Source organism: Pseudopipra pipra, chromosome 3 (assembly GCF_036250125.1).
Source record: "Pseudopipra pipra isolate bDixPip1 chromosome 3, bDixPip1.hap1, whole genome shotgun sequence".
NCBI lineage: Eukaryota > Metazoa > Chordata > Aves > Passeriformes > Pipridae > Pseudopipra > Pseudopipra pipra.
The window spans coordinates 89,005,315-90,158,747 of record NC_087551.1 but is presented as its reverse complement, the minus strand read 5'-3'; the positions used below and the strand labels follow the sequence as shown (position 1 = coordinate 90,158,747).

At 36.5% G+C, this 1,153,433-nt stretch overlaps 5 protein-coding genes and 4 long non-coding RNA genes across 19 annotated transcripts; 6 read left to right on the top strand and 3 right to left on the bottom strand.

The window, feature by feature from the left end:
- Window positions 1-106,979: 106,979 nt before the first annotated feature.
- On the bottom strand, window positions 106,980-163,216 carry LGSN (lengsin, lens protein with glutamine synthetase domain). 3 transcript variants are annotated; one of them, XM_064650244.1, is made up of 8 exons: window positions 163,104-163,216; window positions 140,695-140,793; window positions 129,568-129,636; window positions 123,748-123,807; window positions 123,146-123,193; window positions 121,768-122,764; window positions 111,829-112,007; window positions 106,980-109,638 (listed from the first exon to the last, which is right to left on the bottom strand). In XM_064650244.1, exons 3-8 carry the CDS (start codon window positions 129,595-129,597, stop codon window positions 108,439-108,441), a joined length of 2,514 nt encoding a protein of 837 aa, XP_064506314.1. In that variant the 5' UTR covers window positions 129,598-129,636; window positions 140,695-140,793; window positions 163,104-163,216; the 3' UTR covers window positions 106,980-108,438. The 3 variants fall into 3 exon arrangements, with proteins under 3 accessions (XP_064506314.1, XP_064506312.1, XP_064506315.1); XM_064650242.1 differs by lacking the exon at window positions 140,695-140,793; XM_064650245.1 differs by lacking the exons at window positions 123,146-123,193; window positions 140,695-140,793.
- A 36,329-nt stretch (window positions 163,217-199,545) lies between these two features.
- On the top strand, window positions 199,546-206,484 carry LOC135411977 (uncharacterized). Its single transcript, XM_064650247.1, has 2 exons — window positions 199,546-199,679; window positions 206,345-206,484. The coding sequence occupies exons 1-2, from the start codon at window positions 199,641-199,643 to the stop codon at window positions 206,438-206,440; spliced, it is 135 nt and encodes a 44-aa protein (XP_064506317.1). The 5' UTR covers window positions 199,546-199,640; the 3' UTR covers window positions 206,441-206,484.
- On the top strand, window positions 206,353-213,057 carry PTP4A1 (protein tyrosine phosphatase 4A1). The gene is made up of 5 exons (XM_064650246.1): window positions 206,353-206,894; window positions 208,373-208,465; window positions 208,844-208,974; window positions 210,535-210,609; window positions 211,440-213,057. The coding sequence occupies exons 1-5, from the start codon at window positions 206,790-206,792 to the stop codon at window positions 211,555-211,557; spliced, it is 522 nt and encodes a 173-aa protein (XP_064506316.1). The 5' UTR covers window positions 206,353-206,789; the 3' UTR covers window positions 211,558-213,057.
- Window positions 213,058-219,746: 6,689 nt separating this feature from the next.
- LOC135411979 (uncharacterized) lies at window positions 219,747-222,233 on the bottom strand. Its single transcript, XR_010429414.1, has 2 exons — window positions 221,963-222,233; window positions 219,747-221,833 (listed from the first exon to the last, which is right to left on the bottom strand). It is a non-coding gene; the product is annotated as an uncharacterized LOC135411979 (long non-coding RNA).
- Window positions 221,632-272,259, top strand: PHF3 (PHD finger protein 3). Of its 9 annotated transcripts, none has more exons than XM_064650233.1 (16): window positions 221,632-221,788; window positions 231,578-231,846; window positions 241,333-241,494; window positions 242,645-244,466; window positions 254,222-254,546; window positions 255,583-255,760; window positions 258,026-258,176; window positions 258,298-258,454; window positions 259,485-259,601; window positions 261,896-262,027; window positions 262,491-262,623; window positions 263,116-263,308; window positions 264,898-265,045; window positions 266,150-266,239; window positions 267,534-267,729; window positions 268,888-272,259. In XM_064650233.1, the coding sequence occupies exons 2-16, from the start codon at window positions 231,603-231,605 to the stop codon at window positions 271,056-271,058; spliced, it is 6,219 nt and encodes a 2,072-aa protein (XP_064506303.1). In that variant the 5' UTR covers window positions 221,632-221,788; window positions 231,578-231,602; the 3' UTR covers window positions 271,059-272,259. The 9 variants fall into 9 exon arrangements, with proteins under 9 accessions (XP_064506303.1, XP_064506309.1, XP_064506306.1 ...); XM_064650236.1 differs by lacking the exon at window positions 231,578-231,846 and adding an exon at window positions 241,011-241,086 and having other exon boundaries at window positions 221,685-221,788; XM_064650240.1 differs by lacking the exon at window positions 221,632-221,788 and adding an exon at window positions 222,292-222,425.
- On the bottom strand, window positions 270,580-1,134,210 carry EYS (eyes shut homolog). The gene is made up of 49 exons (XM_064650232.1): window positions 1,134,080-1,134,210; window positions 1,040,332-1,041,189; window positions 1,038,090-1,038,203; window positions 994,357-994,550; window positions 991,333-991,460; window positions 986,987-987,101; window positions 973,160-973,319; window positions 957,671-957,775; window positions 957,267-957,406; window positions 949,736-949,902; window positions 942,498-942,751; window positions 932,902-933,006; window positions 849,369-849,482; window positions 846,993-847,115; window positions 835,867-835,971; window positions 820,226-820,348; window positions 818,378-818,491; window positions 817,123-817,236; window positions 816,560-816,673; window positions 800,039-800,236; window positions 797,954-798,075; window positions 764,118-764,239; window positions 739,700-739,959; window positions 730,417-730,513; window positions 728,477-728,584; window positions 727,677-727,822; window positions 704,066-704,237; window positions 703,465-703,543; window positions 691,651-691,850; window positions 620,843-620,967; window positions 617,288-617,412; window positions 610,642-610,894; window positions 543,793-543,980; window positions 542,001-542,092; window positions 528,162-528,312; window positions 503,322-503,434; window positions 475,487-475,716; window positions 428,350-428,514; window positions 420,819-420,972; window positions 388,114-388,222; window positions 385,074-385,294; window positions 326,568-326,740; window positions 313,486-313,668; window positions 307,988-308,154; window positions 307,667-307,811; window positions 302,281-302,455; window positions 296,490-296,662; window positions 285,068-285,229; window positions 270,580-276,324 (listed from the first exon to the last, which is right to left on the bottom strand). The coding sequence occupies exons 2-49, from the start codon at window positions 1,041,086-1,041,088 to the stop codon at window positions 275,126-275,128; spliced, it is 8,853 nt and encodes a 2,950-aa protein (XP_064506302.1). The 5' UTR covers window positions 1,041,089-1,041,189; window positions 1,134,080-1,134,210; the 3' UTR covers window positions 270,580-275,125.
- On the top strand, window positions 300,146-327,828 carry LOC135411981 (uncharacterized). Its single transcript, XR_010429416.1, has 2 exons — window positions 300,146-300,270; window positions 326,516-327,828. It is a non-coding gene; the product is annotated as an uncharacterized LOC135411981 (long non-coding RNA).
- On the top strand, window positions 379,817-391,024 carry LOC135411978 (uncharacterized). The gene is made up of 3 exons (XR_010429413.1): window positions 379,817-380,674; window positions 388,108-388,393; window positions 390,199-391,024. It is a non-coding gene; the product is annotated as an uncharacterized LOC135411978 (long non-coding RNA).
- On the top strand, window positions 559,952-572,011 carry LOC135411980 (uncharacterized). The gene is made up of 3 exons (XR_010429415.1): window positions 559,952-560,096; window positions 565,064-565,154; window positions 571,338-572,011. It is a non-coding gene; the product is annotated as an uncharacterized LOC135411980 (long non-coding RNA).
- Window positions 1,134,211-1,153,433: the final 19,223 nt, after the last annotated feature.

The following is a 1,153,433-nucleotide window of genomic DNA, read 5'->3' as shown; positions in this document are numbered from 1 at the left end:
AGTCAAATCATACAACAGGGAGTCCAGAATTTTTGTTATAAAAATCTTGATTTTATGACCAATATGTGTTGAACAAAAATGTTTCTGTTCCAGATGTTTCACAACAATCACCTATCTCAAAAGGATTTTTTTTCTTCTGAAAGTCTGAAGGTTTTTTTGAAGTAAAAATTTGAGGTATTTAAAATTGAAAAAGTTCTATTTGGTTACAGAAAAATCTAATATTGTGATTTCATGTTTTTAAATTAGTTTATTGTAGTCAGTCTTCCAATTTAATTTATTCCTTAGTCTTCCATATACTGTCGCCTTAAGGTTTTTTGATTTTTTTAATTCTTCCAATTTCTATAAGTTTTAGAAGTAGTTTTATAGCAAATGTAGATTTTAGAAGCTGCTGCATTCATTCCCTCACCTGTAGCACAGTAGCTACACAGATCCCCAACCCTCTTACCCCATCTCATGTTCCCCATATCAGTTCCTCCTTAAATTCCATTTAGCATATTTAGTCTTCTTTCAAAGTAGCCTTCCTTGCTACTCTAAAACATTGTCACAGACAACAGCCATATCCTGCTCATCGAATTGCTTCAGAGTGAAGTTTCCCTGGACTCTCTGATTATCCAGATCCTGGTAGTCAGCTATGGTGAATCTAAAGTTTCTTAGTTTTCTCAGGAAGCAACGTTCTATGGTGAAGTCTCATAGACAACTTAAGTCATTGTAACTGGTAGAACCGACATACACCCACCCACCACAGCCAAGTTTCCCTGCAATAGGTCTATTCATCAAATAATCCTCCCAAGAAAGTAATATATGTGTTGTCAGATGTCATAGCACCTTACATGTCCATCATTATTTCTGTAGTCTATGACAATAGATATACAGGAAAGACATTATTCAGGGAATGTAACCGCAAAAAAATTAAAATTGCACATGGGCAGCTGAAGCAGCAATGGATCAATACCTCCTCAATCAGTTATATCTTTGTTATATACTGTTACTACATATCACACAGTTTGCTCTTTGGTCTATTATTGTCAACAAACTGGCTTTTCTGGAATCTTCCCCTTAACAACTTGATTTAATGAGAAAATCTCATGGGTTCAGAACAAAGTGTATGCACAATTGTAACACACACTTGTCTGGGGTCAGGACAGAATACAAACCTATTCTGGATGTCCCCAACACTTGTGGTGAGCAGGATGCCTGGCAGACTACTGTTTACGAGAACAGACACAGAAGAAGAAACAGCAATAACATTATTTCAGGAAAGTTGTTTTTACTATAAATACATCTAAGAGTTCTTGGTTACCCCTCAGACACAGATCCAAATACTGATATTTAATTAGCTACTATGAGGCAGAAACACCAACAACAGCAATTTTAGAGGAGAAATTAAATTTTAGGCAGACCATCCTTTTGTTTGGTCAAAATTCAGCCTCTCTGCCTATCATTTTCTCTCTGTGATAACTCAGAAAAAAACCTTTGAGGAAGTTAAATCCCAATTATTTTTCTAAATGGCAAAGCATTATAATGTAAGCTATATTATCACTAATACAACTTCTGGCAATGTTTAATCATTTCAAAAGTTTTTGCATCACAAATGTTTTGAACATTCTGATGCAATGGCCTGGAAATGTAAAGACCGTTTCTGTGAGACAGTTTGCAGGAAATTTCTTGATGAAAAATATTGCTTTACTAATCATAAATACCTTATAGACCATGAACATCTAGGAAAAATCTTTATAATCTGCAGCATAAATTGAAGTTATGCATACTGCCTTAATGACAAGAAAACAGTTGACCTGTGATAACACTTCAATCAAAATGGCATAAAATCTAATGGTGCTCTTAAAATACAGTATGGTTCTCTTAATGGATGTTCCACCCCAGTTGCGAATTTTGGTTAAATTACCTTTCTGATTGGAAACAACTGAATTCTTGAAACCAAATGTCAGTATTTAAGTTTTTACTCAGTAAACAATCCACCATCAGCTACAAGGCAATGGAACACCTGTCTTCAGAGCCCATGAGTTCACTCTAGCTATCATTTACTGTCTCAGAAATTCAGGTGACAAAGTACTTACTCTCATTTCAGTTGACACTCTCAGAGGCTTTGAGGCTTCTTAATCCTTAGAAAGCTCCTTCTGCTTATGTGAGATAAAGTAGTGATCCCTCAAGACTAAAAACTTTGTCTCTTTGTCTATCTTTATAAGAGGATGGATAGTCATTTCATACATTTCCGTCATTAAAATTTCTTGGCACTTACCTCAAGGTCCATATTTAACAGTCTTAGCCATAAACCAAGGTTTTTTGCATGGCAGAAAATTTTATTTCAGAGAATGAAGTTCAAAACAAGCTTAATCTTTTTTAGCTAACACATTGAAAAAGAATATAGAGAGGTCTCTCCACATTTGTTGACCTGACAGTAATATTTGGCACCGCTGGCAGGATTTTTACTTTAGGATCGACTGCTTAGACAATTTCATTCTGAGGTTTAGACAATGTCATGGCAGAATGAAGACAGGATTGGAGCAAGTCAGAATGGTTTCAATTCACTTCCTCCAGTAACACAAGTTTGTGTCATCTCACCAACACTTCTTAGTACATATTTTGTCATGCTGCTCTAAGTTGATTTCTACATGCTTCAGGTGTCCAGATTGGATTCAGAGCTTGATGGAGGGCTGTAAATTGCCATTGCTGTGAGCAACAAGACTGTCTGATCTGTCTGCTGACAAGTATACCATGGGTGTTCATTCCCAGAAATCTATGAAATTAACAGTGAATTGACTTTCCTCTGCATGTTCACCTTTTGGAATGATTAATGACCTTAAAATATCACTTTTCCTGGTAAGCCACCAACCATTAGCTATAACAAAGAGGGCACATGCTTCCAGTTTTAGAGGAATCCCAGAATACCACAGTAGTGGGAACAGATAAAATTTTAAGCAAACCACATATGCCCAGAGCAGCCTTCAGAAAATAACAAAGATATCTTTTTGACAAGAAGAGAGCTATTTTTCAGATAAATTAAAATCTGAAAGGTGTGTGTCTGGGAGCAGCAAGAGCAGATTACTCCCCTGGGAATATGAGCTGAGAGCCAGCATGACAGCAAGGTGACAGGGCACTGTCCTCACCAGCAAGGGGACAGTCCCACAGGGTCAGAACAAGGAGAACAGGGCAGGTCTGGTGATGCTAATAGGGTCAGGCACAGCCCAGAGATCCCCATGCAAATTCCCGGTGATGAGGTAGGTCTGAGTTCCAAACTGGGAAGTGAATCATTGAATCAGGGTCTATATATCTGAGTTTACTACACCCAGTACATTTTACAAATCTTTTATGCTTTCCTTTTGTTCTCCTTGCTGCCCCTAAAACTGATTTTTTCCAGACCTAGGTTTGTTTTCCTTTAAATTTTCTTTAAATAGTTAGACTCTGGTACCAACCTGTTTCCCCTTCTCAAGGTCATCATTGTCATTGTCTCTTTTTCTCTACACTGTTTTGTCATGTTAGAGCCATAAATGTGTTAAAGCCACAAATGTATTCCTACATAGAATAATTACTTGTAACTACCATCTGTATAAAACTATGGCTATATCATATGAAGATAAGGAAAAGTGAAAGAAATTAGGCATAGCTACCTATCATCAGCAAAACTGCTGTTGCAGCTAAACCAAGCAAAAATAAAGCTCTACACAGGTCAAAATAAGTTCAGATCAAGCAAGCTGGAGAAGCCTCATCCTGAGGCCTTGTAAACACAATGCAAAGACTGTGTATTGTTTCTATCAATGACAAAAAGTATTTGTTGACCAAAGGTCACAATACAGCAGCCTTGTTGCAGAAAAAAAAAAAAAAGGAAAAAAGAGATATTGCTGCATTAGAAACTATTGCACATTCTTGCTGAAGAATCAATTGTTATCTTGATTTTGGAAGTAATTTTATTAATATGTAAAGTTAAATAAAATATATGTTTTGGAAAGACTAGAGATACATTGCATACAAATAGAGACTTGGGAGTGCTACTAAGAAATATATCTGTTGTAGTAACATTCAGGTTAACGATCATGGCATCTATGAAGTAACTTAGTTCTAAAATTCATTAATAGATTCAGAAAGTTACACTTATAGGGCTGCAAACTGAAGAGGAGGTTTCTTATTTGGAAAAATCTTTGTTTAGTGTGCCACATCTAATGTTAATATTGGCATGCTGTTGTTGTGGTTTAGCCCCAGCCAGCAATTAAATACTGTGTAGCCACTTGCTTACAACCTCCTCTACCCTGGGATGAGGAGGAGAATAGGAAATAATAAGTTTAAATCTGTGGGCTGAGATAAGAACAGCTTAACAAGTGAAATAAAAGTTAAAAATATTATAATAAGAGTTCTAAGGAAAAAGGAGATAACAAAAAGCAAGATAGAAATAAAACCCAAGAGGAAGAAGTTGTGCACAATGCAATTGCTCACCATCTGCTGACTGAGCCCAGCTCACTCCTGAGCTGCGATCAGTGACTCATGGCCAAATTCCCTGAATTTATGTACTAAGTATGATGTTCTGTGGTATGGAATATTCCTTTGGCCTCTTTGGGCCAGCTATTCCAGCTATGCTACCTCCAACCTTTTTGTGCAGCTTCTTACTAGCAGAGCATGAGACACTGAGAAGTCCTTGATTTAGAGTAAGCACTAATTAGCAACAACCAAAACTTCAGTGTGATCTGAATATTATCGTCATGCTAAATCCAAAACATAACACTCTACCAGCTACTAGGAATAAAAGTAACTGTCCAAGCTGAAACCAGGACAGCTGTTTTTGTAATTTGTTAAGTGGCTGAAGATAAGAATGTAGAATTTAGCACATCTGCCCCTGTATGGTTCTGACAAGAATTTAATAACAGCTTCTAAAAGAGTTGATGGATTTGGGCTGGGAATAAATCATCAATCATTTCTATAAATGGTAGTAAACAAAGACACAAATATGCTTATGAGCACTTACTGCATAGTACTAAGACAAGGCTATGTGTTCCTCTCTGACCTTCCATAAGCTTCAAGAGAGAGCTGGTACAGGAACTGCAATATTCTTCATCAAATTTATAGCTTAATATTTGTTAAGTCACAAGGAGCCTGAGTTCAGCTAAGTTATAGAAAACAAGTTCAAAGTGGAAGTTTTTAGAGGAAATGAACTATTGATGGACACATTTGAAAGTCTTCTGTTCTGTGAAGAAAAAAATTCAGTCTGGATATATACTCATCCAAGCTCTCTCACTTCGAGAGAAACAGACCGGAGATCTTATTCTTTTTTTGAATATTTTAGCATTCTTATTCCGAAACAGATGTTGAGTTAGAGACACTCCAATGGAAATTCACAAATATTCTAAAGTTAAATAAAATGTTGCAAAACTCAGAAGTTTCACCTCTGTCTTGAGCTAACACTTCATAAATTTAGGACCTTACCCTAAATCAGAAAAGCGTTTTTACAACAGTAAGAATATTTTTTTACTTCAGTAAGTCACTCTTAACAGCAGAAAAAGGGTGTAGGAATATTTTAATACTGAGTAAAGGATTTTTACTCAATTTAATATTGAGTAAAAGGATTTTTATCTCACCTGCTTAGAAGTAGTTGGAGTTGGAAACCCTGATTTCTTAGACCTTCCTGAAATAAGATACGATATTGCTTTTAGCTAAACCAGGGCTTACTTTTCCTAGAAATATACACAGATCATACGACTTTGACTGTCGTGATGACAGAAAACTCTTTTTCCTCTATATACCCCTGCATTAGATACACAAATAACAGATTTCATTTTCCTGTGAGGTGTCTAGGCAGGGCATGGTGATCCAAAAATGACTTATCAAAAAACATTTTCGTGAGCATAACAAACCAAACTCACTGCAGATTTCTACTTAAGAAGAATATTAATGGAAAACACAAATAATGAATTTCAAAAGAAACCTAATAAACACAAATATATTAAGACAGAAAGGACTTAGGATATGTGGGACTCTACATTAAACATTGCTGAAAGGTACATACAAATCCCAGAAAAGTTACATGTATATAACTCTGTTGTGACTACAATTTTAATGATTCAACCACTTCTGAGTGTAACGTTACCTAGAATATTGTGTGGGTGAGACCTCTATATAAGCAAAAGCAATAAGGACAACAAATTAATTAAGAGAACAAATAACAGCCTTAAAAATGCAAATATGTTTTAAGAGTATGCATTTTGCGTACCTCATGATAATCATTGACCACCATGGTTAACTGTCCTGCTCACACGGTTCAGTATTCAGCCTTATCATTTGTGCTTTGTTGGACTGGCCATAAATGAAACAGCTGTCTATTTTCCTAACAGAAAGGTAAAGAAAAGAAATTTAAAACCATAGAGAATGTTATTCTTATATGGCAATAATTATCTTTAAGAGGCACAAAATTATGTTACTAAAATCAATACAATGAAATTTGTAGAACAAAAATAGTGGTTATACCTTAGATAAAAATATTTTCACTTTGAGATCTGCCAGTCTCTGAAATCATGTATTAACTGTGGTCCTACTTCAAGGAAGAAGAGGAAATTCTCATCTCTTTCGCTGCTTCCTGTGGCTGATAAAATCAGATTGAAAAAAGCCTTTAGAGAAAGTGCACTTGAGTTTTCAGCTCATTTTTTTTGTTATAATCTCTTCCTACACCCTTTTTCTGCTGTTAAGAGTGACTTACTGAAGTAAAAAAATATTCTTACTGTTGTAAAAATGCTTCCTAGGAAAAGAGGTAAAGGCAGATAAATGCAACTGCAAAGGCATTTGGCAAATGTGTTTCTGTTTCTAATATTAACCTGACATTACAAGGATAATGGAATATGTCCAAAGTGTCACGGAACCTCTCTTCTTGATAATGTAACTCTGAACAAGTTTGTAGATAATGGGCCCTCCAAAATAGCTTCTTACATGAATGCCTCTAAACACCTTTCACATATTCCTAAAAATGTGTAACGGAGATCTAACTGGTTCAAAGATAGACATCTATGCCTATCTAATATTGAAGACATTCAGCCAGACACATTTGGGAATTATATTAAATTTTTCTACACGCTAACTAAAAAAAAATTGCTTTTAGAACAGAAGAAAGTAATAAAAACTTAAATGGATATTTAATTAATTTTCATGTATAAAAAAAGAAAAGCATTGAAAATGGTCTTAATTAAGGAGCTGTGAGTTTCATTGGGAATGTAAATATGGGATATTTGTTTTCTAAACCAACCAATGGTTGAGGACTTTGTTCATTTGATCTTTCACTAAGAGTATTTGCATTTAATTATCTCACAAGTATTAGTGGCAATATGGGTTTCAATCTGACATTGAAATTAAAATATTTCTTACTAAATACTAGATATGATACTGTAATTAGCAGAGGTAAATTAAATATTGCATATAAGTCAAATTAAATCCTATACTATGAAAAATCAGTAAAAATTTAATCATTAATTTCAATATTGCTAGTGTTTCTCTATTGAACATAAATTCGTATGCAATAGAAATCTAAGAACTAATGTTGCATTTGAAATCATGTCTTGAAAAGTGCATACTATAGCTTATGTAGAATATACTTGATCAATTAACAGCACATTGTATGTATAGACAAAGCTCTTCATATTAATTTAATTCAGTAGTATAAATGTGAAACACAACTTGGATTTATCTACTAAGAAAAACCAATATATAGAATTGCAAAACAAGGTTAATAGTATCTATTAAAATAAAAGCAAAAATTCTTTTTAGTTAGTAATTTATGATGTAGTTGATGGGCATTGATAAAAATATTTATACTCTCCATAAATTCCTATGATGAAAACACAGTGATTTTAAAATTCTTCAGCAATTCTTTGGTTTTATAGCCCATTTCACAGCCATTCTCATTGATACCAGTGAGAATGGTTTAAAATAGTAGCCTCAAAATTTTAGAGGCAGGTCCACCGGATTATTTATTCTGACAGAGTTCACAGCTCTAAAAAGAAAATGTGATATCTCTTCAGACCATTTTTCTGTGTAGTCCTGGGAAGAGAATTTTCAGTTCAGTTTTGCAGAGTGTAGTGTTCTCTCTACTGACTTTCAAAGTCATCTTTGGATTAGATATAAATAAAAGGGACAAAACATTTAGCTGTGCAAAGAGATCAAAAGGTTAGATTGGACAGGATGACTATGAAGAACCTGAGGTGAAAAAAATTGAAAGTGGTCGGTCATTGAATGACAACTCAGAGCAAGCAGCTAATATCATTAATGTTAGACCTCTACATGGACCAGTCATCATAGTGCTGTACACTCATGCTCCACTTTTTGGGAGCAATGATGTACATCATTAATGGATGACAGTAGGTATAGGGATGGGATTCCCCTACCTCTTTGCCCTTCAGAGTCATCAAGACTATCTCCCTGTATCAAGGACATGTAAGTATCCTCTCACTTGAAATTCAGGCTGAGAAAAATTCAAAACAGTCCAAACCCATCCAAGTCACTTTTTCAGTGGAAGTACAAGCATCACTGATCTCCACACTCTGGACTTCCTCAGAAAAACCAAAGTCTCCTTCAAACCTCCACAGGTCCAGTTTATATCAGAAGCATGCTAGTATATTGTATCTAGTCCAGGACCAAGGCACCATTGTGGGCACTCAGCGAACACAGAAGGGAAAACTAATTAAACCATAAATATTTCCATAAACCAAGGGGGTATATGCTCTAATGTACAATGATAGGCCCACTGATCGAATATTACAGGTAAGACACCAAATAGTCGTGCTCCTATCACATCAGTAGGGGAATCCTCAGTTTCTCAGTACACAGCCAATTTCCTTATCTTTCCCAAATGGCGATGGAAAGAAAGAAAACTTACATTGTTTTCTGATCCAGTAGAGAAGTCAGTTTTGCTTAGATCTTTAGATGTCTATGGGAATAAAGCTGAGTTCTTGATTTACTTTGAGGACTTAAGTATACTCCTGTTTCTTCCAAATGTTTTATTTTCTTTTCTCCATCTTGAGACTCCCTCCTATTATTCTTATCTTGCTTTAAGTATCTGTTATGGTTTAAACTCACTGCTTATATTTCACAATACCCTTTACAATACTATCTGCAAATGCAATTATGTTCCACGTTACATTTATCTGGGAGAAAGGGATCCTGTAGGTTGCTCCTGAAGCTTCATCTTTTTCTTCTAATTGACAGACAAGGAAACTACCACCAGAAGATACTGCCTTGTTTGTTATGAAGGCTAGAAATGGAAGGAAGAATACTTTACTTAGGTCTACAAGCCACTATCCTCTTGCTTAAGCAACTAAGTTAAGAAGTTTGATATTCTTACACTGTGCAGTAGTGTAAGAATAGACTCTTAACTGTTCAAAACTAAACCAATAGAAATGTCTCTGTATGAACTTGTGAAACTGGAATTTTCTCTCAAAGTCAGACACAACATTTGCTATGAAACTCCATTTATTATGGAATACCTGTGTATTGTTGATATTCTTGTCTTTAAAAACTATGACTACCCAATGCTTCAAATTTATTTGCAGGAACTGTAATGGCAAACTGGATTTTCTCCTTCTCTTAGAAGACTCTTATCTGAGCTTGAACTGGCACAGAAGGCTGATATTTTATAATTTATAGTAGATAAATTCTCTAGAATGTCACAGAGAAAATGCAATTGAAGATATCTCCTAGCTATACTGCTTTACTTCTTGTTATTGACATGTTTTCAGCCTATTCAATGTTCTTTGAACACATCTTAGCAGCGTTAATTTTAAAAGCAAATTGAATATTTTTTAAATTCTGTTTGAGTAGCCAATTAGATGCAGAAATTTTGCTTATGAATTCTTCAAGAATCTCCATAAGGTGTTCCTATGTTAATACCTTCCCACATTGATTGTGTAACGCAATATGACACTCTGTGTTAATAGGCTTTTCTTAAGCTGGATTCAGAGGTTGCATCCCTTGGAGATTAAAGAAGTTGCATAACGTAGTTTTCTCAATTCACTGATGTTAGAAAGAATATGGTGATCTAGTTGGGAAAAGTAATAACTGTCACCCATTTCCCAGCAGGCACTTATTTTTCATAATTTTTCACTCTTGTCAGACCCGAAGCACACAGATGTGTTTCAATAAAATCAGCAACCCATATATTTAGTTGTTGTTTCAATAGTCAATGTTTTCATTCCATTTCATTCTATTCATTAAAAGCTGGCTATAAAATTAACTCATTCAAACATATCAACTGCAGTATTTAACATGATATACGTTAGGATATTCATTGAACAGTGCTCAAATCAACTTTCTGGTTCACATTTCCTAAGTATAACTGTTCTAATCTATATCCAGTGGATTACTTTGGGCTTTAGCATAATGGTCTTAGCTATGGTACAGAGAAAAAAGGCTTCATTTCCCAGGGCAGCAACTGGAACTCTGCACCGGGCATCTAAGGTCAAAGTGTTACCTGCAGAGTAGAAAGAAAAGGCTAACAAACCAGACAGTCAATTATCACTGAAGTACAATTCATTGACCCATTACAGTGCCTAGGAAGAGTTGGGTCCTTCCAAAAACTGAGCTACTTGATACTCTGAATTGATTGACATCACAGAAGGAGCTCTGCATAGCTAGCCAATAAAGTAAGACAGTCTTCCAACTTACTTACTCTTCAAGGACTTGGAACTACATGGAGGTGATTTTGGTTATATGGGATACACAACCTGGAAGCCCCTCCTGAGGATAGCTGTTATTTTATGGATACCAAACAATTATTTACCAGTTAGCACAGAGGTTAGCTGACATGTTTCACACCTTGCCAAATCACACATTCAATGACTGACTGTATCTGACACAAAGAAACTTTACTTTCAAAGTTTTAATAATTAGGAACCTTAAGGGAATGGAAGGAAATAGGAAAATGTTATATGTACCTTTTCTACCTGCTGTCTTTTGACTTTTCTCTGGGATAATAACGTACAATTGATGATTTATTAGAAAACTTGGTTTCTTCTCTCAGTGAAATTTACATCTAAAGGAATTAATTTTTTATAGAGGACATGTCATTAGTAGAACAACCTGAAGATTTGGTAAATATATTCTGTGGGATGCTAAAGGGGAGGGTCCTCCAAAACCAGACTACTTTAGTGTCTTTATAGCCATAGGGATGTGTCAACAGAAAAAGGATGTAATTTTGAGACTTTGATTTCTAGAAGTCTGGTGCCAAACCCTCTGCCTTCCTACCCCATCTAGTTTATTTAACACTTTTTAAGCTGATGAGAGTTTAACTGTGTCAACATGAGGCACTTATGCTCTTTCCTTTGAAGTCAGGCAAGGTCTGTGGGGAGGAATAATACCTGTTATTAGACAGTCTGATATTGCTGGGAAGAAAGCAGACAAGTTTGCTGAAGCACAAACCCTTATTCAGACCCGACAAAAACAAGCATCTTTCCAAATTAAACACAGACTGAAAACCTTGAGTCCAAACTGCCTGAAAGAAAAGTCGACTGTTATCTGAGAGAATATTAGCTGAGGGATAGTTGATAGGTGATCGTTTGTGAGAAACAGAAAACAGGATGGCAATTTATTGCCTGTGGAACAAGAAGGGGCAAACCTGGAAGGCAGAGAAAATTACGGAATGTCATAAAGCCATATCTCTGTTGAGTCCATTGGTTTTTGCATCCAATATTGTGTAGCTAAATTTAGGTATCAAACCAGCACTGTTCCTGCTCCCTGAATTACTTCACTCCTTTGCCTAAGGAACTTCAGTCTTTCATTTCCCAAGAAATTGAATTCCTTAGACTTTCGTGTCTCCCACTGCCTTGTTTAGGCTGGATGCAATCACTTTTATTCTGTTCTACTAGTTAAAGCTATATTACTGCACAAAACAGAATGAAACATTCACCTACACAGACAGATGCCATGGTAGAGCTGTCCTAAACTAGTGGGAACTTTTTTATAGTCTATCAGTACTGTATGTACTACCTAATTTTACTTAATGCAAAATATAAATTCAATTCTTGAATCTGCAGATAGTTTACAGTGGTGATTTCTGTCTTTCAAGTGGTAATTACCATATGGTGTTCTGTATCAGCAAGGATGTTCTCAGAGAGTTTCCAATTTACATGGTTAAAGCTGTTTAGGTATCAGCCTGGGAGGGATGAAGATATCCTTTCCTGTCAAGAACAGCCCAGAAGAGCTTAGGAAAAAAAATGCTATGCCCACATGCTGAGATAAGAGGGGACAGATTTTGACTTAATAAACACGGTCATATGCATACTTAGCCCATTCACTTGAATCCACTAAGCACACAGGTCCAAACTTCCTTCTTTAACAATCCCCAATCAACCACAGTGAAAGACAGATTCCAGCCAAATCTTCAAACTAGACTCAAATACCACTCCATAAATTCCACAGATACCTCTCCTGAAACACTTTGGCACCATATTAAAAACAGCATCCAGCAGTCCTCTGAAGAATCCTTAGGGTTCTCCTTCAAAAACAACAAGGACTGGTTTGATGAAAACAATCAAGAGATCCAGGAATTGTTGAGGGCGAATAGAACCGCCCACCAAGCACACCTTGCACTGCCATCCCGTCACGTAAGAAAAAAAGCCTTTTGTCTTGCATGCAGCAAGCTCCAACAGAAACTCCGTGACATCCAGAACAAGTGGTGGATCGATCTAGCTGAAAAAACGCAAATATGCGCAGATACAGGTGATCACAGAGAATTCTATGAGGCCTTGAAAACAGCATATGGGCCTACATACCAGGTACAAAGCCCTCTGCTCAGCACTGATGGTCAAATGCTTCTGACAGATAAAACCTCCATTCTGAATCGATGGTCTGAACACTTTCAGACTCTTTTCAGTACCAACCGTGTAGTCCAAGACTCAACAATTCAGTCCATCACACAACAACCGGTGAAGTACGAATTGGATACTGCCCCCACTTTGGGAGAAACCCTTAAGGCCACACAGCAGGTGAAAATTGGCAAGGCAGCTGGGGTTGATGGAATTCCACCTGAAGTCTGGAAACATGGGGGCCTTGCACTCCATGCTAAATTTCATGAGTTTGTGGTGCGCTGTTGGGAACTAGGTGAACTACCATCAGACCTTCGTGATGCAGTCATTATCACTTTGTTTAAGAAGAAAGGAATTAAATCAGACTGCTCAAATTACCATGGTATTACTCTGCTCTCCATTGCTGGCAAAATCCTGGCAAGAATACTCTTGAACAGACTAATACCTGCTATAGCAGAAGGAATTCTACCTGAAAGCCAATGTGATTTCAGAGCCAACAGGAGTACCGCAGACATGGTGTTTGTCCTCAGACAACTGCAAGAGAAGTGTAGGGAACAGAACAAAGGTCTCTATGTAACCTTTGTCGACCTCACCAAGGCTTTTGATACTGTGAGCAGAAAAGGTCTATGGCAGATTTTGGAACGTTTAGGATGTCACCCCAAGTTCCTTAAAATTATCATCTCACTTCATGAGGATCAGCACGGCCAAGTCAGATATGGTGATGCACTTTCTGAGCCCTTTCTAATTACCAGTGGTGTGAAACCAGGCTGTGTTCTCACACCAACCCTATTCACAATCTTTTTCAGCATGATGCTCCAAAGGCCACGGCAGACCTCGATGATCAGGACAGTATCTACATTCAATATTGTACTGATGGAAGCCTTTCCAACCTAAGACGATTGAAGGCCCACACTCAGACCTTAAACCATCTTGTCTGGGAGCTGCTTTATGCTGATGACGCCGCCCTTGTTGCCCACACAGAAGCAGCTCTGCAGCGTTTAACATCCTGCTTTGCAGATGCTGCTGAGCTCTTTGGACTGGAAGTCAGTTTAAAGAAGACAGAAGTTCTCTATCAACCAGCTCCTCAGGAAGTCTTCCATCATCCCCATATCACCACTGGTGAATCAGATGAGGCTTACCTAGGTAGCCTCATCTCCTCGGACGGTAAGATTGACAGAGAGATAGACAACAGGTTAGCAAAGGCATATAGTGCCTTCAGAAAACTTCATAAAAGAGTTTGGCAAAATAAACACTTGAAGAAAAGTACAAAGATCAATGTTTACAGAGCCATAGTGCTGTCTACTCTTTTATATGCATCTGAATCATGGTCATCTACCACCACCACCTGCGATTCCTAGAATGCTTCCATCAACACTGCCTCCAAACAATCCTAAACATCCACTGGTCAGATTATGTGACCAATACGTCTGTTCTAGAACAAGCAGCAGTCACAAGTATTGAGGCCATGTTGCTGAGAACGTGTGTCCTGCGTTGGGCAGGGCACGTCTCAAGGATGAAGGACCACTGCTTCCCTAAGATCTTGCTTTATGGTGCACTTGCCACTGGCTGCTGCGTGAGAGGAGCCCCAAAGAAAATATACAAGGACTCCCTGAAACAACTTCTCAGCCTTGGCCATATTGATCACCATAACTGGTCTACTCTGGCCTCCAATCGGGAGGCCTGGAGACACACCATCTATAACGCTGATGACGCTTTTGAGAACGCACACAGGATCACATTTGAGCAGAAAAGGCAACGCAGTAAGTATCGTGCCTTGCAGAATTTACCACCCAAAGATTCCTGCTGTACCTTTTGCAACCAGACATGTCTATCTCGTATTGACCTTTTTAGCCACCAACGTGCTTGTAACAAACATGGGTAGAGCCCTTCCCAAATCTTAATTCGCGAAGCCTAGCCATGATTAGTGCAAACACAAAATTTTTTCAGATTTTAACTCAGAACCTTGCAAAGATATTCCTATAAAGGAATATAGAAGAAGAAAAGAAAATGTAAATCAGATAACTACAAAAAACAAAACCACATGCAATCTGCATTACATTTAATCTGGTTTATGGTAACTAATTTTATGAGCTTTCAAATGAGTAATTAATCTTAGGATATTTTGTTTTACTAATAAAAATATTTTCTTCCACTTTCATAACAATAAGGATGATAATATGAAAATATTAACCCCTCACTCTCCAGTAGGAATTTAAAATTTAATTATAATGGGTTATTTTATTCTTTGTAGCAGCCCTAAAAAACAAGCCTTGCACCTCTCAACCTTCATTAGAAAGGATTATTAGGATTTTTTAGAACATTGGTTCCCCCAGTTAAGAACATGTATCTGATTTTGGTTCTCCCAGTGATCAAAAATAATTCCAATAACTAATTCCAATATTTGTAATCTTATTAAAATCCCTCTCTGTCTTTTCTTTTCTAAGAAGGAGAAATGATGGTGGTGTGACCCAATCTAAATTTGAAAGGTAAGTGTAAGATGCCAAACACCTGTTTGGCAAACTGTTACATTTTGTGCTAATCCTTTACCTGTTAAGTGATGGACACCTGCTCAATAACATAACACTTCAATAAGAAATATTTTTGAGAAGTTCAGGTCCATTCCCATCTGGAACAATGCCTTGACACTGGTCAAGAGACTATCCATAGGGTCAGGGACCACACAGCCCAATCATGTTTTGTCTCTGAAAAGTTCACCCCTGCTTTGTTCAGTAAAACAAAACCTCTTTGTCTGTTGAAAAATGCTAAAGATGAAGGTAGGTGAGGGAATGACCACATGAGCAATTGCTAGAAACTCCTCTGTTGTGGAAAATGAATGCCGGGCCATGTCTGGCCCCTCACCAGGCTGGATTCATGAATGGGCTGACATCTCAGCTGGGCCTTGGTGCCACTCTGACCCAAAGTAAAATGCTAATAAACACCCCCACACACCCGCTGCTCCTCTGGGTTAGGGTAAATGGAGATCTGCAATGAGAGTGTTGGACTGTAGTCACAACAATCCCAGCGGTATTCCAAAGAGCTGCTCTGCACTGAGTGCACACCCCTCAGCTTATTTAGTGTCTCAGAGAAAAAGATGGTATTTGTATTGCTCAAGCCATTTCAGAACTACACTGGACAAATCCAAACTAATGAATTTTACACTAGAGAATGAGTCCAATAAAAAAATGAGTAACTGAAAGAATAAGGAGCTATAAAAATTATAATAGGTCTTTCTCATGTATAATTTCTGCAATTATATTTACATAAAAGTCTTTTAATTAAAAAAAGGAGGAAAAACAACCATTCAAAATATTAAATTTTAAAAAATCCATATTGTACAAATAATACACATTGAGAAAATTATCATCAAAGGCTGATAACAACTGCCTGTGGATTGCTAGAAGCTAAAGAGAAATACATTGCTATAACCCAAGGATCCAAGACTATTTAAATTTTGTTTATGTTGACAGTTTCATTAATTTTTTGAGCTGAATGTACACATTTTGATTGAAATTTCTATTGAACAGGAATTTTAATTTACCCATATTGATTTTTCTGATTAATAAAAAGTCCTTAAGAAAGAACTCATTGTGTTCTTTCATTTCACATCTTTGTCTGGTTTTGCTGAGTTCTGATAACCACATTATAAGCAAACAAATAGAAAAACTTCAAGCAAATCAATACCACCATGCATATCTTTCCTCTTTTTATTTCTTTAGAACTGAAAATTTGCTGTTTTGCCTTGAAAAAATGTTGCAATTATGCTGTCATTAAATACTCTGAAACAACTATACATGAAATTAAAATTATATTCACACAAGGAATTGAATATGTACTTTCATTGCTGCTTTTCACATAAAATTGACCAAAAAAGAAAACAATTTTCACACAACGGAGGCACAAGGCTGAATAAAACAGGAAGCATAAAATCAGTCAGATTCAATTTTTATGTACACTGATCTTTGTTCATATTGTCAGATATGTGACATTGCCAAGCTTAAAATTATATGTTTTAGGAAGAATAGAAATAGAGAGAAAAGAAGCTGTCTAAATTATTTATCATGCAGCATTATCTTACAAGATTTATAATTTAGGGATACCAGGGATTTCTTTTAGCAGGGAGAGGGGGCTAACTTAAAATATTAATGAGTAAATGGCATTTCTTTCATTTCAAGATTGAAAGAAAGCATTCAATATTTTTATTATCTATAGATTTTAGGTTAAATCAGCTTCGAGGTTTTCTGAGTCTTACTATTTTCTAATGGAACTTGAAAATTCAATGACACTTGAATTTTGTCAGTCCTACTCTGTCTGCAACTGGGAAACAAAACTCGATATCGATGAGATGATGGCTCCACTTGGAAAGAGACAACGGTCCCATTTCTTGTACTAAAATCCTATTCCAGGGCCAACAATGCTAAAATTCATTTTAAAACTTCATTTTGACTTAGTATCTAAGATAGCAATCCACCAGGTTTTATTCTCTGCATAATTGATTGAATGCCTCCTCAAGTCAATGGTTAACTTAAGCTTGAAGCAAGACAGGACCTGGGTCTTCAACCTATGGATCTGATGTTCCTCCTCCTTACCCTTGGGCAAATCAAGAATTATTCTTGCCAATAGAAGCAACTTACTGTGAGCAAGCAGTGGATCAAACTCCAGACTACTCAATCCCAGAAATAAGTAAACCAATTGTGTTGTAAAATATCTACCTGACCTTGAAACTTGAAAAAAAAAATCAAATCTGAATGCCAATCTATTATATACTAACATTTTGAAGGACTGTTTTCCTGTCAGGGTGGCTGGAATAAATTACTCAAATATAGTACAATGAAAAACTTTTGTAAACTTTGCACTGAAAAGAAGTATGCTCTTATATGCTAATCTATCAAGTGAGATTAAGAGATCAAGAAATATTAAAGGGCACTGAAGTTCTCTTTAGATGCTCCTGCACAGTTAATGGCATTGCCCTGAGAATTTTTTATTACAAGAACTGTCACATATAATGTGTGATGGACCTAAGCTCTGCAGATATTCACCCTTTTCAAATCTGAGCTTGAAAAGGAAGGCTGAACTGAACTTTTCCATACACATACTCCCTTCTTTTTCACTCTACTGGGTCCCAATGCTACAGAGGTGCAGTATCCGTGTTTTTATTTATTATGTACTGTTTATATTATGACAGTGACAGCTTGACAGGTTTTTCATTGGTGACCTTCCTCCCCTCTGAGAGATACCATGCAGGAGCAAGGTGCCTTTCCAGCAACTATTTGGGCTTAGATGTGGTACAGCGCTGGGCCACTTACTGGTATGCTGTCCTAATTAGGACAGCTGAGACCAGTTCATCATGGTATGGGTGTAACCCAAAACTGTGTATTCTATAGCCTTCCATGCCATTTCCCAGAAACTGTTAGCAGTAGAGGCCTGTAGATGTTCCTGTCCTCATACCCTTTTATGGAATTCCCCACTCTGAGGAGAGGACTGAGCATTCCTGCCTGAACTGGAGAATATATAAACTTGGAGTTTTGGAACCTTTTTACCACTCATGGGAGCCAGAGGAAGACTGCAGCTCACCGCTCTCAACCGGACTACAGCTCACAGCTCTCCCAGACTGCAACAGCTCTCCCACCAGCAGGTTTTTTCCCCTCTCCCTTTACTTTGGACTCGGGGGAGGGGCCAAGGAACACCATTTTGTTCATGCCCCAGGGTGCTGGGTTATACATTTGGGTTTTGTGGGTTAAGACCAATTGTTTGTTTGTATAACTGTACTTATTGTATTATTTTATTAAATTGTTATTCTGACTTATAATCTCTCTTTTGAGTTAAGTTCATTTCCCCTGCTGGTTAACTTTTAAACCAGTACATATGCACACTATCTGACTGCAGCATGGGACAGAGGTAAGACTGATAAAAGGCTGGATGGGGACAGACCCCAGTATCTCCAGTGCAGGAACTGTCTCTGCATTGAGCCAGCCGTTGGGCATCTCACACAGAGCTGTGTCCTCATTGGTCACAGGGTAATTCAGGTGCAGTGTGCTTGTGGGCAAAACAGAAACAAGGGCAGGAGAATTTCGATAGTGAAAAATCCCATGGAGCAAAAAGTGCAACTGCATTGGTAAGATATGCTTTTACCATAAGGTATTGGAAAACTCAATCTGAGGAAAGGAAAGAAGTATTTTTCTACTCTGTAGTATGTCAGGAATTGTAGTAGGTGAATAGACCACTCAGTTCCTAACTCTTTGTTCCTTCTATCCCAAATACAGGGCATAGGGGTTAACAATTCTGTGGAAGAAGCCATGACTAATCCTCTGTGAGTGTCCTGAGATCCAAGGGAAAGGAGCAGAGATGAAGTCCAATGAAGAACATATTATCCGGAATGTCAAAGGTGAGTGTAGCTTTAATATTACCATGTTCCTGTGTTTTATAATAAGAATCTTGTATTTTTATGACACCTTCTCTGACAAGGGAAAAATAACAAGACAGTTATCTAACTTTTTAATAACAGAAATTTGGTCTGCTTTACAGCTATATCCATCTGCAAGGACTGTTTTGACTAATGCAATATATTTTAGGCTGTATCACAAAATTTTAATTTATACTGTGTTCTTTTTTCTAGTCTCATCAGATCATCTCTCATTACTTTCTGGAACAATAAAGCTTTGACATATTTTTTAAGTGAAGTCCTTTTTAGGAAGGCAATTAAATGTGCATTTTGGTAACTGGTCTGTTGGACAATGATGTAAGTTTTAGAATTGAACAGATAATGCACAGGTTTGGGGCATTTAGTTTGTTTATTTTTTTTTTAAATATCTAGTTTATTTCTTATCATAGAGGCACCATGAAGAAAACCTAACAAGGAGCTAGACAACTATCCTTGTTTGATGTTGAATACTGTCTCTTTTGACTGAATTAAACAGCTGTTGTGTTTTAGCACTTAAACTCACAATATTTTGTTGCTGATAGTATAAGACCATTTTTCAGTTACTTTTCTTACTCTGCTAACAAGTAAATCTGTTTTTTTACTGACACAGAATCTTTTAGTTTTTAATTAAAATTATAACAAAGCATATATAAGTGACTAAACAATTTTAAACAAGTTCAAAATATTTAAGCATTCGAAAATAGCCAAATGGATAATGGAGAAAGAATCAAAGTTCTAAAATCCGCAAAAGAAGAAATTAAAAATACTTCTAATTTATTCCTATTAATTTTAATTCCATTTGACCTTGTGAGTTATTTCTTAGTTATACACCTGTAAGTAGTTTTGCTGATACCAGAAACAATGTCAGCTGTTGAGGACTGTGCAAAGAAAGTGGGTTAATGCCATGCAAAGATCTGGAAACTCCACACAATCATGCAAATCATTGTTTCTACAGGGTTAGTTATTCTAAAATATATGGTGAATGCAAATAAGAAGCAGATTGTCCGTTACCTAAAAAACGTCTTCTAAGCTATTTTTAATTTGTGCCTCTCAAGTGAAATACAAAGGACAAGGATTTGTTCATATAATGTTCCATAAAAGTTTATTTTATTGTGTCTGTTTTTTCAGTTTAAAGTGATTGAGAAAATTTCTACCTGAAAGTGACTTTTGACATTAAATATTTTTCATCTGCTGTAAATATTTCAGCTACAAAGAGGTCACTCAAACCAGTCAACTACCTTGGAAAGGAACAACGTTCTTAAGAGGAATAATGTTCTTTTGGTGCAAATTCATCATAATAAAAAGTCAGCCACAATACTAGTGAACTCTGGTTTCTGGATACCAAAATCAGCTATTACAAACAGAGAGTTAGAATGGAAATAGGGTACTGAAGTGTTGGCTGTGTGTTGTTCTCATCCCTATAACAATAGAATAAATTTTGTCTCCTTTAAAGAGTGATCAGCAGTGTTTGTAAGAATCCCCTTGCAGTTCTCAGAGATCATTAGACCAATGCTTGTTTGTCCTTTTCTTATTGTTATTTGTCTCCATTGGTAACACAATGCATAGCTGATCATTCTAATGTCTTTTGCCCATTTTTTTCCAGCAGTTGTTTATAGTGTTGATAATTGGGGAATACATATTTCACTGATTTTCTTTTATGAAGTATTGTTCCCATTAGTTTCTTTCATCTTTCCAAGTGTTTTATGAGTAACATTGTCCATCACACCTGTTTAAAGCCATGTTTATGCAGCTCAGAATGCTGACTGGTAATTAGTATTGCCAGAAAAAAATTTCTGATACTGTGTTTTTTCCACAGAATATGTCAATTTGTCAACATCAAAGTGTACTGTGAGAAAGGGACAGTGCCAGCAGTGGTCTGAGGAGCTTTCTCTGCCAAGAGGGATTTTGGATTGTTCACTGTCCAGCTGCTGATTAATGTGCTGCTAAGAAGCCCTACTCCAGTGGCAATTAGGTCCTCAGTCTCCTGACTGATCTACCAGCCAGGATCCTGGAATCCCAAGGAGCCTGATCTCAGATTCTGGTTATATTTGGAAAATAAACCATTATGGAGCTGGGACTTGAAAACTAGGAAAGTCAAAAATCTTCCTTAGGTGAAATGGGCACAAGGATTGGGAAAGTTGCATTCGCAGTAATTCAGCTTCTTGAGAAACTTGGCAGGTATTTTGCTGTATGCTGAATGATACTGTTCATGGAAAAAGCCCCAAATCTCTAAAGCTTCCCATTACAATCTAATTTTGATAATATTTCCTTTTTTTTTTTTTTTTTTTAGATTTTGTATTCTCTGGATATTTAAAAATTTCTATAGCACATCAAATAAGTTCATTGCTAAAAATACAGTCACGCAACTTTTGATATTTTTTGAGAAATAAGTTTCTGTCATTTTTTCATCCTTTCAAATTGCTTATGCACTTTCTTCTCTTGCCCTCTCATTAGAAGAAGCCATCTTCTTAATCTCAAATTATAAGAAGTAGCACTGTCACATTTTCCTTCTTTCATACTCTCATTTTTTAAAATTGTGTCTTGTGTCTAATGATATACTTATTTTACAATTCTGGGAATTAATTTTGTCCTTTCTGGGCTCTCTGCATGTTTCACAGCAGTCTCCAAATTCTAGTGTTAGCTGATGAATTCATAATGGTGTTTTCATATTAGCAGAATTTCTCTTTGTCTGGTGATTGAAGGGTGATCTTCAGCTTACGCATCACTTTTTTTTTTTTTTGTGTAACAGTTTGCACTTTTTTTCCTCTGGACAGCTCTGTGCTTGTGTTCCAAGGTTTCTTATCTCAAGCATTTCACTGCTTCGTGATCAAAGGTTTAGCTGCATAAAACATAAATATCTCATTTTTAGGCTGTTATCAGTAATGCATTATATAAAATGGAGATTAGTCTACTGCCTTCAGTATTAGACCACCATCTTCAGTATTTGTGCTTTGTAGTAGAAGGTAGAAGTCTAAAAGATGAAACTAACCTTAGGGACAGCTGTGTGTATATAAAACAATCTCACCTTATGACACCTTGAAGATTGAATCCTTTGATGCCACAAATCAGACCAGCGCCAGAGAAAGAAAGGAAGCTAAAAAGGCATTGAAGAAATTTAGAGATGAATTAAAGATATGTCTTTGAACTGAAAACCTAGTGTTTGCATCTCTTTCATAATATTTAAAATAGACTTTGTTAGATACTACTTACAAGCTTTACAGAATTAGTGAATTGTTGTTGCTGCTCTTTTAGAGCGAAAAAAAATGTATCAATGTACATGTTTACAAATCCAGGAGAACAGAGTAACTGTAATGATAGTCTTAAGTTTGTTTTCAGTATTTTAGAGAGTGGGGAAAACTCACATAGCATGAGCAAATGAAGCTCTGAAAAGTCTTTTATTTACTTTCCTCAGTGGAAATGCTCTTCATTTTTACTTTTGTATATGGAACAGGCTGTGAAACACACTTTTGATAGGAACCTTCTCTCCCTATCAAAAAGAACTTCTCTGCTGCTGTTTCTTGTAATTTTCCAGAAGGGAACGGAGTGTGTTAGGAGGAATGGGTTAAAAGACTGTCAAGGTAGAATGTAAAACATTGAAGTGACCTTGCAGCTGGGAATAACTCTTGCCAAGGCTGTGTGAATAGCAGGCCAGTGATCTTCTAGCAGGGACTGAATGTAATGGGGCCTGCATCTCTATCGTGTACCTCTGCTCGGGTGTTGCTTCAGGGATCCCTTGGTTAGAGACCTAATGGAAATAAATTTACTCTTTGCATTCTAGCCAGAGTCTGTAGTTGTTCCAGCCTGTGTTGACTCACACATTTGAAGTAGTCACCAGGATATGGGAACAACCATGCCACAGCTAGTGAAAAAGTTGGGGACTGGGGAGGCTGTGACAGAGAACACTTGGTTCTCTTGGGGTTCCTCCTCACCCACTTTTTATTTTTGAGAAATACGATAAGAAACAACAAACAAACAATTGTCAGATATATGGCTTTGCTCTTGCAGTGGGCAAATTAGTTCCTCTGGTTTCTTCCAGCTGTTGCTGCCAGAGCAAATAAGCATAACTTTTTTAAAGTCTTGAACTTATATTCATAGCAACTAAACATCTGCCTTCCGTGTCCTACTTGATTTCTGAGGTAAGAACAGTCTCATGTTTTGTAAGAACATGTCCTGTCTTTAAAGCTATGTCCTTTCTTTATGTCAGGATGAGAACTCACCTCTTCGTTCTCTTCATCCTCAACATCTGACCACCCACAAGTCCTGGACAAAATATATGTACAATCAAATGCACATCCCTGCAGCATGGACTCAGCCTCTATGTGGTCTGTTGCCTTGATCCCATGCTGAAGTACCCTAGTATGCCTCAGTATGGTTACCCCTTTGGAATTACATAAACATTTTCATGAAGTGCAAGTTTGTCTTCCAGAAGGCATATGGTTATGTATAGATATATATAGATATATATATATATATATGTATATATATATATATGGTTTCAGAAGAATTCTGCCTGGTTTTCTCCCCCTCTACCTCACTTTTTCCCTTCTATCTCATTAGATTGTATGGTTTTTGTTACCTTGCATATTTGCTGGCAACTGCATTTAGAATAACAGATTAATTTTTTAAAAAACAGATAAAACCATATTGATGCTAACACATAATTTTCTTCCAGATAAGTCCTTTCAGTTGCTATTACCACCAAGAATTACAGTTTCTGTCTCATATTTGATACAATGACGTACATGTCTTCTGCCCTGTCTGTAGTCTTAAATACTGGGTTCAAGTGCTGAAGGGCTGAAAGGAGCTGTATATGTCAGACTGGTGGCTGGGGGTAATGCTCGGATGTGGTGAACAAGGCCTCCTACATAAGTAAAAGACAGAAATGAGAAGATGTTACTGGGATCAAGTCACACAGTGTAACATGGCAGCTTCAACCAAGGTTGAAGGCGTGCCTGGAAGCCTGCAACAGACACCATGGCTTTTTCACTGCAGAGTATGATGAAACACTCCTGGATTAAAGGGGTACAAAGACATTTCCCAGACAGATTTACATCGCACTTCTCAAACATGTAGCACAGAGTACCACAGCAGTAGCTAAATTCCGTGTCCAGTAATGTGATTGTAACTGATTGAAAAATTTACACTAGATTTACAGCCCTTAAGACCTTACAGGTAAGTCTCTATCGGCCAATAAATCTACCTGTGGCAGGAGGACTATAAGTCCCCAAATAGGACATCTACAGCGTGTTCATGTTGCCTCCCAAAGTAATTATTCTGCAGGGATGAGAAAGAACAGGTTCCCTGAGGCTGCAGCTTCCCTGCAACGGCAAGGATAGGGCTGGCACAGGTGAACCAGCACCGCAAGAGAGGTGATTTGTATTTATTACAAGGTTTGTACAGACTCATCTCCCTAGAACAAGAAATAGACTGAGAAAGTCTTTGCTTTTTTTTCAAGCCTGTCTTTAATGGAGAAGATCTATCATTCTTTGCTCATGCTGAAATTCAAGTCAGCTTTCTGCTACACTGCTAGATACTGAAGATAATGATAACAAACGATCATCAGTGAATTTATTTTATTCTTGAAAACAGAGGGGCAACTTATATGTCTGTTATTGTCCATCATAGCCTTTAAAGTTTCAGGAAAAAACAAAATAAAGCCGTTATCACCAATAACGATGACCCTAAACAAAACAGAAAGCTTTATTACTTTAACAGCTCCAAGTTCACATTAACTATGGGATGATTTAATTTTACAGTATTTAGAATTTAGAATAATCAAGTTACCTGTAATAACAAGCCTCTATAAGCCTTTCAATTTTAAACATAAATGTATAAAAATATAATACTTCCTGCTTTACCGAGCTAGGCATTCCACAATAGGCTTTATATGTTTTAGCACATCTTCCAGGTCCCAGATAAGAAGTTGTATTCAAGTATGCCAAGGTCTTGCCCTCAACTGCATGTCCTTTATGCAGTGTCCCAAAAAATATCTCAGAAAGCACGAGGTGGAGAGACTATTACAAAAATCATTTGTCCATGACAAGCGGGAAATGAAACAACCTCTGTCTTAACATATGTCAAGTCATTTAGTCTTGCTTCTGACACGACTCTATCCAAGGTGGCTCTACAGCGTGTCAAGTGAAAAGGGATAAAGGGAAATATTATCTGTCACCAGAGTTCAAGAGAAGTATTAGCTTGTATTAGATTTTATTTTGTGACTCTCTTTTTTAAATTATTAATCTTATTTGCAAAGATTCTTGCTTTATAAAACCAAGAGTTAAAATAGAGTTTTGTAAAATATTGTGTTGCAAGAAAGGCTAATAAACAATTATTTCATTGGAGGTATAAAGCTACAGCAAGAACACATCCTAGAAAAAACACCATTGCACAGAATTCTTCCTTTGCTTACTAACAGCTAGCACACGGTGTTGAGAATAAAAGGAAATAACTTTTAAAAGTTAGTAGCCATTCTGATAACTGTGATATCAAAGACTAAAGCAGTATGTTGAAAAGTATATGACAGCTTAGAATCATAGAATCATAGAATCATAGAATCGATTGGGTTGGAAAAGACCTCCGAGATCATCGAGTCCAACCCTTGGTCCAAATCCAGTCCATTTACTAGATCATGGCACTCAGTGCCACGTCCAATCTGCGTTTAAAAATCTCCAGGGATGGTGAATCCACCACCTCTCTGGGCAGCCCATTCCAATGCCTGATCACTCTCTGTGTAAAGAATTTTCTCCTGATATCCAACTTAAATTTCCCCTGGCGGAGCTTAAGCCCGTGCCCCCTTGTCCTATTGCTGAGTGCCTGAGAGAAGAGACCAACCCCCACCTGGCTAGAACTTCCCTTCAGGTAGTTATAGACGGTGATGAGGTCACCTCTGAGCCTCCTCTTCTCCAGGCTTCAGTGATTCTGATAAAATTTCAGACTTTTCAACAAATTTATACTTAGCACATTGATCTCAACATTTATATTACTATGCTATATGATTATATGGAGTGCTTCAAATGGGACTCCAACTATAGCATTACGGACAGTCTGAACCCTTCTTGCTTTCAGACCTCCTCTTTCCATTTGCTGTATCTCACACTTTGAGTTCCAGAAGATAATACCAACATATACTAGCCCTATTTCACCTCTGTTCATAGTTTTTCCTTCTAAGCCTACAAATTTACTTCTGCACTACAAAATGCTGAGAGGTAAGGTTCTGCCTGGCAAACTCTGGAGCAGTGTGTTGAGATTACCAGAGTATTAAATCTAGACCTGCATGTTTTGCTCTACCACTAAGCAGATCTAGAAGTACCTCAGCCTAGGTGAGTGTTTTGTTGCTGGATTTAAGAAGACAGGATTTCAACCCCAACCCAAATGTTCCCCCAGTTTATAATGGTCCCAAGGTGAAAGGGTTATCTTACCCCTGGCTGTCAGCAGAATAATGTAGTGTCAACTGTAACACGAGATTGAGATAGAAAGGACCAATTTAATTCCAATTACTTCTCCTCGATCTGTCTGTGACCATCCTTGACCACCAAGATTCCTTCAAAAGTTCAAGGCATTATTAAGTAGAAATAAAAAGCTAAAAGTCAGGAACAAACATGCATCTTAAATATATAATTCTACTAGACACCATCAACTGATTTATCACCTTGCTATAATCAAAACTAAGTGATCCTACTCCTAACTCTTCTTCCTCCCTTAGGGGAAGAATGGGAGAGATGAGATGTAAAAAGGAAGGAAGGATGAGAATATCCTTCAGCAGAGGAAACAATCTGATCAAGTCAGCTGCTCAGGCAACTGCAGCCCTAGAAATCACATCATTGAAGGAAATTGTCTTTAAATGTCCTTCTATAATCCAACCTATTTTATCCACCTATTTATTTAAAGTTATCAACATATATACATATATATATGTATATACATATATATATGTGTATATATATATATATCAACATAAACCTCTTAATAAATCATTTCCTTTACATTACTTCTCATAAAAAGCATTATTGGTGTTGTCATGACCTTAGAAATACTTTACAAAAATCTTTGATTTCAAAAAAGGTTAACCTTATACATCTGGTAAATATTAAAATATGCTGATTGTCACTGATCAACAGCTGATCCTCAGCTGTTCTAAACACCTTCTAGCCCAGCAAATTACTTCATCACCTAGTTCCCTTGCCCTACTACTCTCTTAAAAAACAAATGCATTCTTCTCTACCAAATAAATTTCTAGTTTTATCTCTGTTAAGTCAAAGATTCAAAGACTGAAGAGGTTCTGGCTTTTTTTTTTTTAGAAAAAGATGAAATGTGGAAATAACATTATTTAAGTTATTGATCATTGGAAAAATTGTGATAAGTGCATTCTAGTTTTAGCTGTGTTCTGTAAATACTCAGCTTCATCATAGACCAGTTTGTCAACTATTGTAAATTTTTACACATCCATTTAAACCATTTTGTGTTCCCTAGGGATCTGTCCCAAAAGATGTATCTGAGAACTAATGCAATTCTAATACATGGCCTGTCTTCAGTGAAAAGAATTATGGAAAGTATCTTGTCATGACAATTTTTTGAGTTTTCCTTTTATCCTGAAAAAGAAAACCTACAACTTAAAATCTTCAAACCAAACAGCTACTCTCCTTTAAATTAATCTAATAACAACAGCAGAAAAGTGCTATTTGCAAATTCAAGTGAATGAACAAAATTGAAGAAATATCTGGTAATTGTTTTTTTTGAATTAAAAGACTGTTCTTTGTATTTGAATGAGAAGCAGAAAATTGCAAACATTGTTTTCAGAATAGAAGCTATTCCCTTTATTGTTGAGAGAGTGCCCATCAGAGAGCAATAAATTTCACTCACAGGGATCTCTTAGTACTCATGTAAAAAAAAAGAAAACCAAAAACGAAACCAAACAAAGAATCAAACAAAAACCTAATTAGAAAATAGGCTTCTTTTCTATAGCTAAATTATCACCAGTTTTGAGGCTTCGTGTATGTTTGCTGCATTCTGAAAACAAAAATAAAAGCAAATAACAAAAAAAGCTCTGTAAATAACATTAAAACCCCCACAATTAAATGTATACACTGCTGAAAGTCTAGAGATTACAAAAACTGTTCTGTAAAACTGTCAAAGTATTCTATGGAAAGTAATCAATCATGAAGTTGATTAGTTTTACCTTTACAATCATTATATTCAAGTAAAGAAATCTGGAACTTAATGAGCTTATGAAACTAGACTTTTGTCCCCGCTTAATTTCTGTTAACTTCAATAGAGCTGTCCCTTACCAGGAAGAGTCTGTCATCTCTAAAATTGTTATGTACTTGAAGACAGTAATAGGATTTCCTGTCAGCGTGTTCTTCTTTAAGTTGCACAAACCCAACTCTTTCAGTCTCTTCTCTCATCGCGCACACCAGTCCTACAGTCACTGTGGTTGACTCTGTCCAGTTTATCTAAGCCCTTCTTGCACAAGGGAGCCTCAAACTGGCCACAGCTCTCCTGCTGTCTTTCACAAGTACTCGGCAGAGGCAAATAATTGTTTTTCTCAGCCTGATGACTACACTTCTACTAATACAGCTCAGAATGTGGGCAACCTACATAACCACAAGGACACATGGCTGACTCATATTCAACCTTTTCAGAAGAGCAGCTTGCCAGGCACTTGACCCCACAGCCTGTACAGCTGCATAGGGTTATACCATCACAGGTGCAGGATTTCATTTTTCACAGATTCACTGAATATGTCAAGATGGAAGGGACCCACAACTACCATTGAGTCCAACTCCTGGCCCTGCACAGGACCATTCCCAAGAATCACACACTGTCCCCTGAGAGTATCATCCAAACACTTCTTGAACTCTGGTGGGATTGGTGTTGTGACCACTTCCCTGGGGAGCCTGTTCCAGTGCCCAACCACCCTTTGGGTGAAGAGCCTTTTTTCCAATATCCAGTCTGAACCTCCCTGACACAACTTCAGGCCATGCTCTCAGGTCCTGTCACTGGTCACCACAGAGAAGAGATCAGAGCCTACCCCTCTTCTTCCCCTCACAAGGAAGTTGTAGACTGCAATGAAATCTCCCCTCAGTCTCCTCTTCTCCAGACTGAACAGACTAAGTGACCTCAGCCACTCCTCATACATCTTCCCCTCAAGGCCCTTCACCATCTTTGTTGCCCTCCTTTGGACACTCTCTAATAGCTTAATATCTTTCTGATGTTGTAGTGACCAAAACTGCACATGATATTCAAGGTGAGGCCACACCAGTGCAGAGCAGAGTGGGTCAATCACTTCCCTCAACCGGCTGCCATTGCTTTCTCTTCATAGATCTTCATGAGGTTTCCTTCTCTCCCTTTCTTAAGCCTAGTTCCAACTGCCTGGAAACCATGCTATGCAGCATGTCAGCTGCTTATTCTAATTTTGTGCATTCTTCCAACTCACCAAAGGAGTGATCCATGCCATTGTCCAAGTCCTTGCAAAAATAACAACACCAGGACCCAGCTATTCAAGCCACCCCTGATGATAATCTGCCTATACCGTGCAGCTAGGCTAAAGACCTACTACCATTGAACTCATGTCTTCCTGGAGATATCACTCATGTTATTTCACTCCTGGAAGAGTTTATCTGTGAACCAAAGGATCCAGCCAGAGTCTGTGGGGAAGGTGCCTGCATTGTACCAGGATAAAAAAGTTTAACTTTCATATATTTAATTTGATTTTTCCTAGAGTAATTTATTTTTTAGGTCAAAAGTTTTTTGTGTGCATTTACAATAAAATGAGATTATCTAGCACCTTGTCCAGTCACATCTGCTAACCCTTGAAAATGAAACTAGACCAAAAGAAAACTGGCCTTTCACGCTTAGGAGCAAGTGTCAGTTTTCACGTGAGTTCACAAACAAGGCTGTGATTTATTCACTCTCAGGCTTTTTCTTACATTTCCAGCATTGAAACTCTATAGACAGTAAAGTAGGAGATCACAATCTTTTAAATAAAACCTTGAGGATTCACAGACAAAAGGGGAACACTTCATCTGGCAGCTTTACCAGACAAAGGGTAATGTTGTCTCACTTGAACTTTCTTTTGGATGTGTTCTCAAGCACATATGAAATGCAGAGAAGTGAAGTGTAGGAAATTAATTTAAATATATTGTTAGCAGGTAGTTTTAAGTTGTCATAATTTTAAAGGGAAAATATGAATTGAAAAATCATCAGCTTTCTGCTTTCAACTTCCAAAAGGAGTTTCATAATCATCCTGTTTCCATTTCACATCCATGGATAAGTACAATGTTTTAATTTTAACCTGGGCAGACAACTTGCAGAAATGTGATTTGATTGAACTCTGTTGTGACTGAAGATTTCTTTTGAAGATCCAGATTACTGAGAATATTGAACTCAAGTGAATAAATAATACACGAACATCAATAAGGATGAGGAAACTCAAAGTTAAATAAAATAAGATGTTATAAGACGACCACAGGGTATTTAAATGTGCAACACAGATTTTATAGTGGAAAAAAAAAGAATTATGATTAATTTAAAACTGCAGAAGCTGCAGATTTTTGCAGGAGGCAGAAGGAAAATTAGTTGCCTGTTTTAAAAAAGTTTTGTGGCCATGACCACAGATAGGATAAAATGGTGCTGTGATACAACTCTCATCCTGATTTGTATGACAGGAGGATCTGCTGTAATGTTTTGTAATGTTTACAATTTATATCCCACATAATTACATTTGACTGTATGTCAAGAGGCCAACTGAGAGGTAACATTATTTGTTAGACCACACAATGTAGTTGGAAAAAAATGGACTTGCTTTCAGGTCCATGAAATCATCCTCAGACCTTCTAAGAAAATTGTTTCCCACTGAACTTGCATATCAAAATGCAAGGGATTCAGCCATTTTAGTTATATTTCTGGATTAGAAAAAGGTCATATTTTGGTTAGGTCTGCTGCCTTTGTCCATGTGGAGCACAGAGCTTTCTTTCCTCCCTCTTTCATTTGTTTTTGTGATATGAAACGTGCGAGTTCCTGTTGTTCTCTACAGGATAAATCTGTGCAACCGACACAAATTTTTACAGCTGGATCTTGCTGTCTTACAGGCACTTCAGAAATCACTTCTGTTTCATTTTCCATTGTACAAATTGTTATTTACAGTGTATTGATAACAACCATAAAATATGAACATAACTAGAAATAACTAAGAACCTTTCACACACCCATAAATTATGACCCTCATCCCTTTGGATGAACAACAAAAGCTGTTTTCTGTGCTTCACAGGGAATGAGCTTCTACATGGAGAAAGAACTAAATTAGTAACCACAACTGACTAACAATTTTTTTCTTTTACTAATCTAATTTATTCTAAAATATGGAGCAATGACTATCACTGATATTTTATCATTGTAATTGTGATTGAGAACTTTAAAAAATATATATACCAAATATCTAGTCAGTCTAATAAATGCAAAAATATTTATGGCTGCCTGCTCCACTCTAGCAATGAACAATGCCTGATGGAGCTGACATTTTGGTGTAAAATTTTGGAGATCCTCACTGAGAATTACTTACAGTGAAACTGCCACTGGAAGTCTCAAAAAGATTTAGTAGATGCAAAGGCTACAATCAAAATAATAAAACAATGACCTGCAAAGGATACCCAACACCATATTTACGTTAGAAGCACCTTTAGTGCCAGAGAGTGGATTTAGGACCGTAACACAGCTGCTGGATAGGACTTTTGAGCATATCAGGTGTTCCAAGAGAAAAAAAAAATACTGAAATTGAGTGCACTTCTAATTGTCCATATAAAATATTTTAACACTTTATCATAATACAGCCACAAATATTATCTGAAATGTCAAGTTTCATCTGCCTACAAGACACATACTCATCCATGAGCTATGGAGACCTTTTGGCTGCATTTCACAGCACTTGTTTCAACATACATAAAATTTTTGAAAATTGCCTTGAGACAGTTGACCTGACTTAGGGAATTGTTTTGACAGAGAAGTGTTGCTAAAACATGATGACATGCCAGGGATATGTCAGAAACTGGAGGCATATCTGAATTGCATAGCACAGGACTTGGCTAAGGATCAGCTGGGGGGCAAACCTTTGTAAGGTTGACTGAAGTGCAGTCAGTGTAGGCAACCCTCAATGTGCTCTGAACTTAAACCAAGGACCAGGCTAGTTCGCAGTGCAATGAGAGAGATGAAGGAAGATTTTCATGTTAATAATTTTAGCATCAAGGTAAATTTTCCAAGATGGGATTCTCCAGTCCTCTAACACTTAAACATCAACAGCATGAGTCTCCAGAGAGTGTTTAGAAATCCTAAGCAACACACTCACTATACCCCGAACACAGAACTTCCTGTGGATGCACCCAGCTTGGATTTAATAGTACGATAAGTCTAAGGATCCAAATCATGTCTAAAGTCAGATAGGATGAATGCTCCCTAAAGTTGCTTTCTTTTAAATTTCTGTTTGGACTCAGAAAGGACAAGGAATACTGCTGAGGATTGGGGAGGAGGTTTATAAAGCAAGTTGATTTTTTACAGCTTCCCCACTGCTTAGATTCCACCCCCCCCCCCCTTAATTCCCAGGTTTTATTTATCCATGCTCATCCCTGATTAAAAAAAAAAAGTATGTCGATTGTCCTTTTTGCCTTTGTAGTGAAAACTAGGTCTGTAGATTTTTACACTAGGGTAAAACCCTTGGGCAAGCAAAAGTGAACCTGACGTTGTCAACCTCAGGTAATAGTAAACTCAACTTTACAAAAGACATTGCAGAAGCTTTTTACTTTCACAGTTTTTTGCAAACAACCCTAACAACTCTCTTGAGAGCAAGAGCTGTCTAATACTGATCTTTTTAATCTGTTCATCCAGTAACAACAAATGAACATTATCTTGACATTCTAGGCATTGTTCTAGTTATTTTCAGTTGTTGTTATTGTCACCTGCTTTAAGGCATCATGCTGAACACAATTTCAATTTTTAAAGCACCTGAAGCTACTGCCATTATTGAGGAATCATGCCAAACTTGCCATCAAGTATACTGCGAAGAAAGATGATGCAAAGCTGAGCTGCAAAATTAGGCATCTTCCAAAATGTTTGACACAAAGTAATGCAGCTGTAGGGACTTAACCAAAGTAAACCTACTGTAGCAGTCACAGTGAAAATAGAAAAGTACATTCTGATTGTGATCAGAGACTAGATTTTTTTTTTTATACAATTCCTTCCTGGAAAATATTTACGATTTCATTGTATGAAGGCTGACACTAAAGACAGTGGCAAACCTAGAGGCTGCTTAAGGTATGTTTTGCATCAAAAAATTCAATGAAATATATACATCCTCCACCCCAGGAATATCAGTGTTTCCCTCCATAATGTTTGCTATCTAAGAGAAAAGGTGTGATATTTCGCTAAATTTGCACTGAAAATAATAAACTCTTGCTAGTCAAATTTTCATGTATTAACAAGACCCTAAAGAAACATCACTGAAGTTTTTCAATTCAATTTGAGGCTAATGCAGATCTCCAGTAGAACTTTTTTACATTCTTGGGCTTGCATGGATTTTAGTATCAGGAACTGTAGTGACAGGACAAGGAGTAATGGGTACAAATTGAAAGAGGGGAAATTTAGGTAAGATATTAGGAAGAAATTTTTTACTGTGAGGGTGATGAGACACAGGAACAGGTTGCCCAGGGAGGTTGTGGATTCCCCAACATTGGCAGCGTTTGAGGTCAGATTGAATAAGGCCTTTACCAGCCTAGTGGGAGGTGTCCCTGCCAGGGGTAGGATGGATTGGAACTAGATGATCTTTATGGTCCCTTCCAACCTCTTAACATTCTATGATTCCATGATATATATCAGACATTATGTGTACAATAGTTTAGAGTAAGACAGCATCAGCAACTATAATTCTGCCACTTTCTAACAATTGAAATTTTGAGTTCGCAGCCTTCAAAAGTATTTGCTTGAATCATTTGTCTGTTAAGTGTATATGCACACAGCAAAATGACTACTTGGACCAGTCTGAACTGGTATCAAATATGCTTTTTGTTTATAAGTTCCATTAAAATTTAGTACCATTATAGCAGTAATTTTTCTACTTTGTTTTCTTTTAAATAGGTTTGCAACACAAACCTTATTTCGACCAAAAAGAATATCCATATAAAGTAACTTCTTGTTCCAACCTGTATATAGAGAAGATGCCTGCATTTCTGTGACAGATCCTTGTTTCATATGTTTCATATTCTAAGTGCAGTAAGAAGACAGATGTTGGAAAATACATTGATCTTACAAACTGTGAAAGTATAGAGACAATAATTCAGGAATCCTTTTTGTGTCGACATGGTTTCTCAACACTTCAACAAATCCATTCTGCCTTCTGCCTATCCCTGTGTTTTGCTCTGACTTGCTAAATAAAAGCCTTTCCCTTAGTGACCAAAATGACCACTTTGTATGCCACATGAGTAATGTTTTTTAATTTCTCTCTGCTATTTGGACATGTATTAGAAAACAAATGGTCATAACTGTGCACTTATGGAAGCATAAATAAGAGTGCCACCTACACCAGGAATATCCACAGTGAATAGCATTTAGTAAATGCAGGAGGGGCTTTTGACCTTGGAAGCAACTACTGTACTGTGTAAGATAACACATGGGAAACAATTGTAAAAGCAAACTATTTAAAAGCTGCTCTCTCTGTTTTGTTGGGTTTTTTTTGCTTATGCCAGCAGAAATGCAGGTACAATAAAGAAAGGTGTATGATTTAATGGCTTTGTTGTCTTATCTTGACTCCAACAAAAATCAACATGCTGTCTTTATTAAAGACTATTGTTACACATATTGAACTACAAACATAAAATATTGTTGTTTTATTTTTTATTACCTTTATTAAGGTTACAATTTTTTTAGGGCAGATGGAATATGCAAGTGTCTCAGGCACTCCCAGACATTTCCTTGGGAATGGTCAAAAGTAGCCAAATTATGTACCAGAAAGCAAGAGCCAAAGTACTCCTTCAGTCGTACATGTAGCTCCAGTATGAAACACTTTGCTTCTGTTTCTTAAGTCTTCCTAGTTGTCTTGATGAATGTGGAAGAATGCGGTCTGAAAAATGAAGTTTTATTTTAATATATTTGACTAAATTCTACATCAAATAGTAACATCAGAGAGTTACATCTTGCTGTTAGGTTTGATGAAGACAGATTTTGGATTATTGTACTGAGTATCGTTGGTTTTGATATCCCACTTGCAGCCCTGACAGGTAAGTAAAAATCACCAGGGCCCAAAATTTCAAAGTTGTTTAGGATCTGTGGCCAATTGAAGTTGGTGGAACAGAACTGATGTCTGGAGGAATTAACAAATAAGTCATATTTTGTATTTCAGGTATTAATATACTGTTCAGTTACAATATACTGCTAATGATTAGTAGATAGTTCCATTTTTCTAGTATATAATTCTCCGTTCATTTTTCCCCCTTTTATTTTTAATGAAAAAGGGTTGGTAACCCACCATGTTCCAGTGCATCAAGGCACACATATAATTTAGTGGAGCTGTCAACACACATTAGTGGGAAAATACACCATGTTTTTCTTCATTTTCTAGTCATGTACCCAAAGTGGAAAGAACTAATATTGGCACAATAGAAACAGAGGAACCCAGCAGAACTGTTTTATAAATTTTATCACCAGAAGGCAGCTCAACAGTGACTATGTAGTACTTCTGCCTTTAAATTGCTTTAACACATCTTTCATTGTGTGGTGGGATATTTAATGTACCCAGAATGGATATCCCCATGAAATGAATGTTTTGGGCACATCAAATGTCACTGAAATGTATATATGTGCAAGAAAATACAACAAAGATTTTCACAGATGCTTGAAGATAAACACTTACATTGTAATTATTATATTTTCCTATTTTCCAGCTTTATCTTCTGCTTTCTAATTCCATATTTCTTTTTTTCTTTGACTAATGTACTTAAGATATCAGATTCAACAACAAAATAATGAGTAAGAGTCCATTTTCTTGGGACTTTTTTGTTCTTTTTTTTCCTCTTGTATTACCTCTATATGTTTTTAATACATCATGTCCTATTCATTATGCATATAACTAATTCGAAAGATTTCTGAGAAAGGTTTTTTTCAAGTTGGTTAACTGGACTCACTTCTGACATATACCTATCCATGAACTAGGAACTGCAATATGAAAATTTCACCAATATCTTCCATGAAAAAGCAGATTGTCTATTTGCTCCTCGCCCTAGTTCTAAGCTATGCTCTGTTGGATCTAGTTGAGATATTTTGTTACAGTTTCCAATTGTGATTGCAAGCAGGAGAAACAACTATGGAAAATTTTCACACAGTTAAGGATTTTGGACTGAAAATATTCAATTATTTGACATGCTTTCAAACAGTGTTATAGAAAAATGAGGAAAGCTAATTGTGAATTTCAATTGTTGTGCCACAAAATCACAAATTTCCATTTTATGGAAACACATATAGTCTAATTCAATTTGTTTGATATTATTTTTCAGTGTGATTGAAAAAATAGCTCCATAAATGTTTATAGTCTGATTTGTGTTAAGCAGTGTGACTTACTAACAGATTACATTTCATTTTTAAAAGTGATTACTACAGCATATCATTAGAGCATGCTTTCAGTGCTTTGTGGAAACCAGTGACCAACCAGATCTCAAAACACATTAGTTCATGTGAAATTATCAAAGAATTTCATGATAGAAAAAAATACAGTCTTGCAAAGGAATCCTCTTAGCTCCAGCATTTTTCAACACCTTCCACCTGATAGAGCAGTGTCTCTTCATCAAAAGGCTGACTGCCATTCACATCTGAGTCCATTGACGTAAGGTAGAACCTTGCAATAATTGGCTTTTTCCATGAGTGTGCAGCCCCATGTAAGAGTATCAGTACCAGCCTTCAGTTCCTGCTACTCGCTGCACCCAGAGTATGAAACTTTAGCTGCATAATTGTCTCTTCTCCTGTCTTCTTCCTCTTTTCCCTCCACCATCCCTTCTTCCTTGAATTGTGTTGTTCTTTGGATCTCCATACTGGGGAGCAACGCGCTAATGTAGAAGTCATTCCAAATTTTGGACAAAGCTCTTTGAGAAGTCTTCTGTCATCATGACTCAGTATTTTAAAAAATATTTCACTGAGTTAATTCTGAAGTCTCTATCCACAGAAAGAAAGAGGTGCCTCAGTTTCTCATCCAACCTTCTTTAAAAATAACCTTACTCAAAAGAGTTTTAGCTTGTTAAATAGTATTATATTGTCTGAATTTCTCTCTCTCCAGCTGGTAAATCTTTCCAGGGGTTCTTTGGTTAGGCTTCTGAAACTTAGGATGACTCTGAGGAGAGATTTAGTTACTTAACAGTCTTCTGGGGCTCTGGGACTACAGCCTGGTAGTGCAACATAAGCACTTTGCTGCATTTTAATGCATTGTACAGTGACTACCCTCTCTTCTCAGTATTGCTGCCAATAAAGTGCATCTGCCAGTTTTCAAGGCTGAATGACAAAGGTATAAAATGGACTTCTTTCTATCTTGTCTTGCACTTTTCTATCTTGTCTAGTATGCATTGCTAGTTTGTCCATAAAGTGAGGATTTATTTGAGCATAAGCATGTACAGATAAGTATCATCTTTCTCATAACAAATAAATGTAGAAGAGAAGCTTTGAAGACTTTACTTTCAAATGCTCAAGTAGATATAATATATACATTATTGACTGAAACATATTCCATTTCCTAAGAACAAAAATGTGGTGGCAAATCCATCCACCACATAACAAAATTTACGTCAACAACAAAAGAGAAAAATTATTTTAAATAAAACATATGAAAAAAATATTCAGTTTTATACTGCACCATTTATAATAGAAATCTAAAAATATTTTTTAAATAAAATCATACAATTTGAAAAGAAATTACTCTTTGTATTCAGGAGCATCAATTTGTTGTAAAATATGATCCAGAATCAATGTTCACTTCTTTACATTTATTGCCAGCATACAATACTGAAAAGACATCCATTCCTTCAAGTGAACCCTTAGGCTATTATCTATTACTGACAAGGTAAGTACCAGTATTTTTCAACAACATATATCCAACAGATATATTAAGGAGAACAAAGACAGCCATATAAACCATAACCTGCATGTTCAGATTACCAATGTTTTAGTTTAAATCATACATATCTGCAATTAAGGTACACAAAATGTATCTATGATCAAGTCTGACTAGGCTGAATTTTTCCATGTAGGAACAGCTTCATTCAAAACATCTAATTGCTCCATGAATACAAGTATCCAATCAAACTGTCATTACTGTCCCTAATTCTAGAGTTAAGTCCTACTTAGATAGAAAAGAAGGTTGAAAGACAGACCACAGTCAGAAAAGAAATAAATGTTCTTCAGAGATATGTTTACAGTCAAGAGAAACCAACAACTTTCAATGATAAAAGCAAGAGGTTCTAAAAAGCAAGATGGGAAAACCAGCTAACAGCTAGAAGTTTGAATAGTTCTACATGACACAATGATGATGGAAAACATTTCTTATGCTATTCAAGGATGTAATTTTACAATATAAAAAATTTAAAACAATTAAAAATCTGTAATCTTACTTTCCTTGTAAAAAAAATTAAAATTAAATTCTTCCCCACAGATGTCTTCTAGATCTATTTCCTCTTCTTTAGAAACTTTTTCCTACATTTTGTTCAATTAACATTTCTTATTTTCAATTCCTTATTAATTAAATCCATATTAGTGTTCAGCAATGTCAATCATTATTGTTCAATTTTTTATGTTCTCCAGATAAATCTAACTACTCAACCAGATGAAAAAAAATTGCAAGGATTCAGAAGTATTTTTCTTTGTTTCTTTAGTAATAATTCCATGGGATTCCATAGATTGTTACAGGGAGGGAGCACTTCTGCTACGAGGAAAGGCTAAGGGAATTAAGATTTTTCAGCCTGGAAGAGAGAAGGCTCTGGGTTGACCTAATTGAATCCTTCCAATAGCTGAAGGGGGCCTGCAAGATGGAGAGAAACATTTTACAAATGCATGTAGTGATAGGACAAGGTAGAATGGCTTCAAATTGAGAGTAGGTTTAGATTAGATATTATGAAAAAATTCTTTACTGTGAGGATGGTGAGACTCCGGAACACATTGCCCTAAGAAGCTGTGGATGCCCCATCCCTGGAAGTGTTCAGGGTCAGGTTGAATGGGGCCTTGAGCAACCTGTTCTAGAGGAAGGTGTCCCTGCCTGTGGCAAGGCAAGGGGAACAAGATGATCTCTGAGCTCCTTTCCAACCCAAGCCATTGTGAGCCTTTGTAGAGATACTTTCTGACATACAATTAATTTCTATTCTAATGCAGTAAAACTGATAATGACACCTGTTAAAAACAAAAATAAAAAACTCTGTAGCTCATAATCAATGACAACACTGTGATTTCCTCATGGAGACTAAAATTTTGCTGGGATTCTGATCTGGGCTTTACTTATTGCTGTTACTATTGCCAATAAAAATCTTACTAATCATTCATCAATAGATTCTGTAGCAGACAAGGATAAGAAAAAAAAAATATAAAATTCACTTTTGTCATTAACAATACTGTTGCATGATTATTTCCTACAATAAAAAAAATCAAAGAAAAAGTATTTTAGGGGTCATTTGGGAAACATTTTAGCACCTTAATAGAATTTCATTAATTTTATTACTTTATCTAGTCAATAGAAAAATACATATTATTGGATTCTGTTACAGGCCTTGATCATCTAGTCTGTCTGCCAACAAAACATAGGCTACAGAAACCCTTGAGTTAATTCCTGTTTGATCTCAAGCATATTGTTTAATAAAATATCCAATATAGATTTATAAATATTCTCTTGAGATGAAGAATCCATTAGCTGAATGCTTACTATAGGCAATTACTTTCCCTCTTTGGTAGTTCTCCACTAATAGATTTCTATTCACAGGAAATTATTTATCGATTATGCTGGGGTCACCCCCACAGACTTGTCTTTTATTAGACAAATTGTTTGAGCTATATATTTCAGTGAGTGTCATGTTTTTCCATCCCTTCATCATTCTCAAGGTTCTTCTCTGAATTTGCTCCAATTTCTCAACATCCTTCCTGCACTATAGATGCTGTACTCTGTCTCTCTTCCAGCACAAAATCACTCCACTCTCAGTATATAATACATTCACTTGACATTTCTTTAGAATGGCACTTCCTTTATATCCAAAAGGGGGTTTGTCTCAAGCTTATTAAGTAGTTCAAATCTGTACTTCCAATCCACTGATCAAAAAAAAAAAAAAAGTGTGAACTGGGATTCCGTATAAAGCACATCTCAATGTAGACCTTGCTACCTGCCTTGCAGAAGTATAAGACATATTTAGCAAATAAATTACATTTTTTCAGTCACCTTTTGAATAGTTGGAAGCTTGTTTTTCAGATAACAATTCTATTTCCTTATACTCCTGTTAATCAGTGTTTATTTCATTAGCCTACTTTGAGTGCTAATTAATCCAACCCCATCTCAGCTCAGACTCAGTGTCATGCCAATATAGTTTACAATTAGCACAGTAATATTTTCCTTCTTTTTTGGATATTGTCACAATGTTGCCTTTCTTTTACTTTTGTGGTACTTTAAAAATCTTTTGAAAGTCAATCACAAAGTTCCAAGGAGTTCCCTCTAGGAGGCATAAAACTTCCACTGGTTGTATCTTATAATTTTTTATTTCTTCTATTAATTAAAATTTGGAGATCACTCTCAAAATCACATCTACTCACTCCCAAGAGGGCTAAACCAACATCACCTGCTGGGTGGATGGGTAGAGATCATTTAAACAGATTAATCAGATAGCGTTGGTCTCAGACAGAAGAGACAGAAAACTTACAGTGTGGATAGTGTCTTAAACCAGACTGAGCTCCTTCTTCAAGTTTTCCTACTTTTGGATCAGACTGCTGAAAAAGGATACAAGAAATGAGTAGCAAATGAGTGAGTTTGCAACCTTTTTAATGTATGTTCCACTTTTTGCTAATAGAAATGGATTCCCATCATTTGAAGCATTGGCTAAATGAGGCAGTCGTCTATAGTATTGACTTCCCATCTTTCCTATGTCAGTCATTTTATAACACTTTTTATTATCAAGATGGCTTACACACAGTTCAATTTAAACATCTTAAGATTATATCCACTCCAAAGTCAAGTGAGTTCATTGAAAAAGGTTCAGAATTTGGCCTTGGTATAAATTCTGCTAACAGAACCTGAAAGAGCAAACCTTAATTCCAAGGAATCATATGTCCTAACAAAGCTGTGAAACATCAAGGCTCACATCAAAAACCCAGCCTCTGTCACTGTCATAAGCTCATCCATCCTATTCAATGTTTCACATCAAAGCCTGAAGAATGTTTTGGCTGGAAAGAGACCAAGAGAAGTAAATGCGGCATTTTGTGTACTTTCTTGAAAAGGTCAGTCTTCAGTCTCAAATGATCTGCCTAATAGCATTAAATACAAATCATATAGACTATAATATTAGACAGAAATGTTTACTGAGGCAGGAATGGAGCTCAGCCTGCTTTCCATGTGCATGTCTTGGCCAGTGATGAACCACTGCATCAGAAATACATGTGGCTCTTTTACCCTGAGGGGACCCTTTGCAATATGTGCCTCGAGTCGGGAGCCTGGAGCTTTATTTCTCCTCAAAAATAAAAGGAATTCTTTACCTCCTGGGTGACTGCTTTATCCAATGAACTGTTGTGTAGTAGAAAGTGAATGGGACCACTTGACCTCCAATAAAAATGATTCCCTGGGACTGAATTATATTATTTACACATAACAAAACCTTACTAGATCTCTTTTTAGACCAAGTAGTAAAAAACCAAAAGGAAATTTGAGACTCCTCTGCCAATGTTGGTTGAAGTGCTCTGCAAAAAATTGTACTTGTTAAAATGTTCCTAATTCATTTGATTAAGTTTCTTGTGTGAAAACAGTTTTGTGATTTCTCTTGGAAGAAATTGTTACAAAAAGAATTTAATATTAGCAGTAAAAGAGAATTTTTAATTAAACATTCTAACCTGCTCAGCTAGCTAGCAATACAATCTTTTTGTGTTCAGACATTTCCAGACATTGAAAAAACATAACCTTTCCTAAATCTAATTATATCTACAAAGCCGGTAACAAAACTTGTCTTGGCTGCATTTTTCATTAGTATGGATATTAAAAATCATCTTAAACTTTCAAATATTTTTTTTAAAACTACTAAAATCAGCTCAGACTTTTCTATATCTGCTCTTAATACTCTTAGGGATTTTTATTGCTATTCTATTTCCTGTATAATTTCTCCAGACTCACTTAGCTCCAATTGGCAGTTGTGGAAGAATTTGTTTCTGCTCAGGATAACTTCTAGCTGTACACAATAATGACATGTATCCATCAAATTATCTTTTATAACATTTTATGCATACTGCAGATCAAAGCTGAACTGAAGCCAATAGCTGGCAATAGTTGCCATCCACATTCTTTTGTAAGAGCCAGATGCAGGATAGCTGCTAGTGTTTTGTATTAAATAAAGTTTTTGATGTTTCGCTTCACTTCCAAAACTGGGAAGTGTAGGATGCATAATGAGGGAAATGACAGACAAGAAAAACCCCAGTCAGATAAGTTTCAAAAGCCTGACTGGACCTCAAAAATTGTTGGACCTCAAAAATTGTTGCTGTTCACTCCATTACCAAGAAGTTCTGTGAATCCAGTGCAGAAAGTGTGCTTCCTCCCTTTCCAGTGAGTTCTCCATGTGACACAGATTCAGCACAGTCTCTACTCATGCCATGGGATCATCTAGTTGAAATTCTTGCCATTGGACCAAACACATAGCCTGCTGCTGAAATGTGCATGGGTTTGTATAGTTCATATGAAGAAATATCCAACCTACTCCAATGGACCCCGTCACAGGGCATGACTGAGCCCCTTGGGCAAGGTAAGGCCCCCTCAGACCTCTGGGAAATCATATGTAAGTGTAGTGGGTTGACCCTGGCTGAATGCCAGGTACCCACTTAAGCCACTCTCTCACTCCCTTCTGTAACTGGACAGAGGAGAGAAAAAAACCAGCAAAGGATTCATGAGTTGAGATAAAAGCTGGGAGAGGTCAGTTACTGATTACAGTCACAGGCAGAACAGACTCAAAGTGGGGGTATTAATTGAATTTATTACTAACGTGGTCAGAGCAAAAGAGTGAGAATAAAATAATCTTAAAAACACCTTCCCCCCACCCCTTCTTCCTTCCATGTTCTCCCTCCTCCCCCCAGCGATGCAGGGGGACAGGAATGGGGGTTACAGTCAGTTGTTGTTTCTGTCGTTGCTCAGGGAGAGGAGTCCTTCCCCTGCTCCCATGGGGTCCCTCCCACGGGAGATAGTCTATGATAGACCTCTGCAACCTGAGTCCATCCCTCAGAAAATAGTTCTTCCCAAACTGCTGTCCCATGGGTCACTCCTCCATGGGCTGCAGTCCTCCACAGATGAGCTGTACCGACGTGAGTCTCCCACAGGGGCCACAAGTCCTACCTGGGAAAAACCTGTTCCAGTGTGGGCTCTGCTCTCCATGGGCTGCAGGTCTCTGCTAGAACCCTGCTCCATCTTGGGCCTCCCACGGGGTCACAGCCTCCTTCATGCATCCACCTGCTCCAGCATGGGTTCCTCCATGGGCTGCAGGTGGGTCTCTGCACCCCGATGGTCCTCCACGGGCTGCAGGGGCACAGCTGCTCCACCATGGTCTGCACCACGGGCTGCAGGGCCTCAGCTCCAGCACCTGGAGCATCTTCTCCCCCTCCTTCTGCACTGACCTTGGTGTTTGCATTGTTGTTCCCATCTTCTCCACTCTTCTCTGGCTGGAATTCTTTCTGCGCAATACCTTTCCGTTCTTAAGTATGTTATCACATACATCTGTTTATAATTCTGTTATTCTTAAATATTTATATAGTATTCATATCCTTAATTTGCTACTGTGTCAGAACAAATGTATTAGAGGATTTTTGCAGTAAATTCTCCGCTTCTGTAATAGAACAAATGCTCCTTTGACAGTAAAATTATTGAAAGAGAACTCTAGCTGTTTACAAAATTTCAGATATTTGGAATGTAAATGCATGTCCTGCAGACAGATAATGAGATTGTCAAATGTAGTTTAACATGTCTGATTCTTAGAGATAACTTCAGCATGTTATCGCTACGTCTGTATTTATCTGTTTGAAAGTGATCAACTAAGTGTGACTCTGAGCCATCAAAAAATACTTGCAGTAAGAATGTGTTAGAAATTCAGGTCTAACACTTCAGAGGTTATTCTGTTTAATCCTATTGATGCCTTAGAATTTTTAGGATTTTTAGCTTTTTGTAGATGTAAATGTAACTGGAGTTTTCTTTCAGTTTAGACCATTACTTTCTCACAGTTTCTATGTCAGATTCCTGAAGCTTTGGTTTAAATGTCTTTTAACCGTCCTTTCAAAGCGATAGATTTTTAGCAAGAACATTCCATTGGGATGTGCACTGGACAGGAATAACAAGAGATAAGGTAGACAAAATAAGATAGAAGGCTCAAGGCACTTGGAGGGACTCCAGTGGGGCAGTTCTGAGGGTGGTACCGGGGCAAAAGGGGTCCTAGGATTGGATGTCCCCATTAGATATGATAATTAGTAAAAGACATAAAAGTGTAAGAATTCTATATGTAAGTGCACGCCTTTGTACTCTTTGCCCCAGAAGGCCTTCAATAAAGACCTGCTCCATATCTTATCTATACTAAATTTGCCTGGTGAGTTTTTTTCTCCCAGTCTTTTGGCAACACTATCTTTTGGCGAAAGGAGCCTTTCTGCTGTAATTAATTTTAACACTGTCACCAATCAGTTCTAAAGTGACTGTCACTCCAGACTCTTTTTGTCTCAGCCTCACTGGCTATCTTGTAGCTAGTCATCATTAGCTCTTGCACCAAACTGTAATTTAGCTCCAAGTTCTTTTTTCCCCCACATTCTGAGTCTGGGGGGTTTGGAGGTTTTTTTGGATGAGACTAGAATAAAATTTCTTCTGAAGACAACAGGCCTAATTTCCCTCATTTCCATTAATACATCAGCATTACAACAGGATAGACAATGCTTTCCTTTAGTTGTAAAATTGGTAAAAGAACCAGAAGACTCAAGGGTGCTATCAGTAAAAGTCACCATTTCTCAAAATCAAGATGTAATTACCAGTATGTTTGCACAGCAGATTCAGAGTCACCTATTTACAGCAGGATCCTGTGTAGTGTCAGGATTTAAATGAATGCACTTTATGAGTATGCATAGACTGAGAGGGTTGTCAGGTGTAAAAACATTTCTGAAACTTCCAAAATATCCTTTCCAGGTATGTCAAGACAAGTCTTTTAGTCAGTCTGGGGGTTCACGTACAAGACTCTCAATTCTTTAGTAATCCATGCAACAGCATATGAGTACTAAATTCAGTTATTCTATTTTAAAACCAAGTCTTTCTGATATTGCACATTTTAATCTCCTGTATCTCAGTCTGTGAAAGGTTAGCCACCCCTGCCATTAGAAGCATCTTCTTACACCAGAATGACAGGAGAAAAACAGTAGAACCCAGTCAGACAAATGGTCACTTTTATTTCTTTGTTTCTGTTAAGTGAAGGTTTGAGAATTATTATTTAGTCTCCTCTTATTGGAATAACATTAATATCTTGAATAATTGCTATGATATATCCTAAATGTGTAGAACAGTACAACAGATTTTTATGAACAAATATACATATAAATTAAAGGAGTGATAAGAACTGACTACTATAATCGTAAAGTGAGAAGGAACTTGAAGCTGGGATGCAGTTCACGAACAATAACTTCTTCCAACCTCTCATTCAGTATTTGTCATTTATGATTCATTCCCCTAATAGAAAGCTTAATTTTCCCAATGAGAGTTGACAGTTTTCTTGAACTAGTTTCACAGATGATATATCTGCCATGAGTATAGATTGATGTGTCTCGGGTGGCATTACAGATACCATTTTCTGTTGATCTGAGAAGGAAAGATAGTAAAAAAATCACAACTTTATGAAAAGTGCATAGATTTTTTTTTTGTAGAAAATGAAAGAAATTTCAAACTGACCTTTGAGGAGAAAAGAGACAACACTTTAGAGCATTTAGCCCAGTAAACAAACTGACACTTTTGCAAAAGCATATACTGTGTAGATTGAAAGATTGCTTGATGTTTAAATTGATCATCTAACAATAGTATGTCAAGATGTTATTCATAAGCATGCAGTTCATTCTGTCCAAGAATTTTCTTAAGAATATCTAAGAATTTTAAGTCAAACCTGTAATAAGTAGATGCTTACTGTGCTTGAATATTAAACCTTTGGACTGTCACAAATATCTGATCACCATTTAGAGATCAGATGTAAGTTGCTCAAAAAAAAAAAAACAAACAAGGAAAAGCAAAATCATATTATTAAAGTTAATATCAAGAAAAAAAATGTTTATTTTGTGTTGAATATGCTTGCTTCATAATGTTAATAGGGCTTTTTTCCTGCAAAAAAAAATATGCAAGTACATATTACAATGTAAGAAATGAAAGATATAAATGAAGAACCTTTTCCTAACATTTAATATCTAATACCTAAATCTCCCCTGACACAAGTTCAAGCCTCGGGTTCTGTCACTAGTCACCACAGAGAAGAGATCAGTGCCTGCCTGTCCTCTTCCCCTCACAGGGAAGTTACAGACTGCAATGAGGTCTCCCCTCAGTCTCCTCCAGGCTGAACAGACCAAGTGATCTCAGCCTCTCCTCACACGGCTTCCCCTCAAGGCCCTTCACTGTCTTTGTTGCCCTCCTTTGGACACTCTCTAACAGCTTAATATCTTTCCTATATTGCAGTGCCCAAACTTGCACACAATATTCAAGGTGAGGCAGCCCCAGTGCAAAGCAGAGCGGGACAATCCCCTCCCTGGACCACTGGAGATGTTTTCCTGCTGACTCCCAGGACATGGTTGGCCCTCCTGGCTGCCAGGGCACTGCTGACTCAGATTCAATTTGCCATTGACCATTTTTAATGCTGGGCACCTAACTAAGCCTGTGCTAAAACATTTATCTTAAAGATTCCTTTGAGTGAGATATTTTAAAATTTATTTCTTTACAAGGAGGGAGAATTATTGCAAATCTATATGAAAAATAATATAGATACTATGCAGATATATAAATAATCAGACTTTCATATGCAAAATTTAACTTAAATTTTCCAGTTCTATGCAGTACATTCCTTCAGCTGAATCAGTTCCATTGTATTGTAGAGGCTGAATGTATTCAAGATGTTTTAATTTCAGATGATGAATTGATTACAAATACAGAAAAATGTGCTCATTCTAAAAAAAGAACCATGTTTGTCTTCCCCAGTAAAGCAAGCAGTTCTGGATGTTATCACTCATGAAAACCAGAAGGATAAACTCAACCAGGAAACAATATGTAATGATCACCTTGTCTATGCACGGCCTGTGAGCTGAAATGGGAGCTTACCTCAATGATTAGCTGCTAAGTTTTTATCTAGAGAGTCTTAAGTAAGAACGTGCTGCCATATTTCTTTTCTTTTGAAGCACTGCATTCAGCACGAAAGCCACATTTTAAATCAGACATTTTCAAACAGCAGAAGGGTTAGATGAGAACACTAAAAAAGCTAAAAAAACTAGGACCTGTAGACCAGGACTGTTCATTCTGTTAAAAAGCACATAGAGACAGAACTGTTTACAATTGTATGAGGTGATATAATGAAATGAACTGGAATCAATTATCTCCCTAGAATGGAAAGAAAAGAATAATAGTAAATTTAGTTTATAGAAAGGACATCCAGATTAAATAGAACTTTTGATCAAGTATGGCAATTGCAAAGCATTCCAAGTGTGGTTTCACCATCTCCACAGATATGGGGTCTAGGAAAGATGTTATTCTTTTCAGATTTATTTAGAAATATCTAAACTAATCCTATCATGTTTTGCTCCCTGTCAGGGAGTGAAAGAGTGCTTCTGCAACCCAAACCAATTTATGGTTGCTGAATTGTAAACTACATTATTGCTGAAACAATTCTTGTATGTTAATAACATATCTGCGTTATGACATCAGATAGCTTTGCCACTGAATGCTTGAAGGTACTCCTTAATTTTACTGGCGTTAGAATAAAATAAAACCTTTTTTTCTGGAACAGATGCACTTCATTTGGTTTTTATAGCTTAAAAAATACTTACATGTAACTGTGATTTCCCAAGTTTTTATAGCTGCGAGCAGGACATTAAAATGTATAAATCTGACTAGCCTTTCAAATAGATTTGACCTCTTTACCTTACTATTCATGCATTTCTAAAGTGTGCTCAGGATACATTAATTATCTTACCCATCTGAGATTTATGTACTTTAGATAAAGCCTTTAATTTCCTATGAGAAAACAGTAGCAAAATCAATAACTACTTCTAGTTCCTGCGCTTACGTGGAAAGAACCATTACTTAATAAAAAGAAAAAATACCCCAGCATTTTGGTCTGTGATAAAATGATAAATCTCTGTCATATATCTTTTGGAGACTATTCACATCTTCAAATGAAACTAATATAAATTCACAGCAAAGACAAAGTTTCTGGCAAAACAGATGTACACAAGATTTGTTGTTTTCTTTTCATTTAGCTCCATAACACTGTAAGCTAACTGCCAACAAGTTCTAGGAATTTAAATTTGCATCCTTGTGTGTGGTCTTTTTGTTTTCTGGATGTCAGTAAGATATTCTGATTTGTTCTGCTTTGTCTAAGCACAAGTTAAGTAGCAATTGAGAATCAAAAAATATGTAATAAATATTAAAGAGTATTAAACTTTCTGAGATCATGTCACAAAAACCTGTTTTTTTCTTTCATTTTGTATATTTTTTCCATTGATTAATTTTCTATTAATGCCAAATTTAAGATGATTCATTTTAAGCATTATTGTCTGTAGTTATCCTTTTGAATATTTTCTACTAGATAATAAAAAAAATAAACCTTCTGAATATAATCTCTATTTTCCTATCTGAAAAATTTATTAGAATTTGGTAGAAATTAAAGTTTACTCAAATTATTGATTTTTGGTGGTTTGGTTTGGTTTTGGGGTTTTTTGCTGCAAAATTAGAGCCTAATTTTGGATTCTTTAAATCTGTGGAAATCAGAGATGCAGAATTTTAGTGGTCAAAAAAACAGAAATGTCCATTTGAACCTATGATATGTGAAATACAACCACAAGGTTATGAAAGGTTCAGCCACAAAGTCATGATTTCACTTGAAAACTGATTTTAATGTTTGAGGTTTTCTTTCATTTTGTGTGGAGAAATTTGAAATATAAATATTATCCCACCGCTGATATTTACTAGTTTGGTACTTGTATATTCTGTATTATCCAAGCCATGTTCCAGATATATATGTTTTTTGTCACTTTATTGTATAGTAGGCTCCGAGACTATGGATTAATCAGTATGATAAAGCCACAATGTTTTTGTGTTTCAGTGATGTGTGTATTATAATTTTTGTGGCTTAGTAAAAAGAGAGACAAATGTGAGGGTGCATGAGCTGTAAAAAAGAAAGAACAAATACAAGCATACCTTAAAGGAAATCTTTAGAAGGCTTTGGAAAGATTATTTGTACTAATGACACTTGAAATATATGCTTTAATATATGAAACTAAAAGAATGAACATGATTGGAACCCACTGCTTATGAGAATATGTACTACCTGTCATGGTATTAGCTTGGTTTTGATTAAATAAAAAATCTGTTTGAAGTCAGGACCTACCTTAATGAGGACTTCCAAAACTAAATGGTGAAATACTAAACTAATAGCTCTGAAACATTTCTAAGTGTCAGAAATAAAGAAAAAAAAGACAGTAAATGAGTACATGAAAGCAATGTGCTATTGCGTCTAGCATCACTGATATAGCAAAAGCTTGACATATTCTTAAAATTATTTGTCATCAGGTATTACACTTCTAAGAATGCTTTTTTGAAAAAATGTATATTAAAAGATTTTTTGAATATTTATTGAATTCACTGTATACAGCTCTGTAAAGATTCAGATAATGCAACACTCATTTTCTGTATACTTTTTAGCTGTCATTATAATGAGTTTTTACTGTAAGGCAACAGAGTACCCCACACAGCTATTTCCAGTCAGGCTTTTGAAACTTATCTGACTGGGGTTTTTCTTGTCTGTCATTTCCCTCATTATGCATCCTACACTTCCCAGTTTTGGAAGTGAAGCGAAACATCAAAAACTTCAACTATTTAATACAAAACACTAGCAGCTATCCTGCATCTGGCTCTTACAAAAGAATGTGGATGGCAACCATTGCCAGCCACTCCTCACAGGACTTGTGCTTGAGTCCCTTCACCAGCCTCGTTGCTCTTCTCTGGACCTGCTCCAGCACCTCAATATCCTTTCTGAACTGAGGGGCCCAGAACTGAACACAGTACTCCAGGTGTGGCCTCACCAGTGCTGAGTACAGGGGAAGAATCACTTCCCTGGTCCTGTTGGCCACACTGTTCCTGATCCAGGCCAGGATGCCACTGGCCTTCTTGGCCACCTGGGCACACTGCTGGCTCATGTTCAGCTTCCTGTCAATCCAAACTCCCAGGGCCCTTTCTGCCTGGTTGCTCTCCATCCACTCTGTGCCCAGCCTGTAGCACTGCAGGGTGGTGCTGTGGCCAAAGTGGAGGACCCGGGACTTGGCCTTGTTGAATCTCAAGCCATTGGAATCAGCCCAACTCTCCAGCCTGTCCAGGTCCCTCTGCAGAGCCCTCCTGCCTTCCAGCTGATCCCCCCCCAGCTTAGTGTCTTCTGCAAATGAGGGATAAAAATATCAAGAATTCTAAGTTTTTTCAAACCTACCATTCCCACCATATTTCACACAACAAAAAGTTTCCCTGAAAGCTCAAAAGGTTTATTGGTTTCAAGGGCAACATTTTACCATTAGATTAACACTGAATCTAATTAATATCAACTAAATTTGCTGTAGCTGTATAGAGATTTCCTCCTAATATGCTGAGCAGTTCCTCAGTAATGTTGTGAAATAACTCTACTCCTGACCTACCCCAAAACAGTCAATATCTAGCAAGACATAATCTTGGGGGGGGGGGGGGGGGCTAGGGATGGGGGTAGGAGGGAGGAGGTGGTGTGCCAAGCACTTTGAAAAAGTGTTATGGCCAAATCATGCAAAGTGCAAACTGGCATAAATTCTCCTGTCAGATGAGACACATTCAAATCAATGTGTAAATAAGATGGCTATTTGAAGTATTTGGGGTTTAGCAGTATGTATACTGTCCAGAGTAACCACCTTGCAACACCTCAGCTGAACCACATTTCAAGACAGATTATACATCCTGATGTGGTATTTTTTAAGCTAAATAAACATATACAAGTTTTAGAGAAAATGGGAAGATTCATAAAATAAGAGCAGTTTAAAAACATTTTGGAATTCAAAATTCTGTTCTCCATTGCATCACTACTACTTCCATTCACCTTAGTAAGAGTCCTGAACCAAGTTGCCACAGTCTCTCCCTCAACTTCTTATCATCCATGCTTATATATATACATATGCAGGATAACTACTCATCCCAAAAAGGTACTCTGCATGCAACAGCAAAAAAGCAAAAATCTATTCCTGGGCTTTTAATTTCCACTGATGGAAACAAATGGTTCACCTTGCGGTTCTCTTTGGGCACTTGCACTGCTGTTTTGGCTAACAATTGCTGATCTTGTAGTTTTGCACTCAGTAAACCATGTCTCATACGTTAATGTTTGGTCCACATAGACCTTCAAAGGCCTGTGTACTTTCTCAGGTCTCTGGATGATTGCAGATACCGTATCTGGGAAAGAGGAGAGATGATTAACAAAATCTTAGATAAAAGAGACCTGTGGTTTCATCCAGAAAACATCCAGAGACGAGAAAAGGTATGGGATGTAAAAAAGATAAAACCCCCACACTTAGCCTTTTTTTGAGAAGAACTTAGACAGTAATGTTTAAGAAAACAGATAAAAAATGAGAACTTGTGCATTACAAACTGGTCCATAGACTGTCTGGAAGAGAGAAGGACAAATCCCTTCACCTAAAACAGGTTTTGAAGGGAAGTGGGGAATTTCTAGCAAGGGTTTGGATTTTTATAATACTACAGGCTTCTCTAGAGAGCATCCCGGGCACAGCCAGGGTGCAAGAGGTAGCCTGGCATTTGGTGACAACTGAATCACAGAATCATGAAATCACAGAATGGAAGGGACCACCAGTAGGGTCATCTGGTCCAACCTCCCTGCTCAAGGGTCTTCCTAGAGCACATTGCATGTTCTATCATAGAACCATAGAATTATTAAGGTTGGAAAAGACCTCCGAGATCATCAAGTCCAACCTTTGCCTGAATGCCACCATGCCCACTAAACCATATCATGAAGTGCCATGGCTATAATTTTTTTAACATTTTTTGAACATCTATGCCCACTGTGTAGAGATTTGAATTTCTTACAAACTGTTTGTAGTAGGAGCAGATGTCACAAAAGAACAATTAACTCGGAATTTAATGATGAAAGAAGTGAATGCAAAATGTGAACCAAGAGGGTTGCCATATAATAAAGTCATGGATGGAGAAGCAAATCCACCAGCAAAAACATAAGAGATACTTAAAGTAAGGGCTTGGATAATATCAGAAAGAATATAGAATAGAATAGAATAGAATAGAATAGAATAGAATAGAATAGAATAGAATAGAATAGAACAGAACAGAACAGAACAGAACAGAACAGAACAGAATAGAATAGAATAGAATAGAATAGAATAGAATAGAATAGAATAGAATAGAATAGAATAGAATAGAATAGAATAGAATAGAATAATGAAGTTGGAAATGACCTACAATGATCACCGAGGCAATTGCCTGTCCATTCCAGGGATGACCAAAACTTAAAACACATTATTATGGGCATTGTCAACATGACTCTTAAACACTGACAGGCTTGAGGCATTGGTCACCTCTGTAGGACTACCCTTTTGATATAGAAATGATTCCTAATATCTGGTCTAAACCTCCCATGATGCAACTTTGAACCATTCCTGTGCATCCTGATGCTGGTTACCAGGGAGAAGAGATCAGCACCTCCCTCTCCACATCCCCTCCTAAGGAAGTTGTAGAGAGCAATGAGGTCACTCCTCCTCTTACTTTTCTCCACATTAGACAAACCCCTAGACAAAATGGCCTAGGGCTTTTCAGCTTGGAAACAGACAAACAAGGGGCAATATTATAAAAGAATACAAAATCATGAAGTTCATAGATAAATTACTAGGGAAATATTTTCACTTATCATAACCCAAGATTAAATGGGGAGAGATAGATTTACAATGTGAAAAAAATTACTGTTTTTATACAATGTGTCTTTAAATTATGAAACTCAAAGCTACTAGATGTTACTGATGTCAAAGGGATAAGATGAATCTGTCAATTGCTATTAAACACAAATGTGTAGATGCAATGTCTGACTTGGGAATCTCTAGGCTGGAGATCAGAAGACAGAAATCAGAGGTTGGGCCTGCATTTTTATTTCACCCCCTTGAAATATCAAGTGTCTGTTGCAGAAGATGAGATATTTGGATGACTGGCTTGTGACCTGACATGAATTTTCAAGATCCTGAAAAAAGAGTCTCAAATGTGTTAAAACCGAGGAAGTATTTGATGTTAGTTTGAATTAAAGGAGTCTTAAAGTAAAACTATAATCATTATTGGGAAAGCCAGGCAGGAAATACAGGTAGAACATTCAAACCCTTATCTCAAAAAAAGGAAAATTAATTATGTGTACCATTCAAATGAAAGGAATACAAAACAGAGAACTTCCATCATGCTGTATGTCCCATTATATTTCTATTCAGTTCCAAGTACAATACATTCTGTCCTTTTGCTACATCTTTATCTATAATTGTTTTTCTATTTCAAGGGATTTGTAGGGGGTTTTTTTTCTCTGTCTGATGATTCCCTTACTTCACATTCAGCTTCTTTTACATTGCTTTATCCTTCTTTTACTCTGCTTTTTTTCTCTCCTCATTTAAATAATCCATCATACACTGGTATTATATGTGACAGCATTTTTAAGCATGATCTGAAATGTTTTTGTCTGATTTTAGCTCATGCAGATGCAGTTACTTTTACACAGTTATTTGACCCACTTGCTTTCTTACAAATACTGTAAGAGATCCATTTTTCTTATCTTGCTGTGTTTAGGTTTTTTTCTCAAATCCGTCATTTAGTCTTCTAAATAATCTGGGGAAAAAATGAATAAATATGTGGATTATTATGCATAAAAAATTTTTATATTGAAACTTAGAAGAGATTTTTCAAAAACATAATTTTGTACCTACAGATTCCTATTAAGCTGGATTAATTTCCCTGGGTTTATCTACCCTGTCAATGTATTCAAGGGACGTAAAGCTAGACTGGTTTTTTCAGTAGAAGTGATTTTTGACAGTTCCTTTTGGGGAGCAGTAGGAAAGAAAACAACATGAGTTAGTGCAACGTGTGAGCTGTTTTGCTCAAACTATTCCCCAAGATACAATAGAAACAAGTTAGCTTGCATGACAAAGCTCAGGACAAGCCCCTGAAACTCAAAATGATTGATAAATCATTCATCTTAAGAAAGGAAGGAGAATTTGTGAATTACTGCTAAAAGGTTCATTTTATTGATGTTCTTTGTTCCAAAGGCTCTGAAGTATGCATAGTGCATGTTGACCATCTGCTGAAATCTCATACCTAGTTAAAGAGTAAGATTAGACCAATGAGTCCTTTTATGTCTCAATTATATGGAGACACAAGTTTCATCCATCAATTCCATAATAGATAGTAATAACAAAGAAAGTGCCTTGGAGCCTGTAAGCTATGAGATAATCATCAAAGTGTATGACTGCACAAATCAGAAAATCAAAGTAGAATTTAGCATGAGAACTAGTCCGAAAATCAGCAGGGTGACTCCAGATTTACAAACAAATGCACAAACTTTCCATGGAATAGATTTAGCCTGGTCTAATTATTGCACATTCCTTAGGTGGGGAAAAGAATGATAAATAATAGTGATTACAAAGTTGGTATCTACTATGATTAAAGTAGCCTTTGATTTTGTACAACTCAATGCTTGCATCTGCAGTTGTAACACCTGGAGGCCCTAAGGAGGTGATATTGTGCTTGATTTTTATATGCTGTGGATGACCCGGAGAATTAATAATCTATGCATTTTTCAATCTGGAAGAAAAATGATGTTGTAAAGTGATAAATTCCTACCAAGAGGTATTTTTTAATGTGCTATCCCAACATTTAAGTAACAAACCCCATAAACAGCCACTCACATAAAAGTGGTCCTGGATCTTAGTATCTCAGCAGAGAGTAAAAGTTTTAATGATAAAATGAAAAAGGCAGGCTTGGGTTGTATAAACTATCAGAAAGAGGAATATTTAGATAGTTGGGATCTGTAATATCAGCTGTTAATGTACTCAAGATTGATACATAACTAAGAGTTTCCAGATCCAGGAGAATTCAAAGTGAATTATTCCCATACTGCATTTCTGAGAAGCATGTGGGAAATCTAAGGTATTACTTTCAAATACTTTCCACATGTTGATTTATCAAACAATTTTATCTTATCATGTAGCATAAGGCTAGCTCAGAATATGCTAAGTAAAGACTACTAGGTCTATTGTAAATTGATCTATCTTCATTCTTATTTTTATCCTTTGTCATGAATAACCAAACTTCAATCCTTAACAGACAGAAATCAAGCCAGGTCTATCACAGTATTTTGGAAGATCTTATATCCAAAGATAGTTATAACAGAGAAGTCAATCAGAAATGAAACCATAGCAAAGAAAGAGGATTGACATAGATATTTCGATATCTTAATGACAGAGAAGGAAGAACTTCTAACAAGGGAATACTCCAAGATACAGCTGATAAAGCTTATTCTATGAAGGGGGTTCCAGGGTTCAATAGTAAAGCTGAATAAAGATAGAGAGGCTGAATCTGTGGAAGTCCTTGGAAGGAAGCAGAATCCTCCAAGCACTCTATCTTTACCAGCCAAAGACAGAATCTGATGGTTTAAAGTAAACTGTCAAAATTTATCAGTAAAGGATTAAGAGAAAATATCCATACATAGATACATGTATATCCTATAAACTTTGAGCTAAACAAAAATGTTTTCTTCTCAAGAGTGTAATCCAGCCATTGACAATACTTGGAAGGAAAAAGATGCAAGTGCCAAATTATGTTAATCATGTAACTTAGGTCTGAGAGTATCATTACACCTTTGAGAAAGGAGCTACTTGGCCATGGGCTGTTGTGTTTGAACTGAATCTGAGTGATGCAAAGATTTCAGGAGATACTTACAGCTCATGCTCACCCTATATCCATGACATTGTTTCCTGATCCTTTCTGGACCAGGATAGATCTTTCAATATTTTTTTTTTTTTAGATGCAATACTTGGATTCATTTTGGGAGCCTTGAACTATTTGGTTTGCATATGAGGTCTAGTTATTTTGGGGGGCTTGCAGTACATACATGCAGTATGAAATAGAAATACTGGATGAAAACGTGGAATGTAAGAACAAACTTTATTCTAAATTGTCAGAAAAGTTCAAAAAGTGTTGCCTTAGAGTAACAACTATGAAATCCTTTCTGTCATTTATAAAACTGGTCCAGCTCTCTGAAAATCCCTTGAGTTTAAGGATAACTTTTTGTACTGAATTAGTTTGCATATTGCTAGTTATAAAACTGGAAACCATATTATCAACCGTGAAACTATATAATTAGTTTCTTTATGGACCTGCAGTTTTTGCTAGATAAAATAAAAATTGTCTCCAAATGCAGATGCCATTATGAATATGACAGGTCATTTATGGAAAAAAGGTTATGTAAAATAACATCTGATAATTTGTTGGAAACATTAGCATATAGATGGCTATGGGATGTGTGAAATATTACCAGAAGAATTCTAATCTAAATTGTTGCAATGTCCAAATAGGATTTAATGTTTTGTTACTCTAATGTTCATAGCAATTCAGACTTAAACAATTTATAGACCTAGCACTGAGCTGTGAATAGAAGCATGCATTCTTTCTCCCTGTTAAAATATTGAGAACTGTCGAGTTGAGAGCATAGATTATTGTTATTATACAAAGATATGTAATCAAAAGTGACTAATAACCCTGAGGAAAAATTATGATTTTTTTGCTCCAGGTATTTATATAGCAGAGGAAACTTTTTTTGTAATCATATTTTACTAAAACTAGTGAGAGTGCTTTTATAGCTCCTGCATGCAAAAGATTAGGTAAATACTTCCTGAAAAGGAAGAGTTTTCCTGTAACTGTGCTCCACTAGGAATTATGTTAGAAAGAAACAAAACCCCTACGTATCTGCAGAGCCACTGTCTGTGAGGGTAACAAAAAACCAACAGATTATACCACTTCATGTGTAAATGAAGTGATTTTAGGCAGGCCACCCTGACCTATGGACTAAGGTGGTTCACTGAAATGGGGACCAGAAATTTCCTGAGGCTGAAATCCAAGATTGCCACCACCCCAAGAAAGTAATGAGATGGTACGAAAGTTGGAATTCTTTTCCTGGCTGCTCAGAGAACACACTACTGAACACACTTCATGTCCTCCACTGCCTGCATGGGCTGTGTAGTTCTCAGCTTTGAACTCAGTGCTAGGAGTCATGTCAGATCAAAGATTACAACTATTTTTCATAAAGATGCTTGACATTCTCCCTAAGAACTTCTACAAGAGCATTTGTAGTAAAACCAATATTCTAACAGCTTCACACGTATATACTACTTCAATATCTTTGCTCTAAAACTCAATATGGGAAGATAAATTCTTTTGTCAAAATGTAAATGTCTCTTGCCAAATAGTAAACTTGAAAAATCCCATGGAAGCTATAAAAATTATCAGCTTCACTTCTGCCTGCTAAACAGGTTGCTCTATCTCCTCCAAATTTATGCCTTCTAGTTGAAATTTCTCTCCATGTGTTTCTTTGGGTTCTATGGGCCTTATATTCAATACTAAGTAGTTTACATTCCTTGATTTTTAAGTAAACACACATTCTTTCCAAGGTCTGCAAAGATATAGGGAATACAAGTTAAGCATATCTTAAAAGAGCTGCACACTAAATCTAAAGAAACAGATTTCTTCCAGCTTTTTTAAGACATGTCTTTCAGTAATGGGAAATAAGGATTAGTTCTTCAACAAATGAAGTAATTTTGCATATCTGTATGTGGGTCAGGAAAAAAATTTAATTTTATCATGGGCAGGACCTAGTTCTTAGCTGACTGGGGGAAAAATTAAGTTTTTTTATTATTAATGTAATTTACAGTGACAAAATATAAGCTTCTGATTTTTTTCTAGATTAAAAATAATTGAAACCTTCTAAACTTTTTTCCTGTTACTTCCCTTATTTAGGATAGGAAAATTATTTTTGTGAAAGAGTGATGAAGGATATGTGCTGATTAGATTTTTTTCTTGTTTTTAAGAAGCTGGCTAATTACTAAACTAGGTCTTACATAAGAAAGAAATACTATAATCAAACACCTTGTCGTGCATCTCAATTATAGTCCATATTTGTGTTCCTGGAAAAATGCATACCTACACTACAGCTGGAAGAGCTTTCAGATCATTAAAAATACAAAACTATTTAAGGACACTTCCATGATTACTTAGGGCTCAAAGATGGACCATTCTGAAATTACTGGGCCCCACTGCCTGGATCTATCTGTTTGACTGCACATTATCGATATCTCAAACAAAGTAACACCATGCAGACTTGAAAAAGCAAGAATCTTCTCTAGAAGTGCAGTTGTCTTCCCTGCAGCAGCTGCAATGTCAAACTGTGTGTCCTTCTCTACCAGGTAACCTACGGGAACAGAAGATAAAAAAGCCATGTAAAACTGCTACTATTTTGAACGGTATTGCACGCTTTCCTAGTTCCAGACATCTAATGAAGAACCTGTATTATATTGGGAATAGGGGGGAAAAGTAGCTAGATACATGGAATTGCAAAGTTGAGGCCATAAAGGGGACTATTCAATTGGTGCTCTTTCCTAAGATGAAACAAGACACTGTTGCATGTTCTGTCCACAAAGCAAGCATACAAATAAAACAGGAACCTTTTCTTTCCTCTCTGACTCGGTTGACTAATCAGACCAGTTAATTACTTGGTCGACAGCAAGCTGAATATTAGTCAACAGTGCCCTGGCAGCCAGGAGGGCCAACCGTGTCCTGAGGGGCATCACAAAACAGTCAAGAGAGGGGATTGTCCTGTTCTACTCTGCACTGGTGTGGCCTCACTTTGAATATTGTATGCAGTTTTGGGCACTGAGGAGCAGCTGAGGTCACTTGGTCTGTTCAGCCTGGAGAAGAGGAGACCTCATTGCAATTACAACTTCCTCATGAGGGGAAGAGGAGGGGTAGGCACTGATCTCTTCTCTATTGTGACCAGTGACAGGACCCGAGGGAATGGCCTGAAGTTGTGTCAGGGGAGGTTTAAGTTGAATATTAGAAAAAGGTTCTTCACCCAGAGGTGAACAGGCTCCCCAGGGATTCAGTCACAGTACCAAGCCTGGCAGAGTTCAAGAAATATTTGGATGATACTATGAGGCACATGGTGTGACGCTTGGGGATGGTCCTGTGCAGGGCTAGGGGTTGGACTCGATGATCCTTGTAGGTTCCTTCCAACTCAGCATATTCTCTGATTTTGTAATTCCGTGAATTGTTAAAATGAGTGACTTCTCTTTCAAATTTTCTAATGCAAGAGTAACACACAGTAATTTGGCTTGATTATCTGCTGTATTAATTGGTGGTTTGTTCATTTGAATGTGCTGATTTATTGATTCAATTTAAATTGTGATTTTGATTGTCATGGTTATGAGCATTACCCTGTGCCATTTTTAATTAGTTCACTGAAACTGTAGTGTATAAGATTGAGAATGTGTTTGTTTAGTTTTATTAGAAGGATGAACAAGCAAATATAAAACCCATAAAAAGCACATGAGTTTGTATTTCCTCCACCAAATTGCCACATGGGTCATGTACTCAAGGGCAAAAACAGCATTAATGTACTTGGAAACTACTTGCCTCACCTTCTAAATAAATATAAAGTCACTCATATTTGACTTGGTCAATAGAAATGGCAGTGGAATACATTTCTTTAAAAATTAGATCATGCAGATGAAATATTAGGTATGCAGATTATTAGGTATGCAGATGTGTTCTTCAGACTATTTTAAAGGAGGCTGGGTTTGGATCAAAATATTTTTTTAAATAAAATTAACATTTTAATATTTTTCTCTTTTTTCTGATCAAGTGGAAACTAAAATTAAGTTACCTTTGGGCAAAAACTCTGAAATCTCCCCAAAACTTGGAGCTTGCATCTATGAAATTGTTTTATTAGCTCCTATTTTGAAAATCATCATTTTGACAATGAGTTTCTCTCAGAAAGTAATTCACTCGCTGATCTAATGAATCTCAGGGAACAGAACCTAGAATTTCAGGCCCATCCAAAACAGCATTTTAATCCATTATTATTGCTCTTCTACTTTGGCCTCATCATTACTAAGAAGGATGTTATGTCTTCACAGAGCATGGCCATGATCCTCGGGGAAGAGTCCAAGTTCACTCTAATTATTACTATTAAGAAAAGAATCTTTCTAAGTAGGAAATTTCACAAATGTGAATAATCTTCTGGGTTTGGGTGCCAGAGGTGATGCTGGGAGGAGTACCTACTCTGTTTCCTTCCCCTGTTGCTTTTTTGAGATATGAGGGTCATGTGAGGAACAGGAAACCAAGGCCTCCCAGAGCCTTTTGTGTTTGCATCCTGATCTCATGCAAGAGCACACTAAGTACAACCTTAGCAGACTTCTTCATTTATTTTTTTACTTGCTTAAATATTTGTTTAAAACTACATAGCTTCAACAGATAAAATAGTAGATCTTATTTCAAAATGTCCTGTATTCTTGCAGCTTGAACACTCTCATGGAAATGGGGGACCTGCCTTTAAAATTTAGCCAGGGTGAGAAGTCCTAAATCCAGGTCTCCAGACAATAAAACCTGACCTTTTTTTGACAGAAATTAATGCTTTATTATCATTTTTTACCTCACTGACAAATTGACTTTGGCACATTCATAGTACAAGTATTAGAGCAGGCAACATAAACAATAAAACAAGCAGGACTCGGAGAAGAGTACTTACCTTGTGTTTGTCATGAAGCTCAAATCTGAAACTGGTGCCAGGTAAGTTAACCATCAAAGCCCCCAGCTTTTGCAGAGCTCAACAAATAGGTACCAGTATCTAATGAATTTCAATGATTGAAATTTCGTTATACAGAAAGTGTCCTGAATAGATGAGGGGTTCATGACATTCACGTGGGGTAGCCCAGCAGCACAGTGGGCTGACACCAATACTTTTCTGTGAAGCAAATACAAGACCAATAAGACACTGACTTATTTGCAGCCTCACAGAGACCCAACTGTGTAGGGAACTGGGAACTGGGCAGCTTGTCCTCTCCCTGTGCTCTCCCCTCAACAACTGAGATGTGCAAGGACTGGGAACAGGCTGAGAACCCCTCACATGCTACCAAAGAGCACTTTGTGGTGACCACCTCCCACTACTCCTCCCACCCTGTAAGGTGGTGTGAGGAAACATCTGAGGATGTATTTCTGCCTCTTCATCCATCACTGAAATATGTGTCAGCTGCAAATGATGATGTGCCAGGGTCAATTTCTAACAGGCACCACAAGATTTATCACTTGTCAAGGTACAACAGCACTGCTATTTATCCAAAGAACCCTGATATTTTGCCTACTTGTTAAATAAGACACTGCATCGTTGTAGCATTATTATGGCTTTTGGCTGGATTTCAGGCTCAAGACAAAAGGAAAACACTGTTTCTGAAGACGTTAGCGAGACTATTGATCTATTTCTCCTTTTTTCCCATTCATTTATATTATTAGATTATGCAGTGTTAAAGCACCAATTAACTCACAGAAAACTGCCAGGTCCTCATGATTATTAATCTCTGGTTTTCAAAGAGCTAACTGAGTTACTGCTGTGAAAACCCAGAGCATTATTCATGAGGCTCTGGCTGTAGCAGCATTTCTTTCAGTCTTCAACAAGATCAACCATATCCTTAATGAATAAGAGCAAATGGGAAACAAATTCAATAGAGGATTTTGATATTGAATTTGAAAAGACTACAGTCTATCAATCTTGGCAAAAGAATTGCATAGAAAAGGGAGAAATATCATTTGAATTATGCATGCTGAAAAGAAAGACGGAATTGTGTCCTGGTTGCACGAAAATATTAGGAATGTTGTGATCAACTTTTGTATAAGCCTCAAAAATATCATTAGATACACCATTTATGCTTCAAAGTATATCATATCAGAAAAGTATAACTGATTATTGTGACTTCAAAAATCTTTAAATTTCCAGGAAACCTTGTTTTGTATCCTCAAATAAAATCTGACTGATTTTTTTTTGTTTTCCCTTGGATCTTCTAGTATGCAACAAATCTGAGATTGAAGATTAAAATAAAAAATTATTTCTCTACTGTTAAAGAGAAAAAATTAGGTATATTTTTTCATTACATTCTTTCTATTAAGCCAGTCTCTGCTGGGAGATGGTGTAATTCATGATTTAATAGGAAAATCTGCTTTTTCTCAAATTCCTTTTTGTTGTAAAAGTTAATTTGTCTCCATGATGACCATGTCTGCAGCATATGCACCATATCATAACACTAGACTAACTCACTGTTGTTGGTACCCACCAGTAAAAAGACAGCAGGCTTTTGCTTCAAGTAGCAGACAGGTCATGAGGGTCAGTGGCATTCAGTGCTACACTTCCACCCAATATGCAGTCAGAGGTAGGTCCTTGCCACTGATGTCAGACTTTCATATGAAAGCTGGGGAGGGATAGGGTACTCCTGCAGGGCTGCAGGAGAGGGTTCTGTCCCCCTCACTCTGATAGATAAGTTCTTCTTCTGGAGACCTGCAGACTCATGTTGTATCCGCACTGGCTCTATGGGATTTTTCTGTACTTCCATGAGGACTTTACCACTGACAACCTGATCTTAAGGCAGAAATTATCCCCCACATAAAGAAAACTTGACCATATCCTTCAGTTCCTTAAGTTCCTTTTTTACCACACTATTAATCAACAGCAGCTAGCTATTCTGCGCTCCACTCAAAAGATATTTTTATTCACCTACATTAACACCCCAATCACTTCTGTTAATCAGGTTTTCTCTGTACTGCTGCAATCAGAAAGCACTTCAATCAGTGTTGCTGAGTCTGCACCTTTCACAGGAAAATAAATTTTGGGGCAAAATTTTCTATTTTTTCTATTTTCTATTTTTTCTATTGGTGAAGAGTTACGCTGGCCATAGACATGAAAACACAAGACATTCTTGTATGTCACTCAGATTTGTCACCTAGAGCACAAAAATCATTCATAGCTGCTTTGGCAAACTACCAATGAAGGCTTAACCTCAGACAGGAGCAGTGATTTTATGTAAAGAAAATAATTAAATAGATGTGAACTAAATCAGGAAACAACATAAATGCAGAGCTGTCACCTACTAGATTCACCCTGTGTCTTTCCCAGCTTCCTAAGAGGTTTGGTTTTTAATGGTCTTTGCCTTTATATCTAGGTAGGGTATACTACTAAGACATTCTACTAAGAAGAGAAAGAAAGAGAAAAATCCTGTATTGGGGAATTTAGTTCCAGCTAATTTGTGTAATATTGCTACATCATTTGTACCCAATTCAGTGACAAGCTCGTAAGGGGACTTTATTGCACTCTGTGCCTTCAACCAATTAAAGGAAAAACAACCTTTGTTCAGCTGATCATCTGAGTGCTATCAAAATGATCCTTCTGGGTCCTATTTAGAAGTCTAAATACCTCTGGCAGTTAAAGTGTAGTGCATGTAAATAATTGAAATTACAAATATCTCTAAACAAATGAAATTGCTACTGATCTGGTAGCTTGCCAATAAACTTTTGCTCAATGAATTCACAGAGTTGAGAACAACAAAGAAGATGCTGTAATTGGACAGCATATGGCGAAGTTATGTTTAAAGTTACCAAGTAGTGTTTTTTTACTGACTCATTTTTAGTTGGTGTGCTGTGGAAACAGAGGGTATACAACTCAGCTTATGGTAAAAGACAGATGTTCCAGGCAACAAGAAATTAAAGTCTACTTCAGTCTTTCTTTGCATTTTTATGTCCCAAACTTAGTACTACAGATGCTAAATGTAGGACTTTCAATAATTTACTGATAGAAGTCATTTTACACTCTCTAGTAGAACACACCGCTTGTTTAAAATAATTCAAGGAACTTAATGAATTAAACATTTTGCAACTGCAAGCTCTCAATTTTTGTTTACTCATACTATAAGTAGTAATAATATCGTTATATGCAGTAATATATGATGTACAAATATATCTGTTTATTGGAATAGCCAGAACTGAATTAAAATCAGACAGGCAAGGAAAGCACTTTGCAAAACATTTATGAGATTGTCATTTAGTCTGGAGTGATGGTTTACAGGTCCAAAAATTTATTTCCATGCACAGTTTGGAAACATCTGTAGATTTTGGTATTCAAAGATTGGAAAATTCACTTCCACTTGAAATGCTTTACTTTTCAGGTGCTTGAGCAGCACCTTAAATAATTCATTTCTTTTTATACTTGAATAGATTTTTTCCAAAAAGTCATCTGCCTATGAAATGTAAATATACACACTACTAGTCTTAGAGAAAAAAGAAAACTTGACTGCATTCACATATCATTTCCATTTTGTGAAATTGTGATTACGAATAATGTTTCCAGAAACAAGATTAACAGCATTACATCAAATCCTGGTCACCTACAAATGACTATACTGGATGAGATAAATGACCCCTCATTGACTTATCCCCAGCTGTAGCCATGAGCACGAGTCAAGGGAAAAACAAAAACAGAACAAGCAAACATTTTTGATATCTCCCCCTCAGCCTTCGCATGTTGTATGCTCAGGAGGTTTAGTGAAACTGATGTGGATTTTTATTTAATTCTCCCCACCTGACCTCTCTTCCAAGAACTTTTTCAGTAACCTGTGAATCCATATAAATTTTTAACTTCCACAAAATCCTTTGCAAAGGACTTCCATGGGAGCAATACCCTTTGCACTGCCCTTGATCTTCTACTGAAAGAGGTAATGAACAGCTTCTAACCATGCTTTCTGTGTCTCCCACCATTCTACTGGTCTATCTCATATCCCCTTTGTATCAGCTCTGTCTGGGCTACATCAGACTCATTGAGTGAGTCCTGCCTCACATAGAAACTGTTTCCTACTTCTGATCATTCCCATTAGCTTTCCCTGAATCTTTTAATGTGGAATGAAGGGATCAAAACTGCACACCATGGGCCTGAGGAGAGTGGAGAAGTAAATAAATTAATTCCAGCGGCATAAATGAGCTTGTTATTTTCCAGAACTAGAGGATGGTACCTCAGATATCCCTCCTGAGTGCTAACAGCCATCTCAAACACATTTTGACCAAATACATTATTTTGCATAAAACTAGATTCCATCTCTTATTTGACTGCCTAATCATAATATTTCATAAAGTCCTTTGTAATTCTTCACGACCTGTCCTTTACCCTGAATAATTACAAATTACCAATAAACTTTTCTCACTTTACACTCTGCTTTATAGATCACTAAAATGCAACATCATTTCCTAGACCCATCCAGGCTTCCTCTACCCAAGGTGGTATGACATGTTAGGACGGAGTAGGTTCCTAAGCCAGTGCTTTTCCAAGTAGCTTCCTAGCAACACACTCTCCCATCACCATTTGCTGTCTTTTCTTATAGTTATTTTTGTTTGTTTCTGGATAAAATCAGCACATGAGAAGCAAATATATTTAGCAGACTGCTTGAGAGGAACCTTCATCCCAGCTTCTGGTGATGAATGACCTTACAATTGCGAGTTCTTGCAAATGTATTTGATACATTATAGCCACACTTACAAGTCTGAGAATGTTAGAAACGAATTAACAAAATGAAAGAAAAGTTTGCCTTTATAATTGAATTAGAACAATTGTGACTTCTATTATTGTGGAGAGGGTAGTTAGTTACATTAAATCTTTTAAGCCTTGGACAAATTTTGGTGCCATTGGTTGAGACAAAGTGGTATTTCTTGAAAACCTCTAAACAAATATGTGCTGGAAGAGCTGTTATTCACCACTATTAACTGTGTGTCCCATATTATTCTAGTCAACATTCATATACATTTCTTTGCTTCACAGGATTCTTCAGGCAGCTGACTAGATTGCTTCTCTTGTCTCTTTGCATGCCAGTGTGACCAGACAATGTTATTCTTTTTGCTGCTTCTGTGCTACTTCTATAAATGAGTTGTTTTCTGTCTCATCTGTTGTTTTTGACAAATTTCCCCATAACGGCCAAATTCAGTATTTTTTGTTTCTTTTTAAATAGAGACTATCATAGTTGTTTACATATCTTTTTATTATAGAATTAGATATAAAATTTTCATCAAACTGCAATTAAAATAGATACTGGAAAAAAATAAGGTAAAGAGCTTTACAGATTTAGCCTTTCAGAAGAACTTTGCAGAGTTTCTGACATTGGTTCTGCTACAGTTCTTACTGTTGTTGCAGTGTCATGATACATTTTTAGTTACTGATTTTTTTCACCCTGTGAAAATACAATATGCAAATGGTCAGGAATATGATAAAGAAATAGCACAATATTCAAAAAAACCTTAAAAAATCTTGGTGAAACACTACCCTTTTGACATTTTGGCACAGGAGGACGACACTGATTCTATCTGTCATGAAATAATAACTCCAGAGGTCACATCAGATGTGACTGAATATAAAAGAGTTCAGTGTGACTTGTTCCTTCAGAAGCTGAACAAATCCACAGGTCAAGGTTTTCAAAGAAGAGTTACAGAGGTCTTGTTCTGAGATTATATATATATATATATGCATGTTGAATAAAGGTCTTAGACCTTGTGTCCTAACTCCTACAATCCCATGAAGTCACTGAACTGAGGCAGAGTTTCCAAGCAGTCCATACACAGAAGTGGAGTCTCACTGAGCTGCTTTTCAGAAGACTGACTATTCAGAAGTTCCCACTGAAACCAACAGAGCTTGCTGAAAATTTGGCACTTCTGGCACTACTACTTTCTATAAGTCCAGCTACAAGTCAGGAGTTGAGTGAAAGATCTGATAACACATTCTCAATATGCTAGGAGAGGGTGTTGAAACTGATGATTGCATTTAAAACATCTTTACAGATGTTTCAGAATTATTCATCCAACTTTCATTTAGTATGTTAACTCTTAAAACTAGATTACTCTCTTCATTTCCGCAAAACACTGTTTTCATTCTCCTAATCTAAATTGAACTGTGTGATGTAGCAAAGTACATTTCCTCAATCATAACTGTGGACTTACATAATTTCCTCACATCCCAAAGTTTAATGTGAGGGATGCAGCATGAAGCTCATAGATGGGAAAGTAAAATTAAGATTAAAATGTCATTACTTTACTTCTGGAAAAAATGTAATTGCAAGGCTTAAAATTGATTTGAATATTATTTGAGAAACTGGATGACTGTGTGCAGAGCTCTGCAGGACAAGGAAAATATACTTGTAACTCTCTCCCCTCTGAAAGATCAAAGGTAAAAGATGCCTGAAAGTGGAAGGCATCTGGGGTTCATTTACATTATTTTTATTTCATTCTCCACCTGAGTGTGAAGACAACAAATGTTTTTTCCCTGGAAAAATTCCTACTTTAAGTTTCATATGAAAAGGAACCTTTAATAAAGATGTTCGAGACATAAATTAACAGGAATTTAAGTAGTCAAGGGATAGAAAGCTTCAAGAGCCACAGTTCAGTTGCTGACCTACCTGTTTAGACAATGTCCTTATTAAGCTTTCATAACTATAATCTCAAAAAAAAATCAAAACTGTAATATACTGATCTTATATGTACGTGTCAGTGAAAAATGAATGTAATTCTCCATATTAAGCAAGTAAGGAACTGAGTTATGGAGAGATTAAAGTGACCTTCCTAAGGTCATACAGGATTAGGGACTTTCTCATGGCCCTTCTGTTTTTTACTGTTTAGGCTACAGTTTCTTGGGATTTGTCATTCTTTTTTTTTTTTTTTCTGAATCATACATACGGTCTGACATAATGTGACCTTAGTGCATGTCTGCACTACATGCAAGTCTGCGTGGTGTTGACATGGTGAAATCCTAAATAGTGTAATTGGTCAGAAAATGAGAGATAAAGTACCAGGGAGGAAAATAAGAAGTCTTAACTTAATTTTAAATGTTTCACCTTTCAATTACACAAAAGAAAAATCAATTTAGACAATTCCACATTTCATTTGCTTAAAATATTTCAGTCTTCCATTGCCTCCTGCCACTTCTTCCCACCTCTCAGTCATTCTCACCTGTTCCCTTTACTTTGCCAGAAAACAGTTTGTAAGGTCAGGCTGCATACCAGGTCCTGGGCCAGAGGCACACCAAGATGTTAGCATGATACAAACATGAGACCAAGGAAGACACTTTGTGCTGTGAAACTAATATATTAGTTATTGTAAGTAAGTGTTCATCTTTTTTGTCCACTCAAATAACATTTACCCTTACACAAGGTATCTTAAGTCTACTCTTTATAGACACTGGAAAGAAACCGGCACTCCTAGAGGACAATAGGTTTCATTCTGAATCGACTGTCCTAGAATAGATGAATAACTCTTTCAAGACCCATATTTTTCTTTAAAAAAGGTTATATATAATTGTATAAAGTAGATGTGATCATTTCCATCTCCCACATCATTCTTGAATTTAAAGTTTTGATATATATATATATAACACCATACACATGTGAAGTATATGCATAATCTCAAATGAGTAGGCAATTATCTAGGAAAAAAGAAGACCCAGTCCCTGGTTTAGGAATATCCTAAGGAGATGACATATAGGTAAGAAAAAGAAGAAATAAAGCTGACTAACTAGTCAAGTCAAAAATAGCTTTCATGCTGGTGATCCAGGCTTTTCTGAGCTGAAATTAACTTGACATGTTTAAATATTGAGAGTTTGGAGCCTATATATCTGACATGCAGGCCATTACCCCAATTAAGCACCCTGTCCCTGTACTGCTACAGGAAGTAGTTACTGCATTTCACCCTATAATTTCTGTACTGTTATAACTTCTGTTAGGAAGTGAACATAACTGCCCAGCTTTCTATGATTTTACCCTCAGTCATCTTCCACAACATAAGACCGTCATAATGTTAGACATGGTATAGAGACATGGAAATACAGTTCTTCCTCTCAGAACATGATTCTAACATTCTCTTTCTTCTTAGCCTAGCAAGCAAACTAAATACTTGCCTTCCAAGATATATTTGAATACAGAAAACAATTCATCTGTAAAAGCAAACAAATTATTCTGCCAACGTGATCTGTGGAAAGGAGAGCCGGAAAAAAATCAAAAGAAGAAGTGGTCCCAGATTTCAAACACCTTTGAATTCCAGAATATTTCAATGAACATAATGTAAAAGCACACATCAGCTGCAAAATTCACATTTCCTATAGACAGCAAAAGTGAATAGTTGGTTTCAGATCAGGTGTGAATGGGTGGCAGATTTTTTTCTTTACAATATATTTAACAAAATCCACACTGACATTTTATAGTATTATCATGCCAGCACATGGCATTATGAGTAGAAGATTAAAAAACATTTAAGGCATTTAACTGACCTAATTTCAGCAAATGCCCTTTGCTGACATCACTTAAATTCTGTTTTGCAAAGAAAAAAAAAAAGTGGCTTCTATTGTTTGCACCCTGTCAGCTTCTCAAATTACTTCAGGAACAAATTTGATTTTTCAGAAACCTGGTACGTTTCCCACTGGCCTGGATAGGGGACTCTTGAACTATCTCAGGCACTGAAGTAGTTAAAGGTGATGGTGATAATGCTTTGGGAACACACTTAGCAAAAAGGTTTTCTCCACAGGCTGAATGCACTGCTGTCCTCTAGGTAAGCTGAAACTTCAACACATTGCTAAATTTTTTCATCAGAAACCAAACTACTCAGTCTTTCCTTTAATTATTTTTGGTCTAATAACACTGCTTGACATTTGAGGTGTTTGTCCCAAATTATGCAACAACACTACAGCAGGCTCAAACTTCTGAGCTCCTTCTCCTCGAATATTCTACCGAGAAAAAACATAAGTGTAATTTATTCTAGCATTTTAAATGCAAACATAATAAATAAGCACAATTTTAATGGTCGGTGGTGAGGTAATATACAGTTATTTAGACTAAAAATCAAAAGAATCCTCCCTCTTTTCTTTTTTTTATTCAGAATATCAAATTTTTAAATAAATTCTTAAAAATGGAAAATGGTGGAATGGGTACTATATAAACTAACTTTATGTGAAGATTTAAAAGGCTGAGTTTCCTATTGTATCTTTAGTATGAAAAATTGTGTTTATTCAGTTTGTTATAAAATTATGCTTACATTTATTTCCACATTTATATGGGGTTTCATTTCTTTCCTCCTACTTACTGTAACTACTTCCATTTCCTTACTTCCATATGCTTTCAACAAAAAAGCATCATGAATAAATATCAATCCAGTTTCTCCTGGCATCCTTCTGCTCCTTTCACTTGTGGTAAAAAAAACCTTAAAGAAACCCTTTTTGCAGTTCATACATCTGTATTTTCTTCCGACAAATACTTAAAATACATTTTTAAGCTTTAATTCTAGTCTATGTCGATTAACCTTTCAAACTTTCATTAGAATTTTTGTGTCTCAAATCTTACTGAAAATTAATATTTTTCTAAACTTGAACATTTGTGTCTGCAAGGATCAACCAAGTCGAGACCCACAGCATCAACCAGCATTTGTAATACCTGCACAGGTCATTAGACATCCTGTTTAACAACAATGATTTATGTGCATGATCTTCTTTTTCATTATCCTTGTCCATCTCCATAAGCTGTTATGTCTTGCTAGAGAACTGCCATCTTCAGTAAAATTTTCTTGAATAAAACTAAAGAGATTTCAGTGTATCATACTACTTAAAAAAAGGATTTGCGCATATAGAAAGATGTAACTCTTCCAAGGAAAATTAAAGACAATCAAAGGTATGATGATGGGCTGTCTCCCTGCTAGTCTTTTGCTAGGATCTTCAGCTAAAGCAACACCAGTAACATGGAGGTCTAACATTTCATTGTAACTTTAGAAGGGTTTATTTGGGCTTGCTTCTCATTTTTCTTTAAAATTTAAGTGAGAAATTAGAGTTTGTTAATTTAAAAAGATAATTTAAATGAGACACCTCATTTTTAATTTAAGCGAGAGGCCTGGTCTGGTGGATGTGTATCAGCAAAATGGAAGTTCCTTTGTATTGATAACAACTAGATGAAAATGCAGTGATTACTGATTGTGTGCTTTAGGTTTGTTAAATGCTGCATAGCAGTGCAGCATTAATAGCTGTTCTACCTGGTAGCTTTGTCTGTGTTAAGGTACAGTTAATGTTAAAAATAGTGATTTTTCAACCTTATGGCAACTTGAAGTGTGTGTTAGTACCAGGACATGCATCCTCTTTTAAAATCTATGTGGGATCTCTCTACCTGCTGTGCCTAATTTCAAAGTCCAATGCTATTATTAGCACAAGAGAGCTGTTCCCTCTTTTGCCTGTGTGCTTTATTTCACATCAATTTCATCAAAAACTTTCCAAAATTCTTGCTATAAATTGTTCCTGTGTAGCCCTGCCTGACCTTCTATTGACCTAACTCTGCATATCTGATTAAACAAGATTTCAGTGGGAGTCCTCCTGGAATTATAATACTGTAGTCATGCCCACTTTCTCTGCAAAGTCAAAATGACATCACGGATTACTAAACATGCCCACTCCCATATCAGTGGATCCATGCAATATTTGCTCTTATATTTGCTTTGAGAATGTCACAGTAAGACAGATTGTGCAACGAGGTGGTTGGCTTTGATAAGTTGCACCTTCTTTTACGACCTTAGAACATAATGTCTCTGGCTATTTATTTCTTTTAATACATTTTCAACTGGTGGAAAAGTACTTCTTGTTGTTTGCATTGGAGTCCTTCTATGGCAGCAAAGTGTCTTTACAGGAGTATAGAACCACTTTGTTTATTTACTTGCACTAATGGGACCATATGACTTTTACTGTCAGCTGGAAAATGACGCCACACTCCAATGTGTTAAACAATATTGCATTTTGCACTCAACTGCTTTTTCTCAGTGAACTCAAGGAAAGCTTGCAATGACAAATGTTCTGGCTAGTAATGACAACCTACCTTTTTAAATTAAAATAGAACATGTTTTATAAAGGAGTTAAGGGAAATAAATGATAAAATGTTCTAAGTGCTTCAGCTAAATTAAAGCTCTTGTTTCCAGGTGAAGCACCTTGATTTATTTCCGTAGACTACAAGGACTTTTTGACTACCTTCTGCCATCAGCTAAGAAAAAGGAGCTTTCAATTTTCACGGTAACACTCCAAGCTTTCCCAGACCTCTGAAGTGAGTGATCCAGATGCTAAAGGACACAGCAGGTCTCAAAGGGTTTTGAAAAAGACTGGTAAGTAGGTAAGGTCATGGCTCAAACCAAAGAGAAATGATAAGTCTGTCCAAGATTGAGAAGACTTAGGAGTTCCCATAACTAGCGGAAATGTTGTCAGCCCTGAATAACCTGAGAATGAGCCTTTGTTCCAAGGAAAACCCTCACATTTGGTGCAACTACTGAAAGTAAATGTCTCATGGAGATCCTACTAAAATTTCCTTCCATTTAGATAGCTAATAAGTAATCAGAAGCATTTCCTTAGTGCTGGGTCTTTTGCCCAAAGTAGAAAATTTTACTGTATCAGTCAAAAGACTTTTCTAATCACATCTGAGCCTTCCCCAGAATTCTGGGAAATATTCATTAGAGTCTATTAAAATCTAAAATATAAATTAGAGTTAAAATAACAATTGGAATAATTGCATATGTGATTTTTTAACACAGTTAGCATGAAACACATTTAATTCTAACAATTAGTTAAATTAGCTGATTTTTCTACAACTGAATTAGTAACAAAGATCACTTTTTCAACTATTCATTTGTCAATATATTAAAAAATTAGGAGGGAGACTCTCAATGAAATTATATAGCCTTTTGTCTTTCCAGTCTTTTCCTCCAGTTCTTCAAATGCAAAAATCTTTCAAAAACTTTTGTATTGCTTGAAAATTATACAGAACACACAGAGTCACCTAATTTCCATTTTGCAGAAACATATGCAGCATGTGTTCAGATTTCTACCCAAGTGCTTCATAGATGTGTCTCACCTCCAACACATCCAACTTTGATAGTTGCAGCAGGGGATGATAGGGAAGTGTAATTTGTTTAAAATGCAGAGAAAAAGAAGTGTCTCATGTCCAGCTGGCAGCAAAGCTGGACATGCAGAACATGAAAACCTCTGTTCTTCCTTTTTCTTTTACACCTGCCTCCACAAACACACAGAGAGATCAACAACTTATTTCTCAGCTTGTTCTCAGACCAGCTGAGTGGTCATTCAAGACCAATTGTATGCTTTCTTTTAGTTTACCTTACATCTTAATATCTTTTCATAGGAGAATCATGCCTATTCACTGTTTCTCAGAATCAGCATCCACAAAACACACTGCACAAGGAAGTCCAAATCCACAGAAAATTAAATATATATCAAGTTATGGACTCAAAAGTAAAGGCACAAGGGAAGTATGTTCAGGCCTCACCTCTTAATACAAAACTTTGTAAACCAACAGTTTAAAAATATGTTCTCTATGTGTGTGTGATATACATGTATGATTCCTTTATATATAATTTCTACAGTCTTTATAAATGACGAGCCAATTAGCACGTCCAGGCAAGTGGACACCAGTAATTTTCCCCACAATCTGAACTGCAGATGTATTTGTTTTTCCAAAATTTTTTAAAATATCCAAGATTTTTTTAATTTTCCAAAATTTTTTAAAATATCCAAGAAACTCAGAGAAGATATAAATGGCCATGCATGTCAGAAACAAATGTGTCTAATAGTTATTGGACAAACATGTGACCAAAACACTTGCTCTCCTCGACAGGACAGGGTGAGGAAGTAAGAAGAAAAAGCTCCTGGGGGAGGTAAAGACAGGGAGGTCGCTAAGCAGTCCCTCTGCTACCAACACCTTGGCCCTTACACTCAACACAGTATGTGAGTGTGGATCCACGTGTGTGATGGGACAGCCGAACCTCCCTGGGAGAGCCTTTGCCTCAAACTGATAACACTAAGGAGGAACTCCAGGACAACCATTGATTAGATTGAACAGTAACCATGAAACTAGGAAGAGACTATTTAAATTGCCTGACAAGAAGTGTAAAAGAAATGGCAACTTCTATAATGTGTTGGGAGAGGTCTTGGAGCTGGAAAACCCTGCTGGCAAAGCCATCACCCCACAGCATCCCCATTCCTGGGCCAGGCTCAGCAGGTCTCCATGGGGTGGAGGAGCAGCCTGCCCCTGCCAGGGACCCACAGCACAGGTGGTGTGGGGTCACTCCTGCTCAGCATGCATGTAGGACCATGTGGGGCACCTGTCCCAGGGCCCAAGCAGGGCACCTGCAACCACCCAGAGGGGAGGGAAGTTGCCTGAAATGCCAGAGGGTGCAAGGGTGCATGTAAGAGCAGCTACAGAAGGGGATTTGGAAATCTGTAGGGTTATATTAACATATTTCAAGGATCTGGGACAGTGGTTTATCTGTTCTGTCACCAATATTGATCCTGAACGTATAGTTCACTGATTGTCAGTTTACTGTGTCATTAATTAATCAATAGACCACTTTGATCCCTATTTGATTTAAACCATGACTTGAGCAGTTTTTTTCCATGACATACATGGGATCTATGTCTACTGATTCAGAGGCTGAATCCCACAGAGCAGGATACAGGACCCTGTTTACATCCATAAACAAATAAAGACTTGTCGCTCAAATGGTCCAGCAGTGGCAAGGTTAAAAATAGTGGAATATGTACAGTATTAAGCTCTAAGAAACAGAGCCTCTTGTTATAACACCATTGATGGGGAGAGCAATTTGAGAAAATTATACTGTATGTTTTTCAAACAAGAAGACTCCATATGTTAAGTAGTTACCATTTTTTCAATTTATTGAAATACCACAATTTCCAGCTGATATTTGCTGTTGATTTATAAAGAATCTAAAAGGTTTGTGACTGTTATGGCTTCTGCAAGGACAGAATGGGTTTCAGATACTAGTTTTGAATGTCAGTGCTTTGTTGCTGAGTGTGATTTCAAACTGGCAAGTTTGATTATCCAATGCAACATGAATATGCAATGGTAACCACCATGTAGAACAAACAGGTTCCACCACAGAGAGGGTATTACAGTAAAATCTTCAGCATATCCTAGGGACAAGCCAGTCCTACAACAATGCAGAGAGTCAGCCCAACAGAGATATTAGGTAGAAGGAAAATCTGAAACATGCTTCTCACTTGGAAATTGAATGTTTATGAAAAATTGTCAGAATATTTATAAGGCCAGAGAATCAAAAAGACAAGTAAGATAACTAAATTTTAGAAAATTAAATACTTAAGAAGGATCGAAATCTATACAGAAAACGTCTGCCTTAAATCATCCCTAATGGAACAAACTTTCATGTGAACAGAATTTCCCAGTGCTTTCAGAGCACAGAAACAAAGAGATTCCTATTGACATCCCAGATCCTAAATAAGGTTTGCAGGGAATTTTGGTAGTTAATAGATAATTAGATCTTGTCTCCTACAGTAGGCTTTACGAGAAATGCTTGGATGAAAAACAAGTATTTCCTGTCATTCCCTTGTCATACAAAAAAAGTGAAACCAGAATTTAGACTGTCTCTGCAAGGTTATTAATACTTAATACTGTACCTATTGTACATATGCACATCTTGCACATATTCCACTATTTTTAACCTTGCCACTGCTGGACTGTTTGAGCAACAAGTCTTTATTTGGTAATACTTTAAACCTAGAGAGACCAAACCCAACCATGCATTAGGTTTTCTTCTTATGTACATATCTCCTAGTAATTGCAACCCAGAGTATTCTACATGAATATAAGAATATAAGGCATTTCAATCTAGAAATTATTTAATTTCACAAATTTGATCCTTAATAAATGAAAAATAAACATTCAAACTTCAGATTTTTTTTAAGCAATAGCACCTAACATTCCTATTAAATAATTTATAAGAATATTTGCTTTTATTTTGGACACAGTCTGGTTTTGATAGTCAGTCATATGGCAAAAATATATCTGTAATTAAGATTTTCTTTCTTACCAGTTTAATTCTGCTGCACTTCAACCTTAAATAAAAGACCTATTCATTGCCTGATGTGCTGAAAATCTCAGTTATAAATGCTATCCTCCCCTACAATCTAAAATTTTATAATTAATTAATTAATAATAGAGCAAGATAAAAAGTTTTTGTATTCTGGTTACATTCAGATGAGAAAAGAGCTGAGTGTTTATTTATGCTTTGACTTATAAATTCAAACAACTGGAAAATGCACGACAAGACAAAATTCTTCTGTAAAGAGGGCTTCTGCATGTAATTATAATACTTATGGCTAGTGGTTGAGGTAAATAACCAGTTCTGTTGGACTTTGACATCTGAATTCTACAATAATGCTTTCTACAGAATGAGAATTGTAGAATTACTGGCATTAATACATATAAGAGATATTCATAGTTTCACGCCTCCACCTGAAATTTGTATTCAGATTACAGCAGGGAAAAAAAAGTAAAAAAATAAAATGACATTTCAATGCCAAATTTATTATTGTTCTTTAAACACATAAGAACTGCTGATGAATTTTAATATAGCTCCCACTCAAAGAAAGAAAGCTGAGTAACTGCCAGTGCTATTGGAACTATGATCAGTATCCTCTGTGGCATATCAGGCACTCTGGTATATTCAGTACTAAAAATGCTACAAACTAATTCAGCACATTGTAGCAAAAGAAAGGTGAAAATAAAGTGTTAGAATAATAATGAGGTACTATGTCTAAAAAATTTGTCCCTTTAAGATCAGCTGGCTGTTTTGCAGAAGTCTTAGACTAGTTTAAGCCAACTTATTCTCACTTTATTCTTGGCTGTGAGTTCCCAGACTTTTTCTTGTGTACAAGCCCTTATGCAACCAGGCCCACAGCTACATCCTACTGGTCCTGCTAAAAAAATTATTTTCTGCATTAGTTTTTAGCAGAATTAATGGTCTGAGTTGGCTGGCTGGAAAGCTATGCAAGTCATGCTGGCAGAAGTGCACGACAAAAACGCACCATGGAGAGTATGATGAGGAAAGTCCATTGTGAAATCCCAGCCAATCAGACCAACTGGAACAAACTCTGTTTTTTAAATAAGCTCTTTTCTGAACTATATAGACTGTCATATCATCCATAACACATAAGTCCTGTGATAGTGTGATAAATAATATGGACAAGTAGAATAAATGTATTGTGTCCTCTCATGCTCTGCATAAGAACTGAACAGTGTGTACAATATCAAATTAGGTCTGGAAAGGCAGAGGTTTATTTTCTGTTGTAAAAAGAGTTGCTTTCAAAAACAGTTGATGAAAAATATTCCAATACAACTTAGATTAGCACTAACCTTGTTAAGAAAGGAACTTTGCAGCAGGATGAAATTTTGTTTTTTTCATTTTTCTAGTGTCACTGACACACGTATCTACTTTTAAGGATCATAGGATGGAACAAGCTCTCCTTAATTATTTCATTCAGTTCCTCAACATTGCAGACACCTATGTTACATAATTACTTTCAGAGTTTATCAGGCTCAAATTTTTCAATAAATTTTTTTTTTGTCCCCAGTGCTTCTATAAGGAGAGTTTTAACCCAGATTTCAGCGCTAGCTAGTAGTAGACAAAACAACTGAATACCGCCACAGAGTTCTCAAGTATTATTTTTAAATGTCAGAAAAAGAATCCTCATCTCCTCTTCCAAATCATGGTAAGATCTCTCATGCTCCCATTCTCATTCTTCCCTACATGTTCTGTAGGTTAAAATAGCTATTTGGTGTTTCTGTTTCTTGAACAAGCTACGTTTCGCTCATAATTTATTCAAACTCTTCCAGAATCTCAACTTCAGTGTTTTTTCATAACATCAAACTGGAATTCATTAAGTATGTAATGTTCGTAATATATACTGACTTTACTCTTCCATCAAATAAGAATATGGCATCGGGTTATGCTCAACAATGGCTTTGCAAATTATAGTTTTAGAAGCGGATTTAGAAGATTTTCAAAGACATCTTCTCTTAACTTTCTCGACCCTGATATGCATTTCAATATGAGAAAAATAAAGAACTGTGCAAGTGCCTTTTCTTGAAGTCAACAGGAAGTATGGCTTAATCAAAATTTATTATCATTTTGATTATCCTTTCACTGATTGTATTTCAATATCAACAGAAATAGTAGTACATAATATTAAATAATTTGATCTATTTTGTTATTTAATCAATCATATAATCAATTATTTAAATAAAACATAACAATTTATTCTCTGAAACCTTTAAACTGCTTGGAAGTCTGGCACAGATGGGTTTACAAAAGAGGGAAAAGGAAAATAACGAAATTCATGTATGCTATACATCACTATACGCATGCAAAATGTTTCGAGTTGTCTGTTATTATACTGAAAAGTCCTTAATTATCAGCAAATAGAAAAAATTTTAAAACAGCCCTGAACTATACAAAAGTCAACAAAACCCATCCCTCACTAGAATTATCACTGTAGCAAATAAAAGACACATACACCAAAAAAAATTCTTAAAATTTTCAAAAATATAACTAGTAATCTCATTTTAATAGAACAGAAATTATTTACAAAGTAAATGCTACTTTAATATAATATTGTGTAATAGTGGCATTGCTGCTACATAGTGCAATAGCCTCTGCTACTCTGTAAAGTGTATATTTGGAAACCAATGTCCCAGAATTACTCAGGAATAGAAGGTAAAAACTGTACACATTAAATGAGAAATAGTCTTTGTCAGGAGAAAAAATGGATGTTAATTTTCCTGGATCCTACACCTCTCTCTTCTATTTGCAATCAAGCGAGCCACTAAAGTGAGTTCTTCTAAGGCTTTTGATTCATTATTCATAGTACTAGCTGTTGTTGGCTCACCCAAAACACAGTACAGCTCATGTCTCACTTTGCAGCTTCTTGGAACAAAAAACCCAGAGAAAGTGAAAAGAGAAAATATTTTCATGGTATTTTAAAAGAATGAGTTTTATGTACTTTCTTCTGAGGCCACAGAACGATTTACAGATGAGTTTCATAGTTCTGAGCCACTCTGTATTTCCATATTTGGAAGCAGAGCATTGCACCTTTGCAAGACATCATTTTCAAAGCACTTTCTCATTGTCTTAATAAATGTGGACAGTTAATTTACCATCCATTTTATGACAATGATGTTTGAACACTTGGAAGCACAAATCCTAGTTCGCGTTGGCCTCAGCCTATCCTTTGAACCATCTACCTTCCTCATCCTTGCTTCACCCAAGCACAACAGAATGCCAGCTTCTGAAAGTTCACTTGTTTGAATTTAAAAATTGCAATGAATCCTGAGAGAACAAACAAAACAGGTCATCTCTATGAAGTCTACATTTCAGTCATCTTAAAAAAAAAAACCCTTCAAAACCTGTAATACACCTATCATATCTGTGAGAGAAACATTATACTCATGCTTCATGGGTGAAATATTGAATATTTATAATGATTCATTAAGCCATACTCAAGAATTCTGGAGTGACGGGGTAACTGGATTACTTTTTTCCCCAGCAATTAAGAAAAACAGAGCTGAAACATGATGAGTACATATTGTGGCAGTTTTAACAGGAAATTCAAAACAGCAACTTGCATATTGCATGGTTATTTGGATACCTCTGTGAGGTTTTGTTTTAAAGAAAAAAAGGTTGAATTCCACACTAGATTTTGGCAGTTTGCTTCATGTTCTAGACATTTAAAAGTAAATACAGACCTTTAAATCTGTGTTTATCAGTGTAGGAAGTATTTGCCAGAGGCTGAAATGATTAATGGCTTAAACATTGTTAAGATCACCAAAACACTTTTGTCCACTGTAGCAAATTGCAAAGAAACAGCTGCTCACCTACTGATGCCCACCCCTCCCTGAATATGCCTACTAATTTGGACTGCAAAAGGACCTTGAGATAAGCTAGTACCATTGTCCAACTACCCCAGGTCAAAGGAGAAGGATGTATCCACCACGTAAGAGATTGAACTGCTAACATTTGACCACCTGCAGTAACTGTCAGGTGCTGTAAGAGACTGGTGCTGATGACTCACACACTGGATGGCTGCTTTGCTGATGATGCACAGAGTGACCTCACAGGTGCAGAAGTGTAGGGGCGGGCCAAAGGTGGCACAGAGGATGTGCCAGGTACAGAGCCCAAGGAGCATGCCCCAGAGTTAGTAAACTGGTTGGTTAAGAAAGTCACATGATCTGTAAGGATAAAAGGGCGCGCGAGTTTGAATTAAAGCTTTTTGTCTCACCACCGCACGAGGAGCATCACTTATTCCTTGTTATACAAGGGTCACATGCTACATATGGCGCTCGAACGGGACAATTTTAGCTTATATTAAGCGAGATATTTCATCCTGAATCAGGAGATTAGCCGGTGACTCCGGGATCGTCTCGATTTTTCGGAGATGGGAGTCTTTACCGCAAAAAAACCTTGACGTCAGTAAACCCCGTAGTCTTAGTGGCATCTAAGAGACGGATAGTTAGTTAGCGAGCTCAAAAAAGATTACGTAGTGCACAGAAGAAGAGAAGAAAGAGTTAAGGAAGAAGCCGAGAGGTCAGAGCAGGCAGCCGGAGAGTGCGGAGAGGGTCCATGCAACATCAAAGCCGGTGAGTCTGTCTGGAGCGAACCCGCATGTCTAAGACTGATCCCTGGGCGAGACGTGGCTGCAGCTCGGAGCCCCGAGCTGCGGAGCACCTTAAGATCGTCAGGGAAAAGCCTGTTGATTCCCTAAGTGTCGGTCGTTTGGTAAAAGCGGTATTCCGCTACCGACTGCTGCTGGATCACGTGCGAGAAGCTTTCGCTGCCGCCCATACCATCCCAGCCCCACCGCGCGACCCCCGCATTGCCTTTCTGCCCAGCGGAAAGCGCAGAACTCCGTGCCGCTGCACCGCCGGCCCGGCACCTAGTGCCTGTTGCCTAGCAACTACTAAACCCGTAGTTTGAAAGTACCCGAGAAGCGGCCGAGCCAAGCACGTGTGCTGGCCGCCCCCTGCGCGTCTTGCGCACCGGAGGAGACTTGGCCAAACTCCTGCCGGCCCCTGCCTGTTAGTGACGATAGTGTAGACCCTTCAAGTTGAGGAAAAACCTTTCAGAAACCGCGGAAACCCCAAAAGAACTTTCTGCCGCTTTTCGCCGCCAACCCGGCGCCTCGCGGCGCCCGCCGAGCCGCGCGCGCCGGGGACGCCCCGCGTCTGCGGACGCCGCCCCGCGCGGCCCCGGCCCGGGCGCTAGGACCGCGCGGCCCCGAGCACGCCGCCGGAGCCGCCCCCGCGGGTCCTGGCCCCCCCGCCGCCGCCGCCGCCGCCGCTGTCCCGAGCTTGCAGCCTGCGCCGGGACACCAGCCGCCAGCGCCGGAGCCCCACAGCCTGCCATCGCCGAACCAGCATCTGCCGAGCCTGCCCCCGCGCCGGGACCTGCCCCGAGCTGCAGCCGCCTCCAGCCGCGCGCAGAACCGCCCACGCCGCCGGAGCAGCACCCCCCTCGCCGCAGCCGACACAGCCGGACCTCCCAAAAGCTGCAGAAAAAAGACTGCAGATAGCCCCAACTGCTACAAAAGGACTCAAAACGTGTGCTCCCAGCCGCTAGAAATAAGGAGATGCAAAATACCTCGATGAAGTATCAGACAGCCATAATACATCATTATGCAGAAGACACAGTAATAACCAATGCCACGAGAAATGAACTGCTAATTGTTCCTGCTGTTTTAACCAAAACTGCCCAAGGTGCAGATCTTCAGTTTGTTTCAGGAAGGATCCAACGACCACAATTCTGGACTTGCCATGGACAAGACAACACAGCAAAAAAGCTCTACACAGGTGACACAGCTCGAGGTAAAAAACATTTATATTTACACGAGTTGCAAAAACCTCAGAAGGCTACCAGTTGCTTAAAACCGGTTTTAGCCATAAACAGAGGGGACCTACAACCTCTCTTTGTGTTGCTAGGGGAGAACTCCAACTTAAAGTCTGACAAATTGCTAACTACAGAGGCAAACCAAATGTTAGAGAATTATACCAAGGTAACAAAGAGCAAACAAAACAGGGGAGATCCTGAAAAGCAAATCTGCCTAGTTTTTGTTTCCAGCAGGTATGAAGCATTGCAGCTTTGTTTCAGTGGGATCAAACTGAGAGAAGCCGCTGTTAGTTCTAAAACAGCTCTTTCAGTCATACCCCACCACCTAAATCTGTGTAAGTTGCTATTGAGTTTGTAAGCTTGTCATTTAGGGCAGAGCACGACTGAGGATCTGGACGGAAGAAATCCTGCCTTTACCAACATTCCAGCCTTGAAAGGACAATTTGGATAGGATGACAGCTGAGGACGCTGGATTTCAAGATGCCCTGGCAAGTTTTAGTGGTAATATTTTAATCCATCTCCTTAAGCACAGATTGTGGCAGAATTCAACAGTTTACCTTTAAAGGCCACACCAGATGCAATACTGAACCAATGAAAGGCCTCAGGGCCTTCACATATGCATCTAGGAAAACACAATATGCTGCAATAGACTTAAAATAAATCCTGCCACGGAACAGTGAGAAAACTACAAGCCATGAACTAAGCTTCTGTATAGTTCTGGACTGGTTGTCATTACCTTGGAAAAATTTAAAACAATCCTTTGATGTTATAATTGTGCTTATTATGCTATGAAGTTGATAATCTGTTTTGAAAGTTAATTTCCTTGAGATATTGTTAACCCTTACCTGTTTTTTGAAATGCGTTCTGGTTGGTTCCTGTGAGTTACAAAAGGTATGACTGGTACACAAATGCACGCAAAATCACATCCTGACCTGCCACAGCCAATGACTGACAGAAACTAGAAAGCTGCTAAGCAGCAATGTTTAACACTATACCCAGAGTTTAAAGCAAGCAATTGCTTCATTCATTCTCCATCAGAATACAGGTTCTCTAAGAGACCATTCAAATAACAATCAATAAAGCTACATCATCAAAGTATGCCACACTGTCAGGAAACCACCCTAGAGAGTTAATAGCAAATGAGGCTTGGCGATCAGAGATATACATTTTGAATTGGACACATTGAAATTGTACATGCAAATAGATATACATTCACAAAACATAACTGCCACTACATTCACTAGACAAAACACAAAAGTGTAAAACACATGAGTTAGTTGCTTAGCAAACCTTTGGTACTCTAAAATGGATTAACATTAAAATTAAGCAGTTACTTCCTATGAAATAGGAAAATTCTCATGTCAAGCATTTCACACTGATCCATAAAACAGTAAAAACACATATTGAAAAACGTGCTAAGTTTAAACAAAAGGGGGGAGAACTGGTGTAACCTGTAAGAACATCTGTATAAAGCCATGTATGTTATCAATTTTTGAGTTGTGACAGTGCTGAAAGAAGCAGGTCTGAAAAGCAGCACGCACCTCAGGCGTTTGTTTCTCCCAAGTTGCTAATCATAGTAAGATTTGATTTCAGAACGATGGATGAGATACCTAGGTTTGTGACATGGAGAGAAAGCTATGCCTAAAAGTTATAGAAAAGAACTCAAGCAAGTTTCTTCCAGGTGTGTAAAACCCTATTTAATTATGTGACCACAGCAGCAGGAACCAGAGCAACACAGAAGTTTGGAAAAGAGTTATGTTATGTTTTCAAGTTTACATTAGGAAATGACCAATGTGGTGAAAAGCAATCTCTGGAATGTGTGTGTGTGTGTGTTCATGTGTGTGTTCAGTACGGTGGCCACCGATGTATGAGATGAGTGTGTGAATGAAAATGGTTGTGTGATTGGTCAAATAATAAAAACCAAACACCTCACAAATAACATTACCTCAGCCACAGGTCGCTTTTGAGAAATTGTAGTTTGCTAAGATTACCCTGTTCTTAAATAAAGTTTGAAATCCCCAGTTATAAAAAACCTCAGATTAAAAAGTTATAAGTTTATAGACAGTTAAGATAAACCCCAAGTTAATAAAGTAATTATCCAAGTTGCACTACCCTATAGGAATATAAGAAGGTTTTAAAAGGTTTACATTAGAGTTAAGCAACTGAGCAAGCAATGTGCCGGATCACTGCGAAGCTTAGTAGTTTTATAATGTTTTGATTGTTAAAATTGTTGTTTGCATTGTTGTTTGCATTTTTGTTCATACTGTTTTTGTGACTTCTTAATATAATTAAAAGAGGGGATGTGTAGGGGCGGGCCAAAGGTGGCACAGAGGATGTGCCAGGTACAGAGCCCAAGGAGCATGCCCCAGAGTTAGTAAACTGGTTGGTTAAGAAAGTCACATGATCTGTAAGGATAAAAGGGCGCGCGAGTTTGAATTAAAGCTTTTTGTCTCACCACCGCACGAGGAGCATCACTTATTCCTTGTTATACAAGGGTCACATGCTACACAGAAGGGTGTGCATAAACTGCAGCTACAAACTGGACTTCTGTTGGATTCCAAATTTTAGATATGAAAAAAGAAACTGCTAGGTTTAAACAGAAAACCTCGAGTCACAGAAGCTGGGGAAAAATGTCTGTTTGAGGGACAGACCAGATGTCACTTGTTTGGAATGCTCTGCCAAGGAACAGGGAGACGGTGCTCTGATGTTATCAGACCTCTGCATAAACCCATTGTGTTCTCCCCTTCTGCATGTGTATACTCCGTAACCTGTTGCATATGTATATCCAATACTTAATCTCCCTGTAAAATCCCCCAAGATAAAATAGGGTTTTTCCGTATGATGTAAGTGCTAAGACCCAAAGTTTGTACTTTAGGATTTCCCCTTTACCTCATCCCTGGAAAGTCCTCAATTGTAATAGAATGAATATGCAAGTCCCCTGTTAAATATGTAAACCCCAAACCCTTTAAATATGAAGTTGTGAACCCAATAAAGCATTCCAGTTCCTGCCTCCAAACTGGGATCGTGATAGCTTATTGACCTTCCCAGACTTCAAGATAAGAGAAGAGGCTCGTAAGAGGCAAATTCTGCAAGGTGAGATAGTCCTTCTTATCATGCCAATGTCCTCCTTTCCATGATGATTTAGCTGTGAAAATCTCTCTGGTGAGCACTGAAGACATTCACATGTAGCCTGAGCTGTACATCTGGGATGATGGACCATAAGAGGCCTTGTCTGATTCAACTACATTGACCTAAGTGACAGCTGAAACATCTTAGAAGGTGCCAAAGGCTCGTGAAATGTCCCATGATCCAGTATTACATCATCCAGGGGAGGTACAGGGGCTGTTTCCATGTAGCCTCCACACTATAAAAACCCCATGAAATGGGAGTTTTGTGGACTCTTTCCCCCCACCACTTGGCAGCTACAGCCTGCAACCACTGAGAATACCAGAACAAGAGGATCAATCAAACGTTGGAATCTAGAGTGGTGACATCTTTTTTCTGCTTAATCTGTTCCTCTGACATTCTCTCTCCCTGCCCAACCCCCTTTCCCCTATCTGTCTCTCCTTCCTTGAACCCCTCTTAAATAAAATCAGTACTATTGCCTTTAGGACATGGTCTTGTTTACACCTTAATTTGGGCAAAGGCGTTTCTCTAATAATTTTAATAGTAGAATCATAACAGTATTAACAAAAATTAAAAGAAATGTGGTGGAAGATAAAAATACTTCTTTCACATTTTTTCTACACAGTAACTTTTTCACTTTCTGCAAAAGCCTAGATTAACTACCATAGAAAAGACACACATAAGCAAAACAAAGCGCTCTTTGCTGAAGATCAATCAATTGTATGATGTTGCAAATCATTATAAATATTAAGAATAAGGAGAAAAGTGCCATGGAGCGCCTTTTGTAGTTGAAAATCTGAGTATTTGGAAAACAGGGTGATTTTGAGCCTTATTGTTTTGTTAATGTCTTGTCTGACATTTTTCCAGCAATGTTCAGTAGAGGATAATTTAACAGGACATGTATAATCTAAAAAGAAACACACTTTTTATTTGAATTGCCATTATTGATCACAATATCAGGTCTCCAGTCTGAATATATTTGGCTTCATAAGGAAAGTCGTGGTATCTGACATGTGTACTGGATAATTCAGTAATGAACAAGTGCTAAATAGAATTCTCTGGAGCTAAAATAGTACTGGCTGAGTTTTTACATACTGGTTTCAGCAATTGACTGTAATGGCATTATTCTTGTCATGCCCACATAAAATATACAGGTAGATTAGATGAGCAGAATTAATCTGTCCAAATGAAGATGCCTACAGTATGAACATCTGAATGTCAGCTAGACCTTGTGGGATCTCTTTATGTTGAAAGGAGAGAAAATAGGTGCACTAGAGTACAATTCATTTAATGCTGAACTTGAAATCAGAAGGTTCAAAGCAGGTCAGATGTATGAAAATCAAGGACTAGGAACCAGGACAACTAGGTTAGAGATAAACATGCACACTGTGTACATCTAAGATGAGATGACTGATGTCCACTTCATACTGGAAGGACCAAGATTGATATAGTCCAGCCACATGTCTCAGCTTCAGTGAAGCTGATGCCCAACAGAACTAGTTCAATGGAGAAAAGAAATTACTCAAACTAGCTCAGTCTGAATTCTGGGAGTTATTGATTCCCATAATACTCTTTTCATTGTTGCTTTCTTCCACGGATACACAAGAATATCATCTGAGTTACACAGTTTAATCAACTGGGATTATACTGATCTGTGAATTAGAAAATTGGAAAAACATGGAAAAATGTCTGAAGGCATCTTGGAACATTTACGAAAAAAATATAGAAGAAAGTAAAATTTCCAGTGTGTCTATATAATGGTAAGCCTGACAGGATATAGAAACCCCTTTTCTCATTTAGATCTAATGAGCAAAGTCTTTTATGTCTGGCTAGACATGGAGAAATTGTGACAGTGGAAAGAGCTCCTGTGTTCAGCAGAGTCACTGAGGCTTACTAGGATAGGTAGCATCAAGTTCTGGGCTAAGTCTATGAAAAAGCTGGATGGAAATGATACAAATAAATACTGAACTCATTCACTGAAAAGGGCATCTCTATCTCAGCCACTGAGGAGGGGCATGAATGTCTGATCTTGGCAGTAGCAATTCAGTTTGCAGTTAGCACATTCATGAAATATTGAGGACCAAAATACAGGTAAATACACTTTGGCTCCTAGGAGGGTATGTTATGTCAATAAATTGACACAGGAAACCATTGCCAATCTCACACGAGAAAGATATGTGTTAGCAGAAGATTTGATGTAAATTTCCTTAGGCAGAAATCCTACACCACTGTTCTACTTGCTAATCTAAAGGTTAGTGACTGAAATTCTTAACAGTGTTAAATACTATGCTTTTTGGTTCAAGCAGTTTCTGTTATGTGTCAGAAGTTAACGCGTGTGTGTGTTTGTACACGTGGTTATTTCAAGAGAACTATTTTGCTAAGAAAGCTGTAAAGGAAATTTTTGCTGACAAACCCTCTGGAGGAATGTGAGGGGGTAAGCGTTTATATAACACTAATTAGTTCCATTCCTGTGCTGGGGTTTGTGGGTGTACTGTAGTGAATGAAGTCATTGATAAAGTGCTCCATAAAGCACTTTATGTTGTGCTGGATTGAAAGCATAATGTGATATCACCAGGAACAGAAGTATATATGAGATTCAACTTTTCTGACACACTCATTAGTGTGATTATTGCAAAAACTTGAATATGATAGACGCTGACCTGAGAATAAAAACTTTAGCAGCCATTTGTTGTTATCTTGCTCGATCTCCCAGTTAACCACATGCAAGCAGTGAGACTGTACAGGAAAACACTTTAAAAACATGCTCTTTTCATGAAACAGCACAATTAAGCTCTCTTCTTTTATCAGCAAGAGACTACACTTCTACTACATGGCAGCCACATATAGATTTTCTTTTATGATAATCAAAAATAGTGTACAATGTGCAGAACCTATCATAGGAAACATGAAATGTTCATTCCCCTTTTTCACTGAAGAGATGGGAAAGAGGTGGAAATCCATCCTAATTTAGAATCTGCTTTTGTCTTCCTCAACATTTTGCACTCTGTGTGCTCTAACTCTTGCTTTAAAGCCTGTCAAGCTTGTTTACAGAAGCATCGTCCCCAGAGCAAACGAGATAGCCAAAGCCAGCCAGTTCCAAAGACAAGGAAGAAAAAACCCTCAAATGTACGATGATGCTGTTCTGTGGAGAGAACTTGGATTCCTTAATCACTCAGTATTGTTTCTCAGGGGGAAAGTTTCTCATCTGTCCCTTTTTTCCCCCCTCTTCTTACCCACAGATAAAGGGTTTAGCTCCCCTGCCTTCTCATGCCTACCCTTTCCATCCTCCCCCAAGCAGGCAGTTCTGTAAAACACAAGAAATAAAGGAGGGGGGGGGAAAGAAACATAGTTACATAGGAACATTCCATTTTTCCCAAGCATTCCACTAATCATTTTCCCGCAAATGCCTGCGTTTTGTTCCTTGTCCCTAGTTGCTTTCATGGCCCTGTTGCAAGCTTTATAAGTTGGAGCCAAAGAGCAGACCAGCTGACCAGGCAGAGCCTCATCTCCATCTGCCTCCTGCAGCCTCAGTCCTCCCTAAGAGAGATGGATCACAATTATATTGTGCCAGCTTTTTCCTTTGCAAGTGTAGTATCTTTTGGGAAAGAGACAATTACAACTTTAAAATAGAGCTGTTTGAAGCATTCTATTTAATTCAATAAAATGTAATGGCAAATGGTATTTTAAAATAACCTTCTTAAGATGGTATAAAAAAATCAATGAAAATCTATTTCCCTACCTCAGTTGCATCATTAGAGAAGTTACACTTCTTGCATTCATATCTATGGGGCTTTATTGGTTTGATCCTAATTCAATCTTATACTATTCTTTCTTAAGGCAAGCAAGAACACTGACAAGGGGAAAAAAAAGACAAACCATTGCTATAAGGTCCCATGATCACATTTTATAAAAATATAGAGTCTCAGAACATAATATTTAGTTTCAAATTTTTGTAAAATACTAGCTCACTGCCAAAGCAATAAACTCTAATAATGAGAGAGGTCAAATTTCAAAAGGTATATTTTTCAATGGTTAAATTACTTTTTTTCTTAGTTGTTTTGTCAGGTAAGACAAGAAGGTATATCAGATGTAAGATTTGAGCTGGAAATACCCTTATTTATATGAAGAAAGCTAACACATATAAGCTGTATCCTACCAAAAAAAAAAATAAATTAAAAGGATAAAAAAAAACTACCACTTTTTGTTTCCCTGTCCCCAACATGGTATTCAACATATGACACAAAATGAAGTTTCAAACAGCATAACCCTCCCAGGTCTGAATTTGTGTTTGTTTACATTTTTGCACTAGTGTAGAGGAGCACCAGGTCCCCTGGCAGATATGACAGGTGTGTCATGCCAAGAGCTCTGCCGATACCCAAAGTCCCCTAGCTCTATCTAGTGGATGGAAAGGAGCATCTTGCTTTCCACATAAGAGCTGCTTAGTACTTTTTTTTACGTATTTGACTGCAATATAAATACCTTCCCTTTTCATTTTGAATGCAGTTACACCTTCTGTAAATTGACTCAGGAAACAGCAAAACTAGCTGTATTATTTTAGAATACTTCTGTTTTGCTCCCCCTGTAAAAATAATAGTGAGATGGGTGTATAGAGAGAAATAGTATTTTTGTAAGTAACTGATATTATTGGATAAACACAGGACTTTTTTTTAGTCACACAAGTTCTTCCATGGAGTTATACAAGAATTTTTTATGTTTTGGATGAAACTAAATCTTCACCCAAAAATATTTTTTTCTCCATTTTTCCCCTCTTTTTTCCTTGCATTACTAGTTATGGTTATGACTCTTTTGTTGTCAAAGATACTGTTTGCCTCCTCTTTACTCAGTCTTGCATAACTATCATAATGACAATAACACCAATATAATAAATAATATTTTTTAAATTTTCTTATGACAACTTAATATGGCTTTTTCATAATTTTTATATATTATACCTATTAAAACAAAGTTAAATGCAGTGGGAGAGGAAAATGTTTGCAGATGTCTATTAACTAATAACAGCGTTTCCTCTTGAAACTTTTCTGTAACTCCAGCCCAGGCTTCCACCTACTCCTGCAAAGCCTTGTACAAGGAAGAAGACCTGCGTGTGGATTGCCAAGTTGGGAGCACGGCAAAGTTGGGCAGCACAGCATAGCCCTCACTCTGGGCTCAACAGATGGCCAAAGGTCTGGCATAGGGTAAGGGGGAAAGACTTTGGTAAAGATAAGGAATCCCTTCAAACCCCAAGAGAAAAAAATCACCTTTTTCATTAAATTTAAGAAAGAGGTTAAAATCATGTCCCCTCACAAAAGCAAGAGGAGTTCAATGAGATTTCAGGTGAGGTCCCTCTATACCGCCCTGAGCAATACACTCACTCATTTCTTAAGATACCTGTCAGAGTGAAGGATGTGAAGGGGTATTGTTGAGGTTTCTTTACCATTTCTTTGTTATTGTCACACATTGCACAAGTTTAATGCATATTTAAGGTCTCCAAAATTAACTGATATTTGCCACATGAGCTATTTTTTAAGGCCTACAGGAAATCTATACTTGTGTTGAATGTAGCTGGTAACTTGTTTACTGAAGTGAGAAATAAGTCTTTGTCTTCCAAGAACTCTCGTTTAACTCTGCACAAAGTTTGGCTTTTACTTTTGATCAGTAAATCCCTCTATAGTTCAAACTTTCTCCACTACCACAGCATTGATCTGCTGAAACAGTTTAAATAACTTCCTTTAACTTCTCCGCAGAAATTCTTCCAATCTAGAAAAGGTTTGTTTGAGAAGCCATCAACTTCTTGATGTATTGTCATTTCAGCAAAGGACCAGGGCTATAAAAGTCTTGGAAGCATAACTACTCAAATCTAAATAAATTGGGATGATCTCAGGAAAGGAAAAGAGTAGTGAAAGGAAATGAAAGATCATTGCTCTAAATGGATCAGAAAAGGATATATTTTACAGCTGTAAGAAGAGACATTCCTAAGCTACATACATTTTTAGGTTGTGTAACATATCCATCTTCACTCCAACAAACTAAAATGCACCAGTAAAAATCTTTTTTCCCCGTTATAATTGTATTTACACTAATATTTACAACAACAAATATTGTAGAAAACTGTACTGCTAAGTATTGTGATTTTTTTAGTTAATATAGTAATTTTTTAGGTGAACTGACATAGCTTTACAAAACTAGGCAAGCTTTATGTATTAAAAATATATATCATCTTTTTTAACATAAAAGCTTTTCTAACAAAGATACTCCTTCTCCTCCCAGGCTTCATACTCTCACAACCTGCAACTAGTGTCACCATAACACAAAAAGATTCTAGCATGGACCTAGCCTTAAATCAGTACCTTTTAAATCTTTTTTTCCTAGCATTTTTCAAAGTATAGACACCTTGAAAGGTCTTCTGGTAGAGATAATGGTTCCACTAAAGCAAATTTTACCTTAATATCCTTAATCAGCTTTAGCAGATCTTGGATTAGACCAAGGATCTTAAGAGTCCCATGGAACAGCATATTTTGATTAAATTAATTTATTTCGAAACAGTAGACATATGCATCACAGTTTTCATAACATGTAATTCTACTTACAATCAATCTGAATAATTGCTGAAGATCGGAGATGAAACAACTGTCAAAGATGAGAAGAGGCAATTTGGTTTAGTGTTTAGCTGTACACCACCTGAGTCTTATCACTAATTACTGGTTTTGCCTGAAGCTGAAGAGAATGTTAGAGTAAGTCTGGTGAGAGCACAGTACTGTCTTGGGAGAGAATGCTTAGAAAAAAATGTACTATATGCAGATGTTATTATGCTGGGGGTAGGAACATCTCTGTTTTCTCTGGTGCAAGACAGTGATCCATCAGAATCATATCAATTCCAACATATAGTAATATTTTAATAAATTCTAATATTGATCTCTCCTATTAATATTGTACATGTATTCAGATGTTGTTGATTTAGCTTGTTGCCTAAATCAAAAAAATATACCCATTTACACAGTTGATATTATATAAGCAACTAGTTAATTTTAAAAGCCAGAATGAAAATAGGAATATTATCAGCATTTTGCAATTAAATAATTTCACAGTCAAAACTCTACAAAATGAGGAAGGATTGTGAAACTGGACACCTTAGAAACCTACTTTGATGAAAATTTTCAAAATTTCCAAGACTTTTTGTCCTTTGGTGAAATTCTGCAGAAAATCTAAAAACTCATAAATAGATAACAGTAATTTATTTTTCACAGAATGCCACTTAATTGAATCGTAACTTGTATAGTTGCAGCTCCACCATTGAAAATGATGAATGAACCCATCAGATTATTTCTTCATTAGGAAAAAAAAAAGAGCCTAAAAGCCTCTACAAATTCTGAGTCTTTTTGTTGACAACATGAAGTAGCTGTGCATAATGCATAGATATGATTAGGCATTTATTTGATATACTGAAACATTGCTACTTAACAGTTTGCAGTGCATCAGCCTCCTGAATAGAGGCTCAAATATGATGTGTCCTTATAGACAAATTTTATTTGCACATTGTGAAAATACTGACTGGAAAACTCTCAGGGAAGTGAAATGCTTCCAGTCTTTGGCCAAAGTGTTTTCAGCATTTATTTCTTGGACCTTTATGTGACTATTCTTTATATCGCTGAAGGGATATCATTTCACTCCCACCATGTTAAATTATATAAATAGCTACATAGATTGTAAACCATATATTTCTGCCTCTAAGTGCTATCTCTATTGTGCCTTGCCTATTAGGATTTAGTCATTACTAGAGATCATGAGCCTCATTTCCAAATTGTTTGTGACTGCAGCTTCTCTTGCTTGCCTCCAGACACACAACTGCAGATACAGTAAAAAAACAACTGCATTTCTATACAACACTCCCTTATATCTCTTACTATCACTCTGCTTGCAGTTGTAATTCCTGATTTGTAGACTACTGCTACAGGGAGTCCGTCAATGCAAGTAATGAGTCATGCAGAGCAGTACAAAGTGCCGAGGCAAACAGGGGAAATCAGTTACACGCTCAAGAGTGCTGCAGCCAGGAAGGCAATATGTAGACTCTAGACAGTGGCCATATATCTGAGGCATAGCTGAAGACATAAGCCTTTTCTCTCTCATTTAGTCATAGCACAGCTGGCAAAGATAGAATTCGTGATGGGAGCCCAGGTCATCCCAAGAGGGCTGTAACAACAAATCAGCAAGAACAGACTGCCAAAGGGAGATCAGGCAAGGGGTCCCCGTTTAAAATATGCTAAATGAAGGGAGCAAGTGCATGGTAGGGACTGAATCTCTTGCATTCAAAAAGAAACAATTCCAAAGCAAGAAGGGAAAAGAAAGAAAGAAACTCTCTTTTTAAGGCTCAGTATACACATGGAAGTTGATATATTGTATTGGCACACTTTTGAGGTGCAATTTATATGGAAAAACTAGTACGTTTGATTCCTCCCTCTCCTTAAGACAGATGAATGTGATAGTGAAGGAACGGCTACCAGTGTGCCTCAGACATAGACATGGTCTTCAGGAATATGTCTAAACTGGTAATTGCAAGAGATCTTCTAGCCACCGGTACCTAGGCCACACCCTGTGTTGTCCTTTACTGGGATGAATACTGATCATAGATTAGTTTGGGTTGGAAGGGACCTTTAAAGGTCATCTAGTCAAACCCCCCTGCAATGACCAGCAACATCTGCAACTAGATCAGGTTGCTCAGAGCCCTGTCCAACCTGATCTTGAATGTCTGTAGGGATGGGGCATCTACAACCACTCTTGGCAACCTGTTCCAATGTTTCGCCACCCTCATTGTAATAAACTTCTTCCTTATATCTAATCTAAATCAACCCTTCTTCAGTTTTAAACCATTACCATTACATTGATGTACACCAGCTTCCCCTCCTCCTGCTTCGTCTTAGTTTCCGTGAGATGGAAACCTGGGCATCCTCTGCCAGAAATGAGCCAAAGCACATAATAATCTTTTCCCATTCTGGATGATCAGGGAACAAGACTCTTTTCCTCTTAATTCTTGTAAACACAAACATATAGATGAGTTGTGGCTCATATTCACTTACCTTTTAACAGGAAAATATAATCTACTCTGCCAGTAAGCAGAAAAATCACTCCTCATCACACCTCTGATGGCATCACTGTGTCAATAATGCAAAGATTACAGATGGTATTTGTTCCATGCTATTTTTGGAGACATCGGCTTCCCCTCAGTGGTGAACAGCATAAAAGACAAGAGTCTATACCACAAAGGGTGAGTATGACAAAGTCTGTCCTTCCTGAGAGTCATCAGTTTCAGTAGACTCATCTGATTGTGTATCCTGTTTGCTGTGCAGAGGAGAACAACTAAGTAGATCACATATGAAGATCAAATTAAGGGCTGAACTGTTAGGTTAAAATTTGTTATCACCTGTACTTACAGAGCAGCTCTACTTGTTGGTGGATTTAAGATGACATAAAATAAGTCTCCAAACACTAAAGAGTCTTCCCACTCCCTAGGATAGTGTTATGTAAAATGAAGGCATTCAATAGAGGATTTTGAAAAGAAAGAGTCTGAAAAAAAGAGTGCCTTTAGATTTTCACAGTATAAGGTCCAACATGGAAAAGCTGACATTGTAGCCTACTGTGTCAGGAATCACGTTTAAAGCATCAGATGAGCTAAAATAAATCTTATTAAAGCTAATAGTTTCTTTCTTTGTTACTATTTACTCAGCAAAATAATGTATCAATTTTGAAAAAGCAGAATGAGAGGGGTTTTTTCCACTTCTATCTTTAAAAATGTAAAATCTTACAGGACAACAGTTTAAAGAGGTTAAAAGGTATCTGGTAACTGAATACTGTGATTATTTGGGGTCATTGCACTAATATAAATAAGATTACAGATATCTCACTGAATGTAAGATTTGGTTTCTGTAAGAATCTTATTTTTTTTCTTTTCTCCATGTTTAAATTCTTAATCTTAGTGTCTGTTCAAATTGGATTTAGAATTAAATACACATAGATTATGTCTACACTATAACAGGTGAAAGAAATGGTGGTGTTTTTTAACAAAACCGCATTTGTGTCAGAGAGAACTAAAAGATATCTTTGTCTACGTGCTGTAGAGAGAAATGGCTATGTAGTAACTCATCCAAAATCCTGAACAAAGATAAAAAATGTAGTCAATTATTATGCACTTAGTTGGCAGAACAGCTCTTAGCAGAAGAAATGATGCACAAGAGTGATGAAAAAAGGATATTTCAAAACTTTTTAATTTTACATAACCCATAACAGAATAATTAATTATAATTGTGATAATTAATAGCTCTGATTTTAACTGGTGTAAGAGAATACATAAATATTAAAAAGTTCTATTCTTGCATGGGAGAAATAAAGCATGTTTACAACACAGTGATTCACAGATAGAAGACTAAGAAAATACTAATTTTATTTTTCTTCTTTCCAAGACAAGCATACAGCAAAACAGAAGGAAATTAATGAGAATAAAAATAATCTTGAAGTTTTTTTCTGTCTTAGGAGGTGGCAATTAAATTTTATGATTTTTTTTGGCTTGGTGCTATGCTGTTTAATTATCCATTTCTTCATGTTCCCATCTCCACTCATAACATTGCTGTAGGAAAAAATATTTTTATGGTTCTGTTCCAAACAGTCTCACTTGAATAATTTGGTCTTACTGAAAAAAAAGGACATAGATATTAGTAGTATTTTAAGTTTTGCAAGTCAGCAAGAAACACTGCAAAGTTAAACCTCAGACTAATTTCTTCTATTAACCAAGAATATTTAAAATGAAAGTCTTGTCTGTGTTCAAGACTCTTGGAAGTATACTCATAGCCATCAGAAAAACTAAGCTGGATACAAATGTGAATGCCATCAAATATGTGAGTCTTCTCTCTTAACCTCTGAAATATGGCCAGTAAAACCAGCAAAATACTCAACTATATTGTCTTTCTATTAGATCTCTCAACTAAGAAATAAATTTCATGGGAACTTTTGGAAAACAGTTGCTTCAGACATTGTATGCTCTATTCTGAAATTTGGTAGATGAGCATCTTAGCACAATGTCAGGTTGCACAGAACTGATGGGATAGTCATCTACTTAATGAGACAAAATTAAGATGATGCCCATGTTTTACTGTCAACTTGGATGTGTGTGTTTTGGAGTTTCCTAGTCAAATTTAAATTTGATTATCTAAATATTTTTGCCCTGTAAATAAGATGTGATGTGGCAGAAGCAAACTATGTGGACTTTACGTCCATTTATTTTACTCTGAGTTTATGGGCATTTATCCTGTGTATGGCTCTGTCCAACCTCATTTTTAATATAAATTATGATGTATGGGGAATCTACACTATGCTGGATCCAGCAGCCCAAGAGAGGCAAGGCTGTCACAGCTTCATGCCATAAGTCCAACATGCACACAGAACACACATATACACCTCATAGGTACTCCTGAAACAGTCCTGAGAGGGGCCCAGTCAGAGCGTTCCTTCCTCCGAGTCCTTAATTTGTGTTCCCACATGCTGAGGGGCTCTTTTCTTCTCTGGGGTTGTGGAGATAGGTTCATGGTAAACTGATGGATCCTGGGATTACCCAGAACAGGGTATTATTTGGGGTTCCTGCTATGTACTATTACTTCTCTGTGTTTCTTTGTGTACAGACAACCTTTTGTGACATAACATACAGATGCTGGTGCTCACACAAACTAATTTTGTGTCTAGTAGTTGATCAGCTTCAGGAAATGCCACACTGAGGATGTGTGAAAAGGCAGAAAATGTTAGAAGACTTTGCCTTTGGGATTATCTTTGACAAAGCTGATGTTTCAATACCTCTTTCCATTTTGTTTCCATAAGGTTATGATTTTATGAAGCAACAGGTTTCCAGCTCACACAGTGCACCCAGAGAGACACAGCACCCTCTACTATCACAGAAGAGCAATAGTTGACCTCTACCTTTTCCAAAGATTTGTGGTTTCAAAGAGCAGGTAAAATGTAAGGCAGATATTGTGTGAATAATCAACTGGTTTCGACAACACAAAAAAGATTTTGCTTTATGTGCTGCCATTTTTGAAGGTGCCCAATGCAGTGCATAAATGGAGAGTATATCTCACACACGTGGTATGAGCTGCATGGTCGGTGCTGACAGGATCAATGTTGCCCTGCTATCAGGATAAGCAGGGTAAGCAGCCAGTAATAACATCCACTTCTCTTCATTAAAGCACCAAGGTGGGTACTTTCAACCATATGCTTCCTTCTGAGCAAGTAACCCAGATCCACAAAAGCAACCCACTAATACTTTGTGACATCTCAAGACTTAACTAAAATGATACCAGATGACATTGGTATTTCCTCTGTCATTCCACACAGCTCCTTCTGAAATCAGCACTGAGCATTTGGTTTGAGTGGTACAACAGGAAAAATGACAGAGATGTTGCTGGCATCCAAAATTCTGGGCATACCGAAGACTACCCAGAGGCTCCAAGAAATAGCCTGTATGGTTTCTAGATTTTAACAATATATTAATCCCTTTTATTCCTACATGAGAAAGAACTAAACTAAACAACCTATAGATCCATTGATGCTGCAAGTGACTTTTGCTGAGCCCTGATCCAAATGACAGGCTACACTGTCTTTTCTGGAGTCAAGCACAGAGGCAGGGGGATTACAGCAGCATTTCAACTGCAGGGCAACACCCATGGGACAGAGCAAGGATCTTTGGACTTCTCAGATCCATCAGGATGCAGTTGAAGCCGCAGCTGGGCAGATGGAAAACTGCCATCTGCCAGATGCCATTGTAAGACCAGCCTCTTTTGGTTTTTTGATGAGTTAAGATAGATTATACATTGGTCCTATAGCATGCAGTGACTCTTCCAGGGCATAGAGTCAAACCTTTTTTCAAATGACAGGTTAATTCATCACTTAAGCCTACAGTAACTCCAGAGAAGCCAACAATTAGACTGAGTGACCACTGGTCTATATGTGGCTTCTATAACTAGTATTCTATGTCTCAGTGCAATGATATCATTTGACACTGTTGGTCACGTGTACTTCAAGGCCAAAAACATTCTCTGAGTGGGGAAGCTCCATCAACATGCTGACCTTCCCAAAGCTTTGTAAGTTATCTCCAAAATAACTTCTACTTGGAAACTGCCTCTGGAGACATCCTTCATAACCATTTCTTCATGGTGGTTCATGTGCCAGGTATTCAGTTGGGTGAAGGATGAAGCCCTTTGCCTGAAGCAGCCATATGATCTCTTTGTTTACTCTTGCTTTCCCCTGATGAACAACAGCTTTTCTTTCATGTTCTTCTGGGTTTATTGATGTCTGTACATCTGCATGAATGTTCCTTTTCCCCTTCTAACCCTCAGCACATCATATGTAGAGTGCAAACAGTTCTGTATGCATACAACCTTAAGAGCACTCACCACAGTTTTCAGTGAAAATATTACAAAAGGAAAATGCCACTGTGATCTGAAGCTACTCATCCAAACAAAACTAAAGTAAGTTTTAAATGGATGGTTTCGCTGAGTTTCCTCTTAATGCTATTTTGTTTAGTGTCTACTGAAGACTACACTGAAAGGGAAAGTATCCCCAAAAGAGAAGTGAAAGTTACTTTCAGCTATTTACTTAATGAATGCATATGCTGCTAAGGCAACATACAGAGCCTCGGGATTAGTTCATCCTCACTGTCAAGCAAGGTCAGTAGGTCAGCAGTGATGAAGCGATGTGCAGAATACCTACGCTAAAGAGACCACCTCACTGCCTTTTGACGTTTAAAATTCTTTTGTTAATATGTCCCTGTGTGTTGCAAAGCTACCAGGTTTCCAGGAAGAATTGTGAGCATCCCAAAGGAAGCACAAATTTGAATCAGCAAAACATGCCCATGTTCCTTGTACATCCTCAAAGTCAAATTGATTTACCATTTTCCTTAACTTTACCAGTCAATGACAGATACCCCCATATCACTACAGCAATAATAATGATAGCCCAAATAAAGCAAGGTGCTTGATGGGCCTTGCTATAACTTAGTGATTTATTGTATATTACATGGGAGCTTAAAGGTGAACCCTATTATGAATCTCCATGATTTAGCACATATTACAGAGAAGCTTAGCATGTAATTCAGTTGTAAATTTATATTGATCTGCTGTACAATATACAGAACCTTATGGCGTAGCTTCATTGTGAGATTTTTCTTTCTCACTTCCAGTATCGTGCAGTGTGACTGTAGCTCCAGTGTGAAATGCTCTGATTTACGGGGGGCACAGGCGACCTCACTGTGCGACTCTGCTGTGAACCTTTCATGATGTGCTCACTGAGTCTTGCTGGAGCATAGGTTGGATTTTAACAACCCACTGATGTTGCCACGTGCCAAAGTATGTTCAGCCAATGAAATATCTAAATATAAAAAACAGTTTCCAGAGCACAGAATCTGGGTTAAAGCACATTTGCTTCTAATCCAGCCACTATGACACCCTATAGGTGTCATACAGAAAAGATAATTTTCTCCAAGACATTTAATGCCCAGGCATAATCAGTATGCTATGTGTGCCTCATATCCTCCAGTTCCCAAAACTCTCAGACTTGTCCACCTTTTCCACAAAATTCCTAGTATCACCAACACTAGACATCATTAGTTCCCCCTCCAAAAACTCCAGGATTTTTAGCTTATTCACTGTCTTTCACCTAGGTTTGTCTTGGGCCAGGAACATAAGTATTCAAATAGCAGTTTGTGGTGGGTTGTCTGTGGTCAGCAACCAAGTACCCCACAGCCACTCACTCACCAACCCTTCCATCAGGATGGTGGAGAGAATTGGAAGAGCAAACACAAAAAAACCTCATGAGTAGAGATAAAGACAGTTTAACAAGTGAAGGAAAGAGGAAATAAACCTCCAGGTGATGTAAAGACAATCACTCATCAACTCCCACAAGCAGATCCATGTACAGCCAATCTCCGAGCAATCTCTACTTTGAAAGAGTACCTCCCAGATTTATTGCTGAGCACAACATCATATTGTATTGTACATGATATTGCTTTGATCAATTTAGGCCACCTGTTGCAGCTCTGTCTGCTCCCAATTTCTTGCTCGCCTCAGCCAACTTGGTGGAGACACAGAGTGAGAAACAGAGAAAACTGATGCTGTGTATGTCCTGCTTAGCAATAGCTAAAACACTGGTGAGTTACCAACACCGTTTTATTCACAAATCCAAAACACAGCACTGTATGGGCTTCTGTGAAGAAAATCAACTCCATCCCAACTGTTCAACTGTGTCTAAGAAAGCAGGTTTCAGTAAGGTTGTCTTTAGCCTTAACTTCGAGAACTTAAACAATACAGTATAGAAAAGAATGTAATCTTTTATTTGCTCTTTGGAGACTTTTATCTCTTGCCGCTGAGCAACCAGTGGTGCTGTAGGAGCTAAGATCCTAACTGGGGTGTCCCACTTAATGCCTAAAATTCAGTGGGGTGAGTCTGTGCCCAATAGCTTTGAATTCAATTTAATATTTTATATAAAAATCTACACACTCTACACCATGTAGAGTGTGCATGGAAAAGACACAAAAAAGCATAATGTATTAACTGCAATTCTGTAAGTGGTGGCAGGTTACATCTCAAGTATACTGTAAGCCAAACAAAAACCCAAACCAAACCAAAACAAAAATAAGAGGGAAAAACTAAGGACATAACATTTACCACGAGGGAATATCATAGCCAGTGTGAGACGGTATAAGGCTCTATTTGTGGATGTTGTTATGATGAGAGCTTAGTGTCAGCAAAGAAATCAAAAAGCACTCTGAAATTACAGATTAAATTGAGCAATTGTTATTGTATACCTTCAATCAAAAAAAATTGCTTTGTAGTTGCAAACTCATCCAAGTGATTTCTCACTTTCAACCAGTCATTCTTCATCCAGGATCTGGTCTGTTTTTTCTCAGGTGATGAATTAGAGCTTGCACAAAGCGCTCTCACTTGGTCAGCCCTCTTCACATCTTTCTTCCATTACTCAGTATTAATGCACATGTTTAGTGGAATTCCTTACAAATAGTTCCTGTCCTCTACTTCATTTACTGCCATGCCCTGAGACCACATTTGTATGTTTTCCACAGATGGTGTTATTAAAATCTGTCAAAACAGCAGAGTTCCAGAGGAGCTAAATTAATGCTCTTTAACAACCTTGCATGAACAACTTTATTTCAGGCATTTGAAGAATTTTAACATATTTAAGCCTTTTAGTTAAAAAAACAAACAAACAAACAAACAACAACAACAACAACAAAAACCCTCCATGAGGATGTTGCAAAGAAAGGGTTGGAGGACAAGGATTGTTAAGACTCGAATATTGCAACTTTGGGAAGAAATTCAGTGTGAGAAAAATGTGAGTTGTGGTAGAAGACTTGCAGGGCAAAGCCATATAGATATATGTAATCAGAATCACTGAAAAATGGCTATCCCATGTGCTGACTGATATTTAGAAGGTGTATCTAAGTTCCATTAATTCAAAGTCTGGGTAAAGTTATGTTTCTGCTCAGAAATAAAAAGGTGGTTGGAATAGGTGTGTCTAGGGTGTGTTTATTCACTATGTATTTATGATTTTCTTTCAGCAGATATGAAAAAAAATGACATGGTAGTATAGGTGAAATAGGAATCCCTATAAGCAAGCAGACTTCCCAAAGTACTTAAATAAGATGGAAATATGAAAAATATTTTAGTAATGGCCTACATTAAATTACAAAAACTGAATACTTCCATTAAATGATTTGTGCTTTTGTTGAAACGTTATTTGAGAATACATAAAGATGATACACATACACACTAATATAGATATAAGCCTTTTACTACATTAAGATTTAGATGGTGTTAGCAAAAATGAAAACAATATTTTGAGTCTTACACTGCATCCTTTACCTGAAAAGGCCATGCAAATGTAACAGTTAATTAAGCTTAACTAAGCAAATGACAAAGATGTGCATCAAATTTCAGCTGCCACACTCTCTTTTTTAAAAAATATTGTAAGTACATATATAAAATGCATGGGTATATTTTAATGGGGTGTTTTTCAGTACAACATGAGAGCTTGAGATCCCAGAGGAGCATTGCACAGTGCACTGCTGCCCTCTGGCTGGAGCCTGAAAGAAGAGAATCTGAATATTCACTTGTGTGTGTAGTATCAGCAGCTTGACATGCTGGAGAAATGTTAATTAATAAATCAAATTCTGTTTTCATATCTCTCAAAACCTGAAGCCTGATTAGGAGAATGATGTTTCCAAACTGAAAATAAGCTATTATATGGAGGGCTCTGTAGCCTTTGTTTAATTTTTATCATCCCATATCACTAAATAGATCAAGAAGTGAACAAGGAGTGTGAGGTACTGTTCGCTGCATACATTCAACATCAAATTTACCTGAGCAATGATAGTAAAGTGTTTCAATACCTTTTCGCTTTTTCATTACATGATGTGACTAACTGTAGCTGTAAGCCAGCTTTTCTGATGGCTTTGCTATTCTGTATCTTCTGGTCTGTCTTCTTCCTGGACACAGTCACTATTGATGGATTTCTCCCGTTAAAAATAGTGTGATTTGGCTGTTTTTTTATCTTCCAAAATAGAAAAAGTATTTTCTTTTCCTACAAACTCATGAGCAAAGTCTAGCACTTTGTTTCACGATCACACAGAAACATGAGACCTCAGCAAACATGGAAAATTAGCCACCCTATTATACCTGTTAACATCATGCAGGTACCAATCAGGATGGACTGTCTTGGTATATCATAAAATACACTTTGGAGTCTCCTACCAAAATGCTGCCACTTCCCTAAGACATCTACCTGATGTAGGTACTGGTTTCATTCTCCTTAACACTATGAAGTAGTTCAGACTGTCTTATCTCACCTTCCTTAATAAAAACCTTCTGTTCTGTTCTAACTGCAATGGATAGGAAGAAAAGATAATATTCTGCTCCTTAGCTACATCTTTTACATGCCTGAAAACCATTTACTGATCTGCCTCTTCTTAGAAGTTGCTGAGCTAGTGAAATGTACTCAACCCAGATGCCTCTCTGAACAAGCATGTACTGAGGCAATTCACATCCTTATGTTAATGTATTATCTTGCACTTACTCTTGTTCAAGTACATATTTTTTCCAGAACATTTCTGAAAGTTGTTAACACCATTTTTTTCTTTGTATCTTGTTCTCTGACATAAGTAGTGAAAACAACAACGACCACCACCCCTCAAGTCAGGTGTTTTCAAGGACAGTATTCTTTTCTAGAAAAAAAGTTATTTCACTATTTTGAGGGAATGTTTATTTAATGATTATTAATGGTATTGATCAAAAACCTTAGCTAGCCTAGCAACTGTTTACTTACCTGCATATATTGAATTGTGAACTTCCATAATGCCTTTAACATGCTGGCACTGCAAAAGGTTCCTTCCAGAATGTTAAATGGCTTATGAGTTTATAGAAATGCTCCTTGTAATTCTTCTGTGTTATAGAACTGAAAAACGTGTAGAAAAAGCAGTCCTGGTGTAGTTCAATGTCAAAAGTAGTACCTGTTTGTCAACAAAGATATAAATATCACAGGATCACAAGATCTTTTAGGTTGGAAAAGACCTCTGAGATCAGCAAGTCCAACCTTTGACTAGTCACTAGATCAGAGAACTGAGGGCCACTTCCAGTTGTTATATATATATATATATGTTTAAAGCTGAAAAGATTAAAGGATGCTTTATTAATATCAGAAAGTTCTTATATAAAGCTTTTCAACATCTGACTGTAATATACAACCAGTAAGTCTGCTTCATAGGGGACCCTACTTAAATGTCTCTGTGCAAATGTGCACAGCCTGGGCAATAAACAAGAGGAGTTAGGGTTGTGCATATGCCTGTAGGGCTATGACTTTACTGGTATCACAGAGATATGGTAGGATGGTTCCTATGACTTTTATAACAGAAATACTATGATTGGTATGGGCTTAATTACATACAAAAACCTTTGTGTGCAAAAGCATCACAAGAAGGACTTGGAGCTGTTTGCTGAAGAGAAGCTCAACATGACCCTACACTTGCAGTGCAGAAAGCCAACTGCATCCTGAGCTGCATCAAAAGAAGCGTGGCCAGTGGTCAAGGGAGGTGATTCTCTCCCTCTATTTAGCTTTCATGAGACCCCACCTGGAGTGTTGTGTCCAGCTCTGGGGCCTCCAAAGTAAGAAAGGCATGTGTGGGAACAAGCTGAATCAGCCTCACACCTGCATTTAGCTGATGAGAACCAAAAAAAGGGGATCAACCTTGACTGGTGTTTTGACAAAAGAGAGTGCTGTGTTCTCAGAGCTGAACACTGCTTAAAAGTCAGCATGGTCTGCATGGTTTTCTCATGGCTGAAAACAGTCACAACATGATATAAGACTGAATGTGTGGGATCAAAACACCAGTTTAGAAAGATCTTCGGAATTCTGGTTAACTAAAAGACACCACTAGGTGCTGTTTAAAAAGAACATGAATAAAAGGGAAATGCAGAAAGAGATCTGGGGAGAATATCGAAAACAAAATCATGGTGTGTGCAGCCTCATTTCTTCATTGCCCATAGGCATGGATCTCTTAGAGCAAGTCCAGAAGAGGCCATGAAGATGATCAGAGGGGTGGAGTGCCTCTCCTATGCAGACAGGCTGAGAGAGTTGGGACTGTTCAGCCTGGAGAAGAGAAGGCTCTGGGCTGACCTTATAGCCCCTTCCACTACCTGAACGGGGCTTACAAGAAGGCTGGAGAGGGACCTTTTACAAGGGCACGGTGGAATGGCATCACACTGAGAGAGGTTAGAGTAGATATTATGAAGAAATTCTTTTCTGTGAGGGTGGTGAGGCACTGGAATAGGTTGCTCAGAGAAATGTGAATGCTCCGTCCTTGGAAGTGTTCAAGGTCAGGTTGGATAGGGCTCCAAGAAAATCCGGTCTAGTGGAAGGTACCTCTGCCCATAGCAAGAGGTTTGGAATTAGATGATGGTTAAGATCCCTTTCAACTCAAACCATTCTATGGTTCTATGATTCTATGATCCCAGAAAATCATCAGGATCTTATGAAAAAGTACAGATCTGAAATGTCTTTTTTTTTTTAAATTTATGACACTGCACGTGTTTACATTATCTAATTAGCAATGCTCTAGACACCGATCTCAGACCTGCAGAACAGTGAAAAGTATTTTCAGACAACACTTGAGTTTTCAGACAACACTTGAGGATGAAATGTTAGTGATACAACAGTCAACAGCAATTAACTTCAGTAGAGCAATATCAAGTAGTTGTCTTTTTCTTGTTGCCTTTCTAAGGAATATGTATAAAAATTTGGTTGGAGATGCATGCAACTTTAAAATTTCATAACTGCTTATATTGAAAGTAATGGGTTTTTGTTTATCCACAGAGTTGGAGTTAATTTATTTTTATTATATAGAATATATTTAGGAAACAGTATTGAACAACATATTGACCAAAATTTGGGACACACCAGCTTCAAGCTGCATTTGTGAACTTTCTAGTTAAAAAAAAAAAAAAAAGGTATCTTTTTTCCAGAAACATGAAATGGTTCCATTTAATAGTATAGTCATTGTCTTTTCAGAGTCTGTGTCATTGAGTACAACTCAAAAAATACATGTACACTTATCTTATTGATTTACCTTATCTTGCTATAAAATAACATGTTAAAATCCGGTCTAGAGAGCTGGATTTTTTTTGTTTACAAATAATGGCTTTCTATGAATCTAATCAGGTAGTTGGACGTATACAGCAAGAGGTTTAGGTCTGATGTTATTTCTTCAATGCTGTGATAAGAAAACAATATGGATAATACATGTAGTGTATGTAATAAATTTCATGTTAATTAAATTCAGTTATAGAAGTTCATTATATATTATCTCTTTAAAAGTGACTATACACACTGACAGATAATTATAAATCCATGACAAATGACAAAATGTCTTATAAACTCAAAACAAGGAATAGCTATTAATCTGTGTGACTGCTGGGACTAAATAATGAATATGGTAAGTAAGCTGTCTGAGCAAGGAAATAATTTTTATGTTTGTCTTCTGCCAAAAGTTTGTGAAAATGAAAGTGGGAAATAAACAGAATGAGAAGACAGAAAACAGATTTCCAAAGCCCCTGAAGAAGTGTCAATGCTGCAAAAGAAAAGCATTTTTTTCAGAATGGGAAGTTCTGTTTGACTAGACCTGGACAATGCAAATCAGCATGTATCAAACAAAAACAGTCCCAATCTGTGGCATGCAGAAAAAGTGTCAGGTAAGAGAGAGAATCAAATCCACACACCAAAATTTATTCATCGTGTTTCCTTAAATTCTTTATTTCCTCTTGCTACCTGAGTATAAAATGAGTTCTTTGGAATCTCACAAAAAGCTTTAGCATACCCCGTGCTACATTTCAAGTACAATACTATGTAGGGGAAAAGTGGAAGATCCATCAGTAGGCAACTAGCACATTTCTGTTCAGACTTTCCTAGTTCTGCAAATTGACAGAGGCATTGACTGAATCTTTTTTTCATTCCATTGATGACCAAACCTTTTTACTCACAAATTCCTACACATAGATCAAAATACTGTGACAAGATAAAGAACATCAGAAATCACTGTTAATGTGGAAGTGGGGTATGAAACAAGGTTTATCTTTAATAATAAAGGAAGACAACAGCAGCAGTAACAAAAACAAAGATGAAATTTAAATCCCACCTCTTGCCATTCCAAATAAATTATTTTTCTCTACACCAGCTGTCATTTCTAATTTTAGGGTGGGTCTTCTCTTCCTCTGTTTTAACCGCAGTTTGTCAGTCTCTGAATATGCATCTTCTCTCTTTCTTTCTGGTTTTAACCTTTTTCTGTTCCATTCTTCACAGTCATCTTCTTTATGCCTGATAAAATCAAGTTTTCCAATAAAGCACAGTTTAAGCTCTAAATTCTCTACTTTCTCTGCCCTTTTTTTCCTCATTTGCCATTCAACTCTGAATTAACTCATTAACTATCAAAACAAACAAAATACCAGCTCATTTTTTATTGCACAGTGGCGTGACACTGCTGCCTTTCCATGAATTATTCCCTCTCCAAGTCACCACTTGATTTCTTTTGGTATCTTTATTAACTATAATTCTTGTGAATTTCATTCAGCAGCAGAATTCATGATGTATAGATTATTTTATAATCCTTCGTGCCTTTTTTATTTATGCCCACTAAGATACTGATTACTGGCTCTCAGGTTCTGCAGTTTCAGTTCTTTGCCCTTCTCTCTACTATGTTCATTGTTCTAGCCTATGTTTTAAATGAAACTCATATTCTTCTGATTTAACAACCTATCAGCTACTGAACAAGCTGGGATAAATCCCACAACCATGCTGAACGAGAAATTCCCCTCCTTCCTCAGTTATAAACCTCACTTCCTTCGCTATCTCCGTTACTTCTCCTTTTCTGCACATTATGGAGTGTTACAGTTGGATAGTTGCTATTCTCCATTTCACCTTCTCTTTTCTTTTTTCCAACAGCAGGTCTGTTCGAAAAAACCACCTGTTTTTTAAAAGCCTGATATATTATTTCATTAATATATCAGCTTTGCACTGCCATGAATGTACAAGGACAATAAAGTGTAATCACCATGTAATATACAAAGGAGGGGGAAAAAAATACCAAATCATTAACCCCCCCATTTTTAAATATATTTACTAATTTCAGGAATCTTAGCCATTCACTGTATGCATTTACACAGCACCACTACAAAAGAATGCTCCTTCTAAATAAAATACCCCAGGCATTTATTCCTTTCACTATCCATTTCTTCAGTTTCTAACTCATAATGTTTCATGGCAACAAAGTATCGGATAAAAGTTTCACCTAATGCTTCCTTAATGCAGGAATCTTTCTCGAGTGCAACAAGAGCATCTTCTAGTTTCAGAGGGACTGAGGAATGTTTCAGATCACCAGTGTGATTTTCTTCTTCGAGCATATCATCATACCTAAGTCCCCTCTTTACTCCATCTAGACCCGCAGCAATAGTAGCAGCAAGGACCAGGTACGGGTTTGCTGCAGCAGAACTTAATTTATTCTCTATGTGAGTGCCTTTTCCACCATGACATTTGACATTAAAGGCACAACTGTTATCATTATATGCCCATTTTGCATTTACAGTCTCTTTTGATTCTTTACTGTACTTGGAATAAGGCTTACGGCAACTGGTGGTAGGAGCCATCAAGCAGCTGATAGCTGCTGTGTGTGCCAAGAGACCTGATAACCAATTTTTTCCAAGCTCTGTTAGCTCCTCAACTCCATAACCAGCAGAAAACAAATTCTTCTGGCCGTTCAAATCCCATAGGCTATGTGACAGAGCCCCTGAATTGTAGAATCCTGATTCTGAGAAAAAGCTAGCTACATAGTTATACTTCTTAGCCACCTCTTTAATGCCTGTTCTAAATGTGAAGGCACTGTCAGCAGCATCTATGCCAAACGCTGGATGAAAAGTGATCTCCATTTGCCCAGGCCCACTGGAAGAAGAAAAGCTTTCAATGTTGGCACCAGCATAATACATTCCTTCAATGAGCTCCTGAATGAAAGTCTGGTCATGGTTATTTAGTATTGTAGCTGCAGGAAAGGATATTGTCTTTGAATTTACAACCTCAGTAATGCCATAAATACAAAATTCATAAGTGAATGCAGACTGCAGAGAAAAACCATTGTCCTGAAGCTGGCTCAGCTGTTTCTTGGCAATGTGCCTCGGTGAGGTCATTAGCGGGTTGCCCAGCACAGTGAAGGAATCACATATCACTCTTGCAGTCTGCTCAGTCCAGGGTAGTATTCGAAACGTTGATAAATCAGGATTCAGAATTATGTCACAGTTAAAATTGGTTGCATTTATGTAATCTAATTCATTATCTTTAGGATTCAGCGTCAGCTCAAGATAACTTCTGGGCATGGCAACACCATGAATTGCTTTTTCCTAAACACAGAGCAGAATGACATATTACCAAAAGAGCTCAGTGGTATTTTTATACATGTAAAATATGTAAAACTCAGACTCTCAGCAAGAACAACAGTCTTTTTCTTAAAAGAACACTAAAATGCAGCGATGACTAAAGTGGAAGGTAAGAGCCAGTTACTACATCATTATAAAGCAGAACAAGTTTCTGTAAGATTGGTACGAAAACTCTGGCATCAATTACCCTAATGATAATTTTTTAAATTTCCATAAAGTACTAAAACATTAGTTTTAGTTAAACTAAAGTTAAACACCTATCTTGCATAGTCTTTATGTAATTATGGGCTTCACCACTTAGGTGCAAATTTTGCAAGTCAAACTTCTATCTATAGTTAGTCTATTTTGCTTCTACATCCTCTGAGCATTTTCTTCACGTAGACCCAAGTCACTACACAAGATTCATGGCGATATGAATTCAGACAGTAACTTCTCTTTAAATGCCATAACATGTACCTCAGCATTTTCCAGCTGCAACATTTAACAGGAAAATATTACTTTCTGGACTTTAAAAGTTTGGCATAAAATGCAAAGAAAGCACTTCCGAGTGAGAAAAACTCATAATGATATTTTCTTCTCCATTGGAACAGAAAGCTTCAACTGATGCAAATGAAATGCAGATAGAACCCCAACAAAGGTTTGTCTATTTTCAAACAAACACCTTTACAACTTACCTTACATTCAAATATTTATCTGATGAAAAAGTTATGTCAAGTTCTATCAAGCGAAATTTGGCTCATGTTTACATCCTACCTTTATTCTTCTAAGCAAAAGGATTCCTATTTGAGTGAGCAGATGAGAATAAACGTAGAAAGGGGCAAGCTCAGAACTTGCCTATCATTTTGCCTCACATTTTGCCTATCCAGATGGAAAATTGTTGAAATAGTTCTAACTGCATATGGTAGCTTCTTTTAGTATTACTGAATGATTGAATGAAGTCTGTCATCTCTTAAGTAGGTGGCAGTCAACAGTACCAATTCTCCCTGTGGGACACCCACAACCAAAACTGCACACTCTGGTGAATTCTGCTCCAAGATGTCTAAGCTGTCCATTTGGCAGTGAAAATGTTTTGAAGCTGATTACCCTGTAGTAGCACCTCTCCCTGCTTCAAACACCTCCTTGATACCCCAAAAATTGCTCTTTACATATGCATATGTGTGCATGTGTGTACACATACACACTTTTTTAGTGTAAAAAAATTTACATAGTCACAGCTCTAATTTGTTCAGACCATAAGTAAGGTCAACACAAAAGCTGTCTTTGAACAAGCTGCTCTAGACATTTGCATTTTGACATAGCAACTGAAAGAGAAGCAGCAATTAATGTACAACCCTTCACAAGAACTAAAATGGCTGAGAAAAAGTTTATTTTGATAAAATCCAAATTGCATCAGAGAGAGCAAATGATATGTAGATGACACAATTGCAGTTTGGTAATATCTAAAAGGGAAATAATGAAAACGCAGCTTAGGCTTCAGAAGGAACTTGAAACAAGAGTGTTCTTCATCTCTTCCTGTTCATATTTTTTTTACAATCACTCGGTAAAGTTTAAAATATTCATAGTGATATGTGAGTGAAAGTATAATGCAGTTATGCACATGAAGTACCACAGAAGCAATATACTGAAAAGCCTGATCGATCAAGGATACACTTGGTGAGGATTGCTTCCTAATTTGATTTTTATTTCCTGAATCATTACTATGGCAAATATTGCTGCTAAGTCATCATGCAACTCAGTGCTATTTTCGTATGTTCATGACAGCTATAAAATTTCTCATACATGAGAATGATTTTCATTCAGTCATTTTCTTTCTTTCAGTGTTTACTTCTTTCTTTTTGCAATTTACTGATGTTCAGTAAACCAAACCTTTTATAATGCATTGAACCTGAGATGATAATTCTGAGGGAAGAGATTATTAGAACTCCAAAGAACTGAAATTACCAGCCTTATTTAATTATATTACTATTTGGTGGAACAGAGGAATAGATTATTGTAATGATGAAAGAAATCTAGATCCTTTGGGAACATGAGCAAGTGGAGGGAACAGATAATTTGTTCTAAGTTTGAGCTGCTGCCTGCACTATGGAAAAAATATAATTAAAGCATGAGGGTATGAAAACACAAAAATGTACAGTGAGAAACCAAAAAACTTACATGAAAAAATCGAGAAGGAACATTCTTTGATCTTGACACACCGTGGAGGTCTATTGATTCAAATCTGACAAACTGCACGTTGTCCCTGGCCATCTGCTGCTTAATAAATTCAATATGAGAGAACAGGTGAAGGAGAGTTGAACTTCCGAGGCCGTTTACATCAGGGTCTCTGTTGAATGCTATAAGTGAAGAGGAATGTTCACATCAAACAAAATAATGAACACTGGGATACAGGCTGTTCTCCTAAAAATAGTGGGAAATTGTGGCATTGAGTGTAAAATCAAAAACTAGAAAAAACTATGGATGATGAAACAGTTTTGTAAATAAACACATATTTTTCCCGGACAACCTGTATAAAATCCCTTATTTTTTTGAATGGTCTGTAACTTGAATTTTTCTTCAAGTTGAGAAGAGAACGTGGTAAAGCCAGGAATTTCTGAGGGATACCTCAACTGGTTTGTTGAGTGTTTTTAGGAGCGCAAATAGCAACTGGATACCTATTTCCTACTGAAAACTGACAGAATACAGATGCTATGTCTCTTCAATGACTTTGTAAACTGTATGGTTACAAAAGCATGGTAAAAAGGGCACCTGTCTTCTACTAAACCCTTCTCGAGACCTCCTGAGGAGGACCGTAGTCTCCTTCACTGCAGGCAGCAATTTTTAAGGGAAGTTTATGCATTTATGAATTTTCTAGTATGGAGTTGTCTTCTTAACTGCATTACAGCAGCTGTAGGACCATATAAACTTCTTGACATGAAAGTCTGAGTATAACTTCCATAATGGAACAGAGAACTGGGCACTGTAACTTCCTTTCACCAACCTCTCTATTTCTCAGCCTGCTTCTCTTTTGAGTATCTGTGTATTGTTATTACTCAAGTTAAACTCCATAAGGTATTAATTTTCACTCGATACAATAAACTAAACAGACCAAGTGTAAAATTTTACATAAGACATAAAAAAATGTAAAAAAAATATTTCTTTCTACATTTCTGGGAGAAAAGTCCTCCATTCTTCCTGAGGATTTGATCAGAAGAATTTTTGCAGATCTTTCAAATCCACAGTGGAAGATCACCATCAGCAGTCATTCATCACCACCCTTCAAGCAGAAGTTTAAGGCTTCATGCTGAGGCACTCTGAAGGTTGGTGGGAGCAATCCTAATCTCTCCAGTAGAAAATTACCTGAACTAGAGAAAATCTCCTTTAGCACTGGCCAGCAGGCACAATCACATCTTTTTGACCTCTCCTTTGGGGCAAGTGGGACTGACAGCTGTGTGCCTGTAAGAAGGCTCCCTAGCTGGCCCAAAACAAGGCTGTCAGATTATTCCCCGAGAAGGCAGTAAACTCATCCACAGTCATAGACTTCTCAGACTTTGAATATTACTGGAGCATCCTCCAGCTTCAGATGGCAAGGAGGATGCTTTAGGTCAGTAAAGAAAGAAGAGGTTAAGTAAGAAGAGTGCTCCCTGACAAATGGCAGGTGAAAGCACAGAACAAATTTTTAAGTAAATAGGAAAACAGAGTAAAAGTTGAATAGGTAAAAGCAAGGAAAGAATTTTGTCACATCCATTTCTCTTTGTGACATCTTTCACTTTGGAAAGATTTACTAGATTTGACCTCTTTATGAACATGATCATTATCTCGAAGTTTATTAACAGCTAATAAACTGTGGCTGTTTAATAGATTAACAGAATTTTTAAAGATTCTGAAAATCTTTCTACAGTTTATATCAAGGGGAATTTTCTAGAACTCCAGAGACAGAAATCTGAGGCTCTTGCCTTTGGAAAAGCAGTGCTCAATCCCTTATTCTATATATGTTTAATTTCCTCTGTAAAGATGGTAGACATTTTCTGCCTACCACCTGTCACACTGAGATTTTTATGTTTTTGTATTATTCAAAATAAAGTTTGGCTGGCAATACTTGAAGTCAGTCAATTTTTGATGTAAATTTTGGAAGTATTTCCTAAAATATCTTTAAATGTTGCCTGTTAAATTTCCATCTACTGAACAAATATTTTTCAAGTAAAAACACATAAATCATGAAAAACAGCAACTTAAATTTTGATCCAATTAATTATTTAAATCAATATTCCTAAGACATATAAATTATATAAATCAGTATTCAAGAGAAACATAAATGTGATGTGAGTTCATATTAATGATGTATACATTTATTTAAAAAATAAAGCTACAAATGTACTTAATTTAAACATCTACTGATTGTAGGTGATTTTCCAAATTTTATATATATATGTTTTCCTCAGACTAAAGTTATTTGACTAAATACATAAATACATAAATACATAATTACATTATATGAACTAACAGAAATTAACAGAAAATTCCTATAAAGTAATGTTTTTAAAGAATGTGAAGAAAGCAAAAATTATTAACTGAAGAAGCAAGAATTTGTCTTCTTCAGTTGGACTCATTATGATTACAGATGTATCTTTTTAAATAACGAGTCTAAATTGTATATATTGGTCTAGTATTAGTCTAAAATAAGTCTGTACACACGTCTAGACCCCCCACTAGTCAAAAGAGAGATGCTTATTCATTTACAAGAGCCTTTATCCAAAATCTTTTAGAATCAATGGAAACAGTCATGCATGCTTCACATACTTTTTAGAGTTCATCTTTTATATTATTTGCAGATTACCTTTCCCATTGAAATAATAAGTTTCTGTAAATTGTAAGATAGCTAAAAATATCATCGTGACTTAATATCTCTGATTGATTTTGGAAATATGAAAGGGGATTTGTTTCTTAAGTAATAATTAGTGAATAATTACTGACTATTTACTTTTCTCCAGCACAGGACCCAAAATTTTTTGGTACCCACTAAATAAACCGCTGTCAAACTACATCCATGAAGCCAATTATTATTAAAGTTTGGAAAGGTATAGTAGGGAACTGAGTACTCCGTCTTTATCCAGTTCATATAATTATTATCCAGTAGTTACTGGTAGATAAGGTAGCTAATAAGCAAGTATTTGGCAGGCCTAGTTGATTTAGAATCACAGTCTTGAAGTCTTATATTGTTATGAGTGATAATTTTCTTCATAAGTAGAACTGTTTCCCTAGCTTTCTGAACCTCTAGAAATAATGGTACTTTCCTTTTAATTTCAGAAAATCTACTTACGGAAACATTTAATTCAACAAGATGCTCAGATTTTTGTTCAAATTTTCATTTTAAAAATCAAATAAAAATCCAGACAGACCATCTTTCTTTAAGCAGATCCTTAGATATCTACACCAAATCATCAGGACACAGAAAAAAACTTGATGTTTGTTTGTCTATGGTTCTATCTGCATTTCCATTTAGGTTACCACTGAGAAATAATTAGTATTATTCCTGCTTCTATTGTAATTAGTACAAAATATCTACAAATGCAAACAACATATCTTCACTTATTTAAAACATATTAATAACACAAAACTAAAAATATTACCAAAAATTCTAAAAATATAAAAATTATTATTATTTCTAGCAGAGGAATGGTGCCATTCTTATATTATTAATGTTAAAATCACTCAGATTGCTGACAGCAGCTGACATGAGAGTAGGGCAAATAGTTGACATAGCGTTCCCTTCTCAGCAACATAAAAATGCCACAATAGAAGAAAGTGCGCATCCCAGATCAACCCCTTATTTTCTCTTTGTACAAAGGAATCCTTTCCCATGGTCCCTTATTAAATCACACCACAACAAAACCAAACAATTTCTCAGCTCTAGAAGAGGTGACTGTGTCAAAGTGAAAATGAAATAAAAAGAACATGATGCACGTTGCCAGGGGACTGGACAACCACAGGCACAGGCCGTCCTAACAAATGTAGTGATACTGTAAACTCTTCACTGAGAAACAAGACCACCAAAGGAACATAAGGCAATAACAGCAGATACCAGCAAGTAGACTCCAGATACAAATCATGTGTTGGTGAAGGAGACGTTTCTGTCAGTTCTCCCCCAGTCTCTTCCTCCTGCTGCCTCTCTAGCAGCACCAGTTGTGCCAGATCTGCTTCCTCCTGATACAACTCTGCTGCAGCCACGCAGCTGCTTTTCAGCCTTCTCCTGCCCCATGACACAGCTGGGGCACGCCAGAGTCCTACACAGTGTCAGAGTGTCCTCCCTGTGCTCTGTGGCACTTTGTGGCACCTGTTACTGTCTCAGAGAGGCAGGGAAACAGAAACATTTGCAAGTGTTGAAATTGCTATGCCAGTCAAGGCAGGGTTTCATCATTCTAGAGCTGACTTTGGCACCAGCTAAAGGCACCAGTTAGCAGGAAAGGCACAGTATTCTTTGCAAAATAATCTGCCTAAAGAAAATGAGGTTTGCAGTTCCTTACTAAAAAAATGGTCTTGTGGTTAGAAGCAGGAGGTTTAATACCTAAATTTGTTTTAATTTCTTCTCCATTCTCAGAAATCTAACACAGGGTGCTCTGATGATCTGTATTGAACCCCTTTATAAAAATAGACATGATGATATTCATTCATGATATACTGCATGATACTCACTAGCAATGAGTCCCACAGGGTAATCACATATCTACACTCTTCTAAATTCTATGGAAATTCCTGCCAGAACTAATTTAAATACATCTGCTCTTCCTTATAGAACTCTGGTTTGTATTTTTAAGAATAGCCAGTTTTCTTGGTTCGTACAGCATGTTACTTACTGTTCTCCCATTTGTCTTCAAACATTAACTACTTCTATATCTCAAACCTTATATGACAGCTTTTCCTATACTAGGTATCTTTCTTACTGCTACTTTTCTATTCCCATCTGTTTTTTGACATGACAAGTAGACACGAGTCCTGGGTTGCATTTGAATGCACTATTGATGTGAACAGCGATCAGAAGCATTCTCAGCTGAAAACATGCAATTTATATTTCTTTTTCACCTAAAAAAAGTTTCACTGAAAATATTTACTGATTTGATTTCTGTAGTAAAGTACATAAAAAATTGTTTCCTACCTTGTATTTTACTCCCCTAAAAGACCCTTAACATGGAAATAAATACATAAGCATACCAGAAATTCCCAAAGCATGGGAGACACTAAAAATGTTTTCCCGATCCCTTTTAAGTGATACTTTCAATGTTTTTTCCATCTGTTTCTTTGTCTCATGAGTCTGCTTTCTTTTTTAAACTTAACTGCAAAGCAGAGTTTTTACTCATTTGACCATGGAGAAGGTTACGTTTTTCCTGAGTTTTATAGCTAATTTAGAGACCAACATACAGCTTCAATCATCCATGAATTATTCTTTCCAGTCTGAATGACAACAAAATGACTTAGCATCTCAGAGGGGATACATTGTCAAGAATCAAATGCAAAGTAAGTTTTTACTTCTCAATAGATGAAAGATAAAATAAATAACCTACATTTTTTTACATTCCAGGGTCTTTTGTAGAAACGGCTCTTCTGTACTGAATAAAGAAATCATCATAGTTTTATAGAAAAGTTAGAAAATATTTTACTTAGGCAGGATTAGTTGAAAGCAAAATGTGCAGGCGGAAGAAAATTAAAGTAATACCCAATGGAACTACCTAACTAATAATCCTGAATATGACGAATCTACACTGGCATATCTGTCTTCAAACTCAAACAGAAATTTTGGATTTCAGGAAGGAATCATTGAGCAAAATTGCGTGAACTGAGGTATAAAATAATGCAAACTAGGAAACCCCCTTTGGCCTAAGAATAGTTGACCTAGTTTAAACAAATCGAGTGAGAAATATAGAATCACAGAATAGTTTGGGTTGAAAGGAACCTTAAAGATCATTTAGTTCCAATTTCCCTTCCATGGGCAGGAACACATTCCACTAGAGCAGGATACTCAAAGCCCCATCTCACCTGGCTTTAAACACTTCCAGAATGAAAGAGAAAAATTTGCTGAATGTGAAGTAAGGTTATTTACGGGAGATATTTTGCACAGTATTGAAAGTAAGAACTAAACTCTTTTTGAATATGTTGTAAAAGGAGAAGCAGATGGCAGAGAAATCAAGCAGAAAATGCATTTCACTTACATTAGGTCTAATCTAACTGGTTTTGTAACCTTTCACTATTACTATAAAGAAAGTAAGCATCTCCAAAGGGTGGGAAGAATTACTGTCTGAATAAACTTTTCTCACAAAGAATCATGGGATGATAAGCTTACTCCAGGTACCAGAGATAGATGAGTTGAATCTCACCTGAAAGGAGACAAAATAGATCAGAAAGTTTGGATAGAAGTCCTATTTGAGCATTTTTGCTCTGTATGCGTTAAGAGGACAAATGGAAAACCATACGGAGTCAGAGAACAGGAAGATTTCAGCTGTTGGTATGGAAGATAAAGGACTTAAGAGTTTTGGTTTGCTTTAAAGAAAAAGAGCTGCTCTAAGAGCTTGTAGGACTAATGAAATCCACTCTTAAGTATGAAATACAGCCCGTGTCTTCTTGATATGCTTTTCTTTAAAAAGACAAGTTAACAAAGAAACTTAGTGTTCGGTGTCAGCAACCACATAACACTTAATGTGATTCTTGAAGCATTCAAACCTTCTTTTACTGTTCACTTGAAATTTCAACAGTCACTAGGTAGCTACTGGTGCCTGCAGCCATAGCTAAGACGTATCTTCTTTCTTCAGAAATTTCCCTCTCTCTCAAACAGTTTCTGATCCCATGTTGGTCATATTTTCTCCTCAGCCTGTGTGATGATACCAGGCTCTGTAGGTCACTCTGAGCATACCCAGTGCATGTGGTTGCCAAAACCATCTGCAGTCCCTGGCTGTGGAAACCCATATATCACTGTGACAGAGGGGAATGACACACCAAGAGTATGGTGTATCGTGATCCTTGGATGCTTCACATTGTTCGAATAGTTATTTCCTTTTGCCTCCTCTCTAGCTACCATGGTATTAATATTCTAATTTAGTAGCATGCAGAGCAGCATGCAATAGGATCTGAGTTCAGAGAGGTCAATATACAGTTACCTTATGTGCTATATATGGTATACATATAGCACATGCATACATTCATGTCCATGTGCATGTAGTTACTATGAAGTGTTATATATTATATTAATGAAATTTCATATTATTCTATACTGTTTGGAATCCTTCCTCTTTGTCTCCCAAGAATGCAAACACAGAACAGCTTAAGAAGCACCTGGTCATTAATTACTATGTACCAATTTGCAGAAGTGCATATCATTATCAGATATAGACACTTAGGCAAATAAAATTCCTAAATCCATGTTAGGGCAGTTAGTATAATCACCTAATTAGCTACATGTGTTAGCTACTATGTTTCCATGGAAAACAGCTTTAGATTAAAAGAATTTTAGCTTCAGTTCCAATTTCTCTGACACTGCCTAAGTAATATTTTTCATACTGACCCAAATATCTGACCCATCTGCCTCTTTTCTAATATTTTTCCCACATCCATGCACTTATTTTACAAAAGAGCTGACAAGAAATGAACAAAATGCACATGCAGCAATATTTCCACATCTTTCAATTAGAATTTTAGGAAAAATGTAGGGATTTATTATTTTAGAGAGATGTTAACTCTGTAACTAGCATGGCTGTATATCAATTCTCTGAAGTACTCTCAGTCATTGACACTCAGCTAGGTTTCAACCTCTCTGCTGCTGATCTCTAGAGATTGTCCTTAGCTGTGTACTTTTACAACCATAGTATATTCCTGTTTTGGCCATATCTCAACACTGAGTGGGTCTCAAATACAACCTCTTGTAATTTTTCCAAACATTTTGGATTAAGCCTTCTGATTTGAGCAAGTTCAAATATTCGAAAACTTGAAAATTATAAGAGGCTGTATTTCAGATCTACTCAGTGTTAAGATATCTTTAGATTCAAGACTTCAGGCACTTTGGTAACTGAAATATTTAACATAATGTTTTAGTTATAAAAATAAAATATTTAGGATTTGATCTTATCAATCTTAATAAATTATCACTGGCAGCAATGAAATACTGTTTATGCAAAGGCTAATTAAAGAGTGCAAAATTTTATCTAAAACTTTCTTCTCTTCAATTAAGTTACTGAATCTATTCAATGAAAATTAAATTTTGAACACATACATTTCTTATTAAGTAAGAAACTATTTCTGTGCATTCCATTTATGAGTGGAAAAGGCACAGTGAGCCCTACAGCTTGTTGGTCAAAGTCAAATGGAACCCAAGCCTCATGAGAATCCACAACTTTTTTATTTTTAATGCGCTTTTGATGAGAAAAATAGTTTTTTCCCATTTCCCTTCATATTTAGTTCTCATCTATAGTTCCCTTACAGTCATTGCTGCCACCAGTGATACAGAGTAGGATTAACCCCAGGTAGCTTTAGGCATCTCAGAGTTAAACAAACCATTTTAATTAATCATCACAGGACTTCTTTCCCTGGGTGGAAAGATACCCCCACCTCCAGAGGTCAATTTCTCATCAACTTCTAGTACATCTTTGAAGACGTATTTTACTGACTAGGTGATAAATTTGGATTAGCTACTTCATGTTAAGTGGCTAAAGCTGGGTTGAAATCTCCCAGTGGAAACTACAATTAATCTCATCAGCTCCCTGTATCTTGTAAATGATGCTATGACAGAGAATTCCTATGTATTGAAATATATTTGCTGGTTTTGCAGACAATGAGAAAACAGTCATAATCTAAATGTGACAATGCATTTTGCTAACCTTTCAGCAATGTGAAAACCAATGTAGTGTGGAAAGGGAACAGCATCAAGTGTAGGTTGAACAGTAATCCTCTAACCTCTTTATTCTAATAGATATGAATAGAGAGTGGTTCAAGTGTGAAATATTTTTTCAAAGCTTTATATTTCTCATGCAGTGACCTGAGTTACAACTAATAATGTTCATGTGTATCTTATTTAGCCTTGTTCAAACTGGGTAACACAGAATGTCTACTGAGAAATTCTGCTGTAGCAAGAACAATTGGTATGTTCAAATTGTCTTTTTTCAGAGTATGTACAGCAATGTTTCTACCCATCTGACAGGGGACTTGAGAAAAATCAGAATAAATTAATATCATTGTAAACATTTAATTTCTACTATTATCTTTTATTACATAGTTAATGATGGATGAAGTATTTTATCAATGAAGAGATTAGTATTTCTTGTATTAGTGAGATAAGTCAGAAGGTAAGATATCTGTTCTGGAAAGATGATAGTATGACCTTAAGATTGATGCTTATGGAAATGTATTCATCTGATATCTATTCAACTAGCAAACTGTTTTTTGTGAGCTTCCTGGAAACAGAACAACAAACTGCTCAAGCCCATTACAGCTAATAATAGCTTTCAGTTTGCTGATCCAGCTAGCCCAGAAGTATAGCTTTTACACTTTCAAAGAAATCACAGCTTATTAGTAGCAATTGTCTCTATAAACACTTCCAAAATGAACTTATTGAACCACATGAAAATAAGGGGGAGTTCTCTGTCTCATTTGCTTTTCTTCCCCTATAATTTATATGAGATGATTTTGCACTCCAGTTCTCTAACAGGACAAATAATTGAAAACATCATCCCTATAAGGGAGCAATTTCTGCTGCTGGAAATGTTAACAAAAAAAGAAATTTTAAGAAGCTCAGATGCCATCAGAGTTTTGCAGTGTCTAGCAGACTTTTGGGAAATTCTGCCTGCACTCAGTTTAAATGAGGAAATATTTCAGTTTTAATGAAAAAAATACACGACCACTTCTGCATGGCAGTTTTTGGCAGGCAGCTGGGCTTTATAAATACTTTGCTTTAAAAAAAAAAAAAAAGCATCACAGATGTAGAGCACAACGTCCAATCCATCCTGATCACACAGAAACCACAGGTGTCAGTTCTCTCATGTACTAGCTCTGACTCAAGTTTGCAGATTAACAAAACACCACAAAACAACAGGAGCATTTTCTTTAGCAGGAGAGTAGGTGATGTTTAAATATCCTTACCAGCATTGCCTGTGGAGGAGTCAAACTGAATCTCAGGTGTTGAGTTTTCTGCAGGTGTAGAAGCTGCCGGTAGTCCCAGAATAAGTTGATCCACGTTGCTTCCCACTGGTTGCTGCTGATCAGAGCCGGCAGAGCTGAGGATCAGGAGACTTTTGCTCTGCTGCCCCACTCCCTGCTTGTGGAAGCTGTAATACTTTTGCTTGTCCTCTCCAAAATGGGGACTAAAAGTCTCAAAGGGTTGGCCCTGCTTGTCAACTGCTTTCTCCCAGGGTTTCAAATTTTTCTGAGCAAAAGTGCCACCTGCCTTGCCACAGAAATAAGGTCCATGAGAAGGCAGAGGACCTTCACTCAGTAGGTTTTTCAATTCTTGTAGACTTTGTTTAGAAATGCCAGGTGCCCCTGTGAAGGACTCAGCAATACTGTTCCCTTGTGTGGATACAGCACCACCCAGGGAGCCCATCTTTGTCACATGAAACTTTAAAATTTTTTCTTCCATACCACCCTGTTCTTCTGGCTTAGCCCCCACCTGCTCACTGCCCTTTTCCCTCTGCACTGCCTCTGTGCAGCCACCTTTCCCCGCACTCCTTGCAGGCTGTATGCCCGTGGGCTGCTTCATTTGAGCTGCTCTATCTATTTCCTCCTGCATTTTTCCCACTATTTTTTTCCCAGTGTCAGCATTTTCTTGGGTTTCTTGTGTTTCTCCAGATGTGTCTTCTTTCATAGCACTGCCAGAATTGGAACTGTCATCACTCCCTCTGTCCTTTTGCACTGGAGGAAAGGTAGTGGGGTTTTGGAGAGACTGGTCTGATGGTGGTTCTGAGCAACCAGTGGTTCCTTTAAGGGGACAAGGATCTGGGATTTTTGAGGTGCGAGACAGCTCCATCTTCTCATTTTCTAAAGGAGGAACATACTTTGTAGGACCTTTGATTCCCTTTTTCTTTCTGAAACCACATATATTGTTGCCATCAACTTCATCACTGTCACTTTCAGATGTGTTCTGTAACCAGCAATAAAATATACAACCAAATAATATGCATGAATGAAACATGGTAATGGAGCACTACCACCAGCTACATTAAACTTGTAGCACTTCCATTAGTACTTGCTGGTGCAGGTCTCTGTGGGCACTTATTTTGATTCTTAAAAGTTCTCACAGAATTCTTTTTCTTACATTTTAGAAAAAAATCAGTGAAAATGCTTTCATAATATAGTTTTTAGGCAGATTTAGTAGACTGTAATATAAGACATAGTACACTGTGTGACATTAGTTGCCAAACCTATGCCCTTTAAATGTGAAAAAAATGTATTTTAGTAATTACATTTAAGTATATTCCTGTTCATATTAAAAGTGTTTGTATTTATAAAGGAAATTTATTACCCTGAAACACAGAATACAGGCAATCCTTATAATTGTGAAGATTGAAACCTGAAAATAAATGGCGTTTAAATTAATTTCAGAATCAAATTTGGACAAATAACTGAACTTGCAGAGCAGTGGCCAAGAAGAAAATCTTATAATTGGATGTATAAACAGGAAAGAACCTGAAGATGATGTTTACCTTTATATATGACATCAATATAGTTTCTATTGTGGTGGTGAGAGCAGATTTTAAAATGGGTCAAAAAATCAAACCCAAAAAAATCAAACCCAGACACATTCGAATTAAAAAAAATACCACACATTTTAATATTGTGGGTGCCTAATTATTTCACACACTGTCAAAGCAGAGATTGAATTCTCCACCTCATATCTTAAAAGAAGACTCCCTAACACAGTTTAACCAAAATATAAATCACCCAATAGCCAATCACAAACTGTTATATTGTTTATGAATCTACTCAACTGTAGACTCATTGTCTATGCATCTACTCAAGCATGCATTTAAGACATATTAACAGTCCTTGGTTTGCTTGGAATGGGCTGGAATTAACACCTGTAAGGAAATCAAGGGATATCCTCTGAATGAGGTTATTCTTTACCTTTTCCACAAAGGAATAATCTGTACTCTCTCCAATTTCTGAATTTCCAGAAGAAGGGATCTGCACAAAAGCAAAGTGAATGGCAGTCTGGGTAAAGCAAAAGAGATTCCTGTTGGCAGACAAAAGCACGTAGAAGAAATGGCAGCAGCAGCTAATGTGCATGTGGAAGGAAACAGTTACATGGCCCCCACTGAGGTAATTAACAATTCCCTTTCTCTACATTATTTCTCCCTATTTTCACTATTTTCCCATTATGCTATTTTCCATCATTATCTATTCAAAAAGTCTTATGACTTCTCTCCTAACACAGAATCACAGAAATATTTCCTTCCTCTCTCCCCTTGCCCCAGTTTTCCATGACATGCTGTATGTGCACCTTCTCTGGGAGCTTGCCAGGACACTGCTGGTAGCGTGGAAGGCAGTTGGCCACCAGCTCTGTAGGGAAGATGAGCCACTCTGTGCCTGTAACTCCCAGGCACATATCTTGGCATGTGATGTGCCCATGATGCCCACTTGAAATCAAAAACAGCTATTGACACATTCACAACAGAAATCCATGTTTACCCCAGTTTTAGCACTCAGTTTTTGATGAACCCATTTCTTCATCCAAGAGCTTTTGTTTATTTCCATAACAAACTCCATGACAACCCACAAAATTATTCTGGGTGTTTGCCGATACCCCTACACATTCACTCATGCAGAATAGATCTAATTCCTACAGCTCTGCATCATTATAGAATAGAAATATAATAAAAGAACTCTTCTGAACAGCAAACCAGACAAAAACTGATTATTATTCTGAATTATAATGAAGAATCTTAATACCTCTCAGTAATACAAGAAAGGGAATGAAGCTCGGGAAGAAAAAGTAGGAATGGAGGATCAGTCTCTGCTAAATGGAAAAACACAAATAATCTTAAAATAATCATCATATTAAATTTCTAGATATATACATTTTTTGAGATAACTTAGATAAGATTTCCAGCTATAAAAGTTATCGTCATAACAATATTTTGTCTTGCAATTAATTTATGAAAAATATTTATTTAAATATCTTTTGTGGTAGAGGCTGCCATCACTAATATATATTGATTTACAACTTATGAAGTTTTCAGAATTCTTTTGTTTTCTTTGAATAACTTGAAACTAATAAGATAACCATAACACTATATGCATTTCTGCTTTGTAATGTATTTCTGCTCTCTGTCCTCATAACCACCAAAAATTTTAAAGTTAGATGAAGTTTTTGCCTGTTGTCCCTATGGTGTATCTTTGAAAAATGCTCAGTAAAATGACTGAAGAAAAGTTAAGCACATCCTTTTTTTTCACACCTGTGTACTGAAGTCAGATAAAAGATCATGTATCTAAAGCAAAATGTCAGAAACCTGTCTATTCACATAATTAGCCATTCTAAAGGATTTAGTGAACACAAGGTAGCATTCCCACATTATAATCCTTACCAAAATAAATTCCTTCCGAATAGAGATGAGCAGGATAAGGACTGATCACCGGTAAGTTTGTTAATTCATTCGAAACAGATCTCTAACAACTGATGTAACTGTAGTAGTTTGCAAAGAGTTTCTTTTCCATGAAGACATAAACTATGGTACTTCATTTTGATTATAGACCCAAAGATATACTGTGGCAATTGCTCTTAAACAAAAACAGTGATAATTTTTACCTTCAAATAAACAAAACTCTTGCAATTATACAGAGAACAACCTATGCATTTCTTAAGGTCCTCAGCACAAGGCACACTGTAACTTTGTGCAGGAAAATGACTCTTTGTTTCTAAACAAACTCAGACATTTATGGACTTTCATTTAGAAATCATTCTCCATGTTTTCTGCAGTGAAATAAACAGGCCTGTTTATTTCAGTTTGTTGCAAGGTATCAATACAGCATCTCTTCATATTAAGACAGTCATATGCACAAGCTATGACACAGCCTTACTTGTCTAGTAGGTTACGCGGCGTCTACCATCAGAAAAGGCTTACTACTTGGGCACAGAGGGGAGACCACCCAGGAACAGGACTTATGAATTATCTATTTAATTTTTTATTTCTTGAAAAGTTTTTTTTAATACAGAAGACAGGGGTGGTTAAGTGAAATAGCACCTTGAGAGAGATACAATGCAAGAGAGCTGGATACAAATCATTACTTAATTTTATTGAACCCTGGGTCCTGCTAAGATGAAAGGAAAGAAAAGCAGTCATGGCTTTAATATGACAAAAGTTCTGACTACTTTCAATTTCCTGCCTGAATGTTCCTACATTTTTGTTACTCTTTGGCAACAGTACCAGGAGATACCCAGGCTACTTGAAAGTTATTTTACCCACATTTGTTTCATCAGTATTCAATTTTTGTGTGCTTATTTTCAAATATTTACTGGCACCTTAAGTCAGAGGTCTTAAGTTTTGCAATTTGCTTCTCTGTCTTAGCAAGTGAACGTTTGGGCAGTGACTCAAATATTCCTGCCAGAAGAATTAGGTCCAAAATATAAACAGTTTGGGCCACATTATGCAACAAATCTGAGATTTAGATTTTTCTTTCTAAAGTTTTATCTGACGTTATTTGCCTTTGATAGGGTTTGTTACTCCCTCAAGGTCTGATTTCTATTAGGACTACTTGTCCCAGTGCCGCTACTTGTGTTTGCACGTCGATCCCCTCTGCACTGGGGAGGGGATCTTTGCGCCTGGCAGGATCTTAGGTAGAGGTGGACCAGCTGAAGTCCTGCAAGAGGCAGGAAAAGTGGTGGTGGATCATTTCCCTTTATGGATAATCTCAACTCACACAAATAACAGCTTTGCTAGTCACTGCGTACCTGCTGTGTCACTTTGAATATACAAGATGTCTGGACATCTCTGACTATCAACAGAGCATAAGGGCTACACTTGTGCATTACAGCAACATATTAAGGCACCATGCAGGTAGGAAGAAGAGAGAATAAAGGAAAATAGCAGCAAGCAAATATTTCTGCACTGTGCAGATGGAATTGCTTGTTCTACTTAATTACATACCACTTCTGACATGCGATCAGGATTCTACATTTGAGGGATATTTTATACCTTGTGGTAACACAGAAAACAAAAATCTAAAGCAATTTTTCTTAATTAGTTTGTGCTCACTTTTAGGCTTTGTACAGCTCTGGAGTGGAGCATTAACTATACCATGAAATATGGTACTGCCAAAAGGCAGTTCGTCTGTAAACCTGCCAATCCACAAGTTGAGAGTATTGGAAATGTAAAGTGTTGCCTTTGGGAGGAATAACAAATGCTAAGGTTTTTGGGGTGTGAAGCAGAGGTGAAAATCCAGGACAATTCTTGAACTTTTGCCTTAAAAAGATTTTACAGGTGACTGAAAATATATCTATGGTGTTCTATGAGGCAAATTCAGAGGCTGCAGATGAGACCATCTATTTTCCTACTTTTTGTTTGCGTCATGACTTCAGGCAACACTGCAAACACTATTGTGGTTTACAAACCTCTCTCAAAAACATACTGATAAAAAGAGACAGGGAAATGAGAAAAAGAAACCCACAGTAAAGCTTTTGAAAGGGGAAAAAAGAGAGAAAGGGAGTTAGTTTAAAAGATGCTCTGAGTAACTGTAGACAAATAGCTGCAGGAGGATTTCTATCACAGGAAAAGGTGAGAGACAAGGTGCAACTCTTTCAGGAGCTTTAGTATATCTAATCAACAAAATAACCAAATGTTCCTGCTACTGGCTACCCAATAAAGTGAAGCAAGCATTCAATAAAATGCACTGGGGTCTCAGTCACATTCTTGTTTTTTGTTTCAGATCATTAACTGATTTTAGCCATTATTTTAACTGACCAATAAGAGGTCAAATTGTGATGATCATCCTGAGCTGGTGCTATAGATTTTTCAAGAACACTTTGCAAAGAACATCAAAATGTCAAAATTTGGTATAACTAAGAAGTAAGAAAGCGTGGGAAACTAAAACAAACAAAAAAAAATTCGAAATATATAAGGTGTGGTTGGCTAAATTTTTGTTTATGAAAAGTTAACTGTTTCACTTCGGTTTGATTTTTTTCTATCATATAAAACACTGTTGAAAAACTGAAATTAAATGTTTCCAGTCTAAAAAAAACCTAAAACTATTGTTCAAGTAATGCTGACATGATATTATTCACATTGTTTGAACTTTTTTCCAGTTCTAATTCAAAAGTCACAGTTTTCCAAAGTATTGCAAATGCTGTGAAACTCTAAATGCTGAAGAACCTTTTCTGTCCCACTCTGGCTGTTACTGGATTACCCTTTACAGCTCCCCCAGGTTGGTACATCAAATTTATTTAAACTTTATATGTAGTAATGAATTTCAAAAACTTGAAGCCAAGTCAGCAGGAGATGCTGTTTAAGACCTCACACAACAGAACCCATAAAGCAAGTAGCCCCATGTCCAAGTGCTTTCCCTGCCCCTTCCCCTGGCATGTGGAAAGCATTGCTCAGCTGCTCCCCTAGCAACCACGGAGCAAAGGAGCAAAGGATGCAGAAACAAATTATGTACTTGTGAGAATTAATGCAGCTCCACTGGAGTCACCGGAGCCACAAAGATTTAAACCAGGAGAGAATTTGGCCATGGAGTTGTACCAAGGACAATACAGATATTTACACAAGGATTATCTCCAGGTACAGAGAGGGATTTTGGCTCTTGGGCACAATGCTAAAAGAATGCATGTGATGATAAACAGACACTGGTGGCTTGTAAGCTAGAAACATGAGGATCACAGCACGTTGTCAAGATATTGCTGTGACTAATTTCTTCCTCAGTGACCTTGTTGGATGAAGTGGCTCTTTGAGAGTGATTTACTGCTATGAAAACCTCCAAGTGAAGGACCTGAAAGTTGCATAAATGTTAGATACATCTGATTATTTTTGCAGTTGGAGAAGCTGAAGCACAAATTTTCCATAGGTCAAGGGAGATGTGTGGCAAGGTGAGGAGCAGAAGAAAAGTCTCCTTCCTTCTTTAAAACTTTTAAATATAGTCAAGAGTATTAACATCCTTCATGTGAAAATGGATGGAGTGAGATTAGTTCACAATATTGTGCTACTTATTTGCAAATCCAACATTTGCCTTTATCCACTACACCCACTCAAAGCCTTCACACTACATAGGCCATTTTCAGATGAGCTTCCCAAGGTCATTGATTCTCTTGCTGTCTCAAAGCAGCAGAGTTGTCCTTGTGACAAGATTATTTGCAATTACTTTCCCTTGGACTACGCCACCTGCACTGTGTTTAAAAAAAAATCCCTCAAGTAAGGCAGAGCCTTAAAATGCATAAGCTTATCCTGCCTTCACAGTGATTTGGGACCACAGAAGTACAAATTCCAGACTAGAATCTGTTTTAAAATAAAGTCATAGAAACTGAGCATCTCCACTTAAGTAGCCTAACTCAGGAGTGTCACTTTCTAATCTATGTCAGATCCTGGTCCACAAATTGTAGTGCTTTCATTTACATTAATGAAGTCAAAGCCAATCTGTTTTCCCAGTAATATTAATAGGATCAGATTTTGGACATCTATTTCTGTTACTCTTGATAAAGTTAGAAATTAAATCAATAGGAACTAAAAATGTGTTAGAGTTGCTTCCTAAAGAAAATGGGTTTTTTTCAGCTTTAACAAGAAGCCTTTCTTTGACTTGCATTTCCTTCAGAATTAAATCATGCTCAACATACATGCATGAAGAACCTCCTGCATAATTCACAATTAAGTATGCACTCACTTGGAATCTTGAGATGCATGGCAGAAGTATTTTATATCAGTATATCTGCTCGGAAATCATTCATGATCAGTCTCTTACCTGCTGAGTAAGGTCTTCCTTTTTGTTCATGTCCACTTCATTCTAGTTCAGGTCACCATCAGAAATGGCCTAGTAAAAATATAGTAGAAAGACATCCCATATTTATAGGTACAGATACAATAAAGGTTAGTTCAAACAGAATTGCTGTAAAGTTCTTTTCCCAGAAGGCCATGCAGATAACGAGCTATGAAGAGCAACCCCAACATGTCATGATCAAGAGCACTGCTTTCTGGAACAGAGTTAAAGTAGTACACTGACAAACACACATTATTAGCTGCCTGCCTGCCTGGAAACAAAGACAACTGAGTATAAAACCGTTTTGCTCAACTCTTCTCCTCACAAAAGGCTTTTGTCCTGTAACAAGCCATTTCTGTTCTGGAATAGAAGCTATTGTTAGGCTCCTTAGAGGTAAAACCTATACTGGGCATTATAACAGCAGTATGTTTTTGAGGCACATGAACAGGGATTTGAAAGGCACAGCACACTGCAAGAACAGCATGCAGCACCAGCCTGTTTTTCTAGATGCTTGCATATTGCTAATTAATATTGGTGCATCTGGTTGTATTATAACAGGGGAGGGGTCTTTTTTGAATTAGATCTCTAAAAATATTTCAAAGATTAGACAGTGAAGCTTGTCTTTCTGAAGTTTTTTTTATTTATCAGGTTTAATATGAATTCAAAAAACTGTGTTTAACTATCATTTCATTCATTCAAGTTCCTTCAGCTGACATAACATTACAGGATGACCATATTGTGTGTTCTTACAGCAACCCTTCTTGACAACCCATCACTCAATAAATCAAGTAAATATGAAATTCAGATTGGCTTTTATCTATGTGAAAACTTGGGTTTGGCATTTTTTAATAATTTCAAAACAATAAAATTAAAAAATAAAAATAAAAAAAAGTTTGTTAAAATATCAAAATAAAAATAATGACTATGCATTAGGAACTATAATTCACAAAAATCTTAGGCATCGACAGTCAAATGCATAAGTATAATTTCTCCAGCCCCAAACTGTGATTCTGAAAATCCTTCCTTTTTCTGGAGATACTGAAAGGTCGGAATTCTGACATTTGTGACTCTATCTGTGCAATTTCTGTAACTACCCCATTCTGAACTGCTCCACTTGTCACAGAGAAGAGCAGGTAACAACTGAAAGTTTATTAGCATTCAAGAAACAGGCTACCTCATAAGACTTGATATTTTGTCAACCAGACATTAAAAAAATCAACACCCATCACTCAATAAGACCAGGCTCCTGCAAGATAGATGGGATGGAAGTCAGCATTTTGCTTTCAGAATACTTTTTCCAAAAATGTTGGCCTCAGACTGTCATCATACAACAGCACAATTGCACAGTTCCTTTCAATCCTAATATTAGCATAAATGTGCTAAAAAATGGGGTTGTTTTCCAGTTTATGCTGGCTTAAAAGCTGGATTTAACATCACTATTAGTAAACACTAATAGTTCCTGAAGCATGTATCATGTAGACTAATATTTTCATAGCAATATGTTCTTTGTGGCATCACAGGAAAGGGAGCCTCAGAAAAACAGCCCAGAACAGTGTTTTCTAGAGAAGAAACAGAGATTTACATGAAATGATCCCCTTATTTTAGAGTGTGCATAATTATTTAATTTAAATATGCTGGGTTCCAACCACGATTTATCAAACACTGATCTAAAAATACAGAAACTTCAAAAATATCACACAGAACAAACATCACAAAAGCGATTACTTAATTCTTAAACTACAGATACTTTGTATGCACTATGATGAATAAGTGGTAATGAGAAAGTGAAAACTGCTTGTTATCCCATTAGTGGCCCTTCATCAGCTACAACAGAGACAGCTTGTCTGAGGACAAGCGCCTGGCTTGTGAGCTGAGGGCAACCTTCAGGCACACAACTTCACCATTATCATGGCTTAGAACTACTTCTGATTCCAGCTACTGGTGTTAGGGTGTGTTTTTTCACTGCTTGTACTCTCCTCCCATTCAATCTGGTTCTTCCAAGGGGGAAATTTCTATATACTCTGAATTAACATCATTTTAAGCAGGAAAGAATCAGGCTTCAGGGTACCCACTAGGAATTTTTTTTTCCTAACTAGTTACCTTTAGCTGCGAAATCAAAAAATGTTTCTTCCACATTCAGAAACCTTCAAAATTAGAGGCCTTTTAAAGTCTTATAGTATTCTTATAACATGTGGAGATTTCCAAACTGGTGCCAGCTGGCTGGTGACAACTAACATCCACACTGTACAGTACTGCATGGATATACAAAATGGGTTTTGCCCAGACCTATCTCAAGAGCTTTTGAGAACAAAGACTTTTGAGCTCCCCAGTTCCAAGACTGGCAATTACATGGCCAAAAAAAGATGTTCACTAAGTCTTCCCCACACCATCATAAACCTATAAAATTCTGTACTAACACCTAAAGGTATCTTTTTCAGGTAACATCTGGAATCCAAAAACAAGTCTGGAGGATATTATCTTTATCTTTGGAACAATTTTCAGCATTCTGCAGCTGAAAAGGAATTCTGTACTGGGCGTTTATGCTTACTTTAAACTTTAGTACTTCTGAGGATTAAAATTTGACCCAAGCTTTATTAGCCTAATTACCTAGATCTTTTGATGTATTTGTGCTACTGCACCATAACTCTAGTATCCTTTATTTTTATCTCCTCAGTAAATCTGTCCACTCTGAAAGTAAATTCTTCATGTTATCTGCATGCAGAGAACACTCTGTTTTACTTGTATTCATATGTGTTTATTCCTTTTCCTTTGGCAGATTATTCGTCTTGTTCTTTTACTCTTCTTTCATTCAATAAAGTATACTTATCTAGGGTACAGTAGATATATGGTTTAAAATCTACCTGTGCCTGAATGGATTTAAATATGTAATTCTACCCTCTATACTGACTCCCTTAATGATTCAAAGCTGCATTAGGAGAGGTTCAAACTCAAAAGTAGGAAACGTTTCTTTACAGATCAAGCACTGGACAGGCTTCCTAGAGAGGTGTCAATGCCCCAAGCCTGAAAGCGTTTGAGAGGCATGTGGGCAATGCCCTTAACAATATGCTTTAACTCTTAGTCAGTCCTGAAGGGGTCAGGCAGTTGGACTAGTTGGACTGTACATCCCTTCCAGCTAGAACTATCCTGTCCTGTCCTGTCCTGTCCTGTCCTGTCCCTGTCCTGTCCCGTCCCTGTCCTGTCCCGTCCCTGTCCTGTCCCGTCCCGTCCTGTCCCGTCCTGTCCCATCCTGTCCTGTCCTGTCCTAAATCATTCTATTCTAAATCTAACATTTAGCTGTTGCTAAATGAATAGGTGAAAAAACTGCTAAATCTTCCTTGTTAAAATTGTTCTGCTTGATGTAAACTGACCAAAAAATTATTGTGTCAGTTAAAGAGAAGAAATAAAAGCTTAAATCTATATCACTAGACAGATTCTTCTAGATGGAGCAACAGGTTTAATCTCTGCCTTGATCAAAATAATATATTTTATGTAGAGGTTTTTTTCTATCTAGTTTTTCTGCCAGTTAGGTTTTGGATTCTATTAGCATAGAATAGATGTGGTGGGGTCCCTTCCCTTTGGATGATACTCTTTCAATCCAAGGGGTTTACATCATGATCTCATTCACACCCAAGGGAACCCAACAACAGCTACAGGATTTCACCAAAATTATTGGGATGACATTAGTAACTATATCCCAAACCCAACATTTCACTATCTTAAACACTTATGTGAAAGAGGTGCATCAAGGGCCTTTCTCTTCTAGTCCTCATAAGCTCTGGGCTGTCAGAAGTAAAGGGAAAAGCAAAAAGTCATCCTATCAGTTTTACTTTGACTGAAATTGTCTTCAAATGCTCTCTTAATTACTAGCAAGAAATGTAAACCAATCATAAGAAATTGGCAAACTGATCACAGTTGTAAAAATGTAAGCCTAATTATATGAGTTTAACCAAAATTAACCTCAACAATCCATTTGGTTTTCCTAGGGATCACAGGAATCAGAATACAGTTCTGATTAAATTATAAAGAATCAATAGTATGAAGAAATTGTCATGTTTTCCTGAATTCCCATAGGGAACAGCATAAAGACATATTATGAACAGCACTCAAGAATATTATGATAACTGTCATAAAAGCTTTTGCATTTTCTTGGAGCCCCAGTGTGCCTGGAAAAGACAACTTAAGAATCTCTGCTTTCATTCAAAATATATATTTCTACCATATTTTCAAGGAAACCTTGAAAGCTAGCCAGTGCCAGAGGAAACAGAAGGGATAAAAGAGTACTAAATTCCTAAGCTTTCATTTCAGTCTCAGCTGGTAATTTAACAACGTCAAACAGAAAATAGTTGCCATGTTCTCTAGTTACGTTAGGTGGCACCATCCTCACAGATTTATTGCTTAGGTAAAAAAAGCTGCAAAAGATTCACTCTGAGATCGAATATGAAATACCTTGATAAAAGTAAGTGCTTGATCTGCAACTAATAGGAACATCCTACATTTTTTAGACAAGAGAGCGTACTCAGATTCAGTGTAAAAGATATCTTCATTGCTAAAGAAAACTGCAAGGAGTAGCTAGCAGGAAAGTAGAAATGCCAAGGGATTTACTAGTAAACCTTTCTCAGTAATAGGTTTATTATGAAACCTGCAATGCACTCTCCATCTCTAAACAAGTTCTGTTCTCAGAAAAATAATAGCTAAAACCCACTTATAATTCAATTTATTTAGCTGAGTTATGATAGTTTGCCATGACCCTTTTATTCTTCTCTTATTAATGGAGGAATTTCTCAAAAAAACAGACTGAGGTTGCAAATTCCATTTTGCAGCATTTATCACTATTTCACAGTGTGGTTCTTGTGTTAAAATGAAGTTAGAACTTTTTTAATACTTTTAGAAACGGAATGAAGGGGTGTGGGAGGTGAGTGGTGAGAGCAACCAACATCAATTCAGATCAGCCTCTTCTCAAATCATCTACATGTCAGGTATGGACTTAGGCATGGATGTTCAGTGTCTCTAGGTGGTGCCCAAAACCCAATGGAAATACGTAAGAAGATTTCCTGTCTCTGAAGGGAAAAAAAACCCTTCATATATCTTAAGCACATTTCTGCTAAATGTCTTCACTCTGATGTACTTCAGTCCTTTGTAATGGTGTTCCAGCTGCCTGTAGTCCTGTTTCCATGTGGTTAATTTGCCATCACCATTGAAAATCTCATTAGAAAGAAATTCTTACAAGACTCATGACACTAGTACTTCTGGTCTTGATGAGAACTCTTGGAAGAGCTAATCTTGAAAGCTCAGTGTTTAGTTTTACTAGATTTGGAAAATTACATACAGTCAAACAGATAGGAATAGATGAATGGGAACTATCTAAATATTTCAGGACCCCAAAAAAGATGTGTATTTCTTTTTCACTGCTCCATCTCTAGTTTAAAACACTAGGAGCTCATTAAATCAGTTTCAGTAACCTCTTTGTCATGGCCTGTGTAGTTAGGTCAAATTTTTAAAGACAAGTAGATGCTATTTGACATTTCTATCATGGTGTCTTACAGCTCTTATTGCTGGTGATCCTCCAATACCAAATTTCACCTCAGTGTGACCCCTTTGCCAATGCTCACAGAGACATGAGACCCAAACAGCCTGTGACTCAAATGGGAGTTAGATAAAAAAGTTGAGGTTTTTTAAATCTTCTGTGAACCAAACATGCAATTTCAGATACCAGATAAAAAAAGCCTCTGAATCCTATTACAAATGGTGCTGGTTGGTGATAGAGAGCTTTTCGTAAACTTAAGATTAGACCCAGTAATGATAAATATCCTTCCACTCTGTTTACATCAATATAAAAAATCTATGACAATTCAAAGTTATGACTCAGGGTAGGTGGTTTAGGTAAAAAGTATGTTAAAGTATGGAAGGCCCTAAATACCTAGCCCTAATTGTGTTTTTGGATGACATTATGGAATAAGCCACACATGTAGTATTAAACACAGCATAGTATTTCAGTACCAAGCAAGACTGGACTGATTACAGGACATGCACACTTTTCTTGCTCTTATTGCTGCTTCAGAGCTGAATTAAGGATGACTGATCTAGTTATTAGGAAAAAAAAAAAAAACAACAAAAAACCAAAAACTTGTCTCAAATAACAGCAACAAAAGTTGGAAAACATTGCAAAGGAACTGAATATGCTTTTTATATTGCTCTCAAGGAAACTACATTGGTTACAGTGTTTTCAAAGATGTGTAGCAAAATCTTGCTCAAAATACTTTTAGACAGCAAGGGTTATCAGGTCACTCTCAAAGTGCCTTTCTGAGTTCCTTCCTACTGTCTGTAAGAGCCTTTATAGAGCAGATATATTGAGATTTTCAGTCAATTGGAGAATGAAAACACATAGCTGTCTAATGCATGGTATTTATAAAAGTTACAAGTAGTCTGGGTATGTTTTCAATAGAGCAAACCATAGTAGTCTTGGAAAACAGATTTACCCCTACACACTTGTGTATATCTTAAATACTTATGCAGGTAATAGTACTGTCCATACCTAGAAGGCAAAGGAAAGAATTAGAGGCTTGTTCTCTAGTGTATGTTACTGGGACTATATCTGCAACTGTGAAAAAAAGGCTTGGCTATAAAAAGACAGTCATATCACTTAAAAGTAGTTAATATGTACAGCAGCACATATTGCAGTACAGAATATAGTGAATATTTCTTCTTGCTGCAGTTTTGCACATTTACTTGAGCCAGGAAAGAACAGTGGATTTCACAAATGTCATTTATCATTTGTCACAGTGCTTCAAGCAAACATCCTGGAGGTTGAGCCACTTAATTAAATACTCATTATCTATAGGAGGAAAGGAACTGGACAAAGTGAAGCTAAGTGTGCTGCCTCTGATGCCTTCTAATATACATAATTAGTGTTTCTACCCTAACCACTGAAAGACCACTGGGTCAAGGCTATACAGATAGATTTATATATTGTCATTACTATTTCTTTAATCCATGAGGATAATTTAAACCATGACAGATGTTCTGACAACGGTATGGAAACTTCCATGTGCAAAACAGATCAATGGATTGAAGCACATAGGAGGCTATCAAATGTGTGGCTCCTTTGATCTCTGCCATGACCCTTTGAAAGAATTCAGTTGCCAGATCATTTCCTGCAACTCTGATAAGAGCAGTGAGGGACTCACCGCTCTGTGCCATAGTCCGGAGGTCATCAGTTAGCACACTTTCAATCCCTGTAAGCTTTATTTTAATAAGCTGAACAACATTGACATAGACTGGTAAATAAAGGCATTGTGGAGATTTAATTTCTGACTGACCTTCCTCACTGCCTTATCAGGTCAGTTCACACCTAACATGTTTCTCTCTTCCCCAAGCTGATTAGTTATAGTGTCATAGGCAAGCTCTTCTTTCCCATATCCAGTCCAGAGGTCCAAACTTCCACTCACAGTAGCTACCCTGTAGCTATTTTTAATGATGAATGAATACTTTTTGTAGACACACCTTCAACAAGTACCTGATCATCCTTCCAAATATAATGCAGAAAGGTTATGAGGAAAGACTCCCTACCTGCTTAGATGAAGAGGTACCAAATCCCCACTTCTTTGCTACTGATCCGGTGTAATTCAGAAGAAAAGGGGTTTTTCGCGTTGATCTAGTCAAGCATAAGAACTCTAGATGTAGGAGCCCAAGGCAAAAGTCATTACAAAAAGAGCAAAGAGGAACCTGACCCGCATTTCAGCGAAGACTAAGGCAAACTGCATGAATAGAAGTGCTCTGCAATTCTTTCTTTTGTCAGCCAAGTACTATTCTATGTTGCTTCCCCTTCTAGGTAGAGAAAGCAAATATAGGGTTAGAAGTGTTCTGGGACATAGAAAAATTTTCTGAGTTCCCCCAAAGTCAGTGACAGAAGCATATTTACTCTGTGAGAAAAGTACACATAATACACGTGGCCAGCTGAAAGTAAAGCAACAGCTTAAAGTAACAATGAAGTTTGCAATGATCTGTAGTTTCTGTAGAAGATATCTAAAAAGTCTAAAGCCACAGCTTTCTCACAACTGTCCTGAATCTGTATGAATTGCAGTTGGCATAATTATTAAAATTGGGACAATTTTCACAGGCATAAAGGAAGCCTTATTTTTTACATGAGAGCTATACCTCTAACAAACTTAAAACACCTGCAGGCTTGTGATGGGGAATTTTATGGAATAGACCTCAAAGTATTAATGTGAGCAAAGTGGCACTTTGTTCCTAGGTTCATTTACTGAAGGAGCTGAATTATTTGGCTGAAATATTATGGAATTCAGCCAGGGGCACAGGCAAGATATGAAACAGTTTGGCTTAAACTTGGTGCTTCAAAAATGTATAAACAATTAAAATCAGTATTGTATAATCGGAACAGAGGCTGTTTTCCCTGGTGTCTTCAGTGGTGCATAATAAATGGTGCTGCTTGCACCATGTGTAACAGACACACAGAGTTCTTACCCTACAACTTCTCATTCCATTATTGCAGCAGGGAAAATGATCTTTTAATAGAAATAGCAAAACAGTTTAAAAGGTCATTAATGACTCATTCTATACAATATACATTTATTCTCCACCTAGCATTCCATTTTAATTAGGAGCTCAAGAAGCAACCAAGAAATAAACATCATCTGAGGGTATTCCTATCATTATTCTCTAGACATCTAGAACATCTCCAAAGTAGAACACAGTCCTCCCAACCCCTGAGAGACAAGAAAAGATTTGAGGAGTTAGAGATGCATATCAGTCCTTCCTGTATGCCAGCTGAAGCTAAGATGTACATGCCACTATGATTCAGCAACAACAAACCTGCAATTTCCTGCAGGCTTTGGGCATTTGACATTAGAATGACTCATTGTCCATATGGAGAGTCGAGTAGTCATTTGCACAACTGCACCAGAGCATCTTTAAAAGAATTTAGGATAAATAACTGTAGTTTCCAAGGTATCCTTTTTCTTTAACTTTTTTAGTTATTGCAGTAACCTCTCTGTGATTGTTTCAACAATGAGATGCAGCTGCAGTTATGACTCCACAACTCTTACAAGACAGCATTTCATCTCATCTTAGAGGTTCTTATGGCACCATTTTTCCACTAAATCTTCGATATTTGGCAACACTAAAATAACTAATACACAAATATTGTAATGGAGAGGTCATCACTGAATTGTGGTGAAAGAAAGCTGAGCCATATCCTACAGGCCTGGGCATTTTACATGCCTGCAGATCAAGAAGAAAATCACACTTCACCCAGTGAACAGCCTGCCTTCAGCACTTGAGCAACCCCACACTTCCTAGCCCAACCACACAGTGGGCTCAAGGACCTCCTTGCTCTGAGTGAGGAGTTGAAATTAAAAACACATGCTAAAATGCACTAGATCTCTTCACCCCTGCTTTGAAAGGAGGCCACAGCTACCCATCTTCAGCCAAGAAGTCCCACATAGAGCACAAATTCATTCCATAGAGGAATCAATGTCAGTTATTCTTTCTCCTTCATAAGGGCATCTAAGAACTAGCACATGGACTAATATTGCCACAAAAAATAACAGACCCTCATTGTCCAAAGGTCACCTACATTAAGCTTTGACATCAGTGATGTGAAAAACAAATGCAGGTTCAAATCTGATGATGGAGGTTCCTAAGCTGTTACATAACAAAAGGTTTCAGTCACCTTTTCAAAACAACAGATAAAGAACTAACTTCAAAACTAATGTTTGAAAATAATATTACTTAAGTTGCAAGTTCTTTTGCTGTCATTTACTATTTCAGACATTCAACTATGGGACTGCAGCTGGTATGTGACTTTCCATTAGGAAATGCAGGTTGAAGAACTGAGGTCTGACACTGGAAGTTAGGAAATATCAGATAAATTATTTCCTGGTGACCTTTACTCTGTTCCTTGCACAACTGCATTTCAGTAGTCTTTAATTATGTAATCATATCCTATTCTTCCCTTTTTTTTTTTTTGCCTCTAACATTTATGTAGAAAATTAATTCCATGGTAGTTAAATTAAAGTCTGAGGCAACTACTGTTTGTGGTGATCCCCAACTTCTGTGCAGCCTGATCTTTCATTTTAAACTATATTTTTGGCATAGATTTTTTTTAATATGTGATTTTATATAAGGAGATAACATCAAAGTTATCTGGTTTTGAGTGTCTTTTTTGAGTTCCTATTTTGAGTGTCTTTTACCACAGCGTTGCAGGTGGCTGGCAGAGGCACTCTGCTTTTTGTGCATCACAGGTTGGAACAACAATATGCAATGCCATGTGAAAAGTTTCAGTGCTTGATTGATTTGTTTCCAGAAGAAATTTTTTTCTACTAAACACTAACATGCGATAATTTTTTATGTGGGATGTTGCATTTTTACTGAAAATCATGAAAAAAAATGAGATATGAGCAGCTCAGCTTCAGCTCCCACAAGGCACGAGAGTAGCATTCCACATAAAACCCCCAGAGTTTTAAACATAAAAGTTTGAGGTTGAAAATTGATGAGGTCAAGGTCACACCTGCAGCATTCAGTTTTTCACTGAAAAGCCAATACTTTCTTCAAGGGAAGAAAATCAATTCTCCTACTAATTCTGCTTCCAAGTGGTAGCCTGCTTTATTTGCAAATGGTATTAGGCAATGGCAGAACAGCAGAGAACAAATGAAACAAAAATCTCTTTTCAGTGTACTTTAACTTCCATATGAATTCTAAGAGAAGAAACTGTTTCTAATTTTGCTTACTTAGCCTGTATCAGCTCCTTTCTTTATAGTTATAATGAACTTTTAGAGGCGGGATGACCTCCCTGAAGAACACTGTGTTTCTGTCCCTACCAGTCAATGGCTCCAACTACTGAAAACACATCTTTCTTTTTTCTCTTGGCAATGCAAGAAACTTTGATATTTGCTGTTTATGTTTAATACCTATTCAAAAGCATCTTTTCCAACATGTCACTGATCATACCTGAAAGCTTTTTTGCATTGTCCTGAGGAAGTTAATTCATTCTGGTTTAATCTACAGATAACTAATACAAACCAGATCTCAGTTTTGCACTTTATTGAACTGTGTAGCTCAGCTGTCATGGCTACTTCTATTCTGGTCTGTCCATACCTTCAGCCTGTGTTTCTGGGTTTGTCTACAGTGTGTGGTTGGCTGCATTCAGGAGGATGTTCTTCATTTTGGCTTCTCTTTTCAGTCTCATAACTAAGCCTAAAGCAAAAACATAAAAGAAACAAAATACTTGAGGATTGTGATGAAAAACACAGCTTTCTTAGAGGTCATTAACCTGTGAACCTCTTTAATCAGTCAAAAAGAGTCGATGCTACCATGGAACATGGGAAATATTTTAGACTTATAAAGTTTTATTATGATATAAACTTTTGGCTGATGGCCTTTTTTATGAAATTCTTTTATGAATATTTAGGAGAACAGATTTTTCACTGTACAGCTCTGAGACTTTGTTATGGCTTGCACCAGACATCCTGTGCCTGGAGCTAATAAATAGCTGCAACAGCAAAATTTAAAAAGCAATACTGTAGATTCCTATGGGAGACTTCCTTTCCAAACCCCCTTCATGCTACTGAAAAGCCTTTTGCTCCACTAAAATCAGAAGTTTTACCAGAAGTGGCTTGTTATCTATACTATCTCAGTGCTGTATTAGTTTATGGGATAGGGAACCCACAGCACACAAGAGGTACCTCTAACTAAGCTGTTCAAGAAATGGCAATTAATAGTTGTTTTGCTCATCTGAATCAAATCTGCTACTGTGCACCAAAATGACTCTTTCAGACAATCTCTGTTGCTTTGTGGAAAAATTTCTTGAGAAAAACATTCTTTTTTTATGGTGTAGTTAACAGGATTATTTTGGTTTTATTATGGCTCTCATTTTTATTTTTATGAAAATAAACATATGCACGAAAACGGGATTTTTATTCTTTGAGAATTATTCATAATTCTGCCAGGTTTTTGCATTAATTTAATGATTTTTATATTTGAAGGGCAATCTGTTATTTACTACTAACTAGTTACTATCTACCGTAATACTACAGAACAAATGACTTGTTTCTCCATGAACATCATAGAGATATATGTGATGCTGCAGTAGACTGTCATGAAAAATACTATTGTCACACTCATGTTTATGATATTTTTATATGGGAGATAAATGAGTGTTAGCAGTTGAACTTCACACAACTGTTTCTAATAAAACTGAGGAAAAACCAGCACACCACAAAAACTTACTGACCTTTGCTGCTTTTGGACTATTGTTGTTTCCTACAGTCCTGCTTTGGAGTTTAATGTCCTGTGTAAGTGAATTTAGGGTGCAGAAACAGGGATACTGCTCATAGAAGAAACCAAAGGAAAAAAAATATTTTACTGACTTGTTTTCATTTTGTTGCACAAGTCAGTGCAGCCATTGCAAAACTGCCATAAAGAAAGAAGCATTTTTAGAAATTAATTTTCTATGAGAATAAATCATATTGTTGGTTTTTAGTAAGCAAAATAACATAATGAAAATGCCTCTATCTTTGACATTTTTGTGCCTAATGAAGCTTCAGACACTTAATATTAATTTACAGAGGCATAATATTGTAATCAAAGCTACCGCCCCTTTAATCTTCATTTTCTCATAATCAAGGTCTTGAACCCAGTATTTAATTTTCAAGTACAGTCTTTTCTTTTTATTAATACAGACTAACTGCTGTTAAGGATATAAGAGGAAGTAGGGCCATATCATATGTCCTCAGTATGATGTTTACTATCTCTCAGCACAGGTATAACTTAATCACCTTAAAAAAAACCCCAATTATAGATGCTTGAAATCCACAGGAAAAATGGATCATATGTTACAAAATAATATTTTCTTTACATTTATCAGTACATCCCCTTACATATAAAGCAAATATTTCATCATTCATGGTCTTTCCTTTTTCTTTACTAAGGCAGGATTTACATTTGAAGAATTTCCACATGATTTAAAATATCTTTCAGACTTTTCAAACAATTCCTCAAAAGCTTACCAAACTCCACATCCACAAGTCTAGTTTCAGAGATATCAAAAGGATCTTCCAGTTAGTTCTTCCTTCCCCAAAATGCTTCTATGGGCTTGAAAAACTAAAATCCTTTTTCTAAAAAGCTACAACTTCTTTTTGTACTGGCCTTCTGAAATTCACCTGCCTAACAATTCTGCCTGTCAGTTCTGAAGATAGAGGATAAAATTACTGCAGAAAAACAGTTCTTTTTCATAGAAAAAAAAAAACAAAAACAAAACCAACCAAAAAACCAAAACCAAACCCATATTTAGTCCTATGGGAATGTTAAAATTTTGGAGCACTGAAGTGTCTGCTTCTGAATGTTTTTATTGTCATGTAAATTAAATCTTCTTGGCCTATCTCTGATCAATGCACCTTCTCTAGAAAGTCTCCTGCTGCTGGTGTTTTGTAAAGGTAATTTGCCTACCAAGTTTGAAGGTCGTAGGCAAGTCACCAAATTGTGTTTTCTGGCTGTTTAAGCTGTGGGATAGTTTCCAGTGGGCAGGTCTGAAAGCACCCTATCTAAATCTTTATCCAGTTGAAACCTGGGAATACCTCAGCTCCCACCAGCCTCCACCTGAAGGTAACCTGGGCACCTGGTCCAGAACATGGTCCCTCTGGACACCTGCAGCACCCCAACTTGTGCTGTGGGTCCTCCCAGGGAGTGCTTCTACCCCCTTTATCAGACATAGCTGAATCCTATGCATACATATGAAGAAGGAATTTTGTTAAAATAGCTTTTCATGGCAAACACAATTTCTGCAAAATCTGCGTGTTCCATGAAAAAATTATCTTTTAATGAAAAACACTGAAACATGACATTTCCTTTATAGTAAACATAAAGTTGTTCTTTGCTTCATAATGAACCCTAACGATGTCTTCAGGAGCCTTGTGATCTAGAAGCTCTTATTCCCCCTTGTCTCCTACGAAGCTTCCTGGATAGGCTCCATTTCCCATGACTACTGGAGACATCCTTTCCTAGAATGAAGAATGGCAGTTCTTTATCAGAACAAAGATTTCATCTGATGAGTTTTTAATTCTATTCCTCTTTTCTCTCCTTATTAAACCATATTTCTGACATAGGGGACTGAGACATCCAGGGCTGAAATTCATGCAGACTTTGTGAAGTCTTCAGGCATTGCTGGGACTTGAGAGCCACGAGTTGCAGATCCGTGTACCTTTCCTACAGCGAATTTACAGCATCAATTGAGTACCCAGTCAGCTTTAAAGACCCAAGTCCTGTCTTAACCCTAAAGCCTGGATATAAATTAGAAAGCATACAACACATTTTCTGTGCCTTCAGCTTTCAGCACACCATCCATCGGGAAGTCCTGGATCCGCTTACAGATGTGGTGGTTGGAGGACATCTGGGGCACAGTGACCATGAAATAATAGAGTTTTCCATACTCAAGAATGCAAAGAGGGCCATCAATAAAACTTCTACCCTGGACTTCTGCAGGGCAGATTTCAGCCTACTCAGAAGTCTGGTTCAGAAGGTACCTTGGGAAACAGTCCTTGAAAACAAAGGGGTCCAGGAGGACGGACATGCTTCAAGAAGCATGTCTTGAATGCACAGGAGCAGGCTGTCCCAGTGAGTGGAAAGGCGAGCCAGTGGGGAAGACATCCAGCCTGGCTAAACAGGGAGATTTTGAAGGAAATTAGGGGGAAAAAAGAGAGCTTACCGACTATGGAAAAAAGGACTGGCTACTTACGAAGAGTTTAGGAATATAGTTAGGTCATGTAGAAAGAAAATTAGAGAGACAAAGGCACACTTTGAACTCAATCTAGCCACTTCTGTAAGGGATAACAAGAAGTGCTTCTACAAATATATCAATAGCAAAAGGAAGGGCAAGGAAAACCTCCATTCTTTGTTGGACATGGTGGGGGGACATAGTCATGAAAGACGAGGAAAAGGCCGAGGTACTTAACACCTTCTTTGCCTCAGTTTTCAACAGTAAGACAGGTTGTCCTCAGGACAACTGGCCTCCGGAGTAGAGAGAGACAGGAAGGAAACAATTAGTGACCTGCTGAGCCACTGGGATCCTTATAAGTCTATGGGACCAGATGGGATCCATCCTAGCGGGATGAGGGAGTTGGCAGAAGTGTTTGCCAAGCCACTCTCCATCATCTACCAACAGTCCTGCCTCACTGGGGAGGTCCCAGATGATTGGAAGTTGGTGAATGTCACACCCATCCACAAAAAGGGCTGCAAGGAGGACCCAGGAAACTACAGACCCGTCAGCCTGACCTCAGTGCCTGGTGAAGTTATGGAGCAGATCATCCTAAGTGCAATCACACAACAGCTACAGGATGGACAAGGGATCAGACCCAGTCAGCACGGCTTTAGGAAGGGTAGGTCCTGTCTGACCAACCTGATCGCCTTTTATGACCAGGTGACCTGCCAGGTGGATGAGGGGAAGGCTGTGGATGTGGTCTATCTGGACTTCAGCAAAGCCTTTAACACTGTCTCCCACAGCATACTCCTGAAAAAGTATGCAGCCCACGGCTTGGACAAGGGCACCCTGTGCTGGGTTAGGAACTGGCTGGAGGGCCAGTGAACATCTGTTCAGTTTTGGGCCCCTCAATTCAGGAAGGAGAATGATGTTCTGGAGCGTGTCCAGAGAAGGGCAATGAAGCTGGAGAAGGGTCTGGAGCACAAGTCTGATGGGGCATGTCTGAGGGAGCTGGGATTGTTTAGCCTGGAGAAAAGGAGGCTCGGGGGAGACCTTGTCACTCTCTACAGCTACCTGAAAGGAGGCTGTAGCCAGGTGGGGATTGGCCTCTTCTTCCAGGAAACTAGCAGCAGGACAAAATAACCTAGTCTCAAGCTCCACCAGGGGAGGCTCAGGTTGGACATCAGGAGGAATTTCTTCAGAAATTCAGAAAAAACCAGAAAGGGTTGTTAAACAATGGAATGGGCTGCCCAGGGAGGTGGTGGAGTCACCATCCTTGGAAGTGTTCAAGGAATGACTGGACGTGGCACTTAGTGCCATATTGTAGTTGACGTGATGATGTTTGGTCAAAGGTTGGACTTGATGATCTTGGAGGTCTTTTCAACCTTATTGATTCTGTGAAATGCAACTCTTTTCACTCTTTAGTCTAACTAATCATTAGTTCAGTAATATTCAGTAATATCCATGGTGATTGGTATCCATGGCTGAAGTGCCAAGTATTTCAGTCTGACTCATCACTGTTTAAGTTCTGAATTGTTCTGTCTCACAGTTTTTGCAGCAACGCTACTAGTCTTTGCTTACTCACATTAATAGCTTTGCCATGGCCTCATGTCTCCCTCCTCAGTACCTTCCCAGCAACTGTGGGCAAAAGCCAATGTTTTCTGTCTGAAGCAGGCTGGAAGACTTACTGCCTCTTCCATGAAAGAGGAATTCTTGCTCCTCTGGAAAAGCCAGTCACAGCTTTATCACTCCTTGCTGCTGAGCATACACTCAACTGATCTAAAAAAGCGTTGGAAGGTTCTTGAGAATTGGAGCTGCTGGCAAGGCAAAGAAGTGGCAGTCGCTCCCCGCTGCCTCCAAGAATTCACATTCTGCAATGAGGATTTTCCTCTCATTTAAGCCTTAAAACATTCCTGAGAGGAACAGTTTGTCCTCAAGTTGGCACAATGTTGCATTAAACATTTGCCACTTACTGTTCTGCAAGCTGTTAAGCTTCCTGTGAAAGCAGTAAGATACCACAGAAGCACTCTTTTGTAAACAGAGTCCTACATCATTTTATTTAAGTACTGTGGCAATACTTTCTGGAACAAAACAAGGGGAAGTTGCATCACTATGTGGTCTGCAAATGAGGCAAGAGGAACTATTAGCCTAAATTAACACTGAAAAACAAATTATATTCAACCAGGAAGTCTTTTACAAGGAAGAGCATGTAGTAAGGAAAAAATACAACTTTAATTCTAAGCATAGGAGATAGGATATACAGATAAAAAGAGAGGAAGGGTGTCATTTGAGAGTAGTCCTGACACACAATTACAATGGAAAATAAGGAGAAGAAAACCAATGAAAATTGCAATACACTCTGAAAAAAAGCATAGAAAGAAAGGAGAAATGTACTTATTACGAAGATTCTGGACAACATTCCAAGTGAGCAAGAAGTCCCTTCTTCTCTAACTCTACAAGGACACCAGCATCATACTTGGTAACAAGGGTCCCTTGCTTTGCTAAGGCCATTGCTATAGCCTTACTCACTGAACTGTAGAGCTCATTTGACGTCTTGAATCATAACCCTATTTTCTATTTGCTTTTCGAGCCCCTATTGCTAACAATCCAGTTACAACACAAGAATTAACAGATAAACACAGATGAACATCATTCAGTGAATCTAGGTGGTCCTTTCTAGGCTAGCATCTCCATAAAAACGGGAAAACACCCTGAAACTTTCTTGTTTGCCATAATAGACACTGTTTGAAAAACACCTGCATCCTAACCACCACCATCTGCACCCTAAATGCAGTTTTTGCCAGTTTCTGTTTTTCTGCGTGGATCTCAGTAAATGTAGCAGAATGAGAGTCCTGTACTTATCTGTATCTCTGCAAAAAGTGATCAGGCTGAACCTGCTCTAGAGGTGCCAAGTAAACAACTTGCTAGAATAAGCCAGTTAAAGTACTACACTACTTTAAAGAAGATTAAACATTCCCAGAACTTCTCTGATACTGAAACTGGCTAGACCAGAATGTCCTAGAATTCACCAGAATGTCCAGAATGTCAGCACTAGTGATCACTCTTTCTCTCCAAAGCATGGTAGACTGCTTTCAAACCACCTAGAGGGAACAGCGTCTGTACTAACTCCCAAGTAGTGTCCAAGAACTGCTGGGAGGAGTCTGAGCTTATCCAGCCTAAACCTGGGACAAAGTTAATGATCTAGCACTGTAGATGACTGAGTTTATTGCTTTGGAAGATCTAGTGTAAGAGACACCTTCTGTGGCACTAACCACAGAGAAGTCATGAGCAAGAATTAACCAGAGAACAATAGTGCTTTCAAGGATTTACTGCAAAAGCACATTAATTGGACTGCATCCTTGTAGTACCCAAGGCAGGAAACAGATCAATACGTCAGAAAGCAACCTCCTGAAGGAACTCTTGTTCAGCAGAACACTGCTTGGATGGGCCGACTCAGGACTGTAAGCACAGAAATTATCTTCTTTTGTCTGTTTCTACAGCAAGGCAGTTGAGTGCTGCAAGGGGGAAGGCTGAGGAGGAAGACAAGGGCATCCCTATTAACAGACAAGATTCCACCAGAAGTGTCTGACTTACATAAAAAATTTGTTCTCTTGTTCCTGTAAGCAATCTAGCTAGACCACAAATACCATCCTGAGTGCTCATGTGAAAAGTACTTGCAAGTCATCATTCTGAGAATATGCTCTGAAAAGCAGAGCCCAAGGCTGTGACATCAACCACAGATCTCAGTATACCAGGACTGGATGCTGGTGAGTCATGGCATGCATAAAGCAGCAGCATTTGAGAAGCCCTTCATAACCAATCCAGTAAAATTTATTGTTCTTAATTTGCAATTAACTCAGCCTAAATTGACATAATAGGGAGAGTCTGACTCTTAGCCTATTTATAATTGTATTTTTAAATCTTATTTATCAAATAAATGCCTCTTCTGTTTCTGAAATGACATAAATGAGTATTACTTTTTTCTTAAATGAAGCAATGCTTCATTTCATCCAGTAAAGGAACCAAACCCTAGTTTGTTAGTACTTGGTCTGTGTCTGAGAGAGAAACAAATTGACACCCTTAAATCTTGCCCCAAATGAACTTTAGTGCAAAGTTGTGTCTTACAGCACAACTGAGGATTTACATCAACACACTGACTCAGATCCTGCCTGAAACCACAACTGAGTTTATGTTGCTGTGCGAGAGACCAGAGTTTGGCCCCCTCCCTCTTTCTTTTTTTCTTATAAAAACATCAACTCTAATTCTAATCTGATCTGTGGGATAACTGCAAAACAACTTCTCCTATGTCAAGGTAGCTGGCCTGGGGTGGCATCTGTATGGGGCTGCACTGCGGAGATCGGCAGGCAGGAGCAGGAGCACTCAGCAGCGTAAGGAGGTGTCGCTAGGCAACGAAGGTAACCATGGATACCTGCATCCTCGGCAGCCCTTGGGTTTCTGAGATTAGTCATTCATCTGGAAAAACACTTTAAAAAAATAAATAAAAATTAATGTGTTACAATACAACACTGTCTCTGCATAAATGTTGTTGTAATGACGAGGTGCAATTTAATAGACCTTACTTTACTGGGACCTGTTTGCTCCACCTCAAGACTTGGAGAACTCTAGGTGATAGAATAATAGAATCACAGAATATTTTGGATTAGAAGAGACCTTAAGGATCATCTAATTCCATGACTCCTGCCATGAGAACCTTCCACTGGACCAGGTTACTCAAAGACCCATCCAACCTGGCCTTAAGCACTTCCAGAGATGGGGTGTGGTTGTTCATTTTCAAATATTTCAAGCTGCAGCATTAGTGACACAACCAGACCTTTGGCCAAGAGTCACATGTTTTAAAGCCCTTCATTAGGGAAATACCACGGAGTTTTAAATGCTGCAAAAAAAAGCAGTAGAGTTCCTTTACATATAAAGTGCCCAGTGAGATTGACTGTCCCTTCCCCAGAAAGGTGACATTGGTGTTCAGTTGGTATGTATAATTGCTTGTTGATTAACACCAAAGTTGCCTGTAATTATATGCCCACAACTAATGCTCTCCCACATGTCATCTTTCATGTGTTGGAGATTTCCAATTAGCAAAGGCAGCTCAGAGGAAACAGCATCCTGGAGGCTACAGCAGGAGGGTCAAAGAGAAACCAAGGTAACCAGCACCTTTCATTCAGCTCTTGCAGGAATGTGACTGTGTAAATACACATGCATGATTTTAACAAAGCCAGAAAACCTCCAAAATCATTGGCAGTCCATGGCCACTATGCCCTGAGCAAAATTTCCTCCTAATTCCAAGCCTGGGAACCCATTACACCCTACACTTACATGTCTCACTGCACACATCATCTGAGATACTGGTATTACCAGTCTCTTTCCTACCACTTTTTTCACCTAATACTAAATAGTTGAGTCAATAAAATCAATTTGTAGTTAGTATAGGCATTCACAGGACCATGGATTTGCCCTCACACAAATGGTATAATCAAAGTGATTAGCTCAGTCATTCCCTGTAGGGTCTTGTAAACAAATTATTGATTCTTGGGTGTTTGAGGGATGTTGATTAGAATTAGAGTTTACAGCAACAGCTCTACTTACTTGATCAGAAGAAACTGTAGAAACATATCAAGGAGCTCAGCTGGTAATTAAAAAGTAATCTTTCTTATCATCTGTGATATGCTGGCTACTTTAAATATGAATATAAAGAAATAAGTAAATGAAGTAATGATAATACACAAGCTGTATATATTACCTATCTTGCCTTAATTAAAGTAGTTTACTTTGTTTACCATTGGAATGAGGCAGGCCCTGTGACTTACTTTAATCTGCTTATTCAAATTCTTTATTAAAATCATGCTTTTCAGCTGTGATCGCTAAGCCAAATAATACACAGTGTGAGCAAAAAGCTTATGAAAATCTGTATAAACTATTTTGATCAGTCTTAACCAAAAGCTGAATTTGCCTTCAAACAAGGAGCCTTTTTTTCCACGAAGCCCTTTAGGAAATCTCACTGCAAATATTCTTAAGCTTAAAAGGTAGCTACTGAGGATACCATTTGCTTGCTAGAAACATTAAATTTGATTTACTGTGCATTTCAGAAAAACCGAGAATGGAGAAAAAAATTGTTTCACTCAGTCATACATTTGCAATACTGGCACAATCATAAACTACACTTTGATCAATCTTATAGCTGGGCTTCAGTGATGTTGACTTCCTTGGACTAAAGAATTTGGAAATAACTCAATAATTTAATAGATTTTGTTTCATGAAGCCTAAACGCATATGCACATCTATACAGTGTCCTTGCACCTTCACACATAGTTGCACAGTTAGCAGAGATTCTGATTTAGCAATCAGGAAAAGGTTTTTCCTCAATCAGAGATGTAAAGAAGGAACAAAGCGGTTGAAGCCCCAGCCATGGGGGCTTTCATTGTAAATGATGAATCATAGAAAGAGAAAAGTCTTAGACTAGATAATTAGAATCAATAGATCTTATGCTAAAGTGACAGCCATCTGAAAACAACTCGAAGAAAGACTGGAACAAGACACACTATAATGGATGCATATTATCAAAACCCATTTGATTTAGTAGCTAGCCTGTAAATCTCATCACAAATTTATTTACAGATGACTGCCCAGACTTTCTGCTTTAGACTGGCTCAGAAATGCCTTGGCCTTTCTCACAGTATTGCTACATTTCTGCTCACAAACCCAGCCAAAGGCAGAAGTACCTCAGACTAAAAAAATGAAGGAATAAATTATTTATTAAGTAAAACAATTATATTCTGAACATTAAAGCTGATAAAGCTTAGTTTCCTTATAAATCTCTCCTTGTACTTGATTGACTTTGGCCAGACATGGACACATGCAACTGCTTTTCACAAACTGTGTTGCCCAAATGAAGTTTTTCATTCCAGGCTCCAGGCTTCTTTGTCATGCACATTCTAATAGACTATACATTTCTAGTGTAGGCTTTAATTAACAGACTTCCTCTCATCTAACTGCTCATTTATTTGCAGAAATCTTGGAGCTTAATTATTTTTGAAATCTCTACCATTTTGCTAAACGTAGTAGAAATCAGACAGAACTTTCCAGTTATTAGGGAGGATTCAGAAAATCACCATACATGCGGAATTACCTCAGCACATGCAGTTGTATAAACCTCATTTCTGTTTGACAAACAAACAAACAAAAAGGCCCAAACCAAAAAGAAATAATTTAAAATACTGATTCCAAGAGGGGTTTGACTTCATTAACCTGAAGGTTGCTAAATTAGACTGTGTCTGCACTGTAAAAGATGCAGAACTGGATTTAAAATGCGAGGGTTCCTGCACCTTAGGACCTGGAGATGCTCATAGGAATCTACAAAATTTTTATTTAAATCTGGCTTTGACTTCTTTATGTCATTGTCACCTGGAAAGTTTTTAAAGACTGATTCTTGGTTCAGATTCCCCAGTGACTGCTATTAATCTCTTCATATATAAACTATCTATCTCCCATTTTCTCTTCATTATTATCTATTCACTGAAGTGTTGGAGTTGGTTCTGAATGCTAATGAGGGGCACCTCTTAGCTTGCTAATGAGGACAAACACAACATTAATACAACTGTGACTAGCTTTAGAAGAATTTTCTGAGGTGATAAAATCAGTTCTTTAAACAAAGGGGTGGTGAATTTTCCCAGAGGATAAAAGGTTGTGTATGTGTTTCTTGTACAGCTCTGCAATATTTATTTTTGAACACAATGTTGGAGCGTATTGTTCATACAATGTGATCAAGTATGAGTGCTTTTACATTTCGAACTGCATTAAATGGATCGTATTTCACCGTTGCTGAGCTTGTGGTTGAGCATAAAACAGATTTCTCCCCAAGACAATGCCTGCAATTGTCTGTTTTTCTTAATAATTTATTTCACCACTTAATATCCTACAATTTAATAGGCCCCTATCTGTAATAAACTACTTTATTAACATCTGTTTTCACAACATTTTCCCCATGGGCTTCAATGAAGTCCAACACTATTACACATAGCTTGTGAAATGCAACATTTCATGGACAAATTCAAGCAGACTGGAGTCATAGTGGCCAAATTGATCCCACCTACCTACGGTCTGGATTTGGAGGCTGAATGTGACTAGACTAGAAGCGACCTCTCATGCTGCTGAGATTCCCTCACCTGAAAGCAATTTTGTTGCTGCTGGACTTGAACAGGACCCTTAGGCCTTATCTATACCAAGTTTGCCCACATTTGATGCCTTACAGTGTGCACTAGCCAGAGAGGGCAAACAAGACGGCACATCTGTCTACAACCTTTTTGAGACAGTGTTATCCTGGATCCTGATCTGAGCTCTGCCATACCAATTTAAGAGACATGGGATTAAAAGTACAAACAGTATTGGGAATACATATTTCCTCATTTCACATGAGTTTTTCTCTTCCTGGTTCCAAGACTTTGCAGTCTTTTTGGCACAGTGGCCCAGCTTCATCCGCACTGTCGATTATGGAGCAGCCTGATGCTTCCCCAGACTCTGAGACAAGGAAGATGCGGTTTCAGCATCTCCCAGAACAAGGGTGATGGCCAAGGTCTTGCATTTCTTGGGCAAGTACATTAATTCCCAGGCTGTTGAACAAAGGCAGGTATTCCTTCAAAGGGAACTCAGGGCTGGGAAACTGCCAGGAGATGTACCTGCCTACATTGAGTCCCTCTATGTCAGAGTTTCAGCCATGAACAACCAGTGTCCATCTTCCTGAAAATACTTTTTTGAATCTTAGGAAACCTCTGCCTTTCTTTCAGAGGTCAAAAGCATCTCTGGCTCACATAACAAACACAATGGAAAATTGCCAGAACTTTGCTCCTCAGTGACAGGCCTGCTACAGCAGCAAAGTAAAAACCTCCCACCTAAGATATTTAGAAATAGTAAGATGTGGCAACAAATCAAGAGTGGTCTTTTCTGACCATTGCAAAATATTCTAGAACACCAATCAATTCTAAATCAGATAACAGGGAAAAAAATTGGTCTTCTTTGTTGATTGATTGGAGTTTTGTAGCTAATTTTTTGAGGCTTAATTTGTGTAGGTTGCTGACTGGCAGGAATGTGAATGGCATCTTGTAGGATGTGCCACCTGACTTACTTAGCTCTAAAAAGAACTTTTCTTTCTATGTGAAATACCAAACAAACCCAATAAATAAGTCCAAATAGACCCTTATGCGAATTCACTGCATTTAGCTAACTTTCTGAAATTCTTTTTCTCTGTGTAATTCATTTTGAACTTCTATAGTAACTAAAAATAATACTACTGCATCATCACAAATGTTATCTACTCATGGTAGCACATGCCATCTTTGATATCTGTAAGACTGCACACTAAATTGTTGTATGATAGTTTCTGTCAACATAAAGTGTTAATCTAACTTAACTGAAGAATTTTTAAGAGATCATAGAATCTTAAAATCATAGAATCAAAGACCTCCAAGATCATTAATACAACCTTTGATCAAACACCACCACATCAGCTAAGCCATAGTCCTAATTGCCATGTCCAGTCATTTCTTGAACACACCCAGGGATGGTGCCCACCTCTCATTCCAATGACTAAACACCCTCAGCAAAGACATTCTTCCTGATGTCCTACTTGAACTTCTCCTGGCATACCTTGAAGCCATTTCCTCTTGTCCTGTCGCTAGTTGCCTAGGAGAAGAGAGTGACCCCCAAACGGCTACAACCTCCTTTCAGGTAGTTGTAGGGAGTGATAAGGTCTCCCCTGAGCTTTCTTTTCTCCAGGCTAAACAACCCCAGCTTCCTCAGAGGCTCCTCAGAAGATTTGTGCTCCAAGTCCTTCACCAGCTGCATTGCCTTTCTCTGGACACACCCCAGCACCTCAATGTCTTCCTTGAAGTGAGGGGCCCAAAACCAGACAGAGGATTTGAGGTGTAGCCTCACCAGTGCTGAGTACAGAGGGACGGTCACTTCCCTGCTCCTGCTGGTCACACTATTTCTGATACAGCCCAGGATGCCTTTGGCCTTGGCCACCCACACACACTGCTGGCTTGTGTTCAGCTGCTGCTGACCAGCACACCCAGGTCCTTTTCTGCTGGGCAGTTTTTTGGCCACTCTGCCCCCAGCCTGTAGGACTGTCTGGGGTTGTTGTGACCAAAAGTGCAGGACCCAGCACTTGGCCTTAATGAACCTCATACTGTTGGCTTCAGTTCATTGATGCAGCCTATGCAGATCCCTCTGTAGAGCCTTCCTACCCTCCAGCAGGTGATAAATCAGATTAAATTTTCACTAGTATTTCAGTGAAATGTATAGAAGATTTGATATCTGTCCTGATATTTTATTCTTTATAAACATGAGTGACACACAGAGACAAGCAAATAGTCCACTTTTGTACATAAAAGCATCTGATATGTATTTATACATATCAAATATTCATATAAACATAAGGAAAAAAGAGATTAAAAAATGCCTGTTCTCTCAATCTAGCCATCCTAAATTAGGAGACAGCCTCATATATTTTAATGCAGATGTGACATTGAGAAATCTGGAGGATGAGCAATTGGCAGTTGAAATTTATTTAAATCAAATTGCAAGATAATTATTGTTTAATATTCCACTTTGACGTAGCTTATTTTCTGCTTAACACATCTGTTAAGCTGTAAATTCAGAACTGTTCTCAGTTCTGAGAATCTGAAAGCAGAGATTACTCATCACCACCTAATTTGTTAGTGCCCACGAACACTGAGAAGCTAAAACAGGGAAAGTACATTTGATTTCCACTATATTTGTACTGTAACTGAAACAAACATCTTGTAGCTTAGGTCACAAAGTACACAAAAATGAAAAGGTAACATTACAAATCTAAAAAAATTAGGCAGTGGTAAACTTTTGTTAGATGAGTGAAAATATTGGCAGTCCCAGGTTGGTTATCTGTCTGTAGGAGGCCACTGGTGAAACCTGTGAGCAATCCCCAATTGATTTCAGGCAAAGGTGTTTGGGCCGGTTCACCTCTGTAACTGACTATCTTGTCAATCTTGCCTGAAAAAAAGTTAGAAATTGAGAGCACAAGCATTCTGGCAGCCAAGTCACGTTTAAGGCCATTAATGGCTTCAGCTGAGACAGGCAGATTCAGAAGGGATGTCTTCCCATAGCCTGATTGATTCCTTTCATGTAGTTTATGTTCCTCATCCAAAGAGTCTGTCTTCTGCAGACAAAAGATTTGTATTGGAATGTGTTTTGAGTACCTTTCTGAGGTCAGTAAAAAAAACCAGGTTTTTTGCTAAACAATCATCTCCCTTTCCTGTAAGCTTTCTAAATATTTTTTCTTGTTTTATTAAAGCAAAAAGGAGCACACGTGGTCACATTCATATGACAGTACATGATACAATGAGCTTCCTTTCCAGGAATTAAATGGTGCAAAGTTGGGGTATCATTTTCTAAGTCACCTGCACACACATAGATGACAACATTAGGCACAGTGCATTCCAGGATTTATGGCAGAACAAAGCAGCCGGCATTACTGATGCAGAAACAGATTGCAAAAAGCAAAACAACGTGCTAAAGAAACACCACTTGTTCTAGTGGTCAAAGAAACTACTTTAGAGCAGCTTTCCTCATTGTCCAGACCTGAATATTGAATTGTTCATAAACGCTTCTGCCACAGCCACATCCCTGGACAGCCCATACTGAACTCTGCAGGAAACACTACTTGACACATTTTAATTCTATTTCCTTTCAGATAGAAATATCTCCTTTTTGCATCTAATGTTTCAACATGACAGTATTAGGTTATGCAAAGTAAACAATTAGTCAATAAAAAGTGGCACTTAAGCTTTCTGTGAATAAAATATGCTTCTTTTTTTAACTACCAGAAAACTATCATGTCTTCAAGGCTGGAGTTTTATTTTGCAATTCTGGCAAATATTTGCCCTTGAAATTACCAGTTCTAACTATAAACAGAGACAAAACCTATGTTCAGGTTTATTGAGAGGCAGCCAACACAGAAAGGTGAACTGGGAGCCAAGGGTGATCCCAATGTAGGTAGCATCCCATCAGTAGGACACAGCCCCATGGGAGCTGGTAGCAGGGTTCCCCAACAGACACAGACACAGCAAGAGATGTACCAGGTTCAGGGTCCATCCAGAGTACTCAGCTGGGAGTGAAGGAGACAGGCTCAGACACACATCTGAGGGATCCATCCAGAAGACCAGCCACCTGCAGCAGAGGTCTAAGGTCCATACAAAACACAGGCACACCAACACCACAGCTCAGGCTTCAGCAGAGAAATGAAGGACAAGAAGCCCTGGGGCAAAGGGTGGGGGTCCCAGCTGAGGGTGGTCAGAGCCATTAAGGTCAGCTGGTGCTCTCAGGGTCCTGACACATCTCACCATGAAGGAGCAGCAATATTTATTACAAGTCTTTCTTTGTTATAGCTTTCCTACATGAACAAAACATTTCAGTCCAAGGGTTATACCAGTATCAGTGGTATCAAAAACATTTCTTACAGGTCTGACAGCAGAAAGTTTTAACCGATGTTATATTTCTTTTATCTATCTTGAAAATCTTCTAAAGGACTATTAGTCTTGGTACCAGATATATGGATCAACACTGGGCATAATTTCTTATCTTGCCATGTATTAAACCATTACTATTTATTTCTTATAGGTGTGTCAGTTAACCTTTACTTTGCAGCTGCTGTACAAGTATAAAATAAAACACCAGATTTTCCCTCAGCTGAAGTCCAAATGCTTTATTTCCAAAAAGAGCGTGAGCAGAATGACTTGTTGCTTATCCCCACTGGGCTGAAAGCAGGCTGCAGCGGAACAGGTAGGAATTATGCTTTTCTGCAATTTACACATCTTTTAGACATAGTATAGCATCAGCCCTACAATAACTGGAAAGGTAATAATAATAACAAATACCATTTATTACCATGAAATATGAAATAAAGCCATTCTGACTATTTTTGTTGGGACCTCTACTTACTTTATGTTTTTGTGCTCCTGTATGTGTTTGCCTTATGCCCCACATCATCCACATGCTTAGTTGGTCTGATCCATCCATAGTAGCTGTACCCAACTGAAGGGCAGGGAGCTTACTGCACTGCCTCTCACAGCAGGGGAAAAATCCCAGGCAAAAGCAAGGTTTTTTTGACCCTTAATACCTTAGGCTCTATTATATTTACTTTTGGCAGGAGGAAGATAAAGCACAGTTTAAATCTTGGGACTGAATACCAGTCCCAGAAATAAATATAAGTAGGTCAAAGGAGTAGTACTACAGAGTCCAGGCTAGCACAATCATGGATGCCAGATGACATTGCAGAAACCAGGTATCCCTAAAGTCAGTTTATATTCTCCAGAACACCAATAACAAGTACAAGGACAAAAGTGACTCAGTTTTAGATTCAAATTATTGCAGACTGAACTGCTGAGCTGTTTGAGCATGTAATTGGGTTAGAAAACATTCCACTGTATAAACTTCTGGAATCGTGTATGCTTTTCTGAGGGAAAAATATATTTGTTTACTTACAGGTCTCCAAAGTTGTTTCCTGCTATGAATCAAGCATACATTTTTTCCCTAGTTGGTTCTGAATGCAATATACACACCTATTTGCTGCCTCTCCAAAAATTGTGCAAGGCAGCCTGTGGTAAATGAGAAGCAAACAAGCTATGGTGCATGGCTAGTGACTTAAGCCTTTCTTAAATGAACATGGCTTATTTCAATTGTGGCTGAGTTCTTTTATATCAGCTAACCCTTTCAGAAACTGCATTGAAAGTCAAGAAATGAAACTGAGTTAATTATACCTTGGTCTAGCTTTTCTCAAATAAATAGCTCTTCTTCATAATGCTCATGCAAATAATAATACAAGGCAAAGCTGCAAGGTAGAACAATAATTGCTTCTAATAGGAGGTTCAGCTGGTTTTCTAAATGTGGGATTCTACATATGAGCTCAAGAATCTGTGCCTGACATACCAGGAAGCTTTCAGCAAATCATGTCATTTCCTAGTGTTTCTTTATCATCTTACTTACTTTTTCCTTCTTCTTCTTTCTTTCCTCTCATTTCAGGAAGAGCCAGATGTACACGCAGTGTTTAATAACATGGAATCTATATTTTTCCTCTTTTTGTATTGCTCTTCACACATATGCAAAGGACTACAGATTGCTAAATCAAAAAACTTGTGAATTCTGAAAGTTTAATAAATTTTAGATTGAATTATGATTAAAGTTTTACTGAGAGTATATAATTTAGTCTTTCACTGTACTCTTCATGTCTTCCAACCAGACAGCAGAAACAATATCTCATGACTGCAACCTCTACACATTCTCATCTATACTGATAGAAAAAGTAGGATTCTGTGCTTATTGGCCAGGGCTGTTAAGGGAAAAAGGCAAAATTGGGAATTGCTCCAAATACTGGTTGAATAACAAACTGGTAGGATTTCCAACTGGTAATTTTCTGGTTGCCAAACACAGTGCCTAGAAAAATACTGGATGCAGCATCAAAGAGAGCAGTTTAGCTTACATATTATTTTTTGGCATTATTTGCAAAATATAGGAACCTTAAATATGTTTGGATAAATTAGTATTACTCTAGCAACAGGAACAGACTACATTTTGTCAGAGACTTTATTTAACAAGGATATTACTCCGTCAGCAAGTCCTTATCTGAGGAAAAAGCTAACGAATGTGCCTCATTAATTTTTATTTTATTTTTCTAATCTCGAAATTCAGTGTTGAAGCCAACAATTCCACTCTATTCCTGTAATGAATTTCTATCTTGTGTAGTGCCTTTGAATCGTATATGTCCAAGTTTAGGTGCATAACTGAAGTCCAAAAGGTGAAACACCACCATAGTGAGGCTCCAGAGGTTCAATAGAGTCAATGAGGAATAAATATCTAGACTTGTTAATGTTTCTTTTGTGTTGGTAGCTTAAGAAGCAGTAGCTTAAGAAGCAGTACGGCTTTACCACATATTGTCTTCTATAAATCATATTGAATTTCAGCCCCTTGAAATTCTCCTTTTTTATTTATGTACATATATTATATATATTTGTGTATATTTTAGCAGACTTTAAGAAAATCCCAGTTATGGATACTTAAAACTGCTTTGTACTTCTAAGACATAATTTCTCATGGATCAATCTCCAATTCCCATTCCCCATCTAAACCTTCCTTGAGTTTGGTATTTTTCACCCAAGCATAAAAATTTCTTCTCATAACCAGCTGATATTTGACAGACATCATGTGCAATATTCTGGCATCTTTTCCTAGACAAAGATAATTCAGTTTCCACAACAAAGATGGGTCATAGCAAATTTTGTCTACTGCTCAGAGATTAAATTCTGTCTTATTTCCAATTAGGAATGGCTATCAGCCAGTAAAATGGCAAAGAAAAATACTGGAAGGTTTGGCAAAATTGCATCTGCCTCTCTGATTAAATTTAGATTTTCCTTGACTTCACACAGTGAAGCCAAGATAAAATTGGTAACTATTTCCTGCAGTTGTGACCATATACATTCACATTTTGTGACATCTCTGCTCTCTGTTATCCCACAATCCCAAATGGATCACTGTTATCAATATATACTAGTATGTCTAGCCTATAAGGTTAAAGAGAAATAAAAGAAACCAAAAGAGGTCTGCAGGAGAAGAAATATCTCTGTTGGGTAAACACAACATCTTGTGGAGACAAGAATATAAAATATGAAACCTGTAGTTTTGATGTCCAAGAAAATGGGAAGAGATTCATCAGAATCTCATTCAGCCCAGCTTCCCGTAAGTTTGCTGAGACCATTATAGGGCTATTGAATCTTCCATGAAGCTATTCAATTCTAGGAAACTACTTCTGTCTTCATAATCAAGACATATTATTGAAGATTTGCAGTGAAATTCATACTGAGATTTATCTCTGGTTACAGTGATATGCAAGTCCTCTAAATTGGTAGTTACTATCAATCTCTAGACACTAGCCATCTGAATCACGACTTTACAAAACATAGCTCCCATTTTTCATCCTCCTATGTCAATCACCTACATGCTTGCTTAGCCCACTGAACCACAGAAAGGTGACCAACTGAAAACATTGCTTGGAGTTACTAAAAACCAGCTTTCTGGTACTTCCTTGAGCTTTTCCTCATGACAGATTAGAGACTGGCAGGTGTCAAGTCTGGACTTTTCAGCAGCGTAAGCATGGCTGAATTCTACTCCCTGATCTAGAACTATAAATTATTTCTATTATAATGAATGATAATTATCTTAAGGAATTATTATTTAATCTCCTCAATGAATTTCGATTTTCAAGAAGCTTTTGAAAAGATTCTGTCACAAAGGCTCTTTTAAAAGAGTTCGGTGTCGAGAGAGGAAGAAGGAAATTCCTCTCATGGATTAGCAACTGATCAAAGAACAATCAAGTAATACTAGAAACAAATGGTAGATTTTTCTCACAGAAGGAAGGCACCAGCAGAATCCCTCAGATATCTGCATTTAGACATATGATACTAAACATACTCTTAAATTATCTGATTAAGAGGTAATTAGCGAGGAAAAAAATCTCCAAATGGTACAAGATGAATTACAAGAGTCAGCACTGGAAATGATAAGGACAAGTTGCAGAATGGTCTTATGATATAGAATATCTGAATGATAGAGGGGCAAATTAAATTTGTCATTCATTAAAGCAAATTCATATCTATCATTGTGAAGGAGAACAAACCATAACATGACAAACTTACAAACTTTTAAATACTAAATTTCAAATGACCATGAGGAAGGTAGGTCTTATGGAAAGTTCTCTGAAAAAATATTTTCAATGTTAAGAAGTGATCAAAGTAGAAAATAGATTAGCAAGAACTATTATGAAAACAGTAAAGAATGAAATGGAAATAAGGTACTGTGATTCTACCCCAAAGAGACACAGTAAAATCAGAAAATAGGTATAACTGGAGATTTGGAATTAAATAAACTAAGATTCTTCAGTATGGAAAAAAAATTACGGGGAAATTGGAGAGAAGTATTCAGAAACTATGAAAACCATAGAGAGGGTGAACACTGTTTCCCATAACACAAGGACAAGGTGCAACACAGTGAAATTCCAAGGCAGCTGGTTTAGAACAAACAAAAGCAAGTATCTTTTCATGTGACACATAATAAAACTGTAGCACTCTGCTGTAGGACATTGTAGATGCCAAAAGTATAAATGGGCTCAAAAAGCAATTAGACAAAATTAATGGAAGAATAAATGCAAGATCTCCATTCTGAAAGTTCCAAAGCCTCAGATTGCTAAAATTTATAATGTTATAACCATGGGAAAAAATAATTCTGTGCTTGCCTTTCCCAAAATATCTACTAGTAGCCACTGTCAGAGACAGATCAGCGAGCTAGACAGATCCATCAAAGTTGTCCTTACACTTTGACAAAAGAATTCAACTGTTTTTTGGTTTTGTTTTTTTGGAGTCTTTTTGGAAGTATGAACTTTACTCCTATTCTAAAATGAGCATATTTTAAAACAAAAGTCATGGTTGAACTTTTTATTAGTAGTTGAATAGTGGTTGCAAGCTAGTGATGAAATTACTGGTTTGATGCTGGCAATGAGTAGAAGCTTTTGTTATTTGATGGCTGATTTGTATGATGGGGTCAGTCTGATTCCCAGAGATTAGATGATTGCATCCTAAAACCATACTCACAAATGAAACTCCAAATGAAAAGCCCCTTAGTTCAGCCCTCTTCATTAGAAAGGCACATTGTTTGGGATACATCACAATGCTCGCACTGACAACGAATTATTGTGTGCAAGATCTTATGATGTGCTTCTGTAAACCCTTCGTAATGTAACTGGAGAGTAATTTTCCAAACATTATTGATACTATTCAAGATTACTCCCTGCTCCGAAGAGTTTTCAGGACCAGGGCCTTTGTCTAATTTTAAGTAGTCTAGGGAATGAAAATTTCTACTTTCAGAATCCATGGAAGAGCTCCAATTTACAACATAGCAAGTGACAAGACAGGTATTAGTGTAGAGAGTATCAATGGAGCTCATGTTACGCAACTTCATTACTTTCAGTGGTGAAGCTGAACTGGAGTTTTGCCCATTCATTTAACATGTGTTTTCCTAATAGAAAAGGAGGCATTGTGCTGTTGAATAGCCAAGGGAAAGTGATGGTGTAGGCAGCAAAAGGAAAAAAAACCCAGAAGCAGAGATTCTTTCATATCTTTATTACTAATGCTTCAGTTTATACAATGCCTCCTTAACATAGAGGAGGATTTATTGAAAACTTATAATTAGTTCAGAAAACACAATATGACTCAGGTTCTTCTTCCTTGACTACTACGAGGAATTTAAACACTAGTAATTATTTTGTGGAATAAACTTGGTTTTCATCAGTGTTAAATAGTGTTCCTTAGAAGCCAGAATGCAGGCAGAATGCAGGACATGTGGACTCTGAGGCGTATTGTGCTCTACAGAGACAATCACTACAGGATCAGATACCACAGATGATAAACCAGATACAGGCATGCATGGGATTTAGATCCCTGACATAAAAAGACATAGATCAAGCTTAAATGGTTAGAATACTGACAAATCCATAACTACGAGGTTCCATGAAAACAGAACAAGGCTGCTTACTCATAGTTTAATAAGTTTTAGTTGCTAAATATATGAGGAAGAGACAATTTTAGATAGCTGCTAAAATTGTAGATGGTCTGAGATATGATTATGCTTTCTGCCAGTTTGGTTTAGTCAGATTACCAAACAGCATCATTTTAATACAGGTACCAGACAGTTGTAAATTTGCCAACCATGTCAAATCTTTACTTACTGCTGAAATGAGGCTATGAAATCTGAGGTCAAGAAGAATAGGCAGCAGTGGGAGGGTGGCAGGAATTGCTTGCACAGACATAGCACAGGGATTACACTTCATGGTGATCAGCATCTAAAAGATATCAGCAAGCAGCTAATTGTCTATAAATTACTGTATTTACCAATTCAGCAGGGCAAATTCTAACCTAATGATATTTAAATTTAATATGCCTGCTACACAGTCAGACAGATTATAAATTAATTCTTTTTCAATTACAGTTTTCTCACAACAAAAGCAAACAAATAAATGAGAGAAAATAGTGTTTTCATTTGCTCTTTCAGTGCTAAGTTCGTCATTTGTAGTGTTTGCACATTGGTGGATTTCTGAGGTGTATATTCACTCAAATGCCACCAAACAATACTGCACTTGAACAGAAAAGAACAGATTTAGCTGAAATCTAGTAAGAGGTTTTCACTACAGCTATCCATTTCTGCCCTCTCAGGAGATAACTGCTGACTTTGCACAAAATTGCAAGACCAGCATACCTCTAAACATTTTGATCATATTTTCTTAATGCACTTATTTTTCTGGTTTTACTTTTACTTGTAACTTAGAACTGAAGCATATCTGCAAAATGGGTCAATTCTGTTCTGCAAATTTTTGCAATGCAGATACATCTATAAAATATGAAGTAATATGTTTATATTCTATTTCTCATTCTCTGTCTAAGGGTATGAACACGTCACATTCCATCATGCTGCTGCCTTGAACCTTCCCCATTGGTCTGAAACAAGCTTGTTCTCCAGTTTGTATTTCTATCCTGCTATGTCTTCTATACCTTCAGAGGCACAAAAATAAACCATTTAATCCTGTAAATACAATAGAAGTATTTCTGATTATTCTTTGGTTATGCTTTATTGTCTCTGCCACGTGATAATTGCTGATTCAAACTCTTTTCAACCCTGTTTCCGAGCCCCTAAGCAAAGAAGTAAGGCAACCACCTTTCCTCCCATTTTTTTTCTATTAGGTTATTAACACTGAGTTGTTTGCAATCACAACCTGTTGGCAACACATCTTGGTAGAACTTATAAGACATGAAATACTTCACTGACAAGGCAGGTCTACACTATACATTCTGATAAACTGCTAATAAATGCATTCTGACAAATGTAATAATACATTCTGAGAAGATAGTAAATACAGTAAGATATAGCTGCACGTTGGTGTCTTTCAGATGCTGGTACCTCCTTCAGAACACCTTCCTCTAAACAAGTTCTTAGCTGATGCACAACTGGATTAGGGAAATTGCAGCTGTTCCCTGATAACCGAATAGCATAAGCTCTGAGATACAGTGTTGGTCTAATAGAATTTTACACATCTGCTGATGCCTTTTATCTGCATCCCCTGTGAGATATTAAAGATATATTCAGAATAGTAACCCAGTGCTCTTAAGTCTCATACCCTGAGTGCAGAGGAGGATTAAATGAATGTTTGACTTTAGCTGTTTGCCTCACTCCTTCTCTGAAGGATCACTATGGATACCTGAGGGACTTCAGAAAAGAAAGTGCATTTTCAAGGTCTGCAGGAAACCCTATGAAATCTTTCAGATTATGTGAAGATGGTTTCATCCTTTCTGGGGATAATGACCTTGTTTCTGGATCTGTTAATGGCTTTTCTGAAGGGTGCACAAGCATCCCCTAATGTGTAAGGCTATTTGCTACAGCAGAGACCAAGGAAAATTAGCTTCAGTGTCCATAGGGAACTCTACAGCTAGCTCAGCTGGGAAGTACTGCTGTTCCTCCTCCAAGAGGAGTTGCATTCTAACTGTTATCCATTTTATGGGCACACAACCAGGCTCTGGGTGTTCTGCAAAGAGGGGCATCTTATAGGTTGGACTTAAATCCCATTCTGTTTCTAGAAATATAGTTCTGAAGTTGTAGCAATGAAGTCCAGACCAGAATCCTATCCCCGGCTCCATTTCATCTCTGAAGCTGTGGCCTGTTTGTGCAAAGCTCATATATATCCCATATATCTATGCCCCTTTCACATTACAGCCACTCAAGGACTGATTTCACAAACTGAATGCAGTCTTTCCTTCATGTGGAGGCACCAAGCTTTTTCAAGCACCTCTGTAAATTTCTCTCCCCAAGCAGAATCAGTTAATCTCCAGGGAAAAATAACCCCCTCCTTGCAAAAGGATATCAAGCAGACAAAAACATATTACAAATGGTATGCACATTTTGCAAAACTTTGCTTTTCCAGTAACACACACATGATAATATTTCTTGCCTGGCTGCTTGTCTGTCCCTGCAGAACCATGTTTTGATATACTACTAGACATATTAATCCACTCTTCTCTTGGATTAAGCAAATAGGTGTTTTCATATCCTTGCCTGAAACAGACCATTTGCCTCCCTTGCTGTGCTAGGGTTGACCATGGTCTTAAGTACTACAGAATATCAAGGAGAAAGACTCTTCTCAGCTCACAGCAGAGCACAGCAGGAAATAAAACCAATTCTCCAGGACCTAGGCTCAAGTAAAGAACTGCTAGCAGTCACTCATTTCTCCTTAGCATGTGATACATGGAAATGTCACTGTCCCCATTTTAAACTTCTGCATCCATTCACAGTCATTACAGCATAATTGTCTTCTAACATTCATATTTCTCTTTAAAAACTCAGAAATTGAGTGGAATGAGGATGGAACCAACAGAGATGGTGAGGAAGTTAACAGGTCCCAACCAGCCAGTCAGCCTGGACTGCACAATTTCCATGCTGTAAGTGTCCCACTGAGCTCAGCAGTGATTCAGAGGCTGGGGACACATCAGTACTCACCTGCAAAAGTCCTTCCAGTGCAGTGTTTATGTTCTCACTCCAGCCCAGGTGGGAAGTCAAATAGAAGCAGTGGCTACATCTGGCAGACTCAGCTTCCAGTGCTGCTGCCTCCTGGGGCAGTAGCTGAGCTCTAAAGCAAAAAGGATACAGAGAAGTGCTGGATATGGCAGATTTGTGGAAAGTAAAGGGAAGATTAATGTGTTGGTTTTGACTGGTACAGACCTAGACACAAGACAACAAAGATCACATGAAGTACACAAGGTAAACTAGCACAAAATCATAATAATTGATTTTTCCAATGCAGGCAGTCACCATTCATGACCTGACCTTGCAAGTACATGTTGAATAGGTCCTAATCTGCGCTACCAGATAATCTGGCTCTGCACAATATAGCATAACTGCTTTATCATTAGACTTCATAACTACGTCTAAAATCAAACAAACCCTATGTTCTCAAACCAGCAAGTTTTATAAATTCATATTTAAATTTCACCAGACAGAAAATAAAAGACTGTCGTGTGCTAATAGAATGTAAGATTAATTTTTGTCATGACCTATTGAAAAGTATAATATGAGAAAGAGCTTTTGCTTTCATATCTATTTTAAAACAACAACTTCCGAGCTTTTTCACTGACTAGCAAACTGTGTGTTGATTATCAAACTGCATTGCTCAGAAAGGTGGGTAACGCAGAGCTCAGAGCCCCATTCAGTCTGCCCCTGAACACTTCCCCATCCCTGGAAGTGTCCAAGGGCAGACTAGACAGGGCTCTGAGAAACCTGATCTAGTTAAATGTGTCCCTGCTCATTGCAGGGGGGTTGGACTATATGGCCTTTAAAGGTCTCTTCCAACCCAAACTATTCTATGATTCCATAAGAAACAATAAAGCAAGAGCTAAAAGAATGGCTTGTGTTGACGGCAAAAGACAAAACTGACAGCAACTAAACTGGCAAACACTGAGGAATGTGAATTTGTCAAGATCAGAGGACCTGTGGTCTGATAACAAAAGGATGGCAATAAAGATAACACCATGTATATATCACTCCTATTCCTCTTATCCTAATAGGAAAGCAGACTTTAATCTTAAAAGTACCTCAAACAAGGAAATATATACAATGGGTAACCCATTGTCTAAGATTCATGAAAAGAGAAATTAAATTCTGAAACAGAAGAATCACTCTGAAATAACGTTTGATTTCCAAATGGTATTGAACAGCAGTCCAAAAACCCATTTATTATCCCCAGTGAGTAGGAAGGCAAGAGACACAGGGAGGAATCAACAACCATATCCTTTTCCATTGTCATACCACACAGATGATCCTAGTCAGACCACTCAGACAAACACATCTCTGTGCTTGTAAGTGGGTATGAGCGACTGAAAATCTAGGGTTGACTGAAATCAGGGTTTTTAAAATAATTTTCTCTAAGTTCTCACAGTAAGTTTTTCTCCATAAATTTCCCACAAAGCTGAGGAGAAAAAGGATGTGACTGCACTATGACATTAAACATCTAAATTAAAGTGTTATAGGTATCTAAGCTGTGAAGCTGTTATATTTGCTAATAAGATCATAGCTTTAATGTCTGCTCTAAGGTGAACTAAATTCTGAACTGAACTCTTTTGACTCCAACCGTGTTGATTAGACTTCCATCAACTATAATGCGGCCATAGGCATGTCTGTATGCATCTACATATTTAAAAAAAATAAATTGAAGGGTTTTAATGTCTAGCCCAGTATCACTGTCCTGCATACATCTTGCTCTAGATGCTATCTGTCTTTCTTTGTATGTGCTTCTAAATCATATTTCTGCAATTTTTTTTTATTTAAGCCCCTCTGTTTTTCATTATAGACATGTTTAATGTGACCAATTTGTATTTTTTCTGACTTTGTTCCAATAACAGCATTAAATATTCTTAATTCATGCTTAAATTACATATTTCTTGAATTCATGTTTCATTTCATGTAGTAGAACTGCTAAAAATTGGCATATTCATAACTGCTCTAGTTGTTTGGTGTTATTTATACTTAGTGCAAGACAGTTAATGCATTCTGGGTTAATTCTTCCTGAAAGTTTAACAATGGACAGATTATGTAATGTGAAATTCAGTACACCTGGAGCAATTACTTACTGTTTAGCTCACATAAATTTTCCATTTTTCAGAGATAATGGGGCATGGAAAAATGTTTAGATATTTCCATTGAAACAGATCAGATTGCATTTTACTTTTTATAGTGAGAGTAAACTCTTGTTCTTGAAAGTCCTGACAACGATATCTGAAATCTCTTGTTTAGTCACATAGCAACATTCATATCTAATGATAAAGTAAATTCTCTCTGCATTTGGCTGATGATAGTTTCACTGCTGAACTAAATACTCTCAGTTTCCAAAGAATGAGATTAAATATCTCCTTTTTTCATGCTATTCTTGCTTGTAAGCTCATTATGACTATACAGTTGCAGGAGTACAAGTAGAAATCAAGACTTTGGGGCTTCATTAGCTATTTTTTGCTGACTGTTTAGACTTGTGTGGTACCTTAACTTTCATTTCTGTGTTTCTTTGTGCATAGTGTTCATCACATAGTCCAGAATGTCATAGAATTCAGTATGCAAACAAATTTTAACAAGTCTTGTAATTTGTAAAATGTTGCTTTTAAAATCTATTTTACTCATCTTAATCACCAGCTGATTTTTGAATGAAGTCAAAATCACAGAATCACAGAATGGATAAGGTTAGAAGGGACCACAGTGAATCATCTGGTCCATCCTCCCTGCTCAAGCAGGATCATCCCAGAGCAAATCGCACAAGGTTCTGTCCAGGTGGTCCTTGAATATCTCCAGTGAGTCTCCACAACCTCTCTGGCCAATCTGTCCCAGTGCTCAGTCACCCGCACAGAGAAGAAGTTGTTCCTCATATTCAGCTGGAACTTCCTGTGCATCAGTTTCTGCCCATCTCCTCTTGTGCTATTGCTTGGCACCACTGAGAAGAGCCTGGCTCCATCCTCTTGACACCCTCCCTTCAGATATTCATAGACACTGATGAGGTCCCCTTACAGTCATCTTTTCTTGAAGCTGAACAGGCTCAACTCCTTCAGCTTGTCCTTGTAAGAAGATGCTCCAGTCCCTGATTTTTTAAATATGTGATTTTTTTTTTTTTTAAATTGTAGATTTTATCCTCCATAAATTGATTTTAGTGTCTTGCTCCATTTTGCCAAGCTCAAAGGCTTACTTTTCAAAGTTATAAGATATACTCATATTTTCAAATATAAGATATACTAAACCTGAAACCTAAGCCTGACTCTTTTATATCCCAGTTTAAAACCGCTATGTTGTCTTTTCTCTCTGTACAAATAAATAATTACTTCATAAAACTGAAACTGTTCCAGTTTGTATTTTTCTCTTCTTACCCTAACCCATATTTTGTTGATTAAGGTGTTCTCACATAAAAGTGGAAGAGTGCTCCAGATTCTTATATATTAGAATGAAAATCTGAATATACGTTTTTTTGCCTCCCATGAGTGAAAAAAAAAAAAAAAAAGGCAACATTGCTTTTTTGGAAAGAACAAATATATCCACTACCACACAGATTGTAAAAGTCTTCATATCATTAATTGGAAATGGTATGAGAGCATCTTCTAAATTGGTCCCCTAAGAAAAGATAACTGACAAGATGTCTGGTTTGGCAATCCTGTGGGAGATTTTAGTATTTAGTGTAGGTCCCCAAGAAATGCAGTGACATCCAGTGTAAGGTGGCAGAAGCAGGGCAGTGGCAGAAGTTCACACAGTACATGAATTGCAGGATTATGTCTCTGCAAAGTTGAAGAAGTTGGCACTACCTGAGTGAAGACTTTTGCATTAAGCATCTTTTGGTCTTAGACATTAGTGACTCAGATAATGGAGAGAACTGTTATCTCCCCACCTGGCAGGGATTTTGGGGAAAATGCATGCCTGAAAAATTTCAAGGCTCTGAGACCAACAGACAAATAGTTGTTCATGTAGCTTTCTAGGGTAACACACTGTGTTCAGGACCTATGAGAAAATGCTAAGTTTAAACAGATGAACAATGAAAAATAGGGGTGGAAAACTTACAGATGGCACAGAAATATTCTGAGGAATGAAGCCAATATTTTCAAGCGTAAATTCTCAGAAACCATGCACACAGTGAAAGAAGCACCTTGTTTGAAAGAAGTTGCTCAGAAGTGTTGGCTCCATCAACATGGACTGCCCCTGATTATTTATTTCAGGTTTAATTTTAGTTTTAGGAGTTAAGTGAGCATTCAAGCTTGAAAATGTTTGTCTGTTTCTCACTCTAATGCTCCAAACCAGGAGTAAGGTAGGTCAAGCAAGTCATATCACGAAATATTCGCATACAGCTACTCATAGAGCCTGACTCCTAGGTATCACAATCACTTTTCATTATCTAAAGAAGCATTAGAGCATCCAGCACTTGTTATCGATGGGCATAAACTGATCACTTTGGACAAAGATTTGTTCCAGGAAAATAGCAAACATGACAGTCTGTGTTAAAATAGGAAAGACTTTACAGCAAGATTCTCTTTTGCTTCCTTTTGTTCTCTTATTTTACTCTACTTAGTTTATCTTTTCCATTTTGCTCATTCTATTTTTTATCTCATTTAACTCCCTCCTGAAATTCCCAAGCAAGCCTCCTATTTCTCTAAACTTCACTCAGTAACTCCTACAGTGGTGTAAATAAGGGTTTGGAATCAGTGTACTGAAATCCTCCTGTGATTGACAAGTCATTGGATCAACAGTACTCACATTTCTGAAGGTGGTATTTCCTATCTCTGACTGATATCACGAGTTCAGGACAGATGATATTAACTTCCTCTCATTTTTTTCTTCTTGTAACCTAGCCTAGATCTTTATTTTTACTCAATGCCTTATAAGACTAAAATTTCTCATTACTCTCCCTTTCTTCTTCCTGTCCTCTTTCCCCAGTCATGTCTTCACAACCTTATCTCTTAGCTCTGCTTTTTCTTTTCTTCTATAAAAAAAGATCAAATTAACTTACACTATTTCTTCACTCTTTGTAGTCATATTTAAGAAATAAAGCACTCTGAAGATACAAGGAAGAACTTTTTAAAAATTTAACACATTCATACATTTTTAGAAATTGATGACAAAAAAATCATACAGTATTTCACTACCTTAGTTTATGTAGTTCACAAAAAAACGTTATACAGTTCACAATATGTACCAAAACATTATGTACATGGTTATATGTACACTATACATAAACATACACACGTGGAAGGATGGGCAGGTTGAAACAACTCTTTAAATTTCAAGAAATCAAGTATGATTACTAGTAGTAATTAGAGTACCCTGCCAGAGATCCATCATAATATTAAAATCTGCTGAAGATTCATGAAAATGGACACATCTGAGAAATATTCCACCCATGGCAAACCTGGATATTTCAACATCTTTCTATTTTAATGAAAGTAGTTCTTGTAATTATGTAGAAAAGTAAGTCCTGTCCTGCAACAGTGTAACTAACTTATTAGTGTTACTAATCTTTTTGAGCCTAATCAGGCTGAACACCTAAGTCAGGACCTTGTTCCCTAGTCAACAGGAAAAGATAAACACCTCAAGGATGTCAGGTCACCCATCTAAAGAGAATTTCACAACAGTTCGTCCCATAATGGTTGAATTTAAACAAGCCATTTCTCTCCCTCTCAGCTGTTCACTTCTGTTTGTGTGTTACCTGCATTGTTCTGTTCCTTCATTATTTTGTGTGGCCAAGAACAAATCAGATTGAGAAGCTGACATAAATTAAAAATAAACCAAGGAAAAACAGATGAGTATTTTAACACAGTTATTTGTTTGATCCACTTCATCAGCTCCAGAAATTAAAGAAAATTTGCTTTTTTTAAAATTTCTGTCAGGATGTGTCTGCATTCTGGGACACTTGAAGTGAACCCAGGATAGATAGCGTAGTGGTTTAACGCCAGCCAACAACTTAGCCCTACACAGATGCTTGCTCACTCCCCCACCGTGGGATGGGAGAGAGAATCAGAAGACTAAACCTGAGGAAACCCACAGGTTGAGATAAAGACAATTCAACATGTAAAGCAAAAGCCACACATGAGAACAAAACAAAACACTCACTATTTCCCATGGGCAGGTGTTCAGCAATCCCTAGGAAAGCAGGGCTTCATCACATGTAATGGTGACTTGGGAAGACAAACACTCTCACTCCAAATGTCCTCCCCTTTCTCCTCCTTCCCTCCACTTTGTATACATCATGTCGTATGGTCTGGAACACCCCTTAGGTCAGTTGGGATCAACTGTCCCAGCTGTGTCCCCTCCCAACTCCTTGTGCATCCCCAGCCTTCTCGCTGGTGGGGTGGGGTGAAGAGCAGAAAAGGCCTTGATGCTGTGGAATCCCTGCTCAGCAGTAAAGCAAAACACTGATGTTTTATCAGCATTGGTTTCAGCACAAATCCCAAACAGAGCCCCATGTTAGCTACTGTGGAGAAACTTAGCCCTATCCCAGCCAAAACCAGCACAGCCATACAGTAGCATGTATCACTTCTCAATATTCTACCAACATTATTTCATGAAGTGACTATGCTATTTCAAAACATTAACTGGTTTTAGATGAATATATATGGATGAGGCAGAAGGGGAGCTAAGGCTTCTTATATTTATATATTCCTTCATAAAAAGAAGCAAGCTCCACCAAAGTCTCAGAGTTCACAGTTCACAGAAGCCTTGACAAATTACTTGACAGTAATACCTGCAAAGCCAAGCATTTCACCATATGCCTAAGATTTTTACCAGTTCCTGAAATGACTAATTTCACAAGAATAGAATATCATATCTTTTCTGTGCACTTTTCCTATTATTAAAGTAACAGGATTTTAAAATAATACATATAATTATTGCATGAGACTTGAAGTGGACTAACAAGGTTATTAGCAAAGAAAAGAGACCGGATTTTTCTGTGAGAAACTAATAAGTCACAATTAAAAGAAAGATTATAGGAAAAGTAAGACACCTCTGATGAAAAGCCGCCTCAGTGTATGGTGTGACTCTTGGGGGCTAAGGGTTGGACTCAATGATCCTTATGGGTCCCTTCCAACTCAGCATATTCTATTATTCTGTGATTCTATGAAAGATGCAACTTAGCTCCAGATACATACAAAGTCCAACATGCCATTCGAGACTTTTACTTTCCAGATTAGTGAGAAAATAAAGGCAACAAAACAATAAGAGTTATCCTAGTCTTGGTAAGACATTGTCGTGCTTGCTGCAGTAAGCAGAAGTAAGGCAAAAGTCAGATTTCTGACTATAATTTCTCATCAAAATAGATTTTTCTGGACAATGGAATTTTCATTACAGAGATAAGACACAAATAGACAATTAGCTTCTTTAGTGTGCAAAAGGCAAAAAGAAAGAGGAAAGATATGCTTAGTTTATCATAATTCATATATTTTTTTGAGTTCAAACTCATGACTGTTCTTTTTTTTTTGACATACACTTAAGTATTATCTTCTTATCTGACATACAGTTGAAAATACAAATAGAAACTGTCTAACAGTGTTCATTCCATGCAAATTCATTAAAATTATTTCACTTCTCTGAATTGCTCCAGTTTCAAAACTAGGTATTTTCTTCTATGTCAGTGAAATAACTCATGATCTACACAAAAAAGTGCAAGAGATCTCTCATCCTTTGGCATAGGATTTCATTCTAGAAGATATATAGGCACTTCTCCATGTGCTTTAGCTGAGGTCTTGATTTCATTTTGGAAAATAAAAAAGACTTGATGTAAATTAAATTGCTTATCTGAGACTTCTTTTTGTGAGGATGCAGATAACTGAAAACAAGTTGGAAAACAAACTAGGCTTTCTCCTAGAAAAACTTCCAGAGTGTGTCTGGAAAAGCAACAGGACTTAGAAATATTTGTTAAATACTTAATGAGGCAAAAAAGCTATACTTTATTACCTCATTTTTAGCTGTTCAGCATTCATTACATTTATATTAGGCACCATGTGTTTCTTATCTAAGTAAATTATATAATTTTTTTCTTATATGATATTATTTTTATTATCTTATATCACTTTTACACCGATGTTACTTCTTTTACAAAAAATGAAAATATTTTGGTCTTGTACTGGTGTAATTTAGAGCAAAATGAGGCCCTTAGAATTACTGGAAGGGCAGGTGGCTGAGATAACCATAGCCAATACTTTCCAGTAAAAGTTGGATCAGTTATTTTAAATATGCCCAACAACAGTTGTTTAAGATGGCAGTTTCCATACTGGAAATCTGGCTGAGCCTGGAAACTTTTAGAAAATATTAGCAATAACACTTTGGTTATTTATGAGAATAGAATAAGGAAAACTAGGTTGTTTTCTACATATTAAAAAAAATCTGAGATCTTTTTTCAGTAATATTTTATATCCCTCTCACTCTTCCCCGGTCTTCCACTTCTTACTTTGGGCCACAGTTTTGAACTTGAGCAAGATATAGATGTTTTAAGGATGAACCTGCCATTGTCCCTGTGAAATATCATCTTATATGGCCACATTTTAAAGCTTTAAAGTGCCACTTACACCTAGCCTGAGAGGCCCATGAAAGACAATCAAAATCCTTAGAAATTCTGTACTCACTTAACACATTAAAGCTTTACAGGACTTATAGTGATGAGTAACCTGTTTCTGCACCATTTCCATAAAGTGAATGACTGAGCTTATAGCTGAGTTTAGGAATTTTTTTCCCTTTCCTGGCTGTCCCAGCTGCTCTGCCTGGGACAAGAAGTGAAAACTGCAACCACATAATCTGTTTTCTGAAGTATTAAGCTCTCGGACTGTAACTGTTGTCAGAGGAATCTCTGCTCTAGTCATACAGCTTACTAAAAATACTACCTTATTTGAAAAATGAGGCCTCAGTCTTCTCAGTTAGATATATGAAATTAATGGATCCCTTTGACCTTAACCTCTCCATACTTCAGCTTCCTACAAATCAGATAGGGATAAAATATTCCATTGTTTCACATGGCATAGAGTAATAAATCAATGAATTTTTGTGGTGATTCCAGATACAAGTGATATGTTTCATAGCAAAATCTGTGAGAAAGGCAATGATTCAGAAAAGACTTTCAATAGTGTGCACTGTCAGCTGTAATGAATTATACCTATTTTATATATGCGCTTCTATGTCATATGTTCATTCTGGCACTTACAAACTTTTTAGTGCTTGGTTCCTCAACCTTACATTTTTATGTTTGTGCATATGTCTGCAGTCTTTAAAGCAGTGAATTTGCTGCAGAAGTACTTTAAGTCTGTAGTTGATGGCAAATTCTACAGACTGAAAAGGCCTTATTTCTGACTACCACAATTGTAATTGTTATTAATCACTACAGACAGTAGTTTGCATTTACAGTCTTTTCTCACTGTATGACCTGCCTTGCATGTTTGCAACCCTTGAGTGAGCTGAAGAATCACTGAAGAGACAATGTCCCTCACTGTTTTGCAACTTGCTCACTGCTGTGTAGTTGTGCTACCTGAGCACAAGGCTCTTAATCTTTCAGTTGCTGACCATAAGGAAAAATAAATTATCAATACACTGATGGAGAAAGGATTCACTCCCAGATTTTTGCCTACAGGTTATGAAATCACAAAAATGAACAGCAGAACAGATAACAATTTATCATTTCTTGCCCTGTTTCACCTCTAAGGGACATTTTTCTGCCCAGTTTGTTTTAGTATCACTTCATGTCCATACACTTTATAAGATTTTTAACTGTTGCCAGCTAAAAATGGCCATATAAAAATGTCCTTGAGGTTAAATCTAGGATATTAATGGGTTTATCAGGAATATATTTTCAACTTTGTTTTGTCAATGTCTTACTTTTACAGGGGGGGCTCTCAATTAATAAAGGAATAAATTTACTTCGTAATAAAGTGCCATATGTACATAAATAATGTCCAAGGAAAGTCACACCTTGATGTTTTAATTAGAATCTGAATAAACTGGAAATTGTAGTATTCAATAGCTTAGAGTTTATAGAAAAGAAAACCATACATTCACTTCAATATCGTAGCTAAAGCCAATATAGAAAGACACCAAAATAACAGATGCTGTGGCAAATTCTGCATAGATGACCTGAACTGTTGTTTTATTTGTATGCTGTTCAAGCAAGCAGATTTCTAGAAACAGCCTATTAAAAAGAGCATAGCCAAAAAGACTGTCTGGACAATGTTACAGCCAAGTAGGTCACCAAGAAAACAGCAACACAACTAATGTAAACCAGAAATAATCCTGAGGATGAAAACTACGCACGAAAAAAACCCTCAGGGATATAGCTGAAACAATCATTTAAATCCTAATGAAAAAAAAACAACAACAGGTTATACAAAATAATTTCTCTAAGAGAGGTCACTATAAATCCAGATCAACAAAGATTAAAACAGCAGCAGGAGAAGTTCATCATAGCAAATCAATTTTACAAAGCAAAAGTCCTTTATCTCAGTGTTAAATTAGAGACAAACTAAAAACATGCAGGAGAAAATGATACAAAGAATAACTGCAACTTTTTGTGCAATATATCAAAGTTAAGCCTGGAATATCATTATATTTTAGTAACTTTACAGATCACAAACATAAAGAGAACATAAAACTTCTGATGAATCCTGAATGTTAGAAATGTTCCCAAATGCCAGATAGAAACAGAGTCCCATGCACAAAAAAAATTATTCTAAGCAATGCAGTATGAACAAGATACAGCCTGAACTTGTTTTATTTACTGGAACTTTTCCAAGACAAAAATGATGGGTTTTTTTCAACAGATTTGTTTTCCTGTTGCAAATTTATCCATAATGAAGGTCATATAAATTATGAGTGTTATGATAGCATTCAAATACATGCGTAAGCATTAATTAGACATAGCAAGCTGCTAGAGACAGAATACAACATCACAATAAAAGAACACCTTTTAAACATTACAGCCTAAACTTAAGAGATGTTAAAATTCAGTTAACTGTGTGCTGCATTGTGGTTCCCATGTAATATCAATAATGGCAATGTTGTAAGCTTTCCTGCAAAATACATAGAGACCAATCTGTATTATAGTTAGAAGAGAGTTTGAATCCAACATTACCAGCATCATAAAAAAATTGTTCTATCTTCTAAGTGCTTCATCAGAACTTCCAAAAGATAAAAGGAGCTTTAAAAATATATTTACAAATAGCAGAACCATGACATCAGCATCATTCTCTATAAATTCCCTGTAAAGACCAACCAGCTAGATGTGCTGTTGCAGATCTGACTTGATCTTATTTCTAGTCTGTCTATACAAACCTTCCTACAGAGATACAAACTGTTTCATTTTGCCAGAATATTACCCAAAACCCGTTCCTCCTGTATGTTTTTCTATTTGATATCTGAATCAGATAATGATTGTGACTCCATCAAGTAATAATGTTTGCAACTCCAAATAACTGCCATCTTATGACTTTAATTAATGAGAAGGTAACTAAATGTAGTACAGAACTAACAGTAAGATAAAGTGAAAATTATTGTAAAGATGGACCAACTCAGCTCATGGACTAACAAATACTTGTAGGATCTGGTTCTAACGCAAACTTCAGAAACAGATTTCCTAAGATGTTCCTGCCCCATTCTTCTCTTTTTTTTATAATCATTTTCTATTTACATCTTACTAACTGAAATACCAAGGTCCTGACTCAGTAAGCTCTGACCACAAGAGAAAACCTTCACTGCACAAAGTCTCCTCTGCATCTTCAAAATTAGTTCAGAGACATAACATTGGTAGTCTACTCTTTCAGTTACTCAACAATTTATTAAAATTATGCTGGTCTTAAAATATGTCAATATTTTCTTCTCTCTCAAAATACAAATGATTCAGCCTTGTCCAGAAGCATAAAGACCTTACTTAGGAGTAAGGAAGAGAAATATAACACATGTACAAGCACTGGTACATGAAAGCAATGCTTAAGCTAACTTGGGCAAGAAGTTCATAAGCTGTCAGCACTTCACTTCAGTGCTCCTGAAGGCCAGTAGTAGGACTTGCATTTGATCATGGACATAGCGTTAAAAGAGCAGCTATAGGCAAATTCTAGGCTTTTCCAGCCACTAACAAAGGTTTAGGAAGTCTTTGTTACAGATTGCTGACCTACATTAGCATTTAAGCAGGTAAAGAGCTACATGCAAAAAAATTGCTCAGCTTTTAGAATACTTTTTGTATTTGTAGCTTCAGAATGTTAAATAAGGGGCTTAATTTCCTTTTATCAAAGAAGAAAGACAGTCAGTTTCAACAAGGCATTTTTACACACACAAACAGTTGTTTCTTCTCGTACAACCACAGTGACTTAAAAAAATCTCGATATGAAACTTTGCTAACTTTCTAATTAATCTAGCACTTTCCACTATTAATGAAATATTAAAACTATTAACAAATAAAAATATTTCTTTAAATACTTACTGGAACAAAACCAGCTCTCTGTGAATATCAACATTTGTAAATTTGTATAACTTACTTGCAATTATCAGATAGTAACACCATTGATTTTTGTTTTGTAATTTTATGAGTACAAGTTTACTTAATCCTCACATATATCAAAAAGGAAATTTACTCACTTTTCCTTTGTCTTCAGGTCTTTGTTCTACATTTCTTTTCTAATTATTTTTGTTGACAATCTGGACAGCTAAATTGAGTATCTCTCTTTGCCTTTCTCATCTCAGATCTCCAACTCACTAGACAGTGACAAAAGGCAATGGGCAATTATTAACTGGGAGTTGTCTGTACTTGATTTATATTTTACAAGTGTTGTATAAGTTACATTATTCTTAAATGGCATTTTGTAGAAATTGAGAAGCTATCCTTTTCTGAGCTATGCTTTCCTAGTCATAATCATGAAGAGTTAAAACCAGTAATTACTCTGGTGCTGACTCACTCATCATTGCCTCTGAAGACAATTGTGTTGAATGAGTACGAATAGTAGGTTTAAAATGTATTTTCACCATGAACTGAGCATAATGCATTGATTTTAATTCCAGTTCAAGAAGACTGCAAATCAAAACTGCAAACTCCTTTTCCATAATTTTAAGAAGAGAATCAGACATGTTGTACTGTTATTTTGTTGCTATGTTGAAAGGAGAAGCAAGTATCTTGCCAAATTTGAATAAGAGTTTTGACAGATTCAAACTATTTCTTTAGAAAACTTAAAAGTATGTCTTTTAGTATATGGTTCTGTAACATCTATTTAGCAAATGCAGGTGGTGCACTGGATTGCAGTTGCCTGTTCTAGTAATAGAATCTAATAGTTTGGTAGGAGCTCAAACTGATGCTAAGTCAATCTGCTTCTAGCTGGTATTTCTACAGTATTTTATCCCAGTGTATCCAAAGTTTTGGAATATCTCCCTTTAAAAAGAGCAAGACAGACCGGAAATTTTAGGTTCACCACTCCCTTGTGCAGTGTCTTCTTTAAATCTAGAACAAAACAAAGAAGAAACAGAAAAATAATGTCCAAGATGCTCATTTGCAGGCACAGGCAGACTTGCTAGAACTATTCTGAATTTTCTACCATTGCATGGTTTTTGGAAGACATGTTTTTTCCCTTAATGCATCTACCTGTCTTACCCACACCCCTAACTGTATTTTCTGGTCTGATTAATTTAATATAGCTAAAATTAGAGGCCAAAAAGCTTTACTCATCTTTGCTTTACTCAAACAAAAAAAAAAAGCAGCAGTTTTTTAACATAACTGTTTTTATTTTTATATATAAGAAGAGATAAATTACACGAAGCTGAGCCCATATCTGTGAGATTTCAGTCCCCAGAATACCAGTAGTATTACAATCATAAAAACAGGACTCTGTAAAAGCCATCCCAATTTAGCTATACTATTGCTCTCCTGACACTGTCATCCCATGAACACAAAGCTCTTCCTATTCTCAGCTCCCACTTGCAGTTTATAAATAGCTGTGGTGCTCTGTGCAAAAACAGGTTGCAAACAAGTTGAAAGGAACCAGTAGGGGGAAACAATCTGCCTTTTTGCTGGGGTCTAATTACTGTTTGTACTGCTGCAGTGACCAGAGTCAAAGCACTTCAGTGTCCTGTGTGCTTTATAAATGAACCATGCCCTTTTCCTCTTCTTCAGAATTTTGTGCAAATGATTCATAAAACAACATTAAATTGGCATCCAGTAATGGTAGGTTGATCAAAAGAGCAGTTGAGATTAAAAATAATTTTTCTTATTTTTTTTCTGCACTATCACTCCATATTTCTTCAGGCAACAATTCTGCCTGGCACAAAGGTGGGAAGTGAAAGTTTGGTGGGATGAGGGCAAAGGAGTATCTAATGTCACTATAACAATTAGGAGGTATCCAATGCCCCCAATGGCAGCAGTAGTACAAAGAGGACCAACCAGTTACAGGGGCTGGCCCACAGCCCATGTCATTTGGCCTGTCTGAGGAAAGGCACTATCAAACTAGACTTTGTCTGGACAAGATCTGTGGGACAAAGAGCAATTTGTGCAGGGAGCAATAATCTTAAAAATCACAATAGAAAATTGCTGAACTTCTGCCAAACAGTATATTGGGAGTGTTGGGAGCTTCTAAAGACATAAGTTTCTCCTTGCAAGGGAATTGCCCTACACATGTACTCCTTGACATTTATGTTTTACAAAGAAGCTATTAACCCTGTAAAAATCCAGTAAGCCTATAGTCAGACAGTTCTTCCCTCAGAAAGCTCAACATAGTGTCTATCAGTTCTGCTCCCAAGACTGAATAGCACCTGTTTTTCCAATAGTTTGCTCTTGTGCCCTCCCTGCCTCTTGTATTTTCAGCTGGAAACCCTTAGCCTAAAATCACATTGCATCCTCTATTCCAAGAATATCTGACAAGAGAACAAACAGAAATATTCAAACAGTTGGCCCCAGAAGTATCTTTCCAAACCAAGGATTTGGCATCCATATGACATATATAGCACATAGCAGAATGTAAGTGACTTAGAATGACAACACAGAAATGTGATACCCTGCTGCCCAGGCAATAAAAAATCCTAGGATAGTGACATGTCTGAAAGCCATCCTCTCCAGAAATGTTACATATCATGCCAGACAACATGCCAGACAGGCATTCCTGTCTCCCTGTGGTCCAGAGTCATGAATTTTTTCTTGAGAGGAGGCTGGATCTAGATTTATTCCTTTCCTTCAAGATGCAATAAAATGGTTTCTGCATAACTGTCTTGAGGTTAACACACTGCTAAGGGAGGGAATGTCTTAGGTTTAAAATTTGTCTTAAGTCTCAAATCCAAGTTTTCTGTTTTCTAATTCTCATGCTAATTGTAGGTGGTAAATAAGGTTCCAGAAAGAATTCTAACACCTTTTAAAAGGAGGTATAGAGGGAATTAGGAACTTACAAACCAGTCAGCCAACTGCAGTTCTCAGAAAAGTACTGCAATAAACAAGCAGATCATTTGAAGGTCTTTAAGGGATAGCCTAAAAGTTTTGTAAGGAATACCTGGCATTAAACCAATTTCATCTCCTTCTAAACCAGGCAATAGGCCTTGTGGATAGAAGTGGAAAAGAACATATGTATTAATTTAAAAAAAGTTTTTGATACTTGCATGAGACTTTATTACAAGCAATCAAATAAAAATATCTTGATGAAACTAAAGGAAGATGGGTGCAAAAGCACTTGGGAAAACATTTTAACTATTAAGTATCTTTTTAAAAAATTAAAATTAATAGTTCATTGTCCAAAAGGAGGCATGATTGAGTATAGAACCATGGAAATTTTCTTTATACCTGGTACTACTCAATAATGTGAATCATTAGATTCACATTAAATTAGATTATCAAATAAAAGAGCAATTTATTACAATTGTACTGAATATTAGGCTTTGGAGGGTACATGAGAAGATTAAATGGCAGAATTAGAACAAACTGGAGAATAGATCAATGCAATAAAAGAATTTAAAAAAGAAGAGAAGTGCAAAGTAGTATTCTGTTTAGGGTTTACCAAAAGTACAACTTCAAGAGGACTTTGCAAAATTTCTTCAAAACAGAACCTGCCAGTCACTGTGGTTTACAAGCCAAAGTGAAGCAGTGGCTGTCTTACCATGGTGAAAAATAAGTCATAATGAGATGCACAACAGTACTGCAGATGCTAAATATAAAGTAGAATTTCTACTCCTACAGACATGGATGGGTGCTTGAATTGGCTACTGGGTTTCAAGAAAGGAGCCAGGGTAAGAGGCAAAATACATTCTCTGGAGCAAAAGACTGAAGGAACCAGGTTTGCTTAATTTCAGAAGAAACATACACCTATAGAACGCCAGCAATTATTTACGCAGATGGTCCATTAGTTGCTCCATAAAATGACCAAAGATGTGTCTGAAGTGCTGTGAAGTATTAGGTTCCTTCCACTGTGCTTATTCTGAGTGAGAAAACCCAAATTAAAAAGATTTGGTTTGGGGGGACCATGTCATCCATACCTAGGACTGGAAGAAAATTATTGCTATTGGGTTTTTTTTTCCCTATCTACAATATCTGGCTTACTTTCATAAACAGCCCCATTATTAGCAATGCAAAGTCATCACAAAATACACAGGAGAACATAGGGCTGAAGCAGACATCCCAGACCTCAAAACAGCAAATGTGAAAATGAAAACAGACCTGGAAAAAAAATGTAGTACATTTAAAACTAAATGCAAACTGGGGAAAAAAATACCAAGAGTCACACCATGTGCCCGAGAGTATTGTCTAAACACTTATTGAACTCATATTTAAAATATTTAATTATATTGGTAAATATATTTTAAAAGATCAGTTTTAGCCTTTGTAAGTTAGTGGAATATTTACTGAAAACCAAGTCACTTAATGCAGTATGTCTCTGTTTTTAAACAGATGGCTAACTGCTACCAGCAGGAAGCAGGGCATTAGCAAAGTCTTCCTTACACTGTTACTTCAGCAGAAAATTTTGACAAAAAGTCATTAAAAGCAATTATTTAACTATTAATCCTCAATTTAAACTTTTTAAAAATTATATTTCAAATTTAGAAAAGGATTAATACAGAGAATAGAAATTACCACATATTTTGTCTAGTGAGCAGCAAAACTGTTTACTTAAACAAAGCAAACTTTATTTTGGATTATTGGACTTCCCTCCCAAATTACAGGGAGATGTCAGACATTACTAATCGACAAACACAATCTATAACAGGCATCAAAATGTGTGGGAAATGGTGCTTCCTAAGGTCTGTATTTAGTGTCAAAAGGCATGACAAATATAAACTTGTTGTTCAAAATCACACCTGAAATCTTTTATTTCAACACCATGTATAGTTGAAACCGTATTTTTAAAGGCGTGTTTAAAGACTGAGCTATTGAACATTTTAGATAAAGTGGAAGAGAAGGATTCGCTTTAGCTGATTGCCTCCACCAGAATCCAAATTTCTCTTTTTGTATCACACTAACTAAAGTTATGTCCATAGCTCAGGTCAAGTATATTCACAGCACAGAGCTTCATTAACCCTACAGTCTAGGGATTTCTCCCTTCTAAATTGACATTAATCTTATTTCCAGTCTTTTAGTGTTCAGTCTTGTATTTGAAACATATTTTATGGAATCCAGCATAATATATTAGACCTCCTTGTCCTTTCAAATCCTGCAATACAAAATAAATTACTAGTTGTTAATGCACTTTCCTGGAATGTTTGAGACCTCTGTTTAAATCCTTATCCACAAACAAATAGACCTAACTTAAAATCCTGTTTCTTTAATCACTGTTCTATCCTGGACCACACTGGACCACCAATGATACTGTTTCATTATGAATATAAAGCACAAATAATCAATGAGTCAGAGACCAAAAAATAAGAAGGTAGACACTTTAATAGGTACAGTACATGTGTTTCAGCTAAGGTTTTTATATTTTGTTAGAGAGGCAATAGTCACTCATTATATCCTGAAGATGTGGTACAATCTGAGGATTAAGAGAATCTTCTGAGAGATGCAGACTCAAATCCCAGAAGACAGAAGGTCTTAATTCTAAATAAAATTAAATTTAAGGTCTTGCAGTCCTAACAAGTGCCCTGACCCTGCAGTATTTGGGTGACATGGTTGTATTTGAAAACCATGTGAAGCCCTTATTTTCAAACACATATTTAATGCTGTAAAAATGAAATTATGATGGATTCTGTTCTTTATGGTTTCTAAGAGTTCTCAAGGTAAGGATAACAAAGAACTACACCAGATCTCTAAGAGATTGTAGCATCCCAAACACAGGGCAGATTAGAAAAGCAACTGTGAGGAGTGGCATGTACTGATTTGTAACTCTCTGGGACAGGAAAATGGGCTAAGTGACTTCCTGAGCTTCTTAGCTAGGATCAGTTTTTTGTGATCTTCTGTCCTTCAGAAGGGATCAGACTGGGTTTAACCTTAGAAAAAGCAGAAATTTCTCCCACAACTTGAAGACTGAAAGTTCATTTAAAATACAAGAAATTTAGATTCCATCGCATAATTTGACATATGAACATATGTTCTTAGGGCTTGCAAGTACTTCACCTGTGATTTTTAACTTGACATCCTAAATACAGTATCACTGTTCAACTTCAGGGTGAAGAATTAAGAGAATGTATTGAAATCTTGCAGAAGAAAGGTAGAAAATCATGTCTTGTGGAATCGTAGATGCCTTGTTTCAACTGGCTGAATATATTGATCAATAGTAATATTTGATTTTGCTGCAATTCTGTTGGTTTTCACAACCCAGGGGATTAAGGTCTACTTGGTATGTAGGACAACTTAAAACATCAGGCAGAGTATGCGAATAGATACTGTTCAGACCTAAGCTGGACACCTAGCATGGTTTTAGATACTTATGGGGTAATTTTTTTAGATGAGTGATATACTAGAGCCACTGGTAAGGAGAGTCCGTGTCACTCTAGATTGGTAAGGTTCATGTTACCTCATGTGACCAGTCTGAAATACAGGTGCTTACTCTAATTGTTCATTCTTTCTCTGCAGTCATAAGAAATACTGCTGAAAAGCCGTTTATCCCATCTTTAACACTTATTTCAAAACTGGATTTATCACCCTCTGAAAGGACTTTCTCTCTCTTTCTCTCTCTCTCTCTCTTTCTGAATTATAAAGGAAGCCTAGACCACTATCTCACATTGGACACCTAACTCATGGTGGTAAAAGCTAAGTGTGATGTATCATATCGCAGTAGGTTTCTACATGGTGTGAAGCCATGTTAGAACTAAATAACCATGTTAGTTAGGTGTCTCTTTTTCCACTTGAATGGAAATGATTCTGATTTAGCTTGAGTTAAACGTCTGATTTTGTGTGAATACCAATTCATAAATTCACCTTTGATTGGGGTGTTCTGTGTTTATCATTTTGTTTCCTGTTTTACATTATATCTTATATAACTGTGTCAGTTTGAAGAGATTGGAACGTTTGCTAAAGAGGATGAGTTATGAGATAGACCAAACTTCTCTCTCTCAGCAATTGTAAATTCAAAATTAAGGGGCTTTAATCGAGGAAGTGTGGAAAAACAGAAAAAATAACAACCCTTTATTAAAAGATATATGTATGTTGGCAAAAACAGTAACAGAACACAAAAAAACCCCTAGACAATAGTCCTGTACCCAAAAGTCCCCTTCAAACAAAACAAAAAAGGTCTGAATACTTCTCTGTCTTTAGTTCAGTTCTAATCACAGTTGGCAGGGGGTGCTGTTGGATCGCTGGAGGTGCAGGGCCTGCAGTGCTCTGTGTTGGCCTGCAGGGGCCGCTGTTGGATCGCTGGAGGTCACCATGTGGAGAGGGGGGTCTGGGAGGTGGTCTCAGATCGCGAGAGAAGTTGAAAAGAGAATGGGGACCCTTCCCCCAATGGAAGAAGGGGAAAAGGAAAACAGTCCACCCCCACGGAACTCACTGTTGTCCTCAGATGACGGTGTCTCAAGGCTCCTCCTTTCTTCTCCCAGTAAGCACAAAAACTCTCCGATGAAAACGCAGCAGGTCCGGGCTGGAGACAAAGACAGCCTGCCTGCAAGTTGAGGCCAGCAGTCAGGGCTGACTAGGGCGAGAAGCCAGAAAGACCGGCCTCCAGCCTTCTCTCCAAAAGCATGCACGCAAGACCCCCGTCTCCATCCCAGAGTGAGAGCTCAGCAAAAAACTGCCCTCTCCCTTCTGAGAAGAGCCAGCAAACCCCTCCCCCAAAACTCCTCCCCTCTCCCCCCAGCCTCTGATGGGCCATCCGTTAGGAATGCGGTTCGGCCAGCTAGGTTCTTTTGTAAAGCTAATAACTCCCCCTTTCCATTCAAACTCGGTCTTTCTTACAGTGGGGGCAGGGGGAAGAAAAATTCCCCCCCTCGGATTTCTAATCTATAACAAAAATGCAACTTTAGATTAACGAGTTTCCTTGTAATTCGGTCTCTTAAAGCAATGACAGTTATTTTGAAGACAACATTTTACACCATTTTTTGCCATATAATAACATGGCAGAAGACAAAACATAAGGAACTGACAGCTCAGGTCAGGGGAACTTGATAAAGACAAAATAAGGGAAATAAAGAGTATAAGGGAAAGGAAAGCCAACTGATCCCCAAGACTAAAAGTAAAACTGCATTCCTGAACATTCAGCAGGGGAAAATAGAGTAATAAATTTTCAACTTTGCTTCTGAGGTTGAAAACTGCAATCCTCAAAGAATGTTCTAAAAGAAGACTGAGGTAGCTTCATGCACAAGATGCAGGATCGAGATCACAGGAATAAATAAAAAATAAATATGTAGTCTTGTGGTAAATAAGATGAAGAAAACTATATTCTTGGTCCCTATAATGCCAGCAGAGAAAAAGCAGAAGGAAGGGTTGTCAAACAAGGGAAGTGAAAATCTTAAAAATAAATAACTTGTGCTGCAAGTAGAGAAAACAGTACACAAAAGCAGTTGACTCATAATTGTAATAATGAAGAATGCATGCTGATTTACTTTCTGGAGAATTGATGGATTTGAGTGAAGCAGTGTGTGAACAAGAAAATTGTAAGTAGGAATCTTCAGTGTGGGTGAATGGCAGGATTACGAGACGTGGAAAGAACAGCTTTAGAAACGGGCCCATTACAGCGGCAGCTTCCCGGGACCGAGTGAAGCAGAAAAACAACTACTTGTGTTTTCATTGTACGGGTTTTCCCTGAGTTATGTACTTCCCCCGGTCCACACGGCCCCCCCACTCAGAACCACGTTGTCTCCCCTCCCTGATTGCGGACTCCTGTTGCACCCGCCTCTCCCCAAATCCCTGTCTCAGTTACTGGAACGCGGTCCTCCTGTATCTCCCATTGGTCAGTGAGCTCTCAAGCCACTCCCTTCCCCCAGTACCTCAACCCAATCACAGCCCTCTTTCTTGCCCTCCCCCCGAACCCATAGAAACCACGTGAGTTTAAGATTAAAGGTCTTTTCGCCACAGAACACCCAGGGAAGCTTGATCTCTCTCTCCTCCTGCCAAAGGGGGACAGCGCGGCCGAGCTCCTCCAGGAAAACCAGTGGAGAGTCTGCACTCAGATCCGTTACTTTAGAAACATTCTTTTTTCTTTTCATGACTATGATGGATAAGGAGATAATTTAAGACATTAATTTGTTTCAAGCAGTATTATCCTGATGATGTTGCACATGCTGAAATGTATTTATGAATTAACTGGAGGAGTTATTTACTTGGCTGACAATTTTCTTCACCTGCAGGCTATGATGATACCTCTTCCTTTTTTGTAATTATTCAGCATTTTAGTAATTTTTTCTTAGAAACCATAGTATGTTTTTACAATGTTTCTCTTTTTAAAAAATATTAATGTCATGGTTATGTTCAATAACCCCCATGTTTGCCTATTTTCTTCCTTCCTTTTGATTGCTTCCTGACTAAAGAAAGTCAGCTTAATTCCCCAAGACTTGTCTGAGTTAATTTAAGTTTTATTCCTCTATGGTTTTTGTCTGCTATGTGAGCCGTGCTGACTCCTACTGATTCTGTTTTTAGTCTCCTAATCTTTCTCATGTTTTGAACAGGAATCTGTAACATCTAATTAAGGGTGTGAATTCCCTCATGATGGAACTGTCTAAAGCTGGGCATCCCCAAGTGACTATTGCCTTGACTTATGCTCTGAGATAATCTAGATGCTTTTGAAAAGTAATCTTTTAAACTAGAGGGCAACTTCCAAAGGCAAAATTTACCTTTTGTTCAGCTCTTTGATCACAGATGAAGTCATATTTATTTGTTTCTGAAATTGATTTCATATGTGAGAATGTGCCTGAATAAAACAGAGTAAAATCTAACTAAAGACCTTAGGTTATTTTCTGAAAGAAGACTAAAATAGCATTTTTTCCTCCCTAAATAAGGATAGTTAAAAGTTGGAAAACAGTATAGTAAAAAGCCCCAAAATATGAGCAGTGGAAAAGTATTTATGGCCAGTTGTATTCACAATGGTACCCTCGAAAAAAAGTAAGGATTCCTGCATTACCTTACAATGTATTTTATTCAAATTGGAGAGAGGTTAGTAGCCTTTATCTTGTACAAGCAATGCTTGGTTATGAAAGCTTCTGTTTAAGTCCAGGCTTACAAACTCACTAACAAGATTAGAGGCTTCAGAAAATGTATGGATCAGAGCTGTCTTATGAGCCTAACATTAAAGACAGCAGAGCATCCACTGAGTAGCATATTGTGCTTGTTTCCAGAGGTTGTCTCTAAAGTTTGTAGTCTTAATCCTTAGGAACGGTGTCTGCAGAGTTCATTGCCGAGACATTTGAAAATGTCTCCAGACTGTTTCTTGCTTGCTTGCAAATTATTAAATTAGATCTTGAAATGTACCTTAGAATTTTATTAGGTTTTCTACAATGGAGCTTATTTAAATACTGGGATTTCTAACAAAATTACAAGCTACAAAAAAGACATCAGTAAATTTTGGAATCTCGTTTATATTTTTAAATATTATTTAAATATTATAAAGTATATTTAAATTATACTTTATGTAGAGAAAATATGAGAGTCTGCTTCTAAGCTTTCTCAGTAATCCTAAATTCCTGCAGAAAAAAATTATCAGTTTTTCAATTATCTTGTCTGTATCCTAAGAATTTTCTTCTAATAAATAGGAGGTCTTTGCATCAAGTTTCTTTTGTTATACTGAAATCTTTCTGTATCTGACAGATAGTCTGCAGGAAATAGTGGCTCTACGGACATCTTGGAGAGCTACTTTACTTTTTTCTGTCATTGCAAATATTATTAGACTGAAATACTTGTGACATATTTAGTAAGACTAAGCACTTAGCTCCATATCTTTCTCCTCCTTTTCCCTCCCTTCCAAAGGTTTAGCTTCAAGGACATTAGTTTCACTATGCACAATTATCTACAGTGGGTGTGTCACAAGACAGTATTTTCATATCTACTCAGGCAACCTTAAACCAAACTATCACCAATTATCTACAATTCCATAAACCAAGTACATACTGAATATACACGGATGCACTTGCTTACTCCAATGGCTCTGGTGGTATTTCCCAGTTTACATATTGCCCTTCTGAGTGGTGTGTCTCTAGGAAGAAAGCAGTGAGATTACTTTTCCTTTATGACTCTAGGGCAGTAGTTATTTTAGCTTGCTACCACATACACCTGGGGTACTTCTGGCCCCTATAACTTCACTTGCATCACAGACACATTAAATATGCTGCCCCAATTCTATTTTTATGTTATGATGGAGACACCCATGTGATGTTTCATGCCTTTTGGACAATACTGGAATGTGAGAAGATGCTGAAAATCAAAGAAATTACTACCATAATATTTTCACGACAAACTGGACAGCCATGGAAACTGCTGGAATTGCTACTCTATCCCCAAGTACACAGTAGTGTTTCAGGCAGGAATTGTGCAATTCTATAATGGGAACATTTAGATAGAGAGAGGCAACGGTTGCAGAGGCTCCAGATTTTAGCATCTAAGCAGATGTAGAAACAAATCTGTCCCATGCTTCTTGGTGAGGAGATGCTAACTCTCATTATTAAAAAAAGTTACCTATGCAGTATCAGAAATATGTTGAAGTAATAGTTTCAGAGAACAAGATTATTGCTGAAATGTATATGCCTACAGCTGCAGTGCTGAGAGCACATACACGTATGTGAAGTGCAGGAATATTACACCCTCTGGTTTTGGGGTTGATGGTAGGTTCAGTAATATTAGTTTTAAGAATTTAAAAAGGTGCACAGCTCTAGTGGTACAAAGGAGACTGTTCTGCATAAAGAAATTTGAGCAAGCATATGGCAATGTATTGAGTCACATTCTCAGTGGGATACAGAGCCGTACCATTAATTTAGTATGTATTATTTTTGGACAACATTCTGACTGCTGACCAAAGTAATACTCAGGGAAAAGGCAACTTAATTACACACATAACAAAGGCTGGTGCAGAGTTCATGTGGCAGACCGAAAGCAAAATAGCTGAAGACCTAGAATACCATTTGAATGTCATTTATATGCAAAAAGTACATATTTATTGACAGCTTGATACAGTCTATGCTGTAAGACCAACAAAAGTCCTTTTTTATAACAAAGACTTAGCATATTTTTGTTTTGCTGGACCAGTTTACTCAAGTAAAAGACAAAAGAAATTAGGGATCCAAAAGAATACCAGCACCAGGTCATGGAGGCCAACAGTTCTCATATGCTTTCTTGTTGAAGTCCAAATAGAAAAGACACTACATTTTCTTTAGGACATGTACAGAATTACTAATCTTTTCCCTGGAAGCTTAGAGCTTCCATCTTGATTTTTAAATATATGTGATTTTCTCCATTTAGACTAATCCTAGTTAAACTCCCTGTGTTTGTGAGATTACACATATTTTGGCTTCCAAGTGATTTGTTTTTCCTTTTAAATTGAATACAGGTATCTCTTTCCTAACACACTGACAATTATAGCACTATGTAGGGGGCATGTTTTAGGGATGCTGGAAGGGGCATCCTGGGAGACGAAGTCCCAAATGTACTCCTGCACACATGGGCATTGGGGTACCACATGGTGATTGGTTAAGAGACTCATGTGTTGTTTTAAAGTGCATATAAAAGGTGCTGTTTGCTTCCAATAAACAGATTTGGTTGTTTGAACCCTCAACCAACTGGGTCGTGTGGGCTTATTATTTATTATATTAATAAAGGCCACTGTACTATACAAAAGAGAAATGTTCACTAATCAAAGAAACAAAAAAAGGACAAAAGGTATATGCCTTCCAGGAAAATATAATAATTTATACTTTCTATGTTATGTTCTAAATTTCCTTCTTGCATAATAATTTTGTAATTTAATTTAAGGTCATATTTGAGCATGGAATAGAACTGCTTCTATTACCAACTTTAGTGTCTGTTTTTCAGTTTTTAATTCAAATCTCAGAAATAAGATGAAAGGCGACGATTTTTAACAATAATGGAATTCCACTAGTAAATGACAAGACAAACTTTGAGTCTAGTGACAGTACAGCATATCAGCTGACAAAAAAAATATAGTGAGTTATACAAGTGGACATGCAAAGTTTTCCTATCTCAATAAATTGTTATTTTGCTGCACAAAACAAAACAACAGCAACAAAAAAACCACAGAAAAATCAATGAACATTCCTGCCTAGCAACAGAGGGAAAAAAATCAGGAGCAGTGTGAAGAGGATGCTGAACAGGCAGTAAGTGAGTGATAGCTGCAGTAATCTGAACAGACTGAGCAAAGAGATTACTGTTTAGTTTCGGCTGCAGCACTAATAGTACAAGGCAATAAAATCTGTGGTTTTCATTTTAGAAAAAAAAAAAAATTCACACTCATCCAAAAAAACTTTTCAAAAAGGAAAAGCTATGAGTCCTTGCAATTGCTGTATGTTCTTGTGATTGCCATTAAAGTGTCTGATGTTACTATTAAGAGTACCAGTTTATGAGTCTTCATGGGTAGCATTGTTGAAAAACAGTAACACAAAAAAATATTGCAGTATTTAAACAGCAGCTGTATAGGATCTTTATGCAAAAATTTCCTAAAAAATCATAGCAAATATGGAAAGCACTATCAGCACCAAAGACCCTGTTTGTTGTCCCTATGGCCTCTAGCACATCTTGAGAAAATACTTCCAGGCTGTCAGCTCAAACAGCTTGCTCAGATAAACACTGTGATACATCCAGAATGTCAGAGCATTGGACTGTTCCAAAAAGTGTTCAGAGAAAATCCAACTTAAATGAAATCAGAAAGGTCCAGCTTCCCTAATGTAGAGGCTTAACTTATTTCAATAGGAATAAATTAGCAGACGTTGTAAAAGAGCCAAACGACAGAAAACTTACTTGTGAGCAATATTGTGCAAATATTTTCTAAAGCTATTGGTTTTTATAATTACTCCTGTAATATTTAAATACCATCAACTTGGATTATATGTTGCCTAAGGGTCAATTATGAATGTTAAACCTGCCAAGTGACAATTCCAGCATGTGCCTGTAAAAGATCACCACTTCTTCAGTCATGAAAAATCCTTCTTCAGCATATCTTTGAAGTTTTAACACCAACTGGGCATAAAGTCCATTATATGGACAATTCTTTTATTGAACAGACAAAAGCAACATGGGGAATGCACTGAGTTTTCCCAATAAACAACTGAAAAAGGGCTTCACAATGGCTGTATTTGTCAATTATCAGTAGTAGTTCTCTACTCCCTCTAATCAGTCCATGGTACTATCAGGGTTTCAGAAAGAAACTAAAATGACCTCTTCAAAAATCAGAAGCCGCTTTTGGAGCTGAAAATGGAAAATATCTCTCATTATCATGAAAGAATATGGACAAGATCTAGCCCAAGATCATGATGCTACACCAGAAACGTTTAGCACACCACACCTTGTATGTGAAGTGCCTGTTTATATTAATGGGTGAAAAGGCCTGTGCTAAATCCTCATAATGAATTCAGAGTATTTTTTTTATAAATATGCATGGCTAAGGAAACCAAACAAATATGAAGAACCCACTGCAAACTCTTTCAGTTTTGATAATGTGCTAGAGCACAACTTGTAGATTTCCTACAATAAGCTTAATTCTGTATCCCTCTTCAACCACTTCATTCTACTCAAACTCACAAATACATCAAATGCGTCTCCAGCACATCAGCACAGAAATTTCCATAGCAGAAAGGTGCCCCTGTAGCACAGGTCTGTCCCATCAATCTCTGTTCCTCAGGCTCTATAGACCAGCAGCTGAGGGCTGGAATGTGTGCTGTGACTATGCAGACTCAGGCCGTGGAAACAGAACCAGCTTCCTGGTTGCACTATTGAGTGAGACTAGGACATAAGAGAGAAATGAAATGATGTTTAACAATCGTGAGACTTTTTAAATAATTGAAGAAAAGGAAGAAGCTTGAAAACAGATTTTGACTGAAGGCATCCATCAAAGAATAAAGAGGAAAATATGCTAGAGGGGAGAATAAATGAGACCAAGATGCAGAAATGAAGCTGACATAGTGAAAACTGACAAGAATAAAAAACTAAGTAATTTAGAGGGTTTTCATAAACACAATGAAATTCTCATCAGTGGAAAAATAAAAAGAAGCACTCAGTTAAATTGTTAATATTAATGAACTTTAGAAATATTAAAAACAGAATTCCCAGGTGTCATGGTTTGAGATAGTCCCCAAATCCAATTCCCTAGTTCCATCCCCCCTCCCACATCTCAACCTAATGTGAGATGGGCTTTTCCAGACAAAACACACCAGACTCAAAGTGGGGGAAAGGGAATATATTACAATGACTGTACAAATAAATACCATATCACATTATACACATGATCACAAACTATCTCTACCATGACATATAGTATTTACAATGATCAGATCTCTTCTCCCCTCCAAATAAAAGTCCAGGAGGGAAAGAAGGACAGATCCCTTCCAGTATTTAAGCAGCAGCATCTTCTGAGGCAGCAGTCTGTCTGTCTTCTCCACATGCAGCAGCTGATAGCTGGCTTTCTGCCAGCACTCAACGAGGGAGGTATCAAACTCCCCCGGCCCCATCGCCTCACAACCGAGGGGTCTTCCGTGGGCTTCGTAACCCCAGACAAGGTCGTATCACCACGTCATATCACGAAGACACAGGGGGGTCTTCGTGACTGTCTGGTATCTCTTGCAGGAGACTCAGCTCCTTCTTGCAGGGCTTCTGTGCCACTGCCTCTCAGGCTGCCACCATGGCAGCAGTGCAAGGGGGGGAGCCAAGGTCAACTCCCCCTGCATTCCATCTGGTCGTCCCGGTCCAGCTCCGGGACGTCTCTTGAGCTTCTCAGCTCCTCTCTCTCTCCGGTGCTGCTGTACTCCAAGGCTCCTCTAAAATAGGAGTCCATGTCCCTCTTCTCCAAGAGGGTCTCCAAGGGAGTTTTGGGGAATCTGGTATCAGTCTTACCCCAAACTCTGTCTCTCAGCTGCTGGCTCTCTTTCTCCTGGCTCTGTCTTCCAGGAGTCTTCTCTGTGGTGCTGCATGTTTCTGTTGCTCCTTCAGTTCAGGTCCTTATCAGTCCTGACTCTCTGCCACCGTTTCTCTGGTCAGTCCCGGCTGCTGTTCTGTGCCCATGGAGAAAACATTCTCCCAGCATAACTACAGGCACCTAGCCCAGCTTTATGCTGTTCCAGGTCCCTGCAGCCCCCCAGCCAGGGGCTGGGAGGGGGCCAGAGGCCCCAAGGGGCACAGAGCCCCTTCCTCGTGGCTCACAACATGGCCACTCCTTCTACAACAACCAAAAACTACAACTCTTCTCTTCCGGTGAGTTTGTGAGATGTTGACATTTCTGCAGGAGTGCCCATTGGGTAGAATTTCAAAACTTCTAGGGGTTTCCACCCCTTGGGGTCTACCACTTCTCTTAGCCTCTGGGGGAAAACAAGATTCAAACCACGACACCAGGTAAGACACAATTTAAGAAATCTTACAGCTCCATTGAGACAAAAATACTATAAGGAGTTTGAACTAACTAAAAAAACTCAAATAAAGGATCTTCTAAAAGCCTTCTTTTCCGGCTAAATTCTCAAGATATGAAAATCTGTATTTTACAGTATATGACCTCCTACACGTCACAGCATATGAAATTTTACCCAGCAATTCCTGTACCGAAGCCAGTAACTTGTATTTGTCAGAGCAAGTGAATTTGTCACGTATTTATGAACCAACCTACCTTACTCTTCAAATTAAAAAACCTTTAGAGGCCTATATTTTCACCGTGTGAGATATCACTGCATCTACTTTTTGAGTTAAATACGAAGAGTCCTTTATATGTCTCACTGTTTCCAGTCTTTGAACATTTCCTTCATCTTTGCATTCCCATCAGTACATCACTCTCTCTTCTATGACACAGCTGTGGACCTACCACTCTCAAACACAAATTTTACAGAAACAATTGATGCTGTCCTGTAGTCCTTTCCACTCCACTATTCTGTTCACCAGAAGATCACAGAATCTGAGAGATACCATGGCACTGAGTCTGAGAGAGAAAAAAAGGGCTAAGAGGTGGGGCAGTAAGTGTAGATGAAGCAGTAGGTAATAAGGCACATGAAAAATGCCATATACAGGCTCCCTACACCTTGACTGGGTTTCCTTATGTATCAGAAAATCAGGTAACTTGGAAGGTCCATGGTCAACAGAGCTGCACACGGTAATTCAATAGTTAGTACTGATGCTATTTCAAAAAAAAAAATCCCTCTACTCACAATTTCACATTAGATATCTAAGGATCACATAAGGATCATTTTTACTCTAACCACAGCACTGGCCTGGGAGTTCCTACTGTCTTACTTGCCTGTTAAAATCTCTTTTTAAACAGTACTTTAAAAACTCTTTTTAAAGTAACAAAAGCATTCTTGAAAACTTATAAATCTTGCTTGTATTCCTGGTTCTAGCTGTATGACTTCACAATTGCCTGTACACATTTTTGAGTGAATACAAGTTACTAAATAATCTAGATTACTCTTCAGAACTATGTTGGCATCATTGCTGCTTGCTACTCATCAGTTTTGCATCAGTCACACTTGTTTTTTAGAGTGATTTTTAATTACACTCCTTTGATAAAACTTTGAAAACATGAACATTTAGCATTACAACAATGCAGTTACTTTTATGTCAATCTTGTAATCTTATCAAAGCATTAAATCAGCTTTCTTTACAACAGCTGTTTTCCCTAGAACTACATTGATTTGCATTAATTATATTCCTATCCGTTAATTATTTTTTGCTTTAATCACCTTAGTCATGTATAAGTTTCCTATTAGATGACAGTCTAACCCAGTCATAGCCAACTCACTTGGTGTTTTTACATATTGGCATGACATGGCCATTAACACAGCCTTCAGGCTACATTTAGTATCAGCAGATCAAAGATCCAACCAGCAAAGCCTTAAGTGTGTATGATAATTCCATCCATACACACTAGTAACAGCATGACATTGATAGCTATACAAAATCCCCAATTCCATTCAAATTTAAAATAGGACTAGTCCACATAGATGCTACATCCGATTGATACTTTAACCAATTTAGACTCTGACATTTCTTTCCAGTATATGATTGTCTGAGGTTTTTTGCCCTTATGTTATGATACATAAGACCCCCCACAAATGTCAGGGACAACTGACTGATTTCTGCCTAGAGGGACTAAGGAAGTTAAGTGTCTGCAAAAGACAAGCATATTGGTAACAACTATTTTTATTTAGTCTTTGAGTACTATTTATATTAGTTGTTACAAAAGGTATGTATTTCAAACATAAGAGTAATATTTTAAAGTTTAATTTTCTTGAATCCCATAGAAGTAGCATTCTCAAACCAGCACCCGTGTACTTGCAAGAAATTAATATAAACCACTTCAAAGTGATACATGGAACTGTGTGACTGCATGTTGAAAACTAGTCCCTGTTCTGGTCCCTGTGGCTAAAAAATAATATAATGGTATTTTTATACGTACAGGAAGGTTGACAAAGATGATCAGAGGTAAAAAACTGCTTCCTCATCATATTACGATTCTTCTTCTTGACAAATATGGCTAACAAAGGATATCAAGTATTTACACTTTTACATAAAAAAAGTTAATCAGGATTTTTTTTCACTATTGTACTTGGGGCAAAGAAAGTATTTATAAGGTAGAACTCACCATTTTGATTTTTGAAACTTCAGTATCTCGAAATTGCCTGTTTTAATGCATAACTGTCTATTAAAACTATTAATAATAGTCAACTAGGTAAGAACTGGACATTCAGGCCATGCCCACATTTTATTTTTTACTCCCACTTCTTCAAAAATATATTCAAACTTTGTCCTATTATAGCCTCTTATCATAAAAGTTGTATTAATCTTCCTAATACTGCAACAATGGTGATACTAGTAGTATCAGTCTCTTCTGAATATACCCCACGGATTTCTCTTTTCAAACATTTACTTTTTTTCTTATTTTTTAAGTTCTTTAGGAGTCTCATCTCTTTCTGTTTCCTCAATCCACTTTTTTAATAAGTTCCCTAGTTGGCACCTTGTAACTATGCACTTTTCTCTCTCTCCCCTATAAATATTTCTTACTCTGCTCTATGTTATATGAAATAAGAGACCTTTGGAATCTACCTGTCTGTAATACTCCCAAGTATCTCTTGTCATCTCAGACCATGAAATACAGGAACTGCATCTTAAGTGACAACTAGTACGACATAATTAATCACTAAGGGGGCCAGATAGGGACTATCATAACAAAAATTAATATTAAACAGTTAAAATTACACTAAGAGTCTTTCCTCAAAAAGAAAAAAATCCTTTTAGATTAGGTTTCCTGAGCTAAATTATTTTTTCTTACATCATTTCAAAGAAACTGCCACTGACTTATTTTCAGTGTAAACTACTGTGCTACGGAACTGCAAGGATGTTGCAGCACAAAGTAACTGATCTTAAAATCCTGATCAGTTTAATGTGCAATGAAACAGTAAACAAATGCATGTATTGTTGGAGGGAAAAAACCCAAACAACACAAACACAAAAACAAAACAGTGTGGCTTAAAGCACATAAAGAGCTGTTTAATCTCAGAACTCTATCCAGAGCAAATTCCTCAAGCTTTATTAATGAGAGATGTGTTGACTTTATTTCTTTTTTCCTCAAAACCTTCCTAACATTGCAACAAATAAACAATTTTCCAAGCGGCCATTAACCTTGGGATCATCTTCTTGTTTTATAGCATTCGGAGCACATTTTCAAGAAGTTTTATATGGAGAAGTAGAAACAGCTGCAAGTTCACCCCAGACACGTGTCCTAAGTCAGTAAACACAAACCGCAATGTAAATAAATATAGCCCAGATCTATTTATAGCCCAGAAAAGCTGAGTACATTATGCGAGCACAGACATGGTCTTATAGCCACGTGAAGCCAGGTGGAGTGAAAGGTAATATAGTCATGTTCTGAGTAACAGACCTCACCAGTCAGTGACCATGAACACCTCTGGTTTGTAGAGACTAGATAAAACCAGGCCATTTGGGCGAAACCACAAAACAGCATACCTTTGTACAAGCCAATACTCACTGACGAGACTCACAATTGTTCATTTTTTACATTAAAAAACAACTTCTGCAGGCTCTTGTAATCTGTAACAATAACATGCAGTTGAAAGACTTAACTAGTTAAATACTAAAACAGTTTCAGACAAACTGATTCTAAAAATAGGCTGCTATTTCACAAAGCTGGCGCTGACCCACATTGAGGTGTTTCCCAGGTTGCCCGTGTCCAGCCGGCTGACGTGCCTGTGTCCCTTGGGCATAGCAGTGACACTGTCGGTGCTTCCCAACGCTGGGCTCCAACTCCTGATCACGCTTTTCAGAAACCCCTGTGCTGTTCCCTAGGAGGGAGAGGGAACACAAGGGTGAGAGAGCCCCTGTTGTTTCCCACACCACTTCTGGCCTACTGGGCTGATCTCCTATGTGTAACACCAGAAATCACCGTTTTTATCCCGACTTAAAGAACACAGGGTAATCCGCGGGCAAAACGCGCTAAGAGTTTCCTGCCAGCATTAAACTCGCCAAAGCGGTTTTGCGGCCCGCGGGCGAAGGGCCCGAGGGATTAAACCCGCCCGGGGGCCGCGCTGCGCCATCCTGCGTCCTACGGCCCCCGCGGGAGCGGCTGTCCCGCCTCGCCCCGCCGCGGCGGGCAGCAGGGACTGCGCGGCAGAACGCAAGACTCGCCGCCCAACGGGATCCCGAGCTCGCCGCAGGCGCTCCCAGCGCAGCCGCCGGCATCGGCCCCGACGGGTGGGGCCACGCGGGGCGGCCCAGCCCGGCCCCCGGCGGCGCCCCCGCCCCGGCCCCATTCACGAACCGGTTCCCGCCGGCCGCCTCCGCCGCTCGCACCGCCCGCACCCGGCGCCACCCCGCCCCACGAGGCCTCGCGCCCGCCCCGGACGCGCCGACGGCGGCTCTGATTGGGCGGGAGCGACGCCCGTCAGTGACGCGCGCGGGCGAGGGGCGGGGCCGGGGCGCTCGTGGGGGAGGCGGCGCCGAGTGTCGCTCCTGGTGCAGCCGCGTCCGCCCGGCGCTGCCCGCAGAGCCGTCCGCCCGCCGCAGCCGCTGTATGGTCCTGCCCCGCGCCGCCGCCGCCGAACCCCCGCCGGCAGCTCCGCGGCCTCCAGCGCCTCCGCCTCCTCCCCCTCCTGGTTCTGCTCCTCCTGCCCCCGGCTGTGGCGCCCGCACCCCGGCTGTATGATCAGGCTACAGTCTTCAATGAGTAACCATATTCCTGTGAGTGCCGCCCGCCCGCGCCCTCCGGCCCCCCGCCCCGCGGGCCGCCCGACCGTGCCCGGCTCCCCGCGCTTCTCCCCCTGCTCCTCCATGTTATCCCTTTGTTCTCTCGCCCGGCTGCAGGCGGCTTCTCGAAGCGCTGGGCTGCGGCTCCCCTCGGGCGGGCCGCTGGAGCGCCGAGCCCGCCGGGCTGCGGCAGGACTCGGCCTCTCTGCCGCCCCCGGCGCCCCTCTCTCCTCTTCCGCCGGGAAAGGAGGAGACGGCGACCTCTCCGCGGCTCCCGGGCGGCCCGGCCCGGGCACAAAGCCGCTTTGTGAACCCAGCTGCCGCCTGCCCCGCCCGCCGGCCCGGCCTTCCCCCCGCCAGGGTCTGTGTCTGCCGGGCCGGGTCTCCCGCCGGGAAGGGCAGCGCCCCCGGGGCCGGGGCTCCGCGCCCAGGGCCGTGCCAGGAGCCTCTTGCCGGGGGGAGGCCGAGCCGGGCGGCGGCTCCGGGGGACAAGATGGCTCCGCGTCGGGAGCCTGATCGAGGCGTGATGCGAACCCGTGACCGCCGCACCGGGACACGGCCCGGCCCGCGCGGCGCTGCCGCGGCCCGGACACCGTCACCTCGCCGGGGACAGAGGGACGGGCGGAGCGGGAGCCCGGCACCCCGCGGCTGGGGGCGGCCGGGGCCCGGCGCTGTCCGGGCAAGCCGGGGCTTGCCCGCGGGCGGTTGGCGGCCCGGCCCGGTGCCAGGCGCGGCTGCCGCGGCTGGCGCTCGCCCCCCGCCGCGGCCCCACGTGCGCGGTCGAGGCGAAGGCGGCCCGGCGGCGGCTTTGTCTCCGCCGTGCTCGGGCGGGGAGGCAGCGCCGGCTGCGAGCGAGGACGTGAGTCCTTTCCAAAATGAGCCCTATGCAGTAGAGGTGGGGTATGCCCGAACTCGGTTGTGCAGCCTGTCTTGTTCGGCAGGAAAAGTCCGCAGAGAAGTATTAAGTACACGTTGAAGCAGATATTTCTCTAACAATCTGCCTCGAACCTCAGAAGCTGACGACTGTAGTCAAATACCTTAATTTTGACCGAACCTGCTTTTAAGACCTTGCCATCTGGCTTTTCAAGGAAGGCATTTCCTTCTGGAGGTGGATCACAGTTCACCATTGGAAGATTTTGCTTTCCTCATATGCTTGCCGGTTTTTTTGTGGGGTTTTTTTTTTTTTTACCCCCTCTAGTAATCTCGGTGCCTGTGCTGCCTAACATCTGTGACCACAGAGCGCTCTGTATATTTAAGCACAATCAATCAAATAACACATGGCTTGCTGGTGGTAGCATGCCTTCCAGAAGCAGGGAAACAAGAAAGACAAAAAACTAACAAAATCAAGGAACCTACAGTAACAGAAGCAGGATTGTTTGCTCTCTGGTAGGCAGCTATGCGCATGGCAAGTATTATGAGCTGACAGTTGTACAGTTTTTTGGCATGAGGTTCCTGTGATTCTGGTGTTTCCTATTTCTGCTGGAAACAACTTTCCAGTATGTCTACCTGCATCTGCTGAGTCTTTCAAAAGCAGTGACTCAGAAGTATGAACCCTGTCTCTTTGTAATCTCATAAAACTGCCAAACCAAGAAAACTGAAGATTACACTTAAATGTCAGCTCATATTATTCTAGTGATGGAACAGCGAAATTGAAATTGTCTTGCCAGGAACAGAGTTGTTTTGGGGAAAAATGTGGAAGAAGCAATATAGAAATTGCAGAGCCATGAGAAGAAATATGAGAGAGAAAGGAAAATGAGTGACAGATACAGCAGGAGCCAAGGGAGAAGGTTGTCATTGTCTTACTGAAACTAAATGTGTCAGTAAGGCGGTAAATAAATAGAATTTAGCCTTATCTAATAACTTTCGTCAAGTGAAACTTCCCTTTTCTGGCAGAATATGTGCCACATAAGAATGCCGGATCTATCCCGGTGTGTAGGCTGACTGTAAGTGATGACTTTTAAACATTAACCTGAGCGCCCAGATAAGAGTATTACTGAATTGTAAACTAGCAGCAGATATTCACCTTCTTTAAAAAATTAAAACTTGCTTTATCGGATCAATAGAAGAGATATTTCTGTATTAAATGCAAGTCAGTAACTCCTTACCACATTCTTCTGTAAGTCCTTACAGAAGTCAGTAATTCCTTACCACAGCAACTTCCTGTTAGGTGTTAATGACTTTATTAAACTTGATGAAATACAGCAATAACTCTCTTTCTGTGTATGTGCTAAATTTCTCACGTTATTGCTTAAAACATAATTGAATAATACTTTAGTAGAATGGTGGGATTTAAATAGTTTGCTGTTGAAATGGCATTGTTAAGTCATTTAGACAAGGGAATGAAATGGGTTTTTTGGTGTCTTATTTTCCGCAATATCTGCTAAGGCTTCTTAGCGTGTTGTTTCTGTGGTCCACACAGAAGAACTCTGAACGCAGTCACATGGCCTCAGTTTCATCATCTTTGGAAGTTGCATTGACTTGTTATACAGGAAGTTTTGAGATAATTTTTTCTTCCCCCTTCACTGCATGTTTGAACCACGAGAACATCCTTCCGGCAGAGAGCATGTCGCAACAAATTTATGATAAACCTTTCCCTTCCTGTCAGTGAGATCTGAGTGTATCTTCTTAGGCAATGGGTTGCTGTCTGTGGCTAAAATGGACAATGTTATCACTGTGGATATTACAGTACGGGCCCAGTAGATAGGAGATACATCTTGTCAACAGCACCTTACAAAGGTGTGCCTCTGTCTTGCCTTATGGCTTCACAGTTTGTACCCCTTACCCTCCCACTCTTCCCTGACTGCTCTGGCAGTTGCTGTTTAAGCCCTGAGTAGTAAGAGGAAGTCAGGGGTATCTGTCATTCAGTAACTTTTTGTCAGGTAGTAAGTTAGAGCAATGAACTTCCTTGCAGGTGTTCTCAAATTGTCATGAAATGTAGCTTATTTTAGTTCTCTAGTTCTTATCCTGTGGTTTTAGTAGGTGAGTGCGTGTCAGGTCTTGACTTCAGAGGATGGAAGACCACATAGTTGGTTCTGTATATAAATGTTTTCAGTCTATGAGGTGGTGGATTGAGCAACTGCGAATCATCTTGCTCATCTTCTGAAGGTAAAGTGTCATGTAACTGCATAAGCAAGTGCTTTTGTTTGCATGTTTTTCAAGATGCCACCGAGTTCTGGATAAGGACGTCAGCAGCATGGGATAACCTTACACCTCTTTGCTTTCCCCATATCAGTAACGATTTAACAGATTACTTTCATAAGCCGTTTTTGTCAGACACAAGTGATTGTTTCAAACCATGTATTAACATACGTGTGAGTCTGTTGGTCAGTGAAGACGGATACTTTAGCATTCTGTCTCAAAGAAGGGCATGAATTAAAGCCTTTCCTTCTACTTGAATAGACTGTTCTCTGACTTTTGCTAGCATGAATTATAGTAGGTGGTACAATCATAACTAACACAGCTGTAACCTATAATGGACAGGTTGCCTTCTCTTAATATGTGGCCCTGGCATATTAACCTTAGTTTTGTTTTCTAAGTTTATTTTGATGGCTCTAATGGTCTAAATGTTGTTTGGCTTTCTGTCATGATGGAAGCTGCTACTTTTTCCAAAATCCTTCAGTGTTAATTTTCCTCAAGGAAAACTTATATGTAAATTGAAAAGAATATACTGGAGTACCCAACTTAATGGTAAAAGCAATGAGTTGGTGTTGCTCTGTTAAAGAACCTTCTGCATACAACACTATGCATTTGAGTTTCACTTAGGCAACTTCATGCTTACCTGCCAAAACTGTATGAGACAATGTAGTAATTCTAAAGCCCTGTTTCCAAGCCTCTTGAAAGTTCCTGACATCATTTGAGTTCCCTCAAAGCCTGAGATTGTCTTAATTACTGCAACAGTATTTTTATAGCTGATTTCTCATCTTCCAGGTCTTTTTACTGAGGGTGGATGAAGCCTTGTACTGTAACTTAATGCCATAACACAAACAGCATGCCCATGTACTACTTTTCTTTAATTTTCATTTGATTCCCAGAACAGGACTAAACTAGACTGGCAGAGCTGTCTTAGTGTAGTACAGTGTGTTGCTGTCTAAAGGAGTTGGTCTGCATGTGAAGCTTTCCTGCTAGCATTGGTAAGAAGTGATGGCATTCACATCAAAGGAAAATATGAACTTTGCTCCTTTATAATATGGCAGCAGCAGTTGCCAAGGCAAACAGTGAGGCTTAAATACATTCTTGGTTAGGTCTTTAGCTGTGTGAATTATTAAGGTGCTGATGTGTGTAATACTAAGTCAGTAATTAACAAAATGAATTCCTTTGTAAGGGTTAATAACACATAGAACTCAAATGTAACATTGCATAATCTACTTGCTTCAGCTTTGTATAAGAATTTGAACTGTGCACCCAGTTTCTAGATATGATTAGCAATTTGCATTAAAATGAATGATTTTTTTACTTAACTAATACTTTGCTGCCTGCTGTTTTCCTTATCCCCACGATGAGTTTGTCTGGTATCTTGAGAACTCCTAGTTGCATGCTAAGGGCAGCCTGCCTAGCATGCTGGATGAATTCTCATTATTTCTTTCTCCCTACCTGTCCTAGTATGGAGACATGTTAACTGCTTCCCATTACACTGTGTTCTTTTTCCCCCCATTCTGTGTCCTCAAGCTCACTTTCATGCATTTCTGTTTCCGACAGCCTCCACTCCCTCATCCTCTACCAGGGAAAAGGACTGTCTGTGATTCTTCTTAGGAAGAGATAAACATGAGATCTGCCAGTGCATGCAAAAAGTAGCACAAGACCTTGTGCAGCTGTATCTGCTTAAAGCTGTCCTGTCCCTTTTTGCTGTTCTGCTTCTTAAACTAATTGAAAGCGACTTTAAATAAGTTATCTTCAGTTCTTTTTTTTCAGTTGCTATTTTAGCTGTTTCCTAGGTCTGGTCCTAGGAGGCTTTTAAAAGCACACCTGCCACCTTCTGCTAGGACATGGCTGGTGAGTCAGATGATGATTCTTGGAGTTCTTCCGAGTCTGAATTCTCCTGGTTCCTGTTACTCTGTTGGCCTTTGACTTCAGAGGACCCTTCTTACTCCTTTTTCATGCCTATTATAGAGTTCTTGCTGTCTCTCAAGTTGTCAAAAATAAAAACTGAAATAGGTTTTTTGCAACTGGCAAACTTAATCCTATAGTCTTTGCTACCAGCTGATGGTAGTATCTCTGGATTGGCAGCAAAATGCATGTGAAATTGTTATCTTAGTTTCTTTCTGTTAACTTAATTCTCATATCTGTTAGCAAGTTGGGGGTTTTTTGTGTGGTTTGGTTTGTTTGTTTGTTTTGTTTGTTTGTTTGTTTCAAGTCATGCCTGCAATTAACACCTTAAAACTCTTATCAGGAAGCTGTCTGAAAATGAAAATGAGTTGCCTGACTAACATAAATAACTTTTTTCTGCTAAACATTTGTGGGATCAATTATGTTTCTCTCTGGTACCTAAGTATATTTGGTGGGCACGTGGTTCAACTTGTACCTCTCTTTTGGGAAACAGAACTCCTCTTGTTTTCCCTTCTGTTCCCTACGCAGGTGTCCTCAGCAGGACTGGTACTGTGGCTGGGTACAAAACTAACTCCTCAGCTGGAAGGGTTCCACAGTGCATAAAAGCATATCTTGGTGCTTCATTTACAACATCTGCAAATGAATACCCAACTTGGAGCAGTTCATTTGCTATCTTAATTCCTAGTTGCGTCTTGTAGTAATTATATATATAAATTTAACCATAGCTAAACAGCATACCACTGGACAGGAATAACCTGTTCAATAAACTTGCTTATGTATGGTTTTAGCTAGACTATTACTGCTATCTTGGTATAAATAAAGTCCTGGTGTGAAAAGACAGTTAAAAGCATATGAAGGTTGCTATGGGTCCTCAGCCTTTAGTATGTGAAATGTTCCTTAGTTAGAAATCTGTGTGCCTTGAAAGTCTCAAAGTGTTCGAAAGCTCACATTTTGTTGTTAGACCACAAAGACTGCATTTGCTTTCATGGCCTCCTATTTAAGTCAGGTGGATTTATGTGCTTTTTTTTTTCTACTGGCTGTTCTGCATGTGAATTAATGATGCTTACAAGCAAAGTAAGTTTTTTAGCCGTTAAGACAAGTGATTCTACTTTTAAGTAGAGACTGATAGTTTTGTTCAGACACTAAAAATTGTCCACTGCTGAACTTGAATATTCAAGGAATCTCATCCTTGCTTTCATGAGACTACTTAAAGTCACTGTCACTTTAGTAGATGTTGTGATATCTCTCAATTCAGAATGGAAAAGGAAGTTGTATGGGTATCCTGGAAAAAGTATGCTTTATATAAATACTGGGGTTCTTAAAACTTGTTGCTATGTTTAGCACATCCGAATTGGTGTTTTAAAACATTTCAGCATTTGGTGTTGAAATAACCCTATATGGAAACTTTGTATTAAGTAAATGTATTTTCAAATAATCCTTGCTAAGAAAGGTGACAGGATTCTTACAGAAACCTAATTCTTGGAATAAAAAATAAACTTCATGAAACTGCTTAGTTGCTGTGTTTTTATTTTTTCATTTGATAATGCTTGATGTCTTAAAAATAACCTTGTTTCACCTGTCCTCATTATGCTTTTTTTTCCCCCCTCTCTTTACAGCAGTTCTGTGGTGTTCTTGGTCACACATTTATGGAGTTTCTGAAGGGCAGTGGAGACTACTGCCAGGCACAGCACGACCTCTATGCAGACAAGTGAACTGTAGAAATTCATTACTACTCCACCAAGAAGCCCCCCTAAGAGTGGTTGACCAGGATAAGAAGTTTTGAATTGAAATTGGCAGAGCATTTAACAACAGAATTCAGACCTGGATGGGGTAAACCTCAGTGCACTGCCTTTCTTTTGCCTCAGTATTACTGGATTGAAGAATTGCTGCTTCTTGTTAGGAGGTTCATTTCATTTCCCATTGCTCCCAACTTCATACTTCCAAGCACTGAGAATTTCACGTGGAGTATAGTGAAGTAGACTTCAGTTTCTCTGCATCACTTCTGTATTAGAATTTTTTTTAACCCTTTCATAATCTTGTTGCATGTTTAACTAAATCAATATGGCCCGAATGAACCGCCCTGCTCCTGTGGAAATCACCTACAAGAACATGAGATTCCTGATCACACACAATCCAACCAATGCAACCTTAAACAAATTTATAGAGGTAAGGCCAGGACACAATTCTTACTGATGTGGTTTTTTAATGCCTGAGCAACGTGCTGTATTTACAATTTCCTTCTTTACTAGTTGCTAATGGCTGTGAAAGCCATGAGGAAGTACTGAAATTGTTTGTATATTGACTTTTTTCAAATACTGATGCTGTGCTTCAAAGAGCTACAGACAAATCTATTCAGATATACTTTGGCCTTCACAAATGTAATTCTGATAGTGAAGCCAAATAATAGTTATACCATAATGGTACATTAAGTATGTTGTTTAGGTCTGAAAACAGGAATTATTTGGCAGAGTTATGTGTAGAACAAAACAAATATCTGCTAGTGATAGGAACTTGAATTCAGATTGGGCTAAAGTGGTGTAACATTTCCTTGCAGTTACTGCATAGTGATTAAAAAGATAATAATTCACTATATGTCGTGGATCAGAACCTTAGGAACAAATAACAGGCTTGCAATATGCTTTCACTGCCTAGCTTCCTCCAGTGTTAGCAGATTATGGTTTTAATGTAGCTTAAGAGGATCGTCTGTGTCATGGTGTCTACTTGAGTGAAATTTGTGGCAGTAGGCTTACTCTGCATCCAGAGGTGCTGAAGTTACTTTTAAGTGTTTTGGTACGTGCTGAAATCGTTTACTGCCAGGTAGCTTGGCATATGTTGCTAATACTGCTGGTATCGAATTTATCATCAAAAACTTGTATCCAGTGTGTTGGAACTGTAAAGTGTGCTGGTATATAAAGTGTATGCTAGTTCTTGCAAAGTTACTTCCTGGTAAGGTCTGAGTTTGCAAAGTCCCTCATTAGCAAGATTTTAGGTGTATTATAGCTCAATTTTGCATTTGGAGTGGTATAATTTATGGGAAACAGTAGAATAACATTTGCTTGACTTTATACTACCACACGTAGATAAAGTGTGCTTAGGCTATGCTTCAGGCAGTTCAGTTCAGACAATGTGAATGATGGGTCGTTGCAGGAATAATAAAGAGTGAGTGCTTTTTTGGAAAGCTAAATTTTGTTATTCACTAGTTAGGACAACTCATAGTTCTTAACAATAAGTGGTCTTACAGACCTATTTTGAGCAGAGAGAGAAGGGGAAGATTTAAACCTCGCTCAGAGGGGTTTACTGAAGTATGTAGCTTTGCAAACTGGGAAACTTCCTGTTCCTTTAAAAGGAATGATCTTTTGGAGATGGACTACTTGATTAATTAATATTTAGCTGGATCTGATTTTAGATTAAAAAAAGTTTGATCCAACATAACAAAACTTAATCTGCACGTAAAACTATGTTTGCAGCAGAACTTAAGGGTATCTGGCATGAGCACATAGACTTCTAGTTATTTCAGCTTTCTCTGTTCTTCACAGGGTGGCAAGCATTTGTATGAGGTTACTTACTGAGTAAACTTACTGAGAAAATTAAATGGTTAAGTGCAACTAGTTTGCTCTCACAGCAACTTTTTTTTCACTCCCTAGGAACTTAAGAAATATGGTGTTACCACAGTGGTAAGAGTGTGTGAAGCTACTTATGACACTGCTCCGGTGGAAAAAGAAGGCATTCAGGTTTTGGTAAGTAGTGTAAAAGCAGAGTTTAAAACCAACCCATTCCCCACCCCACCCCTTCCAAAAAAAATAATTCTTTCGATACCACCTTATTAACTCTATGAGTATGTTCAAGCAGCTGATGGAGGAAAAAGCTGTGCAGTCATTCTTTCTTGTCAGGAAAAAATTTCAGTTTTGATCAAAATCATATGCTCAATGAAAACTGATTGAAAGGAATGTATTCCTAATATTGCTGTAGTTATACTGCTAGAAAATCGTAGGTTTAAATGGTTTCCTTAGCTGTCAGCACTTTGTCCATTGTATCCCCTCCTTTTTTTTGCCTACACACACATCTTACAAGCAAAAAGAGTTCCATCTTTGTATATTTGTCATCCTGTATTCTAGGATTGGCCCTTTGATGACGGTGCTCCACCATCCAACCAGATTGTTGATGATTGGCTAAACCTCCTTAAAGTTAAATTTCGTGAAGAACCTGGTTGTTGTATTGCTGTACACTGCGTTGCTGGTCTTGGAAGGTGAGCGAAGCTTTATAAAGATCTGTTGAATTCCTGGTCAGACTTGTTCAGCCAGATCTAGTACAGAAGTTTGAGGTAAATGTAATATAGTCACATATCCCGTATTGGAATGACCTCACACTTAAAAATAGTGAAGATGGCAGGAAACTGTTGTATACATCTGTTAAGGCCTTTTGGTCAACAGATGATGCTACAATCACAGCTCTCACAAAATCTACTGCATTAAGGAAACAAGTATATTCTTGTACCAAGCATATTGATAAATGTCCCATTGGTATTTCTGTTTTGCTAAGTCTTCTTTTTTTTTTTAATGCTTTTGTTTTTATTGACTTGCCTGCTTCCTCTTCATCTCCATTTCAGTATTATTGTCAGTCTCCTTGTACCACGGGTATTGTAACCATTATCCACAAACAAGTGGCTGATTCTGGCACATCAAGACCAAAGTCTCAAACATCTATTTGTCTCACATCTAAGTGACCTCAAAATTATTAGTGATAATGCTAAATATTCTCCTCTTAGCCTGGCTCCCTCTGTCTGCTGCCACTGTCTTAAATACAGTTCCAACAGTTGGGACACATAATGATGTTTCTGTTATTGTTCTAGACTACCTGGGAACTAGATCTGTTCTAAAAGCAGTTGCTATATTATAGCTATGGATTTCAGTATGTCCAATTTAAAATGGAAGTTTCTGATCTTGCTGTCCATAAGCCTGGCTTATCCACTCCGTTATGGCTTCACATGTAACAAAGTTGACTGTAATGATAAATGTTGCCAAAACCGAAGTCTTTTTCTGCTGCTTAGAGTGCTACCTGTTGGGTTTTCTTCAAAATTGGGCAGCTAATTAGTTGAAAAGAATATTCTAGCATTCTATCATGTATGTTTTCTCTTAAATCCCTGAACATACAAAATCACTTAAGCTTGCTACTAGATGCACAACTCTGTTGCTCATGTGTGGCATGATTTTTTTTTTTTGAGCCATAAATTGCTAATGTATTTGGGCTTGATTTCTGTCAAGCTTTTCTAACTGAAAACTGTATTCTGTCAGATGAAGAATACTGTGGCAAGCAAGGAAATCCTCAGGGGAGTGCAGCAGCCTGTGGATTTCATCTGTTCCTAAAACTTGTTACACTACTTGTACATTTTGTCAGTTTTTATTGAACCTGACACTCCTCTTCTGTTTTCTGCTTTGGCGGTTCAGACTGCTTCTAGGGATGCTTCGTTGTGAAGGATAGAAACCCATATGCAACCCTTCCCCAGAATCAATTGCTTTGAAACAAATGGCTGAAGATTACTTTCATTTTATTCCAGTTGTACTCTCCTATACCTAAAGTCAAAAGCTAAGGTTGACCAGAGTTAATTTAAACCCTTATCTTAATGAGAATGAGTAACTCAAAAACAAGTGGTATAATAGCTCAATTAATATAGAAATGCCTTCTGCCTTTTTTGCCTTCCCAGAGAGGAAGCATCAGATACATAGGACAAAAGAGAGAACTGGGTAAAGGTTTTTCTGAGTATGCATTGACAAAAGCTAAACTGAATATAATTTCTTTTTTGAACTAGAGCTCCAGTCTTAGTTGCTCTTGCACTGATAGAATGTGGAATGAAGTATGAAGATGCAGTGCAGTTCATAAGACAGTAAGTATGAAGCTAATATGTAGCTGTTTCCAAGATTTAACGTGTTGGTACATCCTTGGGCACTAAAGGAAATTTTACATATGAGAGGCAGAATACCTTTAGAATTTAAGTTCTGTCTCCTAGCTAAAAGTAACACTCATTCACATTCGTGGATCCTTTCGTCTGTATTAGACAAAAGTGTGCTAAAATGTTCTTCCTAGTCTTTCCTGGTGGTCTACTGAAAACAAATATTTCCTTGGATTTTTTAAATAAGTGTAAGTTGGATGAGAAGAATTTTAGTCGCAATGTCTTAATTTTCAGGTTTCAGCTATATTTAAAAGAAGCTGCAGCTATTATAAACAATACCATAATACTTCTTGCATAATTGCTAAGTCTTTGAAGAGTTAAATTCAGCTTGTAGTGGTTCTATATAAAATGAGGAACAGGAAGACTGGTATTCCAAACAGTCAATCAACATGTACCTTTTTTTCACGTACTTAATGATTTGAGAAAACAAAGTTCAATTTCTGTTTGGCTTCTTATTATGGGGACTTAAAATATTTATGTACTTTCTTAATACTGTAAGATTTCTGGATTTTGTACATCAGAGGTAGAACACTGTCTTAAATGCTATGGACTCTTTTGAGCATGTGGTCCAATGAAGTATTTGTGAAAGGAAGCTACCACCCTCTTTCTTGGCACTGAACTTTCAATTATCCCTATTTTGGTTATAGCCTTGACTTAAAGGTGGCTTTTTTAAGTGACCTAAAAATATTTTTCTCTGGTTGGTGATATTATTTCACTGGGCAGGAGATTGATGTTCTGTTTAAAATATGTTTTCCTCCATCTAGGAAGCGGCGTGGAGCTTTCAACAGCAAGCAACTTCTGTACTTGGAGAAATACCGCCCCAAGATGCGTCTGCGCTTTAAAGACTCCAATGGTCACCGAAATAATTGTTGTATTCAGTAAAGCTTAACAGCCTATAGTACTTCCTTGGGAATAAAGGACGGAAACTAGAATTAAGCAGACTGCATGCCAGAGACATCAGTCTGGTATTTTTTAGTAGTAAAGGAAGCTTCCTTAGGAGTATTTAATAGGCTAAAGGCTAAGTAGAAATGCAACTTCTATGTTTAAGTAAATATCCGTTTGGAGACCCAGTAAATGTTTTTGCTGTACCCTGTTTCTGAGCTGTCTCCTTGTTTATTGATTACCAGATCAAATATCCTTGAATCATGCCGTTGAGTCTTACCCACCTAGTTTCAACTACTAAAAATTGGGGTACTAAAATAAATGAATCTGTAGAGAGATTAGGTGCCAAAACACCCAGCATATCAGCTATATGTTTTTCCTTAAAATGAGCATAGTTCTGATGATGTGAGAACTACCAGCTTATCTGGACCTTACTATCTTTTTTTCTACAGTCATTTCAATATTGAAGAATACGGCCTCTAAAGTAGTCTTGCCTGCTCACTGTATGTTTTGTCTCCCACAATCGCACTAGAATTATCAGGATTTGCACAGTCTGTTTTTTTAATACTATTAATTACAGCAACTTTTTACCCTTGCATCTGTACTTTTCTGTTACTTGCAGACCTCTCCATTTTACAAGTCATTACTCTCTGGTTATTCATGTAGAAGATCTTTTAAATTGTACAGAAGCACACAAGTCTTTAATGTCTCCAGACAAAAAGCCTTACAGTAAAATTATTGTTGGCACTTCATGTGCAACTTAACAGAGGGCCTGAAAAGGTTGGGAGGGGCTATTTAATATTTCTAGTAAAATGTTGCCTTTGTCTTGTGCAGGAAGTATAGAATATGCCCTTTACTTTAGTAAATATTTTTTTAAAACTTAGAAATGCTTTGTTATTGTAGCTAAAAATTCTTAATCAGAAAATTTCTGAAAAATCTTGTAGTTTTCTTTTACTGTACCTATTGACAGTTGTTTACCAACTATCGCTTTGTTGAAAGTGTGATTTTTTTTTTTTCTTCTTTTCGTTTTTCCTCCTTGAGTTTCTGCTGTGACTTGGGCAGATCTCTGTAATATTTTGTATGCCTTTCAAGCTGCGTAACTTAATATTTGGATACTTGATAATTTGTTTTATTATGTAATTGATAAAATGGTGATGTGTATTAATGTTAGTTCAACCATATATTTATACTGTCTTGGGAATGTGTGGTTATAGTTCTGTGGGAGAAATACTTTTGCCAGTGTTCACCAGCTTGTAAAATCTAGTGCGAGAGCTTAAAACATCTAAATAAATACTGAAATGCACTTAAAAGTTTGCTGAAATGCTCATCACTTTCACTTATTTTTGTGTACTTTGTCAGCAGTTTTGAGGTGCCTAAATTCAGAATCTAATCAGGCATCTGTTTTCTTTTTCTTTTTTTTTTTAATCTGGGTCTGAATGTCCCCTTTGTTGTAATGTTTGCTGTTTCTTTTACTCATAAATAAATGTGGACAAAAATTAATGATAGAAAGTACAGTATTTCTTTATGTAGCTTACTTGTGACTTGCCGTACTAAAATAGGTTACTTCCTTAGTGTTCTTGAAGCTGTTTTTGCAGCAAAGGCAGAAGAGTATATGCATCAGTAAAGCTTTGTTTAAAGGGTATTTTGTTTAATGGAATACAGCTTCATTTGACTGAGGAAATATTATCTTTTCTTTTGGAATGATGTCCAAAGACATCAATGTTTCTATTGTCAAGATGAACTAGATAATAGGAACAAGGGCAAAGACAAAATCTACAAAACTTCTGTAACTCAGTAGTACAGCAGGCTGATGTAAATACTGGTTTAACACAGATTAGTGTCCAAATCAAGTTAAAAATAATGATTTGGTCAGTCATGAAACTAGGACGAATCTGTAAAACAGCTACCAGTAAAATGCCTCGAATTTTTTTACTTACTTAAAATTATTAATGCAATTTCTATACATAGATCAGATTTTGCTCTGTCTCTACAGAATTCACATGGATAAGAAGGGTTGTGTTTAGGTTAAGAGCTCTTAACCAAGATCCCATCACTAACATGTTCTTTAGAACTTTAAACTTGAGACTAGGCTTGACTTCAGTTGATTTTAGTAAACAGGTTTCTGAAGAGGAAAAATCTGCATAACAAATGTCTGTTTAAAGCAAAGATCAAGTCAACTTTTGAACTGTTTCCATGTTTGGTCATGACTCTCTAAGGAGCAGAAAATGTCTCTTCCTCTTTTGTCTAACAATTCCAGTACACTTTAGGGACTAAAATGGTAACAACACTCAAAATGTGAAGATAAGATAGCAGATGGAAATACATAAAGCACGTTGAATAAAATCTATGTAATAGATATGAATTTACAAATTCAAGGAAGAAAATAATTACTGTATCCTTAGGCAAAAGCCTGGCATGGAAAACAGGCTTTAATGTCACATCTAATTTTTGATGTGTAGGATGACTATATAACTGCTTTGTCTCTTCAAGAGTTATGTTGTAGCAGTATCTAATCATATGGTAGCACATTCTTGTCATCTGCTAGACTGTTTTGTGCTGTGGACTTAATGGCTTGTGTAATTTGGTTTGTAAATGGTGGTTGTATTTACAGAATTCCTTAGCATGTAGGAGAAATATATATGGGAAATGGGGTAAGAGGGGGAGAGTATGATCTTGCAATTACTTCAGCAGAAAACTGCATATTGTTCTGTCATGCAGTCCCTAAATAATGCTGAGGAAAGATAGTCAAATGAGGTACTGTTAACTGGTTACCCAAAATCAAGTATAAAATTAAATTTGATTTTCTTGAATCTGATTCTCAAATGCTGAACAGCCTGTTTCAACTTAAGTCTATAAATACTTAAATATATATGAAATTATGTAGAACTACATGTTTCTGAACAGTCCTGAACAATTTCAGATTGAGTACTCAAAACTAGTTAATAGTTCTGATTGTTAATCTCCCTGGTGTTCAGTTCTCCTTGCATAAAAATCCATTCCAGTCCTCACAAGTGGGGCTGTTGTGGAGATAAGCAATAATTTCTGAAGTAATCAGACCCATCTGCAGTATTGCAGAAGGAACAGTGAGAACATGTGTAATTCTGTATTAAGGATGAATTCTGGTTTAGTCTTAAGATCTTTGGCCATAAGAAAAGTAGTAAAGCACTGCTCATTCATGTGAGCATTGTTTATCCTTACAAGTGAGATGGGATAAAAAATCTTGTGTAATTAAATAAATTTATTTGAGAGAACAGACTGAGGGTTCATAGATGACCTTACCTTTATTGTTTTAAAACTTCTGAGTACTTGACTGCAGCACTAATTATGCTTCTTTTTTTTTTTTTATTAAATATGTGCAACATGACTTAAAGTTACTGAGAGATAGTATTCAAAACAGTATTTTAGATTTGCAGGGATTTTGCTGTATCATTAAGCAAGTATTTTCTGTCAGCATAGGGAAAGTTGTCAAACCAGAGATAATAGTAATCTACTTGGAATAACATTTTTTTTTTTGCATGTATTTGTGTAATCCCACTGTAACAAAAAACCCAATAGTTTGCAAGTTGAATTCAGATCTCAAAATCAGGCTATGTTGGGTTTTATTAATAGCTGGGATGGAGTTATCTAAACAAATACAGATTTTTACATGTGAGTAAAGGCTTCCCTCACACTTAGTGAAAGGAGTTTTGGACTTCTCAGGTGTATGTCTCATATCTCATATGCTAAGGGAGATTCCTAAATTGGTTAGATGAAGACCTCTCTAAATGTGAAAGTGTAGTCTGTAAAGCATGGGACAGCAAATTCAGTTCACAGTGTTGGTATCTACAGGTAGATTAAATGTCTCAACTTCTTTGTGCAATAGTTCAAAATATCAGGTAAAGTATTTCTCTTAATGTACCCTGCTCTTAATGTGTAATAAACATTGACAACTGTAACCTGATTTTTTTTATATATGGATTTATGCTACAGGTAGCCACAGCAAGTCTTATTAGGCATTATTTTCCTCTTGATGATCACCAGCATGAATGCTGTTAATTTTGATGCATATTGTTCTAATGCATTGATAATTATCTCAATAACAACACAAGTTCCTTATCGGTGGAAAGGCTCTGCGAAGTAATAGTGGTTAAACAGTGGTCTGACAAGAAACGATAAGGACAGTGCCAGGAGATCAAGTTGCCTCCTTCAATTCCTGATTCAAATGAGAACTCTTAAAGTGTAGCTGAAGAAAACCAGATACCACAGTGTTTAGATACATAAGAATCCTCAAGGCAGAAATACTCAAATAGTAGAAGACATACAGTCTCAAACACTACATGTAACCTGTGTCAGTGTAACAAAACCTAAATGTGTGAAAAGGGTATTTTTAGTGGACTGGAGCTTAATTCCACGTTATTGGTGGAGTAACATCAGTAACAGATCCTTACCCTTCATATAAATTTGCACATGACAATACTATATCATCAAGTTTCACTGATGCTTGTTCTGAAGAAGAACTTGAATTACGTTTAGGCTTTGGAGGAGAAAGAACTGAAGGTGGTAAACTCTTCTTCCTAATCCATAGGACCATAGTTATGATATTGATCTGAATAGGACAGTGCCACTTCAGCATTGTCATGCACTTCATTGGTACTAGTAGGAAGCTACATGCATCTTAGTTTGTCTTCCATTCCCCAGTAAATCTGTGTGTCATTAGGTAGGGCATGCAAATCCTGGACTTGCCTTTAAAATTTCAATTTATAGCAACTTTCAGTTCATCATAATAAAAGCACATGAAGACAATGGGGACATAGCAGATGTGCAAAATCATGGAGTTCCCTCAAACTGCAAGTACAATCATCCCTTTATGCTTGATACGTAAGGTTTTCCACAGTAACACACCCCCTGCCTATCTCAGGGATGGGCTACCCTTCTCTCCACAACTTTGTATGGCAGAATTCTTAATTCTCCCTTCCTTCTAACTCGAGTTCCTTGTAGGATGCTATGGAGAATGGGTACCAAGAGTTATGTAGCCTTGATGCTCTGTCCAGAAATTCTTGGTTGTTTCTGTTTCACTTGTCTACTTCTCAAAACTCCCTTCTGGACTTCTTAATTGGTACCTGTTTATATTTCACTGGAAAAAAAGTACTAGTATTCAATGGCCCTTGATGTTTACATTCCTGTCTCAATTGCCTTCCACCACCACCAAGTATTTATGCTACTATGAACTTATGTCTCAAAAAGTTCTATTAAATGGCAAGCCCTTCCCCTTGGAAGTGGTTCTGAGCCAGGTCCAGGAAGGGAATTAGAATTATATATTATTGGGTTGAGGCATTAGGATGTTTTTGAAGGAAACCCCCTGATTGTGCCGTTTAGAACACAGAGTAATTTAGACAAAATCATTAAGAGATGATCTAGTCCAACCCCATGCTCAACACAGGGATAACTTCACAATTATATCAGATTATTTAGGAGCCTGTATTGTCAAGTTTTTAATATCTTCAAGGATGGAGATAACAGATTCTTCCAAATCTCTGCCCTGCAGGTGACTACTCTTCCCTTGGGAGCTAGTGAGAATTTTCTTGGATGCAATTTCCTTTTTTCTCACATTTTTCACTGTGACCTCCAAGAGAGTCTGTCTCTTCCTCTCTATGTCCACCTGCTAGGCAGCTGAAACAGCAGGAAATTTACTGCCTCAGCCTCATCAGGGTGAAGAAGCACAGTTTGGTATAAGTTCCAAGCCTCTAATAATCTTGGTGACCATCCACCAGGGTCCATTCCAGTTTGTCAATATCTTCATGTACTAGGGAATTTAAAATCAGACACAGTACTCCAGATGTGGTCTGCAGTCACTTCCCTTGACTTGTTTGCTTGCTCTCTTTCTCACACAATCTTTGGGTTCAATTTGTCCATCAGGTCCTTTCTGCAAAGCCTCTTTCTTGCCAATTGAGCCCCAGCCTGTACCCGTGCATGGGCTATTACATCCCAAATGCAAGATTTAACAACATAAATGACATCTGTTGCTCTCCATTCCCTGAAGCCATCATCTCCTCTTGTGCTATCAGATTGGTCAGATATAGCTTGACCTTGGTAAATCCAAGTTGGCTTATACGCAGTCCCTTCTTTTTCATGTCCTTCTAGGCTTCCAGAAGGATTTGCTGCATAACCTTCCCAGGAAAGGAAGTGAGGCTGACGGGTCTGTATTTCCCTGGATACTCTTCCTTGCGTTTCTTGAAGGTGTGCAGGTCTCTCCTGTCCTCTCCTCTTTTCTGTTCTACTTGTGTACCATGGCAACATCAGAGGCACACACCCAGTGACATAGTTTTTGTGTCTAGCTAAGGCTGGGATTGAGCCATGCGACTGCAGTTGTCCCTCTGCATACCCATCCTCAGCCTGAGGAGACATGGGAGCAGAGCGCTGCCAGTGTCAGCAGGACACTAAGGCTGAGAACGAATATACTGCAGAGCTGAGTGGTGCACAGCTGGGTCACTACGAGTGCTCCCACATCATATAATGTTAGTGATGCATAGCTGTGGACATTCCCCCTCATTCAGCCTGCGAACACAGTACTGTATAGCTGGAGGTTTGCCAGTTCAGTACCTCTGCACAAGAACAGGGAAAAAAGGAGAAGGGCAGCTTTGGGCCTGTGACAATAACAAATTCTTAGGGGGGAAAAAAATAGGTGGAATAAAATGCAGAATGGATTTCCCAGAGGTTATTGTGCCACACTAAGATTACTAGTTAAACTGGAGGAGGAGACTTAGTAAAATAGTTTTAAGGTAGAAAAAATGGGAGACAATCACACATAATAGCAGAAGGCTGGAGACAGTGAGTGAAATTTCTCAACAATTGATTTGGAAACTGCACTTTTGTGTATGTGTATATATGATTGCAATAAATATATAATAATATATCATACATAAAACCACATCATAGAGATAACTATTTAATTGCACTTTAATAAAACCTAGAATATGATAAAGAATTATGCTGAGGAAGATCAGAATGGCATGCATAGTCCTTGTTATATTTGTCCAAGACAGATGAATTCAAACTAAAACATGTGGTGCTTAATAAGATTTCTTCTCTAGCAGCCTGGAGGGCGATTCGCAATATCAAATTCAAACTTTTAATCTTCTAAGGTCTGTAATTTGATTTTTGCTTTTCAGAATGACATATTGTATGTACTTCATTCATAAATTATTTTATTGCATTTTCCCTTAGTCTATATTTACATTTTTCTTTATTTAGAATCATGTGATTAATTAGCAATTTGCATATTTCTGCACAGCGGTCACCTGAAGGTCTCTTGGTTCTGTGCTCTGCCATATTCAACAGAACAGTCCCACAATCCAGCAATCCCATCAGAAAGGCACACTGGCAGTTTCTATGCCTCTGTTTTACTAATTTACTAAAATTAAGTTTTACTAATTTACTCCCATATAATTGCCTCCACAGAAGATAAAAATTAAGGTAAATAGGACTGGAGTGAAATCTCAAGTACTCAGAGAATTAGTAACTCTAGCAGCAGTTCCATAGGCAAGTGCCCAAGCTAGTTTGATGGGTAAGTCTCAAAGGCCTGTTTTGTGCTGGCTATCGAAGTTTGTTTGTTTTCCTCCAGTGCTCCAAAACTTCATTCGAGGATTTTTTTTCCCTGTTTTACACCAATCTCTGCAAATAACTGCAACTCCTCTTGTTTCTGGGATAAAATGTCTTTTTCTTCAGTCTTGAATCTGTGTATTCCATTGGATAATTTTTAATAGCTTGTAGCTTCTGCACATTTCATCTCTCTACTAAAATCTACCTTTAGTCATAAAATCAGTGGCTAAACACCCTTCAGAACCTTGCCTTTGTTCACCAAGTTGCATTGTCAATTTTAAAAGCCACAGTCCCTTTCACCTGTGGAACTGAATGTTTTTCTGCTGCTTTCTAGGTTAGGACATGCAACTGCTGTTTGATCCAACAACTGACAGCTGATAATGAGTCTTTATGTAGGGAAAGAGAATGATCTTGTCTTAAACTTGGTGGAAACTGGGTAAAGGGGAACATGTTCTAGTTCCTATACTAACTAATGCAAGGAAGGTTGGCAACGAAAGGAAAAATAGCATGAAGACCAGATATTCTTAATCAAAAGATGTAGATTTGCACTATGGGACTCGAAAATTTTAATTATTGGCTGTTACTGTTCTGCATTTGCAAAAGTCAAAGAATTGTTATTACAACAAGTAATTTATTTCAGAAGTCTAACTTTGTATGACATTCTAGGAAGTTACGCAATTTACAAAATAAATGAAGCACCTGGGTTTTAAAATAATTTAAATCAACTATCTTGAGAAAATACATACAGACATACCCAGACAATAGAATGATGTTCCTGTGAGATGTTGTTTGAACAGTTATTGACCTACTGCTATAACATATCTCAGCTTTTGACAGTAGCAAATACTGCCCTGCAGCAGGGGAGAAAACCTGTTTTTCCACCACCATACCCAATACATTCTTTATCCAGTTAAGCGTATTTCTAACTCCTTTCCACACTTTGACAACTGGAGAACTAGTAATTAACACTCAAAAGTGACCATGTTTAAGGCCAGTATGATACCTGTGTATAGTGTATTTTCAAAAACTCCATTTAGAACAAAAAACATAGAAAGGTGGGGAAAGGCTGTAAGGAAAATAATTCAGGAACATCTTGGAAAGAGGCTAAATAGAGACTTGGAACTGTAAGCAAAGAAACTGCCTTCTACTGCTTTTTCTTGTGTTCAGGGCACTAGCAGACTGTTTCCTAAAAATAAATAGGTTGCTTTCCAATGGAAACAATTTGCAAGATCTGGACTATTACCAAGGAGCTCATGTGTAAAGGGACATGATAAAAATATTGCAAGGAAAGCTAGCAGATGGTGCAGTTGAAATTGTGTACACCTGGTCTGTCACTGTATACAAAGATCTCTGTAATACCTATGAAACTGGCCATTGGGGTCCATTTTTTTTTTTAAATGTGAAATCAAACTGTTACACAGGTGCCACAGGTGGGCAAGTTCACTATATAAATGACACACAATTGTGACTATAAAGGGACTGGCCCAGTGTGGTCACATCAAAAGTGCATGCTCTGTTAAACTGAGATGGGTCACTGGAGTTATGTGACTTTTGACAGTGTAAAGAAAGAACTGAATAGGGCAATTAACAATGATCAGATTACCAACAGTGCTTTGCCTGCTGCTTGTGTCAAAAGTAATGAAATCAAAAGGGCTGAATGCTGGAAAATTTGTGCAATCCAAATGTGTTTAACTGAATTTTGCTCCAGATAGTAAAGACCTTCTGAAACTGGGAGAAAACCGAAAAAAACCCAACATGTCGTGATTTGCATAATGGTGATTTAAGAATCATATCACAAGGGAGAAAAAAAAAATATGAGTGGGTTAAAAACTGTGCTCTGCTTCAAAGGTGTTACTGTTTTGTTGCAACTACCCTGTGTGGTGCCTGAAAATATTGCTGTGTTACCATGCCTTCAGTTTAATGCTTCCTTTTTACTGTGATGGTAGCAAGAGAAATATTTAATGTATTCCAGCCTTCGTAGCACTACAGAAAGCCCTAGAGAACACACAACTCAAAGACTCAAAACAGAACTGAAAAAAAGAAACTAAAGGAAAACCAATGCATTTTAACTTCATCCTTCTTTGTCTTGATGTTTGCATTTCATTACAAAATATGAGGAATATGTAAAGGCAGCATTAATATAGTCATCCATAAGATAATTCTAAATTTGATTTTTAGAAAGAACATTGTGTTTCTCTTTTGGGGGTGTTGAAACTTGATACATGCAGTAACCAGCCTGTACTGCACCTTATGCCAGCCATCAGAACTGGGAACAGCATAACCAGCGCTGCATTTAGCTAATGCTATAATGCAAACTAGAAAGAGAGTCCTGCTCTTGGATAACATTACGTAGCGATCAAACTACTCCAAGTTCGGATGCCCTGACAAACACACGTTAGCGGCCCCTCTGGTGTGGATTCATGTAAATGTGCGCCGCGGGTCCCGCCGTGCACGAGGAGCGGCTGTTCCCGGGCAGAGGCGGCCGAGGCGAGAACGCGCGCCCACCAACAGGCAGCACGAGCCGTGTCCGCCCGGGGCCGACGGGCTCCGGAGGCTGTTCCTGTTCCACACGTAGGAACGGACGAGCCCAGCATATCCAGCGCCGAAGGAATCCGCCCGGGACCGCCGGCGCACAGGACGGAATAACAAGCAGGTTGTGTAACACGGGCCGCGCCGAGCAGGGGGTGGCAGCTACTCCCTGCAGACAAAAGGCCACATCATTGCGCACCCTCCGCTCAGAGCGTGTATATCGCCCACCGGGGCCGCGGCCTACGGCTCCCGCGCCGGGGCCTGACGAGGAAAACCCTCCCGGCCGCCCTCCACCCACCGTCCCGCAGGCTCAGCCAGGCCTGTGAGGCCACGGCCGGGCCCGCGGCTGCCACCGAGGGCCTCTCGCTGTTGCAGCCCCCGACCCCAGCAGAGCCGCCCGGGCCGCCCACGGGCACTGCCGGCTCTCACGGCGCCTCCCGGGGCCGCCGGGCCGGGGCAGTGACGTCACTGAGCGGGGGGTCCCGGCCGCTCCCGCAGAGCGCCTGCGCGGCGCGCCCCCGCCTCCAACTGCCTCGCTCCAACGGCGCCGTCACGTGAGCGGCCTGGCCCCGCGCGCCGGACGCCGCGGGGGCGCGCACCGGCGGGGCAGCGGGCACGCGGCCGCCACCGGGCCGGGCGCGACCACGCGCGCGCGGGCCCCCGCAGAGCTGCGCGCGCCGCCCGCCCGCCCTCCCTCCGTTCGGCGCGGCCGCCGCGTCCCTTCCCCCGCGGCCGCGAGGCAGCGCCGGGCGGCGGAGCGGGTGAGTGACCGTGGGCGGCGGCGGCGGCGACCGGGGCGGGCAGGCAGGGAGGGAGCGGGCGAGGGTGGAGGCGGAGGGCCCCGCCGCGCTGCGCGGCCTCGCCCAGCCCTCGCCGGGCCGGACAGCGCTGGGCCGGGCCTGCCGCGGCGGCGGCGGCGGCGGGGCCGCGGCCTGTGCTGGCCGGGCCTGTACAGTCGGAGGGGCCTACAGCACGGGCTGGGCAGGGAGGCGGTGCCGCCGCCCGCACTCGTGCGAAGGCGACCCGCGGTCCGGCCGCGGGCCACCAGCCGAGCCCCAGCCGCCCCGCTCGGCTCGGCCCGGGCGCGGCCTGGCAGTGCTGGCGCGGCTGTCACGGAGGCTGCGGCCCGCGGGCCCCGGTCCGGCCGTGCCCGGCTCCTCTCCCGGCCCGTGACATGGCGCTCCGGCCTCGGCCTCGCTACCTCTCGGCCCCCCCGTGTCCGTGCGGGACCTGCCGCAGGTTCCCTGCCCGGAGCTGTGTCGCTGCTGCTGCGGGCTCCCCCACACCGCCTGCCCTGCCCCGCAGGTGCCACGTTTTGACCCTTCTTAGCAACGCTTGTCCCTTGCCACCCTCTGAGCCACCGATATCTTCTTGCCCCATACAAACCCGAGGAACAAATACCAATTTAGATTCTGCTGTTCTTCCTGCTCTTGTTCTGACCTGTTCCGGGCTCCTCCTCCTGTCTCCCTTACTTAGCATCACCAAAAATTCCTGCATTTAACTGTTACATATAGTAATCCACAGTAGGAAGTGCAGGAGAAAATGTGGTCCACAGCAGTACCTGGGGGATTCAGTGGCCTGGTGGTGTTTCCAGATCCTATTCTGGGATTAAGTGCTCTTTCTGAGGCAGTGTGTCTGCACTTATTGCTTGCTACTGCAATGCAAATAATTAATAACTCTCAGGCTTTAGTAGAGCCATCACTCGCGTGATTGTGAGTGTGCATTCTCTATGGTCTGCACAATGGAGACCTGTTAGAGCCGTGTGAGGAGGGTTTGGAAGAAGAGCACTTTGTGCAGAATAGGTTGAGTTAGTAGAAATAGCCAGTAGAGTGAAGCATAAAAACGAGCAAGGAAAGACAGAAATATGGCGTGACAGGAGCTATACCATACAAATTGTAGTTGTGATATTGTCTTTTATGTAGCTGTTAATCCATTACACAATTTTTATATGTTTGCTTTTATAAAAACATATGCTAGTGTTGCTAAACAGTTGAAATATTTTAGGATTTAATGTAAGGATGGTAAACATATGGCATCTCTTTAATACCACCGATTCATAGTTTGTTTTGCTTAATTAATCTGTTGCAGTTTGGGACACAATATAAGGACGACCTTGAAAACATAGATATTTATATTTCTTGGAATAATTGGAGTGGTCCTTACGCTTAGTGTATATCCCACAATGAAGCTCTCCTTTTTGCTGTACCAAGTAGCTTCTGCTTTTAATTTTTATAGTTGGCTTGAAAGACTATACATATAAATATGGGGTTCTGAACACCTAAGTTTTTTTTCAGCTATTATTGCCTGTTACTCAGTCATTCAGTTTTTATGTGCATTTTACATTTGCAAACCCTCAGAAATTTTAAGCTGCTGAAAGGGCACCTTTTGGTGGTATGGCACAAACCATGTTGTCTAGATCTCATTCAACACAGTTAGCTGAAGTAATGCAATACAGTGGTAAGATGTTTCAAAGAGAACAGAAGCTCTAACACATCTTACCTGACATACCTCTTTAAAGAGAGGCTTAGCTTTACTGCTGTTATTGTGCTAAGAGTTGAGCTGATGTATGCCATATGAATTTTTTTATCTGTTATTTAATGAGAGTTTGTATTTTCCTTGGTCAGTGTAAATATTGTTAAACCCAAGTTTTAAAAATACTAGGGGGAGAGGTACATTATATTAGAAGCTCTTTTTTTATGATAAGGGAATATTTTTGAAAGGTAATATTATGAAGTAGCAATGATGAAGTTCTCTAAATAGACATAGGAGTGCTCATTATATAGAAGCAAAAAGTGAGAATTACAGACATTGTGCCACATCCACCTGAGTGGCGTCAATATAGCTATGTGATGGATGGTATATTTCCATTACAAAACTTCATAAGACTTAGCCATTAAGCTTTTAACAATTTCTGAAAAAATTAAACAAACTCTAATTCTAATGTGTGTTTCCAATGAACCATTATGAGAGAGACAGTGAGAAATTCAAAAGATATTACAAATGAAATTGTTCTCTGGGGTGACTGACAAATAATCGGTGTAACCTGTTACACGGTTTAATGCTTATACTATGTTGCAGGAGAAAATACTTGAAACAATTATTAAGGTGGAAGGAGTTCAAGAGCATGACAGTAGCGATGGAAATATAATCTGCCTTTGTCTTTTTCTTTTTGGGAAATGTCTCTTGGTAGTGAGTTAAAAAATTCTAGAGGTATATGCAGTGATGAAGAGATTCATAAAATTATGTATAATCTTTAATTATGCTTAATTTTTTGGGGATTCAGGAGTACTCGCTGGTGGGACAGTCCAGCAAAGAAAAATGGTGTACTTAACACTTCACAGTTTAAAGACTTTACATTTCACATTTTATATTTACATATTCTACATTTCACAACGTAAAGACATTTTTATGACGTAACACAATTTCTAGTGCAGCACTATGTACCTCTTCTAGCTATAAAGTGAGGGTGAGGAATATATTTTTGGGGGGAAGTTACACTGTTCAAAACATAACTGTTAAGATGATTTTCAGTGATCTGATAATTTGATATTGTATGATTAAGAAAAGGTTTCTTTGTACTCTTTCTGCATTTCTTTGTCTTCTAATTAAGTCCTTTTGTTTGAAATTTACTTTCACTTCCTCTTCACTGAAATGAGATACAGTTATGAGTGGTGAATGTAAGTATTTCATATAGGGAAGGTTTAATAAAGCAAATATCTTGAGCTCTCTGTCCTCTTACTACTTGCTATCATGATATTTCAAAGATCTGCTCTGTCAGTGAGGGGAGCAGCATATAACTTTAGGTTCTAGGTAGATTTTGGGATGTGGTTGTTATTTGGTATGTCTCTTGAGATTTTAGTAGCAAGGTGGTGAAGTTTGAGTCAGTTGGTGTCTAAAGACTTTAGGGTGGAGGGAACACAAAAATGGTATAGAGGAGCTGATTATGAAAGAAATGCTCAGATTTACTTTCTTTGGTCTTTAGCAGGGCTTTGGTTTTGGTGCCACTGAAAGCTAGATCATAAATTTTAAAAGAGGGATTAAATTAATAAATACTAAATAGGGGATTTACCGCATATGATATTTATGAGTTGATGTTTCTAAATTTGTCAGTGTATCTGGTCTTCCTTTACGGCAGTACTGATGTTTCAAATAAACCTGTTGCGTACATGTTGCTGTTAGGCAGGTCTTTGCCAGTGTCCTGTTTAAGGAGAGATAGATGAATGAGGAAGATCAAATTTGATGATGCTTAAAGACTAAAGGTCAGTAAACCATAGAACTTTTGGATGGAATATCCATTTTTTGAGTAGGGACACTGAAATTTTCTTTTAACAGTTCCAGACATGTTTTTGTGGCTAGGTTGTAGTTCATGTGCTCATAAATCATATTGCTTATTTCATCAAAAATGTTTTGTCAGTTAATTTAATTCTCAAAGACCACCTCAGATGATGGGTTTCGAGTCAGCGTGAACCAGAGTAGAAAGCAGCTTGATGTTGGAGTTCAAAGTCACCAGAAAGTTGTCAAGTTTATGTCTTCTTCCACTGATGCACTGTCTGGTATTGATTTGCTTTTTTGTCCAGTGATGTATTTAGACTGTGAACTCTGTAAAATCTGTTACTGCAGAAGACCTGGGTCTCAGTTCTGGCTTTTGGTACTGTAATATCCATAAATGTTGTCACAAGGTGTGCAGCTTCTGGTGCTTAAAACATAGATACACGGCAACTTAGCATTAATTTTCAGTTAGGTGCTTGTGACCTTTAAAGTTTTGTGTACGAGGGACGAGGAGGATTGTATGAGAACGTGTTGTGCATCAGGGCTTTGAAGCAACCTTCATTGGTAGGTGGGTTGTAAGTGTCAAGGTATCAGCGATCCCATTGGTGGTCTGACATCACAGCTCCAGTGAACAAAGAGAAACATTTAAAACTTTAGTGCTGTTTTTTGGGTACAGTAGTTACCAAAAGACATGGGCAAGGGATTTTTTTTTAAGATGCCTGTGTTATTAGCTAATTTCATGTCAATGAAAGTGCAGTTTCCCTCTTTTGATGAAAAGTTTTTGTTGGTTATTGTTACTTACTGATTCTTTTGTAACAGTGCTGGGTCAGCTTTTCCCATGTGTTTTGACATTAAGGTGCTATTCATGCAAGTAGCTGCATTCCTTTTGTTTGCTTTTCTGACCGGAGTTTACTACTACTACATGAAGAAATAAACATAATAAGGATTGTTTATTGAGTCTGTTACTGTTGTTATGACTAGTCCTTGCTCTCTGTCACTTGGTGTGCGTAAGCACAAGAGACCAGGTCTTGTATTTTGAATGTTGTGATATTTCCTACATAGTCCAGTCAATAACTAGATTTACAAAAGCTTTTAAAAGCACTAGGCAGATTCAGTGAATTGGAAATGACAGACACTATTCAGAAAGATACATCAATGAAACGGAAGGAATTCTAGTATTGTTATGGTATCTTCAGCAGTTTCAGGCTCACTGATTCAGGTGGGTCAGTAAAGTAGGTAGGATCTTCAGCATCTAGGATTTTGAGTTGCCCAAATAAGCAGTGTGAGCTTTTTTTATTTTTTTTGTTAGATTCCTTCAGATTTTTGCCCCTCCTCATTCCCAATTCTTGGTTGTATATACAGTTTGTGTTCATCCCTGCTTGAGGTGGATTTTAGATAAGAAACATGCTGAGGCAGTTGAATATCTCCACTAAACTGTTTTTCTCTGTTGCAATAAGAAAATAATACAACAGGAACTGACATAATTCTTTCCCTCTTTTGCAGACAAACTAAGCAGTGAAAAACCTTAAAGAAGTACAGTATCTTGTGTCCAGATGCTAGTCTTCCTCCCCTTCTAAGATTAGTTTGAAAGGATATGCTTGTTTGAGATATCTCTTTCTTTCCTTAGCAAGTGATCATTCTGGCTATTTGCCTCTTAATTTTGGAAAGTCATGTTAGCTGTTAGAGATATAATGAAAAAGTAGTAAATGGAGAGAAGATAAAAATCTACCATAGCGATCCTAGTGCATGTTTATTTTGTACCAGTATTGGTTATGACATATCTAGCTTAATTAATTCAAAAAACTGAAGAAATTACTTCCTTAAGTTGGAAGATTTAGACTGTAAAAGAAAACGATGTTGAGAGTATGAAATTTTATGGTAAACATAATATGGGGAAAATTCCATGTTTAACTGTTGTGCTTTCTAACACATAGTTTATAATGTTGGATCAATCACTTAGTGATGAAAGATGTGGGTTGGTGGGTTACTTCTTTGTAATTGCTGCAGTGTTACTTCTCTAATTGTTGCTCTTATTTTTGCAGTGGAGGGGCTGTTTGAAACAAATCAGTAACAAAAGTGTAAGAGAAGTGTACTTTATTTAAGGAACTGAGGAGAAAGCTCTCTATACTTTTAGCTTTTCTTTATGGTGAGCTCTTATTGTACCCACTCTCTTGTCTGTTGCTGTGCTGTGGCAGTCTCAGTACGTGCCCTGATGCTCCAGGAGCCAGCAGGTGGGTTTCACTGAGCCTGGCTGGGCCTTGCTCCTTTGCCTCATTTGTGAACATTCCTCACTGGTTCTGCATGCAAATCACTTTTCATATTCTGTTGCTTCTGATTAACTACCCAGTGGGAAAGCACTTCTGAATTACTGTGCAATGGGAGTACACTTGGTATGTGCGTGTCTGCTGTGAGTGATGCTGAGGCACTGGCCATTAGGGTTCAAGTGGAGGACACAGCTGCGTTCCAGGGTAGTAATACATTCTTCCTTTGAGGGGTTAGACTTATTTTTGGAAATAAGTGATCATGAAAAACTTTACTGTGCCTTTACCTGTACCTCTGGCTATTTTTCCTGTTATTCAAAGTGTTTCAAATGCAAAATAAACCATTCAAAATTCATACACTTGAGGCATTGTGTAAGGGAAGATTTTGGTTTTTTTGCAGCAACTGTTTCTAACAGTCATCTGTGTAGCTAAAGAAGTCTGTCTTTAATCGTCAGTCCCACAGATTCTACACTTCCTGTGGTAGTTAATCTAGTAATGTCAGAAATAATTTTCTAAAATAGCTTGGTACTGTACAAATTATGCAAAGAACTGCACAGTGGTTTCTTGAACCAGGTAAAGCAAAATTTTGATTTCATGTGGTTTACTGGCACAGCCTCTCTATTTTAAAAATTGTAGAACAAATCCTTTAATCTTAGATTTTGTGGTGGTAGGACTTATATGCAACCCCCCTTCTTTTATATCTGTACAATGACTTCTCATTGCAAAATTTGGATAGAAGTTATACTTGATCATAAACTCCTGCTCGAGAAATAAAGGTTTCAATAAAATTCCTCTTGAATTTTCTCTGCTAGCTGCTTGCGCATCACTGGAGGTGGCTGTGGCCGCTGCACGTGTAGTTGCTTTGACAGTTACTTTGCAGTGCTTTTAGTATTCTGAATGGCTGCGTGGTAGTCTTGCAAAACTGTAGGTAATCTTTTTTTTTCATTACATTACTGAAGACAGAAGTTAATTTCTGTCAGCAGCAATTTTTGTAGCAAGAGTTAACATTCTGCTCAAGGTTTGCTACTTAACATTGCTCTTAAGTTCAGTGGTCAGCACCGCTTTGGTAACAGTGATATTTGAGTAACAATTATGTAAATGTTCTCCTATCCAGAAAAAATCTTGAGATATTTTACTGTAAATGTGTTCAAAGCCTCTGTCACTTTTTAATTTTGGATACAAAAGGTTTCTTACATTCTCACACAGGGGTTCTATTGCAGTGTCACTTATGCTTGTTAGTGTCAGGGTTCACCATCATGTGGCTGTTACTGTTGTGCTCATGTAATATTAATATGAAAAAAACCTGTCATTACAGGAAAGTGCTTTAAAGCACTGTATTGGGGCATTTGTAATTATTTTCTTACTTGGAGCCACTGCACTTCTTGTAGTTTATGCTGTGTAGTATCAAATTGTTGTAACTACTTGGCATAATAGTAAAAACAGATTGTACAGTGCAGCATAGTACCTGTTCTATCAGTTTACTGCTTCATTTGTTGCCAGATTTGGAAATTATTTTTATAACTTCAAAACCAGTGTTGAATGCTATAGGTGCTGGAGGGTGTGGTGTATATATGTAGATGCATTGCATTGCTTGATAAAAGCAGTCCATTTTTTGATGAGGGAGCTTTCAAAGTATGATGTACCTGCTGCTTAAGGCTATTACCTGCTTACTGAATGCATCTGATTTGGCCAGACTTTCCTTCATGCTACCTGTTTGGTCAGTAGGACCTTGTGTATTAGAGTGTTCTGTTGTGGTTACTGTGTAGAAATTGTAAAGATACCATGCTCTGCAAAGACACAGTGCCATACCTGACCATTGTTTTCTTCTGAGCTGCCCTATGGGAGAAGGAAGAAAGAGTGTCATGTTTAAGAAAAAAAACCACCAAAAAACCAACAAAATCCCACAAGCAAAGAAAAAACCCACCCTAACGAAACCCACTCAAAATAAAACATCATGCTAAACCTGTAGTTTTTGTAAACTTGTGAAATAAAATAAATTGCATAACTATTTATGTTATACAGGTTGAAATTGTAGCAGAGCTCTTATATGTATCTGGCTGAGATATTCCTGGTTGATTGCTAAAACAAAAATGTCCCATTGATGCATACAAGGAAGCATACTTACTGTTCTATTAAGCATGAGTAAGTACTGGATTTATTTAGTTGCAGGTTGCTGGAATAGTGATCTGTAAAGTAATTCAAGCACTGCAAACTTTAATTCTCACTTGTCATTTTCCTTTAATTAGTGTGCTCATTCTAGGAAAAAAATCCTTTTTAGTCTGTGGGAGGAGGATGATAAAGGAATGAGTAGGAGAGTATGTGTCCTTTTTCTGTTTCCAAAAGCTTGAACAGCTTTGTGTGCCAAAACCAGTCTCCCAGGCTATTCTGTATGCCTAATTGAGCCAGGCACTATTGCACAACTCCATTTTCCTTGCCTGTCTCACCATGTTTATCATAATTATCTCTCACCACTCTAAGTATATGCTGAGGAAAAACTTCTGAAGAAATGTTTTGTTGACTTTTTTCCCTTCTATTGTGTAGTTATACATTCTTATTAGTTGAATCTCTGCTGCAATAGTTGCATTTCTGCTGCATTGCAAAGAAGGTCTAGAAAACAGGGAATCCTTTGTAAAGTGTAGATACCATCTTTGAATACAGTTCCTTAGGTAAACTTCCAGAAATGTACCTAAATTTCTTCAAAATTTAGGTTTTTAAGAGGCTACTGACCCTTTGGAAGTCAGCTCAGAATTCTCAGATTTTCATATAAAATTTCTGTAATTTTATTGAATGTATTGATAGGTGAAAACTAAGAGAGAGAAAACTTTGCTGTATAAAAGTAGTAACTTCCTGTAAGTACTTGGTAGTTGCTCTTTGAACAGAAATACAGTGTTTCTTAGTAGTATATAGTAGTAGTGTGGCAGGCTCTGAAACCTTGTCAGCTCCACTGATGTTAGTGGAAGCTGACCTCACGTTTTTACATTTGAAGATGAGGAAAGACGCTTGCTCACAGTGCTACTAACCATGTTCACTTGTTGATTTCCTACTCCTCTGATGTCCCACCTCCTTGGGTTGGTTAAGGTTTAAACAAATTTTAGAAAGGAGTTATACACACTCTGTAGAAGTGGCAGCACTCTGATGCTGATAGCAGAGATTATATTACTTAGCATGGAATTTCTTTTAAAAATAATCAGGGAGTTGATTTTTAGTTATGCAGTGGGCCATGCTAAGCCATAAGCAGATTTTTTTAAAAAATTTTTTTTACAATTCTGAAATACCTTAAGCATTTTTTATAAGACACAAAAGCCAAAACAGTTTGCTGGTTTCTTAGGTATTTTACAATTTGTAGCTTATTTTCTTATGGTATTTTTCTTGTCTTTCTATAGGGCTGAAAGACACACAGGAGTCTTCATGGATATAGTTGATACATTTAGCCATTTAATTCCTACTGAACAATTAGATGATGCCCTATTTCTAGGATCCAACCTGGAGAATGAAGTCTGTGAGGATTTTAGTACAAGTCAAAATGTCTTAGAGGATTCGCTGAAGAACATGCTCAGCGATAAGGATCCTATGCTAGGATCTGCAAGTGCCCAGTTCTGTTTGCCTGTTTTGGATAGCAATGGTCCCAATTTCCAGATGCCTTGTTCTACAGGTAAATCTTACAATTTTTTAAGATTACAATTTAAACAATTTAAAATACAGCTATACTCTACTTCTGACCCTTTTTTATAATGTAGAAATAATAAGTTGGGATCTCTGTCTCCTTCCTGCCCTTTTTGATGTGCTGCTTACATGCTTGGCATGTAAACTGAGCAGTTCTTTTTAATTTTATAGTGTAACAATAGAGGAGGGCTCCTATCACAAGTAACCTAGGCTTTGAGTGTGTGTGAGTATTCCCAGTGAAAGCTGTGATTTGTTTAGTGTAAGTACTGTGCCTGATCACTGAAGTTACTAGTTGTCTTGAAAAATACCGTATTTCTGGATTAGCAGTAGGAACATGAGAGTTGTACAAATTACTGCTCTAACCTCAGGATTATTTTGTTGGTGCTAGGCTGCCTGGTACTCAGCTGATACTGGATTCAGGTGTTTTGCTTTGGTTGGCTTCAAAACCCTGGAAAGATAATACAATTTTGTTTGGAATATCTGATTTAGAACCAAAATAGAGTGAAGTTTTAAATAAAAATAATCTTAGGAGTTGTGGAGTAGTTTTGGAAGATCAAAAAACCAAAAAGGGATGATAAAAGGGATGATCCAATCACTAAAATTATTTATATTTATGAATAGTTAGAATAATTATACTGAATTTGGTGTAAGAGACAAAAATATACTCTATTCTTAGTAATGTTCTTTATTTGATGGGAAGTTTAAAAAAATTATTTGTTAGGTTCATTACTGAGAAGTGTTGTAGATTAATGCAGTTAAGTGATTATATCAACATTTAACTTTTTATCTAGCTAGTAATAGGTAAATTCTGACCTTCACTAAATTAAGTGGTATTACAGCATGGAGAAGTGTAAATCAAAGATTTTATTGATTAAGTAATGAAAAAGTTAACTACAAAGCTAAAACAAGGTACTTGATTCTTTTACTACTTCAGTAGAACATTCTTGAGGCCATTCTTAATGCTTTTGTTTACTCTTGCTGTAGTCTGTGTTCTTACACTTTCTTGTCTGTAACCCACCAAACAAAACTGTATCCCTTTTAATGTGCATAGGACTGTACAATGTACACAACCAAATCAAATTCCACCAAAGCCAATGATGCCCATTCCCGTGTTGTACTGCATCCTGTGCATCCTTCAGTAAACCTGTAGTGCATTTAAAATGTTGGACTAATTAATAGGGATATTTTGGAAGTTACGGAGAAACTTTTGGGGGCTTTTTGGCATATATTTCTCCTGAAAGTGATCAATAGTGAATAATTAATACTATTAATACTTAAATCATCATAATTAATTTTTAAGGTCCATAAAAAGTAAGTGAGCTAATGCATTTACTTGGGGGCTACTATTCCAGGCTGTCTGCAGACTAAGGGAATCAAAACTGATTTGATTTATGCTGAGTTTGTGAATTTAATGTTTTGTTTTTAAATCTGAAAGCAGCAAGAACAGAGCCACATTTCAGGAAATAAACTAAACCAAGCAATTTGGAATTAATGTAGGTGTCCAAAAAGACATGAACTGTTCTTGCTGTTGTTCTTTGTAGGTCTTGATAACAACTGTCCTTATTCTGATATGATGCAGTGCATACTTAAAATTTTTTAGTTAAGAATAACGGTTATGCCTTTGAAGTAAACTTTCTTTACTTGTCTTTCTTCAGAGTTCATATAGTTTGTAATTTATTTGATTTTCTGATGCAGTTGGTGATCTAACACGGCTGATGTAGTCTGCTGGTAAGAATGCTGTCGTGCAAGATGATGGTACCCTTAAAAATTAACCCATACAAAACCTGTTTTTTCCAGACAGGTTAGATGGAAACTCACCAATTTATTTAAAACTCTCACTCTCAATTTATTTATAACTCTCACCACAAAACTTGCCTTACTGTATTTTTAGAACTACAACACTGATGGCATTTCTTACAGTCTTGATTTCATTCCTGAAGAAAAGAGTTAATTTTTCCCAGGGGCACAAATTTATTTACCACAATTTATTCTAGACCTTCAAACAATACTTTGCACAACTCATGCCTAGACTATTAAACAGTTTAAGAATAGGAGTAAACTACTCATGGAAATTAATTCACAGGGCCAGCAGAGGACAGATTTATCATGCTTGCTGCTTCTTGAATAACTGCTTTGTAGAGTTGTTAAAATGGTGAAGATTTCATGGTCCAGCTTATTTGATTTCTGTGAGCAAGCTGAAGAGATAAAGGTAATAATAGTTGGACTGAAGAGGTGTTTTAGCTAAAATGGTATTAGGTCTTCTTGATAAAGTGGAGGAGCAGAAGGCATGGCTCACTAATACTTTGAAAGCAGGTTTGAACAGAGTTCAAGAGTATTTGGAAACCTATGCACAAACAAGATACTGTCTTTGTATGCCTTCAACCCAGGATGTTAACTGTGAAATTTCTGAAGTGAACCTTGAGTATGTGTGAGTAGCAGAAGCTCTGAGAAAGGATTGTTTCAGGCCTACTTCTTACCCACATACCTGATTTCTCAGGATTGTGACAACATTTTCTCTGCTTTATTTCTGAGATCAGGTATTTTTGTCTAAGAACTCCTTCACTCTTGATCTTAAGTTGGTTTTGAGTGTGGGTTTGTTTTTTGCTTTGTTTCTTACTGTTGTACTGACATTAGTTTTTGTTGGGAGTTTTTACAGGCCTAATCCAAAGTTATTCATCAACATGTCTTGCTCAGCTTTAGGGCTTATATTGCATAGCATTCATCATGGACTAAGCTTTATGTTAATACTAAGATCTTTTTACAGTTATCTGACTGTATGTGATGGACACTTGTAGCAGTTGATTGTATGTCTTTAAAACAGTTCAAGTGCATGTCTATAAGACAGAAACACATAGAATTTTGTGAGCTGAAGTTTGATTTCCAGTCAATGCTTGTTAGAGGCATCTATCTAAAAAATGCAGGTTTTTTAATTTGAATTATAAATGTGTCTTTTGGGGAGAACAGTAACAAAATCATAGAATGGTTTGGGTTGGAAGAGAAATAGAATGGTTTGGGTTGGAAGAGAAAGGTCATCTAGTCCAGCCCCCCAGCAATGAGCAGGGACATATTCAACTAGATCAAGTTGCTCATAACCGTGTCCAGCCTGACCTTGAAGGTTTCCAGGGATGAGGCATCTGCCACCTGTCTGGGCAACCTGTTCCAGTGTTTCACCACCCTCATAATAAAAAAAGTTCTTCCTTATATCCAGTCTGAATCTACCCTGTTTTAGTTTAAAACCACTACCCCTTGTCCATCACTACAGGCCATACTAAAAAGCCTGTCCCCATTTTTCTTAATAAGCCCCTTTTAAGTATTGAAAGGCCACAATAAGGTGTCCCCCTGTTCTCCATGCTGAATAACCCCAACTCTTTCAGCCTTTTTTCAAAGGACAGATGCTCCAACCTTGCATTCATTTTTGCTGCCTCCTCTGGACTCACTTCAACAGGTCCATGTTTGTCTTGTACTGAGCATCTCAGTCAGCAGTACTGGTATATGACAGATAGCAAGGAATATGATAATGGATGTTTGTTGCCTGTCTATTTGTAGGAAGAACTATATCACTTCCAGTAAAAATAATCTCATGTTTGTCTTGGCCTGAATCCAGATTGTTCTGGATCTAAATAGTTTCTTCAGTTAGGTGACATTATTGGTCAGACAAAGACCAACAAAAGCCAAAGACAGAGTTGACCAAACTTGCTGAGCTTGCTCTGTAATTGCCACTGACTAATAGAATGGGATTGTCTTTTTCAGATCTGATTGAATAATTACATATTTGGAGAAGACAAGATTCTTTGCAGGTGATCCTGGTAATGGTTTTGAGCAGAGATAGAAGTAACTTTTTATGACCCTCTCAGAAGCTGGATAGAATAGGGGTCAAATTAACAGATGTTACGCTGAAATGCTTTTAGAATGTGTTTGCAAAGAGTGACTGCTAAACTGCAAAGATGTAGTTAAGTTGCTGGTTTATGGAGTTAGACTGAGCAGATTGCTGCTCTTATGGCACAGTTAGGAAGTGCTCTGTTATTTTTGTGAATCAAGGTACAATCCACAGGTTTTACTCACTGCAGCTCATAGGAGCTTAGCAGTAATGGAGGCCGTCTGAAGTAGGTATTAGCAGAAAGACCTCTTGTTGATACTAGAAATGGATATAATTGTTCTCCTTGACAGTTAAAGGACAGAATTTGGCAAAATGAGACTTTTGAGAAACAAATGAAATCCAAGTTCTTGAAGCAATCAGAAGGGTTTCAAGTTGTATTTTAGGTGCCTCTCTGCTTCTTTTTATCAATTTAATCAGGTGTCTGTTCCTCCAAGCTCTGAATGACCAACATAGGAAAGCAGATTACACAGAACAGCTCTTGGCCATCTTAAATGTTTTGGTGGTGTGAGTGGATATGGAAGTGTGGGTTTGGGGTTGCTTTGTTGTTTTTTTTTCACTCTTTCTGAGCAATTCCTTGATGAGAAGTAGAAACTCTGAAGTTTAGATATGACATAACTCTTGAGAGCAACACATTTTTTTTCAACTTTGTATGGTACCCTAGTGATGGGTTTTCTGTTTTGTTCTGTTCTTGCTGGAAGCTTAGCCACCTGTGAGCATAGCAGGTCAAAGTGGTCACATGCCAGTGAGCTAAATAATCAACATTCTTACAAAATTGGTACTTCTCAGCTATCACGAGTTCTGCAGCTTTTCAGGATGTCATTTACTGGGGCAGTTTGAGTTATTATACACATAATACAGGGACTGGAATTTTAATTGCCTATCATCTGGAGACATTTCTGGATTTCATATTAAAATAAAGCTTTTAACCAATTTAGTTTATGGATATGTTTATAAAATCAGGTGTTTATCATAAATGGTGAAGACTGAACCTGTAAGAATGTACAAAGTGTGTTAGGGACATCTTTTTATTTGCCCTTTTTTTCCTGTCCCTCTGGATTGCTGCTGGAAAAGTGTTTCTCCCAAGTGCAGTCTGCTCTTTCTAGTTTTAGCCTGTGTTTTCATGAGTACAGTTGAAAGCATTGTTACCTCTGCTAAAATCATGATCACCTGCTGAATCTTTGGGGCCAAAGCAGTTGTTCTGACTAGAAATACTTCTTTAGCTAGTGTGCTGTCTGACTGTTGGGCATTTCAGGCTCTTTTCAGTAAAGCCAAAGGTACTTGTATTTTTCCTCCTGCATATGAAGTAATTTTGAACATAATCTTCAGATTCCGGCCCAAAATTGGGTATAAAGTTGTTTCTCTCAGTTTTCTTACCTCCTTATGCCTTCCTTCCTTCAGGCTGTCCATCTGAATAATTCCACAGTGTCTTGTGGCAAAGGTAGTAACTTTCCTGTATAAAATTTAAATTTACTGTATTGGTATTGAGAACTTTGAGAATGTTTATTTTGCATGCTTTTCTATTTGTAGGTGGAAAACCACCTGTTTCCCCCATTTTAGGTCCTTCTTTAGATGACTTGTCTGATTTGTAAATGCATGAAGACTCCCTTCTTAATAAAATGATTTAGTTTAAAGTGCTTGATTTGGTGCTTTTACTTGATGTTTTTACTTTGTTGTTGAAATTTGTGCTTCACTGCTCTTTATTTCCAAAGTAATAGGCTTATGTGGCTAAAGAACTACAAATCAGTAGGCTTGTGATGTAGCTCCATCTTTTTATTAAAATGGATATGCAGTCTTCTGTCAAGATACATGCTGTGTTAAGTTTATTAATCCTAGTTGATTTTCATATGTCTTTTTTGTAAAGACAGGAAAAATACCTCTTTACAATGTAGAGATTAATGGAGAATGGGAGCAAATATTTAGTTAGTGCTTTATATGGTACTTTGATTCTTTTCTTGCACTGGGCAGTCAGTACAAGGTCCGTACAGGCGAATTCTCAGTTCAACAGGTTACAGGCAAACTCTTGTAAGAGAGTTAGGATTTCATGTTTCTTCATGTAAGTTATGTCATCAGTCAACTAATTTTTCTTGATAATAAACTTTTTCTTAAAAAAGAGTATTTTTAATTCTGTTTCTTGAACATATGCATCACAAATGTCAGTAGGAAAAAGGTTTTTATATAAAATATACCATCTTCATTTGCAGTCTTGAGACATAGTGATATTTTGTCAGTATCTACATATGTTTCATTTCTTTACTTTAGTTTATTAGCTCTTCCTGAAGACTTACCTAGACAACTGTTAGTTGCTGGTTTAGACTGTAACTGTTTTTTTCATTGAAGCATAATGTTAGGTTATTATGTTGGTGTTCACAAATAAAACAGTAGAAATTTTAAAATGTTCAACCATTTCCATATAATTTGTGACGCCTGTATGGAATCTGCTGTGAACTTGCACATCCCTGCTGTTAGCGTGATTCATCTGATATAGCATTTTACAACAATGCAAAGCAGAAACAGTGATATTCTGTTCTGTGTGGTTACCTAAGGAAAAGAAGTCCAGTGCTAACATCTACAAAAAAGAAATTTATTTCTACAGTTGAAATTTACCTTGATCAGTTTGTCAAAACTCTGAATATTTTTGTCTTAGTTGTGGCTGAAAATAATTAAGGGAATATTTATGTTAATAAAAATAAAGATTTATAAACATCAGAATTTTTTGAGGATGTTTTTAGGGGTGTTTTCTTCTCCTTACCTCCTCTTTCTCCAGAAACTAAGGCTTGTTTTTCCTCAGTTTTACATTACTAAAGAATTAAAAAATGATTATGCTTTTGTTTTAGCACATGGAAAGTATTACTTTTAATTTGCAAGTAAACTATTTTTGTTGTATGTTATTCTGTTATTGTATAACATATATAAAAGTGAGTGAATAGTACAGCACAGTGGTTTGGAAATTTAGAACCTTTACATAGAGAGACTCAAAATAGTAAGTTTAAGGTCAATGGTGCCTTTTCCACTGCATGGAAAATTCCACTAAATGTGATTTGTATTTTTCTTATTTTCAGTCCATTCAGTTGTACATTGGTGTACAACTTTCCCTATTCAGATATGTTTTTTCTTTATTTTTCCTTTTATCTTTTATTCTTCTGATTTCTATATTTATTACTGAGATAATCTTTAGATATTTGTTACTGAGATCATCTCTATCTTTTTTTAAGTTCTTTCCCGTTTTGCTTTTGTTGGTTTACTTTTCCCAGTGCTGTTTCTCTACCTCCACTTCTCTTTCATAATTTACTTTCCTAGTCTCCTCTGTATCTATTGCTGTTTTCTGTCACTTCTCTTCCCAGCAGGGTCTGTGTCGAATGTTCCTCATCCGGGGGCCTCATGAGGCTGTCTGTACTAGCTGAGTTGTAGCTCAGGTGGTTTGAAATTAGCAGGATTCTGTGTTTCAAATTCCTCTGTAAAATTAAAGCTACCGCACAGAGTCTTGTAAGTATGAAAATGCTTTAATTCTAATATTTCAGACTGTCTGTCAATGGTGGACTGAATTGTCCCTTCTGTTATTAATAAAGGAGAGTGTATAAATTCAGAGCGTTGTAAAACCTGGGGCTCTAATGTCAGCCCTGAAATATGCTGCAAAGCTGTTTTAGAAGCTGTCTGAATAGTTTTTATTTTTCATGTTGTCTTCAGTAGCTTAGTAGTTTGTTTCTACACAGAAGAAACAAAATTGAATCTGAAAGGAGTCTCCTTTGTCACAATCTGTTCCTGAAAACCGGTTTCATGTATTGTAGGAACATTATGAGAAAACTAATACCAAAGTGAAGACCTGTTGGGAGGACATAGTCTTTGGAAACATAAGAATGGGCAACTGGAGTTAGGGTGAGGATCCATCTCGTTCAGTTTGCCATCTTAGACAATAGCCAGTGTTAGATATGTAGGAGAAAATAAAGTCTAATGGGGCAGTTAAAATGGCATCTTTTTGCCAGTGTGTCTTTCCCAGTATGTAGCTTATAGCAAATGAGTGATTAAGGAACACTGCTGAGTGGAGTAAGCCCAACATTATCAGTCCCCTGCAGCTTGTGTGTTATATCTGTGTATGTCTGTACACATGCACAGATGTAAAGGTGGCTCTGGATTGGAAAGCAGAAGCTGCCAGTAGTTTCTGCAAACACACTTTTCCTTGTAACTGGTGTGTACAGTTCAGTGCTTAAAAATGATGGTTAAAATAAAATGAATGACGATGAGTTGTCAGCTTAAGAAACTTCTGGCTTTCAGCTCCTGGCAGCCATCTAATTATGGACATCCAGATTGCTGACTGCTGGGTGCCAAGGTCAGCCTTCCTTAAGAGGCTGCTGAAAAACTTCCTAATATTTGAACTTTTGACAGGTTGCTTGGTTGCTTTATTTTTTTATTTCTTCATGAAAAGTGATTGTAGACTGAATTACAGTCTTGATCAACTTGGTTATTCATCACTGTTAGGCTTTAGCAGTGTTTTGCAGCTTCCAATTTTGTTATTTTAAAAGCATATAAACCCTTCACTAGAGCATTGTTTTTTTAAATTGCAGTAACATTAGACTTGAAAAGGAGCGGGAATTGGCAGATTTTCTGAGATAAATTAAACCTTTGAATTTTTAGACTAACTTCTTGCTTATTTTGACTTCTGTGGCAGGGGTGTTAATTTATATCAGTTTTAAGTAAGCAGTTGTTAGAATTTTTTAGATATCTTATATCTCTCCTATGAGTTTATCTTAAAAATGCTTCTAGGTAGGTGTCTGAATAGTAAAAAAAGGCATATTTGGTTGACTGGAGTCTGTGTTGTACTTGTCAGACCATCCTACATGTTTTGTAGAATCACTTGGGTGTTTGGCTTGATCTCACAAACTTTGCATCCCACGGGGGGACCAGGGTTCATTAATCACACATAGGATCTTGGGACAGGAGAGGTTACCATTGCAGAACCAAACTTTAAGCAAGGGAGGAGAATGGCTCCTACAGTGGCCTGGCTGCTTCTTAAGAAACCTGTTTTCAGGAGCAACTTCTGGGATTCTTCTCAGGTTAGTGGAAGACAGGAATTCACTGAAGACAATGTTCTCTGTCTCTCCTGGGAGACTAGGTGCTTGCTGCACGTAATGCTCTTCCAAAAAGGCATTGCAGATCCAGATATGTGATGTGGTTGGGACTTAAAACTTTTAAAATTATATCCTGTGAGAAAACTGTGATTTTAAACTATGCACTCCTGGATCAGCTCTTTCTGCTGTTTACCTTTCTTCACTTTTTCTTAGGTGGGAAGGGACAGTGAGGGGCAGCTGATCCTCTAAGACTGGGGACCTTCCTGTGGCAAAAAAAAACCCCAAAAATGTGAGTCCACAAAAAAGCTATAAGGACTATCTACAGAAATTTTAAGCTTTGGGTGATAGCTTCTTCTGCACTGAATCTGCCTCACATGGGAATTTTCTGTCCTGCATTTCTTCGTTTTCCCCCCCTTTTGTTTGTTTTTCGGTGACCACTTTATTTATTTTTCCCTGTTTTGCTCAGCATTACAGCAGCAACATTTTTTGATCATTTTAAGTTTTAGGCTCTTTCTTGTTTGTTTGTTTTTTCCAGTGATTAGCCTGGATGATACTATGGATGAAGAAGGAGTTAAAGAGAGTGGTAATGACACCCTTGATGATGATGAGCTTGTTTTACCTCACAGGAATTTGAGGAGTCGTGCTGAAGAAACATCAGTCACATCACCGAGGAAATCGCCACGCTTAATGGCACAAGGTGATCACAGATTATATGTTTGCATGTTTGAAGTAAATTAAATCTTTACAATCCCACCCCCCAACATTTATAAATGTAAAGTAAAGCTTTGCAATTTGCTTGTGTGAACTCAAATACAGACACTTCCCTTTGCATGCACAGCAGCTAGAAGTTGACATCCATAGGGTATGACTCAGTTAGAATTCTTCTTTAAAAAATACTTAATGTCTTCCTTATGCCTTGTGGTTCTTAAACTAATTTTTGAGACTTTGATGCTTTTACCTGCATCAGATTTGCACTGTGGTTCCTCACCAACAAAAGCATGGTAGAATAGCAAATCAGCATTGGAATATTATGCTAGCATGTCTCTATTTCCAATTAAAATTTTGATTCTATTTATTTTTATTTGGGTATTTTCTCTTTACTTTAAATTCGGTTATGGTAATTGCAGTTATAAACTCTTTCATGAAAATATCTCAATATAATTAATGAATATTTTAATAAAATATTTAAATTCTTTGTGGTAGCTAATTTGTTATAGTTAGGGCTTTTCTAACTTGTTGAACTGGTGGAGTTATTTACCACTATGCTTTTTTCTCCGATAGAACAGGTTGAGTTAAAAAGATAAAATTACTCAATATGGAGATCAAAATTTAAATAGGAGCCTGTGGTACAAAGCTGGTGAATATGCTTTTAAAAAAGGCACTAAAATGGTTTCTTGTTTAGGAAATGTAAGAGATGTCATCAAGTGAGAGTGTGACTGGATCATAGACTGTGTTCTCTAAAAGCTTTTTAAACTTCATAGTTATACTTCTAATCGCAATAGAACTTGTGCAAATTTTGTTTGAAGCAGAAAAGATTGAGTGGTAGAAAAGTACAGTTGTTTTTGATTGTCTTTTTATCATATATTCTGTTTTATATATACTACTCAGAACTTTCATAGCCTTTGGAATAACGAGATTTTACATCCAAACTATGGCAGTGCAAAATTGAAATGCAAGTGTTATGGGTTAGTGTGGGTTTTTTTAAGTTTAGTAAACAACTAAGTTTTAAGTTCTCTTTGTGTCCAGTAACCTAAATCGGGGTAAATCAGCTCTATTCTAGGTAAATCTTGTGTTTGCAAAGAGAAGAAAGCTGAATAGCTAAGGCACTTTCCTTTTTCCCTTCCTAGAATCAGTACGGAGTCTCCGACAGAGCACCCTGGCCAAGCGTTCGAATGTTGCTCCTCCTGTTAGTACCAAGAAATCGTCTGTAAAAGGTGGATCTGCTCCAAAAAGTGGACAGAAACGAGAGAGAAGTCCAGTTAAAGAGACAGATGTTGCTGCACCCTCGAAAGTAGAGCAGCCTAAAGAGGTTAGGCGTAGTACAAGACGATCAGGGCAGACAGAAGGAACAGCAGCAGTAACAGCATCCCAAAGTAATACAAAATGTCTGCCTGGTCCTGAAGATGTGAATGAAGTGAAGTCTGAAACCCTTGATCAGGCAAAAGTCCAGGAAACATCCCAAGAGTTAAGTTGTGCTAATTTTATAGGAGCCTGTTCTCCTTCTGGAGAAACAAAGGAAATATCAGAGGTTGCAACGAAGACTGAATCTGGGAATGCTGAGCCAGTTTGTTCAGTATCTGCAGATACTGAAATGACTCCAGTTAAAAATGAGTCAAATGATGTGATTGATTCAATGGACTTGGGAAATTCTTCAGAAGAAAAAGCCGATGATAATAAAGCAGAGGAATCAGAGAAGAAAACAGAAGAGCATGATGAAATTGGAGTAACTGGAAAAACTGATGATCCATCTAGTACTTGTGTGAATCCAAATGAAATTTGTGACACCTTTTCAGATTTGTCTAGCTCTATAAAAGAGGGGGTTGATTGTAGTTTAGCTTCCCACAATGTGGAAGTTCTTGATGAAAATACACTGTCAGTAAAGAAATGTGTAACAGAAGCTGGAGATGATGACAAGGGAGTGGAGAAAACTGTAACTCCGTCTGAGAAACTATTGGACAGTACAGAGTTTGATAATAAAGACTTAAAAAGCAAAGAGTTGACTTCTGCTGACCCAGGAAATAGCATTTTAGAAAGCACTGTTCTTGACCAAACAAACCAAAACGTACAGCATCAGATCAGCAGTATCAAAGTAGAAGGCCCAGAGGCATTAAAATTTCAGGATGATGAGAAACAAATTAGCATTTCAACAAAATATGAAAAGAACATTAGGCCCCGGCATAGTAAATCTGTAATACAGAATAAACAAAATCTGACTGCAGATACTCGGCAGAAATTGGGTACAGTGCAACAAGAAGTGATGCGTTCAAGAACGAGAGCTGGTGTTACTGCTTCGGGTGTTCACAGTCCATCTTCAGCAGCTCTGAAGCGGAATGCAGATGAGCAAGAGAGTCACCAGCATCCAAATAACCCAGTTAAAATTAGGAAGAAACAATCTGATCTGAGTTTGAAAGCAAAGAGCTGTGTTTCAGGAATGACCATAAAAAAGCAGAGTAATACGTTGCTGAAGAAAATACCCCGAGTCCAGGCTTCTGGGCAAGCACAGAAGTCATCAGTTCAAAGAGCAAGTGAGAAATCTCCTACTCATCAAAGCTGTTCTAAAGATACCCACCACTCTGCGCATTCGTTGTCAGGACATGTTTCAAATCTTGGTCAGAAGCAAGCCCACGGGCAGAAACACCAGCTTGCAACTGGGCTAAAAACAAATAGCTCCACGAAGGAAGAGTCAGAGACAAAAGATCACCCTGTTGTAGAACACCTGAAAGAGGATGATAAAGAAAAAAACAAATCAAAAAGAAATGATAAGACTCTCCAACCTCGCCAGAGAAGAAGTAGCAAAAGTCTTTCACTTGATGAACCTCCATTGTTCATTCCAGATAACATTTCAACTGTTAGAAGGGAAGGCTTGGAACATACCTCTGCTAGTGAAAGTAAACATGTTTGGGTGCCCAGCAAGCAGTGTGGCTTTTGCAAAAAGCCACATGGCAACAGGTGTGTGTGGCTTTGTGTCTTAGGAATTTATTATTGGTCTCGAAAGATAATTTTTTTTCCTCTCTTACTAAATGTTTCATGCTGCTGGTGCCAAAACAAAAAATCATAGCCTTGTAAGGGAAACTTGTGTGTCATACTGTCGGTTAATTTCCTTTGCACTCATACACTTTTTTTTAGTGTTTTAGATGGAGAGTTAGAAACTGGTTTAGCCAAGAAGTTTGAATATAAATGTTTTATTATATGAATACATTTTTTGATGAATGTATAATTCTGCTATGCTGTTAAATTATGCGCTTTAAACTTGACTTTTTTTCATAGAAAGGAAATGAGACTAAGATATCTATGTTCCAGATTGTAATTTCCTTCTTTCCAGAGACCTCTTAAGTCGAAGGATCACCATCAACCAAAAAAAATCAAATAGTTGTTTACATGTGATTTTTGTCTGGTACAAGTACAATTCTAATACCTAGAGATTCAGAGGGGTTTTTTTTCAATTTATGTAATCATTGTTGTGAGGCTTTCATGTAATAGTAATTAAGTAGTTGGCAGGGGGTGGGGAGAGGAGAAGGAAGAACATCAGTCTCAAAAAAACCCCCATAAAATATCCATGTGGGCATATCTGAAATTGCCTTTAAACCTAACGATGAGGGAGTTTTCATAGTTGCAGTTGTACCTGCTAGCCTACATTTGTTTTTTTAATATCAAATTGAAGATGATTCTGATTAGTCCTTTGGTTATGTGAGAGAAAGTTTTAATAGTAATTTTCAGTGACTGTGCTTTAGAACTCCCTACATCACAGTGAAATATGGCACCTTTGGTGCCTGAGGGTTTTTCTTAGCATTCATGGTATTTAAGAAGAGCCCTTGTTAGCTTTGAGTTACTGTATCATATTTGATAAACAAACACCTTAAAATTCATTTACTGTGCAGCTATAATGACTACATCAATGTGGCCTATGAAAAGAATTAACAGTAGGTTTGCTGGATATTTTTAAAGCAAAATATACATATTTAAGATTTAAACTTCTTGATAGCTGTTAAAAATTCAGCTTTGAGTTGAACTTGTCCTGCATTCTTTCTATATTTGCTAATATTTTAAGCATTCTATGGGTTTTCTTTTTTGAATGTCTTGTTGGAGTTCAGAAAGTCTTGATTTTTATTACTAAATGGATCTAACTGGTATGGGAAGGTGTGGCAGTAACTCCGAACTAAATCTGCTTATTTTAGTTTATGAAGTGAAAGTAATGTTACAGAAGATACACGTATATGCATTGATTCAGTATTAAATGCAATTAACCCAATTTTGCATTGCCAGCTCTTAGTGATGCCAGAATTGTGTAGTGGATGAATCAGCAGCTGAGGTTGGATTGAGAAAGCCCATGAGTTGCCACAGATGGTGGTTATGGGTATCCTCATTTTTGTGATGTCAGTTTTAAGTGTTTTAGATTTTTTGTATTGTAATTGTGTTATTTTATGTGCTTGCATTGCAAAACGACGCAACCGGCCCTTTCAGCAGAAGATCAGATTTACTAAATCTGTAGAAAAATATTTAGTACATAAACACAGAATTTTTGTGTATAGAATGTGACTGAGACAATGTGAGGAAACTTGTGGTATTGAGCCCTGTGCCTAATAACAGAAGATTTAAGACTGTCAGTGCAGCACTTTTTATCATCACTAGTCTTAAGTACTGAAGTTTTATTTGTTCAAATTACTTTTTTTTGTAGTTGTATGCTACAAATAACTGAAACCTTTCAGATTCACTTGCTATCATTAAGATACAAGAGGAAGCAAAACTTTTATCTCAAGTGCCTTGTCATTTTGTCCTTGTTTACTGATGGAAGAATAAGAAAACACTTCCAGTGCAGTGCCAAAGAGAAAAAGTGTAAGATGATAAATTTCAGTTCCCTCTCTTGAAAAACCATCAAAACTATCAAAGTTTACTCTAGGGAAAGGGTTTTTTCATTTGCTTTTTGGATTACTTTTCAAGCAGTTTTTGTTTCCCTTTTGAAACAGCTTACTTAGCCTCTTTCCCTTTTTTCTCTGTTCATTGTGTAAGGGAAGATGAGAAAGTGTGAGACACAAATACTGTCAAACGACTATAGGTTCAACAAATATCAAGGGCAGAGCGAAGATCTGAAAAAACATATGTGGTTTTATCCTGATCTATGGTTATTTCCACTTTAAAAATTTTCACCAATGTGGTAGTACAAATTGCTTGTAGAAAAAGAAGTTGAACTGAAGTCGCAGCCCCAAATTGAGAAATAATGTGCAAGGAGCTTTGCAGTATGTCGTGTTAAGGTAGCATGTTAAAAAATTCAGGGTGCGAATTAGTAGTCACTTGAATCTTTTTGTATTGCCTGTAATAAATGCAAAGCCACTAACTTGTTGTTACTGTAATACCAAGCTTGGAAAATTGATTCAGGTTGAAGGTAATGTCTGGAGATCATGTCATCATGTGTACAGATTTTTTTTCTTTGTGTACACATTTCCAAAAGGGCCACGCTTACGTAGGCCTTACATGGCCCCAGAGTAATCTTACTGTGCCTGCTGGAAGCACAGAAGGATGGTACTTGTATGTTGTTTTACTTCAGATCAGCACCTGAAAATTGGAGTCAATTTATATTTTTAGGAATACATGCAATAATTTGTTGGCCACATGCAAAGTGAAAATGCACTTCCCTTGTACTGCAGATATAATGGATTTGGCTGGGACAGGAGGAATCCCATTTTACAGACATTCAAATTGCATAATCAAAAAAGTTCCCAAGTTATAACGTGTCTTGCTTTGTAAGAGACAATGCCTGTTTTCTTTCTGTTAATAGATCATCATTCTTTGGCACTAGGGCTTTGAACAATGACTATTCATACTCTGTTTTCCACTTGTCTTTGAGTTGGTAGCTGTAACCAGCATAGCTGTGTTGTATCTATGTTTTCATTACACAGAGAGTGGGTTGTCAATGTTTGGCTTTAGGACTAATTCTTTCAGTCTGTTTGCTTGATGTGTTGTGACAATTTCCATTCAGAGATATACGTTTACTACATAACTAAAAGGAATTGTTCTTTTGTATGAAAGCTAAACCTTGTGTTTCTGGGCAAGTCAGATAATGATGATTTAACTTTTTGTAATCTTCAGCACATCTGAAAGGCGTTTTTTTTGGTGAAAGGTTTGAATTGTTGTTACTCACAGTATTGTTTTCAGCATGTTTGACATTGCCAGTGTGTTCCCATATTGCTGTCAGATGTTTTCTCATCAGCTAATAACAAATCATATGCATAAATTTTAATTCATCTATCTATATATGAAATGTGTATTGATATATATACCACATAAAAAATGTTACAGACTGAAGTTACTACTCAGATTCTTAATGAATCCAAATGATGTTGAAAATATTAAGCTTTGTCACAGATAGTTACTTTTCCTGAAGACAGATTAAAGATCTTGTGGTCAGACACAAACCGACCTTTTCAGACCTTGCAGAAAAACTAAGTGATGTAGGACTAGAGTTTTGCTTAGGGTCTTCCTTTTCCCCACATTTCAACTCTGCTATAATATAGAGGAAAAGTTAGTAATGTTGTAAAAGGTGATTAATTGGGAAGTGCAGAGGTTGATTTAGCAAAGATATAGTATTTCTGATCTCTTCCTTTGCACGTCATCGTTAAAAAGTTTCTTCACAAATGTAATGCAGAAAAGTACTTTGGCTGATGGATGGAGTTAAAAAAATCTGCAAACTGTTTTTTCCTGTAGTAAGGATTATTATTAGGACATTTGTATTTTGAAAATAGTGCTAATTATCAGTAAACTATATTGGAATCAGGTTATCATACACTTTGCACAGCCAGTACAAAAGAGGGTGGTTGAGGAAGGAGTTTAAGGCTCCAAACTTATTATGATCCTTAAATTACATGTGCACTTTTTTTTTAGGGTGGATTGTATATAGTAAATGATCTGTTGTGAGAACATTTTTCAAGAGGAACAATAATTATAATAATGATGGTGCCTTAATTCTAGTTAATGTTCATTGAATAGTATGAGTATGCTAAACTGCAGATTATGCAAGATGTCATCAGTTTACAGTTATGAATGATACTTTTAAGTTATCTGCCTCTGTTACTACTTTCTTCCACTGTGAAAAGCCTTGCAATATTAAAAGCTATCTTGCTTGTCCACCCACAGTTGAATGACAGTATAAACAGAATAGCATTGTAATGTATAATTAACAAATGGAAGGACTCCACTGTGATTTATATTTACAGTTATATAATTGTATTAGTAGACTTTTTCAGATTATATTATTATGCTGTAGTATTGGTAGGATTATTATTAATACCTGTAGCATTAGGGAGTCAGGCAAATGGATACCATAAGTTGTCTAAAACAGGGTTTTATAAAAGATGTGCATAAATATAAACTACTTATAAATGCAGTTTGTAGAGTGTATGACACTGATCCTGCAAGATGCAACATGTGGATAGAATCCACTGGTAATGAAGCTTCCCTTAGTGATTTTTTTGGTATAGATTTGTAACTAATTTTAGGAAATGTACTAATTTTTTCAATGTTTTTGGGAAGTTCAGTGGTTTTGGTTTTGCTGTTTGGCATGTTTCATGAATTTACCTTTAGTTCAAAAAGCATAAAGTTGCTTGTCTTTTTCCTGCTTCCTTTTTGGAGAAGTTCCTGTAAAATGAAAAGCAAAGAAAAATTGTGCCTTTAAGAAAGAAAAGGAACTTATATTGCATTAAAGTTGGGTTATTAAAATTTAATACTTAGGAAATAAGTTTGCAGTGTCTTTTTCTGTGCTGCAAATTCTGTGCCAAAGATCTGCTGATAGTGTTTGCTTGAGATTGGTTGTTCTTTCTAGAAGATCAGAACCTGGAAAATCATGTCTTCTGTGTTAGAATTTGTCAAAAAGCAAATAAGTGGAACTACTCCGACAAGACTGTGTTTTTTGACAGAGCTTGAGCTTTTAATTGAGCTATACTGGTGTGGAACATATGCTCTGCTAAAACTGCCATGCCATGAATTTCTTCTCAACTAACCTCTTTATTAAATAAGCTGAAGGAAAACCAGTTACTGCCATGCAATGTCTCTGCTTTAACATGGACTGGACTGTAGCATCAGTGCAGCTGAGACACAGTTGTATTGTTAATACAAGTTTACAACAGATTTTGTAGAAATTTGGTGAACATTTAGGGAGGGAGATGCAGGTGGGATGTGCTTTAGATACTCAAGTCTTTAAAAAGTGTGTGAACAGTGGTTTTACTCCTGCATGAGTTTGGGGTTAAAGTGATGTTTTGAATTGTTGGATTTGTTTTTTTTTTTTGTTTGTTGGGGGTGGGGGGCTGGGTTAAGATATGAGTCCTATTGTATTTTTCCCCTATGCTGTGTGCCACAAACATGAAGGACTAAAGGGAAGCAATAAATTATTTTCTGTGACAGTGCAACTTACATTATTAATAAATCTTAAAATGCTGATTACTGGCTCACACTGAACTACTCTGACAGCTCCCAATTTTTTGTCTTTTATTTTACTCTTAAGTTTAGCTTTACAATGAAAAATTGTTTTATGAATAAGATGGTTTCTGCCCATTTTATGGTAATGAATTTCTCTGGAAACTTACTCCTGTTACATAAATAGAATTTGCATAAGTTAATTTTAAAATATGGCCTGTATATTTAGAAAATAAATCAAACTTGAGTTCTTCATCTAAGGAATGAATTTCATTTACTACAAATAACACACCAAAGAAAGGCTTCCAATCATAAGAGATGTTTCATCTATTGCTTTCTGATTTTAAGGTGCCTCTTTTCATGCTGGTATGTGGACTCTGAAGGGGATTCTTTAAAGGAATGAAACAATAACATGCTCTGTGCAAAGGTTCCAATGAGCTATAGTATTGTCTGCTGTCACCTATCAGTTCTTTTTAAATTTTTCTTTAAAAAAATTGTTTTTATATTAAAGTCCAGTGAAAGCAATTCTGTTATTGAATGTGGCGTGATTTAATATTTTAAAACACATTTTTCTTTCTCTTTCAGCTTTACATCTTCCAATCCAGCCTTACAACATGGGTAAAAGTCCTGCACTTCAAATTTGAAGCAATCTGCAGTCAGAAACTTTGATGTTTTGCTAGTCCAAGATATCAGAACCTCTTCAGTCAAAACTGACAACTGTGCAAGAGGACATCCTTGATCCTTCAAGCCAGGCTTCAGTTTCTCTTGACTCCCTTTTTTAGTCTTTGAACATTACCCATGACACAATTATATAATTGTTGTTACAAATCATAGTTTTGTTTTGTGTGCAAACGAGTGAAAAGACAAAGATGTAAAAGTAGACTTATGGTAAAAAGGATTATTTACATTACTGGTATCAAAATCAGTATATGTTCTCTCATAGCCTCAAAAGTTGCAGTCTTGCAGTTCACTAGTGTGGAAAAAAAAACCAGCTAGTAGAAATAGTGAATTTTTTTAGGCAGGCAGCACCGGTATTTTTATTACCATTTTGTGTAACTAGGTTTAAACAAAACAATTGTAAGCATTACATTCTGTTTTATGGTACAGGCTTCATGGACATTTCCTGATTCTCTTTGTAGTCTTGATTTCTGAATCCTGAATTCTCAAGTTTTATTGTGTGTGTGTGTTAAAATATCGTGTAATTGAACCCTTGTTGTGAAGACGGGAATGAAGCCAAATGAATATTTGATCTTCAGTAGTTTGCTTAAGATGGCTTGAATGACATCTGTCAGTCTTGGTGTATAGTCTTAGAGAAGACTGATCTTTTCTGAGCTGAATTAATTGTAGGGTTTTTTAACTTTTAAAAATTTTATTATTTATTTATTTGATAGATCTTAAAATAAAGATGTAAGACTGGATGCCTATCCTGGTGCCTTACTTATATCATACACCATCTCTATTGCCCCCTTATTATGTGTGAACTAAGCTGAAAAAATCCACGTGCTGTCAGTTTAAAGTTGAAGTTGTGCAGCATTTTGTGTACTTCAGTCTCATCTCTTCTGCAAATGTAGTCCATTTTCTAAACATTAAATCAAAAGTTTGTTTTGGTCGCTAAAGGCTGCAATCTGTCTTCCTTATTTAACAAATTAGTCTCCAATGGCTGAATTTACAAACTGGTGAAAAAACCCCATATATTTTAATAAAAATTCAATTAGTAGCAGTTGTGGCTTCATGATGGTGTATTCTTGTTTTCCTTCTATTTTTGAACAAAAAGCATTAATTCCTTATTACACCAAAATATCCTTTAAGCATGAAGCACCTGACTGTATGCTTTGATCTTATTTCAGCTTTGCAGGAAATTTAAAGTGTGGAATTTTTGCAACTGGTTTCAGTGTTCCCAGAGCTTTACTAGTATTTTCTTGCAATGGTACAAGATGTGTCCTGTGTAAAGCATCTGCTTGTGGACCCTTGCAGCTGTGAAGTAGGCACTCATGCTGTATATCCTGCCCTTGCACGTTTGGCTCTAGGCTCTCAGAAAGGAGCAATCAGTATTCTGTAGAAGTCCCATCGCTTCTTTCTTGGTTTTCTGTTGTGCTTTTGAATTCTGTGGTATTATTCTGGTAAGACCATCAGAAGTAATTGTGCCCTACTGTTACCTCTCTTGTATTTGAACTTTGCTGGAATGTGGATCTGAAAAGACTGAGATATTGACAAAATGTGAAGGAACGTCTGCCTTCCTAATTGAAATTATGAAGTAGATGGACAGATATTGTTTGCTAGTGACCAGTAATACCATAAATGTACTTGCAGCTCAGAAAAAGAAATAATTAAAAATGAGAAAATAGTTTTCTTCACAAACTACATTAAAAACGGTTTCTTCAAATCTAACAAACGGCATCATAGGCTTTTTCTCAGTCTGCTGGAAATTTAAAACTTCTCAGACTCATTTTACATCTAAATACTATTTTCTTCAACAGAATTTAATCCTGATGTATTTTGAGCAGGGAAGGACAGAACATAAAGATACAGTTTTTCCTTCTGTTCTCTTGTTTCAAATGTCCCCTGTTATTAAGAATTCTCATCTCTTGAGATACCAGTATTGTATTCTTGAATACAATACCTGCATCAAGCCACCTGGAACATTTATTTGCAGTTCTGGAGAATAAAAGTTGCTCCAAGTATTACCCTCTGTAATATTTATATGATTCTGCAGAGTTGGTAAGTCAGCAGATCCTAGGCTGAATAGGGACATACATAGGTTAGGAATCATATTCCTTAGAATTGTCTTACAGAAGAGATTTTAAAGGTATTAGACGAAAGAAATGGGGTTTGCAGGTCAGTGTATTTAGCTTGTTAAATATATTGCTGAAACAAAGCAGGTTTTCATTAATTACTTTTTAAATCAGGTCTCTTATATGGAATTCAAAACCTAGGAATTCAGTAAATAATTTTTCAGTATTAAAAAAGAACTTGCACTTTTCATAATACACTTGCACTCTTTCTTGATTTTCTTCAATCAGACTATATAATAGTACATATTTTTAATATAGTTTATGTAAATAAAAAACAAAATGAAAACAAGAAAACAAATAAAATGGAAAAAAAAAAGAAACCAAAAAATATAAAAGGGGAAAGAAAATGTAAGTGGATAATGCAAGAGATGTTCCTACATCATTTGAAAACATTTGGTAATGATGCAAGGTTCGTTATTATAAGGAGGAATTGTCAAAAAACGTACTATGTAAGTCTGAATTAGGTTTTTTGGGGTGTTTAACCTGTGTAACTTCCTTCACAAATTCCACATCCTTCACAAATAGTTGCACTGGAAATTGTACTTATGAGTGCAGTGAGTTACTGGTAATATGTGATGAAGTTTTCAAAATACTTCCACAAAATAGTCAGAAATTATGCTTTTATTTTAGACCAAGTGATCTTTACAGCGCTTTGAAAATACTATCCATATCTGGAGTTGATTCTGCTTTTAAAATAGTGAAGCAGTTGACCTGTGAATTGAGAGATGTCCTTTAAATGGACACCTGTATAAAATAACTGAGCAGTACCTCAGTTATTACTTACACACAAAAAGTGCTGTACCTTTTTTAGAAGAAAACAAAACAGTCACTGCAAGCTGGACTGATGGTATTGGAAGCCGAACTCCTGGCCCTGTATTCACCAGTAGAGACAATAAAAAGTAACTTCCTAGAAATAATTTAGTAATAATGGTCTAAGGAATGAGATGTAAAATACCAACTAATTTAGAATAGGTTGCTGTGCCTGTGCTTATTGTATTTGTCATAACACTTAAAGGCCTTGTACTATTGTGGAAGTTGGCAGTTGATACATTTGTGATGTTAGGATGACGACCGTATTTGAAGGAAAGCAGGGATAATATGATCTTGCAAGAAAATTTTCAAGTATTTTCAAACAAGTTTACTAGTTCTGAGAGTTGGTTTTTTTCTTTTTTTTCTTTTTTTAACTTTCATATGAGCTTTAATAGTAGTTTGAAAAAAAAACTTGGTAGGATTTGGGGGGCAAATTACATAAATATAATGAGGTTTTGATAGTCTCTTGGACTACTGTAAAAGGCAAAAAGGCCAAAACCAATATTTCTCAGGAAGATCATACCATGTCGTAAGGCTGGAGATGGATGTAAAGCTACAAAGAAAATCACTTGCCAGGTAAGAACAAATTGTTGAGATGCACAAATCAGAACAAGTGTGGTATGTTCAGCTGAAGTTGCTGTATCTTCTTTTATAGTCTTCTTTCACAGTTTTCACTGACATGTCTTATTTTGTTTTCAGGTTTATGGTAGGTTGTGGTAGATGTGATGATTGGTTTCATGGTGATTGTGTTGGACTGAGCCTTTCTCAAGCACAGCAGATGGGTGAAGAAGATAAAGAGTATGTGTGTGTGAAATGCTGTGCTGAAGAAGACAAAAAAATGGAGTGTTTTGATCAAAGTGTACCAGATACTCCAGTGAAACTTGAGCATAGAGAAGAAAAAGCAATTGAGTGTGAAAAACTGGGGATGTCGAAGCAAACACCTGCTTGTAATCTAAATACGACAACTGAAAAAACAAAGCAAATGGAGGACACTGGGAAGCACAAAGTCAAAATCTTCAGACGGGTGAGTCTTATTTAGTGCTTTAAGTTCTCTTAATTACTGGTGTTAGAAGGTTTTTTCCTGTCTTAGTACCAGTTAATAGATCATGTTTCAAACATCTTTGTGAATCTAATTTAAAACTTCTCTTTTATTACTGAGAGTTACTTCATTTTCTAAGTGACATGACTTCTTCAAGATGATATTGCTAAACTCTTCTTATATTTGAACAGGTTTATGTGCATTTCGTATGCATATAGAATATCCTGAGTTGGAAGGGACCCATAAGGATCATCAAAGTTCAGCTCCTCAATGTGTATATTAAACTATACATACAGGTGTATATAGAAGTGGTGAATAACTTAGTGCATTTTTCTTTCAGATTTCTAAATTTATTCTAGGACATCTGGTAATTTTCTATATGTTATAAACTGCAGATATATTAAATATCTGTAAGACAATATGCCAACAGTGTTTTATTTTTGATTATTTTTACTTCAGATTGTGTGTGGAGGAAAATGCCTAATGCTTTAATTGGGGCCTTTCTACTTTTTGTGTCTGATTTTACTAACCAAAGAATAATTTGCAAAGAGTATTGAGAAAATTCTTCAGTCTTTTAGTGTATCATATTCATGATAACATCATCATCAATAATTCTATCTTATTTCTGAATAGTAATATGGAAATTCTGACATGTAAGCTATTCTTTTTAATTTTGGTTTACATAACTTTTTAAACATCAGTGATGTCTGTGGATATGTGGCTAAAACCGGTTAAGGGATTCATCCCTGACATATTAAAATAAAACGTAGTGGTTTTCAATACAGAGCTTAAATGCAAATTGTGTTGTGTCTTCACCCAGTATTTAAAAGAGACTGCAGTGCTTGGCAGTAATTTGGAATTTTGTTCAATAACTCTTCAGAAAATATTATATGATGGTGCATACATCCAGGGTATACGTTATACATATAAAAAGAAAAAAAAAAGAAATATATGTGGTAATTAGGTGGTGGTTGATTGTAGCATTCAGTAGTGTGCTAACACGTGTTAATGTTTATTTAAGGAATCTGGTGATGGGAAGAACTTGTCAGAGTCCAGAGACTTGGATACTAAAAAAGGGCAGCATGTTACTGCTCGGAAAGGACCACAAACTGGTGTAATTCCTCGGCGATCTCCTGAAGATAAAAATGAAAAAATAAGTAAAGAATCCCTTAGTATGGCAGAAAGGTCCACAAAATCAGGTACTAAGGTTTGGTGAAGTACTGCACACTGTAATTCACATATATGTACAGTGAAGGATGATAACTTTCTTTATAGCATCAGTTTTTCAAACCATATTCCATAGTGGAAGAGACGGTGATCTGAAGAGCTGTTTGTTCCCATGATGTTTATGATCTTTATTTCTCTTTTTTTTTTTAATTATTTTTTTATAGATAAATGCTTCCTATGTAGATGTGTGTTTCCTGTTTCAATAGTAGAGGAGGCTCATGTAACCGAGTGGGAGAAAAGTACACAGACATCTCTGTATTAAACTTTATTTCACATTGCATGAGACTTTGAAATACTCTTCCATAAAATGCTATGAAATACTTAGTGTATATAAAAGTGTTTTAATTTCTGTATGAATTATATTTTGACTTACTGATGTGTTTTGCACAAATTGTCAATTTTATCAACTCATTTCAAAGGGGGGCACTATACTGCACACTGAGTCATCAGATTTTTATCTACATTTTATTTGAAAGGTTGAAGGAACGTATTTCCCCTCCCAGCAACTTCTGTCCTCTCCCCAGCTCCCTTCCAGGAAGCATTATTCTTCTAAGATCGTGATAATGTGAAATTGTTGTCGTTTCGAACTGAAATCTCAGCAGCAAAGCTAGTGAGATTTTGTGTGAGAACCATCTTTAACTCCTAAACTCAAGCTTTGAATTTTTGTCTAAAAAATACATGATTCTGCTCTTCTGTTTTTTTGCCAATGCCGATACATTCTAGAAACTCTTATTAGAATTGAAAATATCAGCGTTAAATGTAAATCTAAATGTAAGTATTTTATACTGACAATACAGTGACCATTTCAGAATAGAAGTTAATCTCAAAATCATTTTTAAAAAGAGAAGACACTTGGCAGTCTCATTTAGGACAATTAGCATTGAAATTAAAGCAGTGCATCTGTTACCTGCTTTGAATTATACTTATAATGGCATTGTTTATTGCTAATCTTGCCCATCACTTGCCTGCTGTGGGACTTTTTTATCAGATGGTTGAAATGTTGCCAAAGTGTTACTGGCATGTGAAGGTTTTCCATTTCCCCTGACCCTGTCAGGCTACAGTTTTTAAAAGGTTTTATAGTCCAGTTCTTCATCCTTCTGAGGAGGAGGAGATGAGCAAAAATATGTATTGAGGAAATAAAAGCATTATTAAAGCTGCTGTACTTAACAAGACCAGCATAGGAACACTGTAGAGCACAGCACAGAATGGCAAAGAGCTCTTAGGTCTGCACCACCTTGCTGGCAAGGAAAGGGAAGTTGGTAATTTTGATTGGAATCAGTTGAATTAATGAGAGTTGATCCACCCACGCTGTCTGCCCAACAGAAAAGAAAATCTGCCTTTTTATAGCCACTTGAAAATATAGTTAAGTTTGCTTCTGGTGTTAATGCATTCTAAGTTGCACTCAATAGGGGAAAGTAATAATAAAGAAAGACTTCTTTTTACAATCGAACTCTCCAGTTAGATCTTTGTCGGTCTTCAATTTGTTTCTTTTTCCAGAGTAGAAAGTGAAAAAAATTAGTATTATTTATTTCCCATTGCTTGCCTAAATAGAAGGCTACTGCTCAAAATTAGTGATGTATTCACATGCTGAGACAGATGACCTTTCAGTTGACACTCTGAAAATTAATAATTTTGCTTTAATGATTTTAGTTTGGTTAACTTATCCATTATTTGTATTATTTGTGACACAGTCCTTATAATGACTTTGTTTTGAGAGTGTTCTGAATCAGAAGCTAAGATTATTATAATTGAAATAATTTTGATGGCTAACAGATATAGAAATACTAAGTTTAATGAAAAATGGGATTTTAAAGTTAAACTTACTATGCTTATGATACATGCTTCATGGTATATTATTTCTCAGTTCATTCATTGAAAAATTCATCTGTGCTGTTAAAAAATTCAGAGTCAAAAATCTTAGTTGAGATTAAACTAATAAGCACTGGTCATCTTGGTTTAGTGTAGAAAAAAATAACTTAAATCAAAGGGCAGTAACCCTGTTTGTTTCTGCTAGGGAAACTTTTTTTCTGGATTAATCTAAGTAACACAAAATCCAAACCAAAGAAATAAAAAAACCTCGACCTATCAAAAACCATCCACCCTGTGGGTCCATTCCTTCTTTTTGAAGTTCAGTTCTTAGCAGTTTAAAAATAAAACTTCATGACAGTAACTCCAGCAACAGTAAAAGTTTATAAAGTGGCATGAGAATTTTACAATTTTTAACTGTGTTTTGACAGGTGTTCATGAGAAACAAGAAACTAAGAAAAAGAAAAATGAGAAAGGATCCATTAGTGCAACACACCTGCCGACTGTGCCAGCTTCTAAACCTTCTGCTGATCAGATAAGACAAAGTGTCAAGCAGTCTCTTAAAGAAATTCTGATGAAAAGGTAAAAATACAATAATAAATTATTAATATGTGCTTGGAAATATTTTCATTTGGAAAGCAGAGGAAAAAATATTAATTATTTGGAAGCATTTGGTAATTTTTGCCATTGTGTTTTCTCACAGATTGACAGACTCCAGTTTAAAGATTCCCGAGGAGAGAGCAGCAAAAGTTGCCACAAGGATTGAAAGAGAGCTGTTTTCTTTTTTTCGAGACACTGATGCAAAGTATAAGAACAAATACAGAAGCTTAATGTTCAATCTAAAAGATCCTAAAAATAATGTATGTGAAATTTGTCTGTTGTGCTTTACAGAAATCCTTTATTTGCTATCGATTAAAGGAACAGTCTTCTATGTAGATACTTTATAAATCCTGCTGCAGTTTACCTGTTTGGGGTTTTTTTAATAGGTTTTTGTGTTTCTTTCATGTTGTTTGTTCTTTGGGCACTCTGTTCTCTGTATTCTTTTTCCTCATTATTAATTCTTCTACTCTTTGCTCTCACTGTATGTTTTATTGCTGGGTTTCAAAATGTAGTGTATATCATCCTACCACTGATCTCTTATTTGGATGTTCCTGTTTTCCCCCATAACTCTTTGGTGTTTACTACACTAAGGATTTTACTGTCCAGGATCTTGTCTCACCATGCTTTTTCATACCCAGATTTCTCAAGCTTTATCTTCACTCTCTTTTCTGCTTTCTATGAGCTCATTAGTCAACATCATACCTCCTCAGCTTCTGTCTTTTGTCCTTTTATCAGTTACTCTGATGAAGTTGTTTTGTTTGTAGTATTTTGCCATTACAATTAGCCAACTGTAAATTATATGAACAAGCTAACTTCTGTCTAACTTCTGTCCAACAGCTAACTTCTGCCTTGTCTTTGCTCATACCCCTAAATTAGTTGGTTCTCTTTCTTTTACCCTAGGATTTCATTCGGTCAAGAAGCGTAGACATTCTCTTTGATACTGTCTTCTCTTTGTTGTATAATACAGAGGATTTGCACCTTTTTAGAAAACCAAAATGTCTGAATTACTGCTGCAGTGGGCATAATCTCATTTTCTCCTTTGAAACAACTGTTGATTATACATCTGATCAGTAAGGGTGTATGTAGATACATTGTTATGTAGAATAAATGGAGCTCTGGAATTAAGATTTTTATGTTAAAAATCTGGTACCACTTCCTGCAGTGGAAGAAAAAAACCCACATAATCCCTATAGCTGTACAAAGCATGTTGTATGTTGCTTCTGTCATGTATTTCCTGCTGCAAGCTGTTTTTGTCTTGACAGCAATAGTTACTTTTCTTTTTTCTTCTAGATATTATTTAAGAAAGTACTGAAAGGAGAGGTTACTCCAGACCATCTAATAAAAATGAGTCCAGAAGAACTGGCTTCCAAAGAACTGGCTGCCTGGAGACAGAGAGAAAACAGACATGTGAGATTTGTGAACTTCTGTTGTTTGGTTGACAGCCTAAGCATGTGTAACTTCTGTTTGCAGGTTAAGTGTATGCAGAAAGAACAGAATGCATGTTGTACAAAGCAATTGTGACTAAGCAGGAGGATCTCTATAATTTCTTTAGTATTCAAAACCCAAAGAGGTTTTTAGGACAGAAGTGAAAGAAGCATAGTCAGTTCCTGAAAGGGGGAAACCAAGCATTTTCCTTTGCCATGCAACTGTATTGCTGCTTGCTCTTTGTTCTTCTGTCTCAAGAGCGAAGGCTTCTTTGTGCTTATTTTCTGTAAGATTTTAAAGCTCTTGCTAGAGCTTTAGAAATACCCATTTTTTAAAGAGGGATAGAGATCTGTTTGGACAAACCAAACCAAGCTGGTGTTGTTTTTAACCAACTGATGGAGCATGACGAATCACCCACCAAGAAGTAAACTCGGAGCTGAAAACCTGATCTGCCAGTCTGAACAGCAGCCTAAAGGGAAAACAGAAAAAAAACCCAAACAGTAAAAAAAAACCCTAAGAGAGTATAGGAAAATTATTAGCTTACTTTGAGCATGACTTTTCTTGAAACAGACAGTTACACTATATTTATAGCTGTGTTGACAGTTTAGGAGGAGAAGCAGCAATATGAGAAACTGTATTATTTTTATAGAAAATGCCTTTTTTTAAATAATACCCTGTTTATTGGCCATTTAGTCCAATGATAACTGCAGCTGCTTGGAAATGGCCATTAAAAGTCTTCTAGTTTACAAAATCTGGATTTATATTGACAGAATCTTTGGTATTTATATGCCACATCATAGAACCTAAAAGTGTGATATTTGGATAGTGTTAACTGGTATGTGTTTTTTGGTTGGGTTTTATCATATCAGGAATTATGGGTTTTATCAGATGATTTCTGATAAAAAATTAATGAGTAGGTAATGTAACACAGAATAGATGGAAATTCATCCTCTTGAATTCTGTGTACTGAGAATGAATGTTCCATGATAACTGATTCAGTATGGTGTGATGCTGTTTTAGAGACTTCAATGTGCATTGCAGTAGTAATTATTCCTGTGTTTTTTCCTTTTCATTGCATATTGTGACTAGATCTGTTTATGAATCATGACAACTTTTTGTTAGTTTCTATGCAAAAACAGTTGTCGGATTATTCTGTTGTCTTGAAGTTGTTTCGAAAGCCTATAAAGGCATGAAAAGTTTGATTATTCTGTAGCTATTACATTTGTTTTTGTAAACATTATTGAAATACTGAAAACAGACCACGCATGATAGTATTCCATTATTGTGAGAGTTTCAAAACAAGTTTTTATGCTGCTCAAAAGATTACTACAGGTTCCCTATTATTTTGGAGAAATACTTCAAAATTTCTAGAATTTGAAATGGAATACAGCATGTAAAATAAATATGTATCATTTTACTATATTTTTCATTTTCCTGTTTAAGCAAGACATGAAGTCTGCTACTTAATTTTTTTTTTTTAATTTCCCAGAGTGTTCAAAAGTAACTGTAGGTAATTGGCAGGCAGATAAAGCAATTGTAGAATCCTTGTTTCCTTAATAAACCAGGCTTAAAATATTTGCAACAGCCAACACTTCTTGGTTTAAGAACTGTAAATGTGCCTTAAGAAGCAATATTAGAAATAATGGTTTATATTTTATTTTATTCAACAGAGCAAATCAGCTGTCCTGATGAGAATTAGCATATCCATTACTTTTAAGAATACCTTTAAATGGTGAATACCTTTGAGGTGAAGCATTAGGTTTATGTATTAATAAACAAGCTCTTGAAGAAATAATACAATTCTGCATGTATGTTATATCATACATTGTCCCTACTGTTATGGAGTTGATGCCTTTTTGTTTTGTTTTGTTTTGGGTTTTGTTTGTTTGTTTGTTTGTTTGTTTGTTTTTTGTTTGGTTTGGTTTTTTGTTTTGTTTTTTGGGGTTTTTTTTGTGGTTTTGTTGGGTTTTTTTGTTTTGTTTTTTTAAGTTTAGCTCTTAGAAAATCAGAATTACCAATATTTTCATTCAGTGTTGAAGGTTTGCTTTATAAGTTGTTTAAATACACGCCTGGTAAGTACTTGCTGCACTGTAGGAGAAGTTAGATGGGCTGCTTGCATGTTTGCGTTATGAAACTAGTTGACACTTGAAAGATAAAAATGTATTATTTTTTTCTACAGAGAGTTTTCTAATGGCAGTCCTATTTATCTCTTATATTTGTGGATTTCCAAATTTTATGGTTTGGGAATAAGTGCACATAACTTCCTGTTTTCACAGACAATTGAAATGATTGAGAAAGAACAGAGAGAAGTTGAAAGAAGACCTATCACAAAAATTACTCACAAAGGAGAAATAGAAATTGAAAGTGAAACATCGATGAAAGAACAAGAGGAAGTAATGGAAATTCAGGTAGAAAAGAAAGCATGACACCACAGTGTATTTAGTTCATAGACAACGTGTTTGTGAAGTGTTTTGTTTATGATTTTGTTGTTCGGATCTGTAATTACATGTTAGGTCTGAGTTCAATTTTTCTTTGATCCTTACTGACTTTTACTTCGGGGCCTGGTGGATTAGTTGGGTTTTTTCCTTCCATATTGTGACTGTATGATGAATTCTGACAATTGTAGAAAATAGAAAAGTAGAAATTAGAAAATGTTCTAAATGTTACCTAAAGATATTTGAGAATACCAATTAATTCTTTTAATGCGCCTGTGATTTTGTGACAGCATTTTAGGCTTTACATCTGAAGCAGAACCTTTATGTCTGAAGGGGAGAAAACACTATAGAACATTTAAGCAATATGAATGGCAATATTAGCTCTGGATATTAACGGGGGGGAAAGGCTAACTAAAATGTGTTTGACTTTTCTTAGGAACCTAATATGAAGTTGTTTGAGAAGTCAGACGAAGCTGAAAAAGATAAAGAAATAAATGAATCTGCATCTCCGGACACCACAAGTCAACATAAAAATCATCTCTTCGATCTTAACTGCAAAATCTGCATAGGTATTCAGAAAAGCACATGAAAATAAATGTATCATGCCTCTATAATTTCATTCATAAATCTCAGTATACCTCAAGAATGTAAATAAATCTAGTTCTTAATGTAGTTTGAAAGTTGTGGAAGCAGTGTTCTACTTAATAATTTACAAAAGAGACTACTAAAATGATAGGTTATTGGCATAAACTTGTCATGTTTTTTATAAAAAAGACTGCAGAGAAAGAAATCCCTATAATGGATGTGCATACTAGTATTGATTCCTCATTTCTTTATCCTGTGCCAGTATAGTGTCAATATTTATGTATAGTACTGTATGAATATATACAATGGATAAATTTATACAATGTAAAATAGGTATAAAATGTACGAATTCCTTATCCTATCCCGCTTCAATGACAATATGTGGTGGGTTTTGTGTGTCTTCCATGTGTTCAGAGGAACTCCTCTTTTTGTTTCTTTAATAAAAAATAAAGCCCACTGCAATTCCTTCTCTGCAGGACGAATGGCACCACCTACTGATGATCTTTCTGCGAAAAAAGTGAAAGTGTCTGTTGGAGTTGCACGGAAACAGTCAGACAATGAAGCTGAGAGCATTGCGGATGCACTTTCCTCAACATCAAGTATTTTAGCTTCAGAATTACTGGAAGATGATAAGCAAGACTCATCGAAATCATTCACCCCTCTTCCAAAGTAATATAAAGTGTAGAAACAGTATTTTTAAATGGAAGACATTATTAATCTTGTTAAGCTATTATGTCTAAAGCTAATTTTTTAATTGCATTTCATTAATCCATTTCTGTACTTGAAGTTGCACACATCTTAAGAATGGAGTTCTCTGCTGGAGTAATTGTGCATTTATATAAATAATACTACATATATTGTTGTGATTGCAAACTTCTAATTACCACATTTTCTTTTAGGGAAAAATAAACTATGTTTTCTGATGCAACAAGGTCTAAAAAGAATTCACATTAAAAGAAATCAGGATATAGATTTCATGTTGTATTTTGCTAGTAAGGAATGTAGTTTGAACAGTGCTGCATTTGAATGAGCATGTGCCTTTGTGTATGTGTATATATATAAAGCCAGGGAATTTGAGATTGCTCTAAACAGAGCATTTGCAGTGAGAAATCAGACTAGTTTCAAATCTCAGAGCAGTGATTTTCTAGACATGACAGGTAACAGCAGCTTGATTAATGTTTTGCTGTACTTGCTGTCAACCCCCTCTTCATTTTCTTCCGCACTCTGCTATTCATTACAGAGGAAATTGCAGTTTATGAGACTGCTTGTTTCTGGTTTGAGGGAGGATTTTCTAGAAGAAACAACTCCCAGTTATTTAGAATTGACCACAGTTCATGCTGAAATTTTGCCTTTATTGGGACAGTGTGATCCTTTACCAAGGACAGTGGACTTAACTTGGAATCTACAGTGTCTAGTATAGACAGATGTAAACGTAGGTTTCCGTGTTACTGTAACAGCACAACATCTGGTACTACTGGGCATCCAGTAGTAAAAAAAACCAAACTGCTACTAGCATGCCTAGAATATTTTGATAGCAACATGTTGGGAAATGTTGAAATGTGTAATCTTTTCGGTAAGGAAACCCTCAGGTTGAGAAGCACTCTCCTGTGAAATTGTCTTCCCATTTAGTTTTTGCAACTGCTTTGTTGACAAAACTGAGGCTTTTTTTTGAAGGGAGGAAAGACAGTTTTGTACAGGTGAAATTGGGTACTCACCTGTACTGGTGAACTGGGTACTTCTGTAGTACTCACAGAAGTGTGGAAGTGATGCATGGGTGAGAAGAGATTAGGAGCCAGCCTGTGGGGCAAGGAGAAGGACAGGGAACATAGGCATTCGGATGGTGGACAGACAGCGTTGCAACAAAATGTAGGAGTTAGGAAAGTAGGATAGGCCGGCAGGCAGTTTGTCTTCATTCCTCCCTGTGGCAGGGGAAAGTCTCGCTGGCTGAGCAGCCCCTATATATGTTTGTGTCCCTTCAGTGGTGTTTAATAACTGTTGGACTAAATAACTTCTCTGATTTTAAAAGATACAGTAGTGAACTAATGTACTGCTTATCTGCCTGTCCTTCCTGAACCATATATCTACTCCACTGGAAGATGAGAAACATGATTGTCTGCCTATCTCTTGGCAGGGTGCTTAATTGAAAAAGAAAATTCTTCATAATACTTATTTTTTTATAAAGAAAAATTATTATTTACATTACCTTCTGTAATATATCGTGTTATAAACAAAGTGAGTTTTTGTTTGTCCCTTTTTAGGTCAGAAACACCCGGTACTGTGGAATGTGAAAGTCTGTTTCTGGCGCGCCTGAATTTCATCTGGAAGGGTTTTATCAATATGCCTTCAGTGGCAAAGTTTGTTATCAAGGCTTATCCAGTTTCTGGCTCTTTTGAGTATTTAACAGAGGTACTTATTTTTACTGCAAACGTAAACGAACAGTTTATTTATTAACTTTAGCAACTTGTGTACCATATATGATAGTATAATGATGAAACACAGTGAAGCATGATCACTGTGCTGAGTAAAGTATTTGTGGGAGGGTGTAGGTTAAGGTCTGTATTTTTAAGTAAAGTATTATTCAGTAATGTACCTGTGGTTCATCTTATTTACAACAGAAACCTACTTATTGGGGTTTATTTTTTTTGCCTGGTGGCAATTCTTGTCCTAACCTTCCATTGTAAGACTAAATTGTCCCTAAAAAAAAAAAAAGTTTCTGGAACATTCTCTTCAGTATCTGAGAGGCAGGAAAAGCATGCAACTGCCTTTAATAGTTGTCTTCATTCTTCTGTAAAATTAAGATCAGAGAGCCCATGAGATTCAATGTTACTTCTTGCCAGTTACACAGGAAGCATCAGTTTTCTTATCAAAAGGACTTAGGTCTTCAGTTAATTAGATTGTCTTTAGTTTGCTGTCAAATCTTCAGGGGAGTGCAGGGCATGCAGTAATCCTTAATACTTAAAGGATTGGTTTATGAGTAGGATGTTCTTTTCAAAACTCACCTGCTTTATTTCAAAAAACTTTTTTCTTAGATGTTCTTGAACAATCTGAAAGTCTCTTCATGTTGCTTAGTATCCAAGAACAAATTTACGTCTGTATATACATGCATGTGTAGGTTATGTTTTCCCCTCAAGATGAAAATTTTAGAAAGTTTATTACATACTGCTGTGGAGCTCTCATTGCAGTTTGATCTTACAGATAGGTTGAGTGTTTCTAGAACACAATACAGTTCTGTTGGTAGTTAATGTTACTGAAAAGAATAGTTTTGGAGAGGTATAAATGAACAGTATTGAATGATAGCTTATTTATTGCATATCATTAACTTTACACTGAGAATATTAATTTAAATATCCAGAGTTTGTTTCTACTGTTGTAACTTCTACCGATATTTTTGAATTATAATTTAAGAACTAAAAGAACAAAGTATGTTTTGAATATAGGAAACAGATACTGGATGAAGGATTTATCACACTATTTATGTTGGATTCAGATTTCTGTTGTCTTTTCTCATAGGATTTACCTGATAGTATTCAAGTAGGTGGAAGGATATCTCCTCACACTGTCTGGGATTATGTAGAAAAAATCAAAGCTTCAGGGACCAAGGTAAAAATTTTACATATTAAAGACTTGCTGTTTAATGTACATCTGAGTCATCCTAAAGATACTTGTTTTGTTTCTCTTTGAAACATTTGTGAAATACGTGACACTTTTAAGGATATCTGATGTCTATATTGAATGGGATGAATGGCAGCTGCTGGTGTTTATTTTCTTCCTATCTAACCACAACCGGTCATTTGCTGTTTGACAATACCTGTATTCCTTTGGCACAGTAACTTGTCCTGAGTGCCACTTCTCATGTCTCAAGTGTTACCCTTGCATTTCAGTATTGTTACGGTGTGCAAAACCAAGTCTCAAGTGTTACCTTTCATTTTGGTACTGTTACAGTGTGCAAAACCATCTAGATGGCACTCTGATGGAGTTGTCCTGATGTGTTTCAGTTGTCCTTGTGCTTCCCAAAACCAGATAGTCTTTTCCAGATGCTGTCTCACAAGTGCTGTATAGAAAAGAATAGCCATTTCCCTTGGCCTGCTGACTGCGTCATTTCTGACACCCAGAATGCAGTTGGTCTTCTTGACTGGCATGGGCATGTTGCTGGTTCATATTCAGCTTGTCCATCAGGACCCCCATGTTATTTTAGGGCAAGCTGTTTTCCAGGCAATCAGCTCCTCAACCTGTCTTGGTGCATGAGGCTACTCCAGCTCAAAGTGCAGGATTTTAAATTTCAACTTTTCTTACATTGACAAAGGTCAGCCTGTTTTTTCAGCCTGCTGAAGTCCCCCTGCATGGCTGCATATTGACCACTGCCCCTGCTTAGGTGCCATCTCAGTTCTGCAGGGAATCTCCTGTCCAGTGTTCCAGATCACTCATTAAGCTATTAAACAGCATCAGCTTCAGCATCAATTCCTGAGCTGGGCTTCGGGCATAATTCTGGGATCTCAATACTGGTCTTCCCCATTATTAATGGATCTCTTGGACACAATGGACTACAAAATACAGCTTTGTAGTAATGTTAAGGGTTGGAAGTGGAATAATTAATTGGAAACCGGCATAAATAAACTTGTTATTTAGCTGACTGATAAAATATTGGCTCTTTTGTCATGCACTTCAATTAACTTTCTTAGTACTAAATGCTTTTTATTTGTTTTATCTAGTTCTCCTGAATTTTTTTTTTTGGCTGTGTTTCTGTTCCTTCTGTCTCCTCTGTTGTTCTCTGCCTTCCTGAGGAGGCTTTTTCTCCTCTGAACTGTGCTTTTAAATAAAGAGCAGTCAGTAAAACAATTAACATTTCACAGAAAAATGTACTTGACCAACTTCTTCTCTCTCTTCTTGTAAACAGGAGATCTGTGTAGTTCGCTTTACCCCAGTAACTGAAGAGGATCAGATCTCCTATGCATTGTTGTTTGCCTATTTCAGCAGCAGAAAACGTTATGGTGTAGCGGCCAATAATATGAAGCAAGTGAAAGATTTGTACCTCATCCCTCTGGGTTCTGCAGATAAAGTCCCTCATCACCTTGTGCCTTTTGATGGGCCTGGTAAGTACTGCTTGGAATTTGGAACTTAATCATCATAATGCTACTAAAAGAAGTTTGCAACAGAAATTTAAGAGGGAATTAAATTAAAAAATGCCTGCCATTTTATTCCAAAATGTAATGAGTTTGCCATAGTATTATTATATTAGTTTCCTTGAAAATACATTAATTTCCCATTGTTAGATTATTCTGGTACTTTAAAGTATTGATATTGAAAAAATTACTATGTATAACTTTGTTTCGTGTTATAACTTTGTTCATTCCTTTTCTAACCCACATGGCTTTGTAGATTTCAGTGGCAGTAAACTCAGTTATGCAAGTGGACTGTCGTAGTTCTACTGGGTTCCGAATTTATACTCTCACTTTAAAATAGTATTTTTCATTGTTTGAAATGTACTAATTCTTTTTTTCTCAAGTATTCCAAAGCTCCTTAAAAAAAAACATGTAAAGTTTAAAACGTAGGCCAAGGAAGAAAAGGTCCTAAAATAGCTTTCAGCTGTTCTGCTTGCACCTGAGTTATTTTGTATCGACTTATCTTGGTTATAAATATTTGTGGATGATCTCTCTTTTTGAGATAGGCAGGACCGAAATCAAGAGAGTGAGCTACAGCTCATAATGTTTTTGCAAGAACTTAAATTATACAGAACAAAATACATAATGAAGGGATAGGTAATAGTATAACTTAAAACACAGTGCCTTTCCTGGAATGAGGGAATCATTATGGAAATTCACTCTCGGTAAATCTTTGAAGAAGTATGTCTAATGCAAATTGATGAGGAGACTTTGTGTTTATTTTTTTTTTTCCTCTTTTGCTATGGTACCACTTTTACTAGACTGTAACTGTGTTAGACAAACACAATGTTTAACTTCTATGCGTCTCTGATGAGACTAAATATCCTGAAAAACTGTCTCGTGTTCTCTCTTTGGAAGTTATAAGGGGCAGTATAGTACTTAAAACAATTTGCAATATTTGAACTATAATGTTGGAAATACATTTTTATTATTTTAAGTATTGTTTGTTATGTTTAACAATGGAAATTTCAAATTTCAAAAAATTATTACTTTCTGTAATATATTGTGAGAGTATGGGGGTTTTTGTTGAAAAGATTGCCTTTAACAAAATATAAAGAGATAATAAATTGCTGTTACAATTTTGTACAGGGATTGAAATACATCGACCAAATTTATTACTGGGATTGATAATTCGCCAGAAAATGAAGAGGCAGATTACTGCTGTTTCAAGTGTTACTAGTAGTTTTGCGGATGAAGCTGCTGAAAGTACCTTGAGTAGCATTCCACCAGAGAAGAAAAGCAAGCCAAGCAAACCTGAAGTCTCTCATCACGAGTTGGCACTAGAAGAAGAGGAAAATAATTTTTTCAATTCCTTCACAACTGTGCTGCACAAGCAGAGAAATAAACTTCAGCAGTCTAATATAGAAGATGTTCCAGCAGTTGTTGAACCACTGGTGGAAAGCACCAAACATGAACCACCGAAGCCTCTCAGGTTTCTTCCTGGAGTCCTGGTTGGATGGGAAAATCAGCCTTCTACTCTGGAACTAGCAAATAAACCATTGCCAGTGGATGATATTCTTCAAAGTCTGTTGGGTACGACAGGGCAGGTATACGAACACAGCAAGTCAGAAGCAGGTCCTAGTGAAGAGATACCATTATTAAATGAACAGGCAACCTTGAAAGAAGAAAACATTGATGCTGCTGATATAACTACAGAAGTTAGTGAAGCAAAGACTGGTTTGGATGATCTGCAAGAATCCACTAACACTGCTGTAACTGTGGATACAGCAGCTGCGGGGACCTCAAGTTCTGCAAAAAGTGCTGGTTCTTTGATAGGGTTGAGTCTTAAGGGAAAACCTCCAGATGTCTCCACAGAAGCATTTTTAGCAAATTTATCTGCTCAGTCACAGAATAAAGAAACAGAAGAAAGTAAAGAAAATGACCCAAAGTTGCAGGTACCAGACAAGGATAGTGTTTCACAGGAAGTTAAAAGGAGCACAAATTCCAGCTTTTCTTCCTCATCAAATGCAGGGAAAAAACCCAGTGAGAACAATGTTAGTGTAGGTTCTGCTGAAGGTACCACTGCTAGTACCTCTAAATCACCACCATTTATTAATCTTAAAAGAGACCCACGACAGGCAGCTGGACGAAGCCAGCAGACTAATACTTCAGAAAACAAGGATGGAGACGTTAGCAGAAGTGAAGACCGACAGAATCCTTCAGGAAATGATCAAATAGAACCAGAGAATAAACAGTCTTCTGGAGAAGTGGGCTTAAACCTGTATCAAAGTGATCTGCAAACCAATGAGTCGCAGTTCAGTTCAGCTGCAGCTAAAGCAGATAGCACAGTTGCATCACAAGTGGAAGATAACAAACACTCACAGGAAGATGCACTGATGCAAAACATTGAAACAGTGAATTCATTTAGAAGAGGACCAGCAACAACTTCATCTCATTTTGAAACCGAAAATTCTTCTCGTTCTGAATTTATTTCCAAAGTCCCAAGCCCTGTTACAAGCGGCAACTTCTCATCTGTTGGACCTCCGCAGCAGAATTTTCAGCATCCTAAACCTAATCCACCTGGATTTCAGTTTCAGGCTCCTGCACCTCATAACTTCCCTCAGCAAAACAACCCTATGTTTGGATTTCCTCCTCATTTACCACCTCCGCTTCTTCCTCCTCCTGGCTTTGGTTTTCCTCAAAATCCAATGATGCCATGGCCACCAGTAGCTCATTTATCAGGCCAGCCACCACATTATGCTGGACCCATTGCACAAGGGCTACCAGTGGCTCACAAACAATCAAGATTTTTGGGACCAGAAAATTTTTTTCAGACTAAAGACAGTAGGAGACCAGAAAGACGCCACAGCGATCCTTGGGGCAGAGAAGAACAGCATTTGGAGAGAGGGTTCAGTAGAGGAAAAAATGATCGACAAAGGCTTTACAGTGAAACCCATCACCAAAAAAAAGAGAGACATGAAAAAGAGTGGAGCAACGAAAAGTACTGGGAGCAAGATTCTGAGAGAAACAGACGCAGAGACAGAAACCAGGAAAAAGAGAGAGAGAGGAAGAGTAGAGAGGAAGGACAGAGAGACAAAGAAAGAGTGCGGTCTCCACACAGTGATAGGGCTGCTGATGGAAAAAGCCCCAGAGAGACTAGAAATCCAGAAAAAAAGACAGAGAAGCCTAAAAGTGAAGAACAGGCTCATGAAAAAGATAAGGAGAGGGAGAAAAGCAAAGAGAAGCATAGAGAACGAGAAAGTGAAAAGAACAGAGAGAGACATAGGGACCACAGTGACAGAACTAAAAGTAAAAGGTAAAAAGATGCAGGCAGTCTTTTAAAATCCTATTTAAATAAACTGTTAGAGTAATGTCGTAAAACTTTGTATAAAAAAAAGAGCCTGCTAGGATTGTGCCATCTTTTTTATTCCATGTTGGTGTTTTGCAGAAACAAGTCTGTGTTTTGGTACCGCTCGATGTACCAATACTCATCCTTTTTTTTCATTATACCAACTATCGCTAGAAGTAGGAGTTTAATATTTTTAAAAATTTTACATTGCTGTATATTCAAAATTTTAAAGATTTCTTTTATTAATATGCAATAAAGGCTTAGGAATTTTGTTAGTTGAGGAAGTTGGCTTTAGTCAAGTCTGCAATATAGTTGCTGCCTTTGGTAATTTGTGCTCTCTTCTGTTTTAAGATGCTCTGATAATTTTAAAGGTGATTTTCATACAATAACCTTCTTTTTAAATTGCACTGTTTTTAAAGACTGTAGCAAAGCCTCAGAATCCACACATTACAACAAAACAATATGCTTGGTGGTGTGAAGAGTTTGGGTTTTTTTTAAATTATTCAGTAGTACAGTAAAAAAATTCAAGTGTATTTCATTAGTTTTCAAGTATTTCCTAAGCATCTGAAGCAGTTTGTGACCAGAAATTGGAAGGCTGAGCTGCTCGAATGTTAATGCTTTAAACTGCACTTGTTTTAATAAGAAAGCATTTTTAACCTAAATTCTTGAAAATATGATTTGTAGTAGTAAATTCATTTCTCCCACCATTTTCCATGCTTCAAAAACTTGAATACCTAAGCTTGTACATTACTTTGTGTTTTGCTATCCTTTTTACTGTAAAATGTAAATATTTTAAGGGATATTTTGATTCTAAAATGATAAAACTTTCTCACATACTGTGTGTGTTTGATTTCATAGGTGTGAAACTGTAGTCTAAAGAATATGGAAAGCTGAATCACATAATGCCACATTTGTTGTACGCTTCATGGCTTGGTTTGTTTTGAGTTTTGGAGAACAAACAGGTGGGAGGGGGCAGAAGAGTGTTTATACCTTTGGGACTTGGGGTAAATTGATATTTTGTAGTGATTACCATCCACTGATGCCAAACAATGCGAACGTGAAAACCAACTCAAGTCACCTACTCTTACACTTCTTAAAATACACTGGGCATCTTGTTGAATCTGTCAGAAATAACAAAAAAATTCCACCATATAAAGAAAAATTGAGATTTATTGTTCTGTTTTTCAGCGTTTTATTTTTAGCTTTGAGTACACAACCTTACTATGCTGCTGACGTAACATTTTGCACGTAGCTGTAGAAAAGCCTCTTCTCTCCAGAAAGGTCTTCCCAGTTTAGCAACACCCTAATTGTTAGTTTTAATTATGAATATATTTTAAAGTAAAATTTTACTCGAATACCTTGCAGGTAGCTTCGTGATCAAATTGATCAAAATTAAAAATCTTGCACAGGATAAAGGGGGTGGTAGACTTTTATTAGGTGATGTTTCTTACGCTCATAGTTGAGAAGACTAATTTAAAAAAAAATCTTCAGTTTGTTAGTAACTAAAAGCAATATCTAAACATTTTTATAGAATGACAAATTAAATTAGTATTTTCCAAATTAATTCTATCGTCTCTATAGCAGTAGTGCCATTGGATATATCTGGTAGTATGCATGTGTTATGTTGTTTAAATATTTCCATTAGAGTTCTGTAGGCACGTGAGTTTATCTAAGCATTGTCCTCGTTTTGGAAGTAATTTTTAAATTGGCAGCTCTCCATGTGAAGATTTTGTTTTGACCTGTTCAAAAGCACTCTACTCCCAGTCCACTGGTGATCTGCCTCTCACACGCACATCCATCTGTGCTTTGAAAATAAACTGGGAGCAGTAAAAATTGCAACTGCCTGGACGGAAGGGATGGGAATGCTTTCTGCCAGAACTATCAGAAATAATTTGCTTGGAAAGAATATGTAAACATTTTGCAAGTTTGCTGAGTGCTTTGCTACCTGCCTCATGTATGTAGAACCTAAAGAGAGCTGCAGTAAAACAGCTCTTAAGGGAGAGTTTTGTTAAATGTTTAAAGTAACAAAAAGCAACAGTTTGCAGGACATGTTCCTAGGATCTGAGTTAGTGTAATGGGAATAAATCCTGTTACTACAGGAATAAAGGATTTTATCTTCTCTGTTGCCTTCAGTCAGTCTCCTTCCAACACTTGTGTTAGCTGGAACTGCTTTGATTACTTGTTCCTTGTTTTACCTTGACTCACTGCTCAGATCACAAAGGGCAGTGTGCACTGCTGAGGAACTGGCAGTACACCAGAAGCCCTGGAGGGAACAGGACAAACGCTAAATATGCTCCCTCTCCAGCATCACATGGTGATAAAAGGCCCTACTTAGAGAGACTGGAAGAGAATCTGGGGACGACTCAAATGCTAATTGGGCTTTGTGAGCTGCCTGTTGGGAAGAGGCGAAGAAGCTCTGCTGCATCAAGCTGATCACTTGGGGCCTCAGAGCAGCAGCAGAAGATAGAAAGAACCTCACAAATATGTTTGCGGATGCTTAATAAAACATCTCGGGGTAGTTCCATAGCCAAAGTGTACAGCAGTAATCTTCAAGTTGCCTGTTAACTGACTTGGCAGTGCATTCATTGCCACATACAAAGTATGGTTATATGGAGCCAGGTGTGTGTCACCTAGTTTTAGGTGCTTATTGTCTCTGCTCCATATCTGCCTTACGGAAAGATAAACACACACCCTGCCTTCACCTCCCTCCCCCCTACTCCAGAATAGTTACTTGTTTCTGACCTGTTTTTACATTTTGAAAACTCGTATTCAGAGAATTCCCATGCAAGGAGGTGATGTTTTATTATGTGCTTTTGAGCAATAGAAAAGTAAAAAAGGAAAAGATAGGAATCAATCACTATTATTTTTATTGAAGCATTTTATTTATATAGTAAGCCAGCAGTCAAATGAGAAATGTAGATGTAGATAAATCATTGGTTTGAGCACATTAAAATAAACTGGATTCTTTTTTATTGCTTCCTGAAGCAGAATATAACTGAACTTTTTCAGAGGGAATATAATTTTTGCATTTATAGATGAAGAGCTCTATTTACTTTTGATATTATGAATTAATGAAAGATATAGTCAGGGAAATTCAGTTTGTTATGACCAAAACCTTTGTCTAGTAAAATTTTGATATTATTTAGGGGCATATAAGCCAGAAAGGTGTAGCTAAAGCAAAGCAGTTCTTGGACTTTCTGATTTTTAAGCTCTTAGGAGTAGAAGTTACTTGTAGACAGAATACCACATTCCCACATTCCAGTTGTGAATTGTTAAAGCAAAAAGTTTTCATGTAGTCAAATAGGGGGAGACCTCTGCTGGAGAAAACCAGCAAACCTTTTTTATCTCTCTGAAGTGAAATACCTTTTCTGCTCTTAAAATCATTCTTTAAGTGTAATATTTTAAGCCCGTGTTCATGCTAAGCTCTACTGCTTTACATAAATGCATACAGGATGGACAGAGACTCAGAAGGGAGGGAGAACTTCATTACCTAATTAGGATCTTTGTGGGCTTAACAAGTAATTACAGCTGTTATGATTTAAAAAATTCTGATTACAATAGATATGTACTTTTTGCCCCAAACACACCTTTTCTTCCCTTCCCCAATTTCAGTTTTTACACTTGACCTTAATATTATAAAATTAAAAGAGAAACACTAATAAAATTTGAGAGTTGGAGAAACAGGTTAACAGTTGTCTGTTCTCATAAAGCAACAAACAACACTTGAATGATGATTGGCTTTATAAGCTAATTACTATCTATTTGTTGACAAAACTATTTCCAGCACAATAAATAAAAAATCCTGCAGACTTTCCCATTATTTTAAAGTAAATACTAAAGAGTATAAGTAAGTAATTTTAGGAGTAAAACATATCTTATATCTATTAATACTCAACATAAAATTGTCCCTAATTACTTTTTTTTTCTTAATGAAAAGCTTTCTTCTGTTGGTTTCTGAGTATTACACTGCCAACTAACACAAGAAACAGGAGGAAAAGGAAGTTTATCACTTTTACAGAGTCTTGAACATTTTTTCAATTAATTTCCAGAATTTCCATCATAAACATTGTACCCTTCTGCATTCATTAGCTGAATCTTCTTGGAATCTTGGAAGAGCACAACATCTTTAATTTTACCAATGAATTCCTTCTGAAAAAGCCCTGTGGTGACTACATTGACTTTCCTGCCAATTTCAAACCCACCAAAATAACAAATGCCACCATAGTTTAAAGCAGTGTATTTTCTTTGTGGATCAATGTCTTCAAAAAGAATTAGCTCCTCATCAAGATATACCTTAATACAGGTTTGGTTTTGAACTACAGTAACAAAATGCCATCTTCCGTCACAGCAGGTGATGTATTTTCTGTGCATTAGAGGAACAGAGATTCTTTCTCCAAGATTAACCACAACTTTTAATGTTGCATTGGCAATACCAATGGCAAGGAAGTCATTATCTTCATCTTCACTTTTGCCTATCCATGCTATTAAGCCTTCAGTTTGATTGGTAGTAAAATTTAAAGAAATGCGGCTGTACTGGAGGTCTCTTTTTCTGTAATAAGAATCTGTGTATTTAATGTAGGAGTTGCCAACAAACTTTGCTATGTAAAATTTGATTTTGCTATCGCAGTACTTACCTGACCAGCCTAGTGCACATACACAGGTGTACGAAAATGAAGAAGGTTGAGGAATACAGAGCGCTTGAGACCCACACATGTTTTGTGAACAGTGAACAGATTGTTCACATGTGGTCCCTGTCCACTCGTGTGGGCAAGAACAAGAAAAGCCTGAGTTTTCAACTTGACATGTTGCATTATTTTTGCACACTGAGTACCCGCAAACTGTTCCGTCACAGTCACCAACATTGGCTCCGTCTTTGGGATCAGTCGCAGTAAGCTTCAGTTCCCTGTTGTTTATAACAATTTCTCGAATGCAACCAGTGAAACCTATGGGTTCATTTTCTACTGCCATTGAATTAACAAGGTCTAAGGAAGACACTCCTCCAACAAAAAAATCTGTGTGTGTGTCTAGTACATTCATTCCAGGACTAGCTTTTTGAGTAACGTTGATACCATCCAGGTCCAGGTAGCCTTCATTGCCAACTCTTCCTGCTTTGAGTAAGTGCCATGTATTACCATTTGCACGGACCTTCTGAAGGGCCTGTAGGATGACTGTCTTGTCTCCGAGATTGTAGCGTAACTGTGTAAATCCGTTTACTAATGATATACATAGAAAGTCACCTGTAAAAAACGGTATAAAAGAGTTTTAATTTCCAGAGGTGGTGCACTGAAGAACAGCATATTAGTAATCTTGATACTTTCTTGCCTGCACTTCCTTGTACCATCATCATCATGTCTAAATCACATAAAGAGAAGTGTTCCCTGATAAGCTGCTCTTGGCCCTCTTTTTCTTTTTTTACTCTTGTAAACTGAGCTTGTGTTTGCTTCAAGGTAAAAACCCCAAGCTTCTGCAAAGCTCTGCTTTTGTGCAGAAACTAGGTAACTGTGAGGCAGGAGGAAACAGGATCGCTTTGGCATCCAGGAAATGTGAGTTGGTGGTTTTCCCATTGAAAAGAATCAAGTTTTGGCCAACTTACAAAAGCAGAAATGCTCTCAATTTCCATATACTTGATGGATTTGTTAGTTTAGTGCACTGAAGGTGAGTCTGCAGCAGACATACTCTGCTTTACCTGAAGCTCCTTTTCACAACAGGGATTTTTTGGGTTTAATATTCTGACAGCTGTAGGAACAGGTAAGCTTTTTATTGAATTGTTCTTCTGGAGGGCTCCATGACAGGAAGTATTAGGAAGGATTTTTCTTGTTCTATCAGTGTTTCTGGCCTTACAGGCAGTGTAAAAGGAGAGAGAGCACCACTTTGGACTGTACTTACAAATGTGAAGAAGAAAAGCTGGGAAAGGTTAGGAAATGGAAGCTGGAAGGAAAGTTTGTAAGATCAGCAGTAGAGTCTGATGGGGTGAGTGGCAGTGAGGCAGAAGAGGACAGCAGAATATTGTGCTATTGAAAGCTATATTTTCAACCTTTTTGATATTTGCCTATGCAATTTAATTTTTTTATATTACTTTTGGAAATAATAGGCATTGGGTTGTTGTTATCAGTTAAACTGGTAAACCAGTTTGTTAAACTTGAATGTAAGCTTTCTCTCCTAATAGTTACCGATCCAATTTCCTTAAAGATTCAGCATTTTTAAGGGTGAACCTGTTAGTAGAATGATGAAGTTTGCTTTCATGGATGTTCAGTTTTTGAGTATTTCTGATCCTTGAATTACATTGCTTTTAGTAAAGTTAAAAATGAATGGCATAATTTACTTGAGGCTTGTGAAAGTTGCTAAAACTATTACCTCCATTTTGCAGGAATTATTCAGGTTCCCATTCAGGCAGGGTGGAGATGGTTCAGTTGTATTAGTGGCTGTAGAGCACCTGCTTTGTGCCTCACCTTCCCTGCCCCAGCCACCCATGGGAAGAAGAAAGCTCTTCATTCTTTCAGCTCCAGTGATGGCAGAGCACTTCCTTCCTAGTTCTGGTTGTGATGACCTCCCTATGTTCAGTGTTCTTTTTGAGTACTTTGTCTTGTTACAGTTTTTTTTCAGAAAATTAATATAATTCTTTTGACTTGTGGTTTCTCCTACTCAGTGATGTGGCTTTAAGCTTGCTTAATTTTTCAGTGCATAGCTTGAAAGCACTCATCTGTCTTCAGCAATGTAAATAACCTGCTTGTCTATTTCTTTTGTCAGGACCTCAGTCCTAGGGTAAGAGAGGAGCATCAGGAAAAGTTTCTGAACTACCTCTTTGGCAACATTCAGTCTCCTTTCCTACCCAGACATGCAGACTTGCACAAGGACACAAATACTCATTTTTTGCTGTCTAGGAAGAAGGAAAACATTGACCAGCGTTGCTTTTTCATCTGACCTGTAATCAAGAGCTGGAGAAGGTGGAAGTTCTCCAAGATTTCCAGGGAATGTTTTTGGTAGCTTTGCACATTTGACAATGATCTGTCTGTTTTGGAATCTTATTTAGTCTTATTACAGAGCAAATCTGTGATTCTGCTATCTACAATGTGAAGAGGTTATGGCTGAGTTATGGGTTATGGGACAAATTTGAAGCCTCACTTCAAATTGGAGTAACTTCTTTTCTTGCTACTTGTGAAGAAAAAAATTACACTTTCCAATTTCAACTCTCCTGAGGCTCTCAAGACACTTTCCTACGCCTCTGGTTAGACCCTTTCGTTTTACAAAGGCCTTGCCATTTTAGTCTTTGGTAAGAACAGCAGAAGGTTGAGATAAATTTTAGGATCTTGACATTGATCCCAGGGTTCAGCTCAGTATTTCTTCATGAAGTTTATAATGTCATAGGTACTACTGAAGGACAGCTGCCTGAAAACATTTTAGGACTCAATGTAAAGTGCTGTGTGTTCAGCGTCTAAGAAACTTCTGAAAGTGAAGGCAAATTATGAGCTTGTCTTTTTTCCTTTCACTTTAGCAACGAGTAACATTTTCAACAAGGGACCTCCATCTGCCCTGTCTCTGAGGGATGACTTGCATGCAGCTGAAGCCTCTGCAGGCCTGTGTCATCATAGGAATTGCATAACCATTTTAAACAAATGGCATTCTTGCAACTGTTTTTTTCCTCTCAGCTGTCTCAGCATAGGAGACCATGAAGCAAAGTGCTTTTTCACTATTTCAGTTTGATAATTTCTCAAACCTGTCTCACATGACCTTAATTAATCCAAAGCTGTTTCTGAGGAAGTTTACTTATTGTTAAGTGTGAAGGCAATGACATCCTTAGTTTATCCAGGACTAGACGATATAGCCTATCCCTACTTCCATGAAAATACGATCCACATGCAGGACATAAAACTTTGCTTCCAGCTTTTCAGGTTAGTGTCTCATCGAATATGGGCTATTTATCTCCATCAGTAGAGTCACAGAAAAAGCAGAAGCTCCTGAGGTAGGCAGTCACAGTCATTTTTTTGTTGTGCATGCAAGTCTTTGCCCAACCTGTTTATCGTGTGCGAGGAACTGTAAGGCAATCTGTGTCAACAAGTTTGAATCTTCTTTAGAAATGGGCTGTTGTATCTTAGCTATGCCTTGAAACTGCAGGTCATCAAGACACTATGTTTTGAACAAAATTGTTAAGGGTTACAGCATTTAGTTCTGATGTACCTTCCTGCCCCATCATCTTCCCTGTTTCAGTGAAATAAGAAGTGGGCTTTTTATAGTCCAAATGCTGAAAGATTGTTTCCTTGTCTTCTTAAGGGAAGGGAATTTTGCAGTAGGTATTGCCTTAAGGAAGGACCTGTTCTGGAGTTAAAATAGCACTTTTACTTGCGAATTCTAGTTCAAGATTTTCACCAAGTGACAGAGGGTCAAATTTGCTCTCCTCAGGATGGATAATCTCTATTCCGTAGCAGAAGCCAGCACTCCAGCAGGTGTGAATTTTTCTTCATCACTTTAATGTTCATGTTTTCATTATGTGCACAAGTCTCACCTCCTCCCATATCAGATGTCAGAATTTCCAGAAGCCTAGTCATCCCTGTGTCCAGAGCAGTCAGTTCCTAAAACTGGGAGCTAATGAAAAGACTCTTCTAAGTATATCTGACTGCTGCTGTAAGATCTGGACTTCTGTAACAGTATCTTCTTATATGGCTTCTTATGATGAATTCTGAATGCATCACAAAACTTTTCATCTTGCTACTGCTATGAATAAGTATGTAAGTCTCTAAGCAAGTTGATTACAGTCATACAGTCAAGTTTTAAATTGTTCCAAATGGTGACATGCCCTTTCATGTTCAACCTTTATCTAGACTTGCATGTATCTAGACATCTTTGTCTAGATATGCATGTCTTTATATCCCCATTCTGAGAGGAGATCATGCTCAAGCAGTATCAACTCTCCATGTTTTTATATTACCATAGGAAACTCATCTACATCATAATTTGTCAAACCTTTGTACACTTGGAAATTCATGAAGTGATTAATTCCTGGAATACTGAAGGTCTGAGATTCCTTTAAGATGTGTTGCTGATCCTTTGTCTCATCTCGTGTTACTGAGCAGAAGCCTCTATGCCATGCTGACGACAGAGGCTGGGATGAGTTCAGTGCTTCAGCAACTTCAGCAGGGTAGGTATCTCAAGAGCCCTAGGCTGTGGTTTCTTGGTTAAAGAACATGTGTAGTCTTGATCCCTTTAGCCATTTCATAGCCCTGAGATAGCATCTCTGGATGTATGTTTGCTGGCTTCACTTTGTGCCTTCTGTTGGTTTTGCCTCACATTTCTGTCCTCTAGCTCAAAGCCAGAATGTCAGTTCCTATCCCTATGGTATCGGGTAGCATTTGCCCTGCTCTTCTTCACCATCTTTTTCAGAAATTTTTACTGATCATTGGCACTGTGTCATAGCAAACAGAGCCTTATCTTCTCATAAACAATAACATTCACAGGAATCATTCCCAGTTAATGAAACCTCTTACTGTATGTTCCACTGTGCTCATCTTCACTCTAAACTGACCTTGTTAAGCCACCATAATAAAGCGTTTGTGTCTCCAGCAGTATTATTGCCTCTTGTTAGTATAATGCATCCTGTAGCCATCATAGGTCCAAAATGTATCTTTGCTCACTGCTCTTTCCTGCCTTGCTGAGCTGAGTTCACATTGGTTTCATTCTTTTTTTTGATCGTTCTGTTCTTCACAGTCTTCCTCTCATCCTGCTCTGGTGTATGATTTTCCATGAACCTGAACCATGTCCTTTTACTCTGTGACCACTTACGTATTCTTCCAGGGGCAGAATTTTTCTTGTCTGGAAGGGTTTGAAGTAGCCATGTCAGCCTCCAGCTGAATGGCTACACTGTGGCCAAGGAAAGTGATGCACTGTGGTGTCCACATGAGAGGAAACCTAACTGACCAGTAGCTGTCCTTCAGAGCTAGTCTCCTGAGCATTTCCAATAGCCAGAATAAGGTGCAGAACGAAGGAGAGAAAGCAAGGAAGAAGCAGGAGGGCTATAAATGGATAGAACAAGGGAATGAAGGACAGAGAAGAGATGAGCCTTATTCCCACCCTTCTGCAGCCTCTGCTGCTAGTTCCCAGCCTGTAATATGTCAACATGGTTGAAGTGTGTTGTCGTCAGTTTAATATCTTTTTCTGCTTTCCTTTAGGTTTATTAAACTTAACCTTGTCTTTGCGCTGGTCTAAGTCCACACATACAGTTAGATATCAGTCAGCTGACAGGTTATATCAGCCTGTTTTAACTTGATCTTTTATCTAGTGATGACCATAGCCAGTGCCCCTAATACACACTTATAGGAGGTACCCATGGATATGCCTTCATGGGTTATTATAAATTATTCTACTCCATGTATAGAACCCCATCTCACAGCTAATGCAAGACTGAGAACAGGTGTCAAGTCAAGCCTGTAAATTTCTCAAACTATGTAAAAAATCACTTTGACAATAGGTAGATTCCAGCTTCAACTTGGAGCACCATCCCAGAGCTAGGATCCAGAGCAACCCTGTAGACAGTGATGCTCATGCATCTACAAGGGATGGGTAGTTCCCTATTTGTAGGTTAGACAATTCAGTCTCACCTTTCAAAAACACATCTCTCCTTGGTGGAGAAACTTTTCCTGCTTCCTTTAGTCACCACTGTTGCCCTGGCACATTTCGGCAGCTAGAAGGAGCCATCTTCCTTGAGCAACCTCAGTTTGCCAACCTGTTCTGGTTTGCTTGCCAGTGGCAAATGGGGAACAACAACATTTCCTATGGAACAGATTTCAGGACAGTGGGGATGTCTGTTCTGCCTGGCAGTTTGGCTTCCAATGCCACTAATTTAATCCACACAAATGATCCCAGAATTAGTAACAAAGCAGAAATGATGTCCCTGTCAGCTAAGGAGACATGGCTGCCAAGAGAGAAGACTTAACCACTCTTCAGGTCCTGTTTTAAAAGTAGGTGGATAATCAGTTTGTTTCTGGTTAGGAAAACAACACTCCTGCCTCGTGGGTATCCTAGCAATTTTGAATATTTCCAAAAGATTTTAGTCCAGTTTCATAATTCAGTTTTTGCCATAAACAATGTTTTATAAAGCCGGGCATCACACACCCCTACTGGCTTTCTCTTATTTTCATGTTACATGTTTATAAACTTAAATGCCTTAAATATCAGGAATTAAAGTTTTGAGGTTTTTCAAACCAGGTTTGTAACATAATCTAGTTAAAGAGAGACAGAGAACTGCTGTTGCAAATGTTGAGTGTTGAATTTAGCATGAGTCATCCCGTTCTTTTTATTAACCTGACTTCATTCTTAGTCACCCAGCATAACTGTTCTTTCTCATCTCATCGGGGAGAGATCACCCTTTCCATCACCCTGGCTTGAACTCTGGAATAATGCAGGCAATCTACAGCATATTCCACCTCTGCAAACAAATGTAAAGCTTCAGTAATTCTGTGACTCAACAAAAAAGCAAGTATGTACAGTGTTTGCTATGTAAATGGACTGAATATACGCTGTTCCAACCCTTGATGGGCATCAAGCAAGCCCTGTCTAAATTAAAGGCTGTTTAATCATTAAGAGTCCCATGCTTTCACTGGTAGAAATAGGATACACTGCCCTTGAGAAAATGTGAAGTGGATGGCCATCTACTGTCACTGTGCTGGACTCCACATGAATGCTGTAATGTTTGCAGAGACCTTGCCCAGAAGCAGTGCATAGGACAAGTAATCAAAGAGGAGAAAAAAGTCCCCTTGTCATTCTATCTGCAGGTTTCTGAACTAAAATACACATACACAACTCACTTGTTGGGTTGGGCTTTTTTTCCCAGCTTATTCTTAATTTAGATATCTGCATAAATTTTGCCAAACTTTGGCAATTATTTTCTTAGGGTTGCAGAAATCAATACTACCAGACTTAAAGTCATGATACACATTCAGAAAGAGCTGACAAAGAAACAAAATGAGTGACTGACAGAACAATAGGAAATTCTGCTAACAGCTTCATAGGATGTTTTCCATTGTATGCCCATGTGGTAGTTTGGCTTAGGCCTTCCTTGGTGACCAGTTTGTAACCAAGGAAGGGTCCAGATTTACCCAGTATTCCCTACGATTTTTACGTAAACCAGACTATAAGAAGAAAGGAGGAGAGGTGTTTCAGTGTGTGTACTGAAGTAATGATTTAGTTAGAGGAATAGAGGCTGGAACCAGCAGATCAACTTTCCAATAAGGAGACAACCACCTGCCCACCCTTTCTAGAAAGTTCTGTAATGTTCTTTGAAAAGAGCAAAGCCAGAAGGAAATGTTTCAACAGAAGTCTCATGTTTATTTCTTCACCTACTAAAGATCTGATTTTATTTTTGATGATGGGAGGATTGTTTGGCAGAGCTCATTGATAATACATGTATTTGTATTACAGATGCTCTCTCTCTATATATATATATATTTTTTTAAACTGCTTCTCTGTATATGATTGCAATTAGAACAAGGAAAACAGGAAGTGCCAGCAGTGTATGATGCATTATCAGCCTGCTAAAACACCTGTGTACAGAATAAGATGGTGGTACAGTGGGCATATGTGAGTTTATATGCATTTGTGGCTGAGTATGTTTACTGAAGTATCTCAAGAGTTTTTAGACTTAAGCAAAGGAGTGTAAAAATACATTATAAACAGTTAAGTAATTTTTTTTCATACAAAGCCTGATTTTTGCATAACGTACTGCTTAATACAAGCAGAAAATTTGCCCTAAGATGATGTTATGAATAATATGTAGTGCTTCTTTTTAAAAAGATGCAAGGCACCATGTAAATGCAATATAAAGATTAATTATGTTAAGAAAGTAATTACAAAAAATGTACACTTTAAAGACTAAATTTTAAAATGTATTTATACTGGCAAATTATGTTTTCTTGCCATGAAGTTTTAGGAACGTTAACTTAGTAAAGTTGAAAATACTTCTGTAAATAGTAGAAGTATTTTATTTAGGTTTTTTTTTCTCTGCCTATCTGGGAAATGAAGAACTTGCATGTTTTGCATGCTTCACCAACAAGCTTTTCAACAAAGTTACCGTTCTGAGAAGCCTCATTAACTCTCTCATAGTCTATTCACTTTCACTTATCTTATCTGATCAGTTTTTATATTGCTTTATTTTTGGTCATTTTAAAACACTGGGACAATGCCCCGAATTGAGAATCTTAGTGTAGCTTCTGAAAAGATGGTTACTTTTCAGGGAGAAGTGATTTCCTGAACCATTAAATAACTTCATTAAATACTTACTGGCTTTAGACTGATCCAAAACTGTGTCATGCATGTTTTTTCTTATGAACTTGATTATTCACAGTTCAAAACAACTGTACAGTACAGTTCTGGTGTCCTCAACAAAGGAAGGACATGGAACTGTTGGAGCAAGTCCAGAGGAGGGCCACAAAGTTGATAAGAGGACTGGAGCACCTCCCCTATGCATAAAGGCTGAGAAAGTTGGACCTGTTCAACCTGGAGAAGAGAAGGTTGCATGGAGAACTCATTGCAACCTTCCAGTATGTGAAGGGGGCCTACAGAGAAGCCGGAGAGGGACTTTTCATCGGGAACTGTGGTGATAGCACAAGAAGTAATGGGTACAAATTGAAAGAGGGAAAATTTAGGTAAGATATTAGGAAGAAATTCTTTACTTTGAGGGTGGTAAGACACTGGAACAGGTTGCCCAGGGAAGTTATGGATGCCCCAGCCCTGGCAGTGTTCACAGCCAGGTTGGATAAGGCCTTGAGCAACCTGGTCTAGTGGGAGGTGTCCCTGCACATGGCAGCAGGGTTGGCACTAGGTCATCTTTAATGTCCATTCCAACCCCTTAACATTCTGTGATTGTATGATAAAACCCAGTCACCAAGGACAACGAGTTACAGAGACTGAATGCCTGAATCACTTCAAAGTACTGCTTTTCTTTTTCAAAAAAGTAACTGGGTTTATGATACCAGCAAGCTGGAATACCCTTACCTGACTGAGTACCCAACTGCTGTGCAGTGTAAAACAGGATACCATCTGGAGATAGAGTCTGAAACTGTAGTTTGATATGGGTCTTATGGCGAATATAAAAGGGTGCAAATGACATCCATGATGATTCATTACTTCTGAAAGATGGATCACTAATGGAAATACCTGAAAAATACAAGAGAAAATGTCTTCTGAAAGATATTTTGAGAAGGCTGCATTATTACGTTCGTAGTTCATAAATGCTGTACATAAGGCTTCCAATTCTTCCCTTTCCAAAGAATAAAAATAACTTAGATACGGAATAAAACTTAGATAATAGCAAATCAATCCCATTGTCTTCTGTGTGCCTTATTTTCATTAACAATCAAGGCTATAGTTGTAATGCAAAATAAATGTGATCTTCTTAGCATTCATTTTCAAATAAATGTAACTGTAAATTTTACACATTTTAAAAATTCCATGCAAGTACTTTTGTAGGAGTCGGAATAAACATTTCTTTCCTCAAAATACAGATTAAAATCTAAGTGAAGGATTTTTAATGAGCTTCTTTGTGTGTCATAAGAATGTACCTTTTAAGTGGAAAGTGCTCATTAATTGCTGCTGAAATGTTTGGTAATTCATTATCTTATACTGAAATGAAGCACTCACACAATTACTGTTAAGATGCAATGTACACTTTTGAGCTGTACACAACTTCATCATCCTGTCTCAGTGCTAATTCTTCATATGCCCCACAAAATCAGGCTGGTTAAACTTTCTTAAACCAACTGATAAATAATTATGCTTTTCTATACTGTTAATGTAACTATTTACATTTTTTCTCAGTAAATTGGCATTACATATTTGAGTTATCATAGAATCATAAAATGGTTTGTCTTGGAAGAGACCTTAAAGATCATTGTTTCCAACCCCTCTGCCGTGGGGAGGCACATCTTTCACTAGACCAGGTTGCCCAGGGCCCCATCCAACATTCCCAGGGATGGGGCATCCACAACTTCTCTGGGCAACATGTTCCAGTGCCTCACCACCATCACAGTAAAGAATTTTTTCCTAATATCCAATCTAAAATTAATCTTTCAGTTTGAAGCCATTCCCCCTTGTCCTGTCACTACATGCTGTTGCAAATAGTCTCTCAAATTATGTTAGTTATTCACTAATTCATTATCATGTGGTCATTAGTTTATTTGTGATTCACTGGAATAAATCAAGCTATTTAAATGTGCAGGGTGTATTTAGACCCGTGTTATAAGCTCTTTTTACTATTTAGTTAAACAGCAGTACTAAATGCCTGAGCTGTAAGTGTTGGCCCCCTCACTTCTCAGTTTTCCTGCTGAAGCTATGCCGCTTCTCTCCTAGGAAGCCAACATCTTTCTTCATTTTGGTGCTCCCAATTTCATAGTTTTATAGTAACTTACTTTCACTGAAATATACCTTCAGTACGTCCTTGTAGTACATTCTTAGGTAACCTTATGTTATCTTTCCACACTCAAGTTTTCTGCATAGCGTCTGATGGTGAATCCACTCACCATCCAGTTGCACCTTATACTGCTTATTGCAGATGGGCCTTAGTTATTAAGCTGGAGTACAGCCAGCATGCTGCTAGATTTGTGATTTGTCTATTTGTCACACCCCCTCTCTCTGAGTAGGACTCAAGGTGAACCTGGTGGACTGTATCCAGCAGCCAGATGCACCATTATACAGGATCCAGATCTCCCACCTGTCACCAGCATAACCTGACTTGAGGATGCCTTTTGAATGAGTAGCAACAGCACAGCTGACCTTTTCATTAATTTCCCCCAGTAGACTACAGTTAATATGTCTGACGAAGGTGCATGGATTTGATGTCACAAATTCTCAGTAAGTCTGAAAGTAAGTTTTAATCACTGGAATATCAATTGTAATGGACTTATGAAATGCTTGAATAATCAGAATGAGGCTTTTGATGAGCTGTTGTTCAATGTATGTATATATTTTCAAATCACTCCCATCCTAAGTATCATAATAGCTGTTATGCATGCTATCAAGGCTAGGCAGTGTCTGTAGTAATACATTACATAATGTCAACAAAGTGAAGTTCCTGGCATCTATACTTAAAAATTGTCAGAAATAAAAGTAGTTTTAAGAATAGCAATAACCCTGGAAGATAAATAGTAATAAAATTTGCTAAACAGATTTGGTGATGTAATTTATATCACTAAAACTTATAGACACTATCAGGTACAAAAGACAAAGGAATACTTAATATTTCATATGGATTTTTAGGTGCTTGCATTTTTTTCAGTAGGTAAGAATTCTCTCTGTTGGTAGTTGAAGATATAATCCCCATACTGATGTCTTTGTATTTCAAAATCAATCAGCAATAGTAATTCATTTTGTACATAGACATTGTTGCTTCATGCATCATTTGGAAGTCAGTCTTCTCTTAGCAAATTTTTGCACAGCGAGACTTATATAGGGAGGAACTGTGCCACAGTGGTCAATCTTATATTAAAATATGCTGCTTCTTAAAAGGTCATCCTGGGCAAAGTGTACAGTGAGGCATCTGAGAATCTTTATGGCAGATTCAGTTTCACTTTGTCAATGTAGTTAATTCTTTACTGCTTATGTAGGAAGCAGGACAATGACTAGTGTGAGAGCAAAATCAGCAGGATTGAAATGCTACATTGCTTTTCATTGGGAGGTATATGAAAGGAAGATTGCTATCATAAAAAGCCTTGGAGCAGAGAAAGAGAACAACGATAAAAAAGTGATTTTATAGTATCACTCAGAGAAAGAATTAAATCCATGGTTTTACATTACAAATAGAGTATTCAAAAATAACACCTACATCTTCAGCAGCAGATGTCAGAATGCTTTATTAAGGAGGTATTAATCTGATTTATAGATATCAAATACAATATTTAATATACTTCACTCTGAAACTTCTAAGATACAAATATTTCCATTATGCTAAAAGGTGGGGGGTTATTCCCAATAAATGTATCTTAAAGGTGTCAGAAAGCAACATATTTTGCTACAATGCAGTAGGACTAACTATAGGAACTACTAGAATGACTTCTAATTTGCTTGTAAATTATCTGTAGATCCAGCAAGTGCCAATCGTGTGCATGGAAAAAATCTGACTTGACAGGTACATGGAAATGTGCATCCATATCTCAGAACAGAATGCATTCACTCTACCACTGCACATAGGTGAGCAGTATGAAATTTCATTTTTGCAAAATTGCTTCTATAGAGGGACAAAGTTTTAAGGTGAAGAATAAGATAATTTAAGCTTTTCAATTTGCTTTTATGGCAGGCATATGCAAAAATAGCATATCATGTCAAAGGCTGAGGTACCTCACTGTTGTCTTCTTGACAGCAAACTTTTTTCCTCACCTAAGATAAGAAAATAAGAAGCTCAGCTCAGCCTGCACAAGACAGTGCCTGTTTTACATATGCTTTCTCCAGAGAAACTCTTTGCTAAAGCAAATGAGGTGAATGGATGCCTTTGCCAATCCTATAAGCTGAATTGTAGGACTTGTGCTGTTGTAACTACTGCAGTACTCACTGCAACACTCACCGGTGCATTTTAAGCACAACAGGCATTTAAGCAAATACTTCTGTATCTGATTGATGACCCACTTTTCTAAGCTGAATATGAGTATCTGATGAAGCTGCACAGAATCACAGAAGCACAGAATGGGTAAGGTTGGAAGGAACCATGGTGGGTCATCTGGTCCAACCTCCCTGCTTAAGCAAGGGCATCCTAGAGCACATGGCACAGGATTGAGTCCAGACAGTTCTTGAATAACTCCAGTGAAGGAGACTCCACAACCTCTCTGGGCAATATATTCCAGCTTCCAACAAGAAGGTGAAGGAAAATGTGAGTCACTCCTCAAAGGAGTGTGGACCTAATAACAAAGGACACAGAAAAAAACCATGTTGGCTCATTTTTCACTTGGTAAAGCATGATTAAGCCTCTCAAGTCCCTGAATCTGATAGCTGGGCTTGGAGAAGTGAACCATCAGTTCCACAGTGATGAGGCAGGTGCTAAGGTCAAGCCTGCAAATAAATCAGTCTGTGAGTCAAGGTCCGGGTCTGGATCAAGTGGATCTTGACACTGCTGCAGTGTAGTTCAGATGGGATCAAGGGGCATTTAAAAGCTGCTCCTGAAGCAATACAGAAGGAAGCTCCTGTTCGGGTTCCTCAGCAAAGCTGTCTTTGAGACCAGAGACCATCTCCATCTCTATGGGCTAACTGAAAGCTTTAAACTCCACAGTCAGAAATTTTTAATGCTTTAATTTGATTGGAGATAGAGAGTGAATAGCTTCACCAGTTGTTTTTTTCAGTTTGGAAAACAGTGACAAGTCTGTCTGTATGAAAATCTTCATCTTAATGCAATACAATTTGATTAAGGTTAGTGCAAAGATTACTAATATTGCATGGGCATTGTTTTTTGCTGTATAAATATTTAGAAAAACTGAAAAATATTAATTTTGTCTTATCTAAATGTAAATGTATTTTTCTGTTGAATTACCACTTATTTAATCTTTGAAGTACTAACTTGTCATAACTTATAAACTAATTCGTGTATAGTGAAAAAAGATTATAGTTCAACTTTTAGTGCAGTAATAAGCCCATGTTAACATGCATGTTAACAAAAATATCAATTATTAACACAATTCAAATATAACTATTAGAACAAGGTACTCATGAAATCTGATCTTGGCAGACCAGCAGCCATTAGTGATCTTTGCTGTCCCTGAAGAGGAGAGACTGAGGCAATCATTATTCTGAGCAATACTGGAACAAAAACCTGCAATTTTGTAAGTGAAGTTCTGTTTGGTTTTGTTGCAGTGGAGTTGTAGTCTCTACTGTAAGCTAATTAGAGACCTAATTAGCTAAGAACTAATGTCTACGAGCATATGGCTAAATCCCTAAAGAGATCTCTGGTTCTCCAAAGCCTAAAATAGCTGTTACTGGCCAAAGTCAAAACAGTAGACCTCAGTCTTTCAGTACGACACATATTAAGAAATTAATGCCTATCAGTAAGTCATCCAAGCCAGAAAATTGTAGTGGGAGTAGCCATGAAACCTCAGTACTAGGAAATTATTTGGACCAGAAATCTAAACCTGATTCTCCTGCATCTGAGGATATGGATATTATACCCAGGATATGGATAATTTCTATTTCTTCTGTCCAACAAATATTTCAGTAAACAGAGATTTCCTGGAAGAGATTAGGTGATAGAGGGAAAAAAAGACAACATTACCTACCCAATCACTCAGTGATTATAATATTCTTTGAGGATTTGGCAGTGTTCAGGTATTTGCATCATGATAGTGAAAGTGAATGCTTAGTCACTAGGCAATTAGAAAATGTGACACAAAAAAATCTACAAATATTTAATCCATGCCTGGCTTTGCTAATAAGCTTATTCCAGCTACTGAAATGCTCCTAAGGTGCTTTCAAAATGAAACCTTCAAGAAGAAACACCCAATGTGAAATTCCCTCTTTGGGACCATTTTGGTACTGGAAGCCTCTGATTGTCTAAAGACTGGGGGAGTGGGCAGGAATGTGAGTATCTCAGTGCAGCCTGATATAGCAATTTGTAAAGAGTCAAGTATCTAACACTTAATTATTCTAGTTTCTATCTTGGACTCGATTTAGTTTGACAACAGTGTAAATGTGCTTTGAGGAGGACTGGAGTATTAGAGAGCTGATATTCTGTGTGCTGTTTACGAGAATAGTTAAGTCAGGGAAATACATTACTATGAAACTGGAGGGATTAGTTTTGGCATTAAGACACTTTTATTTAGCTGTCTATACATATCATTTATAGGCAGGAAAATACCCATTGTGGTGAACTATGATGTAAGACAGGACTTAGTTGCTTAACCATGTTTGTCACTTGCCACTGAGAAGCTGTAGTGCATCCAGGCCATCCACATGGGCCTGACTGGTATAACAGCAAACACGGGACCTGCAGCAGTTGGCAGCTTCAAGCTGAAAGGGATGTATTGCCATGTAACCAAGTCCTGTTCTCCGGCAAATGAGTATCATCGCTGTGCAACACAGGTAACAGATCTATAAAGAAATTAACATGTTCCTGAAGTAGTCTCCTCTAAGGCTCCATTCAATTTCCTAAGTGTAGGTACTTTTCACAACCTCTATTGCCTTACCTTTATTTGCCATTTCAGAAAAGCCCAGGCATCCAGCAGGTCCTGTGCCATATCTATGAATCCTGTCTTGATGCTTTTTTGATACAAGTTTGAATGCCAGGGCATCTCAAACAGCCTTAAGCATTTACATTTAGAAAAGTTTCTTATTAACTAAATATCTTTACTGACTCTATTGACTAGACATTTATAATTGAAACTTATGTATTGAACTCACATATGGAGACTTAAATCTACATGCTTTGCCTTTAAAACCAGTTCCCACCATTAATTAACTGACTAACTAACTATGAACACCTTCACAAAGTAAGGTGAGAAGCATATTCCCAGCAAATCAGTCATGCTCATAGAAGCATATTCCCAGCAAATCAGTCATGCTCATAGAGGAAGTCTAAATAGTTCCAGAGTCATCTTGCTAAGTGCTAGTTAGCTGGCTGTATCTTGTTCTTATTCAATTGGGTGATTGGAGGGAATGGTAAGTAAATGATGGAATTTTTATTGGGACATCACATCCCATGATGACATGGCTGACCTGGTGTGGAGGGTATTATCAACTCCTTCACTGTGTCATACATGAATTCCCTTGAGTTTATATATGATGCATTTAAGTAGATAATTCACTTTATTCTATTTGGCCTTTTAAATTATACAGATAAATATTACAAATGCGTGTTTCCTTGTGCCTATCAAGAATATTACATTTACTGGACTATTACTAACAAACTTGAAAGCTTATATTGCTTTTTAGGTAAAACAAATGGCACATTTTATCCTTATAGGATAGGACTGCTGTAGCTACTATTTAAAGCTTTGCTCATGTTGCCTCAAAGTTTGAAGAAATAACAGTGGAAATAATCACTGTCACTCAAAACAGCAAGTTAATAAGTGCCTGCAGTAGACCTTTAAATAAAAGAAAGGTTTCCAAATAGTAACTATGAAATAGTTTGTGCAAATCTAACTGCACTGTAAGATAAGTCCAACATATGCATACATGTATACGTGCTTCAGTGTGTGTATATAAGGTATATTGTCAAGTCTTGAGCTAAATCATACTCTGAATTAATCTGTCTTACAATAGCAGTTAAAATATGTCAAGTAACATTCTGGACTACGTAGAAAGAAAAAGACATTTATAGCTAAAATTATTTCAAAAGTCAGTTTTCCATTTTTCATTCATTCACCATGACTGTGAAGATGGATTAAATAGTTACAGAATTTTCATTACTTTTTTTTTCCTTTCTGTCAGTTTTCCAGGTACTATCAAAAATTTTGCTGTATTTTTGTATCGGAATAATGGAATTTGATGTCAGAATAATATCTAGAAAGTTGACTTGAGCTGATAAATGTGGCCCAAGGAAGTTGTTTGCCATTTTTTCATCAAGGAAATGGCTTTACTGCTTGACAAGTATCTCACTAAACCAAGGACAGAACAATGAAAAGCTCTTTACATTTGCTTTCAGTTCTTCAAGAGCTGTATGTTGACAGGCAGTATTTGTAGCTATGGAATTCAGAGACTAATATATAGTTGAAGAAATCTATTTATTAACTTATTTCGTTGTGAAAAAGGCAGTGGCATTCTATTATCATGCCTTGAAGTCAAGAAAAATTATTTTAATAGATTTTATGAATGTATGTGTCACAAAACTAATCCTGCTATAGAAAACTATTGAATAATTTAAAATGTATAGAAATATTGCCATGAAAACCATGTTTATTTTCGCCACTGGCAAGTCTTCTCCAATAGTGCCATCTATAGAATCTTTTGAATATTACATTGATGTCCTCTTAAACGAGAACATTATCAGGTCTATGAAATCTTCAGTTAACTAATCTGATATTGCAGGTTTTCTTAATTTCTCTACAAAATTATCTAGGAAATAAATAAGCTTAGTACCTAAAGAAATTCTATCTTATGTGTAAACACACGTCAATGCTTAATGTCGGAGAAACTTCATTGATTCAAATTTATTTTTGCTCAAGTTTTTCACCACCTTTAGTGATGCTGTTTATGCCAAGATGAGAGAGTTGATTTAATCCATTAAAATAAGTGTCAAGAAAAATAAATTTAAAAAAACAAATGTGATGGTTTCACTCTAGGCCTTCCTGGAGACCAGCTTGTAACCAGGAAGGAACTAGGAAGGTGATCACAGAAGTATTCCATGCTATTCCTTTACGTAACTTGAGATATAAATAAAGCCAGCAGGAGGGACCTCGCTCTCTTCCTTTCCGGCGAGGTTCGAGAACAGTGGGTCCCTGTCTCGGTCTGGCTTATCTGGAGCTGAGACCTACAGTGACTGCTGTTATCTGCCACGTGTGAGGGGAGAGCGCTGGGCCGTGTCCAGCCATCCTGCTTGTTCAAAGGGAAGTGGTGAGATTTTGCTAATTTACCTTCAGTTGGCTGGTTAACTTGTTTGGTTTTTGTCCCTTTTTGTCCTTTTCCTTTCTCCCTCCCCCTCTTCCCTTTTGGGGAGCCGTTTGAGATTTCTGGAGTTGTGGTGTATAGTATTCTCATTGTATATATCTGTCTCATATGAAAAATATATATATTTTTTTTGCTATAGCTTTGGGTGCTTAGGTTGTTTTTTTTCTTCCCTCTCTGGGAAGCAGGTCCTTGTTGTCAGGTTTCGGGGACTTGGCAGGAAGCCAACTCGAAACTTGTACAAAAAAAAAAAAAAAGATAAGCCACAAATGTGGCTTTGTTTCTTGGACCCATTCAGATCTAATTTACAACCCTCTCCATTTTTCCTAATGCTCCTTATGGATGCTTGCCTTTCCAAAGCTGGTCTTAAATTTCACAGGTATCTTCCTACCTGCTAAACCTCTTGATCTTTCTTCTGGAAGAGCAAGTCCTGGCACCTGCTTTGGCAAGTTGAACTATACTATGAAATATTTGCTGTCAGCATTTCAGACTACAAAATACCTGTGCATTACTTGCTGAATAGTAATAATTAGTTGGCTGCGCAGAGCCTATAGGAAATGCAGAGTAATTGAAACTGCTACCTTCTCTTCATCAACTGGATTGATTCTTCTAATTCCTCTAAAATACATGATTTAACAAACATCTTACTGCAACCTCCTGAGAATATTGCTCAGTATTTACATTTTGACAGTGATCATTGTGAGATGATCAAGCAAGCACTGTGAATTTCAGGCCATACGAGTCATGACAACTCTGTTAACTGATCTTGCTCTCCCTGGGTTTCGTGTTGTTCTAACTTAGTTTTCTAACTACTGAACACTTGTTAGGGCAGCTCAGACATCTAAAGTTTAAGCATAATGTGCTGTATCTCTGTGCTGACAGTCTTTGCATCCTTGGTGGTTTGAGTTGATGCTCTAAGCAGGACACATCACAGTTAAGAACAGTTTCATCTTCATCTGTACATATGCTTTCCTCTGTCATTTCTCATGTACATAGTTCGTAAAGAACCTAGAACATTTTTAGTGTTTTCGAAGCACGTAACTGTTTTATTATTGCCAGTTTGTGTCTAAGTGCCCTTAATATTTGTGTTCAGAGTACTCTTCTGTGTTATTGTGGTTCTACCCCTACTGCCCCATTTACTCAGTTCACCTGACTTGTTCCTGTGCAATCCATACTGTTGTATTGTATTTACCAGTTGCTATTATTTGGTGAAGCCTTCTTTGTTATTCTACTCTGCTTCTTTTTTGCCTCATAAATCTCTTCTGTCTTTTTCTCACACTTTTTTCCTTCCTTCTTGCACATTCATTAGTCTCCATCATTTAATTACCCTTTGTTTTCTCCTGGACCCTTTGGCTGTTCATTGCTCTCTGTCTTTTTCTTTTGGCTCCAATAACCACCATTAATCTAGAGATAAGATATTCAATCTTGATAAGCAGCTGTTTTTTAGCAATTCGCCACCCACTAAAAGAGCAAACTGCTCTTTGAAAAATCTCATGATAATTCATTATTCTGCCAGAGTAAGGTGAAATACAGGGCAAAGAGTTTGGTCAGGATCCATAGTCCCTATTCATAAAAACAAATAGTCCTTTAAATAAAACGGAGGAACCATCTAATGTGTTTACCAGGTGGAGGAATTACCAAAAGGAAGACAATTTACAAGAAATACAATTTTCTGTTGCTCAGGTATAACCTATTTGTACTGATAATAGTGCCCATCATAAGAAGACCCAAATCTATTCTGAAACCAGAACACAGGAGAGTTTACCTGATTAATTACCTGCTTTATGTATAGCACATGTCCTGGTGATCAGTATCCTGGATCTCGACGGCATTACTTTTGAAAACCTCACTTGAAATGAGAATTCAAAGTTGAAAAGTTCATAGAAAGAGCCTTGAACAGCTTTTGCAGCAGAGGCAATAAAGCAAGCACGTTCTTACAAGGAATAAGGAGTTTAACAATGACTTTCCAGAAGCTATATTCTTTTTCTTTCAAAATGTAATGGGATTTAAAAGCTATCCATCTATAGTGTGAGGACTGCAAATCAGGTCAGATGCAGTTCAGGTTCTCAGTTTTGTGCTTGCAACTCACACAACAAGGGAGGCTGGACCTTGACAAGCAGTTTGGAAAGGGGGCTATTTAATAGTAACTGGAGTTCTCCAAAAGTTCTGCAGAGAGCTTCTCAAAGGAAAAACACAAGCTTGTACAATATTAACATGAATCTAAGAGCTGTGAAATAGAGGGTGTGGACTGTACTGCATTTCCTTACACTCAAAGCACACTTTGAGCACTCACAGGAAAAGTCCCTGAGCTTGTAGCACATGTGTTTCCACATTGTTGAATATTTATTTGTGTAATCTCTCAGAGAAGAAGACAGACAAAAGATTCCTAGACAAAAGGGTAAGAAATACAAACCCAGGAACCTCTCCATTAGCATCAGTAGAAATTAGATAAGGTCCCAGATGCTTCCCCCTCCTGCAATAGTACTGAGCTGTCAAGTGTATTTCTCATCATACTTCATTATGGTGAGCTTGGCAATTGAACTAAGCACTATAACATTTCTCTGCAATGCTTCCTGTCTCCTTGGTATCTAACAAATCATGTCCATGCTGCCTGTGAATGTGGTTGAATGATTTGAAAAAATGGAAGGAACAAATGGTGTTAAAAATGAGCAGAGTAAGAAAACAATATCTAACGATTCATAGCTTTAAATTCACTTTCTGTAAATAAAGTCTATTTTGTACTTTATATCTCTATGTCACATTTAATTGATATATTGCAAAATACTGTGATTTTACATCTATGCATTATCCCATAACTGTACAATGTACTATCTGTTTGACATACCTTGTTCACAGTAGGTACCAGTTGTTCCAAGAGGACAGTGACATGTGTAACCATTAGGCAGTGGCACACAGGTACCACCTTGCCTACACAGATGTGGAGGATCATGCTCAGGTTCACATACTGACACTATTTCTGTGCAAAATGCACCTTTCCATCCAGTGAGGCAGTCACAGCTATGGAGGGTAAGTGAAAGGAAAGAATTCAATGTTTTTATCAAAAGAAATCAACATGTCAGTAGCACTCTAATCAAGATTTTCAAGTTTGGATACCTGTATTTAATAATCTGATCCAAACTGGTTAACAGAAAAGTTCCTCATTTAACTTCTTTGTATGTTCACTTTATTATAAAAGAAAAATGTTCTTAATAGGAAACATTTTATATTGAATCTTAAGATTACAATATTAGCATCTGTTAAAAAAAAGGGGTTGTAGCTTTTTTTTTATTGTATGTCTTACTCTACAAATAACTGAAAAAGGCCTTGGCTTCATAAATTAGGAGGAGTTAAAGTGGACGTTCAAAAGGGCAAGGTAAGCAGCAAAGAGCAACCACAAAAATAAAACCAGACGTTAGCATAAGTGAAATTGCTACCAGTTTGAAATTTTAACTACTAACAGGAGTCTGTCAGCAACTGCCTTTCACTTATTAATTTGCTAAATTCTTATAACTGGCACATTAGAGGTAGGTTTGTTGAAGCACTAGATGGAAAAAGGATAGTGGATCCGTCCATGAAAGAGGTGGCAATCTGGATTTCATGTATCTATGATTGTAAATCTACACCATAAGCAAATTTTCTAAACAGACTGAATCATTGTAATTGTTATTGTCTGCTGTTCTTTATACCTTTCTTTTATCCAGGTCAGGGAAACAAACAAACAAAAAAATCACAAATCTAAATTTAAAATCAGTATGAATTTTCTAGGAATTTTTAAATACAGAATACACTTAGCACTTAAAATGCCCTCCTTACGAAAAAGGTAAAATGAAATATGTATTTTAGAATTTAGTAACACTTTATGATAAAAACATTGTTCCCCTGAATAAAAGCACTTATGGATTTTTTCTGGAAGGTTTCTCTCTCAAGGCTAAGAATGAAAACTCATATATTTTGATTGATTCTTAGCCAGTGTTTGGGATTTTTTTCTATGTGCAAAGTCTTGACTTTTTCTTTGAACTCACTGAGCTACATTTCCTCCATTAATCACCTCACTGCTTCTGGATAAAAGATAATGAGGAGGCTGTGAAACTTCTGTTTCACCAAACCTTCAGATCAGACAACAACATGTAAACAAAACCCAGCTAACAAACTTTTCAGAGTGATAAACAGCTATTTGGAATGAAGGGGAAAAGAGGATAGGACCCTGCAAAAGCAAAAGCACCTCAATTCATCAAAATCAGCATCAGAATGCTTTCTGTCTCAGCTATAAATGTTATGCTTTGAGGCATGAAAGCTACCAGAAGGGGAAGTAATTTAACTCCTGAGTGCAAACAGCAATGTCCCTTCCTTGGGCTGTGAGACAGGGTGCTTGGAGCTGAAGCTACTGCTGTTGGGCAGCATACATGAGGGTTCTTCCCCTTTACCTTGCTCGTGTATGCATATGTCTGTTTAAATTTCTTTTAATTCTTGTGTTTCATGACCTAGCAAAAGTTTTTAAATGAGTTGAAAATTATTTGCACAGAACTGTGCATTTCAAGTTCTGAAATATTTGTATTTAGGAAGTTCAAGGAGAGTTTAATTTAATGTCTTCTTATTGTTGTTGTCTTACCAGATTCTTAACAGTGTCATGCAATATTCATAGAATGATTTTCGGAGTTCAAAGTCCCTTACAAGAGCCAAAATTAGATCTCAAACAAGTAACACACTTTCTACATAAGCAAGGACAATAAGTGTATGTCACTGTTGGTTATGGAACAAAATTTTTTTTTTTTAAGTATAAAAATTCAGACAACATTTTAAAAAATTATTGAAAAGTAATCTTATTTTACAAACTATGTAAGAAATATCTCTATATTACTACACAAAATCCTAGTCAAACCAGAAGCATTTCTCAAACCTTATAGGGAAATAACTAAAGGTTCTAAAAGATTTGTGAAGAATTGGAAAGTTTGCTTAATCCAGTGTGGTTTCCTAAATTACACAAAAATTATTTTTATATTAAATATAGAAAATATCATGTTTAAAATATCATTCTCAATGCTAACAAATATGGAACTTCCTATAGTTATGCAAATGTGGTGTCAAATCAAACAAATGAGGAGAAGTTCAGCTCTGCATATTCTGACACCTGAATTTAGGAGTCTATATCTAAAATGGGCATGTAGTTGATGGAGATCAGAGGCTTCCTTAATTTATCTAATTAGTTAAAACAGCTTAGATCAGATAGATATTTAATGCCATCTGAAACTCCCTAGGGTACCCTCTAATCACTGTTCCAGGAAGAAATGACGCATTTCTTAACATCATATGGTTATCTCAGATATTGCAGGACATCTCAAATTTGTATCAGCATGTATTGGCCACCACATCAGACTGCTGAAACTACTGCAGATTTCTGGACACAGTTCTTAAATTTGTATTGTATTGGAAGTGAAAAATGCTGAGCAAGGGAGTAGATCTCTAAGTAAGAGTGGTTTTAAATTCACGCAGTGGAAAACTAGAGCATTAACAAAAAGCAGTCCATCTTTAGATTAGAAGGTAAAACTGGAGTCTGAAGAAACTAAGATTGGAAGGGGATTAACCATATTTAAACAAAGAGAACCATGGAATGGAATTTTTAGATAGCAAATTCACTCCCCAAAATAGAAACTTGCATTGTTCTAAACCACAACAATTAAATAGCTAAATGTCTTTTCCCTTACAAGCTATAAAAGTATGTCCTTGTGTTAAATATTGATTCTGTCCTTGTGCTGAAAATTTGTTCTAATTGAATCTAGCCTAATAATGAGACTGCAGCAGCTCACTTTATGGGATGTACCTCTGCCATAGAGGGGTATGATTTAACTTCCTAAACCTGAGTGGCTGATGCTCTTTGAAAGCTATAGAGTACTGAGAAACCCACATGAGGCTTGGAGATACAACAGAAGACTTATGCAAGTCCTAAGCTCTTCTGAAGCAGCAGCTGATCTCTGAACAGTCTACCCAGGGGTATCTAAAGTGACACTACATGCTTACATTTAGCAAACTCAATCCTCTCCATTATGTCTGATGTTCTGCTCAAAGTGCACACAAGGCACACTTTTTCTCTTACTTCATCAACAAGCCCTTGCTGATAAGGCAGTTGATATGATAACACATCACAAATAATCTTTTTGTGTATAGTTTTCTATCTTATGTGATTCTGTGCCATAAATAAAATAATGGGGAATACTATTGTCCCTTGAACAACAGATTCTTCATTTTATTATTAAAATATTTCCCCTTTATTTTATTAAAACATAGCAATTGTGCTCTGTTGCTGGCCAGAATGTAAAGTTTAATGCTCTGTATTTCTAGTTTTATTTAGGTCAAAGCATTGTCCCTATAGTAACTGAATCTACATCTTAACAGCATTGCACAATTTCTGGTAGGGTAGTGAAAGCAGGACATAAAAATAGCTCAAAACAGCAACAAAAACCTCTGGAGAGATCTCATTTCAGGAGAAGAAAAATATTTGAATGCAAATCCAGTTCCCTCAAGGACTCTGCTCTTCAAAGGAACACCGATGATTTTAGAAGAGAAGGAAGTTCCCTCTGAGAAAATGTGAGATGGTATTGACAGCTACTATGCATTGATAGAAATTATATGTAAGTTACATCCACACCTCTTTGGCAAAGTTTCACTTTTTTTTTGTGAGAGGAAAAGGTGACCATTACTGATATGTGCGTGCACATACACATAGTATGTGAAGGCCTAGATGTCTGAAATATGAAGACAGAAATATAATTCAATAGTAGGTCACTACAAGTTAAATACAAACAAAAAAAACCTAGAAAAGACAAATTACAACCCCCCAATAACCACAAATTTTAGAACAATCCCTAAACTGATCTGTAATGCAAATTATTAAACTATAATGATGAAAAAGAACTTTGCCTATAATATCAAACTTGCAATATTTTCATGTCACCAGCTGCCACTCTAACCTGCCACCTGCTTTCCAAATGTGCTCTAGATGCTGCTGCTGGTGGTTCTGTGTCCCTTATAGACATTAAGGTGTCTTAGCATGGCTGGGTAAATTGCTGCAGCAAGGATTTAGGTGGGTGAATGGAAGTGTCATACTTCAGCTGATATTTATGATACTTATTTTTCTCTTGAAATTTTAGTTTTGTATCTCCTCTAATATGGTCATAAGTGTAAAGAGGGCTATTATCCTTTCTTATTCTTAGAAAAATCGAAGACTCTAAATGTAAGGGTTTAACTCTGGAAGGATCGTGCAAAATGCAACAGTTGGGACATACTGCAGTGCAAAAATTGGAAAGGAGTCCCAAATTATATCTTTCAAAGCATTTCCTTCATTACTGTATTTAAGAGAATATAAATATACTCATAAGGGGAATGGGGAGGGAACTGTATGCTGAATCTCAGGGTCAGTTTTCCAAATTTCAGTACAGCCTTACTTGCTTTAGAAGCACTAGTTTTGTACTGGTTCTCTTACAGGTGAAGATTTTTGTCACGACAGCAAAACCAATTACCATATAATTCTCTCTCCAATACAGAGTCAAGTAGATTATTTTTAGCTTGACAGGTATGCAAACTTTTTTTTGTAGCACACAGAAGGACAGGTCTTTGTTGTTTTAAGCAGCATCATGCACAGAGCCTCCACAGTGTGAAGCCTGTTTTTTCATCCTCATCTGTCTTGTTATCTGCAGTGTTTTCAGTCAGTGTCTTCAGAAGTTTTAAATCAGCACTTTTCTCTTTCTAAAAAGATCTTGCAAATGTATGTAAATAAATGAACACATGTGAAAGCACAGGAAGGGAAGCAAGTATGATTGATCTTGGCAGATACTTTTAAAATAAAAAATGGCTCGTCAGCAAAGGTTTTACACCTGTGTTACAAAGTGTTTGAAAACAAGATTTATTACAATGGAAGTGTTGACACACAACAACAATTTGGAACTGCAAATGTACTTCATTCTTTACCATGCCTTACACCTTGGGCACTTAGATCCATCTACATTTAGTGACAAGGCAGGAAAGACCACAGACTTGTCTTCTGGGTGAGCTGTCGTTGCTACCACATATTATTCCATAGGTCAGCCATATGAACAGCTTGTCTGATGAAATTACGTAGTTCAAACAATGTTTGAAGCTCCTACAGGTTTAAACTGTCTCAGAAATTTCTGATGTTGGCCAGTCAGTGGTCTACTCCAGAAAGGGGGTTCTTATGTGAAAATACTGATTTCCAGGGAACAGAAGTCACCTATTTTTGCCTCATCAACCACATTCAAACATTAGGACAGTCAAGCTCTCCTCTTCGCTATTTCTTCTCTGCTACCTTGACTGCTCATTTGTTTTAAAAAACTGTCACACCTAGTTCTACCAATGCAGTTCATAGTAAGTCTGAATGCCAGTCACTTCAGTGGAGCAGAACCAGCCCACCTCTTTTTCTCTCTTTCTCTTTCCTTCTCTCTTTCTCTCTCTTTCTCTTTCTTTTTTTCTCTCTCTTTCTCTCTCTCTCTTTCTCTTTCTTTCTCTCTTTCTTTCTCTCCCTTTCTATTAGTCTCCTTCTATTATCAATACACTAAATTACCATAGTTATTAGTCTAGAGATCAGTCTATGCTGTACTCTAATATATATGTATATATATACTTACTAAACAGTAGAGCCCCTTTCTATGCACTTCCCACCATTTCTGCATTTTATTAAACTGCATGGGGAATCTTTACATTGTCCAACATTGCGACCAGAATTGGGGTGTCCTTCTGGAGTGCCTGGTGATTTAAACCCTTGATTGATGCTTGTACGAACTTGAACATCAAAAATGCAACCTTAAAAAAAGAAAGAAAGAAATCAATGAAGTTTAAAACAGACATAGGAAGTCAAACCAAACCAAACAACAGGACAGTGGAGAGTCTGCTCTCCTAGTGGTGTCACAGAATAGTTAGCCTAACTTAATTCATCAGTATTTCTGAATCATATTTATGGATCCATGTGCTAATTTATATCCTGCAAAACCGAAGTTGATGCCATATAGTATATCTTTTTGGATCAAATCCTAAGTAACTTTACAAAATATACGCAAGCATCCAAGTGATGTAAAGTCACATTTAAAGGTAGCCCTAAGCACTTTAGAGATGCTACCCAGATATATACATAAATATATATAGAAAAACTAAAAATCAGGTTTTAAACCACTTAAGTTAAACTAGTACAGTAATGTATTTGGAAATGTTCATACCCTTCTAAATCTGATTTATACAATTTAGCTGAGATATAGTGAATTCCCACAGAGTCTGAAAGCTTGAGAATAGTAGCTTTTCAGCAGTGCATGCCGGAGTCTCTCTGCTTAATATTAAAATCAAGGAAAGGATATGATATGGAGATTGCAAGTAACTGTTACACTGTTTTTTAAAACATCACTTAATGTGAGTTTTTGCCTGATTCACTGAAATCACATAAGAAAAAGACTTGCACCTGAAAGACCCAATGAATATCCAATAGGATTTTTTATAGTCATATACTTTGAATAAGTAATATCTATAGCAAGATCACTAATTTAACCACAGTTAGAACAATGTTATTAAAAATAGCTTTCTTAGACAGGCTTTTCCATATTACACACGTTTCATAGTTCTGTCTATATTGATATATAACTGGTTATTCAGAAACTCATAATAAACAATATAAAAATAGCTTAATTTGATGATTATTTGCAATCTTTGTACTATTGTTCTTTCCTGTTTACAGGGTTGGTTTTTAGGCCACCTTATGCTTGGTAAATCCTAACTAATGTTTCATCTGTTTATCAGTAGCAGATAAAGCATGTTCTGTTCTCCTGAGTCTTGCTGAAGTGCTAAGAAAAAGCAGCCCAGAGCTCTGTGTAAACAATGGAAAGCACAGTGAGTCCCCAAGGACTGCTAAGATCATCATGGAAAATAAACTGGCATTTGTGTTGATGACTAATTTATCTGTACCAACCACAGTCTGACTGTGCCATCTAGGTTAGAAGCAGCTCTTGAGCACTGGAACAAAGCAAGTAGTAGGTACAAGAGTATTTTGGCCCAGCTTTGTAAGTTCAACAGAAACTTTTATTTAATTTCCCTATTTTTTTCTGATTCTTAGTCACGGGGATGCAGATGAAGGAGTCAGAGCAGGAATTTGAGCCTGTTGTAGCAAACACTATACAACCTTCTGCAGAGGGATCAGCTGACCTTCTCTCTGACCTGAATTCCCTTTGCTCTGCCAGTTCTGGGCCCCTTTTAATGAGAGGCTGCCAACTATTCTGAATAATGGAGAGGTTTTCTGACAGAGCCAAGTTTGTGAGAGGAACTCAAGCTTCTGAGTTTGTGAGTTAAACTTAGTGAGATTCTGAAGATCAGAGTTTTATGCAATTAAACTGAAATCAGACATCAAGACAGTGCACTCAGACACTATACACTACCTTTTTGTTTGTAATCTTTTGTCTTGGGACTACTTAGACCACACTTGGAGCTTCCTGCAAAGACTTTTTTTACTTTTAATTTATTTTATAGCTTTCAGCCCAGTTAAGCAGAGCTCACAAAACACTAAAGAGCCACCAGGAATGGATTAAGGAAACTTCAGAGATTATCATAAGAAATATGAATTCATTACTCAGCTTTACTTTTTCTTTTTTTTTTTTTCTGATATATCTTTATAGTTCAAAGAATTTTTTCCAAAATTTCTCACTAGCTTCCCTTACTGCTTGTAAACACTTGGCACTAATTTGACAAAAAAATGCACAAAGCAAGTATTTTCAAGATTACGTACTAAAAATGAAGTAAGAGAACTGACAGAAATAGATACATGGATAAAATCTTTTCTATCTGAATGCCATACTGAATTTACAGATGTCTAAAATTCTACCTATCCTAAAATGCTTTGTTTTTCCCCTGTTTTTCTTGATTGGTTGTGAGTGGGGTGTTTGTCTAAAAGAGAAGATGGCCCCCACAGTGACTCTCAGGACTGCTCTGAGCTGTGACTGGAACACCCAAGGGCCTCTATGCATCATACCAAACTGTGATGGAAGACGTAAGACTGAATAAAAGCTAGTTCAGAACTCACTTTCCTTCTGTGACATCTGCAATGCAGGAATATAAAGATAAGTAGTCTTTACTCTGGCAGGCTTGCAATATATTCTACTTTATCATGAATTTAAACTTTGACCAAAAGGCTACATTTTTAGCTATATGGAACTCATCTGTGTTCTGGGTTTACTTTCTCTTAAATAAAAGTACTGGAGCACCTGGAATTTTATTTACTTCTTTTGCAAAATATGAAGAGATGGCTCAGTCAGCACGAAAGAGGTTCTTCAGCAGTTCAGCTTTATGATAACAGCTTCTTTTGCCTATTTACTCCTCCATTTAATAGTATTTGCTGTCAAAGAACAGATTAGTTCCATAGCTATACTTCATCCTGCTTACAAACAGGACCATGGGAACAACCAGTTGCTCCTCTCTCTGCTCCTCACTTATTTCTGTATGCAAGCCCTGGCTCTCCATCAATTACATCCATGGCTGGAGACTACATCCTGCTGTCATGGTAACACAGAGCATGAAACATCAGAACTCTTCCTGACACCAGATTTCTTTATGCCTCTCTCAGAGATGGGAGGGGAGGTTTGGAAATTCAGCTGTAACTTCCATCTTTTTTCAAATACTTATCTGTCTCACTTTGTGTGAGTCATCATGTTGAGTTGTGCAGACCTTTGAACACAAGGTGGTTGGTTTTATACTCCCACTTCAGATTGCTCATAATCAGCAGGCTGAGTCTCTTTGGCCGCAAGATTTGCAACTACCTAAAACCCACATTTGGCTTTTTAGAGCAGCTGCAGTGTGCTCTGTTACACATCTCAGAAAACTCTCAAAGGTCCCTTAATTACACTGTTATAGGAAACGAAAAAAGAGCCAAGCATTTAAGTAAACCATCCTACCATCCCATTACAAAAGGCTCTTGTAAACCCATGAGGAGCCTCAAATTCAGATGAAGCACAGAGAGCCTCAAACTCCACATGAACTTGGCTCCTTCATCTGAGCTCTACCTTTACTAGTTTCTTCAGCTTCTCTCAGGGGCTGAAAGAAGTTTTGTAAATTGCTTATGGTACCATCAAATGTTAATAAGCCTTTCAAAAGAGTCTATAGGTGCTGATCTCCAAATTTTCTAAATTTAAAATTCCCCAACTTTTGATTATTAAATTACAGCTTATTAGAGTTATTTTCAGTTTCCTCCTACTCCATGGAAATTACTTGAAAAACTACTAAAGGCATACCAGTAAGGGAGGAAATGGTCTGAAACAGTAGCTGTACAGAGTAAAAATTCTAAATTATTGCACTGGGGTCATTTAGTCTGCAGCAGTAAGGCTGGCCTCAATGTTTCTTCATCCAATAGTGATTGCTTACAAAAGGAGAGGTACACTCTGGTATTAGAAGCAAAATGGTTTTAATAAATCATGTCTTTAAAGGCAGCCAACAGCAGTTTCCAAAAGTCTGAGTGGTTTAATCAACTATGTGCTAGATAAATTTATCTTGACTGTCACTTCCAGAGTTTTTCTGTGAGTTCCCTACAGCTGCAAATTGACTGAAGTAAAATAGTTCAGAATTTCCTTTTATGTTGTTGGTATTGCAGTTCCCACTCTGAAGAAGAGCTAAGGAGGTTTACTATTCTGAATGTCAGGGGCAAAGAGTAAATTGTTTATGTGCTACATGATTGACAAAATTTTGTACTAAATACTTCTTTTTAAAGAGTAAGAAAAATCAATAACTAGTACGGTAACTAACAGTGCATGAACTTTGATTTTCTTTTTTGTTTTGAAAGATTATTCATACTGCATTTGTAGAAATTCAGCCATTAAAATACAGTTGCAACAGTTTCAAAAGGTTATGGCTAAAGTGAAGCACCAGAGATTCCTGTTGGTCACCCCTGACATTAACATGTCCATAAGTAAAGCCAGAAGTGCTTCACAAATATTGACCCAACTAAAATACTTAAACAGACATTAGGTTTTATGATATGCCAATTTGCAAGCTGTTAAGAGGCTAGGATAAGTATAACTATACAATCCATACCTCCCGAAAAGACAGAGACAGATGAGATATTAGTTAATATGACTTTCTGAGTGAATAGTTGACCATAGGATATGAAATCAATTTTGAGGAAATTTCTGTGCAAGAAGAAGAAGTAAGGTGATGGCTGGAAAACAGGCAGTTACATGGTCTTAGTGCAGATAGGGTGTAGTAGCATATGAAAGTGAATTTTATTGCTATGCTTGTCTTTGATAACGTGCCCCCAGTTTTATAACTGAGAACTCAGACTTTGTTTTACTATTGCAAAATGTTTTCTTTTCACTTGAAAGGCTTTCCAGTCCTTAAAATAAATCCAAGTTTACCTCACAAATATCAAGCACATTGTTTCTAAGGGAATAAGGAATGCAAATAAAGTGTCACAAGCAAATCCTTTGCTTCATTGCTGATTTGGTAGGAGTTGAATTCAGATTTATACAAAGCTTCAAATATTAGTTTTGAGGCAGAAATTAGTATCTGCTAGATAAATATTCCCAAGAGGAATTACTTAGGTCCTGTCTGGAGACCTAGACCATAATGTTTGGAAAAGAAATCAGATTTCATGATGTCCTATCAGAAAGAAGGTTACAGCATGAAAGCTATTACCCAAACTAGCACTGCTAGTCACAGTGGGAGAAGAATCTAAACTACCACAGGGAAACGAAGTCCTTTTGAAAAGATGTTGTAGAATGGAGACACATAAGAAGAGTTTATATAATGGAGAACTTCCATTCTTAGCAGAAACAGAAAGTATTAAAAATATTTAGTAAAGCCTCTTTTTGCATCGTATTTCTTAGGCTATCATGGTGAAACAATGAAAAAACCACAGGAATTTCAGCCAAGGAAATTCAACAAACCCAATTTGTTCCCTGATAAGACAAAGATTTTATGCCTTTCTTTCATTGGCAACTGAAACAATCTAATGCGTGTTTTAAAAGGAATTGAAAATGGTGTAATCTTTACCTTGAAAGCCATTCTTAAATCTGGGTCCCTTTGGTAGGAGTTCTGGAGTATACTCGCGATAACCTCCTAAATAAAACTGACTGAAGACATTGAGTCCAACCAGCCTCCCAGGAGAAGTGACAGTTTTATTCTTCTGATCATCCACCTTTCAATGAGACATTTATATTTGTTACAACAAAGGAATTTGCCTTATTTAGGAACTCCTAAGGAAGATAGTCCTCCCAGCTTTACAGAGAAACACAGAAATAATTTTTAATCTTTCCATATGAAATGTGAAAAAATACAGAGAACATTTTCCTTCTAAAGGAATTACTTTGTTACCTTCAGCCAGCCTTTTTGGAGATTTCTGCCAAGATGGATGACATGAATATGGAGTGTCAGATCAAGTGCCTTGCTGATGATCGTTGCTGTGCCAGAACCTAGATTGTAGCTATATACCACTCTCCCATTACGGAGGCCTAACTCCAAGAAATCATCTCCATTCAGACCTGAAAACACAAAAAAATAATAACTACTTATTCCAGGATTTAGTAAATACCAGTACATAAAATATTCTCCAAATCCACTGAAAAGGTAGCAGTTTAGAATATTTTAGCCAGGAAGGTCTTAAGCTTCTTAAGTATTTCTAATAATCTCTGCCTAACTTGTAATGCTATTTCCAGTATTTTTGTGGATTTAAAATAGAAACTGCAGGGATTTTAAGCATTTATAGGCTTTTTAAAGGAAGATCTTTTTCACACTGCAGTTGTTAGTGATGTTCACAAAACCTGTTGACCGTGGTGGATTTAGAAGTCATTGCTGTTCCCTCCCCATGGAACATGAATAAATTCTCAACTTTTTTCCAAAATCTAAAAAAAAAAAAATTGAAATTTCAAGTTGCATGTGAGAACAGGCCTTGACTTAATCCTATTCCAGTATGCTTCCAGCTTTCATGTTAGGTACTTTAACAGCTTCAAATCTTGCAGACACCTGCTGCTGTGAGGCAAGGGGAGTAGCAGGGACATGTGCCTGAAGAAGCTCTAGCAACTTCTATCAAGCTCCTTCTGCTGCCCTTGACTCAATAGCACCTGGAGACTTTATTGTACCTGCCCCAGATTAGGGTGGCTCTAGATTGTTCATTACTGGTATTTCTCTGGTCAGAACAACCATATGCTTTAATTCTCTAAAGCCTTTCTAACTTTCAGGTTAGAACCCATTAATTTTCAAATTTGAAATAAATAATTTAATTTCTTTGTATTTATATGATATATGAATATAATTGCAGTTCGTGTTTTTCAGTCACCATACTATAAAATCTCATTTGAAGGATTTTAAGTCTGACTTAAAGCCTATGAGTAAGAATTCAAGTCTTGGACCTGTTCCTTGTTGTCCAAGTAAACACGTTTTTACACTGGCATCTTTGAAGAGAATTCAATCTCTCATGCAGGCAAGAATGTTTAGAGAAAACATGATCAATTTGTTTCTTCTTCCCACCCTTTTACATATACACTTTGTACAGTAAAAGAACCAGGATACAAAAAATGGTGGAGAAGAATGTACTCACTCTTGCATTAGGATGTCCTGAATTGAAATTCAAAGCCATCTATTTATTTTTAGAAGTCTCATGTGAATTCGAGCAATTCAGTGCTCAATTTCATGCCTGCACACTGTGCTTTATTTGATATTTTCTTCTGTTTTCATAAGGCTATCTCATTTTGTATTTGTTTCTGGGAAGGTCTCTTTCTATTTGTTCTTCCAGAATCATATGGTGACCCTCATTTCAAATGTGTCTTGATGCCTCTGCCTCAAATGCATGGGAAATTTGCTTCATTTGCAAAAGATAAAACAGGCTTTACCCCAAGAAACAATGATACCTATATTGCCCTCCCACTGAAGTTCTGCATACTGCTGTTTCACAGCCAGAACTGCCATATTCCCCTTATCTCATATTCTATAAATGAACATGCTGCATTAGCAATGTGGGGGGCAGGGAGTGATTTTTCTATACAGAAGTTTTTTTTTTCTATACAGCATTTTGATACAACAGGAATATATTGAAAAAGAAAATCTTATCTCAAGGACTGTGAATACACTGCCTCTGTAGAAAGTGGGCAGTTACACTGAGTTATATAGAACACAAACTATTCATTCTTTATTACAATGGTTTGTTCATGACTGGATGAAATTCCATTACTTTCAGTTCCACTGGCACGTTACCAGTGAAGGATTTCCAAATTGAAAATAACAATTCTTTTTAAAAAATCATTACTAAAGTTTCTATTTTCAGCAATGTCTACAAGTACTTACATGATTTGACCTGCAAAACGAGGGGAAGCACAGTAAAGACAAACCATTATTTAAAATGCTCTCTGGATTTTTAAAATGCTTTTTTGGAAATCAAAGAAATGCAACAGTGTCAAGACTCTACAAAAATGATGTGGTGAAGATAGTCATAGAATCATACCCTGCTAAGTGGTCAGAAGGAACCTAGAATATCATCTAGTCCCTTTCCTCCCTGTCATGGTCAGTGACACCTTCCACTAGATCAAGTTGTTCAAGGCCTTATCCAACCTGGCCTTGAATACTGCCAGAGTTGGGGCAGAATAATATAATGTTAAGAGTCTGCATAAATTAAACAGTTTTTAACTTTAACTATGTATTGGAACAGAATTTGATAGCAACTCACAGGAGGTTAGCCATGACATCGATGCCCGTGGTTTGGGCAGAGACAACAGTGGAGGGGAATCAGGTAGGGTGCAACAAGAGAATGCTAACTACAAGAAATGGGATGAAATGGAGAAAGGTGAAAAAAGTAAATGAAATATTAAAAATAGCTCCTTATAGCAAGATCATAGGCTACAAAAACCCTCACACTCCTCCTGGTGAGAGTGTTATTGCTTGATACTCAGTAAATTGTTAGAACTACTGCATCTGCTCTTGGTGAAGCAAGTGAAGTTCACTTGGTAAGAAACTGCTTTCTGGTAATTAAAATGTAGGGTGCTCAATCTCCCCAGCCATTTAAACTAAGGAGAAAACAGCAATTTACCAACAGCATTTTATCAGGTGCCTCATTGTTTTCTCTTTGCTAAGTGTTGCCCTCATTTGACAAGAGGATGCAGAAATGCATTATTATCACACTGCAATGTTCCCACACACACACAAACTATATACAAAGGAACAAAAAGCCAGATTTCTGCCTGACAACTGCATAATAAGCCTGGAATGCTAGTAATTCTCATTAATAAAAATGACGCTGGTAAGATTCTTTTTTAAAACTCAGGTCAGCTAAATATTATTGCAAGACCTACACTCCACAATCACTTGGAGAGTACAGCATACACCCTGCAGGCAGACCTTTTTGAGACAAATTTTACTGCAGCAAATTTTTTTTGTTCTCTTTTGATTAATGTAATAGAAAAAACCAGGTTATTTTGCACCACTGGTGTTCTGCATTTCATATTTGCATTTTCTCTATCTGGAGCAAAGGCAATGAATTAATTGGTACAATTTTTGTTTGGTTACATTTCCTACAATTGGAAATGTTTCAAACAGGTGATTGAAATTCAGTTCCCAAGGTTGCTGAAACATGTCTGAATGTGATGGTTCATTCTTGTTGTTGAAAAGAATGTTCTAAAGATTCCTTTGTGTTTGTATTACATCAGAGCTGTGTACTATTCTTATAAAAATTTAATGATGGGGACACCGGCTTCTGAACACTGTTTTCTGAAAGACTAGATGGAAATCTTTTAGGTAACTTCAACTCTACACACCATTTCTACTCAGCTACTGAAAAAAGAACGACAATATTTCCTCTGTCCACACCGATAAGCGAAAGGAAAAGCTGCCTGGGAGTGAGTGGTGACTCTCCCAGGGATAAAATGTGGCATACGGAGCGTTCGACCTGGATGTAGTTAAAATAGTGTGAATGTAGTACAGTTAGCAGGATTACATGTCTGACCATGTTTTGCTGAAGTTTGGCAGAAAACTCAGCAAAATCTGATTCACACAGAGACAGAGGCAGAGTTGAGTTTTGAGTTTAAGTACACTCACAGTGGTTTAGTACGTATTTAAGTTAGGCTAATTTGGGTGATCAACCTGATAAATTGAGTAAATGTTCTGTACCAGGGTGTCATGGCACACTGAAGTACAGTTGATTGGCTGAGCTGCACTAGCTAAATTTGACAGAATCTTTGCAAATGAAAAGTAGCAGACTGAATTATATCACAGATGAGTAAACTGCTGAGCTGTTCTAAGCTAACAAGTTTTAGTTTGCATAGCAATAAACTAACAGTCTGATTCTTGGAAGTCTGCCACAGGGAGAAAGGGGAAGAAGCCCCAGAGGGTGCAGGAACTTAAGCAATGAAATTTAACAGAAAGCAAGACCTAAGAAAATATCATATGTACTAACATAGCAATGGAGAATACTCTGTATCCTTCTGATGTGATGTACTGCAGTTGTTTTTTTAGACATATATGTCACTGCATCATGCCTCCCACAAATTGATTTTTAATGATGCATTTTGGGAGCTCAGTATCTTAAAACTGCTAATAATAATAAATTCTCCCCTCTTTCATCCTCCTGAAGTATTAATTTTCTGGTACTCTTCAGCATAAGCATTGGGTTTCTGTAACTCATGGACCATATCTGCCAAACTCATGTGATGTTTTAGATATGGTAAAGCATCTACTATTGTAGTAGAGACTTATATTTACTTACCTAAATCACTCTCCATCACTGTGTTGGGTTTAGACGTAAAGACACATCACCAAAACTCCCTCCTAGACTTCAACAACCCAACAGACAATTCCAAACCCAAAAGTTAGGTCACATTCCAATTGCAGAAACAAGGTAAAAATAAATTACTTGCTTCTTATGATCTATGAAGAATAAAGTAGTCTCTACTCTGACTACTTTACATCTGCATTAAATTTTCATTATGTGTTTTTCAACTTTCATCCATATTATAGCTTCTTTGTGGAGTAATGCTAAGATGGACAGAACACAAGTAGTATTTCTATTTTAGCCCATTGCAATTCTAATGCCATGCAGCCTGCCACAGAGTGGTGCTGTGAAGAGATACCTTAAGTATTGCTAAAATCTTAGTACAAATGCTGTAAGTAGATTTATATAACGTGCTTCTCAGCTGTGTTAATCAGATCAAGTTGAATGCTTTGCTATACAGACTGTGGCACAACTTACTCATAGCTACCTTGGGTTAACTTGCATTGAGTCATCTCAGGGGTTAGAATCTCTTGTTTGACATGAGTAACACAGAGTCCAAAGCTAGCTGCCACAAGGTTGGGTTTCAGTGTTGAGTCCTGTGTGTCTTGGAAGTGGAACCACTGTGACAACAGCAGCAATTCATGGCTGCCCCTGTGGCAGGTCGAGACACACGGCAGGATGGCTGTGGCATGTTGGATGGACAGATTGATTTTCCAATGAAGTAAGCATCGGTGGAAGAAGATTTGAGGCAGCATCTCAAAATTACACACTGAATATATGTGATCAATAGTGAAATTTATGTGTATGACTGACAAGAGAGAACTTTGTCTTTGTTTTCCGTTTCTTCTGTTCAGAAATATGCTACCTCAAGTGTCAAATTAACTGTTAACTTTAATTACTGGAAGCTGTTATATTTCTCCATAATGAAAAGAAACATTTATACAACATGATTGAATTACTGTGTCTTTACAAAACAATAAAGTATTGAAGGGATTATTATCCCCCTAATGAAATTATATCCTAAAAAGAATCAAGAAAAACCTGTATATATTTTTATCCAACTTGTTTAATGAGTATTTGCAAGCATATAAGGATAGGTAATACAAATAAAGCTTACCTTGGCCCTTCTGTCCAGTGAAAAAAATCAGGTTATCTTGTAAAGCTGAGTCGTGGTTTGCCAACTGAAATTTCAAGCGAAATTCATAGTAGAAGGTGATATTTGGGATTGTAGAATAAGCTAGGAATGAGGTATAGCCGAAGACATCTGTGCCACTGAAACTTGGTTGAGTAATATTAATAGCTGAATTTAAAAAAAAAATAAATTCTGTGTTAGGGCAAATTCTTTAACATATGTATTTGCAAGCTCTATTTCCTAGCCCGGTTTAGAACTTAAGAACTCATAAATAAAATTAATTATTCGTTATGTTGCAATGTTTTACGCACATGCAGATACAGTTTGGCTTTCCTGTGAGGGTAAATGTCTTTATTTTTCAGCTTTTGTAAATAGACTTATTTTTCAAATGAATTATTGGCAACTACTGCCATCTCCTGGATTCTAGGTAACATTGTTACTCTATTTGTAACAATTTGTACACTGTAACATTGACTCAAAACTCGGAGAGAGAAAACACACAAAGAAATTCTCCTCTTAAAAGAAATGCCATCTCTGACAGGCATCTGACTGAAAGTGTGTACAAGGACGTGCTGAAGAGGTTATGGAGTAATAATTCTTCACAGGTAGAGGAAATAATGAAAAGAAGCCATATAAGGATGAATTTGCAGCACAGTGAATAGGACCTACGTGAATTACAAACAAAATCAAGTCTATACACGTCTGTATTGGTGAAAAGACAATAGAGCACTGCTACTAAGCCCCCCCACTGCCTCAAGGATTTCTTACTGGAATCCAGTAGCCAATTCCTGTAGTTGATGCTGAAAGCAGAGATCATGTAATGCTCATATTGACTACATGGTTTAGTTAAAACAGGAGAGAGAGGAAGAAAGCTGAATAAAGCTTAATCTTAAAAGACTGGGTACTGGAGTACGTTTAAAATTTGAGCAGTTACGTCTAACCAGCCTGAGCACCAAATGTGACTGGGTACAGCTTTATTGATGAAAGCAATAAGAGAGACTGGGGGAGGAAGGCATACAGAGCTATACCACGTACAAACCAGATTGGTAAATGCGAGTAAAGTATTATAATCATCATCAATACTCCCCAAGTAAATCTACATTAACCTTTAAGCATCTGGCTTTGAATACAGTGTGGGAGAAACAATAACATATAATTGTGAAAATTTTATCACCGTCTCTAGTTTGTGGAATCTATCTCTAAATTTGCAACCTAGTGTAAGACACCAGGCCCTGAGCTACAAGCTCACTGAAGGGGTTTTACTTTAAAAATATAAAAGCTCCAACAGTATCCACCCTCCGGACATATTAGAAGAGCCTTCAGCTCTTTTAAACACCTTAAGAGAGAGTGCATATGAGAAAAGCTGAACACATTTTCTCAGAGGGTACTTTTACTGCTAAACATTAGAAAATAAGAGTACTTGACTAAAGTTTAAAGGGTAACATTCAACCAAAATAAAGCATTTCACAAAGAATTGACTTAGCATATGCTAACATATACAACTTTGTAAAATCCAGCCCATCCAGTCTCAAGATACCCAAAATATTAAGAAAGGAAATCAGGAGAAGAAGTAAAGAAAGAGAGAGTAAAAGACAAATATAGCCACTATCCCTACATCTTGCATAGATCCAGCTGTAGGAGGCTAGAAGATGAAGTGTTCAAACATGTGGAGACCACACGTCTTCAGTTTTATCTGCTCTGGCCCCCTGTGGCCACCTTTCCCAGGTGGGACTTTCATCCCACTGTCCATTCTGGGGCTCTGGGGTGTAGTGTGGGCAGTGCTCCTGGGCTGCCTCTGACTGACAGCTGCCCAGAGGTTGCCCCAGGAGGCTCACAGGGGCTGAGGTATGGGATAGGGCATTGCCTCACCTTTGTAAAATTTGACCTGTCCCTTTCCCCCCGCCCCACCCCTGCCAGACACACTTGAGTTGGTCCAAGCCAATAATTAATATAATAATCTAGTTTCTCACACATGGAAAACCTGCCATATTGGTACTGAAGTTGCAGACATTGCCTTAGTACCTGATACTTGCATTGGAGAAAAGGTGCAGACATAGGCATGACAAACCTTTTCTACAAACCTTTTCTAGCACAGACTTGGAGTCTGCAGCAATACAGAGTGTACTGTCCCATTTATTAAGCACTACTTCACACTTGTGACACATTATGTCTTGCTCTGTGATCTTAAATGTGAGCCAGGAAATTTCCATATGAAACAATGATTTTGTCCTAATTAGAAGAAAACTGGCAATGAGTTTGTTCTCAGCCAAGTCTGACTGAACATAATCTCAAGTCTCAGACCTTTGTGTTGGAAAAACACAACTCCTCATATTTAAATTTGGTGATTGTTTCAGTCCACCCATATTCCCTCAGCTTACTTGAACATGACTAAAATAGGCTCAAGTTCTGCATTTTTTGTTTCTCAGGAAGCTATGACACAAAGGCAGCTCCTTTAATGCAAAGTATTCTTCCTTTTTCCTTTCCTTTTTTCTCCCCTTTTGTTTCTTTCTTTCCATCTATATAATAAACCACAAAATACTTAAGAGACAAGAAGATTTTAAAATAAAGCAGACCTTTGGATTTATGGTCTTTTCCTGCTTTGCTTTACAACAGAAAAGGCAAATTCTATCATGTACCTCCACAGAGCCAGGTAATTTGGTTCTCTGACAGAGATCACTGAAGAGTCTATTCCTGATGAGTTATTCCCAACATAAACACTTTTTTCCCAGCGTGAAGTATGTCATTGTTTCAGCAGTTTCCTTGGAGCTTTCTAACTGGGGAGTTATTTTTTTCCTTTCTACTTGCTCCTTTTGGCATTCCCTCTAAAGATGGATTGAACACTGATGAAGAGCTTCCAATGTAAGAAAGCCATGGACCTGTTGGAACAAGTCCAGAGGAGGGCCACTAAGTTGGTCACAAGGCTTGAACATCTCTCCTATGAAGACAGGCTGAGAGAGTTGGGGCTGTTCAGTCTAGAAAGGAAAAGGATCCATGGATATCTTATACCACCTTCCAGTACCCAAAGGGGGTTCTACGATAAGGCTGGAGAGGGACTGTTCTGTGAACAGGGCCTGTTGGGATAGGACAAGAACAAGAGCGAATGGCCTTAAACTGAAGGAGGGAAGGTTTAGATTAGATATTAGGAAGAAATTCTTTAATGTAAGGGTGGTGAGGCACTGGAACAGGTTGCCCAGAGATATTGTGGACTCCCCATCCTTGGAGGTGTTTAAGGCTGGATGGGGCTCCGAGTAACCTGGTCTAGTGAAAGATGTTCCTACCCATGGCAGGGATTTGGAACAAGATGATCTTTAGGGTTTCTTCCAAGCCAAACCATTTTATGATTCTATGATTATATGAGCTGTGACATCGATGTCTATGTAACAGCTGACCACCCAATGTTGCACTTATATCAGTAGAAAAATTAGGCACATTTAGGATGCAGTGTCTTTCACATAAAACAACTACCTTATACAGGTCAGGTGAACAGTATTCTAAAATCCTTATTTCACCACACCAAATAAAAAGGCATCATTGGGTTGTAAGTAAGAGTAATGTATTTCAGTCTTCTAAAGATGGATAGGACAAAGCCTACCTGCTCTGTATCCTGCAAACCACTTCCCACTCTGCATGTTCTTTGTCTCTGGTCTTCATTGCCATAAAAGCTAAATGATTGCGAAATTCTGAACTCGTTCTTTGTAAAATCAAGGAAACAAATTTTTTTTTTTCCTGATTTTAAAGAATGTGAACCTAGGGATCGTGGAAACCTAATTATTTTCACAAAATTGTGCACAAAGCCTGGTGCGTGTTAAAGAACTGAGTGTAGATCTCTGAACTCCAGATTAGAGGATAGTCACGAATCATTCTTTGCTCCTGGGTACCAGAGCACAGCCATTTTCAAACCATCTAACAAGAAGCAATTTTCCTGAGTGATGTCCATCTTTGACTACTTGAGCATCTCCTCTCAGCTCTTTATGGTCTTTTCATCCAGCTTTAACTGTGCATTTGGTTAGGGCCATGAAGTACATTCCATAATATATTCATCATTTTAGGGGCTTAAGACATCCCTGCCATGCTCTAGGTTCCATACCTGGTAGTGGACACCACCAGTCAATAGTTTTTGGGATCAACAACTTATTTGAGGATAACAAAATAGTAAGTAATGCAAATCAGGGGTACAATTATCCAAGCAAAAACAATAGTAAATCCAGTATATCACTAGTAGTGGGCTAAACTTAATATCTGGGCACACAGAGATTTACATAACAGTGGTTATCAGGAGACTGGCAGGAAGAAGGGCATGCATCTCCAGAGGAGCAACTCACACCCACCAACAAGTTTAGGGAATTAAAAAAATTCCCTAGTTGGATTGTCCTTATTTAGTGTTGGCTACCTGAACTTGTTAATCAACTGTCATACCCCAGCCCTGCTTCCTTCTGCTCTGGTCATTCCCTGTGCATGCACTGTGCCTGGATGCTACCTGAAATGGTGGATGAGCACCGTATGGAGCTATACCTTCATTAGGCATGTGGTCACCACAGGAAGAAACACTGTTTAGGGCAATAGGAGTCCCACAGGCATTTTTTATGAAAACCATTACACCTTATTTTGGTTTACTTCACGGTTTTCTCCATCATGTTGAAGAAGTTTCTTATACCTAGTAGAAGTCAGATGCAGTATCTAATTAACTACCCTGTCCTTATCAGGTAGGCAGATGCAGTAAGTGTTTGCAAATAGTCCTCCCTATCCTCGTCTCTGGAGAGTAAAATGTATTTAGAAATGTTAATTAATACTGAGTAAAAAGCTTAAATTTCTGCCTAATTCAATCTATCTAGCTTGACAGATATTCCATAGTTTATCTGTTTCTGGACTGTTGTATATAGATTTTATACCACATTTTTAATCACGTTTCTTCTCTACACTGAGTTATTTATGAATAGATTTTTATTCAATCACATAAAAAAGTGAAAGGTCATCAGTAAATGTGCATCAGTGTAAAATATTGTCTTTGAGATTCCTTTCATGCAATGACCACACTCTTGCATATTTTTAACTTGGAAATTGAAAAACACATAATAATAACCCTGCGTGAAAAATACAGTGATTGGTAACATTGTGTGAAGTAAGACAGCTCCATGTTTTCCTTTTATTCTCTATCTTTTTGTTATAAAGCTATGGAGCCAAGACTGTGCAGAAAATTGCATAATCTTTTTCTTGAAACATAGTCCTTTTAAACATTTTTGTAAAATATTTGCCACTGGCTGAAATAGCAGAGGGCACAGCTAACCCCACTGGATTGTTTTTCTTTTCCTGTCTAGACACCAGTCAAGCTGAATTCTGCCCTTCCTCTTAGAGTGCAGTCTGAAGTGGTAAAGAACAAAGATGTGTCTCAATGTCTCTGATGATGAGCCTTGTAAAAACAGACTCCATATTAACACCGTACCTAAAACACACACTGCTCTGACAGAGTAGTGAAGTCTTTTATCAACTTTTTGTCCTTGCTCTTGTCCTGTATCTCTCCGTCAGTTCTATGTCATTCATCATTGTGCTTTTGTGCATTCCCAGTACTGAACAAGTAATAACACATGATATGATATGTTCCATTGCCTCACAAACAAATAATGACAAATTATCCCACTATATAAATATATTAATATAGCCAACTACTTAATTCCTTAGCATTTTACATCTTATCAGAGGTGAGCAAAAAAATGGGAGTTAAAAAAAAAAATCAACTTCAGTTTGAAAAAAATCTTAGCAAAGAGAAGAAAGTGACAAAGCTAAAAAAGAATAATGGTTTCATTTTCTTTGAATTTTCTGTTATGAGTTAATGTTCTTTCAGCATTCACTGCCAATACATCTTGAACCACAGCTTTACAATACTTTGCAAAAAACAAGACAGATTAAAGGAATAGAAAGAGATGAAGACTTCAGGCTAGAGAATTGCAATCAGATAAAACACTTCTTTTATATTAACACTGACTAATTGCGAACACAGCTCAGTGTCTGGCTCCAGGATCAGCAGCCATATTCACTGTGGGATGAGTAGTTCTCCTGAAGACCTGCTCACATGTTTCATAGACTCACAGAATTAAAGAATCATGAGTGTTGGAAAAGACCTTCACGATCATCCAGTCCAACTGATCATCCAGCACCACCATAATCACCATATCCCCAAGTGCCACATCCAAATACCTCTTGAACACTGCCAGAGACGGTGACTCCACCATCTCCCTGGGCAATTTATTTCAATACCTGACCACTCTCTGAGTGAATTTTTTTTCCTAATATCTAATCTGAACCCCCCATGGTGGTCATTTCCTCTTGTCCTTTCACTTGAGATATGGCAGAAGAGACCAACCCTCACCTCACTACAACCTTGTTTCAAATAGGTGTAGAGAGCAATGATGTTTCACTTGAGTCTTCTCTTCTCCAGACTAAACAACTGCAGTTCCCTCAGATGTTCCTCATAGGACATGTTTTTCAGACCCTTCCCCAGCTTCTATGCCTTTCTTTGAACACATTCCAGCACCTCAATGTCATTTTTGAAGTGTGGGGTCCAAAATTGAACACAGTACTTCAAGTATGGCCTCCCAGTGCTGAGTACAGTGGGACAATCACTGGCCTGTTGGCCACACTATTATTGATACAGGCTAGGATGTTATTGTCCTTCTTGGCCACCTGGACACACTGATGGATCATATTCAGCTGACTGTAGAGCAGCACCCCTGGATTCCTTTTGGCTGAGTAGGTCTCAAGCCAATTTTCCCCAAGCCATGCACAGGGTTGTTGCAAAGACAACGTATTTGCAAAGACAATATCAAAAAAGGAATGAGATTTATCACCAGACGCTGTGTTTTACAGTCTTCCAAGCTATGGTGGATTGACTCTAGGTGGATGCCAAAGCAGCTGTATCATTCCCCTCCTCAGATGGACAGAAAAAATATAATGAAAAACTCATGGATTGGGATAAGGATGGGGAGAGACCATTCACCAGTTACTGTCATTGGCAAAACAGGCTTGACTTGGGGAAAAGTTATAAATCAAATGAGAGTAGGGTAATGAGAAATAAAACAAGTTCTTAAAACATTTGTCTCCTCCTTTCCCTTCTTCCTGGACTTAAATTCCCTTCTGCATTCTCTAACTCCTACCCCACCACTGGGAACAGGATGATGGGGAATGGGGGTTACGATGAGGTCTCTGCTATTCCTTCTTCGTCAGTGAAAGGACTCTTCGCTCTCTTCCCCTGCTCCAGCACAAGGACCCTCTCATGGGAGACAGTCCTTCATGAATTTGTCCAATGTGAGTCCTTCCCATGGGCCACAGTTCTTCACAGACTACTCTAGCGTGGGACACCCATGGGGTCACAAGTCCTGCCAGCAAATCTGCTCCACCATGGGCTTCTCTCTTCATAGGTCCACAGGTCCTGTCAGGACCCTGCTACAGTGCAGGTTTCCCATGGGGTCAAAGCTTACTTTGGACATCCACCTGCTCCAGTGTGGGGTCCTCCATGGGCTGCAGGTGGATATCTTCTCCACTGTGGACCTTGATGGGCTGCAGAGGGACAGACTGTCTCACCATAGTCTTAACAACGGGCTGCAGGGGAACCATGCCATGCAAACCCGCTTTTCTCACTGGAAACTCTGAGAAGTCCAAGGAAGAAAAGCTAAGGGGTGCTGGAGCTGAAGGGTGTTGCAGTGCCAGCTGAGAGTTCAAGGTAGTTGTAAAAGACTCTTGATGTCTGGAAGACTGTTGTATGAGGAGTTAGTGATGCACAAAATGGGTAATTGAAGTGTACGCCTTCCCCTCCCCACCCTCAATAAATACTTGTGGATTCCTTTTATTTGTCCAGTGGCATCAGTAATCATGGAGTCATCAGAGTTATACTTTGATTGAGAGCTGAAATTTGAAATAATAGAAGTGACTTCACTGCACAAAGATGAAAATATGAATCTGAAAAACTGGTAATACAGCAATGACATAATAGTGTGTGAGTGTGCCTATGTGTGTTTTTTACAATTTTTATGACATTCCTCACATTGAAGAGGTGGGGGACATTAAGGTCCACTGAAAACCAAATGACCCAGAAAACAAATTGTCTTGAACAGGAAGAAGAGCAACTCTGATCAGCATTCCCCAAGGTCTATTATCACTGACCAGAAACCCTGTAATGCAGATTTTTTTAGCTGAGGATTTTTTTGATGCCCAAATACCCTTTGGGCATCTGCTGTCACTGAACTGCATGATTTAGTCTTTAGACTCAAACAGCTCTGAAGGTGACATTTTGTGCCAAACATAGCTGCACAGAAACAATTCTCATGCAGGCTGATTTTCGCTCTACAGAACCTGAAGCAAGTGGCTATTTCCACTTCAACACTTTGAAATGAATTTTATGCATGGGGGAATACATCCTAGAGAAAACCTGCTGGAATCCTTTGGACTATGAAGCATTACCATAAATGTTGCTGAGAAATGTTTCAAGGAAGATCCTTAGAGATTACTGTGAATGAGTGCTGTGAGTGGCACTTTTCAGGATGTGTTTGCCAAATGCAGTGTCACAGTTAGGTCTGCTTCATATATGTTGTCATATATATGAAACTAAAACACTGAAGTTTGGTCTAAAACACTGCAACATACACAATTACTCATCTTAGCAATGCACATTCCTTTGAAATCCTTCTCCCTTTAAATTTGCATTTGTGCTTAGAAAGAGCTTGCTCTTGGTTCCTGGCTTAACAAAATGCCACATGTTATGACAAACAGCTTCCCAAGGGGTCTGGTTTCTTGTGTAACATACAATTAACAACAACATAACATAAAGAGTTTAGAAGTCCAGGTCTTCATTTCCAGTCCTGGTGAATGAACCTTTTCTGCTTCACTTGCATTTAGGAAGCCATCACAACTTCACAGTACAATGATGCCCTGATATTTCCTATTTAAAATTTCTGTGTCTTATATATCAAAATTCCTTACAATCAGATATTTCAGACATACTAGCCTTTTTTTTTTTCACACACTGTATCAATTTCCTGTACCAACTAGAGAATGCCTCCAGCCTGTGTTCAGATGGAAGTGTTAAAATGATAGGAAAAAAAAAAGAAATAAAGGCTGATTACTGAGATGGTAGCAATCCAACAACTCTAATCAAATCTGTGATACTAAACACTGGAGGAGATTTACAGTCTGTAAAAAACACAATGCAAGCAACTTTTTACTAATTTAAATATGAAAGGAAATTTAGCAGACTAAGGGCTTGAATGCTGACTGCTTTCACACAAATCTACTGAAAAGACAGAACTCAATAACTGGACTCGGTTTAAATGACATAGATCCCTTTATATATCTTAAAAAGCAAAAATCACTTGGGAGATAGAGTCAAGCTGCCCATGTAGACATAATCTCTGTTCCAAAGTGTTGCATACAGATGGTGCGTTCCACCTCATCTCCCCACCCCCAGCAAGCTGGAAATTGTGGAGTCATGTAACTCCACAAACCAATAGTCAAGTCCCAGTCCTATCCCAGGAACCATCAGCCCACCACAGGTCCATCTCCACAATTTCAGAGGAGCACAGAGCCCAAAGGCAGGCAGGAACCCAACTTAAGGATTCAGAGGAAGGAACACCTTGTCCAGACCCTTTCCAGACCTGTCTCAGGAGACTCTTAGCCCCAGTATCAAGGTATGACACAACCACAATGAATCAACACTGGATCAATCACCATTTGAACAGAGGGGTGTAACTACCATGGGGTATGGGACCCGTTACAGGATGCAGGTGAATAGCACAGGATGCATTTTGGAATAGCACAGGACTTAAGGAGGTTTTTTAGAGAGAATTAGGTGATTTCAGGAGGAATAAGTGTGGAAAAATAGAGGGATACAGACACAAAAAGGGTCAGTCACATGTGAATAGTTGACTGGTCAGTATGCTTGTCTGGCCATGTCCTCTGCCTGATCAACATGGCCTGTCCTCTCTTCTATTTTATATTTTCATCCTCCATTCTCTCGGCCCATTATGCCTTAGCTATGTAGCTTCTTGAGAGAGATTTCAATGCGGAATTGTCAACTTGCAGTCAAAATAACGTGGTCATCTAGTGATAAAAGCAGGAAAAATTGTAGTGAGAGAGAATGCACTTTGCTACACATATTGGGAAAAATGGACATGCTTTTAGGAAGCTTTATTGATGTCTGAAACAAGCATAAAATAACTAAGATAAACCCAGAGCCATTGTTACCAGCTTGCTTACACTGTAGTGTGCTCCATCAGCCTCAGATATGTAAGAAAATTCTTTGTCAATCCTGGATCTTATCTATTTTTCCATATTTATATTGGTTTGTCTAACTGAAGTTACTCTCTTTCCTTACATTTTTGCCTCATTTGTCATATTTAGGGTAGCCCTATAATTTTCTTCACTTTTTGAATTTTGTACATTTCCCATAAAATGATGTATTTTTAACTGGTCATAACAAATAAAACCCCCAAATTTTTTGACATTTGTATGTTTGTTTTCTCTATTTTGTTTTGCTTTCATTTAATAGTGACAATAGTTTTATTATCACTGCTTACATACTTGTAGAGATTGATGTCTTTCTTAGTTTGACTTCTAGCTCTTAATGGATGGCAATTGGAGCTCTGATATGAGGAAGACTTGTAGCAGTGGGCCCATTTCTGGCTCTGTCTACCTCTTTATTTATCCTTACTTTGTCTTTTTTAAATAATCTCTATTGGTAGGAACAGCAAAGATGGCAGGAAATTGCAATTCTATTTGGTATATTAGCTATATTCAATTTATCAAATAATCACTGTGACATCCTGTTCATTTCTTGTTGATGCAGATCAACTATTATTTGATAAACATTTAGGAGAAACCAGCTTTTCTTCAGTGTTTCAGACACAAAGTAGCATGCACGAGGTTACTAATCTGAATAGTGGAGACAATATTATTGTGTATCTTAAACAGAAGATGATTTGTTTAAAATGTGCATGTCTATGCTTTAATTTTAATGGACCATTTAGTTTTATTAAATTTATTATCCGGGACACTAATTTTGTTATAGTAAACAATTAAATTTTCTTTCCGTTTCTAAAATAATTTAAGTTGTTCCACCATTTTAATTAGGCAATCTATCATTATCTTCAAATACCTCCCCAAAAGTATGACTTTGATGCTACTAGGACTATCCCCAAGGATATATCCAGACTTCACTGCATTGTGTCTCTGTTTCTCCTTTCTTTGTTTTAGAATATGTGACAATGAGGCCTTTTGCAACTCATTTTCAGACCTCTGTCTGTACTCAGTTTATTTTTTTTCTAGTCCTTCTAAAGTCTTAAGTCATGGTTCAATAAAATAATTTTTCATATTTCAATAATAATTTCTTATGTTGTGGCCTTATTGGCCCACATTTATACTCTGTCCTACAACGCTGAGTGTTCTTTCTCATTTTGCTTGCTTGCAGTGGTGATCCAGACAGAGTTTTCCCTTTCCATTCAATAAAATTAATTTTTTCTGTGGTTTCAAAGACTTCAGCTTTGTAGTATAATCAAACTAATGAATTTGTGTACTTTCAATTTATGCTCTCAATTTTTATTCAGTCTCTCAATTTAGAAACAGCTAATGTGAAGAGTTGCAGAAGAGCCTCATTAAACAATGACAGAGAAAAAGCATTAGATGATACTCAGCATTGACAGATGCAAATTGGGGTAGATTTCAGAAACGGTCCTATCCTTAAATATAAAATGGTGGGCTCTGAACTCTCCATCAGCATTCAAAGAGAGAGGTGTTAGGAGTTTTAATAAGCGCTTTCATGAATACAGCAGTGTACTCATAAAAGGAAATAGAATGGAGGAAGTGTTTAAGAAAAGGGCAGAGAATAAAAGAGAAAAATGTCAAACAGTACTGTACAAAGCAGTAGCATTATCACACCTTGAATATTGCACCTCGAGTCAGCTCTGGAGTGTCATTTTAAAGAGGATGCAGTGGAATGGAGAAGAAACAAAGAAAGGTAGGCTGTATGACTAGAGATACAGCATACGAAGTCCCAATGTATTGTGCTCCTGCAAGCTAAGAAGGATTACCAAGAAAGTATCATACACACTTTATGTATTTACCTCTATTTACTATTTACTATTAATTATCAGGGTTAGAAGAAAACATGGATAAAACATAAATGTTCATCCAGTGAAAATTTGGGGAATAAAAATTTTAAATAAGACTTAAATATGTATATGATATGACAAAACCAAACTGATAATTGCTTAATATTTATTTGAAAAGGAGCTTCATATGCATCATTAAATCAGCTCAGGACCAGTGATTATTTTCTCTGTGTAGATTTTTCAATCATTACTTCTTGCTACATTGATTGTTAGGGGACAAGAATACTTTGGATGTTCACACATAGGAATTTCTGACCTAGAACAATCATTATAATCAATGCTCAAGCTATAAAAGCCCTTCATTTGATAATATAAGGAATAAAAGCCCTTCATTTGATAAGTCAAAATGACCTATTTACTTTGCTTTATTAATTTCCCTTCATACTGACTCCTGCTTCATGGCAAAGCACTTGGTAAATTTTAATTTGTTCCTCTTTTTGACTGGAAAAATTAATCAAATTTTGGTACCTGGTAGTATTCTTAAAATCCAGAAAGTATTCTTTATAAACTGATTTTATATGCAAAATGTACTAAGTAATGCTTCCCTAAGTAGAGGAAAAATCAAACTACAGGGCAAATCAATTTCTCCAAATGATCTCTCAGTCAAATCTCTCTCTCAGCTCTTCTCCAGGTAATTTACTAAAATATCAGACACTACCTTGTATTTCCTAGCTTGTAAACTCTCAGTTTCTTTGATCTATCTGTCTCCCTTTCTCTGACCTGCACTTTTATGAAAGAACACTTGGGGAAGGTGATCAGCTCAGTCATTCTTTGTGACTGGATTTTGGGCTGTGATTATAGGTGGGGAGGTGGTCACTTTCAGTGTTTTACCTTCAAAATATTTGACTTGTTTCTTTCCACAGCTTCTATGAATGATAGAAACTACAACCAACGCATGACGAAAATGGTTTTTACCTTCACTGCAGAGGATGCCAGACCTTCCATATGGACACAAGCAAACAGCATCTCGATTGGACTTTGGAAAACACGTAGCACCATTTCCACATGGATTTTCATCACAAGTCACAAACTGGCAAAGTTTTCCTGTGTAGAGTTTAGGGCATTCACAGTACCAATTTTCTGCATCACTGAAAAGTTTAAATTAAAAACAAAAAAATATGTATAAGTACCAAAATGCACTTAAAACAAACAGAACAGGTTTTATACTCATTGAAAATCGGTGGCATTTGACTTATAGTTGTAATAGATCTCTTTGTTTTTAGTAGTGCACCTGGCATTAGGCATGCCAGAATCTTTATTGGCGACTTGACAGGTTCTTTAGTGTTTAATTTTATATTTTAATTTATCTTTCCTTTCATGGTGAGATATGTGACTTTTCTAATATCTCAGTAGTTGATTGTGCTCCATCTTTCATAGAACAGTCAAAACAACTGCTACAGAAAAACAGGTCTTCTATTATGTCTGAAAAAATGAAATCGTGAAAACAAAAAAAATGAAAGTTACTACTTTACTTTGCAAATGGAAACATCATGTATTACATGTAGCTTGTGGCAGCACAGTAGGATGTAAAAAAAGCCCTGAATTATGCTTACAGTAGTGACTATATTGAAACTGAAACAGAATAAACAGGTAATATCTCTGCTATCATATAACTTATGTTTTCAGTCATAAAAACAATATTAGAATAGGCAACAGAATAATATAAGTTCTAATCAGTCTTGAGGGGTGACAAACCAAAAGGCTTAGAAATATGCATATTCTGTTTGTACAAATGATTTTTTTTACAGTATTCAAAGATAACACAATGACAGATATGGTAGGAAAACCAAAATCAGATAGGAAAAACAGAAGTGTAAGACATTCTCATCTGTCATTTATTATAAATATAATTTCATTAAAGGTCTTATTTGGTCTTCTCCTTTTTTTTTATGGCCAAAATTATATAATAGCTAGATAGGTCAGTTCATGTGATTGCTATATATTGTCAGTATTGAACAGAAAGATGTCTGCTTTATACTTGATAAGGTCACATGTGCCTGTGGGTATGAATGCAGAAGACATAAAGTGTGTTGTATCAAATCACAGTCGCTGTGGTTTTCCGATAATAGCACAATCATTAGGATGAGCACTAATGAAATATCAAATATATGTGATTCAAAAGCTCTATTATCTGCTTATAATATCCATGCAATCAGATTAAAGGAAATAATCTGAAGCTGAAAGACCTCCTGTATTTTTTAAAAGAGGGAAATAAGTAAGTCTTGTGACAGCCTTTGTTCACAGCAGTTGATTAGTGTGTTCCTAAACTGACCACCCGCAGATCTGGGGAGTGAGGATCTCAGCTGGAGAGTCTACCAGAATGAATCTCATGAATAATGCCCCCAGACACCTTTGCAAAGAAATTGCTATCAGCTGCAATAATAAATTTCTGTGTGTAGCCTGTTCTATTTATAGATCTGCTGCAGACACTGGGAGAGGAGTGTAAATGAGATACTGGATTGCTTTCATTTGTGCAGCATCAAGAGTCCTACTTTCAGTAGTTTTAATATCAACATTACAGAATTCAGCTAATTAAAAAAGCAATAATAAACTGCATTCTTCCTGTAAATCTACAGTTGATGGCGATGATCTTTAACACTAGTTATTAAATGTGTTTCAGTTTGTTTATAGACAAAAAGACAGATCATCACTGCTGACTGCCATAATACACAGACTTTAGTCTTCATCTTTAAAGAAATAATTTTCATACATTCTTCTATTGAGCTCTATATGTAACACCGACCATTTCTTTTTATAGGCTTATTTTTTCTATTATGGAGAAGATCGAAAATAACAGGTCTCATAACAAATTATGAGGAGTTTATTGTTAATAAAATGAGCAATATTATAACATTTCACTATTGATGCTATAACATCCTAAAAACAAAGAAGAGTGACTCCTCATGAAGCAAAGAAAACACCTTTTAAAAAGTTCTTCAAAGTAATATAAAGCTTGAAAATATAACAGCTAACCACACTGAAGAAAATATCACAGCCAATTCACAAGAAATAGTATACTGAAATAGTGTCCCAAATTATTCTCTCTCAAAGCTGTCATTGTACTTTGTTAAGGAAAGGACAAGATTACCCATATTCTCCTGAATTAACCTCGGCTGCAAGACACACATAACGCTTGAATGACCAGGAACTTCTCCCAAGTGGATTTCACAATTTTATGCAAACCTGCTATCCTTTATAAGCACAAGAAGAAAAGGAAAGGGGGCAGCAAATCAAAACATTGGTATCTTTTGCCTATGCTGTACGTCTGTGAATGATTCCAAAAAAAGTCACTGAATAATTACATACGTGACTTGTAAAAAGTGAATAGTTCATGAAAGAAACAAGGACATGATCAAAATTTTGAGGCTGTGAAATAAGAAACAATTTTGGAGTGTTTTACTGAAGTATGACTATATTAGTGTTTGAGTTTAGATCCAGAGCATGGTTTTTAAGAAAACCTTCTGGTTGTTCCCAGCTGAAGTGCCTTGTTTCACTTGTGTCTCAAGAGTACATGAACTCAATTTCTTTCAGGTGAATCTGCACCAGAACATTGTCTAACACCTCAGATACTTGAGCTGCTTGGACTGGGCATTAAGTCCCAAATGAGGTCTAGTGTGAGTCAAAGCTCCTTGAAACATTAATAATAGTGATGTTGGGTCCTCAGCACTAATTGATTTACACTGTAAATCCACGCCTATTGAACTACATTTGGGTGCAGATTTATAAGCCACCAAAAGAAAATCATGCAGCCATGGTATGTATTAAATATCAAAAATGGTTCCAGATTTTAAACTGGAGCACTGACAAACTCCAGAAGTAAATAGACAAAAAATCCCCCTAACTCTCCAGAATCATATAGAGGAAGAATGACACGAATAGTGAGAGAAAATGGCAGGAGACAAAAATAGTGTAGAAAAGGAGTGGAGAAGAAAAGAACAGTACTTCTAGGGCACCATCACCTCATGTGTCCAGGCCGATGATATGGGAAAAAAAAAGTGTAGGAAAAATTAATTGTTCTCTGACATTCTTATAATCCTCTGAATTGGTAAGGGACACACTTTTCATCACTATTTCCCATGTTAAAATAGTGTTTTGTTCTTTGATTTAGGCATTAGATTGGAAAGAAATCAACAAGAAATATTTGCATGATATAATATAATATTGGTAATTCAATAATACAAATTCTTCTCCTTGAATCAATACTACCTCAGTGACCTGATTTAATAAAACCAAAGTTTTGTATAAGATTGAGAGCTTTGGGATGTCACCACAGGTTTTGATAACTTATTTATTTTAAATATTGCACAGTGCATAAGGGATGGTATCGTAGCACATTAATAATCCAGTTCCAGCTGTATTTAACCACATTTTTTAACTTTTAAACCAATTATGTTTTTAAAAGAAAAGATTATAATCCCTCTGTGAGATGTGTCACAGACATTATTTGTACTCTAGTGACAACTGCAACAGTGTTGTGGTTGTTCAAAACAGAGTATAATTTTCTATATACTGTTCCTGTATTTTTTCCATCTCTAAAGTGGGAGCACACTGAAAGCACTGTACATGCCATTTGTATAATTGTATGCAAGAGAGCTTCCCTGAAAGGAAGCTCACTCAACACCCTTTAATCATGATCTTTAAGGTCCTTTGCAACCCAAAGCATTCTATGATTCTGTGATTCCATGATAGTACTAAGCTGAGAATGTCAAAAACTGTGTGTCACAATGGGTTCAATATTTAATGACATAGGTTCTTTTAATGCTGTCACTACATGATCTATAATGAAGCTGTGGAAGTTGGAGGGAACAGCTCCTACAGTCAATACATAGTAGATGTAATTCAGTTTATTTTAAAGTTGTTACTATTATTTGTTCCTAGTGCTATTTTGTTTAAAATTACTGGAAAATGAAAGGAGCAACATAGTTTAAATTATCAGTTTAAGTTGAATTACACTTCATTCAAAGATCCATTAAATTGCTCCCCAGAAAACACTAGCATAATGTAAAGACAATTAAGATCTTCCTTCGAAAGCTTTGTGCAATAAACAAATCCACAGAAACTCATTGCAGCCAGAAGGGCAACTTTATCTCATGAATAATCTTAAAAATATCAAAGGACAATATATAAAGGAGGTGTTTCTTCCTTGTGCACAGCAGGTGTTTTTTAGTATATAATATAACTGCCAAACTTTCCTTGTATTATACAGCTCCCAAAAATCAATTTAGCTTTCATGCTGCTTTAGTACTTTCACTCAGGTTTCCTCAATTATGGTATCATCTCTAGATCTGAATGCTTTTGTTGTCTTTACTGTTTTGAATCCTTTTCCCCCTTATCTGGAATAATTATTCTGCAAGTTCAGTGATTCACTTTAATAATTTATTTGTTTCAGTGAAAGCATTTTTGTATTGGTTTTGTGTGACCAAGTTTTGCTGTGGGGGGTGTGGGCTACAGGAATGGCTCCTCTGAGAAGCTTCCTCCATGTCTGACAGAGTCAATGCCAGCTAACTCCAGGATGGACCTGCTGCTTATCAAGGCCAAACCCATCAGCAAGGATGGTAGCACCTCTGGGATAACATAGTTAAGAAGTGGAAAAAAAAAGCCCTGGCAGGAGCCCATGAAAGAGCAGAATCCTGGCAGGACCTGTGGCCCCATGGAGAGAGGAGCCCACACTGATGCAGGTTTCTTGACAGGACTTGTGGCTCTCTGCTTTGGGACCCACACTGCTCCTGAAGAACTGCAGCCCATGGGAAGGACTCACACAGAGAAGTTCATGGAGGAAACTCTTGCTTACTGATTATCTATTTCAGACCTTCAAAGATGTCATAATTTTCAAGAATTCAGGATGGTTATAGTTTATTTTGCAATGTACTGATTCAAATTACTAAGACAGTACTAATGTTTTAGGATCATGAAGCCTATTCTGTGGACTTTAATAAACCCTCTTTAGACTCCATTTTCTACTCAGTGAATATGCAGGTGGTTCCCCACCACATGAAGGATACATAGTCATTAAAATGTATGATGCATAAGAGCTTCTGCCCTGTAATATGACAATTATGGCCACTTCAGTCACAAGAGGATACACAGTTGTGATATCAAGCACTTCTGGATGCATAACACTTGATGGTGGAGCGTTAAGGATTCCTCAGGAAAAAGTACAGCAAGCAATGATTGGTGAAAACAATCTACCTGGACAGCAATCCATTCCCTCACCACATCTAGGGGGAGAAATAATGGTCTGTCAAGCTGAGTCCATCCCAGTGAGTGTAATTAGCTCTGACATCACTCCTTTCCCCAATCTCTTCGGTCTTTCAGTTAAATCTACATTTTCTCCTTCCTTGAGTTGTATGGGAAAAATAATGTCAAACAAATGTTGACATCTGCTAAAACGTGTTTATAAAAAGAAATATTTTTTCTAAAGTTGAAAGTCTATAATTTTGATAGTAAAAAATTTGCCCTATATGAAACATGTCCAGGAAAGCATATAAATGTTTTCAACAGCACAAGGTTGAAGGCAGATCTCCACTTCTTACTGAAATCATATGCATCCTAAATTCAGTTTGTCCTTCAAAAATCTCTTATAATTCCTTATGACAGAAATCTTCCAATTACTCCCAGCATTTCCTAGGGCTCGAAACATCCTTTGGTTCAATGTATCTGCAGCAGGACTCATGAACAAAGCAGTGACAGTGAACACTGGTGTGTAGCATGTTGCTTATTGCACTGTTTTATTTAAACATACATTGTATGCTGTTACTCATTTCTCTAAGAAATTTAAAGCAATCTTTAAGTACAGAAGCATTCATGACTTCAATGTTAGATGAATTTATAATTTGCAGAACTATGTGACAATAATTTCCAAGATTTCAGTCTCATCAAAGAGCAACTGCAGTTTGTTACGCTGGTCATGAGGAGACAGTTAACAACAAAATTGTAGGACAAAATCTGTAATAGTTTGTAAAATAACAGCATTTATCTTAAATATACAACATAATAATGTTGAACTATAATGGCTATAATCTAAACACAGAACTCTCTATCTTGGACAGAGAAAAAAAATTCATGCAAATCTACGTGGTCATTATACTTAAAATAAAATGAGCTCTAAGATATGAATGAAAATAGCAATTTCTAAAAGCTCTATGAAAACCTGACAACGTCGTAAGTAATGAGGTAAACCACAGTTGCTTTGAACTGACATGATCTTTACCATTCACTTTGGATGCTCCCTTTTCTAACAATTCTGAATGAATGAATGAACTTCATGGAGGAAAATCTGAACGGAACCTTCCTTAGAGAGTCCATCTTTTCATATTATGTCTTCAACTTATTTTTCTCAGTGATTGCCAAAATAAAATTTTTACCTTGCTTCATTTCTTAGTGAAAACATAAAACTGGATGCACAGGAATGGACTCTGCTTTTGTCTGGACAGTTAATACAGCCACAAGGTGCGTCGAGAGCCACAACTGAGACAGAGCAGATCCCATGGATAACACTTTTCCATGGAAAGGAATGACTATGAGCCATACAACAATATTTTAACATTAATGAGAAAGACATATCTCTCCACTTTGCCTGTAAATCTTGTACATGGTTTATACTTTTCTAATTCTATTTTTTCTCTCTCCATGGCCCTTGGGAGCTTTCTGGTTTTTGTTTTGGTTTGGTTTTGGGGGGGGGGGGTAAGATAATATTACTCCTCACTAATTCATGCCTTGAAGCATTTGTAGACAGATATTCTCTGTGTTTGTGAAATGTAGTCCATTGTTTTTTTCTGTTTATGCATCACAGCAAATATGATTCTATAACATCAACTAACGCATACTAAAAAATGTCATGATATAAGTAATATATGCACCCCTGATCTAATCAGTAAAAATGGCAGTTCAGGACACTGCTTGGACTTTTACATATTTTCTTGAGAGAGTATTTGAGCTATAACTGAAAGTCATTTGTCTCCAGAAAATATTTTTTTCAAGTTCCTGGTCGAATGATGTTGATGACTTTATATACAGCATAGCAGACTGTGGCCTCTCAAACATCAAATCCTAGGAATGTTGTAGGCTGAGTTAATTTCTATTAACACTTGTATCTAAACCTATTATGAAGTTTGAGGTGATATATGAATGACACAATCAATTGCACTTGGTATATATTCTATAGATTTATTGCTACACAAGGTGGTAGGTTAGCCAAAATTCTTTGAATGGCACAGACTAGGTAATGTAAGTTTCCTTACCAATGACCAAGATGATTTCTCTGCCACAGAAGGTAATTCACACCTCTGTGCCTTTTCAATCTATGGTTTCTTTGACTGTTAAGAGCTTTAACTCTAATATAGATAACTCCTAGAGAATTAAATAAGACTCAGGGAAGTTCCCAAATAGCTTTGTACAGTGCTCAGATAAGCACATCATCAGTCACATGGTGTGACTGAATTGATGTTTGAAGAACACCAATTTTCAGGAATCACCCCATATATACTGGTGCATAAAGTCTAGAGCTAAATCTTATCTCAGCCCAACAGTGGTGTTTCATCACTATCCGCTATTGGTTGTTCAACTAATAGCAACAAAATAACAAAACATCCAAGGGCAATCAAGAGAGACTTCAGAGCCCTGGAATCATTGGTAGGCAGATCAGGAGCACAGGTAGTGATTTCCTTGATTCTTCTGGTAACAAGGAATAATATTGATAGAAATAGGTAGATCTATCAGGTCAATAAGTGGCTCCAAGGTTAGTGTAACAGGAAAAAATGTGGGTTTTTTTGACTATGGGATGATGTATTCAACACCTGGTCTACTGACACCTGACAGGATGCACCTACCTCAGAGGGAAAGAGTTCTAGTGGAGGAGCTAACAGGGCTTCTCAACAGAGACTTAAAGTTGCTTGGAAGGTGGAAAATGGCCAAAACCAGTCTGGTCAGTGATGAACAATGGGATGGTGTACCAAAATGTGATGAAACGAGCACTAATGCGATCCCTCAATCTGCCTCACCAGGTATTGGCTACAATGTACCACATATAAAATGTTTCTACACCAATGCATGCAGCATGAGGAATAAACAAAAGGAACTCGAAGCTTGGGCCCAGTCCAGAGATTTGACATCACTGGCATAAGTGAAACCTGGTGGGATGAGTCCTGTCACTGGAGTGCCCTGTTGGTTGGTTACAGGGTCTTCAGGAGGGATAGGCAGGGCAGAAGAGGCTGAAGGGTGGCACTGTATGTAATAGAAGGGTTAGAATGTATGGAGCTCACAGCTGGCAATGGCACAGTTGGGAGCCTCTGGGTAAGAATCAAGGGGCAAACAAACAATGTAGATGTCATCGTGGGAATCTGCTGTAGACTTTCTAGCCAGGACAAAGACACTGAAAAATTATTCTTTGAGGAACTAAGGGACACTTTCAAGTCAACTGCCCTTGTCCTTATGGGAGACTTCAACTTGCCAGAAATTAACTGGGACCATCACACAGCTGGTACAATCTAGGCCAGAAGATTCCTAAAAATCTTGGATGACAGCATTACGGAACAGGTCCTAAGGGAGCCAACTCAGAAAGACGCCCTTGTTGACCTGCTGCTTGTCAACAGAGCGGATCTTGTAAACAAAATGGAGATTGTTGGCTGTCTTGGCCACAACAATCATGAAGAGATTGAATTTAAAATCTCTGTTGACAGGAATTAAAATGCCAGCAAAACCTCAACTCTGGACACGAGTAGAGCAGACTTCAGGCCTCCCATGGCTTCCCAGGCTGCTCAGGCAATTAGTAAGGTCCCCTGGGAAAATTTTCTTGCAGGTGCTGGAGCATCACCTCTATGTGCAGGAGCAGGCAATTCCCAAAAGTCAGAAGTGAAGCAGGCAAGGCAGATGGCTGGCTTGGCTGAGCAGGGATCTTCTCTTGCAAATAAGGCAAAAAAAGGAAGGTGTATGCCCAGTGGAGGCAAGGTCAAGGGACATGGGAAGAATATAGAGATGCTGCTTGCAACTGAAGGGAGAAAATTTGTGTCGCCAAAGCTCAGCTGGAGTTGAAGCTGGCCAGAAATGTGGGGGACAATAAAAGGAGCTTTTTCAACTATGTTAATGGCAATAGTCAGTATAGAAATATCATTGGCCAGTTACAGGATGAGGATGGTCACCTCCCAAACAGGGACAGAGACAAGGCAGAGGTGTTTAATGCTTTCTTTGCCTTTGTCTTCAACAAAGATGACAGACCAAGGGGGTGTCAGTGCCCTGAGCTGAAGGACCATGACAGTGAGAATGATCAACTCCCAGTTGACCCTGAACTTGTGCAGGATCTGCTGCCCCAGCTGGACAAATCTATGGAGCCTGATGAGATTCATCCCAGAATCCTCAAAGATCTGGCTGAGGTCATCGCAAAACCTCTCTCAATGATTTTTGAGATGGTCCTGGGAATCTGGAGAGGTCCCAGCTGACTGAATCTCTTCTCTATGGTGACCAGTGACATGACCTGAGGGAAAAGCTTGAAGTTGTGTCAGGGGAGGTTTAGGTTGGATATTAGAAAAAGGTTCTTCTCCCAGAGGGTGGTTGGGCACTGGAACAGGTTTCCCAGGGAAGTGATCACAGCACCAAGCCTGACGGAGTTCAAGAAGCATTTGGATGATACTCTCAGGCACATGGTGTGACACTTGGGCATGGTCCTGTGCAGGGCTAAGAGTTGGATTTGATGATCCTTGTGGTTCCCTTCCAACTCAGCATATATTGTGATTCTGTGATTCTGTGATGTATTTAGTTACACTGTAAGCATGGAATGTGTGGTGCTGAAATGCAGAGAAGGAAAAAAAACAAACCTAAGCATCTCAGATCTTTGTGGTTCTTAGAACAAGAATAGTAAAAACTAGACTCCATCAGGAATTGCAGTCTTCTGCTGAATGTAGTATGAATAATTCCCACAGAAACAAAATAGCATTTTTTTTTTTTAATTCAAAACCAAAACATCTCTTAAAGCTTCTGGGTGTCTATCCTCTGTCTCTCTTCCCGTCTCTTTGAGATTCACTTACTTCCCCAGGTAGGTCAGTTATTTTCTTCTACTGTCAGGAAAAAGAGAGTAAAAGAAAGCCACGACACTGTTTTCTTGTGCATCCTTATTGTGGGGTACCACTAGCTCTCTGAAGGAGTAAGAAACTCCTACACCAGAGGACTTCTGTTTAAACATTAACTGAAGTGTAGGAGGTTTAGGAAAACTTCATAGATTCCCTTAGTCCATGGCTCTATCTGAACATCTGCATTTAATTCAGACTAAGTTAAGTTATTTCTTTAAATGACATCAAAGATAGGTCACAAAAGCTGAAACCAAAAAGAAGCTAGAAATTTAAGTGTATTTGAAGGACCAAACCTTGACCTCTCTGCCACAGTTTCCTCCTACTACAAAATAAAGGTAGTGTGTAGGAGACTGCACAAAGCTTTTACGAAGACTAATTGCTTAAGCTTTCACAACTAATTGAACATGAGAAGGGCAAAAGAAGTACTGAGTACTAGAACTACCGACAACACTGACTGAAGTCAAAAGCCAGCAATCACTATGTGCTTTCAATTTTTTTACAATATGCTCTTTATCAATAGATTGAGTTGTTCTGTCTTGTGTGTTGACCTTTTACTTTGATTGCTGCCTCAGTTCTGAATTTCACATGTTCCTGGATGATGGCTATGATTTATAGAGGATATAAAATGCCCTAAAACCTGTAAAATCAAATACTATAAAAGTGAGTGTTGGCAATTTTCACATGTGCAAGAACTGTAACTGTTAGAGTTGTCCCATTGCTGAGAATTAGAGTAGTTGGGTGACACACTGGAATAAACTGATCCAAAGTGCATTAGAAAAAGCCTGATTCACAGCTGATCTTTTGTAATTGGTACAAAAGGCCATTTGTGTACCATTTTCTCAAACAGACCTAACTTTAAATGCTAAGAGATTAGTTAGTCTCTCTCTAGTTTGTAATCAAGATGTCAGATAAGTAAAGTTATCAGATTCATTTGTAGCAAAAGGTAAATGACTATCTTGAAAAAGTAAATTGCAGGAGAATATACGTTAGAGAGAAACCATTGCATCATGACATCCTTAGCAGCACTGTTATTTGCTTCCAGACTTCCTTCAGAGAAAAAAGTCAGTTTCTCTTCTCTGATACCATGATGTTGGTCCATTTTTTTTAAGTTTATGCAGAGGAATAACAGGGAGTTACTCTGTCAGTCTAGCTCTATAGGCTATCTTATCTTGCAAACTTTTGGGGACTGGTAATAAGCAGTTCTTTTAAACTTCTCTGAACTTACAGATAAATGACTAAAATATTCCAAATGAAGACTAGAGAAACATGGGATAATTTGCATTTAATCATAGAGGATTTTAGAGCAGTTTTTGGAAAAAGCAGACATGAGATTCGGCATTGTCTGTAACAAAATGAACCTTTGAATGTAAATGAGCTTCTTCACATCTTCTGAAAATTTTTTATTTTCTGATGTGCATCAGTATGACGTCTGTCCATGTAAAATGAAAATATTAGAGCATTTGCTAGTAACAATCTGATATTATACTGTGTCATTCTAATGTCTGAATATTTTATAGATACATCTGTTCACTGCTGGGTGGAATAAGTGGTACTTCAGTCTCCAAACCATGCTGTACTCTTCTGACAAAAAGGCTTCAACCAAGGATGGTGATTTGAAAGGTCTATCCATATTTTTGCCATAAAGTTTTAAGTCTGTGTCTACGTAGCAAAATGAAGAGATCATGGAAGTGGAATTAGAAATATTTGACTTTAATCTAATTAACACTGCTAGCAACTGCAGTGAAAACACGATGGGATGTTTCATCCTGATTGCTAATCCTTCAAGGAAAGCAGTACTTTTATTCAGTTTACTAGCATATATTCATATTACTGCTCATTCTATCTTCATGAAGACTACCTTACTTGTGCCTTTTCTGCAACCATTATCTCTTTATTTTGCTTTATAGGCATGTCCTCTATGTATCCATAGAAACAAGCACAGAATGAACTGTGATGCCTTGTGGTCATGTTTATTTTGAATTTACTAGATAATGGAAGTGAGAGTGTCTTAAAAAAAAAAAAAAAAAACCAGAGCTCTAATGCAGCCAGAGGTAAGAATACATTTTAAACCCTTCCTGCTTACTTCCTTCAGTCAATTTCTAGCATACATAGTTACCAAAGCCATATTGGCTGCAATATTAATGAATGAATTTCTTCCTTTGATATCAATCCTCCTATAAGTAAAATACACATTAGAGCTGGTGAGTGCAATTCACTATTACAACAGCTAAGTTGCTGGGCTGTGGAAGACTGTTTATGGGTACTCAGTGATATAGAAATGGTAGTAGGTACTTGGAATTTCCCCAGGCTTCTAGGTTCAGTTGATCAAATTAAGTCAGCACTACTGAAAACCAATGCTCTTGAAAAGTCACAGCTTTTCATACACTGTAACACAAAAAGGTATAACTAGAATCAGAAATTTAATTCTTAGGTGAAAAAGGTGAACTGGAATTCCATTCTCTACTTCTGGACTGCTTATGCTTTCATGTTAAAGATTTATTGACATAAAGTAATCCTGGACTACTAGCTAAACTTTAGTTGTCTCAATTTCTCTGTATGCCTGATCAAAGGTAGGGGCAGGTCGCCTACTGATTATTCCTCTTTCACTCTTACATTGATGGCTTCATTTCTGAAGGGAAGGTAAAAAATGCTCCCAGAAAGCTTCCAAGACACTTGGACAATTTAAGGCTAACCTAGAATAGGGCCTGCAGTCCAAAAGTTATTTCAGACCTGTGCCATAAATTGTCCTAGAATCATGAGAACTTGATAGAATTTGAGGTTATGTAGCATTTTTATTTTATATGTGTAAAATTTAAAAATAAAAATGTCATCTGTGCTAGCCAAGTGAATTATACAACTATTAGTCAAAGGAAAACCATTTCTTTGTTAACTGATTCTATTTTCTGATGTGCTTTCTACAGCCTTTTTAAGAGATTCAGAACTGGAAGGTAGTTCCCTGGAGCTGAGGTCCCTCCACAACTGAATAACTTTCATATCAAAGAATATGTTTCTCTTGAAACACCTACCTGTAACTGAATTTCCAACATAATAGCATTCAACGTGTTGAAGGGTCAGACCACAGCATCAATGTTCAGCTTGTGTCTGAACAAGATCACTGGTTTCATGAGGATCATAATCTTCAGCACAGTGACAGATACTTTAATGCAGACAATGGTCTCTATGAAACCGCTTAGGAACTACAGAAGCTGGTAAAACAGCTGAATTCTTTGATGCACATGCTTTTCCTCATTGCAAAAAAAAAAAAAAAAGAAAAAAAGTTTTTGCTTCGCTCAAGGTCATGTAATCCTGAAAAGCTGATACTTAAAAATATGCTGTTGTGTGACAAATCAGGATGTGATACAAATCAAATGCCTTCAAAAGTAAAATAAAAAAATACTAGATTTGTGTGCGGAGTTGGTAATCAAATTTTTTCTGTGTTGGATATTAAAGAAGAGGATGTAAGGAGGTGGGAAATCCTACTGATACAGAGCTGTGATTGAATGGTATGCTCTGACATATATAGTTTTTGTACTAAATTGATGTGCATTTAGGTGTAGAAAAGTAGTAAATGATACGTCATCATCAAAAACAAGGACAGTTTTTCATTTACTTTCTTTAATTTTTTTTAAGTTTAATTAGTAAAATATTTACTTTGTTAATATTCACTTAGAACATTTTATGTGTGATCAATGGAAACATGGAATATCATATTCACTGACATAAATAGGTCAGTTTGACATTGTATCATCTGCAAGATAAGGTCTTTAAGAGACCTTTAACTAGGACTGATATTAAACCATAGTTGATTATAAACACTTATTAACCATTTTTTCTACTGAACTATTTCAAACATAGAATCAACACTAGAGTTAACCAGTATTCTTCTATTGTATGATGGGCAAATTCCTATAAAATCTCACTTTCCTTTTGTACCAATGCTATCATTTGTTTTTAAATGTGTCAAAGAGATAAGTAACTGAACCGTTTTAAAATATGTTAATATTCATAACATCTTTTTGTCAAACAACACTAAAATTTTTGTCACAGTGGTATTTGTGAAAAGGGGATCTCTGGCAGAGATTTATGCTAGTGCAGCCGAACATTGAATATCTTCATTAGAATTGAGTCTGCATTGTGATTGTGAAGAAAGCAGAATGAGAGCAATTTGTGTGGTAGTTGCTGGCTTGAGTCTTCCAAGATTTTGCAGTGCACAAAATCTTTTCTGGCAGAAATTTCTGTAACTCAGGTGGCTACTCTTAACTATATTTTTTCTGTCTAATATAATTCTATGTCTACTAGTATTATCTAAAGCAATTTTTATGCCAAGGTATCATTAATGTGTTTCCTGTGTTCCAGCAATTTGGTTTATGCTAGACTGGAAATTGCAGTCCTAGAAGAATGGAGTGATTCATTGCTCGTGTGTTTCTATGGTAAGCTTTTCCTCTGTAGTAATTATTCAGCTCCACAGGTGGTAGCTATGGCAGCATCACTTGTGCAGAGAGAAAACCATGTAGCTTCAAACATTTAAGGAAGGTTAAATTTTTTGTTGCTAAAGGCAGTACTATACAGCACAATAATTATATATGACATTAATTACACTGTTACTATGAAGGATTAACTCATGCACAGTGAGCAAATCTGTAATAAATGCTAAAAATAGAAAAAAAATAGATATTAAGGAGTGATTCAGTAAACAAAGAATATTTGAAGCTGTACAAGTAAAAGTTATAAGTGGAAGATAGATAGAAAATGGTTGCAATGGCTTAAAAAAGCTATAATATATGCAACTGCAAGTAAGATGTTGGTATATTTGTCCATTTTATCTAAGGGTGACTCTTTATCTCCAAAGTGGTGCAGTTATGCTCCAAACAGGCAAGCTAATCTATTTTACACAGGAGTCCATAAATCTCAAATTTTAGGGAAGACAAGAAAAACAGATTTTATAAAGCCCCTTTAGCACTCTATTTGTTATTTATCAAATATCTTTTTGTATACACAGCTAAGCTGATGTGATACAGGAAGATGCAAGGAGCACTAGAACTATGAATTCATCTATGAATCACCAGCATAAATCACACAAAGCATACATTAATCATTCCTTCCTCATACGTCACCACCTGCCAGGGGATGGCCAGTAATGTGCCCTCTTTCATTCTTAAACTGTTGCAGGCAGTGCCTGAAATAGTATTATGTCCTATTTTATGAAGGTTAAGTATCCTGGGGAAAAGGTATCGTCCTCTTACTACCCAAGCTATTAAAAAGCCTCATCCCTCATTCATCATCGTTTCAACAAATACATCGTTCCTTAGTCACTGTGCCCTCCTGCCTGACGGGAAATGCAACCCTCTGAAGAGCACAACCTCAGCACACTCCTATCACCTGTCTTATTGCAGCAGCAGAGCTTTCCAGCCACACAACAGAGATCCTGTGAGAAAGCCCCCAAACACAATTTATTGCAGCCAATCTGATGACAAGAAAAAAAAGGCCCTTCCCACTGTCCCAGAAGAGATTAACTCAATGCTCACAAGGCTCACAGGATGCACAGTTGTGCTCTGACCTATGAGTGAAAACCAGTGATCTCCCAGCAAAAGAGTTGTGGCTGACAAGGTAATATTATACAGCCTTTTCTTTTATGACATAGGAAAAAGAACAGGTGATCTATCTGACTAATTTTTGACATGTCTTATCAACTTAGACGAGAAACTCAGAACCTTTCCTCTCCTTTTTAGCTTATGTGACATGCATTCTTGAAATGGAATCATTTTGCTTCTAAGAACTGTCCTGTGGCCAAGTATACTTCTCATCTGAAACAGTACAGGCTAGCAGAGACACATGTTATTTGTTCTTTTGCTACTATGGTAATGTTTCCAAAATTAAGAATTTTGAGATATTGTGAGGGGCAAAGATAAAAGAGGTAAAAAGAGGTGGAAAGAGTTATTACACTCCATCCTATTCAGCAGCAAAATAAAAGATATTTTTTTCCCTAGAAAAATGCTTTCAATTAAATGCTGATATTTTTAAAGCTAACTTTTACTATTTTTATCCTATTATTGTCGTCATGACACTGCATACATGACACTGCTGCTGAGATGATCTACCTTATGACACATATTCAAAAAAAGACAATAGTTTAATTTTCTTCTGAGTTGATTTTAAGCAGGATTTGAAATACGTGAGATTTTTACTGGGAAATAGCATTTGCTAGAGACTAGCTAGGTCTCACTTGCATTAAGTCAAAATTTGTACTTCATTGATTCATAGTCTTTAGCTCGCACGAAAGAAGCCAATTTCTGCTGAAGGAACAGTGAGGATGTTCCTGCAAAACTTAAACAAGACATAAGGTAGGTAGATGTGGACATTATTTATGATTTTATACATTGATCCATTACTGAATCCTAATCTACCGGGTATTTCATTGCTGTTTCATACCGGTAGTTCATTGCTGTTACAACAGATCAGAGAGTCAGGCCTTCAACATTTATTCCAGGTAGCTGGAATAGGGTTAATTTTCTTCAAAGTAGAAGGTGTTGCTGTGTTGTGGATTTGTGACGGAAACAGTGTCAATGTTTCAGCTACTTGAAACAGTGCTTGCACAGCATCTGGGTTTTATCTCTTCTCATTCTGAGCAGAGTGGGAGAGGGTAGGAAGTTGGGAAGGGATTCAGTGAGGACACCTGATGTGAACTGGCCAAGGGATATCCTATAACCTATGGGACTTTGCTCAGCAGTGAAAACTGGGAGTTCATCTTTCCAAGTAGCTGTTACTTGGATACTGGCTGGTCACTGGTCTGTGGGGAGTAAATGGTTGCTTTTGCATAATTTGTTTTCCTTTTTTTTTTTCTTTGTTTTCCTTCTTTTATTAAAATGTCTTTATTTCAAAACACCAGTTTTCTCACTTTTATCCTTCCAATTGCTCCCCATTCTGCTGGAGGCAAGCAAGCAAATGACTAGGGGGAGCATAATCATCTGGCCAGGGTAAACTCAAACCACCAAGTGACAAACTCCAAATGGGTCTTGGAGCTACTCTGGCAGGAACTGCTATACAGGGACTCTGGAGAAGTTTCCATTTAGTGTGTTACTCAAGGACAAACGGTCTGGCCCAAGGACTGGAAAATCTGGACTTTGCAAGGGACATTAACTTCCAGCAATTCTTCTGCATTTTGATAACAACAAACATTTGTCAGAGTGAGTTCACTAGCAGTTCAGGATTTGTATGACAACCAGACTGCAACATATTTAATCAAGAAATAGAGAGCAGAAATGCTGCATATCCCCAAAGGCTTTCATTCTTTAGCTTAGACTCTCTTCCTGCTGGTCCACAGCAGATTTCTTGCCCAGGTTCTGTGATGACAAATGCAGACAACCCACTTCCCTGAAATCAGTAAGAATCCTAGGAACATATCCAGAAAGCTATGAATATGTCCTTGAAAGTGACACTGAGGGGCACCGAGCAGGACAGTGAAATATGTGGAGACTTTTTGTTTGTCCTAGTGCAGTCCTTGAAATTCAGGAACAAAAAGGACTGCAGGGGAGTTGGGTTGCATGCTATCGAGGGAATCACATAAGATAGGAAAAACAGATCATTATCAAGCCATTTAGCAACTCTCACCTTTGCTTAATATCAGTGAACTTCTCAGAAGTACAAAGAAATACAGGATGGTGAGATGCAAGAAAATGGACCAAATCACACCAGGGACTTGGTTTTGTGGGGCATTTTGTGATACTTATAGATTCTAGTTTTGAGAGGGAGGCAATGTTCCTTCACATATCATTTATAAGAGTTTTTCAGAGCATTCAGAACTAGAAAATTGCTTCCACTATTGGCAAAAGATGGTCATACAATGTTCTAGACTTGCTGATCTGCACTGGATGCTAGGTGTGTCTAGTGTCTAGGACCAGAAGTATCTAAATACAATTCAGTATTGTCTCAAGATTTTTAAGAAGGCCAATCAGTAAATTAAAGTGACTTGCAGAGTGAAACATAGAGGAATGCTATACCTGGTGCAATTATATAAGAATTATATAGGAATTTAAGAACAGTTACACCAGGTCAGACTAAGGTACAAGTGTACCATTATCCTGTCTCAATGGATCTCTTTGATCATGGACAAAACTGGCATCTCACAAGAGACGGTAGTTTTCATGCAACATTAAGTGACATTTATCTTCTCCTGACCTGTAGCAAATAATATCTTGAATAAGATGTGTTTCACAGTCCTTAACAGATACTTGTTTCTACATGAATCTGTCGGATCCCTTTCTAAACCTATGTCAGCTTATATACTAAGTATTTCCTAAGCATCTACTTTTGCTCTCTTTGAGTTTTTGTCTCTTTTATTTTCACTTGATACACACTAATTTTTCCGTCAGAAGGCAAAAAATTAAAGTTTGTTTGCTTTTCTTGTGTCTCTCCTGATGTTGTAGACATATTTCATAACACTCTTCAAACATCTCTTTTCCACACTAGAAAATCTCAAACTATCTGGAGACATTCAACTTCTTCAGTCTCCTTCCTTCTTTTTTTCCTTTAATTTCATCACTATTGTTTTGAGAACAAAATGACAAAAATAATGAGGAGAAATGGAGCCTTATCAATTCATATTTATGCATCATGATTTTTTTTGCTCCCTCCCTTCCTAAGGATTTATTCTTTGCTTTCTGAAATGGCATGTCTGTTATAATGTTACACTGTTGTAATTTTATCTTTTAATTTCAGGACATCTTTTATGTCTGTATTTCAGTTTATATTTAAAAGTGGTTCCACAGTCATTAAAATACATGCCCAGTTAAAAATAATGAATTAAATCAGGTTAAAAAAGGCCACTTTCTTTATAGCAAAATCAGTGAAAATTATGTCTTCCTTATTATGTCACACCCTGACAGCTTGAAACCATTAAAATGCCTGTTTTACAAAGCTGTTAATTATAATCTAAGACACTCTGAAGTAAAATAATATTGTCTGTTTCTTAATGTGCTTCTATTCAACCCAGATTGAAGCAATTTATCTCAAAGAGCTGTTGTGCAGAGATGATGAGGTTACAACACACGATAATTGTTATGGGCCATTGACCATGTCTGGAATATAAAGAAAAACATTACCAGTTAAGGTTGAAAATAGTGATAAGAAAACATGACATTCACCTGGAGTTTTTTAAATATACATTTTCATCCATCATGTCAAATTTTCTAGAAATCAGCTAATAGAGCTGCTAAGGCAGACAAAATTGATAGCATCTAACACAGACTTTCAATCTAGTCTCCAAGTGTCAGTAGCAATACATACAGTGTTACAAATTTCCTGAAGGCACAAGTGTCTCCTGCTCTGATGACTGTGATATGTCTCGTTTCTCAGGAAGGGCAGTTGACATTGAAAACTACATTTTAAAACTGGTAAGAAAGCAAAGAATGAAAACCACCAAAAACCAGATAATGGCCGGTCATCTACATTTTTTAATAAATGCTTCTGTGGCTCATTACTGTTCAGTCTCTGATGACTCCTGCTGTATTAATGCAGACATTAGAACGTGCAAAGAACTGTGGTATGGGGAAAAAATCCTTTCTCTTTCCCAGATATTCTGACCTTGGGTAAATCTCTTAGATGTTTTCACCAAAGAACATACTTAAGACAGCAATAGCTTCACTACAACATACCACCTGAAAAGCAGCCTGATGAGATCTCTCTGCTATTGCTGTCAACTTAAGTTAAGAAGATCCCATACAAAAATTTTTGGTAGTAAAAGAATTCAGGTCAGAGGTGAAGATGTCACCTCTGGTCAAAGATGAAACTTTGAATCTGAATAATTTTTTACCTAAGGCAAGGCAAGGGTTTTTTCAATGATAAGGTTCTTCATCTGTAAAATTAGTATAATTTTGTTTTTCTGTGAAGACTAAGAAGATCAGCATGAAACACTGTGGAACTATGATCCAGATGAGTCCTTCATCATCATCATCATGGCTAGGCTTTGCGAACGAAGATTTGGGAAGGGGTCTCCCCACATTTTTTACAAGCACGTTGGTGGCTAAACACTGCGCAGGCTTGAAGGGTAATGACCTTTCCCAAATCTTCGTTCGCGAAGAGTGGCCATGATGATGGTGGCTAAAAAGGCCAATACGAGATAGGCAAGTCCAGTTGCAAAAAGCACAGCAGAAGGACTCCTTAGGTGGTAAATTGTGCAAGGCACGATTCTTTCTGCGTTGTCTTTTCCCCTCAAGAGTGATCCTGTGTGTGTTCTCAAAAGCATCTGCAGTGTTATAGATGGTGTGTCTCCAGACCTTCTGATTGGAGGCCAGAGTAGACCAGTTATGTTGATCAATATGGTCAAGGCTGAGATGTTGTTTCAGGGAGTCCTTGTATCTTCTCTTCAGGGCTCCTCTCTTGCGGCAGGCGGTGGCAAGTTCACCATAAAGCAAGATCTTAGGGAGGCGGTGGTCCTTCATCCTTGAGACATGTCCTGCCCAGCACAGCTGTGTTCTCAGCAACATGGCCTCAATACTTTTGACTACTGCTTGTTCTAGAACAGACGTATTGGTCACATAATCTGACCAGTGGATGTTTAGGATTGTACGGAGGCAGCGTTGATGGAAGCGTTCTAGGAGACGCAGGTGGTGGCGGTAGATGACCCATGATTCAGATCCGTATAAGAGAGTAGACAGCACTATGGCTCTGTAAACACTGATCTTGGTACTTTTCTTCAAGTGTTTATTTTGACAAACTCTTTTATGGAAGCTTTCCAAAGGCACTATATGCCAACTAACCTGCTGTCTATCTCCCCGTCAATCTTACTGTCCGAGGAGCTGAGGCTACCTAGGTAATTAAACTGCTGGACTGATTTGAGCTCTGATTGGCCAGTGGTGATATGGGGATGATGGAAGACTTCCTGAGGTGCAGGTTGATAGAGAACTTCTGTCTTCTTTGAGCTGACTTCCAGCCCAAAGAGCTCAGCAGTGTCTGCAAAGCAGGATGTTAAATGCTGCAGAGCTGCTTCTGTGTGGGCAACAAGGGCGGCGTCATCAGCATAAAGCAGCTCCCGGACAAGATGGTTTAAGGTCTTGGTGTGGACCTTCAGTCGCCTTAGGCTTCCATCAGTACGGTATTGAATGTAGATACCATCCTGACCATCGAGGTCTGCTGTGGCCCTTTGGAGCATCATGCTGAAAAAGACTGTGAATAGGGTTGGTGCAAGAATGCAGCCTTGTTTCGCACCATTAGTTATTAGAAAGGGCTCAGAAAGTGCATTGCCATATCTGACTTGGCCGTGCTGATCCTCATGGAGTGAGATGATCATTTTAAGGAACTTGGGGAGAGAGTCCTTAATATATATTTAAAACAAATTCTATTACAACTTATGTTGTCTGCTCACAGACCCATACAACACTAGTGATTCAATGGAATGAACAAACATTTCTACTTCCATTTAGCAATGTTTACTTCTTGGTCTTAGTTTCAGCATGGTGATGCACTGGCTGGAAATAAACACTATTTTATTGTCTTTCAACAGTGAAAGATTTTTTTTTGAATGAAAAGCTGAAAATTGCTGAATGTAAAACTACCTTTTTATTCTGAATTAAGAAAATTACTATGACTATTTTTGTATTTGTGTTTGAAGTCAGGCTTATAAATGCAAGCTTTCAGAAACAAAACCAGTACTATCATAGCAGACCTAAAGTTTCCTAAGGTAAACTTACTAACGGTATTTACATGCAAATGGTTGCTTGACTTCCTTTCATTAGCTTGCTGAAAATGGCTTTAATGCTCACCAAACTAGGCAAACACCACCAGTGTAAAAAGGGCTTCAGAGCATTCTCTACAGGCATGCCCGAGTCCTTAGAATGTTCCCAGAAAACTTTTCTGTAAAAGTGTATTCCCTTCATTGAAGCTCATACACAAGCTTTCCCAGTCTTGATGGGTCTAGGTCTGTTTCACCACTTTTAACTACAGTGTCAGAAGGAACACATCTTTCTTTCTATAAGAATAGGAACTTGAGTTATCATGAACATATTTTTTTTTAACAAGCTTATCTAGAACTAGATAATTCTGCTTACAAGAAATCAAATACAACCTCTAATGGTCTGAGACTTTTAACTTCAAGCCACTGCTGATATCTAGTTCAGATCAGAATGGACAAAAGGGATGATAATTAGTCGACAATGTCACTATTACCAGCAGACATGCAAGCTTATTAAACACCCAAGCATATAAACATAAGACTATACATTGTGATACAGTGGATGTAACACCATGGGAAAAGTTTCCCTTCCCCTGCTTTTTTGAATAGCTGTCAGTCATTTAAAAAAAACCCACAAGGGCAGTTGTTCGAGAAATGCCATAAATCCTGAATGCAGATAATAGAGAAACCTCCATAAAAATAACTTGCATATTAAGATTGACAGTAAGTGGAATAAAAACGGTCACCCTCTGAGAGGATGCCAGAGTTCATCTTTCAAAAGTTTGGGAAAATTAAAAGTAAAAATGTTGCTGGAAGCAATCAGTTTAACAAGTCTGTTTTCAGATTCTTAAGACTGGAACTAAATAGGATGTAAAAGACTGTAAAGTCACCTAAAATCATTGGTGATTTTATATATATATGGAAATGTCAGACTTCTGTTTACGTTACTCCAGCTTTTCTGTTGAGTCTACATGAAGACTATCGGTATCATACAAACTTAGCTCCTTCTGAGAAAACCGTGAGATAGTGTGCACCATAAAAGCAAATCCCCCTTGTAACAACCACTTAACATTGTCAAATATTATTCTTTATGCCTTCCTTTTCTTTCTCCTTTTTCATATTTAAAACAAAACACAGTCCTCTCCCACTCAATCTGAAGTGATGTGTCAATGAAAGTGTATTAACATTATAGGTTAACAATCACTCAGGCAGGGCCTTGTGAAAACATTGAGGATTGGATCCTGTTATAACAGGTATTTAACACACAGAAAGAGTCAGATCAGGTAATATAATGTTTGAGCACCAAGGACGTGGATCAGCTTGTGCAGTTGCTCAAGTATTATGGAGATGACAGCGGCATGAATAGAAAGCCTGAAGATGTCAATTGCTTGGTAGCTTTTACTGTTCATATGCTCCTTTCTCTGTAGGCTGGAAAGATGCAGAAGCTCATCTCTCACTGCTGTCCCACTCCTCAAATCTGTATGTTAGCAGAAGTGACAAACCTCACCCACACATTCCTTAATACGGTTCATACCACTGAGCATTTTTTTGCATATCCTCCAGGTTTTCCGCATCCCAAAAGGATATGTACCACTAGACTGTGATTTGTGAGATTGTTTTATTATTCTTAAATGCTTGAAAAGTTAAACAACAGTCTGGTAATTCCATTGTACGTACAAATGGGGGATGAACTATTTTAGCAAATGAAAGTCTACCCAGCATGTTACAAATATTTTGTGCATTTGCAATTTGTTATCAGAATGTAACTGGCTGCTTTTGACTTTGGTATCCACAGCAGTAGGCCAAAGTACCAGGCAGCACAATCGAAAGCCTTCATCAGTCAAGTTTCAGAATAGCTTTGTGACAATTTACAATGTTTATGATTCTGGCAACTGTCTGTAATGCAAACTCTGTGGTCATCAGAATAAAATAATGTTCTTATACTAATATGATAAATCAAAACTACTATACAGAATTTATTACAAATATTATGATGCCCTTGGTTTAGTGTTATCTTAATGTACTCCACTGCAATAAGGCTCTGTACATTTGCAGTAATATACTGCAATTTTATACAGTTACATAAAAGCTTTATTGAAATAATACTGCACACCATTTTACACATTTCTTAAAATAGTAGAGGCATAATGTAACCCAAAAATCATAGGCTATTTAATAATGCATGAGATGTTAAAATTATGCCACTTTTGTATTTTAAATTGTCTTTTTTTTCTTCATCCTTGTGTCTCAGATGTTTTCTTCTACACTGTGCTACTTCACCCTTCTTCACTGATCTTTATGCAAAGAAGGATCATTTTTCAACACTATTATGTTGTGTTTTTCCTACCAATCTGTAATGCATTATAAAAAGCAGTTAAAGAATAAAGGACTTCTTTTTGCCCCTGCTTCCCAATTTTCTTTGCTTCATTTGCAAACATTCAGAAAAAGCTGAGGGACCAATATGTTTATCTTTTTGAATGCCATTTCAGACCTTATAAAATCAAGGGAAAGATTTAGGAATGGTGCTAATCTCATACATAATTTTATTGTCCTTTGGACACCCTTAGATGTCAAAAGCTATGATCACAAAAATTAAGGACTTTATCTGCCAGTCTAGGAATCTATTTTTCAGTCAGAATAAAGATATTGCTGAAGTCAGTGTTCATGCAGTTTATCAGGAATGAATACCTCTGCCGCTTCAATTCCTGAAGTAGGAAGGTGCTGTCTTAAGTGCACAACACATTTCTGTTACGAGGGGGCCTTAAAGCAGTGCAATCCTGTTGCTAAGCAATATCAAGGAAACAAGATTAAAACAATTCTCTTTATCCTGTTTTCTTCTGTCCCACACTTGTTCCTTTTCTGAAATATCTACAGGCATTTGTGACTAAGCCATACTAAGTTTATATCCAGTATGATAATCTATTTTTTAATATGAAAAAGGCACTTTTATGAAATCCTTTCGTAGAAGTACCAGCCACTGCAGAATATTTAAAATTATTAGATTGTTGTTAAACCATAATAATATGCTTTAAAAAAGCTGTCAGGTTCAGATACCTTAAAAAATAGAGGAAACACTATTGTGTCAGAAGCAGATTTTATTTTCCAAATATCAGAGAATCAGAGAATGGCTGAGGTTGGAAGGGACCTCCAGAGGTCAGCTAGTCCAACCTCTCTGCTTAGTGTCACCTGCAGGCAGCTGCCCAGGACTGTGTCCAGACAATTTTTGAGTATCTCCAAGAATGGAGACTCCACAAGCTCCCTGGGCAACGTGTACCAGCATACATTTAGCTAATAATGTGGTACGAAGAAAATTTTATCTTCAGAATATATTTTATTGTTCATTGCACTCTTTATCAAAATAACTATAAGGAAAAATCAAGAAATGCAGACACTGGCAACCTGACAATCACTTTAATTTCAAGAGGTGTAGTTATTAATAATTACAGTAGTCAGTCGAATAGAAGTTGCTTACGTAGGTGAAATAACATTAGAACAGTCCAAATGGACAGTGAAGGATATTCTCTGCATTTTGACCATTTTCAATGCTGGAAATGCTTACTTGTCAGCTGGCTAACTGGCATTCATAACAAAAATTTTCAGACTTGCTGTGCCTTGCAAACAAATGCCAAGTAAGATATACTTTTCAGAAACCGTAATACCACCCAGTAATTGAACTGCATGCTTGTAATTTCAGAATGTTCCATTATTCCATCATTTTATGTTTATAAAACAGTTCAAATTATAATATTTCATATTCTATTAGAAGATTTAAAGAATATTCATAAATGTATACCTAACACTTGAAAGATTGCACGGACCACAGACGACTCTAATGACTGCAAAGAATTAAAAGAAATTCTTTAGATGAGACAAACGCTACTGAATAAAGATGCAGGATCAAAAGAACTGGACATTGCCCAGGAGAATGTACAGCACATAGATTTACACAGGGAGAAAGTCTTTAAGGTCAGGAAAATATGGTCTATTTATTCTCCCTTTTTAATTATAAATATAAATCAAAACACTTTTAATGGTGTGTTTCCTTTTAAAAGCATTTTCAGTTTAGCTCAGCTATAGGCTATAAAAGGCACTAGATGGCAGCAAAAAGTAAGCAAACAAATCCATAACGTTAAGGTGCACAGCGCGACGTGGTACAGACAGCCTGAATGATTTCAGCAGGGAATGAAGGTGAAAGGAAAGAAATTCCTTCCTTCTTTTGTTTAGTTGCTTTCCATTAAGTAGTACAGTGCCTCAGCCAGTTGTCCATTGTGCTATTTATTGATGTATGGCAAAGCTGAGATATTCACAATGGCCTTTAAAGGAGAATGAAATGCAGAGTCACTTCATGGTTCAGTGCAAAGGAAGCAAGTAACAAACCCAACGGTGATCACAGGTGCACGAAAGACTATGCCATCTCAACACTTTAGGTCAAAACAATATTCCATACTTATACATAGGAAAATGCTGAGAACATATGCCAAGAAAGGGCTCTATTTTTCGAATTAGTTGTACTGCTGCCTCCTCTTCAATATATTTGTGTTTCTATAATTAGGATTTGAAAATGCAGTCATGCAGAAGCTTCTCAAATTATATATGGATTGATCAGTATAATCTGATTAAAAGTGGATCTCTTCCCTTAGAAAAACCCACCAAAACCCCCAAAACTACATAAAACTGTACTACTTAAATCTTATCTAAAATGGTTGCCAGAATATTAGGTAAAATACAGAGGGAGAGCTCTAATGACATTATACTCTGAAAAACATTTGGAAGCCGTTGTATAGTACTTTTAAAGCTAATTACATACATCTAACTCTTTACTTTTCCATGCAAGAGACACAAAAAGTTACGAGTAACTAAGAAAAGATTAAAATAATTCTTGCTATCTCACAAGAAGGAATCTCTAACAAATGTTGCTCTATTAAAGGAAGTGGGGAACCTGCAAATAGAGTAAAGGATAAGAGGGAAGCAATACAAATGCAAACATGTAAAGCAAAGAACTTGCTATTTATAAAGCTTTTTGTATTTTCTCTCTTCATATTTTCCCTTCTATAGTGGTACTACAGACAATGAACCATTTTCAGTAGCTCACAGTTTATATTCCAACATGATCTCCTATATACCCGTCTCCCACAGGAACTGCTTTCTTTAGGAGTGGAGGAATAGGGAAAAGGAAAATAAAACAGAAGGCTCTGTATAAAGATATGAAAATGATTTATTGAATTTAAGTTGTTAAAGTATATACCGTAAAGTATATACAGTCAGAAAAAGAAAAAACAAAACACCAACCTTTACTGTCACCTCTGAAGGGAAATAACTCTTCAAATATAGTCAAGAGAGAAAAGATTTCAGCAAGTTTTATCTATTTAAGAGTTTTTGCCATAGTTGGAAAAAGTGTTCTGATACAAAACATGTCACTTCTTGAAGGACCCATTTTAAAATTACTTTAATTAGTTAATATACTTTAACAAAAAAAAGAAATAAATCTACTTTAAAAAAATGAAGGTAGGGATATAACTTTGGTCATACATTGTATTCTGACTGTATTCTGTATAATAAAGTGATTAAATGCCTTATTAATGTGTGAATGGTTTAAGCTATGGAACACCAAACCACAGTTTCTGAAGTTAATAAATCAAATTGAAAAACATACTTAAAGGATCCATTTCTGTACCTCTGAAGGACAAGTTTCTTTAGGAAGGGAAACAATGGTAGCTTAACGAGAACTGAACATTTTATTAGGAAATGATAATTTATTTGGGTGTGCAAGCAGAACTTCAGAAATTCATCTTGTATTCCAGCTACTCCTGTGTAAATATGACATATGAATTTTTGGATTTAGCAAATTTCTAAAAGTTTAGTGACTGAAAGAAAGTAAGACTCATGTCTAAGGTCTCATCTGAAAGAGAATTGTTGTGTTCCTTAACATCAGACTAAGATATTTAACCAGAAGTGATTTGAGGGGATGAGTCACAGAATCATGGAATCACAGAATATGCTGAGCTGGAAGAGACTCACAAGGATCACTGAATCCACCCCTTAGCCCTACACAGGACCATCCTCAAGAGTCACAACATGTGCCCGAGAGTATAATCCAAACACTTCTTGAACTCTGTCAGGCTTGGTGCTGTGACCACTTCCCTGGGGAGCCTGTTCCAGTGTCAAACCACCCTCTGGGTGAAAAACCTTACCCTAATATCCAATCTAAACCTCTTCTGACACAACTTCAGGCCATTCCCTCAGGTTCTGTCACTGGTCACCACAGAGAAGAGATCAGTGCCTGCCTCTCTGCTTTCCCTCACAGGGAAGTTGTAGACTGCAATGAGGTCTCCCTTCAGTCTCCTCCAGGATGAACAGACCAAGTGACCTCAGCCACTCCTCATACAGCTTCCCCTCAAGGCCTTTCACCATCTTCGTTGCTCCCCTTTGGACACTCTCTAACAGCTTAATATCTTTCTTATGTTGCAGTGCCCAAAACTGTATACAATATTCAAGGTGAGGCCACACCAGTGCAGAGCACAGCAGGACAATGCCCTCCCTTGACTGGCTGGTGATGCTGTTCCTTGCTGAGTCAACAACAGTGATTCTTTGCCACGTTGGTCTTCTGCAGAGGTTTCGTATTTGAGGACTGAACCAGTATCATATAGCTTAAGAATTTTAACAGTTTCACTGCAAAATACAATATGCTTGCAGAATACCGGCACCTCTCATACTATCCTACAACTTTTCTTTCTGAAAAGCAATTATTTATCTGTTCCTCTGCTTCCCCTTTTGGGACATGTAGAGCTTGTGGAGATCCTTTATTGATATAGTACCACAAACCACAAGGTCTGCTCAGGCAAGCACATTTATATATGCAGCTTAAAAATGTTATGTCAAATTTTTGCCCATATTTCAGAGGCTTCCTTGGAAGGGAAGTATATAAACCTGAATTGAAGAAAATTTATCTTTCTAATATAAAAAATAAATGGAAAGGATGTTGTTAGGAATGATTTTATAATCATCCTTGAGGCAGAAACCATTTAGAGCAAAACTAGTAGCATGTAGGCTTCATACAAACTCGAGAAAACCTTAAAAACATTTATGATTGTTGTAGCCGAAGTCCAATTTACACTGAGCTAAAGCATGACTTGGAATTACCAAGTGAGCACATAACTTTAGCAGGTCAGAACAGGATCAGTGTCATACCTTTGGGTATGTCAGATGTAATGTGTACTAATGTATTATTTAAAAGATTTTAATGAAAACTGAATCAGATGAAGTGAACTGTTTCTAATCTGATTTTCACTGTATCAGGCTAAGCTGTACTCTGTGATAATAAAGTCCAAGAAATCTAAAGAAAAATAAATAAGCAATGATCAGTGGAATGGAAAAACTTCAGTCTCCAGGGCCAAGACTCAAGCACTAACTTTCCACTATTAGTTGAATCCCATCTTGTCGAAAGACTTATACTTTCAAGACAAATTAGCCATTGATAAAAAAATGCCACTTTTCTCCACCAAGAACTGTCAAAAATTACAACCCTTAGTTAGAATTTCTCAAGTGATATACACATTATTAGTTTCTTCTCACCATCGAATACTCCCTCAAAACTGGCACTTCTCATCTGTAATTAACAAGCAGAATGCAAGGTAAAGTGCCACAAGTCTCAGTGGTGCAAGTAATGATGTGAAATTTTTTCCACAGGCTCCAAGTCCTTCGAGAGGAATAAAAAAGCTCTACTATATAACCCTCTCCAGACCATCTCAGACCTTAATCCTGCTTCTCCCCTACAACACAGTCCTCTGGGGCTCTGGAAGATCATGAATTTATAACACTGTTTTATTTTTGTAGTAGCCAGTTGATTCAGAAAACTACATCAATCAAAATCTTTTTTTTTTTTCTTATGGTCTATTAATGGTTCCACAGACATTTCAAACAAGCTGCTACGAAGAAAAAATAGCTTCAAGAATGCAATTACAGCATGCAGGGACTAATAAACATCTTCATAATAAAAAAAATTATGTTTGTAAGCTTGGGTTAATATTTGTTCAATTTCAGCCAAAATAGAGATTTTGACTTTACTTGACCTAGTGACTTCACAGTATGAGCAACTCAGAAAGATTTTGCTTGAACTGATTGCTGACCTTGACCTTTCTTGCTAATGTAGTAAAGACGAGGTAAGAGTGAATACCATAGGTACTTTGCACTCTTAATGCCTTGTCTAGTCTTAAGAACTGTATTCAGACTGTTTCTAAATTATGAAGGAAACAAAATCTCTCAGTTTCTCAAGGGCTTCAGTCTATATTTTACACTAATTAATCATAATTTGTCTCCAAACTTTGCTTCTTATCTATTATGTTGACTTGTCATATTTCAGCATCTTCTCCCATCAGCCTCAGAGAGGCTGATTCAGACCTTCATGTTTTAGCGCTATGCTCTTTTAAATGCTGCAGCTTGTAATACTCTGTTCCAATTATTTTTATGCAAATGCATATGACAACAACCACATCTATCTTACTGCTCACTAATTAGATTCTAAGTTTTTAAAGGCATTTTCAACCTTTTTAACTTTACACCATTCTTGAAAAAATATTATTTCTGTAACATTGCTCTTCTTCGAGCATTGCAGTCTGGTCTTTCTAATAGTTTCCAGGTAATTCCTCCTTGACACATTTCTGCTATATGATATGTCTTTCCCTCTGGGCTTCTTTAAGGAAAAAATATTCTCCACAAGAAGCTCAGGAAGACATTTACTGCATAGCTACAACTGCCAAAAAATTACTATTCTTATCATATTGTTGCTTCTACGGAAAGGGTATGGCACTTTTTTTGTATAAACTCAGACATGTCAGTTAAAACTTGAATGTCCAACTTCATTTTTATTTTATTATTTCTTTTTTATTTTATTCTTCTTGGGTCCTGAGCTAAAGTTTGACCTTGTTCTACATATTTATAGATGCATACCAAAGGCAGTGCCATGAATTCTTGATGACTATGTTAAAAAAAAATAATCTTATTAACGTTTCGCAACAATGGCAGCAATTATTTAACCTTATATCTATTGTATCCATAGCTTCAAGAATACTTTGTGAGATTTAAGAATAGTATTTGGCACATAAAAGCCAAGGAGGTGACCAAGGCAGCCAGCACAGCTTTACTAAGGGCAAATAATGCCTGACCAGTTGGGTGGCTTTATATGACAGAGCGACAGCAATGGTTGACAAGGTAGAACTGACAGATATCATCTATCTAGACTTCTGTAAGGCCTTTGATACAGTCCTTATCTCTAAATTAGAGACACATGGAGATGATGGACTATTCAGTGGATAAGGAATTGGCTGGACAGGTGCAGCCAGAGAGTTGTGGTCAATTGCTCTACATCTTGGTGGAGAGCAGTGAAGAGTTGTGTCCTTGAAGGCTCTGTCTTGGGACCAATGCCCTTCCAACCTTAACCATTGGATGATCCTGTGATTTCCAAACTATAAGTTTCCATTTGCATGCAGAATTTCAAGTTAAGAGTCCAGCTTCAGAAAACTGATTTCTGAAATATGCCAACATATTTGTGTGCCTTGGAGAGGCACTACATGTGTACTTGGACCAAAACTGTCTGAAAACAAGTCAGATATCCTGTGTGACAATTAGCTTGGGTTTTGATAGAGGTGGGGAACAAACCACTATAGAAATGTCAGTATGTACTAGTGAAAATAAACAAAACGATAATTACCCCAAATTTTATTGATGTCATAAACTTAATCTATTCCATTAAGATACATATATTAAATATCAGTCAGCAATGCAGTAATAAATTCTTCCAACTCATGAGAAGTTATATGGAAATGACAAGTTATTTCGCCATTATCAACTGTGAAAACTTAAGTGCAAAATGAAAAATCCCTGAAGGTAAAATTACGTTTTACTCAACAAAACCGTAAGGTTTAGCAATGAAGATAGAGCAATGACTCTGTGATATGTTAAGAAATGTAATTGAGAGCACTTTGTCGGGCCACAAATTTACCCAACTTTCAGCACTATTAACTCAGCATGACCACTTAGCACTTTTAAGGAGAAGAACAGACATTTGTCAGAACGTTTTAAAATATACAAAGACGACAAAAGAAAGAACTTCAGAAAAAATTAAGAAAAAATTATTCTCTTCAGTTATACACTGAAATCCAAAGCTCTCCTACAGTTATGAGATGGAACACTTGCTAATTTTAATTTATGAACCAGAAGAGTTAGTAACTATCAAACACAACACTATTAGTGTGGTTCTGACACTCATTCTTCAGCACAAAATAAGAAACTTTCTTCAGAACATACTTTGAAATGGGCAAGAAAGAAGAAATTGCGGCTGGAGAGGTGAGCCATACGGAGGTAGGGCAGCACTTTTCTGGGACAAAGGTCCTTGTTTTGGCTACTGGAGATACGCACAGCACAGTACAGCACAAGCATAGGAATGAGGTCAAATAGTGGACGAGTAGAGGGAGGACGATACCACCAAAGACCCCTGAAGCCCTCTGACCCATTTCCAGAAATGTCTGGAAGGATGGACTGTGCATGCTAACTCAATTGCATGGAAAGCAAGAAACTTAGATGCAGCATGGGTAAAATTTATTTATAAAAAGATACCCCACAAAGCTCAGGTGGCACCCCCCAGGACCCTGGATACGCTGGTGAACAAATTGACACTGGAACCAGGACTGGTGATCTCCTTTACTCTCTTTCTCTCTATCTTCCTTCTTTTCTTTTATTCTTTTATTTCTCTTACTACTAGAAGATAAGGGACTAACTTATACCAATTTCCATGCCAAATGTATAATTTACTAATAAAACTTTGCAAGTTTGTTTTTTTGCACCCTTTGATATTTGTCATTCCTTTTCAACAGTGAGCATCTATGAATCTTGAGTGCTCCCTTCCTCTTAGGAGTGGAATGCCACAGATATGTAGATTAGAAGAGTACATAATTTCAAATCAGCTATTATCCATATTTCACACTATATGAAACAATACCTGACGACACACACTTGATAGCTTTCTTCACATTTTACACGAAAGATAATTAAAAATGATTGTCAGAAAGGAGGAAAAACAACAAGGCAGATACATTCTTTCTCAGCAGACACAAACCCTCAGCTTTCAAATGCAATGCTGAATTGCAATGCAAATGCAATTACTGAAGAAAGTCTGAAAGAGGAATTAAGTGTAATGTGTTGATATAAGGTTAAACTGTGGCCTATACCAACTGCCTTTCCTGCTTCATCTCAGGAAAGACAGAGGTACATTAATGAGTTCCATTGACTGCAAATATTACCAGTCAATACTTTTTTTGCTGCTATAGTGGCAGAAAGCACAAATTGTGTTGGAACAGTTAAAAGAACTGGAGGTATTTTAAGGGATATGCTACAGATAAAACAATAATAATAATAATAATAATAATAATAATAATAATAATAATAATAAAACTAACAAAAGCCTCCACCAAATCTAGCAAAAAAGCCCCTAAAAACAAGGGATAGTAAATTGCTGTCCTACTTTTCTAGTCTCTGGCTTTCACATACTTCATTATCAGTCAGATTGGCTAAGAGTCTCAATCCCTCTGTGTCAGTACCATCCCTGTTGGAGGCAACACCACCGCAGGACAATCAGTACTACAGAATGTGTAAGCATGATTCAGTTGTTTCTCTTCACAGCTCAGTACCTTAATACAAATCCACCTGGCTCACATTAAAACACCAAATCGGGTGAAGAGATGCAGGTATACATTCCTTCATCCAACAGTGAAGTGGAGCAGACAAGTTGTACAGGCACTGCCAGCATTATCAGTCAGAGCTCTGAATGAGTTCATCTAGAACTGAAAATTTATACTGGACAAGGGCAAGTTTATGTGAAACCTTTCTTTTTTAACTCTCTGTATGCATCTAATTCAGAAAACAAAAGCGACAGGTACCTGAAATAGCCAAATAATATTCATACAAGGTATTTGCCTAGAGTTTGTCTTTTAAATGTTAAATTATCATTTTCTGCAGGCCTTCTGCTGCTATGTATACATTATTTGATATGTCAGAGTATGTTCCTCTGGTCCTTCTTGTTGTAACTTATTGGATTGTTAAGCTAAAGGTAATGATACAGAATTCCTTTTTGAAAATCTCCTTTAAAATTATTTTTAAACAATGGACTCTAATCATTAGATTTGTGCATAAAAATCCACCCTGTACATACTCATTTTTATGCACTATAAACAATTTTTGCATTTCCTCTATTGATTTTAAAGTGTAACTATTTTTTAATTGTTTTTCAATAATTCTCCAATCACCAAGATATAACTTCAAAACTGAATCAGATGTTATCAAGATACCTTGTTTCCAGTGTTTTGTATGATGCATATGACCTCCTAAGACACTGATTCACTACATCATTGGAAGCAGTGGCAATTCTCACTGACTTCAGTGACCTGAAAGTTGCACATCTAGACCAAGCCCATTATCCACACATGCTGGACAGTCAAATAGGCAGAAAAGTACTTCCAGAGAAGGATTTAGAATCATAGAGTAGCCTAGGTTGGAGGGAACCTTAAAGTTCATTGAGTTCCAGCCCCCCGCCATGGCCAGGGACACCTTTCACTAGTTCAGGTTTCTCAGACATCCATCCATCCTGTCCTTGAACACTTCCAGTGATGGGACATCCACAACTTCTCTGGGCAACCTGTTCCAGTGCCTCACCACTCTCATAGTAAAGATTTTTTTCCCAGTATCTAATCTAAACTGACTCTCCAGATTAAGGCCATTTCTCCTTTTCCTATCACTACATACTCCTGTAATAAGTCTGTCTCCATCTTTCTTGTAGGCTCCCTCCAAATTTATCAAGTACTAAACCATATGGCTAGCAAAGGTGATACGTTGTGCCAAAAGTGCCACCAAGCCCGCACTGACTAGGGAGGGAGCATATACACAGCTTAGATCAGACAACTCACTTGCTAGGGATCTATATCAGCATGGCAAATCCTCACCTGAAGGTTTAAGAAAACAACCATTGTCTGAAATTCAAAATTTTACATCCTGGATAGGCTAGTAATACTAGCTAGTCTTGTACTGATTTTGAATTTTTTTTTTTATTTATTCTTTATAATTTTTAAACTCAGAGATTTTAAAATTTATTGCAAAAGTTTAAAGTACAAATTCTAATGATTAAGTAGACCACCTAAGAAAGTGTACATGTGTCGATTTACTAAATCATCTGCTACTTAATTCTGGTAAATATAGCAAATTAAATGAAGGTACAGCTACAGACCAAAAACTTGACATTTTAATAGCTTCAAATATCTTTAATAATATGACATTCAATATTGTTCAAATTTGTGTTTTGATAAATTATGACATATAAAATACATTATAGGAGCTGTTTCATGTCTCTGTCAGAATTATAAAGTCAAAGGAAAACACTCGAAATTTCTCACGTCTGTCCCGTTTAGGTTGACATCAATAAATTCCCAATAAGAAAGGATTCTTTATATTTCAGCAATGTTCTATCCCAGACCATTAAAACTAAAAGTTTTATTGACCACCCCTGAATGTTTTAGAAGAATATAGCCTAGATCCAACTGAAATACAAGCGAATTCTTACAGGGAGCTTCCTTTCCTTGACCTTACAAGAAACCGAACCATATATTCTGCATTGGTACTGATTGTTTCCATAGTCTGAGCCAATTCATTGCTGACGTGAGCAGATGCCACTCCACTGAAGTGAATGCTGTTCTATCAACAGTGAATGCGGTTCTAGGTGTCATAATAGCCGAAATACTTCATTTAAATCCAATGGCAGAGAACAGCTATGAAATGCAATGAAAACTTCCCAGCTTCAAGATAAGGAAGTTAAGGTGTGATGTAGTCACAAGGATTGCGTGGATCCAGCACAGGTTTGGGAAAGTGGAAAATACATATCTTACCAAGAACAAAACCTGAAAAATTCAGTTGGGAAAATGACTGCATTTAGGCTAGGAGAGTGGATATTGGCAGTGGGGAAAATAATAGTCCCTTGATATTTTAGTATTAAAATGTGAAGTATTAAACATTAAAGAGGAAAAAACAAAACAGCATAAGCAGAGCATAAAACCTGATGTAATGTAAGTAATTAAAAATATGGTAGAGATTCCATTTAAATAATTTAATATCCTTTATGATAAGGTCACCTGCCCAGTGTATGAAGGGAAGGTGGTGGATGTAATTTAACTGGATTTTAGTAAGGCTTTCGATACTGTCCCTGACAGCATCCTGGCTGGTGACCAGTCACCAACAGTGTTTCTCAGAATTCAACTATAGGGCCAATCCTGTTAGATGTATTTTTTAATAATTTGGATGTAGTAGTTGAATAATGATACCAAACTGGAAGGTGCTGTTGACTTTTTCTGAGGGACAAGAGGCCTTGTAGAGGGATCTAGATAGATCAGAGCATTTGGCTGTGATTAATGCCAGATTGAAATACACTAGTTGAAATACCAGATTCTGCACTAGGGACACAGTAATGCTGGGCACAAGTATAGAGTGGGAGAAAGAGATCTGTGGGTCCTGGTCAGCAGCGGGCTCAGCATGCCCAGCAGTGTGTGCTTGGGCAGCCAGGAGGGCAAACCTGGTGTGCATCGAACATGAGATAACCAACCAGTCAGGAGAGGTGACTATCCTGCTATATTCAGTATTGATGGAGCTTCAATTGAAGAACTGTGTGCAGTTCTTGGCCCCATTTTTTAGGAAGGATGTGAAGGTCCTTGAACATGTTCAGAGGAGGGCAACAAAGCTGATGAAAAGGCTGGAAGGAATGTCCTGTGAGAAGAGGCTGAGGACTTTGCGCTTGTCTAGTTTGGAAGAAAGGAGATAACACAGAATGATAGCATAGGGGCATGAATGTGTAACAGTGTGTGTGATGAGATACCTCAAACCATCTCAGTAGTTGTCAAAAACTCATAATATTAGGGAGAAATTCTACAACGCCATCAGCCAGACAAAGCAGTAACTAGGGAATTACAAAGAGACTTTTGAAACAGAGCTTGAAATGCAGTGCAGAAGCACAGAAATTTGTAAAAGGTGCTGTGACAGGTGGGGTCAGGAGTAGTGACCATGGCTGGGCACCGCGACACATGACTAGGTGGTATCGGCAACCCTGCCTAGCTGAGGTCCAGCAATTCCCTATGGGACACAAGAGAAGCCTGCACCCAGGCAAGGACCAACAGTGCATGGGTGGCAAAGGAGAACCCGTGCTCAGGATGGACTTGGGGCTATGTGGGGTGTTTGCCTAGGCTGATGTCTCAGTAGGCTGCCAGCAGCAGGGGTGGACACTCAGCATTCACATCGCCACAGAAGAGTCTGCATGTGGGGGACCCACAGAATGTTTGCAAAATCCACATTACCTGTGAAGGGCTGGATGTGCACACTGTGTGTGTGTGTGTGTGCATGTGTGTGTGTGTGTGTGTAGTATAGATAAGTTACAGAAAGTTGCTTGGAAATTTGTAGATGTTTATTAGCATTCTGCAGTGTCTGATATTGTGATTTATCTGTGGCATAGCTGATACGGATCCTGAATGCTTAGTTTACCTTATTGTTGCGTCATTAATAAATCAATAATTACACATCATTTAGAAAACAATAGATACTTTGACCTCAATTTAAACCATATCAACTAAGCAGCTTTCCCCTGTGACAAGTATCTGTAAAAAATTCAAGACAGGAAAAGAACTGCCAGCTAGGGTTGCATTTAGTTTCTTATACTACATAATTCTGAACATGCACAAACTGTTATGCTTATGCATCTAGGAAAATCTGTAAGTCAAAATGAAAGTAGCACATAATTTTACACATCACTTGGAGTAAGGAAGTGCTTGAAAGAAAGCAATCTGAATTACTGTCTGAGGCAACCTAAAGTTTGTCTAAATTGAGAAAATGGACGGAGACAGAAAAAAGTTGCAAATGTGGACATCCAAACAATTATCCATATTGCACTGTGGCAAATTTGTTTCCAGCTGTATCAAACACAGATGAAAGCACTTAATGGGAGAAAATCTTTGAAGCATTCAGGTGTCTAAAACCAGATTCAAAGGTTCACAGTAATGTTCTCTGTAGAATAAAGGAAAGCCCTGAATTAGACTCCCACTGTTCAGACAGAAGTAGTTGATTATTACTTAAGATTTTTGTTCTCTGAAAACAGTCAAGCCACATTCCTTTTTTTTTCTTGAAAAAGAATTGTAGTCAAACCAGAAAGCATAAGGTAAACATAATAATGTTTACCAGTAGCTATGGTGACTGCTTGTAGGAAAAGGTAAAACATTTACAGAGGAAAGAAAAAGCCCTCACCATCTCTTCTGTAGAATAAAACAAAGCCAAACAAACTCAGTTAATTCGTTTATATATGTTTCTTTATGCAAGCAAGCAGAGTGGGAAGGGAACTAACTTCCTACAGTTCAATGCATTAATTGGAAAATTGTTCTAGGAAGAGTGTTGTAACAGTTCAGGAATGTTATCTGATTTCATTATATCATCTTTCTGTGCTAAAGATCACTGTAATAGCTGAAAGCTTTATAATAATTAACTCCTTCCAGAAAGATGGAAGATAGTGAGGAGGGAAAGCGTTAATAATTCATGCAATAGTCAGGATTATTGACACACTATCATTATAAATAATTGAATCAAGTCTCCTCTCTGTAACATATCCTTGAGATGCTGGATTCTTGTACATATTGATGTGGTTCTGGGACATAATATTGATTTAAACATCATTGCTAAATTATTAAGTCAGATTGGGAAAGTAGGCTGGATTTATGCTCCTCTGCATGTTCCTTCTGAAATAGGGAGATCTGAGAGTGTTTATTTTCAGCTTCTCTCTTTATTTGAACTACATTTATTCAGAAGCCATTTTTAAGCTGGAGTATAAAAATGCTGGACTGCTTAGTCATGAGCTAGTATGTATTCAGGTAACAGTGGGCTCTAAGGAACACATCAAAGCATTGTATTTCGGCAACATTAAATACATATTAATGCCTAAAATATTGAAAGACAAAAGTGATAGAATGACTTCACATTAGTTTACAGCTCACAGTTTATCCCTGCTGTTATTCATCAGCCTGCGTGGATCCCTTAGTCACTCTCTGGTAAGGGTTGCAATGTCATCTCATGATGAAAGGATTTTTTTTCAAAGGGTGAATTCTCAGACTTCTCATCAACATATACATTTATGTATGACCGCTATCGCTTGAGGTAGAACAGGTTTTGCCCTTTTTTTTTGTTCCAGAAGTGGGAGGCAAGTGGATTTCTCTTTTCCCCAGTTTTACTTTATGTTGAAATCCACTGGTGTGACATACATACTGCTAGCAGCAAGACACTGACACCATGGCAATTTCTGTCCTACAGAGCCATTCACCTAGCAGTCTGAAATTACTCAAATAGTGCTTTATTGCTCAGTTTTCTGTCTCTTTTTGTACTGCCTTGTCTTTCCCCTTCTATCTGGCTACATTTCTCTGAAAAGAATAATTAAAGCAAAGCTGGACAGATTTTTAATCAACAGGACTGCAGTGGTTTTTTTGGTATACCATTCTATCCCCAGTCTTCTATCCATAGAAACCACTTAAAAAGTTCAAGACATTTTTATGCATGTTTCTGCCTGCAGGTCCTTCATTGATTTCTAAGGATGATCGAGCCAAGTATGACAATGAAACAAGCACCTTAAGAACTTTTATTAGGTTCCAAAATAAGACACTGTTTCTCAGATTTCCCTCCTGTTGTTTTTTGTTCAGTTCTATAATGCAGATCAATACAATCCAAAGTTATTCAGAGTGAACAAAAGTTGTTGAATGTATCCAGCTGTGGGCTTGATTAGATTTTCAATTCACTATTATAAATCAGAGTAACTTCACATAAGGCAAGGAAATATCAGCACTCTAAAATGGTGTCATCTGAGATGTAAAACCAGAAACAAGCTCCATTCCCCTTCTTTTTCCACTGGCAGTGTTAAATCCGAATCCTGCATCAGAGAATAAAACTCCTTTACACCTAAACACTGAATTGCACAATTACTAATTATTAATGATTATAGTATTCAGGCAGAGAGGAATATGCCCCTAACATCTGCTGTCAAGAAAGATAATTGGAGATGCTGCCTGAAAAAATGTGTAATTCAGCCTCTGTGACTCAGACTTCAGTGCATAATTCCAGTCTGAAGAAAGGTAAGTTTTTTTAAGAAATGTTGGTTACAGGCATAAGTTAGCTCAAACAAAAGGCAGTTCTGATGGATGGCTGAAATACGTTGATTTTATTTTTTTTAACACAATAATGTGTTCCTGTGGTTTTTTCCTTATGCTTATTTTGCTTTTGAAAATGAAAAAAAACCCCAAAACTTCCTAAGCTTAATTTCTGTATTATAAATGCAAGAAAAAAAAAGTCTGTTTTCTGTACTGTGAATGAAAATAAGGTAGCAATGTGATGCAGGCTCTTGCCTACTTGCTTACACATTTCACTGCGCAAGGATACTTTCATGAACACAGCATTTCTCCAAAAATATATAATTTACTGGATCTCACTGGAACTACTTACATAAGAAATCCTTTTGGGAATGAAGCAGCTTTATCGGCCCACATAGAGCACTCTTCATTGTAGCATAGACAGTGAAATGAAATCAGGAGAGCATAGGAAAAAACCATCTGATACCACAGTAGTAGTGAAAAAAAGAAGATACACTTGAATGGAAACAAACAACAACAATTTTCCATCCTTCTCATGCACACAGAGTTTGTCATGCCAATATTTACTAGGTTAAGCAGCACAGAAGCAAGCAACTCTATATTTTCCTTATTGAAAAAGATACTGCAATAAAGCACAGAACAAAAAAGGTGGGAGCAGTCACACAAAATGGCACACCACTGCTGGGCATTATTATTCCTGCTCTCCTGAGATCTTAATTTACAGTGTGCTTTTTTTGTTTTTCTTTTTAACAACTGGAGAGATAAAAATGCAGTGGAGGGGAGGGACTGAAGATATAGGCAACAACATTCTAAGCATCTTAAAATAGTTGCAATGCATAAAACCACAATGACTCAATACACACCAACAGAATACAATCTTCCACCTTCTCTTATTTTTTTCTTCTTCTTTTTTTTTTCTTTCTGGTAAATCTCAGAGCGTTTCAAATGTTAGCTGACATAAGGATTGTCAGAAGCTGAGTTTTTTTCTCCTCTCTATGAAATTTATTTCTGCCAAGCTATTGCCAATAGGAAGATGCTTTTACAGGAAGCAAATTGCCTGAATATACTACTTGGGGATTTACTTTCTCTGTACCTCTAGTTTTATTTAAATCTCATAAAAAGCTGGAAAAACCCAATTACTACCAGCTCTGCAAAGACCTCCTTTAGCTCATTTCTATGATCTACTGCATTTTGTCCAGAGGGGCTTTAGTGCAAGGTCCATTTCTTCAGTTGTGCTCCAGCTGTAGGTGGCAGCAGCCCACAGCTCTTTTGTCTCACAGCCTGGTCGAAGCTTAAAACCAGCCCTGACACACAGAACAGTGTTTCATTCAGAGGGAGCAGCAGAAGAAAATATGGATAATAATAAGGATTTTTCCGAGACAAGGACAGCAGACTTTTTCAGACAAAGAGAAGGTGTTATGTTTTGTTTTGTTTTGTTTTTTTAATGTGCTTTTTTTGGTGTGTTTGTTTGTTTGTTTGTTTGTTTGGAAAAGGCTATTTTACATACAGAGGCTCTTGGACAGTGTATAATTGCATAATCAAATGTCCCCAGATCAGAAATATGAGATTTGACATAAAAACAACGTTTCTCATTTTGCATTCAATTTTATTTTTGTAAATTGGGGCAATCTGTGGTGGGTGGCCCAGGGATGTTCTGAGTTTTTGGGTTTGAGGCTAAGGTTGCAGTGTTGTTGTCTAAGGAAAGCTAATTGCACATGTAGCTGGCCTCATAGCGTAAGATGATAGAATACAGTGTCAAGGATTTCAAGAATACATGTATACCACCAAAGTTACTAAAATGTATATTATCAAGGCTAACTTACAGAAAATGATTGCCAATTTAAACATCCAGGAATTAGGAACTTCACAATTCATACTGAAAAAAATCCACCTCAAAATATGGGCAAAACTATGTTGACTAAAAAAAATCATCATATATTCATGTATACCAGTTGGTCTATGAATACACCATATACATATATATAATTTTATATATATATATTACCACGTATATATATATATATAATAAAGATATAATAATGAACCACTGATTTTGCTCCTACTCAGGTATTTATCCATAGTTTTAACCACCTTAGTATGTAGACAAAAAAAAAGATATGTTCATTTCAATTATCATTTTTTATACATTCTGCAGCTGGAAAGATTGGTTCATAACCACAAATGCCGTCTTATTCATATTAAATCACAGCATTTTACCATCAAAGTACAGGACAAACATCCTCTCAATTTAAAACTAAGTATTATAGCTCCACATCTGCTCCTAAATCATCAAGCTAGCTTTAAAACCGGCTTTAAAATAAACAAGCAACTGTCCATAAATAAAAAGTGTCCTGATATTGAATTCTGCTCCATCTCAATATTGCCTTGCAGTAGCTCGTATGCAAAAACATGCTCTCCTATAGATGGAATCCACTCGTCCTTGCTATTAAGCGAAACACAGCAGGACACAGAGAGCATTTGCCGAAGCTGAAAACTGAATTTAGAATTTATCCTTGAATATTGAGCTGGCATAACTATTGCCTTATAAATCTGGATCCTGAGTCTCAACACTTGTAAAGCAAATAAACTAAACTCCTCAATGCTTTGTCTTTTTCATTGCAGTTTAAGCATACATACTAAAGGTAGATTTCAGTGTTAAAAACATTTGTTCACTCAAAGAATTTTAATGCCTAGCAGTTAAGTAGGCATCTGCAAAACAAATACAATTTGTCTACCTCATTGTTCTTCAAAGCAGGGAAATAGTAAGGCTACTCAAAGACTGCACCAGTTTTTAAAATATGAGTGGCTACATTTAACTTACTGTGAAACCACATGCACATTTATATATTGCATTCTCACTCTATCATTCCTGGAACAGAGACAAAACAAGGAGCTGTTTACTTAAAGGCAGAGCAAAGTCTGTGTCTAGCTTCAACTCTACTTCCACGACTTAAGTGAATGTTAAGTAGGCAAATTTCACCCTGGGGAAGATGAGAGTATTAGAATCCTACTGACTGAATCAGAAACCGAGAGAAAGCACCAGGAAAAGGAAATGGATTGTAACTTCTTTTCTTTGCAGTCTCCAAGCTGGGGGGTGGCATTTAGACCTGCCTAGTTGACAGGTTTGGTATTAGTCACCAGGAAGACTTTTTTTTTTCTTTTCAATACTGTCTTTTGGACAGAAGGAGAATAAGGTTGTATCAGACATGATCTGAGGAAAATGAAATTTCTTCAAAATTATCAGTTTAAGTGTATCATATAATTTGAAGTAAAACCACCCTATGGACTGTGTGTCCAGAGGAGCAGAAAGGGAGATTCCAACCCTTTGGCAAACTTTCACCTTAATTTCTCCATGAAATCTTTCTGGGGAAAAGCTAAAAAGAGTTTTAAAAAGGTAGCCACCTTTACAATACACAATTTATTTGTGAACGGTTCTTAACTCCAAATGGTTTTCAGTCCAATTTTTCCTAGATTTTTCTAAACAGTTTATTCTATCCATTATGTTACTGTTTTTATCCAGGTAGTGACTCTGATCTATGTAACAATATCATGAATACTAACGAATGCAAAGAAAAAAATCTGACTTGCATAAAATGATAATATGATGAAAATAATTTTAGCTTGAATTTTGGGATTTAAATCAATCTCTGAATACTGTGGTAAGGCGTGAAGTCCATAATTAATCTCTGAAATTATCCAGGAAAGAGCTTAAATCTGGGTTAATGAACTACTGTTCTTGGTTTCCAGCCTAGAAATATACTGCACTATTTCTGAAAATGGTTTACAGAATGGAAAAATGAGTGAATAATTGGGCAAATCTGACAACTGAAATATAATGATGTTATATTAATATATTATATCCTACTACAAAAAATAATAATTCTTGGATATTTTTCAGGCTACAGATAGCAGTCTTCACATTTTGCTTCATGTGTTCAAAATGCTAACCATTTATAACTCAACCCCCCATGTTGTTAATAATTAGTTTAGGATGAACATGTCTGTTATTGATGATATATCATTTTTCCAGCATATTTCTCTGTATTTTATGGTGACTTTTCTTTGTCTTTTCTACACCCCTTGATATGAATAATTCAGAAGAAAAAAATCAAGTAAAGCTGTGAACGTGAGACATCAGTGTGTCCAGGTGACCAAGAAGACCAAAGGTATCCCGGCCTGTATCAAAAATAGTGTGGCCAGCAGGTCCAAGGAAGTGACTGTCCCCTTGTACTCAACACTGGTGAGGCCACACCTGAAATCCTGTGTTGAATTCTGGGTCCCTCACTACAAGAAAGACACTGAGGTGCTGGAGCGTGGCCAGGGAAGGGCAGCGAAGCTGGTGAAGGTTCTGGAGAGTAAGTCAGGAAGAGGAGCTGAGGGAGCTGGGATTGTTTATCCTAGAGAAAAGGAGGCTCAGGGAGAACTTATTGCTCTCTACGACTACTTAAAAGGAGTTTGTAGACAAGTGGGTTCTTCTCCCAGGCAATTAGTGACAGGACAAGAGGAAATGACCTTAAGCTGTGTCAGGGGAGCTTCAGGTTGCACATCAGGAAGAATTTCTTCACTGAAAGTGTGGTCAGGCATTGGAACAGGGAGGTGGTGGAATCACCATCTCCAGTGGTGTTCCAGAAATGGCTGGACATGGCATATAGTGTTATGGTCTAATTGACAAGGTGAAGATCAGTCAAAGATTTGACTTGTTGATCTTGGAGGTCTTTTCCAACCCTAATGATTCTGTTATTCTATGATTCTAGTTGCTAAGATTGTCATCAAGAAAAATAGAAAAAAGATGTTTTTTACGGGACAGCGTTCACATATCTTGAACAAATGCTGTTCGTTTACATTTCATTAGTAGCATTCACTCCCAATGTACTCCAGTTCATATGTCTTTTCAGGATTTTACCCATTTTCTCAGGCGTTCATCTTTATAACTGGGGTGAGATACAAAATAAAAATATTGCCCTTAGCACCCTCACTAAGAATATACTGTAAAACTCCATAGTATAACAAAGATAAGACAATTATGAAGAAAGGAACAATGCATACACTACAGCCATAGCCACCATATAATTAAATTGATTGAGTGTATATATGTACAAATGTATTTGTATCTGTGTTTTCACACAGATATTTAACTCACACTTCACTAATTCCTCATGATTTCAGTGAAGATCTTGATGTGATGATTAAATTAAGAAACTTCACATCCTATTAGTAGCCTCATGGGCTGTTTGGAAACAGAAAAGAGATGTCATGACCAGAGATTCTGAAACTGAAGGCTTGAATATCCATTTGTAATATTGAGAAAATATGCTGGGGAATGCAGAAAGACATCTCTAATGTAAATAACAGTGCTGAACAGAGGAGCCTGTATAACTGGCAGTTTCAATAACTATTCAAAAGAAAACTTCTGATGCTGAGTAACTGGATTTTGTCTGGGATTTTCACCTTGGGGGATTCCTGCGGTGCTCACTCACATTAGAGTTTTTCAGAACTTGGTCTCATTTCTATCACAACCTATTCAGACATGAGAGTGAAAACCTGCTAGCATTTATGTATTCTTTTATGTACACAGCAAAGTATCCATTAAAATACTTTAATGTTAATATATATTAAAGTGATCCAGCTACAGACATGAGTGGTATGTACAAAAACTCATATGACTATTTCATTTGGCCCACATCAAATATCACAACCACATTAGAGACTATGAGAAGAACCATCAGCATCAGTCATCTATGTAGCCTCTCTTCAGAGCTATGAAATGTTTTCTTATCCATCTGCAAAACTCTTTACTGAGGCAATGACAAGAAATCTAGTGCACGTGCTGACCTCCAAGGCAGATGAATTTTCCAAAGCATGCGATAAGGCTAAATTGATGGTCATACTGAAAAGGTGACCTGAATACAGGAGAACATGGCACCCATTACTGAACTCTCATGCCTTGTGAAGTAACAAAAATCATGCCTTGACTCCCCTGATCCTCTAACTAGTAACTCCTAAGGACTATCAGATTTTGAAGCAGAGAAGAAGCAATACCAGAGGTACTCTTACAAGCACTCAAAGAGTATACTTTAGCTGGGAATGATTAATAAATCTGGTAATAATACAAACAGCTATTTAAAAATAGTATGACCCTAAAGGAAACATTAAGCCTTTTAATCTCATGCAGGAATTTTTATTTAGTAATATAGTAGTCAGATAAGTAATTGAACAATATTGATACTGAATAACCATTAAATGAGACAGGCAATACATAATTATTACTGAAAGTAATGACATCATCTTCAAGGTGCTGCTGTGAAACGATTTGTATTGTTTCACAACTGGTCTACAACAATGCTAGATATCTCTGTTAATTATGGAAGACGCCAATGGACACAGACCTTGTGCTGACCTCTTGTACTGTGAGGTAGCTGAGGGACATACTGGTGAAGGACAAATGCATTTTTATGGTTCTAGGGTCCCTTTACCTTCATATTTCTGAAGATATTACAGATGCCAGAGAATGAGTCTTCAAAAGCAGTTGTTTCATACATATTTTTGTCCAAGGCAGTCTTTTCTGAAAAGGGATGTACTAATTTTCTAGCAGGGCACCAGGTAATTCTTAAATCTCTGGATGCTTTAAGAATAAAATAACATATTGATCTTCTATGCTCCCCTTCACTTATGAGTAATCATCATGGCTAGGTTTCACGAATGAAGATTTGGGGACTTAGGAGTAATACACAACTTCAATAGGTCTAGTAAAAGAAAAACAACAACAAAAACCAGCCTCTTCTTTGCAACATGCAAGACTGATATATAATCTGAAATAACTGGAGCCAGTTGTGGAGAAGACTGTACAAGTGCCTCTGGTGTTGCCCCATGACAATGGGCAGTGAGAAAACAGCAAGGTATAGTGAGGTTACCTTTGTCTTTGAATATTCAGCTAGGCACTTATGGATATTCTGGATACAGGTAGAATGTCTCCTCTATTTCTGTCTTTCTGATCCCTAAAAGCTGTCTTTTAGCTAGGTTTGGTTATCTAAAAGAAGCCTAATCTAAATTCATTATATGCATGCACTCACAGCGTGAAATTCCCATGATTATCTGCGTACTACTATTTGTATTTATCTGTACACATCCTCACAAAGTTGGTTGATTTTATTAAATCCAAAAACCAAGTATCTCATTTCCTATTTTTCTAAAAGTCAAACTTAAATAAATGCTTTCTGGGAAAGAAATAAAGTAACAAAACCAAATCCAGTGGCATGATGACCTTCTATATCAAGATGATAACACAGATCCAGACTTCTCAGATTCTGTTTGAATATTAAGCATGTTCCTTGAAGTCAACAAGGTACCAAAGGTAAAAAAGGTTTCTCTAAAGCACAATCAAAATCCATTCTATTGCATGCCATCTGATAAGCTCTATTGTTCCTTTCAATGATAAGTTCTCAAAATAGGGATTCAGAACAATGAAGCTCTAACCCATTTAATCTTCATCAACCACAGTAATTGTTCTCTCTCATGTAATTTTTATTGCTTGAGGTGTAGAAATCTATAGTTAGTAAGTAGGTGTGTATGTTAGGTTAGCAGCAAAGGAATAAGTGTTCCAACATATATTACAGATAGTGCAGATTATTCATTTCTGCACTACCAGTCTTGTAATTTTATCATAGTAACAGAGTAAACAACTGGAGCATAGAATCACAAAAGTGTTTAGATGGGAAAAAAACTTCAGAGTCTGAGGAAAAAACATTAAGTCAACCACAAACTTAACACTACCAAGTCCACCAATAAACTGTATCCCTAAAAACCACATATACACATCTTTTAAATACCTCCAGGGATGGTGACTTAACCACTTCCCTGGGCAGTCTGTTCCAATGCTTTATAATCTCTTTGGTAAAACTTTTCCCCCTTATATCCATTCTAAATGTGCCCTACCTCAAACTGAGGCCATTTACTCTAGTTCTGCCGCTTGCTATTTGGGAGGAGAGGGCAACACTCACCTTGCTGCAACCTCTTTTCAGATAGTTGCAGAGAGCGATATGGTCCTCACTGTGCCTAATTTTCTCCAGATTGGGCAAGCTCAGCTCTGTTGCCCTTCTCTGGATTCACTCCAGCACCTTAATGTCTTTCTTATAGAGAGGGGCCCAGAACTGAACACAGGATTCAAGATGTGGCCTTACCAGTGCTGAGCACAGAGAGACGATCACTGCCCTGGTCCTGCTGGCCATGCTGTTTCTGATACAGGCCAGGATGCCTTTGGCCTTCTTGGCCACCTACACACACTAATGGCTCATGTTCAGCCTGTTGTCAACCAACACCTACAGGTCCTTTTCTGCCATGCAGCTTTCCAGCCTGTAGTGCTGCCTTGGGTTTTGAGGCCCAAGTGCAGGACTGTCATAGGTCTACTTGTTCTAAAAAACCAAGCAGGGAATTTTTCCTTCCCCTGCATCACTGTAAAAGAAAGATGTTGAATGAGGGAAGCAGAAAGTGTTTGCCTAGAGTAATTGACACACACAAAGGAACTAGCTAGTAGATCCACATTCCAAGCTGATGGCCCTATGAAGACAGTGGGGAGGCATGATGAGTTTTGTTTTCTCTCCTCCAAAACAGGAGGCACTTCACTTCTGCCCTAAATCGGGCAAGGTGTGGATTGGAGGGCTCCGAAGTTCACTTTATTTTTTGGCCTGGTCATCTGGTTGTTTTCTGTCCCAGGTTTACCTCCATTTTTCCTGCTCCCTGTTCTGCCCCCAGCCCAGATCTGCTTGGATTTCATTGGAGAGGCTTGACCTATCTGCAGAGGAACTTTTTGGGGAGGAGGTTGCCCTTTCTTTCCCTCCTCCACTCCTGTGTTTGCCAGCGGCTTGTGCCCATCAATGAAATCCTAGCCACAGCTAGCCACAGATGGCATGAGTTTCGTGGGAAGAGCTTCCTTTTTCCCCTTTTCCCCTTCACCTTCTCGGTGTGGAGGAGGAATCTCCATTTTTGGCTTCTCCCGTGCACTGAGGCCCCCATGTGGGGACCGCTAGAGCGCAACAGTGCCCCCTGCCAGCCAAAAGAGAGTAACTGCAGGCTCTGCTCCTCCAGTGATCCAACAGCACCCCATGCTGATCCTGGTTGTGCCAAAAAGCGGAAAGTACTGAACTGTTTTCTTTTTGAAGGGGACTTTAGGCTTGTTCTTTTGTTGTTCTGCCAATACACATATATCCTTTAATAAAGGGCTGTTATTTTTTCTTTCTCCATACTTCCTCAATTGGAGTCTCCCAATTTCGGATTTACAACTGCTTAGAGGAGGAGTTTGGTCTTCCTTATAACTCATCTTCCTTAGCAAAACACTTCAGTCTTGTTAAACTGAGACAAAGACCCAGCACTTGGCCTTTTTGAACCTCATACAATTGACTTTGGCCCACTGATCCAGCCAATTCAGATCCTTCTGCAGAGCCTTCCTGCTCTCCAGCAGATCAACACTCCAGCCTCACTTGGTGTGGTCTGCAAACTGACTGAGGGTGTCCTTGATCCCCTCATCCAGACCATTGACAAAGATACTAAACAGGACTGGCCCCAACACTGAGCCCTGGGGAACCCATTAGTGACTGGTCACCACCTGGATGTAACTCCATTCACCACCACTCTCTGGGCTTGTGTCCTCAGAAAAACTTATAGATTTCACTGAAAAGATTATCTCTGGTATTTTAGAAAAACATTAGTACAAAGACTGTGGAACATTTATAATTTTTCATACATATGCTATATGATACAACTTATAGCAAATCGCATCAGCTATACTATTTGTAAGGATTCATAGTGAAGTGAAATTCTTATTAAGAATCTGTACACCACTACCTCAGTTGGAGAAATATGTATGAATATTGTTTTGAGTGTTTCTATTTATGCTTAAACATCTCACTTGCCTTGGAAAAAGATAGTATACTAACAAGTTTGCACATATGTTGTATTTTAAAGCTTCAAACAAGATACTCCTTCTGGAATCAAAGCTATCAGAAATGTGGATTTGGTCGTCCTATAATTCTCAAAAATAATGTTACATAATATTTCTAGGCATTCAGTCAAAATGTTCTAAAATGACTGGTATAACAACGGTATTTACTGGTATTTCAATACCCACACTAAAATTTTAGCAGTGGTAGCTTTTCTGATTTAAGTAAAATTGAATAAAAATGATATATAACATGATGTGCAACAAATTTTTTGCACAGCTTGCACATTATCTAAAGAGTCAGGAGTTTTAAGTCCTATTTATATTTGGATTCTTGATTTTCCTGCATGCTCTGTTTTTAGTGTGTCACTTTTCACACTAAGAGAATACTAAATCTTTGAATCTGAGGACACAAAAAACTGATTTTCTCACAGACGTTTTTAATACAACCAACACTATACGACCTAAAATAAAATAAGAACGGTTTACACTTTGAACATCACTTTTTCTGACTTGTTTGTTTGGATTATTTTGCAATTGCCAGAACTTTTAACTACAACAATACTTTTAGGAGAAAATGATGTTCTGAAGGAAAAAAATTTTGAAGGGTGTACTGCCGCGGTCCGAAGAGGGGATGGGACCGTGGCACAGCACGGGTTCAGGAGACAAGGTAGAGTACAGGTAGAATGCTTTATTGAAGTGTGCACGTGATTTTTTATCAGCTCAGGAAGGGAAAGGGTCAGAACGTGGGGTGGAGCATGAGACAGACAAACGGGGGAACAAATCAGGGTGGGTACACTGGCAAAAGAGGGAGGAAAAAGGTAAATGGTAACTGTCTCCTCTCTGCAGCTTCTTCAGCCTACCAGAGAAGGGAGCAGGGGAGCAGGGAGCAGGCAAACTCCTGGCGAGCCTGAGCATGCCCAGGCTATGCACTTTGTAATAAACCACATAATACAGTAAAGTCCATATAATAACTGTAAGGTCCATATAACAAAGTCCTGTCAATTGCTGTATGCCTTTCTCCACGCCTGGAACTGTTCCCATCTTGCTCCTTCACAGTGTACCTCATTTTAATCACTAGTAAAGAAGTTGCAGATTTAAAATCCTTATTTAAAAAGAACAACAGTTGAATGCTACTATATCCAATAATATTTATGAGCCTGCATTTTGTCATTTCACCATACATTAGCATCATCCAATTTCCTGAGGGCTTACAGATGTTTAGTTTAAAGTCTATAGCATCAGCTCTTAATGCTACCAGCTGAATGGAACACGGCTTTGATTTCTTTGTTAAATCTTGCCTCCGTACAACCATAATCTGAGGAATATAATACCTAAGAAATAAATTATCATAAAATGGGAATCTGTTTCTAATGCCAAAAGCAAGGCATATCTAGTTCAATTAATTCAGTCTTGAAACAGATATCCTAACAAAACTGTAGATTAGAACAATTCACTGTCTAAACTTCAAGGGCTAAAAGCCGGGATTAAAGTTTTAGATTTCTGTTCTGATTTAAGGGAAATCAAGGTTAGAGAAATATAGATTTAGTTAAAAAAAAAAAAATGTGCGGAATTTTTATATGGCTCTTAAGCTGAATGCAATTCTTTCTACCAGAAAGGTCAGTCAAGGTAAATGAATTCTCTATCTGTTAATACCAAGTGTTAGGAATATTGGAGATGAAATTTTTTCTTTTGCTTACTTGACTTTCCTGTGAGAATATGATGTAACAAACATATATCCAACAGGATTTTTGGTCATTATGAGAAACTCAATGTAATTATCTTTCAAACTCCTTAAATATAAAAGATTTTTCTTAATAAGAATGGCATTATTTTTCCAAACATAATGAGGAACCTGAAAGGATGAACATTCTCTCTTCCAGAAAAAGAAGAAAGTTTGGATATAAATTTAAATTAATTCTTTTCTTCACCAAGGCCAATTTTGAAGTAAGCATTAGAAAAACCAATATATTTCCAAATGTGAATCTCTTTCATAAGTACTAAACTCCTGCTATATAATCTCATTAAAAGAACAGGATCCAAAAAATTCAAGTCCTTAGACTAGTTCCAAAACTTTTCCCTGAATAAGTCCATATGTTATAAATTCTGAAAAGGTGTGAGAATGTACAATTCTCATCTGGAAATCTTCATTTGAAAATCAACTAAAATGGAATTTAATCCCTTTGTTTGGTTTATCTTTCTGCAAGTCAAATACAGTGGAACTTAAAATATTAGTTATGAACTTAATATGGATCTTAGTGCCGTTAACTAGGATATAGATTTGTAAAAAACTCAAGATCTAGATAATATGTTGGCCTGAGTCTCTTAGTTTATAAAACAGATCTATAAAAAGTTTCTTGATATATGATCAATTCTGTTATTTCTGACTAGCTGGTACCTTTCTTACCCAGAAACACTTACATCTAAAGCAGTGATAGAAAATCCATGAGCAATTCTAAAAATTTGGTCTGCAATACTGTTATTAGTTTTTGGAGAAGCTTCAGTGTTCCTAGGTTTGAAAATGGACACTTACTCGTTCTTGGGTAACAATTCTTTAGGTCAACAAGCACACAAACCAGATTTTGCAAGCTGGAAACAAACTGTAGCTCTGTCTTAGAAATGTGAGAAAAGAATTAATAAAGGCATACAAGCCTATCCTTAGATTAAGCTGAAAGCTGCCATGTCACACAATTTTGGCTTATGGGCACAAGGAAGCACAAGAAGCATTTTTGGCATACGTCTGGGAAAGGGTCACCATGACCATTCTTTGAAACGGAAAATGAGATGTAAAAAAATATTGAAAAGAACATTTCAGTATCTCCAAAGTCTACAGTTTAATCTCTTTACTTTTTTCTCTCCTAGAAAGTCATATTCATAATTACTTTTTCTGCTGTTTATTTTAGTTAATATTTAGGATACATACTAAAAACAGACCACCAAATTTATGAAGTAGCTTCACCTGGTCTCCTCAGCATCTGCATCATATGATATTCTATCACTTAAGTTCAATCATAAAATTACCTTTTACTTTCAAGAAAGCTAACCCAGAACTCATTCTATAACTTTTTTTTTTTTTTAAGAGACATTCAAAATGTTATCACATGAACTTGAAGAAACAGTTTGGATGGAATTTTTCATTTGGTGATCTACTCCTAAAGGCCTAAGAGGATTCCCCAGCATGCAGAAAATAGTTTATGAAATATGATTTTAAATATGTATTTTCCTATTTGTAGCTGAAAAGGTACCATCCAAATGAGATCTATATCTAGGAAGGTGTTGTGGTTTGAGAGGGCCCCCCCCTGGGGGGACTGAAAATGGTTTGCCTGAGAATGGCTCTTCCGATGCAGAGCTGATCAAAAGCTGCAATAATGCCTCTGTGAAATGACATATTTGATAGAATCGGAAGAGAAGGTGATTGCACAGTTAAAATTATAACTGTGAGGTAGCTGAGGGGTGTAGGGCCCCGTTGGGGCCAGGGGCCCTTTTGCCCCCCATCGGGCCCTGTCCAGCCAAGCTGGGCCCCTGGCCAAAAACATGCAGCATCCAGAGAGAGAGAGAGAGACTCCCCAGGAGTTCTCCGGCCGGCCTCACCAACTTCCCTCACTGCAGAGGAGGGGTGGTGATGGGCTGGCTAGACTCTGCCAGCCCTGGCCCAGGAGGACTCCAGGCCGGCAGCCATGACTCTGAGTCGGCAGCAGCTCAGAGCAGAGAAGCCCCTGTGAAGAAGTGGCGGCAGCTACGGCCAGGGCCGAGACTGGGCTCCTGGCCAAAGATATGCAGCCAAGACCAGAAGAATTCCAGAGAGCAAGAGAAAAACTGCCCAGAGAAGCAGAGCATGGCACAGAGCCAGACCGAGGAACACCGGAGTGTCCCGCTGGGAGAGCTTGCAACGGAGCAGAGAGAGAGAAACTTTAAGCAGTCTCGCTGCCCCTTCCCTGCCATGGAGGCGGAAGGAGGTGACTGGAGCTGAAACCGGAGCAGTAGAGAAGGGCCAAAGGGCCCACAGATGTCCTGCAAGCTAGACCAGGGTGGCCAGACCCTGAGTTTGCAGCAGCCAAAGCAGCAGAAGCAGCAGCAGCAGCAGCAACAAACTGGACGAGCAGAGAGTGTGCCTGCATCCGGGAGCTGAGTAGAGCAGAGAGAGGCCAAGCTTGGAACATTCTAGGGTAGGACTGAGCCAAAATCCTAGAACCTTTTGACCCTGGGAAGAGGGGTGGTCCCCTTGGAGAGGGATTCCCAGAGAGCAAACTCCCTGTGGAAGGAAACCTCCATGGAGCAGGGAATAAAGACTTAAAGCTTTAACTCCCTGTACTCCGTGGTAAAGACGTGGTAATAACAAGTGTTTCCCTCAAAGCCCATGGATGAACCCTCAGTGGGAGCCGAGCAGTTAGAGGCAGGGTTCTGAGGCCTAGCACTCTATAGGAGAGAGAGAGAGAAATTTTTCCAGCTATGGCAAATTGAAGCTGTAATCCTGAGAGTGAAGGACAGACTTCTTCTTCTGGACTGATATGGGGGAGATGGGTGATTTTTGTAAACACATAATTTGTCATCATAGGAAGCACTATTTAGAATTGGTGTATATATTATTCTACAGTTTCTATTCTGTTAGTAATAAATTTTGATATTATTTCCCCATGCTGAGTCTGTTCTCCCTGTGTGAAACTTCTCTCACTCTTTTAGCAGATTTGTGGGGGTTTGAAAAATTGGGCCTGGGTCAAACCACGACAGAAGGTATCTCTTACATTATCAGAGGATGAAAATTGAAAAGTTACATTCCCTATATATTTTTGGTGATTACAGCATTCATAGCAGTTGAAATGTGAAGATAAGTGTCTCTCTATTGAAATTTATTGTTAATTGAGTTTGATTTTTCAATCTTGGCTAATTGATTAACATTAATGGACCCATCTGCTGCATCAATACATGAGGAATAACAACAGTAAGAATAATCACTGTAAGAATAGTTTGAGACACTGGAAACATGATTGTTTGTGGGAGCAATTAACTTTGAGATTGTACTCTACATTGTAAAAGCTAAGCTTGTAGGTGTTTACATTTTTTGAGTCTTTATACAATTTAAAACAAACATTAATCAAATACTACTGGTGTAGTGGCTGACATAATTGTCAAATCATTGGTGAGGTACTTTTGAGAGTTTCTTTCCCACACACAGATGTGTCTTCTTAATTAACTCTAAGCTTGGTTTGCAACATCTGGCTCATATGATCAGGATGCCACGTAGAATATTAAGAGGCTCCTAGGTTAATATTTCCATGCCCTTTTCAAACACATCCAAATCTAATGAGTTTTGAATTCTGCAGAACATATGTATATGACAATCAAACCCTAAATTTACTGAATAGTTGTAATTTTTTCCCCCTTTAAAATTAATCAGTCTCTGAAATTTTACATTAGCATAGATTTAAAGCGCAATAAAAGAGCTAGTGAACTTGAAAAAGTGCTTTTTAAAGGAGTAGAGCACTTATATAGGAGACTACCTTGTTTTTAAATCTAATACAATAGTATCTGTGTAAAGAATTAAAAATTTGGACTTGTACTGAACTACTCATCTGATACAGCGTATGTTTAGCTGCTCTTGAAACTGAATGGCTTTTATTCTACTGTGATGGCTTTGGCTGGGATAGAGTTAATTTTGTTCACAATAGCTGGTATGGGGCTGTGTTTTGGATTTGTGCTGAACACAGGCATGTTTTTGTTATTGCTGAGCAGCATTTGTGCAAAGTCAAGGCCTTTCTGCTCCTCACCCCACCCCACCAGCGAGGAGGCTGGGGGTGCATGAGGAGTTGGAAGGAGACACAGCCAGGACAGCTCATCCCCAACTGACCAAAGGCATATTCCAGACCATATGACATCATACTCAGCATATCAAGCTGGAGTACAAAGGAGGAAGCAGGGGACATTCTGAGTGATGGTATTTGTCTTCCCAAGTCACCATTACACATAATAAAGCTCTGCTTTCCCATCACCAGTGTCCTGCCTGGACAATCAGGGCTGGATCTGGCCCTGGTTTCCCTCTCTGGGCTAGATTCTGATCCCTCACCAGTGGACTGATATCCCAGCCCAGCCTCAGCCTGCTGCTATACCCAGGGATGTGCCCAATACCAAAGGGCTGGGTCTGCCCTGGTGCCCCACCTGGTGCAGGGCCCTGCCCTGATAAGACCCTGGGGAGCACCTGAGGTAGCCAATGACCAGAACACAGGGAATTGCTGGCCCCAGCTGCATTTGAAATTTTGTATCTGAACACCAGCTACATACTAGTCCCTGCCTCTTTCTGCCAAAAAATACAAAGAAAACATTTTTTCTTGCAAATACATTTCTCATACGTAATTATAGTAATTAATAGGATGAACACTACGTAGCATTTTTGTACTCAGTTGATGAGAAACAGCAAGTAACTTTCTTTTAAGAACAACAGTAAACAAGTGTTTCTTTTGAAAAAGACCTGCCTATTCTCAGAAGTATGTGTTGATAAGCTCCAATTTTCATTATAGAACATGGCTGAGATATTTCCCATGTAATAATTCATAGTCTTTCAGAAGCAAACCCACTAATTAGTTGCCAAACACCTGAAGAATAACATGTACTGGAAAAAATTTTTTTTTCTTTTTTTTTCCACTAAACAGTGTAATTGAAACAACGGACAAAAATCTTACTATAGCATCATATAGCTCCCTCAGCGTTGATGAGTGAATCCTATCAGGTCCCATGGACTTATATATGTCCAGTTGGTTTAAAAGTTCCCAAATCTGATTCTTGTCCCCTAGGTGTAAGTCTGCCTTTTCCATACTTTCTCCTGCAGGAGAGGAATAGGATTCCTGAAGGCCAATTATCAATAAAGACTGAGGCAAAGAAAGCACTGAGTATTTCAGTCTTTTCTGAATCCTTTGTCACCAGAACTCCTGCACCATTCAGCAGCAAGCCTACATTTTGCCAAGTCTTCCTTTGGCAGCTGATATCCTTGTAGAAGCATTTGGTTTTGCTCTGCATGTCCCCCTGTCAGATCAATCTCTAGATGGACTTTGGCTTTTCCCATATCCGTGTAGCTGGATATTTTCTCTGTATTCTTCCCAAGTCACCTGGCCATGCTTCTACCTCTTGTGTGCTTCCTTTTGATATTTTAGTTTTGTCAGGAGCATCTTATTCACTGATGCAGGCTTCCTGACACTTGATTTCCTGCTCATTAGAATGAGTTGTTCTTGTGCATGGAGGAGGTAATCCCAGAAAATCAGTTGTCTGTCACAGAAAATAGTGAAAATCATGATACTACAGAGCTGCTTATCCCTGGTTTGCACGTGCCCAGTTTTTCATGACTCCTTTGGACAGAAGAGAAGTGAACCATTTCAAAACAAAAGCATTTCTGAAAAGGGCCTAGTCCAACAGTTAGAAAGCAGAAAGGTAGTAAAAAAACCAATGGTCATGAATTATTCAGGACCCAAATTTAAATGAAAAAGTATTCTATAATTGTAGCTGACAGGCCAAGCAGTCCTGTCAATTGTTTGCTTGCTGAGATATAGTATAGATATGAATATAGTAAGGACCAACAGAGGAAAAAGGACTCATTTTCACCAGACTGGTAGGCAAATTGTGTATACTTTCACAAAGTTGCTTTACTTTCATCTGTGCTTTAATCAAACAAGACCTAGAGATCAAAATCTGTTTGGTGTTCTTCATGTGCTCACATCAGTCAAGGGAGGCAGAGAAGCCCCTCAAAACTTTGTTCAAGGCCTCCTGAATCTAAGAAACACACAATAGTCATCAAAAGAACTTTAGGCTATGTTCTGTTTTGCATTTGCCTTGAAGCTGAAGTGCGATTTTTAAAAAAATTGGCAGCTACTTCACAAATTCTATCAATTCTAAACAAAAATGTGTTTCTAAATGCTGACTTCCTTAGACAATGATCAAGTTACTATGGCTTAAGAAGTTACTGTTCTACAACTGAACCATCATTCAACTGAACCATCATCCTCTGTTCTTTTAACTCATGTCTCTTTCAGACTCAGACTCCATTTCCTCTTTCAGCATGATGCACCTTAACTGTCAAAGGTTCTTTGACAATACTTTTTCACATGTGCTGGAGACGAACAAGTAGGTCATTTTTTAGTGTTTTCATAGCATGATGACAAATATTTTGTACCCAGGAGCACATAAAGAAGATGAGTGAGGGTACAAGGCCTAGTAAAAACATGGAGTTGTTAGGCTGAAGAATGAGATCTTATGTGCTTTCTGTCCAAGCTGTCTATACAAATGTTCTGATTTAGTCTTGTAGTGGAACTGATCTAATTGGTTGCAAAGGAATTCTGGCATCAACCAAATAGGTATGCTGCATTGACAATGTAATTACATTTTATATCGCTTTTCATGTAAGAAAATAAAGTATAAAATCTCTCTGGCTGGCATGAGGGTGTCATATTTTCTGTTTAAACTTATCAGGACAAAAGGTTGGTGATTATTTCATTATAGAGAAGGTTACAATAATTTTTCATTAAGGATGAAACTACCGACCACAGAACGTAAATGGATGATGAGTAAAGATATAAGTCTTACCTAGTGCAGGTTCCACCATTGTGACATGGATGATAATCACATATTGGAACATTGCAGTTCTCAACATTCCTCCCTCCAAGAGCCTCATCTATGATGAACAACTCTTTGTGGTTAACCTGAAAATCCCTAATGCATCCTTTATAGCCATGTATCGGCCCAGCACATCGATGAACCTCTTCATGAACAGGAACATTTCCAAGGAAGATTGATCCAAAGGTGATCTGCAGAAACAGAAAGAGAATCATCAGAAAAGAATGTGATTTGTGAAGTTACTGTAACCAATGAATGAATAATAATTGCTGATAAAGGAGATAGTAATTACTCGAAGATGGACAAAAGCTATGATACTTGCTGAAAAGATTCTTTCTAAAAAAGTGATTCTCTTTTTTAAAAACGTAATCCCTACAGAGAGAGTGGTTTAATGCATTTTCATATTTTTAAATATATGTTTCCCATGAAACACAAATTGGAATTCCCAGCCTTAATCACAACGAACATGGTAAGTTTTTCACATGGCTTCCCTCATCCTGTATGATGTGTTGTACATTCATGGTTGAGATTTGGTGCAGAAACACCAAAGCTGTAGACTTGAAGATATTTTCTTTAGTTCCTGGGACCTACAGGACCCCTATAAAATGAATACAGAAAAAAGATTTTAGGTGTTTTTTTGATGAATGACAGAAAACAGACTGCTATACTGAAGCCCAGGGGAAAAAAGGGAAATTTTCAAATTTCCAAATACCTAGAACATCCTTATAAAGGCACTAGAGAAACAACCACAACTTTTTCCAGGCTGGGACTGACCAAATCACATCAATGCTCACTATGGTAATTCCTGTTTTGCCTGACTTAAGATTCAAACCCTTGACCATCACATATAAAGCACGTATGACTCATTTAGCGCTGTGTATTCCAATCCTCAAGATCATGCCTGACTTTCTGTAATTCTGACATGGGGCTTCATCGTTCCTAAGTTTCTCTGCTAAATGTCTGTCAATTCTTAGGCATTGAAAAAAATAATTACTTTTTCATAGGTGTGTCACTAAGATGTATTTATTTGTACAATACCATCAATCCAGAAAGAGGGTGAAACCTAGACAATTCATATCAAGCAGGAGTAAACAAATGGAATAAGAAATATATCACAGCATGTGTGAAACGTGAGGGGATAATTTATAGTGAAGGGGCTCTTCAGTACCGTATTCAGATATCAACTGTAAAGAACTAGGAACAGGAGGAAAACATCACATTGATTTATCTGGAATTCACACATTTGTATGATTTTTGTTTTGCTGTGTCCTGTATTGCCTTTGTCAGTCCCGAAGCTATGTTGCTGACAATTCCAAGTGAAATTTGGAGTTACGGTGAATGTGAATACTGCCAGATATTCCTCTACTTAGTGTCTTTCATTTTGAAGGGAAAGAGAAAAACACCTGCTTCTTTTAGAGCATGGATAAAATTAAATCAGATTTTTCATGTCAGAGGAATTCAAAGACATTGACTCAGCACTTGTTGAATTAATTTCATATCACTTGACTTTATCCCCTTTCAAACAAAGCTATAAACCAGTGCAGTGAAAGACAAGATTTGTAAGTAGTGTTTGCAGACATTTTCTCTCTGCTTGTGAATCTGTTTCAAGAATTAATCAAAGTGTTGAACTGCATTATAAAGTGTCTTAAGTGATAAAGAAAAATGTTTTTAACAGTCCTCATGCAACACAATTTTTTTTACTATTGGACCTTTTTTACAAAAGCACTTACCTTGGGGGTACATTCAGTGTACCCCAGAACAACTTCAGTAGGCTCTGTTCGTTTTTTTGCATCAATGGATTTTATCATAATGTATTAGATGTTCTAACTCATGCTAGTACAGCATAATACACATTCTTTCTGTAAAGGTTACATTCTGAATTTAACTGACTTAACCAGAATATATTTTAAGGAGGCACACAGAAAGAATTCCTGTAAGTCCTGTTAATAATATAACAGCTTAATATAGCATTAAATCAAAATTTTATTTAATATACTAATATTTCAAATACTAATTTTAAAATATGCTATTTTCCTTGGAGCCTGAGTGCTAAAAACGATTAGCTTGACCAGTAATGGGAAGATATCTGCTAGTCGTTTTAGAGATGAGAAATTTCTTTTTTTTCTTTCTTTCTTCGATTGTGTACTTTCTAAAGAAAATAGGGGCTCTGGGAGATTAGGAGCAGATCTGCAAAGTGTAATAGTCATGAGGATGCGACATTCATAATAGATACCATGCAAGGGAAGAAATTCTTTTACAAACCAGTGGTGCATACTGTGAGTTGCACAGCATGATTAGCATCTCTACAGGTAACCGGCCTGCCTTCTGGTGAACAAACTTATAAAGCAAGCTGCCAATCACAGTTTAAATTCTCAAGTCTAAAAACATTTTAAATATATCATGCAGAAATAATCTTGTGAGGAAAGAATGCGTAACAAAGAGAGGCAATAACATGGAGACAAAGAATAACAGAAAAAAATCAAGATTTGGGAAATCTACCTATTGACCATTTAGAATGAGTCTTCTGATACCAGTTTCAAAATGGAGACTCATGTTTTTGCAATACTATTCAGAAGTGAAGTCCTAGCAAGAATTCTGAAATCAGGTTAAATCACTGATAATCATAACTGTCTTCCACTAGACAATGTGGCTTGCAACTAGAAAGTAACTAGAATTACTGCTTAGCAATATGTTAATTGTTTCTAACACCATGGCCTTAGGTAAACGACATCGCTTATATATTTTTCCCTTTCATACCATCAGTGGCCTTTCCATGGACTTTGGGCAGCTGAAATAGAAGTTTGAGAGTTAGGTAAACTTAAGAAATAAGTGGAAATAGTATGGATGCTTGATGTGAAAAAACATATTAAAGAGAAACTAAGTACATTTAATGATAACTGAAGAGGAGTTTTTTAGTTAGAATACCTCCTGTCCTTTGAAAATAATGAAGTACATATGTTGATAAAATGTTCAAAGCATATAGCTGTTTTTTGGTGTCTTTCAGACTGACCTGAGATGCTTGAGGTGAGAAAGAGAGTCTGTGCTGTACAGGAGGATTTCCATCTGCAGCCATTTCAATCAGACAGTAACCTTCAGGACTGCTCACAGGCAACATGTAGCTGGAAGGAAACAGATCTCATTACTGTTTGTGCTGTTAACCACAGAGTATTCAAACCTCTCACAACAAAGGCAAAGTGAAAAAGATGCTTATGCCTCCATAAAGGATGACAATCTTTGGAAAATTTAATTCCAGTTTCATGGCTACTTGAACTACCCAGGAGACAGAAGATGTAAGTTTCTTCTACTTATGTCTCTCTTCTATTTGCTTTCTTACTGTTCTTGATTCTAGTGTTTTAAATGTATACAGAGACAAAGAAGAAAGAGATCTTTAAATACATAGGTGGCTATTGATAAATTTTAAGTGCTAACTGCAGCTGACATATGGTCTCCCTAGTATGGAGAGCTGTTGGACAAGTAACATCAATGTTGAATGATGTTGAACAGCCTAGGTTGAAATTTCCTTTTCCTACCCTAGAGGGGAAACAGAAATGGAATAAAGAATGAAAGGCTGCATATCTCTGAGCAGAAAAATTACACTGTGATCTAGTTATCACTACTTGGAAAGCGTGTTGTTAAGGTAAACTCTGGTACTGAGCTTCATAGATAAAGAAGAATATAAGGTTAAGGGAATTTGTGAAGTAAATACTGGTGAATATTCAATAAAACACTGAAAATTCTTCAGCTTCTTTTCATGATGAGATCTGATAAAATGTTATTAATATTATCACCAATAAAAATTCAACCCCAAAAGGATGATTTTAAGAAATACTGATTTTTTACTTAGAAAGGAAATTTGCACAAACATTATCACAGCAAATGCTGAATAGGACAATAGCAGTCCATAGATTCTTTAAAACTGACCTTTGCTATTTCTGTAGAAATGCTTTTGAATTCCACTTGGCTTCTGTTTCAATTTTTATGTACTTTCAAAGAGAATGTGTTGGGTCCCTTTTTGGGAAGGATGTTAAGGTTTGCTGACCACATGTACTCTGCACAGGAAACTGCTCAGTCAAATCCATATAACAGGGTTTCCAGAGTAAGGCTTTTAACAAGAACAATGTTATATCTTTGTGTAATATTTCACAAATGTTACACAACAGACTTTACAAAATATTCTGAAAAAAAAAATTAAACACTTATATCACCTGCCAAATTTTCTATTTTTTTTTGTTAGTTGAATAAATGGTAAAGGACAATGACAAGAATCTCATAAATTAGTTCATGTTGAAATAGATGAATTTTTATTTTAGACCACAGGTATATGAAAGAATTAAAATATTTTAAAACCCATTATGTTCCACACACTAGAAGCATATATTGCTAATCATAGGAATGACCTCAGAATTGACAAGGACAAATTTACTCCTAGAGAAATCACGTAAAGACATACCATACTCTCAAATGCCTACTTTTTTATATATCACCACCTGGTTGGTTGTGTGCAGCTGCTGTAGCATGATTTATCCCTGGTTATGCCTTGAGCTTTGTTTTTCTGCTCCTGTGTCTAAAGTCTTTCTGTTTTATCCTCCTGTCTGTAGATTCATTATGAAATTTGGAGTTTCAGTTTTCACTTCTGAAGTTACTGGGAACATTGTGTTGACATAAATGGATATAGTATTAGGTCCCTAGTGAATATTTATAAATTCACTGCAGTGCAGTTATTTCTGAGTGAGCAGCACAAAACCGGTATGTCTACTAACACAAGTCTCATAGCCAGTATACATCTACATCAGCTGCTGATGCACTCACATTAATAAATCCTACCTTTGCAATAGTTATATCACTCCTGGTTTCAGAGATAAATCAGTCAATACCAACTCATTGACTTTTTACTGTGTTCTGCTGCGTGGGGTTGAAATGTGCTAAATTATTTCATCTTGGTAAGTATGCAAAACTTTTCTTATTTTTGAATCTTTCTTTTGAAGCTCTGAGATATTTGAATGGTGTCTTCTATTATCCCCTTTTGAAATGTGATCTAGACTCATGGACTATTAAAATAAGTTTGAAATATATTCATTTGTATTTATTATTTTAGATTGAAAGAGGAGCCAGGCCTAAAAGAGTTAACTGAGATATCTCGGCCTGCTAAGAAACCCCAATATCTGTTTTGCTAGAAGAACATTTTAGGAGCACTGGTTAATATCATGTTCTGTTCTGCTCACTGGACCAAAGGCCGCCTTATAGAAAGAATAGGATTAGTACACACATAGTAATAAATTAGGTAAACTAGATGTTTGAATAAGATATAGAAGGCCCAGAGCCAGGATTTTGCAAGCTTGAAGAATTCAGGTCACCTAATCGAATAGGTCAAATTGAGGAAGACGTCCATGGCAACCACCAGAGGGATGAAGGCTTGAGGAGAAGACTCCCACAGTAGAATGACTCCGCCCAGGGACTAGCCTACTTATTAATATGTATGTTTAATGATGTAACAATGTATCTAAAGTGTATAAAATGGCTTGGTTTTGCACTTTCAAGTCGAGCAAGTTTGACCAGTGCGAGCTGGCTTGCTCCCAACGTTGAATAAACAAATACCTTGCTGCTTAAAGATGCAAAAGTCTCTGAGCAGTTCTTCATACCAGATTTTTTGGCATCAGGTTAAAATTATTTTTTTTTCTAAACAACCCCTTACATCATATACTATAATAGTCCAGCCCACAAAGAAAAAAAGTTTAAGTGATGTGGCAAAGTTAATAAAGAAGAATGTTCACCTAATGAAAAAGAAAAGAACCATATGATCTATGTAAGTTTGACAATCTTCAAGCAATTAACCATCCAAGTCAAATTCAGCATTGTAAATTTTGTCTGGTATTCACACATTCTCACTGTTTTGCACACACAATTTCCCTTGTTTTGATCTTTTGCTAGAGAAAAAAAAATGGAAAATTAAAAACCTAATTTAGGTGCCACTAAAATAAACCTTAAAGATTGCTTGATGTTGACATGGTCTTCACTGATGTATCTTTATGTAGACAAGCCCAAGTATCATAAATCCATATAGATAATAACACAGTCACCCCTACTCAGGCATAAGTTTAAAGAAATATTTCAGAAAAAAAGAGAATCCACTTTAAAAAGCCCCAGTATCTACAAACAGCAGCTATTTTGGTCATTGGGTCTTGACTTCACGAGAGACACAGAGTTGCCTTTTTTTTTTTTTTTTTTTTGGTATGCAGCAATGAACTCTCAAAGAGCAGCACTGATTTATTTGATGTCAGTCAGTAGATTAGTGACTGAGTTCTGAGAATAAAACCACAGACCACAAGCAGCAGCCTACTGCCCTGTATTCTAGAGTACATGTTTAGGAATGCTGCCACTGCTTTCTTCAGCATCTGATCCTTTCTCTGTAAGGATTTCCAAAGAAGTCATACTTGAAATTTCTCTCTGTCTTATGTCATAGAAAGGAAAAACTCATTTGAAATATGAACAAAATGAATATTTTTCATGCTTACATTACCACAAAATTAGGACTGTTTGAATTTGCCAGATTACTTAAATATGCTTAGAATAGCTTTAAGAAAGCAACAGAGCATGGAAAATTACTGTCCAAAAGACAGTTTTCTTAGAAAATTATGAAAATAATGAAAAATGGCAATTAAACTGTAAATCCTGTCTCTGTCTTTATTATACCTTTTAAATCCACAAAGTGCTACAATATAGACATATGCAAAACATAATCATATTAGTTTTTTAAAACAATGATGGAAAAAAGAATGCACTTGAAATATTTTGTGGCAGAAATTACCTGAATTAAAATGCCACTTATCTTTCTCTAACATGATAATATTTTTCTTATAATCTATGTTTAAATCTGTCTTACTCGTGCAACTGAATAAATGCAGTTATATTATTTCATGCATCTCGTAAAAGATTGAAATCCATTATCCACATTAGAAAAGAAAAAAATGGAACTGATGATTTATTCTCTTGACATTTTTTCTTTATTTTTCTAATTAACCTTATATTATGAGATACTGACCTCACATTAAGAACACCTGAGATGAAAGTGGCTAATCACTGACATCTTTTAATTTTGAAGTATTTTTAGTTCAATTGTGATTTTTCACTCGTTTAGATGCTGAAGGCATTTCAGTCCATCTGCCTCACATCTCAGTGGTTGTGTTCAAAGCCAGCATATTTTTTCCTCCAGAGACAGTGACAGGAGAGAATGCAATATGATTCCTATGGCAGGATAACTTTGTCAGGCACCAAAACTGTAATTCATGCACATCACATTCATAATGATATAAAAAGGATTAACAGAGGAGTAAAGAATTGGGTGTGTGGGGAGTAGTTATGGGAAATGTGTGTGTATGTAGGATGTATGGCAATGTTATGCACAATAATCTAAGTATGTCTGGAGCCTTGTGGAGCCCAGCCTGTTCCTGTAGATGCTAAGGTATAGGCCTGATGTAGTCAAATATATATTTCCAAAAATTTGAAATAAGATGTTCAGCCTTCTTATTTTTATTTATCTAAGAATAACATGATTTTTTTCACAGCTGCTGTGGCTTTTATATAAACTCATTAAGAACAAGAACTACAAAGGCTTTACAATTTACAAAAGACTCATGGACCTCAACAGGTGCAAACCAGAAATTACATACAGTGATTAATGTCATCACTAGTTACCTCTTGATTAATTCTGTGCATGAACACCACGTTTCTAACCAAGTGCAATGTTTACCTCACACACTCATGACACAATTTTGGATATTAAGTATTGGATCAATTTAGGTCTGGAAATTATATTCAAAGAAATCCTCTTACGTTAGCTAAGATAAGGGCACTTCTAAATCAAATGTCACCTGATATGATCTTGCTCAAGTAAATGTTTTAGCTTAAATTGTCACAGCTACTTCTCCAGGTGGAAATACAATCATACTTTTTTCCTTTCAAGCTAGTCACCAGATGGCACTAAAGGAGCACAGTAGAAAGCACGAATGCAAAATTCATACTAATGTCTCTTCTAATAATAGGAAAGACTGACTTAAGCCCTAATTGATAGCATGATTGTTTCAGCTTCCAGTTTATATCAAGGGAAACACACTAAAGTATCTTAAACTGATTACATATTTGACAGTATGGATGAGAATAGGTCAGGAGACTGGAACTTCTGGAAGACTTTTAACTGCTTTCATGCATTATAATTACCTAATGTAATAATGTAAAAATTGTACATTCATGGTTATGTAAACATGCTTAAGAAAATGTAGTTTATGGCAATTATATTCTCTCTATAGTGCTGTAGGTGCAGCTGTATTTCTAACAGATTAAGGAGAGGCATAGCGGAATTAAAATGTCAGATCAGCAGGTATAAAACCCCCCAAGCAATTATAAAGAGAACCTTTGTTCTTATCCAAGCTAAATTATCATAGTAAGACTGATTCTGAACAAAGATCTTAACACTGTTAGCAGACCAGGGTTTCTGGTCTTCTGAAAATTTATTAGAAAGTAGTTACACTACTGTCCATTTTATAATGTCACAAACAGAGGATTACACTTGGAACTATTTGCTATTTTTCACCTTACAAGCTGACAAACACTAGCCTGTCTTAACGGGTCAACAAAGAAAAAATCCCCACAAAATTCCCTTTGTAAGTATTGATATTAAAGACACAATATAAAATGACTGCTGCAAAACACTGAAACAGTGGCTTCATTTACACCCTTGATTAACCAGAGCAGTTGTCAAGGGAACATCTAACCAACTGTCAAGTAATACAGGGGATTTTTGAAGAACAGCGATTTTACTTTTGGCTGAGCACATTCAATTCACAAGTGTGAAAATCTGTACAGTGCCTTACAGTTTTAATAATCTCTTGGTACTTTTTTTCTGAAATTTTTACACTTACTACTTTTTTTTCCCCTTAAAAATATATTTTTTAGAATTCCATTATTATGAAAAACATACCTTATCTTCCCAAAATTAACTTTAGCATACTGCTTCCATGGAAATGTCTCTTTACCTTCTTCTAGTTCAGTAAGGTAAAATTTTGTTATTTCTTACCAATTTCAAGTGCAATATCAAGAAGTGACAATTACAAAAATGAATGCTCTATTTTATGTCTGACATTTTATTTGAAATCAATGAAACATCTGTCATAACCTCCAGCCATTCAAAATCAAATGTCAGGTTTTCTAATTGCCATAAACTGACCAAACACTACAAGCATACCAGTAGGGGAGAAAGGGAGAGAGAAATGAAGACAAAGGAGGGAAGTAGATAAAAACAAGGAATATGAAAAATCCCAAATTATTTTGACCTCTAAAGTATCTTGCAGCAATCCCTTGACACCCTTGTCTTTAAGAAAAATTAAAAAAAAAACACACACAAAAAGAGGTGTGTAAACTTTGGGAACACATTTGTGGATGATAAACTCCCAGCTGACCCTGAACTTGTTCAAACCTTGCTGCTGGATGTGCATAAATCTCTAGGTCCTGATGGGACTCATCCCAGAGTACGGAAATGTCTGGCCAGTGTCATCACAGGACCTCTCTTAATCATTTGTCAATGATCTTGGGAGTCTAGAGAAGTCCCAGTTGACTGGAAGCTGGCAAATGTCTCAGAATGTTCAAGAAGGGAAAGAAGGAAGACCTTGTTAATTACAGATCTGTCAATCTTACTTCAGTGCCTGGTAAAATTACAGGGGAGGTAGTTCTGGGAGTTATTGAAAGACCCCCAAAAGACAACACAGTCATTGGTCACAGCCAGCATGGGTTCATGAGGGTCTGGCATCACCAACTTAATTCCTTTTTATCATAGAATCATAGAATCAATCGATTTGGAAAAGACCTCCGAGGTCATCTTGATCCAACACTGCCGTGGTTCCAGACCATGGCACTAAGTGCCACATCCAGTCTCATCTTAAAAACCTCTAAGGACGGTGAACCCACCACCTCCCTCGGCAGCCCATTCTAATGTCTGATTACTCTCTCTGTAAAAAATTTCTTCCTAATATCCAACTTAAACCTCTCCTGGCAAAGCTTAAGATCGTGCCCTCTTATCCTACTGCTGGTTGCCTGGGAGAAGACACCGATGCCCACCTGGCTACAACCTCCTTTCAGGGAGTTGTAGAGCGTGATGATTCTATGATTCTATTAGAGTGTGTCCAGGGTAAATTGACCAAGATAGTGAAAGACCTTGAGGGCAAGACTTACAAAGAGTGTCTGAGGTCATTTGACTTGTTCATCTTGAAGAAGAGAAAGCTGAGGAGTGACCTCAGTTTGTTCCAAACTGCAATTTCAAAATTCTGCTTAATGCTTCAAATGAAAAGAGTTACGTAAAGGACCATCTAAAACCCCCTGAAACTTGACTTTTTAGAGCATCAACCCAGTTATGTTATAGTTGACTTTGAAAATATTCTAAAACATTGCATTTTCTCTTTCTTCATTGTGATTCCAACCAAGGAAACATAAAAAAAAAGATCTATATACCTGTTGCTTGAACATAGTTACACAGTTTTATGGGGATACCAATCTTAGGCACCCCTTTCAACATCAATTTCCTTTTAAATCAAATGTTTCTTATTTGCATTTGCCTCCTTTTCCCCCATTTTTCCACAAAAATCTTTAAAAAAATCTTCAAAAAAATCTTCAACTAGCTTAATTTGCTGTACATTTGGAGAACACCATTCATCAAAATTCTGACTTTGAAAATGCCATTGCAGTTTTTCCTGGACCTTCTGAAAACAGGCCAACTTCTAGAAAACTGTAACAAGTGACAATGGACTCATGTTATTACAGATGGGAAAAAATACGTCTTCCTATTATCCAGGAAGAATAATAGCAACCTTACTTGACTGTCATACTGAAACGCTGAGCCTTCTCCAGTCACACATATATCAAGCTATAAGAAATAAAGAATCCATAAGAGAACAACTCTTGTTGTCTTTCCCTTATTAACATGCTTTGAGAAAATATATCAAAACAAACTCACAAAATTTCAAACCTGTTTACCATGTTTACTTCCATATTACCCAGTTTTAAATTGAAAAAATCTGTCAGTTTGACACTGACTTTTTTGCCATTATTTTGTGAGACAGAACCTTTTTATGTTGAAAGGTATTAAAAAATAAAGTATTTATTCTGCTCTTCGATTCCCATGGCATTTTCTTTGATTTAGAGATAATATAATAAAGATTTACCAGAAATTGACTTGATGTAAATCATCATCTTTCTCCCAGCTGGCTAATCGAAATCTACCCTGTTTCATTTTGAAACCATTCCCCCTTGTCCCCTACATGCCCATATAAAAAAGTCCCTCTTTTCTCTTTTTGCTATGGGGGTGCTAGTAGAATTGAATAGCATAAGAAGAAGAAATAAACTTTGTCTTGACAAATATTGCTTCCTTTGCACAGAAGAATTTCTTTACTTAATGTTGGTGTACAGTCTTTCATACATTATACAGAATCTAGAAAACTCCCAGAAACTCATGTTTTTGTATAAGCACATTAGTAGCTGAAATGTTAATACCTACCTTAGGTGAAACAGATACTGTTTATGCTAGGTTCGACTTAGCTTGGTTTATGCCTCACTTACTTGGACTGCTGGTCCAACAGTCAAGTTTATGATCCTTCAGTAGATTGGTTAATGGGACTCTTTCTGTTGCATATATTGCCAAGCATACTACAGGCAGCATGCTCCCAAGGGTCATTTACTTCAATGTAATGCTTTTCTACAACATATATATTTTATGAATCATGACTTTAAAGATATGTGTTCTCAGACTGGATCCTTAAAGGAAAGTGTAAATTCTGTTCTTAATCATATCTCTGCAATTCCACTGACTTCACAGTGACTTCACTGGTGTAAACACAATACATCAATGCACTATGACAACCAGCTGACAGACTGTGACATCTCCATTTCACACAGGCAAAAATGGGAATAACTTAAAGATACTGGAAGAATCAGTACTAACATTTATGCAGAGTTTTAAAGTTACAACAAAATTTAATAGTTACCATAATCATTACCATAATAATTCTTATCATTATTCATTACCATGACAGTATTGGAAGAACAGATTGTTACAAAATTAATCCTGGCAGTAGGCCCCCTAGAAAAACCTTATATTCTAATCTAAGTTTCAGGACAACACGGTTTTATGTAGAAGAATGCAGAATATGTACTGTGATTGTGTTTATGTACTGACTATTCTCTGCTGGATCATAGTAGTCTCCTTAGTGTATTTTTTGGGTTTTTCTTTCTGTTTGATGAACTCATGGAACCACTCATTTTTGCTGTGGATAAAAACCCCTGTGTTTTTAAACCCAGTAATCCCCTTCGAGGCTGAATACAGTTGCTCTCTCCTGTTTCTAACTGCATTGCCTCAGGTTCATGTACCAACTGGGTATTTGCTGCACCTGAACAAGGTTGTTTTAATTTTCATTATGGCTACCTTTAACTTTTCTTTGAGTCTACATTATATCAAAGGGAAATACTTCTACTCTTCTATGTTTTGGTGCTCCAGAGATGAGCATTCCTCAGGGAAGGTGCTTGCAGTCTTTTGCGCAACTCTTCCTTACCCTCTCATTACTTCTCTAATTAACTGATTTTTAATATAGATGTAGTTTCATTCAAGAAATTTTATTAAAACTTATATAACAACAGAAAGGAAAGTTTTCTTCCTCTTTCAGTAAAAAGCCTCCAGTTAAAGCCTATGCAACAACTAATACAAAATATGGAAGACATGGAAATTCAGCCATAATCTCCACTGAAACAATATTCTGATGTGAAAAGAGTAAAACCCTTTCTAGGAAGAGTCATTATGTAACAGGTTTTGACCTGTTCTTCCCTTAAATGGAGATTAAATCATTTTAGTAAAAAAAAAAAAGGCAAACAAGCTCCCTAACACTGATCTATTATGTCAAAAGTCATATGCTTTCCTCTATGAGAAATGGAAAAAAATTCTAGGGGCAATTAGGTGATACTAGGGAATTAATTTAGAAAAAGCCAGAATAGCAATCAAATGCAACCATGCAATGTTATACTGATGATGGTAAGTTGGAAGACTTCTGCCAAATAGTTAATAAAATTTGATTGCATGGAACAGCTGAACACTAAAAGAATACCCTAAAAAGATACCAACCCAGAGATCTTTTACTCTCAAGAGAAACATGACTGCCTGACCATTAGCAATCATATAATTCTCTTCAAGTGAAAAACCACTTGTAGGTAGAGCAATTTTGAACACACAGAAAAAGAGTCTTGGATCGTGTTTCCGCTTAAGAAAACATTATTATCAGTACAAGCAGAGTATAACTCCATATAAGAAATATTCAGTATTACCTCCAGGTGAGCGAATTAACACTGTTGTAATCCTGGCAAAATATGAAAAAGACCGCTTGACGAAACCTCAAATTCCAAAAACTGTCTGCATTGTTGCTTTGCAGACTGTGATGTCATGCCCGAAAACACTTTTTAAACCATTTATCTACCTACCAGGTAACTGAATCTCAAGCTTAAAAATAGATGGGTGAAAATAAACAAAAATAAGAGGTCACTGTATGTAGATATAGAAGTAATGGTCTCATGTGAAGTGGCTATGAGATATGAAGCTTGAAGAAAATAACATATACATATATTTCTGAAAACAACCAAAGTTTACTTATAATGGTTATAATAACAATATGCCTATATTGGTAAAAATTTTTCTGTGTATGCATAACTTGTGCTTTTTAGGATGGTTAAAACAGAACAAAGAAAAGAATAAAGGAAAAGAATAACATATCCAAAATACTATATTTTGAGGAACCTAAATTCCACTCAAGACATTAAGGGAAAAAGGTAAATTCAAACAAATGTTGAGGGTTCAATTATCCTAACAGCTCACCAATAAAACACCACAAAAAAAACCCCCATTGTAAATGTGCTTGCAGAGAGACATAGTGGACAACATCTTAAAATATGTGTCCCCTCCCCTGAGGGGGGCTATTACTCCCAGCAGCATAAAGACTCTTCTGAAGTTAGCAGCAGCTTAGTATATAGCATTAGAGCATAAGAATGAATTATTATGTTTAACCATCTTCAGATATAGTCTTCCATTTAGTGTCTCACATAAATCTGATCCCATGAATGAAAATTAGGAAGCCACTTGACACGTGAATAAAGCTGTACCGATGCAGTGCTGTACAGATAAGACAGTACTGGAATGATCTCCAATTGAGAATCTTTTCTTACCTATTACAGACAGAAGAAATACAATAATGGGTAACATATATTACTTCTACCAGACAGCAGTAATTAATTTTCCTTTGCATATTCTGATGTTTTAAAATGAATTTCTTCCTCCCCTATACATGGGAAAACTAAGAGAAAAATAGGTTAAGCAATGTGGTTAATGAGAAAGTGACTCTTCAATTTGAATGCCAAGAGAAAGAACAATTTATATATTAGTGCAGGAAATTCTGGATAGACTCTGTAGAATAAAATCCTTCTATTGCCAACCAGTGCAAACCCTGAGGTTGAGGCTGACATATTTGCTAATACTTATGACGAAGAGACATCCTGCTGGTATTTCAGTTTTGCTTATACATATAAGTATCAATTAAAGAAAAAAAAAGGTATTTTGGTTTCAGACTTTTCAAGGCTCATGTGTTCTAATTCTTTGTAACCTTAAACCTTTGAACCTTGGAGCTCACCTCACATTTCTGTAATTGAGACTTAGGGAAAGTTTATATGCCTGCTTCTCATACTGATATTCAGTAGTTTGTTGCAATCTGCTTATGATAACACATATGCTGTGTTTTTCCCTATAATTATAAAAGTATGAGCTTTAAAACTGCTCTGTCAAAGAAATTAAGATTCTCATAATAGTTTCATATATACTTTGTACTTGAAACTGTCTAAATGACAGATTCCAACGTGAAGAGCTAAGAATATTTTGCTAAGCTATAACCAAATATTTTAAAGGAAAAGAAAGACTGCTTTATGGTGATACATTTATACACATTTTAGCTGCAATATTCTTTAAAGCTAGTCTTAAACACACAGGATTATAGTGCTTATTCCCTATTTGAATATAGAAAGGTAAAATACAGATTATAATGTCATTTGGATGTGCTTCAAGAGAAACTACCTGAAAAGCCAGATGTGTTTCATAATGTATTGTAAATGTCTGTCCTATTTTTTTCTGTCACTTTGTTTAGTGATGTATATTTGAGCTGGAGCGTATTATTCAGAAAATAAATACTGTTCAAGATTAATGAATATTAACTTCAGAAAAAAGAAAAACAAGGTAAATATAATACATTTAGCTTTTATCTGTAAATATGTGTTCACAGGCCACCTTTTAGTAAGCTTCTTTGGTTTTTTAAACAAGATTGATTACTTTAATCAGATTTAAAAACAGACGGTATGAGATATTCATCAAAAAAGACAATCTTATATGATGTGAAATATGTTACATTTCTTCATGGGTAGACCAAATCTTACACAGGCTTTTTAACAAGATTTTAATTTATGAATGCAAGTAATTAATGGAATTGTGGAAGTGTAAACAAGCATCACAATGCCTGTTGCTGTGCATGTGCAATATGGTTTTGCTTACAGATGAGGTACTTTATTTCTTCATTCTGATATCCACTTTTCTACTTATAAATGCAAATACACACATATTGAATTTGGAAATATTAGAAAATATTTCACAACAAAAAAACCCCCTTTGATTAGCTATTTTATTTCAAAGAGATGCTTGGTGCTATCAACTATGTAGATACTTTAGGTCAAGGTTCAAGGACTGAATATTATATCAATTTATCAGAATGAACATTTCTAACTGACAAAAATTAACTTCAGATTAAGCTGTCTCTAATTTGCTGTCATGCACAACTAGGGTTTATGAGTTTCTGAGGGGGTGTAAGATGCCTGTACTACCCTCTTCTTTTTAGTGTTAGCCCTAATGAATAGCATTTTTAATTATACTTTGCAAAGTGGGAGTCCCTGCAAACTAGGAGAGCTAATGTTCATTATCCCAAAAGGTAGGGAACTCCATAATGTGTATTTCAGACTTGTCCCATACACTGTCCTGCTCCTCACCAGCTGATACTAAATGCTGCAACTCACCACCTGGGAGTGACACATTGTCACAGAGGTGTCTGGCAGCCTCTGCAGTCACCAGTAAAAATAAACTTGCTGACGCAGCCTGAATGAGCCTGAAGGACAGACAAGTTTTAGGCAATCTAACTCCCAAGTGTCCTAACTGCGTCCTAAGAGCAGACAGTCTTTTAATATGACCCACTGTAAAGCCAAAGTATACACTGACTTTTACATTTCACACAGAATCACAAAATGGGTAAGGTTGGAAGAGGTCATTGGATGTCAGCTGGTCCAATCTCCCTGCTCAAGTAGGGTCCTCTAGAACATGTTTGTCATGTTTGCATCAATATAGCTTTTAAATATTCCCAGAGAAGGAGATTCCACAATCTTTCTGGGAAATCTGTTTCAGTGCTCACAGTAAAGAAGTTCCTCATGTCAGGTGGAACTTCCTGTCTTCCAGTTTCTGGACATTGCCTCTTGGCTGTCTTCTAATATATTTGTATTCATGATTCTAGCTGGTCCCCTTGCAACATTCTTTTTTTTCTTTTTTTTTTCTTTTTCTTTTTCTTTTTCTTTTTCTTTTTCTTTTTCTTTTTCTTTTTCTTTTTCTTTTTCTTTTTCTTTTTCTTTTTCTTTTTCTTTTTCTTTTTCTTTTTCTTTTTCTTTTTCTTTTTCTTTTTCTTTTTCCTTTCTTTTTCTTTTTCTTTTTCTTTTTCTTTTTCTTTTTCTTTTTCTTTTTCTTTTTCTTTTTCTTTTTCTTTTTCTTTTTCTTTTTCTTTTTCTTTTTCTTTTTCTTTTCTTTTTCCTTTTCTTTCTCTTTTTATTACTACAATAGATGAAAGAATATTGGACTGTATAGAGAAATGGATGATAACATGATCACATCATAGAAGTCATTTGGCTCAGAGGATTAAATGATGGTCAGTAGCTGATTTTCATCAAATGGATTATAAAACAAAAAGTTTGCCTTAGAATTAAAAAAAAAGCTATCCTTAATTTCAAGTTGCTCTCTCAAGCTCCTAACACCAAAATATCAAGAACATTATTTCATTGGGTCACAATACTGATCTCTAATGGATGCCATGAGTAATTGACTGCCAACTAGATAATGAAATGCTAACCAAAAAATTTTCTACCCACTTAGTTGATCTGGTTATAAGGGTATAAAGAAAGCTTTGACAGGACAGCAGTAGGTTTTTAAATGTTCTATCTGAATAGCAATGTATTTTAGGAAACATCTTTACCTTTCAAATATAAGGTATTTTTTAGATGATTTTAGTCTTTAGCTATGGACCTCTGCACTTTGAGATTATGAATGCATTTTATAATAATAAGATCTCTGTAAATCATCAATCACAGGGAAAGAGCTGAAGCAGATGAATAGACTTGTCCATGACCTTATCCCAAGAGTGCCAAATATGTTAGTAGTGAGTGCAGGTTATGAGACTGTCACATTTTTATTCACTAAGCAACATTCCTATATGAAGTGACTAGAAATTAGGAAGAATCAATCTAAACAAAACTTACTTTTATAAAACATACCCATTTCACTGATTAAATTGCAGCAGTTAAATATTTAACTGTTTTCAGTCAATATTAAGTGCTCTGTTTAATGATGAACCTGGAAAACTTCCCCTGCTATGCATCTGCCTCTCACTTGCATGCCAGAGGAAGAGACTAGACAGGAAGATAGGCTGAGCAAGATTAAGTCAGCAAATTCTACCACTACTTTCATTAAAAAACTATTGCATTGTTTTGTCAAATGAAAAAACTAAACAAAAACCAAACAAAAACCCCACAAAAACCAACAAACCAACCAGAAAAAAAAAATCAACCAACACCCTCCCAAAGAAAACCAAAAAAACCCACCACCACCAAAAATAGGCTACTATCTGGTCAGGAAGGGAAAAAAACCCATACACCTGTGACCTGTGCCTGGTATATGAATGACTAGGTGCATCCCATGCTGCACATATTTAGATAAGGAGAATAAGTTGTGGGGGGAATCGGTTATGGAAAATCTCCTTCATGATTAATTAGCTTTATTTTTTTTTTCCATGTCTTTCTTTTCTCATCTTTTCTCATTCAGGAAGGCTGGGGGAGCAAAGGAAGTTCTGTGTTTGTCCTGTGTTCTCACTGCTGAATGTTGATGTAATAGTTTGAGTAGGGAGGGAAAAAACAGACCTTATTTGTCTTGGATCCAATAAAAGCTGACATAAATAGAAAGCATGATTATTTTTAGAGGAAAACTACAAAGGAGAGAGAAAAAAAGCTTACTAAGCAAAGTTTTTAGTTCTAATCTTTGATCAATTGAATATTTTGGAATATACTATCCATGATAATGAATTAAGGTACACTAATTTTATGGGAGAAGTTCTTTGGAGCCCATAGAAAACTATCCTCAACTATCTTGCATTTAAATGAGCAGGGATAGTCTCAGCTACTGACAAGTAAAAGATTTCAGTGATCAAATGGGCAGTTTGGAGGAATAAAACATCTGAATTTTTTTCTACCTTTGATTTAAAGTATGCAATGAGATTTGAAAAGTACAGAATATGTACCTAAACTTTTCCTCATTATTAGGCAATTTAATTTTTTTTCCTCATCTGAAGATGCAGCAGCACTATGCTGTGAAAGTTGCAGGTTGCAAAATGTTAGTTCATGTTTAGTTCAAGAACTCGTGTAAGGTGAGATGAGGTATACTAGCTTCTTGCAGCTCATCTTGAATTTAAACTGAACAATTCTGTGCTGCTTCATTTCCTACTTAATGTAGCTGTAAATGTTTTGGCCCTTTGGTTTTCTATATTCAGTATGCAACCTTTGGTGTACTTAACTGTCTTCCTGCTCATAACTGAGAAAAATGACAGCAGATTTTCAGGAGTTTAAAAAGAAAAAAAAGGTATAAAAGAAAAAAAGAAAAAATATCACAGCAAGAATTCTAAGTGAGAGCTAAAATACGTGTTCAGCATTTAACCACTACTTTAGTACTACATGACTGAGTATATAAAAGCTACAAAAAAGATCCCACAACCTTGCTGCCAACCTGTCAGAAAACATGATCAGATGTAATTAAAACTATATGAACAAATCACTTAATCACTTTGAATCACAAAGCAGCGATATGAAATGAACTAGTTCTGACAGTGTTGGGTACGCACTATTTGGATAATATTTGTCTTCTACACATTCAGACTTCAGAATAAGAACCACTGAATCTCACTATTATAAATAATGAGAGGACTTTCCAAGACCTGGGGTTCTTTTTGAGTCCAACTGCCATACTTGCTTGAGTGTTAAAATTTTTCATATTTAATCTATTGTTAATGAGGGACAGTTTTAGTCAATATGAGAGTCTGTTGCTATCAAAATGAATGCTGCCCAATTGATGAATTTTTCAGGGAGTGTGACTAGAGATCTGATCTAACTAAAACCAAAATTATTAAATCCCCCAAAAGATGATTTTTTTAGTCAGATCAGCAAAAATTCTACTTTAGTTCACAGCTAATCAAACTAAGTTAATCACTCCTCTCTTCAATTGCCTGCTCAGTAAGGCTGACATTATCTTCCTGAACAAAGACAACTTTAATAAGAAATATTAATTCCAAAAGCTGTAAGACGCTGATCATTCTAAAACTCATGAGAAAATAAAACCTCACAGATGTTAGATTGGCTGAAAATATTTTATGCTGAAATGTAGTATATGCAATAATGTACAGCCATTTTCCATTCAATACAAATGAATGTTCTTGTGTTGGAATGTGTGAACACCCAAATACCATAGGATTACTCTGAGAATTTTGGCAATTTTTATTAGAGACAAAGGAAATGGTCGTGCTGACCACATTTCTCTATTATTACATAGAGAATTTTCCAGTTATTGATTAAGTTCTCTGTTGTTTTGGAAAAACAAGAAAGAAAGAAACAAACAAAAAACCTCAAAACAACGCCAAAAACTTTTTGGTTTACATTTGAAGGTTAAATAGGTTGTAAGGAAACAGATGAAATTATATGGGCTTTAGAAAGCATTCATAGCCCTTGGAGCAGCAACTGGGTATTTAGCAAGACCTGCAATACTGAATCAACCTCAGCGCATCAATACACTGAGTTCTAAAATTGAAAAACATGGATATAAATTTGGCATAGGTTGCTGCTGCAATTATTGTCTGCATCAAGAAACCAGCAAACTCCACCCACTGTGTCACCATGAGCCTGTTTTTTCTTACATATCTCACCTTATGTTTTCAGTAAAACTGCTTTTGTACCTGCGTTTCTACATGGGAATTGGAGAAACATTATTTACAAAGTGGTAAAATAGAAGTGCCAGATTCACTACTTCCATGAAATATAATAAGAAATCTGGGGTAAAGGAGAGTTGGCAGAAAGAGAACAGGGTTAAGTATTTGATTCAGATAAATTCACTAAAACAAATTGATATGTGCTTCTCGTCTGTTAAAGGTGAAAGAAAGACTCACAGTCTTAATAATCAACATCTTCCTCTTTCTCTGGTTCAGGAAGGGTACTCTTCAGCCAAGGAAAGAAATGGTCAGAATATTCCTTGGCTTATGCCAGCTACAGGCTGGTGTTTAGTTTTGTATTTTTCACAACATTTGTTGTTGAGCAAAACTTATACCCTCCCCCAGAAGGCAGGCAAGTATAATCCTGTTATTTTCCAGATGGGTGAACAAAAGAGGTTGCAGAAGATTGTTTCTGACAGTGCTGGGAACAAAACCCAGGGGCCAAACCACATGTCAGATTTACATAAAATGTATTCAAATGCAAGAGAAAATGTATTTTTGAAGGTGTTTTGAACGGCTGCTGAGTAATTTAGTAGCAACACAGCATGCTACACTGTAGCTCCCACATTCACATCTTTCATTACTACTAGTCTGCTAGGTGCTGGCAGCTCTGACAAAACAAAGCAAACAGTAGGGGGGATAAAACAATTTCTGTGACAATGTATAGATCCTTAGTTCCTGGTGTTCTCACTAAAACTCATCAGTTCAGTAGGAAGTCATATCCACTGTCACTGCAAATGGCAGACCAGTACCTCAAACTTCATAGAAGCTGTAGAAGAAAACCATAGGGACACATATCCCAAGGCACAGATTTGAATTGATGCCACATAAACACCATTTCCCCAAACAGGGAAATGCACAGCAAGCATGTGACACAGAAGTTGAGTAAAGCCTCCAGAAAAGACAGTCCACAACCCAAAGAATAATTTTATTTTAATGTACTACAAACGTCCGTGTTACATGTCTATTTAACATAGATCACTTGGAGTATGAGCTCAAATGCAGATTTGGCATTTTATAAAGATTTTCTATTTTATAGCAAAGCACAGGGTTTCCATAGACTCAGAGAGCCTGTTTACAAATTATTAAAACACTTACTATATCCTGAAATACCTTGTAGCACAGCAGATAGTTTTCACACCTCCAGAAAGACAATAGCACCAGTAGTGAGACATTAATTACTTTTCTATGTTCACTATATGCTGACACTTATCATGTCACTTCAAGAATTCTACAATATATTCAAATTTACATTATCACATTATCAATATTTACAAACCTTATCCAACACAAGACAGCACTAATTACAATTTAAATAACTTAAAGAGGTCGCATATAGCTTACAAAATCTTGCCCACAGAACTATATATGGAGGGAATGGAGGAAAATCACATTCTGTATCACTTCACTGTTCCTTCTGTGATATGACCTTGGTCAGCTACCAGCTGCCCACCCAGCCACTTTCTCACCCCTCCCTCTCGACATGACAGTTAGGGTGGGGGAATAAGGTGACAAAGCTCCTGGGCCAAGATAAAGACAGGGAGATCACTTATCAATTACCATCACAGGACTGACTTGGGGAATTTTTTTTTAATTTATTGGAAATTAAAGAGTTCTGGGTGGTAAGAAACAAAGTGAAAAAATAACCTCCTTCTCCCTAACCCCATTTTTTTCCCAGGCTCAGCTTTGCTCCATTCCCAACTTCTACATTTCCCCAATCCAAGCAGTGCAGGAGGAGGGTGGGGAATAAGGGTCAGTCCATAAATGCTTTTCTCTGCTGCTCCTTCCCTCTCACACTTTTCCCCTCCTCCAGTGTGGGATCCTCATGAGTCACAGTTCTTTCATGAAATACCCACCCACCTTCTGCAGTCCTCACTGCCAGTCTGGGTACCTGCACCCCATATGTATTCTTTCCATAAGCTTAGCCTCCGCTTTGTTAAAAGATTAAGCTATTGATGTGTGGACATAAATTTATCAGCTGAAAAAACAAAGTTTTTTATTGCACAGCTTGGCTACTGTCAGTATGATAACAATGTCTTTGAAAACTAGTCCTAGATCTTTTAAAATATCTGTATTTTTTCTAACTGCATGGTGTAATACTAGCACAAATCTGCACACTTAACTTGTTTCTGGTGAAGGTGTCTGCCCTCTATTTTCTTCTACATTTACCCACAGCTAAAATTTCCATCCACAATCCACCTCTAGTGAAATGCATTTTCATTTGATTCTGTATTTCTGACCACATCAAGAACAAGATCAAGTTATGGCCACAAAATGACAAAGCACCTTTGGATGAAGGTGATCACAGATGTAACAGCAGCTTCAGTAACTCCATAGAAATTAGATCAGAAAATCTAAAGAGCATGGGACAAAAGGCAAGTGGTACACAATTTTGAGAAAGCAGAGAAGAAAGTTTCATGGACGGTTTACAGTCTAATAAAAAGTCAGGTCAATGTGTGCTTTAAAGAACAAGCTAATGATAACAACAGTCAAAGTGGTGGAGAGATTAATAAAATAGCTTCTCCCACCTGAATTAACTACATAACAAAATATAAATTCATCACAGAATCAATGTACTTCTGTCAAAGGAAGAGAAATACCCTCATTTCTCTGTTGTGTTCCTTATATGAGTTTCTTTCTGACACTCAGAAAGATGTAGTTGGCATTTCTTTCTCTTTCCCTCTCTGCCCCATGATTATTAAGGAGGACTATTTAACGAATAGTGTGAATTTTACTCAATACTCTCTTTAATCAAGGGACTCAATTTGCAGCACCAAATTTTCTTACTGCTGGTATAAAAAACCAGACCTAAACTGACTAGTCTTGAATCAATCAGCTGTCTGATGTCCTTTTCTGTTCTTTCTTCTCTGTTTATATGAACACTATATATTAATTATCTACCTGAAATTTATTTAGAAAGCAAGGAGTTGGAAAATAAGGTTATAGCAATTAAAATTAGATAATAACCATCACTCTTTCTTCTTTCCTTCATTCCCCATGGAAAAAGGATATCCAGTGAACCATATGAAAGAAAGAACCTGAGGTTTTCTGATGATTTTTGGTCTCAAAGGTGGACTGAGTATATACATATATATATATACATACATATCAAGCACCAGGACCTCAATGCCACATTTTTAAAATATTGACCTCAGAACATTTAGTCTTTAGAACATTTTTTTGTGCTAAGTAACTACGACTCCCACTTTAGAGTTGTGGAAACTAAGTAACAAGCTGAGATTAGTCAAACTCTTTAAAACCATGTTGAAAGTTTGCTGCTGAGCTGGAGCTGGTCAGCTAGATCAAGAAGAACTGCTCCCTTCTCCTCAGCACACAGGAGAAAATTCAGCTTAACCCCACAGCAGTCTGGGCTGCATGACTTCACTGCCTGTTTTGTTGTTTGTGGACACCTGCCTTCTGACCACTTTATGATTGCTGGTGGTTATGAGGTGAATCAAAAAGACCCAGACTGGTTTGTTGGGAGATACGTTTTCTTCCCCTTCCCTGTAACATTCCTCTTTTTTTAACATTCATGCAAAGGCAGGCTAAGTACTGGTTTTTATTTTTTACTGATTTTCAACCCCTACAGAGCAAATAGCACTTCCTATTGCTTTCACCTAAAGCAAACCTGCAGAGAATTGCCAGCTGTTACAAGCACACTGAACCAATTTTATTTCTGTATTGATCTTTCACAAACAGAACAACAGACCTGAGGAAGAGAATTAAAAAAATGCTTTTTCTTCACAGTTTTTTTTTTTATTGTTGTTTAGCTCTTCAGTGCTCCCAAGTACAGCAATGTAAACTATCATCTCACTTCTTAGGAAGAAGACAACATGACACTTTCATAAGCTATTTGGCAATATACTCTGTTGCTATACTTCCATGTGCTCTGCCAAACTAACAGAAACTAAGGAGTTGTCTGAAAAGTCCTCTTTGTGAATCACTGTGTGACCGGACACTGAGCTGATGATTTTTACAGAATTTTATATACATCAGAAATAAATAAATACTGAAACTGTCAAAATATTGAACAATATCCTTTTTTTCCAATATATCAGATTATCTTCAATTTTATTAGTTTATTATTACTTCTGTAATTCAGTGACTCTTTTTTTTTTTTAAGTCACAGATATCTACACTGTTTCATGCAGAATTCCTAGTATATCTCCAGTAGTACTGAAATTCTGTTGTACTAGCATGTATGTGAAAGAATTGTTCTTCCTTCCAAGCAGATCAGAAGGGCTATGCATCCTGCTTCTTCTCTGGAACAGAGGGAGAAGCCACATATTTTGGAATCTTTACTATCTGTTTCACATATTCTCACAAAAACATAAGAAGATGGAAAAGTGAATCACACAAGATCACTATCTATACAGAGAAACTGTAGTTTCAGTTCACACTGTAGATACAGTTCACTGTATAGATATGCAGAGTATCCATACTTGAAAGGATCTGTATGCACCATTAAAGCAGGGTCTCCTTTAGTACAAGGGAGAGTTCTAAAAAGCTTAGCAAAATTCTAGAAATTAAATGCAGTTTAGAATGCAGATTAGAAGTTAAATGCAGTTTAGAATTTCCATGATATAATAAAAACCCATTTATAAGTGCTTTATCTGTAACATTGCTGAAAGGCAAATAATACAATTTTCAAAGCAGATGTATCCAGAAAATGGAAATTGGGTTATATAGACTATTAGAACTTTAATCTTCTGTGTGTTCCTTGTAGAAACACACAGATTCATGGAATCCTGAAATTTTAAAACTATAATACATAGCCAAATCTAAAAATAAAAGACAATGAAATGTGCATTCATTATACTTTATAATATATACCTTAATTCTGGTGAATCCATGACTCACTGTCTTTAGAAGACCTAAGGAATTGTGACATAGAGATTCGGTAAAGAATCATGAAGAAATAACTACTTTCAGCAGAATTACTGCAATTAGCAACAGTGCATTGAAACTGTTTCTTTGATGTGATTATTAATCCTAATACTTTTGAAAACTACACTAGCTATCCTTTTTGCCACATTTGATGAGTAGGTGCCAGATAAGAAGGTGCTAGAATGTTCTGAGTTATACAGTACTTTTGTCATGCTTTGTGAAGGTTACAGCATGAAACCCTAACAATCTATTCACATATCTAATTACCAACATATTTGTAATATGCTTAACAATGAAATGCTGAGCATACATTAGGGATTACCATGGCCATTAAACATCTGATCCTGTTTAAAGATGTGAAAATTGATATGACAATTTTTGTAAGCATTCCTCATTAGTCTTATTAATTTTACCACTTCAATTCTAGTAGGAAAAAATACAAAGAAAATATACTGTCGTGAACCACTTGGTTCAAGAGGATTTCTTTACCAGTAACTAGAATCAGTGAAAGTCAAGTTATGAGGGGTATTACTGAAGTGTTTGACTTAGTAAAAAAGGACCTAATGAAAACATTTTTCCGAACTGACAACATTAATTACATTCATTATTATTTTCAAGTATAATCCTCTACTTTAGAGATGGAGAATGACGGAAATACAACAAAATTATTGGCCAGGAATGCACCTTGATGATCAGAAAGATTGAAAAAACCTTTCCATTCTACCACTAGACTATACAGGCACTCTCACTGGGACAGTCAGTATATAAAATATGAGGCTGGACTCATGTCAAAATGACCACTGACGAGACAGAAGTATTCATTTTTCAGAAGTATTTCTTTTTTTTGCTCAACATCATAAACATTTTTTGTATGTCTTGCAAACTAATGAAAAGTTAAATCTTCAAGTCTTTGTGGTGAATGATTAATTATCTTGCATAGCTATGAGACAGTTATGCCTATAAGCATCTTTTAGGATGAGTTAGTTCATCCTACCATGATAAATACAATACAAAATAACCTACTGTGAAAGTTACTGTGATTTTTGTGTGTTACTTGATTTTGTTTTATTATGATAAGTTGAATTTGCTTATAAATGCAAATACTCTTCAGCAACATTGGTAATTCTAATGAAATATGTTACATTCTTAAAACAATTAATATAGGTTACAATAACAGCTGTCCTTTTTTTGAATAGGAAATACAGTCATCTGTCTCTTATTCTATCAAGTAAAAAGCTTAAAGCTTAAATTCTGGTGGATATCTTCAGGAAGAGAGGTTAAATGATGCTCTCTTTTCTTTTTCTTTTCACGACACTGAAGGACAGAGAAGAATTTACTATGTCAATTTCAAGCTCGAGGCCAGATCACCTTTTTGAGCTAAAAGTCAGTATTTGCCCTCAGACAGAATTTGATTTAACAGAATACAAGATTTGACATAAAATTTGTTTGCATAAGATTACTAAAAAAATCTAATTTTTCGAACTCCATGTTCAACAGGAGATTGGAAGATGTGTCATGCTAACAGGGCTTGAGAAATCTTGTTTAAAATTCAAATAGCTTTGTCATTCTTTCTACTATTTTTTTGATGATACTAGAGACATGTATAAAATGTATTCTTTTCATCATTAAGGCTTACAACATCAGAATGTCGAACTTTAAGTAGACTTGAAGTTGCAGTAATTGCAACAGGTAGAAGGGGTTACTGATGGGATGACAGATTGTGAAAAAGAAGTAAAGAGCATTTTGCAAACCCATTCTTCCCTCTTTTCAGAAATGTTCACCTTTTAACACTGACCTCTCTATTTCAGTGGCGGGAGGTAACTGTAAGACAAACTGTCAACTTTTAGTTGAATGTCCAAAAGGCCAAGTGAGCAATAAGTGTCTGAGTACTGCATGAATTTTTAATTTTTGCCATAATTCCACATGCCTATACAGAGAAACTCCTTTAGACTGAATACCTCATTTGAAAGTAGGTAAGGTTAGATAGGGTGAATATGACTAATTAGAATTTTTCTTAAATAATATAAATAATCAACAGCCTCATATTTTTTCAAAGATTTTTTTCTTTGAAATATGGTAAATATACATTACTTTCTTATGCTGTCTCTGTCATTTCAGGTAGGTCACAGTTCTCCATCTGTGACTCAGAGCCAAGTTCAGTGAGGTCTGGATGCCTGCAACTTCAGGAAAGGCAGCTGACTGCTGTACTATTAGTACTATTGTTAACACAGTGCACATTTTAAAATTCGATATGACATATCATTCATATCATATTGATATGGATGTATTTGAGAGAGACTGAAGAAAACTCACACCTGGCTTTTAATCTGTTGTTTTAGCCTTTGGAATACAAGTCCTTGTAGGAACTCAAATGACCTTTAATGTAACTCCCTAATTCGTGAGGAAGAAAAGACAGTGGATATCACTTATATAGTGATACAGATTTTTTATCTGAGCTAAAAGTAGAATGACACACTATGAATGAGAACATGAAAATATTGTGATATCATATACTTTGAACCGGTCTGTGGTGAGCCATATTGGAATAAACCATCCAAAATCAGTTAATTATGGAAATTCGCTTTTATATCAGAATAAATTTAACCAGCTATAAATTATAAAAATAAAAATAAATTCATAAGTGCATTCTTAAAATCACATTAAAAGATAAAAATAATGGCCAAAACACATGGCTCCTCTGCCCTCCGGTTAACATTATTGCCATAAAAAGCTCAGAGAATTACTTATGTTGAGGATAAAAAAAAGAAGGTGAAAGAATCACAGAATCATTTAGGTTGGAAAAGACCTCCAAGATCATTGAGTCCAGCCTTTGACTAATCTCCACCTTGTCAACTAGAGTATGGCACTAAGAGCCACATCCATTTTTTTCTTGAACATCTCCAGAGGGGATGATTCCACCATCTTCCTGGGCAGCCTACCAATGCCTGACCACACTTTCAGTGAAGTCCAACCTGAACCTCCCCTGGCAGACCTCAAGACCATTTCCTGTTGTCCTGTCACCAGTTGCCTGGAATAAGAGACTGACCCCCAACTTGCTACAACCTCCTTTCAGGTAGTCGTAGAGGGTGTCCTTTTCTACAGGCTAAACGACTCCAACTCCCTCATATGACTTACTAGATGCTTCCCAAGCTCCATTACCCTTCTCTGGACATGCTCCAGCACCTCAATGTCTTTCTTGAAGTGAGGGGCCCAGAGCTGGACACAGGATTCAAAGTGCAGCCTCATCAGTGATGAGGACAGGGGGACAATCACTTTCCTAGTCCTGCTGGCCACACAGTTCCTCATAGAGGCCAGGATGCTATTGGCCTTCTTGGCCACCCACACACACTGTTGGCTCATGTTCAGCTGCTGTCTACCAGCACCCCCAGGTCCTTTTCCTCTGGTCAGCTTTCCAGCCACTCTGTCCCAATCCTGTAGCGCTACCTGGGGTTGTTGTGACTGAAAAGTAGGACCTGGCACTTGGCCTAGTTGAACCTCATGCCCTTGGCCTCAGCCCATCTATCCAACCTGTCCAGATCCCTCTGCAAAGCCTTCCTGGCTTCCAGCAGATCAACAGGACCAGCCAACTTAGTGTTGTCCGTGAACTTACGAAGGATACACTCAATCCCCTCATCCAGATCATCAATAAACATATTAAACAGGACTGGCCCCAACACTGAGCCTTGGGGAACCTCACTAGTGACAGACCACCAACTGGATGTGGCCCCATTTACCACCACTCTCTGGGTGCGGCATTGCAGCTGGTTTTTAATCCAGTGAACAGTGCACATGTCCAAGTCATGGACTTCCAGCTTTCCCAGGAAAAAAAATAGAATTCTTAAGTCAGTGTGTACCACATGTAGTCTGAAAGATTTTATCACAGAAATACTTCTAAGAGATGAGGGAAAGGCTGTGGATGTTGTTCACTTGAACTTTACTAAACCTTTGATACTGCTTCTCACTGCATTTTCCTGGAGAAGCTGGCAGCCCATGGCTTGGACAGGTAAAAAACTGACCGGGTGGGTGGGCCCAGAGGGTGATGGTGAATGGAGTTACATCCAGTTTGTGGCCAGTCACAAGTACTGTCTGCCAAGGCTCAGTATTGGGGCCAGCTCTATTGAATATCTTCATCCATGATCTGGACTTCTGGGGAAGTCTCTTATTTCTGCAGGTCCTTGCCATTTCAAACTTCCATTCTTCTGCATTTTTTGGTCTCCCTCCCTTCTGTATGTGCCAGTGGGGCAGATTTCGTCTGTTGGCCATGGGCTGTGGGTCCACTGCAGACTGTGCTTCTAACTAGTCTTGTTAAATTGTACTAAGACCATCCTGGCTCACCAGACTTTGAATATACATCCTTTTCTGAAACAAGATGTGACAGATAAACTAGTCTGTGAGCTTGTAAATCTGTGACTACCAGTCCATCACTTTATAACTATAAAAGCCCAGTCCAAACTTCCATATAGCAGATTCTTCCACATACTTCCTTGAAGTGTGGAGCTTCTCCCGTAAAGCAGGGATGCCTCTTTATGGTTACTCCCCAGGGGTTAAGAGAAAGAGAGAGATCTGCCCACTATCTCATATGGTGAGTTATATCAATCTCTAGTTAATGATTGTTTCTTTTACTAGCTTCAATACAATTGCTTTAATATAATTGTTTTGTTACAGTGCACTATATTACTTTGTTATATAACACTTTACTAGTAGATTTTGGTTTTTTTCACTTTTACACTCTGTAGTAAATAATTCTGATTAGGATCTTTAATCTGTTCACCTGTTTGTTAATTTGTCATAATAAATGATTCATTTACATAAATCTTTCTGTTTTGCCATCATTAAAATCTGTGGGACAGAGTGGTTTAATCATCTCTATAATTCCCTTAAATTTAAACCACTAACACAATCCAAGCCCAAGATAGGATTCAGCCACACCTAAACCCTTCCCTGAGAAGGAGTTTAGAAAGTAAGAGAGTCCCTTCTGCACCTCGAGACTCACTGGTAAGGCTTTGCTTTTTAAAACTTTGTCTAAGCCTTCTGCTTAGCAGTTAGTTTGTTGGCTTTGACAGATCACAGATGAGATATTGCATTCTGCTGCAGAATGAAAGCAAAAAAAATTGTTTCAGAAAGTGACCTATGTTTCGAAACACACTTAATGTTCTGTTCAAACACAGAATCTGAAACTGAAACAAAACCGAAAGGTAATCTGTTTTGTACTCTTTATGAGAATCCATTTTCTTATTTGACTTATTCCAGCTAGTATGCCACTCAGAATGATTTAACTAGCTGATTCTAATGTTCTAGCTTTTTGTTTTCAATTTTAATTGCATATACCAGAATTTATATGCATTAGTTTGATGTAATGCATCTCCTAGGAGACTATTTTTGAGACTGAATAACAAATGTAGTGACTTACCTGTGTAAAACTGCAACAGCTGGATTGATGAAAGTGGGATTAAGGCTTACAGAGAACAGACATTATGTAGGCATACACTGCAAAAAATTTCCTACCTTATAGTGGCAAATGTGATGATAATTTTACAAAATTTTCAATTTCTATAGAACAGGCAGTAAACATAAATGTGTATAGTTGTATATACAGTCCTTCTAAAAGTAATTACAACTTTCATTCAAAATTTATTAAATATACTTAATGTCTTACAGTATTTCCAGTTCTATACAACACAACATCTACATGGGTATGATTCATGTATATGCTGACTTAAAAATTAAGTAGAGACTACATAAAATATTTATTTTTAAAACTGCATCTAAATGTGTTTTCTTTAACAATTTATATATTCATATTATAGAATAGCAATTCTTCAATGTCTCTGAGACTGCTTTCACTGTTAATCTTCAAACAATTTTAAAAAGGTGAGATGTGATATGTGTTGGTGACATTGCACCAAGATGGCTCAAGTTATCTGCCAAAACACCTTTCCATTTATCATTCATCACATAACTGGTTATGTTGGAAGTCAGTGTTGCAAGTATGAAGCCTAGGATACACAATGTACCTGCTCAGATACAAAACCTGGTGCTCAGATGTTTCCAAATCATCAAAAAAATCCCTGTATTCCTAGGTAACTGGTAATATTGGAAACAATAGCAAGACATCAGAAAATTAGTAATTTTTTTGGTTTACTGATTTAATGCAATCTTCAGTAATACTTGCAGACTATGCAGAGCACCCAGGACCTGTAACACTAGTAAAAAGATGACTTCAAAGTATACACTAATATGAAAACTTACATATCTCTAGAATAATGAAATGAAATAGGTAAACATCATGATTCAAAATAAACCAACAGATTGTATGGATAGTGATTTACACATTCATTTAATAAATATTTTAAGAATGCACATGTGTTAAAAAACTTTGTAGAATAGTTCAAACAGCTGTTTTCCTCTTCTGTGGAAAAGGAGGAAGTAGGAGTGGAGGTAAAATCATGAACACTGATAATATAATCATGTAGTTTGCAATTAGTACATTACATCTTGCCAAAGTTTCCATGTGGAGGGACGAAAACATGTTGAGGACTTTCACAGTTCACAATGTGCCATCTGCTTTTGAAGGTGGAAGACCAAATAATAAACTTCAGCAGCTTCTGTACCGCTGCATGGTCTAGGCGAGAGCTGGCCAAACAACATTAACTAAATAATGTATTTAACAAACAAACTCTTTAAAGACAGCTAAAGGTGCCCTTCTCAGCCATTGGTAAATGCTCACATCTATTCTACTAGTTAAAGTGTGACAGAAAACTGGAAACAACTACATTCAATATGCTCACTTGGAAGACACGTGAAATGTTAATGTACATAATACTATGATCTAGCTCTGTGGGGATGGACGCTTTATTCATTAAATTCCAGAGAACAATTCTGAAAATTCTGCAGGTAAATAAGATGGAAAAGAGTGATGCTATCATAGACAGGCAAGATTTTAATTAATGCTTGCCTAGAATCTCCCAAACAGAAAAGGATACAGTGTTTTCCATTATTGTGCAGAAAAGACAATCTAAACTTCTTAAGGAAATATAATTAAAAAATATATTATTTAGAGAAGAAAAGTGTAAGATGTCTATAAAATATCAATATTCCTACTCTAAAAGTTAAAATTCACCCACTATCAAGAAAAATCAAAATCCTTGTGACTTATTATCTCAATTTTTGCTTGTTAAATTTACTTACTGTCAGTCACTGAATTGAAGAAACATCATCTGCTCCCATGACAGTCACATCACTTTAACCACAAAGTAGAGCAAATTTTGCATCAGCCAAATGCAGTTCAGAGCCCAGACATGGAATGAAACGCATTCGAGCTAATGTTCTTTGAATAACTTTCAAGAACAAACCCATAAAACTAATCCAAACTACATTTCAAGCATGTTTTCAAAGCTTTAACTGAAAAGATCAATACAATCTCAACTATGAAATCACAGAAAATTAAACTGGAAGAAATACACATTTTCAAACCAGTAATCAAATCATTCTAAAATAAACGGAAATGAAAACAATGAATGAAATTGCATTTAAATACATTTCTAGTTTCCTTAGGCAAGGCAAAAAAAAGTAGGCAATTTGAGTTTTACTGACTTTTTTCTGTAAAGCTGTCATTTCACAAGGACCATAAAGACAATGACTGAACATTTATAACTCATTTAATCTTCATCAGGTTTGAAAAAAATGGCCATACATAAGGAAACCAATCATATCATTATGAAAAAGGAATAGCTAGCTGTAAACTATGGGAATGTATAGTTTCTTGCACATGATGGATTTAGAAGGAAAAAAGTCTGAAAAGGTGACAATCTGCTTCTATGGACGCTATTGAATATGTTAATTGTGGCGTTTAACCAGTGGAGTAATAGTTACATCCAGAACTGGAATAACTGTCAAATATGATTCTAAAGACTTAGTCAAGTGTAACAGAACTATTGTTTGCCAACTGGCAAGTTTTCAAACAGTAAAAAAAATAGATGTTTATTCTAGTCTTTGTCTCTTTTTCTGCATTACAGGGAAAAAACCCCACACATTAATTTTTCAGGTAAAATATACAAATAGAATTATCTATCTCCAACAGCCACTGAGAACACAAATCAATGGTTTTGTCATGGATTCATATTTTATTGCCTACAATACAAGATCTTGGAGGGCCACAAATGCCTTCTTAAGTTTGCTTTTTCCTTTGGCAGAGGTTAGGGTTGCTTGCTGAAGGATCATAATTTTATTGCGGCTTGGTGAAGGATATACTTTTTTCTTTAAATTTTAGAAGAACTTGCAAGAATAATCACTAGTCGTTTCGAAGGCCAAGACCATAAATTCAAATGCATGTAAATTCCTGCCAGTCATAGTCTACAATCATACCTTACAAGTTATTTAGTATGCCACTGTTTCAAAGATAGCAGTATAAAATAGCAATAAACAAAGGTAATGTGTAAATTGAACTGACATTACTTTTTAGTGTAACAACATGGAGAATGAAGCCATAAATACACAGGTATTAATTTTCAGGTAGAAAAAGATGGAAGTAAATTTATTTTTCAGTATGAACTTCAACTCTATGACTAGAATCAATCTTTTCATTGCCATTTAGCTGCATTTTTTTGCCAAGATATTATTAGGCTTTGAAATCTGCACAGCATTTTAATGTCTTAATCTTATGAAGCAGGGGCAATGCTACCACAGCTGATGCAGTGCAGACAATCACCTGACCAATGTCTCACACAAGAGTAGTCTCTGAGATTAAAAAATCCCTTAGAATAGTTTACTAGTATTGAACTGTATACCTCTATCAAGTACTTTCCCAGGGAAAACACCTCTATATCTGCCAGATCATAAGGAGAGGAAGGGATAGAATTTCCTTTGTAAATTTTATATACTCTTACAACCTGTACAAAAATCCTAAAATAAATACATTGTCATCTAATAAGTAATTCAATTTGAAAGTATGCTATGTGACTTTGCTTCATTAATACTAGATATTAACACTAAGACAGCATAAAAGGAAAAAAAAGTACTGTTCTAAATGGAGCATAGGAGTAATGTATAGACCTGTGGCTGAGAAGAAATATAAGATGGAAATAAAACAGTTTCTTAAATGGCAGATCCTTGCTTATATTGAAAAGAGGATTTATATTTTAACACAAATTTTTTCCTAAAAGAAGTGGTAAAGCTTACTGGGTAAGCATACAATCTAATGAACACCGCCCGCCCAAAACAGCCTCTTTTCCCTGTGTCAATCTAGTCTATATACTGAGATCAATAAACCCCCATCATTTTAGAATTTATCAACATTTACATCATAGAGAAACAGCTCAAAATGCAAACACAAAAAAATCTTAAGATTATGCTTTTATTTTCCTGTTTTCATAGTAAGAGGCAATTTTGAGAAGTCTGATGTGCATGTATCAAGGCAAATTTTGCAGTCTCCTTCACATACCATCCTCTAACAGCAAAAATAGTCCTAGCTAGAACTATCTGTAATTTAATAATTTGTGCAGTAAGTCCCCTCAACTCACAAATATTTCCAGTTTAGGTGCACCAATTATCTCTGATACTTTAACTATATAAGAAATAAAATATTATCCTAATCACAGTAATTTGAAATTTTATATGGGTGTCAGAATTATTTCTAAAATGATTTTGAAGACTGAGTACTTTACCAGTCTTAAACATTACTAATAAAAATATAACACAACATTTATATTATTTCTTGTTTACTTTTTACCTATTTTGCACATATGAAATTCCATGGCTAGAAAAGAGTTGATCCATTACCAAGGCATGATACTAATACCTTTTTCAAAATGGTACATCAACCATTCTGAGAACTATTGTGTGTACTAGGTGTAAAATGACAGTACTGCTCAGCCACCACTGTATAACGCTGACAGTACAGTTGCATATGTAGATACAACAGCTTATAGAATCATAATGTAGTTTGGAAAAGACTTTGCAAATCACCAAGTCCACCTGGCATTGTGAGGTGTTGTTAGTATGTCCATTTTTAATTTTTCATCTTAAAGAATAAATCGGTCCTATATTTAGCACTGGAATTCTGACAACAAATTTAATTTATTCAATGTATAAATTAATAAGCATAAATTATGAACTCCCCATCTGTAACCTCCAATGTTATATTTAAATTGTTTCAGTTCTCAAAACAACATCTGTATCTGTAAAAGTGTTTGGAAATTGAAAGATTCGTAAATTCTCCAAAGGACTGAAATAATCTTAAATTTTAGTGTGAACTAAAGCATATTTTCAATCAAGGAGATTATCTTATGAAAAAAGTTTCCAAATGTGCATATAATTTTGCTTTCCAATATGACTTGTCTTTATTGTGAAAAAAAAAAAAAAAGTGGAATCACACTTTACTGCTCAATATATATGACTAAAACTCTTTTAGTGTAACCCCATGGTAAATTCTTACCTTACTGTGATAGGGACGAGTATACCCTTGCTAACAGACTGGTTGATGGATACAGTCAGAATGTTCTGAGAGTTTCCACAGCTGAATCGAACGGTTGGTTTTCCTTCCACAAGATACAAGTGAAGAAACTGTTCTCCAAAATTCCTTTCACTAGCTTTGAAAACAAAAATGGAGATAGTCACACTTCTGAAAGTGTAGGACCTCAGAAAACTATTTCACAGTACTGGCACACCATTGCCAACCATAATGCCTATGTGACATTGAGGACTCTTTTATCCATATACAGGACTCTTCCTGAGTGACTGTGAGGGAAAACTCCAAACTCTGTATCAATTGATAACAGTTAAAAGAAAATAACCAAAAGACAAAAATTTACTTACTACCAATGTAGTTGCATAATTCTTACGGAGATCTTTAATTGAAGATGAACTTTTCTCTATATACAGCAGTATCAGTAAGGTGACAGAGGTAACAATAAAAAAATTAAATCCTATTCATTCAGATTTTTAAAATGAAATATAGAAAACAAAAATTATAACAGAACATCTCTTTCTTATAAGAGTTGTTGAGATTATGAAAAATTCACCTTTCCCAATTGATTATACATTTCAGACTTGGTGAGAAGAAAAATTACCTACAAAATATCACACATACTACGTTATTTGCACACTTCAAACTAAGAATAAAAAGATGCCTAAGTTCACTTCCTCCAAATAGTATATTATAAACTGTAAATAGGACAGCAAAATATTTATATTTAAATGATCATTGGCACATGGTTCATCTATAAAAAAAAGAACTGAAACCTATAGTAGCAAATTATATTGGGTAATTTTTTATGAATTTGTCCTTTGAATTTAACTGTAATTATTTCTCATAGAAGGTAAGACACTTTTCCTGTTTATAATTTTTACTCCCCTTTAAGACAAACTGTTAAAATGTTAATGTTTTTTTCACTGTATTTTACTGTATTTAACTGAAGTTAAAGACTCGATAGCTGGGTCATGAAGTTGAATTTACTGCATATATTTGTTTCATGTACAACCACCTGTGGGTAGGAGGCCCCAGGTCCTGGCATGGGTATCAGATATATGGGAGATTTATGCTGGTGTTTGGAGAACCCCTGACTGTGGAGTGCCTGGGGGATGGGTGTGTGAGTGTTGAGTGAATGTGTCCCTGAGCCATGTGAGTAGGAGGCCCCTGTGGTGGGTCAGAAGGCCTGGGATCTGGGCTGACTTTCAGCAGCTGTGCAGGCCAGGCCTAGAGCTGTTAGAGGGGGCCACAACTCAGAACATCCCTTAACCTTTTTATTCTGAAAGGTAAAAAGAGTGCAAGTGGATTTGGGACTTAGAAATCCTACTAATTTGTAAAGAGAAAATTATCACCTTTAATTTGGGGAACAAAACAAAAAGAAAACAAAAAGAAAACAAAAATCTTTTAGCAGATAGAGGCAACAGTGTCTGCAACTGCCTGATCATTTCCTTTTGTCTAGTTCGTAGTAGAAACAGTTCACAACATAAACTCCCTCTTCAAGAGCAGCTTTCTAGTCAACATAGCATTTCTTCAGTCTGTTACAAATCCTGATGACCTACTGAAAGTCTTTTATGCTTAGACATATTTTGTATTCTGAATACCTAATTAAATCCAAGCTATTTTAATTTGACTGAATTTTATGCCTTTGGCTTTTATGATTTCCTTTTACAATAGTCCGATAATTCTCTTTCAAAACATATTGCCCTATCACTGTTAAAAGAGTCACTACTTTTTAACCCTTACATAACTGATTGAATCATTTGTTTCCTTATCTTCTCCCCTTCCTGCACATGCTGTTCCTGACATTTCCAATTTCTACCAGTAAGTAAATCTCTAAGCTATACTGAAGTCAGAGAGAATAAAATGGGAGAGGAATGTGAATGTATATACTATCAACATGTCTTGAAAAAGTGAAGTTACAGATGAACAGCTTTTTACTCTTCTCCCAGTGAGTCACTCTGTCCATTCACATTGCCCACTAGTGAAAACTTGGAAGAAGGTCCTCATTATTGCCAGTAAATTAAAAAATCTCAGACAGATCCCCAAAAAGCAGCATTATTCCTCGAAACCTCAGTGAGCGTTACTGCTTGAAATCCAGGGAGTGCTTTTAAGTCACAATTACAGGTGACTAATAGAGTTCTTAATACTATTTGCTAGGTGGTATGAGATCCTTTGAAAGGAGAATCCTTTAAATCTTTCTAAAGTGAACATGGGGAGACAATGTGAAAGAGCATATACTACCTAGCATATATGGTGGGCAGTTACCTTCAAAGCAAAAGCCCGAGACCTAAACAAAACATTTGGGTTCTGGGAACTGACAGATCAGGAACCATCTGAGAAAAAAATCTTGTTGAATATCAGGGGTAACATATATTGACCTTAATAGAGATTATGTGAGATCATGTCAAAGAAACCAGATCTCAGCAATCATCCTTTCATAGAAAGGAGCAAGGTGGTAGGCTATTTTTGTAGTTCAGTGTGATGACAGGCACGTGGTCACTGGGTTCAAATGATTGCCTATCTAAAAACCAGATTTAAATTCCCATGAAACTATGGGGTGATGCTTTATTAAGTAAAAACATATTTTGACATGGAGGAGGGATATTGTGAAATGTTCTGCTTGAGAATGCCAGCTGAAATAAGAGACAATAGACTACAACTGAAATGGCTGTAGTGCCCATCTTTTGTTTCAGAAAGGAAAGTAGAATATGGGTAGATCTGGAGAGTAGTGCTTCTGAGCACACAGGAAATAATTTAGGAGCACAACTTATGAAAATGTTGTCCTTAAGGAATGCTATAAACCTGGGCTGTGATATCTGAAATCCAATTGTCAGAAGTTATAGACTACTATGTATAGTAGAAGTTAAACAATTTGTCCTTGAAGGGATTGTGAGCAGCATTGTGCCGACTCTATTAAAAGTGAAAATGATGAAGTAAAACTTTACGGCTTCATCAGGTTTTTATGATCACTTACAATTTATGGGGCTTTGTGGTTAAATATCACAATTTGTTTTGACATGTTGATGAAATTAAATCATGCAAACAAGTAAAATCATTAAGGAATAGAATAAAGAGTGTATGAATGCATACTGTGTTCAACAAATAAATAGTTCTCAAATGATGGCTAATCTTTATTGCCACAAATGTTGTGCATATATTAAAACATTTTCTTCTGACATATTTAAACAGAAATCTTCTCACATTCTACCAACAATTTAAACATAAGGTAACTGCAAAATGACCAGATAGTTTTAGTCTGTTGACTGTTATCATTAATACGTTTCTTAAATACATACTGAAATAATGAAAACATTGTAAGTATATTTTTCTTTATATTAAAACAGATGATGGTTTATAATCTACTAAAAATAATATGCAAAGCCACTCCTCTTGCAATGGCTTCTTTGCCTCTGATATATAAAGTAATTTTCTGTAAATCTCATTCAAGATTCTATGGTTTGATGCCTTAAGCCCCTAATGGTTTTTTTATTTTTCTAATATTTTAAGAATTGTAGGTTTTAAAAGCAGAAACCCCTTTCTCCCTTGTTCCTTTCCCTTGTTTACACATTCCCTAACCCTCTTACCCCATTCTATGTTCCCATATCAAACCTACCCCTGAATTCAGTGGCAATGTTTAGTCTTCTGTCAAGGCAAAGGCCTAGACTGTTTGGAGAACAGCATATCAGGGCCTAAACCACAGAATACGGTCAAAAATTAGGTAAATATGTACCCTTCGTGCTCTGATGAAGCTGAAGGTGGTGAAGGGGGGGTCCCACCCCAGACCCATTTCTCAGGGGGTGGGCCCGGGGCGGACCAGAGGAAGGGCCAAAGGGTGGACACATCTGGGATTGGATGGAAAATGTTATAAAATGTAACCTCTCAGGCACGGCCGCACGAGCGCGCGTCTTGTATCACCTACTGCCTTGGCAAATAAACCCTTTCTTATTTCATCCCTAATTAACTGCTCCGGAGATTTTTTTTCAGCACCAAAATACACAGGCAACAGGTTCTTATCTTATCTTATCTCTTTCCCCATGTTTCTAACAGGAAATCTATTTTTGGCTGCCTCTACAAATAACAGTTAGTCCTTGTTATTCATTACTTTCAACCAAACATTGATAAAATCCTTGCTAATAAAGGCATCATAGAGGAAAATAATTTTCAACAACAGTATGGTGTGATTTAGTAAAGTGACGTGCCTAGCACATTTGCTGATTCTCATACTCTGCCCATTGGTTAGCCTGTTAAGTAGGCTTCTTTTCTGTATATATATATTTTGTTTTTCTTATATGTATTTGAATATATATATTTGCACTAACTGCTAAAATGTATTTCAACAATTCATTGAAATTTTAGAGCATTCACTAATTTTTTATTTTATGACTCTGACTTTAATAATCTTGTGCATCCTTTCTGTTTCAAATCAATTTGTATATCAATAGCATCTTGTCTGAGATTTCTCACTGTAATTAAATGTTTACTAGTTATCTGCCAGAGAAACAGATGTAGCCTCATCACCACCTGGTAATAATAGGTGTGTTTGTAAAATATATAATCTGAAGGTGGACTAATGTAAAAAAAAATAATAAAAATCTGTAACTATTTTCTAGTAAAATACATCTGAAAGAAGCAGATCACTGTGATATTCTTCCTATTAAAAAAATTATTTTGACAAAGAGGGTTTTTGCTTTATGAATGTCTAAAACTTATTGTAACCTTAATTATGAAGCTATTGTTAACATGCGTATATTAACAGAATATGAAAATTTTGGGAATATTAACACTTTTAATTCTGCAGTTCTTGTACCTAGTGAGTGCACAAGCCTCAAACTATTTTCTGCTGACAGTTCATTCCTCAGATGTTTGATGGTAACATAGCTTCAAAAAAGCAGCAGTAGAAGCACGAGTTGTACTACTATTAAAAAGAGAACAGCTGACAACAGCAGCTCCTCTTTTGAAGTCGTTAGAAGGGAAAATGAAAGACAGAGCAAGGAGCAAAAAATGGAGATGAAAGAACAGAGGGAGCATATGAGGGAACTTGCAAAGGATATACTTATCTGACAGAAGAGCTTGGGGCCTGTGTACAGAAATAATTAAAATAATTTAAAAATTCCAGATAATCTGTATAGACGCATAGTGTTCATTCATAAAACACTAGAGAGATTTTTATTTATGAATTTTTATAATATTGTATTTTAAATTCATGTAAAACTAAATAAAAATATTGATATGGACAATTATGACAAATATTTTTATTATTTGGAAAGGAATCTAATTACCAGAGAGACATAAAACAAAAAAAGAAAGAGTGAAAAAAAGGAAAAGAAGCTGGAGGACAGAACCTGATAAAGTCTAAGTAGAACTGTAAAGCTAAATAGCAACTAATGTTAAATACAGTATTAGAGTTCTACAAGATATGCAGTCATCCATTACTTTTTGTGCCCGTGTTCCACAGCCAGCAAGAGATCCAATTTTACTTTTTTTTTTTTTTTTTTTTTTTTTTTTTAGCTTAACAGAAATCTAAGCTTAGAAGAAAACCTATTGGTCACCAAAAGAGTGGAGTTTTTCAAGTTAGTTCAAGTCCTGTTTTAGGGATAACAAAGGGAATGGGAACGTAAGTATGGTGTGCTACTGGGAATCAATGAAGAAAAAGTGAGTGAAACAACTGCTTGAAAACACGTAAAAATTATCCAAAGGTCCTGGAGCTACCTCAGCTCAGTGTTAGGGTGATAACTGAACTCATACCACTCATTCTTATCCTCCTTTCTTCCTTCTCTCTGGGTTCAGGAAAGGACAAGAAGGGAGCTGTGACACTGCCCATGGAGGTCTCAGATGCAGGTAACTGGAAAGTAAAAAACTGCATGGTTCTCTACTAATACCATTCTATCTCTCCAGAAAGACAAATGTTTTAAACAATGTGAAGTTCTCAAATACTGCTGCAATAAAATCTCAGCAAACACTTCAAAAATACCATATTAATGATTTTCCACAGGCAGTATGACAAAATAGCTGAACTACTATTAGGTTGCATGAGGGATGAGTACATGATCTAGAAAAGAAAATGGAGGGTTTTTTTTTTCACAGAGATGCTTACTTAGGGCTTACGTGTAGATAGCAAGATTTACTTTAACTTTGGCTGAAAGCCAATTACTTTGCACTGATGAGACAAACAAAATCACTAAGTGCCAAATATATTCAAAGTACTTCCAGTGACCTTCCTTGAATTCTTCTTCAAGGGCGAATAACTCCTCTTGAAATTGAAATAACTAACAAGTACAAAACACTTCAACATAAAGAACTGCCACATAACCACTTATCCATGATTCTTAGCAAAGTCTGCAGCACTGTAGCTTAGGCAGCTGCAGCAACAACCCAGCTATAACACACAAGGACTTGAGATACCATTTTGAAAAGCAGTAAACATAAATGTTCAATCTGGGGGAACAGTGTTTTACATCTAAATTAAATGTAATACAGATAATAATAAAAGACATAACTAAATAATGCCATGAAGCTTATATTACTTTTAACCCTGGCTTACAAATATGTATGTATTGAGGGTGAATTCACACATATTACTTCCATATTAATGTAAAACCAACAAAAATTATCAAAATTATTTTTGTTATATCAAAAAGATTTCTTTATGTAGAGAAACTCTAGGAAGCTGCAGCGAACTGAGAATGCTCCTAATCATTTTGCCTATCTGGAGTAAATTTATCAAGTAAACATATTTTTCTATTTCTTCTTGGGTTCAGGAAGAAATCACCTCTCTTTCCATGTTTTCTATTTAGAAAGAAATTGCAAGATAAAATATACAATAATATACTCAACTAGCAGAGAAGGCTGTTTTTTCTTGCTGACTAGTGACAATCGTACTTCTGTCTAAGTAAGTTTATGCTATATATTGAGGAATGAAATATGCAGGCAAGAAGCAACTTTTTTATGTAGTATTAACAGGCATACGTCCAGGTCTGGAATTAACTCTCTGGGGACCACAAAAGAATCCTCTGAAGTGTGAAATCACAGTAAATACTGTGAAATATGGCAAAATTGCAGAACTTTAGATAGCTCTGTAAATCAAGAATTCAGAACCAGGATCAAAATTATAATACTTGAGACTCAACCCAACTCTGGAGAAGCTGTTTCTCTTTAATAAGTTGTTCAAAACTTCTTCAACATTAGTATTTTAGAGCTGTAACACTTACAACTGGAGTCATATGCTTACTATGTTCTTTCTTGTCAGGAAGCAGCATTTTCAGTTGTAAGTTATGTTTTGCTCAATGAGTCATAAATTAAAGAACTTTCCAGAGGAACACAAGGAACAATGGTTAGAATTTTATAATGCATCATGCATTAGAATACCAAAAGGCTTCTACTGCATTTTAATGAATCATTTTGCTTTTGAAGGGGAAATGCCAGCTGATGTACACTAAAGTTAATAAGGACCTGAAGGAGCTAAAACTGATACTTAGCTTCAAGTATCATTGGTACTCACTGTAAAGGATTGTGCCATTTAGAGAAGTTGTTTTCACTGTCAAGTACAGAGTCGTCAGATTGCTTGTTTCCTGCCCAGATGCAGTCCTGGTCTCAGATACAGATGTCAGAGAAGGTAGCTCTAAATAAGAATTTCCAGTGAAGGATGGAAAAAACAGCGTTGTGTCTGAAATGAATAACAAAAAGATAATTTTATTAATTTATTACAGAATAAAGTAATAAAATGCAATATAATTAGTGAAGCAAATTTTAAAATATCCATTCTCCTGCATACCTGTGAATAGTGTAATCAACTATTTTATTCACTGAGCATAAAATATTCAAATCAAATATGCAGAAAATGAAAATGTTCTAGCATCTGCATATTACCAGAAATAAAAAGACCACTATAGGAGGGACTACAGCTAGAAGATGCAATAAATTTCAAAAGATTGTCACAAATTTTTATCTTTACAGATGTGGCCATGCAGAACTTTTGTTCTATGATTTCTCTGTGAAGTACTTTTGGTTTATAGTTCTAGATAATAAAAAAGTTTTCTTCATTTTGAAGATACTCATATGTTCTGGCCTTGAAATTGTGATGAGGATACCATCGGGCAATGTGCACATTTTTCCTCTAAACTACTCCTGTCTTGGAAGTGAATGTTTGCAAAAGAAAATTTTTAACTCTGAAGGCTTAACATTTGCAACATTTATTGCATAAATTACTTCAGTCATTATGGTTTGGGGTTTTTTACCCTGTAGCCATGATAATAATATCATTAAAGTAAGGAAAAATAGTCTAAAACTAATTGAGGTTGGGCAGAATGTCTTCCTGATGCCTTAAACATTCTATTTGAGCAACACACCTTAAAGACTACCCAAATTCATCACTAGAGATATGAATAAGGAATAAGCAACGAGAAAAACAGTTTGAGTTCAGGCAATATTTTTTCAAAGAAATTTTATTTTAATGAACTAAAGGTATACAATGGATTTGTGACTGGTGATTACACATAAGCATGACTAATACATGGATTTTTTTTCAAAATTTTTCACTTATTAATTTTTCGTTTGTTTGTGAATCTGATCATGGTTTATTCTTTGCCATTTTTATTGGACTTCAGAAGAAAGGACAAAATGAAGTGCCTAGATAAACAAGCATGTACTGAAGGCCAGCCATTAAAAACACCTCACACCCTGACAGAAAAAGAAAGTCAGGATGGAAAGCAAGAAGCAGTTATGCTTTAAAGTCATAGGTCTGGAAAAATTAGGACTGTTGGAGAAAGTGAAAAAACCATGGGTTGAAAAACTGCTTGTAATGTGAGGTAAAAGTCAAAGACATTAAAAATCAGAAGTAGACCTGCACAATTATGAAAGCATTGTTAGTCTAATTAAATTCATACTTTCAAGGGATACATTATTAGGAGATCTAGCCACTGTAGTGCAGGGCCACAAATATGATTAAGGGACTGGGACTTCTTTCATGTAAGGAAAGGCTGAGAGACCCAGGACATCTAAGGCTGTAGAAGAACAGGCTTGGGTAGATCTTAACAATGTCTGTAAATACCTAATTGGAGGGGATGGAGGCAAAGAGCCAAACATTTTTCAGCAGTGCCCTTGACAGGCAATGGACACAAATCAAAACCAGGAACTTACACCTGAACACATGAAAACTGTTTTTCACTGTGAGGGTGGTCCAGTGCTGGCATAGGTTGTCTGGAGAGGTTTGTCAAGTCTCAGTCCATGGAGATTTTCAGAACCTGACTGGGCATGGTTGTGAGAAACCTGCTCTAGGTGATCCTGCTCTGCTTGAGCAGGTGATTGGACAAGATGGTCTCAAGAGGTCTCTTCCAAACTCAACAAATTGGTGATTCTGTTATTTTTCTGTGTAAGTTTCGAGCTGGCTCTCTGCCAAATTGCAAGACCCAGCAAAAAGAGTCTACTCCCCAGAGAGGGAAGAAGGAAAAAAAACCCCGAACAGCCAAAGCTATAGTAAAAATATATATTTACAATTATATTTACAATTTGAATGTATTGTACACACGATAGGGAGCTCTCAAGGAGGAAAAAGGGAAAAGGGAAGGGGAAACAGGGATAAAAAAACCCCAAAACACTAAAACAAATATCCTGCAAATATATACTGTTACTATAGAGCTAGTGAATAAATACAAAAGAAATTAATTAAATACTTCCCTGAACGAGACAGCAGAACTGTGCGAAGCACCAACCAACTCCCCCACACCTCCCGAAGAGATTGGAGATAATGGCAGGTCTGAGCAGCAGGCCCTGGTCTATACAAGCAAAGACCGTCTGCTGAGAGACCTGTCACCTTCAGCCACCAGAAGAGAGAAGAGATCGAGCTCTCTTACCTGCGCCTTTTTGTATGTTGTGTTACGGAAAGCGATGATATGGAATACCTCTTTAGATTTCTGACCCCGTTGCTAAGGAAGGCCTAAAAAAATCCAAAAGCCAACCCACTACACCTTCACAGAGGGGTTCTATGCAGACAACCTTAATTTTTATTCTTCAGGTCCTGTGACTTCAGAAACCTCAGTGAAATTCAATACTCATAATGTTGCGGTACATTGGGCAGCTAAAGCTCTTTAAAAGTCTTTTATAAAGCAGTTTTCAAAAAAACTTACTCAACTTCAAGATTAATTGTCCACAATTTATTTTCTACATTAAAAATAATATTCTGTGAAGTTTCTTTCATCTAGGTGAAGGGGAGGGGGAGAGGAGAAAGAAAGAGAAGGGATATCTGGTCAGTCTTGAAAGGAAAGACAATCTCATCAGTCCTTTTGGAGGGATAGTTTTCTTCAAAGGAGACATGCCCCATAAAGACTTAAATCTTTCAAGGGAGTCCAGCACCCTGCATCCAGAAGTCTCTGCACTAATGGTCAGTGAAAACTACTGAGAAAAAAATGTTATTTCAACTTGGCATCTACACCTGAAGTGCTGTGCCCAAAGAAGCCTAGGCCCTCATCACCAGAGCCATGAAGTCCTCTCAGAAATCAGCAAAAGAGATACAGCAAATACAGATTGAATCAGAGACAAATGCATACCTGGCCAACAAAGCCATCCAGAATTGCCAAGATGCAGAGCACATCTTCCTCCCTACGGAGTGCAAGCTATTAGCCTGCTGATCCTTAACAGTCATTTTCTGCCCTAAAGCTGTACAACATCTGCAATCTGTTGTGAGTCTACAACATCAGTAAAGAGTCACTGAGAGCACAGGGATTAGTCCTGTCCTTGGATGAAGGTCCTAAGTGGGAGAAAACAGATTTACTCTGTGTATTAAGAGCCTAAAATCTAGGTTTGTGATGAAATACACAGATAAAATACTATGGGCAAATCTGCTAGTCTGGAATAATTTTTCCACTTCCCTCATTCTACTAAACTCTTAATTAGCAGAAATTAAAGTTCCATGCAGCACTGAGTATGACTGTGCACTGGTAGATTCCATGAATCAGAGCCAAAGAGGGCATATGCTGAACTACAGTAAGCTAATAACAGGAATACTATCGATGCCAGCTACAACTCCATATAAGGCTCTACCACAGTATTTTTGCACTGTTTTCTAGCAATATTTACAGATCTTCATATTTTAAGATGGTTGCTGGCAATAAGTAATTTTGTATTTAATTTATTTCACAGGACAGGTTAACAGAAGAAATAGTTACTTTATCCTATCCTGGGTCCGCTATCTAACACTGTCCATGACTACAAGGGACTGTTCTACACTGGGGTGGTGGTCTCCAAAGTGGAGTGCACCCTAAGGGGTTCTCAAGACAATTCACTGGGCTGCAGAAAAAAATATATTAGAATTGCAGTAGTACATATAAGTAATATATAAATAAATACTTACACATACACTGGTGGTATGTCCTCAAAAATTTTTCACTGATGGAGTGTGCAATTAAAACGTACACTTAAATTAAGGCCTTTGAGCAGAATGTAACTTTTTGAGATATTACCTGTTACTACAACAAATAGAGACAAATGTGGCACTATGTTAATAGAGGATAGTGAGAAAGCTAATACAGTACAACTTCTCAAAGTCACACAGTTCTTTTAAACACAGTGCATGTCCCTGCTTAATAAGCAAAATGGCTTAATGAATTTTAGTCTCCAAATTGTATTTTTAGATATGTAAGCTTGATAAAACTTGACCTTACCTGCATACAAGCTTCATCTTTAGATAAAAAAATACGTCAGTGATCAGGAAGTAATATAATACAATAATAAAATAAATATATATGAAAGACTCTGTAAGTACACAGAACAAGAAATATAAGTAGCAACAGCTTTGCAGATCTCAATTATAGTGGAAGAATATTTAGTCAGTGGCTTAAACTCTGAATTTGCTTTTTGCATCTTTCAGTTACAGTGGTAAAAATCCTCTTACAGGTATCCAAAACATGGACAGATTCTCTGCTTGTTCTTCTTTTCCATCACTCACAGAATATAATAGAAGCTCAGCCACAAAAACTGTCGACTAGTGCAGGAAACCTTGTCCATATTATCAAGAATAGATGTGTTCCCAGCAACCAGAAAGTCAGTTAAGCAGCAATATCAAGAGACTGATGAATACATGATTTGCTCTATCCATCTCATGCTCATAGGATATCCCAGGGAACCAAATTTAACCACCTAAGAGTAATGTATTCTTTTATCTCATGTTCACAGTGTGAAGAAAATCAAAGTGAAATAAATATGATTTAGAAAATTCCTAGGGATTATGTCTGGGACATACAAAATCTGACTTGGGTATTTCATAAAGCATCACATGCACCTACAATAGTAGAGAAACACAGTAATCATTTCTTACAAAATAATTGATTAGCTGAGTTCAGTTGTTTCAAGACAATAAAATATGAAACAAATCTCACCCTTGCTGCTTTCATTCATTTGTTTCAATACACAAAAGCCTTCTGCTAGCTGTAACTGAATTCCTACATCAGGAGGTAAAAAATCCCCATGAAATAAAATGTATAAGTTTTCTTTTATTAAGTCAGCCTAGTGTCTTGTGGATAATGCTCTCCACTATCAACTGCGAGTTCTGAATTCAGATTACTGACTTAATCTCTTTGCAGATTGCTAGAGGCTTTGAATGGCAGAAAGACTATATTTAATTGAGAAGACTTAGAGGAAGCATGGAGGGGTAATGGGTCACATAAGCAATCCTTAAGAGCAGGACATTTATTCATTTTCATTGAAGGAAACTGCCATACAAGTAGAGCAGTATTAGATGCAAAGAGTTTAAAAAATTCTAGGAAAATAAAGCTGAAGAAGCCTGTCAACATGTGTCTGCAAGGATACAATGAAACACAGAACATAAGCAGGGATGATCAAAGGGATGATATGGCTTCCAGAGGGAGAAACAGAACAGACCTATTCAACATGCAGAGGAAAATGTGAGTGAGAAATGACAACTCTATGTTTTGCAAAAATAGAAGCTAAGGGTACGCAATGTTATTATCAGGTCACACGGTTGAAAAACAAAAGGATATCTGGACTTCAGCAAAGCCTTTGACACTGTCTCCCACAACATACTCCTGAAAAAGCTGGTAGCCCATGGCTTGGACTGGGGCACTCTCTGCTGGGTTAAGAACTGGTTGGAGGGCTGGGCCCAGAGAGTGGTGGTGAACGGTGCTGCGTCCAGTTGGCGGCCAGTCACTAATCCCCCAATGATCAGTGTTGGGCCCGGTTCTGTTTAATATCTTTCTTGATGATCTGGATGAGGGGATTGAGTGTACCATTAGCAAATTTGCAGATGACACCAAGTTGCGGGGGAGTGTTGGTCAGCTGGAAGGCAGGAGGGCTCTGCAGAGGGACCTGGACAAGCTGGAGAGATGGTCTAATTCCAACGAGATGAGGTTCAATAAAGCCAACTGCCAGGTCCTGCACTTTGGCCACAACAACCCCATGCAGCACTACAGGCTGGGCACAGAGTGGATGGACAGCAGCCAGGCAGAAAGGGAGCTGGGAGTTTGGATTGACAGGAGGCTGAACATGAGCCAGCAGTGTGCCCAGGTGGCCCAGAAGGCCAATGGCATCCTGGCTGGATCAGGAACAGTGTGGCCAGCAGGACCAGGGAAAAGATTCTTCCCCTCTACTCAGTGCTGGTGAGGCCACACCTTGAGTACTGTGTCCAGCTCTGAGCCCCTCAGTTCAGGAAGGATATTGAGGTGCTGGAGCAGGTCCAGAGAAGAGCAACAAGGCTGGTGAAGGGACTCAAGCACAAGTCCTGTGAGGAGAGGCTGAGGGAACTGGGGTTGTCTAGCCTGGAGAAGAGGAGGCTCAGGAGAGATCTCATCACTCCCTACAACTACTGAAAGGAGTTCAGCAGTAGGACAAGAGGGTGTGGTCTTAAGCTTTACCAGGAGAGGCTGAAGCTGGATATTAGGAAGAAATTTTTTACAGAGAGAGTGATGAGACATTGGAATGGGCTGCCCAGGGAGGTGGTGGGTTCACCGCCCTTGGAGGTTTTTAAGATAAGACTGGATGTGACACTTAATGCCATGGTCTAATAACCACAGCGGTGTTGGATCAAGGGTTGGACTTGATGATCTTGGAGGTCTTTTCCAACCTGGTTGATTCTATGATTCCATGATATTCTTACTAACTTTTTGCAGATTGTTTCGGGTAATTTATTGCCAAAAGATATTTTATGGGTCAAAAGTATATTAAAAAATAATGAAAAATTAAGAACAACACAGGGAAACCAATCCACCAGACTAGAAATTATGACTGAACCACAGCTCAGTAAATTCAAGTCTCACGGACTGGTGGAAGCTGAAGTAATGCAGTTGGGGAAAAAAATCACAGTTGTCCTGGTTTACATATCCTTTTCAAAGTGTGATTGATTTTGCTCTGAGAAAGGATATTGAACTAGATGTCCTCCTGGCCTGATCTGACTTGTAATTTCTGTGTGATTTGTTCTGCTTTTGGTGTTACTACTAAGATCACACGACAGAAGATAAGAGAGAGGCAGACATTTAACATAAAGGAAATGAATGATTCCATAGATATCTGAAACACAGCGATTGTCATTACCTAGTGAGTAGAGTTACCCTCCTCTTTTGACAGCTGTATTGTAAAAAGTAGATCAAGGCAATGTAAATATGCTATTAGTTTTATTTCAAGTAAAAAAAATTATCTGTTGATAGTTCTAGCATTCCTTAGATACTAAGAAGTTCAAGAGTTAGCTGCATGTCTGACAAAAAAAGATCATAGTAAAGCAGTTTGATGTTCGTATACTTTTGGAAAAAGAGCCACAAGAAGAAGAAAAAATATATTTTTCATATTCCTGTTTCGAAGGCCTCAATATTCATCTTCCAATCTCACATTTTAGGAGGGAAGAATTTTTTTTTGCCTAGACTCTTGGTTGTTGTACATCAGTAAAGTTATAACTGCATTAGTTTATAAGAGATAAGAATTCAGACAACTCCTGTGTGTCTGTGAAATGAAAGAAAATTATCTGTCTCACAGAATAAGAAGAAGCTTATTCAGTTAATGGGCATAAAACATGCTAAACTGTTCAAATGAGAAGTGCTGTGCAGTTATTAACTGCTGTTATTTTTTCTGGATATTACATAGACATGTAAAGGAAGACCAGATCTGTAAGCAAGTAAAACAGACTGTCATGAAAAAAGAAAAAGGAAATTATTAGTTCATATTCAATTCAAGATTTTGTGAAAATGGGAAAGACAGTAGTACCTCAACAGAAGGATAAAAAATAGTCAAGATGTTGGGTGTTGAAAAAATCCCAAACAATCTAGTCCAAAACCACAAACAGAATTAGCATCTTACTGCCTGTTTTTGATAGTTTTGAAAACAACACAGTGATTTATCTTTTTCCATTTGATTAGCTTCATCTCCAAAATTTATTACTTTGCTCCTAAGTGCATTGGATTTTGAAGCGGAAAGAATGTTCCTAATTGATACTTGTACCTAATCAGATGTATTTTACCACCTGCATTCAAAATGATGAATAAGTGCTTAACTCTTTTCCTGAATTTGACATAGAGGAAATTGGGAAGCTATTATCTAATATTTTTTTCAAGCTCAACATATTTGACAGGAAATATGATCTTCCTGCAAAAACACCAGAGTTTTATCTATTTTTAAAAACTGCTCCATCTAGGAGGGAAATGAAGGTGCTTTATATCCTAATTTATATATTTCTATCTTTCCCAATTACAGGAAAAAATTTAAGACGGACTTTTAATATCAGTGGGAGTTGTCACAATGGACTACTGTATGGAGTTGTCATAATGCCCTACTATATTTGATGCTGAAACCTTGGCTTTCTTTGAAGGTCGCTGTGACACCTTCACATTTTATGGCAAATTTTAATGCAGCAAGGACTTGTAAAAATCTTTTGAAGTTCCCTCATTAATATATTTGTTCTGTAAAACAGAGAAGGTGCACTCAAACATGAGCTTTCACAGTTTAGGTTCACATTTAATGAACTGGTAAAAGAAGTGAATGAAGTAAAATGTTGGCTTTCGGGAGGGGAAAAAAGACATCTGTCATAATATGTCGGGAAACTCAGACTTTTCATAACAAGTTGATGTGCTAAAGATCATACATTACTCATTGTAATGAGAACTGTTTGTTTACACAAATGAATGAGCCCAATAGCTTAATTTTCTGTTGGTTTACAGTGAGTGTCAGCTAAATGTTGACATATTTTATTTGTATGTTTGTAATTTTTATGGTTATCAAAGTTCCAAGACCACCTTTTGCTTTATGGGGTATCAATGCATTTTCAGTCATTTTAATTTTATCTTTGCCATTTAAGTTTAATTTTATTCTCTGCAATGGTGCTTGAACACATAAACTAACATTCCTATTCCAAAGGATCATAGAAATACTTGAAGAGTAATTGGCTATAAAAGTTTAATTTGGACGAATACTCAGACTTTTTCAGTATGTGTCCTATTTATGAAGTTGAAGAGGAATCTTCCATCTGGATAACACTAGAGAATAATTTGTCATATGGTTGGCACCAGATATTAGATGATCAATATTAAAAGTGAAATGAAATCTGAAGTTTTAAGAACCCTAAATTTATTGTGCTCATATAAATAACACAGTTTATGTATTACTACATTGTGTATGCAATATATTTTTATTAGGTTCCTGGGAAATTTTGATGAGATTTTGATTAGATTTTCTTATTATTATTTACCTATACAGATGCATAATTGACAGAACTGTCTAAATCTAATCTGATTTCTAGTCTGAACTTGTTTTCATAGCTTCAGGGTGAAAACAAAATAGGAATATGAAAGCAATTTCTTCTCCATCTCTTAATTATATTGACAACTTGCTATGGCTTCTTTTGGGAATTGTAGCTAACTCCAGGGTCTGGTAGAAAAAAAAAATCAACAAATAACAGGCAAAGAAGAATACTTAAAGGTTAAAATTATTAAAAAATTATGGTAGATTAATCTTCAGTTAGTATTCTGATACTAATTCAGAGCAGGAATTAGAGAACCAGACATTTCACTGTATTTACCTTTCCTTTGAGGATGCAGAAAACAGTATTTTTCTGACTCTAAACAATTTTGCTAATGTAATTTATGTTTTGGAGCCTAAATTTTCTGCTAGAAGAATGCAAAAATATAAAATGGACAAGTATTTCTATAGACATTTTATCTCTTCCTTTCCCTCATTTTCTAATATTTACCACGGCTACATTGGTTAGAAATTACAAAATTAGAAACACCACTTACATATAATGGCCATTTTACACATTTACACTAAACCATGTCTAATGTTGGTCTTATAAAAGTATTTTCCCAATTGATTTTAATATAATATTTAATGTGTTAATATTTAACAATAACAAACCCAATAATAATAAATCTGAATTGCAGTAACTTTGGTTGTTATGTTAACAATTAAAAGATAGCAACATTTGGGGGAAGCATGTTCAATTGCAAATATTCATGTTTGCTTACTTCCAAAAGCAATAATTTCAAATATTTTAAATTGGCTCAGTGTTGCAGGCACACAACTAGTTCAGTCATATGAAATTGCAAAAGAATATTACAATTAGTAAACAAACTTATCTAGATTAAACTAATGAGGTGGCCAATTGAAAAAGCATAATCTCATGCATAATTCTTAATTTTTTAGCAGCCTTATTCAGCCAAGCTGTAAAAGCAATACTGTCTGACATCTTAGGCTTTATCTTAGCTATAAACTGTAATACCTTCATTCTCTCATTCCAAAACATAATTGGTAGAAGCACCGGATGAGATGCATGTTCAGGATTAAAGCTTTTAGTTCTTCTGCTTGCTTTTTTCCACTGATTTGATGTTACAGTTTTAGCAAACCCTTACTATGGGTGTAGGTGAAACAGAAAGAGTAACTATTTAATTTACCTCTACATTGCCTTGCTTGTGCAAATGCTAGCATGGATTTTTGGACTGTAGCATTTGATAAGGGCTTTGCACAACCTGAGCTACTTGAGGATGCCCCTGCTTTTTACAGGGGGAGTTCAACCGGGTGACTTCTAAAGGTCTCCTCCAACCCAAAACACTCTATGATTCTGTTACTTTATTAAAGTAGAAGTGACTGAGCAGTGGAAAAGACATTTATTTACTGCCTTGCCATACCTGCTGCCTCTTGGGTCTGTGAAAAGCCCTTCTGAGAAGGATGAAAGAAGGGCAAGAGTGCTTCTCCAAGGAACAGCTGAGCAAGCTCCATTTTGGAGATGAAAGAAACCTACAGCATGGCTGTAAACACAGTATTCCCAACCCCATTTTTCCTTACCCTCCATTCTGTCTGACCAAAAAGGCATGCCTAAATTGAGACCCAAAGGTAATAAAAGGTCTATGGAGGAAGCCACCCTTCTTGAACGAATGTGTTTGCAATACTTTTTTTCTTAACTTTGCAGTGTGGATCTGACTTTCATCTATACAGAGTTATTTTGTTCTAATTTAGTGGTTTATGTTCTACACAGGATAATTTTAGACAAAGATTCCTTTCGTGTTTTGTGGTTCTCTCCAAAGAGCAGAACAGCGTTTTAACCGTAGGTTTACTTTGGAATCTGCAAAGTTCCAAAGTAAACTAGACTTTTCCAGACTAAAACTTTTTGTTTCGGAAACACTTCTGGTACTCTTTTACCACCTACTACAAAATATCACATGCCTGTTGATTCAATAACATACCATAATCTCCCTTTTGTTTAACTGTACAGAAATAGATTTTAGCACTGCTATCATCCCCTTTGCATTGCTATAAGCAGATCCACTCAAGCAGGTTGTTGAAATTAAATGAATAGCACAGTGGTCAATGATAGAATAGAAATAATTTTATCCTACAGAAAAGTATGTACATACAAAATATTTCCTTTTCTCCCTAGCTTACTGCAGATTTCAAACACAAGACAAGTAAAACTTCTGCTTGATAATAATTCAAGTCCAGGCAGCCAAGCTACAACATCAGAATAGTTTGGAAAATACACTAAGTGAAATGACACAAATGATGGAAAGCAAATGACAAATCATTTTCCAGCATTTGCCAACAGTTAAGAATCACTTGTATTCAGGGATATTTCTACAAAGGATCCCAGGTGGAAAATAATCATCTCTTCCAGACAACAAAACAAATACAGTAACATCTGTCATAGACTAAAGTAACCCTTGTTCCTCAACACAGTGCAAAAGAGAATTTCTTAAACAGGGTGGGTAAGAAGCAACAGATCTCAAGCATACCTAGTTTAATTATGAAAAAAAAAAAGACAGGAACTATTAAAAAATGGCTAGATTTTTTTAATGAAAGGAACACAAAGTAGAAGATGTATGAATGTTATGTAGCAATAGAAGCATAAAACTTGCCAGTGTTACAGTTTCTCCGTGAATTGGGAAAACAAACCCCTAAAAATATTAATGTTTCATTACGGAGTTTTTTTTCTGCTCAGTTCAGAAGGTAACTGCACTTGAGCTACTGGAAGCTGATCTATTCTAACAACAAAAGCAGGCCACTTGTGTGGAAGGAAAAAGGACTCACAATTTTTAAACCATGAAACTCCAGTCTGTTCTCACACTATAAGCACCTGTGCTATCTATCCATGCATGGAGGTACAACTCCTTGGAGACTGAACTGCACAAAGCAAAATAAATATGGTTTAGGGCATCAATAAATAGTGAAATACAAATGTTATATTTAACAGAAAAGTTTCAGTTAGACATTTTCCAAATTAGGTTTCTTCCCGCTCACCTTTACATCTCTAAGGAAACCGCTCTTCTTTTCATCTTGAGATTTCATACTGCTACAGTCAAGCAATGAAGATTGTGTCAGTTTTTTCAGTGCTGTAGTATTCACAGCACTCTACAGTACTGTGCCCAGAGGATGAAGAGTAAAGCCAAAAATCTCTGTCTTAAAAACCACACCCAGTTCTGCTAAACTGTTTAAAAAACCCTCTTTTTCTTTATTTTTGTTATTATTGTTGTTTAAGAGACAAAATCTAAGCAAATGTAATGGAAAAAAAACATTAAATTGAAAAGGTATTACTTATCACATGCAGGATACATCTCACTAGTGGCATCAATGTATCTCTAAAAGAAATAAATTTAATTTTATTAATTTTTAGTTTTAATAATTATTGAGCTAAGGAATTCATCTTGTGGTACCATATTTTCAGTGAAATATCTACTTTTAAATAGTGTGTTGCACTCTCTCATAGATCTTCAAACTGTCATTGATGTCAATGATTTTTTCATGTAGTGGGATGACTTTCACTTTATTTTTATGGGGAAAAAAATGATAATTCATGCAGTTTTTTCCATTATGAGACCTGTTTAACAATTGGTAGCAAATAAAAAAAAACCAGCACTGGGAGGCTGATACTGAGCCCTTTGTGGCACAGACAGTGAATCTAACCTGCTCCATTTAAGGACAGTCTTCCTGTCAAGTTGGTGATAAAAAGATGGGAGATAAGCAATCAATTTTTTTGTAAAATGTAGGAAATTTTACATATTTTTGAAGTAATGTCAAAGTAAACAAAGAGGGTGTGTGAGAAATTTATGCATTTGAAATATGGATGCCCCTTTCTGCTACATTGCCAAAATACTCCTTCTTACATTAGTACAAATGTCTGTGGATGGTGTGAGAAAAATGTGCATCATAATATACACACTTCCCTGTTGGTAAATATTACACCTGAACTCAAAGGACAGAACTATGTTGTAGGTAGGAGACACTTAGGTATTGATTTACACCATGAGAAGGAATTGTGCTCCCAGCTAGGGTAACTGAACTACCAAAAAAATAAATAAATAAAAGGAGAAATAACAATTACAAATAAAATGTGACTTCATAAAAATACAGTATGTCCTGAGACAAACTTAGGCTTTCATCCCTCACACCTGTCCTAAAAAGTGAGCAACACTGGGCTGTCCATCTGTTTCCCCAATAACCCAACACTGAACAGGAACCATTTAGAGTTTGTGCTGTCAACTAGGTCAGAGCTACCACTTCCTTAGGATCCAGGAATCTCCAGCTCTGAGAAAGGAAACCCTACACTTCGGGACACCCATCAGATCATTCAGGGGTTTACAGATTATGGTATACTTGGTCTGGAGATTAATGATTTTCTGCAAGACTGAAGAACCAGTTGTCTCAAGTTTGGAAAAGCCATGATGAGTTTCTGACGGTAGTAATCACAAAGTACTAGGTACCAACTCCTGACTTTTTTTTCGCCACAGCTGAAGAACCCATTTCTCTGACAAAGCTTAAAAACTATTGATGAATCACATGGCACAAGCACTAATTTTTTTTGCTTATAGTTGTCTATGTTATTTATTCTGGTTTATTTATTACTTTGTCACACTGCACATTTTTTTATGAGCTGCTTCTGACAACCAGAAGAAGATATCTGAAATAGTCTACCTGTTTTTCATTCTTTTCTCAAAAAAGAAAATTTTTGGGCCAAAAGTTTAGATAAGAAATATGGGCATAAATCCACTCAGTAAATTCCACTGTTAAAGACAGAATGGAACAGACCATATGAATTTATGTAAATTATATCCATTTACTTCCCATATTTAGACAGAACTGTTTTAGCAACTCATAGCTGTAAATTATTTCACTGGGAAATCTTTCTGAATAGCAACTTCTCAAGGATATCCATGAGTTTTTTTTAACCCAGTGCGTTCGTGTTCTATTGGACACCTTAAAAGACAAATGTAAAATCTAGTATCACAGCCAAGGGGATATGTTAAAAGTATAAATTATGTTGTACAAACTTACTCTTCACTTCATATGACCCTATGGAACTGCAGCTTAAAAGATATGCATAAGGATACTGTATCAAGAATCCATATAATTTCAAGGACTCAAAGAATTAATTTCTGGTTACAAATGAGTGGAGCAATTGCTTGAAGCTGTTGAAAACTACAAAGTCTATTGTTCTGAGACTTTGTGTTTTGCTGTGTCACAGTATTTTGTGTTTTTCTTCTTTTCTGGTTTGGATCCATACTTTGTGCAAACAAAATATTGTGGCACATCAGGACACAGAGTCTCAGAACAAGTAACTTTATATTGTGCTTGACATTTGCAAGCCTACCAATTCATACATCTTTCTTAGCAAGCCACAAATAATAATTTTTTGCCATTTATTACATCCGAATCAGAGGTTTAATGTTTGTACTTTTCTTCCAGCAAACTCTGAAAGGTCATTTCAAAATGAAGCTGTTGTGACAGTTACGCTATCCCTTTCTACTAGAACCATAGACAACTTGGAAGACAAACTCCATTATAATGTTAGATGTTTGTTTGTTTGAAGCTGAAATAAATCTACCTACATACTCCATGGCATATTACTTCACTGTTACATGTGAAGCCAGGAAATCAGTATGATTTCATAAAGTGAACTGAGATACAGTCTCTCAGACTGGAGAGGTGAATGCATCTGAGGGACAGATATTAACTTTTCATTATATTTTGGGAAACTATTAAAGCTTCAATTTGATTCGATATTAAAATAAGAAAAAAATTAATTAAGTAATGCCTTCCTTTTAAAAGTAAGCATTTCTGATTATCTTCTTTTCCCTTCATCTATCATGATTTCAGGACATATACTCTCACCAATTCCAAGGTTGAGAGATTAATACTTCACCTTGTGTTTGATACAAATTTTAGATTTAGCTTTGACAGTCTTTCAGTCAGCAGCTACTAAAATCAAATCTATACTAAGGCAGACAGGAATCCATGAGGCAAGATGTTAATCAGGATTACTTGATACTAGAAATCCCAAAGTATTGGAGCTAGAAAGTCTGCTGCCCTCACCAATGTAAAGCTAAAAGCACTTTCAGCTGTTCAGCTGGTGTATTTCTATTTTTGACCTTAGAGCTACTCACAAAACACTATATCCAAGATGTCTAGGCAGTATTTTTTTTACTCAAAAAACTTGATATTGGATCATACTATCAAAATATAAAAAGATTAAATTTGCTTTTTTATAGCTAAAATGAACCAAAAATCTAGAATAGAATTAATTGTTCAAGTCCCAGACTTTTTCCACGTTAATTAAAATGTCAGGAGCTTCCTCATGAAGTTCAGTACTTTTGTTGGTGTTGCTGATTATAAAGTTATTCTTTCTGTTTTAAACCTCAGATGTTCCACAGTAAATTTCAGTGGCATGACTATACTTGTTTTAGTTGGGATAGAGGGAGGCATAGTTGTGTGCTGCTATATTTTGATCCTGTGATGAAAACTGTTTCTCACTTTTTATGTTTCAATTCTCTTTCCCATCCCACTGGAGGGAGGAGTGAGCAGCTGTGCAGGATCGAGCTGCCTACTGGGGTTACTACAACACTGTTCTCAAAATAATACTTTCAGGCCATCAAGAAAGCATTGCAATGCAGTTTGTTGTCATTTTTTAGAAACCAGCCATTAATAACACTGAAAAGCAGGCGAAGCTCCTTGCTCATCCTCGGATACTGGAAATAATAGCTGTGAAGTACATATCTGCCTAAAGTCCTAAGACTGAACAGAGAACTTTCAAAATAAACAGCAAGATCTTCATTGACTGGCAACTGCAAGAATTTCTAAAAAAGATCTGAAATATCTGAAGTAACAGAATTCAGAAAAATAATTGCTAGATTAGAATAAAATGAGGTATCACTCCTTTGACAGTCCTGTTTGCATACCAACTGTTCTTTTCTTTCAGCAAAATCTGAAAGGTCATTTCAGAATAACAGACTTGGCCAAATGCAATGCAAGGGATTGAAAAGGAGAAATAGAGGAGATAGATCATATTTCCGAGAGTCATTGCAAAAGCAAAATAAATCACACCATTTTAGCTGAATAACTGGTGCCATTGAAGAAGAATAGGTAGAGGCTGCACCGTGAATTTACTATATTCACTTTTTAGTTCACAAGCATAGCTCGAGTAACACTTTTAATTCTTTGCCTCCAGAAAATGTGGATGTGAACTCTGCAGAGTGGAGCCTCTCCCAAGATCTGTGCTTATATAACAGAACACAGCTACTTAAAATTCCTTTCTATTAGGACATGCTACTTTAGAATGGGAAACTTTATTTAGAGTCATTGGCAGAGCTAAGTTTCATTTTGAGAACTACTTGCACTACTGTAGTATCAATTTTCTATAAATTTTTTCCTGCCTAACAAGCAATTATAAAACAACCTTACAGCAATGTCACATCTCTGCCACTAACGGCACATGATATTACGGTTCTCTGGTACATGAAAAAGAAAACAGCCAAACAGTGAATAAAACAATACTGAAATCAGATTTATTGCTACTTTTAAATACACATTCCCCATCTGCCTTACTAGTATTTGTTGGGCTATAAATAGTCATTACTTCTTCTTCTAATCATAGATGAAAAATGAGTGTGAAAGGAAAAAACAAGGCTTAAATGAATTATCATGCAGCCTAGAGCTCTGGCAGTGCTGATTATTCTTTTGAAAAAACACAGTCTCAAGATACTCTGAAAGGGTGATAAAATCAAAACATGTTCACAAGAACAAGTGCCAGCATAAGGAACACCTGCCCTTTTAGCTCGTGCTATCTAATTACTACCAAATGAACTTTATGCATTTCAGTGCTGTTTGATTTTTCCTCTTTGAACCATATTTTACTTGAAGTCACACTTCAGATATTTTCTTCCTAACAGTCTCAGAGCTGATGGATTTCAGACTGGAAAATGTAATTGCTTTTCTGGGTTTTTACTACATTCATTTTGTAACAAACCTACTAAAAAGTACCACAATGGATGAACTGCAGGTAAATGATCCAACACAGCTTTAATACAATTCATCTGCTAAATCACTTTAATTGGTTTTGGACTGTCAGCTCTTACTTCCAGATTTTTAAAACAAAAAATGAATGAAATTCCTTATCGGAAAAACAAAAAACAAAAACCTACTCACTTTCCTCAAGCCAAATAACCTCTCACAAATTAAAAAAACTAAATAAAGAAAAAAACCTCATGTCATTAGTATATCATTTCAGTTTTATAACTTGGATGTAAGGAACAAGATAACTAACATCTGTCATTTTGCAAAATGCTCTTTACCTTTATTATCTAATGTATAGCAGAGTCAGAAATTAAGCAGTCTTGTTTAGACTGATTTAAATTCACATTTATTTTAATGCATGCCAATAAAATTTAAAATTTGCCATTTGGTTTGTTTTTCTACTGTGCTTATTTGTGTTAGACATATTAGTATAAGTCCAAGATATAGAGTCTGTAAAGCGAAGTATGATAGTCACTACTACCACAAAGTGTGAGCAACTGTTATTAACAACATAAAATATCAAAAAATATACTTAATCACTTTTTGTATCTTGGGCCAACAGAAAGAAAACTTGTTTTCCTTTTCTTTTATGCACAGCATGCAAATAAAAAATAAGTGTTAAAACCTTTTGTTTCTGAGCAGCAAATATTTTGAAAGTGGATGCATGATGATTTTAAAGATAAAATTGTGTGAAATAAGTAAAAATTTTTCAAAATTATATCCCAACATAAAATGAATTTGTAAATCATGTTGACATTGCTAAGAGCACACAGTAGTGATCTCTGTTACTATGTTGGCTTTGTTAGACTTGTAGACTCTGTAGAAAATGAACAAGATGAATAAAAGAGAGAATAATGACATGAACACAGACTAAGACCTTCCCCAATCACCTAAGTCTTACAAGCTGGCATATTTGCTTCTTAATCTATGGGAAGTTTTCGTATATATTAAGAACTGTGTGGCCTCCTTTTTCTTTGGTAAGAAATGAGTGTATCTGCTACTATCACATACAACTCTGGAACATACACCTCTATCACATACAACCATGGAACAGAAAGAATGGCAACTCTGGAACATACAACTCTATCACATACAACCATGGAACAGAAAGAGTGGCAACTAAACTGATACTACTGCTGTAAAAATGTATTGCCTGGCCTTCAATTAGATTCACACATTTGCACGAGGCATCTGGAGCCAAAACAGGTTGATTCTTCTTTGTTTATGTTTATGTATCAAGGAGACCAAAAAACCAAAGTCCTGATGTATCAACAAAATAAGTTAATAATGTTTTCCCATCAATTAGAGAAGCAATCCTTCTGTTTTCCTAGGGGGGCTGGGACTGGACCAGAGCAGCAGCTGCTGCAGGTCATGGATTAAAGGTCTGCTAAGAGAAACATCAGAAATGAAATATCCAAGTGGAGAAATATGCAGCAGGGATCTGAGATATTGAAACTTCAGATATGAGAGATCTGGGGCCAGATACATCAAGCTGGTAAATCTGTTCTCAAGTGCTGAGCCCTCCAACTAGGAATTGCATGTATGTATGAAGAGACTTATAAATATCGAATTTTTTTTGTGGTTATAAATAACCAAGCCATAACACAGATGAAATTTACATATGAGCTGAGCTGCTATACAGATAAAATCCTGGTGTCATAAGGACAGGTAGCGTAGCCACAGCCTAGCCCAGGATTATTTTTATGGTAGAGGCTAAGAGTGGATGCCATAGAAGAGATAGGAATATGGCAAGTATATAGCGATGCTTTTGAAAAATATTCTTCCAGCCTTCAATGATTTGCAACTGGTGGACTTTATAAGCGACAGACTTTTAAGGAATCTTTATCTCATGAATTTGCTCTGAAACCAATGCAATTTTTAGCATCCACAATTTCCCACCAAAAAAAAAATCCCACTACTTAATTGCATTATGTGAAGAATAAAAGCAGAAGAATCCTAAATCATTTCAATCAGGTTGAGGGTTTCTTTTCCCTCAGAAGACAGTGTCTTTTAAAAGGTAAAACAGCTGAAACCTGTGGGAAAATATGAATTCCATGGAACAGTTCTTTGGACATCCTTCTAGCAGTTTTGCATTACACTTCAAGACGCTAGTTCCAGAACTGTTTGTTTTTTTCCCTGAAGATCTTTATCTTCAGAATCTGAAAACTAAAAAAACCTATTATAATTTCCAGCACATTTTCTGAGAATAATAAGAGAAAACAGCTGGTTCTACTGTTGCTGATTGTAAGTTAAAAAAAGTCTTGATGACTAAAAAGTATATAGATATAACAAAATATAACAACCTACCAATCCTAATGTGAAAAGAAATAAAAGAGAGTATTTTCTGTTAAGAAACTGGTTTCTTCTAGCATAAATTTACAGAGAGAGCTCAAGAAACCCTGAACCTTTAATTATTTCTCCACAGTGTGCTTTCTCATGTCATGGCAGAAATTCCTGGTCAACAACTCATGTTCATCCAGACACATCTACTCCTCATCTCTCTATCTGTAAAAGTAATTTAATTCATGCCTCAGTTCATTGGATTTTCGTTCTTCTACCATCTAATGAAAGAGTTGAATTTTAACTAACTCATCTGAAAAAGAACATTAGAGGGTATACAGAGAGAGAGCAAGAACTTGCTAATCTGAAAATGAAAGCAGGAAAATCTTTTTCTAAATGAGCTACAATTTTTGAAATAGTGGAAATGCTGATACTATACCCATGTTCGTTTATGAATTTAATGTAGTATATTAAAATGTTACTGTTTTTCAGCTGCTCGTTACTTTGCCCTCACATAAGATCTAATCATGTGAACTGTGGGTGATTCCTTTCAATACATCTCAGTGCGCAGTCAAACGTGAACTTAAATCATCTTACAAATGAGAGCATTACAGAATCAACTTTTATCAGCTTGGATTACAATGATCTCCTAAATTAGGTGAAACATTAGACATTAGACTCACACTCCCTAAAACTATACCTTTTGCTTCATGCATTCAATTTTGTGCTTCCAAAAGCTAAAGAAGCATTTAGTTTTTCAGAAAACAGAAAACTTTAGAATTTTAAAATTTTACACGAATCATGAAATAAGTATTGCCTTGGGGCAGGCATGCCAAAAACACATCTTTTTAAAGAACCAGAACACCCTTGATAGCTTAATTATCTCCAAATAAGAATAATGATAATAACCCCCAACACACACTCAACAGAAGCATCCATGGTTTTGTTTCCTGTTCTTACTTAATTAATACATTCTGCATTAGATTATATTTTATATTATTATAATACAATGACTATCATTGCTAAACTCAGGTTTTTAAGAGTTCTTATTTTCTGGTGCATATGGTATTCTGGCATGATTCTGTTCAGAATTTTTTATACAAAAATAAATAACTCAAATATGATGAAATTTGCAATGGTTATATTTCAGATAATCAAAATGGTACTATGTTTATGTGATTAAACTCTCACATAGAATAATAGGAATAAATTACACTTTATTCAGAATCTTGTATTTCACAAAGAAATTTTAGCAGCATCACCTTGTTTTTGTCATACCTATAGAATAGCTGATGTGGAGCTCCACCCTCTACAGTATGACATTGAATACTGACCACTGAAATTTGGTGTAATAAAGTTTGTAACAGAATATTTCCATTTCTTTACCTCTACTACACATAGAGTTGGGCTACATATTGTATTGTGGTATCAATAGGCCTTTATTTCACATTTACTGAGAACACAGCTTCAGTTGTTCAGCACTTGATTAAATGAAACAAACTGAAATTTTGACCATTTAAAATCTGACTCATGTCCAAAAGATGTTACTTTAATGTTAGAATTTAACTGTAGAGATTTAAAGGAAAACCAGAAAAATAACATGCACAGATCAAATGTGGTTAAATTCAATTGGTCTTTATGCCTTAGAAGAAATAACCATCATTTACACTTAGAATCACAGAATGGCCAGTGTTGGAAGGGAATTTTAAAGATTGTCTAGTTCAACATTCATTGCTTGAGAGAGAATTGTTAACAGATGTACAGACAGTTGATATTTCCATGTTGTACATGAGGCAGCAGGGAGGCAACACCACACATTCATGGTGCAGGAAAGTAGAGCTCTGGTTATCACACAATTGCAGCACCAATTTACCATGTAAAATATGGCACTGGGGAGGTCACTGTGAAACTGTGAGCTTTCAATAACCTACATAAAAAGATTTGGTGGTGCTATCAGATTTCTGATTCAGCGTCAGTACTCTACCATAACAAGTTGTACTATGAATAATTTTAAACTTATCAGTTAGCTTGGAGACAGATGTGCTAGAGATAAATGCTCTAAGTGTTACTGTAAGTAAATCACTGAGGATGCTAGTACTGATGGTACACCTGTTAAAAGTACTGTGCTTATTTGGAGAGAAGAAGTAGGGATCATATAGTTTTGTTGCACAAAACTCTTGAATTCTGAAAAACATCCTGCTGCTGCAAAGGATAAATAAATTTTAAAGAATTTTCTGTTTCTAAATATTTTCATAATTTTTCTCTCCATTTTTAAAGAAATCCACTAAGTATACCAATTTTATAATTGATAGTGAAGCCTGCTGAAGCCTATTGATAGTAAAGTGAATATTTCTGTCACATATGTATATGACTGTGCCAAAGAAGAAGTTGTTAGAATTGGAATTAACTGTTCAGCTTGCAAACAGACACTAAGGGCTAAAGGCTAGTGAAGGCATATTTAAAACTCTGCTACAAAATTTCTAATAGATTTTCTCTTTAGTTTTTCTTCTTTTTTTGACCAAGATGTTTGGGTCAACTTGCATGACAGTTGTCATTAGGCTACATTGTGTCAGCAAAATTAACTGCTTACAAGCAGATCACTTTCATTCTCATCAACAGAATAAGACATGCATTTGTTCCTGAAGAAGTGAATATATTTTTGTATCAGTAGTCACTTCAAATTATGCCCAGATAATCTGAAGTGGAACCTAACACCTAAGTATGCAAGCAGTAGAATCTGTGTCGACAAATTCTACTTTTCTGAAGCATTTATCGCTGTAATAGATAAAATACACTTTATTCCACCAAATAAATAAAACTTACATTATCATGCAGGACTGATAATATGGCACACTGAAAACAAGTGGAAATAGAATAATATGGAAAAGACAGAAACTAACTCTGTCATTTTACCATTTTTTTAAAGGCCATATTTAATGGATACTTCATACATAGTTATTTTTATCACTTTATAAGTTGTTCATTGGGAAATCATAAACAAAATACATAAATAATGAAAACAATATGGCAATTTATGTATGAAATATATTCAAGTGAAGACAAGTACCTGAGTGCCTTATGACAGCCAGTGGATTTTGAGATACAGTGTGCATGATGGTATTTTTCGCTTGTTCAAGTGAGATTCAAAGAACCAATCCAAAGAGTTCTTCACTTATTACTGGAGTTGGGGAAGCTTCTTTTCTGCAAAGTGTTCATGACTAAGTAATGCTAACAGAAGGCACATCACAAAATCAGTTACAACATATTTCACGGTATATCATTTATTGGGAGACAAGAGGCAGTTTCCTCCTTCAGTGGCTCTATGTACATATTTTATGGCTGATGATCTATTGCAATAGGTTTTTTTAATAGAAACTCTGACAAAAAAAAATAGAAACTCTGACAAAAAAAAAATAATCTACATTATGGCCAAAGCAAAAGTGCACCAAGTTTTGCATCATAAAAATGAGACATTTGGTTACAGGACATTAAAGAAGAGGACTGTGTCCAATTCCCCAAATGATCCAAGCTAAACAGTTGCCTATGCCCAATGTTCATTTGATAGGCCTGAGTCCTAAAACAACAAGTTGTAGTTTTGTCAGAATCAGCAAGTCTTTCATCACATGATGATATAACCTGATCCAGCCACATGTTCCACTGGAGATCCTTTCGTTAGGAGTAGACCTGTACTTTATTCTTCAACCATACACTTCCAACCGTCCAAGACATTTTCTGAAGTGTACCTGTCTAGATAGAGTGAAAATTCTCTGCAAGCATGCAGTATTATAGTCTGTGTTCTTCTTACCTAAAAGTGATCTGGAAATGATGGCGAGAGGAGTTGTTCCTTTATGAAATGACACACTAACTTTGAGATATATATAAGATGCAATTTAACAGAAACTGCATGGAAAATGGCAGAAGATTCAATTATTAATGTCTGTTATTCACTTTTTTAATGGAGATATTGCCACTGGTAATGAGATATAAAATACCTGCAAGTTTATGTGGGATCATGATGTTTGATATAGCAAAATGCAAATATAAACTCAGTATACTACCTGTATTTAATGGACATTTTTATTTAAATCCTTTGAAAGGGCTTTCATTTGCTGACAAATGTTGAAAAGGCCCTGCAATAGATGATACATGGCTGAGGTAGCAGGAAAATATATTGTTATCAAACCCAGTGACAGGCATAGCTGATTAAGCAAATGGTTTAGGATATCCAGAATCTGAAGTAATTGAAGTTATTGTGGAGAAAATTACATATGTTTTCTTTTTTTTTTTTTTCTCTTTGCAGGTATCTAGGTCTGCTAGAATTGCCTCTGTTACATTCAGACCTCTGTGGCACTTCTGAAGCATGCACCTCATCTTGAGCACATCATGCACCAAGTGTTCAGTAAAGCCATCTACAAGAGGAGTAGGGAGAAGGCTTAGGCCCAGTAAGTTACCATTATCTTAAAAAAACTCTGTTTTGAAGTACATGAAGTATGAGTGGCCTTAATAAGCAGCTGCTCACAAGCTATTTAACCATTATTATTATCTTTCAGAACAAACACAAGATGATTGCACTGAAACTACTGCTGACCATATATAATAGCAGCATATTTTGAGCATGAAAATGAAAAAAGCTAATAAAACCCCTCTATTGGCTATGAAAAAACAAGATATAAGAGTCTCATATGCCCATGGAGGGAAAAATGACACAACCACTGGAAAGAGAACAGTGGTCCACAGGGGTTGAAAGACTTCAGTTTTGTTCAGGCTGTACTACCAAGTGACAATTGGCACTGATAATTAGTCAAAATTTCCCAGAAGTGAAAATGTAGTAGCAGTTGCATCACCACGGGATAATCTAAGTCTGCTTTATTTGGCAGCCTGGGCTAGAATGTCAACAAAAGAGAGAGAAGAGCAGCTAGGGAAAGAGACTTTAAAAGTAAGGTGATGCTTAAGAATTTGCTTATATAAAGTGGTTATAGGACACTTGTAGGTTCTTCTAATTTTTTTGCTATAAATTAAAAACATCAATGTTTACATTTAGAAATGTAAGGGTTGTCTTTACATGACTCTCAGGCACGTTCATAATCTTCTTTGCCTTTTAATCCTTCTGTACATCTCATGTTTTTAAAGAGCATCTGAAAATAAAACATCTTGTTTTTCTGTATTTTTACTTCTCTTCAGAGTGTTAGACTAAAGTAATAATGAAAAAAATGCTGTTGTTTCCTTAGGCTGAAGTTGCAGCCTCAACAAAATGAGGGCTTATTGTAAAATTTCCTGGTTTATTATTATTAGTGTTAAAGGAATCCAAATACCGCCACTATGAAGTATATGGAGAACCCAGCTATCAAAATCCAATGAAATACAACAATTAACACTCATATGTGAGTTTACCATTTCAGTATCATGAAAGAATAGGCACTTAGCTAATAAAATAATAACCTTCATTACAGAGTGAAAAAGCAGTGTTTCTGCTCAAGTGTTTATAGTCATTAAGAGCAGTCAGTCCTACACACTAAGGCAGTCAGGGAACCTGACCTTCAGCAATGGCCCAGTGGTTTCAAACACAACACACTGCTGCCTGGATAACAGTGTAAACTCAGGTTTTGGTTTTAGCTTTGAGTTTAACTCCATAGGGCTGGTTAAACCTTCTTGACCCTCAGATGACTCCCCTGTCACTCAGTCCTAATGGCAGCTCTTACCTGGCTGTGGAGAATCCTCCAGAGTAAGAGATGGGGAATCCCCATATAGTGGCCAACAGTTGCTAACTGCCATGACAACTTAACTCGCTCAGAGCCAGATATTGCCTCTCTGCTCCTGTGCCTGACAGGAGCTGTGGTCACTGAGGGACAGAACTCTTCGGGACTCTGATGGCCTCCGGCCCTGTCAAGCCTATCTGGCTGGGAGTCCTGCCTCGACCTTCCCCACCTCCTTCCTGTGCTTTATTGCCCCGCCACTACCGCCACCACCACCACCACTGCCGCCACTGCCGAGGCTCGTTGTGAGGAACCTTTATCCTGGTCTGATTGGATTCTCTCCCAGCTGTCCCATCTCCCTCGGCATGGTCAGGGAGGCTGGTCATTAAAGGCAGCTCTGCACTAACAGCACTTCTGTGTCTGAGTCCATTTAATCTCAATGCATCAGTTCAGTCTCAGACACTTTTACATCCTCATTTACACATTGGTTGTTTATAGTGCTCCCAAGGAAAGGCTACTAGAAAAGGATTTACCAACAGTTATAAAGTGATAGCTTATACGACACTGATCATATAAAATTCTAACAAAATAAAGTTAATTGCAAAGTATGTTTTCAGCAAAGTTCATAAGCAGTTTGGCATCTATACAGATGTTCTGCTTTGAGGCAAAACCAGATTATTATCTGTACCCAGCTGCCCCCATGGTACAAGCTTGACTGAAGTTTTAAAGGACTGCACAGACACATCCTGAATGTAATATAACCTGTTGTCAAATGAGTTAATTTTATTCAAGCCATAACAATTAGAATTCATATCAATATTTCCAGGGTTTGAGCCTATTTTTTAAATTTTTATTTGAACTTGTCTCCCATTCTCTTTCTATGGTTTCCTGTGCAGTGTTCTCACAATTGTCTTCCCTCAGGTGTCTTCCCTCTTCAAAAGAAGAATGATTTCCATCTAGACTCTGCTCTAGATCTTAACAATCAAAGACTAACATCTTTTGGAATAGTGGTCAGTGTCCCGCACTTTTACGGTTAAGTTATATTTACAGTTTCTGTGTTTTCAGATTTGAAAAAATTATGTATAGACAGCCAGGAAAATAAATATTTTTGCTCCCACTTTTTTGAAATATAATGTCTATGAAAAATAATCCTGTGGTGATTTAAGACTGAGCACCTTCATATTTCCCGAATTCATTTAATGTCTTAATACTCTCATAAAAAAATATTTCCTTTTACTTCTTTTGTAACACCTCTAGGGTACAAGCACAGCAGATGAATCCTTTCTGCCAGTGGTAAGCAATGACAAGGGTATCCAAGCAGGCAAGCAAGCAAGAGGATACAAGGACAGTCACTTTAACAAAAAAAAATCTTATTTTAATGATTTTAAAATTGCATTTTTTCCTGGAGTTGCAATGCCTTCACAATAGAGAATGAGGAAGAGAAAGAAAGAATTGCACTACCTGCTGCCCCTTTTTGGATGGGCACTGATCTGTTCAGAAAACTGTCTCTGTGCAGTGCTGTGTGAATTGAAATCAGAACCACTAAAAGTACAGAGAGGATGTTTACAGAACAAATGAGACAGCAGTTTTGGTGCTGCAGTGAAATAGAAAGGGCATAATCTAGGAGATCAATCACTGAATATTCTTACTAGCAGGTAAGACAGAGATCTGAGAGGTATATAATTGACTATAGCTGACTTGGAGTTAAGTATGGTGGATAAAGTACCTATGTAGCTATGTGGAATTAGGTATGATGGATACACAAAACCATAATGTACATTCTTATCAATCAAAACCTGTCTTTTGGCACTGCATGAGCAATAGGAGTAAAATCTATGCGAGCTATCACTCAGTGAGAAGCATATTTTTCATATATCAGAGGAGCAGAAAACATTGGAAGACTTAAGCCACTGTCATAAAAAGGTGTCTCTTCTCTTGAAAGCTGGTAAAAAGAGCTAGGATAAAATGCATCACTAATTATAATTATCATGAAACTAAAATAAAAATAACCACTGCCTACAACTGCAAAAAATAAAATAAATAAATGCACCAAAATTAAGCTACTTAATCACGAATCAAATTGAAGGCCCCTCCAGAGTTTATGTTCAGTCTTTTTTTTATTATGGTAGCAGGCTTACAGGCTTCTGTTTGCATGACTGAAGACTTACTTTTAGCTTAATATCACAAATACAATCCTAAATATCAGAAAAGCAGAGGATAGTCAACCTTGGGAAACTAACTCCATGGGACTTCACCGCTTTTTGGAAACTACAGTGATAAATTTGGCAACATTGGTTAAAGCTGCTGATAAGTTTGAGCTAAGAAGAGAATAAAATTACCCAGTCTCTAGAGCTCACTTTCACAGGGCTACACCTTTGTACAGAGGGGCTAGTTCAAGTAAGAGCATACAGTTAATATTTATATATAGTCATGCCCAGAGTTATCACAGCTTGTATTCTGTGCTACCACAGTTAGCTTTCTACCTCTCTTAAGGAGTCACACATTTTATAGATGAACTAATTAGAACTGAAGTGTTTTAAAATATTGTTGCTATTTTCTAGACTCCTCTGTCAAGAAAGTTCAATACAACATTTTACAAGAGCCTATTTCACATGCAAAGCTTTCTGAAGAAAACAAAACAGCATGCCCAAGAGTGACACAATTATTTTAATGTGCATTTCGTCATATCAGAAAGTTCACGGATCTAAGCAAAGAAAGTAAGGAAGTATTGTCTGCAACTTAGCACTAGTGTTTGACTAATATTGTCGATCCAGCACTTCAGGCTAAATTACATATTTGATTCAAAAGAAAGAAGTACTTTTTTTGTTTTGCACTGTTTGAAGTAAGAAGTATGTAAAGCTACCAGTGATCAGATGAAAGCATGTTCATGGGAAGAATGTATAGGAATGTATGCCCAAAGATTCATCAATAATTTTTCACATGCTTTAGAATTTCATCACATGGTTTCTGTTACTATTTACTACATCAATACAGCTATTTACAGCTTGTGTCCAAGAAAGATACAACCACTGTAACTATGTTAAAAAAATTAAAGTTGATGCATACTATAGAAAAGTGACCCAATCAGTTTTTAAATTTGTTTTTTCAACTCTTGTTAATCTCCTGAATTCTTCTCACCCTGAAATACAAAGATTTAAAATATCCTTCTTGCTAAATGAGTCTCATTAGGAATATGATTAATGTAGGAAAGAAGTTGCAGCACACTGCAAGGTTAGTTTGATCAATTAGTTGAGCAAGCACAGTCCTCTAGCCAATTTTATAGGCTAAAAGAGAGATATTTTTCTTTTAAACTTACAGACTGTAACCTCACTGGATATCAACCACAAGAGATTAGTTATGTGGGCACTCATAAAATGCCTAATCTTAATTAGTAGCAAAGACACCAACACATGTCACATATCTTCGTTGTATGTTCACTTGGTTCTAACTTAAAAGCAGTGCAAGTCCAAAGCCTGTAAAGACCTTTTATTTCATATGTAAACAATTTGAAAGACAAATACTTGCTTGTAAAAAACTAGGAAAATGTGTTGTCTGATTAAAAACTATTCTCACATTTTGCCTTTTTTTTTTTTTTTTTTTTATTTAAAGAAGAAAAGTCTCCTTCCAGTTGAGGGAAAACAGATACATAGCACTGCATATCAAACAAAAATGTAATTAAAAGTGGCAGGAATGACTACTTAGCTACTTATCCGGCTGTCAAGTTTTACTTTACTAACTTCAAACTGTTATACTTACAAAATTGCTGTAAAAACTGTATTACTTTATCTGGTAGTGAGCAATATTTGCAGTGTTTTAGTTCTCCCATGGTCATGCATCTCTTTTTACCTGGCACTTTGGTTAAAATAAAGCTCTCCTCCAGTTTTGCAATGTAGCTTTCCATTTTTACTAGTCCTTTTAAAGGGCGTAGTCTCTCAGGCAATGGATTAAACTGATTTACTCAATGTTAGACTGGGGGGAAGAAATTCTTGTGTCCCCCAGAGCAGCGACACTTTTAATCAAATACAGCTCATAAATCACATTTACAACTTTCAGAGCTCAATCAATAGGACACTTTATAGTCTGTAACAAAATTACCTGGAAAGAAGTAGAAGTACAAGAGGGATGTTACTGAGGGACCACACACATCTAGGCTCTGCACCCTCTCTGTCTTTAGGGATTAAACTGCCAATTTTAACAATGACTGATTTGTCCCAAAACTCTAATGCATTTATAAGCAATGCATAGTTGGCTGATAATGAAGGATTCTATGAGGCCATAATCAATAGTACCAAAGCACAGTAAGCTTCCTGATCTACTTTACCCTACTTTTGTGACTATTACTAATACTTCTCTCATCAAACTTTAGTTAAAGACTTTTGTTCTCTTGGGTAGAAGTTTTCATGGCTTTCCTAACTTTGCACAATTAAGTTTCTCTGAAGTAATCTCCAAGTAAGTCACAGAATACCAAGGACTTCTCAGTGCTAATTTAGTTACATGTCTTCCTGAAGTTTAATTTACATATTTAATATAGCAAATCCTTCATCAAGTGTTTAATTTGTATACATAATACTGAACAGTCTCCTTCTATAAAATGTAGTAAAAATTACCAGGTTACACCCAACTTCATGTAGGACTGATACATAGGTCAAGATCAAGTTCTATAAATTACTGCTCAAATACCTGAATAACTCCAATTATATATTACATAACTTTCTCATAATTTCTGGAGTATGTAATAGAAAATAAGAACTTAATCACCTCACATTAGATACTTCTTCAAAATGTGTTACCTATTTGCATATTCCACTAATGACACAAACACACTCTGTATATTTTTTACGAAGATTTATTTGAAGTTTTTTTCCATGCAAAAGGCCCCAGAAAATTCTTATACTGTGTGCTAAGAGAACAAATAACAAAAAAGAATTATCTCAACCTCTTGAAGATCTAATGACAGCAGTTTTCATGAAATTATAGACAGATGCCTGCAGCTGTTGTATCAATATTCAAAGCGAACACATACTCCAGTGATACCAAGGAGTGCTGGTTAAGTGACTTTTAAGTGGTAGACTACTCAATAGTAAGTCTTCATTCAGATGAAAATGATCTTATCAGACTAAGTTCAGACAGCTTTGCCTTTTCTTTCTCTTTGAGACATCTGCAGAAAGTATTGGCAAATATCTGGATGATTTCAGGTTTTGAAGACAGAAGACTAGAACACACAGAACACACTATATAAGAGCTGTTACCAGGTCTTACAGCATACAAAAGATAAAAATTAGGAAATAGTACTGATACATTAAAACTTTGCATTAAAATATATTTCCATTATTACTTTCAACAGCTTAAATGGAAATTTCTTCTAAAGGTAGAAGAGAAGAAAAGTTCAATCACAGCTCAGAAATCTATTTTCTTGCCAAACTGTAAGTGACTTTTAGTATTATGGTTATAAGGAATCACGTTGCCACTGATTTAAAAGAGTTGCATAGGCTAAAAATGTTAAATTAAGGTTCTAGATATGACTGTTTAAACACTCATGGATTTAAACACTTACCCTTTTTAAACAAAAGTACTAATGATTTTACTTTAAAGGAGGATGGGAGGAAGTTGTTTGACACAAATGGAGAAGATGATAGCAGCCAAATAATATTTGACCAAATTTAATACCAAATTGCTCTATTTCAGTTTTAATAAACTCTCTAGGATGGAAGGTATCATAGTGTCACTGGAATCAGAAGCCTCCTGAGGTATCTCCATAAGTAATGTGAAAAGTATTCCTTATACTGCAGTCCTACTGCTTTCTGATGGAAACAAGTGAACCTGTTTGTGTTGTCTGTAAAATTGTTTGTTTATTTATAGAGTTTCTTTGTTTTGTGACCAGAGATTCAGGTGGAGTAGTAGGATGTTGAGGAGGGGAGCTGAAAGGATTTGAAATCTAGAAACCAACTGTTTGAATCCTGCTTGACATCCATATTTTAGGAAATAAACAAAGCCTAAATATATACACACCTAAGGCTATATCTTAAAGACCAAAATCTTTAAAAGGTATGTTGTCATATGGAGCCTTTGATTTCCCGCTTATGATATAGGAAGAGTACATCTGCTAAAGTTTTCTATTATGATGTTCTGCAGACCTGTGGATGAGTCAAGGCAAATGTCATCTGGTGTTGGGTGGTCAGCTTCCAGACAAATCTTCTCTTATAAATGGAGAATATGGCATACAATAAAATTACTGTATTTATTTATATTTTTTCATAGTCAGAGTCCTCTGGCATGTAGCCATATATGAAAGTGCTGGCAATAAGATATTTCTAGTATTTCAAGAACAGTAATTGGATGGACATGCAGAGGCCTTTCTGCATGATCTTGTGCAGAAAAATACTTGGTAATTTAATTTCTACTCAAAGTTGGCAGGGCATGAATCAGATCTGATCTACAAGGCATGATGCTGCACTAATGCACACAGATGGTAGTAATTTTCCCAAATGTGTGAATTCCTATGCTAAAAAAATCACATTATTTATGATTTCTTCACACACTGCTTCAAGACCAGTGATTTTTCAGATGAAGTTAGAGCATGACCATCTGTCACTGGTCTTAAGGATATGCATAGAGTGGAGCAATCATGCAGCGTCTGGTCAAAGTACAATTCAAAAGGCTAATAAAGGATACATAATCAGGAACATGATATGATAAAAGTTATATCATAAAACAGACATATAGCAAGTTAAATAATGCTTCACTTAACAAGTTAAATAACACAGGGCCTGGATTTTCTGTCTATTGTAAGAGTCTGAAATCTGAGCCAAACCAGATAAACTCTGAACTGAGAGTTTTCTCAAGAGAAATCACATATCAGAGCTACTATGGGTTTATTAATATGTTGAATATATGCTGTGTATCTAATCTGTAAGATGATGTTTTCTCTTGTATCAGCCAATCACCAAGGAAATGTGCACCACGATAAAGGTTTTTATAATTATGCATGCAACTGATTCTATGAAAAAAAGTATGTTTATATAATTACTAGACTGACAGGCATATTTTTAATTCATAACAAATAAGATTTTTTGCCAAGTTATAGATATTTGATTTACATTAATAGTGCTGATATAGAAAAATGCATCTATTAAGATCGTTTAGTGCAAATGACTCCTAAAGTTTCTTTTCTACATTAATGTCTTGACTTTTAAAATCAAAGTAAGCTTTCCCTCGAGGAAAGAAATTTTCTTCTGGGAAAAGAAAGAAGAAAAAAAGTCACTGATAATGCACTTGTGCCTGTTTCAGAGAAACAAGGTTTGTGTTCTGTGAAAACTCATACTGAATTGAATTGTCTGTGGTTGGTCTTAGATACTGGGCTTAAATTTAAAACTCTTGATCAGAAATAACTGTATCTACAGTCTAATGTTTACATTCACAATCACTCTCATGAGAATGACTTTGTCTATGCTGACGGTCCCATACCAAGTTAAGGACAGTTATTTTGGACTATGGAAACACAATCTCTCTCTTGGTGATCTGCTGATCTTTTGCAGAAAAATGAGTTTGGAACTAGGCTTTGTGGAACATGATTGCTGTTAAATGCATTTCATTTAATGTGTGAGACCTGACAGGTTACAGAACCTGCTACTTCATTGAGCCTCATTCTCCTGATGATACTGTATTAACTTTCAAAGGCAGCTGATATGCATTATCAGACATCCCACGATTAGGAAAGGATGTAAACAAGGACCTCCTTGAGGCAGCCCTACAAATTTTAAAAAAAGATAGAGAATGAACAAGTGAATTATTAGTTAGCGAGCAGAATCGCATCATTATGATCCCACAAAAAACCCCCACAAACAACCACAACCAAACAAAAACTATACAAGGAAGTGCAGCAAGAACTGTGGTGAGGGAACAGAAGTCCAAGGTCATACAGTGAGGCTAATTCAAGAACACAGGTGAACTTGATTTTTAGTCTCCTATACTATTTAACAGTTACATTTTCTCTATCAAGTACTAAACTTGTCAGAATACAATAGAAAAAAATATGTCCATAACTGGAAAATCAGTTTCTTACAGAGCATTCACTGAGCTGCTTCTAGTGTCCTGATGTACCCTCCTTAAACTGCTCCCAGGGATAGGCTTTACTTGCAGGTGGAGGCAAGGATGCTCTTTTCATTTCCTTATCTAATTGTTCTTTCTTTCCTCAAATACACGCTGTGTTGACTGAGAAACAGACACATTCTTTGATTTGTGACAGTTTATTTTACTTTCAATGTATTTGGCTTTGTTATTTCTTCCCCTACACCGAACACTGTTAGTGCAAGTAACTCTTCTACTGTTACCATCCAACAATTGAACAGTTTGCTTCAGGAAACTAATTCTGCAAAGCTACATGACATCATGTATCTCCAAAACATATCTCTTTCAAGTCAAACTCTTTCTCTCTATAATCCAACTTGGTGAGGGAATTTTATTTTGAAACCTTTAATTCAGCTTTATAATCCACTACATATAGCCAAAGAAAACCATTTCTGTGGTCTCAGTAGAGTGATTCAGGCCATCTCAGAATATATGTATTATTCTTCCTCCTTAAATCCTTTTCCCCTTTCTTTTATCCTTTTTGTAGTTTTGATCTGATGTGCAGGGTACTAAGCTAATTTTGGTGGTGGATTCTATTCTTTTCTGTATCATATAGGTGATGGTCCAGTGGTCACAAAAGCAAGGAAAATAAACAACAAGCTACTGCAGATTTCCAGAGAAGGGCTTATAGAACCAACAGAAAAACAAGAAGTACAGGCCATAGGTTTTGTGGTCAAAGCATAGTGATTATTAATGTCAAGTATAACACAAGTATTTGGATATACTTTCTGATATAATTTGGCTGATAGTAATGAAGGCATTTAGCTTTTTATTCAAATCCTCCAATTATTTCCCAGAATTGTCTGTTAACCTGACCCATATGCTAACAAAATTTCAACCTCAAATTTTCATGGATTTTTCCATTTCATCTTCACAACTTTCTATTATTTTTGAGTATCACAATGACTGCTAATTCAATTGAGCCTCATGCTCTTTATGATAATATGTTAGTTTTTGTAAGCTGTTGATCTGAATGATCCCACATCCCAGAATTAGAAAAGGAAGCAAATAGGACCTCATGATGCTACACAGTAAAATATTGATTGGAAAAATTACTGGCTTTATTCTACAGATGCTGTTGTCCAAAATCATTAACAGAAAAAGTAATAATATTAATATTTACAAACATTATGAAAATATTTGAAGACTAATCTTTTATCAGTTTTTACTTTCATCATTATTCTTCTGAATTGTTTTTTAATGCTGCCATACCTTCAGTCTACTACGAAGTTTTCCATTTTCTGCCAGAATAAAAAATTTCAATTATAGCATAGAAAATATAAGAGGAAGCAACAAAAGAAAAGTTGGGTTGGGGTTTTTTGTGATTTGTTTATTTGTTTTTGCCCAAATGATGAAAGAAACTTCACAATTTACTCAGTGATGATAATAAGGAAATATTCATGTATTTTAAAAACAAAGTCTAAGTAGGACTTGGACTGAATATGCTTGGCTTTCAAATTATACTCAGATTTGCACCACGAGATACTGCCAAGAGATAACTGAATTCAGATTTTGTTTAAGTATTATCTCATTTTCAAAATTATTGTTGTCATCAGTTATAAATAAACATAGAGAATACTAATGTGTGTAGATAGCCCTTTCCATGGCACTGCTTTCCAGAATCTCATTCCCCAGTCTGTACGTACACCTGGGGTTCCTCCGCCCCAGGTGCAGAATCCAGCACTTTCCCTCCTTGAACTTCATATGGTTGGTGATTGCCCACTGCTCTAGTTTGTCAAGGTCTCTCTGCAGGGTCTCCCTGCCTTTGAGCGGGTCAACAGCTCCTCCCAGTTTGGTGTCATCTGCAAACTCACTTAGTATCCCTTCCAGTCCTGTGTCTAAATCATTTATGAAGATGTTGAAGAGCACAGGGCCTAAGATGGAGTCCTGTGGAACCCCAGTAGTGACAGGTCACCACTCTGATGTTACCCCATTCACTGTTACCTTCTGTGCTCTACCCGTGGGCCAATTGCTCACCCACCACATGAGGTGTTTATCCAGCTATGTACTGTCTGCTTTGTCTGGAAGGATTCTGTGAGAGACAGTATGGAGAGCTTTATGGAAATCCAAGAAGATTGTATCAACTGGCTTCCCTTGATCAGCTAGGTGGGTTACCTTGTCATCAAAGGAAATCAGGTTTGATAAGCAGGACTTTCCTCTCATGTAGCTGTGCTGGTTGTCTTTCAGGTATTTCTCAATACTTCCCAGAATAATCTTCCCCATAACTTTACCAGGCACTGAAGTGAGACTACCAGGCCTATAGTTTCTGGGGTCCTCCTTCTTGCCCTTCTTGAAAATCAGGACAATGTTCTCCAGCTTCCAGTCATCCGGGACCTCTCTGAATTCCTGAGATGACTCAAAAATCATTGAGAGGTTTTGTGATGACATCACATCCCATAGGAGAGAAGACTGAGAGGGGATCTCAGTAATGCACGTTAATATCTCAAAGGCGGGTGCCAAGAGGATGGCACCAGACTCTTTTCAGTGGTGCCCAGTCACAGGACAAGGATCAATGGCCATAAACTTAAACACAAGAAGTTCTTTATGTTGATGGTGGAAGAGCACTGGAACAGGGTGCCCAGAGAGGTTGTAGTGTCTCCTTCTCTGGAGGGATTCAAAACCTCTAGGACCTCTAGGTTCCCCTGCCCTGGCAGTGGGGGTTGGACTAGATGATCTCCAGAGGTCCCTTCCAACCTTAACTATTCCATGATTCTATGAAAAAACAAATTGTCGAATACAAGAAGATGACAAAAATGTTTCTATCTTTATACTGAGGCTCAAAGAAAGGAGATGCAGAATCAGTCTCTTTTGTTCCTGTTCACACTGCACTGGGGGAATTTGTCAAGTCACAGAAGACTGTAACAGGTATAACAAAAACAGGGAGAATAAATGAATTGCAAATGGTGGCAGGAAAAGACACAAAACTATTATGAAGTTGAAATATAATACTCCTATGTGATGTTTTTGTTTCATACATGTATACATAGTAGCATAAAAATAGTCTATTTTTGTTTGTGAGAACAAAGTCAGAAAATAAGGATATAATATCAATATTTTGTGGTCTGTAATATAGCATTAAGAAAGAAAAGAAGCAACAACGTTGATCAGGGTCAGTAAAAAGCATTCCTTTTTATAACGAAGACTCTATTTTTAATGACATTTCCCAGTATTGTAACAGATGCCTTCAGCATTTTTATTTTTTTTTTAGTAGGTAGATATCGATTGTATCTTCTCTTAAAGATTAATGAATCAAATGTTAAGAGGGAAGACAATTTTTGTTAGGGGAGCACCTTTTTTAAAGCAGAAAATGAAAATAGCCATGCTAGGAGCAAAAAATTGTGGCAGAGATAAATGAAGATATTGCCAGAACTTACAAAAATCCTGATGGCATGCACAGTGACTAAGCCTTATTGATTATTACGAGTAAGTTTCACTACTACTCATAGAATCCTTGTTTTTTGCAAGTTGTTCGTGTGAAAAATAAGATGCAGCAATATAATAGCATAGTATTAATCTACTGCTTCTGAAACTGTAACAATGCAGCAGGATTTCAATGTGCCACTACTGGAGCTGGAAGAAAGAATGAAGAATGTTGTTGTTCTGGAAATGCTGAAAACATATGATATATTTTCACAGTTAACAGAAAATGTAGACAACTACAGGGGTTGGTAAGGTCACATTTGAAACTTCATTTTAGCAACAACAAAGTAGTAGGCTGCCCCTACACTGAGATAAGATGATTAACACCTCAAGCTGAAAGAGTTTGAGCAAATGTCAAGTATAAAACATTAATTTCCTTCCTCATAGAGTTCTGAGTTTTTATTAGCATTCTCTGTGTCCAGGATTTTTTCTTTATTCTTCTAAGAGACCTTCAGCTGGATGAAGTATAATGCTGATGACTACTTTTCTTTATAATTGCTCATTTCATTTTACTTTTCAAAAATATTTTCATTGTTCAGTTGTCCTATCATACAGCTTCACAAATCTGTCCTGCCTGCTAATAAGTGACGCTTTATCCTGTTCCCCCCTCCATGTCTTAAATGTTATCAAATTTTTAGTGTATCTAACAGGGACCTAAGGTTACCTTCTTAATGTACCTAAAACCCCATGTGTTTGTTAATATACAAATAAAACAAATCAGACTTAAATCAGAGACATATTGAACCAATATTTTGGAAAAAAATGTTCAGTTCTGACAAAATTTGTTGTTACTGTTCCTTTTAAATCTTTTGCCTCCCCAGCATCTCTGGATAAATTTTAGGCCCTGAAGCATCAGTAGCTGGATGATTCATGGGAATGTTCAGGCTTTAAATCTGGGCTGACATTCTTTCCTTTATTCTCAATCGCACCCTGGTTGGTCTCCAGAAATGTCAAAAAAATGGGAGACTGATTCTGATCATCTAGAAATTAATATTCTCAATTCCTGTCTTAAGTCTCTCTGAATTCATCTTTAAAGGAAGAAATTTATGCAGCCTGCTGGAATCCAAAGAGCAATGAATGAAAGATCCCTTCATACTCAATTTTTTTAATGCATGGAAGTCCTTGATTTTCAGCACCTTTTCTGCGTATTAATATTTTTATGAGTGATTTAAAATGCTTTTATATCAAGAACAGAATTAATGTAATAAGAGTTCCAGTAAAACTCCTACATAAGAATCTCCAGGAGCAGAGAGGTTGTGCAGTGTTTCCACAATGCTCTTAGCCAGACATTCAATGAAGTACACACGTGTTTAGTAGGAATACTCCTATCTTATGGGTTTTTTTCTATTAAAATAATGACTCATAATTTAAACCTCAAACCAACCTGCAGTGATAAACCTTTTTCATTTTGCAACTGTGCTGAAAAAAAACCCACAAAAACAACCAACAGAAAACCCAGTAGCATACTTCCTGTTATATGAGAAAATACATGTGAAGAGACAGATGTCCAACAGGGACTGGGCTTCTGCTATTACACTCTAAAAGAAACTTCAAAAGCTTGTGACTGAACTTCACCACATTGTACGTATTTTACTTATATAAATTTTTGATCGATTTATGTTCTTTATTTTGCTGAAGTTCACCAGTTGCTGAAACAGATTTTACACATGTATAAAAAGAAACAGTCATTCATCTATGATTATTTCCATAAGATAGTACTAAGAATAATGCCATGTGTTGGGAAAAAGCTTTGGAAGTTAGATGAATCTATAGTTTTCCACTTTGGTAGAAGCTAATAGGATCCTTGCCTTTATTTTCTTGATTTTATTTCCCATATTTGCATATTTTCTATTGCATTCAATATGTAAATGTCTTTTATTAATTATTTATAATATTGTAGTTTTATTTTTGTGTTCTGTAGAGCTAAAGAATCCATGAAGGAAAACTCTTGATAGAGGGAAATACAATTCACATAGGAAAATTTTGTTCATTTGTGTAAGTTCTTGTCTTAAGTATGAATGTAACAGAAAATAGGAATCTGACAGTAATTTGAATATCTATTTGGGCAATGTCTCAACTCTTTGCTCTGTTTGATGATGCATTCAATATTTTCACTATGTACACTGAAACACAGGGAGACTCTACACGTTCCCAACCTCTAGAACCTTTACGGATTTTGTACACCGTATATTTTGTGATATACACCCATGTAGAATGTAAATAGATAAATACATTGTGCTACTTAGGAATTCACCTTCTGAATCCTGAATTTCCTGGGTAGCTAAAAATGCTAAATAGTTAAAATATTTTTGCTATATAACTACTTGCATATATTATCATCACAAACTGTTAATACAAAAATATAAAGAAACTACAATGGTGGGAAGAAAAACTGGCTTTTTATATTACATAAGAGAAGATGACTTCCTCGGGGGGGGGAGGTTTGAAGCTTGAGAAGCCTCAATACAGTGACTTCCTAACATCTATATGATATATTTTCATCCTTTTTAAACAAAAGTAGTTTGAGATTTTAGGTGACTGCAAAGACCAGCATTCCATGAAGATCCATGAAAAGGAATGTGTCAGGCACTCTTAATTATAAATAATGTGTGTTTTCATGCTTAAGTCAGAAATTTATGTTTAGGCTTTGCTAAACAGCTTTACTATTTCCACATCATGTAAGTAGCCAGTGTCCTTCCAAAATGACCACTCACTCTGGGACATGACACTTTAATGAAGTCTCTAGAGAATCCTCATGTTCACTTCACTCTCTCAGCTGGCTGAGGATCCTGAGAGTGGTTTGAGAGCAGACCAGCAGCTGCACACCTTGTATCCAGGGATGAAAAACCCCCTCTGTTTTTAATCACATCATTCTTGAAAAGAAAATGTCAAGGTAGTAAAATATACTGTTATCCTAACTCAGTAACACAGATGATTGCATTGGTAAGAAGCCCAACTAACTATTGCTTATTTTGTGCTATAAAAACAAACACAGTCACAGCCTTCTACGCCTTACAGGCTACACAATAAAGCTCAAAAATTGTATTTAATACCTCACCTGCTTTATTACATGGTATCTCCTGTGGAAGAACTCAAATGAGTCAAGCTTAGAAAACAAGCATTGCCATACTGCCGGGGGAGACACATCACATTTTCACAGATGACTTGATTAACAGCAAATTAGCACCAACAGAACAAATGACTGCAATTCAGGAGTTACTGAAACAAGATTTTTCCAGAACATGCCATAAATGGAGAAGTAAAGTAAGGAAAAAAGTAAGTATTTTTCACCTATGCAACAATTAATGCCTTCAAACAAAAAATGACTCGAAGGAATTGGGAGATTAACAGCTTAATAGGTTGCAAGCTTTAGAAACAATCAACTTTTATCCTGGCATTTTCAAGCAGAAAATGAAGGGAAGAAATCTTGTTTCCTGCAAATTCTAAACTCGCCATTATTTCACTTTATGTTACCTATTCTTTCCCAAAGTAGTATTTGTTATCAAATTTTACAAATCTCCTAAAGGTTACTATGACAGGAAAACTTTCATCCACATTAAAGGAATAGTAATTCAAGAGCCTAATACTAGAAATTACAAAATTTCACAGGTCTGCTCTACAAGATGAGGAGACAAAGAGTTTTCTACGACTTTTATAAATTATTTTTTGCCAGAAACCTCTCAAAGCAACAAAAGCCCAACAGACTCCATAATTTCAGAGAACAGACTTGTTAAACATATTTTAAATCTCTGTTCAGTAAGAGAATCCTGTAATGCTACAGTATACCATATAGCTCTATATTATACACTCACTATAGCAGTAGACCTTATAGCTGTTCTGAAGCGAGTTGGTTGTGGGTAGATGGCAGTTGCAAACATAAACAACTTTATGGAGACTAGGACACAAGTTTTTAAGAGTTGGTTGGTGCTTTGAAGAGCTCTTTCTTCATTTCAACAAGCTCTTTCTTTCTTGTCATCTTCCCTCTAGGTATAAATAAGGTGTGTCTTAAACTCTCATTTAATTACATTTTTAATCTAGTCTTAATAGTCGTAGAAAACCATCACATCCCTTTAAAATTTCATTAAGTCGTCTGGAGGGATTTGAGATGTAAGTTGTTTTTTAGTGATAAGCTACATAAACGTAACAGAATGGATGGATCCTAATTCAGGGTCTAATGTAGCAGAATACCTGCATCTTTAACATCAAGAACATGAATCACACAGACTCCTTACACTCTTACATTTAAATACATGTAAAGCTTACATGTTGCACTGAATCTGGGACATAATTTCTAAATTAGATGAAAATGTAATACTAATTTGTATGGAAGCTCATACTGACACTTGCTTTTGAAGTGGTAAAATTCTACAAAACTGTTCAAGAGAGTGGAAGAAGGATTAGTCAAAAATTGCTTCACCTCATCCTTGTGAATCCAGCTGCTCTTCTGTCAAAATCCTGTTTTCACTTGATTTCAAAATATTTCAGCAAATTAATCTACATTAAAATAAAACACTGATACATAGTAACTGATAGAACAACATGGCACTGGATTAGAGATATTTTAGACACCCTCAAAAACTTCTCCATAGTTTTGTGAACTATATGCTAAATCCAAGTGATTGTGCAGCTAATACAATTACTCACAGGCACAAGTTACATTTCACAAGGTTTGCCTAGTCTGATATCAAAGTACAAGACTATATCCACAAGTGAAAGTGCAGAGCAGAAAATTAATTTATATATTTCATTTTTGCATTGCTTACTAAAATAGTACTTCTGTTGAATTTTATTGAATGAAGTAAACTGTGTGGGAATGGTTAGCTATTTCCTATAAAATTGCAACTAGTGTATCAAAGCCAGCATACAAAGTTATTTAACTTCTGGCTAAATCTTTGTTTGGTCTTTGCTAGCCTACTGTGTTCTTGGTTTTAAAAGCCATTCTCTAAAAATAAAATTAAGTCTGAAGGGAAAACAATGCTTTTTGCAAAGCTAGCTCAAAAACTAGAGAGTTCATGTGGAAGTTTTACACACATGAATGCAATTTATGGGACATCAATAGATATCTCATGAGTTAAGATATTGGCTGAGGTTAATGACATGAAATTAATTACTAAAGTTTATACATATCTCTAAACACATTATTTTTTTTTTTCTGTTCACAAAGTCCTAAAAGGTATGAATCATTTTGAAGGAGGACAAAATGAGTGAAAGAAAACTTGAATTCTGGAAAACAAGAGGTTTTGGGGTAACAGCATCCTGTTTTTGAATTTTGGGCCCCTCAAACTGAGACTGGAATGTGGAGATGAAAGCACAATTGTCCTTTCTCACCCAGAATTCTCTATATCATTCCCATTTGCTCACTGTTCTTTTTGGTCGAAAATGTTACAGACTTGTTTTAAATCACACATACACAGTATAAATATTATTAAGGACATAAATAGAGCTACTGGAGATGTGAGATTGTTCTAAATATGTCTGAAACCATAGGAATTGGACCAACTACATTTCTCTTTAAAACCAAATATAATATCAAACATAAAGACAACCGCCCCCAGAGCTGTCTGAGATGAATGATACTAGTCAATGACAAAAGTTAAAAATGTTTAGTTAGGAACAACGTCTAGAAAAGCTGCTGTAAAAGAAACATCTAATATTCAGGGTGATATTATCAAGTATTACTCAACAAATCAGGAATTCAACAAATGTGTCCCAAGGAACAAATGTAGCAAAGCCTCTAGGTGTGACTGTTCCAACATAAAAGCCCATAACAGCCTTCCATTTTACTGCTGTTTTACAGCTTTGTCAAAGGAGTTGACCTTTAAGTAATGTACAGAATATACACAGGCAACATATCAAATTAAACAGATTTCCTGTTTTTACCACATGACATTTAAATACTCTTTTTATTGAACAATTTATAAAACTTTTACAGAATACTAAAAATTTTGGAGACTTTAAAAATGTTAATGTTATAATTAACAGTCAGGGACATAATTAACAGTCAAGGACATGTCTTGCACATTCAAGACAGTGATATTCCAAATCTATCGTTATGAACTTTACAGTAATAGACAACCATCTGCTTTCAAGCTAAAGCAGAAGCATTGCATTTTTTCCACTTGTAGGAATTTCACAACGGAGCAGATAAAATAGCTTAGCTAATAAAGAAAGAGTGATACATTTCATGTTAAAGTGAAGAAGTTTATTTACACAGAAAGGAAAAAGAGAAAAGGGTAGCACAGAATATACTATCTACCCTTGATTGTATTCCTTATCTACAAAATACTTCTTTGCTATTGCACAACCCAGCAGTCGCTACTGAGTAATGAAGAGTAATTTTGTATGAGAAGCAAGTTTTCTATGCTGCATTTAAATAGAGAGATTTTAAAATAAACCTTATACTAACTTCTAAATTCCAAGTAACTTTGGTAATTATTAGTAAAAATAAACCAAACAAAAAAAGAATGTTGTTGATAACACACCAGTGTTTTCAGGCTTCTACTGAGCAGGGCTGGCACAGCATCAGCACTGTCTCTCAACATTCCTCCCACCCCATCCAGAGGCTGGGGGTGGGCAAGATCCTGGAAGGGGACACAACTAGACCAGCTGACCCACATTAACCGAAGGGATATTCCATACTATAGGATGTTAGCTCAGATATAAAAGCTAAGGAAAGGAGGAGGAAGCAGGGGATATTTGTTATTTATAATGCTTCCTTTCTGAAGAAACTGCTAAGTGTGCTGAAACCCAGTTTTCTGGGAAGTGGCCAGACATCCCTTGTTGATAGGAAGTAGGGAATAAACCTTTCTTTTTTTTCCCTTTATTTATGCACCCATAAACTTTCACTTTTTTAAAAATGAACTAATAGCTGCAGTTTGAACTTTGCAAATGCACTGATTTATATGCATACTTTTCTATTTCCTAAGAAAAATGGAGATAGACTTCCATTCTTCAAAATTGTCATTTAGAGATATTTCAGGGGTATCTGATTGTTTAGAGTAAGTACACTGTGTATTTAAATAAATTGGCTTGGCCCTGGTATATCCGTAATGACAACTGTGATTTGAACATATTTCTTGTAAGGGCAGAACAACCTGCTGGAGTTTATTAGTCAAGGAACAATTGAATAGAAAAAGGAAAAATGCAGTATTGCATTTATAACACGCTATCAAGTTAAAACACTTGAGATAATGACATTCACTTGTTTTCACTCTAGAAGATGGTCTTATACACTGTTAGAAACATACAGTTGCTACTAAGAAACTAAGTGGTGTATTTCACCCTAAAAATGAACCAAGTAAATGCACACATTCTAGTGAAGCCAAGATATCCACATAGGGTTTGTATGTGGTATGCCATGCTGACTGTTAATATGCCAGTTAAGTGTATGACATATTTTCTTGCTGAAATTTAGTTAATGGTAGGTGCAAGGCAGATCACAAAGATGAATAATGAGAATATACTACTGAAATGTACAGGTATACATTACAGCAAAATTACAACAGATCATAGCTAACTTTAAGGAGTTGAGAGACAATTTCCTTGACTGGAACACAGTTTCTGGATTGCTTACATGATAGTTTACTTTCTCCATTGCAAGGTCTATGGTAAATAATTATAAAATTACTACAGATGCCCTTATCTCCTCTAAATATGAGCTCTTTCCAAGTTTCTTGAAGAACTTGTCTCTGAATATCAAAGGCTTATAGTGATAGTTCAGTTGGGCAATTTCTGGTTTCATTACAGTAAATTGTCACTCTCATTGAAACTTTAGGATTAAATAAAATCACAGTATGCTGCAGTTACTTTTCAACTACTAAATACAGGATACATTAAGTTGTATCCTGATCTACATAAACATGTGATGTGACAGCGCACACTCTGGGATGTAACTGACCCAGTGAGCTGCCAATGAGCATGTCACAATAGCACTAGCAAAAAGGATGAGGCTGTTCCTTGTGTTGAAGGAATAGAGAGGGTTAAAGCAGAGCTTTGTGAAAAGAGGAACTCCTTAAGTTGTCTTCTCCACACAAAATGAAAATGTTATTCTTCCAGTGCTAGAACTATTACAAGACATCCTATACAGAAATATTAATTGTTGTCAATATCTCAACATCAGGCATGGCTAAAAGCTTCAGGAAAGCAAATAACATTTCTTCCACTCTTAGAAAAAAAGAATAGATATCGCATGAAAACTGGACGTTCAACTACTAAAAGGATGGTATAATTATACAGATGAGGTTATATTCTCCACAGGAGCTACTTGTTTCAGGGTTTCTTCAAAGCTTGTATTCTGATTTTATTGAATGGAATGATTATAGATGTATCTAATGTAAGGTGCTCAAGTCCTAAACTTCAGAGATTTGGTTACAACTGCGACTTAGTGTAATAGACCCATGCTTTTAATTTGCTCTTCAGGTACTCGTAATTCTGTCATATTTTCACATATGATTTTTGAAACAAGATCACAGAAAGAAAGAGAAGAGACCCCTTCATTTACACAGGTAAGATAAATTTGAAAAATTTACTTGGAAACGTAGTTGGAAGTCAACTCATCCCATTGTATGAACTCAGCAGGGCTGCACTGGTTAATCTTCAAAAGAGAAAATGGCTTAAAATCCTATTTTTGAATAAACAACTCAAAAGTAGCTATTTCAGTCAATGAACGAGGAGTTACTTCCTCCAAAGTCTGTGGCACACGGGAGTAAGTACCCAGCCCAGACAATGATTCAGACACAGGTTATGTAAATTTTCATTAAAAATGCCAAACTATAGAAGACTCCTGGAGATTGACAGATCAACTAGAAGGTCAGAAGAAAGCAGCAATCAGACATTGGTGGAAGGAACCGGTGGAGTCTGGACAAAGTGTCACCCGACAGAGTGGTTGTGCACACACATTGATATGGCCTATTACCACAGGATGTCTATCAAACTCCTGCTTAAATTTAATATTGCTTACTTCTGGCATAACCCTTGGAAAAAGCAAAAACCTGCTCATATCCAAAATACCACAGATGATGCTGATACAAAGGGTGCCAAGTGCATTCTTTGGAACACAGAAGAGAATTCTGGCACATAAAATGTATGTAAATAAATAGAACACTTTATTGAAATTTTGAAAATACTTCATCGAATCACACACTGAATGGTAACTAAATCTGTTATGTTTGACGGAAACACACTTTTTTTGGTTCCATTATTTTATGTTGCAGTTTCCACAGCTGCAGTGTATTGAAAGCAAGTGCAAAGAGTATTCCCAGAGACCAAATATGTAGAAGATACAGAATTCAATGTAGCACTGGCAATTAAAAAATATATGATTAAATTTGTTTTAAACTTGGGAAAGGCTGAATGGTAAAATATTCTCTGATATATAAGCAACACATGACAAATTTTTTTTTTAGAGCTGACAGTCAGTGATTGCTTTCACATATAGTGAGTGCAATGACCTATTTTTAGACAGTAATACAAGGTGATGTTAGCCCAGATATACTGGCAATCTGGCAAGGGCATTTTTAACTCTAGTTGCTTTTACTTCATACCACGGGAAGTTCATTAGGAGGATGATACAGTTATATAATCATAATGTAGACAATTTTTTTGTTAATTTCCTGGACACTAGGAATTTAATTCTATGAGAATTATCTACTGCAATTTATAACACATGGTACCATAAAAGCTAAAGCAGGTTTTGAAGCCAGCTATAGAATTTATTCTAAAAAGAACATTCTGAGAAGCAGTAATGCAAAGCAACTACAATTACAAAACAGAAGTATTGATCAGTTTGCCTTATAGCCTTGACTCTTTTTACAAAGAAACCAAAATTGTTCAAAGAATTACTTTTTATTCAAATTGTAATTAAAATATGTTCATTTGACTGCTCTGTGCTTTATGAGCAGCAGTAGTAGAATAGAAGCATAAATGAGCTATAGAGTAAAAAAAGCCTTTTTCAACAAAGGACCAGGCACAGTGATGAATAAAACTCAATCCATAGAAATGGAAAACATATAATCTTTTGAGGAAATCTTCTCCTTGTTTTTGTAAGTTAATTTTCTTCTGTTCCAGAAATACTACATTGAAAAACTTGCATTAAAACTGTGCACAACAACTTGCACCAATAATACATTATTTTTTTCCTTAAGTCTGCAACTCTTAGAAGTGTGCCTGACATATCTTACATCGTAAATAAATACTATTAGAATTACCTCAATGAATCTTCTCCTCAGTTACCAACAGTTACCGGGATGAAAAGCAGAGAAACCTGATTATCATTACCTCTTCCCCTTTTCCACCTCCAAAGAAGCATACAACTTGCATTTCACAACTAATTGAGAAAAAATTAATCACACCTACCTTTTTCACAAAATCGACCAGTGAAGTGTAGTGGGCAGTCACACTGGAACGAGGTGGCCCCAGTAGGCAGAGAGAGAGGATGACAAGTCCCTCCATTATGGCACAGTCCTTCCTGGCATACAGATGGCAATTCAGAGGAAATCTGAGAGGGCACAACAGGTTCAGGCAACTGAGGCACATCAGAAGAAACCACAGGGAATGCTGTTGAGAGATTTGTGGGCACAGGAATTCTGAAAGGAGAGACAATGTATCAAAACAAAGAAAATCATGATCTAACTTTGCTACTACAGTTAAGCTACAACTAATAACTCTACTGGGTTTTTTTTAGAAATTCAGACTATAGTCAAGAAAATGTGAGTACATGAGGAACTCCCAAATTAAGACCCCATCCTGAAATCTAGCAAAACCACAGTGAAGGTATTTTTTCCTGTGAGGGAGCAAGAAATAACCTCCATGCATATGGCACTGCTTGTACATGCTCTCATAATTCATTTTTGGTGGATATCAACAATGGATTGATAAATAAATACAGCCTTCACCTGTTTTTTAACTCGGCTTATTACTGCTTTTTGTCTCTTCCAGAGAGCCAAACTTGTGACTCACTAAAACCAAACAAATATAAGGCTACCAATTTACCAAACAGAACAACTTATTGTGCATCACACAAATTACTATGATGAGGGCAAAGCAAAAGTAATCAAAAGTAGCAAGAAGATTCATGACTACTTAGTAAGGGTTTTGAGTTTAGAAAATATTCTCACTGCATTTTATGTAAGAGATAGCTGTTCTTTGATTTTCTGAAGTTCAAGAGGTTCATATTTTTTTCCAGAAAGCAACTTCTAATTCTGAATTCTAATTTGGCAACAGTAATCTAGTAAAATATCTTACTATTTATATCTCCTTCATAACTTAAAACTGGGTCAATATTTCTCTTATGTCTCAATACTCTGCCAAAAAAAAACAATGATCAGAGGGCTGGAGCATCTCTCCTGTGAAGACAGGTTGAGAGAGTTAGGATTGTTCAGTCTGGAGAAGAGAAGGTTCTGGTGTCCCTGCCCATGGCAGTAGGGTTGGAACTAGATAATCTTTAAGATCCCTTCCAAACCAAACCTATGATTCTATAAAAGGGAGATAAGGTTGAACTGAAATGTCACTAACATTTTGGGCAAAACAGAGCACAGAAATTAAGTGCCTAATACGATGGTTTATAGGCACCACAGCTAGTGAAAGACAGGACTTTTGGCAATGTGTTAAACATCAGCAGTCAAATTCTTACATATTTTGGTGAAAATGGTGTCATAAATCTGCTTTACAAAAATAAAAATTAAGAAATAAATCATATACTGGCCCCTGCTGTGCCCTTTTTGCTTTTCACCTGCTCTTGTATCTGCTAAAAATTCTGCTTCACCATATTTTTGAGTTTATAGTATGTCTTAAAAAGAAGCATTTGAAAGTGATGAGGTACCAATAGAATGCAACTGCAGAAGCAAGGTGGATGAGTATGCAGCAGTGTGACGGGACATCTTCAACGGGACGTTGTATTCACCACATCAGGTATCTGTCTTATTAAGTGTAGCTTCCAACTTTTTTACATACTTCATTTATTCATGACAACATGAAAACCAATTTTAATAATTTACTCTTTTGGAAGCGGTATTTTAGAAAGTACTAACAAATTTAATGAGATTCTGAAAAAAAAATAAACACCCACCATAACATATCGTAGGTAAGTATGTTTTCTCTGTCACTCACTATTAAAAACTCACTTCTCTGATTTTTCAATACAGCAAAAAAAAAGCATATATGCCAAGAGGCAACTAGGAAGGAAAAGAAGCTAGGCAGAGGAATGAGAGAAATAATTCAGGGCAAAGTAAATATCTAAGGAGACCTAGAGAAAGGTACAGTAACGGAAAAAGGAGTAGATGTTGGGAAACAGTGAAAGGGACACAGGGCTTATGTGACAGTAAAGAGAAGACATGAAGAGCCATAATGGTAAGGAAAACACTAGAATGGGATAGTGAAATAGGTTCCCAGATTGCATCCAAAACATAAGATAGCCAAAACACACACACTGTGGTGCTTAGCACTGAGGATTTCAAGGTAGTTAAAAGTCATCTACTTTATATGAGAGAAGAGCATCCAAAAAGGATGACAGTCAGCAAGAAGGATGAAAATAAATCCCTAAAATATTTTTAAGGCTAAGGACTTCCAGATAAAAAGCTTGAAACTTAGGAAAATAGGTGACTTCCTTTTTTTTTCCATTTACATGAATAGAATAAGAACATTTCCATTTATATAAATACAATTAAAACAAAGAAATTGCTGGTTTTACAACAATATTTTTCTCCTGGGGGAAATAACTAACGTGATCTTCATGTAGGCTATTCCATTTAGAGCAGCATTAAGAGCGTACTAACGTGTGTGTTATATTCTACCAGGCTAGCACAGCAAATTAAAAATGCTTAGTCACCTGCCTCTATTAGAACCATTGATTAAAAATAATTAAACAAAAATATTCATATTCTCCCCAAGCATAACCTAAATGTTGTATAAAATCTGAATTAATAGTAGGTTTACATAAAGAATCAGCCATTTACAGGAGAAATTTACTGGGATCAATTAGTGGTATTTGGGGTTGATTTTTTTGTTACTCCTGAAAAAAAAAATCAACAAAAACTACATGAAAATTGGGGAATAAACAGGGCATAAACTAAGCTTTCACTACTAGCTATCAGAGAGACCATTTTTCGAATGACAGATAATCCTATAAATGACCAATGCAAAATTTACTCCTCTGAACCTGGTCACATCTACTGTCAGGACTAAAATGCTGAACAAGAGGTAGAACTCTCTGACTGGCAGGTCATGCATTCTTGTGTCACTAGAAGCACTGATTTCCAGCTGTGGAAGTTTCACATCTCCTTTCTGATGGGAAACTACTGTTTTTCTCTAAAGTGGAATCACAGCAGTGTGCTTTAAATGAAATTTTATGAGGGTAAGTAATACAGCCTTGCTTCATTTTTTGGTTCATATCCTAATCCACAGAAAAGAAAGAAAGCTCCTTGGTAGGCTGATTTCTCCCTGGTTCATTTGTTAATTTTTCACAGGATGTCAGCCTTTGCAGTGCTGTTCTGGATGTTTTGCTTCTAGATGGTGCCTGACTGTGTTGGTGCCAGCACTGCTTCCAGGCGCCCTGCAGCTTGCTGCCTTACCACAAAAGCGAGACGAGTTTGCTGGGGCTGGTTAGTGGGGCAAACATCTGCAGCTGCGCTCGCAAGCCATTCAAGCTGCTGCTGTGAATAAGCAATGACCTCAGCTCAATGAATTTTAACTAAAACATTATTTGAATAAAGAGCTGGGAAGCGTTTAAAGAAAAATAGCAATTGAGGTGTTAAAAGTTTTGACAAAGTGTAACAAAAATATATCAAGCAAAACTTGATTCACTGTTACTACACAACAAGGCACAATTTTTTGATTGTGTTTTTTTTTTTTTCTTTTCAATTTCCTAGCCTGTCACTGCCTCTCAGGTCAATAATGCACACAAATATATTCTAACTTGCTCCAAGCAACAACACATTGTTTTTAATGTTAAAATGAACTCAAAAAGTTCAGTTTTAAAGGCCTGCAAGCTTGTGTTTCATAGCTAAGTGCATGTAAGCTTGAAATGCTTGTCTAAACATAGACCTTAGTGCAATTTGAAGTCTTGTTTATTTTATATTATATTGCTTGATGCTCAAGGAAGTGTATGATGAACTGAATGGCAGGAATCATCATTTAGAGATTATGCTCTGTGTTGTTAAACCTAAAGCACACATACCCAAACCAACTGTGCTTCTCTCTGCCCTACACTGTCGTCTATTCAATGAGAGCCTGAAACTATTAATGTGTGGAGTCAGAGGCACTGCAGCTTAAAAAGTTAACAAACCATCTGGGATGCCCCAGCTGTGCACTGGCCTGGCAGTAAGGGACTCAGCCTTGTGAGGACTCAGCTGGGTGTTGCTGGTTTAACCCCTGCACTGGCACCAGTCACCAGGGCCAAGACAGCTGTTCAGCCTGAAGAAGGGAAGGCTCTAGGGAATCTTGTCAATTTGTATCAATACTTGAGTGGGGAGGTAAGTGGAAAAGATGGAGCCAGACTCTTCTTGCTGGTGGCCAGTGAAAGGACGTGCAGCAATGAGGACGTGGCAACGGACACAAACAAAAATGCAAGAAATTCCACCTAAACAGAAGAAAATATTTTTTTTCCCCCCAGAGGGACCTATCTGTATAATGGACATGAAACTGAGACCTGCAAAGAGAGAAGACTTGTCCCCCAAGTAATTCATTATCAGGCTGATGGCAGCTGTGTCTACAGAAGCACTCTGACATTTCCCAGGAAGCAGGCTGCTGAGACATGCAATGGCACGGGAGTCCCAATGATATGATAACATCTCCACTGCCTATATCTTCTGGTACTTACGCACTTAACATTTCATTGCTGGAGTAATGGATTTAGCCTTATCTGATATGAGTGCAATAAGGAAGTTTGTATTTTTAGCTTGTCAATAAAGTAGTTGGTGCTGGAAATCAACTGCTTTTATTTGCAATTTTCTTCGGTGGAAAAGTGTGCATATGCCATTTTTCTTAGGTTGTGACAGAATATTATTTTAAGCAAATGTTTTAGAATTTGGAGCCTAAGGAAAGATTTTTCAAAAGCACTAGAATGAGTGGCAGAATATAATTTCAAACCTTATGAATCTGAAAACAACTGCACTTCATGGAAATGTTGGTTTAAACAGGAATAAAAACCTAGTACCTTGCACGTAATTTGGCAAGAATAAATAAGTCTTTTACAGGCTGTTTATTTCACTGTTCACAAACACGTCAAGCAGAGTACTTTAAATAGCATCTCACTGATTTCAATGAATCCACAGAGCAGTATATCTGTGCATTTATCCTCCTGGAGAAACCATTTACATGGTAACTGTGAAAACAATTTAAGAGATTACCAGATATGGATTATTCATATTCAGCAGTTTATATGTGAATTCGATTTCCTCACTAGTCACAGTTTTTGTTTGATTTGGAAGAATCAGGGGTCTGTTTTCCTAATAGAGATGATGTATGCTCAGGCATACCTTTTAAAAAAATTTAGCTCACAATGTATGTTCCAGACTGTGAGTCCATCTTCTCCCTCCTACTAGACACAACATTTGGTAGCAGAACTCAGTTATACTGTAGTTGCAGCTTTTCATTTAAAAATTCATGATTGGTATAGCATTATCATTTGCAACTGCTTTTGCACACACAGTATCTCATTTAATGGTGCAAACTCTTAGCAGTGCAAATAATATGTGGGATCTACAGTGCAACTGAGGATGTGAGAATGCAATTAACAGATATAATGAAGTTTATGAAATCTCTGTTTACAAATACAAAGAAAAAATTATAAATTCCAGGATGTATAGCAGTGGGGAGAAATGTCAGTTATGGAAAGACAGGTGAAAGGGGAAAGATGAAAAGGAAATACTTGTACTAAGAGACATATTTTTGTTCTGTTTGCTTTAAATACACAGATTCCACAAACTTTGCAATGGATAAATAAATTAACATGACACAGAATTTGCAGCAACAATAATTTATATTGAAAGTTTAATAGCAAAAACCTTTCTAAACAAGACAATAAAGTGAATGTTCCTTAGACAAAATATTGTTAGTCCCTAAGTTTAGGACATGACTAACAACAGTTTTGCTAAAACTGAACAACTGAATTTCTGTAACAAATTCCATCATCTTTTTACTTGGCTTGCTTGGAGAAATAAGTAAACATTGAGTCTTTCAGTTCTTCACACTGATCTTTACTTAGGCACTGTTTTGCTGTTTCATAGCCTTTCCCATCCTCCTTTTTAAGTCCACCTTGACCTTCCGTCATCCAAACATTAAACTCAAAAAAAAAAATGAAGTTAAACTACTGAACACTGAATGGACTAATGTGCAAATCTTACAATTTTTGAAATTTAAACAAATCTCAAATCTGTCTGAATTTCAGTTTTCTCTTTTACATTTAGTCAATAATCATATTAGAAAACCTCTTCCCAGTTTCATCTTAGCTGCTGTTTAGAAAAAGAGCACTTGAAGGGCCTGAGTACTGCATCTTTTTGTTGATTTATGCAACTACTTTTGTTTCTTGAAACTAGTGGTTTTGAAAGGGAAAAATACTTTCATTCCCTCCTTGAAGATTCTTTCAGCAGATGAAAAATGGACTTTTTTTTTTAATTTTTTTTTTTTCCACATGACACTGTACTTGTCCTTCTGAAAAGATTAGAATATAACCATTCTGTCCCAGTTCTAAATGGCTGAGTAAATTGTACTGGGTAAATTGAGTTTCTGTAACAGAGATGCTATGATAGTTATCTTAAAAATCACAATTCCAGAATGGAGTCACTACTGTTTATGAAAGATTCTATCTAGCTTTAAGGAGCAAAGAGATTCTTCCACCTCACTGATGCCAACCATAATTTTGACTTCAAAATGCACGGTCCACTCATGCAATATTATTGTGCAACATTTCCATGACAGATACAGGAGAATTACTTCTAGTAATTAGAATTACTACTAATCCTGAATATGCAATTGATTTCCTAAGCAATAATTCATTCAGGCAAGACATCTGCACTGTGGTTTTTGGGACTGTAGTAGCCAAACCTTTGGTCTTTGCCCACAATGAAGATTCTCCAGATGTCTAGTGCTCTGCTTTGACAAGAAAAAAACCCTGAAATGGTTTTTGGAAAAGTGCAAATCTGTAGTCAGGTAAATATTCTAACCTAAGGAATGGGGAACCATATGTGAACACTTTTAGTTTCTCCATTCTATCCAACAAATGCTTATTCCATGCAAGACAGAACAGTTTGGGACTGGTTTGGGGAGTTCTTAGAGCAGTTCTGGAAGCAGACTGGCATGTTTATAATTCCATCGAGCTGAAGACAGAACTGAAGTCAAGAATCTGATAAACTAGAATAGTGCTCTTACTGATCTGAAGAATAAAAACAGAAAGAAAGTATGTACCACCAGTAGACATGTCTTCCACAGTCTCTTCTCAATTTCTTCTGGTAATGTTTAGGAAATACTGCCCTCTGGGAGATACACTTATGAAACAAAGGCATTCTTAGACCATAACAAGAGTGAAGGGGACTCTCAAGAGAATCAAGGTGTGTCAGGCTGGAATTTCAATGCACCTTGATAACATTACAGATAAAATACAGTTTTGAGAGTATATACTTTGCTTTTAGATGTCTCACATAAGAACAGTTTAGACATTTAAATAATTTTACAGATAGATTGCCTTATTTCTTTTAACATTAGTTTCCCATGTGCTGAAAATAGTTCTTGCCTACTTAATTGAAGTAGGGGAGGCCTACATTGGTGCTTTTGACTGGGGTAGAATTAATTTTCTTCACAGTAGCAACTACAGAATCAGAGAATATGCTGAGCTGGAAATCACCCACAAGGATCATCGAGTCCAAATCCTGGCCTTGCATAGGACCATCCCCAAGAGTCCCACCAAGTGCCTGAGAGTATCATTCAAACGCCTCTTGAACTCTGTCAGGCTTGGTGCTGTGACCACTTTCCTGGGGAGCCTGTTTCAGTGCCCAACCACCCTCTGGGTGAAGAACCTTCTAATATACAACTTAAACCTCCCCTGACACAACTTTATGCCATTCCCTTGGGTCCTGTCACTGATCACCTCAGAGAAGAGGTCAGTGCCTGCCCTTCCTCTTCCCCTCACAAGGAATTTGTAGACTGCAATGAGGTTTCCCCTGAGTCTCTTCTCCGGGCTGAACAGACCAAGTGATCTCAGCTGCTCCTCATATGACTTCCCCTCAAGGCCCCTCACCATCTTCATCGCCATGTTTTGGACCCTCTCTAATAGCTTAATATCTTTCTTATATTGCAACACCCAAAACTGCACACAGTATTCAAGGTGAGTGCAGAGCAGAATAGGACAATCTCCTCCCTCGACTGGCTGGCGATGCTTTGCCTGATGCCCCCCAAGGATATGGTTAGCCCTCCTGGCTACCAGGGCACTGCTGACTCATATTCAACTTGCCATTGATCAGGACCCCCAGGTCCCTTTCCATAGCACTGCTTTCCAGAATCTCATTCCCCAGTCTGTACAAACACCCAGGGTTGCCCTATCCCATGTGCAGAATCCAGCACTTTCCCTCCTTGAACTTCATATGGTTGGTGATTGCCCAGTCCTCTAATTTGTTAATGTCTCTCTGCAGGGCCTCCCTGCCTTCGAGGGGGTCAACATCTCCTCCCAGTTTGGTGTCATCTACAAACTCACTTAGTATCCCTTCCAGACCTGTGTCTAAGTCATTTATCAAGGTGTCGAAGAGCACAGGGCATAAGATGGAGCCTTGAGGAACCCCAGTAGTGACAGGTCACCAGTCTGATGTTACCCCATTCACTATTACTCTCTGTGCTCTACCAGTGGGGCAATTGCTCACCCACCACATGAGGTGTTTATCCAGCTATGTGCTGTCTGCTTTGTCTGGAAGGATTCTGTGAGAGACAGTATGGAGAGCTTTACAGAAATCCAACTGCATCAACTAGCTTCCCTTGATCAGCTAGGTGGGTTACCTTGTCATCAAAGGAAATCAGGTTTGATAAGCAGGACTTTCCTCTCATGAAGCCATGCTGGCTGTGACCAATGACTGAGTTGTCTTTCAGGTGTTTCTCAATACTTCCCAGAATAACCTTCTCCATAACTTTACCAGGCACTGAAATGACACTGCCAGGCCTATAGTTTCTGGGGTCCTCCTTCTTGCCCTTCTTGAAAATCAGGACAATGTTCTCCAGCTTCCAGTCATCCGGGACCTCTCTGAATTCCCGAGATGACTCAAAAATCATCAAGAGGTTTTATGATGACATCAGCCAGCTCTTTGAGGATTCTTGGATGAATCCCATCAGGTCCCATAGAAGATTTTTAGGGATCCAACTGGAGCAGCAAATACTGCACAAAGTCAGGATTGACTGGGACTTGATCATTCTCCCAGTCATGGTCCTCCAGCTCAGGGCACTGAGACCCCCTTGGTCCATCATCTCTGTTGAAGACAGAGGCAAAGAATGCGTTAAACACCTCTGCCTTGTCTCTGTCACTTTTTGTGAGGTGACCATCCTCATCCTGTATCGGGCCAATGATATTTCTATACTGCCTTTTGCCATTAATATTGCCATCTTTTTATTGTCCCCCGCATTTCTGGCAACTCCAGCTGAGCTTTGTCCACATGAATTTTCTCCCTAGAGTGGCAAGCAGCATCTCTGAATTCCTGCTGTCAATAGAGATTTTAAAGTCAATCACTCTGTGGTCTCTGTGGCTAAGAGGACCACCAATCTCCACTTATGCAACTATGGGTCTGTGTTTTGTAGTTGTACTGAAAACAGTGTTGGTAATATAGAGATGTTTTAGTTATTGCTGTGCAGTGCTTGCTCAGCGTCAAGGCCTTTGCTGCTCCTCACTCCACCCCGCCAGTGAGGAGGCTGGGGTTGCACAAGGAGTTGGGAGGGGGCATAGTTTGATCTCAGCTAACCAAAGGGACACCCCACACTATATGGTATCATACTCAGCATATAATGCTGGGGGAAAAAGAAGGTAGAGGGGACATTTAGAGTGATGGCATTTGTCTTCTCAGTCGCCATTGCATGTGCTGGAGCCCTGCTTTTCTGGAGATGGCTAAACACCCTTCTGCCCATGGGAAGTGGTGAATGAATTCCTTGTTTTGTTTTGCTTGTGTGTGTGGCTTTATCTATCTATTAAACTGTCTTTATCTCCACCCACATTTTTTCTCACTTATACCCTTCTGATTCTCTCCCCCATTCCACAAGGAGGACTGAGCAAGCAGCTGAATGGGGGTTAGTTGCCGGCTGGGGTTAAACCATGACATTTTCTAAATATTAATGAAGATTGCCGGATAGAAAGTTTATTGCTATTCAAAGACTGTGCTACTGGACAGAAATGGGAATATCAGAAAGCATTCTGTATCTATAGAAATTACCATAAAAGCTGTCCTGCAAGCAGGGTGAGACAGTTATATAGAAATTATTAGTGCAGAAAGAGTTAAAAATGCAGAGTACTGTTATGTATCATCTAGTCTTTCTCCCAGACTTAATTTCTAATTATATCTTAATGCTGCAGAATGGCTGGCATGCATAAACACAAACATCATTTATTCATCAGTAATTTGGCATTTAATTAAAATATTACTTCATTCTCATTGAGAGCATAAGAAAGAACATTGTAAATATGACAGGTCAAAAAATCCCTATGATAATTAACTTATAGAATAAAAAATACACTACTGAAAACATCCTAAATAGAATTTCACAAGGTAAAAAATAAGGAACTAAAATAATAGGCCTCATGTAAATTTTTTTTAGGAGGAAAAAATTATTTTATAGTCAATAAAGTGTGTGACACTGATGACAGAGTAATCAACAAACCCATCCTCAGGGTTTTACTTAAGAACAGAGGAGATTAGAGCTTTTACCCTACTTGTTTATCTCATGCACTCCCACATGTCCTCACTCCACCCATGCCCTATTATGTTCCTTAGGTCTCTATTTTCCTTCCTAGCAGGGAGATTGCTGCTGGTCTGGGAAGCTTGAGTGGAAAGTCATGTTGACTCACACTGAGCTGCTGTTTGTAGGAATTGGTCTTGACTGCTACCAGCCACGATCCCTGTGTGTCTCCCGGTATTCATCTCCACGCACCTCTCTCTTATTACCAGTACCTTCCCCACTTCTAGGATATTTCTTCCAGCCAGGATGTTTACCTCCTTCTTTCTCAGCCCTCTTCTTTTGTCCAAGACCATATCTTCTTTTCAGGAACTCTTATTTTTCAGCACTCACTTTTCTCTCCAGAACACCCAGCACCCATTTTTCCCAATGAAAGTAGAATCATGGAATCATAGTCACAGAATAATTATTGTTGGAAAAGACCTCCAAGATCATTGACTCCAACTTTTGGCTGAATAACACCATGTCAACTGAACAATAGCACTAAGTGCCACATCCAGTTGTTTCTCAAACACTTCCAGAGATGGTGACGTCCCCTTTCTTGGGTAGCCCATTCCACCACTTAACCACCCTTTCAGTGAAGAAATTCTTCCTTATGTCCAACCAGAACATCCCCAGACAAAGCCTGAGGCCATTTCCTCTTGTCCTGTGACTAGTTCCCTGGGAGAAGAGGCCAACTGCCAGCTAGCTACAACCTCCTTTCAGATAATTGTAGACAGTGAAAAGGTTCCCTTTGAGCTTCCTTTTCTCCAGACTAAACAACCCCAACTCCCTCATCTGCTCCTCATATGATGTACTCTACAGACCCTTTACGAGCTCTGTTGCCCTTCTCTGGACTTGCTCTAGCACCTCAATGTCTTTCTTGCAGTGAGGGGCCCAGAACTGGACACTGGTGACAAATACAGAGGGATAATCCCTTCCCTGGTCTTGATGGCCACAGTTTCTGATACAGGTGAGGATTCCATCGGCCTTCTTGGCCACCTGGACACAATGCTGGCTCATGTTCAGCTGCTGTTGACTAGCACCCCCAGGTCCTTTTCCACTGGTCAGCTTTCCAGCTACTCTTCCCCAGTCCTGTAGCACTGTCTGGGGTTGTTATGACCCAAGTGCACTTGGCCTTATTGAACCTCATGCCCTTGGCCTCAGCCCATTGATCCAGCCTATCCAGATTCCTCTGCAGAGTCTTCCTAGCCTCCAGCAGATCAACATTCTCACTCAACCTGGTGTTGTCTGCAAACTGACTTAGGGTGCACTCAATCCCCTCATCCAGATCATCAAAAAAGATAGTAAACAGGACTAGCCCCAATACTCACTGAGGAATCCAACTAATGACTGGCCACCAACTGGATGTGACACCATTCACCACCATGCTCTGGGCCCACCCATCCAGACAGTTTTTAACCCCATGAAGAATGCACTTGTCCAAGCTGTGGGCTGCCATCTTTTCAGGACAATGCCATGGGAGAGAGTATCAAAGGTTTTACTGAACTCCAGGTAGACTACATCCACAGCCTTTCCCTCATCCACTAGGCAGGTCACCTGGTCATAAAAGGAGATCAGATTGATCAAGCAGGATGTGTCTTTCCTAAACCCTGCTGACGGGGCCTGAACCCCTGGTTTTCCATCTTGCCCCATAAACTTGTGAGTATTTAAGGGCACAACAGGTCACTAATTACTTCCTCCTGAAAATTACATTCTGCTGGATTACTTCCTCTGGATTACATTATATTCTGCTCTCTGTCTCTGTCTGCCAGCTCAGGGGTCCAATTGCCCTGGAGATTTCTGTTAAAGACTGAGGTAAAGAAGTCATTAAGTACTTCAGCCTTTTCCTTATTTTTAATGACAATGTTCTCCTCTGCATCCAGTAAAGGATGGAGATGGCCCTCCTTTTGTTTTTAATATATCTATAAAAACACTTTTTATTATCTTTCACAGCAGTGGCCAGATTGAGTTCTAACTGAACTTTTGTCTCTCTAATTTTCTACATGACCTAATGATATCCTTGGACTGTTCTCAAGTTGCCTGCATCTTCTTCCAAAGTCTTAAATGCTCTTTTTTCCCCTGAGGTCATGCAAAAGCACCCTGTTCAACTAGGCAGATCTTCCTTGCCATCTCATCTTTTGGCACATAAGGACAGCCTCCTTTTGTAGCTTTAAGATTCTCCTAAAGTATGTCCAGCCTTCCTGGACAGTCCAGTTATAAGGACTGTTTCCCAAGGGACACTCTGAACCAGTGTCCTAAACAGGCCAAAGTCTGCCCTCTGTAAGTTCAAGGTAGAGATTTTCTTGACCCCCTTCCTTAATGCACCAAGAATTGAAAACTCTATCATTTCATGGCTGCTATGCTGCAGATGGCCTCCAACCACCAATAGTCTCTCTGTGCAGAACCACAGTGAGATCAGCCTCCTAAATGGTGCATTTATCTCATGTTTTTTTATTAACTGGAAGCTTCAGGGCGTGCTATTGTTGTTTGGTCCAGACATTACCAAAATTTACAACCACTCATATTGCAGCTATCAAGTAGGAGTTGAGAATTGCTTGAGAATTAAAAAGTTCAATTTTGGGTATTTGTGTGTGTGCCCTGTTATCTGCTGCCTCCTATTGTTTATAATTTAATAATTTTTTTTCCCTACAGCAATATCATATTTTAGAGTGTCCAATGCTGGTAGGTGAATTTTCCTTCTTGTAATGACTGTGAGGGTACATTAAACAATGTTATGGTATCTCAATAATTGGATTTTCCTAAAGGAAGATTGTTAGATGCTGGAGTAAGGAATATTTATCTTTCATGCAATTGGAAAACTATTTGAATTTTGGCCCAAATGTGTTTTTGTAATGAAGACTCTCACTTGAGAGGGAACAAATACTGTAACAACGGCATTGATAGCAGCAACAAGAACCATCAGCAACAAAGTAATTAAGAAATTCAGTACTTATGACCTGATGTGCAATCTCTTTTCAATTCCTAATTCTCCAAGGCACTAAAATGCCCTCCCAGGTAGTCTTTTTCCTCCAAAATATTTGAAGAAATTTTATCTGCAAAAAAGCTCTTGGACAGAATTCACTTTGTCAAACATTATCTGCCTAGGAACTTCAAAACCTGCCTGAGAACATCATCTTGGTTCTCCCTGTAGATGTTCTATATGCAGAAAGAGGCATCTCCAGTTCATCCCATTCTAAGAAAAGTAACCACCTTTCTCTGTATACTAGAGATGGAACTGAGTAAAATAACTGTGATGAGCCAGGACAAATTCCTGCTTCTACTCACTACGTTACACTTAAAATTATGCATGTTTCAAGTATATAATGGAAAAACATCCCAAACAATTGTTAGGTATTCAAAACATTTCCTAAAAGCACTTCCTAGGAATCACATACCTTTACAGCAAAGAATGGGGAGGTTTTCTCGACCCTTAGTGATTTATTTCTCTGTCAGTGTCCCAGGGAAGCTGAAACCCTTATATCTGACCAGTCTGCCAGTGTCCTGTAAGGGGACCCTGCACTGAGCAGATTCACAGGACTGGAAGGAGACTCAACTGCGCTTTTTGGGGGGGCCGAGACAACACCGTAAGGGAAACCCCTCAGCAGACCTTCCCAACATGTTGTCTGCCACGGGCAACTGCTAGCATCTGTAGAGGACTCACTCTAACAGTTCATGGAATAACACTCTTTATTAATACAAATTGTGACAGGTTAATAAAGTTCATGGTTGTTGGTGATAGTGTCTGACGCAAAAACATTTAAAGCAATTGAATAATACTACAAAGCAAGTACAAACACAAGCTCTAATACAAACAATCTACTAATATACTACAGAGCAAGCACAAGCTTGCATTTAGCCTGTGTATGTTTCTTACCTAATAGGTGTCCCTATAGTGGGGGCAAAGACAGATTCAGCCTGTCGACTGATCCAAGCAGTATTGATGGAGTCTTCTTCCACTTTCCACCTATTCTCAACCTACATTTATACTGTCTCTTTAGGTTTAGATGAGTAAAGTCATAAGTACTTAATAGGGTAGTTGTCCTTGGTCTCTATCTCCCTTGACTGACAAGTACTGTAGGGTCTTTGAACAACAAAGTGTCACCACGTTCCCCTCCCTGCAGGGATGTCTATGGAGGGAGGCTGCACCATCTTCACTCCACTGCTCCACTCCATCCCTTGTAGCAGGTTTAGGGAACCTTTGTGGGGCATGTCGATCGCTTTCCATCCAGGGAGCAGCAGCTGCATTTTACCCTGTAATTCTTAGTCTCCTCTAATTTTTAACCCTGTCCATTGTTCCATCTATTGTATCGGTTTGCTTAATAATTTCTATTATAGAACCTAAGATTGATGGCATCTAAAATGCAGAGATTTCCTGATAATAAGACAATTTATGACTCAGCAACAGATGGTAGATATGCAATCATGCCTGCATCATGTGTTTTGCATTCAAGGTTGTATGGCCATATTCCCAAATTAGAGAACTTGTCTTATTCTCTTCATATCAGAAATTTATTCTGAGGGGAAAAAATTATTTATTGTAAATAAAACTAATCTCACTTGCAACCAGAACTATCTTGCCACTTAAGAGTTCTGAATGCTGGTGAATTTATTTCATATACTTTAATTCAGTCAAAAAGATCTTATGTCTTCTGTTTTATGAAATGGATTTTATAATTGGTTAGTGCTGGAAGCCAGTTATTGATGTCACACTTGTGTTTATAGTGCCCAGAAAAGACTTAATTACTTCCTGTAATTTCCATCCAATACTTACTCAATTTTAGAACATCAGTGAACTTTGTTAGACAGTTCTAAGAAATTAATGCATTTAAAATTGACTTATGTCATTTGTCCTCCAGCCTTGATCCTTGCAGATGCAAATATTTCATATGACATCTTGATATTTAAATAAGGAATTTTTTTTTGACAGTTAAGATATGCCAAGTCACACTTTTATGTCAAGTAGGATGTTGCATGGGTACTAGTAGTGCAGCACCTTGTCCTATCTACTTCTTAATTTTAGCATGGTAGAGAGAGAGAGACAGAAAATCTGGTTTCAGAATGCTGGTCTGGAGCACATGTCTCAACAAGTTCATGCACAGCATAGAGATAGTTAGTTTCTTGAAATTTAGTTCATTTATATTCACGTCCTCTTTTCGGCATGGCTGGCAAATTTAATAGCTCATGGTTTTGTGAGCTGAAAACCTTCCTTTTCCCCATACACAGACAAATTACTTTACATTTCTATTATTGCTAACCACTGTTTCATTGAAACTTTGGAGCTCCAATAGAAATACATAAAACTATAACTTAGATTGCCTCTAGAAATTTACCAATGACTTTGGAAAGGTGTGAGTAGGAACTGAATGAGAGAAAAGAAACCCCAAACTTATTTTTATATTACATGTGTGATTTTGAGTAGATAGTTGAAAATATACATGAGTACCTACTGCAGTTTTGCACAGATGAAGCAGTATTTTTGTATACTCTGAACATTCTGCACATTACAGAAATTGATCTTCTGAGAGCCAGACTTTCTTTCGTTTTGTAACTATTTATTTTAAAGTTTACACTTATATTTTTAATTGCTTGTGTTCTGGTTTCTACTTTTCATATGCCAGAATTTTTGAAGGAAAAAAAAGATTTTTTATTCTCACAAATATATCAAGATCTGTCTTGAATTTTCTGTTACATTTCTGAAGCATTTTCTCTTTACTCAAGAGCTGTGATTTTGCTTTTAAAGAAGGAAGGACAAAAAAGGAAAGGATACAAGAAGATTTAAAGTTGTTCCTTTTCTGAATAGTTACTTCAACAAAGATCAATAGGAGGGTTTTTTTCAACTGTTACACTGGTGTTTCAAGGCTGCAGGGGGCAGTGATGCACTGTTTATCTACAGTACTGCAGAGCAAGAGTCAGACAGGATAAGATTAAACAGTCCTGCAGGTTACAGATTCAGAAAAAAACCCACATAAACTATTTATAATCAATTTAAGTTTTGAGAAATTAGGTAATTGTAAATATTTATATGAATTTTGGACGGAAATTAATGTGTCTTTTACAGGTTAATATATTTGTTTTTCTGCTGTAATCTGTTGTAGGGATAAGACTGATCTCTTAACTTTATAACCAAGGTCCTTTGAAGGATGATATATCTTTCTAGTGTTGCATTACTTAATATTACAACCTTAACAAACAATCTGTATCCTCTGTGGAAAATAAAATTTTGCTTAGCAGCTTTCCAGAGAAGCCCATTTATTCATTGTAGATAATAACTTCCTTATATATTTATCAGTCAATACACATGCTATCCAATTCACAGTCATTCAAGCAAGAATGTATTAAAATAAGAAATAACTATATTTTTAAAAATGTTTACATATTATATCAATTTGTTTAATATTTTCTATTATAGGACCTAAGACTGATGGCATCTAAGATGCAGACATTTCCTGATAATAAGACAATTTATGACTCAGCAACAGATGGTAGATATGCAATCATGCCTGCATCATGTGTTTTGCATTCAGAACTGCTTATTTATTCTTTAATTCCTTTCTACACATAATTACTTTCTTTTTTTAAAATGCATCTACATCACAGTTCCATTTTTTCTGTTCATCTCAAATCTGCATTTACAACTGTACTGAGTTAAAGCTGCCTAAAAAACCCTTTCTAGAAAGACATGCAGTGAAATTTTAACACAGCAATACATGAAGAAGCCACCACTTCAATTGATAATTTGTACTAATTTTAATCATCGTTATTACCACAGCTTTTTTGGGGGGCTATTACCAATTTAGACCTTCTGCTTACAGCTTTCAGCCATTGGTTTTACCATACTGGTCTCTGCTGAGCTAAAGAAACCTCCTCTGTTGTGCTTCTTATCAAACATATGTGCTACCTTTGTATACACTATAATCACCTCAGTCATATGTTAGAAAAAAAATAAAACTGAATTACTGAAGTATCTTTCTGCATACCTTTTTTATAAAAATATCACCAATTTCTTCAAGCTTTTTTTTTTAATTATACCTTTCATCTTTATATTTTTTAGGTACTGCTCCATTGCACACCAATACACAATGAAATACAGTACAACCAATATCACAATCAATAGTGTACACAGAAAACAATTAATCTTCCTTCTTTCTTGTTCAGACACACAGAAATCACATTTATCATTTTGCCCCAGAAACTTACATTGAGTTGCTTTTCTACTTTAGCTAAAAGCAACTCTTCAGGATATTGCTCTTGCTTTGGGGTTTGGCCAGTAATTTAAAGATGAAGTTTTGTACAAAAATAATTTCAAAAACTTACTAATATCTCCTTTTTTCAGGCTTTCCTTTTCTGAAATGTTTGAGCAACTTTAGATGATTTCTATTTTAATTTAAATACCTTTTATTACGTTGATTGCATATTAATATATCAGATTTGGATTTATAGGCTCACAATATATATAATTATAAAGAACATTTTTTTATCTTAAAGACATAAGGTACATCTTAAAAAACCCTGGTTTTAAAATATCAATTCTTGACTAATTTTTAGACCTGAAATGAATAGTTGTTATTAAAAGTGCTCTGCCAAAGATAAGCTCAAATCATCCTTTTAATTATAAAAAAAAATGCAAAATACTTTTCAAAAAGTAGAATATTATTTGTGGTAGCTTTTTTTTTTCTATAAAATCACAGAAGGTTTTGTGACACTCATTGTTTCATGTTTTAGCTTTGTTAAATGAGATTTTTACAAACCTACAAATACTTTACAAGTCACTCAGTCAGTTCACTGACACAGTGAAGGACACGGAATGGATGCCAGCAGAAAGCTGCTAGGTAGAATAAAACTGAATTTCCAAACTTTTCTCTTGATATTCTGTCTGTTAACAGTTCAAGGCAACTCTGAAGATTCCTTATTACTTCTGTATCAAATTCATATGACAGAAGTATTACATTGATTCAAGCTTCCAGTAGGCAAATTATTCCTTTCAGTATGACTCTCATTCTTACCTATTCTCTGTAATATGCCTCTCCTCACAATACAGTCTAGTATAATAATAGGAGCAACTACAGCTCCATTACGAGGCACTTTCTGCACATAACATGAAAGTCATGGAAACCTGTTCCAAAGTTTAATTATTTGTGAGTATATAACAAAATACTTCTTCTCTATTTCTAGATTTCTATAACTGGAATGGCAGCAAATGCTAGCGCTAAATCTAAGTGTGACTGTAGTTCAATAAAGAAAGCATGCAAGATAATTTCTTTTACCATTCAATTGGTTTTAGATAATTCCTTCTATGATATATTTGGCTTTTCTGAACCACTGTTCATAATAAATGTAAGACTAGATATATAGGGAAATATTCTCAAAGTATAATTTTGTCAAACCATTCCCGCACCCATCTGCAAGTTTTAGATGGACAGAACAAAACTGAGATAATTTTTCTCTATTCTAAGAAAGTAGAAGAAGCTTTTATTATTCACATACTTGTCTGATTAGAAGCCTTAGTGATTATTTCAGGAAGTTACTGAACCATACCACTTGATGCCTTGTGTGACTAAGATAATTTTTGTTAAGAATTAAGGTAAAGTTTGCAAAGAGTATTTCAATGGCTATGACAATGCTGTGAAAAATATACTTAGTGAAGTTTTAAGAACTTTGAAAAATGGCTTTAAATTTAGCTTCTAGTTTGTGAATCTGCTCAAGTTCTACAGGAAAGTTGGTATATTTTCAACCCAATCCATTTTTTTTAAATTGTATCAAATAATTTCTATTTTCATGTTGATAATAACACTGATTTTAGGAGAACTTGTGCTGAAATCTGAAATGAAAAAGTTACCTTAATTCATGAGCAAATGAGTCTCTCTCATAAATATTTAAGATGTCTTTTCTTATACTTTTTTATGCTTTTACATTTCAGAAGCTAATCATGTTTAAGAATGGTTCTTGTTTGGATAACTGAATTTCCAGGGAAGTATAAATAGTCAAAGCAACTTGGTAGAAGGTAGTGAACGCTGTTGATAACCTAGAGCAACGCAAATGTTGTGGCAATCTGTAGTGTTCCAGGAACTATGATCTTTGATGTAAAGCAAAAAAGGGATCCTTCTCATTCGCTGGAGCTAAAAATAAACAGCTGAAATCCTACACCTCTCCAACCATCAAATTATCATTAAAGAATGTGCTACAGAAGGATACAGTGACTTTAATCACAGTTTGTGGGGCTTTGAATCTACTATTCAGTGTAAAGAAGCCATAGCAGACAAAGACTCTTTTGCTGTAGCAGAAGCCTTTAACACATATTTCTCCTTCCTAGTTAGAATCAGAGCCATAGAATGACTTGGGTTGAAAAGGATCTTGAAGATCGGCTAGTTCCAGCCCTGCTCTACCATTGGCAGGGACACCTTCCACTAGACAGGTTGCTCAGAGCCCCATCCAACCTGGCCTTGAACTCTTCCAGGGATGGGGCATCCAGATCTTCTGTGAGCAACATTCTCCAGTGCTATACCACCCTTACAGTAAAGAATTTGTTCCTATTATCTAATCTAAACCTATCCTCCTTCAGTTGAAAACCATTCCCTCTTTTCTTATCACTACATGCCCTCATAAAAAGTCCCTCTCCAGCTTTCTTGTAGGCCCCTTTTAGATACTGGAAGGTCCTATAAGGTCTCCCCAGAGCCTTCTTTTCTCCAGACTGAACAGCCCCAACCTATCTACACGGGGGAGGTGTTTCCAGCCCAGTGATCAACTTAGTGGCCCTCCTCTGGACTCGGTCCAGTAGGTCCATGTCTTTCTTGTTTAGGGACCCCAAAGCTGGATGTAATATAGCTGGACGTGAACAAACTCAGCTCTATAATATGTGTTCTGCTCAATGCGACCCACTGTGGTCCCTTCCAAAGTTTCCTATTCTGTGATTCTGTGATGCTGTGATTCTGTGACGGATGAAGGGATCAGTTTATATGCAATGGTTAAGTATTTGGGGTGAAAGAAGCTTTATGAATTCCATTAGTAAATTTAGTAATCTAGAGTAAGAATCACCAGTAACTGGAGATATTAAATATTATATAAGTGAAAAAAAATAGATCCAAAAGTGTGACAGGAGTGCAAAACAGCATTGCTCCGGCACTGGAACTTTTTCTTTGGCACACAAAGTCAAAACACTATAAAATAATGAAGTACACATGAACAGTAATGGAAAGACAACTTCATAAAAAAAATCTGTTGGTTTTATTTACAAAAATATTTCCTTTTTGCACAACTGTGTCAGAGTGTTTTCCAAAATATTTGAGATATTATTTACTTGCAGTAACAAACTGTCTCAGACTTAGGCATTGTATGCATACATCAACATATATATTTGCAAATGCCTCCTTGATAAAAATGGAAGGAAAAAATGCATGGTGTCCTTTAAGACATGTCTTATTAGCTTCCATGCAAGTGCCTGGTAATTCCAGCAGAAATCGTGATCTCATTACAGTTGTTCATTACAGACGTACTAAGAGACAGTGACTACCACCAAATTCTGCTGACAGAATTAGGAAACAATCTTCTGTTGGTATAATGCATATGCCTAAAGTTACAGAGGGATAAGTAAGATAAAGATAAATATTGCCAAATAGGATTACTAATCTAGAAACAGAGAGTCCCAAAGAAGATTAATATTAGTTTTGTGGTATCCTGATGAAAGACAATCTTTTCCAGAAACAAGGAGAGAAATATAATGTTTACAAACATATATTACCTCACCTGCATATATTTGACACATGGATTTGTCTAATATCCGTCAGAAAAAATTTTCACGGAATACTTCAAAAGATTAAGGTAAAGGGCTTATACAACAATTTACAGTGACTTTGAGGATTTATATCAGTAGGAAAGATTAGATCTATCACTTCTTTCTTTTTTTTTCTTTATCTTTTTAAACATTGAAGTCTATCACTGACCAGGAATGCCAGAAGAGGAATAAAAGGTAACAGAAAAATAGTCAGAATTCGTGTACAGACAGAGAGCAGAAAGAAAACTGCACAGGACAGCAAAAGGAAAAAGAAAATATTACAAACAAACATTGTAAAAGATGAGGGAAATCAAGAAGAGCAAATCAAGTAAAGAAGATGAAAGCATATAAAAGGAACCCAGGCCCTGGAAGATGAGTAAGAGGCAATTAGAAACACACAGACAAGGTTATCAGCCAGAAAAAGCAATTGATGAGAGAGAGAAAAAAGTAACAAAATAAAGGCATAAAGAAGAACAAATGATTGTTATCACTACTTTAGAATTGCACAGAAATGTTATTAACATAATATCAAGCATATATGAGGTGAATACAAACGCATGATATTTCTGAAGCTTTATCTTCAGTTCTGTATTTCAGAAACATTTAGTCTAGTGTCCATTTAACCACAGAAAACTCATAAAGCCTATTAAATAAATAAAACTAAGCAGTGTCAATATTCTTTATTTAATCATTCTCTTCCACAATGTTGAGGAGCACTGTATATTATTTTTTTGTTTTTGTTTTTTTCTGTTTCAGAATTAAGCATGTAACTTCAAACTGTTAATGAGAAAATACAAACATACAAATGTTCTAAGACATAAGAATTGAGATGTTGAGATGTAAGAATACGACTTAGAGTCTCTCACATACAACAGAAGCTCAATGCTTTTTTGCATTTATTCATAGACTAAGATGTAAGTAGACAGAAGAGCTTAAGCTCGGAACTCTGTGATTTCCCTTTTGGTTTTGAGCCAGCTTGTATGTTTGATTGACTTTAAAATTTTCAGCTCAGGTGGATTCATATGAAGAAACTCTTTAAGCCTACCTGAATCTTGTACGGACTCTTAGGATGAACTCTAACAATGCACCAATATAAACTGTCCTTTCTAGGTATGGAATGGTAACTGCAAGACTTTCACAATTGGCTGAAAATTAACTTTCAGTAGATTGAACTTTCCTCTTTATTAAAGTGAGAAGTTCATTCCAAAGACAGAAATCAAACACCTTCAGGTGCCTGGTGTCAGGTGCTCTGAGTTGTGATGTTTTATAATATTCTAAAAAACAGGAAGTTCAACAGATGAAAAAATCCTGAGAAATTGCACAGGAGACTGACTTTCTAAATGTGTTGGGGTGTGTGTATGTTTGTAAAATATCATAGAAAACTACAGAATGGAAAGGGGAGTACTCACACACAAGGAAGGGGATATGGAGCTTGTTGGAAAGTGTATAAGTGAGGGGAAAGTGGAACTGAGGGCTTACTGAAAAAATGCAAAACTCTACAAAATGTATTGCACAGTTCCTGAGAAAATTACCATATATTAGGAAACTCATCAGTCCTCATGATGGAATGGAACTTGGGTAAGGCACTTTCAAGAGCCTCTTTCCTAAACACAAATAGCAATCAGTGTCTTTGCTGAAACAAAACTCAGTTTCAGCCTGGAGAACAAATCTTAAGATAAATTAACAGCAAAGTAAAAATCTTCAAAAACCCCAGAAAATCTGTCCAGTTGGCAGTAATGAAGAATTCAGCTTATTAGTTCCTCTCTGAAAGTATAAATCACTCTTGTACATTTGCATCCATCAGTAAGACTTCCCTCAGGAAAACAGAAAGCAGTGTTTATGTTTCCTAGCTGGGAATTGTTTTTTCATTTAAGTGAACAAATCATGGCTTGGATAGGTATAAGTACAGATATATATGCACATGTATATATTTTATATGTGTGTGTGTGTGTTTGGAACCTTTGAATTTAGTAAATGCAGTAACTGTTAGAGTAAGCTCTTACAGCAATATATAGCAGTCATAGCTCCCAGACACTAAAACAGAAGCAAACTGCAGTAAACACCAGCTTTTAATACTGGGACTCAAAGCTTCATTTATATCTGTCATCTGAACTTTATCTGGAAGTGATAGTCATTTATCCTGCAAATCTATTCCAGCAACATTTTCTGAAACACTTCAAGATGCTTTATATTGCATTAACACATCACAAGTATCTCACTTGCTTCAGAAGAAGATAAAAAAAAAGCGATTCCATTTATTAAAAATGTCATCAGAGATCTGTTATTTCCAATTGTCTTTCTACTAATACTGTTGGTCATTATATAGTATCTATTATATATTGCCTATATATTCATAACTTTGAGACAGGTATAGTTTAAACAGAATCTTAAAATAAACTTTGACAAGATTTATTTAAGTATATAGTCTAGGATAATTTTAGAAAACTATATTTTGGAGTCTGACCTTTACTAATTGATACAGTTCCATTACAACCTTTCCTGAAAGCAGAACCTGTGTAACTCAGAGTATTTTTATGGCTCCAAATCTCCTCTCAGAGAGTCAAACTTTTAACTCATTCTCCTGCCCATACCATTATTCTGCTCTTTCCTGCTTCACCTTGGTTACATCCTATGGCAGGAAGCTCTGATGAGTATTGCTCAGTGCAGTAAATCACTTCTACCTGTTCTCTCTCCTTGTGGTATCATGTATTATAGCATATGGGTGAGCTCCAGGCTTAAACAGTGATGCATGTGAATAGCAGAAGGATCTGGGCCATGACCTTAACAGATTAGCTGAGTTAAAGGCTCATGTCTGAAACCTCAGTGCTTCTGAGCATGTGTAGAAATCTTGCATTTTTCAGAATGAAAAAGACATTGTAAGTTGTTGGTCTTTAATCTCTTCCAATTGCCTGGTGCTGCCTATATCAATTATCTTCCTGAATTCCAAGCAGAATTTGGCACCTGTTTCCAAAATGACATAAAATATAATTTCCATGTTACCCCCATCTCCAATTTAGTTCTATCGAGTGAAAATAATTCTCCCTTCTTTGTAGCATATGATATTTGCATTACAAAATAGAATTCTAAAGGAACAAATAGCATTCTTGCCCTAATATATTTAGGGCATTTTAGACACTAGACAGCTAGATATGTATGACAGTGAAATTAATGTTATGATGTAATTTTTTACATTTCTTAATTCTGAACATTTTTTAAACTGTAATGTAAATCTCTGAGATAAGCAACATAAAGTATGTAATATCCTATGAAAGGTAGTGACTGGTTTTGAAGTAGTGATATCAATAGTTTTGGAAAGGTTAATGAACTGTTTCTAAAATATATTTTTGAAAGCTCTCTATATTCATTGCATATATTAGATCATCCTTTGGTATTTTAAAATTCAAGAAGATCCATTAAAAAAAAAATTCACAGAACACATTTGAGTAAATTTCAAACCTATTAAAAAATCATAAGTTTAACATTTACTCATAAACCTTTTCATTTTAAGAAGTGTCATCATGTCCACAATAATAACCCCTGCTGCTGGGGCACCCAGAAGGGCAAAAGCCAGCAGGGTAAATCAGTGCCACTATAGAATGGCTAAGTACACAAAAGCAGGGGAATTCAAAAAGACTAGAAGTCTACAAACAGGTGATGATAAGTAGAAGGTCAATTAAAGAAAAACTACCACAGCAAGAACAGAAATAATTAGTGCCACTACCTGGCAATATACAGGCATGTTCTTGCAGGAAGAAATTGTTTTGCTTTGTCTGCCACACTGTAGAGTTCTCTGCTGCTATCAGGTAGCTCCAACTGTAGCAATGTTGCATCTACAGAACATGATTTCTGCAAATACAATAGGCTTTCCAGTATTCACTAGCTATCTGTATTGGTGTTATTTAAGCAACTTTCTTCTACCACTTTCTCCTTCTTTCTCAGAATAAATCTGTCTTCCCCAGAAGCCTGTCTTGCAAAAAGAGAACAACAGCTGAGCTTCCTAGGTGCTTTCTGGGAAGGAGTCTTTATATGTAAGGACTGATGATGTCGGGATGATTGTGGGTTATACCTAAAGTGAAAAGCAAAGAATGATGTTAGCTGCCATGTGTGAACAGATATGGAACAGGCTCCCCAGGAAAGTGGTCACAGCACCAAGCCTGACACAGTTCAAGAAGAATTTGAATGATACTCTCAGGCACATGGTGTGACTCTTAGGGATGGTCCTGTGCAGGGCAGGAATTGGACTCAATGGTCCTTGTGGGTCCCTTCCAACTCAGCATATTCTGTGATTCTGTGAAATTCATGTGTCACAGGGCAGGAATGAGTAAGGAGAATGCTTGCCAGGCTTCTCCACAGTCCACTCCCATGGACTTCCTTTCCCACCAAGGGAAATTCAGACTAATTTCAATTTTCTGTTAAAATTACTCTGAATTTCAACAAACTAATTCCAACAATTTCAACTGTTGAAATTTAGCTTTTCAGAGAGGAATAACTCTGGTTTGGACCAGGATGGTGCCAGGTCTTTATGGACTGCATGGGGCTGGACACTGTCAGGCTCATCTGCAGCATTCTGAGGAAGCCAGGAGGTAAAAGGAACATGTTGCTTAGCATAGAGGATTGAGATGACCCAATATCCTTCCAGTATCCTTTTATATACAAGACTATTTCCACAGTTCTTCTGTACAAATTATTGTGCCATTTTACTCACCTAATCAGTAAGATAAGCATAGTATTTGCAAGAAACAGTCCCAGACTGTAGTCAGGAAGTTCTGATTCAAATATAGTGATCTTTAATGTCTATATTATACCACACAAGCCATATTTGTGTTCTAATTGACTATGAAGGGAAGTACTAGATTCAATAAAAAATGCAATAAATCTTGTAATATAATTCTATAGATTATAACAGATAATATAGCATTCTATTAAACAAATTTAAAAAGGAACAAAGTCAATTTTCTTACAAGCTTTCTTTTTCCCGCCTATATCTCTCTCTCTGCTATATACACAGACTGGACAAAGCAGGTCTCATTAGTCCTTGTTTCTTGAAGGATATTGGTTCTTAAAGGAATAGTTATATAAAGTATTCAATAGGAAAAACTGTAAAAAAAGAATAGTGTCGTAAAGGCCAAAGATGTAGACAGCCAGCTCAGAGAAAGTATTACGGAGAACGAAAGAAAGTACAAAAGATGGTAACAGTCCTGATTTTAAAGTTATCCCTCTTTTATCTAGTAGTTTAAAAAACAGAGCTACATCTTGCATAGGATTTGTGATATCAAAGCTCTACTGCATATGCAAAATGGAGAACAATTTCCTAATCTAGTAATTTGAGGTGACAACTGAGATGGTTTATGACTTTTTCCCCATGATTATTATATTTCTAATACATAGATAGCCCTTGAAGTCAAGATTTTTGTCCACCTAAGTTAATACCTGAATTAAAGATATGAAGTTGCTTCCTCACTTGCTTTCTATCTTCTGAATTTTTAGTTCTGCACAGAGGCGTAGTTTCACAGACAAGAGTATGTGCCCTCATTTTGAAGAAGACCATAGTTCTGACTAGGAAAAAAATGTGCCGAAAGACAAGAGTGGAGCCATCACTTCTTTCTTAGGCATGGTTCTCCATTTTTTGCAGGGTTCTCTATTTTGTGCAGGATCTAGACCCACAACCATTTGTTAAATGCACTTAGAGAACATATTCCAAATAAAATGGAACTTAAAGGGTGCAGAGTTCAAGTCTCATGAGTCCTTAATTAATGATCTAGCCAGGTGCCACTAGCTTTCTAAGACGCTGTTTAAACAAGCTCGTGAACATTAATCAAAAAAATTTGTAAATTTCAGGAAAAAACCCACAAGTAAAAAGGCTTATATAATGTTCTCTAGGGTGATATTCTATTCTGATTAAGGCCTAATTACCTACAAATGCAATTCACCTCTGTTTTATTTTGCTTTCCACTTTTCCATGTTCAAATCTATTATATTCCAGAACAGAATCATCATTGCCCCTGTGTAGCCTTTCATTTAAATCAATGCATAACCAGTAGCGATGTGAATATGTAAAAATGAAATCAACTGGGGATTTTAAACTTATTCAAAAACAATGCTTTCCAGCATTGTTCACAATCTCTTGTATAGTAAATGTAGCAGGTCATCCAAATTTGTTACAAGATTAATAGAAATCCTGAAATCATAAGTAAAACACAGCCAGCACATCACCCTACTCTCTGTTCCTATATTTTTTTGCAGATTATCTTTCTTACTACACTATGTTTCAGCATTCAGTGGGTGACAACTCGCTCTAAATGTGCTGTCAAGCTTAATTGAACTACTCTGCAAAAAAAGCATCTTCCATAAAGGAAATGCTTCAAAAGCATAAAAGAAAGCACTATATCTGTCTCTCTAGGGTTTTTTCTATCTTTTTCTCTGTAACTATTGTTGTAATTATCTAAAATGGTCACCCTGTGTAAGGAAGAAAGAAAAATCAGCACAAACTGTTTCTTCCAATTTGAAAAGGCATAGAGGGCAGTTTACCTGCAATCGTCAACATTATTTCTTTCCACAGCATCAGAGAATGTGAAAGGTCCCACATTATTGATTTCTATAACTTGTATACAGCCAGTGAAATTGTAGACAGGTCCGGAAATCTACAAAGGAAAAAATTCACACAGTTCTTTTGCTTGTTACCATTGTGATCCATCTTAAAAATAAATAAGTTTCTACAGAAAGACTTGTAGCATAATTTCATCTACTCCTGAAAAACTCTCCTGATCCTCATTTTTTCTATAAAGAAATTCTACAAAAAAAAATTAAATGTGAAAAGATATCACAGCAAGATAAGCAGTACTGACTTAAAAATAAACCTAATAAACAAACTTAAAAAGAGAGGTTTGGACACATAGACAGCACAACAGTTATGGTGAAACACCAGCAGAAAGTGGATTTCTCTAACTTTAATCAGATATTTTTTATGGAGGAACACAGGTCACGGGGAATGGTAAACAGGGAAGCTTTGAAAATCTACTTGTAAGTTTACTACTTCCCTGCTCAGAAGATATCTAGTGCTATTAATCATGTTTCAAAGATGCCTAAGGACCTACTAAAAATGAGAATCACTTTAGGGGCACTGAAAACACACAGAACAGTAAATTGTTACACACTGCTAAGGACCCATTTCTAACACTGAAGTCAGGTTTAGATATTTGCAGAAAGAAAAATATAAAGATCTTGAGCAACAATTTGCTAAAAGCATAATGGCAGGCATCAAATGCTTTTTAAAACCCAACAGGAGCAGTAAGCCTGCCAGAAAGGCTTTAGGGCTAACAGACCATCCAAGTATAAAGGGAATGTTCAAAGGGACATGGCTCTAGCAGGAAATGTAAATGAACTCACCAAATCAAAATTTAATGTAGAGTAGCTCTGGGAAGTTCCCATGGCAGAACCCCTTTTTAGTAGGGGTACATCAGAAATCTGTCTCAAATTGAATTATTCCTGGAAAGTATTTTTAAAGAAAACTAAAAAGTTAACAGTAGCAAACAGTATTTGCCTGGGATTCCTATGGGAAATTACTGTGGTCATCACTTAAAATGGCATCCAAACCATGGGAATGGTAGATGTGGATTTTTTTTTAGAGTTTTTTGCTTTAATTATTTATGAAAATGTGGGTTAGACCACGACATGCAAGGACACACCTCAAACTACGTATCAGTAAGTCCCAATTACATTCAAAAGAAACTATTAAGAAATTAAGAATTACACTGAAGAACAGAATCAACAGATATATAAATGAACATAATGTATGGGGGAATAGTTGAGAAGGTTTCTGAAAAGGGAAATTGTAACTCACAGGAGGAACACTGAATATGTGAAAAAGGATGTCTTGGTACGTGGCTTTTGATTTTCAAAGGATTTTAACAAGCTTCTATGCTAAAAGATTCTAAAGTAACTCAGTCACCCTAGTCAACCTGGGATAACAAGGAAGCCCTTCAATAAATTAAGAGAATGGTTAAAACAAAAGAAGAAAAATTGTGAATAAATGGTGAGTTCAGTATGGAGAACCCTTAGAAATTATCTCTACAAATCTCTAATAGCATCTATTCTCCTCGGTGTATACAAGTGGCTCAATATTTCCTGCATTACTCAGGATAGCAAACCCAAAATCCTGAGAACAGCATTTCACAATATGCAAAAAAAGTCACAATATGAAAAAACTTTGTTATATAGGAATGATGAGACATATGAGGGGTTCTGAACAGAGCAATTGTATAGACCAGGAACCTTTAGTCAGGAAAACTCTCCATCAAGGAGAGTTAGAACAGAGTAATGCACACATGAATAAAGAGTTTTCACAGTTTCTTACAATACAGGATCAAAAGGATAAGAAATTACATAAATCAGTGTGAAGATGAAAGCAAGGTACGGGGGGTTGTTTTTCATACAACTCAAAATGAAGTTGTGTAACTGTGCTATAGGATGTTGTGGGTGGTACAAGTCTAAATGAGGTCAAAACCCAGTCAAATTAATGGGAAAGGAGAGCTCTCTCCCTCCCAGCAGAGAGGTAGCCTGCACAAGTACAACATGGCTGAAGCAAGGAAAATTGTTTTTCTCTGCACTGTTCAACCACTCTGAAACATAACATACCATACCATGCCATACACAATAAACAAAATGCACTGGCCTTCCAACTCATGGGAGAGATCAAAGAATTTCACTAACAGTTCCCTGTTTATTTCTTTAACAGCAAAGGCCTACAGAAAGTATATTACTGCACTGCTGATGCACATAGTCACCTAATTCTTGACTCTGTTTTGTTATTGAGGCCCTGATATGGCTGTTCTCTAAACAGTCTAGGCCTTGCCTTGACAAGAGACTAAACATTTCTACTGGATTCAGGGGTAGGAGTGATATAGGGTACATGGAATGGGGTAGGAAGGTTAAGGAATGTGTAAACTAAGGGTGCAACAGGGAAAGGGATGTGAGGGTTGCTGCTTTTAGAGTCTACTTCCATTACTTATAAGACTTATAAGGTTTACAAAAATTAGAAAAATAAAAAAAAACTATTAGGGGCTTAAGGCATCACCGCAACATTGTGAAAAGTTATGTAACCAGTTAAGGTGGCATTTAAAGTCAGCAAAGCTCAAGTGCAGCATAGGTAAGGTGGTCTCTGTGTGTAACAAACACAAAGGATTACAATGAGGCTCCCTGGAACTTAAGAAACAAAAATCTTATTCAAGAACTCAATGTGAACACTGTCCTCAAAGTCGCGCTTTGGATGTTAAGAGAACATTATTATTTGATATACTACAAGGGCTGACAGAGACTATTGATACAGATTACAGACAACAGAACACTCTTTTTCTTCCTCCTTTGCCAGCCACTTTGGCAGGAAATAAGTGTGATGGACTGCCAAGTGTTACACTCAGCAGTCTGCTTTTACTGCCATTATCATAACAATTTATACCAGGTAATCTTTGAAAATGTGTTGTCCTACTGTTTCACATTTTTATTTTTATAAGAGATCCTTGTTATTCTTTTTTCCCTGCCTTTTATAAGTAGTAAGAAAAACAATTTTTAAATTGACAGGATGCAGAATCTGTTGCAAATTTAATATGAACAGAGACAGAAATGGTTACAGGATTCTGAGCTGGAAATTACATGGTACCCATAACATTGCCCCCCCAAAAATGAACAATTAAACAATGTTTTAATATTGGCTACATAAATCAGCTTGTTAGAGCTCTGCTCCTTCTTTTTTCCTGAGTCTGTTACAAGGTTTAACTAAAGGTTAGTTATGATTGTCCCAGTCATACTATGCATGTATTTCAAGAAAAGTCCTCATTCTTGGGTTTGTAAAAATGAACAAACAAAAAAAGAAAGAAAGAAAGAAAAAAGAAACCAATAAACACAAAGGTCAGATACAATATAGTTTTATGAATCTCTGTCAATCTATGATCCATTTTGCACACTGAAGGGTAGACTAGTCACTTGATTTGAAATCAACATTTATCTGCATATTTTCCCATGCACTATAACACTGAATATTTTAACAACATGTTTTTCTTCTCCTCAATACTGTTTGGTCTCCTAATTATTTTTCTTACATTGATATGCACATATTTTGAATGTAATTCATTCCTCCAAAGTAGTTTTTTGTTTTGTAATTATAACTGCATTATAAATATTTTGGTCAAAAAATTGCTTGCCTTTGGTCTGCTATGCTGTCTATACAAAAAAATGTCTTCTGAGATATGTAGGAATAAGAGCTATTGGTATACATATTCAAAAGTAAGCAGCTTTTATTCTGCTGTTTTTGAGAGCAGATACTTGTTTGTGATTAGCAGATTAAAATGTAGGCTTCACTTGTAGTTGGGTTCCCTTCCATTTACAAAAATACATTAATATGCTAACAAACTGTAATACTTAAATTGCCTGAAAATGTCAAGGCCAGAGCAACACCAGAAATTTAGTTTAATAAAATTCACTATTCAGAATCTATTGAGATATGTTTGACATATAGTAACTATGCTCTTTAAATGCCCTTTATACTTGACAAAAATGAGTACAGATACTTACCTTGTAGGAAAAGTTCACACATATATGCCAAACCATTTATTAATATCCTTTACTGACTAGCCCAAATTAGAGTTGCTGTTAGGGAGAATTAACCTAGAATTGAGTTCCTAATGAAATGAACTTGCATCCTGTCATTTCGCTACAGATTCATAAACAATATAATGAGGTTTTGGCTTATGTCCTGAGCATTTATTTAAAAAAAATACAATTAACTGGAAAGAAAACAAAGTATAGAACAATCTTTTGTCATTGTCTGCACTCAAGATAAATTTTATGTATTTTAAAAATTCTCACTATATATATTCCAGTGTACCACAATACACTATATAGTAGTCTTTCACATCTTTGGGATTCCCGAAATATATCCAATTTTGGAGTCTGATTAGTAGAACTCTCTGCAAAACAATTGCAAACTTCTCAAATTGCAATATTTCAAACTTAAATCCAACAGGACATTATTCTGCCTTATTATTCCATTTACAGAGCACTGAAACTTGCCTGGATTCGAAGTGACATGCTATAGGTAGGATATCTATTGTTTCCAGTCTCTTCAAGCCAAAAGGTTTTCAAGGATTTATTAAAAATCAACGTTAGTGACTCAGACATCACCTTGACCAAAAAATGTTAACACTTTTTTCTTGCTGACTTAAAATTTTTAAACATTAATTAATAAAAGTTAAACCTTATTCATTTTAACTCTGGTAGTTTAAACAAAATGGACAAAATTTACTCTGGTCAATTTGTTTAGCTACTAATGAGAGAGAAATGTACCTTCCTTTGAGAAATGTTGCCGAAGTAGACAGTGGCAGGGATGTGTGATGACAGTAGACAGTGTGTATGATGTATTTATGCTGTTCATTACTTCACTTTCTAATATTTACCTTTTAAAACACTTTTCTCACTCACTTCCAGTTTTAATCCACAAGCATCTTTATTGTTTGATAATGTAGTATGACTCAAAGAATTTAATGACATTTCAAAATGTGTAGGAAAATGGAAAGTAGTATTAGCTCTGAAACAAAAATAATAAAAGAAAACACTTAAAATATATGAGACAGAATATTGTTTCAACTTCTGTCCTAGTACTAGTACAGAAATGGAAAGTCAAAATGGGAAGATATACTGGTAAAATATACATTTCATCATATATATAAAGTGCATGAAACACAAAAGAACTGAAATCTCTCCTATGTCCTGACTAATACCGGCCATGAAATTAAATACTGTATAAACCTATGAAGAACACCAATAGTTCATTTGATTTGTATTTTAATATAATAGATGATTTTAGTCCAAAATTGTGATTCTGAATATAAATATCTAAATATATTTTAATTCGGTTATACTAACACAACTAAAAAGGGGTTAAGAGGTAAGTTAAATTCAGATTTTTTTCATCTAAGCACCTCTACTGAAATTTTTAACAATTTATTGCTATTATCCTGAATGTGCTTTTATTGTATCTGCCATGGATATTGAACCCTATCTCAAGACTTTCGTGAAGCAAGAATGATAAAGCAAAATCAAATAGACAGAAGGGGGGAGGGAGGAATAAATCCCCAAACTGCCCAGGATGGTAGAGGTTTACATTTCTGATCTTCATTTCTCATTTGTTATAGCTATTCAAATCAGGGGTTGCAAAACCTGCGACCTGGGTAATTGTCCCGCTATGGGAAATAAGCAAGTCAAGAGTTCTTCCACTCTCCTGTGCTGCAGGGCAGGGAACTGGGACTATCTTCTCCCATTGAATCTGTGAGTGGACCAGTACTGGCAAAACACCTTCTGGACTCCTGTGCTTCACAGTGGTCCCAGACCGTGATGGAACCAGATCACCACATAACAAACACTCACATTCCTGTTGCATCTTTTCCTCATCTAAATTAGCTGGCAGTGTAAAACTTGAGCATGTGTTTCACTGTCAGGTTTCCATGATTCTCACAGTTCTAGCTTGGAGTTGTTCATTAAGCCACAGTGGATTAATTAAAATCAGGAGATCTGAAAGATTCAAGAGTGTTGAGAAATTACCTTATCATTTTTATTAAAGTTTGTTTTCGGTCCGAATCCTTACCTTTTAAACTTGCTCTTGCCTTGCAGTTAAGGAGGTGCAATGTTGCATATCAGAAGTGATATGAAGACTCTGAAGTAAGGCAGAATCTCCCTAAACTTTATGTCTAGTAATGTCTGCCCTTTTTCTAAACAATTTCAGTGCTTATGCTTATAGTCATAATGTATGATTCATTTATTTCATTTGCTATTGAAATTCTAAGTTCAATTACTGTAATTTAACTTTTTCAATTCTTTCTCTTAAATGTGGTACAATACCTTGCGCATGAGCAAGATGGAAAATATATTGGCTGGAGATGACTAGAAAATGTAGAGTGGAATTTGGAAAACAGACTTATCTTTCTTATATACTACAGAGACTGTCTACTAACTGTGGAAATCAGCTCACCTCCCTGCACTTCACCTTTTCTGAGTGATGCTGGAGTTAGACATATTGAACACCATGCCAACACATTACAGCACATTAGGGAAAGGTATTTGGAATCCATCACCATGAACTAGTTTTCAGGCCAAGCCAGTCAACCTCTGTATTTCTGCTTCTTGTCCAACCGATAACCAATCACTCAAATCTACAAAGATATAAGCCAAGAGATGTTTGTATCAAGTATATGCATTTATATACTGATGGATTTGATGATCCTCATGGGTCAGTTTCAAGTCAAGATGTTCTGTGATATCTAAAGGAGGATTCCATATGAAACACTTCTTAGTGAATTATGAACGTTGATTTACGAAAAGAGGAGGAGTTAAAACAAGTGGGTTTACACCTGTCTGAACTAGAAAAGTCCTTATCTAAAACAAAGACATCTGCATGTCAAAGGATGTCTTTAGAATGAAAATATGCCCATAAAAGCAAAAATATTCAAAAAAAATAAGCTTTTCTTTAATGAGTATAACCTGAGGTATATAGTGTTCAATAGGCCTAATTTAATCAGTTCTAAGAAAACTTAATATTCTAAGCTAAAAAAGGGAGAGAGGAGGAAAATTTCTTCATACATTTTTATGGTCTGTGCTTTCTTATATCATGGCTGTACATCTTTTAGAAAGATATGCAACTGGTTTGTCTGGTTTTGTACACTGTAAACATATAATTTTTTGTTTGTTTGTTTGTTTGTTTGTTTGTTTATTTGTTTTCTAGCCCAGTTTCTCAAGGCAAGAGATGCAAGGTAGCACAGTATTCACACACTGGATAAGGAATATATCAGCTGGTGCACTGATGCACTGATGCACTAAAATGCTTTTACTTCCCCAGAATGCTACAGAGAATCCTAAGTTTAACAATGAGGCATATATAAGTATCAGGACCAGGCAAGAAGTAGTGGTTTTCTGTGTTAGGAATGTGGTAACAATGAGAGCTGCCTGACACATAACAAGGTTTTTATTAGCATGCATTCCATGGTACCAAGATGTTAGCCACATGTATTTGTGTGATCAGAGGTGTATCTGGAGTAGACAGATAACATAAAAATGTTAACCATGGGGTACAAAGAAGGTGATGAATCCATGCACATCCAAAATCCATTTAATTATCTTAAGACAATACAAATTTTTGTGTTCTAAAACCAATAAACTCTACCCACGAGTAAAAATTTAAGACCTTCATTAATTTTTAATCAGACCACTGACAGGTTACTACCCACTGTTGACTGTCCTGTGCAACATTTAGGTGTTACTACCCTTGAGACAAATGTAATAGAACAGGAAAATATATCTATAATTCATCATATTAACATAGATTAAGATTAATGGTAGTTTAAGTTGGCAAGACTGAAAAGTGGACCTGCTTTTTCATCTCTCTTGAGGAAACAAAAACCTTTAGCAAAGGAGTGGGGCAAGCAGTTGGATTTGGTTACCAAATTATTTGTTTTAGCTTGAATTTCCATTTTGAGAGCCACAGACCTGAGAGACTTAGGATAATATGTTTTCTCAGAGCTTTGAACTATCTCTATACTGCCTACTCATTGTCAAAGGCTGATGCTGGTTTATTTGGAGCATTTTGTTTTGCTCCATCTCTAAATTTTTTTTTTCCCGCCTTGACTTGTATACTACTTGTCAAAAGACACACCTAGTCCTGAAATTCTCATACTTGCCCTGAGATTCACGTATTTAGAGTCCTTGCCTAAAGTATTTACGAATTTTATTTGGAATTGATAGCCCCCCAGGAAAACTAGAGTAAACAAAAGATCAAATTCACATGAAACAACATTATGAACTAGATGATTGAGAGGAGAAATCAAACAATGTTCTAAAAACTGGAAGCTTGAAGCAAGTTCACTTAAAGGAATTCTTCACCTAAACCCCCCCTCCCCCACATATTAAAATAATTAAACATACATGGCAGATTCTAAGCAGCTTCCTTACTTGCTTCCGTCATTCAGATCCTGGAATTGAGTTTCCTCCTCTCCCTCTCTCCCTCATATTGCTTTAAGCCTCAATGCTGACCTGCTCTATTCTTCTCAAGATGAAATTTTACCTGTTTTATTTTTACTCTCAACATACCTCAGACTGTTATGCAGGACAAACACTACAAGGTCAGTCACTTTCTCCTTCCAGAAATTTAATGTCTATTTATAGGATTATGTGAAAAGTCAGGATATTTCTATTATTTCAGGTTTACATTTCATCTTATAGTTAACTTGTGTTACTTTTAAAATACATTCTATAAATGTACTTGGTTTTATTTTTTCCTCTCTTTTTTTTTTTTTTTTTTTTTTTTTTTTCCTTACTATTCTGCCTGTGCTGTAAAATAGTCTGTAAAACCATGGTCTCTAACCTGGAATAAGGATCTGTATAATGAGACAGTGACAAAATCATATAATGCTTTTTCCTGTTACTATTATACACAGAGAAAACATCTTTCTGTGGTTGTATATATGGTTTTCAGTAATTTGTAACCACAAGCACAGTAAAGTAAGTAAAAGCTAAGTAAATAAGGAGGTTTAAACCACAGAAGAGAGTGACAGACACTGACAAAGTTACTTATCTTTAGTCCTTTTTGCTTTCAAAAAGCATACCATTAATACTAACGAAACTGGAAATTAATGATTCTGTGCTTGTGTCCCCCACAGTTCCATTTCATTAAATGTTTCCTCCTCCTCCTCCTATATTCTTTCATTTTCAAATCTCATTTCATTTAGATAAAAGATCACAATGATTTCATGTAGAACAGCTGCCAGTTCTTCTGTTCCTTTTTTTTTGATATGTAGTCCACCAAAAATCACAAATTTACTAACAATATGATCATTATGTTCTTCTTTTAATAATGACTCTTTCTCGATATTACAGCATCTTAGTCTGCCTCTACCTATAGAGCAGAGTGCATTTCCTGCTGGCTTCGCAAATGTGTTATATGACTATTTTTCAGGCTCAGATGTTCACTGCATGCCCAATAGTTACATTCAGATACTTAGTTTAGAGTGAAGTCATTAAGTAAAAAGCACTGAAGGGCTATTTGCCAGGGATCAGGAACAGCCTCCATTTACTACAGTTTTCTATAAAATCTATCTCTGTTACATTGTTTGTTGTTGGGAAAAGCAATGAAACAACATGGCAAAGCTGTCAAGAAACACAAAGTCAATTTATTGTTACTGAAATAATGGAAACTTGTATGTAGAAGATCAATGAGAATGGGAGATCCTGCACTGAGAGTGAATGCAGAGAAAGATTGTGAACATTATTAGAGAAGTAGGTTCTAGGGGAAATCACACAACTATGAGCCTAACTTAGCACACTTAACAGGAAACCAAATGCTTTTAAATTTGGTAGAGTTTCTATTCCTCGATGAAACATTTGATGTTTTTTTTTCATCAAATACACAGCCTAAAAAATAATAATATCTTATATTGTAGTTTGACAAATGTCAAAGACACTACAGAAACACTAATCACCCAGATTAACTCTGGAAGGAGCAAACAGGAATCACCACAATTTAAACAGAGCCTAGGCAAACAAAACTACATCTTCAGTGACGGTTTTCTCTCTTGAAAGGAAAAATCACAAGATTAAAGGGATCAGAAAAAAAACTGAAAACATCAAGGATAGGAGGTGTGAAATTTCCTTAATTAAAGTGGCAGGAATGTCTGGCAATCACCAGCTGGAAGAAGGTACTGGGAATAATGAACACACAGAAACACACGCACAAAAAACCCAGCAAAGAATATAATGTATGTTGGAAGTAGAAAGCATAAAGATGAAATAAAACTTGCCAAAACTCAGACTGAGTTGGGCCTGACACAAAGTATAAACATAGAGAGAAAGGAAGAGTGACAGACTACAAGTGAGGAACAGGACCAAGTTACCAATTCTGCGTCTGTGTCCAAACCCCTTTCCCTTATTAACACTGGAGAAACAATTCAGAAGCAATTCTAGAAGCAATTTCCTAGACAGTTGTCTATCACTGTGATGCTGTAATAGGCTGAATATTGCATTTGCTTATATTTTAAATTAACATTATTTTCCCTTGAGCACAACATTTACATCCGTAGAAACGGAAAATATGATTTATTTCCACAAGGTAAAAAAAAGGGCTCTGATTTAAAAAAAAGGTTTCCAGGTAACAACCCAGATGGAAGATAATAGGTATAGCAGGGAAGCAACAGACCAGCTTAAGCAGAGCAACTGAAACTACTGTTAGGAGAACAGAGTAGAGAACCTGGGCTCAGAGATAATGAAAAAGAAAATGGGACCAAAGAAGATGCAAATCCACTAAATTTCAGAAAGGCAGTGAGACTGAAAACCCACCTGCAAGATCATGATGTGTGGGAGAGGGTTGTGTCTAGCCATTTTTCTTCTATTTTGTCCAGCCTCATCCTAAGATTTTATTAAGAGGATAAATATTCTAGCTTTTGTTCTTCTAAAACCTAGGATGTTTCTTATTTTGAAGACTTTTGGCCTTATTTGGTTAAAGAAAATGGTGCAGAATATCACACCCAGATAACTTGCAGTAATTTGGGTCAGAGCAGGAAGCTGTCAGCTGGGAGGATATTTATGCAGCCGTGTGTTAGGATTCCATGACAAACCCCCATATTTCAAAATTCCCTTCACCCAAAGATTAGGAAAATTATATAACCTCATGACTATTTACTTGCTGGAATACCTTTTAATATAGTTTCCTGCCATTTATAAACCAGATGGTTCCACTACTAGATATTTCAAGATGAGATCTTGATCACACTTCACCCAAAGAATTATTAATGTTCTTTTAATTTCAGAAACGCTGATGTTCATTGAGTATTGTCAAGTTGAAGCATATCTAGATAGCAAAGAAAACTTCTTACTGACTGTCCTAGTATTTATTTATAAAGACATTGTTAGTTTCTAGTGAAAGCGTTACCAGCTAGTCAGGCAGGGCTCTCACCATTGGAAAAGTCTACTAAGACCCACAAATCATCAATGACAACAGAGGTATAAGAGAGAATACCGTGTGTGATTCTTCATAAGAACATGACAGATATTAACCATAGAGGTCCCTCTGAGGTGACAGTTCAGTTGAGGGAATGTGATGGTTATATCCCAGCTGGCAGAAGACCCCTGCAGTCTCTTGGTCCCACTCCCTCATTAGGATGGCAAAGAGAAGAGGGGAAAAAGTCAGCAAGCTACCGGGTTGATATTAAGACAGTTTAATAAATGAATAAAAAAAAGTGATGCAAAAGCAACCACCACCAGAAGACTGGTGCCCAGCCAGCCTAAGCAACAGCTTCTTTGGAAAAACTTCCTTCCATTTTATTGCTGAGCATGGTATTATATGGTATGGGATATCCTTTTGGTCACCTAGGATCAGCTGTCTCAGCTGTGTCCCCTCACAGCCTCTTGACCACTCCCAGCCTATTTGCTGAGGGGTAAGAGCAAGAAACAAAGAAGGCCTCGATGCCATGTAAACAATGTTCAGCAACAACAAAAACATCCCTGTGTTGCAAAACTGCTTTGGTCACCAGTCTAAAACACAGCACCATATGAACACTAGTGAAAATGATGACAGAGGTAAGAAATAAACCTCCAAAATTACCATACCAAAATACTGTGGAAACACAGCTGTGAGAGCAAAGATTACTTTTATTGTTAACAATTCAGGAGGCACTATACGGTTTTGGAATATTAATTAAACTACCTTTGTATACTTTCTAACAACATGAGCGTTTTTGACTACTGAGTTTGCATTTGTCAGAAGTGGCAACAATTTGCTCCACTTGCCATCCAGAGCACAGAATTTTAATCGGTAAAAGTAATTTTCAATGGGATTTTGTGGGATTTAGCAGCAAATTGTCTTCTTTTTTTTTTCTTTTCCTGAGGAGAAACTCATGGATTTGCATTTTAATAGGATAAAGTTAAACACCCAAAACTTCATCTTTGTGACATAAACCTCTCTGCTGTTGAAAAAACTTTGAGAAAAATCACACATACATAAAATAGGAACAGATGAATATTCAGTTCAGTTTTATCTACTAAAATGTGATAAGAAGTTTCATAACATGCTTTTTCTCATGTAGATTGAGTTTTGTGGTTAGATTGCTACAACTGATGCGTCATCACGTACTGTTATCAAAAAACAAGTTAACAGATGAGTAAATTGATAGCTAGAGGAGTTTAGCTCTTGATTTTAACTGTGTGTTGCGGGGAATGCATGAAGAAACACAAGGTAATATTTGTGCATTCTCATCAATTGCGTAAAGAACCAGTCTGCAAGAGATGAACCCACAATTCCCAAACACAAAAGGAAAGAGTAAGTGATAAACCTAGGGAACTGCTGATTGATAGGTCATTAGCGTAATCATTGTAGTAGTTGCCTGACTGCCACATACATGCAGCTAAATATATTTCTGCCTTGCCAAATATAGTCTGGTTTCTCCTGAAGCTCCTGAAGCTGAAAGGGTCCTACCTAAACTACATGGAAATAATTGCAATTACTTCCCCTTTAGGTTTACACTATCAGGTTGTATCACCACAAGAACTGCAAAGGAAGATTAGAGGCCATTAACAGGTATCTGCTGGTACACGGTCAACACATTACCTTTTCCAAGGGATAAACCCTAGCTCTTTGTTCTTCTTTATTGCTTATAGAAAGAGTGTAGTGGCCACCATTCATGACTCTTAGATATAATTCTGCCTTGAAAAAGAGACTGAAATGGAACGGTAAGCCAGAGCAAGAAGCCATACAAATTTTCTGTGTGAAACATTTTTTTTTGAAGAAAGTGTGCCTGTAGGCATTTTCATCCCAAGTAGATAGTCTGCCAATGAGCTCGTTACATAATATCCCAGAGTAGACTTATTCAGTGAATGATTACAGCTTTTCCTCCCAATCTTTGGGAGGCTGCTTGGAAATAGTGCAATGTTCAGTCAGTGTCTGGAAGGAACTCAAAGCTATTAGATGACAGATGTCTGGGGTGCAAGCACTGTAGAGCATTCCTGCATTAAGTCACTTCACTGTAGTTTAAGCTTTAAGCTTTGCTGGAAGAGCCTGATACCAAACACATCCTCTAAGGGCTCATGAAAGTTATCTGTTGGCTGCTCAAGCCATACTTCTCCCTTATCATCAACGAGACCTGCTGAAATTTTCAAAAATAGGATCTCAAAGAGTCACACAGAGGAATTAGTGAAATGTCATCTTCACAGGTGATGCCATCTGTTGAGGTTCATTGCTTCCAGACAATGTGAACAATTATTTCTTTTTGTTGTTTGTATAACATGAGGTAGTAAACCTATACCTACAACTCAAAGGTATATTCATTATGAATTGCATCAACTTTCAAGATATCAGTGTGAAGGCATAGCTCCATCAAAATCTACAGATCCTCTGTAGCAGACTGTTTGAATGTTTTCTCCAACCCATAATACTTCATGCTACCACTTTCAAGGCAACAATAACTTTTTAAAAAGAGCTTTCTGATTGGACCATGAAGAATAGGCAAACAAAGGTGAAATACATGACAAGGTACCTGAGAAGGTGTTATGCACATATACACTGCCGCATTTCCAGGTAAGCAAGGAAACTGGGAAACATGGGAAGCTATTGGATAAAAAGGACTGAATATGTTCAGCATGAGTTGAGTCACCCCAAATGTCTGTAATTGCCCTGAATTTTGCACACTGAATAGCAAGAAGGGACAAATGGTTAATAATAAGAGAATCACAGTTGTCAAAGAATGAAAACATCACACAAACACTGAAAATCTTATCCCAGGACAATTTCTACATCATACATCAAGATAAGGTATCAAGGAGACATCTAGCCAACAAAAATGGGCTGCAGCTGTTGCCAGGATCCTGTGGTAATATGCAGGAGCTCTGGATTAATTAAGTGGCAACATCAACCACAAACTGAAGAGCTTAACAGCAGGTCAGCCTGGCAGCAATGGGAAAATAAGAGTTCTTACAGATCAAAGACAAAAAGTGATCTTGCAGGCCTACCAATATGTCCAAAGAGAAATGATCATCTGGATTTGAACTTGTAAATTCATAAAAGCAACTTGCATGGAAGTTCAAAACAATGTCATCCCTTTCAAAATGTTCTTTCTTGTTTTTAAGGAAATAATCTCCACAGGAACAGTATCCTATCTGTGCACATCATCAAATGATATCTCTGGATATCACCAAAACAGCATTTGTCTTATAAAATTAGGTTATTTTTGTATAGGAGGCAGGTTTCAGCTGAAGAGATGACCTTTGTGAGGGGAGACTGGGGTTGCCCAGCGCCAGGGACAGCTGGTTCCAACCAACTCCAACAGACCCACCACAGGGCACAGGTGAGCCCAGCAGCCAAAATAGTAGCACCATGGGAAAATGCCACAAAGGCAGACAGGGCATGGAGAAAAAAAAAGAGAGCAGAATGTAAGTGCAAACATCAAAATCAATATCTACTTTGTGGCGCCAGAGCAGACATTCCCCTGCAGCCCATGAAAAGAACCATGTCAGAGGAGGTGAAGGTTTCCTGAAGGAAATATGGCCCGTGAAGAGAGTATAGGTAGGAACAGGGAAAAACCATGAGGAGGAATGAGCAGGACAGAGGGAGTGTTATGGATTGACCACAACCCTCCTTTCCCCTTGCACCACCTGTGGTTGGAGTGTAAGGAGTTGGGAATGAATCTGAGCTTGGGAAGAAGAAGTGTGTGTGCTTGGGGAAGGTACTGCTTCATTTTGTCTTTTTTTTTTCACTACCCAAATTTATTTTAAATGGCAATAAATGCAATTTATTTTCCCCAAGTCAAGTCTGTTTTGGAACTGGTAAGCAACTTCCCTGTCTTTATCTCAACCCACAAGTCTATTAATCTTATCTTCTCCCACTGTCAAGCTGAGGAGGGAGACTGAGGATAGTGACTGAATGGGCATCTGGCATTTAGCCAGTTCTAAACCCCCATTCCTCAAAAATTGAGATAGGTTTGGAAAGATGGTGAATTTAATCAATTTAATCAAATGACCATTTGTATCTAAAGACAAGCATCAAATAAAAGAGGATAGTAGATGATACTGTTGTTGACTGCAGCAAAACATAGGAAGGAGAAAAGTAGTTTGAAGTCTTCCAACACATACTTAAGGTTGCTGACATGCAGAAACAACCTGGTGGGAATAATGCAGACAATCCATGATGGATAAAGAGCTGTCATCTGTGAGAATGGTTAAATGACTGTTGAGGGTGACCTCAAGGAGCGTCTTAACATAGGATGCACCTCAATACAGAATGACAAACTTTAATCACATTCATTGAGGTCTTCAATATCCTCACCAGGAGAGGTGGAGGGGCAGGCACTGATCTCTTCACTCTCATGATGAGTGACAGGACCTGAGGAAACAGCACAAAGCTGAGTCAGGAGAGGTTTGGGTTGGATATCAGGAAAAGGCTTTTCACCCAGAGGGTAGTTGAGAACTGGAACAGGCTCCCAAGGGAAATGTTCACAGTACCAAACCTGTGTGAGTTCAAGAAACATTTGGACAATGCTCTTAGGCACATAGTGTGATTCTTGGAGTGTCCTGTGCAGGACCAGGAGTTGGATGTGAGGATCCTGGTGGATCCTGGGGTTCCCGAAGGCTGGTTTTATGGGTAAAGACCAAAGCAAAGAAGTCATCAAGTACCTTGGCCTTCTCTATGCCATTTGTAACCAGTTCCTCCACCCCATTCCTCACTGGAACCGCTGTTTCCCTAATAGATGAACAAGTGAATGCCCACAATGGACAAGTCTTGTCAGATGACTTGAATCACTGGTGCCAGCGTTTCATGAAATGCAGGAAAATCCCACAGCTGGCAGAAAGCTGGAATGGAGTAAAAGCTGAGTTTCTAAACTCCAACAGACAAGATAACTTCAGAGGAAGAAATACCAAGTAGAAGAACACTTCATCTCAGTGCAGTGTGAAATGATTGCAGATATTCTTGCATTTTATATGTTGATTAAGAGGAGAGAAAGATTGAACAGATTCCCTAGAGGTACTACAATAAAAAAAAAATTCTAGTATCACACAGGAATATATGACATACGCTTTCTTTCAAACAGATTTGCATTTTTACAGTGGTATATGTATCCATCTGAACATGCTCACCAGTTGCCTTTAGAAAATGATTATCATACCATTTTCTTTTTCCTTTATCTTTTATTTCTCAAAATATTTTCCCTCTATAGGAAATACTAGTCAAAAAGAAAAGAAAATGTTTCTTTGACACTAAACAGAAATCTGAACTCAAATCTCTTATTAAATTCTCCAAATACAGAATTTGTTTACATTGCTCTCCCCACATGTGGTTTTTTTTTTTAATGATCTCAAGAGAACAAGACAGAGACATTTTCAGTGATGTCTTTTTATCAGTCTTTTAATTTGCTGAGGATGCTATTTGGTTACTTCAAGTATTTAGAACACACAAATTTGAGTTCAAGCACTGTAATTATGAAACAACAAAATACTTCCATAAAGTCAAATTCTGAGGGGATTTCTTTTCTCCCTTTAGTTTCTGACTCAGAATCTTAAGGGGTTTGATTTCCCTGTGCACAGAGATCTCTTGTTATTTCTAGCTGCATAAAAGAATTTCTAGAGAACACAGTTAAAGCCATGCTTATCAAGAGTCTCACATAAACAAGAAACAGAAACAAACCATTTGACTCAGCATCCTGATTCTGCTCAGACTTTGAGTACAAACCCATTCTGATTCAGTGTGGCAGCTCCTAGTCAAGGCCTGTTGCACAGATGGCCTGGGGCCATGAACTTAGTAAAGTTCACTGGCTTCTTTTCTGCAGGAATATAATGTAGCTGTAATATCTGCAATTTGGGTGATCTGTAGCTCTGTAATAAATATATGATCTTGGCATTTTAACATTATCTAATGAGAGTGAATTTCATTTTTAATCTTGCTTACAGTAATCAGTTTATACTGTAGACTGCAGATATGTATGGAATGCAATTTTTTTTTAATTAAAGTTGTTGATAATAATGAGATTTTCATACCTCTGTGAAGCACAGCCTTGTCAAAACGTATCACTTTATGTAAACTTAAGTGTCCTCTTTAATTTGATGCAGAAAATAATCAGTGAGAAAAAAATCTTGATTTCTTACCAGCAATACTTTCTAATCTGTGTACAGTGAAGGATATTTCTTGATTTCTGGTTTAGGATTATTTTGTTATGGTTTTAGTAAACTTTAATGAAAAGTTTTGTAAACATCTTAATAATACTAATATCAATATTTGATATAATATCAGTATTTGCATTCATAATATTCTATTTGTATAATATAACACAATAGATGCATATATATATGTTTATATGAAATTCTAACTTCTCTAAATGAACTCTAATGAAATTTAAAATAGAAGCAGCAAAAAATATCACAGAATACAACTGGAGAAATATACATTTTCACAATAAAAAAGTCTGATTTTATAAATGTCAGAAACACTTCTCTTAATATCTTCCTAACAAAAAATGAAGCACAATCTATAACTAATAAAATCACCCAAATTAATATAAATTTTCAATAAAGACTTATCAGGAAGCATTCAAGAAATAGTACTAGCAACTGAATTAAGAGAATTGAGGGGTCCTTATACTTACTTATATGTCTTTCATTCTACTTTTTTAATATCATAAATTTAGAATTTATTAGATGTGCTAGAAAAATTTATAGTTCATTTTGATTAAAAGTCTAGGTTTAGATTTTACTATAACTAGCAAAATTCAAGACTTTGGTGGTCTGTATGAGCTTTTCTTGTTTGGGTTTTTTTTTAGCTTTAAGGATCACACAGTGCTAATATGGATCCTCAGAAAGAATTCAAACTTGTTTCAAGTAGATAAATCAATAATGAATTTTCCAAGACACTTACATGAACATACTCAGCTGTAAGAAAAAGAATTAACAAATCAATAATATAACTATAAGCATATAGAATAATCTAATTAAAAAAACCAAAATGGAATGTGGCACTATTCACTACAATGCTCTCTGTGCATACCTCTTTCCTCTGAGTTGGTATCTCAAATGCTGCAATGTCCAAGATCATCATCTGCAGCCTTTACAACACTAAACCATTATTTATTTTCAAAAGACAAGTAACTGCCTATGGAAAAATGTATGAATTCTAAAAAGGAAAAGAATCATTCAAACAATAGGAATATGATAAGCATCTTGATGGTAGAAAAATAAACACTGGGATATTATGATGCAAGAGTTAAAACCATGTAAGGTGTAGGCTACACTGAAAAAAGGCAATATACCAGTATAAATATATACAAATTGGCACAAATCACTTTACACTGAAATTTCATGCAGAAAGAAAAATATATTATTATAACCGTATTATATATCACCAAAGTGATGATAGCACTTGTTAAATACTAGAGAAGGTTAGAAGGGGCAAGGCAGAAACACAGTAATAAGAGAGTTTAATTACTTGTAAGTCTGGTAGGAAATCATGACAAAATATGCTGGAGGGACTACATTTTTAGATGCTGTAAATAATTGGTTCTTGGAACCATTAGAGAAATTACAAGAGATATAACTCTCGCTTTTGCACTAGGCTTGTAACCAGTCTACAATCTCATTGTACACATTCATTAAAAAAAATAAATTAAGAAAACTCAAGCAGGTTTTTTTTTAAACTTAGAGGACTCTATGAGCAGATATGACAATTTGACTGGCAACAATTATGTCAAAAATCTGCAAAATTTAAATGGTTTTACAAAACATAGAATTCTTAATAATTAAGTATGAAAATTTCAGATGTGCTGTGGATCAACAGGAAATTTGCAGAGGTTCAGGGACTGGCCCCTCTAAGGCTTCAAACTACCCACTCTTGCTTATACCAGTATAGTAAACAGTTGCAGCCATGTAACAGTCTAGTATTCCTTGAAGTCCTATGACAGATTGTATGTCCTTTCCTTTGTTGGCTTCTCCAGGAATCTCAGGACCACTGTAATTTCCTCACATCCAATGTCTACTGTGGCAGGGTGTTAAAGCATCATGTGCATATAATATTATTATAAATTATTATGTGAAAGCTGCTGTCAGTGCTGCAGCTTTATCAGATAAGATGAATGCCAGATAATCAAATCTAAAACACTGCACAGATTGTACTAAATTCTCCCACTGCTCTGGCAAGAGAAATGGATCATAAACTGTGTCTAACTAGACAGTTACAGAATTGCTGTTGCTTTAGCCTATGGAAGCACATCAACTGTAACATGTAGCAAACTCCTTTCAGATTATTCTAAATTAAGGGTGTGATTCTGTATTTTTTAACCCCACTGTCCATTTCTTCACGCAATGCCACTGAATTATTGATAATAATTGTGGATGAGTTATTACAAGAGAAACAACATACTTTTATATGTTTTAGCAGTTGGTTATTAAAATGTATAAAACATTTTTACCTACATATGGATACATCTGAGAATATCTTGAGACTGGGGAGTTCATATGAGTGTGATATCACAATCTCTCTGTTTCATAGGAAAACTACATGTTTTCTTAGATATGCACAGTCTACTTTATACATTTGTATTTAAAATGCATGCCCTCTAGACTACTGTGGGCTCACAATCTAACCGGAAGTCTTTAGATGTATGATGATTTCCATCTCATCTTAGTTTCAGCATTAACACACTATGATCCTGAGCATATCACTCAATTATCTCTTGCCATTTCCCCATCAGTAACCTACTGATGCCCATAGATATATTTGCATACATTCCACTTAATCTTTTATCTTTATTTAGAAGATTACTCTCCTGGTACAGAAGCTTCCTTTCCTTCTGAAACTTTCCTGTTTTAATACTTGCAAAGTTTAATTATAGAGAACTCCCTGTGTTGAAAAGGAATATGAAGATATAATGACATTTCAACTTTCTCAATACTAAAATAGTATTAAGTCTAGAAATATAAATTACTGGAGCAATTATAGCAGCAGAAATAACAGTATTACTGCAATCAACTGCTGCTGTAGGTATTTGAAAACAGTCTTTAATTTCCCTTTAAGTGTACCAATCTTCTCTGCAGAGGAAAAAGCTATTGTAAACAATTAATGATACTAAAATTAACATGAAATTAATTATTCTGAAACAAGTCTTGAGATTTCAGAAATAATTTTTTTTTAAATTTTTGATGGAAAAAGTCTTTTTTCTCTGTGTAATTTTATTTCTATTCCTCTGTTGTCGATTTTAAGTCTTAAAAACCAGTGATCATAAACCCAATGTTTTAGAAAGATGATGTTATTTAACTGTTTAGTTGATTTTGACATTTACCTGTTTATTAGATGTGACAAGTCTGAAGTATGTCCGTCATATTCTTTATCAGAAAATAGGACACAATTTAAAAGTAAGTAATAGACAAATCTGGCACAGAACTGAAGGGGGGTGGTTTCACTATGTAGAGACAGCAGAACAAGATGTCTGCCAGCCAGCTATTTATAGTTTCATTTTCCTCCTACTGTTCAGCTCTGCCATCCTACACCATCAGATGAATCCAAAAGACTTTGCAAAGGACAGTTTACAAAGTCATAAAAACAATTTCCTGCTGCGCACGAAACAGATTGCAGTGCTTGAACTTGGATGAATTTATCCAAAGTGTTTCAGTGCATGTATCTGCTACCTTGTTTTCTGCCCACACCTTCAGATACTTCAGAATTCATATCCAGGCAAATACTTTTCCCATCTTTGGCCTGTGGGTATCTAAGATAAAAGAACTGCAGATGTATAGGAGGACGGAGTGGCAGAGACAAACTCTTATGTGCTGATTACAACTCCCACTCCCCATCCTCCTGTGCTGCTCAGAGGAAGGAGACAGATGAGTTGTGAGTGAAGTTGAGTCTGGGAAACAAAGGGTTATCTACTGCCCTCTGTTTGTCCACAGAGTTGGTCAGCTCAACAGGGAAGGCAAGCATACTAGTCAGGTAGATTTTCCTTTGGTAAATCCATGCTGGTTCTTTCCAAGGATCTGCTTGTCCCTCATTTGTTTCTACATTTATTTCAGGAAAGAGTTGTGCCGTTGACCTGACCAGCTCATGGTTACTCATCTTCCTCTTTGGTTTTTTGAAGGTGAACATGACATCACATTTGTCTTTTTCCTGTCCTCAGGGATATCCTCTGATTGCTCTAGGCTTTCAGAGGTAATGGAGAGTGGCCTTGTGACAGCACCAGCCAGCGGTGTGTGCTTGTAAGCATCCTATCTGGTTCCATAATACTTTATATGTCTGGTCTACTTAAGTAGTTCTTTGGCTTGCTCTACTGTTTCTCCTCACCAGTCACAGCAATTAGGCCTTGTGATTTGGGCGGTATGAGATTTTCTGTATAGTGAGGAAATCTATTGGGGTATTATGGCATTGCTTTGCCAGATATCACAGGTATTATTTCAAATACATCACTACCTTAAAGGTTAGGGCTCTACTCTTCTGAACTGCTTTCCCAAGCTGTGGCAGCAGCTAGGGAAACCATTAGAATTGTTGCACCTTGCCTTACATTTGGAGGGCACTCTGACTCTAGGGAATACCAAACGATAAACATACAGACAGAAGAGAAATATGAGGAAAAATATGCACAGACACTTGACAGCTGATTAGGAAAATGAGGTATAGGAAATCCTCAGAGGATCATATCAAAATTCACTCAAAATGAAAGGAAAAGGAATCTAGCCTGGAAATTAATAGTGTTGCATGAGCCAATACCAGTAATATGGAACTTCTGTGTCAACAGTTTTTGGTACTGACTGCTAGAAGTTCCTGTTAGTCAGAAACTGAAGGAGTTAGGGTCTGAAGTAACTGTTCTCTCCAACTTCCACAATATTGGAAGGTAGAAGAGCCAACATCAGAGCGAATTACTCCAGTGAGAGAAGGGACTCCAGTAAAACAAGACAATGTATTATTAGGTCGATACTATGGGTATCATAAGGGTCATTTTCGAGCTTGACTCCAAGAGTGATCAGAGCACTTGCTAGAAAAAGCTGAGTCTCAGCTGGAGCAGAAATCTCCCTTGAAGCAAACTGCAGGGTGAAGGTCAGAAATAGACCTTTCCTGTTTAAGGGATGATGGAGATTTTACAGTAGAAGCCTGACTATCTGGGTCTACAATGTTGAGAAAGAAACTTTATGGAGCGGTTTCCTACTGGGATTGAAAAGCTCATACAAAGTGTACTTGGACAGACAGTTCTCCATTCCCCAACAAAAAGGGAAAAATATAGCCTTTATAGACCTTATGTGGCTTAGAGCCTACATACTTTGATAGGGAAGTCAAGGAAAATAAAACTTGCCTAAAAACAAAAATGTAAAAAATAAGCAAAATGAGACATTAAGATCAAAATGAACACAAAATAATAAATAAGCAAAGAAAATACAGTGAAATAAAAGCCTGAGGTCATCTCAAACAGAAAGTAATGACCTGCAAAAAAGCTCAGTGGAAAACTAGAGAGGTAACTGAGAGTAAAGGCTGTATTTTTTCCTTTCGGGAAAGTTATAGGAATGTATGCTTTCCTCTCTATATGTAATAGAGGTTAAGTATCACCAGTCTGAGCACTTGCACAAGTCCTACATCTATAACCTAACTTAGATGACAAGCATGGACCACAACATCTCACCTGCATTAAGAATAGAATAATCTTGCATTAAAAATAGAATAATTTACTGAACTGCAACATCCTTAAAGAAAGAAAGTCCATGTTGATATGACAATCCAACACATATATAGGCAAATTTTTTAGCAGTAAATTACCCTTAAACCATTGTCTCTTATTGCTATTTGAACTTCCTGAAGGTAAATTTATTTTTGTGTTTTATGTTGCCTTTAGCTAGTGAAGACCTATTTGCCATCTCAAAATTCATTCTCATATATATATTATTATTATAACTCTCAAACAAATTGCTTCTTTACCTGCTCCTAAATACATAGAATTGAACTTGTACATGGACTGAATTCTCTAAACCTTCACTATAAATTCTTTGTGGTACCCCAAAAACATTTCTCTTAGCTTCTAGAAGATAGGTCATTTAAACGTTGAAAATATGATTTTCTTATATCTTATTAATATAGAACATTTATTGAAGATATGTTTCTGTAGTACATAATATTTCGTATGGAACTCAGGGTAAAATATTGCAGATGAATAGATAGCTTGTGTATGATCATTTGAATTAAGGGGAAAGTTGTATAAACAGGAATACTAGCTGATGTGTTCTTTTAATGACAGTGTGTGGTATTTAAAAGTATAATTTTGGCTAAATACTTTACAGCCTTAAAAGCACCTACTCACAAGAACTTCTAATCTGGATTTCCACAGTCTTGCCACTTCATTGGTTACTGTGCAATTTATTATAGGGTAAAAGCAATTTAAAAGTGCTGCATTATAATAGCAGCATCAAAAACCTCCTGATACTTGAAATTACTCTATTTGTCTCATGATAGGATGACCCTCACTTACTGAAGAACAGAACGGAAATAAAAAGGTTAAATCAAATTGTCACAGGGTAAAGCCTACCCAAAATATGGCTTAAAAAATTAAAATTGGATTACATATGTCCATCTCTGACTATATGATTTTGCTACAGTTGTGGGGTAACACCTGTCCAAACACCAGTGTTTAGATAAATGAGACCCAGACCACAATAACTCAGTGCTAACAGTTTAGTTTATTTCACTATGTGTGGAAAATATACAAACACTGACAAGTAGTCTTTCTTATGTAATGTGAACAGCTTTACTTTCTGGAAATGCATTTGAGGCATGAGACAAGAGGGTTAAAGAGTCCAGGTAGCAACACAGGTTGTCTTTAGACAAGGGAGTCAGAGACTGACTTGGGTGCACAGTACCAGTTTCAAATGAATTACAGGGCCTGGGTCTTTCATCTGTGCAAGCGTGAAGAGTTTGAGTGATAAAAAAAAATTATGTTGGAAATCACTTAAGTGATGTCCATCTGTTATTGTGACTGCTGTACCTCAAAATCCTCCATAAGAGTATTTTCACATCTTAATAGAACCAGCACCTGAGGTATAGGTACTTCCTCTAAATTTGATCATATTTTCTCCTTAACTCTGCCTAATCAAGGCAAACAGGATTTCAGTTCATAACTTCAGACCAGAATGTTGTTTCTATTCACTTACCAAAGTCCCACACATGAACAATACTCTTCAAGGGACCATAGTCATCACTTACGTGTAATCCTCAAAAAGCTGTAAATAACTTTTATTTTTTGCATGGTTTAAATCTCTTCAGTTATATCCTACTCAACATGCCATTCTTGAAATAAAAAATTCTTAAATAAAAATAAACAACAATAATAAAAATACCTGTTTTGTTGTGTAACGATGAGGCAAACCACCAACAAATATGGGTCCTGTTTTAAGCCAATGTGAATCGGACCAGAACTTCCTAGTTATACTTGTATTTGAAGATAACTTCAGGATTGACAGTTCTGCTTCACATGGTACCATGCTTTGCCTGTGTAAATTCAGAAATAGGCACGTTTTACCATCTGACAAATTAATTAGGCTGTTACTAAAGCAACAAGGAAAGAAAATCAAGTACATAGCTGGTTTATATTACAGACTATAAACATAAAAGAAGCTGTAAGTTGGCATGTCTTTGGGGTTTGAACTTCCATTAAAATGAAGCCATATTGTAAATCTGACCAGAGTAATCGCTAAAAAAGCCAAAACACATAATAATGACATGAATAAAAAAATAAGACCATTATTAAGATACTATGATATGTAATACTTATCATCAAAAGCATCATTCCTAAAGCTGAAGGCAGTAATTTTAGGCCCTGATATTAATATATCTGTTCCCATTTCCCTCTCACATCCAAACACCCTCTTAAAAGTGTTGCTTTTAAAAACAGGCATAAATTTTCAACAATAAACAGAAGATACTAAGCAAACAATTTGGTTTCCTTCAATTTTTAATGATGCAAAGGTCATTTACACTACAATAACCAAGTGGCAGTGAGCACTTTATCTTCATGTAAGAAAGCACAGTGAAGAAATATCAGAACTAAACAAGCCTCTTATGTAGGAATTTCTTTCAGTCTATCCTTCTCTCTTTACATGAAATAAATCAGAGTTCAATCAGCTATATGTTTAAAAATACTCAAGTGCCTTTGTAAAATAGGTACCATAAAAATAGTGAAAATAGCATATCCAGGAAAACCCTCCAAAACCAGAAGGAAAACTCCAAAACTATACAGCAACAGTCTGTAATTTAAGTAGAATGTTATACATAAAGTATGATTCAGTTTATATTTAACAATGCAAAATTACCTTCTGAAACTTCTTAGTTACAAAAAGAGCATTTCTTATTAAGTTTTCTTCCTTATTTTCTGTCACATGATGATATATAAAGGATTTTTCACATACTATTTGATAAGGTCTTCTATAGTTTTTTAACTGAGAGGACTGAGAGTTAACATTAGCAACATTTGCAAACAGTTCTCTATGTTTTCCCTGTAATTCTGTTTTGAGATACTTTTAGAAAATTACGCAAAATAGTTTTATCTCTTTAACAGAAAGGCCTATAAATGTTTTTGCAAGAAAAATGGCTCATCCATACTGCGGTAAATAACTTCAGATGAAGAACAAAAAAATTTGTTTTGCTGCTAAAATAAAAATTAAGTAAAGAAATAAATTAGAGTTTTGATTCTGTGGATTAAAAAATAATTTTTTAATGGATCAATTTATGGAATTTTTTTTCCTCCTATCAAGTTTTTTTGAACTTGCTGATTAATGGCTAACATGAATGAGAAAGAGGAGCTAAATATATCTAGAACTGCAATCAAGGAAAGGAATGTTTTCCTAACATATTTTGTAGATATTATATGATGGCTGTATGTCTAAGCATACACACAAGGTTCTGCAGCACACTATTTTCATTATTGGCTTACAAAGGAAGTTTGCTGATAATGTGTGTAACTGTCACATACATTCTGTGTACCTCTATTTGCAATGATTTGGCAGGTTTTCCTAAGGCTGGAACCCAGTGTGACATCTTGGATATTTTCATTCTACAGAAGAAAGATGAGGTGAGAGTTCTAAGGAAACAATTATGATTTTGCAAATATTTAAAATTTCTTCCCTTCCTGATAAAATGATATTGTAGTTCTGAATAGAAGCATTATATTAAGATAGCAATATTTCTTAAGCACTTTAAATCAGACTTGGTTTAGTGCAACTTAAGATGGAGTGGAAGAGGGTCAGGAATGGAACTGACAGGCATTTTTTTTGTAACAAATTGACAGATGTGCTAAATGAAGTAAACCTTCTCAAACCTCTTCTTTTCTGTATTTTTTTTTAATTACTATTACTTCTACATATTTTGAGATGCTAACACTGTAACTGGTTACATGACCATGTATGTATTTCTATCACACAAACACCCTATTTACAAATGTAGTTCTTTTCACATTAGCTTTAGACAGATTTATTACCTTGTCTTGAATAGCTTATGTGATTGATACCCAAAAGGATTTTTGTGTGCCTATATAAAAAAAACGTTTGAAATTAATACCCAGTATTTGTCAGAAAATGAGTTAATGCAATTCAAAGCACTAGCTGCCTTCACCCTAAGCTTGTTAGAATGTCAGCCATGCACCTCTGATTGTGTTTGATTGAATCTAACAAGGTCTGGCCAAATTAGAATAACAACTTTAAACTTATTGTTTAGCATTTGCTGATGATACAATCACTGGGTTATATATGCACTGTATGAAATTTCCATCAGTCTTTTAGAATACTTTTCCTACAATCAGCACATTGGGGCTTTAAAGGTCAAGTAAGATGATAGAGCTTTTTGCGTAATTATAAATGTGGAAATGCATACAGCAGCTCTCAAGCACTTTTGCTGGGTAAGCTACCAGTAATTGTGCCTCAGTCTAAGCCAGCAGTAATAGCTCACAGTTTCCTCATTTGTAATCACATAAATGTAATGATTAAATATTGGCCTATTAATTATAACCTGAAGATGAATTCTGTCTAAACAGTACTAAATCCATTGCCCAATGTCTAGCAGGTTAGAAGGATGGAAAGGTCAGACAATAATTTGATAACTGCTGGATAACAGTACTAAACATGACAGTGTCTGTATGAAATCCAAATCCTTTTACAGAATGTCCTTACTTTCTGACATTTTTCAGTGATGATTAAATGACATTTTTGAGATTATCATAAAATGGCAAAAAGGTAACAAAACAAATGCAGGAAGAGCAGGAGGGAAAGGAGGATGTTCAGATAAAGTATTAAGTGTCAGTCATGCTGTGCAGTCTTGCTGGGAATAAAAATTCTTGACCCTGTTTTTTTCTAATAGGAAAGGGAAATTTGTTCTAGAAACAAGGCTGAAACTTACTTGTCTCTAGAAATTTCACTTTGAATGTGACCATGCTAAACAATAATAAACAATTAACTAATAACCACTGAACTATGTAGTATGCAATATTAGAATTCAGTCAAGTAAATAAAAGCAATAAGATATTTGGAAACATCTATGTCAAATATGAGTTGTGAATGCCCAGAAGTAAAGAATTTTTATTATCACATATTCTAAAAAAGAAATAATTCCTAAGTTCCTCTTTTTTATTGAAGACAATTGTTTAATTAAAGCTGAGAACATTTTCATTACATTCGATTATTATTTTACATTTTCTTAATACGCTTTTAAAAGGTGGCATCAATTTTGACTCAGTACTAGTTTTGAAATCTTCATAGCTTTGCAAGGGTGTTTGAGGCAACTTCAGGAATGGAACATCTAGATCTCCTTAATCGGTGAGGTTGTGCAGGTTTCACCCTTGGAGATTTTCAAAACATGATTGAATAAAGCCTTGAGCAACCCCATCTGAGCTCTTGGCTGTCCCTGCCTTGAGTATAAGGTTGGGCCAGAGACCTCTTGAAGTCTTTCTGCACTGAATTATCCTACAATTCTACAGTCCTGAGACACCTTTCTTCATCAAAGAAACTCCTGCAATCCCATACTAATATTTACAGAGTAAGGCAGAATCTCTTATTACCTGCAGTAGATTTATTTAGATAGAATATATACCAGCTACACTCACAGTCATTAAATTTTCGCTCTGCAGAAAGATGCACCATTTTAGACTGCGCAGATCTGTTGGTGCTGACTCTGCCCTACTGAGACATCAGGTAACACACACTTTTATGTTGCTGATGAACTAATGAGCCAACAGCATATTTTTTCTCATTCCCTCTGACAGCAGACTCATATTTACTGGGCCTGAAGCTGATTTCTTGGTCTGGTCTTAGAACATGATTTAACTAAACAAGAAAAATGAAGCTAATGATGTAAATTTCTCTAATAATACAAAGTGAGGAGGAAATAAATTTTGTTTCATATTCTAAGTAATAAATAAATACAGTACCCCATTTTCTTTTCACAGAGGTTACACTTACACTACTACACTAAATAGGTCCACAACATAAGTTCACATCCTGACATGTAATCATCCATATTTTTACAAAGTCATCACTCCTCCTGTTACAGTTGCCACCAAGGTTAGCTATCACCTCCAATTCTGAAACTCAAAAGGTTTGCTGTTAGTGCAATTCAGGAGTCATTCCAAACTCCTGTTGACAAAATATTTTACCATAGTTATTTTTTTAGACACGACCTGGGATCTAGTTAGCCTCAGGTCCAGAGAACAGCCTCCAGATTTCAGTTTTATTTACTACTATAGATTTAGCTAGAGAAAAAACAATGATCTATGCCTCTGACCCTTTCTGTCTTTGCAGTTTCCTGCTTCAATTTTCTTGCTGCTCTCATCGTACCAACCTTAAATACTACTTACAAAAATTAAACTTAGAAAACAATATGCACTTATTTAAATTGTAGATGTAAATAAAGTGTCATTTAGCAAAAAGCTTGGCTCAAATGAGAGTACTGTATTCAAGCATTCAGACCCTTGAAAGTTTAGAGTTGGATTGCAACACTAATTTATAGTGCAACTGAAAGACTGTGTTGAATAAGATGATCACATGATGGAAATTCCTATTTACATCAACTCTGCAGGCCAACATTATTTCTGATCTCTATATCCTGTCTGTGTGCTTCTTAATATAATTTCTATACTTGTAACATGGGGCCAAGGCAGCCATATAATATGGAACCCACTTTAGTATCCATAAGTATCCTTTGATATTCCTTAGAAAATAATATAGAACAAAGTTTTAGGTATGTTGCCTGTTACTAGAGTCCTACTTTACTGGTTTTGTGTTTTGTCCCTGCAAGAAGTAGTTTCAGAAGTAGGAAATTTTCATTCTTAGAAGTGACACTAATGATCTCTTTTGAGATTGAAAGCAAAAGAAAGTAACTATGACAGGAATATTTTTAGTATTTGTTTAGGTAAGTAATCTGAACAAGAATATATCACTATATACCACAGATTTGTCTCTTTCGGGAGCTAAATTTTAATGTCTGAGCGTCTCCTTTGATTGCAGAGTTCTGAGGATGTGTAGAATATGATTTGTACTCAAGATGTGGCATGACTAAGTAAGCTTTTATCTTAAAGAGACTATAAAACAACAGTTTGTATCAAACTAATTGGTGGAATTAAATTGCTATTAACTGTTATTATGATCAATTTAGTATAATTAAATCCACTGCATTCAATGATGTTGTTAGGAAAAGGCAGTTGCTTATTCTCTGTTGCCTCATAAGAAGTTTGTGAAAAATAGCCACTCTGTGGAGCATGCACATTAAAAACCATGCACAACATATTAAGCTTCAATTTCATTATGTTTTTTTATTTCCATTAAGGTTTTTTTTTAACATTGCATTGATAGAAAATAAAATAATGCTTGATAGAAAATAAAATAATGCTATTTAGCTGCAAAAAAGTGCAGTAAATTTTAAACTTTTGTTTTATTAGAAGATTTGATCAGTGCAAGTTCTTTTGTATATTGAGACAGATATGTAAGCAGAAAGTCCACTTTCCCTATTCTCAATTTCTGAAAAATCACTGCAAGATATGGAAATATTAATATTAATATCTCTGTGAAATCTTAGTTCTTAAAGAATGAATAAAGTAATTGTTGTAGTGACTTCAGAATTGCAAAAGGTATTCTTCCATGTCTGGCAATGCAGAACTTATATCTTTAATACATAGTGTTCAGAAGGGCTGTGATCATGTATCATCAACAGTAGAACACCACAGTTGTTTACTGAAGAAGTCTTGTTTCTGAAAGAAAAATTAAATTGATCCTTTTAAGAAGACTAGTGTCAAGCTAACATTTTAGAGAAATTCTGAAGTTAATGGAGGACTGTGAATATGCACAACAGATATTGTGGAGCCTGGATCATCTCGTTGGCATTTCTTATACATTTATAGGTGTGGTTTAACTAGCAGTTTAGGTAAAGGACTCTGTATAAGATCTGGTAACATTAGTTAGTAGACAAAAAAAAAGAAAGAAGGAGAATAAAACAGTTTAAACATGGTAAAAACAACCATGTCTCCTGAGGCCATGTCTCCCTTTGAAGGTATTCTGAATTGTTCCCCTTTTGTTAAAATGATTTCTCAAAAAAAACCATAAACAAGCCCCTTCTTTAAAGATAGATTTTATTTAGCACACAAGATAATCAGATTTTTAAAGAGTTACTTTTTAAATAAGGAAAATGTAGCAATAAGTGTGATAGATTTAATGAAAGCCTTGAAAGCAAATTTATTCTCTAGCTTTCCTATATACAGTTGGTCCCAAACAGTCTCCTTCCTTCGATGTCCTTACAAGGCTCCCCTTAGAGTCTGCCACCTACAGAAGGCAGGCTGCTTTTTTTTTCCCAGGATTTTCTCAGTCTGTGCTGTTGCTGCAGACTCTTTGCAAGCTCCATCCTGCCCTTCAGGGAGACAAAGCTTATTTGCTTTCAGAAGAGGTGCAATCTCTCTGCCTACAGATAACTCAGACTGAAAGAGAATCATGTGGGATAAAGTAGAAAGACAGCTTCCTTCTTACTAAGTAGAAGTAACAGTATTCACACAGCACTGTCTGAATAAACAAGACAGCTGTACTTCTTGTCCTGCTCTCTGCATATCCCTCTTTCTTCAGTAGAGAAAAGGATGGTTTGCATCATCTTTCAGATACTCATGCTGCCTCACATTTGCCACAGTAGGATGACTTTAATAAAAATTTATGCCTTCAGGCTTCTGGATGCAACTGGCTAATTATTGTTGTTTCTCCATTCTCTGGGACCTGTCTCAAATAAGAGAGCTTGAGTTTTGTGGTGAAAGTATATATAGGAGGTAAAAAAATCTTTGAGGTGAGAGTGAATTACACTTCTCAGATGTCTGTCATTGCTTGCTCTTACAGTCAGGGTCACATACCTGAGACATAGCAGGGGCAGAAGGGACTCTTTACCCACCTTTTATTTTCAGCTTCACAGAAGTACTGGCTGGGGTTTGTCAGACAGAATGATCTGTACATATAAATTACCCATCATTGCTATGGGCTTAGGAAGGAGTGACCACAGCAAAGTGTATTTTAGGAAAATATTTTAAAAATAGGAGGGCTTGTGTCTTTCTGAACAAAATATTGGTTATTTATAACATAGAAGAGGTCAAACCAGTGGTCCCTTGGTGGTCAAATAAGTGTGGCCTGAAACTCTAAGCCCAAGAAATTTTAGAAATTTTATCTTAGATAGAAATGGTAGCCAATGGTGCCTTATGCTGCTGTGTTCAAATGATGTAACATGTTCATCCATAGAGGGAAAAAGAAATTCTATAAATTATTTTTTAATTCGTATACTGTTTTTTTTTCCCTAAGCTTCCTTTCTGATAGCTAGTATATTTATTCCTTATTAATATGCATCTATTGTATAAAATACATTGTTATCACATGTGAAAACATGAGTTCTTAAAATCACTTTGATTAGGAAATCAAAGTGCTCAGTACATTTAAGTGTATAAAAGAAAGTACTGGATTGTGTGTATTAGATATTTTAGATCTGCTTTCCTCAAAACAAAATCCCTACAGAAATAGGATACTGTTACATTCTATTATTTTTTATAAGGAAAAATTATTTAAAACATATTAAAAAGTCAGCTGATGTTGTTACTACTTTGTTTAAAAATAAGCAGTTGGGGTTATTTTAAAATTATGAATGTTCTGTGAAATTAATCATGTGAACAACAGAGTTGAGAGATATGGTATAGATCACATGGGATAGAACGGAATTTAAATACTCTCAAATTGAGAAGCAGCTAAGGACATGTCCTGAGGAAAAGCCTCCAGCAAATACATAAATTGTTGAGACATATTGATCTTTATCACTGTTCTACTCTGGCCTCCAATCAGGAGGTCTGGAGACACACCATCTATGATGCTGCTGTTTCCTTTGAGAACGCACGCAGGATCACTCTTGAGGAGAAAAGACAATGCAGAAAGAATCGTGTCTTGCCGACACCAACCAAGGAGTCCTTCTGCTGTACCTTTTGCAACCGGACTTGTCTATCCCACATTGGCCTCTTTAGCCCCCAGGCCGCTTGCAGCAAATGCGGGTATAGTCCTTTCCAAGTCTTTGTTTGTAAAGCCTAGCCATGATTCCTTGTTACTTGGGAGAAGAGGCTGAACCCCAACTGACTACGAACTCCTTTCAGGTAGTTGTAGAGACCGAGCCTCCTTTTCTACAGGCTAAACAACCCCAGCTCCCTCAACCACTTCCTGAAAGACTTGTGCTCCAGACCCTTCACCAGCTTTGTTGCCCTTCTCTGGACATGCTCCAGCACCTCAATATCTTTCTTGCAGTGAAGGGCCCAGAACTGAACACAGGATTTGAGGTAAAGCCTCACCAGTGCTGATTAGAGGGGACCAATTGCTGTTCTGATCCTGCTGGCCACATTATATCTGGTACAAGCCAGGATGCCAGTGGCCTTCTTGCCCACCTGGGTACACTGTTGGCTCACGTTCAGCTGGCTGTTGATCAGCACACCCAGCTCCTTTTCCTCTGGGCAGCCTTCCAGACACCCCAAACCTGTAGCACTGCATGGGGTTGTTGGACAAAAATATAATATGAGCTGAAAACTGTTATTGATTGAACATTTATTCTTAAGAAGCACCATCATTTATTTTAAACACTTGACTGCCAAATAGGAAGATAAAGTACATTTAAATTATAAAGTATCTATGAGATAAAGTAAGTAATAAAATTAGTCAGAATAGGGAATATTATTGGCTTGGTTCCCCTTCTACTTATCTGTGAAAGGATTAAAATCTATTTAATTCTCTCTAAATGTATGGTACATGGTAGCAGAATGAACTAGAAAGCACATATATTTTGACTAGCAAGATTTCAAAATTTTCCTCTATTTAGTGTGTTTTGATTCTTATTTGAGTTCAATCTCACAGTTCATAAATCAGAGCCTCCTTTGATTCTGTTGCTTTAATCCAGCATTACTCTTTCTTTGGCACTGTCATGCTCTGCTAGTGAGTAGTAGTAGTAGTGTCACTGTATAACAGAACTCTTCAGCCCCTAGAAATTAGTTTTCCATTTTTGAGCTACTTGTGCCAAAAGTAAATCCTTGCTATTGGAAAATCATCATCTTTTCCCTTTCAGAAATATTCCATAATAACCTTTTCAGGGCATATGCTTCACTTCTTCCTGTTTATCTGTGTGATAGCTACCAGAAGTATTTTAAGTTAAATTTCTTTTTCTCTGTCCAAAACCTTCTGATAAAAGAATCCTTCTATTTTCTTGATACTTCGTGATCAACTCATTCTTATTTTCCACCTTAAATAGAAGTCTTGATGGCAGTATTAATATTTCCAAAATTATCATAATTTCCATTAATTTTAAATGAAAATACCTCTATATCAAAACTGTATTCTCAAATCAGTTTTTTTCATTGACTTAGCATTCTCTGAAGTGTATATGGGACATAAAGTAGCAGATATAACCTAATTAGGACTCATACAGTGGAATTTAGGAAATATAATGTCATTTTATTACCAGTGTTAATACATCATAAATAGATTGGACTAATTGTAATAAACTGGACTTTTTCCAAGTAAGCTCCACTGAGCTGGGAGAAGTTTCAGACCATATAAAAATTAGAAATTATGAGATAATTCAACACTTGTGTTGTATTTCATTCACCCTAATTTTACACTACACACTTCAGGAGAGACTGAAAGAAAGACCAGCATATCCATGGCTAAGAAAGCATGTTTGTGAGGTCCCTGTCAATGGCCAGTTTAGAGATCCAACAACTGACTAAATTTTTTGTATGGGTAATAATATAAAACAGGCTTAACCCTGCTATGCCTCAAGTATTTCAACAAACATCTTGCAGCTGATGCAAATCCATTGACACCTTCCTTGGGAGAGGCCCAGAAAATTAAAAGACCCTGAAGCTATTTTACATCAAGAATATATTTCTTACTGAATTTTTAAAATATGTAATACACTTTTCTAATTAAGCAGCAGCCATTGCTAATAAAGAAAATCAAAATGGTAGTCAGACATATGAGCGAAACAGCTACAATGACTTTCATTAATAGACCTAGTACATAACTATACTAGCTTACATCTAAAATGGAACTCTCGGGCACTTCTCTGAGGCAAACCTTGGCAATGGGTTGGTTTTAGCAGCCAATGCCATAAATTAGATTAATCTGATGCAAAATGTTATATCCTATCCCAAATTATTCAAGATATCTCAGATTTTGATGCCAATCCAGTCTTTGTATTATATCCAAATTTAATAAAGAGTTTAAATTTTTGTAGTCAAAATATTCCATCATAATGACTTTTAGCATGATTATTCTGGTGAACTATGAGAACTGCATAAAGCAGTCTGACAGTAATATGCATGTTTATTTGCAAACATTAGAAAGTGTGACATTTCTTTTATTCACACCCGTAATTATTTCTTTTGGATAAAGAAAGCAATAAAATGTTCCCCTGTAAGCAGAAAAGGAAGATACTATCACTATCTAATTTTCACTGTATTTCAACTTGTATTACACAACTCTCACTACTTTTAAGTCTACTTGTTTCATTTAGTACAAAATTGTAGAGGTAGTATATTCTTTGAAGATAGCTTATCTTCAGTAGCTGAAATGCATTTCTTTTAATGAATTGGAAAGACAAAAATTTTTCCATCATAGGACTACATCAAAAGAGCTCCAAACACTTAAGATTACATTAAGTAGTAGGAATTAGCATTTTCTTTCAAAAAAATTACAAAACATTTTTTATTATTATTATCCATGATGTCTGTTCATAATACTTAACATATGCACAACAAAGAAAATTCCACGCTCTGCACATCCACTGTTAGAATCTGCAGTATCTCCTACATTTTCATCTTGCCTTCGCCAACTTCCCAGATACCGTTGTTCAAAACTTACTTATCTCACTGAAAACCAGTTCCTAAAAGAGTAAATGTTTCAAAGGTCTAAAAAGTTGCTGAATAAGTCACAGTAATTTCCCATCAAAGTTATTTAAAGTCTTACTATGCTGTATTACTTTGTGGTTAATTAAATTAAATGCTAACTTTATACAAGTAATACATATTTCGAGAATGACTCTATCAAAGCCAATTGTCAACAATATATATGTAACTGTCAATAAAGAAAAAAACATTTGAAGTTTTTATATATACAACATATATATCTTTTTGATTAACTGAAGCACATGTGAAAATGCTTGAGGTGACAGTAAGATGCAATTCCAAATCTTTCTGACATCTGTGTCACTAAGCTTTTAAATGTTAGAATCATAGAATCACAGAATTGTTTAGGTTGGAAAAGATCTTTTAGACCATCAAGTCTGACTATTGAACCAGCACTGCCAAGTCCAATACTAAACCATGTCCCTAACTGTCATGTCTACATGACTTTTAAATCTCTCCAGGAATGGTGACTCAACCACTTCCCTGGGCAGCCTGTTCTAGTGCTTTACAACTCTTCCTGTGAATATTTTCTTTTCCTAATATACAACCTAAACCTTCCCTGGTGCAACTTGAGGCTGTTTCCTCTTGTCCTACTGCTTGTTAGCTGGGGGAAGAGACTGACCTCCACCTCACTACAGTCTCCTTTCAGGAAGTTGTAGAGAGCCACAAGGTCTTCTCTCAGCCTCATTTTCTCCTGGCTATAGAGCTCCAGCTCCCTCAGCTATTTCACATAAGACTCATACAATTAGCCTTGGCCCATCAATCCACTCTGTTCAGATCCCCCTGCAGAGTCCTCCTACCCTTGAGCTGATAAACACTCTCTCCCAACTTGGTGTCATCTGCAGAATGTCATCTTAAAACAATGTCCAAAACCGTTTCCAGTCTTCTAAAGTGAATATAATTATTAACTATTAATTGCTCAGTAATTAACCTGAATCACAAAAATGGTATGCATTCCTTCTTTTTCAGTAGCAAAAATCAGTGTGGGCCATTGCCTGAGCTGTCCTGAAAGAGTGTATTTTCTCTGCAAAGGAAAGAAGATAGCTCTTTCTTCCTTTCCTTTTTAGGCTCAAAAGGAAAGGTAAAAAATAGAAATTAGTTTGTTTTTCTTTCCAGCTAACCTGATTTACAGGTTCAACTTATTTTCTGCTCAATGGAGTGGGGAGAAAATGCATAAAATAAGTGTACTCGCACCATGGAAATTAATGGATCTCTGAGGGATGACCATAACATGACAGTTCTAATGCTCCAGCACCAGAGGAAAGGCTGATTTTCTTAAGTTCTCCCACATTGCTGAGGGTTCAGGTATTCATACTTTTGTTTTCTTCAGGATCTTAAATCTTTCTTAAAATGAACAAAAAAAGAATAACAACTGAATTCTAAGGGATTTAAACTAGTTAACTAACTAGAAATTTTATGTCTCCAGTCCTTATCCACTTTCCACTTTGGCATTCTCCCTTAGTTGTCTTTAATGGACTTGCAGAGTACTTGAGTATTTAGCCGCTATTCATACCGAAGCTGCTTAATGCCTTATGATATTTATATCTCTTGTCTAAAAATAATTTTAAAATCTGTCTTCTCTATTTTGACATGGAAAGGGAGTTATAACCAGGACTGCACATGTTATTAGATTTTAGAGAATCCTACTTTTATCAGTGTCATAGAGATAGTTGTGTTCTATTTCTTTCTGGTAAGAGAGAACCTTATACTTGCTTTTAGCTTCCATTAGCATGGCTTGGTTTATGGTATTCCCTTTCTGGGTGACAAGCACAATTGCAGTGAATTACTGGCTTTTGTTCCTTACATTAATTTGTGATGTTACTGCGTGGTCTGAAGCTTAAGTGTGGTTTCCATGCTGGAAAAAAATTATGAAAGAGACGATAGCTGAAATGCAGCAACAAATTATGTTGTCAGTCTCACTGACTACTCACTGCCATACCTGAGGCATCAAGGTACAATATAATGATACATTCACCACTAGTTTCCCATTGTTGCCCTGCAAAAGTTTTTCATTTAACTATGTTTGGACAGATACAGCTATAAAAGGTTTATTCCAGTAAAAGGCTTTTGTTCCTCCTGTACTCCTCCACAAACTTTTAAAGAAGTAATTTACTCCTGAGAAATGAGCAGACAGCTAGATTTCTTTCTTCTTGCTGGACAAGAGGACTCGGACCTATTTCAAGCTGCCTAATAGGAACTAGGCACCTGAAGAGCTCACTAGGTGCCTAACTTTCCTATAAATTGAAACTAAGAATTTCTCTTCCGAGGCTGTAGATTCTTTCAGCACAGATATTTGGTCATTAGACACATCTATGTACAAAGAACCTACTACCTATCTCATTTTCTTTTCATTTTATTCTTCTTCAGTTGCAAGTATTCTTCCTTTCACAGGAATAATAAATCCTATTATGAGTTGCAAGTCAGTGACAGCAATGGAAGTCATGGACATACTGCGCAGCATCTTCCCTGACTGAATGTTTATGTTTGCTATGGTACTTGATTTCAGTGAGAGTAAATTTATTTCCTCTAAGCACATCAGGGATGTGATGAGCCCTGTCCAACTGTACTGTAGTTTTAAAATTCTTTCCAAGACTGTTGTCATCCACACTGCCATAACATGATTTTATTGCACGTGTTCAGGTATCATTCATAGTTAATGAGATTTAATATCTTTACAATTTACTAACTACCAAATCTATATGATCTTTGAAACAATTATGAATATAGACAACAGTAAACTTACCTAATTTGCACATTATACTGGTGTCCATCATCCACTCTAGCAGTGGTAGTGATGTTTTTGACTTCTGCTGCCGCATCACATAGAAACTGGTACTAGAGAGTGGGAAAAAGTTTTAATTACATTATTTCTAATAATTAAACAATTGCAGGCTTAGAAACTTGAGTTTTAAAATAGCAAATGGTTTCATAAAAACCTGAAGGATGTCATGCATATCAAGGAAAACTAATGTTTCATTAAAAGTTCTGGATCAGGAAGTCTTTTGTACCAGAAATATGCAAGTACACATACATGCTTCCTAACCTGCATGAAAATGCTTTAATCTTTGTGTATTGTACGACCAGGTATTGTGGTTCTGAATTGCAAAGAAATTGACCATCTGCAACCCATCTGAAATTAACATTGGCCACGGGTGAATTTTACTTACCGTTTTATGGCTTCCTTACGCTTCCAAACACGTAATGTAGCATGCAGGCTTGAGCATTTTGGAACGCCATTTAATTCCCTATACTAATGTGAACAAGCACTTGATTTCATGGTTTGTCTACTTGTAATTGTAACTTGATTGTGAGCTTAGAACTATTTGTTCACTGGACTTTAAATATACATTTAATTGGCCAGCTTTGTGAATGATTAAGTGAATTCAATTAGTTTTAACATGACACACTGGGATCTCTGAATAGATTTGTGTCAATTAAAGTACTTTCATATTTTATGGTGCTTATGATATGTTAGAAAAATATTTTTCTTCATCATTACATTACCATTAATACAAGTAAGATGGACTTAAAGCTGTCAGCATTTTCTAAACCTTTGATAACTTCCTACCCATGACTAATCTCATTTGTTTTGGATAAAGATAGTCACAATAAAACAAAAGACAGTAAATCACAATATAAAGAAATAAAGAAAAATGTTATTTTCTTCTTTTTCTGTTTATCTTCACTTTATATATCTATTTAGTGTGGTCATGCTTTTTAAACATAAGGCAAATATAATTCGAATATGCTCTTTCTAACAGTCATTTCACGGTTCTTACAGAAGAAGGATATATTTACAGGTCTACTTTTGGACATTTTTAGCAGGAAAAAATGTGAGAAAAGTAATTTTTCTTTTAATATCTTTTTATAGCCTCTTTAGTATCTGCCTATCTCTTCATAAAGCTCAAGTTTTAGCTCTTCCTCAGAAAAGAAGGAATTCTTTGCCAAAGACAAAGATATACCATGGTCACATTTTATTCCTTAAAGTTTATAAACAAATGTATTCCTAGTTAGTCTGTTCCTGAAAGCCATGGACATATCATATGGAACTGTGGTTTAAGTAATAAATGAAGTTAAAGGTTTCTACTCAGAGACACAGAGTAAATTTTCCTATGACACTTCACTGAATTCTACAGCCTCCCTTATGATAATTTTAATGAAGCTGTACATGAGGTTCAGTAAGTTTAAGCTTCATATATTAAATACAATAACTTAATTATCACTTTGAAAGACAAAACCTACATTCTTTATTGTTGTGGTTTAATATGTACTTTTTGTATGAGATTCCAAATATAATCAATATAAGATTTTCCTTAAGTCTCACCTCTTATGAGACATATCAATTGTATTAGCCATGAATTGGCCATAACAGACAGCGTTTGATAACTATTTTCCTTAAAATACTAAAGAATGTCAAGATTCTCTGTAGATTTATTTACTATCTTCTACAGTAAGAAAAAGAAAAAAATATTAAAATTTTTACAAATCCTTACTTTTATTTACTTCTCTTTCAGTGGGATACTTTGAGGCCTTACCTGTAAGATACCATTATTGATGAAAAGTCGAATTAAAAAATGTGTTGTTTCTGGGCTGTGTTCAATATTTAGGAGGAGTCCATGAGGATTAGAGGTCTTGAACTGCAGATGGATGAAGTTTTGTATGTTCAAATGTAAGCCTTGAAATTCCAGGTAAGAATTGCCATAATAGCGAGCATAACTAAAATCTGTAAACAGAATTTTGAGAGATATAAGGTTTTAAACACATTTTTCTTCTTCACACACTGTTTTCTTATTCTGCTAATGGTAGCAAAGATAAAAGGTATTTTTTTACATCTGTCAAGGAGACAGACATGAATCTGAAAATTGATGTTAGTTTTCTTCTCTCAAAGATAACACAAAATGTTTATAAAACTATACATAAAGGTTTGGTCAAATTATATTAAGCAGGCAGCTAGGATCAATGCATGAAAAAAGAATAGGCTATGAAGATAATAGCACTTGGTACATATCTGGTAGCTTTGGCTCAACATAAGTCAAGAACAGTTTTTTTTCAAAGTTAGGTGTTTTAATTAAAGTTAAATCCAGGAATGAATGGGTTAGAAATCTTTATAGAAACCACATGCTGTGGAAAGGGAGCAAGATATTCTACAGCCTAACTATGAAAGTGATATCTCAAATACGTCAACTATTTTGTTCTAAGCTGGAAATATCCATTGTGACTACATCTAGCTTGTCTGTTTGATTTATCTAGATATCTCTTACCCTTCAGCACCCTGTGCTATACCTTGCAAGGGCACATGCAGCTCTTATTTAAATGGAAAAGGTATGTGGAATCATGGCTTCAAGCCCATCAGAGATAACAGAGAGCTACACTTAAAAGGGCCTCCTTTATTTTTTATGTTCTCTCCCCCCCTCTTTCCTCTTCTCCTTTTCTTTCTTTTCCTTTCCCTTTCCTATCCTCTTCTTTTTCTTCTCTCCTTCCTTCTTTTCTTTCTTGCTTCCTCTCATTCCCTTCCTTCCCTCCCTCCCTCCCTTTCTTTTTTCTTTCTATTTCTTTTTTCTCCTTTTCTTTTAGTTTCTCTTTGTTTTGTTCTATTTTCTTCATTTTTGTTTGTTTCCCGTTCTCTTTCTCTCTCTCTTCTATTTTCTCTTCCCTTCCCCCTCTTTCTCTTACCCTCCTTTCTTCTCTCTTTCCACTGTGTTGTCTTTTTACAAAGGAAGAGTATTCAACATGAACAATGGGTACCCATTCATATGGAAATGCAGTCTTGCATTTAGTTTTTTTACTTCTCAAGTACTCAAACTGAGCCTCACATCAGCACCTTTATGTGCTTTTAAGGACTTAAATATGTAGGTCCCCTCCCATCCTTGTGACAAAAAGAGTTAAGTATTTTTATTTTTTTCAGGAGCAGGTTTATGCTTTAGTCTCATTTGAATCACACAGCATACAATTATTTGTTTGATCAACTCTATGAAACAGATAAAAATTTAAAGAAATACTAAAAATTCACCCATCATGCGAAAAACATCAGTACAACAATATGAACTTAGATACAATATACAAAATATAATAACTGAATAATTCTATTTCAATTTGTTCAAATGTCATAGAATCATCTGTAGAGGGATTCTGAGTATCTTTGAAGGTCACAGATCTGTTTCTATTTTACAAAACAGACAAAATTTTAATCTGTTGTGACACCAACTCCAACAGCAAATACATCATTATATGTGCTAAAATTCTCAATGTCAATGATACTTGGATAAAAATAAAAACTATTGATGTTGAACTCCTATATATCACTGTAAGAATATGCTGAATTTTATCCTTTCATGACTTTTCAGAAACCTGTTTACAAAGTCAAAGTCACTGTGGTCAAACCCCAAACAAAGCCCTTAAGAAATTCTCAGTACTATAAAAAAATATGTATTATACACACACATAGAACATGCAGTAAAATAGACCAAAAATTTCAAGCAATACCAACCAATGACCAGTGCTGCAAAAAAACCCCACCCTAAACACAAAAACAACAACAAAAAAACCCCTCATAATTTTAAATGTATTTAATCTTTAAAAAGTCTCTTTTGTCTTAAATTTTACAGACAGGACAATTTCTCCAAGGAAAAATTTTAGAGAATTATCTCCAATCCCTAACTGTTGTTTGGTTTCCTTCCTGAGCTAGCCACTGAGCTCTAAATCTTTCTCTCATTCCTTTTGCCCTGAACTGCTCCTGCACATGGTTTTGCTTCTTCCAAGGAACTTCTCATTTATCCTCACACTCTTTAGATACTGATATCTAACCTCATATATATATAGATCAGAGATATACTGATATCTCTTTTTCATGACTCCAGTTAGGAGATCAGCTTGGCTGAAAGACAGCAAAGTTGCACAGAATATCTCTTTCCTGCAGTCCTAACTCCTTCTGTCACCTTCTCAATTTTTTGTAAGTGGGTTGTTTTTATTGTTTTGTGGTTTTTTCTGCACTGTCCAGCATATAATAAAGTTGACATGTGAGAAAAGGTCAAAACTACATCAGCTCCTCAGTGCTTTGCTAACAAAAGGCATCTGAGCCCCTAGATCTCACAAAAGAGTAAAATCTGTAATTGTGAGAAGAATAAAAAGGTGGGTAAGGGAAAAAAACAGTTTATTCATGATTCCTGAAACTATAATCTAAATCTGAGGACAGACTGGATTATCTACTAAATTTCAAGGAAGACCAAACAAGCACAAGCTAGTAGCATCCACATTTAGCTTTCTATGTATAATTGCAGCAAGCACTGCAGATAAAAAATGGACTTTATTCTAAATGACACCCATTTCTATTTATCTTTGTATGTCCACAAGTGATGATGCCTTGCAAGCCAATACAATCCATTATCACATGTGTTTGAGGCTAGTTTGGCTTCTTTTGGGAAATATGTTTGTGCTCCTAAACAGAGAACTTTCACAAAAGAATTATCTGCAGTAAAATTGCTACAATTGCTCTATGTCCATAAATATGGAAAGAGTTAATGAGAGAAAGCACTGAAGAATATTTAGCAGGCTCCAGGTTTCTGTGAAATCCATAAAAACATACTACTCCAATCAGAAATAGGCTACATACCTTCCCACAATAGCTATTACCATAAACCACTGGTGTGGTTTTACCTATTAAGATTCTCACATTATTTATAACAGTACACAATCTCTTCTTATAGAACATAAGCTTTGCTTATAATCCTTCTACTACACTTATATGCAACTTTTTCACTTGACCTCTAGAGTTGGCTTCCTAGATTACTTTTTGTCCTAATGGAGACTGCTCATCACCCAAGCCTCTAGAACAAAAAAGGAAAAATTGAAGCTGTATTTTATCTTTCACTATGAATGTCTAACATTTGCTTTCCTAAGAAACAGGCAAGCCCTTTGGCCTATAAAATCCTTTCAGCTGTACCTTGCTCCCCTGTGTACATAACAGCTCTCCATGATTTTCTGTTTACAAGAATTCATGTTAATGTCAGAAGTTAAAAGGTTTGAGTTCCAGCTGTAATGGTAAGAGGATACACAGGCAGATCTGCAACCCAGTTCACTGTCAAGGTTCATTAACTCTTGCCACTACCTACTGGGTTTCTCCATTCCAATGAGTTTCAGCTGCACCAGCTTCAGAATGGAGACCTGCAAATTTAAAACTTTTTGAAAGCCACACAATTTTAAGTCTTGGTTTTTAAAGGCAGGTAGGGATAATAAAAACTTTTAACATGTCCATGAGCATGTGCTCCTCGTGATGGAGCTTTTGTCTCCATATATTTCTATGTCTAATGCACACCCTGCTATTTGCACAGACTCAGGCACAAAGGGGATTATGATGATGCTTTTCTTCTTTATTCTACTATTCTCTTTTGTTATGCAGCACCCTGGAAAAAAACACTCTTGTTTAAGCTATCAGTCTTTCCTTTTTCATGGACACATCCATCACATCTTTTGCTATTCTTTTAATTAGAATTATCTTAAAAAATTCAAAGAGAGCATTGCTACTTGTGGGAAGAACTCTGTCATGAAAAATCTGAACAATTAATTTGCTATTTGAAATTCTTATTTATTTTTATGAAGAAGGGACACATCTCTTAACGGTATAAAACCATGGTAATAAAAAAGTTGTTTAAAACTGGGGAATGCCAAGTGAAAAAAAAGTTTCAGAAAAGCAAAACAAAGAAGTCAGAGCAAGGACTATTTCACAGGTCTGGCTGCAGACCTCTCCAGCCCAACAGCTGACTTCCAATGGCTGTCTATGGCTCAGGCTTACACAAACAGCATGCAAGGAACAATACTTCCCCTGGGACACCCTAAAAAGTGCCATGGCTTCCTCAGCGAGGGTGTGCTCATGTTTCATCAGACCTGCTACCAGCTTCCATGGGCCTGGCTGTCAGGCAAGGCCCCTCCAATGGCCACACCAATGGTCGTGCCATCGGCTGCCCTGCACACCGTGGTCCCCTCTTACCCCTTGCTGAGAAGGCTGGAGGCTTGTGATCTCTGGCAGCAGGAGGACAATTTGTGATTGACCAGCAGACCTGCAGCTGCCCAGGGCATTGCTGAAAGCAAACAAGATTGTTCAGGAGACCCCTCAGAGCCAGATCAGCCCAGAGCTGGTATCTGCAGAAGGGGGCAAAGATGAGTGAGACCATTACTGAAGACTCTCTTCTGTGAGGTGTGGAGGCACCAATAAGACAGTCCAACTTGATGTCCTCAGAGGCTTGTCTGGTCAGTTGGCTGTCTGGCAGGGTCAGGATCTGGGATTCTACACAGGGACCAGCAAGGTTTGCACAGCTCACACATGGTTAACCCTTGTTACGCTTCCATGTGGGCACCCACAATGATGCCAGGGTAACCCAGTGCATCAGGAGTAACTGCAGAGCTCTAGATGTGAGGGACAAAGGCATGGGGGCCCTCAGTCCTGCCATCAAGGAGAAAAGTCTTACAAGGAGGTAGAGCCTACGGTCAGGCTCTTTGTAGACAGGAATAACAGAAGGATAAATTGAAGTCCTAAATTGAAACAGGTATCTTGCCACAGTGGAAACATGTTTGCTGTCCTAACTACAAAGAATTAATGTCTCCTTGTTTTTTTTTTTAATGTCACAGAATATCAAAGCAGGGTTAATAGGTAATATTAGTAATATGATGTCTTTTTTTTTTTGTTACCACTTCTAGAAACTTCTGTTTCTTGTGGCCTATGCATGTAACAGTGGTTTCTTGTTTTCTTTTTACTCTCAATATGCTGAAAGTACCTCAGTTTTCATTTTTCTTATATTTCTGGGGGGTTTCTTTCGAGATGCCATATATAATGAGTCATGTCAATCACTCTCATTTGCATTCTAAAATAAGGTCAATCTTTCCAGCAAGTTGTGAAAAACAGCCACAGAAAAATAATCCATAAGTTTTATTTTTAACTCCCTTAAATACAATAACCTACTTCGTATTTGCAATCAGCATTTAAAAGGTTCCCCTTTATTTTCAAATGAGTCTCATTTATTCTATACATTTTATTTAATCCTTTGAGCTGAAATACCTTAAAGGCAGAGTAGAACAATGATCTCCAACCATCATTTCTATTTCCAGTTGCAATGCTATTTCACTGTGCTACGCCTCACTGTTGGTTCCACATAACATACCCACAGTTACAGTGAACCTATGTTTAATGCTGTCACACAAGTCTGTGCTGCATGAGTAGCAGGGAATTATAGTTGTTTTTTTCTCTAAAAGTTGAAATATTCTCTAATGTGGCATGTTGGACAACAATAAAATATGGTTAACATCCAGAACTGTTGCCAGTGCAGCCCACAAGTAGCTTTCAAGCAAAGAAAAACAACAGTTACAAACAAATGTTTTTTACCATTTCTTTTTCATGCTTTCACAGAGCCATAGATTTGTGTAGACCACAAAACTCTTCTAAAGGAAAACTGCGACTGTTTTAGAGCTTCTGTAATTCATAATTCTTCACTTCTAGCCTAAATATACACATACACACATTCACAAACACATAGATAGAATTCAGCTGCCTTAAAGGTATGGAACATCAGATCTTAAATCCCAGGAAGCTTCTTTTATTTTTCTGCAGTTATTTTACATCTTTCTTTTCCTCACGTGTGCATCAGTTATGTCTGTTGATCCAAGTTTTGATTCTTAATTCCTTCATGTCCAACAGTCATTCTGCAGTGCTGTTGGTAAGGAGATCTGCACTTACCTTCCCTACTCACACTATAAAGGGGACAGTTGGATACATTTTCTATTAATTTTCACTTCTCCCCTCATTCTGATCAAGAGTAACAGTTGGAAACAACAAAAAACTATACATATAAATTTTTCTTTTTAATATTTTTCAATTTTTTAAAAAATTAAAATACTGACTGCAGAGAACTTAAAATATGGTAAGTCTTGACCCCTTCTTGAACTCAGGAAAAACAGGGGCAGAGTCTTCTAACAGTAACCCATTTAAACTATAGAAGGCACTTGAAATGTAATTAGTGCAGGAAATTGTTTTATTATTGTCAATAAAGTCTTATTAGTTTCTAAAGCAGGATTCTGGTTCATGCTCAAGTGTAGATTTTAAATTCAAATCCAATGCTTGATTATGTCCATTAATTGCAATAAAAGCTTAGTGAGATTAACTGATACTTGGGTGACTGTCTGCCATGTGGGCTAGCTCATCAACATACAGATAATGGAGAGAGGTGTTAAGTTTATTGCAATCAGCAGGTGAATAGAAGAGATTCTCTCACTGAAGACATTAAAATATATATATATATGTAAAAATCAGGAAAAACATCATCAGTGTGCAGTTCTGCTTCACCTAAAGACTGTTATTTTTTTCCTTTTTAAATATGGTACAAGGGACACAGAGAGAATCAAGTATTATTACAGCAGAAATCAGGAGCAGCTCTTACCTTGCTCTCAGCAGAACGTGGCAAGCCTTGCTAAAATCTTTTCCTCCTGCTGCACTTTTTACAAAGTGCTGGTAGCTGGCACACAGCCAGCACCGAGCCCAGAGCCACTGCTTATGTGCTGATAAACCCCATAGTTAGAAAGCATTAGATCCACCACTGGGAGAGAAGCAGTTGTATTCATGAGAAACCAAGCTTTTTGCCCTTTACTCATTTTCAGTCTCCTACAACTAGACCTTGACCAAACAGAACTGAACTAATTTTAACATATTATCAACTATTTTGAAGATTACAACCAATATCAATGGTCAAAGCGTGACGTGCACATAACATGACTTTAAAATGTCCTTTATGGTACTATAGGCTACTCCAAAGGGCAGTTATCTCCCAATTATTCAGAATAAAAAATATAGATGTGAATATCATGATAATCAAGATCCTGCAGTGTATTGCAAGAATTGCACAGTGAGAGCACAAGTTCTTAAGTCTATAATACAAGAAAAAATACATCAGTAGTCATCCTTTACTCTCAATACCAAATCAGTAACTAAAGCAAGACTATTTTCTGACTGGAAAACAAATAAAAAAACCCATTGTGGAATCCCGAACAAGACAATATTTCCATCTGGTCAAATCCACTGGTAGAAGGGATAGATTTTTTGAATTTTTTTCATAGTGTTTTGTCTTTCTATTGGAGTAAAAAAAACCCCCAAAAAAACCAAACAATTAGGAAAAGTGCATGGACTATCCAACTATGGAATTTGCTTGAAAATGACACTTACAATAATATTGTGTATTCTATGCATTTATAGTTGAGGATTCATACATGGTACCTAGCATAGCAGAAGGAGAATGGAACACTCCGTGAATAATTTCTTCTTGTTCCAGACCCAAATCTTTACAGATCCAACATTTCTATTTAGTAATTCAGCTTGAATTTGCTTAACATTATGCAGCTATGGGAGAAGTGAAATTCAGGTGATTTGCTGAGAAGTATTTTCAGGAGTGGGCTTCTTCCTGTTGAAGGTTACTAGCAAAATTCTTGTGGAGGCCTGAGATGAAAGTCATGCTTATCATGAAAACTACCTCCACCAGTCACTGATTAAATACTGTGTCAAGATGGCATTGTAAGGTTTGCATAGTAGCTATGCTTGTTCTTCATAATTTATAGTAATGACTTTTACCTATCAGTGGTGCACACCTAAATAAATTGACAGTGAAATTTTATCTGTTCTGTATTTATAACTATGTTGTATTTACCACAGTTGTGACTTTGCATAAGGGCATATTTGCCCAATGGCTTGCAGTTAAATTGACCAAATGCATTTCTATCTTCATTATGACTTGTTTTTGTCACAGCTATGTATGACATCTCTCAGGGTGGTGGCAAAACTGTTATTGGGCAGCACATCAGCTGCAGAATCTGTATTTATCTTGGATACATGGAACTTGAAAACAGTCCCAGCTGAAGCCGCACCTTCAGACATGGACAGCATTCACAGTAGTATCTTATAAAGCTGTCTTTTGCAAAAAGGAGTGACACTAATGACCCTAACAGTAAAGCCATGGTACTCTGAAATAATGCTTCATTCACTCCTTCTGGTGAAATTGTGACTCTTTCAACTAATATCTTACATATAGTACTGTGTTCAGTCTGTCTGTATCTCTCTGCTTTCCTTTCCCCCGGAGAGACAGTGCAAATATGCAGTTGTCTTATGAAAGAAATACTAAAGTACTCAGTTCAGAGTGTGGAGACTATTATTTCTGCTTCCTTCATTGTACATCATGTATTAGAAGCCTGCAGGCTGTCTTGTGGACTGGTATGCAACTTCTTTTAACTTAGGAGCTGTAATGAAGACCTGCATGCACACAAAGCATCAACAAAAAAACCCTCAGTGAATGTTAAAAACATGCATCATTCACAGTACTATCTACTTCAATGATGTTCAATGCAGGAGGCAGAAGGTAGATGCATATGACATGTCACTTTCTGTTTCACTTTTTGAATCACAGTGATCTACGATCTGCTCATGTGAACAAGCCCTATGGAAACAAATGCTGCCATGAATATTAAAGAATATAAATAAGGAATGAATCATTAGTAACAGATCACGCACTATAACACATAAAACTCAATGAGTGTTTTGAGGATCACACAAAAGAAACTCCAAGTAAAAACAAGATCAGAAAATTTAGTGGGTATCATTTATGACATATAACCCAACAGAGAAAAACAAAATTCGAAACCTAAAATGAATGATTTATAAATTATAGATATATTGTAATATGTACTACCAGCTGCTTCCCCTCCTGTTTTGTACGTGTGCCAGTCTCTTGCAACATATAAATGGAAAATTCTTATTTTGTATCCTTTTAATATGGGAACTGGTAGTTCACAGGATGGGGAAGATTCAGAATGATAGTGTTGCTTAGGTAATTAATTTCAAAATATGCATTTGAAGTAATTTCTATGCTGAAAAAATTAAGTTTACATTTGGAATCCAATGTAAGCACTGTAGAATAACTTCCCCTGTGCAGAAGAACCCACTGTGATAAAAGAAGCTTTCACAAAAATTTTTTATAGCACAGATTTTGCATGATTCATAAAGAGAAGATTAAAGTGTGCAGACACAGGACATCTTTCCAAATAGCTATGTGGATGGAATTTATTGGTGGTAATGTAAAATCAGAAGCTTCTTGTTGCTTCAGAGCAAATACTTGTGTTTGTATAGTGCCTGACTGTAGTGTCAATGGTCAAATGCAGACAGGGCTGTGAACTCAACACTGTGGTTGAGATAGAAGTTTTCTAAACAAGAATTTGTGGAAATATTCCCACTTTTGATCATTAGATCAAGTTAAACAGAAAAATAACTCCAAACCTAACTGCGGCTGAAAGCTAAATGGCTTAAAAATGCTACCTAGATAACAATCTAACTAAAAAACAAATAAGTTACCCATACACCTTTATTTGTTAAGGAAAAAAATAAAAGGAAATGGGTAAAGATGCCTGTTATCAAGATGTCACAAATAATTAAGGTGTCAATAACAATAATTTTTGCTTCTGAAGAAGTCATGCAAAATACATTATATTTAGCTACGTTATGAAGGCATATATTCATATATGAAATTTTCCAGTAGATCTCAGAAATGAAGATGACAAAATCAAAAGCTGGAAACACTGATCAAATTTAGAATACATGCAAAGAAAGACATGTATGAGTAAAGAAGATGGTGGTAGTAGGTTACATGGCCCACTCTTCCTCCAAGATGTATGCTAGTTGAGAAACTAGGAATATAATGAGATTCAGATAAAAAAGAAACAGTGAAGAAAAGATGGCAAAGGATCTAGGTAGTAAGTGAAAGAGAGCAGAGGGGAAAAACCAGGGATGAATAGTAATGGAATCACAGTCGCTAAGCAGAGTGGAATGTAAGTCTTAAGAGCTTCAGACTAAAGAGGAACACGGATGACATTTCTGAAACTGTGAAAACTAAAGGGCAGGATTGTGTGTGATCAGAACTCAGGTAGAAGCATATTCGAAGTGTTTATACTATCTGACTATCCACAACAACAAAAGAGCTAATTTAGTATGTAGAAGTCCTTGCCAGCTTTATCCTTATGCTTGCACTGGAGTAAGATGAGGCAAGTAGGGGAGCACTTGGATTTCATATCACACACACAAAACAGCAATACCTCTCTTGCATTGATGGTATGATGTTGGCTTTTCTGCAATGAAGAGGAAACCAAAGTAATCTCTCATAAATGAGAGGCCTAGTATTTAAAAGTATGTTGGCAAAGGGACCTGAAGTTCTCCAAATAATCCGCCCAGTACTATTGTTCAGATAGATGTCTTCAGATAACTTATTCGGATTTAATTCAGAAAGGTCATAAAGTGATGGCCAGAATAGAAATTGCCATACTAAAATTTATAGTTAATTCTGCCTGGGCTGTAATTACTTACCTTTAAATGCAACAACTACATCTTAGAATCAAGACAGAATTAAGAAGATGATTAAAAACAGTATCTACTCTTGATACAGTTTATCTCTAAGGTAAATGTGAAAAGAAACCTCAATTCCTATTTTGCAGTGAATATGATTAGTTTTAGGCCTGTAATAGGAGAAAAACCAAACCTTTCACAGAATCACAGAATGAAAAAAGTTGAAAGGACCCCAGTGTGTTGTTTCGTTCTCCCTGTTCAAGCAGGGTAATCCTAGAGGAGGTGGCACAGGACTGTATGCAGAAGGTTCTTGAATATCTTCAGTGAGAGAGACTTCATAACCTCCCTGAGCAATCTGTCACAGTGCTCAGTCACCTGCACAGTAAAGTTGTTCTTCCTTGAATTCAGGTGGAACTTCCTGTTCATCAGTGTCTGCCTATTTCTTCCTGTCCGAGCGCTTGGCACTGCCAAGAAGAGCCTGTATCCACCCTCTTGGCAGCCTCCCTTTAGATGCTTATTTACACTGATGAGGTCTCCTCTCAGTTATCTGTTCTCAAGGCTAAACAGACTCAACTTTCCCAGGCTGTCCTCATAAGAGACATGCTCCATCCCCTTAATCATCTTTATAGTCTCTGTTTTGCTACGTATTTCATCTGTTATCATAAGCAAAATGTCTTCATTATAGTGAGTGAACAGTCTATCTTCACATATTAGAAATCTACAGTCATAGTTACTTTTGTGATGTACACCATTAATCAATTTCTCCACTAAGTTTTTTTCATACATATTTAATTATAAAACACAAACTAACTTAAAATATGAAAAAACACCTGTTTCTCTGCTTAGATTTTGCACCCATTTTTGCCAGAGGTGTTGCAACACTGCTGATGTCCTTATTAATCGGAGTCATTCTCTTCCTCTGTTGTAGTATATGGGTCACAGAAATCACTGCACAACATCATGAACTGTAACAGAAATTATACCAGCTTTATATAGTTTTTAGCTATACAAAATATTGCTCTTCCTGTGTCATGGTTTTCCTCTGCTAAGGAGTTACTGTAGATAGAGACAATTCTCTGACAACTGCTATTTGACAATTCACTTACAAGGCAAATCAACTGAGCTTGTCCATAGCTTTAACAAAGTAATCTATTTCTTTATTAGTTTTTCAACAATTTTCTTATGGAAATGAAAGTTTATTCCACTCAAAACCAGCAGAACAATGTAACCTTTACATAATTTTCTGATGATGATTGTTTATATTGCTGAAATTTTATTAAGTAGAATTAATATTAATTATATTAAGTAAGAGTAAATATACTGTATTTTCTATATCTTGTGCATAGCACTAAAATCAGTCTGTATCTTTATCCTCTAACAAATAAAAATCTTTGTAAACAGGGTGAACATAAAGTACCACCTAGTCTGCTTTTGATATCTCCAATCTACACAAAATATAAACAATTAAGACAGAAATATTTGAGGAAGGACTGAGGTACAAAATTACAATTTGCATAGGAGCTGGAAATAGTCTAATTTTACAGCCAGGCCTTTGCAGAATTCTTAGTTGTTGCTTTTCTGTTATTCAATTTTCTGCATAATCTGGCAATATGCCAAGTACTTCCATCTAAATGTACTTGTTAAGTCTCACAGAAATCTAAAATTCACTTCTGGTAAACCTGTTGTTTACCTGTCCTATACAAAATACAATTTAAGAAAAACAACACTGTCCCTAGTGCCTCCAAGTAAAGATTATTCAGGAAAATCAAACTACAAATACTGATTTATGCTTAAATACCACATAGCAACAGCCACTGAGAAATTTTTGGCAAACACTAGTTCTGTTTTGACCAAAACAGAAAGAAAAATATCTGCAAATATAGATTATTATTTGGGAGTTAGAGCACACTATATTTCATTTCTTTTGAAAGTTATGCAGGAATGGTCAGCAGATATAGATAAGGATGGAAAAAATCCCTTATTTACACCAAATAAAATCTGGAAAATAATATTAATTATAATCTCAGGTACAACGACATTTTATTTGCCCAACTGTGTTCGAAATTCCCTCCAAAATCCTAGTTTGATTTATTAGAAATGTTAGGCACCTTAGATACAATCTGTTTGAAACTAATTATTTCAGACATAAAAAATATAAAAAAACTAAGAATAGTTGCCTCTTATTTGTATGATAGATATGATTTTCACCAAAAATATTCATGTGAAAATAACTTGTTTAAAAAGAAGCACTATAGTATTTAAGATCTATTATTTTCAATCCTAAATCTGTTAAAAGTAAAAAAATAGCTGCAGTGCATTTCATAACAACAGGATCATGTGCTCTGCACACTTTGGAGAGCAACAGTTGTTAATAAAAACCAGAAAGACCCTGGAATGCAAAGGCAGGCTTTGTCCTAAAAATTGATATTATTTCAGCACACAGAAATTTAGAGTGTAATCTATTGTATGGTACTATACAATGCTTGTATTACCTAGGGTGGTCTTTCCAGTATTAGAGAAATATTGATTCTAAATGTTGATGTCATTCACTGTGTCTTCATTAACTGGTTTGCAAAGGTCTTTTGTTTCTTTCACTTTACAGGATGGGAAATTTATAATCAATTTTGTTAACTTAAGTAAAATTTAAACCTAGCTAATAATGACTATGCTCAACATCCCCAAATGATATTCTTTATATCTAATATTTAAATAAATGTTGGAGAAATACTAAAAAAATCCTGAAAATAAAATCAAACATCTAGCTTGTGTCTTTTATAGCCCTCCACCAAATTATTATTTTTCAGTTGAATACATTTAAATTATTGGATGCTACATAAACCAAAACATCAGAAATTCATCTTATGTCTTTCAAATGTTCAAATTCAAGCTTTTACATGAAGGCAAAATCTCAATGTTACCAATTGTTAGTATTAAAAATTACGTTCTCAAGAAGAAAGCTCCATGGCTTATGTTTTCATCAGCTTCATTATGAAACTTTTCCTTCAACATAGTTTCAAGCTTTATCAACTTTCTAAGGACAGAATCAAAAATGGTCTGATGTTTAAAACTTCGTTGTTGTAAAGGTCTAATGAGAATCATACTCCTGTTGTACAGGAAATGAGTTAACACAGCACTAAACTAATCAGCACATTAAGGTCTGCAGCTTCAAGTTCTAAGGGTTTAAAATCAGCTCCCTTATTTAAAGTATAAAGCAGGCTTTTCCATCCATAAAAAGCACAGTGCTAAGCCCTCTGAAGGAATGAAAAGCATTTTCTTCTCCTGTAGGTAGCAGGCATATTTAATACACAACAACAATTCACACACACACATTACAGTCAAAGAACAGACAGATATTACAAAAGCCCTCTGCCTGAAGAAGTTTAATCTACAACTGTCATTGTCCTTAGGAGTGTTATGGATCATATTCATGTCTTAATAATGCCATTCTGCAGAATTGAATGCAAAATCCTCTGGGACAGAGAAAAGGGGGGATATGTCCAAGATGTTTAGCTACAGCCTAGTGAACAAGGCTGTCACCTGGCTAGAAACCTCAGAGGACTTATGTACTGTAAAAGGATTTTGACTGTATGACTTTAACTGGACCACCAATGCAGAGAAGAATAGAATTTAGGTCATCTCTTAGCACCAAGAAATTCTGTGTTGTAAAAAGAGTGCATCATTTTTGGATAAGTGCTGAGAAAACATTTATAAGAATCAAGGAGAGGAAATACACTTGCAAATGAAGTCTGGAAATGACAATGTAAATATGGTGGTTTATATCAGTTGCATTATGCCTAAAATAAAAATAAAAAAAAATCACAGAGCTTTAATGGGTTAAACCTCTTATTTAGTCTGGAAAAAAATCTATAATCTGATATACTAGGCTTGAAATAATGAAAACCACTGTAAAAAAAAATTATCTAAAAATTCGAGGTTTGCTAAATAATGAATATTCTGCTTTTGTTTCTTTATATAATTCAGGGAATTACTGATTAAAGACCATCTTCACTAGAGTGATTGCGACCAAATCCCTATACTCTGTCCTTCTGCCCCTCAAAATGGGATCAAGAACTATGCAGGACCTGTGAAATTAAGCATTTTCAAGCAATAATCCAAAATCTGGAAATGAAGCAGGAAACTATCCAATGCTAGATAACAAAAAACAGGGAAGACAGTGGCTGGTACTCTAACCTCTCCTCATCTTCCAGGTATGTGATTAAAGACTGCATGCAGATCTGTCTGCCTGGAAGCTGAAGGCCAGATATTTATGCTGTGCATTGTCATGTACAATTGCTCTTTCAAAGAACGAAACAGGGATCATTATTCTCTTTTACAGTAGTGCCACAAAGGTGATGGTAGTGGTTCTGTTTCATCTTTTATGCCACAAAGCAATTATTACACTGTTAGTCAGTGGGAGACACAGATTAACTTTTTTTCTGTGTCTAGGACTCAATATCTGTACCTCCTATGTATTAGCAAATGTTCTAGCTACCAGATAGAAAGCTAGTCCAGAGGGTATTTTGTCCCTCAGGGTGACAAAATTCATGAAAATATATAAGTGAGGAGAAAAGTATAAATTTTGTAGCCTTAGATGAGGTCACTTATCTGAGAGAAAAGAGACACAGAATGATTTTGATTTGCTTTATGGTGGATGGGGATAGAGGAACTTCTATAGCATGATTTACCTGAATAATTTTAAATGCATTCCCTGAGATGAATCACACCCTAAAAACATCTATTTTTCTGCACAGAGACAGTCCAGTGTCAGACTCCAAATCCTGCCATAGGCAAAAGAGAAAATACCATTTACATAGCAACTATAAATCCGTGTTTTTAAGGTTTCTTAGCACATGTTATGCAATTAGTATGGAAATGCCACATTAATATTAAAATTGTTATGCAATAAAGTCTTCCTAGTATTTATCCCTTTTCTTAGCTGTTATGCTCATCCTTCCTGTGTTCTGCTGGGTCCTAAGGTTGACTCTTCAGTCTTCCTCAAGAGTAACAGGGGTGGGAGGTTGTAGGAGAGGTCACAGTGAGCTGTCAGCATTCTCAAGTGTTCAGCAGAAAAAGTGTCACATTTATTTCTCCTCAGGCTTGGTCACTGCTTTGGGTTCTTTTTAAATGTTTCCCTGTCACAGCCTCCTTCCTGCTCCTAGACTGCCAGCTACAGCCTGACAGTGGCCTCCAGCCCCACCTCAGCCCTATGCTGTGATTTGTCAGGCAGTGAGAGGTGGGGGATGTCACCCCATCCCCAGCAGGGTCACCCCAGAGCTGAAGCTGGAGCAGGGGAGGCAGCAGCCACTGACAGCAGCACAGGGGTTAAACCAGCAACACCAGCTGAGGCCAGAGTGAGTCTGAGCCCCTGAACTGCCAGGTCAGTGCTCAGCCAGGGCAGACCCTTGCTGAGGGCAGAAAGCATATTTACTGGGCTGCACTGATGACCTAGATCCCATATGGAAAACATAATTAATCTCCAAGGTAAGTCATGATGATGTCTAAAGTCTTGCTAAGGACTAACTATGGACTCTTAAGGATCAAGTGTAAGTATCTATTGCAACTTAAGTAAGCAAAGCTGACTTTTCTGATGTTATTAATAGTTACCTTGTATGTCCTTGCAAGCCACAGGGAGAAAGAAAAGAAGCAGCCTGCAGCAATATTGGCCCTAAACCTGATAATTGGTAAAAACAACAGTACACTTGCAAAGTTCTGAGAAGTATCTATTCACTTGTGTGCAGAAGTAAGAGAAGCTCAATTAATTAAATGACATCTTGACCTTCATCTTCCCTCACAGTTTCCCCAAATCCCCTAATCTCTCTGAGAAGGAAGCTTCAAATCAAGGAATGTGAGATGACTTCAAATCCAATGAACTTAAAAATGAAGCGGTATAGTTTTCCAGATAAAAAAAAGAAGTACTACTGCTTTTCTGGACACTGAATTAAATAATTCAATACCCAATTTGTCTTATATATCTATTCAATAGATTCCTACATATTTTATCATACCAATTGCCTTACCCCATTCTTTGTTGTTTATTTAAAACTCATCTGAAGTACTAAACTGTGTACTTGAACTTTGATTAGAAAAACTCCTGTTCTTTCTACTCAGCTGAAAGGACAGAAAAAGGGATACCACAACAGGATTTTATTGATCACTGAGTTGTTTCTGGTTCTAATTTCTATGTTAACCTATAAAGTAATAATGTACAATAAAATTTTGCCCACTGGTGATTCCAAACAGAAGCCTCTGACATTACTGAATCAGTAATATTCATATTTCATTTTCTATGAAAAATAATCTATTATGGGCAAGTTCCTTGCACTCTCTCTTCTATTGATCAAGTCCTTTAAATTTTAGAAAATGAAACTAACCATTTTTAAAAAATCTTGAGAGACTGTTTACTTTTCAGTCATCAGAATCAAATGGAGTGTGTCAAGAACCTTCACTCTATTAAGTAAATAAACTATAAAATTGCTAGTATTGCCAAGGTAACAAAAAAGATCACTCCTGGAAGACATTATAGTACATGTTCAGATTCATCCATAGATTAATAAAGAAAAAAGGCTATTTTAAGGTTAATTCCAAGCTAGCAGAAAATGCAAGAAACCACATATCTTATATTTTGACTGCGCTGGGTTTAGTGTTGCAAATCGTCTTTTAGCTGGGTCAAATCTATCATAAGAATTACTCAGGGATTTAAGTATGATGAGTTCCAAACTTTTATCTGTGTTTTGATCTCAGGTATAATTCCTAGTAGAAACCTAATCTAAATAAAAACACAGTCTGATTAATCAGCGTCTCATTAGTTTGTGTAAGTTAACATATCTACTTTTATATTATCAAAAATAGTAGCCTTCTATGATTGTTTAGTATTGACTCTAGATATTTTACATTTTATAAGAGGAAGGGTACATATCATACACATTTTGTGGAATATTTCTCTATCCTCATCTATTGCTTGTTTCCTGACAGAAGGATAGTGTCTTAAAAATTTTGTATATAATACTTCAACAAAATTAAATTTTGCCATAGAAGCCTGTTGTCATTTATGCCTTCTGCTGCTCTTACAACTTTTTTTACACAGCTTGGCCAGTACAGCTAATCTGTAGTGCTGAATAGAACCATAATAAGGAACAACTACATTTAAGCTGATGGATTTTCTCACAGTTAATTTTAAGGCAAGAAAAAAAATGCAGTAGTAGTTCATATCAAATACATGTAATGAAACTGCTGTTGTTGCTTGGCAACCCGGATCAGAACAATAAATAACTACAGTGATCTGTAGAGGTTTGCCTATAACACAAAGAGGTAGCTGATATTCCTTGACAGGTTGGTTTATTCTCTATGAGAGTTCTATCTGTTTGTCTTTTCATGATTAAAAGTTTAAATTTATCTCTTTAGATGGTTGATAATGTTCACTTTATCTTTTCTCAATTTATATTGGCAAACAAGCGACCTTCAGGTGAATCTGTTGAGCAGATCTTCCGTCCAGCTTCCAATATGACTTTGAAGGTTTCTTGGAGTACCTTCATTTGCTCATTCAAGGAGTAACTAACTTTAGGCCACTGCTACTGGGGAGACTTTTTCAGAACAGTGTCTCTTAATGGCAGTGTAAAGAGTTGTGTTTGCTTCTACATTTCAGATATCGATAAGTCAAACGCCCAAATCCAAACCTCTCTGTTTTCTGTCCTGTGAGGACCAAAGGTCATGATGAGGCGCAGATTTGGAGGTCTGAAGGGAGCTAAAAATAAGAAAACCTGCATCATTATTAAACTTAAACCAACACACGAGCTCACCTTCAGTATGAATGGCTGGAGTACTTTGTGCCTGGTCTGTGTGGCACACATTTTTGTAGCTTCTGACCTCCCCAGTATGAAAGTGCCTGCAGCTTGTTTGCTGCAAAATTTAATGAGAGTGGTAGACAGTGTAAACCTAGGCTTCTTAGGCAGTGTTTATAGCTGTTCCCCAAGAACAGCAGCATGACCTTAAACAGCTGAGTCAAGACTGTGATCTGAACGTTTTTTCCTGACCTGGCACTCAACCATCAGCATAGATACAACTTTTCTTGTAAGGTGAACTATTTCAGAGTTTTGGAAAAAGAAAAAAACCTTGCTTTCAGCAAAAATTATAAAACATTTATTGGAATAACTGCTTTCTACACAGATGCTCCATTGCCTTCTGTTTCCAGTTAATGTACTGGTAAAGTATCCTCTTCCCTGAAGTGGCAGTAGATAATTTCATTACAGATTAACCTTGTGTCTGCAATTGGTTTTGTCATGTATGATGTACTGGTGTTTACATTAGAGGTCTGAATTTCACTGAACACATGGAGGAATTTTCTTTAAAAATTTTCTTTAAAAAGAACTTAACTCCCTCTAGACCAAGTTCTCATCATCAGTGCAACAGAAGCTTAGCACACAAAGGGAAAAAAAAGGAATCATGGTGCAAACTTTTCTTTTTTTTCTTGTTGAACTTCAGTTCTGTAATCAAGTGTAGCCTACTCAGAGTCAGTGTCTATCATAAAGACTTTCACCTACTTCATCATTGACAAGAGCCAGCATGAATGGTACTTTTCTACCTCTAGGTACACCCTTCTTTATTTTTCCTTTGTTTATAGATAAGAGTGTTGTTTATAGAAATGTATTTGTTCTCTCAAAACCTTCCCTTTCAATTTCCACCTTTAAGCTACTGTCTAAGGTTCCAACTACTGTGTTTTCAAGAAAGGTCTTTAAAAAGGAGTAAGATTATGACACCACAATCATGAAAAGAGGATAATTCATTTACAACCTCCAGCTATAAAGACTTCCTTTAAAAGAATCTCCTCAGCAGGCTAATGTTCCCATCCTGTGGACAGGTTATCTAATGATAAAGGACAAGAGTTTAAATAACACTTTCTTTTCTCTTAGGCACTAAGACAAAACTCACTTACTTACAAGACTAAATATGCTTCAAAGGGATTAAAACCAGACACAAAAGTGTAAAACACTGCAAAATAAGCCAGAGAGTGTTTTATTATCTTTTTCTTCCACCTGACTACTGTGGATGAATAAATCTAACACCATTTGATTTAACTGTCTGTGCAGAAGAGTATGGAACTAAAGGAAGCCATAAAACAGTAAGCAAAAATTCTAAGTGTTTCTAGTTATTCTGACACATACCTAGATGCCCCACATATCATTAGTGCATGAATAAGACACTGATGGATATGCTGCAACAAAAACCTTTCTTTTCAATTTAATATTCTTACTGCAAAAGTGTTTTCCATTAGTGGGCTCATATACATTGTGATTTCACAGAAATTTCTTATGGCTGTTTACAAGAATGGAGCTATTGATGGGACTGCAAGGGAATTTCAAAATTAGTTTGTATGTCCTAATTCCAAATAATACACTTAGTTTTTATTATCTTTCTGGAGTTCACTCTACCTTTAGTCCCTCATTTAACATGATATCACTAAACTGTAATACTGCTTCACATATGAGAGATTGAGCATTTTAACTGTTTTAGTGGTCTTAAAGTGATGATACCTATAATGCAGAACTAGAAAAAGCCTTTTGATGCTTAACACCTATAAACCTGTCAACGTAGATCATGGAAAATCTATTATAACCATGAACACTTTCTGCTTCAAATTGAGATAAGCAGGCAAACCTTTTATGGCAATTTGAGAGGCATTTAATGGTGTGAATTGCTATTCAGAAGCTTTTATATATATGATAAGTCCAATATAATACTTGAGCTTAAGAAGGTGACAAACATTAGCTAATATATCTGTCATTTCATAGGTTTTACCAAGTGTAAATGGCATTGGAGGACTTATCATAAAACAAAAACAACACAAAATATAAACCAGCTACCTTATGCTATCATTTTAAAACATCACATTTAAATGATAAATTAGTTAAAACATTACAGTGCATGGAAGAAAAACAAAAAACCAAACAAAACCCCCAAAGAAACAAATTAACAACCCAAAACAAAGAGATAAAAAAACAAGGAAAGTAAAATCTGCAGGTGAGCCTTATTCATTATTTGTTAATGGTAGTACCTTCCACTAATTGATATACCTTTTACTTTCTCTAAAGAAGATAAAATACTGCCCACTACTTATTAATTTGTTAATTCAGTCAACACCTGTCCCACTACTAGGAAAGTGTTTTCCATCCAGAACCTTTTATATACTTTAGAAAGTTGCTGACAAATTTAAAAATATATAACTAATCAAGTAGTGATCCACCTCTTTACAGGTATAAAGATTTTCAGAATACCTTTTGGGGTTTTTGTGGTTTTGAGCTTAAATATCAAAATGGACAAAAGTATCAGCAAGGCTAGACTTCTCTAGCTTAGATTTTACAACAGTGACTCTCTAGTGCTTCTAACTTGGGCAAACATAGAGGTAAAGTTTGGTGCTCAACTTTTTGGAAATTAAGTACTCATGTTCTCTTCAGATGGGGTGAGAGATGCAGAAGAAACCCCAGCACATTGAAACAAACGGAAATAACCAAAATGAAATGCTCAGGAAACATCCAAGCAAAGTAGGTATGTACTCAAAAAAGGTGAGGAATTGTCCTAAGGAACACTGGCTAACTTTGGATTCATGGAGGTTACATCTGGCCAAAACAGAAAGAACAGATTGACTGGATCTGCTGGATCAATTGGACAGGGGAGGCTTACATGGCCATGACCCTTTTACTCATTGCCAGTTGGTGCAAGCTCTATTTCATGTGATAAATGAGATTGATACATAGCAAGCTTTAATATAATTATAGATGTAAATTGCATGTCAGTAACTAAAAGCACACCTGTCAGTTTATTTCTACTCACTATCTTCAAAATTCACACTAAAATACACCAAATATTTGTATTTTTAAAAAGGTCATAGTTCCCTGCATACAGTTTTCAAATGTGCAGCTAGCATAAAACTAACAGTTCTTAGGTAACAGATCAGAATATCAGATATCTGTTCATAGTTCTGTAAGAGCTCTTGCTTGTCCTATGAACAGAATAACTTAGTGTTTCATTTGATACCTTCTTAGTCAATGGAATTGAACTCTTGGTCAGCTGAATAGCTTCACTGACAGTACAAACCACATTTCAGTCACCTGAAACAGTTAGAAACACCTAAATTTACTTTTCAAAATTGAACTCAATCCCAGTCCATGAACCTCAGTCTATGAATTCTTTCATTTTATTTCTAGACATCCCAAGAAAAATTGCAGAGGGCACATAGTTTAGACCTTAAGTATAATTAAATACTAAACTGAAAATCCTTTGAACAGAAACCTGTTTTTTATTTGGAATGTGTTTTCATTAGATGTTGATGGCACAAAATGTGATCTCTGTTCATATGCATAAAGCTACTCCATAAACAGATTTTTAGAATGCAGAAATGAAAACCATAAGCATTTCAGTGAAGAGAGATCTACAAAAATTACATTCAAGAGTTGTCAGCCTTCCTAGGTATTCTTTAGTAATTCTCAGAGATAAAATATCTTTTCATACTGAAGTAGAAAACAGACTAAATCTCATTATAGCAGGTCTATAACTCATGCAAATGGATTGGCTCTGTACAGTGCATCATGAGTGTAGTAGCAAGAATACCACTGATGTTTTAAAGCTATACAGGGAACTGAATCATTGTCTCTGCTTATGACTTGTCAGCTAAAATTACATATCCTGCAGGGGTCTTGTAAGAGCACTCAGGTCTGGGTAACAGTAGAAAAGTTTCCTAAGTTTCCATTTCTGACCTGCTATTTCTGAACCTTTTAAATCAGAAATGCTCTTGAGATAGAGACATAATACAGAAAGGTTGAATTCTATTTGGAAGCCTTTGTTTAGTTTCTGTACTTAGCTCTTCTCAGTGATGATGTACCATTACAATTCAGCATTTGTAATAATTGACATCTAAGGCTATCAATGTTCCCCCCTCAGTGTTTTTCAGTGACATCCACACCAGATCTATCATATTTCCATACAATTTAACCAATAATGTGTTCAGAATTTTCCATTTACATCAGGGATCTCAGCAGCGTCTTAAAATGTCATAGGTTCAATATCAATAGGCTCTGGTTTTACTAGATCTCATAGCTGACTATGATTTGCATAAAAATACAGAACTAAATCAAACTTACATACAGCTAAAAAAATAGGCTCCATTATACACTTAAGACAAACTTTTTCAGATAAAAGCCTCATGAACCTAATTGAACTATTCACAATTAGACAGGAATGATATACAAAACTAACATTGAGCCTACTCTCCCAATTTCTGCATGGATCATGTGGAACAGCAGTTCATAGAGTTTTCTCCTTCTTTCATTTGATGGCACAAACTTGTTCTATCTTAGTGAAAAACTGTCAGCCTTAGTAATTATGTGATCAATACTCAGGGGTAAATAAATGTAATTTCATGGAAGACTGTGTGCAAAACAACATCACAGAAATGAAACTACAACCCAAGATGAATGTGGTCACAGCAGAAAAATTTATCTCATAAAGCTGACATTACTTCACAGAATCACAGAATATTCTGAGTTGGAAGAGACCCACAGCATCATCAAGTCCAGCTCTTAAGTGAATAATCCATGCATGGATCAAACCCGAAACCTTGGTTTATTAGCACCATGCTCTAACCAACTGAACTAAGTTGAGGAATTTTCTGTTCTCAACGTTAAAAACCACAACTGATAATTACAAAGTGGGCCACATCCTATCCTTCTCACTATTGCTAAAGTTGTTTCCTGGCCTCTTTTTTTTTTTTTTTCCCCTTGTTTTAGAAGACAAATCCTCTTTTACTACACTAAATGAGCTTGTGGAAAGCATGCAGAGACAAGGTCTCTGAGATAACTAATTAATATTAATGTTATAGAATATACTGCTTCAGGAGGTGGACTGAAAGGTTGATTAAAAGAGAGTGTAACAGAAAGCTCTTAGAACTGCATCAGGATACAGTGTTGTAAACAACAATAAAGCACTACTGCCAGCATACAGTAGTTTACAGACCTCTCAGGTGCCATGAGGAACATGTAGGTGCAGAATTGTCATAGTTATAAAGTGTAGTATTTCCCTACCCAAGCCCTACTGCTGGAGATAAAAAGAAATCCAAATTTTCCTCCATTTCTTAATCCATGATTTGTTTCAATAATCATATTTGTCAGTAAATTTAAATGCTTAGAAGCAATAGGTTGAATTGCTTATAACAGCGGCAACTTTCCTTCACCCATCACAGTTTGCATGTTGAATGCCAATCTTTCTATAGCCACTCACATGTATCAGAAGAACTAGAAAAATAAATCATAATTGACAGTTGAGCAAAGGAATAAGATATCAGCTGGGCTATCTCTCACAATGTTAGTGCCCTGAAAAGAGAATGTATGGCAAAATTATCCTCTCATATACACATCTCATTTTTATTAGACAAAGATAATTTTCCTGTGGAAGTTAAATATTGCTTTTAACATGGTCATTATGATGACGATGGATTGTGAGGAAAAGCACAGTTTTTGGAGTGACGAAGGAGGAGGAAATCAAAATCTGCCATCGTTATGCACAAAATTTTTCTGTTGAGCCTGAAGGATTTTTTTACAGAATGATGCCCAAATGCACAAGAGGGGAAAAAAAAAAACCATTTTGTTTCAGTATGAATGGTCCAGCTCAGTAGTACCTTTCTCTTGATAACATTGTGCTTTAAAGCCATATCAACAAATGTCAAGTTATTGTCATGACCAGGATACAGAGTGAGGAACCAAAAAGCCATACCCTCCCTTCTTGGAAATCTCACTTTTCTTTCCCTGTCCTAAGTTTGCTGATCTCTTGTACACTCTGACACATTTACTGTCAGCTCTATGGGGAAATGGACCATGTTTCCATGTCTCTGTAAAATGCCAATCTCACTTAAGAAACTGCACAAGTTATAGAAAAAAAGAAAGAAAAATATTCACTCTGTCATTTCAGTTAATGGAGTTGTATCCTCAAAGTTTCACACTTTAAGATGTTGCAGCTGGAACCTAAAGCAACCAGCAGCACAGTGGGTCCTTTCTCAACTTTCTTGCCCTTTGTGAGCCTTACAGTTTTATAGGCACTGTTTAAGAAACCAAAATATATGGAAAAGGGATTTAGAAAGACAAGGAATTGTGCCCTCTCCTGCAGTGTATCCTGTTTAAAAGTTTTTTAGTTTTGTGTTTGTTGTTTTTTTTTAATTTAAAAAAAAAAACACAACCAATCAAACAAAACTCAAATACCTAAAAAAATAACAAAACAAGGTTCTGCAGAGAGCAGGGTTATAGTTTGTCTTTTATTAATCACTTCATTATGGTATCTGTACTTCTAGTTTAACTATTTTTTCTAAGCAACTTTTGTGTTCTACTTAAACATTCACCATCTCAACCTATATAAATGCATTCCTCCAGCTAAATGCTGGCATTATTATAACCATCTTTCCATGGTTTACAGAAATTTGCAAATCACAGCTCTGTCCAGTCTAGCCCCCCTCCCAGCTGTGCCATGATTACAACAAAGTGTAAAAATCACAAAGATCAGATTGGGAATGAATCCACAGCAATTCTTTTATCCAGCCCCTGGACTTCTTACCAAGCTTAGAGATTTACACATCATCTGTGAGTCTTGCAAAATAACTGTTTTTTCCAAATTTGAGTTTGCAAAATTTTCCCACAGAAACTTCTATTCTTATTTTTCCCTACTAAATGTTTTTTCTCTTACCTAAGCCCCACTAGTTAAGGAATTTTTTGCATGACTGTAGCTGGACATCACAGTTACAGGAGACAATAAGGCAGAAGACTTTACAAAAACACATGAATCTCATGATTGCATCCTTGAACGAAGAAAAGATAAAAGCAATCACATGAGAGGCACAATATATTAAGTCTTAGACTCAGCAAACCCAAAGGTGGAGTTAAGCATAGGTGTTTTCAGTCTACATTCTTGCTCTAACTTTCAACCCAAATAACTCTGAAAACAGTAGTCTCATTCAGAGGGAATGCTGTATGGTTATAGAAGTACCAGTAATCACTGTAGCATCAAAAAACTTTGGATCCCCAAAACCATACCTTTTGCACACACAGAGGGAGTTAGGCATGCCTGTATGTCAAAAGGCTCGGGCCATTGATTACAACAAAGTAGAACTGAACTGATTTTCACCTGATGCATCTCATGTTTTATATATTATTTATGGCACAGGGTCAGATCACTTGTTTACTTTGCTTTTGCAATGTGACAAAGACTGACTACTGCAAGGATCTATTCTGCCTCACCAGTCATTGTAATCCATTAATGGTTTTTTTAGAAAGCACTGCAAAAAATCAAAAGTACATCAGAGAAATCTAAGTAGGATTTACGCTGAGGATATGAAAAATCTGCAATAAGGACACCATTTCCTTTTTTCCTGTATTGAGAAAACTTAACAAATCACCATGGGTGATGTTTTTGTCAAGACAAATACACAAACAGTTTATAAGAGTTCTTGTGAAAAGTTCTGGATTTTTTTTTTTTTTGAGTTTCTAGTTTTAAAAGGAAGATCCTCTGGGTAAGACAAGACATAGTCAAATGCACCTTACATCCTTACAAATTATTTAACCTTACAAATTATTTAACGGCACTAATGTTAGTGAAATCTCTTTACATGGATGCAGAGGACCTGAGGTGCAACAGTTCTGTATTTATACCAAGCTGCCGGCCAAAGCCCAGTGCTGACACTGGCCAGAGTTGTCTTCTCCTATACTCAATAATTCCTGCTCATCAGGCATCCCTCAGCAGAGGGATAGGTCTCGGTTAATAGTCTTTCTTTGGTCCACTTACTAGATGACTGTATAAGTGGCATGCTGTGTAGTGTTCCTTTCTCCTCTCCTTGTGGCAAAAGAGTCCATGTTTTCTGTCTTGTAACTTTTTTTTCCCCAAACAAAGTGGGAGAAAATAACTATTAACATATTAAAAAATCCAAAGGAATTAAGAACAGGAGCTGATTTACCTCAGTCCTCTTGGGCTTTATCATAAATAAGTTCCCACAGAGGAAGATCCATTAAGAATATAATGTTCTGACAAATTCTGGACATCCTGAAAGTTAAAAACAGAAAAATGTCTCTGTTCTCAGCCTGCAGAAAACAAGGCTCTGGGAAGACCTTATTGTGGCTTTTCAATACTTAAAGGGGACTTCTAAGAAAGATGGGGACAAACTTTTTAATAGGGGCTGTAGCAATAGGACAAGAAGTAATGCTTTTAAACTAAAAGGGGGCAGATTCAGACTAAACATAAGGAATAATTTTTTTTACAATGATGGTGGTGAAATGCTGGAACACCCAGAGAGGTGGTATATGTCCCACTCCTGGAAACATTTAAGATTGGGTTGAATGGGGCTCTGAGCATCCTGATCTAGTGGAAGATGTCCCTGATCATTAAAGGGGGATTAGAAGACCTTTAAAGGTTTCTTCCAAGCATTCAAATATTGATTCTATGATTCTATTCTGTTCTGAAACCAGCACTGTGACTTCAGTAATGGAACTGGGTATGTATCACAGCCATCTGTACAAGAAATACTGATTTCCTATACATTTTCTTTGTAACAGTACTCGCAAGAAGAGTCATAGACTCATCAACTGCAGTGAAAAAAAAAAACGGAAAGGATTTTTGTAGTGTTTTCCTTCTAAGCCATTTCCTTTGATAAAGAGATATGTAATAACAAGTTACTGTATTGTATATTTCTATTACCAGATCTGAAAGCTTTTTTCTGGCACGATCTAATATATTAAGCATTCCATTCTAGAGATGGAGAAATGGACATATGCTGAAATTACTTTTATGAACTCAACGCATCAGAAGCAGGGACTGAAAACAGAAACAAGATGGAAACAATTGATGCTTTCACTGAAAAATGATTGATATGATCTTTTCTGAGAACTTTAGTAAGGCAGCTGAATTATTGCCTGGTACGTTTTAGGATTTCACTTGACAGTCCTCAGATATCATAATCTGTATGTGGATCCATTCATCTACTCCTCTTTTTCCTATGAAACCTGACATATCTAAGAGTGTATTCAATCACACTCCTACCCCAGCCAACAATACAGCCCTTGAGACTACAACCAGAATTTTTTCAATGGAAACAAATAAAAAAGAAAAAAAATATTGCTCTGCCAGACACCATGAATTTATACTTATTTCCTGTGCAATTCTTGTGGAATAGACTGTATTGTCTAGTTTTCCTCTGTTTTTTAAATAAATCTTTATGGAAATCTAATATCTCTGTGGGTTGTTAAAATCTCTAGGGAAAGACTATCAACTACTGAAACATGCAACCACAAACTCCAAACATTTTTCCTTTGTAGTTATAAATGTTATACTTTAAAAAAATAAAAAATCAAAAATACCATAGGTGTTATTTTCTGAATTTAAATATTGAATATTCATATAAAATAAGTAAACATAGAAATATTTGGATTTGTTAGTAGGAAGGCTTTTTTGGCTAGAATTAATTAAATGAATGCAAACATGAAAAATACATAGCTAATCCATAAATAGTACTTAAAGACAAGCCTACCAGTAAAGTAATGCACATTAATCAGGATTTAGTGAAAAAGAATTAAGAATTGAGTGAATCATACAAGGTCTTATTAATGAACGTGTTGATTACAGCTCAGGGATCATAAAAAGTCTTCTGAACTAGTAATGATATACAACCTGTGCTCATACTAAACAGCTAAAAAACAGAACTGACCATCAAACATCTTTTAAATTTGTTCTCCATATAGACTGCAGCTGAAGAAAGAGTGAAAATTATAGCACTGAACTATAAAATTACCAAGAAGTAATTAACCATTCCTAATGTAGATCTGCTGTGTCACAAAATTAAAAATAAAGAAAACAGCCAGGATTTTTCCCTGGAAAATACAATGTGTAGTTTACACTCTTGAGAGGTAAAGGTAGATTTGTAAATTCTGGAAGGAAAAAAAATTAGTTAATACTATTAAATTATTTAACACATCAGCAAAGGAGCTTTCTATAGTTTATGAGCAAATATTAGTATCTAAAATGAAAGGGCGTTGGAGAGAATGGAAGCAGTTAAGATACCACTTTACTCAAAATAGTCAAGTGTCCATCATATTAACTTTTTCAATTACTTCAATTTTCACCTGCTCAGAACCTGCAGTTGTGATGGACTCTGCAGATGTATTTGCACTCCCTAACTCTTGGTATATCATGCCCAGTAAAAACATATAGGAAGATCTTCTGAGTGCCCAATAATATCAGCCTCAAACCCAACTATTTTGATATTGAGATTCTGTTATTATAAGGAAAAATTGCTATGCATTTCATACTCTCCCTATCAGATATTTTTACCCATGCCTTTTAATATGTTCTTTGGATTGTAAATGTCATGAAAGTCATAGGCATTTATAGCTTCAAGAGGAAAAAAGAAAAAAGGAAAAAGAAAAAAGAGAGAACATGGATAGGATTTGATATTTTTAAATATCAAATGTCTTAACTGCCAGGCTCCTATTTTCCTGAAGGCTAGAAGGATGGAGAAACGTTAGCATGGGCTAACACCCATACGGCTTTGCAGCCTTTAAGGACGGTTAAAGCTAAGCATAAGAAATGAAGCTTTAAATATATTGGCAGGATTCTACAGGCATCCTAATGTATCAAAAATTTGTCATCTGTCATCAAATTTATCAGCTGACTACTTTAACATCTTTAGACCAGACACAAAGTATGCCATTAATACCTATTGCTAACATTATTTTTATAGATCTTGGTGTTTCATGGAAGAAGGATTTCTAGTAACTTTTCACATGTATGAAAACACACTCAGCATTATTAATTGGTCCTGACACAAGCAATATATTTGCTGTATATAACTGAGCAAAAAGCCTTACTCAGTGCAAAGCTTTCATCAAATTATCTGCCAGTGAAAGCTGACAAGCTGATTGAAAATGTCAGGGGAAGGTGATATATAACAACACAATTTTCATTGCACAAAGCAGTATTTTTAGTCCCTACAATTTGTACTGAAATTCATTATTCTTCTCCATTATGGGTAAAGGGTAAACTCTGTAAGTGCCCAAGTCTGTGACTTCTCTAATTTTAAATCTAGCTCAAATGACTGCTTTCTGCAGGGACATGACTAAATGATAAACGGTCACCCACCAGGCATTTGTCCCCTGTTCACATTCAGGGAAAGCTATCAAGAATTAAACTCTGTGCAGCCATTACACTGGTAGGAATATTAAAGTTGGGACTGTGTACATTAGATACAGCATAATGAATACTGTTGCATTGCAGTCGGTCTAGAATTGATGTCACGGGACAGATGTCTGTGTCACAAGCACAGAGAGCTTCAGCACTGTAATTCAGTACCTGCTCTTGGTTGAACATTTCTTGACACAACATAATCACTTGCCATCCCTGTGGCCTCCTTGTGGGAATCCAAATAGGCTGGTGTTTTTTTATCACAGCAGGAATTTATTGAACTGCCTGGACACACCTGTGCACAAAATGATCTAGCAGTATTCATTATATGTACTCAAATGAGAAAATTATACATGGGAATGTGTAAAACCATTTGAAAAAGCTGTTACATGTAAGATTTATTTTTTAAAAGTTAAAGTAGCCAAGTGGTAAATTCAAACTGGTAAAATTAAATAATTCATAGAATCTTAGAATATCCTGTGTTGGAAGGGACTCAAGCATCACCAAACTCCAGCTCCTGGCTCTGCACAGGACAGTGCCAAGAATCACACAATGTACCTAAGAGTATTGTCCAAACACTTGAACTCTGGCAGCGTTGGTGCTGTGAGTACTTACTTCCCCTATTCCAGTGCCCAACCACACTCTGGGTGAAGAACCTTTTTCTAATATCCAGCCTAAACCTCCCCTGACACAACTTCAGGTCATTCTCTTGGATCCTGCCACTGCTCACCAGAGAGAAGAAACTAGTGCCTGCCCCTCTGCTTTCCCTCACAAGGAAGTTGTTTCCCTCAGTCTCCTCTTCTCCAGACTGAACAAGCCCAGTAACCTCAGATGCTCTTCAAACGACTTCACCTTTAGGCCCTTCACCATTTTCATATTCCTCCTTCAGATGCTGATCATTCACTGATCTTTTGTTAGTTTTGGGGGTTGCTTTTATTGATTGTTATTACTATTACTACTATTATTATTATTAACTGTATTTATAACTATGTGTTAGAAAAAATTCAGATCAAGGAATTTCAGCCAAGTCTTTTCTTTAAATGATATTTCCCATTGTACAGGCAATGAAGCACATATGTGAATCCTCTGCTTAACAAGAAATGCCGGTACAATAGCTATCTTTAAATTTAAAATAAATAATTTTTTAAAAATTCAAAATATTATTTTAAAGTAATTTTAATTTTTTTTTTCTTTAGTTCAAAGAGTAAGTTATGTGCAGTATTTGCATTAAACTGTCATTATAATAAGACTGTACTAAAACAAAGAAAGTAACATTTTTGACTCTACAGCACTTTTCAGGGGATAATCCACTAAAGCTACATGGACACAGAGGATAAAGAAATATCATCTCCAAGTCACACAGAAAACAAGTCCCATACCTAACTTTTAGTTCAGTGAACACTTTGGTAGACTGTGTATGAAAAAAGTTCCCAGGCCTCACTTAGAAGCAAGAAATTTTAGAGGTCACAGCATACAGTGACAAAGGTCTTCAGTCATGTATACCTCTATGTTTTCCTTTAGCAGAACGTGGATTTTTATTCTCAAGTTCCTCACCTCCAATGCAAAGTAAACTGAAATATGTTAGTTACTCAACTGCAAAAACAAAAATGTTTTTGTGTGAAACATACCAAGGGAAAAACCAAGCTTGTTACTTTCTCTCCTCTAGTTCTTCTATATTTCAGGGTTGACACAATTCAGGAAAAGCATATACAAGCCAAGATTAGCAGCACACACAAAACACATTCAGTAATTATTAGAAAGAAAATAAACCCACAAAGGTATTACTCACACTAGGAGTAAACTGCAGCAAATTCTTTAGAAACCAATAAATTCCCAGTAGAAACTAAAAATTGTTTTAGCAAGAAACAGAACCACCTGTCTTCTCTCTCCAGGGTAAAAGAACATCAAGAACCAAAACTGTTATTGAAAACTTGCACTTGGGTCTCCTGGTTTGTGTGAATTTAAAAGCGTGTTTTCCACTGGATGATCACACAGTCTAGATGGGATCTTTACAGACCCGTTTCTTGACACCTCTTCAATGCTAACAGCTTTATTTGGTCACTTCATAGGAAGACTGGGACTCAAACTGTTGTATACAGGCTCTATACCTAAATAGACCATTTATATATAAAAAAACCTCTGCCCAAAGCACTGAATAGCAGGGCAAAAACTAAGAATGTATAACTTTTTCTCTTGCAGAGGTAGAACTGAAGAGTCCTGCATAGGTAGACAGCGGTCATCTAGAGACTGAAATCCACATGACAGGGACCAGCAAATCCATCTCAGGAATAGCAAGACATCACTTTAACTCACCAGATACTCACCATGCTTTACTTCTATAGAAAAAAAAGCCCCACTGAATCACGAAATGGAAATTTGGTTTAGGTTATTGTGCAGCTCAAATGCAGAGATGAAATATTTAAAGCTATTTAGAAATTCATGGAAATTTTATACCACATATGAAAATTCTCTAGCAGAAGTTTGTGGTCAGCTGAGACCTGTAAGTGGACTTGAGTACTATGGCATTACATTAAATATTTGGTTGAAAGATTAGCTTGGTCCATTATAATGGATGGATTTGAATTAATCTGAGCAGAAATGAAGACTCCAGAACAGTAAAGTTCAAGATTTTTCCAAAATCTACAACACATTATTATTATTGAGATAGCTCATTTGCTCAAAGAGTTATTATTTAGAAGAATGTATCCTTTTTTCATTTTTTTACAAACTTTCTTCTTGAAAATTCCGAGGTGAACAAGTATCCTTGTCTTGCCAGGATAATAGTATGAGCAGATGGAGAAGCAGTACAGCAGATCCACTCATATCTCTTCATTTTGTGTTTTGAAGCGCTTTTACCACCAAAAAGAAAAAAAGCTTTGCAGAATGCTGAAATACACTGGCCACAGCATACATTATTGTTCCAGTCCCATCTGAAGTCTAATGAGAGTTGTAGTTGCCATTTTATTAAGGTTGATTAAAAAAGAAAAAGAAAAAAAGAGGCCAGATAGGTATACTCCAAAAACAGATGGCTAAATTGTATTGTAAATTCTGTGCCTGGTGGTGCATGATTATTCAAAAGTTTGTAAGAAAATTATTTCTTTGGTGGAAAGAGGTCAGGATCTGAAAGTCAACTTGATACCTAATTAAGAAAAAGAACAATATCACTAGTAATAAAGATTCTGCAGGTCAAGCATTTCCTTGGGCAACTTCTATGGAAACTGACTGTTCCCCAAATAGACTTTAAATTACATCTTGACAATTCTATTATCTTTAGTATGGTAGCATTTGAGGATGCAATTTGATGAGAAATCAGTTTGTTAAAGGACACTACGAATAAAACTGATTTCTGATGACTACATACAAAATAAAATATAATCTAATTCGATTTTAGATTGGTGTTGATTATAAAACATCAGAGACCAGTTTGTTAAAAGTCTGCCATTAATTTATGTAGGAGCATATAAACAAGTAAACATAAAAGTAAGTTCAATGACTTTTTTAATTGTAGTCATTTCAGGACTGAACTGTAGACAAAATTTCTCCCCATTAACATAAAAAGAAAATGAGACCAGTGACTAGAAAAAGAAAGTAAGAAAATAAGATAACAAGTAAGAAAAATAATATTATGTGTCTGGAACAAAACGGAAGTCAGTTGAAAAGATTAATAACACAATGGTAGAAAGTGTTAAAGACAAACTTTCTAGGGCAAGCTGTAATTCAGCAGCTTCTGTTCTCTATCTTGGAATTCTCTGGCAGAAACTGCTATGTATCATTTAAGAGACTTTTTTTGCTATCTCTGGGTTCATTGGAAAAACAATCAGTATACTGTTTGTGCTATCTTTGTCTCAGTATGATTTTCTGTCAAGACATGAACTTTCAATGAAAATGACAACTTTAAAAATTGTGAAAGATAATGTTAACTTATGAATTGTCTTTTTCCAATTTTTGTTTACCATGGGTGTTTTTGGGACTTGATTGACAGTATTATTCTGAAATTCTGAAGTTCCATAATAAGTCCAAAGACTATTTTGATGATCTTACTAACTTATTAATTTGCTTATAGAGCTAAAACTATACAATCAAGTGAAATCACTGTTTCTCAGTAAAAATTTGCTTATTCTGTCTAAACTAAAAATCTATTACATATATATATGCATGTGTATACATATATATATATATATATACACGTGTCTCAAATCATACTAGTACATGAATAAAATGGATAGTTACTGTATACATTCAAATTTCTAGGTTGAACAAAATAATCACAAGGTAGACCTTGACCATAAATATATAGACTTTCTCGATCTCTCCAAATATAAAACATAAAAGAGAAACATATAGCAAGCAAATCAACGGAAAAATAATTGAAAAAAAAAAAAAAGAGAGAGTTTGAGAAGACAATACTTTCAGTATTGTCCTTACTACAAATTGAAATTGGAAACACTAGTTTATGTGGCAGTTTTACAAGTATCTTGTATAGACCAAGTTTTGTTCCATTACCTATCCCTCACCCCAAGAATTTGGCTGATACACAGTTTAACAGGAATTGTTAATGAAAAGGATGATACAGCAGTTAGGTTGCTTGTTGCAGCTACCTGAAATGATTTTGGAGCTGTGGTAAAATGGAGAAGCTATTGCCAATCACAGACCAGTAAACTGTAGGAACCAGCAACTGCAGAGTCTATATTCTGAACATGGTGCTGTTTCACATATAACCAGCTATTGGGGTCACATAATTAAAAAAGAAAGCCTTCAGCAGGTAAATCACTATATGTTTAGAATTTCCAAGTAACAGAAGCCATTACAGAGAGCTTTACAAGGATGTTTGTGGGGTTTTCTCAAAGCAACAGTATGCATTAGGAAGTCTAAAAAGTAATGGTCAACACATTTATTAATAACATTACATTCTGAAAGTGCCTTCCTCTCCTAAAACAAAGAAGGAAACACATTGTATTGTCACAAGAGGCTATAAAACTGTCTATAAGCCAAGCATCACAAAAAACATAGAAGTTATGTATGTTGCTTATAGCTCTATCATTACCTTTTACTGTGATTGACTGCTCATCTCTTTTACCAACATATCTTTTAAAAACATTTCTATTGATCAAAGTTTGTCTTCCCTTTCCCTCTTTTAATGAAATGCCAGACCTTTTTTCTCTTCTTTCAACTTCTCTCTTATCGTCATTGTCTCCTGGCTCTATCTTATTTCTCCCATGTACTTCTTGCATGTTCATATGTGTTTATGTGTTTGCATGTTAAGGTGTTTATATAGTGATTATGCTGCTTTACTGCAGGTATTAAATGCTTTACTGCATCTAGTTCTTGAACAAAAGTCCATGTTTGCATTTCATTCCACAAAGTCCATGAGAGGTCAGGCATCAAAATCTGTTCTGAAAACTCATACAATGTAATTGTTAGGACAAATAGAATATACTGGTACTTTTGATTTACTGCTGCTGAAGGCGGACTCCATCTGCCAGATCAGAAGCTTGAAGTTCTTACTGAGAACTAGAAAGAGAGTAGCCAACATTAGTGAGGACTTAAATCTTACTGATTAGTGCTAAGCTGTGAACACAAAACTGACTGCACCCAAGAGAGTACTTTTCTGCAGTGTGATAAGGCCTAGCCATGCACCACAAAAAAAAAAAAAAAAAAAGAAACTTCAGGGTTTTGATTGATTTGAAAAGAGCAGTACTGAGAAGTGGACCAATCTGAAAAAGTCTACACTGAAACACTTCTAAGGATGATCAGACACCTGATTCATGACTGGAGGACATACTTATATAAAACACAGCACAGCTTTGATTTAGTATGTTCCTGCTATCTTCCAGTGTCCAGGCATTGTTCAATACTAGCTGTATTTATCTCTTTTTTAAAGAAGCTAGAAATGCTATAATTTCCTTCCCCAGCTTGTGTTCTGGTTTGAACATTTTCTCTTAGAACGTTCATTTGGGGGGTTGCGGAAGGTGGAAAGGAGACACAAACATTCTTTCTAGTTTGTTTTTCAGGGCAAGAAGTCAATTGTCCTAATTGCAATTTCTCATCCTATATAAAGGCTGCTTTTAATTACAACTATATATCTACATCAGTAATGAGTCTATGTTTCTTTGTATTCTGAGAGCTTAGATTTATATTCCACTCTTCCTGGGACATTGTCTTGCTCAAAATAAGGAATCTCATACCTCTTCTGCCTCTAAGGAAGACCTGGAAATGATCAAGAGAGTGACCAAAAATAATGGTCTGATCGTGAGAGCAAAAGATGAGAAGTCTTGACAGAGAAGAGCCTGATCCTGACAAGGAGTGTTTGATAAATTGCCTAATGCTTACCTCTGGGAATTATATCCTATCCTTCTGAAAGCAAGAAAAAAAAATATCTACACATGTGTACGTATAAAATTTACCTAGCTTTATAATAGGAATAATGGTTAAGGAGAAATTTGATCCTAAACAGTGAGATACCCAGCATAAAACAGTTACTTCTGCAGTGAATTATAATTTATACAGTGCAATAAAAGTCACTGTGACAAAAAATAACCATGCACTTCCACTTTATTCTGGTTTTGAGATCAGATGCCCACTGTGACTCTTCAACCTTCCTGCTAAAAGCTGAAGTAACTCCCTCAAACCACAGAGCTACATTCCTCCCTTCAGTTTTAGCAATGGCTTAAGTCATGATGGCTTAAGTTACTGAGCTGATGCTTATTACACCAAGTAAACTGGAAATAGTGTAGAAGGCTTTTGCAATATTACATTACAGAACAATAAAATGGTAAATGTAAGTCCATGTGGATAAGTGTGAAGTAATGTTAGGCACTAAGAACATAGAGACAAGGAAATAGAAAGGTCTCATTAGGCTCATGTACTGGTGATGTCCCCATACAATGAATATGGAGTGGTCTGGCCTCCCCATCTCATAGGTAGGCAGTGTAGAACTGGAAAAACCTTCTCACTAAGCAGATGAGAAAGGATGGAAGAATAGCATGGTGCTTAAACTTTACCACAATAGCCATTCAGCTTTCATTGGGACGTGCTCAAACTCTCTATAGGTTATTCATATTTATGATGCTTTTAGCATTGACTGGAACGTGCTTTGATCATGGACAAGTGCTGCACACTAACTGATTAAGCTCTGTGTGTGCATTTTATTGGGTTTCCTAACACAAAACAAAAGATAAAACCACTAGGTTGGAAAAAAGGGTAAAGAAGAGGTGATATGAATGCCACTGGCATTTTCTTCTCAAGAGAACCCAACATAACAACACCATCAGGATTTGGAGGAGGATGGACATGAGAGTGACAGCAAAAGGACAAGAGAAACGTATCACCAGCATGCCTGTGCACACTACTGGCTCATGTTCAGATTGCAGAGCCCCAGGTTTTTCTCAACAGAGCTGCAACCAAATCTCCCAGTCCACCATATTTTCCTGTTAGAGGTTCTAACAATAATTCAATTCCACTGTTCCTACTTCACATACACCAGCACATTAAGTCCACTGGCAGCACTATTTCTTCCTAAGTTTATGCTTGTTTTAACTTCCCCATAACTTTGTACTCCAACTTCATCCTGACTAATCTACCTCTTTCTCAAACACATCCAGCCTATTTTACACATCTCTGTCTCCCTCTGTAGTTTCACTGTGTTTATAGCAAAACCTCCTCAAGTTTAAGTCTTAATTTTGCATTACTTTTATGGTCAGTTTATTTCTCACAGTTTTATTCTCTTTTCAAAGAATAAGGATTTTCAGAAACCTCTTCTTATGAAATGTTCCTGGACATGTGAGACCTTCCATAACTCAGATATGATGCAGACTGACCACAACCATCTTCGTTGTCATCCTTCAAACACTCTCTAATAGAATTAATATCTTAAAAAAAACCTGCACACAATATTTAAGGCGAGGCTGCCCCAGTGCAGAGCAGAGCGGGACAATCACCTCCCTCAACTGGCTGCTGATGCTTCGCCTGATGCCCCCCAGGACACAGGTGGCCCTCCTGGCTGCCAGGGCACTGCTGACTCAGATTCAACTTGCCATCGACCAGGACCTTCAGGTCCCTTTCCACGGCACTGCTTTCCAGCATCTCATTCCCTAGTCTGTACGTACATCTGAGGTTGCCCCATCCCAGTTGGAGCTATAAGAAGGGAAATTTGTTTCCCTCTTCCCTTGTAAGAAAAAAAAGATAAAAATTAAGTCAGGATATATTAAAGGATTTTCCCTGTTCTTTGTTTTCTATTAAAAAGTAGACACTGCCTACAAATTAGGTCAAGTTACAAAGTCACAAACAACAAAAAAAGCCCTTGCAACTTCATGTTCTTTTTATAGAATTTTACCATGTTTTCCAAACTATATAATTCACTGTCAACTAAGACTGAACATAATTCTTTCTCATTCACTTACCATATTTCAGCCAGTGACCTTGAAATATGAATAATTAAATCTCTTTGGAAATATGTAAACAATGGAAATGCAAAACAGAAAAAATTAAACCTCATATCACTCACTGGTCAGTGTAAAGTAGGTATTGGCAACTGGTTGGCTGAACACATTCAAGCAGTCTTGTTGTTTCTGTTCAAATTGAACATTACTCAAGTAACACTCTCATAATATTATTTAAAAATTAATTTAATTGTGAACTGCTCTATTCAGGTTCAATCACTATGTTTTTTTAAAACAGCATGCATATGAGTGGATTTTTTAACAGTTTAGACAAATGACAGTTTATACTTTAAATCAAATACACAAACAGAATCTGAGTGTTTATACAAATATTCTTTGATCATGTTCTACTATTATATCTACTGACTTTAGCAATCTACTGACATAAAGCCGATGGATATTAACGAAATAAAATATGAAGGTCCTTTCTCCTTGATCTCAAGGTTGAAAGATAGATATCAATCTTTCATAGCTCTGAAATTAACTGATGCATAGGGGGTTTTTTTTGTTTGTTTTGTTGGGTTTTGTAGTTGTTTTTTTTTCTTCTTTTGGTTGGTTGGTTTTTGTTTTTATTTTTGGGGGTTTTTTTGTTGTTTGTTTTGGGGGTTTTTGTGTGGTTTATGTTTTTTTTTTTTTTGGTTGATTTTTTTAAAGATCTTGACATTAATATTTCAATTTCAGTTTTGTTTGGTACTTAACAAACAGTTACATTTTGAAGTATTGTAGCACGGAGAAGAGGCTGACATTCACTCATGTCCTGATGCTAAAACGTACTTCAAAATGAAAACCAATTCAGCTGACTCTCGAAGGAAGATCATTTGTTTATTTGCATTAGGGGCATCATTTCATCAGTATCAGAAATTATGGGATTTTAAGACACACCATTCTGGGAATAAATTGATTAGCTTTTGATCAAACAGGTGTAGCAGAAGACAAAGAGATTCAAAGAAGGAGAGAGAGTGAGAGAGAAGGGATAGAAACACTGATTATATTAGTGAGGGAGGGGAGTCTAAAAATCCCAGACTACTTTTCCTTTCCCTGTCACTTTATCCCCATTTTATCTGCCCCCAAACCCCACTCATTCACTAGATTTAATTAATAAGTTAAGGTGCTGATAAAGCACTCACTACTTCTGACTTCAGAAATACCACTGAAGATATCCACTTGAGAAAATATACTGGCTCAACTCATAGCTTGTTGCAAGTCAAAACACTACCTAATTATCATATTTCTCACTCAGTAAGATCCCAAGAGTACTTAAAGTTCTATATTTTGCAGTGTTTTCCCCAGTGATTGCTTACATGAATAGCTTTTTTCACTTAAGTCAGTGAACATTTATCCTATTTCCCTGACACTCACTTTCTCTCCCTTTCCTCTCCATCTTCAAGAGTTCAACCAAAGTTTACTTGTTCAAAGATAGGCTTTTTAATGCAGAGAATAACTTTGTGATGACAGAGGCTTTATCTTGTTTATTCATAGTTTACCTTTAAAGGGATGACTCCCAGCAGCAACAAGGAAATACCCATTAGCTTTTGCCCTTCTACTACACTACCAGTGAGCAGAAACACTGCAAGCTGAGGATGGAAGAGAATGGTCCTTCTCCAGAAACCTACTCCATTGGGATAAAGAGAGTAAGACATACTTCCAGAAAGGAGTTTGTAACAGGAACAAGGAATAACATGTAGGGAACAGTAACATCCCTTTAGTGATGACAGTAAGACTTTTTCCAAGGGACTCAGTAGACACTATACAGAGATTTTTGCTGTCAAACCTCTCCTCTGTTTTAAAGCACACAAGCTTTAAAGAACGTAAAAATTCATAGTCCTTACATAAGTACAAAACTTAGTTTCAGAGACTGATATTACAAGACCAAGCATTATACAATTATGCTTTCAAGTAGTCTGTCCTTCATTTCTCCAGCCACAATACTACTTCACATAGAAAGATAAAGTCTTACATCTGTGTTACAACAACATCTCTAGGTTTACTGTGTATTTAAACTGTAGGTTTATTAAAGATAAAAAGATAAAAGAAAAAATTAACAGTTACATGAAAAAAAAAGCCAAAATATTTCATGAAAGCTATCCAAAAAGTTCTTCTTGCATAACCTATCTTATCTTTCCTGCTTCCTGTTCCTGCCATTTCCCATGATTGTTGCAAGTCAGGAGTATTCCTAACTCAGCACTCCACTACAAGCCCCTGCTTGTTCTTATTGCATCCCTCATCCACTGTCCCTACATTTTCTTTCACCAAAAAGCCAGGTCACGTTTCTTCATGTTGTTCCACATTTCAGCTTTCTTATTCTCTTCTCCATCAAGATTCCTGTGTAAACTTGTTTTCCCTCTCTACATTTTCTACCTTCCCCCTACTCCTCCCTGCTGAAACCTCTAAAATCTGAAAGTTCCCACAGTAGGAAAAGACCACAAAACTTTGCAGTAGGTTTCATAAGTCAAAAACAAACAAAAAAACCCCAAAACCGCAAAGAAAATCCCTAAAAAATTTACAAAAAACCCCTTTCTGGATCCAGAAGGACAGGAGCTATTGCTGAACACTTTCTTAGGATTATAGAAGCACCTTCATGTTTTATGTTAAGACACTGCTAGCTTTCCCACATAATTCTAGTTTACCCATAAATATTCTTTCCACAAATAAAAACAAAAAACACCCCTGTGAAAAAAGTTTTTAAGAATTCAAGCATTCATGAAATATTAAAGATACGGAAAATACAGAGCAAAGCAGTATTGCATACCAACACAAAGGTTCTTAAGAAGCTCTCAATAGCTCTTCGCAAAAAAAAGAGTTTCTTCTTAAAATATAATTCTATATAGGAGGTATTCAGCACCATATAAAACTGAGATTTTTGCAAAGCAGCATTTCTGTGTTGAGCAAATTAACCCATGATCTTAAAGCTCTTTTACAACCAAAATGATTCTATATTTCTATGATTTCAGTCAAAGTATTATTTCAATGTAACATTAAATTTAAGCCAAATTCAGTTGATTTTTTACCTTTCTCATAGGTATCAAACTTTAATGGTATCTCAAGAAATATGGCATAGTGTTGAACAAGATGATTAGTGCTTCCTACACTTTTCCTCAACATACACAAAGCCAATATCACAAACTACTGATACCTTCTCCCCATGAGAGATTTAGTAACCATGCTTTGCTACTGTATGGATCTAGAATTACTGGCATTCTGAGCACTTTCACATTCACACCTATTTAGGGGGTGAAACAAAGTCATTATTTTTGTAGATGTCTAGGCTTCAATTGCTCATACATTCAGCTAATTAGCCATTAGCTGGATTTTAGGCCATTTATTACCTTAAACTACTGAAATCTATGGCTTCTGTTTCTTGATCATTAGATTATAGAGATACTTCCCACTTGTCCTATGAAAGAAGTGAAACTGTTATAACCCAGAATATGCAATTAATGAACTCAGTTGCCAAGTTAGAAAACACTGAAAATTTCAAAAAGTAATGCTCTTCAAAAGTTTAGAAAGAAAGATTAAAGAGTAGGCCCTACAATCTGGTGACTGAGTCTAGAGAAGGGAAGACTGAGAGGGGATCTCATTAATGCCTATAAACATCTCAAAGGCAGGTGCCAAGAGGATGGTGCCAGACTCTTTTTGGTGGTGCCCAGTGACAGGACGAGGACTGATGGCCATAAATTAAAACACAAGAAGTTTCACCTCAACATGAAGAAGAACGTCTTTACATAGAAGGTGTCAGATCATTGGAAGAGGCTGCCCAGGGAGGTTGTGGAGCGTCTCCCTCTGGAGACATTCAAAACCCACCTGTACATGTTTCTGTGTCACCTGCTGTAAGTGACCCTGCCTTGGCAGGGGAGTTGGATGAGGTGATCTCCAAAGGTCTCTTACAACTCTAACAATTCTGTGATTCCATGAGAACCAGTAACATATTATGAAAAAACCCACAAAAGACAAACTGGAAGTCAGCAGCTTTTCAATACAAAACATAATAAAAAATCCAGGAGGAGTAAGAACACAGGAATCTGTCTTCTTAGGTTTGGTCATTTTATTGGTTGTTTTTAAGAGGCGCATTTGCTTCTCATTTTCCAGAGTGATTTTGATAGAAATCTCCAAACCTTGAAGAACAGATTCATGTTTGACCTAGTAAGCCCTTTTCATCTCCAGTTCTGTAACCACGCTGAGGGAGTTCAAAGTGCTCATAATGATTTACATAAGAAGATTTACTCACCTCAACTGTCAAGCACAATTTCAGAACAAATAATGAAACCACCATACCTACTGTGACTTTCAAACCTGACACTGATGATTATATCTTGTTGCTTATTTTTTAAAAAACTTAACTGGCGTATTAAATTTATGACTTTAACTGACCAAACTTGCATTGAAAATTTCCATGTGGTACAGTTGCTTCATTAGCCCTGCCTTAGTTAACTCTATGTATTCCTTTTCCATTAGACAAACCTATTCCACATGATTTTATGTAGAGAAAGACAATATGAGCTTTTTTTGACATTAACTGTACCTCAACAGCTGTCAAGATTTGGGACAAGCACTGCATTCTTGCTGTCACAAGGAAGTCAAAATTTTGAGCTCTATTTCTCTAGTAAGATCCAATTGCTAGAAAAGAAAGTTAGAATAAGTCCCAGGTTTTATGACATATTTTCCAGTTTCTTTATCAGGTTGTTGGTTAAAAGCAAGACTCATGGAACACCTGCTCCAAGTTCTGGCAAAACGTTATACTTCTAGCCTGGAAACTTCTGCTCCAGGGGCTGTAAGAGAGAAGAAATCAACATGTGAGGACAATGAAGTTCTATGCCCTTCCCTGTGAAAATCCGCATTTCAGTTATCCCTAGGAATAGAATTCAACTAATTTTATGTCTTCTTTGCATTACATATGGGGGGAAAAAAAGTAGGGGAGAAGGATAATGTAACCAATTGTTCAGAACAGTGTTGCAAGGATCTTAAAGGAAGTGACTTAGTTTGAAAGTTATCTTTAAAGAAGAACTAAAACTATAAAAAAATTAATGTTACTGTAAAAGGGCCAGACTATATTGGTATTTCAATGCCAAAATTCCAAAATAATTCAACTATTGAATTGCACTAAGATACATAAGCCAAAAATGATTTGTTCCTATTTTTTTATTTAGCATTGGTTTATGACAACCAATCAACCCTTTTGTCAGAAAGAGTATGAAACTCCAAATTTTGTCACAGAAAATGTGACAACAGCCTTATTGTTCAATTTCAGAAGTTCTCATTCTCCAGAAATGCTTTAAACGAATGAATATAAAAAGGCAAGAACAGATCAAACATACAAGTCTCTCTGCTATTCTCCTATTATTCTTCAGCTCTGATATAACTTTGATGGCTTTCACACTAATACCTTTAATCTCTGATTATCCACATTTCTATTCTTTAAAAAGAGATAGGAAGATTAAAACTGCACACAGTATTCAAGATACAAACATCTACACCGTATCTTTGATGCTGTAGAATCTCCCATTTATTTTCTTAATAATTTCCAAGAATTGATTTGGTATTTTTTTATGATTACTCTACGCTGAGCTGAAACACAAATATCAGGTATGAACACAGAAAACTGCTCCTTAGTCTGTCACTGTGAGCTGACTCAGGACTTTTTGATCTTCCTTCTGTGCCTGTACACCTTTTCACACATATGCTCAATTTCATTATGATATTTCATAATACAGTTCCACACTGTCATAAGACTCTTTATTCTACAGTCTTCAACTGATTAACTTGATTTCCTGAGTGAACTGTTTTTCATTCTGCTGATTATTCCATTTTCAAGGTATTAAAGAACTTTTCCGCCTGTAGTTTCACTACTGATCTCCGTCTACAATAAACATTTACTGTTTTACTGTTTCCTGCCCTCTAGCTGATCACTTTCCATAAAAATCTGTTTTTAGGGACTCAGCAGCAGCCTTTTAGAAATTTAGAAATCTTCCATCAATCTCTTATCCACACAACAGCTAACTCTTTCAAGCATTCCAATAAGTCTTACAGTAGCATTTCTCTTAAAAAAAAACCAACCAAAACAAAACAAACCAGACTTGTTGGGATGAATGAGGAGAGGAGCAGGAAAACCTATCTTACCAATGGGCAGCTAAAGGATTGGTGCCACTGGCAGAATTTTGGGTTTTTTGACCATTGGGCAAATTCTATGGTACTGAGCCTGCTAGAGTCAGATGGGCTTCATCTATCTAGCAAGGGCAAAAGGACTGTAGCCCATAAGTTGTCGGGGTTGATCAGGAAGCCTTTAAACTATGTTTGAAGGGGGAAGGGTTGAAAGCAGGCTCTCCAGAGATGAGCCTAAGGGTGGAAACCAGAGTTAGAAGTGATGTCAGCAGCCCAGCTGAAGTGTATATACACCAATGCACACAGTATGGGTAACAAACAAGAGGATCTGGAAGCCACTGTGCAGCAGGAAAGCTGTGATGTAGTTGCCATCATGGAAACGTGGTGGGATGACTGGCATGACTGGAGTGCTGCCATGGATGGCTACAAGCTCTTCAGAAGGGACAGAGACAAGTTAGGAAAGGTGGAGGGGTGGCTCTGTATGTTAGAAAGACTCTTGACTCTCTAGAACTTGAAGTCAGTAATGATAATGTTGAGTGCCTGTGGACCAGAATCAGGGAGAAGGCCAACAAGGCTGACATCCTGGTGGGAGTCTGTTATAGACCGCCTAATCAGGATGATGAGGGTGACAAATTATTCTACAAGCAGCTGGCAAATGTTTCAAAATCGCCAGTCCTTCTCCTTGTGGGCGACTTTAGCCTGCCAGATGTCTGCTGGGAACTCAACACAGCAGAGAAGAGACAGTCTAGGAGAATCCTAGAGTGTATAGAGGATAATTTCCTGCTCGAGCTGGTAAATGAGCCTACCAGGGGTGGGGTCCCGCTAGACCTGCTGTTCACAAACAGAGAAGGGTTGGTGGGAGATGTAGTGGTCAGAGGCCATCTGGGGCACAGTGACCATGAAATAATAGAATTTTCAATACTCAGGGACACAAAGAAGGCCATCAATGAAACTCCTGCCCTGGACTTCCATGGGGCAGATTTCGACCTACTCAGAAGACTGGTTCAGAGGGTACCTTGGGAAACAGACTTTGAAAACAAAGGGGTCCAGGAGGGATGGACATGCTTCAAGAAGCACGTCTTGAATGCACAGGAGCAGGCTGTCCCAGTGTGCCAAAAGGCGAGCTGGGGGGAAGATGGCCAGCCTGACTGAACAGGGAGATTTTGAAGGAAATTAGGGGAAAAAAGACAGCTTACATATTATGGAAAAAAGGGCTGGCTATTCATGAAGAGTTTAGGAATAATGTTAGATCATGTAGAAAGAAAATTAGAGAGACAAAGGCACAATCTGAACTCAATCTAGCCACTTCTGCTAGGGATAACAAGAAGTGCTTCTACAAATACATCAACAGCAAAAGAAGGGGCAAGGAAAACCTCCATTCTTTTTTGGACATGGGGGAGAACACAATCACCAAAGATAAGGAAAAGGCTGAGGTACTCAACACTTTCTTTGTCTCTGTTTTCAACAGTAAGACAGGTTGTCCTTTGGACAACTGGCCTCCAGCAGTGGTAGACAGAGACAGGAAGCTGAATAGCCCCCCTGTAATCCAGGAGGAAATAGTTAGTGACCTGCTGAGCCACTGGGATCCCCCCAAGTCTACGGGACTAGACAGGATACATCCTAGTGTGATGAGGGAGCTGGCAGAAGAGCTCGCCAAGCCTCTCTCCATCATCTACCAACAGTCCTGGCTCACTGGGGAGGTCCTAGATGTTTGAAAGTTGGCAAACGTCAAGTCCATCCATAAAAAGGGCTGCAAAGAGGACCTGGGAAACTATAGGCCTGTCAGCCTGACCTCAGTGCCTGTCAAGGTTATGGAGCAGATCATCCTCAGTGCAATCACTTACAGGATGGACAAGGGATCAGACCCAGCCAGCACGGCTTTAGGAAGGGCAGGTCCTGTCTGACCAACCTGATCTCCTTTTATGATCAGATGACCCTCCTAGTGGATGAGGGGAAGGCTGTGGATGTGGTCTATCTGGACTTCAGCAAAGACTTTGACACCGTCTCCCACAGCATACTCCTGAAAAAGCTGGCATCCCACGGCTTGGACAGGGGGACTCTCTGCTAGCTTAAGAACTGGCTGGAGGGCCAGACCCAGAGAGTGGTGGTGAACGGTGCTGCATCCAGTTGGCAGCCGGTCACTAGTGGTGTCCCCCAGGGATCAGTGTTGGGCCCAATTCTATTTAATATCTTTCTTGATGACCTGGATGAGGGAAATGAGTCCACCATTAGCAAATTTGCAGATGACACTAAGTATAGGGGGAAGTGTTGATCAACTGGAAGGCAGGAGGGCTCTGCAGAGGGACCTGGACAAGCTGGAGAGATGGTCTGATTCCAATGGGATGAGGTTCAATAAGCCCAAGTGCCGGGTCCTGCACTTTGGCAACAACAACCCCATGCAACGCTACAGGCTGGGCACAGAGTGGATGGAGAGCAGCCAGGCAGAAACAGAGCGGGGAGTTTGGATTGACAGGAAGCTGAACGTGAGCCAGCAGTGTGTCCAGGTGGCCAAGAAGGCCAGGATCAGGAACAATGTTGCCAACAGGTCCAAGGAAGTGATCCTTCCCCTGTACTCAGCGCTGGTGAGGCCACACCTGGAGTACTGTGTTCAGTTCTGGGCCCCTCAGTTCAGGAAGGATATTGAGGTGCTGGAGCGGGTCCAGAGAAGAGCAACAAGGCTGGTAAAGGGACTTGAGCACAAGTCCTGTGAGGAGTGGCTGAGGGAGCTGGGGTTGTTTAGCCTGGAGAAGAGGAGGCTCAGGAGAGACCTCATCACTCTCTATAACTACCTGAAAGGAGGTTGTAGCCAGGTGGGGCTTGGTCTCTTCTCCCAGGCAACCAGCAGTAGGACAAGGGGGCATGGTCTCAAGCTGGGCCAGAGGAAGTTTAGGTTAGATATTAGGAAGAAATTTTTTACAGAGAGAGTAATCAGGCATTGGAATGGGCTACCCAGGGAAGTGGTGGATTCTCTGTTTGTGGAGGTTTTTAATATGAGACTGGATGTGGCACTTAGTGCCATGGTCTAATAATCACGGCGGTAGTGGATCAAGGGTTGGACTTGATGATCTTAGAGGTCTTTTCCAACCTGGTTGATTCTATGATTCTATGATTGTTCATAACTAGGTCATATTTAGCTGTATATTCACCAATTCTATTCTTAAATATTATTTCTATTACCTTATCTAATACAGAAGGACATTATTCTTATGGCTTGTAGCTTCCTGGAGCTCTCCTAAAACCTTTTCTGGGATCACAGTTAATGTCTTGCCTAAACCTGACTTGGCATTGAAGAAACCAAAACTGTATAATGTTCATTTTCCTCTTTTATTTAACTATCGTCACTGTAGGTTTTTTTTACAAAAAGATCCTTTAGAAAGCTCACACTCAAAGAAGGAATCCAGTCTAAATGCTTACTCAGTTTCTTTTAAGTGAAGACAGAATAAAGTGAAAAAAGATGTAAAGGTTGATTTCAGTTTTTCTGTAATGTTCCTGGCTTCTCCATTACCCTTTTTTTACCTTTATCTATCAACCTTATAAACTTGCTCACTGACATCCTGCCCTTGAAATAAAGAAGAAAAATATGTTATTATAGACACATTTTGCTACTTGTTCTTCAAAGACTTTTTGATCTTTCTTATATTTTTATGTTTAGCCTGCCAGAGTTTCAGAATTTATTGTCTTTAATTTTCTTTATTTAGACAATACTTAGCCATACCAGTTTCCTCTAGCACTTTCTGTAGTCCATTTCTAAGTACTCTACAATGACAGTTAATCTCTATCTTTGGTGCTTTACATTTGTAGAAAAGAGTACTAAATACTCAGAGAGGAGGGCACCCAGTTTTCTAGTCCTGTGATTAGAACAGTCAGAACAGACTACTGCTTTCCATCCCTGCTTCCAGGGCTGTTTTCACAAATCATCAACATATTTTAAATGCAAACGTGAATGAGTTAAAAAACAGGGCCAGACAAGCCATAGCTGATTAGGTTCTATTCTCCTCCCTTTCCTGGCATATTCCAGCGTGTTGCACTCCTTAAGAGTTCCTAAATGCTTGTATGCTTTTTAGATGTAGATTTATAACTCGACAGCCTGTGATACTTGATATGTGCTGAAAAAAGTGACAGGTGATTAAATCAACACTATGAGGCATTAGAAGCATCACGGTTGTTATGCCTTACAAACAATAAAACACCAGGCAGTCTTTAGCTAATTTGGAGACTGGGCTTTGATCACATTGAGGAGAAGAAAGTTGTATGTCATGTGACAAATAAGTCATAGATCCTGGTGGTGAAAAACAGTCTCTCATTAACTCCCTTACTTTGCAAATACCTGAAAGATGTGTGTTTGGTTTTTTTTAATTTCATATTTAATGGCCTTGCTTATAATATTCAATAAATACACCTTATTTTACAATCACTGTTTCTTAAACCATTTTTTTGTCTGTATTGAAAACCGAAAGTATGCAAAATAGAAAGCGATCCTGATGATAACTTTAACTCTCAAGGAGCTGTTACTACCATTGCAGAAGCCCTGGATAGCTTTGCATTTTCAAGTCAGGTATTGTACACACTTATTTGCAAGCATTTTCAGATTCAGTAATAATTCAGGAACTAAGGAAAGTCTTTTTGTCTTTTATTAATTAGAACTCTCTAATAAATTTATGAGACAGTATTTTTAAACTCTGCATTTGCACTTAGATCATTGTCAGCAATTAACTCTATATACTGCAATTGTTTGCTCTTTTTCTTCTGTTAAATTTGAGAGTTGGAATATGAAGGAAGCGAAATAAGTTCAACAATGAGGGTTCGTATCATGCCTACGAAGAAAAAAGTTACTGATGCTTCTTGTTAAGGAAACTACACCCCCACACTCACAAAGTCAGGTTTCCTTAGCAGCTTAGGAGTGGATATTTTGCAATCTCATCAAAGTTAATGCTTTATTAGTATAACTACAGTTATTTCACTGAAGTAAGCATTGGTATTAAAATGTTCTCAATTGAAATTAGTAAAGAACAAGGATTAATCATCCATTACAAATGTAGTGGATTAAGCTTTAATGGCTCTAAAACATACAGAACAAGGTTTATAGTGCTGAAGTTCAGTGAAATGGGTGTTTAAACAGCTTTTACAAATTAAGTCCAAGAACATTTGCATCATTCATGTGACCCACACTTGCTTACCCTGCAAACAGGGCATGATACTTTCAGCAGTTGCTACAGCAATAACAGCAATGATTTTTAAGAAGCAAAAAGGGTGCTTCGGTAAAAATAATTTGAAATATACTTATCTAACTACAACTCACTGAAACATCGATTGTTTTTGTTTTGTGATTTTTTCCTTATTTAAAAAAAATTACACTTGACAAAAACAAATTTTAGTTACCCACTCTAAGGCCTTGGAAAAAAGGTATATAAGATTGATATATAATATACATTAAAAAATTATCTACATTTTTAACAGAAAAGCTCATATAGCCTATAAGGATTTTAAAACTTAAGTAACAAAACACATAGAGCTAGCTGAAGATATAGTAAAATCAAATTCATGACAGGAAGCATTTACACCCATTAGCAAATCCTTATAAGATTATACAAAGGACTTGCTTTCCTATGAAACATATGCCTACACAAATATGAGCATTTTTATGTATTTATATGTAGTCTTATAATAACATTGAAGAATAAAAAGAGATGCCCTGCTTTTCAGATGATTCTTCTGCTAAAGGATATGAAGTAATATTTTATTGTTAGCATTATGAGCTCAAGGGAACATTGCTTATATCCGGTGTTACAGATATGTTCCAGACCAAAAGAAGCTCAGAAAACCAAAACAAGAATCCAAAATATAAAATTAAAAAATTAATGAGTACAACAGTAACAATGGATGCAACAATAAACCTTTTATGCTTACTACAAGGGAGACTTCCAGGAAAGAAAACTCACTCTCAGAATATTATTTATTTGCTAGATGGGAAGTGGCAAATTTAAAAGTATATTATAAATAATCACAACAATTAAAATAACTCCTGATTTTTGTACTTGTACCTTCAAGAAATGTTTTATTTATCTATTAAATGGAAGTTACACTTCTGCACACAGTTATACCATTTATGTTAAACTCTAAGTAAATATTTTAGTGAAGTCAACTTGTTACAAAGAAACATCATTCTAAAATGTAAGAGAGACTTGACTACAAAACTATTTATAAATGAAAAACAGCAGATCATAATATGTATGCATTTTTCTCTCATTCCTGTGCTTTTACTGACTCTCTTATTAGTGCTGATTGAATAGTTACAAGCTAGCAGTTACTGAGAAGTGTACATTACAATAACTTTTTTTTCAGATGGCTGCAAATATTTTACTTTTATTAGGAAGTGCATCTTAATGTAAAGGTAGTTATCCTTACTACCGCTTTGATAAAGAAGGGAGGTTCTAGCTATCTTCATTTCTGAGAACATGCAAAGGGAAAGAACTGTTGCTGCCCTAAAAGCACGTCCCCATCTACACTTGTCTGCTCTATGTTTCCAGCATTCATAGTACACAGTTATATATATGCAACACAAATAAGTGACACTTATTTAAGAACTGAAAAAAGAAAGATCTCCAAAATCCAGAAGAAATATAGAAAATACTGTACCTGTAATTATAAAAAACTGCAAGGACAAAAAGAACTCCTTTCAGAAGTTGGGAAGCTGGAATTCATAGTGTTTTCCAAGACTTCAAGATCCATAAATGTGTTAGGATACCACAAAGCATCTCAAAAGATGGAAAGCAACAGCATTTCACTTTATGAAAACTCAGTAATTTCTGTCAGTCCCAAGATGTCCAAATAACTTATTTTTTCAAGTGCTTCACTGTGGTACTGTGTCAGGCATGTTAGTATATTTTTGAAGAGAATAGGAGACAGAAAGGGCACGAAGTTAAACTGGAAGAGAGTCCATTGCCATTTTTTTCCTGTGGTCTCAAAGATGATAAAGCAGACTTAGAGGACAGTATGTTTCATTCTAAACCAAAATTCAGTGCATACTGTTTCTATGCCAGTAGTGCCAACTCCTGACCAGCCATACTAATTCATGGGAGAATAACTGAAAGAAATGATCTTACTGATTATCTAAGATACAATGTGCCTGTAGGAGCAGCTAAAGTAATACACAGTGACTTTATGCTGAAGTGCTCCATAGTCAATAGGAATACAGTGGTAAAAATATTCAGATGGTTTTGTTCTTGAATTAGGAGCTGGTAATTCTAATATGTAGAGCATGCTGCTAATGTGAATAAGCTGTCTTAAAACAGACAAAAATTTGAAGGGTGAATTTATAACAAAACCATTCTTACATTCTTATTTATGTGAGCTACTAAGGTTCATCACCTGGATTATTGACCACATAGAAGTGTAAATTCTGAAATTTTGCCAAGTACTTACCATGACATATTGTTTTATGTGATTTCTGAAGCTACTACCTTTAAATGAAGATAAAATAAATAATAGAGTTTAATAGTACTTTACTTGATCTTGAGACAGTCTGTTCAAGGTGGAAAAAAATTCAGTTAAGTTACAGTGAAAAGCTCACATAACTAAGGGATTTTGGATGAGTCAGTATTACAGAACTTGGCTCTATTTTTTCATCTTCAACAGGAAACTATCTTTCAACATGATGGCTGTCCAGTAGTCTTAAATAAAAACTGTAAGATTTAATGGTTCACGATTTTAGAGGTGGTCAGGAACATAACTCAGCACCAGAGCATCGCTGATAGGTGCTCTATTTCCTTTTTACATTTGATGTTAAGAAAAAAGGAGGAATAGAAAAGGTAAATTATTACTAGAAGAAAAAAATTACTCACATATTTTAAATAGAAGCATTAACTTAAGAAATAAGTACAAAAATAGATCTATCTGCTTCAAAGCAATACACGGGGAAAAAAATTAAATCCCTTCACTTCTTTCCCCTTTTAATATACTGGATGTTTAATATAAACCACTTAAAAAATGTAGTAAATTAGTATTTTCTAATCCTAATAGTGAAATTCTTAATTTTCTTCTTTAGTTTCAAAACTCAAGATTTTAAATTCCAAAATACTAAGATGAATTTCATAAAAATAAATCTTTTATGCCCTAAAATAACCTCTGTTGTAACCACATTCAAATAGATCTAGTAATCATGTGAAGCCTATTTACCAGATGTCTTATAAACACAACTAAAACCTGCAGTCAAGAGTGGCTAAAAAATACTATTCTCCCTCTTCTAAAAATTATGAGGATTCATGCAGAGATAGGTGGGCTAATCAGATGCAACACATGTTGGAATGCCAAATATATTGAAGAGTTCTGTAGTTTCAGAGGCTGACTGTCTTTCAGATTTGGAAGCCATGATATTTCTACAAAGGTCTGAAATATATTCTGCTTATATGACAAGGGTTTGCAGAATCCACAAGCTCCAGAATAGCTGAAACATCTGTTTCCAAGATGTAGAGATTTCTTCACTCTTGTGACCACTAACAGGACCCAAGGAAACAGCATGAAGCTCTGTCAGGGGAGAATTAGGTTGGATATCAGGAGGAGGTTTTTCACCCAAAGAGTGGTTGGGCACTGGAACAGGTTTCCCAGAGAAGTGGCCACAGCACGAAGCCTGATAGAGTTCAAGAAGTATTTGGACAATGCTCTCAGGCACATGGTGTGACTCTTGGTGTGACTCTTGGGGTGTCCTGCAGAGAGCTAAGACTTGGACTCGATGATCCTGATGAGTTCCTTCCAACTCGGCATATTCTATGATTGTATGGTTCTATGAAAAGTGTTCATTAAGTAAAATTCCATGAAATAGATGTGATATAAGCACAATATTGAAGGTAAAGATATCTCATACTTCATAATTATAACTTGAAGTACAATGATCTTTAAACTTTTTTCCAGATCCACATTCTTATGTGGCTACTAGGTGGTCGTAGACATAGAGAAAATAATGTTACGGAAGACACTATCTCTAAGGAGATTAGAGAAAAACAAGGATACAAGTGACAGTTTCTGTACACAAAAGGAAGAAAAAAAGTAGGAAAATTCATTATGCAACTGCATATACTGCAATTTTTAAGATGTGATTTTTAAAACCAGACCCACAGAAGATAATTTAGAGAATTTTTTTAAGCTTTACTTTATGATATTATTTTATCTCAGTTATTTCATACTTTAAATGACTGTTCTTAGTCTACATTAAAAAAACTGTTAAATGTGCTGTTGCACTGTGCACATTTAACTCTCTTTTGTTTAACAATTCTAAAATATCATTAAAAAGATTGAATAAAACTGTGACATCAATATTGGTATTCTCTTAGGAGCACCCAGTAGTCACCAACAATTAAGGTGAATTGTTATATACTAGAATATTTGCCAGTACTCGGTGAATTCTCCAAATTTAGGTTAAAAACATCAATATTTGAATATCCAGACTGAAAACAAGGAAATCAGGAGAAACTGAAAATACTTGGTTCAAAAACTACATGCTCAAGCATCTAATGACACAATGCTATCTATGATAGAAGCACTACATCGGAACAGGACTGATGTTTTGTGTAAGGAAAAATATTTTCATTCCTGTTTATATCATGAAAGAAGGGATAAGATTTTAACTCACATTTCTAAAGTTACCATCTTCAGTACGTTTTATTGCCTCCAAACTTTCCCGACTCTTTTATTCAGATACTAAGTAGATTCTGAACACTAAATAGTTCTAAACAGTTATTCTCAAATTAATTTTTTAGATTTACTAGTACAAAACTGGCTTGCGATACACACAATGACTTGTGATATACACAATGACTGAATTGCCATATAGTTAAATGTTTGTGATACTTTAAAAGGCAGAGTTTCTTTGGTATTTGAATATATGAAGGTTTGCTACAGTGCAAATCATGATGTAGGGATTAACATGCTTGCACCTGCTCAGCCTGGAAGTAAAAAAGAACCCTTGCAATAAATTATGCCAAGAGAGACTAAGCCACTTTTTTTTTCCCCACAACACAGATGACAGTGACCCAAAAGCTGTAAGTTACAACCTTTAGACAGGGAGCAGCTTTTTACATCCAATAAGAAAGATAAAACATTTTTTATCTGATATATTCTTGACCTATTTATATAGCATAGCCTTTTTCTTTTGCAAACAGACATTTATCATCAACTGTTTCGTGCAACTGTTTAATACTGTACTGTACACACACAGGCAGTGCTAGGAAGGAGGTGTATAAAGGTATTTAAGGTACCTCTAATTTCTGAAGCAGGTTTTAGACAGTAAAGACAAGAGAGAAATTGCTCCAGCTCCACACTGTATACTTACTAACAGTGAAAAATGTGTTGCACCTTTCTTTTCAAGAAGAAGAAAAAAGAATAGCCATGCATGAAAAATTGCTAGGAGGCCAAGCCATGTCACAGGGCAACTTACTGTTAATCAGGAACAATTATCTCAAGAGTATTGAGTAATCAGTTTAGTCTTTATGACAAAATTGACCCATGTGACATTAAAGGAAAAAATAGGATTGGCTTATGAAGTCATTTTATGTTTCCCATAACTGCACACAAAGATTTACCAGCTACCTGAAACAAGACAAATCCCATGTCAAAGGTCTGAGATGCATAATCCACCATTGATCACAACTTTACAAGCCTGCTAAAATTTGAGGTAATGAGAGGGTAAAATAGTGAGCCGACATGACACGTAGTAGGAGGACTACTGCTTTGCTCATGAGAAGGTATTTAGCTCTTGCTTCCACTAGAGTAAATATGGAAAATTTTAAGATTGATACATTGACAGAAATTGAAGGGTATCCAGGAAGAGTACAGGCACTGCAGTCTTCTCCAGGGCCAATAACCTGTTGTACCATTTCAGGTCTTGCTTCTAAACATGTTATCCTCAATATCTCACATCCTCGATCAAGTTTTCTGCTTGATTCCTTTCCCCTGTTATCTCACTGTACACACACTTTTGTTTATCCTGTCCTGACCCTGCAGTGTTCCCCACCCATCCATGTCAAACGTTTTTACCTTTTCAGTCTCCCAATCCTACAGATGCCTCCAACGCAAATACATATCACAGCATTTGAGGAGATTTTTTTTCCTTCTTTTACTTTCAAAACCATGTCAGCCTCTTTATATCTATACAAATATGACTGTTTTGAGAACAAAACTAAGACTTATAGATAATGTTTAGCCTACACTTCCTCTATTTTACTATGATGTCTGTGCAAGCGGTGATCCCAATCAAAGGAAAAGAATTATTTTTCTTTGAATATTTATTAATTTGTCTTAGCAGGATGTAGTCTGAGAATTCACATTACTTAAAATTCAATATAAGTCAAGTTTGCTCAGAATTTGAGCAATTTTTTTTCAGCTATAGGATTAGAGACTTAGCGCTAGAATCCAATGGTGCAACCCTCGTATTGTACTCGTCTCTTTGGTCCAGTTACTATCAGACCTTATCACTGCTGGTGAGGAGTTACTCACTTGAGGGAATCATATGGGAACATATTTACTTCCTTGACTAGGCTAAAGGAACAGCTGAAGCGACAGTGTTTACACTTTCTGAGTGCTGCTAAATCATCCCTAAGGATAACTTAACTCCAGGGCATGTAACAGTATCTTTGAAGAGCAATCTGTGCATTTGAGATGCTTCTCATATTATAACAAATAATAAGTTTTTCAAATAAATAACAAGAGAAAGTCTTAGTAGGAGGTTCTCATGACTCTAAAATTCTTCATTACCATAGAAGTTGACCATTATGATTTATTTTGAATATATTAAAAATAAGAGTTTAAGAGCAAAGCATAATTAATTCAGTAATTGCACTAACTGCTCCAAAATGTAAATGCAAAGTGTGAGCTGCATGGAATACCTCATATCTTTCATTTGCTATTCTTCAAATAAAGTTAATTCTACTCTTTTTAGGCTCCTCAGAACCAACCACACAAATGACATTTTAAGAATTTCAAAACTGTACTCTTGGCTTTGCAGATGAATGTTAGCTCAAATGCTATACAGTTCAGTTGGTTCAAATGTCTTTAAATTAAAACAATAGATACACAATCTTAACATAAAATGCATTTTTAACAAAACCAGAAAAATATTTTGAGTTACTGGTAAAATAATAACTTCCCTATCTCAGAAATACTTGTACTGTTCAACTTATTTTCTTGGGGGGTGGGGAGGTTATTAGTTTGTTTGTTTGTTTGTTTTTCCCAATCATATGTTAACTATGCCTGTAGAAAATTTCCTAGAGTGCTATTTTTTCAAAGACAGAAGATGTTATCAAGAATTTATCAGTCCCAGGAGAAGATGCCGCTCATGGATCCCACTGGCTTTGAAACTCTAAGTGACAGGAGCTATTGACTGTCATAGATATAGTTCTCAAATGACTTCTCCACCCCTGAAACTCAAAATCTGCTTCCACTGGCAGGTATGCCAAGAATTTTATTTCCAATATCAAAATTCTTTCTGTTTTAGAATAACTGTGAATATCAAGTAAAATGAACTTCTGCACAGATGGACATTGCCAAGTCTAGAAAATGTTTAAATATTACTGGAACACTTTTGATGGTTAGAAGGCATAACATAGTTTTTAACTCAAAAGGGAAGTTTAACTTATCACAGGTGAGTATCTATAACACATTTTTCTTAGAACAACGACATCCTACCTAAAATAATAACATTATTTTTAAAAGCTTTCTCATTATATGTTTGGCAAATATCTTGGAATCATAGAATGGTTTGAGTTCAAAGAAACCTTAAAGATGATCTAGTTTCAATTCCCCGCCATGGGCAGGTGCACCTTTCACTAAACCAGGTTGCTCAGAGTTCCATCCAACCCAGCCTTGAACACTTCCAGGGATGGGGCATTTGCAACTTCTCTGAGCAACCTGTTCCAGTGTCTCATTTCCCCCACAGTAAAGAATTTTTTCTTAATATCTAATCTAAATCAATACTCTTTCAGTTTGAATTTATTCCCCCTTGACTTGTCACTACATGGTCTTGTCAATATTCTCTCTTCTTTCTTTTAGGCTCCCTTCAGGTACTGGAAAGCTTAGGTCACCCTGAAGCCTTCTCTTTTCCAGGCTGAAAAATCCCAATTCTCTCAGCCCTTCCTCAGAGGAGGGATGCTTCATTCCTCTAATCATCTACATGGTCCACCTCTGGACTTGCTCTAATAGGTTGATGTCTTTCCTGTGCTGGGATGTCCTTCTTGTGCTGGGATAAAATTATCATATATATATCATAAGTATATACATATATATCTCAGAGGTGTATACATATATATATATAAAAAATAAGTATATATATTTTTGTGACTAAATAATTTATTTTGCCATTTATACAAAGCATTTTTTAGTACTGCAAATCACAATCATCAGAAAAAAGGCTTTCATTATAGATATATCCTTGTAATCTCTTTGAAAAGTCTCCTTGTCAATTTCTGTGGAAAGAAACTAGTCAGTATATTCTACAGCAAGATATCACAAAATACAATGAATTAGTTTCTCATAGTAGTTTTTAAAATGGTTAGTAAAAATATTGCTTGAAGTCATTATGATTGTTATATTTTTTGAGCTTTATATTTTTATGTTTTTTATGTGTGCTGATAACATAGGCAAAAAAAAGTGAAAAATCAAGGTAAAATATTTCTGAAATTAAAATGAGGTGACCTAATTTTAACAGACTGGTTTAATTGCTCTCAATTTCATTTGACTAATAGTGCATAATAAAATAAATGGATATGTGAAGGAATGTCAGGAACATTAAATTATTAAAGGAGTATGCTTTCTTTAACCTCACGTTCTCTGAAGGCTCTAATGTCCATCACCTGATCAACACCATTTCTATGCTCTTCAGATACAGTGTAAATATTTTCAATATTGTGTATGTTACAATACTAAGAGGCTCATTAGATGTTATATACATCAGGGTGGACTTAATCATTACAGTCTGTGAACTGTCATTCATTTACATATTTAAACTTTTTATATAATATGATATATAAACCACTATTCACACTTTGTCAATCCCATTTTCTTATAAATAGGCCATAGATGCTATAAGACTGGGGACTTGTCACATATTATATTGTGATACTTCTTTCAAATGAGTAAAATTCCTTCCCTCTTTTTGTTCTGAAATGTGTCTTCCATATTTCACTGTAATTAGAAATATCATCTGAGATACCATTTTGCCTCCACTATCAACATTTCACTTATATCAAAAGAGATTCATATAAAAAAACAGATTGAAAGTGATCCTCTGAAATTTTCAGATCATTCTGTATTGTTATGACAAACCAGATTACAGATTTGAAAGTATGACATTAACAAATGTTGATAGACTTTTTGCATATCTGTGCAATATTTAAACAGAAAAGAAACATCATTTTCTATACAGATATAGAATTTTGGTGAGATGGTTACTGAGGATTGTTGACCTTAGAACTAAATATTTGATGAAGGGAAGTTAAAAGGAAGTATTTTCAGAATGGTCAAACTATTTTTCAGTATGATTGAACTAAGACCTGTTCGTATTGGTACTGAGGAACATATTTGTCTATATCAGAAGTATGGAATGTGTACGTGTATGGACATTTCTCTGTGTGTTTGTGAGTGTATTTTACAAGCCTTATAGACAACAGGGTATGTGTATATACAATATATATAATTTACAAATGTAGTTTTCTACATATCACTATATTCATAGAAACATAGAATTTTTTGGGGGTAGAAAAGACTTTTAAGACCATCAAATCCAACTGTTAACCTAACACTGCTAAGTCCACTATTAAACTATTATGACATATTTACTAGAATTCCCATACATTTGCCTATACATCTGGCTTGCTTAGAAGTCTGAGCACAAAGCAGAGTACAAAAAGCACTTAAAAGTTACAGACTCAAAATGCTTTTGCCTGCAGGGCAGCAGGTTGCACTTAAGTAAAAGCAGAAGCAGGCCAGGATGGCATTAACACTTCTACATCTTCTTTACCAGAGCTCTAGAGAGAATGACTGCTTGTGAAAGAGGTCTGGAAAGTTACCAGTTTCAAGCTTCTAGAAGTTACAAATATATTGCAAATAATAGAGCAGGGTTCAAAGCATTCAATTTGCATGAAATTCCATGTTAACCTACATAGCCAGTAACTTCACTATGCTAAAAGTGTTTCCCTCCTTGATGTAGCAGATATAACAACATGTGTTTAAAAACAGCATGTGATTACAGCTACTGAGAACAGGGAAACTAAAATGGGATGAATAATAATATGTCTGGCAGAACTGATAAAAGACAAAGTTTAAAGGTATCATGAGAGTGATGAAAAACCTAGTGAATACAACATACACAGTTCAATATGATAAAGCAGAATTAGAAGGCAAAAAGTGTCATGTAATCTCAACATTCTTCAGAAACCCTGGTATACACTTTCCTATAATTAAATAGAACTTGATAAAGGAGGAAGTTGAAAAAACATTACATTATGAAAGCAAACAGTGTCAAAACCAAAACTCTGAATCTTGCTTTCTGCTAAGAGTGTTTAACTAACAGCATCTTAACAAAATTTGGAATTTTGCAGAGCAAAATTTTAAACAAAATGATATTAAGAGTTCTGTAGCATGTGCCAATTTGAGTATTATTAATAATATTTTCAGAACCTTCTTCATATGTTAGGCAGTCTTAAAGAAAATAATGAAATATTGAAGACATTTTAGGCAGTTGAAGTATGTGACTCAACAGAGGGAGGAAAATCCACTTCAGTGAAGTATTGATTAATGAATTTTTTTCTCCGTAAGTAATAGAAGTAAATTCAGTTAGCTGCTGTATAGTAGCTTCAATTTCTCTGAGATGTACTGTTAACATTGATATCTGGTTCTACTGGTTTGGTCTTTCAAATGCCTTTGTGAGTTCCATCATCCAAATACATTACATGAACAGAAAAGTTGACCCAATATTCAATTCCTTTGCCAAAACCAAAAGTACAAAGAGGAAGAATAGTATACATTGAGGAAAGGAGAAAAAACTTACATCCCATCCTAGAATAGATGTCTAAAGCAGATGATACCATTTCTCTTCACTTACTACAGAGTGGTATAACTTACACAGACTAACTAATGGATATCTACAAGTAAGATTAATCCCACTCTTGGTGACTAACTAGATACTTGCACAGAAGTCTTTATAAACAATGTCTGAAAAGCATTTGTCTCCTGACAATTACATGGTATCACAGAATCACAGGGTAACTGAGGTTGGAATGGACTTCTGGAGTTCATCTGATTAACCACATGTGCTCTACAGCAGGGTCAGCTACAACAGCGTGCTCAGGGCATTTTTCAGTTCATTTCTGAATGTCTCCAAGGATGGAAACTCTGCAATCTCTCTGGGCAACTGTTCCAATGTTTGACTGCCCTAATAGTGTAAAAATAATTAAAAACAAAAAAAAGAAAGAAAAGAAAAAGAACTTCCTGCATTTCAGTTCATGTCAATTCCTTCCTGGAAAAGTATGGGAAACTGAAAATGTCTTTGACTTATGGTAAGAACTACTTAGCAACAACTAAAACATCAATGTGTTATCTACATTATTCTCATACAAAATTCAAAACACAGCACTGTACCAGCTTCCAAACCAAAAATTAACTGTATCCCAAACAAAACTAGGATAGCACTATTTCCCCTTCATAGCCCCATGTGATCTATTCCCAATCACCTCCTTGCTCTTCCTTTCTTTTCAGGAATTGAAGTGAGTCTGGATACAGGAGTAGCATATGCTTCCTTTTAGTGACCAGAAACCTCTCCTGATCACCATGAGCTTTCAAAGACTATCAGGAAACCATCACAATGACTACAGCCAGCACCCTCAGCATTTGTGGGAGTGCCACTGTTTCAGGTCCAAAAGGCACATGTATCCCCAATTTTATTAAATGTTCCCTCACCTCACCCTCATCAAGGACAAGCCTTCCTTGCTCTAGAATTTTTTATTGGTGTCAGAGATTCCCAAAAGCCAGTCTTACCTGTAAATAATAAGACAAAAAGGGCACCAAGCACCTTGGCCTTTTCTGAGTCCATTGTCTTTAGGTTCCCTGTCTTGTTCAGCATTTTCATTAGACTTACTCCTGCTTCTGGATATCCTGTATGGAAGCCACTACTACAGACGTGGTCTGTAAATGTGCAGACCAAATTTACCCAAATAGCCCTTCATTTTTAAAATTGGGGTTATTTTTTCAAGCTGGTAATAGAATACATTGTAGCATTACAATCTAGTTCAGAAGTACCAAGTGAACAAATCATTACATGTCTTCACAATCTTTGGATAACTGTGGAAACTACCTCTAAAGATTTGTTTGGGTTTTTTTTTACTATCTTCTTGTTGAAGAGCTTTCGAAACTCAAAACTCACTATTATCATTGTGACGGGGAGAATATTCACATCTATTACGGGTGGGGTAATTAAACGGATTGGGTTATTAAACAGGCATACAGAATTTTGCAGAGTGCTAACAGACATTTCCATATGATTAAAAACTGGTCACATGAAAGTATTTCTATAACTCTAAACATATTTTTTCTCAGAACAAATGTATTTACAAAACGTTATTTGCCACAAGCAATGGTATGGCAGTGGAAATATATACCTGGAGACTGGACCAAAGCATATATTTTTCTGCCAAATATGTCCCATCTTTCATAGGTCCTTTCTAGACTAGAGGTCTTTCTAGAAAAGGGGTCCCTGCTATTTTGAACTCCCTTAGAACTCGCTGTAATGTATGTACTCATTGTCAGACGAGAATAAGAATCTTAAACTATGTGAAAAGTATGTTGTATCCAACTTTCAGAGAGTGCAAGTTATCTATGGTGGATCATCAGTATTTTTTTCCCAAGTTTAAGTAATACACCAGGTCTAGTAAGTATAGAAGCATACATCAGATTTAACAGCTCGACACATTTCTTCTACTGCAGATACACCAATGTATTAAGGATCTTATTCATCCAAGAGCATTTCTCACTTGGCTTTTTAATAGGCCTATTTCCTCCTTTAAATAAGGCATATATGTGCTTATGCATCAAAACAAGGGCAAGTATTACTTTTGGGGATTCATTGTTCTTCCTCATCTGTTCTTTTCACTACAATAAAAAATAAAAAAATCCAGCCACGGAAAATATGACTTTTTAGGTCATATCTTGATCAGTTGGGAATCCACAGTGGTATGCTCAGACAACTTGACCTCATGAGTACAGGCACAGTATTCTTCTGGCACTAAGAATTTGATCTGTGTACCCGTGCATGCATACCAAGAATGAAACCTATGTAGACAAGCATTCACAGAAAAAAAAAAACATTATTCTATAATCCAGAAAAATGTTTTATTTGTCTTTTGGCACCTTTATACATATCTCTCATGGTCTAGAATACTTTGTTTTTTTCCTATATGATTTAAATCAATGATATAAAGTGATTTTTTTCCAACACAAACCTCCAAGCAAAAAAGGAAAAGTAATTAAAAGTCAAAAACCGCTCCTTTGCTTTATGGGTATTCATTTTGCTTTATAAAAATACAGCTTAAAAATGTAGTCTAAGCCAGTCAATAGTCCTTAATATTTAATTCTAGAATTTGTAAGCTTTTCTGTGTTCTTTTAATTTCCCAGACTTACTTCCAAAATGTTGTTATGTTTTTACAAGTTTTAAAAAAAATCCAGCTATTATCTGTCTCATTTTGGAATGAGAAGGGGCAAGTTAATTATACTATATAGAAAAAAATATTATCACAGTAGCTGAAAATACATTTTTCTCTATTCCTATTTTGCATTCAAAAATGCTAATAAATGTACTTATATACTGTAACCATAGAAATACCTCCTGAATTTATATATGTGTGATGAAAGCTACACCTGAAATCCTGAAAAGATTACTGCAGTGAAGTGAAACTCTTCAGTTACTGATTGCCTTGTCAGCATTATAGCAGCCTCCAACCTGCTTCTATATAGATCTAGTAGCCTATGTGGCAAAACATGAAGAATAGCCACCTGTGTCAGATACAGCAGCAGGTGCCATATCCATTGAACAGGCTGCTACCTGATTACAATAAATCTCTTTCAAGCTCCTGGCAGCTTTGACAGACACTCCACAACCTCAAAAAGTTGTCTGAATAGAAACAAGAAACTCAACACATAACATCAGCTGAAAAAGGCCAGAAACTGAATCTGATGCAGATGTACTGTGAATTTTAGGTAAGACAGTGTTTGGACTCACAAAAAGTTCTTTATCATGCACAACAGTCATATGTTTCAGTACAATATTGCTAATGCACTTGTAAGGTAGAACTTGAAATAGGATAACATGTATGTAAAGATAAATTCTCTGTCACTATAATTTTACAAATTTCTGTTTGTACAGATGGAACTTGTGTCAATAAAACCAAGTAGGATATCTCATCACTAGGAGATTGGAAAAATGACAGCTTTTCAGGGTACCCATCAGTAAGTCTATACCTGAAGTGTTTGTAGGAAGATATATATCAAGAATACTTGATCAGATTATTTTCAAAAACATTTTAAGAGTCTCACCTACATTTATTAGTAGATGTGTTTTGAACTCAGAACTACTATTTACTTTGTGGGTTAAAAGTAGTTCTTGAGATACACAACTCAGCTGAACAATTTAGAAAGTACCCCAGCTTCATGAATAACGGGTCTCTATAACTGGATCATGCAGTTCTGCCTCCAGTAACTGTTGAATTTCCTGTTTCAGCTGTTTAATAGTAGCTACTCATTTTGTCAAGTCTATATTTGTCTCTTTAAAGGACGTAGTGATAAAAATGATTATTATAAAGAGACAATCTTTGAAGGCAAAATAGTTAGACATATCAATCAAAAAATGGAAGATGAGTATGTGATTCTTGTGAAGGAAAAGAAAGAAGAAGCAGATATGTGTGTGCATTTCCTGTAATGGCACACAAGGATGACAGTTCTGTGAATTTTGCTGATGTTATTTTGATGGATAAGGAAAATAAATACCCAGAAATACCACCAGCAGCTCCCATTATTGTATACCAGCTGAGTACATCCAAAACATCTCATAAAACGGGGCCTGTTTGATATGCAGATCACAGTCTGAGAATTCATCAGTTTTAATCATTACAGAACATATTGCACGTATTTAGCTTAACTCACTCAAAGAAGCTGTGATTTGATGCTTGTGAGTCTTGCAGTAGTAATAGCCAGATATCCACTAGGAAGAGATGTTTACATTTGAGTTTCATGACCAACTAACAAAGGGAAGATACCTGGTTTTAGATATATATCTTAGTGGGGGAATGAGAAATTATTAAAGGACTTTGTACAATCTCTACTGCTCTTCTGATGCTAATCAGAACACCTGCCAATTTTACAGGATGCTTTCAAGGCCACCTAGAGAGAATGGAAGCTGCACTTGTAGAATCATTTTAAACTGATTCACAAGGGAGTAGTGACTGCCTATTTAATTCTGTTTCAGCCCTTGGTATGTTAGTAATTACTGAACTTGTGTTTGTGGCAGATAAAGCAACAGTCTGGTGCTGCTCCAATGATGAGACTTGTGTAGTGAAAACAGAAAATGTCATTAAAGAACGAATGAGAAACATGATTGTATCATAATTATGCTGGGGAAGAGGTACTGACCTTAGAACTGTGGAAGTATTGGTAGCCACATATGGTACAGGTGTGATATCAGACTTTTTTTCACTGAGACCTGAACAGTGGAACTAAGAAAGCATGAAAATAGAACACCTGTTGAAGTTGCTATCCTGAATAGTGTTGAAGAGTCTCCAGTGGCAACTAGTCCTCCTAATCCATAGGTCAGTTTAGCCAAAGGAGTGGTCAGAAGTATCCCACAGTTGAAAATATCTGCCTTTTTCAGACATGTAAGGATAAAAATGAAGAAAAAACTGACAACCAAAACCAAAGAAAGCAAAAAAACCCTCTTACATAAGAGAAAAGAAAAAAAATTTAATAACCTTGGCCATGGGCTAAATCTTCAGCAAATTACATGGGTAGCAATACCAAAGCATTATATAGAAGATAAACACAACACTGCAAATCACATTCTTAATAAAAGTGTAGAAGCAATTTTAGTGACATCTAGAGTTGAGTAAATGCAAAATTCTCATTATTCATTTTCTTTATGAGGGCCAGCATCAGAACAAATAGCACTGCTCAGGACAGAAGTATTAAAATTTCTAAATAAAACTGCAACTATGAAACAATATGAAATTAATGAATTACGAATGTTATCCATTGACAACCTCAGAATATTTTGGAAGATATACAGATTTAACTGTATTTGCTAACTGCATTTCACTCAGTGTCGTTACTTACATAAGAAGGAATATTACCTATTAAGAATGCAACAAAAGTTTAGGTATATTCTGTACAAAATCACACATTCACTAAAGCTCATTTACCGAATTTAAAAAAAAAAAAACAAACCAACAAAAACCAGAAAAAAAAACGCATACAAAAATCAAAGGGGACTTTTGGCTTAATTTTTTATACAAGAAATCACTTTTATAGAGTGTATAAACAAAAAATTCGGAAACTGAAAGGATGTCTTATACACGTGCTATCTTTATAATGCTATCTTCAGTAAAATGCACAGGCCACATTGAAGGCACAATCTTCGTAATAAAATGTTGTACTTCTATTACTGTTGATTTTTCTGCAAATGTTTCCAAAGTAACAGGATACGCAATTTTTTGGCTTCCCAGAAATATCACTACAAGCAATTATAATGACAGAGAAGATGAGAGGTTTGTCCCAGATATTTTTAGTGAAAAAACACCTAGATGCACAGAAAAAGCACACTCGGTCAAGCACTCAGAAAACCTGTGAACTAGAAGAGAAGAACTAAAGTCCCCATGGAGCCAGGTAAATTATCTTTCTGCTGCTGACTAGCCAAGGAAGAAGATTGGCATTATGATCAAATAGTACTGAACACAATATGAGACATATGAAATAGTACACTATTGCAAAGCAAACTAAAAATGAAGCTAAGAGAAAGTGCAATTTTCCTTACTGGATGCATAAGATACTGGGAAAAATTCTTTTGAGAGAAAAGAGTAATTTTACAATTATGTATAAATGCAATTAAGAACTGATGATGGGACCAACGAAAAAAAATAGAAGATAGTACAGGAAGTAGAAAAAATCATTTCTAGGAAGAAAATTAATACATTTCCAATGTTCTTACTATTTTAAAAGCATTAACAAGGAAAGAAGTTTTATATATGCATTGCTCAGAAGCTCTTTTTACTTACCTTGGGACACCTCTCCTGTATGAAAATCAGGAGAAACATGTTTAGACCAAAGTTCCATGGACACAGCCAGGGCTGATGGAAGGTCATTGTCTAAAATTTCAGAAGGAAACACTCTGGCCACTTCAGTGACAGTTTTCTTGCTTTGGGGCATAGTAGGTAAACAGGTGATATTGTTTATTCCATCAACACAAATAAACCCAGTGGAGCAGGACTGTATAAGGCAATCATTATAATTAAGCTCACAGCTTCGTCCCTGAAAGAGAGTTTAAAAAAAAAAAAAAGCAATTTTTGAAAGCAATTTGCATTTCATAGTCATATTATTTAAAATTATTGCTTTCTTTTGATTCTAAAATGTTGTTTCCTTGTATTAAGCTCTTTACACTTTTGAAAGTGTAATATTCCTTAATTAATTTAATAATGTAATTGTATATTTTGAATTTTAACAGAGTTTTATTTTGACTCTGATTTACTATTACAATTTACTATTACAAATTATTAATAAAAATAATTTCCCCACAGATTTGTAATTACCAAATATCAAGGACAATGTCACCAGTAATAAAAAATTTGGTTAAAATAATCAACTTTAGTTAGCATGTAGTTAAAGAAAACTTTGTACAATGGACTTAGCTGGTTAAAAACCTGTGGTTTGCTCTGATTTACAAACTAATATTCTTTCATTTTTGTACATTGTAGCTCTTTTTTTGTTGTCTGCTGTTACCAAATCCTCACACAGCACCTTGCTAATACATTATGCTTAGAGATAATGCTTAGAAAAGGGAAAATGTAGTGGCAGTCTCAAATTGGACCAGGCATTCATTTTCTATTTTTTATCAAGACTAACAATTCATGGAAAGCCTGAAATATCCTTCCTAGTAATAAACTAAAAATGTTCGTATTCAGTGGTCTGAAAAAAAGGCAAAAAATAATGTATTTCTTTTGCAGCAATAATTATGTTAATTAAATGTATTCTTGAAGTGTGAAATAAATATATGCTGAAGTCAGGCCTGAGTTCATTTTATTTTCACTTCTGTTGCAATGAACTAATAGGCTATGTGAAGAGATAGAGCTAAAAGCTGTACCAGAATGATCCTGCGTATCTGGATAGCTATTTAAAATACACACGCTGCCATCCCTGAAAGACATACATGTCTGACAACATATCATCATGACATAATTTCCAGCTGAATCTTCTCCTGCAACTGAGGCACATGTAAAAAGATTCAAGCCTTCTCTAGAGCTCAAGAGGCATGTGCTCATTACACACTTTCCATCTCACAAGATGTTTAGTCTTGCTTGTCTAGCTGACTAATTATTTACACAGAACTTGAGACAATTTCTGAGATCTCTGTCAACTCTAATAAATTCATTTATAATATTAAAAAACAATAGGAGGGGCAAGTGAGAGACAGGCAAAAATGTAGACATAAAATCTGCAATTACTTCTTATACCAGTAGTTTAAATCATTTGTTGTTTAAAATAAAGGAGGATAAATTGAGGAGTTTTTGATGATTTAGATACATCCATGCTTGTTTCAATCAAGTTCTTAATTTGTTTTGGCAAGTAGATGGGTTATCTTGTATATTCATGGCACCTTATAAATCACTCACTGGATCGGTATTCCAAAACAGAAAGGAACAGCAGGTCAATTTATGTGTCAGTTTCCACACATTTCTTCCTTTCTCTCTTCTAATTCCACACATAGAACAAATGATCAATTTGAGCAAACTCTTAATCTTAATCCTATAAAATTTATGTTTCATTCTTACTTTCCTTGTGACAGATTAGTACATTTTTATGACTACTACAGTTAATGGTGAAGAGCATTTTATTATGATTTTATGATTCATAGAAACAAAGCAGATGTGGATAACCTCCACTGTGCATGAAGGGTACATTAAATAGTCATAGATAAATTTGATAGCATTGAAAGTGCCTGTAAATGCTTTAACAATTTCCATGCAGGCAGATAAAATCATTTAGCTTGTGCAGATTTGTATTTAAAAGTAGTTATATATCTATAGATGTTTTCACTTAAAAAGTAAACATCTATATCAAATACCACCAACTATGCTTTTCTTCTCAAAATCCATGAGAGATTTCATGATCCATACTATATGATCCATACTTCAAGTAGCAGTACAGACATAGACTACAGAAGACTACAGAAGATTTATCTAACATACTGTAGCTGGAGTTCCTTGAACACTTATTTCTCTGGGAATTTCACTGTTTCTACTCCACACTTATTCATAGTTAGGGGCCTAACCCCATCAGAGCTTAACAAATATATCTCTTGAAATATTTAGAATGCAACTTCTTATCTTTCACACTGAAGACAGGCATGTTAAAATTTTTTCTGGGCAGTTCCCCACCATGTTTTTTTTCTCCACTGTGGCCTTCCCAAAGCATACTGGAATTTGAGGAACTGAAGATGGAACAATGAATAATGGAATAAAAGCAAAAGACGATACATCTTAAATTCCAGCTACTTCACAGGTTTACTACTTTTCCTTCTGTAAGGGCTTGTTCTGCAACATACTGTACACTAAATGCTCAAGCTATGTATTAATAGAAAAGCTGCTCCCATGGCTCAAATATCTATCTAGCCTCATCATCAGTGAGCTATTAATGAATTCTTGGGTAAGAAAACAAGTAGAGTTTATATCTGATAACTCACCAAATACACCATTCTGACTTCTGGCAATAAGTAAATCAAGGACTCCCTAAGCCAAGATAATATTTAGAAGAGTAATTTGACTAACAGTGAATCTATCTTCTTTCTGAACTCCATCCTTGAACTTATTTGTAATTCGGTCTCTACAGTGTCATGCAACACTGACTTGTACCAATAAATTTTGCATCAGTTGAAAAATAGTTTCTATAAACAGATTTTAAGCTTCCTCCCTGATCATTTTATTTGGCATTTAGAAGGTTTTTTGTGAGACAAAAATACTAAAAAAAATGTGTAACTGATCTTCTCAATTACAGTGGTTTATTTAGGATAAGTATGAATATTTAAAGAAAAAATTTAGATTGTTTTAACTTGAGGTCTGACTGTTTTCCACATAAAAAGACCATGTCCCTCCAATGATATATCCTTCATCATCACTTGACATTGTTTTGAATACCAATCTGCTTTTGAAGACAAAAAGAGAGCAGTTGCTATGGTCTGTGGGAAGTATCAATGGTACCCATTGTGCTCTGTAAGAAGCACCCTACAAAAATAGTATTCATTCTTATGAGATAGTCTTTTTGTTCTCAGGATAGCTTGTCAGTAAATTTAGTCAGATTATTAAAATCCATTTTTAACTACCAAGCCTTATGGTAAAAACATAGACTTTACAAAATTGTGGGCAAAGAGTCACTGAAACAGGGAAAAATTCCCGGTGGCTTGAACAAAGCACATGTCAGTCCTGTGCTCAAGAAAAGTAAGGTAGATCCAGGGAACCAAAGGCCAGTCAGCCTTACTTCAGTTCCTGGGAAGAAAGTCAGTGACACCTGGAAAACATTTTTAGGTATGGGAAGGACAAGAGGGTGATCAGGAACAGTTCACATGCCGCTATGAAGTGGAAAGTGCCTTACCGAGCTGATAACCCTATATGAAGAGATGAATGGCTTAGTGGATGAGACGAAAGCAGTGAATGTTGTCTATCTTGACTTTAGTGAGGCTTTCAACACTATCTGTCCTAACTTCCTCATAGACAAGTTGACAAACCGCGGATGAGTGGACAGTGAGAGGGACTGAAAACACTGAACTGCCACGCTCAAAGGGCTGTGTTTAGTGATCAGCAGCAGGAAGTCATGCCCGATGCCAATAATTAATGGTGTATCCCAAGATTTCATACTAGGTTCTGCACTACTTAAAGTCTTCAGTACTGGAAGATAGGACAGAGTGCACCCTCAGCAAGTTTTCATGTGCTACAAAACTGGGAGGAACTGTTGAAATACCAAATGAGTTTGCTGACATTTATACTGACCTCAAGAGGCTGAAGTGTGCCAACAGGAACATCAGGAAACTCAGTAAAGAGAAATGTAAAGTCTTGCATCTGGGGTGGAATAACTCCTTGCATCAGTACACGCTCGGGGCTGACACACTAGAAAATGGCTTTGGAGAGAAGCACAAAGGGGTCTTGGTGGATGACAAACTGCACGAGGCAGCAATATGCACTTATAGCAAAGACTGACAAAATCCTGGGCTGCAATAGGAAAATCATTCTCCCCTGGCTGATGGAGTTTATCCCTCACATCCACTCAGTACGGGTGAGGCTACATCTGGAATAATGAATCCAGTTCTGAATTCCCCAGTTCAAGAGAGATATGAATCCACTGCCATATTCAAATTGACCTTTATCTTCCCTCTATAATTCTCCAGAGGAATTTGAGTAAAATCTACTTTATTTAGAGAAAATCTCTGCCTCCACAAAATCCTTTCTGTGTTAATTCTACAGGGATACCTTACATAAAAAACTTACTGGTCCCAGAATCATGATTTTGCATTATAGGTAAGTAGAGAAACTGATAGTCTCTAACTCTAGAATAAGGGGGTATTCTACTTTTTCTCATTTACATTAACACTGGAAGTGAGTCCTAGCTCAAACAAAAAAAAATATAGAGATGTTTTCCCTCTTCTGGGTTCAGACATATTTAGTCCTCTGAGACTTATCATGATATTGAGATTAATGAAGGTTACATTGAATCCTTTCTCCACATTTTGGATTGTGGCTAATGTGGATGCAGACTTAAGGAATTCCTAATCTCTTATTCTGCAAGCAAATGTAAACTTCCTGAACATATCGTGGTTCCATTACCTATAAAGGTTTCCATTATTTGGTACTGTGTTTATACCACACAAAGACAGCCCTTTCATCATTTGCTGGTGATGAGCCACTGGGTATGAAGTTTGTTTAGTATTGGAAGTTCCACTCTGAATGTTTAAGAGGTGTGTGTGAAGAATGCCTTAGAAATGTCCTGTGATAAAAGCATTAACACAAGTGTCTTCTGGTATTTTAGAATTGTACATATTGTTGCAAAGACCTTAATCAGCCTCATCATTTTCTGCAATCCATCTCTAAAACCTTTTCCTTCATTGGTTCCCTGTGCTCAAGGTCTGATTTGATGCAACTGTGTAACTTTGGATCAGCCTGCGGTGAAAAACAGCTAAGCTGTGAGAAACATGTGTGAGATTTCTCATCAGGGCCCTTCATATCTGAGCTCAGAAGCTGCGTTAAGCTCAGGTCCTTGCTCTTGGTCCTTCACTGATCTTACAATGAAACTAAAGTCCACTACAGTAAGCCCAGTACTTTGCTGATCCTTATCTTACCTTGCTTCCGTGACTTCCTGGCTTAACATTAGACCTGCTTCGTGATCATGAATTTGTCTGGACGTCTGAAATTACCTTTTGTCACTGGTCTTGCTTTGCTATCATTGTTTGGGTTCTGGGAGACTTCAGCTCTTTCCTATAACATCATTGCCCTTGCCTATCTCGCTGCTATCTCTGGCTCCTGTCCTGTCTTTTCCTGTGGAGCAGCCTGCATGACCCTTGTCCTCCTCGACACATGCTAGTATATACTGGGGATTTACTTGAGACAATGGACATGGGGCAGAGATTAATATGGCACCTGAAAAGAGCTGAAGACAGAAGTATTTTTCACTTTTTAAAAAAACTTTTCCACTTCATTGCATCAGTAATTTTTTTCCCTCTCTGACAGTAAATAAGAATCTTCTACTATAGAAAGAAGCCTTGAAACTTGCTGGCATCTGAAAAGTTACTAATTTTCTTTTTTGACTCCGTTGCAGAGTCACTCTGAAAGTAAATATGAATCTTACTTGCAATATTCTGTTCCTTCTATTTTACAGATGTAAATACACCACATACGTGGTGCATAGATAATAAACCAAGCATCACTGCCATAATTTATAAAGAAAAGATATTCAAATAAACATTTCAAGCTTGGAGTTGTAGAGATAAGAATTTCTGAAGTAAGAAAAAAAATTAAAAGTCATGTACTCCTTTCTCTTCTTGTTACTTATCTCAAACTATTAAATAGTATTATTAAACTAAGCTTGAACTGTGACGAGGTAAAGCACAAGTTCAAATTGTAGGAACCAATTGCGTGCCTTCAAGTACAGAAAGAATTGTCATAAGAAAAATGGTGGCAGTATGGAAATTTTAACTTTAGTTAAATACAGTGCTGGCATTTAGCCACTCTCAAAGTATTATAGAAAAACATAAAACTAAGCCACACAAGGTCAAGCATTCAAAGGAATTTTTTGATTTAGTTTCAGGGAACTCGTTTTCAAAATACCTGTCAAGTGTGAGTTACCTGAATATGTAAAAACATTAATTGCTATGTGAGATAAAAATATTAATTGTTATGTATTAAAAAATTAATAAGTGTTTTAAATATTAACATGGGTGACTAACAAAGACATTACATATCACATTTTTCCATTTTTTGTTGATATTGGGTAACTACTTCTCCAGAACATCAGAGCTTCTGTAGTAAAACAACAACAACCAAAATACTCAGAAGGGTTGAGTTTTATCTGAGTAAGGTTAAAGAGAAAGGGATTACATTATTTTCTGTGCAACAATGAATAATCAGGTTAAGGAAAGAATAAAAAAAAATTTCAGCATCTCACCACAAATCCTGGCTTGCAAAAACAGGAATAACCAAAGCTAGGTTCCTTCTGAACACAGATACCATGTATGCAGGGGTTGGATATGCACTCATCAACATCCAACTCACAATGGAGGCCTTCCCATCCTGTCAGAAAAAAAAAAAAAAAGAAAAACAAACCCCATTAGTCAGATTACTTGCAATTTTATTAATATGCATTTCTTATTAGGATCTCCTTTACCACTAAGCACACCCCATAAATGAGAGGCCAAATACTCATCCGGAAGCTGTGGTTTAGATTATGTAATTTGAGCCTGTCTTGAACTTGCTCCTTGGAAGCTATGCCAAACCGGAAGCCGTAAATTTGCTAGGTGAACACAAACCCAGAATTCTGTAAAATATGGCTAGTTATTGAAGAACACAGACTTTCTACCACAATACTCCCAGTAAAGATTTGGGTTTTTTTCTCCAATTAAATTTTCCTATTTCTAAACGAACTAACAAACAAAGAAAACCCAACAGACCCATAAACCCCCTAGCAGTCCTCAGCTAATACAAATCTAGTTGTCCCTGTTCAAATGGATCTACCTGCCTGCCCAGCTAAAGACTTCATCCATGTGCCTGCTATTAGTTCCAATGGCTGCTGGTGTTGCTTTTGAGCTCCCTGAGATGCTGTTAGAATAGAGTTTACATCTCTCCATGCTGCTTCCTCACCTGAACAGCCTGAAGCTGAAGCCACAGATCCTGAATATGCATCTATTATTCTATGGGACAATAGCTGACAAAATTCATGATCCATTACAGAATGCATTTGTCAGAGCTAAATCAATTCCCTTTCCTGGTGTGACATGCTGTCACCACATGCTTCACTTTGTTCTCTGGAGGTTTTCGGGAAGCTGTAATCATCTGCCTTGTTCCTATTTTTGTCTTGGTACCATCCCTGTTCCATTTTATTAAATTGCAACAGGGAATCTGTTGCAGAGTATATCAGACTATCTACCTTGTGGAAAGTTCTTTCCCATAGTTGCCTTTACAGACCAAAAAATCCTCAATCCCAGCCCCATATTTCTATAGGTGAAGCTTAGAAGAGAAATCCAAGACCTATAATATGGGAAAAGTAGTAGCCTGCAAATAGATTTTTTAATAACTATTTCTACTTTCTATCTCCAGATGATAATTTTTCTTCAATCTCTTTCTTCAGTTGTGCAACTTTCCAAAAAGCTATTCCTCCCAAAGGTTCCCCGGCCTCTCCAAATTCACTCCTTTTCTGAGCTGTAACCTTCTCACCTTCTCAGCTGTTTCAGAGACTCAAATAACATTTGCAAATACCATATTAATTAAAAGAAGCAAGATATATAAAAATTATGTATCTTCTTAATGCACGTGGTTCCTTCACTATGTCTTTTCCTGGTCAAGAAATAATGTAGAGATTTTTCACCCCTACTAATAAATGCTATTTTTAAATGGAATATAAAGGAAAGGCAGCTCATGCTAGGGTTGGAAGGTGTTTAAAACCTGTTAGCTTCAGGAGTGAGTTCCAAGCCCCAGAGAAGCTTCTCCTACTTATACCAAACATTTTCATGTAGAGTTGCATAGAGGCAGCAGTGACAGTTCTTGGCTAGCAAGCAATTTTTGAATGCCTATATACAACTATATTTAAAGTATTACTTTAATAAGCTTTAAAAAGGAGAAAAAAAATGAAATTGGCAATGTATTCTGTATGAGGCACTGTAATGACTAAAAAAACACATCTTTTAAGTTTTTAAGTCATCTGTATTGGTGAAGGGGTATATGGCCATATGCAGTACCAGGTAGAGTGAGAGGACATACAGTTTAATCCATGTGGAATTTCCATTGTGTGACTATGTTGAGAGGAAAAAAAATATATCGTACTGAAGATAGGTCACGACTCTGACTTTTCAGATCAGAAGGGCTCTTTATTATCATGAATTTGACCTTCTGTATGGCAAATTCCAGAAATTTTTCACTCATTGGTTCATAAATCAGGAGTATAGAGTTTTTCTGAATCATCGAGTATCTCCTTGAATTTAAAAAAGTTGCTATGAAAGTATTAAGATTTAAGCAAGTTAGTCCTAAACATAATCAGGCTCCAGTAAGCCAAAGATACTTGGATTTAAGTCTTACATATTAGAGTATCATTCCTTAGTCATGGCTAGGCTTCCCGAACGAAGATTTGGGAAGGCTCTATAAACTGCCAAATTGGCTCTCATTACACACATGCTCACTCTTGCTTCAATATCTTCCATACTTTTTAAAAAAAAAATTCTCTTACATATGTTTTGCAGTTTTACATACTGCACTAGGGACAATTCAGAATGAAAAAAAAAATTAAATATGTTATTATTCAATTCCCTATGTGCTTTTTTTTAAATGTAGAACAAGTATGAATAGAAATTATATGAACAGATTGCTAGAAAGACTGCAGAAAAGTGTGAGATATATATATGGTCACTTGACTTCAGGAGAGTTTTGCAAGATCTTTTCACTTGTAAATTCTAACCAAGAAGGTGAACACACTTCAGTACAAAGGAAGTAAGTAGATCAGGTGCATGAAGATATCAGGAGTTAATAGAATCAGAATTATTCAGAATAATATCATTCAGAATATTTCTAAATAATCTCTAAAATAATAACCAAGAAATCTTGTGTCAATACTATCAAAGAAATTATTCAGTAGTGTTGGTCTGTACAATAGTAAATAATAGACTTAAACTGAAAAACTAAAGTTTCAGAGGTAGGTACTCATAAAATTCTTAATTTAATAGTAACACGTGGAGCAGAATGCTGCTTATGGATATGGACCAGAAATACTAATGTTGCCAAAAGGCTTTTTGTTAATAGAAATGACAGGAGACTGTGGGTAGTCCAGAATAGATTAAATTTGTGATTGTGTGACAATGCAGGCTGACTGTGATTTTTGCTTTTGTATCGATGCTAAATCTCTTATACTTTCCTAAGTCACCAGATCTGTTTTAGTTGATCTATGTCACCACAAGAAAACAGCTCCCACTTTTTAAGAAAGTGCCTTTTTTCATTCTATTTGTAATAGTTCAGAAAATTCCTTTTAATCCCTGCCAGTGGACATAAGCATGATATGTCTTACAGCAACAATAATTATAAGAGCAATATTACTATTATTATTATTAACAATAACAACAATAATAATAGTTAAAATGTTCTGAATTTTTTTTCAATTTTCTTTTTTAGTCTTTGTTTATAAGTAGTTAAATTATCTAGCCATTAAACAGTGCCTACTTGAGTGCTTGGTAAGTTACATTAGAAAAGATCATAAAAAATAAACCTAGCTCTAGGTCATTCTTCTTGCTAACTCAGTGAGCTGGTTTTAGTTTTAAGCCCTTCAAACATGCTTATTGCAGTAGTTAATTCTCTTTAGATTTCATTCAAAAATCTTGCCAAAGAGATAGTTAATCTCTTTGTACCTTATAGGTTAAATACAAAAAAAAGAGCTTTATATGATTTAACAATTTTTCTCAGTATTAACACTGATAATTAAAAACTGTCATTGTTTAAGACTGCTCTGTCACATAGCAATTACCTTGTGTACATTTACAAGTGTATCCATTGATGTGATCTTCACAGGTTGAGCCATGAAGACAAGGTGATGAATTACACTCATTAACTTCTATTTCACAAAACTGTCCAGAAAATCCAGCAAGACACCTGAAGCAAACAACATCCAAAAATGTTATACTGTGGATAAACATCATATAAAATATACCTTGTGTGGAAACAATGTGTCTAATGTATGTGCATTAACAAGACACAATCCCATATATTCCCTTTTGGTTTAAGGAGTATTTTACTGGAACTCTTCCAAGTTTCATGTTGCAACCTATGGTGGTCTTTTAGGGGATTTATGATGGCAAAATCCATCCACGAATTTCACATTTGGATCATAATCAAACATAACAGTCTCAATTACAGTTTACTGGTTTTAGCAAGCTGAATACAAACCTTTCTTAATGTTCTCTTGGGAGACTACCTACTGAAATAGTTTAGCTAAGTAACTGCAGTCTATGTTTGTAAAAATTGCTTGTTGACAAATATTGCACTATGTAAACTATAGCATAAAACATAACCTTCAGGGACAATGATTTCATTATCATTCTAGATATCAAATACTAGTCATCTTGAAAAAACACTTCTGTAGTTTTGTGGTTGTAAATTCTATGGGATAATTGATATCAAAATAGTTCTATATAATTTCAACATACAATACTCACAAGACCTTTAATGAAGTTCAGAAATTCTACTAATCTCATTACTGAAACACATCCTTGCACAGTTTTACTGATATATGCAAATATGTTCTGAAAAACAGGGTCCCATAATGGTATTTACATGTACTATTTTGAGATGCGTTATACATAGATATATTTCACAAGACGATGTATTCAAAAACTCCGGTTAGTAACTGGGTGGTGCACATCTTCTGTGTTGTCTTCACTCTAATGAAAAGCATAAAAGTTTATGTCCTGCTTAGAGAAAGATGAGTACATAAACAAATTACCTTTGAGTAAATTCAAACAGTCATGTCACCTACTCCTTAAGGTGTGAATACAAAACATATCATTAGAATGAGGTACCTGCAGTGTCTACCTTAAGCTTTCCAGACCCTAAAGCAAAAGAGAAGGAGGATGGACCATGAAACAGGTATGCCTAACACACCCTGAAGGATCATTACACTATGTATCAGCAATTATGTTTTGGTTTATTTTTGTTTTGTTTGAGCACATTTTTTTTATTTTATATGAAATACACTCTGGATAATTAGAATTTGGGCCCCATCCACCCCTCCAGCTTCTCTCTCTCTCTTACATGCTCTCACACACTCTGCCAACAACTTCCGGCTGTTGTTGATATCTAATTTTCACAGGAGCAAAAAAGAACAGCTCCAATTGGTCCCTCAGGGGGAACTCTCCTGGGACCAATCACCTCTAGGCTCCCCCTCCTTCTGCACTGACCTTGGTCTACACTGTTGTTCACGTGTTCTCACTGTGCTCTTCCCTGGCTTTAATTCACAGAGCAACAACCTTCTGTTCTTAAATATGTCATCACAGAGGCATTACTATCACACCTAATTGTAGGAGCCAGTTCTTTGCCATTTTTAACCTGCATCTCGCATTATCTGCAAATTGTGATGAAATTATACTTGCAAACTTTCTATTTTGCAATCATTCCTCACTTCCTACTAATCTCATCTGAAATGGAAGCTCTATCTTCTACTGTGAATACAAGAGTTTATTAATGTACTGCAGGAAGCTAACGGGCACTTGCCCTGGTTGTGAGAAGCACAGTTTCAATAGCACCTATATTAAGTATCACTCGCTGGAACTTCTGCGTGGCCCCGGGGCCCCCCCCGCCGAAACCTCTGTGTGGAGCGGGGTTGCCCCCGGGCCCATGCAGGGCCGCCCCCGGTGGTGGAAAGGAGAGGGAGAGTTTTGCTGGCGTGGCTTTGCGCCCTCGTGGGAGAGGGGAGCGGAGGCCTTGGAGCACACAGAGGTTTGCCAGTCCGGTCTGGGGGAGGGGAAGGGTGCCGGGTGGGTTGTGGGGGTCCTCAGACTGACGGGAGGGTGGGCGGGGCAGCCCTGCATGAAGTGTCACAGGTAAGCAGTGCGTGGGAAGATATGAGGCAACAGAGCAGGGGGAGGATAAGGTCACGGTGGATAATGGTTTCTTCTAGGGCATTGGGAGTCTCGGCCAGGCTAGGGCCTTGAGAAGTACTCGAGCCCTGGGTGGGTATGGGGGCTGGAATGTTTGTTCATTTGTTTGGTTTTGGCTCACCTGTGGCTACTGCCCAGGTTCGATATGTTCTGGATATATTTGTTACATCCTGAAAGGGTGGTCAGGACAAAGGGTTGTTTCTGGGTATTTCCTTAGGATTGAATATAGATAGGTGGCCGAAAAGTAGGAAGTGAAAGACTTGCCCTAATAGTTTTAATAGGAATGAAGCCTGTGTACCCCTTTGTGGTTGCGAACTACGCTGGCAATGGTACATGCCTTCGGTAGGGTTGCCCATGCCAGACAGGTCAAAACTGTAGGGTCAGATACAATACATCCTTGGGCAGAATATGCTCATTAGCCTTCTGGCAGTCATCCTAGGAGAAGGACAACTCTAATCCCAAACTGGGGCAAGTGGAGCTCGCATAGCCCTGTAAGGCCATCCATCTAAGAGAAGGTCACTCTAATTAAACCTACGTTCTGAGGACCTCGCTGCCACTGTCCAAGCTCGCTCGGCCCCAACAGATGAACCTTAGGATTAAAGGGGGGGTTCAGTTCCACGCATACTGCGTCTCACCTAAAATATCCATTGTGCAGGATCGAAGGCCTTACCCACATTTGCAAAGCCCTGTAGGGACGGGTGAGGGTCGAAACAGCAGGTGAAAGGTGCACTGGAAGCCGCAGACTCAACCCCGTATGCAGGCGGTTCAGGATATTGGTCATCAGAGACTGACCAGAGATGACAGTCTCTTTGGGCAGCACTCTGAATGTCCAAGCAGCCTTTTCAAGGACAGCACTGCTTGCTTCACCCGGAGAGGGGTCTAGAAAAGGTGTTCTAAACAAAGCTCATCTCCCTCTTCACCCGGCTGGTTAACCGCGGCCAACGGGCATCTTCTACAAATGTGGTCACACAAAGATCAAGAGACAAAGCCATATACCTGTCTCCAAAGGTGTACCCAAATTAACTCTAGCATGCTGGAACATCAGAACCATGCTTGATTCTGCGGATAGTGTATGTCCTAAGCGTCATTCTGCCCTAATTGCCCATGAACTGACACGTCTCAACATCAACATAGCTGCTCTCAGTGAAGTTCACCTTCACAAGGAGGGCAGCCTTAGAGAACATGGTGCCAGTTACACACTCTTTTGGTCAGGTAAACCCAGAACTGAAAGGCATCTCTCAGGAGCTGGTTTCATGATTAAAAACTCTATTGTTCCTAAACTAGAAAATCTGCCAACAGGTCACTCTAACTGCATTATCTCCTTACGCATCCCACTACAAAACAAGCAGCACATTGTCCTCTTTAGTATATATGCCCCAACTCTCCAAGCTGACCCTGCCGAAAAAGATAAATTTTACGCCGACCTGCGCCGCCTTACCCAAAAGCTTCCTGCAGATGATAAGATCATTATCCTTGGTGATTTCAATGCCAGAGTAGGAAAGAATTTTGAAGCCTGGAAAGGAATTTTAGGCAAGCATGGTGTTGGAAACTGCAACGATAATGGTCGACTTCTGCTAGAATTCTGTGCAGAGCAACAGCTCACCATCACTAACACTATCTTTCTGCAGAAAAATAGTCTGAAGACAACCTGGATGCATCCTAGATCTAAGCATTGGCACCTCATTGATTATGTCTTGGTGCAACAGAGAGACGTCTGTGACGTCCACCATACCTGCGTGATGCCTAGTGCAGAATGTCAAACAGATCATCGCCTTGTGCACTGTAAACTTAACTTCAATCTTAAGTTCAAACCCAAAAGGGGCAGTATCCAAGGAGGAGACTCCAAGTTAACAATCTCCAATCAATCACAGTGAGAGACAGATTCCAGGTAAATTTCAAACTAGGCTCAAAAACCATTCCATAGATTCTACAGATGCCTCTCCTGAAACACTTTGGCACCATATAAAAAACAGCATCTTGCAGTCCTCTGAAGAATCCTTAGGGTTCTCCTTCAAGAAGAACAAGGACTGTTTTGATGAAAAGAATCAAGAAATCTAGGAACTGTTGAGGAAGAAGAGAACTGCTCACCAAGCACACCTTGCACTGCCATCCTGTCACGTAAGAAAAAAAGCCTTTTGTCTTGCATGCAGCAAGCTCCAACAAAAATTCCGTGACATCCAGAAGAAGTGGTGGATCAATCTAGCTGAAAAAACACAATTATGCGCAGATACAGGTGATCACAAAGGATTCTATGAGGCCCCGAAACCAGCATATGGGCCTACATACCAGGTCCAAAGCCCTCTACTCAGTGCCAATGGTCAAATGCTTCTGACAGACAAAACCTCCACTCTGAATCAGTGGTCTGAACACTTTCAGACTCTCTTCAGTACTAGCTGTGTAGTCCAAGACTCAGCAATTCAGTCCATCACACAACAACTGGTGAAGTATGAATTGGATACTGCCCCCACTTCAGGAGAAACCCTCAAGGCCATACAGCAGGTGAAAACTGGCAAGGCAGCTGGGGTTGATGGAATTCCACCCAAAGTCTGGAAACATGGGGGTCTTGCACTCCATGCTAAATTGCATGAGTTTGTTGTGCGCTGTTGGGAACTAGGCGAACTACCATCAGACCTTCGAGATGCAGTCAGCATCACTTTGTATAAGAAGAAAGGTACTAAATCAGACTGATCAAATTACTGTGGTATTACTCTGCTCTCCATTGCTGGCAAAATCCTGGCAAGACTACCCTTGAACAGAGTAATACCCAGTATAGCAGAAGGAATTCTACCTGAAAGTCAGTGTGGTTTCAGAGCCAACAGGAGCACCAAAGACATGGTATTTGTTCTCAGACAACTGCTAGAGAAGTGTAGGGAACAGAACAAAGGTCTCTTTGTAACCTTTGTCGACCTCACCAAGGTTTTCGATACTGTGAACAGAAAAGGTCTATGGCAGATTTTGGAACATTTAGGTTGTCCCCTCAAGTTCCTTAAAATGATCATCTCACTCCATGAGGATCAGCACGGCCAAGTCAGTTATGGTGATGCACTTTCTGAGCCCTTTCTAATAACTTATGGTGTGAAACAAGGCTGTGTTCTTGCACCAACCCTATTCACAATCTTTTTCAGCATGATGCTCCAAAGGGCCACGGCAGACCTCGAGGATCAGGACGGTATCTACATTCGATACCATACTGATGAAAGCCTATTCAACCTAAGGCGACTGAAGGCCCATAATAAGACCTTAAACCATCTTGTCCGGGAGCTACTTTAAGCTGATGACGCTGCCCTTGTCACCCACACAGAAGCAGCTCTGCAGCGTTTAACATTCTGCTTTGCAGATGCTGCTGAGCTCTTTGGGCTGGAAGTCAGCTTAAAGAAGACAAAAGTTCTCTATCAACCGGCACCTCAGGAAGCCTTCCATCATCCCCATATCACCATTGGCGAATCAGAGCTCAAATCAGTCCAGCAGTTTAATTACCTAGGTAGCTTCATCTCCTCGGATAGTAAGATTGACGGAGAAATAGACAAGAGGTTAGCAAAGGCATATAGTGCCTTTGGAAAGCTTCATAAAAGAGTTTGGCGAAATAAACACCTGAAAAAAAAGTACAAAGATCAGTGTTTACAGAGCCATTGTGCTGTCTACTCTCTTGTATGCATCCGAATAATGGGTCATCTACTGCCACCACCTGCGATTCCTAGAAGGCTTCCATCAACACTGCCTCCATACAATCCTAAACATTCGCTGGTCAGATTATGTGACCAATACATCTGTTCTAGAACAAGCAGCAGTCACAAGTATTGAGGCCATGTTGCTGAGAACACAGCTGCGATGGGCAGGACACGTCTCAAGGATGAAGGACCACCGCCTCTCTAAGATCTTGCTTTATGGTGAATTTGCCACTGGCTGACACATGAGAGGAGCCCCGAAGAGAAGATACAAGGACTCCCTGAAACAACATCTCAGCCTTGACCATATTGATCAACATAACTGATTTACTCTGGCCTCCAGTCGGGAGGTCTGGAGACACACCATCTATAACGCTGCTGATGCTTTTGAGAAAGCACGCAGGATCACTCTTGAGGAGAAAAGGCAACACAGAAAGAATTGTGCCTTGCAGAATTTAGCACCTAAGGAGTCCTTCTGCTGTACCTTTTGCAACCAGACGTGCCTATCTCATATTGGCCTTTTTAGCCACCAGCGCGCTTGTAACAAACGTGGGTAGAGCCCCTCCCAAATCTTCTTTCACGAAGCGTAGCCGTGATGATGATGATATTAAGTATCACAATGAAAAACTGAAACTAGAGGAGCAGCCATACCTCTAAGTGTCTAAACAACCTTGTATATACACAGGCTGAGAATCAGTGGCCAATTTCCACCTATTTGGTAAGACCTATATTACACCTAAATTAAATCCGAGTCATCTAAGAAACCTGTGAGTCAAAATGGTCCTGAAGTGTAGCTATAACATTTAGACATTTCCAAAATGTAATTAATTCCTAAATCAGGAATAAGGTTCATTGATCATTTTAAAGGTGCTTTCTCTTTATGCTTATGCTTTGGGCTACTGGCTGATTTGAACACAGAATATATAGTAATGTATATATTATACAGATTAGTTTGCTTGTCAACAATTATTTTACTGAATATAAAACTTGAGAGAGAACAGATGGGACATTTAAGAGAGAGTAAGAATAGAAACAGAACAAGAGGCTGGGAATGTTTAGAGTAGGAAAATATAAAGATCAAAACAGCAGACACCTTTGAACACATGAGAGTCACTGAAGAAAAGGGAAGTAAACTTTAAAAAGTGTGTGTTCTGAAATTTTATTTCTGTGACAAAAGACAAAAAGGTATCAAGAGAAAGAAGAGAAGGGTCAAGCCCTGCCCTTTAAGTGACAAAGTTGCCGAGGCACTGGCCATCTGGAGCTAGGAAGAGCTGGTACCCTAGTCATGCTGTATTAGGACCATGACTTTTTTTATGCCCATTTCATCTGAAAGTCTAAAAAAGCAAAAACTCTGGGGCACAGACTGTATGTGCTTGTAAATACTAATTTCCTCATCCTCAGTGTTGGTCTCCAGTAACTAGAGCTAATCTACCTTAGCCTTTCTCTTCCTTTCCTGTACCCCTGCACTTCTGGAGGGTGTTGGGAGTGACAACGCATATATACTTCCAGTCCTATTCTTCTAAAGAAGTTGTACTTCTTACAGTTGGATCTTCAAAGTTTACTTTCACTGAGATGTTCAGTTTAAGAAGTTCACCAGTTATCACTAGATGATTCCATAACATGATGGTTGCACTCTCACCGTCCCCCAAAGTCCTGAGATAACAAATTGTCATGTTAAGCCTTGATGACATGAAGATTATTTTGCTTATAGAGCTAGTTGGCAAAAAAATTCAAAGGTTTGTACTTTTATCTCGTACTTGATGTCACAAGTGGTTGCAGATACCTGGGAAGATTCAGTCATTGGGTAGCAGTAATAAACCACTGCTGCCTGGGTCCTGAACAACACCCTATGATGGTGTGGTGTCTGCATATTTTTTTCTCTCACATAGTCTCAATCCTCTCTCTCACTACTATTCTGCCTGCAGCAGATTTTTTTCCCCCAACTTAAATACGTTTCCGAGAGGTGCAACCACTGTCAGTGATGATCTCGACCCTAGCCAGCAGTGGATCTATCTTGGAGCCATCTGGTATTAGCTCCGTCAGACGTAAAAATCCTTGCCACACAAACCCAAAACAGTTGCAAAGATTTATTTTGACAGATAAAGAATTCTAGCATTATCAAGATGATTTTCATTACGGGTTCACAGAAGCTGCTCTTTGTTCCTGCCTCACGGGACTTTGTACTTTGATTCAGTAAAATAATTATGCACTGAAGGCCTTTTTTTTTTGCAAAAAACAGCCAGGACATTTAAACAGAGTAAGCGAGACAATACACAGAATCAAGGAACTGGCAGGAAAGGGTCTGGAGAACAGGTCTGTAATGGACTAAATATAAAAGCAATTTGCAAGCTTGAAGATGGCCTAGCTACACAGTTCAAGCTAAAATAAAGATGACTCATTCAGGACAAGGACATAGCAGTCTAAGGGGCTGCCTATTAATATAATGAAGTATCGATCTATAATCTAAGAAAGTTATACAGATACAGAAAGACAGTGTTATCTATATGCGTTTTACCAACCTGTGTTTAGGAAGGACTAACCAGGTCATAAGAAATATTCACAGATTTAGTAATTTTAAATCATAGTTTAAACATTTGCTACTATGATATTGATAAGCTTACAGAACTACAGGAAATTGTAATGTTATTGATATTTTATCAAACAAAGGTCAGAGAAAATACCACCTGTCTGATTTAAGTATCTCTTTCTCAGTGCTGTAGACATCCTACCCCAAGGCTGGCTATAAAAATGGATCAGACCCCAGCTAATTGTAAGTAATGAGAAACATCCTTGCTTTATATATAATATTTAACAATCTAATGTAGCACATCGGAGAATGATCACAGGTCTGCACTACTGCTCTTCATTATATCAAATAAAATAATTAAAATTGTAAGTGCAGCAGGGAAAATTACCAAATTAAAAAAAAAGGGATACCTTAATTTTTTTGGGGGGAATCTGGATTTATCAATCAATAGTAAACACATACTTCTTGTAAAGAATTAGCAGAACTTAGATGGAGAGAAGGAAGTAATTATTTTTCCATTAGTTTGGAGTTCATCAGATCAAATCCAAAAACATCAATGACATCAGTTTCCAAATCAAAGTATCAATCTTTTTTTTTGCACTAAAAGAGCAGCAGAGGAATCTATTTATGAATCAGAACACATCTGAGGAAAGGTCTTCCTGAATGTCTGCTGATTTCCAGAGTTCCTCCTACTTTAACATAAACTCAACTTCTTAGACTCTTGTATCAAAGATTATTGATCAAAACATTAAATTTAGACAAATCTGAAACATCCCTCAATTGCTTTACTTCTGAAAATTATGCTAAATAAGATGATAAATTATTTTAGATTCTGGAAGGAGTCATCGGAGAAGGGGTAAGGGAACTTGATAAACTTGTTCAAGAGTTTTATTCTGAAATGGAGTTATTAAAGCCCAATCAGAATTTTGTAACAACAAATTTGGGGTTGCAAAAATATTTGTACTTTTTACATTTCCATATAAAGCGTGAGTAAATCAATAAGAAACTTCAACTCCTAGATGTCCTACAGAAGATTCCTGTTAAAAAACAGAAGTGATAACTGTTGTCAAACTTACTTCATGTAATTTTACATTCTAAGGGCTAGCAGCATGTAAACATTTCTACTACACCAAATAGTACATTTAAAACAATTCCAAAGTGATTAATTAATAATTTATTAAGAGAATTAAATGAAGGGTTTTGGTCTATGGCAATTAAGGCTGCAGTCACAGTAAAATTTTTTGTATGTTAGTAAACTTTCAAACTCAGAGCAAATATGTAAGAACTCAAATGTCAGCCAAATTTTCCCCTACAATTCTAATTTAAATCCTATTGTAACTCGCCACTCTTTGAGTCTGTTTTGTAACTCATCTTTTAAGTCTATTTTTTACCTGTACCCTTTTCCTTCTCTTTCCCTCTCTTTCTTCATCTGCCTTGTGACCTTTTAAAGCTTATGAATAATTTGTGTATTAGTGAGCTATGAGGTTCAGAAAAAACATGGTTTCTACAACATACAAGTTTATTAGGTTTGTCAGGGAGCAAGGATTAACTGCAATTTTACTTAGAAGAAAACATTTATGCTGTAACCTTTACCTGCTTGTGTGACTTATTCAACCCGGTAAAATCAATGTACTTTGTGGACCAGTCCACACAATGAAATTTGTTTGGGACATCAATTTTTCTTTGTAAGTGTGAACCTTGACGACTGTGGTAATGTTTTGTTAATACCTCTCAGTTAGGTAATTAGGACTTTTGGCAGAATAATAGATCAATATGAAAAGTACATGCCCCGAGCAACTGTTTTGCCTAAAATAGTCTTGTAAATGTGCAATCTCTTTTGACATTATTCATGATTATTTTTCATCTTCAAATCTGCATTTTCTGTCCAAAATAAATCTAGTTAACTGCTCTACTGTAACAGGCCAGCTCTGTCACTGCAAATTTATGCTAGGATTGCTATACATTATTAACAAGCTATGAAAAGTCACTGGCTAAATGTCATGGAACCTGAGATATAGCAGCACCTTGGGATTCATATAGCAAACAGTTTAGTTTTAATCATCTTGGACCACAAGGTGCCTTGACATTTGCGAGGCAACTTTTTCCTTTTTAACTTCCACTGGTATCAGATCTCTATTATCTCAACCATAATTTTCAACTTCTAATGTGATAGGAAGTTGTACTTTTAAATCAAAAAAGTGAAAAATCGATCAAACATGGACCTTATCATTCATTTAATCAATGCTCATATGCTAGCTTGGAAAAAAAAACAAACAGGAAGAGCAAGGAAAACCAGATAATTTAAACACCTTCAGGATTATTAGAGACATTTCCTGTGAAATACATGACTCTTGTCTTGGCATTACTAAGGCATGACCTTCATGAGAAGTATTAACACTACAAACTTCTGCAAAACCTTTTTAATTTCAAAGAAAACAATTAATAAGAGAACTGATTAATTTTAAATATATGTATCATTACAACATGATTTCTTAAATCTTTAATTTTTTTTTTTTAAATTCTTCTACAGTGACAAATAAATTCTCAATTTTTATCATACTTCGCTCTCTAACAGCTAACCTTTTGGACCATAAGTTTCAATTTACTGGAAGCCAATGCATAATTTCTGCCCTTTTAAGTAGAATTGTTCACAGAAAAAAATAAAAAAAAAAGACAAACATTATTTTATTTTACTGAATTTATTTCTCAACATATACAACAGCAAACCAAAATCCTGACCCTATCAACATTGATTTGAATAATGAAATCTGTCTCATTTGGAAGTTACAATGTGACGTTCATAAGGTTTTTAATGTTTAGATCATTTAATTTCTTTCAAACTTTGCTGCTCTAATTTCTGTATGTTCTTTTTTCCTTATCTTACAAATCTGTCTATACATTATCTGTATTGCCTTAATACACACATGAAAAAAAGTTGCCTCATAAATTAATATATATTTGAAGTACTGTCATCAGGTTATACACTGAATGACCACAATCCCCCATTCCCCATTACCCCTACACCACGTGGGGGAAGGAGAAGGAGGCAGAAGAGTTGGAGAAAAAGGAGTGAAGTTAAGCAACCCCAACAAAAAAACCCTACCAACCAACTAACCAAAAACCTTTAAGACACAATTACAAAATAGCATCTTCAGGTGACAATAGTTTTGGTCTATTTTTTCCTTCTATTTCTCACAGTGCTGTAATTGATGATTATAACATTAAATTGATTATATAAAGAAACCCCAACCAGTAGAATCTTTTATAGCGTTATTGTTTCACTTATCAAGATACTGAAACTTTTGAAATATTTGTTTCATAAAGGTAAGATTATTAGCTATGGAGATATTATTTTGAAGCTGGTAGAGAATTCAGAGAGGAAGCTTTTATAATTATCTAACGGCCAAGCTCCTCATTGCTTTAGAAGTAACTTCTGTAGCAAATCACTTCAAGCTTTCTTCCAGATATTCCATTATTCTAAGCTTTGCATCATACATTTAAAACAACTTTCATAGTGAGTTTTACCATGGCCTTCAAGTAACACTAAAAATGTGGATACTGGATATGAGCTTATCGTGGTGGAAACTGTCCCGTGTATGTTTTACCATCTACAGATTTTGAGCTTTTACCACATTAAGCTTAGATGCAGTGATTCCCTATGGAAAACTGAAAAACGAAGCTACTGCATCAAAGCAAATTATCTCCTGTGCGGTCATCCATCTGGTCTGAAGATTGTGGATGTTGGCCGATGATGCTATTAAAAAAAATAAAATATGTGTTTATTGCTTTTAGAGACCGAAAAATTGACAGAGGAAGAAAAGAACATTGATTTTGTGTGCACATGTGTGTGAACTCTTAGTGATTTCTGGGATCCTATGTTGGAACAGCATAGATCTTTGTTGGTACCGTGGTTTCACTGCGGGTTAAACCCATTGTCTCCACAAGCCAAATGACTCCATGTTCAAAATAATGTGAGTCAGCTTCCTTATCATTAATGCTACTGAAAATTCCTTCTCCTGATGTACTTTGAAGCATGTTTCTATGGAGAGATTCTGTGAAAGCATCCAGTAAGGAATTTACAGAAATCTCCCAAGAGCTTTTCACAGATTATTTTCTCTAAAACCCTTCCCAAAGGTGATGCTGTGATTGTTAATTTTAGAACACTGACAATGAAGCTTCCCCTAAGCTACAAGTAAAGCCTATCATGCTTCTTTTTTTCATTTCTCTTCCCTTCTCTGCATTCTCCTTTAATGTACTGTCTAGAATGAACTAAGTTTGTTTACCTCTGAAATAAAATTTTCCATAGACTGAAGTAAAAATAAATTATAGCTCTCCATGGTGGTCAGGAAATGTTAGTTCTATTTTAAAGAATCGTGAATGTGAATAAAAAAGAAAAAAAATAGTAATAATGCACTTGAGTATTGGGATCTGGGGCTCGGCTATCAGCAGAGAAGGAGCTGATGTAGCAGGCCATGGACAGCAGGAGCTGGGAGAAACTCCTTACTCTGAGGATGCTTCCTCACAAGACCTATTAATGTTTGGCTGTGTTGATTGTCCTGTCTTCTCCAGTGAGATATGGAAAGACTTTGTGATGATGTTATCAGACCATGTTATCCCCCCATGTGGTCCTAGCTGACTGTATATTTGATTTTAGAGGGCTTTCTTCCACTTATTCATCTCAAGTTATGTTGCCATCATATCAGCGTCAGAGTCCCTGCTAGAGAACGGTAATCTGAAGTAACAAGAGTCATCTTTTTTCCTTCTGCTTTCTTTACGGGAAAAGTCTTTCCCTTCTTTATGAGAGAGGTCATTCAATGATTAACATAATTTAGAGTAGTATGAAAATATTATAAGAGAAAAATTAGGTTGAAAAGAACAGTCACATACATGGTCCAAGAGTTCAGATCTTGTAAATGTTCTGATTCTGATAGTCAGGAACTTCTCCATATTCATCATTAGTTTCTACAAAATATAGATTTGCAAAGGTAAAATGAATTTGAAAAATATAATTAATAGTGTCATTCTCTTGGAGAACTACTATTAGAACAGGACCTACAAATCATAAGGTTCAGACCTTATCCATAGCCCCAGCTTTTCACTAACAATCAGAACTTACCACAGACTTAACGAAGTCTCTGACTGGTTTAAAGATATCAGACATTTATAGCTGGGTTTTGTCCCCATCTCTACCACATATTATTGCCTAAGATTTATACTTACAAGGGTAGATGCAAGAATGAAATTGATACATCAACACTTTTTAAAGACTGAAGGAAACAGAAGTAGCTTATTCTTCATCCTTTTATAAAAGTGACCTTGTCAGCATGATATGCTAGATACTCTAGTCTAGAGAATCCTTTTTCCTGGAGGAGGGATGTTGCATGTAGCAGCCAAAAAAGATTCAGGTCATTTAGACAAAATAGGAGCTGGAAGTTCTGCAGCTTTTCAGCTTTCTTCTGTGCTTGAAGGATAGTTAACAAAATAGAGAACTTATTACCTATATACAACCCCCCTCCCCAACACAACCCCCCCAGAAAAACCCCCAAAAAACCCAACAAAAAAAACCAACCATGTAATGATAAGGCAGTAAGGACCATATTTAGAGCTTTTTTCCTGACTATAATAATGTAAATGCAATGTAGGCTAAATAAAACTATTTTTTAACTACTCAGGACACACAGTATTACTCTGGACATTGTCTACACCTTTATGAATGTAAGGTAAATAAGGGTCTTTATTCTCAAAGAATGTCTCAGGACAACCACCACACATACTAAATATTTGCTAATAAAAGGTTCCATTCTTTCTAAGGTCATTCTCATTAAAGGAGACCTTAAACTTTCTCAGTCCACTTGGATTCAGTCTTTATTTTTCCTATGAGAAAATCAGATTTTACTGCCAGTAAAAACTCCCACTGTGCTTAACACGGACATTCTTATTAAGTGATAAATTATGTACTTGCTAAATCACAGTTGGTGGGGTGTGACAGTGTTAAAGGAAAGGTTAATCTGTGGAATATCAAGCTAGAATGAATACAGTAAAATAACCAGAATTGCTAAGCCTTGATGAAAATATATGAGAGTTAAAACACTCCTTTCACTCTTTTATTAACCTGCCCAATTGGAAACTAGATGCCTTTCTTCATACACCAGTAGTGTGGGCAGAATTAAAGGAGGAACACTATGTTGTGTGTGTGGATTGTCCTTGCAGAACTGATGAAAAACCACCATTCAGCTGTTTGCTAAAATAATTCATATTTGCACTTAGATTTCACATAGAGCAAAGTTATCATTTGGTCAATGCTTTCTCAAGTAGAAGTCTCTCTGAGCTTTTTACTAATAGTTCTTGTAAATGAACAAATAAGTTAAGACAGGTCCTTAGCTGATGTGAATTCTCATAATATCAGTCTTGACATGTCTCTGCTATCCAGGCACTCATTCACAATCCTAGATACAACAAAACAGATTAATATCATGCATCATTTATTTATTCTTCATTTACTTGTCCAATTTCCTTGGTTTAAATTAGCTCCTTATTTGACTGTGTTGCAAACCATGCACATGAAAACAAATGTTTTTAATCGGTAGATTTTATATAGATTCACTTAAAGGTATTGCTCCTGAATCTCGTAGTGATCTCTTTGTGCTGAAACAGCCATCAAATGATGATAAAAATAGTCAAAATGGCTTCAGCCTATTCCAACCAAGACAGAAAATGAAGGAAAGCAATTTTTGTTTGTACTGCTCCCCATTTCAAGTCATCTAAGGTCTCACAATTTTCAGTAAGGCAAGGCTGATGTTTCCAGAGAGCAATTCATACACTTTGTCTATCTATCTGTAAAGGCACTGCTGTGTTGGTCAATGTGGCTGGATTCCTAGTGGGGAATATATCTGCATTTTTTGAATTTGGACACAGCCCCGCTCCTGACTGGATGTGTAAACGTAAATATCTAACAGACTAAGAGGAAAAATCCTCTGGCCTTGCTTTAAGATGCACAAGATTCTGCTCTCTCTTACTATTCTTGCTTCTCAATTTGGAGAATGAAATGAGAGAGCTTTGGGGAGTTGGCATCCTTTCTCACTGTCTCAAAAACTTGCAGAAGACTAAGCAGCTAAAGAAGCTGAAGTTCTTGGTCATTGTCTGCAAATTCTGCTTATATAAATAGGACTGCAGGCTAGCTTGCTTCCACTGACTGCTCACAGCTTCATACTGTAACTGATCTGTGTCAGGACAAGAAAAGGCTGGTGTTTGATTTGTATTCAGGCTGAGGTGCTCAGTTTTGTCATGGAGCTTTTTGTCGAATTTTGTAATTATTTTTTTTGTCAGGTTGTTCCTATATTTTTCTTTTGTGAACTACTACAGAATCTAACGTGATAGAGCATTTGCAAGATTTCATGCTCCCTCACATCGAGTGTTTGACTTAAACTCCTTTGTTTATATTAACTTTCAAAACAAGTGAAGAGCTCACAAAATGTTAAAGGAGAAAGGAGATCAGGAGAAAAGAGTTGTTACCCAGAGAGATACCCTTCTGATATAAAATGTTCTGTACTACTGTAATTAGTCTAATTTTTTCAGTATTATTTAAGACTTAAGTACTTCCCAACTCTGTAATATAGTCATAATACAGAATTGGGAGCACCCTGTTAAGCAGGCTGCTATTTACTTTCAAGATCAACCTCCCTATTCCCCTTAGCCGATTGCTGGAATGCCAAGGCATCATTTCACAGTGGCAGTTTCCGTTGCTTCTCAGTGTTAGTAATTTTGACTGTGAATGGTTCAAAACCAAGTGAACAGCAAAAAATTTCATTTGAGAATCTATTCTCAGTTTTACAAATAATATCAAGACAGTTTGTCCCATGTCTCACTTTTGTAGTCCTTCAGCTTAGTAAATATGGTATTGCTGAACAAGAAACCATAGGGTTTCTTCCAGCACTGCAAGGCCACTGGACTGCGGCTTATCAAGCATGATTTGTCTGGACTTGTCTTAAGCTTGCCTGGAGCTTTGCTTTAGCTTTTTTAGTTGTAGTAGACTGTTATCTAATTTGTTTGAGTTTTGTTTTTCTTTGTGGAATTGTGTGGTGATATGTGTCTTCTATAATAATTCTGATATAACTCTGAGTAACAGATAGTGACAACAAGTGCCTAGTCTAGTGCCACTAGTCTAGTGGCACATTCTATCGTGCATAGAATAAATTATGTGTTACCGTGGAACACAAATACTGGATAACAATTGATACTTTGAAAAATATAAACATGGGATGACAGATTAAGGCTATCAAGAAATCATCACTGACTAACTACTGATCATTGAAGAGATGATACATCTGGAGCTGAGTGTAAATGGCTTTAAGAGTAACAAAAGACAAGCTTCCAACATAATAAGACACAAGTTATAAAAAAAAATGTAGATATAACAGAGAAAAACAAAAGAAACAGGGTACAGAATACACTAGAAAAAGTATCCTCTGATATGATCCACTTAAGTATGAGATAGAAGAACTCCCCACTGCATTCTGTTGGCAAAGAATTCAGGATGACAATGCACCATAACCCTTTCCTCTGAATGAAACCACTGAAGGTGTAAAGTTTGTTTGTCAGTTTTAAGAATTAAAATATTATTACTGTGATTGAACTTCAATGATCAGATAGCTTGCATGGTAAGTTACTTTTGTTATTGGACTAATAATACTTATTTGGCAAGACTGTTATGATTACAATTAGACCTACAGTAAATTCTTGGTTTTACATAAAAAGTAGGTTTCTCATGCAGCTGAGACACCAAAGTTTTAATGCGACATGCTGGGAGAGGCAAACAGACTTAAAATTTCATTGAACCTTTTTTCCCCTCAGCTTTTTCTCATACCTCTAGTTCACTCTACAACTACAAGCTCTGCTGGGTTCTTCTAGCATTAAGCACTATGAAATTTGGAAGCACTGACAAAAACCAATCCCAGATTGACTCACAAAAGTGAAGCAATAGCGTCACCTGGAAAGAATGCTACTTTACAGAATACTAGATTGGAAGCAACCTCAAAGATCATCTAGCCCAACCATTCCGGGCAAAAGCATTATTTAGACAAGATGCCTCAGCACACTGTCCAGCTGAATCTTTAAAATATTCAATGTTGTCCATTCAATGTTGTCTTTCCTGGCAAGATTATTCCGATGGCTGATTATTTTAATTTTGAAAAATTTTCCTCAGAATCTCCTCAGGAACAACTTGCACACATTACCCCTCAACTTTTCCATGTGAATCCTCGAAAAAAAGAGAGTCTCCACCTTCTTTGTAGCCACTCTTTGAACACTGGAACATGGTTGTCTCCCCCGTAAGCCTTCTTTTCTCATCTTCCATTCAAACTCCATTCAAACAAACGGAGTCAAACTCTGTTCTCTTTGCCTTTCCTCACAAGGCAGGCTTTCCAGTCCATGTTCATGACTAATAACTGCTGCTGTTTCTTTGGCTGAAGTGAGAAACACTAAAAGTTTTCCCATGGTGGTGGTCAGAGGAGAAAGCAAGAACAAACTGTGATATATAAAAAATGTCTTTAATGGCTAGGAAAAACTCATTTAAAAAGAAACCTTTTCCTTAGATTCCCCCAAAGCATGATCAGATAATATTGCAATCTGCCCATATCCCTAGCATCCACAGCAATTTCTGCAGAGCAGACATTTCAGGAAAGCTTATAGCTTCATTTAATAGTAGTAGAGAACACTGTCAAGTCAGTTTATTTATCAAGGGACACATTTGACTGCCCTCAATGTGGTTAAAACTCTTAAAAACAGCATTTTTACAGAAAAAGTCAGAGCATCTCTTTGAAAGGTTGGACAAAGCTATAATAGTTCTTGGAGAGCTGAAAATACAGTAAAAGAAATTAGTGGGAAAAGAGAGAAGCTGTTAAGAACCATCCAAGTTCTTAAGAAGAAGAACAAATATTCTACTTAGTGTGCCATTTGTAACATGCATTTATTCTTTATTCCAGATGACTGTTGAAGAATTATGTAGAAGAATACTACATGCCAGTTCTTGTAAGGATTATGTAGATGTTAATGGGGATGAAACAAGAACTGATTTTTAAATAAGAGGCCCTCACACTAACTAGAACATTAGTTGATTTTCTTCTTATACTGTGTAATTGCAAGGTCCTTCATAGAGACAAATCTTTAGACTTTGTTATAATACATACCTTTTATAACACATACAGAAGGATTGATTAGCTATAGTGTGGGATTCAGTCACCTACAGAGATATTAAGTAGCCATTTCAGCAACCTAATGTATTTCATGAGGCTTCCTGCTACTTTTCCAGAAGTGCTTAGCTGTCACAGAGGTCCCCTACCATAGTTACCATCCTGTGTGTGTCTCAGATTCAGAAGGGAAATTACAGTTGCACTTAACACCTCTTGTTCTCCAGTAAATGCGATTTCTGCCACTAACAATAGATTTATATGGGCCCTACATTGGCCCTACATTGGCCCTACATTGGCCACTACAAGATCTCAGAATTTGTCTCAGCTTGTTTGGATCCGAACTGGATTTGCTTTGTTGTAGCATCTATGCTGAGCTCAGTGACTGCTGCCTCCCCTGTTCCAGCTTCAGCTCAGGGGACGGCCCCTCTGGGAACAGTGTCACATTCACCCTCCAAGTCACTGCCAGACAAACCATAGACTTTTGTGGGTGGGTGGCTACATTATAGAAACCCAAGTGGACCCAAAAAAATGAAAAGAAAGGAGCCCCCACCTGCAGCATCAAGCTCCTCCTCACAGAGAAGACATCAGCATCCTCATGGCTTGCCATGGCCTACACCAGGTTTTGTATAAGGAAAACTTTAAATGTCAGCATTTATTGCATGGAGAGATACTAGAAGTGTAAGAACAATGCCAAATAAAAGGTAGCTACTAAAAAAAAATATTGAAAATTCCTGTAACAACTCTAAACTGTATTTGCTAATGTGTTTTTCTGTATTAACTAGGTAATTCAGAGCACAAGGATTATAAAACTAACTCATGGCTCCACTATGTATTTTTGATTCCCCTTTATCCATCCTAACACTGATTGCAACCCTGTATATACAACAAAATGCTGCCCATTGCATCACAGGACAGTTCCCATGCCTTCAGTCACTTCCATTGCATTCTACATCTCAAGCCACAGTATAGAATGCAGTGCTATGCCTGACTTTATCTGATGAGGTAAAAAGCTTAAAGCTACTGTAAAATCTTCACTGCAGAAAGTGATATTGAAAGTTAAAATCTTATGATTAAGTACTCAGGAACAACAATTAGCATTTACACCTGAAGATTTGATTTAACTGATTTCCTCTTCGTTTATTTGTTCTTTCCTGGCACTCACGGCACTATCATAAATATCTATTAAGAAAGTTACCCAACACTTGGTAAGCTACTTCTTTTATTTCTTTTATAACTTCTTCAGAACTTAATCACGTGAGTCAGCCATGTCCCTGGGATGCAGTGCTCCACTCCATGGGTGCTCATGAAGGTGAGCCACTCCTCAGGCACGAGTTCACAGAAGGAAGGAAAACATGGGAGATAACTTAGACTTCCCTGCTGGCTCTCAGAAAACTGCACTTTAAAGATATCATGGCCTTGTATTCTATGTATTCATCTATTCTATGAGTATGAAATTTGACCTGCACCTTCCCTCCCGTAAAATCTGCTTACAGGGGAGTGAAGGGGGAGATGGAGACTTAAAAAAAGGGAAGCCCTCCCCCTGCCTCAACTACTGACCTATCAGGAAACAGCTAACAAGCAGGCTCCCAGCAATCAGGTAGTGGCTTGCAGAAACCCCCAGAAGATGTCAGAAGAGGTGGATAGCTGCAGCCTGGATCCAGGGCAGAGTTAACATAGGATGAGGAATAACCTGCTTCAGCTGCTGCCGGGGTGAGGAAAGGCTGCTGGAAGAAATGGAAACCAAAGAAATGGAAACGAAACCTGATGCCCAAACTCTGCTCTGAAAACAAAAAGCACAAAAAGCAGACAAAAAATAAAATTTATATCAATAACCCCCATAAACACTTAGGGAGGAACAAATGCTATCCAAATAAAGTATTCACAAACTGCCTCAGAATGGGACCTCCATCACCAAAACTACTGTAACTGGGAGAATTTCAACATAAACCTGCCAAAAAAAGTTCATTTTCTGCCTTTCTTCTACTCCTTGATGCACCACCCAGACAGTTCATGCCATGTGCTTGCACAAGAAGGGGTTGATGAAGGAGAAAATGCCTTCTCATGGTGGAACTGGAGATGGGGCACGTGTGTGGTGAGTCCATGCTCAGGTGATCTCCAGAGGACCTCTCAGACCATCCCAGATGGCAACCAGAAATGTCCTACTTTTGCCTCACCCTGTACTGAACCTGAACTAAGTCAGTAGAGACTGAGTTCAAACTCTGTAAAGGATCCTTTGTCACCTTTATTGAACTAGAGAAACTACAAACATAACCGCTTTTGGGAGATATTTTTTCAGGATGACACTAGTCTGTTCCTTCCTCCTTGTAATTTTGTCTGTGAACTAAATTACTGAAAATCATGAGTGTGAGGCTCTACACCCAAACTCTTTTTGCCATATAACCTCCCCCCCCAAACTTCAGTCTCCTCGAACCCTCTACAGTACATTTTACAGTAGTGTAAAAGAAGCCACAGACACCCTATGGTATTTTGTTGTTCTTACTGACTCTGAGCACATACAGAAAGGATTAAATTGCTCCAACCCTTACAGTGTTTATGCCTCCCTTATGCTACTGTTCTCTCACTTCAGCCAATTTGGAATGCTGGGACCTTGCACAACTGAACTAAATGGCTTTCTAAGCCTGATCAGCTCATTCTTTTGAAGTCAACAACTGCTCACTAGGTAGAAGTTATAAGTAATATATATCTCTTTGTGCCTCTTGCTGACAACAAGAAAAACATTAATTTAACTTCTTTGGCTGAATGTGAACTAAAGCCTTAAAAAGAAGATGAGTGACTCAAACTACTTTGCTGCTGTTACCCTGTAACTCTCAAAGAGAAATGAAATACTGCAGGGATTCTAGAACGGTGCCTTTCACAAGAGAGAATAATTTCAGTTACAGTGTGCCAAGCCATACAAAAATACTAGTTCAGCTTTATGTACATTATGTCTCCTTGACCCTGCTCAATTCTTAAAAGGATACATATGTTTACAGGACTTAACAATCAATTTAATTCTAGCTGATTTCTCTCTGGCAAAGAAACCACTACTGAAGTGTTACTTTTTTTCCTATAGACTCGGAATCAAACCACTGATACATTTATTGTTGTCACCGTTATTATCATTCATATGAATGTAACATCAAAATAGCCAGATCACCATCTGTGAGTCTGTACACATGATAAGAGAAAGTGCTAGCAGTACAAATAGATGAAGGCAGAGGGATGAAGCACAGCCAAAGAGAATAGAGTTACTCAAGGTCATCCAAAGTACCAGTGAGAAAGAGTTGAGGTTTTATGCCCATAAAAGTCCCTGAGGCATTCCATATGGCAGCCATTTTGAAAGTAACATAAACAACTTGCCAATCTAAATTTAGCATGTTATTCTACCTAATGTAATACCCTCTAGCTTTTTTTTTTTTTAACGAATCTGTAGTGACTTGCTAATCCTGTCTGATATAAATACAGAATAATCAGAAGTAATAATCAGTAATTGATTAATTCTGATGTTGGTTATGATGATTGGTATTATATTTCTCAATAGTGCCTTGTAGAACATTCAACAACAATGCAAATGATTAATCAACATTAAGAGACACAGTTGTATAAATAAACTCCTGTGATTTTTCAAAGTTTATTTTTTTACGTATATGTACATAATAATACAATTAACACTGAATTAATTCAGAACTGAGTATGTTTATTAAGATATGTAATCACTTCAGATGTTTACAACTACTTTTGTCATATTAATTAAAAGGAAAAATTTAGGCCATTCCTTATGTTTTCAGGCTGCCTTTCTTAAAAAATTCCACAGATGGCATTTTTGACTACTGCTCTGCAGTAATGATTTATAAAAGTTGCATAGAGGCTTATGAACCCCAGTTAATATTTAAAGCCTGCTTTCAGTGGCAGCAGGAAAAGATCCATCTATGTCAATAGTAGAAAATAGCAGCAACAAAAGTTTCCTTGGGAGGTATGGCCTTTTGAACACAGGGCAATTCACATGCCTTGTAGAGACCTGTTCAATGGGTACCCTGTGTGCACACAGTGCCTCCTCTTCTGTTTAGGCTCTATTCATCACACTTCAAGCTTTCCATATATCTTCATTAAGTCTTATGTGGTTGACCTGTGTGAAACTTTGTACTCTCAAGAAGAAATACCTCTAACCACCCTAACTCCTGCTTTCATTTCTATACTTGTACACCAAGAATAGGGTTGAAAGTAGCTCAGGACTTACACAAGTTTAAATATAGAGTATACAGATTAAGTGTTTTGATTGAAGAGAAAACAGAAATTGGGGTTTTTGCTCGCCAAATATCTCTGCAATCACTATTTTACATTTTTGGCTCTTCCAGGTCCTGAAATGTCTCAGTTGAGAAAAACACAAAATACATTTTTCTAAATACAGGTGTCATTCTATATTGCTATATTGAAACAACAAAAACTTTAAACAATAAAAATTAAAGTATATATAATATGGGGACAAAATCCTTTTCTCACTACAACAGAATCCTATAGTCATTAATAAATATTGATCTGTTAAAGGCAGAAACTAAAACTGAATTTTAAAAGGACTTTCATACTTTTCTGTGTTCTTTTTTAGAAAATAAAAAAATCTTTTTTATAAGTGTGCATGTCTACACACACACAGATTTTTATGCCAGAATAAGCTTCTGCAGGTACATACACTTCCTCAGGTAAACATTCTAAAACAGGAATGTGATGAAAACTTTTCTTTTAAGGCATATAGAGAAACTATATCTTGTTGCAGTCCAGAATTCGGATATCAACAGAAAAGGAACTGCTAGGATTAAACAGGAAACCTTGGGCCACAGAAGCTGGGGAAAAAGCCATCATCTAAAAGACCAAACAAGATCTGTTGACATTTATTTAGTATGGATTGTCCTGATCTCCCCCAGCAGGATGTAGAGATACTTTGCATGATGATATCAGATATCCCATAGTTTTCTCCCTCTCTGTGTAAATCCTCACCCTTCTCCAATGTAACCCTGCTTACTGGAAATATCAAACCTTTTCCCCCAAAATGTAAATACTGTATCAGAGAAATGTAAAATCATTTTTTCCCTTATGTCACCCCTGTTACTGGAAATGCTAATAGATTGTGGAAACCCCTGTTTGGAATAACCTGCCTCCTCATTAGCATGTAAGCCCCCGAGACCCTTAAATAGCACTCATATGTTCAATAAATGATTCCAGTTTTTGCCTCTATATCTGGGATCGTGGTAGCTTTATTAGACTGTTGCAATATCTATTTGTACACATTATTAATTCTCTTTCATTTTGAAACACATATATGCTCTTATGTCCATATAAACACCTGCATGCATGTTTAAAATGCCTCTACAGAAGAAAACTGAATTACCATTTGTGAGAGACTGAAATTGTTAATGGCTTAAACGTTGTTAAAATCACTGAAAGACTTTTGTCTACTGTAGCAAAGTGTGCAAAGAAGCAACTGCTCAGTGAAGCCTGAATATGCCTACTAATTTGGACTGCGAGGGGAACTTGAGAGGTCGTACTATTGCCCATTTATCCCAGGAGAAGCATGTATCCACAAGTATGAGTGGCTGGAATGCCAATGGCTCAAACAAACAAGGTGCAAGCCGATGTGCAAAGTAACTACACAGGTGCTGAGGGTGTGCACACCCGACACCTCAGGCTACCGGCTGGATGTTAATCAAGATACTGGAATCTTGTTAATCAAGAGGGAAATCCTGCAAGGCAGAGTAGGGTTTTTTTGTCCTTACACAAGTAACTCCCCTCCACTCCGGGGCACTACCAGAACATTCACACGAAGCCTCAAGGTATTTATGTCTGCTGATGGGCCATAATGAGCAATAACGGACTCAACTGCACTGTTGTAACAGGCAGCTCTAACATCTTAAAAGTTGTCGAAGACTCCTGATATGTCCCTTGATCCAGTATTACATCATCCAGCGTAACACTCCCTCCCCAGGGGAGCTACTAGGGCATTTCTACCAAGTCGAATCATAATAAAACCCCATAGACTCTATTTTGCAGGCTTCCCTCACCACTCCGGGTTTCCCTTGACAGATTCAGCCTGCAACCATCCCTGTGAAAAGACTGGGACTCTCACCACTGAGAAGACCAGAAGAAGAGGACCAATCAGTGGAATCCATAGAGTGGTGATATTTTTTTCTGCTTAATCTGTCTCTCTGTCACTTTCTTCCCCCCCCCTCCCCCCCTGCCTTTTCCCTGTTTCTTTTTCTCTCTCTGTACCTCACATTTACAGCTAAATAAAAATCTGTACTGTTGACTTCGGCATATGGTCTGGTTTGTACCTTCATTCAGGCAGAGGCATCTCTAATAATTTTGATAAGTTAATCTTAACAACAAATGCTAACATTTGCAGATGTCTACTACAATATTAGCATGTGTCAAAAGAAGTGCATTTGAAAGAGTTTTTTTCTCTTCTGAGTGTTGGCTTCTGAATGAATTACAAGTTAACATTCTATGCAGACAGTTCAGAAAAGATTAAGAAAGCACCTCAAAAATTTTAATACTCGTACATATTGTACATTAAATCTTGTAAATTCATGAAACCTCTTTCAAGGGCACGCACTTGATTTATGTATGCAAATGTCTGCAACTTCAAAAGTGCATGTGCATGTTTAAGTACATGTATTGTTCCTGTGACCAGATGCTTTAATGTAAACTGAATGCTGGAGGATCATTTGCTTCTGAATGAAGAAGTTGCAGAGAACCAGACAGCAGTTTTCTAAGAAGGCCATGTAGAATGCAGCTGAGATGTAAATCAGCAGAGATATCAATCTCAAGCACCTTGGCATACACAAAGAAGAGACACTGCTGTGGTTTTATGACAAAAAAAAACCATTTTCAATAGGCAGTTGTGTTAAACCTAGCAATTGTCAATTATAAAGCTGCAGATGTTTCAGAATCTGATTAGAGCTGACTGAGTTCTTTTGGTTTTAGGCCATTGATTTCAAGTGTGCTTAGAGATTTACTAGAAAACACAGTGTGCAAATCTATATAAATAAAAGTGCTGGCAAATTGCCAGGGTATTAACTATAATCTCATAATTCAGCAGGTGCTTGCTCTGGGAAAACAAAGTGCTTGATGTGGCTCTCTAGTTTTCTAAAAGGCAGACCCTAGTAGAAAACATAAATATTCTGTAGTCTTCTTTTTTAGATGGAAAATTAAAACCTTGTATTTATCAGAAATTTTTATTCCAGTGTTATAATATGCAAGAGATCTGATTGTATGGCCAGATAGAAAATAACAATGAAAGTGGTATTATAACGTAAATATACATATATTAACACCCCCCCCCCAAAAAAAAAAAAAAGAACAACCCCAAAAAAAAACCCAGAAAAAGAAGGTATGGTTTAATTTAGTAACTTACCAACATTTTTTATTTTTCCATTATCAATATCATATTAAATTTTGTAATAAATGACACTAGCAAAATATTAAGGATTACTAGTCATTCTTTGGAGGGAAGCTGTTTCCAGGTATCTTTTCTTAAAAGGAAAGAGTGGGCAATGAAGAAAAGTATTATTTGGACCTGCTTATCTGTAAAAGACAAAAAGCCAGTACTGTGATCCAAGGATGAAATATGGATGCCAAAGGAGAAAAGTGAGTTTAGCATTCCTTAATAATACTTTGGCTGCTAAAGATATTAAAGGAATTATTTTCATACTAGAAGTCAAGAATATCTGGTTGTATATTGCAAAAGATTTTAAAATTAATTTCAACATGGAAAATAATAAAATAATCCCTAATAACATTACAACTGTATTCCTGTCTATTCAACCTTTGCGTAGTCCTGCAGACTAATATATTCTAAAGTCAGGGAAATTGCAACCTCTAGCTATTTAGTTTACTGGGGAAAAACAAACAAAGAAACAAAACCAAACCCAACCAAAAAAACCCCAACAAAACCAAAGCAGATCATAAAACTCCTTCCAGAAATTTATTTATTAAGCCCATCAATTCCTGTTTAGAATCATAGAATAGAATTATAGAATCATAGAATAGATTGGGTTGGAAAAGACCTCCAAGATCATCAAGTCCAACCCCTGATCCAACTCCAATTACTATATCATGGCACTAAGTGCCACGTCCAATCTCTTTTTAAAAACCTCCAGGGATGGTGAATCCACCACCTCTCTGGGCAGCCCATTCCAATGCCTGATAACCCTCTCTGTAAAGAATTTCTTCCTAACATCTAACCTAAACCTCCCCTGGCAGAGCTTGAGCCCATGTCCCCTTGTCCTATTGTTGGTTGCCTGGGAGAAGAGATCAACCCCCACCTGGCTACAACCTCCCTTCAGGTAGTTGAAGAGAGTGATGAGGTCTCCTCTAAGCCTTCTCTTCTCCAGACTAAACAACCCCAGCTCCCTCAGCCTCTCCTCATAGGACTTGTGCTCAAGTCCCTTCACCAGCCTCGTTGCTCTTCTCTGGACCCGCTCCAGCACCTCAATATCCTTCCTGAACTGAGGGGCCCAGAACTGAACACAATACTCAAGGTGTGGCCTCACCAATGCAGAGTACAGGGGAAGGATCACTTCCCTGGTCCTGCTGGCCACACTGTTCCTGATCCAGGCCAGGATGCCATTGGCCTTCTTGGCCACCTGGGCACACTGCTGGCTCATGTTCAGCCTCCTGTCAATCAGCACCCCCAAGTCCCTTTCTGCCTGGCTGCTCTCCAGCCACTCTGTGCCCAGCCTGTAGCGCTGCATGGGGTTGTTGTGGCCAAAGTGCAGGACCCGGCACTTGGCCTTGTTGAACTTCATTCCATTGGAGTCAGCCCATCTCTCCAGTCTATCCAGATCCCTCTGTAGAGCCCTCCTGCCTTCCGGCAGGTCGACACTCCCTCCCAACTTGGTGTCATCTGCAAATTTGCTGATGATGGACTCAATCCCCTCATCTAAATCATCGATAAAGATGTTTAAACTAGTTGTGTACACATAGTCTCATTTTTTTCAAATATCATGTGTTGGGTCCACCATTCTGCATTCATCAGAGCTAAGAATGTTTGAAGAACCTGTTTAGGCCTCACAGTTACAGACAATTATATCTGTTAGAAATTTCCTTCTCCTTCCAGCTGGTTTTCTTTATCACTTGCAACATAATGTACACTCAAACATTTTTCTTCTATCTCAAAAAGCAAAAATTATATTTAAATATATATGATATATATATTTAAAAATTATATATATCATAATGCATTTTATGTTAACTTGATTATTCATAGATTCTGTTCTGATCAGCTACTAATGTATTCTGACCTCCTCAGACATTTTATTCTGCTAGTAATGAAGAATCCCAAAGGAAGAAAATCATCATTCAAGGCTATATCTTCTCCTGAGCAAGGGTTAAGCCTGATTTAGTTGTTTTGCAGTGCTAATAGAAGTAGTGGGTTAAGAGATTAGTGTTTAAGTATTCAATGAGACTATATAGTTCTATCTTCAATAGTAAACTCTTTGCCACATAACCTAGGTATAGAAAATATTTCCATTTATTTCCTCTTACTTTTCTGGGCGTTCAGTGCTGGAGCACTTAATTGACTCATGACTGTGACTAACAATAGAGTTGGTGATTATGATAGACTGCAGATGAGGAATCAAAACATGCTACTATTTTTTTTCTTCTATTTTCATTGTATGTTCAATTCTGTAGTAAGTACCTTATGTCAGTGTTCAGAAGGGGCTCACTCTGATGGCTAGAAAATATAACTACAAAAATCATATATGGCTATACATATAAACATAGGAGTATATCTCTATACACACATACACACACATATATATGTACATGCATGCACACACATACTGTATATGCATTTACACATATAAACTCAAAAAGGATAACATGATAGAGAAATGTTCCATAAGTAGATTTACATGAAAGAAATATATAAAAATTTAAAAATAATTGATTAGTAGTTAAAATATATTTCATGACCTGAAAAAAAGTTTGATAAACGGTGTTTTCCACGTATTTTGTGTTCTTCTCTTTACATTTAAAATACAGCTGTAAAATAATGGCATTCATTGTATGAAATAATGAATCACATCTACAACTATGAAAGGAGGGTGTCAGTCTCTTCTCCAGGTGACAAGCAATAGGACAAAAGGCAATGGGTGCAACTTGTACAGGAGAGTTTTAGATGGAATACTAGGAAAAATTTCTTCACTGAAAGGGTCGTCAAGCATTAGAACAGGCTACCCAGGGAAGTGGTTGAGTCACTGTCCTTGGAGGCATTTAAAGATGAGTAGATGTGGCACTCAGGGAGATGGTTTAGTGGGGGCCTTGGCAGTGTTGGGTTTGTGTTTGGACTCGATGACCAGGAAATGTCTACTAATTGGCTTAAGCGGGAAGTCAATTGTAAAGATTTATCTAGGATGATTTGACTAGCAAGGGCATTGTCCTAATCATTGAAATTAAAAAGCAATGAGTAGTGAAAACAGAAGCCCCTTGGGGGAACCTGTCTGCAAACAAATGATGCTGTAGTGAGGGTTGAGTTTGAAATACAGAGCTGCAGGTAAAGGTAAGGCAGACAGCCAGAACTGGGGCCAGCCAGGAGTGACTGTCCTGTTACCCCTGCCAGGTCCATGGTACTAGCCACAGCCAGACCAGAGGATCTGGGGCCTTGGTCAGTGTGAACATGTTGTTATGAATGTGCATGCGTGTGTACTGTAGAATAGGAATTGTTGTACAGTTACTATACCCATCTCAACAAGTAAATAAATCTAGTATTTTAAGTTACTGGGGAGTGTGGTTCTGTTCTTGCAGCCATACCAGCCTTAGTTCCACCTGTTATAATCTGGTCAATGCTACATCAACAATCAATACTAATTAAGAATGCGGTTTGCCTCTCTGATATAGCTTTAAATCAGTGTTAAATAAGGGTGCCTTGTAACAGATGGTATATGTACACTAGCAATTAACTTTGTTTTTAAAAGCGCAGCCTTATTTTTAAGTTAAGGAAGAAGCAACAAGTTTTTTATGGGGTCCAATACAGGTCAGAGTATCGATTATAAATACAGAGTCTATAACTCTTAAAGCTGATGTATAACTTTTTTTCACAAAACAGATGCTATCAAATTGTTATCTCTAAGATGTCCCCATTGCCTTCACAAATTGAAGTGTGCCTAATCCAGTAGGTAGTGTATACTTGATATTAATATACAAAGCTAGAATCTAAATTTAACAAACAAGTGAATATGCTTGGGTACCTAAGGCTCAAACTACGTTTGCAAGACGCGATAGGAGAGGAAATGCAGGTCAAATAATTTGATTCTGAGGATCTGACATTCTTACTCTATGCATTTCATGATTTTCTTAATTTTTTTTTTTTTTAACTTAAAAGTAGTTATAGTCTAGTCCTGTAACTGGTTTAGTTTAATCAAAATTACTCGTGTACTCTGAGACCACTTCATTATATGAATCAAAGCATTGTAAATCAGGCAATTGTGGAGGAACAAGGATCAGAATGGGAACGATTTCAGGAATGGAAAAAGATATACAGCGATTGAAAGGACTTTATTACAGTTATTATGTGTTTTGCATTGTGTGATTCCCCGAGATTTGTATTTCCCGGGCTTGCCCAGGCATGCCTGTTCCCTGCTTCCCCGCTTCTCCCTCTGATAGGCTGAAGAAGCTGCAGAGAGGAGACAGCTACCATTCGCCCTTTCCTTCCTCGGTTCCTCCCCCGTTCCTCCCTCTTCACCTGAGTCCCTATCCCTATTCGTTTCCCTGGTTGTCTGTCTCATGCTCCACCCCATTTTCTGGTGAATTCCAAGCCAGAGCTCATAATACCCTTGTGCACCCCCGTTAATCTCGGCATTGCATTACAACCTCAAATCTCCTCGGACCCTTTTGTGCAGTGCTGCAGCCCTTCTCCCCTCCCCCACGGACCGTAGCAGGCTATCAAGTGCACTCCACAAAAACTAAAACATTAATGTATGCCCTACCTTGGATCCCATAATGTTTGATAAACACCTAACGAGTACAATTAGTGAGCCAACTCAGAGATACATATGGATGACTGTCCTTAGGGATCTGAATCAGCACCCCACTGTTTTAGAGGCTGCACAGTCAGATTGCTACCAGATCCTCCATAGATCTACAAGTCTGTTGTGAAGGTTTTGGGTGCCCTAGGGCATTTGTAATGGCATTTATATGAATGCTTAGGCAACGAAGCCTGAAACACACTTGAGCTTCATGTGTCTGGGGAGGCTTGATTTCAGGCTGCAGTGACAGTACTGAGTGGTTTTCATTGACTACAGTAGCAGCATAGACAGTCCCTATGTTTACACCTAAACATAGGGACATGTGGATATTTAAATGTATATGTTTTATTCTGGAGGTAATCACACCAGCTGTCTCTATTGCACACAAAAAGAAGCATCACCTGTAAGGGTGTGTTGCCACTTTCAGTACCAAACTAAGCATTATCATAAATATATAATGAGCTTTCATTTTGTACCAAAATGACTGATCTTTACCAAGAGGTAGAGTTTTATTGCTGGGGTGATATGCCAGATTTCATAGAATGGTTTGGATTGAAAGTAAAGATCATCTTATTCCAACACCCCAGCTGCGGGCAGGACCACCACCCACTAGATCAGGTAACTCAGGGCCCCATTCTTGAACAGTTGCAGGGATGAGGCATCCACAGCTTCTCTAGGCAACCTATTCCAGTTCTCACCACCCTCACAGTGAATAATTTCTTCCTAATGTCTAGTCTTAACCCACCCTTCTTTAGTTTAAAGACCAGTCCTATCACTGCATGCTGTTTTAAAAAGTCCCTCTCCAGCTTTCTTGTGGGTACTGGAAGAATTCCTTTTATTACTGCCTAGTTTATCAAAGCACAAAAAAGGCTTGTTCTCCAGAGAAATCTGCCTGATTAGGAAACACCACATGAATTACAGGAGGTTATACAACGAGAAGTTTGTGGCAGTATCACTCAAGTTAATGCAGTAGTGTTACCAAAGCACAGGGCTTCAAATAAGATATAAGGGAGGAGGGGGGGGGGAAGGCTGTGCTTAGTACATTATGAAAAACATTTTAAATGGGTAGATGACATAATCGGTTCATAGCACCCATGTTTAATCTCTAAGGGTCTGGGTTCAGACATAGAACATCAGTAATGGAATGAGATGTGATCCTGAACTAATCTGTAATTGAAATTCACTCGCATTTCAAAGCATTATAGAAGCACTTATACTTATTAAACTCAGTAGAAGTGGGACTTCGCTTAAAAGTGCTGCACCCATTAAATAATTTTGAAATAGAGAGTTATGGAATACTATTGAGAGTCACAAGAAGTCACATAATATTAATCGCTAGGTTTGTTGATGTAGACCAGGTTTAGAAAAGGATGGATGTGATACAAACCCTCTCTTATTCTGGATGCTAATTTCTAATATTGGTCTTATATAAAAATTATGGGGAGAATAGTAAAAATAACACAATTTAAACAGAACTGGAAAATATCTTGCACTAGGTGAACAAAGATAAACTTTCCCTTTTATTTCAGCATTGATTATTTTATGAGGTTCTGTTAAAAAAATAACTCGGAAGCTGTCAGTGAATAAAATAGATTTTGAGAATTATTTAGTAGTTTTCCAGCTTTCTGATTTTTACAGTGAATATTACTATTTCCCATGTTCAGAAACTTTTATTGACTGTGTTCTTAACTAATGCGATCGAATAAAACCACAGAAGTGATCTATTATTGTCTTTACAGAGAAGAATTTTATTTTCATTTCCCAGTTAATTAACAAAATGAAAGTGACATCTTTTATAAAGTGCTGTTGTTTATCCAAGTTATTCTGATGTTAGCATTAAAATGGGGTGAAAATAAAGGACTTCTCTGATGAATACTGATCACATTTCATCTGTAGAACTATGATTTGAAGCAATTTATTTGTTCTTTCTGCCCTTCAAAAATATAGAAGCTTAGTAATATTCATAGGCATCAGAATTATATGTCTAGCTAGTTATCTGTTAACAAAGACTATACTGCTTTTGTATTCAAGTTTACAAAAAAAGAGGTAGTCTTTTGTTTTGCAAGTTTCTTTTCACTCTTCATACAATTTTTGGATGGCCTTTTGTTGATAGTGTTTCCATTAATAAGAATATAAGTAATATCCCTAATTTTAAAAACACTGTCTCCATTTTAAAACTCAGTTAATGTGTTACAGAGTTTTATTTTCTTCATTAAATGATGCCACATCTTTGCCTCAATGTACACAGATGCAAGGGGAGGCAAAGTATTATTAGTAAAGAAACTTCAATTATTCCCAATAATCTTCAATTCATCTGTGCAATTCTGCATATCAGTGGAACTATTCCAAGGCTATTCAACCTCAAGATTGGCAGAATTTCATTATAATACTATAGGGCTTATTAACATTGTAGTGACAGAGAATTAAAGATACTCATAGTGGTTTGTTATTTTATGATCATACAATCTGTGACTGATTTTAATGGCTGATTTTCTATGGTGCTGAAGTGCTTATTGGTTTGTTTGAAACAAGTATCAGTGAATTAGCATGCACTGATAAATCTTTAATAACAAGCATGATCCTCAAATCTCTTCTTCCTACTAGATGTAACATATATGTTCATTATATATTAACTTCTGATAATATAGCCACATCTAAATTTACTTCTTAGCTTGATAGATATATTTAACTACTTACTTAGATATTAGAAAGCCATGCATCCATTCATATAATAAGTGAAAGGGGATTGGAAAAAAAAATAAAAAGAACCAAAAATATTTGGTTCAGAATTGGCACCATATAAAAGGCATCTATCTTTCTCCTTCATCTTGATACAGAAGGAATAAGCCATAGAGAACTTGGTGTTAGGCTGTGATTATCCATCCTGATCACAGTAATTTTCAAAGTGTCATAGTATTTTGATACGTCTCAAATCTAGCAGCCTTTAAATCTGTGGTAGCTAGTGGGCTGTGTCTAACTTGCCCACTTAAAACCTACAAAATGTTAGGTATTTTCTCCTGTACCTGAAAATACTCATATCTTTGTTGTAATGTCTGATGTAAGGCAACATCTATATGATTATGGGCCCATTGTTTCCTAAGGGTCCACCTAGGATCAAATTTTGATACATTGGCATGTTTTAGAGATTTCTGAACAGTGTAAAATTCTTCTTCTGATCTTTGCATTTTGTCTGTTTGATCTTTAAACAAATGCCATGTAGTTTCCTTCTAAGCTATCCTCAGAATACAGTAAGAGAAAATTTGGTATAACCTTGCCTAAAACATCTAAATCATAGAAGACAGACAGAGAAAATCATAAGCTGGAAAGGTCTTCTGGAGAAGATCTGGTCCAGGCTCCTGCTCAGAACAGGTTTACATAAAAATTGATCTAAGTTGCTTAGGGCACCCAAGTCATATTTGGCAGAGCTGCAACTCAGCCATTATGTCGCTCACCTACACTGACCCAGGGAGTCAGTACCACAAGCAGGACTTTGCATTTGTCTCTGTTGTAACCCATGGGGTTCCATGGCCTCATTCCTCCAGTTTGTTCAGGTTTGGCAGCAAATGCTGCCCCTCAACTTGTCGGCTGCTCTCCCCACTTTGGTTGTTATCAAGGTCAAATGTACTGAGGCTGTGTTCTTTCCCATCTTCCAGGTGCCTTCAATCTGTGTTAAGTAATATCAGCACTGGTGCCAAATCATAAGTAACTTAATTTACAACAGTTGCCAGAGAGGAGTAAAACTACTGCACACTACTTTCTGAGGTGATGTCAAGACAGTTTTCCAGACATCTTTTAATGTACTCATCCATTACACGTCACCTTATTTTGGCTACAAAGATGCTGGGGAAAACTCTTTTGAATACCTTTTTAAAGTCAAAATGAAAAATATCCCCTGGTCTCCCACAGGGATGGAACTGGTCACAGATGACAATCAGCTTGGTTAAAGATGATTTGCCTGGGGAAAGTGCAAACAGCCTGTTCCCAGTTACCTGACTCTTTTGTATCTGGAAATATCTTTCATGAAATCTTAGTGTAGTTGATCAGCTGGTGAGAGCTGACGAGTTATTACCTTTACATCCCTTTTTTTGCTTTCTCTCATACCTCACTTATTAAATTATGTTTATTTTGATTTTTTTTTTCCTCTTTCAATTATCAGTCTAACACTGATACTGCACTGAGACTGGATAGATAATATTTTCCTCAGGCTGGACTATGCCAACTCGCTGGAGTGGCAATGGAACAAGTTGCAGTTAATTGCAACAGTCCATGTGTGCGTGTTCTGTTGAGTGTAAACATGACCCTGACACAGCTGCTGCTTGGGTTATCAGGAGTAGGTCAGTTTCACCTCATTTCTTTGCTTTTACACAGTACTGGATGTCTCTTAATATTTCCTCCAAGTCCTAATTATGGTGGCATTTCACAACCAGATGTTGGCATGGGCCACAAATCATCATTCTGTGAATTCTGCTCCTTTAATTCATTATACTTTTCTTCTTGTTCCCAGCAGGAAGATACCTCTTCCATGGAAGAATGACTTGTCTCCCTGACAAATAATAAAATTCTAAGGTCTGATTTTTAATTATTCATCCTTCTGTAGCTGTGTTTCTCTGTGTAAATATTTTAATTAATGCTGTAATCTTCTTTCTTAGTCTCCTTTCTAATTTAAAGACCAAAATGTGAGAAGGGAAGTGGGTTAGTGATTGACTGAACAGCACATTAAAGAATTTTTAATTTTTTAAATAGTAGAACAGAAGAATTTCAGGTCACATATCTTGTCTCTAGGATTTGGAAACCAACTTGATATTTCACTGTCAAGGCTATCATGCCAGATGAATGTGGCTTAACAAAAGACAATAGGATGTTCCATGTAGTTGTCTTGCATCTTCAACCAGCCATTATTTTCCTGAAACTCACCATGCTCTTGAAGAAGCGTGCCTGAACATCTAAATAATTTCCCAGAAGACTGACCCTTAAATATAGATCTGTATTGTCCAAGGAAAAACAGCATGGATTTCAGGTTCTTAAATTAAAGAGTAAATAAGCAACCTATAGAAAAAAAATTAGTACAAATATTTGCAGTCATAATTAAGGATCAGTTCTCTGAGTGCATCAGTAAATAACAAGACTGTAAGAACAGCAATCAGTGACCTAAAATTGCTGAATTATAATGACTTACATTTAATGGCAGGGCAAAGTAATGGAAGCCTTAGATGTCTTTCCTAATTTGACAGGGATGTCAAGGGAGAACAAGTACAAAACCAAAACTTGTCAATGTGGTCCTTATGCTCAACTACTTCCCAGGCCCCATGTTACACTGTACTACTGTTTGTCTTTCAGTGCCTGATCTGAGAAAGTGTCTGACCGCAAACTGAAATGTAAAGCTTCACAGATGAACTTCCATTTGAACCACCAAATAACACCTTAAATACTCAGTCTTGAGGCTACCTGTGTCTACTGTTTGCCACTCTACTTTTGCAAAGTAGATCTATATCCAAAAATTCATCCTATGGAGCTTTTCTCAAAGAAGTAGGTAATTGACTAGAGTAACAGCAGCTCTAATGTGCCACCTCCATGATTTTGATGTAAATGTACTTATAACACAGTAAATCATAGAATCATAGGATCAGCCAGGTTGGAAGGGACCTCTGAGATCATCAAGTCCAACCCTTGATCCACTACGGCCGTGATTATTAGATCATGGCACTAAGTGCCACATCCAGTCTCATCTTAAAAACCTCCACGGACAGAGAATCCACCACTTCCCTGGGCAGCCCATTCCAATGCCCGATTATCCTTTCTGTAAAGAATTTCTTCCTAACATCTAACCTAAACCTCCCCTGGTAGAGTTTAAGACCATACCCTCTTATCTTACTGATAGTTGCCTGGGAGAAGAGACTGATGCCCACCTGGCTACAACCTCCTTTCAGGGAGTTGTAGAGAGTCATGAGGTCTCTCCTGAGCCTCCTCTTCTCCAGGTTAAACAACCCCAGCTCCCTCAGCCTCTCCTCATAGGACTTGTGCTTGAGTCCCTTCACCCGCCTCATTGCTCTTCTCTGGACCTGCTCCAGCACCTCAATATCCTTCCAGAACTGAGGAGCCCAGAACTGGACACAATACTCAAGGTGTGGCCTCAGCAGTGCTGAGTACAGGGGAAGAATCACTTCCCTGGATCTGTTGGCCACACTGTTCCTGATCCAGGCCAGGATGCCATTGGCCTTCTTGGCCACCTGGGCACACTGCTGGCTCATGTTCAGCTTCCTGTCAATCCAAACTCCCAGGTCCCTTTCTACCTGGCTGCTCTCCAACCACTCTGTGCCCAGCCTGTAGCGCTGCATGGGGTTGTTGTGGCCAAGGTGCAGGACCCAGCACTTGACCTTGTTGAACCTCATCCCCTTGGAATCAGCCCAACTTTCCAGTCTGTCCAGGTCCCTTTGCAGAGCCCTCCTGCCTTCCAGTTGATTGACACTGCCCCCCAACTTGATGTCATCTGCAAATTTGCTAATGGTGGACTCAATCCCCTCATCCAGATCATCAAGAAAGATGTTAAATAGAACTGGGCCCAACACCAATCCCTGGGGGACACCACTAGTGACTGGCTGCCAACTGGATGCAGCACTATTCACCACCACTCTCTGGGCCCGGCCCTCCAGCCAGTTCTTAACCCAGCACAGGGTGCCCCTGTCCAAGCCATGGGCTGCCAGCTTTTTCAGGAGTATGCTATGGGAGATGGTATCAAAGGCTTTGCTGAAGTCCAGATAGACCACATCCACAGCCTTCCCTTCATCCACCAGGTGAGTCCCCTGATCATAAAAGGAGATCAGGTTGGTCAGACAGGACCTGCCCTTCCTAAAGCCGTGCTGGCTGGGTCTGATCCAACAGGTTAAAGTCACCTATGAGAACAAGGCTCTAAGTCTGTCCTGATGACTAACCTACTGTCAGAGAATTAACATCCAAATCTTGGAAGCCCCAAGATATCCATTACAGGCCAATACAGATTTTTTTTTTTTTTGTGATAGCCTGAAAGCAGAATTTTCTCAATTTCTACCTGACGTTACAATCACTATCTTTTTGTACATTTTTAAGCCATTTTTTTGGTTTGTGTGTTTTTGTCAACAGCCTCTGTATTTTCTATTTTTCTTTCTTCTGTTTCTTAAAGGATTGATGCCTTTAAAGTCCCTTTGGAAAGAACATGTACCAAGTGGAGGTTTAAATTCCTTTTCCAGTAAGTATTTAGAGGCCAATCCAGTGTTACCAAATCAGGTGCTCTGAGCCATCTCTGGGAAGCATATAGTTCACTTTTTTAACAATAGAACTGTGTAGTATGAACGGCTTACCATCTCACTGCTTAAATAGCCATCACTTTTGTATAGAAGAAAATTTTTACGTGGTATCTACATATAGTTTTGTTGCATCATCGTCAAAACCCTTCAAGGATAAGCTACAAGGGATTATCTCACCTTTTTAAATACCACGACAAAATATAGAAATAAATCAGTGGAAATATTTAAAAGATTCCTTCACATAACAATTTGACTTCACCAAAGATAATATTTTAAAACAAAATGGATTGATTTTTCTCTATTTGACCATCACTTGCACCTGCCTATGCATCATTCTTCCTACCTAACTCAACCAGATTCATGAAATACAGCTAGGACAGACAGAATGCGCAATGCCTAGAGCTGTTTCTCAGCAACTCACCAACATAATACACATTATATGCATTAGTTTCAATTATATCGGTTTTAAACAGAGTTTAAAAAAGAGGTTGCGCTTCCTTCCTTGGCTGCCTATATGAGTAATAGAATATAGCAGTAATATAGCACTGTTGAAAATTCTGACAGGAAGAGACAGACAGCAGACCTCATTTGTCAGGTAGCCCATAATCCATGACTGCAGCTTTTACAAAAAAAGACAAAAATAAAACAATAAGTGAGTTAACACTGTGGAAAAATAAATCTGTATTGCTTTGAAGGGTTCCTACAAATATATTTTCTAAAACAATATATCGTGTCCTGTCAGACAGACTTTTATCAGTCCCAGCCTCACCAGACACCCACAAATAAGTGTATTAAGTGTTTTTACATTTATTCCCTGCTTTTAGAAGATATGCTTTTTTTTCTCCTAGAGTCTACAAGAAAATAAAAAAGTAAATATATAACCTCTCATTCTCTTCATACACTTATATTTTTGTTATATGTAACACGAAAACCAATTTTCTTTCTTTCCCCTGTAATGTCTTTTCAACTTATCAGCTAAATAATTCACTCATTTGTGATAACCACTCTCCCTTTTTTCTGTTTAAAGCTTTTTAATTTTACATTTTGTATACTAAAACCAGTGCTTCAGTGTTTTACTTTCAGCATTACATCCTATATGCATTTGTATATCTGGAAACTTTCTTCAAGAAGCACAGGTTAGTTGAAAGCAGCAGACCTTTATTACCTTTATATTGAATTTCCCCTTGGTACACCCCCATGACATTGAAATAAGTGCAGCATATTCAGTGGCTCCTCTATACTGCAAAATTTCAAAGCCCAATATGTGTTTGTGAAAAGGTTTCTGCAATCATACAACAAAGTGTATATTTTACAGTTTTAACCCATTTACATGCTGATGAGAGTTTGTAGTAAAAAACCCCCAGAAAATCTACACTGACATTAACCATAAACCTTTAGAAGTTTTCACAATCCTTTTTTAAAAAAAAAAAAAAAAATCACAATCCTTTTAGTGTGATCTGGTATGGTGGCCAAAATGAAAAATTACGCCAAAATGGTTGTTCACATCAGCTAACAATCTTCATGAAAGCCCTTCTATTTCAAGTTTATTTCAAACTTATTGTAATTTTTCATTAAAATACTTATAAATTATCAGTTTGGGGATAAGATATTTCTCCTGAAAATTTTTATGTCTTAATCTTCAAGGAACTTACAACTAAGCCATTTTTTTTTAGACTAATCAATTAAAGCTATACTGAAGTATTACCATGTTGGACTTTTCTGATATAGTACTAAAATATAAATCTTTATTAACCTATTCAGGTACCTATAATCAAGGAAAGATAGTATTAGCTAATCTGATTTTATGCCCATAAACAAAGATATGTTTATATAGAGACACACATGTTTCTGCACACATACATGCACAATGTATTAGCATAACAGATGTTAAAGCCTGCATTTTGGTAATTTTTAAAAAATTATTATATCTTTAAATACTGCTCTAGTTACAGAAAGTGCAAGGAGAACATTGTATATATAAGCTAAATTCTGCAATTTTAGTAATTCTATTACACTGAAAAGAAGGGTTCTCTACCTTCTTTAGTGATATTTTCTATAGAGAATGATTTGCTGTATGTGAGACTAACATCTCACATCTGATTTGAACAGTCAGGCACTCAGATGGCTATTTTAGAAAATGAATTGTATACATAGGGGGAAAACCAATACATAAACAATTTTTTATTTTATTTAAACTTTGTGTTTATTGTTGCTTTTAGTGGGAATTGTCCCCAAGAAAGGGACATGAAATCACTGTAAAAAATTGAGATGTATACAGGTCTATTGTTCTTAACATCTTTACCACAAGAACTGTTTTGTTTGTTTCTTCACTATGATGGTGGTGAGACATTGAAACAGGCTGTCCAGTGTCTCACCCATCCAGTGGATGCCTCATCCCTGAAAGTGTTCAAGGCCAGGTTAGACGGGACCCTGAGCAACATGATCTAGAGGAAGGTGTCCCTGCCTGTGGCAGGAGGGGTGGAACTGAATGGTCTTCCAACAGAAACCATTCTAGGATTCTGTGATTGTTTGATTGAAGGGAGTTGATAGAGATGACTCTCTTCAGGATATTCACCACCTATTCTCCAGATTTGCTCTTCCCTTCTAAATAAAATATTCCAACAGGTCTGGATTGCTAGCAGTGTTGAATCAAGGACCTGCAGAAAAACTTGATGGAGAACCAGATGAGCATGAAGACAACTCTCAGCCAGCTCAGGATTTCAGAGTCTGAGAGAAGTAGAAATTAAGCAAAATCATCTTCTCTATGTACTTCTATAAAATGTTTGCCAGAGCTTAGAAAATACTTTGGTAAAGTGAGATCAGTCAGATATAAACTAAATTTTGCAGAAACAGCTGCACATAATGGAACTGCAGTTTAGGTTTTATGTATCACTCCATATGTTCCTGGTGTTTGACCAGGTAGACACCTCAGCATGAGCATTGTGAAAGGTTGCTTTCTTGGATATTCTCCAGGATGCATTGGCATCCATTGGCAGTTGGCTGAGAAGTTAAATTTTACAGTTCATTAGTATGTTATATCTGGAGGTCTTTATGTACATTCTATATGGCTGTATTCTTTGAAGTCTACAGGTGGGGCTAGAATACAACAGAAGAGGGAAGATCTTTTTATTTATTTATTTATTTTCAGAATGGAAAAACAAGAAGGCCTAACAACTCACTGTCATCTTTATTTGGAATATAGATACTGGTAAATATTTTGGCATTCTAGAGCCAGTATGAGATAGCAAACTTTAGTTAAAAGAGAGAACAAACAACCCAAACCAAAAGATTAAAATCTACCAATATAGGCAGTGACTTAAAATGGTGTACAGAACTTAAGTAGTATAGAAGAGTAAGAGAGCTCTGCTTTTGATCCAACTGTACTGCAGCCAGGTCACTATGTAGTTGCATAGTCTATTTGAATTACCATGGAAAACGAAACCCCCTCCACATCCTTGTTTATGCAGGTTATTCCCACTGTCTTGATTGTGTATCCTCACTATTTGAGACTAGTTTTTTTCCTATTGACTAGTGGCAAGTGCCCCTGAGCCCAAGGATTGGAAAGCAATTCCCATGTAAAGAACCAAATCCTTTCTAACTTATAGAGTACGTAGATGACAAATCTAGCTCACTTTCTAAAGACACAGTTATTTACCTTAGCCTATTGATAAAAATGTCTTCCTTAAGCAAAAACAACCCCACCTTACTTTTATTCATACTGAGGAATTTTACTGAAATCTACCCTAATTTTTTTTTTTTAAAAGCATAATCTTGAAACCATGAGCCAGCAAAGGTGTTCTTACAGCAAAGAGTATTAAAGTTATCCCTTTATAGGGTGCATTAAGAGGACCTTTGCCAGCATGTTAAGGGAGATGATCCTTACCCTCTGCTCAGCACTGGTGAGGCCACACCTAGAGTTCTCTTTTGGGCTTCCCAGTACAAGAGAGAAATGAAACTACTGAAAAGAGTGCTATAAAGGGCCTTAAAGATGATTAAGGGACCAGAGCATTTCTCCTATGAGAAAAAGCTAAAAGAGTTGGGGATATTCAGCCTGGAGAAGAGAAGGCTCAGAGGGGGATCTTATCAATGTCTATAAATACCTGGAGGGAATATAGAGGACAGAACCACTCCCTTTTCAGCACTGCCCAGTGACAGCACCAAAGGCATTGGGCACAAGCTTTACACAGGTAGTTTTGTCTGACATCAGGAATGCTTTTTCACTGTGAGGGTGACTTAGCATTGGCACAGTATGCCCAGAGAAGTTATGGAGTCTCCATCCATGGAGCTATTCCAAACGTATGTGGATATGGTTCTGGCAACCAGTTCTAGTTGACACTGTTTGAGCAGGGCCATTGGACAAGATGACTTTCATAAGTCCCTTCCAAGCTAAACCATTCTGTGATTCTGTGAAACGCTATAGAGAAGAAACTGTGTTCTGTATGAAAGAAATTACAGTCCCAGCCTACAAGAAATAATAGTTATTTTGGCTATTAGAATTTAAAAAAAAAACCAAACAAACACAACCCCCCCCAAACAAGTTAGTGTAGCTAATGATGATCAAGTTATAGGTAAAATACAATTGCTACCATTTCAAATTTAACCCAGGGAGGTAAATGCACTGTAAGAAGATGAATTTTACACTTTGAAAGCTCTATGTTTTGAAGGGCTATCACTCAGAATCCTAATCAGCATGAATCCATGAAATCCCAAACCCAGATAGCAATTTATAAATATTAAAGTGTTTTTCTTAGATAATGTACATGAAAAAGAGATTCAAACCAACAGAGTACTGATGTCATTCATGTTTCTCATGCAGATATGAAAGGCTGAATACCAGTTTAAAGTCTGAAGCTGAAACTGATTCAGCCAAGATTAACACTGCAGAGTATGAAGCTTCACTTGAAATCTATAATTGTGCCAAATCATTTGTTGAAATTGGTTTTTTTAATGAAAACTGAGTTATAAATTCAATCATAGATTAGAAGCAGGCAAATAAAGGCTGAAAAACAGAAGGTACTTCAGTTGGTTCAATGAACTTCTCTATAAACTGATCATAAAAGGAAGGAAAATATAGAGGCTATCATTCAAATGCTTAGCCTCATCTTTGCCAAGAAACATGCAGTCATGCTATTGAGGGCAACTAACCCAATGATCAGGAGGTTTTCAGTAATTTAATACATGAAGAAAAAGGTGTTTATTTTATATACAGATTAGAAATTCTAGAAAAAAAATATTGTAAAGCTTCTAGAAAGAACCACCCAAGAAGATCAAGATTTTCCAAAAGACAGCATGTACTCAAAGTTTATTCCTTGTAGGTACAGCACTCACAGCATATTACAAACATGATCAGGAACAAAAATGATCATGGGACAGCTAGCAGAAGTATCATACTTACACTGTCTCTTATGAAGCCAAAAGATTTATAACAAAAATGATCTGTCTCTTGTGGGTATTATGCCCACAATACCTTGTAGAATTTTTTCTTTATTTGGTTTTTTTTTTACATTTTTTTCTTTTTGTTTCAGTTACAGTAAGGAAAACAGAGACTGTAACAAAATTATTAATATTAAATAGTTTTGCATTGATAGCCATAGAGATTGATAGCTGTCTTATTATTTTAGAGAAATACCATAAAGTTAAAACAATTTTCATGGGGTTTAATGCAAGATATGCCCCTCAAGTAGTAATCTGAGAGAATAACTCTTACACCTGCAACTAGATCTAAAGTTTGGCCTTAATCTCATCAGAGAATAATTTAGGACAGTATCTGAATAAATAACAAGTTGAGAATGGCTATTACATACCTAGGGAGAGTATCAACCAGTGAGATGCTTATGGAAAGACTGAAAAAACATTTAAAAATAATTAAGCTTCAAAAATGAGGCATCTCCGAAAGATGTAGCTGTTATAAGCTATTCATTTCATAAAAGTAAAATATTAACCGTAAAAATATAATAAATCTGAGTTCTGTCTACAGGAAAGGAAAAAAGCTAGGTGAGAACGATAGCAACTGAAAGGACAGGCTAGCAGTGAACCACTGATTTATTTCTGTATGTAAAATAATCCTGATTGTAAAGATTATCTTACTATAAACTTCTTATACGATATATAAATAAATTTATCTCTGAAGATTAGACTGTCAAATAGGAAACTTTTTATAGTCATATTTACAGTGTAAGGCTTGTTGACGATGCCCTGCTATGTGAATGGAAAAGTAGGCACTGACTTAAACAGAAGCAGGATTAAGCTGTAGTACTAAAGGCAATATGTACCATTTCTGCGGGGATAATTCAAGTTGCAGATTATTACAGCAGGGGGAAAACAAATTCTTCACTGAGCTTTGCTGTAGGCCTGCATGGTTCATTTAAATGTAGCACAAACTCCAGCTTTTATAATATATGTTCCCCAAGTAAAGTAGGGCATTGGTTCAGAGTGAAGCTAAAATGTTTATCATGTGAATTGTAAACAATGAGCAACAAGAAGAAAAATATAATGGAAGCAAAAGGAACACATCTCCACACTCCAGAGCACTCTGGTCCTGCTACAAAAATTTAGTTTAAGCAGAAAAATCACTCACTTTAAACAATGGAGACTATCTAATAGAAACAGCAGATATTAATACTGTCAGTGTGACAGATGGTTCTGCAGTACATAATAAAGTAAAAGACATTTTGACGAGAAAGAAGATGTATCTGATAATTTGCAAATCAGAATCCTGGCAGCACAGCAAGGCGAAGATAACTGAGTGCACTTTATGCTGGTGCATCTTTAATGCTTCACATTTCAAGACAATAAAGGAATAGAGGTGAACACAAGTACTTGAAGAACTGAAAGGAATAGAAAAGGATATGCTTATCTGCTACTAACAATATACGCTATAGCAGATTTTGGTTTGAAAAAATAATTCTACACTTCTAAATAGCTCCATATTATCTATATGTGGGTATATGTACACACTGATAATATTTGAATGAGTAACTTAATGCTGAAAATCATCTTCAAAGTTGATACATTTAAAAAGTCAAAGATTCCAATCAAGTCACAACTAAATCTAAAACATGCTTAATTACAAGAATTTCTGTTTCTAACACAGTTGTTTTAACTTACAACATATACTGAGATGCCCAAGATTTTTAATCAGTGTTTCCTCCAAAGGAAATCTGTTCCCTGCAAATATCAGACAGACTTAAATTATAAATATTGTTTTCAGATAGCTAGAAAGTGTTACAGTTTCATAGTATATATCCAGCATATATCTTCCTTTTCCAATGCCAAACTTCAGGGTTTATTTCTTCAAAATATACATTAGCCAGAGACCATTTTAAAGAAAAAAACCATCATGTACAAAATATTTTGTCTTGACTTTTGGCAGAATTTAGCCTCAAAGAGATAGCTTAGCAGGAAAATGTTCATCCCAAAACTTTGGAACATAATCATCAACTGAAAACAGTTTGTCATGGGACACACCAGCAGTCTTGGTAACTGGGAGTTATGTTTTCTATTAAATACTATTATTATTTCTTCTTATACATCCTATCAGAAATGTGATACTTTTTTCCTTTTTTCTTGTTTTGTCCTTTACTAGTTCATATGTATTACCAAATATCTTTATTATATCTTTCAAATTTATTTATCTGCTGTTACTAAATATACTCTTATCTGCATTCCATTCTTTCTCTACTAGCAGATTAAGATTTTGTATTCTAAGATTATGTATTTCTAAGATAATGTATTTTTGCCTACATCTGTATCATTTTGTCAGTAGAGATATGCAGGTATGTTGTTATGAATATCTGCTGTAGTACAACAACACAGAGGTAAAAAAAAGTGCATAACCTTCTCAGAAGAAGACAGAAACAGCTGTCTCTTAGTTTCTGAATGTTGTGTACAGCTCTCAGGAAGATTTATGTTGACATCTGAGACTGCGAATTTCCATTAGAGTCGGACATAGGGACACAACTCTCATTTACTCTCCATAAAAATGTATGAGTCCTGCTAAAGGCATTTCATGTATCATAGGGATATGCGATAACGGTGCCCTGAGAATTACTGCTCACTTGACCATTTTATGATTACAAACTAATGGCGATTGTTAGGCTGTAAACTTGTAGTTACATTTAAGTAACTCATAAGCTGAGCATTATGAAGTACTGCTCTATCAAGCCTGACACAAAGGTAGAGATGGTGTATCTCTTTCCTTTGCAAAATATTCAAGTCAAGATTTCAAGAGACATATACTTGAAACTAGGCCTCTTAGTTTATTTTTGGTTACTATAAAATGTACACAGATTAATAAATTGTCTCTAACATCCAAGTCCCCATGCATATATAAACATCAAAGGTGACTCATGGATTTTTTGCAAAGACTAATAGTTTGGGCTCAACTATCTTGAAAAACACAAAGAAAAATGGATGACACTACAGTATGTAATGTAAATTTAGAAGGTACACACTGCCTGAATTCAAGTGACTAAGTTTAGAAGTTAGTCTCCTGAGACAGGTGACATAAACATACAATGAAAAGACAATTTATTGAAAGAGCCTGCCAATTGCAGCACATGGAATCTTGGCGGAACTCTATGATTTTAGTTAATTTCTTCAACTAATCTTTTTTCAGGCGTATATTTCCAACAATCTTGGCTTCTTATGTTCTATCCGTGTGATGATCAGCTTGAAATTTTTTCCTGTCAACTGAAGGAAGTGTTATTACCTAGTCTCACATGACATCAGACTTTTCAGAGCAAGGAATTAATATTCTGGCAAGTCAGAAATGCAGTAAGAAAGGCTACATGCAGTCAGGTTTAAAAGTTTTCTGGAGGTTGTACAGTTGTACTGGTTGTACTAGTTTTGGCTTGGTTAGAGTTAATTTTCTTCCTAGTAGCTGGTATGGTGCTATATTTCAGACTTGTGACCAGAACAATGCTGCTAACACACCAGTGTTTTAATTATTGCTGAGCAGGGCTTGCAGAGCCTCAGGGCCTGTTCTGCTCCTCATGCCACCCCACCAGTGAGCATGCTGGGGATGCACAAGGAGCTGGGAGAGGATGCAGCTGGGACAGCTGGCCCCAACTGACCAAAGTGACGTCCCATAATACGTGGTGTCATGCTCAGCAATAAAAGCTGTCGGAGAGAGGAAGGGAAGGACATTTGCAGTGATGGTTTTGCCTTCCCATGTCACCGTTCTGCAGTGATAAAGTCCTACTTTCCTGGAGATGGATGAATATTTACCTGCCCATGGGAAGTCGTGAATAAATTCCTTGTTTTGCTTTGTTTGTGTGCATAGTTTTGTTTTCCCTGTTAAACACTTTTTTTCTCAATCCACAAGTTTTCTGCTTTACCATTCTTTTTTTCTCTCTATCCCAACCAGGGGCAGTGAGTAAGCCACTGCACAAGGCTGAACTTCTTGCCAGGGTTAACCAGCAGTAGTTGAAAAAAAAGTATTCTTCTCCATGAAGTATTAATTAAGTTGCAATGGACTGCTTTTTCATTTAATTTTTCTATGATATATAGAGATAAGTAAAATAAATAGCAGAAAAGCTACCCTTGAATATGTGTCTATTAGCCTTTAGTAATTTACACCCAGCACGTGATACTAATTTATTTCTTTGCTAATGGGTAAGCAAAAGCCAGTCAGAATCAGTCAGATATAAATCTAACTGGTCAGTTCACTGACTTTTTTGGTCTTCAGATTTCACAGGCTGTACAGTATTAGTTAGTTCTATGACTAAACATCTGCCTATTGCTGACTACTGTTGCTAAAGAAACAGCCTTTATCATTAGTATTTCTTCCCATTTTTGGAATAGAACTGTCATTTGATTATCATTTTTTATGGTATTTCAAATATAAAATTACCAGGTTACATTGCTTTTTTCATGATTTAGTACAGCTGATGCCAGCATCCTTTATTATAAAGGATACAATGATCCATAAACAATCTTACAATATATGAAATAATATTTCAGGACACTGAGGCATGTCAGTCAGCGGATAACAACATTAAAACAGAAAAATTCACACAAAGAGGTGAATATTTTTGCTGAAGAAAGAAATCAAACATGAAAAATAGGAAGTAAACTGAGAAAATGGAAACATTAGAACCATAAAAATGACACATTTTCAAAGAACCAGTTGGTCTGTGTAGTGAAGCATTTTCTCTCCTAAATGGAAAAGTTAGTTTTGTATAGCCATGTGTGACAAGTTTTAAGCTATAACATCAAACATTGTAATATATGTATTTGAACTCTTTGCATCCTGGACTTCAATAAAGAAATAAAACTAGACTCCATGTCTAGGTAAGTCCTAAAATTTTGTATTTGACATCTTTGGCAATTATACCATACTTGTGTTAAAAGAAAAACATTAAGAAACTAGCTACATAAAGAAAGCATGAATAAGTTTTATCCAGCATTGCAACTCATAAGACTTAGAATTGTGTAGGAAAGATACTCTCAACATTAAGCATAGATTTTTAGATTTCTAGATAGTTTAATCTTCACTGCATCTGATTCAATATTTTTATTGTATTTCTAATATACATTTAAGATAAATTTTCTGTTCTCACTGCAAAAAAAATCACATACAAGCACTTACAAGACAACCTCCACTTTCCACCACATATACACGCATGGTTCTGGGGTAGATTCAGTGATCATAGGATGGAACATAGCTCTATTAAGGATCAGGAAAGGTATTTAGATGGGCAGTTAGCAGCTAATGAACTGAAAAATTCTACAGATAATGGACAGTTCTGAGAGAAAGATAATTCAAAGATATCTAATAATGTGGCCTTAATATTGAAAGTGATGGTACTACATATTTGAAAGACCAAAAACAATTGCTGAGAGAAAATAGAAAAAGGAGAAGAAAAAGTAGAAAGGAAGCAGATTAAACTAGTATGGTGATATTTCCAAATATCCTGAAATACAGGAAATAAAGCAAGCCTTTAACATTTGAAGAGATTTGTGTCATTGATATTGTTTTTCAAAAAGCTTGGGCTTAGGACACACATCTGTGCTGAAAATCCAGAGCAAAACCAACAAAATAATTATTTACCTGACTTATATTAGAGGAGAAAAGACTGTGAAAACCACTCATGTACATATAAACCTATTGAAGACCAAGGATCTAGAAGTTCTACAGTAATGCAAGAGAAAAACTACATGGACATATTTCTTCTATATTCAAATGCATAAGTAATTTTAAAAACAGGTCATCACTGAGTTGCAGGCTGTGCCATGTACGTTTTATGACCTAACCTTTTGGTTTGACTGCAGGAGTATCACCCTAGTTTAACAGTGAAGAGATAGTCAACCTTAATTTCAAATAAGAAATTATGCTATTTTCAAACATTTATGATGAAAAATATTATTTTTCTGTAATTAATAAAGTGTGAATTTATCAGAAGTGCAACTATAAGCCAGATAGTGATTAAACAGGGTCAGTTAGTCTTCAAAGATGTGAAGATAATAAAAACATCCACTAGATTTATGAAAAAGATGAAATAAATATAAAATATAAAGTAATGTTAAAATATATTGCCTCTGTGCTTTATTTAGCTTTGAATATAAATTTAACATTTTAAACTTAAATTTGATATTTTAAACTTAGCCTTCTCCTAACGAATATCTACTTTCAATATATTAGGACCAGGATTTCTTCACTCTTAATGTTATATGTTAAGCTGGTCTTTCAAAAACTCTTACCTGGTACAGGGAGGTATTCACCAAGAAAATGAGAAAGTAGGAACTTAAACATTTAGTCAACAAGAAAGAAAGAATTACTCAAAGACAAAACCTGAAATGAAATGCATCTGTCCCCTTCCTCACGATTCCTGTTTTCCAGAACCTGGAACTAAAAGGATGAAAGCAAACTATGGTTTTCCTCATTGTTTGTTTTCCTCATTGTATAGTTTGTTATAGTGACAAGGAGGCAGTGTCAGTGGTGCCCCATAGTATCATATTTGCCTCAACACCATCTTTGTAAAATATATAAATGCTAGAAAAAGAACCCAGATACTTCAACAGCTTTTCTGGCACTACAGCTTAGTCCAGGAACAATATCCAGTGTTTCAAAGGTTCCTTCCTACCCATAAATATTACTGTTAATAGCTAATGACTTCTCTGGCTTTTACATCCTGCAGAAGCAAATGATTTTGAGAAGAGCTTAAGGTGGAGAGGAACTGAGACTGAACTAGCTGATCTGGTTACTCAGTAAAACATAAGAATTAGAGCTTTCTTAATTTACACAAAAAATCCCTCACTTGGATTTAGGGAAACTAAAAATTAATATAAATATTTACTGTTTAGTTGTAAAAAGAGATATTAACACATTGAAATATTTCTTTAGAAACTGAACAAAACATTTCTTCCTGTTTCTCTCTTCTACAAATGTATTGTATTTTCTAGTGTTTGTTTAATACTCCAAGGAGCTGGGAAGAAACTAGAGTACAAACCTGTTCATTTGAGAGGCCATAGTGCTCCAAGTGTTCCTGTTGAAAACCACCCTGTGTCACTATGAAATGAATTACCAGAAAATGAAGAAAATGCAACCAGTTAAAATAATGATAATGTACCTACTTATCACACCATTTTCAAACTGATCAAGAGCATGCACAGTTAATGACACTGTGATTTATTTTCTGCTCCCATAATAAGCATATTTATGAGTAAAGTTTATAGAAGTGCAACAATCTTAACTCCATAGTTGCATAAAATTTATTTATTTATTGCCCTTATTATTTGAAATTTTTTACATAATTACTAATTTTTATCAATCAAAGATAAACCTTTGATCAAGTATCGATTCTTCTAAATAATTCACAAACAAGAAGTTTAGCTCAGGATACAGTTAGCATCAACACAGGAGGTAAGAAGTGAGGTACTATGACAGATGTATGCTCAAAACTGTGGTTCACTTTTTGACTAATATTTGAACAAAGAACTATGATGATTGTTTGACCTCAGAAGCTGACACAACTGAATGGTTCTCCAAAGAGTTTTTAGTGAATAGATCAGCTTCCTAAAAATGAGACAGCAAAAAAATTCTGTTGAGTGCATGTTGATGCTATTCTGTCTTCCAGTGTGACTGCGGGGTATGGAAGCAATACTTGGTTTTGGGGTTGCAAGTTTACTTGACCACTATGTAAATTAAGAGGGACGACTGCTAAAAAGTCCTAAGAGCAATTCTCGATAGTGATATCAAAAAGATGGTGATAACAATAAACATCATTGGAACTGCACAATCTTTACAAGTGGAAATAACTTGTGACAAGAAAAAATGCAGCTGGATGAAACTCCAGATGAGTCCACATAGATAATGCAAATGATCACAGATGAATTTTAAATAAAATTGATAATACACTTTGAAGAAAATGTGAAAATCAGAAGTGTTAAAATTTCAGCAAAGTTCCATATTTTCATATTCCCTTTGCTGTTTCTATTTTCTTGAAAAAAAAATTGTTTTGTACTGTTGCCAGTGGTGATCCATGTCACAGATGATGCCATAGTGGCAGTAACAAGTGTGTACTCTAGTGGCAACATTCTTACTGCATTGATGGCTACTTCACACAGAAGGGAACTACTTAAATGTGAATGAATAAACATAAAAGACTAATAACACAGCAGGACTTATTCTTTGCACCACCTTGTGTAGTTAAAATCAGCTATTTCGTTATGCTAATCATTTAATTCCATCTGTTGAAATCCTACTAGCCACATGTCTAACATAATGACACAATTTGTACTTCAGAGTGTCATTCACGTCTACCATGCCTATGAATTGCTTCCCATCGATAATGCTATGGTTGTATAAAATAAACTGTAATACATGTCGAAATGGTAAGTGAAATATGCCAAGGGAGAAGATATATCTCCTTAGAAGAAGTGAGACTATATCTCAAAAAAAAAAAAAAAAAAAGGCACTTCATTTCTTATCCAGAAAACAAAATTTACAAGATAAATTCTCATTGAAAAAGGTAATACGTATTGAAACAGGAAAAGAAAGGCTGTATTCAATTGTGTATTGTATTCAATTGCTAGAACAGAGATATACAGTTTCTTGAAGAGTCTTACCTATTCTCATGTATGTCTGAAATATTCACTCACTGCATGAGAAACACTGTTAAAAACATAATGTGTCTGCACAAAGGTGATATTCTTGTGATTATACATATTTGCATGTGACAGATTAGGCATTTTCTATACTTTAATTACTTGAATTTGTAACTTATAGAACTGTCATTTAACATACTTTTTATAAGTTTTCTGAGCATTTACTTCAAAAGGGAAAAAAATATATACAGAGATATATATCACATGCATGTGTGTGACTTGAATCTTCAGTCTTCCGTATTATCTGCCTGTATTTCTGCATGTTAAGTTATATGTTAGGCTTTTGAAGAATATTCATTTTGGACACAGAGATGTGCTGCTCAGATTACACCCAAGTGAGTGTTGCAGATGTCTCTTCCTCAGTTCTGAAGAAACTCTTTCATGGTCTGTGCCAGCTCTGCAGACTGCAGATGATTAGAGACAGGTGTCTCCTCCCCACAGCTACTGAAACCGCTCTATAAACTCCCAAGCACTCCCAATGCAAACTGTGCTGCTGCAGGTGTTGCTCTGGCAGGGTGAGCAGCGTGAGCTTAGCTCTTAAAAATATTCATGTTCTTCCTAAGGAGAAACTTTCTTCCTAAGGAGAAAGACAAAATGGCTGAGGCTGAACTTCAAACATTTTGCTAGCATAGGTGCAATGAATGTAGGGGAAAAAAAATCGCATTTGCAACCAACACAATTAGGGGGATAAAGAAATCTGCTGCTTGTGACATTCAAGAAGACAATTTAATTATGGTGAAGAACGAGTTCCTTTTGCAAATATGTATCTCTCCGGCAGAGGGCTTTACTGGTATAATTGTCCTAACAAACTTCTTGTGATCTCCATAGTCCTGAAATTCAGCCATAATACATTGGGTTTTCGTAAGACAAGAAAAGACAGCAGAGTTTTGTTCTTGTTCAGCTTTGAAGGCTACTTCAAATAAATGTGTTATTAAGGTCAAAATAATCTCTAAACCCAAAACTTTTTGGTTTAAATGAAGATGTTGATTTCCATGATAACACATACATATATATGAATATATATACAGAGTATGCTCTTCCAGATTATCTGTACAGTAGTTCAGGTACAGGTGGCTGATGTTCTGAAGAGCACGTCACCTGCTGTGTGTCTAATACAAAGATTTAAAGAGGTTGATGCCTTAAGATCCATCTGGGTTTTTCTTATTTTCCTAATTTTATATGCTTTATAAGTACTTAAGTAGTAGATTTTGAAAGCTGCAGCCCTTATTCCCTCACCCTTTAGCACAATAGTTTATACATTCCTCAACCCTCTTACCCCATTCTATGTATCCCATATCAATATCCCCTGAATTCCAGCAGAAAATGTTTAGTCTTTTGTCAAGGCAGGCCCCTTCTGTTTGAAGATATCTAAAGCTGGCCTGAACTGCAAGAGAACAGTCAAGAACTGGGTGACCGTGTACCCTTTGTGCTCTGAAGAAGATGAAGATGATGAAGAAGGGGTCCCGAAAAGCCCCCAGACCCAATTCCCAGGGGGTGGGCCGGGGGTGGACCAGAGCAAAGGCTACGAGGTGGAAACATTTGGGATTAGACAGATAGTATTATAAATTGTAACATCTCAGGCACGGAATGCATGCGCGTCTTGTGATCTTTATGCCTAGACACGAATTAAACCCTTTTCTTATCTCATCCTCAATTAACTGCTCTGGAGTTTTTTTTCTCAGCACTCTTTAGGCATCAAGGTGATTAAAACACTAGAACATTTTTAACATTTTTTTTTTCTTTATTGAAAAAAAAAGGGAGAGGGACTTTTTTACACGGGCAGATAGTAATAGGGAAGGTTTAGTTTAGGTGTTAGGAAGAAATGCTTTACTCAGAGGGTAGTGAGACACTGAAACAGGTTACCCAGAGAAGATGTGAACGCCCCACTCTTGAAAGTGTTCAAGGCCAGGTTCAATGGGGCTCCTCAATACAAGAGAGACATGGAGCTGCTGGAGCAGGTCCAGTGGAGGGCAACAAAGGTGATTAAGGGACTAGGGCATCTCTCTTACAAGGACAGGCTGAGGCAGCTTGGCCTGTTGAGACTCAAGAAGAGATGGCTGAGAAGGGACCTCATCAATGTCTGTAAGTATCTGAAGGGAGGGTGATGAGGATGGAGTCAGGCTCTTCTCTGTGGTGCCAAACAATAAAACAAGAGGCAATGTGCAGAAACTGATGCCCAGGAAGTTCCAGCTAAAAACAAGGAAGAACTAAGAACTTCTTTACTGTGTGGCTGACCACACACTGAAACAGATTTCCCAGAGGGGTTGTAGAGTCTTCCTCACTGGAGATATCCAAGAACCACCTGGGCACAATCCTGTGCAATGTGCTCTAGAATAACTCTGCTTGAGCAGAGAGGTTGGAACAGATGACCCACTGTGATCTCTTCCAACCTTACCCATTCTGTGTTTCTGTGATTCATGTCCTGGCTTCCATTCTAACTCTTGTGATGATAAAGGGGAAGGGCTAGGCAGGAAAGGGGTGGAAATTCTGACAGTATATCAGCTAGTATTCCTGAGTCAGGGAGGTGAAAAGATGCAGTCCACACCTAGGAAAGGATTGGTTCATCATAGGATTCAGGATGCTTCCCTCTGTGAGCGGAAAAAAAATGGATCTATACTGTATGTCATGATGGCATTCTAGCACCATCCCAGTATATTTCTCCTTATTTGGATTAGCTTCCAACTCAGACCACGGCTGTGAGATGTATTTCCTGTAGCATTTTCTTACTATCTTTACAAGTTTAGATTAGTTGCAAGCTTTTATTTCTCTGTATTTATCATATGAGTCTCAAAAGACTGATGCTGCTACATTTTAAACAGAGCAGTATATTGTACTTACCACAATTTTATTGATTACTGTGCTTCTGCTTTCAGTTTAAGGTGTGTCTGAAAAGCGCAAGGTTCAGAGTGTGGCCTATGCTTAATAATTTCTAAGAACTACCCCTAGAAAATTCAGGGACTAAAGAATCTCATGAAATATATATAGCTCATGGAATATATAAATAATAAATGATAGTGTAATGCATGAGAAAACTGATCAGTTCAGAATGAGTCTAATCATAGAGATGCTAAATGCTTTCAGTGAAGTACCCAATCTTTGGTAATGTTTATCTTGGCTGAAATTCAGTCTTTGATACCCTTTACAATAATATGATCTATCAATGCTTGTAAGCCTTCAAACAGTGTATTGAAGAAGCTCTATCCTCTTGATTGGTGCTTTTTTCCCCTTGATTAGTCAGTATTTTGCATGAAAGATACAAAGTCAAACTAGTAGGAACTTCCGAAAGAAACACATAGATCCACTTTGCTTGGGGGACACATCAATCTGAACAGGAAACAAAGATGAATGAAAATTACAACAGAAATTTACAAACTTTAAAATTAGCTGAATATTGTTTAAAAACTAAATATTGAATGCATGCCATGTATCTAATGGTAATATTGAATGATAATGATAAATCATAAATATTTAACATCCTCTTTTGTACCACATAGATCATAGAATCATAGAATGACGTCAGTGGGAAGGGACATCAAAGATCATTACTTTCAACTCCCCTGCCATGGGCACCTTTCACTAGACCAGATTGCTCAGAGCTCCATGCAGCCTGACCTGAAACACTTGCCAGGATGTGGCATTGTGGTGGTGGGAAACAGTTTTCCCCCCTGAAGTTATAAAATGGTAAAACCCCAGGGGGTGGTGACCCTTGAAGTTTTGAGGTTTTACGCAATGAGCGCTTCTGCAAAATATAAACATATCACAAGCAGAACGGAAGAGAAGGTTGTTGTTGAGAGAGATGGTCATGTTCTGAGGCCACGAGGAAGGGGCTCGGAGCCCCTTGGGGCCTCTGGGCCCCTCCAGCCCCTGGCAGGGGGGCTACAGAGACTTAGAACAGTGTTAAACTAGACCAAGTATCTGTAGCTAGAAAGCTGGGAGTTTTTCTCCACTGTGAATGAGCAGCAGAAGCAGCGGCAGAACAACACTGGCCAGAGCGGTGGCAGAGAGCCAGAAGAGATAAGACCAAGCAGCAACAACAGGCAGGCAGCAACACAAAGAGAACTCCTGGAAGGAGAGAAAGAGAACGAGAGCCAGGAGCAGAGAGAGAACTGAGTTCTACAGAGAAAGTTTGGGTAAGAACTGAACCAAAAACCCCAAACTCCTTTTGTGACCTTTTCCTAAGTGGAAAGGATGGACTCCTACTGGATGGAAGTCCTAAGATGCAACATGCACTACAGAGAGGAGCTAAAAAGCTCTGAGAAGAATGTGGAGGGTGACCTTGCCCCCCCCCCCCCGCTGCTTGAGACAGAGCACAGAGCTCTGCAAAGGGACTTGAATCCCCTGAAGATACAGACCGTCACGAAGACCCCTGAGCTTCGTGATATGACCGTGGCGTGAACGTAGCCCACAGAAGAAGACCCTCACTTGGAGACGAGTGGCCGAGGGGGCTTGGATACCCCCTCCTGTGTACTGGCAGAGATCCAGTTACAGCTGCTGCATGAGAAGAAGAGCGAAACAGATAGACCTGCTGCCCTAGAGACATTGCTGCTCCTTCTTCCCTCCTGGACTTTTATTTGGAGGGGAGAAGAGATTTGATCCATTGTAAATACTTTTATGTCATGGTAGAGATAGCTAAGATTGTATATAATGTATTGTAATATTTATTTGTATAGTCATTGTAATATATTCCCTTTCCCCCATTTTGAGTCTCGTGTGGTGTCTGGAAAAATCATCTCACACTGGGTTGAGATGTGGGAGGGGGCTTGGACTAGGGAGTTGGATTTTTGGGGCTCTCAAACCATGACAGGCATCCACAATTTGTCTGGGCAACCTGTTCCAGTGCCTCATCATCCTCACAATAAAGATTTTTTTTCCTAATATCCGATCTAACCTTACTCTCAGTTTAAATCTATTCCCCCTTGTCCTCTCACTACATGCTCTTGTAAAAAGTCCCTCTCTATCTTTCCTGTAGATTCCTTTCAGTTACTGGAAGGCTGCAACTAGGTCAGCCCTAAGCCTTCACTTCTTTCACCTGAACAACCCCAACTCTCTCAGCCATTCCTCACAGGAGAGGTGCTCCATCCCTCTAATCATTCTTGGTGGCTTCCTTGGGACAGGTCAATGTCCTTCCTGTGCTGGGGACCCCGGAGCTTGATGCAGTATTCCAGATGGGGTGTCACCAGAGCAGAGTAGAGGGGCAAAATCACCATGTCATGCAATTTCAAAGTTATTTCACAGGTAAATGTGACATTCAGAAACCATGGACACCTGCACTACCTCCACTTTATACTCTTATTTTTTAATGTATCAATGCCTACATTTTCAAAAATAAAATTCAAGAGCCCTGAATTGAAGACTAGATATATTTTCTGATCATCAAGGAAATCTATTGTGTCTCAGGTTTTGTGCCCACATATTCATAGCAATGTACAGAAGTCATTATTCACCATTTGTTTCAGAAACTATATTTATTTTTTCCATGTAAAGGCACATTATTTTTTTACTTCCAGTGATAAGGATTAATATAACAACTTAAAATATGTATCTTGAACTCCGTGTAAGCAGTATTTAGTACTGGAAATTCGGATTATTCATTTATTTCTCCAGATAAACTTCCATTTTACAACACAGTAGTATATAAAAATATGCATATATGTATGCATGTATAAATATGTATATACAGTCTTTCTGGGGCCAGTTTTCATCAGAGGATTTTACTGTAGGAATCATGAGAAGAGCAGATGTCTGAAATTATATACCAAAAGCAAATGCAGGATTCTTCCACTCCCTGCCAGCTATTGTTGCTCATCTATTTGAAGGATAGATGCAGCTTGGCGAGGATTTTCTTTATTGTTTTGTAGCAGTTGGCTCTGAGTCTAAAGAAAATATCATGCTGAGCTACCAGGAGCTGCATTCATTCTCATTTGAAAGCAGGTCATGCATTCATCTTTGCTCTCAATTTCTGAATAATTTCAGCAATGTGCACCACACATGCTGCTTCAGGCCTCTGAAAGGACTCATACTGGTAGCATCCCTTTACACACTTATCTTATTAGTGGTCTGGGCTTGTCTTTCTTTTACTTCAGTTTCTCAGTTTGCACACTTGCCACCATGAGGCAATTGAGAAGTCTGCCTATGTCATTATCATTGATTTATTTATTTATTTTATTTTTTTTTTTGGTAGAAAAACTCAGCATTCCCCTCAAAACAAAGTGAAAAAGCATGTAATCACTGCAGATTCTGCCATTGCTTCTCATAAACTATCCAGAGGCTTGAAGCAAAACCAAATGAACTGTCAGAATAATACTCAGAACAACAGATTTTACTGGGTATTGTCATCTTCAACACAAGTTCCATTACAGAGAATGCAATCTGGGAAGCTATTTAGATCCTATCCCTAAAGGTGGCTATTGTTCTCTAGCAGTCAGTGACATACTCAATTTACTAACCAAAAAGCCCTCAAAATTAGGAAGCATTGATTTTTACTTTTAGGTCTTTTGTTTCTGCACTGTACATCAACCAAAGAGGAAAAAGAGAATTAGTAGCAGCAAATCGTTTTTATATATATATATATAAATATACTTGGTATATTGTATTCTATTCACACAGCTCTAAAGAATAAATTCAGGGAGGAGAATGTAAATTGGGAGACACTAAAACATTACCCATTAGTGATTTTACCATTCTACCCAGATAAAGCACCTATACAGATATTTAGTGATGATCCAGCTGGGTTTTATAGTGTGGGAAATTAAACCTTTCTAGGTTCTACAACATCTGTCTTGTTACACATACTAGCTGTTGGAGACAGCCTGCAGAAGACTCAGAAGGTGGACAAGAAGCAGACAGCAAGACTAAATAACTTCTTCTGGAAGAATGCCTTGGAGCAGTCTCATTCTGTACAAATTTGTTTAAATTTTCATGAAATAAGTATTAGTTAAAAGAAAAAAATCCACCAAAAAACCACTAACAAAACCAACCAGCCCAAACAAACAAACAAAATCATAAAACAAAACAACACCCCCAAAACCTGGCAAAATGAGCAGTGGCTGTAAGACTTCAGAATAACACAATGGATTCTGAGAACTTATAGAGAGTATTATCCATGAATCCAAAGAAAACAGTAACTGACCAAATACATCTTTCCATTAAGAGGCACACTACTATCATCATCAGGATTGCCTTCATTTGCTGTCCACTTAGAATAGGACACAGGTAGATGAACTGTGCAGTTGTTATAAAAGAATTAATTACTTGCTGGCATATAAGGGATGTTGCTACTGTGTTTTACAAAGATTGTTGATATTTGAAAAGTGTGTACCTGAAGTTTCCTAACTGTTTCAATGTAAATGGATCAATGAAAACAGGTACTTCTCTATTGAATGAAACAGGTACTTCTCTATTGTTTGATATCAGTGGTCAGCCACCCATAGTAAATTAAAAAATTGCTAATTTGTCAGGAAAGTATAATGGCTGTTGTAGTACTTAAAACAACATAGACATTAAAGGTGTCAGTGGCCTTGGGTGATTTAGTAACTAGGAAAAAGATTAATGTTATGTCTAACTTTAAGACAAAAATGTGGGAAGGAAGACTGGGGCACCATAGGGCAATCAGCTTCATCTCTGTCCCTGGAAAGGTCATGGGAATGGCCTCTTGGAGATCACTTCCAAACAAATAAAGGACAGAAAGTTAATTAGGGGCACTTAGCAAGTAATTATGAAGAGTAAACATTGCTTGACCAACTGGTCTGTATTCTGTGATGAAAAGTGTAGATCTACCAATGAGGGGAATGAAGGCAATATATTTTGACTTTAGCAAGATTTTTGACATTATATGCCAAAACATTCTCATTTGGAATATGAGAAAATCTAGGCTAGATGATCAGAATATTAGGTGAGCTTAAAATTAGATGGACTGTTAGGCTCACAGGGCAGTAACCAGTGGCTTGACGTCTAGCTGATGACTGGTAGAGTGGAACACCTCATATATTGATACTGGTCAAAATGCTTCTCAGCAATCTTGGTAACAGCTCCAAGTGTGTATTCCATGAATCTGCATACAGTACAAAGCTGGGTCTGGGAAGAGAGGTGACACACTGCATAGCACAATTTTAATCCAGAGTTGATACACTTGAGGGCTGAATTCACAGAAGCATCATGAAACCCAGTAGGAGGGACTGTAAAACTCTATGGTTGAGGCAGAGTGAGCCCATACAACAACATACAACTATGTTACAAAGATAATGGAGATTATTTCTATTTGAACAATGACAGAAGGGCTAAAAATCACAGACTGTGAGCAGGAAGGTTCAAGCTGGGCATTCAGAAAACAATTTCAGAGACACAAAAGAGTTCCTTTTGAACACTTTCAAGGTTTGTATAGACAAAGCTATGACCTGAATCCAGCTGAATCCTACTATAAGTCAGAGGTTGGAATAGATGACTTATAATGGTATCTTCAAGTCCAAATGTCTATGGTTCTATTATAATTTCCTCTCTTTGTTTCATAAGATTGTTAGATCTTTTATTAGCAGTGTAATGAAAAAGACTTTTCAGATCATCAAGTTCAAACACAAAGCTAACACCACCAAGTCCACCACTAAACCATGTCCCTAAGTGTCACATCTATACATTTTCTAAACACCTCCGGGATGGTGACTCAACTACTTCCTCAGGTAGCCTGTTCCAACGTTTAGCAACCCTTTTCAAGAAAAAATTTTTCATTACTCTAAACCTAAATGGAACTTGTGGACATTTCCTCTAGTCCTATTGCTTATTATTTCCTCTATTTCTATTGCTTACTACAATCTCCTTTCAGGTATCTGTAGAGCATGATAAGGTTCTCTGAGCCTTCTTTTCCTCAGGCTAAACAACCACAGCTCCCTCACCTGCTCCTCATCAGACCCTTTGCCAGCTTCATTGCTGTTCTTTGGACACATTCCAGCACTCCAATGTCTTTTTTTTTGTCATGAGGGGCCCGAAACTGAACACAAGATTCAAGGTGTGACCTCACCAGTGCCACACAGAGGGAAACAACCCCTTCCTTAATTCTACTGGCCACACTATTTCTGACACAAGCCAGGATGCCATTGGCTCTCTTGGCCACCTGGGCACACTGCTGGCTCATCTTCACTCGGCTGTCTGCCAGCACCACTAGGTCCTTTTCCACCAGGCAATTGGTTCCCCTCACAAATTACTGTTAAAGACTGAGGCAAAGAAGGCATTAAGTATCTCAGCCTTGTACTCATCTGTTGTCACTATGTTTTCCCCCTCATCCAATAAAGAATGGAGATTCTCCTTACCCCTCCTTTTGTTGCTTGTATATTTATAGAAACATTTCTTATTGTCTTACGGCACTAACCAGATTAAATTCCACTTGGGCTTTTGGTGCTTCCAATTTTCTCCTTGAGTAACCTCACAAAATAGAAACACAGATTCATAGAATGGTTTGGGTTGGAAAGGGACCTTGAAGATTACCTAGTTCCAACCCCTCTGTTGTGGGCAGGGAGACCTTCAACTAGACCAGGTAGACTACATCCTTGTAGTCCTCCTGAGTTGCCTGCCCTACTTCCAAAATCACAAACTCTCCTTTTTTTCCTGAATTCCAACCATAGCTCTCTGCTCATCCAATCTGGTCTTCACCACTGGTTTGTCTTTCAGCACATTCACAGTATGAGACAGTCTATTTTATTACAGTTATGAATAAAAAAGGAAAGTTTTCCCTTCTTCAAAACAAGTGAAAATAAAAATAATTGCAAACTCTATTGCCCTTCATAGAAAACTGAATTTCTACCAATGCCTAATTTTCCCCACTATCTAATAATTTACATTGTCATTCAACAGGATTGTACCAGAAAAATCCCAAACAGTGCCTAATGTACCATGTCTGGTAGGACTCCTGTTGGAGAGAACTTCAGGAAACAAACTTTTAGATTGCTAGGATTAACCACCAAAAATCTATAAATTTAATTGTTCATTTAATACCGTTTTTGTTTGCCAAACCTGGCAAGACCTAGGGTGAAAAACAGATACTTCTCATTTTTTTTCTTGTTGTGTGTGACCTCTCTAGAGAATGTATTAAAATTATAAATCTAAGGCATTGCACAAGTTTCATAGCATACTGGGGTTTTTTTAAAGTTTACCATACTAGGATAACTTCAGTGCTCGCATTGCCAGTGTAGTGCCTAGAGTCCTATCTTAATTTCTTAATCTAGCCAGCTGCAGATATTTAAAACTGTTGAGAGATTTACAAAATGTAATACAAAACAAATTGAAGTTGTTACCAGTGTGCAGGTAAAAGTGAGACAGAAAATTGGTTTACACCTTACAATGTTGTACTATAAAAATCCCCTTTAACCTTCTCTAAGCCTTCGATCAAACATCACTAAATGGAAGGAATAAAAATAGGAAATACCTGTTTGTGGATGAAAAACAAATTCAAACATAGTCAAAGAATTGCTTTTACTTTTCCAGTAAATGTCATAGAGTATTTACTAATCTGGAAGAGGACATTTTCAGAAGTGGAATGAGTTGTAAACGGCCAAACTTTAGTATAGTCTCAGAGACTCTTGCTGATGACTGCAGTCTCTTTCCTCTTTTTTGGCTGTTTTTTTTGTTTTGTTTTGTTTTGTTTTAAGTTTTTCCTACCCTTTTCAAAGTAGTTTAATATTTGGAATAAAAAAGAAATATTTTCATTCCAACAGATCACTGGCAGAGAAAGTAGTTATATGAAAGACATAATTTTTCTGTTCCTTAATTTAATAACTTTGCAATCAACTAAGTTCTGTTGGTCCTCTACATTTAGTTGGAAAGCAAAGGTGGCTAAGTCTCTTTCTTGAGGTCTTTCTCTTCTCTGCACAGTAACTTTTTCAATAAATGCCAATAATTTCTCAATCTATCAGTCCACCAAAAAAACCCTGTGGAAATTCTGTTGTTTTAAGCAATGGCCTGAGATAGACTGTCCTTCAAATTCTTTATGATATTAAAGTCTATGGACAAGTGGATGCAGTTTAGAAAAAGCCTTTCTTGTACAGACAAGTTGAAACTCTAATACTTCTTTATTGATCTTAAAATAAGAAATAATATTTTCCATTGATTTCTTTGTTTCTTGTAATGATTTTTTATTGTAAAAAACTGACTACATCCATTTAATTATTCAAAAATACCCTCAAGGATTCTAGTGAACTGTTGTCTTGCAGTCTGGGCTAGCAGTTTTCATATGAAGCACAGCCGTTTTATTTTGAGAGCTGTCACTCAACACACAAAGGAGTAAATTTCTTATGTTTGCAGAATGTCAGTAGGTTTAAACTCTGCAAAACAGTAAATAAGGGATTTTAAACAATAGCATATTAAACATTTTCAACTGCCACACTGTATGACCTGTTAATTTAATACAACCAAACACAGAAAACTTATTTTTAAATGATGTAAATTCTATGACAGATTTATTGCTGGTTTTGTCAACAATCACTATAAAATACAAAATAAGTTCACTGTTAGCAATACATGTGTCATTTGTGTACATGTACTCAGAACATATATTCTAGAAAGAAAAAAGAATGCCATAAATATCATAAGGTTTTGAAGAGAAAAAAATGAAAAGTGATGTATGTTTGAATCACTTGCGTACTATGCTTTAGTATTCCATATGGTATGCTGAATAAATAAGCAGCTATCATATCTTAAAGTACTGTGAAATTTTTAATATTTTTCCAGATGTTGGATTTTACTTGAGCATTTTTATTTTGTGTAGGACTGAATTAAATATTCTCCGTGTATGACTTGTAAAAAATGAAATGTCCTGTTACAGGTACATTCCCACCTGTTCAGTCACTGCATCTTGTATAATGGGGACGTGAACATGATTCCTGCTAGCTATTTTGATTTGGCTCCCGTGTCATAAAGTCAGAAAACAGCTAGAAAAACAAACACATAACCCCAAACCAATATATACATAGGGTAGAGACATTCTGTGTATTTTCAGCAATGAATTTTTAAGAGGTTTGCTTAAAAAATAGAATATAACAGTTGACAATACCTATTCAGATGCAAGATTTAAAATTATTTTATTCTGGGACTGGGCAGATGGGTGATTTGTATTAGATTTGTGTTTTGCTTTTATGTGTGTTTTTTTCCTACTAGATTTTAGTGCCTCATTTTGCAGAGACTGCTGTCTGCATTTTTGGAGACAATGCTAATTCTCTAGCAGATTACACTTTACTGTTGAATTTTAGAACTCTATAATGGTAAGGAGAGTGGGTAATTTTAACCAGATGGAGTTCTGCCATTATAAATATCACTAGTAAAAGGTGACAAGACAGAAAATGTATTATTAAAAAAAAATAGTCATATTTGGGATATTGTCCTGCTTTCTTAGTGCCTTACCTTTTTTCATGCTTCACTTTTACAGCTTCTAACCATTTTAAATTTCTCCTATTTATCTTTTTTTTAATTTAATTGACAAAATGCCTCTATAGGTACTTAAAATTGTTTGATATAATGTTTGAATATAAATACATATATCCACTTGACTGACAGAATGATAATTTTTCTCTATGTTTGCCCAGAAACTCTAGGAGAGAGGTATTCCATCAGGCGTATTGCACACATTAAACATCTTTAGACACATTATTTGTTTGGTTTCCATACTTATTCCAAATCCTGTCATCTTGACCTTCTGGTAAATTTGCTAATACAGGCACAACTTCTCTAAAATGGATACGTTGCCTCTACGGTCATGATAGATTCCTTTACCTTTTGTGCAACATCATACAAAAAGAACAACATATCAATTTGATATTATTCTCAAAAGTATTTCTAAAATTTCAGTTTATAGCTGAAAGTATAGAGATATGTTAGGACTAACAGTTGACAAATGCAGTTTATTAAATTAATCTTTTATTTTATATTAGCAGCTAGCAAATAAAGACCATAATGGACTTGTTCCTTTTTCCCTTATAAGCTTGTCACATAAGAGAGATACAGGCCATGATGAGCATTTTTATTATACTATTTCATTTGATAGTGTTACAGTTACTATTTTTCACATCGAGACTCAAGTATTTGTCATTATCAAATGGAATAAATCATTAGAAATTGTCATTAACATAAACACCTATTCTTATTGACCTGCCAGTAAGAATGAGATTTTAATGAAATAAAGAAGTGTGATGCAATGTAAAATCACTTATAAATATTTATATTTATATATATATAAACGAATGATACATGGAGTGGTATAGGCACATGTTAGCATGCTAACTTTATATAACCTTTCTCCATGGAAACTACAGTTTAGTTATCAGTCAGCTTAAGAATAAAACTGAAACACCTGTATTTCCTTTCCTCACAGCATCAGTGAAATGTTAGTTGCTGTTGTTATGGGAGGAATAGAGGAGAAAGAAAACATGCCACTGTACAAATAACAGAGTGGCCCATAGCCTGGATACTGTGTGTACTTCTTGTCCCATTGTGTTAGCAAAGACAAAATAGAAAATAAAAAGCTTTGAAAAAGGGCTGCAAGGATGACCAAAAGTTTGTAATGGCTTCTGAAGGAAGGAGGACTGGGAAAGCTAGAAACTTTTACCCTAGAAAGGAAAGGGCATCGGGAAATAGGGCAGTTGCCCATGAAAACAAGGAAAGGATGGCTTGGAATCATCTTTTCATTCTCCTTTTCCACACCAGAATGAGGTAACATGAGATAAAGCTGGCAGAAGCAGTGCTTAAAATTTTAAAAAAGAGAGTAAGTTTTTCATGCAACAGGCTAGACCTGTGGGTCTATTTGCTCTACCATGTTGTCACAGAACAGCTGATATGGGCAGAGATCTCTGGAGATTGCCTTGAAAAAGCCCCCTTCTCAGAGAAGAAGTTTATATATGTTCAAAGGAAGACCGTGCAAGTACTTAGAGACTCACTGACTTCTACTGAATGAAACAAAACATACTCAGAAAAAAACCCTGTTTGAGGGAACATAGGAGAGTACTGGAGGACAATATGCACTTTCTGTATTATTTCCTGGCAATCCCCTTACAGCCACTGCTGGAAGTAGCATACAGGGTTAGATGGTTCATGGCTTGAATCTGTACATACAATCTTTTATTTTCATGTAACCTAATACATACACACAATGCAAACACCAAAATATTCATGTTTCACTAAACGTAAAGAACTAGGCAGTCAACTATGAAATCAGCAGAAACCATTTTTTTATCTACATATAACATCTGTTTTCACAGACGAAACAGAGAAAGAGTGTACCCCATGCATGTTCACAGAACATATGAAAGTGAGAACCTGTTGTTATGACTTGCCAGTTTTAAGAGATTCTGACGTTCCAAGTGAAGTTGTTCCTTCCATATGATAAAATTACTTTCTTCTTAAATTTATGTCAGTGCTCTGAGGAACTTAGATGCATAGCTCTCTGTAATGTGTACTCTGCAGCATTGGTCAGACCTTGCAAGCTGTCTGTCAACATCTAAGTGAAATGAAGCTTTTCAGTTAGCAGTCTTCTAGCAGAAGCATGCTTTTTCTGTTACCTGGCTTATAAGATCTGAGTGAGTCTCAAAACAAATACTTTACTATTAAGTCACTTTTTGAGTTGATGGGGGCACACAGCTGTGTGAATACTCCCCATGTTAAGCTTTTTGAAATACAGGAAAGCCTTTGACTGTTGCCTGGAGGTGCAGTTGACATGAACAGCTTTGAAGAATAGTTCTATTCCCTCTGGGATGAAGGGCTGAATGTACAGTATTGATAAATGACATTTCTGTTTAAAGATACTTTAAATATACAATAGCATCATGTTCTGTTTTTTTCACCTAGTTGACCAGGAAGTGATAGGGAAAATGATAATGCAACATATACTCTTGGCAGTAATAGTCTGAGGCATTCACAGTGTTTTCTCTTGATGCTGGCCAAATTTCTGTCTTAGTTTTTCAAGGTGGACTCCATCAACCCACCAATTGATGCGTTTGCCAGCTTCACACTGGATTATTTCAGTTTTCTAAGGACAATTTGTTATGGAAACATGAAAACCCCAATTGTTTCAAAATGTGGCTGCACCCGTGGTTAAGTAGAGTTTCTTCAGGAGAAAACTATATATTTTTTTAAATTTTAATCTGCAATAGCTTGTAATTTAAATATATGGCTATCACTTACCAAACCCTAAACAACTTTGATCCTTAAAAATAATTTTTTGGATACAGTTGCCTAGGTTGCCCTACAAGACTGCACTTCTATGGTCCCTCACAGTTGTCTGGTTTGTACTAACAGTATATTGTTTACTTTATACATGCTCTAAGACAAACCATCCTACATTATCCTTTCTTATCCTATGTGCAGTCTGCATACCAGAGCCACAGAGTAATATGTATTTGAGACTCCAGTTTTGTGCTCGTATAGATCTCATGCTTGAATTGTTTTAATCCCTTTCCTGAATCCCTGCAGAGGCCCTAGCTAGTTATGAGGTCTGCTGGTCTAGTGAGACACCTTCCTCAAACAGATCAAGCAAATTAAAATACAAGGGTACTGGAAACAAGATACTCTAAAATCAAAACTTTTCTTCCTTGTCAATAGAATGCAAGAATAGATAGGTAGATATCATAATAAATGTTTTAAAATAATTGCACTTTATTTGGAGGAAATGTAGAACAACGTATTCCTATTTTAGAATTTTTTCTTTCTAACATTTCTTGAGCTGAAAGAAAAAAGTCCTGGCCTTTTTTGATCAGTTATGCTGTTGATTAAATATTCACTCTTACCTGCCTTTAGAATACAAAAATCAAGACCATGGAGTTGTCTTGTGATTATAACCTAATCTCATAAGGGTGCTGCCAAACAAAACTTCAGTTCTGAAACAAATAATGTAGTCAAATAAAATCCAAAAAGTGGATTTAAAAAGAACCAGTCCCACTCTGTGAATCAAAGGAGAGGATCAAACATACTTGTGACCCTACACATCTCTAAGGCCCAAACTTATTTTATACCACTAAATACATTTAAATTCTGAAAAATATTACTCAAAGTAGATTGCAAAAGACAAATTTACATCAAATTTTGCCCTAATAAAAACATTACAAAACTTAAATGTGCTATGATGTGCTGAAAAGGTACAATGAAGTTATAATATTCAAGAATTTATCTAAGGCAATGTCTGTCATAAGATTGTTGACATTATTGTCACCTGATCAGACTGAAATCAGTACACAGACAACCCTTCCAAGACAGTATGACTTCTGAACCTAGTCAGCAGGAAGTATCTGAAATGCACATTTGATAAAGACCAATGCAAGCATGAGTGGGGAGGGAGGAATATTTTTAATTATGTTTACTTTTTGAAATCCCAAGCAAACATATCGAATAGTCTGGGACCAAAAGATGCAAAAGTGGGGATGAACCAACTGTGGACTCAATACAATGGAAAAGATCAGAGTATTTTTTGTGAACAGTTTCTCTTCCTCAAAATACTTGGAATGTATATGAAAATGCTTCGCAGTTCCTGTTACATATTCACTATATCAACCATATGCTGATTGGGTTGAATTGTCTTCTGAAAGCCCTCCTGATCTCAATGCTATCTTTATTATTAATTTGATGATTTATATAGTGTTTATTGTTGTGGCAGCCAGTACCTTTAATTAAGAAAACTGAAATACAAAGGAAAGTAGGTGAGTATCCTTTCAGATGGTAATCTGTTTCCTGAAGCCCTGATTCAGTGGCAGTCTGCCCAGGATAGAACTGAATTACAACTCCCAGCACCCCTCTCGTTTCCAATGAGTTGTTTTAATTTTAAACCAAGGGTTTGATGGCAGAAATATATTTCAGATAACACACAATTCAAGGACTATCCCAAAGGGTATTTTTCGTATTCATTTCAGGAAGAAGCCTGTAGGGTTGTTCATGTAATTGATTCACACATAATTCAAGGAAAGTTGAACCATTCATTGTACTACTGGGTAAAATATCACATGCATCATAGCTGAAGCTGGCAGTGCTGCTCACAGTTAAGGCAGCCTGACACTTGCCCATTACTGGACAATTTTCATTACTTCCTATTTCCTGATTTACCAGTCACAATAATAGAAACATCCCAGGCCATATCCCCAAAACAAAGAGGCTCTAAACAATAGTGGATTAATGTCCTTTTGCTGCCCATTCCACAGTGTGTAAGAGGCATTAAGGCTCGTTATTCATTTGGATGTTTGTGGTGGTTTGCTAGAGTAGGAGGTATTTCTCTCTTCCTTGTTTTTCAATTCCACTTTTCCATCCTTCGCATCAGTCCTGCTCTGCAGTCTATACATGAGCATTGTTCATGCTCATGTTTAAGCTCATATACATGAGCTTAAAGCACATGGAAGGAAGGGTACAAAAGGAGTAGGGTTCATAACCCAACATTCACAGTACTGGAGCAAAGCTGACTTTATGATTTTTTTCTGTTTCTTACTTCCACTTGTACACACATTACTTGGAATGGTAGCAGCTGCTGAAGGATAGGAAAGGGAGTTATGTCTGTCTTTTGAAGCACATCAACATAGAAGAAGAAACCAGCTGGAAAAAGCCCTTTCCCCAGACCCCATCAAAAGAAGAAACTTGTATCAAGTATAGCATTTCTTTTTGCAGGATCATAACCATATTGTACATCAGCCTACCTTATTGTAGTCTTACAACACTCACAACAACCTTTGTGATCTTGGCAACACTCAAAATCCTGATTATAATTGCTTTCAAATTCCCTGTCTCTTTTTCCATGAACTCCTCTTGATGGTCAATGCTGAGCTCAGAAGCAAGTGCAAGGTAAATACCTTCACAGTGTTTGGAATAAGCTCCCAAACAGCAGAGAGGAGAAATATAAACAATCTCATTTGTGAAAGAAAAAGGATTCCACAGCACCTAAAGCTTGAAGAAAGGAGGCTAGAGTGAACATAAGCTAGGAAAGAAGAAATAGGAGAATGCAGAGGATTGAATTTTCAGACTGATGATCCAACAATAAGGGTCTAAAAATTTATCAGAAATTACAGCCACAGAAAAGGTCTTTGTGCAGGTAGCACTGTAAAAGTTAGATAGTGTGAATTACTTTAGCATGTATTTAGAGGTTTAACTAAACCATAATATTTTTGAGTTATCATTGGATAAACACTATTTAATATCTTCATCAATTATATAGATAGTGCGATCAAGCGCACGCTCAGCAAGTTTGCAGATGACACCAAGCTGACTGCTGCAGTTGACTCAACGGAGGAAAGGGGTACTATCCAGAGAGACTTTGAACACATGGTTGGATATAAGAAGATATTTATGCTTCACTATTAAGCATGTTCATAAAATACGTTCTTAGTATTTCATCTTTCTACAAATGTAGCGATTGAACAGGGACTTAGATAATAATTGAGTTGAAATAGGAGAGAATGATGCCCACAATTTATAGAGTAGCTTAATTTTGAACCTATATAAGTATATGAGCTACAACATTATATGTAAGTAGTCAAAAGTCTTAGAGAATGATGATGATGGATGATAGGAAGTTGCTTTGAATATATGTCTGTGTGCACATAATATAAAAACTATCTGTCAATCTAAATTTGATTCAAAATAATTTTCTTTTTGAGTAAAAAACACTAGTATATACATATCCATAAATATAATAATTTTAAATGTTTTGGGGTCAGTTTATGTTAGAAGGTTCCACATATAATTCTGAAAAGCATTAGAAGATAAGTTTTCAGGTAAAAGTGTCTCATGTTAAACAGTGAATGATTTAAGATAACAATATTTTTGAGAACTAGACTGAGCACCAAAGCCATTTGAGTTCATGTACTGCACACAGTATCAGTACTGCCCTGAAATCTTAGCAATCAATCTGTTATAATTAAGGCAATTATATGACAGTATTCATACTAACCTGCAATGAAAAGTTCTTCCAGGTCCATCAACACATACACCTCCATTGTAACACAGAACTGAGTTTAGTGTAGGCTCATTGCAAACATCAACATCGACTTCACAAAACCTGCCAGTGTACCCACTCAGGCAAGTACAAACAAAGGCATTGACTGCATCTTGACAAGAACCTCCGTTAATGCAGGGAGTAGATTCGCATTCCTGAGGAGAGAAGTAATAATACATTGACTATACAGCTTTAAAACACATTACTTACTCATCTCAATAGCAAGTGCAAGACTGAATCTGGAGATTAAAAAAGGTGTTGGACTTTTTTTATTGTCTGATGAACCGAAATCTCTAATTTGAGGCATTTTTTTTATAGAGAGATACTTCGATTACAACTCATACTCATTCTTGAAACTATACTTGTTCCTACTCATTAGTCTTGCAGAAATGCAAATATACTTTATATAAGGAGTCATTCAGCTGTAAGTATGTTATTCCTGTTTTAAAATTTTAAAGCGTGTTTTTGACACAAAATTGATACAATTATTCTGTTTAATTTTTTACAGTAGGGTCTATTGCAGTGAAAAAATCCCCACATTAGTTAGGTAATTTTAGACAGAATAAAGAATTACTCATATAAACCAATGCACACAATCCTTTTACCAGTATTTCCTGATAAATGCTTTCTCATTATCAAGTAATACATAATATTGCAAATAGAAACATTTAGAAATGTTTACCTGTTCACATAATAAAATTTTCCTCTGATAAAACTAGCGTAAAAATCATCACATTCAAACCATGCAAAGCAGCAGCAAGTTAATATTTTTCCAGAATTACAGGAGGGTTTAGTTAGTGCAATTGTCAGTGCAAAAAATGTGGGTTTGCCCTTGAGCACAGAAACCTAGTTTTTACCTCTTTCCCAAAGGAGTTGTATTTTGCAAATGCAACCCAAATAGTCTAGCTAAATCCAGTATTTTAAATTTATTCTCACACTACTGTAACTTTAGAAGGTTTAATTCTTTAAGGATATCCAAGGGCATTCAGATTTCCTGCAGGTACTACTGTTGCTTTTGACAGAATGTAAATTCAGATATCAATGGGGAATTGTGAGAAAACAACTTATTTTCCATAAGCTCTCCAGCTGGATGGATATAGGATGATTTATTAGTGAGCATTACATAAACTATTTGAATTATACATCCCACAGGAAGATAGAGATAGTCCTACAGACTGCCAAAAATCCTGTTATAGAAGTAGTCTTTTGCTATATTAATTACATTTGTTGTTGACAGGCATAAGTGGTTTTTTGCTTATAAAAAAATCTCAATTCGCAGTTCCAACTCTGACTTTTTTTCTATTTTGGTAACTTGTCTAGTCTTCTTAATTTGTATTCACTTGGATCCATGTCTATGACTTTTGTTTTACAGATCTGCTCATTAGCAGAATAAATTAAATATCTATCAACTAAGAGATCAAATTTTTATCTGATCATGATTCAAAAGTTAAAGTTCAAAAAATACCAAAATCATCAAAATAGCTAAGTCACAGTCATACCAAGTTGCAAACTTAATGCAAAACTTTTTTATTCTCTTCCATGAAATCTATTGTCCTTGTAAAATTTTACAAAACTACTTACTGTAATTATTTTTTTCAGTAACATAAACCCCAGACATTCTTTAGGAAAGAAAACACACCTATCACTTTCCAGTATATTTTGATGTGCTGCAGTTAAAAGTTAAACATTAGACTGACAAAAAACTAAAGTACACTGTTACCAGAGAAGTGCTGGTCTGCATTCCTCTTAATTCAAGAAAATTGTTTCAGTTCACAGAGACAACTATGTTAAAAATACCACAAATAAATTTATACCAAAGTTGATGAGCTACCATGCTGGCACCAAATGCTGTAGTTTGTAGTCTAAGGAACAAGAACATGAGACAACAAACTAAAGTTGCAACACAGTTGTTACTGTGTCCTGCCTCTCTTACATCCTGCCAGAGATTGATTTTACAGCTTAACAACTGGGAGTAGTTGGCTTTACAGAAAATTCCCAGCTACCCTGACTCTCTGAAGATAAGCTCACCTAAACACCAATGCTATTTCTATTTTGTCTTTCTTTATAAAATGGGAGATTGAATCTTAACTATGACCTCTAACCAGACAGTTGCCAAATAAGAACAACAATTGCAGGAACTCACAGTCCTAGAAATATTGTCTCTCTTCTCCAGTACAGTAGGAGCAAAATATTTTATTCGTTACCTCTGGTGCTCAGTTCCCAACCTAATGAGAAATCTTTTAATCTTTTCTCACCTAGAAATGATCTGATCAGTTATTCAAAGGAAAACTGCCTTCAAATAACTAAGGAAAATGAAAATTACAAAAATAGTACTCACAAAGATGGGTCATTTTAGTTCTTCCAAAATGCAAATTTGTTGATATATAGGAGTATCACAATTGCTGATTGGGTGGGCATCTGGCAGCTAAATAAAGTGAACTCACCACACCTGGGTATTCATAGGGTATAAAACTTTCTCTTCTGGCCTATCAGAGCAAGTAACCTGTTCAAACAGAGATGTATTTCCTAGGTTTTCCTGCAGCCATCATTGCCCTCCATCTTTTCCCTTCCTGTTTTCTAGTTTGTTCCATCCAAAAGCAGCTTCAGTCAAACCAAGGCTACCACCACCCATATACAAGGAAAGAGAAGGACAGAAGAACTGCTTCTAAGGCTTAATCTTGTCAGGTTCTTCCTCTTCTAGAGGGGTTTGCTTGTTCCACTGTCACAAAAAGAAAAAAAAAGGTGCCCCTTATTAAATTTAATTGGGGTTCTCTGCTTATTGCTTACCCATCATTACAACTGTAGATGGTGCCCAGTACACTATACAGCATACCAATGTTCCCCTTCACAGTTCATATTTTATAATGCAGACAGCTTCAATAATTTCCCTTGTAAAGAAATTAAATGATTTAACAAAATAGAAATGACACAATTGTAATCATTTGTATAGAGTTTTTATCAACTCTTCACCAGTCTGACATACTTTGTTCCCAGACAAATATCTTTTGAGTTTTCTCATATCTCATCTCCTAACAGTAAAGCAGCATGGGTCCCTTTCAGTAGGCATGTTTTATTCTGAGTTTGGTTTTCTTTCTGTGAAGCATACACTTTTCTTGATTTAAGCTAACAAGGAATCCTTTGAGTTTATGTATTGTTAACAGGCAATGACCTTGGAAAAGATTTAAAAATTATAATGGACAAGCTATCAACATGAACTCCCATTGCAATGCTATGGAAAAAATTGCTAATGCTACCCTTAAGTCTTCAGAGAGGCGAACTATGACTTACACTTAGACAGGTAATTATTTCTCTTTTTATGGTTAGGGGAAACTGAAACATTGTGCCAAGTTCTAGAATCTGTTTATTGCAAAGGATGTCAAAAAATGTAGCCTATAACATGATTTAGGTACTAGCTAGAATACTTTACAGCAAGTAAAATCTAAGAAAAATAACACTTAACAGAATTTTTGTGACAGAATTTTTTTTCAAAAGCATTACATCATGTATATAATTTTCACATGATACCACTGAAAACATAAATAACATATACAGGTTAAAATTATTAGACAAATTCATGGAGTACGGATCTGTTTCTAGCTATTAAAAGAAATAATCAGTGTGAGTTCTTTGCTATAAGAAGTTCCATAACTCTTGATGTCTCTATGAGTGTTCCTAGGTTTAGGTTATCACCAAAAAAAATTGAGAGAGAGGGAAAGATAATGGCAGTGCACAGATCTTTTCACAAGAATATTACGTATTGAGTATTTAACTCCCGGAGAAAGTCAGTACTTGATTCCCCAAATCCAGATATATCCAGTGAGAGATAAGTTCCAACTTTACTACAGAGAGTCAGTCACTGTAAAACTGTCAAAAGTTTTCCAACCCCTTATGTTTTAAAATAAAGACTTAATGCATCTCTAAAAGATATGCTATAGGCAAATAAATACAAGTATTAATTTCCATGGAGCTGTAAATGAATGGAATATATAGACTTCTGACAGGAGAACAGAATGGTGATTTTATGGCTTTATTTTTAGTAAATTATTTTTTACAGTACATATAAGCCCTTATTGATTTTCTTATCATAGCAAAGCATTTAAAAATTTCTTTGGTAAAGGTAAAAAAATGAAAGAATATTGAGATTTCTAGGTATGCAACTCTTTTGAGGGTAGATTTCCTTAAGAATTCTTAATTCAAACAATGCTATACAAGATCCACTACATTTATTAAAGCACAATAATTTATTATTTCTTCTCTGTATGTCCTGTTCTCTCAATGTCATCTTGAGTAAATCTTGTTAGTACTAGGAAGAAAATGACTGTCCATTGGAGTCCACCTGGCATGGCACAGTTCACTGGTTCTGCTAGCAGGGAATTGTTCTGAAATCTGGACTCTAGCAAGTGACCTAGAAAAGCATAGCACTTTGCTCAAGGCATACTGTTCCCTTCTCCAAATGTGTGGGTCCATACTGACATCTGTCTTTGGAAGTGAGGTTATTCTGCCTAAGAAAGCCCAACTTTCTACATGTCTCACTATATCATCTCCAAAGTCACAATCCATTGCTTGAAACAATTATAAGGGAACACATTTTAGCAAATTAATAACAAAAGTGAAAATCCATTATTTTTCCAAATAATATGTAAGTTCAACACTGTTTCTTAAAACAAAATCTAGAAGAGTAGTTTAGAAGTTAGTGGGTTTTTTTATCTTTTTCTACAGAAAAGACTATTTTTCATTAGTCCTTCTTGGACCTTGCTGATTAGAAATCGAAAATGATTTCTAACAATACTTTGAAATTTATTTCTATAGAAGAAATTTAAGGCAAAAAAATTGTAATGATAGAGATATTTTTATTTAAGTGAAGTTTTGTTTTGTGTCAAAAAGGTAATTATAAAGTGGACTAATTCTCAACATAAATAACTCGTGCAAATGCACTGTGAGGAAGTGGGGGGGGGGGCAAGGAATCTATCAGGAATACACTTAAGCTATATACACATTTATCTTTTAAAATATTTGTATGTGGTGCATTATACAGTCTAATTTCCTGTGAATACTGATTACATAAAGTCCAAAGTGCCATTTGCTGTTTGATTTCTTTGTACCAAACTATGAAGTGATTAACTGTAGGGGAAGACTTGAGGCAGAAAAAGGTAATGGCCTTAAACATCACTTAAGGAAGTGAAAGGGAGCATCCTGATATTTGTGAGAAAACTGGATCCTAGGGGAAAGTCACTGGCTTGTAGAAAGTAGAACCAAACAGAGATTTAAAACTTTGAATTTGATGGAGTTGAAAAGAAAGAGATAAGAAAAGAATTCAAATATATATATTGCAGCACAAAAGAAAGATGCCTTAAGGAGTCCTGTTTCCATTCATTTCCATTCATTTATCATGAGTGCAACCATCTGATATAATTACAACTGCTATTAAGACACCAAGTGGCCCAAGTTTCCCTTGCTAAGTTTACAGTAGCACTTTAAACTCTGTGATTTGCTAGCTTATGGACTTTTCCATTCACATTTGAAGTGCATTCTTACTTTGGGTTAAATCTCAATAGTATTGATGCCATATAAAAGTATGAGATTTACATTAAGAGCTTGAGATGAATGCTCCAGATTATTTCCATTTTATGTTTAACAAAACTATAAATAAATTGTATTTTTCTAATGAGTAAAATTATTAGACTATTTTTTCTATATTTTTTTTTGGTTAATATAACCATGTATCCACATTGTTTAATTTTTAACTTCCCAAAGCTTTTTGTTTTGGTAGATTAAATATATATACAACATCTTGAGCAATGAACTGGGAAAACTTGTGTCCATATTTCAGAATATTGGTTTTATCCAACGTATTTCAATTCAAAAGAAGTTCAAAATGATACAAATATTTTGCATTGAAATTTTATATTATTAACACAAGGACAGAAGAAAAATAATTAAAATAAACCTAATATTTAGACAATGATACAGAGCAGGAACATACTACATCAGACCAGTGTTCCATCTGGTCCAGTATTCTGCCTATAGTGGTAGTGGAGAGTAAGCCACTTAAACAAAATCATATGAACTTTGCCATTTTCTGCCATCTCTGTACCACACATCTTCCCAGCAAGCAGAACTGTCTAATCAGACATGATAAACTGTACTCCCCTGACAGGTTCATTTATCATTCATTTATGGACCTGTTGTCCGTGACTGGCCTAATTTTTCTGAACCTGCTTAGAGATCAGCTGCCTCCCCAGCCTTTTGGGACAGCAAGTTCTAGGGATTCTCTCCTTCCTGTGAAAGAAAATAGTTTGATTTCTTCCAAACGTTTCTCTGCTTATTTTTATCATGTCCCTCCAATTATTTTATTACAGAATTTGGGGAAGAAGTTTTCCACTTAAGTTTATCTACCACTGCAACAGTTTTCTAAACCTTAATTACACTCCCTTCAGTTTTCTCCTCTTCAGAGGGAATAGTTTCATCGATTTAAAATATCTCCTTACAAGGCTATTCAATTAATATAATATTCTTTACTCTCTGTAGCTTCTCTAACTCTACTACGTGCTCCCTGTGATGCAAGATCCAGAACTGTGCACAGTACCCAATATGCGAGCCCACCTGGGTTTTACATAGAAGAGAAATCATTCCCCCTGTCTTGTTCCCTGTACTCTTCATAATCATGCCTAGAGTTGTTTTTTTTTCCTATTCTGCACTGTGATGTTGAGACAACAACTTCAGAGAACTGTCAGTGGTTGTTCAAAGTGTTCTTTCCTGAGTTGCAATTGACAATTCAATTCAGCTATATGAGGCTTTTTCCTTCTAGAATATTTCTTTACACTGAAGCTTATCTGACACCTCTTCACTCTTCCCTTTTGTGAGGTCTTTCTGGCATTCCTTGAATGCAAAGGACTCACTGAGCATCTCTTGCTATGGCCTTACCCCATCTGAGTGCCCATTTTGCACTTTAACCATCAAGCAATGCCAGCAATTCCCTACCTGACTTCCGGGTTTTGATAGGTGTGAAGAGTTTTTTGCAAGTTAGAGTGGTCTTTACAAGGCATTTTCCAGTTTTTGTTTTAGCTTTTTGAATTTCCTGCTAACATTTGAATTAACATGTTTAAAGGACTTCTCTGTTATTTCCACATGGACAAGCTTTCCATTTGTTAAAATTACAGTTTTTCCTTGTGACATACTTAAGTTTCCTTCTTAATCCAATCAGGGGCTTTGGACCACTTTGTGTTCTTCAGTTGTAGCACATGTTTTACCTGGGCTTTTAACATTATTTAATAGCCTTTAATATGCTCGTTAGTTTCTTGTGGTCCTCGCTTTTACATAGTTCCTTTTCCTGAAATTGAATATAATAATTTAATTGTCCTAGTTTTAGGATAGTCTCTGTTGCTAGAACACCCTTGATGCAAAAGCATACTATGATATTGGTTGATAGGATTTTCTAACGTAAGGGATCAGAAATATGACTATCACTGGAATGTTCTCAGAGAGCTTAGCACTTTGGAAGTGAAATTCCTCTGTAACATTCTTGTAGGTCTTATTAATTTCTCTTCTTCTCTAATTTATCTTTTTAATTGCTTTCTATTTAAAAGTCTTCAATTCAGTCACTCTTCCTTAACATAAACTTGAATCTCAAGGCCTGGAGGTCCCTGAAGTGTTACAGACACTGAAATTTTCCCAAGGGTCTGTAATCACAGATGCTGTACTTTGCAGAATAAAGTGGGTATCTCCCTCTCCTCCTGCTGTTAGATTTACCTATCTGCATCTTGAGCATAAGCCACATTAATTTTTGGATGTTTATATTAGTTTGGCTTCTTTCAAGAAACTACTTACCTTGCTCAACACTCCTTGAACTAGTTAGCAACAGGTAAAAATACTCGAGTGTAGAGAAATCCCAGAGGCACAAACAAGCATCCAGCTCATCTGATGCTCTTAATACATACACAGAAGTTTGCTATGCAAATATATGCTACATCTATACAGAGAGAATTCTGGGGAGGGGATTCCACTTTCTGGCTTACTTAAAAATAGTCCATGAAGACCCAGTGAGTGAAGTTTAGACTCACTAAGGAAATGCAGATGTCCAATTCAAAATCAGCTGAACAGCTCTGCAGATTGCTCTGAATATTCACCACGTTTTCATTGACTATAATAAGTGCACAGGCAGCTAGCTTTCACAAAGACATCTCAAGTTAGGCAAGATGAATCTTACTGTTCTTCCGAATCAAATCACAGATAATTATATTGCTGTCACGTTTCATGTCTTCTGTGCAATTTGGCCAGTTCTGATGAATAATTGCTTATTTGCTTAGAGTAGCAGCATATTGTTCTCAGCCTTTGTATAAGCTGTGGTGCCTTTGTGTTGAAAATTGGTTGATTTTCCTGATTTTCCCCTTAATCCTATCTTTTATGAAAATAGAGAAAAAAGATCAGTAAAACCAGATAAAATAAAACAACTTTAGGATGGTCTGATTACAGCTTTCTATTAGATACAAGCAGAAGCACCAACAAGTTGAATATCTTCCTGTGTAAAGACTCAAAATGCTTTTTGCTCCCTTTTTGACAGGATGAGACGGCCTTAACTGAGCATGCAAGAAGAACAATTACCAATGATGCTTATCAGTCATAGCAAAGAAAAAAAAAACAAAAAAGTTTCTATTTCTAACCATAATTGCTATTACTGCACATATTGGCAATCTATCTGAGAGAAAAGATCAATTTTCAGTTATGTACATTCATTGTACTCTTTCAAAAATATGCTAATGTCAAAGGAAATCATGTGTATTGAAATTGATTCATATAGAGCATATATTTTTTCTGTTACTCTTTCTTGAGTGAATTCTATAAATGAAAAAGCAATGAAAAATGTAGAAGATAGGAAAGTTTCAATATCCATACTCCATATTAGATATGAAAAAGTTATAGGCTATAACTATAAAGTGCTTATTTTTTTCCTAAAAGTATTAGACAACCTGAGAAAGTTTTGAAGTGTATTTTCTTGCAAACTATATTGCAGCATAGATAAAGGCTGAAAAAATTCAGGAGAAAAAAGTAGAAAAAAATAAATCCAAGTATGTCTAGGGAAATACATATACACACACAAATATATATCATTTTAAATTGGTTCTTTGAATCACCTTAGTTGCTGACCTTGCCTGACTGCCATGACCACCCAGCCATTTTCTCCCTCCTCCTATGTGACAAGGAAAGAAAATAAGGTGTCAAAGCTCCTAGACTGATAAGGACAGAGAGATCACTTACCATTTACTGTCACAGGCAAAACAGACTTGACTTGGGTTAAATAATAATTTAAGTTGTTGTAACTAGAAATAGATTTTGAGACAGTGAGAAGCAGAAACAAAACCTAAAACTACACCTCACTTCTTCCCAGGCTCAACTTCACGTCTCTATCTCAAAGTTTTCTGCCTCCTCATTTTACCCTGAGAAGTGCAGACAGAGCGGGAAAAGGGGTTGTTGTTTGCACCGGCTCTTCTCAGCTGCTCCTTCCTTCTCATAGTATTCCCCTGCTTCAGTGTGGGTCCTCTTCCTGTGATGTACAGTAAGATTGCTCCTGCATAGGCTCCTCTCCGTGGGTCATGGTTTCTGCCTAGACCCTGCTGCTGTGCGGGCACTCAGTGGGCTGCAGTTCTTTCAGGGCATGTCCACATGTTGCAGCGTGGGGTCTCCCATGGGATTCAGTGCAGATGTCTGCTCTGGCATGGTCCTCTCCATGGACTACTGGCAAATACGTGCTCTACCATCATTCTCTCCAGGGGCTACAGCTCCTACAATCTCTGTTTCAGTGTCCAGAGCACCTCTTACCTCTCCTTCTTCAATGACCTTTGATACTGCTAAGGTCTCCTCTCTCTGCTGAGCAGTCTTCTACTCTTTCTTAAACATGTTTCTACAAATGTGTCACCATCTTGAGTGAGTGGCTCAGCTGTACCCTGCAGTAGGTTAGTTGGAGCTGACTCAGATGGGTTGTTTCTAGCACAGGGCCACCCCTGGATCATTATCACAGAGGCCACTCCTGCAGCACCCCTTCTAAACAAAACCTTGGCACCTACACACAATGAATTTGCATAGCCATTGTTACGAAGAAATGTACCTTCAAGTGAAGAATATATATATGTATTGATATGGATTAAGTTATGACTGTATTTCAAAATAAAGGAAGTGGCTGAATTTAATCTAGAATAAAACAATTACAGAGCATAAGCCTGCCATGATTTTCAAGATATGCACACCCTTGCATAGTCAGAAAGCCTAGCTGATCACTGTAAGAGTTGCATAGGTGTGATATATATCTGAGTAGGATGAATACAGTGTTAGAGTCTTTAAAATATGACATTTGCAGCATAGTCTAATCTGGAAATCACACTGCATGCAAATAGAATGACTATCAAAAGATGAAGCCATCACTCTGACAGACTTATCTGTCAAAGGTATATGTATATTGTTTCATAATTCCTATGAATTTCTAATCTATGCATTTTCAAACACCTAAGTTTGAAATATGGTTATTTTTTGAATATAATTTTATGAAGTTGTCTACAGGTCATTTAATCTCTCATTTTCTTAAAATGGAGAAAAGTGTAAATCATGGATGTTGCTAGAGAAAATATTACCCAAGAGTATTTTGTATTAGCATTGGCAACAGCTGATAATCATACAGATTTACAATATCATATCATGATGCACACTCTGTAGAGCTGAATTACTTATTTTCTGACTTTTTCTTTCTGTAAAGGGAGTTGGAAACTAATATTTCCGCTAGATTTATTCCCTGTGTGAGACTTTCATGCATTTTCAACGGAAGAATTATAGACCATACTTTCTTTACATAATATGAGATCTTTTTAGTTATCTAGTACTTTAAGCTGTAAATAAAAAATTATGAAAGGTACCTGCATTCATACACAAACTAAAAAGAAGTTTGCATAACATTTTGGAATGTTTTTTGACGATTCAGAAGCACAATATTAGAAGCCAGATAGCCCACATGGGAGGCAGATCTCATGCCAGACTTTCTCATGAGACCAAATACGTTTAAGAGGATCATATCCCAAGATTGATCAAACTCTGTCTGGCAAAAAATCTGAGAAAGTCTAAATCAGTTCAATACTTTCTGCAAAGTGTGGTCAATATTGTAAGGACTCTTCAGTTCTCTGCCAGATGTAATCACCTTCTACAAGTTTGCTGACCATGGGAATCTACGCAGCACTTGGATATATGGATGCCCTTTTGTCCACATGTTAACACAAAATTATTAATGAACTTCAGAGAAGAAAGTGGGCAATATATTTAGTACACCATGGTTTTGTATCATAGAATTCTATAATTGCCTGGATTTTGAAATTTTAAGGCAAGTCATGGCAACTTTCAATGTAGAACGTTGCACTTTGATGTTCATTATTCAAATATACACCTAAGCTACATCAAGTGGGACTCACAGTGCAAACTAGGTAATTACCCTATCTATCCCAAACTCATGGAAAAACGATTTTCAGGTAATGTTGGCTTAACTTGCTGTGGCCTTTCAGATTTATCATTCACACTGCACATTTAGACTTCTTTAGACATTTTATCAATGATCTTTTCTAATGCAGTGTCATATAAACAACAAATAATGAGCTTTTCAGAATGGATTTTAAAAAACTGAATTTCTGTCATGCATTTTCAATAAACTGACTTCAGAGGTCAACTAAATAAAAATGAGTTTCAGGTGACATATTACCCTTTCTCCTATAATTTAAAAAAAAAATTAAGACATACATTAATATTTATCTCACATCTTGAGCTGGTCCATCCTGCTTCGCAAGAGCATTGATACCCATCAATGAGATCTATACATCTGAAATACAAAACAGAGTTATTCAGATGAAGCTACGTAATTCCATATTCAACACTAGTAGTAACATTTCATAAATTTCAAAATAGTGGTCTGACATAACTCACTGAAATCCATGGTAATTTAATTAGTTTTAGTAATGGATTTAAAATGTCCGTATTATGGATGCTGAGGCATTTTGTAAGGATACTGATTGTTATATTAAAAGACATCTTCCCATTTCAACCTGTTGGCTTGTAACAGCTAAAGATTCACTTTTAAGTATATTAAACTAATTAATCCACATATACTGAATACTGGTTTATGCTAATGAACAAAAATGAAAGAGAAACCGAGATAATGTAACAGTATATTACACTAGCTTAAGCAGGCAACATCTGTCATCTTTAAGTGTGCTTGTACTCTTACTTTATGAAAGAACATAATTAAAAGTATATTTATCAACCTTCCCATATCATTAAATCTTAAATATTGCTAGTTAGGTGCATTACTTGGAGATAATAATAGTTAAATAAAAATAGGCACCTTCCATGAAGACAAGGATCTGGCAAGCATTCATTAACATTTATCTCACAGTTTTGTCCAGTGAAACCTCTCTTACAGTGACACCTATAGGAACTGATGCCATCAATGCAACTTCCATTGTTGAGGCAAGGAGAAGACATACATTCATCTATATTTACTTCACATCTATCACCTGTTTAAAAAAAACCAGAAAATGCAACTAAGCTTTAAATTCTAAACTCAAACTAACCAAGTTTATTTATTAATAATTCCAGAAAAATTGCTTTTATTTACATAGATTGTTCATATAGTTCAATATATTTACCAGTAAAGACTATCCAATTGTAATTACCTATAGGTTTAAATACCAAAAATTAGGGTTATATTGAAATATATAATGATAAATTATAAATATAAAATAATGACATCTGTAATTATGGTAGGGTGAGAAGGTTTTTAGGACCAGCTGGCAAGAAATGCAGAAACTGAAATTTCAAGATTAACTTTATTACATTGTGATTATAAAGTTGAATAACACAGATTTCCTCCAAAAGGAATATAGAACTAAAATGAGATGCGTCTTGGTTGTGATCTAACTGTAATATTTATTTTCTCAAAATGAAATTGAAATGCAGGGGCTTTTGATAAATGGTGAAAGACATAAAATTCTTTGAAATATTTTTGAAGACATTCACTGTGAGAGATATGATGGTGCACTTTTATGCTTATAAGTAAGTGCCACAATTTCCATCGAAACTTCTCAAAATACTAATTGGCAAACAATGTGCATAGGTCTCTCTGTAAGCAGTTACAGCCCACTGCTTGGTACACAGCTAAGCACCACACAGCCAGTTATGCACCCCCATGGCAGGATGGAGAAGAGAAACAAAAGGGAAAAGTAAGAAAATTCATGGGCTGAGATGACAGTTTAATATGCAAAGCAAAAGCCATGCATATAAGCAAAGCAAAACAAGGAATTTATTGACTGCTTCCTATGGGCAGGTGGGTGTTCAGCCATCTCCAGGAAAGCAGGGCTTTCCTGTTTGGTAGTTACCTGGAAAATGAATGGTATCGGTGTGAACGTACCCCCATTTCCTCCTTCTTCCCCAGCTTTACATCCTGAGCATGAAGCCATATGGTGTGGGCAGATCCAGTCTCTCTACTCAGCCCTAGTAAAGCCATATGGAGTACTGTATTCAGCTCTGGGCTTCTCAGTACAAGAGAGACATGGAGCTTCTGGAGCGGGTCCAGGAGAGGGCTATGAAGATGAATAAGGGGCTGGAACATTTCTCTTATGAGGACAGGCTGAGGCAGCTGGACATTTTCAGCCTTGAAAAGAGATGGTTGAGAGGGGACCTCATTAGCGTATGTAAGTATCTGAAGGGAGGGTGTCAAGAGGGTGGATCCAGGCTCTTCTCAGTGCCAAGCAATAGGACAAGAGGCAATGGGCAGAAACTGATGCACAGGAAGCTCCACCTGAATATGAGGAAGAACTTCTTTTCTGTGAGAGTGAGTGTGCACTGGGACAGATTGCCCAGAGAGGTTGTGGAGTCTCCCTCACTGGAGATATTCGAGAACCACCTGGGCACAGTCCTATGCAACGTGCTCTAGGATAACCCTGCTTGAGCAGGGAGGTTGGACCAGATGACCCACTGTGGTCCCTTCCAACTTCACCCATTCTGTGATTCTCTGTTTCCTCTTATATCAGTTTGGATCAGCTGTCCTAGCTATGTCTCATCCCAACTTCTTGTGCATCCCCAGCCGCCTCGCTGGTGGGGTGGAGTGAGGAGCAGTAAAGCTCTTGACTCTGTGTAAGCGCTCTTCAGCAATAACTAAAACACTTATGTTTTATCAGCACTGTTTTCAGCACAAATCCAAGACACAGCTCCTTACTAGATATCATGGAGAAATTTAGTTCTAGCCAGGTCAAATCAGTATACTAATGATAATGCAAGAAACTTCTACTGATTTTTCAGGTGTGTGGGCCAGCGGAGGTGTGGATGAGAAAAAAAAGGAATGCTTAAGGCAAAATCAGCTTTTTACAGGAAGGAGTGAACACCATTCCAGAGAAATACTGGAACCTTTGTCTAGTCCATGTATAATTATACAACCAAATATCAAATTCTGGCATTTGCAATAAGTCTATTAACGTGCTACAAAAAGAGGTACTTTAAGATAATGGGAAATATTTTTATTTAGTGGAGATCAGTAGTGTAATATTCACGTTAATATGAATGTTAGGAATATAAAAATACTTTGTACACTTAAGGAAATTGCTTTTTTCACAATATACTTTCAGCTTCCTAACTGAGCCAGAGAAAATAAAACATCCCAATTCCTGTTTGAAGTCTGTGGTGTCAGTCTCAGCAGCCCTAGAGCACTGTTGTCATGCTCTAGCAGAAAGTGTACACAGGAGATTGGACTTGGCGGGTACTCTAGAAAAATGAACTTAGAGGGGCTGCTGTGCAATTCTGTGTTTGACCAAATCTTGGTGCAGTGGCACGTGCACCATGCTAAGCTCTGTATTGGTACAAATTAGAAGGCAGTTCTGAAACCTGTTTATGCCCTGTGGCATGCAAGGATTCAGTAAAGAGTTCTGCTCTTTCGTGCTCCTTGGATCCTCTTTCTTGTTTAGTATCACACTCTCAGGATCACTGATGTCTTATTTGATATCACTAAAAACAAGAACTTAAAAATTTCAGAAAAAGATATTTTGTGAACATATTTTTTGTGAACAATATCTAAATTCAAGAAGAGAGAAGCCAAGTTCATCTGTTGTGCCATAGCAGATCTAACTATCAAAGAGGCAATTCTCCTTGTAAGTCAGCATTAAGGCAAAAAGTTCTCAATCTTCTCTTATCAAGAAGCGCTTCGAAAACATTGCCAGGATGGTAATACTACAGAATAATACACTTCAAATTCACTTTACTTTCAACTATGAAAATGATTACTTTTCTTGTATCTGAATGTTGAGGGCAGTTCTATATCATTGTATTCTACAGCATTATAAAAAAGCAAGGACGTGTAATTAGATTCTCTGAAGTAAGACTGAATCTGTTGGAAAGAACTGGAATGCCTTTTAATGATATCTCCATATTCTACCTTTCCTATGAAGGTAATATTAAGAGGAAAAATGGACCTTTAGTAAAAGTTTCAGGCATGTAGAGAGTAAAAGTCCATTTTGTCATTCCTACCCTAAAAATAATTTGTGAGATTTGTGGTGAATACAGACTATAATTATTGCAGTAATGATGGTACAATAGGTTTAAAGATGAAAATGAATACATATAACACAGAAAAATAATTAAATTAAAAAAGAAAAGATTTTAAAAAGTAATTTTTAAGTATCAGTTCTAACAAATAAAATAACTTCCTCAATATTAGGGTTTCAAATGTTCCTGCCAAAATGCACAAACTCAAAATATTTTTGATAATTTTTATAGAAAATAATCTACATTAGAATGCTAAAATTTCTTCTTTAAATTCAACACCCATATTCTAATATCCACTGAAAAAATCAGGCCAAATACATCCCTAACACTAATGCCTAAGGATCACTAGATTAATCCATTCTGATATGAATAAACATTTTCATTTAAATTACTTCCAAGAGCAAAATGTACTAAATTTGTAATATGATGTATTGTAGACACAAAAAGGCTGGCAACTGGTTGTGACTGTAAACTAGGCAGTCTGTCATTCTCTTCCAATATAACTGTCATTTAATTTGAAAACTGTCTTTTTTAATCCTTTTCCAAAGTATGAAAACTTTTAATTAAAATTATCTTGCTAAATAAAACTAAACATTTTGTAAAGCAGACTATAATACCACAGAACTTGCACTTTGCTTAAAATGTCACCTGTAAAGTGTGAGATGTGTTACTGGGCTGAAGACACCTCTTGGAGTTTTGCTTTACAGACTGTACTTACCTTGCTAGAAATAATGCCTCAACGCATCAAAGAAAAGGGAAAAGTATCTCACACATACCACATTTGGGGGGTTAATGTGTTAATGGAAACCTGGGGGCTCCCCTATGTGTCGGAGTGTTGTAGGAGGCAAGGAAATGTCATAAATGTAAGAAGAACTAGTATGGAGTAATAACAGTAACACTAAGATGAAAAGAAGACAGCTATTCTCCTGCTTCTTCAGATCATCCATTCATGAGAAGGATCAGTCTGTCTCATATCTTAATAAAGAAAACTCAACAGCCTTTTCCAATTCCCATTTTATGTCCAACCCACTTCGCATCCTAATGTAGAGATTTTCACATTTTCCATCAAGACTTTTAACCACACTTTCAATCAGTGTTCAGTTTTGGGCCCTTCACTCCAGAGAAGAGAAAGGAAGCTGGTGAAGGGTCTGGAGCACAGATCTGATGAGGAGGGGTTGAGGGAGCTGGGCTGTTTAGCTTGGGGAAAAGGAGGCTCAGGTGGGACTTTATTGCTCTCTACAGCTACCTGGAAGAAGGTCATAGTAAGGTGGGGATTGGCCTCTTTTCCCAGACAACAAGTGACAGGATGAGAGGAGATAGCCTCAAGTTGTAGCAGAAGAGGTTTAGATTAGATATTAGAAAAAAATTTCTTCACTGAAAGGATGGTCAGTCATTGGAACAGGCTACCCGGGCAAGTTATGAAATCTCCATCCCTGAATTTGATTTTTGAAAATATAGTGCTTATTCTGATTTGTTTACTTCCTATTAGACTCATAGGAAGATATAATAGAACTTATAAATATATGTTATGAAATATATAAAAACTCTATATACCAAATATAAAATTATTTCATCATGAGGGCTAAAGACTGAGGAATATGATAATTTATAGACCAATTTTTTTTCTCTTTATTTTTTCCTCTTTTTTTTTTTTTTTTGTTTGTAGGAGACAATAAAGAGATTTGAGGAGATTAAAAATTCAAGACATCAATTTATAAGAAGTGACTAGTATGAAAAGAGATGAAAAGGAAGAAACACAGAATTTTGTACTACAATGAAGTCAAATATGTACTACCTGGAAAAGAAAAACAAATGTGTGATAAAAAAATGGTTGATTGCTGAGAGCATACCCAAAAATGAAAAAGTAAATTATCATAGTGTACTGAGTCTAGCTGAGCTCATTTCTCCATAGTAGCTCTCACAGTGCTGTGCTTTGCATTGGCAGCTAGAAATGTGTTGATAACACACCGGTGTTTTGGCTACTGCTGAGCACAGCATCTGCACTGTAACATTCCTTCCTCAGTCGAGGGCAAGATCCTGGGAGGGGACCCAAGCAGGCCTGCTGACCCAAACTGCCCGAAGCTCAGATATAAAAGCTGAGGCAAGGAGCAGGAAGGCAGACATTCATTATCTCCAGCGGCTGCCTGCTAAGGAACCATTATGTGTGCTGAAGCCTTGCTTCTTGGAAGTGGCCGACCACCACTGCTGATGGGAAGTAGAGAATAAACCCTGTTATCTTCTGCTTCGCTTTGCTTTTGGCACACACAATCTTCTGTCTTGCTTTTAATAAACTGCTTTATCCCAACCCACGAGTTGTTTTCCACCCTACTCTCTCCCCTGTCTGACTGGGAAGGGGAGTGATAGAGCAGCTGGGTGGGCACCTGGCATCCAGCCAAGATCAACCCACCACACATAGTATACTAATTTATACATTATATAGAAACACAAAAAAACAGGTCCTTCTATGATAACTGAAAATTTCATATCCTATTGAAAAAAGACAGAACTGAGAGAGAAGGAGAGATGCCCTTTCAGAATTGCTCAGCAGCACCTAGTTTTCTTGCTGAAGTAAATTTTAGTATCAAATATTAGAAGACTATTGAAAACTACTTGTGACCATTCTATGAGATTTCATAATATATATATTATAATCAAAAGATCAATTAAAAGATTTATCATATGTATATAATATATATGTATATATATCATGTGTATATGTATAATCAATAATGAAGCCAATTACAAATGTAAAAAAATTTATATAGCATAAATATTAGGAATAAAAATATTTCACAAATTAAACATGAGCAGAAATACTACAGACCAGTTACAGTTACAGACACAAAATTAATTATTTGTTAAATAATTTCAGTGTAAGACTGTTAAATCCTAAAATAAGTAGAAAATGAGGAGCAAGAATACTTTCTTACATCCTTATGTATCATAGAAGTTGATAATTAAAATGTTAATGCTTGTGAAATGTCTCTCAATTTGTAGATTAATTTCAGGTCCTAATACCATATTTATATGAATTTATAGGGGTTTGATTAGTGGGGGGTTTTAAACTCATTTGCTTTTTTTAAAAATTACCTTTCATCTAAGAGTGGTCTTCACTGTTATAACTTCAAGAAACATCAAACTGTAAGCAATTATAAATCATAAACAGAATTTATGGAAAGACACTAGAATGATACTTAACAGTTATTTACAGCTTCAAAATCTAAATTTGGACAGATATATGTATTTAAGCATGCCCCATCTTGACTATGATTGAGCATGGTAAAAGATCACTCTTGGCTGACTTTTTGTACAAGAAAAAAACCAAGAAAATAATACAGAGCAAAAAACATCAGCTGAGCTATATGGGATCAAAAGTAATGTAAAGAAAAACTGGTGTATGGGAAAATAATGTGATAGCATCTCATAATTAAAGGAAAACCAAGCTGGGATGACTATTAAGTGAAAAATTCAGCTATTTAACCTCTTAAAGGCAGATGCAGAATATACATCTTGAAAAAATATGATATGTAATAATTTCTACCAGCTATCATGTTTTGAAATACTTTGGTATACATACAAATAAATAAATAAATGAGTAATACAAATAGAAATACAAATAAATAAATAAATTATAAATAAATGCTTTAGTATCCTTAGAAGACATTTTTGAGAAGAATTTGTCTTTCATCTCCAATAAATTAGGTTTTATAAAATATAATTCAATTATCATATTCTAAAACAACCCTCTTACAATTCTAAAAACATGTTGCCTCAAAATTAGCAACTGACTGCAAAGAACAAGTTCTTGTTTTGTCACGTTGACATTAATCTTTTGAATAGCATAAGGTCATTTTAACATCATTTAAGTGTTGTCTCATTCAGCCTGTTATGAGTAAATAAGCTGTTAACAAAAGCTTTGTAAGTATGCTGCATAGAAAACTAGGGCTGATAAGGTCACTGAGCTTGTTTTTTTGATTTCATGTTAGAAAGATTTATTATAGCATAGTGACTAATTCCAGAGACCTAGATTTCCCATTTCTATTGTACTTTGTGTCAGTAATAGACTTATTTCAGGCAATTATTTCAATTTTCTTATATTAAGTCAAGTTAGATTGGTGCTAATTGGACTGCAGAAAATTTGAAAGGTTGCCACCTATTTTGAAGTATTTTTTTCTGTCTTTAGACAAGGTTTGATTTCCACTCTGATTGGGAAAGCAAATAGAACTTAACAAGATAAGATTAGACCACAAGAAACAAAGTAATTAAAACAATTACAGATTAATTTGCTTTGCCTAAAACTTTGACAACATTTGTTTTCATTAAATATCAATTTGGGATCTAAGATATGCATGCATGACTTTTAAGAACTATATCTGCCCATTTAAAGTGAACATGAGAACCAGAGGGATAAAATACAGAAACATCACCTGTAGCTTGTGGTGTCTGTTATTTAGATGTTGGCACTTTAGAGAGGAGCAACAGAGACCATCACAAGCAGAAATCTACCTAAGTAAATTAATTCTTGGTTTATTGCTGAGCTAAGTTATGAGAGCCTCAGATCAAGCATCAGATCTTACTGTATTTAACACTTTCTACTAAAAAGAATAGAATTTCAAAAATTCATAATCTTGTGACAGGCCAAAGGAAACATACCATACAAAAAGTCTAGAATTTAATGGCACTCCTGTTAAAACAGTCTGATAGTCCCAATTATTGGTACTGAAAAGCATAGATATTAAAATGTTTAAATTGGTTTACCAAAATTCCCTCCAGTTCTTGCCAGTATCTAACCCTTTTCACTGGTGGTGTGCTCATACTTCAAATGTGCTTGTGGGCCTAAAGTGTGACACTACAATTTACTCTCAGAAATTGTAAATGGGAGGTGGAGGGAGGGAAATTCCAAAGGCTTGCCAGCATCATGACATCTTTGATAGAAGGACTGTGATGTGCCTGGTGGAGGATTTCTTTCTTCTCTTTCTTTGAAGCAATATGATACTGATATCACCTTGTCTTAGGTTCTGCTTGGGTGTTCCCTTTACACCTTTCCCTGTCACAGCCCCTTTTTTTCTCCCAGGCTGCCTGCCTGGCACTGCTTCCCTGACACCCCACTCCCAGCCCCCCATGCACACAAATGGCTGTGGTTTGTCAGGCAGTGACAGGGAGAAGGTTTCACCCCCTCCCCAGCGGGGTCACCCCCAGACCTGAAGTTTGAGCAGGGGAGGCAGCAGTCACTGACCCATGCGCAGGGATTTAACCAGCAACACACTGATCAGGCCATGGCAAAGGTTGAGCCCCTGCACTGCTGGGTCAGCACACAGCCGGGGCATAAGCCTGATGAAGGCAGAAATCATATGTACTGAATTACAAAATGAAAAAATCAAGCTATACCTAAAGATATAACACTTAAGAATTACAATTTATTTCACAGTTGAATAAACTTACAAAAAAGGATGCAAAACGAGATAAATGTGAAGACAGTGTAAGTAAAATCTATCAATTCTTGTCTGAATGTTGGAAACATCATGAAAAAAATATCATAGTTGTCAATATTGTCAGAAAAGGTGGCAATGGGATATTGTCACATTGTAGCTGGGCAAGTTGCAAATACCTATCAAACACTCTAAAATAATATAAGTATAGCTTTGTGTAAAAAAACTATGTTCATATTTAATTCCTCATCCATCTATAACATGAATGCTTTCAGAATATTAAGATTATTATTATCATGGGTTTTAATTTTCTCCTCTATTAGGCATGTTTTAGGTTGTCTGTAATAGCCTTATTTAAAACTGAAGCACTTATGCATTTTTACAGTCAAATGGCAATAAAAGACAAAGTTTGCTCTATAGCTAAACACTCAACTTGTCTTTCTTTTCTTGGGGTACAAAGAATCCCACTATTAATAAAGCAATGTATTATTCATACTACAGTTTAAATGTCGCAGAAAAAATGAGAACAATACTGTGCCTGGAGGATTTTCAGACTCAACTGAACAAAGACCTGAGCAGCCTGGTTTGACCCCATAGCTAACACTAATTTCAGCAAAAGATAAAAAATAAACCTGATTTATTTTAATTCAAGAATGAAATTTCCCCTGGATAGCTTGACCTGGTAGCCTGGTTAATGACAAAATGCATGGGATCAGAAGTATGCATTCAAAAGCAGACAAAAATACAGCAGGCTCTGTCAACAAACCCCACTAGTTCCTGTGCTAATATTCTTTTTCCCTTACAAGATAGGTGCATCCTATCTCAGATGCAGGTGATGCAGATCCTAACTCAGATGCAGATGTCACCTGTTAGTAGGCCAGATGTTGAGTAGATCATCCCATGGTCAAAAAATCAGACTTTTCCAATTACATCAACCTTGGAGTCCCTCATTAACCTGATGGATCAATGAGAAGCAAGGCTTGATTTTTGGTACTTGGATTCAGACCTGCAGATTTTAAATGCTCAGGAGGACCATATGTTCCCTCATCCTGGTGTGCAGTGTTCACTTTAGCTTATGACTATCCTTTATTTTTCCTGACGGATAAATCCAGGCTCAGCAACACTATAAACCTGTCCCATAGAGCAGAGGTGCTGCTGTTGGGTTTTGCTGGATCTCTGCTGCAGAGCAGCGTTCTGCTGTGATGTGAGCCAGCTCAGAGCCTGCAGTTAGGAAGAGCAGAACAAACCCATTTTTCCCTTAGGAGAAGTTAATGTATAGACAGGAAACTTGGAGAGGGGGAAGGTAGAGGTTGCAGGCCAGCAGAAGGGCTCCTGCTGCTTTTAAAGTTGCTGTTCATGACGGTAGCCAACTGTGTTGTTAAGGTACCTGTATTGTTACACACTCTCTGCAGCGTAATGAGTAAACTTTTCAAAGGAAACAATCCCCACAACCTTTGTCCAGTACTCAAAGCAACAATATTCCTATCAATACTATTCCTTGTTCCAGAAGGATTGGGTTAGGTTTAGAGAAATCACTACCTGTGCTCCTGATCTTTCAACCAATTGTCCCAATGCCCTGCAGTCTCTTTTGATTGCTCTTGGACTTCTCTTTGTTATTTTGTCGCTGTCAGCTTGAATAACCAATAACAGATAATAATCAGAGGCCCTTACTAGATAGGGAGAATTTTCCAGTGATGTCCCTTATCTGAGCCCCTGGGAGGCGCTAATGATTGATTCATTTATTTATCATAGCGCACCACCTTCACTATTTGGTTCAAATGAGAATTTCACAACTTATAATAGTAATTTAGGCTGGCTGTGGGGAAATAAAACAGATCCAAGCCATGCAATCAGTGAGACCCAGAGAGTTGCCCCATAATATTCTTTTTTCCACTACAAGTTAGGAAAAAACCAGTAGAATTGTTAAGAAAGCTACTTGATTCTTAGCAGGAAATGTCAACTCATTCTACATTAGTCAGCAAAATAGTCTTCACGAAGTCATCTACATCTCTGATGCCTATTGAGGATAAAAGACACAGATTCCTGGTAGAGATAGCTCCAGAGAACAAAACATTCCATGACACTGCCATGGCTATGCTTTTCAGAAGTAAAAAGCACAACTTTACAGTAACTGGTCTAACATATAGCATGTTGTATTCTGCAAAGTAAAAACATCGCTCAGCAGTCATTGTTTTAGATATGTATTGTTGTGACTGATTGAAATATCCACAGGTTTTATAATGATGAATTACTTGTTTCTATCTAACTAGTTCTCATTCATGAATTTTTGAATGCATAGTAAAACAAACCAAAGCATGAGAAATAGTTATTAAAATATTCTTATTTAATTTAAAATGTTTTACTTTAGAAATGCTACAATAATTTAATATAAAAGATATTAAGTACATTTACAGCTTACACAAAGCTCAAAGAAATATCTCAGAACCACAGAAGAATAGACTGGCCTTATGATGTATAATGTTCTTTTGTGGTGCTCTCGCATCAGAGCTGCTTAAAAGTTCCTTTGTCACAGCATTTGTAGCAGAGCAATTTTTGTGGAAATTGAGATTTCAATCCCCCGGGCCTTGGTAACTCTTACTGAATAGAAACTCCTTTAAAGCATGCACAATGACATACTTCAATATATTCAAAGATCCCTCCAAAGTTACACTTGCTGAAAAGTACAGACTCTCCTAGCTGGCAGTAACAGCTAAGGAACAGATCTTACAGTTGCATCAGGGCTTTCTCAAATTTGTTGTTAGTATAATTAATATGAACCACTGATTTTAGCTCTAGAAGCTCTAGATAATTTAAATTCTCAACTAGTACCTTCCTATAATAAGATCTAGATATAAACACTTAGAGCTATAGAATCATTAAAGTTGTAAAAGACCTCTAAGATCAACCTCTTAAGTCCAACCATTAACCTGGCACTGTGTTTACAGCTAAACCATATCCCCAAGTGTCACAGCCACATGCCTTTTGAACATTTCCAGGGAGGGTGATTCTACCACTTCCTTGGGCAGCCTATTCCAATGCCTGCTCACTCCTTCAGAGGAGAAATTCTTCCCAATATCCAAACTAATCTTCCCCTGGTACAACTTGTGGCCATTTCCTCTCACCTTGTCACTTGTTACCTGGGAGAAAAGAACGACCTCCACCTCACTACAGCCTCCTTTCAGGTAGTTGTAGAGAGACAAAAGGTCCTTACTTCCTCAGCCCCTCATCATAGGACTTGTGCTCCAGATCTTCCACCAGCTTCACCACCCTTCTCTGGACACTTTCTAGAATCTCAATATCCTTCTCGGAGTGAGGGGTCCAAAACAGAATATAGTATTCATGAAGCAGCCTCACCAGAAGTGCTCACTTCATTCCCTAGTACTCACTTAACCATAAGCTCTCAAATGTTCTTAAAGCCCCCTTTAAATATTGGAAGTATAGTCCTATCCTCTGCATTCTTCATTTCAAGTAGCTCAAAAAATCTTCAGGGAAAGATTCTACATCTGCTTTACCCTAAACTACTGGTCTGATAGATGATTTGATATTATCTATTTCAGTTACTAGCCATTGTCTCAGTTTGGTTAAATGTTCCTTTTCTGTTGAATAGTTATGTGGGTGTCCCAAGAAAGATATTTATGTAGAATATAGAGCATCATGATAAAAAATTAAGTTAAGCCACAGAACTTCGCAGAAGCACTTCCATAATTAGGATACAGTGTTTAACCGTGATTCTATTGCTGATTTCCTGGAGAAAGGAATTATTATTGTTGCTGTTATTATTACTACTACAATTATATTGAAATTTTGTGGCAACAAGACAGAATCTACAAGAATGGTGCCAATATTCTTGAATGCCTCAGCAAAGTCCCTTATTTTGAGAGAGACAACCAGCGTTTCCATGAGAGTCAGATGCTGAAGGACTTTAGAAACTAGAAAAGAGAGGAAAGAACTATCAGCATGTCTAGGTAGCATAATGCAATGGAGCGTTAGAGTCCCAAATAAAGATGTTGAGAGCAGAACTACTTCAGCCATATTACTATGGCTTTGTATTTAACTTCAGTGTCACCCTTTAGAGGAAAAACAATTACCCTGGGGCTGCATAATTCTGATGCAGCTGTTTCTTTTTTTCCATTTAATACAGCCTGCAAATTTTGAATTGTGATATACAATATGCTTACTGCTGTCAGTTGTATGAGTGTAAGGGAGCACCTTCCTCCATTTTCACTAATAAATTAAATAATTGTTCTCATATGTTTCCAGATCTACTTAACATGGAGCAACATTTCACATAAACTGGCAGAATGCATAGATGGCTCACCACTGGATATTTTATATTGAAAATATTTCTTCTGGGTTATTTTGTTTTGAGAGCTTTTGGTTTGGTTTGTTTGTTTGTTTTTCCCATTTTGTATTAATTATTATTATTATTAAACAGACTAGCCACAGAAAGAGAGAAAATGTGGGGGAGAATGTATTATCATAATCTTACATTGTATGCAAGAACTAGATTCAAGGCATTGTTCCGGTCAACAGGGAGTGATGTGTGCAAAAAGCAGCAGAAGTCATTTGAAACTATTTATTAATTTAGAAACCACTATGAATGTGCAGGAAACTTGGAGGAAAGTGTGAGAATCAAATTGAGATTTTCTCCCAATCCATGATAGCACTCTAAGCAGTGGATACAGTGGGAAATTTATCTAGTTCCTAGCATGTACATGACTGCATGAACAGTGTCCTTTTTAATATTATAAAGTGGTGTTTTCTACATTGTTTCTATTCATAAATAACACAGCTTCTTTTCAGCAGTCAAAAATAAGGAGCAATGCTAGTTCTATTCCTCTTTTACTGACGTCTATAAATCCATAAAAAGAAGTTTGTTCTGTTTGAAGATAAATAGTAATTAACTGTACAACACATTGGTGAAATCACCTTAGAATCAGTATACTAAATACATTTAAATTAGACAGTAATGAGCATGAAGAACAAACACTTCACATTTAGATATTCTTTGCCAAAAGACCGGGATTTTTCTCCCTAACGGCACAGATTTGTAACCCAAAACAATTATATTTCACCAAACAAGGGGAGTATACTGTCATCCAAGTTCCTAATCACCAGATTTAATTTGTATACACATTGAGAGTTGCTGTTGCCAAATGCTCATTATGAATGGACCCGTAGCATTGCATATTTTGGGCATAATCTGTACAAAAAATTAGATAGTTATTGACTTCGTCTCCTTAAGGACCAGAGACTTAGCATGAGCTATAGATACCTTTCTTTCTTATAAATAGAATTTTCAGCTGTTCAGTAACTTCATTTCTTTGAAACTGCACATTTCTTTATCTTTCTAGTTGGAGATCACCACTATATGGCATGATAACCTTTGCAGACTACATAAAAGAAATGTTTCCTCAAATAAAAAAGTATTTGCTGGATTACGTCCTCCTGTTTCTGAAGCTGTAAATACAATATTTGAAATCAAATCATGAAAAAGTCACATCCAAATACTGAACTTGGGTAACAAAGATTAGACACGATAATCTAACTTGGTTTCTCTTGTGGCATACAGAACACTGGGCTAAACATAAATTCTGGTGTTCAATTCTTGTACCGTAATTCAGTACCCTATGGACTGCCCCTGAAGGTACTGAGAAAGCCAGCTTATATCCTTGAAAGGCTGCTTACTATTACATCTGAAAAAAAATGGAAATTGGGAAGGTCCTCAGTGACTAGGAAAGGGAAACATTGCATTTATCACCCCAAAAACCCGAAAGGATGATATGGGGAGCAACAGGTCAGCAAGCCCCAGTTTGGTCCTTGGGAAGATAGTGGAGAGAATCCTCTTGGAAGCCATTTCTGGGCAATAGAAGAAGCAGGTGGGTGGGAAAAACCAGCATAGGTTGAGAGCAGCCCTGTAGAGAACTTGTGGATACTCAATTGGACATGAGCTGTCAATTTGCACCTGGAGCCCAGAAAGTCAACCGTATCCTGGGCTGCATCAAAAGCAGGTGGACAGCAGATTGAGGGAGGGGATTTTGCCCCTCTACTCTGCTCTCGTGAGACCCTACCTTGAATGCTGCATCCAGCTCTGGAGCTCTCAAGACAGGAAAGGTATGGACCTATTGAAGTGAGTCTAGAGGAGGGTCACAAAAATGATCAGAGGGCTGGAACACCAATGAAGAAAGGCTGAAATGCTGGGGTTGTTCAACCTGGAGAAGAGAAGGCTCCGAGAAGACTTTTATTACAAGCTTCCAATACTTAAAGGAGTCTTGTAAGAAAGATGGGGACAGACACTTTAACAGATCCTATTGCAACAGGATAAGGGGCAATGGTTTTAAACTAAAAGAGGGCAGATTTGGACTATATGTAAGGAAGAAATTTTTTACAATGAGGGGGGTGAGGCACTGGAACAGGTTGCCTGGAGGTGGTAAGGGCCCCATCTCTGGAAACATTCAACCCAGGTTGGATGGGGCTCTAATCAACATGATTGAGTTGAAAATGTCCCTGCTGACTGCAGGGTGGTTGGAGTAGATGACTTCCAATGCAAGCTGTGATTCTATCAGTTTATCAAGGGACAATCATACCTGAGCAATCTGATTGGTGTTTATGATTAAATGACTAGGTTTGTGGAAGAGGAGACAGCAATGAATGTCACTTATCGTGACTTTAGCATGGCTTTGACACTGTCTCCCACAACGTTCCTGTACCTAAGCTAGGACTGTATACTCTGGAAGGGTGGACAACTGGATTGGCAAAAAGTTGGCTATTTGGGCTTAGAAGGTTGTGGTTAATTGACCATACTCTATCAGGAATTTTGTTAAAAGAGGAGTATCCTCAACTCTGCCACTGGGTTGAGACACCTGGAAGGCTTAAGACTGGACTTGAGTCATGAAACCCAAAAAAAACCAATTTTGAGTGCCTCACACTCTTCCATTTCTTATGTCAATAGATCCCCCTTCCCACTGAGAACCAGGTCCACTTTTCTATTGACCTTTCTTTTGCTGTCGATGTACATATAAAAAGCTTTCTTGTGGCTTTGCACATTTTCTCTATTCTCAGTTCTAGCTGAGCTTTTCTTTTCTGCTTTCAAATCTGTACACCTGGGCAATTGCTTAATACTCCTCCTAAATCACCCATTTCTGCTCCTTTCACCAAATATGTGCTTCTTTTCTGCAGCTGTTTCCTATTCATCCTTGCCCGCTCTCTGCCATACCTTCTTGGACACTCTCTTCCATGAAAAAAAGTGCAACAATTGAAACAAAGCTGCCACCAGACTAAGATTTAATTATTTAAAGTATGGCTTAAGGCTCTACTTCATAGACAGTAAGTCATTTTGAGAGAAATAAGAATGTTTGTGTCCTGATCTTGGCTCTCAGGAGAGACAACTAGCAGTGTAAACTTAGCACTTCAAGGCAAATACTCAATGAGGTTGCACCTTGCTCTTCTAGGTTTTTTCTGGCCCAGGAAATCTTTGCCGAATAGTGTTGAAGCTCAACAAATCCAGCAAAAGTATCCCCTCCTTTTCTTACGGATCAGGCTAACTCACAGCATGGACATTATAACACTTCTCGGGAAAACGCATAAATTTGCACCCCCGATGGTGTTTTCACCAAATCTAAAATTCCCCAAACTTATGTGAATTCTCTAATCCTTAAACTAAAGGCAGACACTGCTACCTCCAAATTTAGTACAGACATACAGATCTGTCAGTCTTCATGTTAGATTTATTCTTGGTGTGCCAATCTGTTTTGGCCTCTTGATGTATAAGCTGCATCTTGCTTTGACATTTCAGGAAATGTGCCAAGAGATTCCTTGCCTCTGACTCTAAATAAGTAGTCACTTCAGTTAGTTGTGTAGTTGCTCTTCTTCCTCTGGATATCAATAGCAAGGAAGGCAGACAGAGGCTTGAGGAGTGCAGATGTAATCACTGCCACAGTTGACTGGCAGTATAAAGCTGTAGAAATAGCTGGGAAGGTCAAAAAAGATAAGTAAAGTTCTTTTCCTTTTCATTGATTAGATTTTGGGGGACATTTTTATTAGGTCAGCCTGTTGTATGAAAAGCAGAAGAGAGTTTTCATTGTCACACAGACAAGATGAACAGCAGGTTCCTAAGCCCAGGATAAGGAAGGCTAGGCTTCAGAGCTGACATAAAAGATAAAATACAAGCTGAGCTAATTAAGGCAACATTTTGACTTGGTTTAACACGCAACTTAAGTGCACAGTCACTTTCAAATATCAGTTTGTACTCAGCTCATAGAGAAAATAGGACTGAAAGAGTAGATCTGTGTTGAACAGAATAGCTATTTAGAATTAAGAAATAATTACTGCTCTGTAAAAAAGATGACTGAAACCAGTGACTTAATGGTACCTACTCATTTTTAGGTATCTTTTGGATGATATCCAATAATTGGGAGTTTGAATGAGAATTTTGAATTTGTATGCCTCAGTTTAATACACTGAAATATTACTTTTAGTATTGGCTGGAGGTGTTAAAGTGTTGGGGGAGTTGCAAGGCCCCTTCTGTGAGGAGAGACCGGGGATTGCCTCATGGCAGACACAGTTCCATCTCTCTCCAAAGAATCCACTGTAAGACACAACTGAGCCCCTCAAGACGGTGGTACCTCTGTGAAAACATATCTAAGAAAGGGCAAAACACTGCACAAATGAAGGGGGGAAAACAGAAACAACCCTGTGAGCACCAAGGTCATAGAAGGAGGGAGAGAAATTGCTTGAAGCACTGAAGCAGAAACTTCCCACAGCCCATGGGGAAGACCACAGTGGTTCAGGTATTCCCCTGCACTCTGTGGAGAGTACTCCCAACACCAGTAAATATCCACACTGCAGACCATGGAGAGCTCCATCCAGGAGCAGGTGATTGTTTCCTGAAAGAATGCGAAAGGTGGAACCCATACTGAAGTAGATATATATTGAAGCTCTGGGAAAAGTGCAGGAGCAGGAGAAAAGTGTGAGAAGAAGGAAGTAGCAGAAAGAAGCTGTTATGAATTGACCACAGTCCCCCATTCGCCATCTCCCTGTGCTGTTCTTGCAGGGAGGTAGAGGATTTGGAAATGTGAAAGGGTGCTAAGGGAAGAGAAGAAAGAGGGGAAACTGTTTTATATTGTGGGCTTTTTTCTTCCCATACAGAAGTCTATTTTAATCAGCAATAAAATATATTATTTTTCCCCAAGTCAAGGCTGTTTTGACTGTGATGATAACTGGTAACTTATCTCATGGTCAGTTTTGTGTTGCAAGGGACATTAAAGATCACCTAGTTCCAATCCCCCTGACATGGGCAGGGACCATTGCACTAGAGCAGGTTTCTTAAAGCTCCATCCAACCTTGCCTTGAACACTTCCAGGGATGGGGCATCCATAGCTTCTCTGGGTAAACTGTTTCAGGTATCTCACCACCACACAGTGAAGCATTTCTTCCTAATACCTAATCTAAATATATCCTCTTTTAGTTTAAAGCCTTTCCCCCCTTACCCTGCCCGAAGGTACCCAAAGGCTGCTCAGAGCCTTCTCTTCTGGAGGCTGAACAGCCCCAACTCTCTAGTCTATCTTCACAGGGGACCTGCTCTAACTCTGATCATTTTTGTGACCCTCCTCTGGACTTACTCCAAAAGGTCCATATCCTTCTTGTGCTGGGAAGCCAGAGTTGGACACAGTTCTTCAGGTGGGGTCTCACAAGAGCAGAGCAGAGGGGGAGAATCATCTCTCTTGACCTGCTGACCCGACTCCTTTTAATGCATGCCTGGATAAGGCTGGCTTTCTGGGCTGCAAGTGCACATCACCAGGTCATGTTGACCTTCTCGTCAACCAACACCTCCAGCCTGGGATTGCCCCACCCACATGCAAGACCTTGCACTTGGCCTTGTTGAACCCCTTGGGCCCACCTCTCAAGCCTGTCAAGGTCCCTCTTGATGGCATGCCTTTCCTCCAGCAGGTCAACTGCACCACACAGCTTGGTGTCATCAGCAAACTCACTGAAGGGTGTAATCAATCCTACTTTCCATATCACTGACCCATGAGTTTTTTCATCTTTAATTTCTTTTCCTATTCTGTTGATAAGGGGGATTGAAAGAACAACTGGATGAGCAGGTGGCAGAGGGACAAGGTCAACCCAACACATTTAAAAAAAAAACCCCTTTAGTCTTTGAAAGAGATCTTTGATTTACTTAACCTGAAACAAAGGAATATCAGAAAATAAAGACTTAAGAAGGACCAAATCTGTCAACAAAGGCAGTAACAACTTGGTAATCCTAGAATCCTTTCAAATGAAGCAACTAAGAATGAACAAACAGAACTTTACAGTCAAAAAAAATGTATTCTTATTAAATCCATTTTGCAGCAGACTTAATGACCCAGACACTTATGGTTTATAGTTGAATATAAAATAAATTTTTCATTAACATGAAAATTATTTCACTTGAGGTATGTCTGAATCATCTCAGTTATGTTTTGACATAAGGTTGTTCAGATGGCAAGATTTAGAAGAAGTGATTAACACTTCAATCATGAAAACGACCTTCAGGGTAAGCGATCATAGCACATTATGTTTAATTACTTATTCCATTTAAAATGCTATATTGAGCAGCTAAAGTGAAAGTAATATTAGTGTTTTCATTAATATTTTTTAATATCAAACTCAGTGGAATATGGATACACATATATTTTTCATATTTTATTCTTTACATAATTGTGTACCAGAGCACATTCAGAATGCAACATCAGACTAATTTGTATCGATGAAGATATGGCTATACTCATTGATTATATTTCCTTATTTTGCTTTTAGTTTTAATTTGCTGTTTACATTCCATTTAATTTATAATTCCACAAACAGTCATGAGGGTTCCACTTGTTTGCAGTTTATTTTCAGATTCTCTAACAAATGCTTGGCTATCAAGCCAAAATTAAATCTGACATAGCTTTTGATGTTCTCAGATTATGAACGAGTTTCCTGTATTTATAGTAATGTTTATGAAATAAAAGGATTATGGAATCATACAGAGCAAAGCAGTCCCTGATTAAGACATGTTTCAAAGGCTATCTTAGTGTAAGACTATGGAAACATGTTGTTTTCTTACTCAAAATGTCTACCTTCTATGCACATTAAGTCTCATATTCGGCACCTTACAAAGTAAAATGTTTAAGGTTGTTTGTTTCTTTACATTTGTAGTACAAATTTAGCAGTTCATGTTATTACCACTAACACTCATTATTCCAGCCAATGAATGCCTGATTGTTTAGAAAAACAAGTTTTAGATTCAGTGACTCAGGAGGCATCTTCCATATTATGTTTTTATATCTAACACTGGGGTACCACCAATGTACGACAATAAGCAGTAACAAATGTGATCTTGAGCAAAGAGCTATTCTACTAGGACTTTCAGTCAGTGATTTTTTTCATTTAGTTCTATAAACCAGGCCAGATTTTCCTCATGTAAAAATGGGAGGTATGGAACAAGAATGATCAGACTGGAGAATGAGAGTGCAGAGAATTTTGCAGCTACCTGCTTATCTAGAAACTATATCCTGTGCTTCTGTTAAGTTTCTTTATGTTATGTAAGCATTTTAAAAAAATAGTAGTTTTCCAGGCCCGCATCTTTCAATATAAAATTTTAATGCTATCTCAATTCAATAATTTTTGCAATGGAGCATAAAACTTGGAAAGAGTAATGGTGTTTTTGTGTACTTGGAAGAGAGTGCTCAAAATATGTAAGGAGACAGTTTGCAGCTTTAGTATGTTGAAGTCATAGATCTGAAGGAACAACATATATCTGCTTACAAAGACCATTTTGGGCAACAAGGATGTATACTGTATATATACCATTGCTAAAGAGCAAATAAATCTAAAATAACAGCAGCAGCTGATAGAAATTGAATAATTAGATCTTGTGTCATGAAGAATACCTAGCAGAACTGAGCAGTATTGTTTCATGGGGCAACACTGGCCAGGCAAAACCAATTACAAAACTGAGAGGCACTAAGGTGGGGATGGAAAGTTAGTGTCACTGGGTCAGCTGCATCTGTGATGTGGCCTTTCTAGCCAGTATGATTGAGGACAACTAAACATACACACTAGGCTACTCCACGAGAGGGGATGCAGTAAGAACTAGAAGGTATTTTAGAAAAAAAAACCAAAACAAACCACAGGAAAGGAACTTCTTTCAAATAGAGCACTTTTTTATTAAGTCACTTCTCATTTTTGGAAAAAAATCCACAGTTTCTTGCATGCTCAGGTCACACAAGTTTTATTTTCCAAAGTATCTGTGATGAGGGCTTTAACCATGATGCATTAGTGATGTCTAAGCCTTAAGACCATTGTAGCTGCCAATTAAATCCTGACAGAAAAAATACACCTGTGTGTTTGTCATCTGAACTGTGATCTCCTTTTTTAAGGGTCTACATGAGCTGCAAAGCAGCAGATTTTATCTTAGCAGTGTGGAGAAAATGCTATAGTTTAATATTTAATAAATTATTTTAATGTATTTTTTGTTAAACATCTATTTAAAATTAAAGAAAAATATGAAAAATGCAAAATAAATCAAAATAATATAAATTTATGGAGAATTTAAAATATTAAGTGATACATTAGATGCCAAAATTTCAGAGGTAACAGAGCAGAGATCAGTGTCTAAAAAGTGTATTCTCCAAAACAGTAAATTACGTGATAACCAGAAAAAAAATCAAAATATCTGATGAATATTAATAATTTTAAAATAATTTTATAAATTAATGAACCTTTGACCTAACCAATTAAATTTGTTTCCATTCAACTTCATAAGTCTATAATATCTTAACAGTCAATGATTAAAGTTTTCATTGTACATTAAATTTTTTTTAAAATTCAACTGATCATTGAAAACAATTCACACTGCCACATACCTTTAAAGGTGTCTGGTCTGTGAAAGAAAAGTTGCTTGTAAATTGATGAAATTACTGAATATTAAAGTGGAATTACACCTGTCTTTCAAAGAGTTAAATGAATTCCTCTTACAAATTCAGTACTGTGAATATTAATATTTTGTAGTTATGTAGTATTTTCTTTCACTAGTTATGATTTCACAGCTTGGTACCTTTAAACAGTACAATTACCTTTGTTAAATTGAATATGAAAAATCAGCTATTAGCTATTTAAACTGTAATTTCTATAAAAAGTTCTTAAAACCTCAAATTATCAGAGAACTAATTTAAAATTCTGTATGGTTGCCAGGGAATCATACACTGGACATGTGCTTTTTGCTTCATAATCCAGAAAAGCGATATCTTGCTCTGAAAAGACCTCACTTTAAAATGAAATTACTTTCACTCCCTTCTGGTCCTGCTGACAATGCAATATAATTTTAGAACTTTAGTTCAACTGCTATACTGTTTATTGCATGAATTATTCTGGACTCCACCTAGCTGGTATGTCTCATAGTGGTTGCCCAAACAGTGTCACTTTAAGGAGGGGAAAAAAAAGTCACTGGTTATAATTAAGTGATGGGCAACCTATCACTAGTTTTTGAGTAATAGACACCTTGATATCACACTACTCTGTTAGTAAAAAACTAACACTAAATAGTAAAGAAATATTCTTGTAAATATACTAACAGAAGTTGTACTAAAAAATAAGTACTTGTAATAGTAAACAACTACAACAGCTAATTTGGAAAAAAAATCACAAAACCCCCTCCCGACATCCTATCCTAGTTGGTTAAATGTGTTAGGGAAAAGAACTAAAGTCAAACTGCTTGGTCAATAATGAACAATCAAAAGGAAAGCACAGCTGCACACTGCTTGTTCCTTTTCAAATTAAAGTCTCCTAAGTGCTTCAAGTGCAGGTGTCTAGTCTTTTATGAATATAACTGGGAATTCTTACAGAAACATGTACATAAAGGTTAAGACAGCTGATTTAACATCCATCAGTTCGAAATTATATCTGCAGCACCACTGCTTAGTGAACAGAAGTTTCTGTGACAAGAAAGAAGTACTATTCAGAACACAGGCCATTTAAAGAAAATATTGTGGGGGTAGGAGGGGGAGGATTTAAAAGTTTTAGGCAAGAAAATTATATAGATTTTTTGATTTTTCTCTGAAATGTCAATAATAATTTTGAAGAACAGTGCACAAGTGATATGTGGTGAAGTTTGTGGTGAATGGAAAAAGAATATACAGCTATAAATGTATTCCCAAAACTGTACTTGTCCTTTGTTCTGTGGAGAATTACGTTCCTCTCAGTTCAGTGGATGAAAAATTGCATCTTTTATCTTATAAATTATGTGGTATTCATAGCAGGCTGGAATGGGTAGGAAACAACATTTTATGCAGAAAGAATGCAGAAATGATACAACTTGAGGCAACAACTGCAAACATTTCTGCAGTTGTATGGTCCCATGTGTTTTCAGGTTGCTTAAGCTGGATCTTTCAAAACACCAGGTATGAACTAGTTCTGCAGTACACAAAGCATTTAAATAAAAATAAACATCACTTTAAGGAAATTTTACTATATCTCTACCCATCAATTATTTTGTCATTATTCTTTAAAAATGCAAAGATTAATACTAAAGATAACAGTTTAGGTCCAACAGGTCAGCAAAGTCAAGCTGTTGCCATGGTTCTGTGCAAATTCAAATGACAAGGTAACATTTTATTGTGTTTGCGAAATTTACTCTGTATCTATGGTAATAGTTCTTTTCTTGTCTGAATTAAAAAAAAAAAACACATTGATTTTCTTTGTATTGTACAATAACTCTTTTAATGGTTTTCAGCTGAATGTATGGGGGACTACAGAAATTATAAATCAAGTCTTGATATAAATAAGCTTGAGATACTTCACAAGAATTGTATCAAAGTTCTATTTGAGTTAATATTGATTTATCCTCCAATAAGGAGATGCTCCTGTTTGCTCTTCCTTGGTTTAATTGAGGTCTTTGCTATAAAATTAAAACCATGTAAAACCTGTGAAATAAACTTCTTGATTGTGGTAGAAAGTGGATCATACCTGTGAATCCAGGTAGACAGAAACACAGATAGCCTCCAAGCCTGTTGATGCAGCTTCCTCCATGCAAACAAGGCAAAGTTTCACACTCATTTACATCCATCTCACACAAAGACCCATAGTATCCAGGTGCACAGTTACAGATGAATCTTCAGAAAAGGGAAAATCAGGTAAGTCAACAGAAGTAACAGTGTGATCTATTCCAATATTTTGAAGCTTTATATATCTCCTGATGTCAAGTTAGTGTCCCTAACCCTCATCCATATTAAAATAATGAACAGACTTTTCTAATTTCCATCTTTCTGAAGCAAGCAGAGTGATTTACTCTTTGTTAAATTAGTAGAAAAAAATGGGCACAGTAATTTTAATTGAAGGTATAAGGAATGACTTAAGGACTAGTAGTCTTCTGGCCCAAGTCTTGTAGAGTGCTGTTGAAAAAACATATAGTACAAGTTTTTCTCTTGCTTTCATTTAACTTTTAGTAAACCTTTACATTTGAAAAAAGTCACTGTTGGAAGCTGAAAAAAGAGATGCATGTAGCAATCTAACTCAAGATCAATTTTCTTCTATTTCAGTCTTTTTCCAAATAAATAAAATAATAATAAAAAAAAGTAAGAGACTTTTCCCCTTCTAATTTCCTTCCAGTTTGCATACGGACAGACAACTGAGTCCGTAAGATTTGCCTGCTTTACTTTAACACCAAATCCTTGTCATACGCTTAAGGTCCCATCCAAATCTCAAGGCAGTAAGCAGAATTAACGTAATAAAATCAGGGAATCAGATTTCATTTAGTAGTCACTAGCCTGTTAACAAGATCCAGGCAAGTTCCATTGTTTTTGCAGGGTCTTGATAAGCATTCATTGATTTCCACTTCACACAGGGTCCCAGTAAAACCATGTTGGCAGGAGCATCTAACAAAAAGGATGTCAGTACATTAATTTTTAGTTCATTCTAAAGAGTCCAGAAAAACACAGCAGATATTGAGGGGTATGAATTATGTGGTACCAAAATCATGTTTGCTTTTTTCGGGTCATTACAAAGGACTATATTTTAACAAGCTTCACAAGTACAGTGACTGTAGACCAGTAAATAAGACTTTCGTCATTATTAGCTTAAGGCCACAGGCTTTGTGCTAAATCCACTGTGCAAGGGCTTACATAGGACTTGCCTTGGCCTGACCTGGTTTTCACTTGTTTTGACACCTGCCCTGGAGTCAAGTAACTGATGCCTCCTATGCTATAGTTTCGGGTCTGCAAATAGCAACTATGGTGAGAGTGCAAGACACTGGGATGATCATGGTGTTACAAATAATAGCCTTTTGTGTCCCACACTTGAAGGATGGGATGCCATCCTCCAGAATTGGGTTCATGGGAATCTTGCGAAGTTTAGTAAGACCAAGTGCAAGGGGCTGCACCTGGCTTGGAGTAACCCCTGGTATCAATATAGACTGATCAAGAGCAGCCCTGCTGGCAAAGACTTGGGGGGTCCTGGAGCATGAGAGACTGGACATGAGCTGGCAATATGTGCTTGCAATCCAGAAAGCCAATTGTATCCTGGGCTACATCAAAGGGCCAGTAGGTCAAAGGAGGTGATTCTACCCTTCTAGTCCAGTCTGGTGAGACTCTGCGTGGAGTGCTGCATTCAACTCTGGGGTCCCCAGCAGAGAAAGGACATCAGCCTGTTGGAATAAGTCCAGAGGAAGCCACCAAGAACGGTTAGAAGGATGGAGTGCCTCTCCTATGAGGAAACTCTGAGAGTTGTGGTTGTTCAGCCTAGAAAAGAGAAAGCTTAGGGGTGACCTAATTGTGGTCTTCCAGCACCTGAAAGGACCTTACAAGAAAGAAGGAGAGGGACTTTTTACGAGAGCATGTAGTGATAGGTCAAGGGGGAATGGATTCAAACTAAAAGAGAGTACGTTTAGATTAGATATTGGGAGGAAGTTCTTTACTGTGAGGGTGATGAGGCACTGGAACATGTTGCCCGGAAAAGTTGTGGATGTCCCATCCCTGGCAGTGTTCAAGGCCAGGCTAGGTGGAACTCTGAGCAACCTGTTTTAGTGAAAGGTGTCCCTTCCAGTGGCAGAGTGTTTGGAACTAGATGATCTTTAAGGCCCCTTCCAACCGAAACCATTCCATGATTCTGTGTGAGCTGGGGAAACTGGTAAACAGTGCAGAGGAAGTAAACTGTGATAAGAAAATATACAGAAAAGGCTCCAAGCAGACCTGAGACTGAAGATGAGAGAACCCCTACTGTGAAAATCACACTTCTCATGAAAAAGACTTCCTGATGCCACTGACTCACGGTAATACTGCCAGTTCTTCTTGAGGAAGATCAAAATCACTGATCACAAGATCCAGACATTGTGAGAGTAATCATAACAAAGGATACAAGAGCTACGTAATTGCAAGATTTCTTACATAACAACTACAACTAAATTGTTCATGAAGATTTTCTATTTATTTCAACTCAGATTATTTGCATTATTTTAACAGGACTAACAACAACAGTTTTCTGGATTTTATTAGATTCTTAAGATTTTAATTAGCTCTACAATAGATTTTCTGGTTCACATGTATGGTGTACATGTATGACTTTTTGCTCACAAGAAGATCTAGACTGTAATGTAGCTATTAAACACATTGAAGGTCAACAGACATTAGACAGGCAAAGCACCAAAGCAATAGCTAATGATAAACATCCATCTATCATACTGTATATCTGTCATTCAAATAATTTTCCTCACCTGTAGTTATTGATCCCATCCACACAGAGACCTTCATTTTGGCACGGATGGGAGATGCACTCATCACTGTTAACTTCACAGTAAGTACCCTCAAATCCTGAAACATAGATCACATTAACTGTGAATGAATGAACTCTACTACATGATCTAAATATAAGGGTCACAGCTTCTCTTGGAGGTTTGGCTGTCTGAGTCTAGGAGCAACTTAGACAATGCAAGTGGCAGGCCTGAGAAACCTAAGCCTCACTTGAAGCCATTCAAGAAAGAGATGAGGGAAGTATCAGCAATGATTACCTCTTCTTTTTGGAGCATTCAAGCTGAGGCTCTTTGCCCTGGGTGTCTGACTGACCTGTGTTGCAGCCATGTGCATGCCTAGCCATGTAGCTGCTTATTTGAATGCTGACTTTGGCCTTCAGAGTAGCTTCCTGGCTTGACCTTGGGTCTGTCCCATTCCCCGTAGCTTTGACTGGTGCTCTGGCATACTGTGCTGATCCTAGATACAGCCATTGGGCCTGACCTGCTTGCCATATTCATATACTGTCAGAGAGCAAGGTCCCTGCTCTGGCAGCCAAGGATTCCTGGCTTACCTTTGCTCCTGGAGCAGTCACTGCTCGCTGACTCTAAAATCAGGGCAACAAGTGGAAGGAAACAATCCTAAAAGAATTTTCTCCAATTATTTTTGTCCTTAACTTCAAATAATTTCCAGACAGTGTATGAAGTCTTAGGATACTTTAATGAACCAGAGAGAACAGATTTGGTATGAGCATCTGTATAAATATACTGGGGAAATGTACCCCTTTTTAAAAGACTGAAAAGGCTTTCTTGGGGAGTGCAGAACAAAAGAAACTAAAAGCTAATTCAGTAACTAATATATTGCAGAGCATAGTGGAAGTTAGAGAGACCACATTTATTCAAAGCAGTCAGTAGCTGAGAAAAAAAAATTAAGTGGTTTTAATATTTAAATGAAGAAAAAATGTGATTAAGATCTTATCTGCACAGTACATTACTTGCATAATACATTACATTTACCTGTGTAAATGTTCCAGAATATACACTAAAAAGAAATAAGTCATCTTTCAGTGATACATGAACACTATTTCTGCTCTTAGAATACTATATCTTAAAACTTCCACCTAAATAAATGTTCTGCTAAATGCATGGTTGTGTTAAAATTGTATACATACAGTGGCTAAACTATAGCTACTTAGTTGAATTTTGCACAAATTAAATATGTATGTTTTCAATTGATGTAATAATGAAACCACTACAGTGAGTAAACTATTTGCACTGCAATGAGAATACACGACTCCTGATTGCTTATTGACTAAAGAACATTTATGGTGTTCAACAAGCATTTTTGAACATCAATTAGATGAAAAAATTAAATTAAGACAACTATAAAAAATAGTTACTGAAATTCAGTATAGTATATTACTATATTGAATTTAGTATATTACTATATACTGAATTCAGTATACTGAAATTCCGTATATATTAGTATATACTGAATTCAGTATACTGAAATTCAGTATGTATTACTATAAACATGATGAAGGTTTTATTGGATGTTTTGTTAAAGCAACAGGGAAAAATTGTTCCCTATACTTTTTTAGATACTCAAATAAGGATAATAATTGCTTTTATTGCTATATAATGTATTTTTAGTTTTCAAAGTACTTAATGAAAGTGGGGAGATCATGAAAGACAACAGTTAGAATAGTATGGCTTATTTTTATCTAGAGAAAACCATTACTGGAAAAACAAATGTCTTGGTCAGAGTTGTAGGGAAAACTGTAGAAAGAAATCTCTGCTGGCACTCTGATATATTTTCTAAACGTGAGCCCACATTAAAGTAGTTGGTATTTTATTCTTAGCAAGATTATTTCTGTTTAACAGCTTTCTGGGCTAGACCTGACTGAAATGAGTTCTTAATATTTGCTGAAGGTTTCACAGCAGTGTCTGCTACAAAGGTGAAAAAATAAAGCCTGGAATGTATCTCAGTTTAAACTAACCCTTCAATTACAGTCACTTATACTGCTATGATGTTATTCTTTTTTTTCAGAAATGTCATGCTTCAGGAAATTAAGGGATACCCTCATTTATTTACTATTTGTATGATGTTTCACAAAAACAACCCAAAACACAAACACCCAATGGTAAAAGAATTGCCATAATAAGGAAAAAATTATCTGTCCCAGTGTACTGCTTTGAAGTAGCTCCCTCAGCACAGGCAACCTTGTTGTATTTTGAATGTTTTAGTTTATTATTTGCAAATGGGTCTGAATCAGAGTAAGCAATACGAACATTTTTCTTATCTGTAGCATGTGTAATATGCATCTTAATGCTGCGATTTGAACCTTCATCTGTATCTGCCTATAGTTTAAGGAAAAAAAGAAAACAACTGTAAACTAGCACTCCAGAGACCAAGTTCAGTACTAGACCTGGTCACTGACACACACACAAAATAATCAGTAGCTGTCCTTTTAAAACATGCCACTCCAGTTCCACTGGGTAAGAGCAGAAAAGATGGTAACGTTTCTCTAACTCTGGCTTAATTAAGAAATTGGAGGCCATAGTGAGAGACCAGGATCCACAAGACCATTTGTAGTCAACTTCAGCATCTGTGATTTCTCATTTATTTGTGATGTTTGACATTTTTGAAATTAAGTTTCATTACAGAGTAGAAGGCTGTGCCAATGGGCAGGGAAAATGCAGCTTCACTGAAATTAGTACATTTAAAGAGAAAGCAAACCAATGTAATACTATGAATAACTCAGAGATACTCCACAAAGCTTGCACACCCAGTAACCAAACAGAGCAGGTTATATTGCTGAAACTAGTACATATTCATCACATTTCTATTACATATTTATTACACTTCCTGAATACATGCTAATTATTTCTGTGGACTTATGTGGACATGGTTTTGGGTCTTCTGGTGAATCTTTTCTACTAAAGAGTATCTCAAATATGTGGTCAAGTCACAAGGTACTTCTCTTATCATTCTTTGCTCTAATATGCAGTCCTTGTTCTCAAAACTAAGACATCTGCTAGTACATATTAGTCTCCATTACAGATAAATGAGGATGCAATAGTTGGCAAAAGACACAAGATCAAAATGCTATTGTACTCAAGTTAAAAGAATTTTCCCACATCTTTGCCCACTGCTGCATAGACTCCCTTTTAAAAGAAAATATCACTTATTTGGTAACAATCCTGGTAACAGGCTTGATGCTATAAAGTGTTTTTTATTTGTTAAACATATTTTGCTGTACATTAGAAAAACTGTTACATTAGAAAAACTGAAGGTGTAAACAGAATCTCATTGCCTTACTGGTATCTACATTTTTTTTTTTAAAATCAAAGGGATACACTACTTAGTTTGAAATACTTATTATTTTGTTGAAAATATATAGGCATTTTTGAGGAAGTGAAATGCACCTCAGAAATGTTAACATTTTCATAGTAACAGAGAACATTTTCCAGACTCTCAGAAATTAACAGAGATGACAAACAACTGAAAATCATTACAGTACTTTGTGTTAGAAAATCTACATTTATTTCTCTGTATTTCTAATTGTTCAGGTGACATGAAAGTGACTTTAATGATATGAGGTCTAGAAATGTCTTAAATGCTGTTACTTTAAGATGGGACATTCCTTCTGTTTCTCTGAAATATAGGAAATGAATCCTGCATGTCTTAACTCTGTCTATGAGATTTTTGAGAGCTGCGAAGTGAAAGAATATGCAGAGTATAGAAGCTAAATATCTGTTGTCATATTTATGATCATTTTTATCTCCTTTTTCCATTGCAGAGAAATACTACAGAATTGACCTCTGCAGGTAACATAGAGGACTAACAGGGTCCTAAAAAGATTCTTTCGCTATAAGATCTCTACTATTTTATTCATCAGCACAGTATAAAGGATTATATTTATATTTGTCTCCTTACCATGAACCATTTATGAACCAATGTTTGCAAGCAGCAGAGATATCACAGCCGCCCCATAATCATTAGTTCAGGTACTTGGGTTATTCAGCATAACAAAGGCAGTACATATATCAAAATCAAAAGTGTGTAAAATATTAGACTCTGTAAAAAGGCTATTTCCATCTGTGAATTATGTATGTGTGTGCCTGAAAAAGAAACTGGATAGAGGGGATCAGGAATCTGACAATGGTAATCTGAATTTGTATAATTTCTGTTCTTCAGCATCCACTTGTTATTTCTGCTTGGTATTATAAAGTTTGTGCATTATTATGATTTTCACTTAGCCTTGTTTCAGACATGGACTGAAAGATATTTTGCCTCAGTTCAAACTTCTAGCTCTAATATCCTATAGACCAAATAAAAATAGCCACTAGCATGGTAGAACAAAGGATATAAAAAAACAAGGTCTCATGGGACAGAGTTATTGACAGTAGTCTGATAAGAGGCTAAAAAGTCCTGGAAAGAACTGTTTAAGAACAAGGACTTCAGAAATTACCCCGAAGCATCAAGAGAGTATTGCTTTTAGAAGGACTACTTGGAAGATAAAGAAAAAATAAGATGGCTAATGCCAGTACAAACTGTAGCTATTGTTTCTCCTTAGACATAATACAGTGCTCTTCCTAGATATCTTTAACAAATTTTCCTGGAACAAGACACATAATTTCCCTACACCCTAAAACTAGTGGTTGTAACCTTGAGACCCCTGCAATTCCTTTTGCATAAACCAGATTTTTTCAAGTTCTCAGCTTTTAGCCTTATATCTTTAAAGCTGCAATGAGCACAAATAAGATGACAAAGCTTTTGAGTACTTATGTGCTGTAATGACATAAGTTGCTGCTCTCTGTTCTTTTTACATCTCTCTAAAACTGTGCTTCCCAGAACTGTGTAGATTAAAAAAAAAAATCCCTACAGCAATAATAATCCAGCAACAGGTAACTGGTAAAAAATTCAGCCTGTCTACCCTTTGATAGAATTGTCCTAAGCTGCCTAAATAGTCAGTAGAGTGACATAAATATTTCTATAGCATTAGTCATTTGATTCTGTATGTCTGCTTTTGAGTGAAATGCATAACCTCAGAAAATGATAGCACCTTAATGTAATACTGTGTACATCTGTATCTGGTCAAATTAATCCAGGTATTTCTAGTATATTTGTTTCAAAAATACATACAGTATTTAATTGATCTAATTTCCCATCTGACTATCATAACTCATTAAAATGTTACTGAATTAACACAGAAGCTGATCAAATAATCCATATTTTTGGAAAGAGTACATAAAGCTTTGATATGAACACTCTCTCTATATGTATGCAATGTATAATGTATAGTGTATCCTGATAATTTTTCCATCACAACCTAACAGGTAAGCAGAAAATTGCTTCCATTGTAATAAGGAGGCTGCATAAACATAATGAGTTCATCCTATCCATATTACTTGGACTAATGAAGGAAGATCTACATCTAATTTTAGTGAGAGATTCATTTCTACCTTTTAAGAAACAGAAATTCCAAGAACTGTCTTAATCAAACAACCTTGCCTTTCACTTCCTGTTTTTGTGTCAGCAACAACTGTATCTGCTTTTGCTACTAATCTTGCCTTGCTTTAGCTCCTAGATATATCTACTCAATTCTCATAGAAGAATAAATCACTGTTATAAAACTCTCTTATTAGAAAACACTAGATATTTTCTGGCCCATAGTTTATGGTTGCAAATTATTTCTTTATCTTGTTATTCTCTATAATATTTATGTGCTCGTAATTCCCCAGGTTTCACACTTTGTGAAAATTGTTACCTTTTATGTCCCACTTCATCATTAATTAAGCTTGTTTTTTCAACAGTCCTAGCCAGAGAGCTGATCTTGCACTGTGTAGTTGTATGTCCTCTTACAGTTTTTCCTCATTCTGAATATATCTTTTTCAGTAATTTTTTTGGTTTGGAACTAAATTGTTGTCAGAATGCTGAACTACTTTTACCAAACTGCCCTGTCTTTCCTTTGTGTTGTCTTTACAAAACTAACACTTTTGTTCTTGACATTATCTAGAACAGCATGGGCTAATGCCATACTCTATTTCCAATCTAGTTCACTTATATATATATTTGGATTTTTTGCATGTAGACTTTTTGGGGAATTTATGAATAGTTGCCTAGGCTCAACTACAAATATTTCATTATTTAAATTCTCACATTTTTTGCTCACATTTCCTACCTTGTTTCTTCAGAAACTTGCTCTATTGCAGTGATTCTTAAACTTTTGCAATAACTGCCTCCCCTACAACATTCTTGCAACCATCAATATAACACCATACAATTGTAGAGATCGTAATGTTTTAAACTGTTTAACTTGCTTGTGTGGACAATTTAACTTAAAGTTATGGTATAACACTGTTCCAGAATCTATGATATGAGATCCAAGTTTGTTACACAAATGTTATCATCTATCTCCTTGCAGGAAGAAACCCTCTATATCTAGGGCAGACAGCTCAAGTGGAAGTTTTACACTAATGCTATTTATTGAATTCTAGAAGTCTTTAGAGCAAAAACAGACAACTGTAGTTCCCTAACATACATACAAGAACAAAGATGCAGAGTTTTACTTTATACTACAACTAATGATGGCTTTGTTATCTTCCTACCAATTTTCTGTGGTAATTCTGTCCTAGCCTAATATCCTTCATACTCTTTTTTTTTTTGGCTGATTCCAACTGGTTGAGGTTCAATAAGGCCAAGTACCGGGTCCTGCACTTTGGCCATAACAACCCCATGCAGCACTACAGGCTGGGGACAAAGTGGCTGGAGAGCAGCCAGGCAGAAAGGGACCTGGGAGTTTGGACTGAGAGGAAGCTGAATGTGAGCCAGCAGTGTGCCCAGGTGGCCAAGAAGGCATCCTGGCCTGGATCAGGAACAGTGTGGCCAACAGGTCCAAGAAAGTGATTCTTCCCCTGTACTCAGTGATGGTAAGGCCACACCTTGAGTATTGTGTCCAGTTCTGGGCCCCTCAGTCCAGGAAGGATATTGAGGTGCTGGAGCAGGTCAAGAGAAGAGCAACAAGGCTGATGAAGGGACGTGAACACAAGTCCTGTGAGGAGAGGTTGAGGGAGCTGGGGTTGTTTAGCCTGGAGAAGAGGAGCTCAGGGGAGATCCCATCACTCTCTACAACACCCTGAAAGGAAGTTGTAGCCAGGTGGGCATCAGTCTCTTCTCCCAGGCAGCTTCAGTAAGATAAGAAGGCATGGTCTTAAGCTGTGCCAGGGGAGGTTTAGGTTAGATATTAGGAAGAAATTCTTTACAGAGAGGTTAATCAGACATTGGAATGGGCTGCCCAGGGAAGTGGTGGATTCTCCATCCCTGGAGGTTTTTAAGATGAGACTGGGTGTGGTACTTAGTGCCATGGTCTGGTAACCAAAGTGCTGTTTGGATCAAAGATTGGATTTGATGATCTCAGAGGTCCTTTCCAACCCAGCTGATTCTATGATTCTACCCAATTTACATTCTATCGGCTTTTGTCTTCTCTGACCTAGCCCAGCTCCCTTTAATCAGGAGATGGTCTCTTTTCCTTCTAAATAGGTGCCACTGTCAATAGCATGACTTATGGTCCTCTTGTGCCCATCTCAGATATGGTGTTCTATAGATGATCGTTAGAATTTGATAAGTGCAGCTACATTTTGTGAATCCTGCTAAGCCAGATTCATACTTTCTAATGACTGAACTGTTAACTACTGGCAAACGGTTTAATCCACATACCATTTGCCACTAAATTAGGTGTCTTGGAGTAATCTAGCTATGTCAATGTGATTGCCCTTTGTATCACATCTATAATCCTAACAAGTTTATTAGGAGAAAAAGGGAGGCACATGGCAGACAAATATAGATTAATATAGAAAAGAAGACAATTGAAGAATTAGATTTCATCAAACTCCTTTCAATTAAAATTCTTTACTATCTCTTTTTTTATAAGAGTCCTGAACAAATAGTTGCATTTTTCCTAGCATGAATGATTAACTCACTTCATGAATTATGCCTTTAATCCCTTTTCAATACCGAATTTTCCATTTTCCGAGATTTGTTAGCAATGCATGTTACTGATTCACATAACTTCCCTGCTACTTCCCTGAATATTCCTAGCTGCAAGCTTCAAGATTCTTGAAGATTCCATCAAAGCTCTCCAAGAATTCTGACAGCAAGCTTTTTTGATTCTTCCGCAACTGCACAAAAATGTTTGGAAAATACAACTTTTCTGAGGAATGTTAAAAAAAACTTGAACTATATGTCTCTCTACAGATCATTTCTGAAAAAGGTTTCAAAAATCAATACATTGTGTCAAAAGCTGTTTTTAAAAAGCAGCTTCTCTTAAAGCTGCTTCAATAAGCAACTTGCATACCTCCCCAGTGACTTCTTTTTTTATCTCAGCAGCTTGTGGTAGCCTTCACCTTAATAGTAAAAAACCCCAAGGTATTACATACTCCTGATTCTTATGTATTATGTCCATATCTTTGTAGCTCAGTAAACGACATGTAACACTGCAATTAATGTATATGGTATCCTCAGTACCTAAGACACCCCTACCTCTGTAGGCACAACAATGATGACTTCAAAATCCTTCCTAAATTCTAAATTTTCACTAGTTAATGTGCTCCACAATTCCTACACAGAATCACAATGATGTTCTGCACAGTTAAACTGTTGCTCCATTCCATCTTAGCAGTTCTTGCATATTGATGGAGAGATTGTGTCTTTTAAGCAATGGCCCAGGAAAGCTGTCAGCAACTGTTGTGATTTTGCTTGTTATGCATACAGAGAGAAATCTGCTGTACCCATTAGGCAAAGAAAGATTACTTTCCTGATGTGCCAGGCCTTCCTGACAGCTCAGCAGGAAAAGAAACCATTTCCAACTTGCTCCAATTTTTGTACTTTTAACAATTTGCATATATTTTGTCTACTTTTGCCTGTCTGTTTTGTCAATTTAGTTTGTCAGCTCTGCTGGCCAGGTGTATGTCTATCTCTATGCCATTGTAACAATTGACTCAGAAATAGTAATTCTGAGTCCTGAACCTAAACCACCATAGATTTAATAAGTATTGTAATATAAGAAATTAATAATTGGCAAATTGACAGCTATCTTACCAGTCTTTTAACACAACAGATAGACCTGATGTAATTCTTGGTGGGTTTACGTGCTCTGAAAAGTATATTTTGCTACTTAAACTGAAGATAGAGATAAATTCAACACATATTTGCAACTTTTCTGCAGCACAACAGACAATGGAAGAGATTAACTATACCAGTCCTTACCTGTTTTGCAAATGCACATTGGATTTCCATCCACTTGTGCCAAACAGGTTGAATTGTTGATACATGGATTGTAAGGCAGCTCACAAGGACTGAAGCGCTGGTGGCAGAAATCACCAGTATAAAATGGAGGACAAATGCATATAAACTGCCCCGGCTTCACAGACTCATAACAGGTGGCTCCATTCAAGCATGGTTCAGATTCACATTCATTTATATCTTCACTGCAGTCTGGTCCTGTCCACCCTGCTGTACATGTGCATCTGGATGGAGGGAAAAAAAAAAGTGTTGACATGGTGGCTGAATGAAAATCAACAACTTAGCCCAATTGGTTCCAACTATTTCTATTTAAAAAAGAAACAAAAATAGAAACAAAATCAATTATGTTTTTCATCTTTTCATAGCTTTTCTTTTCCTGGCAATTGTATCAGATTTCACTATGAATAAAAGTTATATTCAGCTTCTTCTCCCACCATTTATTCGAACAAAAGCAAAAAGACTTATTCTAGGTCACAGTATGACTCGGAGAATCATCTGGTTTAACAGATACTGACAGAATCATCTCTGGATCTTCTTTAAGCTGGAGCAACAGCACAAATTATCAAACATGAAATGGAAATTTCCTTAAGATTGAGGATTAGAAGGACATCTTTTCATATGTGTGAAACTAGTAGGTACTTCGGTGTTTGGGATGAAATGCACCAGGCAGCATATTCAGTCCACTCTAAGAAAGAGGGTAGGAGGTCAAAAGCACTATGAAGTATCCTATTTTCATCATGCTCTTTCTCTTTATGGTATTCTCTTGTGAAGATCTGTTAGTGATAAAACAGAAGAGAAAAACTGGACCGAAATCTAAATTACATCTGCTTGTAAAGAAGCTATCTTCGTGACTTAGATATCTTTTTTTATTCACAACATGAATATGATAATGTTCTATAAATTCAGATATAATAATTTGCTAATAATTTCAAAGTTTGCAGAGCAAAATTTTTTAATTTGCTGCAATAGAAGAAGGTTCATTATACTTCAAAAGTTATGTATTCCTGTTACTTTCACTGAAGATAAAAAGGAAATCAACATGTATTTGCAACTCATTTTCAGGACAAGAGACAATATGAAAGATGAACTATACCAGCTTTTGTCTACTTTGATCAATATTGATTTCAGGCATTAAAACATTCAAATATATCTTCATAGTTCTAATTTGATAAAAGGAATTGTTCTTAAATAATAAACAGGTCATTTAATGGAGAATCAGTAATGTAATTCTGTTCTGTAAGGCACAGGTATTGTTTGCCAAACAAAAGGCAAATTTCACCCTTTAAAACACTGCATTTACAGTGTTTTCTTTGGAATTTTTAATGTTCTATGTTATTGATTTTTGGGGTGTAATTTCCATGTCTCATGAAATGAAAAGGATATAATGAAGCAACTTTATCATTTGAAAGGCCTGAGTATTTTATCAATAAGGATTCAAAAATCAGGTTACTGTACGTTTCTCATGGGAAGAGAGCTATCAAAAGGCATTCAGGCAATCTTAAAATAACGCTGACAAAAATCACATTTTAGGACTCATTTATCAGTTCTAACATCCAAAACATACTTTTGGAAATATGGTTACAAGTAAATATGCTTTGTTACTCTATGCTTGTACACAAAAATCATACCTGCTTTTGTTATACATGACAGAATCAATCTAGTATCTAGAGGCAACGCCCACTAATTCTGCACCCACAACTCAACACTTTGTTTAATTTTCTCCTGATTAGTCAACACATAAAAGTATGAGCCTCTTACAAATTAAGTATCTCCAAATGTCTGAAACTGGACATAGTAGAACACTCTGTCCCAACAGATCAGAACACAGATGTTGTTTGTTTTATGGAAGCTCATTATTTTCTTGACTTCATTTATAAAGTTCTAAATAAGTAACTATCAATGAACTACTACAAAGTGTCTATGCTCCATTTTTAACTTGGAGAGCCTTTCACTTCATATTAGGAGAACATGGTTCAATTCTTAACTGCTCCGACTTCAAGGACATAACTGAGGTACAGAGGAGAGCACATTAAACATGTTTCATTCCCTTCTTCCTAATGAGTTTCATAACCGCCTTTGAGTTATCAAAACTATTCTGTATGGCCACAGTGAATATTAGGTCACTGAAACACAGCAGTTATTTATGCTACACAACTAGCCAGTCCTACCCTGGCTTCATGCCACCTGCCAACTGAGATGCAACAGTCAATATGAATGCAAAGAAGACAATCACAGAGCTTTTGTACTTGTTTCTGTACTATCAAAAAAGTTGCTGGTGACATCATTAAAAGTGAAAAAATATATAGTAGTGTCTATCCTGAGGCCCAGTTTTAAGAACAGAGACAAAATAAGGTAAGGAAGTGTTATGATTATTAAAGGCAGTTTATTAATTAAGCTACTATAGCTGGTATTCTTGGACACTATGTGATCAAAAGGCAAAAACCCAAACAGTCTTTTTCAAAATGACTATTTTTTTTTCACTGTGTTAGAAAAATCAAGATGATTTCTAGGATTCTCAGGGGAAAAAGAAAATAAAAAAGTTAATATATGCTTTTAAGAGACCATATAAAGATAAGATATTCAATGCTGAACTTCTTTGTGTTGTTTTACCAACATAAACATTTTTTTTCAATAACCAAATCCAAATATTCCCATTGATATTACAAAACCAAATCATGCATGGCTCTTTTCTGTAAACTATTCATTTTAACAATATAAGTCACATATAGCGCTTTAACTGTGAAATGCATAGAACTTCTTTAATACATACAGATCAGCTTCCATAAGAACTATCTGTTGACTTTCCATACAGCTCCCCACAAATTTAAGAGCTTTCTGTACAGTTACAAACCAAAGGAGAGGGTAGTGAAAATAGACAGTATAAATTATATTCATGGGTTTGTATTTTACTACCTGTTTAAACGTTAGAGTCCAAGTTGAAAATTGCAAGCTATAATCATGAACGGCATCCAAAAAACTAATATTGAAGTTCTTCTATCTCTATATGATGCGTTAAATATTAAATTCTTTGGTTCTTACCTGCTTTAAAATTCCCTTTTTACTTCTCACATTCCAGTGAAATATATAGGTATCAGTTGCTGTATATTCTACCTTAAAAGTTTTAAGGAATTAAATAAGAGGAAAGAATCTTAAGATTTCCTGAACGGTTGATTTTGGATAAAAGTTTCTGAGGTTCATCTAGACCCTCCTGCTCAAAAAAGGTTCAACTAGAGTTTTCTCATGTCTCAGTCCAGTCTCATTCTGAGTATCTCCAAAGATGGAGACTCCACAACCACTCTGGGCACACCTGTTCTACCACCTGACCACCCTCACATTAAAAGGGAGCAGTATCTTATCTTAAAATATTTCATATAGTTTAGCTTTTATCCATTACATCTTGTCCTGTCACTGGATACCCCTGAGAAGAGTCTGCCTCCACCTTTTTTCACTCCCTTCTATCAATTATTTACATACATTGGGAAGAACTTCCCTGAGCCAAAACCATTTTTTTCAACATGCTAATCAGAAAAGCAGTCTACTTTGAATCTTGAGAGTTCTAAAGTGGCTGTCTATCAATTAGAAAATCATATTGGTGGGCTTATTCCAACCTAGCTTAGCTAGAAGCTCTGGAAAAATGCCAAGATTTGACAAAAGCAGCAATGCAGATGCATACACCAGAGCAGAATAAATTTTAAAAGGAGGCATTCTTTTTGCTTTCAGACATCTTACACCAGAAAAATAGAAGAAACCAGTCTTTTCAGTTCTTGGTATTTCATAAAAAATTTTTCGGATAACATACAGATGTTTTTGCAGAAAAAATTGCAATATTTAAGATGCAGTAGAACTGCTTTTTCCTTAGTGGTTCAGTCAAAGAAAGAGGAATCCTAAACTGAGTTCTCAGGTACAGCATGCACATCATTCACCCACCTCCTTATTTCACAGGCTCTTGATGAGAAACAGTAAGACATTCAATGACGTTTAGGTCAGCCTGTTGGACATACAATACAGGGAACAACGGTCCATTCTACAGTAAGGATTTATGTTGTCTTGTTCATTCAATCAAACCAACTAACAGCCTGAGAAACCACAGTGCTCAGTGACAAGTTTATTCCTTGTAAGCTACAGGCTATTGGACCATTTGAAGTAGTGAAATGAAAGCTTGCTTTCAATATATACACAGATTGGAATTTAGAGCACAAACACACACCACAAAGCTCCAAGGACATACACTTCCAGTTCCCACAAAGGCTTCAAATACTCATTTTTCTCTCTCTTCTTTCCTCCTACAAATATATTTTTTTTCTTTTATAGCTGGAAATCTTAATGTGTTTTTTGTTTCACAAACATGTTCTGCCAGACTCTACCTGCAAAAGCAATTATGAGTTTACATCTGATGCTATTAGATCTCTGATGTCATATGTCACTCCTGGATGGTTTCCTTATATTTTCACCTATGTCTCTCCTCCTCTCCCCTGAATTTCTCTAAGCCTCCCTTTACTATCACTTCAAATATTCCTTTCCTACTTTATTCCTAGAGGTCTCCATTTGCAGCCAATCAAATATGACACAGATTAACTAATTAGAGAGGTCATTTTTGGTGGCAGCCTGGGCTGCAATGCTTATGCAATCATGCTTATGTAATCAGGTGCTTATGCCCTGATGGAATTAACAATCTTGAGGGATATGGGCCACCTGATGAGTAGTCAGGACCTTGAATTTTAGGAGAGAAAACTTTCATCTGATTGGCAGATTAGATTAGACTTTAGACCCAGTAGCAGATGAGATCCCCTAAGAAACTGCCTTCAGGAATAAGGGATCTAAACAAAGCTGGCAGCTCTTTAAGGACATTTGTTTTAGAGTGCAGGAGCTCTTGATTTCCCCACGTAAGAAATCAGGCAAAGAAGGCAGGAGACCGGCATGGTAAGTACCCCCTAGGTAAACCGAAATGTAAGAAGCAAATGTACAGGAAAAGAACAAGGGACATTTATCCTGGGCATAATATAGGATGATGTCAGGATACATAGGAGGGGAATTAGGAAAGCTAAGGCATATTTGGGGCTGAATTTGGCAAGAGATGGAAATAATAATAAGAAGGATTTTACATGTATGCTGGCTAAAAAAGTAAGAGTAAAGAAAATATACCTCTGAAATAAATAAGACAGGAGAACTGGTGACAACCTAAGCAGAGAAGACTGAGGTATTCAACCATTTTTTTGCCTCAATTTTCAATGTTTATGTCTCTTCACACATCTCTGAATCTCATGTCAGGGTCTGGGGGAACGAAGTCCTTCCAATCCTACGAGAAGGTCAGGTTTGAAATCACCTGAGGAACATAAACATACCTAAGTCCATGGGACTCAGTGGGATGCCTGAGGGAATTGGCTAATGTAGCTTTTTAGCCAGTCTCTATGACAGCTGAAAGGTGATAGCAGACAGGCAAAGTCCCCATTGATTGGAAAAAGGAAAGAGTCATGCACATTTTAAAAAAGAGTAGAAAGAACAACTCTGGGAGCTACTGACCAGTCAGCCTCACCTCTCTGCGAGGAAGACCATAGAACAGATCCTCTTGCAAGGTATTTCAAAACATATGGAAGACAGAGAGGCAATTAGAGACAGACAACATGGCTTTACCACGGGCAAATCATGCCTGACTAACCCAGTGGCCCTCTACAGTGGAGTGACTGTATCAGTGAACAAGCAAAGAGCTACAAATATCTGCCTTGAATTCTGTAAGGCCTTTGACACAGTTCCACACAATAGTCTTGCTTCTAAATTAGAAAGACAAAGGCTTGATGACTAGACTCTTAGATAAATAAGGAACTGGCTGGATGGCTGTGTCCAAAGATTTAGTTTCAAGGGCTCAATGCCCAAATACAGATCTGTAACAAGCAGTGTCCCTCAGGGGTCTATATGGAGACCAATACTATTCAATATCTTCTTTAGTGACATAGACAGTGGGATCAAGTGAGCACTCAACAAATGTGCAGATGATTCAAAGCTGAGTGGTTCAATTGATTTACTGAAGGGAAAGGGTGCCATGCAGGGGGACGTCAACATGCTAGAGAAGTGGGCCCATGAGAACCTCATGAAATTCAACAAGGTCATCTACAAGGTCTTACTCCTGGGTCAGCACAATCACCAGCATCAATATAAACTGGATGATGAATGGATTGAGGGAAGCCCTATGGAAGAGAACTTGGACATACTGGTGTATGGAAAATTGAGCCAGAAATGTGGGCTTGGAGCCCAGAATGCCAACTGTATCCTGGGCTGCATAAAAAGTAGCAAGATCGAGGGAGGTGATTCTGGCCCTCTACAGTGCTCTTGTGAGACTCTTCCTAGAGTACTCCACTCAGCTCTGGGGTCCCCAGTGTAAGATAGACATGGACCTGTCAGAGCAAGTTCAGAGGATGGTCACAAAAATGCTTGTAGGCTGAGAGAGTGGGGTCGTTCAGCCCAGAGAAGAGAAGGCTCTGAAGAGACTTAAATGGGCTTTTCAATAATTGAAGGGAGCTTACACAAAAGATAGAGAGACTTTTTAGCAGGGTCTATAGTGGCAGGACAAGAGAACAGTTTTAAACTGAGAGTGTAGATTCAGGACATAAGAAAACCATTTTTTATAATGAGGGTGGTAAGACTCTGGAACAGGTTGGCCTGAGAAGTTGTGGATGCCCCATTCCTGGAAGTGTTCCAAAGTCAAGTTGAACAGGGCTTTGAGCAACTTGATAAAGTGAAAGATCTCCCTGCCCCATGGCAGCTGGGTTGGATTAGGTGATTTTTTTAATGGTCCCTTCCAAAGCAAACCATTCTATGATTCTGTGATTCTATGACTTTTGCCATTGCTTGTATAAGGCCCCCAGCTGTGTCCTGACCCGACAGCTCACCCTGAGCTGTGTGTCACTGGTTTAACCCCTGTGCTGAGGCCCAGTGACAATGCATCCCCTGCTCCAGCTTCAGCTCTTGGAACAATCCCTCTTGGAAGGAGTGACACCTCTGTTCTGTGCCTGCTGTCAAACAATAGCCCTTTCTGTTCGGAGGTCTGGTGGCCACAGCCAGGCTACAGAATAAGAGAAGTGGGCAGTGATAGGGAGGTGCCTAAGACTAAGGATGAAACTAGTTGCTAAATCTGTTCTGCATCACAAAAGTAATGTTAGTTTTTATTCTGCTCTTTCTTCATGCTCTTTAATTGGCACACATATAATAATCTTTATGAACAATAGAAATGGGGTAGAATTTTTAAATGATTGAGGCAAAGTCATAAAGGATAATGGCAAAGACTAAAATTCCTATTTCTTTTATTGCTGTAGTTAAGAAGGCAGGAACAATTAACTCCTGAAATAAAAATGCTGTGTTATAAACTTGCTTACTCATTGCCCTTTTCTAGGTATGCCAGAAAACTTGGTTAACATGAATAACAGGAAAATATTTTCCACACCAGTGCTTTCTAATTCAAGCTCCTGAAATGAATCATACAGTTCAGCGCAGGTGTACAACCAATCCCCAAGGTCTGCCTGACTGTAGTATGGAGTTCTGGGCACTGTGAAAGTACTGAAGTATCCCATTGAAGGGAACCATAATGTTTTTTTTTAAGAATGGCATGTCTTGTTGCCTGAGAAACTCCTAAGTTACTAAGTTATAACTCTTAAGTTAAAATTAAAATCTTAATTAACTCAAATATATATATATATTTCACTGTAGTGTAGATAAAGTCCATCAATGATGGCATGTCAGGAGGGCAGGTATAAGCCTTTCAGCTTTGCTTTTGAGGAATACTAGGACATCCTTCATTATTACAGTTCATTGTGGTGAGGTTCTAAATGACTGGAACATTGTTGATTTTCAAGAAGGGCAAGATGAAGGACGTCAGAAACTACAGGCCTGTCAGTCTCACTGCCTGGTAAAGTTATGGAGAAGATTATTCTGGAAGTATTGAAAAACACCTCTAAGACAACGCGGTCATTGGTCACAGCCAGCACAGCTTCAGGAGAGGAAAGTCCTGCTAATCAAACCTGATTTCCTTTGATGACAAGGTAACCTCTACTTGATCAAGGGAAGCCAGTTGTAATCTTTTTGGATTTCAGTAAAGCTCTCAATACTGTCTCTCACAGGATCGTTCTGGACAAAATGTCCAGCACAGGGTTGGATAAACACATCATGTTGTAGGTGAACAATTGGCTCATGGGCCAAGCACAAAGAGTAATACTAAATGGGGTAGCATCAGACTGGCAACCTGTCACTAGTGGGGTTCCACAGGGCTCCATCTTAGGCCCTGTGCTCTTCAACATCTTCATAAATGACTTGGAAGCAGGACTGGAAGGGATACTAAGCAAGTTTGCAGATGATACTAAACTGGGAGGAGCTGTTGACTCCCTTGAAAGCAGAGAGGCCCTGCAGATCTCAGCAAATTATAGGACTGGGCAATCACCAATCATATGAAGTTCTAAAGCAAAAGTGGTGGATTCTGCACCTGGGATGGAACAGCCCTGGATGTTTTTACAGTCTGGGGAATGAGATGCTGGAAAGCAGTGCCACAGAAAGGGACCTGGGGGTTCTGGTTGATGGTAAGTTGAATCTGAGTCAGCAGTGCCCTGGCAGCCAGCAGGGCCAACCACGTGCTGGAGGGCATCAGGTAAAGCATCGCCAGCCGGTCAAGGGAGGGGATTGTCCTGCTCTGCTCTGCAGTGATGTGGCCTCGCCTTGAATATTGTGTGCAGTTTTGGGCACCACAATATAGGAAAGATATTCAGTTGTTAGTGTCCAAAGGAGGGCAACGAAGATAGTGAAGGGCCTTGAGGGGAAGCCGTATGAGGAGCAGCTGAGGTCACTTGGTCTGCTCAGCCTGGAGAAGAGGAGTCTGAGGGGAGACCTCATTGCAGTCTACAACTTCCTTGTGAGGGGAAGAGGAGGGGCAGGCACTGATTTCTTCTCTCTAGTGACCTGAGGGAATGGCCTGAAGTTGTGTCAATGGAGGTTTAAGTTCTTCATCCAGAGTGTGGTTGGGCACCGGAACAGGCTCCCCAGGGAAGTGGTCAAAGCACCAAGCCTGACAGAGTTCAAGAAGTGTTTGGAGAATACTCTCTTCCTCATAGTGTGATTCTTGGGGATGGTCCTGTTCAGGGCTAAAGACTGGACTTGTATGATCCTTGTGGGTCCCTTCCAACTCAGCATATTCTGTGATTCTGTGATTCTGTGGCTTGACAGACTTATAGTTCCTTTCCAGCCTAAATGATTTTAGGACTACGATATCATCCTTCATTATTACAATTACTAGAAGAGCCATCACCAATTTTTTGTAAATTGAGTTGCGATCTGAACACAGAGACTGAATTATCCTCTCATCTGCTCAATTTGGAGTAAGAAAGAGCTATTAAACCGCCGCAGTTTTGGTTAGTCAACAAGGAAGTTCAGTTCCTTGGGCTGTCGATCTGTCAATAGGAAGTTTCATTAGCAGTGAAATAAATAACAGCTTGGTTTGATTTTGATATCAGGGTTTAGAGATGTAACAGAACTAGTAGTGCTTGCAACAAAATATACCATAGAAAATTGCCATATAGCCAAGCCAAGCAATTTAAAGAAACCAGCCAAGCAGAGTAAATAAACAATAAAGAAAGGAACTTGTATTTACAGAAGGAGCCAAGCAAGCAACAGGGAGTTGTTGTATAACCAGTTGCATTGTCCTAGAAGAGTTCATAAAGTTTTCACTTAGAACTTTGAGGGCCCGAATAGAAATGACCACCAGAGATCCTTGGTAAAGCCCCTCAGAGACCTTATAAGGATATGTATATATGCTAATTAGTGCTGGGAAATACCATGAATATGTAATAGGATTGTGAGAAACAAAAATGAATAATCATGTAATGTGAATGTATAAGCTTTAGGTAAGATACCTTGGTATGCACTTTGGCAAAGTGATTCCCAGCTCATCCAACACACTGTAGTAAAAGAATGTCTGCCTCCATAAACTCACAAATTGAGTCTTAGAGGTTTCTTTAAGAGCCGAATTTTAGGCAACAATTTCAGTTATGAAGTTCAGGGCATAAAAAGATTAAACAAAGGAAGAAATAGCTAAGAAGTTGATCCATTATCCAGTGGTTTTGATTCCTCAATACGCTCATTTCTGCCATGATCAAATGATAAATAAGTTTCCAAACTGTGTGCGGCAAGAAAGTGGACACACAGGAAGAAATATCTCCTCTTCCCCTCTCATCTCTTTCCAAAGGATTAATCAGTAAGTGAGCAAAGAGCAATTTGTGCATCATAGAGTAAATCAATAGGTGAACATCAATTTATAAATTAAATTATGAAAGAAAGTTCACCTGCTTTTATTGGCTCTTAGAATAATGATGGGGAGCTGAAATTAGGAAAAACAAAATTATTACCTTTGTCATACATACACCTACCATTTTTTAATTTAACTGAGATGTAGATACTGGCTTATGGGAAGTATATACACCACTTCCAGTCTTCAAGTTAATCCAAAACGGTGGCTAAGAAAACATAGATAAAGTACTTGGGGAATGGTACCAGGTAATGACAGGCATGCACAGATGAACTCTTTATTGTGTGCCTAATAATTTTAAGTGTCTGAGATTTTTGTATCATGGAACGCAAAATACATGTAGGATTATGATGATTAATAATGTATTTCTGAATGAGAAATCAGAAGGATTAACCTTTTTGCATAGAAAACATGAAATAAAATACAAATAAATAAAATCTGCAAATATAATATGGTGAACCTTCTTGGCTTGTTCTTAAAGCTGAAAATGTAAGTGAATATTGACCCCAAACTAGAGAAAAATTATTTGGGAGATACAATGCTGGAAAGAGAGAGAAAAAGATTATGTTTCTACTACTATAATAGTGTCTAGGTGTGCTTGTTGCATGCGTGATGCAAACAGAAGAACTTCAGGGGGCTTTTGTAGTTTTCATTCCCTTCCAGTTTAATTGCTTCAGCCTTTTATTAATTTTTTCCTTGTTTTTAGGGTATATTTTCTTTATTCTGTATACTTTCCTCCCATAATCCTCTGCTCATATTCTTCCCTTTGGTAACAGTAGCTAAAATTTATTCCTAATATTCTGTGTATTCAGGAACATGACACATCAATAAAAAAAAAAAAATTTAGAGCATCAGATAGAGAAAGTTACATTTGTTTGTTTTCCATATATTTCTTCCTTAATCCTCTCTTTGAAGCAATGAGTTCACACAATCACAAGGTAACATTCAGCTCAATGAGACAACAAGCTGTATTTCAGCTTTTACTTTCAGCTCTACTTCAGCTGCAATGCACACATTTCTGTTTTAGGAAACAGAATTTTACATCCTACAAAGGGTATTTCAACTCTCAACTTCCAATTTTTTTAATGCCGCTGTTTTTCTGTATCCATTTTCCTGAATCAGAATACAAGATACATCTTATGTCGGGCTGCAGGCAACTTTCACACTACTGAGCCACAGAGATGAGGTACATACTCCGTTCCTTTTCAGATCAAGCTATTTTCTTATTTCAAGAAGGATAACAGAACACATTATCTGATCTACAAAGCCAGATGAAATTACACTGTTTTCTGTTTCAGCTGGTAAACATTCAAATAATTAAAAATCACCAGTAAAACTGTCTTATTAGAAAAAAATTGTGTTTTAAAAGCCTAAATTTGGAATACTTTTAATTAAGGAAGACAACAAAGTAAGTATAACTGAACATTATTGCCGTCCTATGGCAGGATCACTCAGGCCATATAGCTTGGAACCAGAAAATACAATACGGTTTGGTACCAACAGTCTTTTTAATAGACCAGGACCACATAGAAAACAAATGTTGAAGTTTCTTGCCATAAGTCTTGTGTACTGAAATTCCTATTTTAGATGCAGCAGAAATTCATCTAAAAATACAAAAAAAGTTACTCCCATGTTTTGGGAGTATTTTTTTCGATTTTGCTTTCCTGTTTTGCTTATTATCTAGGGTACTAGGAAAAACTACTTACCATGTTCAAGATTTTTAAAAATATTTAAAAATGCTGTCTCCCAAACTGCCAAAGTTACATGGAAAGGCTATCAGTCATGTGAAAATTTTGGAATGCAGCTTAGCAAGTTAACACACAACAGAGTCAAGAGTAAGAAAGATATGTCTGCAGTTGTGTTTAGTGTGTAAAACAATTTTCTGAGCAGTACCATTAATTTCTTGAATTACTGCAGACCCCCCCCATAGAATGTTATGAATTTTGGCATGTGAAGCTGTTTTTTTGAGTAGCATCCTCTATTAACTAAACCCCCTTTAAACTTCCTTTAGGTCCTGACAAAATGCAAAGGGAAAAGGACACACATTTCTTTTTATCTTGCCATCTCTTGTCCCTAACATCAAGAGTTGCATTTCTTGCCTATATGTCCTTCATCCCTCACTGGAACAACAATAAGTATAACAGTACAAGGTAACTGAAGATTTTACCCAGCAATCTGACAGTAAATACACAATTTGTATTCTTTCTAACAGGCAACATTTCTCCAAGATTTGTGAAAGAGAAAACCCTTAAGTTGTGAAAGCAGACCATCAGTAAATGAATTTGAGAGTGAATAGCAAGTAAATAATCTACCTCCAGTATCTTGGGTGGTAGTGATTGACTTTAGTAAAGAAAAAAGAAATGTTATTTCATTCTTTCAAGAATCAGAGAGAATCAGTTGTCATGTGGCCTTCAAGAGTTACATAAAGTCAATCTGTTAGTCTCAGATGGTAAATAAGTCAGCTATCTGGATGACTCACCATCTTTCAAGGATTCTGAATAAAAGGATTCCATTTCCCTGGTTGCCTGTTTGCTTGTGTTCTTCCCTCTTAATTTAATGCTGATCTTTGATGACAACTGTGGTAGTACTGGGTTTATTGCTGCACCTACAGAAACTGGTATCTTCAACACTATTTCCCCTTGGAAATCTCTTCCTCTGTGCTAGATTGCAGTGTAAAGGGCCTAGTTTGTATGGAAATTAGCTCAATGCATTTTCTCAGTTTGTATTACTCTGATATTTTCTGAGAGTTACAGTTACTAAAACTCTTACAGTGTTTTAGTACATCGATTTTGAGACAAGTCCTCTTTGACCTGAGAAATCTGAAAGGAAGAAGAATGCTACACTGAAACACTAGAAGCTATCACCCAAGTGCAGGCAATAACCCCTCCAGGAGAGACATTTGTTAAATTTGGAAAGTTTAGCAATGCAACAGTAATTCTGTCAATTGACCTCAAAGCCCTTCGCCTTGTGTACAGAGATGGCACTGATTACAGAAAAGAAAAAATGAACTCTTTGGTAGAGTGCTAACAGTGAAAGGTACTTTTGCTCTGGGAGAGTAAAGGAGATCTTTCCTGGTCTGTTCCTTCCGCCACAGGCAACAAAAAAAGACCAAGTAAAGGTAATTAAAATTGCTGCTCTTTATTAACAATAATTAGCACAGCAACATGAAGTGGTAGATAACATGCTGCAACTCTGAAATTTTATGAAGCATGAACAATACAAATCTAACCCTGAAGATAGATTACCTTGACATTTAGAAAATTTGACATGAAAAAGAATTGAATGTAATGCACACCAATTCAGAAGTCTGTACAAATGACCTCTGCATAATGGTTTGAACAGATGAGACAAAGAAATATTTCTCTCCCTCATGTGTCAGGCTGTTTCTGAACTCCACAAACACTTTTGTCATTTAAGCAAGATATCTTCATTAGCTTTTTTTTTTTTTCCCCCGATGTTCAATGGCTAATTTTTGAGTTACTTTCAGAATTGTCAGTTGATCTCTACCTGGAGTCTACTCAAACCCCAAGTGTATCACAGAAGAGGCACTATCGGATCCAGGAATGGAAGCAGTGGTGTAAAAAAGCATGTATTTGATATTTGAATAAATGAATTACTATCCTTTTTTTTTTCATTCCAAACATAGAACACATTGAATACTTTATACCTAGAACCAATTAGGTAACCATATACTATCAATGTTTATATATTTTAAGAGCTCTGCTGAAGAATTTTCAACATTCAGAAGCAGTCAATTGCACATCAAAGCTTATCTGGTTGATCACTTAGCATGAGAACAACTCTCCCAGTGCCAATCTCAACATTATGAACTCAGATTTTCAAAGGAGTCTATATGAAATAAAACATTCGAAAAGATAGAGTGTCATAATTAATACGGGCAGCCTAGAAAATACTTTAGAAATAGATTAAGAAGCAGGGATGTTTCTGTTCTCACATTTGTTATTAAAATAACAGAAAGAAAAGAAAAAAAATTGCACAAACTGACCTTTGTCGATACGCCAAATTATAATCTCCTACCATTCACCTAATGATGTTAGTGGCTTGTAACTTCAAACAAACAACTGACACAGTAACATTTCATCCCCCATGACTAAATTTACCCAGAGACCACCAAACACAGACCTGGCTGAGGTTTACCTGAAAAGCATTATTTAAGTAAACCCTTGAAAAATTTTATCAAAGAGTGCTACAACTTCCAAGTATATAAACAAGGACAAAATAAGCATTTTTAAGTCAGACAGTATTTCCCAATATTAAAAACAAACAAAAAAAATATCTGCACTGCTCAAATACTGCAGTCACACAGAGATAGCTATTTCCCTACTAGAGATTCTGTTACAAAACAAAATCTGTCTTGTCATGTCCTGGCAACCAGCATTTCAAAAAATAGCTTTGTCCTTATAAAGATTATCATTCTGATATAAGCTATAAAAATAAGAAACAAAACTTATTTTCAGTTGGTCTTCAAGAGTCAGTTATGTCTTTATCTACCTTTGATATTTACTGTAATATAAGCAATCCAACTTTCTTCTATGGGTGTCTGACTGAGTTATTTCAATAAGGCAAACCTATGAAAATTTTATGACTGTCCTTTCCAGACAGGGAATGAACAAGCCCAAGAGACATACATAACAATACTTATGGATGCTCATAGAGATGTGTGACTTTTGTGTTTGTGGCCCCTTTTCTCTACTTGTGACTTTCAAAGATAAAGACTCTCTTTTATAACTCTGATAGATTTTTTTCATACATCCAAACTGGAATTTTGTGGAAGAAAATATGATGATCCTGCATTTGTCTGCTTGCTCTTGCTGATGAGTGAGCACTGTTTTATAGAGGGACCTCTAATAGTGTACTATCTGTAATTGCAGTCTAAATAAACTTTCCTTTAATACTTCTATTGATCTAAAAGAGCATAATAGTTTAAATCCCAAACAAACCCCAAAAGACTATTAACTAAAACTCAGTTACTCAGAGAAACTAGTGGTGGGGAAGGCAATGCTGATTTTCTAATTGTGTTGTGTATAGTTTACTTATACTAGAACCATTTAACGTAGTTTGTACATGCATACGTATATATTTCTTAATGTAATGTCATATAAAATCAATTATTTCAAAGATGCAACTGTTTTAGCTGAATAACTCATACTTTTCCAAACATATTTTCTAAATATACAATAATGTTTTTCTCCAAAACCAATTTTGTACTTGCTAGCCTCTTCTGGGTTTTAAAAGGAAATTGTGACTGTTATGCTCCGAAAATCTTTTTCTACTTCAAAATAAAAAAAAAAGCCTCATAATTGAAGATGAAACCTTACTTTTGTTTTTGCTGTGAAACCTTTTCAAGACAAGATAAACACAGATAACAGGTAACTTTGACATTAAAACTGACGGAATAAATTTACGAAAATTTTGACTCTTGACAATTTTAGAATTGCTATAAGAACATAAGTTAAGGAACAATGCCTCCGAAACCGATGAAATCTCTTGCAAGAAGTGAAACTAACTTCCAAGAAGTTTTACTTATGACCTTTCAAAATAGAGGAAAAAATACAGTTTTTATAATAATGAGAATGGGATCTACGTCCTGCCCTTTTATGTGGAACTGTTTATTACTTATTCTCCATGGTTCAAAAGACAAGCCATTGAATTTCAGTTTTCATATCATTACTACATAACATGATGAGGGGACGAATTATGTCAAAGATGAATTGTGTCCAGTAATTTAGCGAATTTTGTCTAAGAGGAGGTTATGGCAGATAGCGTCGAAAATCTTGCTAAGGTTAAGCGAAGCAGCATCCATTGTTTTCCCATTATTTGTCAAGCCAGTCATCTCACTGAATGCTATCATTAGGAATGCTTTCCCCTTTGTGAAACCATGCTCCCAGTCACCTTCTTTTCCATCATGTGTGTGGAAACAGTTTCAAGGGTTATTTGCATCATCACCTTCCCAGGGGCCAGGTGAGGCTGATCAGTCCACAGTCTCACATATCCCCATTCTGGCCTTTCTTGAAAGTAGCAGTGACATTTTCCATTTCTAGCCTTCTTTTTTTCTGCCTTTTCCCATTCCATTCTCTGGCATATTTGTGTTTTCTGTCTTTCTCCAATCCTTAGGAACCTCTCCTCGCCACCAAGACCTTTTAGAGACTACACAATGACATGAGCCAGATCTCTCAGGATTCATGATACTTCCCATCAGAATCCTGCAGCAGAGAGTCTCCCAGTGTTTGCCATCACTCATCCTTCCTTCTGGTGTTGCCTCATGACTCAGGTTTAGTTGATTCCGATGCTTCACTGGACAGACCTTCTAGTTCCTTCTCTGCTACCGGGTCACTGAACTTACTTTTTAGTGGCAGAGTTGTAAATAGGTCAGGAGCCCTCATCCAGTTGTGAATGTTACAGGTTTCTAACCTTTATCACAACTGGAGTGTCCATTTCCAAAACTCCTGTGCACAGACTCTACCTGATTTGCCTTCACTATGATTGGGAGTTCAGGTTCTTGTATCTGTAGGGCCTTGGAGAACATGGTGTTCTTATCTCATCTGCACAGTCTGCTGACTGCCTCCTGTAGCTGGTTTACTTGGCAGCACAGATCCTCCTCCAGCATACAAGTACTTCCTCCAAGAAAGGGCACTGTGCCCTCTGGTTCCAGCCTCAGAAAGAGGTCCCAAACATCTTTGCAGCCCCAGGCCTGCAGAACTGCATTCTCCCTGAGGAGCTCAGTCTGGTTTGAGGTCTCTAACATGTAGTGGATGGTCAGGGATAGCGCCTGTAGCACCTCACTACGAAAGTAAGTAGTGTTCTCGGTGGAATTTCTGGGCCTCTTCTACTCTGTTGGCTGTGCTCTGGGCTTGAAAGTTACACTGAAAGTTACACACACTCTTCCTAGGATTTGCTGAAAGGATTCTTGACTGTCCTTAATGAGGGGTCAGCTGGAAAGAAAAGGTCTAAATCTCCATCAATTAAGAAAAGTTTGCAACAAAGCTTGTGCAGAACTACTACAGTTGGTTAGCAGTCACAGCCTTCTGTAGCTACTCCTTCCTGAGAGCACCAAGCACCCTGAAGCTCCCCAAAGAGTTCCCAGCAATCCTCTGATAACCCCAGAAGGAGTTCCCAGAAAACTAAGCATATCTCAAGCAAGAGCCCAGAAAATGCTGTGCAAGCTGCTTCATCTGTTAGCTGTGCTCACATATTTGCACATTATTTGCACTGAAAGTGTTTAACTGCACTACAGCCATGATGAACTTATATTACATTTCATATGTGCACAAATCTATACATCAGGTACCTTATTATTTTAGAAACTGATTTGCACTCCTATTTAACCTGTGAGTTTGTTTCATGTCTCTTTAGGTGTTTGTAAACAAAATACATTACAAAAAAATTATTTAAAATACATCACCTAATGATAAAATATATCATGGGGAACAATCCTTCTGTTTGGGAGGAAAAAGTTGATGAACTGATTTTGGGGGGTGGGGAGGTATTTACCAGGTACTTACTGCATGTTGTTTTAAATTTTAATGTTTCATTAGGATTTTGAATAAAAATGACCTTGCCCTTTGAGAAGACTACTGAATTATGGCCAAAAGATGCCCTAAGGGGTGCAAAATGTCAGTGACTTTTTAGTAGATGCTGCTGAGATGGCATAGCAATATTTTCTTGTTTGCTTAAGGCGATGGAAACCCTAAAGCTCATTTCACACACTGTAGTATAACAAGCAGCATACTACACATTTCTAGCTGTTAGCAGTATTACCAGAGATGAACTATAAAACACTTGCTATCTTTGGAGGAAGCACTTGTTTTTACTTTCACAAATTTCTTTAGGTAATTAAATCTTTTAAAGATGGTTTTGAGTAAGACGTGTGTACCTAACTTGGTACTAGGATGAGGAAAAACCCTACTATTCCAAAAGAAAGATAAGTTAGATGTGCAACAGACAAATGTTTTGAGAAAAGTCTCCACAGCAAGAAAGGAAGAGTTAGCCAAAGAACCCTGAAGAAATGCCAGATAAGAAGCCAGTTGTTGCTTGCAAGAAAACGTTTCAGCATTTGGCATCTGGGACCGTTAAATATCAAGGTGATCCCCATCTGTGGGAAAAGCTGTTTATTGCTTCCGGGGGAAAAAAAGTAAGGAAGAGTATAACAGTAGTTAAAAGGAATGCAGTAAAAACAGAAGGCAAACTGAACACAGCATTCAAATTACAATCATATCACGATTTACCTTTGAATTCCATGACAGTTTAAAACTCATTCATTCAGAAATAAGCATATCTTTAAAATACACTGTGTAAATAGGCATGCTTTTACTTGTAGATCTTTCACATGTTCACACATCCTTAACTTAGGAATCACCTGCTTCTAAAACTTGGCACAGAAAAATTCTTGCACAGTTCTGAGGAAACGCAGAGGCTGATTTTGACTTTCCTTTTCTGAATAAATCCTCTCTGGAAGGGGGTAAAAAAAGTGGTTTTCTGTAACACTACTCTAATTAAAGTTCATGGTGTGCATGACACTGAATACATCCTGATGACATAAGACTAGTCTTTGTTTAAGAACTTAGATGACAGTTAAACTAATGAAAAATTATTTTTTGTTCTGAAAAGAAGGTATGGCTTCAAATGCTATGAAGCAACAGGACAAGATGTTGTATTTGGGAATGTACCGAGAAAGTAACAAGAGGGAGTCAGGATAAGTCTAGCTCTGGCTGACAATACAGTTATTCAAATTGTCAGCTCACATAAATTATTATCTAAATAAAGACAAAGAAAGGTGATCATGGCATGGTTACTAATTGAAGAAGCATTGCTAAGGAAGACTACTGCAATGTGAGATGAGTTCTGAAATTACTCAAAATACTCACCTCTATGAACAAAATTCATTATTTCAGATGGAGTCAAAAGGGAGGTAGGAAAACCATGGCGCCTTACAGGACAGGATAAAGAACAAAAGAGTTTAAATGAAGAGCATTTAAATACAGAAAACATATTTGCATATTATCAGTAATTTCTCAGAAGTGCTTAAGGAACTTAAGACTCAAACTTTAAGGTGACATTGGCATTTACCAACTTTCGTCCTCGCAGAACTTAGTGGGAAGATATTTCAGCAGCAGGACCACCTCTGAAAAGAAAAATCTAGCTCCTAGAATTAGAGGCATACAAATGACATTACAAAACTATCTATAATTTTTTGACTACCTATGTGTGATCCAGTCATAACTTGAAACAAGACCCAGATCTGTATCACATTTAGCCAAAAGAAAAGGACTATGGCACTCAAAAAAGGGAGCCTAGAAGCAGGCTAAAGGAACTCTACTCAATATTTTTTCCAGACATATGCACCCTAAAATAGCATGGCTGGAGAATATGAGTAAATATTTTGTAACACCATACCACCACTCACAGCATTTCGTAACACAATTAGGTTTATAACATCCATATTCTGAAGGGGCAATGGACACCTTGATATAGATGCACAAATAGGGTGTAGAAAACATGTGCCAGAACTAAAATCTAAAGGATAAGAATGAGCAGGCAGGAAAAATGTTGGTCTCCAAACAAAAATAAATGAAAAAACAACCCAAGCAGGAAGGGGTCTTGATTGCAAAAGTAAGATGTCAAGGCCAGATAAGATAGCATTTTTCTTTTGGAGAAGGGGAGCAGAAAGCATAAAACATTGGTGATAAATGAAGAGAGGAAAGACAGGGAAAAATGAGGACAGGCCACTGTGATTCCTGCTTCTCTCACTGAAGAACTGGACTTCAGTTTACTCAGGGATTATAAAGTAGTGTCTTAGTGGATTGATTCAACTGCTGACAAAGGATAACCTTTCCTGTACTCAAGTGAAAAAAAACTAAAACTGTTATAAAAAATATAAGATGCATAGATGGCATCAGAAAATATAGTTAGGTAGGTCTAATGTCCTGTTTAGTACAGGCAAGTCCATTGGTATGTTATAACAAGAAAAACAGCAATAAGACACTTACCAGTTTTGTTCTTTATAAACCCCTCAACAACAGATACTGATAAAATGGTAAATAGTATGAATCTGTGGGATTCAATGTGAGTACAGAGAAAGTATAGAGTACTTTGGGAAGACATTTAATTCTCCAAGTTCTAATGTCATAATGATTACAGCCGAGTTCCAAACTATTCTACATCATTAGAAACTCTGGTTCATCTGTAAAGTTTTTGCCTATTATTTTGCAAGAAGAGTTGAAGAGATTTTCACCTAAAGTTTCCTTGTAAGTTGGTAACAGCAGAGGAGTCACAGGGGCTTTAATTAGGGTTTGATGTTTTTAGGGCTAAACCTCAGAAGTATCAGGAGAGCTGATACAATAGAGAAGAAATAGGGAATTCAGCTGGAAGTAGATACATCTCTCAATAAATGTTCAGAGACATAATTTGAGAGATCATGTTATTGTGAGAAACAAAGTGAGGTTCATAGGGTACTGGAAATACATGCATGAAACTATTCTAAATTAATATATTTGCTGTGCCATGTGCCAAACTGAAAAGTGAGAAGGAAGAAAAAGGTATTTTTTATTTTATCAGCTGAACATAATTTAACTCAAATGAAATGGAAAATATCTAACAAACTATTCAAGCTTGACTATTGATTCAGTATATTTCTTACCTGTTTTTTTTTTAAAAAATATGCACTTGAGAAGGCTTAATTTTTTTCCTGTTAGAATGTGATTTATTTTCCTATGATGGAATCCATAAAGAAAAGCACTCTTTTCTGCCATAATTGTTGATTCTTCAGTTTTGGCAGCTAGTTTTCATATCAAGATTCAACAAAAAATAGCCCCAGCTAAAAAATTGAACTTAAAGTGAATTTTTTAATTAGTAATTATGGTTTGTATTATTATTTTTTGATTACAGATTTGAATTTGGTAGGGACATGTTTCATTTTGTATTATATTCACACTTTTTCTTATACAAAAATATATTTGTTGTGTAATAAATTACCTAGTTTTTAAAGATATGATGTTTTCAGCTGGATTTGCAAATACTTAAGAGAAAGTAAACTAATGAGGATTATCAAAACATAAAAGAAACCTCTGTTATCTATCCTTTACATTAAGCTGGAAAGGATATCAAGTACAGGTAGTGGTGTGGCCAACTTCAAAGAAATTCAAAAAATTCTGAGCATTGCTGCCAGCAGCTAAACTTACAGCAGACAAATATACAGTGCCAGAATATGGCCACAGGCAAGGAAATTGCATTGTCTATCACTGTTGCATTCTCAGAGCAGTTGCTGGCCTGAGTTTGGTCCAGACCAACTAGTCCTTGTCCAAAAAAATGCCTAGGCACAGCTCAAGAATGCCAATGATCTTTTATATTAGGCAGCTAGAATACAGTTATCCTATTTTAAAAACTATGTTTAATTTTAAAGATACAGCTGAATGTCGTCAGGATCAGGTTGTAGTTACTGCCACTGCTTAGCTACCATTAGACAAACACTTTGTCTCGTTGATGTATGTTTCAACAGAAAAGTGTTACCAAAGGTAATAGAAACCAACATATTTTTTAAATTAAGAGTAATTATAAAAAAAGCAGAATATCTTTTAGCATCTGTGAGTATAAACTAGGACAGCTATAATGCTGGGGCCTGAAGGATCAGCCCTGAGCCAAAGCTGACCTAAAAGATGAACTCTCCAACCTAACATTATATTTAGACTAGTATTGTATTTAGCCATATATCTGCTTATTAATGAAGAATCTATATAATCCTTAGTAATACTTTAAGAATACACATTTATGCTTGTTAGCACAGCATATTATCAATAATTAGTAAGGTTTGTATGTGTTATAAATGTTCCTTTCTTTTCAGCCAAGGTCGTGGGAACAGTAGGCAGCTGGTTCATATTTGAGATACCAAAGTAGTCATAATTCTATATTTAGAGACTAAGCAAGGTCATGGGGCATTTGATAATAGTCAGTCCAAACTGACTCCTCATTTTACCTTGGGCCCTGGCCAGGCCTAAGGGGAAAACCAGGAGGAGAATAAAGCCAGATTGTTTTTCCGCAACAATCGAGTGATGTAAACTAATTTGTTTTACACTATATAAGCTGGACCCTCTCAAAGCAAAGATGAGGCTTCCCCTATGGGTGCACACACTGCATAGGATTTCCCAGTTGCTGGGTAGAGGTTCTCCAGACCTCTGCTGTGATCAGGGCCTTCTCAGCTGAAGTGCGGTCTGGATGATGATGATTACTTAGGGCAACTGGTGATGTAGCTCTCTTAATCACTATAAGACTTTCTTTGTAGTAATTATTAGCTGCATCGTTAAGTGTATCCTTTCATAAGCCACTGCATTATAGTAAGTTTATACACTTGTTTTTAAAGTTGGTGTCCGTGTTCCTTAAATCCATGCTCGTTACCGGGTACGAGGGAGGGCAGGGGAGGGGGCAAAACAGATTGACAAAATGACAGTTCTAACGATTGAAATGAAATTGCTTTAGATTATATGACTAAAACATCTAGCCACACTAATTTTCTTTGTGGTTGCCAAGACTCAAACTTACAGTTTCAACTACAAGTATCTCTAAAGAATTTTTGTTTGGTATTATCGTGACCCTTGTATATGATGACTCAAGAATATGTCTAATTTTTCTGTTCCATTATGTCAACTAGGACAGATAGCTCTGAGGAAAAATACGTATGGTGCTTACAGTTCAAACAAATTTTCTTGGAAACATTTTCTGTAACAGCTCAGTATTTCTCAAATGCAGAAAAAGTACTTTTGGAGCATTTTATTCTCAATAAAAAATGGGGGGGTCCTTGGATTAGTGCATATGTAGCTGACCCAGTTTGAATAAAATCAGGAGAAGCCCTGTTACCTTTTGCAATACATAGAATGCCCCAGAGGTTGAAAAAGTTCATGAAATGTAAAGGCAGGTAAAGATTCATGGCTGAAAAATATTCATACACCTAGAATTGTCCTTGAGGATGATGAAATTGCCTATTCAATCCATTACAACACGTAAGAATTCAAATTGCCATAATGAAAGACCTAAGCCTGCATAAGCAATATGCAGTTATAACATAATTTTTATTAGTAGACTACAAAGAACTACAAGCATCAGAAAAAAAAGGACCACGAAAATAAAAATAGTTAACAATTTTTTTCATATCCCAACAGACTTTAAAAAGTGAAAAAAAAAAGTAGTTGAAAAGACTTTAACAGATTTTCTTAACATCACAACACTTGTTTTTCTGTTATCAAACTGAAAATATTTTTCCAAAATAGGATATTGAATAGCCAGTTCTAGGACATGGCAAAGTATTTCCCTTAAGTTCTGGATTTAAATTAATGTGAAAAATATTATATATATTATTTAAATTAGTTAAATTTATCTTTGGCTATTTGGGGAATCATTCGTCTGTTGTTAACTGTTTTCTTTCTGATTATTGTCTATATTACCCAGAATATAATCACTGCACAACAACTAGACTATGCACCATGCACGGTTATTACACTGTGCTCTTTATGCAGCCATAACAATACCTATTAAGAATTTACAGGACTGTTCTAGTATTGACATCATAACAGAGACAAAACCTGTCTACATAGAGCAGAACCTCATTACTGGATTGTTTGTGAAATTCTTATCCCCATAATACTGAAACAAAATAATGTTTAAACTATAAAAGCATGCATAAAATAAAAATTGGGGTTTAAGGCAAAATTAATATGGTTAGTTTTAAATTCTCATGCTTTGCCTGAGTGGCTATAAATTTTAGTTAAATTACTATTTTGTTGTCATTTTAAGCCACAAGGTGGCAGCAATGATATAATCTCTTCATCCAAGACTGTATAACTGTCCACTCCCACTACTTTTACTCTTAAGGCATCTCCTGTGCTTACAGGGAAAACATGACAGAAAGAGATACTATATTTTCTTTGAAAAAGTACAGTTTCAAACTTTGTTGCTTGCTAAATGTTTTGAATTCACAGGGTTCTTTTGCTTTGGTGGTTTGGTTGGTTGGTTGATTGGTTTGGTTTGGGTTGAGTTGTATAAACCTGTCATTCCTGGTCCATGGTCATTCAGCCACAGAGAAGATGCAGTGCTTACCGATAGCTGTTGAAAAGATCCATGCAAGTGCCATTGTTTTTACAAGGCTCTGAATTACATTCATTTGATTCCTTTTCACAAAATGTTCCTTCCCATCCGGGCAAGCAATCACATTGGTATCTCTGAAATATATTAGGTAAAACAAACAATTTGTTTCATCATTAATATAATTACAAGAGGCGTTATTACTGATGGTTGGAATACATTAACAGACAGCAAAAAAAGTTTAGGAGTTTTTTTAAAAACTGAGTGCAAAAATAGACTGCCACAGTGTGATGATCAAATGTATAACATACTAGCATTGTGGCATCTATAGGTGTTTGGAGTCTGCAAATAACTTTGCTACATTTTAGCTGTTTTGTTATTGAAATTTGGAGACAGACAGCGGTATTTCAAACATATATGGGCTATCAACTTCTTATAAACAGTAAAGAGAAATTGTTTCATTTCCTAATACTGTTTAAAAATATAAAAAGTTAAGAGTCAGAACGCTGAAGAAAATCCAGATTGGGCAGTTGTCCCAGACTTTTCTGTAATGGTATTCTTACCCCCTTCTGCCAAATTAAAAGCTTAGAACATTTTATCAGAGCAAAGATAACAAAAAAGAAAGGAAGTTAACTGTTTGAAGTCAAGCTCAGTACGATTGTCCTGGGACGTCACACAGTGTGCAACAGCTCCACTCATTCCAGGACTTCAAATAAAATTGTTTACTTGTATATTCTAGCATAGCTGGTCAAATCAACTTTTGCACCAACCAATTTGTACATAGTGAATTTATGATCCATATTTTTCCCAACTGCATTCTATTTGTTTAGTTCTCATGTTGACAAACACTTATTACATAACAACCACACAGAATTTCCTCATTTCTCTGCATATTTATCAGTGCAAAATGGGCGAAAATGGGCACTATTAATCCATACCCACAAGTAAGTATCAGACATCTCCTAAAAACTGTTTTATTACCAGGTTAGGTTTTCACATATACCAGATAAAGACTAGCTTCCAAAAAGCTCTTCCAGAAATGGATTACAAAATTAAAAGTGAAAGGAGGCTTGCCAACAGTTTTGTTTAGAAAGCAGCAGTATTTTTCTAGTCTCACTAAAAGTATTTGTCAATCAATTGCTGAAAGTTTATGATTTGTAGATTTCTCATTACATGAGGATTGTCACATCAAGAACAAAATATTACTTACATATATGTATATCATGCATATGTGCACAATAAGCAAACTAAAAAATCTTACATATTATTTAATCTCTGTGTAGTTTTACAGTGACTGAGAGTGATATGTTGCAATAAATTATATACAAGTATAAGCAGATAAAAAAGGTTTTGATAGATACAAATCTTTACAGAGAAGGACCTAGGAGTCCTGCTGGACACCAAGCTGGACATGAGTCAACAATATGCCCCTGTGGCCAAGAAGTCTAACAGCATCCCAGGATGCATAAAGAGGAGTCTGTTAGCATGCCAAGGGAGGTGATCTTCTCCTCTACTCAGCCCTGGAGAGGCCACAAATGAAGTGCTGTGTCAGTTCTGGGCTGCCTGGTACAAGACAGATATGGAGCTATTGGAAAGAGTCCAGCCAATAACATTATGAAGAGATTGACACATCTCTCAGATGAGGAAAGGCTCAGAGAGGTGGGATTGTCAGTCAGGGCATAGCATACACTGAACAACATAAAATGACAGGAAGATGTGTAGTAGAAAGTATGCAGTGAATCAAACAAAAGACTGAAGGAAGAGAATTTAACACCTATTTATATATTTTTCTCCTTTATTTACTGTAATTATGTATTACTATCCATTGTAGAAAGCTAAAATAAATGGTACCTTTGAGTTCCTTCAAATTATCTTTTGCTTGTCCTCTAAGAACACAATAAATGTGTAAATAACACCATAGTTATTCCCTGTACAATATATAACACAGTCTGTGTAAGAACAGTAGATTTTTATCAGCTAAATACAAGATCAAACTGTAATTTTTTTGATCTCCTTCATTCATACCCAGAACCACACACACACATTAGCATGTATTTGTCCCACTATCTGTGTGTGGTAAGAAACTGCCATTTAAGAGTATTTGCATATTTTCCCTTCTCCAACACTGTAAATGAAGAATTAATCATTTCCTTAAGACATAATCAATGTTACTTAACTGGAAAATGGCAGCTGAACATCTGGCAAACCGAAACTACAATGAAAAAGTTTCATCACACACAACAAGGATATGAATTATGAACAAGGCAAATCTTCGGGCCTGTCCTTTGCTTGTGTAGGTTGAGCAGAATTTTTACAGTATAAATATATACTCCAGATACTTTTTCCATGTCCACAGAAAAATGAAAGCAATTTAATTTTTAAAGATACTATGGAGTTGGGTCATTTTTGGGGGTGTTACAGTTTTTCATTTGCAGAAAGAACAAACAGTACCTTTCCTAGAAACTGAAACACTCAAAAGAAACACAGAAATGCCCCTTTACTCTGTATGTTCCGAGTCCTTTTGCCAGATCATGTTTCTTTTGGAGTAACTCTTTTCCATTAAGGCCAAAAAGGAGGAGCACATCATAAGACCATTTAGCATTGGCACATAATGGGAGATGTACTCCAACCTCTACAGAAAACTTCACCACAAAACTTTTTTTCTGCTGCAAGCAGAGCTTTTTCTCCTTCAGAAAAGCTTCATGGAACTTCATTTTGCTAGTGCCAACAGCAGTTTACTTAACCTTGTGAAATAAATATGAACATAAAAATATAAGCGTCTGTGAAATCATATTTGCAATTGCTCTAAACCATATTGAGATTCTAACATTATTTATGCAGCCTTTTTTGTTAATTTAAGTGTCTTTTCTGAGTTACTACTTTCAGGTTTACTTTTAACTTGTTATTGATTTGATCATTTGCATAATTATACGTATTCACTAAGAAAATAAGATTCTCATTTCTCACTATGACATTGTTTTCATTATTCAATTCTGTTTTGATTTATATCCTAAATAAGCAAGCTTATTTAAAAACAAAACAAAGCAAAATAAAACAGCAAAACAAAAACAGGATACCTGTTCATCTTCATTAGGTTTAACACTTATACTAAACAAGACCAAGCTAAAACAAGATCCATGCAGAGTGAAGTCCCATCAACTATACTACCTTTCCATCTTATGGTAATTAATTATTTACCTGTTCTTCACAGGATGTAGGAATAGTGAAAGTAAATGGATGAACAGTGCTGCTCCACAAAAGAAAGAAAATTGACTTTGGACGCACGAAGAAAATCTGCAATTAGCTCTGTAGCTCCTACTCTGAAAAACAGACATGGCCTGCTCTAATACTAGTTATTGGCTCTGTAATGGATAGTCAGATTCCCTAACTCATGGCAAAGAAACACCTCTTGGGAGTAAGTGTCATGAGGTTTTCAATACAATTATTAATACTAATCTTACTTTGAGAAATAATTATAAGAAGTCCCATGATAGAATAAGGTGAAAAAAAAGTAGGAAACATACTTTTTCAGAAGTCCTGAACAATTGCAATAAAAAGTACTGCACCAACTGACTGGTTCTGACAAAACTACTATTTAAAAATCACCAATTTAGTTACCAAATCTTATTATTAGAATCATAAACTGATGTATTCTTATCTATTCTTTTTTTTAAAAAAGGGGTTTTTTTCTATCTTGCTCTTGCTATATAAGTTACACAGCCTATGTGGGTTTTGTCCTATGCACTACAAAATGTGAAATAAAAACTTTATTAAGTAGTAGTTATCTACAGAAGTTGAGATAGCATTATGGATTTTCAAGCAATTCTATATTCTCTATTTTTATCTATATATCCTTTTCTACAGAGTTAGATCCTAAAAATTCTGACCAGTATATTTATTTGTTCTCCCAAACCTACTTAGGTTCTTTTGCACCTAAGTTATAAATATAAGATATTATAAATTATATATTAACTGATATAATTGATAAAACAGGATTTGTTTTATTTAAATTTTAAGCAAAGCTTACAGAAAGAACAATGAACATTTTAAATTTGCTTATGTCTCCAACATTTAAAATAATGATTAGTTATATTAACTAGAAGGAGCACATTTAAAGCACCTGGTACAGGCAAAGTTTGATGAGTTGTAATGAGTTTTGCTTTACACTGCAATATTTCTTTATCCGTATATATTAATTTTTATTAATAAATATATGCAAGAAAGTGCAATTTTCATAATATTTGAATAGCACACCAGTAGTAAAGAGAAGCTTACATTTTCATTCACTGCAAGCTCCAGCTTAAAATATGGCTGATATCTAGACATGCTGTGTATTTATAACTCTAAATGAACTGTACTGTAATTTGCAACCACAAAGAAAATTATCTTAAATGGGAATACTAGTTATTTGCACTGCATGTCTCTATACAAAACTGTTTCATAAAATGGTAGCTTTGCTAATAAATCATAATTATTGCTGCTTTTGATATTGATCATTTTAAAGTGACACAATTGTAACACTATGATATTTTGCTGAAAGTTTAGTTCTCTTAAAATTGTATCACAACAATTCTAGCAACAGGGTTCTCTTAAAATTATTTTAAATGTTGCATTTAATGTGCAAATAAATTCTGGCCTGTGCCTCTACAATTTAATCAGCTATTTACATCGCTGCTCAGATATGATGGTTCTCATAGTCCAATGTAAATTTGTGGGAGATGTGTTTCTCTGTGGAAATTTATCCATAACATACTGAGGCATGCAAACATGCAACACAACTTTTACTCATATTGACACAGATATTCCATTTGAGCATGGCCAATATTAAATATTATGTATTATGTTTGCAGAAAAAGAAGAAATGCTCATAACAAATCCACACCTCTGTGATTTTATATTTTTTAGTAATTTTAAAATGTTATTCTATGAGATGTTACAGGAAATATGAACATTAGAAAACCATAGCAGGTATTTAAGAATAATCATTAACATAACCAAATTTGACAGTCAAAACATTTTAAAAATTGTTGATACAAATCAGGAAAGATTCTTCTTAGGAAAGTTGAAGGATTTCTGGGAAAAAAATAAGATTTGATACAGGCCTAATCTAGTAGCAATTTTGTGACAACAAACCAAAGTCAGTTTGAAACCTCTTACATAATTAATAATTGGTAATAGATTTTTTGTCTCTGTTTCTCCACCTCTGGCATTTATTCTGTTTATACACTCTTTTCTTTCTCTCCTAGAGAGCTTACTAGAAAATATGCCAATCAAATCACCTTCAACATGACAGGTACTGAACAGCACAAGAAAACTAATGAAAAACAACAGCCTTCAGTTATTTGTGCAAAATAAACCAAATAACTAGTCCAGCTAGTGACAGATATTTGAGTATTAACCTTTGATCAGTGTATCTGGTTTGATCAATTGTTCAATGACTAGTTAAAGGTCATGAACACATTCCTGTTAATCCAAAGTACTAACGGGAATTTAACCCACCTAAAACCTTGTCCAGAGCCTTCAGTTTGCCCCTAGATCTCAGGTAACAGGAGAGCTATGGAAGTTAACTGTGATATTCCAAAGGAGCAGCCGAGGTACTGACAGATAGAAATAATATTTTGCTTTTGAATTTCAAACCTGACAGTGTTGCTGCTAACTTTTTAAATAAAGCAAGAAAAAAGCAGAAGAACAACTACTGGTTTCCATAAAACAAAGCTATCTCATGCCTTAACATAATAGCTCATTCAAATTTAAATCTTAAGCATACAACCATTATCACATCAATATATTTCAAATACCATGAAATGCCCTTTTTGCCAACCTCAGGCTCAAAAGTAGGGGAAAGTTAAAACAACAGACTGTTCCAATAATACTTCAAATTAAATATCCTTAGAAGTACCCAGAAATTTAAAATATTTGATGTCAAGTTTCCTCTTTTGAACCTTCACTCATTTCTACTTTAAATTTATAGAACATTTCAGTATAATAAAACACATTATAGGAAAATAATTTGGAAGAAAGAGAACATGGATCCACATTCACCTGGCCCTAAATTTGCAACTCTTGGGGCTTGACTGTGCTTGTTTTCAGAGCTACATCATCATTCTTTGCTTTTTTAATTAGAACAATATGCAGAGAAGTTTAAAATGTAGTTGAAACTCCCCCATGTATTTAGCTCATGCAGCTAGACAGTTACTAATGCCCACGTAGCACTGTGCATGCCTTTGTGAGGAAGTTCAGTTCAGTTGACTTTTTTGTCAAGAGTTTTGTCATTCTGAGCCCAGTGTCGCAGCTCCTGGAAGAACAGTGAGGGCCTGGGGTTCAACAAGTTGCATTCCCCAAAAGGAGAATTCCACTGTCCCCAGATTCTGAGTCACTAAAAGCAGCACAATTTTCTAGAATTTACCCCACGAAAAAAAATATTTCTTAAAATACAGTGTTTCAGATGGTTGTACTTGATACATGTCCTCTGTATTGGAAACTAAACCTCCATGCTCTTTTCACTGTTTCTTCACTCACAGCCTTGCATTACCAAAATTAAGAGTATGTGACCACCTGATAATGCATAACTGAAGTCGGTTCATACACTAAAAACTTGGAACTGTCTGTTTATCAGGGTCATCTAGTGACAGCTGCATCCACAAACGAAAAATTCATAGCAGCTTCTGATTGCAATAGAATTTCTGTAATACTTATAGTCTCAGAATGGCTTGTTATAGGAATCAATACTTTCTGGGAAAAGCACAAATTGTGTCCAACAGTCTAATTCACTTGTTGCATAACACAATTTAGAAATAGGTCACCAAAAGTCAAATACAAACGTTCTTTTGAAATCCAAATTATTTAATTGAAAAATCAATGAGAATTTACTTTTGAGGTTTTTCCTGAAAACGTATGTCACTTAAAAAATTAATAAAGAAGCTGTAAGACAGGACGCAAAATTAATGAATCAAGGGTTGTCACCATTTTAAAGACAAAGTTTATTACAAAGAAGAGAGAGAGAGAAAAGGGAACTGCAAATTGGAGACAGACTAGATAAACTGAGTGATAACAGCATTATCAGTCCTCCTCATTTTTTAGAAAATTGTTCCAGTCTTAGGTTTTTCATCTCAGCTTTTGAATATGTTATTTCTACTTTGTCTGAACATGATTTTAACAGTACCAGCTCCAGATTTTAGTAATGCTTTTCTCTTTTTTCTTGAAAAATGTAGGTTAATTATAGATTTTTCAGCATACTAAAGGGCTATTAAGAAGGCTTTTCTATTATGAAACATTTATACAGATAAGAGAAAAAGGTGGAGTATTCTTACAATAAAATCCTAACTTAATAATTCACATTCAAATGATAAGAACTCTCTTCCCTCTTTCTCTATTTTCCTAACAGACAGTTAAAATGAATTTTAGTAGTACTTAGGATAAAGCAGTGAAAGCATCAATAAGGTAGGCTACACTGTGAGCTTAGGAACGTAACGCTTTAAGAAATTATGTTTTAGGATTTTACAGTTCTGTGTGTATTTGATATGGTAGAGGTTAACAACTCTTTACCTGTTAGCTCATATTTCATATGAGAGAAAGAAAATGCTTTTCTCTCTGATAGGAGGAAATTTAAAGACTTTCATTCTAATCTTATAAGGCTGTAAAAACATTTAATCTTAGCTATAACTTTTTCTGTCTCATTTCCACTCCCTGGGAGAGCTTGATCTTATTAAGGGCAATCTTTTGCAATTTGCATGTTGCAGGCCTTCCTGGAGTTTGCCTCTTATTACTCTAATGAAGTTCTATTTCTGGATATTGAAGGTGCTTGCCTACAGGACTTCAGGAGGTTCCACACCTGTAATGCTATTGCAAACACTGTACTCACTAGCCATATTTATTAAATCAATTACAATTTATGATGATGGTGCATAGTTAGGGCTTTTTTTCATTCTTTGGATTTCAGTAGAGTATTGATGAGACCTACAGTCTCATCAACAAGCCACAAAAAAGATTATTTGTGACTGAATTTTGTCTACAAATGTGATAAATTATACTTCTTCTTTTCCTGTGTAATTACAATTGTGTCATCATTAGGCCACTGACTCTCTCTTTTTCTTTATTCTGTATTCTCCCACCTTCCCTCTGCACCACTTAAGGTGTATCCTTTTCTTCTACTTATGGAATCTTACCCAGGCCCTGGCAGGAGCTGGATGAAGGTTTGAATTTGTGCAGCCACTGCAGCTAATAGGATGATTCTGAAGTCAAGAAGAAGAAAAAAAAAAAAAACCAACAACAAAACCAAACCCCAAATCTGAAGTCCAAAACTGATAAGAATGTGAGGAAACAGTGATGGACCCTAGAGGGATGTACTAAATCAGGGACATTTAAATGGGGAGAAGCATTAGAAAAATTGGATAGGAAACTTAGATAGGGAAATGAAGATTCAGAGCAATGAGAGCATGAAAGGACATAATCTCTGACTAAACAATCTTTATAAGCACTTGTAGGTCTTTAGCAAATCTGATTTTTATAATCTTCTGTTAATGGGTTAAATTAAGAATTGAGGGACTTTGTGGGGAAATTTGTTTCCTGCAGGCTGGAACAAAAAAGGCTGCAAGGTCATTTTGAGAACTGTGGAGATCACCATCATGTATTTACCACCAGTCATCTCAGGCACATAAATTTATGACCATGGTTTGTCAAGACACACAGACAACATCCCTACTCTTCCTTTTTCACCTACAGTGTCATCTTTTTTTGTCCCGAGGAACAGCAATGCTATGTGAAATAACTTTAACATGATAATATCTGGAAATTAGAAACACATACACATATACAACTCCATTTGGTTAAATAAAGAAAAAAATAGTTCTCTCAATGTGGTCTCAAGTAGAAGTTATCCAAAGAAGACATTGCTATTAAATATTACTCTCACACATTATTTCTTTTTCAGGAACATCCTCTTCATCATTTACAAATGTTGTAACCAACCTCAGGGTCCCCTTTCTACAAAAGTTTGGTATGAACTGCTTGCTGAAACTCATTCCACTTGTTTGTAACTATATAGTTTCAAAATAATGTTTTAAACCAGAGGAAGAATGGGCCAGAGAGGGTAATTTTGCATGTATATCATAACTTTTCTTAAATTATTTTATTAAGGATATTGATATAAAATAGAGCAAAAACTTTTGTGTCATTTAAAAAAATGACTTTTTTTTACTTCATATGTCTAATTAAATTATATATTTGCATATTTCGTTTTGATTATATGCCCAGAAGAAAGTAAAGCTGTAAGTTTATGCAAGAGCATATAATTTAATTTTTTATATTAAATCTATGTTGTTCAGGGTATAGTTGGTTGTTTGCTTTTTTTTTTTCTCCTAGATTTAATTGAAAACTTTAGTATATTCTTTTCAGGAGTGTAGTATCAGTGGGAATCACAGAATCATAGAATTGTTTGGGTTGGAAGGGACTTCAGAGATCATTTTGTTCAAACCCCCCTGCCATGGGCAGGGACATCTTTACTGCTCAGAGCCCCAGCCAGCCAGGCCTTGAACACCTGAAGGGATGGGATGTCAACAACTTCTCTGGACAACCTGTGCCAAGGCCTCACCACCCTCCTAGTAAGAATTTCTTCCTAATATCTCATTTAAATCTACCCTCCTTCAGTAGAGGCCATTCCCCCTTGTCCTATCACTCCATGCCCTTGTGAAAAGGGCCTCTCCAGCCTTCTTGTAAGTCACCTTTAGGAACCAGAATGCTGTTCTTTAGCATGACAGTGACATCACGCTCAAGACGAAAGCTGGAGGAAGAATAATAGAACCATAGAATCAGCTGGGTTGGAAAAGACCTCTGAGATCATCAAGTCCAACCCTTGATCCACTACCACCATGGTTACTAGACCATGGCACTAAGGCTACATCCACTCTCATCTTAAAAACCTCCAAGGACAGAGAATCCACCACTTCCCTGGGCATCCCATTCCAATGCCTGATTACACTCTTTGTAAAGAATTTCTTCCTAATATCTAACCTAAGCCTCCCCTGGCAGAGCTTAAGACCTCTTGTCTTATTGATAGCTGCCTGGGAGAAGAGACCGACCTCCACCTGGTTACAACCTCTTTTCAAGGAACTTAGTGGAAAAAAGTTGGACCAGTTTCTTTGAATCAGATGTTTTAAAAAGTAAGTGTACAGTAGTATAATTATTAAAATACAAATGTAAATAAATTATTTATCTCCAATTAAATTATTTCTGAAAAGTGTATGAAAAGCTAAGAAATATCACTGCTTTAAAAAGCTTAACATTGAAAGTAATTTTAAAAATAAAAATTATTTCAAGGATTGCTCCTGCTCTTATTTTCACTCACATAATATGTGCATAATGTTTGAAAGATAATACGGCTGAAGAAAACAAAGCAGAGCTCTGTAACATTCTATACATGAAAAAATCATGAGATAATGAAGTACACCAGAGGATCTTGCTGGTTTTGTATTTTATTAAACATGCATACTCTGAACAAGAATAAAGCATATTTGTTTTCCGATATTTATGGATAAAGCCAGCATAAGCATTATTCTGGATTAGTTGCCGCCATTATACTCAATAATAGATGAGGTGGAGATTTCAATTTTATAAGGCAAACAGGATGGTGTTTATTCAGAATACAAACCTTTAATTCATAATGAATAATCTGTTCATCTGAAACATGAAGATAAGAAGCCAAATGGGACTTTTGACTAAAATTAAAAAAGTTTTTTAAAACAAGAAATTGTTCAGAATGGTCATTCTGTCAGTAAGAAATTACGGAATAATGAAAATTACTTGAGTAGTGAAGATGGTGAAGGGTCTGGAGCACAAGCCTCATGAGCAGCAGCTGACAGAGCTGGGGTTGTTTAGGCTGGAGAAAAGGAGGCTCACGGGGGACCTTCTCATACTCTACATCTACCTGAAGGGAGGTTGTAGCCAGGTGGGGGTCAGTCTCTTCTCCTAACTAACATGTGACAGAACAAGAGGAAATGGCCTCAGGTTGCACCAGAGGAGGTTTAGATGTGATTTTAGGCAAAAAAATTCTTCGTGGAAAGGGTTATCATGCCTGTCCAGAGAAGTGGCTGAGTCACCATCCCTGGAGGTATTAAAGCTGTGTAGATGTGGCACTTAGGGACACGGTTTAGTGGTGAGTTAGGAAGTGCTGGGTTAACAACTGGACTTGCTGACCTTGGAAGTGTTTCCTACCATAGCTGATCCTATGATTCTAACCATGGCCTGGGGACATTGGCAATACACAATTTCTCAGCTATAACCATGTAAGTATTACTGTGACTTTCATGCTTCTGGAGAATAATGTTTCCACAGTGTCCTGGTTTGGGCTGGATAGAGTTATTTTCTTTCTAGTATCTGCCAAAGTGCTGTGTTTTGGATTTAGCAGGAGTATAACATTGATGAGACATTGATGTTTAAGTGGTTGCTGAGCAGGGCTGACATTAAATCGAGAACTTTTCAGCTTCTCATGCTGCCCTGCCAAGAAGCTGTGAGGGTTCACAGCTGGGACAGTTGATCCCAGTTGACCAAACGACATTTGTAATGTCATGCTCAGCACATAAACGAGGCAGAAAAGTGGTCAGGGGTCTAGTGCTAGGGAACAATCTAGGAATCAGTTGGTTAGCGGTTAGCGATTGTTTTCATTTGCGTCACTTATCTGCCTTGGATTTCATTTCTCTCTTTCTCTAATATTTATTTCAATTATTAAACTCCTCTTAGCCCTTTCTCTCCCCCACCATAATGGGTTGTGGAGTCAGCAAGCAGCTGTGTGGTGCTTAGTTGCTGTCTGGGGTTAAACCTTGACATAGAAATTGAGCCTGCAGCGCATTTTTCTCTCACATACAGGTTAGAAATAGAAAAACATAACAAAGACACTCTGATATACCTTGCTAAATAGAGACTGTGTTTGATGTGTGTTCTGCTTATCTGACAGTTTAGAAACTGAAGGAAATTTTGGTATTGAAAATCTAGTGCATCATAAGAAAGACAAAAAGTCATACATCTGACAGTAAGAGGGAAATAATTGGGACAATTCAAAAACATAAAAGAAGATTTAGGCAACTATTGTAAGGAGGAGATATATTCAGTAAAGATAGGGTAGAAAAATCTAGGACCTTGTAGAAGTCTGTGTTTTCTTAGATTAGCATACGTGAGATTCAGTACACTTGAACTGGATCAGAACTAGTATTATATCAAGCAACTCCTGTATATTAATTACCCAGTTTTAAAATAAATTTCTGAATCTTTTTTCCTGGTATGCATTTATCCATAATTTCTCTTTATGTAAACCCAAATTTAGTCTAAATTTTCTCCTTGTATCATTCAGAACAGCTGGGAATTGAGACTCCAAAAACTTCTCTTAAACGGGTAGTATTAGAACACTTTTTGATTCAGTTTTCATAATGCTGAAAGCTCTGTTTACTCTCTTTTTGACAAAGGGATGTTTTTTGTTGCTAAAAGATCACACTAAAAAACTTGTTTAATACAATTCCTTTCTTTTCCCTCGAAGTCAGTATTCCAGAGAAAAAACTCGAGAATTTTCTAGCTCTCTTAATGAAATGCATGCAGATATTAATATAAATAGTGTAGATTTTTTAATCAACAAAGGTTTAGTGGAGAAAAACTGGCAGTTTGGAAGGTAGGAACGGTAAATAAACTGGGAATATGGCCAAGACCAACAGAAGGTATATAGAGCTTGGAACTTGCAAGCTAAAGGTGTACATAATGAAGGCTGAAGAGAAAGAACTGAGTTTCTACACAGTAGCAGGTACTGTCTGAAGGCGTACTGAGCCTACTGTTTATAATTACTGTTATTAATTAAGTTGACATATTTAAAGCATGTAGAAAACAGCATCTCAATTATTGTTCATTCCTCAAGCATGAAACAACTATTAAAACATGACTAAAAAGCATATGTCCACAGCCAGAGGAGACTGGGAATGTTGCCTAGGTAATAAAATGAAAATGCCAGATTCTTTGATGTGCCTTTTGTGTCTTTCCCCTGTGGGCACACATGCAGAATGTGCATTATTGTTCTCTATAGCACTGAGACTTTTCCTTGCAGACGCTTTCCAGTTTTGGACTTATTTAGAAATCATTTAGTGACAGTCATCCCAGATGGACAGCTAACCAGCAAGTGGCAACAGAGTAAACCAAAAAGTGTGTTTTGTTTTTCTATGCTGAACAAAAGACAACATTGTTTCTCCTAACAAAAGAAAAAACCCAACAAAATAAAACAATAAGAAAACAAAGACCAAAAAAACCTCCAATCAAAACCAGTTCAATATTTGAAACTCAGTCTCTCTCACTATATATATATATATTAGGACTAAGCTAATTTTCAGAGTAAATTTAATATTTCTGATCTTATTTTTAAAAGTGCAACATATATTTTATTAGAGTTTTCAAAAATTAAAATCAGAAATCATCACATCACATGAATCTTATATGAGAAATTGCTAACAGTTTTGTAGATACTAAAATAGTTCCAAAAAGTCTGTAAAGTGTGGATACTCATTTCAAAAGACATTTCAGATATAGCATAGCAAAAACATGCATGAGGCAGGGAATTATATAGTACTAGTAGCTATCAGAGTTATTTCTTTTAGGAAAGTCTCATACATTTGTGCTGCAATTAAAGTGGAACAGTATATGCACCTATAAACTTCAAGAAGGCAGACCAACTAAAAACTTTTACAATCTTTCACCAGTGATCTTTGCTTTCTTTTTTTCTTCATTACTTCTATATCTCAGTGATTGCATTTGAGTGAAACTTGAAGAGCAAGGTTCTTGAACACTACTCAACACCTGATGCACCAAGGAACATGTATCAAGAAACAAAATATCTTTGTCCTTAGTACTCAGAATCAAGGAACTGGAAATACCTTCTTACTAGGATTTTATTTCATATCACCAATCGAACTACATCTGGACAGATGTTGCACTGAGATATAAATCAAGCTTGTCACACAGTGAAGCTACCTAAAGCATGTAGTCATTCACCTTTCAAAGAAAATGTACTGTCTTTGATATCTGCCAGCGTAATGCTAACAACTAGCTTGTTCCTTTATGGTTCAATTCAGTTCAATAATACACCTCTGCCAACAAGGTAGATCGTCAGTAAGAACAATCTGAATTTATCCTCTGATGTCTTTTAGGGCTTGGGACAATATGCGGAATTTTTTCGAAGCACAAATGCTGAGTTTCATAAAGTGGTATGACATGCACTGTTATGGACCAGTAAGAGTTAAACTATTTCTATCACTTATGCATTTTGTCTAATTCTGCTAAATGGACCACTGATTTTCTAGCAGGCAAAAACCAGACAAACATATGGACAACATTTATAGGCAATCAGTACATTTAACATAATTTGAGTATCTCAGCTGACTAATGAGGGACAGACAAAGACAGAGATTTCCAAGCTGTTGTCCATACTGAGATCACAAACTTCTGTTTCAGAAGACTTGTCCTTTATGAATCTATTCTGAATCTTTATGAATTAAGAGTTGTGGTCAATGGCTCATTGTCCACATGGAGACCAGTGATGAGTGGTGTCCCTCAGGGCTCAGTACTGGGGCTAATACTGTTCAACATCTTTGTTGGTGACACAGACAATGGGATCAATTATATCCTCAGCAAGTTCGCTGATGACACCAAGTTGTGTGGTGCAGTTGATACACTGGAGGAAGGATACCATCCAGAGAGACCTTGACAGACCTGAGAGGTGGGCCAATGCAAACATCATGAAGTTCAACAAAGCAAAGTGCAAGGTCCTACACCTGGGTCATGGCAATCCCAGATGCAGCTACAGGTTGGGCAGAGAGGTGACTGGGAGGAGCCCCATGGAGAAAGACTTGGGGGTGATGCTTGGTGAAAATTTGACAGGAGCTGTCAGTGTGAGCTCACTGTCCAGAAAGCCAACTGTGTCCTGGGCTGCATCAAAAGGAGTGTGGCCAACAGGCCAAAGGAGAAGACTGTCCCCCTCTACTCTCCTCTCATGAGATCCCACCTGGACTACTGCATACAGTTCTGGTATTTCCAATATAAGAAGGACATGGAACTGTGGAAGCAAGTCCTGAGGAGGGCTACAAAGTTTACAAGAAGACTGGAACGCCTTCCCTACAAAGACAGGCTGAGAAAGTTGGAGCTGTTCAGCCTGGAGAAGGTGGCATGGAGACCTCATAGCAACCTTCCAGTATCTGAAGGGAGCCTTCAAGGAAGCCAGAAAGGGAATCTTCATTGGGAACTGTAGTGATAGGACAAGGAGTAATGGATACAAATTGCAAGAGGGGAAATTTAGGTTAGATATTAGGAAGAAATCTTTACTGTGAGTGTGGTGAGACACTGGAACAGGTTGCCCAGGGAGGTTGTCAATGTCCCATCCCTGGGATGGGACAAGGCCAGGTTGGATAAGGCCTTGAGCAACCTGGTCTAGTGTGAGATGTCCCTGCCCAGGGCAGGAAGACTTGGGACTAGATGATCTTTATGGTCCCTTTCAACCCCCTAGAATCATTCTATGATTCTATGATAATTTATTGGCCCAAGTAACTTAAAAACAATCATGTGTTCATATGTTCTTGTGGTCCATAGTTCTTATAGCTCAGATGCATTAGCGTTTTACTTCAACTGCGGACTATGCTTTTGACATGAATTTCTCAATGGTCCTCACTTAACTGTGCTTGGCCACACTGTAGTCTCAATGCACACAAGTTCAATTACTTTTGAAAGAAACTGCAACAGAAGATGTGTGCTCTTAATGCTCTACAAAAGCCCAAAACCAGTGAGACCCTGCCCCCAAACTACTATATAGTTGGCAGCCAGGTTTCAGCAACCCTTGTTTCGCTCTGTTTAGGGTTATATATATTGCTTGCTAATGTAATACAACCCTTAATTCAGGTGCACTATAAAATAGGAGCGAAAAAGAATTTTTCCTTTTGTAGTTTTGGAATTTGTAGTGTATTTGGATTTCTGAAGTCTTGTACTCTGATTAACACTATTGTATTTACATGGACTGTCCCCACAGTGACTATTACAGACTTTCAGTGAAGTACCCGCATAACTAAATTTACAGATTGATTTGCAGAACATTTTTTGTTTAAGAAATGCATTGAAAAGTGACCTAAAGTCATATGTAATATGTCAGTAGTAAGTAGAAGTCTGATTCTATTCAGACAAAGTCAATCTTAAATGATTTTACTCTACTCTTACTCAGAAGAACCTGAGCTTCCTATCCTTGTATACTTATTTGCACTCAAGTGAAGGTGTTGCTAAATAAACTATTACTGCATATTTGTATGGACACATTTTAGTGCCAATGTAATTTTCTCCACCTAAGTGATTTCTACAGGTATGAATCACCTTTTGGTCAATTCTCAATGTATAATATTCCTGCAATGCAATTATTGAACTCCCTTATTTTTTTTCCTAGGCCTTCTATTCCCATAAAAATTTATATAACTGTAGCGAAAGGTATATATTAAACTGTAGGTGGTTAGATCAGGTACAGGAATCAAGCTTCTGTGTTGCAGAATCATAAATCAGTAGCCACTCAAAAGGAAGTTTGGAGATTGCCTAGTTCCCCCCACCCTGCTTACAGCAGGGTCTACTATAACAGGCTGCTCAGAATCTTATCCAGTTGTGTTTTCGGTATATCCAAGGGTGGATGCTTCTATCCAGCTAACCTATTCCAGAGTTACCTTTACAGTAAAAAAGATTCAGCTTACATTTAAATGGACTTGTCATTATTTCAGTTTGTTCCCTTTGCTTCTTTGACTGGGGACCACTGTGTACTGAGAAGAGTCTGGCTCTGTCTTCTTTACTTGCTGGTGTGCTGCTGAATGGTATAATGTGCAGGTTCTTGAGAGGGACACACAGTTGGGCTCATTTCTTCGAAAAGGTGTGATAACTTTCTCCTTATTTTTGTGTACAGACTGAGGTGGGCCCTCCGCAGCCCTAGTTTGTTGACCAGGAGATCTCTCTAACCCAAATCACCTGCACCCTTTGCTTGACAGCCAAGTCCATTACTTCTTCACCTGATTTTGGTTGGCCAACCTGTTGTCAAAGATAATTTTGCCCTTTTTGCTCAATTCAATACCATATCTTAGCCTCAATCCTGAGAGAGAGTCCCATGGTCCTAAAAGATGAAACCCTCTTTTCAATACCAGCTATGTAACGAGTTGTTGACCAACAGGTGTTGACCAATTTATCCATATCCTCTCAAGCATCTTCTCTCACTGGCAGGATTGTGGAGAAAACCATTGGGACCCCCATGACTTTTTTATCATGTCCCTGGAGACATGTGGTGTATTCCAGGTCTGCACTGGCCATATCATTGGCACCTATATGGAAGAGGAGCAAGAGACGATAGTCCCAGGGCTGGACATGCCTTTGTAGCCTCACCATAACATCCCAAATCAAAGCCCTTGGAAAGCAGCAATCCTTCTGATGAAAGTCTTCATCCTCAGCAGGGAGTCCACTAGTATTGTCACTTGCTGCTTCTTTGCAGTGCTGCTCTGAGTGCCTCAGGCTCAGCTGGTTTGGATGCTTTTTTGGCATAATTTCCAGTTCCTCATATGCTACCAGGACAGTGAACCTGTTCTGCATATTCATTAAATAAAAAATATGATAAAATTCATAAATTCTTTCCAAGTTTTGGTTCTTGGTTTCACCTCAGTGGGATTTCGGATGAAATTGTCTTACACATTCTTTTTTGGGTTTTCCCACTAGAGGAGGTCTTGTAATTCCTGACTAAAAAAAGATATTAATTGGCATTTCCTCAACTAGAACAGTCATCTGAAAAAATAAGGGAGAAAATATAGGTGAAATGCAAAGAATTACTGGAAGAGAGATTCAGCAGCAGACATTAAGTAACTTTTCCTGATTTGCTTAAGTTGTCATTGACAGAATATAAACATCTGAATTTTTTCCTATGGGATTTCTTTCTGTATTGGTGACATCTCCTCTTGGCAGGATATTACTCAGCAGATGATGACAAGGAATTTTAAGAGCAAATTATCCGGTTTTATATATGGAACACTAGTGAGATTAAATTTTTATGTTTGCTTTTTGCAAAAATTGTCATAGTTATTTCAGTGAGGTAGTGCTTATCTCAAAGGATAAGGAGAAGATTCATGATACAAAGATAATGTAAGCAACAAGTAACTGGAAAAATTAAAATTCAAGCCATGGACTATAGATGAAAGAACACAAGCATTCATCAGATCATGAAATGAACAAGGTGATTTTTTTATGCTTGAGGACATTGAGTGAAACTGGATGTTTTACAAATTTCAGTGACCAGTTGCAGGTACAAGCTCTTTATCCAGGTGCTGACCGCGTTGGATTAGAGAATCACACTGTTAGTAGAACTTAATCCTGCTGTAAGACTGAAAATAGATTAAACCCATAATAATTAATACTAAAGATTTTAAGAACTGACTGCTTGGTGCTAATTCTTAACTTTTTAAATCCTGCCATGAAAATACTATGTTTGCCTACAATAGTAAATATTTTAGAGTATTATTTGACTGAATAATAATAGCTTAGCAACTTAGTTGTTCAGATGTATTACTTTTGATGTAAGATACCAATTGTTTTGGGCACTAAAATTGCTTAAATAATAAGATGGCAGTTGGTTAGAGCATGGTGCTAAGAACACCAAGGTGGTGGGTTTGCTCCCCATACAGGCCATTCAGTTCAGAGTTGGACTCAATGATCCTTGAGGACCCCTTCCAACTCAGAATATTCTGTGACTCTCATGTCCCAGGCCATTGGATCTTAAAGCTAAGAAACAAGATCTGACATTGTTCAGTTTTCTGTTCTAGAAGAAATCATTTAGTCTCCATTAATTTTTGGTGAAGTTTTTGCTTTGAATAATCTATTTTGCCTATAAACAGAAGCATATTTCTATACAAATGAACCTGGAAAAGAGCACTAGGTTGAAATATGAAGGATACGATGTCTAACTAGAACAGAATTAATCTGAGTGGAAACACAGTTCATTGAGACATTCAGGAAATTGCTGGCTGGTGTTAAAGCTGAACTGAGACAAACATAAGAAGGCATTTATGCAATATATCAAATCTTTTGACTTAGTGCAAAAAAATCATAAATTATTTAAAATGTTACTAGAGAACTGTAAATAGGCTTTCTTTTTTTATAACAAATTCAGAAGGTGATACCTGTTACTAGCTATTTTTAAAGTCTTGGTAGCGTGTCTCAAGTAACCAAATGCATATATAATTATATATTTAATATAATTATATAATTTAATATAATTATATGATATTTATATAATTACTGCTTCAGAAAGTTTCTGGTTAACCACAAGTTCTGATCGGTTGTATGTGTAAGTGTATCCCTGCATATGGCTGAATAGGCCTTACATTGAGCTACTAAATGGCAGACAAAACAAGTATGAAGGCAGAATTTGAAGTAATATGGGAGAGTAATGAGGAAATAATTAAGGGCTATCGTGATAATTTTGAAAGGAAATTTGGTCAAGAGTTAATTTTAATTAAACCCAAGTCTGATATAATCTTGCATTTTCACAATTCCATGAGAGTACTGCAGAAATCAATTTGTATGATTACTCACAGAATGAATGAAATGTTTTCCCAGTGCTTTCAGAGTCAGTTCTTTTGTAAAAGGATTGGCTACTAGAATTAATCTCAAAAATTACTTTTTTGGGGCAATATCTCAGCATATTTCAGGGTTTTACATTATGCAAATAAAATAAATTATATACAGCCAGATTATATCTTCAATATAGTTTTTTTTTAAATTTCTTTCTCTGAAAAAGGTTAGCTAAGATACAGAAAATAAGAACAACTGACTCTTATGTCAGGTAACTCAGTGCCAAGTAGTACAGCACCTGCTAAATTATCATGGGTGTCCTTCAGCTCCCTCTTTTCCATTGTCATAAGAGAAATAGGCTAAGAGTCAAATGATAATGAATAAATAAGTGAATAAAAAATACTGCAAGATATGGTCCCTGGGCAGGATCCCCTTCTGCTAGATCAGGTTGCTTACAGGGATGGTACATTCATAGCTTCTCTGTGCAACTTCTATCAGTGACTCATCATATTCACAGTAAAGAATATCTTCCTAATATTGAATCTAAATCTACTGTCTTTCAGTTAAAGGCCATTCCCTCTTGTCCTATTGCTACATGCCCTTGTAAAAACTCCCTTTCCATCTGTCTTGTAAGCCCCCTTAGGCACTGGAAGGCTGTTTTAAGGTCTCCTCAGAGCCTTCTCTTCTCCAGGCTAAACAGCCCCAAGTCTCTCAGCCTGTCTTCACAGGAGAGGTGCTCCAGCCTTCTGGTCATCTTTTTGACCTACTCTGGACTCACTACAACAGGCCATGTCCTTCATATATCAGAAAAATATTATTTAGAGGTTCAAAGGAAATGTGTTGCAGTGTTGGTTTTGAAAGCTTTTGGAATCTTTTTGCTCAGACTAGCTGAGTGAAATAAATTCAGAGAAATAGAAGTAACTTCTATATTATATGCAAGAAATCATCACTGCTGTTTTCAGAAAAAGCTTTTAGAAGAAATGGACTTCATGAGGTAAATTACAGATGCATGCAGTTTTTCAGCAATTGCATGGCTTAACTCTAAGTACAATTTTCAACATTTGAGGGTACATGCTGTGCATGTATGGAGTAAAAAAATATTGTTAGACTGGCTGGCAATTTACTTTGTAGCAACATCAGTGGTAAAATAAATGTGTTGTATATATGCATACATAATTACGTACATCTACTAAAACCTCCAGAGTATGCAATTTATGTAATTTGTATACATCTAAAAGCAAATCATATGTAGTACGAGGTAACCAGGCTGGATGAATTGTGCTATATTTTCATGAAACTTCAAATTACTTTGGCTACATCTACACTAGCAATCAGCAATAGTAATAAACCTCTGAAAACTGTTGTCACTGAAGCCCCAATATGCACACTACCTGAGTTCAGAGGGTTTTACTTTCAAATAGTTTTATCTAAACACACAGACTAAAAATCGGTGATAGGAATCCATTATATTCATATAAGTGGAGACTGTTTTCTAGCTTAGTTTCATCCAAGGGAAATCCTATTTGCATCATCCAAGTCTCTAGAATGCAAAATATATATAGTAGGTGGGTAAAGTTTGGAGATTTGCTTCTAAAGTGTTCTTGTAATACAAACTAAAATGGTAATGTAAACATACCCTAAAAGACTCTTTAAAAGAATTTAAGCTTTTATTCTTGTTCTTTTTCACCCTTGATTTACAAGATGGAAAGATGTAGAAATAACCAGTTTTAAAGACAAATTCACCTAGCAGGACTGAAGAAGGAAGGAAGGAAGAAAAAAAGAAAGTGAACAGGGAAAAAATTTGTTGCCAGAGGAAAGTGGTGCAAGGAAGTTGTTAAGATACCATCCACCACTTATGAATGAAATTCAGAACTATGAGCAAAAACTTTCCCAGTTAGGGAAACAAGCTAGATTTGCATTTGTTCTAAATTAGTGAGCTAAAACAGAAAATTATTAAGCAATTTGCTCAGTGTTAAAAAAGCCATTTCAAAAGCCTGCCAAGGTAATCTGAGCAGCTGCATTTCCAGAATTTCTCTGCTGATTACACCTTTTCAGGAAGAAACATTACCTGCAGCCTGAGACCTTTGAAAATTTATGTCTAATTAAAGCAATTTTCTGTGCTAAAATGTGAGATACAGTTGTGTGACTTAGTGATTAGTGTTCGTGTGGAAAGTATTACTTATGAGAAATATTCCGGAATATTTTATTTTGATACAAACCCCTGTTTTTCATCAATCAGCATACTAGGCACCTTGACATATTTTTATCACAGTGTAGACTTTGTAATATTAAAATAATCAGCTACCTGACTACATGTGAACCTCTCACAGAACCCTTAAGTTATCCCATGACTTCAGTCTCCCTCCCAGTCTTTAAACAGGACACCTTTCAAAGTCTGTGCGGTGCATGACCAGCTTTAGATACTTTTCATCAGTTAAGGAGAATTAAGGAGCTTGAAACTGTAAGAAATAAACTTCCAGCTGGTGGTATAGCTTTTTTGTAACAAAATAGAGCCAGTTCTGAGTGGATACTCTGAGTAAAACTATAGGTGTGTGTAACAAGGAGAGATTCTAGTCTAACTTGCTACCAACACTGAACTTCTCAGTGTCTTTCTAGTTTATATGTATTAATTTAAGTCTGCACAAACAGACTGAAAATTCTGGATAACTGGATTCTACAAAGTATATTTCTTAATAAATCAGTTATTGCATTATCCACTGGAGAATCAGGTTAAATATAAAAGATTTTTTAAAAAAATATTTTATTTTATTTTTTGAGAAACAGATTTTATCTAATCTGGTAAAAACATCTGTTTATGACATAGTCTGGCAAAACCCTTTTTATATAAATGCTGTATGGTAGAAGAGTATCTTGGTCATAGGTAAATACAGAGGCAGACAAAGTGCTTCACACATTTTGACTGAGTACATATGGTACACAGAGAGAGGTACCAGCAGAACTGGGTACACAGAGTGTTTTCAGCATTGAGAAAAAATAATCATTCAATACAATTGTTTAGAAATGTCAGTAAACACTGATGCATACAGTGAAATCTGCATATGACAACAGCTTATTAAGGACTTAATATAGCTAGATGAATCAGAAAGAGAATAATAGCTATAAGGCAGTGCTTATTAATTATTGTCAATAAATAATGCTTCAAATTATTTAAACCCAACATATATATTAAGAAAGTATGTTTTTTCTTGCTATGAAAATCTGTCCTCACTACTGAGATTAGAATAGTATAATGGAATTGAGAAAGGTCTTTAAGTGAGATTCCTTAGAACTTGATTTTTATACTAAGAGATTTTAAACTATGTAAAATATATGATTTGTGAATAAAAAAATATAGTAGCATCCTCCAGGACGTATAGTTCTTCCAGGTGTTCTTTCACTACATGTTACTCTAGGCATATATTCATAGAAAGTTGCATGTCAAATCTCGTGTACAGCACTATCTGCAGTACCCACTCTTGTATGCCTTTACAATCACTTTATCATGGTGAAAGGATGCCAGCAGCTTGGCTTTCCACTCACAGTTTTTCAGTCAGAATCTCTGGAACAGAATTTTAAAACCCGAAGGAGGACAGATTGCAGAACTTTAAAGTAACTAAAAGAAACGGAATAACAATTCTTTCTCTGGGCTGTTTTCCATGCCAAGCGCCAAGTAGTTTTCCTATGCCTGAAGGTAGTTCTAAGTAGAGGTCAGCAGTTGAAGAGACCTATTAGAACTAGCATATGACCTGCTAGTCTTTGGATGACAAAGTATAAGTAGATAAATTTTCAGATCTACCTATTTAATGTGAATTATTTCACATTTTGTTATACAAACAGGAAGAAGAGGCTGTTCTTTATTCCTGGAAAACTTACTTTGTTATGGAAGAGACACAGTAGTGTAATCTATAATTGATAGAGTGGAAATGACTTTCATTTTCTCTAGAAAAGCAAACAGTTTGAGTCAGGTGCAAAACTATTTCGTACATTTTAAGTAAAAGAAAAAAAACCACCTACTACTATATGAAGAAAATTATTTGATTTTACCAATGCAGAATTTCTTTTCAGAGGCTGTAAGTCTTGCAAGACTGTGTGAAGTGAAATGTATGTAGCATAAAAGAATCTTTGACTGAAGCTTCAGGGGGAATTTTTCATATAGCATATATTTGTCAATACAGCAATGCAAAGGCTTGGGTATTCTCATGATCTGAGAAATAATATTGCTTCTTGCTTCTAATGGAAACCTTCTGAAGTTAATGGGAGCATTGCTAGAAGCAGGCATTTGCAAATACAACCATCCACCCCTGTGCTTATAAATACATTTTCCCTCAAATATACACTCCAAAGTAAATGCTTCCATAAAACTAAAAGGATAGTTATCAAGAACATTTTTTTTATATTTTTAATTTATTTTACTATTGAAATGCTAGCATCTGTCTGCCTTAGTTCGCTCTGTAAACAAAACTTCATTTGCCTAGCTTATGTAAGCCAATCCTTTGGAACCAGAAGAATATCCTGCTGTACAGTCATTTTGATATTTTCCCTCTTACTGCCACCTCAGTTCTTTCCTTTAGAATTTGAAGTTTTCAGTAAACTTGCGCTGAAAATGCACAACACCATGTCTAAATACTATGATTTCTGAAAAAGTCAACAAAAGATTACAATCAAAATATCGTTAGATGAGTAGGATAAGGGTACTGAGGTTTTGATAAATCTAATAGGGTTCTCAGAACAATAGTCAGCTCAGGGTGCTCAGATAGCAAACTCCCTGCTGATCACACTACAGCATTTAGCACAGCTGGTAGTAAAGGATCAACTAATTATATTGCCAGGGAAAGATTTTCAAAAGACTTGACTTTGTTTGATGTTTGATTATCAGTTTATTATAACAGCACTCAGCAGTGCCTCTAAAGTTAACATCAGATGATTTTCCCTTTATGAAGTTCTTGGAGAAGAGTTGATAAAGGAATTTGTTTACTTAGTATCCTTGGGTAAGATCTCATTTCATAAAAAGAGAACACAGATGGAGTTCATTTTCATAAATGGGAATATTTAGTGGGAAACAGCTAAAGAGATAAGCAAACCTGGGATCAGAGGTATTTCAGATCCTAGATTTTTTTTTCTCCTTTAATATCATACTTGTGAAGAAGATAATCTCTGGATACTATTCTAGAATTCCTTCCCCCCCCCCATTTTTTTTTCTCATGAAAAAAGGAAAAATATTTTCTTGGTATGGAGTAATATACATCAATTGTCTGCCACTACACAAAGAGTTGACTTTGGAATTAGAATATATGTGGCTGATGGAGCTCTGAAGTCAATAAAAATTTTTCTGTCAGCTGCATTGAGAGCAGAACAAGGCCAGGACTGAGTGCTGTTCTGAAACTACGGCAAATATATATCACATCTACTTACATTTAAAAGTTAAAGGTATCTGCTATATGGATGACAGAAAATGTTTCCTTACCAAAACTCATTCACGTAATGATTCATATTAATTACATGTATTTTATGTAAAAATGTGTGCTAAAAGAAAAATGCGGGAGTTGCAAAATCATACATACTCAAAATTTAGGAAATGCCAGAATTGAGGAATTATTCATTAGATTTATCTCTTCTTCAGCTAAATATCATAAAAGAGTCTTTACCTACCATCACTTCATTCAATGCATAAGTGAGCATGAGGAAACTGGTCTGCTCTAGAGGTGCAGTAAAGGGAAATATGTATAAAATAAAGAAGGAAACCAGAAAAGAAGAGTTAGTTTTATGGTGTCATTTAAATGTTGCGTTCAAGAAATGAAAATAAATCATACTTTAGCTGAAGTTGGATTAGCAGGTATCTTTTTATAGGTAGAAATCAATTCTTCCCTTTCTTCCTTTCTGAATCTTTTGTTTTAAGGTGTGATTTTCAAAATTTTTCAACAGTCAGTACTGCAACTGAAGCCAATAGGAGTTGTGATTCAAATTAAAAAGTAAATATTTGAACAATACATAGCTTCTTTGATGACAAATGTCACAAAAATATGTAACGAGGGAATAGGAAATCCTTTTCTCAGAAAAAGGTGTAGATGAGGCTTAAAAATTCATACCCAGAATCGTCCGGCTTTACTTTAGAGAGAATTAATTAATGCAATAAAAATTGGGTGTTGAAACCGGTCTGAGAGCTCCTTTTCAGTAATTGTCCTGATGCTTAGATTTATCCACCAGTATATAGATTAGATTGTCGTCCTTTTACTGAAAAATAAATTTAATCTTAATTTAATCTTAATTCTTACGTGTTGTGTGGTAAGGACATATATGTGGGCAGTTTTCAAAGAGCGACTGATGACCTATAAATTTCACCATTTAACTTATTTCCTTGTGGACCCATACCTTTCTGAGACCTTCTGCTCTATAAATCTGCTAAATACATACAATTTAGTGTATCTACCTCTCTCCAGTTAAATACTCTTTTGTAGAATTCTCTTCCTTATGAGTCAATGAACTTTCTGTAGTCCCTAGTCTCTATAATACTACTGCCAGTCTTTCAATGCTTTCAAAGGCACAAACTTCCTGTCCCACCTCAAACATAATGTTAGTCTCCATATAATGAAAAATTGAATTTAGGGTTATGCTTTCCACAAATAGGCCACAGTTCTCCATCCTCTTCCTTATATTGTTAAGTTCTTCACTTCTTTCCCTGCTGTCACTGATTTTCTCTGTCCAGACTCCTCACTGTGGGCAGAACTTATAGCACACCATCTGGGACCATCTTCCTGTATCTTTACTACATTGATTTGCCATCTGTTCACAAGTCTCATTGGAAAGCCAATCTTTCACTTCCTCTTAATCTCCATTTCCTCCACTTTGTCACAGTTCTATTCAGTTTTGTAGAGTATTTCAAATTCAGTTCATGAAAAAGACAGCAGAAGACTTTCACTGCTGTGGTATTTCCTGACATTGTTGGTTGAAGCTACAAATTTTCACATGTTTGCATCTTCTTTCAAAAAAATCAAATTAAAGTATTTTAAAATAATGTCATATATAAAAAATAATTGGAAATACAATACTTGTTTGACAAATTCAACTTTCAATTATATAAGTAAGGCATAAGACATCATAATCCAAACAATGTATAATACTTAGAGCATAAAGGAGTATACCCAATGACTGTTTTCAGTCTTTGTACTGCTAGCTCTATAGTACAAGGTAGAGGACAGAAGTATTTCAATAGATCTTAAAAAAACTTCTATTGAAGGACTACGAAGACACTGTTCCTTTTTTTTAAGCTAAATATAAGTGGAAGATGAAATATTTCAAGGATGTAAGTCAAATCTTCAGAGCAGCACGGTGAGTTGTATTAGCAGTAACACTCTGTAGAAGTACTGCTGCAGTTGCTAGTTTTGTTAGGTGAAGTCCAGCTGCTGTATAGCTGTTTTCTGGGATGTGTAATTGGCAATCTGAAACTTATTTGTCCAACACCACATTTGCAATTTCATCACATGAATTCTCTCAACAAAGTCAATGCACAAGTTTAAGTCACATACAAGTCAATTTGGATTTATGTGACCTGGGAACCATTAACAGCTTATCATTTGTTACGTTGACTGTATGCCATTCCTGATATGTAGTCTGACCTTCAGTTAAACTGAGTACTGTTTCAGACCAACTTCAGTGGTAGACCTTGTTTGCTTTATTGAGCTTAGAGAATTTCCACTCCCACAGATATCTGAAAACTTTTCATTGTTGCAGGCCTATCAATCTTTTTATCTCATTTCAAGTGTCAGACCACCTGCATTGTCAGCTGAGAGGAAGATCATCCTGAAGCTCACTACTTCATATCTTGAGTGTCTCTGGATGTTTTAAAATAAATTATAGTTTTGGAGATCTTTTTTTTTTTCTTTTCTCTATTTAGCAGAAAGTACAGAAGATTCTGTTTAACATGGAAATTAAGTGTGAATTACTAATTTAGGAAGTTATTATAGGTTAGTCCAAAGACCTAATTTCTTTTTGGGTAACATAAAGTGTTAACAATTAGCTACTACTTTGTACTTTAGTTCTGAATGCCACAGTTCCTTCCAATTAATCCTCTTTTCACAACTTATTCAATGAACTAACCTACTTGTGGGTTATGTTCTTGAAACGTGATCCATGGAATAGATCTCCTGTCTGTGAACTATGAATATTTTTTCTGCTAAACAAAAATAATAATAGCCTCTCTCTATCCTTCACATAAGCTTTCCCTACCACTTAAAATATAAGTTCCTAAAACATCTGAATTACTGAATTTCTATTTCTTATGAGTCTTCTTTTTTCCGCCAATTTGAAAACAGAAGCCAAAAAAAAATATTTCTTCTTTAGGTTTGAATCAACAGTATTGTCTATTATTGTATTTGAGAGCTCATTTCTGTAACATTAAATTTTGTTGAAAGGGAAATAATTATGTTCTAAATCAAGTAGTGATAGAGAGTTGACCAGAAGGAGGACATGGGATTACAATAAAAGCACTATTATACAACTCTAACTTTATGTACAGTTTATATTTTTTATTTTACTATGTGGTAAGTACAGAGAAATAATAACTTCCAGAAACAAAGCTCTGAAGGAAACATCTACTGCAATTTTCTGCATGGATATACACATACACTAAAGTGACAGCATTCGCATTATATTTTCACATACAGAACAGCACAAGGAAAAACTGAAGTTAGTGCTACTGTGAAGCTGCTATTACTTTTTTTTTTTAATGCAAAAATAATGTTTTATGTAATATAGACTAAATGTGCAATCTGATCTCATAAAAAATTATTATGGATAACACCTCTTTGTGTGTTGTCTCTCAACAATACTTTGAATTAATCATTTTAATTTTTTTAAGAATTTGAAAATTACTCTATGTAAACTCTGCCTTACCATAAGCACAGCCAGAGGATAATATTACTTTTTTTCATTACTCTTTACTAGCTTTTTTTTAATAAAATATGTTACTGTTCATAACTTTCGGGTTTATTCTATTTTTAGTCATATATTGAATGCAGGAAGGTTTCATCCCTTTTCTTTTCTTCAGTTACTGACGACTGCACCTCTTTCTTTTGCAGTGAAAACATTACAGCCTTTCAAACAGTCTCATACTTCTATCATTCTATTATTTCATCTATCTGTTTGATTGAACAATTGCAAGTAATTCTGAGAGTTTGCATTGTTTTACATATTGTTTCTTACTACAGTGAAAATCAAATCACTTAGACAGATCCTAATCAGAAGGTTTTCATAGCTTACAAAAAAAATTAATTCATGAAGTGAAACACGAGACTAACCTTCAATCTCCATTTTCAGAATCTTAAGTCTTTTGTAGTCAGGCTACAAAAAAAACGACAATTTTGATTGAGCAGATTGATGACTAAGAATATATAGGATAGGCATCTGTGCTAATAGTACTAAAAGTTTTAGCAGCTTTTACTTTTTACTGGCCACGGTGACCTAACGAAGAAAGTATCTATTCCAATTAGTTCCTTTTATCTCAGATTAGTTACAGGAGGTAAAATTACTTCTTCTTCTTCCATAATGCTTCTATAGAAAAGCACTTCATAGTTTGTTACATATTGTTTAAGTTGATATTTTTCCAAGATGACTTTTCTGGTTTTTAAAAATCTTCTGTTAATTCTATGTTTGCTTATCACTACGTAACACTCTATTTCCTTAGCACTGCATGTGGCTAATATTTGGGAACTGAATAAAGAATAGATGTTTCAAATTTTATCTGAGGAACTCAGACACAGTCTTCTTTGAATACTCAGTTATAAACATTTGCCCTTACCTTCTAGCATATAGTCTTGGAGCACTCTGCTGTTAGAATCTTGAGAATACAATGGATGCAGGCTTGCTTCTCTCTATAGTTGGCTAAGCAAAACAGTTTGTATTTTTATCCTTCCTACTGCTGCTTACTATGTTTTATATTAGAATTGGGAATACTTTTTGAGTGGGAATTTTATAGTATTGAGAACCTTTATCATAGAAAAACCTTAAAATTCTGAATAAGGCACATAGAAAGAAAGACTAATTCCTTACTGTATAGTGTTAGAAGCTTTGGTTGTATTAGAATGAAGGGGACTACATCTCTGGTGGGACTGGCCAATATAAACCTTTTACATAAATATTATGCAGACAGATTTTACAAAACAGACCTTTTAAAACATCAGGAGCTGTGATTTCCCGCTATGAATTTCAACCAACATCCTTTTATAGAATTCTGTTCTGTAGTAGGTCTGTCCGTTATGGAGTTAATTTTTTTCATGGCAGCACATACAGTACTACAGTACTACAGTACTACAAAACATTGTTGATAAGACAGCAATATTTTAGTCATTGCTGAACAGGACCTTTTTTTTGCCCACTCTGCCCCATAGTAAGTAGGATGGAGACGCTTCCCTAAGAGGGAAGTGCAAAGAGGACAGCTGACCCAAACTGACTGGGCATCAGTGTACACATGGAAGGTGGTGAACTATTGCCTTTGAATCATTTGATTTTTTAGTCTTTCTTCCTTTCTTTCTTCCTCCCATTTCCTTTGTTTATTAAAGTATCTCAACCCACAAGATTTCTACCCTTTGCTCTTCCTATTCTCTTCACTATTCTATAGTCAGAATAGAGTAAGTCAGTGGCTGTGCAGTGGTTATCTGGCAGCAGGGGTCAACCCATTATGAGTGTAATTTTTTATGCCTATAGTTTCTGAAGCATTGTTAAGATAACATGGTTATCTAATTTTAAGGCTTTATATTATGAAACATTACCAATACCAAAGAGTAAGAATACATATTGCAAGTGTAATTCTGACAATGCTAATTGTCTCACTTTGACCTAGTAAAATGTATCAAAGATATTTGAGCTGTTGGATTGCAGAATGGAGCTTTTATTAGCATAAGGGTAGGTGGTTAGTTATTCCTGAGCAACCAGAGAGTCTAATGTAACTGACAGTGACTTGTGCTGGTATAAAATAATTCACTGGAATATCGGTGACTGGAACTCTCGGGTGCAGTAGAAAATCAGAGCTTCCTTAAGCTGATGGAGTTGTGTGTACTTCACCTATCGTGATCTCCCATCAGGTAAAGTTTAGATTGGATATTAGGAAAAATATCTTCGCCAAAAGAGTTGGCAAGCACTGCTACAGGCTGCCTAGGGAAGTGGTTGAGTCACCATCCCTGGAAGTATTTAAATAACATAGATGTGGCATTTGGGGACATAGCTGAGTGGTAAGCTTGGCAGAGTCAGGTTTGCAGTTAGAGTTGATGATCTTAAAGGCCTTTTTCAATGTAAACTATTCTATGATTCATCCCACAGTCCAATTACTTAATGCCACCTACTGTCTGGAGAGCCAAAGTAAAGTCTGTGAAGAATATGTTGTAATTAGAGTGCATATTGGATTTCTTTCTCACATTCAGATCTTTGGTCCTTAACTGGTATAAAAAGGCTACTGCAATATGTCTTTGGAAGGAAATGGTATTTGATGGAGAAATTATTAAACTCCTGAGATCTCCATCTGTTTTTAAATCTTCCTTGATTATGCTTCTGTTGCTCCTTAACCTCTAGTTTTTTGCCTTTCAGAGGAGGAGAAAGAGACCCTTTAAATGCTAAAAATTCATTTTCTAGGGGATTATTAATTCAATATCTGTTCTTTTACAGCTGCTCTGGATGAAGAAGAAAAAGAAGAAATGGATCTTCTTCCATTTTTATGAATATAAGTTGTGGTGGTTTGAAAAAAACCTTTCCTCCTGGGGCTTGTGATAGTCTGCCCAGGGGTGGTGTTTTTGATACTGGACCAATTAAAAACTTTGTGTACCCTTGCAGAAATTACATGCTCACAGAAGCGGAAAAGAAGAGGTTAATTTCCAACTGCATAGCTAGAAGAAGAAGCAGCTATGCTTTGAACGGTCCCTACCCCCTGGCTCCTGGCCGTGGGGGCCGGGAGCAGCACAGCTACTGAGAGAAGCCCCCTGAACCTAGCGACCGAGGGGGACCCCGGGAGATAGGGGAGACCCCGGGGTTGGAGCGGGCCAGGCTCCATGACCCTTTGGAGAGACAGCTGCAGCATACAGTCATGTAAGTGCTGAGGGGAGTCTCCTCCCATGGGTTTGGGGGAGCCCCTGGGCCCTCGCTGTCCTGGCCCAGCCAAGACTGCAGGAGTTAAACTCCCCAGGAATTTTCCAGCCGACCTCATCACCTTTTTCCCACTGTGGGTGGAAGGAGTGGTGAGTAGCTGGCTGGACCCTGCAGCAGCAGCAAATCGGACCAGTGAATCCAAGAACAGAGCAGATGGAGAGAGAGAGAGAGAGGGAGAGAGTCAGTTTTGCCCAAATGATTAAATCTTACTGGACTGATTTTGCAGCTCATTTTATGAGGCCTAGTGGGTATTCTTGGGGGAACGATATGTTTACTTCATAAAAAATCCATAACTTTGTCGACTTCTGATATCCTATTTTTTGGGAAGGATGTTGTTTAAACTTTTCCGTATACAACTCCATTTTATCAGTCTCAGTTATAGCATCAGCTCCAGTTAGGAATAATACCTGCAATGTTGACATATACAATCTCATGGAGAATAGGAGAGCACATGCCTTGCAAGCATAATATTTATTTCTGGAATGGTCTCTAACCTAAGATGGCAGTATGTGTCCAGCATGAGAGCTTGAAATATTAATTGCAGTCTGCTGGTAGAAAAATTCTCATTACAATAGCATCCAAAGACAATAACAAAAGTGTCAAGTTCTGTGACCTCCATATCAAGCATTTGATTTTGTCCAAGGTGTTTACTAGTTCTTGAAAAAACCCCCACTATTATCCAATACATTAAGTGTCCTAACTGTGAAAAGAAGAAAAAACTCTGGAAATCAGAGTAGAGGATTTGAGAAAATTCTTTTGAAGCACATAACTTTGGTTCAAGTTTAGGAAACGACAGTTGCAGGCTACCAACAGGACTTGTCAGAAAGAAGTACAATTTCTTTATACATGTACTAAAACAAAGAAGCAAGCAAACAAACAAACAAAAAAGGCAAAAAAAACCCCAAACAAAACAAAATCCCCAAAGCCCACACACCCCTCACACACTTCAGGGCTTCTGGTATGGAATTCAGATGAAATGCAAACAACTGCAACAATAATGCAGCAGTAAGTGGTACCTCCAGGGTTGTTCCGTTCACCCAAAGAGGAGATTTAAAAGACGGGGAACCGAACTGTGGATTGTGCCAGCAAGCATTCTACAATCTTTGGTTGGTGCTTAGATGTTTAGTTTACACCATTTTGTAGTGGGTTGACCCTGGCCAGATACCAGGTACCCACTAAAGCCTCTCTCTCACTCTCCCTCTGCAACTGGACAGAGGAGAGAGAAAAAAAAGCAGCTAAGGATTCATGAGTTGAGATAACAGCTGGGAGAGGTCACTTACTGATTACCTTCAAGAGCAAGACAGACTCCAGCTACCAAAACCAGCCACAGAAACCCACTACACATGTACAGAAACCTACATTTAGACATCTTAATATTAATCTGAATTATACATTTATCAGTTTAATATTCCCACAAGCATGCTGGGAGAAACCAGAATAAGAAAGAAAAAGCTGATCTTTCTTCCACTTTTTTTTTTTTTTAACCACACACAATTTCCCTGACAGTCTGAATGTTTCTTAAGGGGAATATTTATACTGCATGGTCTCTGTGCCTCTGTTGAGTACATTGAAAACAAATTGGTTCCTGACAGACTCCTGGAAGAAGTGGCACAGAACATGGGCCACCTCTGGTGCCAAAGTTTATACAATGTGAATGTCTCTCTTCTTTCCTCTCATAGAGGAATCAGTTGATAGAATACTTTTATTTCTTAGATGAAAGAAGTATTTTGTATTTCAGGAACTAATATAGCTAAAGAATTTTAAAAATAAATGCTGAAGTACTTAAAGTAAAGCCCTTTTTTTGGGGTAAGATACTTTTTAAGTCCCTTTGAAGCCAATGTCATTGGTGTAAATGAGTATTCCTGTCACTTATAACGAGGCCCTAAAATGTGCATAGTTGAAAATTTTCCACTCCTTTTGAAGTCCCTGTATAACCACATTGACTCAATAGCTGCTTTTAAATGCTAAAGCACTCCTCTTTCCTACTGCCTATATAATTACAAACAGACAGAAAACAGTGGCTGGAAAGCATGATTATAAAGTCCTTGATAAGTTTAGAACTCCCAAAAGTATTGCTTTAGATTTCAGAAAGAAAACTTAATAATTTTAATTTAAAAATATTCTCTACTGACCAGATGTAGATCAACACATGTAGAATTGTGTTCACAAGCATTGACTATGCAGTCATCAATGTCTTGGTCGCATTTCAGTCCTGCATATCCTGGGTTGCACAAACAATAAAAGCCATTGACAACTGCAACAGAGATAGTATGTTAGTACTAATAGTCTTTTAGCACAACAACTGAATGTAGTAAAATTAGTAAGTTACAGTTATGGCTACTGTCTGGAAAACATTTGGACTGGCTTTACCTAAAAGATGTGGACATGTTAAAAAAATTGAAATAATTTAATTGTGGCATATCAAAAAATGTTTTTAATATGAAAGCAGATTCATTTACTGCATTTTACCTTAACAACTGAAATATTTTGACATAAGAGTTATAAATAAATGACCCATTACTAGCTTCTGAAAAAGTTATGGTATCTTATAAGTAATTTTCCATCACAAAACTGTCACAAAGTACATAAGATTCTGTCTTTGATACTATGCCTAAATGAGATGTGGCAGTTGAACAATAATTGGCTTGCTGGTAGTTTTTAATTTTTGTGTGTGTGTGTGTGTGTAAGGAATGCCTCATATTGTACTACTATATTAAAGGAAAACTTGCTTGAGTTGAATTTTTCTATAATATATTTCTTAACAAGCAAATTATAAGAATCCTGTCTTTTTTTCATCATTCATGATCCAAATGGAGAGGAATCTTCGGAGTGTTACATCCATATAAGAAGCTCATGGCAACAATAATTGCACTTCTTGCAGGTCTACATTTATTCTAACTTCAAAGACATCCCTGGATTCTTCATTGTCACTGTGATTTACTGTAGAATCTATTCTGCCATTGTGTCTGTACACACAGCTGCTATTATATTCATTAAAAGTTTTAAGTTGTTCAGCACAGGAGCATTATTCATCTGCTAAAAGCTTCCTAGCTTCCTTAGGATTCTGCTTTCTGCAATCAGTGCACATAGGGAAGAGGAACTCAAATGTCCACATGATACAACTCAAGCCAGAGGCACCACAAAGACAAGCTGTTCCCAAAATATTTGACGCTTTGTCAGCATGAAGAACTTTAATGAATCTCATCTAAATTCCAGTTCAAAAATATCTCTAAACCAATGTAGAGTACAGAGAAAACATCTGTAAACTAACTAGGAAGTAGTCTTTACTAGGTAAAAGATTAAGTCACTCGCCTTATTTCCATGTATGGAAAGGCAGACTTCCTAAGATATTTATTGAATTTTTTTTTTTTAACTAGGAGAGTTTTAGGCAATGATATATTTAGTAACATCACATCTGAAACCAGTAGGTTGATTGGACCTTGTATGAATTTTTCTAAAAAAAAAAATAAAAATGCTGTTCTAGCAGTGTTAATAGCCCAGATTCATGCAGGGTTGACTACATGACCTCCAGATGTCTTTCTCCTTTCAAGTCAGCATTTTAAGATTCTCTGAAAATTACTACTTCTACCTTTTTTTTTTTAACAAGCATAGAAATTTTCTGATAGGTTGTAATAGCCCCATAAAACTTTCAAGTAAGTACTCCATACCTAGTGATTGCTACTAAATTTAGCCTGCCAATCCAGATAGAATATAGCAGGGAAATCAAGTTGCTTCTAAAACCTTTAAGTATATATTTCAATGAAAGAGTGAGTTACACAGTTACATGATAGAAGGTGCTTTATAGTAAACAAATACTCCATTTTGCGTCAGTTTTAAATTAAATTGAATTTTTTGACTTTTAAAATTATGACATATACTTCCTAACTGCTCCATGAGCTCCTTTTCAGCTCCTAAATATTCTCTCATCAAATGCACAATGTAAGATGTGTTTGGCTAATTTAGGTATCAAAGGAGACAGCACAAATCTCATTAAAATTTCTTACTAGTTACAATTCTGACCTCCTGAACACACAAACCTCAGTGCCAGGAGCTGAGGCATTTTGGCAAAAATAATCCTTCTGGTACAGGCTGTGGAGCTTCAGACAAGCTAAATTTCATTAAATTATCCACTGTTCTCCCCAGAGCAGCTCAGCAGCTACAGACACTTCAACAGAAAGACTACTCTACATTAAAGAGAGTAACCAGACTGAACTCACTGTCATAGCAGTATCCGTGGAGGCAAGGGTTAGAACTGCACTCATTGACATTGATCTCACAACGTGGACCTGCAAAGCCCTTCACACACTGGCAGTGGAATCCAAGGGGAAAAACGTCCAGATTCATTTCTTCTATGCACACAGCTCCATTCTCACAGGGATTGCTGGCCTCACAAGGCCTAAACTCACAGTTCAAACCTGAAAAGGAAAACAGCAAAGCTGTCAGTGTTTAACTAAAGAATATGTCCCTGCAGCCGCTGCCTACTACGAGCTGTATTTTCTTTACAACCCTGGTTTAAATCAAGTTGGAGGGTCTCAGAGATACACATATGTATATTATCATGAAGAAACAGTTATTTGCTTTGTAGAATTGTAAAAAAAAGATATCTGCTTTATCTGTTTTGTTTATATAATGAAAATGCATTTTAAAATCTTAAGAGCTATCTCATAGCTAGAGATAGATAGGTATATCTTATGGTTTTTCTACTTACCCTTGTGCTCTAAAATGGCTCAAAAAGTGTATTTAAAAATAATTAATTAATTTTGATTGAAGCTTCCTGTTATTGACTCCTGATAATCTGTTGTCACAACTACCAGGTGAACTGTTCATACATTAACCCATACCGAACATAATTAAATGTGTGTAACCTTCTATAACTTTTTTGCCTGCAGTCCATGACTGACACTAATTATTTTACTGAAATTATGTATTTATTTAATAATGAGTGACTGCCTTCATCATTTATAAAAATTCCATACAATAGAACATCTTACACAGTCCCATTATACTCTTTCCTCTATTGTACTCTCGTGTATAGCAAATTATGGATGTTTATCTGGGTAATCCACGGAACTGTGTGATGCTGGATCTTACTGTGGAGGGTGTGGATGTCAATTAAATCTTTAATTTAAAACAAATAGATCAAAAGAGATTAAAAGGCCCTATAAAATGAACCTTAGTTTGTTAAGAGATAAACAAGACTGACTGATTTTTTCCAGTACTGAAACTGGAAATGAGGAGGGCAGAGACAGCAGAGATCAAATGGGTTTCGGTTTGTAAAGCTGCTTTCCTTTTCACTCAATACTGCTGAAGGCAAGTCTGTTCTTTCAGGCTTAATTTCAAACAGAGCTCAGTGGCTCTCAGGACTGCAACAAACTGTGCACAAGGCCCTCTGAGCCCCTTTGAAGCCCATCTGCCTTTCTATGACTGCTGAGGCTGGGCTGTCTCCATGCTATGCTTTCTGGTGGATCTTCTCAGGGTTTGTTGTACTCCAGACCCACTACACACTTCACCAGCGCCTGTGTCTCAGCTCTGGTTGCCCAGCCATTCCTTTCTGAAGCAGTTTCTCCCTGTTCCAGCAATGTGTCTCTTCCTTAGACAGGCTGTAACCTTAAACCAGTGATGGGCAATGTGACACCACAACATAAAACACTTGGGTAGTCATGTGGAAAATCAAATCTGTACAGTTATGCTGTGATTGATCTTGGCTGGCTGACAGATGACCATCCAGCCACTCCATCACTCCCCCTCAACAGAGTAGGTGGAGAAAATAAGATAGAAAACCTTGTGGAACAAGACAAAGTTAGGGACATAATTTACCAATTACTGTCGTGGACAAAACAGACTCAACTCGAGGAAAACTGATTGAATTAATTTCCAATTAAAAATAGCATATGATGGTGAAAAACAAACACAAAAATCCCCTTCCCTCTCCTTCCCAGACTCAACTTCACTCCTTCACTCCAGACTGCTTCCTCCCCACACCTTAATAGCACAGGCAGATGGGAAATGGGTGTTGCAGTCAGTCCATAACAGCTCCCCTCTGACCCTTCCTCCTCACAATTTTACCCTGCTTCAGTGCAGACCCCCCACAGGCAACAGATCCTGCCAGGAACCTTCTTCATAATAACAAAACAAACACTGTCCAAGATGTCAGCAGGATCTTAAGTGAACTTACTGTAAGATAGAGTGACCTAAGAGCTGAATTCTTAAGGCTTTTAATGACAAGAACAACAACTGAGAACAGAATTGAGGTAAAAAAAATTCAACAACCCTTTGGCCCCAGTAATGATGCTGAGAGAAGAGGAAAAAGACAACACAAGTTGTTGCCTGTTTTTATGCACCAGTGATCTCTCCAATGCAGGATTATCCTGCCAAAGACAGCCGACACTCAGATCTGGAATTCATGAAATTGCATAGAAAGAAGAGCCATATGGCACACTGAGATTTTGCCCTGAAGTTTTCATATTTATATCACAACAGCTTGACATGGGTGAAAACCCTGCTGATTTCTAAAGTGGAGTTCACACACACACACACAAATAACATATGACTCACAATCCTAAATGGAATGATCTGATGATCCAGTATCTCACTACTCGATTTTTTTACCTGGAGAGGTAGCTGCTAGCATTGCATCTACCTTCTGTGCCCTTCCTTTTCTCGTTACACACAGTCAAGAGTGCCCCATTTATCTGTTGTTCTGCCACACTTGCTTGAGTTCCTGTACATTGAAAAGAACTGTGCTTTGAGGAAACATTACTTCAAGATAAATCAGTGGGCCCAAGAGAAATGTGCTTTCTCTTCAGTGTAATCTCTAATGGGAGCTTTCTATACAGATCTCTGAGTGAATGAAAACCAGATCACTGAAGTCTGGAATCATTATTCTGCTACTTCATTTTCTCATTTCTCTTAAGACTATGAACTCCATGATCTCACTGCCATTATTGCCAAAACTGTTTTTCACCTTTACATCCCAAACCTCCTCTTGCTTATTCACAAGCATAGAATACAGACAAATATCTCCCTCAGTTATTTCACCCCACAATTGTTTAAAAAAACTTGTCAGCATGGTCAAAAAATCTCCTCAATTCTTTGTGTCTTTCCATGCTGTCTTTCCAGAAAAGTGAGTGTGGTAATATCCCATTGAAAATTAGGGCCTGAGTTCCTAAGTCTTTTCCCAGTTTCCTAAAGATGACTTCATAAGCTTTTCTGGATCAAGCTGTCTGTAGTAGACATCCGTCACAATATTCCTTTAAATGGTTCTCTTTCCATTCTGCCTGATCAACTTGAGCAGTGCATCGATGAAGTCTTGCCTATAATGCTATTCAGATATTAACCCCCAGGATGCTTTTATTCCTAACCAGCAATGCTGGATAAAACTCTGGCTGGGCTCCCACAGCCTTTGTCCCTACTGTCAGGGTCCACTAGTCACTTTTGATATGCTCTGGGTCTCTGTTGGCAGTGTCATTGGTGCCTTCATGGACAAGAAGAAAAGGTAGTAGTCTGGGCATAAGCCAGGCTCTGGCAACCTCTTTCCCACATCCTGAATCCAGATCTCTGACACGCAAATAAACCTCCTTAGAGATCAGATCTGGTCAACAGATGGTTACCACTCTCCTTTACAGAAGTGTGTCTTATCTATTGTCAATAATTGCTTTATTTCAGTGGTACTGATGAGGGTGTGTGTGTCAGACTCAGACAACTTACATGACCTTCCAATTAAAATGCACTTTTCCCCACCTTTTGTCACAGCCCAATACTTCCTCCACAAGTGAATCTCTCATCCAAGTTGTCAGAAGGAATCATCTTCCAGCCTTCACTGTTGTAGAGTCTCCATCTCCACATGCCTGAGTGTATCCTCTACCTAGCCAGACCCTCTCCTCTGATCCTGCTCCTGTAGGTATCAGGCTTTTTTCCCTTCAGGGTCTCTCTTCCCTTCAGAAAAACATCCTCATCTTCCATTTTGTCATCACTGACACTGTGTAGCCTTAGCTTACGTAGTTCTTACTAGCCAGGTACTTCCCCTGGCAGCATGTCAACTAAACCAGGATGCATGTCTGACTGACAAGGAGCTCACACACCTTCCTTCCATTCTGTTCTGCAAGCAGGAACATGATTCAGCTCGGCAGAATGGTATGTATTACAGTGAAGTTTTAGTGATTTGATTTTTATTGATCTGAAATTACACCAAAATTTTTTCCTGAAAAAAAAAATAGTTTTTCCCCCATTTTAAGGAATTAGGGAAAACAAATTACTCATTTCATTCATTTCATTCTAACTATAATAAAGTGAAACAGCACAAAACAAAAAAAAAAAAACCCAAACCCTAAAATTAAAATTATCTTGACATTTATAAAAAATGGTAAATTAAAATATGGCCATAATGTTGATGACCTGGGTTAATAATTCTGTTTACCCAATGAGGATAAACATGTGGTATAATGTTAATTACTAACAATACAATATTTTTTTCAGTGCCCTCTTTCCAATATTATTCATCACTCTTTAATTAGATATTCAATGTCTTTTTCTTCCCACCCAGTTTTCATGCATATCATTGCATAAAAAATAATTTTTCTGCTACTGGCAGAAATGGCAAAGGTTTCATTCTTATTCTAATTGGAAGATTGGTAAAACAAAAGATAATAAAATATTAAGACTGTCTCCATCCTACTCAGTCTCATTCCCTGAATCAATTAATTTTTAACTGTCAGTTTAGAGAATTAATAATTTAAAAGACCATTCCCTCACTCAGAGAACCACAATTGTTTATATATATAAGTATTATACTATATTTTATGTTATTATTTCTGAAAATCATTCACTATTAAGTAATTGATTATTAATGTCAATCAATGCAAGGAGCAAGAAAACAAGAAAAGAAAATTGGATGATTTAAAGTAGTTTTTTTTAGAAAATTCATATCCACATAAAGATTAAGGTTGGATAGTAGTAGGTGGTGGTTACGTATTAGCAAAATGAGTGCATTTGCTGTGGTTGCTTTCTTATCAGCATTTTTTAAAAAAGCTATAAAAGTATGATTAAAGCATACATAAATCAAGTAGTGAACATGTTATAGGTTAAAAATTTCTTTATAAAAGTATCTTAATCAGAAAACAAAATTCATGTCTTCTGCCTTTTCTCTCTCTTCTAAATATTTCTTAGAGAATTTCTGTACAAACATTTTTGTACTAACGTTTTACTGCAGCTGATTGATTCCAACACATCAATTTTTTACCAAACATAGGAAAGTTCTCACTTGATCTGGTAAGTTTCTGAAATAGTAAGTCTCTAATTGTTGACAGAAAGGAATGCTGTACCAGGAAAATGGTTTATAAACTGTCTTCTCTCACTGACATATCAGAATTTTTAATTGGACATCACAGAGTAAAAAAATAATGTTCACTAAAGATAGTTAACTGATAAAAGATAGAGAGTAGGTCCGATGATCAAATATGAAAGAATCAAGGACAGAAATTCATTAATTAATTAATAAGTTCAGCACATCTTTCCAACTGTGCTTGTTCCCATTTGACAGATTTAACCTTTTTGCTTGTTTAATTCTTGGCTATATTTTTGTGATTACAATAACAGATTGTCTTTATTAAACAACTAAAGGCTTCTATATTAGAATAAACCTGAAAGAAAACCAAAAGTATATGCACAAATGGTTAAATTAAATAGTCAGTTGAAGGACAATTTCCTTTTCAGTTGCACAATATATTGGATTAAGTAATATATGTCTTTATATATAAGCATATACCCATAGCATGCACTCATAGTATATAGTATGCTTCTCTATTAGCATACTATATATCAAATAATGAATAATTTATTTGGAAAAGCCTTTTTTTTTGGTTTTGTTTAGGAATCAGAAGCATATTGCATATTCAGAAATTACATTCTGCTGATATTAACGAGCTCTCTTTTCTACTGTGTTTGCTTATAATATTTCTAGAGTAGAATCTTTAAATACTATAAGTTGAACACCAAAAATAGATTTTATTTTGCTGATAAAGACTCTCCTGTTAAGGCTATTACTAAAAGTCAAAAGCCTAATTTATAAAAATTACATAGCAAATAAATTGCCCGAGATAAATTTTCATTTCTTTATGTGATACTATTGACATTTGTTTGTTTTATTTGCTCAGCATAAATGTGTACATGAAATGTTTTGATGTGCAGTGCTGAATTCTCCTATAATCAGAAGTGGCATCTCTTCAACGTTGTTATTCTTTAGGAAAGTAATCTAATAAATAAAACATTTGCTACTAACATTTCAAAGAATTGAATCTGACAACAGTTTTCAAATTCAGCAGTATGGACTGCATCAATGACAAAACATATCTCTTTGCAAACTTCTGGCAATATAGTGAAAATATCTATGGCTAGTACCAGAACAGCAAGTGTGTCATTTGGATGGCAACTTAAATTATAACAAGTAGGCTAGTAATGATGTTAAATATGCACTCATGAGAACAAAAACTCTCAAGACAGAACAAGTGTTTTGATTGTCAAATGGTTTATGGGGAGTGCTTGGACAAGAGAGGAAGAACCAAGCAGATAGCAGCACCAACATTTCGGGGCCAAAGGAAGTAGCTGTGAGGTTATGTAGTGACTGTCACAGTCCCAGTTCTACTGTCTACTCTGACAGAAACTGCTACTTGTCTGATCTTGGTATCTGATCTTTAGACACTAACTAAGATCTCTATTTATTTATTTTATTTTATAGTACTAGAATACAGCTCCAGTAACTTTATGACACTGGTCACTCAATTTCAGTAGCCTTTCCTAAAGTCTATTTACCACTGTTGTGAAACAGTGTATAACATACAAATGAAATTAGTAGCATTTTCTTCAAAGAAATGAGAAAATTACAACAGCTTAAAGCATGTCAGGAAGGAAAGAAGAAAGAGAAAATCTACAACACACTAATTTTATATGGCTTGCATGAATACACAAACATTTTAAAAAGTTCCTGTTAATCCAGAGTTTTTATATTTAAACTTTCATTGTTTAGCTCATATACTCAGGTTCAGAACAGAGACAATTTTTTCAAAATTACCCAGAAATACTCCATATACAATTTAAAAGCCAATGACCAAAGTGAATCTTTCACAATAAGTATATTTTCTTAGATATTTCCTATGTTTTATTTCTTTCCATAATCAAATCCTAGAATTAGCTCAGTTGGTTGGAGCATGGTGCTAATAATGCCAATGATGCAGGTCTGATCCCTGAATGAGCCATTCACTTCAGAGTTGAACTCAATGATCCTTGTGGGCTCCTTTCCAACTCAGAATATTATGTGATTCTATGATCATAATGTCACTACAGTAGCACTGTTTCAGACATTATCTTTCCAAGATGAACTAAGTAAATTAAATACCATACAATAAAAATAAAAATGTGTTTAATTATGGGAGGTAATCCAGTATATGAAGGCACTATAAGGCTAACTAACAACATCCCCCAACTACCCACACCAAAAAATAAAAATTAAAAAAAAAAAAAATCCCTGCCCTCAATCTATATGCAACTTACTGTTTTTCTCAAGATTCTTCTTTTGAAATTAATGTTTTGATCACTTCAGAGAAACGTGCTTTTGTTTTCATCAACTTTATACAGCTCAGTACCTCTCACTCCTTTTCACTAAGAAAAGGCTTTGATAGCATAAAATCCCAGGAACACTAATGAGCAAGAAGTGAGATGCCTAAAATTTGAGTTCCCTGCAACTCTAAATATTAAATGTCTTAATGCTAAATATAAGATTATTAAGAGTTCAAAACTTTGAGGAGTTTAGATGTACCTCTAAGCTTGCCATTATTTTACAAAGTAGCTGCTTAGTTTGATCTGCTTTGTGGCATATGAAGAGAAAATACCTCCACAACTGAGATGATTAAATGCTAGTAAATGTACATTAAAAAAACCAGAAGTACCATAGAAGTGGATTGGAAGAAAAAGAAAAAAAGTGAAGCATGCATATATTGATATTACTTGAAATTAAGCTGAGTATTATCATAACAGTTTAAAAACATAGCAAATGTTTTCTTACAGTTCAAATTTGTAGCAAATTCATTCTTTTTCTTGGAATGCAAATTCTACTTTCCATGAAAGGAATTGCTTTATGATTCTCTATATAATCAGTGAAAAGGTATTTTCTGTGAAATCCATACTAACTGAAAATCATATGTTTGTTTTGTTTTCTAAGGGAAGGATGTTTGAAAAGGAATACTTAGCACTTTCCAAGTAAAAAACATTTTGTTAATTGTATATGATAATGCAGAGCATGCAACAATGGTGAAGCAGAATATGAGGAAGACCCACACCACAAACTTTAAAATTAAAATCACACAGAGATGCACATATTATTGCTCCATACCTGTATAAATTTCTGTAAAAATAGAGAAAATCAGAAGTTTAATATATTATTTAAGTACCTTTTTTCTTCAAAATATACAAGTTTATAATGATTAAACAATAAAGATATGTCTCTGTCCACATCTGTGAATTTCATATTTCAACACAAAAACATGTTTCACTCTTTCTCAGAAAACAAAAGAATTCTACTACTACTAAGGAAAACAATTAATGAAAATTTATTTCCTAGTGAAATATATGGGTATGCTTTTCATTCTTTATCTTATCTAAATCAGCATTCAACTGAAATTAAGAGTATGTGTGGAAAATTTACGGAAAACTTTTATCAAACTCAATTTTTCCTTATGGCCTAGGACCTGTGTGTGTCATTTTGAGTTATAGTAATGGTTACCTTTAGTTCAGGTAGTCAAACCATTCTGTGTTTTGAGATTCCATTTTCATTTTCTTAAAATTGGACAGATATTATTTAGAGCAGCTGATATCAAGATTATAATTGATCACTTTTGTTTGTGTACACCATAAATAGGCCACTCTGTGGAAAAATAAAGCTACAAACATTTATTTCCAAAGCCAAAAAAACCATTCTGAAATTTGGTAAACTTTTCTTTGAGCAACAGCAATGTCCTCATAATTTGTAGAGCAACCAGGGAAAAGGTAACCACGTTTTAAGTGTGAAAAACTGTGATTTGCACATGCTTTCTAGAAAGCTAAGGGACAGACTTTTATTTTTAATGAATATATCTTGTATCATCTACATTACTTAAATCTGCTCTCTGTAACAGAGATCTCGTACACCATTCTCACAGAATGATGGATGAAATTCAAACCCCTTATCAGATATAGATGACTGGATTTACACCTGCAGTATTCCCAGAGTAATCATGGCTGTAAAGGCTTAGAAATTCTTTCTTGTGGATCAAGATGTGTCCCAAGGTGGAAACTAAAAGCAGAGTTGAAACTACAGCATGTACCTCACTGAATTTATGTGGACAGAGTTCGCAAACAGGGCTTTTAGAGATGCCTTTGTGTTTTCAGTGCTGTTCTGGAAGGCCATGGGTCTCCTACAGATCTTGTCATATATACCAGACCCTTGTGGATATCTAACATACCCAAGAGCTTCTCAATTGACACTAGAAATGACTAGGAAAAAGACTTGGTCTCTGAATTGTTTATTTTTTGGAGACAGAAGCAGCTGTCAATACAAAAACCAATAGAAATATCGGAGAAAATTGTCAAAGTCCTGCAGTGACTTCTTATGTGCATCAACAGCAAGTCCTGGCTCATACTGATTCCTGTTTAGGCATTGCATAACCTTCTTTATTGGCCTGAGGATATGCATTTTCTAGGTAATATGCCACAAACGTGGCCACTCTGCTTCTCTTCCCTAAAAAAGCTCCTATGTGATGCAGAGTGCCCTTCATATATCAATGCATTTGGTTGCATTTTTCCCCTAAATAAAATTTTATTTGACTGTTCATTGTCAAGAGAGTGGAAAAAACAGATAAAACCCGATGTTGAACAGGATGTAGTGTTTTATGGTGTAACACAGAGATATGCTACAAAGAGGCACAGGTCTTGTAAACCTGCCTTTTTGCATGGGTCTTGGAACAGGAAAGACTGAGGTTTGGTCTATGAGCACTGGAAAAGTAATAGCTCCATTATCTCTATTCTAGTTTTTTTGCCTTCATGAGCACTTACATTTCTTACTTATTATTTGTTTTGTAATTAGCTGTTCCCATAATAGAATGTCCTGTGCTGAAAACTCCATTATCACTCTTGTTTTTCAACAGACTTAAGCATTTTTTTTTCTGCTGAGTTGCCTTTCTTACTAGTTTGCTTTCTTTTGCAACATGTTTAATGGTCAATTACCATTTTTGCTTTAATCTTAATTGGAACACATTTGGAGACATGTTTCATTAAGGCTGCCACAAATAAGTAGACATTTCCTCAGAACTGAATTTCAATTTTCCTCTACAATTGCATATATTTCATTAAAAAGGTCATACCTATTAGCAACACCTAGACCAAATACATACAGTACCTTTTTTTAAACAAGTCATGTAATAATTTGGATCAAATGATAAAAGTCTTTGCTACATTTAGTAAAAACAAGTTACTAAACAGCTGAGGTTTTTTTTCTTTTTTTTTTTTTTAAGAAAAAAAATCATGTCAATTCTTACAGAACTATTACATATTAAATACACAGTCTCTAACTGAAATGAGCATTTTAATGCTTTCTTTCTCCCTGAGCTTTCTTCGGGAATAGCAGAATACCGGCTCAGTCAATGGGTCACAGAAATTTTCTTAGTTAGTTTCATCTTTGCCTTAAATACTGGTGTAGAAAATGTGGAAAATTTGCGGTTCTGGTGTGATAGTGCAAGATCTGTTGTTAGCTATCAATAATAAAAAAGGAGAATAAAGAAGCCTTATACGTTTTACTTTATCTTCCGTAAAAATGAGCTGGTCTAGGAATTGCAGTGGGATCATTCAACTTTTTACATGCTAAGAATGCTGAAAAGCAGCATGCATGACACAGAGACAAACTCATTTTGCTACACTCTCAGCAAGGACTGATGTCTAATAGTTGTGACTAACTCCATTGATGTGGCTGGGTGATACATAAAAATGTTGGCACTTCAAAGCTGTGAACAGTAAGGTTGCATTTATTACTATGGACCTGACTGTTAGAAGAATATTTGAATATGCCTCAAAACAACAAAACCACCAATATGAACAGCATGGATATAAATATAGATATTTACTAATTGCAGTGCTCTTGAAAACATTTGAATTTTTAATGGAACAAGACACTATTTCCTGATAGAGCCATTGGAGTTTTCATTCTACCTTCCATGAAGCTTTAGGACCTCTAAATTTAGAGATACAGCCTCACCGTATGTTTCTCACAAGTTCTGCTTTCTGCTGAAGCACTTAATATCAATTCTATAATAACTGCAATTTCATTATAGAAAGGCTCCAATTGTAGAATCAATATATTAATAGAAAAGTTATTATAATAACTCCACACCTAAGATAGTGTAATGCAATCAAACTCATAACAGTAATAATATTAAAATCTTGATTTGTCCTGCAGCCAAATCAAGTTTACCTTCCTTCTCCCAGTTCCAATTGTCACTTTGTCAGTAGGGAATGCAACAGCTGATTCCTTCTCGGTTTCTGAACTTAACTTCAGAACGTCCACTGCTAAAAAATGTTCTATGTACATGACTATACTTGTTGTACCTCAGTTATGATAGAAAACAGGTGGAGGAGGGAGATATTTCTAAAAAGAGTAGAATATTTGCAGGTACTAATATATTACAACCAAGCAGATGCAACTATACCAGAAATATACTGAGGTTAAATCCTGTATGTAAAGAACATTACACTGCAGTATACATAAGCAGCAGCAAGCATGGCAAATTGCATTTCAGCTTTTGTGTGAAGTGTAATAATGTTTTGTACTATACAAGTTACTGGCAGAACACTAGTGAAAGCAGACAGAAACAGAGAATTGGACTTTTATAACTGGACTGTCATTTTTGATTAATTAGAACACGTTCACAAACACATACAGTACTTCCAGCATAGGCAACTATTATAAATGGCAAAAGCATATTATACAAATCTGGATGCTATTTTTTTTCTCCATTTAACCTTAGTCACAGGCTCAGTGAGGCTCAGTAACTTCTAGGATTTCTGTGTGGGTTTACATAGGAATCTCATTCTGTAACCTGGTATAGATTTTCCTTCGTTAATCAAATTTTGAGCTTTTCCAAAACAAGGTCAAAAGAGTTATGGTGTAAAAGTATTTGGACTTTGAAGTTCATTTTTCATATCTTATCAGGACTACAGGTAAAACTCAATGATTTTAGAAAACAGAAAATCAATTTGCTCCTCCACAGGACAAGGACTTTGGAGGAAATAGGATGAAAATACTTCAGTTATCATATTTAGTAATTAGAAAATTATTAGAAGTTGACAAGGATGTTATTTCATATCTGAATTATGCCTAGATGGACTGTTAGTACACTCAAGGTGTTCATCTAAACATTTGAGAAAAGTCAAAGGTAACAATTTCAGTGGCAAAAATTCCAATGAAATACTAAAATATATAGAAAGGCCAGTGATTTACACTAGCTGTGGGGAAACCTTCTCTCAGAGGAACACTAATGGAGAAGAATATATTAATTTTGTCACCATGTTACACCAGCAGCATCAGAAGATATACTTCTCCAGTGCTCTCCATGCAATAACTTTACCATGGAAATTGGATTTTCTAAAAAAAGTTTTGTGCCCACAAGAAAAGTAAATCCTCATTCAGATATGATGCTTGAAGAGTTAATTTGCACAGCCTGGACTGTGGGCATTTGAAGAAAGATATATAACACTGCCCAAGCATCATTTTCCTTAAAAGCCTTGGATGTCTTCCAGTATTCTGTGGAAGCCAATGGAATGAGTTAAAACATTTTGTCAAAGTAGACAAATCTATGCTTTAAAAAAACCAATAAAACAAACCCACTGCACCTCCCAAGAAAAATACAAGAAAACATGAGTGCACAGAAATATTTTAATTAAATTTCTATGACTTTTCTTATTCATATAAGATTAATGTAACAGTTTGTGAAAATTTATTAAAATAAAAAAGTAAACATTCAGGACATCAAAAAGTTTGCGGCACATAAAAACAAGTAGTACCTATACTTGCTCTCAATAGACTTGAAATGTGAAGAAAGTAAAAATTTTTTCCTTTTAAAAACAAGAGGAAATCAAGGGGAAGCAAAAATAAAATGGAAAAATCAAAACTTCCTGGTCATAATCATCCACAGTCTCCTTGTCAAAATGAACAAATGAGAATAGTCAAGAAAATAAAGAAGAAAACGAGATAAACATATAGAAACCAGTTTCTACACATAGAATCAATTTCTAGCTCAGTCTGACAGGCTACCTTTCGTAAGAATGCACCTGAATGTCCACATCATGCTCTGTATTCCATATTTCTCCATTCAGTATATTAGAGGTCTGTTCTACACTTCCTGATCAACTGGTAAATGTTCCTAATATATTACACGTTCCTAGTAGTAAAGCATGCCCTTCAAGTCAGATTTTGTGATTAGAGAATCAAATCTTTGCAATATATTATGGAAATACAACTTCAGATTGTTTTCCAAGTAAATGACAGCATTCATAATAGAGCATTTATGGTTTTCCACTGAGAATATCGCAAGCAAGAAAATCTGTGAAAATACTTAAAAGTACAACAGGTGTTCCTACATAACTTCTACCATTAACATCATATATGTACTTTCTTAACAAAGCAATTCTGTGATCTGTAATTAGTGCACACAAAGCTATTCATTACAGTAACCTGAATGTATTCACACAGTTAAAAAGCATAGTTTAACTAACCATTATATTGGCTTACTGTGAATCTCTTATAGACTACATTTACAGCAGTTTAATACTAAATAAACAGATGGTGTGAGACTGAGGTAGAGTTTTCATATGACACTAAATCTTCTTTTATTTATACCAACGTAAATCTAGGTAACATCAGTATAAGAATTTGATCTTGGAAGGTGTTGAGTAGAGCTATAAACCAGTGAACAGTCTCAGACATGCTATACCAAGAATATTATCATAGAATAGAATATAATATAGAATAATTTAGGTTGGAAAAGACGCCCAAGATCATCGAGTCCAACCTTTGAACAATCACCAGCTTGTCAACTAAACCATAGTACTAAGTACCATGTCCAGTCATTTCTTCAACACGTCCAGGGAGGGCAACTCCACCGCTTCCCTGGACAGCCCATTCCAATGCTTAAACACCCTTTCAGTGAAGAAATTCTTCCTGATGTCCAACATGAACCTCCCCTGGCACAGCTTGAGGCCATTTCCTCTTGTCCTGTCACTAGTTACCTGGGAGAAGAGGCTGACCCCCACCTTGCTACAACCACCTTTCAAGTAGTTGTAGAGAGTGATAAGGTCTTCTCTGAGCCTCCTCTTGTCCAGGCTAAAAAATCCCAATTCCCTCAGTTGCTCTTCATATCACTTACTCTCCATAACCTTCCCCAGCTCATTGCCTTTCTCTTGACACGCTTTAGCACCTCGATGTTTTTCTTGTAGTGAGGGGCCTAGAACTGGACACAGTACTCAAGATGTCACCTCATTAGTGCTGAGTACAGCGGGACAGTCCTGCTGACCACACTATTTCATACAGGCCAGGATGCCATTGGCCTTCTTGGCCACTTGGACACACTGGTGGCTCATGTTCAGCTGGCTGTTGATCAGAGCCCCCAGGTCCATCTCTGCCAGGCAGCTTCCCAGCCCCTCTGCCCCCAGACTGTAGCACTGCCTGGGGTTGTTTTGACCCAAGTGCAGGACCCAGCACTTGGCCTTATTGAACCACATACCATTAGCCTTGGCCCATTGATCCACTGCATCCAGATCCCTCTGAAGAGCCTTCCTACCTTTCACCCACCTTGGTGTCATCTGCAAACTGACTGAGGGTGCCCTCGATCCCCTCATCCAGATCATCAATAAAGATATTAAACAGGATTGACCCCAACACTGAGCCCTGGGGAACTGCACTAGTGACCAGCCACCAGCTGGATGTGGCTCCATTCACCACCACTCTCTGGACCTGACCATCCAGCCAGTTCTTAATCCTCCCAAGCCATGGGCTGAGAGCTTTTCCAGGAGAATACCATGGGAGATAATATAAAAGGCTTTACTGAAGTCCAGGTAGACAGTTCCGATCCACAGCCTTTCCCTCATCCACTGGGTGGGTCACCTGGTCATAAAAGGAGATCAGGTTGGTCAAGCAGGACTTCCCTTTCCTAAACCCATGATGACTGGGCCTGATCCCCTGGTTGCTCTGTATGTGCCACATGACGGCACTCAAGATGATCTCTTCCAAAACCTCATCAGGTATCAAAGTCAGGCTGACAGGCCTGTAGTTCCCTGAATCCTCCTTCCAACCCTTCTTGTAGATGGTTGTCCCACTGGCAAACCTCCAGTTTTCTGCAACCTTCGCATTTAGCCAGAACTGATGATAAATGATGGCAAGTTGCTTGGTGAGCTCTTCTGCCAGCTCCTGAGTATCCTCGAGTGGATCCCATCTGGCCCCATAGATTTGTGAGTGTCTAAGTGGCACAGCAGGTTATTAACTACTTTCTCCTGTTATGTTCTCAGAGGATCTCAGTTACATTTTATGAATCTTGCCAGCAGGGCTTAACATTTCCATTGAGAGTATGAGACACTGCTAGCTTCTTGAAGGTTGGCTACAGAAATCTTGACTTCTTACATTTTTAATTATTTACTTAAATATCTAAACGAATAACAAGCCTTCTGGAAATATGGCTTCTTTTGTAACAAGTACTTCAGAGACCAGTATTTCTAACCATGTACTGAAAACAATTTCACATCTTCCTGCACAGAGGCAATTCTGGTCCTGCAGTAGTCATTTACTTGTTATTGTACTAGGTTTTATTCAGTAGAACATAATTTAAAACTAATAAAAATGACAAACTAAATTTTGGCCATTAATTAAAATAATAAGAACAAACACGAGTGTTTGTTCACAAGCTCACGAATAAAAAATTTTATTCAAACATCTTACCTAAAAGGGAGAAGTTCTCTTGTTTCAATGTATCAAGAAAATTTCCTTTTAATGATTGTTCTGGAATCCTAAGTATGTTTCATTATATTGAACTGCTAAGGAAAAATGTGTTTCTATTTAATTTATAAATCAATAGGTGCTTTTAATTGACATTATCACTTGAACTAGATTTGCTCAAGAACATAACACACTTTATTTTAAATTATTTTAGCAGTGAGTATTTAAAATTTAATACCAAAATTTCTATGAAAAAGATGACAATAAACCTTGTAATTTAAATGTATTGCCTTTAAAATCATCAAAAGAAATAATCACACAGAGTTTCTGGATTCCAAGGGAGCTATAAATTACTTTCTAATAATGAAAAAGTAATTCAGAAAATGCCATGACCAATAAAATTAGAGAGAAAACTGTAGAGAAGAAACCAATCTTTGTGATGACAGTTTAATGGACATGTAGCTCTCATTTTGTAAGCAATCTTGTTCTGTTAATAAAGTGATTTTAAATTATCAATTTTTATTAATAAATAAACACACCTAGTAGATATATAAACAATGTTTCTTCACCTTACTTGCAACATAAGGCATATTTGGCTGGTTACCTTAAAAGCTTCGCTTGAGAAAATAAAGGACTAATAATGCTGTAGGAAGAGTGAAATGAGTTCAGACAATTGATAGAAATATTTTCTAAAGTTAATTATGTTTGCTTTCCCCTCTCCCTTGGTGTTCATTACCTTTAAACGGAGCCACACATTGGCAGAAATAATTACCAGGCTGGTCAATGCAGGTGGCTCCATTCTTGCAGGGAAATGAAGCACACTCATCTATATCTGTTTCACATCTTGCACCTTTGAAAAGATGAAAGATTTGAACACTTACTAAGACAATCAGGTGCCAATTCCAATTTATTTGTACCACAAAAATCTCAAGCAACTTGTGAAGAGAAGCTAACATACATCAGCCAAATAAAGAGCCACACTACTAATATCAGCATCCATTTAGCTTTTATCACCACAAATACATGACAACTTATTTCTGAGTTGCTAAATGGTAACTAATCTTCCCTGTTTGTGTAAGCTTTGAAGGGCTTTTTAAATGTGGACTAATTTGTCTTGTGCTATGTAGTTTATAGATGCAGTCAGAGTTCCAGTTTGTTGGAATGGAAATGAAACATTACACCAGGGTAGATAAAGAGAAATGAGAATAATACACAAGCAAATTAGTCAATAATGTCTTAATGGATGCTTTGTGGACTACCTCACTGTGGAAAACAAGGTTCACCATGAAAACAACTCACCAGTAAAGCCAGGTAGACAGATGCATTCATAGCCACCGATAAGGTCTGCACATGATGCATTATGAAAACATGGAGAAGAGTGGCATTCATTTATATTTGCTTCACAAGTTGTACCTGTACATATACAATTAGGGAAAGGGGAGAGAAGTTACTCCATAGCACATTTAGTTAAAAAACAAACATTAACTGAATATAGTCACATACTAGAATGTATTTTACATCCTTTTTATATTCATATTCAGGAATCTATAACAAACGTTCATCTTCTAAATGTTTAAGTTGTTCACTAATTTTTCAAAAATATTAAAAGTACGGTCATCAAATAGATTCCTAAGGCTTAAAGACAATTTTCCTGTTATATGAATATAGAAGAACAGAAAACAAATTACACTGAATATAATATACTGCACTACAGTGACATGAGAGGAAATATTTCTTGTGTTTATGATAAGGCAACAGAGGTACTCCCAGAAAATTGGAAAAGAAATCTGTTATAGATAAGAAGACAATTTATTCCAATTTAGACTATAGCTAAAACCCCCACATAACTACTCAAGTGTAAAAATACTTTATTGCTAATATTTCTCAGTGAACTTAATTTTTTATCATTTGAAGAATAAGTGAAAAATTACATCAAGTGCAAGGTTTGGGAGTTAAAGGAATTTTAAGAAACAAAAATGTGATAATTTATCTGAATATAAGTAGCAGTAGAAATGTAATGTTTTGCACTATGACATTTCAATTATGGATGATTAAAAATCCATGTTTAAAAAATGGTGCTCTAAAATGAAAATGGATACACTTTAAATTCTTGATCTGAGCTTAAAGCAAATAATAGCTGCAGATATTATTGGATCTACTTCTCAAAGTGATTAAATTTTTCATATGAACTGTACAAATATGCCAAAACCAAAACTTTTACCATACATTGTTTTTTTCCTCAATTCTATTGTATTAAAGCTGCCAAATGTTTAAAATCTTGCAGAAAAGAGTATCCCCTATTTGCAAAATTTCACAGAACCCCACAAATCTGTTTTCAACAGCCAGGCCACCAGTCAGCAGCAAACACTCAGATCCAGGCTATAATGAAAACAAAATAGATAATTTGGTCAAGATGCAGTTTCCCTAACTGACATGTTTATAACTTCAGATGATAACCATATAAGTATATATGCATCTTGTCCAGTATGTTAAAAAATTAGTGTAAAACTCAAAGTAGATTTACTAAGTTATAGTTCTGTGGATTTTTTAATACCTTCAAATCCATCCTGACAGATGCAACTGAAGGCATTCAGATGATCAACACAAGTAGCTCCATTGTGACAAGGGCCACTAAGACACTCATCCACTTCAATCTCGCAGTTATGACCTGGAAACAAGTTAAGGTTTCACTTCAGTAGGGACACACCACTTGTGAGTCACCAGGGCAAGCAGCAACAACAAAATGAAATAACTGAGGTTAGAGAATTTTTACCAATGAGCCATAAAATGTCTTTGGGGAATTCATTTCTTGGTGATTAAAGGCAAAAATAGAGTGTTGAACATAATGTTCAACAAAGATTGGATGAGAATTCTATAGATTAATTTATAGATGTAGTCAAAAATTCTCATATTTTTATATTTTAAGGGCAATAAAGCCTTGAGTTTTCCTAAAATATCACAAAAGTGTAAGTATGGTATCGAAGTCAAAATATTAAAATATCAATGTTTTCTCTAATATTATTTTTTAATTGATTTATTAATTTTTTATGAAGATCTCTATAGGAAATATTGGGAAAGATTTTCATTATGGACACATTTTCATTTTTTTTAAATTAATAATTAGCAAGTTATTGACACGTATTTCTAAATATATGAAGGAAAAAATATAGATGTTGATTTCTAGTTGTGAATGTTGTATCTAATATTTTTTTTTGGTCTTTGAGGTAGAAAAAAGCTGAGAAAGTATTTGCTTTTTGTATATGAATTATCCAAACAGCTAATAATGGCATCAAATTTATTATTACTTATGCCTAAAAGATAGGTAGAAACCTCCTGACTGCTTCAGAGGGGCTTTCAAGTTTTTGTTTGGCCTTAGAAAAAGTACACAATAAAAATACCAATCCACTGTTATTTAGATGCAGTATAAGAATTTAAATGAACATTTCAATAAAATAAGACCTCACAAAGAATTATCACAATACAATTTTATTTTATGTATCATGATAATAATAAACCAACCATAGAAACAGGCTATAGCATTTCATTACATTAAAGACATTTACATTACATTATGTAATATTACATAAATATTACAGCTATTAAATTACAGATTATTTCACTTAAATGGATACCTACAACAGGATGTGGAGCAAAAAGTTAAGAGGTATGAAGTCTACTCAGGATCTGAATTCCTCTGGTTGTCTGTGTCCTCCTTAACTATTGAGAGAGAGTGTAGTGTCATCTTACTATTGTTTTAAGAGCCCTGTCCAGGTCCCTGGAGTTAGACAGGATGCATCTGGGTTGCAGGGCTGATCTGACACTCAGGGAATTCCTACTGCCCTTGATTATTTCGTCATATAGCTGATCAAAAATATATGTCTCTGTATCTAGAAAGATTTTTTTTTTTTACACTGTAATCTGGAATTACCATGACAGTATGCTGACATAGCCAAACTAAGTTTAATCTAGTGAAATTAATGACAATGACATCCAGTGTATATTCAAAAATGAGTAGTTAAACCTGCTCAGGATCTTGGATGTACATTGGGCAGCTGACGCCCTTGTTACTGCAGACTTTTTGTTACAGAGAGCACGAAGAAGATGAATTAAGGCCAACTTGCATATGGCTGTGAGTTCAAATCACATCAATGCAAGACAGACACCATATCTAAAATAGTATAAATAATTACTGGAGTGGAAATAGTCCCTTGTAGTCAGTATTTTTTACAGCTGAATACTCTTACACAGTCAAGTACTTTTGTGTGTCAGGAAATAAAATTTTTTTCTGCCTGAATCAGAGGCACAGGCAGAAAAATCATATCTACTGCTACTTTTGAATAACCTTCTTTTCTCCAGTTTAGGACTAACTTAAACATGTTAAACAACACCACTTTGAACCCACCTATAAAGCCAGGTGCACAGAAACAAAGATAGCCATCCAATGTCTCTTTACAGATGCTGGAGGCTCCACATGGCTGTGATAGGCAGGCAGCAGCATCTGCTTCACAGAATTGACCAGTAAAACCTGATGAAAAATAGAGTAACAGACAACATAAGAAATTTACTATCACATTTATTCCTGAAAAACAGACAAGTGATAAACCAATTTACTATGTAATTTTCTGTTCTTATGTTTCAAAATCGTATTTAGTATAGGGTAAAATATTCTTGTCTCTTTGACAGTTTCAGTTTCATATACAAAGCAATTCTAAATGGAACAAAGTCGTAATGATAATGATAAAGTCAATGGTAAAGCAGTACTTGCAATAATAATGAAATGCATTCAAGACACAATGACTCTTCATGAGAATTAGATAGAATGTCAAATTCTTCAAGTGGTTTTACACAAAATTCCTATTTTTATTGATACATCAGTGAGCACATTGTTGATAAAAGTCTTCCCAGTTTTAGTATGGTGTTCTGTCACCACACTAAGAAAACATCCTATGTTTCTAAACGAGTAAAAAAAATAAATTGTCCCAATACATTCTCTTATAAAGCAGGTATTACAAGAACAGACATGTTTGGCAGCATATTGGTATTGATTTTTTGAACCAGTTAACTTGTAGTTAATAAGAAACTTAATCTTGTGAAAACTAAGCATCTGTGTTTCCTATTGAGGGGTATGTATGCACAACATTTAAAAAATAAATTTCAAAGATAAAACATTAAACTACATTTTACACTTTAGGTATATTGGCCATGATATAGTTTCTGAAGCCATCATCCAGTAAGAAAAATCATAATTTTCATTGATAACAGCTCCTTCATTTTTGAACATACACAATAAAAAATTGCAAGTATGTATTTGTTTCACTGAAAAAAAAATTCAAACAAAATAAAAGTAATTAATTGATATAAAACAATTGAAAAATCTATCCATGTGTGTGGCGCTAGTATCCAAGTTCTGAATATAACTGTGAAGTTTCAAATTTTAGACACTTTTTTTGTTACTTTAGTCATAAACCCTCAGTGACTTAAAGTATAAGAAGTATAATTTTCTGGTCTCCTATTAACTGAGTACTTAAAAATTTTCTAAGTATCTTTTGTACAACAAATATCAAAATAGACTGGACCAATTTATTATAATTTAACAAGTGCAGCATGGAAAGCCTCTAAAGATTTAAACCAGAGATTTGGTTCAGTGAGCTAAGCATTGTTAATTGCAATGTCTTACAAGCCAAGTCTGGCTGAAGATCTGAACTTCACATTTAATTTTAAAAAATATTTATAAAGTAATACCATGCTTCAGTAGCACAGGTATTGCCAGAACAGATTTTAGCATGCCATTGAGTTGCCCCATACCTGACTTTGTATTCGTCAATATTTTCGACAAAAAGGAGAAAAAGGAAGAGTCTTTGGTCAAAGATGTTCCAAAAAATCTGTGTTCCTACAGTATAATGTGATAGCTTTAAAAACCAAACACAACCTTGTTTTAATAGCATTTATTAAGTGCAGATTCAGAGTAAAAAAATATTACAAAATTTTCAAAGTTCAGTCCTGCTTGGACCTAGCATAGCATAGTCTTCAAATTAAGGAAATGTAAACTGTGCCGTTAGGGCATGACTGAAGAGCTCCTTATCTGGAAGTTTTTTTAGTTTTTGAACATCTTGTTACAAGAGGTAAGAGAGAAACTTCTGACCATCAGGGTAGATTGCCAGAACATGCTGCACTTTAGAAATTCTGGCTTGTAGAACAACCCTTTGAGGCATAAATACAAGACAATGCATATTAAAACTGCCATACACATGTAGTCACTTTGGTTTCTAAATCAGAAGATGCAGAAAGGTGTCTTCAAGCTGTTTCAATTCCTCCCTGAACACCAGCTGTGCAACATTCTCACGCAGCTGAAGTTTTCCTTCCTGTTGACTGCTATTAAAAATTTAAATTTCTCTCATTTTTGCCTTTGCAAATAGCTGCTAACATCTGCTTACTGAAGTACTATATAAAACTAATATAAAAAATTATGATAAAGTAGTAAAATGGAAACATTGATCAATGATGGTTATAGCTATACACAGATAGATATGTGTATAGCTGTTACGTGTGATTATGTGACTATCATCTAAGTAGAGATAATGAATATAGGAAAGCTAACACGTTTTTGCCCTTGACAAAATAAAAATGAATATTCATAATAATTTTACAGACTTGAAATAAAGTTCTTAATCTATGCATGTTTTTATTTCTGTGCCTTGAATTAATTATCAAAGTATTGCAACTCGTACAAATATATCTGAAGTTATTATATTAAGTTGAAGAACAAAGGGTGGTGGGTTCATGGCTCAGTTTTGATATTTAACATCTGGGTTTGAGTAAAGTTTCTCATCAAAACAGATTCAGATGCAGAACTTAAGAATACACTATTTCTTATAAAAAGAAATTATTTTTCTGCTACAGATACCCATTTACTCCATAAATTTAGATAATGGAAATTTAGCAACAGTTTAATTTTTTATTTTTTTTCCAGAAATGCCCTGTTTACAGTCTTGAGACATTTCTTTCTGACAAATCCAAATGACTCCTGACAAAGGTGGTTTTTACTAGTCAGACTATGACACAAGCTCTCTAGGGAGATCATTACACTGTGATCCATTCTGACATAGTCCAGCCACACAGTGATTCATGGCAATTTCACTACATGGCTCCTTATATTCTAGATGGCAGGTGCATCTGAAGCTATTAACTGAAACTTCACATTAAGGGTTATTGTCAGAGGCAGCAGGATTTGATATGCATTCATTCACTGTCATTGAACAAATACTACTTCTGGGAAAAAAGTTATATAGTTCCTGTTAGAATTACATCTAGGAAAAGCTTAAACAGACTGAAAGAAAGAAATGACAGAATTTAATTCATTATCATTAAGATTCATGCATACTAACGGGTTACTAATCTCTCCTTTTTTATACTGGGTATGACAATAATTACATACAAGCCATTTTATTAATTTAGCTTTTGGAATAGACTGATTACTACTGTTTTGTGTTATTCAGCACCTATAAGAATGAAATCCTACTTTTCCTTGGGTCCTCTAGAATTTCAAGCATAAAAATTGTTCTTATTGCAAAAATTTTACAGAATATAAAAATTTTAAAAAATGTGCCACCATTAACAGCATAAAAAAAAAATCATCACCTTTGCATGTGTATTGGGTTTGCATGGCCAGGTTTTGGTAGCAGGGGAGCTACAGAGGTGGCTTCTATCAGAAGCTGCTCAAAGCTTCCCCCACGTCCAACAGAGCCAACGCCATCCAGCTCCAGGACAGACCCCCTGCTGGGCAATGCCAAGCCAATCAGAGGTGGCCTCTGTGATAATATTTAAGAGGAAGAAAAGTTACCAGGTGTAATGGTGCTCAGAGGAGTGAAAATATGTGAGGAGAACAGTTTTGCTGACCACAAGGTCAGTGAAGGAGGGGGAGGAGGTGCTCCAGGCACCTCAGCTGAGGTTCCCCTGCAGTGACTTACATGTTGTTCTGTGGTAGTTTCATTGAGACAGTGTTCCCTATGTTTCCTTATAAAAATGTTAATGAACTCAAGATATACATAACCTACTTCTTCCTTATCCCAAACGTTTATTACCACCTAACAACAGAAATTACAATGGTTTCACACATTTTACTCTTGAGAAATTTGTGTTATCTAGTGACCATTATATTTTTGTTAACTTCAGAGGCTTGCAAATAGTTCATCTTCACATTTTCTCTAGTATTCTTTCAAGAATTCAAGTAAGTCCTGACAGTTCTATACTTCATCTCTGCTCTCTTCTACCTTTCTTTTATTTGACCTATCCATAAGTCAACAGCTCTGAATTGCTCTGAGCCATTTCTAAATACCACATCTGAAGCTGTGTATGTGAAAATATGAAATAAACATATGAAAAGTATGCATTTTCATCTAAGCATTCCAGATTCTTCTGTGATTGGTAAAATTTTGAAGATTATTCTGGGACCTATTGAAAAACACCTGAAAGACAACACAGCCAGCATGGCTTATGAGGAGAAAGTCCTGCTTGTCAAACCTGATTTCCTATGATGACAAGGTAACACATCTAGTTGATCAAGGGAAGCGAACTGATTTAGTCTTTTTGGATTTCAGTAAAGCTTTTGATACTGCCTCTCACAGGATCCTTCTGGACAAAATGTCCAGCAAACAGCTGGATAAACAAATCATGTGGTGGGTGAGTAACTGGCTTGGCACAAAGAGTTATAGTGAATGGGGTAACATCAGACTGGTGACCTGTCACTAGTGGGATTCCACAGGGCTCCATCTTAGGCCCTCTGCTCTTCAACATCTTCATAAATTACTTGGATGCAGGATCAAAAGAATACTAAATTGCAGATGATACAAAATTGGGAGGAGCTGTTCACTCCCTCATGGGAAGGGAAGCCCTGCAGAGGGACGTCGACAAATTCAAGGACTGGGCAATCATCAACCATATGAAATTCAACAAGGAAAAGTGACAGATTCTACACCTGGGATGGAACAACTCTGGATGTTTTTACAGATCAGGGAATGAGATGCTGGAAAGCAGTGCCACGGAAAGGGACGTACAGGTCCTGATCAATGGCAAGTTGAATATGAGTCACCTCCTGGCAGCCAGGAGGGCCAACCATGTCCTAGAGGGCATCAGGCAAAGCATCGCCAGCTGGTTGAGGGTGGGGATTGTCCCACTCTGCTCTGCACTGGTGCAGTCTCACCTTGAGAACTGTATTCCGTTTTGGGTGTCACAATATAACAAGGATATAAAACTATTAGAGAGTGTCCAAGGGATATCTACAAAGATGGTGAAGGGCCTTGAGGGGAAGCCATATGAGGAGCAGCTGAGGTCACTTGGTCTGTTCAGCCTGGAGAAGAGGAGACTGAGGGGAGACCTCATTACAGTCTACAGCTTCCTCATGAAGGGAAGTAGAAGGTCAGGCACTGATCTCCTCTCCGGTGACCAGTGACAGGACCCAAGGGAATGACATAAAACTCTATTAGGGCAGGTTTAGGTTAGATACTAGGAAAAGGTTCTTCACCCAGAGGGTGGTTAGGCAATGGAACAGGCTCCTCAGGGAAGTGTTCACAGCACCAAGCCTGACAGGGTTCAAGAAGCATTTGGACAGTGCTTGAAGACACACAGCGGGATTCTTGGATTTGTCCTGTGAAGGGCCAGGAGTTGGACTTCTATAATCATTGTGGGTCCCTTCCAACCAGGGATATCGTAGTGGTGCTGGAGCTGCAGATCACATCGTATTGGCACACAATCTTGTATTCTGTGCATTTTGAGATGAACATTGGTGGTCTCTGGTAATCATTTGGGAAGATGCCCCCTTCTCAGTTTCGAGCAGAGACTCCTGAAGAAGCCCATGTGGGTGCAGTAACAAGTATTACATAAGGCTGAGCAAGTTAAATGACTATGCATTAGGTAGGCAGTAACTATGCATTAGAGAGGTGGGCTTATGCATACTTTAGTGTATAAATTCTTTTGCTTTTTACCCCTCGGTGTGCTTGATTTGCGGAAAACATCCAACTTGCACCCTGCACAGAATAAATAACGTATTTTTTCTAAACCTGATTTTTTGTCCCTGTTTAGAGAGGTCCCAAAATTTGGCAATACTATGATTCTATGATTATTCTTTTATTACTTGGTCAGATCTTTCTTATAGACAGGGAAATATCAACTTTTTTTGCTTCAGGTCATACAGAAAGAATGTTGAAAACTTCTTGGCATTGTATGTCAACCATTTTCTATATTTGTTAGGAAGCTGATTGATACTTTCAGTTTTTTCTTCTAGAAACTTCTTTTAAAAGAAGTGACTGACCTTTCTGTAATTTTCTTTCTCTTCATTCTTCCCCTGTCTAGAATTTCTGACAGTGACAGCCAATACATGCAGCATTTCTCTTTTAGCTACTTGACTTCAATGACCATTTCTACTGGTTTGGACAAGCTGGACCTTAAGCCATACAATTTAATGAGAAGATGTAGGAGGACTATTGGCTCTACAGTGTTTTTCTTTCAAAAAAACCCCTTAAATGTAGGCAAAAGGCCACAACAGCCAAATATATCTTCCAATACTGCAAGAACAGTTTTGTCAGTTCCACTAAAAGATGGATTAGAACTAGAAAAAAAGGATTAAGGAAAAACAGAGGCATACTCTATACATCTTACAGAAACACACCAGAAGACTTACAGCTATTACAGTAGAAGTCTGATTACTGTACCACAGGAGGCAGCTTCAGAATCTCTATTATTTACACTAAGAAGACACAGAATAACTTTTTATTCTGACTGTGCTTGCTGGCTTAGAATGTGTCAGACTATTTTACCATTTTGTGGTATGATGCATTAGAACAGGACCTAATGCTGTTTTACAACCGCATAATAATGTAGATGCAAAAGTAAAAAAAAAAAAAAACAAAAACAAAAAACCAACAAAACCCTCATGAAATAATAGTGGTTTTCATTTTACCATGAAGATGCAAAGTGGTCAATGTTTGTTGCTTCTTTTGGGATGATGTCAAGATCTACTGAGAAGGTGATAGGTATCATAGAACATTACTTCCTGTAATTGATATGCAAAGCCTATGACATTTATAAGTTCCCTTATAAATAATGAAAAAGTGAGAGTAAGAAATTGCTTAATATAGTTTTGATTTTTCCATATAATTTTTTGATTGCATCATCTTGTACATAGATCAGTCTAGTATGACATCATGTAATGAAACATAACTTCAGGACCTAAAAAAAGCAAAATTTCAGCATATAATTAAAGCTAAGTTCCAGAGACATACTACTCTTTTCCCTTTATAAAGGAGTGACTGCAGATGCTACTTTGATAACTTTTAAAAAATAAATATTTGAGATATTTGTTTCCAAAGAAGACAAAGCAAGTTAGAATTGGGGTAAAAGCAATGCTGCTAGCAGGTCTGTAGGAAAAAACACAGACAAAAACCCGCAACAAAAGCAATGACAAAAATATAAACAGCAACATCAATAATTAATATGAATTTCCTAACTTCTGAATTACACAAAATTTCAGTTTAACATCTCTGAAAAAAAAAAAATCAATGAAGATCCCAGTAAACTCAGCACAAGCAGTGAGCAGTGTTGCTATTCTTCCTCAGTCATATCTTGGAGATATTGCCTGCCTTTCAGAACTCATGTGACAAGAATAAGGAGATAAGAGGATGAGCTGCCCCCTGTAGTGTGATGTGATACTGGATCAAATAAAGAGCTGTTTAGTTTAATATTCTTATTTTAGAGATGAATTAATTTGTTACAGAAAGCAAGTTCAATGACTTTATTTAAAAGAGAAACCATTGTTTCTGAAGTGCATCATGAAGTTGGGCATGCATTTCCTAAGGAGTGTAAAAGCTTTTTTAAGTAGAATTTAGGAAGAAAAATATTAAAATAAAAATAAACATACATTAACTTGCTGTTCATGCCATTCATGGTACTAAATTGACAAAATTTTGGGTTTAAACTATTTCTTAGAATTTGCTGATAAGCAACTTATTGGACACAAAGTACAAAGCCATTCCTTGTTGTTCATTGTATATTTTTTAGTCTGTCTTTTGTAAATTTGAAAGATGAGATCTTTTGTTTCTTATTCCATTAGAACACCCTATGCTACCAGAAAAGCTGGGAAAAAAAAAAGATTTTTTCTAGTAACAGATAAGTAAAGCAAAAAAAGGGTGATTAAAACCCATAAAGCAACAGCTATAGACTTTGCCAAAGGTCTGGTAAGGCATTTATCTTAGCTGACAATGTCAGGAATTTGATACAATGTTTTTACTCTTTACTAATGCAAATAGAGCCACAGAAATTCAAAACTGAACAAATGTTAATTATTTTTCAGTACATTGCAGGACCAGAAGATTAGTTTGAAAGTGAGTTGTCAAACAAGGAAGTTATTTTAGAGAAGAGTGGGATAGCATCAAGATGGAACAAACACATAGATGAAGAATTAAATCAGTGTATGGAAATGTCAAAGGAAAAGAGCAAATGTTATCCAAAATAAAGAATGTTAATATTCCTAAAAAATTGGCAGTAGAATAAAGAGTGCTTCAGTTTTGTTCATTTAAATAGACTTCAGAATTTTTTTTTTTTTTAAATCAGAGATTGCCAAAAACCTTTAGATCCTCTATTAGGAATTTGAATATATTTAGACACATAATGGAAAAATCACGTATTAGTTACCTGCTTTCCAGAAATAGAAGTTTTGGACTAAACAATTGTTAAACATATAAACCGATCATATAAAAATTATGTTTAGTAGACACATCAGTCTAACACTGGAAAAAGGCCATAGTTTGACTATCATTTTAACTGCTTTACAAAAAGTATGATTTTAAGTATATTGACCAAAATTTTATGTGTCTATAGCCATTTTCTGGAACATGGTTTCTGAAAACAAATGTCATTTGCATTTCTAATATCATAAAAAGACAGAGAGCCAGAGATTACATTAATGTAAATCTTATTAATTTCTTATTAAATTTGAATAGGCTCATTCTGTCAACAAGAGGCACTTAAAAATGGCAACATATTCCATTAAGAAAAATGTAGAGATGCCAAATATAAGAGGCAACAAATTAAAAATTAGTCACAATTTGGGAACTAAATCCTTTACTGAAAGAGTATAACCTTGGTGAATTGTGCAATACAGCTACGATGGTTTTATAACAGGTCTTTAAAAAGTGTTTAATATTGAGAGAAGAGATTATTCCTTTCCATCCTGTTATTGCCATTAAAGTAGTTTTAGAAGTAATAGACTCAAGCTAAAGGCTGTCATAGAGATATTTCCTCATCTGGGGGATTTGTAATGGGTTATTACAGCATTTCTCAAGACATCACTGTTTTGCTTCTGCTTTTGCTAACAGTAACTCAGTGTCTTATTATCCACTTTGAAAAAAATAGTGGTTTTCTATCAGAAAAATGTCAATTTTTTTAAGTCATCTGCTAGGGTTGAAGGATTGAATTGACATTACAAATGAGCTATTAATCAAATGATTTTTCCCCTGTATTTTTAGCCTTATAAATGACAACATATTTTTGGAAAAAAAAGAATGGAAGCCAGGAAAATTTCAGTTACTACTGGCATGAAGCATTACACTGATAAAGATAGAAATACAGGAAGAAAATTAGAATTATAAAAAAGAAAGTAACTTAGTAAAGATATTACATCTAATAAGTTTGTATCCTTTCACAACAGTGAGAAATTTGCCATGTGCTTTCTTAACCACGTTTACTTTCTCTTTCTTCATCACAGCCTGCCCTGTAGCAGACTTTTTCATGAACTTTGCAAACTATATTGCTCTTTTCATTTGCCCTTTCTTGCTTCCTATTTTCATATGATGCTTTTGGATTTCATCTTTTTTTCTTCTCCTACACTTTGTTACGTGCTTATTTCCACTGCCTAGTATATGTTGATGTATAATGAATGGCTTCCAATCTCATCACGTGAATTTTCTTCTTCCTTCTCCATTTACTTCTTTTCATTTGTAAAAAATGTAATTAAATGGTATATATATTTCAATAATTGTTTTTAATCATAGAATTTTGTTTTATTTCCTAATTTAGCAAAATTATATATATTCCAGTCTTTCAGTGCAGAAACTCACTAAATGTTTATTTGTGTAAGAGTAATATAATGAAATCTCACAGAAGTAGAAATTGGGGAGTTTTATTTTCTCTTCATATTTTATGTCCACTTTTCAACAGATAATGAAAATTAGGTTTAGAAGTATAACTCTTGCTGTGTTCTGGGAACATTATGATCAAAAAGGGACAGTTGCCAGTGTATTACAGAATACACAGTTATGTATTACATCATAGTGCACACTTTGAATATGCAATGTCTGCACAATTACATGATCACTGGAGGAATGACCTAATGTGTACTTTTTTAGCAGCATTTTTATTCACATAAATCTCAAAGACTTTCATTTGCGTGAAACATGTATATTAAGATTTACATTACAACTTAAAGCATGTATGGCAACTTAGTCTGAAAGTATGACAATTACGAGCAAGGAAACTTAAAACTCCATTGAACTGTCATCTTTCTCTTCTAACAATGAAATTAGTAACAAAATTCTAATAACAAAAGTAAAGAAAGGAATGTATATCTTGAGATTTGATTTATATAGAGAATTGGAACGGCAAAAGTGAGAAAACTGGTCAGACACGATAAGGGCAATTTTGTGAGTTACAAAAAAAATTTAACATACACCAAGTGATGCAAAAGCAGTCACTCTCCACCTCCCGCCAGTGCCTACATGGTCTCTGAGCAACAGCTGCGTTAGAAAAAATATCTCTAGGCTTTTATTGCTGACTATAATGTATATGGGATAACGGGATATCTTTTTGGTCTATTGGGGTCAGCGGTGTCCACTCCCAGCTTCTTGTCCACTCCAGCCTACTCACTGGAAGGGCAAAATGAGTAACAGAGATGGCCTCAGTAATATACAAATGCCACACAGTAACATTCCTGTGTTAGTAACACTACTCCAGTCACAAATCTAAAACACAGCACTGTAAGAGCTTTTGTGAAGAAAATTAGTTCCATCTGAACCAGACTCACTACACAGACCCAATCAATTCTTTGTTTGGGAGGAATACCGATTAAAGACTCAGGTTTTTTAGTATTTTCCAGACTTTGTCTTCTGTTAATGAGAAGGGACTCTTTAATTACATTTCTTTTAATTCCAGATAATGAATAATAGTGGGTCATTTTTTCCCTTAATGAAACAGTGACAAAGAAATTAGATACTGAAGGTAAAGGTAGACAACTTTTTTCACATTTTTAGGATCCAAGCCTACCAATGGGCAATGTTCTTTGCAGAAAGGGCACGTTTCATATTTGCTTTCTAGATTCTGCTCTAGGTGCTCAAATAGAGCATCTTTTGCTTAGTCTTGATATCGTTTTTCCTCTGTCATTCTCTTAGAATGAGGCTAGGAGGACTGATCAGTAGTACTCTGTTGCATTATCACATGTAATTTCTTTTTGATGTCTTTGCTGACACTTTCACAAAATTCTAGTAACCACCCTCCTATAGTCAGGTATAAATTTCATGAAGACATAGTATTGTTTTTAATATGTTATTTCATACATTTCAGGAAAATAAAGTAAATGTCACCTTTTCCTGTACTAGTCTTAAATAATGTGCTGTAAATGTTACTGGACAGGAGAGAGGAAGGACAGGTTTACCATTATGTTTCAGTGTGAAAAGAAAAAGAATGGCCTTGGAAGATTATTTTTTCTACTTCCTTATGTTAAAAATATTTAAGAATATTTTTGATATTTTTTTTTTTATAAAAGGGAGCATTCAACTTGTGCCAATTTTAGAATTGTTACCTTTTTTTGCTAGGTCTTCTGTAACTAAACTGTTACACATAATGCAACAAACAGTTAAAGTTTAACTAATTTTGTAAAAGATTCAATGAAAAAGTGAAGTAAACAATCAGATCCTCAATGGTAGCAAATGATTGGACACGCTCAGGAAGATTGCTATCAGAAAAATATCTAAATATACCAATAATCTCAAAAACACAGAAGAATTACTAGAGTTACTAAAAATATATTTAACATTTCATGAATATCAGAGAAATAATGATGTTATGGATGAGCTATAAGCGTAAGGAGAACTCCTGGGAAGGACCCCTAATGATTTTTCATGTCATTCACTGCTTCCAGATTCTGCTTTTTCAGGAGTCAGTTAAGTGGTAGGTCCTGGGGATGCAGCTGTATAACCTCTGCCTCTCCAGCATCTCTGACTTTAAGTGGCCTCAGCCCTCATCCTGGATGAAGAACCAACACTGATACCTCATGGATGTGACTGCCCACAGAAGTTTCAGTATTAAGACTTTGAAAAAGAGCTAACATCACGTGAACGTATTGACCTCTATTTCCCTAAAATATTGATTCCACTAAGTACTGCTACAAGCAGTGCTGCAGTCTTTTGCTATATGAATACTCAAAGTATCTTCTATGTTAGTTTGCTGAACAAACTTTCTACAACTGATTAGATAGACTTATTTAGAAAGAACAGTACAAGTTAGGATGTCAGGTATAAGAAAAACATATGACTTACAAATTGTATAAGTGAATTGTGACTTGGAGCAAGAAATTGATAATTGGAATTTTAAACTAGGCATCAGGCAATCTTTTTGGCAAGTGGAGCAGCATGTAAAAAATGCTACACTTTCTTACCAAGCAACTTTGAAATCAAACAAAAAAACATTACAATGTTTATATTGAGCATGATCGTGCAGTGGCAGCATGAAGAACTGAATGATTCTGTAAGCATGTAATCTGTAATCTTGATTATTCCCTTTATTTTTTGAGTCACAGCATGAACACTTTTTGTAAGGTCTCTTCCTGGAGTAAAAACTTTCATGTATAAGTGTCTACTTCATAATAAGGGTTGCCAAAAAGGTTTGAAAGTAAGTACAGTCTTATTTCATGGTACAGTAAACTTTAATAACAACACCACCTTCCAAAAAAGGAAGAATTTGATTTACAATTTTTCTGTGTGTGAGTTTACTCTTAATCAGAAGCACTGCTCCTTTGATTCAGTGCATCAAGTTGAAGGAAAATTGATTTTAGGTTGAATCCATCAATCCAAGCATCTCAACTGATAGGATTTTCTGCTTCAAAATCAGTCTACTTTAGCAATCATGCTAATCATCCACTAATCCCACTGAAAAGAAAAATATTTATGTATTCAGTTAGGTGTAGCACGGATAATACATCACCGAGAAACAAACAGGGATGGGAAAGAAGCTGTGTAGTAGATGTAATGTTTTGTAAAAGACAAAAATTATGCATCCAGCCTAGAACTGTTTAAGAGCAGAAAAAGAGAAGCAGTCCAGTCTCTCACAGGAGGGGGACAGTATGCAAATAAGTTTGCGGGCTATGGCCTCCTTCCAGCCTTGTCTACTTCACCTTAAACCTGAGATGACTAGACAATAGTACCACCACCTTTATCTTATCTCAAGTTCCTGTCAGGAGGCTTAACTCCCAGTCCAACTCCCTGAAATCCAGGAGGCATGTTCAGCTGGGGACTGGGCTTTGGTGATCTTCATGTTTAATCCGTAAACCATTTCAGTCTCTTACAACCTCTCATCCATCCACAGACAGAGCTCCTGGCACTCCAACTGGTCATTGACAGAGAGGGTAAACACTGCCTCTTCATCTGCTGTGTCTATCCTTCCTAAAGAGCCTGTATCCTTCCATTCCAACACTCCAGTCATAGGATTTATTCCACCACGTCTCTGTGATGTCAATAATACCATAGCCATGCAGGCATGCACACGTCTCCAGCTCCTCTTGTATATTCCCCACTCTGCATGTGTTTGCACAGAGGCATCTAAGCTGGGTTCCTAACAAAGTTGACTTACTAGCTGGAATCCCTTTGTGCTGCCCTTCAGGTGTTCTACTGCCTTCCTGTAATCCCTAAATACTGTCTAAATAATGAATTTTCATCCTTTATTTTGTAGATGGGTTAATTCTTCACAAAGACTGTATCTAACAAGTGTTCAAAAATACTAATAGAAAATGTTTGTAGTCTGAGATTTCATATGTGCACTTCTTACAGTCTTTCATGAATAAGATCTTGAGTTTTAAGTAAAACAGACAGATGTTTTCATACTCGTTGTGTTTGTGATTTCAGCAGGCAAAATATGTAGACAAAATGAGATGTGACACTTGTTTTATCCACAATGGAAAGACTAATGAAATATAGTCACAGTATTTGTAACTGAAAAAGTAAAACTAACCTATTACAACACTTAAGAATTCAGTCTTAAAAATTAGCCAAAGTAATTAATAATAATAAAAAATCCCTTTCATATTTTGCATCCTGAACATCTACTGTGAGATTCTTAGGTCTTAAAAAAGTTGTATGCATATATACATATATGTATAATACACACATACACATACTTCTATATATAATATTATCTATAAGTATTTATGTATATATTCAATGTATTTTCGTGTCCATACACTATTACTTAGTGGTAGTGATGTCTGTGAGTTTCTATGTTTCACACATGAATAACTTTCAAGTTATTTGTACCTTAGACTTGAAATAGCTTGTATACATTTTAAAATCTCTTGCATAAAAACACATATAGCTCTTATGGGGACATAATAATTATAAAACAGTTCTTTTTCTTATCCATTTGAAGTAAATATTTCTGTCTAAATAAAAGTTTGATCACTGTACTCTTACATTGCTAACTTGACATTACAGAACAAGGTTTAATGCAATGCAATGCTTACATGACCTAAGAGAATTAAAAAACTGCAACTGAAAAAGTACTATCAATGTTTTGCTTGCTATTTTCCATTTGACTCATAACCAGTTGATCCACAATAAAGAAAGTGTGTGTGTGTGGGGAATCAATAATTAATCATGCTATACAAATATCACATATTTAAATTTAAAGCTGCCAGAAGTTTCCCAGATGTCTGATGGAGACAATGTCAGCAAGCTCCATGATGGACCCACTGCTGGCCAAGGCCAAGGTCATCAGGAACAGTGGTAGCACCTCTGGGATAACAAAGTTAAGATGGGGTAAAAAAACCCAACTGAGAAGTTGCAGCCATGCAACAACATAAGAATATGTGAGAGAAACAACTCTTTAGACACCAAAGTTAGAGGAGAAGGAGAGAGCGGAGGTGCTGCAGGGCAGAGATTCTCCTACAGCCCATGGACGTCCATGGAGAAGGAAAGATCCCCCTGCAGTCCATGGAGGACCCCATGACAAAGCAGGTGGATGCCCAAAGGAGGCTGTGACCTCGTGGGAAGCCTGGGCTAGATGAGGCTTCCAGCAGGATCTGTGGCCCCAAGGAGACAGGAGCCCATGCTGGAGCAGGTTACCTGGCAGGACTTGTGACCCTGGAGGGGAACCCATGCTGGAGCAGTTTGTCAAGAACTGCAGCCCATGTGAAGGACTCACATTGGAGAACTGTCTCCTGTGGGAGTGATCCCAAACTGGAGCACGGGAAGAATGTGAGGAGTCTTCCCCCCGAGGAAGAAGGAGTGGCAGAAACAATGTCTGATAAACTGACTGCACCCAGCTTCCAGCCAGGGTCAATCCACCACAGCAAACCTTACGACAACTACTGTATAACTTGTCCACAATTTTTTTTCTGAAATTTTAAAAATAACTTTTGCTAGTAGAAAAAATGGAAACAAAGTCATGATACCTCCATGGCAGGAAGAAAATTAACTTTTGCAAATATTTATAAATTCAGAATTGCTCAAAGGTTATGAGATGAATACCATTGACAGAGTTCTTTGATTTCTAAGACTCTCTGTTCCTCAGTTTGGAAGCCAGGACTTCTGGTACACAATTTATATTCTGGAAACAAATTCTGCTGACACCATCTGAATAGCAATTGTAGCATATGCTTAAAGCATAACTACTCAGTCCTCTCTTTTCAAGCAAAATAAATTACTACTTAGTTGTATTCCTATGAAAAACTCTATTTCTTTCTTGAATACCACAGAACATTTCTCAAATAAATATCATGTGACTTCTTACCTGGCAAACAGCTACAGTAAAATTCACCAATCAAATCATGGCAATGGCCTCCGTTTTTGCAGGGCTTGAGGGAACATTCATCAATATTTGTGGAACAATTTTTGTCTGACAGAAAAGAAAATTAAACATTAAAACTATAAATCATGCTGAGAAAGCAGAAAAGCTACTTCACAGTGCAAGTGACAACTGCATAATTTAAATTTTCCAGATTGGAAACACTATTTTATTTCTGCTTGACGGGTCTAAAAGTAGAGATATTCATAGATCATAGCTGATAGTTAACAAATTAAATATTTTAAAGGAATAAGTATGAACAGCATTTGCAAATACATTCCTTGTGTATTCTAGCATTGCCTCTCAACACCATAATTACTAGGGCTACATGCCACATTTAAAAAACTGTTTAAGAGATTTAATAACCTCAGTAACAATAGTAAGAAAAAATATTTCTCAAGGTTGCTTCCATGTTTAGATGAATGAAGTCATTTCTCAAATCCAAAATGAAAATCACAATTCACTCAGCTGTTTCTTCATATTTCTGCTTTAAAAGAGATTTAATAAAACTGTAATTCAAATTAATTCAAATGTGAAACAACAAAAATATAGGAGAACATAAAGAAGACAGAGAGGGATATTTAGAAGACAATGTAATAGGTGGCTTATAAAACAATTAACTCATTGGATATACCAAAAAAAATCCAGTCCCTCATCTCTCTATTGTGCGTTAATTTAGAGCTTGTGTGTTTTTCTATTGTTTCGGTTTGGTTTTGTTTTTAATATTTTAAATAAATAAAAGAAATAGCAGAATCCTTAAGTACACAGGACTTGAACTGATAGGGTATTTAACTACAAATTCATAATTTTTGAGAGGAATCATTAATCAGAAATTCAAGGATATTTGAATGTGCTACTGTCAATTTTTTTCATGCAATGGCGGAAAAGGTGACTACAAACAGAGATTTTCTGGGATCTGATTCAAAGTGAAAAGGAGAAGCACTTTCTCTGACTATGAAGAAAGAAATATGAAGAACTTGGGTGAGAGCTGTCCATGAAAAGGGAGAGGAGAGGAGGTTGATTTTGAAAGAAGTCTACTTCCAATTTAGTTACACTAATTTTTTTTTTCAACAATCTGGATGGTAGACAACAAAGTAAGCTTACTGATGGCAAGACAAAAAGATTAGAAGTCTTTATAAATAGATTGTGTTTGAAATAATAAATGTAATCCAATTAGAATAAGTAGAAGATACCATACAGAAAATCACAAGTTAAGTAGGAACAAACCCCAGAATTTTGTTTCAAATTACATAGTATGCTGGCATATATAAAAAGGAACATATCCAGTTAGAATCATAAAGTGATCCTTCCATTCTTATGTAGCTGGAGTAAAACTGCATTTGGAGTGTTTTGCATTGTGCAGTGACTTGCATTCAAGAAAAATGTGGACTAAGTGATGGTCCATATGAGCATGACAGGCATGAAAAAGAGTTTAAAGGCATGACTTCTTAGGATGAACAAAATGAATGAGGCTGTGAAGCCTAAATAAGGAAAATTTAAATAGAAATTTGATGACAATCATAAAATAAGAAAGTACTTTTGCAAAAGTCATCTGTTCTCTGTGTTAGCTGCAGACAGGATAAGAAGTAATGCATTTAAACTGCAGTGAAAGATTAGATGATAAGGAACTCCTCTTAATGGTTAGTATAATATCACATTGGAAAGGTTGCCTGAGGAAAATAAGGAATATGTTGGACTTCTTTGAGAAGATACATAGGTGGGTAACAACATAGTATATTATATGTTTTCTGCTGGGATAAGCATGGAATAGATTAAAGCTAGTGTTTCATTCTAGTGTTGTGATTATATCATTTACAGGGCATACACACTGTTTATAACACAGAGGAATGTCCAGAGAATTATGTTTGTGTAATGAGTTGGATTATCTGGAAACTTGGTTTGCCTTATGGTAAAGATCTAAGTTACTTGGTGTGTAACAACTGAGCTCTGACTTTGGAACGTAGTGCTTCTATCCAAACCTGTGTCTCCACTCTACTTCTCCATCAAAACACGTTTCTGCTTTAGTCATATGAATAGAATAGTCATAGATGTGAATTCAGGCATGCAGTAGGCAAGAGAAACAGAGGATAAAAGTACTAACTCTAGCAGGCAGAGACAAAAACGTTCTTCGTGCACACCATAAATACACATGGTTAAAATTACATGAGGATAAATGGGAAGTCCTACTCTTACAAAGAAAACAGTACAGCTTTTGGCACATTCAATCTGAATTCACCCCTCAAGTCCCTCTCATGAAAAAAACATAATGAGACAGATGACCCATTTCATACTTCCCGTAGTCTCTTGTCCTGTAGGTAAATGTGAAAACCCCTTACTCTATTAGTTCAACACTGACTTTTAAATAGGCTCTTCATTTCCACTCTCACTTCTTTTCCTTATCTCCCTTCCACAGGAGAGGAAGCCTATGCATCAACTGAAATCTTGTGATAACTTTTGTTTAGCTGAACAGTACATTTTTTAATGTACTGCAGGTCACTTCTGGTCACTTGCAGTTGCCAGATACAAGCACAGAATAAAATCTGCAGGTTATAGCTACTGAACTGCAGCTGAACTGTATGAGAGGAAGCAAAAAAAGTAATCTGAAAAGGACTGCTGAAGATCTCAGCATATGAGCCTCATTGCAGTGCTGTGAGAAAAAAATAATTCTCATATGTATTTAAATAAAACAAAAAAGGAATATTGATGTGTAAAGTACCTCTGCATAAAACATTGATTACAATGTTCCATATTTAAAAAAAAAGTGGGAAGCATGCAGGAAAAGCTACACAATTTATTCAACAACTGAAGAAAGCATGCTGTCGGCAAAGGCTTAAAGAGCTCCATCTGTTTCATTTAGAAGAAACAAAACCAAGAAGTGACTTGATTACAGTGTGTAAATATCTTTACAAAGAGAAAATACTTGGGTAGCAAGAGGATTTTTAATTTCATGTAGAAAAGGTAATGAGATGCAATAGCTCGAAGTTGAAGACAAAAATTTAAATAAAATATTTAATATAAACTTCTAAATCTGATGGTGCTCAGTACTAGAATAAAATGCCAGTGAAATTCTAGTTACTTCTCATGCATGCAAATAAGGATTGAATGCTTTTGGATTCATTGTGTGCTTTAATCAAAACTAAGTAATTAGGTTCAGTACAAGGTGGTTAATGGTCAACATTAACTGCCTTCTGGTATGCAGACATAATGTAAAGCACCCATGGATTGTTACAAGACTTGCAGAATAAATATGCTCATCCTGTAGCCCTCTATGTGTCTTTCTGGGGAAAACATCAAGAGAATTCTTTGAGCCAGATACGATCCTGTGACAGCCACCCTGAGGCAGCTGGGCTCTGTAGAATCGTCATCATGTGATATGTGTATGTCCTGTTCTTAGAGGTTCATAAGGTTACCTGTATAACTGGGTGTAAGTTGCTGCTCTACTGCTACAAGAGCAAATAACGTATTCAATTCCACTTTTTGCCTGGCTATAAAACTGACAAGGGAAAAAAAAATTCTTCTTATAAAAGTTGTATAAACATCTTCAAAAACATCACTCTGGATTTAATACATTTTCCCTCCTGCCTCAAGACTCCTCAGATTTGGGCAAGCAGATTGATCTGGTTGATTAACTATTTAAGTGAAGAGAGTCAAGCAGTGATGTAATGTCCCCACTATCACCACCACAGCCCTGAAGCCCAGATTCTAGCATTGCCATTGCTAGAATCGAGCCACTACTTAGGTGTCAAGGTAACAGTAAAGGCCTCAGGACTTGTCTAGTGGCCAGTTGGATCTTAGATCCACAGAATCATAGAATGATTTGGGTTGGAAATGACCTTATCGAACATCTAGTTCCAACCCCCCTGCCATGGACAGAGAAACCTTCCACTAGACCAGGTTGCTCAAGACCCCATCCAACCCGGTCTCGAACACTGCCAGGGATGGGGCATCCACAGCTTCTCTGGGTAACCTTTTCCAGTGCCTCCAATGCCTCCAGTTATCCTTATAGTAAAGAATTTCTTTGATAGTAAAGAATTTCTTCTGTATCTTGCTTCATTCGTTTTAGTCTTCCTTAATTTTATGAATTGTGTTGTTATGCTTATTCTTAATAAGACATAGACAGGAAAAAACAGTATTTGTACTGTATAGAATGAACTAATTATGACCCTAGAGTAAGGCTGCTGCATGAAGGAGTATAAGGCAGACAGCAGAGGCCTTGAAAGTGTGTTTGTAAGAAGGTACAAGGCTATTAATTGTTCACATATGGCCAGTAATTGGTAGTGAAGCAAAAGTAGGACCTAGGAAAAACAGTTTTAGGGATAAAAAAATGGGCAAACAACAAATGACTAACATATGTAAAATGCCCCAAATATAAAGAAAAATCAGTAGTTCTAGGGAGTTGCAGAACTGAGAAAGATAAATGTATGGAAAAGAAAAAGAGAGAAAAAAACAAACATGACAAAGAGGAAGGCCAAAGAGTGAAGAACAAAAAAAAGTCAACAAGTTACTAAAGAGGACAGCAAATAAGGCTCCTATTTAGTGTTGTCATACTAAAACTGATAGCATCATACCTTTTATAGTATGGTTCTGTCAAAGCAAAGGATGCCCAAAGATGATTGTTTCACTGGCTAAAAACAAAACCCAATATATATTGGGAAATATAATTTAGTATCAAACCCTCAGATATAATGCCAGTTGGTATTGCAAAAGCAGTGTTGAACAACAGACTTTCTAACATCAATGATTTGGTAGTTTTTTGTTCAGAAGAGGAATTGTGTACTATAAAGAAAACCCCCTAAATAAGCCTATTCTTTCATAAGATGCCACTTCCATTTCTCAAATTCGTTGACAGAATATCTGGGAGGGACAGAAAATGTGCACTGGGGAAGTAACCTGGAGGCATATTTTCTTATGTCAGGGTTTATTCAACAATTGCTCATGTCATAACAGAAAATTTAGTCCTAAGGTACTTGAGGCAATTATAATAGAAATCTTGATTAAAATTATGTCCTGATATTCATATGTTACTTTTACAGGTGCAGTCATATGTAAAAAAGAAAAAAACTAAACTAATTGTGCTAGCATATTACTGTTCATTGCTGGATGTCATCCATGACCTTAACATAGAAAAACTATGGAGTTAAGGAAAAATGTGGCTGATTTCTCACAGTAACCCAGAAAGACTAAGAATTTCACCCCTGTTTTCCGGAGTCTTCTGTGTGTGTTTTAACCACTGTATGAGCTTTTTTGGACATGACTGTTTTGTTTTTTTTTTTATTTGATAAAATCCTCCTAGCAACTGACAAAATTTTTTAAATTGAAAATCAAACCTATTCATATAAGATGATTATATTACAATTTATCTAAAATTAATTAAACACATAGTCACACCCAGAAAAATATTAATGGATGTTCTACGTACATTATATTATGCATGACAGCTGGCATCACTATTGAAAAAAGCAACCATTATATCTAAAATAAAGGGGATAAACTAATATACAAAAATAATCTAATAACATCTTCAGTAGAGAAAAGATAAAGTAAATTCCATGCAAGCTAATTAAAGTTGTGATTAAAGAATTAACTTATCTTTTGTCAGATGGTTCCAACTCTCATTATTCACCTTCAAATTTAAACCAATCACGCTTAGTATTTGAAGGCAGAAAATTATTGGAGAAACGTGCCATTTAATTTCTCACAGAAAAAAAAAGAAACTGCTTATATTTTAAGTGACTGGAAAAAGCAATTGATTTGTTTTTCTTTCATGCAATTCAATAATTGTTATGTATTATTTTATCAGTTTCTTTATGCAAAGTAATTCACAGCATGACAGTACTTAAACAGACTTTTCTGCACTCTACTGATCTTTTTTTTTCCCTTTCAAGTGTTGAATTCCTTCCAAGGAAAGCAGGTACTCTTACACATGAGATAACAATAAATAGTCTCTAATAACCCAGAAGTGCATAGTGAATACATTTATTTCCATGTATGCATAAATACTGTTTATTTTCCAGCAAGTTAAGTTTGCACACCCAGCTGCAGGAAGCCTGCCCTCGGCAGTGTTTGTGGCAACCGGCAGCCCATCTGCAGTGTTCCAGATGAGCAGGGGAAAGGCAGTCAGCCCTTCATTCTTGTGCCACCGTGGTCCACTATGACTCAGAGCTCTGCTGGCCAGGAGCCAGGGAAACATCCCTCTCCCTTCAGTCTTCAGTTTCCAGGTTTTGGTTTGGTTTGAAAAACCTTACTGCCTTGACTGCAGATCAGACACAGGCATGCTGTTTAAATGGATTTCCTCATTAGGGGACATTGGAGAAAAGAAGACCTGACTTTTGGGCTACTTCTCTATGAGCCACAAGGACCAACTGATGTGGAACAGTAATCTGATAAATGAGATGTGAACAGGACTGAGTTCCTATGACTGACTCTAAAGATGAGTGAGCAATAATAGATCACAGACTCACATAATAATAGAAACATTTAGGTTGGAATAGACTTCCAGGATGATCAAGTCCATCTTTTCACCAATCACTACCATGTCAATAAGTGTCGTGTCCAGTTGTTTCTTGAACTCCTCCAAGGATGGTGACTCCACCACCTCACTGGCAGCCTGTTCTAATGCTTGACAACCCTTGGCATGAAGAAATTTTTCCTGATGTCCAACCTGAACATGCCTGGTGCATCTTAAGGCTGTGTACTTTCATCCTGTCACTAGTTGCCTGGGAGAAGAGGCCAACCCCCACCTTGCTACAACCTTCCTTTGGGTAGAGGTAGATTTCTCAGCCTAGTTTTTATCTTTGATTGTTGAGGACAGGACTAGATATGATTAGTACGGAATGGAGAATGGACCAAGTCAATAATTTTAAACTGTGCAATTGTCCTGATATTAACTAAAAATGTATGTGTCAGGCAGAAGCTGCCTAAAATAGAATAGCTTTTGCAGGCTTACTGAAAACAAAGATTCTTTTCCATAGGAAAAGAATGGACAGGAAAAGATTTTCAAAAGCACAAAGAAAGGTATCGCTTTTTGTCTTATCATTGAATGAATTGAGCTGGAAGACACTGCACATCCTTTTATAATTTTGGTTTTTGAATGTTCAGTGTTGCACTAAGCACTTGTTTAGCCACAATAGCTACACAAAATTCCAAAAGCTCAATAGTATGAGACACCTTAGATGAAACTACATAGATCTGATCTTCAGAAAGCAGATTAAAAGGCTTTCAAATTTATTTATTCTGTTGTATAAAGCCTAAAGACTTATTTAAGTCAACATGTGACTGATGGTAGAATCTGACTGTTGATTCATACTGTTTCATTATAATATTAAGCAGGTAAACCTAAAGCAAGGATGATTTTGCACATAGATAATTCATATGGAAAATGATATAAGTGAAGAAGTCAGATTAAGAATCTCATGCACAAAAACTACAACAAACTTCAGTGCTAAGTGCTAAGGTAAAAATCACTTTGGAAGCACACTGTTGAAATCTGTTTAACTAATAATCTCTTCTAAAATTTAAAATGGAGAAAGGCTTTACAATGAACAAAATATAATCACATCATTTATTTAAGATTAAAAAAACATGTCTTCTCTTCCCAGAACAGTGACTTACAAAATTCTTTCATCCCAATGTCTTTCATTACCAGAGAAAATCCACTCAAATAAAGAAAACGGTCAGTAACCAACACCTCATAAAATTACCTTTTCCTTCTGTATCATTGATGAATTCAATACCATCCCATCTGATTAATGCTTTGCTTCAAGGTATCTTACTACTTCAGGGACTAAAGGTGTCCTATTGTTTAATATTAAAATTCCTTACTTCACCTGTCTTCGAGTTTGGTTAATGCCCAGAATTAACTAATCTGGATATGCTGAGCAAGTCTTTTTCTAATTTTTGAGGCTAGTCAGGTTTACAGACCTGGATTGTCTTTACCTATCTCAACTGCCAGAGGTTCTCAAAACCCCTCTAGCAAAATTGAACAAAGCATTGTGAGGGAGGAGGTCGCAGTACTGCCATCTCTCCATTTGTCTAGTAGCCCTTTACTGTGGGATAATTACTGTGATCCTGCATATGCAGATTCCCACGAGAGGGCACTTGAGAGCAAGCTTTGATTGAAGAGAGAAAGTATTTTCCTTGTTTTTCTCAGGAGCTGCTTTTCTCTGTCTGCCTATCTTGCAAAGAGTAAAGGAAATGCCATGCAGCAGGTTGTAAAGGCTTCCAGTACTCTAGTGCTCACTCTTCTAACAACAAAAAAATGCTCTTGGAAGCAGAAGCTGCAAGAAGACTCCCTGGTCCTCTCGGGACTCTCTCAGCTGTTTTGGGTGTTCCTGCTCTGCTGGCTTTCCTTCAGCAGAAGAGTTTCTCGCTCCACCCAGCCCTTCCCCCTGCCACACGCACAGCATTGCCTCTTTCCAGCTCTGTTCCCAGGGAAGGACCAAGCTCCGCTACCTGTGGCACACCACAGCCAAGGCCATTCAAACAGGCAGCTGTCTCCCTCCTGTCCAAAGCTGCCCTTCCAGCAGAGCTTTAGTGCACAAGGCATGTGACATCAAATAGGATTGATGCCGCCAGGCACAGAGCTAGTAAACTGCAAAAGAAACAACCAACTAGACCAATTTATGCCCAACCAGTTCAGATGCTAAAGGTTAACTTTATTTGGAAATGAGTTTTAACATGCTAGGAAAGCAAAAATGTGTTTAAAAGAAGCAGAGAAGTAAAAATCAGTCGTACACATTTACTTGACGTTTTCAAATTTCATTTCCTTGATCAAGTCTTGTCAGAAGAATATAAGGTGTGATTGACAGGGCATTAGCAGATCTGTTGGTGAACTTTCTAACTTGTTCCTCCATGTAATCAGAGCTAACTGTTCTAATGAGCTAACTGTGCTGTTAATGGCACTTCTCTACATTGCTTAAATATTAAGAGGATAAACAAACTGTTCCTATATATACACTGTGTTTCCTTTTTCCCTTAACAAGCTGAGTATATCACTGCTACTGTGACAATAGCCTCTTGCACCATTTATACCATTCTTGGACCACTGTTTTCTTTTCTTAGAAGGTAGGAGCTCAAATATGCAGTATTTTGCATTGAAGAATCTTTCTAGGGACACTGAAGCAGATCCTGGAAGACTTGGAGAGAGCAGACCTAATGAGATCCACAATGACTGACTGCAAATTAATTATACGAACAGCATGAGCACAGATGAAATATCCAGTGTAATCAGGAGGGTCCTTGTTCCTACTTCTAATTCCAGTCAGCAGAGTGTTGGATTTGCTTTCTTGTGGGAGCTGTCCTATCTCACAAACAAAAAAAAAAAAAACTAATATGAAGTGAGATCAACAGCATATTTTTGATGAGAAGTCTCTCACATAGGAAAGGCAGGAGAAAATAGAGCTGTTTCACAATGGTGCATTATGCAGTCATGTGACCTTCTATGACTTCAATATAAGCCTAAGGTACCCATTAAAGTCTACTTATAACTTACTGGTAACTGTTTTTACCACTGATAGATCCTGAATCCCTTTTGTCTTGGAATTAACAGATATGTCATTGACTAACTGTTTGCATCAGTATGAATTTAGGATTAGAGTTTGTCCTAAGGAAAACATACTCTGTCCTAGGCTGTCTTGGTGACACACACACATTAGTTTATAGTTCTGGCTCTGTAATGTGGATTCTGTCATATCCCAAAGTAGTGTAGCTGTATTTTCGAAGAAACAACTTTTCTTGCACATCCTTGTTCAAACTGACTGTTAGCAACTTACTACAGAAAAGCTAGACATTTTCCATTTTGATTCTAGCAGTATAGCACAAAGTTTTCAAAGCTCCTTCTTTTAAAATTATTGCATTAAAACTTCTTCTCTTGTATAAACAAATACGTTGCAATCACCTGTGTTATTTTCAAAATTGATATGAAATAGACATATACTATGCAAACTCTTGACAGCAAAGACAGTTATCAAAGTAAAAAGGAGAATAAGATCTTGTAGGAAATAGGGCACATCTCAGTTTTGTAATGCTGAATAATATTAGAATATGTTTGCATGAATCAAGAAAACTCACAGATGCCTGTGGAAATTGCAACTATTATTACTTTCACAGATTCTAAATCTCTGTGTGACATCTTACATTCCTTATGTTCCATCTTCCTATTTTTAACCATTGACAAAATATGTATGAAGTGCTCCTAAACTGTCACTGGTGTTACTATCAACCTGAAATGCTCTACTTCTAACCTAATTTTACCTCCTCATCCTTCATTGATTTTTTAACTTTTCTAAGTAATAGATCACTTTCAATTTTTTTTCTTTCCTCTCCAAAGATTTTGAACTCTTGTACATATCTGTTTAACTTTTTATTAGAACACCTACTAACCATGTATGATTTCTTAGACTGCCACTACTTGTCTTCCTGTTATCACTTATGATTAATGATGCTCCATTTGCCTCCCTGAAATCAGCAGCTTAAAGTCAAGGTGTTCCAGCCTCCAACATAGTTGTTAAAATGGCATATTTTTTGAGACAGTTTTATTGATTTCCCCATGATCCTGTTAGCTGCTTCTGGCAGAAAGTAAGGCCATGAAGACTATTCCTGATGCAAGAGATATTTTCTTAAACCTGTTAGACACACAAATAATTGTGCAACTTACAAGCTATTTATCATGAGGATCTGATGGCACCTTCCTTGAAGAGAACAAAGTGTCCTACTAAAATTGTGTTCATTTTTTCATCTCAGTCAAGTATATCTCATATAAGATCTTCTGAAGAAAAATAGCACCAGCTATAGCTACCTGCTCACCTATGTTTCATAGGCTGGGTGTTTTTTGAACACTTTTTTCTAGGCAAAATAGTTTTGCCTTCCATTAACTAATCAAATAGCAAACATACACTGCTTTCATTTATTACCATATCGGGAGGGAAATTAAAGCAGATTATCAATCACACAGAAAACTGAGTTGAGTTTTTATTCAGTAATGCTAAAACACTGAACAAAATGCAATTAATTTCAGAAAAGAAAATAAATAGTTTAGCTATTTAATATCTTTCCGAGGTTAAAATAAATCTTACCAGTGAATCCTGGAGGACAAGCACATATGTAGTCTGCAACTAGATCTAAACAAGTTGAATTGCTTTTACAGAAGCCAAAAGTGCACTCATCAAAGTTGATTTCACAGTTCAGACCTTCAAATCCTTGGTTTGAAAAAAAAAAAGCAGAAAAGAGCTTTACATTATTCAGTTATATTTGTGCCTTATTTTTCTAAAGCATGTCTTTGGGTTCCTTGTTTTCAGTTTACTCTTGTAAAAAATAATCTGAAGTTTTATGGTAAGATCATTCTAAAAGCTTTTTCTGCTCTGTCATGAATTGAAAAATGCATTTGTCCATCAAATATACTTTAAAAAGAGATAATAAATTATTATAAATAAATAAATTATAAATTATTAACAAATTTAGGATTTTGAAATTATTTTGAACTTGTATTTTAGCAGAGACTTAAGAATTTATGTATCTGCTGACATTTTGACAACATTGCAGATTAAGTGATGCTGGGATTTGGACATCTGTTCCCAAAATAAAAGTCAGCTCTTAAAATCTCTCTTAAAATCAGCTCTCAGTTATTTCTTTATTTTTTCTTTATTTATTTCACAGTATCACAGAATTATCAAGATGGAAGAGACCTTCTAGATCATCCAGTCCAACTACCAACCCAGCACCACCATAATCCCTCCCGAACAATATCTCTGAGTGCCACATCTTGAATACTTCCTGAGATGGTGACTTCACCATCTCCCTGTGAAACTTATTCCAATGTCTAAGCACTCTTTCAGTGATATTTTTTTTTTTGAATATCTGATTCCAACCTACCCTAGTGCAACTTGAGGCTATTTTCTCTCGTCCTTTCACTTGAGATACGGCAGAAGAGGCCAACCCCTACCTCACTGTAACCTCCTTTCAGGTAGCTGTAGAGAGCAATGAGGTCCTCCCTGAGCCTCTTTTTCTCTAGACTAAACGACACCAGTTTCTTGTGTCATAGTGACTTTTAGCAACCTCAGAAGTCCAACAGCGTTTTTTTGTAGTTGATTGCTAGAGAATCTCCTCTTTAATATCTGACATTTTATGCTTTTGTAAATGTATTCTAATTTATGGTCATGCTACAAAATGACTATCATTAGTGCTGTCAAAGGCCATGGCTGCAGGAAGACCATGACTAATGCTAAGCTACTGGCACCCTCAGTGCGAGGCATATTCTCACAGTTTCTCAAACTGACCATGGAACCAATTTTCACTGTTCCTTAAGTCATAAAACTTTAGAATTACCCTTAATTCATTAATAATGTATAGAATAACAGTTCTTATTTGCATTTGGAGTTTAATCAGACTCATGTCTCACAGATAACAAGTAAGCCACAAAATTATCAATGTGGATGCCGAGATTTATTTTTATAAGCTGACCAGGCAGTCTAAAGAGCAGAATGATCTTTTCCAAGGTTAATTTTCAGCTACCTTCCAATGTCTGTTTTGGCTTCTAATTTAAGCCAATTAATTACAGAGGCTGTGCTTATTTGTGGCAATTTCATCTTTTGTGATGAGTTTCTGAAGTTATCACCACTGGAATGTTGATATTAATATACACATACCGAAATATTGTAAGTTATGAAATCAGCTCCCATGATCATATGCTTAGAAAATAGTACAATTCGAAGATTAAAATCAAAAAAGTTTAAAACATAGAAACAACATAACAGATTTGCTTTATTTTTAAATAAAAATCCAATTAAAATAAATCTAAACCTACAAATATTCAGAAAAACCATTTTTGAAAGTATTTCAGAATGACACTGTAATTTTAAATGTTTTGAAACATTTTACTTTGACTACTTTTTTCTTGATATCATTCATTTGTTCATAGAGTTCTGATAACACTGAGCACTGTATATTTTTAAAGAAACGGACTACTGGTGCTGAAAATCACATTATTTTTGTCTGTGAAAATTTTAATAGATTTTTTTAGTGGAAACCTATTAAAGTAATTACTATGACCATTGTCATTTGCTTACTAGACTCAGAAAGCTGCCCATTAGTAACTCAGGTTGAAATAGTTTTTTTATAAGATTATTGATTATACTTTCCATGGAATTCATGTACTTCTCATTTGTCTTTTTTTCACTCCTTTGGACTGTGCTGCAATCACAAAGTTCTGTTTGAAAAAAAGGTACCGCTTCCAAGTGTATCTGTCTCTACTCTTAATGAGCATAGTTGTTTTGGTGGGCATATTGCCTCAGTAAGGAAAGATGTAAATAAGACTTTGGAAAAGAATTAATAACTTTCACAGAAAGGAAATTTTAACGATGGCTTTGAAGACTGTCAAAAAGTTGTTTTGCAAACTGCAGACAGTTTTGAAAATTGTCAAAGATAATAAAAATAAATTATTTTCAACAATTTACCTTCCGGGCAAAAACAATCATAGCTGTTGACATCATTCTGACAGACAGCACCATTCAAGCAGGGAGCAGAATCACACTCGTTCATTTCTGTTTCACAGTATCGACCTGAAAAACCTGCAAAGGAAGTAGGATAAGTTTTGATTTTCTTCATCATTATGTGTGCTATTAGCATAAAACTCGTACTTCAAATGTTGTTCTGTATCTAAAACCAAGAGGTGTTATGATCCATATTCCCCTGAAAAAGGAAACCTGAAGTTAGAGCTTCTGTGTTTTATTTACAAAGAGTTAAATTTTACTAATTTCTTATTCAATATTTTAAATATATGTCTTTATTGACGGAATAAAGCAATAAATGAAGCGGGACGAGCTACCAGAAAGAAAGAAGACATTCATAGCAGCATGCAAACTAGATAGAAATTTTCAAGTGTTTTGCTTCTATTAGAGTCATTTTAGTACTTTTATGATAGAATCACAAAATGTTTTGTGTCAGACTGACCTTAAAGATTAACTGGTTCCAAGCTCGCTGCCAGGAGCAGGGACACCTTCCGCTAGATGAGGTTGCTCAATACCTTTTCAGAATTTTGCCATGTCAGTATAAGAGAGAGTACATCAATTATCTCTCATCCATCTTCTAATCCTTACTACTGTGGAGAGGAACAAAATAAGGAGTACCAATACACTGAGGCGTAGCAAAGATGTGCCGTGTGAGTCAGGTCTTCAGGATGTGTAAAGTGCCTGGCTCAGTTACTGTGGTGTGTGTTGCGGTTGTGCATGTTGCTAAAAGGAGGAAAGTGGGCATCAGTAAAAAAAAAATCTGAAGACTAATTAGGCTTGCATAAGGAAAGGGAAACTCAGTTTTCTCATTTCTTATGGGCACTTTGACACACTGCAGGGTGCTGGTGCCCCAGCTGGGGCTGCAGGGGGTTCTGTGAGGGGGGGCCGGGGCTGTCCCGTGCTGGGCACAGCCAGTTCCAGCCAGCTCCGACCCATCCATGGCAGGGCACAGCTGAGCCCACAGCTGAGGGGAGGCGCCTCGGGGGAAATGTAAAGAAGCAGGGATGGGGAAGGTTGTGGTAATTTGGTTCTCACTACGCAAAACTGCATTAATTGGGAATAAATTAAATCAATTTTCCTCAATTTGAGCCCCCTTTACCCATGACAGTAACAGCTAAGTGATCTCTCTGTCTTTCTCTACCCATAAGCTTTTTAATCTTTTCTTCTCCCCTCATGCCGGTGAGAAGACAGGGTGAGAGAACGGCTGGGAAAGGGTCTGAGAACCAGCCAAGGTCAGCCACCACACATCTACAGCTTTGTTCTGTGTTAATTCCAAATATCACCACTAATCTTTGCACAGCCACTGGCACATTCTGTTTGAACGGAAGAATAAAAACATAATCAAATCATTATAGTTCCTAAAATATATTTAAAAAATCCATAAATAACATAAAAGGGGTCCTATTGAATATTTTTATCCTCTTCTTCTGTTCCATGTCTTTCCATGTATCTTAGTGTAATTATTTAAATGGAGGAAAAGCATTCTTTTCTGTATGAGGTTTCCAGGAGCTGAGTTGTGAAAGATGTATTGTGAAAGCGTCACATACTGTTAAATGGAGGTTTATTTATATATTTTTTATTTTCTTAAGAAATTATTTTTAAAAGTGCTAAATACAAATAAATCAATAAATTAGAACAATCATATGTGTTAGAAAAGAAAGATGATTTTATGTATTTTTTTCTTATTTTTATGTCACTTCAACCTTATTTTGTTTAGAAAACAAATTCAAAACCCTTCAGAATCACCATGAATTGACAGTCTATGATGCATCTGTGAACACCAGAAAAAATAATTTCTATAGAGTTGATATTTATGTCAGCAAAATGACAACAAATGCAGATAAGAATGTAATGTCCCAGCACAATCAACATATGAGTCCTTTTTCTCTTTGTTGCAGAATTTATTTATGAATTCTAATATAAGGGTAGGTTCTCACATAAGATACCAAGCACAACCTGCACAGAATACAAGAGGAGTCAGATATCAGACACGCCTTCAAAGAATCTCCTTTTCATTCTTGTCTTAGGCAACTTGTTTGGAAGGCATCACACAACCACCAGTATTTGGAGTGTTCTGGATTATTTAATATCATATATTTCCAATGAGTCTACCTAAGTATCAATGAAAATGTAGATAATTTGAAGTAGTTAGTACATTGATTGCAGAGGGTACAAAAAATGTAGATTATTAGGAGGTAAATCATAATTTTGTTCCTAATTTAAGAGTTGCTATAATTTATCAGCATTGCTAGTTGTGCTGTTATATTTGGAAATATGATTAGTCACTACATTTTGATACATTACTAATCATTGATTATAAAAGTATCATCCAGAGATTAGATTTTTGGTTTAGAACACATTCTTTTTCCAAAAAGCTTTCTTCCTGACATGAAACACTGTTTCCACTTGCAGATATCATAGAAGGAAAACAAGCAGTGCTTTTCAGGTGGAAGCGTTGTTAAGGTCAAACCAGGGAACTCTGCGCTGTCCATTCCAGGTTATTTTTTGTCATTCTTTGGATTGTGGAACTGACCTCAGTAACCTAGGATTTTCCCCCTTATCCTAAATTCCAATGTGTTTTATTTTCCTATCACTTGGGTATCTAATAACGGTGTTAATTTTCAAAAAAATGGAAGTATTGTAAAATTAGTATATAGAATTCAAGTCCTGAATTAAATTTGTCTAATTTATCTTTCACTACTAATCAAGTTTCTTCATTAATTGGTTACCTCTACTAATTCATATCTTTACTGTCGATTCAACTTTTATATATTTTAAGTGTAGCCTTTAAGCCTATTTTCAAGATCAAAAGTAAACCAAGACCTGAAATATTTGGATTTAACTGTACTCCCAGGAAGAACACAGCATGGAAACAAGCTAAATATTGCACTAACCCTTCATGCAGGCTGGTTAGTTTCAGTTGTGATTAGATGAGCTTTCTCACACTAAATCCACCCTACATGTATTGTTTCAATATCAAAATTACCAGCCCGGTTATCTTTCTTGAAGACAATAAACCTACAGCAAGGTATTATGAAATATAGACTGCAAAACTTCAGAGGATAGTAGTGTAGATACTTGTGACATGAATATTTGGACCATAAAATACTCAAGATTCCAGCATGAAAAGTTCTGGTCACTTTTTTAATGCCCTTCTCTGGCCATTGGAAAAGAAAGTAAAGGAAAATAAACCAACCAAATATCACAGTTCATTTCAAGTCACACGTAATTGCATAGAAAAGCACTAATGTTGGTAATCCTGTGACTCCAAATCCCTTCTAGTAATGAACAATAGCTGGAAAATAACACAACAGTCAGCAGGTGACCACTGTGTCTAGTTTCTACAAAGATTGCTTAGTTAAGTTCCTCAGATCTCTTAGTATTACAGACCATGAATGGGTCATTACATGAACAGTAACAACTCTGAAATTATCTTTTCTTTCCTGAATATTCTTTAAGGAAAAAAAAAAGTTTCAATTTGGATGATTTGGCCAAAGAGCTATAGTCTATTCAAACAGTCTGACCACATTTTGAAGTTATCTTATATGAAGTGTCTAAGCAGAGTGTAGAAAAAAGACAGAGCTCTATGCTTTGATAACACAGTTTGCCGTCTACCTGGTTTAAAGATAGCATGTTCACATTTACTTCCCAGGTTAGTCCTACCCAATCTGACCCTCTTCCAACTGGGAATTCAGAATAGGCAATTTGCCTGTTCTTATTTGTGTTCACTGATAACCTGGTGTCAAAAGAAAGTGAAAATAATAAAAGAAGAATGAGTTGAATTGATGTTGAAAAGATATTTAAGAGTCTTACAAATTTATGTTTTACAGCAATGCCCTTTAATATAACAGTTGCAGAGCATATCCAAATTCAGAACTGCATATTTACTTATTCCTTAAGATTTTTTCAAAAGAACAGTACTCCAGGACCAGCTATATAGGGAGAATGTAAATAAAACCCCTCATGATTTAAAGTAGTAGCTTATAGCAATTTTATCTGCTCAATGATGGGAATGTGTTCGAGTGCTCAACCTGCACATTTTATATGTATATAGTTTTTTTCTGTTAAAAAAAAAAATAAAAACTGTAAAATTAGAATTGATTCAAAAATTATCAGATCGATGTTTTGGTTTCAGACTTCCAATGACAGAATAAACTAGGTTTAAGAACCATTTTACATGACCTATCTAACTTTGTAATGAGTGAAGTAACTATTTACAAAGGTATTTACTTTACATGTAAAGTAACTATTTACAAAGGTATTATGAGATTAAGCATCATGAAAATGAAAAACTGAGAGGCAAAATTAACCATTATACATCCTTTATTATAAATTCTAGCTGACTACGTACATGAATTATTGCAAGTTTAGTTTTTATTTAATTAATATAGGTGTATTTCCTTAATGTATTGTAAATTGGGAGCTTTGAAGAATCTATCAGATTCCCAGAGTAGTTATTATTTGCTTCACAGGACTTATCAAAGTTCCTAACTTAAAAGGTCAGAAAAGTGAGTTTGGAAGCACATGTAGGGTACAGTTAGTGGGTGCATCCATGATGTGTGTGCATGAGTGCATGTGTGCCTGAGCATCTGTCTGTGTATATGTTTCATGGCCAGTCTTCGCGAATGAAGATTTGGGAAAGGTCTTTACCCTTCGAGCCTGCGCAGTGGATTTTTTAGGTGAGACACAGTGTGCTCTGAACTGAGCCCACCCTTTAACCCTAAGGTTCATCTGCCAGGGCCGAGCGAGCTTGGACAGTGGCAGCGAGGTCCTCAGGACGTAGGTTTGTTTAGAGTGACCTTCTCTTAGATGGATGGCCTTACGAGCTCCATCTGCCCGGAGGAGTTCCCTGACTGGGAATCAAACCCAGACCGCAGCGGTGAGAGCGCCGCATCCTAACCACTAGACCACCAGGGGTCCTCTTTGTATATATGTACAGATCTGAGTATCAGTGGCTTGTAATCTTATGCCCAGATACCAACAACAGGAGAGAGTGGGATCTGCCAACAACTACTGAACAGAATGACTGACTGAGTCCAGCTGCCAGGGGGATCCACATTGTATGCATGTACTTGTATATACATGTATTTTCCTCTAACTGACTTTAATCCTGGTTGACCAGAGAAGGGAGTAAGATGTGGCTGTTGGTGCCCCTTATTTTGTTCAAGTGCAATATTTCCTGTCTGTGTGGCTGGTTGTGAGTATACACATGTATATACGTCCTGTAGTTGTGTGCATGTGCCTTTTGGGAAAAAAATCCTCCCAGCCTTGCCACTGTTTGGGGCAGGGAGCATGGTACTGCAGCAGTATCACCACTGCTGGGCTACTGGCTTCAGAAGCTCATGACAGACCAGACCTGCCACTTTAGGAAATGCCAATTTGTACTAAACTTCAGCACTTCTCAGGAAACCACGGCAGCACAAGTTCTGTGTTCTTGGATGTAGAAATGCAAGGTTTAAAACATGGATATTATTGCATACACTTCAAGCCATTGAAGCTTTAACTTAGCTCATATTCTGCTTTGTGAAAATTTTAATTGTATGGGTGCGTCGCTAAAGTTGGAAACAGTGGAAGGCATTAAACTGCCTTACAGTTTAGCCTATGAAAATTGAGCTAGAAATTCAGTTTGGCAGATCTATAAAACGAAAAAACGTTTAAATTAGTTTTTTGTGGGAAAACAGGGTAGAGTTGTTCACTTGTTCCTAAATTACAAGTGCCAGATGAAGAAAAGATAAATTGGTATTTTTGTAAATAGCAACCAAAGGTGCAAGATTTAATCGGAAGTATAATGAAAAATTGTTCTAAAGGGCCTATAGGGTGAATCAAGACTTATATATTTTAATATAAATTAATATATTTTAATTTGTTTTGATGATAATACTGAAGAAACTTGGGGCAATAAAAGCAAAAATATTAACACCAAAGAAATTAGCTGATACTTTTTACTTTTTAAATTGAACATAAGGAGCTGAAGAAAACAAGAATAAAAAGTGCTTTACATGTAAATACATTAAAAAACTACAGGAGAAATTTCTTTTGCCTGTGCTTTTAAAGCACAGGCATTTTGATCTTTAGAAAAACAAAGGTAGTTAGGAACAACTACCAAGCTACTTTAATGTAGTTGCAACAGACCATTTTTTAAAATTTTAAAAAGTTAGAATTGTTTTCTAGCAGTTCTGTCTTTTTTGAAAATGTTAGCTTCTGACACTTCCTTGTAAATGAGAACTAGCTAACTAGGAGGAAACTAATTCAGATTGAAAACTTTACTGTCTCCAATTTGGCCCAAATAAGGTTTGGGTTTGTTTTGGTTTTTTTTCCCTAAAAGAACAGAAAATTAACAAGCACAGAGAACAGCACCTCATTCTTTAAAATGAAAAAAATACTTTTCGATGCTGTTCTTTTTTTTTTTAGCATTTTCTATTTCATAAATTATTTATTGAAAATATACTTTGTATAGGGCTTTTTAACAGAGCTATGGACAAGTGTATTAGGTCATTTTTGAAAAAAATACTTAACATTCTTATAAGTTTTGCTAATAGTATCAAGATGTTTTAGAAACTACTACTGCCCTTCCAGGATCAGAAAAAAAACCCCACACATTTTGATCCTGCCATTGGTAACAGTTCTATCATTGGAGACAGTCTGAAATCTGAGAACAGAAGTGACTCATGAGTTTCCAGTCCTCAACATGTTGTGGTTGTGATGTTGCAGCAACTCCCTGTGATGAGTTATGACAGGGTCACCCTTTCTCAGCAGTCATGTAAATGCCCAGCATTTTTCCTGACATTCTGTGTTTTTTTGATACAGAAAGACTAGTAGGCAAAGGCAAATATCATAGGGGCAAATACAGAGTTGCAAAGAGCAGAAGTTGTTTTGTAAAGGTTTTCACTGTATAGTTCACTTTATGCTGCTGCAGCTCTTCAGAGCTGCCTTTGTTATGTTATCAACTTCTGATGGGAGGGAAGAAATTAAAGGTATAAGTAGAATCTGTCTTTAATAGAGTTTAGTGTACACAGAATTATACACTCTGAAATATTTGAAAGGAAAACATATTGATAGAATTTTATTTATCTCTTACTTGTAGCATTTTTAAGATAATTTGTCCCGCAGACAGAAAACAATTTAAATGTAATTTGTATTTATCTTAAATTGTTTCTGCTGAAGTAGAATTATTAATTTACAATATAATACTGTATAATATACTTTGATTATGTTTATTTCTTGCTGATCAGAATGCTGACAAATTACACTTCTTTCACACATATTAATTAACTAAAAGCGCTGAAAGGACGTGAGGAAGAATAAGCTTCATTTGTATTATTTTTAAATCAAGAATGAGTTGAGTGGTTTTAACTACATTATAATCCATGTATTACCACTTAATTACATTTGATATAATAAAATTAATTTAGACAAGAAAACAGAAAAGATTTGTCAGCTAAAATATATCTGCATGTTTGATATAATAGAAGTTTCACCAGTTCTATACCCATGAAAATATGGAAATAAATTTCTCTGTGTGGGTACTCCAAACCTTTGTCCTCTACGCTCTTACTCTATATGATTACTTTGGCAGCCCTGACCCTATGGTCTATGAACCAGGAAAAAATTCTATTCCTTCATGCATCCAGTTCTGCTCTCCATTAGCCAATGATAAGCAATATCATGAGACATCTACTCCTGAATAAATATTTCCATTCAGTCAAGCGAAAAAGCATGTGTTCCATATGTAAATCCTTTCAAGCAGTCAAGAGCACATTTATGGGAATCTTTTGTGTAAAAATATATTGATGTAATTTGTGGTTTAATCTATTAGTTCTCCTTAAAAGTAATATAATATGATATCATATACATGTAATATACATGTATAGTATACTATAGTCCTGTATCTTATTGTATCGTATTGTATAAAATGCAATTTGAAGTTTATCATAAAATAGTGGGTTTGTATTAGTATAAAAAGTAGGTAAACAAATTATGCCTCCATAAATATTTTGAACTGCCTTCACTGAGTGGCAAATAGCTATCGTCGGAGCATGTAATAAGTGATGCAGCTGCTGCACAACTTTTCTCTACACTGAAAATGCAAAATACATCTGAAAGATACATTAAAAGTATTAAATTAGATTGCAAGGAAAAAATTAATAACTGAGAGTTTCTGGGGTTGCAGATCTGGAAAAATATAGCATAATTATTTACTAAGGATATAGTTTCATAATTTTTTTGCCAATACACTTACACTGAAGTAGCTATTTTCAGACTGAAAGCTTTATAAATCTTTATTTAAACTTGCTCCACAAGATAAGGTTGAGATCTTTTTTCCCACTGGTATTAGCCATAGTTTTCTTAGCCAATGGAAAGGTAAAATAAAACATAAATACTCAAGAAAAAGAATACGATTCACTGGGAAATAATTTTGTGAGAGAAGCATTGCTTGCAGGAATCTTTTACATATATGAAATTGTTTTAAAAATGGAGTTATTTTTATAGAGTTGTAGATATTCTGCAAAGACATATACAGTCATCTGACTCATAAACATATTTCATATGTCAAAACTTCAATATTATTTTCTTTTTTGGATCCCAGTATTAAGGAATAAGTCATAAAAGGAAAAATATTTTCAGTGTGTCATAAATAATCCAAGAAACTGTAGGTCAAATCTAAAAAAAAATCAGTTGTTTCAATAGAAAATATAAAGTAAAAATAAGTTTCTGATATTTGATAATTGAGACTTATGATTCCACCTTCTCATTCTTAGCAGGTAGGTCACAACCAAAGAAAAAGGAATCTGCATTATGAATATGTCAGAAAAGTGAGACACTTCCTAAGCCCTATAGGCATCTTACCTGGATGCTTAAATCTATTAGCTCTCATCCTTGTTCACTAATAGCAAGAAATCTTTGCTATTAAATTTTATTTTTAATAATATATGTATTTTTAAAAAGGAAACAATATATGTCTAACTTTTGAATGATTCCATTAGTTTCTGCTAAATTACATCAACACAAATGTGGCCTGGGATCATCTTCCCAGGAGTTTGAATTCAGACACTACATCAAAGTAGTAGTTTTATATAGTGGTAAGACTCCTAGACATTTTTCAAGGATGAAAGCATAAAACTGAAAAATATTTTATGTTACAGTCTTTAAAGTCTCAACTCTTAAAATGTCAAGCTAAGCCAGTTACTAAAGTAGGTTATATGTGAATCTCTTGCACACAGGTTATGTACTGAAAAATAAGGTGCGTTCAGAAACTGAGCTGTGTACACCTCCAGTGTGTGAACTCTTCTTGTTGAAATCACATTTTTTTATGTCTTTGTTCCAAAGGAAGACCATTTATTAAAAACCTTCTCTGAAATTAAACAGCAGTTCAATCCCCAGAACTGATTGGATAGAAAGCCAGATGAATGGCACAGTATTTTCTATTTCAAATACATCTTGGCAAAATAAACGAAGAGTCTCATTAGAGAAAAGCACTGCTTTTTCAAGATGTAAGGAAGACAATTTTTTATAGTGAGAACATTCACAGGAACAACCTCCCAAGGGACATGGTAGAGTCCCCATCAGTGGAGGTTTCCAAGATGCAATTGGACAAGGTGGTAGATGCACTCATATAGGCTCGCTTTTCAGCCAAAGGTTGGACAAAATGATTTCTTGAGACCCCTTTCAACCTGGGTTGTTCTATGATTCTATCACAAAAAAAAAAAAAAGCCTGTGAAAAAGGTCAGTAGAATGGCCAGGGAAATAGAGATCCTGTCACACAAGAGAGGACTCAGAAATTTTGCTTTGTCCAGTGTAGCAAAATGTAGGCTGAAAGAAGATATGAGTGTTTCTCCTAACTTTGTCAGTGAGAAAAATAAAATTAAAAGAAAAGTGAAAAACTGTTTAGGTTAAAGAATAAGTATCACAGGTACAAAGTGATTCTTTTTGTCACAAACAAATTTAAATTACATAGTAGAAAGACTTAATCAGTTGAGGAAGTCTACTGGTACACACTTATTCATTAGATGTTTTCATAGAAGTACTCATCATCTCTCATGAGCTTCTTAAATCTGCATAAATAAATTGTGATATCATTTAAAACTAAAGAGAGGATATAAAATTCCTTACAGAACAATTTTAATATGATAACATGTCAGCTTGTATTAAGAACATATATCACTAGCCTGAATATGATAGAAAAAAAATATTTTTCAAAAAATCAAGATTACATTTAGAGTTGAACTAGCAGAGCACCAAATATTATTAATAATAAAGAAGTCTCCTCAACTGCTAGAATCCAGAAAAAGCAGAGAAAGTAGTTAATACCTCTTAATCTAAAATTTTAAATAATTCTGTCAACAGAAGACATCCTCAGTATTCTGGAGTTTGACATAAGAGTATTGGAATACATGTGTAGAAACAGTACAATGTAAGCAAACGAAGACATGCAACTTCAGATCATAGTGGATTTACACAGAGGAACAGAGAGGCTACAGAAAATCACACTGGCAGCATTAATTCTGGCTTATCAGGTATTGTAATCTTAATCACTCTTTTAGTATAGGTTGTGGATATATACATGTTAGCTGCATTCAAGTATTAAGAAGGAAAGAATAAAGTCCTCAGTTGTGCAAGGGATACAATATGGGCAAACTATTCTGCTTTTACAAAATTCCACTGACCTTCTAGATTAATCTAGAAGCATTAAAGAAGAAGATATCATCTACCAGATGTTTCAGTTTTCTAAATCTGCATCTGGCCACTCAAGGTTAAGCCATTACTCTCTTCATGCATTTAAGAGGGGAAGGGAGTTATCCATAGTTTAGCTATCTTGTGTTTGGCAAACTACCCTGCATCTGTATAGGGTTTCATGTCATATTTTTATTTTTAGTCTCTCAGTTGTCTGAGCCTAGGATACTAAATTAGCAGAAAACTTTAGAACAAGGAGAGAACAGGCACATTAGGATTATCTTGTACAAGTATTAGAATTATTTGTATAGGAGATAAAGCTTTCTTGACAGCCAGTTGAAGACTGTTGAACAAATTTCAATAGGAATTAAGAACAAACATATAACAGAGAGTACATGTATTCAATTATTTAAAAAAATCCCTGTATGATTTGCCCTTGCAGAGACAAATAAAGACAGACTTGCATGTGGGCAATGCTAGTCACACAAACCATACCGTGGGCCTGAATAGCAAACCAGGTCCCCTGACAGCATGATTTTATAAAAACTGTACAAGCTGAGGCTTACTGATTTTACTTGTGAAACAGCAGGAGATCTTCCTGGCTTTTCTTCCAACATATTCTAATTTTCCAATGCCCCATGAAATTTTTTTTTGATGATGAAAAGCATCAGAATGGTTTCTTCCATTCCTGTTAAGAACAACTTTCTTTTTTCCTCCCGTTAGTATCTGTCTTTTTGAGAGGATGTCATTACTGCAGACAAATTTGTAAAGCCACATCAAAACGAAGGACACATGATCAGCACCTGTATACCTCCCACAGATAAAAAACTGCAGATGACACCACAAAGAGCTCTATTCCAAGCAAGATACTGAACATACCTGTTACCACAGGTAGCACAGGGACAACTATTGTTTCATTTATATCTCTAGGCCTGAGGAACCTCTTTCTGCATTTGTGATTTTCAGAACTTACTGCTCGAGTGAAAAGAATAACAGGATTTACAGCTCGAGTAAAAGGAATAAATTATGAAGTTGTGGACACAGCTGAAAGAAAATACAACACATTTATGTAGTTAAAATTTTCTCCAGTGAAAATGCACTAGAAGCAATATATTTACAAGGATTTGGGGAGCTGTTTTTACTTGTCATTCTTTCATTTGGGTTTCTGCTTTCCGTTCCTGATGTTCTGGGTTTTTTTGTAGTGATGTCTTATTCTATATTTATTTGTCTAACAGATTTTAAACTGACATCAAACTAAAATATTCTTGATTAATTCACTGTAAAAGAAATAGAATGGACAAATGGTATAAGAAATAGTAGTTCTACATCTGTACTTTAATAACGAGATGGGTGCTTTTCTATCAGAGACTAAAATTCTCATGCATGTACTGTGATATACTTGTTGCTCAGCAGATGCACAACATGGTTGCCCTTTCTTTCCAGATAAGTATCTCAGGGGACATGGAGCATTGTTAATTTCTTTTAAATAATTCAACAGACTATTAACAATTTCATAACTCCTTAGATTCATAAGTCTATTCAAATTAGCTGTCCTTATAAGCAAAGTATTCAGGACACAATTTTACCCTAGGAAAATCTCAAACATAAGTTTAGAAATAGTCTCAAGACTAACCTTAAATCTAAATGACAAGTAGCTCAGAGTATATAGCATTTGAACTAACTTAAATGTTAATTTTTGCTTCTTGCTGGTAAAGTCTGCTCAAATTCTGCAATATAAAAAAATAAAAGAAGCTCTTTAATTTCCCATAATTTATAGAGGCAAAGATGCTGAGTATGACTCCCAGTGAAACTGGTTGAATTGACATCCCTGAAATTTGGTAACCACTCATCACAAATAGAAATACTTAATTATGGATGGCAGGAGTTCCGGAACACACGCAGACGATCAATATGATCAGGCGATGTTCAACTTATTATCTAAATGAGTTAACTTTTATACAGTTTAGTTTTTTCCGGGTACGTGATTACAACAAGGTGATTGGATAGCTCAGTCTGTGCACGTCTCATGCCTTCAGTTCATTGGTTCTGATGCTCTGTCCACGTGACCTGACATCATTCATGCCACCCAAAGTCCCTCCTATTGACCTGCCTTTAGGGATTTTCCCGAGGCTTTCCAGGTGTCCCTTTATCTCCAGTTTTCCCACAACTTTCAACTATAAACACACGATTTTCTCATACCTTACAACTATAAACATAGAGTATTCACACAGCTAACAATTATAAACATGCATAGTTTCACACAGTTTGCAAGTATAAACACAGAGTTTTCACACAGTTTGCAACCTCCAAAGTTATGTCAAGCGACGCCTAGTGCTTCTCAAAAATATGGATTGTTCATAATGTGTCCATTTCCTGCAAATTCTCTACACTTCATGTGACTATCAGAGGAGAAAAAATAAAAAGGCAAAAATATAAACTTATATTGTAACTGTTAGCAGACTGTAGATAATTGTGGACATGGGTGTGCGTAAACATCTCAAGCAAAAGCCTGCAACTTGTTAGCTGCAGTCATCATGTGGCCTTATTGTAAATTTTGATAACACCAGCACCAAATAAAGGTTGCATGTCTTGAATCTTCCAGTTAAGACGACATGGGAGAATCACCCATTTGATCACCTGTTGTGCTTCTGCACAGATTGTTTAGACTGAGAGAGAGAACTGAGGGTGGTCAAGCTTTCAAAGAGAAGAGCTGGTACTGAAAAACAGTAGCTCCTGAAAGCAAGTAGTGGTGGTATAGAGAAAGGGATTGGTAAGGAAGAAGTTAAAGATCTTGACTGGAAGAAAGATCCTGGAAGTGTGGCAAGAGCCTGGAAATCAGAGTGATGTGGGGGAAAAAAAGCCAGGGCATGTGCAGGGCCTGTGATTGGTAATGCTCAAGACTGATAGCTTTGAGCAGAGGCTCAGCATGAGCCAAAGACACCCTTCTGCTTGAGCTTCCCACAAAATCAAACCATGCTAAATGTAGCACTGAAAGGGTGTTAGTGGGTGATTGTGTGGGATAACCAGTTATGGTAAAAGCTCTAATCTGGTCTGTTCTTAAGTAAACCCCATTATCCAGATTCAATATGGACTCTCATTTACATTGTTTTCCCTGACCATGGCTGGATTGGCACCAAACATGTCATTTTGAAGAGATTCAAAATATGTGACTTTCCTTGACAGAGAATTTTGCTTTACTTACAATGAAAAAGGAGCATACTTGATAGCACACTATATATAGCGCTCTGAGCTGGGCTGTTTGTGTACCAAATATATTTTATCTGCTAAGTACTCAAAGTTAATCCATCTCATTATCATACCTTGCTGGTACATACAGATGCTGCTTTTTAGTTGCATGATTAAAATGGGAGCTGTTATTAAATAAAAAAAAAAATTGACCTTAGAGTCAAACACTTTGAATCAGTGTAATTTTTCTCTTACAGAACCAGAAAAATAAATTTCTCTTTCATCTAAGATCTCAGTGAACTGGAGTGTAGCTATGGTCACGATAAAGGCAGAAAAAAACACTGAAAAATATATACCCAGAAATTTAAAAAATCAAGTGTCCTCTGAGGGGAGTAGCTGAGCTGTATTTAGTATTATAAATATATATTTAATATAAGGAATTAGATAACCATAAGGAAAAAAAATCACGTTTGGAGTATATTTAACATGGCTTAAAAATCAGGGCAAGCTAAAGCACGGAAGAAAAGTAAATATTGCTACAAAATTTAGTACTGCGGTGATAAAATGTTGGTATAATCATTTCAAGACAGCTAAACAATAAAAGAAAATGGTTAATCTCTGCAATCAGTTACTACTAAAAAATGTTGTCCCCTCCCATTCATGAATAAACGAGTAATCTGGTTTTACAGAACCACTGAGTATGGGCAATGAAGTAGGTATTTTTCACAGCACTCAAGAAGTACCATCACCATTTCCTGTAACAGGGGATTTTAACAATGATGTGACAGTTTAATGCAAGACCATGGAGACCAAACGCTTTCAGTGCTGTTATAAGGTGAGATAACCATGACAAAATGATTTCTGTATGTGTCTATAGGGACCCCGTTATGAGTCTATCATTCTGGCATTACAGTGTGAAATTATGATGGGGAAAAAAAATCATTCAAATTTGTACTGCATGGCAGTGATGCTCCAGCATGAGTTAATGATATGCAGCAACTGAAATGCAAGCCTTCTTTTTTCCTGTATACTGAATAAAAATCTGTCTAACTACAAAGCTTTTATTCACAGGTAGTGCAAGAGAATTTAATATAAAGTAAAATATCAGAATTATCTTCTGGTAATCATGTATTCTTCTTTACTAAGTGTAAAAATTCTGTCCTTAGGCTAAATCAAGGTGTTTCTTTGCAAATTTAACCTCAATAGAAATTCACTTTATACAGATAAATACACAAACAAAATCACATCTCAATATTTAATTATAAATTCAATTATCTCTGTCTACAAAATCTAAAAAGAATAGAGAACCTGCTCCTCATTTACTCAAATTTCTATTTGCTTTCTCCAATCCAATTATTCTTACACATCTGCCAACTTGGACTTCTTTAGTTAAGCTAATTTTGGTCTTGTTCTTCCAGGTGTCCTAACATATGTATTTATGAATCTATTTCCTAATATTTCATTATTAGCCCTCCATGACCAGTGATTTTCTTTAAAGAAGTAGTAGTGTGTCCTTACTCATTGATCAAAGGGTATTTTTTTTTCCTCATAAAAGCCTCACTTACTTGAAGTATTTTTAGTCAACATTACTGTTAATTTATTCATAGACCTTTCTTTTCTAGGATTTTCAGTTAAAAAATGTGCTTCATGCTCTTTCTAAGTTGTGAATTTTCTTGATCACTCCGCTGTCCTTTTCCATTTTCCTAGAGTTCATTTTAAATTTCATCTCTGCATAATTTGTATTTAGCCAATTTTTTTCTGCTTGCTTTTGTTTAGAGAATCACTAGCCTGAATGTCCTTTTTTCCTGAACAAAGAAGAAAATGGTAAGAAGTCTGTTTGTTCAAGATAAATTTACACAGCATGAAAAACTTATTCAGAACTGTTTCATATCTCTTGTGCCAGGTAACAAAATAACTTTCTGATATTATCTGCAAGAATGCTTGTTTCCACAATAGGTATGGGAATAGTTAAAGAGTGTCTCAAGTGTATTATTCCATAGCACAAAGCAATGGAGCTTGAAAAGCCAATACTTCTATATTTTCTTCGTTATGTAGTTAGAAATTTTTCATTTAAAAAGTGAGCCTAGTACTGGTAAAAATATCAGACAAGCATTGTGCTTAAATACAGGCACTTAAAACAAGTACAATGACATCCCACAGGTATCCTAAACAATGTGACTCATTCAGTCTTTGGAGGGACCTCCTTTGAGAGTAAAAATGAATTTCATTTTCCAATTTCTGTTATAATTTATTATTGAAACTACCTACTGGGAAAGCATGACATGGTAAATTAAGAAGGAAATCAAAAGAAATAGCTCTATGGTAATTTGAGTATCAGGGAGAAAAGGTTCATTTGAATGCTAATGTAAGTTTGGGATGTGACACAGAAAACTTGGCATATTATTGTCCACACACATCCTACAACTAACTTTCACTTTAAGTTTATCATTCTAGGTGAATGCTTAAAAAAATATATAGCCCATAATGGAAGCAAAAACATCTACAGGTTGTAACTCATTTCGGCCTTTTGAAACAGAACATGGCCTCCTATCAGTTGCTTAAAGATTTTTGAGCATATCCTATATGAGTTATTAATCTGATTACACTAATAATATTTTTCAATTTTAAAAAATAAAAGTAGGTAGAAGTTAATAACAGATCTTAGAAAGACAGAAGTTTTTTCTCCACAGAAATATTGTGTGAGTCAGCTAATTCTAGAAGCAGCATAAGTCACAGAAACATATAGCTGTCAGGAACTACTGAAGTCATTGAATGAATCATCGTCTCTTTTCTCACTCCTGAAAGCTGTTGACCATTAAATAAAGAGTTCTTTCAGAAGAGTTAACATTTTCTCCACATTTCCTTCAGAAATCTTTTCAGTACACTGTCATAAAATTAGGACCCATGCCAGAAAAATCAATTGCAGAGGTGGAAGATGGAGGACAGTGGAATTTGGAGTTCAAGAGGTTCACTTAAGTCTTAGATATGGTAACAGCGGAGAATTTGTTAGATAAGATGTCCTACATATGTGCTACAGATAAAGGCTAAAAATAGTAATATTTATAAAAGAATCTAGATATAATTAATAAACTAAGCTACTTAGAGATGCAACCAGTGTTGTTACTTTCAGTAAAAGTAAATTAAAGGTACCTGTGACAGTTATTCCCCACCTACTTTGTGAGAGGAAATCATGTGTTTAACTGCGATTAACAGTCAGTCGAAATCAGGCACCTATGTCCTTAAGGCATTTTGGAAACTATACCCTTGAAGACAGAAAATGAGAAAGAACACTTTTGCACTTTCACATTTGTGATTCCATTAAGTATTTTTGATAAGGTAAATTCACGTGGTTAAATGTAATATTAAGACAATGAGAAACACCAAGGATCACCTGCCCAGAATAGAGCTAATGTCTATTAGCCACACACTTATAAAAAAATAATTTTGAGAATGTTCACTATGGTGTATTTTAAAATAAATAAAACATTATTAAATCAAATATAGTCTGAGGTAATGTCAGGAACTAGAATCCATCCAAATGGAAAGACAAGAAATGCGCAGGCAGGTAATTTATATATTGCATCTTTTACACAGGGTTTGGTCCATATTAAATTTCCTTTCCTGTCACTGTTCTTCTCAAAATCTGTTTGAGCAGAGTCAGTCTGTTATACACACAAAGTAGAAAAACACTCTGAGATACTGAGATCTGCTTCATACTTCTGTAGTCTAATGGGATCTAAGAATTTAGCTGTGTTTTACAAGGACTTAAATCTCTTACAGAGAGCTAATTTCCATGAGAATTTGTTTAGGCATAAAGTTTATATTTCTGATTCTTAATAATTTATTCAAAGATTGTGTACTTCAAGCTACTTTTCTCACATACATTTCAATAACTACTTCTTGTGGGGAACGATGTCCTGCCCACCCCCCAACCTGACCTTTATTTCCCACAACTCTTTTCGAGTGATAACCACCAGTGGTGACTGTAATGGATGTTCTGGTTGTGATGGCTGCATTGGACTTGGAGGGTATTTGAGGGAGACAGATAACAACACAATAGCCAAGAGCTAATTTGAGCCCCCTCTTGCTACCCAACAACAGAGATGGTCAAGGTCTGGCTCAAGCCAAGTTTGATAGAAATTAACTTCTGTATTCAGCATGCAAATAAGGCTATAAGTCAATTATCTTCCTTTATAAAACGGTGTACAGCCGTGTGGACCACACACTAGGATCTCCCCTTAAGTAGGGACATCTCTCAACATTACTCCTTGAGTTGGAGAGACTCCTTTCTGCAACAGATCCTTGTGTAAGTGATTCATAGCGTGCTGAACTTTGAAATCTCAGCTAAGTATAATAAATGGTTTATTGTGTACATATAATCCCTTAGACATAAAACATCGACCAAGTTTGGGACAAGTAGAGGATCCAGTTGCACCTAAACTCCTCTTTGAGAAGGAGTTTAGAAAGCAAGGGGGTCCTTCCTGAACCTCATGACTCAAAGGGGAGGTCTCCCTAATAATTCTGTCTGACTTTGTTGTCTGTGCAATAAATAATCAAATGTACTTTGCCATTGGATCTTGTTAAACCACTGTCACATTTACTATTAAACTTGATTAAATTGCTTTTTTATATCAATAAACGTATTGTTACTTCTCTCTTATGAGTGAAGGCACTCCGTCTATGACATTATGATATCAGGTTTATTATAAAGCTTTTTGTGCACCTGATGAGCTACAAAACGGGAGAAACTACTATTTTTAATGAACTTTTTTCTCAAAAGCTGTATTTTTTCATTCAAAGACAAAATTTATTTTTAGGGAATCAAATCTAAATGCCCATTTCTAAGTTTTCCTACCACAAACTTGACAGCGGTTGTGACTAGAAATTGCTGCTTTGTCCTTCTCAGTAATCCATTCCATCAACAATTGCTTAGAAAGTAACTTACCAAGAATATAGCATTAGCTTAAATTGCTCTTGAGGAGATATTCAAAATTGTGTTTGAATAGGTGATATTTATTTACTTAGAAAAAAACAACACAGATGCTGTAACCCACCATGTGCATCCTTTCTTTTCTACAATGATTTAATGGTTTCTTGTGCCGAAGTAGTCCAAGACAATTAAAAAGCTAATAAATAGTCACAGTGGAGGGTAAATTGCTTTTCCTGCTTTCAAGAAGCATGTGTGCAGCTATAAGATAAGATGTCAATCTGTTAAAATCTCAACATAATCCTTTCTCATCAGATGTTTATAGCATAGCATACCTTAACTTACTATAAGTACTGAAGGTCATTTTTCCATATAATGTCACAGCTTGAGAGCATAAGCAGAATAGTATGACTTATGACACTACAAATGCAAGGAATCTCTTACTTTAGAATTTACTGACATCAGTTTTAGGTTGTCTAGAATAAACTACAGAGATGTACAACTAAGATTAATATTAAATTAGTAGTAAGGAAAACACATGGTGAAAATAATGAAATACTGAAAAGAAAAATATTTTAGATATGGACACATTACAAAATTTTCATTAATGCATGCAAATTTATTTTTCCTTATCATTGTTAAAACATTTGTTAAAAATACTGTGATGCTAAAGAGACACGAGTTTTTACTTTTAAGCTATAAACTATTCTCATTTATACAGTGATCTTAGTGTTAGAAATAACACTAAAAGACAAGTATTCAATTTACTACCTTTTATAATCTAGAGAGGCATGGAATTGTCATTCAAGATTATGAAAAGAATTACCTGAGTCATCCCTGATAAATACTATAAAAAAGTTGGAATAACATAGAACCTTAAGAAGATTGAAGGGCAGGGAGATACAGTTTACTACTACATTAAAAGTCCTAATAAGAGGGCTCTTAAAAATTGAGATTTTTTAGCTTGACAGTACTTCCAGAAAAAAATTAGAGCAAGATTTGGATAGAACTTAGAGACAAATTGAAGTACAACAATCTAATTGACATCAGTGATCATTATTTTAGGAAAATAAACAATATCAAATAAAATTTACGCTTATGAGAGTAAAATTAAGAGAAAGCATGTTGACACAAAAAAAAAATCATAGAATCATAGAATGATTAGGGTTGGAAGAGATCTTAGTTCCAACTCCCCTGTCATGGACAGGTAACTTTCCAGTAGAAATACACTTCTATATTTTTGCAGGATTAGTATCATAAAATATTCTGAAAACCACATCAATGCTATGCAAAATAAGAGGTCTCCAGGTTTACTGCAATTAAAATTAACTAACTGAGACACAAGTAATTATGACTTCAGAACCCCTGCAAAGCAGAAATTTTTTAGTCATATACAGAAGAGTTTTGTTCTTGGTCTAAAGATGTTCTGTATTTTAATAATAATAATAAAAATAAAAATAGTTATTAGCAAAATTTGCACTTGGAAGTAAAGCTGGAAAAGTAATAATATTGATGTAGACATGCAAGTCATAAAATTACATGGCTTTGTAAAATGAGTGTTTGAACAAACTGTTACAAAATCAAATGTTCAGACTAAAAAAGTAGGCCATACTTGTGGGTAAGGATTAAAATATATTTCAGAGATACCTACAAAGAGCTTATGTATAAAAAAATGTGATGCTGTAAGATGTTAATGTATGATGTGAAAGAGGTTAAATGTGAGTAGTGAGAAAATTATGGCAATCCTCCACCCAGTCCTTGGGTTGGCATTTTTAAAATTATCTGTGAAGGCTTCAAGTCTTCAGAATTTTCTCTTGCAAAGGCAATTTTAAGATCCTTAGTCAGTGTAATTTGAACAAATATGAAATATTGCATGCAATACAAAGATGAAAAAGACAACCTCATATCATGTATACTTTTTTCAAGTAGTCGTAATAGCTTTTGCATATTATTCTGTTTATTTTTAGATATTTACTTCTAAAATATAAATTTGTAATGTTTCCTTTCAGCCAAGCAGCAGTTCTTGCTTAGGCTCACAAAAATAGCAGTAACACTAAACTTTGTCGTTCTCTTCAGGATTAAATTAAACCTCCATAAAATTCCATTATAGTTAATCTTAATTCATACAGGACTATGCAGAAAAATATTAATTAAACATGTCCACATCTGTAATGAAAACAGGCTTTGAAAATTATTTAAAGGGAATCAATAGACATATTAAATTACACATTGTTTGTTTATAATTTTTATTAATGTGATCCACTGACTCAACCTGACCTTTTAAAATGAGCATGCATCTGAGATGTGAAAGTTTTCCAGAAATACACATTTATTGTTACATTTCTCTGAAATACAAAGAAACCTGTTTTCTAATGACAGTGTTTTGGGCCTGAATCCAAGAAAGCACTTAAGTAGGGATACAATTTAAGCACGTAAGGAATGGTATTGATTTCAGTGGAGGCACTTATATAATAAGAGTTACTAGGGTGATTAAATATTCTACTGGGCTTGGATCCCATTGGCATGGCATAAAATTCACCTTTATACAGAAATGCAAAGTCAACAGAATGAAAAAATCTCATAAAACTTTCAAAATAGGGACTCCAGTGTGGGCTTACACTGAAACTTTTCATTTCTGGAAACAGAACACCAGCCCAGCTATAAATAAATCATGTGGTCAAAGATGGATGTGGCTGAGCAGCATCTCTTTTTAAAAAAAAATCCCAACTGTTTCCTCCACAGTTATTTTTCAAGCAGACCACTCCCAGTGTAAACCCAGGAATAATCTCAGCCACTGAACTTGCAGAAGACACTGAATGAATGCAGGAAACTGTTATATTACATTTCAAAGTGGGAGATTTTGTGTGGAGGGTTCTGTCAATGGGTAAGTAGATAGGTTGCAGACTAGAAATACAGATGTCCACAGATGTGTGCCCTTGGGTGCACACACACATTTCTAAGAGGCTGCTTGCAAGGTTTCTCTGAGATTCAGTGAGGCAGCAGCACAGTGCCTCAGATTCCTACCAGACACACAGCATGCCACTCAGAAATGGAGCCAGAAATCTCTGTGAGGCATCCAAGTCTGGAAGGGAGGATGTCCTGTAAGACTGTGCATAAGAGCAAGACACAGGACTAGCAGCAGGGAAGGCTGGGGCAGGAGCTGGTTACATAACCTTTGCTCACACTGTGTGGGATTGGCTCCATCTCAGCATTGGTCACCATAAGCAGTTCATCATTTCTCCTCATCTAATATTCAATTCTAGTTCAAAGCGAGAGATGAAGCTATAGCGTAGCCATTATTGCTGTCATTTGGCATTATTGAAAACAGGTGAGAGACCAGCTGGGTCCTAGCTCTCTAGAGCTTTGTGTTAAAAGTCTGTGCTTAAAACAGATCAAATATTTACATAAACACTATTAGTGGAATTAATTTAAGAATGCTATAGCATTTTAGCACATCCCTGCTTATAGGGATTATAAGTAAATTACTTCAGCATATGTGTGTGGAATTTACCCAACAACCTTCTTTTTAAGATTACCAGAAAATCTAAAGTACTGGGTTTTTATCCAATCTGATTCAACCTCAAATGCCTCCACCTTTTTTTTTCCTGTCTGTTGAAACACTTGCTGAGTTCTTTATGAACTCAAACAATCGCTGAAGCAGTTTGTTGAGGCAGACTCATTTAAAGACAATATATGCTTTACAATTTAGTAATTAAATTGTTCTGATATTTTTTATTCCTGTTATTATAACTAATTTACATAACTACATAATTCATTATATGAGAAAATTATTCAGCACTAATTCTTTAAACTGGTATTTAACACACCTATAGCTTTGGAATGCAGATATAGCTACACCAGCACTAGACTGTAATTACTCTCATCTAGTCCATAGATAATTTTTCCTGTGTGTCTAGAACTGTTCAGTTACTACAGAATTTAAATATCTATACTTACTTTTGGAGTTTAGCTATTTCATGGCTTAATTTTTAGATCTTTGTATTAACTATTTTGGTGTTTGAATATTTGTCTGCAATACTTTTCAGGAAGTTCTATTCAAAGTAACAGTTATGACTCTAGGATTGACTATAATACATTCACTCTTACTTTTTCTTTTTTTTTTCAGTTTTGTACCATGACTTGTGTTTCTATTGTTTTTGTTTTTAACTGCCAAAACTGAAGAAAATTCTTCTAGGCAGTTTTCAAGTCCAATGAAACTATCTTTTTGATAAGAGATTTTCAAGTTGTGTCTGTATTTTGTCTTTCTTTCTCTTACGATATTGCTTTTTCATTATTAGTTAATCATGCTGCCCATTCCAGCTTGTTCAGATATTTCAATTCATTTGCCTAAATGCTACTGATATATACAGAAGACATTCTCTACTGTGAGAGTGGTGAGGCATTGCAAGAAGTTGCCTAGAGAAGTTGCAGATGCCTCATCGGTGGCAGCATTCAAGGCCAGGTTGGATGGGGCTTTGAGCAACCTGGTCTAGTGGAAGGTTCTCTGCCTGTGGCAGGGGGTTTGGAATGAGATGATCTCTAAAGTGCCTTCCAACCCAAACCTTTCTATGATTCTATATGTACAGATGGTTCATGCAAATATGGCAGTTCTAGTAGCTTAGAACCCCACACAGACAAGACAGGCAAAGAAGGGAAATGGAAACAGGCACACAAAAAGAAAATTAATTTCTCATATCTTGAGCAGATTTGAAAAGGAAATTCAAGTTTCACCTACATCATTCATATCTCCAACTGTGTTAGTTCTTGTGTTTACAAATGAGAAATGAAAATAAGAAATGCAGCACAATGTCTTTGAAGAGAAAAGAGGAATCTGAAAGCTAGTAGGCTGCACTGCAGCTCATTAACCACTGATGAAAATGTTGCAGCTGAAAATCTCTGCAAGATGCATAAGCAGAGATGAAACAGAAACCGTTTGCAATTGCTGTAACTCGAAGATAAATGAGAAATAGTTTAAATAGCATTTTCCATGTCAGAGAATTTTAGACAGGCAGTATCTAATGCCTAACCATTTGCAGCTGGATCCTGGGCTCGCTGGATTGTGCCTCACAGCTTTATGCAAGTGCTGGTACAAACAGTTGGTGTCCAGCAAATATCAGCATTAATCAATAGACAAAATACCTATATATATAATGTGCCACAACTGTTGTTTATTTGAGGAAAGAAGAAAGGTAGGACATATATTGCATGTGAACTCTGGCTATATGCTATTAAACAAGGAATGCATTCTGTACAGGGCCAAATTTTTTAAAGATTTTACAGCACATGTGCATTACAGCAGCTGTAGCACAGCTGAACCAAATGTATAAAACCATTGCACAGCAACAAAAAGCCTAAAAATGTAAATATTATGGAAGTAAACACTGAAGACAGCTTTATTCAGTTCATTGACCTGTATGTAATTTTCCTCATTCCAGGATTTTCACGGCTTTATTTTACAGTCTATTACTCTTCCAGCTACATCTGCCTACATCCTTGCTTAATGCTGGTTAACTACAATGCAGTTATCTTTCTTCATTTTTATTTTTTATGTTGCAAATCAGTGGCATATTTGGGTTTTCTGAAAATTTATAAGGACTTCTATGGCATATATTTTCTGTACATTGCTTTATAATGGAGCCTTACTACTTCTACTAAAATATTTACACTCAACATATTTTAAATTAACAATTCCGAATATAGCTACTGCTCTTGTCAGATCTGTCACTATGTTTACTCCTTTTTTATTTGTAAAGTAGCTTTTAACGTTCCTTCTAACATTTTGGCAAAAATTAGAGTATAGACAGAAGGAGATGCAGGCTATAGCAAAGTAGAACGTTAAGTTCTAAATGATTAAAAATCTTAAAGTCTTTATAGGAAGAAGATTTATACTTTTATCTTGCTATGACACTGTACACTGTTTGAGATAATTATTTATACAGGATAGTTTTCAGTATCTTACAGAGCAACTCATCCTCTGTACTTTGTACCGGTCACACACCAATACCCCTCTAATATTCCATTTAGGGAACTTTTCCTCAGACTCATAAATTAAGATCATTGTTATTTGATAACATGTTTTATAAAGGCAGAAATATTAATCTTGTTCTGATTACAGGAACATTCACAAACATTCACAAAACATATGTGTTACCACACATTTGTACTGTGGCTAGCATACCTTTTTCTAGGTATGCTGATAAGTCATTTTAGTCTATTATTATGTCTATGCATTAAGCAGTTTGAGATGACCAGAACAAGGCTCTTAAACAAGGATGAAAAGAAGTAAGGTCCAACTATCTAAAGGGTTTAGATACCCAAAAAGAGCTTCTAACCTGAGGCATAAAAAGACAGCAAGCAATTCAGCAGGTTTTGATATATTTGTTTTTATTCTATATGCAGGAAAACTGACAAAATTACCCTGTCTGGCAGTGCCAGTGCCAACTGGCTTGTGAGTGCCAGCTAGATGGTTCTGCAGGAAAACAACAGCTCCAGCCTGGAGAGAAGTGGAGCTGTGGATAAGCTGGCTGACACTGGAGTGCTTTAGGCTGCTCTCCAAAGGCTTGATCCCACTGAAGTCAATAGGATTCTCTCTATTGGTTTAAATTGGTTTTGGCTCAGATCCTAACTTCCCTAAGCCAAGGCCTCCGTAGTGAGGATTTCACTTGCTGGTCTGACACAGCCAAAGCTCAGGAAGATAACAGAGTTCTTCATTGAGAGGTATTTGTTAAACTTTGCATAATAAGGACTGTTTTCAGTTTGTTTCTCCACAGTATAATCAGAATAGTGATAACTGTGCATAAAATCCTCTGTCAGACAATCAGATATTTCCTTAATTAAACGTTAGAAGATGACTTATCTAACCATATCTGCTAGGCTTTTAAGATTTTCCACACATTCTCATATTTAAGACACTTTCTGTGATAACTTCTCCTAACTCAGTAGGCAGAACGTAGTGAAGACTACATATGGAAGATATAGGGAAGTTAGCAATTAAATTAAAAATGGCATCAAAATAAAAGGATTTGTAATAGAATGAACCGGTCTCTTCTTTATTAATAAAACTTTTGGGGAAGGTTATTTTCTGTTTCATACAGCTTTGCTTCTATTAGGACAAGATATCCTAAAGAATACTTACACAGTTATAAATTCCCTGGTGTTTTTTAGAATATTAGTTATGTGAAGAAAATGATACTTCAACACTCTTTTAATGATTATTTTTATAAGATACATGCCTTAAAATTAAAACAGAAACAATGTAAGGTTTTGTATCTTATCTGATGTTTTATGTCTAAGCCAATAATTTTTTCAGTTAAAGTAGTTCAAGTATTTTAGTCTCTTCTCTACTGGTATCAACAGAAATTCATCTTAATTCCTCCTGACAGCTCAGTAGCAGGTAAGCATCTAGAATAATCACAGCTTTTGTGTTTTAGGGCATTGTTCTGCCTTCTTTATTCACATTCAAGTCTGTTTAGTCCCTACTGTATAATGAGAGTAAAAACAGTTAATTAAATACTTTGCCAGGAATTCTTTTTCCTCATTTCATTTTATTTCTACACTGAATGTGCTTAATCAAGGGTGAAAAACATTTCATGAAGAGTTTTATATTAGAAAATCAAAAATATCCAGCAAATTGACTACAAAGTGGTCTGCATCAGGTGCAAGTGAGAGTATAAACCTGATAGAGTATGTACAGGCTAAGATAAAAAGAAATTAAAACAATGAAAAGAAAAACCTATGACTATTCTCCTTCAATAGGTTCTAGAAGCATGTATCTTAATTTAATTGTTTGTATGAGGAAAGAGAAGAAGTGACTGCAATATGGATATGCAGGGTGTCAGATTTCCCTCAAGCAAAATGCATATAATCATAAATGTTCTGAAGCATTATTTACAAATTTTGTTGATCTAACAGTAAGTCAGGTGTTACAATACACTAAATGTTTCTAGTATGCTGCACTTTAAAATTTGTGTGAATAATTATGTAAACCATATGACTAATGACTTCTCTACTGAAATTATTTAGCAAATAAGATACAAATTTTTCAAGCTTGTGATGTTTAGGGCTGGGAATCTTTATCTAGTGGGCAATCAAAGCAAATATTATTATCAATCCATGAAAGACAAGTATTCTAAAAAAAACCCCACTGCTGCAAGTCAATGGATATACTTTTTTGATAATGTTCTTCTGCCTATTTCGCAAAGGATACCTTTTGATTTGTTTTTAATTCTAATAGCATTTAAATTTTCAACTCATATTAATAAAATATTTAGTATTATGTGAATTACCAACATGTATTTTATCTTGACACTGTTATTACAACTGAAAACTATAAAAATAGTTCACCAATAGTTTCACCAATTTGAAAAAGAAAATCTGCATTTGATTAACAGACCTGATCTGAATTTAAAGTTGGCTGGGGGCTCTTGTATAATGTCAAATGTCTTTGTACATCTGAGTAGGCTGTGCAACAGAACAGAATTTAACAACAGAGATCAGCCATGAACAAATCCCAAGAGCATATGTGTGGAACATGACTAATTTCAAAGGGCTGCTCTGGGGCAAAGGGCTGGCAAAGGTCTTCATGGTGTGAACAGGAACTAATCTGCTGCTATCAGGAAGTAATATAATTGCAACTTTGCCAAAATCATCATAAGTAGGTACTGTAACATAAATTAATTTGACAAATTACAAATTATGCAAGTTAGATTTATTAGGCAGGCTTAGCAATTCACAGTGGTACAGTGTCCCTCTGTCCCTGCCCTGCTGACATCAATTTGTGCCTAAGTCACAGGATGGGAACATGTCTATGTTTCTGTTTGATACATTTTCCCTGCACAAACAGCTCTTGATGAGTCAAAATGGCCATTAATTTGTGATCATCTGATTGGAAAAGATGGCTCCAAACATAATAGGCTGAAGAAAGATGTCTGTGCTCACTTATACTGGGATAAATTATATGGAATTTCATTGATGTCCAGATCTGTTTGTTGCTAAATAAAGAAAATACACATAAGGTAGAAATCAATTCTACCTTATTGATCAGAACATAGGGTTAGTAGAAAAAATACCGTATTGTCACCAAGAGCTGTCAAGGTAGGGGCAGATAAAGCAAACCCTCCACTTTCCTCGCCCCTTCTTTTGTTGTAATTGTGAGAAATATGCAAAAAACTAGTGGAAAACAATGAGGAACTATCCAAAAATGCCATTCAGTCCTCTTCTCAACTGTTCTATTTTTCTCAGTCTTGTTGCAGTCATTGAGGTCAGACCACAATAAAAACGATGGCTTGGGCTAAGACCATCAAACACCATTGTGTTCAGCAATCCAAGCTGATTAAAAATGGCCATCTGAACTTCCTCCCCTGTTTTTCACCTACTGGCAGGTGAATTGAGTCAGGTGAGGAAAAACTTGCACAAAGGCAATAATATTGGACAGGCTCTAGTCCACCTACATCCTACTGATTAAGGCAGCAAGTATTCTTCCTTGTGAATATGAGAAGATTTTTTTTAAGGATTGTTGAAGATATGATGGGTAAGGCCTGGTATTGAGGAGGATGACACTTACAAGATAAGCCTCTTGAAAGGTTCAAATTAGACACACAAGATGCTACACAGGCACTGAGACAGCATAGGGAATATGTGCTGGAAGTATGGGAGGAAGAAAAGAAGTTTGGGCTGGACACCGCTAATGTCAGACCACTGCAGTTTTGAGAAATTGGAACATATGAAGGAAAGTAATATTTATTGTTAACACACAGCTTGTTTGATTTTGGCCAAATTACTATAATAAAAAAGTAAGGAAATCTAAAAACCACAGTATCGTGATATCATCACAGACAGTAGGGGATACATCAAATCTCTTACATTAGTTTATTCAATTGAGCCTGAATTTTCATTTTACCTAAATTGTAGTCTTCTGTTTATTATGAAATTATTAGAGCATATTTATATAATTTCTAAATTAGAATTTTTTGTTTTCCCTGAGATTTTTTCATGCCTCAAAACTGCAGAGAATGATACTGTCTACAGAGCTGAGCAGAAAGTCCTCCATGTCATCCAAAAAAGACCCATAACACTGTTGAACAAACTGAGCATCAGGTATCTTGAACAGAAACCTAAGGGAGAACAGCTGATGCCTTGAAGCCAACATCTGGTTGTTTATGCGGAATGCTTCAAAGCAGGGAGAGACTGAATATAATCAGGAGCAAGGATAGAGAGGAATCTTGGGATTTTTTTTTTTATAGAGGCATGATTCTTCTTACTGGTTTAAAATACATTAAGGAAAAATATTATACCGAAATTGTAAGCCAAGTCAGTTAAAACTGTCCTGGTGAGGACAGTATCTGTGAAACAATTTTCTCTTGAAGCATATTCTGGCAGACAAACAAGATTTATAGAAATATTTCAACAGTTAGATTATTTTCAAGAGAGAGAAAATATTTACAGTCTGTTACTCCATAAATTTACCGAATTTTCTATAAATCCATGCCTAATGTGTTCAAGGCAGTTTAAGTCATCTTTAGATGACTTTACATAGAGTTGCAAGAGAAATCCCCTTCATAAAATTTTTAAAATATTAAAGAAAAAAACCTTTCTGAAAATAAGGTCCAGGTTGCTATGGGCTAGCCATGCAAAACTTCTTGAAACCATGCACCAACAGAGATATGTCAGTATAATTTTTCCACATAAATGATCACTTACAGACATAATTCTTAAGGTATGAAATCTCAGCCATAATTAAAGACAGTTTGACACCCTTCCTAACATTTTACTCTCTGGGTAAGAGACACTCGTTCCAATAAATCAGCTATTCATTAGCCAGATTCACTTAGATTAAATATAAACTGGGTGAGTAAACTATAAAAAGAATAAACAGAATAAGTTGTTAAAAGGATTGACTAGCATCAGAGTCTCTTTATATGCTCAGAATTTTTGTCTATGCCTCAAATAAGCGTGGACTCATAGAATCATAGAATATGCTGAGTTGCAAGGGACCCATTGGGATTATCGAGTTCAACTCCTGGCCCTGTGAAGGACACCCGAAGAATCAAAACAGGTACTGTCTCCTAGAAGTTTCTGGATTGAGTTCTTCTCTTATGTTTCTCACAGAACTAAGAAATAGCACACACTTTCTTGAAATCATATAGTCTTTACTGCTGGGGAAATCAAAACTGAGAGTAAGTGATCCAGGCCTCCAGGAAGATGCAGTGACAGAACTAAGGCAAAAATGTACTGCCATATAATCTTAACTCCATGTAGCCATCCAAGTGATACTTTAACAGTGAAACTGCCATGGTCTAGTAACCACGGCAGTGGTGGACCAAGGGTTGGACTTGATGATCTCAGAGGTCCTTTCCAACCTGGCTGATTCTATGATTCTATGATTTCCAAGCTCCTCCAAAGTCTTTTCACTCTGTTTTCTGAAGAAGCTTCATATCTGACTACTCTGTAGATTACTGAAGTGATAATTCTGTTTTCCATAGACAATGTTTTGGGAAGCAGTACTCACCATCTTGATACAGATTACTCTGCAAGCTGGTGGGAACACTCATCCAGCCAAATCCACTAATTTCCTGATCACCTGCAAAAGGACTCATTCATGCTCTTCTATTCCTGAGCTATCATCAAAACATTGACAGAAATTTATGTTAACTGAAACTGGATACATTATAGGCTGGACAGCATATGGAACAAAGCAACACCAAAATCCTGTGTTGCTGTACTCACCAAGGATATCCTATATACATACTAGTGGACGGGTTGATCATTGTATTTATTTTTGAGAAGAAATTTTCCTCTATGATAGATTGCCAGGGTTCTCAAATTTTGTAAACTGTCTTTTGTATTAGCTTTTTTATTTTAAATACATCAAATTAATATAGTCCTTTTAGCCTGTTTACATCATTTCAGGAGCCTAAGACTTTTGGTTTTTTATCTTTAAATTTCCTATTTTTTAGCTGTCCCCTACAAATGTACCAGAGGATTAATATGTTAAATCTTACTGATTAATATAAAGAAGTGGGAGGAAGATAAGTGACTGTAATATGAAAGTGGAAACAGATGTTTCTATGATACCTTCTGGCTTAGAACTCTGTATAGCCTTTCTTGTTCATCACTTCCTCACACAATTAGAGTAAAATAGAAAGTAGTTTATATATGATGAAGAATTTCTAGGGATTATAGACAGCAAGGCAGCATCAGGAACTCTTGGCAGAAAAAAATCTCTTTTTAGATCCTCACTCCCAGTTGACTTAGGCCTATCTGGGTAAGCTTATTCTCATATAAATAGCATTCATGTAAGTGGTTTTGTGCACACCTTCCAGACTCCTTCTTGAAGCTTAATTTGCTAACACTTTTTTAGTTGCTCTGGCCATATCTTTTTCTACTCCAGTAACATTTATTTTCCTTTTATTCTTCTTTTTTTTTTTTTTAATCTGTCTGATATAAATATTTTGTGCTTCAACTGTCTACTACCAATGTTTTTGAGAGGAAAATAATGTTTGCTTTGCAACTGTAAAGGTCATCTAAAGTACAGATGCCATAACTTAATATTGATAATCTGGCTATCATAGAATTGCTAAAGTTGGAAAAGATCTCAAAGATCACTGAGACCAACCATTAACCTAACACTGCCAGCTTCACCACTAAACCATATTCTCAAGTATCACATAGACATTTTTTGAACATTTCCAGGGATGGTAATTCCATCACTTTCCTGGGCAGCCTGTCTCTATGCTTGACCAGTCTTTCAGTTAAGAATTTTTTCCTAATACACAATCTATCCAAGCCTAATCCCCTGTTTGTCCTGCATGTGCTTTCTGATGTCCCTCAAGATGATCTGCTTCATAAACTTCCCCAGCATCAAGATCAGTCTGACAGGCCTGTAGTTCTCTGGATCCTCCTTCTGGTCATTCTTGTAGACTGGCTTCACATTTGCCCACTTCCAGTCACCTGGGATTTCCCTGCTTAGCCACGACTGCTGGTAAATCATTGAAAGTAGCTTGGCAAGCTCTCCCTCCAACTCCCTCAGTACCCTTGAATGGAACCAATCCATCCCCAACAACCACCTAAGTATGTATCTAAGTGGTCTAGCAGGTCACTGACTGCTTCCACTTGGATTATGGGGGCTTCATGCTGCTCCCTATCCCTGTAATAATTATCTTGAAAAGAATAATAGTTGATTTCATTCAGTTCAGCTATAATTGCAGATAACTTATCTGCATAAATACTCTTTAGAAACAGTTAAATTTGTCTTTAGCAGAATTTATTTAATTTCAATGAGGATTAATCTTCATTCCATACCTCTTTCTCCTGAATTCAGAATCCTTCAAACTTGTTTGCTCCCACAGATACCAGGATATGTAGCAATTAATATTACGAACAATCTTGCTTTTTCCTCTCACAAAGCTTGAGTGCTCCTTGTCAAGGTCTCTGCATGCAAAATGTTACTCAGCACAAAGTGAACTTGCTTATTGATTACTTAAAAGCTTGTACAGTAATTTCTACCTCTGCAAAGTGTGTATGATGTCCTGAATTATTTTACATAGTTTTACCGGGACTATGTTCACACGGGAAAGAAGAGATTGTATCACAGATAAAATATGTTTAGCACATGCAGTAGAAAATTTGTGTTTAAGCTCTAAGCATTAATAATTCAAATGTAATTGCTAGAAAAAGAAAAAAAGGTGAATGGAAGAAAACAATAACCTGATAATCAATAATAATATAGTATTAGCACATTACTTAGTTACTGATAGTATCATAGAATGATCATGGAAATCATGGAATGATTTGGTTTGAAAGGTACGTTAAAAGATCCTCTAGTCCAACCCCTCTGCAGTGAGCAGGGACATCTTTCACTAGATAGGGTTGCTCAAAGCCCCATTCAACTTTGTCTTGAACACTTCCAGGGACGGGCATCCACAACTTCTCTGGGCAACATTTTCTAGTGTCTCACTACCTTTGTCTTAAAAGATTTATTTCTTATATGTAATCTAAGCCCACCTTTTTCAGTTTAAAAATGTTATCCCTTGTCATATCCCTGCAAGCCCATGAAAAAAGTCTGTCTCTACCTTTCTTTATAAGCCCTCTTTAAGTATTGAAAGACCACAGTCAGGTCTCCCCAAAGCCTTCCCTTCCCCAGGCTAAACAATGCCAACTCTCTCAGCCTTTCTTCATGGGAGAGGTATTTCAGCCCCATGATCATGCTCATGACAAATTCCCAACCTGTTTTAGCAGGTCCATGTCTGTCTTGTGCTGGGGTCCCCAGAACTGGGAGTACTCCAGGGGAGTACTCTATCTGGGGTCTCACAAGAGTAGAGGGACAGAATCAGCTTCTTTTGCCTGCTGACCACACCTCTTGTTATGCAGTCCAGGATCAGAGAATCACAGAATAGTTTGAATTAGAAAGAACCTTTAAAGTCCAACTTCTCTGCAATGAACAGGGACACCTTCAACCAGACCAGGTTCCTCAGGGCCCTGTCCAACCTGACCTTGAATATTTCAAGGGATGGGGCATCTACCATGTCTCTGGACTACTAGTTCCAGTGTTTCTCCACCCTCAAGGTTAAAGTTGTCTTTCTGAGATACAAGTTTCTGGGTAATGCTGATTTATTCATCCACCAACATTCTCAATTCCTTCTCTGCAAAGCTACCATTAATTACCCAGACTGTACTGGTATAGATTGAAGACAACCTATGTCTCTAAAGAAATCTAAATATGTGAAAAATATTTTTACTGGCACATACTTGACCTTGAACGAGCTATATTTCAGTACTCACTAGTTTGTTTCTACCACTTCTAATGAAAATAATTTAATCTTACTTAGAATCAAAAGCATTTTAACCTTGCTCTTGTGCAGTATAAAAATCAAAGTTATGCACTTTTACCCTTTAGATAAGTCTGCAATTGAAAGGTTACAGTGTAAATTGAAACCATGCAAAACCTATCTTAAATCACTTAGAGATATTATCTGTCCAGTTTTTAAAAAAAGAAAACTAGTTTATCCAGTGGTTTTTTGCTGCAATGACTCCAAGACTGATAAAACCAGAATCCTTGATTTTTATTAACAATTAATACAGAAAAAACAGTTTAGAAACTGGAAAATTTGAAGATCTCTTTCTTATTCTTGATTTGTTGAGTACTTAATCAGAATAAAGGTTTGGTCATAGCTCATTGTTCCTTATATGAACAATCAAGAGTACATTTTCATCTAGATATGTCAATATAAATATATTTTTGTCAACTGCCCCGATTAGTTAATGTCTCCTGAATTAATTCAAAATCCACACTCTACACTGTTACATATGTTATGAAGAATACAATACTGCATAGCTTCAAAATATCTTTACAACCAGCAAACAATTAATTAACCTTCCACATCTTAATGAGCTAGTCAAATTATGCACCAAACAGTAACGATTATAAAAGTGTATACTCTTATGAAAAAAGTCTACATAATTTAATAGAAAAAATAGAAAAAACAGTGAAATTTATTAATTCCAAGTAGGTATTTAATATAATGAAACAACTTTCTTTGCAAAGAACAGAGAAGGACCAACTTATTACAAGGTTAATGGAATTACTGATGTTGAGCTGTAACTTGTAACAAATCCATTTTCTGATCTTCCATGTGTGACAGTATGAAGGATGCATATATACATATATATGTATATAATTTGCATGCTCAAACATATATACACACACTCACATGCACAAACACACACTGCACAAAGACCAACGGAGGGATTTCTAGGAAGATCTCAGACTCTTCAACATATTCATTTGAGGTTCACTGCTGTATGTTGCTATATCCAAAGACCATTTCCGTCTTTGTCCATAAAAGCTGAAACTTTTTCCTTATGGTAGTATTATCTTGTTGAAAGATTAAAAAATAGATTTTGAAGCAATTTTGTAGATATGCAATTTAAGCCTGATTTGCTTATTCTTTCTTTATTTAGGCAAAAGACCATTGATCTTATCTTAACAATTCCTTCTTTCTGTAATGTATATTGCTCCTTTTTATTGTCAAGAAGGTACATTAAATTTTCCCTTTTATTACTTAATGTCACTTTATTTTCCTTAAGTTTTATGGGAGGTTGCATCAAACCTTTGTATCAAATATTATCTTAAAATTAGTTATTCCATGCAAAATAATTTTTAATTTCGATAGATTTTAATAAAATTATTCAGTCTATAGCTGAGAATAGAATATAGGCCAAAACAGCCACAGGGAGGTAGTTTTGAATCAGACAGGAAGATGAAAGAGAAAGCAAGAAGGAATATCAGAATGGATATAAATACTGATATTCATTAACATCGACTTATAATGCAGCTCTTTTGAAAATAACCATCTATAGTAATTGCAAAAATGTAAAAATATCAGTACTTTTATAACTATTTCCACAATGAAAAAGCTTGGGTTCTTTAAGAGTAAACATAATACCCTTATTACTTGTCGATATATGTAAACTCATTTATGCTTGGCTATAAATATGTAAATAAAATAATATGACCAATTTTTTATAAAATACAGAACCCATGCCACAAAGAGATAACATACTTTTGTCTTAAAATAATCCATCTCATTAAACTAGAAAATTAACTGTGTCACTGCTGTTGCAGGTATGAAGGTTATTTTCTTTTTTTTTTTAATTTAATATGCATTAACTCATTTTGATTTTTCTAGGGGGTACTGAGTTATCTCAATTGCAAGAGCTTTCTAAAAAGACAAAAAGTTCAAGAAGAACAGTTTGCTGATAACATACAAGAAAAAATCTGTCATTCATGCTGAGAACAAATGTCAGCTGTCAACTGCAACAGTTACAGCCACAAGACTTGCCAAGTTAGTGTTGTGAAAATTGAGCAGCACTGAAAAGTCCAAGCTGGATGCAATATTCTGGTGCATTCCATGACATCTGTGGATTAGCTAGTTTAACTTCCAATTTTTAATTCAAAATTACAAACCTGGAGTTTCACATGAGACAGTGAACTACAGAAAGCACAGTCACACAAGTGTAGGATGGGCTGCAGAACAAGGCTATGTTGAATTCAAGATATTTCTATGAAATGCTTGGCTTCTACAAACCAGAGCAGAATTCATAAACAGACTTTAGCTAGGAAATTTCCAAATTATTCTTATGGTAATTAGGCTCACAGCTTGAGAGCATTCCAATGTCTTTGACTTAAATTGAAAGAAATGCTAGAAGAAAAGTTCATCTTCATCGGATATAGTTCTATACACATTCCATCTAGTAGAAATAAACAGTAATCATTGCTTTATAATAACAACTCTGGTTTTGTGCTAAATATTTTTATCTTATGAATTGCTCTTGGGTTTACTGTAAGAGTTATAAAAAAAAAATAATCTAGTTTGCAAGATGCATCATTCTGAAAGCTCGTACAGTGAGAAGTACTCCTTGTCATCATATGTTCAAAATTTTGTTTGAAATTAACCTTCTCATTTTAAGTATATTATTAAAATTCACAGAGAAGACCATCAAACTGCTGGCATTTTTCATCTCAAAATTCAGCTGAATATTCTAAAAACCAAAAAAAAAAAAAGATAAACTATAATCTTGACTATTTGCTAACTGAGATGTAAAAACACAGTTTGAGTCTCTGAAAATTATTTTAAAATCTCAATCATATTATTAGTTACATTTTCTTTACTGGGATCTGTTTTAAGTCACAATTTATCCCCAAGTTTATCCTGTGGGAGACAGCACAGACTACAAAGTAGCACAGATCTGGTTTAGTACAATTGTCTTCAAACATTAAAACTACAGCAAAGCAAGAATTGAATTGGAAGCAGAAAAATTAATCAAAGTCAATATGAAAATTTTAGAGATTATATCACTGACATGAAGAGTCATTTAAATGCCCCCTGCCCAAACAAAACAAAACCAAATCAAATTATTTTCTTTTGTAAAATAGTACAAGTACCTAAATATATATCATCTTAGCTCACAATAATACTAAATCAATCAAGGCATATTTCTCTTAATGAGATTTCATTTTTTTTCCCTAAGATTAATGTGAAAGTCATTTCTTCACGAGAGAAAAACATGTATTCTGAAGCTCTGGCTGCTTACCAAAGAATGTTGAATCTCAGCCACTTTTCAGGGTCAGAGGATAGTACTGAGTGACCACAGAGAAATAAGTAGCTGATATTAGTTAATATCTTCACAAAATCTATGGCTTTACTTTGAAAGATGTTGGTGTTTCCTCCTCCAGTGAAATATTAGAAACTTTATCAGGTGAGATGTGTCATTTGGAAAAGAGTTTACAAAGTAGCCCTGCAAACTTTTTAAGAAAAATTATTTAAAAAAAAAAGAAAAAAAAAAAAAAGAAAAACAGTGATACATTTTTACTCAGATTTTGTAAGCTTCTTTACACCTAAAATGAATGTTTCAAATATCACATGAAACTCAAGCGATTCTGCAGAATATACATACATATATCTACAAGAGCAACAGAATTTAGCCCACTGTGTCTACAATTCCAGGTGAAATAGAAGTTGCCTCTGATTCTTAGCAGGTCAGTTAGTCCTTATCAGGATAGTTAGTCCTACATTTCTGTGCAATGCATTGCACTGAAATTTGTTTCATTGCACGCTTCTGTTGTAGTTTTAAGTAGATAATTAGATAGATATGGAAAGCCAAGAGAGCTGCAAACAGTCCAAAAAGACCAGAGATCACCTTCAAACAGCTTCATCTCTGTAGAAGAGGCTGAGGCTCTCATAACTGAGACATGTTTTCCTAATATATATCCAAGAGAATGAGAAAAAGGCTACTTGGAAACTATGAACAATTTAATTTTATTCTCAGCTCTACCCTCCACATTCCACTGTAAATATAACCAGAAGCTTAGAGAAGCAGTAGCTAGCTTTGTTTCAAAGTTAGTTTCCCTGTGTGTCTTCCAGCTGCTATTTGGATTTTATATCCACTTCAGAAAAGCTCCAGGGCAATAGGCATTTTAATAGCCCAAAGAACACTTAGTCTACTAGTGGGGTGCAGTTACAAAGTCAATTCAGTTGAGATTCATTGAATCTGAATGAAGAAAACACAATAGGAAACCTTACTGGTAGCTAAAAACAGCTACACAAGAATTAAGTGTAAAACCAACAAGTCCATTTCCTCATCCTGACTTATCATTGTTTTTCTCATAAAAAATAAAGGAAAAAAAAAGTTTCTATGTGATTAGGGTATGACAAAGATAGAGAACAGTCCTCTCTCTCCTCATGCAAAAATCAGTATATTTCCTATAGTGCTGATCTGTAAGCCTTTTAGTTTAGCTCTGGTAGGGCCAAGGTATAAATTAAAGAGCTTCTTCTATTAGAGTGATGTTTATTTCACTTCAGGGGAGTCCAGTTTGACTGGCTTACTTGGCTCTATAAAGTATTGGTGAGATGCGTATCCCTGTACCCAGAAATAAAGGCAGCATCTTACTGAAGAAGTGCGTAATTCCAAGCTGCGTGGCAACATGTGTAATTAATCAGGCTGTTCTAAAGTGCTTAGAGTGACAAATATGAGTAGGTTTGATTTTTTTTTTTATTTTTTTTTATTTGGTGAATACAAAGAATTCACCAAATTTAGAAAATTGGCATAAAGTATAAATTCTTGTGTAGAGTTTTACAAAACTAGACCTGTAAGGGTTTGGAAATTTAGCATTTTAGTACAAAATATATGCAATAATATTTTTAAAAATACATTTTTATGAAATTTGTATACTTGATAATGGCTAGTGCGTTTCTTGTATTCTGATTGTAATGTTGACAGGCAGTTCAGATGAACAGCTCAAAAGTTTGTTTTAAAAATGTATTTATGCTATAGATTCTGAGAAAAAGGGAAGGATCGTTAACTGCCTTCGTTATCATGACTGGTTCATGCTGTGAATATGTGAATGAGTCTTCAAATGTGCTATTGCTTATACTGTGCAATTTGTTTTTTGGTCCGTATAATATTCTTGTAATTTTCTTTGCTTCAGAAGATCCATTTTCTAAATGTCTCTTGTTTTGCTTTGAAGATACAAAAGATAATGAAAATGATGGAAATACTTTCCACTGTTTAATTACAAAAAAAACCCCAAACCTTTGGACAACTACAAAAACAAAGGAAGAGTGAACAAAAATCCCACAAGAATAGTGCTGTATTCTACAAGCCCTGCTTATAAAAATTATGCATTGCTGCACACTGTTATATATTCCTTAGCAGCTAGAATTAGTTTTGCTTATACCGAATACATTGAATATGATTTAATATAAAGATATTTTATAAACAACTTCACCAGAAACAAAGTACTGGGGATTGATAATAGACAACTTTCCTAATGGAACAAATAATATTTTAAAAGAAGGAATTCTTTTAAGTATCAATTCCTCAGTTGTATTTGACAATAGCTCTCTGTATGTCATACAGGATAATAAAAACATTGGCTGGCAAGGGTAGGGAGGGGACTGGAGAGACAGACAAAACAATCAAGTATTCTTAATAGCTACAGCGTGTAACAATATTAAGGACATTTTGAAAGCAAAGTGTTTCTTTTAAAATGCCTTTACATTTAGTTTCCAGTATTTAATTCATTCTGTAACAGGTAGCAATGAGTCTGGTACTGTTTTCCAAACAAAATTCTATAATAATTTCAAAAAAAAAAAAGATAAAGGGAAGAGATGAAGCCAAGAGAAAACAAAATTTAGAAAAAAAAAATATATCATTTAAACAACACTGTTCCCATTTTTACAATTGACTTTCTATAACCTGAGTCTCAACAAAGTGAATAAGGGTGACTTTCTTGCTGCCCTGCCTATCTTGGCACGTCTTGAGATCAGGATATGATCTGACATTGCTGACTCTTCGACATGAACTTCAACATGAAACTGCTGTTATTTTCTGAGCCCCTTCCCGAATTTCTCCTGGTCTTCTTCCAGAATTAAATTGTACAAAGTTTTTGGAGACTCTGTCATCCTTCACCTACAAAAAGAACAGAAACTGAAAAGCCACTGTGCCTTCAGACACAATAGCTTTTAGCAGCCTTTGAAGTCAAAATACCTTTTAGTGTTGTTCTGATGAGCTTCATTCTTATTACTGATATGACTTTTTAACTATTCTGTCTTTTGCTTCTATTAATCTAATAAACATTCAATGAGAAACAGTGGCACAAGACCCCAAATATCTATTAAATGTCAATCTTCATACTAGCAGTCATATTCCCATCAATCTCATTTTAATCTCTTCCCTTAAACTCTTCTTCCCAGTGTCAGCTGAGGCAGAGGAGGTTCCCCTTCCAGTTCCTCTGGAGGCTAGGACAAGTTCTTGGAAGAAAATAGGAGAGTACAGGATGTCTAGAATTCTGAATTTGCAGGTCTTTGTTTTGTTGCCTGGCTGTGTCTAGCAAGGACTCTCCAAATCAAGGCTCAGATTGAATTTTTGGGGCAATTTATTCCAGGAACTTCTTACAAAAATCAAAACTTTACACTGAACCTGATTTGGCTCTTTTAGCCCTACATAGTCATCAGCTGGGGTTAAACCAGTGCAATTCATCTCAGGCCACGGCGAGGCTGAACCCCTGTACTACATCCCTCTGATGGGGGTAGAAATCATATTTACAGGGCTACAACCTGTGTCCTGGCACTGACTGACAGGTGAAATCTTATGCAATATTCCTGCATAGTAGGAATTCTGAATATTAAAAGATGGATTTTTTTTTTTAACATTACATATGCTGCATACAAGGTTAGGAACCTAGTTCTGGTCTTTTTTTGTGATAGTAAAAAATCAGATTAATAAAGATAGATTAGTTTTCATAGACCCTTTCTCTGAATAAATTCCTACACATTTAAAGTAGGAAGAAATGATTTTTCAATTTTTATTGAATAGAAACTCTCCCACCTCCTAAATGAGTTATTTTGTGTATATGTGGTAAATTTGTAAAGAGAATTTCAGTCCTTTTTTTTTCTGATTTATTATAAGGCATGGATCTCAAAAGGATGAAAGAAAACTAGAAAACTAAATTAATATAGGTGAGATATATGAGACCCATAGTATACTGCTAAGCAAAAGTAATAGAAAACCAAAGCTGGTAAAAAATAATCTAAACAACCTCATGTGGACAGATTTTGAATTTAAAATATGCTCTAAGGGACAGGAATAATAATAATTAATGCTTTGCACTTACGCATGATCTATTATCTGAAGATCTTGAGTTCTGCACATCATTATCTCATTAAACCTTACAACACCCTTGTGAGGGAAGAAAGTGCTTTATTATAGATGTTTTACAGATGAGCAAACTGAGGTATTCAATTAGGAAAAAACATGGAAACTCAGCAGCAATATTAACCCATATTGCCACATCAGTTAGAAAACAAATGCCATGATTTTGCCCATTAAGAAAGAGTAGAAACAAATAAAGTGATTAAAACTATTCTCCGAAAAAGAGGACAGGCCTTCATTTAAAGCACACATTAGAGTTTAGTAGTCAAAAATAGCAGTTTGGAAGGACTGTTTAAGAAGGTAAAGACAGAGAAAGCATTGCCCAGAGAAGTTAGAGATGTTCTACTTTTAGAGATTTTAAAAAATTTACTGCACAGGATTCTGAACAACTTGAATACATCTCTGTTTTGAGCAGAAGTTAGAAAAATGAACTCCTTTCAGACCAAATTTTATGTGATTTGTTTATAATCAATATTAGACTTCAGATATTGAAATCTCAACTACATAACAATTTTTAATAAAAAGTCACCTATCATAGACATTTACAAACTATTCAAGAATAAAGAAATAATCTATCATAATTTTCACTCCAAGGAAAGAAAAAGTCACAGATTTCCAATGGGGTCATAGCCTCCTTTGGGCACATCTACCTGCTCTACCTGCGTCCTCTCTCCCTCTATGGGCTGTAGGTGGATCTCTGCGCCCCAGTTAACCTGCATGGGCTGCAAGGGGACAGCTGTCTCACCAGTGTCTTCACCACAGGCTGCAGGGGAATCTCTGCTCCAGCTCCTGGGGCACCTCCTCCCCCTCCTTCTCCACTGACCTTGGTGTCTGCATATTCTCACTCCTCTCTCTTGCTGCAATTGACCCTGCACGATAACTTTCTCCCCTTCTCAAACATGTTGTCCCAGAGGCGCTACAATTGTCACTGATGGGTTGGGCCTTGGCCAGTGGCAGGTCTGTCTTGGAGTCAGCTGGCACTGGTCCTGATGGACATAAAGGCAGCGGTCCTGATGGACAAAAACCTTGCCACACAAACCCAATATATGTCTTTTAATTTAAAACATTTAATTTAGGCTTAGATTTTTTTTTCATCCTTTTGACTTTTTTAGCGTTATAGTACACATGTTTTTGTTAGACCTTCCATTTATCTGCTTTTTAAATAGCAATATTGAGATCTTCCTTTTGTTTACTACTGATATAAATCTACATATGTGCAGTGAGCAGTTTGATTATTGTTTGTTTAGAACATTTACAAGGATAGTGATGAATAAAGTGTGTCATATAGAGTTTAATGACAGAAGGGACTGTCTCTCTGTAGACAAAAGGGCATTACAGTTCACTTAGTCCTTCTAGAAAGACATATAGCCCTGTTTAGAGCTACAGAGATAGAGAATACAGAGGTTCGTTGAGGACTGACATATATCTTTATCACTAAAGAGACTGTTGCTGCCTTTTTTCTACATCAGAGAAGTTTACTTACGAGCTATGACATAACCCTCTATTATTTCTTCCTGATAAACTGAAGTCTTACATCTTTTACTATAAACTCTTTAATAAATTTTAGACATTCAGCATTGTCCACTCTAATTTTTCATCAGACTTTTTAAAAGGAGCATATAGTGTGCTGTCCTGCCAATGTCTCAGGGGTAAGGGAAACTGAATGTCCACGCTAAACAGGCTTGTCTAGACTAATAGACATATTTCTAGTAGACTGGAGAATTTCATTACAGTATGACTATGTAATGGAGACACAATGCAAATAACTTCTTTTAATCATGCTAAATCCATGTCCAGCATTGGCTACTGGCATTATTTAAGCTCTGATATGATATACACTTCTAGCATGCCCCCTTTCATTATAGAGAATAAATAAGGGAAAAGAAGTTGCCATTGTTTTAAACTTAATGTTTTGAAGCAGATGAACCAATATTTTTAACAAAAACAGGAGTTGTTGCTTCTTTAAAATAATGAGACAAAATAGCGCAATAGATCACACATTAAAAAAGTATATCCTAAAGTTAGATTTCTAAAATATAACTTCCATGATAAAACTTGAGCTTCTAAATTACACAGGTACTTTTGATAATTGCCTTTTTTAAACACCTTGGGATTAATCTGTTTATGAATTATTCATTGTAAAAAGTAGTTTACCTATGATAGACTGCTCTCTTAAAATTGCTATTAGCCCAAATGTTAAGGCCATAATTCCACAAATGCCTCTCTCCTCACCCTAGAAAAAAATTCAGATAGGAACAGAGGAAATAAGAAAGATTATTAGTTCTGAAGAAATTTGAAGCATCTACAAGAGCAGATGGATATATTGGGTTTAGATTATGGGGGAGTGGGGAGGTTTCAGTACTGCTTTTAAGAGTGTCAAAGTTTAAAGCTAATGTTTCTCCCAAAGTATTAAGAGTAAGTGAAAACAAGTAATGAAGGGAAATATAGGGTAGTGCAATGAATGCAAAACTAGAATTCAGAGACTTCATAAATAAGCCAAAATCTCTCCTAAAAACATGAAGTAAAATATTTTCAGGTATCAAATTTTAAAATGAACCCTCAAATGAAATTATTTTCTTCTCCTTCTTCCTTCAACATGTGTTTATTTTTCTTACAATTTTCCTCAGTTGCAGGTCAAAATCGGTTGTGCATGTAAAGAGTCGGAACATTTGGCGGACAGAAAAACTTCTATTTCAGGTATCTCATATCTAAAAGTTTTTATTTTAAACAATTTTATTTTTAAAAGTGTCACTGATAGGCAACCATAATCCAAGGACAAAATTACTGTGTAGTCCCATATGAAATTTTAGACACAATCTCTTCTGTTTCAAACTAGAATTACAGATTTTTAATATGATGAAGTGATTTCTTTTTTCATCCTTTCCATTAAACTGTCTTGAAGCTTTTAAAGACTGGTGTGTTCCCCAGAGATATATGTAACAACAGAAACAGAAAGGAGGAAAACTTCCCTTCCTGAGGCCCCAAAGTGGAGATAAAAAGGACATTTTACATCTCTACTGTTTAGTTTCTGATAGATAAGTAAACAATATTTCTCAACTAAATTAAAATTCTTAAAATAAAACTAGAGTATTGAAAATATAAATGTACAGACTTCTATACTTTAGATTATCTTGACTAATAATTATCATAAATAATTTACGTTGTATATAGATATTTTTAGCTGATTATGTGTTCTTATAGGTAAGCCCAGAGTTCGAGATATAACCATCACTTCTACAAGTTATGAGATCACTGGTGGATGAGATTAAGATTCTTTGATAATTCTCTTTGTTCCCATTTTTCTTATTGTTCTTTCTAGGATAACACTGTTAAATTGTATAAAAGGAAAGCTACAGCACTTCTACAATAGAACAAAGAAATAAACAACAAACCATATCCAGTCAACTTTCTTTTAAATGAGTTTTGACACTGCAGGAAAGAATAGAGGAAAAGGCTGATGTGACAGGAAGGTCAGCCTCATGTGTCAGTACATATTACTTCAGATAAAGTCATTCTCTGTTTTCAGTTACAAGTGTTGTATAATGAAACTAGGGAATCTTTGCATTACTTTTAAAATAGAATTCTATTGAGGGCTAGGAGTTCAGCCTAGCTTGCTTCTGACTTTGAACAATCTGCTTTTTAGTAAAATAAGTTTTTGGTTAATGATCACATGAATAGAATAAGAAGTAAAAGGTAATTTAATTTACCATTCTTCTATTTCATTGTTTGCTGCACAGTAGAAATTCCTTTTCTTCTTATTTTAAAATGAGTTATGGCTTGATCTAAACCCTTCCGAAAACATAACCCTTGCTTTAGAAAAAAAATAAAGGCGAGTTAAATTCCATTTCATTTAGTAACAATCAGAATAATAGAGGCCATTGTACTCAATTTCAGCTCCCTCTCATGATTGAACAGAGGCTTAGAGGCTTAAGGTACTTTCCAGGAAATTATATAGCAAGACCAAATCTAGTATATAGATTTGGCACTGTAAGAGATGAAAAAGCTTATAGATAGGTAATGCAGTCTCTTACAAATCTTGGAAGAATCTCCCTCATTTCTATATAAGGCTGATATAGCCCTTTAGGTATTTACTGCTGTTTGGCATAACAGCAGTAATTTTATCATTTTTAGGCAGAGATATTTGACCTTGTTCTAAACATCTAGATCTTAATATATAAAGATGCAGTGAGATAATGCACGCAAACAAAATTAGCCTTATCAAAAGGGGTGTTATTAATGACTCTTTACTCATATTCAAAAAATTCTTGACTATATAAAACATTCTGCCAAAACAAAATAGTCTAATTGTGGAGGTAGCTCATAACCAAGATTTATAATGACAACCACATAATGGGTTCATACTAAAAAGAAAAAATTAAACTACTGAGCAGCGAGAGCAAAAGAAACAAAGCAGTACTGCAAACAGAGATTACATAGAAAAGAGCATTTGATATTTATAAAAACTTGATAGTTTTTAATCCCAAGCAGACGTCAGTCCTTTTCACATAATACTATGACATTTTATCTGACCATAGCATTTTCTTTACTAGATATCTTTTATTGACTTCACAGCCATAAAATAGAGCTAAATGCGATATCTATTTAATAAATTTCTGTTTGGCATAGAATTTGAAAAAGCATAACCTGAATTCCTAATTTTGCAGCAGTAGCAATTAAAAAACTTTTTATGATCTGTCATTTTAGCTCAAAATTCTTCCACAATCCATATAAAATCAGATGAGTTTACTAGTTGAAAAGAAAATAACTCTGAATTCTGGCACAAATACAACTTTAACTTTTGCAGGTTGCTACAAATATATTTAAAAAACATGTTTCATATACTTAACTTTACAAAACTCTTCCAATATTTACAATTCAAACTAATTGCTAAGTATGCAGAATTAAATGAAAAGTTTGCTTTTGTCACTATTATTACACACTTAACTTGTCAATTAAAGTAATACTGAATGGATGTTAAAGTGAATGGAAACCTTAGTTTTACTTCTTTTCTTTTTATAATTTCAAACTTGAAAAATGCTTTACACATTTTAAAACTGACTAAATGGTAGGGAAGGACAACGGTCACAAATCCAAACTTTGCAAGACACTGCATTCCCCTTGAACTGATGATATCTCAATGCAAAAGAAGTTTATTAATATCTAGAGATTACACTGATTTATAGGAAGTTAAAAAGTCAAACCAAATCAAAAGACTGGTATATTTCATCTCAAATCAAATCACAATATTTCACTCTTGAGTCTGTGGCTTTTAAAAGTCATGTTCTCTACTGTAATGAAAGATAACTGTGAAAAAGAGATACTTCAAAATGTTATTGTCTGCCTTTATTCTGTTCTTGATTCAGTGTGACAATTTCTGCGTATCTTCAAAATGTTCATGCTTTCCTCCTAGAATAGATCTTCAGGAAGTCACCCAGTCCAATAAATGGCCTCCATAGGTGAAACATGAGGGTTCTCATACCAGGATATGGAGTGACACTGGTACTGGAAAAAGGCAATAATTGTGCCGAATGGGGAATCACCTAGAGCAGGATGATAAACATGGATGACCATGCCTTGAATTCATTTCATCTCTACCTATCTGCTTCCAGTCTCTTCAAGCATAAAGCCTGGAGTCCTTTACTGAGAATCAATACACCTACTCATCTTTCAGGGTTTTAAGTGACAAGAGATTGACAGGCATTATGTCAGAGCACTGAAGACACTAACAGGCTTTTCTGACCCTGCCTAGCCTCTCTGCTGCTGCTTCCTCTAGTCCTTTGCCATGGGTCCAGGAGCCCCATTTCATCCCAATCCCTGTTGTAGTGGTGCCATAGGAGAATCAGTCTCCAGCTGTGTCTCTGTGCTGTCTCCTGGATGGACTTCAGCCCTACACTGGAGATAGATGGACCCTTCAGCCTCAGCCTGCAGTCTTGTCTCCAGTCTTTCCTCTGGCTCCTGGATGGACTTTGTCAATGAATCCCAGACTTGGTTCATTGCTCAGTCTGTCTGGGTCATTCTACCAGTCCCTTCTCTGACCACAGTTTTCATCCCCTGTTTGTGGAGCAGTGTATACACTGGAGTCACCTTTGCTGCTCTCTGACAGAGTATTCCTATTACTTTATAGCTTTATAGTTTGAATCATAACCAATTACATGAAAGAACTTGATTTAGAGAATTTCAGATCCTGAAGAAATTTGCAGACATCTTCTATTACCAGGACAAAGTCTAGCCTCAAGGTCACCAGATATCTTCTGAAAGATGCAACTTTCACCTTTTTCTCTTCCTCAGTGAAAAAAGAGTACATAAAATAAGGTAAGAAAATTGAGACAGAAAATTAATGACTTTTTAGCCTAATAATTAAAAAACAAGTTAGAGAGAACTCTAAAGTTTTTGACAAAACCTGTGCCTTTGCAGGAAATCCATGAACGAAGACCTAACTGATGTGAGCCATCTAACTGCAAGGCTACAAAAGCAGTCTTCACTTTGTTTCTCAGGTTGTTTCTTTGAAATCACATGTTAGGGTTGATGTGCCCCTATTTTGACTGAGTCTTGCTTTACAACTGTTACAGAATTTAAACTTTGTATGGATTCCTTATATAATCACAGAATGGTTTGAATTGGAAGAGACCTGAAAGATAATCTAGTTCCAACACCCCTGCTATACTTGCCACCTATATCCCAGTGATATCACGAAATTTAAGCAATATAAGAATGGAATTATAATAAAAGAAAAAGTTGTTTTGCACACTAACTGAACACTCAAGGTGGAGCAGTTTTAAGACCAAGCCAAAAGATTCTCACTTCTCTAAAGACATTCCGGGTTAGCCTCTTACCAGTTTACACATACAATGAGCATTCCAACCACTACATACCAGGGTGTACTTCAATGTAAAAGGTTAATAAAAACATATTAGTTTTAACATGCAGTATAAATTACCACCTTTTCTAACAAGTCATCTATCACACGTGATATAACAAGTTCAAAATATCTTACAGTACCGAGTTATTTTTACATGAAAAATGGAGGTTCTTAATACTATGTTGTAATTTTGAATTGTTTTCTGTGCATTTAGATATGAAATGTAGTGGTCTGAGAACTCTGTATCAGTAGACTCACAGAAAGCTGGAAAAACATACATTACAAAGACAGAGCGGAAGAGAGAAGGAGGGCATGAATTTTATAATGAATTTTTTTCAGAACAGCAAATTGTATTTACTGATATGCTGATAAGCATGAGGAACTCGAGTTTAGGAACAGAGCAAAATATATATGCATGTAGATGCTATTCATGCATATACAGCCCTACAGGTGCAATCTTTCTAACGCACAGGAAAAAATAAGGATTTATGGAGAAAGGTGCTCCTTTTCTCAAAAGGCCCCCTGTGAAATTATAAATCGTGCAACATGTATATCTGTAGATAGAGAAGTGTGGAATAAAAATTACCAAACAGACACTAGCTCCAAGCAACATCAGCTAGCAAATCATCCACCTAAGATGCAGTGGTAAGGACATAATTTCAAGCTACATTGAATATTGCATGGTATAATACAAGCCATTTTGAAAGATAATTAGATGCATAATTTCCTATACAGACTGCATGAGAAGTCCAATCAAACTAAATTTGCTGTTCTAGTGACACATTTTTGCTATTCTTAATGTCAGTTTGCTGTAATTTTTTCCTCCCATTGTGTTATTATTTCTGGTGAGGAAGAGTGCCATGAGCCATGAGGTACCTCTTGCACAAATCAAGATATCAGAACAACAGCTATGAAACTACAAAAAAGCTCCATAAAGTTTGAAGAAGAGATGGTAGTGGGCAGACCCATAAATTCACATTTGTAAGACTGTCTCTCACTTTTCTCATTTGCCTTACATATATTTTAGTTTATAAAAAAGGCAGAAATTTCATGAGTTACAGATGATTGAGACATTTATAATCCCATGTTAGTGATGCCAGAACTGAAAAGGTCAAATATAACAACAAAAAAGATTCTTTTATCAGACTTCCAATTCCTATCTCTTCAATATCTTTTTCTGGTAGACTTTATTATAAATTCTGGGATTAAATAGTGTAAAAATTATGTCATTCCAATAAATCAACCTATTGTTTTAAACCAAATCTTTAAACCTGTTTTCTCTCTCTCACATGCATGCGTACTCACATACTCAAAGAATTCTTTTCAAATTATGTTCTTCTTGTTTGTGGTGATAAATAAACTTTAAACTAAGCATAGTTAATTAATTTCAGTATTCATTACCTTCATTAGAGCTTTCAGTAATCTCAGTTATAACTTTCACATAAGTAAACCTGCACATGCGGACTGAATGTCATTTATCTCTATGTCCTGTCTACTTCAGTTGCTGTTCAGTGATTTTTTTCTCAAGTTGTTGTTGGTGGTGGTGGTGGGAAGTTGTTTTGTTTCGTTTCCCTCCACACAAAGGTACAACAATAAAATTACACTATTTTTGAGTTTTACTAGACTGGGTCTTCGGATATCTGAGCTGCCTCAGTCATACAACAGAATCCACTGTTCAAAACTCTGTCTCTCCCTGTAAGCAGGAATCAGGCAGTCTGTAGCTTTCAGAGCACCAGGCAGCAAGTTATGAAAACAAGTCAGTAGGAAAGGGAATTGATTACTCCTCAGATTTAAGGGTTCCTGTGTTGAACTGAGATGACCATACCAGAATGCGCAAGACAAGTACTGAAGTCATCCCCTTTTTTAAAAAGAAGCATATACTAGGTGTATGCATTATACAGTTTTATAAGGGTTAGAGTTAGGGAAAGGGAGAGATACAGCATCATGTCTCTTGTCAACTAAAGATGTTTAAGCTTGACTGTTGCAGTAGCAAGCCCTGTAGAACAGAGTGTACTCTGAGATTCCTGTACTCCGCTTCCTTCTGGGAATGAGCAGCAACGAACACAATATTTGAGAAAGAAAAATGGAAAATACAAGCTCATGGCTGACGAGTTCACGAGTTCACACAGGGTTTTGACTATACCTGTTCTAGCTAAGACCTGTTTCAAGTACAGTACAGAAACATTCTTCTGAACAAGGGCTGAAGGCAAGTTCATCCTCTCAGTGGGAACACATCAGTGTTAGGCTGCTGAGGAGCACAAACTCTCTTGCAAGCTTTTTCTCACATCTATGAACCCTGAATCCCTCACTGTTCAGTCGTATGGTTGCTACAGAAAGGGTTTATACATCTTGCTCAAGTCATATGCTAGTCCAAAGAATAAAGCTTGGCATTGTTCTTAGTAGTGGGAGAGGTAAGCTGATCAGGGAACAAAAACTTTGCACCCTTCTTCCTGCATGATTGTTCTAGTAAATAGTGCTGTTACAGAAAAAAATACTACTGCTCTATTTTTTATTAAACAACAATGGAACAGCCAGTTTTCTTTCTTTGATGTAAGTTTTCAGTCCTCATCCATCAAACTTATATCACAGAATCACAGAATATGCTGAGTTTGAAAGGACCTACAAGGATCACTAAGTTCAACTCTTCACTCTGCACAAGACCATCTGCAAGAGTCACACTATGTGCCTGAGAGTATCATCCCAATGCTTCCTGAACTCTGTCGGGCCTGGTGCTTTGACCACTTCCTTGGGAAGCCTGTTCCAGTGCCCAACTACCCTCTGGGTGAATAACCTTTTTCTAATATCCAATCTAAACCTCCTGTCAGAGACCAGATTTGTATCTCACCAGCTTGTTTGATTGATGGGTAAAATGAACCATGTGGCCTGTGTGTGGGAGGGTAAAAGGGCTATGCCCAGGCTGGCAGCCAATATGGCCGTGTCCATGCAGAGCACATGGCAGGAAAGCCATGTGGCTGAGCTGTCAATAGGTCTTCCTGGTGGCCCACCCACACCACTCCCCCAGAGCCTCTGGTCGGCTGTGACACCCCTCACTTTGGCTACGGGGACAGTGAGTGGCAGTGAGCCAAAGGTCCCACCTAGAGGGAGTGGCCACAACAGACAGAGTCTACAAACACACACGAGGTCTCCATCCCTCCCTTGGCCTCTGCCGCCTTGACCCATCAAGATGTGACCTTCACAGTGGTAACTATATTTTCTTCTCCTCACTTTCTCTCTTTAGTCTTTCTTCTTTTAATTTCTCTTTCCTTCTTCTTGTGGGCAACTTAAACACCTCTTTCCTGGTGTTTCCTGTATTTCACTTAAGTTGTGGGTGTTTCACTTAAGTTTTATGGAGTTTGTCTTTGCTAGGTGTGAAAAAGGTTACCTTACTATAACAATGCTTGCTAGTTTCAGTAATCTGTTATAATGCTTTTGGGAAGTTGCATGTTATTTCTGTTTAACCCTTTTGGCTAAACCCCCTAATTTCTCACCAAATTAAAAAAAATCTCTTAGAGAAAAATGTGTAGTTTTTCTCTGCACGTGAACTAAAGGTATCAAAGAACCAAAGACTTTGCAAGGGTTAATGTGGGCAAAATTTCCTGAAGACTAAATTAAAGGGTACACCTGGTAAAAGCATGGAGCTTCTAAACCAGGTTGTAACATCTCCCCTGACACAACTTCCTTGGGTCCTGTCACTGGTCACCATAGAGAAGGGATTAGTCTCTACCCCTCCTCTTCCCTTCACAAGGAAGTTGTAGACTGCAAACACAGAGTTACTATCGTTATACGGTCACAACTTCTGGGATTTAAACCCAAGATCTCCTATTTACTAGGCAGGCACTTTAACCAACTAAGCCACTGTGCCATGCACATTCCCAGTGCTACTGTTTAATTAACAAATGAACATTAAAGCAGCTGAAATGTTAATCAGGGGCTTGGCCTAGAAATCTGTGGCTTAGTCTTTCTGACAGGAACAAGAAAAGTTGGTGGTTCATATGTCTGTCTAATGTCAAAATTTGTACAAGAATATTTTTGCCAATAAGAAGACTGCGCAACTGAAATTTTTTTTAATTAATTTATTTCTTGCTATTAATTTCTGCATCAATTTGCAACCAATGCCAAATACACAAACATGTAAATATCATTAAAGGTGAAAATTTACACCACCAAAGGCTATGGTTTTATACAGAAAATACTGAGAAATACAGCGCAGTGATTCACTCCATAAATCACTAGATGTATCCTATCCCAAAACTGGCAATAGTTGTTCTTTCTTTATTCTTTTTGCCTTTGTTTATAGACTTTGCTTCTATGTATGTGATATTCCTGTCAGAGATACTTTGTACTAGAGGGAAACTACTTCTACTTCATCTGATGTACTATGCTAGTTTTCTGCTACGGAATGTGTTAAATTGCAATCATTCATCTAGTACTGCATTTTCAGTTTCTGATACCTAACTACATCTTAATTATATCCAGCAAATGACCAGCTATAGAGTATGGCTCCTTATCACCAGACACACAGAAGCAGGATATCTTTGTACAAACATTGTTCTCTTCTAACACCCCTCACAGGTCTGATTTGAAATGGCTCTCTGCAGGGAGCCTAGAGAGATGCTAATATAATTGTTTGCAATTTGAATGTAAAGAAAATTACTAATAGTTTCGTGCAGGCTGCTCATAAAATGGCTTCACTTCTCATTACAGGATTCAGCATTTATGAATGTGTTCTGACCTAGTTTGATGTACTGAGTTTTCAAAGCAAGGATTGTTACATAACAATACCCTCAGTTAAGACATACTAGCTGAGATACTTGAGAATGTATAAAGCAATGTATAGTTTTTTCCTACTAGGAAAAAACCTGTAATACTGTGGCTAGCTTTCTGTAAGCTCAAGAAATTAACTGGGTATCATATGGCTGAATAAAGCATAGGCTGAACGGAGTGTGAAAGCCACTTGCCCCATTCTATGTCTGGAAATGAAAGCCTTTTGAAGAGTCAACACAGGCGAGATACATTCTTTAAATATGCATGGGTGTAGCTCTAAGAAATAATCTGTAGTTTGATTTTCCTCTATGCAGAATAGACACTATGAAGATGAACATTTCTTAATCTTACTGCTCTTCTGTTAAATGGCAGTTGAAATAAGAACTCTATTAACTAGTTTCTACTGAAAGGAGCAGTTTGTGAGGTAGCATCTGCATATTTTCTTAATGCATCTTGTCTATTTACATTTACGTGGGTGCATAAGTGGATGCACAGGTATGCTGTAGCATAGACAAGACCCTCTTGGTGAAATCCAAATCCAAACACCAATATCCAGTTCCTGAAAATTTGCTGTATACAGCAAGATTAAAGCATACACAATATTTTCTTTCTGCAGCACACTAAAATAAAAAACAATGCAAGTATTCTTAAGGAAGAATATATGTGCATGTTAAATAATTCAAGGATATATCTGTAATACATGTTGGAACACAGTGAAGAAATTAAGAAATCCATGAGCTAGGAATGGTCTGAAATGCTAGGATCCAACAAGTCACAGACTGCAATCTCATGTATTTGCGCAGGAGCACTACTAGATTTTGTTATAACACTTCAGGGGAGCAGGCAAGCTGTGCTTGGCCCAGGCACATGCATCAGCTACAGCCGTCTCTGATCTGGATGTAGGGAGAGTATCCATGAGATGAATTCAAGCCTACATGACACAGCATTTCTTTCTTTTACCTAATTTCATGCATATGCTTGTCTCACTTTCTATTTTCCTGTTTTGGGATTATTCTTTACAGAGATGCTTTCTGGTTTCAGTCATGCATGGACATAACGAAAATGTATTAAAACCACTGGGGTTCACTACTGATTGAAACAACAGCTATGCAGAGCTCTGAGTGCTACTAAAAAACCTGATTTGATTATGTAGTGCTAGCTGAGCAACTCATTATATTATAATGACAAATCTGTGCGCCCCCTTCACCAGACTTCTTGATATGGAACATCACAAAATGTGTGATGACAATGGAAAGATACTTCTCCAGTCCTTGGATGTCAGTGAAAGAAAACTGGGCAGCTACAGTGACAACTACACTATTGATAAAGATCATGATGATAATATCAGAACAACTTCAAATGAAAGAAAAGCCTAGCATTTAATTTTGTTTACAATTCCATCTGATAGGCATCTGGTGAGAATACAAGCCACCACTCATCTTGAGAAATAGGCTCAAAAATGAAAACTCTACGAAACCATACTGGGCTTTGTTCAATGTTTATGTCATAAGACTGATATCCTTGTGAATTTGGTAAGAAACAAGGTTTGTGGAACTTTTAAGTGGGCTATCCATTCACTTCAGAGCATAAATATTGGAATTTTATGCCTATTTTTACTAAGCCTTCTATCTGAATATTAGAATAACTTTAGTGAAAGAAAATAGAATTCCAGCAAACTAATCCATATAAATATTATAATAGCAATCTACCATGGACAGGTACTATAGACAGATATACAGCATTTCCTATGAGGAATGTTTTCCACTAAGCCTTGCTTCTCTGTACAGACTTTTTTCCCCAGGTTGTACAATCCCCTCCCCTTCCTTTCCCCTTGCCTCTCCCTTGCTCTTCCCCTTCCCTTCAGTTACTCTACTTAAAGGTCTAGCCTTAAGCTTTACTATATATGGATATACACTATGTTGAAAACTAAACTATTGAACTATAATATTAAAACTATTGGAATTCTTAACTACACAGAACTAAATAGACAGATCCTTTAATGCATGTATTCTGAACGCACTAAAAATATGAATCAAATTTGTAACTCCCTCCTGTGTGGATTTTTTTCTCCTATATAGTTATACACTTATTATGAGTGATGGCAATAATTTATTATCACTCTCTAAATTCTGTGAATGGAAGAAGCATGTGTTTCCTGAATTTAATTTAGCACTGTCAAATTGAAAATGTATGTCAGATTATAATAGATGCATCAGAGACTCCCTATTATGTGAATAAAACCCCAGCAAATTAATATTGGTGAGATGAATTCATGAATATTTACATTGTCCTTGAAATTGATTATGAGAAAAAACAATAATTTGTGCAAAACTTATCAAAGCAGACAGATGGAAAAAGATGATAAAATGTATTTTTATGAATATAGGTATATATTTCAATGCAATATAGTTTACAAAATACCACTTTCTTATTTTTGTCTCGGAAACCAGATTTTCATTTCAGAATATGCTGATAAACCTGGCAACAGTAAATGTCATGCGGAAATGCAAAGTCAATGGAAACAGTAAAAGAAATTTTGGAGCACCAAACATGCAATTATTTTGACATACAGTAAAATAAATATATTTTGAATGCTTCAAAGTACAACTCAGTTAGTGGTGTTTATCAGATGCAAAGTAACAGATTTAAAAAGTATATAAGTGGCAGCACTGTATGGAAAAAAATAGTTGCAAGGTGCGTTTAACATTTTTTTTAAAGTCTGTTTTTCTTGTAAAAGTCTGAAGTTGAGTATTTGATGACAAATAAATAAAACAGGAGCTTCATGAATTAAGACACTTATTTGCTCCCAAGAATTTGGTAAGCTATAGAATTATGCAATGCATAATGCAAGTAATTAACATATTAAACATATGAAAAGAATATATAGTTGATGCTTAGATTCAAATTCACTTACAGGGGTTAGATTACAGAATGAATAAAAGTTGCCTAGTAAAATCATGAATGCATCAATCTGGTATTGGCACGTGAAACTGGTCGTGTTCTACAGACCTGACAAGCCCGAGGCTGAGTCTGTACATTAGCAGAACAATTGGATAGGGTTTGGTCAGGACGCATAGCTGTTGCTGTGGTGAGGATAGTTGTCTTTTAAAAAAATATTACATGTTGGGCATTTTCTTAAGAGGCCTAAATCAGCACACGTCTTATTGCTTAGTCACCTATGAATTGTTATATCCTTATTCACATCCATTTCACAAACAATTTTCCTCTTCATATAATGCCTTGTGAGTCACACAAATTTAGTATATATAAGTATATGCTTTTTCCTGTTGTACTGAAAGAAATAATCTTTTCATATATATGAATGATACATATGAATCTTTTAATATATATATTAGATATGTCTATCAATACAGCAGGACATAAAAAGTATTAATTTTTATTTTTAAGCATGAGGTAGAAGCATCTAACTATGCATTTGTATCAGAAAACGTATTCACGTGAAAAGAATAGTATTGGCAGAGAAATAAAGTGGTATAAACTGGTTGTCATTGAAAAGAAATAAGATTGGAAGCTATCAAAGTGATTGAGTTTCCAGAATAATTTTACAAAAGTCATAGAAAAAAAGCTTACTATTTTTAAATGCAATTTCATTGGTGTATTGGGGCATGGCCAAGTTTTCGTAGAAAGGATGCTGCAGGGGTGGCATCTGTGAGAATCTGCCAATGCCAGCCGGCTCCAAGATGAACCTGCCGCTGGGCAACGCTGAGCCCATCAGCGACAGTGGTAGCACCTCTGGGATAATGCAGTTAAGAAGACTGGAAAAAAACTGCTTTGCAACGGCAACAGGAGAGAGGAGTGAAAATATGAGAACAAAACTCTGCAGGCACCAGTGTCAGTGAAGGACAGAAAGTGCTCCAGGGTGTCAGAGCAGATATTCCCCATGCAGCCCATGGTGAAGACCATGGTGGGGTAGACTGTCCCCCTGCAACACATGGAGGCCCATGGTAGAGCAGAGATCCACCTGTGACCCGTGGAGGACCCCACGCTGGAGAAGCTGAATGCCTGAAATAGGCTGTTACCCCATGGGAAGCCCATCCTGGAGCAGGTTTGCTGGCAGGAGTTGTGTGACCCCTGGGGGAACTCAAGCTGGAGCAGCCTGTTCCTGACAGACTATACCCCATGGAACAGACCAATGCTGGAGCAGTGCATGAAGAACTGCATCCTGTGGGGACAGCTTACATTAGAGAAGTCATGGGAGAGACCCCATGCTGGAGCAGGGGAAGAGTGTGAGGAGCCCTTCCGCTGAGGAGAAGGGAGCAGCAGAGACAACATGTGATGAACTGACCCCAACCCCGATTCTCTGTCTCCCTGTACTGCTGTAGGGGAAGGAGGTGGAGAATTCAGGAGTGAATCTGAGCCCAGAAAAAGGGATAGGGGAGAAGTAGTCCAGTTTTAACTTAATCAGTGACCTGAATTACTCAGCATAATTATAAGCGAAGTTATAATTTATTTCAGTCTCAGGGATACTTGCAGAGCTCATAGCTACTTTTCTCTGCCTTTTCATGCCTTGACATTTCACTTTTTGTCAGAGGTTTTTTCTCATTGTTTCTTCTATGTTGTCTTTTTGAACTACCGGTTATTTCACAGACTGAATTGGCTGATGGGTGAGTCCAACCCTTTATTTTAAGCTAAGTTTTGTTCAAATTTGACCTTAACATCACCACTTCAGCACGTGATCTTTGAAGAACAGCATCTTGTCAGGCTGCTACTACAGTGTGACCCTCTGTCAATATATTTAGACTAAATATATTCAAATTTTTAAAACCAAATTAGCATGCATGCATTTAGACAGATAAGGTGCATTTGTAATATGATTTAAAATGGTTACATTATAAAGTTTTTGAAAATTAAGGTTAATAATGAAACTGTGGAAAGACAGTTGAACACAGCAATAGTGCACAATGACTTATTAATATATAAAAGAAAATTCATGTTCTCTGTTCAAGTTACTATTGGGATCCAGTTTTTGAGAAGATGTGTTTTAGGATTTTTGTTATGTTATTGTACTATGTTATTGTATTATTCCCTTTCATTGTACCCCCATTTTCCCTCATTTTCCTGTATTTTCCCTATACCTTCGAACCCTGTGTCTCTATTAGCCAGTTAGTGCTGCATTGCAGTACCAACCTTATATGGCCATTTCTTCCCTATATGGTCCTAGTTTGCATACTCTGCCCTTGCTCCTCCCCAGTTACTCCCCTTGTTCCAGCATGTTCCAGCATGTTAATAAAGTGTTCCATTTTGCACCCTCCATCCGAGTGTCTGAACCCTCATTCCTATCGGACTGTCAAGGACGCTGAGAGAGCCTGTTTCCCACAGTTACTAATTCTTTATCATTACTTTTTTGCAGTATCCCTGAAGTACAACTTCATACCATATGAAGTGGCATCTAATACAGGCTTCATCCTATCACTATTTGTCATCATTTAAAAGGTGTGTCAGGAAAGCACATATTAAAACATCTTCACTTCTTCTCACTTTACAGAAGCTCAATTTTAGAGAAACTGTAATTCAAAAAATATGTATCTGCAGTATTACAGTGTGCAAGTACTTTAGTTCAGCAGGCAGCAAATCCAAATGACTCATATTTACCTACATAAAGGTTTCACTTCAAAGATAAAATGACAAGGAGTGTTCTTTTATTCTCTTAGCTCCCTTTCAAGGAGCTTAAAAAAACCCTTTTTCCCCCATTTTAAAAAATAGTATCTTTAAATGTAACAGCAGAAAACTACTAACAAAAACATGTTCCCTGAAGAGATACCAGTGCAGGTTAATTAATTCTATATTAGATAGATAGAAAACAACTTCTTCTTAACTCTGTCTGGAAAACTGCATGAAACTGCTGAGCTTTGCAGTAATTTTAAGAAGCAGATTCCATTTCCATTATGGAAATAGCATCAGAAAGAGTTCAGAAAGCTTTGTGAGAGACTCTGAGTTCATGTATTTACATTCATATTCTAAATAATTTAGCAAAGAGACTCTTTAAATAAAGACAAAAACCTGATCACAGATAGAAATAAATCACGTAATTTCTTCCAAACTGATTTAGTGGGCAAGAGGGGGATGAAATAGCCAATCTGTCGAATTGTGGAGTAATTTAGGTTGGAAGGAGAGGGGTCATCTACTTCAGCCTCCTGCTCAAAGTAGGTTTACCTTCAAAGGCAGATAAAGTTGTATAGGACTGTGTCAAGCTGCATTTTGAAAAACTCCAAGCATGAAGATTCCACAATCTGTCTGGAAGCTCTGCTAAAACTTTGGACTAGCATACCCTGCACTTTTTTTGTACATGTCAGAGAAAAGTCTGCTCCGTCTTCTCCATTGCCTGGAATTAAAGCCTCTCCTGCTTGACTTCTCTTCCCTGAGCTAAACAAAGCCCTTTGCATGTCCTCCCACATTACATATTCCACCTGTCTTAACTGCTTTAGTGATCCTCTAATGGATTTGCTTTCCTTTATGAACATATTTCTTGTACTGGGACCCAGAAGGAGACATATTACTTCAGATGTGGCCTCCCCTGTGCAATAACGGCTCCCCTCAGCCAGCTGGGAATGACCTTATTAATGCAGTTGTGCTGGGTCTGGATGGCATGGACATGATTTTCTTCATAGCATCTAGTATGGTGCTGTTTTGATTCTCTGACTAAAACAGTGTTGATAACACACCAGCACTGCTGAGCAGTGCTTTCACAGTGTCGAGACCTTTTCTTCTTCCTACTCTGCCTCCTCAGAGAGGAGGCTGGAGTGTCAGGAAAGGTTGGGAGAAGACACAGCCAGTACAGCTGACCCCAATTGACCAAAGCAATATTTCATACCATATGACGTACTCAACAGTAAAAACTCAGAAAAAGGAGGTAGAAGTGGGGGTGGTGCATTTGTTGTCATGGTATTTGTCTTCCCAACTAACCATTTTGTGTGCTGAGGCCCTGATTTCCTGGAAGTGGCTAAACATCTGCCTGTGAATGAATTTCTTATTTTACTTTACCTGCACAAAACAAGTTCTTCTCACTGTTTCCTTTCTGATTCTCTCTCCCCATTCCCTTGCAGGCGAGTCAGCCAGTACACATGAGGGGACTTATTGCCACCACTGCAACCTTCTTCGCGTTTAGCCTTTATCACCACAAGGGTGCAGTCCTGGCTCATGTTAATTGGTTCATCGAGACACACATCGAGGACCTTTTCTACAGCACTCTTCCCCAGCACATCAATCCAGCCCTGATGCAAGACGTTGTTCTTTCTCAGGGGCTGAACTTCCTGCTTGTCTTCACTGGAGTTCATGAGGCTCCATTTGCTCATTTCTACATCTTTGTTAGCTCACCCTGACTGGCAACATTTCCCTCTATATACCCCTCCATATATCATCCCCCAGTTTGTGGTCATCCAGGAACCTATTGAGGAGTCAGATGCAGTGCTGATCCCTGAATTACTGGAACAGGTCACTCAGAGAGACTGTGACAAGTCTGCCAGTGGAGATTTTCAGCTCTTGACTGGACAAGACCCTCAGCAACCTGAACTAATTTTCAAGTTAAATGTGCTTTGAGCAGAAGTCCGACATTGATGACCTCTTGAGGTCCTTCCACAGCCTTAAATATTGGTACAAACAGAAAATACAGGAGAAAGCCTACCTTTTCTCAGTTTTTAAAAGTCATATCAGATCACCAGTTACAGAAGGAATAATTAACTATTTCCAAAAAGAATCATCAACTTTTTCCAATTTTGACAATGTTTTGATTACACATCTGATAGGTTGTACTGTTGTATTCATATACGAGTGATTTAAAAGAGGTAAGACTTGGTAAATCCCTGTTTTCTGAAAGAAAAAGTGCATTTTCTAACAGAAAGGTAGAAGTGAGACTCCTTAATCATTTGAGAAAGGCCAGATATTTCAAACGCTACTGGAATTCTGTTATATGGTGATGATGAACATCACGCTGTAAAACAAATCATGTTATTTACACAGTGCTGTCAGCAGGCTTTCATTCCTTCAATTACTTCCTAAGTTGACCCTAAAGATTAACATGTTCTGTGTATAACTGTCACAGGTATACTAGAAATTTTTAAGCCTCTCTGTGTCTTCTTATCATGAAACAAGCTTTTCAAGTTAAACTTTCCTTTACAGGATAGTTTAAAATCATACCCAAAGCCATGTGTATAAATTTTTGTTCCTCTTCCACTACTCAGAGGTGCTAGAGTGATGGTTTTATTCATGAAAGAAGGGTACTTATAGCTCAAAGGATATTCTTTGAAATTCTTTGAATGGCTCAGAGATTGAGCCATTCTCGATCTCTGAATTAATTGTCTAAATTGCACACTCTCTTATCTTTGCAGTCCTGTTCCAGTGCAATAGAAACCCAGGGCAGTCTAAGTTGAATTATAATTTCATATCTATGCACATCCATACAAACACACATGAAGCCTTAGGAGAGAGTTCATATATAAGAAGATAAAATTAGTTGCTTGCAGACAACTACATTTTCTGAGATGAAGCTGTTCCAGAAGTTTTCAAATGTGATTGATTTAATACAAAGTAGACATTAAAAATTACTAAATGAGTCATTCACTAAAAATACCTCTTTTCCCCTGCTTACTATGCAGCTATTGCATTTATCCATGACTATTTCAGAGAAAGGTAGTTCAAGCTGAATTATATTAATATCATCTCTAGTTAAGGACCTCATATTAGGCACTGACAAGATTGCTATAAGGGACTCTCCACATGCTTCCAGTTTCTGATCTTATCTATCAGGGTGAAAGCTTTAGTGTGGGATTCACCTCATCTTCCTGAAGATGTCTGTAATATTATCATTACCATGTCAGGGAATTTCAGTGGCAGCTAAAACATTTGTTTCTTCTTGAGTCAGTCTGGAATACAAACAATTTTGTTTCCAATACACTGTAAGACAGAAAAGATGCCATGGAGCTTGATACTTGCAGTTCTCACTGTGGCTTAAAGAAATGTTTGCCCATAATCTGATTAAAGAAAATGAAAAGCTTTTAACTCTTGATGTGAAAAGACCTGCTCTATTTTATATAATGTAAAAAGTCTGAAACTGTTCATGGTTCACGCATTTAAGTCAATACACTGATGTTAACATGACAAGTCTTTGATAACCTTCTTTTACTTCACCATAGTACTTGAAAGACCTAAGTGTCTTTCTCCAGATCGAAACAAAAATTACTTTACAGTCAAGTTGCCTGAGAATGAAATTTGTAGGAATGAGTTCAAATATTGTGAGTTACCCCTGAATTGCCTTGGTATAATTTATTGCCAATAAAATTAGGAACAAGAGCTTAAGGATTCACAGATTTATTCACATAACTTTTATTTATCTTGGCAAGATTAGGAAAGCCATATACACTAATATTACCATAATATTCTGTACTTTTGTTGATAGAGTGTGAGTTTGAATGGTTTTGTTTTGATTTGTGGTCTTTAGCTGATCTTCTGTTTCACTGTGAGGGCTGAAAAGACCCTGCTCTTGGTCAGAAGAGGCAATGGTAAGAGTTGAGATGTTGGAATGAGAAAGACTATGCAGAGAAAACTGGGAGCGGATCCTGGCCTGACTGTACCAGAACTGTTACTTGCACAGAAAATTCCTGGCAAGTGCATAATGGTTTCTCACTGAGCGACAGTCCTGGGGCAAATGTTGCAATATAAATAGTGATAACAGATGTGACCTATCTGGTAGACTACTATAAAAGCCAATCTTGTATGTGAAACAAATACTCACTGTTCCTCTTTTTTTCAGATCAGTTGTAGCATTCCCTTCCATTTTCCTTTGTTTACCATTAAGAGAAACAAATAATCAACTTCAGTATAACTATTGCACCTATTCTGTTTTGCCTTTTCAATTTAGGAGTTATGTTGGGTCCTTCTTTTATTAGCACTTTGGAAAAAGAAGGCTGGGGCACAGGGAAGGGGGAATCTTCTCCTGCTGGAAGATTTTAAAAGAAAAAATGTGCAGCTCAGTAATTTCTTTTTATATAGAATGTATTTTCCAGATAATGCAGTGGAAAATATTTCTATTCTATTGGCCTATTTACTGTGTATATTTTTTCATGAAATTTGTGTACTAACATACTTTATATAATGTACAGTCAAATTATCAGATCCTTACTAGGAAACAGTTTGGTGTAGAATGCACCAAATGATTAATTCACATCAGTGATGCTTATCCTTTATGCCTAGTACTCCTCCTCCATCTTTTATCTGTATTATCAAATTATTGTGTAATATTCGTACTGTCTTTAACATGCTCACTATTAAAAAATCAATTAAATAAAATTAATTTTTCAAGTACCGCCTACAGGGTATTCTGTGAGAAATTACACCTTTTCTTCAGATTTTTTTTTGCACTGCTTGGCTAGGCAAAATGTTTGGCATTTTGTTTTCAAAAAATGAATGTTTTAGTTAATAGATTAAATTTTAATAACTGACTTCTGAAATCATGTTTTTAATTTTTTATCTTCTCCAAACAAAGAAATACTTCTTTCAAACAGGGAATGAAACTAAAGAGCTGGGTTGAGGGTTTCATTATCTTATGAGATATGAAATCTTATGCTTTCAACTTAGGTTTATTCTATCAGACTTTAAATACAATATAGTGTGATAAACCCTTGGAATTATAATTTTTAGATCATTTATAATGATTGACTGTCATACCTAAGGGGGGAAGGGTTGTTGTATTTTATTCCCTTTTTCCAGCATTGTTTTTGAAGGGATTGTCTCTTTAACGACAAACTTCCCCGACGCCCCCACCCACCCCCCACCGGAGTGGGGATGAGAAAATCAAGGAAGAACGCAGGGAAAAGCGGAACTCGCCCTCTTCTTCTTCCCAGGACCATGGGTGGCGGTGTGCCTGCAGAGTTCCGTGTCACCGTTCCGCTCCGGAGCCGGCGGACCCCGAACCGCGCCGGGATCGAAGCAGTCCGGGGTCCGTCTGCCGCTGCTTGCCCTCGCCGCAGGCGGGGAGAGAAGGAAAGCGAAACGGATCCCTGCCGCCGGGCGGGACCGCGGCAGCCTGGGCGAGGAGCCCCAGCCATTTGCCCAGCCCAGCTCATGCCGCTGCTCCCACTGCTCCCGCCGCTCGCCCGTGCTGGGACAGCCCCTGCTGCCGCTCCACAGCTCAGCCGAGCCAAGCGAGGCGACACCAGTGCCGGGGACAGCACATGGCAGGGAACAAAGGGACTCTGAACTAGCACCACTGCTGCAGTTAAGACCTGAATCTGACTGGGTGATCTAGATTGGGCAGTATAACTCCTTGTGAGCAACACAGTTTTCCTAGGTTTTTGCTTTTGTCGGTTTCCCATTGTTTCTTTTGTTTAGTTGGGCAGAGGGGAGTGATTGGCAAAGAGGACCCTGTGCCAATTTTCCCCCTTTGTTCACTGGGGACTATGGGACACAGTGAATTCCCCTTGTTTGTGTGTAAGCTGATTCCCTTGTCTTTGTGATGCTGCTATTTCCTTGTAAGTAAACTTTTTCTTTCACTTAGACTTCTTCCCATTTTGTCCTCTATATTAGTGGGGAATAAAAGGGGAGGGAGTTCATTCTGTTGGGGTTCCTGCCCCAGTATTTGTCCTTCAATGAAGACATTGACTGAATTACAAAATTCATAGGCATAAGTATGCAAGATGATAGTGCTATTAGATTAACCTTGTGACTAACCTTGATAGGTTAGTAGGTCACAACCTATATGTAAAAAACTTACATGTCCAGATGCAACTAGTGGTATCGAACTATAGAATAGTCTAGATCAGAAAAAACCTCTGGGGATCACCTGGTCCCACTTTCACTTGAGAGCAGAGCCTTAAATTGGGTTATCCCAAGAGAGGATTTACTTGGCTTTAATAAACCAAGCCTTGGATATGTCCAGCAAGGGGCATTTCACCACTTGTTTGGACAATTTATTCCAATGTTGAATTGTTCTCATGGTGCAGATTTATTTTCTTGAATCCTGATAGAGTTTGCTCTGAAGCTACTTATACCCATTGCCTTTTCTGTCACTGGGCATCCTTGTGAAGAGAGTACCTTGATATCCTCTTTAACTATCTTTTAGGTGTTGGAAAACTGTGACTAGATCCCTCTTGACCTATCTCTTTTCTTAGCTGAATGGACCCAATTCCTTCAATGTTTTTTCAGACATTCAGTTCTCCAACCCTCTGATCATTTGGGAGCCTGCTGTGGGACAGAGACCCTTCAACTCTCCTGTCTCTCTTCTACTCTACTCTCTTCAGGAACATAATTGGACACAGTATTCCAGATGTTGCTAAAAAGTGCCAAGGAGAGCTGAGTAACCACCTCCTTGATCTGTTCACCATATGCTAGATGTTGCAGCCCGGTATGTGGTTTCCAGTTCAGGATGTACCTTTCTGGCTGCTGAGCCACATACCGCTGGCTCAAGTTCAGCTTGCTATACACTCTGATCCCAGGGCCTTCCTAACAGAGATATATCTTCACCTGCTGGTAGGGGAAAAGACCCAAGTTGTGCTGCTCTTTGGGGTTATTCCGGTTACAGGACTTTATATTCAGCCTTGTTGAACTTTCGTGATTCTTGCTGACCCAGTTTTTCTAACCTGTTGAAGTCTCTCTGTATGGGTGCTCTTCCTTCTAACTTAATCACTTCTCCACACAGTTTAGTGTCATCCAGAAACTTGGTGATGATACATTCAGTCCCATCATTCATATAAATCTAGAAAGGTATTGAACAAACTCACTCATGAGTGGGTGCCGGTTTGACTTTATCCACCCTCCTCTGAGCTCAACAGTATAGGCCACTTTCCCCTGATTGTGATCCATCTGTGTGGTCTATTTCTTAACCAGATTGTCAAAGGAGATGTTGTAGGAGACTGTGCCAAATGATTTACTAAATTCAAGGTAGATAACATCCACATCTCTCCCCTCATTCAGTGAGCAAACTGTCATTGAAACCATTCAGGTTGTTTAAACCCAATTTACCTTTGTTAAATCTGTGTTGGCTTTTGCCAAGGAATCTGCCACATAAGAACACAAAACCATACTGCTCAGTAGTCAGTCTGTCTACAAACAACAGTGATGCTTCCAGCAGGGTGAAAGGCTGTGGTTCTCAGTCTGTGTGGACAACAAATACAATTAAAGTGTTGGAAGTGGCCTCATTGATTCTTTCAAAACACATATAATTATAAACATATAATCATATGACTTTTTATTTTTTTTATAACTCAAAATTGCAGTTCTCCACTTTCACTGTAGTTGGGAAATAATTTAGCCTTATCCTGTACCTCAATTTCTTTCATACTTCTGAGAACTATTGGGGCGTTAGAGAAGTTTCTTGCACTGTGATATTAACCCTCAATTTTTGAAGCAGAAATCAAGGCTTGAACTTTACTTTCTAAGTATGGCTGAACACTGTGATCACAATTTGGTCTGAATTAAATGGTAAAAGTTACTATAAACTTAAAAAATTTAAATTAAAAGGGCAAAGAGAGGATTCACTTAGTTAAAAAGTGGGTAATAAAGCGACGTCACGCATGGTATTTTACATGGTATTTACTCATATATCACTGCACATCCAAGCCTGCATCTTCCTTGGCAATTCAGCTCTTTGTTCTGATGCATATATCCTCAGATCTTTAATTTTAAAAATTTTAATAATTAAAGGTGAGAGTATTGATCCTACAGCCCTCTATCTATGTGGCAGGCAACCAGCTCTTGAAGTTACTTTCCATATTTTCAAATAGCAGTTGAGTTCTGTGAATATTAATATCTTAATAACATTTATGAACAATGGACTAAACGTGTTGGCAATTAAACACAGTGATGAAGTGATCATTGAAATTCAGCTAAGAGAACAAAATTCACTAATAGGATAAAATCCATTTTGATTAATGTCCTTAGCATGTAGAATACATGAACTGTCCTTTCAAAAATATATGTAGCACCCAATTGTAAGGAAATATTGGATCACTAGGTTATTTTAGCTTTTTCATCGTGGCTAGTTCACAGCTTGATTCATATTGGAAATAAATTTATTTCAAACTGGTCTTAATAAGGTTAAGCACCAATATACACAACTAAAAATTGAAACACTTTGGGAGAGTTTCGTTGTTTACCTCATTGTATTTTTATTTTCAGGTATTTTATTTTTGCATAGAGCATGCACCTATATTGCAACTCATTATAAATATGTTTGTTTTGTTTATTAGATATGTTTATTAAAAGAAACTATATGTAACTGATATATATTGTTACAGATATAAGGAATAATCACTTGAATGGCAACAAAGCTTTTATATTCAGACTCTTCTGCCAAAAGAACCAACCTCCAGTATATTTACCAGTAAAACTGGATGGCAAGACAGATCGTTCAGAGGAAATCAGAAAGGGTGTTCTAGAGCAACAAGACCACAGTAATAGAAACAATTCTGTCTGCAAGCTGCAAAATATATAGGATTTAACTGATTTCAAATGTTATAAGGAGACTTATCTTTCCTGTTAATACACAGAAGCTTTTGACCTGTATCTAGTTGTGGTACTCACCCACTGAGCCTGCTACATTCCCCTGAATGCAGAGCAACACTAGTACTATAACATTATCTGGCTCATAGTCTTATATTTTTTTAAAAAAATATTTTGCACTCAATTTTTATTATTACTTTGCATTAAAAAATAAATAATGAAAGTTTTAAAAATAATTATGAAGAAAATAGAATGGTAGAAACTTGAGTGATGTATAGAGCTAGTTAAGGAACACAAAATATTGCATGTGTCTAGAGACATTCTAAAAAAGGATTTTTGGATGTTTTTAAATGGCATTAATTTCCTACTTGAAAAAAAAAATTAAACTTTTAAATTAATGAGGAGATTACTGGCAGAGAAAGGGGAAAAGGACTTCAGGAAAAGAAATCCAATTAGATGTGTTAGACTGATTGACATAAAAACTCTCACCTAGCTGTCACATGTGTAAGTGGCTATAAAGACAATGCATTTGACAAATTGCTATTATCTGTAGTTTCAGAACTCTGTGTACCTGAATTTTTGGCAGAGATTGTCAGAACATGATATTTCTTCTCATGTTTTTTCCTCCTCTTGAGGAGGAAAGTTATTTTATTGGTTTCCTGGGTCTACCGGCTTTTCTAGTCGAATGTGTTTTCAGTGTTAGCATGCTTTAGCTACACCATATCTATCTGCTGATGGCTGTGCACTGTCCTATCCATTCTCTGATTCAGCTCTCTGCTGCCTACAGAGCTAGCTTAACACCACTTCAGTCAGATCCATACCCCAGTTTTTACAAGTATCATTTACATTCTCTTCACTTTTCCCAGCTGTTGTTCTGTACTGTTTGTCCAGCCAATTGCTCACTCATCTTTTGACAATACATGGTTGCCACTTACTTCTGTCATCATTTTGTCATCATTTAAATTTTAACATTCAATCATTATTGCAAAACAGCCTAAATTGCTGAGACAAGTTGACTTCAGATTCCAAGATGAAGCTATGAGACTCAGAAGACACAAAATGTATGTCCCAAAACATGAAGACTACAATTTATCATAGAAATACAATCAGAGATTATAGGTTATGAAAGAAAGAACATGAAGCACCATGGCAACACCACTTTTTTGTTTGTTTGTTTTAGTTTTGGCTAAAAAGCATTTTTCTTCCAAAACAATTTTTTATATTAAGATGTTTTTTCTTTTTCCCCCCAGAAAATTATGGATGAACTGAATGCAGTTTGACAGCCAAGGCAACATTTAAGCATTCTGAAGTTTTTCCAGTGATTGCAAAGCTAGAAGTTCATAAAGTATGCTCTTTTTCAAAGCCATATTCACCTTGAAAAATGCATGATTCACTGTAAATAATCAGAAAAGTCCATGTTGTTTCATCAGAGTCAAGATTTTACCTTGTTTCTCTGAGACCTCTCTAATAAGATCCCACTTCTGTAGCTGCATGCAGTTGTTGAACACTGTTATTGTATTTTTTCGCGTATAAATACTGCAATAAAACCTGTTATTTACAATATAAAAAAAAAATTCCCAACACTTAGGAGCACTACTGTGTTACTTGGTAGTCAGTAAGAAATCTCCCTTTAATATTACTAGGAATTGTGGCATTTTTGGGAGGGGAGGAGCAGGAAGGAGAAGAGAAGCAGGTATTGCAGAGTAATGATAATCTTCATTGTTTTCCATGAACTATTCTTTTGGAGCAATACTTTGAGAAAAGCAGACTTTTAAATAGGTTTCAGGTGTCTCGGAGTACAGCAGTGAAAAGCCTTTCTGACATTTGTCGTATTAATTTGAAATCAGTTAAACCATATAGTATTTTAGATGTAAAGAATAAAACTTCTAAATACCAGTTTCAACTTGACAACAGATACTTCCTCACACAACCTGATTAACTCAGTCTTATTCTTTCCACTGCTTTTAAGATTGTTCTTATGGAGGCATCTCACGTGCATTTCACTGAGTAATCAAGTTTGGTTGGTAATGACTGTTCTTTTGATGATTTGAAATACATTAATTCTTTGTAGAAAATGAATAATTAGAAGACATTTAGTGTGACTAATTATTTCTGTAGATTTCATTAAGTAGGATAAATAATTATTTAATTAATCACATGCACAGCTAGCAAGTGCAATTATCTAATCAATACACTTTCATAAATGACAGCAACATTTTAGAGATTTACACTATTTGCTGATATTCCTTCAGATGTTCTCAAAACCATTTGCCTTTATAAAAGGCAACAAGATAACTAGTGTATTCAACTTAAGTCATGATAGCTATCTTTTGCAATAGGTGTAAATCTTCCTGAAATGTAAGATTATTCTATTTTTTCTCTAAATTCTAATAAAGCTTGTTATGAAATATCAAGTTTCATTATTTCTTGAAAGTCTTGACTATTAATTTCTCCTTCTAAAGCCAGATAATACTTCATATGCAGGAATGCATACAAAAATCTACTTTTTTTAACTTGTTAAAAAGTTCTGTCCTAGTTATAAATTTATCAGATAATTAAAATTAGAAAATAGAGACTAAGAAATAGTATCTTAAGCATTTAAAGTTTATTATATTTATCCTTTATCAAATAAACTTTATATGACAATGTTCTTTGTGAAGTAAACTTTTATGTAGTGAAGCTTTTTGCATGTAAAAGACCATTAAATTCACTAATTTAAAATTCAAAAAAAGTCAAAGTCTAAAAGTGCTAGTTCTATTTATTTCATTACAGTTTGAGTTCTGATGCTTCTAATGATTGAAAAGCTTTACCATTAACTCTCCTTTCCTATCATAGTGGAGAATTCCACAGGTAACAGTTGCGCTGGTGCTGCTACTGCCTGGACTACACTGAGAGACCTTGCCAGAAATAGCCAGATGCTGCCTTTTTCGTTTTTGTAATTTTTGCCAAAGTCACGGGGTTCGCTGCTCAAACAGGGCTGAGCCTGCGAGTGACAACTATTGCTGCTGACCTTCTTACTAAGAGACCCCCCCACCACCGCTGCCCCTGCGGGTTACTGTTGCTGATTGCTGTTCTTCACAGAAGACAGGGATAGAGCTGCTGCTGCCTGCCATCTTACCATGAAGAATTATTTGCTATATTGTGTTTTTCTTCATATTTTTTTTTCTTGACTGGGTGTTCTGTGGCGGCAAGGTGGGAGAAAGCCTCTCAGCTATTTTGTCTTTGCCTGAGGAAACCATGTGGCAGATGCCATTATGTCTTTTTTTGTCCTATGGGTGAGGGGACTAGAAAAAGATTTCTACCTTTGTTGGCTTAAACTGTTTTCCTTTGTATCTTTGCACTTACTGATATTTCCTTTAGGTAATTGTTATTTTTTACTTACATCTCTTTGTATTGTCGCAGCTGGCAAGTGTCTTTTCATGCTTAACCTGGACCTAGAAATTGCAGAACTAGCTTAAAAGAGCTGGATGACTAAATTTTCCGTGAAAATTCCAGCATGAAGGAATAAACTTCTGTCTCAGTTCTCAAGTCACATCCATAATCCTTTGACTACAGTAGTCAAATTGTAAAAGTTTTGATCGAGTGGAAAGGAGGGAGATAGGAATAAGAAAATATTGGTTTAGATTTATTTTTGATTGAGCTATATGTAAGCCAAAGAAAATTTCTTACGAAAACTAAGCATGCCTTTTTCCAGAAACAAGAATTTCTAACATACAAGAACTGCTTTTGCTAACAGCTGACAAATGAAAGCGGCAGACTAAGATAACTAAGGATGCAATGCAAATAATTAGGATGTTTTTAAAAAGGGGTTTAAAATCTCTTGGAATAAAATAAAATATAACTTAAGCCTAAGAATGAGAAAAACTTATGTATTTTGAAGACATAGATTTTAGATTATAGACCGAACACTCTTGCAGATTCACAGTTTGGTCAATGGCTCTATGTCAAGGTGGAGGCTGTTGACAACTGGTGTCCCTGAAGGTTCTGTTGCCTTAGCTTCACCGGGTTGGGACCGGTGCTCTTCAATATCTTCGTCAGTGACACTGACAAAGAGATTGAGTGCACCCTCAGCAAGTTTGCAGATGACATGAAGCTGAGTAGTACAGATGGCACACTTGAGGGATGGGATGCCCTCTGGAGGGACCTGGACAAACTTGAGAATTGGGCCCACAAAACCTTATGAGGTTCAATAAGCCCAAGTACAGAGTGGCCCACCTAGTTAGAGGCAACCCCAGATATGAGTGCAGACTGGGAGAAGAACTCACTGAGAGAAGACTTGTGGAGAGGGACCTGTGGATTCTTGTGGATGAAAATTGTACATGAGCCACAGTGTGCACTCACAGTCTAGAAAGCCAACCGTAAAAAAGGCAAAAAAACCCCACCTAAATACCCAGAAGCTGAATCAAACCAGAAGTGGCCAGTAGGTCAAGGGAGGTGATTCTGCCCCTCTGTTGTACCCTCATGACACCCCACCTGCAGTACTGTGTCCTGTTCTGGGGTCCTCAATACAAGAAAGACTTGGACGTGCTGGAGTGGGTCCAGAGGAGGGCCACCAAAATAACTAGAGGGATGGACACCTTTCCTATGAAGACAGGCTGAGAGAGCTGGGGTTGTTCAGCCTGGAGAAGAGAAGGCTTTAGGGAGACCTCATTGCAGCCTTCTAGTACCTAAAGCGGGCTTATAAAAAGGAGGGAGAGGGACTTTTTATATAAGGGCAGATAGTGAAAGGACAAGGGGAGATGGTTTTAAACTGAAAGAGTCAGGTTTAGACTAGATGTTAGGAAGCAATTCTTTACGGTGAGATAGTGAGGCACTGGAACAGGTAGCCCAGAGAGATTGTGGATACCCCCCACCCCTGGAAGTGTATGGGTGTATGGATGGGGCCTTGAGCAACCTAGTCTAGTGGAAGTCGTCCCTGCCTATGGCATGGGGGTGGGAATTAGACGATCTTTAAGATCCCCTCCAACTCAAACCATTCTATGATTCTGATTCCAGTACAGCATTTAAACAATGCAAAAAAAGTTTAGGATGCTGTGTTTGGGTTTCTCAGTTAAATTAGAATAAGGGGGTAAAAAGTTTCAAAAAATGTAACTGTAGCTAGTGATGCTAAACTCTCAGTGTTCAGTTCATAGCTATAGCTGTATACCTTTACCACAGAAGTAGATAAAGCTAATCTGCTTTCACTCTGAAGAGAACTTAGAATTCTTTTATTACAGCAATGTTTGAAAGACTGAATATTTGAATAAAAAAAAATAACTAGAAAGACATAGGTGGATGGAAAAAAGTATTCTTCGCTAATAACTTCCTACATATACTTGAAGAATGGAAATAACTGGTGTAATTAACTATTTGTTGTGGTACTGGAACTAACAGTGCTACTAGAATGCTACTGCAGCTCAGCATCAGCAGAGCTAAATTTATCTCAAAGCATACAGGAATATGTAACAAATCTGTTTTACTAAAATGATAATATAATGCTTTAAGTAATCTTAATATACAATTGCATCTCATTTTAAGGAGCAAAAACAAGGAGGAAAATATATGGTAATGTGATTTGTTAATGCCAGTGGGCAGCTGAACCCAACACAACTGCTCGCTCACTACTCCACCATGGTATAAGAGAGAGAAATGAAAGAGCAAAAGTGAGAAATACTCATGGGTTTAGAAAAAGAGAGTTTAATGAGGAAAGGAAAACTGCATGCAAGTAAAGAAAACTAAGAAATTAATTCACTGGTTCTTATCACCAGTCAGATATTTAGCCATCTCCAGGGAAGCAAAGCTCCATCATGCCTAACAGTGACTTAGAAGACAAATGTTACCTACTTTCTTCTTCCCTCAGTTTTGTATGCTAAGCATGACACCAAATAGTATGGGCTGTCCCTTTGGTCAGTTGGGCTCAGCTGTCTCAGGGGAGGCTGTGGCCTCTCCCAACTCCCTGTGCAGCCCCAGCCTACGTGCCACCAGGGCAGTGTGAGAAACGAAAAGGCCTTGTTGCTGTGCAAGCACCACTTAGCAAGAAACACTGGTATGTTATCAACACTGATTTGGTCACAAATCCAAAGCACTGCACCATATGAGGTGTTATGATGAACAGTAACTCTATCCCAGCCAAAACTAATATAGATTTTAAAAAAAAAAAAGTAAAGGTTTGTTTCAGATTACAAGGAAGTTAATTCAATGACAAGGAACTTTAATGAACTTGCTTGAAAAAAAAACACTTGAATTTGTCCAAGAAGTTCAAAGAACAGCACATTTTAACTAAGTCCCAGTTAGCAAAGCTGAATAATTCTCCTGGAATTATGTGCAATCTGTACTATGCTCTGTTTCTCTCCTGGCTGATGTACAGACTCCCCATCCAGCTGTCAAAGCATGCTTTTTATTTTCTGAAAGTCCGGCTGACACAGCTGGCACAATCTGAGTTACAAGCTTAGGGAAGAAAGCTGGTAAATCCTCTCAGGGACTACTTGCAGATGGGTTATGCTCTGGATTCCTGCCTGGTAAGTAGAAAGAATAACCAGATAGCCAATTTCCTGTCTAACCGCAGTTTTTGCAAAGTAGACTGGAGAGAATAACTGTGCCTAGTTATGATGGCAGACTAGAAGTTCAAACAGTTCTTGCACTGCTAACTGCAATGGATTAATTTTTCATTGTGTAAATGATGAAAATCATGTGCCCATCAATGATAGATTTGTCACTCAAAGTTGGTCTGCAAGGATATCTTTTATCTGCAAGGATAAGTATCTTTTCCAGCCCTGTTACCAATTTCAATTTATAAACGGTAAAGAAATAAAAAACATGGCAGAGCTGCATTGTCATAGAGGAGTATAAGCAAAGTAATAAAAGAAGGCATAGAAATGATACAGACATATTCCCATGAAGTACAGTAGCTTTCATCATCCACATTCAGAAAAATAAAATATATTTTTCATTAAAAAAATACAATACTAAGGAAGACAGAAAAAAACTATGTATAGGGTAAGTAAATAAGTTTATGTGGAATTTACTGAAAGAAACATGAAATTTTTTGATGATAAAGATTCATCACCTGTAGAAAAGACAAAAGTTGGCGTACTTTCTATTTAAATGTTTCCTTGATAAAGTACATACAGATCCTTTTTCATCAACTTATGGCTTTGTTTGTTAAATCAAATAAATTTTCATAAGCAATTTTGATTATTAACATGAACAATCATAAATATATATGCATATACTTAAAAATGAGTTTTATGTTTGTACAAATATGGTTTTATCATTGATATGTAACTTGAATGTCTAGGTATAAAAAAATCCACAAAGCCCAAACTGAAACTGTACATGGGCCCAAGGATGTTTATATTGAACTTGTTCAAGAAAAATGTCAGTAAGATGCAGTCAATGGCTCAGTGTCCAAGTTGAGACCAATGACGAAGGGCATTTCTCAGGGGTCGGTATTGGGACCAGCATTGTTTAACATCTTTGTTAGCAGTAGGACAATGGGATTGCATGCACCCTCAGCAACTTTGCTGACAGCATCAATCTGTGTGGTGCAGTTGACACACTGCAGGGAAGGCATGCCATCCAGGGGGACCTTGACAAGTTTGAGAGGTAGGTCTGTGTGAACCTCATGAAGTTCAAAATGCCAAATGCAAGATCCTTCCCCTGGGTCAGGGCAGTCCCAAGCACAAATACAAGCTGAGTGGAGAATGATTTGTAAGAAGCCTTACAGGGGGTGTTGGTTGACAAGAAGCTCAACATGACCCAGTAATGAGTACTTACACCCCAAAAAGCCAATCGTTACATGGACTGCATCATAAGAAATGTGGCCAGCAGGTCAAGGAAGGTGATTCTCTCACTCCACTCTGCTTTCATGAGACTCCATCTGGAGTATTGAGGCCTGAGGCCCTCAACATAAGAAGGACATGGGCCTGTTGGAAGAAGTCCAGAGGAGGGCCACTGGAGCACCTGTCCTATGAAGACAGGACGAGTGCATGGTGGGTGTTCAGCCTGGAAAAGAGGAGGCTTTGAGGAGACATTAGAGCAGCCTTTTGGTGCCTGAAGGGTGTCTACGAGAAAGCTGGAGAAGGACTTTTTACAAGTACATACTTGTAAAAGGACAAGGGGAAATAGATTCAAACTGAAAGAGGGTAGGTTTAGTTTAGATATTAAGAAGAAATTCTTTACTATAAGGGGGGGTGAGGTACTTGAACTGGTTGTCCAGAGAAGTTGTGAATACTCCATCCCTGGAAGTGTTCAAGGCCAGGTTGGATAGGAAAACCTTGTCCAGTGGAAAGTGTCTCTGCAGGAGTGCTGGAAGTAGATGATCTTTTTGATTCCTTCCAATCCAGTGATTCTGTGAAGATACTATGTTTTTAAAAATGTCTTCACCAAAGAAAAACATACCCAGGTACACAGTGCAGAGATGAACAGGTTGTCTAAGGTGTACAGGCTATTTAAGAAATGACAAAAAGAAGAGCAGTTGATATAACATTCTAAAATTAAAGAAAATGAAAATATTTTGTTGAAGACTCAATTAACCTTGTGAAGGGATCCCAGTTTAATCATGTAGATCATCATTAAATTTGACTGTAACTAGGATCATAAGTAAAGCTGCCCTTAGCTTTTGTATGCTCTAGTAAACCCCAGTGACATGCACAGGTGCTATTTTCTTAAGAAACAGATGTGCCAAATTGATCACTGATGGCCTTTATAGTATCGCTAATTTCATCAGCATTGATTTATTGTCATTAAAGTGAACTGTGTGAATCTGGTCTCGGGACTTTCTGGTTTTGTTTGGACTGAATACCTGACTTGAGGGCTGCCTATTGAGGTTGGATGCAACAACTGACAAATAATGTGGGCAGCCTAGACTATAATTTGGCTGCAGCAAAACCATGCTATTAATTAGTTTAAATTTTTATTTTAAATTGTGAGAGGCATAACATATGCAGGTAGTGTGCAGTTTTCCTCAAACACTGTCACTGTACTTCCACAATTCAGGCAGTAGCTTCACTTTTTTGGTCCTGAGTTATTTTTTAAAAAGGACTGCAAATTATGTTGAACTTCATAAAATTGTGTGGTAGCTTTTGTGAGGTTTCATTTTATTGAAGTTTTTAATGGTGCCATATTAAAGCTTATTTTCACTATTTATATGGACTGCAATTCTGCCCTTATCCTGCTACACATAACACCCTTCATGTTATTTCTCTGATGATTCACATTTAGTTATATATGCACATATTCTGCTTGTCCTTTTCAGACAATGTCCTTAATCCAGACAATGGATTAAAATAAACAATTGTGCTTTATTAAAGTAGATGAAGCCTTTTTGGAACCTTAAAGGTATAATGTGAATATCAGAAAACTATATGAATTAAAAAAAAATCTCCAAAATTCAGTTGTAAAGATGGACAAATAACATCAGAATAACACTGAGACCTCTGTCTACTTTTACTGCAATGTTTCTAGTCACAGAGAAAATCACTTCATCTGGGATTCATCTCATCTATCTTCAGCTATCTAAAACTTCATTTTCTGAATGTAAGTTCTCTCAGTTAAAGCTCTGGTACGTGAGACTGGTACCTCTTTCCAGCAAAATGTTCATCTCGCGTGTATCAATTTTGTCTCTACAACTACAAAATAGGGAAAGCAATCCTTAATATATCAAACCATTTCCAATTTTCTTTACAACAGTGATAATTGCCCTTAAAACAAAAAAACAAACAAAACCTATTGAACTCTCTCATATTAATGCTGATGCTACCATAAAATGAAAACACGTACATAATGAAGGTTACATAATTGTTTCTAATATAAATCAGGCATCATGGACTCTACTATAATACAAATAGAAAAATACTTTCTGTCGTGTTTCATCTGACCTTTTTATATGGATGAAAGAGAAATATATATCGATTGAAATAACATACAATGAAAGTGATGAGTAGCTCAGGAGTAATGCAGAAATGGGTTTTTTAAATCCAAAAAGGGAGGTTGTCATGGAAACAGCTGGGTTAGATATCTTTTTGTTGCTACAATTTTATTCAGCTGCTGCTTATCTTTTAAGTTATTTTAAAAAATTAATCTTTCTGAAGTCACTCAGGATTTTATTTTTCTCAAAACAAGGTGCTATGTTTAGAACTTTTCAGATGTAAAGCAAAGTCTAATGGCATATTCATCTACACTGAAACATACAAAAATAAAATCTTCCATTTTACTCCTACTCTCATCCAGCTGAAAGACTAAAAGAAAAAGGTGAGTAAAACAGTGAGTCACTCCCTCAATAAAAGGCTACCATGGCACTCCACACAATGTTTTACCTAGAGTGAACTAAATGAAAAAGAAAACCTGTAAAAAGAGTCTCTCCTAATTTGAAGTGCTTAATTCTACATTAATAAACCAGGGGATCTGAAAAGATCAGTTAACAGAGTTCATCTACAAGAGTAATTAAAAACAAAGTTGAAAATTAAAACAAATAAATAAATACCGGGTAAATCATAAAAGGAACACAAGTACTCAGTAACAAAGTAAAGAAAAATTCTTGCTAACGAGCCTGCCTGCAAGAAACATAAATTTAATTAGTCCATATAAACATACTTGCAACAAATAAGCGTTTCTAAATATTAGTCATCTTAGAGAAAAAAAAAGTGAAATATCAAAGGGAGAAGAATGGAAAGGGCAACAAGTGCCATTTCTTCAGAAAATAACCTGAAGCAAGCATTTTAAAACAAACTTTGAAGGAAAAAAAAAAAAGGAAGAAATTAATAATGTTTCAATGAGCAATATAAATAGCCAAAATGAAAAAAAATAAACACGAGGGACTAATAAAAATGATCTGAAGACTGAGCCACATAAAAGAAGAAGAATGTACAAAGAAACTGCAAGTCAGTAAAATATATAGGCAATGAATCCACGGGTTTTGAAAATGTACATGTTATTTCTTGAAACAAGAGCAGATCTAACACTCTCCATGGGTACTTTTTTCTCTACTAAAAATGCTGATTCACTGATAGGTAAAATGTTTTGTGGACACATTAATCTTAACAAATCTTGGAGCACAACAAAGGTTCAAATAATGTCCTCCAGGCCTTCCTCATCAGTTATCTGCCCTTCAGTTTTCTTGATAGACTCTGTGAAGAATTACATTCACTCTGTATTGAGCCAAAACCATGTTAGCTCCAATATCACATATTAAATCTAATATCATATACTAGCTGTATCACCACTGAAATTTTCTCTGCCATTGGTTCCATTGATGAAGATGGATTTATGTTGCCCATTTATTAGACTGAATTCAGAATACAAATTAATCAATACTGATCAGTCCCTGTGTTTCTAATGAAAAAGATCACATGGGGATGGTGAGTGATGGCAAAAAATTGTGCCTGTCATGTTTTCCTCAGTATTTTTCGTTCTGACTGGAGGTTTTCTCTGCTCCAAGTAAAGAGGCTGCAGTTTCTTCTGATCAAATTGATGAAAAACATCTTACCAGATGGTATTATTTAACACTGGAAGACTTCTTGCTGTGTTGGAACACAGATTTCAGACTCTTTGGAATTCCTTGCTTTTCTAGTGCCGTCTTCCAGGCATAGCTGCTATAGGTGCAGCATTTGTCTCTATCACAGTTCTGAGCAGAAGGTTTGTTTAGGACTTTTAGACCCTGCTTATAGGGCTTATGGTGCTTTCCCCATATTTTAAGAATCTTATTAAAAATTCCTTATGTTAATTTTATCAATTAATAACCTGAATTTATAGAACTTTCTTGCTACAAAAGTAATCCTTTGGTGCAAGACAGACTTGAGGAGGTTAACGTAGTGAAAGTTCCTATTTTTTTTTCTTACATCTGCTGATTCACAACACTGGTGCTTGTGGGTGTGTGGTGGGTTCAGCTTGGATGGCTTCCAGACTCCCACCTAGCTAGTTGCTTTCTTATTCCCCCTCCTCAGCAGGATGGGGGGAAAAAAAAAGATGAAAAATCTCATTGCTTAAGATAAAGACAGTGAGATCACTTACTAGTGAGAATCATGGGATAAACAAACTCAACTTGGAGAAAATAAATTTAAATTATTGTCAATTAAAAATAGAGTAGGATAGTGCAAAACAAAGCAAAAACTAAAACATTTTCCACTTGACCTACCCTGCGTCTCTTTTTCTCAGTCTCAATTTCACTCTTTTATTACTGCCTTATCTACATCCTCCCACCAAATGGCACAGGAGAAAGGGGAATGAGGGTTGAAGTCAGCCCACAACAGCTCTCTTCTGCTGCTCCTTCCCTCTCACACTTTCACTAATCCAATGTGGGTCTTTCCCACATTCTGCATTCCTTCTGGATAAAATTGTTCAAGCACGGGGCATCTCTAGGGATGCCGTCCTTCATGGAAAGACTACTCCTGCTTGGGATTCCTCTCCACAAACTACAGCCTGCTCCAGTGTGGGTTTCTATAGGCTGCAATTTCCTCCAGCTCTGTCCTCCAGGACACATACACCTGCTCTGGCTGCAGCTGGAAATCTGCTCCACCATGGACCCTTGTGGGCTGCAGGTCTCACCATGGTCTTCTTCACAAGCTTCAGGGGTATCTCTGCTCTGGTGCTGGAAGCACCTTGTCCCCCTTTTTCTTCACTGACTTTGGTGGCTGCAGAGCTGTTTCTCACATTCTTTCTGCACTGCTCTCTCTCACACATTTCTGTGTAGTGTTTTACCTTTCCTTAAATATATTTTCTCCATGATGCCCCCCCTCGGCTGTGGCCTCTGACGTGCCCTGTGCTGAGTGGGTTGGAGCCATCTGGAACTGGCTTTGTCCGGCACAGGGCAGTCCCGGTCTGTCCTCACAGACCCTCCTGTGGACCCCGCTGTCAGCAGCTTGCTGTGAACACCTAAGACAACCAAATCCTTTAAACCATGCTGTTCTAGATATCTGAAACACAACTTGGGGCTCAATTATTTCATTTAACTCTTTCAGTTTAGGTCTAATGATAAGTTCCAATGTCACAAGCCTTTCTCCATAAAGACTGGAAATTTGCCTGTGCACAAGAAACTTCTGTGTCTGGAGGTGCTGGTCATGTAGTGTCAATGTCAAGTCTGTCCACAATGGTCCATATATTGAGTGGGAAGTAGAGATCACTTTTCCAGAAGCTACTCTTTTAGGAAGGTATAGGTATAGAAATATACACCTTTCAGATATGTATACATTCATATATATATACATATATATACAGATAAAGGTATATAGATAAACAAATGGTGTTGAGGTAGTATGTTCTATGTCCCAGAAAAGAAAGACCTATAAAAGGACACAGTCTTAACATTATTTAAAAAAAAATCCCTTAAAAAATTCACTGTTGATAATCATACACCATAATCAACCAACACTGTTCATCAGGTAAATGGAAATAGTATTATCTAAAATGCTAAAGTGCAAAAGTAATGCTTGTAAAATCTCCTGTATAAGGTCATCAGAATATGTCAGTAAGCTATATTATTATAAAATTACTTTCCTGTTAAACACTTTCAAAAGATAGTTACAATGTTCACCTGAAAGACACGTCTTCTACACAGAAAAAAAAGGAGCTACATAATTATTTCATACAATATCTAAAGACATTGTCTGATTCTATTTGATCCATTTGTATATTACTCTTTCTTAGCTTGAGATGCAAAAGATGATTGTGCTCTGCCACAAAAATCCACAAAAGTGGACCCAGAAGAGTCCATATAGCTTTTGATACTTTTCGATGGATGGGCTTCTTATGGTGTGATAACAAAATTAGTGTATAGAACAGGGACATTAAAAAGAACAAAACCAAACATGCAAAAAGAAAAAAACAAAAACAAAAACAAAAACCAAACAAACAAAAAACCCAAAACAAAACAAATTGCTTAAAAGGAAAGAATTTACTCTAGTTATCTATTTTTATGTCAGGTTTCCAGCGATGCCAGGATACATTTATGGGAATTAATGATCTGTATGATTAAATGATCTCATTTCATCCTATTTAGTGACAATATCAACAGCAGGATGGAATACTGAAATAATTTCTAAGAAATATCTTGGCTTTACTGTAGAGAACATAATGAATTATTTTTAAAGCTGTGAAAAGGAGATTTGTCATATAAAAATAACAGTTCAAGAATTAAAATTGACCACATGTTAAGACATTGAACTACTTGAAAGTGACTAAGAAAGCACAAGATGTATTTTCATAAAATTGGCACATGCAATGAAATGTATATATTTAGATTTGCTAAATAGATATAGTTCTGATTTCTTAACAGGAAGAGAAATCATACTACTCAAGGATGAAGGAACTATACATGTTTGAAAACTGAAACAACTTAACTGTGTTATCTTTTGAAGTGATACTTTTGTTAGAACTGAGCTAGTAGTAAAATTATCCAACATTATAATGTCGCAACTTGTGTTTTCAGGCAATTTACAGACATTACTTAATCATTACAATGTATTTGTGACATGGTTACATTTGTTTATCTACACCTTCACCCAGAGACTATGAACTGCGATATTAGTTAATTTACCCAAGGGCACAAATGGAATCCATATCACATTTAGATTAAAATTCCCCTCTTTTCAGCTCATTGTTAGGTATGCACATCACTACGCAATTTTCTCCCTCTTTAATTCAGTTTGCTATTATATTAGTAATGGAACTGCAAATTGTAATACAGCAAGTGTTAACCCTTTTCAAAAATAACTGATCATTTCTACAGATAACTCCTGATTCACTGTGAATTTTTTTGATCATTTGACTGATGATGTAAAAGAACCACTGCTATTCACAGCATTTTATTAGAGTCAATAGAATGAAACTCATAATTTCTACTGTATGTGTCCATTACATAAACTTCATTGTTCCAGATGATATGCACACACTGAGAATTATAACAAAGATTAATTGGATAAGAAAAAGTTTACAGCCTGACTTTTCTTTAAAGAAAGAGGCACAAACGATCTACTAAGACAATGTCACAACAATTTTCTTTCCTATCACTGACACGCAGTGCATGAAAGAGATCTCCTCTCACATCTGTGAAAGGAGGTGCAGAATGCTTCTGTTTAAAAATCCGCTATGGGCAAAAGTTTTAGGAACAAGAGTTAAACACGTGAGAATCTCAGAAGAACAAAGGAGATAATGTCTGTGTTAATGTTTTCTTACAACCCTTATTCAGTGAAACGCTTGACATGCTTACATTTGCCCCAATGAAGCAACAAACTTGAAAGCATCACCTTACCTTTGAAGATATCACTCAGTATTGTCTTCAGTTCCCAACTCAGTGGAATACCACCCTCAAAGAATTTAAGGATCTCTTGATATTAACTATATTAAAGTCCTCTTTAAATCAGTTGTTCTAGTTGAGAAGGATGGCTGGAGACCTGTATTTCAGTACTCTGACATTTCCAGGTTTTACTGATCACCATCAGTATCTTTGAAACACCACAGTACAGTATAAAATTAATTTTTCTGATGTTATTTTCCATATTAACAATGAGCTTATAAACGCATGTCAAAACAAAAACCTTTTCATAATTTATCAGTATTTTCTCATCTATATTTATGAATGAACTAGCAGTTGCAAAATCTCTACCCCAGGTTTTTTTTGCCACAATGTTTAATAAAAATGGAGAAAGCTGACTATCCAAGTCAAAGGATTTGTATGGTCAAGAATTCTTAGCCCAGCCTCTTCTATATTTTCTTAGTCAATATACAATGATATGCAAAATCCCAGATTAAACAGAGTATATATAACTAGCAAAGCAAAATCTTCAACATTATATATCTTTCTCCCTTAATTTTGATTGGTCCTTTTACTTTGTTCTTATTTCACTGGCCACCTGGCCTGATCCATCTTGGATGTCCCTTATATCCTCTACCATATCTTCCACCCTTATACAATACTTTGAATACTTAAAATGCCACAAAGTACACATGCTCAGGTACACATGACCAGATTGAGGTCATACAAACATTAAAGCAGTGTTCAGTTCTTTTAGGTATAAATAATTTGACTAGCAGAATAGGATTTCAAAGACCAAGATTTTGTATGTTTGCTCAATTTCTACATTTTGCTGCCTAAACCCTACATTTTTTGAAAGAACGTGTTGCTATAAGGTGTCTGTACAAATAGGCACTAAATAATTGAACTCTCCAGTTCTGTCATATTTCTTTAGCAGGCTGTTTGAGTACTACAAGTACTTTTTAATCTATGTGGTTTATTATTTAAAAGAATTCATTATGATGAATTCAAAAAATAAGAGAAAAAATTTATTTTTATTAGTCTGGATAACTAGCTCTGTACCTTTCAAAATGTAAGCAGAATGCTATCACTGTATAAGGCTTTATAGCACTGGAGTAGCAGATGTGGAAGTCACACAACCACACTATTCCAAACTAGCAATTGAATAAAAAGTATAAATACTTACCAAATGGACAATTGCATTTGAAGCCCCTTATGTCCTCTTCACAGGTTCCTCCATTCCAACAGGGTCTGTCTAGACATTCATTCACATGAACAGAACATGTTTCTCCTGAAAGTTTGAATTAAAAAAAAAAGAAAAAAGGCTGTGAGTTGTCATAGTCTATGTGCTGACCCCACTGGCCAAGGTACACTTATTGAGTACACAGGACTACTGATAGACATCCTGTATGTCAAGAATTTTTCTCCTTCATTGGTTACAAGACAGTCCATTTTGACAGGCAAAGTTGGAAGTGTGACAATCAGGAAAAAATGCTTTCTTACTGAGGTTATGCATACTTTTGGAGTTTTTTCCATTATGCAAAATTACTGTATTCAAGAAATTTTTGTCCAGTTTTGTGAATAATTTTCTCTCATGCCTTTAAAAAAGAATTGTGAAGTATGACTGCATATGAAAATGTGGCCAACACTAATTTACACAGTGATGTGTAATAGTACAGTTCAGCCTATGTTCTAAAGCAAGTTGTCGGTCCTGTTATATTAGACATTTCTCTTTCTTTGTTTAATACAAAGAAGGAGGGTGATCAAATCACTAAAGAACACTTAATGAGGAAAAATGCAAATGAGAGAGGATGAAATAATTAAGAGCAAAGATGGTATAGTGAAATGTAGATTTGTAATATACAAAAGGGGTTGCTTTGATTTGTAACAGAAGAAGCTATTTCCAGCCACAGGAATATGGAGGCAAATCATGTTCAGTAGCTATGACAGGTCAGCAGTGTACAAAGCATGCTGAGCTTTCTGTGAACCGCAAAGCAGAAGATAAAAGGAAAAAAAAAGCCAAAATTCCTCTGAATTCTTTGCACTGTGGAAACTATTTGGTCTCCTATCTGCAGCACACATACATGCCCTCTCTGAGAATCATATGAATGAAGACAGTCAGCTGTTAAGTCTGTATTTTCTGAATCTACTAGATACAAAAGGCCACCGTTGGAGAAGCCCATAGTAACACCAAGATTCTCTTGCACACTTAAACTTATGACAGGATGGTTTCTATTAGGGTTTTTTCCTACTTCTAAACATCTCTTCGTTTTCTGTAAGACTTCAAGATACATGGATGAAAACGGTGAGACAAAAGCTTAGTCCAGGGAGAGTTCAGGTAACTCAGTAAACTAAAAAGCTATCTGCTAGGAGCAGCTGCTGAGTGCTGCTTAATGTATGCCATGGCACCAGTGAGGATTACAGATGGCAAGGACTGACCAAAATATAAATTCATTTCTCAGTTCTTAAATTTTTTAAAGAATTTTCTCTGAAGTGCTGATAAGGTAGTAGCACTATGTGCAGTCTTTATGATCTCATTCTGATAATTTGCATTCCTTATGCTTTCTAGTTCAGGTCCCTGATTATGGTGGATGTCTTTTGAGGAAGATAAATAAAAATGCATTGGTATCTGTTTTCTTCTGGGTAGACAGGTGGAGAGTTTCCTCTAAAATTAATTATCTGGTCACAAGCCATGGGTAAGTTGAAGCATGTGCTAGAAAACCTCCTTGAAACACACTTTTTCACCTCCCTTGAATTGTTAAAGGTGTAAAGCAAATGCAATTTTAGGGGAAATGTTGGAATGAGATCATCCTCATTTACTGACAATATCCAAGGTTTGTTAACATCTTATTGCCTTTTTGTGAAGCTATCTCTGCTTTCTTTCTGAATCTGAGGCAGCAAAGGTATCTTTTGAAACTGAACAGTACCATAATTTTAATACATGACTGCAGCAGGTATAGCTACAATTCCTTGTGAACTGTTATCATCTGTCTTCTTTGATTTTCATTTCTTTTGGGCATAGGAAATAGGGTATGGCATTCAGCAGGAAAATGAGTCAACTATACGCACAATTCTGACTATGGATCTATACTTTAAAACTGAGGTTTTAGGGTGAAATTCAGTTCCCTAACTGTCAATACCTAATGCAATATAGGATGTCCTGTATTCAGTCTTGAGAAAATAGTCCTTACGGGACGAAATGGACAATAAGCAGAGACAGTTGCAAAAGTTTTATAAAAGTTCAATAGAATGGTCATTCAGGCTGTAAATCCTGATGAGATGGTAGGAAATAAAACAAAGGAACAAAGACACAGAGAGTAGTGGGATATTCTGGAGTATTCTCAATAAAGAACAAAAAATTAGTCTGTAGTGGGCAAGGTGAACCCTTTGAGAAAATCAAAATCGAAATGGCACCTGATCAAAAGGTTAATTCTGTGGCTATGTTTTGACATAGAAGCAATTACAAGCCACCTCATCTGAGTTATCAAGCACTGAGAATACCTTTCTTATAACTAATGAATATATTTGTGAAAAACACTGCCTGATTTACAAGTTGTGCTAGCTAACAGTACTCACAGACTGATTTAGAAAGATAACCAAACTTTCTGAAATATTTCAGCTGTTAACACATTAAACATAGATAGTTCACTGTTTTTATTCCTGACAAACCCGCAGTATTTTTGACACAGACAGCTAAGACTTTAGTCTCTATGTATCTCTACTACCATTCCTTCAGCATCTCTTCTGTTTTATGTCTAATTTAGCTATCTAGCCACTGGAAAATGTACTATTTACAGATATGAAAAAATGATATTATTTTTCATCTAAAAGTTAACAGTGCAGTTTTGGTAATTCTGTACATCTCAGAAGAGGCTAGGAGAATAACATATTTTTCCTGTGAACCATGTTAAAACTTGGAGAAGCCTTCATGTTTTAGTGCAATTTCTGCCAATCAAATACACACGTAGTGAAAATAAAGGTAATTGCCTTTTGTGTACTGGAGACAATGATTAGCTCTTCTGATTATGTGTTATAACTTGAAGTGCCATTAAATCGATAGTTGCACCTGACAAAAGGCATATCTCAAAACTTCTTACAAACAGTTACTATGGGAATTTAAGAATTCATGTCCTCAGAGTACAAAGGTAATATATGGACAGTATTTAAAAATATTTCAAGAGAGAATCAAAGAATCTATGAAGCTACTGTGAGATCATATTTTCTGAGTATTCAAGACATGAAAAAAGCTGGACAGATACAAAGAAGCCTTTTATGTTTTCAGTATGCAGCTCATCTCAACTAGGCATTTGAAATGTATGATGAGAATCTCCTTTTAACATCAGATAATCATTAATTGGCTACAAATTACTTTCAACACAAAAATATGTTAATATAAATATTTTGTGGGCTTACACTTTTAAGGGTAACATTAATACAACACATCTGAACATAATTACTAGTAAAATATTATTTAATAAATCATAGCTTAAGGTCTGAATTCTTAAACACTTTACAGGGATCATGTCACCAGATTCTGAAATACAAAGAGAATGTAAAAAATTACCACAAGCCAAGTCTTCTACTATTAACTCTATAGCATATTTTACGCTGCGTAAAATTGCAGTGTTCTTAAAATATGTAACAGGAAATTATAGGAAAGTCTGTCACTCTTGCAAATTGCATTGCCTGATCTTTAGAAGCAACATTTTCTGCCAACACACTGATGATACACAAGACATTTTCTACAGGAATACAAAAGCCTTGAGAAGAGCCTAAGGACTGAGTAAGTGCATGCTAAAAAAAATAGCAGAGATGTTTTGTCCTCCACCAATATTACTGATATCACTTACTCTGTTTAAAATAATCATGCTATTTTAGCAAATGGAGAGATTCCAAAGTTCTCAGGTAAATATAACTGGAGATCAAAGTGTAAAAAAAAAACCCATTGCTTTTCATAAGTCTAATGGATGAAGTCTCATTGAATTCATTCAAAAGTGCAACTTTGTAAGATCATTATTTTGAAAGTTTGCACCTTTCAGTGGTTCACACTTTATTTCTGCTTAACTTAAAGACATTAACTTCATACTTTATCCGAACTTGTGGAACTATTGTTTGATTTTGTATAATATTCACAAAACTGAGTTTTGTTTTGATATCAGAATAAGTTTAATTTCATACCATTCTCAAATAAAATATTCAGACATTAGAATAAAAATTAAATAATTTGAGAGGTTATTTTCATAATGTAATACACATTATATTTAAAGTAGCTATTATAAAGTGCCATCACTACTATAACATCTCTGTCTGAATCACAAAACACATGCAAAAATATAAAAATTGCATGTTCACAAAGTTTCTTTTAAATACTTTTTGTACCAACTTTTGTTTTATAGGCAAAATGGAACATAAAGTTTGATGATGCAAAAGCAGGCAGAATGACCACAATTGAGAAAAGGATGTTAAAGAATATATTTTTTAAATAAAACTCCTCACTTGAGGTTATATTCAAGACATAAAATGAATCTTTCTATTCCGAGATCAGATGAAAAGCAGGTGATTTAAAATTCTACTTAATGTAAACTTAATGAAGTACTGCTGAAAAAAACCAAATCACCAAAAAACTGAACCGCGAGGGTTTGCAAAGTTCAACTACTATCCAAAGCATTAACAATTTATTTGAGGATTGTCTTTGCAACATTCCTGCCTTACAGTCCACATTTTGTAAAATGTGCATAAGTATAAACCATTCCAGTCATGTACCTGATAACAAAGTGTGTAATTTTGTTGCTTGCTAAGCAACATAAGTTATTCTGTCAGATAAGACAGGTATCACCCTGAGTAATGTTTCAGCTTACTTTGCAGAAAATGCAGTTATGAAAAAGCAAGATGGGTGTTCCAGCTGTGGCTTTTGTGAACTTGACAGATATTTCCCTTTCTCAACTTTGTTGTTCTACACACTTGATTGTTTTTTTTTCTTTTCTTCAAGATCTTTTCTGTGTAACATATTGTAGTAGTTAAAAATCCAAAACAAATTTAATTTTTATTTACCTCATACAGTGTAATCCTTTCTGTGAACACTTATTACAGATTGAAAGCGATTTATATGAGGTGTTAAACCATTCCACTGGCTTAGCATCTATGAAAGAGTTTTAACTCAGAGAAAGCATGTGACTCTTCAAATCTAAACTGCCAAGAGTCCAGCTCATCTCTCTCCATGGGATTACATTGTACATCTGACAAGCAGGCTACACTGGCACAATGTGCCAGCAATAATCACTCTTCCCCAGAAGAAGCCAGCCAGAACTCCTTCAGAAGCTGCACTGCCCAATACCCTGAGCCACACACCCAGCCCAGGCTTGTTGTAAAACCAATTAATAACGTACTGAAAGTACCAACACTCAAATACTTGCATAGATGGACTTCAAATTTTACATGGACTTCTCCTATGTATTTGTGGAATAAAAAAAGCAAAAACAAAGCAAAGAAATTTAAAGAAATTGAAGGATTTCAAAAAGCCCATATAACATTTTCCTCTTTTGGACAAAAAGAGGAATACTGATGAGCATCACATATAGCATATATTAATGTCAAACCCAAAAAGTCACTAGGAAGGCCTACATTAGTGATGAGCTTCAATACTGTTGTTACTTTCACATGGCTAAAGCAATGATAGATCAATATCTTGCTATGTGGGATACAGTATATATTCAGAATAAAAATATTTCCCAAATTTAACTGTACATTATATAGATACAAACCCTCAAGAGAAACCAATGAGGTAATATTGTCTATCTGCTTTGAGTTCTCAGTAGCTGCCTTCACATTTTTGTGGGCATCTAAACAGAAGAGTTTTAATGTAGGATGCGTTAGGACAAATACAGCTTTTTTTCCCCCTGAAAAATTCCAAGATCTTCCTTTAAACTAGAAATAAGCACAGTGGTATTTGTTTAGAAATACCAGTCATCATGAAAGCTGGAATTATTTGGTGCTGAACATTGATGTATTGAGATAGTTAACACAAAGATACAGAAGAAAGGATAGACTGGGAATTTTTCTGAAGGTGAGCAGCACTATGTTATGTCTGAAAAACTGAGCCAGAATTAGGTGATATACAGTCATCACTTAATCAAAAGTTAAAGAAGTTATTTACTCAATTTTTATAATTGTATTCCAAACTTCCAAGTTTGAACATGGATGAAATTCTCTTATAGGCAGTGGAGAGGGCACCAGGCATATACCAAATGTCTCCATATTAAAGTTTCCATCACAAGTATCATTTACAGTTTGAAAGGAAAGACTGTGGTATATGATGTTACAAAGCATTTGTTTTTATTATGAAAATACCCAAGCCTCGCATTTTTTTATGAACTTGTTTTTAAAAAAAATCAAATCCATTGCACTGCCTAAGGGGTCCCTAGCTAATAGAATGCAAAGTTTCTGAGGAATGTTGATAGACATCAGATTGATCAATCAACTAGACAAAGTAGTCAGATATGAGTTTGTTTAGCATTTTGCTTCTGAAATAAAAACTGATTCTAATGTTATATCAAAGAGAACACAGGGATTCATTTAATAGCAGGAGAGACATCAAGTCACCTCCCACCTAATAAGTGGGAAGTTATTTACAATATCTATGAATCCTAATGCACAGAGTATGATAGTTCCACAAATACATACAGAGTACTGAGCAACAATAATTTCCATTTTACTCTTTAGCTTATTCAGTATTTACTATTTCATCTGAAAGTGAATTTACTATTTATGAAGAAAAATTAAGTACATCTGGATATGTTAGAATGCTGAATTACAGAGAAACAACATAACAAACACACACATACAAATGAGATAAGAATAAATGTGAGGTTTTTAGTATTACACTGGGATACTAATCACTGATTCATAACATGAAGTTATGACCAAACTTTAAATCTATTTTGTACTGGAAAATATCCTAGGATCATAAACCATAGAGACTCTGAAAATAGAATTTCTATGGTACTGATAATATTTTTGTAAGTTTAAACAGACTTTTATTAATTGTTTACAGCTTAAAATCAGAATTTAATATATTCAGTACATGTGGTAATGAGTTACAATTAATGAGTAATATTGTGACATTTTTCTTTAAATTTACTGTGGTGGAAATACTATTATATAATACCTCATTGTGTGAGAAAATAAAGGGTTTTTTTTAAAAAAGATTTTTTCAGTAATATGTAATTCATCGTGGCTGGGCTTCATGAACGAAGATTTGGGAAGCGCTCTACCCACATTTGCTACAAACGCGCTGGTGGCTAAAAAGGCCAATACGAGATAGACAAGTCCTGTTGCAAAAGGCACAGCAGAAAGACTCCTTAGGTGGTATCGACAAGACACGATTCTTTCTGCCTTGTCTTTTCTCCTTGAGAGTGACCCTGTGTGCGTTCTCAAAACAAGCAGCAGCGTTATAGATAGTGTGTCTCCAGACCTCCCGACTGGAGGCCAGAGTAATATGTAATTATATCACTTATGTAAGCAAGTTGTGCCAGGGGAGCTTTAGAGTGGATATTTGGAAAAAATTCTTCAGTAGAAGGGTGTTCAGGTGCTGGAATAGGCTGCCCAGGAAAGTGGTTGAATCGCCACCCCTGGAAACTGTTCAAAAGATATGTGGATGTGGCACTTGGGGATAATGTTTAGCTGTGAACGTGGTGGTGGTATCTTAATATTTGGACCCAGTGATCTTAGAGATCTTTTTCAACTTCAATCATTATAAAATTCTATGATGCTATGATTTTTGGGTGCATCCCATCAGGGTTCATGGACAAATATATATTCAGTTTGCCTAAGTATTTCCTCTCCTGAGTCTCATCCATCAAGGGTGTGTCTTCCTTGCTTCAGACTTTTTCTCTGGTTTCAGGTTGTTGGATTATTGAAGGACAGCCTCACCAGCACAGACTGAAGCAAAGGTGGCATTCAGTACCCAAACTTCTCCATGTCCAGTCTCATCAAGGTTCTATCTCATTGAGCAGTGGGACTACATTCTCTCTTCCCTTTGTCACATACATGCTTACAGAAGCCCTTCTTGGTGTATTTCACATCCTTGTCATACTCAACAGCATCTGGGCTTTGACTTTCCTAAACTAATTGCTGCATTCTCAGATAGTGTCTCTATTTCCTGCCAGGTTACCTGTCCTTGCTCCTGTCCTCTGTATGTTTCCTTTTTTGTGTTTGAATTTGGCCACGAGTTCCTTGATCATTCCTACAGGCCTCCTGGTATTTTTGCCTGCTCGTTGAGATGAACTGCTCGTGATCTTAGTAGTCATAGAGTTTCCTGGACCCTTCTTCTTCTAAGCAGATCTTATACTCCACTCTATTGTAGAAGATATGTGGGTGGTTGAAGTTCCCCACGAAGTCCAGCAAAGTACAAAATAAGGGTTGAGGTTTCAGCAGCAAAATGGAAATATATTATGTTAGATTTTGCACAGGTGAGCCAAGTATGTTTTTTTCACTTTTAGTCAGACGTAGTTGTGCTATCTTGCTGGAATTTAAGCCACTCCTGGGACATTCCTTTGTTTTGTTGCACATTTACTAATAAATAAGCATGAACAGGAAATAACACCTTTTAATAAATGTCATTCAAATTGCAAAGAAATTATATACTCAAATTGAGGACAACAAACCTGCCAGTGTATACTTCCATAAATGTGTATATATATATATAAAGGAACATAAACATACTCCAAATTAAAAATATTAATGATAAAATGCTAAAAGCTAGCCAGAATTTATAATGAAAAAAGATCAGTAAAGTTATAATTACTTAATAGTTCAGCACTTTGGCAGTGACCCAGAAAGATCCAAATACATGTCGAACATCTCATGGGTTTAACTGGGACAGACTAAATCTAGTACTACATGCACTGTCTGAATTGGAGCAAAGGCCCTCAGCAGTTTGAAAGAGTAAGCTGTAAATTAATGATTAGTTAGTACAAACGACACTATAAATAATATACTATTTATTTTTTTCTTCGTTAATGATAGCATATCATAGATTATCAACATAGAAGCATTCAGGGCATTGATAACTGTGCTCAATGATATAGACTGAAGGCTGGAGATGCAACACTTCAGTATTGCCGGATACAAAATTATTTTCTGCCTCTCACATATAGTCTGAATATCAGTATTATTAACACAAAGCCAAAAATTAGTATAAAAAGGAATCATGCTATCGGTTTTGTAGGATTCGTCTAATGCAATACCGAAATTTACAGCCCATCTCTCCCTAGAAAAGATGTCTAAGACAGGCAGATGCCCTATCTCCAGCATATAGAAGAGGAGTCACTCAAATATAGCTGTTTATATCCTACACATGCAGACGGATGATGCTGCTGATCTCATTCCTCCTCATGCTTAGATTTTCCTGTTCTGTACCAAAGCATTAGTTCTTATTAGCCTATATATTACTAAAGCCATGACATAAGACTGCATAACTGTGAAAATAAAAAAATACAATTAAAATTTTGTTTTGGAACTTGATAAATTTTTTTTGCTAACAGCAGCAAAGCTAAAGCTCAGAATTGTACGTTTAGTGAAGGGAAGGTCAGCTGAGGAACAATTAGGAGACACAATCTAAGAATTTAAATGCTAATTCAGTTAAAACTCCTGTATATCATACAACCATGAAAATATATTCATATATATATACATCTCTGTTATTAAACAATTATATAAACATTGCTTACATAAAATGGGACATTCCCATCTGTAATACAAGACACTTCAAAAGATAAAACTTACCTTTGAACCCAGCAGTACAATGACAAGAAAAGTGGCCACTTAAATCCATACAAGTAGCTCCGTTTTTGCAAGGTGAACTTAAGCATTCATTAATTTCAACTTCACAGAAGGGACCTTCATATCCGGGCACACAATTACAGCTGTAATTATGCAAGTGGTCCTGGCAGAATCCGTATTCAGAGCACTGATTTCCAATGCAATTGTCTATATCAAGTTCACAATATGTGCCAGTGTAGCCAAGGGGACATATGCACCTGTTATTGAAATGAGAAAACAGGAGAGGAGAGGCGAGGCGAGGTGAGATGAGGAGAGGGGAAAAGCACCCCCAGAATCACCAGCCTGGAATATAATGGTCCATAATGGCTATATTGTTAACAATATTCTCACTTTGAATCACTCACAGATGAATCACTTTTTTTTTCTATCTTTTTTCTTTACCTTTAGTTAGTCACTAAATAAACTCATTTCACATAGACTGCTAGCAATAATTAAATGAAGCCAAACAATATGGAAAATCTTAGCTATTTACATAGGACAAACTAGCAGCTCTGTAACTTTTAATATTTAGCTTCAAACGAAAATATTAGAATAAAAAACTCATAAATATGCACATTATGCATTTTAATTATTTTTTTTCTGAAAAAATAATTAGTTACTTCCTAAAATATCAGTATGAAGAAACAATATTAGATTCTATTTGCTCTGGACACAAAAGCAGCATAAAACTGCTGTATCATTAGCAACAAAAGTCGCAATTGCTATCTAACTGAAAAAAAAGAGCATCTGTAGAATTTTATAGAAATTGTTCAGGATTTTTTTCCCAAAATGTTGGATGAGATATAAATTATTAAAGACTGGAGATGACTTTCTCATGTTTCTCTTTCTGCCTTTTTTTCATTTTAATGTGTGAATGAAAACAAATCTGGACTATCTCATAGCTAACCCATATCTTGTAGAATTAGAAAATCCATTGTACTTGGCAATATATTCTTTGATTGATCCTTTCCTTATCATGTACAGAGGTCTCCTCACACAGGAGGAGATAATTTTACAGTAATCTTACATCATCTTAGTCCACAGAGATGCTATCTAGATGATGGAAAGAACTAACATGTTAAGGAAGCCTTGGTTATAGCAATTTTCTCTATTGATTCATCTGGCAGAAAGAGTATTTTTTCCTTTATTTTTAACAGAAGGGATTGTTCATGTGGCTGTTTGCTTCTGTCCTGGTTTATTATCTCTGCATTTTTTATAGTAGACATATGGAAACTAAATCACTAGCTGTGAGCCCTGGAGTATAGCTAACGGACACCAACTGCTAATGGGCTTTTAGTCCATGGACCAAAAGAGAGCTTGCTTGAAGTAATCCCTCCATATCTCATCTAGAGTGGTCATGAGAGACTGAAAAAAGTTATTAAAATTATCAATGACTCAAAACAATTTGAGGGAGGGGAGTGGGAGGGGAGTGGAGGGGGCAAATCAGGTCAAGGTGGAATGGTGCTCTACCCTCATGCCCCACCTCCTTGAGAGCCTTTAGTGCACCTGTCAGCCACTGACACACCTCAAACCCCATACCACACCCCCTGGAGCCCCTAACCCAGATCCCAAATGGCTGGCAGATCAAAAGCCCCACCTGGGGGGGTTGGCCACAGGAGTCCGTAGTAAGTAAAACCCACACCACAAGACCTCCTCATGGTCATGGTCCCATTTCCTTGGATTTGTAGTAGCTAGTTCTACATTGGGTCTAAGGCGGTAGCTATAATTCTCTCTCTTGCTCACTCTCTCTTTTTCTTCACTTCTTCTTCTCCTAATTCCCTTTTCCTTGATTTGGTTGACTTAAACTTGGATGGGTTGGAATTTACTAAGTCAATGCTTTGTGAAATATTTGCTTTAAACTTTTGCCAAGTTCCCTTATTTTCTAAAGTTTGGCAGTAAAAGTGTGTTATTTTGACCTCCTGGAAACATTGTCGTGTTTTTCCCATGTATGGCCCCAAGGTCTAAAAGAACTGAAGTCCACTTTAATAAATCTGTTGGATGGGTTTTGGGACCTTATATCTTTTTGACATAAAACTCTTTTGATGAGCTTGTGAGGTAAGCCTTGGGTCTTCAGCACCGCTGTCTTTGCTTTGCAGATCCATTGCTACTGCAGTACCTACTCAAGTAGGTATAGCTGCTGTATTCTCTCTTCCAGCCTAAACTTCTTAGCAAAGGAGAAATCTTCCCCTCCTCATCAGAGCTTCATTTGATTGTGTTTCTCATTTTTTAAAGGAGTGCAGTTCAAAAAAATCTTTTCATACATTTACTTTACTGTGCACAGGAAGTTGGGAGAAGACACAACTGGGACAGGTGACCCAAATGGACAAAAGGGATATTCCATATCATACATCGTCCTGCTCGGCATGTAAAGCCGGGAGGAAGAAGGAAGAAGTGGGGGACATTTGGAAGGATGGAGTTTGTCTTCCCAAGTAACCATTATGTGTGAGAGGGCCCTGCTTTCCTGGAGACTGCCAAACACCTGCCTGCCCATGGGAAGCAGTGAAGTAATTCCTTATTTTGCTTTGCTTGCATGCATGGCTTTTGCTTTGCCTATTAAACTGTCTTAAACTCAACTCATGATTTTTCTAGCTTTTACCCTTCTGATTCTCTCCTTCAGCCTGCTGGTGGGGGAGTGAGTGAGCAGCTGTGTGGTGCTTGGCTGCTGGTGGGGGTTAAATCATGACATTTACAGCAAAATGTAAATTTCAACTTATATAAAATTTCATTATGCATAAACATTAAAAGTACATGCACTTTAACACTTTTGCCCTTATCAGAGGGCTGACCTGCCTGTGCACTGACACCTCAGTGCAGTGCCTCAGCCTTGTAATGGCCTGGGCTAGGTGTCACTGGTTTAACTCCTGTGCTGGAGCCAATGGCTACTGCCCCTCCTGCTCCAGCTTCAGCCTCTCTGGCATGTGTGTAGGACACTTCCCAGCAAAAACCAGGAGATGCTAATGACACCCCCCCCCATCCTCTTTCTTAAAGAGGACTAAAATGTCAACCTTACAAACTGGGAGAACATTGAAAGGATGAGCATGGTCCCAGAGAAAAGCAAGATATGAAAAATTTTGTATTAATATTAATGGGAATAACAGTACTTTCTTAGCTTCACATATGTACTCTTTCACCCATAGCAAAATTTTGAGTGTAACAGATCCTAGGAGGGAAAACAAGTACCTCAATGCTTTTGCTACAAACATGGATTTTGGTAGTGGGTAGCAAACACTAGCCACAGTGACCTTATTGTGGATTGCTGTGCTCCCACACATCACGCAGACAATTGTATGTTTCTACTCCACTGCCTAAATCTAGATAATGTTGCACAATAATTTGATATGCCTGTAAAATAAATGTTAAATGGAGATGCAGATATGTCAGGCATGGAATTTAGTCTAAGAAGGAATGTTTTACTGAAGTGCTTATGGTTATTTAGTTTCACTTTTAATTTTTATATGTATCTGCATTCTCTGCAGAAAAGCTGTTGTATAACTTATTGCAGAGATATTCCCTAAGAAATTGCGACATATATTCACCTACATTTTGGAGCTGTAGCAAAGGGAAGAAGAGTATTTCTCCTCTTTTTCTAGTGGAAGAAGCTTATTATTGCTACAGAAAACCGTGTATATCACAGTACTAAGTTTATATGACCCTGCCAACTAGGTCCTGCAGTCAAATTGCATATATCATATATAATGAATAAAGTCAAAAAGGGAAAATTAGATACCAAAAGTAATCTAATCAAACAGCTCATTCATTCAACTGGAAGAAACTGGAAAAAGTCAAAGACGAATAAAACAATAAAAGCTTTAAATTTTGTGATATTCAGAAGTTATCTAAATTATGTTTTCTTTCACAATCTTACTGGCATCATGCAAAGAAATGTTTCATTTCTAAAGCATTTTACTCTACAATGTGCCACTTTACTCTTTCCTACTGAGATTAATTCAATTTTAAATTGTATGCGCTGATATTTATATACTGAATACTGAAGAATGAGTTGGCAATTCAAGTTTTACCAAATCTAATTCCTTAATGGTAAGTTTTCCAGCATAAAAAGTCATTAAATGCTGATCTCAGAGTTGTAGCTATTGACTAAAATGTATTTTTAAAATATATCAGTTCATCATGACCTTTTAGACAGTGGTAAATCCTCCAATACAGCTGTTAGATTAATACAAGTCATAATCTAACAGTTCTCAGTCCTTCTTTCTGGCCTTTCCTGGGGTTATAAGTGTAGGATTTCATCTGAACAGACTGGACTGAAGAAACAAGAAACAGGACATGTAATGGAAACTACCCAGAGTTTTAAATTCTGTGTTTTCCCTTTGTTGCTCCTTTTCACTACATAAACTACAGTAAAATATCTATTAGTATTATCTTATTTCAGTTAGCATCTTAGTTGTCCAAAATGTAATGTTGACAAGGGATAAATGTACAGGGGTGAAGAAAACAGAGTAATAAATCCCCCCCTTGGATTTCAAAACAGGAGGATATACTCCCTGAAGATTTCTTTCTCTTTAAGTATTCATTAAATGCTCGTCATTGAGCCATATTAACTCAGTTCTCTCTTTCTTCTCCTACACAGAAAGTAATGAAACATACAGGTTTTTCGAAAGTAAAATCTAAATGTTTTGATTTTAATGTAGCAACACTGTCTATTTACTGAAGTAAAGAATCTTATTCATCTTTTTTTTTTTTTTTCAGGTATATATGACCGAAGGTCAAGGGATTCCTTTGCTATGTGGATGCAATTAGCCTATTTCATGGTATGTGCCAGCTACACCATCAAACCAGTGGCAGAAGCAGTAATTCTTTGGAGAAGTTATCATTTTAAAAACATGCTGATTAACTTACTTTATGATATCTCAAACAGCACAGACTCAGCAGGAAGTGCAACAATTCATTAGAATTAATTAGAGGTTTTGTGCTTCTGTGATTGAGGCCACTTTATTTGTAAGAGAAGTCTCACTAAACCAAAGGAGTAAAATTCCTACGACTTCTCGCTGTGATTATATGGCTCTTAATATATAGCCTTACTGAGAATTACAGCCTATCATAGTTTTAAAGTCCCCCTCCTTCCCTCAGAGCAATTCCTTCTCCTGATCTCTAAGGAATTTCTCTGCAAATATATGTATAGAAATGCATATATATATATATTTATATATATATAAATATACATGTATGTGACACTACTGTCTGGAAGAGTAATTTCAAAATGGCATAAGAGAAAGAATATGCCAAGATAAGGACACAGAAAGTTAGAATAATTACTTTCAAATGCGAAACCTGACCACCTGCAAAATGTGAGACCTTAAAAGAGGGGAATGTTCTTGAAGCTAAGCTGGATATTTTCCATGCTTTCCTCATGTTAGCATTACTATATCAAGGTACCACTCGAACAATACATTATGACTGAAGTTTAAAAATTAGTTTTGAATTTAACATTTCTTAACTATGAGAAAGATCTAGAGTCTTATACTAATTTTATGTTAATAAAAAACTAATACATAACATTTTGGCATACCTTTATCTTCTGCACTTAAGTTAGGTTTTGAATGACTGTAATAATTTTAAAAATGGATCTCTGTTGGTTTTTTAATGGCAATTACAATCTAATTCTCCATATATTCTACTGACAGTTTTCTTATGTCTTTCTGAAAATACTTTGCATCAAATACAGCTCTTATTTATGAAAAATGATACCATTTTAGGATAGAAATTCAAATTGCAAGTCTTTAAAAAAGGATAGGTGACTACAGTAGTTATGTTCAGCATTTCCTTTTGTATTCTTTTGGTTTTAATGGTGTATTGCAAAGGTGAAATTATTGTTGTTTCACTTGCTTACAATAACTTGGGAAATACCATTATTTTTAAGGGAGGCATAGTTTAGTCCTCTAAAAACATGGTTCACTGCAATTAGGAAATGACCATGCTCTTTCATCAAAGCAGGTATTATACATGCTTTATCTTGACAAAATAACCAATTGTGTTCTTGTGGGGTCAGGTTCTCCACTAACAAAACTGACCATCTAGGATTTGGATCTTAATGGTATGTGTTCTTGTTCCTTAGATAAAATGACTGAACTGTCAAATGATTTGTCTTTTAAAGACTAAAAAAGTAAGAAGCAAGTGTTTTCTGTCAGTAAACTGAGTCTGGGTTAACAAGCTAAAATCAAAGTTTCTTTTTTACCAAAATCTTCAGACCTACTAATTTCTCAGTAAATGCTGGTGGATTTTTTAAGGTAAACATGGCTTTGTACTTCTATCAGAATTATTTTCCTGATATAGACTGGAAAAACACAGATTTATCAGCCAAATAAAGAATATGGTCCAGTTATTTGATACAAGAGTTGATTGCAAGCTGGGAAAAAGGAAGGATTCTGTGACAAAAATTCCTTTTAACTCTGCTATACTCAGAATTATATACTAATCTGTGTTTTTGTGCTTATTTGGTGATTTCAGTTATTTTTACAGGAGATACTATAAAATTAGCGATGGAGTGGAAGAAATTTTTAATTCTTTTTATTTTAATGTTTTACACTATTGCAATCTTTCCTAGATAGAAACTCTAAAGCATATTAATTACAGTGCTTCTAAGTCTAGGACATAGCATAGAATTAAAGCCTTGCGAAATACATTCACACGTATTATGGAGTGATTTTCATTATTCTAAATTTTTAGAGGAAATATAAATAATTCAAGTCTGATAAGAACTGCTGAACTCTGCTTATTGAAGAAAACCTTTTCCATTTATTTTTTCACCATACTTTGTAAAATCTCATTTTCAAATATCTACAGCACATTACAGCTCACTAAGGAAAACACATACTTTATGGTTTTGTCAATACCTAAAATGATAATAAATTATAATTCAAATTTTAATAGGAAAAGTCACTGTATGTCCCAGTCCAGGCTCATAAAGTGTTTGCCATTTACTAAAATAGATTATTTGTTTATCTGAGATTTTGCATAGTTGGTTTAACTGTTACCAGCAAAGAGGAATATCTGTGAGTCCTTCCTGTGCAATACTTTGTGCTACATAGTGTTACTGAAGGCACATCCCTATTGAAAGCTAGTATTATGGTATTTTATAATATGAAAATAATATTACTGCATTAGCAACTCCTTTTGTAATTCTTTTGAAAGGAAAAATATTTTCAGATGGCATAAACTTCTTTATGAAGGCATCACGTTAGTACCTGTATTTATTAATTCCATCTTCACATGTGGCTCCATGTTGGCACTGGTTTACCTCACACTCATTAATATTCTCTAGGCATGTTTTTCCTGTCCATCCAAGAACACAGACACAGTGAGGTCTCTGGTTTTCTTCATCGTAGAAGCAACTACCTCCATTTGCACATACCTGAAGATGAAAATTACAAACACATTGCGTGGCCAGGTTTTGATAGTGAGAGGGCTACAGAGGTGGTTTCTCTGAGAAGCTGCCAGAAGCTTTCCCCATGTGTGACAGAGACAATGCCAGCTGGCTCCAGGATGGACCTGCTGCTGGCCAAGGTTGAGCCCATCAGTGACAGTGGTAGTGCCTCTGTGATAACGTATTTAAGAAGGAAAAAAAGTTATTGCACAGATGTAACTGCAGCCAAAGGGAGCAGTGAGAATAGGTGAGAAATACAACTATGCAGACATCATGGTCAGGGAAGAAGGAGGGGGAAGAGGTGCTTCAGGTGCCAGAGCTGAGTTTCCCCTGCAGCCCGTGGTGAAGGCCGCAGTGAATCAGCCTGTCCCCCTGGAGACTACAGAGGTCCACGGTGGAGCAGAGATCTGTCTGCAGCCTGTGGAAGAGACCCATGCCTGATCAGGTAGATGCCCAAAAGAAGGCTGTAAGCCTGTGGGACATAGTAGGTTGAGCAGCTGGAATAGGTTTGCTGGCAGCACTTTTAACCCCGTGGGAGAGCCACACTGGAGCAGTCTGTTTCTGAAGGATTACACACTGTGGAAGGGACCTAAACTGGAGCAGTTCAGGAGGAACTGCAGCCCGTGGGAAGGACTCACATTGGAGAAGTTTGTGGAAGACTTCCATGGGAAAGACCCCACCCTGGACCAGGGGAAGGACTTCTCTCCCTGAGGAGAGCGGCAGAAACAACATGTGATGAACTGGCTGTAACCTCTATTCCAAATATCCCTGCACTGCTGTGGGGGAGAGGTGGTAGAAACTTAAACCCAGTCTATTGGATCTGGCTGAGATGGAGTTCATTTCCCCCATAACAACCCTCAAAGCTGTGTTTTGCATTGGTATCTAGAAGGATGTTGATAACACACCAGTGTTTTGGCTACTGCTGAGCAGGGCTGGCACAGCATCAGCACTGTCTCTCAACATTCCCCACCACCCCATCCAGGGACTGGGGGTGGGTAAGGTCCTGGGAGGGGACCCAACTAGGACAGCTGACCCAAATTAACCAAAGGGATATTCCATATTATTTGATGTCAGCTCAGATATAAAAGCTACGGAACGGAGGGAGAAGTGGGAACATTTGTTATTTACAAAGTTTGCCTTCTGGAGCAACTGCTATGTGTGCTGAAGCCTTGCTTCCTGGGAAGTGGCAGAACATTGCTTGCTGATGGGAAGTAGAAAATAAGCCTATTTTTTTTCCCTTTGCTTGTATGAGCACAAACTTCCACTTTTGCTTTGGTAAACTGCCTTATCGCAGCCTACAATGACGTGGAGTTGTTCTACATCTTATTTTCTCTCTCATGTCCTGCTGGGAAGGAAAGTGATAGAGTGGCTCTTTTCCAAAGAGTTTAATTGAATAAGCAGTTGGTAATAAATATGGTTATTTAATCTTTTTATGTTGTAATATTAAAAAAACACATCTCCAAGAAACTAAAACACTAAATGTTATTAAATCAATGTATCGGTTTATCATTTAGTCGGGAAGATGTATTTATTATTTAATTTAACAGTATCACTTTCATAACTGCCTTTAAATTCTGCCTGTTTCAGGACGGATGATAGTGAACTAGCCTGTTATTTTTTCCATTGAAAAAGTAGAGCAATTGTTCCTGTGCTTAAAATCTGTATAAAACTTCACTAAATTTGTGGCTATTAGGAAAAAAAAGACTGAATTTTTTTCACGTTAATTATAATGCTGATTCACAATCTATCCTTGAATGTTTATATATATATATACATATATATTTTACATCTATGCTCTGGGAGGATCAGCAGCTTCTTTCTTTTCAATCTGCAGATTGAGAGATTGGTAAACTTAAGACTGGAACTGCCTTTTTCCTTTTTGTTTTTAATTGCTAATATTACTTACTAAACCAATAAGTAACCTGTATTCTTCAAAAACTACAGAAAGTTTTAAGTCTGAATGAATTCTCCTTTCCTCATTTTAGTTTTAGGTTCCCTTTTTATTTCCATGAAAATTTTGTCAGTGTGAAGATGGATAACAACATTTTCATTTCAAAGCACTTAAGACCCCTCCTTATAACCAATTGGTTTCTAAAGAAAATTGTATCTAGAAGATGAGCTAATCCAGTAGTACTTCAGTTTGATTGAATCTGAATTTCTTTATAATGTCATTAAGATTTGTAATAATAACAGTTCTTGACAGAAATATTATAATATTCTTTTGCTTTTTATTAAGTTTTAAATTGTCCTTAAAATGAAAAGATTTTTGTTATGCTCTCAGTACTGAATTTTACACTTACCTTGGGATTCTTATTCAATATGGAAACTTCTTGAAGAAAAGCACAGCTCAACATAAATGCAAAAACTACTTTTATGTGTATGGTTTGGGAAATGTTCTCTTCCTTTTTGTTTCATTTTTATGTGTTTTCTAATTTCTTTACTTAAACATTTTTGTTGGATTTTGTCCTAAGGCTTACTATTTTCTCAAAGCTCAAATAGGTCAAAAGGTCAAATAAGCTTATACTCAAGAAAACCATCCAGAAAAAACTTAGACAATTAAGACAAATATTTCAATATCACCACATTATATTTGTTATATTCTTATGTTGTTTTTATACTCTGAAGAAAGGTGTTACCCTTTAAGATGCTAGTGCAATCTAAAACACTTTTAAATTGCAACGAAAGCTATGGAATGTATTTTTAGCATCAAATCTAGTTAGCAGTTTTTTCTATCAGAGAGAGAATTAATTTTAGAGCAGAAATAAATATCAATTCAAATTTTGAAAACTCTGAGTTAGTATCTTTAAGGATTTAATAAGAAATCAGGGCTAAATATATTTATTAATCTATTACTAAAGTCAAACTGAATACCTCTGCATTGCGGTTTTCTAAGCTTCAAACTTACATTGTGGTTTTTTTTGTTTCTTCTTTGTACAAGAAATACTTTTGAGTGGAAATAAATAGACAAATGGAGTTTTGGAAAGAGCAGCTTCTTCCCATCAACTGACTTTTCCTTTTTCCCCAAGTAAATCTTCCCAGTAGTTATGATTAATACAAATCTTATGATTCAACAGACCATAAACAGGTCTGTTCTGGTCAGTCTACTCTGGGCAGTCTGACCATCATTCTTCTGTCTATGGCAAGTACTTTAAAACAAATCTTCCTCATTATATAGTCTTGATAAACTGTAAGAATCACTTCCTTCTAATATCAATCAGGAGATGTTGTTAGAGATAGGAAAGATAATTAGTCCCTACATGGTTATTTTATTCTTCTCCTATCTCCATTTTGCAGGAAGTGAATGATATGCCTGTTTCTCCTCTAAATATCATCTGTTGTCCACTGATTGAGATAAGACTGTCGTTTCTTGAACACCTCCAGGGATGGTGACTCTACCACTTCCCTGGACAGTCTATTCCAGTGTTTAACAACCCTTTCCAGAAAGAAATTCTTTCTGATGTTCAACCTGAACTTCCCCTGGCACAGCTTGACATATCTAAGGCTATGTCCTCTTGTCCTATCACTTGTTGCCTGGGAGAAGAGGCCGACCCCCACCTGGCTACAGCCTCCTTTCAGACAGTTGCATAGAGTGATAAGGTCTCCCCTGAAACTCTTTTTCTCCAGGCTAAACAAACACAGCTCCCTCAGCTGATCCTTATAGGGTTTACTCTCTAGACCCTTCATCAGCTCCGTTGCCTTTCTCTGGACACACTCCAGCACCTCAATGTCTTTCTTGAAGAGTGGTCCAGAACATCTTAGAATGCTTCCATATCTGTGATTGTTTGAATCACAGGTGGACTTTTAAAGTGTATAGTCTATCTGTGGTGAAGTTCCTCTCACTGGAGGTTTTCAAGATATGACTGTTAATCTCACTCATTTTTCCATGAAAGGTTGGACTTTTAGATCCCTTCCAACCTGGGCCGTTCTGTCGTTCTATGATTCTATTAGCTAGGCCTAGCATGTTGCACTCCAACTGTTTGTTATTACGAGTGCTCTTATCAGTTCTCTATGAGCTCCTGTTAAAAAAATTACTGGAATCTGTAGCATGCATCTTATATTCAAATAGGACATTTTCTTTATTCCTTTTCATGGCTACCTGAGCACATTACAGAAGAAAAGGTGTGTTATAGACTAGGAAATCAGGGAATTTTCCTTCCCCCTGCCCCACTCCAAGGGAAAGAAACGGAGTGAGCGGGGGGGAAGGGAGGTTATTAGCATTACTAAAGATGTAGCCAGCCTGAGTTGATGGCCCATTTAGAGAAAGAAAAGAAGGGGGCAAGGAGGCAGGAAAGGGTGAAGCCCTGGCCGGGAAGGTGAGAGGAGGGGTTTGGGGGTGGCTAGCTCGGGGTGCAGACAGGCAGTTGGTTTGGGGAGGGGGACTGGAGGTCTAGCTGCCTTTTGGTTGTTAATCCTGGGGAGTTCGACCTTTTGTGCTGTTGGCTTCGACCTGCCTGACTGTCCCGCCCGCTGGAGCTGCTGTGCTTCATCGGAGAGTTTTGCTTGCCCACGGGAGAGGAGAAAGAGTTTTGGAGACATCACCGCCTGAGACTGCAGTGAGACTTTGCCACTCAAGACAGCGGTGAGTTCCCGTGGGAGTGGGCAGCCTGTTTTCCTTTTTGTCCCCACGGAGACGAGGACCCCCCATCTCCTCGGCTTCCCCACGCGGCCCGGGACCACCCCCTCGGTCCCCCTCTTCCCGCGGGTGATTGCTGGAGCCCACTGCGCCCCTGCCGACCACAACCAGGTACTGCAGGTCCTACAACTCCAGCGGCCCAACAGCGCCCCCTGCCGACCACGACTAGGTACTGCAGGTCCTACACCTTCCAGCGGCCCAACAGCGCCCCCTGCCGACCACAACCAGGTACTGCAGGTCCTACAGCTCCAGCGGCCCAACAGCGCCCCCTGCCGACCACAACCAGGTACTGCAGGTCCTACAGCTTCAGCGATCCAACAGCGCCCCCTGCCGACCACAACCAGGTACTGCAGGCCCTGCAGCTCCAGCGGCCCAACAGCGCCCCCTGCCGACCACAACCAGGTACTGCAGGTCCTACAGCTCCAGCGGCCCAACAGCGCCCCCTGCAGACCGCAATTAGGACCGTGTTAAAGGACAGAGGAGTACTCTTTTAGGCTTGTTGTTGTGGTTGTTGTTGCTGGTGTTGTTTTGTTTTGTGTTACTTTTTTTTCTTCTTCTTTCTTTTTGCTAACATTCATATATTTCTTAATAAAGGGTTGTTATTTCTCCTGTTGTTTTCCACATTTTCCTCGAGTAAAGCCCCTTAATCTGACACTACAATTGCAGAGAGAGAGGAGTTTGGTCTACCTCACAACTCATCCTCTTTAGCAAACAGTCTAGTCTCTTCAGACTGAGACAAGGTGTTATAATACAAAGTGGCTAAATTTCGTCTTACGGGATGTAATTAATTTAGAGAGAACAACATTTTGATTTATTTAGAAGTTCTTCACAATTCTCGGTGCAGGGGAGGCAGGCTGTATCCTGATTACGAAGTTAAGATCAGATTTTGATATTTAATAGAAGATATTCTCTGTCTTAAGGTATTTATGTGTTGTTGTTTTTTTTACATAAATTATAATTAAAATAATATAAAAAACAACTGTAATGTATTGAATGTTGTGCTGGGAAAGAAAAACCCAAACTCCAATGCATTAATACCATTATATATTTATATAGCGATAAAAGAGACCCAATTAATGAAATTTTTTTTTGTTCATTAAGAAAATATTAAAAACAGTGGCATCCTTTTAAGTCTGTTGTGCTGAATACACAGAGGCTAAGCAGTTCAGCATATCTAAGATATCAGTGGAAATGGAAAAGAAATGAAAGGATGCAAAATATATACTTACTTTCCAGCCACAAAAAATAAATTAAGAATTAAATGCTGGATAATTCAATTTATTGAATAATAGAAATGTTTAATTTCAAATGATTGCTTCAAAAAATGCTTAAAAAAAGTATAAAAATATTTATTTGTTTGAATATGGCCTTTATTTTTTCCAATAAGCAAATGATACTACTTTAATGACCTGTAAGCTATGAAAACAAGTAAAACTCAAGTATATAATTCCATAATTTTAGTTTCTATTCCCTTTTGTATTAGAAAATCTACTAATTATTCACATTAAATTATTCACATTATGCCCAAATTAAACATCTCATACAGTGAGTGTATATTGTTATATATAAAAAGTTACTTTTTTTCCCACATGACATTTATGATAGTCTATGAAATGTTTGTATGAATAAATTAACTATGTCTGAGGCTTTTAAGCAAATACTACAGTAAAATGTTTTACTAGCTCCCATCAGCATCCTTGGCACACCATCACTTTCCATACTAACTACCCATAATGATTATTGCATCATTATGATACTGTGCCATGTACAATATATTTGCACTCAGTATGACACTCTAAATCATACAAATGTTAAAATTTACCAGATGCTGAACAATTAAAGTATAAACCTTTGAGCCAATGGGTATTTCAGTGTTATATTTCATATTCAGTTATAAGTGTGTACCCATGGACTTCAAGGTGACATAAATATTGATTGTTCTTTGTAAACACATTGCCTACTCTGCATAGTATATTTTTATGGTGCATATACTTCAATAAAATAATTGATAAAGCCTTTAAAACACTCATTATCATGTTTGTGTAGCTGTTGGAAAAGGCTATATAGCATTGTGTACATAGCTTTTAAAACAACTATCATAATAAAAAATGCAACAGTATTTCAGTTTAACCCATATCAAAGTCTCATAAACTCAAAGATCTGGGCCTGTACTGTAAGTGTTGAAGAGTAAACGAAAAGGAGAATTTTGATTTTTTTTTTTCTAACTGCATTTCATCTCTCATTAAAGTGCAATTAGTCTAGCTTTTCTGTTTTCAATTATGGTCTTTATTTTTGGTTTTAATGGAAATAAAACTTTTGTTGCTCTTTCTGCGCATTGCTGTACCATCAGCCTTCTCTCTAGTAACTTTTAAACACATCAAACATTGCAAAGAAATTTCACCTAAAGTTCCTGCCAGTTTCATATCATAACAGCAGGAAGTAGGGGACAGAAGAGACATCAGTGAGTAAACCTATAAAGAACAAGAAAGGCAGAGCTCAGACATCAAACGTTTTGTTGGACAGTGACCAGACTAGTCACAACCTGCACTTTTAGATGCACAGTTTACACAAGAAAAAGGAATATTAGCATGAGAATATATCAAGAATGAGTACTGTGTTTAGAAAACCATGGGAAGTGAGGCTTCATCAGCTCACTGCTCTTAGAATAACTTGTTTGATTTCCCAAAAACTCGGGGGGGAATATATCACTTTATCCTACCTCTGTGTTTCCAATACATGGTGATAAACATGTGTAATTAAATCCATGAGATTTATCCATACACAGTGCTCCTGGGGCACAGCTTATATTGTTGAAAAGGCAGGCATCAATATCGAGTTCACATCTTTCACCTTCAAAACCTGCACCAGAAAGAGAATGTTTAATCACACTTCGTTCAGAATATTGACATTATGTCTGTTCAGGGTGTTAGCAGTTAACACCACTCTACTAGAGTAATTTGGCAGTTTTATTTCCTAAACAAAAAGTGTAATTCTTCATAAAAATGTTCGCTGTATTCATGGAGATACATTGCCACTTTTATGTTGGTATTTCTTAAACATAAATATTTGGATGACATTTTATTTGTTCTGTTTAGAAAATAAAATAAATTTCCAATGACTCACCTACAGGGCAAGTGCACTGAAAATGATCTTCATAGGCAATACATGTTCCTCCATTTTCACATAAATTGGAACCACATTTATCAATTTGCACCTCACAGAATTCTCCTGAGATTGAAAAAAAAAGTCCTAAAAAAGTTAATAATTAATATCACACTCTTAAAGAAATATCATGTCATATTAGTCCTATCAATAGAATAACTTGCTTTAAATAAGTTCTCTAGAATATTGGTTAGAATTTAAAGATCTTCTGTAAGACTCTTTTCTCTCCACTTATATATATATATGTAAATAAATCTCAATGTCATAAAAAGGAGATTAAAAAAATACTTTTCAGCATTTAAAACAATTTTAGAATGCATCCAAATGGGGATACAGAGCTGAAGAGGAAGGATTTTCACTGGAAATAATTAACTGAAATGGAGGTAATACCTTTGTCTTTTTCTGCTTTTTCCTGCTGCATGAGTCAAACCTGATCTCTACTCAAGACTTTTGAATCTATCATGTACATATTTTATATTTCATTATGTCTTTTCTGAGCTCTGTTTTGGCTAGTCCACATTTATCTGAGGTAACTTTTAGCGTCATTCCACTAAGCAATTATTTGCTTACTTAGCTGAAAACTGCTTTTAGATCAGCAGGCAGAAATAACTGATCTTGTAACTGGACAGTTCTAAAAAAAATGTACTGAAGAGAAATATATCTCTGGAAATGTGATACCAATCAATAAGGAAGACCATCAGCTTTACCATTACTTTTGGAGAACAAGTAGATTTGACAAAACCAAAGCACCTTAACTTTCTCTTATTTTTGGTACTGAAAACAATTTAATGAATTCTCTCTATAGGTTCTTGAGGAGGTGTTTGTTTGTTTGTTTGTTTTATTTTATTTTTTTTTGTTATTGGTGTGCTATTGTTTATTTCTCCCTGATTTTAATTTTATTTTTAATTTACTATTTCTACAGCAGGAGTTCAGCATTTTACTTTTTTTTTTTTCAATTTTAGAAAATATAAAGAATAGAGAAATGAAAAGTGAAACAATCTTCACTTATGAGAAAACTAGAAGGAGGTGCAGGAGTTTTAAGATGTTTCAAGGAGGAAAACTTCAGAAAATACAGTAAGTGTAGATTACTGATGTTTTTACTGCCAACTTGTGTTACTTCACTCCATGGTTTAATCAGAAAACATGGAAGAGCTGCACAGAAAAATGTTCAGGAGGAATGTACAAGAAATTTGGATAATTTCTTAAATCAGACAATGTGTTTTATAAAATATTGAGTCAGAAGTTAGTATTTTAGTTGAAATTCTTCATATGTCAAAAGAAAAAGGAAATAATTTTACTTCCCATAATGAAATTGTTTTAAAATTTTTAATCAGCTCTCCTTTTGATCTAAAGCTAGGAACATCAGGAGAACATACGTTGATAGTATAAAATTTGGTAAGAAAATGTCTCTTCAGCAAAGTATTTTTGCCAGTTTTATTCATTTTACTCCATTCCTGATATAAACCACTTAAGCTTTGAGTAACACATAATCTATCTTTTAATATGCCAAACTAAGACCTAAGGACTGCTTTTTATGGACTTCTATAAATGTAAACAGGAATATGCTGTGATTTGTTTTTTCAGAAATCTCTATTTTGGACCAACAGGTGCTGAACCACACAAGCAATCTCATGTATTTACAGAGAGGTTGACCAGCATGCTATAGAGATTTCCAATGTTTAATTTGTCCTTTTACCCCTCTGTCAAAAATATCCCACTAATAAAATATCTCAAATTTTCAAGAACCAAAAGTATAATTTACTGTAATTTATACAGCTTACTCAGTTAAAATTTGTTAAAGTGTATTACTACAGTAAAGTGTAAATAATAGAGAAAATAGGAAAATAGAAAACTATATACTTTCTGCTCTTTATTATTATTATAATATGTAATAATACACAGGAAACTATGGGCAACTTGCCTTTATAAGACTCTCATTTGCTCTGTTTGTATTGACACTAATGGTAGCTTAAAGTATGTGTATCTCAGAGGAGATTCCATCATGATTAATACTTTTAGAAAGCCATTTTCTGTAATAATGGTTGGCAAAAAGGCATGCTAAAACATAAATAGATATTTTGATTACAAAATCAACTGAATGTATTGAGGAAGTTTCTGTCTCCTAGGAAATTGTTAAGTTTGTTTTTTCTTTTTTTTTTTTTTTCTTTCTTAATGAGGTCTGGAAGGCAAAATTGGAAGGAAAAAAAGACTGGGAATAAACTTTGACTCAATACGTATTTTGGATCCATTTTACCATGTTTATGCATGAGGATGGAATTGTCTTGTCCAAGAAAGCCTTATGAATAAATATTAGTGCAATCAAACAGGCTTTAAAAATTACTTTGTTATAAATCTGAAATTCTTACAAAGGCCGTATCCTTTAAGCAAACTTTATGACTTTTGCCTGCCACAATGAGGTCAAAAAAATCTAGTAACTCCAAACTGTTATAAAATTTATTGGAATCTGAATACTGCTGAGAAATGCATAATTTATGGTATTAAAATCTGATTAAGTGATAAATGGATATCAGGAGAGGTCTCCACAGTAATCCACTTAGCTTTTAATGCCTAATTATCACTTCATAGTGAGTAAGGGCTGAGTAATTGAGAAATGCAGTACTTAGAGAACTCAAACAATATTTTTGTGCACAATTAAACTTTTTATTCTTCTATCAGGAATAAGGTCAGCAAGCACAAGGAACAAAGATAAAAATAAATTATGTAACATTAAAGGGAGGGAAAATTATAGGATTTTACTATTGTACTGTTTATTTTTATAAATGACCCTATGCATTTTATACCTAAGCATGTGTTCTTAGAAGTCAAATTGTTTAATTGTTTTCCTTGTCTTTCCTTTTGCTACCAATATACTTAGAGGAAACTTTCTTGTCCTCCCTGATTATTGCTACTTTAATTTCAGCTTTAGCTTTTCTAACTTCATCCATGCACACACAAGTAGTGTCTCTATGTTTCTCTCAGGCAGCTTCCAACTTCCACTTTCTATGTACCATGGGATGAGACATTTAACTACATTAGCACACTAAACTTGAAAGAATATACCTGGCTTCTCATCTGTGTTTGTGAGGTAGGAATCCATGATGCACTAAAGCAACTACATAGCTATGAAGTTGGAACCCAGATAAATTAGAATACTGTCCCAGTTTAAAGAGACTAGAGTGTTTTGCTAGGGAGGATGAGTTAGGAGGTAGACCAAACTCTTCTCTCTCAGCAACTGTAAGTCCAAGATTAAGAGGCTCCAATCGAAGAAGTATGGAAAAAGGAAGAAATAACAACCCTTTATTAAAGGATATATGTATATTGGCAAAAACAGTAACTACACACAAAAACAACTAAGCAATAATCCTGTACCCAGAAAGTCCCCTTCAAAAAGGAAACAGTCTGATACTTCTCTGTCCTCTAGCGCGATTCTAATCACAGAGCACTGTTGGATCATTGGAAGAGCAGAGCCTGCAGTGCTTGGTGTTGGTCGGCAGGGGGCGCTGTTGGGCTCTGGCAGTCACTGCATGGGGGCCCTGGATCACGGGAGAAGCCCAAATGGAAATCTCCCCCCTCACCAAGGAGGGGAAGGGCAAGAAAGGGGAAAGAAAGGCAGTTTCTTTCCCACTAAACTCACACTGTCTGCAGCTGGCTGTAGACAGGACTCCCCCTTTGTTCGTTGGTGAGCACAAACTCTATGATGAAATCTGAGCACGTTCAGCTGGTTACAGAGCAGACTGTAGACAAACCGAAGCCAGAGAACAGACAGATGACCAGGTTGAGAGCAAAATGGCCTCCGAGCTTTTTTGACACACCTTGCCCCCATTAAGGCACAAAGTGAAGTGTTCACTGTTTCTAAGGAGAGGAGAAAAACTCCTCCCCCATCCCTGCAGTTTTTCAGATGGGCTATTAGCTGGGAATGCAGGTCTGCCAGCTAGTTCTTTTGTATAGTTAATTACCCCTTCCCCCTCCTCGTTCAACCTCCTTCTCTGACAGTGGGACAGGGGAAAGGAAAATTTCTGCTTGGATTTTTAGAACAAGTAAACCTATGACACATACTTATGTCTGTACCTGTTTATAAACTTACCATTTTGTTTAAATAAATAACCATAAATGACCCAATACAGGTAAAATTCACCTAAGAATTCTAAAGAGACTAAAATATGGCATTGCTGAAGCAGCGATAGTTGAGTGAGCAATCTTTTAAATGGACTTTGGGATCAGAAAAAGGAAGGGTGGCAAATGCAATACAAATTCTGAAGGGAAATATGAGGGGTTTGTTCCCTGTAGCCCTGCAAAACAATATTGACACTTCTTGCAATAGACCATAAGCTTTTCATTAACTTTGCAAGAACTGAGGCTCATCAGACTTGATCTGTATTTCCTGCAGTGATGTTTTACTTGGCTTAACTGAGACAGCAGCTTTTTCTTCTGATTTGCTTTACTTTTTTTACCTTTGCATGGAATAACCATAGTTTTATATAGGCTGCAGTAACAAGTAGTCATTCCATGTAGGATGATGTTTACTACTCTAATGCAATGCTGTATAGAAATACAGGGTTGGAAAGAGACCTTGAGAGGTGGAGACATAGGATGTGATGTGAGGAACACCGCATGGAATGATCAGAGGTGGGGCATAGGTCTGGCACGGGAGACTCCATGACTACAAACAACTTACCAGTGCTCAGTTAAAGAAAGCAGACCAGGAGCTGGACAAAACTGGTCTTAGGGGTAACAAAAACCCCAAAGAAATGGTATTTAATATACTTTAGAACCACCATAAAAAGTAAATTCAGATACAAAATAGAGCTGCAGTCCAATGAAGAAAAAGTGTAAATGGACATATAGAAATGGCCTCAAGTGGATCCTAGAGAGATGAAGAAGAAACCACTAGTCACATTCCCTCCTTTGAAGGACTATAGATTCTTCTAACACTGCCCTCACCACTGTGAAACCACTGACCTTAAGATCTGGAGGGGGAGAGAAAAGGGTGAGTATAATGTCAGAAAAGGGACAGAAACTAAAAATTCTGTTAGTCTCAATTTAAACTGAATTTTTACTCATTTTCTCATTTCTAATCTAGTGATTAGATTTGATCTGATAATGGTTATAATTTTAATATTTCAGAAACATTATCAATACATTTTTGGCTTTACATGTATATAAGGTGTACTTCTCCCTTTTGCATAACCAAGATTTTGAGCATAACAGAATCATCTAGAATTGTATGTACCAGTAAGTCTGACTTTATCAAATAACCTCCTGAAGGTTCTTATAAAGAATGTAACTTGCTCTTGCCTTCCATATTGCACAGTGTGGAAAAGCTAGCACTTCTAATGAGTGTTTCATTTTTAACATTTTAAGCTCTAAATCAGAATTTTCATTCCTTAGGACTTTAGATAGCCTAACTCTAGCACTTGTCATTGCTAGAGATATTTTTAGTTTTATGTGATCTGCTTTAGTCTATTTTGCTCTTCTATTCTCAATTTAAAATTATCACTTTTTTTTTCAGAAACTATTTAAGTGTGCTAATAAAGCGTATATGAAGGTGATCTACACTGAGCCCTTCTTATTCACTATTTCATATGGCAACAAGCTTATCAAAGTATATTACATGATCTTACACTTCTGTTCAGTACACAAGTACTGGATTGTATCATAATTATTTTTTTTAATTATTTGTCTCTAAAATTAAAGCAATTTTAGCAAGCTACAACTTATGACTTTTTTTTTTTTTTTGACTTTTTTTTTTCCTTGTCTCTGAATGAAGTCATGTTAAAACACCCAATTAGACTCATAGACCCATTAGTTTTCAACCATTTAAACCAAGAAGCTATTGATTCTTTGGCAGAGCATGGGCAGTTAAGGTTCCCTTTCTGAAATATGGGTCTTCACATCCATGCTATTGCATTTAAGGTCATGAAAAACTCCACTTTTGTAGTATGATTTTTCTCATCCTGAACTCTGTGTCTAAAAATGACACATGATTGGAGCCCTCTAAAATTCTCTCTAAAATTCTTTCCACATATCCTAAAGAAAGTACAGAGTGACAAGTCTGGTACAGACATTGAAAGTACTTAAAAATTACCAATGTTTTACTTTGCTTCCTGGAACTTTACATTTATTTATTTTGAAAGACATTGAATCCACTTACAGTTATATTTATCGAAACCACTAGAGGTTGGAAGATAGGTTTTCATGGATTCTGAATATTTCCTCATTTTCCTTTGGAGTTGTGTAGAACTGCACAGTAGATGTATTCTCAGAGAAGTCTAGGTATAGTAATAAAACTCGGTGTTTTTCAAAATAAGGTAATTTCAGTGAATGAGAAAAGAATAAAAAATAGCAGAAATAAAGAACTGATCTGACAATTCACACAGGTGGGTGTTAAAAGCTCTGCTTAAGTCAGACAGCTGAGCAATCAAGTTTAAATTACTTGTTTTGACATTAGAAAAAACTGCCTTTTATAAACTAATTATTATAAATATTTAAATGAAGATTTATTAAAGATCAATATGTGTGGCTTTTCAGTCTTCTTAGAACAAAATATATATTTATGCTGATAAAAATGTTGTTCTTGAATCTATCTACACCTAAATATAAAAAAATGAACATGTAATTCGTCTCATTGGTGAAGACATTTTTGCTATAGATGGGTTGAAGAAGCTTAAAACTGGACAACCTTCACTGAATATAGATGAAATCTAGACAACTTGTTTAGACTAAATTATTAAATTTAGATTTCTAAATACATCATACTGAAATAGCTCATTCATTGACTATCACTACCCTATCCCAATATTTAATTTTAAAAAAAAAAGAAAGATACAGTCTTCTGAAATGGCAACTGGCATCGGAATATACGTGTTTATCCACAGTGGTATTTGAAAAATAATCTAAAAATATTATTTTTGTCTGAATTTTCAGATTTAATTATAATTTTTCAGCTATTTTACTTCCAAAATTCCTTGTATCTTCTTTTTAGGATGGTGTTTCACAAATCCCTGTGAAGGAGAGTTAATCTTCTGAGAGGGAGGTAAACCCAAGAAAAAAATGCAATACTAATAATTTTCTAATGACACAGTTTTTCTAATTAACATCTAAGGGGGGATAGTTTCTATTAGCTCATGAAAAACAAGAGTTTGCTTGGGTTGGAGAGAATAGTTCCAAGACTGGAACTCATTATTTATTAAATCAGATTAAATTTTTATTAGGTGTAAGCTATTAGGTACATTTACACCATATAGTGGACCGATGTTCTAGAAAGCTGTTTCTCTTCTTAAGAAAGCAACATAACCTTTTCAATGTAGAGACAGACATGTCTCAATAGGTGAAAGCAGCCAAAATCAAACACATGTGTTCACTAACTGCTGTCCCAACTTCATATACTAAGGGTATTCAGACTTCAATATGATCATTTTCCAGTTCAAGTGAACATTAATATTTTTATTCTCAAATTTTACTAGCTAGCATAATTTATTTACATGGAGCTGAATTTAAAGCTTTTTGAAAACATTAAAAACACTTGTTCTGGCCACAGTCAGTTTATGGCTTAGCCCTGTTAACTACTACTGCATGAATTGCAAACATGGGCAGATATTCTTAAATGTTAAATACGCAGTTAAAATTTTACCTTCTCCTGGTTTAGAAAGAAATTAATCATTGAAGGCCACTTGGGAATAGTCCTTCCTGAAAGTTCCTCTGCAACTGGTTTTTAAGCACAGTCTTTTAGATGAGTTACTTTTTACAGAATGTCTTTAAATTTGTTTGAGGTGTATTTTAATAACCTTGGCTCTTAAGTGAACTCATTATTCTGGAACATTAAATTTGACTTTCGACCACAGATTATCTGTCTTTTCCCTTACCCACTTTAGGGATTTAGGGGAAATCTGTTCTTAAAGATTCATCTCTTTGCAAAGTCTTTTGTAGACCTCCTTTTAAAAAAGTCTCTTATCCTCTGGCGAGGGTTCTGTTGGTTAGTTTTGTTATCATCAAAGTGCCTGTAATTTCTCACTAAAAAAGTCTGGTTCATATAAAAAACCACTACAGAATACTAGAAGAATATACAAAACAATTTTCAAGCCCGGAACTGAGAAATTTCCTCTAGCTTGATTCCTTTTCACTCTTTTAAACTCTTCCTTGTGTGAAGGGAGTCAATAATCATATGTGAAATATGAAGAAGTACCAGGCAACCACTCAAGACACTCACAGAGAGAGGGAAAATTCCAGAAAGAGCATCTTACCTGGCCTGGATAAACAGCACCCTACTTGCAGGTTCCTCTGCTATCTGGAAGAGTCTTGAACATTGCACTTGTGTTTTAGAGAGGTGGTGGGGTTTTTTAGGTTTTATAAAAATTCCTAGGCAAATTGACTCTAATTATTTAGACACAAGAATTCTGGATTGAGAATGAGATGTGTTATAAGCCTAGGGTAAAGGTAAATGTCAGTGTACTGAGGCATCAGCCCAAATTTGGGTGAGTGACACAAAGACTGATCATGGGATAATACAACAGATTGGGTTGGAAGAGACCTTTAAAGATCATTTAGTTCAACCCTCCTCTAATGAGCAGGGACATCTTTAGCTCAGATTGCTCAGAGCCCAGTCCAATTTGTCCTTGAATATTTCTAGAGACGGAGCATGTACCACATCTCTTGGCAACCTGGTCCAGTGTTTCACAACTCCCATTATGAGATATTTTTCCCTCTATCTAGTATAAATCTATCCTCTTTTAGTTTAAAGCCATTACCCCTTCTCTTATTGCTACAGATTCTAGTAAAAAGTTCCCCTCCAGTTTTCTCCTCTGCATCTGCTTCAACAGATCCATGTCTTTCCTGTGCTGAGGGCTATAGGGCTGGATGCAGTACTCTAAATGATGTAAGTTCTAATATTTAATGTTCTTATCTGTAATGTTCTGATCTGAAAAGTAAACTAAATCTCACACACTGAGTTTATACTGAAGTGGTGGCAAATACTGAGGAAAAAGGTATAAAACAAACAGATCCAAAGAAGTCAAGTATTTTGAAGGAGCGTGTTTAAAGTGAGATATGTCTCAGTAAATAGAAAGTGAAGCAAGTATATTTCAGAAAAAGTAAACTTCAGCTACTCAGAGTCCCAGAGTGAAAACCAAAGTATAGAAGTTGTTACTGAATGTAAGTTTCCAATGTAACACAGGTTAAAAAAAAAAAAAAAAAATAATTGGTCTTACAGTGCCTAAGAATACTGCTTATGTGACAAGAAAATATACATCAATAAGAGACATCATTTACACAAATGAAACCATGCTTTAAGTCTGCAACATTGCGGTATTTTATATCATATTTCAACGGAACAGTTTTGGAGACTTTTTTTAATAGAACAACTACTGAACGCAAAGGTTGAGAAATGGCATAAGAAAGCCTAGAATATTTAGTTCATGTATAATAACATAATTAAGTTAATAACATAATTTAGTTCATGTATATAACATAATTCCAGATTCAGTGGAGATACAGTAGACTATGTCAGCTAATGATGTTGTACATTGTGTCTGAAAAAAAAGTAAGCAATATATGGCTAAGCCTGATTATTCATACTTAAGAGAGGAAAGTGGATGTTCAGAGCTAAAAGATGTCAGACTAAGGTCTTTTAAAGAAGTAAAACAGAGCTTCAAAAATCAGCTGTGTCGTGAAAGCAGTCACTAGATCTACACAATAGTCTTATTTATCTCTCCAATACATTTTATGTTTTTAAACATGCTATATTTACATCTACACTACACATCTTAAGTGTATCTATTGCAGAAGAAATTCTACCTGAAAGTCAGCGCGGTTTCAGAGCCAACCGGAGTACCACAGACATGGTATTTGTCCTCAGACAACTGCAAGAGAAGTGTAGGGAACAGAACAAAGGTATGTAACCTTTGTCCACCTCACCAAGGCTTTCGATACTGTGAGCAGAAAAGGTCTGTGGCAGATTTTGGAACGTTTAGGTTGTCTCCCTAAATTCCTTAAAATGATCATCTCACTCCATGAGGATCAGCACGGCCGAGTCAGATATGGCAGTGCACTTTCTGAGCCCTTTCTAATAACTTATGGTGTGAAACAAGGCTGCGTTCTTGCTCCAACCCTTTTCACAGTCTTTTTCAGCATGATGCTCTTTGGGCTGGAAGTCAGCTTAAAGAAGACAGAGGTTCTCTGTCAACCTGCACCTTAGGAAGTCTTCCATCATCCCCATATCACCATTGGCCAATCAGAGCTCAAATCAGTCCAGCAGCTTAATTACTTAGGTAGCCTCATCTCCTCGGATGGTAAGATTGATGGGGAGATAGACAACAGGTTAGCAAAGGCATATAGTGCTTTCAGAAAACTCCATAAAAGAGTATGGCATAATAAACACTTGAAGAAAAGTACCAAGATCAGTGTTTACAGAGCCATAGTGCTGTCTACTCTCTTATATGGTTCTGAATCATGGGTCGTCTACCGCCACCACCTGCGTCTCCTAGAACGCTTCCATCAACGCTGCCTCCGAACAATCCTAAACATCCACTGGTCAGATTAGGTAACCAATACATCTGTTCTAGAACAAGCAGCAATCACAAATATTGAGGCCATGTTGCTGAGAATACAGCTGTGTTGGGCAGGGCACGTCTCCAGGATGAAGGACCACCACCTCCCTAAGATCCTGCTTTATGGTGAACTTACTACCGGCTGCCGCAAGAGAGGAGCCCCGAAGAGAAGATACAAGGACTCCCTGAAACAACATCTCAGCCTTGGCCATATTGATCAACATCACTGGTCTACTCTGGCCTCAAACTGGGAAGCCTGGAGACACACCATCTATAACGCTGCTGCTTCCTTTGAGAACGCACACAGGATCACTCTCGAGGAGAAAAGACAACCCAGAAAGAATCGTGCCTTGCAGAATATACCACCTAAGGAGTCTTTCTGCTGTGCCTTTTGCAACTGGACATGTCTATCTCGTATTGGCCTCATAAGCCACCAGCGTGCTTGTAACAAACATGGATAGAGCCTTCCTAAATCTTCATTCGCAAAGCCTAGCCATGATGATGATGATGATGATGGTGACACATCTTAATCATGTTTTAAACTCATTAGTGTGATAGATGATTTATAACACTTGAAAATTTTTGTACCTTGGTAAGATCTGAAATGCTGTACTTGGCTGAGCTAATCAACACAGGCTAAGCTGAGAAGCAGAAAATAATGTCTCTATGGTTATAGGTAATCAACTTTTTAACAACTTCAACTTGTTCAAAAGACTTTTTGAATGAATTTACATAAAAGGAATACATCTCCCATGTTTCTTATTGATGATTTGATGATTTTTTGGGGGTGATTTACAGCTATTTGGATGTCCACTACTATGCAGCTACCTCTCTAAATGCTAAGAGAAAGCTGCAAATTCTTAGTCTCCCTTGTCACTAACAGCAGATTTACATGTTGGGTGACGAGAATGAATAATTCTGGTGTTCTCAATAAGACACTTATAAACTATACACAGAGAAAAAACTTTAGATTCCTTTTAAGTTTTAGTCTGAATATGTAAAAAAAGGAAAGGATAGACATTAATAGATGTAAAGCCAGAAGAGTCAGATAAGCTAAAGCAAATCAGCAGAGTTCTGAAAACACCCTGAGAGGTAAATGTGGGAGCTGTATGCCTTAATAAAATGAGACATGGTAGGCTGGTAGGAAGTGGAAAGCAGGAGAAGAAAGTGGTAGTTTGGTTTGTATGCACCTGGATTTGAGGTCAGACTTTCATGGAAAAACACTGCAAATAGGAAACGCTCCCACTATGTCTCTGAAACTTTGCTACTTTTTAAATATACAGTTAGTGATGTAAAATATCTCTCTGGTTTGAGTGCTGGGCTAATAGTCCCAGAAAGTCAAGGAGTTTGTACTTCACTTAAAAAATTAAAAGTTTGATACAGGTGGGTGAAAGTACTTTTTGGAGTTCATGAGCAGATGGAGCTATCTGGAGTATTTTATAAGCCAAGTTTAAGGGTATATTTTAAAACATGTCTTTCAGTTGAGAATTTTACTAATTATTTACTTAGAAATCCATACACATTGATACATCTATGCTTCTTAATAAAAAACAGCATCTTTAAGTTAACCATGTAATATATAACTATTCTTGATGAAACTCCATCAAAATTCTTCCTTATTTATATGGACAAAATATATTCTGTACTGCAAGTTAAACTAGAAGTGAAATACTAAGAAATATTAATATACTCATAAATATCACCCTGCATTGGGAACATTTTGTTCCATTTTTAAAGCAGCCAGAACTTCAATACTGATATTACATTTTTCTTTGAAATACCAGGTATAATGTTTTAATAGTCTTTTGGCTTTTCATGCAATCGCTGCATGCCAAAATAATAGAAGAATTTCCAGCACAAGAATTTCGATAGTATTATTATTTCTTGTAGAAATCAAGACCTGAGAAAAAATTGTTGACTTGAACTACTGTAGATGACAGTTTGCTTGGAGTTACTACAAGTATGGTACAACATCAGACGTTAGCCCTTGCTTATTGTTCTAGAGTTTATCTGCTTCAAATTAAATATTATGCCAGTATGTTTAAAATGTGTTCTTTTTATTTTTTTGTTGATTACTTCTCTATCTTTTCATTACAATTACTACAGTTGAATATTCCAAGTGGAGTGAAACTGGTGTTCTCATGTAATTCAGCTTGCTAACTTCTTAGGTGACAGATCCTTGTAGTCCTTACAACACATCTCCTGCTGGTGCGACCTCACCTTGAGAACTGTGTGCAATTTTGGGAACCATAATATGAGATGGATATAAAGCTATATATCCAAAGAAGGGCCACAAAGAGGTGAAAGGGTCTAGAGGAGAAGCCGTATGAGGAGCAGCTGAGGTTGTTTGACTTGTTCACCCTGTAGGAGACTGAGGTCTTATCACAGTCTACGGCTCCTTTGTGAGTGGAAGAGGAGGGGAAAGCATTGAGCTCTTCTCACAGGTTACCAGTAGTAGGACCCAAGGGAATGGCATGAAGCTGTGTCAGAGGAGGTTTAGGTTGGATTTTAGGAAAAGGTTCTTCACCCAAAAGGTGGTTGGGCATTGGAACACTGTCCCAGGGAAGTGGTCACAGCATTGCAGCACCAAGACTGACAGAGTTCAAAAAGCTTTGGGACAATGTGCTTATGAGGGTGGTCCTGTGCAGAGACTGGACTTGAACTCGATGATCCTTGTGGGTCCCTTCCAACTCAGAACATTCTATGATTCTAATGGAGTCAGTGTAATTCATGTTTTTTCCAGGAATTTTACTGACATTGGGAAAGACCTCTATTGGGAGCAAAGTTAAAGAAACAGACTATCTAAAACCATTTGCCTTTCACCCTAACTAACGCTATTTGGACAAACCTCCTAAAAGGCATTTTAAACAGCAGGTAATGTTTCTGGGCAACTGCTGAAGAGGATTAGAAAGAGAATTACTTTGGTTGTTATTTTTGCTTTCTGTCAGTTATCACTGAAAATTCTTCTTCAGTAGAAAATTGAAACCTCTGAAAAGCAGCAAGCTGTTCCTTTCTTCTTCATTTGATGAAGGTAAGTATTCTAAGTGAATTCCTGTAGCAATACTTAGCAAGTGACTTCTTTTATTTCATTATTTCAGTCCGCAGTCATTGATATTGTGCACTAACAATTTCTCTTTCACAGGTGACAACTGTAATAACACATAAAGTGCAATGAATAAAGCTTAAAATGGCAGCATCTGTTGCTGAGAAATACACTGCTGTGTAATTCCAATGACACTCCTGTGACATAGGAACCTCCCATGATGATACAAAAATTGCTTTATCTGCTCACCTTTAGTACAAGGATTAGAGCTGTGAAAAAAAAATAATTCTTTTTATCTATTTGAGTTTTGAGACTTATGAGATTATCACTGTACTTCAACATGAAATGCCAACAGGAAGTACTGAATGAATTCCTTATTTTACTCCACTTGTGTGCACAGTTTTTGCTTGACCTAATGATTTGGCTTTGTCTCAAGTTTTCTTACTTTTGCCCTTCTGATTCTCTTCACCATCCCACTGGGGAAGAGCGAACAAAAAGGTGTGTGGTATTTAGCTGCCCACCAGGGTTAAAACACGTCAACACTGTGTTCTAGAGAACAAAAGAATTTAAAAATGTGGATTTGACCAGATAGAAGGATTTAAATTAGGCCATATTAATTGTTTTGTTTGCTAGTATAAACATTGTCTTTACTAGGTTGTGAAAGATATTGGAACTTTTATATCCTGTATCTTCTTCTCTGGAACGTTAGCTATTGTGGCATCAGAGATTCTTTCTACAGAATACTGATACAAATAACCTATGCAGTTCAACAGAGTATTTTTATATTCATTTCCCATATACCTGTAGATGCTAGCTGATCTGTCTCAACTCAATAAAACAATGAAAGAGAAAAAATAAACTGTGGATAAATTGGGAATAATCCTAATGAGTCTTATAAAAGGAAAGTTTGAAGATGAGGAAAATGTATGTAATTAAGTAGTACTTAAAATTCTAGCTGGTGAGTTTTCTTGGGATTCAGTTCATTTTAGCAGCAGTAAGATTATTTTAATTAAAGGACTTTTCTACCAACTAAATGAAGTGTCTAACATGAACAATCAATCCCTGCTAGTATGATTGCTCTACACACAAGGAAAGATAGTAATAAATTAGAGAAAGCTTATTCAAGAACAATTGGCCTACTGTGCAAAACTTGAGAAATTGCTGATATGGATTGTTTCAGTGTCATAAGCCATGTTACTTACTTGCACTGTTGTAGATACAAAGGTTTTTATCTACTGTCAGAGAAGGGAAAAATGAAAATAAGGAGCTAACCATAGAAGGAAATTAAAAGCACAAAAATAATGACATCTATTCAACAAAAATAACTATATTTATTCATATTTATTATATTTATTACTTTTATGAGTAAATTACCCAAACTGTATTTTACATATAAACAGAAACAAAAAATGTAGTTTAAAATTACATTTGTGTGTTTATGGTAAGTTTCTACAAGGTTTTTTTAAGAGTATGGAATCAAAACGAAATGGTTATATAACTTTCTTAATCAAAGTTCTGTTTTTCACAGCTGAGAACACTACATCATGACATATTTTGTGTTCCCTAAGATGTCTATTCCAAACATGATTTAAATGTTAATGCAAAAGCTACAGATGCAGTGTTTATAATTTATAAACACAATTAAGAACAATTAGATGTGAAACTACAATAGTTTTTCTGGTTGCAGATGCTATTTCATTCAGAGTCAAGTAAACATGCCAAAATTGCTACTGCATTGTCCTTCCCTTCTCAAACACATAAATGAAACAATAAACAAGTATAAATGGAAATTTTTATGGATCAAGACTGAAGAACTAACTGATTATTTAAAAATAGAAAAAGTAAAAAAAAAATCAATTACCTTACCTGTGAAATCACGAGGACACAAACACTGAAACAAAGGTTGTTCTCTCCGTTGGCTCATATCCATGCAAGTTGCTCCATCAGAACAACTATTTGGGTAAACTAAACATGCATTTTCAGCAAATTGGCAAAATTCTCCTGTCCATCCAGGTGCACAGAGGCACTAGATATAACAAACACACAAACACAGAGAAAACACAAAATGAAAATGCTATGTGAAAGTTTGTTGAATTTTCTTTGGGTCTTGTATTTTACTACCACATAAAGCTGTGGTAGTAAAACAATGCAGAGTTATTCTTTATATCTATATTTGCAGATGATAAAACAGTTAACAAAGGCAAAACTCATCTACCATGGCTGTTGAAAAAGTGTGGGAAGAGAGGACATGTGAGTTGGAGGAAATGGCAAGATAATTACTTGCTGTAATGGATAGAGCTGCCTGCAAGAATAGAAGAACTGAATGTGCAGAAAGGATTTTAAAGATGAGGGAGAAATCAGTCAGTGGTGCTAACAAAGCCTGCAAGACAAACATAGTGGCCAACTAATAATCAGAAAATGTAGTACAAGGTTTCTGTTGGACATTCTGACCCTATCTATTAACTAAAATAAATACAAATAATTTCTACAGAAGAAAGGGAAAGAATTGAAGCTTATATTAGCTTCTCAAAAGAGTCTTGTGATACCTATACATTAGAAGTGCCCTGATCAAATATTACTAGTAGTTTGTCCTGAATCCAATTACAAGGGCAGTATAGCCAACAGTAGCATAAAAGTATTTTAGAACACCATGGTAGTGCAGCCAGTCACAATGAATATGCATTTTAGATGAGTACGTGTACAATGTGACCGTCAAGGGGAGAGAGATGCATTGTAGTGACTCATACAAATAACAAAAAAGTTGCAAAAGAACAAGATTACCATAAGACATAGAAAATCAGCAGAACATATTGCTGACTACAGAAGAAGAATTACTGCCAGGATACAAAATGCCCCAAGGCAAGTAATACCAGGAGACCATCCTTTTTTGTAAGGGCAGGGTAGGGCGGTGGGAGGTAAAATAGCATAAAGTATCAAGTATAAAGTGATAGAATGGAGACAAAGGAATATAAGATCATGTCAGTAATGACTTCTCGCATCAAAGATCTCATGAGACAGATTACCTTGACTTTGGGAGCTAAGAACCACTAGGGACCACAGCTGTCAGCACTAACTAGAAGGCATCATCTCCATGGCATTGTGTGATCACATATAATTTAAAATATGTTACAGAATAATAGTATGTAGGTGTACTGAGAATGTCTAATAATCTGTAAAAACTATTAACATTAAGTATGCTGTTTATCAACTCATTGAAGTTTGTTTTAAAGTTTAAAATTCACCTAACCTATCACTCTTCTAAACATTTGCATTAAAGTGATCTCTTCCCTTTCTGATAAATATGTTTTATAAAAATGAATAGTATTTAGGTGTCCAAGTGAAGGCTTTAAGAGAACTGCAGTGTTGGGAATTCCATACTGCGAATCTCCGCGTTCAGCTGTTGAAACGACAGATAACTAAAGTGGACTGTCATCTCTCGAGTGACCAAGGCATAAGAGGAGCATGATAGCCAACAGAATTAGTGAATTTACCTTCCCAGGACCTGGAAGAACACTATGTTCTCCAGCAGTTGCATATTCCTTAGTACTTATTTTCCAAATTCCTATCCATAAGTTGCTCTGTTGTGACAACATCCGTTATTTTATTAGAAGCTACTCTACTCTTTATCATGTTCTGGTTACACTAATCCACTCCCTCATTTTCCCTAGATGCGTCCTGTCAAGCCCTTTGGATATATATAAGTACTGGGGTTTTTTGCCTAAGTAGTTCCTAGTTTGGCATTCCTCTATCATTGACAATATTTCTTTCCTCCAAATTTTACCACTAGGGTATAGGGACCTGGGAAACTTGAAAACAGATATTGCAAGTAAAAACCAGAGCAAAGACACTGAATATCAGCCACTTCATTCAGTAGTGGGCTTACATTACCCTTGGTCTCATATTTTTCTGCTGCTGTACGTACAAAAATGGAATTTATAGGATAGTTTCTCCTTTATGATTGCTGTTCATGAGGACATATTTGTAAAATTCTCATTGACTAGACTCAAACTTTTATCTACCTAGTCACTAAGCATTACTATTTATTGGTTAAAACTGTTTAACCAGTATTTTCTTTCTTTACATATTTTAAATCCATTCTGCAAGAAACAACTTCTTCAAATAAGTTCAGTGAAGTTTAACCCTATTCTTGTGAATACATATTAACTTAAAAAATTATGTTCTCAGAGATGGAATTGGTGTTAAAACTACATTTACTTTTCATCTAGCAAAGTGATTTTTTTGCACCTGGGGTGAAACATACTGCTGGTAAGACAGCATTCAGGAATTGAATGACTATTTCCAGACTATACCAGAATTGTTTTGAGGATAACTGAAGGACAAGTCTTAGGGATGCTTAAGCCAGCACTTTCCACAAACGCTAAGCAATTTTTTAAAGATTAATTGTAATCATCTCAACAGCATACTGGTACAATAACCTGGATTTTTTTCCTTCTCAGTTTTCAATTGCCTGGTAAGATGACTTTCAAAATTAAGACATACATGTGTTTAGACTACTTGATCACTTTTAAAGTACATGGAGAAAATCCCAATTCAACCCAAAATTTAAGCATCAAACTGGGTATGAATGTTTTCAATTTTTGTTTTGCCTTCCATATTCTCTTGTATCGTTTATTTCTTTGCTCAGATTTTCTTCTTTTCCCACTCCCTTCCCCCTGCCACCCCATTCCCTAAATATAGTCTGACTGTTGTGCATATCCTTGTAGCTGTTTATTTTTTCAATTTTTCCTGTAGGTATTTTCAAAATTATGAACTGGAGTGACTGGTTTATGACAAAGAGTTTAAAGAACCCAGAACATGCTGTTTGGCAAAATGACAAAAAAAAAATATTTTAATTTTTCTGCATTGATGGAGCTATGAGAATTGTTAAAATAAAGAAAATAAAATCCTTAGCTTAATACCAGAACAAAATTATGCTTATTTTTTTTTGTATGTAAAATACATTCCTAAGTAAAGTTCTGGAAGTCACTCACACTGGGACGATAATAACTGCAAGAAACATATGGAAGTTTAGTTCATAGCTAGCAAACCTGTTCCTTCTTAGTGAATTGGAGTAAAGGACTCATTTGGGGAGAACGTTTTAATCACTTCCTTCTTCCAATTGAAATATATGTCTTTCTATGAAAGGGAAAGTTATGATATTTTTTCTTCAAACTGTGTAAAAAAATGAAAATTAGGAAATTCTATAGCTGTCAATAAATTATGCTATGCCTGTAATCGCTAAAGTCTTAAAAATTTATAATATTAAATCATTAGCCTACAATACACCAGGGTACATGAGTGACTTTTAACTTAAAAAGGGAAAATTACTTGGTCTTAACTTACTGTATCTGTCAAATTTGCAGATGACATGAAGCTAAGTAGTGCAGTTGACACACCTGAAGGATGGGATGGCATCATGAGGTACCTGAACAAGCTCGAGAAGTGAGCCCATGGGAACCCAGAGTAAGGTTCAACAAGGCCAAATGCAAGGTCCTGCACCCTGGTTGGGTGAACCCCTGGTATTAACATGGGCTGAGGGTAAAGAAATTAAGAACAGCCCTCTAGAGAGAGTTGGAGGTAGTGGTGGATGAAAAGCTGGACATGAGCCAGCAATGTGCACCTGCAGCCCAGAAGGTTAACTATATCCTGGGCTGCATGAAAAGCAGTGTGGCCAGCAGGCCAAGGGGAGGATTCTGCCTCTCTACTCCACTCTGGTAAGACCCCACCTGGAGTATTACATCCAGCTCTGGGGTCCTCATTACAAGAAATACATGGACCTATTGGAGTGGATCCAGAGGAGGGCCACAGAAGGATGGAGTAGCTTTCCTATAAAGACAGACTGAGAGAGTTGGCATTGTTTGGCCTGGAGAGGAAAAGATTCTGGGGAGATCTTCCTGTGGCCCTTCATTACTTAAAGGGGACTTATAAGAAGGATGGGGACAAACCTTTTAGCAGGGTCTCTAACAACAGGAGAAGGGATAATGTTTTTAAACTAAAAGAGGGTAGATTCAGATTAGATAGAAGGAATAAATTTTTCACAATGAGAATGGTGAAACACTGGGATAAGTTACCCAGAGAGCTGGTAGATTCCCCATCCCTGGCAACACTGAAGGTCAGGTTGGATATGGCTCTGAGCAAGCTGATATGGAAGATGACTGCAACAGAGTAGAACTAAATGACCTTTAAAGGTCCCTTCTAACCCAATACATTCTATGATACTGTGATCTTTAATATGATATGTTGATTCATATGAAACCCTGATTTCAGGTAAAACAATTAGGGGTCTGGGCAGAAAAATGGCATAGCTTGAATTAATTGGGTTTTTTTACTAGATTTAGTAAATTTACTAATTTTATATTCTTTCATTTCTCAGGTGGACATATGGAGTAAATCAGAAACAACAATTCTATCTGTGCACATGCCATATAGGGATAGAGAAGTTAAATTTTGTGTACTTTGGGCAGGTGCCACCTCTCTTTACATATGACTTTATAAAATAATGAAACTTTATTAATATTTAATTATAACTTAGAAAGGCAAATTAAGAATGTGCATTTTTTAAGTTTTGGTAGTAAATGAAGAAACGGCAGATACCAAAGGATGAAAAATAATCAGCAAGAAGCTGCAGTATATACTAGAAACTTACTTTACAGTACAGGAAACAGATGCTGAAGAGATGTGTGTGGAAAATGTGTGTTTGATCTTACTGACATTAATAAATGGGCTAAAAAAATATTATAAGTCATGTCCCTCAGAAATACACAGTGCTGAGTTGGCTAACTGAATTTTTATGGAATCTTTCTACAGACATTCTCCATATCTCAAGGGGCCAGCTCCTTATTAGATAGGAAAGTCAGTAAAGAAGAGATTTGGGGAATTTCTGTATTTTTGAAAAAGTGGTTTAAACTTGACGTGACTTGATTTTAGCTTCTTCTCAGAAGTTTCATTTAAAAATTAAACAGAATATGTTTATTGGTTTTATCTGGTATGTTTTACTGTCTATTTATATTTAATTACATGCTATTCTAGTGTATAAATTAAGATACATTGCATAAAGATATATGTGTATTATGTGATCAGAGTTTTAATTAAATATTTTTCATTTGAATTAATTCTAAAAAGCAGTACATTGCAGGATATTTAGTTTATTACATGAAGATTTCTACTGTTTATTAACTTCTGTACAGCTAAGGGATAATTAACAGCACATATGAAATGTGCCTAGAGTGCTTTGATACTGTTTGTTTCAGTAGCATAAGAAAAGCAGGACAAGGTGGTTTTGATAAAGTTCAAATTAAACACTGAAGAAGCAAAGACTCTATGGGACATTTCAAAACTTATGTGAACTCATCTGTAGAATTACTGCTACATTGTGAAAGAAAATTGACTAATTAAGTACTGTAAAACTAGCCCCTAATGGAAGTATCTGACTTTGAACTTCTGCTGTTTTGAACACTCAGCTGGAAGGACAAACATGAGAGAGACATCAATAGAATTAATGATAGTGGCAAAGTGGCTTCACAGAGATGAGACTATAATGCTCATATAGTCCATGGGGAGAAACAGTAGGAGAGACTGTAGCTTTTTTAAAAAGGAAAATGACAATAATCTGTTTTATATGTTGTACATAAGTACAAAAGTTGCATCTGAGAACAGTAGATTTTGCAGTGCCAATTTTCATCACTTCTAGAATTGCTAGTAGAGCTGTTATAAATATTCATAACAATTTTATCACTCAAACCAACTGCTTTAATATATAGTATGCCGAATATATTAAATGTTTGTTTCCTTATGCCTTTTTTATACTCAGAAAAAAAATGGTCATTGATACAGTGTAGAGGGCTTTAAAAGAGCCCTACTGGCTTTCTTTTTAAAAAAAACTGAATTTGTTAAAAAAGTTGATTTTTTCTCTCAGTTGTTTTTTCTCAGCTATACTTCCTTCGAATTCTGGATATGTCATCCAGAATTTATTTCTCCTTTCATACAATAAACACAAATGGCTTTTCTAAGAATAAGTTGGAGGCCTTCTTAGGGCTGTGAGATCTAAGCAGTATGATGTAGCTTCATTTTGGAGATTATTGTTAATTCTGCATAGAGATGCTTTATTTCTGGGTTATAAATTCAGATAGGCTTCTGGGGATCAAGTATCATCGAAAAGCATTAGGACTGAGAGTGACTCCTCAGTAAAGAACTTACAGAGGAGAGCAGGGGCAGCAGACTTTCCACAAAGGCTGGCATAAGCTGTACTGCAGGCCTGTGGGGCTTGGCACTGCTCACCACTCTTCTGAAAAGAAGCAGATTGATTCCCAGCCTGACAGCTGGCTGATGAGTCTGGTTGTGCACCCACAAGGGCAAACCTCATCTGGTAGGGATGAAACTTGGGGCTCTGTCTGCCTGATTGTAATTTCTGCACAAGTTCTGTTGAATGAGGGCCACATACCAGCTTGACATGGGGAAAAAACACAGGAGAAAGAGAAGTTCCCTCCTCTCTCCTCCTTCCTTCATCCCTCCAGAAGAAACATATTAGCTTTGGTGAAGACAATTTTTTATGTTAGTATACAAGTCTCTTCTGCTTTGCTACAGAACACAGTAATCTTGGGGCAGAACATATTTGCTTGTTTTTTAAACAAACTGTAGCAGTGTGACCCATAGTGTTACTGATTATTTATTTATATTCATAATTTTATTTTATCAACCATATATCCTCCTGATGCACACTTTGTTGTTGAAATATCTTAGATCATCATAAAACTCCAAATATAAAATCTATGACTTCGATATATGGATGTGAGGAAAAAGATCAAAAGAGTACAATGTGAACAGCCATAGAGCCATCTGCAGGGCAAGATTTTAGATACCAATCTTTTCTGTTATATTATTTTTTTTATCCTGTTATAGTCAATCATACTATTTGATAAACACTATTAAATGTATGTCCATATAAGAAAGTAAAAATTTGGTGACCAGAGAACAATTTTCTGAAAGGAATGAATCTGGGTACCTGTTCTCATTAATCAGTGTTCTCCAGGCAAATTACTTGTAGAATTTAAAACTTTTACTTCTTTTTGGTTAGCTTCACTGTCCCTTAACAGCACAATCTACTTCCATTGTACTGTATGAACACTAGCCATAAATCAGCAGCAATTCCTGTTCCTCTTTTGGAAGGCACCAGGACATCCATTGACAATGATTCCAACATAAAATTTCACATTCAAGCGTCAGTACAGCTTCTCAAATAAATTCCAAATACTTGCTTTGGATGACCAACAGTAAGTGTAATGGTAAAACCCAGAATGATAATACCGATTATTTTCTCTTTCTTTAATGCTGCTCTAGTGTGTATTTGCTTGCCAGCACAGCTCTGCTTTTCAGGCAATATGTATAATCTGTTTAGATCTCGTCTCAAGTGCAGTGCTGGCAAATGGAAATGGACCTTTCACTTCATCTTTCAGCTTCAGTTTTTGTGTCTATATAATTCAATTCCTTTGTTAGCTGTAAGCACATACCCTTGCACAAATCAGTCGTTTTGTTTTTCAGGAGGATGGGAGAAAAACATATCAACAAAATAGACTTGGGTACACTATGCAGACCATGTAAGCTGGAAGATAGCTGCTCTAACATAGTAAGGAGCAGATAGGCCAAAAAAAGATGTCCATGAATGAGCATTTTTACCCCCTGCAAGAAGTGGAAGGTACTTTTAATCTGCGTGCCCTTCCATAAGAAGTGTATGGCAGAGCAGAAATAGGGGAGTGTATAGGGCTGCACCTTCTTCTCCCTCAATTAAACTTCTGTAGGTAATCATAACTGGCCAGTGAATTATGTAAATTTCTGCAATTTGGTGGTTTCTCTCTAGAAAACAAGGACACCTAGTATGCCAGAAAGATGACAGTCTTCATACCCACAACTTTAACACCATTGTGTTTTAGAAACTGTATTCCTTCCTAGGCTTCCAAAATCCAGTAAATTACAGCTCTTTTATACTCAGAATTTACACTAACTTAGTTTAATATATTTTTTAAGTATCTTTGTTTTGGCTGGTTGATTTTTGTTTTGATTTTTGGTTCTTTTTTTACTTTAATACTAATGATTCAGGAAAAAACAGGGAATCTTAAGCAGGGATAATTTTTTTTAACATGATCTAAGTTACTTGCTATGGATAAATGGATGGTGATAGTTAGATGCTTGATCCACCTTTTGGACCCAGAGGAAAGCTTTAGATCCCCAAGAGATTTCTTGTTTGTATGCCCTCTTTATCGGCTTTTACTGCCCAGTCTTGTGCTAGAGGCTCTGCTGGAGCCATTTTAAATCACTGGGAGAACTCTAATCAAATCATTCCCCCAGGTGGTTAGCACCATGTGGCAGCAGTATGATTAGCATGGAACAAAAAACCCCTCTTTCTTCTCTGTGACTTGTCCTTTGGGAATTGTTCATCTTTTCTTTGTCTTCAGGTAAAGATAAGGGTAACAGATACCTATAGCCATAAATTGCTTTAGACAATCAGATTGAAAGCACTGAGAAAATACTATTGACTGTAAAACAAGAATACTGATTTTTCACTTATAAAATCTATTTAAGAAAAATAAGTCTCCACGAGAATAGAAAAGTCTATTGAAAAGTGTATCTATGTGCAGATTTTTAAAAAGTATTTTTAAGAAGTAAGTTATCATCCTGTCAGAATAATGTAGAGTAATATTTTTATTGAATAGACTGTTAAAACCTGAAATTGGTTCACACTTCAGTGTATTTGTATAAGTATGGTTTATGTTAAACCTGTTTTAATTTAATTTTTTTCTTAAAACAGTGACCTCTGTCTTCTAATACTGAATAGGCGGAGTTGTTTATTATGAGGTTGACAAATCAGCATAGCATTCATTAAAATCTTTCCTATAGTATGAATATAAAAAAAAGGAAAGCACTATATTTTCTTCAGAACTTTAGCAGTAATTATATAGATTTTTAAAAGTGACTCCAACATTGTAGCTGCAAAACAGGAGAAATTCAGTAGTAGAGTTCTTGCAATAATTGATAAATCAATAGTAAAAAATAGAATTTTATATAGCAGCATTTTTTGACAGCAGAAGATTCATTATGTTCAAATATTGTGTTTATCACCTGTTAAAATCATATGTCCAAATGATATCCATATCCAGATTTCTTAAACTGAGTTAAGGCCGCAATCTTATCTTTCTGTGCTTTAGAAACTATCTAACAAAGTAAATGTCATATCTTTGACCTACAGAGCCCAAATAAAGTGGAGGATTTTTTATGTTTTCACTATTCATGGTAACTCTGGGAAATATAATCCCTTTCCTAACCTTTTAATATCAGTGGAATGAGTCTGCTCCATTGACTACTAGAAGCAATCCACAAAAAGGCCTTCAGCCTTCTGTGGGAATTATGGGGTTTGGATTCCACAGTAGCAGATCCTCATGAAATTTAATGTTTGATGAAGTTATTCACTAGGACAGGACAGATGTGACCTGGCATTGATCTGATAGGAAACTGCTGATACACAGCATTACACCATATTACCTAAAATTTTTTTGAAAATGCCCCTGGTATAATCAATAGTGCATGGAAGAAGCAGCTGCTCAGAACCATGCACAGTATAGCTGCCTATGATAACCCTTCACTGACAGTCACAGAAGTATGACTACTTACAAATGCTTCTATATATACAAGTGTTTCATTTTTTTAACTACAGAGATTGTCTTTCTGTCTTCATCAATGGTGTGGTGTCAAGTTCTAATATCCACTTTGAGCTGAAAGTTGTCTTCTTTGTCATTGATTATCAGGGACAGTCACTACTGTGTAACTCATATTCTTTTTTCTATGCAGATAGCATTGTATTTTCCTCTCCTAGAACACTTTTTTTTTTTTTTCCTAAGTAGTGCAGCCTACGAAGAAATACTGATCACATTTGTGTATTATCAATTACACTACCATTTTCTGTGGTCATCCACACACATAGAAGAAGAAGGGGGCCCCTGGAAACTACAGGCCTGTCAGTCTCACTTCAGTGCCTAGTAAAATCATGGAAGAGATTAGTCTGGGAAGTATTGAAAAACACCTGGAGGACAACGTAGTAATTGATCACAGCCAGCACGGCTTCATGAGGGGGAAGTCCTGCTTGTCAAACCTGATTTCCTGCTACGACAGAGTATCCACCCACCTCGGAAAGACAGTAGATGTAATCTTTTTGGATTTTAGCAAAGCTTTTGATACCATCTCTCAAAGTATCCTGGACAAAATGTCCAGTGTACAGCTGAATTACCATGTTATGTGATAGGTGAGCAACTGCATCACAGGTTGGGTACAAACAGTTATAATGAATGGGGTTACATCAGACTGGTGACCTGTCACTAGTCTGATGTTCCAGAGGGCTCCATCCTCAGCCCAGTTTTCTTCAACATCTTCATAAACGACTTGGATATGGGACTGGAAGGAATACTAAGTAAGTTTGCTGACGACGCAAAACTTGGAGGAGCTGTTGACTCCCTTGAAGGCAGGAAAACCCTGCAGAGAGACCTCGACAAATTAAAGAGGTGGACAATCACCAACCATGTAAAGTTTAACAAGGAAAAGTGCCGGATTCTGCACCTGGGATGGGACAACCTTGTTTGTGTTCATAGACTGCAGAATAAGAGGCTGGAAAGCAGTGCCATGGAAAGGGACCTGGGGATTCTGGTTGATGGCAAGTTGATATGAGTCAGCAGTGCCCTGGCAGCCAGGAGGGCCAACTATGTCCTGGGGGGCATCAGGCAAAGCATCACCAGCTGGTCGAGGGAGGTGATTGTCCCTCTCTGCTCTGCACTGGGCCGGTCTCACCTTGAATATTGTGGCAGTTTTGGGAACCGCAAACACAAAAAAGAAGTTAAGGCATTAGAGAACATCCATCCAAAGGAGAGCCCTAAGGAAAGTGAAGAGTCTGGAGGAGAAACCATATGAAGAGTGGTTGAGGTAACTTGGTTTGTTCAGTCCAGAGAAGAGGAGACTGAAGGGAGACCTCATTAGGGTCTTCAACATCCTCATGAGGGGAAGAGGAGAGGCAAGTACCAATCTCTTTACTCTTATGACCAGTAGCAGAACTCGAAGAAATGTCAGGAAGCTGAGTTGGGGGAGGTTCAGGTTGGACATGAGGAAAAATTTTTTCAACCAGAGGGTGACTGAGCGCTTGAACAAGCTCCCCAGGAAAGTGATCACAGAACCAAGCCTTTCTGAGTTCAAGAAGCATTTGCACAATGCTCTCAGGTACATGGTGTGACTCTTGGGGTGTCCTGCACAAGACCAGGAGCTGGACTCAATGGGTACTTTCCAACTCTGCATATTCTACGATTCTATGATTTATCTGGGTCATGGCAATCCAAGACACAGCTACAGTCTAGGTGGAGAAGTGATTGAGAGCAGCCCTGCAGAGACAGACTCTGGGGTGGTGGTTGATGAAAAACTAGACATGTGCGAGCTCACAGCCCATAAAGCCAAGTGTGTCCTGGGCTGCAGCAAATAAATGTGGCCAGCAGGTCAAAGGAAGTGATTCTCTCCCTCTACTCTGCTCTCATGAGACCCCACCTGGACTACTGTGTACACTTCTGGTGCCCCCAACTTGAAGCAAGTCCAGAGGAGGCCACAAAGTTGAAAAGAGGATGGAGCACCTCCTCTGCAAACACAGGCTGAGAAAGCTGGGACTGTTCAGTCTGGAGAAGGTAGCATGGAGACCTCATTAGCAACCTCCCAGTATGTGAAGAGGTCCTACAGGGAAGGCAGAGAGGGACTTTTCATCAGGAACTGTAGTGATAAGACAAAGAAGAATGGATATAAATTGAAAGAGAGGAAAGGTTAGATATTTAGGTTAGATATTAGGAAGAATGCTTTTACTGTGAGGATGGTGAGATGTTGGAACAAGTTGCCCAGGAAAGTTGTGGATTCTCCAACCCTGGTAGTGTTCAAAGCCAGGCTGGATATGGCCTTGAGCAACCTGGTCTAGTGGGAGGTGTCCCTCTCTGTGGCTGGGGCTGTTGGGGCTAGATGATCTTTAAGGTCCCCTGCAACCCTTAACATTCTGATTCTGTGATTTCAACAGAGTTTCATATTTCCTACTATGGCAAAGTACTTCAAATAATTAGCACAAAACCAAATTGCCAAGAGGTTCATTAAAATATAGGGGATAATAATTCTCAACTTATAATTATTTTCCTCTTTGACTATTCACTCATATTTCAGTTAATTTAATATGGTCTAAGGTTCTAATGTCTTTTGCAACTTCATCCGGGCAGTTGGCCATAACAGACACATCTAAATACACAAACTGGAATATCTTCTCTTTCATGCAAGAAATATTTAGAGAAACTGCCAGGACCTTGAATGCATCAATAGACTCTAATTGGCTTGACCAGCCTATAATTATCTTTCTCTGCAATGCTCCCTTGGTGACCTCTTTCTCTCCTCTTGCATGTTTAAATGCTGGTGTTCAAGCTGAGCTCTGATGTGGCCCAGCACTATCATCTTGGATCATCCTACTGTGGAAACAGGACTCACCTCTGAGATGTCCACAATTTCATTCATTTACCCACGAGCTCATTTACCCATGAGCTGCATTTAAGCTCAGGCCTTTGAACTAGTTCTTTTCCAGGGCTGATTTTTTCAGTATGCATGGATCCAGCTTTGTGTCTTGATGATTTAGATCTGCTGAACAAGCTACCCAGCTTGACCACAAGCCTACTTCATCACTACATACTTGTCTGGTGATCTGAAGTCTGATGGACTTCTGGGATTGCGCCCTTAGTTGATGAGGTCACCATCACCACTAGCTTTGCTGTCGCCTTTGGTTCCAGTTCTCTTTCCCTTAAAAAAAGGACCACTCTTCCTATTCCATCATGTAAGGAATAACAGCAGTCCTAATACATTTTGTCTGAACACCCAAACAGATAAGTGGATATGACTAGATAAATGGCCCTAAGTGACCCTGCTTATGCAGGGTGGTGGACAAGGTGACCTCCAGAGGTCCTTTCAGACCACAATCATTCTGTGATCATCAACTGTTATTCGCAGAACAAGTAGTGGTTGAGCAACCTTTAAGTTGTTCCCTAATACTGCTGCTGGAGAAACTATTATTTCCTCTCTTTTTACAAGCTCTGGCCAGAAGAATCTTGCTACACGATGGATCTTGCTTAACATTTTCAGGAGCTATTCTGAGAGTTAAAACTAGCAGATTTTTTTTTTTTTTCAAATTGTCAGTTTGAATGAACCTCCTACACTACAGTTTCATCATAAAACTTTTAAGATTGTACTAAGTTTAAACGTGTTTATGTAAGTAATTTGATTCTGGTTAAAAAAATGGCAACAGATGTTCTTAATTCAAGCAATGTATTTTTAAAGGCTGAAACACAGCTGTGATTATCATCTTTTTGGGTAATGGCACTGGACCACAATTAGTTATATATTCTTTTTATTATAAAAATATCCTTCAGTTATCTTACTTAATACAGTACTAAACACGGTCTCAGTAGAAAAGTAACAAAAAAAATCTATATTGCCCAAGCAAATTGTCCTCATGTTATCGATTTAAATAAAAAAAACCTACAAAAGTATGCCCCTCTTGTCTCTTAGAGTAATGAATGCTTTTCAAGTTCTGCTTGTCGGAAGCTTTTATTCTTTGGAACACTGAATAAGTTTAACATGTATTAAATTACTTACAGTGAATCCTCCAATTATATTAAGACACAATCCTTCATTCAGACAGTTGATGCTGAGCAGGCCGCAGTAGTCAATTACTTCCTCACAGTTCTTTCCAGTGAATCCTGGCACGCAGCTGCAAATGCACAAGTGTATTTTAGAGGACTTGCATTTTAAAAGTTAATTGTATTTAATTATGCTCCATAATTCTATTAAATAATGTTCTTGCAGTAACAAAACAGATCTCATATGTTATTTAAAATACACAGAATATGTTTTCAAGGAATTAAAAATCAGTTGCATGATTCTGAATAATTTTGCTTTCCCATAAAATATTAATTTCATAGACTAAAGCATTTTCATATCAATATAATCTTCCAGAAAAAAACCAACCAGAATGAGGTATTATTAATAAACAGCTATAAACAAAGTAACAAGGTTTTGGGAAACTGTTAGAAAGAATAGGTCAATTAAAGCACCAAAGAGGAAAAATTAGAAATATGATGATAAGTGAGTTTTAAAGTAAATAACATCAATCATTGCTAATGACTAAATGGTAATAAATAATGACATGCTTAGTTAAGTATGGAACAATGTAGAGAGAGCAATGCATAGTTGGTTTTGTGTTTGTTTTATTGTAATTCAGTATTTTCTTTAAAGAAGAAAACTAGCATTTTATTTTTGTGATGGTTTGTTAGCTCCATGTGCTGGCAATGGAGCTGTGGGTAAAAGGAACTACAGAAATTTATTCTGCTTCATGTCAACGTTTATTAGTAGTAGGAGAATATCCTTTTCTTATGTAGCCCTCCAGTGTTTAGAAAAAATCCTGTATACACAAATAAAAAAGATGATATTTAAATGGATAGTAAACAAGTTTTATTCAAAAGTAATAATGGAACAATGTAGAAAAATATTTGAATATTTATATCCTGATAGATACAAATCCCTGTCAAACTCTGTATGTTTTTACTGACATACATAGCATGTTCCTCTGTCTAAAGACTCTTTCTGGTATCGTGAAAAGAAAAGATTTAAGAAGAGAAAGGAAGTGGTCAGCAATATGAAAATTTGTGTTTGTGAAGGAATCCAAAAGTGATAGATGGGATGTTTCCTCTTAGCTTTTTCCAAAGGGTACTTTGTCAAATGACTCAGTCCAGAAGCTGGAAATCATGAACATGAAATACATTTGCTTCTGCTTCTCCTATGTTCTTGTTCCTAATAAATATGAGTTTCAGACATGTTGCTCATGTTTTCCCATTAAAAAAAAACAATTCCATCCCTGTTTTCAAAATGTATCAAGTCTCTCAGAGTTATGCAGTATACAAAAGTAAAGGATATATTTTCAATAGCAATTAGCTAGGCAACAACATTCGATAGAAAGTGCCTGAGTTGACCATACTGTCTAAATCAGCTAAAGAGATCTATCAGCGGGTATAGCTCTGCCTCTGAGGAATGCACAGACACATCTAGCATGTCCAGAGGCTGCAGTCACTAATTAACCTTAGTTAAATATTAAACAGGTTGGATTTAATAAGAAATCGCTGGAGACCATCCACATAATTTCACATGTAGGACCATTTGGACAGAAGTAGATAAATATAGGAAAAACTTCTCTAAATAGTTGTATGTTTTGAGGCTGGTCACAACCACAGAAGGACACTCTATGCAAGTAGCAATGGACTATATAATCCTCACCCTCCTCTTGAAAAAGGTGTTGTGTGCAATTATATTGCTGCTATTTCAAGTACTTGGCTTCAAAGTTCGTGCAAAGTCTATTCTTAACAGATTTCCAGTTCATGTACTGTAGCTAAAAGGAGTTTTTCATAATAGTTATCTGCTTTTAGTTCTGCATGTTCAGGGATATCAGCTAGCTACATTCTGATTTTTCCCTCTAAACAAAAGTACTCATATCAACAGATAGCATATCTATTGTCCTTTATACTATAGCATAATTTATCCATACATTAAATTTACATATAAAAGGAACATAAAACAATAATAACAAAGTTTTTTAATCTTTTGTTATAATTTAATTTTTAAATAACATCTAAACCAAAAACAGAGCAATTATTATATTTGTTTTACTGATTTGTTTTTACTTATGATCTGAAGAGGTGAAAGAGTTCCTAGCTTTTTTTTGCTTTAATCTATTTAGCTAGTCTATGACTGTTTCATTAAAGAGATAATCTAGTAAGGAAATGTTAGAAGCTGGATTTTCTAATTTTTATACTTGTTCATTTTTCATATTTATGTTTTTATTATTTTTTTTGCAATAAATATACCAATGTTAGGGAAGGTAAAAGTAAACTAAGAGCAAAAAAAGTTGACAGTAAAGTTACAGAGACAACATTAACAGAACAAATTTTCTCAGAACACCCTTTCACATTTTTGTGACTTTTAATTGTCCTAAAGAACGTGGAAAATAGAAGTAGACATAAAAAAATCAATCACAGTTTATTGTGATGGATATCCTTGTTCACCGGCTATTTGAATTCAGCTTAATTTTTTACATTTAAGAAAAAATGTTACTATTAGATCCTTAGCATAAAGCTGCATATGATATCAAGACTGAAAGGGTGGAATTATGATATATAATAGTCATACATCATAACTGAAGTGGAGAAAATTAAACTGAGTCAGTCTCGTTATATGTTTAGAGTGGAAAACAACTGGTTTTCCAAAGAAGGAAGGATGTATAGATAAAAGCTGAGATTGTGATGGATATAAGAAGAATGTAGCTTGGGCATGAGGAAAACCACATAAGATAGGGGGAAGCAAAAAAACCCACATAATGAAGTAAAAAGGTCAAAACAGCTATTTTTTGAACTTGTATCTGCATGTGAGATAAATGCCATTACGTTTATTTATAATGTTAAAATGCTATAAAAGTGGATCATGTAGCAATATTGCATATAGTATTACGCTGAATGAAACACATGTATTTTATTGTGAGGTAATTGGGCAGAGACACAACATACAGTATTTGACAATGATTACCAAAAGTGAAACAAATCTTCACTTAAGACTTTGAATGAGCAATGCTAATTATTCAATCTGCATTGTACACAGGGCCAGGATATTTTTTAATATTTTTGTTTTGTTTTGTTTTTGTTAATAAAGGCAATCCTCACTGCCACTGTCCAAGCTTTGCTCTGCCCCGGCAGATGAACCTCAGGATTAAAGGGTGGGCTCAGTTCAGCGCACGCTGTGTCTCACCTAAAAAATCCACTGCGCAGGCTCGAAGGGTTTATGACCTTTCCCAAATCTTCGCTTGCGAAGACTGGCCATTATTACATCTTGATATTAATTATTCATGATATGCATATTTTAAATGTAAATGTCAAAACATAATTTCCTACTTATTCATGCACCAGCGTACTGTGTGAAAGACTCACTATATAATGATAAATTATTAGCTTATATCTTGGTTTAAAGAATTGGAAAACGAATGGCAACACTGTTGTTCTGTGCTATACATATCTATATGGGAAGATCTAACGTGTGCATTTATATGTATTTCTGTATTTAGGAATAAGTATGAATAAAATTTTAAGCATTTTCTTCTTTGGGAGAATTGTAAACATAGTTCTACTTATATTTTTATTTCCAGACTTCTCAATTTAATTTCTGCTGATGGACTGTAAGTTTGTGCTCTGTACATCTTTTTTTGCAGTTTCTAAGTTCAGTTATAATGTGATGTCAGGCTTTTGTGTATTGCAGCTTTCAATTTTCTGCTTTCACGAATATCCTAAAATTTGAATGTTGTTTACTGCACTTCAGTAATGCTTACCAGAAGCTACTCAGGCAGCCAGATAAAAGCCAAGCAAGAGGGAAGAGGACAAATTGTACTCCTTAGTGACATAAAAAAAAAAATCTAAAAACTTATTTAAAGTGAAATTAAATTATACACTGGGTCTCTTCTGTTACTTTCAAATGGATATTTTTTAGCATGGTCTTTCTGAATAAAACAGTTTTTCATATGCTGCTTGAAGGATCAACCTAAGGTCTACTAATGCATATCTGTGAACTAGAAAGTAAATAGGTTGTCTTACCTTTTCAGAAAAAACAGTGACACCTGTAGTATAACTGTCTCACTTATCATCAATTGGTCAGGATTTATATGTTTCATCTTACGGTATTAATAACAGAATGATTTTTAGCCCCTTCAACACTTTAAATCTTTCTGTATCACTTCAAGAGTTTTCAAGAAGACTAATACAATGAAGCACCAAAAATAAATATTTTAAAAGAGAAGTTTATAGTTTTCTGTGCTCTCTGTAAACGACAATGTCTTTTCTTTCTGCAATCTGTGGGATATCATCATGTGAAACAACAAAGTACTGACATAAATTAATTTCCAATCTTACCGGCAGTTGTAGTTCTGCTGTTGAGCTATGCAAGTTGCATTATTTAAACAAGGCAATAATTCACACGGGTTCAGTATTCTCTCACAGAACTTGCCAGTAAATATGGGCAGACAGATACATGCCACATCCTATAGGAGACAAGGAAATTAGAAATAATTGTGATACCCAGGGCAATACAAAAATTAGTGTTTACTTCCGTTTCTAAACAGACCCTAACAAGGCCAGGATTTCATCATATTAAGCAGTCTAGAAAGACAGAAGGAAAAGCAGTTCTAGCCTCAGATAGGTTACAAACTTGACTTAGGATAAGTGTAATAAGCCTTCCAGTACAGATTATAGCAGACTTGGGTTTGCTAGCTGGAAATACACCAGCTCTAAAATTGGCAGTACACAAGGTACATCAGATAGCAAATAGTATTCAGCAACTAGAGGAGGAAAGAAAATTGTGTGGATCCTTTTTCCCCTTCATTATGAGGCACAGAGACTATTCTTCTCTATAATGGTGAAAGACATCTGTCAGTTACTGCAATTCCTAATTTGCACAGTAAGAAATGTAAGTTATTTTACAAAACAAAATATTTCTTAGAGCTAATACTCTCACCCTTATTTTTCTATATGAAGTTATGCTCTTTATAGGCCTTTTGAAGTCAGAAAGTAAAGGAAAAAAATAAAGGGATTTGTTCCCCTAGAGAAATTGGAAGTGCTCGGGTGTTTCTTTAGAATTGGTCCTAAAGGTATAATCAGGAAACTTCAGTATCTATTGAGAGATGTCTATATGTGTGAAACAAATTTCTATATTTGTTTCTTTATTGTACGTGCTAGTATAGTATGTGCTATAGTATGTGCTAGTATATCTAATAGACAAAATATATAAACAGGTTGCATGACAGGAATCTATTGATTTTTTCAGCAATTTAGATGTCCCTTTTTTTCTCTGTGCATGAATATGTATCACTGGTATGCAATAACTAAGCTTTTGAATTCTTTTTTCACTATTTTGGTTCTGTACAATCACTGCTATTTGCAATAGTCATGCTAATGAAAGAATGATACCTTTTGACATATAACCAGGTATGATTTTATTATCAAAACTTTGTGACTCTGCATGAATTTATTCTATTTTACAAAAAGAAAAATGAAAGAAAAAGGGGAATTAAAAACATACCACATGAAAATCAAGAAAAAGAGACAAACACTAGTTAATAAAGACCACTGATGCATCATGTTTTATGTCATAAGATTTTAGCAGAGAGAGGAATAAAGAAATGAAACAATATTAGTAGCTCCTTAAGTGATCACCAAGCAACTGAACTGAAACGTGGAATTTGGGCTTTTTATCATAGAATTTGTCATGGTTTGAGAGCCTCAAAAAATCCAATTCCCTAGTCCAAACCCCCTCCCACATCTCAACCCAGTGTGAGATGATTTTTTCCAGACACCACACGAGACTCAAAATGGGGGAAAGGGAATATAAGTTACAATGACTGTACAAATAAATACTACTATACATTATATACAATCTTAATTATCTCTACCATGACTTAAGTATTTACAATGGATCAAATCTCTTCTCCCCTCCAAATAAAAGTCCAGGAGGGAAGAAGGAAAAGATCCCTTTCTACTCTCAAAGCAGCAATGTCTCTAAGGCAGCAGGCATCTATCCTCTTCTCATGCAGCAGCTGTAGTTGGATCTCTGCCAGTACACACGAGGGGGTATCTAAGCCCTCGTGGCCCATTGTCTAAAGCGAGGGTCTTCTCTTCCGTGGGCTGCGTTTCCCAGGACAAGGGCACTATCACCACGTCATATCACAAAGCACAGGGGTCTTCGTGACAGTCCTTATCTTCAGGGGATTCAAGTTGCCTACAGAGTTCTGTGCTCTGTCTCAAGCAGCGGGGGGGGCCAAGGTCACCCTCTCCGCATTCTTTCTCGGAGCTTTTTTAGCTCCTTTCTGCAGTGCTGTAGCACTTTAAGACTCTTTCAAGTAAGAGTCCATCATCCTCCTCCTTTCTCGGAGGTCTCAGAGGGGTATGGGGTTTTATTTCGGTTCTTACCCCAACTTCCTCTCTCTCTCTGTAGAGCCTAATTCTCTCTCTGCTGCTGTCTCTCTCTCTCGGCTCTCTCAGACAACTCTGTGTCTTCCTCGGCGGCATGCTCTCTGCTGCTTCTTCAGTTCTTATCTGTTGGCTCTCTGCCACTGTCTCCGGCCAGTGTTGTTTTTGCCGCCACTTCTACTGGTCACGGTGGAGAAAAAAACTTCCAGCTTCTCAGTCACAGACCTCAGTCCAGTTTAACACTGTTTCTGAGTTTCTATGACCCCAGTAGGGGGCTGGGGGGCCGTGGCCCCCCAGAGGGGCTGCTGCCCCTTCTGCTTGTGGCTTTCACAACATGGCTTCCTCTTCAACTACCACTACAACTACCTTCTCTTCCGTTCTGCTTGTGATATGTTTGTATTTTGCAGAAGCGCTCCTTGGGTAAACCCTCAAAACTTCAAGGGTCACCACCCCCTGGGGTTTTACCATTTTATAACTTCAGGGGGAAAACTGTTTCCCCCCACCACATTAGAATCAAATGTTTTGACACTTTCATGGAACAGATCCTCCTGGAAGCTATGTCAAGGCATATGGATGACAGGGAGGTGATTAGGAACAGCCAACATGGCTTCACAATGATGTCTGACTAATGGTGGCTTTCTATGATGAAGTGACTGCAATGACTGGTAAGGGAAGAGGAACTGATGCCATTTACCCTGACTTCTGTAGGGCCTTTAACATCATCCCACACATCGTCATTGTTGCTAAACTAGTGAGACAGGGGAAGACCTGTAAATGTCCCATCCTCGGAAGTGTTCGAGGTCAGGTTCGATGGGACTTTAAGCAACCTAATCTAGTGTAAATGGTCTCTGCCCACAGCATAAAGGTTGGAAATAGATTATATTTAAAGGTCCCTTCCAACCCAAATAATTTTATGATTCTGTGATTCTATGATTCTATGTTCAAATAGGGATCTCTAAAGTTTATACTTACATTTGGCAAATCAATACATGTGCCTCCGTTCTGACATGGCCTTGAAGAGCATTCATTGATATCAATTTCACAGTTGTGGCCAAGAAATCCAGAAGGGCAAACACAAACATATCCAGACCGATTATACTGGCATATGCCTTCATTTAGGCATGGCTGAGATTCACAAAGATCACCAGGTTTCTCACAAAATGAACCTAAAAGAAATAAACATAAAAAATTACAGTGTTTGAGTGAATGGGTCCTCTTGACATGCTGCCCATAAACATAACTTTTTTACTTCCTTACTATGATGTGTTGTTGTGTTTCCCTATTATTTCTTTTCTTTTCTAAAAAAAAATTTTGAGAGATTGATAGGCTTTTATTTACTGTGGTTTTTAAAATTGTTTACACTGCGAAGCTCCAATTACTGACTGGGGCATCTGTATGCTATCACCATTTAAAAAGCAAAGAATTTAATATATTCCTGTATGTTTTGTTTGTTTTGCTGAATAAATGTGGTAGAAATCTATGGGAATGACTAACCTCATCTGTAACAAAGGAAGGAGGTGAACTAGAATCATAGTCCCAGAAGACACTGAACAGTCACTCAATATTTCTCTCATTGTGGTTATTACTACGGGAAGCTGAATCCAGTATACTCTCAGACACGTAAGGTTGTTCTCATTTCTATTTATAGATCCAGCCAGTAGCAAAACTGAATGTGCTCTCAGTAAGCAAACACACAATCACATACACATACACTTACACAAATCCACCCATGCACCCCCCCCCAATACACAAATACAGACACATCAGCCATATGGATCAACAGCAAGAACAATGTCTTTTTCCTTGCATAAACACAAACAGCAGTCACATAAATGAAACAGCAATGATGGCTCAAACTTTTTCCTCCTCTCTGGCTAGTCAGTGTTGAAGTTCAACAGCAAACATACGCAATCCCTCATTTTCTATACGCAAAAATAAACCCTCATTAATGGATCTCTTAAGAATCAGCATAGATTTTGTCTGAGATCCATACCAGGATCCTGAACCTCTTGACAACTTGCTGGCTCAAAGCTTGAGTCATTCCAGATCTGGGTATCATTCTGGTTGCTGGCTAGTCCAGTTTAAAGGTCCGTCGCTCCCCACTAGGAAAGCTGGTAACACAGAAGTAGCAAAGAGACTGCAGTGATCAGACACAGTCTCAGCCAGAGAAGTATAATAGGCAGCAGCCTGCTTACATTCAGCTAGCAGCTAAGAATTTACTTCCATTTACTTCAGAAAAATTATGTAGTAAATATGCTTTTTACATATTTTGTGCTTTAGTGCTCTGATTCAAAGCAACTCCCTATCACATACTTACAGATTACATCAGAAGAATTTTTCAGCAATTTGCTGTAGCAATAACATTTACTTCATAATAAATCCCCTCTGAAGAAGTAATATGTATTGATTCCACATTTTTTGTTAGTCACTTGAGTCCACTGAATTAAAAATAGACATTCACAAAAGAATAAATTATACTTTACAAAAATATGTATCATTTTGAAATGGTAAACAGAACACTTTTAACTCAAATTGTAAACTACAAGGTAAACATAACTAATTAGTTATAAATCAATTAATAGATAAGTATGTGAACCTCTAATAATTTCATTACCAGTAGCTATATAAAGGAACTGTAAGTATGTGTAACAACATTTACTAGGAGATCGAAATTTCACACTCTGTCTCTATTATATAACAGAACAGCTGATGCAACAAACACTATACAAGAAAATCCCATTAGCAGAAAAAGGGTCAAAACACATTTTCCATCCCTCAGTTCAGTGGAAATAGTTATTCCAATAAGGCAAAAGAAATTGGATCTATCTTTTATTACAGAATGTTCACTTCTCTTTAACATCAGAGGACAGTCAAAAAATCTTTCACAAATTTTTGCTATCCCTCATCACCATAGTAACCAAATTACAGTATATTGCAACTTGCAGATGTTAGGGCTTGCCAATAGGAAAAGCTAAGAAGGCCATTCGTCAGAACAAGGTCATTGATTGGTATTAGTGCATATATAAGAGAACACCTGCAACATGAAGTGAGGGGGATTGGTCAATTCTCTCATAATTCTATTTACTATTTAGCTGTCGTGTTCTACTTCAGTACAACATTGTACTCCAGCAGTACTCATAGATGAGGTTATATATCAATGCTCACCCTATTTTTTTCCTTTTATTAGGCACATTAGGTGCTCCTATCCCATCCACAATACTAAATAGGAGAAGGCAAATGAGCAAAACAGTGACTCCGTTTGCTCTACCCAGAGGAAAACCAGAAAGAGTAGTCTCACTAGTTGAATGGATTAATGAGTTTTTCCTGCCATTGTTTCTACACCTGAATCCATTCAATTCTCCCCATTTTTTCAGCCACCATTATCAAGCATTTCTTAGCCTTTTGTTAAACCATGGCTCTCAATGGGATTATTAGAACAAGGAAAGACTAAATGAACAAAATAGCACAGAAAACTTTAGGCCAGTTGGGAAAACCAAATGAAAGAGGTCCCTTTTCTGTAATGTTACGTTCATTTGCAGCAAAACTAGAAAAGGTAATTGTTCTGTCAGAAAAAAATTTTTAAAAATTGTGCAACATTCTTTTAAGCGAAGACTTGAAGTAGCTAGAAGAGGAATAGAGAAAATCCTGAGAAGAGATAAGGAAATATTGTCAACCATGCCATGAGACATATATCAAGGAAAAATGCATGGTTCAAGGATGGCAAAAAAAGAGATATATCCTTTTTTTCTCCCTGGCATCTCCTTACAAAGAGAGAAAAAAATTCTTTTTTTTTTTAATTAGGGAAAAAAACAGTTCATTTAGTGGAAACTGGTAGGCTATAACCTAACCAGGTCAAAGGGGATCAATTTAAATGAAGATACTGAGGCAACAACCTCACTCATAGTCTAAAACACAAGTCACATCTATCAATGTCTTTCAGGAAGAATTCAGTGCTTTTTCCTTAATCATTGATGCTAATTATTTCTTTGACAATCCTGTACTCTGCAATTCACTGCATTCAGCATACTATGTACAAAGCAAGAGCAGTGCTCTTTCACCTGAACATCCATGCCTGACGAGTTTGACAAATCAAGTCAATAAACAGAATTCTGAAGAATTTGTCATTTAAGATTTTTATTCAACCATTCTCAAACCTCATGTCACACTCAATCTATTTACTAAATAAGACTGAAAATGACTTGATTACAGCTCTTGGATGGGGAAAATATCAAGCACTAAAGGGATCATCAATTCAGTGAAGAAGTGCATAAGAAAAGCAAACGACTAAAGAGAGAAGCAAAATCATATAAAGTGAGAAACACCTTATACATTTTTACCAGTGATATTTCTGTACCAGACTATCATGAAAGAATTGAATTCAACAGTTGCTGATGTCTTCACATCAATGCTTTTTAAAAGGTAGTTCTTTAACCATATACAAGAAGACTGAAGTCTTCATATATAGATAAGCAATATAACAAGCTTTGCTTGGAAGAGATGAACAACTGGTCCCCAAAATTTGAAAATCTATTTATCTACTTTGACTCAAACTGTATACAAACCCTTTTAAAAATTGTGTAAAATTATGAATTAATTATAAATTCTCATTTTAAAATGTCTATGTTTTTGTCATCATCAAGCCTCTTGATGATGTTTAAATAAATACTTAGATATGTTAGATATACTTTAGATATGTTTAAATAAATACTTAAATTCATAACCATGCTAAGATTTATTGACCTCTTGAATGTTGTTGTTAGAAACAAGGTAAAGAGGACAAAAAAAGATCTTTATAATCTGATATCAGATTCAAGCCTCTGAACGAGGGCAATATTTAAGCAATGAGCACTGCATCAAGGATCAACATATCAGTCCAACTTGCACTAGCTAGTAAATGCATATTTAAAAGGTTTTTACATGTTCTGGAGACCTAAGACTTAAATATATTAAAAAAAAAAAAAAAAAGAAAAAAGTGCAAGGCAAATTCTCTTAACTGCATAGATTTTAAACATAACCTTCTATTTTACTTTGATATCAATAAAAACATAGTACAGGCATAATTTATGTGCCATAAATGCTGTATATTTCTGTTGCCAGCAATTTCAACAAAAGTAATTCTTCCCTCAGTCAGACCCAAAAAGAGACATTTGCTGAAAATACTGAAGTCCCTTTAATGCTCACTAATGAATGATCAGCTACTCAATGCTATGATATATTGTTCAAATTCCCAGGAAGATAAATGCAGAAACCACGTTCTAATGAGAGATAGTTGACTCAGAAAAATTCATTTTGAAAAAAAAAATAGTTATCACATTGATTGAATATCTTGATAAAAGAGGAAAATTAAAACCATCATCAGTAGGATCAGTTCACCTTGGTCCATCAATATAATGAATTCTTATTTGGTTTACTTCAATAAAATAAAAATTGTGGAAGATTAAAAAGCAGGAATAAGTGAGTAAAGATTATCTGACAGATCAATATGAAAGATAATTGTTTTTAGTTTAAGGAACTGAACCTCATTTTCAGAATTTTCTTTTTTTTTTTACACATGAAGAAAATAAAACCCTTCACCAAACTAAACAAATGACAGAAAACTCCCAGCCCTTCTTTGTTTGATTTAACTATGTACCTGCTAGTCTTCCTTAGTTTCACTGTGATGGTAAAATTATAAGCATTTAAAAGACAAAGGACATTTCTGACACCACTGACAAAAATCACTCAGTTTCTTAAGATAGCACATAGTGACACTTACATAAATATCTGAGGTTACTGATTAAAATAAGTAGTTTCTATTTTTAATTGAAGTATTTCTGAACTTCATATTTATGCAAACACTTCTCTTCCCAAGGAGTAAAATATGCTAAAGATCATATTAGCATACAACATTTTAATATGATTTCAGTGTTTTGTTTTGTTGTTCCTCTAATGAAAACTCAATATTTTCTAGAGCAGTTATGCAAAAGGCACAGTAGACCGTTTCAGGAAACAGCATGTGTTATACCCTTATATAATCAATTATTTGTACTTGTGTCAGAACAGAGCAATAATATTTCAGGGTTGGGATAAAAAAGGAAGCATTTAGTAGGAGAGAGATTTATTCTCAGTGTAAATGAAACACATGACTGTCAGTTGCCACAATCAAGGACCAAGATACACAGTAGGTAGTAAACAAAGATTGAAGACAAGTATAAAAATTCAATTGTTAAAAATATTGTTAATATTTTAATATGTTCAGTTTAACATATAGAATTATAGAAACCCACATAATCCCCTTCTTATGCATGCCATTATTATGTGTTATGCAACAGAACACTTGTTATCTTTAAAATTAATTCCTAAACAAGGCTCTTTTAATCTCAGGACTATCAGGTTTCAATTGATTACACAAAAGAATTTCTACAATAAACTAATCCCTATTTGTTTAGCTCAGTTAAGAGCCAGTCCAATCTGTTTCACTTCTTCTTTTTACCTTCATGAGTTTTGTCAGATGCTCTTCCTTTTAAATGTATATATTGGGTTTGTGTGGCTGGGTTTTGGTAGGGGGGAGCTACAGGAGTGTCTTCTGTGAGAAGCTGCAAGAAGCTTCCTCTGTGTCTGGCAGAGCCAATGCCAGCCAGCTCCAAGACAGAAGTGTTGCTGGCCAAGGCTGAGCCAGTCTGCAATGATACTTACACCCCTGTGATAACATATTTAAGAAGAAAAAAGAAAGTTATTGGGCAGATGTAATTGCAGCCAAAGAAAAGCAGAGTGAGAATATGTGAGAGGAACAACTATGCAGACACCAAGGTCAGTGAAGGAGGGGGAGGGAGGTGCTCCAGGCACCAGAGCTGAGATTCCCCTGCAGCCCGTGGTGCAGACCACAGTGAGGAAGGTTGTCCTTCTGTAGCCCATGGAGGACCATTAGGGGTGCAGAGATCCAACTGCAGTACATGCAGGAGACCCACACAGGAGTAGGTGGATGCCTAAAGGAGGCTGTGACACCTTGGGGAACCTGTGGTGGAGCAGGGCCCTGACAGAGACCTGCACTACCATGGATAGAGGAGCCTTCATTGGAGCAGGTTTGCTGGTAGGACTTGTGGCCCTGTGGGGGACCCACACTGCAGCAGTCTGTGCCTGAAGGACTGCACCCTGTGGAAAAGTTGTTTCAGCAGTTTGTTGAAGCAGTTTGTTGCCCATGGGATTGGCTCACATTGGAGAAGTTAGAGGAGGACAGTCTCCCATAGGAGGGACCCCAAGCTGGATCAGGTGAAAGACTCTTCTCCCTGAGTAGTGGCAGAAACAACCTGTGATGAACTGACTGTAACCCCCATTCCTCCTCTCCCTGTGCTGTTGGCAGGGAGGAGGTAGAGCTGGGAAGGAAGGAGGGGTTGGGGAGGATGGTGTTTTTAAGATTTGTTTTACTTCTCATTATCCTGCTCTGATTTTTTTAGTTATGAATTAATGTAATATCCCCAATTCAAGTCTGTTCTGCCTGTGACAGTATTTGGTGAGTGATCTCTCCCAGTCCTTATCTCAACTTATGAATCCTTCATTATATTTTCTTTCCCAGTTCAGTTGTGGAGGGGAGTGATAGAGTGGCTTGGTGGGTGCCTGGCATCCAGCCATGTTGACAATATAAAACTGAAAAGTGTTTTTAAAGGTTGTCTTTGTAGAATGAATTTTTTTCTGTTTAAACACATCGCTGAATCACAAGTTCTTGTCTTATATATGTAGACCCTGAAATACACCAATATTTCTATAAAATCATTAGTCTTTTAAATACTAGTACAGTGTTTGCATACTCATCTACACTTCTAATCCAAACCGATGAATGATATCTTTTTTTCCTGCATATGAAATTTCAATAAAGTGTGAATCAAAATCAAATTTACTTAAGGTACTGTAAGTCTAGGTCTCAGAGAAAGTGAGTGTAAATCTCCATGAAAGATTAAATGGGTTATAATCTTAAATTTAGACAAATTAAGCAGCACTGAAGTTCACTGATGTGCTTTATACAAAAGCTCCAATCAGCATACTTGAAAACAGACATTTCGGAAGTAAATGAATGAGAAGAACAAACATTAGCTTCCATCAGAGAAAAGCCTTTTAGATGAAGGGGTTAATAGTGGGTCTATTAGCTCCCTGGATGAAGATATTGACTGGGCAAACTTTCGGGTGTATCCTTAATGATAAGGAAGTCAGTACGCAGCCCTGGTGGAGAAACCAAGGCAGACTGTAAAGTTGGTAGGCCTAGGATGTGTGAACCACAATAAAAATAAAAATTCTATTATGCTTTCTCCATCTATGGTAATTAATAACTAGCCCAGAGAGAAAGATTAGTATACTGAATAGTGGTGTTATCTGTCCAGTGACCTTGCGTCTGGAAATACCACCCAGAGAACAAACTTCTGGTGGCATGTCATTATACAAGAAACTTAACTTTAATTCTTAGAGGAAGTTTGTATTTCAGGTGGAGAGAGCTCCAAATGAAAAGGTTAAGTACTTGTTAGGTCATTTTTTAACTACATATAAAATGCCAGTATAAGTTAGTATATGTTAAATTCTTTATAAAATACATGAGTGAGCAGCATAAAATGAATGCCATCTGTTTTAACTTTTTCCGCCTACTGCACTATGGATTAGAAGAAAGCTGCTGGAGGGAAGGGGTGAAATCACTCCTGAGTACAACTGAAACTGCAGAATTCAGGTAGAGCTGTGAGCAACAGGGTGAGCAGCATGAGCATAAACCAAATGATTTGTGAGAAATCATTTGTGAGATTTGTGAAGAGCAGAAAGATGTTTTTCCTATGGTCCCAGGAAATAAAGTGTAGAAATTGTTTTAACCCAGAGAATTGCACTAACAAAAGAATTGGGGAACTGATAGCAAAATCAGAGGAAAAGACACAACAAAAGCTTTTTTATTTTGTTTTTTTTTTTCTTTGTTATAATGTCTCTCTTTAAAAGTTCATTGTTCTCATTATGGTTTTATAAAACATAGCTTTGGCTATTCAAATCCCTTCTGTATTAAAATGAAAGTGCAGGCAGGTCCAACTCAAAGCTCTAGCTGTTTGTGTCACTGTTGCTAACATTATTTTTCCCATTTCATAGTGGAAAAAGATACTATAGTGTTGTAGAATACTATTCAAATACAAATACACTCAGCACAACTTAGCTAGAACAAAAGTGTTTGCCTGTTCTACCAACAAAATGTACTAACTACCCTATTCTTGACTTGAATGGTCAGAAAAAAAATTTAAAAAACCAAAATTAAATATTTGAGAGTACAGAAAACAAAACCATAATTCTGATAGCACTAGGGAATGCACATATCTTCCCAAACACTTTACTTATTTGATTTTAAAACTGTCTATTTGATTTTAAAACTGATCAATTTTCAGAGCAGTTTAGATTACATATTAGGGACAAATTCCTTACTGTGCAAGTAGTGAGGGACTGGAGCAGGTTGTCCAGAGAAGCTGTGCATCCCTGGAAGTGTTCAAGACCAGGGTGGATGGGGCTTTGAGCAACCTAGTCTAGTGGAAGGTGTCACTGCCCACAGCATGGAGGGATGGCACTAGATGATCTTTAAGGTCCCTTCCAAACCAAACCTTTCTATGATTCTGTGATTCAGAGTGAACAAAACCAAATGCAATGTGAATTAATTAGTTCGGCCTTATTCAATACGCAGTATTATCAGTCAGACCAGCTATGTTATTTTTTAATGCATCAATTCTTAGGAACTAACTCTGGACTGTAAACATTAGGTAAATTATTAATGAGTTATTCAAGTGCTACATGTTAATACCACTGTATCTGCTGCAGGATGGCTAGAGCTACATTTCTAAAGACACTGCTGTTGAAGATGGAACCAAAAAGCACGAAAGATTCTACATACACTTTCTTGTCTTGCTTGTTATTTAACAACCAGTGTTATCCTTCTGCTGGTGTTTAGGCTGAGGATGAACTGGGATATTAAATGGTACAGGTAGGATGGATTTAAGTAGACCAAGAACTAAAGGAAGTAACAAAATTACATAAGGGACTAGAGGTGCAGATTTTAACTTCTGAAAAATTATGTTTATGGAAGGTGTTTCTTCCTCCTGTTTCAAGTCTGGGGTTTCTTTGGGTGCATGTTCTTTATTTTGTTTTGTTTTGTCTTCTTTAAATATATTTTTGAAATCACAAACCACTTTCTTTTCCAAGGCTGCCAGCCGAAGCCTTGGCCCTCAAGCACACACACATAAGGCTATTTGCCTGGCAATGACTGCAGAATGGGTGGGGAGGGGCCATCCCTAGAGCTGGAACTGTAGCAGGGGAGGCAGCAGTCAGAAAACTGAGTTCAGACCAAGGTGAGTCTGAGACTCTGCACTGCTAGGTCAGCCTGAAGCCTTCTACTGTTGATAGCAAAAATCAAATATTCAGTGCACTACAAAAGTATTACCCTCCCTAACAGGTGCAGGAAACTGCCAGCCAGCTAATCAGTAGAGTATTTACCCTCTAACTGGAAAAAAAAAAAAAAAAGCAATCTTGTATATGCACTGAAGAATTTATGGTATCCTCTTTAGAAAGCAGATTATGCATCAACCTATTGCCTTGCTATACAAATCTGTATCTTGTTGATTTTACTCATTCTGCTATGGAAAAATGTTCAGTTGTCATTTTGTTCAGAACACTGATTTACACGATAAAGAACCTCGTAAAGTTTCATCTGTCCTCAAAGCCCACACAATCCAATAAGCCAAAAAGCTAGGGCTTTTAATCTTTTTCATTCATTCTACCATATTTTCAAATTTTGTTTTCTGCTCTGTTTTCATATTTTTGATTTTTATTCACTTATAAATATATTATTTTTAATTTTTATTCTTATTTTGGCTGGTATAGAGATATTTTTCTTCATAATTGCTTGCATGTGGCTATGTTTAGGACTTGTGCTGAAAACAGTGTTGATAACACATCAGGGTTATAGTTATTTCCAAGCAGTGCTCACAGGGTCAAGGCCTTTTCAGGTTGTCCAGGAAAGTTTTGGATGCTCCATTCCTGGAAGTGTTCAAGGCAAGGTAGGATGGGGCTCTGAGCAACCTGGTCTAGTGGGACGTGTCCTTGCCCATGGCAGGGGGGTTAGAAATAGATGATCTTTAAATTCTCTTCCAACCCAAACTGTTCTATGATTCTGTGATTCTACAATTCACGCAATGCCCCACCAGAGAAGAGGCTGGGGGGGCATGAGAAGTTGGGAGGGAACATGGATGGGACAGCTGACCCAAACTTACCCAAGAGATATCCCATACCACATGACATTGTACTCAGCAAGAAGAACTATGGGGGAGAAGGTGCAAGTCGGGGGGAATATTTGGAGTTGCTTTGCTTGTCTTCCCAAGTAGCTGTAACACATGATGGAGATGTGCTTTCCTGGAAACAGCTGTCTCCCAGTGGCCAGTAGTGAAAGAATTCATTCTTTTGCTTTGCCTGCATGCATCGCTTTTTTCTTTTTCTATTGAACTGTCTTAATCTCAACCCAAAAGATTTTTCACTTTTACCCTTCCAATTCTGTCCTCCCTTTTCACTGGGATGCCCTATTTCTGGGCTCGATTTCTGGGTTAACAGTTCAGACATCCTAGTTCCTAGGAAGTTCTTTCTAAAACCACTGACTCCTGTCTGTCTGATCCTTCTCTCCAGTAGTGTTCTGCATAAGCTGCTGTCTCTTTTCTCACTGCCTTTTTCTCCTCTTTGCCATGCTGCTATGTGAAGGCTTCTCCCCTAAGTCTGCTCAGTTGTTGACTATCTTCTTTTGCCTTTCTTTTTTTAAAAGGGATGTATTAACTGAGTTTGACAAACAAGAGTGATTCTTTCTGTTACCAACATTTTTTTATGTGCTCTGATGAATGGATGCTATCATTCTATAGTACTCATTTTTGTTATTTTAAAATGCTGCTAGTTCTATCAGTAACACTGATTCATTTATAGTCCCACATCTCTTCTACCTGGCCTGTGACTGTACAGCCTTACCTACTTATTTTACTGCCTTATTGCATAGTATCATTAAAAACTTTGAATATTTGAGTACTTTGAATGCTACAAAAATTAAGAGACTACTGCTGATCTTGCATCATGAGTTATGTTTACTATTACTATTAGTAAGCACATGGAAGATCATTTTAAAAGGATATAGAATCATAAAATCATAGAATCACAGAATCAACTGGGTTGGAAGGGACCTCCGAGATCATCAAGTCCAACCCTTGATCCACTACCACTGCAGTTACTAGACCATGGCATTAAGTGCCACATCCAGTCTCTTTTTAAAAATCGCCAGGGACGGAGAATCCACTACTTCCCTGGGCAGCCCGTTCCAATGTCTGACCACCCGCTCTGTAAAGAAATTCTTTCTAATATCTAACCTAAACCTCCCCTGGCACAACTTGAGACCATGCCCTCTTGTCTTACTGATAGTTGCCTGGTAAAAGAGATCAACACCCACCTGGCTACAACCCCCTTTCAGAGAGTTGTAGAGAGTGATGAGGTCTCCCCTGAGCCTCCTCTTCTCCAGTCTGAACAGCCCCAGCTCCCTCAGCCTCTCCTCATAAGACTTGTGCTCGAGTCCCTTCACCAGCCTCGTTGCTCTTCTCTGGACCTGCTCCAGCACCTCAATATCCTTACTGAACTGAAGGGCCCAGATCTGGACACAGTACTCGAAGTGTGGCCTCACCAGCACTGAGTACAGGACCTGTTGGCCACACTGTTCCTGATCCAGGCCAGGATGCCATTGGCCTTCTTGGTCACCTGGGCACACTGCTGGCTCGTGTTCAGCTTCTTGTCAATCCAGATATTCTCTTAATCTCTCTAAATCGTTTACACCCATAAGAGATGTGCATGTGCACTTATGTACAGAGGCTGGTTTTAGGGGATTCTCTTAAGCAAAGCTATAGAAGGGCTGTAGTTATTGATGCAATCCCACAACCAAGGATATAAACTGTTACAATGTATTTATGCATTTGTGTATATATAATTGTGATTGGAGGCTTATACATATGAATATTTAATGAATTGTGATTTTTTTGACTATTTTTGACTAAGTAGATAAAATATTGAAACATTTCTAATGCGAATATACTTGATACGTTTTGGTTATTTGGCTCTAAGTTCAGTGCACATAAGTTATATTTGTTTTCCTGAGATCATGATCAGTGTACTGGAACGTTTTCAAGATATTTACATTCTCAGAACACTGTTCTATTAAGTTTATAAATAATTGTGAGTCAAAATTAAAACAAGAACTCTTTGAAATGCATCAAAATTCCCAGGGTCTCTTTCTCCCTGAAGAGTGCTAAAAGATCTCCTGTGTTAATGGCTTGTTCAGAATTAGGAGAATTATTCTGAAAAGTAAACTAAATAATCAATCAACAATCACTATCTGCCCTGCATTGAACTTTCTTCCTGTTGTGCAGGCAAGACCATCAATGTCTGGGATGGATTCCAAATGAACCATGGGTTAAAAGCAATTTGCAAACTATTTAAACTTTATTTGTAGCTCCTGATCTGAACTGCTGCACATAAATGAAATGTATAATCATGAATGTATAGACCAATAATTTTTCCACATAGTAATGGACAAGGCAATTCTAAATTGAAATGATGTGGTAAAAGACTGGAACGTATTACAGTCTTTAATTATACAATGATTCTTTAATACCATACATTTCTAAAAATAATATATTTTATTCCTTTCATTCAAATTTACTTGTGGGAATGCTGGTCTCTCTAGTTGTATATGCAATGAGCTTTTTCAACATATAAAGTTTAATCAGCCTTTTGTTCTTTTGAAAGAATGTGTAAAGATTTTTTTTCAAATGATAGACTGACTGATATAAAAACAAAAGAGGCTTTGCTTTCAAATGGCACAATCCTGTATTTTCATGACCTTGATTCATTACTATGTGGATGAAGTTAAAGACAAGATAGTGCTGAAAGGTGCACTATCTGTTAACTTCAGAGTGATTAATGACAAGACAAGCTATCAGGTATCTCAGAGTTGAGAACCCATTAACTTGGGAGAAATCTGAGAAGCCAGAGGGAAGAAATAAGTCATAGTAACAAAAGGAGATGAAGAAGAGATGCAGTTGTCTTGACTACAGATTGATATGCTCCTGTAGCCATGCTTAGTGTCAAAAGGAATTTCAAATTACTACTCATGTACACTCTGGTTTTACATTCAAACAAACTACCCCAAGTTAAGAGTAAGCAGTTGACTAAGTGCTTAAGTAAGAGAAAAATAACAGATGCCAGTAGCAAACTCAAGAAATTGTTCTCTAGAGTGAGATCATAAAACCAACAAAAACAATTCAAAAACAGGAATATTTTAATATATATACTAATTTTTCCCCATTAACATAATTAAAAAAGAAATCTAGACTGTATTGAATGGAATTGCATGTGTACAATATATTTTAAATCAATAAAACATATGCATAATTTCTTTTCTACAGATTCTATAGAGTGTTCAGTCTACTCGATGCAATGTCTTAAAACTGTTACAAATTTACCTTCTGCAAGGATATCCATTGAATAAAAAAAAATATTTGGAATTAATAATCTCAACAGGAAATATATGAAATTTGCTTTCCACTTTTAACTTCTCTATGTTTGCAGTGATTTCCATAATTTAAAAAAAAAACAAAACACTTTATTCCTCACATAGCACAGCATTTCTCTAGAGTGTTGAACTGTAGAATGAACTCCATGTATGATTTGTTGCATTAATAGGCATCCACAAAAGTTTCTGTAATGTATAAAAGTTTAACACAATATATAAATGCTTTCTGTGTTTCGAATAAAAAGGATTTCAGGAACACTTCAGGTTATGGTTTCTTTTAATAAAGCAATAGCAACAAAAAGCCACTGATATAAGCAAAGCATTCTTTAGTTGTCAAGTGTTGATAAAATGGTGCCTACTAAGTGATCTTTTACAAAATTAATTGAGTAGAGAATACCCGCTGGCTTTAAAGGACAATACTAACAGTAAGACGCTGTGAAACTGTAGCTTTTTGTACTGAACACTTATTGAGCTCTTTATTCCTGCAGCGAAATAGATTTCTTTTGGACAAATCAAGTGATGAGTGTATGCCTGCCTTCTATATCAACATACAGTCATGGAACAGCACAGGCTAGAGTGATCAGGTCTTTCGTGGACAAATCACGTCAGTGACAAGTCTAAGCATGGAAGACTCTGGGGGTATGGAGGGGAAGCAGAGACTGTAGCCTAGAGCTTATGGAAACTTCTATGTTGGTGGTAGAACTTTAGGAAATAAGTCTCTACACAAATTGTGATAAAATACCCTCTGAACAGCCACCACCTAATCATCAAGGTGTCCACACTCTATAGGCATAATGATTTTGGTATTCTATATTCATCTAATATGCAGTTGCCGTATTTGGGCTCAAGCCTCCCCAGTTTGGTGTGTTTACTGCCTGTTTTCAGTGTTGTAACTGAGATAGCAGAGCTAAATGACTTCTATTCACTTCTGATTGAAGTAACATACAGCAAGGACATCAGCTTATCTATTTTTTCACACTCCAAAGCTACATACCAATGCTCAGTGAAGATACAAGAAATAGGAGCTTCTCTAAATTCCCCCAAAAGTTTGACAAGCTATGAAAGAGTAGAGAAATTCTTGTATATGATTCAGAAAGAATTCACTCCATGAGAAGCAACAGTTATGGAAAATCACAGTTAATTTTAATAAAACTGAGCTATACTCACTTACTGTGGAGAAGGTTATATTACTTTCATAAAAACTTACTGCACAGTGCTTGTCAGTTTAGTTCACAGAATTTTGTCTTGTGGTTAAAACATATATATCCAGAAACTATCTTTATATAGAAATACAATTCCAATCATCTAATACTATTGGTGAACTGGAGAGATGAGTGAGGAACTTAATTGTTTTAAAAAAACTTAATAATTACTAAATGGATATAATTATATCAAGTTAACTTGTTGTAAATGATGCAATCACAAAGTAAAAAAATGCATTAGAAATTTAAGTAGAGAAATAAATGTGGTTTGTCTAGTTTGTTGTTGGTTGTGTTTTTTCATGAAACTAAACAAAAGCTTAAGCCTTTTGTTCCTGTTTTCCAATAAAGCCATGGTTATCTTGCAACTGCAATTCGGTCCATTCAAAACATATTTCTTGCATTTCTAAATGTGTATTCATTTACAGAATGCTGTTTGACTTGGGGTTTTCAATTTTTTGTAAATGATACTGAAATAAATTCCTACAATAATGTTGGTCACACTAAAACATAAGTTTGACACAAATGAGAGTCTATAATTAGAAATTATTGAAATTTGTTTAGAACAGCTTTTTGCTATGGATGGATTTCAAAATACTGCAGAAAAGTAGGATGCAATCCAGTGAAAGTATAGAGTGTACAATTGGATAAGAATACTCATCTATGCAATAACCAATTAAATAACAGTATTTAGAAATTAGTTTCAAGCATTTAGAGCATCAATATAAAATATGAATCAGTAATTTTTTGTAGTTGCAAAATGTACTTGTCTGAATGCAAATATTTTCTATATAAATAAAAAAAGTATTTTCTGTAACCTGTGAAATGTTTTCTCTTCTACTTTTTTTCATTTAGTCATAGATTCTAATTTTGTGTCATCAAATCATAGAATGGTTTGGGTTGGAAGGGACCTCTAAAGGTCTTCTAGTCCTCTCTTCTAGTCCAACTCCCCTGCAACAAGAAGGGATATCTTTAATAGGATCAGCTTTCTTAAAGACCTGTCCAACATGGCCTTGAGTATTTCTAAGATCTGCCACCTCTCTGGGTAATATGTTCCAGTGTTTCAGCAACCTAATCATAAATTTTTTTCCTTGTATCTAGTCTGTTGTATGTACCCTGCTTTAGCTTAGAATCATTACTTATCACTACAGGCCCTACTAAAGAGTCTGTCCCCATCTTTCTTATATGCCCCCTTTAGGTACTGGAAGGCTGCTATAAGGTCTCCCTGGACCTCTCTCTTCTCCAGGCTGAACAACTTCAAGTCTCTCAGACTTTCCTCATAGTAGAGGTGCTCCATCTCCCCGAACATTTTTGTGGCTCTCCTCTGGAGTCACTCCAACAGATCTGTGTCTGACTGCTGAATACTGGTTAGATATTAAGACAGCAGTGATACTTTGTGAAGTCCTACAGGCTCAGAAACTGGCCTTATCCCTATGTTGCATTGTTGCAGTTCTGAACAATGGACGCATATGACAGGTTTTAAATGACTCAAATTTGTAGAGATTTCTGCAATTTCTATCAAACATGAGAAAATTATACTAATTCACCATATCCAGACAAGCAATTTGCACTTTACTGCCCACTTTTTTTCAAGTGGCTATATGAATAGATAATCAAAAGCCATAGATAGGAAAATTGGAATGGGAATATGCAATTTTTTCTTACTATGATCATATAATTTCAATATATTTTCTAATGCAGTACTGCACTATTCCTTTTTTTGTTGACTATACTAACTCCAGCAGTGCAGAAAAGTAGAAAAATTACATGCCAGTGCCATAGTTAGAGTTTAGAAATGCTTGGCCAGCAAGTCTTACCTGGAAGACTTTGGCTTGCCAAGCTGGAGGAAGAAAAAGAGCAATATGTGATTGCTGTGATATGATAAATTGGTTCAGGAACTGAATGAGAACTTAAGGAACAGCTGTTGATGTTACAAAGAGCCAGCTGGTTATTTTACAACTATTGAGGCAATATATTCACTATTGATGAAAGAACAAAGGAGGTCAGAAAACTACATCTTTACAGTGTCACAAAGTTGATGGCATGAAATGGCAAATCCTTGAGTTCTTGTTTAGAGAAAGAACCTAGATAAGCCTAGCTCTAGGGAAGAAAACAAAAATAATATCCTACTGAGTTTCAGGACACTGCTCATCATTAATATAATACTTCAACCAGCTGAGAAGCAAAAATTATGTCTTCATACATAGTCTAGGCATAGCAATTTGCTAGTTAGATCACTGTGAGGCAATTTAGAATTTGCAGATGTCAAAATTACCTATGTATCATGCAGTTTGCTTGCCAGATATCAACCTGTAGGGTGCTATATGTCACATGATGCTTGACAATTGCAATTTAAATACCAATTGTAACACATTAAAGAGTTCAGATTCAGTTACTCAGAAGAACAGAGAAGAAATTAATGAAAGCCATTCTTAATGCTGTTTAGTTTCTTAAAAGATCAAATTGAAAAGGTCAAGTAATCAAGCTATGTGCAAGCACCTGAAAGACAATAAAGATACCACTTAATAACAAATATAAAAGATAACACAGAGTTTTAAGCTACAAATCTTGTCAAACCAGCCTACATTTATGAAGGAAAAACAAGTCTTTTAATGACACTTATATTAAATTTATTAGTGCATTTGACATTGCTTTTCATGAATAGTTGAAGAAAACATGATCTGTTTCTATCTCAGTTATATTACTTAGTGGTTAGGTTGTAGCACTCTCACCGCTGCGACCCGGGTTCAATTCCCAGCCAGGGAAAAACTCCCCCGGGCAGATGGAGCTCGTCAGCCCTGTAAGGCCATCCATCTAAGACAAGGTCACTCTAAACAAACCTACGTCCTGAGGACCTCGCTGCCACTGTCCAAGCTTGCTCGGCCCCAGCAGATGAACCTCAGGATTAAAGGGTGAGCTCAGTTCAGCGCACACTGTGTCTCACCTAAAAAATCCACTGTGCAGGCTCGAAGGGTTAATGACCTTTCCCAAAATCTTCGCTCGCGAAGACTGGCCATACTATACTAGATTACTTGTTCTATTTAAAAAACATGGGAAAAAGAAAACCAATCATTACAGAAGCTCCTGCTTAAAGAACAAGAAGAATCAAACTTTTAATTAACATTATTTACAAAGACAATTTGAATGAACCTGTGTTAAGTTTAAGAAAAAAAGTACAAGACTTTCTTTCAAGTACAAGAAAGATTTCAAGATTTTCCTTCTAAGAAAATCCTATAATAGTGTGAATGATCAAAACAGAATAACCTTTTCCATAGACTGGGTCAGCATGGACTTCTGCGTGCTGTTTGGAGGACTATTCAAGATTATCTATACTATTCTATCTTTTTGCATTTTGTTAGCCCCAATAGATATAATTTTAAATCATCACGTAACATGAGACTTTACAGAGTCTGAATACCTTTCTTTCTGGGGTCTTAACAGACTAGCACCTACTGGTAAAAAGTACATTCCTGCTAGGAAGCGCTACAAAAAGTAGTGAGGGACACTGACTAGAAATCACATAGCACTTATCTTCTTGTAGCTTAACAAATGAAAATATTTTTTTCTTATTAGGAATGTTACAGGTATGAATGATCCAGCACTGGAGAAGAGGGAGCAAGTATGTGATACTGGAATGAATTTAATATTAGATTATTTTTTTTTTTTAGTCAGGATGCAAGTCAGGAGGAATGCACTACCTCAGACGATGTTCTTTGTTTTGTCAAAGGGAAATGTGAGATATGTTGGGGTTCTTTTTAAAATAATTTCATCAGAACACTGTTTAAGTATAAACGTAGCACAAAGATGGAGTAAAATGTAAAAACTGGCAAACAAGCAGCTGCTTACCATAAATGAAAGTTTTAAGATGCTAATGAAGGAAAGTATAAATGTCAACAAAATGCAAAATGGTATCACATCGAACATCTTTTCAATGGCTTTAAATTATATATGCCCCTATGATGGTGCTATTGTACAACATTTCAATGGATATGATCAAATTCTGTCAACTGATGGAAGAGAAATCCTGAATCCCTGGTGCAAAGCGAACAATTCAGTACCATTAAATCACTCATCTATCATTTCTGACAAAATGCTAAATGAAACTTAAGCCGCCCATCAAGAAGCAGATAGTAGCAATACCACCTTTGTGATACAGTTAAAGCTACTGAACAGCTGCAATGGAGTTATTCAACAGAAACTTGCGGCATTCCCACCAAAATAGAGAAATATAGGAGATGTTAATGACTCAGAAAGACTGCTATTGACAAAGTTCACATAAGGAAAATATTTATATCTTCAAATAGAAAAATTACTTCTTAGGCATTAAAATGATCATACTGATTCTCTTGGTGATAAAAACATTACAAGGAGAATTATGCTTGACAGTGCTGATCCTAATAAACTTCTCACTAATCTGTTCAGTTTCTGATTTTACTGGTTTGGTCTGGAATCAAGTTAATTTTATTCATAGTAGTTAGTATGGCGCTGTGTTTTGGATTTGTGATGAAAAGAGTTCTGATAATTCAGGCATGATTTTGCTTACACAGAGCATCAAAACCTTTTCTACTCCTCGTCCCATCCCACCAATGAGGAGGCTGGGTGTGCAAAAGGAGTTGGGAGGGGACACGGCAAGAACAGCTGAGTTGAATTGACCAAAGTGATATTCCATACCATATGGCATCACGCTCAGCAACAAAAAACTGAGGAGGAAGATGAGGATGTTTGGAGTCATGGTGTTTGTCTTAACAAGTAAACATTATGTGTGATGGGGCCTTGCTTTCCTGGGGATGGCCGAACACCTGCCTGCCCATGAGAAGTGGTGAATGAATTCCTTGTTTTGCTTTGTGTGCACAGCTTTACCTTTACATATTAAACTGTCTTTATCTCAACCCATGAGGTTTCTCGCTTTTACCCTTTTGATTCTCTTCCCCATCCTGCTGGTGGGGAGTGAACAAGGCTGGTAGTGCTTTCCTGCCTACTGGGGTTAAACCACAACACTGATCAAGCTGATATGATTCGTACAACAAGAGAAATTTAACAGAAATGTTATGCAATTGATCCAAACCCTTCAGTACTATCAGCTGTCAGATTCTCTGAAGGCTTTAGGAAAAAATTCATTATATAGGCAAGTTTTCAAATATATTTCTTTTATTTCATAAAGAGTGAGGTGCAGGTCCTTGTTTAAGGTAGACTATTTAGGTCTTTCAGTGATAAAAAAGTTACACTGCAATAACTTGTTTGCTAGTATAACCTATAGGTTGTACTTAGTTTGCATAAAGGAATCTGTATTTGTCAGCACTTAGATGAGATTTTGTGCTAAATGAAAATTTGTATAATTGCTGTGCTGTAGCCTGTTCTTTGCCAATCATTATGTATATATTAGGATGTGTGCCATATATCATCAACTCTTTTGATCAAAAGAACAAGTGATTAAGCCTGCACATCAACATCAAGGAAATTAAGGTACTCATCCATCTTCACAGCGCTGAAGAGCTAGAAGATGCTGAAAAGTCAGATCCGTGCATTGCCACTGAATAACTGAAAAATGTGGGTGAGAGTTTAGCTAGGTTGACAACATAACTGATAAAATTTACATGGATGACAAACAGAATAATTCAAGTTCTGTTTTGGGACATTAAAAACTCATTTGTGTATTAAAGAGGAAAGAAAAACTATTTTGAATGCAAGTGTGCTCTATTCGTTTTGAAACCGGTTTTATGTAATATGCAGTCATCAGAATAAGCATCTCAATGCTTTCTATATGAGTCTGTATGAATTATTTTACTGATATAAAGTGACAGAATATAGTTTTGACTACTGAGATCAGCAGCACAGCTGGATGCTTCTTTAAGCACAAATATGCTGGTCCAGGTGTCTCTATGTCACATAATAGATTGCTCCAACCTATTTCACTAGCCAGATAATACATATATAAATGGCTGAAAAGAAGGCTGATGAAACGTTACATGGACATGCTCCGATAAATCTTTAGTGGAGTGGCAGCAGTACCACCATAATATGTAAAGCTAAAGGCTAAGGGTAACTTGTGTGTCAGAGAATGTGTGTTGACATTGCCAAGACCTTCAAGAAAAAACTGATTCAAACTGTGTGGATAAAAGACACCGTTCAAAGGGACTACAGTGAAAAGTATAAAATATTTTTATGGCATTTATCTTACTAAATGACTACAAAATAGTCACTTATAGTGACTACAAATTACGAATGGTTTCAAAAAATGAGAATAATTTTTCATGAAGAAGCCATAAAACTGAATCTTTCTGTATTGAGTTAGTAATGGCTCTGTAAAAACATTTCTGGAAACACAGGAAACAGTTTGATATTTAGGCTATTCTGATGGAAATCTGACACTGCAGAGGTGTGGAGCGGGAGGGTGGAGGGGGATTGAGAAAGAAAAAGGCTTATTTGGTCAAAATGAGTAAAATGTATGGAATTACAGGAGTGATGGTGACATGTAGACCAAACAAGCCAATTTCTGTGGAACAAAGAGTTTGTGGACTCATCCCGTTTTTATTTTAGAGGTGCATTTTTTTTAATTCTTCTGGAAAAGCCTAATAACCTATATGCTGTAATTAAATTAGCTAAGCAAATATAATTACTACCATTTCTACCCAGATGTTGATGATGTGATTTAAAGTTGGCTTTTTAAGACTGATCTACTATGTGAAGAAAAACAGCACAGAACTAATTTGTGGGGTTGAAATCAGATGAAATAACACATTCACATTAGGAAAATATTTACCTTGTTATTCTCTGTGTGACCACTATGTTATTTTCTATTGCACAGAAAACACATAGTTTGGTGCAAAGGCTTTTAAAGAGACAACTTACCTCATGGTAAGTTTTGCCCAAAAAAACGATGATGTACGGGTTGGGTGAGCAGCAGTGAGGTGAACTGAAAGCCATGGATGAATGGCCAAGCCCAGAGGAAGATGATAAGAGGCATGAATCAGCTTGAAGGCCAGTAACCAATAGTGTATCCCAGGGATCAACAGTGGATCCAGTCCTTCTAACTTCTTTATTAATGATCTGACTGATGAGGCAGAGCGCACCCTCAGCAAGTTTGCAGAAGACACAAAAATGGGAGGAGTAGCTAATACACCATGGGGTTGTGCTGCCACAGAGGGACCTGCTGACAGGCTTGAGAAATGGGCTGACACGAACCTCATGAAGTTAAACAAGGGGAAGTGACAAATCCTGCACCTGGGGAGAAATAGCCCCATGCACCAACTGGAAAGCAGTTTTGCAGTAAAGAACCTGGGGTTTCTGGTGGACATCAAGTTGAACATGCATCAGCAATATACCTTTTACCACAAAGGCTAATGTTATGCTGGGCTGTATTCATTGGAGCGTTGTCAGCAGATTGAGGGAAATGATCCTTCCCCTCTACTAGTACTACTACTGAGGCCACACCTAGAGAACTGTGTCCAGTTCTGTGCTATCCAGTATAAGAGAGACATGAATATACTGGAGAAAGTCCAGCAAAGCATCAGTAAAATAATTGACACTCTGGAGAACCTCTCCTGTGAGGAAAGGCTGAGAAAGCTGAACCTAGAATAGAGAAGTCTAAGGGAGATTTCATCAATAAATATAAATACCTGAAAAGAGGATGCAAAGAAGACAGAGCTATCCACTGTGCCTGGTGACACGACCAGAGGCGATGGGCACAAACTGAAACACAGGAGGTTCTGTGTGAAGGAGCAAGATTCAGGATGGGAGGGGTTCCAGGCATGGAGAAAGACATACAGCAATTGACAGGACTTTATTATATGGACTTTCCCGTTATTATGTGGTTTCAGATATGTGTATCACATTGTGACCACACTACACAGTGCACAGCCTGGGCATGCCCGGGCTTGCCATGAGCTTTGCCTGCTCCCTGCTTCCCTGCTCCCCTCTCTGATAGGCTGGAGAAGCTGCAGAGAGGAGACAGTTACCATTCACCCTTTCCTTCCCCGGTTCCTCCTGCATTCCTCCCCCTTTGCCTGTGTCCCTACCCCGATTTGTTCCCTCTTTTGTCTGTGTCATGCTCCACCCCATGTTCTAGCCCTTTCCCCACCTGAACTCATAAAACCCCGGGCACACCTCAATAAAGTATTGCATTTGCACCTCTACCTCGCCTCTGGACCAGTCTGTCCGTGCCCCATCCCCCCTCAGACCGTGGCAGTTCTGACTGAATATCAGGGAAAACTTTTACACTGTGAGGATAATAGCACTGATACAAGTTGCCTGGAGAATTTGTGAAGTCTCCATCCTTGGAAATATTCAAAAGCAATTTGGACACGGTCCTGGAAAGCTGACACTAGGTGTCCCTGCTTGAGCAGGGACTTTTGACCTCATAACTTCCAGAGATCACTTTCTACCTAAACCATTCTGCAATCAATTTTACAATTAGTCAGGTTGTTTGTTTCACAAGCTAAATTCTTGGTACAGTTCACAGTAGCCCTATTACAGGAGTCTTTCAAACTCCACTTTGAAAATATCGTATTTCTTCTCACCCTGCATTTTGCTAGACTACCAAATATGTTCATGTAGTCTGCACTCCTTTGTGCCTAACTTCATTTTTCCTGCATGAGAGTAGGCAGAATTTTACAGAATATATGTCAACTGAGTTTCTTACTTCACTAATGTATTTTGTAAAGTTGTGAATACCTGCATAAGTCAGTACATATATAACTGGAGTATCATCATGGCTAGGCTTCGCGAATGAAGATTTGGGAAGGCACTACCCACGCTTGTTGCAAGTGCATTGGTGGCTAAAAAGGCCAATATGAGATAGATAAGTCCGGTTGCAAAAGGCACAGCAGAAAGACTCCCCAGGTGGTACACTCTGCAAGGCACGATTCTTTCTGCGCTGTCTTTTCTCCTCAAGAGTGATCCTGCGTGCATTCTCAAAAGCATCAGCAGCGTTATAGATGGTGTGTCTCCAGACTTCCTGATTAGAGGCCAGAGTAGACCAGTTATGTTGGCCAATAACTGGTAGCTCTCCAGGAGTTTCTTTGGGATCAGACAAAATGCACAGGTTTTCCACTCCATCTATTTATTTATGGTTTTAAGAGATGTTTTTTTAACTCTTTACCAGTACAACATTTAAGACTTTTATTACTCCAGTCTTCCAGGTTACCCAGATCTTCCTGTAAAACTTTTCTGATTCTCCATTTAATTGACAGAGAGTCCTAACTGGTATATTTAGAAGTTTGTAATATTAAGCAAGGTGAAAATTATACATTTCCTATGAGAAGATGCGGTAAAATCATTGTGAATATAGAATAGGTCAATATTGTAACACTCATTTTTATGAACAATAGGCAGTCAGGTACTTCGATTTCTATTGTTGTGCCTTTTTTTTTTTTTTGCTATTGTAGTCCTATCAAAAAACTTCCTGGGTTTGATTATGTTTTGTTGCTACATTCTGCATGTTATTCTAGGATACATCAATGTGATGCACACCATGCAATTCATTTATGCACACAAAATTCCACTGTGGTTACAGTTGTCTGGTATATAAGCAGGGATTTGTGTAAAGCACCTGAGCTGTATTTTTGTCTCCTACAGTGTCCCGGTGTGTGACTTTGGAGATTCAGACATGGTTTTCTAGAATTCAGCTGACATATTATTTCAGTCATAAGATCTTTGGAGAAGATATATTTTTGCTTGCACAATCCTTACTACAATAATGACTGGAATTACAGTTAGAATTAATGTAAGAGTGATATCTTCTACTTTTTTTGATTTCATGATATTCTGTCATATTCTTTTTGGTTTTTTTCCTTCTCTGTATGGATTTCACAAGTCAATGTTATCACATCACTGTGAACCAGTAACAGTTGCCTTTTATTTTTGCTCATAAACTGGGTATATGATTTCAAACTATTTTTATTTTTAAAATTTGTTACTTGTTTAATATTGAGAATTTTAAACAGTCTGGTGTTCAGAGTGGCAGTAACTTTACTGACTGTGTCACTTTCATTATTTCCTAGAGTATTTGTCTTCTTTCTAGAATTACTATTATTTTTAATATTTGTTTTGTCAGAGTTTGTAAGACTTCAGTATGCAGTCTAAGTTTTCATATCACCTTGTGGGTTTTTTTATCTCTCAGTAAGTGTAATTTATAACTCTGTAAGTGAAATGGCTTCACAGGCAGAACCAAAAAGAAATATTACATCTCTGTGTTTTCATCAGTATTAACCCAATATGTTGCAATGTATGATTCGTCTTCACCAATACAATTGTGGTTGCTAAATATGAATAATGACAGTCAAGCCATGAGCAATCTCTATTTGTTGTATTATCTACCTATCTGTCTATTCATCCATCACCCCACTATCCAATCACTTCCATAACAATGAATAGTGATATATTTTATGGACATAATGGAGCCTTTGGCATGTCTCCCATTTCAGGCCCAGCACTGTGCTGGGGTAGAGCTCTTGTGTCTTTGGTATTTGCCATGGTTTATGGTTAACAAAGAATGTCACATTTCAACAACCTTTCATTCATCAGCCTCGTTGACAACCCTAGATTTCCAAACATAACGGGTATTCCTCAAACTCATTTTTGCCTTTTTACAAAGAGTGGCTTTGTTTTTATGTCAACCACTGCCATTCCTCTTATTTTTCATTATTTTATATATTCTTTTGTTTTAATTTTTTTCTTTGAATACTTATTACGAAATTTCAAATGTCTTTGATTCCTCATTTTTACTCAGTTTCTTAGCTGATACCACTTTCTGAGCCTGTCTTCCATGAAGTTTCATAAACGTTCTACTCAGTTTTATAGAAACATATCTCACATATCTCTTTTTCTTGTTTTTTCTTTTTCTGACTTTCCTCCACTATGTCCTCTTTTCAGTCATAAGATCTTTGGAGAAGATATATTTTTTGTGGTCTGACCATCTCTTCTTAAGTTATACAGAAAGTTGCTGTTAAATCTTGGCTCTAAATCCTTCAAGTTCTTCACTGATTATAGTTATGTGAAACTGAATCTGGATAATCTATCAGTACAGGTCTATAAAGATAAGACAATACATGGTTCTGGTTCTATGGAAGGAAGTGGGAATGCTCTTGCTGCTTCCTGCTTCTTGTCATACTTCATATATATATTTTATTAAATAAAGGTTTTACAGTAGTGTGCTTTGCAGCTGTAAGAGAATCAGCGTAATCAGTAACTTTCCCTCAAAAAATCTTTTACAGTACTAGCTACTTCATAAATATATACTATTGATGATATCTCCTTTCATAAAGCATCTAGCAGATGTTGAAACAGTGAACTTTGGCCCAGTCCCAGAGATTTGACATCACTGGCATAAGTGAAACCTGGTAGGATGAGACCTGTGATGGAAGTGCCCTGTTGGACAGTTACAGGCTCTTCAGGAGAGACAGGCAGGGCAGAAGAGGTGGAGGAGGAGCACTGCATGTAATAGAAGATTAAGAATGCTTGGAGCATCACACCACTGGTACAACCCAGGCAGGAAGATTCCTAAAAAACCTGGACGATGACTTTAGGGAATAGGTCCTAATGGAGTCAACTTTGAAAGGTGCCCTCCTTGATCTACTGCTTGTCAACAGAAGGGATCTTATGAGTGAAGTGGAGGTTGGTGGCTATCTTGGCCACAGCAACAAAAACTGATTGAGTTTAAAATCTCAGTTGACAGGAGGAAAAGTGCAAGCACAAACTCAACTCTAGACATGAGGAAAGCAGACTTCAGGCTGCTCAGGGAATTAGTAACTAAGGACCCCTGGGAAAACGTTTTTGCAGGTGCTGGAGTCCATCAGTGCTGGTCACTTTTCAAACATCACCTCCTAAGGGCACAGGAGCAGACAATTCCCAGATGTCGGAAGTCAAGCAGGAGAGGTGGAAGGCTAATTTGGCTGAGTAGGGTTCTCAATAGGATTTGAAGCTGGCTAGAAATGTGGGGGACAATAAAAGAGTTTCTTTCAAATATATTAATGGCATAGTCAGTATAGAAATGTCATCAGTCCATTACAGGATGAGGATGGTCACCTCACAATCAGGGACAGAGAAAGGCAGAGGTGTTTAATGATTTCTTTGCCTCTGTCTTCAACATGGATGATGGACCAAGGGGGTCTCAGTGCCCTGAGCTGGAGGACCACAACTGTGAGAATGATTAACTCCCAGTCAACCCTGAAATTGTGCAGGATCTGCTGCTCCAGCTGGATCCTGACAAATCTATGGGGCCTGATGGGATTCATCCCAGAATCTCAAAGAACTGGCTGATTTCATCACAAAACCCCTCTCAATGACTTTTAAGTGGCCTTGGGAATCTGGAGATGTCCCAGCTGACTGGAAGCTGGTGAACACTGTCCTGGTTTTCAAGAAGGGCAAGAAGGACCCTGGAAACTACAGGCCTCTCAGTCTCACTTTAGTGCCTGATAGAATTGTGAAGAACATTATCCTGGAAGTATTGAAAACCACCTGAAAGACAACGCAGTCATTGGTCACAGCCAGCACGGTTGCAGGAGCGGAAAGTCCTGCTTATCAAACCTGGTTTCCTTTGATGACAAGGTAACCCAGTTACATCAAGCCAGTTGATGTAATCCTTTTGGATTTCAGTGAAGTTCTTGATACTGTCTCTTACAGGATCCTTCTGGACAAAATGTCCAGCACACAGCTGGATAAGCATCATGTGGTGGGTGGGTGAGCAATTGGCTCATGGGCAGAACACAAAGAGTTATAGTGAAAGGAGTAACACCAGAGTGGTGACCTGTCACTAGTGGGGTTCCTGAAAGCTCCATCTTAGGCTCTGTGCTCTTCAACATCTTCACAAATGACTTGGAAGCAGGACTGGAAGGGATAGTAAGAAAGTTGGCAGATGATACTAAACTTGCAGGAGCTCTTGACTCCCTCGAAGCCAGGAAGGCTCTGCAGAGAGACCTCAACAAATTATAGGACTGGGCAATCAACACTGCAACATAGGAAAGATATTAAGTCATTAGAGGGTGTCCAAAGGAGGGCAGTGAAGATGGTGAAGGGCCTTGAGGGGAAGCCGTATGAGGAGTGGCTGAGGTCACTTGGGCTGTTCAGCCTGGAGAAGAGGAGACTGAAGACAGACCTCACTGCAGTTACAACTTCCTCATGAGGGGAAGAGGAGGGGCAGGCACTGATCTCTTCTCTGAGGTGACCAGTGACAGGACTCAAGGGAAGAGCATGAAGTTGTGTCAGGGGTGGTTTAGGTTGAATATTAGGAAAAGGTTTTTCACCCAGAGGATGGTTGTACACTGGAACAAGCTCCCCAGGAAAGTGTTCACAGCATCAAGCCTGAGTTCAAGAAGCATTTGGACAATTCTCTCAGGCACATGGTGTGACTCTTGAGGATGTTTCTGTGCAGGGCCAGGAGTTGGACTCGACGATCCTTATGGAGTCCCTTCTAACTCAGCATATCCTGTGATATTCTGTGAACTAAAGCTAACAACTAGAATTTATGTCCAAACATTTTCCCATTCCCTATTTCCCCATTTGTTTATACCTTTTAAATAAACCCCTTTTCCTTGCTGATATAATGAAATCCATAAAATTTCTCCATCAGATTTTAAGCATTAACATGCAAGTTAGTAGCTTGCTTTCTGTGATATCCTTGTTGTCAGTGGAGACAGATAATTCCACAGCAAACCAAGTAAGATCAAAATGTATGTCTCCACTGACTTCATGTTATGATTTTGCTACAATTTGAAAGGAATCATATTTAAAACCATAACAAAAATTGCAGTAGTTACTCAGATATTAATAGTAAATAGTTGGGAAAATTATATATATACAGTGATATGCTTTTAAACACCATTTTTTTTCATTGTGAGCTATTACAGACTAGACAGGTATATAAAAGTGCGTAATCACAAGACTGGGGCAGGGGTTCCTAACAGTTCAAAGCAGAAACATGTCAGACATGGACACCAATGGCCAATGATTGATATAAAATTGTTTAACAAGATCAGGAAAATGTCCATAACCCATAGCATGTCTGGAAGTGTCTTTATAGTGTTTATAAAACTGCATGAAAAAAACTGATTCTTCGGATGCCATGCTTCAGAACTGGGTATGCAGAGCTGATCACTCTGGTATCCTACAATGTATTACTACATATATAAGTATTGTTCTATTATCATTAAAAAAAATTATTTAGTATTTATTCTGAAGTTTTTTTGACTCATTGATCTTATTACTCATTTTTAATGCTGTCTGTTTAAATTAGACAGAACATTTGAGTGAAGTAGACTCAAAATCATGCAGCTAATTTTATCTTCTTCAAATAAAGTACCAGCATCTGGGGATTTTTTCATCTGTCATTGTCTTCTCTCAGTATACCAGAAATATTAATACACTTGTACTCAGTGCCCTTCTGACTACTGTTGTCATCACAGTGCAAAGGATACAGATAACTCCTTGGAGTATTAGAAGGAAACTATATTTTATTCAGAGGTAGTCTTTATGTTTTTTACCTTCATTCCAGACAGAACAAGGAAACATATAGAAATTTTTATATGATTGATCTTGGTTTCTAATTTGAAATAATATTTAAGTGATTTCTGTTATACTGTAGCAAACACACACTTTTGCAAAAAACATGTAACTGTATTCAGGTCCCTACTCAGCATAGGAGCTCATTTCACTAAAATAATAGATTTAAGTACAATGCCTAACTTCAGAAAGGAAAGCAAACGAAAGAGAAAACAAAGAATTATAGATGAGTCAGTTTAAGAAAAATAGTGGTATGAATGATTGTGGTGATTTAAACTTAGCCAAGGGCAAATGCCCAAACTATTCCTTTCTCACTGACCTTCCTCCACAGCAGAGGGACAGAAAATAGGAAGAACAACAGGAATGAGAACCTGTAGGTTGAGATAAGGACAGATAAGCTGCTTATCAGCTACTGATGTGGACAAACGAGACTCAACTTGGGAAAAATTCATAGAATCATACAATCATTTAGGTTGAAGACTTCTAAGAGCAAAATGAGTTGAATTTATTATTAGTTAAAATAGATTTAGGTGGTGAGAAACAAAGACAGGTGTTAAAGTAACACCTTTCTTCCCTGCTTTCCCAGGACTCACTCCACTCCAGGCTGTTATACACCGTGCAGGGAAATACCTGCTCCACCAGAGTCTTCACTGCCAACTGCAGGGGAATTTCTGCTCTGTCCTTCATAACTTTGACATTCACTGGGCTTTTTCTCACGCATATTTGTCCTTCATTCCACTATGCCTGTGCAGCCTTGGCTGTGGGCTCTACCCTGCCCTGCAGTGGGTGAGTTGGAGCTGGCTATGTCCCACACAGGGCAACTCGCCCTGCCAGCAGCTTGCAACAGATACCCCATATGATGATAAATATGGCTAAACCCCCTGAAAAAGGAAGTGGAGTCTAGATTACTTTTGTGTATCTCAGCCTTTTTTGGTTTTATATAATTTTACATCCTTTTAAATAATGATGGTATCAAGTAACAGCCCCTTCTTTTGCATGTATGAAAGTTCTTTGTAAAGAAGGTGTTTTCTGCTAGTTAAATGAGATTCATAGAATGATAGAATATGCTGAATTAGAAGGGACCAATCAGGATCATCGAGTCCAACTCCTGGCCCTGTGCAGGATACTCCCAAGAGTCACACCATGTGCCAGAGAGAATTGTCCAAATGCTTCTTGAACTCAGGCTTGATGCTGTGAACACTTTCCTGGGGAGCTTGTTCCAGTGTACAACCATCCTCTGGGTGAAGAACCTTTTCCTAATATTCAACCACCCCTGACACAACTTCATGCTCTTCCCTTGAGTCCTGTCACTGGTCACCTCAGAGAAGAGATCAGTGCCTGCCCCTCCTCTTCCCCTCATGAGGAAGTTGTAACTGCAATGAGGTCTGTCCTCAGTCTCCTGTTCTCCAGGCTGAACAGCCCAAGTGACCTCAGCCACTCCTCATAAGGCTTTCCCTGCAGATTCTTCATCATGCTCGTGGCCCTCCTTTGGATGGTCTCTGATAGCCTAACGTCTTTGTATTTATCTCTATTAAAAGCTATAATTGCATCACCTGCACTTCTAGCTTTAAAAGGTTTACAAATGTTATTTCCTGGATTCTGTTCCTGTTAGGAACAATAATAAAAAAAGTTAATTAATTATGCCTACACCAGAAATATCAATCAGTTTCATTTGCACCTTTTACATCCTGCTATGAATTTTAACACGTTACAGATCCTGTTATTTTTTGAAGTCCAGATTTAGTACATATACATAAGATAAGATTTCTTTAAGGTCTATTTTCTAGAAGACTGTTTTTATAAGTGTTACTTGTATAGTCATCAAGAATATTAAAATATTAACCATGTACTTCCACTTCTTGCTTTTGAGGACTCGTGGTAATATTATATATAGTAAGGCCTTTATCAACAAGCACATCTTTTAATTACCAAGAATAAAAGTATTTGCAATCATTTGTGGAAAAATATAATTTAAATATTTTGTTTAGTCCAAAGCACATCAATGTCAAATGAAATAGTTCTTTTAGTATAGCTGATTTATTTTCTAAGTTGAAAAAGAAAAAGATATTGGAACTATCAGGATGCAAAAAACGACCAGAGAAAACTTACATGATATTTTTAGACTATTTAAAGCACAAACCAGCAAATGCACCTGACCCTATTAAGTATATTAAATCTATTTTATCTTTTCCATAAAAAAGAGACCTTTTGCACACTTGAATGCACTTGCTACAGTGTAATTCACAAGTGGAATATAAAGATGGGAAATTGAGTAATAAGATATATAATTCTCTGAAGTCATAATTAATGAAACTACGATACTGTAGTCATCACCAGTTGATACTTGCACTGAGATTTTTCAGCCACTTTTGTGACTAGAACTGTGGGTTATTTAGGAACAGAACTTCTTCCCAGCAGTACGGAAGATGGCAAAAGGTACCTCATTATACAAATCTTGAGATGTTACAGCATGACAAAGTGAACAATATAATGATCTGGTGAGCAGGTGGGTGCCATCAGCTTGCAGTCAGATTTGAAGTTATAGTGAGGTCTCTGAGAAATTGCCCGATCTTCCCAACCTTCCTTCCTTTCTCCCTCCCTCCATCTCTGTCTTCCTTTCTATCATATCTCCTTCCTTTTCCTTCCTCCTTCATTTTCCATATTTCTTTCCTTTCTCTTCCTTCTCCCTTCCTTTCTCTCCCTCCTTTCCTTCTTTCCTTTCTTTCCCACTTTTCCTTCATCTTATATAGCTCAAGACATATCTACCGAACTTTATTTCACAGATCTATGGAGTATAAAAAAAGTTTCTATATGGCATGTTCATAAATGCTAGTTCCTTTTATAACATCTGTGTCATGTGTCATTCATAGTAGATTACTCATCCCATGACTGTATAAAACCATGTCCATTCTCAAGGCATATGCTTTGACTGCTTTGAAAGTATGGACACTATTTGTCTATCTCATAATTATTTTGGGCAAAAGTGGCTCTTGCTCTTACTGACCATAGGATAGTGTGCCCTTGTAGTATCTCCGGCTGATAACAAGTGGGCTTGGCTTGTCCAGGCATTATTATGTCTTCCTGAAATATCAAAAGGCTGTTGAGCTGTAATAGCTTCTGTACAGTGGGGTCACGGTCATTTCATCGAGACATGTGGATCAGTGCAATCTAAGTGCTAGGACCTGTGGGCCAGCAAATATTACATTAATGAGCCCATCTACTCTTTTGGACTTAATTTCAGGAAAAGGTAGAAATCTTGTCAAATGTACTTAGCTATCAGTATAAGACTATCAGTTGCCTTATGATACTTACTAAGCCATAAGCATTTTTAGCCTGTTATTCCATCAAGTACAAACAAGAGTCAGTGTGTCTTGCTTTTCAGTCCTGACACCCATCTATGTTTTTCAAATGCTAAATTCTACTTGGTTCATCCTTCCTTGCTGTGTAAGACTGAAGTATTATAGCCCTTGGATATGACTTGCATCTGTGTTCTCCTAGGGTTTTTTTAGGTTTAGGCACACTGACTTTACCTTAGAGCTTCTGTTACTAAACTCATTGTCACAGTGTTATGTTTATATTACTTAAATAAACACTACTGTAGACCCTAGACTATACAATACTGGGTTCATTTTTCTTTCTATTCAAAACAGTTATGTGAAATACTTGAAGAAATTGCAGGCAGAAAAGCTACCTCCATCCTAAATGACCCAACTCTGTACTGATCTCCAAGCTTCTTTCAACAGAAACTTATATTCTTAATGCCTTCTTAATAATTGTATCCTACAATTATTGTTTTAAACATATAGTGAACTACAGTTGCATTCAGATTAAAATGAGCAGACAGATTTGTAAAGAGAATATTGCTATGAACAGCTGTGTTAAGGATCTGAAAGCAACAAGGAGACTGAGTTGCAGTCACTATACTCTTTAATGTCTTCTATTGATTATTTCTAATTCCATGTTTACTTTTATCAGTATGTATTAGCTGATGATATCTATAAATATAATACATCTTTTCTCACTGCCTTTTGCAAGACCTTGTGCAGGTAAAAAATAAAAAAAGAAATTACAGTAATAGTAATTTAAGAATTACTAGTGAACATCTAAGGAAGAACAGGCATCCAAAAAGTGAAGAGACATTCTGTCTGTAAGGAGATGGGAAGGAATTAGTCTGATATAGATGCTATATTCTATCATCTCATTTCTGCATAGGATGGCAATGTAGTAAGGAAACAAAGGGAGTTCATGCATTAGAATAAAGAATTGTATTACTTAATATAGTGTAATGTCTGTAACCTCAAAACAAATGCATTCATTTAATGTGTATAGTATGATTGCTTAAGTTATTTAATATGGTTAAGATTTGGTAAGAATTACATTGCTTCTCCAACTACCGAGATCACACAATAACTTATGAAAAAAAGATTTAATTTAATAGAAATAATAAAAAAATTATTCAGTTATAAATTCATTGAAAAATATGATATTAATAATCTTGCAAGGAAAAAATTCATTTCCCTGAAGAAGAATACGTTGGGAACTGATTCATTTGCAGAAAAGAAAAAACCCCAACATTATATATATATATATATGTATTTATATAACAGAATTCACTTTTTGCTGAACTAAACAGTCAAATCATTTATAAAATAGTATGGTCGATCTTATATCTGCCTTTATAAAATGTATCTGATACAGTCTGATATGTTCTATACACACTAACATATAGGCTGCATATGGTTGGATCTCAGCTTGAAATGAATTTTGAGACAGTAATAAAAGGATGACTTTATAACTTTATTTTTCTTTAAAATAAAGAATCTATTAATTTTTTTTGTCCGGTTGGTTTGGTTTTTTTCTTTTTGGGTATTTTTTTGGCTTGGGTTTGATTTTGGTTTTTTTAAGGCAGCACATAGAAAATAGTTTCAAATCATGTCATGTTAAAAGTGTTTTTACAAGCCCAGATAATTAAATACAAGCTGAAAGTGATAAATCAGCTTTTTTTCATCCAAATTTTTAAGATGACACTCGAGTCTATATTGACAAACAAGATCCTTTCGCAAATCTGAAGAGACAAGGAAGAAAATAATTTCCTGAATTGAGTAATCTTTTAGTATTCTGCCCTGCATTTCATCAGCCAAACTGTTCACTTCATCACAGCTCAAGTATACATCCTCAAAACATTTTATAAGCAATATACTAAAGTCTGTATAGCACCCACAAATGTTTGCACATTCCTGTGTATTTCCAATTTATTTTAGATCTGATAGTCTTACTTCATTGCAATAGTGCAGTTTCCAGTTTTTACTCTAGAAATAAGTATTGTTATTTATCTCATAGTAATCTTCAGTAATATTTTTAATTATTTGTTAAAATTAATTTTTTAAAAGACTTACTAGTTGGCATATTGGATTAGAGTGTCAGTGAAATGTACAATGTACTCTTCTAGGTCTTGATTTACATTTAACCTTAGGAAAGGTCACTGGAATTTGCCTTGACCTGATGTTAATAACAGGAAAACTCAAGTGCAAGTTATCTAACTCCTTTAAAGGATCACTGAAGTGCTCAGCGTTTCAAGCTACTCTATTTGAAGTTGCACCATGGGAGGTTTAGGTTAGATATTTGGAATTTTTTTTTCATGTAAAAGGTTATAAAACATTGGAGCAGACGGCCCAGGGAAACTGTGGAATCACCATCCCTGAAAGTGTTCAAAAATTGTGTGGATATTGCACTTGAGGACATGGCTTAATGATGAACATGATGGTGGTTCTGGGTGGATGGTTGGACTTGATGATCTTAAAGATATTTTCCAACGTTAACAATTATATGATTTTATGATTTAGTAATTAACAGTAAACTACAAGAAGCATTCATGCCTGGTCTTTTCCCAGAGTAATTACACTTGTCTATTGTAAAGTGCTATGAGAGAGATATTCACTAATTATACTGATTGAGTATAGTTAACACTGAGTTGATATACTCAACAAATATGACAATTATTTATAATTCAATTATAAATCTATTAAAAAAGGGAAAAAAGATTGTGCAATGCAGGAAGGTTATCAAAACTCACAGGAAGGTTATCAAATTCTTAGGAAGTTTTGAAAAATAGACTACTGAAATGTGTAATGAAATCATGCTAGGAGAGTACATTTGAGAATACTTGCATCTGCTAGGTCAGACAACCTAATTCATGTCATTTATTGTAGTTCTGACAAGACTTTTTGGTGTATATATCTTTGTTACTAGCTAAGATGAATTGATCTGTATTGTGTTTGGAAGAATAATTACTGGTACTAGAGTTATCTAGTACTCAAGTGACAATTACCTAAAATGCTTTAGCCTCAAAAGACATATCAAAAGTCCTGTCTCATATTCTCATCAACTAACTTAAGGACATTTACCTTTCCTCTCTGACTAGAATATTCCTTCATTGCTGAACTAGTGTTTTCAGGATATTGGTTCCCTGAATCAGTCTCTGGAAACACAAGCTCTACAAAACACAGTCTTAATGAAGGTACCCTACCCAAACATAGTGTGAATTCTCTGACTTGAAATTTAAAACAATTACCAAAGAAGTGAGTATAGTAGCTGGATCGGAGAACAGGGAGATGGATTGTGAATTTTATTTTCACATCTGGGTCCTGTGTGACTGATAGATATTATGGTCTCTAACATAGAACAGGCATGTAATCTCAAGAAGGGCTGAGTTTCTTGGTCAACAGATCAGTTTCATCTGACATTAAAATGCTTTACATGGATACACAGAAAGTGAGGACAAGTACTGCCTGTGGACCATATTGAAAGTACATTGGAACAAAGTGTCTACCAAATGGCAGTTTACAACAGAAGTTGGATGTAACAAAGAATGCTGAGGAAGACTAAAACTCTAACCCTGTGTAGTGGGTTGACCTTGGCTAGATACCAGGTGCCCACCCAGCTGCTCTATCACTCCCCTTCCCAGAAGGACAAGGGAGAGAGTAAGGTGGGGGAAAAAAAAGACAACTCATGGGTTGAGATAAGACAGTTTATTTAAAGCAAAAATTAAAGCAAAGCTTGCGTGCACAGAATCAAAGGATAGCGGGTTTTATTCTCTACTTCCCATGAGCAGCAATGGTCGGCCACTCCCAAGAAGCAGGGCTTCGGTAGACATGACAGTTTCTCAGCAGGCAGCCTCTAGACAATGAATGCCCCCCCTCCTGCTCTGTGCCTTAGCTTTTATATCTGAGCTGACATCATACGGTCTGGAATATCCCTTTGGTCAGTTTGTGTCAGCTGGCCTACTTGGGTCCCCTCCCAGGATCTTGCCCTCAACTGAGGAAGGAATGTTACAGTGTTGGTGCTGTGCTCAGCAGTAGCCAAAACACTGGTGTGTTATCAACACCTTTCTAGCTGCCAATGCAAAGCACAGCACTGTGAGGGCTACTGTGGGGAAATGAACTCCACCTCAACCAGACCCAATACACCCTGAAATTTCTGCTTTAATTTTTCAAAAAGTAGGCAAAAAGTGAGCTGTAGAAAAGGCAAAGAAAAAAAATCAGCTGGGATACTTTCACAGAAAGTATTTTATAATAAAAATTAAATACTTTTGCGATACTTGAATAGTTGGAGAGAGGCAAACTCTTATTGTGGACATATTACCACAGATTTTACAATACTTTTGAAACTTTTACTCAGTGCCTGGGAAAGTTATGGACAGATTATCTGGAGTGCAATCACACAGCATGTACAGGACAAGAGATCAGGCCCAGTCAGCAGGGTTTAGAAAAGGCAAGTCCTGCTTGACCAACATGATCTCCTTTTACGATCAGGTGACATGAGTAGTAGATGAGGGGAAGGCTGTGGATGTAGTCTACCTGGACTGCAGTAAAGCCTTTCATACTGTCTCCCACAGCATTCTCCTGGAGAAGCTGGCAGATCACAGCTTGGGCAGGTGCACTCTCTACTGGATTAAGAAGTGGCTGGAGGGCCAGGCCCAAAGAGGGAGTCACATCCAGTTGACAGCCGGTCACTAGTGGAGTTGCCCGGGGCTCAGTATTGGGGCCAGTCCTGCTTAATATCTTTATTGATGATCTGGATGAGGGAATTGAGGACACTTTCAGTAAGTTCACTAAGATGACACAGTAAGATGACACTAAGTGGATGGGTGTGTTGATCTGCTGGAGGTTAGGAAGGGATCTGGACACTCTGCATCTATCTCTCGGGGCTGAGATCAATGGTATGAGGCCAAGTGCTGGGTCCTGCACTTTGGCCAGAACAATCCCATGCAGAGCTACAGGCTGGGTAAGAGTGGCTGGAAAGCTGCCTGACAGCAGAGGACCTGGGGATGTTGGTTGACAGCCTGCTGAGCATGAGGACAAGAGGAAATGGCCTCAAGCTGTGCCAGGGGAGATTCATGTTGGAGATCAGGAAGAATTTCTTCCTGGAAAGGTGTAACAGACAGATAACATACAAATGCCAAAAATTGTGTTTCGCCATTGTTTCTACCTGTCAAAAACTTCCTACCAAAACTTCTGTGTCAGTTTTCCACCAGAAGTTCTCACCAAGATTTTCCCACTGGAGTTTTCCTGCCAAAAGATCCTGGTATTGTTCATAGTTATCATATCTCTGCGAACATCTGAATAGGGCTACGTGCCAAGAAACCACACACAACCTCCTTTGAACACTATAAAAGATGAGGAGAAGTTTGGGAAGAGCAGGGAAAGAGGAGTGAGAAAGAGAGTTTGGCTATAGCAGCCAAAAAAATCTCTTCTCTACCTCGCCCTCACCTTTTTTCTTCCGCCGGCCATAAACTGCCTGCCATCACCAGAAACTGGACCCCTGCCGTCTTGAAGTGGACTGAGAACCACCATGCTACCCGTGTGAGTTTTTCCACCCTGACCATATTTCTGAGGGCTGGGAAGTGCATACTGAGACCTCCGCACGGCCTGGGGCCGCCCGGTGTGAGCAGCGTTAGCTTCGGAGAAGCCACATCCTGGCTGCATTCCAGAAGAATTAAGACCCCCTGCAGCTAAAGAGATAACATCTAAGGCAGCAGAGACTACAGAAGAAAAAAGGGCAAAAACTGCTTCTCTCCCTCTCCCCCCCCCCCCCCCACAGGCCAGCTCAGACGAAAAGGTAGGTTTTTTTGGTGGTAATCTTTTTCTCTGCTTTTAAAAGTAATCTTAGCATTTTCTAACCTTTTCTTATTTTTTCCTCTTTCTCTTTGCATCTCTTAGCAATTAATAAAAACAGTTTTGGTATCAACAGATAACTTGTATGAGTTTTAATTTTGCTCAAGGGAACATTCGAATATAAAAATTCTTTCTGCAATATTTTAGCAGATTGTAACAAAAGGGTAGTTAACCACTGGAACAGGCTGCTCAGGGAGGTGGTGGAGTCAACATCCCTGGGCATGTTAAAGAAATGACTGGACATGTCACTTAGTGCTGTGGTTTAATTGACGTAGTGGTGTTCATTTAAAGGTTGGACTCGATGATCTTGAAGGCCTTTTCCAATCTTAATGGTTCTATGATATTTGACTCTATGAAACAAGTATGAAATATACATGAATTTATGCGATTTAAAAAAATCATCATATCTGCATTAAAACCCCAAATACAATATGTATTTTCTTTCTTAACACTAAAAGAACTATGGCCATTTCAGTATCATTCATAAAAATGGGAAAAAATGTTGACCATACTTTCTTCATTTAAGTGACAATGATTAGTGATAAAGGAATATTTCACAGAATACTTTTACAACTGAGGATCACAATCCCATAATCCACAGCTTTCTCTGAGGAAACTGACATACTTAACAAATGGTTCTATTAAAACATAGTCAGTCCCCATTTGCACATCCTTGTAGCTATCAGCCCTGCCCCCTAGAGAAACACTGAAAACACATTCCGTAGCAGGAATATCTTTTCAGACTAACCTTTGTACTGACCTAACAGTGCAAGAGGCCAGAATTTTTCTGGTTTGTATTAATACCTATGCTTGGGCCCAGTGACTGCTGTCTCCCCTCTTTCAGTTTTGTCTCTGGAGAAACATTTAAAAGAGGACTGAGATGGTGCCTTGACTGACAGGTGTGAAACTTCCAGCATCAATGTCACACTCTTCTCAATGAAGACCTCAGAATGCTGATGACTTGCTGCAATTGTTGACCCCTCTTCTTGTTGTTATGTGTTGTTTTTGGAACCATGAGGTACACTGGCAAGCTGAGCATAATACCAAAGTAAAAAATAGATAGTAGGAAAGCTTTTTCTCTAATAGTTTTAGAGGTCTTATTAGTAAGCCTTTGGGTATTAATTTGGTCTATGAGTATTAGTACTATCCAAATTGAACTATTAGGCTGTTAAAACACTAATTGTACAAACAATAAATTCTTCTCTCCAGATATATATATGGAGAAGTCTCTTTACAATTATGACCTTTTTCAAAGTACTCTGGGTGTAATTTACTGGTTAAGTGAACAGACAACTTTAAACTAAAGCACCTGGATGATGGAAGCTTCTAGCAAAGTAGCTCCAAGCAAAACCACCTCATTCTTATAGTATCTCCTGTCGCACAAGTGAGGAGGGAACTCATTATGGTCTGTAAAGAGGCCAATTGGACCATTGGGGAAATATGTCTCCCTTATAGGAATATATGAAAAAAACCTCAATAATCTCAAGCGCTCTACAGAGGTTTGGTTTTTAATCAGTCCCATCTTCCCACCTAAGGAGCAGATTCAATAAAACATGCTCAAATGGAAAACTACTGCTCTTAATCTATTAAATGTTGTCTACAGTACGTACACTGAGCAGTACCAGTACAGATATAGCTAAAATATTGCTATTTCCTGTTGATTGTGAATGAGTCACATTAATTTTCTATGCATCTTCAGAGAACAGGATCACAACATCCATCAAAATCTCAAATGAGACATCCTTCTTGTTAGGAGAGGCATAAAAAACACCACCTCTGGTGGAGGAGCCCAGCCCAGTGCACCCAAAGACCTGTGAGTCCCTCTCTCCTAGACCAATGGATGCAGCTGTTGCATTCCTGTTTGCAGGCTCAACAGCAGCTAAGAGCATGTATGCCAGAGACACACACCTGCAGAGGACACTAATGCAGCCAGCTAATAGACTACCCACAGATGCAGCATTGCCTTTAACAGCACACGCACATAACGATACCATATTGAACATAAAACGTGTACAAACAGCCAAATCCCAGTCCTCTTCTCAGATTGATCAGGATTGAAGCTTGCTAGTAAAAGTACACATCTCCTTACTCTCTCTTTCAAAAGCACAGACACATTTGTGAACCCCTTGAATATCAGTGTGGGACCTCAGCTCATTTAATATTGATATCCAGAGCTTGGGCCTCCTACTCATCAGACAGTCCAACTTAAAGGCTGCTAATGAAGTGCACGTGCACATTTATGCATGGGCACACACACACACAAGCTGAGGGGAAAATATAAACATTCTGATCTTCCTAGTGGCTCATGCCCAGGCACACAGGCCCTGTCACTCTTGCTCCCCCTCTCCCTGCTGATGCTGGGACTCTCACCCACTTCAGCTGGCATCAGGCATGGGAGCCACATCACCCAACGTCTCATGCCAGTCACTGGCACTAAATTGACTCACTGCAGACACATGTTCCTATGATCTGTGGTCTTCCTTCAGCTGCTGATGCTGAGACCCCAATTCACTCCAGCTGCTGGCACCAAAGACATTAAGACAGTGGCCTATCTCCAGTTGCAGCTTCCAAATTCAGTCACTTTGGTATCTCCAGTTCTTTCATCTAGACCTTATAACACTCACAGATGGGGAGAGAGCAAGATTGTATGGAAAGAGAGTTAAGAAATATTTAACAGAAAGAATGGAGATAGACTACAGCGATTCATGGCAGGTCTCAGTCAGACAAGAGTACTGAATGGTGAACTATTCACACACTAACAGCCTTTTTTATACCTCCTTCCTCTTTGTACCCCCCTCATCCTTGTTTCACCCAGATTCCCTTCCCTTAAACATTTCTTAGTAAGTGTAAGGGTGCAAATTCTAGTATGAATTGGAGTATTCAATCATAAGAATAATGGCAAGCCTAATGTTAGCTGTTTGTGATTAAGTTATGTTAAAAATGAGCTTTCAGGAAAGAGTAAAAAGAGGTTTGAGATCTCAGTGAATGAATGAAGCAATTAGTATATAATAAAAACACATAATTGACATAAACAATTAACGCTGCTTCTCCCATAGATCCATTCTATCATTATGAACACAACTTAAACCCAGAAACCTTTACTTATTTGGAATAAAACCTTGCAAATAATAATTGTAAATGTAAATGTAAAATAATTTTATTATAATTTTATTTGCTTCTCATCAATTTACAGTAACAAGAAAAATTCATATTTTCATTCAGATCATGTGAAATAGTTGCTGCCAGAGCCTTATCTCATTTTAGAAAAAAGATATGACAAAGTTTGCAAAATCTTAATCATAATGAGCACAATCTTAGTATTATGTTTGTGTTTTCTGTGTAAAAGTTTAATATCAAAACAGAAGAATGTTTTGAACTTCCTGTTAATTTCAGACAAAACAACAAGTCAAGTTACAAGATTCATAATTACACAACTCACCTTTTCTGAGATCATACAGCCACCATGGAACAACAACAGAAAAATGTCTGTTTTCATGCAGGCTGTTTTTTTTAGGTAACTATTATTGAAATTTCCTTTGTGATAGCAAACACCTTAACACAGTATCATAGGAAGAAATGCAAACTTAAATCAACTACATTTGGTTAGAAAATAATTGCAAAATTATACTGTATGTTAGTCAACCAGTCTTGTTGCAAAGTGTGCTGATATACTACACACTTTTCTCTTACAGCAGGACTTGGGGCAATTTATATCAGAGCAAGAAAATATGAGTTAAATTCCTGTAAGTCTGTCTTCTCCTTCTATGATACTTATGCTTAGGAACAAGGAAGGATTCCCTATTTTCTTTTAGCTAGGTGGAGAATAAAAAGGCAACTAGTGCACATTCAATAGTCTCTTTTTCTCCTTCTCAGTCCTTTACAGCTACTTGAGGGGAGGTTGCAATGATTGCTGCCATCTACTAGTTCAGAGTATTGAACTGTTTTTACGTCATGATGGGTTTTGGTTTACTGTATCTGGAAGGGTGTTTCTCCTGTCTCCTCCTCTCTTCTCCCTCATCGGGTCAAAATTGCAAGAATAAAAAAGATTTTTGTAGGGAAAATTTCAGAAGCACTGTGCCCACACAATTTGCATGAAAGGACAAGAGTGAGTGTTCTAAAAAGATATGGACAATGAGTAGGGGAAAAACTAGCTCTAGAAAACTCTACTAATGGACTTTTCTCCTTTGGAAAAAAGTGAGGGTTTTTTCAGTTTTCTCAGAATTATGCTGACTGTGACGCTTCTACAGTGAAAGAGAGGGAGAAAAGGGAGAGTAATATCAAACACATTTACTAGGAATTTAAAATTCAGCATGCCTATCCCATTTTTATAAAATATAATTCTATACAGACTTAAATATACACAAGACTTTTCAGTCTTTCATTTTGAAAATAAAGGTTGGCTTGTTTGGCTCTTGGATCTCTTTAACTCCCTTATACCTTTCTTTTTTTCTTTTAACTCTTCATCTCAATGTAATAATTTGTTTATTTTCTACGATTGTCAGGGATAATTGATGCTTCCAAGAGACATTTTGAAAAGTTTTGCTGTTGTTGAATATTCAAGAGCTAGCTTTATACTTAGCTCATTCTTAAAGTATAAAGTATCGCTACTTTTCTTATATCAACAGTCAATTTCTGCTGTGAAGCCCAGAATTAATAGTGTTTTTAAATTTGACTGTTCTTCTAACTCCCCAAAAATTGTTTACAATAGGATGGCTTTAGGTACATTTTGATTAAACTTTTCTCATGAAAACATCTTATTTGTCCAATATATCAAAAATAAACCAAATAATTTCCTTCTTTTTAATCATGACACACCCTTAAATCATGAGATTGTTGACTCTGAATTATTTCCATCTTATATTTCTAGCACATCTATTAAGAGTATACTGAAATTATGAATACAAATGTCATGATCGTTCCAAATCATCAAATCAGAAAGAGCTCTGATTCTTGTAAACTCTGCTTTTAAGAGATAGTGAGAAAGTGATTATGAGTCTTCCTTTGTTATACCACCAATAGGTGAAAGGTACCAAATATGAAAAGCTTCTATCATTTGTATGATTTCACTTTAATATACGAGTGCTTTGGAATAGTCATATGGAAGTCTGATTTCTTTATTTTATAAAACTTATTCTTAAAAAAACCTGAGGACATGGCAAACTGTGCAAAAATAATTTAAAATAACTATTTCAATAAAGCAAAAGTTCATACCATTATTATAACACAGAAAACCATTTTTGTTCCACAGGCAACAAAGGTGCTTCTTACCTGTAAAGCCCTTGTCACAGTTACAAAGAAAAGTATTTGGAGTAACATTGACGCAGTTGCCATTGAAACACGTAGATGGCTGGCACTGTCCAACTATTTCTGTACAATTTTTACCTATTTGAAAGGAATAATATGAACATTGAATTTTACAAAATATTTAGGGGTTTTGGTGAAGTATTTTTAAATGTCAAATGTATAGCTGCAATACAGATAGGCAGATGGATAGTTGAGTATTTGTGTTAACGTTGTTCATTAGTTTTCACTAAAATTACTGAAATTCTAAAACAAGACAGAAAGATATTAATCTGCTTTTATAGGAACTACTGTGCTCAACTGCCATATAGTCACGAATTCACATATACCTTAAAATGCAGAAATGCTGCTGAAACAGTAGTATTTTTTTCTTTTTAACATGAATCTAGCTAATGCTTCCTCTAGCATTGAGAACAAGAGATGTTCTCATGTGGAGTGGAATTTGACAGAATTTTTCTTAATATGCAGCTTTCTGGAAATTACAGTTCCAGTTATAAGTTTTTAATGTTATTTCAGCATACAGGTCTAAATACCATATAATTATGCTTGCCACTTGAATTACTGCTATGACATTATTGACAGTTCAACAACTTTTCAAATTTCTAATTGACTTTATATTATGGGAGGCACTTTTTCTCCCTTATTCTTGTGTAGCCATGTCCATAATATATGGTGGTTTATCTTCCTAATTCTTCTTGTTTACATACAGCTTATTTATGGGACCAGTACTGTTAATACAAAATTATGGCACTACCCAAAACTTTCCTATATAGGCTCACAGAATATTTCAAGCATTGCTTGTTGATAACATTAAGCATGATGATTGCTTTTAACAGAATTTCTTGTGAATTTGTCCATTAATTTCAGTTAAATTAGTACCAGACACTTTTTGATATTATTACTTTCAAAGCCTTTTATACAGCCCCCAGAAATCATAGCAGAAATATTAAACATACTGCATACCATCAATTTTTTCCACTATATTACTACACTTTGAGTAATTATAAAAATATTGTACTCATAACATTGACTCATTCATACCTGCATAATCTTCTATTGACAAATGCATTAAAAACCAAATTATTACACGCTTTGTAAAGTGATTAAAATAAATTACAGCAAACTTTATGCAACATAACCTTCATTTCTGTGTTCTATGAACCTCACTTGTTCATGATTCATCAGCTATGTTTCATAGCATAGCATCACTATTGCGAGAGCACAGAAATCCAGTCCAACAAAGGAACATTGCAACAATTCTGTTCCACAAGTACAAAAAGAGCTACAACAATCCATTTTGTGATGTGAATTAATATTTCTGGAACTTTCTAAAGCATGCCCAAATTTCGTTGGTTTGAATCCAGGAATAATAAACAATTTCCTTAATCCGCTTTCTTAACCCCCTGAAAGGAAGAAAATGGCTAAGAATTTATCTAATCGTGCTGTACTCTCTGGTATTGGAATCCCAACACTAAATTCAGTTTCTCCAATGAGTTTTGAGTAAGTACTGCAATATTTCCTAGATAGAATCAGATAATTTTTTTTTCTTTTGTGAAATATTTAATTTGATGATAACAGTATGTTTAATGAATTCCCTTTGGAAGGAATTTTATGGTACAGAACAATCTGGAAGAAAAGATTAAGTATTTTGCTTTGCTTGTTCTTCTAATTAAATGTTTGACCTTTCAATTAAAAACAAATTTTGATTTTAAAAATTTCCCTAGTGTAGCTTAAAGGTCCTTAAAACTGAAAAGGGAGGGTTTTTTTCAGCAGATTGAATGAAATGCTCAATAAAACCATTTACTTTTTTTCAGCAGTTTGGTTAAGTAACTATTTTTTGGGAGTTTACTCCAAACCATTTATGTTATTTGGTATAAGAATTTAAATTGCTGAAAAATCAGTTACTTCTGTAAGTTCTCAAGTGCTTATTAACATCTCGTGCTTAAGTAGGAAAGAAATATGATAAGAACCTAGTCTGTTTTTCTGTACAATGCACTTATGAATATCAGCAAGTACAAATTGTCTTCAAATTCTTGCACAATCTCCCATAAGTGACTATTTGTAAAAGTGATTCAGTGCAGGTGTGGTAGTGGCAGTGGAAAATCAAATTATACAAAAGCCTTGCTAATTATGTTCTCACTGTTTTATCATCCATTAAGAAAAGTATATGATCCATGTAACGTTTATTCCTAGAAGATAAAAGAAATACCTGAAAATTTTGGAGAACATGTGCACTCGTAAGAATCTGCAGAAAATTCTGATTTCTCAGTGCAGGAGGCGTTGTTGTGGCAAGGTTTGGTGGAGCATATATCAAACTTCTGGCAGAATGTTCCAGAATAGTGTGAGAAACAATGACAGTTATACGCTTTTTCCCAAACATGGCTTAGACATTTTCCATGCCCAGAGCAGAATGGTGCATTTGGAGACTGTTGGCAAAACTGCTGCTTCACAGTTACGTTCAGACGAAGGCCCATATTGCACAATAGGGGGCCTCTCTTATGAAGTTCTGCAAAGTAATGAGTTCCAACACCAAGCCAGTTAGGGTCAACTTGGTGCAGTCCTCTTATCTGGCAAACAAAAATCAACTGTTCTTGAAGAAAAGCAGCTTTAGGGCAGTTAATAAATTCTTCCTTGGAGACGTTTACCAAATTCATTCCATAGGACTGAAAGGATGGCTCAGAAGCGATGAAGAGACTATCACCTAATTGAAGCTGTAAGGGGCATATCTGAGGGATACTGAGGTTTTGTCCTCCCAAGATTTCCCCAGTAATACTTTTATTCATATTCCAGCATTCGGTGTAAAAGTCTGAGCAGACATTTGCCCTTGGTGTCCATTTGATTACAGTAGGTTTTGGTTCCACTCTCCATTCAGCTGTCATTTGCCTCTCACATATTACCTGCCCATTTACAACGCAGAGTTGAAGAAAGCACACTAACATGGGAACTGCTGATTTTGTAGTCATCATTTTACCTGGCAAAGGGAAGTTATCTTTCACACCTGCTTCATTACTGAGGATAGCTTCCGAACACTTGATCCTTAAAGTTCTTGAATATTTTTCATGGCAGTCTAGGAATTCAAAGAGAGGAAAATATTTGTTTTCGCACCAAATACATTTGAATATTAAATCCTCATTACAAGTACAGAAAATGTACAACAAAGCAAGGGCAACATCTAATTACTCTAATGGAAAACTAAAATAAGTCCAATTAACTGATCAGAACTATAACACTTTAACAAAAGTCAGATGCTTCCTATTTTTATTCCTGCTAAAGATTTGATTTTTATTTAGTACATTACATTGTACTTGTGTGCAGAAGAGAAAGAGCTTAAAAACATACTTTCCATAATCCCTCCCTGTGCTCCCAAAAAATGTTATTCAAGTTAAGATAGGACATCTGTGGCAAAACTCGGAACATCTAAGCTCTAGTCATGAGTTTTAACCATAAATATTTTCCTAATAATGATTTATTAATTTATGATAAAAGTAGATATTCTGAAGACATAGGCCTGAGAATTCTGGCTTTATGAAGAAAACATGCAAGCAATCCTCAACACTTTTCTGTTCATACACACTCAGCAAAACACTTCATTAAATCCTTACTTTTCAAAGTACATATCTTAATCATATGCTTGATGGTTTTATGTATCACAGTTAAAGACAACAGATTACAGAGTCCTCCATAACTGTTTAATTTATAGATTAGCCTTTTTTGTCCCTTGAATGTATCTAGCAATTTTTTTATTGCATGGAGATGAATGATTAGAGAAGGAAAACCAAAATAAGATTATATATAAGTGTGGTAAATATAAATGGTAAATATAAAATGGTAAACCCCCAGGGGGTGGTTACCCTTGGGGTTGAGCCTATGAGTGTTTCTGCAAAATATAAACATATCACCCAGACTGGAAAAGGAGGTCGTAGTTGTTGTTGGAGGAGAGGTGGCCATGAGGAGAAGGGGCAGGAGCCCCGTTGGGGGCTATGGCCCCCCTAGCCCCTGGCTGGGGGGCTACAGGGACTTGGAACAGTGTTAGACTGGGCTAAGTATCTGTAGCTGAGAAGCTGGGAGTTTTTCTCCACCGTGAGCAGCCGCAGGAGCAGTGGTAGAACAGCACTGACCGGAGAACAGTGGCAAAGAGCCAGAAGATAAGGAGCAGCAAAAAAAACATTGCAGCCAAGGAGGAGAGACACAGAGAAATGTCTGAGGGAGATAGAGCAGGACTAAGCTCTACAGAGAGAGAGAGTTTGGGTAAGAACTGAAACAAACTCCCCAAACCCCTCTGAGACCTCCTAGAAAGGAGGAGGAGATGGATTCTTACTTGAGAAGAGTCTTGCAGTGCTACAGCACTGAAAAGAGAGGAACTGAGAAACTCAGGCTTCCCACAGCTGGACCGGGATGGCCGAAGGAATGTGGAGGAGGGCTTTGCCCCCCGCTGCTCTGAGACAGAGCGTGGGAGCTCTGTAAGGGAATTTGAATCCCCTCAAGGATAGGGACCGTCACAAAGACCCTGCACTTCGTGATATGACGTGGTGAAGTGACCTTTGTCCCGATGAACACAGCACACGGAAGAGAAGACCCTCGCTTGGAGTCGAAGGGCCGAGAGGGGCTTGGAGATCCCCCTCGTGTGTACTGGCAGAGATCCAGCTACAGCGGCTGCATGGAAAGAGACTGCTGCCCTAAAGAGACTGCTGCTCTGAGAGTGGAAAGGATCTCTTCCTTCTTCCCTCCTGAACTTTTATTTGGAGGAAGAAGAGATTTGATCCATTGTAAATACTGCTTTATCATAGAGGAGATAGTTAAGATTGTATATGATGTATTATACTATTTATTTGTGCAGTCATTGTAGTATAATCCCTTTCCCCCATTTTGAGTCTTGTGTGGTGTCTGGAAAACCCATCTAACATTGGGCTGAGATGTGGGAGGGGGGTTTGGACTCGGGAATTGGATTTTGGGGCTCTCAAACCATTACAGTAAGTAAGCTTTCTCATGCAGTCATACTAAAAATGATGAAAACATATTATGTTTAATACCTTAGAAATTTTCCATAGATTTACATTAGTAAAAGTTTAATTTGTCTTAAATATAATGTTTTTTCTCACTTTTAGTCTTTTTCCTCTCACTGTACTTATCTGACACTTTAAGATAGTGGTTTCTATACTGACATTTACAAATGAGAAAATTATTTGAAAGAATAAAATCTATCTTGCAAGGGAAGACATTTAATAAAAATAAAAAATAGTATTTATAGTTTGAAATTTTTTCTCATTTTTGCACAGCACGTGGAAACACACGTGGATGCATATTTTTCTATGCCTACATGTACCTGGTCTACTGCTAAAGTGCATGTGGATTATGATACTGATTGAAGTACATGATTTCCTTGAATGTCCTCCTCTTCTCCTATGTACTTCAAGAGTATTTTGGACCATACTTTGGACTATTCTGAAAGATCAAAGCAGGACAGAAAAGATACTGTTCGAGGAAAACTTTAGTTGAAGAATATTAAAAGACTCAAGACTGCTGCAAATTATAGGATACTATCGAAGAGTAGTCTCCCATTGTCACAAATTGGGATGAAAACATCTAAAATTTAGCTACATCCTATTAGTAAATTGCTGAGCATGTGAACCTATCCCAATGACCTTTGTGCAGCAGAATGATCAGCACTGTTTAAGTATTTGAAGATACCAGAAAAGTGTGGACTATGACTAACTACTAGTAATAATAGCAGACTCAAGCTTTAGAATATTAAACTCAGAAGGGGTAGGAACCAGGGTTTGATCCTTCTCCCAGAATAGCTTCTGTTTTGATTTAATTACTGAATCCCAATTCTGCCTTCAAAGAGTTTCGGTACTCTGACCACATAGCTCCAGAGCCAGGCAAGTATGTTAATTTCTAATTTTCTCTCTCTGTCTCTGCATTTCCACCCCTGAGAGTTAATTCCCCATAGAAAGAAAGAAAGGACATGGATCTGCAAGAAAACTACTACCCTTGTTGCTGAGTACTCATTGTCTTTCTATTTTGAGACCATTCTATTATCTTCAGAATCTCATGATGTTCAATGATACCATTAGATAATGGTCTATCAAATGTGTAGTTTGGATCATTTAGCATTTTTTTCTTTTCAGGTAACAGTCTTGAACTATTAGATTCATTATAGCTGCTATTACATCTGTCACTATTATCAGGTATAAAAGTCTATGCTCTATATTACTGCATATTTAGAAATCCTACATTCAGCAGCCCATCTTTTCATACCTATTTCATAATGAGATTTTCTCAGTTGGTACTAAAATAGGCCTTTATAAAAGGTTATTTTTCTTTTTAGATACTTCAAAGAGAAAGCTACTGCATGTTTAATGCAGAAGAGTTCCTGCCCACTTACATTTTGCCCTTCATTCATGCAATTATGCATCATTATGGTATCACATATAGGTTTAATTTTTACTGGTAAAGAAAATGTGCTTCCTTACAATATTTGTATGGGGTAAATCTGGACTATTTTAAAATGAGTTATCTGTAGCATTTTAACAGTTCATACTCTTCACAAAAATCATTATTAGTCTTCATGCCGCCAAAAATTATTATGGGAGCACTATAATTAATAATATTAAATAAACAAAATCATCCTGTAAAAGCAGTGGAAAAAAACACAGGGGAAGATAGAAAAGAAATACCAAGAGATTGTTTATTCAGCAATAAATCATGAAGGAAAGAAGTTATAGAGTGAAGAGCATAAAAAGCAAAAAGCCATATATGAAATACAGTTAAAATATTAACATACCTTGCATAGAAAATCAGCCAAGAAATTAAATAACTGCAAAGTGCTGATGCCATATCATGAGACAAAAAATGTGATAAGATGAAATTTGAAGTGATTTTGACAACTTTCATACCTTAGGTCTGCTTTAGGCAAGGAGAAAATCTTCCTATCTATAACCTCAACTGGTTCCATGTAATTGATGAAGACTAAGAAAAGTTCAAGACTGGTATTTGTATGGACACACAGATACATGAAGAAAATCTAACTCTTAAAGTTACATTAGGTTGGGTGAAAAGCAAAACAGTGCTCTATTTTGTACTATTGTAGAACTAAAACAGTCAGGTTTATGCAGAACTTCAGGGAAGTAATTTAAAAGCAAAAATGAATCCCAAGTTATTTGTTTTCAAGTCCAGCATCTTAAAGATTATGTGCTCTTTCTATTAATAGCAAGTATGACATACTAATGACAAAAATTATAAGTATATTATAAGTGAGAGTGGAGAAATGCCCACTGAAGATATATAACTCCAATGACCTTCCAGGGAAAAAAAAATCTGTCAAAGAAGAGGATAAACCAGAAAATGTTTAGGAACATCATGTTACCATGTTTTGGTTAGGAATGGACCATCTCTTTCCACTTTCTCACATGTCACATGCACACTTTTTTGAATTACTGCCTGTGTTTGACAAACTCTGGTAGGATGCAATTGAAACCTTGGATCAAAGTGATTTAAAAAGAACTGAGAGAGTCTTGTTGGGGGGCTTGCAAAGTGTCCATCACCTTCCTCAGGAGCTGCATTTAAGCTCAGGTTCTCACTCTTTGTCCTCACCTGGGTTATGCTGCAAGTAGAGCTGGTGCTTGACCTTATACCATGATTACCCAAATGTCAGAAATCAAGCAGGAGGGGCAGAAGGCTGTCTTCGCTGAACAGGAACCTTCTCTTGGAGATAAGGCAAAAAATTAAGGTGTATGACCAGTGGAAGTAATTCAAGTGACATGGGAAGAATTCAGAGAGGCTGCTTGCAGCTGTAGGGAGAAAATTTGTGCAGCCAAAGCTCAACTGCAGCTGAAGCTGGCTAGAAATGTAAGGGACAACAAAAAGAGTTTTCAAATATATTAATGGCATAGTCAGTATGGAAATGTCATCAGTCCATTACAGGATGAGGATGGTCACCTCACAATCAGGGACAGAGAAAGGCAGAGGTGTTTAATGCTTTCTTTGCCTCTGTCTTCAACACAGATGATACACCAAGGGGGTCTCAGTGCCCTGAGCTGGAGGACCACAACTGTGAGAATGATTAACTCCCAGTCAACCCTGAAATTGTGCAGGATCTGCTGCTCCAGCTGGATCCTGACAAATCTATGGGGCCTGATGGGATTCATCCCAGAATCTCAAAGAGTTGGCTGATTTCATCACAAAACCCCTCTCAATGACTTTTAAGTGGCCTTGGGAATCTGGAGATGTCCCAGCTTGCTGGAAGCTGGTGAATACTGTCCCAGTTTTCAAGAAGGGCAAGAAGGACCCTGGAAACTACAGGCCTCTCAGTCTCAATTTAGTGCCTGATAGAATTGTGGAGAAGATTATCCTGGAAGTATTGAAAACCACCTGAAAGACAACGCAGTCATTGGTCACAGCCAGCACAGCTGCAGGAGTGGAAAGTCCTGCTTACCTGGTTTCCTTTGATGACAAGGTAACCCACCTAACTGACCAAGGAAAGACAGTTGATGTAATCCTTTTGGATTTCAGTGAAGCTCTCAACACTGTCTCTTACAGGATCCTTCTGGACAAAATGTCCAGCACACAGCTGGATAAGCATCATGTGGTGGGTGGGTGAGCAATTGGCTCACAAAGAGTGAAAGGGGTAACACCAGAGTGGTGACCTGTCACTAGTGGGGTTCCTGAAAGCTCCATCTTAGGCTCTGTGCTCTTCAACATCTTCACAAATGACTTGGATGAAGGACTGGAAGGGATAGTAAGAAAGTTGGCAGATGATACTAAACTTGCAGGAGCTCTTGACTCCCTCGAAGGCAGGGAGTCCCTGCAGAGGGACCTCAACAGATTATAGGACTGGGCAATTAACAACCATATGAAGTTCAACAAGGGAAAGTTCAGGATTCTCCACCTGGGATGGGGCAGATGTACATACAGACTGGGTAATGAGATGCTGGAGAGCAGTGCCATGGAAAGGGACCTGGGGATCGTGGTTAATGGCAAGTTGATATGAGTCAACAGTACCCTGGCAGCCAGGAGGGCCAACCGTTTCCTGGGGGGCATCAGGCAAAGCATCACCAGCCGGTCATGGGAGGCGATTGTGCTGCTCTGCTCTGCACTGATGCGGCCTCACCTTGAATATTGTGTGCAGTTTTGGGCACCGCAATAAAAGAAAGATATTAAGCTATTAGTGAGCATTCAAAGGAGGGCAATGAAGATGGTAAAGGGCTTTGAGAGGAAACCATATGAGGAGCGACTGAGGTCACTTGGTTTGTTCAGCCTGGAGAAGTCAGGAGACTGAGGGCAGACTTCATTGCAGTCCACAACTTCCTCATGAGGGGAAGAGAAGAAGCAGGCACTGATCTCTTTCTTGAGGTGACCAGAAACAGGACCTGAGGGAATGGCCTGAAGTTATGTCAGGGGAGGTTTAGGTTGGATATTAGAAAAAGGTTGTTCACCCAGAGGGTTGTTGGGCACTGGAATAGACTCTCCAAGGAAGTGTTCACAGCACCAAGCCTGACAGATTTCAAAGAAGCATTTGGACAATTCCCTCAGGCACATGGTGTGACTCTTGGGCGTGGTCCAGTGCAGGGTTAAGAGTTGGACTCAATGATCCTTATGGGTCCCTTCCAGATTATAGCAAATATTTAAAGTGGCATGGTTTCACCTAAATAAAGAAATAGATAAATAAACATTCTTTTACATCTTGTCTTTATTGTAATTTTCTTTCTGTAAGTTCATGATGAAGCCCCTGACTATGACTGTGACCATGACTGCGACCTTCTGAGGTGAAAGAGTCTTTGACTACAGAATACTAACAGGTAATGGGAGACTGTAGCTACAATGTACCTTAGGCAAATAGCACAACACAGTTTAAAGAAAGATGAACTTTCTATGTAGGATCCGTGACTGTTTCATGGAGGAGTAGGTTGGAAAATACAAAAGACAAATCAACCTTTGATGTGATTGTAGTTATTTGCATGTCCTGATTCAGAATTGAAAAGTGTCTGTCTAGCAGGGACCATCATGTACCCAGATTCAAAATGCCTGCAGAAAGAACAAAAGTAAAAGGAAAAAGTCAAATTGTCCTCAGTTTCTAAAAAAGAAACTAGTAATGCAGTTAATTTGTTAAAAGGATGCTTAAAAGAGGGCAGTGGTGTTAAACGCTCATAGAAAAAGCAGAGATTTTATAAGGATAATGTATTAGACATAGATTAAAAAATGTGTATCATTGATCAGGGCTTGAAAATAGATAAAAAGAAGCTGGTGTCTAAATTTAAGGGTGTGAGAAGGAAAGCAAGAAACAGACCTTAGAATCCACAATTTCCCATAAATCACTCAAATAAAAACATCACAGACTCTGGTGGGTTGAATGTTAAAACATATATTCATATGAAAACTAGAGGAAAAAAAAGAATTCAAAGAGCAAGTAACAGTAGCAAAACCGATAATAAATCTTGAAAAAGACAGCAGTAATCGAAATCCTAACAGAGAGCCTTCATAAGCAACAGACATTCTAATAATGAACTTATTGTTCAGTTGTGATGCAGTGTCAGAGTGGATCATATTCACATTCAGTGAAAACTCTGGTTGCAATAGAAACTACAGAAGAAAAGGATAATTTCATGAGCTACTGAGAATGACATTCTGTCTAGTCCCACTGACTTCACTTTGCTGAATTTCACAAGTTTGTTGTATTCACTAGTGACACTTATGGTGCCTGGGGGAAAGAACATTGCTAGAAATATTAGCAATGGAAATTGTTAAAGAACACACTGTGCTCTTGTGATAAACTTCCTCGCTAATATTTCTTAATCTACATACTAATTTATGTGTCATATTTAGTTAATTGTACTACAGCTGTATTAAAAGACATAAGGCAGAAGTGGTTTTAAATATATTTTTTCCTCTAACACTGCCGTACTTGACAACACAAGGTCCACAAAAATGGACAAGAAACGTTGTTATAGCCCTTATTAGTTATAGCTCAATCATAGAACAAGGTCCTGAAAATGATCATCGGGGATGATGATAAAGGGCATTGACATTCATTGAAACTTGTGGAGTGTGTACTACAGTTATATTCCCTCAAACAGCTTCTCTGATTAGTGGTATATGAAGAATGAAATGAAGAGAGGTGGACCTAGAACAGGATACACATTTCTCTTGTCCATCACCACCTTACCTTTACTTTTGGTGTCTAAACTTTGAAAATATTTAGTCATACCAGCAAAGGACTGGCAAACTTTTTAAAAATGGAAACATGATTTTCAAGGAGAATGCATGAAAATTATGATGGGCAACATAAAACTGTAAGAGGATTCTAAATATAAAAGAAATTTTACTCTATTTTCTTATTGTATATAAAATTAATATCACAGGATCACAGAATATGCTGAGTTGGAAGTGAAACTCAAGGACCATTGAGGCTAACCCTTAGCCCTGCACAGGAGCATCCCCAGGAGTCACACAATGAGCTTGAGAGTATCATCCAGAGGCTTCTTGAACTCTGTCGGGCTTGGTGCTGTGACCACTTCCCTGGGGAGCCTGTTGCAGTGCCCAACCACCATTTGGGTTGTTATGATCTGGTTATTAAAATTATTAGAAAGGCCTCTGCCCGAATTAAGGTTCAAATGAGACCATATGCCAAAGTCAATAGTATTTAACAGTAAACTGAGGCAGAAAGAGAGAGATAGAAAGAAATTGGAAAAAGAAGGGGGCAGGAGGAAGAAAGAGAGTGACAGAGAGATTAGATAGAAAATGTATCACCACTTTGTGGAGTCCGCTGGTGTCCCATGCATCAGGGTCTTCTGGTCTTTTTGGTGGTGAGAGCCCCACAAAGCATAGAGTCCAATGGATAAATATACGTTCAGGAGATGCCAGGAACCTCCCCTGGCAGGGAGAAGCTTTGTGGTCTCTTTCAACAGGCTCTGGATTTGTTGCCTCAGCTGGATCACATGCAGTCCCCTGATGGTGGAAGACCTAAGGAATGAGTCTGGGGGCACTTTGGGATCTTTGATGGTTTATGACCCTTTCTCAGCTACCTCTCACATGAATATGTTGTGTGTATGTGGTCTTCCCAGAGTGAGGGCATTTACTCCTGTTTTGTGTGGAGAGATTTCACTATCATACACCTAAAACCCGTCTCATCCTTCACCCGCTGAGGCTTGTTTACTTCTCCCTAAACCTGATATAATTGGACAGTAGTCTTATCTTGAGTTCCCATCACAGTCCAAATTCCAGTCAGGATGCATATGCTGGAGGGGGGTGCTTCAGTGGTCTCAGAGAGGCAGTTGTTTCTTTGCAGTTTAACAAAAAGTCTTTCTATGATTTTGGCAATGTTTAAGACATGAAAAGTATTTCAGTCTATCATATGGGTGAAGAATCTTTTTCTGATATCCAACATAAACCTCACTTGACATAACTTCAGGCCATTCCCTTGGGTCCTGTCACTGGCAACCTCAGAGAAGAGATCAGTGCCTGCCTCTCTTCTTTGCCTCACAAGGAAATTGTAACTGCAATGAGGTCTCCCCTCAGTCTCCTCCAAGCTGAACAAACCGAGTGACCTCAGCCACTCCTCATACGGCTTCCCCTCAAGGCCCTTCACTGTCTTTGTTGCCCTCCTTTGAATGCTCACTAATAAAATTAATATCTTTCTTACATTGCAGTGCCCAAAAACGCACACAATATTCAAGGTGAGGACAGATCAGTGCAGAGCAGAGAGGGACAATCATCTCCCTTGACAGGCGATGCTTTGCCTGATGCCCCCCAGGACACGGTTGGCCCTCCTGGCTGCCAGGGCACTGCTGGCTCAGATTCAACTTGCCATCAACCAGTACCCCCAGGTCCCTTTCCATGGCACTGTTTTCCAGCATCTCATTCCCCAGTCTGTATGAAAATCCAGGGTTGCAGAATCCTTCACTTTCCCTTGTAGAACTTCATATGATTGGTGATTGCTCAGTCCTCCAATTTGTCAATTAAAATTGATTATCACTTTGTTTCCATTTCTTTGAGGTTTTTGAGTTCCTATATAATGTATTTCATGGGGGCATTTGAAATAAACTTTTCATTAAAATCAAAAATATACTTCTGAAGCTAACTCAAAATCATCCCCTCTTAGCATACTTTAGTTCACATAATGCAGCAATCTCAAAACAAGTGAATCCTCTGATGAAACAAACCTGAAAGAAGCACTTCAGGAATGTACCTAGTGCACTCGAGTGACTAATGGATGATTGATCCATATGGATAAAGCTAGTGTGCAGTAAAATTCCCAAATGAAGAATAACATGAATATCAGGTAGTGATATCAGGTAGCTTCACTGCTTCGCTTTAAAAATCCTCTCTTATCTCTCCACACTACTTGAAAATAAAGACAAATTTGTGAATTAAATGTGAACTATACCAGAACTAATTTTCCAACATATTCAAAGAGTTAAACTCTGCTGTATTCAACAGAATTGATCCCTAATTAGAGCAAAGGAATTTAGAACATTCTGTGTGAAAACTAGCATAAATCTTGAAAAGAAAATTAATTCTTGCCAACTCCAGATAATTTAGGTTCATTGAATTGGCTTCGATACTGAACTAGAGAAAGTATTAGTCTGATATGTTAATTCTTAAGAAGCCATATTAGTCAAGGATTTCTTGGCTGCTACAGTCCATCATGATTTTAGTTCAGCATAGAAAGAAAGAGTAAGATTATTGGACACTCCTAGATGTCATAGAATCACAGAATTGTTTTCATTGGAAGGTACTGTAAACATCATTTACTTTCAACCCCCTCTCCCATGGGCAGAGACACCTTCCGTTAGACCAGGTTGCTCAAAGCCCTGTCCAACCTGGCCTTGAACACTGCCAGGGTTGCGGCATTCACAACTTCTCTGGGCAACGTGTTCCAGTGTCTCATCATCCTCACAGTAAAGAATTTCTTCCTAACATCGAATCCAAACCTCCTCTCTTTCATTTTGAACCTATTACTCCCTGTTCTATCACTACAGTTCCTGATGAAGATTCCCTCTCTGTCTTCCTTGTAGGACTCCAGATACTGGAAGGTTATTATGAGGTCCTATACACAACCTTTGCTTCTCTAGGCTGAACAGCCCCAACTTTCTCAGCCTGTCTCTATAGAGGAGCTGCTCTAACATCCTTATTGTGCCCTACTGTAGAAGCCCAGAAGGTAAGGGGCTAATGTGTATGTCTCAAACACCAATAGCCAAACATCTATGGAGTCAACCAAGGACTGTTGGTAAGAACATTCTGTGAGAACAAACAGGCTGTGGCTGCAGAAGGAGGCCATACAGAGGTAGGGCAGCACTTTCCTGGGACAAATGTCCTTGTTCTGGCTCCTGAAGAAGAACACAATGCAGCACAGAATAAGCTGTGGGTTAAGAAGCAGGCATGGAGTATCAACCAAAGACAGACCCAGTACGGGGGGAACAAGACCACCAGAGACCCCTAAGCCCTCTGATCCATTTCCAGAAAGGTCTAGAAGAACAAACTGTGCATGATAACAAATTTTAATAGAAGGCAAGAAACTTAGTCCCAGGGCAGGGGAAACTTATGTATAAAAAGGCATCCCCATGAAGCCCAGGAAGTGTATCTACGTAAGATACAATGTCAATATCTACAGTAAGAATCAAGTATCAATTTATGTTATCAATTCTGGAATTGGAAAAAGACACTGATCTTCTATACTGTTAAACTGTTAGGTTTGTTTTTGGAACCACTACCAAGCTGTAGTTTAACCGTTAGTTCTTTAGGACAATTTGTGAGAGGTCAGGCCAAGAATCAGTCCCAATAGGGAATGCAAACACAGAGTGCAAATACATTTTCTGGAGTCTAAGAAAAAGTGATAGGTCAATGTATTGGGTTTCTGTGGCCAGGTTTCAGTAGTGAGGGGGGCTACAGGGGTGGCTTCTGTGAGAAGCTGCCAGAAGCTTCCCCCAAGTCTGGTGGAGCCAATGCCCACCCACTCCAGGCTAGCCACTGCTAGCCAAGGCCAAGCAAATCAGGAATAATAGTAAAGCCTCTGTGATAACATATTTGAGAAGGAAAAATAAAGTTATTATGCATATGAAAATTGCAGACAGAGAAGAGCAGAGTGAGAACATGTGAACAACAGCGTAGACACCAAGGTCAGTGGAGAAGGAGAGGGAGGACCAGAACTGAGGTTCCTCTGCAGCCCATGGTGCAGACTGTAGTGGAGCAGGTTGTCCCCCTATAGCCCCTGAAGGACCACGGGAGTGCAGAGCTCTACCTGCAGCCCATGAAGGAGACCCACACAGGAACAGGTGGATGCCCAAAGGAGGCTGTGACCCCATGGGAGGTCCATGCTGGAGCAGGGTCCTGGCAGGGACCTCGTGACCTGTGGAATGAGGAGCCCACACTGGAGCTGGTTTCCTGGTAGGCCTTATGACCCTGTCAGGGACCCACATTGGCACAATCTGTGCCTGAAGGACTGCACCTGGTGGAAAAATGACCCATGTTGCAACAGTTTGTGAAGAACAGTTGCCTGTGAGATGGACTCACATTGGAGAAGTCTGTGAAGAACTGTCTCCCATGGGAGGAACTCCACAGGAGCAGGGGAAGGACTCCTCTCTCTGAGCAGCAGTGGAAACAACAACTTATCGTAACCCCCATTTCCCATCTCCCTGCACCACTAGGTAGGAGGAGGTAGAGCTTGGAAGGAGGGATGATGGGGGGCAGGTGTTTTAAGATTTATTTTACTTATTCTCCTGCTCTGATTCTGTCAGTAATAAATTTAATCAACATCCCCGCTTTGCATCACTTTTGCCTGTAACAGTGATTGGTGAATGATCTCTCCTGGTCCTTATCTCAACTCATGGACTTTTTGTTATATTTTCTCTCTTCTGTCTAGAGGGGAGTGAGAGAGTGGCTTTAGTGAGTATCTGGCATCCAGCCAGGGTCAATTCACTACAGTCAGGCATCCCATTATGCTTCAAGACTAGATAACAGCCTCTGGAAATATTCAGTTATTAGAAAAATGTCTTCAGGCCTTTAATACAGGATATGATTATACTCTTTCAGGGAGTTGGGAAGCACAAGAAAAAATGTCTATCTGAAAAACTAATTGCCCAGAATATGGAACCTAGAATACATGTCCAGATATATGAGTGCTCTTTTACTAGTTTTTTGAAATATATTATATATAATAGCAAAATAATTGGACCTGTGAATAGTGACAATAAATTAACTTGTATGACTCACAATATCAAAGGGTCTGAATGTAATTATCTGTTCAGTAGCGCAGCATTTTACTTAATCCTAGACCTTATGAATTCAAATTCAGTAAATAAATTTTTCTTGTAAATATTCCATAGATGTCAAACATGCACTATCAGCACACGAAATATGTAACACAGAAAAATATTTAGGGATGAAATCTCATTCTTAACACAATGTGTAAACAGAATCATAGAATCATTTAGGTTGGAAAAGACCTTTAAGATCATCAGATCCATCCGTAAACCTAACAAGGTCAGGTCCAACACTAAGTGCACACACACAGGGAATGCATACTTATTATAAATAACAATGTTTATAAGGTATATTCCTAGTGGACCTCTTGAAAATTACTAATGGAGGTGGCAGAAGCTTCTTTTAATGAGAGAATTAACAAAGTCATTCCACAACTTAAGATATTTGATATTAAGCATACAACAGTATATCTAGGCAACAAGAGAAATTGAAAAATGGTTTATCTTTGCTAGGATTTTGCAAGAATTAAATTGTCACTGCTCCTCCAACTACATTCTCACCTTGAAGGGCTTGTTTCTAATCATAGAGAGTTTAGCTAAGACTTTTTACTGAACTTGTTAGCCATATTCTTAAAAGAACTACAAAGAAAAGGTAATTAATGCTGTTATGATGGTTATATGCAATTTTCTGTAGTTTTAGTTTCCTCCATCATAATTTTTGTATGAATGTGCAAAATAAAGAATATGGGACATCTGTATTTCAGGGATAAGAATGGAAAATCAGAAAGCTCACAATTTTCACCAAATGTATTTTGAAAAACATGAGTAAATAGGCAGATGATTAATACTCCTAGGTCTTTAGAAATCACTGTTAACACTGAATATCAGATGAGTCTTCACAAGTTACTGTCAATAACTTTAGTTCTATCTATCTGAGTTAAGCTGCAGCAGGTACATGTGGGAAATCTTTTTCACATATGGCATAGAAAAATAAGGTACAAACCAAAGTCAACCCTTCCACTAGTCAAGATGAGATGAACAGAATTTTAATATAAATTTTGAAGAAAGTTTCGTATGGTTTGTATAAGAGAATTTCAGTCTTGATGTCAAAATGAAACAGCTAACAAGTATAGTGTAGAAATGAACTTGCAGTTCTCCTATAACCTCAACTAAAATGGACACTCAGGATGTAACTAAGGCTCTACAAATAATCCTCAAAAGAAGATTTTAGCTGATGGTGGGGAAAGAAAAAACTGCGTATAGGGGAAAAAATCAAATCAACATTGTTCTCCAGCTTCTTGTCACAAATAGGGATCACAATGAGTTATATTTTACTGACATAAATGTCTTAGTGTTCCTGAAACAGTATTCAAATTCTGCTTGTAAGGAAGTAGGCATCTTGTCACCTGTCTCAGTTGCAGAAACACACTATAGTACAGAGAGTTTTATAAAACTCTGATGAGATCATGCTTGAATTTAATTACCTGAAAAGATCTGGTTTGGATCTCATGCTGCTTTTATTCAAGTGATAATTTTATTCAACTATACTTGTGTTAGTAGTCAAAGCAGAAATGCTTCCTGACTCAGAGGAAATAGGTTACTGATGCAACAAAAGTAATTTGCAGTAGTATCTGAAATTTGGGGGTGGTTTTTTTTTCTTCCTAAAGCAACATTGCTCCAACAGGAGACTTTGGATGGATAAAATACATAAATTTTACTCAGAATCTCATAATAATCTCAGAAAATTGATTTCTCCAACAACTGTAAGAAATTCCTTGCTGTTCTCCTGAGAATTCATGAAAGAGGTGGAAAGCTTTTAGCTCTGAGGGAAGCATGCAGACTGCAATTGTCAGAGCAAAACAGAAACTAGTTCAATGCTTCCTGCTGAGAGCACTTCATTTTCCCAGCAGGCGTTGGTAAAACTCAGCAGAGCTCAGGGAAAATAAAAAAAAATAAAAAAAGCTAAACAAAACTCTTAGAACACCTGACAAAGGGGAAAAAAGAATCTTTCCATAAATTGTAAAACTAAAAGCTAATAGATGGCTGATGACCCCAAAACAAATAGAGCTTAGAAATAGATACATGCTCTTTTCATTTTTTTCTGGAGACAAATGATTTTTAATTTCTAGGATTGTTAGACCAAGATATTTAGTGTTGGTCAGACAAGAAGAGAAGGATTTTTTAAGCAGCGTTACTAATATCCACTGTAGAACTGAATAGTATACCTTTTCCTGTGATCCATCAATTTTTCAGAGGTTTTTTTGATTGAACAACTACATTATTGTTTCTAGGTAAGTAAAGAAATCAGTCTGTATTTCCTGTAGTCTCTCAAACCTCCTCCCTATTCTGCCCAAGGTCTCCCTGGCTCTGCTTATTCTTGACAGTCCTTGCTTACTGAAGTTCTTTCTCACCACCTGCATTGTAAGAGCTTCTTCAAAGCTCAAACTGAGCTACAATTAGACAAAGCACCATCTTTCCTTTTTTCCATAGAGATATCCATATGCATCAGTTAGCACAGGGAATGTGTATAACTTTCTTCTTTACTGCCCAGCCACACTTATTTTCATATATTATGTAAAATACAGAAAAACACAGGGAAACAAAATTTACATCATCTTTCAGAAGCTGAGGAAGACAGAAGTAGAGAAACTTATAAAATATGTTGTTCAAGGTGAAAACTATGTGAGTTTTAAAGGCAAACCAGATGATATATTGTCCACCTCTTGAAAAGAGTGATTGAAAGAAAATGTTTATCTAAACTTGGGAATTTAAGAAGTATGGAAAATGTTTCTGGGTTTCCAAGTTTTTTTATTCTTATTTTGGCATTTAAAATGTTACGCAACATTTGAAATGAAGGCACTGGAAATTTTTTCCTAAATTCTACACTTTTTTCAACCTGAGTTACTAATAGCATAAGTCACAGGGGTGTCTTTAACATAGAAAAAGTCTTCAACATTAAGAAGACTTAAAACTAATGTTTACCATATAGTAAATTGGGAATGTATCAACTCTGATGAGATCATGCTTGAATTTAATTACCTGAAAAGATCTGTTTTGGATCTCATGCTGCTTTTATTCAAGTGATGAATATCAACTCTTATGTAAAAAATATCTAAAAATTAATTCAACTTATCGTAGGCAAAATGTCTTCCAAAGCTTTTCAGAATGGTGTATCAACATTATACAAACTGTAAAATATTTGTGATTCATAGTAATTTCTTTTCTTTTCCACAAATATTAAATGAAAAAGTTATTAGTATAAGCTATATTGAATAACTTATCAGGTAATTCACCTCACATATTTGAGATTTGCAATCTAATTTTGTTTTATTCTCACTTTTGGATCTTGTAAGGTTTCTGGTATTTTGCCAGCTTGTTTTGTGCATAAGCATTCTTATTCAAAAAGCAGTATCTGTTTAAAATATTTTGTCTGTTGAATTCCATGACACATTGCAATACATAAACTACACTTGGAGATTTCTATATCCATTTGAGGCATTTGCAATTACTTTTATTTTATGTATGATTTAATTTGTGATCTTGCATTTTGCAATAATATTACTCTACTTTTCCATTTGTGAAATTCAGTTATCACAAATTGTTTTCACTTCTTATGGTCCTTTATCAGAATTAAGCATCACTGGCTCTTAAAATCTGCACATCTGAACAATATTTTTTATCTGTTTTCTAGAAAAACTCTGATTTTGAAAGTTATTTTGTATAAAATAAAGGTGCATTTCTTCATTGTACAAATAATGCAAACATATATGTTTCTCAAATCTAGAAAATGTGACATTTCAGTATGCCTAATCTAGAAGTTACTGATTATTTTTATTAATCCTTCTTTGCATGTTCTATTGTGTCATGTATAAATATAGACAGAAAAATTCTGAAGTAAACTTAGATTTTTAATTGTTACATAATTTCTAAGAATACATAATTTTATTTTGTGGAACGATAGCTGAATTTTTATTTGCTTTTAGGTCATCTGAAAGACTAGAATGCTAGAACAGATAAATTATTTAGTTACAAATCAAGATCTGCAGTACCTGGGCTTGTGTCCTCTGGAAAAGACCTGCTATAAAATTGATTCCTGAGATAGTGTTATAGTCAAGGATGTGATACCAGTGTCAACCTACAGTTGCAGGTTGTTTCCAATAGAATACCCAGTTCTACATATAGACCTGTCATCTGAATTTAGAGTTCCATATCTGGCTTTCACAGAATTTCAGAATGGTTACAATGAGCCTTTGGAGATCATCCGGTTCAAAACTCCTGCTCACGCAGAGCAGGTTGCCCAGGACTGTATCCAGTCAGAAGTTCTGTGTCTAGTTCTGGGTTCCTCAGTACAAGAAGGCTGTGGAAATACTGGACTGTGTCCAGAGAAGGGCCATTTGGATGTTTAAGGGATTGGAGCATCTTTCATGTGAGAATAAGCTGAAAGCTGGGGCTCTTCAACCCGGAGGAAAGAAGGCTCATGGGGGGTCTTATCTATGTGTATAAATAACTGATGGGAGAGAATGAAGAAGTGGGAAAAAGACTCTTCTTACTAGTCCCCGCTGACAGGACAAGAGGATTACACACAAACTGAAACATATTAAAACAAGCCTCACTGACATTGTTAATATTACATGAGCCTACATTGGGGAAAGCAATTTATAAATATGGTATTCCTTAAATAAACATTCCAGGGGTGAGTTTTCTGTAGATAAGACCTCTTTTAATTTTGGGTTTACATGTCAAGGCTTTGGTAACAGAGGGGTTTCAGCGATCACTTCTGTGAGAAGCTGCTAGAAGCTTTCCCCATGTCCAGCAGAGCCAAAACTAACCAGCTCCAAGACACACCTGCTACTGGCCTTGGCCAAGCTCATCAGTGACAGTGATAGTGCTTCTCCCCATCAAGAAGGAGGAAAAAAATTGCTGTGCAACAGCACCTGCAAAAAAAAGGAGCAAGAATATGTGAGAGAAACAACTCTGCAGACACCAAGGTCAGTGAAGGAGGGGAGGAGGTGCCCCAGGTGCAGGAGCAGAGATACCCTTGCAGCCTGTGGTGAACAACATGGTGAGGCTGGCTGTCCCCCTGCAGCACATGCTGGAGAAGTTAATGAAGGATTATATCCTCTGGGTGGGACCCCATGCTGGAGCAAGGGAAGAATGTGAGGAGGAAGTAGCATCAGACACAACTTGTGATGAACTGGCCAGAATCCCTATTTCCCAGCCCGCTATGTTGCTCAGGAGGAGGAGATAGAGAAAATCATCTTTCCCTCCCCCTTCCAACTGAATGATAGAGCAGCTTGGTGAGTGTCCAGTCAGCGTCAATACATCTCAGTCATCAAGGCCTCTGAAGGAGTTAGGAAGGTAAAGAAGAAAGGAGATGTTTAGCTGTGTGGCTATGATATTTCTGAATTCATACTATGCTTTCACTAAGAATTGTTTCTTGACAAAATCTACTTTTAATCCAGTTGGAACAATGCGTAAGAGGAGATCTATTTCTCATAATGATCCTCTGGATCTCTGTTATCTGTTTTTAATTTGATTCTTCAAGGGGTTAGAAGCATAAGATACCTCAAGTTGGAAGGGACCCATAAGGATCATCAAGTCCAACACTGTGTTTCTCACAGGGTTACTTAAAAATAAACTATATGTCTAAGAGCCATCGATCTGCTCCTTGAACTTTGAGAGGCTTGGTCATGACCAGTTTCCTGGGAAGTCTGTTACAGGTGAGTGACCACCCTCTCAGGGAGGAACCTGTCCCTAACATCCAATCTGAACTTCCTCTGACACAACTTCTTTCCATTTCGACAAGAGTCATGAACAGACATGTTAAGAGACAATGTTTACATTTAAAGGTCCAGTCTTTAAGGATCATAGTCTGCTGGTACCTCATGTTTATTTCAGTTTCTAAAAAATGTCCAGCTATACTTAATAAATCATAAGCTAGTCTTGTTACTGCTCTCATGATACTGTTGTTAAGATTGGAAGAGGAAGCTCCTTATGGCTAGGGTTACAGCATTTAAAATATTCAAAAGCAGTGCACACAAAACTTGAGATAACTGTCATGGGTTCACTCACTCATCTGAAAATATGATGATTTTTTTTCTCTGGACAATTGAACACTTATCACTCCACTGCACCCAGTATCGCTACAAGCTTTGTTACAGTCAAGATATGGGCAAGATCTGGCAAGGTTCTAACAGAATATGAACCAGAAATTTATCATGATCTGCGATAAAGCTCGTGGATCTGTAAAACTTGTTTGTTCAGCTTTCAGCGAAGAGATGGTTTATAAATAGCCAGCCTAGGCCATAAACAGGGAAAGTTCAATTTGTCAAACTTAATTTCTGAAGTCTAGATAGAAGGCTAAGAGAATGCAGGATTGCAAATATTTGCCCAGAAAAGTTATAAACAAATCTTCCCAGTTTATAAATACTTAATGTAAGTTAGAGAGAAATTTTTGAGTTTCTCTGAGGTTATCTAATGTTAAAAAAACACCTATATAAAGGATCACAGATAATTATTGGCTGTGGATATAAGCAAGCTTAACAAGTTCAAGAAAAAGTAACAGTATGTAAATATTTATATTTTTTTCTAGTATTTCTGTAAAACATCAATTTGTTCATAATATTTGCTCTTAAACACTGTGCATTGTTGATGATTATTACTGGAGAGAGGAGATCTCATAGCAGTCTACAGCTTCCTCATGAGGGGAAATAGAGGGACAGGCACTGATGTCTTCTCTCTGGTGACCAGTGACAGGGCCCAAGGGAATGGTAGGAAGCTGTGTCAGGGGAGGTTTAGGCTGGATATCAGGAAAAAGTTTTTCACCCAGAAAGTGGGTGGCCACTGGAACAGGCTCCCCAGGGAAGTGGTCACAGAATCACAGAATGGGTCAGGCTGGAAGGGACAACCGTGGGTCACATGGTACAGCCTCCTTTCTCAAGCAGGGTTATCCTAGAGTCACAGCACCAATCCTGTCAGAGTTCAAGAAGCATTTGCTCAATGCTCTCAGGCACTGGGTATGATTCTTGGGGCTGTCCCATGCAGGGACAGAGTTGGACTTAAGTGATCCTTGTGGGTCCCCTCCAGCTCAGGATATTCTACGAGTCTATGAGTCTATGATTTAACAACCCCTATAAAAATCTAAAAAAAGCAGATGATAATCATAGGAAAAGTTTTCACATGAGTGGGGCTATGAATGAGCAATAGTCCTCTAAAATGGAAGAAGGCTCAGAGGAGATGAGCAAGGGCAATGTGTCCATAAATCTACAGGGTGTGACTGACCACAGCTGTTTCAAAGAAGCTGACTTTAGCTCAACACAAAGAGGACTAGAGGTTGGTCTTTGTTTTAGATAAGTAGCTGTGTCAGTTGAGCGGATCAACTGGTGGTCTAAATGTTTCTCCTTGAGCTCATTAAAAGTATGAACATCTCCCTAAATTAGCCAGACCAGCATGTGGGATGTGCATACATGGCTAATCCCAAGGGAGAGTAGAAGAAACCAGGCAGCTATCAAAAGAATTTTGAAGAAAGCAAAGGGTTTGATTTGGTTTCAATTAATGTTTTCCTTGACGATGATTTGGGCCACCCAGAGTTGTGACACTGAGCATATTCTAGATACTGGTAATGGGAATCATACTGGTATTGTGAATGAATGTCATATTGCAATTTTTGCTATATTTTGCTAAATAAATTTTATAGTAAACTTTACACTTTCCTTATGTGGGCTATCTAAAAGAACTTGTGCAGAGAGTATTGGACTCTGGCAGTGGCTTACCTAAAGAAATACTCAGTCATATTGTTCAGTATGATTTAAATACAGACTTCTGATTTTGCTTTGTCTTATTAAAAACGTGTTATGGATTTTACTGAAATGCTTGAAAATAAATTAAGGTTTTAGCAAAATACATGTGATGTAAGCATCATGCATTTTTTTCTTTTAATTCTTACATTTTTATTGGTTTTTTTTTCTAACATAGTGTGTGTCTTCTCTGAGTCGTTACATCTGTTAATCACTACCCATTAATTGTGAGACATATCATCCCTATAGCTTATTGTATAACAAGATGCTAGCACATTGGCTTGTGCAAGTGTATAAGAAGAAAAATACCTACTGCTATGTATCTTCTCAGACTCAGTCTGCAAATTAAAAAATGTTAAAGAAAAAATTTATAGCAGGGCCAGAAGGGTACTGACTTTACTAGAAAGCCATAAGAACTGCATTTATCTGCAGGACTTTAGTGTCTTTCCCCTCCCCTCCTTGACCCCCTCCAATATTATTTCTTTATATTTTTTCATTTGGTACGTCTTATTCTCAGAAAAGTTTTGTATTCTTACCATATAGTGGTGGAAATTCTCCCTAATTTCCTCACTATATCTTAAACTGATTTCCTCATTTAAACCTGTAATAGCCTTTCAGAGAGTGGGATTTTTTTGAGTGCACATTTACTATTAATCTGTTCCTAGGCCTTGCCTACGGATGCATCTTTCAACTTTCTGGATATACTATGTCATTACAAAAGGATACATTTAAAACTCTTGAAGGTTTGACTTCTAAAGCCATGAAACCAAGACCTGACAGAATTAAGGCTGAAACTCTGGTCTGACACTGGCCTCTTAGTATAAATCTAGTCACACAAATAATCCTCTTAAATAATTCCTTTTTCCATGATCATACTTGTAGTTCAGATAGAAAATTATTTTAATCCTTTAAGCAGTAGAAGTACATTAAATTCAATTCTTTCAAATTTATAGTGAAATTATGCAGACAGTGACAGTATGAGAGAAGCAAGAGAAACCACCTGGTCATGTACTACAGAGCCATCTCAATTTTTTGGTCACAGTTTGACTGCAGTATAGAATATTTAGAGCAGGCTGACACACTCTAGAATGAAATGGAAATACATAGACTGCTTAGAGAAAACAGTCCAATTATTTTTGACTCATGGTTAGTAACATACATTCCCCTGATTTAAAAGCAGCATTGATCAAACAATAATATTGTTTATTTTAAGACATTAGGAGGAGAATCTTTTTCAATTAATTTTAATAATGTGTTTGCTTTTTGCTTAAAAAAAGAAAACCTTTGAAAAAAGTATAAAAAAATTTAAAATAGTCCTTTTCATATTTTTTTCTTTTTTAAATAAGTTTCATTTTGTTGGGTTTTTTTTGCATTCCTTTGTCCCTTTCTCCTCTTGCCCCTTTAAAAGGGCAGAAAACAGAAAAGTATATGAAAAGAGTAAAATTTTGTGTTTTTCTTAAATATATTTTATTTTCAACTATTTATGAAAGGACAGCAAACCCAAAACAATTCCATTTTTGTTAATTTCAAATCATTAAATACTTCTCTCTGTACACTGCATGCATTAATTTTTTAGTAGTGCATCCAAAATTTGACATGGGGTTCTAATCGTCATGTCACCTTCATACAAGTGTGAAGCTGAATTAATTGAGAAATGATGTATTTCTATGTTTTTCTTTGTGTCACAATGTATTTATATTTATCAATTTTTTTATATTGGATGTTTAATTATTTTTTTATTATATGTCAAAATTTCCTATTAGTTTTTTGCTTTCTGAATATTCGAGTACAGAAACAATTCATATAACTTCCAATTTCCTTTTTGCCAGATTTTGTTGTACCTTGCCTTGGCACAATATGCTATCTTGATACACTAGAAAACAGCTATTTCAGAAGCAAATGAGCTATCCTTGCTCTGAAAGGGCTGTAAGATAATTTAATATTCTAATGAAGAAAAACAACCCAAAAACTCAAAACCTCTTCCCCCCAAAACAGTTCCCTAGAATCTTTCAATTTACCAGTATAGTAAATACAGTCTAAATCTCCTAGATCTCCTGTATCATAAATATCTTGCTAACATCTGTAGTACTTACTGCATTCTCCCTTACCCTGTTGTCTTTTTTTTTCCCTTCCTCCATTTCAACAGTAAACACATACTTGTGAAAAGTCTTGTGAGGGATTATAAAAAGTTTTTGAAATGGATATTTTTTAAAAGTCATACTATTCTTCTTATATTCAGTTTTTGTCATTTTTCTTTGTAGTATTGTTCCAAGATATGACACAGAGCTTGGTATCTATGGAGCACATTAGCTAAGCTAGGCAGCTACTCTAAAATAAACCTCTGTTGTGGAATTATCTGTAGGCATATGTTGCATTTGGAAATAATCTTAACTGATGCTAATTATTTCAGACTGAATAGTTAATGCACTCAAATAACACTGTAACCTTTTCATTTGAGCTTACTGAACAGATGTAATACTGCATTGTCATACCAGACAGAAGTTTTAACTTGATTAATAACGGTGTAGAACTCTTTGTGGCAGTTCATATTTTGACAATACAAACATGTACAATTTATATTTTTCCTATTATTAAAACCGTACAGATTTTTTTTTAAATAATGTTTTCTAAGTAATATAGGCAACATTCTTCAGTGATACTGGGGGGAAAAAGCAGAAATTTCTATTTGTCTTTAACAAATGCATAAATACTTTTACAATTGTAATTGGCAAACATTGGAAGATTAAAATATATAATAAAAAAAGGAAGACAACTATATACAAATGTGTTGCTAGCTAACCATCAGACTAAAATAATTTAAAATAAAAATTCTTCATAAGGTAGTTAGACTTAACATCTATTCAACTACTTGACAATAATTGCTGTTACAGAACAGGCCAGTATATTATCCTCTATCTCACAGACTGTCTTTTTGGCTGAAATACTCAAACATAAAATTATAACCTATTTTAAAATTCTTATTTATTTTGTAGTTGCAAGCATCAGACATTGCATAAGCACAATCACAATAGCTACTTAGAGGTATTTGTTACCATTCAAAATCTCTATTACTCCTGTACTTGAAATGCCAAGGGTTAGGAACTTTTATGCCCAGTAACTTTCTGCAGGAATATATCAGTGATATGCTAGGCTTTTCTACATTTGCTAAAGATGGCATCAAATGAACCCCGTGTGAATTGGACTGTCCCAAAGCAAACATAAGGATTTGGAACAGAGAAGATTTTTATTTCAAGAGAAGAAAGCTGTAAACTTAAATGTTGAATATATAGAAAATTAACAGAAAGAAAAAATGTTCTTTCAGAAAAATCATGCTCAAGTGAGTGCATTTTTTTTTAATGTGCAATATTTAGGAATATGTGTTTACTGGTTAGGTGTTCAATTTGCAAATCTAGTAGCACCAGATGATGTATGTCTGTCATCATCTTAACACGTAACTAGAAAAAGAATTATGCTCTGTTTTAAAACTGTCTATTCCAGTCTTTAACTGAGTAAACTTCTGGAGTAGCAAGCATAATCACAGAATCACAAAATGTGCTGAGTTGCAAGGGACCCACAAGGATCATTGAGTCCAACTCCTGGCCCTGCACAGGACCATCCCCAAGAGTCACACCATGTGCCTGAGAGCATTGTCCAAATGCTTCTTGAACTCTGTCAAACTTGGTGCTGTGACCACTTCCCTGGGCAACCTGTTTCCAGTGCTCAACCATCCTCCACGTGTAGTGTGTGAAGAACATTTTTCTGATATCCAACCTAAACCTCCCCTGACACAACTTCAGGCCATTCCCTCAGGTCCTGTCTCTGGTCAGCTCAGGGAGGAGATCAGTGCCTGCCCCTCCTCTTCCTCTCATGAGGAAGTTGTAGACTGCAATGAGGTCTGCCCTCAGTCTCCTCTTCTCCAGGCTGAACAAACCAAGTGACCTCAGCCACTCCTCATACGGCTTCACCATATTCGTTGCCCTGCCTTGGACTCTCTCTAGTAGCTTAATATCTTTCTCACATTACAGTGCCCAAAATTGCACACAATATTCAAGGTGAGGCCTCATCAGTGCAGAGCAAAGAGAGACAATCACCTCCCTTCACATGCGATGCTTTGCCTGATGCCCCCCAGGACATGGTTGGTCCTCCTGGCTGCCAGGGCACTGCTGACTCAGATTCAACTTGCCATCAACCAGGACCCCCAGGTCCCTTTCCATGGCTCTGTTTTCCAGTATCTCGTTCCTCAGTCTGTACAAACATCCAGGGTTGCCCCACCCCACTCATAGAATCTGGCACTTTCTCTTGTTGAACTTCATATGGTTGGTGATTGCCCAGTCCACTAATTTATCCAGGTCTCTGCGCAGAGCCTCCCTGCCTTTGAGGGAGTCAACAGCTCCTGCAAGTTTAGTATCATCTGCAAACTTGTTTAGTATCCCTTCCAGTCCTGCTTCCAAGTCATTAATGGAGATGTTGAAGAGCAGAGGGCCTAAGATAGTGCCCTGTGAAACCCCACTAGTGACAGGTCACCATTCTGATGTTACCCCATTCACTATCATCCTCTATGCTCAACCTGTGAGCCAGTTGCTCACCCACCACGTGATGTGTTTATCCAGCTGTGTGCTGGACATTTTGTCCAGAAGGATCCTGTGAGAGACAGTATCGAGAGCTTTACAGAACAAGTTACTTTCTAATGAATGTCTGAAGGAGTGCTAATGATGCCTCATACATAGAGGAGATGACTGTGGAAGATGAGTTTACAGAAGTAAGTTATATGCTTAAGGAAAATGAGATTTGATCATTCAAGCATTTCAAGTGATGATCATGAGAAAGTTAATTAACCTGAAAAAAGGTGTTAAGTCTCCTGACACAAGCTTTTGGTGGCTGAGAGGTAATGATACCTATTTGTAGAAGCAAAAGGAGAGTCAGTTAAACTAGTTATCAGAAGTGTTCTTATATGTTGCTGTATTGAAATAATGCTGTATAAAAATCTATTAGTAAAATTTTAAAAAGAAAAAAAAACAAAAACAAGAGAAATAAAAACCAAAACCAAAATGGAGTTTTTATATTTTCTCATCTAAAAAATAATACATATCTACTAAGAGCGCCGGTCACAGCTTCGATCCCCATAGGGGCCACTCACTTAAGAGTTAGACTCGATGATCCTGGTGGGTTTCTTCCAATTCGGAAGATTCTGTGATTCTGTCATTCTGTAATGCTTTCCTATCCAAGCAAACAATCATTGCAGGAGGTTAATTATTTCTGTTAATAGAACAGAGTTCAACGTACTGTGATTTCAGGAATAATACCAAATTCTTGGATAATCCAGACTCATTGTTTAGGCTTTTGTGACTGTTCAAAAATGTTCACAGATTTTATCAGGAATTCAAAATAGCTCTTATTTCTTGATTAGTCCAAGCAGCATGGCAACTGGCAATTTTATCCAAGGCTTGATTAATATACAAAGAATTTCAAAGGAAGTTGAGAGATGTAGTGCCTTTTTTCCCCATGTTATCAAGAATCCAGAAGCATTGATTTTCTTTTTTTTAATATATAAAATAGACATTTCTTCATAGAAGTATTTGTCTGAAATTCCTATCCATGTTTACATACAATTGCAGCACCCTCAGTGTAGCTTATGCACCAAATATTTTGTAATATTGTTATCTTAATTTGCCTGTACTGAATTCTAATAATATATAACAGCAAAAAGTCATTACTGGGTAATGGTACATGAACAAATTTTAGGTGGTTCTTGGATCCCATAGCAAAAGCACCTCCTGAGGCCTTCTCAGGTAGCATGTGCTTCCTCATGTTTTTATAGTTCCTTGCAACAGGATGAACAGTTTAAAGGCATAAAGTAATAAATTCATTTATAAGAAAACTATCTTATTTTCCTAGTATTTAAGCTTTGTATTTCTGTCTTCAGAAATAAATCAAGCATCTGATTAACAGAGAGCTGTGATTTTCACACAAGATAGTGGGTTAGACTTCTTACAGTGTCATACAAAAAAACATGAATGCAATTGCTAATTGGCATAAATGGCAGGTTTTGGTAGCAGAAGCAGATGAGGCGTCTTCAGGGCTGGCATCCACAGGCAGATGTCAAGCCTAGCCCCACAGTTCCAGTTGCTGCCACAACAGGCATGCTGTCCCACAGGACATAACTGAGCCCTTCAGTCAGGTTGGTGGTTCCTCAGTGAAAACACATCTAAGGAAGATGAGAAAACATAGAGAAGGAAGGAAATATGGTACAGAGAGAGAATGTGAGAACAAAGTGAACAAGGTCAGGGTAGTAGAATGTGCTCCATGGCAGAGCTGGTAACATCCCTGAAGGGGCTGAGGGCACAGAGACATCCTGAAGGGACTGTAGGACCTCTGCTGGAGGAGAAGATACAAGTGAGAAAGAAAAAGCACTAGATAGAAACTTTTGTGCTGTGATCCTGCTCCTGTGCCACCCTTCTCAAAGGGACTGCATGTAACCTGTGGCAATAACAAGGGGAGTGAACACCAGGAAGTGGCGAGGAGAGGTGACTGAAGTGACATTGAGTTTGGAAAAGGGAAAGTAAATGGTTTTTCCTGAGTGTTTAGAGTATTTTTTGAGTGCTGTTTCTGTTCATTTCAATCAGTAATTAAATGTTTAGGCTATGTTAAGTGACAATAAACTAAGTTAAATTACCAAAGTAAAGCCTATTTTGCCTGTGACAGTACCTGGTGAATAATTTCTCTGTCTTTATTTCAACTGATAAGTGCAGAGTGCTTTGTTTTCCTTCAAAGTTTTCTTCCATGCCATCGAGGCATTCCCCTCATTAGCCGTGAGGGCACTTGTTTGCTAGCCAGGGCAAACCCACCACAACTGTCAAAGAAAAACAAAGACTTTCACCTCTGTCTCTTGTTTTTACCCTAGATATGAATACTTATATAGGGTAGAACTTGTTTTCTTCTCAAAGTGGAAGATAATTGAGTATTCACTGAAATAAGATACCAGTAGTCTTCGCAGCAATGAAGTACTTTTATATATAGCAAATGCGGAAAAAAATTAGGAGAATATTCTTACAGAATCTTCTGCAATCCTACTGAACCTTAAAAAACAGTTTCAACCTCCTATTCTGAATCTCTTTTGAGGTGAGACTGACTGAGGTTGATTTTTGTAATATAAATGGTCTTCGGTCATAGGTTATGCAACTCAGCTTCACTGTGGCTTGGAAAACAGGGGTGTATGAGGAAGATCAGAAAATATGTCCTGTATAGAATAGAGAGTTTCTAATTATGTCATTTTCATATCAGTTAATTTACATTGATTACACTGTCACTCAGTCTCTTTTCCAAAGTAAAATATGATACAACAAGAGGAAGTGGCCTCAAGTTGGATCAGGGGAAGGTTTAGATTGGATATTAGGAAAAATATCTTCATTGGAATGGTTATCAATCATTGGAAAGGCTGTCCATGGAAGTGGTTAAGTCACCATCCCTGGAGGTATATAAAAGACATATAGACATGGCACTTAGGGGCATGATTTAGTGGTGGATACAATGATCTAAAAGGTATTTTCCAACTTAACTAACACCATGATACTATTTTAAAATTGACAATTTCTTTTGTATTTCATTTTTTGTTTAGAATTGTTAATTATGTGTTTATATCTGTCAGATATAAATGGAAAAATCTATAAAATAAATTCAACAACAAAGATGAATAATAAAAATATGTGCATTCTAATGTTATGATAATTTTCCTTGCTACTGCCTTGCAGGTAAGGATATTAGGTTTGTATTGGATTTGCTTTGTAGCTTTTTTTTCCCTTCCTTTTTTTTTTTAGAGAAAGTGTGCTGATCTATTTTTTTTTGGTAGATAAATATAAATGAAAACAAAAGTTTTTTTAGAACACTCCTCAAAGCCAGCAGTAAAAATTACTGTCCCACTTTTTTCACACAGAGAGGTAAAACAGATGAAATACTTGAAATTTAAGTGTTAATAGTACTCATTTTGACAAATACTATAACTGAAAAAGGAATTGTTTAAATAGGAATGACTCAAGGGACCAGAACTTGATGTAAACTCATTAGGCACTGACTGAAATTCGCTTTAACACCTACTAAGGAAACTCAGCTGCTTAGGCACCTCAAAATAGACATTTTCTCTGCTTAGTGTGACAGGTAGAGCAGCTGCTCAAGGACAGTAGTTTCCCTAGGAGAAATTTGATTACAGGAAAAACATGTGATCCTAAATAGTCCATGACATAACCAAAACAGTTACTAAAGTGTGATCAACAAAGTCTGCAAAAAATGAACAGGAAAATCTGAGCATTGTTATGTAACTTTATAAGGTATATTACTCAATTATAGCAGGGAGGGGTTGAGACTAGATGAGATCCCTTCCAACCCTTAAAATTCTCTGATTCTATGATTCAGTGTGTTTTGTTAAGACTATTAATCTCCCTACAAACAATGGCAACTCAAAAATAAAGCTACACTAATAAGAGTTTAAATATGTATGTTTTTAATCAGAAAAAAATAAAATCAAATATACTCTATGGCCTTGACACTTACACAATAGAAGTGAAATATATTTAACTATATTTGCTTTGAGGCATATGGTATGTTTGAAGCTGAATTTTATTTGCTTACCTTCATGAAGCACATCTGTTGATTTGAACTTTTTCCCTGAAAATACTCCAATTGTTTTCTCTATTCTATGCTAATTCATAAAAGTGATCCAGCACACAACTTCAGTGTTTGTTAACCATGATTATTCTGCATTAGCAATTGATGGGATTCAGGAGACAATGCCATAACAGTCAGATGTATTTACTCCATACTACTAAATGTGGTGGATGGGAAAGTCTCCTAAATTTGTTCTCCTTTTTCCACAGTGTACATAAAACAATTGATAAGCTGCGATATGATCATTACTCTAAGGTAGCTGTTATCAGTTTTTGTATTCACAAAATAAAATTTACTAAGTTGATAATCAGGCTAAGACTATCATACTTTTCACATCAACTATAAACTGACTCTTGCTAAAGATATCATGGACATGGGAGCTTTGGTTTATGCCACCTTAAATATTTCTTGTCATCTTGTCAGCAAAGTGTTCTGCCTTTTGTGTGGGTAGTGGACTGGATATGATGATGAATAATTAAGTATATGCTAAGGATGCCAACCTAATTTAATTCTTGGGGTAAGCAAAGATGAACCAAGATTATAGCAATCACAAGCCAATTGTGATAATCAAAGAAAAACACTGGTGGATCATGAATAATAACTTCATTTCTACCACATCTCATTAGCTATATGATTATTTGCTTTACAGTATAGCAATACTCATTAGCCCTTGAATAGAACAAGACCTGTATTGCTTGTTTCTTGACTCCTTTAGAGGCCAATTGTAAATACTTGGGAAAGTGCCCATAAATGGGGCTCTTTTTGTCATCCCACCTTTCAGAGTCATGCAGCCATGGAACATGAGCCAGTAGTGATAAACTTCACATTTCACAGCTTTCAATGAATTTTATGATTCATGAAAGTAATTTTTATCCTCTTCAATGCCTTCCTAAAAAAATAGGTACATTTGGATATACATTAATCCATAATTTTATAATACTCCTCTGTTCTTTGCAGTTTCAAATGGAACTATTTATGTACTAAATCTCTCAGGAAAACATCAGAAAGAAGAGCAACAGTGTGTAAATCAAATAGTGTTTTTTGGGGTTCAAAACATTTGCATCCCAATATAGCTGTGAAAATAAAGCTCTTTATTTACCAAGGCACAAACACACTCAGAAACTCCACAACTTTCAGATGCCCAGTTACAGTTATGAAATTCGTATGCCTGAACTAAAGATAGAACATTTCCTGAAGAAATAACAAGACATAAATGTTTAATTTTACTTCTATATCATCTACAGACTTCATATACTGAATTTTAAACACTTCATTCTAAATAACTGAGCATGTAATTTTCTGTACTGCATAAGAAATGAATTCTAAATTTAAATCTAAAAATTGGATGCACAACAGATAAAATGAGAAAGTAGATTAATTTACTAATACAAAATGCCAGAAAAGATCTCTATCAGAAACTCTACCATCTACTATACTCAAGCATCTGATAATGTGACCACATTCACTGTTACCAAGAGGAGAACAAATACATTCTCAAATCGTAAGAAATCTGATCTTCAAATCTTTAAAACGCTTTGTTTCTCCCCTCTTGCTTTGTCATTGGGATTCATATCATTCCCTTAATGTTTGCATGAAAGCAACATTCTAGCTAGTGGTTAAATATTCTGCTCTCTCTTTCCAAGAAAAATATCTGCATCTACTGAAAAAAAAAATAGAAAAAGTGTCTCCGTGGAATAGAGCATGTAAAATCTGCTCTCAGAGATAGTTTTACTACCCTTGCTAAATTACTTCACATTGTTAGATGTCGTGCCAAAAGTATACTTGCTATATGTTTATGAATAAAATAGCCTAGATTTCCTGAAAACGTAGTGGGGGTTGGGGATGGCATTTTGGGGGTTAAAAATTAAAACCAATGTTTACAATTATTCAAATTTTAATATATCTTAAAATAATAATTTTTGCTATTATAAAAGATATAAATAAAAATACTTTAAAACATATTCAAACTAAAAATATAAAATTAAGCTATTACAGAACAATTTAGTAAAGGAGTCAGAAACAGTAGAAAAGAACAGAACACGTTTTTCTTTTTTTTTTCTTTTTGAAAAGTAATTTGATCTACAATTCTTGAAGAACTGTCACTTACAGATTGTTCCAGTTAACAGACTGTCACACTGAACACTATATGTGGCTCAGAGAAATTGGCACTGCTCCATAATTGAGAGGTTGTTTTTTTAAACCTCTTTCAATTATATAATATCCTCAGAGTCAGTAATATAAAAACAGCAGCTTTTCTCACATGGAGGAGAACTTTTATCATGTCCTAAATTAAGTAATAAGTAAAAAGCTCTTGCATTTTAAAATCCTCAAAAGGCAAGTAACTGGATTAACTGTTCTCGCAGTGAGATTAATGTGGATCAGGTCTTAAAAGTAACAAATGGGTTCTAGTGTAATATTTGTATGAACATTTTCATGGATTATATATCTCAGATGTAAAAAGCTTACCTAGCAAAATGTGGTTACTCTATGTTTGGGAGATATTCTGTATTGAACTCCAATGAATTTTTTGTCTGCACTCATTTCTTGACAAATTGCATTTAATCAAGAATTACATTTAACTAATTCTATTTATATGAAATTGAGATTAAGAAATAAAGTATTATATGGGACATGATGATTCATGTTCAAAAAGGAAAAAAAAACCAATGAAAAAAGCCAAATTCAAAGAATAAACTTGCATATACATATCAGATGCCATTTTTGGGGCTAATTCACATATACGACCTATACTATTCTCAACAATTAAGTGCTCACCCTGTAGTAATGCTCATTTCTCTAATGTTGTTTTTCTGAGAAAAGTTATAATGCACTGGGTATTTTTTTCTTAAAACACAGAGGTGTGGTGCAAAGTATTTAATGAAGAGCCACACAGAGAATTATTCTAAAGTTGGAGAGTGAGGGCTATAGTGTGTTTTGCTTCAGACTAAGAGTATTCAAAGGGAAACCACCAGGCTGAAAAGTAAATTCTTATTCTAGGGATCTCACTAATAAGGACAAAATGGTAGCAAAATGATAATAACATTTGCCTAACCCAAAGATATGGAAAGCATCACTCATAAGGAGAATCAGATCAGGAGGAACTAAGTCTGTGGGAACAGAAATTGAAATGGAAAATGAACTATATTGGTACAAAGTGCATGACTGCTTATAATAAAAGTCTTTATGCATGGAGATTCTGAGTGTGAAAGGGCAAAGGAGGACAAAATCCTGCCTGTATTAATTCATCACCTAGCAGTATTATGGAGACATGAAAAAGCCATTGAGTTTTGTATTTCTGATCAGGTCATGCACTTGGAATAGGTAAGGAGTTAGGCCAAAACACAGGGGAGACTTCATCTAGAATATTAGGAAGAATTGCTATGACCTAATTTTAGTTTTCTAGTTCGGAGATTGTCATTATAAGAAAAGTCTGTCTATACAATTAAGAGAAACATATAAGCTGCAGACTGTGTGAACAGTATTCTGAAATCTCATTCTGAATGACCTGCTTTACAGTTTTATCACATGAAGAAACCATTTTATATTCCTTAAAAAAATAATTTGGACAGTACTTTGCTGTATACAGTGTGGGTCATTTTTTTTTTTTTTAAACAGATTTATTCAGATGCAGAAAAGGAATTATCATGAAATTAGCTTAATTTGGACAAAAATGCTATACCAGACTCACTTACTTATATTGGTGAAATAAAGGCTATATGGGTTTAAAATGTCACATAAATACATTACAAAGCTAAAGTGCAAAGTTGACACAAAAACAAATAAGTGCACCAGAAATAAATTTAGGAGAAAACCCAGATATTTCTAATACTCAATCTTCTAGTGTTGGAAAGTATTAACTAGTAGATTAAGTAGAATAGAAATATATTGCTAATTTTATTAGAAAGGTGAACCAATTTACAATATGGTTGCTTACATTATCAAGGGATTGTGTTCAGTGATATGCAGAAATGTTCAAGTCCTTCCAGAATAAGACTTTACCTGTAAGACACTGATGGATTTTCACATTTATTTTGTTAAGAATCGTGAAGAATTCTCTTTCTTAAGTTCATGACATTGTTTTAGGTAATAAGATTCTTACCATTTCCCATTTCTAGAATTTCAAGATAAATGAATTTGCACAAAGTTGATTTTTCTTTCCTAGTCATATGTAAGCTTCCATTATACCCTTTGTTATTCCAAGGAGGTGAAATGGAAAGACTTCTTCTCAGATAATAAATGATTCCTGTTTAAAACTAGTTTTAGATATTTGGATCTCCTGTTCCTCTTACTTACAACGGTAATGAGAAGAATATTCACGTCAAAACACAGTTACTAAACACTTTTAATTTACCTTTACAGCTATTGGGAGTTAATCACTGCTGACCTGTTGAAACAGCCTCATTCTTTCAATCAAAACACAGATCTATATGAAAAAAAAAAACAAAACAGGGCCAAACAACTTAACATGTCATCTCAATGTTTTACGAACATCATACATCTTGAGTTTTTTTATTCTGAGAATACCTTCTTCTATTCTTTCAAGGTGTTATGAGAAATACAGTTTGTACCTGATAATCATGATGTTGTTTGATAGTTTGAACTGCCAGAAAGGCTGCAAACTTCAGCTAGTCAGAAGAAAGCACTGAAGAAAGTACTGAAGGTATACTTTAAAAAAAATAGATTTCTTTTACATACATCACTCTAGGAAATGTGTGCTTAGGAAAGTCTGAAGAAAGTGAAATGAAATATTGGCAAGGTACAGATCTTATAATGGTGTAAATATGCATAATTTTAAAATTGTGAAGTATATAAAATAAAAATATAAAATAGCATTGTGACTGTGTTTCCCCATATTAGCAACATTTATCAAAGTCATGTGTTACTATTAACAAGGCATTACAGTATTAGTATTATTGCAGTCATGATAGTTGAAGTATGTGGCATAAGAAAAATTTCTAGGAAAGGAGAAGATAGTTTTTGATGTGATTTGACATGCCTAAGCTTTCACTGTAAGCCAGGTATGAAATCTTTACATAGCTGAAAACAATGCATCTTGGAGAATTAGGAAAAAAAAGAGAAGCAAGAATAGTTTTCAGACACTAAAAACAGCCAGAGTGGGTATACTGCTCAGTCCTACTGCAATAAAGATATGTCAGACTCAGCAGTCCCCATTAATTTGCTGTTTTCCACTACTACATACTCATACAGTCTAACAGCTCCCTGCCAAAACAAGCTGCACTGCTGATTACATGTTGCCCCAGCACAGTTATGCTTGAACTGCTTGAGAACTGTGTGCAGCTCAGTCGTTTAATATTATTTCACTATTAAGCTTATATATAGCTTGTAAGCTATTTAGCTTATAGTTTGTGAGTGTTCATGTGTTCATTGGAGATGATGATCTTGAGCTGTTGATCTGTTATACAGGAAATTCTCAGATAACTATTGAACTAAAAAATGAAGGCGGAGTTTTGAATGAGTCTCTATTTCATCTGGTCCAGTAAATGTTTAAAGGTTTATATGCAATTATACCCACCAGGTTTCATCTTCCAGGTAATCCAAAATGGGTATACAACGTACTCTTGGAAAGGAAGGTGATTTTAAAATCTCAGATTAAAAAATAAATGTAATGAAAAAAATAGTAGTCCTACTTTCTGGGTGAGTACTTAACCAAATATATTTGAATGGCAGAGCAACCACTAGCAGATTTCTGAATTTAGTCTCAATTTTTTATTTGCTTTTCTTGAACAAGATAAAATTTCTTAGCCGACTAAGTCCATTAAAACAAAAGGTGTTTTTATGTTTTCATTTCTATTAAAAACCAAAAACCAAATACTCTTTCTGCTCAAAGGGATTTGGTACAAAAGGATCAATTGCATCTTCAACTTTGAGTTTTACTTGGCTTCCATTCCTTCTTTATCTGTAGTTCCTTCAGGAAAGTATCGGATTGGTTGTGCCTGAGACTGTATATGTAAGAAGCAACAAGTTCCTATTCTGCATCTGTAAGTAAGCCATTCAGGCTTGTCTCATTACCATTTGTCAAAGTCTTGACTTTCAAGTAGTATGTACAATTTTTCAAGCCATAAGATTCTGTTAAGAAGAATGAGTACTATTCATTAGACTTATTACACTGTTACTGGGTGTAGTCATTCATCAGTAACACGCTGTTAATGATCCTAGGCCAAAGATTACAAGCCCATACACAAACTACAGGGTATTGTAACCTACTTTTATAGTGTTTATATTGGAAAAAATTTTGCATTTAACAGTGTTTTGGAATTAGTATTTTATGGGTCAATTCACCTAGCTTTTAATTGACTACCTTTTCTTTTCTGAGCTCCAGTTTAAGTCGTATCTCCATCTCTCTTATGGACTGAGACTTTGTTAATTTGCATCCTCTTCAGTCACCTTGATTTCAATTCAATTTAGCTTGTTGACTTCAGTAAGAAGGAATTTAGGAAAATGCTTGTGGACAAGGAGATTACTCTTTAATCTCCTGCTCTGTTGTAAATGACCAAGAGAATCACTTCACTGTTCTTCTGCAAAATAACCTCAGGCTGTTAATGGCCTCTGTGTGAACAACTCCATTATAGCCAGCAAAGTACCTGCATACTATGATAAGGCAGAGGTTAGTCAAAGAACAATTGTGAAACCATTTTATAAGTATATCAAAAAAACATAGGCTAATCTTTCATATTAAATTTTCTTTCAATTAAATTTTCTTTTCCTTGACAATCTGTTCTTTGTCAGATATCTACTTTCTCACAAAGGTTTGAATTTATTTTCCATTTTTTATTTTGCTATTGCTAGTGTAAATCAAATATTTACACTACTTTTATCCACTACAACTTTATAAATTTCCTCTAAAGTTCATATAGATATTATTTCATTTCAGCCCATTTTCACATTTCTGATATGTTTTGTTTTGTTTTGAAGGCCGTTTGTCCTTCAAATTTATGACAATTTATGACAATTCCTTTCTTCATATCTTCAGAAGACAATGAAGGACCACTCAGGTTGATAATATCTGGAATGGATGAAATGTTGCTCGTTTCCTTAGTTACTATCGAAATTAGTAGTCAAACTCCACATGGTTGCTCATGTGGAGTAAATAAATATGTATGTAAATAAAGGTAAAATTCAGAAATAGATAATGGCAAGATATGCTAATTTCTTTCAAATTAAATTACATTAAAGTTAGGAAGATAAACAATAATAATGCAATTGTATACAAAACCACTTTAATTGTGATTCAGCCAGCAGATGGCAAGTGATGTTCAGTGAAGAAAGACAATAAGTCTGAAGATCTTACTTGTACTATGCAAATATTCTATGAACTGAAGATGCAGACAAACCTTTCTTCTCACCTATCTAATTATAATCTGCTTTTGTTACTATGAGAAGGAAAAAAACAGTATCTTATGCATCCCAGCATTCTCAAAGGTAAGAGGTTGAAGTTGTAAAATGACTCCTTTGTAGTGAACCTGAAGGGGATTTTTGGTTTTTCATTTTTACTGAACGTTCCAATCTGGAATGGATTCATTTGCCTACGCTTTGGAGTATTAATCTCTATTATTTGCCTGAGCACGCTGAGGGAGATGTGATGTGAAAAGGGAAAAGCACCAACAATTACTGAAAACAAATGCAAAATATTGCCTACAAAAACATTACTGCTTCAACAAGGAATTGTCAAAGACAGAAAGCATAGCTGGAGCATGAAGTAAATTCTGCAATAAAAATGACAAGTAGCCAGAAGCATGGTCAAAAATAATGTTGAAAAAACAAAGATCAAAGACTTTTTTACTTTTTTTAATCCAACAGATTCTGTTGAATTTAATGTTGGTATTAGGGAATAGCTTTTGACCTTAACATCGCAAATTGCTCTAAAAATACAAAATGTTTTGTAGCACTATAGTTTTATCTGTTTCAGCGCATTTATTATGTCATAAAATCACTTTTCAGGAAAGGATAATGTCTTAAAAGGCAAAAGTCAAAATTTCTTCAGTTTCTACTGAAGCAGTTTCTACTCTGTATGTGACTAAGCACATTGTGATGTATTGGTGCACCACCCAGAGAGCTTAAGAGAAAGATTTTCACAGAAAACCTTCCCAACAGTGTCAGCCAAACATCTGAAGGAGACATTTAGCTAAAAGCATTTTCATTAGTTTAGGTGAACATGAATGTTTTCAGCTGACTTCCCTTCAGATTTGTCAACAATACTAATTAATGTTTTCTTAGCATTCTTTGAAGGATGCTTGATAGTCCTCACTCTTTTTTAAAATATGCAGTTAGTCTTGGCTTTCTAAACATGCTTCTTAATAGAATTCATATTAAATCTGCATAAATAATTCCCATTAAATTATATGATTAATTAGCTGAATGGAATCGAGGCAGGAGAACATTGAAAGAAGAAAATATGCAACTTCGATTCTTCTTCGTCTTTAAAATAATTTACAATTTTTTCCTTTGGTAACAGTAAAATACAAATTCTGATGTAGATATAACAGTAAACTGCACAGAGTAGAGGTAGAAGACTGAAAGTTTGTAGAGACTTCATGTTAATTGGCTTAACAAACGTGCCAAAGCAATTAAAGCATCCGTGGGTGGTTTGAGGCTGATGCAGATCTTTGATGCCCCATCAGAATTAGCACAGTTGCAGATATATTTTGCCTGAGTGGCTCCTGAATGAATCACCCACACAGGACAGAGATTTCAAAAAGCCTCTGTTCAAAAGATTACAGTGATAAGTGAGTCACAGGAGGATAAAATGTTGTACACTTTTTGGCTTCTAGCATTGGATATAGGATAAACACTTGAAAACTTTCACTTTTAAATATAATTTTAGAAAGAGGAAATGAGGAAGAAAGAATGTCTTTTTTTTTTTATGACCAATAATTTAAAAAAAAAAAAGGTTATATTTGATGGATTTTGTATATGGCGCTCTTGCATAAACAATAAAGCAAAAGTAAGATTTTATTATTTATGTTTTATGGCACTCTACCAGTAGCTGTAGATTTCAGAATCTATATCAGCTACTTAAAGAATTTGCCAACAGTTGCCATTGCTTCAGTTTCTTTATTCCCACTTTGTTTCAGTAATTTGAATGAAAATGTCTTTACTTCAGACACTGAAATGTAAATATTCCATTAAAATCTTTCAAAATGAAAATCAGTTTCTAACCTTGTACATTGTATTTTTATTCCTTAGTAACTCATTTTAACACCAAAATTTATGGCCTTTAAAATCATAAGTAGAGAAAAAAGAATTTAGAACTTGGCTCTTGGGTCATATTTTGTCTTTATCTCTTCCATTAGTCATCCTGTCTGAGGGTCAGATTCTTATCTACTGGAAATCAGAAGAGATTTCAAATAACTGGTTTCCTGACTCCAAGATTTTGAGAGAAGCATTAACTGGAAGTTATCTGCTCTCTCTTTTTTATGTCCCCACTGCATGCTGCATTGTAGTACTGTAAAAAATGCTCTGGAATTAGACTCAACCTAGCTTTATAGTTAAAAATTTTAATCTTAATTTTGAGTTTTTGATTTTGTTCCATTAAAATGAAAACCTCAGTCCCTTGCTTCATAAACATAAATTCTAACAGCGAAACTATCCACGAAAAACTTGTGGATATTCTTCTTATCTGGATATATTCCCTATGCAAAGTGTAAAGCTTAGATCATTCAGTAATAAAACCTAATTTTCCACAATAAAATTAGGACTTTGTGACTTGTCTTTTTTGTCTATTTGAATAGAATGAAAGCAGAACTATAAGGTTAATATGTACTGGGATCTTTATCACACTGAAACTAATACAAGCCTCTCACATAAGTAATTTCTTCTGTTGCTTTGTTGTTACTTTTAACTTTTTTGACAGAATTTTGCTTTTTATTATTTTTTAAATGGAATTCATACATGAAATTCATTTTTTTATAGCATTGAATGCCTACATATGTCATATATAACTGATCCTTATTTCTTGTCTTTGGAGTATGAATTATGGAAATGCACAGTTATAGTGAGAAAAAAATTACACTACAAAAAAATCCATAAAAGGAGAAAACATAGTTGTTCTTTGAGAAATAGTGGTAGTAGATAAAGCTGACATATGTTGCTTAATTATAAGATCTATCTATAGAGAATGTATTAAAAATCCTTTGATCTGGATATTTTCTCAAGCACTTTCTTTTTGAGGAAGACTGCTGCTTTCTCCTGTCACGCATTTGTTTGATAGCTGCTTTTATAGTTGCACATGATTTTTTTTTTCTAAATAAGCTTGCAGGCCTATGAAAAACTTGTAATTCACTTTGCTGAAGCACAGTAGTTCTAAAAGTACATGGCATTGAACCAGGATTTTTTGAGAAGAGCTGAAGAGTTCAGTTATGTCCACCATTAGTAAAACTTTTGCTGTATTCATATCTAAAGATTTTACCTTTTGCTGTCAGAGCAATTTAGCTACATCTCTATTTCATGAGGCCAGGAATCCTGAAGCAATCTCTAACCAGCAATCTCCAAAATGCAGTAACAAATAAATAAAATAAAGTCCTACCATTTAACCTATTTAGCAGTATAAACAATGAAGTTAAATCAGGCATTTGTTGATGTCATGACAAATGAAGTCTCTTTTTATTTTTTCATTAACTATTGCATACATGTGGAAGCTTAAATTTTCCTCTTTCTGCATCTCCAGACATTCTAACTCCTTTAGTTATGAAATGTGTATTATGATAGAAACCAAAATGAGCAAAGAGGTATCTCTTTTCGTGTTGTCTGATAATGTACTGAAAGTCATTAAGGTTACATATATTTAACTAATCAGTTAAACTATTAAGTTTAGAAAAGTTAAATAGTATGTATGTTGCTAAGATCTTAGAGACCTTTTCTGTCTTCTAGAGGTTTTTCTTTGTTAAGGGTTTTTTTTTTCTTAAATACATGAAACAAAACCCCCTAGACCTTTGATGCAAATGTCCTTTAAACCTTACTACTTTCTACTTTGAATCTCTTTCTGGATGTGAATGACCACCTATTTAGCGCAATAGATTTTCTTTCTTTTACATATGATGTGTTGGTTAAAGCTAAAGAAGTGGGTAGTATTTTCATGTAACTTCTGTTAATCTGTGCTGTTTAGTCTAACTCCCAAAGACTGAGTGCAATGGTTACACAAACTGGAGTCTGGCAAACCAATGAATTTCCTTTAACTTTTCTTTGAAAAGTGTATCCCTCTGTGATTCTAAAAGTGAATGCATTTTGTTAGAGTTTGGGTTGAGTGATCAAAATGAAAGCAAAGGAGCACAGTGAAAAACTCAGTTCCAAGTAACTAAGTTGCAGTGATGAACATTCCATCTAGTTACCTGAAAAAGGAGGATTACATCATGATTTCATGGCATCTATCTAAATAGTGTGGGAAGATGACCAGGGGGTAAAATTAGAGAAAACCAGGAAGTTATATTCACATTCTAACAGAAGTTAGTACAGAAATTATGGGGTGAAATTCAGTTGCTACTTCCTGGATGGAATGCAGTTGGCATGTCCAAAGTCTGTTTCACAATGATTCTCCATACACACAGTCTTCAACCTGAAGAACATGCTCAGGGATATGAAATGGAGGGTAGAAAGGAGTAGAGACACTGTGAACAGGCTCTGTTTTAATCCTTCCAGGGAGGGGAACTCAATGGTACCACATAGCCAATAAACTGCATAGCAGCTGTCAGCCAAGGGAGATAGAAGAAGATGTCTTGCTGATGAATCAGCAAGTGCAATTTCTCTTTTTGGATGAACTTGGTTCATGATAATCTAATTGTGTAGTGAAACACACCTCTAACCCAAAGTTGTGCACCTCCAAGGTGCTGCCACCCCTCAGCTGGGCATGCCTTCATTATTTTGTTGACTATATCTTTAAGAGCAAAGCATGACAATTTTACATCAATCAGTAACAAAAGTATGTATGATTAGAGTCACTCAAGGTTCACCTAAATGTAAAGAAATAGTATAAAAATAAGCTAAGAATGGCAGAAGTTAGGAAAGGCTCCATTGTAACTTCTGGGATCAGTTGATGGGTTGAACCTGTCTTGTCCCCTGTAAGGATACCTATTTGGTAAGCTTTATGCATGCTAAATTATTATCTTGAGATAATTTTCATTAGTGATTACAGCTTGTCTCTATTGCTTTATATTAGTTTTTGCAGTCAGTCACTATCAACTGCAATCTTTGAACCTTAATCTGTCATCATTTTCTATTATTAATAAAGTTTGTGATTCTGTAAACTGTTTAGAGTGAGTCCTTCAAGGGCACTGGCAGTTGTCACCAGCAGAAAACATACTTGACACATTTGGGGATATCTAGGAGGGGCACCTCTTTCCACTGAGGCATACTCTCTTGGTACATGTCCCTGACCAAGTTAGTCAAATTACTCTCCAGTACAGTGGGCTGTTCAGTGGAGTCTCCGTAATGGGATGCTGACTGACTGGTTGGGCATCAGGGGCTCGGCTTTTCTGGGACACTGGCAGACTGATCAAATACAAATGACAAGGAATCTTTCCCAAAGTCACTTAGTGCTGCATTTGCAGATACTTTTCAAACTATTATTGAGTTGTTCTGTGTGCCTTTTTGTTGCACCCACCATATACCTTTTCTGAAACTGAATAACGTTATAAATCCTGCCACTGGATGGAGAATGCTGGAGAAGTTATCCATGTTTTACTCTTAGAACCCAATCCTACACTATGTAATGCATGGTATAATCATATGATTCTACCAAAAAGCCAGGTCTTGCTTCAGTGATGCAATCTGTATGCCACGGTGTGAATAACAGATTACAAAATCTTCATTGAATCTTGTATCTTCAAATGCTCTACGTTAGAAAAGAAAAGAAAGTGCTTCTGCTATATTAGAAGTGCACTGCAGTGGGCTTGCTTGTCTATTCTTCCTTGTTTTCAACATTTAAAGGAATTTTTTAATTGGCTATTAAAGCCTTGTTTCAGTCCAGGTGAGCTAAATCACTTGTTTTAAGTGTCTGCATTACAATTCTCAATTTCCAAATTAGACTCTACAGTCAGTGAAACAAAACTGTCCTTTCCAAAAAGTGACTTTTGAAGACTGACTGACAGACTAGTGAGGTTTGTGTAGAAGTTATGTAAATTTGCAATTGTTGTTGTCTAGTGCTATATACAAGTAGTTTCATGGCAACAGAGAGGTAATTCTTTTCCTAACATAAAGAACAGTGACAGATTTTGCTCCAAATGAACATTACATCCTTTAAAAATTGTCATTGTCCCAACTTCAGCTTTGAATGTCACCTCTTCTACAGAGACAAAAGTAACAGTCAAATTGTTGTACAGGAGTGACCATTCAAGAATATTTAAACTTCATGAATCCTTCTTTCATTCCAAGACATAAAGCTCATTTTATTATGACAATTTTACCCGAATTTAATGAACTTTGGAATCCAAGAAAGACACAAGCCATTTAGGTTAGTTTGGAGATTTTAATTTTGTATAACACCCCAGTTTAAAGCTCTATGGACATCTAAAAATTCTCCAAAGGAAGTCTAATTCTTATTAGCCACAGATTGTCTACAAAAGAACAGACTCACTATTAGAAATATTATAGAAAAGATGTGACAGGTTCTAATTTCTACTCACTTTCCAAGGTCATGTCATTCCCCTTATTGCATTTTTTAAAAAGATGCATACACAGAAATATCTTGATTTTTTGTGCGTAAAAGAACTTAATGTGATGAATAATTTCACCACTTTTCTAAAAATAGTTGTTATTTTTCCTTTAAGAATCTTTGCAGTCTCCTTCAGATTAATGCTGTGACTTACTATTTCTACCAAAACTATTCCTACATCAAAAAGAATCATTTCCAGAGTTATCTTACCTTGCTTTTCCTCTTGTTATCTTATGATGTCTACTAGTCTTGTCTTCTCTTTTATTTGAATCATATACAATAGCTGTCTTCCCTGCAGACCTTTTTATAGGTTTTAAATCTTTTTACCACGGTAGAAGATATAGCATTTTATTAGCTACTATTATTTTATTAAAATGCCCTAAAAGTTTCTCTATTATTTCAGTCCACTCAGTTTATGTAGGTAACTATGAAAGAGGTTAAATTTCATAATATAAACATATGTTTCTTAGCATTTGTTTCTAATTGGTTCATCTCATTGGAAACAGGCAAATTAGAACAAGCTTCAGTTAAACCAAAAGAGATGCTTTACAAAGTCTTTGGCCATGGTTGAATGTTTTGAATCAATAAACTGCTGTCAGCACTCCAAATTTTTATAGTTGCTATAAAAATTCAACCTTTCAACACCAATTAGTTGCTACATTTTAGATTTTATATGGTTTTATTGAAAAGGTGGGAAATAACATGGTTCCTTATTGCTGACCACAGTTTGAGAATTGATAATTAGACTCTTGTGAGTCTTTTATTCCAAGTCTGACATCAATGCCTTCTTCAGCAAGAAGGCTGACACAAACCTCCTAGATAGCATCAATGTACACAGTGATTCATATCTTTAGAAGGAGTATCATTCTGAAGCCCAACTGTGAAGCCGTTTAAAAGAGTTGTAACATAATCTCCACCTCAATCAGTATTTAAATACGTAAAATTTAAGTTTGGATTTTTAAGAGTACTTGAAAAAATTTAAAAATACTTGATTTCAATAAACCTGTTTGGTTTTTTTTCTCCTGGACACAAAATGTGGAGTGGCTGGGATTTTTTTTTTTTTCAATGACTTTTTTAAAATTACAGTGTTATAAAATAGTAGAATGTCTGCAACCTTACCAAAATTCAGACGTTCAGCTTTACAACATGTACCTTCCCTTCCCGTCCCTTCCCGTCCCTTCCCTTATCTGTTCTACAACAGCTAAGTTTACCTAGTTCTTGGTGCAAAAGATGCAAAACGTCACTGCAAAGAGAATTATTTATGAAATTTCAAAAACTATCATCTCCTTTGAAATGCGTATTCGAATGCACAATGCAAAAAATAGCTAAGTGGTAGAGGCAGTGCTGTTATTTAGAGATGACAATAGTTAAGTAAAATCTTGGAAACTCAGAACACTGACAAATTTCTTCTTCTGCATTCAACTGGAACACTTAAGTGTCTTGATGTTTTCACCAAATGGTATTAGTCATTCCAGCATCATTGCTAGTAGAAGACATCATGTGATTATTTCTGGCTCTTTTTTTTTCTTTGAAACGCACCCAGATTATGAGCTTGATGAGTAAAAACAACCCAGGCTTTTTGGATGATGGTGGAAGGTTATAGCTTCAAAAGTAAGAAAATCTATTTTGACATAGGTATCTTCGCATTCCCAGAGGCTTCCTGCTTCTGACATGCTTCCAGCTTCTACTGAAATTTTCTATGAAATGTTCTGCATCTAATTGAAGGGCTCACCATCTCCCCCTCTGTAAAATGTTATGTGCATTTGTACATCATCAAGATGTAAATATTTTTTACTTTTTTTTAACATTGCATTGCACTATGGCAATCATGCAGTCATGCGCTATTAACTTAATAGATGCAGTATTTTAAAATAGTGGGCATTATTTTTAGCAATCATCCACCATTTGCTTCACTACTTCTTTTACTGTCCTGGAGGTGAATTTAGAAAGGTAGTTGAGCATGTTGAAACAGCTTCCTTAGCTTTAGTTGTAGCCGCTTCTTTGATAAGTCTTGACAAGCTACAGCTAAACCATTATATTTCCCAGATGAAAATCAGAGGGAATTATAGGTAGGAGAAAAAGAGAGGTAGAAGACAATGGGAGCCTTCAATGAAGCAGATGTTGGATAGATTTGTGTAGAGCACAAATCTTTGAACATATCTCTTTGCAACTCCTGCTCAATTATTTTAAGGTGATTGCATACTGTATGATGGTACTGAGGAGAATAAGATTTGTTACTTCAGGTAGCACTGAATTGTAAGGAATGTATAGTAACTCAAGTGTCTGATGTCAGCAAAGCCTAGAATTCCTACTTCCCAAAAGAAACTGTATTAACTACGTAGGCACTTTACAGTAACAATTTTTTAAGTGGAAATACAAAGCTACATCTTTCCCAACATCCTCACAGCTTAGTCTTCTGAGCTTCATAAAATTTCTTCTTTCTTTCTACATCAGTCAGTAGGAAAGTGTTCTGATTCTGCATTTTTTATTTATGCTTATATAATGAACTTTTTACTAACCCCTACTTAAAATGTGGACAGAAGCAAAAAATAAGAACAGATAGGAGCTTGTGGAATAAATCAAAGAGAAGAAACTCACAGAACAAATGAGTTGCAGAAGTGATCCTAATGCTGATGCTAAGGCAAATATAATGGCAATGAAGTTAAGCAAGAATGTCATTCAGATCAGTTAGTGAGACTTTTGAATAGAAAGTTAGAATAACTTCCCCCAGGAACAAGATTAGGCTTTCTTATGTCAGAATAAGTCAGGTCTCAAAGTCAAGTTAATTTTTCCATATGTTTACACAGGCTGAACTAGAGGATAATAGGCTTCCAATAGCAGTGCTAACTCTATTTCTAGTTTCTCTGAAGTGCAAAGGGTTCCCTGACCCAATGCTTACCATTAATCCTTAATGTAGCCAGGTCAATACATTAATTATTTTCCCTTGGGTGAAAAATTTGCTTTATCCTACAGTTTACATTTAGAAACCATTACAAATTGTAGCAATAGAGACAAAAAACCCCCCCAATATCTCAGAAAAAACTCTTTAAGGTATGGGTAAACAAGATAATCCACTATCTGAAATATTTGTTGAAAAATTCATAATCCTAAAGACTATTAGTGTCTTCTGATTGTGGAGATTCAGGTTTTTGGGATGATGAACTGTGTGTTGTTCAACATTACTTAGGCTTGTGGCTTAATGACTTCAGCTTTTAGTTTCACATTCCGTATCTTTACACTTTTAAGCTCTGTTTCTATATTTAAAGGGATTAAATTTCTGTAAACCATAATTCTGCTTCCAACATTTTATCAAGATTAGAAAATGGATTGGAATCAAGACATTTCTGAGTTCCCTCCTTTACATTCTCCTTTTCCCAGATCAGCTTCTGTATTCCAACCAATGATGCATTAAGATTTTTTTTAAGAAATTCTATGATGGTGATTCACCTTTTGCCACTAGGGCTCCCAGTGGTTAAATTACAGAGGTAACCTATTTTCCTTAATACTAAAGAATTTCAAAACCTTTGAATGATGAAAGGAGAATAAAGTGAAATCTCTATCTGTCTATCTATCTATCTGTCTATCTATCTACCTATTAACAAAAGCAAATGACAGAAGATAGAAAACATATCAGCAATTAATATTTTAAAGTCTTATTTTGTCCTGTAAGTTAATTGTAGATGTTCTGTTCTCAGTTCTATCATGTGTATCTTATGTTTGATAAATCCGTTTGTACTAAGCAACTTAGTGGTTAACTAAGATTTTTATTGCTATGAATTTCTATTATAAACCAAGGTTTCTTAAAAATTAAATGTCAGAAGAGGAAGATGAAATAGCTAGATTAGTGTTTCGTTGGATGTTTAAGAACCAACTACGCAATATGACTGCGAAAAAAAAAGAATCTAATTTTTGGATGTGCAGAGTGTCATCTCCAGAAGCAATGGATAAGTAATAATGTCATTGTGCAAGACCTCAGCTAGCATATATCCTCAATAATGGTGAAATAAGTCAGGAAAAGTTAACATAGCTGTGATCAAGGACACAGAAAATTGAACGATGGTTGGAAAACAGAGGTTAGCTTGTTTAACTTAGGACAATAAAGGTTAAAAGGGATATGGTTGATGTTTATATGCATGAAGGTAAATATTAGGCTAGATAAAGCTAATGTTGGAAATGGGTATACACATACCATGAAAATATTAGAGCCTTTTCAGTACAGTAGAAGAAAACTCAATAATTGTATAGTGGAGCTGACATCTTCATTAGATTAGAAGACACATGTAGCAGCATGGAGCTGGATCAGGTTTCTCCTAGTTTTATAGTTCTCAGTATTGATATCCCATTTTCCAGTTGTATTAGGAATATGGCATTACATGTTTTATACAAACACATTGTGATGAGTACGTAAGATGGAGTCAAAACTTGTATCAATGTGAAAAGAAATAGGTAACAAATATCAAATTTACAAACAAGTAAATACAACTATTAAAAGTCTTTCAGAACTTGTATATCTAATAGGCTGAACTTGAAAAAAAAATGTAATTCTATATATTCAGTTATAATACTCAAACACTAGCAACATAATTTTTAATTTGGAGATGTACTGGATCTGGCTGAGATGGAGTTCATTTTTCCCCCAGCAGCCCTCACAGTGCTGTGCTCTGCATTGGTATCTAGAAAGAGGTTGATAACACACCAGTGTTTTGGCTACTGCTGAGCAGTGTTGGCACAGCATCAGCACTGTCTCCCCAACATTCCAACCCCTCCATCAGTAGGCTGGGGGTAGGCAAGATCTTGGGAGGGGACACAACTAGGACAGCTGACCCAAATTCACCAAAGGTATATTCCATACCATGTAATGTCTGCTTAGACATAAAAGTTAAGGAAAGGAGAAGGATGGGAGGGAATTCATTGTTTATAAGTTTTGCCTTCCAGAGCAAAAGCTACAGTTGCTGAAGCTCTGCTCTCTGGAAAGTGGCTGGACATGGTTTGCTGATGGAAAGTAGAGAATAAAATCTGGATTTTTTTTCTTTGTATGTGTGCATTAAATCTCTTGCTTTCGCTTTGGTAAACTGCCTTATCTCAAACCATGAGTTGCTTTCCATTTTGTTTTCTATACCCTGTGCAACTGAGAAGAGGAAGTGATAGAGCAGCTTGGTGGGTACCTGGCATCCAGCCAAGGTCAACCTACTACAGGAGATTAATTTTATTCAAACCTTTTTTAATTATATAATGTGTATTCAAAATTTGTGGGAATAAGTATATTGTTTCATTTCATTATAAACCAGAAAATAAAAAAAAAAGTAGGTCATTGTCAAAAATATTTCAGGGAACATTGTTTTTATGAAAACTTCAATTTTACTGTAATCAGAAGCATTTTGGAGAACCTCAAGCTTTTATCTTGTCTTTTAAAGTGATATACATATATTAATATTTTTTGTACTGGCTTGACAAGATGGAATTACCTCTATAAATTTGTTTATGTTACTAGTATGTTTTCAGTATCTTAACATTGATTAATCTATGTTTAGAATCAACTGAAAATGCAAAAAACTTCTATAATATATCAACTGAAAAAAATAATTACTAGCACAAACTGTTTGCAATGCAATAAGACACTGTATCCTTAATTGTCCAAAAGCATATCAATTCAATTATTGAATAAATCAAATGTAGATATGTTAGATTAGATAGTTTTTAATTGATCTTCAAGTCTCAGATAATTCCTCGGGCATTTACCTTCTTAGTTTTGTTTCAATTTATTTCCCATTACAAAATGACAGTCCCAATGTTTGAAGTGCCACAACCTTCAGTATTTACAAAGAGAACACAGCAGTTTAAAAGAAAACACTAATAAACTCACATAAACACAAACATCAACTGCACAACACTACACAAGAATAACAGCATCAACCTCTGCTCACATCAATGACCTATACATGTCTTCTTAAACATCTGAGAAAATAGATAGAATTTGTACAATGTAAAATCAATACACTATTAGTTCCTTATCCTGACCTACTGTCGCACCATCAGGACTGATATACCTTGGCCATGAAGAGAAAATCCAAGCCTCTGGACTCTATTTCCAACACAAAATAGGTTTTTTGTACTTTTCTGAAAACCCATTAGCATTGGATACAACAATCATTTAAACTAACATACCATCAGTGCAGTAGCATACATTATTTTCTGCCTCAAATAAAACCTTCTTTCCACTCTGACAATGTCTTACTTTTTAAACAAAAGGGAAAAGCTGTTTTCTGCTCCTGTCTACCCGCTCAGCTTTGTTGATGAATTATTGCAGTGACACCCAATTTTTCTGCCTTCCAGATGAGATTAAGCCTGCTTTATACAGTACAGTGGGGAAGCTTCCACTTCTGCTGATGTTTGCATGTTTCAGGATAAAGCAAGTTTTTAGTCTCTGTGGAATATATTTAGTATACTCTCTATTTTAAATGGTAATGTTTCATAAATTGACTGCAAATGCAATGGAAAATTCTGCTAATGTACATTAAATGGTGACACAACAGTGTGGAAGATGCAGCTTCTGCTAAACTAGATAACAGCATGCTGCAATCAGGATATTGATCTTTAGGAAATTTTTAATAGCATATTACTGTGCTTTATACACTGTATTCTACGTTGCTCAAAATAACCTGCAACAATAAATTTCTGCCTGTAGAGACTGAAGATTGTTCTGCTTTTTCCCTTTGTTTTTCTCCAAGATGGATTTCGGTTACATTTGGAACTAGGAATAAGAAAAACCAATTCAGAATGATTTTATACAAAACTGTGTGAACAGAGAGAGAAGTGATTTTCCATTTGTAAGTTTTCATTGACTTTTTGTTACTACAACTTTTAGATAACAAAATGCAGGAAAGAGTGCAAATAAAAGCCCAAAACATATAAAAGCAATGAAGAAAACATATATCAAAAGACTTAAATGAATTAAACTATTTCACTGAGAATAATTTCCAAATTAATCATAGTTTTTAATTCCTTTCCACAAAAAAAACAAAATAAAACAAATCCTAAAGGACTTCCTAGTTTAGAGAAAGGCACAATAAGAATCAATTACTAGGACTAAATTCAGATATATGTACTGAAGGAAATATATATTTAATGGCTAACTGATTCTTTATTAAGAAGGATATGAATTCCATACACTTTTTGTCTTAATCAAAATGATAAACATTACCAGAACCATGTTAGCCCCAGTAAGAAAACAAAAGTAGTGAATGTTATACAAATGTAATATTACATAATTAGACAGCTTTTAATTACTATTCTAATAAAAATCTATCGCATGATATCTGTACTGATATACTACAGAAATATATAAAAACTAAAGGAATAAACTGTGCTTCAAGGATAAAATTATTTTAAAAAAAATATTCCTGGAATTATTTTTTAATTGCTTCTGGTCTGTATCTACCAAAGAGTTCAAATTTCATCATAACTGTGATGTTTTATGATAAAGATAACAGCACTATTTGCCATGTTAAATAAACCAGTCAAGCATATAATGTTGAGAGATTTTTTACAACTACTGTAAATTTTGGGTAAAGTCAGAAGAAAATCAATTATTACACTCATTTTATAATGTGTAGCAGATGCAAAGGCCATTATGACCTTGAAAAAATTACAAGTATATTGTTTCAGTTTAATTGTCTATCATTCCATATGCTTATACCAGTTTTTTTTATAGTTAAATGGGGATGACGAGAGAAAGATTAAACATTTTTGCCAGATCTGAAAGCATAATATTAAAATATGTGTAATATTGAAAGAAAGTAAAGCACTTTAGACAACTTTACCTCAAAGTATCAGAAGATAATTTTCATTGACAATATGTAAAATCCTATCATAGCAGCATAGGATAGCTAAATGTGAAAAGAACCTAACCAATAACCAATGATCCTACATTTTACATATGTGTTCTTGAAAAAGTTCCACCGAACGGGACAGTGTTGCCTTGAATTTGAACAAGTAATTTTAGTCACTCACAACCCTCACCTCCCTCAGCTAGCAGATCAAGGGAGGTGATTATGCCCCTCTACTCCGTTCTCGTGAGACCCTGCGTGGAGGCCATCCGGCTCTTGGGCCTCCAACATAGGAACAACATGGACCTGTTGGAGGTAGTGCAGAGGAGGCCACACAAATAATCAGAGGGCTGGAGCACCTACCCTATGTGAACAGGCTGAGAGAGAGTTAGGGCTGTTCAGCCTGGAGAAGAGAAGATTCCACGGAGATCTTAGAGTAGGTTTCTAGTACCTAAACTGGGACCTACAAGAGAGTTGGATTGAGGCTTTTTGTATGGACAGGTAGTGATAAGACAAGGGGAATGGTCTCAAACTGAAAGAGGGTAGATTTAGATAAGGTACTAGGAAGAAATTTTTTACTGTAAGGGCAGTGAGGCACTAGAACAAGTTGCCCAGGGACATTGTGCGCTACCCATCCCAGGAGATGTTCAAGTCCTGGTGGATTAGGCTCTGAGAAACCTGGTCTAATGCAATGTTCCCTTCTCATGGCAGGAGGATTGGAACTAGATCACTTCCAACTCAAACCTTTCTATGATTATGTGAGTATATGACATAAGACTTTGCAGTGCTCTGATAATATTAGACAATGGTCAAAGTCAAGAAATAAAGAATTTGGTGTTTGGTTGAAACTCTGAGTTTTAAACAGTCATCTTGTAATGGGTAATAATTTGCAGTCATTCATTCTACAATCAAAGTGTGCTATTTACATAAAAAGTGGTATTTAATGAGTTAACAAATTTCCCGATATATTTGAATTCAATATATTGTCAGAAAGCAATAAAGTCAAAATAGATGACACTGGATTATAGAACAGACAAAAAGTGAAATACCTATGACTAGAAACAGACTTGTAATCTAGTGTCTCTTTCTTCTTGCAACACATATCTGTTTTTTCAGGTATTACCTGACCGAGAATTTTACAGTATTTAAATAAACAAGGAAAAAAATAATCTGAAGAAATATGGCTTTTAATTCTTGAAAATTAAGATATTCTTCCCATAAACTAGAAGGTAATTAAAATAGTTTTTAGTAAGGATAAACTTTATATGAAGAGATCTATTAACTTAGTTTGTTATTTAAAAATAGGATACCTTAAGTGTTTGGTGTCACTCATAGAATCATACAATATCCTGAGAGAAGTGACCCAAAGTCGAGCTTCAGGCCCTGGACAAGACAGCCCCAAAAATCAAAACGTGCCTGGAAAATTACTACAGTCTCCTGGCTTGAATCATTTACATCTGTTAATGACAGTGTTATCCTACTATGCTGTTGGTGTCATTGTCAAGATATATTGAAGAAAAAAAAATAAAATGGAATGGTAGATCCATGGTAGGTCAGAGAATGGTATAGTTAATGATAGTGACAATGTCAAAAATATATAATTGGTTTATAGTAGAAATCATATTTAAATTGTGATTGCCAAATCCCTTTACCACATTAATAATTTTCCAGAAACTTTAAACTTAAACTCTCATATTTTCAGTTTTTATATATATATATATATTATGGTCAGCACTTCAAATACCACATGGATGATAATGTCACATGTTACTTATGGGATACTGCTATCCAACATAAATATGGGGTGCCAGAAATACTCACTTCCAAGATGTCTAACAATTATTTTATGTACATGTTTAAATTAAGGAAAACATAAGATCAAGGTTTCTCACAGCATTTTATTTCATTTATCTGAAAATTAGCTTTCTAGGTGAAGCTAGTCCTGCTGTATCTCCATCATTAATGTGAATAGATAAATAAATATCCACCTCGAGAAGATGCCTAACTTTTATCATGGACATTTACATTAGAATGAATTGCTCACTAGAGGTGCCTCCTAGTTCGACAACTTTTCACATGCTTACTGGCTGAAAGCAGCTGAAGACAAGAAAAGCCTGAGTATACAAACTGATCATGGAATGATAATGAACTATCAGTAAGGATCAGTGGAAGCAAAATAAATTCCAATGTACTTCAATTTAAACTTTCCCCATAAAAAAACAGGGAGTCAGCTTTCATTTTATCCTGAAATGCTGAATACGATTCTCTTTCTTCATGTTCAAGACTGATAGCATCAGACTAAAAAAGATTCTGACAAGAGCAATGACAATGATATAGTGAGTAGGGAGCTGAACTTAGAAGAGGAAATGGAAAAAAACGTGGCTTGTTCAGTCTAGCATAGTATTTCTAATATACTGTCAGGAGTCAGAATTTCAGTCTTAGAAGTAGCTTGTGACAGATACGAACTGTATGGGGTTCCCATAAATGTTTACATTAGCCAAGGAACAACTATTTTGCTAGAAGATAGGCAGTAAAATTGTTTGTCAATTGTTTGTATCAGAAGCAATCTAGCAAAAAGACAGAGAAGGAGTATGGTACCTGTTTAAAAACACATCAAAGTTAGAAGCATAAGCAAAGAGAAAATTACTGTTTAAGTAACAAGTCAATACTGGCACAGTGGTAGATATTGGTTGTGGTTGGCTGTGGAAACATTCAAATCACAAATTGGAAAAATGTCTAATAGTCACTAAGTGTTTCCTAAGCAGTGCTTTCATAGAAACAGGGTTGGCAATGACAAGACAGAAGCAAAATAATTATATCAATATACAAGAAAAACAACCATTTTAGATCTGGGAGGTTTTGAGGTGTGAACACCATAATCACACAGGTCTTAGTTTTGAAGCCCAGAACTCCCTTGGAGAGCTGTGTTTCAAAATGCTTGCTGAAAATGTTGTCTTGCTGTATAAGGGCCTCTATTTTCTTGAAAAAAACCAAACTAAAACCTTTTATAATTATGCTGTAAATTTTATTCTTAGATTTCGATTGCAAATGTGTTCTGAATCTTCTTAGTAGCAGTCTTCTACACTTGAACTATACATGGAGACAAAAAATGAGGATAATGATTGTAGACAATAAAAGAAAGAAATACTCTTATTAATGAGAGCTGTGAAACACATTTCCAGCTGCTTTAAGAGGCATTCTTAGTGCAAAAACTGTTTGATAAGACAATGAAGCAAGAGGGTTTGTGTTTTTTTGCAAATAACTGGAGTCATGACTTAGTATATACTTTGTCATTACTTAACTATCAAGTATTGTCATCCATACCAAGTAATTGTTAAGAAATCATTTTGCAACTTTAATATTAGCCCTATAGTTGCAGGTAAGAAAGTGGTCACCAAACCCCAACCCAAACCCTAAACCTAGCTACATTAGAAACTGACAGTGCTCTAATACCAGTTGTTAGAAAGTTAAAACCCAAAAGTTCCTCATGCAAACTTAGCTCATACCCACCAGAATACACATTAAGCTAGTCATTGTTTACCTAATCAGCCTTATTTTGTTTAGCTGTTGTATTTATATTTGTTAGCAAAGCCACAGTCTTACTAAGGAAGACTAACCTTTGTTGGAAAGTTGTAACACCCTTTAGCAGATACTACCAAATTGCTGGAAAAACAGAAAAGTTTTCAAGCATACTAGATTTATGTTATTCTCCACATTAAAATATCATTGCCTGAATAATTCAAATATTGCTAAAACGCAACTTCAAAAATCTACCTTAATCAAAATAGTGTGTAAAAGTATGATTATAAGGCATTTACTTTCTGTAATTTTTGTGTTGACCGAAGCTGCAAGTTTCTTGATCAGTTGCTTACTATAACAATCAGTAAAGGGATAAAATGGTTAATTTAAATGAATGAACAGGTGAAACAGGAACTCACTTGTTTGCACTCAAGAGTGAACAAGAGGACTTTAGAATGATGTTATTCTCAGTATACGAAGACCAATTCGACTATATAATATAAGAAGAGTCACAGAGGATACAAATGGGCCTAAAATATCTATGAAATGAAAAGAAATATTATGCTGATATCTAGACAAATAGTTGAAATAATAATTCAAATGAAGAATAAAATATAGACAAAACCTTGTCATCATTAATTTCAATTAGTTCTGCGCAACTGATGTTTAATATTTCCTATACATTACCAAAACTACAAGTACTCAGCAACCCTCATTGTCTTCTGTTTTAAAACTGTCATAACCATAGTACACCTCACTCATGTTATATATGTAAAAAAACTATACTGGAACCCAGCTCTGCCTATGTGTAGCATTAATCAGAATTTTTCTGAAAAAATATGTGCTGTTAAAAGATTCTGATTGCCTGATTCTGAAACATTAAGTTGGAAATGTTATATCTAATCAATTTTTGGTCACCTGAAGATAGACCTTCTAGGAGCACAACAAAATGTAGCCCAGACAGATCGACTTTTAATTGCTGAAGTGCTTTTGGGAGCTGTAGCCCAGAACGTCCAAACCTGTTAGGATTTCAATCTGTCAGTTACCAACTTTGAGGATGAACTCCTTTAGAGGAAAGAGTGAACTACCATTTCTGAAATAACTTTTTCCACAATTTTTAGGGGTTTTAAAGTGTTGTTGGGTTTAGGGGTTTTTTACATACTGTAATTTAAAATCAATGCTCTTGAGAATATATTTCAAAATAATCAAAGTCCATTACAAAAATTACTTCAGATCAACACTTTCCACTATATTTCAAGGAACACAATGACTAATAAGTATTTTGTGTGCATGTTATAAAACATAATTTTTTAAAACAAAAATAATCATGACCTTACTGTGTCCATCTATGTTAGCAGAATAGTTACTGACTGCTTATATACTGATAATTAGGGATGCATTTGAGGCAGTGAAATTCAAACTTTTCTGATGATATACAAGAATGACTTAGGTGCTAACACCTTTTTGGCAAAGAAGACAGTAACCAATATATTTTGAAAAAGAAAAGGAACATAACTTACCCTCACAAGCACTAAGCTGTGAGGAAATGAGAGAATAATGGCTAAGTCAGACCCCAAGATATGTGGTTTAGATAATATAAATTATTTTCTCGTTAATCATTTTTCCTCCCTGAATTCTGCAAAACAACCTTGTACAGCTACATGCTGGACAAGCATAGGTAAAAAGGCAACAAAACAGGCCTAAAGCTATTAAATATTTTCATTGTCTGCATTTAAAGATTGGCAGAGGTTCTTCACAGTTTTGCACTATGCTGCAGGTGTATTTTACTGTTAGAGAGAAACAACTTAGTTGACAGCTGAACTCAGAGGGGCTTGCTGACATTTCTGTTTGATAACATCTGACCCATGGTCAATGCTGTAGAAATACTGACTAAGTGATGCCTAAGACTTTGCCATATCCCTGCCATATCTCAGTCCCTCTGACCATCAAATTACAACTAGTCCTAAAACCCCAGCCAGCATGGGTTTAGGAGGGGCAGGTCCTGTCTGACCAACCTGATCTCTTGTTACGATCAGGTGACCCACCTGGTGGATGAGGGGAAGGCTGTGGATGTGGTCTATCTAGACTTCAGCAAGGCCTTTGACACTGTCTCCCATAATATACTCCTGGAAAAGCTGGTAGCCCATGGCTTGGACAAGTATACCCTCTCCTGGATTAGGAACTGGCTGGAGGGTCGGGCCCAGAGAGTGCTGGTGAATGGAGCTGCATCCAGCTGGCGGCCGGTCACCAGTGGTGTTCCCCAGGGATCAGTGTTGGGCCCAGTCCTGTTTAACATCTTTATAGATGATTTAGATGAGGGGATTGAGTGTATCATCAGCAAATTTGCTGATGACACTAAATTGGGAGGGAGTGTCGACCTGCTGGAAGGCAGGAGGGCTCTGCAGAGGGATCTGGATAGACTTGAGAGATGGGCTGATTCCAATGGGATGAAGTTCAATAAAGCCAAGTGCCGGGTCCTGCACTTTGGCCACAACAACCCCATGCAGTGCTACAGGCTGGGCAAAGAGTGGCTGAAGAGCAGCCAGGCAGAAAGGGACCTGGGGGTACTAATTGACAGGAAGCTCAACATGAGCCAACAGTGTGCCCAGGTGGCCAAGAAGGCCAATGGGATCTTGTCCTGTATCAAAAATAGCGTGGCCAGCAGGAGCAGGGAAGTGATCCTTCCCCTGTACTCTGCATTGGTGAGGCCACACCTTGAGTATTGTGTTCAGTTCTGGGCCCCTCAGTTCAGGAAGGATATTGAGGTGCTGGAGCGGGTCCAGAGAAGAGCAACAAGGCTGGTGAAGGGACTGGAGCATAAGTCCTATGGGGAGAGGCTGAGGGAGCTGGGGTTGTTTAGCCTGGAGAAGAGGAGGCTCAGAGGTGACCTCATCACCGTCTATAACTACCTGAAGGGAAGTTCTAGCCAGGTGGGGGTTGGTCTCTTCTCTCAGGCACTCAGCAATAGGACAAGGGGACACGGGCTTAAGCTCCGCCAGGGGAAATTTAAGTTGGATATCAGGAGAAAATTCTTTACAGAGAGAGTGATCAGGCATTGGAATGGGCTGCCCAGAGAGGTGGTGGATTCACCATCCCTGGAGATTTTTAAACGCAGATTGGACGTGGCACTGAGTGCCATGATCTAGTAAATGGACTGGATTTGGACCAAGGGTTGGACTCGATGATCTCGGAGGTCTTTTCCAACCCAATCGATTCTATGATTCTATGATTCTGATGGAAAACTGGCTTTTCCTGTATCAGCACGAAATATTTTGAAAAAGAGTGAATGATCTCTGAAGGCCTCAGAGAATTTACTTTGTAGTAATCTCATTAGCCTGCTGAAGAATGAAGAGCATTGCCTATGCTATGGTGGCTTTTAAAGGCTCATCTATGGATTCTTGGAGAACAGATGCACCTAGAAGGGTTCTGTTTGTACTCATGAGTTCTGATCCCTGTTTAAATCTGAGAGTCCAGGGATTGAAGGAGATCCTTCTAAGGAGGATCACTGGTGCCAATGGGGTATTCAGATAGGATCTCTTGTGCAAGATTCTTCAAATCCAATGCATCAGCTCAACTCCTCCTCTTTGCTCTAGAACAAATATAGGGCTTGTATGTGTTTCACAGTAAACATTCCACACCGAATGTGTCACATTGCTATGGGTAATGGTAAAAGACACATTGATTTAACAAGTCAGTGGATTTTGGTGGTTTGGTTTTTTTTTTTTTTTTGGTTTCTCTTTAGGTTGGTTTGTTTTTTCTTTGTTGGTTTGTGGTTTTTTTTGTTTTTCTTTTTCCTAATGGCTAATGATTTTTCACTACTGTAAGCCCCTGACATGTCATTTTTCTTGCCTTGATCTATCCAAGACTCTAATGTTCTTTTCCTTAAGAACAATTTACACATTAAGTCAAATATTCAGAACTTTGCAGAGGTGTTCTTCTTCCTGCTTAATTAACTATTTGACAATTCCATGGAATCATAGAATAATTTAGGTTGAAGGACAGCCTCAGGAAGTCATTTAGTAGAACTCACTGGCCAGGGCAAGGCCAACCTCATAAAGCATATGACTGAATTTCATAAAAACCTTTTGTGACAGGGTAAAGTGTGGGAACTGTTATGCAAGATCACTTTTCGAGAATCTGGGGAGGAAAATACTGTGAATAGACAAGCCTAAGCTTAAAATATACATATGGATGTCAATCTAGTTGTTTAAACACTAGACAAAAAAGATCTCTGTGTCATAATGACAATTAGGGCCACATAATACAAACAAGGATAGTGATGCAAATCCTTTTTAAGAGGTCAAGACAAGGTAGAAGTAAACTGATATAGTTGTGAAGTGATGATGCGAAGAGCAAGTGTACTAAACCATCTACCATGAACTCTGCACAGAAGCTTGAGGTCTTTTATACTCCAGAATGTCACTTGACACACTGTGCACAACGTAAATTGCTCAAAATGTTTTATTTTACTAATTGTATTTAAAAAGACTTAGTTTCATTCTTTTCTTGTCTGTTAACAATATCAGAGAATAATAATGATATTATTATTATTATCATCTACTTATCTTCTTATTTTCAATCAAAACAAAACTTTGATTTGGAATATATTAAAACATTATGGAAATAAAAAATAATTTTCCAATTTACATATTTTACATGTAGTCATACAGTGGACATTTTCACTTTGGACACATTGACAAATATTAAGATAGTCTTCCTGTTGCATAGTAAACTATTTTAAATTTATGGTACTTTTCTCAGACAATATTACAGGATTATTTAAATTATTTATCTAGTTTTGTTCACCAATCATTTAAAAGTGTTTATCTTTTGTTTGACAACATCATGCAGTATGGCACAGACTTTGAACAACTCAACCTCCAGAAGTGGGATCTATGCTTTTAAATGTTTTGAAGTTTTACTTCTGCTCCCACATGAAGTTCCTCATGAGAACAGTGTTGAATAGCATAAAGTGGTAGATAAAACCATGACACTTGACATCTCAGTTATAAAAAGATATTAAATGCCTGCTGGCATGCAAAACATCATTTAAGACAAAAATGAATAAAATATCTCAGTTGCTACCCTTTCTTAATAAAAAATAAGTTGTTTCCTGAAAATTGTTTTTCACTGGTAGAGCTCACAAGAGGAAAATACATGTAAAACAGCTGTCCCTTAAGATGTGTGGTGCTGCTGGGAATTATTGCATAACATGAGACAAATTTTCTGAACTTCTTGTTTCTCTTTTCTAATTGGATTTTCTTGCTTATCAAATTGCCATTTCCACAACAAACATTTATCAAATTATCACAGTAGCAAAAAGAGAAGGTAAGAAATACCATTGTTCTTCTTCCTAGAATATCTTCAACTTCTTTTCTTATGTACTTTGTCAGTGATTTTTGAAATTATTGTTCCTGCTTTGCTGCAATTGGAGTCAGTAGCTATATTATCCAAAGGAAAGAAAAAAACCAAACCAAACCAAACCAAAAACCAAAACCAATCAACCAACCAACCCTCTCCCCCCAAAAAAACAACCAAAAAAAAACAAACAAGGCCAAAATGCACAATCTTCTTGCCCTGCATAAAATGGTGATTGATCATCAAAATATACAATGTAGAATTTTCTTTTAGGTTTTTGGTATCTGTATGATAGCAGAGGAAACCACATTTACCCCTTCTGATACAAAAACATATAAGGCCTTGTCTGATTTTCCTCCAAATACTCGAATACACTTAATTTCTTACGCCATCACATTATTTTATTTTATGTGAATTTATAACATGCTAGTGAATCATAATCATCATAATCAACTTGACTAGAAAACTCAGGATTTAGTAATGTTTTGTTGTTTTCAATAATGAATTTTTAGTTTAAAACACGTCACAAAAGTAGTGCTGTATGATTTTAAGACCTGAGTAAGGAAAATGGGATTAAAGGTAAAGTTTTGGGCTATACTCTTCATAACAGTTCACATGAACTTTTATTTTAAATTGGCTCACTTTTGTCACTGTTTTTTACTTCCTCATAACATGATACTGTTATCAATTCTTATCAGTTCAATGGGATTTTGATTGGCATATGATAATTTTATATCCGCACAACAGTAAAATTAAAACAACAAAAAAAAGCATTGTTCCCTTCTGCAGTATAATCAAGCATGATGTACCTGACTACTTCTGATCACCTTTTCATGGATGCGGATAGAGATGGACTCCAGAATTAGGTGCTCCATCATCTTTTCAGGGATTGAGGTAAAGCTGACTGGCTGGTAGTTCCCTGGGTCCTCCTTGTTGCAATTTTTGAAGACATTTGCTTTCTTCTAGTCCTCAGGTACCTCTCCTGATCTCCATGACCTTTCAAAGATGATTGTGAGCTGCTTCAGTATGGTGTCCACCAGCCCTTTCAGCACTCGTGAATGCCCATGGACTGGTCAGGGCCCATGGACTTGGAGATATCAAATTTGTCTAGGTGTTCGCTAACCCAATCCTTCTTAATGAAGGACAAGTTCTTCTTCCTTTACCCTGTTCTTCTGAGTCAGAGATTCCTGAGGGATGGTCTCATCAGTGAAGACTGATGCAAAGAAGGCGTTCAGTAACTCGGCCTTCTCTGCATCTTCTGTTACCAGAATTCCCCCTCCATTTAATAATGAGAGTTTCCTAATGGGTGCATCTTTTGTTTGGGAAAACAAACAAACAAACAAACAAAAAACAACACTGTCCATGATTTGAGAGAGCTTGCCCTTCTCCCTTCTTTGTTCTGCTACTGAAAGGCAAGTAAAGCCTGTTTAGTGGAAAAAACAAACCAGATAAAATAAATTGTAGTACTATTCAAAGGTATAGATGGATAGTTATTTCCAGTCATGGTAGTTTCAGTTCATTAAAAGAGTTAAGGAATGACTTGCCTTAAAGTGCAGTCCAACAGAATCTTGCCTCTGTTTTAAGCCGGCTGCAGATTTAGAGTCATGTTTAATTATATATCTACAAAGACAAATACTAAATATGACTTTCTATAGACAAGATAAATTCATGTGTTAAATTCCAAAATAGAATGAATACCTTTTTTTCTGTTCTTGTATTTCTTTGTGCCGATAACAACATAGAACTATTCTCTAGTTTAAGAAGGAAAAAATGCTGTGAAAATAAAATAAGAACAGTGAAAAGTAGAGATTGAGTTTAAGAAGAAAAAACTAAGTAAGTATGAATAACTTACTTCTTAAGTTATGTGGGCTTTCATTTTACAGCCTTAAAAACATTGATAATAAGGGTTAAGTCCCATTTTGGAAGTCAGCTCCCAATTATGGCCTCAGAGCAATTGGAGAAAATTTCAGAAGACAAGAAGAAATCAATATAAATCCTCTAACATTTATATTTATTTATGATATTTTTTCTATGGTCACTGCCTAAGACTGGGTGTTCAGTGCATAAACAAAAAATTCACTTTGCAATTAGTACAATATAATGAGACCTTCCCTATAAACTTCCCAGAACTAACTCTAGTGGCAGGGGTTTTCAGCTAATTAGGCCATGCTAATAGAATGCATATGCACATTTGCAATAGCTCAGCTGGTGGGCAACAGCTTGTTAAACCATCAGCACAGCTACTTTTGTCCATGTCAGAGACCTAGATATAAAAGTATCATTTCTGAATTTGAGGCGCAGGATTCTAGCATCTGACTCACAGAATCACAGAGTGGTTAGGGTTGGAAGGGACCTTAAAGATCATCTATTTCCAATCTGGCCCTGCTATGGGTTGCTCAAAGCCCCTCCATCCAAAGCGGCCTTGAATAGTTCCAGAGATGAGGCATCAGCACTTTTCTAGATAAACTTTTCCTGTGCCTCGACATCCTCATAATGAACAATTTCTTCCTTATGCTTCATATAAATCTACCTTCTTTCAGTTTGAAGCTGTTACCTCTTGTCCTATTATTATGTGCGCTTGTAAAAAGTCTTTTTCCAGCTTTCTTGTAGGCCTCCTTTAGGCACTGGAAGGCTGCTCTAAGGATTCCCTGGAGTCTTCTCTTCTCCATGCTGAATAGCCACAACTCTCAGCCTGTCTGCGTAGGAGATGTGCTCCAGGCCTCTGACCATCTTTGTGCTCCACCTCTGGACTTGCTCATCCTTTTATGTTTGGAACTCCAGAACTGAACTCAGCAGTCCAGGTGGGGTCACATGAGAGCAGAGTAGAGGGGGAGATTCACCTCCTTCAACCTGCTGGCCACACTTCTTTTGGATGCAGCCCAGGATATGGTTGGTTTTCCGGACTCCGAGTGCACATTGGTGGGTCACGTTGAGCTTGTCATCCTTCAACACATCCAAGTCCTTCTCCTCAGGGTTGCTCTCAATCCATTCTCCACCCAGCCTGTATTTGTGCTTGGGATTACCCCAACCCACATGCAGGACTATGCACTTGGTCTTGTTTGTCTTCATGAGGTTTGCATGGGCCCACATCTCAAGCCTGTCGGGGTCCCTCTGGATGACATTCCTTCCCTCCAGCATATTGATTGCATCAGACTTGGTGTTGTCTGGAAACTTGCTGAGGGTGCACTTGATCCCACTGATGTTATTAAAATATATGTTTGCTAAAACAGAAGTTTGCTATATGGTGCTTTTCACAGACAAGATTACAGGATTATTTAAATTATTTATCTAGTTTTGTTCACCAATCATTTAAAAGTGTTTATCTTTTGTTTGAAAACATCATGCAGTATGGCACAGAGCTTAAACTATTGAACGGTGTTTGATGATAATTTGTTTCTTTTCAAAGCAGGAGTACAGATTTATTATTTATTGTAAGTCAGTAATATATATAGGCGCATAGAATTTTGAGGAATCTAGGGATACTGTAAGACAGGGAGAAAGGTCACAGGCTTTGCATGACAAAAAAGACTTCAAGTGGAAGGCTCTATATTGCAATATGAGTAATACAGTGAATATTTTTTAAGTTAGGATAATTAAGCTTTGATATGATGGGGATATTACCTCATTGGTAATTTGTAAATCAAAGACTGCTTAAGAAAATGATGTAATCCAGTGTGCTGGGTTGACCCTGAGTGGATATCAGGTGCCTACCAAAGCTACTCTATCAGTCCTCCTTCTCAGCTGGACAAGGGAGAGAATATAACTAAAGGCTCATGGGACAAGAAAAAGACAGGGAGAGATCACTCACCAATTACTGCCACAGGCAAATCAGACTCACCTTGGGGAAAAATTAATTGAATTTACTACCAATCAAATTGAAGTAGGATAATGAGAAATAAAAACTAAATCTGAAAAACACCTTCCACTTACCCTTCCTTTACTTGTACTTAATGATTTGCATCATGTACAACATGGACACGTTAACCAGTGATTTCATAGTTCTATGAAAGAAGAATGTCTAAAGAGTAAAACATAATTTCAATGAACCCTGGATGTCCAAAATTGCACCTGTCCTAGGAACCCAGAACACACAGACAGAAGACCAAATATTTCACTTACAATACTTTTGCACTTCTGGAAACCAGTATGGCTCCAAAATTAGGATTACATGAGACTCATAAAAAGATGAAAGCAATTTTGAAGCAAAAATATTTATATTATGAAAATATTTATATTATGTGTATAATTTGCAGGAATAAAGAAAACTACAACTTCAAAAATTCCAGGAGGATAAGTTTCTCAGTCTTCACAGAAAGAGGCTGTAGTTCTTTGTTTTGTTTGTTGTTGTTTTTCTTGTAAATTTGTGAGTTTAAAAAATAATGACAGTCCGAGATTTGAGCTAAATTCTCTGTTGCTGAAATAAAAAAAATGAGCAGTAGGTACCATCATCACTGACTCTTTAGATAAGCTTAGTGCTCATTGAGGATTACAGTCAGCCATTGCAGTCAGGATATCAGCAACACTGGAGGTAAAATTTTTCCCTTTACTATGACCATTTGGTCTACAGGCATTGTTTCAAAATCAAGTGTCATGGCCCTTACACAGGCATGCCTTCACATTCCATGGGATTTGCAAAGTGGCTTTCTGCAGGATAATGAAAATGGTAAGGCACTTATGATGGAGACAAGAAGGAGCCAGGCTTACTACACAGACCCTCTGGCATAATTAACCCAGCGTAAGTGGAAGTCTCTTAAAATAGATCTGCTCTTCCCTTTTTCAGACATAAAGAAGAAATGAAAACATTACTCATGGAAGATTGAATCTGTATTTAGAAAAACACTGCCATGGAAAAAAAGTAAAACAAAAACAGCGAAAACAAAAGAAGAAGATATGAAGATGCCACGTAATCAGAACAGATCAGACCTTTCCCTTTCCTCTTCTTAATATGTGAATGAAAAGGTTGATATCCAAATTGAGCACGTTAATTATAATATAAAGCAAGTCTCTTGCCCCAGTAATCTAATGGAAGAGAAATAGGACAAGGAAAAATGTGACATTTTGATGAGCTGTGAAGCATACATAGAAAACAAACATACAGACTTGAAGAAAAAGCAACATTTGGTGAAGGGAAAGTCCCCAAATCTGATTCTGTCATAACAACTTTATGCAGCTAAACAGCTTTACAAATACCTTATCTAGATTAAAAGTGTGGAGTTTTCAGTTTGTACATTTGCTCTACAGGCTGTCTCCTCATATAATCCAGCAATCCAGTTGTATGATGATACAAAAGTCTGATGAACATACATCATCTCAGCAAAAACTGGTGGAACAACAGCCTGTGATAAAGCAGTAGTTTTCAAAAATTAGTGGCAAAAGTTAGCCAGTCGTGCTCCAGAAGTCACATTTCATTGCCTTGAAAATATCAAAGATTTCTTGAAAGAAACATTTACTATAATGTTAAATACATGGGAAATAAATGTAATTCTACCTATTTCCTTTGTGTAACACAACCTCCCCTTGAAAATTAATATTCAAAATATGCTGCTACTGAATTTAAAGATCTATACGACATTAATCTGTTTGTATTTAATGTTTCCCTGTCATGGTAGATACACTTTCTTTCTTTGCTACTACAGAGGTTATTATTTATTCTAACAAAAGTTTCCCACCTATTCAGTATTATCTCTTCTTTTTTTAAAAAAAAAACAAAACAAACCTCTTAGGCAAATCTCCATAAATCTACTTTTTATTTATGGCCATTTTAACTGAAGAGCTCCTCTGGAGACTGATGAATGCATTTTGAGTGCACCATAGAAAAGAGTTGTTGCTTCCTTTATTTATGAAGTCTGATAATTTTAACCTCAGTCTATATGATTTTTTTCATTATTAAAATACCTCTACTTAAATTATAGAAATTATGAACAATAATTTAATATTTATATAAAAATAGTTTTAGCATTAAAAAAATCCTCCTCTGACAGCAAATATCTTAGCAACAATAAAACAAGCTCGATATACAGTTAAAAAAGACATCTGTAATATGCAACACTCTTTTTAAAATATTTAGAAAGACTAGTTTATTTATCATTGTAAGAATATAAAAATTTTGTAACATTTCCAGCAGTGGGCAGAATTAGACATCTAGGAAAGATAATTTAAAAAAAAAAAAAAAAAGAGTAGACATATAGCAATGCATCTTCATATTATTCCTCTAATTTTCACTTCTTTGCAGTCAGGAACTTGGAAAACAGGGGTCAGAGCATAGCTGTGATGAACAGTTATTTCTATTCCTTGAAGTCTAAGCAAGTGCCAGGTAGAAATTAGCCTGAAACTTCTGTGATCTATTGTTTTGGGGAAAAGAAAATCCTGTTCAGAGTAAATTTTCTTAAACTCAGTTATTTTACCTACCGTATCTCAATTCAGTCTTTAAGAGTTTTTTACTCCTGTAGAAATAACTTGCTGTTAAAACCGAACCTATACAAAAGAATAAATCTTTCTGTTATATCTCAGGTGTTATAGGTTGTGAACTCATACAGAAAAAACCATGAAGATCTAACCTAAAGTCTTGGGAGGTAAGTGAAGATGGAGTTGATCTAAATGTCCTTTTAAATAATAGAGAAAGAAAATTAAGAACACCACCTATCTCCTTCAGTTTGCTTTCGTGTAAAAATAAAATGTGTACATGTGTAAACACTCAAAAAAGTTATTCCACTATTACATTAATTCATTAAAATTTACATTTATACATACATATATATATATATATATATATATATATATATATATATATATATATATATATATATATATATATAAGTCTAAAAGTCCATTTCTTATTTTGTATTAGTGTAAGTCGTGCTTGTAACAAATGTGGATAGAGCCTCCCTAAATCTTCGTTCACGAAGCCTAGCCATGATTAGTGTAAGTTATGCAAGCCCTGGCTATTTAGTGGGCACTCCAGGAACAATTTCTGAAAAAGAAGTTTCTATTGACAAGTTAAATCTTCACTGCTACTGTAGGAAAACTTTTGGCAATGGATTTCAGAAACCAAGGGTGTTTCACTGTGGGTGTTAAAAGACTTTTGTGACAGAATTATTTAAAAATAGTCTCTTTGGGTTTTTCTGTGTAATTGGAGGCATTTTTATTCTGTTTGTCGGGCTAGTTTTAAGTTCAGGTGGTCAAGTCAGGAAAAGCTATGGGCTCATAACTAGCATAATTTCCTGGCTTTCTTACCTTTCCTCTCCAGAATTAAGATGAACTGTGCTACAGAGAATTAGTGACTAAAACAAAAATAGAATATAAACTACACAGTAATGCAATTGTCCCCTGAAATGGGCCACTGTCCCTTAGGCAGCTTTTCACAACCTTTCAAGCTTTGTTTGGTTTTCAGCTATAGAAGAAAAATACTAATTTACTTAACTTATATAGAGGTCTGGCCTTACTATTTCTTATATTCCAATTAATTTGTGGCAATATTGTATGTGAGGGAGTATTTTTGAGGAAACAAATAGTTGTAGATCAAAACCAGAAAGTTTCACTTTCTCTTCCCCCTCAAACTTGAAAGACTACAAGTGGTTGGACAGAGTTGAGTTGAGAAGAATTTCACTTGATATTGAACCTATCTACTCTTATGTATGTACACTGATATGATTATAGTTAAGTTTTCAGGCTGAATATGAGGTTGCAAAAGGAATTTTTTGAGCATTATTTGATGATGATGAAGAATTTGGCATGTTCTTAAATACAAAGACTTTAATTGCAACTTCAGTTCTATTTTCCTTTTCTGTTTTTCAGACAGTTGTTTCTTGACAATTTTTGGGCTGCTAAATCACTAATGTCCTGTGAGTACAATACTTTATATACTGTATTAGATTATATGGGCACAAGTAACACTAGATTAAAAATAAGCCTTATAACTAAAAGCCTTGGTCTGCTAACTACTAAGGAATCTAATGCCTCAGTCAATTGGTGTTGTCTCTATTAAACTCCATATTGATTTTTTTAGATCAGAGAGCTTTCTGAACTACCTTGGGAATGGTTTAAAAAATTCTTGAAGTGAGTGGGCAGCCTTTGTAATTGCAAAAGCAAACCTAGTTAAACCTCTTGCTACAACTTACAAACTATCGTAAAATCTTTATTTACAAAATCAATCATTACACACTAAGAATTTGGTATGACTTATAGACTTACTTGAGTACATTTAACTTATAAAACCTCTGAGATTCACATATAAAATGTGTATTAATCTCTCTTAATACCAACAGTAATAGCTGTGGAGTTAATGCAGAAATCGTTAAAACAGAAATTGCTTTCTTCTAACTTGTTTTTCATCATCTGGTTTTAGTTTTAACTGTTAAAGGAAAGAAAATACACTTGAGTAAGAATAAACAGTAGAAACTACTTGATACTCACAGTTCTTGTACTAATTATCAACACAAAACCAAGAACCATGTTGCAGAATCTTTAAAGATTATTCTGTCAAAAAACAATTGCTGTTATTTGCAAGAAACAGCTTTATTTTCTATTTATGAATAAGTTATCTGACACCTTTCTCATGAAGATTATTTTCTCTACCATTTGAATGTCTTTTTGTGGCAGGTGACTGGCATCTTTGGAACGTTACAGGAATCTTATTCTTTAAAATGGAAAGTTACTTTAAACTTTGCTAATATCTATACCGATTTTAAAGACAAGACTACTGAACAAAACTGATATTAGTGAATGGACTTTGGAGAACAATAGAGCTTTTGTATTTAGAAAAGTCTTTTTCTGTCTCTGCTTGGAGGCGTGGTACAGAAGTGTTCAATACATATATTTAACTTCTGTTAAATCCACAACAGAATACTGGGAAAATTGTTGACATTGGCCCCATGGTACATTTCTTGTGCATAAAGAAACTTTTTTAGGAAATTTGGGCAAAAATCACAGCCAAAAATCAAGTAAGGTTTTTGTGAAAGCACAGATTTATATAGTAATCTCTTGAATACGTAAGTAAGAAAAAAACTAAATGTTTTAGTCATTAATGATACCCAGGAATAGAGGTTAAAACTTAACCAAATTTTATGTTTGCAAGAAAGGAACATACTGTATCTCTGTTTTATATTCTATATTTTGTAATGACCAGTAAAAAGTAAAGAATCAAAATATTCAGACTGTCACTGGTCTTCTCCCCAGTATGTACTAAAGAAACTTAATTTTCACTATCCAGTCAGAAAAAGTAATATAACATTGCTTTTGAGAATGAAGAGTTCATGATAGGACACTGAACAGGCAGTCAATAAAATAATGAAAAATCTATTAAGATAATGTATTATTATAAATTAGGTTATATACAGTTTCTAGTAGAATCAGCATAACTTATTAAGAATTAATGGAAATAATCTGTCTAGTCATTGTAGATATAATACCTAATTTATAAATAAATAAGATAAATAATCAGAGTTTTAAACCATAATGTACTTTTGAACTATGCTTAAAGCCATTTAATACTTGGCTTCTATTAAGAAGCATGAAATATATTTTAACATTATAAAAAAAAAGAAATTCAGTTTATTTGAATCATAACTAGACTGGAAAAAAATTAGTTTCCTTGTGCTTCCTCAGGAACAGGTTGGCCATTTATGCCATATAGTAATTTTTCTCTATGCAAATCTAATAAGCCTAAAAGATGATGTGATTTTATGTTCTTCCTATAATACTTACAAAAATAAAAGTCAGTCAAGCGAACTCTTCTTTTTTACAAACACACACATTTAAAAAATTACAAATACAGTCACATTTGGAATTTCATCTAGAAGTTGGGTAATTTTTTTTTTCCATGTTGTCTAAGTCACTGTTTAATTCTTACATACCGAAAAAAGTCAAGTAATATGTTACTGTGGTGGTAGGTATGGGATCAAAAAAATGGTTTATTGTTCAATATCTTTTTTACAATAGTTCTTTGGTCCCTATTGAAGATACTCAACTTCCTTCTCTTTGTAAAACTAAAGTGGCATTTTCAGCTAGTGAGAGAAATAATCACACAGAAAGTACATCTAAATTACTTTGAACACAAAAATCTCTAAGAACAAAACCAATATATTATATACAAATCAAGAAGGCCTATTACAACAAACTACTCAGTACTTTTACCAAGTTCAGATAAAGGGTGGAAGGATCTATATGGCAGGTAGTGGAAATCTTGAGCTTAAAGACATTGAAGAAGAGCCAACTGTGTCTAGAAGTATAGAATTAAGAGTTCTTCAGAAGGAAAAAAAGATGACTGAAGCAGACTCAGATGGCATAAACTGGAGGAGAAGCACAGGTCCTCTAGTTCCTCTCACAAAACCTGTCTGAGATAACTAAGTAGATTATTGAAGGGCCCAGCTCCTCTTCCATTGTAATTTCTCCACTTTATATGCACCTCTCTAGACTGTAAAATATATTTGTTTATTAGGAATCCTACGAATGCTCTCAAAACTGAAGGAAGTTATTAACAAGAAAGGAGGATATTGAGAATATTAGTTCATTGTGGGGATACAAATGGGTTTCAGTTGTTTCTTTTTTTTCCACATTATTTTTCCTCATACCTTAAACTGTTTTAAACGAAGCTAGCAATTACACTGGAGAGCCACAAAGAGGTCTCATCCTCCAGCATAAAAAGGGTTTGAATAAAATCTTTGTCCCATTTATGAGTACAGATAACCTCAACTAGGCCATAGACCTCCTTAGAAATGTTATGCATGTGAATGGAACATTAAGAAATTGAAAATGCAAGAAATTCCACTATTTAAAGATATTTAAGTATTACAACTTTTTATGTTTAAATGAACACTTCTTCATTTATTCAATCTTTTCTGATAATATTATTTTATAATTTACGTTAGCACAGGAAGATTCAAATTTATCACAGGGGTGGAAAGTTTATGCCTGTAGTAGATGTAAAGAAAATAAACACAAACAAGTATAATTTCAGAGTACACTTCACTTATGTCAAAAGTTCTTTGCTTATAATGAGACCTTAATGAGATATTTATTATGTTGCCATGATTTCAGTGTATGTTCCATAATTTTTAGCAGTTTTATTAGATTAAATATTTAATGAGTAATACATTTGCAATAAAAATTAGTACAATCATTCATGCACTTATATAATTACTTTCAATATTCTGAAGTAAATTCTGTAATCATGATTAATACTGATTAGACACAGTTATTGGTAGGTTTGATTACATAGAAAGTTGAAACAAATGGGTATGATTTTGCAAAACACAGTCCTCCATGATTCTAAGATGTTTTATTATTATTTTCTGGTCTATATACATTACATTATTAATGAAATGACACATTGTTCTTTGCTTATTTAACAAAAATACTGAAAATTTTTGAACACTAAATTCATACCAGATAATACAAATGTACAAAAATATTAAAAGTGGTTGGGAATTTCACATGCAATATTCCCCACATTGGTTAAGAAATATAAGAAATTAGAATTTTTCTGGAACTTTAAAGCTTTGATCACTTTTCTTCAGAGTACTTCACGTAAATGCAAATGCTACTGGCAATATACAGGTCTGTTTACCGATGTAAAACTAGCAGAAAATGTCATTTTATGTGTTAAACGTTTCTAACAGGTCCCTAGATTATTTGCAATGAGTGACTGTTTATTTCTCTGTCACTTCTAATAAGCTGAAGGCATTGGATTTATTTTGTCTGTTGTCTACTTTCATCTTGTTTTATCTGCTTTTAAGTCCTTGAATCATATTATTTCACCGTTATAAAAATGAACAGTTTCCAAATTTCATCATTATTTGTAGAAAGAAAATAGTGATGATGACCTTCTTTGCAAAAGCTCTTTGAAATCTCAGTTCTCAAAATAACAGCAAGTGTTTTGTGTTAGTAGTATAAATATGTTTGTGTATATTGTATTTTAATAGTAAAATAATCTGTTGGAAACACAATTGCTTGGACAATTCCTACTTTATTTCTTCGGAATTAGTAAAATTCTACTTTTGCAGATGATCAGAAACTATTATAATTTTCATTCTCTTATCTGATATGGAAAGCTTGACAATGTAAATGAAGGCTATTAAAGTGGAAAGCCCTGCCTCTTATGTTTATTTTGGAGTTTTTTGTGGTGTAGTATCCAAGTATGCATAATATAGAACACTTTCTTCAAACACTGCCTCAGACAGTGAAGCAATTGCTAAATTTTTTTTATACAGACACCTACACTAAAAAAACCACATTGTCCCTTATATTATGGGCTGAATAGGCATATATGTCAGATTGAATAGTCATATGTGTAATGTCAACAACCTCGCTTGATAGCTGTGAGTTTATTATCACAGAATTACAGAATCACAGAATCAATCAGGATGGTAAAGACGCCTGAGATCATTGAGTCCAACCTATGACTGGACACCACCTTGTCAACCAGACCACAGCATTAAATGCCATATCTAGTCTTTCCTTAAACACCTACAAACAACATTGACTTTAGTAGTATCAATATGGTATTAATTAGCGCAACACGCTTATGCTTCTAGACTTCAGTGAATTTAAATTTAGGAAGATGAGAGGTTACTGACTATTCTAAGAGTTGAGGCCAATTTCAAAGCAAGTCATCAAAATGTTTTGGACATTATTATTTGCAGTGAAATCATACACTTCTACATGTAACATCAGAGTTATTCTTACTTGCTCAGAAGTTAAATTTTTTGTGAAAACGAAAGCCATTATAGTCAAAAAATGTACCAGTCACTATATAAATAAAAAGCTCTGAAAAGAAACTAATAAAGGCAGAGTTGTCATCAGTTTTGTTCTGCACTATGCCAATTAACAATTAAACAGGATGCCTGAAATTATAAGTGTTTGTGTGATGAAGATACTAGCTATTTTATATTAAGAATCCAGGGGACTAAAAAACTGGAAAAAACCCAAAAGTAGGCAAAAGACTACAGACAATCATACTCCAATATCCAAGAGAAAAAGAAGAAAAAATTTGTATGAAGCTGTCTTTTACCCTAAATTAAAAGTCATTGGGCTTCTTTTCCACTTCTATTTTTATGCGTATGGAATGTTTTTTAATTAACAGACATTGGAATACAATATATTTAACAAATGTAGTTTCTAGGGAATCAATTTTTCTCATATTAAAAGTAAATTCTACCGCCTGAGATAGAAATAGAATCATTCTGTTCCATACAGTAATTTATCTTGAGAGCAGCTGCACCTCTATAGTCCTTGGTAGAACATCCTCAATGTCATAGAAACAATCATTGAACTTTCTTTTCAAATCAACCTGATCCCAGACAGGTTAAACCAGAATGAGGTAGTCACTCCATGCATAAGTGAACATGAAATGCCTGTGTTCTTGTTGCAGCTTATGGACATCACACCAGCAATAATTATTGTCTTCCAGTAAATATTTTGGGTTTATATGTTGCCTGAGATGTTACAGTGATCCAGTCTGATGGAGGAAGATCACAATTCCCAGGAAAAATAATGCTTGTGGTTTGTATCACAATAGTACCTCGAAGCTTTTAGTCATTAACCCAGGTCCCATCAGACCAGACAAAATGACAAAAGTACACAACCAGATAAACCTTTCCACAAAGAGCTTGTGATCGAGGTATCATTTGAACAAGTCACAAGTTCATTGAAAAATGAACAAAGGTCTAACTTGACAGCTACTATTTTCAGCTTTATGAATACTCACTTAAAAGGAAGACAAAAAACAATTAGGGTGATGCCTTTTAGGTCCACGTCAACTAATGAGAAAGAAGGGTATATCATTGTGTCCTATTGCACTTCTTATACAAATATAGTTGGTGTTAATAATGCAGACATGGGAAAGTACCTCTCCATCATTCCTAATTCTACATTGAATGACACTTATCACGCACTTTCAGATACTTTATGAGGAATTATATGTATTGTCAATCTCAAAATATAAAAAATAATAAATTTGAGTTTCACTATGCAAGCTTCGATACAATTAAATCACACTGATACGGTCTTTAATCTGAGTTGGGAATTTTTGTCATATTTCAGTTTATAATGCATGCAAGATTAATGATGTCCCTGTGCTTCTTCAACACACTTCTTCCTGGCATTTAAAAAAAGTAGGAATCACACATTTCATTTAACTACATACCTTTCTGCTTTCCCACTTCCTATTGAAATTATTTGAAGTATGAATGTGATTTGTGAAAGAAACAACAAAATGTAACACATTGGTCAATCTTTAACTTATTTCACTAATTATACTTAGAATTTGTAAATGTTACTCCTTATGCAAATAATTATCATAAACTCTAATTTTCAAGATTTTTTTCCTGATATTCACAATTACATTAATATCCGTGCTGATTGCTATGAAAAATCACTGTAATCAATCACAAAAACTGCTGTAATTCAAAGTAGCTCATATGTGTTGGCATTAGTACTCACACAAATTACTTTTCCTTTCCACCTCTGCTACCTTGAGTTTTTTCTCTGACTAAAGTCCAGAAATGCTTCCTCAGTTCTCTTCATTGCCTGCCACAATCTGTTTCCATCAAGTCAGATTACAACGCAAAAGGGAAATCTGAGCAGGCTATAGAGAGGAATTTTTTTGCAGTGGGTTCTGAGGTCACATCCCTTGTGCTGAACTGTGCTTCACAAATTCTAGAAAAGTAGAAATTTCTCCCACTTTTACAAATGTGACTTGTGTTGGCCCTTAGTGTTTTGGGGCATGAAGTCAAGATGGAAGAGCTAGGGAAGAGGGTAAGAATATTAAGAAGGTTGCAATTATGCAAGAGCTTCAGGAAGCAGAAGTTGAATATTTACAAACATTGAGTGCTAAAATCTATGGTAGGTTTTCTGATTTTATTTATTAAACCCAGCTTTGACAAGTGGGTTGTATAACTCATTGGGGTGTATTTGAGACACTGAATGTTTAAATTTTTCTGTTTACTTTTAAAATATGATATATTAACATACTGTGGCAATAGCTTAAGTATAAGAACACGTTTTCACCCTTAAAGAAATCTAAAACAATACACTGTTATTCAGTAGCTCTAATGTTGGCTCTACAAATGTTAGCTAATTAAAACCCATTTACACCTAGGTGTAATCTTCTTGACAGTGTATCTAATGTGCAAATACATGTTCTGTACATAAACTCCCCCATTCACATATAACTCTTCTAAGTGAAGATTTCACATTACATTTTCTACACATTTCTATATGTTTTAAACAAGAACACCACACAACTAACTGGAAGAAATAGATAAATTTATGTCTATTAAAACATTGAGATCACTCTCAAATATACAGTGATTCGTGTATTTGTAGCTTATTTGCCTATGTGACAACACCCTCTGTCATTAGGAGCTTTGGAAGCTTTTTAGGTCTTTCCCAGAATCTTTATGCAACACATCAGATATCCTAATATTGCTGGGGTTTTCACTGAAGTAACAATTCAATACTAATCAAAAGTCGTAAATAGACCTGTATTGTAATACTACATAAAATAAATTAAATATCTCTAATATCATCTAATAAAATAAATTATTATGTTCATACATATATTTGGTTGTTTCTATTTTGAAAAGAATGTCCTTTTATTTCCAAAAGAAAAGCTCTACACAATATTTTACCAGATTTATCTATAGTCAAAGTACACTGCTTTAAATTAAGAGTGTGTTCCACGCATTTCAGAAGAGAAGTTATTTCTTGATCTTATTGACAATGATAATCCTGCATGGATTTACTTCTACATTTTACAGGGGAAAGAAGGTGAACTAGTCTTATTTCTGAAGTTGCTATATTAATGGCTTATGGTTAGTCTAGTGACTTCAGATGATTTTCATTATTTATGCAAAATAAGAGGTCTAATGAGTCTTCTACATGATTTTCTATATATTCAGTAATATGATCTAACATCTAAATATCTAATATCCAAGAAGAAATTAAGAATCTGAAAAAGTGACTTAGTATTGATATATTAGTATTTGGGAGAATAGATTCCTCTGATTCCATGATGCCAGTAACTTCATAGCCCTGCAGATGTGTGAACGTCTCGGACTCATTTATTCCTCATGTTTGGGAGTCAGGTAGAATGTATGCCCTTGATTTGTGCAGATGGTCACAGGACATGCCCTGTTGGTGGGTTATGTGAACTTCAGGCCTTTCCACTCGGCCAGCGGAATGTTCCTTCTTTGGAGAGGTGCCCTCCCACATGAACTGCAGTGCAAACTGCTGTGGTCAGACCTGGTGGACACACCATGCCCCATTTCACTGGTCTGGTGTCAGTGCTACCAGTGTTCCTGCTCTCTGGGGTTGATTTTGTGTGAGTGAGAAGCAGCTGGCATTCCCCTGGCCCCACCCACACTTTGTCATGCAAGCTGCTGGCTCCCCTGGGATTTCTCTAACTCGGGATACCCCACCTGTACACTGTGATCCCCCAGGCCGCTATGGAAGGCAACTGCACCAGAGCTGATTGCCTCAGCAAAGTGATAGGAAACAGGAAATATTGAGGGTAGTGGTGACTTCAAAATCCACGTCTCACACAAGTCACACAATGTTCAGGAATGACACTTTCTCCCCCTCAGGTTTTAATAGTCTTCTTCTCAAAGTATTACTGTAAAAAGTGCAAGAACAAAGTTCAATATCTTATTTTTTAAAAGAGTATTCAAATATATATGTTTCTAGAGATTACTTTGCCTAAGCAGATGATGGCTACTATGAGACTGGGAAATTCACTTTTCTTTTTTGTGAAAATAAGGCCCTATAGAGTCAGCAAAGTAGCTCCAAGTTCTGGTTCTTACTCCCAAATAGGAATTTTGTATCTGATGCTTAATTAATCAACAGTCCCTTGAGCAAGGACTCTTGTTTCATTTCCAGGTAAGTAGTTAAAAAAAATGAAAACAGAAAGTACAAGTGGACAAGGAGTTTCCAATATGTTAATTTAAATAATGTAATTGTTCATCTTCTTTTAAAAATTCTTTATATGCAAAATAAGCAGCTAAAATCTATATAATGTAATAAAGGGAAACTCTTATATGAACTGGAACTACAGTGATATTCAGCTGAAAGCTATCAAGCTCCTTGGCAAATATGTAATATGATACTCAGGAAGAACACAAAATTAATGTATACGTGCCACCTTTTTGCAAGCATCTTTGAAAACAACTTGTGGCTTCTTAATCTTGAAAGGCATTTTGAAGAGGATTACACAGTGAGAATTTTGAAATCTTATAAATTTCCCTTTTTAAAAGCTTACAGATGCTTTCATCGCAAAATAAGAACTTCCCTTTAGAATTTTAATTAGAATTCTTTTCACTCAAATTAATAACAAAAAACCAAACCAAACCAAAAAGAAAGTCCCTAAAAAACCAAACCAAACCAAACCAAAGAGGTTTTGTTTCTCTTTGTTAGGCAAAATAAGACACTTCTAGAAATAAGAGACCATTTTAGTCACATTAGAGTCAATGAGAAATTACTGAGTTCCTATTCAGATCACATGCTGGTTCACTTCAGGCAGTAGTAAAAAAATCATCTCTCTCTTTCATTTAACGGATTGATGCAAAGAATTAAGATACTATGAAGTGGAAAGAACTATATAAAGTAGAAAAGGCTCAAAGTTGTTCTTACAGCTAATTATCATTAAATAAATGATACTACTACTGTTTCAATTTTCATTTAAAATTTTCTATTGAATGATATAAAATATGTCTTTATTATGCTCTGTCTTATACTGGTTAGAACTTCCTTAGTTCATCAGCTGATCAGACTTGATTTGAGAAAAGTTCCCAATAAAGATAGAATTCCCTTTTCTGTTTGTATTACCATTAACTTTTAATTGCAGCCAAAACAAAAGTCTCTGAAATAGGGATAAAGGTACAGACAAAAGTAAAGTGTTCAGTAGACTTTTAAGGGTATTTATGTTTCTAAAAATGCTTACTATGTTCCTCAAAATAATTTGGCTGCTAAACTTCTGAAGAATTCAACAGATTTTTGTCCATATTCAGGTTTTGATATAAACATTTCAGCTATGGTGACTTCACCAACTTACTATGGACACCCAGTACATCATCTTATTTACCAATCACATTCAGTCTTTCTTAATGCAAGAATAAGGACACCCTTACATGGGCAAAAAGAGTTTCATACAATTCCACTTATTTTTCTTCCCCTTTCAGCATTTAATTTTCAAAGCAAAAATACATTCTGGTTGTAAGACATGTAATGTCTATGGTCATGTAATGTTAGTATGTAGTTATTTTAGTTCAAAATGATTACTAAATATTCCATCTATGTATCTAATATGGATGGACCATAGCTACATTTTGAAGAGAAAAATAAAGGCAAAAATTAAACTCATTCAAATGTACCAGTTCAAACTTATAGTTGAATAGTAAAATGATTTATCACATGAATGCATATATACATACAGATATGATTGTATGTTTCTTGAAGTACTGTCTCTGCCAGTTTTTTAAAATACCACCCTATATATTTCACTAAAATGAAAAAAACACTGGATTTTAATTTTGGTTATAAACAATACTTTATGACTTATTTTCATTATTTCAGTGTTTACCACACTTATCTATGTTATACATGTGTTTTTTTGCTATATATCCCTACATTTACCTGTATAGGTAAAACTAGATATTTACCTAAATGACTTTTAACCTGTTCACTAATGTCCATTGATATTATATTTTTGCACTTTCTACTGTTCTTGCTACAAATGATATTAAGAAAAAAATTATCCTAATGTTTTGTCATCTTTTTTGTGCTTTCTGTTCTTTACTGTTATTGCATTAATAAACCTCACATAGGTCAAACTATTCAAAGAACCAAAAAAAGTTTGAAACCCACAGGGCTGTGAAAATTTTACATATTTCTGTGAGCTCAATAGGACATGAAAAATTTGGTGCCCTGCCTTCTTGATGAAGATTAACAGGAACAGAAGATGGCTTGGCATGAATCCATTTTGTGACAAAAATTGCCATGAGAATACAAAATAGCACAATATCAATTCATTTTCATGAAAATGATGGTAATGAAAATGAGAAATGGCATCAGCTAAATCCATTTTCATTACTCTGTTATGATTGCAATCTTGTAGCTCTCAGCTAGTGGGCTGACTGAAGAGATCTATATTTTAACCACATTTTTAATGTCCCTGATGAGCATCTCCTTACCATTGTACACCATTTCATTCTAAACTTTGAATTCTGGTTTTAAAAAGCTTTTAGATCAGTTTCAGGTATCTAAACTTGACAGCATGTTTATTAATGATCTTTAAAAATGGTTCATAGAAAGCAAAGTCATGGAACTCTGAAGAAACTGGCATTGCATGACCGGATTTGTGAAAATGCAGAAACCCCTGCGTTTGTAAAAATACAAAAGCATAGTATAAAACTGTACGGGCTCAGATCAAACTAATTTTCCTTTAAAAAAGAAAAAAGTCTTAAAAATATTCTACTGAAATTAGATCATTTGGATTCCAGGTACTTTAGGAAACCCAAATTGTTGACATTTTTAGGAACTCTTGTACTATCAATTTTAAAACAATTTTGTTATAAATTAATTCTAAAAGAATTTTGTTATAAATTAAAAGATTATTTCTCACAGTCAAATTTTCAAGTTTATTCACATGGAATTGTTTCTGTTGGGTTTTTTCCTGAGTAAGCATAGAAATATTTTCTAATTACAGTAACATTTAACTTTCTTGGTGTGAATTAGGAACAAGTCAATATACACCATTCTTAACAAGAAAACCTATTTTTAATTTTTTTTGTGTTAACAGAGAAATTAAAATATTTGTGACTTAATATCTGGAAAGATTTCTTAAAAGAAATTTCCAAAGAAACCCATCCTAATTTTAACTATACTACTAATTAACCAAGTTCCTACAGTGAGATGTATGGTGGTTGTATGTGGTTGCATGAATAGTTTTAGCTAAACTTATGTCAGCATTTGGTTTTAGAGTATAATTACAATAATCACGTAATTATTATTTGTAAAAGAAAAATTATAACAAAAATAATTATCAACTTGTATGTATGCCCAACTGTTTAATGTACTGACATGTAACATATTTTTAGCTTTACACTTACAGCTTACATTTTTGCAAAGCTTAAACAACTCCCTTTGCTTTGAATTTTCAAGCGTCGCAGAATCTGATGCTCTGAGAACAGGATTAACTATACTTCATAAATACAGCTCAGTGTAATGGAAAAAAACTGAGTAGCCTAGCAGATGCACAGCTAATTTGAGCATTCCAGCAAGAATTTTGACATTCCTGTTCTCTGGCTTTTTGCATGAGCTTCCTTTGTGTCCACAATCTCTAAGATTTCCCCTTCTGCCACAGCAGTCTATAAATGAGACTTCCAGGATTTTCAAATTCTTTGTCTGATGTTTTTTAAATAGAGGGGACAAAGTGTCTTACTATCAAATTACCTCAGCAAATATGGCTCACAAATGCCATCAAAACATGATGTAGGGACCTATGAGACTCTTTTTCACAGTTTCCCCCATAACATCAAGAAATTTCGTTACAAAAAGCTCTTGATAAATTTATAACAAAAACTTCTTGTCATGCTAGTGTATCACAAGCCTTCCAGACACCATATGACACAAAGATGAGGCAGGTCTATTACAACCTGGCCATTTCCAGCAGCTTCCTTCTGTATGACCTGTTGAATGCAAACTGATCAACATGAAAATCAGTTTAACAAGCAAGACAGTACAGGTCAGCCAAAGACCTGTGTGGAAGGTTTTCCATCTAACGTTAAGCTCATGAAAACATGCACAACACCTTAAACATTTAGAATAAGTTTTTTCTTTCCAGGAAAAAGATATGTATACTGCAGTTGAAGTTTGGATCCATAATCTCTTCTAACATCATATTCTTAAAGGCAACAATATTATAATTCATTGCATTATATATTCATGTATTTTCATGTGTCTGAATTTAACTTTTTCTTCTTTAAGATAGTTTCTGTGAGTTATGGAACATTATATCAGTCAGATTTTTTATTAGTCTGAGTGGTGTTTGCTTTCTCTGCAGTTGGAAGCAGTGGTACATTTGCATCAAAACTATATATTGAAAAACAGGAAAAACAGAGAACTCCACCTGATTTCACATGGTTTATTTGCTATGCAATTCTTCAGAGTTCTCATGACAGAGAATTTAATAGAATAAAATGTGACATTAATTTACTTGTTTCTGAAATACACAGTAAAAGTAAAAAAAATCTGAGAATAATTAACATAGTGCAATTTTGAATTAATCTTAGTCTTGCCTTGTCCCATACAGCTTTTCCTACAGCATTAAATCTGATTTTTGATCTTGGAATTCTAAAAACATTCAGCACTTACCTGTTAGCTTCAAAACATAGTCATGGTTACTCTTCTTTTTTCTGCATTACAGTTTTGAAGTTTTAAAGTAAAAGAAAGCAGGTAAAGTATACTGATTCAGAATAGTATTAAGCAGCAGCTCCGCTCAGTTCTTTACATCATCTGAGTAATTATCTATTTTTTAAAATAGAATTATTCCATCTTCACTTGAAAAGTAGTTTACACATTCAATTGCAGTGACTGTATCAGGTAAGACTAAAATTCTACATACATTGTATAATGCTTATTTCAAACTTATACTCAAAAAGACCCTTGAAATATTAGCTAAGTTGGCCTTTGTCTCTCTTTTCTTACTCATGGAGTCTTTATGCCATGTCTAGCTATCTATCTGCTTAATGATGTCAGGATGCTGCCTCATAGGAGCTGGCTAATACAGTTCTAATGAACAAAATGATCTCCCCAGGCAGTGACATCACACAGTGTCTTCAAGGTGATCCAGGCTCTTATGAAGAGTTACTGTTACAAAATTACATATATCATTTCTTGAAAGTCATATCTAGGGCATTTTTTGAAGAGAGCTGTGCCAGTGTAGACAGCAGGGAATCACAGCACTCAAATCTCAACGTAGTTAAAATAGAACTACTTGAACTGAGCAAAAACTGAGTGGTATGGACAATCTGAAAATTGGTCCTGAACACCCAGATTCTCTGACTGAACTTCTTTGCGTAGGTTCAATGATTTTTCTGAGGACAGATGTTATATTAAGTTGTAATGTCCTTCACGTGGTTGCTGTGTCAAATACTTGACAAAATACCATTCCTCTGTGTCCTCTGTGCATTTTAACACTCAGCTGGTAGCCAGAAGACGTGATGCCTCCTGGCTAAAGAATTCATAGGGAACATAGAGTCCTGCAAGTGTGATGATATGATTGAAAGAGAAAATTTGAAATAGTTCAGTTACTAAACACAAGTAAGAAAACTGGATTAACTAATTTTAATTTTGGAACACAAACTCAATCCTCGTTAGGGAAATAGTATTCTGTATTGAATATGAAAGGCAGAGTGCTATGTTTCACTGAAATGGAATTACAGAGTATACTAATAACCACTCACAGCAATGTTTCTTCTTTAACAGATATTACAAAAATAATTTCTATATCAGATACTTTTTCTGAAAATTTGGGTATATATAAGTGTGATAAATGCTTTCTGATGGAGTGGGTTCTTTGTGTTGTTTTCCTGTTCTCTGGTCATCCACGTTTTCTTGGATCACCAGTTTTTCTATTAGAAAGAGAGGAACTGCTAGTTTTGTATCAGACTATCTCAAACTGAATAAGCTCTGCCTCAATGGAACAATGAAACAGGTATAACACAGGCAAAGCTACAGGTCTGTAGGAAAGATAAAGGAGAGACTGTGTGTTTACATTAAACACCTGTAAAAACACATGTCAAAAATACAAGAACAGAGGAAAAAGGACTTGCTGCTTTTGATCAAAACCGATACTTTTCATTGTCACTCTAGCTAAAAGTGATGGAAATTGGTCACAGGTGTGAAAAAAATAGATTGCTCAAAGGGAAGAGAAAGAGTTAGATTTATGTTCATCTGGTATTCTGAAGCGATATTAACACTTCTGGATGCAAAGGGAAATAAGGTGATAGTGATCTACACATATACTTGACCATTTTGGTGGATCTGTAAGTTTCTTGGGTTGGCCATGAGTTTCTAAACATCTATGTCTATAACCATCTTTTTATATGTATGTATATGTTTGTGTCTACATAATTCTGTTGCAATACATCTTTCCTGAAAGCTTAAAGCAATATTCCAAGGTAACAAGATGAATGGCAATGTATATGTCTTTGCTACAACACAATTTCAGTAATTCTTTTAACTTGGGGATATCATAGATCACTGTTTCAGAGTCTGACACACGTAAAAATTATGCTTTATTCCTATTTAATAACTACTGAAATGATTGTTCTTAAAAAGGGCAGGCAAATGACGTCCTGTTTCACTGTGACAAGATCAAAGAGAATGTTAGTTGCTCTCTGCCCTGGTTTTCCTTACTGAATCTCACAATTGCTTTACCCTTAGCTGAAATACTGCTAGAAATAAAACAGACCATCTGATGATGAGAAACAGCCTCGTTTTGCAGCTTCTAGTACAATACAGTGTCTAAAGTAGTCTCTATAAGAATACGGTTTGCACAAGTGGACAATCGCCATCCTGCTGATGAGACAAGTATAAACAGTCTACACCTTGAACTCAAGTACTATCGTTCTCAGAGGTCCAGAAGTACACATATGCTCTTTGAATAGTCTCATAAAAAGATGTACACAATAACAAAAAGCAGATTTCATATAAACAAGGAAACATAAAAAGAAGACTGCACCAAGTGGCACAATGTGAGGGTAGCACTAACACCACTAATTCGCTGTGTTGTATTTGCACCTGATATAGAAGTGGATTGACATTGGCATGTGTTTTCAACTTCTCTGTCAGTGTGAGATGCTGCCAGTTACATAACATGTAAAGAATGCCATTAAAACACAATGTGAAAAGGACTTTCTGTACAAAAGAAAATCCAATAGAAGAAAAGAATGCACCTCAGTGTCCTGCCTTAATTATAGGCCTTCCTTGTGCCTATATTTTAAATAACTTTTATGTGCAATCCTTGTATTTTACAGTTTCTGACTTAATGTGTGAGGCACTTTAGTATGGCATGATTGTTTCTAGGCAGCCCTCCAGCTGTGGGCCAGCACTTGGTCAGACTGATTTGTTCTTGGCAGGAAGCTAAGAACACATTACACTTTCAGTTGTACATTATGACTTTGCTGGGTTGTTGTGGGAAATAGCCAAAAGTGTTATCTTAATCCTTTCAATAGTGTACAGTTTGATCTGCTAATCACTCACAACCTCAGCTCTTAGAAAGGGGTGGATTAATGGCAGTTTTCAGAAAATGCTGGTAAGTTTAGAGTGTTTTGGTAGTCTCTTACACTGCATAACCACTCTGATCAATCACATACTAATTCTTATTCTTATGACAATGATTGTAATGAGAAAAGGAAACTGCAGGACATGAATCTTCTTATGTGATAAAGATTACTGCAAGGATTTGACAGGGTACAAAATTAAACCCACCCTCTTAATAATCTTGAAATTATCATCTACTGTCTGCTTCAAATGCCATAGGGGAGGTGACTGCTTGGACGTTATCGGTCACAAAAATAGAGAGTAGGTCTATTCTTTCTTCAACCCAGTGAATCATCATTCAGAGATTGTGTTGTAAGTGATAAAGGCTGCCACTTATGGAAATTAAGAGACCGAGTCTTTTAGTATAGCTAAACAAGAAAGGGAGTAGAGATGAAAAGCAGAACTTGGCCAAATTGACTTTGGCAAAAATTCCTCTTTTTTCATGTTGAGATGAAAATTATGTAGTAGATCAAAAGGACAAATGTTCAGTCCAACATGCCAGTCTTATTTTTAAAAAAGATTTCATTTTTCTAACCTGTTGCTGTTTTTCACCCTCTTCTCTCACTTGCTAATAAGGCTGCTAACAGTGCTACGTTACAAAGGAAGTCTGAAAATAGTTTTTGTTTGTTTGTTTAAATATTTTGGCAGTTAGCCAATAACATTTCTTCAAAATAAAAATAAAAAATAAATAAAAATAAATAAAATTTAAAAAATAAGGAATAGATTGAATTATCCCAGTGACTAACATGTGAATGACATACCATAGTTTTTTAACAACCTGAAAGATAAAAATTCTGCAGTTTAGAGAAATTTGTTGGCATATAAAGCATCCTTTATGGTGTAGTAATGTGCTTTCAGGCTGTGTTATATTCATCAAAGAGTATAACTGTCAACTCATTTAGTCATATTGCTGTACTGACTGATTAGGATGCAGTAACACCAACGGGCTGTATTTACAGAAGTTGCTAGTGGTGGTTTACACTTGGGTTAGCCTGACATTAGCTTGAAATGAAGGAACTGAAAATGTAGAACTAAAGGAGAACATGACAAAATACACCATTTTTTATATTATCATCTCAGTATTGCTTCAAAAATGGAAACTGGATATCCTTTTAATCTTTAGAGAAAAATACATCCCACAGGACTATGGAAAGCTAGACTAATTCTCCATTACATCACAGCCTCTGTCTAGGTAACATGTAGGTTCTTCATCTTTACATACAGCTAATATTTTTTAAATACAGTTCATAATACTTCAGCTAAATTAATTTGAAAATCAATATGCTCAGGACTGTGAAATGTTGTTATATTAGCTTGTGGTTATAGAAAGAGAGAGAAGTTAACATTTTAGAGCAAAGGAAAAAGGTAGAGTTTTATGGCTTTTTTTAATAATATATTTTAAGGCTATTCAGCCCAAATGAAGCCCTGTAAGCACCTCAGTGTTTCAGGGTCCAATTCCAGAAATATCAATTTTCTCCTAGGATAAATAGAATAGATTATCATCTATTTTAAAAAACAGGAGAACAATTCAAGACTGTGACAAGATCATAATGTCCTAACACTTTTCTCATTTAGGTTATAAACCACCATTTAATTTTCACTACATAGATCCAGCCTGTAAAGATGCAAAATCTGACAATGAATGAAAATAAATTATTTCCTAGGTGACAAGTGGGGAAAATATGGACACACTGTAACAGACAGTGATTCATCCATGTAAATGTACAATGGTAAGGACACACACTTTTTAATGATGAGTTAGTCTAAAAGTGTCTTCCTTCCATGTATGTAACTACTGTGCTTCCCACCAATGCATCATTTGTCTATAAAGGAACAAAGGTATGCTGTAAAGCAGCAGGGACAGAAAAGGATTTCTGACCAATGATATTGCATAAGAGCTACTGTATGATTTACAATATATCAGGAGTGTCCAGATAGGTTTTCCCTCAAGTGAATGTAGGGTAACACTGCTCACCACAGAGAAAGAGATGATGACAAGAGCAGTGTCTCTCATTAATATCTGCCTGTACACCAAGTTTAAACCTAATAAGTTTGGGTTTAAATCTGTGATAAATCTAGATATTATTATAGAAGGAAAAGCTAAGGTTCTTATACAATGACAAGGGGCATTGTTTTTAGAATCAATATTTTTCTAAGAAAATTTATAGGAAATTTTGTCCTCAAAATTTGCAGAGATTTGCAGGCACCTGACTGCTCCAGGTTTCATAACCTTTCCCATGGAGGCTGCATTGCATAAACATGACTGAACAGCAGTGGATGACATGACAAAAGAAGGAAACTAAAAAGGTATGGTAATACATTTACTCTGCCTAATTTTCATTTCTTACTCTCTCTCTCTCTTTTTTTTTTTTTTTTTTTTTTTTTTTTTTTTTTTTTTTTTTTTGTGTTTCCCCAAAACTTTATCCCTATGGACAAAGCTGCAACAAATACAGGGTGAGAGTGATATAGTAAAAACAAGGGCAAATATGTGACTTCTGCTGTCCATAGCTGTTAACTAGTTCATGGTAGTGTGGTGAACAGGCTCAAGAAGAGGGGAGGAATAGGCTGCAGAATGTCTCCCTGCATCTCTGCAAATGAACTTTTACAAAAAATGAATACAGATTAAACAGGAGGATGAACTACTGCTTTTCATTTTGATTTTTAAATATTTTATTTCAAACACAAAGTAGGTCATAAAGGAATGGGAAAGTACAGGCCTAAATCTATAGCTGAAGCAGGAGCTGTGCTGCACAGTGTTCTCATTTGGATGAGGAACCTGTTTTTTAAGTGAACATACTTAAGCTCCTCACAGGGCTTCAGATCACGTCACATAGCACATGAATAGGATTCCTTTCAAATGAGATTAAATCAGAACATGCAATCCCAGTGTGTAACCAATAAATCCAACTGCTAACTGGCATTCAAGTCCCCAGGTAGAAACCAGAACTAATCCAAAATATAGATTCTGAAATGCATAATGTGGATAGCAAGCTTTCCACATGAATTGTTTTGTTGTCAAGATCCACTTCTATTGGGCCACATGCTTGGTGTGTTGGACTGAAACTTGCTGGCCAATGCTACCAGAGACATCAAAAGGCAGAATGTCTGAGATTTTGCACACAATGTCCAGTACTCTTCCAAATTGCCTTTGAACAACTGCTGTGTTACAATCTGAAAAACAAATATTCCCTTAATATTGTTGTGAGGAGGACCAGACAGAATCTGAGCTGAGACAGTCAGAGCTCAACTTCAATTCTACTTCTATATGACAAACTTTATCTGTGGCACTTCTCCCATGAATACTACCTGTGCCTGAGCAGTAATTTCAAAGGATGAAAAAGATTTTTCTATTTTAATTTTGAATTGTCATCAGTTTCCACTGAAAACTACCTTATTTAGGGGATACATAGTGAGCTAAAATAATACTTTTATATTAAAAAACATATATAAAATACATAAAATATATGTCAAATATATAAAAATTGTGAAGATATTAAAAAAATAATATTGATTCTTTCCTTTCCATCCACAGAAACAATTCTTGTTCTTTGTGTGAAAATGTTTTCAGGGAAGTAGATATTCTTGTCTGATCTCCTGTTACGTTACATTCCCTTACATTTAACCGTATACATAGAATTACCAAAGTCATGCTTTGCAAAAAAAAAAATAAATTGTGTCCTGTGATGGGCATCAGGTACTGAAAACTCCATTGCTTCCATTGATTTTTTCCCATTTTCCATATTCAGTTTTAGATTTTGTATAGCAATTTCTATGTTATGCATTTACAGTAATGTTCTAAATTATCTAAAAAGCTTTACAAATGTAAAAAGTTTCTGTTAAAATACTTTAAGGAAACATTTCAGCCTTTCATTTGAAAAGTTACATTTATGAATTCTGTCACATGCAGTTATGTTCAACAACTCCTCAAAGATTTTTGCAATTCTTATCAACTCCCTTTCCAATGTTCAGCATAAATGAAATTATACCATTGGTCTCACCAGTGAGAATAATCATCCCTCTAACCTATTTTCTTTATTTTATTGTTAATTATGGAATTATCCACTTCATTTTAAATTCCACATTGGAAAGAATTATTTTGAATAAGAAACTTTGTTTTTTGAAGTTTCCTAATTTTTCTACAACATTTATATGATGATCACATCTATTAATTTTGATCTATTATAAAACAATCACAAGCACTTTCAAAGACAACATCGTGAAAATATAATCAAAATTATAATTAATGAAAATAATTAATAAAAATTTTAAATTCCCTAGTAAAATATGTAGCTTTTTTGGATTGTTCTGTCCATTTTAAGACTGAATTTATAATTTCTACCTCAACATTTTCAAGGTAGATGCTATTTCATTTAGGAAGAAAACTAGCTTTTTAGCCTAAGTAGCTCAGGTATTTTCTAAATATTCTGTGTCTTCATAAAGTTCTTTAAGTACCACGATTTGAGGTTGAAGCTAAGACAAGTTGTATAAAATGCATAATTCAGTGAGCAAGAAGAAAACGTACAACTATATAAATTACAGGCTAAGGCACTCCCTAAGAAAGCTTAAACCTTGTAAGAAGCAAGAGAGTCCTGCCATGTTAATTTCTTGACTGTGGAAGAAAACCAGCTCCATCATTTCAAAATTACTACCTATCCTGGAAGAAACTAACATCCTTCCTTTCTTCTGTCACCTTAAATTCCCTCTTCAAGAAGTCAAGAAGTATCACTTCAAAATCTGTGAATTAACCAGTGTTCAGTGAATGAAAAAAGAGGCCATAGAGTACCTACCTTGCAGCCACTTACTTGTTTGAGCAGGTTTCTCTAGCCAGTGCTTCAGGCTGCATGGCATATTTACCCTGTTTAAGTTTTGCAGTTTTGATGCATAAAGGAAAATTTTCAAATGAACACACTGTCTCGGAGTCATACAAAAGTAGAAAAGCTAGTGTAAGACTGGGGGATCAGAAGGGTCCTAAAAACTCAGAAGCAACTTGACTGTGTAAAGTATGCCAAGTTATTTTACAACCTTCATCAATGAATATTTTTGCAAATTAATTTAGTCTCTTTTGATTTAATAAATAATTATTATGATTTATAATTGTTGCAATGATTGGACTGATAGAGAAAGTCAATGTTCAAGATATATTTATAGTTACTAACTGCTTCTTCATCATGCACTTTGGAAATCTTTATTAACCTTACATATCTTTCACACTTTAGTATGAAATTTACGCTAAATTCATTTTAGGATGAAGGTGACTTTTACTACAACTCTTGTCTGAGGCATACTTAGCAATATACACATGGTCATCAGCAGTTTGAGTGACAGATTATTATCTAATCTTGCATTCCACTCACACAGGCAGTTTTCCAGTAGATTTGACATTGATCATCTGTCCATTTGATTTGTTAACTTTATAAAAAAGTGCTTTTTTAAAAAATGACTAAAAGCTTGTAACTTTGTATTAGAAATGCTGTTATTTTATATTTTACTACATCATGAATTTATTTTCCAGAGAAATGGCTTTGATTGGTGAAACCAATGACATTATTTTTCCTTCTCTATCATCTCTCCACAGCTAAATGAGCCTCAGGAATTTGCGGTTCAAATGTGATTCATCTGACTGTCACAAGAGAATCGATGCTGGACTGACAGAATGGGGAGATAGTAAGAAAATGCATCACTATGGACATGAAACCCTCATGTTACTGTCAGCGCGTTCACTCTATAATAAATCTAATTTTCCTATAAATTTTCTATTTACCAAGTGTTTATGACCAAAAAAAAAAGTAGGAAACCACAAAACAAGATAATGTATGACACTAGAAAGAAAATAAACTCTCCCAAATGGTTTTGGGAACACAAAATGTCAAAGTTCACGTTTGTAGAATATAGTATTATCTAATTTTTAATATTCATTACATAACATTTTCATAGTGAGGATGTCTTTTAAAAAAAGGTAAATATATTATAGACTACTTATTTTTTCACTATTCATGCTAAAGGTCAGTGATACTATCTAGGAATGCTCATAAAGAATGGATGAACCTGTGTGTAAACAGCCAAACACTTTCTACAGTATAAGTGCATACAAGAAATAAAAAAAAATTATCCAAAACTTGGCAAATATGTTCATGATTTCTTAAAATTTGCTCACAATTTTTTTTAAGCTGGGTGACTTGTCTATAACCTAAAGAAAATAGGTACTAAATAGTCAACATTATTATGAATATTAATGAGAGACATGGAAAATTAAGATCCAGGCCAAGGACTTTACTAATGACTAAGAGAATAAATTCTGTCTCCATTTAGCCTTAAATAACTTATTTGTTCCTATGAGTAAAATTGTTTCTCCAGAAATACTTTTTTTTACAGGATTGATTGTTTTATATTTATAGTAAAATAATCCAAGATCTGATTAGGCATCTATACAGCTCTAGCAATTATATTATAAAAATATCTCAAAATGTTATTATCAAAACACTGTTTATTTTATTGAAACACCACTGGTGTAATAGAAAACTGCCAGGTCTCCTTTGAAGAAAGAAAAATTTATTTTTAAAAAGCAAGTATTTCTTCTGAAAATTAGGAAAAGCATGGCCTGAGTTCTACAGCTGGTGCTCCTGAGACTGTTGGGTCCAGAGTGTTGCCCTACACTGTGAGGACATACAAGGATCCTTACTAGTCTGGGTTACTTAGTACTGTGTTCCATCTATATATGTTTCACCTATGTGAGGTCAAGATGTGTGGGATTTTTGCTACTCTGCCGTTACTGTCTTCATATCATTGCAAAAGAGAGATCTAAACCAAAGATCTGTCACGTGTGGATTTTTCCTATTCCCTGTTCATTGTCAAATCAGTTCAATGCTGCTGTTAGCATAATACTGTGTAGTCGTGTCTGCTGATTTCCTACTCTCTTTCTTGCTGGAAAATGTACTAAGTAGGTGTCACACAAGTGTAAACTCCTCTGGTGAGTTTATATAACTCCTCTTCACAGAGGCAAGTGATATTTTGGTTCTGCACTGATATGAACCTAAAATACCACCATAAAGAAGACGTATGTGTCTTCCTATGATTAAAATGTTTCAAATATATCTTATTAAAATGATTTTCTATCTTTATAACATATTTCTGTAAATATTTACATGTCTTTCATATGATTATCCTCTCTCTCGTATCACACTGTTCTTTAGCAAAGAACAGCTACCACTGATGTTACTTGGAAAAGGTCCTTAGAAAATGACCGTGATTGTCCTGGTTACTTCACAAAAGAGATTTAACCCTGAACTAGATGAACACTGTATTTTAATGAAATTTCTTAAATATTTCTTACTAATCAGCAGAATTGTTTAACAAAATACTTAAAACTGAGACATGAAATTACAGATATAATTTAAATTACTTTCACAGGTATATGAAGATTAATATAACACATAATGTTATTATTTTAGTACAAAACTAATATATCAAGAAGCCGTCTCTGGAGATGCCTCAAAATAAGGCAAAAATACTGATTCTATGAAAGTTCTTGATACTTGCTACAGTATCTCTTCATCTTAGAGATGTCCCATCTCACTAAAATATGAAAAAAAATATTCTCATATGTGTATAAATAAAAATATTTTTTATACCTTTGTTGCCTTTTTTTCTTTGAATCTTCAAAAGTACAAAGGCACAATGTCTTGGTTTAATTTAAACATTAAAGGCAACAGTCACAACAGTTCAATTCAGCCTATGTCATAGCTTTCATGATGAATATAGAAAAATTTTGTACACCAAGAAATGACAGTAATTCAGGCTTATTTAAAAAGTGCTTTTAAAAATGTATCAACTACATTTTGGATAAATATTGCTTTCAAAAAATGGATAGTTTATGTAAGTAAAATTCCTTAAAATAATCATCCATGTTTATAACTTCAACAACAAGATTATAAAAACATAATGAGAAATAATAGATAATTACTAAAATGAAACTCAAAACTCCTTTGATCTGGGAACTCCCCATTCTAGTTGGGTGGGCTTTCTTATGGTTTTAGGGAAATTTTTCTGTCTTAGAAATGAAAAAAGCTAATTTCAGAGGACAGTTTCTTTGGTTTTAGTGCATAGAGAAAAGTTTGTATTTAGAATATGCTAGTAAGTGCAAACGTTGAGTTTCTAAATCACATTTTGAAGTTTTTCTTTAAGAAAATCATGTGTGAGTTCTGGTCACCCTTTTTAATTATTATCATATATTTTAAATCAAATACAATTGTCTGTTCTCTGAACAATAGCTCCTAAACCAGGTAAACTCTAAGTAACTTTGCTGTAGTCAGCCAGGAGAGGGATAGCAGTGCGAAAACAGTAACATCAAAATTAACTTACACCTTGGGAATATGTTCATCCTGTCAAATCTATAGTCAAATCAAAGTAAAAGCTTTTCAAGATATCTTAAACAAGAACTAGAAGTCCTGTAACCTATTATGCATTACAAATTAAACCCTTAAGTGGGTGTGTAGGCCTACATATAGCCCAGACTTTATCTTTCTAATCTGGTGATGAATACAGCAGGCCACCATCTGGTGTGCGTGTACATCAACAACTACAATACAGCCCTACAATTTAATAATCACAAATTTTAACTGCTACTTACCACTTATTTCCAGCTACGGGTCTCAGATTAAATCTGTCAAATAAACGTAGAAAATCAGCATAAGATTAACTGTTTTTGTTCCGGATTTCAGATGCAGACAGTGAAGCTGGGAGAGCTCTGCTGTTGCTACGGAAACCTGACGCTGAGGATTTAATGACAGCATCAGATGGTATTGTACTAGAGATTGTCTGCTTGAGGGACTAGACAGCATGCTGCTGATAAGAAGTAAGAATGGATTCTAAATGTTTTCAATTTGCTTTACCAGATGAATCCTCTCGTTGTCTGAAAATTTGATAGTAGGTACAAAGAATTTATATTAACGTTAGAAAAATACATAACAGAGAAACATAATCTACCTGGAAGCTCTCTAGGCAGGTAACTAATCTTTCTAAACCTTTACTCAATATATGTTTATAAAATTAATACTGTATTTTAGTCTGAAGAAAGTATACTTTGCATCTTCAAAAAAACTGTGTTTAAACTAATAGCTTATAAAAATAAAGACCTTTTAAGTTCTTGTATTTTAAGTTCTTTAATTATTGTTAATAAAGGATTCAAAGAGGAAAAATTTTCAACAAGATCCAGATTTACAGAGTCTTGAAACTATTAAAATCCAGGGACTTATTTTCAATTCAGTCATTCATTTAGGTTTGTAAATATTTTTATTTTGTGATGTGATGTTTAAAATACTACTACAATTCAAACCCAGTATTTCTGAACAGTTTGCATAAACTGCAAAGTATCATCTGTCAAAATACAGACTGATACATGTCTTTGGCAGCTCAAAATTTTCTTTTAAAAAGTCTTTTTCTACTTCACATATCTTTCTGAATTTCATTTACCTCTGATTAGTTGATTGTTATCAGATGAAAAAATATCGTAACGATATTTTCTGAAAACGAAAAACATGATTCTTCTATCAAATATGTATATTTAGTAGTACACCTGAGCTCCAGGATATTAGTTCAGTGGGAAGTTTACATAAATACACAGAAATTATATTTTATAATCAATTGAGGGTCTTTTGTACTAAGGCATTTTACAAAGATATTATGTTTCCCACTACATAACACTGGGAAGCCTCTTGACTGTAGTCACAAAAACTCCTCCTTCAAGAATAAGGCCACTTCAACTTTACTCTCCAAACAGAGCAGAAAGGATGGCCATACCAAAGGTCTAAACTACACATCACATAGGACAGTTTGATCAATATGCCTTTGAAGGTTAAAGATTGATGCAGTCCTACTGGGATTTAAGACTGTATCTCCAGGAGTCTTAGGTATTTCAAACATGAAGATAACCCCATCAACAGACCTCACCATTGACGTCAAAGGGAATTTCTGATTATGCTAATGGCAGGACCATGCAATACCTCTACCTACGATCCCTCAAGAAGAAAAAAAAGAAAAAAAAAAAGAAGCAAACAAACAAAATAGAGCAAGGAGAAACCTATGAATTTCTTATTATTAATTTCCCTTTTTGCTTTGAATCTTAAATAATACTGGAGGAAAAGTATTAATTATCGATCCATAGTCAAATTAAAACTTCAGGAAAAACAGTTCAGGTTGAACTAATATTTCTTTCTATTGATTTTTGAGTAAGAGTTAGGAGGTTCAAGATAAAGAGTAGGGTTGTCTTTGACAAAACGAACAGCAAAACCAAGAAAATAATATTAAGTTGCAGTCAACGCAGGTAATCTTAGGTTAAACACAGTCATCTCTTTTGAATTAAACATTAAAAAAAAACTACATAAAAATTTGGGTTTACTTTCAAATGAACAATGTTTTGAATGGAAAAGAACTTTTCCTTGAGTAGTCAAAATAAAATGAGTTAGCATTTCACAAATGAACTACTTTCTACCTTTTTGGAAAACTCCCCATATTCTAGTCCAAGCTGCTCACCAATTTCAAACTGAATTTCTTGTTTTAGACAACTTTTGCCCAACTCTTTTTTGGGCTGTAATACTTGTCAAAGCCAATAAAATACCCCACACAATATATGTTGTGCAATAGCTTTGAAAACCCCTTAGAAGGAGCATTTCCAGAATATACCACTACAAAATATAGTAAGTATAAGAGTATGTGGTATTTGAACATAACGTATTGCATGTACATTCACCTTTATTATCTTAGAAAGCTGAAGGGTTTTGAAGAGGTTTCAAGAGAGGCTTTTAGGAAAACATAAGGGAAAATTATTCTGAATATTTTTGAAATAGGGAAAATTATTAATGGAGGGTACCCAGTAAAACAAATGAAAACAAATTTTATGACAGCACTTAAAACTAGGTTAAAATGTAAAGAAAATAATCTTAGAGTAATTTTATCAAAAATATACATCTGAATTTTGAAAAATATGTACATCATGTACAAAACAAATGACAAAGAGGTTGAAATTGTTTTAGATTAATTTGTGCTTTGAATCTTCGTGAACTCTGATTTTTTTTTTTTGTTTCTTCCTCTGATTTTTAGGGTGTATATGTTATTAAAAGTGTTACAATGGGTCTAGCATCTCTCTAAAGACAGAGGGAACTCACTCTTTAAAAGCAACCTTAGAGAACGTCCCAGAGTCTACATGTTCTTTTCGGCAAAAAAGAACAGTCAAAGAGCACAGGTCTGAATTCTATGCAGAGACTGACAAACTGCTGAGAAGAATGAGAAGCACAAAGGCCTCATAGACCACAAATTGGCCAAAGGACAATCATGTAGATGTTGCTATAACTCAAAAAGTCACTGAGCAGTTGAAGCTAAGCTTAGGAAAGAGGAATGTCTAGTGGTGACGTGCACAAGAAGGGGCCAGAGCTGCTTACAAATACTTTCCATTTCTATTTTCTTTGTCTCTCTGAGTTTGTTTCTTAATTAAAAATATTCCCTATATCAGAGGCTTTTTAGCTCATAAACATTTTTTGTTGTTCTTGTTCTTATTATGGAATTCCTAAAGGAAAGAAAAACACATATTATGCTGTAAGTGAAACAAAAGCTTTTTCAGTTTTGAGCTGCAAAACCGGAATGATCCTGAAGTGGCCATTAGGTGAAATTAAGATCCTTATACTCAGAAGTCTAACCAGTAATGAATTCCATAATGCTTTTTTGAATCTAAGACACTTGTTGCACCCTTGCTTCCATGCAGTGAAGGAATCTACCACTGACGACTACACAGAACTCTAATCAATGAAAAACTGTCATTCCAGCTTCCCACTGGAATGTTGCATATTTCAACAAGATAGAAATAGTTTAAAAATCATTGGATAATATACTATAATTTTCTTCCATCCTGGTTAATTCACACCTCTCAATAAATAAGATTAGCTACTCTGTAAATCACATTAAAAAAAAGCTCATTCTTTTGATTCAGGGCTTAGCTTTAATAGCACATCAATGAGAAGAGGCATATCTTCATATATCATATGAAGAAAAGCTCAAAAATTCTCCCTGCTCATTCATATTGCAGTCCATGTCGGTCCTGTGGTTTGCAACAGACTGATTCCATTTTCCCCTCTCCCTTTAAGCTCCATTACTTCTCAAAAAACCCACACCTGGACTACACAGGAAATTACCTATAAGTAAGTCTATTCTCACTTTATCTGTACACTATTTCTTTCTGTTTCTTTGTAGGATTTGGTCACTTTTGGCCAAGGACCATATATTTTCTCACTCCACTGTTGCATGCATATTTTTGAAGCTACATAAAAATGTTAGATAATGAACAATAGAAAGCAATTCAAAACTCTCTCTTTCCAAAACTTAAATCTGGCAAGATTTCAAAGAAACATTATCGGAAGCAAAGTGGGAACAGCCATCAGTGAACCATCTATAGATTTATGGTTGGTAGTAACGTAGAGCAGTCAGCTCTTTAGCTATATAGATATTACTTCACCTCATCTCATCTCTGTCCTTCAGTATATATACATATATATGAAACCTAGTAAATAAAATAAGCAATTCAAGGCATCTTGGTTCATGTTGGCATATTCCATATTCTCAGACCTATAACTCAGTCATTGTGCAATATTTATACATCATAGTGATATGGAATTTTATATGTGGCAGAGTGATTAGAATTTTTGTACTCTATTTGGTAAAAGTTGAAGATCTAATAATTAGCTATCAGTTTAGTTGTCTTACAGTAAATAGAGTTGTACCCTTTTGTGTAAACTCTATTGGAAAAGACTGAAAGAAAAAAATTATTTTGTCACCGGACAGGCTTTTTCATCACTGGACTACAGGTTTTTGGTTTGTTGGGGTTTTTTTGGTTGGTTGTTTTGTTGGGGTTTTTTGTTTGTTTTTCAAACAAATCTATTTCATTTAAATTTTACCCTTGTTTTCCATGTCCTGCAGAGAGACTTCAACAAATTAGAGAAATGGGCAATTGCCAACCATAGGAAGCTTAGCAAGGACAAGTGCCATATCCTGCACCTGGGCAGGGCAATCCTTGTTGTCTGCATAGATTAGGGAATGAGAGGCTAGAGAGAAGCAATGCAGAAAGGGACTGGCAAGTTGAATATGAGTCAGCAGTGCCCTGGCAGCCAGGAGGGCCAACTGTGTCCGGGGGGGCATCAGACAAAGAAGGGGATTGTCCCGCTCTGCTCTGCATTGGTGCAGCCTCACCTTGAATATTGTGTGCAGTTTGGGGCACCACAATATAAGAAAGGTATAAAACTATTGGAGAGTTTCCAAAGGAGGGCAACGAAGATGGTAAAGGTTCTGGAGAGGAAGCCGTGTGACGAGTGGCTGAGTTCACTTGATCTGTTCAGCCTGGAGAAGAGGAAGCTGAGGGGAGACCACATTGCAGTTTACAACTTCCTTGTGAGGGGAAGTGAAGGAGCAGGAATCAATGTCTTCACTCTGATGAGGAGTGACAGGACTTGAGGAAATGGCGGAAAGCTGAGCCAGGGGAGATTTAGGTTGGTTATCAGGAAAAGATTCTTCATCCAGGTGATGGTTGAGCACTGGAACAGGCTCCCCAGGGAAGTGGTCACAGCACCAAGCCTGTCTGAGTTGATGAAGCATTTGGACAATTCTCTCAGGCACAGGGTGTGATTCTTGGGGTGTCCTGTGCAGGGCCAGGAGTTGGACTTTGATGATCTTGATGGTTATCTTCCAACTCAGCATATTCTGTCATTCTATTACCTAAGTATCTCAACTCCAACAGTTATTATTTGAAAGAAACTATGTAAATATGTGTCCTAAACATCACACTATTCAAACAGAGATGTTGTGCAGATCAGTGGCAAATACTGGTTTATGGAGAAGCAAGTCCAGATTTTCTGATTTACATTCCCAGAATGTCCTGCAGAAACCTGATCAGCTCCCTCAATTGCACCCTGGCCCTGAATCCAGTGGGAAAATGTCAAGCCTGAATGAAGTATAAAACAAAATGTCATGAGAGCAGACTGGGATCCTGGCTAAAGCAGGAGAATGAGAAAGAAAGGAGTACACTGTGACAAGGGGTGTTAAATAAAATGGGAACATATTAATGGGTTCTAGATATAGAGTGGAAAAAAATTGGAAGCATAAGGCTTTTTATTGTGATCTCAGTTTGTAGGACCAGTATAAGCATAAAAGAAAAAAGAATTATTCTTATCAAGACATGCAGAATGGCACAGAGATGTGTTTATTGTGCTATTGCTTACACCTCTACTTGGCTACATCATCAAGAGCTAAAGAAATTGAGTCTGAAATCTCATCTCAAAAATGGTGGGGTTAACAGATTTTCACTAAAGCAAGTGTTCTCTCTATGTTTAACTCCTCACATCATAGTCATGTTTATATTTTCCAATATATAGTCTGGATTCTGGTTTTATAGGCCAAGATAATTTAATTTTGCAGATGTGGCCACTTCAAGTCTGGATGTGTTATCTCAGGAATAGAGAACAGGATCTGCTAATGATTAGTTTATTAATATAGAAAAAAAACTTTTGTGTCACTTACTCAAAGAAAAGTAGATGATCTCCCCGAAGTCATCTTGTGGCTTTCTGGGAAGTGGAGTACTAAAACTATTAATTAATAATATTTTTCAGATTGTTATTAAAATGTGTATGTAGTTGTTTTTTTGGTTTGGTTTGGTTTACTTTTGGGTTTGCTTTTTTTTTTTTGTGTGTGTGTAGAATATGTGAACCATTTGTCCACACATTGCATGAGTTTATTCGTTTTGGCTTATTTCTTCTGAATAATAAGCAGTTAAGTCTTTGATATTAAGGGATCAAGAATGCTATGTCAAGGTATTAAAAGATATACCAGTGTGACTTTCCAAATCTCCTTGCATGATGTCGGAAAAATAAATGAATATTGTTTGTATTCCTGTAATGAGTTTGCCAGGTTGGGGTTTTTTTTCAGCTACAAATGCTTTTTAGCAGATATGTTCTTACCTAAATGTTGGCAGAAATTTATACTTTTTCTTTAGTGCATTAAAAAATTAAAATCTATTGTTCTAATGAAAGGAACTATGTTTAATCTCTTCCTTTATTCCACCTACAAGAGCTCAGGATAGTTTGTCTTCCCCTGTGGGATGCCAGAGCACATTTTTCAAATAAAATCACAGAAAAAAATTAAGAATAAAAAGAACCTAGGCCTAGATTTCTGAGTGTGTTATATGCCAGGTTTGAACTGCAGGATACTGAATCTCAGGCACTCTCATTCTCCAGAACAGGGCATCATTCAAACTACACTACGATTTCCTCCATTCCAAGGAAACAAGGTTGCACAGAGGGATGATGCATTTATCCTAACTTTTATCCTAACAGAATGTTTTTATGGTGTAGCACTGAGCATAAAAGGCACACCTAAAAGTGTGAATGTCACCAATTTAACCCTGAAGACTTATGTTTTTGTTCTCTATGCCTCTTCTATTTCTCCAGTTAAAAGTCAAAACTACCTGTATCAGAAACACCAGTCACCAGTTTGTGCCCTTATTACACCCAAGGTCCAACACAGTTTACAAAATGAAAGTTTGCCTACTTATCCTACCTACAAGATCCTGTCTGATGAGTATGCTTAGAATGTTATCTCATACAAAATGCAACAAACAGACAATTATGTCTCCTCTCATTCAGTAGCCAGGAATTCAGTTCCACAATATGGAACGGTTCTCTCAAAGTTGATTTCTGCTATCCCAGCTCCCAGAATTTTTACTGAAATTTGGACTAGTTTCAGACAAAACTCTGGCTGAAAACTTGTACTTAGTATGAAATACTCACATAGTCATTATCATTTGTTCTGTTGCTTAGTGATAACTTAACAATTTTATATTATGGTGTGATACCAACAGAAAAAATAATGTTTCCTTTTACACTTTTCCATCACAGTTACCTAACACTGTAGAATGTGCTGTACCTAGACTACTTATCTGTAAAGGACAGCTGTGGTGTTCAAATATTTACTTTAACATGTTCAAGAGACTTGAGAATGGTGTCTTCAAATCTCTTTTAATTTAGGAGAATTCCCTTGTCATGTAGCAATTTTAGGAACTGCTCCTCTTTCTTTTTGAGAAAGAAAAGGTGTTGATATGTTCCAGGTGATGAATAAACCCATCTTATTCTGGGTGACATCTCTACACTCTTAGCACAGAGAAGAGATGAGAAGTCTTCTCTGGAGTTGGGTAGTGTTATTCAGATGTGATTTTGCACCTTATCCAACGCCAGTGGGCAAGTGGTTCACAACAGAATGAATGCAGCTTTCTGACTGCTCAGCTGAACTTGGCTGAACTTAAAATTTACATTCATTTGTCACCATCTTTCATCGAAGCTCAGTTTCACTTGGAATGAATTCAGATGATTATGCATTCAGGCACAGTCATTTCAAAACAGAAGAGCAAATGCTATTTTAAACTGGCTTCTTTATTGCTTTGCACTTTTTCTAGTTCTACAGTGTAAAGTACATGTGATAGAACTTCCTCTGGTTAGAGCTATATTTTGTCTGTTCAGGTTTTCGTATTAAGAAAAAAAAAATTTGGTAGTTAACTTATGAGTTTGCATCTAGTTAATTTGTGACATTAAACAGAGAAAAAGAAATATTGCAAATGTTATATTTATATTGGATGGAAGACAGACGTAAAATAGAATAAATTGTGAAATGTGACCATTAACATTCATCAAGTAATATATTAGTAATACAATTTCAAGAATATATGTTTGAACAACAGTTTGAAAATGTGAGAGTAAAAATATAATAAAATACTTTATATATATAGCTCTAAAAAAGAGTGACCTTGATATCTAGGAGATTATTCTCTCTTTTCAAATCAAGTCTCTCGATCCTGTTCTAACTGTGAGGAGACTTGATTGACTACCATTAATGATTCACTCTTAAAGAGCAGTCCACTGTTTTGGAAGGACATGTATATTTCTGCCTCATTTTCTCTTTTTTAGTTTTGTCACTTGGAACCATTATTCCGGCCAATGGTGTTAGGCTACATGCAAAGAATGATGAAATATAATAAAGTGTCATAAAATTCAGGTTTATTTAATGCTCAAAAAAGAAAATATGTAGCTTGTGCACTAACATAAATAGTTACAGTTTTTAATTCAGCTTTTAATCCAGAAGAGAAAGTATTTGGTCTTAAGGATATTTATTTATAAAGAGATATTTGGTCATTGTAGACAGCAATATCAGACTCAGACTCTGGTTTTTTTTGTTTGTTTTGTTTGTTTTTTTTGTTTTTTTTTTTTTTTTTGTGTGTGTGTTTTTGTTGTTGTTGTTGGGGTTTTTTTTGTGTTGTTTGGTTGTTTTTTTTTGGTTTAGTTTTGGGGTTTTTGGGGGGTTTGTTTGTTTGTTTTTAATTAAGTTACCTCCAAATATGCTAGTAGAACACTAAAAAAAATAAACTAATAAGAACTTTTATATGTTCTTTCGCATGTAACCAGTTGTACAAAATATATTATTTAAAAGTTTTTCTGACATATTACTTCTGTCTATACTTTAATTTCTGCTATGAAAAAAGCACTTATAAAACCATGATCTGTAATTTTGAAAGTTCAGATTCATGAGATGTTCTCTCATGTTGCTGTTTTAATTCTTGTCTGATTAGTCTTAATATTTTTAAATGCAGTGGGAACAATATGAGGCTAATATATCTTTTAATTTGACTTCAATCCCTCTTCCAATACTTCATATTTTTTCTGCTTTCATATCGGATGTTGTAAATGAAGAGTCTCTTTATATAGCCACATTGGCCCCATTAATATTAATAGCCAATGCATCTATGCAACAAGCAGAGAATATAAGCTAAATCTTTTATTTCTCTCTCTAGAATACATCTCTGCAAATTGAGAGCATACAAAGGTCTGGTTGATGATCCTTTCATCTGAATTTTAAGTGAACTAGTACTATAGCATGGATTTGAGACATCCATATAACTAAATGTTAAGAGACTGGAAGTATTTTCCAAAGTCTCTTGTAGCTAGTGGAAGCTACTTCCTCTCTCTTCTGATATTAGAAAAAGATTCTTCACCCAGGGAGTGGTTGAGCACTGGAACAGGCTCCCCAGGGAAGTGGTCACAGCACCAAGCGTGACAGAGTTCAAGAAGTGTTTGTACCATACTCTCAGGCACATGGTGTGACACTTGGGGATGGTCCTGTGCAGGGCCAGGGGTTGGACTCAATGATCCTTGTTGGTCCCTTCCTACTCATCATATTCTGTGATTCAGTAATTCTGTGATTCTGCCTGTTTTTTCTTACACATGCACATACAACTCCTGAAAAAGGGAGCTCTGATTTCAGCTGAACTTACAAAGTCTAGCAGAAAAAAACAAAACCAAAACCAAACCAAACCAAACCAAAAAAACCCAAACTCCTGAAGTATTATATTTGTTGTGGTTTATTAATATTCAGTAGGGAACAGGAATACATAACTAAACATAACTTTAAAAGTTGTTGTGGATTTAGTGACAGATGAAGCCAAAAATGGCTATGACAGAAAAATCTAAATATGCAAGCTTAGTCACACCATGATTCTTGTGCATATTTTCTGGAGCCATGTCTTCATCATCCTCATGTCTGGATTTAACCATTGTGAAAGGACTGAGTATAAATGACCTGGTTGTAATGATTGCTTTCTCTCTCCATTTTTTTTTTTTAAGAATCAGCTGAGTATTTGATGGCAGCAAAAGTTATTGGCATTTTTCCTGTGGATGTATGTGAAAAAATAAGGAACAACTCACAGGGGTATTCCTCTATAAATGCTATTAAACCTCAAGACCTCAAAACCTTGGGAAGTTCTTCTATGCATTTTACCAGAGAAAAAAATTTGTCTAGGAAAAAGAAATGGATGTTTTGAAAATGTTTCCTCAGAACTGTGGTGGAGTGTTTTTATAGAAATTTGAGTTCTTGATTAAATATTTCATAAAAGAAGAAAAAACTTTCCTCTCAGGAACAAGAGAAATGAAACACGAGAAAAGAAGTATTTTGGTCTGCAGTCCCTAAACATTTATTTGATAGTGTTGTTGTCAAACCTCAGGAGAATTCTAAATTCAAGGCCTCAGATTCTTGTTCTCCTCCATGGATGATGTTCTCCAGATTATGTGTTAGCCTATTATCAACTGGATTTAAGAGAGGGAAGTTTTATTTTTTGGTAAGAAAGTTGCTTTATTTTAGTAGAGAAATATATTTAAGTTTGTAATTCCTTCCAACTAACAGAAACTCATTTGAACCCTATTTGTGTATACGTTTTGTTGATGAAAGTGTTTTCAGAGCTGCTATTTAAAATGATTGATTCACTGCCCATGTAAGCTAAAGGAAATTACCTTTTTATGGAGTGAAGAAAGTTGTAATGTCTTCAGCCAAATATTTTTATTATTAAAAAAATAGATGTTAAAGGTGAGATTATCACTAGTTGTCGTCTCGTTTTTTTCTCATTTCAAGAAGCATTATTATCTGTAAAGAAAGAATCTGAAATTACTTGGAGAGTTCAATAATATACCCATTTAATATGACCAGTAACAAACAAGGATCAAGATGGAGCTAATAAGCTCCAAGGCCAGATTGGATGGGGCATTGACCAACATGGTGTAGTGTGAGGTGTCTTTGCCCATGGCAGTGGGGTTGGAACTAGATGATATTTAAAGTCCCTTCCATCCCTGGCCATTCTATGATTCAATAAAACTGTATTTACTTAACATAAAGGATGTCTTGGCTTCTCCATCCCTCATTCCTTTTTCACCATAGAGGTATTTAATCTAGTGTGAGGCAAAATATCTCTGACCAATATAGCTAACAGTTTAGAGTTTGTTATTCTTATACAGCTTCCCAGAAATGAGCCCTTACTTGATACTCTTGCACTTTTGTTGTGAGGGAAGGGAATACATTAAACCAATCTTTGAAAGCATCAGTCAACGCAAAAACATATTTAAACCAAAAGCCTTTTCTGAGCTCCATGTACATGCCTGCCTTTACCTTAAAGGAAAAGATGATAGTAGGTGCAAAGGGGTTTTAGCACAAAGATATGGAATTTTGTACCCAAGCTCTTACCCTGTATCTCAGGACCTGGCCATCTCTGTTTGACAATCTGTTCCACTTTCAGGTGGGGAAAGGAAATTTGGTGAAACTAGTCAGCTTGCAAGCAACCCGAAAAAATTCAAAGGAAAAGACTTATTTCTAACAATAAAAGGCATATATACTCCATAGGAATCTCACCTGCCACAATCAAATGTTTAAAATCATATTAACCTTCAAAAAATTTACCTTTCCAGGTATATTTTAAAATCATAATTCCAAAATGTTGAGTGTATCATGGGTGTGATTAATACATGCATTGGATATGCTGGAAACATTTGTTCACACACTCATAGTCTGTTATCAGTCAGTGCAACTCCACAGTTATCATGCTTTGTTGCTTGTTTATTTGACCGTGTTCTTCCTCCGCTTTCTATATGTACATCTACATGTATCTAACCAAAAAGTACAGTGTCGTTGGCCAAATTTTCATGTACATCCTCTTTTAGAAAAGGTTTCTCTCTCTCATTATTTACTATTTTATTGTTCAGTCTGTTAATTAGTCTGTTTCCAGCAATACTTGCACAGTTAGCCACGACTGTGATCATCAGAGTAAGCCACTTACTGCAATATGCCAAGTCAAGATGAGAAGCCACACACAGGCTATTTTTCTTCTTTTTATGCATTCCAACATAGTTAGGAAGTGGAAGAAGAGAAAGAGACTGACATCAGAGATATCGTTTACTGTCCAAAGTGTAGACTCCACTGAATGCCTATTTACTGAAGACATAAATTAGATGTCTTTGGACGGACAGAAGAAAAAATTATAAATATAAGGTATGTATGTATCAGATGAAGGCTTCTATGGATTTGAAAAGAGATTGTATTAATTTTGTTGTCCAGAAATTATTATGGTCCTACATTACCTGAAAATTTAGTTAATCTGACTCTAATTTTACAGTGCTTTATAATTTGGCTTCCCCTTTCTTTCTTCGCTTCTATGCCATTGTCAGTCTCACTTTGACTATGGTAGTTTTAGAAAGATAGATCTGGGGAGTGGGAAAGGTTGGCAGAATGAGGGTTCTTTACCTAAGGTATTGAAAACCTCAAGAAACATTACTTTATATGTTTCTATGTATACAAAACAGCAGATAAGGACCCTGCTTCAGTTACTGGGTTGTTTACAGTGCTATGAATTGTAAGAACAAAAACACCCAAATGAGAACTTCTTTGGAGATAGTGAGAACAGGTTCTAATCTGAAGCTGATCGACCAATATAGAAATACAGAAGTCTGGACTATTTTATAACTACCTGTAATTCATTTTACCACATTATTTGAGATGGAGATAAATTTGTAACTTATTTTTCCAACAACCTGCAACCTGGTGCTCTGCAGTTTCTCACAGGCTGACTCTGAATGCAATTCAGCCTGTGCAGATGGCCTGCACAGGGATGACACATCACTTAAGTCTCAATTAGCTCTTTACTGCAGAATTTAAATGAGATTATGCGCTACATAAAACCTTGCCAGCACTGTCTAAAAAGCAGTGATCTACAACCTCTGAAGTTAAAGGCTAAAATGTAATGAACCCGCCATTTAAGTACTCTATAACTTTTTAAAAAATTTTTGTTTTCAAAAATGTAATGATAGTGGAATATAGTATTTTCTTTGAAATATTATTGAAAAATAAGAGAGAATTCTAGTTCTCAAAGTCTAGCAAATGACCAGAAGTATCCCATCTTTACTGACGTGTGTTTCATTTGTCTTGTCTGAGAAGCAAACCTTTGCTCTGCAGTTGTAGGCTGCAACACATTAGTTTCCTTTCTTTTTTGCCTGTTGCAGTATTTTTAATTCACAAACAGCAAAACTGAAGCCACCGAGTTTTGCTCAACTCAGATTAAAGATCAGTAATGATAGCTGAAATATCTATTTCATTTTCTAGTAGGGACATACATCTCCAATCATCAAGGTAGGTAAAAGTCTTAAGGTCTTTCTAGACTGCAGTACTTAAGACACATAGCAGTTGCAACAAAAGGTGAAGACTAATTAGTAGAAAGGGTTTTTTCATGTTACATTTATAACATTGCAGGAGTTCTACAAAGGCACCAATGAAAAAGGAACATTTCTATTCATTGGAAGCAGGAAAATTCATTGATTTTTAAGTTACCCTCCATTCTTACAAGGTGCTTTACAGATGTATTCTATTGACTGTCTTTTTCCTCATATAAATAACTTGCCCCTCTATTGAAGTCTACTGAAACAGGGAGATTTACTCTTAAGCTCAAAAAAGAAAAATCTGTTAGCATGTTCTTGTGTGGTAATGTTTTCTAGAGGAATTAAACTACCATTAGAATATATACACCTATTTAACCCTATCTAACAAAACCTCTATCTCTGCTTCCTTTGAATCTGTGATGTTCTTAGTCGTATTGTAGGTTCATTTTTGATGCAAAAATCCCTAGTGGTAAACACGTTTTGAAGAAATTTTCTAAAAGTATTAAGAGCTTGTCAAATGCCATGTGCTAAAGCAATTCCTTACACAGATTATCCCAACTGGTAAAGCTCTTGGAAGCAGAAAGTTCATTAGACTCCAAACATTTATTGAAGATTCTTGCTTTTAGTATGTGAAGAAGAGTGTCATGACACTTTGGGTAAAAAAAAATCAAGTTGACCTTCTGCAACTGCTATTCATTTCAATATAGTCAAATGGACAGTCAAAAGACAATTCTGGAAAAGAATTTAGAAGATCATTGTGGAAGGCCAATCACAAAAAGTGTGATGCATCAACAATAAAGAATTAGAGACATCTATAGAAGTATGAACAAAGGATTGTTAAGCAGGAACAAGATGTTACATGTGTACTCAGCATTAATAAGATATCTGTTGGAATTTCACAGTCAGATATTTACTTTAAAAATTGCTTCAGTTTGGGAATGATTTGCAAAAGTAATGCAAGAATTGAGACACAGTTTCATAAAACTTTGGATTTAGCCCATGCAAGTCAAGTCACATTGGATACAGACACGTACATTGAGCTGTCCGTAATGCAGATGTCTACAGGTGGACTAAATGATTAAACTTACTTTATATTCAGTATCTTAGGCTTGACTAAACTACCTATGTGTCTTGCTGTCTAGGTATCACTCTAGATGGTCACGTCTCTCCTACATGTACTGCGTCACATTTGCCATCCCAGCATGGATATCTCAGATGCTCTAAAGTGTCTTAACTGGCATTAAATACTTAAAATTGTGTGACTGGTGTGGGGCTTTGATCAATATAATTGATACACACAGAGAGATGTTTAGTTTATTCTAAAACAGACACATATACATCAAGATTTCACTGGAAGCCTTTGACTGTGTTGATTAGATCTCCATGGACTGTAATGAAAGCTTAGACACCTACTAAATTTACACAGAGATACCTATATTACAGATAGCTAGGTGCAAATGTCCAAGTTTAGAGCTGCATTTCATCCACAGTCTGCCTGGGCATTTAGGAGAGAAGATGAAAGAATTATAACCTATTTAAAAACACATAAAGAGAAGAATGCATCAGAGAGAGGACTTTTCAGTACAGAATATATGAGCAACAGCAAGACGTAAAATATGCAGAATGAATGTAGACAAAAAATAAACTTGGAACTAAACACATTTAAAAAGATAAAACAATAATTCTAGAGCCAGGTATAGGCCAAGATCAAGCCCTACCTAGCCAATCTAGTGGTCTTCTACCATGGAGTGACTACATCAGTGGACACGGGAAGAGCTCTAAAGCCTTTGACATGGTCACCCACAACATTCTTCTCTATGAATTGGAGAGATGGATTCAATGGGTAGACTGTCACATGGATAAGAAATTACTTGGATGGTCACATCTACAGAGTAGTGGTCAATGGCTCAGAGTCTCGATGGAAATCACTGCCAAGTAGTGTCCCTCAGTGGTCTGTATTGCAATTTACTTGATAATATTTTACAGGTCTCAGTGCTTTTGTAAGAAATATGTAATTAGACTACTAGCAAAAATAGTGAATAACAGATTAATTGCTTGTGATCTAAAGGCAGGCATTAGGCAAAATGATGAAGTAGATTATCATAACAGGGATTTGGCCATAAAGTCTGTTGCTACATCAATACTAGTTAATAAACAGGGACATGAGATTGAGCTCTTGGCCATGACCAACTACTTCTTTGTTAACATAGTCTCTTGCAGGGCTTTGCTTCAGGCCAAATAACAGTTTCTCAAACAATGTTGAGACAGAGTTGAGGAAATAACATATGTGAAACCTCTATTTCAAAGGCACATTTGCATGTAATAAACATAGGAAATCTAAATTCCTTTTTTTTTCCCTGCAGAAGCTAAACAACAATAGGCCTGTCACTTTGCCGTATTTCACTTTATGTATCTTCCTTACTAATTTATATTTCCACATAACTATTAAACTGTTTTACTCCAAAATGCAAACCATCTTCCAGCAGAACTTGTAATGCATCTTATAGATGACATGTAGCATAAGAAATAATAGTGTATTATTGTTAACAAGTCAGGATCAAGCACAGCTCTGCACTAATAGCGGTAACAAAATGAGTCCTGCTGCCCCATGACTGAGGTGATGATAGATGCAAGAAGGCTAAACCTGAGCAATGAAATTTAATGAATCGCCAGATTTCTAGTATTGCCAGTTTTATAAGAAAAATATAGAAAGTGGTATATTTCTGTTAAATATTAATATAACATACATTGAGTCTAACAGCATATTTTATCTGAGAATTGTCCACTTGGTGCATCTGTTATATTATAATGAGATGCATTTTAGCGTGCATTTTAAATTATATGTGTTGCAGTTTCTCTGTAAAATATAACTATTTCATGCTTTAACAAATGGTTTTCATTACACAGTGTGTAAAACTTCTTTATGTGTATCTGCTATATAATGTGATTTATGATCTTAATGTCATCTATTTTCATACTCTTCCTTTCATAAAATTAAATCAACTACTGTCTGTTTATCTGTATCTGTTTTTTCTCATAAGCAGTAATAATTGGAAGATGTCATGCAGCTCTGGTAAATCTCAGACCGTGCTGCTCTCATACATTGCTGCATTTGGATCTCAACATTTTACATATCTGTATTCCTACGCTTCCTAAATTTTGAATAGACAGGAGCAGCGTTCCTTCCTGTCACTTTTCTGCCTGTTAGCCCATCTCAGAGAAGAGACCATGATCTCTCTCTGTACTTGCTCCTCAGACTAACACCTGTTTGGGAGGAGATAATGAGCTCTTGGCTCACAGTGGTTGAAAACACCCTGTGGTGTCCTACAGTTGCAGCGGGTGAGGAGAACATACAGCATCACTCCTCAGACATAATTTAGATAGGGTGCCAGGAGCAGGAGGTGTGAACTCCCCTGAGGAGATGTGTTGGAACATAAGAAAGAAGAAACAAAATTAAAGAATTGAGGAGACACAAAAGAGAAATGTGAAGAGAGACTTGGGCAGAAGCACAAAAGAGGACACAAGAGGAGAACTGTGAAGAGAGTTCACATTTGGAGAAAATGAAGGAAGAAGCGGAGGAGATATGTTGGAAAGGACATTGTTGGGTGCACAGCTGGATGCACAGTCTTGGAAGGAGCTCCATGCCATGAGGGCAAATTCTTCTGAGAGGGCTGCAATCATGGGTGACCTACACTGCAACAGGAACAGCCCTGATGGACTGTAGTCATGGATGACTCATGTCAGAGCAGGGACACCCCTGAGGGGACTGCAGCCCATAAAGTAACCCACACCAGTACAGAGGAGCAGTAGAAAGTAAGGAACTGTAGAGGTGCATGGGTTTTTAGTGGCAAGGTTTTGGTAGTGGGGGGAGTCCACAGGAGAACTATTCATTATAATAACACTTTACAATTTGTTTTCTTAGAAAGAAAAACACAGGCCAGAGACTAAACATTTCTCTTAGTTTTCAAAAATCTGTAGTAAACGAAGCCTTCAGCATTTGTTAAACTTGTTCTCAGTTTTTTAATCACTGCACTATTTTTCTTCCAACATACCACTGAATACAGTAAGACTTTTTCCAGAGGTTTTGATAGCAACTAGTTACTTTTCATTCTTTAGAACAAGGAAAAAAACAAGTCATCTGACTTCTTTTCCAATCAACAGTGAAGTCTTTTTCTATAGTATTGTTTTGATTGAGTGATGATTAAAAAATCTTGTGCCAAACTGCAGGGCTTTAACTTAAAAAAATGTTCTAATCAGGAAGCTGCAAGTAGTCTTTTACATTCAGAACTACTAGTAATAATAGTTTGATAACTATTGTGAAATCATATTATAACTTATTTGTTCAAAGTGATTGACTTCTATAAGAAGAAATGCTTGTCAGAAAAGAACAACAATGATGTATAATTGATTCTAATGCCATGAAAGAAAATATGAAGGAAAACAACAGCATGAAATTGCAGCCAAGACTTGTGAGTTCTGCCTCTTGTCTTCCTCATCAGTAACCAAGGGAGGAAATGAGTCTCAGGTTATAAAGCTGCACATAATGTTTAAAACTTAGCCTCCCAGCAGCTGAAGTTCTAGAGCTATTTTTGTTCACCCTGTAGCAAAGAACACAAGGTAAAACTTTGAGAAGAATGGGAGTGAATCTGGAGTATATTTGCCATTTTCAAAAGCGAGGTCATGCCGTATTTTAAGTGTATGTTAAATGCATTTCTGTACTGTTTAGAGTATAAATTTGAAACCACATTTGCTAGAAGTATAAATATCATTACCATTCAATGAGATTTAAGGTAGATTTTCAAGGACACACTTTAATTCCCAGGGCACTTGTTTGTTGCAATGCAGAGATCATGACATCCAAATTTTTGGAATATTTAATCTCTCATAAGCTAAGTGTCTGGCTCTTTCTTTAGTCACTAGAAAAGAGAAGGCAGTTCCAGCAATTTATCCTTGATGAAAAATAGGGAGTGGGTTTCTATTTTTTACTTTCCAAGTAGTGGAATTCAGAACAACACAATTATATTAACTGCCTTGAAAAAGCTAAGATAGAGGCAATGATGAGCTAGATAAGAATAATTTAAAATAAAATCTACATGCCAGGTTTTTCTTTTACAGTCTGACTTGTATGTGTTTATAACTGCATAGACTGTAAAGTAGAGGAGAAACTAATATTTTAAAAATATTTTTTAAAGAACACTGAAAGATTTATATAAAACATTTAATAAGAATTTATTTTTTAAGTCAAAATATCTGTCTGTTTTAACAATAACAGAAGAGTTAAAATGTATTGTGATGTTCACATGCCTTATGAAATAAATGACTAATCTCTTGAATCCTAGAAAAAACTGTGCATATTCAGAATATACACATGGAAATATTATAGCTACTTCTGTTCAACATCTGGTAAAACATACCTGTTTACTGGCATATAAGCTTCTGAACTGTCAGCTTCTCCATTTAGTGGAAGCTGCCTTTTTATAAAAAAATTATATTCCATGACACAATATTAACATACAATCCATTTTCAACATTTAAAGCAGATTAATATTCTCAAATACTTTATATTAGTGTATTAGTTTTCTGATTATATACACTGCTAAAGTAGAAACATCAGAGAGAGGGGTTTTTTTGCCTGGACCTAAGTATTTGTGAGTTCTCTCATAGGCAGAGGAAAGGTTCTCACTGCAGATTAATATTTTTCATGTGTTGTTTCCCAGCTCTTCTTTCCAGCATATAATATGGTTCTTCCCTAATGAGATTTTAGGATTGTATCTTAAGACATCCTATTTACAGAGCTATCACTTCAAATCAGAATAATACAGGGCTGTGACTGTATTAGAAATACAGCCCTGAATGGTTTGCTTGCTTCCTGATCTCCCTAATGATTTTGCATCGTATACCAACAGTGGTTCTTTGAGTCATGACCTTTAATAG

Coding starts and splice junctions, on each gene's coding strand:
- LGSN (XM_064650244.1), bottom strand. CDS start 129,597: ATGAACAAAAAGGAAGACCTTACTCAGCAG. Junction 123,808..129,567: donor AGGAAGACCTTACTCAGCAG/GTAAGAGACTGA, acceptor GCTTTTGTGCAG/ATCCCTTCTTCTGGAAATTC. Junction 112,008..121,767: donor CTCCTCCACAGGCAATGCTG/GTAAGGATATTT, acceptor CTTCACTTATAG/CATTCAACAGAGACCCTGAT.
- LOC135411977 (XM_064650247.1), top strand. CDS start 199,641: ATGATCAGGCTACAGTCTTCAATGAGTAACCATATTCCT. Junction 199,680..206,344: donor CAATGAGTAACCATATTCCT/GTGAGTGCCGCC, acceptor CTCTCTTTACAG/CAGTTCTGTGGTGTTCTTGG.
- PTP4A1 (XM_064650246.1), top strand. CDS start 206,790: ATGGCCCGAATGAACCGCCCTGCTCCTGTGGAAATCACCTACAAGAAC. Junction 208,466..208,843: donor AAGAAGGCATTCAGGTTTTG/GTAAGTAGTGTA, acceptor CCTGTATTCTAG/GATTGGCCCTTTGATGACGG. Junction 208,975..210,534: donor TGCGTTGCTGGTCTTGGAAG/GTGAGCGAAGCT, acceptor TTTTTGAACTAG/AGCTCCAGTCTTAGTTGCTC.
- PHF3 (XM_064650233.1), top strand. CDS start 231,603: ATGGATATAGTTGATACATTTAGCCATTTAATTCCTACTGAACAATTA. Junction 262,624..263,115: donor TAACTGCAAAATCTGCATAG/GTATTCAGAAAA, acceptor CCTTCTCTGCAG/GACGAATGGCACCACCTACT. Junction 265,046..266,149: donor CTTTTGAGTATTTAACAGAG/GTACTTATTTTT, acceptor CTTTTCTCATAG/GATTTACCTGATAGTATTCA.
- EYS (XM_064650232.1), bottom strand. CDS start 1,041,088: ATGATGACTACAAAATCAGCAGTTCCCATGTTAGTGTGCTTTCTTCAA. Junction 798,076..800,038: donor CCACGGATACTGCTATGACA/GTGAGTTCAGTC, acceptor TCTCTGTTGCAG/TTGTCAATGGCTTTTATTGT. Junction 528,313..542,000: donor CAGTATAATGTGCAAATTAG/GTAAGTTTACTG, acceptor GAATTTACACAG/GCAAAGCATGGTACCATGTG.